This window comes from Ischnura elegans, chromosome 3 (assembly GCF_921293095.1).
Source record: "Ischnura elegans chromosome 3, ioIscEleg1.1, whole genome shotgun sequence".
In the NCBI taxonomy this organism is placed as follows: Eukaryota; Metazoa; Arthropoda; class Insecta; order Odonata; family Coenagrionidae; genus Ischnura; species Ischnura elegans.
The window spans coordinates 94,637,514-95,767,612 of NC_060248.1; the positions used below are offsets into that span (position 1 = coordinate 94,637,514).

Sequence of the window (1,130,099 nt, forward strand, 5' to 3'; positions counted from 1 at the left end):
TGCTAGATGCACTGCAAATAGTAATTTTTATGTATTTGATGCCTATTTTTATTATTTTATTTGGTACAAAAAGCCACGGAAATATAAAAAATTTTCCATAAAATTCATTTAATGATAAATAATTGTCTTAATGAAAATGGAAAGACTATCCAACGCTATGAAGAAAAACAAAATAACGAGAACAGCGGATCAGCACTTACCTTATATGTCAAGCAGTCTCCTAACCCTCTTGTAGCATTGTTGCTCGATGCTCAGCATGTTTTCATTTAGTAAATTTAAGACTAATTTTTAGTAGCAGTCGCCGCTTGGAGACAGTGGACAAAACTGGCAGTCGGTATTTGTAGGTACGAAGAAGTATATGGGATGTTAGGAATAATTCTCACGAATCCGTACCTTTCCTTGCTTCGAGGCCTGCGGGGTTCTTTTTCAAAATAAGTTTAGGTTTTTTAAATTCTCGGTGGTTCTTAGGCGCCTATTGTCTGTGATGTACAGATGAAATTGATGCTTTTTTACTAGAGATAGCAAGGGCAACACAAAATAAACGCGCTTTTGCCAAACACTATTTCGATAGAACTTCTAAATTTCCAAGCGCTAAAAACAATCTCAGACGAGATGATAGCATCAAACTCAACATTAGGAAGAAAACATAAAAACTTCGACGCCTTACACCGTCTCTGTCTTCTGGACGAATTGGTTGAGCTCTTAAAATTATTGTGGAGTAATCCATCGAAAATAGCTGATCTTAAACCTGAACTAGTCAATAATTCATGAAAGTAATTTTCTAGCCTAAATGTTTCACTGGGAGAAGAAAACTGAGATGATTCCCCTCGTCAAAATGAAATTTGATTTTAAATTAGGCAAACAATTTACCGCCTAAATTTAAACTGAAGGTCATTTATAAATAATGCGTCATATTTATCCCATTTAGAGGTCCTTGATATATGATAAACACATCGTCGATTAAAATTACAAAATCTGCCACCCTAGCCATCTAAAACTTCTTATGTAGCCGCTGATTATGCTTGTTTCATGCCCTCTTTGTGCATGTCTCATGCATACATGCCTTTGTACATGCATTATGCATGTCCCATGCTCTCCACAAGTTCCCTAATGTAAGCCTGCATTCATCTGATGGCAAGTAAGAATAAAAAGGCACCACAGGAAGGCGTTGAATAGAAAATGGAATACTCAGGACTGCCTTAATTTCAATCAGGAAATTTTTTGATAATATTACAGCCCTAGTATTTGTATCCTTCTGCCTTCCATTTCTCCCTATTCCATTTCCCTCTTTCCTTTTTCGTTAACTTTTGCTCTTCTTCCCGCTGTCTGTCTTCACTTGTTTCAACGAGAGAACTTAGACGCGGTAAAGAGGAGACGATTATCGAGGGAAAATAGGTATTGAGTATGGGCTTGAGTCTTGAGCCAGATATAGGGTATGGGGCGACCGATAGCTGAGTTCCTTTGCAGGGTAGACTGATGCTCAACGCCCTACCTGGCAAATGGAGTACTGCACTTAAAATATTCATCGGTATGGTATTCCAAAACACTATCTCAGCAACAACTCGGCTCACAGGGAGGATAGGTTATAACGTGTATGCAACCAATGAGGAAATAAAACAGTCAAATACATTGCTTATTTTTTATTTATAGGTAAATATTATTTATCAATATACCTCTACACAAAAATTTACAAAATGTGATAGCTTTTTTGCTCAGCCCATGCAATTTCTTCGCTGCCACTCCTTGTTTTCGTTACCACCGCCTCAAAAGATAACACAACATATGTGCGTCCCATTCTTTCAAAATGTACATCGCCCTCTGCTTACCCAGCACTCTCTTCCCCCTTTATCCCCCACTCCAACCCGATACAATCGGGTTAATTAAATTTGTTTTGAATGAGAATTTTTAAAAAATTGCCCGACGGTCGCGCGTCCCGTACGCTCAATACTATATTGATTCTTCAATTTTTAAATTCCCTCCCACAAAGCTAAATGCTATGGACACACACTTGTTTTTTTCTCATTTTTGTTGCAATTTTTTCCACCTTGCCCCGCCAAATTTTTTGCCAATTCGTGTACGGCAATGCATATTATTATTTTACCCCAACATACACACACACACACATATACACATGAACGAAACAAAAAAAAAAACAAGATAACACTGTATCTCTAAAGCTTTTGCCAACTCCTTTTCACAGATTTATTTTTCCCAAAGGAGTCACCTGACTCTCCAATAAATCAGTTATTTACGGCTACGCTGAAATGTTTTTTCTTCAGTGCATCACAGCGGTGATTTCTCCCTTCTGTAATTTTATTGATTCATTGGCTATGCTTTACTTTTTGGGCGTTTGCAAATACATGCATATGTTCCTTTTTTTTTAAATGGTTCGGTCCCTTTTCCAAGTAGAAGATTAGTCTACTCGTCAAAATGGGTTGAGTCTGCTCAGCTCAGTCCACCATTTCGTCGAGTGAATGAAAAAAAAACGGTTTAGTGAATCTCTTATGCATACAGATACTCACTGAATTTGAAGGGTGAATTAACTCCGGCTGATCAAAAAACTCGAATCATTATTATTGTGAATGCCCAATATTGGACGGACACAGAACGGAAGGTTAAGACATAATCCTTCCCACAAGCTCAAATAATGAATAAAGAAAAGATTATTTTTCTGTCCCAAAAATGGCTGTTTCTCACCAATATTCCCTCGGCAGACTCAGCCCAGTCACTTTTCCCTGAGAGTTAAATTTTAACAAAAATAAACCGGGTATAGTAGGCGAGACACAAATGCACCATGAAAACAAATCATTCGAACACTGCTCGTATTGGAAAGTGTTCCAGACAAAGGATCGGTGATATTTTTCCCATTCTATGCATTCATCACCAACAAAATTAATAATAGTTATCATTTTCAATATATACAAAATGTGGAATACATATATCACTTTTACAAAAAGAAAGAGCGGTAACTTTGAGTAAAGCTAGTCGCTTTAAACTTCATTACCACGCCTTTATAATGACAGTTGTGATACACCACTACCCTCCATGTATATATATGTATATATACATATTGATATATATACATTGACAGTTCAAGTCAGATATTTTCAAAACCAATGCAAAAGTTTTGTTATTTTTCGATCCACAGTACACTGAAAATACAACACTTTCGTGTGCATCATCTCAAGAACACCAAGTATTTTTTTCCAAAACTAATTAGTCCTATATCAGTCTCCATCGAATGATAGTATACAAACTGAGAGAAAGTAATTATATGTAATATTCTATAGATCCATTTCACGACTCCAAAATGATAATTTTTACGAAGATTTCATGGGAGGGGAGGATAAGGGAATAAATGGGTGATGTTTCTTATAATTCTCCCCAAATGCAAGGGACGCCGTTATTGGCATGAGATAATATATACTTTTAACACACGTTTAAGCCATTTACCTTTCAATTGCTTCTTATGCACTTAATTCAGCCTTTCAAAAAATGTATGACTCCACCGAAATGCATATATATAGGAATGTTTATATATATATATATATATATATATATATATATATATTGTTCCTGTGCGACGAAACGATGCAGAAAAAACATTTAAATGATTGCCTTTTCAATGTATTCAAAATAAAGGAATGGTCACGTCTCGAGAACGCTTGAATTTGGACCCCATATACCTTTCGTCTTTCCAGAATAAGAATTAAATATGTATATACTCCATGGAATGTGTGATAACTCTTTCTCTTATAATTTTCATTTTTTATGTCTCACAGCAATCAATGGGCGACGATAGCGAATATATATATAAACAGATTTTCATCGACCCAATCTTTTTGATTCCAAGCTCAGTAGAAATACGTGCTTCGCCAGGTTATTCTTCTTCGTCATAGTAACCGACGCAAACCGCAGTTCCACCAATCATGTTTCGACACGTATTCCCCCTCATTACACGTAAAAGAGTTGAGCACTCAGTCCAACCCAAATACACGCAATGTTCATAAGCCAACAAGACATTAACAAGGGTTTTTAATCTAGGATAAACTAGGGTGGGCATAGTTATATATATATATATTAATGCATGTGTGGGTGGCAGTTGTAAAAAAATACACATCAATGAGATGGAAAGATTGAAAATTTCCCTTTTTAAAGAGTGAAACAATAGTTTCCCAATTATATGTGTATATATATAAAGGAATAGATCGTTTCATTCGATAGACGCGAGACGTAACCTACTCCAAGCTCTCAAAAAAAAGTCTTGCACCGCCATTTTCAGAGTTCTTTTTTCTCAGACGATATAAAAATAAAAGGTGCATTGTCTCTGCACTGAAGTAAAATATAAATGCTACGAATACAAAATTTAGTGATGGAACACACGTACTTTTTTTTTGTCGTTAACACATTTATAGAGCTCTTTCATCAAAACAACCAGGGATCGATCTCACCCATTGTTGATACAAAAACGTCCGTAGGGTAATAATTTCTATCCGTAAGGTCCATTCCATGAGACCTATCCTCTCGTTCAATCAATTTATATTCTATCCGCTTGTTACTTCAATTCATCTCAATTCTTGCAACGCAAAACTAATAAAGATATCCGTGGGCTCTCTTTTTTCTTGTTGCCTCAAGACAACATTTAAACGCAATAATTCATGATGATGAAAGTTCTTAGGCACAATACCATAATTGAGAAAAGCGCCATTTTCGTTCTTGGTCCTGAGCTTATTTTTTTATTGTTTGTGAGCAACACCGGTCATATATTCGCATTATGCTCTTTCACGCCTGGCTTACTTCATTGGCACTCCAGTGCTCCTCTGTCCTTCTCGATATTTTCTCCTCTCGCAGCGCCACAGACTTTTCCGGCACTGGTGAAAAAAGTTGATTATAACATTGCTATTCTGTTCACTATAATCAGGTGAATAGGGTTAATTAATTCGATGGCGAACTAACCACGCGGGCAGGAATGACTTTTACTCCCATTCAACAAATCCGAGCGGGAATTCCTAAGTTATTCCTTTTCTGTCCTTAAAATCACGACCACGCTGATTTAGGCAAATATCCCGTGAGACGATGAGTCGGAAGTTGAATCAACCGAGGTACTAACTTCTAAAAAAATCTTACTTAGTGGTCATCATCGCCTAATTCTGAGGCCTTTTCCCGGTATAAATTGAATTGAGGCAAAGCCACACACGCATGAGTTGTTTATGCTTAATGTTATAAGTATTATTTTATTCCGTTGCCTTAATGTAATCGTGTGAGATGTGTACCACATTGTTGTTTTTTTGCTATACATGGTGTAGTTTCGAGTGTTTTATATTGTCTAGAACTATGCTGAGTTCAAGCGCCTTTGTCTTCCAAGTATTATCAATGTTAGTTCGAGTCACTATGTGTTAATTTTACTGCATTGAGTATGGTGTAGTGTTTATATGTGTGTATAGTGTGTGTGTTTATCGCGTGGCCGATGACTCCCATACTAACCTGAAAAAAAAAATTAATGCCTATACTTTTCGAGCTCATTCCGGTTTCAAATACTAGTTCAAACAATGATTGATTCCCACATGTAAAAAAATCGCACTTTTTGTAACGAGTTTTCTATGCTCGTTCGCCTGGATAAAACGTTCCTTGATGCCCTGAATGAAAAACTGTGAACGATACTCTCTTGAATACCTCATGGATGATTATAAAACATAATTGAAACACTCCTTTTCCGCTAAAATTACTACGATTCCAATATGACATTATATAACCTCTTTTACATCTCGTCTTCATTCCAAAGGGGGTGTCAGCAATGTAATGCATGGGCCAGCAACTTTGCCGAACATTTAAGGTAACATTTTTTTTTTAAACCAGAAAATTCTAGAAATATCGATTTTATTGATTTTTCCCCAGCGACTCCCTTATCGTCATTTGGATTTTTTTATCACGTAAGAGACGTTTTTCCATCGTTCAAAAAAAATAATCAAGAATTCTAAGCACGACGACAGATTTATGAATATTGTTCTCCTTTTTAAAAAACGTATATTTTATAACTTTACGAGTTCCCTTAGAAGTGAAAGAGTTCAGAAAAAAGATTACATCAAATTGGTGTTTCAAGTAGTAGTTATTATGCATTATTATTAATTATTAGTACCTGCTCAAGTCGTATCATCCGTCCTCACCTTAATCATTAATGTTTTTTTGATCAAATTCGTTTTCTATCTAGCTCCCTCGGTCGGTAACAGGATTCCCTTTGAATCCTATTTCTTTATTTTTTGTACCGTTTTTTCAGAAGCTTTTATTTATGACTCTAAGCTAACCTCAATTTTTTTCTGATCAACTGTCAAATGAAAGTAAACTAAGAATAGCCGGATATCATATTTTTTGTCGGTACGCGACGCATGTACACGGAGTTAAAAAAATCAAGAACGACACTAAACATCCATTCAGAGAAACCATCGTTAAAAAGTACTCAGTATTGTTTTTGCGTATAAAAAATTCCGCAGGTGTATTTGCAACAAATGCCACGAAATGAGGTATCAGATTGGGAAATTTGCTACAAACGTTTTGCCTCTCCATCTTCGCCTTTACTCACGGGCCTTATGTGGGTACCGCCACTTTTTTCTTGAGAAATAAAAGACCTCCGGCGATTTTATGTTTTGGTACGACAGTGACCCGTAAAACGATGGCTACGCAACAATTACTGCAGACGGGGATTCGAGAACAAAATTAATGTCTACTCCCACGTGAAACCACCATTCCTAGTTTCAGACGCATAACATTCATGACTATCTCTCCTCAACCTACCAATTTCGACCTCCCTTTAAAAATAGGGAAAAAGAGACTAGCGTTTCCTCATATTCGTCCGATGGCACTGTCGCTTACGCACGGACGCCACCCCAAAGGTAAATACTTGGTGGCAATTTCCTCCATTGCTCCCGAATTTCACTCAACTGTCAAGTGTCTCCCGAACTGAAGAGTTCACGGCTTTTTTTTCCAACGATGAGAGTTATTAATTCCTCTGATATATTTTAATTATATTTACACACACACCCGCTAAGTACGATTTATCTAATCGATCATTTCTTTTTTTTTATACATAATTCATTATATTTGCAAACCCCGGGTTCGGATTTCCTTGCCCGGTAGAGAGAGGTCTTCAGAAGCGACTCTGTCTCGTGGCGATGACCCGGTTTTTCAATAATTATAATTTTTTAATATTTTTTTTACTAACGCCCTCTCTCATTCTGGTCCAGGTTTTTCTTATGTTTTTAATAAACGTAAAACCACTCTTATCGGTGGAACCACCCTTAACTAGTTCTCTTGCACCTTAGATTTTTCAACCAACCACAATGTCCACCCGCAACAAATTCGAATACAGAGCCTATTTCAAGGGAATCTCTGGTCCAGTTACCTCTCTCCGTCGCTGAATATTTTGCATATCTGCGTACCCGTGATTATTATGAAGCATGGCTGTAATGCCTCCATTTTACCCCCAAGTAAACATGATCCCTTACAGCTGTGAGCAAAGAAATAAGTTTTTAGATCGCCATTTTTTCCTCAGATAGTCTATCTCCCCGCGTTAATGTTAACATTCAAGGTGACAAAATCAATGTTCCCATTGTAATGTGCCCAGCTGATTTAAGATCTCTGATTTGGCATCAAGATGCATTTAATATATGCCCAACCTCCAGTTTAACCCCTTACAACCCAGCGTCATATTTGGGAATATCAAACTTGAAGATTTGTCATTTAGAAACTATGAACATTTTTAGGTCGAACACAATTACAAATACCAGCTATACAATTGACCATTCCATTTTGCAACATAAAATGACCAGTAGTTCATATCTATCTCGAGTATTGTTGATAGTGCACTCATTTGTAAATGACGTTTCTTCTTGTTGCTATGAAGTAACACTGGGCTAGAAAGGGTTAAAAGTGTTATTTCCTTCTACACAAAAATATGTCGGCAAGACACGCCCAGAGCCTTCTCTTCATGACGTAGGGAAATGTATTCACGTCCTCGACCACTCGATTTCACCATCTGTGAACGGATGGATGCCTTTCCCTGTGATATAACAGCGCCCATCCGCGTCACAACCAACCCCTTAATGGAAGAGTGGACGAGGCTATCCCGGCTCCGCGAAAAGAGCCCCCTTTACCCCCCCACAGACCACCCCCCCTGATATCATCCCCCTGTTCTTCCCGTCACGCCCACACGAGCCAACCCCCGGCCGAACACTCTCTCACCCGTGCAACCCTTCTCGTCCGGGCAAAGCCGAGGCGACCTGATCGAAATGCGTCGCTTTCATCCCCCGAGGGGCAGCGTGAGGGTTGATCACGCCTGGATCAACGTGAATCCCCCCAGAGATATACTCCCGCCGCAACTTTCCCTCAATCGTCCGCGCCTCGCTGTTGCCATTTCAATCGTGTGTGCAACTTCCGAGGAAGGAGTCAGGGGTGTTGTTGTACTCACGAATCGGCAGCTTAGTGCCACACGCTCCATTCAGCACGAATCCAGGCAGAGACTTTACTGCACAGGGAGTTTGGGAAGCTACCACGCACATACACATATATATTCTCATAAGTTTATTTTTTTAATTACTTTGAGTCCCCTTTAAAATAACCTCATCTCTATAAAGGTTTTCTTTTTTTCCCTCACGGCAGTCAATGCAAAAGTTTTTTTTTTTGGTGTGGTGGCTCTTACCTGTGACCTGTTTACTTAAGGCACACGGTATATATCACTCATTCGTAATTTTTTCTTCTTTTTTTCTTCTTAATTATTACGCGTTGCGAAGGGTTGCCTCTGCGTTAAGTCCGCCACCTCCTCCCCATCCACTCCCCCACCCCTCTCCTCCATCTCTCCCCGTCTTCTTATCATCGTCTTCTCCCTCCTCTTCTTCGCCGTCGGCATCGCCTGCGCCCTTCATCTTGTCCATCCACGGAGCACTATTTCGTCGCCAAGTTCACTCATGCAGTCTTTTCTGGCCACACCGGGAGAAAAAGCAAATGATCAAACAAAAAAATCCGCTCTTGTGTACCCCCTTGAAATAAAAAATGTGTTCCGATGTTTTCTCTTTCACTTCACCAACCTCTTCGATTCCCTCTGTCATTACGATTCTTCTCCTCTGATGACCTGACCACCCACGGATCCGCAACTCTTTCTTATCTCGTTCAAAATATCTCCCTCCCACCCTAAGAAGACACCATGCGTCTCATTCGAAAAATAAACGTCGCCCTCTCAATTTTACTTATCAAACTTTTTTCCTCCGTTGGTATCCTTCTTCCTCCGTGTTTTCTCGCCTCCCCCTTATTTTTCACGTCTTCTTCACTCCAGCTTTTCTGTTTTCTTTACTCCTTCGCATCCGTTTTTCGTCCCTCAATCTTCGCAAGATTCCTCCTTCCGGCCTCTTCGTCGGCGTCCTTTTTAATGTTGCTCGTAGCGCGCTCTCCGTCTCCGTTTGCAAACTTCGACGATAATGAAGATGGCCGCCAGCACGGCAATGAGGAGTATGACGCCGAAGACGATGCCGGTTATCTGGCCCGCCGTCAGTACCCCTGAAAATTCATTAAGGGCATGAGAGGGTGCATTTATTTTTTCGATGCTTTTGCCGATGCTGGTGCTATTGTTGCTTTCATTACAAGTGTTTGAAAGATAATCATGGAGGAATGATCCATTATTTTGTTGAATTTATCAAGATTAATGGTTCAGTTCGCGGAATAACAATTTCGAGAGGTTTTAAATTCCCCTGAATGAAGTTATTGTGGTTAATAGTGACTGGAGGCGAAGGAATCGACTAGTATGTTACAAAAGGAAGCCACATTGAATAGGGGCAAAATTACTTTTGAACAAAAGTCAATGGTTAAAATTTTATATGGAAAATATGGGATTTATCTAGCTGGATTAATGAAGGAAAGTTGTTTCTTTCCTTTCACTGAATTATTCAGAAGAGAAAAACAACACAAAATGGTATTAAATTTGTAAAAATTAACACGTAACGCATTAATCCCATCTTCCGAAACTTTGGTTGAATATTTCCTAGCATCTTTTAATAAATAAGCAGAAGAGCAATCGCTTCACAACTTAAACCATAGGATTACATACTTGTCTACGAGTAGTCCAGAGGAATTCTTTACTGGATAAAGTGTACATTTTCTTAGAAATGAGTATAATGAATTAAATTAACCATCAGTGGCGAAAAATGAGTTGGGATCGTGATAAGAGCCTGAACCATCAAAATGTAGCTACTTATTTTGAGATTCAGGTCCTCAATTAAGTTTACTTAGCATGATATACATATTTTTAAAGTTAAAATGAAGAATTATTTATGAATAAGAAGCAGAATATAACCTAATTTAGTTCATAAATAATGCCACGAGTTAGTGAGCGAGTTTTCCTCCTATGAATCACCATATTTTTAGGAAGTACATTTTATTTTAGTTATGTGAGATTCGCATTGTCGGACGATAAATTTTCTCGTTCTCAATCAATTTCTCACTACTTGAGGGAAGTGTCATCTTAAAGTTTTAAAAAATATCTTAGTTGTATGTAAAAATTGAAAACTTTATATCTTTTTATGGTGTCTGTTCAACATTGCGGACTCATAAAAACCAAATATGTGACTTATTTATGCTAAGACATCTCTTTTGTAATGACTTATGTCCGCAACTGTCAAAAATTCATTTGTAAAATGAATTTGCGAATTTATTCCTTTGAGCGCTTATAATATTTAACTGTTCCTTTGATAATTTTGTGAACACCTAACCGTTTCTGTGACAAATGTCGTTCTTTCGCTTTATCATTGCAAATATTTTCCGCTGGGGTAACCTAACTTTAAATATTAATCTCAAAACATGTCTAAAAGAGCCAGTCTGATGAAAGGCCTGATTCACTCATTTCCTTTATGCGGGAATATGAGGATCAACTTGTTATAATCATCAGTACGATCGGAGCTAATGTTGTGTCCAATGCTTCTTGACACATATATTTGCGGATACAGTACATATCACCACGTACTTCCATAATTCATTGGAAATCAAGTTGATTGAAATGATATGCCCTGAAAAAAAGGGCCTTCGAGATCATAACATTCAGTTTTTTTTTCACGATAGTCCATATGTTTAAAATGAGTCCCATATGTTCTTTTCCACGTGTTGCAACGAGATGTTGATATTTTTGCATGAAGATCGGCTTTAATGCATTCATCATTAAGTCGTGGCATTTTTCATGAATATACCTATAGATCTTTTTAAAGATGCTTATTTAAATCAGAGAAATCTAATGAATTATTCTAAAGCAAGTCGAGTTAAAAATTTTATTTAACTATAGCTAAATTAAGAACTAATAAATAAAGTTAGTAATAATTGGTTTGTGCATTAGTCTATGAATAAAGTGAGAGATATTTTTATTTTTAGAAAAAAGGTACGACTATATTAAGATAAATATATTTTTGACTACAAGTTTTCAAAAGGTAAGTCCTACACTAGGTTTACCTCTATGGGAAGCAATGTATTAGGAACCAATTTATTATAACTTTACCTAGTAAATGTAAAAATTTAATGTAACTTTACTTAGTAAAAAGGGATCTCCTACATGATTGGTGCGATAGAAATTCACTTAAGCTAGGTAGATGAAAAAGGTTTAATAATAAATATAGAAGTCATGAAGTTCGAGAGGTCTGAAACTAGCTAAGCTATGCTATTTAAGCTACAAAGTTTGGAAAATGTTAACTCTACCGTCTAAAGCTTACTTTTAAGTTGAAGAATTCACTCGTTTATTCTTATTTAATATGGTATTTTACTTGCCTACTTCTAATGCACTATGTCTTTGAATGAAAATCGACTCACATTTTTTCGGTAAAGTAAATATAATACATATCTCTTACACAGCCAGCGATGCTGAAGATTCCTGACAAAACTCTTTAATTTATTGCTGGGGAAAGAACCGTCGCACCTTGGTGTCAGCTGTCACCTAATGCAATGTCAAGAGTCAATTAGGATATGAAGAGAATATCTTTCCAAGCCAGGCTTAAGTTAAACAAAACAAATAGTGTACCATGATATTGTGAAGGGCATAAACAATGATTATCCGAAATATTTATATGCAATTAATCTGATTTAAGTGGTTTCTTCAGTTTGTAAGGATATGTGAAAGGGATATGTTTGCATTGGTACATAAAATCGGTAAAAATCACGGTTATAATTTTACTCTTCCAATCCATAAATAGTTAAGTAGATCCAGTCAGGGATGTAATTGCGACTCTTTCAATTTATGTTTATTTTGGCACAGTTCAAGTTTCACAGCCTAATTTTTTGGGCAAATTCCTTTTATCGTAAAAGTAGTCAGTTATCGCGCCATTTTTTTCTCTGGGACTTTGATTCTCAATAGGTTGAAATACTTCGAATGAATTGTTTATGAAGGTTGATTTTTACTTTCCAGCTAAAAATTTACGTCTCTCCGCATTGGTGGATATCTTTCAATCACCAGGGAGACCAAGTCAACGGTTTTCCAAATGGCTTGCGATCGAATCCACCGTAACGGTTATCAAATCACATGCAACGATTCGAACCTCACGGAAAGCTTTTCGTTGGGACGAAGGTCGAATATTTTGCACGCAAGAAAATGAAATTTTCACGCGCCTACAGATATAACGTTCAAAGAAGCATAAATGAGAATAAAAATGGACTACAAAAAATACCAAGAGTAAATGATGTAAAGATATCTAGTGATTGAAATGAATATGTTTAAAAAATAAGATTTTTCTTATGATAAAAGTAACCCTGAGGAAAGAAAGAAACAAACAAAAATTTCGAGATTTGTAGAAAATGAGTGAGCTGTGAAGTATTTCATGTGTTTTTTTTACCAGCTACGGGGTCAGCTCATGTTAACCATCACATATGTGGTGCAATAAACATAGTTCAATTTACGTCGTTTTATGTCGCTCTTATCCCAACAGAAAGCATAAGATTTTCTTGGGTATAAAATATAAATATCTTAATGCGACTGACATATTTAGAAATTAAAACCTACAGTTATTTCATAAAATATCAATACTCAACTCTTTTTGTGTGTCACATTCGTATTTATGATTCATTACTTGATATTATTCGTTTAATCCGTGTATGTAAATATCCATACATTAATCGTGAACTGTTTAGCGGTATCAAGAGTTAGGGCTGGTCATGACGGAAAAAGTCCGCCGATATTATACAATGTACAGTATTCTTTTTATTCTATGGAACCGTTATTGTGACGTATGAAAGAATTCTCACGTATTTTTTATGCGCTACTATGATTTTTTCTATTCTAAAAGGAGATGCATTTGTATATTTTTGTGACCAAATCTGTGTACACATGAAAAATTCCAACTTCCCTCTCAACTATAGTACCCAAGTGTCGCTGCTACTTTCGCCAACTTTGGTATTTTTTAATCCGATCATAAATTTCATTTTTATGGTTTCTTGTGGATGTACAGAAGTGAAAATAAATGTGTGCGCATAATTACTAATGAACATAGTAGATGAAAGTGATCTATCTCGGTTTTTTTACGGAGTGATTGGCTTTTTGAGCATCTAATAACCAAAAGCCATTAGATTTACATCCTCAAGACAAGACTGAGTGCTTTATCAACTTTATGCTCAAAAGTGAATCATAAGTTAGATGTAAAAACCTTAAATTTATAAACTAGTCGCTAAGGTATCATGTGCAGAAAAACATTCTCCCTCAATATTAGCCAATTAATATCATCAGGAGATGCAATTAATATGTGGTGAAAGTAGAGTCATAGTAAATAGAAAAACACCCACACAGGGAAATCTCAAAGTTTAATTTCAAATACGGAGGGGATTCAAAAGGCTATTAATGTTAGTTATGGATAGCAGATTTCGCCAGTAAGCCAATGGAAAACCCAAGAAATATTCATTCATCAAAACTGCTAGGAAGAGACGAAACTACTAACACCCTTATTTGTGTAATCAAAAACCTAAAACGATTCAGGATTCATTTCAAAGTGGTCGTCCGGCGTGAGTGGAGAGAGTATGGGGAAAAATAAAAAATAACGCCACTGATCACCAAATGCCGCGCGAATCCCAAATTGCCATCATTTCGAGAGGTTGGCAGGTGAGCAAACAATTTGCACGTGTGCGGGATAAAAGATGGATGGGATGGGGGAAAGTCAGTCGAGGGTGGCGACATATGGGGTGGCCATTGAGTGGGTGGGGGTGGGAGGGGAAGGGTTGTTGTGGTGCGGAGAAAGAAGTGGAGAATGGGGAAGGGGACATATCCCTCACTCACACTCAAACACTCGCGCACACCGACTGTAGCCTGCGGGGGTAAACAACGACGATTGTTTGTTGGGGGATGGCCGGTTTCCCCCAAATGCTTACTGGAAGCCGGGGGTAGGAAAGATTTCGGAGATATGTGTGGAAATAGAATTGCAGAAAGATTGAACAATAAGTGAAAAACTTGGAAGTTTTGTACTGTCCTCAGCTATATTAAATGGAAACTACTCCTGCTTCAGTACCTTTGGCGTATAAACGAACCTATTTTTTGCGGGAAGAAACAGATATTGCGAATGTATGTTAGTACTAAATAACTTGTGGTTTCTATAGTTTCTTTAACAACAATTTTGGATTTTCATGAAATGGAACCCATAAAAATTTCAATGCTATTATGTTATTACCATTTCTGTTTCTGTAAAAAAGAAGCAAGAAGGATACTTGCGACGACATATAACTCCTGAAACACGTGGAACGTCGTAGTTTCCATTTTTTTATTATTAAGATTGTGAAACTACTACGCTTTACTTAATTGTTAAATATGCTCTTCCACCAAAGGTTCGAGAGGGAGAAAGCTACTTGCTCCGACAAACGATGCGGGCATGAGCAATTTAAGTTACAATACACCGCAAACATGGAAATAATGTCAATTGTCGAATGGAAGAGTCGAAGGTATAGAGACACAAACAGTGTAAACAGACTTTGTTATATTATACAGTTGAATTCGTTAGTAATCATGGTAATTTTCCTTGTATGGGTCAAGAGGTGTTTGTGACAGGTTATAAGAATGATATTAGGGTACCCGCGGTGGAAGAGGTTTCTGAGATAGCATGTGCAATCTATTACTAAGTGTTTGACTACCCCGCTTGGGAGTAATTCGAGAACAATGGACCATCCATCTTGCAGTTTATCTTAACGGATTTACCCTCAGGTACTCCAAATTGGAGAAGAGGCACTCAGTATTTTGATCGCTAAAAGGACAAGTTATCATACCTGAGAATCCCGATTCGCGAATCAGCTAAAAGTGGACGATATGTACGGTTAAATTCCCCTCCTTTAAGCTAGATATTTAAGGACATCGACTACAATCACAGTGGACTAAGCAAGGTAGCATGTTATCTCATAAATTATGACATAATATTCGGAATACTGATTCCATCACCAACAGATCAGTCATCATATACGAGAACAATTTTTATAAACTCCACAAAAGCTATTCGTTCTGGGCACCTGATGATTCTGAAACAACTATAAATAGTCTCTAAAAAATAAACCAGTAAAAGCTCTTTATTTTGACTCAAAATTTCATTCTTTCAGCGTCTCATGTAGTTCTAATATTTCAAATCATAATGAAGCAGGCATATAAAGAACAGTTACGAGAAATTTGATATAAAAGTGGTTCACCGAAGAATCAGACTAGATTCTGGGAGGAAATCAGAGAGCATTAGACATTGGGATGTAAGTAAAGGGAAACCACTTGTCACGCGGAAAGACTCAGGGTAATAAATCAAATGGACTATGGAGTGAAGGGAGGTATGGTGTAGGCAGAAAGGCCTCACGGGCTCAAAAAAGAGAGTGCTAACATTTGAGAAGCTGGCATAAAATGTCAAAAAAAACTGTTTCTCACACGAACAAGAGAGGTAGACATCAGAGGAAATGAACGAGGGAGTGTTGACAGGATTAGATATTCATCCTTTCTTCATTCGAGAAACGCATAAAAGACAGCTGGATATTTGAAAATGAAATTGCCTCTGAAAAGAAAAAACGAGACAAGTACAGCAGAATAGGCGTGGGAGTGTTAGCAAATATGGCGCTCATGAAACATGTATTTGAGATCGAGAGTTATATCAAAGGAAAACTTTTACTATTTTGTTCCGTGAATCTTTGAACCAATCGACGATGTTTGTGTATCTACAAGCCTCTTTATGCTGCAGCTCAAGGACAGAGCGAAGTAAAGGAACCATGGACATATTGAAGACAAATTACAGAAGAGAGCTTCTCACCTGAGCGAAAAAATTATGTAAAAGAAAAACAAGAAGGAAAGTGTCAATAAAGAAAAGCTATTATGAATACATATAAGTGCGTGCCTCTCCAAAACCGCGAAAAGAATGTTAAACCAATGGAAATGTGGCTTGTCTTCATACGTTTCCTATAAATAATCAGAAAAAATTTTAAATTTACGTACCTATATTTCGAGTGATGGGGATTTAGAATCAAGCAATGAAAACGAAACTTTTATCTCCGCAATTTAGATATCGTGCACTTAGAAGATGAGAATATTCAGTCGGAGGTTGCTTCAAACGAGGACACACAGACTGACAGACTTGTGGAGGAGGCAAAGAGCGTGGGAGTAAATCTTGCGTGGTAGGCTGTTCCGGGACGACCCAGGACGCACCGCACGCAGCTGCGTAGCTAAAGAGGAGGGGCGACGCATATCCAGAATCTTTACCAGACTGAATGCCGAGGAAAAAAGAAAATAAGGATGAACTCTGCGGAAATAGTCGCAAATTAATCAGCTCCCTTTCAATGAAGCATCATCTAAAAGTAAGACGATGTGGAGCAGATACGAAGGTTAATTGATGATCGTGATATCCTCAAAAAAAAAATATCACTCGAAGCAAATTAGATCGTAGAAGTATGATAAAACAAAAACACTATGAAAAACCTGAAAAGGCGTATCCATAGCATAGAATCTTCTCACTCTTAGGTTTCATATGATAAACCGTAGTATCGAGATGTCTGATTGTGAGCCATAAGGGAGGTTAGAAACAGAAGAAAGAGTACCGAGGGTAAGGAAGAGGTGGCGATTTCCCCAGAAAATCACTCACTATATGCATGCAGCCATCAGGATAACAACAGGGTGAATCTACATGAGTTTGCAGTCTCGCAATTAATTCGTTCAGGTACAAATTAAAGGCGTCCTTTTTGAAAAAGCGCAGTTTCATGATAATAGAAAAGAGGGGAGTGCCATGGATTTGAAGTTGCAGCCGCCAATGTAGAAGAAATGGCACAAAGGAAGCAACACCTTGCCCGGACGAACATCTGTGAAGGAGACCTGATGATGCGTTTCCACTTTGAACGATCCAAGCACATTGCGGCCTGCCTTTCACGGGACTTGAGAGGTAAAGAAAGTGATGAGGGATGTTGGAAAGCATACGGGAGGGGTAATCACTCAGGAACAACGTAATCTCGTCAGAGAAACAGCAACATCTCACCCCAAGGTCCTCATATCTGCCTTCCAGTCGGAGCTGGGTAGAGGATCCTGAAGTAATCAAGCAACTAGGAGGTCTGGCGAGGATAAACAGGGAAAAGAACGAGGTGATACGAAGAGAAGGCAATAATCAGGCTCAGAACCACTCCAAATCAGCTGTATCCACCGCGATTTCACCAAATTCCGATACACGTACAGGTGTCTGCTCCGTAAAGAAGCCCTCTTTGCTAATGCTAAACTAAGAGAATATACCAGGAGGCTTGATAAATATCTTCCGGGAAAAAGAACGTCGTGAATACGAGTAAAGGGTTATAATAAGACCCAAAATCACTCCAAATCACGTATATAGGTACATTGGGGATGCACTGAGTTCCTGGACGTGTACAGGTGTTTATAAATAAAGAGGGGTAACACCAAGCAAGAAAGATAGGACGTCATTTTCAAAATTTTCCAGGGAAGAAGATGCAAATGATTTTCTTCAACCTCCTCAACCCCTTCCTTTTCTTCCTTTCCATCACACCTTCCTTCTCTTTCTTTTAATAATCCCCCCACTCTCAGTCCACCTCGTCTATCCTCTCTCCCCCCCTTCCCCCGCCTCCTCCCCGGGCAAAGGCGATGCCAAAATACCTTTGCGCCCAGCGAGTGGATGAGGGAGGGATAACCCGCGACTTGCCACCACGACGGCCGGGCCCCGTCCCGGGCATCGCAGGGCTCGCACGCATATGCGCCGCCTACGTGTTACGTGCGGGAGCTTAGGAGGTTTGCGGGAATACTTTTTTTTAAGAAAGAAAAAACCACAGTGGCTACTTTGCTTTCGACGTAATCTTCGTGGAAGGATTAGTGAGCCTCGGTGTAAATTTGTGGAGGTGAGAACGATGAAAAAAGGGATTTGGCGTGAAAGAGAGGAGAGAGATGAAAGATTGGTGAATGACGTCGTGATGTAAATAAAGGGAAAGCGAACGTATCGGAGAATTACGTGCGAGAGATGCGAGGGAAGATTGGAATGTGTTTGTTTGTGTGCATGTGCGATTGTCAACGGAACTGAAAGACGAGAGAGAGTACGGATATGTGAATAAAGAGATGGGAAAAGAGATGAAATTTTTTCACGAAAGAGAGATTTTTTTGATCGTATCGTGAAGCAAACAAATCGAAAAGAAAGACGTACAGAGAGAGAGATAGAAAGAGAGAGTGAGAGCGAGTATAAGGGATTATGCATTGAAATGGATTGAAATAGAAATAAGAATCAGTTTACCTTGTTTCCCGTTCCCTCCCTTCACGGGATTCGTTAACGTATCCTTTGATACTCCTTTACTAGAATCGTTCCCCATTTCCTATCGATTCCTTTTTCTCGTCTCCTCCGTGCGACTTCTTCTCCTCCTCCTCCTGCCGCCTCTTTCCTTCGCTGCCTTTTTCAAATCGCCGTAGCGCGCCCGGAATACCCGACTGGCCTCCGCCTTCTCTCAAAGCACACTCACTCTTCTCGGCGTGTGCTCGCACACTCGTATCCCGAGCGATGCTGCCACACAAAACTCGATCCAAGAATAATGCACCGGATCGATGGTGGGTGTCACCTGCGTCAAAGGTGCGCATGCGCAATGGTGGCGACCCTGGCGGGAGGGGAAGGAGAGGGAGAAACCCCTTTTTTACCACACCCCCCCTTCTTTTTCCTCCTCCCTCCCTTAAATTTTCCCACCCCTCACGAAAAATTCCCACTCTCCCATTGCCCACCATTTTATATACCACGAATCTCTCCACCCCGCACTCTCTTTCTTCAAGTTTCCCCTTTTCGTGGGGGGTATTTTCCCCCTTTTTTTACAAGGGGAATGGGTTTTTCAAGGGCGGGGTGTATGATGGAAAAAAGAGAGAGAGGTAAGGGCTATGTCTTGAGGTAGTAAGGGGGAGGAAAAGGATTTATTTTTCAAGACAGAATGGCAGGAATAAGGAGAAGGAGGGATGAGAATAAGGGTACAGGGAGGTCCCCTCAGTGGAAAAGAAAGAAGGGAAAAAACCCTCCCCCTTCCAGTGTTTTTCACTTTTTTTCATTCTTATCCTGTAAAAGAGTAGTAGGGGTTGAAGAGGGTTTTTTTTTGGCGGCAGGTTTCCGGCAAAAAAAATTATAATTGCGATAATGTTTTTTCCTCCCAATTATCTTTTTATAAGAGATTTTTTTGTTTCTTTTCGTCGCGAGGGCCATTTCCGGTCTGGGCCCTTTACTGAAAAAAGCTACAAGTCCTTTCAATTCCTCGAAAAAAGAAAGAAACCATTGTCTGCTCGCGAGCTTCAAATGGCCGGGACCCTTAGGGTGAAGATGTTTGGAAAAGATTGGTAAGTGGGTTTGATTTAGCGAGTGTTGTTCCTTATTTATGGAAACTGAACGTGAAATAGTGAATGGGAATTATGTTGATGCTTTGTGTAGAAGAATTTGATGCGTAATTGATCTTAATTTACAAAGGAAGCGATATTAATATCTTAAATGTATTGTTGTGTTAAATAAGTATTTTAAAATATTGTAAAGAGGCGTTTAGAAAAGAAGAACGTAACCTAAACAGGGACTAGCAGACGAGGATTACTGAAGATGGATACGAAACTGAGAACTCTTCATTGAATAACTCGGTTGTGTATGTTATTAGATGCTAAAAGGGATAAATAGATTAGAGCTCAAAGTGTTATTAGTATTTTTTAGACAGCTTGTTCATACTTCAGATTCATATAATCAATATTAAATATTGTCCATCATTGGAAAATTTGATGGTGGTAGAATGAGAATTTTATAAGTCTGTTTTTTTTCTATTTTTCATTAATTTGTAACGATATATTCGTATCCTGAAATGAACGTTTTCCATTCTCTGTTGAGCTAACGGAAATATACTAGTGCGAAGCATAGTCGAGACAATTCTGAGGTTATTTCCAGCTATTGTAGGGATAAGTTGTATTTGAGCAACTCGTGTGTGCTACTGAAGGAAGTAATAATGCTATAAAAAAACTTAGTAATATTTCACAGCCAAGATCGTAGCGAGCGGGTAGGGTTGAGAAATTCGGCCCCTCCCCATTTTTTTTATATATCCTCTCTAGTACATTACATACAATGGAACCTCGTTGAAATGTGTCATTTCTCCATTTAACTTCCCCGTACTCTTCTATGTAGACGGACTTGTTCATAACAGGTTTGATTATTAAGTGACCGTTTTCGTCAAGATTGGTTCAAATAGAGTAAACGACATGTACCATTATGGGAAGTGATAGCTCTGATGTGGTGAATTGCAAAGCCAATTCGTTTCAAAAATGCTGAATTCTACAAATATTTGTAAATATTATTTCATAAACTAACATTTTCGAGAGCTTAGCAAAATGAATTGTGGGTATAAAATGAGTTTCAGTTTTATTTAAGCTTAACGACATTGATTTTATTTAAAAATACATTAGATATTTTACATTAGACCCTACCGAAATCATTTAAATAGTGTGGAGTTCTTGAAAGACTGGAAATAACACACTTAACATGGAAACGATTTCAGAAGGTCTCCCAAAGAAAAATTATATCCACCGTCAATCCATGCTTCCGCTATTTCAGAACTTGAAAATGGTTCTAGAATAGTATTAAAAAAAAAGAGAGCTCGGCGGGTCGGCGATCAATCGCTTTTTTTTGTGAGCTCCACAAAAGTCTTATACTCGGCCCCCGTCGTGTGCTATGCTCGAGGCCGATTTTTAGAGGACATTTAAATTGACTTGTCGCGTTTGGGAAGCGGATCCCTGGGATTTTTATTCCTTTGGGGAAGGGGAGATAGAGAGAGGGGGGGTGGAGTCACGTGGTGATTCCGGAATCCTTGGGGTGGGGAAGGGGGATGAGGGGGAGGGAACGACGCGAGATTCGAACACCGCTCATCGGCTGAGACGTGGTTGGGGAGGGGGTACGTCCGTTGGTTGGCTGGTTATTTGAGGAGGCGACCGGCGCGGCGGCTGAGGTCGCTTGCACCAATCGGGAAATGGTGCGATGGCCAAAGCAATGGCTTCCTGTGTCGATGGCCCAGGTACGAATCCCGAGATCGGCCAAGAGCTTTCAACTGTATCAATTAGCGCATTTGCATCCCCAAATTTGTCGTCCGCTAGTGTCGGTAAAAGTACTGAGAAATGTACCTGTACCCATACACAGTTGCTTCGAACAAAAAGTAATCAATTACGAGTTCAAATTGCTGACTATAAAAAGTAAGCAGTAAAATTATGGCACCATTACAATTACTTCTTGTAAGGCTGTCCACTCTTACTTGATTTTCGACACCACCCGGAAACTGTCGAATATCGCAGTAAAAATTTGGAATAATTTATTATTAATACTATTATAATTGGTGTAACAACACAAGGGGAGTCATGTTATGGACCCATCATAATTAGGTCACCGCATAAAGGTGGCTGAGCCTAAATAAGCAAGTTGTGGTACTCATGGATTCGAAGTTATCTGTAGGCCTGGACAATTCAGTGAAGTAATCGTTGATTACGAGCAAGTACTGATTACAACGAAAGTAACGGTTCCTCTTGCCAGTGGCGTAGCAAGGGGTGGATACGAGGGGAGCCCCCCGTAAATATAAAAGCACACTTGCTTTGCATCACAAAGGAAAACCAAATATTGAAAAATGATGAATTTACAAAAGATTTCTTTGAAAAATGTAGTCTTTTCGATTATGAAAAGTGTAAAAATTTGTATAAGACCCTCTACTTAATACCCTGGTTTTAAAAAATTTTCCCATCTGATTTGGACCCCCCCAAACAAAATTCCTGGCTACGCCACTGCCTCTTGCACCGCAAAGAGTAATTACCAATAAAAATCAAATTTCGTTTAAATTAATCGTTATGAGTAATCCGATTACTTTTACTCGATTACTTGCCAATATTTTCGTCCGCATAATTCCGCTGATATTTTCTGATTAAATTATTATTGTATTACACTTAAAGAGGACGTATCACTACCGCTTGAATGATCGCAATTTGTCTTGATTTTCCAAGTTATTATTCGCTCAAAACTCTATCATCTTAATTGTTTCAATCGTATTAATGGAGCAGACTGCTGTAGCGGAAAGTATGATCACTGAAAAAAATGGTACGTTATAGTTTAATGCAGAATCAGGCCTGATGGTAACCAAATGAGCGTTGGAACATAAAAACTCTATGTTAAATGGACAATACATGTATTACTTCTGAAAAATTCTCAATTTATCATGTAACAGCGACTCAGCAAAATCTTTTCTAAATCATTTTAATGGACTCTGTCATTCAGATAGGAAATGGCAATACCTCTGAAGAATTTGGTAGATAGGACGAAAATATTAACTACATCGGAGAAATGAACTATCATCCTAATTCGTCCTTTCTCCCATTAAGTTTAAAATTGGAAAACGTGAAAGTTGCCGCCTACTTTTCATGACATCATTAACTTCCATTTCATTAGGTTGTCAGATAGAATAATTCATTGAGGGAAGAAAGCGCCAAGAAGAGTGTCAACGAGAGTAAACCTTTCGCAATCTATCAAAATCGGCAATAATATAGAATTGACGAGCCCATCTATTTCACGAACCCAAGTTTATTAAGAGAAGTATTGAGACTCGCCGCTTTCTCTGTGCATATTGAAAGCTAGTAAAAGTGTAGTCAATGTAAACGCTAAAATAGTTTTAGCTTAGAAAAAATTCGATTCTTCAAATATTTCATAAAACGGTGTAATTCGTTCGATATTTTGAGTGTCAGTGAGACTTTTTTAGAATGACTACGGAGGCTTCCGCGGTGATTAATTTGCTATTTGTTTTTCGGGTTAATTCCGAGTTGACTCATTTTTTTAATGAGTCGACGCAAAATTAACCCGAAAAACAATCACAAACTTTTTTATAATTATTAAAACCAGGCACTTTACCCGCTAATCAACCAAAGCCACTACTTCACCATTGAATGAACACTAAGCATCCTCCTATAATTCGAGACTGTGGATTTAGTACCCCAAAATAAATGCAAGGAGACCTTATCTCAAATTCCTGCCAATGGACGATTCAGAACCCATGGATTCAATTCTCGGTGTTACGACGAGAACGGGAGAGAAGTGGCAGAAATTTCCTCCGTGACCTTGCTGTTAAATAAATGTATACGTATATGTACACGCTCTCTTGTATTTATTTCTTCGCTTTTCATTTGGTGGTGGAGAGCGGTCGCGAGGGGCGATCGCCGATCCCGCCGAGATCACGCAACCACGCCACGGTTTCCTCCCGGGACCCCCGAAACTGTCCCCCAACCCCCCGTCGGACGTATCTCCGCACGGGCGTATCTCTCCTGGTTCTCGGGTTTCACAATCACGACTAGGAGCGGACCCCTAGGGTCACCCCTCCCACACCTCAACTCATGCTGAAAAGTTCGCAGATTTTCAAACAGAGTCCACTTGGGTTTTATAAATCCTCGGAAAGATTGATTTTTTACACTTAGTTCACTGAAATGTTTAAATAAAAAAATCTAAATGTGTTTGAATTTTAAGAATGCTTCAATTTACACGATAAACATGTGTTTAAATTTAATTTAAATTTAAAAATTAAATTTAAAATTGCATGTTTCATGAAATATTATAGTAGTAACAACCGTGATATATATGATGAGTATCTAATATTTAACTGATAATTATAATATAATTATTACTCGAAAAATGGGTTTTATAAATCATCGGAAAGATTGAGTCTTTACCCTTAATTCACTGAAATGTTTAAATAAAAAAATCTAAATGTGTTTGAATTTTAAGAATGTTTCAATTTACACAATAAACATGTGTTTAAATTTAATTTAAATTTAAAAATTAAATTTAAAATTGCATGTTTCATGAAATATTATAGTAGTAACAACCGTGATATATATGATGAGTATATAATATATAACTGATAATTATAATATAATCATTACTCGAAAAATGGGTTCTATAAATCCTCGGAAAGATTGAGTTTTTACCCTTAATTCACTGAAATGTTTGAATAAAAAAATCTAAATGTGTTTGAATTTTAAGAATGTTTCAATTTACACAATTTGCATAGAAATGCACAAGAAATATTATAAAAGTTACAACCGTGATATATATGATGAGTGTGCATAATATTTAACTGATAATTAAAATATAATTATTACTCGAAAAATGTTGCCATACTCGCAAAAAAATATACCGTGGGACTTCCCGTGGGGAAGTTCCGTCAAGGCTGAAAAACTGAAATTTATAGCATGTAGTGAATTGAAGTTGGTCTTTCGGTATATAAGTAATGTATAATATAAATAATAAGGTACGCAGTGATTGATATCATTTTATCTTGTTCAGTATGATATAAAATGTCCAAAGCCACACCGTTAACAGCAAATTATATCTGACTTTATAAATATCTGTAAGTGGTACAAATCAGGAAACTGGTCTCCTAATTTTTACCAGTGGTTTCCAAAATTGGACCACGCATTTACTCCAACCAATTATTTGGCCGAAGCTAAATAAAGCCATCGCATTTTATATCTATGTTATTAATATGAACATTTTACAGTGTCTTACAAGATGTTACATCTATTTATAGACATTACAGAAAATATTTTTCCCACCTCCGCGCTTTTAGCATGAATCCATGTTGTATTACATCCACTTTATCATATCTTCCATTTTATCTTCCTCGCACAGTTTAAAATACCATTCTACCGTAGCTCCATCCCTTCCTTTGCTGATTTCATTGTATTGTCACCAAAACATTTCCTTTTTAATTTTGCAGGTTTGGCCTTCTCCTCCTTCGCTAATCTGAGTTTTTCCTTATACGGACGACTCATAAATACACAGGCTCCCAGTCCAGGTATAGGAGCTCTAGTAGAAGCCACTTTTGCTTTTATCTAGGGAATTAGAGATATCTCCATTTAAATATACTGCTACGGCTAAATATGGTTCATCACCCATACAATTTAGGAAACTGCTAGTGGTATATTTTAGACAACTCCGCCATTTTTTCTGCGTTATTTCCTTCCAAACAAACCATAAGAGTTACATAATCATATCTTAGTGAAAACTGAGGTATCTATATGCATATTCTGCTAATAAGTCATACAGTTTGTTTCCATTTACCTTATTATTGTTATTCCCTTAGCCACGTGGAGAGGAAATTGCTCTAAAGCTACCAAATATGTTATTCTTTCACACACAGTCTGTCTCGAACGCACTAAGCTGGCGATTGGTATTGGCGTCTAGTACGACCTAGTTGAAGCTGCGCACGATATAAGTAAGATTCCACGTCCATCGGTTTTACCGATATGGTACAAATTAGAAGCCGGTACAATATAGGCAACTCTCCCCTATAAATATGATGAATATATAGCATGTCACTTACAAATTTAAAATTGTTGTCATACTCGCAAAGAAAAATATGCCGGGGGACTTTTAAATTCCGTCACGGCTGAAAAACTGAGTTTAATGGCATATATTGAATTGAAGTTAATACTTCGGCACAAACTTCAATTCTTCATTTTGGGCACTATCTGAAAAGTCTGCTGATTTTCAACAGGTCTTGACTTGGGTTTTCTAAAGTCTATACAGGATTTCGTTTTTAACCTTACTTACCCAATTTTTATTTGGAAATGCATTTTTATTTGTACCAATGTTTTTATTTGTACCAGTATTTATTATTTATGGAAAAAGGCAATATAAGTTTTCAGTATTTATACTAGAACGAATCCATAAGTAAATGGTATTTATGCTTCACTGTTTTAGACTTAGACATCACTACTTGGGACAAATATACAAAAACATCGGTGCTCGGTGAACATAATTTTTTGACTCATTCGTTTGGAACACGATTTTTAAATTCACTAGATCCAGAAATACACCTAGGCTCCACTTAAGAGGTTGCTTCACTCATTTCCATCTAGTTGCTAAAGTTTTGAAACAATATTTTTTTTCATTTCTTTAATTTAATCGTTAGGTATCGTGCTTTATCAGAGATTTCTGGGGTTTCAACTTGGTGATAGGCAACTTTTGGAGCTATGAAAATAATATTTTTCCTGGTGATGTGAAATAAAACAGCAACAATCGATGACGCGAAGCAGATCTTGAACTATCGTTTTCTGTGATACCATACCCACAAAAATTTTAAAGAAAATGGTGAAGTGATTATGTTTCTAGTTTACGGAAAACTGCAGCAAAACGGAATGCCCCAATAATAGAAATTATTACGTGTAATTTAACGAGGCAAACTGTAAATTCTCTAAGGAAATAAATATCGGCTATTCAGTTTCAGTAGTGGGATAAGGGCAGGGCAACTTCACATACACATAAGTTCTGTAAACATAGGTCTTGATCTGGCTTTGATAGCCATATGGGAAACATAGCGCAAAGCATTTTTAAAGAAAATAGGTTTTCAATTGGTGACAAAACGTAGAGGGTGAACCAAGTTCTTGACCCAGATTCAACGTGGAGAGTTTGACATATTTATCTTTTCGAAAATTTTAACAATTTGGCAAACACGCATTTTTTAGACTCAACAATGTCTTCTTTACGTTATATTCTGTTTAAAAATTAAAATAAAGAACAAGGCCGTCTTGAGGATTATTAAAATATTTTAACTTCTTCTCAATGACAAGAAGCCACTAGAAACGATGTTTCAAATGTAGCTCAAGGCACTAAGGTACTCCTAGCGAATCTGTGCTGTGAATTTTAATGGTTGAAGTTGTTTAGTGAATGACGTTTGCCAACGCTAAACTCAGTAGAAACGCTTCATATTCATATTATTGAAAAGAAGCTGTAATTTAGTTAACCTCCACGCCCACAGTTCATTCTGTACCTGACCTATTTTTCTAGTTTTTGGCTCCTAATATTTTTTTCAAAGGCAACGGGGTTTCTATAGGATAATGGAATAGTAGGTACTATTATAAAAATAAGGCCAATTTTAGGATATAATGCAGAATTTTGCTAATTTACATCTCCTTTTACATGTAAGGAATCATTTTTTAACGACTGTGTTATCCTTATCCGATGAAAGAGAATGGGCTTTTAAAAATTTGGCTTGGTGCTATATAATTTGCGAGCTTTAATGGCATTCTGGTAAAAATATTAAAGGAGGTGAAGTGCAGAATAGTATGATTCATAAATGGTGACTCGAAAATAGGCTGGTGATTCGGCAATGAAGAGAATAATGGAAGGTCTAAGAAACGGAAACTATTGCAGAGAGGAATTCCGCGTCACAGAGGAAATGGAAATCATTGGGAGGCCAAGAATGGGATAAGGGATGACGGCCGATACGAAATGTGCAGAGATTGAGGAAGATGGCTGTATTTTTGGTGATCAGATACATATGGAGCACTAATACTGATTGAAACGAAGTCACTAACACAGTGCCTCGCTCCGAAAGTTAGGGTAGAGCTCACTATTTGCTGAGGCATGAGTATAACATTTTAAATATTTACGTAGAATGATATTTCTGACTTTTGGATGCTCAAAGGCTTCTCTGGGATTTAAACCATGAACTCTTCAATCAGAAGTTCAATTCTACTCACAACATTACCATGCAATTCATACTACGGCATATAACTGAGTTCAAAACATATTATTTCCGAAAACATGGTCAAATTCGTCTTATGAATTCCAAAAATCCAAGCGGAATTAAATAAGATAATTTTTCATTGAATAATAAATAAAATAGGATTTTAATTTAACGGCTAACTTGCGGTACATGGATTAATGTAGATAAATGCTTGTTTTTCTCAAATATCTTCAAAAGTTGATTCCAAGCCTGATTCAATTGCTCAAAAAGATTGTCCTTAGCCATTCCTATTTTTCTCTAACAGGAAGGTAGCAGCGTGGTTAATATATGAGTCACTCATCATCATTTTACTGATGTAACAGTCTTTTGGGAATACTCTTAGTGTTTTCGAGGATAAATTCCATTCATATTTCTGGTTAACTGTACATTAAGGATTTGAGGGATTATACGATTCGCTTGAATAAATGAGAAAGAGTTAGGAGCAGCGAATCTTTTTTGAGATAAAATTTAGCTAAAGTAACTCATTAACTAAAAGCTCCTCATCGTCCAGGTTCATCGGAAAGTTTTATAATGCCTTCTCGACATGCATTCTGCCTCCCATCATTATGGCCATAGCTCTCAAAGTTTCCTTTCTTTTGCTTCCTCGTTCTTCCTCAATACAGCTCTCTCTTTCACATTTCGGCACCTACTAGTACCTTTTCCATTAGATATACTTTCTATATCTCACTTGCTATTTCCTCGTATTTAGACTGCTCGTGATTAGTATAACACCATCCAAGCTCACCGAAGAAGACAATTTTTTTTGCTCCAGTTAAACTCTCATTATTAGTACACGACGAGTGATTTGTCGTACTAAGTATGGTACTTAAGTCTTGAACACCCTAAATTTTATACTGCTTTGTCTTGTCTGTGCTCCCAATCTTAAGGTAAACACAACTTTTGCTCCTGAGGCAGATCCATCGCCGCATCATTTTGGAACCAACTGAAGAGCTCTTCTCGGCTAGCTAACGTCGAGGGCCAGAGTGTTTGGTATCAGGATATATTTCCTACGCTGGTTGAAAGAAACGCCAAAAAAAGCTCCTAAGTTGCCATGATTAAGGAACTTGGGCTGAATTGTGTGCATTAGCAGGGAGAACTAAAAGCTATGCTTAAATATTTAGTCCTCGTTATATCTTCGATATAATTGCTTTGATTATTTGCAGTCTCTAGATAACATCAAAGTAATTATTCCAGCCTGAGAATACGATACGTGACAAAAAAATCTGTGAAATAAACTGAAAGAAGAACAGATACAGGACAAATAAAAACTATTATATGTTTAAGAAAAAGCTAAATTATTATTTTAAATAACCCCTATAAAAAATTGTATAAACCTGTTTCAAATTTGTATATATTCTTATATATGCCATAGGGGAAAGGTTACGCCACAATTAAATAAAAAAACTAATTTTCATAGAATTATGGTGGTAAACAGCGTTACGAGAGTCTTGAAATATATTTTTGTGTAAAATATTGTTGTTAGGCTCATTTTAAGTATTTGCCGACTTATATTAACCATATGATTAATGCGATGCATTAATGCTGAATTACTCTTATTATCCTACTTCCATTGTTAGTTAGCCGATTCAGCGATAAACAATAAATCAACCGTCACAATTGTCATCATTTTTGTCTGTTTACACTTCAAAAAATTGCACTACATACGCGGCATTGGTTGGACGTAGAGCTAAAACATTTTTTAGAGTCTAGCTTCAGTCGCGATCTAGATAAATGGCACAGTAATAAATGAAATACAGATTGTATTAAAAGAAAAAAAGAAATATGTCACCGATAGTGAGCAAAAACCTTGAAGGAGTTTACGAGCATTGACCCAGATTTCATTCAAAGATACTATGCCTCAATAAAGATTCAAAAATTGCCTATTTTTTCGTAAATAATAATATTATTTAGCCTTCTCTCTTGGAAATATCTCAACAAAATGAGTAAAACTCCTCAAAAATACTCTTTTTCAAACAAACACCGAGGTCAATTTAACACGTGTTGAAAGATTTCAAATAAAATTTTTCTTTTAATACTTTGTTGTATGTGGATGGCTAGCATAGCATTTTAGCCGAAATTACACACTTGAAAATCTTTGCGTGGTTGTATTTGAGCCCCTGAATTTTGGTTTGTAGGTAAAAGTAATTTTTTTCATATACTATCCAAAAAAAATATAGTAAAAGTTAGTGTATAATGCGACTCCTATTATTATAACTAACGTTAAGATTTTTAATGTGTTAACAAGGTATTTCTATTCGATAATTTACAATAATTGCCATCGGAGTACCATCCCTTTGACTGCGGCTCGACGCATGAACCTTTGGCCTTCCAGAAGACTGCGCAGTCCACTATATTATCCATGTTTATTCATTCCTATGGCAGTTTCCCGGAGCTTTTAACTGCCAAGATTCATAGTTTCACCTCCGCTCACATGACAGGCTAGAAATATATCATATAGTATATTGATTAATTATTTGATTTGATGCGGACTCAATGATATAAAGACCGTACCCAAGTAGTTATTAGATTACGAGTGAAATTTCAGGTGCAGAGGTGTGGAAGCGATGAATGACTGCACTTGAAAATTATACTACATCCAACTTCCATAAACATGTTTTTAAGACTGAAAGTGGCTCATATTTTTCCGAATGCAACGATACATATGGGCTGATATTTACTGCTGCGAGGTTTGCAACTCCTCCCGGAAATAACAAGATAATAAATTCATTCGATAATGCTCAAATAATGCGCAATCTTCAATTTTTTATTGTAAAAATCAGTTTACCTTAAAAGCAATTTAGAAAAAGATATTCATTTTCCCTTGTCTTCCTGCCTCCGGAAGGTAAAACTGCATCTGGGTGGAAAGAAATACATTTCTCATAATTCCTTACAGTATACCACAACGTCAGCCCCCAAACAATACCCTCATCGATCCTAAAATCTCCTTTGCCTATTCGAAAACAAAGAGTTCATTAAGAGACTTGTTCGAATCATCTCAAAATCTCCGCCAACGGAACACTTTTTTTCGTTACATTTCGATATTTTTTCCCCGAGGCTAGTGTTTCACTTTACACCGACGACGGTGCAATTGGCTAGTCTTCGACTCGATGGTGTTTCCGGCGTAATTACGCGACCAAGCGCTGCATTCTCTCTCTCTCTCTCTCGCTTAATGCCGCCGACGGCAATTGATATGAATTGGCACTGGAGCGGCCGGGTTGGAAGAAAGGAGGGGAGGGAAAGCCTCGCAGCGCAGCATCCGCTTCGGGGATGAAAGTAATTAATTTGAGATGCAATCCCCCTCCCCCTTCTTCCTCCTCCCTCCCCTCTCCTCTATTCCCCCTCCCTCATGCCCCTCCCACACACTCCCCTCCCTCCTTTCATCGCCTGTAAAACCTCACTCCTCGCCTTTCTTGGCAACCGCCGCTGAGCGGTAAATCATGACCCCCTCCCCTAGGCCAGCTCGCTAACTCAACAGTTTATATTACGCGGCCTCAAAAAGCAGAGCTCCTCTCATCGAATCCCGTATTTCTCGATGGCGAGAGAAACCATTGGCTCAATCTTTTCGCCTCGCTTACCTCTCTCTCCGCTCAACATTCCTCCAGAAGCGATATGAGAATATTTCGGTCATGGCGCGTCTCTTGTTTTTCCTTTTTTTCACTTCGTATATATTTTTTTCTTCGATGTGGCATACTTTTATTTTTATTCCACATAAGATTTATTTGACCTGCTGGATGGTGTATAATACGGCGCAATGACCGAAAAATGTGTATTCAAGTACGATATATATTGATGTACCGTGTATAGGTCACATGATGCGCTGTTATATTGATGAAATATTCTTTTCGTGTACAGAAGACTGTAAAATTTTGTCATTTCCGTCAATTGCCGAAAAATGTTTATTCTAGTTGGATATAAATTAGTATGCAGCGCATAGGTCACATGATGCACAATTATACTGATAAAATATTCTTTTCACGTGCATTAAAATGTAGAATTTTGTCATTTCCGTGATATCCTTAGATTATTACTTGGGGCATAATACCGTCTATCCGTCTACCATGCTATCCGTCTTTTGAAAAGTCTTATTTTGCCATATTTTAATAAAAATGGTACTAACCTCTAAATAAACAAATGATAAAAACATATGCCAAATTCATTCGTTAGATACCAAACACATATTGCTCGCATCAAAGGTTGGTTGATAATAAGCAACATAAAATTATTGAAAATGGCCAGAAGTAGGGTAGGCATCAATAATACTAAGGTCAGCACGGTAAGTGTTTAATGGAAGCACAGGAAGAATTTAATACAGTTAAATTTATTAATAAAGTAAAATATTTTCAGGATATTTGAGGTAACGCGCTTTTCATGTAACGAGATAGCACGTGGAGCGGAGAAAAGACCAACTGGTGGTATGCAGCTGAACAAGCACTAATAAATGACGCACCGGTCATGTATTTGATACCTTTGGCAAACTAAATATATTACAAATATAAGCTCTGCTTTTAAGATGTGTAAAAACAGTAAATTGCGAAGGTATAGAGAATTTGACAATTTTACGTTTTGCCGGTAGGCATTGTTTTTTACCATCTCAAACTTCATCCGCATTTTGACAACATGATATTGAATTAAATACACATTTCTGAACGCAAATTTTACGCTCAACGGCTTTGTACGGGTGTTTTCAAAAATTTTATCCTAACTTTCTTTGCAAACAATAAATACCACCATCATTTTTATCAGCTGTCAAATCAAAATGTTGGGAGTAAATAAATTATTATTAAAGAGCGTTATAATTATTATTTTTCTCTGCTCTTAGAAATTTCTACCGACCAATGCAATGACGAAGACATTCGCATATTCCGCGGTATCTCAGATAACCGGAACATTGACCAAGCTAGCAAGAGGGCTGGAGAAATATTGTTTCACTGTTTAATTAAAGCGGAATGATTCCCGGAAAAAGAAATAATCAAGAGTGTATCCGCGGAATCCAACTAGTTCAATCCCCGTATATTTACCTCATCTATCCGTAGTGATGGCTGAGATAAGGGAAATGGTGATGTTTCTGCTTCACAATATCTACCTAGGTATATTCCTTCTCAGGCTTTTATCATATTCCGACCTCATTTGTCGGCCTCGGTGGCGGTGGGGTAAAGTCCTCGCCTACCAGACCGTAGGTGGCGGGTTCGAATACCGCCAGGGTAGGTGGTCCCTATCCAGTACATGAATTTTTGTGTTGTGCTTTGTTAATTCCTCCGTTGTAAAAGGCATCTATGAGATGTTTACGGGGAAGTTGAAAGTAAATAAATAAATATTCACTATTTGCCGCTCTCCCTTTTAGGCACACTGACATACACCTCAGTCTGGTGCTCATTCCTCAGATGACTAGTAAAAGGACCAGTCGAGCCACAGTAAGTCAAGCTCTGGCGACACTACGAGGACTAAGGGTAGGTATTATTGTCAATAGTTTCCTTTGTTGAAATACTGCTTAGCAGCACTTATTTTATTTTTGTCCCAAACAACCGAATACAGCTCATATTGGCCATTTCATAACGGGGTATCCAACCAGTGGCGGATACATATGGGGGCGCAGGGGACGCGCCCCCCCCCCCCTTGCGGGGCCGTCCGCATTGCCTAAAATTGCAGAACCACAATTGTAACTTTTTTAAATCATAAGATGGGATTGTCTTCTGTATGCATATTGTAAGTTTAAGTAAAAAGAGCTTAAAATTTGCATGTGACTTAATTATTTGTCATTACGACAAAAATAAAGGTAGCTCAAGATATATTTTGCGCCCCCCCTTGAGTTATTTCTGTATCCGCTCTCCAACAAATGTAACAACTACATGTACACGAACACCCATGCCCTGGATTGGGGAAACCTACCCAGGTGGGGCTCAAACCCGCGACCTCTTGTTTGGCAGGCGAGGACATTACCCCGCCGCCACCGAGGTCGGCAAGCATAACACAGTGTAGTGCGTGAGAAACTCCGTGGCTCATGCGCAGAAGACGATATTTGGGGTGGGGCAATCTATTTTGAAAAAGATGAGTTCTCAGAAACGATTTAATTCAAAAAGTTCACAAAAGAAGCCATAATTTCAATGCATACTATCATTTCCAATCTTCGTCTCGCGGTCTACTATGTGTTACTTCTAAGCGCTTGTCCCCACCGTCAAGACAAGAACAATAACAAAAATCCGTAGCCCTACAGAAGGCAACTTCTGCATGCCAGTGTCCAAAGGTTTTTGACTCCTCTCTAAGGCTCTCCTGTTAGCGATGCAGAGTGATATAGCGCGCGCCAATATAGTAGCAAGCTATAGCTCGAAAATTCGATCGACAGTATTCGATTTTGATCCATTTTTTTAAAAAATCGAGTTCGATTAATTCGAAAATCGGAATAAGGTGATCGATCTCAGATTAAAATTGAAATCGATTTTCCAATACCTGGTTAGCATCTGTACGGGTGCCGCCGTAACCAGTGTCATAGTTTCAACTCATTATGAGTACACATTTGACTCATTAGTTATGAAAATATCAGCGTTGACGAGAGCGCAAAGAAATAATGGAAAATTAATTGGTCCAAAATCATTTTTATGCGCGCATAAACCAGCTATTTGCCCCTCTAATTTCTTTCTTCCAATCTAGTTTCTCATGTCTTAATGACAAGCATCTCCACACCTTTTATTGTAATTACTAGTCATGGCTCTTGTATTGAACACCTAGATAATTTCACCCTCATCTTAAATCCATATAATTCATTTACCGAATTTTTTAGTTGGATAAAATTCTTATTTGAGTACTGACGTAGATGCAGTATTATTTTTCTAAGAATATTGTCACTCAAATGTAAAACTCTGATGCAGATATGCATTATGTGTGAAAATTGCCATTTTTTTCTTTTCTACCGCTCTCATCACTCGAATCGTAAACAGATGTGAAATCTCAAATGCGTTGCGGATAAAATTTCACAAAAGCTATTATCTCTCGAGCAAAATCACGTTGTTTGCTTCTCTTCATGCTCTTTTCATCGGATTAAATGTGAATTATACATCCCATTCAACTCCATGCATGCGTTCTCATCACGCTTTTTAATTTGCGCCATTGATTATAATTATTTTTTATTCATACTGAAGTTTTAGGTTAGTATAATTAACTGGATGGCTCGCAGTTTCGTACTACATAAAAATGGCACTAAAAAATACGCCTCTGAAACTCGTGCAAGAGAAAGGCTCTCGTGATGGAAGCATAGGAAGGATGTTGAATTTTTAAATAATCCTGGCGTAAATAATTATGATGGGGAGGGGAGAATTGGTGGATGTTAATTTGATTCATGCTAACCTCGCGCATCTTACTGTTATATCTAACGTCCTGTTGTTTTTATGCGCTCGCAAGCAATTCATGTTTCATGGACAACATCTGGAAGAGCACCAATCTGATATACCGAACGCTACCCTCTGTAGTTGATTTATCATTGTTGATTTTTCTGTAGACTCTTCAATTGTAGGTATCTATTCCACAAACGTGATTAGAAGAGGTTGCATGTGTGAAAATTGTATTAAAATTTTTAGGAATAATTATATGACAATCAAACATTACATAAGTGCTCATACGAATAAGTTTAACGTGATACTAATAATAATTTGATATATATTACCTGGAAAACCGTATGGAGGATCGTATGAGCCTTTCCAAAATGGTTATGAGCCCTCTTTTTATCATTAAAAAATTCTGTAATTGTAGTACCTGAGGATCCATATCAAACGCACAGAATCGTTACCTTAAATGTTTAATTAAACCTGGAGAAAATAAGATGTAATTTTTCAACTCACGAAGAGCCAAACCATATTTCTAGCGCGATAATTTCATCGATGAAAAATTATTATTGGGTATGATTCGTATTTTTTTCTTATTAGTGCAAATGGTAACGGAAAGAAATTCGTCTTAAATTCCACCAAAATATTTACTTAAACTTCGAGCTTACTCAGGCGTCTACATATTGAAACAGTTTTAACTACTTGCATTGCTTCATTCTACTCATTCATTATTAGTGTAGCTTGTCATCGATTCCTATTTGCTTCTAACGGAAGATCAAAGTGTATCGGAAGGGAGATTTCTGCTTTCCTCTACTTTTTTGGAGTGTTTCTCCGATATTCCTTTGATGAAACCAATTTGCTTTCGTGTTTCCCAGAAACTATTTTTTTTTTCAATAAGACTGCCCTCCATTATACCTAAGCTGACACTTTTTTAATGAGGCGTTTGGAGAATTTAGCCTCTGGAAAAAACAGAGCGAGGGATTCAGAAGATACAAATACCCTTGGGGGATAATTAGTTTTGGAACAGATATGGGGAGTTAAAAATGTAATAACTATTCATTAAAAAATCCTGTTTCTCGCTAGCTTATCAGTATTCTCCATTTTTTCTTCTCTTTTCCCATGTACCTGTAATTCCAGCACAGTCATGATTTGCCGAAGTAATTCACATGATCAACGAGAATTACGCGTGTCAATTACGTCATTCCTTTTATCTCTCAAGTTTTATAAAGAAATGACGGTATAACAATGCATTAATTACGACTAAGTACCAAAAAATAGTATATTTATGACTGCGCACGTATAAGTTTACCTTTAATCAATTTTAAAATGACTTTTTTTGCTGTAAAACCCCTCTCAAACTACATTGAATGAATTTTCTTCTCATTAGTACACATCAACATTCACTTAAGTATTTAATACTGGGTCCTTATTTACCTTCTTTGTTCTTAACGTAATGGTGTTCGTTGTTGTTGTATAAATGAAGCCTAACTGTTCATTTTAGCATAATACAGTGTAAAAACATCGCTAATCTCATTTACCAATAATATTTTTGAGGCATATTATACTAACCTCTTCATAGCACTCCCTTTTAAAAGTATTTTTTGTAGTAATCGATTCATAATGGCAATTTTTGATTGGTACATCTCTAATCATCACCAAACCAACCTTGTTATGCCCAGCCGGTTACCGTAAATAACCATTATATCAATGCATCCACCATATCATTCAATACAAATATTTTATATTTTTTCTGGTTCAACTCTTTTGAAATTTCGTCGTCATGATTGGAGTAATAACGATGTAGAAGTTTTCCATAACGCGTTAGTTAACGACAGGGTTCAATTTTTTATCTACGGGTAAATGTTTATTCACATATTTCAATGTTGACTCATTGGTCAATATTTCAGTAAGTTTCATTTTTTCCTAGTTTTGCCAACGGTTCTTTGGCAGAGAAAAGATAAAACTAGCAAATAAAAATAAACCCAAATGAAATACTTTTCAGTCCATAAAAATATTTGGCAATTAAAGGTTATATTTACTTGCATACATCTATATTCTTAAGGCTATCTTCAATTAGTAAGGTATGCCTGGATAATAAAACTTGCTTCACATTAAAATTATAATTCCGGTAAATTATTAGGTGGTACTATAGTCAAAAATATTTCACAAAACTCCCCGTTTTAATTGACATATTTTTTAATACTAATTACAGGCAGAGATCCTTGTACCGTAGAACTGAAAAGCTTCCAGTGCCTTGCATTTTGTTATTAAATCCGAGATATCACGAGGAATTATAAGAATGAGTATGCACGCGATATGTATCCCGAGAATTGAGGCCAGGTGAGGTGGTTTAAAATTAAATTGAAAGATGGAAGAGAAGAAGAACAGCGTCGTGGTAATGAAGGCGCCAGAAGTTCGTAACGTGAACATAGTGGTAATGAGCAACTGTGCTCCCTCCACCATCTCGTCCTTCGTCGAAGTGTGACGTGGTTACTCCCCGGGGAGAAGGCGCCGCTATGACGAGAGTGGAAGGCGGAAGAAACCGCGGCGACGAACTCGACTACGACGCGTCGAGCCAATGGCATCGCGCGGAAAAATTTAGGGCAATTTCATGAAATTCGTCGCGTAATTAAAAGGTCTTTTCGGAGTGGTTGAATAGCTCAAACGCGGGGGGTGGGCATGTGGGGAGGGTGAGGTGGCAGAAAGAATGAGAGAGTTAGCTTTTCATTTCTTGAATAGAGCGTGTTAGGAAGAAACATTGAAAAAAATAAATAAAAATTCTGCTAATGAGTCGCGCGAAAATATGAAACAAAAAAAATATTTATTTAGGACAGAATTTAAAAAAAAACGTGCTTGCATTTTTTCCGCATGAATAATTCATGTTTCACTCCTCCCTTCCTTGTGGAAAGTAGCGTTGTATGAGTGAACGGCCGCGAGGGGTTGGTAGGAGGAGGGGAAGGGGTGAAAAAAATCCCTTGCCACTCCTTTCCCCTCAGCGTCTCACCGGTAATTCACGGAAGGAAATAAAGAAAGTAGAGAAGGGGGGAAGATTTACATATTCATGAACAAAACAAGCAACAAGTCACGGTCGCCATTTGTTAAAAAGCGGGCGTATTAATTAGGTCGAAGTTGTGGAGGATGAGAGTGTGAGGGTTGGTGTATTTGGTCGAACCGTGTATGGCACCTGGTCAAGCTCGTAATGGAAAAAAACAACCGAAAAGGAGAAAGAGGTGGCTGAAAGGAATTTTTAAAGAAGATGGTAAACCCTTAGAGCGTCAAAAAAATAAATCTCGCGTCTTCCGTTCAAAAATTTGAAAAGGCGTTTGCTGAAGAATCACAAGACACGTCGAATGAAAGGTAGGATGACATCAAAGGGAGAAAATAAGAACGCTGCAGTACGAGAGCCTTTCGGGGAGGTTGCTCAAAGGACACTGCACCCTCGGGGCAGCAACGAAAACACACCATCTCGTGAGCACTGGCGTATAGTTAAATCTTATAAAATTTCTACGTGAATTATAATTTTTAAATAACGAGGAAAACTCACGTTGCGTAAAATCCTGTGCAAGTAGAGTAATCTTTATTTCGATATCACTGGCGGCATGATCTTTTATGCATACCATGACCTTATAACTCTGTATTCTTTACAAAATAAATGCACATTTCTATTTCTAGCCCACTGGTTAGTGAGAATATTCCTTGATTTGTGTATATTTGTGTTACATTTAGTGTATATACATGACAACGTTCGTGACACAATTCGGTTGAATTTGTGGGAGTATGAATTTTATTGTTTCCTTCACAATTGATCGTCCGTAATCTTTAAAGTCAAGCTTAAGTACACACTAAGGGATTTGTCAAGATTCACTGTTCAGCGGAATCATCAGTGAATGCTAAGAAAAGAAACTCAGAACGTGCGATTCAAATTTTTCTCCGTATTTTAACCGTAGTATGTCGTGAATAAATCCATAAACGTGAAAATGGAAATTTTCGATATTTTTAGGGTGATGTGATCGCCTTTATAAATGCGAATAGTTTAAAAATCCAAGATTGCACGGAGAGTAAGTGTATAAAAACTAACGTCCTTTTGTCACTCTTTCCAAGGGTTCATCTCTATTTTTAACTCATTCGGAGAGACAACGCGAAGGCTGGCTACGATGACGAAGAGCAGAGATCACAGTGGACTAAGTCATAAGCAAGTGAAATGAAAATTTTGGGTAAGTGGGAAAACTGTATTTTATGAGCCACCTTACTCAGCAAAGATTTTCGTGGGGGTGTCCCAAATCTTCACCATAAATTTTAATTTGAGTCGATCAGCAGAACACCATACCTGATACAGTTTCACGTTTCTCTAATTAATGCGGTACTAACTCGATATTCTCGAATCAGAAAACAGTGCAATAGCTTCAATAAAGAGAGAACTCAAATGCAAAGGAACCAGATGTGTACCATAAAACGTTGCAATGACGCTAGTCCGCTATCTTCGGGAAAAGTCCTTTCATCCTATATTCTTAAAATATTTTTTCGTGATTCAATGCACTTAGATGGTATACCATGAAGCATGGATGCCCAATATCATAAAGGGCCAAGAATTTTAATTAGATTGTTCGGCGTTACTAATTGGAAATGTTTGAATTGCATCTTTCTCATGAGAAGAGGATAAAAATTTGGAAGAACCATCAGTCAGACGACCAGAAGGAACTAGAAAGACAGAGCCAATCCTTCATTTATTTCCTTCAATAAATAAGTTTAAGTAATTAACCTTGGGTTTAAAATTGAACTCGTAAAACTAAAAACTGTGCATAAAAAGTAAATGTTATGAAAGATATTGAGCACTACTTGTGGAAGCTCCTTGGCTTTCATTGTTGACCTTTAGTGGACTATTCTTAAATTAAGGGCTAAGTACATTTTTAGAACATTTTGCTATTAAAATGTTCATTGAACTTTGGCTTTCGTTAGAACATCCAAGAAGACATGAAAAGTCAAGCCGAGTTCAGAAAACCCAATTCGTGCACTGCGATGGAACGTATACATAACTTGACTTGAAGGAGAACGAGTCCTCCAGCCATTTCATATCGTTCTCCAAGTTTTTCAATCATACTGTGCCGCTCCTTATGACGAGCCATACAGCCTGTCTTCCTTTACTTTACTCTACGACCTCAATGGCGGAAGGGCAAAGTTCATCCCTACTCTACTCAGGCCGGATCAAATTCCATCGAGATAGGTCGCCTTAAAAAGGCACGGATTATTGCCAACATAAAATCGAGATCGTTTCAAGGAAAGACTCTGAGCTTAATATTCTCTGACTGATGAATACATCAAGGCCAAATTTTTTATTACTATGCAAAAGCAATACTAAAATATAGCTCTTATGCCGCTAAATATATGTAAAATATAATTTGCAGTTATTTCTGCCGCTAACTAAAATATAGCCGCAAATATAGCTCTGACCATAATATTCTCTAATAGGTGAATATCGTACATCAAGACCGCATTTTTTATTATTATGCAAAAACAATACTACAAATATAGCTCCTATTCCGCCTGTTTCACGATATCTCATTATATGTACCTACTATCATTCATTCGTTAAAAAATTAATTCATGAAAAATACTTTCCAAGAGCGAATAGATTGATGAAATGATTATAATACCCCAGAGTATTGTGGGCTAACCTTTGAGTCTTGCAACTGTCTTTTATTTGATTCTACGTAAGAGGAATAATAAGTTAGCTTGTAAGGGAAGAAATATAAATACATCTGTCATGTATTTTATTAAATTTTGACCCCAAAATACACAACAAAACTATCTGAGTTTTGGTGCTGAGCACTCATTTCCGTTTATAATTTTTTTAAATGTACCTAGTGACAATCGCATTCAATACACTTACTTTTTAGCTAAATGAATACCGGTGGAATTACTGAAATAAGTTATGCATTTTAAAATGAATATATTATATTTCACCGTGATTCTATCGTCGGTTTCTCACTTCCTAACTTATTATATAATTAAATATCTACTCCCAACCCTTGCTAGCTATTTGGAGAAATTAAAGAGGAAAATTAAATAAAGTACACGCTTAGACCAACGATATAAGCAAACTTATAAGCGCCGTTGCACTCACGGTTAATAAGTCAAAATCCAGAGTGAGACTTTGCCGTTGAAGTGCGCGTTTGAGTATTTTTGTCTTCGATTGTGAGTCTTATGAATTAAGTTTTTTTTATTGACGAAATAAATTTATTTCACCATTGGCAGTACACACATCTGCAAAGCTAAAGTCAAGTATAAAATAACAAACAATTACATACATACATGAATATTGAAATTACCAGGTAAAGATTCTTGGGAATTCCCAAGATAATCATTTAACTATGATATGTACAACATTAAAACAGTCCAGAGGGTTAATAAATACTAACAGAAGCATGGAAAAAATAGGCATTTCTAGTTATTATCTAGTAAATTACCTGACAATGCATCCTCCAGATTTTCATTAACACTGTAGTAGCATTTTTCAGCTAGGAGAAGTTTTAGTTTCTATTTAAATACGGAGAGTGAGTTTGACTACCTTTGTTGTCATAAGTGGAGCTGCCATTAGGGCGAGCCTTTTATTTGCCTAATTATGCAGTGGTATTCGATCCAATACTAACTTTCAAAAGGAAAGATGGCCAAGGATGGGTTTTTTTGGATTTCATCCAAGTCGAAAGTAAAATTATTTACGTCATCTAACAATCGTTTTAAGCATCATTACTTGCGTGGCAACGAAAGAAAATAATTGGGAGAAGAGTCCCAACATGACTCTAAATTCATCATTTGAGAATTAGGATACATTTATTTGAGAACTTTATAAAGCATTCTACGCATGATTTTATAATTATTTATTTTAATAAGTCATACTTTCTTTTTCGGGCATCCTCTGCGTCCTATGACCTCCGTCTACCGTAAAGTTAGAGACAAACAGCCCATGACCAATATTTCTCCGCGTATGAATACAGTATATTTTCACTAGAAATGCGAAGAAAATGGCGCGGTAAATGTGTACCACGATCTCGGAAAATATGATGCCACATCAAAAACAAAACCTCATCTTCATCAACGAAGTCGCCCTCGCATTTGGGGTAACCCCAGTTAGCGCCTGCCGGGATTTCCACACTTCATTGCAAACCTATATGCTATGCGGGTAGAAAACATTTACGGCGTTTAGTCGAGAACCCTGATTAACATCTTCGGCGCGGGGATTCTTGTTGTAAGTTTAAAGTGTTGTATGTTTGAATAAAGTAAATCGGAATGGCGGCTTAGAGACTAATATGGAAGAAAAAAGCTGTAATTGGGTCGCTCTCCTGCTCTCAAACATACTAATACTTTAATGAAGTGGTAATAGCCGTCTCTGCTGGGTTAAATTCAAGTCGAGCTACGCAAATTTCAATTAAATATTTTACTTGGTAGATATGAAATTTCAGGTACACTCAGTTAGCTAATTTTTGGAACTACTAAGTAATTTCTTTACATATCCCGCTCTCCGTGATTACAAAATCGCAATCTTGTGGAAGTAGAAAATCACATATCCCTTCGGAGAGTGATAAGTATAATCTTAAATAGACATGATTTCAGCCAACTCCACGGGGGTATATTTCTGAGGAAACGTGGGCAACAAATATGCTGTTAAAACTGTTCGGCAACGTTATTAGATATCTGTGACAAGTTTTGTAAACCCACGGTCGCTAATTAAACAAACATTTTCATTTTCTTAAGGAACCAGTAAATATGCACACTAAAAATATCATAAAGTATTAAATTAAACTTCTGGTATAGGATGAGATAGGATTATGCAGAGTCAATATTAATTATTTTCTTATTGTATCACCGCAACTTTGCTCTCATTTACTTAGACTTGAGCAGTATTTCGTAATGTCAAAAAAAGAATCAAGTCGGAGATGACTCAATAAATTTCGCCCACTGTTATACCCATGCGGTGCTTCGCTCTGCGTAAATCAAGGTATATACGGCACACTCATTTTCGTCCCTTCTTCAATATAAACCGTCCTAAAATAGGGTTAGATCCCCGGTGATGTAGGTGAAGCAATATACGCGTCTGCCCACCGCCCGACGACCCCTTTCCCTGTCTTCGCTGGGCGAGCCGGGAGAAGAAATGTTTTGGAGGGGCTCTTAAAGAGGAAGTGATCTTAAATGGGCACTATCTTGAAGAGTGCCCGGCCCGAAACGAGGCAACGAAGAAGCAGAAAGCGACCGAGGCAGCCTTGAGTGCGTAAAAGGGTTTTTAAGCCTCATTCGCAGCTTTCCAGAGAGCTGCGATTACAAAATGTAATGTTAATTGAGATAATGGAGCTTAAAATGCATCATTATTTTTATTTTTAACCTGTAAATGGAATTAAATAGGAGAATTTACTAATGGTTTAGTTATTTATGCATGCTTTACAATAATTTGCGTCACTTTAAAAATCTTATTTCTCTTTTTTAAAATGAAACAACACATAGGGCTTCTCTTAGGTATTTGTCTAATTGTGATAACTGCACTTAAATATTAGATTAGACGTATAAATGAATTAATTATTGTTATTCGCCTTTTAAAACAGACAGCATTAATAAATATATCACTTACTGCGCATCGCTAATGCTGAAGAAAAACATTTATGTGAAAAAATACTTAGAACATTTTTTACAGATCAGTTAGTAAGATGAAGGTTGTTCACCTAAAAGGTCAATCTCTCTAATTTAAGATATACATTCTAAACGAAGCCACTGAATTTTTATGGCCATAATATATAAGTGGGTGAGAGGCCAAGGGGTACAAGTGATGCTTTTCTCAACAGAGGTAGGTAAAGTTAATTGTTAGAAGAAATACACAACAACTTGGTGACCATGAGATATGAGCGACTTTGTGTTCTGTGCTGACATTGAAGGAAAAATCAAATGCACTAATAAGTATCTAATTGACCTGTTTTGTTTTCTACACCTAATTTCCTTGTCTAACACTGTTTAGAAAAAATAAATCAATTGTACCCCTTTGCTTCTCACCCACGCATATATAATATCTTAACCCTTTCTAACCCAGAGCTGATTATGGGAGAAATCGAATTTGAAGTATATTCATTTTGAAAACTCGAAAATTTAACACTCAATTATAAGAATCGTGGCAGCCAAATATTTCGTCATTAAAATTTACTCTACGAAATAATAGGTAGTTTAAATACTTCCTCAATAGAGCTGAAAGTTTAAACATTTTTGATGTTGCTTAGAAGCAACATTGGGTTTTAATGGGTTAATATGGCTTATGATTTTAGCATCTTAATTTCGTGCCTTTTTACACCCGTTCATTAGATGTAGAAAAATATTATTATTATCAAGTGCTGCAAAAATGCGTATCTATGATGTAAATGTGCTAGATTCGGTGTAAGGACGCTAGAAACTCGGGGATATTTGCACGCCATAGCCAACGATTGACTTATATTTTTTCCGTGTATTTAATTAAATCGTAAGAAACCGAACTTCCAACTTGTTCCCCTGTCTTGTCTTCCCGGACCCATTCTTGTTTAAGCCGAGCGCTTACATTAAATATATTTGAAATGCAGGTCCTTTTTTATTTACATTTTTAATTCATTAGTTTTTAATAAATTTTAAGCAATTTAATTTATTCAATTTTAATCAACTCAAGCTTACTTCTGCTCAAAGAACCAATTTCCCGAAAAATTACCACAAATCAATTGTGACAATCCATGCTGATAACGATGGACGAACGTCTGTTAAAATGTTGGTCATACACATCGAATTGTAACCGTACAAATCCCGGGAAGACTTCACGCAAATATTCCTCGGAGATAGAATTACTTCATATTTGATCACAAATAGATTTGATTGTTGAAGCCAATTTATTTTCATATACATTTTCAGAAAATTCTGTGCGGAGTAGGATCGCTTCAACAACATGCTTCCAGAAACATTAATAACGAAGCTAAAATCTTTCATGTTTAACCTTTTTAGAATAGAATATTTTTATTGTGCTCTAGGTAAAACCTATGAGAGCAAAAAATGGAAAATACAGGAAATGTTCTACATCTTAATAAAAGGCATTTTGACAAAAATAAGGTATTATTGAGATTATTACTAGGCTAACAAGTAGTAGATATTTATACAAAAATGTAAAATATTCAATACTAATAACACAAAAATATAAATTTTAACTTAGACAGTAATGAACACACACTTACATATACACATTTATGTAGAGAGTTTTGATAAAAACACATTTTTACATGATTAGTATGCCATAATAGTGATACCAATTGCTCTCGTATCTTTTAAGAACGAGGAAAATTCAGTATAGCGTATGATCGCGATGACAAAGAACGCTCGCATCTTTATCGTCAAACAGCTCTGGAATATGGAATTTGCTCATTATGTGATTGCAAAACATCCCTTATTCATGAGGCTGCAAAAAGAAAGCCTCACTGGTGAGATGAAACGAAGCTAACATGATTTCCGTATCGAAGGGGAATTTTTAATAAAGCAAGGCATCACAAAACTGATCCCGTGTATCCGCTTCCTCGCATTGCCCTAAAAAAAACCTTGTCCGGCTTTCAAGCGGCAGACCATTTTTTTTCTCTCCCTTTGAGAATGCCTAATATCCTGGTTCTAATTCACCGAGAGGAGAGAGGAAAAATATTTCTTTCGTTACTTGCTCCGAAAGCAAGCGAAAAATAAGCAAATTCGTTTTTCCTCTCGCCCATATTATCCAACACCCGTTCGTTCTCCACTATTTGAGCGCGAGATTGTTATTTTCCGGCAAGTTTTGCCTATGATTTTTTTATTGAATAACCTTTTATAAAGTGATTAAGAGCTAAATTTATCATAGATCAATTTTATTCCAGCTAACTATGTTGTAAATCTGGCAAACAGCCAGAATATTTTTTGTATTTGCTAACGCTATTTTGCGGTCAAATCCAAGTAAGCTAGGAGTAGTAATTTTACTGGTGAGGTCAATTGCAATTTTCTTCGTCTAGCCATAATTTGAAAGCAAATTTTGAGAATTTCAATGTTATTCGATCAATTACGTTTTGCACTGACAATGATAAATAGTTCCCAGAACGGAAATAGATTGGGCTCGAGAAAAGAGGTTATTTTTGGAAGATTGTAAGCAAATATTATTACTAAATTTATGAATCAATAATTATTCAAAGCAAAAATTTTTGTACTTCGAATACTCATCAGAAAATTAACGGTGTATAACAGTTTATCAGTTTTGGCTGCTGAAGTTAGGAGTAATGCTGTACTGCAAGCCGCAATGGCATTAACCAGCTCGGAAGGCATCTTCCTAGAGTTAAAAATATAATTATGCTGAATATTATTTGAAATTATATTATATAATGCCACTGAAACTATCGGCAATCATTGACCCAAATACTTCTAGCTAAAATTTCAACAAGGGCATTTATATCACCCTTTGAAAGCAACTTTAGAATAGGAAACATTTGTATCGTCTTAAAAATGATGTTCCGATCCCCAGACATCACGACGGTTGAGATGAGAGGAGTAAATATATTCATCTTCAAAGGATTGTTGGTTACTTTAACAATAAAATATTTCTGAGAAATGTCACAAATGCAATTATAAAGAAAACAATTTAAATCGACTATATTCCCGAGAGAATGTCTGCAAGTCATCACCATCTGATTACAACTTGATCGTAAAATTTGTTTTTTTTATTTGATATTTGAATCAATTTTATGGATGGGTAAAATTTAAAATCTTATCCTCAAATTATTTGCTCTGGCTTTTTCAGTGAAATTTTTGATGGCTGTAACCTAAATTTACTATCAGGTTCTAAGTAAAAAATACAAATCTCTTTTATGCTGATTCTAACTTTATAAAACAGGTCCTCAAACGTCTTGCTATGAGCAAATGCCATTTTAAATAATTGTTGTTAATCAGTTATATTTCGATTGACAAAAATGCCTCTAATATGAGTCTCTCCATAAGGCTAATGTGCCCTGACATTTTCATCAAAGGCTGAGAGGTCAAGGGTCAACCCTAGCCTGAAGTTGTATGGAATGACCCAGTTATCACAGTAAAGTATGCGTGAGGGCATATGACACCCAAGGATTTTTAGCTGTTAAATTAGGATGCAATTTAATTAATAGTAGTGGGAGTAACTTGGTGGATATCCATAATCGTAGGAATAGAAGGATCAACAGCATTGCTATTTCCACATGGTAATTTATTGAGACTGACCATGGTTTCGTTACAAAGTAGCATTATCAGGGTGAAGAATGCAGGTAAATTGACAGTATATAGCAAAAGTTTTGGTAGGGAAATTTCCAGGAGCCGTTGGTTCCAACCAGGGGCGCAGGTAGGAATTAAGGCTGGGGGGGTTTAGGTGCAACTAATACTAGGGTGTGTGGGGGTATGGTATACCCACCAGGATAAGCGTTAGGTGCTACATTATTAAATTGCGGAATTTTAAGATAACTGGTTGAAAATGGTGAGTTTTACGACTTTCTGAGGGATATTTTATTAATCCTTACACTATTCTATTAATAATATCAATCCAATTAAGTAAAATGGATTAAACTTAAAAATTTCTCTGAGCTCTGGGGGGGGGGGTTTATCACCTAAAACCCCCCTCTCTGCGCCACTGGTTCCAACCAACCATCCAACGGCTCCCAGAAATTGCCCCAACCAACCTTCCAACCAACCAACGGCTCCCGGAAAATTTCCCTACCCAACCTTCTGCTATATATACTGTCAATTTACCTGCATTCTTCACCTTGATAATGTTACTCTGTAACGAAACCATGGTCATTCTCAATAAATTACTATGTGGAAATAGTAAGGTTGTTGATCCTTCTATTCCTAGGATACAATTGATATAGAATAGGGCATGGCTAATGAATATATTGGATATCTACGTCTACATAATACCCCGCGAGCCGCCTAAAAGGCGTGTGGCAGGGGGTGTTAGGACACCAGCCGTTTACAACTAAAAAAAATGACGTGCTCTAACGAGGTTGGGACTAGCGTTTATTAAAGTCCTTTATGGTTCGGGGGAAAAACGAATTCCCATATCTATCCGTTCGAAAAAATATCTCTCGTAATTTATCGCGTCTATCGGACCTGGAAATATAGTGTGTCTCTAATATTATGTTCACTGTGTCGCTCTAAAAGATATCCATTCTCAATTGTTCAAGCAATCTAAGCCTAGCGCGCAGCCTCCGAGTCTCCAACGGCTCCCAACCTAATTCGCTTAACATCTGGGTAACACTGTCTGTACGCCCGTAGCAGTTTTTGACGAAATGCGCAGCCTTTCTTTGTATTTTATTCAGCTCGCGGATTAAGTCTTTCTGCACCGGATCCCATACGCTCGCTGCATATTCAAGGTGCGGTCGGACGAGAGCGAAATAGCACCTTTCTTTTACTTTCTCGTCCGAAAATCTTCCCACAATGCGCTTGACGAATCCTAATTTTTTAAGGACTATGCCGAAAATATTCTTTATATGTGTTCCCCACGTGAAATTCGAGGTTATCGTAACTCCCAGGTTCTTCACTTCGTCTGTTGCCTTTATGTTAATAATGCTAATCCACTGCATAAACATGGTTAGAGTTGGACGAATTCCGCAAGAAATGTACCGCCATGCATTTGCTCAAATTAAGTTCGAGTCCCCACTCTTGGCTCCACAAATGAACGTTGTTTAAGTCAGATGATAGAATTTCATAGTCAGAGTGATCACTAATTTCGCGATAGATGACAGCGTCGTCAGCAAATAAACGTATTTTACTGTTAATGCGGGAGCATAGATCATTAATGTATATAATGAACAACAGGGGGCCGATTGCGCTTCCTTGTGGATCACCTGATGTAACTTTCACAACATCAGAGCTAATTCCGTCAAGAACTACTTTTTGTTTACGATCTCTGAGAAAGTCGCGTATCCAGTTTACAACTGTTTCGTTTAATCCGCATATCCGATATATGCACTAACGATGAAATTCGCCATGAAAAAATCACTTAGCCCAGCCAGGATTCGAACCTGGAGATTCCAATTGCCGTCTGATATTCGCCATGGAAGAAGATGGCTTCGTGGTGTAACTAGTAGCAGGGGCAGATCCAGGATTTCTTTCTGGGGGGGGGGGGCACAGGCAAGGCCATTTCCAGGATTTTGATCTGGGGGGCACAAGGATACCTTGTAATACAAAACGAACACAATGATAATGGGACCGTATTAAATATCTTGCATATTTTTTAAGGATCTGGGGGGTCACGTGCCCCCCCTCCCCCAAGATCTGCCTATGACTGGTAGCATATCTGACTGGCAATTGGGAAATCCAAATTCAAATCCCGGCTAAGACAAATTATTTTTTCATAGCAAATTTCATCCTTGATTTATATAACTCTGCACTGTATACTGCGCATTTTCTATACAGTCACTTGGTCAATGCAGTGCTTCAATTGGGGAGCTAATAATTTTAATACATTAGAGTTGCATTAGACTCAAGTGTGCAAACAAGAGAGAAATTTTATTTGTTAATTGAGCAATAGAGAGAGAGAGATACTATTATATATGTAGTATATATTTAATTATTGTCCATTAATTAATATTATTTTGCATCTACAAAACCTCATGTGTCGATCAGATTCAAATAATGCCTAAATTAAAAATGTCTAAAACTATGTAAAATATGACTTTGGCAAGAAAAATATGCCTTAAATGATTCACCATTAAATTTTCTTTCTGATTCTGTTGAATGGAGCACTAAATAAATGTACTTCGTTGGCTGGACCTGTGTTTCATTGGCTACAATCTAAAGAAACTATGGAGTACTAGGTAAGAAAATAAAATTGGGGCATGCAATTGTTGATATATATAGGCATACCCATGAGGCCTAATATGGAAAATATAATGAGGAGGACAAAAAGGACCAATGCCAAAAGAAAGAAGGTACTCAGGAAAGGGATAGTTTCAGCCTCCAATTCCCTTAATCCTGCAGGAAATTTCAATGACTACCTAAGTGTTATTTCCAAAAAAACTCATTTGGCTATAATATTTTGACCTGGAGAGCTTCATGCATATTTTGAGGAAGCTTAGCATGAGAGGATACCATGGGTAGATACCATTGTAGAGTCAGGCCGGCCACCTGTTGGAAAGAGCCATGAGTAATGATTTCCTTACCCACCCATCCCACCCCAAATTTTAACCTCTTACTGATTCATATCAAGATGTAGCTATATTGACTATGTAGATGAGGATATTCCATGAAGAATAAATAGAAACCTTACATGAAATTCATAAGCATTGTATACTAAACTGGTGCTATAAGAGCTTTCATTGAAAAACTCTATGAATGATTGCCATCTGTCTATTTTCTGGGGAATAAAATTCAACTTCTCTTCAAGAATCCACTACTGGCTAAGCCTGGCATAAAACTATGTCATCATAGGAAACAAATATGTCTGAAATTCAGTGTTTTCATGTAAACAACAAAGAGAGCAGAGTCACAACACAAGCTCATCGGTGTAGTTACACAAGTTTCCAATTTAAATGGTAAAAATTGGCCAACTCCTGAAACTGTCTTGTTGTGAAGCACCTAAGGGAGAGAAGGAATGGACAGAAGAGGATGAGTTTCATTGATTGAGAGTGCTTAAGGCCAATTAGGACGATGAGATGTGAGCCGCAATACCATGGTAAGGTAGAAATGAATGAACTTGATCAGCACTTAACAGAGTGGTACGAAACAAACAGCAGAGGAAATTTGCCAAAAAGAGGTGCAATCTTCCCACACAATGCAACAATGAGCAGTAGACATTATTGAAGATGAAATCAGAATAATATGTAAAAGATGCTGGAAGATGTAGGTACTTGGAAACTTCTTGAAAAATTGCCCTGTAAACCATGCATGGTGTCACAGCATTACAGCAACGTGTCACTGCAACCTACTGGGAGTTGCTGCAACGTAATGACAATGTCTTAAAAGCCTCAAAACGTCCTCCCTAGCAGATTTTGGCAATGTCTTGACAGCGTTATTGCAATGTGACACACTACGTTATTGCAACACTCCTGCAACCTTTAATGAGTAATACTCATAATTACGTTGTTTCAATTATTTTTTTTATTTGAAATGGCAAGGTTCAAATAAAAACAGTTTCAAAACGATTTTAAGTAACTAGCTGAAGGTAGGTAATATTTCAGATAGTCAGCTCGTAAACATTAACTCAGGCTTCTCTGGAGTCTTCTCTGGAGTCTTCTCTGAAGGGCTATAGTTTTAAAGAGATAAAGGAGAAGGCCATAGATTGGTTCAGGCATGCTGGTATCAGATATCAGAGGAGTGAGAAGAGACAAAAGAAATTAGAAAATGCTGATTAGTATCAAATATTTTTTTTTGATGCGGCACAATTAGGAGTATTATTGATTAAAGGTTGCAGGAGTGTTGCAATAATGTAGTGTGTCATGTTGCAATAATGCTGTCAAGACATTGCCAAAACATGATAGGGAGGGTGTTTGGAGGCATTTAAGACGTTGTTATTACTTTGCAGCAACTCCCAGTAGGTTGCAGTGGGAAGTTGCTGCAGTGCTGTGGCATGGCCTATGGCCTGTGGCTGTGTGGTTACACAGCAAGAACATCCCTGTAATGGACTAGCCTGCTGGGAGTCCTGACTTGAATCCCGAAGAACACCTTAGGGATAGTTTGGAATGCCTACAAATGTGCCAGGCCTCATTGACCTACATCAATGCTTCTTGTCAGTGCAGCACTTTGTGAAGAATGGGATGCTATTGCTCAAGTAACCCTCCAGCTCCTGATAGAATGTATTAGCCTGTAATGCCTGCGAGAGCTTAAGCTGTCATCGAGGCTAAAGGTCGGCCAACACCATATTGCGTAACTGATGTAGTGTGCCAGGAACAAGTTAGTCATTTCCAGCCATGTGTCCAGATACTTTTGATCACATAGTGTATATTTACTCTTGCAGGTTGTTTTTTTTATCATTCATTGTGAAATTTCCAGTTTATTTTTGTCTCGAGGCCCGTTTCCCGCCCGCTCAATGATTTTGACTGCACTTACAAGTGACTCTAAAGGCCGTTTTACACGGTACACGGAATTGCGCAGTCTGACGTACGTGTGAAGGCGCAATCAAAATTGCGTCGTGTAAAGCGGTGAATTGCTAGAACACATGCGAGAATGCGTGGATGCGAGACGGCAAAATAGCCCCTGTTCTAATTTCGTTCATGCATTCACGCAATTCCACGCCATTTTAGAAATTAATGCAGCTCTAACCTGCACAATTCCGTGTACCGTGTAAAACGACCTTAATATTTCACTATATTTTTTGCTATTGCAATAAGTTTATCCAAAATATATGTGATGACTACCTCTATCTCAAGAAGGAAAATTCTTTTTGTATCACAGCGATCAATGAAGGGTAATTCTTTTGTAGTAATTACAATCTCAACCATGAATTGGCTAAAAACCTTCATGAGACATCATTTTAGGGGAAGAAAATCTTCAGAATAAACTATTGGAATCAATGGAATAATTTGTCAGGGAAATCTCTGTGGGTTATATGAAAACATGCATCGATAATTACAGGAACAACTGCGGAATTTTGCCTGACAGGCTCAAACATCTCATTGATATTTGGACTTCAAAAGACAAAGTCTAAAATCATTCTGATGTCCCGTTGAAAATTTTGATTCCAGTTGCAACAGAAGGTTCTTTTTTTGCACAAAATAAATTACAGTGGAACCTTGTTAAAGCGAGTACGGGCTATAGCGAGACCCCCGCTATTACGAGAGATAGCCGATGCACCGTCAATTGATCCTATAATTAGCATGTTTAAAATTTCGTTTTTACGAGGCCCTTTTGGTGTTGGCTCTCGCCATAGCGAGGGTTTCACCGCCGGAAAAACTTACACCAAGACTCCTTAATCTCTGTAATCGCTAGCGATCTCTTAGAAATGAAGTTAATGGAGTGCTTAGTCTCAAATTTATGTGGCAAACTGTCGTTCAATAAAGAAGTAGTTAATTTTGATGAAAATATTGTGGCATCAGCATTCGCGAATGCTTGATCTTCTTTTGTTCCTCGGGCGGCAGAAAGCAGTCGTCAGCATACCCGTACGTCCATGAGTTGCATGAATAGAAAGCATTTGATGGAACACACCGTGGCCAAAAAAAACACCAAACACGTCCAAGCGAGAAAATAAAAATAAAGTAATATGAGGTATATTGGCTATTATTTGCACCACCTCCGGTAAAGCGACAATTTGCTATAGCGAGTGTTTATTGGTGCCCCGTGGGGTGTCGTTTTATCGAGGTTCCACTGTACCATGAAATATCCATCAAACCTATTGATTTTTTAAATCTCTGTTATACATACATCATCCTCCATGGATCCTATGACACATATGAGCGTATTCCACAGAAGTCCACTAAGGGGTATGGCTTAACTTAGGGGTATGGTAACTACCTTAAGCAGAATACCAAATACATTTGTTCAGTAAGAGATCATGTGCACGTTTTATTTCAATTAATTTAAGATACCTTATCCTCTACAAATAAGTGCTCCCTTGAAGACGTTTCATAAAAAGAGTTTTTAATTAACAATAACTCTGGTCGACACATTTCTTGTAACCTGCACAAAATTACCATTTTCACAATGCATTTGACACGCAAAAAGTGAATTTAAAAAAATTGCAACCACAGCGTTTTTTACAATTATTTATTCAAATAAATATCATTGCATGTTGATGTGAAAACACAGAATCCCAGAGTGACTTTCAAACTGTCTATCTCTTTCCATTTCTCAGGGTTTGAGTATTTAATTTCTTTGAATTAGTGGGCCCGTTCATGCATCCCTTGTCACGGCATTTCTCACCTCCGTACGTCGGCGTACCACCCGGCCGCCAACGGAATGGTTGAACGGCTTCATAGGCATCTGAAGTCGGCCATCCGCTGCCATGAAGCGGAGCAGTGGGCTGATATGCTTCCTGCCATTCTTCTCGGGTTCTGTGCTGCATGGAAGGAGGACCTCCAAGCAACCTCCGCAGACCTCGTCTATGGTGCACCACTCCGTTTACACGGTGAGTTTCTCACTCCCTCTAGCCCCAGCGGCACGGCCTTTGTCTCACAGCTGCGAGAGCATTTCCGAAAGCTGACCCCTAAATCAGCAGCTCATCATGGCAGCTGAGATGTTTTCAACCTTAAAGACTTGCCATTGTCCTCTCACGTTTTTGTGCGCAATAACGCCTCACATGGGCCCCTTCAAGCTCCCTACGATGGACCGTTCCGAGTCCTGCAGAGAAATGGGAAGACCTTCAAAGTCCAACTACCTAGCAGAGATTCCAACATCTCCATCGACCGTCTCAAGCCAGCGCATGTCACAACAGATTTACCTTTGGCCCATAATCCCTCCACTCTGCTGGTACGACCACCGTCTCCATCATCTCCAGCTACCAAGCCCCCAGCTACTGAGCCCCCAGCTACCGAGCCCCCAGCTGTCTACATAGAGGTGCCACCCTCTACCTTGCCCGGTGAAACTGATGATTTTCCCACACCAGTCATGCCTAACGATGAGTAGCCACTTGCCTGGCCTAGGAGAAACGTTCGTTTCCCTGCATATCTGCACGATTATCAACTTGACAGCTAATATCTTTGTATTTTTCTTTTTTTTCTCATCTCAACGTTAGGGTAAACTACTGCCAGGGGAGTGATGTGGTGGAGCTATCAGGGACAGAGAACTACAGCTTGCCACATTGGGTGCCACCGGCTAAACACTATGGAGTTTGATGGAGTACCAAACTTGGCCACCAGAAGTGCGAATGGGAAACCGGACCGGAAGCGCACTGGAGTCTCTCGGGAACAGCCATATTGTGTTCTTGTGTATTTGCAACCAACGCTCGCGTATCTGTGGCACACATGGAAATAAACGTAGTCGTCATAATTTCTGTACAAGTTATCGAAGTGCATATCATTACCATAAATACCCTTCACCCAGTAAATACAATGTGTTGCAAAAACGTTGTAAAAGGGTTGCACGAGGTTGCAGGAGTTGCAGGAAGCAGCTAAGCTTTCGGCAACATTTCTGCAACATCTTAATTACATCGCTCATACACTCATTTGGTCTGAAAAATTTTATAGTGTAATACTTTAGCTAGAGGATATACATATTTAAATCCGATTCATCCTATTCATAAGACACCTATTGCATGTGAGAGTGGAATACATATTCACTAGGTTGTAGAAAGGTTGCGAAAAGTTTGCTGGTCGCTTAGCGGAGTGTTATTTGGTCATAGTTTTTCCCAATGATATATGTATTCAAATATGTGGTATTTAAAGCGTATTTACATCTTCTGAAGCAAATTGCCTCTCACAAGAAAAAAAAATTTTCAGCCTTAAGAAAATTTTTTCACTTAGAAAATTTTGAAGCGTACTAGCAGGGGCACAGAATACACCGAAACCCTGCATATGAGACTTGCATAAATGTTGCAGGTGCATTGCAGGAGTTGCATAAGTGTTGCAAATATGTCTCACCAGAGGTTGCGAATACGTTGTCATTACGTTGCAAAAACGTGGTAGAGAGGACTTTTGATTAGCTTTGCAACGTTGCGATTAGGTTGCAGCAACACCATGTTGGTTGCTGCACAATGTTTTTGCAACATTTTCACAACACTTTTGGTTTACAGGGTTGTCAATGTTAGATAGACTCAAAAAATTAAACACAATTGGCTGAGAAAGAACACATTTTATCCCTATAAGTTTATCCAGGATTAGATATTTGTTCACATGCAGCAATTTCTTCAATAATAATAATATTAATAATTTTATTGGTCAATAGTATTCAGAAATACTGAGACCTCGTCAGGAAAAAGTAGTACAAAAATATACAAGGGAAATCACATACAATCAAATATATAGGTTACATTAAAATACAAAGCCATCAGTACTGTGTGTAAAAAATTCATCGACGGAATGTAAAGGATGAGAAATAAGCCAATTATGAGTCACCCTCTTAAATGTAGACAAACTGGTCATTCTGGCTGTAATTGACAGGTGGTTAAATAACCTAATGCCTATATTAGGAAGAGAAGATTTGATTTTTACAAATTGACACTGGTTTAATGATAAGAGGTTCTTATCATCATTTCTTGTGCTATAGTTGTGAGTTTCACATCTTTTAGGGAAGATATCAAGATTTTCTTTTGCATGTATCAGAGCTTTATACACATACATGCTACATATAAACAGTTAAAATTTTCAATTTCATGAAAAGTGGACGACAATGTTCCCTAGACAGGGATTTGGTGAGTATTCTGATGGCCTTTTTTTGTAGCAGAAATACAGATTTTATGTCAGGGGCATTCCCCCATATTTCCAGACCATAGTCTAAATGGCTGTTAAAAAATGAAAAATATATACAACGCATGAAATCAGAAGGGATTATCAAGCTTAGTTTTCCTAGGATAAAGAGAGCTTTGGATAGCTTTTTGTTTACTTCAGTGATATGATAGCTCCAGCTAAGTTTAGTATCGAGGTAAAACCCAAGTAACTTAGTAGGCTTCAGATCACCTGAGGTAGGCTTCAGGCTACAGATAAGTTTTTGAGTTTTTTCCTTGTTTAGTAGAAAGCCATTTACTCTAAACCAATCATCAGCTATTGCTAGATGATTTTCTGCCCTTTCTACAGTAGAGGTAGTACTTTTACAACATCCATTAAGGTTGTATCATCTGCGTAGAGAATGCAATTAGAGGGATTACAATGCGGTAAGTCATTGATCATTACTATGAACAAGATGGGACCCAGGACAGACCCCTGAGGAACACCAAATTGAGTAGAGAGGAAAGAGGACTGCCTTCATTTCAACAAACTGTTGGCGCTGAGAAAGATATGACTGAAAGAATGTTAACTCCACTCCAGAGACCCCATAGTATTTCAATTTTTCTAGTAATATTGAATGAGAGACACAATCAAAAGCCTTAGAGAGATCGCAAAGGGTAAGGGCAACAGATAATTGGTCTTCATAAGAGTTTGTGAATGCTATTGGTGATATATTGGGGGGCTTGTGTGGTGGTTGGAAACCATATTGAAGTGAACTGAAAAAACCACTATTTTCTAAATGGTTGTACAACTGAGATTTAATAATCACCTCAAAGATTTTACCAAAGATCGGTATGACTGAAATAGGGCGAATAACTAAGACACTTGAAAATGTTGTCATGAATTTTGTTTTTACTTCAATACAATGATAAATTGTATTCCATTTTCAAATTAAAAGTCCGCAATGGATGAATGCATTTTTCTGCATGTTGTAAGAGAATTGCTAACTTCCTTGCATTTTAGAAAGCTGAGGGCACACTGTATTTATGATACAATGTTGTAGGTCACATTTCAGAACTTGGATAAATACAGTGGGGGGTTAAAAGCTAATTTCAGTCCAGGCCCAGTTGAGGTTCAAAGGGGTCATTAAATTGCACTTCACATTTTCAGGGAAGAGATGGGTTGTAGCGTTTCCAACATCCATTAAAAACAGTGTTTTATTCATGATGTCATCATATGGACTACCTCTTGTCTGGCTCCTACCCTTTGACCTATCTGGCATGGGTGCTCCAAACAGAGATATTTGAGAATTATTAAAAAATCCCTTTGCACGACTCTGTTATGGACATCACTATAACGGAGTCGTAAAAATTTCATATGACGGATATATCCATCCACATGATATATATCCATTGGGTGAAATTTTTATTTCATATTGAGCAGATTTTGGTTATTTTAGATGATGTGGTGGACCATTATTTTGAAGTTCTGTACTATAAAATGGATTACTCTGATGTTTTTTTCCAAAATCTGACAAAAGTTCTTTATATCTAGTGAGGATATTATGGCCCCTGTAAACCAAAAGTGTTGAGAAAATGTTGCAGAAACATTGTGCTGCAACCAAAATGGAGTTGCTGCAAGGTAATGGCAATGTTGCAAAACCAGCCAAAAGTCCTCTCTATCACACTTTTTCAACGTAATGGCAACGCAGCTGCAACCTCTGGTGAAAAATATTTGCAATACTTTTGCAACTCCTGCAACGTACTTGCAACATTTACACAACCCTTTAAAATAATACTCGCAGTATGCCATTTAGGAAAAAATATTTATTTATGATAAAACAGATCTTTCACCCTTCTTCTCATTTCTTTAGTGCCTTGAATTGGCATGCCAATCTATTACCTTCTCGTTAACATCTTTGTGGCTAAGATGCCAATGTTGGTTTTAAACAAAAAGCATCTGAAATGAAGGCTTTCGATTTCAGTCACAGGATGGTGATAATTATTATTCCCCAAGTAAGTTCCCATTCAATGACAATTAACTCAATAAAAATGCAGGCACAGGTAAGAGTAGTGCTAAACTGACTTTTTCTAATGCCGGTCTTTGAATTCCCTAAGTATGAGAGAAGCCTCCCAGTATTGTTAGCAAAGATGTAGTACATAATGCAAAATACTCCATTGGTGCGGCTATTTCCTCCTCTTCATACTAACTCTGTCTTAAGGCCGGAAAAAAATTTCTAGTGAGAACCAATTTGCTTCAGAAAATTAAACTACGCTTTAAGAATCTCATATTTGAATATATATACGGGGAAAACTATATCCAAATCACACTCTGCGAAGCGATTGCCAACATGTCACAACCTTTCTGCAACCTAGTGAATGTTCCACCCTCCCATACAATCAGTGTCTTATGAATAGGATGAATTGGATTTAAATATGTGCATATCCTCTTGCTGAAATACATACTACGTTATACAATTTTTCAGATCAAACAAGTGTATTAGCGACGTTGTCGAATTTTGTCGAACACCTACCTGCATCCTTTAACCTTGTGCAACCCTTTTGCAATGTTTCCACAACACATTGTGTTTACTGGGGCATGTTTATCTGATTTAAGCTTAATTATAAGAGCTGCAGGTACTTTTGTAAGTGCCTTTTTGAGCTGAAAATTTGTCTTTTGTGTTCCGTGATAGTATTTTAATTTGTAGAAATGTAATTTTGCTTTCACATTGTAAAACAAAATTATTCACAATCATGATCATAAGTCAACAGTCCTAAGATTGGTTTGATACAGCTCTCCATTTCACTCTCCTATATGTACACTAGGTTTTTCATTGTGAACATTCGCAATATGGGAAATAAACGCCTATAAAAATATTTACTCATTGTATTACTGGTAGAAAAATTGTCAAATTACAGGAGAAAAGTTTAACCCTTTTACTGCCAGACCATTTTGGGTGGGATGTGCAAATACTGCCAAGACTATTCTCCAGAATTTGCAACATTTCAGATTTTAAAATGTTTCAGCTACTTAATTTTATTTAATACATCTAGATTTTTTCCCAATTCTTAAGATATATTTATATCTTATGACCATAGATAGATTTTGGGAGTTTACTTAAATTAAAGCCGCTGAAAAGGCCATAATCACGAAAAAAGTGAAATAAGTTGGGCCGATAAATCGGCCCCTGGCAGTTTTCATTCAACCAACGAGGGCTGATATATTGGTCCTGTGGCAGTAAAAAGGTTAATTGATGATTGGAGCCAGTGGTAGTTGGTGGTTATATATCCAGGGTGTGTATTAGAGAAGATATACGATGATGAAAAAGGGTATGAAGTTCAAATGAATGCTGCTAAATGGTACTGAATACATTGACGGACTAGGATCCTGAGCACAGGTAGTTTAGGTTGCAGCTACACCGCTATACTACCTGCGAGTCACTAACCAAATATGCGAGTGTGCACTCGCGTGGTGTTGAGTCTGCTCCCAGCACCCACTTGAACATAGCATGCCCCCCCCAATTACCTCGTCCCACCCGAGCACCCACAAGCGATCACGTAGACTGAATATGCGGCCAGCATGATGCCACAGGATTGCACACTTGAAGAGCGGTGAATTCGCCAAGGAGATAGCTGTAGTATTTGGAGCTTCATATCCCATCTCTGTGTGGACAGGATTTTTATCTATCTCGTGGTAAAAGAATAGTTTTCTTTTATAATTCATTAATGTTTGGGTGTGCAGTTGCTAACAAGCGTATATGCATGTGCCACCACTGATTGGAGCACCACCGTTGCATGTAATGTGACTTGTTCCAAAGTTTAAGTAAATTCACCCCTAACTATTTAATTGTGATTTACAATTAATTAACGGTTTCAATAAAGGAGTTAAGGTTCCCACATCAGAAACTATCATGTTTATATTACTATCATATTCATGGATTTGGGCTTACAGTAAATAATCAAGGAGAAGAGTAAAAGTTAAAATCTTTCACTACACAAGATGATTCAGGGGCGGATTCAGCATCAAATTTTGGGGTGGTCATTACCTGGGTCTTGGGAGTATTGAATACCCTGCAGGAGAGAATGAGAAATATTCTCCTTTGTAAATTTTTTTGAAGAGAATGCTATGGTCTACAATGAATACAACTAAAACTTCTCTCACGCTTGAGACTTGTAGCTGTGGATTTGCATATACACTCCCTTCACTTCTTTATTCAGGGATACAAAAACTATTAAACAAACAAAACCTACAAATTTTTGATAAAATTTGGAGGGGGGGTCATGACCCCTGTCACCCCACCCTGAATCTACCCTTGTTATGATTGCAGGTTTAAGAGGAGCTATCCTGCGAAAAAGACAAGTAAAGAAACTTATAGTTGGTGCTTACCTCTTCATTAATAAGTTTGCCATTTTGCTCACATATACCATACCAATTGACTGCAGACATATTCTGTGCTTGAGGAACAGGCAATGCAAGATCTTTCAGAGGTATCAATATTCCAAGTTTTTAATTCACACTAGCTTGAATTCAAATCCTAGCTCCCTCAAGCTGATAATCCATATTTATTCCGAATTTAAGTATACCGGGACTAGCCACGGTGATAACTTTTACGGGAGTCACCCGCAATGCACAATTGTGCAAAAAATCCATACCACCTTGTCCAGTATAGTCCACAAATTTCCACAGGGATGAATGATGCCTCGGTAGCTTAACTGGCTAAAGCACTCGGCCGGAAATCGAGGGATCCGGGTTCGAATCCCGGTTAAGGCGAATGATTTTTTCTCTGTGGATTTTTCGCACCATATTTATTCCCAAACTAAAAACTTAAATTAAGGAGATAAAGCGACATCCTTCTTAAGGGCATGCAATAAGAGAGGAAGAGGGTTGGATTTGTGGTTGATAATGAAGATATGTTCACTTGCTCCTACTAACTCCTGATTAATATCTTCCTTATGCTTGTCTACATATTCCTCACTTCCCCTGTTAACTTTTTCTTGCTGTTGTCCTGACTCCATTTATCAATACATATGAGACCTGAGATGCGGTATTCCTGAGAGTATTGCATACCAACAAGGTACCATGGAAAGTAATTCCATTACTCACCCAAAACAATGACCTTAATCTGAACGTGACTAGAAAGTTGCCATGGGAATTTGACATTCTTTGAGCGGGTGCAGCCATTCACATATACTTTTCCCCATTACTCTTCAAGTAAGTACGTTTGTCAAACTACTCTCTCTTCCTACCCTCTCTCCCAGGCCTATCTGACTTTTATGGCTCCAAGGACTTTCTTCTTGTAAGATAGTTGAAAATCCTCCCATCTTATTCAAACAAGTCCCTCCCAAGATAGTGTTCACATTCCATTCCCATGGGCTGTCAGAACATATTTCTTATCATATATATTCTATGTGCTAAATTAGACTCACTGGAAGTGAGTGGGTAACATGTAGCAGATCAGGGGAGCAGCTAGGAATCAAGGCTGGGGGGGTTTTGGTGCAACTAATACCAGGGTGTGTGGGGTATGGAATACCCACCAGGATAAGCGGTAGGTGCAAGATTAATAAACTGCGGAATTTTAAGATAAATGATTCAAAATGGTGAGTTTTACAGCTTTCTGAGGGATATTTTGTTCGTCCTTACACTATTCTATTATTAACATCAATCCAATTAAGTAAAATGGATTAAACTTAAAAATTTCTCTGAGCCCTGGGGAGGGTTTTATCCCGAAAACCCCCCCCTCGCTGCGCCACTGTAGTAGATTACCTTGTTTGGAATTGGTTAGCAAAAATAACAGAAAACCTTGATGATAGATTAAATAAAAGATTTTTTATAGGTCAATACTGCACCTACCATGTATACCCTTTTTCCGAACTGAAGGCGGCTGACCTCGAGACCCACTCACTCTTCCAGCCAATCACAGAAGAGCGACAAGAGAAAATGTGGAGGAGGCCGCAGTCTCTCTCCGACTTCCATGCAGTGCAGATTGCTCTCCAGTTAGCAGTGTTGTCAAAAAATCTACCACCCTACCCGTTCTCATCCCCTAATCCACATGCCCATTCCTAGACTTTCACTTACTAAACGTTCAATTTTCTACTGCATTACTTCTGTGTTGAACTCACTCCCTCCACACATCGACCCCTTTGCACTTCCATTGAAATCCTTCGTAAGCCTTTCCCTATCCTATATGTCACCGAAGTAGGCTGTTCCTGTAGATTCTTGTTGTCCTTTTATTTTTGTAAATTTAATTATTATTTTCTACTTGTTATATTGCTTTTTCGTCCGCTAATTTATGCTTTGCTACCTGGCTACTATAAAATGGCAACTGTATGCTCTATGTGGTTCTCTTTCGTTAAAATAAAATAAAAAATATGGAGATCACACAGTGTTCCTTCCACTGCCCCCGAAAGTACGTAGTTATTTCCAAGGGCTGGCAACGCTGGTCGGCTGGATGGAGTGGAAAAGGGAAGGGGATGGAGGGGAACTGTGAGGTAGAAGGGGTTGTGCTTTTGATTAGCTAATAGGGTGGTTTCCTATTATATTTTTACTGCGTAAATCGAAAGATTATTACTCCTGGAGGATGCATTTAATGCTTTTAGATTTTTAAATGACGATATCTATTTTTTGCGATTGAATGAAAAGTGAAAATTTTCAAGCGCACGAAAATGCGACGGCTAAGTATGAATGATAGGAAAAGCCCGTGTGACATCATTCTGGTTCCTGCTGCTGCCGAGTGAGATGACCTTGGGGCGAGAATATGTGCGCCACTGCGATGCAGGCTGCTAGCAGGTAGCAGAGTACCCTGCTAGCAGGTAACGTTTGGCTTAAATAAGGATTATAATTCCCCTATCAAACGAAGGGAACTTTCCGACCTTTGGCAGTTTTAATAGATGATTGTTAAGACATGTTTACCTGAGCTCTGTGCCTCATGCATGTATTGGTAACCTCAGACGACGTAAAACTCCTATCTACTCGTATAGAAACTAGGTCCCTGTGACGTCACGTGGAGTGGAATCGCATGGACGCCAATCTGGCCTTTTTTTCAAATGCAGTTAGAATTGACCTTTGCCATTCGTCTAAACTGGGATTTCTAAAACCAAATAATTTTTATATTATGAATACATTATTGGTGGGTAACGAATCGCAATCAATGCCTTTCGTTGTCTTTGATGAAGGAAACTACCCTATTATTAGTTTACCTGCATCCCCGAAGCCTTCCTCTGGTAACATAACCACATACCCTTAGATTTTGCCATGATGATAAAAGAACCTCTTATACTTCTTGTGCAGATCTATCATGATAAAATTTGGGGCCATCATCAGATATTCAATGAATTTTGGATCTATTATGTTACGAATATGTTATCATGGGTTTTATTTCTGCCCACGATGGTAGCAAAAAGAAGGATCGGGTCGATCACCCTTTGATTTTTAAGTTTCAATCATGTTTTTACAATTACACAATAATTACAAGTGCATTCAATTACCACTGTAGTTGAAGGAATAAAAAATTTGCTTTTTCCACCATTTTTGCTTTTTTCTATCCCTTCAACTCCTATGCAAAAAAAGGATTTCCACATAGTTAAGCCCGCTACTATTACTTATACATGTAATGAATTATTAGTGTAAGTGTTTGGACTTGGACATTTCAGTTGCTCCCACTGGCAGTGGCGCCGACTCCATGGGGCCTGAGGGGGCCCGAGCCCCCTCAAAGATTCGTTTGGGGGGGCCGAGCCCCCTCAATAATTCAAGAAAATAATTAAGTTATATTATGCTTTGTGAAATCACAAAAATATATCAGTAATTTTTTTCCCCATGCTTGACGATAGTTACCTTTTAAAAAACATTCAGTAATGAGTTTAAACGAATAATTAATATGGTAGAAGGCAGGTTAGCTGAAAAAAAGTGGTGTGAATCATGATAGTTTTTTGGTGCTGCGACACACTTTGAATTTAACCTCTTCCCGGAGCAAGACCTCCGATATGGGCCCCCCCAATATTTTTTACAAGTCGGTGCCCCTGCCCACTGGTGGTTGTTTGAACTAGTTGTAGGCAGGCAGGTAGGTGGCCCCATATAGACTAGATATGGGGAAGGTATGACAGTGAGAATGTTGATGTAACAAACGCGTCATGCTAAAATAAATTCGGTGGAAATATCGCAATGTGTTACTAATCTAATGTGATAGAATGGGTGCCTTCAGGAGAGCAGGTTCTACCCAATCATCAATGGGTCTCTATTATAATTCTAGTCATTTCCTCATGATTTCCTCCCTCTCTTTAAGATTTCCTGTTATTCTTTAAAAATTGAATTGGATTATTGTAAAAAAACGCAAGGTGGTTTTCAACCACACTGCTTTTTGACATAAATTTGGTTTCTTTGTAGTATTAGTTCATAAAAAATTTCTCGAGGCAATATCGAAAAATTACTTCAAATTTCAAGCTCTTTTATGTGCAAATAAAAGTTAGTTAGTCAGAAAGCATTAATATATGTTTTTTTTTTTACAAGAATCTGTTGTTGTGGCCATTGAGCAAACCATTTTGAGTTTTAAAAGTAGCGCTTTCTTGAGCCATATACAAAAGTTTCCCATTTTATCCGTTCAGTGGGTAGTGACGCTAGCAGCTGCGTTACTCGTTACTATTGCAAAACGAAGCAAATGTTTAGAATTCTTGGTTGACTTGCGGACTGTATCACGTTAATAAGTGTTATAAAATCGTTGTTTTAGGTCTGAAGAGTTGAAGGACCACTGTGTTTTACTTATGGCTGCCATAGAAAGTGGCAAGTGATTATATTCGGCATGATATTCGGTCTCTCACATAGCGAGAGAATGAAGAACTAGGTAATCATTTGTTATTGTTTTGCACGTCATGGGAAGGTGACGTCATATTAGTAGAGATTCTTGAAATAAAGAAATCGGATTTAATTAGATAAAAAGGTGTATTAATATGATATAAATATTGATTTTTAATTAATTATTCGTATTAGATTTATTATGAAGCACTGTGGCATATTTTGGAAGTTGATAGTCTCACATTTAGCTTCAGTGTATCATGGCTGACAGGACCAAGCATGTGGGTGTAACACCTGTAAATAATCCTCTTCTTTCTGCAGCTGGTAGCTTATTTCCCTATGAAGACTTCACATCTGCAGCGAAGTTGGTTCCAGTTTCCCAAAGAGGCCCATCTCTTTCGCTGTCAGAAGGTATGTCTTCATTTCACTTATTATCACTTTAACGGTCACTGTTTTTTTAATACGTGGCTCACTTGAGATTGTCCCGGTAAGTTGTGGTAGTATAAAGTCGTGATAAAGAGCCGGCAGATGGAATTATACCCCATTAGCAACTTCTTCTCCGTGTAATAAGTCTTTCTAACCGCTTATTTTCATAATTTTATGGTTTGCCTACGACGTCTTCGACATACCACAATCACAATAACAATTACCACTATCAGTGCTATGAGCAGTAGAACTCCCAATACTATTGCAGCTATTTCACCAGTAGTTAGCGTACCTGAAAAGAAAAATTATCCGGAATTAGCCCTTGCTCTAACTTAGTGACTCTTATTCTGTTAATACCCAATATGACTACAGCAAATTTTGGTGATTTTTGTCGTACATTGATCGAGTGGCAAGGGTGTTGACGAAAGCATATTTACTCGAAAGAAATTTGTTTATAAAATTCATGAATGGCATTACTGTTGCTTTCGAATTTCGTTTGATCTTCAACTCACAACATTATGATTCTAAATGTAACTTTTTGTTATTAACGGGTCAGGATTGTCATTCTTCATCTTTTTAACTTGATTTGGGTCTCTCGTTTCTTCTTTGCATTCGTAACAAACGTAGGGAAATCCTAAAAGTATAAAGATTTGATGTGTCACGATCTGTGTATGTTAAGATTTGTTTTTAAGTCAGTGTTGAGTGTACTAACCCCATGAAGTCTTCTTCATCTGTGGTGCACTTGCATATCCTCTGATAATGAAACGTTATGGTGTCTTTATTGATAACTTTTCTTTTATTGTACTCAATATGTTTTGGTGCTGGAGTAGAGGCAATGACTTTTATTTACTGCTGTTGGTCGCTGTTCTCTTATATGGAAGTTGCCCCAGTGTTGCACGTTCTGTTGATTAATTGTCTAAGTGTAAATGTGGGTTTAGCCTGGACAAATAGGGCACTCGTACCTATAAATCATGTTGTTTGCTGCCAAAGTCTGAGAAAAGTCCCAGCCGATTACTTTAAATGTGTAGTGCTCCGCCTAAGGAAGCTATATGCCAATGCCTTAGGAACTGTTTTGTATTTAAGTGTAAATATATTATATATCTGTGTTTTTGATGTTTTAAGCTTATCTCAATAATTTCACTGTCCTCAAAACCAAATAAATTCTCACACATCTAATTAAACGTAGATCAGTGAAAATCTACTTGTGGTACACTTCCATGACTGAATTTGCTGTTGCAGGATTGTGTTGAAATAAAGGGGTGGCTTATTTTCCAATGCAATTGTGCCTCCTCTTGAACTCAGAAAATAAATAAATTTGTAAGTACTCAAATTACGGTTAGCACTGTAATTTTTGAGTAAGAAGCATGGTAATTTTTTTTTAAAACATGGATGGGCATAAAAATTCCTTTTAAATTGCATGTTCAGATGCATGAAAAGTGCCTACTGTCGTTTTCAGAATTGTTTATTTTTTGATTAATGGGCACCATGAGTCAGGGCTGGATTTTAGATCTCTTGACCCCCTAGACTTAAAAAATAACATCCAGGTGAAGAGGGGTCTATTGGCACCTTTTACATCCTGTCCATAAATGTGTTAGAACTTTAATCGATTTTATTTTATGGTGCTTGTCTCTGTTTTGCATTTAACTTGGTGTCATGTGTGTGCTGGCATGGTTAGACTTAGCAGTTTTTGCATTATAGGTCATTTTAGGAGACAGAAAGTTGCATTGTGGAAACTGTTCATTTGATGAAATTCCTGCGTAGGTTTCCGCGGCGATGATCATGGTGCGTATGGGTTTCAAGGATGGCTCTCGAAACCGTCGTCACCCAAAACCGATGAACGCGGCTGGAGCGCCCGGAAACCCATACGCACCCTGTTCATTTGATGTCCACTTAAAACCTTTTTTGGCTGGTACAAGTATTGTAGAGTAGGTATGTTAAGGATAGTGGATATTCCGGAAATCAAGTTACAAAGTGGCATGCTAGGATTGTCACTGGAATAAGTAAATGTAGAGATTTAGGCTATGTAAATCATGAGAAAAGGGTAGCAAGTATGTTAACCCTCTATATTGTACAGTCGACTGTTTAATTTACCTGGAAGCATGACAAAATTTTCCACTGATATTGTTGCACTTTTTTCTGGTGGCATTTTAGTCTAGTGAATTATAAGCACTTTTTTGTTTGAAAATTTATGTGGTTGGCCTTTTTCATAACTTGATGACAATTAATGTATTCCTGATGGTCATGAGTACCTCACGTACTTAACTGTTTGACACCATTCCTGGTCACTTTATCAAAATGAATGAGCCAGCTGTTGAGTTGGCTTTTTGTGCTGACGTTTCTTGTTGTGGATAGTGGCTCATGGAGGTGGAAGAGGTAGAAATAATGTTAATTTATATGCATTTTATATTGGATATTTTGTTTGAGTATTATTTTTAGTCCTCCTGTTCTGGCGAAAAAATTTGAGTCTCTACCTGATGTCCAAATCTGAATTAGAAACCTAGTATTCCCAGACACTCCTGAGTGCTTTTAGTGGGTAAAGTTATGAAAGTGGCATTCATCTATTCTTAGTCAGTCAGACTTAGCTAAAGATATTTGATTAGCAGACATAGCGATACCTCCACTGCATAAATGCTCAACAATCGCCCACCAATTGGAATCTGCTCATCTAGTTAGCCCTTATAGTACTAGATGAGCGGATTTGATTCGGTGGGGGATTGTTGAGTGATTATGCAGTGGAGGTTTGGAGGTATCGATAGCTAATGATGAAGAAAGTGTGGAAATTACCATTTGTGTTCTTCCTCATGGATATAGAGAACTTCCACAAAATCAAGCGTGAAACAATTTTATACATTAGACATAGCTAATGATTTTCTGGCTTAAACATTCTCTGTGATCCATATTTGGGTCCTGATCAAATGGAATTATGTTTCTATAATACATTTTTTGTAGCAATGGGCCCATGTCATTGATGCTACTAATGCTCAAGTAGTTACCTATAAAATTTAATGCTATGAATTGAATGTTTTAGGAATCCATTCATAGTTTGTCTCATTGTATTTCATGCTCTTGATTAATTTTCCAAGGAGGGTTATGCGCCCATTTTGTTCTATGGGTCGTCTATCACTGTACATATTTAGCTATTTCTTCTTTCATTCAATTCTTAGATTAAAATTTAATATTTTTTGGGTAGAGGCTGCATTGATTCATTTAGGTGGATGACAGTATTGAGCACATTTCAGCTCCCATATTTGAGTCCTATCTTTGGAAACTGTTGTCCAATCCCAAAACATCCAATTTTTCTGATCCTGGCGTGAAACCGTCGCCCATCAAAATGAATCAGCCCTTAAAAAGTTTATCCATTTAATCACCATAGAAGACTCTGTACTAATTAGGGAAAGTTATGTATGCATACATGCATGACACTGACCAGCAAAGTTGGCATCCAAAATGTAACCTGTTCATTCGTGGACATTTCTTTACTTATCCCTCTTTTTTGTTCCTGTGTTCAGGGCCAATCAAATAAGAAATTTCAATTGTATTTGATTCTCATTCACTATTTAAATTTGATTTGAAATTTAGGTCTCATTTTTATCTCTCAGTGGGTATATTTTTGGTTCAACACATCCATCTCTTTTCCAAGAACGGCCTACATTCAAATCTGCTAGATGCAAGATATACTTACTGGCATCAACATTGCACACTCTGTAATTTCCCTGCAAATCAACTGCTGTTATCTCGATGACCTTTTCACAGCATGAAGATTGCAAGTACACTTTCACTTCTTCTTTTGTCCCTGCATAAAAGGAGTTGTATCGTACCCCGATCGGTGGTTTAGCACTGATTTTCAGCAACCCTGTAATACATTTGAAGAAATTGTGTGTTACTTTTATCATCCTTGGTTTTCACTTAAATCTTCATGAATCTTAGAGTAGGATTTTTGGGTTTCATCCATATTTGCATCACAATGACACAAATGTAGATGAGACCTAACACTCTACCCACTAATTATTTGTGAGTCTACAAAGATATTCATAAAAAACATAGCTTACATTTGTACTTAACTACAGGGAGTGAGAGGGACCTGGTGAAGTAGGAATGGAAGAATTTAGAATTAAGGTGTCCGTAGAGGGATAGAATGAAATCATATTGATGTTGACATGTCTCACTCTTTTGCTGTTGCTGAGGTGAATTACCATAACATTTGACCTCGTATGCATTCCATTTGGAGGAAAAAAAACTTTCAAAGCAATTTGATAAATTTTGCTTACATGATTGAAAGGCAGTAATATAAGTGAAAGGCTAGATTATGCATGCATAGAATCCAGAATTTTTCTTTCAACTTCACATTATTGCTATGTTTCAAAGAGTCCTGTTTTGCATACTATGCGCTAAAATATTTAATGAAATATGAGAACTTACCTGATTCGTCATCTTGCACTGTTACTTCTGCTGCCCAAAAGGCAGACTGACATTTCCAAGTATCTTGTGCATCTTTGCAAGATTGCGTGATTGTGTATGAGCATGATGGTCTCCACGTATCAGATTCCTGTAAAATATTACATATATAGTATTCATTAATGTGTAAGGAAATGCCATCGGTGAATTTTCTACATGGAATTTTCACATCCTTCATCATGTGTGGAACAAACAGTATTATTTTCTTCAGGAATTCAAATTATGACCATAGTTCTTATGATTCAGCTGAGAGAATTATTCAATGTTCATAGTTCGTTTGAAATCTACACATCTGAAAACGAAGTATATAATTTACGAGACAGTTATGTATTTTCGTGTCTCAAGGCTTCAGCTTATTTTGATTTGAAATGTTTATGTGGCATCACATTTCTCACATCATAGCGAAAACCTAATGACATCCATTTTTAAGAATACATAATCATGGCTTTTATTTTCAATAGAAATGTTTCAGGTGGTCATTCCTCAAAGCTCATGACTCTGAGTGATTGATGTGCTGATTCATGTCAATCAAAGTATTCTTGTCATCATATTGTTAGTCTTCCCCCTCTTCGCTTGTTGATTGGTGGAAGAATTCTTATATTTTGTTGAGTTGTGAGAATTCCTCCTTCCTCTTCTTAGGTTAGTTTGCTTATTTCCTTGGAGTCATGGAAACTATAAAGCCTTATTGGCATTTTGAGATCAAGAAATGGATATATTATTCATCCATACCCACATAAATCCATCATTCTCATTGGCTTGTCCAATCCTTGTGAAAGCTTAGTCAAATTACAGCAGAAAAAAAAGTTGAAATGATAACATGTGATTATTTTCTTGCTTTTACTGTAGCTCGTTTGACATGTTTTAAGAAGTATACGTATTTCCTCTAATGAATAGAATTGGACAGGTTTGTTATGGCCATTATTTCCTTAGTATATTTGGTTCTGAGCTTATCAGGTGATGTTTTATTTATTGTTTCTGACATTGTACATTTTCAATGTCGAACACTGTGCATGTAAATTTTAAAAAGAGGGAGTTGGTGGGGATTATTATCATCCAAACCATGGAGTAGGATTTTTTAACTAAATTGTTAAATGAAAATGTTGCATGTAGTGCACTCAAGGTTATGGGACACCCACGACAGGATTAACCATTTGTGGCTCAACTCCGGGAGAAAATGTTCGGGGTCTACCAATGATATGGGTATGTTGGACGGGATTAGTGGACTAATTTCGAAATCAAATATTTCCCTCTCAACACAGTTGAGAATCTGCTCTTTGCATCAACAAAATTTTGAGTGATAAGTTAGATACAATTTATTGATGTGAAGAAATGATCCTCAACTGGGTTGAAACGGAAATCTTTGATTTCAAAACCGCTCCACTTATCCCATTCAGGTTAGGGGAGAGCAGGGTAGTACCGCACAGTGGGGCAGTACAGTGCACCATAATTTTAAATCCACTGGAGTATGTAGTGAGCACTGGGAAGTACTGCTGCATAGCAGAAGAAAAGCGAGACCGATTAAGACAATCTGGGAGCTTCTGCCTTTACACACGTGCATGTGGCGAGAGTTTTTCTGTTTTGTAAACTTTTCTTATAATTTGAAAGACTAACTCGAACTAAGGTAAGGGAAATATGTTATTAGTGGCTACATTCAAACTAGTGGTTTTATTAGCACATGTCATGGGCTATTTTTTAATGCCAAAAACAAGTCCTATATTGTTCTTATTTTAGGTTAGTGTTGAAAATGCTGCGTCATGTCGTTTTGGGGCAATTCCGTACACCTTGAATGGGGCAACAAGGCGTTGAGCCCAGGGATTGAATGTTGTATGCATATATATGAGAGAGTGAGTAGTTTCTCAACCGAGGCAACCGTAGCGAACCCTCGCAAAGTTTCCTTCGAGTTGAGTGAGTGCTCGTGAAGGGTTTCTGGTTGAGAGGCTGGCCACTGCTGCGAATCTTCCCGTTCCAGTAAACATACTCAGTAATTTGTCTCGTATCTTTGACGTGATTCCTAACTTTACAGCCATGGGAGACTACTTCTCTGTTTGAAGATGTATCAATTCGCATTTGGCCATTTAGAAACCGTATTTTTCGTAAATTTTCTATTTTTTTTTTAAATGTAGTCTTGAGGTTATCATCTCGAGCATGCAGAGGTATAAACATATCCTTGGAATAAACCAAGAACAAGTCGTAAATTGTGAGAGAAAGAGATTCTTTTCAAGACCTTGTATATTTGATCGTCGTTTAACTGACGTATTTGAAGAAGCATGGAAGTGTGGAAATGCGAGTGGTTAACAAATAAATATTTGTGTTGAAATGAACCTATCACTTCAAATTTAGCGTTATTGTAACTGTATTTTTCATAAACATTCTGTGCACTTCTTCATCTTTAGTCCGAGTTTAATGAATCAAGCCAAAGTCATGAAATAGTTCCTAGATTGAGCTTTGAAAAAATGTAAATTTTGAGAAAAACTTACATTTTGATCAAAATTTATAGTGTGTATACCGTAAGTTGGCGCACGGGCCCGCGAAGTACCTGAGCCGCGAGCAAAGGAGGGGAGGAAAGGACCGACACAAAAAAAAACTGTATGGGACCGACACTGGTAGCTGGCGGGTCCGTTCGCCCCTCCTTTTCCTCCCCCCGACGAAGGCAACTTGCGCCTCTAATAGAATTATTAACTTTTTTTTACTTTCTCATAATATCTCAGTCTAAATAGCATATTTGTAAAGTACTAAAAAAGCTAAGAAGAGTGATAAAAATCACGAAGTGCTGCGATCATAAATAACGAAATGGTCGAAAAATTTTTTATAGCCGTTATACTGTATTTTTTGTTTTAACTTTTTTGTTTTGTCGGCCCTTACGTCCCCGACTGTGCTCGCGACTCAGGTACTTCGCGGGCCCGTGCGCCAACTTACGGTGTACGCAATATAGGGTCTTTACCCTACTGTGCATTGGTACTCACCATTTGGCCGATAGTGATGGCGGCGCTCCTCATGGAAATGCCGTCAGGGCCCTGTGCTGACAGCGTAATGTTATCCGCCGCTCCAACTCCGACCGCATAAGGTACAACCACCAGCACCTCAACACGAATTGTCCTTCCAGGAGGCAGGATCGCACTTTGTACCATAATTAGCATTTAACATATGATAAGAAAAGGAGAAAATCATGTCAGAAAGGAGTTTTCGATGTATACCATTGTGGGGTTCCTGGGGATGAAATACTGAAATTATCGTCCCTGATTTTGATTTAAATGCTGGCTTAGTAGTTCTTATTTCTTTGGTAAATATTTGTTTTTTTGTGCATTTATGTGTAAAAATGGGATTGTTTCAGGGATAAATAGTTGAATCAGCTGCAAATAATTATGGGAATTTGCGTAGAAAAACTCCAGGTAAAGAGAACGTTAAATGCACCTGGCGATAGGTAATATGGTGTGCTTTTTGCCATTCTGTTAATTTAAAATTTCTCCTCGAATGACGCACGAGAGAAGATCATATCTTTAAGTTTAATAACTTCATCTCTGCTGCTGACTTTCCTTTTTAAGATATATTAAAAATTCATATTTGCAATGGAAACGAATCCTTGGAAAATTTATACGTTCCGAAAGATTCTTTTTTGAATCAAAGCAAGATAAAGTTTCAATTTTTTTAGTGAAGTGAATGTTTAGCAATAGAGTTTGCCATTGGTTATGAGAAAGTAAAATATTCGGTGTCACGATTGACTTGACACATGCGTCATAATTGAGCGTATGTCTAAGAAGTGTTTTGTTATGAAAACCAATCCTAAAAAATCGAATTCTCTTTTGCTGCAGAATCTATGCTAGTTTATGGCAAACTGGCTAATTAAATCGTGTAAATATAATTAAAATGTGTCATTTTTTTCGATTCAAAATTTTACTGAAGCAGAAACATCGCACATTTCGACGATAACGTGTTATCAGCACGTTTCCTTTCGTGATGACTCGTTAGTGTTAAAACACGTGCAGTTTTCGATAAAGAAGTTGGGTCCGAGATACGAAGTATGCAACATTTTCATGAAAAGTTCATAATATTCTCTTCTAATTGAACCTCATCGATTGACGGACATAAAAAAATCGGTTTTCGTGTTATATTTCCTATGTTGCATTGGAGAAAGCGTCAGTTTTATACAGATTCTTTTGGCGATACTTGCCCAAGGATTCGAAAAATGTTGATTTATGATAGAGTATGTTGTTTTGATAGAAAACTAGCGTAGTGGTCGTGATACCTTGATAATCGTATAAATAAAACTTTTTCCCGTATATGGGCCACATTTTGAGTTATTAGCTAATGATTGTAGTAATTGAAGTCATATCACGTTGTTTACAGGAAAATGTCATTACTGTCGGCTCAAGTATGTAACTAGATGAAGGGTTAAATGAAAAGTAAGGATTAATCAATGCTAAATGAATTTCTCTGTACCATTACTTTGCTTTTTAACTCGATGGGTGTCGTTCATGATGGTGACACATTTTTTCTAATGACTTATTGTATTGTGTTTTTTTTGAATCGCGTAGTCACGAACATTACTCCTTATTGACGTCGTGCGGAGTACAAAGCTGCTGAGGTATACTTAGTTTTGAATCGAATCATGCCTTACACGATTCGATATCGATACATTCGCTCACCTCATATGCTTCGTTCACATTGCGATCGTCCGAACGATATTTGGCCGAACTAGCCGTGTGAATGCATGTCCTGACAATAGTTGACTTAGTTCCGAACGTTGCCACTTTACGATGGTTAGGCTCTGGGAGACCGGAAACGGAAGCGACGAGAGAAATACGAAAAGCTCTTGTAGCTCTATTTTTTAATGGACATGTCCTAGGAAGGAAGAATATGGGCAGAAGAAAAATTATTCGGTAAATACACGTTGAACACAGTAATATCTTGTTCCTGCATATGTCAACAGCTTTGCTAACCGTCAATTTCACGTTCACTTTTGATGTCAGCACTAGAGGGCAGCACAGGTTTTAACCATCGTCGTGTGAATGCATGATAGTTCCGACAATCGCTGGAAAAATCGTAATGTGAATGAGGCAATAGATTGGCGTGTAGTCTCACCTCCTGGGCCGGTGGTCCTTCACGAACCCCATGCGATCGGCGGCCATGAAGAAGAGCCGTACGGGGTATCCCCTCCAGTTGGTCACGTCGAAGGAAACCCAGGAAGAGGTGCCGGGAAGCTGGTAGAGGGACTGTCCCGCATCCTCCGACACGTCCACCGTGACCCCCGGAGGCAGGAGACCCCCGGGGAAGAGGCCGGGCGGGAAGTTGGGGGGTACGTTGGGTGGGAAGGGGACGGCTCCTTGTGGTACTATAGGGGCTCCCCCCTGCGCCGTCGCCTCCACCCCCACGCCAACTGTTAGGGAAAGAAGTCATCGTATGAATCGTCCTCTTAATCGAGATTCATTTTTGATCTAACTATTTTGCTAATTTGATGAAATTTAGCTGTCAGTAAGGGAGAGGTTGCATGTTTCGTTGGGTGTGAACCAAAGTATACTATCTTTTATTAAAGTCTCCTGCTAATATTCCAAAAAAAATTATCTTAACCCCGTCGGTTTCAACTCGTGAGTTTTTTTTAAGGGGGCAAATTTTCAAGCTCAATCAAATTGTACTTTGGCGCGGAAAGTTTTGAGGGGGATACGATTTCTAACTCTCATTATTTTTTGTGGCGGTAAATGTTAGTACCCTTGAGAATGAAACGTTTTGAAACCATTGTGTTAAAATAAATATTTTTAAATTTTACCATATTTTTTTAAAATGACTAATAGAATTCCTTTAGCCAGTGCAGTACTGAGGAAACTTTAGAAAATGTATTAACCTCATAATATAGGCATTATCCGAAAATCAAGTTTTCCATCACTACATGTGATGTACCCTGTGCATTAGGCCACAGAAGAGGTTCTGTGTGTGTGTGTTTTGCATAATCACCAGGAGCGGATCCCTACTTTGAGAGATACATTGTTATTGCGTTGCTCTTGGGCAAGTCGCGTCTGAGGCTTACGTTGAAGTGGAAGATGAGAGAGATAAGTGGTCATAACCCCGTAGTACGTGTTCCTGATGCCTTGTCGTAAGGGTACAATATATTAGAATAACATAATGATTGGTTTTCAAACCGTTGTAAAATTGCAAGACGCTCTTCTGTAAATACCGTGTAATTTATTTTTCCCTTTAGGCCCTACGGACTTCTCTTCGACTTGCCATTAACCTGCTGGACGAGAATGAGTCAGTGTAAATTCAAACTTCGCTCTTGTGATCCCTTTTACTTTCTAGATTTAATACAACTAATAAAAATGTTTTCCCTGACATATTAAAACACAATAAGTGCGGATATTGCTATTTGGAAGCATTTGCATATCACATTACCGTTGGTTGTTCTCTCGATCCCAGCAGTTTTTCTCACTGTCTAATTAACCGCCGAAGTTGGTAACTTTCTTCATATTGTGTTTTTTTATTAGATGCATATATGTAGGGTCATTGATTCTTGCCGCTTGATTGGAATGTCGACTGGGAGGTCTAAAACTTATCCCGTTTTGTTAACCCTGATGATTGTGATAAAGATGTCAATGACTCGCAGTGTCTCCTATAACCCCACTTCAACCGTAAATATCCTTATCAGTGGGGCTTTGCTCTCGTGTAAAGGGTTTTCTTTTTTCAAGTCGGTTAGGGGTTTTAAGGGTGGTTCCACCCCACCCTCAACCACGGTCACCTTGGCTGCCACCCCCGTCTCCATATTCCCTCTCTCCTTGAGAATAGAATATATAATCGCGAGTTGATAATTCAAGGAGTGTGGAGATCGATGATGGCGACCCACCCCTCACCCCCATTTAACCCTCGTCCCCCTAACCTGTCCCCCGCCTCGTACTCCATCCCTCTCTGCACAGTTGCGTGACCGGGGAAACTCCCTTAAGGGTGTGGGGAGCATGAATTGGAACTGCGCTGTAGTAAATTTTCGTCTCGGCTATTTTTTTTACCCCCTCACATCTCACGTTCGCGAAAATTTCGCACGTGTTTGGCCTGGACAAAAGTATGCGTTTAACCTTTGTTGCGTCATAGTGAGAAAAGGGGTTTCCGGGTGATATGTGATACTACTTTATCTCATATTTTTTTGAACAGTAGGTATTTTGGTGCATCCTTTTTTATATGATAGATCTCCTTGCGCCAGAAACTAATCAAGTTATAGTTTAGTGCATTGTAATTGGAAATAATTGTATCCTCATTTTGAGAATTGATTTAGATATTAATATCGTGGTTTACGAGATTCCGTTCGACAAATTTGTGTTGACTTACTGTTAGGATAATTTATGCCTTGGGAAATAGAGTTTATATTTAGTAAAAGTATTTGGTTGCCACCTTTGCTTTTTAAAGCATAGAATTTTGTTGGTGTGCGTGATTTTCTGTTATTAAGTTGGTTGCATCATACGTGTGCCATTTTTGGCGTCAACGTTGCTGAAAAAAAATTTAATGTTAAATTGATAATTTTTATAGGAAAATATTAATTTTCAACGTTCCAACTTCGTTTTTCATCCCGTTTGGCGATGGAGAAATAAGCATCGAAATTAGACGCGATTATTATGAAGATTGTGGAAAATGAAACTTAGGGATTTAAATCAAAGGTTACTATTGCGTTTTCAAAGTGTGATTTTAGTGTGGTCTGAACTCAGTGAAGGGCCCAAAGTTGTTATACCGATGAAGTTTTGGAGTTAGAGTGAATCCCCATCTTTAAATTTATCTTTGTGTGTACTTAACTAGGGAATTCTCTCATAATGGATGGAGATCAATCGTATCTTAACTCTATTGCTTTTTCTAACTTCCTACATTAGTAATTTTTTCACCTATTCAATAGTATAACTTATCCTCGTTGATTCCTTCACCTTTTTCTGGCTTGATTATTTTAGAATAATGCTCAGAGTATATTGACTGTTGCAGTATGAAGACCTATCTATTTTGTGACTTGTATGATTTCTCATCAAAGTTAGTCGATATTCACCTAGTCTCAGGGGGCTTTCTAATGCGTCAACTGTGCCTCATTTTCCGTAAGTGCTCGAGAGTCATTAAAACACAGCGGGAAGTGTACTGAAAACTCGATCATTATTTTTGTTCCCATTTTTTAATTCCAACTTCAAGTTACGTATTCGTGGATGCTAATTGATGGAAGTTATCAGCCCCTAGCGTGACGTAGTGGAAACCATGCGCCTGCGAAAATAATTAGCATTTGATATCAGTATTGAGCTGTAATTCTTCGTTAAAACTTTCGCGGGTGCTCGTCATGTTGAATTAAAACTTTTGGGCTATGTCGCCGCGTCAGATTTTGGGTGGCCCCAACGTTTCCCGACCGATGCTGGTCGCTTTCTCAAGGGAATCTGAAGAGGTGGGATTTAAAATTGATTTTTGAAATTGACCAATTTTAAATCCCACCTCTTCAGATTCCCTTGAGAAAGCGACCAGCATCGGTCGGGAAACGTTGGGGCCACCCAAAATCTGACGCGGCGACATAGCCCAAAAGTTTTAATTCAACAGTATTGAGCTGGTTACCTGTATTTTTGTCTGCTGCGTATGGATGCAATGGTTGTCAGCGTCATAAGTTCTCTCGAAACCTAATGCGTCAGGATTTCATTTCTCGAAGAGAGCGACTATTTCGTGAACAAACTTTTCAGGTCGTTAGCAATCTGAGGGTGGCGAAGCTGTGATGATTCGGCATTTACAAGTTACGGCAAGTTATGATGACTGACTAGTGCTATGAAACGACCGCCTTCGATACGTGCCGTTCAGTCAGCGCCGTAAATTACGACTTCAGCTTCGGACTCAGCCCCATAGCAGCTCTCTAATTTGCCCGTCCACTTGCTTATAACTGACCCACTGGAATTTTCGTGCCTTTCACTCTCTTGTAGTACGATCGAGAAAATATCATTCGAAAGAGACTTTCGTGGTTAGAATTCTGATCGATGTTGCGCTGAAGTTTCTCTTTGTGCCTGTCCTCGCTCCATCACTACACATTTTTCGAGTTAGTGAACAGGTTGGTTGTGATATCTACAGGTTTCTTATACTGATACGCCTGAGTTTGAATCTCGTGGTGATGTTGTACTCATCTTAAGTTAATCCATTAAGGCATTATTACATTGTGGAAGAACTGGAGAAGACCGTGAGTTTGGCCTCTCTTTTAAGACACGGGGTGGACCAATAGCGATACTAATGGATAGATTATTTTTCCCTTTTAATTTTTATCGAACATTTTAATGTGCTGTCAATTATGGAAATAGTGATTGATTGAATTGAAGTTAATTAATTTAACTATTGACTATTTAGTATAACACATGTCTGTTTTTTGCGACTCTAGTCTTGGTAAAAAATGCTTATATTTACTTTCTAGCCGGCATATCTTCAACTTTGTTGCCTTATTCTGAACTAATATACAAACCAATAAAATTGTATAGACAATATTGATAGGACAATAAGGAAATTATGATAATTTTTATTCTTCATTGAAATACTCAGGTATGTGTTCCTTTTAAACATTTGGTCCATGTGAAATAAGACAATACTATGTTCTGATGCTGAGTGCTATTACAATTGTCATAGCTCCGTCGTGTAGGTAATCCGTCCCTTGCAATACGCCCTCTGTCTGTGCGAGGGCGGCGTATACGTGCTCTCATTCATCTTGCAACTGTGCTCCCCTGAGCCGTAGTGTGTTTGTGTGTGGGCGGCAGTAGGTTACGTGGCCGCGGATTCATTGAGGGGATGAGTTGCGAGCGATAAGGCTCCCTGGCGCCCGGGCCCCCGTACCTCCCCGGCAGGGTGGAACCCTTGAAGCCTCCTCCCCCTTTCGTTCATGCCACCGCCCTTCCCCTTTTTCCTTCTTCCAACTCCCCCCCCCCTTTGCCTTCTCAAAAGATCAATGCCCCTTCCGTGTACTCTCCACCCCTCATCCCGATTTAATTTCGCCCTCCCTCCTCACTGACCGGCCGTGGGAGATTACCTTTATCGTGCCCCGAACGATTGTAATCGCGTAAGTCATCGGATCATGGGTACATTTTCCATTCATCTCTCGAGTGGAATTACCGTTAAGCTTGGCCTATTCTCTCCACCTCTTTTTTCATGGGTAGTTGTGGCGGTTGTTTATTTGTGGTAGGCGATGGGAAAAAGAAAACGAATTGCGTAAGGAGTAGATTGAGGCTGTTATTGTGTAAAGATATTTTGTAATGGTATTTGAGAAAATTCCTTACCATTAATTTGCGAAAACAATTTCCTTAATGTGGACTAGGTACTTAATTATTCATATTTAGGTTCAAATAGCTTAATTATCTGGTGATTGCTGGTGCGTGTGTGAGAGAGTCAGCATTTATTAAGAAAAGCTCCTGCACCTACCTTACAATTGTATTAAACTGACTGTCCTAAGTTTAGGATTGCCATTATGATGGTAGGGCAGAGATATTTTTGAGAATCATGTATTCTGAAATTAAAGAAGAGGTAACCTGAGGGTGAGATGACAGAAGAAGAGTGTTATGGGATATACTTTCTCTGATTTGTTTTCGTTCTTATTTTCGTGTTCATAGTCCAGCGAAAAGCGTATTTTCTCATCATACCGGTTCAATTGTTCTCAGGTTGGGGACTCTCATACACAGATTAGCGTAAATAAAAAAAACTTGTGTGTGAAAAGCAACGACTTCAGTAGAAACTCAGAAGTCGAGAAACATTCGCTTTTTTATCACTCGAGGTATTGGATCGGCTATGGCAGTTTTAAATGGAGTGTGCTACGAACCACCCAGCTTGCCCAAAATCCTCTAATGGAACTTCCCTCTTAAATTCCCAGCAAGACCTATTCCCTTTGTTTCTATCTATAAATCCTATCCTCTTTTTTCCCAATTCCCGCTCGCCTAAAAGTTTTCTCTCTTTAACCCGGTTTTTTTAAATTTTCCCTCCCTACTGAGCACTCGCTCATCCAATCCCGCAGTCTTAAAAAAATTTCTTCTCCCACCATTTCTAGCATTTCGTCATTCTTTTTCCTCTCCATCCACATCATCTCATCCAATCTCCAGTGTTTTCTCGTCTTCTTTCGTCAGCGTCAAATAATAAACCTATTCAGGGACATCCATTTAGTGTTGAAGGAAGGTGAGGTGAATATTATTAGACATGTCCACCCATCTTTATCACTAGAGCCGGAGAATATAGAGATTCTCGCTATCAATATCTTCTGTATGGAAAGATTATTTATGTCTATATTCTTGTTGTGGAATCAATCACAGACTCAGGCAGGGGCGGGTATTCCTATGAGAAGTCAGTCCTTGTCGGGAATCGAACCAAAATTGGGATCGGATTATTTTAATGGCTGGAATGTTGAATTCCGACCGTGTGTTTGTTATAGGGTTCAATCCCGGTGTTGGCGGACAGTGGCGCAGCGAGGGGGGGCATTTGGGGTTAAATTCCCCCTCCCCCCAGAGGTCAGAGAAATTTTTAAGTTTAATCCATTTTACTTAATCGGATTGATATTACTAATAGAATAGTGTAAGGGTTAATTAAATATCCCTCAGGGAGCCGTAAAACTCACCATTTTGAACCGTTTATCTTAAAATTCCGCAATTTATTAATCTCGCACTTACCGCTTATCCTGGTGGGTATTCCATACCCCCACACACCCCGGTATTAATGCACCTAAACCCCCCCCCCCCCCCAGCCTTAATTCCTAGCTGCGCCCCTGGTGGCGGAGATTTTTCAGAGACTGTCCCACCACCGCTTGAGAGTTTTGTGGACTTATCAAGTACTGCCGTCCGTCGGATGGGACTTCAAACCATGGTCCCCTTGTCTCTTTTCATTTAAAGCAGGCCAATGCCGACGCCGGGTTTCTCTCAACCCTTTCTTCCTTACCCTTCCCTAATGTGCAAATGGCCTAAGGTGTCGGTCGTCACATCCCAATAACACAACATTGAACCCAAATCCTCTTAGTCGTGGTGAGTGCTCCTCTCAGACAATAAATATGCCATCCTTCTCCCATATGCTAATTTTGTTTCGTATGTGCCTTCTGCTTGCACACTGTACATTTTCGTCATACTTGCGGTTTCTGAGGCGAAACATTCTCATGCCGGCGGTCCCGTTTGCTAGTATTGGTATTGAGTATTTCGCATTAAAATTTTGAGGCGGAGTTACCTATATTCTTGTTATTTAATTGCTCCTTTAAATACACAGAGATGCATAGTAAGGGTTGATGCTGTACTGTTACATTCCATGTATTTTAATTCTGTAGGTAAAATGAGACATGCAATATTTCCACCGGATTTATTTTAACACGACGCGTTTCTTTGTTACAAGTAACATTATCAACTGACGTATGATTGATGCTTTCCCGGCGAATTATGTGTGTAAACTGTTCTCGGGATTCCCACCGGGTTAATTCTATCTTATCGGCCAACGTTTCAAGCTCCGTCTCAGCGCTCATCATCAGGGCTTGATTTTTAGCCCTGATGATGAGCGCCGAGACGGAGCTTAAAACGTTGGCCAATAAGAAGGATTTAACCCGGTGGGAATCCCAAGAACAGTTTACAAACATTGTCAATTGTTTGTAACAACGAAACTCGTCAAATAAATCCAGTGGAAATATTGCAATGTCTCATTGTGCTAATACAAAAAACTTCCACCACATTGTGCCGCATACCATACAAGATATTTAATTCTGCCTCTAATGGAATGCAGAATGTTGGTTACCCGCTATGACTATTTCTTTGTTATAATTTTTTATTGGTACAATTGACGTCGTCAGTAATCGTAGATCGAAAGTGTACAGGCTGGGAGGGGTAATAGCCGTTTTTTATTTGATGAAATTATTGATGTAATTATTAGCGACATCTCAGCATGCTATTCTCTTCCATATTTGCTTTTTCTTCATGGGATTTTTTTCGAAGTTCAGGTCAGATTTGTGTATGATACAGTCGAAAGTAATTCGGCACGCCATATGTTGGGTCAAAGGTGGTACTAAATTAGTGAGGCCCGTATCGACCACACTAATTAAATTTCCTTTTGCCTCCTCTCTTTTCCTATTTCATAGTCCCAATCAGCACTTGTAAAACTTCATTGCGTCATCCGATCGATGACTAGTTTGGCCCCGAGGACTAGAGTGATGCAAGGTGTCCAGAGTTCATTATGGCTTCAAACTTCAAAGGGAGATAAGATTCTAGGTGACTGTTTTCTCGGCCGCAGCTCCTAGTAATTTTTGTACGTCGAGTTATTCTCTTGATATTAGTCATTTTCTGACTATTGAATAGTCATCAAGGTTAAGGTCCTGTTTGGTGAAGTGATTTGTGACGCGAGGTCTGGAAACGGGTGATGGATCCATTTAAAGAACGTCATCGATTCTGGTAACCAGTGGTGTGTTTTTAGATAAGTTTTCTTTAATCGTTTCATGAATTTATCCTGACGCATGGTGGGAGTGAGATTAGGATCAAAGTTGTTTTCAGTATTAGCCCGATTCCCTGTTGACTAACGTTATGAAGTATCAGGTGTGCAGTACTTAGTACATACTTTATCAATTTTATTTTTTTATGGAGAGATGACCCCACAATTTTTTAGGTCTTTAGAGGTAACATATGTAAGCTGTTAAACTTCGGGATATTTTATCCCGCGCGATAACTCATAAGTGGCAAAAACGTTAGTGGCCAGGTGTCATGGATAGCCATTAATTTTTCTGCCACCATCGTATCTTTGGAATTCTCGTGCTCTAATTCCTATCTTCTGAAATCGGCTTTTAATTGTCGAGTACATGTGACTCAATATTAGAAGACTCATGCCGCCATGCTAATTTTCTCCATCACTAGCGCACCTTCTGTAATCCTGTTGCAGAAGGCCTAAGTGTCGGTAGCTCTGTGTAAGGAGCGCTTAATGAGGCGGCGCATCACCTAAAAAAGAGGTCTATATTGAAACTACAATGTTGGAAATTCAGTAAATAATGTGCGTAAAATTGATTAAATTCATATCTTAATAATTCTTCTTCTTCGTGAGTGGTTATTTTGATGAAAAGAGAATGTCAGTCTATGTAGACGACATGAACCGCTTCATAAAGTCAGATTATTGTACTGTTTAAAGTTTTCCATCAATTTTTGGGCTTTTATGGTTATGATTGAAGTATAATAAATACCCGAAGAAAGAACGCATTGCCATTCTATGTGAAGTAAAGTGATTTCACTACCTGGTCTCCACTAAAGTGCAGCGTCATGAGTTACCCGCTCGCCACGTGCAGATCACCACAGTGCACTCACTACCTTCTTTTTTCCTTATGGTAATGACAAATGAATTCCACGAAGTTACGCCGGAAGCCAGGGTATAAATGCTTATTACTCCGTGCTGAATGGAGATGGCAACTCTAGAACTTTTAAAGCATGGCCTTCCATAATGCTTTTACTGCGATGGATATTCTTAACATTTAGTTTCGTCATTGCACCGTAGCTTTGAACACAAGTTCCAGTATTGCGCAACCTCATTCCGAGAGTGCCTCCTCTGGGATGCGTTAATGGGCGAATGATTGATCCACTCCGATTAGTTTGGAGCAATTTAGAACTGGTCGATTTTATGTTCGAACTCGCTTTCGCTCGCTGGGGGGCTCTGCCTCTGCAGAAGTTCCGGTCACTCTGCTGGTTCTTACAATTTTTGTCTACCGTTTGATCCATAAGAATCATTTTTTTTCGGTGATATCTAACCTACTTAAAATGAATCTAATGAATACCAAACAGTTTTTGCCTTCCAGACTTTCTGCCTGTTTCAAGGTGTGGACTAATGGCTATCACAATGACTTTGGTGCCTTTAACAAGTTTCTTCGCGATGTTCAAATTCCTCATCACCATCGCTTTTTTGACCCCATAAAAGCCCCCAAACATTAGAGGCATATAGGAAGTTGGCTATACTTTAATGGTTAGAAAAGTTAATATTTCAATAATTTTTCCTTTGGTTTCAGGCGATTTTATAGGGGGTTGATTCTGTGAATTTTATTCGTATCTCCTCTCGTTCACCCATCACATTAGTATGAGTGAGTGGTCGGAAGTGGGTCTTATAGCGATTCCAATATTTTTTTTTAATTTTGGTATTATACCATCGATAAAACTCGAGATTATTCAACCCAGTGGTACATTTAAGGATATTCCGAGGGTTAAAACCTTTACAGTGAAAGTAAATGTTATTAAAATATTATAGTTGATAAGATAATACGGAGTTGTGTTGGTCAAATAAGATAAAATATTTCTATTAATCGTGATGGAATTCCCCTGTTTTCGTTTTCTGGTTTCGCTACTGCTTAATGGAATCATCACAAAGAATTAGTAACTCATATTTTTTTGTTTTTAAAGTTGTAAATAATTTTCTCTAGAATCTAAATTGTTTTTATGATTTGCTATTATAATTACTTAAATATTTGATAATGATAATACATAAAATTGAATTTAAATACGTTGTATAATAATTGGTTTATAAATTGATTAGGCCATGGGAGTCCATTAAAATCTTTTAATTGAGGTAATACGCGTAGAATCGTCAAATATTATTTTTGTTTCTATGTCAAATATAATTTGTGACATTGCGGCTACCTAACAGTCCTGGCGCGATTTGCGAATTAAGTGATTGCTCGCATTCTCTCCCAGTAATGCGGAAACGCCTGTGGCGGACGCATCTTTACCGTAAAATAACGTAGTTTTCTCTTATGTAAATTTTTTAAAACAATAATCTGTAATGTTGAAAATTTAGCGTACATGGAGGAGATCCTCTTCAAATTCACCATGTTTCAAATGAGCTAAAATACTTCTGAAATTAGTTCTGGGGTAAAATTTTCATATTTGCGGCAAATTTTGTCGAGGTTTTAACCCGTATGCTCTCTTAATTTAAAGACTATCCTTTAATATTTAAAAAATTATAATTCAAGAGAAAAAACAGTAGAGCGGTGTTAAAGTCCCTTTTACAACAACATGCACTATAAAGTCGAAAACTCAATTGCCAAAATCGGCTTTTAAAAGTCATTAACTTAAAAAAAGCTCGAATTTCTATTGAAATTATCCATGCGCAAAGGAGTTAGCGTTCGTGTATCAATTAATATAAGAACTGGTGAAATCTTCTCCGGTATCCCACCGAGTGAGTTGCTTTTAGGTCGACGTTTCGATGGTTGCCTTTGCCATCGTCCTCAGGGCACAGGAAGAGGCAGCCATGTAAACGTCGGCCTTCAAGCAACTCACCCGCTGGAAAACCCGATAAGATTTCACCAGTATCATACGCCGGAGGGGACAAAATCATGTAATACAAGAAGTTTTCTAAACGTATTTAACAGTTGATTCGCGATTTATAGTGCTATTTACGGAACGGAATGTCATCATTTAATCTGTATCTCAGTAAGTGACGTCACATCTAGTGTAGCTGTTGTGAGCGGGGAATTATGCTTCCTCTTAATCCGCATCGCCGCATCCTACGCCCCCGCATACTTTCTTTGCTGCACCCTTCCCCTCTCTCCCCCCCCCCCTTTGGCATTCCCTTTCCCTACGTCCCCGTTGCGCAATCTTCGGGGGAGGGGGGCGCGTGTATGTTGACGGTGCCGTCCAAGCCTTCCGGGCGCGGCTCATCTCCTCTAGGATGTCTGCGCGTGCCGCCTTGGCAGAGTGGCTGGCAGCGTCGGAATGGGGAACGGACCTGCTATTAACGGACGCACTCACTCACTGACCTAATTCCGGGATCCATCCCTCGATATGTGTCACATCAAAATTCGACCTGCGTTATGGCGAGGCTTCCACGTTTACAAACATTGTCGTGAGGAGTGTGGACCGTAGCGTGAAAATGATTCGAGTATTGGGATTATATGTCTCTGGAGCAGTAACTGCACGTTCAGATTTCGTATTTCTTTCGAATAGTTCAGCGAAACATCTTAAATTTGTAGGCACTGAACGAATTGATGTTTTATAGTCTCACATACTGGCAGCGTAGTACTATCAACTGTAAATATATGCCCATGTTGCATTTATAATTTTTGGAGTAAGCTTTCCGAAGCAAGAAAATGTATTTATTGATCCTGGGATGAATATGAAGGGGGTCGAAACTCCATCCCTACTCTCCAAATGCAGTAAATATAAAGTCTTTTCCGATAACCTAATTGTTTGAAAGAATAGAGTAATTTATGAATGTATGATTTTTTAAAGTATTATATTTATTTTAGAAATAAATTATAATGGTGTGTCCTTGTTTGAATTTATCTAGCCCTAAGTATAAAATTGAGTGAAATCAAACTTTTTTGCCCTCTTCTCAATGGCGGTAATTAGTTTCAACGTGTTTCAGCACTTAGCATCATCATAAGGTCAAATTAATATTGCTGTGCTGTGCGTATTATCGAGTGGAAAGTAATTTTCTCCATTTAATAGAGTACCTATGCAAAAGATAGTTTTCAATTAATCATTAATTTGTTGCACCATATCTCACCTTATACGGTTGAGCTTATCAAATATAAATGACCTTTTATTAAACAAAACACAAATTAACAAAAATGACCGTTTCACGCGATCATTTCCCGCGATGGCTCCAGCGATGGGAATACCATCCCTTTTTCCATCACTCGGCACGTCCCTTTTTCCATCCCTGAAACCATATCTGGCAATAACTTTCAGTAATCAGAACACACGGCCACTAACAGCGGTTATAACGTCAATTTTGGCGTTTAATGGAATAGCAAATGTAAATTCGAAAAGCGGCGGCGAAATGACTGTGTGATTCAGAAAATCGTGTATTGAGCGATCACTTTTTTTGGTCGCTGAAAAGCTATCGCTGGATCTACCACTCACAGGAACGGAAAGAATGACTGTGTGATTCAGGTTTAAGATCGAGGTAAAAATGTAGTAGGATCACTTCTATGTGCCCCGAAAATTTCAAGATGAGTTTGCTACGAGTTAAATGTTATTAAATGGACGGTTCAAGGATAGTGAGGCGTCCTCGTAATTTGTGAATATGACACACCTCTAAGTCTAGGGTGGGGCCTTCCCGTTCCCATCAAAACCAACCATCCATTTGAATGATTGCGTTAATTATAAGTACAGTTACTGTTAAGTTCAATTACTTGTTCGCGTTGCATGAACATAAACAGGGATGCCGACTTACAAAAAAATATTGGGAGGGCCCTATCCGGGGATCTTGACCCGGGAAGTTTTATAAGTAGTAAGTTTTAAGTTTTTTGAGCATTTTAGAAGAGTCATATGATCAATATTAGAAGCCAGATAACTCGAATGTCGATATCTGGACACTTCGGGGAAAATCGACAAGCCTGGCATATTTTTTCCTCACCACCATAACAAATTTTTGAGGGGGCTTGGGCCCCCTCAGGCCCCATGGAGTCGGCGCCACTGTACATATATTTAATGTGCTTTCTCCGTATCATTAACATAATAATGCGTCCAATTTCCCGCCCGTCAATCCTTGATTCCTGGCGATGATCAAATTTCCCATGGCCATTGGCATGTTTTTACCTGTCTCGTGCTTAAGTCTTGCGTAAGTACGTAATATGGACGTCACTGGCCTGTGTAATTGAAATGAAGTCATGTTCTATCACCAGGCTAAATCCATTGCTTATACGCCTTACGGAGGACTTAATTACTTGTCTCAAAGTATTTGCTTCCTTCCGATGAGGGTCTATTGTAATGTTCTCATGATCTTTGGGATGCTGGTGCTTATCTATGATGTATCATGTTTGTTTTTTTTATATGCAAGTTATCGCCCTCCTTTGCAGTTTAGGTTTGGAAAGGATAAGGTCAAAGGAATAAACATGAAGGTGTGAGTGAATTTATTAAGCGAAAGGGTTGTTTTTATCATCAATTAAGAATCAGATTCACGCATATCACATCTATTACGCGTCTTCCAGTGATAGCTAAACTTCAGACTGCATTCAAACTGGTCACATTTATCACAAAGATTTTTTGCATCTCCTACCTCGTCAGTTGTGTGTAGCAGACAGTTCTGATTGTTGTTCACTATTTGTATTCTGGTGGCAAGTCATTTTCAGTTCCCTCTCCGCATTCTGCTTATTAACGGTTATTAATTTGTTATGATATTTATCTCATGAAGGCTGACGAAATCTTGTATTCTTCTCATTAGCGGTACAATAATAGTGACTGGTAATATACCTACTCATTCTTGTCTCGTTTTGGATTTAAAACAATTTCTTAGTTAATGGTTCGGTTAATGTACTAGCCGCTTGAATTCATTTACTCCATCTAGTTACTAATTTGTATTAGACGTCTCCGTATTTTGTCATTTCTCTTAGCCAATCAATTTGGTTATTCCTTTTCTTGATCATTTTATACGATTTTATGTTTATATTTCCCACAATAATTGTTTTCTTCCCCGTAGTTCGTCAAGACGAATACCTCACAGTTGATTTTGTGATCTAAGTTACCGGAAATAAAAAATAAACCTTTAAGACCTTATATTAACCGTGTCTCTATAAATGATCTCTTTTTCGCGTGAACCCAATTAGAGCACATTATTTCAATCCTGTGCATGTTTATCTCGTAGTGTCATTGATAGTTAAATGCAGGATACAGGGTTTGTCCCAAAAGTAATGAGCGTTTTTTCAGAAAAATAGATTAATTGCTTAAACATATAATACAACTTAATACTCTTCAAAATAGTCTCCTCCCGCGTCTATACCTACACCTTTGCCAACACGTTTTCCATGCATCGTTGGCCCTCTGGAACTCGCTTTGCGGAATGCTGTTTAGGCACCTCGTCGTGGTTTTTTAAATGTTGTCTAGGGTCTCCAGATGATTTCCTTTCAGCTCGCTTTTCACCATGGGAAACAAGAAAAAGTCTGCCGGGGCTACATCGGGCTTATAGGGGGGCTGTGGCACCGTTGAAACACCGATCCGGGTCAGATAGGAGTTTACTACGAAGGCGGTGTGACTCGGCTGCTGTTTGTGAGCGTCTGACAAGACTTTAGGCACAAGTTTCGCGCAAATCTTACGCATGGACAAGTCTTCGGAAACAATTCGATGAACATCTATTTTCGGTAAATTTAATTGTTCTGCCATCAAACGAACACTCATTCAGAAGTCTTTGTTCAGCAAATCTCGCACACGAGTAACATTATCGTTCGTTTGCGATGTGGACAGGACAGGCCTCATCGGCCACTTCTTCCCGGCCTTCCTTGAACAACTTGTGCCACTTTTTGACCTGCGAGTACGACAAGAAATCATCCTTGAAGGCTTCAGTGAGAAAATCAAATGTTTCCTTCGCCGTCTTTTGAAGTTTGACGCAAAACTTTATCGCATAGCATTGCTCCAAAGGTCTCTCCATCCTAACCACGACGAGGCACTGCGCGGAGGTTTACTAAAAATGAAGTCCTACCGCTCCGAAAGCTCGTATACAACTGAAAGAGGCGTCGCTGACAAGCTCAGAGTCCCCCCCAACACTTCCAACCGGTCGCGCAGGTGGCGTTGTACTGCCGCTTTGCAAAAAAATTAAGCTCATTACTTTTGGGACAAACCCTGTATATCTAATACCATGGTCCATTTAATTTCGTAGTACGACAAATTAAGAGATTTTACTGTTGTTGAAATGCGTTATTCAGGGTTGACGAGTGGTTAGATCGCCACCCCATATTTTGCCACAATTGACCTTACTTTGCGAGCCGAAAGTTTTGTGATCTAGTGTTGGATGTCCCGTGGTGAAAATACAATTTTAGCAACTACTCGACGGTAAAAAAATACAAAAAAATCCTGAATGCTTCAATATTTCCTTATTTTATATAGATTTTCGCATGGTATTGCTCTCTTCATTGGGGGTAGGGAGGATGGTATTCCTGACCATCGGTTGTCGTTGAAATTGCGAAACAATGTTTTAGCCACGGTCTTATAGTTTTAGCCCTAGAGGCTTGAATATTTTCTTCTTTCAACTGCAGCGTCATTGCAACCATATCCGACAGCTCTTGTGGCCTTTTACTGTTTTTTAACAATCTTGAGTGAAGTTGTAGTTAGTGGTAAGGCTTCTTTAAAGTGTTGGCTTTACTCCGACATGGGAAGGAAACCTTACGGTTGTAGGCTGGATTAAGTCCAGCGATGATTGGCAAAATCTTCGGCCACGAAAGGAAGAAGGATAGATTTCTTCGCTTTAGTTATCCAAACTTTATTTACACCCAAAGCATTAAGGATACTGCTTCGTAGGAATAAATATGGACAAATTCGATTCCAAATGTGCCGAGCGTATTGTGGTAATTTTACGTATTATTTGGTAATTTAAAGTGCCTGAAAGCTTATTGTGTAAAAAAATCGGATTTTTGTCACCATTGTTCTTTGAACAATACAGGGTTTGTCCGGAAAGTAATAGGACTGAGTCGATTTAAAAAAAATTATTGAGCCAATCGTTACAATTCTTTAAAAATTTTCAAAATAGGCCCCTTCTGCGTCGATGCAGCGCTGCTAGCGCAATTTCCAAGCATTGAAGGCGTCACAGAAGACATTCTCCGAAATAGCCTCGAGAGCCGAGGTGCATGCTGCTTGGATCCCCTATGTCGTCACAAAATGCTTGCCTTTCATCGGCCATTTTACACAAGGAAACAAAAAAAAAAGTCTGGGGGGCCACATCTGGGCTGTAGGGCGGCTGCGGAAGCGTTGGGATACCGGCATTGGTTAATTAGCTGTTCACATGAAAGGCGATGTGAGCCGTAATTTCTAGTCGTCAGTGAGCACTTTTGGGACCATCTTCGCGCACACATCTTGCGCATATTCAAATGCTCCGTCACAATGTCATGAACCACAGATTTTGATAAATTTAACATCTGGGCAATTAAACGAATGCTTAGTCGACGGTCTGAGTTCAAAACTTTGTGCACACGAGTCAAAATGTCGGTGTTTGCCGAAGTCACAGGTCTTCCAGCACCGTCTTCATCAGCGACCTCTTCCCGGCCCTCCAAAAAGGCCTAGTGCCACCGAAACGCACCACTTCTTGCTAAAGCAACATCTGGGTAAGCCTACTTGATCATAACAAACGTCTCTGTCGCATATTTACCGAGTTTCACTCAGAATTCAATCGCGTACCTCTGCTGTAACGAACGCTGCATTTTCGGTTTGCACCACTCACAGAAACACGTCGCGCAAAAAAGTCTGTCCTGACTCTCCAGGTGCTCGCAGACAACTGACCAGCCGCTCGTTCGTTAGCTAGAAACACCCTCTACCAAATTCAGTTGGTGCAAACACGCTCCGAAGTACAGTCGCGGTGGAAGAAAATCAGTCCTATTACTTTCCGGACAAACCCTGTACTCATGATTTGGTAAGGTGTGAAGCCCGCTCTTAACACGCTATAAATAAAATCCATCATCTCTAAGTCATTGTTCTTGGCCACTTTAATAATAATAGCATAAACTTTGATGCTTAATTTAGCGTTAGCCTTTTTTGATCGGTCAAATCTCAAAGCGTGACTCAATCAACTGTTTTTAAGATTTGCGTCGTTCTCTTCAACGACGGACCGCGGCGTCGCTTTTTCGTGTGTCAAACAATTTTTAGCTTTTCTTGAGGTCAAAGTACAAAGATCTCCTTAGAAATGCGTGAACCATGGTGCTGGTTATCCTTTCGATAGGGATGTAGAGGAGGGAGACCCTTCAAGTGTGGCAATGAGATGCAATCTTCTTCCCTCTTATGCGTCGAAGGAGAGTGGTTGCTTCTGCACCTGATGACGTGGACCTTTCGCGTTTTTCTCGCGCGAAAAATGCTTGGCACTTATTACTAGTGATCGCTCAATCAGTGATTCAGCCCGAAGGTTGCTTTCGATAGGTTTAGGTGCGCATTAAGGACGCTGTTATGCGGGTTTCATGACTTTTTTATGCGTCTTGATAGTATGCAACCTCTCTAAGCAATAACGCGTCTGAGATCTTTTCTGCGTAGAAAATTGGCTTTTTAGATACTCATCAATTATTTTTAAGCATTGTTTGTTTAGTTATTGATGAAAAACCTCCATCGGAGAGCCTCACAAAATATAACCATTTCTTCAGTTTTTCAAGAAATAACAGGGTTGGCGGCCCAGCTGAAGACCAGCCAGGGGCATCAACATGCGAAGAGTACTATTACCTCGCATTTCGAGAGATTTTTAGGGTATTTCCTTGGTTTCAAACGGGACTTGAACCCGGTACCCACACGTATGTGTTGTAGGGCTTAACCTTCTATGCTACAGCGGTTTTTCCATTTTATAGTGTAGTGGATATAGTATTCGTTTATTAAATTCTACTAAATTGGTGGGTCATCTATGCACTCCTGACAAGGTTTACCTATATATATATTTTTTTAATAATTGCTTATCTCGTATTAGGGCGATCGCTTACCTTTCAAATAATTTTCCAGATCGCTCTCTATGAGGCCGTGACTGAATCTCTCTCCTGAAGGATATCCCTATGATCAGGATGAGAGGAGTCTTCGTCGTTTGTATATTTTTTGCCTTTCTGGTCGTTTTGCTTCATAAGTTCCTACGTGGAATTGCCTTAGGCCACTTTTTAATCTGAATCCGGCCCCGCTGAGCAGTTTTTTTATAGCGCATTCCATTTGGAAACCAATGAATCATTTTCAATTAATCATATCGTCTTGAATAATTCAGGGTGTGAAGAACAGACGCTTGGCAACATTATCCTATGCCTCCAGTTTTAAAATCTTACCTCATTATTTTCTAAGATGTCAATATTTTTTAAATAATTTAATTGCAGTATATGTTTACTAGTTTATTCTACTACCCGAAAATCTTAAAATGTTTGCGTGAGTTTCATTCCAGTAATACGCCATTAAAAATACAGAATACGACCGGTCAAAATTCGTTCTGCGCGTTTTAATATTAATAATTATAAGAAAAATATTTATTTCACTGACAAAAAATGGCAAAAAAATTCATAGAAACCAATGAGAATAGTTACCACAGAAGATGCATTTTTGTGTAGAGATTGTCGTTCAATGAAAATAAGGCAATGCTCGGCAATATACTTTACAAATAGGAGTTAAACTAAGTAGCTCCTCTATGTCACATCAAAGTAACATGCGTCCATATATTATCTATTAAAGTATGTGAGCTAACTTGGAAAACGTTATAAAATACAAAAAGAATACAATAATAGGAAATTGTTACTAAACAAAATTATAATCCAATAAAATTTTGTTTTAAATGAAAAAATGGAAGGGTATAAGCAATTAGTCGTGAGGAAAATCAAGTAATAGGGTAGTTTCCTTCATCAAAGAAAACGAGAGGCATTGATTGCGATTCGTTACCCACCATTAGTGTATTCATAATATACAAATTATTTTGTTTTAGAAATACCGGTTTAGACGAATGGCAATGGTCACTTTTAACCGCATTTGAAAAAGGCCAGATTGGCGCCCATGCGATGCCACTCCACATGACGTCGGAGAGACCTAGTTTCTATACGAGTAGATAGGAGTTTTACATCGTCTGAGATCACCACTGCATGCATGAGGCACAGAGCTCAGGGGAACATGTCTTAATAATCACCTATTAAAACTGGCTAAGGTCGGAAAGTTTTATTCGTTTGATAAGGCATTAATAATCTTTATTGCCAAGCGCTACCAGCTAGCAGGGTACTCGGCTACTTGCTAGCATCCTGCGTCGTATCAGTGCTATAAGCCTCGCCCCAAGGTCACCTCACTTGCGGCAGCGGGAACCAGAACGACGTCACACGGAGATTTCCCGGCATTCATACTTAACCGTCGCGTTTTCGCGCGCTTAAAAATTTTCACTTTTCATTTAATCGTGAAAAATGGATATCGTAATTTAAAAATCTAAAAGCGTGAAATACGTACTCCAGGAGTAATAATCTTTCGATTTAGGCAATAAAAAAATAATAGGAAACCACCCTATTGTTTCAAGTAGAAATTCAACATTCTTGTGAAGAAACAACCAGCCTCTCAATTCATTAAGTTTGCTTGCAATCGTTGCCGCCGTGATGCGTCGCAGGGGGGGGCGGTTTGCGTCCGCACCCTTGATTACGTGGACCTATCGCGTGGCATTTCTCTCGCCCTCAGAGGTTGACACAGCCGCGCCGCTCCGAGACAGCGCCCTCCCTTCCGCACTCATACGCGTCTGACTCAACCGAGATCGCCGCCGCACTCCCTCCACTGTGCACTCAGAGAGAAACCCCCTCTTTCTCCGCGACCTTTTCTCGAGCCGCTTGTTCGTCCGACGCAAGTCCCGCGCTCTCCGCGGATAAGGAAGCTTCGTCCTGCGCTCAGTCGCCCGCCTGCCGCCCCACTCCGCGGCCGCTTCGCTCCCGTCCGGCTCTCGCGTCTGCCGACTTGAGTCCTCATCGGTCGCCCGTCGAGGTACTCCCGACGGAAAAACACGTTATCGAACGCCGTTTCCCCAAGGCGTAGCCGCAGAAGTGAGGAGTGAAAACACCTTTGGGCACGCCCCCACAAAGGAAACAGTCGCTCGCTTCCGGTCAACGCCGCTTCGCAATGCACCAGTGAGTGGATTTTGGGACCCGCGCTCTTTGTGTGTGTTGTTTTATGTGCGTGTTTGTGTGTGTGTGTGCTTCCTAATTTTTTATCTTTTCTTTATCGTACTGTCCACTCTTCCTCCTCTCCATTGTTTTTAAAGTTTACGAAACAGTCGTAAAGTTCGACCATTTTCTCTAGGGTTGGTCAATGTCGTCATTATCGTTATCCTTAGTGGTCGCCCATCCCCTTTTCGTGAAAGTGATCGTTTTCCTATGTTTTTTTTGTGTCGGTGTCGTCATGCGCTATCTGTGCCTCAATGTGTTTGTGGGGGTGGAGGCGAGTGTGTTATCCAGAGCGACCGGTTGCGCGGCAATGTGGTTCGCCTTGTTACAACCATCAGATTGTGGTGGATAGATTAGTAGAGAATGGTGTGCTTGAAGTATCTGTGTACTTGACGGAAAACCTAATTGGCGTGTGTAGGGGATGTGAAGGCTCCTAGCTGAGTAATAGGAGGATATTTACATATAAGGAAAAGATGAAAAGGAAAGGGCTGAGTTTTGTGTGCCCTAACGATTACTACGTATTCCCCTCTTGTTTTTTATTCACTTATAATCGGAGAAAGGAAAACTATCTTTTTGACGATTTGGCTGTGTTTATGTTTTGTTTTGGAGCTTATCTTGAGGAAGCGCGGAGAGGTTAAATGAATAACCTCCGTGTCATCCTCAATCTCCTCTCACATATAATCGTTCTGTTTGGCTACCCCAACTTTCCCAGCAGCTCTTAATCAAGCCATCCATATGGTTTCGTCTGGGCTTGTTGACGGTATGCATGTCCCTTTGCCTGTTGCTACTTTAACCCACCATAACCCAATTTTGCTTCTCAGCAACATCAAAAATGTATAAATTTTCTCCATTTAGGATATATCTAAACCACGCATTATTTTGTGGTGTAAATTGTAATGACGAAATATTTAGCTGCCAATATAATTATGATCGAGAGCAAAATTTTTAAAACGAAAAATTTTGATTTTTTTATTTCTCCCAGAAGCAGCTCTGGGTTAGAAAGGGTTAACACGAAGGATCAACTCCCAAATTGAATTGTAAATCCGCCAGGATTATTGTTCTCTATGTTGGCGAATCATCACTGAGCAAGCGTCCATGTAATTTTGTGGATTGAACTGTTTTACATGATGCAATGAAGAAGGTAAATGCATGCACGTGTCGTTTACGCGGGAACATTTAGTTTAAACCATTCTTTCGCCTATCAAAGCGTAGTGCTTCTTTTTGTATTTTTAAATCCTTTCGAATGTTAAATATATCCTGAAGTTGTGCGCAGTACTTGCGGCGTCACTTTTGGATAGCTCTCTCTCATTGTTTTGTCCTGTGGCTTTCTTAATATTCTTTTTATTAACCCTCGCCCTCTTAAATGCGGCGGTGCATGAATTCTAATCGAGGATATCCAGGAAATTATTAAATTTCAACCTTAACCGTCGGAGATTTTGTGTTGAGATCGTAACAGAGATCCTTTGAATCGATCCTTGATGATGTGTGTGCAAAACTAGAGAGCATTCCAATAAATCAAGTTATGGAATTCACGCTGTATCGTAACCATTTGAAAATGTTTCAGGCTTTTGCTCTCGCTAGCCCGAGATCCTAATGTTGCCGATAGCAAAGATATTTTCGCTCTTGAACATGTGGCGTGAAAATTTTAAATGCAGTACATGGTAGTAAAATTTATATACACCGATCGTGGCGCAATTCAGTTGGGAGAGACTTTTTTTCGGTTTTAGTGTTTACTCCTTCGGGTTATCTATCTCGCATGAGCTTCTCCTTGGGCACCTAATGGCGCTAATGACCCCCAGCTGATGGAGGCCTACCCTAACCACTAATCTGTCACTCTTTCCCGGCAGACCGTGTTAATTCCTTACCCAAACACGTTATGGTGGGAATTTGTGTGTAGTAGGTACAGCGCTATGAATAGCCACTCAGCTTTGTTGATGGACGCCGGCTCGTAGTGCTCAGCGACGTAAGTCTTGCGTCATGGGCTTGTGGGGAAGTCGGCCAGCTGTCTTAGACTGAGGTTAAGGAGCGAGTCATCACTTCCATTCCTTGTTTTCATCATATAGAGTCGTCCAGTTTAGGGTTTTGATGTTCTTCAGCACTCGTATATTGGTTCGCCCTCGGCCATTTCTTTTCTTCCATATAGATGTACCATTATCATGTTTATAGAATTTGTATTCTTTTTTTCATCCTGCCGATTTTTCCTCAGGGCTATCTTTCTATATTATTTAAGTTCCTACCGATTGATGTTGGTTTCCAAGGACTGTTCAAGAAGTATTCTTGTATTCTACCCTCTTTCATGGAGACTACTCTCTTAAATTCGCAATAAATTCTACTCCCCTTCATTTTACCTAAAATCCTATTCTCTTCCTTACTATCCCTCGTTTACCATTATACCCTCTAAAACCTTTTTCAACCTCTCCGCTCAGCACTCATCATTTACTTCTCGCTGTACTTGCGGTAACATTTACCTTTTTCTAATCGTGCTTGCGCGTTAATTTTGTTTAAGAACATATTTATAGTTTGCTTCGTAAGGCTGAATCTTCGTATTATCCTATTCTTCTACATCCGGCTCTTGAGCCATCAGCCTTAGACTACGGAAGCGTACTTTTTTAATAGTGGAAATTTCCCGTCTGTGAATTGCTAATATCTCGTGATATACCTCTCACCCAATGCCCTTTTATTCTTGGAACGACTGAGAAGAATACTTCAAATACTGCAGGCTTTGCTTTTTATCATTAACGGGTGCTGATTTCAAGTAAAGATACATAGTTACGTCCTATGCTTCGCTAGCTAATGGATACGTCCCTCTGTTTATTTTTTCACGACCATGGTTTTGGCGTCAAGTGTCAAGGTCAAGGATGAAGCCATTTTGGGCTGATGTCGTGTTTGGAAAAAATGACGTATTTTTCTGTGGTTATTTTCCCGAAATGAAATCGAAATTTGTTAAACTCAGTGATGGATAGCTGATGTTCGGTGGTTATTTTAGTGACCCTGTTGTAGCTTCGCTCATCGTTTGGTTGGATATTGGGTTGACGAGTGGTACATTTGCTATCGTTACTTTTTTGTGTGTGGTTTATCGGTTGTCATTGGTGATACGATACGCTCCTTTCACGATGGAGATTCTAGGTCATTCATTAAATCTATTTTTACGTCTCAACGCCCGCTGTATTTTTTTTTAAGGATCGCGTAACCGTCATGTGATTTTTAGGAGTTAAATATCATCCTGAATCCTTAGATAATCACATCCCACATTTATCGTGGCGGCTAATATCGTTAGTATATTTAATATTGAAATTAATTTCTGTGCAGGGTGACTAATTCAAGTAAAAAGGTAGATATGGAATTCGTACCTTTTAATGAAGAACTCTTTGAGCTCGTGTAGTAATCACGAAGAGGAAAGGTTTCCTTTTCCCATTATCACATGGTAAACGTCGCGTCGGGCTCTTCATCTGCATGTTAATTGTGCGAAGCCATTTATTTCCTAGTGACGTCCCTGAATGAGTTTTTCGCCTAAGTGGATGCAATTTTATTATTTCCCTTAATGACAGTGACTTCAGTTCGAGTTGAAGAAAAGGGGGATAGGGTATATTTCTGTTGGAGGGAGAAGGAAGGATCTGCAGTAATGATAAGGATATTAAGAGGTGTGCAGGAGTAGGTGAGGGCGGCCAGAAGTTTCTTCATAAAGCAGGATAGGGCGTCTTGAGAAGGAATGTAAACTAGAGATGTTTGAGGAAGAGTGTATCATTGCAATAGGTTAAAATGTGGAGAGTAGAATGTATTTATTTTGTGTAAGTTTAAAGAATTTTTAGCAAAGTTAATGGATGGGTTACAGCATAGTGAAATTGTGGCTTCCGTGTAGGAAAAAAAATCTGTTCCTCCTAAATATGTTGCTTTTTCATCAGCAAATATATCCCTGGGGAACATTTACAGAAGTTACTAGACTTTTACTGAGTTTACTGTGTTTTCGATTACAATAGATGTTACCTAAAGCGGAAACAACGGTTCAATATATTTTATTTTTAGGAAAAGTGATGTTTCATAAAAAATTTTGTCGAGGGAATTTACCTGGATAAAATAGATAAAAGTAAAATAATAATAATAAAATAGATAAATATAAAATTTTATATTTCGCCTGCCTTTATTCCAATAAATGCTTCAAGGTAAATTCCTATTGGATTGGAATTTCTAAATTTTTTTAAAGTGATTCGTAGACTTTTCTCTGTTAGTTAGTTTTTCCTTTACGTTTATCCCTGGAGGATAACTGAATGGATAAATGGGATGACTGGCAGTAAGATTCACTTGACTCTCGTGCTCATGTTTTTTCCTCTCACAATATTTTTTTCTGCCTGGATCAAGGCTTTCGCGTCGTGAGTTGTTATAGTTGGTACATATTTACCTCTGAGGAGTTCACGGCCATATTTCCTTATCCGGAAAAGGGTATTTTTTTCGGCAACCTTGTTGCCTTGTCGAGAGACTTGTGCCAGAATTTTGTATTGGTTTTGGTTAGTCACTCTGAAGGGAAAAACGCTCGCGGGAATGCTTTTAGCTTCGCACTTGAGCGTGAATAGTAGACTCAATCTTCCTGGTTAGAATAAACACTCTGAAAGATTTTACGTATTCGTGTGCTAGAGGCATATGGGGAGGATGGGTGAAAGGTCATCCGTGTTGATTTTTATACCTGCAGCCTCCCTACCACCATTGAACTAGGCGTTCTGACCCATTTCCTTTGTACTCGCTTCACTTGAACCGGAACAAGGAATGGAGAAGGAAAGAATTTCGCGGTCGAAAGCTCACCCAGTCTGAGATGAGTCAGCAAGGAAAGATACAGTGGGCTACTTTCTGAGCTCGTTCTTCTTCTTATGAAAAAAATACCGCAAGTGCCTCCATTCGTGTCCGCTTGTCTGGTGAGGACTCCCTGGTTGACACTCTTGCCCAGCTGCATGCCAATTAAAGTCTACAGTTCCTCGAAGAAAATAAACGTAATTTCGTAAGAATGGTAACTGTTACTCAGTTTTTTCTCGGCGTAAAAGATTCGCGACTCGTTTCGAAACATTTTTATTTGTCTTAATTTTAAAGGCTGATTTTGAAGAATTTTTCCCTTCCAAAAAACTGCACCAGCTTGGATCATTATCTCTTTTATGGTATGTCTTGACTTTGAGAATGTTATTGGATTGGTAACGATTGTCAATCTTAAAACTTGACAGCTTTTTAATCACAGTGAAAAAATGCATGTAACAGTTATTTTAATAATGCACATTATATATAAGAACGCCTAATTAATTATTATTCCGCGATTACCTTTCTCTTCTAGTCGTTATAAACCACAATGTCATGGTTTGTCTATTAGCGTGCTGTGAACCTCTGAGCTGACGTTCGCAGCGCAGGGGGCGTGGTGCCTCTTTTGTAGGAGTGGTCGAGCTGTGCCCTTGACCCTAATGGTGTGGACTACCCCCTCTCTCCGTAGACTGCGTGTCTGTTATATAGTGACCGTTGGGCGTTCAACGGTTATCTTCTATCCGTCACATTCCCCATCCATATAGCAGTTGACGTTCCGGAGGAAATGAAGTCTTTGCTGAGCGGCGTTTTTCCATCATCGGCAATTGTTGTGTGGCAGCGTGTTTGATCCGAAATGCTAGCACACGTTATTGTCCGTTTGCTTTTATTTATTCTCTCTGTTATGCCAACCTTTTTCCCGGGCCGTAGAAGGTATCATACACATGATACGTTTGACTACAAATCATCAAGTCATCAAAATCAGTCGATGAATATAATTGTCGAGTTGTTAATCTTCGTATGATCAATGCCTATAGAATGCCTCCGTTTTCTTACATTTTTAATGTTTTTTTAAGATGTTAGGACGTTTTAGTGTCCTGCTGTGTGGTTAATGGTGTTAAATGTACATAGTGCACTGAAATTATCCTGGAATAAAACTACCTCATGGCCTCAAAAGCCATGTTCTGTGGGATAGGGATGCATTGTCGCGTTCGATTCCCTTGCTCCTTGCTTTTTTATCATGAGCATTTTCTTACGTATTTGTTCGTGAGGAAATTTCCTCCTGGGGGAGGTTGTCGGCTCTCCCTGGCTTCTGAGTAAAGGAATCGATACTGGTGGCGCCGCCGTTTGATAGGGTATTAGATTGCTACCTTCGGCAATGTACGCCCTCCATGTCATAAACCCAGGTTAATGACAATGGTAAGACCAAATCATGAATGCCGTTTCATTTTCGTCTTCAATGCATTGTGTCCACAAAGCCTTCTCGTGGTTGATTTGGTTGATTGATTGGGATTTCGTTCTCTCTCACCTTGATGATTCACCTCTTGATTGTCTCTCCCTTCATTGACTCCACTACAATAGGATATGCGTCATTTGCGTCCGGATTTAAGATGTGGGTGGCCCGGGGCCCGTTTTGGTGGAAGGCCGGGAGGCTCACTGTTTCAAGGTGTTGCAATTTGTAAGGTAATAACAGGAAATGCAAGAAAACAATTTTTAGCAATCGGCATCTATCAACGTCAATGTTGATGACTACATGTTAACCAAAAAAACAACTCAGCTTCACTTCAGAACCCCTCATGCATGATGGTTTTTATTCTGATTTTTTTAGATATACCTCTACGTTAGCGGAAGGGTAGGCAGGTGGCCCAGGCCCCTTGGCCCCCCCTTTTATCTGGCCCTGCCTATAAGTACTCTTTATTTCATGAATTATGGAAAAATTAATTTTTCAAGGAAAATACATGCTATACCTCGGTGCTAAAGACTCTAATTTAGCACCAATTATTATCTACTTGTGACCGGTAGGAAAATAATACCGAAGATTGAATGAGCGATGGAAGGAAGGCGGAAGTCAGAAAATTCCTGTTTCTAAGGGGTTCATTTATTGGAGTTACTCATGCAATCATATCTCCAATATATTTCGGCGGAATAAGTCACAAGACCACCCCATCGCTCGCTACAGCCTTGAGACGAATAAAATACAGGAAATAAAGGATAAATAAAGGCTTCTTATTGAACCATTCGCCATTGACCGATGGGTGTAATTATTAACGCGTCGGAAACACGAAAGAAAGGAAATATCGAAATAGAAGTCTTCCGAGTAAGACTTATAGACAAATACCCAAAGGCAATAGGTGTGTGTGGGAAAAGAGCCTTCTGTAGTTAAAGGAAGAGTGGGCTTGGGACTACGAAATAAGCCCTAATTATTGAAATAAATACTCGAAATTTTCCACGATTATAATAATAATAACAAAGCACCTCTCCCAAGGAGTTACTATAATAATCGTGGAAAATTGTAAGTATTTATTTCAATATGGAAACATTCCACTCTATCACGCTCGAATCCTCGGATGTTATTCGTGAAGCCATAATTTTTCCACGCACGACCTTCATTCGTAAACTTATATAAATCCTGCATTTTCATCTTTTGGGAGTACGCCAGAAGGTATCGGTATTCTCAATGCATTCCAATGTTTCATGTAAATTGTAGGTGCCCATGTTTTATCTTGATTAATTATTTTTACAGTTATGAATTTTTGGTGATACTTCATCGTATCTCCCGAATGATCTACCATTCTATGTTAGATTAGATATCAACTCTAACGTGATGGTAACTCATAATGTTTTGTTTCACATCCTAAACGTGGTAATGTATACAACGGATTAACCGGTATTAATTTATCCAGCCTGCTTCACTACCCCTCAATTTTCGAGTGTGATGTAAACAGTCCTCGACAGCTGTCAAATTTCGCCTCTCATCTTCTTGGGAGCAGACGACATGTGTGCGGTCACGAGATAAAAAATACCGCCAAGCAAGCATAGCGAGTCTTCGCGATAAATAACAAACCGGTCCCACTTTGAGCCCGGCTCAATGTGGTGGAAACTTCCTTGTTTGTGCAAAATATCGGTCGGAAAAAGCAGTGATAATTGATGAAATTATGTTTGTATTTCATTGGGAGGATAAGCCGTCTGCTTCTCTTTGGATAGCAGCTGCGTCACCCAATATTTCATGGTCATTAGAGAACACAAGCCATTAGGGTGATCTCGGCGTTTTAAAGTATCCGTTTTAGCAATCGTTTTATCAACCTTGGTGTCAGAGGATTAAAGAAAAGTGGTAGGAATTGTTATTTTATTTTTGTCGCTTATATGATGCCTGTTTCACATAATTCTTATGATTCAATACTAGGTAGTTTTAGCGTGATTATGAAAAATTACTCTTTCAAAGTTTTTTTTTACTGGAAGGCTATATTTGGTCATGGCCATCGCCATGACTGGTGAAATTTTATAAACAAATATGATTCTTTCGTGTTTTCGTACTTAACGTAGTTAATGAATAAAATATTGAATATATGATGCTCCTTGGTAGGATTTGATGGCTGTTATTTGTGATGTCATCATGCATAGTGTACCCTGACAACAAGTACATTGTATTGGCATTGAGGACTAGCGATGGGAATTTAATTAAACAATCAAGATTAATCAGGCATAGGTGATGATGTTGACCCTGGGAGCCGTGAAGTGAACAAAATTGTGATCAGATGTTTATTGGTAAAACTTATTTACTATGAACTGTGGAATGTGAAAAAAGAGCTGTTCAAGGATATATCACGGTAGGATGCTATCTGAGATTTTTTTTCTATGTGCGATACATCACGCATTTTGTGATTCCAAATTTATATGAATTGTTTATGACGAAATCCAAATTTTTATTATAGCTGTCCATAGAAAGCTAAAACTGGTGATGAGTACCGTTAGAGAATTTCATATAAAAGTGCACGTGTAGTGAGGTGGTAAACTTGTCGAGTGTCGTTAAAGATATCAGATAGATGTAAAATGTTATCTGAAGCATTTTTGTGTGGTGAACGCTCTTTCTCTTTTTTATCTATTTCTGCATTTGCTCTAATGATACATCCTGACTTTCTCCTTCAATGATTTTTTCCGTATCCAAGATTTTGTCCTGGGGGGGGAGGCACAAGGATACCTCGTAATACAACATGAACGCAATGATAATGGTACCATATTAAAAATCTTGCATCTTTTTTAAGGGTCTGGGGGGGCACGTGCCCCCGTGCCTCCCCCCTAGATCCGCCTATGTGCTGCTTTAACTGTCTCAATCTATCAACCAAAGTGTAAATGGTGATGGGAGTCTATCCGCCATTCCTCGCTGGGTTGGTAAGCCTAATTGTTTAAGGTAAAATATTGGTCGCTCTAGGTTGTGAATGTCAATTAGTTGAAGGAAATTGTGTAATCATTTAGGAATAAAGTTGGCTCTGGCCCTGTAGTCTCATTGCTTGCGCGTCATCTGGAGTTCGATTGTCATTTCCAGACGGATGCTGGGAGGCGCATGTCATCTCGGTGCGTATTTATGGCCTCGCTTCACAGAAAGGTTTCCTAATCTTGTGATCGCTGCTACCGTTAATGGTAATGGGGACACTACGGCTCCAATCGTATGATTCGAAAGAATCTTATTCGTTTTCCACGACGTATGTTATTGTCACGCAGATTCTCGCTGCTGATGTTGTTAGCACTTCACGCAACTGTGTTTCATACGTAATCACAGGTGATATTTCCGAAAAGAAGAATCTAAGAAGTTCCATTCTTGGGCTTGAGTAGTAGTAGAGATGCGTTTTTTGGGGTGCGTCGACAGCAAGGTCATTTGCACCGCTCATAGTTCCCTTACCTTAAGGAAGCTTATTGAGTTCTATTCAGCGCTTTCAACAAAAAAGGGTATCCCATTGTATGAAGTCACAAGAGTTTAATCATTCTTGTGTTGATGATATATTGCATTACATTATTAATATTATCCAGATTATTACCCAGAACGGTTCGTATATCTTCTTTTCCAACTAGTTCCCTACGTTCATGAGAGTATTTTGTACATTCCTCCAGAACGTGTCTCACAGTAAGGAGGCAATTACATTGGGCTTGAGTTTAATATGAAGTTATAATATGTTTATTAAACGATGTTTTATTACTTCAAGCCGTTCATGGATTTCGTTTGTAAGTTACACCGTATTGTATTTAATTTTTGTTCGTTATCTCCGTACCGTTGTCAGCGGGGGGAGGGGGGGGTGCGAAAATTCAACCGAGCTGTGAAATTTATATCGTTCCCGTGGGAAAGTTCTAAGCCGTATTTATTTATTACGATCTGTACTTAAAAAAAAAAAATTCCGAACATTGAAATAGAGATAAATCGAGAAAGCAGCCATTTATGAATTGCCAGCCTTTTGCACTCTTTTTTGCGCCGTGGAGTCAGTGAGTGTAGCAACTGAGCCACGTCCTAAGGACGCTTGCTTTGGACTTAACCAGACTAAAAATATCCTTGACTTGGAGAAATAGGGAGAGGAATGAAGTTGGTGCCAAAACAACTCTGTATTGTATACCCTATGGTGCGTTTCAATCATTGCGAATTGTAAAAAGAAATGTAAAGAGCGATTAGATTTTTGTGCATACTGTTTCGATTTTCAGGGTGTTCATATTTCACCCATTTTTCGTCAAAAATATTTATAATTTCGCTCGTGTAATGTCAGTGTATCCCACCTCCACTTTTTTTAGCGGAAAGAAATGGGCTTATTGTTTCTTAAGCTCGTACATTTTCTGATAATATTCTCTGTAGGCCTTTTTCAATCAATGAGGGAATAATCTTGGTGAAGCTGAACCCATTGTCGCCATATTTTGCCCTACTTGGCTTACCGCAAGCTTGCTCCACGGGGCAGGATCGCAGTCGTTAATCCCGCCTTTGTTGATGCTCATCCAACCATGGCATGAGTTTTTAATTAAAGTTCAGATAGATATGCTTCAGTAGAACTTGAACCACATGCATAAGACCAGTAATAGTGTCATGATTGTAATCTCGGGTGATATAGGATGATTTAATCATCGAGAGGCTCAAAAAGTCCGCTATGCGTTTGTGGATAGATGAAACTATTTATCGTATACAAGGGAAAATGGGCGATACCTCGAAGAAAAGGGGAAATAATATTGATTCAGAAAACAAATATTTGGATTCACTTTATAAGTCGTCCTGCAAGTTGACAATTACCATAATTGATTCTTATGAAAATTTTGGACTAATTAGAGCATGATGAACAAATCATTTTGCAGCGACTACGGCTATCAGTGTGCAGTTCTTATTTATAGCACGGATGAAATTTTTCCGCCGCTTGAATCGGTATTTTTATCAGTTTAGGGACGTATTCATTATGGTCACATCAATTCCTATCAATTTGTTACTTCCTATGGTAAGAAAAGTTGAATTAGCTTGTTAATTCACTACTGTTACCACCCTATGTTCTTCAGGACATTAAACGCATATCCTAATTTTGTTATTTGTTGATCTTAATGAGTTGAATTGATTTTAAAATAATTTGATGATAGTTTGCATTTGAGTTGTTTTTTGTATTTCTCATTTTCTATCGTTTTATCGTCACATGCTTATGACGCTCGTAACCTTTACCCCTGAATGCCTTTTTTAACCTTGGGAGAGGTGCTATTGCCATGGTAAATGTGAAGCCCTTAATATACTTTTCTCTTATTCTGCCGTAAGATGCGCGGTACATATTCGAGATTTTCATTCCTCTCCGCTTTTTCTCTCCATTAATGTAATTTGTGTAATTTTGGAACCTTGAGGCCAAGTTTATCTGTTTACACTCATTGCGTGAGGACATCATTGACTTGCTGAATCTCGTTCTTCCTGCAAGGTACATGTTTTGATTCGGTCACGCGGCCATAGAATTACCTTCACGTGGGGCATGGGTTGAGGTGTTGAATGGTTGATCAAAGGTGTGTGCTGCAATGAGTGAAGCTATTGTGAGCATAGAATGTCCCGTGCCCTTGGTTGAATGTTCGAGGCTAAATATAAGTTGAGGAAACACGGAGGTCTTCGGTTAAACTCAAGGGATGCCCTTGTTGCGTAACCTCAGTGAACTGAGATCTCACTTGGCTGGTTGGATCTCGTGGTGAATGAGGGCTGTCTCTTTGAATGCCATTGATTTTTTTCCTTTCTTTCGAGCGTAATGTGTGCCTCCCTTCTCCATTCCCTAGCCATTGTTTTTCGTAAGATAAATTACCACTTGGAAGATGGCTTGCCTTAGAAGCTGACCTTCTGCATTTTTGAAAAATGTGGAAAATTTTGTAGAAATCACAAAATGTGTTTCCTTTATTTCAGAGAACAAGATAAACAGAATATTTTCAGCTACTATTACCGACAACTTCCAATTTCAGCTAAACGTATGACGATAACGAGGATACTCTAATAACATGCATGCGTGTATGGAAATGAAATCTAGCTGCATGATTAAATACTTGCTAAAGTAATCTAATGAAATACAAACTCAAAGAAGAAAACTAAGATAGGCAATAATAGTAACTGTCTTACTAACCAGCGAAATAGTCTGGAGCAAGAAATTTATTGTCCGCGTATGTCCAAAACTGAAGCGGTATAACGTTGTGATAAAATTTTCTCCAGATATGTTCTTGTACGGAATATACCAAAATAATACAATTAAGTGGGAAATAATTAGTAAATACGACAGTTTTATATCAGGATAAGCATGAAAAATTAGGAAGTTGTGATGCAATTCATCTGTTCAAAAGAAATCTTCCCAGAAACACCGAACGAATACAATTTTGAAGGGATCATAAGCGACTCCGTTAAAAAAACGTCGCTTTAAAATTATAGTGTTCATGGATCGAAACGAAACATTTCAAATTACGTGGGTATAAGGTGGTAAAAAATCGCTGTGAATAAATGAGCGATACCTTGAAGATAACGGGAAATAATATTGATTTAGAGAACAAATTATTAAAAAGATAAGAAAAGCGCGTTACTGTCAGAGTGAAGAAGAGAATGTCAGAGACGAAGGCATTTAGAATAAAATAGGATAAGATAGAAAGAAAAGAATGGAATTGCTATTTTGAGGTGGTCCATCGATGACGTAAATTGAATGAAAAGCCGTTGTGAATTTTTAACCTTCGATCTATATGTTTTTGCCGGTGAAGCAGACGGATGGGGAATATGATCTCGGATTGATTGGTAAGGACGTCAATCGATGAATGAAGCACTACTGTGGCACCAGAGCCATGGAAAGCGGTGAATGCAACCCGGCAACAGGTTATCATTGGAATTTAAATTCAAGATGGAAACTGACCTTCTGGATGACCTTTTATAAATGCTTATATTAGATACATAGTTCCTTCTTTCTCAAAAATATATGGACTTGAAAGATATCTTTAGTTTCATCATGACCTCCTCGTTGTCGATAGTGCTTTCCTCAACGAAATGGCTTATTATGAATTCTTAAATATTCTTTTATTCATGGCATGATGTAGTGTCTATGCAATGGCAATTTTCGTGAATCATGATCACCTTTCAAAAAAATCTCGGCCTGCAGTTTCCCAGTCATGATGCGATCTGTTATTGTTTTCAAGTACTTATAATTTCCCTGCGGCTTACAATTAGTTATCATCTTAATTTTTTTATTATTATTCACACCACTTATGAGTTTCACTTCTTAATCTCAAGTTTTCATTCATCCTAAGGAGTACACCCAAAGATTTAGATTCTGGAATAGATGTTGCCCCGTGTACAAAGTTCCTGTGTGTGAACATGAATGCTTTAGATGATGGTATATATTGATGGAATATGACTTCGTCATTTGTTTTTATATCAGTTTTAAGTTATTGTTAGTGATCGAAATAAGTTTCTGATCCTCGTTGAGGATCTTTAAGTGCTGCTGTGATAGCTTCAAACTTGTAAAATCTAATAGGAAATATGATGCAATTCTCGTCAATGTATGAAAATCGCGGAAAAAACCGGGCTACCCTTTTTGTCAATTAAATGTGTCTTTGGCGTTCTTCGTACATTTTTCCGAGATATTATATCCTCAGTGCCAATCAAATTTTTTAACCGGTAGAATACTATAATAATAATTACCGTATGGGCCTTTTTGTACGCTTTTTAGCAAAAGATTGTCTGTTTTTGTTTGTATCTGAATTTCTCCCTCATGGTTAAGTAACTATTTAAAAACTCACCTAGCTCCTTAGGTGGTAGCCGTCTGTCTGTTTATCATTAAAAAAGTGGGGCGAAGGTCCAGCTATATATGCATAGCACACCTTCCATCTGCCTCATCTTTCTTATCCTTTAGACCGAGTGCTCCTTGGCTTTGTCCGTTCCCTCGTACCAAAATAGGGATCAGTCTTTCCATTTGCATTATCACTTCACCGTGCCGTCACTATGCGTAATTTCCATCCTCTTCTCAACCTGTGCCATGAATCTTTTCTTTCTCAGCCCCCTCAGTTGCATTTATGGTTCGAAGCTCGCCAATCAGGAGACGCCAAACCTTCCTTTATAATCTTGCGTTTGTGTTCTAGATTTGTTTCGTTCAACCGGGGAATGACTATTGCAGAAAATTAAGCCATCCCTGTGTGGATGATGCGGGATATGCTTTTTCATTGTGCTTTGTTTTCAATGGGCTGTAGAGGATAGGTAGCGTCAAAAGTAATCAGGAATCAGCGAGGTCTTGCTAGCCTTTTGGTTGTCACACGAGAGATCAGGATTTATTTTTAGAAGCTTTCAATTTTTACAGCAAGTATATTTTGAATTTTTTTCCAAAGAAGCACTATAAATTTAAGGCTTCATTTTTTATTTAATTCATTACTGAATGTTCTACTTCACGTTGTAGAAACATGTAAATCAAATGGTTAAATGCTTAGCCAGCCTGGCCTTCGCGAACAATGATGCACAAGCACGAAAAAAATCATCGGAATTTTAATAATTATCGTGGTTTGCTTTTTTAGAATACATCAGCTCAATGAAAACCGAGAGTAGGCAAGGCTAAAAATTACAGGTAGGCCTCCCCAGAGGGTTCTACAGCATTTATAATTGACCCTCATCATCATCAACCGAAGACAGGTTTGATGCTACTCTCCACTCAAAGTCTCCAATCAGCTAATGTCTTCATGTTGACGTTTTTCATTTCCCTCCCGCCGTCAATAACTTTTTGAATTACAATTTAAAAAAAACGGTAAATTCCTCAGAACTTTTACTGGTTACGTGGGTCTATCAATAATTCTCAAGGAAAAAGTATAAAAACAGACTATTTAGGGTATTTTTTTCATTTTGAAACATAATCTCCATTCGGCTCTATACATTTTTGTAAGTGTCTTTCGAAACTTTTTTAAGCCTTCCGAAAAGTAGATTTTCGGAAGCTCATAAAAATAGGCATTTGTTTGGGCATGACCTCTTTATGCATAAACCTTTGTCCGGCAAGCCATTTTTTTAGTTAGGATATAAGGAATAGTCTCTTGAAGGCTCTTACGTAACCGCTAACAGAAGTTGAGTTGAGAGTTGACACTTATGGTATCATTTATCCGTGACGTCGAGTTCTTGACGAAAAATAATTTATATGCATAAAATATATATTCTTGTCTGGCAACGATGAATGATTTGTGTCTTCGCCTTAGGAAAACTCGGGCACTGACGGGTTATGAAGGGCTGTGTGTCCTCTTGAAAAATTATTGACGAGCAGTCACGTGATGGAAGTGCAACGAGCAGTAAACATCTGGAAGGTAGATGCTGTTGATTGGAATTGGCTACATCTCTTTTCCGGCCTTCTCTCTGTACTCGAGGAAAGATATCACCTCAAGGTGTGATCTTGGCTCATGGGAAGGGATTGACTGCCTTTGGCCGAGGAGTTAGCGTTGAGCGATGTGAGCAAAGGACGCGGGAAGAGGAACTCAGGAAGCCAGGGGCATTTGTTGCCTCATCCAGGGCTCGTATTATGTGGAGCAGGGTGTTGTGATCCCTCCCCCGTTTATATCCTCCCTTCTTAGCACTTAATATGCTAATTGCATGTCATTCTGCGGGCTGAGTGGGTGATGAATGAGAAACGCGCTCTAATTCTATCGGCAAACTCTGTTCAGAGCTCATGTTGATTAGTCTTGGACTCGATCCTTCATAAGAGTGACTTTCGTGGTATTTTTATCTGTATTGCCTCGTTTATATTGCATTATAATCCTATTGTATTGTATTGTAATCCTACGGAATGTATCTCTAATAGAGGAGCCGGAACGCAGCGCGGTACAAAAAATTTATGTGTAAATATTTTCTAAAAATCCATTTGAGTTGCCGCTAAATTTTAATTTTGAAATAGTAAGGTAGATATATCTTGATTGTAAAATAGGATATCGTGCTAATTCTAATATGGAGTGTTTGAGAAAAATTCGCAACTTTTTTAAAACATTTTATTGTTAAAATATGAGTATGGGGCATTTAATGAATATTTTGCGATTTCAGTGTCTTCCGCAAAGTCTTAGCTTTAAAATAGGCCGTAAGTCATGACTCTAAGACAATTTGATGATAATATAGAAGGAATGATATGATTCGAGGCGCGTTTCTTTAGCGGAAAAATTAAAACCGCATGGTACGCACAGTTTTTTTTTCGCTCAGGATGTTTAGTTTGAGGTGAATGTTCACCCATACCAAATTTTCATCAAAATCTGAGACCCCAAGGGACAAACGTTTGTTGAATTGAGGTAGAATGACCCCCGTATATTTCATTTCAGGACGACTAAAATCTAGCGATTTTAATTTGATTGTTGGCTAAGTAAACGGTTCGCATATAGTACATACTTTTTTAGGGATTGTTGTGCACCTCTTTTTTAATAGGCTGTGCAGTAGGTACGCAGCCTGTGATCATGAAGGTGCAGTACATGGTTCGGACTTTATGGTTCTCATGGTAGTTACCTAAATCTAACCTCGGTGCGTGGACTACACTACTTAAGATGACGTGCGTTCTTTCCTCACAGCTGACGGCCGACTGCTTCCTTTCTTCTCCTCTTCCATTACTTGCCGCTCTCTCGAAGAAAAAGATAGCGGTCTCCTGACCAACTAACCCGCTGCGCCGTAGGATTGCGCGAACAATCTGTGTAGCTCTTTTCCTGACTAGTCATTTTTAGTGGCCGCGGGAAACGTAGGTCTTTTAGGTTTGATCGGTCGTAGGAGTGCACTTTTGCTTGGAAGTAACACGTAATGGGGAATAACAGAGACTATGAACTTGGAAGTAATGGTTAGAAATGAAATTTATTTACTACATCAATGAGTACAGCATTGAATCTCATAGTTTCAATTCTTAGTAGACGGACGGTGTATTAATCTTAATGTGTTGGTTACCCAACATTCAAAAGGAGACCAGGATACCTTGTCCAAATTATGCATCTATCCTGTTGTTAAAATTACCATTTGTGGTTGTTCCAGGTGCCTCCTTGGTTACCTGGTCAAGATAATATAGAGCTATCAGTAAATGCTGGACGTAGAAGTGTAAAACACACCCTCTGGGCCTCTGGCGCTCCACTTCTAGAGGTGTTATTGGTTTTAGAAGTTATTTGTCGAAAAGTGCACTTGGCGTATACGACAATTTACGGATTTACTCTCGCACAGTTCTTTCTACTACGCATAGTCTACTAGTCACACTAGTACTTTCTGGCTAGAAATGATATCGGAGATTGATGCTGACGGTCAAAGTAAATAGGGGACGTGGGAAATGGAAACGCGGATCAAGTGAATACTCCAGCCATGTACACTTTTTCCTGGTTTTCTTCCGCGTCTGCGCAACTTTTTGATACTATTTTTGGTTCGGCTTTCGTAATCCTATTCTTTCACTTGGAGTGTAATTGATTCATTCTTATGTATTGAGGACATTGAGGATCCGTTTCCACTGAAGTGAGCTTGTCTTTTGTTTCGGGTAATTGATGTAGCATAGCTTCTAAGATGTTAGGGAAATATTTATTTTTGTGTTATGTGTATACCATTGTTGTTATACTCATTCCTCAATACGTGTGAACTTATCCTTTTATTCAAGAATATTTTCGAAAGAATCCGCATAAAAATATAATTCTCTCAACGGAAACTATGATTGGCGACCGTTGATATATCTAAGAGTTGGTTTTTACGGCTCTCTAATGCTCCTCAAGTTGGTACTGACGCCACAAGCAGTTTCCCATGCCGGTATTACCTCTTTCCCGGATGTGTTCCAGTCTGGCGACATCTTTACGCTATCTGCCTTCACGCTATCGCGCTCATCATGGTGCCGTTCCTTATGAAGAGCCGATAAAATGTTCCTGTGATTCGAGTTTTAGCATCTTATATGGAATGGTAAAAAGTAAAAGGTCTTTGGGCTGTGAGAAACAATAACAGGTTCCATGACAGTGACTGACCATATCTAAGGGTGAAATACTTCATGTAATTAGTGCCCTTCAATCTGCCTTAAGGGTGTTCGGAATGGGTAAACTCAATGAGCTTTGACTTAAAATAAAATCAACTAAATTTCTGAGTACTCTAATTAATAAAAAGGCTGCCGATGACCTGACTTCAGCTAGATATCGAGAGAAATCGATTCTCGTTTTTGCTGTTTGTATGAGTGCCATTTCGCTCTAGAAACATTCCTGGCGTTGCTACAACTTCCGTTTGTAGTGGTAGCTCTCACCGCACCAATGGAAACAAGATTTTTCCTTCGCGAAACTGGTGAACCTTGGAGATGAGTCACTTCAACATCCCTGCTCCCTAATTCTTCCCAAAATTCTATCCCACTTAAAAAATGTGGGGTAAAAAAGTCCGCTGACTCGTAAACCCAGCTTATAGAATATGATCATGCGAGGTCGAAAGACTATTATAGTATTCCTCTGTCTTAGCAGGACACATTATTTTCGCTCGACAGGGCTTTATTTACTTAGCGTGTACGTGATTAAAGCTTAAGTTATTATCTGAAAATGTTCAGTGTCTACAGGATTGACTGTTTTTCAAGATTTTCTTGTGTGAAATGAAAATTATTCCTCTGTATTTTCTTGTATCCAAGTAATTTTTTGTATATTTAACATAGAGGTAAATGTTGGTTAAGGATATGCCCTTAAAATTTCAAGATGACAACGTGATTTTGAAATGAGTTATACAGCACCCAAAAAAGGCAAAACATGACCGAATGAGCTGGAGTGACTCGTCGCCTTAAGCTAGATTTACACTGGTATGTTTTTATCCAGCTTACATCTGCGGCAACTTTCGACGTAAATATTGGCATTTTCGTCATCACTGCCAAATGCTTACGGAAGGGAATTGTGGCTAATAAACTGCAATTTTTTACTACCTTCTTCTGAAACATTATCAGTTGCCGGAAAATTTTCCTAAAGTATCGTGGATCAATAAATGCCAATGCATACCCAAGTTCGAAGGATTTTTTTCGCCTCTCAGTCTGGTGCTGTGGTGAGCTTTTTGAAATACCTCTCCAGCTTGGCTTATCTATAACCTCTCCAGCTTGGCTTCACTCAGCCCCTCCTCATCTCAAAAAAATTTCAAACAACCAAGAACGTCATTTTAGGAATAATAATAAGAGCTCCATGGTTCATGAGTAGCAGGCAAATCAAGACACATTCAACCAACTTCACTCGTGCTTAACCTTAATGCCGGTCTGCATAAATCCGTGAAATTATTCGATAAAACTGAAAACGAAGTGCTCACAAATCTCTTGAGAATGCGAACCCATGCCCAACCTTAAGCACAGAACTCCCAAAATTGTCCTTAACCGTATCCATATCCCTTTCCCCTTAATTTCTTTGAATAATGAAACTGCGCCTTGACTCAACCGTAATTATTCGACGGAATCCACCAGTTGCAGGAACACCCAGGAGACGGCTGGGAGTTGGTACCAACTAAGGTAAAAGAAATCCGTTGCGTGCGTGCGTGAGGCAGATATCGAAAGTACGTGTCGTTTTCCCTCCCTCTCCCCTCCGCGACGCTCAAACATCCGGACCCCTAACAAGATTTCTCAATCAGCGATGAGAATGGGCACCGCGCCCCCGTCGGTCGGCTCGCGAACTTACCACGCTTACTAAGAGCGTAAACAGTAATTTTTCGGGAAGACTCTCCTTTGTTTATGTGATACAGTGCCGGAGTAGCTTGGTTTTATGTTCATTCTTACGGCGCAGGAAGTGGCCGCCCTAAGTTGTGTGATAACCTGTCGGAGATAGCTGTAGATTTTTTCGGAAAAATTGATGATATTGGCTGATAAGTCATTGGCGGATGTCCTGTGAGGATCGCGTTCACGAATTCTCGAATGACTCGCCGTTTCGCGAGGTTTTTGGAAGTATTTTTTTGTTCAAAGAAAACGAAAGCTTCGGAAGAACAGGGTGACGAAAACGGAAAAGGATTATTCTGCTGTCTCCTCATTAAAATTAATTTTGTTTGTCATTTTTTGACCACTCGCGTATCAATTATCTAATGATTTAAGGAGTTTTGTGATAAAATTATTGAGTATTATAGAATTATTTATTTTACGGTGAAATGTGAATTACTTTATTTCGTGGAAATAAATACGTGTTCGACGGGTATCGAAGTTACAGCTAGGCTAAGAAATTAGCTTACTCAATCATTCGGTAAAATTACCTTGTGTTGAAGGTCTTGCATGCTAATTGAAGGTGTAACCAGGCAAAGCAACGGACAACTTGTTATATTTTGCGTGAAGTATGGTTTTGGTATATTATCGGGTGTTAACCATCATTCCAATGGATTCCAGACACTTTGAAGGATATGAATAACTGCTTATGTTATGTAGTAGTGCAAGCTTTATGATTCTGATTTTAAAAATATATTTACAGAAATATTTTCGCCAATTACCGTGTTTACATTTTGAATTCCCTTGTCGCAGAGGTGGAATGAATTTCTCGGAATCAGAATACCCATTAGTGCTTCATTAGAACTCATCAAATCCATTTTATTGATGACGCTTACCAGCAAGTGGAGTGATTGGTTGCATTTGCTTTCAGGTTTGAGTGTGGAAAAAGTGGGTACTATAATTTTAAGTTTATTTACTCAGTGAATGCATATCCCTACAACAAGCATCAATTTTCTGTAAGGGAAGAACTTAGATGGAACTATGGACCTGATCCTTATATTGCTATTATTGTCATTTCAACTTTTACTGTACTTTAGAATAAAAATTTTATTTATGAGAAAATCCTGGAATCAGAAAATACAAATTCAAGAAACATGCAAATGCTGCCTTGGGTCAATAATCTGAAATTTTCATGATGATAGATTCAGCTTAAAATGAGAAATGCTTAACGAAAAAGATCGGTAGTGCATGAGTGATGCGCCTTCTTCAAAAATGAACATCACGCCTTTAGTGTGATCGACTCAGAATTATAAATCCTTAAAATCGATCTTGTTCGTTGGTTATTGAGTGCGCCTCTGCCTTCGTATCTGCGATAAACGAAGGAAATGTCGTAGTCTAATTATTTCATAATGCCTAAGTAGCTAAAACCGAGTCTTCGCAATAATAATCACCGTGGAGTTCATTCCTTTTTTTCTCATTTTCTCTCACGGCAGTGGGATCGTTCACTCAGACCCGATATCGTTATTGATTAATAGGATTCGGTTGATGGAAACTTAATATGAGATACGCCAGAAAAAGGTATTCCTCATTCAACCATTATCTCGTAAGTTTAAAATAAGATAACGCGAACGTTGCCGCCCACATTTAATTATCCAGTTACGTCATTGGATTTAATTATTTTAGTATTGCAAAAAAACTTCGTTACAATTTTTGATGCCTTCATGTATCAATTTATTGTGACCATTATCATTCATTACCCTGAGGAAGAAATAAGAAATACATAGAAACGTTGGGTAACAATTTTGCCTATCATTCTCAAACCTATTCTCCGAGACGCAAATCATCACTACCTCCGTCGATATTATTAAAAAGTGACAGGCCCATTAGATTTCGCTTGTATTTTTCCGCTCTAATAAACCACTCTGAAAGAGTCATTATACTCTAGAGGTATGGGAATAAGAATTACGAAGGAAATCAGAATTTTTTCTACGACTCACCCCTTTCGTTGTTGCTGCTGGACTGGGCGGTGAGGATGGCCGCTGCGCAGGCCACCAGTGTGCTCCCCCACAGCGCGTGGATCCAGTTCACCTTGCAGGGAGACATCGCGACTTTCAACTGATCGGTATAACACCCGAACGGAACCTTCTTATTGTGCCCGCAGAGAGAACGGGGCAAACATTAGGGTTGCGTCTTCGTTTTCCCCGCGGAGATTAGGAAGAGGGCTGGTCTCGTCCCGCCCCTCACCAGGTGATTAGTCCCGAATGGCCTTCCTCGCGAGCGGTGACGAAAGCAAGGATAGTTGACTCCGTCTATTTCCTTTCGGGTGTCGTAGTGTTTTTTTTATTTGTCTGCTTGTTTGACCGGATGCCGTTCGAATGTGCTTCGTCTGCCGGCGTATCTGGGGCGATGTCCCTATCGTGTGTGGCATGCGGGCGCACTTGATGAGCCCTCCCCTTCGATATGTTGTTCGCTGGAAAACGTTCTCCGATTCCACTGGAACACCTTTCGCGTTGTTATGAGGGTTTTCCCTTGCTCTTTTATCTCACGGTGAGTGTCGGGCCGTTCTCGCTAAAAAGTTAATGACTCGATTAACTTCGTCCGATCTGCGGAAGTTCGATGGGTCATCGTTGAGGATTTTTTTTTATCTAGGTTCCGCCAGTACTCTCTTTACGGAAACGACCGAAGCCAATCTATCCGTGATTCTAGAAGACGTCATTATTTTTCTTGAAGAAATTCGATGACACACTGTACTGGAAATTTCGTCAGTGGTGAGCATTTAATCCTTTTCCCTCTTTGTAAGGTGAAGAAAAGGGTCCTGGAAAACTCTGCTCCCTCCCTCCGTAAGATTGCAGTGTTGATTCTACCAGAAGTTTTGACAGACATGACCCCGGACTGTCTAGTTTTTATGTTGCTAAATTTCAATTTGTTTGATTTAACTGGTTCTTCCGTTAAATAAAAGCCAACAAATGCATTTTTCGTTGCCAGTATTTCATTTCATTGTCCGTTGGCAATTTTCAATTTTGATACATTCTTTTGTATCCATTTAATTTGGTTTTAGCCATATTGCGGTGTAGATTATTTCAGAAAATTAAATAAACTTACTTGTGTCTTTCCCCATGGTTTATCTGAAAACCCTGACGTTTTGTGACTCAGTGGATTACTTGTTCATAAAGAAAGAGTGTTCAAGAAAGTTAATTTTTTGTGCTTCATATCTATTTGTTGGTATTAGCTACTTAAGCCATGGAATCACAGAAAATTAACAAATTATTGAGCCAAGTGAATTCCTTTTTTATGCTTAACTACCTATCATATCTAGAAATGTGGTCAATTCTCTTTCGTAAGGATATATGATTCTGGGAATGTGATTTGTTTTGGTTACAAGGGGTGCTTTAGAATTTCATTAATGGATTAAAGAATTCTTTCAAGTTTTTTCAGGATTAAAGGATTCTTTCAAGGCTGCCAGGTTCCTAGTGAATTTATTGATTATCTGTAGCCTTGAATTCAATATTAAAATTAATTATTGAAATAACGACTTTTATAGTAAAATTTAATTATTTTAGTGCTTGTGGAGAATGTGGTGATGCGTAGTGTCTTGAAGTACCTGGAAAGCCTTAGTAAATGAACAAATCATGTAAAATTTCAAAGGAACTAGCAAAGTTTCATTGATTTTGTCATAAATCAAGACAAGCTAATGGAACAGTGCTCTTAGATGTTAATTGTCCAATGTATGCCATTGCATTACATTATATGCTTATGAAGGATTTTGAAGAAATAGCCATGGACAGTATTGTAATGTTTGATTATTTTGGGCTATCCTCGTAGAAGATTCTAAACCCTCTTTGCCTTGATTTTTGCAGATGTTGGTGAAGTGGACAGTTTCCTTGGCCAGGATGCATTGCCATCAATCCCATTGCCAGGTGTCTTGCCTCCTGAACTGAAGAAACCATCTGCAGAACAACTTCAGCCTATCACCTTCTACAACGCTCAGGGACAACCGACTGGTGGAGCTGGTTTAGACTTCCTCAGTCCTGTAGGAGTCACTCCGAAGAGCAGTGAATCAACTTTTCTCTCGAGGCATAAGCAGTTTGCAGCTCGTAGACGCCCAGTGGTACTGCAATCAACCACATCGTCATCATCATCGGTATCATCTTTGCCTCCTGTGCCTTCACCTTCATTGTCAAATTTGAAGAGCCAACCTGCACAGCTGGTTGCAGCATCCAGTGAACCACCTAGTATTGAAACTGTTCCTTTAAACCCTCTTCTGTCCTCTTCTAAGCTATCCCCTCTCCTTCAGGAGCCCTCTCTTGTAAGTAAGACTGTAATACTTCCACCCAAATCGCAATCAACCCCACCATCCCCGTCTGTCCAGTTGCCTTTGACAACATCCTCAAACCAGCAGCTCCTTGCAGTTTCCAAATCACAACCTACAACTGCAAGTCCATCGCCTTCTCATAAACCTCAAGCAACATCTCTTGTGAGTCAAGATCTTTCGCCGCCCTCTGAGGAACCTTCTAGTGGTGAAACTTGGACCTCACTGCTAACTTCGGATAAGGAGCCCCCTGCTCCACCATCTAGGTACAGCATTGTTCAATCTATTGTTGCTGAACTATTTTCTGCTACTGATAAAACAGAGAAATCATCCCTGCAGACACAGGTAGTCCCGAAACCAGTTTCTGATTCAGTGCCTTTTGATTCTAATACTTCAGCTCAATTTCCTGAGGTATCTAGTGCTCAAGTTTCTGCTCCTATTCCCCCCAATCTTTTTGGTCAGGGTCAAAATTATCCTAGCAAGGACCTAAGTTCTTCTGCTAAAGTAGCTGACATCTCTTCATCTTCAACTGGGTTCAAGGGCTCAACTGATCTTTCAGGGTCACAGACATCAAACTATTTTGATTCCTATAATTCTAAATTTGAGGAGTCTCGTTTAACATCCCAAACTCATTCATCAGCTACTGTATCCCTCATATCTCCATCAACTGCGGAGGCATTAGCAAACCTAAGTGTTGGAAAAAGGCTATCTTGCTCTGAGGAAAAACCTGAAGAACCTATTTCTGACAGTGCTGAAGACACATCTCTCTCTAATCAACAACAGAACAGCCTAGTTACCGCAAGTAAGTCTGAAAGTCTCTCTTACCAAGACTCCTCTTACAACGAAGCACCTATTTCTAGTGTAAAGGGAGTAACTTTTGAAGCAGATAAAACAGATTCCACCGATTCAATTTCCATCGCTGAACAAGATACATTAACCAGTACTCATATTTTGTCTCCTGAAAATAAGACTCTCATTACAGAAGTTTCAGAAGCTTCTGTAGTTTCAAAGGAAACTAATTCTCAAGTCTACTCGAAGGTAGAGCATATTGAAACACACAAGTCAACAGCTGGTTCCTTATCTCATATATCTGACTTGCAACTTGTTGACTCTCATCCTGAAAAGGGTGAGAATTCTGAAGCCAGCCTTCAAGATCAAAAATCTTTAATATCTACCAACGATCTTGTATCTGAATCAAAGGAGTTTTCAGCTAAGCTTGAATCAGTTCATTTTTCTGTTCAGCAAAGTAAAACCGATACACACGAACCTGTGAGTGATTTTCAATTGGCAACTGAAGAAGCCACCCCTCCAAACACAGACTCAACCCAGTCGTCACAAAAACCAGAAGCACGGCTTCCTACTACTTCAGAGCTAAATTCATCAAACCCTCAGACTCCCCTACATTCTCACACAACTCAGCCAAATCCCTCTTCCTCCTATCAAGGAACCCACTACTATCAGCCCACCCCAAATCAATACCCTCACAAAGAACAGCACGGTCAGCTTCCCATAGTACATCAAGAGAAGTCTCCCGGGCCAGCAGAGCAGAGTCAGTTTCCTCTCAATCAGCCGTTTCAGTCTCTTCCAAATCAGCCATTCACTCCAGCCAACCAAAACCCCTCTCCTATTTGCTTCAACCCAACATATCAGATAACATCAGCAGAGGACAGGCAATATCCCCCAAGGCTCGTATATCAGTCACCGTACGAGTCAAATCAGTTGGGTTCAATCCAGGGAGGTCATCAAATCGTCCCAGACTTGCAAGTGAATCCCTCTGTCCAGACTCCAGCTCCTCTCTTCTTCACACCTCCTCCAGTCAATCAACCTCCAGTTTCACAGCCCATTCATCTTCCTCCTCAAAGGCAAATCTACGATCCAGTAGCAACCACCCCTCTAAGTCATTACACCACTTCCACATCGATTCACCGTCAGGGTATAACAGGCCCTTATCTCATTCCTACATCTCAAGCAACCCAACCTGCTGCTCAGATTTTCGTGCCCACAACACCACCCGGGCAATCCTCGTTAGATCAACCCTCAACTCCATTATTCAAGACATCGCAGACTCCCATACCCTCCCACACCCCCCCGAACGGGTTTTTCCAAAGCGGCGCCCAGCCAGCATTCCTCCCCCCTCGTCCACCTTCAAACCCCTCCCTTCCTCCACCTCCTCATCAACTTCCTCTGCTGCCAGGGCAGCCCTTGCCGCCACCTCCTCTGCTTCCTCACGCCTCTCCTACCTTAGGGCAATCGATTACAAATCCACCTCATCTCCCACGGCCAGCCTCCCAAAACCAATATCCCCCAGGTACTCCAACTTTAAGGCCAACAGCAGCAAGCCTACCACCTCCTCCTCCAAAGTCCAACTCCGCTTCTAGTCCCCACGTGAACCAGTACTCCATCCACGCCAAGACTCAGCATTCAAGGAGACCTTACATAGCGCCCGTGCTACATCCTCAGCAGGACTATTTCCACCCATCTTTCCAGCCTCCATTACCTTTGGTTCAACAGGCAGCTCCTCCTGTTATCCAGCAGGCGTCTCCCGTAACCTTTTTGGTACCTGATCAGTCATCTGCACCTGTTTCAGCACCACCTATATCAGCAGCTGCTGCTCCTCCTCCTGCTTCTGGCTGGCAATCGAAACAACAGGGGACTTACTTGGTGCCTGACAAGTCTCAGTCATCTTCACCGCTATCTTTAGTACCTCTAACTCCAGCCACCACTCCACCAGTTTCTCATAGTGGAGTTGTAAGTGCTTCGGACACTGCTAGGTTCCAGTTGCCATCGCCTGCTGTTCCTCAACCATTGCGCACGCCCACTATCCCCCCTCCGCCAGCAAAGCAAGGTGGATACAATCCATTTTCAGCTCGTGCCACTCCTCCACCACCGAGTTCTCAGCAGCAGAAGCAACCAGTTGAGTCTGTGTCTTGGCAGCCTCCTCCATCTACCTTCTGTCAACCGCAGATAGTTCCGCTTCCATCATCGGAGAATTGTGCTTCAGTGCCATTGACCAGCCCTGCTGAATCATCTGTTAGTGTCAATCAGCTTGGTTCTTCTGCACCACCACCTTCTGTGGTAGCCAATTCGGCTCAGTCAGAAGACCGTAGATATTCTGGTGATTTGACTCATTCTGTAGATTCTTTGAATTTTGTGCCATATAATACATCTGCTCCTCCTCCATCTAGTGTCCCTGAAGGTGAGTTTCAAGGGTACTCTTTGCTTTAAGACTTTGATTTTTCAAGAATTCATTTTACTCTTGTGGGGATGTGCTTGGCATTTGGCTGAGAGAATCCCAATGAAATAATTGAAATTATTAACTGAAGGTCACTTAATAATTTCAAGTATTGTAGTAGTGTATTGAAGTAGAGTGGGAATTAACTTCAGAAAGATGTGGTTTGACTCCTGATCTTTAGGAATATTTTCTCATGGCTATTTGTGTCAAATTAAATTACACTATTAATTTGTTTCATGGTTCTGTTTTGATAACATTCCAAAGTAATCGATGACTGGACTACCACACTTGGGTATTTATTCTTGTTCATCGTTTGAGGTTAACTAAAAGTAACATTAGCTTCGGCCTAGAAGGTAATACAAATATTTTAGTGAGAGTCGCTAATTTCTTGGCTAACTTCAGTTAGTGACCACTATTAATAACCAGAATAAACTCCCTGGGGGAACTGACATATTTTTTACTGGTAGTATTACTCTGGTGTATGAGGTCTTTTCTTCCTATTTACTGTAAATTATGAAATGATACAATAATTTAGGTGATTTTTGTTTTGAAGTTGTGAAGAAGAAGAAAAAAAAATTCAACTGTTTTGGTAAAATTGCTCTTGTAGCCATTTTCTTTGTATTTATTGAAAATTATGAAATATCAGAATAATTTAGGTGATTTTTGTTTTTAAGTTTAAAAAAATTCAATTTTTTCCTGTTGTTTAGTTGTGCTCTGTCTTTGCTTCTTCCTTAATTTTTGCATAAGCCTAAACCCCATCCATTCACCATGCTACCTTCCTTCCTATTTTATGCATGTCCAGCATCAGGGTAATCTGTGAACTAGACTGCTTCCTGTTCATTCTGTTCTTAAAAAAAAACTTCTTTTACAATATCATTCTCTTTATTTTTTGTCATCATAGAAAAAAATGGAGAATTTGATGGAAGTTTAATTCTTCCTTTTCATTTTTCTGCATTTTGATTTTAGCTTTTTTATCTGTGGTCAATATCATCTGAAATCTGCTGAATAATGTCTCTTTATTTTAACAAATGTGGTGGTTTTCATGTTTTGGTTAACATCATATTTTGGGTTTTTCATCCTTTTAATGAACTTTCAGAACGTCAGTTCATAAAATAGGAACTAGATGAGATGTTACCAAAAATTAAAATGTCTTTTAAGTCTTTCTACTTATCGTAAAGAATCTGTTTTGTATCTTGGAAACAGGGCTATCTGAACTAATAAATGGAAGATATGTAGTCAAAGTTGACATCCTTAGTGCCAAAGAAGCAAGTCATAATCATACAGCAGCTTCATCTTTCTTATAATTCTTGGGTTTTTAATCTAAATTACAAAGCATGCTACATATAGGCCCTTAGTATGTATGATGTACGAGTATATATTTCATGCATTTTGTTGTACATATCTTGTACTGGGGTTGATGCTGAATCTTATTTTGGGTAATTTTTGCTTGAATGCTGGCTTTGGTTGTTATCACTGAGCTAATGAAGAGTTAATTGCTTCATTAAATGCCTTTCATGACATAATTGGCTTTCAACAATATGTTTCTTCATGTTTAATATTGCAGGAATTGCCCACACTTTAATTTCAAAAGCTTCATGCTTCAGTTTTTGCTGTTATGATGGTATGTTTTGTACAGGAATTGAACGTCGGGCATCGTAATTGCTCTGGTTGTTGCTGCCTTTCAAACAAGAAGTAGGTTAATTGCTTTTATGAATGCTGTCTCAGTGGAACATGTCATGTTGCTAATTTTCAGCCAATAATAATTGTGTCTGAAATTTTAACAGTAATTGTGGGTGTGAGAAATTAACCTGAAGTCTATGAATTTTTCTACCCTTTTAAACTTCGGTTGCACTACTGACCTTAGAAGTCATTTCTAGTGTGATATTTCATCCTGCTTAAAATGATTTAAGGCAAAATTCCTACCTAAATTAGAATACGTTACTTAGTTTTGGGCTATCAGAGTCAATGTGTGTTAACTTTATTAAACATTTTTCTGTTTATGTGTTTAGTCAGTCTGAGATTGTAATAATTTTCAATTAGTTTGTAACTGATTGTGGTAGGGAATTCCAAGAATAGAAATGATGATTTAATAACAGTCTATGAAAATGTATATGGACTTTATCAGAACAGTTACATATGTAAGTAGTTGAATACATATATTGATTCAGTACATCTAGGCATATGTAGAAACCAATCATGAATGATAAAAGGAACAGCACTTATCTTAGAATGGGTTTCTCATAGCAATTTCTAAGATATCTTCACTCCATCAATTTTGGTTTTGCATTAATTGGTCAGAACGTGTAGCATAAACTGAAGTGGACCATCTTAGTCAATTAAAAAGTTATGAAATTTCTCTCATTTTCATTCGGATTTCTATGAATTAGTTTTATGAATTTTGTTTTAGAAATTTCAGGATGGCTGCTGGCATGCATTTAATTGACAAAAAATGGGTGATAAATGTCCTAGCTAACTTATGAGTCTTTAAAATGTGTTGATGCCTTAATATTAATATTATAAATAAACTATCAAAATAAAATGAGTTTAAGATGGTCTAATCCACAGTTTTTCCTTTTTGATGACAATTATTTTTTGCTTAAATTTTTTAGTGTTATTTCTGTTCTTGGACAATTTTTTCTCCCAAATTAGGGATTATACGGAAAAACATAAGCTTTACATTTACTCTCATTGGGCTGAGAAGAAATGCGGTAGTTACTGACATATTTCTCAATGTTTATCCACTTCTCCAGGTGGACAAAAAAATTACAGACTTGGAAAGCAGAGACCAAGATACGCTCAAGTGCCTGACTTGGCTGTTTCTCCATTGGCTGTGTCCCCTGTGTATCCCCCAAGCTCATCAGAGACTGTTTATAGTGCTACGCCTACACCTGCTGCTGCCGAACCGTACTCCATATATCCTCCTGGTGCCCAGCAGCTGATTGCTTCAGAAGAATTCTTAGTGCCCACTGACAATTCATTGTCAGACCAATCGGAAGGTTATCCAGCTTCACTGTTCAATCTGGTATGTTTGCTCATGTTACGCTTTAAATTTGTCATAAATGTGTCCCGTATGCAAAACTTTGATGGTACTTTTTATTTTTTCCATTTGCCTGCTTTATTTCAAGAAACCTACTTACCTCTTGTGTTTTATGTTTGTGTTTACGTATTCAATTCATATTACCGTATTTCTCCGATTATGGTCCCCCTCTAAATATAGTCAACTCCCCACCCCCTAATTTTGAGGCTTCAGTATCAGGAAAAAATTAAAAAAATGCATTTGAATATAGTCCATCCTTAACTTTTACCACCGGCAGTTTTGGAAAAAAAGAGGGGACTATATTCAGATAAATGTGGAATGCCCAAGACGTACTTAATTTTGAAAAAATGTCACCTCATCCAGCTTCATACGTTGTAAGGCAAGGAAAAGGGCTTGAGTGTATTTTTAATATGGGACCGTAACAACTCAAGTAACGCTGGATCATGGGTTTTGCTGGCCTGTACGTGATGCATTTATTTGCTCTTTTATCCAGTCTTTTTATGAAGTCTCAATTTTTTTCATCGAAGCAATTAATTATGCCTCATTATGGATTTAATTATCTTGCTGTACATTCAATGTTGCGACCTTGGAGTTCATACCATCAATGGAGATTGCCTCAAATTGTGTGAATTAGCTATGCTTAGCTTTCTTATTATGCTGCTTTTATCCCAGTATTTGATTTTTAACCTCATTCTCCTATTTATTAAATGTAATTTTCTTGTAAAAAGTTATTTAACTTAGAAATCAGCACCCCAGGTTTTCCTTTTACCTATTTATTAAATGTGGTTTGGCATCATCACTAATATTACCAACTCCAAAATGTGATTACGTACTTCTCTTTATTTCTTAACAACCTAGAATGGAATAGAGGGTGCAATCATGAGCAAGCTGTGCCCAAGGCATTAGAGCTGTTGCTGGTCTAGAGCTGTATTGGAGCCTTTTACAGTTCATACTCTATTCAGTATGGCTATAATCACTTGCTGGGGATCGCACTTTAAAATCATGTTGAAATTCCACTTTCAAACAAGGGTCTTGGCACCCATTAGGCACAAAGGAATTGGGAAAACCTACATGATGACCTTGACTTTACCATGGCAGGTAGGGAGCATTTCAGGGTTAAAGTGTTTTTTTTAACTATGTAATTGATTAATTGTTTGATATTAGTGATATTGTCTGGATCTCATTATTTACCTCATTTAATTGATTCTTTGGAAGGCTATTTTTTCAATGGTGTTCAGATTTTTAGTGCTTCAGTCTCTAAATAGTTTCATTCCTTTTGATAATTAGTCTCAGGTATTCGAAGACAAGTTGTCTCTTTATTTACTTAAAAGGCAATTTTGCTCATTTTTGGCAAAAACAAGTATGTACTTTATTCAATTCATGAGTTGGTATTAAGGTAAAGTTCCTCTTGAAATGATGATTTTTTTTTCTAAATAGATGTTGTATATATAATTTTTAACACTTATATTTGGGTCTATTTAGGATCAGTTAAAAGCCTGTAAAAGTTGCGTTTATCAATTGAAGTCGGACTCTGTGTCCAGTTCCTTGTATTTTTTTTAAAAAGGCTGTAATAAGACCAACTTTTCTTTCCACCCCGGTTCCCTGTGATTGATCCCATTGTTCTTGAAGGCATTATTTGAATTGTTATGAATTTGCTGTTAATTTTGTTGCAAGTTTTGTTGTGAAGATCTGCAGCAATATCCTCTGATGTTTGACTTCGACAGACTTTCAACCATTTTCTTAATGATGCCTAATGCAAGCATGCCTGTTTTACTTCTGCCTCACCTAAGCATGCTCTCAACACTATGCATTTAATGCTCAATTAATTAATTACTTGTATCTTGTATTAATTACTTGTATCTTGTATTAATTACTTGTATCTTGTATTAATTACTTGTATCTTGTATTAATTACTTGTATCGCTTGAAGTAACACACTAGTATTCTATGTACATATATAGCAAGCGGATAGAAGTCAGCAAAAGTTCGCGGGTCACATCATATCTGTTTAAGATAGATGTAATCAGGTTCATGTCAGTTAGTATCAGAAAGCAATCTGTCTGATATACATTATGTCACATGTGATAAATAGCTGACATCAGTCTGACAAATGCTAGTGTTCAAAATTTCCGTTCTGGAAGTTGTAGAAAAAATATGCAAGCATATGCATGTAAATACATATTGTCTTTCATTTAAGATAAGCTTTCCGTATTTTGCAATGGGAATATTAAATCTATTTTCAGATTTCAGTGGCATATTTACTTCTTCACATCAATTCTAAATAAATTATTACCTAATTGCTTCAACTTCATTTTGTGAAGTGGCTCAATGTCTTTCATTACTCTTTAACCTTGATATTTTCATATCCTGTCTTTGTTTTGTTTATCATTTAATTTAAAGGTCTCAGATGGATATTATTGCATTTAAAAAATATATCCTTGTTCTTTCATGGTAATATATAAAAAAATATTAGATTTGTGTTTATTTTTTTCTTAAGATCTGTCAGTATATTAACCTTTATCAGATTCAAATAAGTTAATCAAAGTATGAAGTAAATATTACTTTTTCGCATCAGTATGAATAGTTTCTTTTCATAGTATGTTTTAGTTAGAAATAGCAAAAAAAATCTTAATTTCCTTTGCTTTGGGAAGGCTTCTGCTTTCTTAACCATCTTTTTATCACTGTCTTTATCTCTGCCAGAATTCACCAAAACCATGGATTTTTCTTATTTTTTTCTAACAATTGATACATTATTAAAATTCCCCTCTTAAAGATTTCCTTATGCTCCTTGAATCATATTCAAGGCCATTTGTTACTCATCTAGTATATTTTTCCATATAGTGTGTTACTATATTGTTTTTTTTTAGGTGTAAATGATGCCAAAACTTTATGGTTTCATTGTTGGAATACATGTTTACAAAGATGTTTTCAAAACAAGAGGTATTTCCAAAATTTGTGTGTGCTAGTTTATGAATGTTTCATGATAGAAAATGTATTAGTTATTGCCACTTGTTATTAAATTTATATGAAATAAGTTAAGCATTGTACACTGCTATTAGGGGACATGAATTCTTGGAAAAACTTTGCTCCACTCAGTTAAATGGATGCAGTTATTTTTCATTTAATTCTTGTGATACTTTCCCTGAGAAAATCTGAGCATCTCAGGAATCATGTAATTTGGTGAGCATTATACTTTCACACTAATTGCTGTAATCAACGTAGAATTCTGTGATGGTGGAGTGTAAAGATAAATGGCACATAGGAGGACTGAAGTGAAGAGAAGAAAGGTAGTGAATCTCTTATTTCAACTCCTTTAGTATTGCAATATGATTGTTGCCTTGAAAATTACTCATTTATGTTTATGATATTTATTATAATTTATGGTGTTGCATAATTAAATCTTATTAAAGCCTTTCTCACCCCAATGATAAGTAAATTCAGAAGGCACTGATTCTATCGTTGGAAAGGAAACCTACCGAGGATAATATTTCATTTTAGCCATGATTCTATAGCTTATGTTCATAAATACATATTTTCTTTTTTTAATCTTCACTGCTAATTCTGTAAATAGTTCTCATGTAATTACCTCTATGCCTCAAAACGTCTTCTAGAGAAATTACATGCTGACAAAATGCTTAAAAACATGTTGTCTTGTGCTTCCTTTTACCAAGTTAACTTCATATTTCAAGGATAGCTTCCTCTTACTCGTGCTGGGTGAGGTGTTTCGTTGAAGTGAAGTTTTTTAAATTGTGCTTATCAAACTTTCTTTTGGGATGCCTTTTTTATGGAGTGAACTGTTGATATTATGGCCACAATACTACATTCTCAAGTGATGGTTATGTTTCATCCTTGCCTTTAGGCTTCTCAGCCCGGCAGTGCTGCGGCTGCGGCCTCAGGTGGCAGCAACACGTACCGCCCTGTTTATTGCCATTGGTTTTTCAAGAAGGAAGAGGAACCCAAGCCATTATGGAAACCTTTTAGTCATGTGGATTCCCAGGCAATAGAGACTGCTTTCAATGACGGTAAGTTATTCATTGCATGATTGAGTCAAGTTAAACCTCCAAACATCAGCACAATGCTGCTTTGATTTTAAATATATTATTCTCTTGGCTCAGAGTACTAAAATTCCATTTTTATATAAATTTGAGAGAAAAACAATTCTGAAACAACCTCACTTCGAACTCCACTAGAAAAAAAATTTAATTTTGAACAATATATACTCTCCTCTATTTTTCGTAAAATATCAGGAAGATAAGTAATAGGGTGGCCTATATCATGGCCCCCTTTAATAATTTAGTTTTTATTGGTGGCAATGCCTATATTAGAGTACAAGTACTTGAGTGACTGCATAATTAGGCAACCTGAACATGACCATCAAGGTGTAAATTACAATTCAGTGGATATAGTTATCAGCTATTCTGTTATTTTCAAGCATTAATTAAGATTTTTTTAATTCTTTATTGGAAATCAGATTTTGAAGTAAGGTGTGCAAGAATTCAAAGCGGCATTGTGATCGTGGTGATTCTTTTGTTTCAATGAAATAAGAACTTCTGCTTGCTAAGTGCTGATGAAACGTTTGGATCCACTGCGTCATACCGGAATCTTAATACCAGAATTGTTAAATTATTGCCAAAAGTCATGTTTAAATCATCATTTCCTTTTTATTGCCAACTTTAATCCCTAATTTTGTCATATTTCCCAACATGTGCCGCTGAAATAGACAACATTATAAATTTATGTCTAATTTTTTTTGTTTTCTTTTTCTATTACTATTCTATTTTCTATTTCTGATACTTGAGGTGCCAATCCTTCTAAGGCAAGATTATTTATGAGGAGGAAAGGCTCAAATTTTATGCATACCTTTGATCACTTAGTGGATCAGCTGCTGTTAAACTCAATTCATTCCATAATGTCAGCTTATTCAGGTGCCCAATTGTGTTTAACATCAGATTAATTAAGGTTAAGGATTAACTCACAATACGACTGCTGGTAATTTTAAATAATGATTAAAAAATCTTCTTTTTATGCAAGTTTCTAGCCTCAAGAACACGGCTAGAAAGAGACGACTTGAACTTTCTGTAATCTTTTGCCGCCACGGAAATTTACAATAGGCCAATTCTAACTCATGGTCAATTGAATTTTTGGAATTAAGTTTTCAAAATTATTTTTATGAAATTATTATCTAGCCAAAAGAGAAACTGGGGTTACAATTACTAAATTAGCAAGCCTAGGGTAGCCAAGCCAAGCCCAGCCCAGGGTAATGCAGGCGAAATCACTGACTTAACTGAAGTGCACCCGATATGTGATAGATGCCTCCCGAATTTTTGCCTACTGCCAAAAAATGTTTTTTTTTACATAAAATAAATTATGTTGCTGCTATTTTTGACATAGGTTTTTGTTGCATAGCTATCAGGCAGCAAACTTGGATATCCATAATTAATATTATGCAACCAAATTAGTATCTCTGTCACATTGTGTTTGAGATTTCATATCTTAACATTGAAAGACTTAAATGTAACTTGACTAGTATTTAATATTATAGGAGGGCCACTGAAAAAATATCCATTATTATTTTGTCATGGCTGAAAACTCATGTATCTTTTTTATTAGCATACTCACAATTTGGACTTGACACAATTCATTCTTTCAGGGGAAACAAATGAGAGCACCCTGGTTCCCACTGATGGAGGGAGGTACGATGTCTGCATATCTAAAAGGCAACGAACTGCTTTGTTTTGGGAGGAGAAGAAGCCTACTGAAGTGCGAAGGTGTTCTTGGTTCTACAAGGGCCCTCTTGATAGCAGATACACTCCATATGATGAAGATTTTGCCACCAAGTTAGAGGTAGTGCCATGATTATTCTCTTTAAATATTCAATGCCTTCTACTTTTTTAAGAAAATGTGCAGGTACTTGGTATTTGATGATTGATGCTTTGTTAATGTTATCAAAAAGCATACTACAATTCTTTGTGACTCTGGTAAAATTTTTGCATCTGAATTTTTATTGGAGGACTTCACAAGGAAAATAGTGTGGAACATTGTATACACATTTGCTCTGTGAAATGTGAAGAATCATCATAATAATTTACCATTTTCACATAAATTTTATGCATACAGGTCATTTAATATGAGATGAACAATTATTGTTAATATTATGGCAATGCCATAAATGATAGCTAATTTTATTTCCTGTTACCTCTAACTTGCCATTAAAATTTTTTTTGCCCTTATTGTAACTAAAGCCAGTATGTATATCCAAGGGGAACCTTCCAATCTTAAGCATGTTTTGAAGAATTAAAATTGCATTTTAAGTTTAATCAAGTGTTTGTATTGGATTATAGTCATTCATCCAAGCATATAACTTTTTAACACATGTAATAAATTTATTTCCCTGTGCGCAGAATGAGTACAAAGTTTGCATGGAAGCAAATAAGTGGAATAGAAAAATTGAGCACAATGGGGAGACAGTGGTTCTGCATGGGCCTGTTGTCATGGTGCATTACTCACCCACAGCGTCGCCGGATCAACTGGGTGTCACTGCCGTGAGTGAAACTAATTTTAAACTATTTTCTGAGCCTCATACTTTTATAATTTATTCTTCAACCCTTTAAGTGCCAGGGGGCCGATCCATCGGCCCGGGTAGTATATGCGAAGAGTGCCAAGGGCCGATCCATCGGCCAGGCTTATTTTGCACTGATGCCTTTAATTTTTTGAGCATCGTGTAGATTTTGTCTCTATTTTTTAGTATCTGTCATGCTTTAACATACCTGTAAGTATTGAGAGTCAATGAAAAAAAAATTAGTTTCAGAAAATGCATATTAGGCTTTATATAATTTTTTTAGTGCAAACTTACAAATTCAGCCACAAAAGGCATTCTTCAGCAAACCAGGAAAAATGGGCTGGCACTAAAAGGGTTAATTCCTGAAGTAGTCAAATAGGTTTTATTGTTATTAAGATTTTATTCACTAAGAGATTCACTCTTACTACATCCTGGGTCAGGTTATGACACATTATCCACAATGATGGTTGCTTGGCTGACAAAAAACTGGTTTCAGATGATTTCATTCCTATTTTAATTGGCTTTCGGACAAACACATCTAAAATTCAAGATTTCATTTGGCGGTCATTCATCTGGGTCCCTATATCGTTAAAATCTCAGAACACCTCTTTCATTTTGCCTTAATTGTAAATTTGTAAATTCTTCACATTATAATCTGTATCTCAGAAATAATCACATGTTTTTAGTTTCTAGACTAGTTTTTGGTTTCTCAGAAATTCGTTTTGATGCAGAGATCCTTTTTTTGTGTCCAGACTTCTTGCAATTATTGATTCAAGCTTCTGTTTAGTAAAATTCTAAATTTGGTATTTGGACTAATCGAGTTTACTAAGAATGTCATCTGTGAGAAGTTTACTAAGAATGTCATCTGTGAGAAGTTTACTAAGAATGTTATCTGTGAGAATGTTACACGCACTTATAATAGATATTTTACTCTTTCCCTTTGATTAGGATACATCTCCTGTAAAGCCACGAGTTGTGAAAAGAGGAGTTGAAGAATTTGAAATTGAAGAAGGAGAACCAGCTAAAGTAGACCATTTATTGTTCCTTGTCCACGGCATTGGGTCAGTTTGTGACCTGAGGTTCAGGGATGTGGTGGAAACTGGTAATGCATTGATTGTAACCTCTCTTAAGCTTTTTGTTTGTCACATGGATGTTTTGTTTAGTCAAATATTCCATTTGTATTGATATATCTCTCCAAGTTAGTTTCCAACTACTCATCATAATCTTCAGGAAACCTTCCAAGTCATATCCACAGTCCTGGAACCTTCCAATGGACAGTGCATCTATAAAAACTCTCTTAATAAATCCCTCTAATTAAAGAAACTCTGTACAACGAAGTCTACACTTAGGCCCAAAACAGGAAAACCAATCTTTGTTGAAGAATGTTATTTTACGCTTACAGCTCATTTTTCTATTGATATTGATGTAATAAGTAGTGAGTAGAACTGGAGGAGAGGGTGACGCTTTGTAACCACCCTGCTCCCAGCTTCACTTTCTTTCCCTGGGGCCTAGGTGATATAAAATGCATCTTGGTGATAATGCATCTGAGGTCTGGTATGCATAGCGAAGTGATTTTTGACTATTCAGCTATAATTTTTAAGTATTGTCTGTTAAGCTGGTGAAATAAAAACTTAAATGGGGGAACACCCTTATTCATTAACATCATTTCAATTTTTCCTAAAATTACCCCATCTCTTAATCTGCCAATAGCTAATAATGCTGATTATACTCTGAACAGGATGAATGGAAGGTTGGGGGAAGTTACATTGCTCATGCAGCTTCCTGATAACAATTGATTCACATTTTATCTGAATAGATTTAGGGTTAAATTAAACAAGGGTAGAAGTGAATAACTATCAGGGAAATTTTACAAAGAGAAACACTTATTTGTTGCTGTTAGGTTAGGTGTCAAAGTATTTTTGCTATTTTGAGTAATCACAAATTGTTTATTTAGATTTCCTCCCATACTAATTTTTTTCATTCTCTTGTAGTGGATGACTTCCGAAGTTTAGCCCTGCAGCTGACTCGGACACATTTTTCGTTGGGTGTGGACAAGAATCAGGTGAACAGAGTGGAAGTCCTTCCTGTCTCATGGCATTGGAAGCTTCATGGAGAGGACACAGGAATTGACCGGAAACTAAATTCGATCACCCTTAAGTCCATACCCCGCTTGAGGAATTTCACCAATGACACACTTTTGGATATCCTTTTCTATACTTCTCCTGTCTATTGTCAGGTACAAATTCCTTAGAATTTAACGCAATTATTTGCTCTCTTTGCAATGGTTTTGCTTTTGTTTACCTTCTCTTTACGAGCTTTTGCTAATTATTTTTCAGACAATAATGGATACCGTAGGGAATGAAATGAATCGCATGTATGAGCTGTTCCTGAAAAGGAATCCTGGTTTTCAAGGTAGTGTATCTGTTGGTGGTCACAGTCTTGGATCCCTCATCCTCTTTGATCTGCTGTACCACCAGAAGGTACCAAAAAATCCACGGTCATCTCCCTCAATCATCATGACTGGGCCTGGTACGCGACCACCAGACACTTCTCCAAACAGTGAAAAACCAGCTGAAATGGTGAGAATCACTTCAATGTTTAAAATTTGCAACTACTTTGACATATTTTTTGATCCTCATCTTAATTTTCGGTGAAGAAGTGGAACTCTCGATATTACGAAGCAGGATGATACGTAGTGAAATGGTGGTCTCAGCGAAAAGCAATGGTAAATACATGGCACTATTAGAAATGCGAAGTTTTGAAAATACTAAATGTTCTGATATTACCAACATTGGGCTCGTAGTTATCCCAGCATAGGTAGCTAAAAAATGAGCGCATCTGACTATGGTCCATCAAAATTGTGAAATCATAAATGATAGTGCAGCTTTGGAGGGAAAGGGTTCGCCTAAAAACCTACAGTGGGAATCAAGGGGAAGTAAGAGGGTAAAGTTGCGTTTGTTGGGGCCCTGGGGCAGGTAGTCCCAAGATGGGCGTGATACACCCTCCGAAGAGTCCCTAATCAGAAACTGGATCCCTTTCCTCGACACGCTGACCCTCGCTGGCCCATGTCGTCAACGTGCGAGGGGCCTCTCCCTAAAAGTTACCACTTTGACTGCAATTTGAAAATCAATCAGTCAATCTAATAATCAATAAATGATTGTTTGCATCGTACTCCTACCAATTGGGCGATGAAGTGCATCTTTGAACCGTGTTTCTGCTATGAAAAATAACGATTTTGGTAACTTTGCTAAAAATGTGGCTGCCGATCACCGGAAAATGGCAACAGCGCTTTGGAATCGCCAAGGTAGCGGGCTGTTTGAGTGAGTTTCGAGCATGATTTGGCCATCTCGTAAGTATACACACATACCAGGGGTAACAACAACCTTGACCTCTTGGCAGCGAATATTTCAGAGTGCATAATCAGAACTGAGGCTATTATTATTGACCACTAGGCACATAATTCATACTTAATGGTTCCACGTAGTCTCCGATAGATAACCTGCGTCGAGAAGAAGGGTCTATTTATTCCATAAGGTAATTCCATAAAAACTCTAAAGCGTTAAAGCGAGTGGTCACTTTTATGGAGAGAGGCCCCCTGCTCGAAGGGTTGACGACATGGGCCATTGAGCGTGAGTGTGTCGAGGAAAGGGTTCCGGATTAGGGACTCTTCGGAGGGTGTACGACGCTCATCATGGGACTACCTGCTCCATGGCCCCACCAAATGCATCTTAACCAGTAGGATTTCTGTAAAAATATCGTGGCTGAAACAATGCTCCTATTCACCTGCCTACTCATAAAGATCGTGCTGACAATACTTCGTAGTTTAACTTGTGAAGAAGGTTGCGCAGGGTATTTCTTACACTCTTTACTTAAATCCTACGTAATTGCATCATACCAAGATAATGTTAATTATCCATAAAATTGCTCAAATTTCATCGTTTTTGCAAGTTAATAAGTGGCTGCGTGACACCGGTTTTCAAATTGACAGTTGAAAATATGAGGCAGGGAGAAATTTTGACACTCATTGATAGAGGAAATCGAAATCTGGTAAAATCACATTTACTATGGTGACACATTGTATATGTAGGCATCACAATTTGAATTTAATGGATGTTTTATATTAACAGTGTGCTATCATCTCCCTGCAATACTTTCGATGCTGTGCAGTAGCTGTCTTTTGATGGCAGTCAGTGGCTCACAGCCGTTAGAGCTTTTAGTTGAAGTACAGTATTTGTCACAAACAAATATATATTAGTGAGTAGGTAATTTCAGTTGTTTAATTTCATTTGGTATCTTGTTGTAATTATCAGGAGGCATTAATTGCTTTTCTTAATCAAATTCTCAATAAGTTGAAGAGTAACCATCCCATGAAAATTTTATCCAATCATGTATTTATTTTCTGTTTCCCTTGCAGAAAGATGATGGAGAAGCAATGGAAGAAGATGATTTCGTCAGTGATGAAGATATGGCTATGGCATTTTCAAGATCATCATCAAGCCTAAACCGTAGAGCTTCACGTGTCAATTACATGATGGGAACAGCGGGTACTGGACAACCTCACATTAGTTATCCCCAGCTCAACTTCAAACCAGAAAACTTCTTTGCTCTAGGTTCACCAATTGGTAAGCATTCAAGCATTCATTGAGTGTGGATTTTATATGGAAGCTCTGTTATTCATAAATTGGTGCAGCTAGCCTCATTCTATGAGTATTATTTTATTTCAAAATCAATTTGCTGTTACAAGTTGGATGGAGCTAATCTCATAGGCACTGTGATGTGTCGTAAACCTATCTGCCAAACAAATGAAAAAAATTGGTGGATGGACCATACTACCTTGATATAGAAGGTCATCCTTGAGTTAATTTTAATGACTTGTAAGTGAAGTCAATTTCATTTGATGTTACATGGAAAACATAATTCCACACTCTCGTCGAGGGATGTGGTGATTTGGAATGCTTTCACTTCCAATAGATAAATGACTGACTCTAGTGCATCATGAACATGCACACTATTACATTCATTATTAAGTGTAATCCTTATTTTGCTTAAGCATGAACACATCAGTTGTTTCTGGCATCACTCATTTGAATCACATCTTAAGCAAATTAGAGTCATTTTGTGTTGTTAAAGCTGAGTTTAATCGAAGCCTAAATGTTCAGTTCAGTAATGGAAGCTTGAATTTTACTGCTAACCTTGGTGATAACTTTCTTATTTGATGCAGAAAATCAAGATAAGTTACGTATAATGAATGCACACCTTTTTTCTATAACCCAATAATTGTTGTCACTTGTTTGATTATGCCTGAAACTGCAACATTATCAATTTTATGTCTTTTTAAAGGAATGTTTGTCACTGTGAGGGGTATAGAAACTCTTGGTGATAATTTCCGGCTTCCCACTTGTCCTGGTTTCTTCAACATCTTTCATCCCTTTGATCCTGTGGCCTACAGGATAGAAAGCTTGATTGATCCGGAACTTGCTCCTACGCTTAAACCTGTTACAATTCCTCATCATAAGGGTAGAAAACGCATGCATTTGGGTAAGTTTTATTTTATTTTGACTGATATCCATCCCACATTTGTTTTTTTCAAATACAAGTCTTAAGAAAATTTTCATTCATTTATGAAAAATTAAAGATTCTTCTATTATTTTTTTGCATTATTTGCCTCTTTCATTGAGCTGCCATTTTTCATGACACGGTGTCTGCATATGCTCTTCCCTGTTTAATGGAACTTATAAATATAATTCGATGGTAGCTTCTTCATAATTCTCCCTTATTATTCATTCCTTGTATCTAATAAAAATGTGTTCCTAGTTATAGAATGAATGCATTTTCTTTTTTTTTGTATTTGCATTCAGAAAGTAGATCCTCTCCGATGTATCTTGCATTTACTTTAATCCATCTTCATTGTGTTTGAAGTTATGCATTCATATGGTGGTTCCAGTGTAGTGGTTTAGTACATATATAGATGATGTGAAAATCAGATAACCATATTCCATTTGCCCTTGCTGTTACTGACTGGTTAGCATGTTAAGGTAGGCCTTATAGGAAGCTGGCTTGAATGGCTTCGTTGCTTCTTATGAATTACAGTTATTCCACAATTCTGTGCTTTTCTTCTGTCATTGTAATTTACAGCCCTTCTGTCATTGTCCTCTTTGTGTATCCTGTTCTTTTTCTTTCTATTTTGAACTTACCCTACCTTCAACTTTCTCTTGCCCTAATGTGCCTTGGTTCGAAGTCTATTTGCAACTGCCTCCTATTTATCTCATCCAGAACCTTCCTCTGCGCAACCACCGTCATAATTACCTTCTCATTTATCTTTCTCCTCATCATTTTTCTTTGTTCTCTAAAATACTTCTCCTTGATTGCCTTATGGCTCCACTCATCATTTTTATCTCAGTCAAGGTGAATGATTGTTTCTCTCTGGAATTTTCGCTCATCATATTTCCTCAATACCATCTCGTGACAATAGCTTCTCTCCCTGAACAGTGCTTATGAGAATTGAAAGCCTCTAGCATTAAATTTGGGTTACCTGATGTTAAAAAAGATTGGTTTGTATAAATTTCAAGTGTATGGGTGTTTAAATGAATATATATACATAAATATGAAAATAATACTATAAAGTTTTCTCTCTTCCAGAACTGAAAGAAAATCTTGCAAGAATGGGTTCTGATTTGAAGAATAAATTGGTTGATTCCGTAAAAAATACTTGGAGCACAATGACACAGTATAGCATCTTCAGTCGGCCAGAACCAACTAGCCAACCAACTGTAGAATCTGAGGTTACAAAGGTAACAGTAGGCTAATTTTATTTTAAAACTCCTGTGCTCTTGAGGCGGGAATTCGTATAGCAAAAACGCAAACTTGAGTGATGAACCTTGAAACTACTTTGAATAATGCAGGCTTGAATTTATAAAGGAAGGTGATTATTTTTATTGTTTTAATAAGTTGCTGATGCTAGTAAGAATTTACATTTACATTGTATCTACTGTCATTTACAGTAGAGGTAGAAGGAATGCTTCCTATTTTGTGTTAGAAGAAGTATGTAATAGCTGAATTTTATTTCTTCCAAAAATTTGAATCAGAGCATTTGTAGTATTCCTTTTTTTCAAAGATTGTAACTGATGAAGGCAAATACATAAATCCATTAGTCAAGCTTTCTCTCAATGTGAAACTAGCTGCAAGCGAATAAGTGAATTGGTAAATCACATTACCTCCCAATTTAATCACAAATTTAACTTGAGCATTCCTAACTTTTACCTGGAATTTTTTTCAGGCTCTGGAAGCTCACCTAGGACCAGCCACAGTCTCTGCACCTGTGGACATTGGAGCCGACACAGAGTCAGAAAGTGGAGACACTGATGCAGATGTGACCCTAGGCTGCTTGAATAGAGGCCGTCGTGTGGACTATGTCTTGCAAGAAGCTCCTCTTGAGAGTTTCAATGAGTACCTGTTCGCTCTGCAAAGCCATGTTTGTTACTGGTATGCATTTAAAGCCATATTAACCAGGCAAAAATTATATTTATGATGCTCCTTAAAAAATTTTACTCTTCCTACCTAAAACATTGTTTTAAATAATAATGAGATGCATACTTTTTCAGTTTATTTCTGTGATCATGGACTGCTTTTGATTTTTATAGTGATTTGTTTTTTTATAATGCTTCATTTTTGGCTTTCAGGGAATCGGAAGATACTTTGCTAATGATTCTCACTGAGATATACAGTTCAAATAATGTTAAACCAGATAGTGTTATAACTGGAGTAGATAGAGAGAAATCTCCAATGAGGCTTCTCTCAGACCAGTTCCTTGCATCAGCTTCACCACCAAAATTTTCTGCTCTCAGGTATGTTGTGGTTATTTTGCTCTCAAGAGATATCTTTCATAACTTTTCTCTCCCTTACAGCTGGTAAAATGTATTGACTTAAGTAATTTGACATGAAATATTGGTGTGCAGTAAAACACATTCAGCCCACCCTTAATTTTTTTCAATCACTTATCTTTTGTTCATTTAAAAAATTTAATTAATTAACAATAGAGCTTATTCAAGGAAATAATTGTGGGCTTTCTAAAGGTGGATCTTTATGAAGTCACCCACAAGTTTACACTTTGTCTGCAAATTCCAACAAAGAAAAATCATATAAGAACACCAATCCCCCTAAGTTGGTCTGGGTTCATACAGGGTGTCGAAACATAATTTCATTTTTTCAAAACTTATTAAATCCTATTGCTTCAATCATAAACTTTTTACATATTTTTTTTATAATGTAGGCACATATCTAAAGTTCTATTTCACACAATTTTGAAAACCAAGCCAAGTAGGTGACGACCCCCATTCTCCAGACAATGAGTGAACAATTTTCTGGGATTTGTCATGGCTGTTTCTGCATATCAGGAGGTATGCTGGAAAATTCATCCTGAATGTTGGTATTCAAAGCTTGCAGAGTCCTAGGACTGTGCACATAAACATGAGATATCAAAAAATCCCATTGAAAAAATCACAAGTGGCCAAATCGGGAGCGAGGGCCAGCCACTTCAAATCAATCCTTCATAACTTCATAGTCATGCCTCTCGAACAAGACCACTGGCGCTCGACTACGACATCAACAGACTGAATGGCGCCCGTTTTAAAAAAGGAAGACGTTGCCGTACCCTGTATCTTGGACAAGGCGAACAATTTTGCCTCCCTGAAAATTTTATGCATCATTTATGTTCATTAATCCATTCTTTTAAATTACCTTATAGGTTTCCCAGTTCAACGTCATTATCATCCGAAGGCAGTACTTCCAGTCAGGGAGTGTCAAGGAGTCAATCTGTCCCAAAAACATTGAATGACCCAAATTTAGCCATGCTGAGCACATCATCGCCCGGTTATCTTGAATCGCTGGGACAGTCTCCACAAATGGGAATGGACCCTACAGCTCCTATGTCAGAAGTGAGGAACTTAGCACCTCCCCCAACGATAGGATTTGTTAAACAATCTCTGCAAAGGAAGTGATGTTTTGATAGTGTTTTGGATTAGTGTCTCCTACAGCATTGTTTATCTCCATCGCCAATATGACTGTGCCTTTGTTGCAACTTGGAGGTCATCTTGCCTGCCAGTCCGATGCAAGGGATTGAGGTGGCTTTCCCTTTTTTTCGACATGCTGTCTATTCTGCCTTCGTTTCTCATCAAATGGCTGTGGATGAATGATCTTTGATCATAGAAGTCTATTTTACGTTGATTGTACAGTGGTTTGGGTTTTTTTTCCATTTGTTTAGCTGGATTTTTATTGTTTTCCATGGGAAATTTTAATAAAGCCTTAACAAGGTTAATCAGTTTAAATTTGTATTATTTTCAAATTCATTGTTGTCCTATACAAATATGTACAAAATATTGACATTGAAGTTTTAGCCTTTAGGAAACAATAACATATCACTCAAATTTCATAAAAAATATATATCATGTAAGCAACATTATTAAAATTTAGTTATTGACTACAGCTATACAATAAAATTGAAAACGATTAAATAGTTGTACCTTCATATGACTTTGTAGGAATATGTATATGCATATGAAATATTTATATAAATGGAATTTTATATCGAGGCACATGTCTTTCAGGTAATTCAATCACAGTTAAGCTTATGGGCATATAATGCACAAAAATACAGCACTAGGTATAAAATGCTAATCAGTTGGTTTTCATCCATCATTAATGGAATGATCAGCATAGGCACAGAATAACTGATCAAATGAAGTCAAGTGTTCACCAAAATTGTCCAATTAATTCACAGCTTCACCTGCAGAAGTAATCCCTGAGAAACACTACATACCACCACACTTGGAATCAGCAGCATTTTTTCTTTGGCACATTCTCGTGTAGGCGTAGATTCTCAGGCCCAACTGGAACCACAGGAGGCTTGCTCAAAAAATCATCAGTAATGACTTGGAATAGCCTGTCTGTGAGGAAAAATACCTTGTTAATACCACTAACAAGGGGCGACCACGTACCTTGCTCCGCCTTTTTCAATGCCGTATTGGGCAGCAAGATTATGCAATAGTTTTGTATAATGCTCGGGAGATATATTCTAAAACACATTTTCAGGGACCATAAAAATGGTAATTTAAACTATCATTTTCTTGATCACAATCATTTCTACCATCTCTCCCCAAAATTTCAGCAGTGTGCAGTGCAACGACCACTCATGTTTATCTCCATCACATCACTTTAATTTGCAAACTCATAATCAATGCAATGATACTCCTGTGTACATATACGATTGATGCACTGAATTACACAGGTATATACAAGATATATGAGAAAAATTTCCATTGTCATTAGATGTAGCCCCTAATTTCCAGTGCCGGAATGTCAATGATTTCATTTTCTTTGCAAGTGAAAAAATCTACAATTTCCAACTTGTTTCGATCGCTCATTTTCATTTCCAAGCATGAATGGCCTTCTTCATGACATTATATTATGCCCATGCATTATCAGCTCAAAACATTTGTCCATTAAGTAGAATATATACAGGCTATCATTGAGCTATGGAATGGAAATTGATATCAGTTCAATTAAATCAATAAGCACAGTATTTTACTCGCACATGACAGAAGAGACAAATTTATCTGCATGGAAATGTATAGTATTGAATCATTAAAATTGAACAATGGAATGCCAAAAAATGAGAGAAGAAAACTAAGTCGTTACATTTTGATTATTGATGAAGTCATCCAAGAAAACTAACCATGGCAATATAAAATTCACACGCCATTGTTATTTGAGTTACCATTGGGGCAAACCCTTGCAAGGGAGAAAAAAAAACCATTGTGATTCAGGCTGAAGGTAGCCTATACATCTGCCAAAGAGGATAACTTACCAACATTTTTTCCTGTCTTACTAGATGTCTCAAAGGATTTGGCTTGGATCCCTGCAATTAAAAATGAGTATTAAAAGCTATGGAAAAAATGATACTATAATGTACCACCCACAATTCCATAAAACCCTCAAGGTAACGCTATACACAGCTCACCTTCTGCATATGGTTCCACATCATCAATATTAACCTGCCTTTCTGTACGCCTCTCCTCTACGAGATCAAGCTTCGTGCCACACAAATATATCCTACAGTCCTAAATAATAAACAATAAAAAAATCAGCCGTCACACGGGGTATGAAGGGATCTTGTTCAACACAGGGTAAAATTTACCTCTTCATGCTTTCTCAGCTCACACACCCAAAACTTAGCCTTCTTCCAAGAGGCCTGACTGCCTATGTCATAGCATACTATCGCAGCGCTGGCACCACGATAAAATATTCTACTCATGGCCAAATACCTACAATAACAAATTTAAATTGAAAATTTTTTCGTTCCAAGGGAAAATTGCAAATTTGCGACAAAAAGTATTATCTCACCTTTCGCTGCCTGCAGTGTCCCACAATCCCAACACGATCTTTTTCCCTCTCGAGGACACAACGGGTTTAGCGACGAAAACAGCCCCAATCGTCTGAAAAGCGAATCATTCCCAAATGACACCCTTACATCATGAAGTCCAATTAATCGCATGACAATTTCTTAAAATATCGAAGAAACAGCAAGCACAAGCAACTGTAATGGGACGTGAAGTGACTCAGTATTCAAGGTTACCCCCACAGGGCGATCGAAATATGTGTCCAATACAATCAAATACTTTCTGCACTATTCATTAAGTATAATATTTCACATTTAAAATACAATTAATGACCAATTAAAAGCTCATGCATAGGTAAGACTTCAAGGACGACTCGTGATAATTGGATAAACAAAGTTACTTTACAAGGGCACCTTCTTGTCTAAAGTTATAATCAAAAGATTAAAGGAAATCACCAGCGAGAGAAAATAAAATTTAATCACACACTTTGATAAGTTTTACAACTTGTGAATCAGCCCATGACAACAAAGGATAAAATCACCAAGAAGCTAATTATCTTTCAGTGGAATTCTGTCACTTACCGTCTGGTAACCACCATTTTCCTTGAAGTGTTGGTTTATAAATCTTTCACATATAGAAGTTTTACCTACGAATTCTTGACCTAGCATAACCACTTTCAAGTCCACTTTACTCATTTTGCTAGATGTCACGAACTCATTACAGATGATTCATGTTCGTACGGTTTCCATTTACGCCTCCCTTCTCGAGCAGAATGTTTGATTGCAGACTTGTGCCGCTACCTAGCGAGGTAAAATTGAACGACTGAAACAGTGACGCACCGATATCAATAGTAGTGCTCAGATCCGCAGCGCGACACCAGGGTCAGTTGGTCGGTCTATCCCCGAAAGGGGGAGTTCAGTGGTTTGTGTGATAGTGAACTGACGTATCGCCCGTGTTGTTAGTCAAACGGTCTATGTTGATATTATGTGCTTGTGATGTTCCTGTGACCTTGCTGATTATACTCTTCGCTGCTTACTGGAACGGTGAGTACGGGTGAATGTTTGTTTTTGACAGATGGCCTTGGAACCATGGAAAATCGAGAGAAATCTCAGTACCTGGAACTAGAAAATAATACATTGCTCAGGTTGCAGAATAGTTGATGTATGTTAACAAAATTCGAGCATGTAAACAGGGTCATAACGTCTTTAATATGAGTAGTTGTTGGCTACCTAGTTGCTTGTTGATCATCTGTTTCATAACAACGGATTATACGATAATAGTGCTCATCCCGAAGCTATATCACTCGCAGTGAATGAATTCTTTGTAGTATTATATTATCGTTTCCTTGTATTTTCAATGCAATTTTCATCCTTCATAATCCTTTTGAGTTGGAGAAGGTCTCTTGTTTTCGACTGACACGATTAAGCTCCACGTGGGGGAGTATCATAAATCGATTTAATTCAGCCCCTGCATCGTTTCATCTTGATAATTGGAAGTGATTACATGCATGAAATATTCGTGAATAGTTGATTCCCTTATTTTATTAGTGTTGGCTTCGATTGTGCTGTTGAACTATTTTTGTCAATCAGTTTTGTCGGTCGACAGTAGGTAGGTCACTGTTACCTACTTTCAATTTTATTGTCTTGACAGCCTCTGGACTTACTAGAAAATGTATGGCTCTCATATTCGTTATATTGTCTAATTCTAATTTTAATTCGCAAATATAATGTTGTTACATAATTTTCTTCAGGGCTGTTGCTCATTCACATAGTATATTATTTATATTTGCCATCACTCTCCCAGTTTTGTAGTGTATCGTAGTCCAAGTGATTTGAAAGCATGTCAACAGACTATCATGGTTCAATAGACCAAGGTTGACACGTTAAAACGCATTGCAAACAATGAACAATTTCCTGCTCGCCTTTAGTGATCGACTCCTCTGCAGCATTTCATTACTTACCTGTCCTTCCCCGTGCGTTCTCGTCGTTGAAGGAAGTTTAAGATGCGACAACGTTCCTGTTTGTGTTTCATTGCAAGTGATGTTAGCTTGTATTTTTGCATGCCGTTTATTGAGGTTGTAAATTACTCCCAGTATAAAGTCCCAGCTCTTTCTTCGGCTTCGTTGTAATTTCAGTAGCTATCATTCAGTAAGCAGTCCATATAGACGTGCTTCAATTTGCATTTCCTTTGGGAGACGTGACGTTGATGCAACACATATTCCCGGTGGCTTTGCGAATCTAATGCATGCACTTTTTTTCCTTATTGATGACTTTATAGCAAGTTATAACCATTTCGAATCCACTATTTATTTTCATGTCGTGCCGGCGGGCCTTTCCACATCAGTGCTTGTATGTCGTTAGGAATAGGAGCATGTCGCATTGGTCTCCTATGTTTCGTCTCCAGTAGATATTTCCTGTCGCTCCTCCTGACTGTTGAATAAGTTTCCCTCTGTTGACCATTAGCTGTCGTGGAAAAAAACTTGAGTCCACACCCTGGTGGCATACGTATAGCCGCCAGTGAAACCCCGCTGACAATGAGTCCCATCAGGTCCTGTGTAACGCATTTCGGTTTGATCTCACGGAACGTTTCGAGGACGCGTGCCGCCCATTCCGCGAGTGGCGGCTCCAACCTGTTCAAGTTGGATTAAAGATGATTTCCTCATCGGAGCGTCTGGCATTTATTGCCGAAGGAATATTCACTGCGCCGCGCGGCCCGGTTTCTCGGCGGCAGGTGCACTGCTAAACTCCGGTGTTGGTCCAGAACGTGCGGACGCAAGATTCCCGACCATCGATTGGGATGGCCTTACTTTTCTGCGTTTCCACACCGTAGACTATGTACCCCTCGTTCTAGTTCGCCCTCAAACGCACCGTACTGCGTATGGGGCTGTTACATCGGAGAATATTATACCTTGATTTATTACTAATCGTTCGACCCCATCAGCTCGTAAACGAGGCATGAATGTAGTATAAATAATATTGATTTTAAGAGTAGTGCTGCCTCAAATGTTTAAGTATTTCAAATGTTTCATTCGTAGTGATATTTATATTTTACGGACAAGAGCATAGCCTATTTAGTGCAACATAAACGTATGCCCACTGTCGCGTCGGTGACAGTTACGGCCTGTTGTGGTTATATCGTATCAGGGATGCCGGCTAACAAAAAATATTGGGGGGCCAAACCGGGGATCTTGCCCCGGGAAATTTTATAAGTAGTGAGTTTTAAGTTTTTTAATCATTTTAGAAGACTCATATGATCAACATTAGAACCCTGATAACTCGAATCTCGATATCTGGACACTCCGGGGAAAATCGACAAGCCTGACACATTTTTTCCTCACACCCATAACGAATTTATGAGAGGGCTCGGGCCCCATGGAGTCGACGCCACTGTATCGTACTCCTAGGGCGTTTTTGTAGGTTAGGACTGTTCTTCCATTTTCATTACTGCTAAATTTAATCAAATTTTCGGATTTATGTACTGCGAAGCACCCTCAGGGTAGAAATCTGCACCATTCTATAACCATTGTCTTTAGCTCTCAGTCTATACCTTTTGAAAAGGGTTAGCTTTTAAAATTCACCATAAATTCGGCACGTAAAAATGTTTCGTAGGGTATTTTTAAAAGAGGGTCCTCCTCACATGGAAAATCGTTGATTAATATTTTGTCAGACCTTGTGAACGGAAGCAAAGCAATAAAACTTCTTATTATTACGCTTGTAGGTCGAGATAGCCTGCACAATTTTTTCTGCGTCCAAAAAACAAGCAAGTGTTTAAAAAAGAGAAAATATTCGATACAAAAGGCCTGCTTATGAGTTCTATAATTCTAGAGATAAGTACATATTACTTTAGAAAGAATCAAACTTGTGCCTTGATAGTTTCCAGTCCTGAAAGTTTTTTTTACCTGCGTGGAAGTACCCAGATGAGCATTGCGACTAATAACAGTGCTCCATTATCATTTATTCATTACATGCTACCGAAGAGAAATGCTTCTCTTCGGTCGTGATGCTGGATGGGGAGGAATTCTTGAATATATCATACAAGCTGCGAAGTAACGTCGCATATGTTGCCATATAACCATGGGCTAGCCAGGGGGATTTTAAGGATTCACCGGCAAGTGTACCCTGGTAAGTGCGAAAATTTCACTGGAAAATTCTTTTTCCTTGACCGGTACTCGAACCCGGATCCCCTCAAATCCTAAAAAAATGCCGTTTGAAGTCAGAAGGGGATCGTTGGAAGAGTATTCGATGACATTATCGCGTTCGGATTTCCTGTTTCATAATAATAGTTGTAGAGAATGTGAGTTTCTTAGACTCTTACGCCATTTTTTTGCCTTGTATTTTTCTCTGTGAAGCAACTTGCTGTTTATAGTATTATTCTTCATTTCCTTCTCTGGTTCTTCGCGGAGGGAAAGCTTGTTATTTTAAGACGGCTTTTATTGCGATAGAATTTGTCGGCTGCATTATTCCGCTTGCTCAGACAGACAATGTTCGGATGCTAATTGTGTGTTCTCGCTGTAGAATCGTGTGATACTACTCAAGGGACTCTGAAGGAAGAGAAAGTTTCGGTATTCGCGAGGAAGATATTTCTAACGACGGCTTTTCCCAATACGTCAACTTTTCTTTTAGTTTCTAGGAATACTACTGGAGTGATCACGCGCGTTTAGCCGTTAATGCTTTCGAAGCCTCTATTTGGTCGGAAGAGATATTCAATTTATCATAATCCGGCAGTTTTTAAGTTTTTCTTTTATGAAATGATAACATTTTCTTTAGAGAATATTTTTTCGGGGAAAATGCGATTTATCGATCGAAGATTTGTAGTTGTATTTCCTGATGCCTATTTCCGTTTTTTCTTGAAATTATCGTCCAAAATTAGGATTCCGTTACATATCGGGAAATTATACCCACATACCGTCCAATGCCACCCCCGAGAATCCTTTGGAGAGTAAGCATTGCTGGGGAAGTAATTTTACTTTGTAGTGGCCTCCTAGGTGTTATATTATGTAACCTATTTTACAGTAATAACATTCAACTAGCATGTAAGTACGTCTACATGAATTGCAAAATGTTGACGGCGATTCATTTTTTTGTATATTTGCCAGCAAAATAAGTGAAAGATTAGTCTTTATGAGGGTGCTTATTAGGCCTAATATAGATATTAATTACAATAGAATTAGCTACAATATAGCTAGAAAGCGTGCCGATAATGTTTAGTTGTTGCAGCGGTCGACCCAGCGAAATATCAAGTTTAGAAGTGAGAGTTTAAAATCTGAAAATAGGCTGTCTCCGCAATAGTTGCGAGTTAATAATGTTCCTTACCGTTGGAATAGATGATGGCACTTCAAGTATCGCCGTGGTTACCGCCACAATTTTCTTATATTATTTGACAGCCATGTTGTGGCGCCAACCGCTGTCTGGATTGTAACTCCGGTTGGCTGACCAGTGTACAGGCCTGTTTCTGGAAAATAAATGCAATTAATATTAATTAGGATCATTGGTGGATATAGGGCGGGGCTAGGGGAGGCTATAGCCCCCTATGGGTATCTAATTTAATCTAAATAAATTGGTAGTTTTGTTCGGACCCCCACTACTGCTGGGAGGTTACTTCCCGCCCTCATGTCCCTATCCTGGATCCGCCATTGATTAGTATTACCGAAAAATTAGCTACATCTGCCGCACATAGGGTATTGAAATAGATTTGAGTTGTTTCTCAGCCCCATCGATTACTTTTTCAGAGTTTACTTCTCAATTCCATATTATTTCCTCATCAGTTTCCGTTTCGAGGAGTCATCTTCCACTTCAAGTTTATTACTAATAGTTAAAGACGGTTGCGAAGCGCCTGAAAATAATTGAATACGGCTCTGTGCGTTCCAAAGTTTAACGCTGATTTACCCGTTAATTCGACATCGACCGTACCCCACGCTAATTTTCGCGCTTATTTCTCATCTACATGAACAAATTGCCCTGCGAGCCACCTCTAGGGTGTTTGGTAGGGGGTGATCAATCACCAGCATGCAATAGGATTTCTACATGCACATCACACGGTCCAAAAAACGTTACGCTTACTAACAAATAATTCTACCACATTCATGCAAAGGCAAAAATTGCCAACTACAAACTTAAGGTCATCCGCCAGTAAAGCTAGCTCACACAAAAAATGCTGTTAGAAATGGTAAGAAATTTCAGAAAAATTCATTAAGGTATACATAAGTTAGTAGGCTACACTTCTAGTCATCTAATCTATTTGTGAGATCTAACGCTACCGTTACAGTCTCTTATTGATCTTGGAACGAAGACATTCTGTATCTCTCTGTTCTTCAAGGTTCCGCGGAAATATATTGAATTCCGCTTTTGACATACATGTACTGTAATCTCACGCTAGTTTTTCTGTGGGGATGATTCATCGCTAATTTTTTGCTATAAATTGGCCTTGAGGCTGAGACGTGGGTTAAAATCGTTGTGGAAACGCTAATTGTGCAGCTTCTCATTGAGCTCTAATATTTCCTCCTTCTCACGTAAGAACTTTATTTTCTATATTGCTGTTCCTTCCCGCCGTATTAAAAAGAATACTATATGATGCATTTCATTTCAAGGTAGTAACCAGAAATTTTATCCGGAGGGATTACGTGAAGGTGGAATGCATTTTGTGGGAGAGGGTTTCATTTGGATTGGATAAACCTGGGGCTGTCTCCCGAACGTTTCAGGGCATTGAACCCGTGCACCACTCCCAGTCATGCAGCAATGTGTGGGCTTTGGAGGCTTCAGGATCCTCGATAACTTTTTCTCTGGTGGCGATCACCCACGATACATCTGATGAGGAGACCACCAACTCGGAACACCTATCTTTCGGCACTACATCTTTCGATGTATCTAACCAACGATGAACTTGACTTTTAGCATAATACAACGGAATGTATTGCTAATTTATTGAAATTTTTGCATTTCCGATGTGTGCGGATTGAAAACAATATGTCAATATAGATAACCCGCGTGCCTCACAAGCTTCACGCGAACAATATTTCTGGATATGTGCCTGGCCCCCCAATGGGAACTCTAGTCACGTTTCCCACAATCATCTAAATTCTATAGACTGTAGAGCCTGCGTACCAGAGTCAAATAACTCACCCCAAACAGCCAGTTGACAAAAGTAATGGAAAATGGTGCATTTGTGTCGTTGTCAGTATTAAATGCTGTTTGTGTGGAATAAGAAACTCAAATATAATGAATTTAAAACAAGAAATACAACTGTGTTGACTTTTAAAGCTCAATATGTCATTGGATTTTGTTGTATTTTTTACTTTTGTTAATATGTTATTTTTTTAAGGCCCTTTTTATTTTTTTATTATTACTATTTTTTAAATTGCTTTTTTGTTAGTAAATGAACGGTGCATAGTGCGGTTCGGAAGCAATGAGGAAACAATGCTAAAGCATTTATAAAAAATAATTTACAAGTGATTACTTAAGAATAGAAAGAGGAGAAGACATACGAAAGACTCATAGAAGAGAAATAAATTAGGCAGTATTATATGTTTAGTGTCAGAGATAGATGTGTTTAAAAGAGCCATCAGCCTGTACGATTAAACTATTGAGGAGTTTAGAGGAGAAGAAGTCGATTCAAAAGGAATGATTTTTTCAATAATGCTTCGCAGGGAAGAGAGACGTGAGAAAATGCTTGAGAACCAGGTGAGTAGCTCGCGGAGAGTGCTCCGGCTTCTTAAAAGTGTCTCAGGGCCGCCCGATGAGATGAGCCTCTTTTGCCGTGGACTCCTGTGGAAGTTTCTGGGCGCACTGGGGTCCTGTCTGTATGGGTGGGCGTGGAGTTACGGCTTTCGTGAAGGGACAACGGTCTCCAGCGTCCACACAACAACTCGTGAGCACCTGTCGTGGGCCGGCGGGTTGTCTGGTCGACCGCGTGGTTCTCTTCGGAGCCCTTTGTTTACGTAGCACGAGCGCGGTGAAAGGGAAACGACCTTCTTCGGATTTGTTGTTAGGGGGCGGGGGAGGGCTTGAGGAGGGGTTAAAGCTCCGTTCCGTCTGGTCGGCGGAGAGTGTGTCGGGGCACCTTGCGGCATCCTGGGCTGCAATGGCAGGAATCTAGTCCCGCCGACCTTTCGTCGGCAGGCTTTGTTGGCCTCACTCTCCCTCTCGCTGGAAGGAGAGATATGCATCAATGCTCACACTCCTCACTTTCATTCTATTCCCGTTCCGTCTGAAATGTGTCGGCGTCGCTCTCACGAAACATGTTTTGACTCTAAACCGCGCATTCCATTGTTCCGTCCGCCTCATCGGTTTCGATTGTGTAAATGCCGGGTTATAAGTAAAATTAGCGACAGTTCTAAACAGTATGCATTACGGATAATTAACTCCACAGCTCTGTGGAGTATACTATAGAAAAATAATGCGGAGTACTAAAATCTGACCATGGTAAGCGCAGCGTTAAAATTAAGTAGAGTTTTGCTTTTTCTTTCTTGTTGGCCTTTGTGGCGGTTATTGTTTCTAATACCCATCCTGTCATTCATCTCAAGATGTGTTCACCCTCCTTACTCTCATATCTCGCGGTTTTCGCCCATTCTCATACTTATTTCAGGCTATCAGTCCACCTCCATCGCGAAACTTCACATTTTCCCCATGGCATCCCTCCGAATGTTACTTAACATTTAACTTCCTCCCTCTGATTCAAGGCCGTTAGCGACATTTCCATGAATTTCTAAAACTGTTGCAACTGACAATAATGTGAAATTGGTGATAGAGCCAATTCTCTACCTGTCCCCTTGGCTCTTTCCAGCCAGCTTCCTTTTTTGCCCTTCCTCCTGCTCTTCCTCGACCGTCTTATGGTTGAGGCTTGATAGTTAACTGTGAATCCTTCGGTCGATCGTGAAGCCCGCTCCGGTGTTCCTGTCAACCATTTTCCTCCCCCCACACTTGTCCTCCTTCGTGGTGCTAATGGCCTAAGCCATCGAGCGCCTTCCCTGGAAAAGAAAACGATCCATCCAATTCCTCTCTCCAACACTTCCTCTCACCACGTCGTTAACTGCGTTCATTTACTCGCCTCATTCACCATAGGGGTTCCGTAGCCGAGTTGGTATATTTACATTGGTCTCGCTTTCAGTTGAAAGTATGGATCGTATTATTTGAGCTACATTGCGATTATGTGATCAATAATGCTTGATGTTTAGTCAAAAAAGTTATGGTCATGGAAATTAACCGTGAAGCATCAGTTCATGATTAAGGTATTTTTTTATTTTGCGTAATGTCTTTTGCATCGGTCAGTGTCTCATGGGCGTAGGGCATTGATGGTGTAAGGTGAAAATAGTAGCTAATATTTTGACATTCGCATACGTCGGTATTGATGGGCCGCGGATAGTATTTAGAGTTATGGTCTTGTTTTCCATTAAAGAAATTCAATCTATTTTCTTAAATGGGGAATAGAATAAGGATTGGATTGTAATTAAAATATTATACAGCATGCGTGTAATATCGTGGTAAGTATGCCTTTTGAGATAAATCTTGAAAGTGTTATTTCTCCCTATTAAAGTCATCTTTATCAGACGCAGACTTTGCAGGTTGATTCTGGTGACGATGTGTTTTCATAAAGTTTAAAGTCTATTTATCTTGAAGTTTTTCTCGGTTATACTTCCCTTTCCTCCCAGATATCTAATACATACTTCGTGTTTAACCTTCAAGGCTTTTAAACAAAGAAAATCGATCTTATTTTTTCATTTATAATGTGCAGAAGGTACCTAAGTACCTATTTCATTCATAGAGGCAGTGGCGTATCTATGAGGGGGGATGAGGGGATAGATCCCCCCCAGAACCGCAGAGAAATATAAAAAAAATATTTGAAACAATTGTCATAGTCTCATCCTTGTAACACTGAATGATTAAGGGTTTACAGGAACACTCGGTGATTGTTTACTCGTAAATATTAATAATCATTTTCAACTATCTATGATATTACTTTCCTCCCCGACGTGATTTCATCCCACGTGCTTTCCCGTCACAGGCTCGTGAGTGGGGCTATTCAGTGGAGAAGGGAAGGGGTTGACCGCGTCTGCGGTAACCGCGGCCCGATGGCTGCCGTCGGCCGCACTACTCGTTTCACAATCGGGCGATGAGAGGACGATTGGCGAGCGCTTCGTTATTCCTTTCCGTCATCCCGTTTCCCCACCCACCGTAAGTTCCATCGCTTGAGGAATAGAGGCTCCGAGATCACTACCTATTTGCCCCTCGATTGTTCCGAGAGTCTGATTCACACGATGCTTTTTATTTATTTATTGCCGGACCACCTAAAACAGCACTATTTAGCCTTAAAATTGGAGTTAACACATCATTTTACAGTTAAACGTACAAAAGCATCCATGCCCTGCATAGGGACATAGATGTTTTTGTCCTCTCGGGAGGGGCTCGAATCCATGACCTTCGCCGACTTTACCCCGTCGCCATCCCTTAAGAGGGACATATCCAGCCAACTCTGTTTTCATCATTGGGAACGCCCCTTATTCCGTCGAAACCATAGCTTGCACCGTTCTGTGCCTAATCAGAAAGCACGGCCGCTAACAACGATTGTAACTCCATGCTTGGCTTTTAGTTGAGTGTGTTGTTAATACCGAATAAGCGATGGAAAAAGGGACGTTGAGAATGAACGTATAATTCATAAAATGATGGGTCGAGCGATCATTTATTTGGTCCTTGAAAAGCTATCGCTGGTGCTATATCTGAAAGGGACGGAAAAAATAATCGCGTGATTCAAGCTTTAGAATAAACATTAGGCGGTTTACTTACGTAATTATAAGTTGACCTATAGCTTCATAAGATATTTCTATTGCCGCAGACGATGCTACGGGAACAGTTTAGTAAGTTATTGATTTCATTCTCCTAACTAAGAAAGCTATTTCTCAGCACGATCAGGCGTAGGTCGATTTATTAACTTAGGATAATGGAGAAATCAATCTCAGTATATATACATATCGTATAATTTTTAGTGGTATTTTATGGAGTTTTTTCATGGCAGTGAGGCGTAGAAGATTTCTGTGGGGGGGGGGGTAAACAATGAGAAGAAACGTACAAATTAAAGTATTTTCGCAGTATGCTAATAATGCATTGGGTGGTGCTAAAAATGCGGGGTTTAATCGTGATGATTATTGTTCGCAGCCTCAATTGTTTTAAATCGTGAGAAATTTAACGAGAATTACCATCATTTCTTAACGACTGCTCAGATGCGTCGACCAATACTACCATTTGACCTATTGCTCTGTTTATTCCGCTAACTAATTGTTTACTGCTGAAATTTTGTTTGAAAGATCTACATATAATCAAATCAGTTATCTCATTATTTCAGTATTTTGAGAGTGTTCAGCGCGGGACGAAAACCATCGGCTCTCCATACTCCGGTACCGTTGGAAAAGTTAAATAGTTTAATTTTAGTCCTTTTTTTACTGTTTTCAAAAACTTTGTATGCGCCGAATTTTTTTCCCACGTGTATGCCCCTTACTGCTGTATCATATTTTTATGCCTTTATGAAGTGAGAGAATTTTCAAATATTGATACTTTGTATAGGTAGACTCGGCCTTATTATTTTGTTTGCCTTGGAGACATATATTTCCTTTCATTTGCGATGTAGCGTTTTTAAATATACTTCCACGCCGAGTTGGACCTGAAGTATGAATGTTTTGTGGGATTTTCATGAGCCTAATATTTCATCCGTTTCTCAAAGCCGTTTTAAACGGGGCACGTCATTGCGCAATCTGACGTATGTACGAAGGCGCAGTCAAAACTGCGTCGTGATAAGCGTTGAATTGCTAGAGCGCGTGTGAGAATTCATGGATGCGAAATGGCAAAATAGCCCCTGCTCTAATTCCCATTTTCGCAATTTCAAAAATGCGCTTACCTACGCTATGACGTGCCCCGTGTGAAACGGTCTTTATGGAAGACCGGAAGTCAAAATGACTCTACTCATTTGTGATCTTATTCTATTTTCCTCACAAGTTGTTATTGTTTTCGCCAATCCTCACATCTGTGCGGCCGAAAACACTCACGAGACACTACTTCAGCACTTTGGATACCGTAATCAATAATTTGAGTTCTCTTACGCCGAGTTGCTGTTCACATATAAACCTTTTGGAAAATTGACCTTTTTTAGTGTTTACCACATAAGTTTCGTCATGGGTCATGTGACCCCTTCGTGCACTGCTCCTGGTGATGCTCTTCCGAGCTTGCAAACGAATACACTTTCTTATTTATGCGCATGTTTAATCCTTACAATGGGGTTGTGCACATCTATACAACTGCAGTATACATTCGTATAAAGGACGTTATATGGAAAAGGGTTAAATTCTAAGCGATATTTTGCTTAAAGTATCTTATATTTACATTACGACGTACATTTAGTCCCTAAATTCACAGGTGACGACGCATCATCGTGCAATACATCGCATTCACGCATGTTTACGTTATATGCCCGTGCATGTTCAACGGTGTTACGGCGTTTGGAGTGTATGGTAATGGGATACTGTTGACCCTAACGAGTAAAATATTAATCGTAACATAATAGCTTAAAAATAATAACTCAAAAATTTCGGATACCGCGGGGATTTAGATATTGCCTGAGTGGCCTTTGGTAGGGGTAATACTATATTTTTACTGAAATAGCTACTCCAATTGAAATATCTGTTAGTTCTTACTGTAGGATAATATTTTCATTATTGTCTCAGACCACTAATAAGAGATTTTAAAGTTAGAGTGAGGCCTTCAACTGTTTTATAGCACCCGGAAAAATACCTTTTAATTTCGGTTATTGTATTTGTGATATTTTATCGCAAATGGAATGAAAGAATTTTTGTCAATTTCTCAAGTTTTTGATACCCATACTTCATATTTTACTTAGGATCATCGGTCCTAGCATGATCATTAAGAATGTTCTAAAGTTTAGCTTCAGAGTTTTCTGTATGGATATTTTTTGTTTGTACCACGGTTTTTATTCATTCCACTAAATTTTTCTACTTTTTCTCCGTCAGGTTAGTGTTGACAGTTCTGCAAAGAGGATCTTATTGTATAAACTACCTACCGCCCTGTGTTCGGGTCCCGTTAGGTATTTTTGAATTATTTGGAAAATAAAACTGTGCCGTGGAATTCACTTAAAAGAGTAAATATTGAGTGTTTTTGTGTGTATTGGTCTGTCCGTTGGATGGTTCTTCGCCCTATGGAGCCATATTTGTTTGTCTTCATAGCCTGACCAAACATAAAATCGAGGAACCAAGTGGTTCAGAATGGCCCTACATGGTGATGAGAACGAACCCGTTTTTCCGAGCCCATGGAAAACGGAACCACCGAGGCGAAAGAACTCTGGATTGGTCAGTGACACCTGAGCTTGGCGTGGCCTCCAAAAATGCATTTGTGGAGAGAGTAGGTATTTCAGAGTCGGTGTCGGTGGACTTTGCTTGGAATAAATAATTATCTAATGTTTGAGTATAAATGTGCATTTGAGGAATGAAAAAAACATTACTATGCTCTTGGGGTGTATGCTTTATTTTTTCCTTATACTGACACGACAAAATATTGACCGTTTAATAGCATTGCAGTATGAACCAGGAGGAAACGTAGAATGCAGAAGTTGCTCATAGATAGGTAAATCTGTCGGATCCCAATCTCTGGAAGCATCCCTGTAAGTATAGGCGTAAAACGTGCTTTTTAAACGATTACTTCAGACGTAATTCGAGACTTTTAATTCATAATTGCCATTCTATTTTTTTAAGTTAACATCTTCATCTTTTTGTAATGCCGGGCTTCACACTGGAGTTAGCCCCTATACTAGTGGGGACTCCAGGAAGTAGGAGGTTGTAAATTTCCTCGTAATCCCTTTTGTACCGTTGATGGGCTTGGTTCTTATTCAACATACTTACTTAAAAATGGCATTTCCTCCCTTTTGAATAGCATGCATTTTATTGCGCAATCCCTCGTAAGGGAACAAAAGAAATGAATGTGTTTCAACATATAATAATATCGCCTTGGCCGTTCTTCTAAATTTTGTCATTATGAAGGATTGCGGGTGTAAACTTCAAAGAAAAAGTACCTACATAGTTTTCGGTTTTAGAGTTTTCATTTCGTTTTGCTGTCAAGGGATGAAAATTACACGTAATTGGGGGTTAATTGAGTTACGTGCTCTCAGCACTGGAAACGCTCGCTTGAACGTTGGAGTGACTGCTTTTCCCGCACAGATACGTAAGACGCACGCTGCGATGTCCCGGAAGATACAAAGAAAGGTTGACACTCGTGAAACATGAATGGAGTAGAGGTAATGTAGAGCCTCTGAATATTTTAACCGGCTTCGGTGGAGTATGCGTCAACCAGCATGAATGCAAGCATGTGGGTCGGATGAGGGGGGACGGTTCTTTGAAATTCGGCTCCAAAATCGAGTTGATGGAATCCCAGATAAATGTGTTCCCGTCGCGGGCCGCTGGTATGTGGGATACGCTATAAGGGAGACGTTATACTTGCGTGCATACCGGGGTATCGTATCCTTCCTCCTTCGCTCCGCCATTAAGACGATCCGCACTGTTACCTCTCCTCCCCCTCTTCGCATACCTCAAGGGATTTTCGCGCCCCACGAAGCGTGATGCGCGATGAGTAGATATACGTCTCATTCGTCGCCCTAGGGATGGAATCCCCCACCCCTCAATGGGGACATCTCCGCATGGGTTCTTGGGATAGTGTGCGCTGCCTCCAATATCAGAGTTTTATGAATATTAAGAAAAAATTGCATGCCCTCAGTCGAAGCGGAAACGAAGCAGCTTGAAGGTGATATACTTTAAGTTTAAGGTTTCAAAATCGAAAAAGATACCTAGAAATAGTCTTCACACTCTCTTGAAATTATTTTGTGTCGGATTTGTTTGATGCGACATTGCCCATTTTTCTTCTGTTTTACACGTTTCCTTGTAAGCATTATCCTTGGCAATGAGGGGAAATTTGAACAGCATTCTCATCTCCCGCAATATTTTTACTACAACATCATTAAAGGGAAATGTATACGGGATATGTGCAATGTTTAATACCACATGAATTGTGTAGCTCATGCTAGATAATAAATCCACCTCCAGAACTTCAATTTATTTTCTTTCGTAAAATGGCCGATCCTTTTGGTGAGAGGTAACGAACGTAGAATGATTTCTACATCTGCAATAATATAACTGCAAATGATGCCGCTACGTGCTAAAATTCAATTTTTATTTAGTGTGACTATGTAGAAGGCACTGGTCTGTTCCCGTGCATGGCTTAAGAAAACTCGTAATGAGTCACTAATGGAATCAGTGAGTGAGTTGGATCAGTAGTAAAGCAGTGGATATTCGTCTGCTTTTAAGCGAATAAGTCGGTTCAACCTTGTCCGAGAGAATATTTTTTTTCAGCGACAATAAATGGCAATAAGATATTTTACTTATCCACTGTAGTGCATATGCTGCCGTCACTATTAAAATTGTATGGCGAAAATTCGTTTTGTTCTCCATGGAAATCGTTATTTATTTGACTCGAAATCTCATTTCAGTAACAATATGGAAAAAATTGGCAGGTATTCTTCTGAATCGAGTCCTCTTTCGTATTACCTGAATTAACGTCGTCTACAACGATTGCGACTGTCTTTCGCGCTGACTCGATGTAAACTCATAATCGCTCTTGTTTCTAAAGCTTATTTACCTTATTATTGTAGAGCTAAGCATCTGTTCATGTATTTACTGTTGGTAAATAGATTTTTCCTTTCTATTATCCTAATTGCAGAAAGTGCGCAAAAAACTCATCGGTCGAGTTTTAAGAAGACGTCACGTTTTTTTTGTCCCCAGGAGTCATCACACTTTCCTATTATACGTATTTACTTCTTCCCGTTGAGTTTTGAATTTTGGGCGATTTCATTGTACATGCAGATTAATGAAAAGTTTTTCTTGTGTGCTCGTTTTCACGAGATGAATTTATACCGAGGAATAATGATGCTCTTACCATGTTTTCTAATTTAAAACATTTTCAATATATTTTAATGGAATAAGTAAAGCCCATTCAATGTCCAAGTATTGCCATCACTTCAATGGTCAGTTTTTTTTCTCCTAACGCCTAAATAACAAATCGGCGATTTGCGCTACGTTGTAGTGCTGTTTAAAAGTAAGAGTATCGCCCGAACCCATGTTCGATATTTGAGCTTTCTTCAATAAATTCGCTTCCCCCGATCCATTCATTCCAAGCGATCGCTTCCTCTCGGCTCCTACTCCGCAATCCGTCCCTTGGGTCGCAAGAAGGAGGAAGTGGGTTTCGATCGGTAGCTCCTTCTTGTCTCATCTGGGAGATAGAGGTTGCGCCACGTGGAATACGTACAAGGAAGGAGGAAGGACCCGATATCCAGAACGGGGTCCGTGGAGTCGTCGCTATTTCCTCGTCCCGTCGTTTGCCCTGATTGATTTTGAAAGTCAGTCCTTAAATTTATGGTGACATTATTCTCGTTTTATTCGTGAAGTTAGCATGCATCACTGGTATCCAAAACCATTTTTTCAGCGACGACGGTGAATGACAAAAGAAGATCTTCGCTTTCTTTAATCTATTTGGGTGAAAGTGTTACGAATATAGTCACTAGGCGTTTGAGGCCGTCCATGAGTGATGCCCATGCATTTCCGATGCAAATAACGCCATATTATGGGTTGTCGATCGCCAATCCGCCGATGTGACGCTAAAAATTCTGATCCTGTATTCCATTTTTCTTTAGAATACAACAAGTAAGTTCAGGACCACAGTAATTACTTACTCTTCTAAATATGCTATTACTTGTTGCGTGTGCGGATATGAGAACTTTAAAGGCGTCTGAATTTGTTTAGCAGGTCAGGGAATGAGCAGCGGCTCACATGAAGATCTTACGATGAAACTCAAGTTTTTATGTTCTTGGGAAGTGTATCCCGACTTTTGGGCGTAAATATTGCAATCGTTATCACCCAGCTACAAATGCGGAGTTAGAGGCATTGATTGATGAAAAAACAACCTTCGGATAACATTGTTTTAAGGTATAGCGGCGATGTTAGGGATCACTTGATCCATTAATTTTTACTGTTTTCCACCTCTGAACTTGAGCGTGGAATGCAAGTTGCCATTAAGTACTCGAAATCTAATTTAAACTTTTAGTGAAATTAGTAATCACTTTGTATTGCACATCTGGAAATGATAACATCCGTGACGATATGAACTTGCGACTTTATTAAGAATGACCTTATATTATATTTTTCCTAGTATCCAAAGCTTTTCTCGAATTGTATCAGGTATTTCAGGTGAGAAATAACCGTGAGATAAAAAGCCTTAGCAAAAATTGATGGTATAGAATACGACCTCTTCGTTGTTTACCGCTACTCATGACTGGTATGAAACTATTCTATGCTCCAAAGTAATCGAGTTGGAGCAAAGAGGATATGTTGAGCACTTCTCGATTTTGAAATCACGTTCCAGTAGATATTTCCTTCCACGGATGAATTCATGAGCTTCGACTGCCATAGCGAAAGTATTCGAGCGATCAAGGTCTGTCACCGTCTTCTTATTTCCTCCTTTTGTCTCGCGACGTACGCCTTGCTAGAATAAAGCGTGTGCGGGTGGAAGGGGAGGAGGCATCCGGGTAGGTTTTTGATTGGCCCAATCGGCAAGCGAAGCCAATTGACTTTCAAAAGGGGCGAAGTGAGTTCCGTCGACCTCATCACTGCACAACAAGCCCACTCCTTCGAATCTGGCCGAATCTATTGCGTGGCCCATCTCAGCCTGTTCATTCTCTTTCCTCCTCTTACCCTTTAAAGAAGTGGCGTCGTGGTAACGCGATTCGAAGCTGATTGTATTCTTCAAATTGGTGTCTTCAAATCACGGCTACCTCGTTGTGACATTATTCGATGCATAAAGCAAATTTTGGCAACGTGAGATGGGAGTTTATTGAATTAATATATTTTACAATCTACATCTTTTCCAACGCTTTGAAGCCACCGTTCCTTTAGTTAATGGTGTATCTGCTACTTCAATATATTCTCGTTTTTTCCTTGATATTAGAATTGCATTAGTAAAGGTGGGCACTTAGGAAGGAGGACGAGAGAAGACTGGAGGCATTCGAGGTGTGGGTGTGGCGAAGAATGGAGAAGGTGAAGTGGACGGAGAAGAGGAGGCAGGAAGAAGTGCTGGACATGGTGGGTGAGCAGAGGCAGCTTTTAGATGAGATACAGTGAAGACAGAAGGTATGGATGGAGCGAGAACTTAGCGGGGGGGGGGATTTTGAAGACAGTGTTAGAGGTTATAATGTTACGTTAGCGAGGGAGGGAAAGGAAAAGAGTAGGATTTTTAGATAGAATGAAAGGGAGTAGGTCTTATAGGCATTGAAGAGGGAAGTGCATGATGGAAGGGGAGGCTCCCGGAATTCTTCTTAAGCACTCCATGGAAACCTACTTTAATAAAATAAATTGCCATTTTTATCTATGACCTGAGACTTGCTGGGTATGAGGTTTTTGTGTACTATTGGTGCCTGCTAACTTCGGGAACATGCCTACGGCTCGAGTCTTTTTTGGTCATAATGTCTTAATATGTTAGCAATCCCACACCATCATAGATTAGCTAAATGCAGGAGAAAAAAATGCCTTTTTTCATTGACGTGGACTGCCGGTAATCCACCCTTCTACCAATAATTTTGTCAAAAATTTGTTTCGAAATTTCCCTAATACTCAGGTTAATTTAAATTATACCTACCAGTTGAAAAAGTAGCCTTACTTCATTTCCAGTTTGTGTAATATTCAGTCGTTCCGTGAGGGTTGTAAATCGCTGGAAATGCGGTCGGGTTATATATTAAGTTGAATATAAAATTTCGCGCTCAAAAATCAGATTCATGTTTAGTCAAAAGCTATTCGCCATTGAGAGGGCGCTTAATCGTGCTTTATTTAGCGATTTCAGTGTGCGGAAGTTAGGTTTGTGCGTGACAACGGGTCTATCACGGGACGTTTCTGTTACGAGAAAAATAGTTTACACCTGGGGGGATTCGAGTTCCGATTCCCTGGCGTAGGATGTCGATGTGTTATCCCTAAGGAAGCAGTGACCGAAGTAGGTAAGGGTTTTGTGTTGGCTCAATCTTTTCCAGTTAAAAATCGTTCTACATTAGCTGGTAGAGTGTCACCGTGATTCAAGGTGGCGTGTTTTCGAAGAGGTGCTTGTGCTGGTGGCCCCATAAATCTGAAAAATTGGGAGGTCGGCTACTTATACTCCATAATATGGCCACAGGCTCCTATGCAACGCTTGTTAACCTGATTACTTACAATCTCTACTGTGAATATCTATTTCTGCAGATGTTGGTCAATATAGATTGCGCATTCCTTCTTTTCCCACTTTCTCTAATATCCACCTCTCGTTATTCTTTCTGCCATAATTCATATATGCCAAGATACCGGTATGGTATAGTGTCCGTCATTTAAAATAGGCATTATTTGCACACCACATTTAAACGGAGTAGGAATAAATCCTGTCGTTATAGCACGAAGCCATTAAGAAGAAATGTGGAAGTTCTTATTTGGGCTACTTAATACATGTCTGATGATATAGCGTGGGAGAAACACGGTGTGTGACTCACTGGTCCGGCAATGAGTTTGCTCGTTACTAACTGCCGAGCTAATATCAGAGCGAAATGTGTTCGCCGCGATGCGCATTTCGCTTTTCATTCTTCTCGTTCGTGATTTCCTTCTCCACTCCACCCTCGTTAAGCTGTCAAGTGACCTTATATCCGCTGTATTATACCGTCCTGGGGTGACTTATTTTGTAGTGTGCGATTGTGGTATAGCGTATAGCGGGGGCTGTTGGGTCACCAACCCTGGTGTGTTTGCGTTAGGAGTCATTATTCGATTGGGATTGTTTGGGTAGCAATTGGTTCTCCCCATTTTCAGATATTTGCACACCACACTTGCAATCACTGAATGCATTGTGGCAACATGTTTGCTTAGTCTCTGTAAACATTACACTATTATTCTGCTGATGTATGTATTTGTAGATGGAAGAATACCATGGAAGAATAAATTATAGCTTATTATATTATTATATTTTATGTACCGGTAGATGTAGATTTATTTCTGACTCTAATTGCTTTTTATTTCTATCATGTTCCATTTTTGACATTCGTAATAAGGATTTTAGTGTTTCCATTCATGGTAACTGTTTGTGCTTCTACTCGTAATTATTAGAATATTGTTTTGCTACATCGCTGACTCATTGTTTTGGTCATTTAGTATGCCTGAATTGAACTTATGCACCTTCCCGTTAAGCCTCATAGGTTGTTAATTACCTATGTTTTCTTTCTCCCTTCTTTATTGTGCCACCTTTATTGCGTTAAAAAGCTATTCCTTTTTGTAAAATTGTTGTTACTTGTGTTTAATATACAATGATATAATTAAGTTTTCCTTCCAGTGGAATAGTAGTTTTTCAAAATAACAATTTAATGCTATTTCTTATGATTTTAGTTCGGTGTTTATTTCTTCGTAAATCAGAAATACATGTACGAACAAAATTATAGTGTAATGTTTACAGTGACTAAATAAACAGGTCGCCACAATGCATTCAGTGGTTAAATATCTGTATATGGGAAGAAGCAATTACTACCCAAACAATCTCTAATGAATAATGACAGGGATGACTGCGCTAGCCGAATCTAGTTGTATAATTTTTTGACTATCGTCTCGCATTTTCACCTTTTTCCACAGTGGGTCTCTATTGCATGAAACTTTTTCCTGTCTATATCAGTTAGCACCGTAATTCGGAAAATTATTTTCTCATTTCGTTATCTTTTGGGTCCTCGAGAAGGAAGACCGTTATCCTTCTTGGCCCGAGACCGTATCATTTTCGCTTGATAGTTTATTGTAATCTTAAATCTCCCTCCATCCTGTCGTCATATTGTCTTTTTTTTTAAGCTACGGATTGGTCTTTTGGCCGATCGTATCGCATGTTGTTTTTTTGGCCTCTCAATCTCATCCCGACGATGCTTTTTTTCTTTTCTTTCGGCCATCGATCCGTTTTTATTAGCGTCCCTCTGCGAAGGGGGAGCGGGGTATAGGAGGTCAAACAATTTAGGGCAGCTCCCTGGTTCGTCTCGACTGGTCCCCCATGTCTCCAGCCCCTCCCTATTTCACTTGGCCGCCCGCAGAGGGCAGTTTCCAAAGTGAGTCCGCTTTTGTTTTGGCCACTATGGAGGGGGATGGGAAGGACCTGGGAGATGCGTCACATCGTTTTATGCATCGTCTTTCAGCTCCCATGGTGCGCGGCTGAAATGGAAAGATTTGGATTCAGACCCAAACTGAGGATAATATCGATGGCTAAGTTCTAGCAACACGTGTTTCAAAGTAGCACCTTTTCATAAGAGCAAAAAAAAAGATTTATTTTTGAAATTTTATATTATTAATTTTAATTGAAATTAAAAAACCATTAATACATAAAAATGAAAAAGACGCATAATTTCCTAATTAAGAGTTGTTTTTTGCTTTAATTTTATGTTTTTTATTAACAGTATTATCAGTATTAACTCAGACCCGCCAAATTTTGAGATACCTAGAACCTAGCCATCGATATATCAGACTATGAACTGAAATATATTAACAGTACTCTTTCGGTAATCCGGCAGATATCGGACCAGAGCACTGCCTGATTACCGAAAACGCTTGATTACTGGAAGTTAGTAATAATGGCGGAATTAAACGTCAAAATCTGTTTTATTGTATGCGTGCATGTAAATAATATTTTGCACCTTACACTACATCATTGCATTCGCGCATCTGAAGTGGTGACGTAAAGTGAAACTGCAATTAAAAAGGCATTTCCATTATGTTCTGAGTTAGACTATGCTCAACTGAAAAAAAGATTAAATATAAACGTAGAAATAGCCGATATAAAAACATCGGATTATTGGGCCGGCCGGAGATGTGAAGTGCCGTATTATAAAGGAAGGGATTTTTATCGATGGCTTAGTTCTAACTACACGTATCTCAAAATTTGGCCGGTTTGACACCGGTATCTTAAACAGAGTGTAATAACATTAAAAAATAAAATTCAAGCAAATAACTACTCTTTGTTGGTAAATGTATGCTTCTTTTTTATGAATTTTTGGTTCTTAATTTTTGCGTACAATTAGAAAAATTAATCGTTTTTTTTGCTCTCCTGAAAAGTTGCTATTTCTGGGATACGTGTCGTTAGAATTTAGCCATCGATATGCTGTACATGTATGTATGTAATAGTGGTTGTCTGTCATGAAACAGTAGAATTTAAACGATTGATTTTTATTACATATTACCAACCTATGTGATAGTAAAATAAAAATGACCCCGAATATTACAGGATTTGGCGTAGGATAAACAATATAAGATATAGAAAAGTTTCTCGGGTTTTCCGCAACTGATACGCCGGGAAAACCTAAGATCATACAATATAAGATATACCTTTATGGCACTTGTTTGTCACTGGGTAAGCGAAAATATTGTCTAAAATTGGTCATTTACGTGCGCAATATAGTAAATTAGTTCGTTTAACTACACAGGATCAAGCTGAGGCTTGGAACAAGTCTGTGTCTGTTTGTAGGTATTTAAAGCTGTCATATTAGAAGAGTTTGAGGCCTAAGTACAGTTTTCCGTGCACATATCGGTTACTGTGGAAGCTATATATTTACCCTGATGACATGGATGCGACTCGCGGCGTGCGTCTTCATTTTTTTCCCCGCGTAAACAACTGCCGCTCGCGCTTCTCCCCCATCCAGCCACTCTCCCGCAGCATGCACCGTGATGTATGTCCCCTCATGATCAGACGGAATCATCGCGTTTAGCCCCCAATGGAGTGCTGATCCCTGAGGGTGGGATAAATCATTCGCGACCTGCATGGGACGGGGAAATCTCTCGAGTCATTATACTTTGTAGCGGTAACTTTGGGAGGAGTACAGTCGTCCAAAAGCTCCGATCAAGGGGTAGGTGCGAAGGCTATGTTGATGCAATGTGCGGCCTATAATTACCTGTATCACACTCGCTCCCCATAACTCTAATTTTGGGTTTTATTGGTGTGGGTAGAGCTCACCTCAAACTGAACCGCAAGCGTATGAATTTCACACAATCCGGGTAGGGGGCCAGTCTTTTCCCTAAGAATCCTCGAACATTTTGGAATTTTTTACCGAGAGTGTTTGAGATCTTCACCCATAGTTGGAGCCAGAGATCCTTAAAGTATATCAGTTGGCTTCTTGAGGTCGAAGTGGTAAGTGGTGCGCCGGAAATTATTTGGGAGGTGGGCTGCGGTGCACCATTCACCTTTTCCAAACTTCATTAGACTGTTCTTACATGTCTATTAAGATCGTATAGTAGAAGCTACGTGTCAACTGGGTCACAAAATGTTTTTTCGGTTAATATTATGCATTTATTAAAGTGTTTATCTTTAATATTAGATTAGCTCAGAATTTTGACGACTTTGGCATACCTTCGCATTTGTTTGTGAGGTATTGGCACTGATGGTCCCCTTTTCCGTTTCAGACAAGTTTAACAAAAAAATCCGGACTTTTTATGGAAAAAATCGCTGTATGATTGTCCACAGAAATTTATTTCATCAAGTGTTATTCCTGTAGTTAAACGCAGTATTCCCGGACATTTCTTATTTTTCACATAAACTTTCACTTAAAACTATAACCACACAAACATAAACTTTCCTTGCGAACCTCCGCTCCGTGAAACTAAGTGTTCGCAATTCCCAAAACCCTTCCTCATATTTCCCATTTCTTACTCTTGATGATGCATATGGGGATATATTGTTACCTCGAGAATTACTGTTGAAACCTATGTTAAAAATCTTGAAATATATTTTTTTGCGGAAAATTACACGGTGATTTTATTCCTATATGTTGTTATGTGGTTCCAGGAAGTGAAGCCTAAAATGTGTTTTAAGTTCAGACTTGCTAGAAACCTCTGAGTAATGGGACGTAAAGGGCTCAGATCCTCGTTCGTGAGAATTTTATGCTTACCATTTCCTGTGTGCTGCGAGAGAGAGGCTACCGTGTAAATGTTCTGATGAGCCCACGGCAGTGAGAATTCAACGCATGGGAGGAGGGAGGATGTCTTGTCACGTCGGCTGCGAGAAAGCCTATTAATAGCTGAGTGGCTCTCTCAGTTCCTCCCTTCCGTTCGTGGATGATGCCTTTGTCTGAATGCGTCCTCACTTCCGCTATCTAGTCTAGATGCCTTTTATTATTAGACTTTTCTCACCGGTGGATTTTCATTGAAGCAACAAAGGCCATCCTATCTTAGGTTAAGGGGGCCGAATTGGACCGGAACAAAATAATAGGAAGGGACGTTTTTCGTTGATTACGCTTTAAAACTCGTATCTTCAGGAATTATTTCAGGTTTTTTTTTACTTTCGGTTCTTACTAGGAAATGGATAAGTTAAGGTGAGCTTCTTACTGGCTGCTAATGTTACGGAAGAATTCTAGGCTATGAAAAGGAAGCTAAGAATGTTCAATCTTAGCCGGGCTTTGGCTATTTAGGATGCATTCTCCTACCCGATAATGTTTTCCTTAATAATGCGAATAATCGGCTCTTACAATTAGGCTGTCCAATTTTAATTGTCACGCGAATTCTCTTTTCTCCAGTTTTTTTGTAAAATTAGGTTTAACCGAAAATTCTAAGTTGATACTCAGCTATGCTGAGGGTTTCTGTGTGAGGTAAGAAAAAATGTCATTTTTTCAAACAGTTGCATGTTTTTATTACCCTATAAAAATGAAATTATGGCTGGAGTTGAAAAGTTATGAATTTGCATGTTTATTTCATTTTCAATATAGATGTCGGTCAACAGCCCTCATTATAACTTAATCCCATGTAAAGTTCGAATCGCTATTCCGTCAGCGACATGAGGGGCGATGTTTGTGAAACCATTGAAATGAGTGGTGGGATGCAACACATCTTGTGGCCGTCTGGTGAATCTTCTATTACAATATTCGTGGCGGAGCCTGTGAAAAACCTCCGTCCTCGTCCCCGTCTGTTGTTTACCTTACCTCTGTGTTTTCATACCGCCTCGCATGTCGAGCCGTAGCGGAAAATAAATTCTCGTCGAGGCGAAAGTGAATCTTGGCCGGGTCGAAAAATATGTTTCTTCTTTTTATCTTCTCCTTGTATTTCTCTGCGTCTTCTTCTGTTAGAAGATGTTTCGTGGTGCTCGGTAACTGAGGAAGGGGGGATGCTAGCGTATGCGATGGCTTCTCGGGAATTTAGTTGTCCGAGACGGCGCCTCTTGGGTACTCCTATGAAGACAAGTTGCCCATCCATCTTTTTCTCTCAAGCCTTCTCACTTCTTTGTCTACTGTTGTTGTTGTCTAGTTACCCGCCCTTCCCTCTTAAACTTGTGGGAACGCTGGGAAGGGCATAATTCGAATGTTAGCTCCGTTAAGAATGCCTGTGACTCAGTTCCGTTGTTTGTTATTAAAAATTGCGGTGGAAACTCATTTACCTTGAAACCGGTCTATTAGTTAAAAAGCTGTTTGAAGCGCATTAAACCTTAGATTATTCTATTTGCATCTGTTTGAATCGCCTTTTTCTCTAATTTAGCTTCAAATGATGTAAATAAATTTGGGAACTACTTTCGTTTTTATTTTACCTACACAGCTGACTGCTAAAGTAATGAGTGCCACAGCAGGAGATGATGGGATATTCGTGTCGTAGCCGAAATATTTATTGTTTAAATATGCCCATTATTATTCCAAATTTCTCCTCCTACGTAACTAGCTAAAAATGCAATCTGAATACAATAAGTTGCACGAAATTCTGCAATTCATTTGCGCGAATGATCCTATTAATGAATGACTTCTACGATATGCATCTATCATATGTTTGGGTATTCTTTCATGTGTGTTTTCTCTTTATATATTTAACATCCTGGGCGAATTCCTTAATTTGATTTCTAAAATACCCACCAATGTAGTGTCGATATAGTCTGAACATCTAACGTACTTTATCTGCAGTTGCTCCATAGTTTATGGCGGTGGTTGGTTGTCATCGATATTAATTCCATGTAAATGATCATATGCTTGGGAAATGGCCATATATCATCGCAAATGGCTGACGAAGTTTCATTATTTTATAGAAAAATGGCTCAGTTAGACCCTTGAAACTGACAATGAGTGTTGAAAAAAGCTTCTTCTGACGACTGAATGGTCTCCGCATTGATTAGTTCCACCCTTTCGAATGGATCAAATCTTTTCAATGACCCAAAATTCCAGCAGTTGTGTTCACAAATTAAGCGAATTTTAAACTTTAATTTCATCTGCAATTTTACGTGGTGCTTTAATTTTGTTTGCCACTGAAAGGTTTCCGCAAGGGTCCTCAACTCTCTTCGTTTCACATCTTTCTCGCTCACGAACTCTTTTTGCCCTTGAATAATTCTCTCATTATTTCATTCATAATTATTTAAATCTGTTATCGGGAGCGATGTTTGTGTATCATTGTTTTCCTTATTTAATTATGCAGCAAATTGAATTAACCAATTTATCAGACTGTTGAGGCGAATGCGTGCCTGCCTGTTCATTGGCTTCTCTGACTAATTCGATTTAATTTCACGGTTTGTGAGTTCTAGAATTAGTCGTTGATTATATTTCTTTGTATTTCATTTCCTCGCTGGGAATAATAGAATACCTGACTGGGGAAATGGAATGACATTCCCAATTTATCCTATACCAATCCTTTCTCTTTATTCCTGGTAAGCATTATTTCATCTCGTTCATTTTGGAAAGCTGTACATAATTGGAATTGGTATGTAATGGGAGAAATTTCTTATTGTGGGAACATCTCGTTTTTTCCGTTTGTAGCTTTCGCGCTTTCGAAAGGATTCCGACTCAATACAGAGGTCGATCATTTTATTTATTTATTTATTTTTTTGTTTGGGAGGGCACCCAAGGCAGCGAAGAATGAAGGTATTTATGCCGTTTAAATTGATGCCCTATGTTCCAAAATGTTGAGTTCAATGTTATTACTGGGTAGCTTATTGGTTGGAATGCTTGGCTTCTTATCGATGGGTCGCTGCTTCAAATCGCGGGAAGAGCCTTCAGCACCCCTAGAAGTATGGTCAATGTGAGGGGTTGTCCATAGAAAGGAACCAGGCTCCCTGCTAATAGCTTGTTGGGTAAAAAATGAGTTTATCCCTGTCGTCATCGATTGAGAACATGTGTGTTTAATGAGATAAGTGTGCGGCTACACTATACGAAACGAATACTTTTAGCGTTTGTTGTAAAAAAACATTTCCCGTCATAGGCGACATTTATCGATGCAAAAAAATCACAAATAAAGTGTAGAGAATGCAGATAATTCAATCCTTATATATTTGAGTAACTGTTTGGATATTTACGATGCGACCCTCGCGATATGTTCGTGTCGCTGACGTGATTTGACTTTACGGTATTAACTTGGTAATACCTCAATAAGACGGTGACGTGCCTATATTTTATGATTATTATGATATAACGAACATTATTTCAGTTTCTCCTTTGAATGAAAAGTATATTTAAGCAGTAATTAACATTTTTCCTGTCAGTAGGCAAGTACTACCCTAAGAGGCTGTGTAAAAATGCATATTTTTAATGCAATTTCCAAAATATATAGTATTTCACGGAAAACCTTTTTTTTTGTGAATTCCAATAGGTGAATTGCAGTTTTAAAGTTATGTTTTTTTTAAATTTCATGAAAAGAACGTATAAATCGCGTCTCGCACCAACTTCCGTAATTATAGAGGCATGGGAAGAGCTGAAGGTGGGATTGAAATTGGGTGATGGAATTATCGCATATATTATGTTCGGAGGCACCCGAGATTTTGTTTTCATAATCAACGAAAGACTCCCACTATGTGTGGTGGCAAAAATTCGGTGAAAAATCCGTTTTGTCGAGACACAGCGGAGAAATTCGTCTGCCATGAATTTTTGCCTCCCAGCAAATTTGAAATAATTTGTTATAGTTTTTGCTACCTCACTGCAATCGAAGATCCTGGTAACTCTTCTTTGATTAAGGCTGACTTTCAGATGGATTATCATGCGTAATATTTTCTTAGATACACATTTGTTGCTACCTCAGATGTTGTCCATAGGTTTAGCTCTTTATGATACATTCTTTACCGGTTGGCAAAGTTGACCTTCAGTTATTACGTAATTCTCTCCGATTACTCAACGTTTCACTGCGGCAGAATGCTGAGAAAGAAATAAGTGAGAACTGGTGTTAAGAGATTCAATTTGAGTGATCGGTATGCAACCATGAGTCACCAATGAATGCGTTGCTTAGGTTTTGGTAGTAAGATACCAATGGTGAAATGTGGGTGACTTAGGAAGGAAAAATTAACGCTCGTCGTTAGCGTTCTCTAGCTAATCTTCTCTTACGGAGTGTTATCGAATATTGAATCACGCTGGTTGAGGAACTACCTGAGAGGTGGTATTTAACGCTGTTAATAAAGTTACTATGACATAATTAGTTTTCCTTAAACTCCATCTTCTCCGTTTTCGTGATGGAATATGTAGAAAGCTAATTGACCCACGAAACCTCGTTCCGCCTCACAATCAATGAACGGTTAAGTTACACCATTTGTAAATTAAGAGCGGCTGTACTGATTTTAATAATTTTTTGTGTGGTATAATGAAATAAGGGAAAATTAATAAATCTACAAAAATTAGTATTGCAATGGCTGGTCAAAAAGACGTTTTCCTGCATAGAGTAAATCGGGGCACTTTTACGCGGATTTTTTCAATGAATATTCGAACAATTATGTGTTCATTGTTGATAGGCTGGGAGTGAAATTAAACAGTGTATGTCTTTACGTGGTACTCTTTTTAGCTACATCAACAAGTTTCATTTGGGGTTGATCTTTCACAAGAGGCATTTTGAATAAATTATCACAGTTAAGCCGGATAATTTTGCTGATATTTTTTAGGAAACTTCGCGTGGACTGTTTCTCTTGGATTCGCACGTAACTTTCTGATTGACGATGAGATGGTACTAATGCTGGATTCATGACTAAATGATCCTGGATTTGTTATCCCCTAAGTTTCAACATTAATACGGCTCAGACTCAGAGTAAATGTGTACATGCGCTATGTGGATGTGCAGTACAAAAATCAGAGGCCAACGTTGCAACCTCAACTTCAGTATAATTTTGTGAAATAGAAAATATTAGGAAATAAAGTACTTAACAATGGATTTTTTAAAGCCCTGATACTTCTCCTTCTTTGTGATTATGAATTTTATTGGAAATAGAATTTCCAGTCGAAATAAACCGCGTGTTGTAAATATTTATTGCCATGTCAGCCAATCGGATCACGAAACGTGGGTGAGTAAAAGTGAAAAAAATTTCACGTCATCTCGAATTATACCATTTCAATCTTGACCCCATGTGCAGTTGGCGGCAATCGCTCTAATGTATGTACACTCCGAAAGCTCAGGTACTTCTGACACACCATTTTGTATGGTAGTTGGGGCCATTTACTTTTCATTTAAATCTAGATAGTGATATTTACAAAGATATACCTTATTTTCCGTGGGGACTTGAATATGACCGGTTGGTTCATCTCTCGAGGAATGCTAGCGGAGACGACACCACTTACCCACGCCGCATACCTTTCCCGAATTACATCCATCTATTTGGGAGCCGGTGACATCCTCGCCCACGCCTTCCTGCGGCAGACGAAATGGATCGTCGGGGTTTAGAGGGAGGGAGAAGTCAGGACACGGCCCAAAGGGTAGTATTGACGGCGAGTCGGAAGGAGGGAGGTGGATTGAGTCACTCTCGGCTCAGCGAGGGTGAAGCTTTGAGGTGGCGATGTGGTGGGGGGCTTTGGAAAGGGAGGCGCTTAGCAGAAATGTTTGGCGTGGGGAGGAATGGAACCGCCCAAGGCACGTGCGTGAGGTCCGAAGGGAGGTGGGTCAGTCTCACAATCAGATTCCAGGAGGGTTTATGGACATACCGCATTTCGCTTCAAGAAGTGTTTCGAATTTGGTAATAAATGAAGGTCATCTTTGCCAACCTGTGAAGAATGTATCGTAAAGAGTTAAACCTATGGATAGCATCTGAGGTCGCCGCAAAGGTGTGCATAGTTGACTGGCTGCGAGTGAAGTTACCATGCGATACCTCCACAGCAAAAACGCTCAGCAATCGCCCAACGAATCAAATCCGCTCATCTAGTACTACTAGGGCTACTAGATGAGCTGATTTCATTCGTTGGGCGATTGTTGAGCGTTTGCGCCGTGGAGGTATTAAGTAGTGAACGTGTTTTTGCGTTATTTCCGGGGTGAAGCCTTATGAAACCCTCAACTGAAAAGCCGTGCAGGGAGAGGTGGCCCCTGTCCCGCCTGAGGAAAAGCCTCCTACCCTGATTGTGTGCTATGCGTCCGCATGTTGCTGAATTTGGTGTGGGCTCTACCCTCACCTACCTCAACCAACCCTGGGGTTGAATCACATCGGGAAAGCAAGAAATCTTTTGCCTTGCAGTTGTGGATAGAGCGGCTCTTGAGGAGTGTCCGGGCCGCGGCAGTCCAAAGACAGATGCACGGAAATGGTGTAGACGTGACGTCCTCTCTGGCTGAGATACTAGTGCATCCGTACCGTTGGTCAGTAAACAAACGAACACTCGGAGACGCCTCCTGGTGTGAGGCTCCGGAAACACGCTGCCCGGAGACTAGTGAGCAAACAAACGAGTTGAGCTATTGACAAGATGGCCGGCGCCAAATTCTAAGCGTGTCACTCATTTTCCTTCCGCAAACCCGTCATGAAGTGAAACCAATGGCCAGGGAATCTTATATGCATTTGGGTAGAACGAAAACTGTTTGCTCTGGCTTATATAATGTGGCTTTTAGATTGATGAAAACGCCCGAAGACAGGAAAATGCGAATTGGAATTGAAGTTGAATTCTTCATTCATCTAAGGATGACAGACGAAGTGGTAATCCGTAGACGGCGTGGCTGTATGTTCTCTTATCTCATCAGCCTATCCCTCGGACTCTTAACTCCTCTTTTCCTCCCCATAGACGATTGCCTATTCATTCGTAGAACCCGCTGGCATAGATATTTTTTCAACTTCAATTGGAATTCGAATTTTCCTTTCTTCGTGCATTTTCACATATGCCATTAGTAGCTCAACTTAGTTTCTTTTAAATTAACGGTTTAAATTTTTATCACGCAATTGGTGTTATATTTTTTGCAATGCATTTTCTGCGTTTTTTGCTAATTCTTTAAGGGAGGCTTGAATTACAGCTATTGATTTGTAATTTGTATTTGTCGACCGGAGAATAAAAATATAGTAGGTACTCCCATGTACTAATTCATGAAAGGTTATGTGTAAATTATTTACGTTTTTCTATAAGATCCTCGTTATATTCCACATTCCTTTTTTATACTTGCTAAATCGTTAAAGAGTTATTTTAAGACCTTCTTCTAGATTTACTTTTGGAAATATTATTCATTCGCTATATTTCGCAAATAAATCATTCGATTAATTCCTGTGAAGGTAGATCAGTCGTCGCGTATCTTTTGTACCATAATTCACTTGATCGTTTGAATATAAGTTTTAAATGGATTTTTATTTATTTACGTTGAGCCCTAAGATACAATGCAGTTTACAATCACTCTAATTGATTACACACTGAGGAGAAAATTAAATGACTTAATCATAGGTAAAAGATTCATAGCTAGTTACGACCGAATTTAGTGGTAATAATAATAATCATCATCGTCTAATGAATAATTTGCGTCTAACCAATGTGCTCTTGGAAGTTACTGAGGTTTTTCCTCTTTATTCCTTGATTATTCTTCACTTTTTAAAAATTTTGCATTTTTTTAGCTCTTTTAATCAGAAGTGAGTGTCTCCGTTAAATAAAATGAGGGGCATGGAATGCCCAGCAATTGTTGTTTTGTCTACCATATCTCGGTATTCCCTTCTTCATTTAAGATGAGATTGAAACCCATTCTAAATCTATCCTTTGAATAGAATAGATATTTATTCATTCTCTGGGTATACCCTTGAAGCAAAACACAATTTACAATAATTGGCTCATCAAAAGTACAAAGGTCATGAAAATATCAAGTAATAACAATAGAGTTGTTTGATACAAAAATAATAAAGAAATGACACGTAAACAAGAATTGAAATTGAATGGAAGTGAGGACTGTCGGACTTCTGTGGAGCCATTTGAGCTCAGGGAAGTTATTGTTGGTGCATAACATTGTACGAACGATATTAACCTCGCGTGCGCGGATTGTATGCGGAGATACTATAGCGTTGCCACTATCAATTTAGGTGTCACAGTTTCCTATACGGAGTTACTAAGCTCCCTCTCCATTTACCTAACCTACAAGCTTGTTTTATCAACCGCTTTGTTGAGATTCTTTTGCTCTGTACCGTAGGCCACTTCGATCCTGCAGTCGGTAAGTTTATTGGGAATTCTTGGAATGCCACAAGTTGGTTTAAGCCTCCGTGTTAACAATTTAAATTGGCTCGTGTAAACTACGCTCGGGACTATACGGAACTCCGGTTGGTTCGGGTCGAGTCAAGGGAGGAGCGAAGCCGCATTCGCTACAATTTTAAATAACGGGGAGTAGTGTGGGAGAGAAGCGAGGAGGTGTGGGTTAGTGGTGGTTCATTCAAGGCTGCATTAATGTTAACGTCTTGAGTTTCGGGCCGGAGGGTTGGAAGGTACGCGAAAAGCAGGAAAGCGGGTGCTGAAGAGGAGGGAACAAGTTGGTACTGCGGCGTAGTTTGTTCGGGCGGCGAAAAATTGATTCCGCTGATACCTAAAGCTCTCTTACGGAACGGGTTCTCCGTTCATGTGCACTGCGCATTTCGCATGCATGAACGGCCTGGGAAGGATTACTTCCCTTCCTCTCTATTTCTCTCTGGGCCTGGAGAATTAATGGGAAGTGGCCCTAAGTAGGTGAATAATTCGCAGGTGCTAGAACTTCACCTTGGAATGTCAAGGGGAGTTGAAATTTTGGGTTGAAAGTAATATTGATTTCATTAATGGCTGTGCGATTTACCAGTAAAAAATTCATTCGAAACTTCAAACGAAAAAATAAATGAGGTATATTCTCTTGTGATGCTGTTTGCAAAAATGTATTTTAGATTGAATTTTACTGGGTGAAGTTTTGGGTACAATTGATCATGTAGATTATAGCCATGATAGCAAGGTTAGATAGGGATAGGATTCCTCATACTTATCATTTGGTCAATTTCTAGATTACTCCTAAATTCGGTTACAGTTAAAGAGTGCTCACGGTATAAATGTTCTGATTTCCTTTCTGCATGCACTTTCTTTTCAACTAGCGTTAGTAATAAATATTTTTTGCCATGATTTTACTGTCATGCTATCTGTTGTACTGTGCTACTGTTTATAATATTGTACCGTCGCGCTTGAAGTTGTTCTTGCTGACTAAACGAAAAATGGCGTACAGTTCGATTATATAACGTATTCAACCATGGATAAATTTGTTCACAAAAAAAAGAGAAACCTAGCTGGAAGTTAATCTTTAGTTATTGCTTTCATTCCTTTTCGGATAACTTGATATTATTCCAAAATTAGCTGTCGGTTATTAGTTAGCAAAAAATCGAATAACTCAACTTGGGATTTCATTCCTAAAAATCATAATGAACGTTAGGCGTCCCTTTGGTGTGGTCAAATGTTTTAAAGCATTATGTGCAAAGATCACGCACTTGCAACTAAAATTTCCTTTCTCGGCGTAAGTTCCTCATTTATTGTAGGTACATTACTAAACTATCTAAATTCCTTTTCAGACGCGTGACATTGTGTAATTATGATTCTTCCATTGCTGATCCTTTGAGTGCGGTCTTTGTGGAAAGTAAGGTTTTGCTAAAAGGTCAAGGCCGAGTGAAGTAAGCTGATGAAATGGCGAGATAAATAGCTCTCGTAACTTGAAGGAATGCTGAGGTCAACGGAAAAATGAGAATATTTTGGATGCCTGCCACATGAGAACGATGTTATCGAATCGAACAACTGACCCTTCATATCCAAATAATTTAGAAATACGTGTGGGAGTTTATGTGGGTGAATTTTCGATTCTTTCTTCGGAATCACGCATGGAACTTTTACGCCTTATTATGCTACTACATGCACGGAAGCCTCTTTAAGGGATCATTTCTAATACCGCACGCCCCGCAGGGATCGTATGATTCATGACAGATAACTTCTCCACGGGGAGAACCGTAGTGCAGGTGAAATGGTGGAGCTATGTGTGTGCCTTCGCGTTATTTAAATGAGATGCATGCTCATGCATATTTGCCTGCTGCAATTTTTTCTAGTGCGATCGATATTGCTTCCCAGTGACACACTTGACATATTTATAAGGGCTAGTATTTCCTCGATAATCGATTCGGGTTCGATAAGTGGTCGATAATTGTACCCGCAGGTTCCGAGGAAATAATTTGTTAATAATTTGTAAATCTTCAAAAAATGTTTATTTTGCCAGTAGTACTGGTATATGTATCCTATAAAACTTATGCCAAAACATAGTTAGTTTAGCCTAATAACATTTTGTAGTATCTACGCACAAAAGATGTCCGAGCAAAAACATTTCGTATTCTTATTTTTCTTTATCTAATGTAACATCATACCTCTGAACAATCACGCATCAAAAATAATGTAACTAAATCAATACAGATATCTTATCGATTCACTTATAAAGGTATTTGTAGTTGCTTGTTTGAGGCTACGACTTCCAAGTGAGTTCGCGCATACCGATCAAGATTAATTAATTGAGGTAAAAATTACTCCTGATAGATAAAAAAATAATAGTGTGGATAAACTTGGCTTTGCCTCTTACTAACTCTAGCTACCCCCAATATTTGGCTTCAAACTTGACTCAAACAAGATGCTACAAATAGCTTTACGGGTGTTTGCCGAAGTTGTTTGTCTCTTTATTATTCCATATACTGAATTAGTTAAGTGTAAGCATCGTGCATCAGTGATCTTAGAAGGCAAGTATTATTAATTAATTCATTCGATTGTAAATTATTTGAGACTCCCGGTGAATTGAATGCAAAATCGTTTCTCGAGCTTCGGATATTGGTTTATAATGACTCCGTCGTTTCTGCCGACAACTTCTCTATCATATTCTGGGCATGTTCTCACTTCTGTGTGTGAATTCTGACCAAGCAGTGGGAACACACCCGGAAGATGATAAAGCAGTAGTCGGTCGATATGACGGCTTCATTCAGGAAATATTCGTGCGAAGACTGAGACACGTTTTTTTCATATTATTGCGCTTGAATGATTAAAAGGTCCCTTAATTCAGTATTGTACGTTGTTGAAGGAAGGAGAGTGATATATACGAACAGAGAATGAAGAATTTTTGTATATCCATCCTGATTCGTCTCGAGACCAGTGTTCTGCATGCTGTGCCCCCACCCCCTCTGCGCGAATCTAATATGACGCTAACCCCGTCTAATCCATATTCCTACCCAGATCTCTCTCTCTCTCGTTCGAAGCATGCACGATATTTCTGCTAGCTTTCAGTTTTGTGGCGACAGTGAAAAATTTGTATGCCCCTCCTCTCTTCCTCCCTCCCTGGAATGTGTTTTTTTTATTTTGGAAAACCCTTTGGTAGAGGAGTGGGTAGGTTGTGGTCGTGTTGAGAGCGGGTTGAGATGTTTGAGAGGGTGGGTGGCCGAGTGTGGGAATCGATTGAGTGTCGTCCAAAAATACTCCAATCAGAGGCGGCCAGTGGGAAATTTCCAAAGGAGGAGGGCTTCCTCGCCGGAGACGGACGTGACACCATGGCGGTTTTCATTTTTTGCTCAATTTTCATTACGGAAATCTCGTAAAGGAGGGATGAGCCCTGCCAGAATATTTTTTGCTGTAATGAAATGTAAAAACTTTGTGATTCCACGTAAATTTAATACCGTGCGACCCAAGTGTCAACTTGGCAGGTTATCATGACACCAGATGATAACGTACCACGTCGAATCCTGAGTCGCACAATATTAAATTTATTTGGAATTATAACGTTTTTACGTTTCATTATGCCAAGTCGATTCCATGAAGTTACAACCGAGAAAACGAATTCGTTAATGTCATTAATTTCATTATTTCCTTCAGAACTATGGTCTAGTAATTTTATAAAATTTTGACAAACTCAATAGGAATGGAAAATGTGAACTGGACTGACAGGAAAAGAAACGGCGAGGTGCTAGACATTGTAGGCGAGGTGGAGAAACTTCCGGATGAGATATAGAGGAGACTGAGGGTCTGAATGGATCAATTACTTAGCGGGGAGGGGGTGCTGCAATTCGTATCAGAGGGATGACTGTTAGGTTAGCGGGGAAGGGGGAGAAAGAGAATTGGCTTTTTAAGTACTATGAAAGAGATTTGGCCTTTTTTTGAATTGATAATTTGGTAGGGGACACATGTTGTGATAATTCCCAAAAATTCTTACCTATTGTCTTTGAATACTGTCTCTTAGAATTGATGACCATTGATTATAATGATGATGTGTATATCTAATTTTTACTATTTTTGTGTGCCTGTATCTCATCGCTAGGCCGCAGCGACCATGGATGGGATCAGTGTTTCGAGCCCCAACCTAAATGTACTTAGATAAGGCCTCTTAATAGATAGCTTACAATTAGTAGATACGGCCCCTTCCAAATATACCCCGAAAATTTACCCTTTCATAAATACCGGCCCCGGCGACGGAGAAGTAGGAAAATCCTTGCCTGCCAAACCGTAGATCGCAGGTTCTAGTCCCCCCTGGGTAGGTTACCCCGACCCAAGATTTTGGTATTAGTGTTCGGACACAGTTGATCGTTCAATCCTCTTTCATGCGAATGATGCTATGTGTTGTTTTCGTGAATTAAAAAAAAACGAAATTTTCTCAGGCCAAGTTCCTAACTTCTCGCCAATCAGAATCCTTTATCCACTACTTCAGTCTCCTAAATTCATCCCATGTAGTTTAGTACTCTTTATTCGTCCACATTCTTGTCCATCTCAACTTTATTTTTAATCCTCATTGAGGGTTTGAATGATATAATTTCATTCGTTTGTCCTGTCGACTCCTTGTTGAAACAGAGAAAGAAGCATCTTTTACCCACGTACTAATGAAAAAAAAATCATGTTTGAGCATCCCAGATGTTAATTCCCAAGACTGAGATTGGCAAACGGATCGATGTGTTCTCCTCCTATTAGGATGACGGGGTCTGTGAAGATTTTTTTTTCAATGTTTGTCGAGTACTTTTTTTTCTTTAATCCTGCGCCAGCGGTCCTCAAGAAGGTGCAGGGGCGACCCGTCGCATCCAGAAGATTACATAACGCGCTCGAGTCCCAAGGTCTCATCTCGTCCCTCGCTTCGTGTCAGAAATGAAAAGCGGCGAAAAGATCCCTCTCTTTCCCGCGACGACACCGTCATCATGGCACCCTGGGCGCGGCGGGACGCTTTAGTGGAAAATGGCACGTAAACGAAGGGGAGAGATCTCTTCGCTCCGTGGAGATAGCTCGGAAATAATCAGCGACCTTAATTGGGAGCTGAGCGAGAACTCACTGTGCCGGTTTACCCCCGATATTAAACGCTTCAAGTGAAGAGGACAGAAAAAAAATGTTGGTGCTAGGTGTCTATTGCATTTCCGTGTCTATGTGCCACCGGCTATGAAACTACTCTTTAAATGTTCGGTTCTAGGCGGAGATGGCATTCCCAACTCTCCAAAGTTGATGCCTCGCTGAAGAGATTGGACGAACTGAATACGTATGTACTAGTTGGATTTAGGCAGTTATTCTTCCGGGTTTCCTTCCGCGCGGATCTATTTTCCTTAAAAATAATTCGCCAGCGTTCCAGTTTGATTCCTCAGGTCCACTGAAGACCCAGTCTATTTAGTGGACCTAAGGAAGCCAACTGGAACTAATGCGGCAAAAGAGGGAAAGCAATGTGTAAAATTACGGCCGCTGAAGGTGGAATGCTAAGCGAGCGAGAAGGGGTTCAGAGTACAAACTCCGGGTGAGAAAAATCTGGTAGTGATGGGGGACAGGAACGCTTCAGTCGAGTAAAGGAGGGATGGGAACGAAGTACGAGAATTTTTATTAGGAGTTCGGAACGACAGGGGAGAGAAGCAGCGGACTTTTGCTAGAGAAACAAGTTATTCATTACAAACACTTGGTTTAATCGTCACAAAGGGCAAAGGTGTGCATGGAAAAGTCCAGGGGACGTGGGAAGATATCAGATAGACTACATCATGGTAAGACAGAGGTTTAGGAAGAGTGTGACAAACTCGCGCAGCTTCCCTGCAGTGGATGCGGATTCAGATCGCAACCTAGTACTTATAAATTTCAACGTAAGATTCAAAAGGCTTATGAAAGTTAGGAAGGCGAAGAAATGGAATTTAGAAGCTTTCAAGGGGAATATGAGGAGAGAATATCAGGAACTTGTTGAAAGTAGCACCTGGGAGATATAAAGAGCGGAAAGACTGGTGAGGAAATGTGGGATATCATTAATAATTTATTATGTGGGAATTAATGAATTATTATATGGGAATAATCAAAGCGGCTCCGAAGTAAATTGGCTACGTTGACAGTAGAAGGATAAAGAAGGGGTGGATAACGGAGACAATGATAAGGGAAATGGAGGAGAGGAGGAAGTGGAAGAACGTGGGCACAGACAGAGCAAAAGAATGTGTAGACAAATTAAAAATCGATTACGGCGTGAAACTAAGAGATCAAGGGAGGCTTGGTGGAAAAGACAGTGCGAGGAAATGTAAAAGTTTCAGAAGGAAGGAGAGCTAGGCGCGTTGTGCGCCAAGGTCGCTATCGGGCGGCAAAAGAGGGCAAGCCATGCCTAAAATTAAGGCTAAAGATGGGAGTATGCTAACCGAGCGAGAAGAGGTACAGAGTAGATGGAAGGAATACATGCAGGATCTGCATGAAGGTAGGAACAGGCCAGAGATATTGACTTAAGAGGGTGAAAGTGAAGTGGAGGAGGATAATCTAGGGTCGGGGATCTTAGATTCGGAAATCGAGAGAGCCCGTCGTGATATGGAGGATAGGAAAGCAGTGGGCGTGGACAATATCCCATGTAAGCTTCTGAAGAATCGAGGGAGGGATAGTAAGAATATGTTTTTCGAGCTAGTTCGCAGGACCCTTGAGGAGGGACGTTGGCCGGAGGATTTCGTGAAGACGGTTCTAATTCCGGTACCGAAAAAGAGGAAATCTGTTGAATGCGGAGATTGTAGAACTATTAGCGTAATATCGCACGAGGCGAAAGTGGTACTGAGGATATTTAGCAGATGAATGGAGACGAGGGAAAACGAGTATTTGGGTGAAGATGGTTTTAGAATAGGGGAGTCAACTCGTGATGCAATAGCAGTAAAGAGGTCCCTTTTGAGAGGAACCTAGAATATGACTAGGACGTGTATGTCTGCTTTGTGGATTTCGAAAAAGCATTTGAAAGGGTGAAATGGGTAAATTTAAATGATATTTTCAAGGAAATAGGTGTAGATTGGAGGAGTAGGCGACTGATTCGTAATCGGTTTATGGCCCAGACTGGGCAAGTGAAGGTAGTGGACGAAGAATTTGGGGGGGAAGCATGGGCCGGGGAATGAGACAAGGTTGTCCTTTATCGCCGCTGTTTTTTTACGTTTACACTGAGGAGATGGTAAGAGAAGCGAGTGAAGGGTTGGAAGCTGGTGTAAAAGTCGGAGGAATGATGTTTATATCGGTAAGGTTCGCGAATGATCAGGCGCTCATTAGTCAGTCAGCGAGGCTCAACAGCAAGACTGCAGGATCAATTGGATGCGTTATACGAGTGTTCCGAGGCGTATGGGATGAGGATTAATCACAAGAAGACCAAGGTTATGCGGTTTTGTAAAGCATCACGAGTGAGGATTATGAGACTTAAGATAAAGGTGGGTGGTGAAAACTTGAGCATGTAGAGCATTTCAACTATTTAGACAGCACGTTAGAGGAGAACGGATACAGTAATAAGGACATCAGGAAGAGAATTAAACTAGCAAAGGAGGCGTTCATGAATAGGAAGGAGCGAGGCATTCGAGATGTGGGTGTGGCGAAGAATGGAGGAGGTGAAGTGGTCGGAGAGGAGGAGGAACGACGAAGTGCTGAACATGATGGTTGAGGAGAGGCAGCTTTTAGATGAGATACGAAGGTGACAGAAGGTATGGATGAAGCGAGTACTTAGCTGGGGAGGAATGTTTAAAACGGGTTTATAGAATGTTGGGTAAACAAGTTAGAGGAAGGAAAAGAATGGGATTTTTAGACAGAATGAAAGGGAGTAGGCTTTATTGTGAATTGAAGAGGGAAGTGCTTGATGGAAATGGAGGCTCCCAGAATTCTGATGTGCTCCATGGGAACCTGCAATGATCGGTGGAATACTTTTATAGTTATCTATTAATCGTTGTGTCAAGGAACGTAGAATTGACGTGTAAGTCCTCTGTCTGTCATTGAACTCGGAAAAATATGTGTTGGTATTAGAATAACTGGGTATTTGAACGGAATCTCATAAAGCATTTAGCTAGGTATTTCGATATGGCGTTTCCTTAGGGTCGTGATATGTAAATAGAGACATCTTTGAAATATTGCGCGAGGGAACTAACCGTTTTACAAGAATTCTACGTGACAGTAAGTTACCATCTTCCTTTCAGATGTACAAAATGGCTAGTACCAGAATAATACATGAAGTCGATGGATTAGGTACATCTGGAAATGGTGTCATGGGTGCTTACCAATGTGATTCCAAGTACAAAATTCGTGCTTTTCCTCAAAGCCACACGTGCGGTCGGATGAAAGGTATCTCTCGAATTTGGTGTCCCCGAATGGTCGTATGTATCCCAGAGACGCGATACTGTCATCGCATCGCCCAAAATTCCAAAGTAGACGCTTGAAAACAATTTATCGATGTTCGCGGAGGTAATTTCGCTTCTCAATATGGGGGTCTTAAGTTTTACTGATTCCCAGTCAGTGAACTTGCATCCTAGGGTGGTGAACTTCATATCTTAGTTGAAGAACTTTAAAAGCTTTTGCGATGCCTTCACCTTACTGAATGTCGGAATTCGAAATAGAGGGAACTGCAGTTTTCAAGCGAGGTTTCTTTCTCTCCTTCCAACTTTAATGGACTACGAATGGAACATGTCTCGTGGAGCCCTTCAAACCTTCAGTATAGATAGTGCCTTATAGAAACGACCGTTCTGCGACTCTTTTCGAGCGAGCCCGCTCAAATCCCTGTGTGAATAAATTGTGGAGGGGTTCATAGATTTTCGATCGTGTCTTTGGCTTCAGCAACCCAGTCGATTGAGCGTTTTATTAGGTTTTTAATTTTTTTGCGGGTGAAAGGAGAAAGGATATCGGTTTTATGAGGTGGGTTTAGTTCAGCCTTTATAATCCGGAAATCTTAGGCTCGAGTATCGTCGGTGACGGATAAGTGAGAATGCATCCTGTTTCATTGTAATTTAATGTATATACCAATTACTGATGGTAACGGCTGGCCTCCTGGCAACCTCAGAAGTTTAGGTACTATTCCCAACACCAGTGATCCTGCTCACTTAAGTACTCAGTTATCTATATGATTCTGAATATCAGAACAGGAAATGATTTTGGTTTCAAAAATATATATATCGACAATTTCAAATCTCTAGCCACCCGGTATTTATTGCATAATTTTTTAATTGCAGGTTTTTTTTATTTTTATTTTCCACGTTGCATAGCTGTTATATCGGACAGAAACGTCCATTATCTTCTCGTGGCCCGGAATGTTGAAAATTGGAATTGAAATGTGAATAAACAGAGATCGTAATTAATTTTCGCAAAAAGTTGTTGTTCAGTCACTCGAGAAGTTTATGACAGCTATTCTTTCCGTTTCATTGATAGAGGTTGAGTCAAGTATTAGGGCCGTATTATGAGCCTTATTACTATTAGGTATTTGTTTATGGCGAAGGCTTTTCTCTCCGCACTGAATTTATTCGTCACCTGATTTTTTCGACAAAATTATTTTTGAAGAGGTAAGTCACCATTCACGATTGTCTCTAATGTTTGCTTACCCTCCCCGAGCAAGTAATCTAACCAAATATCGATCCTCTAATCATTTGTGATAGATACCTCTTGCGTGGCTCGTCCTTTGGAATGAATACTGTTAGTATTTTCTTTGGTAAATGAATATCATTGTATTAATATTTTATCTTCATAGAAATTTACACCCTTAGATTTTGTGAATAATCTTCCCTTACTTTGTTACGTCATAGCCAATTTAAGGTGAAATTATGTCATTCGGAATATCCGGAAGTAAGGGAAACCACTTGGAGAAATATTTTTGTTTCCATTATCGTTGCCATTTTTATAGTAACGGTTTAAATTGAGGGAAATTCCCATTAATTGAATAAGAATCGAACTTTAATACATAATGCGCTTGTTTTTCAACTTATTGAAATTATAGATTATATTCTTAGTCTACGTGTACCTGCTATTTGAATGAAATTACCGCTGCAAATGGCTCATAGGGCTGGAAAATGTGCTGATTTCAATATGTATGCGTAAATGTTCATCAACGAAACCGTATGATATGGAAGGATTTTAGCTATGGACGCAGTGTTTTTATATATTGCGTAGGAAAAATTGGATTTAAGGTACTTGCTTCAAATCAATTATCCGCATTACAACCACCTTAACCAAAGAGAATTTTTGATTACTTACGTAAGTAGTTTTTAATTGTCTATAGTCGAAAGTGTCGATTTTTCTGGCGTAAATGTTCCGGATATCCTTATGTCTTTTAATGTTCCGAGAATTCATGGGCTGATTGATTGTGAGGAAGTTTTCATTCGTGGCACGAATGAAGGGAGTCGTGAAATCTGGAGAACGTGACATCCTGGCTGATGAGCTGTCGACACCTCTATCGCCGTAAATCCTCTTCAGTTCTCACTTTGACAACCAGGCGTCGACCTATACGTACTCGTGGTTTACACTTTAGTGTAGCGTCATCGATGTCAATTATTACGTTTCCTACGTACCAGCTGAATACTTACATAGTAGATGGTAATGTTTACAGATATCTCTGTTTCATTGCCATTTATATTGGCTAGCAGAAAGGAAAGATAAATATCGATAAGAAGTATTTTTCTTCGTACCTGCGAGCAAAATCCCTGGCGCTTAATTTAACGATTGGCATCCGAAAAATCTAGTAATTATACCTTTGCGTGCATATGCCTATCTGGACACCTACTAAAGTTAGCCTAAATTAAACCTAAAAAACTGAAAAAAATCAGCTATGGAGCTGCTCTAATCCTGGATTTATTGCAGGTATAGGATGCATCCGTAAAATGTTAAGTGCAAATCAAGTTTTCGATACATTACGAAATAGGTTTTTTTTTAGCAGGGATGGCAAGTGAAACGGACAATGTTTTGTTTCGACCCGCAAGGAAACGAAAATACGAGGTATATGTTTAGTTTCGTTCCCACACGAAATTAAAATCACCAAGGAATTTAATTTCGACCCGGGACGAAACTTTACTCCCGGAAACGAAACTTAATTAATCGAAGCACTACTGCTCTTAGTTAAGTTTCAATCCCAGAAGTTGAGTGGAGGAGGATAAGAGGGAATAATTTCGACCCTTTTCATGGCAGAATATAGAGAGGTTAAAACATTTCGGCTTAAAAATTAAATGGCCAGTTTGCATTCGCCGCTCTCCTTTTAGTAGTAAACATATGAGTGCCCCATGCACCAAATGGCGGTAGACCGAGCATCTACTTTATTCAGCCATACTTTGTACTCGGAAAAATTATGTGTTTCGTTTCGTCCCAGATGTTTAGTTTAGTTTCGACCCGAAGTAGTTTTGACTCCGATTTCGTTTCGACCCTGAGTTTAGCTCCTCGGGTTCTATTCATCTTCGTTTCGTTTCCACATTTCCCTCCCGGGAACGAAACTATTGAAATTTTACTTGTTTTGACTTTCGTTTAGTTTCGATCGCCATCCCTGGTTTATGTGGAGTTCTTTGTTTTCATTTATTTCCCCCTTGTGTACCCACGCCTGCTGTGTGGTTTGTAAGTAATGCGATGAATGTTCACTTCCAGTTAGTTGCAGGGAGTCTCAGAAAATTTGTCGTACTCGGAAGCATGAAGATTAGCGGCGTAATCGAATTAGCGCGTGGTCGTCGTTTCCATTTCTCATCCATGGGTTGAAAGTTTTGTGAGGTCGCAGGTGACGAGCGAACAGGCGAATTAACCGACGTTGATTGTGGAAACAAACTTAATTTCTTCAGAGCAGTGCGACTCCGGCAACTTGCGGAGCGCGCAGAGTGCTAACTTCTGCTGCACCCCCGAGGCTGATTATAATTGGGACACTTAAGGACGGGAGAAGTAAGGAAGCCCTTGTTCAAGGGCGCTGTAAACTCGGATCCCTCCGACCATAACGCGAGATTTGCGTCTTGAGGAAGATGGTGCTGGAAGCGTGCAAGTTTCTGTGGGTGCTCGTAAGGTCTTACGCACAGACAAAGACGGTGAGCGTTTGGAGCAGTGCTTATTTGCAGGCGTGTCGCTCCAGTCAGCGCAATGCGTTGGGGTATTTGCTGTGCGCTAATCTTTCGGAGGAGGGTATCGTGAAATTTGTCGTAGAGGGTGAACGGGTGAATGTCACAGCAGCGGAAGGCCCGATTTCCATCGTAGAAAAATTTAAACGGTAATCTATCTAATTGTAGGTAAACTATCGTGTAAGGAGATCGTGTAAGGACTGACTAACATTGCGGATAATTGAGTATTTGTTGAATTTTTTCTTCTTCTGATATACTAAGTTCCAGCGTCAACAGTTTTCCATCAAAGATGACAAATAGTGCCAGTTACCTCGCTATTTCAAATCGATTCTTTTAAATTATTTAATTTTACTTACCTATTATTTCTTGATTTTTTGTCTGAGGAGGACTAGTGCTTCTTGATAATAAGTGTAGTTGGTTTAAATTTTACTAAAACTTGCTAAAGATGGAGATGTTGGCGGCATTAGGTGTAAAGAGATACGGCGTTAATTAGCTAGCTTGTCAGATCTTGAAAGCTAAGCGTTTGACCCGCGATTTGAGCGATTAATGTTAAACAAGGAACTCTTTTATAGTCACACTAATTAAGCACAATTCCATTACAATGTGTACACCATTTCCCGCTGCCTACTCTTGCGTGAGGTGGAATCTGATTCCTTATTTTGTACGAGTGATAACGAAGCATGAAATGCGAAATACAGCCGAAGGAAATCAAAGCCTTCGCTATTAATGCTCAACGTGTCGAGGATTCTTATCTTGGCGGTGTAGACATCATAATTAAAATATAATGAGCTGGAAACGTGTGCTATCCCACGCGATGTTGGAGTAGTTTTTTCACGGTCGCTCGGGCATAAGTTTCGTTTGTGTAAGGTGGTTATTATGTCGTGATATACAGTTCCTCGTCCTGATTAATGGCCCGCATGGTTTTAGCGCTGCGGAACGGTGTGCAGCGGACTGGAACTGGTCGGATTCATTCCACGCTAAGGGCTCAAGGCTTTTTTTTTCCTCGTCGTGGAGTGATTCGCACCGCTGCCGTAGGCAAATGAGCGAGAATTTGTTGCGCTCTTGATTAGGCCACAATTAAATCATGTCACATTGGTGGTCCTGCATGTTAGCGTCACTGCCTATTGATTAGATTGCCCGATGTTCTTCTCGGGATTTTCAGGAGACCGCCCTTTACTCCTACATACCGTATACTTCCTCATCCCTTTGTCGATCCTTTTGATTTTCATCATTATTTGGTCGCACCAGTGCTGTAGTTGGGAAAAAAGTTAAGGCGGTACTCACCAAAAATTGCCAACAATTTAACATGTATTATGCATCCGGCCGCGATTGAAATGTCAAACTCCCAACTCTTACATTAGTTCCAAGTTGTGCCACGATATAAGATGAACGAGTGAATAATAATTTCCAATTTTTATTTCTGAAGTCCATTGGACAATTTACAGTAGGGCTATTTTTACAGATCTAAAAAGATAGTTTAACCGGCTCGATTATAACGAGTTTGGATTTTAGAGGGCACGCCGTATCGGCCCGTACCGGCTCTACTACAGCACTGGGTAGCACCACCATTGGAATGCATCAACCTTGGCTTCTTTCATACTGTCATCGTCCAAGCCTCCTCGGCGTGAGGAACGTACTCCGAATTACCGTCTTGAATTACTTTGTAGTTCGTGTAATTTTCGTTTTGATATTTTCTTCCTTATCAGCGATACTGATAACCTCGTTTGAGAAAATAATTCATTCGTGGTAGGCTTATTAATTTCAGTATAAATTTACCATCTGGGAAGGCCTTAATGGAAGCGAGGATATCTACTAGGTTTTCCCTTTTTTATTGTCAGTCTCTCCGCAAGAAACTCCTTTATCTTGCCAAACTTTTCTGTCTTTACCTCATTTTTTTCCTCTCCGTGTATTACTTTTTCTTTCCGCAGTAAGCTGATATCTAAATCACCAGGAGCCAATTTTTTTCTATTTTACCTTGTAGAGTCCCTCACTTCTAATTTCATTTAATCTCATCTTTTACGTAGTTAATAATGTCTTTTAAGTAAACCGATACCTCTACTTGAAGCAAAAATGAAATTTAAGGAAATTTTATCATTTTTTAAACTATCAGGTACAAGCAAACATCTATTTATGACCTAAATATTTTCCTGTGAATGTGTCCCAAAAGTATTGTTGACCGAATAATTTCTGAATAGCAAATTAATCAACTGAGATTACTTTACTAGTGTAATCTAACAATTAATCAAAATAATTATATCCGGGTTATTTGGTTCGGTTGATTTGATTTGAAAATGTTTTGATGAATTTTTTTCGTGATAGACACGTTCAGCAATTTGAGATAAATTATGGTCCGCTCTGTCTTCCTTCTTCTGAGGATATTAAATTCCTTTAAACCAGGGGCCTTCAGCCTTTTTTAATGCCAGGGCCCAAAATTGTTTTCACATTGTCAGGAGGACCACAAAGCTCCACCACATTAACAAAATAAAAAAGGCATAATTTCAAGATGTGGCCTGTGGGCGGTGGGTTAAAGACCCTTGGTTTAAACGGTATGGCAATGCATGCATGTTAAGAAATCTTTTCTGGTTACATATTGCTGTTAATCCGTGTTACGTTGAAGCCTCGTTCCGGGGATGAGCTCAGAGCGGGCCGAATGCGAACATAGGGGTTCTGGGAAATTAATTCGCGGTGGGAATAGTGTCGTGGTTTATTTGATCCTGTCCGAGTAAACATGCATTAATTAAGTAGATAGATCAATCATTATTGGATTTGATGGCGGCCTGTCCGAGGCATGCTAGCCTACGGATGGTTATTCTGGGTTGTCAAGCAAACAAGCAATTAGCAAATGTTACTCCATATTTGCTTGCTAACCGACGGCAAAAAAATAATGCAAATGATATTTCAACCAGATTTCCTGGATGAACGATTATAATTTGAACCCTTTGACTTCACAGTGATGCCTAGTTCATATCAAACTTATGCATTGAAAATTTATTATTTATAATGCTGCGTTACATTCATCATTCCTGATCATTACGAATTCAAGAGTTATCAAAAATTTCTTTTTGCTTAATGTCTTTGACTTGACAATGATTTTGAGGAGCAACTAAGTTAAATATTCATGATATATCATTGCATGGTGCTAATGAAATCTCTTTTAGTTTTTCTCCCGAAGCTCTTTCTCTATTTTCACTCCCGTTATGTTACTACTGTTGTACATAGCATAGTATGGTGCATGGCTCTTGATCTGGTGTTCTTTATGGTTTATCTAGCGAGTTATTGGATTTATCTTGTAATATCATCCGTTGGAATCATCACCATTAAAATATCTGCGCCAACCTCTTTTTTTATCTCGTTGACTTTAGAGACGTTAAGTGATAATCTCCCTATAATCAAAATATGCGGCTCATCCCTTTTCCCCCGATAAAATTCCATGATCAGCGATATGGTAATTTATTTATTTATTTCATTACCTCGGAAAAAATACTTATTAGCCTTTATATCGGTGTTTATAAAGTGATAACGATAAAATGTACCCAAAGAGCCGTGCGTTGGGTAGGGGTTTCGCACACAGATGGGACTCGAACCCGCGACCCTCGCTTTGGCTGGCGAGTACATCGCCGCCACTGAGGCCGGCCGACCGGTGTAAATAATAATTGTTGCGAGTTCCACGCTGTGAATCACCTATTACAAAAAAAAATTCCGCAATTTTAATTCCATGTCGGCGAAAAGCTTCTCTCTCTTCCTGGCCTGCAAAACGTTTTATCTCGATGAACTCCTATCGGGTTTATTACATTTTACGGATTACGAATCTCATTTCTCTGACACCATGTGATCTTCACGCATAGTTTGATTTAACTGTGATTCAAGTGACCCTTCTGTTTCAGTAAAGTAAGACTTTGCGCCGAGTCCGTTACAAGTAAATTATCTTTTCCTCATCTGCAAAGCCAAGGGTTCTTCCTAGTTTTAATGAATCGGATAGTGATTTAATAAGGTTAATTGTTTGGAGGGTTTCTCATCTTTTTGGCCGTATGCATTCAAATATTGAATTCATTAGTTGATTTCAGTGGACGCAGTGTGAACTGGAGATATAAAGAGATAGTAACGAAAAATCGGAAGACCCGGAAAATCAGCTTAAGTCACTGAATGTGATTTATAGTCTGGAATCTTTATCTGTTAAAATCTGTAAAGTGTTGGCCTTGGTCGTCACTGTGGAGAGTCGTCGCTGAAAAATTGTTTGATGGTTGGGAGATGTAATTATTCATTGTCAATGACACTTTTTTCGGGAATTTTCTTTCGGGGTAGACGTGGTAGTGGAGTGTTGAAATTCGATTTTGGAACCCTATGAGAGTATCTTGAAATAATTTATAATCATTTGGAGTGATTTTTATTGATATGTTGCTGTGGTTCGTTGATTCGGGCAGATGATATCAAATTTATTGTTTTGGGATTTGAAGACAACTTCAGTAGGTTCGCACTAGTGGCTGATAGTTCGTAAGTAAATGCAAGGTATGCATTTCATCATGAGGGGGATAAGAATAGGGAAGTTTTGAGGGAAGAAACATGATTGGATATAACTGCTGATGGGTGTATTAGTATTTATATTTTACGTGCATGAGGATATGATTTTGGTGTTAGCCTCCATGCAAAAAAGGACTTAGGTGTCGGTAATTGTGAAATTTTGAATTCGAACCGTCTTGACTTGTTCTTAGTGAGATGCAGCCTAGCTTTGGAGAAATTAAGAAAGCTCAACCTTAGCTTTTTTTTATTCCACGGTTGGTGAATTAATGTTTTATTAATACTCCATTGTTTATATTTCGTATTTAACACTACCTTGAGAATGACACAAATGTTTTGTGGGAAAAATTAAAATGACACCGGAGAATTTTTGTGTTTTTAATCTAGGTAACTTGTTATTCAATAAAACGGTATCTGTGGTTCTTTTTTGATAGTATTTTTAATGAAACTTTTCTTTTCGTAGGCCTGATGTATAAATTACTCGTCCTCGGTTTTAAAAAACTTTAGCGACCCCTCCTTCTCCGTTCCACTGCATACCAAACCGTAAGACCTTTTTCGATTCATCAGTCAATCAGAACCGCTCCCTTTTCCCTGCCAGAATCCATTTGCGCGCTTGAAAAGCTCAATCTAAATGGGCTCTTATTAAACCGAGCACTAGCGCGTCGATAGCGGACGTACCAGTGTCGGCAATGAAAAAAAAAATCCGCGCCGCAGATTCGCCGCTGCCGCCTCAAAACCCTATCATCCATCCATATATGTATTTCGCCCGTAGGCATGCAGCGTGGCTTTCGTCAGCGTGTGTGTGTGTGTGTTGCTCTCTCGTGCCTCGTGTCATTTCGGGGAGGGTAAGATTACCTCTCTCACTGTATAGCGCGCGGGGCAACCAATTGGCGCGACGACGGGAGATCGGAAACAGCAACCGCGGGCGCCGCACGGCTCACTCACTCAATCCGCTTTGCGCTGATGGGGGCGAATCGGTGCCGGTGCCGATCTCAGTGGTAAAAGGAGAGAACTTGAGTAGGAGGGGGGGACTAAGTAGCTACGAAGGTAGGAGAGCTTAATCAACGTCAAAATACTTTGTTTTCAAAAAACTTCTAACGCCTTAAAATGGTCGATTGCTGATTATACGAGGTACAAAAAAGTTCGTTTAAGTACATTAAAGTTACTGTCTGTAAAAAAAAGCAAGATACTCGAGTTTGAGGAGCTCTAGCGTCTAAACGAAGCTATCGATTTCAATGCAATAAAAAGCATACGAAAGAGAATTTAGTTCTACGTTATATCTTGTACTTTAAAAATTCTTCGGCTAAATAGTATTTCCTCTACTTAATTTTTTCTCAAAAAAGTACCCGTTTTTTGCGCGTAAAATCAAGGTGCCCAACTTCGAGCGCTTGGCATTCCCGTAGTTTTCGTTCCTATAACTTGCAATTTTGATATAAAGAAGAATATATAGTAGTTTGTTCATTTAAAAAGAGTCTGTTTAAATTGGCGGTCCGAATTTCGGAGTGCGGGACCTTATACATTGTTATTTGGCGATTCGTTTATATCTAATAAATATCTAATTTAAGTATTTTTATGAATATCTAATTTGTATAAGATTTTAAAACTAATATCTCACTATTGCTCAGAAGTATCGTTATTATTAATAACCTTCAGGCACTATTTGCAATTAATGTAGTGCTTATTACTTACGACTATTTTTGTGTGGACCTCACGAGACTTGTTTCCTTGGATAGGGGTCACCGAATCTGGTGTAGCGGATTAAAAAGACCCATCCCTCCCTCTCGACCGTTTGGTTACCCCACGTGTAACTTTTTTAAATTATACGCTATCATTTTGAAATTTTTAGAATAGGTGATGGAGCAGAACCTTGTCATCAATTATCTTTATCTCAATCATGGAAATTTTACCCCAGGTATTTCCTATATGGTAAAATTTCCATGGTTGAGATTCAGGTGAGTTTTAGCTGGCCAATACTCTATATAACCCGAAAATGTTAATATGGTGGTTTCCTATTATTTTTTATTGCCTAAATCGAAAGATTATTACTCCTGGAGTACGTGTTTCATGCTTATAGATTTTTAAATGACGATATCTATTTTCCGCGATTAAATGAAAAGCGAAAAATTTCAAGCGCGCGAAAACGCGACGGCTAACTATGAATGCCGGGAAAACTCCGTGTGACGTCGTTCTGGTTCCCGCTGCCGCAAGTGAGGTGACTTTGGGGCGAGGCTTTGAGCGCTGATACGACGCAGGATGCTAGCAGGTAGCAGAGTAACCTGCTAGCTGGTAGCGCTTGGCTTAAATAAGGATTATTAATACCTTATCAAACGAAGAAAACTTTCCGACCTTAGCCAGTTTTAATGAGCGATTATTAAGAGATGTTTCCCTGAGCTGTGTGCCTCATGCATGCATTGGTAATCTCAGATGAAGTAAAACTCCTATCTACTCGTATAGAAACTAGGTCCCTGTGACGTCACGTGGAGTGGCATAGCATGGGCGTCAATCTGAACTTTTTCAAATGTCGTTAAAATTGACCATTGCCATTCGTCTAAACCGGCATTTCTAAAACCAAATAATTTGTACATTATGAATACACTAATGGTGGGTAACGAATCGCAATCAATGCCTTTCGTTTTCTTTGATGAAGGAAACTACCCTATTATAAGTACTATTTTTTACAATTAATACGCCATGACAGTGCAACAGTCGAGCGAGATTGATGAGCCCTCTTTTATCTTAAGTAAGTTTTCCCGTAAGTACGGGAAACAATCTCTAAAAGCATTTTGACGTCTAGGTATGAATTTAATTGATCTAAGGGCCTCGCTAAGCTGTTCCTCTGACCGCGGGTTGATGAACGCTGAACTAAATGATTAATCCGTCAGAAAGGATTAATACGTCGAGTGGAGAGAATAGAGAGGTATTCGTTTCACTCCCTCCCTAGATACTCCTTACTCCCTCTCATCCACGTAGCTCTTCGGCAAATCTCTGCGTGCCATCGCTCCCGGGGATGTATCAAAGTCATTCACAGGTCTCCCCGACGACGAGTGTGCTTCACTTTTTTTTCGGTTTTTGCTCGCGTGTATCTCTATCTCTCTTCGGAATCCCCGGAGTGATAGAGGCAGGGTTCAGGGTGGGGATCGGAACTGGTTTATCGGTGAAAATTACCGATTGCGGACTGGGTGAGAGTCGAAGGAGAGAAGCGGATTTGCAGCGACGGCTGCGGCGCCGAAGCTGATTACGGTTTCTCGTAGGTTCTCTCTATGTGTTGCTGGCTGATATCGCATTATCTTCTCATATCGCAATGGATGCGGGAGAAAAAGGTCTCTCTCTAAATATCATTTAATGCTATCGGATGAGTCTTAAGCTGCGTTGAGAGAGGAAGGTTTTTTATGCCCAGTACTTAAATCGCTAAAAAAATGTGGAAAATATTTTTCTTTTGTGTTTATGATGGATTTTTTCTTTTCGGTTTTTCTAGCCGTTATCAAAAACTACGTTTTCGTAAATTATGAACTCTCGTGAATTTGAAAAATCACCCATTCCTTACAAAACTAATGAACGATAAAGCTTATTATTTTTGCAAAATTTTCCACTTTCATGCCAGCTGAGAATTCAAGATGAGTTATTGATATATGAATAGGGCTCTATAATATTTGTTGTCCATAGTAGATCTTAATTGTAGGTACTTAAAGGGCAATACATGCTCAAATTATCATTCCCAAATTCAAGATCCTACTCCGAGATGTTAGCCTAGTGGGTAAAGAGAGTTTCAGCTTCTGATTGAAGGAACCCGAGTTCAAATGCTGGGTAAACCATCACATTAATCCACGATGTTCCAAGTGGTCAAAGAAATGGAACTGACCCCTCCTACCCGGAATTTTTCAATGTAGCACACCTGTGAGTTAGTCCGATGTTAGCTCTACCCTCACCTATTCAAAACTACCTCGGAGTTGAATCAATGAGTGAGTGAGTGACACCAGTTATATTTTAGCGATTCAACTTTCGGCCAATCATCGTATTTTTTTAAATGCAGTATACCGATATGTATATTTTTATGTTCCGCACATCCGTAATCCTATCTACCTCACCGCCTTGCTTGCGAATTTAACACCGTTCACAATAGTTTGACTGAACGTGTTTTAGGAGTTGAGGCGAGAGAATAATTGTCTCCAGACGAAAGAACCACTGATCGGTATCTTCTTTGCTGCACGATTGCCAGGATCTGAGCGTCTAAGGTTTTTGGAGAGTGAGCGTCACCCTGCTCTTAATGTTTTAGGTCTCGTCAACGTGTTATAGTTCAATTGTATAGCCATAACATTATAGTCACTGACGTCAGAATTTTAATTTCACTGCCGTTGAGGAGTGTAATGGAATTGTTAGACTCATATTCATAATTGCCGCAAGTAATGGTTGTTTTGTTGGTTGCGTAGGTTTATACTGCCTCCGCAGTCGCTCATCTCAATGGGTCGATTACCGGTACAAATGTGTCTTTAAGAGTATCGGGAAAGAATGTTGTGTATCCTTATGATCACTTAACTTCAATGGTAGAATGGTATTTACCAGGTATATACTGTTTATTGTGATTTTGTTTATTTTTATTTACCTTTCACGAGGCATGTCGAACGATAGTTTCAGTCATTTCCTATGCACTTGCCTAATGTTTGGAATCTGTTTTAGTTGCCGTTATTGTTCATTCAATTTTTGATTATCCTTATTCCGACGTAGAGATATAAATATTTGGTATCATAGGTACAGTTTTTTTTTAATTCGTGCACTTTTTTTCGTTTTGGTCTTACGATTTTTCTTCTTTAAATATTATCTGCTTAGTAGCCGCTTGGAGACTGGCTATCATTATTTTGTTATATGGCACCAAATTCCGTCACGAATCATTTGCTATCCAATTTTTTCTGGTTTTATTTAATGTTTTTTAATGCCAAGTTCCGTACTCGGATGGAGGAGTTACGATCGTATTGCATGATGTTCCATGAACTTCGTCTATCTGACTAATGTATTGCCGTGGATGTTTGTTTTATCTTCCGTTACCTTTGTCCTTGGTAAAAATGTGGGAATCCATTGACTGATAGGGAAGTTATCTGTGATCGACGCTTGTAGATGGAATCAATTATTTACTCAAATCACTGTGGATGTTATGAATAGTGTTTACTCAAGAGTATACGTCCTCTGATCTGTAACCTATGAATCCCGTCTGGGTATATTCATCACCCAATGCCTAAATTTACGTAATTATCCGGCAACTTCAAAGTTAAAGGATTAAATTGACCTAAATATTTTGGTTGACATCTTAATAGGCCTAAGATCGGTAGTCCAAGTGGTCTATTCTTATGTCTTCAGGGAATGTTTTTATACGGGATAAGTTTAAAAAATATCTTACTATGTTGACCCATATCGATAAAACAATTGATACGAGGAAATTTCAACCAACATTGCCGTATTACTATTTTGTAAGCTAGGATGTGTGCTACCGGCAAACGTTTAGTATTAAGTGGTACATTTTTTGGTACAATAGGGTAGTTTCCTTCATCAAAGAAAACGAAAGTCGTTGATTGCGATTTCGTTACCCACCATTAGTGTATTCATAATATACAAATTATTTCGTTTTAGAAATACCGGTTTAGACGAATGGCAATGGTCCATTTTTATCCTCATTTGAAAAGGGCCAGATTGGAGCCCATGCAATGCCACTCCACGTGACGTCACAGGGACCTAGTTTCTATACGAGAAGATAGGAGTTATACGTCGTCTGAGGTTACCAATGCATGCATGAGGCGCAGAGCTCAGGGAAACATGTCTTAATAATCACTTATTAAAACTGGCTAAGGTCGGAAAGTTTTCTTCGTTTGATAAGGTATTAATAATCCTTATTTAAGCCTAGCGCTACCAGCCAGCAGGGTACTCAGCTACACGCTAGCAGCCTGCGTCGTATCAGCGCTCAACTCGCCTCAAGGTCACCTCACAAGGCGGCAGCGGGAACCAGAAATACGTCACACGTAGAGATTTCCCGACATTCATACTTACGCGTCGCGTTTTCGCGCGCTAGAAAATTTTCAATTTTCATTTAATCGCGAAAAATAGATATCGTCATTTGAAAATCTAAAAGCGTGAAATACGTACTCCAGGAGTAATGATCTTTCGATTTAGGCAATAAAAAATAATAGGAAACCACCCTATTCCCTGCATTATTATCAGTCAACGATCGTAAGATAAGTTTGACGCAGCTCTACATATCGCTTTCCTATCTGCATTCCATTTCTTACTTTGGTGTTTATTCTCTTTTGCGTTCTTAATAACCGGTCCTTCTTATTTTTAGAGTTTTTATATTTTCTTTTCTTACTTTTATTTGTTTCTTACTTACTCGGTCGATCCATTTTATTTTCATCATTCTTCGGTAGCGCCATATTTTGGATCTCCCATACAGAAACGTACTCCGTGAATCATCTATGTTTGTATTCTTAGCTGTAAGAATATTCTTCTTTTGGTAGAATGATCTCTTCTCCAATGCTATTCTTCTGACTATTTCTTTCTTGTTTCTCCCATCGATGGTTATTGGGCTTTCTACGTAGCAAGAGTGTTTCACCTATTATGTTTTCCTTGTTAAATATTTGTCATGGTGTCCTCTCCTTTGCGTACTAATTTCTTAGTTACCTTTTTTATCATGCCATGCGTGGAAATTAATATCCCTCAATTATCGGCCTACCCACATATTAAAGAAATACTGTAAATATATTAAGCAATTATTATAATTTGTTGCGTAGTGACGTTCACCTGTGTGGAAACCATATCAAGGTAGCATGGTTTTAACAATTTTTTTTATCTGAGTTTTCCGCGGCGTTTCTTCATAAGAGTCTCGGCTCCCGGGCGTTCCTCCGCGTTGGGTTGTCCATAGGTGACGACAGTTTCTCCAGCCATCCTGCTGGCGTCTTCAGGTCAGAAGTATCGATGCATAAATTTGGCCGTCTTATGTAGTTACTTTGGGGATCAGAGGTCGGTTCTGATTCGTTGGATCTCAGTTGGGCTCTGGTCATTGATTTGAAGGCTATATAAAACTGCCAAATTTATGCATCGCTGCTTCTGACCTGAAGACGCCAGCAGGATGGCTGGAGAAACCGTCGTCACCTATGGACAACTCAACGCGGAGGAACGCCCGGAAGCCGAGACTCATATAATATTTTTTATGATCGTTGTGGCTTTCATTTTCTGTAATTTTATTTAATATTCTCATATTGTATTACGTTATATCGTTTTTCTTAATAATGCAGGTGAATTGATGATTGCTCGTAAAATGTAATTAAGATAAGTTCTCATCGTGTCGCGATTTACCGAACCAACCACCTTTGCAATTCTGCTGGGTGAATTACCTGACTTTTCTATTGTCTGCTCGTGGATGGTGCTGCCTCCATTAGCGTTATGGGAGTGAAGAGGGAATACATCCTATTGTTACTCGAGTGCCCCCCTTACGGTGAGAGTCGTATTTTTTCTCATCTCTGGAAAGAAAAGAGCGATTAAAATTTGAAGCGCTGTGCATTTTTCGCGGCCGTTTTCGCGTAGGTGTAATCTCTCTAAAACGTCATTCCCAAGGCTTTAATGAAGAGAGGTGTCTGTCGTGAAAATGGAACGCCCAGGCTCGGGTGGCTTAAAAAAATGATGATTTCGAGGGAGCCATCTGTAGCGAGCAGAGTCGAAGATATCCTCTTTTTTTTGGGTAAAATGGCTCTCCATGGATGTGAAACGCAAGAGATTATTTTTTAAAAGCTTCTTTCAAGGTCCTAAATCCTGAGTATATGTCTGTGGGTGACATTGAGGCAAACATTGGGTGCACTAGTTCCCTCAGTTTCAAGTTTATCAGCATTTATCATAGTAATCTTTAGAAAGCTGCTGTCCTGGCCAGACTCCGGGATTGACATTGGAGCAAAACGTATCGGGTTCGTTAGATGTTTTGATTTGCCTTTGTGAGGGTGAAACAACTTTCTTTGGGTTTCCTTGTAGGCTTTCAAGAGTTAAGGTGTGGTATTAAAAAGGGAGTCGGGGGAGATTTTTGCTGGCCTAGTGGTCGTTCGTTCTTGATATTTACCCTTTGTCTGATACATATCGTTGCATTTTTTTTGTAGCAGTTGGTTGAAAATTAATTGAAAAGAGTTCAAGGTAGCAGTGGGTTATTTTTAATCATAGGTTTGCGACTTATGATTCTCATTATATAAGTTGTCATTAATCACTCCTCTCTGCGTTATTTTTTATATTTTCGTTATTTATTTTCGAGCAACCAATCGTTTTTTTAATTACTTGATCATTGTTTCCATCTATGGAGGTAAATTGGTTCCATATACGCCTTTGTAAAAATACCGCGTAATTTAGACTCGGTATAACTGAGCCGATTTTTTTTATTTGCTGCGAATATTGGAAAACGAATTTTAGTGATTTATGTATCCACGAGTTTCTTAAGCTGCGCATAAGCTCCATTATTTTTGTTTGTATCTCAACGTGTACGTGGTTTTTTAAAAAAAATTGTTTAAAATCTATACGTACGTATCCTTCCTGGGAATGAAAGAACAATAATAAATATTGCAGTAAATTCACGATTGCAGTAAATTCACGATTGCAGTAACTTACTCTGATCACCTCTAAAAAAAATACGGTGTCATTCGCGGCGTACCTATGTTGCATTGAAAAAATGCCTTTAATTTGTATCCTTTCACGTTTTCGCTACGTAGAGCCTAGTGCTAACAATAATCTTTTTAAAATGTTTTTTGGCATTTATTGTTGCATTACAATCGAAAATTTCGGTGACGTTCGCTTTGTATCAATTTTTGAAGGAATAGCATTCGTTTTTTAGATGGAATTTCTAATTTATTTAGAGTCTACAATTACTTGTTTATGGCAATATTTCGAACTTCTTTAAGATTAAAAAATATACGTATACCTTGAAAACGTATAATAAATTAAATGAATACTATAAAAGTGTGCTTTTTACCATTTATCTGGCCCATGCGTTTACTTCAGCTCTACTGTCAGGTGGGTTACCCATTGAATGCCGGGAGGTTTCCACCTATGTCCGTGGAATACGTGCTAAATGGACTTCATTCTGGTATAATGCCGGAAATTCGGAGACCCATTCCCATTTGGAATCCTCTCCTTCTCCTTCCATTGTGACCCCATCCCTCCTTCCCTCACCTATTACATTCCCCCATTCTCCTTGGCCATTAACGTTTCGCCCTTTAGCTGGGCTAAAAAGCCCTCACCTTGCCGCAATAGCCCTTTCCTCCCTTTCGTCTGGAAAGCCTTAAGAGCGTGATCGGGACGGCAGCCCACGGATTGCCTTCCTGGTGCGATGTGGGGGAACGAAGCATCGTTCTGCGCCGAATTTCCAGCCAAAATAAGTGACTGCGAGCTAAGATAGTCTGCGTTCTCCTTTGGTTTCTATGCCACATCGCATCTGCGTTTGCCACCTCCGGTAGGTAAACAGTAAACCTACCTCTAGTTGATATTCTGAATGGCTATGCATGACAAGGAGCTAAGATAGCTTGGTAGGTACTGATATATAATTATGCGCATGTTAATTCATGAATACCGAGTTGGTATTCGCTGGGTCAGCTTCAAGCAAAATCCTAGTTTGTTGTAGGTTTAATAATTAATTAGTCTGAAATAAGACCGCGAGACTTTCCTTCCTAACGGCTTTCCTTATTGGGACGAAAAACGTAATCCGTTGGATTTCCGCATTGCGTTGCAATGCGGAAATGTTTATCTATTGTGTTTCTCTTCCCGATAGAAATCCATGTATTTTAATCAATTCTATCTTCAGAAAACTGATCGTATGACAAGACAAAAATGCCGCAAAACTAGATGGTCCAAGTTAAAAAAAGTCATCATTTAAGGAAAGATAACTTCAAAACTTTTGATCAGGCAAGGTAAAAATTTAGTTACCCTAAACTATTTCATATTTTTTTATAGCAGTGGAGTGGAATAAAAATGCTCTAAAATCAACTTTATGTTTATCATTGGTCATTTCTTAAAACTCTCTAGACCGGAGCACGGACCTTTTTTATGGGATCCCCTTCACAATGAAGATACATTTAATTGAGCGTAATTAATAGATTTGTGCCAGATAAACATTGAAATCAGTTTAAATTTTAACGTATAAAATGTATGGCTGAGTGAATTTAAGGGTACCGCGGATGGTATTTGAGCCCGGTACTTCGTGGTGCGACTGAGTTAACCCAATCCCCAAAAATAGGAACCTGGAGGGAGACACACCTTCTCGTGTGTGAGGGTGGGGGGTGAAACGATGGTGAGGGAAGGATGAGGAGCTGTTGGGTTTCTCTATGAGTTATTTAAAAAGAGCCACGCATCGTCTTTTGTTCTCCCCCCCACCCGTCTTCCTTGTGTGCTCTCTGTCTCGATATTTTAAGGTGCGGAAAAGGGGTGGTGCTGGTTTGGGGTTGAGGAAGGGAAGTCATAAGCGTGGCAAACACAAAAGCCCGAGACAAGGTTGGGAGGAGGTAAAGGGAGAAGATGGAGCTGATGCCAGTGATGGTCGTCGTCTCGGGTCCAGTTTCGAATGTAATAAACGATGGGCGGCGCTTTGTACCTTCTCTCCTTTGAGTTCTTGCCTCGTCACCGAAACTGTACATTTTCACGCTCCTCTTTTAGGGGACCGTATCGTCCTCTTTGAGCCCGAAAAAAAATGTCTTCCTCATAGTTGGGAGATGTTTTTCGATGCATCAACCAAAATATATGATTTAGTTTACGATTTAAGTTTTTCCAGGTGAATAATACAATTTAGGAATTCCACTCTTGGTCTGCACCAGGTTATTATCTTCATTTACAAAAATTAACTGGCGTAAATTAAGGCAATAGCGCCGTGCAGAGCTCCTGAAGAATTCCTAAATACGTTTTAATATTTCGGTTATATTTTTAAGTCACAGATGCGCCCGTTAAGTACTCTTCAATTAAGTGACCTTTTGTCCTTGCTTTTGGCGTTTGTAGTTTACCGGGTAATATCATGGTAATCAGTGTTTTTTTTTACTTCATTCGATCATGTGAGCAGAAATTTTTCTTTCATTAAAAATAGATTGAGAATATTTTCTAAGAACCTGATACTCCAACTCATAGGATGCATATGCATAAATTATCGCATTACCTTATACGGTCTACTTAACTACAAAAGTTATACGACATAAAATAACATTTTGGCTTAACTTCTTTGCAATTGATTGCGAAACCCATGAAACACTCTGGATGCGCGATTGATAGCCATGATTGATATCGTCTGGTAATATAGGAGGTAATTTCCATGCGTAGGAAGGTGGAACCCACCTCCGTGTGATCCTGTAGATCTGGTTTTGGCATCCGTGGGCTCAACTCAGCTTCCACCAGCGATGCGATGTTTGCTGTTTTCCAACGCAGGTACGATCTATACATGTATCACATGAACGGGGACAAAGCTACCGGGGTTAGAACCTGTGTCCGTTGATGCGGGAAGTGTGGTCGGAAGCCATTCCACCTCCTCGGTCTAGTTGGCTCTCGTTTCTCGTGAGCCCTAATGGATGAACGGGCCTTGTTGATGTATTTACGGCGCAGCGTTTTGGGACTGTTAGGTTCGTCATTTCGACCGATTCAAGTCCCCGTAGCTTTAGGGAACGTCGATTGCGCGCGTGGAGTTGTCCCGAGAGTTAATTATGTCCCTGTTTTGTTTGGTATAGCTCCATGTTACATTCTCTGGCACAGTAAGGGACTTAAATCATAGAATTCGCTACTTTATAGCGCATATATACCATGGTAATTGGCTTCAAAAATAGATTTTGCCATGGGTTTGCACCAATTACGCCAATTTAGTCCATAAATTTAATTATAAGATCTTTTTGTACTCTTTCATTTCTAACTTAATGCTCGAAATGATGTTACAAAAATCGCCCTTCTTACCTGGGGGGTTCGGAAGTTTTTGTATTCAGATATAATATTTTAGAAACTTGAATACGAAGGAGTAAATTTTTTTTATCGCAAAAACCACTCAGGAGTGTTTTGTAGGACAGTTTTCCCTGCGCTGCTTTCTTTCTATGCCTAAAGCCCTTCAGTAATACTCTAAAGCGAAAAATTAATTTTTTTCTTTGAACTAATGGTGTTGAAATTCCACAACATCAAGGGTAAATCTTCAGGAATCGTGTGGAAATGGAAACGGAGATTTGTCACAATTATTTGTGTTGATTTAGAGTAATCTTTCTTTTCATTTATTTTTAACCAGTAAGCATAAAAATATTGAGAATTTTTATTGAATTTATCTCTTACTAGCTACTGAGTACAGTCTTTTAGTGCTATAAAAACTTAAGAAAAAAAAAGGCCTGAGCTGTAAATATGAAATAGTTCTGTTAAGGTAGCAACACTTCCGTTAATCCCTATTGATTCTGCAAAAAAGTCTACGTATACCAAATGATCGTGAATGAGCAACTTTTCTCTACAACATCTTTTTAAATGCGTGTTGGAAAGCTATAACACATACCCTGCCTGTCAATTTAGAAATTGTATAAATTGATTTTTTCAGCTCTGTGGCTTACTTAGTGTTTATGGGGTTCTTAGCTTGTCCCTCAAACATGTGCGAATGACATTGATTTCGTTAGCTCAGAAAATTAAAGCGGAAAATATGGAAATGAAAATAATTTTCTGAAAAGGAAGGTTAGTGGAAGAGAGCAAGGAGAGAAATTAAGATTGACGAGCTGAGATGTTGGGGGGAAACGTCAATAGCGCGAACGAGCACAGCGCCGAGGGTTAATAGGGCCTTTAGGAGCTGGGTGGGCAAAAAGGAGTGTGAGGGACCTTTGGCTGACCAATAGACGCTGTCGATGCAAAACTCAGTCTCTCTCTCTCTTTATTAAACCGTCAAGTCACGTTCGCAAATACACCAATCACCCGTCAAAAAGCTTTTGCCTCCTTGTCCACTCTTGCCTGTTTTCTTTCCTCTAGCGAGCGATTCCGTGGTTTTTTTTTATTTCCGATAGGTTTTTAGGTGGAAAATGGTTTTGAAACGCTTGGGTAGCCGAGAGGAAATCTGCGTCCTTTTTTTTTTAGGCTTGGCAGCCATTGATAAGTAAAGAGGAAAGACTCGGGATGCTTAGGCACCCGAAAAAAATGAAATAAAATTGGATTATCGGCCAGTCGAACGGACTTTCTTTTTTATCAAATCCCATTAGTGTCAAAGGAGATGTTATAAAAGCTTGTAACAGAAGACACGAATATCATTTGGTCAGAGATATCACTCGCGTTAGCTTCTCTTGTTTTTGAGTCCTCTACACCTCGGATTTGTCATCCATTAATGAATTGAATTTTATGTGGAAGTTGAACCCTTTTCTTTTTCCATATTTTTCTTTTAATTATCACTACTTAATCATCGGAAGTCTGAGTTTGCGATCATGGGAAATATTCAATGAATTATCCATTGACAGTATTTATTATCAGAGGCTCGCTTAAGTAAGGAAATACTGTTGATTGCCCTACGGAGAAAAGACACCCTTTAGAATTTAGTCCAAGTAGGCGTCAAGGATAAAAATATACAGACTTACAAAAAGTTATTTCATTGGATGAAAAGATAATTTGCTGGATCAACTAATTGGAAAGCTCGGTATTGGATTCTGGGATTGTAATTAATTTATAAAAAAATTACAGAGCTGCATGTGTTGAAGTTTAACTTGGTAATTCTTTTGGTAATGAATTCCATTAGAAAATGCTGTTTATGTTTCCTGCGAAGAAGAAAATTGAAATATGCAGTATTTTTCATCGTTGATTACTCTAGGTTACGGGAAGTTGACTTACTGTGATTCTTGATAGAAAACAAATTAGCTTGTTATACCGGAAAAAATCTCACCAGACCCTCTTATTCCCAACAAAGAAGACTTCTGCGAATTGGCCAAGTAACGCGAGAGAGGCTGAGAAATACCTGATCAAAGGTCGTTAAAATTGGTTTCCCTTGAGCCTTAAGCAATTTTTAACTTCTCCGCCGTGCCCATGTGTGTCCTCGGGGATTTATTTGGCTCACTTTGCCCCATTGACGTGCTTGAGGCGGGCAGCTCGTTACGTTTTTAAGGAGATGTTAATATAAAAGCTTAAAATTATTTTGAAATACATGAGTGAGATCATACCGTGGGAAGCACCCTGTTTAAGAAAATCAACCTAATAATTCCTAATATTAATTTGTGATTCGTTACAAGCCCCACTATAAGTCTTTCATTAGAGGGAAGGAGGGTTGATTAGGAAGGCATTTCCCTCTCAAAGACAATTTTTTTAAGTTAAGTAATGAGGTGCGTAGTCGTAGGTGTTAATGAGGCTTGAGACGTCAAGATTAGAGAATGTGGTTTTAGTGTACCGAATGTGATCTATTTCAGGTTTTCGGGTCGGGTAGGTGCTCAAATATTCGTTAAACTCAGCTATCCAGAGGAATCTTATATGTAATTAGGAATTATGCATACTTAGGAATTATTAGTAAGCGGCGGTATTCATCCGTACATCCCTGTTGTATTCGTCCATTTAATTGAGTTTTGGAGAGGATTTCAAATTTTCGCCTCAGGACCCGGAGCATTTTAGTTCTGATCTGGGTATTCATACATTCGTCCGACTACTCGAGAACTCAGGTGAGTACATGGGCGTTAGTGTGTCCATCCGGGTTTATGAAAACCTACGTGGGTACTTATTACCGCCTGGGTACCCGAATAAGCGTACTTGAGCGCACTCGTAGGATGCATGCACTTCCACAGAACCCATCACTAATACATTATGGGACTTAATAGTTGATTTTATTATTTGATCGATACGATTATGGGATAAATCAATTGCTTTATTGATTTAATCCAACCTTAAGTGATTATCACTTTCTATTATTTGCATGACAGGTTTTTACCTGTTATGCAAGATAGGGAAGATATTAGCGACCTGCGCTACGATTGCCATCCCATTCACTTGGCGCCTGCTACTTTTACCTGTGTAGGTGACCCTTGGCGACGAAAGAACCTGAATAAACGCCCAGTATCATCTTCAGTCCTCGTGCACCAAGGAATGGTTCATTTTGCTCGTTGGCCATAGACTGTAGTAGGCTGTTTTGTTGAGGAACTGGCGATGGGGCGTATGTATTTGGAGCGATCCAGGTCGAGGTGGCGGGGTCGGTGAAGAGGGACGTTTGGAGGAAATTAAGGTGGCGGGAAGGGGGAGGGGGTGGCGCACAGAGGCGCTGGATCGCATCGAAACAACAATGGGGCGGCGTCTAGCCATCAATCCCACACTTCAACCCCTCTCCCGTCTTCATCCCAACCCACCTTCTCCCCCCTCCCTCTCTTAAACCTTGCTTCCCTTTTTACCCCTTTGCCGTTCCAACCCCGTCCTCCTCCTCTCTCTTCCCCTCCCCAGTTAACTGCCATCCCTCTCCCCTGCTGGTGGCTTCTCCCCTTCCTTCTCGTTGGACCAGAGCCACATTCTGGTCGAGCGCATGGCCGTGTCCCGTAGGAGCGAGTATCTATGTGGCGCTCAGGCGACGGGAGATTCGCCTTGGGAACGTGAAGGAATAAGTCATTGTAGTGGTTATTTTTTTTTATTTTCGTCTTCTCCATATTTAACCTCCTTTCGAATGGAAAAAAAACGGTGGACGGGTGCACCTAGTTACCTACCAATATTGGCGTAAAAAGAACGGGGTGTTCACTTTTTTCCGCTCCTCCTGCATATTACGATGAATAAGGACGATTCTGCATTCCGCAACAATCCGAGCCTCTTTTTTTTGCTGTGAATGCAATTTGTGGTCTGTTTCTTTAGCCGAATTTCGCTGTTCACCTAGTTTGTTCAAGCGGCCCGCTGATCGGAGTACGTGCGTATCGGAAACTAAGGTCGCTCAATCATATTATATTTTTTAATAAGCTCAAAAGGGTTTCATAGCACTTGAAATAATAATTTTAACTCACTAGAATTTAATCTAAAACTGCCAATACCTGTTCATATTTCAACCGCGGTTTTCTGTGTTGTTTTTTCCGCTTCGTGTTCCTTCGCGCACGACGAGGTCGCATGATTTCATTGTTTCACCCCCCGTCTTTCTGTCTATAAACGCTCCTTTCTATTCAGACTTCCTTCTTTCATTAACTTCTATTCCAAATGTGTTCCAAATTTTGATACTTTTTTTATCCCTCATCCATCTTGCACCATCACCACAGTAAGTTTCCCCCTATGCCTCTCACCCGATAAAATTTACAATTCTTTGTTATTTAGTTGTAAATACTGTTGAATATGTTTTGTTCATTATCTGTTACATTGCTTGATATCATTAAATTGTTTCTTTCTCCTGTTATTGTGAGTGCTCTGTAATTGGCCTCGTGCTGTTTGAATTCTGAATGGCAGTCGAGAGATCCAGTTACGAATCCTGGTTCTGTCATTTTCCAGTCAGTGATTTTTTGTAGTGAATGATATCCTGTGGTAAGTTTTCTTTCAAACTGTTTGTGACTGCGTGCGATAATATTTTTTTGGAGTATAATGCCTTTGGAAAACGGTTTCTTTGGTCCCTAGTGTGGAGGAATATTGTGCTCATATGCATTCCACGAGGGGTGCACTTTTTTCCTGTCAGTTCTGGCGTCAGCCTTTTGCCCGCATGCCATACTGATTATCATTTCGCGTTATTCGCAATTATCAGGGTTAACGGTTTAGAATCTCTCCGTATCAAAAATAAAGATTTAACTTCGTTAAGGTCGCTGAGCAGATTCAATTCGTACCTCTCGGGCTCCAGTTGAAATAAATTTGTCAATGATACAATAGTACATAAATGTATTATACATGCTACTCAAAGACATTACCCCAATCCTTAACATGTATCCGTTTCGTTGGCCTTATTATTTCTATACTATAGCTTACTTTTTTAATGTTTTATACTTTACATTGAGTTAAATCTTTCTGCAACCTTTGGATCTGATTGGGACGCAATTATGCACTATGAATGAAATCATATGGAGCGGCATTGAGAATTACAGTTACTCAGGAAAGCTTGAAAACTGTAAAAGCTATGGTGCATTCATTTGATAAAAGTTGCTATCCTTGAATACTATTACTGTATTTCTACGAGACTACGATTTCCGCTCAGTTTCCTTTAGCTGTATATTGTACCATATCGTTTGCGTTTTGATCGTTTTTTAAACCCATATTTATACACTATGAATGCCCGTCTATATTCTATTGTGGATATTTCCGGCCATAAAGTCGGGAGCGCCATAACGCGTTTTAGATCGATTCAAAATGAAAAAAAAATGGTGACCCTCCATTTCGTGGTGAGCATCCAATGGCAATACTGGCGTGTAAAAAAGCCATCACTGTCTTATCTATCTCTGTCCAACCGCTATCTCTATTATCTCTCTTTCTTTATCCATAGTACTGAAGTCGCTAATTTATGCTCCTTAGTTATCGGAGAAAGGTGACCATGTGGGATGTATAAATATCAATGGTTCGCTAGTTCACGTCGTGGAATGGTGACATGATAAAATCAAAAATTAACTTTGCTATATTCCGCACCGTATTTATTAAAAACTGTACTAATTTATTGCTTTTAAGGTCATTATCAAGAGGTAGCAGAATGATGGAATGAGAAAAGATGGTTCGGTTACCTCTTGATAGCGACCTGAAAAGGTCGAAACCAATTGAGTTTTTAATAAATACTGTGTAAAATTCAAAAAAGTTTATTTTTGATTGTATCGTGTGGGATGGCCTTGAATGGTTAAAAAACAAGGCGTACCTAAAGCCATTACCGTGTGAGCCCCAGGAGGTGGATGATAATGACGGTATTTTATCTCTATTTTGTCTCCCCCACACCCTCCTCCGCGCGTGAATGGATTTAAAGCTTCTGCCTAAGCACGAGGAGTGCTGGGATTTTCGGAGCGGTCCAGTGAGGACCGTATTCTCGTCGAACGCGTGATATACTGGGTCGGCGTGCAAAGAGATGTCCCCGTTTGTTTTTTTTTTCTTTCTGCTTTCCTTCCGCCTCCTCCGCTCCTAACCGGCACGACTGTTCGTTATTTGGCCGACGGCCTGGGTCATTTTCACCCTCAAGGGGAGCTCGGGCGTGCTTTGCTGATGTTGGAACTTTAACGTCGACATTAGCGTTTAACAGCGCCGTCCTTAGTTGGTGCCGCTCTACTCAAGCTTTTACGGGCCATATTACAGACGGTGCCCCGTGCCTTAATGTCATTCATTTGGTTCATATCCTTTCCGCTGTCTGGGAAAACTTGAATAATTTTTTATTCCCCTTTACTGCGGTTTTTTTTCAGATTTTTCGCGCTAGTTGAATTAAAGTGAGTCTATGATGATCAGTGTATTGTGAAATCGTTTTCTGCGCCATCATAGCTGTCGAAAACGTTCTAAATCTATGTAGCTATCACATTGATATGCTTAAGCGAATCGAGTCCTCTTACTATCTTTATTCCCGAAAAAACAGGTTTTTTTGTGTTCGCCATCACTTTTCCCCCACCTCTTTGAGATTGGCGCAATTGAATCCGTCACTCTCTTCATCTATTTCAACGAGGTGGCTCTTCACTTTTTCTTCTTACATTTTATATCGCCCGTCTGCGGTGAATAAATCGTTGAAGTTCAAGTGGAAAATTGCCAAGCTCATGGATGAAAAATATCGCTTTTCACTTCGACGTGTCGGCCCCTCACTTCCGCGATTCAGTTCGGGGAATCACTATGCTCCGTAGTAAATTCAGGTAAAAATACGGACGGCAGTATTATAGTTCGAACATTTAGCTCGTCTTTCTTTATTTCAGTACTTATAGTAACACCGATTGAAATGGCTGACCATCGGATGTTTTGGCTGGTCGCGGTGTTATTGAAAAAAGATGTCGAATTCGTTATCTCCGTTGGAATGTTATTTTTTTTCAAATAGCGAGATAGTGGCGGGGGAGGAAGAGGGTTATGGGTTCAGACACCTTCGCGCTCAAAAGCATCGCTGCTACGTACGTCAATGACGTTAATTAGTTTGATGCTCCGTGGCCGCGGGCTGTTTCTCTTCTATTTTTTTAGTAATGCGGAGGTAGGCAATAAGGTTTCCGCCCATCATCCCATCAAGTCCTAATTGCCCATGAGTCCTAAATGGCGCAAATGACCCCGGTCATTGCGCCCGTGTGGAGGTGACTACCATGCGGATCCCAACATTTCCACGGTCTGACAACCCCTTTCGGATAAATGAAGAGAATCCCTACCTACGATTCCAGGCGCATATATTTTAGATATCCATTAATTACCGAAACCAGCTTTGTTTACCCTTGCTAGTGTGACCAATTCCAGTATGCACCTCAATGTGATGAACTAATTCTGAACCTGCATGACTCACCAATATATGTTTACCATGCCTTGATTGAAAACAAGGTCGTTACAGTTCTCAATTCTTAGCCTTGCTTCTAAACTATTAAGCATTGATATATCTCTCAGATGAATGAATTATCTATTTACCTGATAATTTGTAGCTCAATAAATTTCGCCATGTAAGCGAAACCCACTCAAATTCATGCCTCGATGGTTATGTTTACCGTACTTAAAATTTTTATTAAATTTCGAGCGCCGATTGAGTGTGAATAATCACAGTTAGGCCGCGATGTACTAAAATTTACGAATTGAACTCAAGTAATTACAGATGAAATATTTAGTATAATTTTTTCCTTCAAAATCTCTTCATTAAATTTCTATTTTCATCTCAAACAATTTTCTCTTAACTTTTTATCGGGTCGTTTCCTGGGGAATAAACCCAGCCATGCTTTTTATGTTAAGTTCAAAATACTAAATGAAAATGTAAAATTCATCGTTACCTTTTTTCTGTTATCTTTTAATTTGTATGATTTTATTCGACTAAAGCTCCAGAAAGACCTTTATACTTTCAGTTGTCAGAAGCGTTTTGTTGTCAACTTTAACGCATGGTGGAGGTGATGGTTGTATCGTTTGGAATGATAGGTGAACAAACGAAAGCATGAGTTTTTGGTTTGATGAACAGAAAGGACGAGCATTTAATTTAATTCTAATGGTAAATAATTAGCCAAAGATTGGAGGGAAAGAAGTGAAATATGTTTAGGAATAAATTTGGTCGTTCGGTTTGTTCTTTTGATCTTTATATTTTAGCGCGAGTAAAACGATGATGACATCATTCGTGCCAAAGAGCATTAAAAATTCTCCGAATAAATCTTATAATTTATTCTATACTATGGTTTTATATTTTATAGTACTCAACAGTTTCTTTTTTTAGCCAACGATATTTTTTAAGTTCCATTGCGATTAGTTGATGATTGCTTTTCATTTAAAAAATGCCTTTCACCCGATAGTTTATTTTGATCTATTTTTGATGAATAGATTTAGTTTACGGTGTGTTTGCTATTTTGAGTTTTTTTGTGTTTTTTCTCTGCAGCAGCGATTGGCAATTTAAATTGATTTGGTTTACTTATCGGTGCGGCGGGAGTAGGCAATCAATGCTTCGATTTTTTTTGGCTGTAAAAGTGGGGTACATTTTGAATCGTGTGCCAGCGTCAGCCGCGATTCAATTAACCCACTTAATCCCAGTTTACGGAGCAGGACCTGCATGTTTTATGTGCAGCTGAAAAGTAAACTCTATGAACTCTTATTCAAAAATAAAAATAACTTCCATATTAGGAAACCAAGTTTCTGACATGAATGTTCACTGTGTTTCCGTTACGTAACGCCATGTTAACGATTAAGTTCGCCCGAAGCTATAATGTATCCCACAAAACATTGTGAAGTCAGGCGTGACCTGTAGTGCGTCGACATCGTCTTTTTTATGTTTGTTACTGAGATGTCGTTGGTACCCGTCGTTACCTCCTAATATTGGGATATTTTCAACAAAGGTTTTTAATATTTTTTAAAGTCAGGATGACAGTGATATTCCAATATTTTGTCCGTTACGAGGAGTTTTTTTTTAGATGCAATGGGCTAAATTTAGATGAATCACCTCTGTATTCATTTCTTACGTCCTAGAGACTTTTAAATTCGTCTAAATACACTGAATACTTTGTGAACTTAAAGACCTGCACATAGCTTTTATGAGAATATATATATTGCTTTATAATAAACGTTAATGTTTTCAGTCCAAAAATCAGCATGTAAGATATCGATATAGAATCATGATACCTGTTCACATTGATGACTAACAATAAGTTACTATGTTTTCCCACTTGATGTCACCTCATTAGCTGTTTGTTTGGCGCTATGTGAAGTACCATGATTATCGTGTAGCATCAAGCCTGAGTAATAGTCGTAGTCGTCTCTTAGTCGTAGCTGAATCTCATTCCTTTTCACTTGAATATGCTGTATTGCTAAAAAATCATAATGCGTGTATTTAAATTTCAAAATCAGTATCTTCTTTCTTCAGGGATTTAGCGTGACTCTATTCGTCGTCTTTATTGCTACCTTCCTCCTTAATGGGTACATTTGTAACGCATCGTAGCAGCAATCACGGCCAGTTAAATCTCCTATCGCTTCTTGAATATGTTGAGGTCGTGGAGAAAAGTGTTGCTCTCATGTGGTTGGCCACCTATGCTGGTCAGCTAGAAGGAAAGAAGTTCTCGGGTTAACTTCTCTCTCTCCCTCATGGAGTAGGCGACTGGTAAACGACTTTCACTTCAAAGGAGCGCGCAAGCACTCCCGAGTATCTTAGCCACTCACTCATGTGGTCGAACTTGTCACGTGACCGCGACGTTAGCCGGCCATCGTTCTGATTTCTCCTGGACTTCTTTGTCCTCTTATCCTCCATTTTACCCAATATATCTTGTGTCGCTGTACCGATTATGAGTCGTTTTTCTGCTACCAAGTCGAAAACGTTTCGTAATAGTGCGATTGTGTGTAAGCGTTGAATGATGTATGACAATGTTTTCGTTTCAAAAACTGAAAGCATGTTTTTTATAAAATCTTTACTTTTAAAATATTCTCAAAAGTGGATGTTTTCATATATGAGCCAGTTGGCGGTGAAAATTCATTGAATTGACTGCCACACTATGCGTAAAAGTTACTCATTTCTATACTAGTACTGTATTTGCTAGGCTTCAGAGCTGTTATTATCCTGAAAAATGTCTGTTTGTACTCTGTTCGTTCAATGTTTTTCATTTCCTATTTTCCAGGTGGCCTTGGGAGAATGGTTCCGTGATTACATGTGATTCTCCCGCGTGACCGTTGGATTCGCCACCACGGTCGATAGTTAAGGTAAGCACTACTATTTTATCTATGTCATTCTGCCGTTTGAGAATATTGAAAAAATTTTATGTTTATCTATGTGCCTTCGTCATTTAAAAAAATCGTGATGTAATCATTTCTTTCCTATTTCAGTTGTACTTATTAGTTTCTTTGTAAACTACCTCCCCTGTTACCCGTGCGCATTTGAAAGTTTATGAAAGGGCATTTTATTGTGTATAATATGTGTGGTAAACTTCTTGAGTTCATCACAGTTATTACTCAACTTTTGCTTTGTGCAAACGTTTGATTTAACGTCTTGAACATTTCGTTGAAAGTTGTTTTGACGCCGTTAGTGCTATAACCGCCTATTCTTATATTATTCCTAGTTTAATAAGTCTAGGCCATATTCAATCATGTGAAGAATTTCGCTAATAAATATTTTTGTCTGCATCATTCGTATCATAATGCCCCCGTGATACTTTTGTGTGTTTATTTTTGCCTGCGTTGATTCAGTAACGGTGACGAAAATGTGGAAAAATTGTCATAAATACTCATTTGATTTTCACGACTTACAGTAGCGAAAGTGCGACAAATTTCATGTATGTCGTGAATTAAATTTTGATGCATTAAAACTTACGTGGCACATAAAATGTCTTGGAATTTTCCCGCTGAAAATAAATTGATCATTCCTCTTTTCAAAATCTGTTATCGTCATTTCTTATTTTTCCTTAATGAAAACCTTGTGAAGTTCTCTTAAGCCTCTCTAAAGCATGCCGTAATACACCCCTCATAACCACTCGCCACACTGCCAGGGAGCGGCTCGCGAACATGACATGAACTTCACATTTTTGTATCTTCTCACTATATTTGCGAAATTATGCTGGATTCAGCATTAAATATTCACACGCCTACTGAAGGAGATTTCGTGTCTTAATGCTTTTAGTTTTTTTTTACGGTAACTGGTAAAGCGTCATTATGGTCGACTACGTTTTTTCGTAGTAATCACTGTTTTTATTCTTATATTATTTTATTTTTTGGGGAAAGCTATATTTAGCCAAAACTTTAAAAGAGTCAACATTTTCCCGGGTAGTAAAAATTTTTAAAGTTAAAGTAATATTTTGTTTACTACGTTGCTACTTTTTACACCTCTTTCTATGTAATGACTAACTTGTCTAATTCATAATAAATAAATCAGTGATAAGCGGCCCGCTATGCAGTTTTGAGTAAATGCAGCCAAGGCAACTTAAATTACCAATTGGCCTCTTGGTTGACGATACTCTAACGTCAATATTACATTATAAAATGTAAATTATTTCCTCTACTATAGCGTGCCGTGTCTTCCAATAAGTCCTATATTCATGAGTATTTTCAATGGTCGAAGGTAAACTTTTTCACTGGCTAAAGTGCTAAATGCTTAAAGAATCTGTCATTATATAGCCTGAAGTTTTATTTGCTAAATTATTTTTAAAATTTCCGTTTCTCTCTTTGCCTGGGAAATTAAAATATTCCAATTCGAGCGGGAGATATTGCGTTCCGTGGAGGCGTTCCGTTTGCACGCTCGCGATTTATCTCCATCCGACTCGAGGGGCGCACGTGGCTTCTTTTGCCTAAATTGAAAAATCTCGCCAATTCCGTTGCTAATTTGATTCTCACGCCGCCGGGTGCGCTATCTTAGAAGCGCCTTCCTATATCGCCTGACTACCCACTGCTGTCAGTAGTTGACCTTGCCTCCCTTTTAATGTTAGTCTTTCCCCAATAGAAGGGATTTAATCGGTAGCGTTGACTCAAATTCGGCTGAAATTATAGTGTCATTAGCATCCCGAGACCTATTTTTAACGCTTCAAGATGAATACATTTTCGTTTTCGGTGTTTTTTCAAATGACGATCCCTGATTTTATTTTGGAATCTTACAGCATCTCAGTCTTTTTTTTGTTTGACTGCGGTTATTTTGTTGCATTGAGAACATAGCCGTTTTTGTAGTTTTTGTCGACATGTTGTTTTCGTTCTGGATTTTTAGTTATGGAACCATCCCATTCTGACTTTTATGGAGATTTTTCGTCCACTTTCAATAATTTTGTCATCCAAGAAAATATGCGATACCATGCGACGATCTTATCACTATAATTAGGAATAACTCTGTTTCAATAATTAAAATGAAATACCTTCTGATGATGTAGTAAGTGAGGTGTAGTATAGTTCGTTCAAGTGGAAATTGTCCATTTAAAAAGTGTAGTGATACATCGCTTATATCGCTTCTCTAAGGAGATGTTTTACGTACACCTCCAATATTGAAGATGAATTGGCTACAGGATGCAAATGCGTATTAACTCCATTGAAATCGGCATCCGTTGTGTTCCTGTTCAAAAGCATTTCTAGACTCCCTTTTACGAGTTTGACTGCAATTTATTTTCCGCTATATTTCCAAATTCAGAAATCCAAACCAACTTGAAAAACGATTTCCATCATTATTTATCATAATTACTGTTTTCTATGCTTTTAAAAATCAAAGTAACGGCGCTTTCCTCGGGATGTGTATATTCATGACTCTTTTTCTATCGACCGCAGGGAAGAACGATGGCTTGGGTGGTTGTTTTATTTGCAGCAGTAGTTTGCATTTCATCTGTTTACTCAGTCTGATTATTCCCATGGCAAAATGTATTTTAAATGCGTTTTAATCGCAGATATTTGTTGAATATCGTTCGTAAATTACAATTTCATGAATTCCCCAATTTATTCGTGACAATTTAATTATTTTTCTAGGAAAAAATGCTCATTAAACGTAGATGTAGAACGTTTGTTTCAAATTCCATTGAATAATAATTAATAGTAACGATGTTTATGTAATTGGAGAATATTCATGTACAATTTTCATTGGGCATGGTTATTTTGGAAATTGATTTTTCAGATTGATGAAAAATGCGGAGTATGAAATTTGAATTACATAAAGCTCTGACCTCCTTCCTTTCCGGTTGGTGTTATTATTATGTTTGTACTTTTTACGGTCACGTTACAATCGTATTGGTGGTTTTGTGAATAAATATTGATCATATGACTGGAATCCAATTGCATTAAACTATCATATCATTAGGATCGTGTGTCTACGGAAAAAAAGAGTATTAACTCGCAGGAAAGGGTATTGCTCGATTTCATTGCACCGTTTACGTTATTTTTTTGTTTATCTATATGTCTGATAGTGATGGCATTTTCGAAGGACCTTTCATTAAGCTCAATCATTCTGGTTTTCGTCGTTCGCAGGCCTTTTATGGTTGCATTATAATGTTGTATTATCTAAATAGACTACGGACTTACGTATTGCTTAGGCGAATCTCTAGGCTCTAAAAGTTTGGCAGTTTTATTGATGCCCTAATATTCCGGAACCTAATTAAATTTGGCTGGTGGTTATATTTTATTACGCTGTTATAGCGTATGCTCCAGTATGGGTGAATCCTCAACAAAGGTCCTGAATCCTATGATTGGTTTGCTACAGATTATGTCTGCCAGTTCTCTTTTATGATTCATACAGCCGTATTTTATTTAACAAACGGTATTATATGCGTATTTCGCTGTCATTGAGTATTTTACGGGAGTATGAACTAGCATATGTTTTCTTCTTCAAACAACTGCCCGCTATGATATCTTTATCATGAGGCGATTTTTCTATCCTTAAATGGGCCGATTTAGTTTTTCATTCCAAAAATCCAGTTATTTGCTACGGGTATCGCTGTAAAGGTATCGCTGTGTTTTTATCAGTAGCGACGAAACTCGTCTATCTTCTAGCTTTACCAGCTTAAGCAGCACTTACTTCTAGCATTTAGGGACACGAGCAACTTTTATTTAATAAAGACCATCAATAAATCAAAGGGTATCTATCTCTCATATTCAAGTCTACTTAGGGAAATATACTGTCTGAAAATGGATATGCTCAAAATTATTTTCATCTGTGATAATATTTTCCGAAAATATCTCATAAATGGAGTTCAATATCTTACTTGTATTGCATGAAGTTATGGTATGCTCTCTCTTTCTTCATTTTTTCGTCATAGTTGTTATCGCATAGAGATTTTTTTGGTCATTCGATATGCACAGAATCGCTTTTTTCTTGTGAATCTTCGGAATTACTCTGTGCACCTTCATGACCTTCTTTAATAAAGGCCCATAGTACATCAGCCCACACTCTTGCATTAGCTGCTACGTCGAGGTAAATTTTATGGGGACACGGGAAACTTCAAATGAATTTTAGTTTTAATACGTTTCTCTCAAAAATGTCATCTTGTGTAAAATTATAGTATAACACTTCGTGTTGCAGAACTTCTGAAGAACCTCAATATAAAAGGCAAAAGATTAAGATCTAAGGACCGTAAGGTTTTATCTGTTGATATGAAATTCCGAGTCCTTTTATTTTTGTCACTGTCCTGTCTCAGATGAAAGAATTCTTTGTGACGGAATCCGTGTTTGTTAATTTATATTTCTTAAAATATTCCTAATGCTAGATTTAATAGTGTAAAAAACACTTATGCACCTTCATGTACCCGATTAAATGTTCTTTAAATGAAGGCCCGAAATAAATCAACCACCGCGGGGGACCGTTCGTTACCTTCCGTATTCGATGAATTAAGATAAATTGATTAGAATCATACTCGAAAGAATTTTCGTTTTGTGCTAGTAAATTTCTTTTAGCTTTCTGGTCAAACACTGGAGACTAATAATCATTCACAAACTTCTCTCATATTTATTGATTCGATGTGAAGGACTAGTTTCCTCTCCGTAAATACGTAGTCACTTTTTCTTTTACATGTCCCTCGTGAAACCGCTAATAGAACACGCTCTGCCAGTCGTGCATCTTCAAGGTCTCCGAGTCTCAGTTTATCTGTAAAGGCACGAAATAAATTAACCGCCAATCATTATCTCCCGAGTTGGGTTAATCAAGATGAAATGATTAGAATTATTCTTGGAAGAATTTTCAGTTTGTGTCAATGAGTTTCTTTTATACCAGCATATGATCTCCAAAGACTTTTTGTCGATCTCAAAGTTCTCTCATATTTATTAATTTTATGTAAGGAAATTGTTTGCTCTTCTGTAGCTATTTATAGATGCTCGACTCTTTGACTTGTTTCGCTCGAAAACCTCCGTTACCTCACGCTCAGTTAGTTGTGCTCACTTTGATAGACCCCGAGTCCCTTTTCTTTAATAAAGACCTGCAATAAATCAACCACCACGCCCTCGCACCCCTCTCACTCCCCCCTGAGCTTCTGCTCACTTCCTTAGCGCCGTGCGTTGCGTCGCACCCTCTTCCTTCCCCGACTCCCCTCCCTTCCTCATCTTCACTACTCCATAGTGGCGGGGAGTTCTCTTTTTTGCACCCCCCCCCCCCCCCCGCCAACGTGAGGCAGATGGAGCAGAGGGAAGGCACCCCCCGACAAAGCCTCTTACCTCCCAGGGACTAGACTCCTCCTTGACTGCCGTCTCTTCTTCCCTTATGCGTGGCGGGAGGCGGCGGATGGCGCTCGGGAGCTCGTAAATTTGAGGCAGGCAGTAGTTATGCTGTTCCCTCGCTCACTTGCCATCCGGGAGGATACAGCCATAAGGAGCATTTGGGGACACTTCTCCCTCGCCGCCGCCGCCGCGTGTATTTCTTTCAATTTTGACGCCCCTAATGCCTTTTTTATTTATCGCTCGGTTGTTTGGCTAGGGGTGCCTACCTTGAACGGAGACAGTTTGCGTCGCCCGTGTGAATGGTAAGGTGTCATGGTGAAGGAAAGGGTGCTTCATCATCACGGGTCATTAACCCAAAAGTTGTTTTAGCATATAGAGCTGTCATGGTTCAGACGATTTTCGGCATACAGGCATGTATGGCAATAATTACTTTAAATATATTAGGAAAATTATGTAAGTTAATGATATTATAACCATAAATTTTACTATAACATGGAGACATATTGCGAAAGTTTTCGTGGTGATTTTAATTATGTAATTTTAAATAATGGCTTGTTTTATTTTGATGTGAACTATTATAACTTTAGGTAAGATTTTACACTTTCCCGGCGAACAACATGTACAAACTCTTCTCGGGATACCGCGCGGGTAATATTAGATGTAAGAGCGCCAAATTAAAAATAGTAATTATTTAAATTAATTAAATTTGTTAATTAATTAATTATTAATTGTAGTTGGCGGTCTTACATAATCTTACCCGCGCTGTCTCCCGAGAAGAGTTAATAGATACATGTTATAACATTACCTTGAAGTTTGAAATATTGCCTATATGACCTGCTTGGAGAAATAATTAAAGTAAGGCATCAATGTGGTCAAATCTAATTTTTTGCTCACAGAACCATTCTCTTTCATTCCAATACTTTCTGTAAAGATATTTCTTCTTATTTTTACAAGTTATGGATAGTTACAATGTTAATGAACAAAATCAACTGAAAATAAAATGAAATATCCAAAAAATTAAAAATGCCACCTGAAACCTTAGGATGGCCTATGGAGCAATCTACCACTACCCGCAGAGGCAGACGTTTATGCGTTTCATTCTTGAATGTGTGTCTTAGCTCTAATATTATAAAGGTGTTTTACACGGTACATGGAATTGCGCATTCTGACGTACGGGCGAAGGCGCAATCAAAATTGCGTCGTGTAAAGCGGTGAATTGCTAGAACACATGCGAGAATGCGTGGAGGCGAGACGGCAAAATAGCCCCTGCTATAATTTCGTTCATGCATTCGTGCAATTCCACCCCATTTTAGAAATTAATGCAGCTCTAACCTGCGCAATTCCGTGCCCCGTGTAAAACGGCCTTAATAAATATTTGAGCTTTTTTCATACGCTGGTAAACTGATGAAATGTTCCAAGTTTCATCAAATCCGAGTGGATTGGAGCCATGATGTGGTTGAATTGGTTTGGAAAGACCCTATCATCAATTTTAGAATATAATATCCGCTTTTAGGGGTTTTTATTGTGTCCATTAGCATATCTCTTGGCCATACTTCCTATTTTATGTGTCAATTTTTTTAAATTTTGTGTTGATGTTATCAAATGACCGTGTGAGTCATTGATTGATTAAAGCTTTCGCAGGCCATTGTTTATAAACTTTGTGTTTGGGTGTTTTCCGCGTGGTTTTGTATCACTTCCATCTCCGTGTAAGTCATTTTTTCCAATTTTGCCTGATTTTCCTTACTATCATGTAGTTTTCCTTTCTCTAGGGAAGTGAGTCGGCCATGAAGTTATTCCATTGTGCCGTATAGGATGGGGTTAGCATTCTCATGAAATTCCTGTGCTTTTAGGGCAGCCTTTGGATCGTGAATCGTTTAGGTTCCGGAACTCGCATCTCGCTCTATGGGCCGGAAAGCGTTTTATATATCAGTACATTTTGCCCTCATTCTCGCCCTAAGCGTCGGAGGAGCCAGGTTGATAACTTGTCGCCAAGGGAACAGATGATGCGCATTCGCAGTCATTGGGATGCGAATATGCCATTTGTCTTACATTACTGAACTGGCAGAAGTTAGACGTAATTGTTGATTTGGAGTCATCGTAGAAAACAGAACGAAGTACAGATCGTTAGTAAATCAATGCCCTAAACGAAGCTTTATCAAGTAGAAAAAATTAAGGGTGACAAAAGGTATTTCCAGATTGAATATTGAGTAAATACAACAATTTTTCATAATAGTATATCACTCTAAAATCTTATGTAGTAAATATCTTCCGAAAGGCTTTAATAAGAAATTAAATCTTGCACTTTCTGTGAATGAAATCTTAGCACTGTTCTTCAATACTCCTTAGTGCTTTTACGGGAGATCGAATATTTAGATAGGATAGCAGAAAACGCTTATAATTTAGAAATAGAAAACATTTATAATTACATAATGTTGTGGAAAGCACAATTGGGAATAAAGTTTAGTGTAGAGATTAAATTTTCATTTCGTAAGAGTGAGTTAATGATTACTCGTGAAACTGTTTCTATCGTGATCACTGATAAAGTTCACAGGGCCGATGATATATGTATAAAGTAAATAAGGTCGAGTAACTTTATTTTTTACTGATTGAAAAAATAGTTAAAAATGTTCTTTGAAATGCGTTGTTTGCCTATTTTGCCTCATGATGGGCGTTGGGGTTTTGCATCTTACCTCCCTTTTTACTACGCCGCTGACGGTGTATAATTGCACGAAGTAACGCGTGTTTGTTTTAAGTTTATGCATAGTGGGTGTTTGAAGGGAATTTTTGAACAACGTGGATTTATATAGTCTCTTGGAGATTAGTGGAATTGGCGGTCGCAATCTGCGGCCTAATTTTCCGCCATTCTCCGTGAGCGGGAACTCATCAGTCCTGCGCCCACTTCTTGAATAGGCAATTTGCGTGGTGCATTCTCTCCCCCATACCTTTTTAGATTTGCTAATCGTCTGCACGGGAACGTAATAATACCCTTACTTTCCTCCCTTGCATTAAGGTGCAACGAGGGTCTTCAGTCTTATTTTTTATGGTCTGCGCGTACCTCTCTCGGGTAGAGATTGCTAGATTAGGTAAACAGGTGGCCAGCATCGTTTCTTCGTTTTAATTACTCGTACTGTCCCGAGGGCTGAGTCGCAGAAGGTTCTCGAGAAGTAATTTAAGGAGAATCTACGGTGATTACGAGATTCCAAGCAGATACGTAATTCCATTCTTTCACATTTATTTTTTTTAATACCCTTACTGGTGCAATACTTCATTCTTACATTCCAAAAAGAAAAATCAGGCTACATAGTATACGGATTATTCAATGAACATCAAAATGACATTTATATTTTATTTGCGTTCCGCATTTTTAATGGCATCGTGCTAATAATTGATACCAATTTTTTGGGGGTTATAACATCCAACTTCTGTTAATAGAGATTGGAAGGCCCAAAACTTTCAATCGCAGTCAGTGGAACGTAATTTGAGTGGCATATTGTAGAATGTTCACGGTGATTACGTCTTTCGTTTCGTTGGTATTGAATTTGATTGTGTTCTCTTAATTTGTGAGGCTTATCTGTCTCAAGTAGAGATTAGCTGATTGCGCAAGAGTTACCTCCTCCATTTAATTACTCGTTGTTGTGTTGGCGGACTGGCTCGCAGGACCTTCGAAATAATTTATGAAGTTTCCCCCTCCTCTACGTTAAACTTGACAAATGCTCAATTCCAAATGTTCGCAGATAATGTTTTAAAACACTGCCTTTACGTTTGGCATCAGTATATGCTAAAATAAGAACTAGGCTACATAGGATGCACACAATTTATCGATTATTTTGTTGTTCTTTATTTTTAGTCTATATATTTTTCCGCGCTCAGGCTAGCGTGGTCGGTACCGCCTTTAAGCTGTGAATTTTTAAATGTATACCTATAACGAGATAAGTAGATAAGAAGAAAATTGTTTTAACAGACGGTCGGTTAAGTGTAGGTAGAAGGACAGGTATCGAAAGTGACGTATAATATCATCAGAGGCGGGCTTGATGTTGTGGAAGTTATTTCATAATTGTAAAGCACGAAGCACGTTTTCTCATTTTGTTTCACTCGCCCTTATTTCATCTGAAAGAGTCATCGTTATGATTAACCATGTGATTTGTTGTTGAACCATGTCGCTGTGAGTAGATTGTGAGTTTAGACATTGGATTTGTTGAATTAAATTGTTGAAAAGCGGTTAATGTTTTTCGATTTTTTTTTGTTTCGTGTTCCTTTAGTCTCCTTTCTTTTTTTCTTTCTTAATTTGTGATGCATTGGAGGCATTCGAGATGTGGGTATAGAGAAGAATGGAGAGGGTGAAATGAACGGAGAGGAAAAGGAACGACGAAGTGCTGGATATGGTTGGCGAGGAGAGGCAGCTTTTAGATGAGATACGGAGGAGACAGAAGGTATGGATGGAGTTAGCGCTTAGCGGTGAGGGGATGTTGAAAATGGTGTTAGAGGGTAGAATGTTAGGGAAACGAGGGAGGGGAAGGAAAAGAATAGGATTTTTAGATAGATTGAAAGTGCGTAGGCCTTAGTGTGAATTAAAGAAGGCAGTGCTGGAAGGAAAGGGAGGCTCCCAGATCACTTCTTGAGTACTCCATGGAAACCTACCTTAATCGGTAGAATACTATAATAATAATAATTTGTGATGCATTCTATGATTTCGTAGAAGATGGAAAGGAAAGGAAACAGGAAATCAATAGATTTTGAATCCGATTAGATAGCAATGATTGGCTGACCTTGATTGTTATGCCATCGACTGACTTCAGGAGTCTGAATAAAGGAACGTATGAGTTGTACTCAAGTTTTGACGAAAATGTTTTCCCTTTTGGGTAGTCACTGCGTAACTGTCTAGAGTAGAGATTACCAGATCAAGTACGTGGCCGTCATTTTTATATCGTTTTAAGAACTCGTAATGTCCCTAGGGCTAGGTCAAAGGAGGTACTCGGCAAAGAATATTAGTGTCTGGGTTGGCAGTTGTGCTGGGCAAGAAGACAAAAGAGAGAGCGGCTATATCACCCACCGTCTTCCCTTCCTTTACCTCCCACGGAGAACAACTTCCCATTTTCTCGCCCTCTGTGGCGGTTCTATGACTCCCCCGCTGCCCTGAGAGATAGGCACGTAGAAAGGCTGTATACAAGGCCATCTCGTGGGTGTCCCGCTCTTACGGATGTGACTAGATGTGACACCAGGGGCTCAGAATCTTCCCGAAGAAGAGGGTGAAGAGAAAATTGGAGTAAGGAATGATGGATTTAGACCCCCAGTGACCTTAGTCCTGTGATACCGAACTCAGTAGCTGGAGTAAAACTCCCATTAGAAGGGAGTACGTAGGTAATGGACAGCGACGCGATTCCGAATGTACCATTGGAGTACTACTTTTATCTATGTAATTTGATAGTACATAGTTATTAATTTTTAATTTTTCGGTATTTTAACTCAATTATTAAATTTTTTATAAGCAATTAATAGCTTTGGAATGACTGGATAATATAATAATAATATAATAACAATAATATATAATGATAATAATATATGATAATAATAACTTGGGCAGAAGTAATTAATGTCCGAGAGTGCACTTCTGAGTCTTCTAAGTCTTTAATTAACTAACCCTGAGAAATGCGGTGTGCATCATTGAGGATTTTATATTTTTTCAAATTTTCAGATGTTATTAATGAATATTTTTCATGAATAAAAAGTAAGGAAAAATCTTAAGTCAATCCATGATATAAGTATAGGCCGTTCCTCGCCACATCGACGTAAAAAGAAGTCAAATTTTCAAATCGGCCCGATTCCTTTCAAATTTGCCATTTATTGTGACCCTTGCGACTCAAGAAATGTTATAATTTTTGCAACAGTTACCGGGTACCAAATTTGGAGAATTTTGCGATTTTTGAGCGTGTCTACCGTCGAGAGTGGAATACCATTTATAAATAATGTATGAGACCGTTTTATCCGGTTTCTCTATATTGTGCGTTGGTCTTGACGGTCCATTTCTCGTACATTATATTCTTACAAACTACATTTTTGTTCATCAGTGCGGTAGCCACCTCGGAAGGAGCTTTGTTTTCCAAGCTGTCGTGTCCGTTGCAGACCTCATTATCATGGATTAAAATGCGATTAAAAACATAAATTGATAATCCCTAGTCATAACCCAATAATACACACGTGAACCTGAATATCGAAACGCCTTACTTGCGAAAGCAGCAAATGGAAATCAAAGCTGCGAAACTTGTGATGCTTAGTAGAGTAACAATACTCTTCCAGGTATTGCTCCATATACTTTTTTCTGTCGTGGTTTCTATACGCGTCCTCCTTTTTTATCATTTCCGTGTAGTTTGTCTTCAACCGAGGCTACCCGCTCCACGTTTCAGACGAGCAACTGAATTTTATTCTGGCCTTCCTTCCTGAGACCTCCCAGCCAATTTTGTCTCACTTTATCCCTATTGCTACATTTTATTGAGTAAATAATTTGCTTGTCCAAGTCTTCTGGATGAATGGGAATCAATAAAGTTGAACTCAATTGGAGCACGTAAATATCAGATTTTAGCTTCCAGTGTGGGCGAAATAAATTTGAAAATTATTGCATTTTTTCATGTTGAAGTTTTTGGAGTTAAATTCCTTACTCCGAGAATGTATATAGGCCAACGAAAATACAAAATCTTTTATAGCATTATTTTTTGTGTGTCATTTCGCCCCAGTCGGCTTATGGAATTTTTTAAAATTATTTTATTTTTAATATGACGCCATTTCTTCGAGCTATCTGACGTCAAATGCTGTGAAAGCGTCCGTCACTGGCTTATGTAGTGAAGAGTAGTTTGAAGTATATTAAGAAGAGGTAGCAATCCTTAAATTGGTCAGTCTCATAATGATTTATTATATACATATACCGTCACAGTACTCTCAGATAGTATATTGCATTAGGGAAATGAAGATGATGAAGATGAGTGTTGTTGGATCTTGTGGATTTCTCTAATGTAAATGGAAACTGCGCTTTATCATAAGGTTTGTGCGCATATTCCTCTGTGTGCCGCTAGAGAGATCCAAAGGTTGCTAGCCGTCTCCTATGCCGGCTTTCCCTATTGTGCTTGACCTTTGATCCCTTCCTATGGGTCCGCCTTTGGAGAAAGCATTCATATGGCGGCTATTAGCTGCCTGCCCAGGTAGCCTCTGTAGCACCTACTAATTGGAAGGAGAGTGTGTAGTAGCAAGGGCGCAGCCAGGAGTTAAGGCGGGGGGGGGGGGGGGGGGGGGTTTGGTGCTACTAATACCGATGTGTGTGGGTGTATGGAATACCCACCAGGATAAGAAGTAGGTGCGAGATTAATAAATTGCGGAATTTTATGATAAACGGTTCAAAATGGTGAGTTTTACGGCTTTCTGAGGGATATTTTATGAATCCTTACACTATTATATTAGTAATATCAATCCAATTAAGTAAAATGGATTAAACTTAATTATTTCTCTGAGCTCTGAGGGGGGGTTTTAACCCCCAAAACCCCCCCTCGCTGCGCCACTGATTGCGCCGCCCTTTCGTATGGATACCATTCGTGCAAATGAATGGTGTATATAAAAGTTAAATAAGCTTTATGATTGAAATGTTTGTTGCTGTTTATTTTTAATATTGATCGATTCGGGCGTGATAGAGTGGAAGGTATCAATAAAGAAATACTTCAGTAGAATTTATGTTTTTCCCTGCGTTTAGTTTGAAGGAATATTTCTCGGGGTCCCACCGGGTATGGTTTTGGGTAATTGGTCCTATCGTGTAACGCCTGAGTCTTCCATCGTCTTCAGGGGTAGAATCTGGAGCCAAATTCTTTACGGCTAGCCAGATTCAACCCCTGAAGGCGATAGGAGACTCAGCCATTGAACGTTGGGACCAATTACCCAAAACCATACCCGTTGAGAAACCAAATAAATTTTCCTTCAAACGCCTCAGTACTATTCCTCTTTTTTATTTTTTAAGCGCACTTCTAGTTTCAGCTCACAGAACCATCTCGATGTGCTAGAAAGTGCTCCATTTATCTTTCTTCTGAATTTGGCTCTGTGAGCTCTCTCTAGATGAAGTAGTGGTAAAATCATTAAGTGCTTCTATTATAATTTATTATTGTGTGGATGAAGAGCAAATGTTGTGCCTATCTCTTCGACCAAAAATTGAGATTTTTTATTAGCGTTGTGAACATTTGGCTATATCAGTTGAGGTGCTTTTATCGATATAATGAGAAGTTTCTATCATCTGTTGGTGAATTAAATAGTTGTTTTCCTCTTTTTCTTTAAATATATTCATCGACACACTGCATCGTTTCGAGTATCAAGGCCTGGTTACACACTACATTAACACGTACGAGTTCATGTGTGAATGCATTAACGTTTTTGGTGAAACAGAACATGTACGAATGCATTAACCAAATTAGAACAAGTTCTATTTTCAGTGCATGCATTCGCGCACGTTGGATGGTTTCACTGTGCATTTTCCTTTTCATTCACATGCGCATTCATTTAAGCATGAGTTTCCAAGTGTTTCTAGATCGTGTAACCAGGCCTTTAAATCTTTCGATTTTCGTGGCCTGCACCTAAAGGATTTTTTTGGAGCAATGTTCGAAAGCTTTACCTTGGGTCCTTATTTGGTCACAAATTTGCAAGGTACTAAGATTTATTTCCCTATGGAATGGCACTTGCTTGCTAAAACCGTTTTGGTTGAAGTTAAATTGTTGAAAGAGTGAATATTTTTTTATTTGTGACCAATCTAATTTGACTAAGTTACGGTCAAGACAGTGCTTCACGAAAACTTCTTAACCGTCAAGAAAGTGCTCTATCTATCTTGCACCTGAATATGGCTCTGTAATTTGAACTAGTAGTATTGTTGCATGCACCCCCACATGGCCCTGCTTCTGGTCATGCCTGCCTTTGGGGGGCGGTGGGCTGTTATCAACATCATGATGAAGAGCAGAGCCCTTTGGCCTTTTATCTACGCAAGAGGAGGATGTGTCGGCAGTCCTCTCCAGAGAGAGGAAGCGGCCGGGCTGAATCTCTCCGGCGTCTCGACGAGCTGGAGTAATTAGAGGGGACCTGTATTTTACTCTCAATAAATACCCTCACTAGTATCCAGCGGGAATTTTATTCATATTTTCCCCGATTCTCGACCACACCCGCGAGTCAGGAGGCAGCCACTCGACTCTTGCGACTCGCGATTGTCGTTACGTCCCGGCGAAGGCGTCGGGATGCGACATTAAAACTGGTGTTAGGTGTGTGGGGTATTTCGAGAATCGTCGTCGTGGCCGCAGTGTGGAGACCTGAGAAGGCCACCGAAGAGCCTCACTGAGAAGCAGAGGACATCAGGCGCTGAGGGAGACCTGAGAAGGCCACCGAAGAGCCTCACTGAGAAGCAGAGGACATCAGGCGCTGAGAGGGGAGGCTCTACCGACTAGTCGCCGCCACCCCTGAGATTTCGGCATCACCTCATCGCAGCGGTTCGTCTAGAGAGGAAGCTGCGCTGAGAGAGGGTACAAAGGAGAAGTCGGCTTTACTGTAAGTAAGCCACCCTGATTCCTTTCCTCTGCCCTTTGTATCGCCCTTACTAAGTTTGTCTGCTAATTGTCATAATGTCCGTCACAACGATGACTAGCTCAGAAGGCCTTGATAGCCGCGGAACGTTCTGCAGTATTTCGGAAGCCATAAAGATTGTTAATAAGCCATTCGACGGGAACAAGAAAGAACTCCGGGAGTTTTTAGAAAACGTGGACGTTGTGTTCGAGTTAGTAAATCCGATCGATCATGACAAATTATTAAAGTTCGTGAAGGCTCGGATAACGGGGGATGCTCGTTCAAAAATTCTCGTCAGAGATCACGCTCACACGTGGCCCCAGGTGAGAGCTATTTTAGAAGAAAACTATGCTACAAGACGTACCCTAGACTATTACGCATGCGCAATGTTTAACTCCAAGCAAGGTCCGACGGAGAGCATTGCAAGTTGGGGTAATCGCATAGATTCTATGCAAACGGAATTGAGGGAAGCGGCCAGACGAGTATCTCAAGAGGAAGAGATCGCCGGCGCTTTAGCCTTAGTTAACCATCTCGCGAAAGCTTGCTTTGTTCAAGGGCTGGCTAATGAGCGCATACAAACAATTGTGAGGAGTAAGGGAGAAGCTATACTATTGCCTGCTGCGGTAGAAGTCGCCCTAGAAGAGGAGAGTGCCATATTGTCACTGAAAGAAAGAGGGAATATGAAAGGATATTTTAAATGTGAAAATTGCGGCAAGCCTGGGCATTCAGCGCAAAAATGCTACCTTAAAGGGAAGGTAAACATGAAAGAGAAGGAGATAAAAAAGGTAGAAAGTGTGAAATGTTTTAACTGCGGGCGATTAGGCCATTTTTCAAGAGACTGTCGCAGACCAAGAGCCAAATCCTCCGAAAATGGATCGCCACAGCCGCGTCAAATTATGGATGATAACTCGCGGTCGCTGAATGGGAAAGGAGATAAGAGCTTTCGTCTGTCGGAAGTAAGAAAATTGTCGAAAGGGCCGAGTCGCTGTGACGTAGCCGATACGATAACCTTCCAGAGTCGAGAGAGCAAACGAGGCATCTTGCGTCTTCTAATTGATACCGGTGCAGATGTGAGTATTATTAACATGGAGTCCTTGAAGGGGGAAACCAGGTGTTGGCCGGAGGAGTACTTGCTGTTAAGAGGCATTACTGATAAGCCCATCAAGACAAAAGGGAAAGCGGCTATATTATTGGAGGCGAAAGGGAAGGAGATGCAACATGGTTTTCATTTGATAGAGGGAGCCGATGTTCGTCTTGAAGTAGATGGAATTCTCGGTAGGGACTTCCTGAATGATCTTGGCGCAGTGATTTATTGTACACAAAAAAGGGTCTACATGAGAGGCCTACTCATGGACTTTGACTCAAAAGAATCCATGGAAGACGTAACTAAGGAGATTAGAAAAATATCTATACCCTCCCGAAGTGAAGTGCGAGTAAAAATTCCTACTGCATCCACGGGGGTGGGAGTGATAAACAAGAAAGAGATAAAAGAGGGTGTCTTCTTAGCATCAGCTTTGACGGAGGGGAAGATGGGAGAGTGCATTGGAAGCATTTTGAATATCAGCGATGAGGAACAAGAGGTAGAGATTTCCCCTGTTGAGTTGGAATCTGTGGATACTGATATGAAAGAAATTCAATGCAATGTTGAAAATAATTTGTCAAGGAAAGAAGTTTTACGGAGTTGCTTAAGGCAAGAGCATCTGTGTGATCTAGAAAAGAGAGTGATCACTGAATTGTGCGAAGAATTCGCAGATTTGTTTTATTTGCCTGGAGACAAGTTATCGCACACTAAGACGTTGAGTCACGAGATTCCCACTCCCAATTTAAGAGGAGCCATTAATACTCGACCCTACCGACTCCCTGAATCTCAAAAGGAAGAGGTAAAAAGGCAGATGGAGAAAATGCTAGAAGAGGGGATAATTGCCCCCAGTAAAAGTGCATGGAACTCCCCAATACTCGTTATACCGAAGAAAGCTGACGTTACGGGAGATAAAAAGTGGAGAATAGTGGTGGATTTCAGAAAATTAAATGAAGAATCGGTGGGCGATGCCTATCCATTGCCAAATATTACAGACATTTTGGATCAATTGGGAAAGGCACGATATTTTAGCACATTAGATTTGGCAAGCGGGTTCTACCAAATCCCGTTGGATCGGAAGGACCAATTTAAAACGGCGTTTAGTGCCTTAGGAGCTCACTATGAGTTTCAAAGAGTGCCGATGGGTCTTAAAGGAGCTCCTTCTACTTTTCAGCGCCTTATGAATACGGTATTGAGTGGTTTACAAGGGTTACACTGTTATGTTTACCTTGATGATATAGTTGTGCATGGAGATAGCCTAGTTACGCACAATCAGCGCTTGAGAGAAGTGTTCCAAAGGCTAAGGGAACACAACTTGAAATTGCAGCCGGAAAAATGTGAGTTTCTTCGCAAGGAAGTGAACTACTTGGGGCATGTGATTTCAGAGACGGGGGTCAAACCAAATCCCTCGACTGTGGAGAAGGTGAAAAATTTCCCCAGGCCGGATAAAGTAAAAAGGCTGAAGGAATTTCTTGGATTGGCGGGGTATTATCGCCGCTTCATACCGGGGTTTGGACTGATAGCTAAACCTCTACATGATTTATTGAAAAAGGATGCAGAGTATGAATGGAAGGACGAGCAAGAAGATGCTTTTAAAAAACTGAAAAATCTTTTGATTACGGAGCCAGTTCTTCAATACCCAGATTTTTCACGCCCATTCATTCTCACGACCGACGCGAGCAACTACGCGTTGGGGGCTATATTATCTCAAGGCATCATTGGGCAGGATCCGCCCGTGGCTTATGCAAGCCGTACGCTCGGTAAAGCTGAGGTAAATTACTCCGCGACGGAGAAGGAAATGCTAGCCATCGTATGGGGAGTTAAGTACTTCCGTCCTTATCTTTACGGCAAAAGATTCACCGTAGTCACAGATCATAAGCCGCTGACTTGGGTATTCAATGTAAAGGACCCGAGCTCTCGGTTGATGAAATGGAGAATCAACTTGGCGGAATACGATTTCGATGTGGTATACAAGAAGGGATCGGAGAATGCTAATGCTGACGCGTTAAGTAGAATTTACTCTTTGGATGCTGATGAGAAGACGGATGGTGTTGCCAATCCATGCGAGGAAAGAAAAAGAGAAATATTGAAGCAATATCATGACTCACCTCTCGGGGGACACACAGGAATATTGCAAAAGGACCCCTCAGTTCCCTCGTACACGTATGACGACTACGTGAAGGAATTGCGGGATAGGATGCAAAGTAGTCACATGAGGGCCCGAGAAGTCTTACTAAAAGCAAAACAAAGAAGTAAGGAAATTTACGACAGGACTACTCACTTGGAGATATTTAAAGTGGGCGATAGGGTCCTGTTGCATGACGAAGCCGTTAGAAGGGGGCGTTCAAAGAAATTATCTTCTCAGTGGATCGGTCCGTATGATGTCACAAGGGTGGACGGAGTGAATGTTACGATAAGGAGGAGAAGGGGGTCGGAGGTGAAAGTCCATGCCAACCGGCTAAAGATATTCTTCTAATCTTCCGCAGGATCCTAAAAATGGAGAGGGGAGCCTGCATCTTCCTCTGTTTGAGTCTCGCGACCATCGGAAAGGGGGAAGACCACAGAATAGAAGAGTACAAACAATCACCTGGGCTGTATTACGATTCACAAGGAGAGGCGGAAATGTATAGTAGTGAATGGAAATTAGTCACCTACGTAAATGTCACTCAACTGGAAGGAAACTTGGCCGTAGTAAATACTTATGCTTCGTTAACTGAAGACTTCTGCAGGAAATATCAGAATGCTTCGTGGATTCATCTGACTGGGTGCCGAACTACGTTTCATGGACTGAGAAATGATTTGAATAGAATTTATAAACTAAAGGACATAATGGAGCAGTTAACTTCCCGTTCGAGATCTCCTGATAGGCGAAGAAGAGGCCTTTTTAATTTTATAGGGGAAGTAAGTAAAGTTCTTTTTGGGACCCTGGATGACGCAGATGCATTGTACTATACAGGGCAAATAGGTAACCTGGAAGCTGAAAATAAGGAGAAAATTATATTGATAAAACAACGGGAGAACTGATTGATCATACAAAGTATATTATTTTGGTCTTATCAGGGAACGAACATGTCCAACAGTTAAGTCAAGCCATCGGAGAACTCTCCTATCAGTATACTGTTGTGATAGACTCACTAATAAACGCGCAAAAGGGAGTGCTGCAGCCACAAATTATTAGCCCAGAAGAAATAATGACTATGTTTGACAAGCACAAGGCAGACATTCCTAAAGACCTAACCCTACCTTTCCCTCAAAGTGTGGCTTACCGAAGTAAACTTCTCAAAATGCCAGAGCTGGATGTATTTCTATCTAATCACGTATTGGGATATGTTATTTCAATTCCCTTGAGTAACTTAGTAAGATTTAATGTGTACCATGTAATACCATTACCTATTAAGATTAACGGCACGTCAATGAAGTTTATTTTTATCCAGCCGGAGAGAGAGTATATGCTGCTAGATAAAAGTGGGAGATATGTAACAAAACTTTCCAGAGAAGATTTTGCCGATTGTAAATTGGTGAGTGCAAATGCACGATTGTGTAAGCAAACATGCCCACTAAGACTTGTGCACGTGCTTGATGATTGTGAAACTCAGTTGCTTCTATCAGCTTCCTCAATACCATTAAATTGTGATCGAAGAATTGTGTCGTTAGAAAAAACATTCTGGACTCGTTTAGGATCGAGGGAGTGGTTATTTGTTTCTCCAGGACCTGAAAAGGTCACCGTGCTATGTAAGGGTGATGACCCTTACGACGTTACCATAAGTGGCACAGGAAAATTAATGTTTAATGACCATTGCAAAGGTTATAGCACTGGTGCTATTCTCCAGGGTGATATAAACCTTAAATATAATAATTCCAAGGATGATGTAATACCTCCTCTTTCATTGACCTTTGATTGCTGTTTATCAGAGGAGGATTTAGTATCTTTTGCGAGATTAAAATTAAACTTGCCGTTTTCGCCTTTGATTCGGCATTTGGATGACTTAAAATATGCTAGTGTAAAGGTCTCGGAGGTGGAGCAATTAATTGAAAAGGAGAGTTGGGACCAAGCTCACATCTATGAGCACAAGAAAATTTCTACATTTACTTATGTATCTTTGATTCTCATATTACTTGTAATGATTTATTGTTGTTGTTGTAAATGTTGTTTAAAAGGGTTGATCCCGTATTCAGATGACAGGGGACGCCGTGAATGTAAAGATTTATGTATAATCTTTAAGCCAAAAATTGTTAGTAAGGTGCATACATCTACGGAACAAATGCATCAAAGTCCACCATCTGATACGGTAAATCTACCGCTGGTACCCCTTCCGGGTTCAAGCCAGCAATTAGTATCGAGAACGGGTGGTAGCAATACGCCACAATCGGGAAAACGTTAGTGCTTTAACTGTGTGTATTTTTTTTTCACTTTTGTATCAGTGACTCCAGCATTCATGTTTTTTTTTGTGTGTAACATGTATGTATATCTGCTTGGCATGTGTGCAGTTTGTCGAGAGAATCGTGTGGAAGATTCTCTCTGGTAAAAGGGGGAGGTGTTGCATGCACCCCCACATGGCCCTGCTTCTGGTCATGCCTGCCTTTGGGGGGCGGTGGGCTGTTATCAACATCATGATGAAGAGCAGAGCCCTTTGGCCTTTTATCTACGCAAGAGGAGGATGTGTCGGCAGTCCTCTCCAGAGAGAGGAAGCGGCTGGGCTGGATCTCTCCGGCGTCTCGACGAGCTGGACTAGGACTTGTATTTTACTCTCAATAAATACCCTCACTAGTATCCAGCGGGAATTTTATTCATTTTCCCCGATTCTCGACCACACCCGCGAGTCAGGAGGCAGCCACTCGACTCCTGCGACTCGCGATTGTCGTTACGTCCCGGCGAAGGCGTCGGGATGCGACAGTATGTTTTAAAACTAAAAAATCATAAATTTGATAAAGTTTTTATATTATGGTTTATTTTTACGCGTATGATTTTTTTAAATTAATTTTTTTAATTTTTGTCCGCACAATTTAATTTTGTGCCTATCTCCTCGACCAAAAATTGAGAATATTCGTTGTAGGGAACATTTAGCTGTACCAGTTAAGGTGATTTATCGTTATGTTGCCCAGACAGTTCACGAAAAATTACATCTATACTAGAAATATAAATCTGTGCCTCGCGGGCGGATCGGTATATATATGTGGTGAAAAACGTTTGGTTGCGTGGAAAGGGAAGGAAAGTTGGTTTTGCCCTTTGGTCGAGTGTAGCATCATAGAAGTCGTGTTGGTGGGCGAGGATGTCTGCAGGGGTTTTGGGGGTGCGGTTTGTTAAGGGGATAGACTAGGTAGGCGGAGGGACGTGCAAGCGAGAGTAGCACTGCTGTATCTGTCTCTATCTATCTCTTAGGTGGGGAGGATGGCTTTGGGCTGGGCGACGGAAGTTTGAGCGCCTCAGGGAAGGTGGGATTGAAGGGACCAATCGATTTCATTTGTGGCGGAGGCGGTGGAGCCACTGCGAAGGCATACATATGTATCGCCTTGGTTGCCGGATTCATGGTCCGCGGTCATCGACTTCGACACGGCAATGTCAGCCCGTTGGGGCGATCCTTTCTGAGCATCAAGTTAATTGATAAGACGAAAATCCACCATATGTATTTATTCACCTTGCAGTATAATCGGACCTGTATCTAGTGGCGGATTCAGAGAGTGGCTAGGTGGTGCTATAGACGCAGGTCCGATTATAGCCTCCCAGCTTTGGATACCCAATTTAAACTAAATAAAATGGTATTAGTTGTCGATTATAAAAACGTTATGCATTATAGGAACTTATTTAGAAATTTTCATAACTGAACTTCTGGGAAGCTACCGGAAACAAATTGAAACATTTCTTTTTGGCATTTTAGCCCAATTTTTTCTTCTCTTATAGTGTAATTATTGTACTACCTCTTTCACAGAAGCCTTAAGCCATAATTAGTTAAAGCTTCTAATTTATTTTGGAAGTCGTCTCTTTGGATAATTCCTCTCTGTGTTTATCTTCCATATCTGCCTCTTCGACACTTGAGAAAATCCTTCCTTGATGATAAAATTTGAGATATCAAAAAAATGTGACCAATATTGAATTCGGGATTGCATGGGCAAGGATAGGCGGCTTAAAATGGTTCTGAGAGGTGTTGACGAATATATCTTGACCGAGAAAGAGGAAGAGGCCGAAAAAGGAGGTTGTGCGCGGAAATTTCGTGTTTAAACTAACATGGGGATTGGGCTCCTGATGAATCTCTTTAGACCTGAGTCCAGAGTTTTCATTTGCCTTTTTAGCGGGTGATCCGTTACATCCTCAGGGGGTAGCGGATTTCCTGTCATTTCCCCAAACGTGTTTGCTTGCCCGGTACTTAGGTACTGAATTTCAAGAATTTTTGGTCATCGGTCATCTTTGTAACATTCCGCCATTTTCTTCATTGCCTGAATATCTCTTTGGGCTGGATCGCGTATTTTTTATGCGTTTGTTATTATCTTCAATTTTACTATAAATGTTTTCCCATTTAAGTCGACGGTATTCCGCAGTAAACACTTGAAGTTTTGCAAATATATTCCATGTCACTACAAGTAAACTTCTCACGGATAAAAATAATTATAGGTCATCGTTTCAAATTTACCACAATAGAGAAAATATTTGAGAATGCTGTGCAAGCATTGCAAAAGATGTACCAGATGTTGGTCATTCAATCAAACCGACGAATATGATGTGTTCTTTTTTTTTTTAACTAATAGTCATCTTGAGTTGATTTTCTTTGCGGTAAAAGTATATGCAACTCTCATTATTCCACTCAATCTGCTCGCTCTGCGTTGTGTTTTTTCTTTGTCTCGTGTAAATCCCATTATAAGTTTTTTTATTGCTATGATTATTTTCTAACCATGAACTATTCACTTGTCAACCCTTTCCGGTCCAATTTTTTTTAATGTAATATATTTTTCATAATAATTTTTAGGAAACAAAATTGACATGATTGATTGTTGCCGTCTAAATGTTCTTATTTCATTGTTTCAAGTAAAACTCCACTGGTTTTAGCAGTATGCATGTCTATCAAAGAGTTTTTTCTTGGAAAATGTTCGGTGTGTGATATCTCATGAAATAATGTAAAAATCCTTTGAGCCCTTGAATAATCACAGTGCCTTGTGATGTTGATCTAAACTTGTCGTTGGATGTGATGTTTGCATTAGGACTGTCTAGTCAGCCTCGACGTTGGACCGCAAAGGGTTAATGCTATTGACACTGGTTTGTGGCGCATTGGCTTTATATCGCCATTGGCTCATAAGGTATGTAAATTACTCGCAATTATATGACGTGAAGGCATTATTATTTACGTACAACACGCAAATCTTCCATTTCGCCATCTGGCCGTGTCATATCATTTTCTTCTGTCTAATAGCACAGCGCCCAAGAGAGTCGTATCATGCGCTTAACGCCTCATTTTGCAATTTATTTTATTTTTCCCGTGAGATAAATTTCGTTCCATAGGTAGATAAACGCTTAAAATTGAGCAGACGTGCTGGTTGAGTCCGGCTTGAATGTTTAGACTTGAATTATCCTCGTCACTTTGCTCACCCGAGTGTAAGAACGTGCGCGAAGCTCTCCGGAACAGCGGGAATGTCAGCGAATTTCTGCGGTCTTAGCACGAGTAAAATGGAGAGACGTAGCGTTGAGGAATGGGCGACTGCATTCCTTTGTTTTCGGGGCGAGCCGGAAAGGAAATTCGGACATTCGACATTATGAGTAAAGTTGCCAGGGATGGGGGATTTGATGTTTGTATTGTATGAGGAGAGTGACTTCCCTGAATCTTTTTTGGCGAGTTATGTTTCACTGTAATTGGAGGCAAAAAAATGGAGGAGAGAGACACAGAATGTGTAGACTCAAGAAGGAAGGAAAATAAAAAGAAGCGAATTCGGAATCTCAACCGCTTGGTATAGAGAATGGAGAGATGTGTTCAATATGGAAATACTTGGAGGTGTTTCAATGAGTAATTGATTTAGTATTTTATCTCGCATAAAGTAACTAACTCCTGGGAATGAATCTGACTAGCGATGCTATGGCTGCAATGTTGCTGCAATGTTTTTATTTCATTTATTTTATTCCCAAAACATCGAATTCAGCTCTCATAGGCCATTTTATATCGGGGCATTCAAAAAATTTAACAATTAAACGTATGCGAGCAACCATGCCCCGGATAGGGGAAAATTACCCAGGCGGGACTCAAACCCGCGACCTCTTGTTTGGCAGGCGAGGACTTTACCCCGCTGCCACCGAGGCCGGCTACAGATTTTTGTAGTTTTATGCAGACCATATGGTTACTTGTTCAGTTTCAGGATAATTGGAAATTATAGATACTGCGGCAAACATCCAATATTTTTGTCTTGTTTGAAGCAGACATTAGTTTATCCAAGTATAGATTTCAACCGAAGATACTTAGCAACCTTGATTATGAATTAATGCTTGGTAATTTCCGAAATAATACGCATAGGATATGAACATAGGTTGCCAATATATATGCAATATTTTCTGATGAATTTGGAAGTTCCCCTGCTGATTTCTTGTCATGAAAATGAATTAAATAAATTCGGGAATGAAAACATACTCGGAAAAATCCGAGTTTTCATTCCTCAGTTTTAATTACCAATGCTTATTTTGCTTTCCTATATTTCTTTACATTTTCAATTTCATTCACCCATCGAACTATGCAGGGTTTTGTGAGCATCTGCGCCTAACGTACGTTGAGTTCTTAAGAAGAGTAGTACGTTGTAAAAATTTGAAAAGTCTGTAGATATCACATAATCTTCTTGATGAACGTCATCTCTTCGTTACGTGGAAAAGAATGAGGTCAAACGGAATATTAACGAAACCCTTTCGTATTAGGCTTCGCTGAGCAGTCGGTCGATTTTCATTAACCGCGACTTTGGTGCGACGTCAGGGAATGCTCGCTTTTCCGTACGCCATCGAAACGGATGAATGAATTTCATTATTCTCCCGAGAGGGGGGGTTGGTTTTGAGTACGAAGTAGGAGAGATTGAAGAGGGTGTCTTCCTCCGCCGGGAAGGTTCCTTGAGGAGGCTGAGAGAGGGCGAGTTTGAGGCTCCTTGGCTCCGTGTCCTTGCCTTACCCCTTAAAAAAAATAAAAAGTAAAAAAATAAAATACAATCTCCATTGTTTTCCTTTCCCCTCCCCTCATTTAAGGATCCTCTCCGACTTCCCCTCCTTCCCCTTTCCATCTTCGCTCCACCCCTCTCTCCATTCAAGATCACATCCATCCACAAACAGCAGTGGCGTAGAGAGCCGGGGGTTCCGGAACCTCCCCCGCCGAAATTATTATTAAAATTATTTTTCTACCTATTAAGGTAGGTTTGCATGGAGCTTAACGAAGCATTCCCACAGTCCCCCTCCCATCATGGACTTCCCTCTTCAATTCAAAATAAGGCCTACCCCATTTTTCATTCTATCTAAAAAAAATCCTATTCTCTCCGTTGTTTGCTCAACATCCTACCCTCTGGCATTGTTTTCAACCCCCCAACTCACGAAATTTTAAAACACAATTACTTTGCTTCGTCATGAAATAAAACAAAATATTGTAAAATCGTGAATTTGCAAAATATTTCTTTTAAATTCAAATTTTTTTTTTCGATTATGACAAGTTTTCAATTTAATTTTAAACCGTATACTCAGTAACCTATTTTTCGAAAATTTTACACCCGGGATCCCCGGGGGAGGATTTTACCCCTGGTTTTGGACCCGTCTCCCGAAGCGAAATATTTGGCGACGCCACTGGCACACACCTTTTCTTTTCCTAGTCCTCCCTCCGTGAATATTCAATGAATACATTTTTGATCCCAAATTTTCTCCATTCACTATTTCAGGGTATTTAGCGAGGGTTGATTTGAATATTTGAGGGCTGTGTCCCGGTTGTTTGACACTCGCGCATAAGGAGCCGGATTTTTTTTCTGTGCATCCTCGCACTTGGAGCAATTTTGTTGGGGGGTGTCCGTAGATTTCACCCTGCATTAGAGTCCGGGACACCGCGATCAGCAGCCAAGCACCATACCCACCACTCCATTTTTTCACGCACACAAGTTTCCATGTTTTAAGCATTTATTTGGGAAATTCATCTTTCTTATTTGGGTTCCTTCGATGTTCAAAATTCGTATTGAGGCTGCGTAACTAAAGTGAATAGTATAGTGAGAACATTTTTCAGTTAGCTCTTTTTTCAGTAGATTTTCAATAAATACTTTTCCAGCATCCTTGACTCGACTGTTTGCGCCATTTTATTTCAAGTGGTGCACTTGAACATATGGAGTGGTTACAGCATTATTTGTCAGAAAGCTGGGTAGTGAGCTGCCTGCATTTAATTTTTGTCGCAATTAGTATGAAAAATTGAGTCAATTTCAACTCAAAACGCTATTTACGATATGTCTGCATGTTTGGAGTGTGTCTATACTCCTCAAAACATTTCGCCTATTGTTTCCTTACCGTGCTGCTGCCTTCATTTACAAAAAAATCTAAGGGCTCTCTTCGTCATGACCTAACTTTCCCCCGCTCACCTTCCATTCCCTTCCTTTCTTTACCTCTTTCCACGTGCCATTCATAACGTTTCAAACATCCCTACCCTTTCAAATTTTAAGGTCAAGTGCTACGTGATCTTATTGTTAGATATAAAAAATTGTATGCTTTAAAATTTGCGTTAGTATTTTTTTTTAAAGATGCTTTCTAGAATATGTTTCTAACGTATAAATAAACATTAGTCATTGAATATTATTGTCAATTTTCACTTGTCGAGCAATATTTTTATGAAAACGTTTTCCAGCAGAGGTTCCTTTGCAGTTTTCAATCAACTATTGACGGAAAGAATAATTTGAATGCATAGTGATGTACATAAATCAATGAATATATTTTAAAGACATGCATTATTCAGCAATTTGGTATTTTTTAAGTTGCAGCGAGTCTACAATAGTGCTATTATCATTCAAACAGTGTGTTGTAAATTGCGTTACAGGATGAATTCGATTAAGATTAAGATGATCGCATTGTGAGGTGTCTAGATTGTATTTTATATCTGTTATTAGATGATGCTCTGTGGTAGTATCAGTTTATGACGTGTTCTACATTTTACATGTGTCCTTTGACCTCAAAAGTATATCCCATATTCTGTAATATTACGACCTTGCCGCGTGAGCGGCGCGGGCAGTGAAACTCACATTGATTTTCACGAGAATTAACTTCCCGGGAATTGAACCACGTACCTTTGGCTTCCCGGGTATCTGCGCTATCCAGATTCCTGATTTTCCATGGCAATTATACCGAGGCTCTTGGTACTAGATGTTAAAACGGAAAGCAATGGCAATTTGCGTGCATATTGTTTCCATTTTCCTTCTTCCTCCCACCTTTATTCTCTCTCCACTCCTTCCCTTCTTCCTCTCGTCCAACATCCCACCGTCAAGATCTCTACCATTTGCTAACCTTTCTTTTTTCCAGAACTCTTCGTTTTTATAGTCTCCGCGCTAGTCCCACTTCCTCTCTCTGGCTTCTCCGGGAGCATCTCCCAACGTCGAATTCGTCCCTTACTTCCGGGGAAGATTTCTTATTTTGTACTTTTGTTTTATTTTTTTTCACTTTCTCACCTTTGTGACCTTGACTCTCACCTTCTTACTCTCCCGCTTTTTTTTTAGCTGTTTTTGAACGAAATTCGGTTCAATGACCAATTGGTCCTCAAATTAGAGAGACTTCCATTGTTACATACTGTGAAATAAATGTAGTTTCTGATTCGATGATAGGACTGATTTTATGAGCTATCGGAGGGTTTAAATGAAAATAAAGAAAAAATATTTACTCTTATTGGTCTTAGTTTTTCTTTAAAAAATACTTTTAGCTAAAATAGTACGTTTCTTTAGTGCTCGTCTGCATGTATGAATTCAGAGACTATCGGTCAACGGTTGGGAACGGTAATAATGGATTAGAAAACTAAAATTAGTTGAAATAATAATAGGGTAGTTTCCTATTATTTTTTATTGCCTAAATCGAAAGATTATTACTCCTGGAGTACGTATTTCACGCTTTTAGATTTTTAAATGACGATATCTATTTTTCACAATTAAATGAAAAGTGAAAAATTTCAAGCGCGCGAAAACGCGACTGCTAACTATGAATGCCGGGAAAACTCCGTGTGACGTCGTTCTGGTTCCCGCTGCCGCAAGTGATGTGACCTTGGGGCGAGGCTTTGAGCGCTAATGCGTCGAAGGATTCTAGCAGGTAGCAGAGTACCATGCTAGCTGGTAGCGCTTGGCTTAAATAAGGATTATTAATACCTTATCAAACGAAGAAAACTTTCCGACCTTAGCCAGTTTTAATAATTGGTAACCTCAGACGATGTATAACTCCTATCTACTCGTATAGAAACTAGGTCCCTGTGACGTCACGTGGAGTGGCATCGCATGGGCGCCAATCTGGCCTTTTTCAAATGAGGATAAAAATTCACCCTTGCCATTCGTCTAAACCGGTATTTCTAAAACCAAATAATTTTTATATTATGAATACACTTATGGTGGGTAACGAATCGCAATCAATGCCTTTCGTTTTCTTTGATGAAGGAAACTACCCTATTGTCTAGCAATAGTACTCCATGAATTTATCTCTCCCTAAGTCCTTCTATTGTTGATATCTCAAGAGTACTCAATGGCGTTGTAATGGAGGAAATATGACTCGGTGGGCCGTTCATCGTTTCATCTAAAAGATTTGCGTTTTTATTATATTTTTGCTTGGAATATTTATCAAATTGCCGATCTATACCAAGGTAACATTTTTCGGCTTCAGATTTTATCTTTTTCCGTATCCTGTATAGGCGTGGTGATTTTTTATTGTAGCCTTGCACCCATATTTTTATTAGCACGCGAAAGTTACGCATTCCTTAAAAGTCATTACTTTTAAGATGTGATTTCAAGCGCTCATCCAACACCTTATAATGATAGAGTTTCGTCCTAAGCGTTGTTAAAGGTTAAGTCTTCTGGAAATAAAATTCAGGCATGCATTAATATTTAACCAGTTTAATTTCTACGAAAATTGGCCGTGTTTATGAATGTACCTACGTGTTGTACGGTTAGCTTTAAAGTTTAGAGTTGAAATTTTATGTTATTTATCATAAAATTGTTTTGTAAAAACGTGTATTATATCTGTTATTGAACTGCATTTTCCTCTCCTACTGTCCCTTTATCGCTCCTTTCCCATTCTATGGTCCTGTCAACACCACTTCTCTCTTACCCCTACTCTATCTCATCTTTTGCTTTATTCCTTTTTTCTTCTCCCTCTTCCTCATTCCAGAGAGGATTATTGAGGCATCTACTCCCACACTCTTCTTGAACGACTTTTGTATTTCATCTCCAATATTTACCATCCATTGTTATTCTTTTCACCTTGTTAGCATTTAACGGTATCCTTATTAGCTTTTTTATTTCCTCCAGACTGAATGTCTCGGAAAAATATGTTTGCTTTGGTTATGTAAATTTTATACTCGTAAAAATATTAGAACTAAATTTTGAGGTTTCTAAGAAATTTTTGAATAATACAGGATTTATTTAAATACATTATTGCACCGTTCAAGGCACGGAAATTTGCGGGAAAAAACTATTTATAAATATGTTGTTTTAATTGTGTGATGAGGGTTTCATACGCTTAATTCTCGAATTTGGGTGAACATAATGCTGTCCTAACTTTTTATTTTGCTATTCATGCTTTTGATATTCATATTTGGCGATCTACTGTGGAACCATAGGTAAATAAAGAAATGTTCCCAACTTTTAATATCTTTTGCGATTTGAAGGCTTATGTCTATGGGCCATAAATTGTTCACAATGTTACGCCAGGGAACAGCTATTGACTTCTTTGATAGGAAAATGTGGCTTAGCTATTACCCGCACGACACCAACCGGTGGAGATGCTGCAAATCATTTTCACACAAATAATTTAATAATGCCCTCATGTCATGCCATGAAATCTAATTATGCCGGGCAATCACTCACAGTGATATTCGTTTGTCTGATTTGGTTCCACACTGTCATCCCGTCACGTTTGTGTGGTTCAGTTTGACCTTAATCATGGGAAATGTTTTTCCACCATCGTTGAAGGTGTTCATTTTTATTGTTTCGTTATTTCCCCTATCCCTCATCTTGCTTCTCTTTCCCTCACGTTCTTTTCCCTTGATCTCTTACACTGCCCCTCGCGCCCTTCGAAGGGAGTAAAACAACCCTCCCAACTTCAGTTATCTCTTCTCCTCCAATCCCCTGCCGTGTCCTTCACTCGCCCTGTGAGAGGCAATAAGAGAATCTTTTTTTTTATCTCTTTTCATCCGTCTCTTTTCTGGTGGGGGAAAAGATGGTAGCAATTTTGTCTCCACCCCTTCTTCTTTCCTTCCTGTTCGAGGAAGTTTTCCCTATATGCGAAGTAGATTTCATTTTCGTGAAAATTTTGGCCTTCTTTATGTACTTGTCGTTTCTCGATGCCCATTGTCGTTTCATGTAATCGGGGTTATCTCGCTATATATTTGTGCACACCCGCGTATTTTACCTTCGAAGTATCCGATCAAACTACAAATCAATTTAATCTGGATGATGGGAATATACAGAAATTTGGAAGGACCTTTTCCCCAAAAAGTTATGCTTCATGATTTTTCAACTGCCCCTTTCCCTTATGTCTTCAGTTTAGCGCATATCCTCAAGGTATTTGTCGAACATTTTACTTAATTAATTAAAAATTATTCTAAATTATTTACCAATTTATTGTCTGCAGTATGGAGGTGACAAGGAAATTTATCGATTAATTCTGTTGAATGAATTTATGTAAGCTATGGAAAAATAGTGAACATGGTTTCTTGTCTTCTCGCTGCAGTATTTCTGCTCATGTCGAGTTGAAAATAAATAATTTATGTTGTAGAAGTGCCCCCAGTTTTTCTTAGATTTTGAAATAATAGTGATTATTGTGTTTGACGGCATAGCTGCAGTAAAGTTTTATTTGTAGGAACCTGATTAATTATGTATAAATCTCAGCTATGTATAAGCGAGAAGTGATGAATCTAACGCAATTCCGGCCTGACATAAGCGTGCAGCTGAATCTGAAATTACTATATTACGATTCATTTTTTCTATCTCTATTTATAATAAGATGTTTAACTGTCATTACAAATTAATTTCTTGTGCGATGGGAACGGTGCTTTTTCCTTTGGCCTTTCTGGATAGCGTTTGATTCCGTGTGCTAGAAATATAGTAGGTACTATTTGATTATCTTGCCTAAATTAATGTGATCCATGCCCTATTTTTATTCTCTGCGTTTCCAGAAATGCCTAGACGCTTCCTGTTGTATATAATTAGCGATGCAGTATTCTCAATATTCGGGAGCTTAGCTCATCGATAACTCTCGCCAGTAATGTGGGGTTGGATTTATATTTCTGTGGCGTCCGACTTTCTTCTCGCTTGTCGGGTAGAAAAAATACAAATAATTCGCGGTCTAAAATATGCCCACCACCCCGCCGCATTCCATTCCTTTCCTTATTGTTTTTTTTTCCCTTTCCTTTCCTCTCAGTGATACGTATTTTGGGCTTCGCAAACTTGGTTTCAGTGGTATGGTTAGATATCTACGGTTTGCAGATCATTTGCTGAGCATCAATTTAATTCGATTGCCCATTCAAAAATTTACTAATGGCTTCCGTCTATTCCGTATTCATATCAAGTTAACAGTATTTTCAAGTTAATGACTAATTGAAAGTGAAAAAGTTAATTGAATTTATTGACGAAATATCGATAGGTGCTATTGTTAACTGTTTTTATTTATTTTTATCTGGTTACAAAATGACTTTTCCTTTAGAGCCTCAAATGCCACTAACTATTATGATTCATTCATTTGCTATTCGTCATTCATGTACTCAGCCTACCCACTTCTAAACCTATTTATAAACCTTCATTTTTGCTTTTTTTCACCATTTGTAATTTATACCCATTGCGAAATGTAAATACTATGTTATGGTCTGAAGATAGTGCTTAAACACCATAAACAGGATTTTTTTCCATTTTCATCATTTTAATCAATTATTTTTATTCTTAGGCTTTATGCTAGATTAACTCCACTTTTTAAGTGAATTGCCGCAAATTTTAAAAGATGGTTTGTTATTTAACAGTGATCTTTCTTTTTTCTTTCCAAGGAAACTATTTTCATTACCCCTTGGCATTTCGTTTAGCTATTGTACTGTTCATCATAATTCATGATTTTTATCTCTAATGAGTCACGTCACGAATGAATGGCTTGCTTTAATTTTCAACCTTCCAAGCTGTGGCAGTGACAGGGGCATAGGGATTGCTGTTTTCGTGCTGCGTTCAGGAAAGAAAAAAACGCTCACGTTTGTCACTTAAAATGTCAGTGGCAGACTCGCTTCTCCTTCTTCCTCTCCCCAAAAAATTAATCGGAACTCTTTTTCATGCTCATACCGCGTTGTAATTTCCATTTATTTACGCATAAGTGAACCACTGACGCCTGTCGTAAACGGCGTGTCCGATTAGCAAAATACCGCTTACAAAGGCTTTCCAATCCAAATCTTAATGTAAAAATGAGCCATGCGGTAATCGGCGAATTAATCTGAATCTGCAACTATGCCAATTTGCTTGGCTTGCAAAAACAAGTTGTAGCAAAATTATTCTTTTACAATGATTTAATAAAAATATCGTGCCACTCATGAATAGAATTATGTAGGTTTATTAATTTTAAGTGGATTGTAGTGTAGGTTAATGGTATAAAAATGTACGTGAATTTTGGATCATAGTGTGAATGTCTCCTGAAATCAAGAGTCGTGCACATTCATCATAGTGCAGAAACCTTACTTCAGATTAGTCCTACACTTTTTTCCTGTGTCGCGCATCTACCCTGAGGTCTTCCTTACACCTACATTCCGTCCGCTTCTTCTCCCTTCATTAGACCATCGTGTTCAGAATGTGACCTAATAAGATGTTTTGAAGAGTTTGAGAGGCTAATGAGTGATTAGCCCTGCAACGCTTTGTGCATGAGTAATTTTTCTGCGCTGAGCCACGCGCAAAAATGATTTTGACGTTTTACGGAAATTTGAATTTTCAACGCAATGTTTTCGTAATTTCGGCGTAAGGTGACCCGTTTTCCTTTTGCATTACCGCGTGAACACAATGTGAAATACGATGGAATTTCAAAACAGGTCATTACGTTGCCGTTGGTATGAGTTTTTCTCGCTTGTTCATTCTTGCTAATTACGCTGATCATGATTCAATATTAACAGTCTCATACTGCTTGCATTTTAAGGAAGGTTATGAATTTTTGATTTAGATTTCTCATTCATGGATTGGAGCGTAGGGATCTCCATCGAATTTTGTCGGACATCGTAGTCGTAATTTAGTTGTAACATGTCCATTTCGCCGGGAAAAGCTTAGAGCTGATATCTGTGCATGCAACTTAAGTGTGACTGAATATTTGACTTCTTTATCTCTCTTGAGTGAGCGTGAGATAAAAAAATGGATCTTCGGCCCCTGGTGTAAAATGTTGCGTTTCAGCGAAAATGGCCTCACCTTATCCGCCTTGCTTGAGCGAAGTTGTTCATACATATCTTTCTCATCTTCTTCATTTATTCCTTACAGGTTGTCTAATTACCAATAGGACCAATCGCTTTAGGCGGTCGCCATCTTTGAGAAATCAGTGCAATGCTTAAAAAACATGTTTCTATAGACTTTTCTCCTCCCAATCCAGTCCAGCGCTCCCAAATCATTTTTCTGGAAACCCATTGAGTTCATGGTAGTTGAATAGAGAGATCCGTTTTCTTATTTATGAAGAATATTCCGCAAATGAACAGGCGTTTGTTGTGAACGCATAGGATTTATTATTTTATGCTTATATGATATAATATTACCCTACATTTATATCATGTCGTACATATAAGGAGTTCGGTGTGAAAGATCAGCTCTCGTTTCAATGAGCCATAACTTATTCGTTTGACAATTTGTGAAAATATGCTCAAACGTATCAATAGAAGCCGGGCGAAAGCCATCGTTATAAGTTTAATGCATCAAGCCTGCGCATGATTCTTTGCATAAGAGTGCACTCGTAATTGCCTCGTGTGAAACTTACACAAAATTGGGTCACCGTGACCGTTCGGGGTCAAGGCAGCTAAGACACCACCACCACTTGGAATCCGCTGATATAATCTGTGCTTTCAAAAATCCTTTACCGTCTTTTAGTTTGACGATCGAATATGTAGTTGGGCTGCCTTCTGAACGTTGACTTAAGAGTAAAATAAAATGGCGTTCGAAGTTTTTTTTTCGTATGAGATTCGCGATTATTCAAGCCGAGAGCGCCCTCCACGGGGTTTCATCGCAGCCCTTCTGATCTTGAGAGCAAACACTTCACTGTGTACCCTTGAGACCTTAGCACCGCCCCTCAGATTGGTGCAAAATAAGAGGTGTCTTTATTTTCGTATTATGGTTAGAGCTGTTCCATTATATTTGTAGACTATGGAAATAGGGTGGTTTCCTATTATTTTTTTATTGCCTAAATCGAAAGATTATTACTCCTGGAGTACGTATTTCGCGCTTTTAGATTTTTAAATGACGATATCTATTTTTCGCGATTAAATGAAAAGTGAAATATTTCAAGCGCGCGAAAACGCGACGCGTAAGTAGGAAAGTCCGTGCGACGCATTTCTGGTTCCCCTTCTCTCCTTGTGAAGTGACCTTGATCGAGACTCTGAGCGCTGATAGGACGCAGGGTGCTAGCGGATAGCTGAGTACCTTGCTGAATGGTAGCGCTTGGCTTAAAAAAGGTTTATTAATACCTTATCAAACGAAGAAAACTTTCCGACCTTAGCCAGTTTTAATAGGTGATTATTAAGACATGTTTCCCTGAGCTCTGTGCCTCATGCATGCATTGGTAACCTCAGACGACGTATAACTCCTATCCTCTCGTGTAGAAACTAGGTCCCTGTGACGTCACGCGGAGTGGAATCGCATGGGCGCCAATCTGGCCTTTTTCAAATGAGGATAAAATTTGACCCTTGCCATTCGTCTAAACCTGTATTTCAAAAACCAAATAATTTGTGTATTATGAATACACTAATGGTGGGTAACGAATCGCAATCAATGCCTATCGTTTTGTTTGATGAAGGAAACTACCCTATTGTATATTACTTGTTTGGAAGGGAACTGTGAATAGTTAAAAGTAATTCTCCTTTGTTTTAGGGGTCTTTGCAAACTAATTGGTTTGTTTTCATATCCTTTTTTAACGCTTGCATATATTATTGCGTCAGGTTCTATGTATGTATTATGTGTATGTATTAAAGTTTTGATTTTAACCCACTATATTATCATTTTACAAGTTATATAATATATTTTACCTGCGATCTTCAGGTCAAGCAGTAATACATTTTCGGCATTAATAGTTCTGGAAGCGTTGAATTGATGTGATCTGGTTGTCTGAAAAATCAGTGGATCCCAAAGAATGACAGTAGGAATCGAGTAGGAATTTAGCATGCTAGATACATTTCGGAAAATTTTGTAAAAAAATACAGTGATAAGGATACAAGTCATGTTGTAGTTATAAAGAAATATCTATTGGCTATGAAGAGTAAAGAAAACTTTGTAATTTATTTAAGTATACCGGGACTAGCCACGGTGATAACTTTTACGGAGTCACCCGCAATGCACAAATTGTGCGAAAAATCCGCATAAATACTTAATGCACGACAGAGAAATGTCTTATGTGCATTTGTACCAGTCGATGACGTGCCACGTCGAAACCTAGGTCGTACATAAAATATTTATGAGGAATTACAAAGTTTTCTAAACTTCTGATTATGTTGCAGAAAAGTTTCTCGGGTTTTCCACCGGTTGATGTCGTCCATGTCTCCCGACGTTTCGATCCGCGACTTGCTGATCATCCTCAGGGGATCTTCCGAATGCCGTTCTTCAAAATTTTTTCCGTATATATACACTCCCTCCGAGTTCAGGTGTAACCTGATTGGTTCACGCTTGTGGAGGTTTTCCCGCCATTTTTGTCGTATATAATGGACTTCATTATTGGTCTCCAAGCATTGCTGATTTGGAAACCAGTGTCCCTGTTGAAGTTGTGTTCTTCACTTCTGATTTCACTTTGATTTGTTCTTCACTTCTGATTTTTCTTCACTTCTGATTTCTGATCTGACAAAACACTTCTGATTATGTTGCGTAGATTCCAGAAAGTCAAGCCTGAGACAACTAATTATCTATTGGTTTTGATACTGGTAAAAATTAATCGTCATTGGTAGTTCAGTTACCTTCACTCACACTCAGTTACTCTCTGCTCGTCTCTTACCATGTCTCCTTCACCTTTCTCCATTCTACACCCCCTCTACATCTCCCAAGACACCCTACCGCCTTTTTTCCCCTTTCGTTCCCTAGGGTCCCACCCTTTCCGCTCCCATCGACGCCCTCCTTTCGGACCCTAACCCACTTCCTGCACCCCTTTATGCAGTGAATCTTCTTCTTCTCCTCTCGTACAGAGCAAACGGCCACGCCCCCTTTTCTCCACAACCCCCTATAGCCTCACTCGCGTCGAAGGAGGCCACCTCTGGATAGATTGCTCTCCTCGCTGGTGAGAGAGGCTCTATAAAAGATTCTTTTGTTTCCCAATACCTACTCTCCTCACCCTTATCGTAACAGTTTCTCGCTGATGGTCTTTTTCGTGCCCTTCTTTTCTCTGACCTCGGTTTTTGCCGTTGAACTCGTGCGCCGTGGTTGGAGAATAAAATTGGAATCGCTCAGAAAACACAGTTGCCGTCGTAACACAGAGTGTCATATTTATGGAAGGATAAATGGTGATATATTTTGTTAAAGAATATTTTGTACTTACAAGACATGTTCCACAGTATGTTGGTATCGGATGGTACTTGTTGTCATGCAAACTGTCATTGGTAAATATGATGAAACGTTTCGTTTAAAATATTTTTTAAATACGTGAAAAACTATTTATTTTTCTGTTAATGGTACCACTATAAAATGAGACTTGATTTTTAATTAAAATCATGTTATATGAATAATTTACATATTTCCCTAAGGGAACTACAAGTTTTAAAATGGATTGTTAAAAAAAAAGGGATAAACATATGCAGATGACGTATGTACCTAACATTCCCGTTATTTTGTTGCATAAGTGGAATCATAATCATGTGTTTTATTTGCTAAATTGATTAGTTCCATTTACCGCAAATGGTGAGACTCATCATCCATCTCCGTTAGATTAATTGTAACAATGTATCATGGAGGTCTCGTGATAGTTTGGGTTTAAAATTCAAATATTTATCTATATTATTATCAGCCATTTAGTTTTAGAGCCTTTTTAAAGTAGTGTCAGAAGGCCTAATTTCATCTTTTGAGGGTGTCGAAAACACTACATTTAAAACAAGGGTCGTAAAAGCTATAAATTTCATGTCCTTGTTAAAGTTTAATGCTTTAATTTATGCTGAGGCTGTCGATGTATATCAGGTATCACTAGTGGTATTAAAACTAGATCGCAGTGGAATTGTTGCGTCTTTTTTTCCTTGCAATAGGCCTCCCTTTAGTGAAGTAAGTAGCTGTTTGTTGATATTTAAGTTTCTATGTGTGGAATTTTTTCAAGGAATATTTTTCGCGATTCGCTTATCATGAGAAAAGCCATCCTCAGCTTGCTTTGAAAATATGTTTGATTCTCAGGTCTCTCTGCTAATGGACGCTATCTGTAGTAACCTGCTTATCGGCATTTAGATTAAGAGAAAGCTTGAGAGTATAATAACGAGGACTTCTACTGGCGGAGCAATTGAAATTGAGCTATCTTTAATATAAAGAAATTGAGAACGTAATTTTAAATAGTATAAAAAATGGCATTTGGTGCTCGTGAAAGATGGGAAAAGTTTCATAGAAAAATAATGCAGGCGGGAGCAGGCAGAGCTGTTAGGAATTTACTTGTGAGTTTCGGAGAAGGGTTGCAGTGCAGAAACCGATTTTGAGCCAAAATTCGTTATTTATATCCAGTTTTCGTGAATAGGACAAGACGTAAATTCAGTGGATGCCATCAAAAAGACGTCTCCGTGAGAAAAAATTGAGACTGTCTTCAAGCCTGTTTTCTTTGTATTTTATCGCAAAACCCTATAAAAGGCATTTATTTGTTCTTTGCATCCTCCGTTGACGAAAATCAGATCGTATATGAGAAAGGCGATGAAAGATGCTTCAGACGTAGGGTGAGGGGAAATATTCTGAGAGAAAAGTAGGATGTGCCTTGAGAAAGCCTCTGGAGGATATAGTGTTGGGAAATGAAGCTGAAGGATGAGATGAACTAGTGTTGGGATTAGATGGAGATAATGAAGGGTAATCATAGAATTGAGGAAAGGTTGTGGTAATCGTTGACGAAACACAGTAATAATATGAAAATAATTGCTGTATTGAGAAATTGTTGGTAGGTATGTATTTCTCCTGCGTCTATCATTCGGAGATCGCGGAGCAGTCTCTAGGAAAATTCCCGGGACTGTTAGGACTTCTATCTGGAAGGTTTTATGAATCGCTGCTCTGCTCGTAATGTTGTATGAGTAATTATAATTATAAAATATCTAAGGCTATGAGCCTACCTGAACCGACATACGTAACAATCGTAATTTTTTAGTATGAATGAATGCACAATGCTGTATCGTGTAAGGCTAATGATCTAATTTATCCCACTAATTAAACCAGTTTTATGTGAATTTTTAATTATTTGATGATTCGGGTTTTCTCCGATGTTATTTTTGATGCCATCTTTCCGTGGTCTTTGTGTTCCAGACACCCGCTGCAATCCACGCTCAAACCAGTTTTCTCAGTCATTCCACCCTCATGGTGAGACCCGGTTAGTTGGTAAGATACGGGCCTTTTCCGGCCGCTCTTGATTTCTTCTGTACATTCGGAGCTCCGTTTCACTCCTCTCATTTTTCGTCCAGGTGGAAGTTTGTTAGTATGTATATTCCCAACTTAGTCTGACCTACCTCTTTGAGGCATAGCCCTTTGCTCAAACACTATTCTGTCGTTTCTTTTTCGATTTCTTTTCAGAACTCATTGGCTATTTTTAACGCTTCAGGTGATTCGAGTTTTATATTCCCTCTTGTTTTTTGGACGACCTTTAGAAGACCAAGAGTTTTGATGTTTTTTTTTTTGCCTCCCTTTGGTCGAAAAGTCAGGGTTTGGTCCTTTTTTATCGTGGGGTAACACTTAGAACTCGTCTTTAAGAGAGCTTTTCACCCATGCTGTGCTTATTTTTTATGGTCGTGCGCGGTAATTACCTTGTGCTATTCTTTTGAAAAACGTGGTTTGGTAGATTTTTTGCCTTATCTTTCCATCGCGTCGAAGTTTTTTGTAATGACTGCCTTAAGGTTGACCTAACTTAATTGTGTGGAGGTAGTTTTTTCCTGTATATAGCAACCTGTTCCTGAAACTTTCCCCTTGCCCTTTAGGGCGTTCGTTTCGTGAGTTTTTCGCGTTTATATTCCTAGTGGTTTTATAGGGCACTGACGAAGTCTAGAAGTCTGATGGTCAATGAAAAATTTCTAAATGAAAATATCGAAGACGCGCACTCAAGAAAAGACTTTGCTGCGTCAAGAGAAAACGATTTTGAAATACTCACCTGTAATCCCTATCAGTAAGCTAATAGGAAGTGCATTTTTTTGTTATGCTGTGTTGTTGTTGTGCTGCTATTTTCATTTTTAATCGCAATGGTTCTTGGCTGTTGTTGTTTTTAGTTCTGGATCTGGATGAAGTCAACTTACATGTAGGAAAATTAATTTTTTTCTTGAAGGCTGACGTAAAAATTGAATTGTGCATTGCATTTTTTAATAAAATGAAATACACTATGAGGTGCTAGCGAAATGTTAGCAGAAATAAATAAATTAGTAAATATATTTTTGATGAATCGATCATTAAAGAGGCTATATTAGTTAATGCTTTGAATTTTTTAAATAAATCGATATCTTTCGAAAATGTTACAGGTATGAATGCCTTAAGTCTTCTGCCATCAATGGGATTTTAACGCATATCAACGCTAGGAATTCCAAAGCATACCATAGTCATTCAGCGAGTTTTGAGGCCTGAAATTTACACATACTCTATTTTACATAATAATAATAATATTCTCATTTTTTCTATAACCATCTTTGCCTTTCTGCAACCACCGAAATTTTAAGTGTGAATTGTCTGTGTGCGTGCTTACTTTTATGGTGGTCACTGTGGGATTTGAACATCAACGCCCAATGAATAATCTTCACTGTGGCATATAGTTCGGGTCGTGGGTAAGTTCGTACACAGTAGGTATCCCTGTTCCCTTCCGCAGCGGTGTGTATTCTCTCCGTCTCTAACTGGCAAGCCGGAAATGAATAGGATCTCCGCATAGCTCGGGAGTGTCGGGCACTGGACGCCCTCCCTCACTCGTCCCCGCCAACTCTCTCACGGATACAAAGAGAGAGATATCCAGGGGAGCCCAAGTTCCGTCTCGCCGCCCGCTCCAGTGGTTGTTCATATCTCACACTCCGTTTCCCTCCGTCGCAATCAGTCGGCGAGCGTCGTCGTCGTCACTTGGTGCCCAGGATGCATTGTGTCTGTGTCGCCTTTTGTCGGAGGCAGGCGCCGGCGTCTCCGTCTACGTAGTCCGTACGATATCTCGAGCGGCCAAAGCCTTGTCTTGTTTCTCCAACTCCCTATCGCTCCCTTTTCAGCTCTCTCGCAGGGAGGCAGTAGCTTCTCTCTCTTGGTGGGACCGTGTTGTCCTTTTGTTTGATGGTCTTAGCTAGCTTGTGTTTTTTTCCTGTTATTTTCCTTTCACGTGTGTCCTCCCTGCACGCGCTATCTTGCTTGCAAAAATGTCCTTGCAGGGCGCGGTAAAATGTTTTAACCCTTTTAAATGAATCCTTAAAATGCTTTTTAATCCTGAGAATAAATATATGAAATATTAGTGAAGTTTGGCTGCTGCGTGTGCAGCCAAGATTAAAAAAGAGATATAATAACCCACATTGATCCACTACCTACATCCATCAATGACAAGAAAGGCTGTTGTTTGGCTGAATCATTCAATGAAATCCTTTGATTGTTGTGAGATTTTTATCTCGCATGAAAATATTATTTCGTTTAAATTTGTGACTCAAGACCACGGAGCCGTGTCAGAGTTAAAATTGAATCTAGTTTCAGGGCTTTGATTCACTCGCTTCCTATATTTCCCTGTTTAATAACAGCATATCTCTGATGGATCTTTTCTAGTTGGATGGTTTCTATATTGCCCTCAGCTTTCGGAAGCTGCTCAACCACGATGACTCTGTTTATGTTTTCTCCCGAGTTTGAAACTGCTTTAGCCTATTCTTTATCCTAGACTGCCTCTTAAATGAAATGTGTTGCTAAAGGAAGAAGAAGTAATCTGAGAAGAAGTTACATTTTACCCTTGAGCCTGGCCTTTTTTACAGTGCCTTAAATCAGATTTTCATTTCTCGAAATTATTTAACATTTTTTATGCTTCTCTGGTGGGATATATTTATATATGCCTGTCTGTATTTTCCATTTCTTGATCCATCTCCTATCGCACGAACTAGTCAAAGCGTCAAATTGCAGGCTTCCACCCTTTCGCAAATAAGTTGATGAAGTCACAAACGCCTGTCGAACTTGTCTTCGCTTATCTACTACTCTGCATCGTTCTCACTTGGTTCGTTGTTGTTTACAATCTTTTAAGCGACTACAACCCCAATGATCGGTTTTCCATCAGAGCCATATTCCAGAACTCACCATGACGTCACAAACTCGGGAAGAATTGAGGTAAGATTCGCCATTTTTTTCACTTACTAGAGAATGCTGGTTGAGGATGATTTTTTGTCGTAAATAACTTCCTAGAGAACGATCTCACTGTTATGGGTAGGCAACTGACCTAACAGAAATATCTTACGAGACACGATTTCGTTAAGACGTACATTGGTTACCAAATACCAGTATGAAAATAATTATAGGTGTAAGCTACAAAAAGAAATGGTTTGTTCGTTTTAGCTGCATTGCCCATTTCTCACCTCCCTTTCGGAAAAATGGCACGTATCCATTTCAAGCAAATTCTAATCGTACATTTCCTGCGTATAGAGGGCATCGAAAGTTCTTGCACCATTTTTAAGAGCCCATTTTAGTTCTTCGCCCCGGAAGTGCGGAGGAATTACCCTCCACTACATTAGTTAATAATTGACTTGGTGTTAATTGGATTGAGTTGTTGGATATGAATACCTGTTCGTGTCCAGACACTTATTACATTTTGTGCTTCCCCTTCATTTAAATAATTGACTCGGTTATGGCGCATTACCGTAGGGGATTGAATCTAAATCTTAAGAATTTTTCTACGGTGTTAGGTTATTAGAGGGTGAGCATTTTAACACGTGTTCTACATGATATATTCTTCTTTCTTTCAGGTAAGCTAACTCAGGATGGAGTCATTTGATTTCTGTCTAGTAACACCCAGCATAGCTAAGACGGTTTGCTGTTGTAGCCTACCTCACGGATGCATCTTCCTCGGTAAGTAGGTAGACTTAGTTTTGTTTTGCCATGCTCTCATGAATTTTGATAGCGGCTTGCTTATACATTTTAACAAATAAACAAAACAAGTTAAAATGTTATGAGACTGTGTGCTTAAGGATATTTAGTATTTTTAATGACATCGTTGCTAGAATAAGCTCACATTTTTAATTAATATTCAAAAAATGAATATCTAAGCGTCATTTGATCAAATATTAATTATGCATTGGAATACTTTACTCTATGTTTTTCTGTCCTACCACTCTTATTTCTGGTCAATAAAAGTCCAAAATCAATATCATGCACGCACGTGAAAATGAGTTTTATTAATTTCGAATTTAAATCAGTGCTTTAAATCCTTAGTAGCACATCGAAAAATCCTCATCAGCTATGGAGAAAAATTATTCAGTGATGACCTTAAATATTAATGCTGTAATATTACACTCAAAACGTAGCGTATAATTCAGTATAATTAAATTATTCTCACAATTTTGTTAGAAAAAAATAATGATTGAATAAAAATAATAAGATGAAAGTATATATTACGGATATTCAAATTTATGGATGATATGGCATGAATCATAATAGGTACACGTTTGACGCAGAAATTTTGATCAATCATGTCGCGGTTTTACCATTGCAAAAATAATGTTTACGTCGAATATTAATTAGGCATGGTCACCAGATTGGAAGTTGGGATTTTTGGTTGGCGCAAGTTTAATATCAATCATCAAGGAATATTGGAACTAATTAAGTTATTAGCATAAAAGGGAAGGCGTGAGTTAAATCTTCCATCCAATCTACTTCATTGACGGTACGTGAAATATGACATTGATGTTACAGTAATTTCTGCCTGTCCAGTGGATGTGGACAGTCACGTGGAATGCTTTACTTTTTCGGGCGATCATAATAAGAAATTATACCGTTCACCAACTCTGAAATCGGATCACATTTGACCGCCTAATTTTCCGTTTGACCTTTTGTATCAACGGCAATGTTTCGTCAATCGTCACGTGCGGTAGATTCGCAATCAAACGTTATTCATCTTTCTGGAACGGAAGCGTCAGGCATTCATTTACTTCACTGTTGGGATTCATATTGACGAGGCATTCCATTCGTGGAAAACAAGATTTTAATCGTAATTGCCTTCAGGATATTGCATTTTCATGGCTTTGCATTGCGTTCGGAAAGTATATGATTTAATTACGAGACTGGGAAGCCATTTATGTCCAAAATTTGATAACAAGAGATAAATTAGTGCTGGATCTCTGATAGTGATTAAGTCGCACCCAAAAGTCGAAGCTAAGGATTAGAGCAAATAAGGTAGGCTTTCTATCCGATAAAAATGTTTTAGAGTAAATGGAGTAGCAATTTTTCCTTGGTTTTTCGGTGCTGTGTGAGCGTTTGAGTTCATGGCTATAATTTTTATTTCCCCCCATGAAAATAAACCTTACCAAGTTCAATCATTTGCTAATATCGTACGTTTATTGAGAAAAATTGAAATATTCAATATTTCGTGTAAGAATGTTCTTTTTTGGACTACATCGACACAATATCCTTAAAATGCGTCTGTCGGTAAGAAATTGCCTCATTAGTCAACATTCTATAAACTTGTTTACCAACCTAATTGTTGGAATTTACAATTAGTTTTCAAAATTTCTCGTGTGAAATTTAGGTGATATCTAGCCCGTACCTTATTTAAGGTCATTTGAGGCGTTAAGGAACTTCGATGTAGATTTTGATTTGTAGTGGTCTTTCTTTTGTCTTAGTTTTGACTTTTGATTAAACATTCAATATATGGATGCATCATTTGAACATCAGTTTTATAAGTAAAATAAGAATTTTCAATGTGCACGAAATGAATTTGTAATTTATTTCAATTGTATTTCCAGTGTTTTTTTATAATTTGAGCACATCTAGCTCAATTCCATGCTTTGGTTATTTACGTGATAATCACATCCTTATAATCATATCACTGCCTCATCATATGCCTATCAAGTTTTCGTTTCTTTGTCACGGGATTCTTTTTTTAACTCTTTTAGATTCTATATACCTCCGCTACGGGCCGAAGGCAATAATTTCATCACATTTTAAGTCTTCCTCTGTTGATCCAACGTCATAACCCTTCGTGAAGTCGTTTACTTTCCATGCACGCTTGCCATCAAAGGCTTAGATAGGAAAATTATCAGTGGCCCGCCTCCTATTTTTTTTCTTTTCTGGCATGCAGCAGACCGCCTCTTTTATGCTATTTATTCGACGCATCGTAAATATATTCAACTTTGTTAGCTCTGGGATCCCCTTACGCCTTTGAAGTCCACTTCACAGAACATGGATGTTCTCCAAACATCCAGCATAGTGAGTTTGTTGACGAATAACCTAAGGGTGTACTGCTTTCTAAACTGATCTATTTTATCATGTTCTTTGAAGAGAAAGAAAGCTCTCAGCTCCTCTAAGCCATATTTTTGTCATAGGCCTAGATTATAGACCCTTAATGACGCATCTGCCCTTATTTTGAACGCGTCAACTCACCTATGAGTGCATTTACGAAGCGTATAATTGGCAAGTTAAGCATAGGGTAATTTGGAAAGCCGAATTTGTCTAACACAAACGAAGTTCGATATTACGGTGACGGCATTATTTACGTTCAATTTTTGCCGTTTTCTTGTTTTACTATTAATCTTGCATTCCTTTTGATTTTGGCCCCGGGTATCATGGACTTTCGCCAATTCAGATTCGAATTATTTATATTTAATGGTTGTCAGAATTAATTTGTGAGGAATGAGTTTGAAAAGAAAAAGTCTATTGGTGTTGGTGTCCCACTAGGCCGTATGGGAGATATTTTTGTTGAAAACAGGTTTTTTCTTTCAATGAAAATGTGGTGTTATGGCGCAAAAATATGACAATGCACTCACATTCATTTTATGTCTAAAAGGCTGCCTTTTCAGTCGTTCCGCCCCGGTGGTCCTTGTTCTTAACATTTGCTTCGGTGTAGCGGTTTCATTTTTGTCCTTATAGGAGTTCCTTCTGTCAAAATAACGGGCCGGGACTTTTTTATCTAATAGCAGAATAAGTGAGATTTCTTATTACTTGAAGCGGTGTTCTTTTACGCATTTGATTTTGCCAAAAATCATGATTTAAACTGATAAACTCTACATTATCCTCTGAAAAAATGTGGCACAGTTCCTTGACTACTATGGATGATCATAATAATAACTGGTTATAACAACTTTTTGTCTTCTGACTGATTTGTAAATGGTACAGAATTTAATTCCATTTCCAATGGTACTGCGTTGATCGATCGACGTTTGTTTGAATATCTAATACTTGTTACATATATGCTGACAGATCGAATGAGACACCAGGGCAGGCTCGTAGGGTTACACTCCTGGGCCGTGTAATGGGGAGGACTCGGGAGGAAAAAAGGATGAAGGAGCCGCCGCGATTGGAGCCCGACGACGCCTCCAAGGAGTGGATAGGGAAGGAAGGGAAGGGATGAGGAATCCCGCACCGTCACGGAGGCGGGCGGGCCTTGCTGTTTCTACAGAAATTAAAAAGTTACCTATGAGAAGGAAATTTCTACGGCTTTCGGTAGATACATGTATGCTGACACCAATGAGAACCCAAGGGGGGGGGGGGTTCTTTCAGGGTTACAACGCACCGGGGCCGGGAACCAAGTCAGAGACTCAGACCGCTCCCGGGGAGGGGTTTGGATGGGAAGGAAAAAGGAAAGAGGCGCCGCCGCGATAGGAGCCTGACGATGCTTCTGGGATATGGATGGAAGGGAGGGACGGGGAATACCCTCGCCGCTATGGAAGCGGTCAGGGCCCACTACCAGCGAAACCTGGCGCAAGCCATTAATGTGCCAACGATTTTGGAGGATTTTCCTGTAAAAAAAGAAAATCCAATCGATCGAATCGTTGGATACATGTGTGCTGACAAGAAGCAATGAGGGCTCAGGGGAGCCCTGCGAGGGTACAACACACCGGGGCCGGACCCAGCAATCGTGCTGATACGCCCGATCACCCGGGGAGGGGGAGGACAGGAAGGAAAAAAGAAAGAGGCGCCGCCGCGATAGCCCGACGACACCTCTGGGGTAGGGAAAGGGTTGGAACGTGGAAGGGATGGGACGGGGAAAAACACCTTAACGCTATAGAAGCGAAAAGGGCTCACTAAATAGCAAAACCAGGCGAAGCCATTATACTGTGCCAGCGATTTTTATGTATGCTGACAAAGAGTATGAGGGTTCAGGGCGAACCTTCCTTCGAGGATACAACGCACCGGCGCCGGGAACCAAGGCAGTGGCTTATACGACCGATCACCCGGAGAGGGGGAGGAGAGGAAAGGAAAAGGAAAGAGGCGCCGCCGCGATAGGAGCCCGACGACGCCTCTGGGAAAGGAAAGGTGCGGAAGGAACGGGACGGGGAAAAACACCTCAGCGCGAAGTGGGCCCTACTATAAGCGAAACCAGGCAAGCCTTTAATGTTCTAACGATCTTGGAGGATTATTCTAAGAGGAAGAATAATCCAACGATCAGATCGTTAGATTGTGTATGTATGCTGACACTAAGAAATAATAACACGTTGGACAACGCTGCTGGGATTTGCGAGTGTGAGTATAAAATTGTAGATCAAGTATTGTTCTTTTTCGGCCATATTAGTACCATTCCGCATTCATTAAATCAGTTCCGTACCCCATTAAGCGACGCCACTGGTCATATACCTCTGTGGAAAGATCCGTAACCGCGCCACGGAGGTATGTTTCGTCGCTTTATCAGAAAGAAATATCCCGTGTTGCCGATGTCCGAACCCAGATCACTGAGTGCTGCGTGGGAAACCAGTGCACCCAGGTGCCCCGCCCGAGCTCCGAGAGGTTTCTTGAGGTTAAAGAACCCGCGAGCATGCGGTGTAGGCTGTAATTGGCGACCGGTCTCGGCCCTCATTTCTTTTAGCCTTTGCCGTCATTTTGCGTCGGTGAGGTTTTATAAATCATGTTGCGTTTTTCTTTAACTAATTGAGATACAGAGGAGGCAGAAGAATAGATGGAGCGAGTACTTAGCGGGAAGGGGATGTTGAAAACAGTTTTAGAGGGGAGAATGTTGGGTAAACGAGGGAGAGGAAGAAAGGGAACAGGATTCTTGAATAGAATGAAAGGGGTAGGCCTTATTATGAATTGAAGAGGGAAGTCAACCAAGGGAGAGGAGACTGCCAAAATACCGTATAAACTCTATGCAAACCTACCTTAATCGGTAGAATACTTCACTAATAATGCTAATTTAATTCACGGAAGAATGCTTGGGAGATGTCTGCATTCCTCGCGTAGTTCACGTGAATAGATATATTGAGAATTTGACCAAGTTTTCTATTTTTTTAGGTGCGCAATATGCGACGTGATTCCATTAAACAGCTTATTTTAATTTCTTGTGTAGGCTTAAGCGGTGTGGCGAAGCGGAGAGGTTTACGGCATTTACACCGCGTGTGTCCATCTGTGTAGATGACAGTTGCAATGTCGGAGAAACTGTCGTCTACGTAGGTGGGCAGATGTGGTGTAGATCCCGTAAACGTTTCCGATGAAGCTTTATTTTCATGTTGATTCGCTACTTAAAATTACTTTCAGCTGTGCGAAAACTTTTCAACTCTTCGTGTCGTCCTTTCTATCGGAATTTTAACCGATATTATTTTATTTTACTCATGTTTAATATGGTCAGTACCAAAATCACGAATATCACAGGAGAGGGTCTTCAAGTTGGCCTCCAAATGTGTTGTCACCCACTGCGCATTTAAACTGGGTTACAAAAGTCATCACTCGTGTCGCTGACGGAGTAATTGATACGAGTTTCACGTGGAAATAAGGTATAATTAGGGGTATCGTTAGAAATTAATACACATGATTTGATCTATTAAATTCATTACTTTTGAATGCTATTCCTCGCAATGGCAAACATTGTAGTGCAAAATATTGGATGGAATTGGATCGCGTTGCACTCATCACCGCTCCGCGGGCATATTGGGAACCTATTAAAATGCGACCAAAATGGAAACAGAAATCATCCATCTATGGAATGAAATGGGCCTCCCATATGCGGTCCCCTTGAAAAAAATGCAAAGTGCTTGAAAATGCTACGTAGGAAATCGGGTGAAAAATATTGATCAAAGTTATCTTCGTAAAAATATGAAAAAATTTCGCAGTCGGTAGGATTCGAACCTACGCTCCCAGAGGGAATCTGATTTCTAGTCAGACGCCTTAACCACTCGGCCACGACTGCCTTGAGTTGCATCAAAATTCAATGCCATACTGCTTCTGGTGATCAGTAATTTTAAGGAAGTGATTCTTACGCAGAGTATTGCTGTGCTAACTGCAATTTTTAAATTTCCATAGTAGCTGAACTTAGCGGGGAGGAAATGTTGTAAACAGTGTTAGGGAGTAGAATGTTGGGTAAACGAGGGAGAGGAAGGAAGAGAATAGGATTTTTACATAGAACGAAAGGGAGTAGGTCTTATTATGAATTGAAGGACTCCGAGAATGCTTCGTGACTGTTCCTTGTAAACCTACCTTAATCGGTGGAATACTTAAATAATAATTGTGTTTATTATCAAAATTGCAGTAAAAAAAACTTTCGAAATTGAAATCCTCCGGTTTGAAAATTAGAATTGTTTTTGGTCGACTCGTTTGCGGATGAATCTACCATGATTTAGCTATAGACATTGGCTGGATTTGTCGTTAGAATTTAGGAGAAGCGAACAGTAATTCGCTTGGCATGCTTTCTCTCGGAATGAGTTTTGTCCAAGTATGGGATAGTCAAATGAGATCGATATTATGGACTTCGCTTGGGGAAATTGAATGTGACTTAGTCGTTAATCGAAATTCGGGTAAATAATAACTGCCAAAGGTGATATACATTTCAATCTAGTTTTGTATAAATGCTATAATCATTCTTATTTTACGTGTTTACCGTGTGATTAACTGTTTTTGCGTTTATTATCACAGCTATATTCACTCTTTCACCTTTCTTAATCATTAACTCAAATCTTTCTCAATCTTTAAGCCACTATTTTCTGTAGACACTCAAGCGCGTGCCATGTTCTATCTTCTCTAGTTTTCCCCTAAAATCCCTTGACAAACTTTCTTCTTTTGATAGACAGACTTAATCCTAACAATTACAATCTTCACGCACCTGCAGTTTCCAAACTTTTCACCGATTACGTGGACCGCTTTCTTCGATCACACTCCCCAAGCAAGGAAGTAAAACGTTCCACCTGCTCTTAATTTGTCCCTTCTGTCCATCCATAAACTTCCCTCTCGTCATGACCGAAGTTTGGACGAACCCATCAAGTTGCCGGAACATATGCCGGGCTTCATCTCGCTGATGTCTTCGGGAAAACCCTTTTACCGAAAGTCCGAGCTCCGTCTCGTCCCTCCCTGAATGAATGCCGGCAATGAAGCGAGAGACTAGTTCCCTCCCTCTTTTCTCTCCTAGAGATTTATTCGCTGCGGTCGGCTGTGAGCAATAAGATTTATATCCCCCGAGCCGAATTTCCTCGCGATCCCGTAGATTTCATATTACGACGCCGCTGAGTGAAACTGTGCCGTTGGTTATGGTGTTATTCCTCCGTATCAATCTTCAAACGTCTCTCGTTTCGCTTCTGTCTTGTTTGTAGAGTGTCCTTTTTCTTTTTCCACTCTCTTCCGTGCAAACACACTCATCTTTCGCTTATCTTGAGCTCTCTTGAATCGGAAGTGTAGATGTAAGGCCACTTAAGGTGATGGCGCCAAGTTAAAACAGATTAAATAGTGTTAGGTCTGAGGTTTTTGCGGCGTTTTTGAGGTGATATTTCCGTCTTGTCTTTCGATCTGAAGACACCGACAGTAAAGTTAGCGAGTACGTTGTCGTGAATGTGGTTGGTGCAACACCCAAAGTATACATTACCTTAATAAATTCATGAATATGCTCATCTAATTCTACTCATTTATTTACTCTATAGAATGACGGCCATAAAAATTGGCTTTCCGTGCTATATTTCATCGAAATCGCATTTGAAAATCAGCATTTATATGCCTACTGATTCTGTTGGCCATACATTTCTTATCGTAGTGTAAATTTGAATTAATTCTGTAATGTATTTGCCGATTTGACAAAGAGATCCCAGCATAATCTTCGTCGTACCCTTAGAGTTATTTTATAGCGATAAAGACAAGGCTTTGTTTTAAGGTACTAGTGAATAAACGCTGTAATTGAAGTGAAACCAAGTTAGTTGGTCGAACTTCCCCTTACAATTTGCTCAATTTGGAGAAAAAGGTGTTAGAGCTCTTGAGACTTAATTGCCCATAATCCTTGTACCCTTATCATTGAAATCCCCGCCAGAGTTGTCCGCTGCCTAGTCCGTGGTTATTCCCTTTAAAAGAATAATTCTGAAGTATCAAAATATTTAGTTATCGAGAATATTCTGTTTCTTCATCATGTCTCAGCGAAGCACCAGTTAAATCTCCTTAACCCAAGTTGAAGTTCAAAGGAAAATAGCGAATATATTGATCCCATTATTACGATTCAGTTTTCTTTGGAAATTCTTTCGCGTGGAATGAATTTTTCATCATCTCTGTTCGAGGCATAAAATTATTAATAGACCATAACCAAACCCTGCTACATTGCCCTCTAGAATACTTCGCTCCCTGCTTGTCTCTACCTGTCGAGTGATACGAAGATCTCCGTAAGATTCATCCGAGCCAAGTTCTAATAGTAGTGTTGGAGTTTTATTCGCGTCGCTAAAAAATTTAACGACGTCCCTACATCATAAAAGCAGCCTGCGGCATCGTCAGACATGTGATGGCCTTTTCCGTTAGATGGCGGGAACAGCGGATCAAAAAAACGATCTTGAGCCTTCCCATGTAACGATGAAACCCCCTAGAGGGCTTCTTGTATGCCCGATAAGATGGCTCGTTCGTTCAGAAAGGTTATCTCGCTGACATGGCTCGAAGTTTTGATGGAGTAGCTATAATCCATAGAATTATATATTTATAGATATTTTATTACATGCCAGAGGACTTCATTTAGGGATATTCAGGTGTGATACTCATCAGTTCCGATCGTTTGCCGTAGGACTTAATGTCCCCAGTGTTTTGCGCATCTCTTTTGTTAGAGTGTCCGCAGATAAAATCATATAGCTTGTAGGAACGTTTTGAAATGAATGATCAACAAGAGCTGGAATGGTGTAACATATCTACCAGGACGCTGAAATTCACTTTTATGGACTATACGTTTTTTTTAATTTCCCTCTCTTTTCTCTTCCGTATTTCTTCACTATTACCTTCCTAATGTTTGTGATGGGATGAGTTATTAAAAAATATACAGTAAGCTTTTTCAAAACAGATAAAATCATATTGCGTGCATCAACTTTTTCAAATGAATGATCGACAAGAGTTGGCTGGAATGGTGTAGCATATCTACATCGGCGCCGAAATTCACGTTAGTGGATCGTAAGTTTTTTGTAATATTCGTCCCTTTTTTCTCCTTTCTTTCTTCATTTATACCTTCCTTATGCTTGTGATGGGCTGAGTTATTTAAAAAGTTTATGAAAGATTTTTTACAAAACAGTCCCACAAACTTCGCCTTACGATAAAATCACTAACAATAAGATACCGCCTTTGAACTCCATTCGGAAGTTAGAAGACCAGCTTGTAATCTTTTTGCCGCCTTCAAGTAAAATTTTTAGGAATATTTTAGATGCACAAAGAGGTCGTAGAGGTTTTAGCAGTTACAATGGATTTCTGGTAGCCAGGAAATATGGGTAGCTGCAATTGATAAAGCTTTTACTATGAACGGAATGAGGGTACGTGGGAGCTTAGGAGTTTGGAAGGGTGACGAATTTAGTCAAACGAATTGGGAAAACACTGCGGTAGTAAACTTCATAAGGTCTATTTACATTTTTTTCTAGATTATTTATATTCGTCTTCAAAATAATAACTTGATCACTCCCTCCCTCTAACGTAGAGTTTTTGTCTCTAGAGATTTTTACTTTGCTGTATTTATTTGACCGTAGAGATTTTTCATATCTAATGTCAATCAATGAGGCCTGTTTTATTAAATGTAATATTCAATTCTCGCAAATTCGTATGTGCCGCTAACTTAATTATTAAACGGCAGTTTTCCGTGTGTAAATTGATCTTAGTTGCGCATGTGAATTTTATGTATTGACTTGATAACTCCCAATTTCTTGCGACGTTTCTTTCAATGGCTACTTTTTTTCCTATGTATTTCTTTTCAAATTTGATACGAGATTTTGAAATTCCGCTGACTTATTTTCACCCTCCGCAGTGAGATCTGTAACTTTGCGAGTCCCGTTTGACCGCGCACATATTTTCTTCTTTTTGTATGCTTCTCTTCGAGAAAGATCTTCCGGGACCTCGTTGCATTTTGCGCCCGCGGCCGATCTGGATCTGAGCTCTCGTTAAAAGGAGAAGGCAGTTGGGCGGGTGCTCTGACGTTCGCGGGAATCGCAGGGCGTCGTCCCGGTATGCTATTAAGCGACGCTGCCCGGAGTGGGGGCAATTAGGTATCGGGCTTCGACCTCGTCGCTGATCCCCAGTCTCATCCCTGGACAGTGCGGGAGTGGTCCGTTGTCTGATCCGATGCCGACGTAATTAAATGCACAACATAGCGATGTGCTGTGGCGTGGTCCGTATGGGCGAATTTCCTGGTGGGAAGTGCTCCTTGGAGTCTTAGTACCTGCTAATTGTATGAGTGGGTTGCTTACGTGGAAATTTCTTTATATGTCCATTTTATTTTACTCTAACGACAATAGTGAAATTTCATTTGGATTTCAACGCTAGACTTCTCGAAAATCCTTATTAAAGGCCATAAAAGTTCTAAGGGTTCTTTGGTTGACGCTTATATCGGCTTTGGAAGTGCATAATTATCAAATAAATTGTGCATCACATTTTTGCAAAAAATTTACATTAAAGCGTTCTCGTCATTTTAGAAAAGGAATATTTTATTGCTATTTTCTGTGTGTTATCACCAAATTACATCTGTAGGTAAGGACAGTGACGAAGTGAATGCGTTGAATGAAAATGGCGTTCTAGTCGTCTTAAATGTTATAAACAAGTATTTATAGAAAAATCAATTCATATTTTGATCGCTGTACGGCCTCGCTATGTTTGTATAGCATTATACCTCTTAATTTTTAGAACTTTATACTGAATATTGGAAGATCTATCTCATATCGTAAGTGGAAGCCATTGTTTCTCCAGGGAATAATAGTTCTCGTGCAGGTAAGTGTGACATCGGTGTCTTCTCTGAAGTAAGGTTGGTGCTTTGTCTTGAGGATTCGGTTTCTTGCCTCCTGCAACCTGTCCCACCGCCTTTGGTTCTAGCTTGTATGTACTCAGTGGACAGCCTCAGTCATCATACTCTAGTGGGGTTTTACTCTTAGTGGAGAGGAACTAGGGGGTTCTAAGAGTCGTTGCCTCTCCTAAAGTAGGCGATGGCGACTTCCTATCCACTCCTTCGGGCTGTGAGTCTCGCTAACGTCACCGCCTGCTAAGTTTATTGCCTCCAACGATCCGTCATGACACCGTGCTCTGTTTTGGAATGGAATGCATCGGCCTTTAGTCTGGGGATACATGGGGATATTTGGTCTTTCAGACTGGATGATCCGGTTACTTCGGCTTCCGAATTTCCGGAACCAAGAAATATCAAATCCATAAGACTGAGGCATAATGCATAACCTTACCTGCATGGCATTGAGCTGACATATGTACTCAGTTGATGCTTTTTGGCGTATTCAGGGCGAGTATTCTGTATACTCAGCCTGTTTTGTGCTTACTGTGGAAACATAATCTTTTGTAATTAGAAGTCCAACAAAACATGTTTTTCGCATATGAGAACTAACCATCCCTTTTTTCAGGTACTCTGCTTAATCGCTTTCTTTAAATTATATTCCGTTTATATTTAATTTCTTGAAGGTAATTTTTTTCTTTGAATAAAACTTTTTCCAGAAACTTTTGTAAATTGAAATGTGATACGATTTTTGAAGGACAATATGGTCTTTGCAAGCTCACTTGGTTAAGTTTCCACGCCAACTTGCTTCCGAAACATGATTACCGGGATTGCTATGCCAAGTTCAAATTGCGAGTAATAAATATTTTCTTTTAAACCGATCACGAGTTTAAACAATGTAAATTAATATTTATAAGCAGTATTTGGAAGTGACTATTGACCTTGTCATCCGTATCCTTACACCAATGTATTCTGTTCGTTTATGTTGATGACTATGTATTCCTATTGGTAATTTTTTTATAATTTTCCTAAATTTAGTTCAAAAGTATATCAGAATTTTGTATCTGAGATTTTTTACATTTGTTTTATTATTTTACCATGCCTAATTATAAATGCGTTTAACTCAGTTAGGTATTACTCCTTTGAAAGAAAATCTGAGGTTCACTAGTCTTATTTCACGAAATTTTCTCTCTTTTCTTCAAGCGTAATTTTTTTTCGTTATTCTCAATGGACGTCTCCTTTTAAACAGTACGCATTCTGCCGAATGCTCTTTTCCTTCTAAATCGAAGTATGATGAAATTGAGGCCAGTAGTGTTGTGAAGGGAGAGGATCGTAGTGGGATTCTCCCGTCTGATAACAAGCAATACCATGCTATACCTCTCCCCTGACATTACTTTGCCACGGTACCTATTATTACCTCAATGGCCCTCCAGTAACAATTAATCATATCGGGCAGCTATACATCAGGGGTATAATTACCGCAGCTGCAACAGTGGACGTGCATTGGCATACCACGTGTATGCAGTATAGCGTTCTGTCCTCCCTTCCATCCTAAATTCCAATCCCGTCCCTAAACCTAACCTTTGAATCGGAAGTGCCGATACGTGAAGCTAATTAATGAATTCCTCATCTGTTAATAATTTTTCTCTTGACTACAAAGTCGTCACATAAATCGAAAATTAGTTTTGGTACGCAGAGTGATGACATGTGAGCAAAACGGTTTTATATGCACTTTTTCTGCTGATTTATTGTGTTTCGATTAGGATAACTACCGATGCTGTTGGGAAATATGTTGACCAAATCGTAAGCCGTTACTTTTTCATGGTGGAGACAGTGGCGGAGCCAAGGGGGGAATCCGGGTGGCCCGGTCCACTCCCCCCGCCCCCGAAATATAAAAAAACACAATTATTTTCCTTCATAAATGAAACAAAAATATCGAAAATCATGAATTTACAAAATATTTCTATAACTGATGAAGTCTTTTCGATTATGAAAAGTTTTAAAATTAGTTTAAAACTCTCCACTTCGTACCCTGTTTTTCAAACATTTCCCCCCTCTATTTGGATCTCCCGCCGGACGAAATTCCTGGCTACGCGACTGGGTGGAGATACTCCTAATTGCATTTTTCAATCTATTTACGAATGTTTTCCGCACATAGGAATATATTGAATTGATGATGACGTATATCCGAAAGGAGTGAGTTTAAAATAAACATTTATTTATAACTTTAATGATTCACAAGGAGACCCCTGTCTAATAATTTCGTGTAAGTTGGCTTGCATATCAATTCATTTTTTTCATGTCAGTCATTCCGCATTTCGAACTATATTTTATATTCCGTCTGATATAATCAAAGAAGACGCAGTTTAATGAGAGAAATATTTTTCCCGAACGGATAGGTATAGGAAATCGTTTTTCCTCCAAAATAAAAAGGTTTAAATGTCGAACTCAGGCGGTTAAATATCTCACAACACGTATTAAAATAATTTAGTATTCATTCATATGCTAAACAATGATTTTCTGGCAGCACACGCCCTTCGAGCCCTCTTGCGGGTTCGTAGATGCGTGAGAATAAACTAAAATGGTAACCTTCCGCACAATTTTATTTACTGAAGTACCGACCCGGTTTCGACACGTAGTGTCATTATCAAGGTACCAGTTTGGCTTTCTTTATATACCGTCCATCAAGAGAAAGGTGGGGTGGAAAGGATAGCAAGGGAGGGGGAAACAGTTTGACTAAAAATGTGCGTATTAGGGAAGGTCTTTGAAGGAGGGGGGGACTAGGGATTACGTAAAGGCAGTGAATCGGGGAGGTAGGAAGAGAAGTCATAGCAACCAGGAGAAGAGTGTAAATAAAATTGAGTGGAAGGTTACCATTTTAGTTTATTCTCATGGATATAAAACATTTCCACCAGATATCGCCGGACACTGTGAATCATGTTCGTAGATGCGTCCTAGAGATAGATGTAGATCTGGATATTTTACAGATTCTATAGACAGTGGGAGGTATGACATTTCAAATCGTTGCGATGAATTTTCTAGGATGCTCGCAGCCTACTATTTACAACCCCAAAAATCAGATCCTTCGGATGTTATGTTGACTGGACTGAAGCGAGAGTGGTGAGTTGCGATAAGGGAAGGAGAGGTTCCCCCACACACAGTCAGCGGCTTCACGGCCCATCCCATCCAAACTCGCGCCGCCGGAAGCTGAGCGCTATCTCGTTCGCGCCGGAAACCCAAGACGTCGCCGATTCGAAAGGCTTGCCCTCCCTCTCGTGAGATTTTCTAAGTTATGGGCGTAAGATTTTGGCATGTCAAGAACTTGAGGGGGATGGAACCTTGCACAGCGGAATTGGGGACGGTTGCTTCTTTGAGTAAACTTTTTCTTTCTTGGAAAGCGAAGTGGTGCGGATGGTCGGAGAAGCTAGTGGCGGAGAAGTTGGTTGTTTTTCATAGCCGGTGCCGTAGCTACAATTTCCGAGCTATAAATGACATTTTGGATGACCTGTGGGATTCAAATGTCATACATGGATTGATCGATGTATATTCAGGTAAGTTCAAACCCAAAATACTTCGGTATGTACGAAATAACGTTCAGTGCAATAATACTGAAATATATATGCAATGCGTGAACATTATGGATGGAGAGAGTTTTAAAAATTAGGTCGTCGTTATTATCATCATTTTTCGATAATCACAGAATCGGTTTGTCCCAGCTCTCCACTAAATGCTTTCATCAGCTAACGTTTTCATCCTAACTTTTTTCTTTATTATGCTTAATCACTGGATCGATGCAACTCATTCGAAATTCTCCTTAAAATTCTTTGTTTGAACTAGCACGTCTATTAATTGCTTCCGTATTGGAAATGTTCAAGTTATCGGGTGTAGTCGATATTCTGGGATCGTAGTTTTTGTTTTCATGTATTAAATGTAACTGCGCTAAAATTTAAAAATCCTAATTAGGTTGGGTATCTTTTTCGTATACAAATTAATTTCTTCTAATCTTTCATCGAATTGTTTCCTGGAACACTGGGCCCAAATTTTCCTACACTCAAGCAAACGCTTTTAAAGTAGTTTTTGTCATGATACCTCGTTCGTTTTTCCCGAAAAGATATTCCTTATATAGTCGCGGAATATGACTCATTAAAGAAACCGATTGATCTTCTAGACGGAAACCGTGATTTTTCTTCCTAGTCGGATGAAAAAATATCTTTTCTCGCGAATCGTGTTCCTTTGTAGTCGTAAAATTATAAAAAAGCACCCCCACGTTCGACGTCTGGTACATTCCTATTTCAAAAGAAGTACCTTTAACCTGGAAGTGCTCTGAACCTAACTACGCGGATTTTTGTGGAGCTTGGCTGTGGAAAGTAGCTCTTACCAAGGGCTTTTGATGGAAAATGTGGTTTTGGAGTCGCGAAGGGAGAATGCTATTCCTATATTCTCGCCAGGAAATGTGGCACATTCGGCCGTTTCAACTCCGAAAATAACGTGGGCTGTGCATTGATCGAGGGCGATAAGTCAAATTCCTATTTAATTAGGAATATGAGTCGTATGCTCTTCGGTGTAAAGGTGCAGTATGAGTTTTCAATTATTCACTCAATAGGGTAGTTTCCTTCATCAAAGAAAACGAAAGGCATTGATTGCGATTCGTTACCCACCATTAGTGTATTCATAATATACAAATTATTTGGTTTTAGAAATACCGGTTCATACGAATGGCAATGGTCAATTTTAACCTCATTTGAAAAAGGCCAGATTGGCGCCCATGCGATTCCACTCCACGTGACGTCACAGGGACCTAGTTTCTATACGAGTAGATAGGAGTTTTACATCGTCTGAGATTACCAATGCATGTATGAGGCACAGAGCTCAGAAAACATGTCTTAATAATCACCTATTAAAACTGGCCAAGGTCGGAAAGTTATCCTCGTTTGATAAGGCATTAATAATCCTTATTTAAGCCAAGCGCTGCCAGCTAGCATGGTACTCTGCTACCTGCTAGCATCCTGCGTCGTATCAGCGCTCAGAGCCTCGCCCCAAAGTCACCTCACTTGCGGCAGCGGGAACCAGAACGACGTCACACAGAGTTTTCCCGGCATTCATACTTACCCGTCGCGTGTTCGCAGGCTTGAAATTTTTCACTTTTCATTTAATCGCGAAAAATAGATATCGTGATTAAAAAATCTAAAAGTGTGAAATACTTACTCCAGGAGTAATAATCTTTCGATTTAGGCAATAAAAAAATAATAGGAAACCACCCTATTTATGACACTGTTCATGCTCAACGCCACCACTAACATAGCGCTTATGAAAGTGTTTTTTTGTTACTTGAGCAGATTAACTGTTGAAGTATTTCTTGTTATTAAAGGTCAAACATATCTACCATCCATTATAGGTTTTAAATTAATATTTTAATTTATTCGGTTCTTTAGGTAACGGAAGCATCTTTTGTCTACCAATTTCTAAGACGCGTTTTATTGCATAAATACGAGTGTCTAAAGGAATATTTAATTAAATTAAATTATTGAATACACGTTTCAATTTTCTATAATTGGGTTACCACCAGTCGTACCATTTTGTAAGTAATTAATGTTTATTTAGGTAATCTACCGTTTGAAGTAGTTCTCTTTGAAATTCGTATGGCTGATCTTTACCTTTATATCGGATGGCTTCAACTATTCGATGGTATATCTTTCCTCGTAGCGACATTCGGCCGTAACTCCGTTATCCTCTCCGTTTACTGCGGTCTAATCCGATCTTTTCCCCGCCAAGTATTTAAATTTTCGTCACAGTTTTTAGCTTACCTGCATAAAATGCGTAGTAATTAAAAGTTTTTAATACCAGAGGGTAGGTAGCAGTGTTATTGAATATATTCCTGGGTTCTGTAATGTTATCAAGAATTTTATTTTACTTGTGATAAGTCTTAGAAATCGGAAGGGCTTCGTCTGTATTACTATCTCATCTAACTTCATTATTGTTACATTTCTCTAGCACTTTATGATGACATCTTTTCCCTCCCCCCAAAATAACAATTTGGCCCTATTAGTGGTATTCACCTGCTCCTCTGTTCGTGAGTACCAGGTACCTTTTTTCTGATTTTTACATTGCTTCACTCCCGCCGTATTGTTCTTTAGACTTTCCTTTGTCTAATTTGATCAGTGCCAGTAGACCCCACGACTTTCTATTAATACTTATAAGTTATAATACGCTTCATCCTCGCTCTCTGCTCCTTGGTATATGCTCTAGTGATTACCTGTCCGCTCCAATCTGTCTTGCACTTGGTTACTCCTTTCCCTGTGAGCAAGGATGGCAAGGGAAACTAAATTAAAGGTAAAACCAGTAAAATTTCAATAGCTTCGTTCCCGGGAGCGAAATGTGGAAACGAAACGAAATGGATTTAAACCTGGGGAACTAAACCCAGGGTCGAAATGAAACCGGAGTCAAAACTACTTCGGGTCGAAACTCAACTAAACCTCTGGAACCAAACGAAACACAGATAATGTTTCGCGCCAGAGAGACCACGTGCTTCACCTTCGAACGGTATAGTTTCCACGAGCACACCGATTACGAAGTATGGTTGAATTAAGTAGAAGTTCGGCCTACCGCAACTAGGTGCATGGGACATTCATATTTTGACCACATACGGGAGAACGGTGAACGCAAAATCGCATGCAAGTATCTATCATGAAATAGGTCAAAACTATTCCCACTTTTCCCCCTCTACTCAACTTCTTGGATCGAAACTTAACTATGAGCACCAGAGTTTCCAGTTTCTTTCCGGGTCGAAACTAATCACCTTGGTGATTTTAATTTCGTGCGGGAACGAAACTAAAGCTAGACCTCATATTTTCGTTCCGTTTTACTTGCCATCCTGCCGGTAAGTTCAACCGATTCAGTCGTGATATGGTGGAAGTTCGGCATATTGAAATGAAAGGTATTTGCACTTTTCCACAATAATTTAATGCGCGCGACGCGCTTCGGCTCTTGGAGCCATCGTCTGGTACACGACCTGTTCTTGTACCTATATTAAATTACTGTGGAATAGTACAACTTACTTTCATTTCCATACTTCTTACCCTCTCCTTCCATGTCACATTCTCGGCTAGTTCCTATTCTTTAGATTTAATGCGCTTGCTTTATTTTTAGCGCTAGTTTATCTTAATTATTATTGGAGCATCCTTTTTCCAAATTATGATTTGTACGTTATCTATAGAAAATGAGGGCACATTTTACCGCTTCTACCGAAAACAATGTGAAGCATTCTCGAGTTAATCACGGTGGACTCCCGCGTTTCATTTTGAGCATTTTATCAACCCTTGCGTAATTTCCCCGTCTTCTCTCTCATTCCGTGGAAAATTTCTGCTCAGCAGCTATCCGTGCCAGGATATAATTTTGTTCTCTCCTTTAACCCCTGTTTATTACATCTTCCTGACCCCGTCCCCCTTGTGCTCCGAAAATTATAACCGGCTACAGGAAGAGATCATTATTTTCCCTTGCCTTGTTTTCTTGGCATTCTTCTCCGCCGAGATCCCGGAAACAAAAATCTCTCCATTTCTTTCTACTCTCATTCTTTTTTGAGCTGGGAATCTCTGGGTGAAAAGGAATCTGCTGTATTCTTTTCGATTGTTATGTTTTGGTTATATTTTTTCTCTCCAGGTTTCTCTCGATCGATCCTTTTCCTCCACTTTCTCGTGTGACCGGTTTTTTAAGAGTTTTTTTATTTTGTTTTTTAGGTTAAGATTACTGGGACAAGTAACTCTCTTTCTCTCTCAATTATGGTTTTTAAGTGCTGTATGAGTGAGTCAGAATGAATTTTAATGACTGCGCTGCTAGACGTTTTTTATTTCAGTAGAAATACTTACGACTTCTTGCAGCACGCATCGTCATTTACTTATTTATTTTTCAACTTCCCCGTAAACAGCACATAGAGGCCTTTACAACGGAGGAATGAACAAAGCACGACTCAAACATCCATGCCCTGGATAGGGACCACCTATCCAGGCGGGATTAGAACCCGCGACCTACGATTTGGCAGGCGATGATTTCTCCCCAGCGCCACCGAGGCCGGCAACTTATGATTTGATTCTTTGGCTGAAGCCCTTTCTATGTATTTCTGTTTCATCTGATTCCTGCAACCTATTTTCCTACCTTCTTTTCTATAGAATAATTTGTTAACCTGTCAGTAGATAAGGAAAATCTTCAGAGAGGCAACCTAGAGCTAAGATCATTAGCACCATAAGGGAGGGAAGGGTGGAGAGAAACGATATTAGCCTGCTCATAACGAAAGGTGCCAAGGGACCATGGCTTAACGTCCCATCTGACGGACGGAGTGCTGAACTTGCAGTACCCCCAACAAGGCACCCAAGCAGGGTTCGGGCAGTCTCTGTAAAATCTCTGCCATCGCCGGGATTGGAACTCGAGCCCCCCTGGGTGGGAGGCTATCACCCTAGCCACCACACCAACCCGAACTCCTACCCGTAGGTGCTGGCGCTGTCTTTGTATCCAATACCGTAGGGAGAATGCCTCGCGGGATATTTCTGTTTGTCCGAATATTTAATTCTGACAGTGAGTGGAAGAAAAGCTTTGAAAAATTGGCTAGGAAATTCACGTGGTTGAAAATGGAAATGTGCTCCCTCTCGTTCGCTGCGCAGTTTTTCTTCATTTTCTGATTTTATTTCGCATCTATTCCCTCTTTCTCATTCTGTTTTTCCATGTTTTTGTACATTCTCCGTCTCCTTCATATTATTGTCACTATCGCCTCTCAGAACATTTGAAAAATCAATGATCTGGAATCATTTCCTTCAATTTTGGCATGTTTTATGTAATTGATCGCTGGCAGAAAATTGGAAACAATTGCTGTTGAAATGAGATATAGATTAGAATTGTGATCGCGAAAGAGACATTATTTAGAAGAAATGAATTAATAACGAAATTCTATTGTGAGAATTAATGTAAAAAATGGTGAGCCACTTAATCCGAGGGTTTGTTTCTCGTTGTACGTTGTAGATTATTGTACCTAGCAGAAACTTCCCTGCACCCATTTCCAGTAATTGCCTCTCTGAAATCCGAACCGACCCGCTTGAAGTTCTTAAATATTTACGCAAAATTCCCCTTCAACGTTCATCAGGCCCTGATGGCCTGAGTCCGATATTTGTTCACCATTGTGCTGAATCACTCTCCATTCCTTTAACTTTGCTTTTAAACCGATGCTTTTCCCTTGGCATTTTTCCACCACAATGGAAAACTGCTAATGTTATCCCCATTCATAAATCCGGGCCAAAAAATGTTGCATCAAACTATAGACCCATCTCCTTACTTCCAGTTCTCTCTTCTGTTTGTGAAAGAATAATCTTAAATCGACTATACTACTTCACCTCCCCTCATCTCTCTGATAATCAACATGGTTTTCTTCCGGGTCGCTCATGCACGACCAACTTATCCGTCTTTCAGCATAATGCCATTAACTCCATTAATAATAAATCACAGTTAGACACCATTTTCCTGGATTTTTCCAAAGCTTTTGACTCTATCAATCATAGCCTCCTCCTCCACAAATTAGGTGAACGATTTAATATTTCTGGTAATTTCAAAAGTCTCCTAACTAGCTTCCTCAACAATCGAACTCAAAGGGTTATTCTTTCTGGCTCATCTTCTCCTTGGTCTCCTCTGACATCTGGGGTTCCTCAGGGGAGTGTCCTTGGTCCTTATCTGTTTAACTTGTATATTGATGATCTTGCCTCTTTGCTACCTTCTTCCCAAGCTCAAACTCTCCTTTATGCTGACGATTGTAAATTTTTCAAGGAAATTCAAAAACCATCTGATTGCCAAGACCTACAAGATGCCTTACGTCAGACATCGAATTGGTGTAATGTCTGGAATCTTGCATTAAACCCAGATAAATGTAGTGTGATGTCCATTTCCCTAAAGAAGATAACTCATCAATTTGACTACAGTATTTTTAATCACTCGCTGAAACGTGTATCAACATCTAAGGACCTAGGCATTATCACTGATGATAAATTAAATTTTTCTCCACACATACAATCCATCAAGTCTAAAGCAATGTCCCTCTTAGGACTCCTGTTCCGTTTCACTGAAATTAAAGACCCCCAGGCACTTCGAACTTTTTTTTCATCTATCATTCTTCCAATTCTTACCTACTCTTGTCCCATTTGGTCTATCTCTTCACAAACCAACCTCTCATCCCTGGACTGTGTCAGCAATTTCTTTGCCAATATAGTAAAAAATAGAATACCGCATTTACGCAACATGTCCACTAATGCTATTCTCTCCTCCCTCTTCATCCCTAATCTCACTACCCATAGGCTCACAGCTGATTTAAAACTTATTTATAAGATTCTCAATTCCACCATCGACTGCCCAGCATTGCTCTCTTTTATCAATTTTAAAGTTCCACCCCGCCCTACCCGTTCTCATCCCCTAATCCACATGCCCATTCCTAGACTTTCACTCACTAAACGTTCGTTTTTCTACCGCATTACTTCTGTGTTGAACTCACTCCCTCCACACATCGACCCCTTTGCACTTCCATTGAAATCCTTCATAAGCCTTTCCCTATCCTATCTGTCACCGAAGTAGTCTGTCACTGCAGTTTCTTGTTGTCCTTTTGTTTTTGTAAATGTAATTATTGTTTTCTACATGTTATATTGCGTCTTCGTCCTCTAATTTATGTATTGTTACCTGGCCACTATAAAATGGCATATGCTGTATGTGGTTATATTTCTTTAAAATAAAAAAAAAAATAAAAAAAAAAACGAATTGAATGCATTGCAGGAGTATTTGAGGTCCGTATATACCGGAAAATGAATTAGTCCTCGTGAGGTGTTATAATACCAAAAGAGGAAATACGAGGTATTTATTATTGGTAACATGGTCAATGAGGATAGGTTGGGGAGCGATTGTATGGTTTAGGCTATGGTTGAAGAAGAAATGTTTGAATATTTATGTGAAGGAGTTAGAAAACTATATTTTTCGGTATGAAGACAGATATTATTGATGGTTGCAGTAGGTGTTCATTTTGCTAATCCCGGCTCTTTCCGCCACCCAAATTGAACGACCCTCAGCAAATGGCTCTTCCCTGTTTGCTTTCATTTCTCTAATAATCCTATTCTCTTCCTCCCCCTACCCGCCTACCTAATATTCTTCTCTCTAACACTGTGTTTAGCATTTTTAGAAGTTGGAGCTAAGGTAACATGAGCAAAAAAATGGTCTTTGTAAATCCAGCCTTATACTGGGTGCCCTTCCTGTCTGCGGGTCGCATGTTTATGATTCCTTGTTTTCACGGGTGGCCAAGAGATGTATTGTTTTGACCCTACTTTCTCTTTCATATGCTACGGCCATGTTTCGACATTCTTTTTGGCCTTTATTTTCACTTGATATTATTATCGATTTATAATGGCCAATGAATTATACCGCTTATGGGTCGCAATTAACGGCCCCTATTCTTATGTAATGTCAACCAGGGTGCGCCAATGAAGAGTAAAATACCTCGCTTGTGATGAAACGCGCTGAAAACGGCACTTGCTTTAGCCCGGATATTATGAAGTTACCATTCCGTTTTTATTAGACTCATCCTCTCCGGTCCCTCCTTTCTACATTCCTTCCTAATTTTTCGTACCATCCATTTCCATTTTTCATTTTTCCCCATGTTTATCTAAAAAGAACGTTCACGGGGCTGATAGAGAACTGGTGAGTTTTCTATCAACCACCGTGTTTTCACTACCGTGTTGGCCCCTGTGTACTTATACTGAATGATCCCCTTACATTTTTTATTAGCAGTTCCACTTCCTTTTCCCCCACGTTCGCCTTTGTATATGGCTACTCATCCGTTCACATAGCCCTCTTCTTTATGTGCTCATTCCGCTAGGAGATTTTTTTGTTTTGACCCTCCTTTCGCTTCCATGTGCTACGCCATGATACCATGTTGTTTTTGGGCTGTTGGTTTTTTTTCCGCCTGAAAAAGTTTCGCATCGTGGCCCAGTTTTCAGAGTTCCGCGCGGTTCGGTTGTCAGGCATCGCGGAAAGGGAACGCCATTGTTTGCTTTTTTGCGGCCGGAGAAATCGTCGGGGTGATAAACATAGCGCCCGCAGCATTTTAGTGGCTATTTTTTTCCTCTCTCTCCCTCCTTCGGAAGCGAATTGTCGGCGACTTATTGGCTTTCGCGCTCGACTGGTCATCGAGTGTCCCCGGAGGCGGAAATGCAGTCCAGCTGGAGTTCCATTCGATGCATTGGCTTGAATCGTGCCGAGAGTCCTATTTGATATCTGAAGGAGAATGGAGAATTCTGGAAATGCTGGGAAAGGACACGGAAGGAAAACCGCGGGCGTTCATATTGTAGAACGCGGGGATTAGAATTGGTAAGCGGCAATTCGAGCATAGCCTCAATAAATTGGATCCAGTGTTGTCATATTTCTTGTTATCGGTTCCCATTGTTCGGTGCCATTTGGCAACAGAGTTTGTTTCGTTCGACTAGAAGCAGGGATCGTAAGTTAAACGAAACGAAAATGTTTCGTTTCGCCCCGGAGGGCAACGAAAATACGAGGCATAGGTTTATTTTCTTTCCCGCAAGAAATTAAAATCACTAAGGAGTTAAGTTTCGACCCGGGACGAAACTTTACTCCCGGGAACGAAACTAAATTAATCGAAACTCTGCTGCTCATAGTTAAGTTTCGATCCCAAAAATTGAGTGGAGGGGGATAAGAGAGAATAGTTTCGACCCTTTTCATGTAAGAATATGGAGCTTAAAAATCGAATGGCCAGTTTGTGTTCACCGTTCACCTGTTAGTGGCAAAGATATGAGTGTCCCATACATTTAATGGTGGCAGGCTGAACCTCTACTTCATTCAACCACACTTCGTACTCGGTGTGTGGGTCGAAACTAAAGTCTGAAGGTGAAGCACTTGGTCCCTCCGGTGCGAAACATTATCTACGTTTCGTTTCGTCCCATAGTTTTAGTTCAGTTACGACCCGAAGTAGTTTTGACTCCGATTTCATTTCGACCCTGAGTTTAGCTCCCTGGGTTTAAATCCATTTCGTTTCTACATTTCGCTCCCGGGAACGAAACTATTGAAATTTTACTGGTTTCGACTTTCGTTTAGTTTCTATCGCCATCCCTGATTTTCCTTCGCCGATACTGAATGGGTCGAACAGCCAGGGGAGATAATTTTCTCTCTGCTGCTCCCTCTCGTACTCTACTCCCCTCATGTGCCATTATATGGTGAAATTTGCGGATGAATCGAATCTCAGTTCCAGATAGGGATCCGTTTGGTTTCCAGCGAAGTGACTTTGGTAAAATTACTCAAATATTCATATCATCATCATCACTGGTCAACCATCCTAGGATTGGTTTGACGCAGCTCTCCACTCAGTTCTCCTATCAGCTAATCTTTTCACACCTACGTATTTCTTCTCTTTCACATCTCTCTTTACTTGTTCCATATATTTTGTTCGGGGTCTTCCTTTTCCATTCTTGCCTTCCACTTGTCCTTCGACGATTGTCTTCATCAGGCCATCATGTCTCAAGATGTGGCCTACAAGGTTGTTCCGTCTTCTTATTAAGGTTTTCATGAGGAATATTCATATACCTACAACTATCTGATAATCATTAATTTCTCATGGAATAAATCAGCAATGTAAAATAAATTGTTCTCTTGCGCCCTTGCAGTTGTTGGCTGTGTTCAAAATATCTTCATAGATAAGTAAATAAAATAATTTGGAAATCGAAGGAAATTGATGCATTCTTGAGAATATTTTTTGTCAGTAAAATTACATCTTTTGACCACGTGATACAGTAATAATTTTATTTGGAATCCAGTTTTTTTAAGTATGACTGTCGGCTTGGATATATTGTCCGCTTGTTGGTCCCCGTTGTTTCCTGTTAATGGTGCACAGACTTATTGTTCTCACAAACTCTCTCAATATTGATTTTTTTAGTAATTCGAATTACAAGAGGAAAAAGCGCGACCTGCCAAGTACCGAGTACCCATCCGTTTTTTGTATTTCGGTAAATTTTATTTCTATTGTTATATTGATATTGAAATTTTTCGGTAAAAGTCTATTGTGTATCAAACCTTTTATCGTACTGTGGAAAAGAAGTCATCAGAGGATACAACATGGTTATTATAGTAGTATATTCGAAGGTTAAATCAAGTATTCAGTTTTTCAGTTTAGCTCAATGCTTGAATCCCATGGTAGGTTTTAAGTTTTCAGCAGAATCCTTGTGATTTTTTAGCTTTAAAAAACTGTAATTAGAGTGCGAAAATATCTAGTACCTAAATATCTTTTCCTTGTTCGTGAATATGAAACAACTGTTTTCCTCAAATGATGCCATGAGGGATGATAAAAATTCTGTGTTACGCTTTTTATTAGAGATTCAAGGAAAAAATATTTTAAGTTTTTTTTGTTTCTCATATAAATCGTGCAAAATATCCGGGTAAGAATCTTTTAATTTTTACTATGTGTATAAGGATCTAACAATTTTTATCGTCATGTGATACAAATAGGGATGATATGTATTCTGCGTAACTTTTTGTTCTAAAGTTTCGAGGAAAAAATGTTCAAGTATTTTTTCGCTTCGCGTATAAATCGTGCGGAATATCCGGTTAAGGATCGCCAATGTCCATTCACTTGCGTTGTTATTTTGCTAAAAGAATTTGCTCTCTCGTTTGTCCCTTATTCATCATCGTTCTCACGCATATTCCCCGTGTCCATCCGGGATCATCGTTTCCCCTTCTTTTCCCCCGTTTATGCCCGCGACGGAATGGATTCGCATCCCTCCGCGAAATGACCTCTGCACCGCAGATTGCTGGTGTATTGCCCTCGCTTTTCCGTCTAGGGTGAAATCTCATTCAAACTCGAAGCTTGATACGATGAGGTAGGCGATGTATCGCGACGAATGTGTCTCCAATATCGGGGTCACGCATTCACGTGTCCTGTATGTTTCTACCCTCCTTCTCTCGGGGCACCGATGAGCCGTAACAAAATTGCTGACATGGATATATTATGATTTTAAACGCGACTGTTTTTAAAAAGATAGTGTTTTTGGTTTTTGTCGTCTCACTGTGTGGTTGTGAGTTCATTCCCCCAGAACAGGTCAACGGCTGCAGGAATTTTAAGTCTCAGCTTCTTTTCACGTCTGCGTAAGTGATAATGGTTGTCTTATTATGAAGTAATCTCCTTATGATAAGGTGAATGCTTCTTTTTAGTACTTGCGATTGTGTATCATATTTGAAATATTTTATTGCTTGACGGATATTATTATCGTTAGGATATTCAACCGGTTAATGTAGGGTAACATGAATTAATTTTCGAATCACCCGCTCTTTACCCAATCTACAATGAACGAACTTTACCAAACTCCCTTTAACGAACGATAACGCCTATTGAGTTTCTTTCTATCCATAAACCGTAAAGGGGAATATTATGCAATTGCAGAGACTATAATTTATTCAATCGCGGAGACTATCCAGTGTTATCGCCAATGAGCAGTCATTAGTTGTTTATGGTCTTGCATCGAGGTTTTATCTTTTTTCACCGATAGCGAGAATAATCATTAACGTTTCTTGTTCGTCGCCTCCCCCCTGCGCTGCAAACTCATCAATGGAGCATTTTAATGTCAGATATTTGTTTAACTTTCTACATTTTTCATTTGATTTGATTTTAATAATTCACTCTTACATTTTTCAATTTTCGTCGCCGGCGTGGAAAAAGAAATAATGTTGAGCCCGCAGTTGGGATGCGCTGTAAAAATCATATAAAATGATACGAGGAAGTGTTGTTCCAAGTGTTGTTTTTTTCGCATTTCGGCGGTATACCGTGTAAAACATCATTTTTTGGAATTCCTATATAAATTTGTGTTGAAAATTTTATCTCTACACATTTTGCAGCCAAATTAATTCTTTCTGTTAAGTGTGTGCTGTCGGCGGGGTTGTTGTATTTTCTTCTAACATTTGGTCCTGTTGCTTTACTCGATTGCTTTATTGCAGTCTCCATTTCTGTAGCCTTTTTTAAACACACTATGGATTGTGGTATTGTTTTATTACATTGCAGTCACCGATTGACTTGTCGTAAAGCCTTACTTTGAAATATCTATTTGAAGTACTTATTTGTTACTCTAGTACCTGCTACTGCTTTATGTTTACCTTCATTGAATTCCATTTTCCCGTAAAAGCAAAAGTTTATGCACATTTTCCTGTTTCGCATTTCATCGAAACATGCAAAAAAGGTATGTCTCCCCGTGATGTTGATATTACAGAACGGATTCTTTGGCAGAAGTATTAAATTTTATTCATGTACTTCTGATTCATGGCATGAGTCCCCTCAAAATTCATTAGGCAATCACTCTCTGGAGGGGAAAGAATATTGTGCAGGAAAAAGATGATAGAGGAAGCATTTGCTGAAATTAACTTATTAGTATGTGGGAACATTTTATTCAGTAATGAATATTAGTAAATTTATTAAATTTGATACTTGTCAAAAAGAAATCATACGAATGTAACATATTTTTGCGGTCACTGCCACCTTAATGAGAGCCGGGGTAAATATTTATTCTTTAAACGGTCTTTAAACCCATCATCTGTTTTTCTTTAAACTCTTGGAAAGGAGAGAATGATGCAAAAAATTTAAATTTGCTATTTCTTCTTCCTTCTTTCATATTTTATTACTTAACGCGTCTTGTTGAATATGATTGATAAAAAGTAATTTTTATATGAATTTTCTGAGTCAGCATGTTTGATGGAAGTCAATAACTTGTAAGCATTTAATTTTGACCGTATTCTTCTCAAAGGGATTATAGTTTTCTCGTAACTCCGTTTAAACACGTTATTTATTGAGTGGAATATTTTATTTTTACTTTAAGGCCTCCGTAGCTTCATGTTGAACGTCTTTTTCCATCTACCACTGCACCCTTTTTCATAGGGTAGGAAAGAAAGGAATGTGAACACATGGTTGAAAAGGGACGTGGACGACGGTGCCTTGGTAGATGGAAAAAGCCAGAAATCAGAGGGTAAAAATGCGATCTGACTTACCATGACACTAATAATAATTCTGGTCTCAAAGTCCTGTCTCTAAAATGAAACTGTTTACGTTAGATCTATAGCTTGAAATCAATGGAATGATTTGATTGGCTAGAGTTTTCCTCGTATTCTTCCCCAAACGCCTTGTTTGAACGAATGTAATCAATCTCGTTATACCTGCGTACGTGGAAGCAGCGTTCATTAGATAGAAATTGCCCTGCTAATTGGACCCAAAATTTCCTAGAAGCTCAGGAAATACTTTCCTTAGTTCAGGAAATGGCAATAAGGAAGTTACTCTCGAGAGGGAAAGACATACCTTATGTGTTAACTGTAGCCAATGCCATCATGCTTTTGATCTCAAGCTTTATATGCAACGTATAAAATTTCATGTTAAGGACAGGATCTCTGTGACCAGAATTATAATTAATGATTTTAAAAAATCATGGTAAGGGGTAATGAATTGGCACGTGATAAATAGTTAAAATGTGCAGAAGTTCTTATCTTAAGATTTACCCTAAATTGCAATTTCGGCAGACTTTTGGTAAGGTTCGGTTTGCTTGAATCGAGATAAAAATATATTTCCGTGAAAAATTATCCTTTAGACAGCTGCTCGTAATTCACGATCAAAAGCTAGAAAAAGTTGCCATCTACTCGATAATATTTTGTAGTTGTGAGGGATCAGGGGGGTGTTTCAGAGTCTCGTAGGATTGGCGGCGTCGGAAACGGATTCATTCCGAGTCGATCGGGAACCTATCCTACGCTCGTCTTCCGTGCGTTTCACACATACTATCGGAAAGCGTTCCGCTATTGGTATGACGTCAACAGTCATCCTCCTCCGGGAAACGAGAAAACGTCACAATTTTCAAGTGACAAGTGAGCAGCGAAAATAACCTCCCGCAAGATTTGATACTTCACAAGGGAGGCGAAAGGTATATACGGGCATAAATAAGTGCTAATTGATACATTGTCACATAATTGACGCTGTTGCCGGGTAAAATAATTTTAGAATTGTTCGTATATAGTTTTTTTTAACGTGATACCCTGTCGTTTTGAGCAAATTACGGGAATGAAGGAAAATTTGGAACGAGTTTGTTCTGTCATTCTCGTGAGAGCATAGTTGATTGTTTTTAAGAACTTAACTACAGGCAGTCGCGATATCCATCATTTTTTCCAACAGCATATGGTTTACTTACTCTATTGTGTAACCAAATTGTCATATTTTCATTCAGTATCTCAATTAAATATGAATATTGATCATCATAAATGATGTTATGGCCTTCATGATATGCCGTAAACGTCTTACAAAGTTTCCGTGAAAGTGGAGCTACGCTGGAAGAAAGTACAGTGTTTACATTAGGTTGAATAGTGTCCATTAATAGTAATGGCTCGAGTTATGTACGCTAAAATGACGCAAAATAATTTTGTTAGTTTGTTATCTGTTTTGCACGTTCTCGGTTATTTCTATAACACCATTTTATTTGGTACGAAAATGACAAATTGTTGCTATTGATGCACCTTTAAATACATCTTCTAAATTATGTTTCAGTGAGCGATAATTCCACAAAGAAAAAAATATTCGCTGCAAAAGGGAATCGAACCCATAATCTATCCTTCGCTGCACACTGCCTTAACCTAGGTGGTCATGCCTTAACCCGCTGCGCCACCGTCAATTGTTGATAGATGGCTGAAATTTGTAACCTATAAATAAAAGGATGGCATGAGGGAGCTTCGGTATAGTTGTTATCGTGGCTATTCCCGTTATGCTTGAACTAATATTTCGTATTAAAATGAATATTTAGAATGTACATGGAATGTACTGAAACCATGTACCATGGAATCAACTGGATTAGGTACATAACCACGTCTAATTTCGATGTGACTACGATGCCAAGTCATACACACAATCATTTCAAACTATACAAATTGTTATACTTCCTAACCCACGGACACGTATTCAATGCGCTATGTTACCTGCATATTTTTAAGTCATTACGCCATGCATTCCAACTTGTTTCACGTTCTTTTTGCCAAATTACTCGTCCAAATAACAACGCAAACGAACTTGTACCGTCAGTGATACAGTCTGCCTATTTATCGCCTAATTTACACGAGAATTAAAGTCACTTGCACTTATATTACTCTATCATAATATCCACATATGTCAGCACTCATGAAATAAAGTGGTATGATTTTATTATAGCCAAATACTTAATAAAAAACAGCAATATAACATATCTCCACTCGTCACCGGAATGAGTTTCCGGCACCTCTAGCCCACTCGACTTCTATCCGATAGGAAAGCCGGCCTTGAGTCGATAGGAAGCCAGTCTGAAACGCACGGATTGCCTGGCCGATAGTAAGTGACGTAGAATCCGCGTCAAGTCTCCCGATCCGCTCGGAAAGGGAGACTCTGAAACACCCCCCAGGTTGGTTCAGTTCTCTAATCGCTTACTGATACAGGAAGTCTTGGAAATGCACTTGAAGATTGGGGGGATTGACAGAAAGCAATGATAACTCTCCTAGCTTAATAAATACTTTTGCATATATTTTATGCTGATAACTGTGAAAGAACTCTTTAGTATAGGTAGTTTCGTTTTCTTGATTCGCTCGGAATAATTAATTTGAAGCGAAACAATTAGCGAACGAGGAAATTATAATAAAACAAATTCAGTTATTTTTTTCTAACGATTTCTTCGGGAAGATTACATTTTCTATGAAAGGCGTTCATTTTCCTGTTGAGAAAAATTCAATTCCATTGTTGTTTATTTTTCCACTCAAACTGGGTTTTTGTTTCGACTCAAATGGACCACGTAAACGTATGAGCACAAGTGGCGATTCTTCTGTAATGAATGCTCTCCAGTTTTTCGCGATATTGGGGAGGAGAGGTGGTAGTGGATATTAGGGCCATAAATCCCTGGAAAGGGGGAAACTTCGAATTGTAACAGTGTGCGAGAGTGTTATGAGAATGCTTCGTTCCCCCTTGAGTGTGTCTCCGAGAACGCATCCGGTCGCGGAAGCTGTGCCCCGCAAAAAGCTTTCCAATCAACTTCGTCCCCCTTCTCTCAGCCAATCTCCATTCACCCGATACATATATATGCTAGCTGAAGGGGCTCCGCTGTGAGGAGACAATTAGCCGGCTCCAGTGGATCCTAGCGTGGGTGGTACCTCTAGGCAATAGCGGTAATAGCCATTCCACAATTTCGCGAGCTCGAAGCTGGAACTAGCGAGGGATAGTGTGAAGGAGTGGACGATAAATGCATTTAGTTGGAGTATGGCGTCCGTATGGTGAAAACTTTTGGAAGGCTTATTCTATTTGAGTTATTTTTATGTTCATATTATTGTGATTTACAACTCACATTATTATTATATATTGTCATTGTGGTATATTCTTGTAGTTCACGCATCTCAAGCGCAAGGGGAAATTCTCATCTCGTCTTCAGGTGGCTTTACAATAGTTTCTTTTCTAGAAATTTCGTGTACAAAACAACGCTTTGCTGTGCAAAATCCATTTTAATTTTTTTAAACAATGCATATTTTGGGAGCTTAGTAATAAAAAAGCTTTTTGAAGATAATACTATTTAACTTTGTTTGTGTCGTTGCTTAAAACAGATGTAAAGATGCAGTAGTGGCGTAACAAGTAGTTAGGCCAAGTAAATTTTTTATGGACAGGGCTTAGTTGGTTTTTTCTAGTTACGATTTACCGCGGACGAAAATCATTACTTGGGTTTTTGGTATTTTCGTCAATACTTCCCATTTGTTTCGTTTCGCGAGGCTGTTGCTCCTTATTTCCCAGAAAATAAGCCCCTTCACTTTATCCTATATGTATTCGCGGCTTTGGCAATACTTAACTGACGGCTTCAGAATTATGTAGCCGTCGGTTGACGCCCTCCCTAGAGGCACCGAATTCTGCGAATATCGATTATTTGTACTGGTCACTTCATCCGCATGTATGAGTTACAGGAGAAAAACTATTTCTACGGGCTTTGAGTAACATTTCCATGTAGCCTGCATTAAAATTATGGGAAGAAAAAAATTAGGTGAACTTTGTGCTATCGCTGTACGCCAAAATTCGTTGCCTCTACTCGAGGCCGTAATTAGCGGCTTCCTTGTGTACTGCATTGGATATTATATGCTAAATATTTTGAATGCTCTAGAGAGGTAGAAAAAGGATAAGAGAACTTTGAAAATGTGATGATCGCCAGTGGAGAGAGAAAATGATTTCATAAGCTTGGTCTCTCATTTGAGAGGATTAAATTTCGAGTGAAAATTTTAATTAGGGCTCCGCAAATAAATGGAAAAAAAGTCGATGTAATGGAGAGGTGAATTGAAGGGTTTATATTTCTCATTAGTTTTGTTTAAAAGATTAAAGGGGATTGTAATAGTGGTAAAGGATTAGGGCGGGTGTTTTACGCGCAGGATTAACGCTGTGAAATAATTTTTCAGTCTCTCGGCTCTGTGGCGTTCAGCCACAGCGGCAAACCGTGGAAGCGTCGAGCTCGTTAACGATGTGGTTGGTTAGTTAAGGGCTGACAATGACACTTGCGTCTACTGGGTTAAAATTACTGTCGCCCCGTCGAATAATAAAAAGGTCGTAAAACAAAGAAGGCTGTCAAGCGAGGCGTCACTTTTTGCTCAAACAAGAGGAAAAAACTTATAGGGCGAAAATGAAATATCTTTCTTCGACGACGGGATGTATTTTGCGACCTTAATTTTATTTTATTCTGTCTCACCGTTGTGATGATAATGGACGTGTACGAGTGAAAAATTAAGATACAACATTCTTGTGCATAATGAAAATGCTCCCTGGAAAATGTTTCCTTTTCATCCGTTTTACAGCTATGAAATATTTTATTTATAATATTGTTTTAGGTCGTGTTCATTCAGCTACCTGTGGTTGAAAACGCATCAGTGGCTTGATCAAATGCATCTCTCTCTCTCGGAGACGAGTCGAAAATTTCTGCTGCCCATTTTAGGTGTACTTAGACCAGTGTTTCCCAAACATTTCCAAGCCACCGCTCCCTTAGATCCATAAACCTATACTCAACGTCCCCTAATCGGTAACTTTAAAATAATAATTAGAATCATAGACTAAATAACCAAATGAGTAACATCGTAATAATCAAATTAAAATCAATGACTAATCGGGAATTTATTTAGAATCCAATAGATGTGTAGTTTTCGTACTACATTTATTTAAAATTCTTATTTATTTATCTTCATCTCCCCCAAAAACAGCTCATTGAAGGCGTTTTACATAAGGGGAAACAACGTTTAACAGCGACTATCAGCCAAAACCATACCCTTGGTAGAGAAAAGACGGAACTGGAACCCGCGACCATCGGTTTGGCAGGCGAGGACTTTACCCCGCCGCCATCGAGGCCGGCTTAATACATAATAAAAAGAAAAATTAGGTGAGAATATACTTTCAACATAAAAATAAATTGCCCCCCTGCAGCCCACTTGGCTCTTTTCGCCACTAATTGACTAGAGCACTGATAGCGCGTAGTGGTTCCCAAAGTGGGCGGTAGCGCCCACTTTGGGAACCACTGACTGAGACCTTTGGCTATTGACTGTAGGATACAAGCAGTGTTGTATCCTTTTCTCTGTCAAATTTTGTGTTTGTTATCAAGAAATATAAATATTAAACAAAAAGTCACAATTGCTTCCAAAGGATGTCACATTTCACAGTATTTAAAAGGTCGTTTATTTCCACTAATTCGCTCCCAGTCACAATTTCAATTATTGCCTACCTTGCATTAACTAGTGATGCGTGGTAAAGAATTTAATCATCCTGATTATGTTGCATATTTAAGGAATTTTCAATATGTGAATTATATCCTTGTAAAAGTTTTTTCGTCACGCCGTAGTGGCATTCGCTTGATATAACATATTCAGACTCTCGGTGGTCATTTCTGCGAAGTTCGCTTGAAGGATTGTTGTACCAGAGCTTCAGGAGAGCTTGAAAACATTTAAAACAATAAATAATTGTACGAAGTCTTCGTACAATTCGTAGTTGGTTAAAGATATGAAGGTAATATTGTTATCAATACTTAACTATTTTATGAAATATACAAAAACTGTTCATTAAAAGCTGCTTGAGGGACTATTAGGGTAGAATTTCTCTCAGTGCACTCTTTATTAATACTCGAATTCAGGTGGTCACATTAGCCCGAGGTTCTACCGACTGATTTACATGTTCTCGTAGCGTAGCGGCTTCGTTGAACAGTTGTTTAAATAACATCTTGTAATTGTAGGTCAATTACGCGAGCAGGCTTATTACGGCTACACTGTGCGGTTGCAGCTGATAGCTAATGTTACTGCTGTGTCGTCGTCGATTCTGTTTCAGCTGCACTTCGTGTAGCTGCATTTTGGAAATGAGATCGATGGTGTTGGATTTCAGGTTTTTTTGCCAACTAGTGTCGTGTTAATTGATTTGGCCAGTATACTCTTCAATTCAGCCAACCGTGCCTATTAATTAGGAGTATTTATGAGTTTTTCTTGGGCTCTGATAAATTTGTGGCATTTTGTTGATACTGGCTGATTATTGCTTAGGATGTAGAACGGCGAGTAACATCTTAATTGCACCAGTAAAACGCCCATCGATTGACTTATCTCTACAAATTGAAGTATATTTTTGTTCATGAATCTAATATTTCTTACGAATTCATTTGAATAAAATTCTCATCGAGCACCTTGTTTATTCATGCTTTATGTAGCTTTTATAATAATTCGAATAAGCGTTAAATTATAACTTCTTTCCGTGCTATCTAAATGATATTATCATTAAATATAGCTTATACATTGAACACATCAAATTTGAAAGCCAGTGCCGTCATTCAGTCAGGTTTTTTCCGCGTTCAGCTCAAATGACCATTCCTATTGCTAGTCTGGCTCAAATATATGATAACATGTATTAGAATATCAAGGTAATGGATCTAGCGATAGTATATGAAGGACTATCTTTATGTTACAGGGTTTCTGATGGTATACTCGACTTACTCGACGAAAAACTAATTTATCCAAGCTTTTTCATTTAATGCGCCTCATATTAATTTTTATAGCCGCAATTCATTCATGGAATTTGGTGCGAAGTTACATTTTTAGCTTATTCGATGAGTATTCACTGGATTTTTTCAAGCAACATGTCGTAAAAATTTATTGGCAGATCCAGAAATCACGCGTCGAAGTCGTAAATTGAAGGATAGAGAAGATTCACGATTTTTTTCCTGTGCGTAAGCCGCTGGTTGGGTGGTCGTCCGTTACATAGCCCTCACCATGGTTGCGCCTTGGGGTTCCGCTTCCTCACTCACGTTTTTCATTGGATTATCATAGTGTCACGATTATTTTTGGTATTGCATCTTGCTCATGGAGTTCAATGGAATGATACACCTATATCTATGTTCATTGTATAGAAATTTTAAAAATGTGTTCGATATTTGTGAGCTCGGACATCGTTTCACCGAACTAATGTTACCAAGCATGAAATGATCCCGTGAATTTTGTTCTTCGATATTTCCATGGTTCATTTGAATTATTTATTATCAATGGCAAGCAATAGTCTGAACTTAGGTATTATCAGCGATTGAAATTGGCTAATGTGGCATTTAGTTGATAAATTGGGCGATATTGAGCGTGGCCAGTAATTATGGTAATGGATTTGGAGATACGCATGGAGTGAAATTTTTCGCTGAAATTTTCTTAATACATTATAATATTTGGATATTCTAAATATGACGGTTATAGAACGTTGTTTGATGCTTTATTTTCAGCGATGGATGCGTGCGATTTTAAGTGTCGTTGATTAGGCACTATTCATTTCTTATTGTTCGTATTTATTCCATTACTCTATGCTTTTTTGCGATGTATTCCAGAAAAATGCATTTATGTATTAAGCTGTCCACGGTGTAGCTTCATGCAGCTACAGTTATATCAGTGGAAGGAATGTCCAATGGACATTGTCCATGAATGTTAAACAAGGAGAAAATATAGTACTCATTGTTCAGGAAGTTCCTTTGATTCCCGCGCTTCCGGTGCCGATTTATTTGCATTCCTCTGATTTTTATCATTTTATTACATGTAAATATTTTAGCTCGATAGGGATCGGAAAGTTGGGTGCTTCTGAACTGTAAGCTACTCGCTGTCGTTATGTTCCCAATGTTTTTAGTATGTTGCTTTTCACTTTTCCGTGAGACTTATGAGGCAATTTTATGAATCTCCTCCTATTTTAATGGAGGTAGGTGAGGTATCGCGTATTAATAGCCCAATCTTTAACCCGAGTGTAAATATGGAAATAAAAATCTCCTTATCAACGTATATTTTGGAATTTATGACAAAAAATTACCGTATATTACCTATATTAATATCCCAATAGATCACAGGTGCGTACTGGCTTTTGATAACTCAATTTTGTTTTCTAATTTTATAGTGTTTTTGTTAAAATAGTGAGTAGATACTATGGAATAGATGGGACTATTCTCCTTCAATAACTTTTCGGTATATCAGGTATTGTCCTATAGGTCTCATGGGAATATAATTCATTTAACTCTGTAAAAGTAATAGCATCTGAAAGATGATTTTTTAAGGAGAATGAAGATTTTTATATTATCAATTCATGTTTCAATGTACGGAGGAAAGGGGAATTTCAGATAGATTTTACCGTAGAAGATTTATTCCGTGGCCGTAGAAACTATGGCATCCATGGTGTGGAAAATTTGCGGAAAGCAGCTGCTTCCGATAGTTTTATTGTAAATGATTGCTTCTACTACGAAAGCCTGAAACCTTATCTCTTTGTACTTCACTTTGTTTCCATGAATTTTTTTTTGAGTGCACTGAAGCCATCTCCTTTTGTATTTTCAATCCAGTGAAAACGATTATATTTGTACGCATGCGTTTTTATTCCATCTTGCGGGACTAACAATTAGTACTGACCAATTTTTTTGTTTCATTCCAGGTGAGCATAGTTCCAATACTCGCCGCCCATTTTGTGGGGCACGCAGACAAGGTAATTGTTTCCAATATTTTATGCATTTCTTTTTACTTTGTGATGTTCTGGCATCTCCACATATTGTATGTATAAACCGATCAGTTTATGGTTTTTCTCGAATCAACTAAGGACATGCACTCGAAATAAAAGTTACGAGAAGTATTGGATACGATAGCGGCGGTAAAATTATTTTCAGCATTTTGTTGCATGCATGCGGTATTTTTATAATCTCAAATGTGATAGCAACCATATAATTTAATTATAATAGTTGTTTAATTATTCTCGTTGTGATCTAATTTCTAGCTTTTTCGTAAAGATGATTCTTCTATGTAATTTTTGTCAGTCATGTTTCAAAGGTTCCGCAGATGGAATTTCTGTGAATTGTAGTTGAGAAATTTTAATTCCTGAATTTTTATGGTATTCATTTTTGTCTTAGCTATTTATCTCTCTCGACTCTCGTCGTTGCCATGTTTAAATAATTAGTACAGTAGTTATTTTCCTCCCTTAATATTGTTTACGTTTTAATCTTCATGCATATCATAGGTTAATTATGTATTGTCTCGTTATCGTGTCTACCTGCGGTAGTCTTTACTATGACAATATGGGTTTATTATTATCACGAAGGTGATTCCCATTGCCTTGGAAATAATAATACCAAAGGTTGTTTTTACCAAGGTTATCGATGCTTATTATGTTTCGATAAATATCAGAACACCCAGTGCGTTATGCGTTTGCTACTTGCACTTTTCTCAATAATATCTATCACGTCAACACATGTGCACTCGTCAGAAACTATTTTCTCTATCTTATTTTACTCTTTCCTAGATGCGTGGAAAATTCGATTGCCTTTGACGTTCCCAAAGTATGATGCATTTGTACCCTTTATCCCACATCCTATCACCCCTTATTTGTTGATTGCAGTCACATGAGTTTTTAGTTTCCTCTAGCTCTTTGAGTCTTTCATTCCCATTTTTTCGAGATAACTTCTATTTTCTCGAAAGTTAAATTTAAAAAAAATTATCTCTTTTATACATTATAAACCTCTTTCATCTGGTGCAGCTCTCCACCGGCTAGCCTTTCAGAATTTTTTCGTTGATTAATAATAGTCGGGAGTGTCTTTCTGATTGCGTTTTAAATAGTAATTCTTGAAGGATTAAGCTGTAGAATGGGTCTGGGGATTATACTCACAAGCGCGAAAAGAACGCGTATTACAAATGAATGGAGGGACTCGCTATTATTATTATAAGCGGTGGAATTCTCCCTTGCTTATCCCACCGACTTTCATTTTTATTGCTGTACTTGTTATCGCTAGGTATTGGGTTTCGTGATAATCCTGCTGGGGGTAATATGTATATATATTCGCAAAAATCCCAGCTTCTACGATGACTACCCTGTTGTGATTTATCGAGGCTATGTTTTTTTAGAGAGTCAGTCCTATGGATCTCTTTGTTTCGTGGGATAATCATTTGTTCTTTCGACTATATTGCTGGATGTAGACTACTGTTTTTTTTCAATCTCTGAATCACGTATTCATTTCCCAGGCTGCAACATCATGCCCTTTCGAGCCAGCATACTAATAGGTCTGTACGTGATTATAGGAATCGAACATTTTTTCTTTCGTAAATCTTCTTCGTTTTGCTACAAAACCGATATTTATGTATAGCAGGAGAATTTTCAAGGGTGCGGTATTATTGTTATCCCGGTCAGCGAATTTTTCACGAAAAAATAATATCAAGAGCAGTTCGCCGAGATTAATCCGAAACTAGACAGAGAGAAGGGGGTGGGTGCACTTTCAGAGGGAATTACAATCCTGCGAACGGAAATAAAAGAAGAATGAGGGGATGATGAAAAAAATGAGCGCGTCGAAAATGAAAATCCATTGTTTGGCCCCACGAAAAAACCGGCAATGGAATTAATATTTTTTCCGAGTTCTTTTTTTTTCGTCTTTCACTTCAACCCTGGATATTTCCACCTTTTTTCGTTGTAATCTTTCTTTTAATTTCCAATCCTATGAAGCAGATTTTTCTCCAAGAAAATTAATATAATGCGGCCATTTGTCCCGCGAGTGCACGGCTATATCTCTGGAGCATTATCGAGTGTGCTATTACGCCGTTGAAAGTGGTGATGGGGAATGTTAGGGGGTAGGACCTTCGTGTAACCATGGAGAGATCCTGCGTTTTTTAGAATTGGAGTACATGCCGCGAAAAACGTGCACATTCACACGTTCCGATAACATAAGGCAAAAAATAAAAATGCTCTCCTGTTTCATCTTCTACCCCCGTTTCGAAAAATCTGCTGTTCATGCTCATCGCACTTTTAATATCCTCGTTTCCCCTGATTCTACCGAAAGCGGGAGCAAGATAGATATATGCACTCTAGCTCCATCCTGAAGGGAGGCAAAAAATACCGTTTAAGATTGGTTTTTATTTTCCGGATGCAGCTGAAATGAAAGAAGGAGAGAGAGAGAGTGTGGGTAAGGGGTGATTCATCTCGTATGACTCGCGACTCTTACGTATTTATATTCATGCGTTTCCTTCGTTCTCCGCTTTCGAAATCAGAGGCGCCACGGTCACGTTATATCGTGGTAAAGGCTTCATTTTTCTTTGCCGTATATTTTTTTCACATCCTCTTTTATTCTATTATTTTTCATGTGCCTGTTTTTACCTCCCGCAAGGAAATTTGAGATGATTTTAGTCTTAATACCGATTCTGAAACTTAATGCGGGTTATTGAGTTATGGAAAAAATAGCTGTAAACTGAAGATTACTTGAGATTCATCGTCTGCCGTACAGGCTACGGTCTGACGACCATCAAGTGCAATTGGCTCTTTAGTTAATCGCAGTTAAACGATATGCGATAAAATAAGCCTCCTTTTTCTGTAATTACAGATAAATGGACTATGTAATTGAACAAGAACATTTTTCTTTTGCTACTGGCCTTAAAAAATACCCGCAGATTGTGACTGCTATTTAATCAAACTTTTTATTATTCTAATTTCAAGTTCGTGTTTAATTTTTTGGCCTTTGTTCATCGCCATGTATTAAGGCAATTTTTACTCATGATTTCTTGTGTCTGGTCTTACATTCCGTCTTCACAGCAGTTTCGTAGGCCGAGTTATAGACGGATTTTTTAGACTTTAGGATTTGCTGAATTTTTCCCCATTTTAACATAGGCTGATAATCCGAAGCTTGGTTTGACGCAGATCCACACTCCGCTCTCTCGTCAGTTAAGCTTTTCATATTTTCATATTTCTTTTCTTTTATATCCTTAAAAGTCTTCACTTTGTAACTCAAGTGATACCTATCGCCCACAAGTAATTAATACAGCGCATTTTTAGCTCTTAAAATTTCCCCTACCATGTGTCTGCCATTTCGAGCATTGCAATGCTGCTTACTTCTCCAGATTACATCCAACCTACTACACTTCTTATTTCTTCGAGAAAGTACTATACGCAAGATAAATGGATGGCGTGGATTGGGTTTGGATGCATGAGGTTTACCGACAGCCGTTAATCGCATTAGATATTATTTGGTTTTCATTAAAACTCACCTTGGATTATATATTGCTTTGATTGCATGCTTATAGCATGAAAAAGGAATAAGGGACACTCCCTTATTGTTATGTGCGATAAAAAGCAGAAGATACAATTGCAACAAACGTGCTGATAAAACCGGAATGTATACACTACCTGCTGTCGTTTATCTTTTCAACATGAGAAAATGTGCATTTGATGGTGATAGAACGTTTACAGATAAATTGAATTGGATCTAGTATAAATAATAGTACAATGGCAGCACTTGCAGATAATATTGGTGGTGACTTGTCTTTTCCTGGATTTTGTGTTCTTCCTCAGGCAATAATATTTTGTTTTGGTGAATAGCACGCTGTGGTGCTTTGAGTTGGTTTTATTACTAAATTGGGTACCTTCACCGTTGGCATCGTATCTTCATTCCCGTATTCCCTGAGCCGTGACGGAGGTCATACTTCCCAGCTTTGTGTTCTTTCATTTTTTTAATTGCATTGCTGGTGGAACTCGAACGACCAAATGTCTCTCCCAATTGGGACATTATCTATTCCCCTTTCGGCCGTTGCTTCGAAAATACGCACCTCAGGGCTTGAGCGGTGCTCGAGTTATTTTTTCGCGAATACTCGCGTTTACATCGAGGAGAAAAATTTATTATCAATTCATTTTAACAAACTCTCTTGGAAACATATTTTCTTCCTGGAAAGGTTCTGTCCTCACTTTATTCATTGAATATTTTTTTCATTATAATTGCCTATGTAATTTGAAATGGATTCTTTAGCATCCGAATCATTACAGATCATTTGACCATAACGTGTGTAGGTATATGAAAACTCGTTAGCAAAAATTAAAAGCGAAAACCTCACGCGAAAGCACTCGTTGGGAAATCGTAAGTGAAATTACGCGGTATAGAAAACAGTAATATAGATTTCTATCCAGAAATGTGTACATCCGTCTATCATTAACTATCGTCATCTTTAGAAATTGGGATTATTGAGTGAATGTTTTTCTGTTGATGTTTCTAATAAAATTTCTGCCCCGCGTATCGACATTATAAAAACTATTATCTCCTTGCGGCTACTCTCTTCTATGCATATGTGTAATCATTTATTGAATGGTATCACCCTCGCTGGACCAGTCTTCTTTCGTGTCGTTTTCCTTGTTCACAATTAAGTTATCGAGATTTTTTATGGTGTACGGATTAGAGGCTGCTCAAACTTACTTGCATCTTTAGTATGAGAAGGATGTAAAAATGCTAGTAAGGCATATCCTAAAAAATTCACAGTACGAACGGGAGTGATGCGTTTTCTTAGGCTCAGTTCTATATTCGTTGCCTGGGTGTCATCCGTTTGCTGGGTGACCCTTACGCTAATAAACTTTAAGTTAAACAGATTCAGGCTTCAATTGGTGGAAGTTACATATTTAAATAAATAAAAGATCGTAGCTTTTTTCCACAATTTTTTTTACTGCATACAACGCGTTTCGGCTCACTGAGCCATCATCTGGTACAAGAAGTCTCGCAGTAAAAAAACTGAGGAAAAGTGCTACGATCGTTTATTTATTTTATAAATTTACTAATAAACTATGCTCATAGTCGCATTGTAGTTGGCGGTTGTCCCCCAACTCTTCCTCAGATTGCCGGATTCGCGGGCGAGGCTTCAAGCTTACTCATGGGTCCTCTTACAGAATTTCAAATTTCCGCCATAACATTACCTATTATCGATATATGTCTCCTTATACAACATGTAGACATGGAGTTCCATTTCAGCGGTGCTATATTTTTAATGAGAGGACAGTAACAATTGAAAGTACTGACTTAAATATTATACGTAACAAAAATCACAACGCCTCCGTAATTCCCCGAAGAGTACTGTGTATCGGAGTGAATTTTGATGAAATTCGCCCATGTATTGACTTAAACGTGCAGTTATGATTACGTTTAAATTTATAGTATAAGAGCACAAATATTTATAGGTATCCTTCAAGTTTAAATAACATATCTATCGAAAAACTTACCTGTATGTTTACTTATACCGATGTAATGCACGTTTTTCTCCACCCGATAGTTAAAAAAAAGGATAAATTGATAAAAATGGATTCGTTTCCGTTAATCAGGCTCTTGTAATACTTCAATTTAGTATTTTAAGATTTACTAGTATGAAGAATATATATGATCCTCATCATGGTAGTAATAACATATCATCTAGTCGTAATTGTTTTCCCGCGTTTAAGTTCAAATGAAACAATCATCACTTAGCAAAGATTTTAGGCCGCAAAATTTTGACAGGTGTTGCTGCCAACGAACGAGACGAAACGATGCTGGGAGTTTCAAGCAGTTAATTGTACAATTTGTTCCTTAAAAGCTGTGTGGCTTTCACTAAAATGAATGGTGACATTTTACTCGACAATTCTACAGCTTATGAGATGATTTCCCAAAGTAGATCTTTACCCGTCGCTATTGTGAAATTAACTATTATATTCTGGATGTCCCTTTTATTAAGTGCAGTTGGTGTTATTATGGATGAACTAGACCTTAATTACTACCTGGTTGTCATGGTGACCAATAAGTACTGCTTTTAGGTCCTTGTGATTTTTTTGTTAAATATAATTCACATTTCATCTTAATCGATGTTTTCTTTTCTGTTTTAATTTATCTTGAAAGCCTCACTTTAGATGTTGATCAGAGCTTTGTGGGAGTTCTTTTATTGATGCTCCTTAATTATCTTATGCTTGCTACATTAATGCAATATGATTAGACACGTTGTACTATTTGAACCTTATAATGCATGCCTAATAGCTAGATATTTGTGTGCTGTCATCATTAGCGTCTCTCAGTCAAATGGTTAATCGATCAATCTCTGTCTCGTTCGATTGATCGATTTTCAGCAGTAAAAACAAGAAACAAAAATGCGACCAGCGCTGTAATTATATATTTCGCGGGTCTGGGAGGCACGTTGGGTTATTAATTAGTTCAGTGTGGCGTTCATTGATTCATTACCCCTTTGTATCTCGAATTTGTTATCTGTAATTGGGATTCCGCCCCGTGACATCGCAAAAAGTGCCGGAATTATTTCATGTCATTGCGTGCTGTGGTGACGCTTACGTGACCATAAAAACCGCTGCAATGCCCATGCATGCGAGTGTAGCGCGATCTCGTGGGTTGTGGCCTAAACTGTTTGCCTTTTTTTCAAATTATGTGCAATCTCCCCTCCCCAACATCTGTATCACACACTTCGTCTCTTCCCTCTTAACTTGAGTGTCTGTTGTTGAGCGCTGCATGGCGACCGCACGCACGCTGGTGGTCAAGTTTTTGTTTTCCAAGGGTTAGGCCCTTATTCTGTTTTAGGTTGAAATAGCGAGTATTAGTTTTTGCTTTCATATGTTAAATTCTATCACCATCTATCCACCATTTGAGAGGGTTAAATCCAAAAGAGCCGATTTAAACGAAATAAAAGATTTTAACCTTTTAAAATGATTTTAAGTTGGCATGTAATATTTCTTCAGTCGAAAAATCTCACTTCTTTAAATCCTATTCGAGGTAATTGCATTGTGTTTCGCAAAAGAGCACTTACTCTTGCTCATATTGCAAATTTATGTTTTCGCTCTATGAAATGTTTTTATTGCAATTATATATAACTTTCATCTTAATCCCATTTATCGTAAGACATTGCTTTTCCAAAATTTCTCGTCAGAGCCCACCTTAGCTTTCCAAATTTTGTTTGTGAGATTTTTAATATTTCTTCAGTATTTTCATGTATTTCGTTACTTCAAACCTTTCGAGTGCATTTAGCCACATCTCAGTGCCTTATATTACCATCAATTGTCAACCATTTAAAACTATGGTTTTATTGCTCATTTTTATTACACCACCACCTTTTCGCAATATTTCATTCGTTATTGATTTGTTTTGATGTAAAATTCAGCAATTGTACATAAAAATCCCATGTGTTTTAGCTACATCATATCTTACAAGAATTTCGCAATTGACTCATCCTTGGTCCTCTAAGAAAGTGCACTAGCCTCGTATACTGTCATAGAAACCCATTTTAATACAGTCTATGACGAAGCAAGATGTAATCTTTTGCAAATCCACCGTGGAATTAAGCGGAAAGAAAATATTGAAGCGCACAGATTTTTTTTATCGAGTCAGCTGCTGCGTGCCCGTGATTCAGCAGGAGGCTGGCTGTGTAAATCGGAGTGTTTGTTTTCTGCGTGACGCGCGTCAAATATTTACGCAATTTAAACGAGTGTTGCCTTAAGGGTCTAGTGACATCTCCCTCTCTTGGCGGCCGTTGAAAACTGACAATCTGTGCTCTCTCGCCGCCTTTGTGGAGTGGTGGTCCGCATCACGCCATGTTTTCCCCCACCAAAGCGAGGCTAAAAAAAAAAGAAAAGCGAATTTAATAAAGATGAACGACGAGGGATGGATGTTCGGAGGAACTTCGCGCGCATTCATCAAATCACGTGTTGCTGGCCCCCCACGTGCTACGAGAAGATGGCGGTGTCATTTGTATTATTAATTTTTTTATAGCCTTCTCCTGCTCCCTTCGTCCATATGTCGGACAGGGTAGCCAGCTGTTGTTTCTACTCCCACGCGCTATACCCTCTATCCTGGGGCGTTTGACGGATGGTGAATTTATATAAACAGCCGGGGATCCTTAGATAAGTTAATAAATTATTTTGAGAAACGCCCAAATTTCTGGTTGGGGTCGAAGCTCGCAGGAACAGCTCGTTGCGGCCAAAAATGTTTAATATGACGTATGATTGTTATCTTATTGTAGATTTTCGGCCATGATTCTGAAGCATGCCTGGAGCCTTACAACGAAAGTAAACGTATTTGTAGACCACTCCGCGTGACCTTTAAGCTGAGCACCATCTCGAGAAGAGCCTAGACAGGCTTTTTCAATTGTATTCACTCTATTACGTTGTTCACCTTCATTGAAATCCAGGTTTAGAATTGTGTGCTGGGTTGAAGGGATGAATTCGAAGATGTAATCTTTATCCGTTTCTCGAAAACCCTTCCATAATAGGACACCTTCATTGAAATCCAGGTTTAGAATTGTGTAAAGTAGCACACGTGGATCACGTGGATGGATGTACATTGGTGCTGAGTTGAAGGGATGAATTGGAAGATGCAATCTTTCTCCATTTCTGGAGAACCCTTCCATTAAGGGATACCTACTTTATCTTCTTAAATATCTGAGGGATTTATACATTTACATACTACCCCGCCAGCCGCTTCTCTAGGCGTTTTGCGGGGGTGTTAGACCAGCCGTTTACTTATAAAATGGAAATGCTCCCGCGAAATTACGCCTAACTTTTAAGTCGTTTTTGTTCGGGGAAAAATCGAATTCCCATTCCTATCCGTTCGGAAAAATATCTCTCTTATTCATATAATTTCTATTGGATCTGGAAATATAGTGGGGTTCTGATATGATGTTCTCCGTGTCGCTCTTAAAAATATCTATCCTCTATATCGGGTAGGTGTGGTGGCTTAAGTATATGCTGCACTCACTGTGGGCTCGGTTTCGCATTCCGGTAGTTACGCACAGTTTTGAGATACTGCCTGATCCCTGCTTGTGTCCTAAGTGGATGGCTCTTCAAGAATATATCTCCGCCCATAGGTTGGGACTTTATTTCATGTTCACCTTGACGACTCCAATTAATGTCAGGTTAATGGGTACGCTGAGTACCTCTCCACTCTTCCTTCCATTTCTATCGCTAATGGAAAAAATAGAAATTTGCTGTCACATCTCTAATATGACCGTTATTTTTGATGGATAAAAAATAGTAAAAAAATTTGTATTAAATTATGAAGTCGTTCATGTTAATATATTAACATTTCATCAACAAGTCTTGCTAAAATCATTTATTTTAACTAATACATCGCAAGATTTCGTTACTGTCTTACTTTATTTGTATCGTTACACATTGGCTCTCTGGTACCTTTTTAATACATTTGTTTGGTATCTCTGTTTGGGAGAATTAGGTCATATTTCGATGTTTCGCACTTGGAATTAAATTTATAATCTTAGAGCCTATTATTATTTGCTATGCATCGATTTTCTCCGTATACAACGGATTTAATCTCATTAGGGCAAATAGAATACAGGCCTCTAAATTTCCTTAGACATAAATTAATCACGGTAGAAGATAAAGAAGTTTTTTTGTTTTCTCTATTTCACTAATTTCCTTGATATATATGATTGGTTTTGTGGCGCTGAAGCACACATTTTTCTCATAGCTTTTGGAACCAGAGCGTATTATAGACTATAGCCTCGGAATTTGAATTTATTGTTGGAATTTTGGCCATTATTATCGATGTAAGTGCAGTTTTTAGGTTTCACATGTATAGGAACTGCGAGGGTCTGTGGTTTCAATCTTTTTTATTGCAAAAAAATACGCAAAAATAATAATTTTTTGGGCAAGGGAAGTAGCTTTGTCGTATTAGAGGACGATTTTCGAATTTTACGACCATGAAGAGAGCAATGCATAAGCAAAGTTTGACTTAATTCCGTCGCAACATAAACTGGAATAAAAGATATTTCTTTCCAGTATTTTTATAGAGGCATATATGTATCCTATATGAGACGGAGTACATTTTCATCCTTTTACTTAAATATCTTTAGGCTTACTGAGTTGAGTAATCAATGGACGCGGGCCTCAAAACGGCTATAAAAACATGGGTAATTTATAAAAGGCTGGTGATCAAAAAAAGCTAATGATAAAAAAATTCCTGGAGTATCGGTCATGTAATGCAAAAAGGTTTATTTGAAAACCTTCCGCAGGGCTATGAATGAAAAAATTAGAGTAAAATTAGATTATTATTGTTACAATTAGAGTACAATTAGCTAATAGTACTATCATTTTTTCATGCATACACCTGAGGAAGGTTTTAAAATAAACCGAAACGTTGGCAAAAAAGTTTTTGCATTTTATGACCTATAGTCCAGGAATTTTTTATTATTAATTAAAAGAGGTCAAGACAAAAGGTAAAAGAAAATCTAATAAAGCTAATGTTTTGAAAGTCACGGGGTCGGTCGATTCGCGCGGATCCTTCTCAGCTGGAGGAGACCGCGCATTCGACACATCTCATCGCTCAGTTTGGTGGCGGGCGAAGAGGCGGATGCTGTCCATTAGTCGCCGAGTGAACATAGGGAGTGGGAGCTAAGGAGAGATGCTTGCAAGCTCCACTCCCATCTCCCTCATTCATCCATTTATCCGCCTCCATCTCCTTAAGCTATCGCAACCTCCTTACTCCTTCGCCCAACGTGATGTCGCCCTCTAAATCTGTACTGCTACCCGCGGTTGAACGAATCGAGGTCCCATGTGGTCTAGTGGCTAGGATATCTGGCTTTCACCCAGAAGGCCCGGGTTCGATTCCCGGCATGGGAATATTTTTTTCACTTCGCTGTGAATTATTATATTGGTCATTTGGAAGACAACGTAGCTCTTTAAATTATTCGCTACCAAATGACCACCTAAAAATCTGTTCAGTATTACGCCGTTTGCGAACTAACTTTTAGCATGCCCCCAATTCAGAGATGCTGTGACACCGACTTCTTTACTTAAATTTATAAATATGAATTGGGCTTCAACTTCACGAAATTCCACGAATTCGTCGTCATAATAAAAACAGATACAATGCGCTGAAAACTTTTCGGAAAAATATAAACTGTCTAGTATTATATCACAATGCCTATTTTTCATAGGTAATCTATTTTTCTGTTTTCTGTGTATGGTTAATGATACATAATTGTAATTTTCATCGCATCATTTCGATAGTTGCGAATTAACGAAGTATCTTTTCCAAATATTGAAAGATAGCACATATATTATAATGATGATTATGAAGTTTAATACAAGTTCTGCTGCTAAGTGTTGATCTTCTAATCCTTGAATATCATTCCCTTGTGTACATTCTGAGGTGGTGGATGGCTGGGAATATTCCAGTTACCAACGTAATTTCACAGATCATTGAATGAGAGTCTTAACGTTGCCGTGAGTATAACTGATAATTATTTACTCGTTGTGTTTATTTTTTTCATTATAGGCTAAGGGCTTTGAGAATTTTTTCAGTGTCTTGCAGATAAGGTAAAGACATGAGACTAGATTCTGCATTATAATACAAACGGAAACGTGATTACAATGTCAATTTTTAATGGCATGCAATTTTTAATTAAACAATAATTTCTGAAGGGGTGAAAGAAATGGAAAGAGAGCGGCTAGGAAAAAGTTAAATTTGGCGTAGTTCACCGGTATGTAAAATATCACCCTCAAAGAGTTTTGATGTGTCATAGAATCAGTTTCCGTGTTTTTATGCTTTAGACTGCCTGTTCTGATGGAATTAAATATATACTTTGAAGGTCAAAGAAGTAAATGTCGGTATTCTTGCGAACAACAATGTGTATGGAATTTAAATTTTGTTTTTCCCGGGAGTAGGATGTTTTTATCATTATTATTATAAATGGGTTTAGGATAATAAACTATAATATTCTTTGATAAAAATATTTTACCCGTTTGATTTCACGGGGCATTAGTCCTCAATTCATCAGGACTTCAATGTTGGAATGTGAACGATTGGAAAAGAATAAAATGTTTCTTTGATGAGATATTGTTTATGGTTCCGAGATTGAGTTTTTGACTACTCAATTTTGTTAAAATCTGAATTTGACTACTTTAACTCTATTTTAGCGTGTAGTTGGACTATGCATTGATGATTTGTTCTCCTTTATTCCAATTTTAATTTGCTTCATATACTACTTCCTTCTCTTTTGGCTCGCGAAGTTTGCTTCATTATGTAATTGATTACACAGGCCAACAAAAAAAAACTTTTTTTTTGGTGCCGGGAGTTTTTGAGCTGATATTAACAATATTAGTGGTGCTGAATCCAAATATGATATTCGTTTTTATGTAACAGCTCTACTTTTTTAGATACGGTGTATTTTATGATTATATTCTTTCAAATTTTTGATATATTTCAGAAAATATTTTTCAATTTTAAATCAATCTATAAATAAACTAATTCATAATCACTCTGCAGTATTTACTTTGAAAATCACCTTCATACCTTTGAGAAAGGGGTTGGGGAGGATTTGGCGTGTTTGAAGAAGGGGGAGACAGGCGCACAGAGCTGAGGCAGTGGGAAAAGATACAACTAAGGGATGTGGGAAACCCACGGAGGAAAAGGACCTTAGTCATAACTGTAGAACAATGACACGTGGGAAGAATCACAGATAAGTGGAGAAGAGTAAAAAAGGGGGGATAGGGTAAAGAGAGAGTGTCTTTGAAAATGGAGAGGCGGGAGGAAGTAAGCAGTAAGGGGATTTCCGAAAACAAATGGTCAAATTCTCAAAGTTTTTGTAAAGTAGCCTCTAAAAATGAGCTCAATTCGAAGAAGCTGTGTAAATCATTGTGATGTGTTTTGTTACATTTGTTGGGAATATACTTTAAAAGAAAATAGGAAAAACATTACAGGCTTTGTGAAACGTGCATGCCTAGGATATTTTGGTGACCAAGGTAAAAAGTAGGCACCGCATGTTGTGTGTAAAACATGTACAGAACATCAGCGGTATTGAACTACAGGAAAAAGGAAAAGTTTAAAGTTTGGTGTGACAATGGTTTGGAGAGAACCTACAAACCATATTAACGACTGTTATTTTTGCATGGTAAATGTTTCGGGAATTAATCGAAACAATCGCCACAAATGGAAATATCCAGATTTGCCTTCAGCTAGACACCCGGTACCCCATTTAGAAGAAATCCCGATCCTAATATTTCAGACATTACGAGATGTATGTGAGGATAAATATGAGCCTGATTCTATTGACGATAGTGGCAGTGACTACGAGGCAGTATCAACAAATCCTCAACATCAATCAAGATGAACTAAGCACACTTGTTAGAGAATTGAACTTACCGAAGGAAGCATCTGAACTACTAGCTTCAAGGATGCATGAAAAGAATTTAATGGAACAAGGTACAAAAAATTAATTTTTATCCCACAATTGAAAAGGATCTGCTACCCCTCTTTACTCAAGAAGACAATCTTACATTTTGTTTAGACGTAAGAGATCTTCTGAAAGGAATGGGACTACCGCAATATGAAGCTAGTGATTGGCGTTTGTTCATTGATAGCTCCAAGCGTAGTTTAAAATGTGTTCTTCACAATGTTAACAACTTTGGCTCAATACCAATCGCTCATTCAACTGAAACGATGAAGAATATGATACAATAGTATTGGCCTTACAGAAGATAAAATACTAGGGACATCGCTAGGTGATTTGTGTAGATTTAAAATTGGTGAACTTTCTTCTTGGGCATAATTTAGCAACACAAAATATCCTTGTTTCTGGTGCCTCTGTGCTAGCAGGGACAGACAAACCACTGGATTAAGGAGTGGTCAAAAGGAGAAAACTTAATTATTGGGTAAAAACATTATTGCTAAGTCTTTGGTGAACGGGAGAAAATCACCTTACCGCCCCTTCATGTTAAACTAGGCTTAATGAAGCAATTTGTAAAGATTCTTGACAAGGATGAACCATGCTTCGGCTACATAAGAATAAAAATGCCGCAGATAAGTATAGAAAAACTTAAAGCTGGAAGTTTTGATGGGCCACAAATCAGACACAGATGGGCCACAAAACTGCTTTTGTCAAGCCATTGAATGAGATTTAAAAAAACAGTTGGCTTTCATTTGTTGAGGTAATTAATTTTTTTCTGGGAAATCACAAGCGAGAGAAATTATCTTGAGCTGGTAAACAATATGCTCACTAACTTTAAACCACTTGGATGTAATATTAGCATAAAAGTTCACTATACACAGTCACTTAGACTGTTTTCCTGAAAATTTAGGCGACACAAGTGAAAAACAAGGCGAATGATTTCACCAGGAAATCAAAACAATGTAAGATCGCTACCAAGGAAGATAAATATATGATGGCAGATTACTGCTGGTGCTTTAAACGAGACTGTTTTAACAAAGTGCACGCAAGAAAATCGCGCAAAAGGAGCTTCCGTAGTGTTGAGTGACGTTTTTACGTCTTTTTTTTCTTTAAATTGTTTTATTTCAGTGAAAAATGTTACTATTTGTATTCAATTGTATTGTAAAACTATTGTAATTGTAGGTGATTTAACATTCCTATAAATAAATCAAGTCTTTATATTTTGTGGGTTTTATCATTTATGTAATATCATCATATTGAACATTTTTTTACGTAAGTAACAACATATCTGTATCTTGAAAACTAGAGCTGATAGGAAAAAACTAATATCATATTTGGATTCAGCACCGCAATTATACTTGGAATCAGCTTTAAAAGCTCCGGCACCAAAACCACTGTTGACCTGTGTTATTAGTGTATTCGTTTCCACGCGTTATTGTGACGTAAATCAACACAGGGATCGGCACTTAGGCGATGTGATTTAGCTTGCTCTTAACAATGTGTGGTAAGGATATTCATAAATGAATGTCGAAGTCAGTTTCCTGGTTTTATCCCGAAGTCTGCATAAACTGATCAGGTGGAGCAGTTCGTTAAAGGCATCACGTAGGAGGCAATCGGCTTCAGTAGTTAGGATTCCAGGAAGAGAACAGCAGAATAGCACAGGCCGTAATGAATTGGAAGGAGCCTAGAGAGAATCGTTATTTGAAAGTGTAAAGAACAGGCATGTGATAAGTCATATCTGGAGTGTAACACTTGACGCTGTGCAAACATGGGCGCTGACGAAAGAAAATCAAAAAAGACTGAAATAGTTTGAGTTGTGGGTGCGAAGGAGATTAGAGGAGGTGAAGTGGACAGAGAGAAAGAGCGACGAACATTTTGACTCGTTGGGGAAGTGAATGAATTTTTATTAACGCTCTGGGGTAACTTGTCAGAGCAAAGAATAGAAATTACGTTTCGCATTTTGCTGAGAAATAATGAAATATTATTTTAACAAAATACTAAATACATTGATAGAACAAATATATATTTTTAGAGCAAGTGTCGCACTTCCAGTACTTAGGATGCGACATAACATATGACGAGGAAAAAGATATTATAAATAAGGTTAACACTTTCCAGAGAATATGTGGCACTATCAGAAGAACTCTAAAGAACAAAACAAGAAAAGAAACACAAATAAAATTTTACAAAGTGATGGCAGTCCCTACTGTACTCTACGGATCAGAATGTTGGGTAACAAAAAAGAAGGAATTAAGGCAGATAGAATCGTCTGAAATGAAATTTTTAAGATCAGTTAAAGGTTGCACAATATTGGATAAAATAAGAAACACTCAAATAAGAGATGAACTGGGTGTCCAAGCAGTCACTGACAAATTAAAAGAATACAAACATAGATGGAAAGAACATTTACTTCGAATGCCAAATGAAAGAATTCCAAAGCAAGCAATGGAATATCAACCATTTGGCAAGAGAAGTATAGGAAGACCAAGGAAAAGATGGTGATGTGGAGCCGGAACAGGCTTAGTAGCCTAATCCTGGAAGGAAGAAGAAGAAGAAGATTTTGAAAAAATAACATAACGAGCACATAAGAATTGAATGTTTGGACAACAATACAAATGATAATCAATATCTGTAGAAAAAATAAGTTTTACGGTTTAAAGAATTCGTAACGGGGAATAATGTTTTGAAAACACCGAAAAATAAAGATGGTAACTAAGCTTAAATGCGGGTCTTCAAATAACGGGTATAATCTTTTTTTTTAAGATTGAAGGAGCTGTGATGATTTGATGCTTATCGGTAGGGAATTATAGAATCCAGAAGCGGCAAGTAAATGAAAAGAAATGTAATTTATATTGGGGAAGAGAACTACGGATGGGACATAGTCTAAATGGAGTGACTGCTAAGCCGATACTGAATGCAAGAAAAAAAATTGGGTTATCGGGGAAGAGAAGCTTAAAGAGAATAGTATTTATACGTTCATATAAAGGGAGCAGGCCATATTGTGAATTGAAACTGGATATCCATATTGAGAGACAAGCTGGCGGGGATATATAGCTCCATATCAACCTAACTTAACCGTTAGAATAGAATAATAATAATAATCATCCCGATTTTCGAATTTTTTGTCCCATTCACTCTGTTTTCTTTGTCTATACCTTATGTTACCTGCTCGATTCGTCAAAAACTGCTACGGGCGTACAGACAGCGACAGATGTTAAGCGAATGAGGCCGCTAGAGAGTCGGAGGCTGGACGCCAGGCTTATATTGTTTGAACAATTGAGAATAGATATCTTTAAGAGCGATACGGAGAACATCATCTTAGACCCCCGCTATATATCCAGGTCCGATAGAAGTGATAAATTAAGAGAGATATTTTGCCGAACGGATAGATGTGGGAATTCGTTTTTCCCCCAACCATAAAGGACTTTAATAAATGCTAGTCGTAATTTTTTGAGCGTGTGCTTTTTATATGTAGACGGCTGGTTTTCTAACATCCCCTCCCTCACGCCTTTTTAGGTGGCTTGCGGGGCAGTATGTAGATGTATGTACGCAAGCCGCTCTACCTCTTTCATAATTCTGTCTACTAGGAGTTAATCTACTTCTGCTACTACTACTAATAGTAGTTTCGTCTCTCCCATCCAATCTGCAAATGGATTAACCAGAGAAGCATGTATGCCCACTTACAGTGATTCCTCTTTCCTCCATTCCTCTGTCACTCCTAACTCTCATACCACCTCTTTACATCATGAAGAGTTTCTGGGATATAACCCATACCTACTGTACTAAGCTTGCTCTTTCAATTAGCTGAGAATACCGTTGCTTCGTCACCGCCTAGTAAGGTGAAAATTGCAATGAAGCATTTGTCAAACGTAATTCCTCCTTCACAATGGCGAACAGACCTGCACACGTTGTATATTTTTCCTTTTATCGTGCAAAAAGAATTATCTCTGAAACGTAGGTACCTAGTATTCATGAGAAATCCTTTGGGAACCACTTCTGTCTCGTTTCGAGTTAATGGAAATGCGGTAATTGCGTCTGGAACCGAGGAGAGATTAGGCGAAGACGCGTAATGCTTTCTGTGAAAATGTTGACTTTGCAACCTGCGCAGTGCCTGTGAACTTCCAATTTCTCACCGGAACGGTTCTCGTGAGTCATATCGTTTCTTCTGCGTGTGATATTCGACGTTGCAGTAGCTAGTGGATTGAATTTTGGGTGCTGATTTAACATTGTAATTGGCGTTTACCTATAATGGAAACACCTTCATATATTACAAAACTGCTGTATTTGAGTTATTTTAAGTGGGGGGACACTGCCCGATGGTTAAGGTAGACTTACTTTTGGTCGCCCAGAGACAATTTGGAACCTGAGGCAAGATTATTTTGGGGCTCTTTCCCCATCCCTCCATTAAAAAAACTAAACATGTTTTTTTAATTAGTGCAATCGAAATGCCCCCATATACCCCTAATGGGCGCATCTGTGTTTACTTGGTAAACATCTCTGTAATAGTAGTGTTAGTACCCCTAGAGCTCCAATTCGTGATTCCAGCCGAAGGAGACACAAACTGGCGGTGATCGCTCGAAACCAAGGCCTCTCGTTTGTTTTCCTTCCTTTTCCCGCCATAACAGTCTCTATATCCCCTCCATAAACCAATTTACTAAAAAAGTCCATCTTCGATAGTGACGGATCCAGGATAGGGACAAGAGGGAGGCTAAGTGGGGTTAAAAATTCCAGCAGCAGTGGGGGTCGGAAATTACCATTCTGTGTAGTGTAAATTGGATACCCAAGGCTGTAGCCGCCATAGCCCCCCAACGTAGATCCGCTACTGATTGTATGTATGGGTGAAATATATTATATCAGAAAACCAACCGATTAGATTGCTGAATTAACCTAACCTCCCGCCACTTGCTTTGAATTTTACTGAATCAAGTTCGATTTTCGCCATGTACTCAGGTGTCACTCCAAACTGCGTTTGCGATCTATATTGGAGAAATTTTCTCGAATTCACCATTCCGATTTTCTGAATACTTCACCGTTTTAAAGTAGGAGTTAATTGAACCGCGAGTTTCACCCTAATCTTGCACTACCTACTACTAGCAACCTCGCGAAAGAGCGTAAAATTTTCCCCACGAAATTCTTTTCGCGTTGGTGGATTCACTTACTCCGTCCGCTCGCGTGGATTGCAAACTTGGCTCTTTCGAGCTGCGCCCATACCCGTGGCTGAATGGCGTGATAATTCAGCCCCTTTGACTCGACCGCGAGTCGTTAAACCGGCGCTTAATTAACTACTCCCCAATCTTCCGCGAGCCAAGAAATGCTTTGGGGAACTCGGCAGTGTTGCCGGGGTAGAATGGTTACGTTCTCATTGCCTCCTCTCCCAAACGGCTCCTCGAGTTTGCACGCTCCTCGACTAACTTGGAGATTCAGCGAAGGAACTTTCTTAAACCCTTCACGATCCGCATTTTGAGGGTAAAATAGGGTCGTTTACTTCGATCCGAAGTCGGATTTTAATCCGCAAATTCCGTAGATTGATAGTGAAATCATTTTTCTGGTAATCATAGTACCTAATCATTATACCGACATCCACTCAACGCTTTTGTAAGAGATTGTGCTTTGTCGAATTTCAAATCGATACCACACAAATAAATAAACTCTTAATTTTCCTCATGCAGATTTGAATATAGCATTTATCATTTGAGAGGCTGGTGGATTTTAAGGTAGAGTACTTGGCTGCTGATCGAAGAGTCATTGCTTAAAATCCTGGGTAAACTCTTGGGGTGCACCCAAAAAAAAATCTGCATGGTATGTGGTAGTCGAAGGAAAGTGTGAAATTAATATATCTGTGGCCTAATCCGGTGTTAACTCTGCCATTGCCTATCCAAAGCAGCTTTCTGGTCGAAGCAGTGATTGTGAGTGCGCAATGAATATTTGTCTACTATTAACATAGTCAAGAGTCAGCTACTCAATAGGATTTACTTTAACCTTTGTTATTATATTTGTTATTAATGTAACATTGTCGTTTCTTTTACTTCAACTTCCCTATTCCCTATCACCATTCCTTTCGCTATCAAGTGTGATAGATTTGAAATGTAATTTATTTATTTATATTCATCTCCCCGAAAACAGCTTTATTTGACCTTTACACCGAGTGGATTACAACAAGTAACAATGGACGAGCAGAAACGACCTTGTCGTGATTAGGCGTAATCTGCTCAGGCGAGACTCGAACCAGCGACCTTCAGTTTGGTAGGCGGAGACTTTACCCCGCTGCCATCGAGGCCGGTAAAGTCTTGTATTTCACGGTTTCCGATCTGTCGCCTTCATCTTGATCTGTTCGCTACGGAAACTTAATTGCATAAGCCCTTTCGTAGATAAGTTTATGCATGCATTCTTCCCGGGCAGTCGGTGTCAGTCTATTTCTGAGTTTCTCGCATCGGTCTCGCATTGGAATTCATACTCTCGAGAATGGTTCCTTCTTTCAATGAACGCTTCTTCCTGAAAAAAATTTATTATCCTAGACCTTATGACACCACCGATTCATGAATGGTGTAAGTATCGCGTGTTTTATTTTTAACTAATGAGAGAGTTGTGCAGTGGTTGAGGATGTCTCTGGCAAAGGCGGATTTAGGGGGGGCGCGTGGAAAGTGCCCCCCCCCAGACGCTTAAAAAATGGACGAGATTTTTTTATGCATATATTAATAAATTTTAATATAAAAGTTATGAATATTTACAGATTAATAACTTTTATATTACAATTAGGAGTATATTTCGTGGAGTAATTGTTTCATGTAGTTTTTAATCCCAAATATGAGAAAACCATTTACCTTCCAGACCCTTGTTTCCCCCAAATAAAAAAAATTCTGAATCCTCCCTTAGCCTCTGGTAAAAGTATACTGATCTCTTTCTTCCCTGTGGCTAGATGATATTTTGAATTATTAGGGGAACTAGAAAAAACAACCAGATAAGTATATCCCTATAAGTTTGAGAAAAAACCTATACACCGAGAAATAATAAACTTCTAATGTCTGCTCTTCCATTCCAAAAATAAATTCTCTTGGTCAGTACAAATTTTCTGAGATGAAGTGGCACAGTGTTCATGGACAACTTTGAATAACCTATTTTACCCCAATAAGTTGATGGAATGTGGGAGTATAACTAATTTAAACTAACTAAATTGAACTCTTCTCTAATGTATTAGAAATTTGAATATTCATAAAAATTGAGCAAAAATTACACGTCAGCATTCATCCTTTTAGATGTCCATTGTTTTAAACCTACTTTTCCTTTCGTTTTGTAGTATTTCTGTTTAATTTTAGAGGTAGATAGATAACCTAAAAAAGGACTCGAGAGAGAAAAAACACCTAAAAAAAAGGAAAAGAATAATATAATACCTAAAAAGAAGGTATAGGGAACGGTTAATGGTGATCCTGGTGTTACGCCAATGCGATAAAATTACAAGTTATAGTGTTCATTTTTGCACACACAACTCGTTTGTTACTTTAAAGGGTTTATGCTGTTTCCGTTAATGTGCAATCCTATGTCCGTTTTCCGTGTCCGTTGTGCAGCGATTTTTTTTTGTTTCAAATCGGATTTCACTCGATGAAACTCGATTTTCCCTTTCAGCTCACTTGATCGCCATTTTTACACCGCCTGCAATCGAATTCGACATCAAATTTTATTCATTTTCGATTTAATCCGGCTGCGAAATTCGTCTGTCAAGTGTCAATTACACATGGTGAACTCATTTCAACTTGTACGTTGCCTTGAATATTCATTTCATTTTGTTTATAACTGCAACCGCTTCCTTTTTTTAGTCTTTAGCCATTTTATCGCCAGGGACCCTTCTTTAATTAACGGAAGGTGTCAAAATTTAGTATATGAATTTATTATTTTTTATGTTTTAATTTGTAAAGGGACTTTTTCTCATTTATTCGTCATAATTTTGAATATTATTTAATGAATGAATTTTTTGTTCCATCCATATTACCCTTGGATAGAATTAGAGCAGTAAATGTATAAACCCAGTGATTGTGTTCATTTTACTATGAATTCGCGCCATGTCATGTGGGAGAAGAGTAGACTTTTTTTCTCTCTTGATTTTACAAAATACCCCTTCAAAATTCAACGTGATTCCAGTGATATTTTCTAACCCCCACCTATTTAGCAGAAAGTCAAGAGCCTAAGTTTGGAAGCACTCATATTAAGTATGAGAATTGGAAGCCTTGAGAGTTTTTTTTCCGCAGTGGTAAATTAGGGATCCAAAGGATAATTAAAGGGATATATTTGATTCACTCCATATACATATTAAGTCGCAGTCTGTGACATCGATGTTTAATGTAAATCTACATTTTTTTAATAGTTATGACTCTATTTTATTTATAATCATGTATGTTCCTAAGGGACAAACTTGTCCCGGAATATTAAATTTCATTTTCTATTCCATTTTATATCTATGCATGCTCACACATAAAAATTGAAAAGCCTATCCGTTGTTCGCCTGGAGATGGCTATTGAAATGTATTTAAGTAATTAAGGTATTATGCGTTGAAATAAGTGCTCTATCATTATACATTTTATTTATAGCAAGTTAGTATATGGGTGCATCTCATGCTCCCAAAGACCGTAATGCTACTTCTGGATGTATCTTACGCGTCCTTTGCGTCGTTTTCTCATTACCGTTTGTTAAGGCCATTTTACGCCTGGCACGGGATTGCGCAGGTTAGAAGAACTGCATTAATTTCTAAAATGGCGAAGAATTGCGTGAATGCATGAACGAAAATGGAACGGGCTATTTTTCCGTCTCACGTCCACGCATATCGCATGTGTCCTAGCAATTCACCGCTTTGAACGACACAACGGCTTTGTTCCTTTACCTAAAAATCCTGCCATGTGACCATGAATTCTAAGTTTCCCACTTCTTTGGGTATTATCCTTTCCGAGCAATGCCGGGTGGCCTGCTAATTACAATGAGAGTGATTGAAGGAGCAATTTTGTCACAGAAGGCCATACTGTTCATATGCTCCTCTATTTCCAAAAGTCCATGGAAACTTAAGCCACCGTTGGTTACTAATTTTAATTGATGTCCATTAATGGATCACTGCTCAAAGTAGTTTCTGACTCCTAGCTTGCTATCTACACTTCATTGATTTTTTGTTGTACCAACGCATTTTTTGTATATTTTGCCTATACTCCCCAAGATTTCCTTAAGAAAAGGGCTATTATTTTCAAATTCCACCCGTAAAAACAGGTCACAGAAAGTTTGTAGAGCGTAAAAAGACAAGAGCAGAATAGCTTGTGGGTGGGATAACATGGGATCGTGCCGGTATAGATTTTTTTATGCGGGCGTTGAAAATGTTTGCTGGAGCCTTGAATCATTACTGGAGAGAGGCACAAAAATATTCCTTTTGTATTTATCTTATTTTGTTGAACCACTCGTGTCGAAAAAAACAATTCGCGGGGAGTGAGTCATTTGTTTTAATCGTTATCCTTCTCCCCTCGTTGCTCGTTTGTTATTTTGCGGGGGAGGGACCTCAATATTCCTGGTTATTTTATGCAGAAAACGAGAAGGAAGAGAGAACCATAAAAGCTTACAAAAACTGAAAAAGGACGAGAGAGAGTTGATACAAATGATGGAAACATAAAAATCATACGAAACATGTAGTATAGATCTTACAATAGGGTAATATAAATATGTTTGAGTATCTTCAAGGTGGTTACTCTGTAACTATCGGCCAAGGCCAGCATTGGAACTCCAGATTGGGTTTGTGTGCGAAATAGAAAAGGTTAGAAAACGAAGTACTACTAAATAAATTTTATGGAAATGCTTATACATCCTCCTCTTGGGCATTAAATTTTGTAGTGATGAATATCCAATCGAAGTAAAAAAAATGAAAAAAAACTATGTACACAGAATCTACCAATCAAAGACCCAAAAGGGGAAATTTGATCTCGAAGTTTTTCGTTTCAATCTTGTTGGCATGCGTAGAAACCAATAATCGCTCTGGTTTAAATTTCTCTCGAGGGTCAGGCAGATCTTAGGCACATTCCCCTGTCTTTTTTATTGTTTCATAACCCTCGCTGATTTACTCTGGTATCGCCAGCGCACGAGCAGAATATTTCGTTCGTATTCCTCTCGGCTGGTCACGTGGGGTCAACGCACTTATGATTTAACGCCGTTTCGTATTTTTTTCCCGTCCGTTTTGCGTTCGTCATTTTTTTTATTCGTATGTGATTGGTTTGTGCCGCCCAGCAATCCAACCTCGAGTGCGTGACTTGAATTTCGTTCCCTCAATTCTTTGATTTTTTTCTCAGCGGTTGAATTTTGACCCGCGGTTCACCTCCATGCTCGCACCAGATCATGCGAACTCCGCCGAACAGGCTGCGAGGCATATCCAGGTTACGATGTCTCCGTTTTTCATGGGTTTGAGTGGCTTACGTTTGTTTACGATAACAGCATCGCCAGAAATTTGATTTGCGTCAGAAGAAGAGTTTTTATGGAAATTCCGCATTTGTTTATCAAGCCTTTTGCAGACGTCATTTGATTTTTGGCGTCGCTTTACGTTGTTAGCATCCTTTTTAGGGGAGTTCGTTTTTAAAGTGTGAGTATAGTGCCGTCATCGATTATAAATTGCTATAAATCTGAACACTCACCGCGCTGACTTTAGACCCGTAGATCTCTACCCCAGTGCTGGCCATTGTCAATATTTTTGTGTTATTTCGTATCAATCAACTTATGATGCGAGGAATTGCTGTTTGGTATCACGTTAAAAAACAAATTTGGCTTTTGTTTTTTTTAACTTGTTTCTTTTGAGGTTAGTACCAATTTGTTAAAATATGTCAAACGACGATTTTTCGAAAGAAGGATGGCGTAATATTACGCCCGTACCAAAAATCTAAGGATTTCATTTTGCGTAATATAACATCCCCAGCACGCAAAGTGTTTACTGATTTTTTTCTTTCCCTATGACTTTAAATAGGAACAAGTTTTGCTCAAACCGATTTGACTAGGCATCTATGATTTACTGAAGGCTGTGTAAAGGTTTTGATGCCCTGATTTCGTCTTTATGTAATTAAGAGTTTTTGCTCGTCAAATTCCCCATTTTATTTTTTATAATTAGCAACGCTTTTATTACTTTTTGCTAAAGGTTCATGAATTTTCATGATCTTTGGAAAATATTCCATCTCATGGAGGTTCCTTAAAAATGCGAAATTTCTCACTGAATTGAATTCCAAAATGTTCTTAGCTATTGGAGCCCAAAGTTCTGTTCACGCGAACCTCGTGAAAATGCCGTAAGCTGGTAGTTGATTGTTGTGACGCATTTCTCTCATCGCCCTGCGGCGGCAGGCTAGGGACAAACCATGTATATAATGTTTTTAGGCTATTTAGAGGAAGTATAACAAAATAATGAAATATCAAGTTTGTTCATTTTATGTATTATTAATAGGGGCAGACTGTGACTCTAGCAAATATGTTAGGTTTGGTGTCACTCGTAGGGAGGACGTTGCTAATTCTGTTTGAAATTTAAATTATGATATAAATAGAATCTATTGCTGCGGATAAAATGAATTATTGTATCTTGGAACATTAATGCCATATTTATGGAATAAAATGCGGTATTTTTTCGTGACAAACCCCAGCCATTTTACCTAGTTGCCTTTATTTTTGTTGTGATTAACTTTGTGTGAGTTTTTATTAATATAGATTACATTAAGTGAATCTACCGGACTTAGGCCTGGAGTTTGTCACTGGGTGAAGCTCTCAATGTGATCCAGTCACCGATAGCTTAGTGTGATCTTGGGTATGATTCATCGCAAATATTCCATTCTCATGCTGAAAATACGGCAGTTATGGCAGAAGTATTCCACAGCCGTCAACTAATGATTAAAAAAAAAAAAAAAAACAAACATGAGCCCAGTTGCTTAAGTGCATACTTAAATTTTATGTTGACCGGGAATGATAATTTTTTCTTATCCTGAATCGAATCACCGGGTTATCGCTTGAAACGCGCTATAAGTCACTGGCTATTTTAAATTGCATATAATTAAAACTGCGATACCGAACGCAATAGAAAATATCGTGGTGGCGGCTCTTTACTGGATCTGACCCAATTTTTAGGAAAAAAATTAAATCAATTTTTATTTGCTTCCTTTGACCGATGTGCATTGAATTAATGCGGGTAATTCTGATCAAGGTTACGTTTTGTGAAATCCGCTGGGATCTCCAAGTCCCCATCTCTCAGCGTATTTTATGTTTTATTAACGAAGTCGTGAAGTTATGAAAGGTGGATTAATGAGAAAAAATATGTTGGGAGATTGGTAAATGAGGCAACATAAAGCTTTACGTCCATACTGAAGTGGAAACGCCGACTACGAATCTCTCTTGCGTTCTTGGTTAGTGGAGATTTTGATTTTTGCGCGGTATCCAAACTCGGGAATACAAAAAATCTTTTTTTTTATTTCACTTGAATCTTTGATACCCATTTTATTTCTCCTTTTACCGCCGGACGCCAACCCTTTTTCCTTGATATTTTATGTTATCCAATTATTTTCTGCCACACACCCGATCGTAGCACGCACTTTACGCCGTCATTTATTAAAAAGGGTTACGCGTGTGATTAATCATGCAATGCCGTCGTGCAAAAACTAAAAAGAAAAAAAATGTGATTATAAAAGATTCTCTTCCGCCCACTCACTTCAACTGTTAACTTTCCTCTCACCAGCACCACCCCTTTCGGGTTTCCGATTTGTTCCGCGTCCGGTCCTCTTCTCTTCGAGATCCCCTTACGTCGATGGATCGATCGATATGTTTTGAGTTCAATCCATCAAGTCTTAGCGGGAGGCCACCCAGCCACCTCCATTCCTACCGCTATCGCTTGGCGCCTGTCAGTTCCGAGCGTTTTAGTTCCGAAGAGGACCGTCGAGAGGGCGGGCCCATCGTGTCCTCGACTTTTCCCTTTCGTTCTCGCATTACGACTTACGCAGTATGAAGAACATTTATATATTTGTACGTTATTAAGGCAAGATATTGGTCACAGTTTGTGACCATGAGGGGCTCACTCTACGAATAGTTGGTCTTCAAACTTATTTTCTCGCATTTAGCTCGTCACATGTATGATGTTTTGCTTAAACCCTAAATATGGACGTTAATGTAATCAACTGAAGTGTTCTTTCTGTTATAATCGTACAACAGTTGTTTTCACAGCTTAGCGTTGAGGGTCTAATTATAATAAACGACTTTAACTGTTATTGAATGCCTAGGGCAACAATATGCCGAAACAAAAAGCATTTTGTTTTACCTATAGATAGGTGAAACTGACGGCTTTAGCATGATAAAACGTTTGCGAAACAGTGGAAATATCAAAAGAATGCCAATAACTGTCACGAAGTAACCCCCGATATGTTTGCATATACTATGCAGTGATTCAATAGGAATAAATGAAAAATATAAGCAATTTTAAAACATTTTTCCGCATTTAAAGAAGAGGTGGTAATTCAGCATGATGTAGTTTTTCGTATACCAATAGCAACCGTGTGTAAATATTTACTGTATGACGTCAGTGGTTGGCGTTCGGACCAAATGTGGCAGAAGTAAAGTGTATGAAGGGGCGTATCTATTTGCATTCATGATCTCAGGATTTAAAGCATAAAGAAAACAAGTGTGAAGGCGTCTGAAACTTTCAATGCTATTATTTCCTTCTCTTTTGGTTGGGGTGAATGCGTTGGAGGAAGGGGCAGGAGAAGAGCGGTAAGCGAAAACGCGTCCTGTTTGTGCGCGCGCGAAATATTTGAGGGAGCGCTGTTTCAGTTGCACGCGCTTGTTGATTTGACTAATGGAGACCTTTTGTAGGGAAGTGATATTGCGGACGGGGGAGTGTGATTATTTTCCTTCGGTGGTAACCACACAGTGCTACCACCCGTTCTTATTATCGTAGATGACAGATTGAGATCGCGAGAGACGTGGTAGCTCAAGCACTGGTCTTCCTTGGGAGGGTATCACGACCATTAGCGGGATACTGTTATACATGTGGTTGGAATTCGACCCTCATTGAAATTCCTACTTTTGCTTTAAATAAAACGTCATATTTCTTTTTGATTTTCGGTTAAAGTTGGTATTCTATTTAATTATGATGCTAATTGTAAGAGGGTATTTTTTTATTAGACACACTAGTATGAAAAACACTCTGTAATTGTTATTTTTTAATTTAATACTCAGCTCATGTATTCTTTGTGTTTACTGAACTTTTTTTTATATTCCTGGGTTATAGAAACTAATACTAATGAATGATGTATTTCTCTTAGCCGCTTAAAGTGGAATAATACTGCTCATCAGCCATGGGACGCACTTGCACCATGTACGGGGAAAGTGCGTTCCTTTGACAAGATTTTAAGAAATAATTTATAAAAATTACCACTTTACAGAGAGAGGAATATAAATCTAATTATCTTTTTTTGGTGATTAACATATACATCATACATTGTATCTCAGGATTTTAGGAGGTCTAGAAAATTTTCCTAAGGTAGTTAAAGTTGATATATGCTATTTAGGGGTCGCACTTACCCCACCTTACCTTACCGCGAGGATAAACATACTTGCTTCAACTCGTGCATTTCCAAAAAGTACCTATAGAAGTTAAAACTGCTTACGTACCTCTAACTACAGTTTGGGAACCGCTCCTGTCTATATCCAGGTAACGATCAGATTCCATTTCGTTTCGTCCACTATGCATCCTTCGTCATCGCCATTGTTATCGCAGCAGTAAAAAGGAATGAGTGTCTTTGGTGGTCGGTGGGGTGATGGAAACACGTGGGTCGTTCAATCAGTCTTTTTATCTCCAAGGAGACGGGAGAAAATCTAGTTTCACGCGACGGGGTGGAGAAAGCAGTAGATTTGATCCTCTCCAACATTGTCCGGGGGGATATAAACCCCTCCACGGACACAATTGCTCCCAAGATCTCTTCTTACGATTACGGACGACATCTTTTTCTCTCCAGGTTTTCTTATTTTCGTGTCCTTTCTCTTGTCGAGAGAGTTGGAGAGTAAAACAGAGTGAAGCGCAGGCTGATGAGAGGCAACAATTTGGCCAGAAAAAAGAAAGAGGAAAGGCGTTCGGAAGTCATGATGTCCATCTTCTCGGTCCCAATCACATCATCGCATCAAAACTTATCGTCTGATTGGTGCAGACGCCTGGGCGCATCAGTTCCTTTCCTCCACAGTCGTCGTCCGAAGTTAACCTCCGTGTCCCTCCTACGTCAAGAAATTACTTCTTGCTACGGAAAGGTTTTTCCAGCTCCTCTAGCTTTTCCCGGTCTTTCCTCCATCGAGGAAGTTTTACGATGCGCTCAGCTGTGAACAATGTGCCTAAAAGTTCAGAAGTACATCTTTCTCCTCTTATAAAAAAAATTCCACTTTTCAAGGCCCTAGTTCCACTATTTTTCCCATTCGTCCCTGGACCTTTGGTGTGCAGAAGTTACGTTTTTAGATAATGTCTGTGTGCTTGCTGGAGTCCATGTTACACTCAACACTTTTTCTCATCCTTAGTTGAGTAATTTTTCCGAAAAATTAGGCTCACTGAAATGGTTTACTGGGAAATTAGTGATATTTTTGACCGTGGAAGTACATCGCTCAGAGAATTTCAGTGAAAATGTTACCAATGATTTTAGTTCATCCCATGAAGGATTCCCTTTTCTTGAGTATCAGGGACATCATCAAGAGAACCCATCAAAATTATACATGGCCCAAATCCTTTCACCAGAAAATACATAAATTCTCCATAATTTGTGGTACAAGGCCGTACCAAATTGGGAGGGTATTATTGGGGAAATTATTTTGTTAAGCCTGAATTGAGTCAAAGTTTTTATTTGGACGTAATAGAAGAAGTGAAATTATGATTTTTATGGAAGCCAAGACGAAATTCTCTTCCTTCTCCAATTAGATATTCGTCTCATAGTTTTTTTACGAGTACATCGTTTGTAATTCCTTGTGAACCTTCTTCCTCAGAGCATGCCCATATTGAGTGCCAAGGGGTACTTCTTGGGAGGATACTCCTGGAATGGCCCTCAAGTCCTGCGATTCAATATTCGAATCGTCATCGTTGACTGTTTTCCACTCTTCCTAATTCAGGCGCCCGCATGGACGCGTTAAAGAAAATAATTCAATTGGTTGAGTCAATTGCCTAATAATATTGATTGGTGTAATAATAACATTTTTCTGTCGTTATGAGAGTTTGGTGCCTTCTCTTTCAAGGAAGGATTGCTGCGAGAATGAGAAACACCAAGTTTTAAAAGTTTTCATGGATATTACACAATTACTTATACCGCTTATTTTTACATAGCGCGACCCGGGTTTCGATGGATTATCTTCATCTTCAGAGCGCAAATTATGATTTATCTAATTTATAATTTGCGCCTGAAGATGTTGGTAATTCATCGAAACCCGGGTCGCGCTCTGTAAAAATAAGTGGTAAAAGTAATTGTGTAATATCCAAGAAAACTTATAATGGAATACCACAAAGTTAATCATGAGTTAGTGAAAGCTTTCAATGCACAATGTCTCATTGCAGGATTATGTTTGTAGCCAGTCATTGGTTACATAGACGTCACACATTTGAACAAGAGTGCCCTGCACCCTAGAGTGCCCTAAACCGTCAAAATTACTTTTTCTTTGCTTCTAGTTTTTCAAAGCTGACTTGCGAATATTAATTTTGTTTTCTCGCCCATGGAAATGAAGTACTGGACTCAAGATATCCATTATTTTATGCTTTCATTTCAGCCATATAACCAATTTTTGGATACCCCAATCCAAATCGAATGCTGTGAGAGGTTTTTCAAATTATGGTAGATGTTTGCCGCATGCATTAGGCTTGAAAATTTGGTCATAGTTTAGTTTATAACTTTATAACTTTAACGGTTTAAAACTTATAACATCTAGATAGCATCTTATGTCTGGTGGCAAAACAATCAAAGGGTTGTTGTTAAAAACTATAATTATTGTATTAGACTTGTGGTGGATTCAGTCATTTAATTGAAATCAGTTATTATTCATAACCTTAATATTTCTCCATGTCGCTATCACAAAATAATATGTGTATCCATATATCAATCCCTTTTTTCTCCTTTCCCGTTGTCTACCGTTTTTCAATGAAAAGTCAGCTGTGATATTTTATATTTAGTTGCCTTTACTTAAAATTAACGTCCTTGGATTGCATTGGAATTTTCCCCTTTACTCGAATTACGTACACAACTTTAACCGTCACATGTTCCTCGTTTACGCTGCCCTCATATTTGAGCCGCTATGAGATAGTTTAGGCCTTGATAAGGGTGCGTGTGGGTGCTTAGCTTTAGGTGTCTATCCTTCCAGACAAAACAAAAGGAGAGTAGAGAGCTGTTTAGGGGGTTCCTTGTCTTCTCCGTTGCCAGAGAGCTCTTTCCTTGGACGTCATAACGGAAGTGGTCTTTGGGCTTCCACCGTTAAGTGAATCCCTTTGACTGCGCCTAGCCCTCATCTGCGTTCCAGAGCGCTGGTGAATTAGGCATGCGTAACTATGGCTTTTGAGGGTGATGTGGTTCCTTTTTATTTGCCTCTTTCTGTACATTATATGCCTACGTATGTATGCATCCAGAGACGGAGGCTCTCATATCTGTAATTGTAATCACCATGGTCACTGCTAACTATCATAATCGAAGAGGCAATTCTTGTAGTCATTATCAAGGAAATATGAATGGGAATGATGGTGATGGGGGTGCGCGTAGAGCAAATGTAACCAAGACGAATTTTCCGCGTCTACGATTGAAACGATTAAATCCCAGGTTACGTGAAACCTGAACTACATCCACGTACTGGTCAGCTGGCTGCCTCAATAGGTGTGTGGAGGGAGGTGTTAGGACATCGGCCTTTAGCCCCAACGAGATTTAATGAATCATTTAGGTGTTCATTGAGAGAGATTTCACTGTCTGTGATCAATATTTTTTATTCATAGTTACGAAATCATGAATATACGTGTTCTTTCGGCAAAATATCTTTCTTATTCTATAATTTCTGCCGGACCTTGAAATATAGTGGGATCTTAGATGATGAGTAATAGGATTGATTGGTTGATTCCGGCGAAAGTGTTTATTTACACGTAGTTTATTTCTGTAAGAGACTTCATATCCATTGTATATCATAGTCATAAAAAATTGCAGTATGGGGAGATAATTAAAATTTATAAATGGGTATTTCATTTGAAATTTTATCTGTATCCTACAGTGGTATTTAACGTTTTCCTTAGCTTATAGTTAATGTGCAGCCATCTTAAACGCTCTTGTTTGTATTTATTCTAAGGAGTGAAGATAATTGACGTCATTTTATGCCAACATTGTCAAGGCTACCACAATTTTTCGCCTGCTTCATCCTCCATATTTCCTGGAACTAGCAGAATTTATTGCGAGAAAACTTGAATCGACAGGCTAACCAAATACGCGTAAACGCAATCGGTTTAGGCATTTTTTATATTTTTCCATGTTGATTGGTTACAGGAATGTAAGATCCGTGTGAGAGTGAAAGATTCCATGATCAATGCATGAAAGGGGAAGAAATAGAGCATGCGTTCTGGATTAGTTGGATTCGCTTTCGCAGTTTGCAGAGCGTAGAATTTTATTTCTGTTAGATAACTAACTCTTGTGATCATTTTACTTCATCCGCCCAAAACGTCTATTGGCCAGTAGATTACTTCGAGAAAAAGCAGCACCGCTCTCATTTTCAGTGGTACATATATGTACGGGGAGAACGATAAGGAAATCCTACTAAGGGAGAAGTCAATTTTCGAAAATCTAGTGGTTGATTTTAGAGCTAAGAGTGTTAGTATTATTTTCCTAATTGATACTTCGTGAAATCATAAAAACCATCAACATTTGTAACTTCCGCAGAATTTTATATCACTTCCCAACCATTATCAACGCGTCTGAGTTACAAGGTGACTAGCAATACCGCATTTTCTCCAAGGTAATTTAGGTTGTACGTATCAATGTCTCCTGTTAACCGTGACACCTCATTAAAGCCATCGTAATTTGAGATTGTCTTTTATTTTCAATCGGCAAGGTCTTCCATACCTCGATCTTACCTTTAACCCCTGTAGTGATGTGAAGTGGATTTCTCTGCTCGTGACAGGGTAAAGCTTAACTTGTGTTTCAGTCGTATCTAACAGGGAAAACTTATGCCTCAGTCGAAAAACCTTGCTTAAGGATCACCCCGAGGCTCACCATCGCTTGATTCCAATTAGCGAGTTTCGGCGCTGGGTTCTCCTGAGTTTCTCATATTGTTGTTTTCATCTCTTCATCTCTCTGTCAAGTCATCCTCATCTTCCATTTGACCGGCACGTTTGACACCAAAAACACTAATTAGTCTCCACGTATTAGATTATTGTATCAATACATTTTTTAATTTGCTGTATAATAGCTTGTTCCTTCTTAATTGATTGGGTGGTCGAGTGTGAGTTTGCTACATATTTTATGGTTGGAACTCATTGTTTTATATTTTTCCTGAAAACATGTTGAGTTAATTCGCCTAATATATTCATTGTTCTGAAATGCACTCAGCTGTTTTATTTTTTACTAGTTCATTTTCTCCATTAATTTTGAAGGAGTCCTTGCATTTTAACAGAATGTTTTTTTTATTGCGGATAGAAAAATGTTCCTATCTTGAATTAAAAACATATCATTATTAAAGTTTTAACATGCTCGTTAATCGATCAGCATTCTTGGTCTCTAAGATTTTTTTCTTTTAGTTTAGCAATGCATTGGTGAAAACATTTTTTTAATATCGAAGTTAAATGTTGTTCTTCGAAGCACCATGCCGTGTTAGAAGATACTTCGCGTGTATTTTAGAAAAGGTCTTTATTACGTGCTTACGTGCTTTAATTATCATTAAATTACGTGCTTTCGATATGAAACAAATGCTTAACCCCGTATATTTTCAAATGCTACTTAAAAATTACTTCTTTCGCCTTTGAAATTCATCGATTTTAAAAGTATTTTCAGGATGTGTGGTAGCTGATGAGGCCGAAAGTATATTTTTTAGGAAGGAATCGGGGAAACATGGAGCAGAGGTAGTGTATGTAGTAACGAGAAGCAAGGTGCGTCGAGCTAAAAATTCAGTATATAATACATGTAAAGTAATTACAGGTTGCAATTGATGTGTGTTTAAGATTTCATTTTTGTTTTGAAATATTCTAACAGCGATCATTCGTCGAGCGGAATCCCACTTCAAATTTTGATAAAGCCGCATGAATTTTTTTTCAGGATTTTACAAATTTCTTTCTCTGCGAACTATTTTTCAAATCTATTTCATTGTTTATTTCAAGGAAATTCATATTTTTCGGTCTCTATGGACTAAATATATATTCTCGAGGTGGGTAAAAACAGAATATTATTAACATTTTCCTCCTAACTTTTCCGTCAAGATACCAGGAAAAGCCCGAGAATAATATAGAGTTTTTTTTAATACTCAATCCATGGATACAGTTCTTGTTGATTTTATCGTATCGCCCGAAGGAACGGAACTTTTCCGGTTCTTCTCTCTTTATATATCTCTCTATAACACGGCGTATTTTAGTTTGAACTAATTGTGGACACGCCTAACGCTGCTCTTGTTTTATTTATTTTTTGTCTCGATATATTTCCGACGCACGGGGAAAGATCGCTTTGGTTTCCTCATCTTTACCGTTTGCTCCTGCATATTTTCCTTCTCTTAAGAAACTATTGAGGCTTCGGGCGATGGAGAAAGAGAAAGTTTTGCAAATTAAAATTGTTTTAATGCCCCGGGAAATCTAATAGTGAGGAGCCATCCAGTTGTGGATTAATCACCTGTTCACAAAGAATGGCTTTAAGTGATGGCCGTTAAATAACCACAAATATTTGGCTCCTGATTTTCTTGGGATGATATAACATAGAGGAAATCAACTTTGAATGCGTCTGCTACCTTTACATGACTGCTGTTACATTCCAATTAACATCTACTGGTGACAGCAGCTTTTGGAATGGGAAATATATTCGCTTTTACCATTAAAGAACGTAATTTTTTCGCTTTATCCACTGTGATTGATCTTTTATTAAATTTCACATTTACAGCTTAAGCGTGACTATCCCTTGCACCCAGATGTTATTTTTTATATTATTTATTAATTTACTCTCTTCCGATGCCGTGGTTATCATCATAAGTAATTTTACGGGTTAGCATTACATCTGCAATTGTTTATGTTGACATCATTTTGTTATTTTAGGCATAATCTGGTGAAGCATCATAATTAAAACGAAGTACACCTGATGATGTGGTACTGATACTGTGGTCTGATACACATTTCAATGTATAACTTTCTAATGGCATCCTTGACTGGCTTTTGTATCCGGTTAGGGATCCAGGACGGACTTCCAATAACTCATTGAAGATCATTGTGGAATGAAAATTCGCTATAGGTTTTTCGCTGGAGAATAATGGAGGATTTTTTACCGGGGTTCTTTGTAAAAATGATTTTGTCAGATTCAGTTTTAAGTTATATAGTTTGTCGAGGCATATAATAAAGGCGACGCGATAATCTAGTTCAGCCATTATATCGCCAACAAATATTATCTGACACTTATTCAATGGATCTAACCGTATTTTTACATAGGTGAGGTTAAGCTTATTCCATATTATGCCACAGGCGTATGATTTTTAGGCATTCAGAGTAGAGGGACGGTTTATTTTCTTGAGGACCCTTCCAGAATTTTTGTATGGGGGTGAGCGACGGCTTATACCGAAATTCGAAATGAGGACCCTGTGGTCATTAGATAAGTGCTCTACACACTGGGCTACAACTCTCTCGTTGCGTGGTTTACATTCGTGAAAAATGTTCAGTATTTTTCAATTATGAAGGCTTTCTTCCCTATGGACTCCTGTCAGGCATGAAGGGAGGTAAAGCGATATATCCATGATAAAATATAAACAACAAATGGTAATTTCCTCAATTTAATATATAACTCAACTACCGGGCATGTTTCCGACAGTCTATGGCATGCTATGACCTTGACAATAACATAGCGAAGCCATGATCGGTCGTGGAGTTATATTTATATTAAAGAGTGGTGGGTTAAATTACCATTTGTTGTATTTATTTTTTATGGCCTTCTTCCCTATTATTTACAACTAATTGTTCTGCTTCTTTCCTTGGGGAATCTTTCTTTGACTAATACAACATTTTGTCTTTCGTTTCCACAGGTGGAGGAGGGACACCTCCGCCTCACCTTGCCCCGGAACTTGGAGCCTCTTCAATAATATCGGCGTGAAGGACTTCGAGGAGCAGTCCCATCCAATATCATTCCATTCTCTTATAAATCTTCCATCATCTTCGAATCCGTCCCTGGCCGCAGCGGAAAAACATACTAGGAAGCATCACCGTTATATGCCCACCCCTGCCTGAATTTTCCCCGCCGTACCGTGCCCTCTAGCGCCGCTACGGCATAGTATACTCTTCCTCAACCAGTCCCAAGAGTAACTCACATCCCGCCGGAACAGAGCCTGCCTAGATTCCCTCTGTAGCCAGCTCTATTCTTCTTTTCCCAGTATTTTCTGTTGAAATGCACCCTTAAGCCTCCCACATCCGCAGGACTCTCCAGCTTCCTCGAATCCGTCCCTCTTACGTTCATAGGAAGTCCTCTATCCCCGTCCGTAGATATTATTTTGCTTCGAATACGTCACCTACGCGATAAGGAAGAGTTATAGAAAAAGAAATAAAGAGGTGGGAGTGAGGGAAAATATTGAAGAAAGGACTCACAGAACAAGCACCCGAATTAAGAAAAATTATCCCTTCCATTCCCCTAACGTATTGCGTGTGCGATTTTGTGTGTGCGACAGTGTTTTGTTGAAAGTTTCCTACCGCCCATTGTTTGCTCCGAGTATTTACATTTTTGGTGCCATCTTCACATAGTCGAAGTCCTTATTATCTTCTGCTGTCATCAAAGCATCATTGGCTCCGGAGAGAAGAACCGGGCTTCTTGATGGTGAGGAGATTTCACGGTCTTTCTACGCTGGACCAGGCTCTGGATCTCCTTTGAATACAGGTAGGTGGAGGGTCTCTGGAGACTTCGTTCATTTATCCCTGAAATGATAAGCTATATTATTATTACCAATATACTCCTTTGCAACAAGAAATGAATGTCATTTTAAGCGTATGAGTTACGAGTATGTAAAATTTATTACTTGAATGATTCTTGAAAGAAAATTATTTAATAGAGCAAGCAGAATATTGTTTACCCTTTTTACTTCATTATTTGGCATTTCATCGAGTTACAATAGATTTTAGTGGCCAAGTAATTATGCAGTAACTACTGGAATATCGTAATAATCGGAATCGAAAGTTTTCCGTGATAACTTAAGTGATTACTTGGCCGTGGTTCCCTTTGTTCATGGAAATTTTTTCGATCGAGAAATATTCGATTAGTTTTATAAATGAAATATAAATGGAATTTTTATTTCTCTTAACCCTTAGGAATTGAGATGATAACGGTTTCAGCATATTGTTGTATAGCTAAGCATATATTTCAATGGCACGCATGGTATAAGTTCCTTGTAAAATAATATTTTTGATACTTTGTTTAAATTCTCCAGATAGACATTATTTCTCATAATTATGACCATTCATTTCGTTGACTTGGATATTACCTGTTCAATTATGTTGTAATTATGAAGCATGCCGCTGTTGAGGCACCTACTTGTTATTTTTTTCTTTTGCGGTTTTGTTATGACGAAGTTCTCGGGAAAGGTTTAATGTAGGTTATCAGCGGATCCAAGGTAGGGACAAGGGGATGGAGGGGTTAGGGGTATCTCCTCTATATATTTTTGAAAACTGAACAAAATAACCATTTTATCTCGTGGAAATTGATACCCTAAGGAGGGTCCCTCTCTGCATCCGCCACTGATGTAGGTGTGCATCGAATCGGTTTATATCTCAATGGAAACGTTTTCGTCCATTCTATATTACCTCATCTTATGGGCCATCGCAATGCCTACGTCTTGTGTTCTGTTTTACTTGCTTATGAGCGGAATTCGTGTTTTTAATTTTATCATTTAATTCTTTTCTTTCTTCCGTTGATTTTGATTTCCGAGCCTTTTTTTAAGGCCTTACTTCGAATTTGAATGTTTTTGTTACTCCTAAAAATTCGTTTTCGAAATTCTCATATTGTGATCAAGTTCTCAAAAAAGCTTAGGAACTCCATTTAACTGGAATTCCTTTGATGATTATGCTTAATCTCAGTGTTTATAGTGCGTACGGGTGTTACGAAGACTTATTTTGAAATAAGGGGTAACTTTGAAGGAAAGATATAAATTATGGAGTCGTTGAGACTCAAAGGAAATATTTAGATAATTATGCAATTTATAACGTAATATGCTGAAAGTTTTAATCAATGTAGATTTTAGTTTTATTCTTTCTTGCCGTGCTCGTTTTTGTTGCTTAACTATCGTGTACGCCGGTATTTGGTTGGTCATTATTTATTTTAAGCTGTAAAACGTTTTATAAGTAGTTATGTAAATTGTTTACGTTTCCTTCTTGCAATACTGTTGTCTTTTATGTTGTAATTTCCATTCTTCCAAAGCCGCTCTTGCAGTTCGAGATACATTTGCGAGAGTAAAAAGAAGGTCCTGTAAAGCTTCTTCAATGTCAGCATATTCAAAACAAAATTGCGGTTAAATTGTTGGCAGTGATAATTTAATATTTTGGTCTCGATATCGCTTTGTTTATCATAACAAAAACGTTTTAGTTCCGCCCTGAGAATACCCTCTGAGCTCGCGTGGGAAATGTGAATAGCCTTGCATTGAATGTCTAGTTCATGATTTTTTTAAATCTCTATCGACTGTCAAAATGGTTGTTCTGTTTTATGGTACTTCCTGAGGCTTGCTTTTTTACTCATTTGTGTCAAGTAAAAATACCACTGAGTATTTTATGCTAAACGTCTTTGTGGAAAATATTTTTTTTCAATTTTACATTGATTTTTATAGGTTTAATTCGCTTTCAGTCGAGTTTTACTTCTTTCGACTGATAAGAGATCAATCTTCCGCCAGTTCCGTCTATATATGTGGCCAGGATGACATTATAATTATAATCCGTTTTGGAGAAGCCTTCAATGATGGCCTCTGTTTAGTTTGCCTTGGAGCTTGAGCTCCTTACGAGGAAGCCTCCGAAGAAGTGCGGCCTTAGACGTTGGTTTGCCCATTGAAGCATTACCCTATTCATGGCTGTTCTAAGTGACGCAGAGCCCTTACGCTGCAGATCTACGTCTACTGAACAATGCTCTGAATAACACTTGTCTGGGTTTGATGATAATTGGTGATCAACCATCTCCCAGGGATAACCACGGCCTTTGTATTGCGACTTTTTATTATCTGAGTTCCAAATGTATTTTAATAACTATATATTATACATGTGTTGAAGTTCGTATGAAATGTGAGGTCATTTATACCTTCAATTACTTTAACTTCAGGAAGTAAAGACCGTTTCGTCTTTTCGTTAGCTATGCTGTGCATATGGTAACATGGGAAACAAAATAATGAATGGCGATTATTCAACTCCGAGAATAGTTTATCATCGGTATTATTAGTCTTAGTAAGAATTAAATTGACTTTAATTTTTATGCGACCAGGTGTAAAGACGGGTGATTAAGTCACAAGTGTTTTTTATAATCTTCAACATTTTCATGAAATCAGTGTCATGTAATTGAAATAATGTAAAATTAATGATTTTGTGTATTTTAATTGCCCACCGTAATGCATGAGCAATGTTTTAGGTAAGAGTTTAGAATTTTCCATCGTAGAAAAAGCCCATAAAATCCTGCCATGGATGGCGTGACAGGTATGTCCAGAAGCAGCCATATTTAGAGCATCGTCTTCTCGTCTATAATTTCTAATCCTAGCCGATAAGTCCTTAGTATGCGTATAGTTTTGATTATTTACTTCTAAAAGTGCTGTTGGATGTGGTATTGTTTTTTTCGTCCAATGTTTTGAAAATGTAGTTTTCTTTGTTTTGCTTGAAAGACGTCTTTTTTACTATTATTAGGAGAGTATTGCTTGAAGATGTTATCCAGTTTCATGTCATTGAATTAAAATTCCGAAACTGCCATACCTTATATTTTGTGTATCTTAGAGAAAAACGTTTCAATCCGATATCCTTCACGCTGTCCTTAAGATTGCGGAAATCAGCTATGGTTTACAATTCATGTTTTATTTTTAAAATAAGTTGATATGCCGTGATCGGCCGTGTGTTGCGAAAACTGACCTTTTAATGTCTTCGCTCAGTAATAAATCGTAAAAATACTTTAGCAATTTGAAAATATCATCGTGTAGTGTGTATCGGTCGCTTGGGGATGGATAGCCTGCGAGAAATGGGTAAACGGCGATTGCTATATCGAGTTCCCGTAATATTGATGGATGTGTGTTTATTTTTATTTAAAATATAATATTCCTCGCATGCCAAGCCGCGAGCGTTTTATTTCTGCCTGTGTTAATTCAGCTCGTCAAGTCTCCGTGTGTCATTGGCGTGAATGATATTCTTCGATTAATTAACGGCGCGCGTTCCCGTATGAACTGAATTCGGGTCATTTCTCGTTCATTTGTCATTGCCTGTGGGTATTATTTGAAACGATGCCTCGGATAGTCTGCGCGATGAAAGAATATTAATGTTTGCAGCATCGTGTTTCCATTGTGGGGACGGGCTTTTGTCGTTGATATAAAAAGACAAAAGTGGTACAGCGTAGCCAATTCATATTTATTTCGCCTTGATTTTTCTCTTGGGAATATTTGCTTCTATTTTAAATACCCATGCCTCATGCAAAGCTGTAGTTGAAACTGTCCTATGGTTATTCTGGGAAGCTCGAGACAACTGAGGTATACGTATCGTTATATAACGGACCGTGTGAAGCCATTTGATGAAATTTGACTCAGTATTTCGTGCACTAGGCTTTATTTCGTGATATTGGAATATATTTCTTTACTGTTGTCCTTGAGGCCACCGAAATATTATTTTTCTCTAGTTTTTGGTCTCTTCATTAAAAATATCACCTGGTTATGTTAGCTCTTGAATTCCTCAGAACTTATCATATTTTTCTGTTTTTATCTCATGAGTAACTCGCTGCTTATCTTGCGCTACATGGCTTTACTTCATCAAATGCGTCAGTTCTTCTCAGTACGAAAGAGTAGGTATAATTTGAAGGAGAAATTGGAAGTAACCTCCTTTTATTGTAGTGGAGAGTCTTATGATTTGTAAATCTATCCTATTAATATTCACTGCTACTTATTGGAATGCGTAAGAAGCCTTTCGGGGCTTTGGGGTATGATAAAATTTTCTGTTTATGCTCTGTCGCCTTAATGTTTAGAATGATGATTTAAAATTACTTACTTTTCTACACGCCAGAGTGTAAATTACGTAGTTTTATGCTCGTAGGTAACGCACTCAAATCAGTGATTCCAGTATTCTTAGTTCTGTCTTGGATGTTTTCTATCTCGGTAGGAGTTGTCTGGATGCTTAAGGACTTATTAAGAAATCACATCACTTCCGATTCTCCGAACTTTTTACGTACCTTATTGATCCTTAAAAATTGTGGCCATTAACTAGCAATTTTCGTGCTGCATGTAGTGGACAATTTTCAACATCTTCCCGTATGTCTTTGAAATTTAATGTAAGTATTTCCTGAGATGTGTTTTTTTATATTTGGGGGACTGTCAAATGTTGACAGAGGTCTATACATTCTGGAAATTTCACGATGAACCAGTTATAAAAAGTTTTGCGTCTCGAAAAAGATTCGGTGAACGGAAGTGAGACCTCCTCGCTGTTAAGTTTTTACCAATTACTGAGGAAAGGGAAAGCAATTTCCTTGGGACGGAACGATTGATAAATTTTACGTTTCAGTATACATCTTCATGTGTGTTCTTATGATTCCTTTTTCGTGATACTTACAGTTATCTGAATCAAATCTTAAAATAACCACCTATTCCATTCGATGTGGTTTGAACTTCGAAAGCCCTTAAAGGTCGAGACATGATATCTCTACCTTTACGTACATGTGGATGCAAAATAGGAAATAACAAGAAGAAGACTATGCATGCCAGAAGGTCCGCAAATTGCGAGATCGAAGTCATGAATTGCTTCTGGTCATGAAATATCGCACTACTCAATATTTTCTCCGAAACTCCATTCTCTCCCAGAGGAAAGGCCTAAGACATCCATTTAGGTGAAACAGGATTTAAAAAAGATGTCGTTTCAATATTTCCAGTTTGTAAACTGCTGTATCATGTGATGGGTTAATTTTTAATTTCCCTCATTTATCGAAAAAATATTAGTGGAGCCGCTGCTAGGGAGCTACAAAGCGTAGCTCTTAGTTAATCTGTTTGGTATCGGTAAAGATTAAATTTTGGCGTAATCGTTCCTAAAATATCGAGTGGATAAAATTCATATCAGGGATGAAAAGTTTTGGTGGTTATGGTGTTAATTGGGTGTAAAGGCTTGTTAACAGGGTACATTAATTCGTACGAGTTAATGTTATAATGTATGAACGCATGAATGAACTCAAAAATGCACCGTATACCCACCCAACTTTTGCGAAAGCGTGTGCTGATAGTAGAACCTGTTCCAATTTATTTCGTGCAGTCGTTCATTTTTCGTTCCGTCCCACCAAAATCGTTCATGCATTTAGGCACTAGTTCGTATGGGTTAATATACCGTGTAATTAAGCCTTAAGTGAATATGAAGGGCGGTGATTGCGAGAATCTAATCCCTGGGGAGAGCGGGTTTCGGTTTACTTGCATTTGTACTCGTAATGACTGAACTTCAAAAATATGGACCCGGTATCTCAGCTGCTTGGAGAAATTGGCAAAGTTTCGCTTTGTTTTATTTCTATAAAAATCTATTTATGAAAGTAAGTAACTTTCCCTAAAAAGTATCCTGCAAACGTGTTACTTTTTGGGAGACAAATGCTGACGAGCAAATTATGTACAATTATGTACTTTTAATGAGTCACGTGTTAGCGTTCGGAGTACATAATACTGATTCAAAGGTATTATTAATGTTTCGAAGGGACTAGTGTTCTTATTCGCCGGAGAGGAGTTAGAAAAAAAAACGCAGATTATCAGGAACATCTAGAAAAGGAGTGGCGCTAGAGAGCACACTTTCATTAGTTTGAATGTATTTTCTCTCGTCAATTTGCGGTAAATATCTCCCATGATTTATGCGACATGATATCATGACACATTTTGATTTTGTACCTTGGCTTGGTAGAAAGCACTTGTTAAAACTGCGACTGGTTGGTAATTTGCTGCATTTCTTCTTCCCCTGGGTGTTTCCAGTCTCATGCCGGGGGTGGAGAAAGTGCATTGCCACCCCTAAGGAGCGAAGGCGTTCCTCTTGTAAATATTTATGTTTCGTTGGGTGGTGAAAGTCGTTCTCGACCCCTCCAGCAACCCAGCGTTACACTGCTATTGAGGCTGGAAGTCGGGTGGTAGTATCAGCAGATCCACGGTCGTGGTTTGTGTTTAGTTTAATTTTTCCATTGTTACAGCGTGTGCTCATTTTTACTTGTGCCATGCCCTGATCATATTTGCATTTATCTACCCCGTAGAATCTTCGGTCGTTATGTTTCGATACAAATATTGAATCAACAAGCCAGCTAAACTCTTTCATTCAAAAAATCTTCTTCATTAGCTTTATTTTATGGGAAACAATGCCTTATGCTATCAAAGCCAGTCGGTGCACAACTGCAGCGCGTGTTGAAAAACATTTTACAAAGATTGGAATTTCCTTTGGTTTCGATTAATCTAAATATACGTTTATCTCATTGTAAGCAATATCTTTCAAGTTTTTTTGGAAGGTAATGTTCTCTTTTTTTTCATAAATCTAGTTATGTAAGATTTGAAACGAAAATGAAATGAGTTACTGGATAGAACACCAGTGTATATACAGTAACGATTATTTAAATCCACCAAGTGCTGTTGCGCGTGTTTTTGTGTGAGGATTCTATAGCAGCTGGATGCTTGCGCCTTTAATTTACTCTTTATTTCACCCTTTAACTACAGTCCGGGCTTATATTGCGGGACTTTTCTTATTAATCTCTGTAATAATAAATAATAATAAAGAAGTCATTCTCTTGCTCCTCTACGTCGATGTTTTATTCAAAGAACAGTTATTGTTGTCCTCGTGGCACTTAGCGGCAACCAGGGTGTCGTAAAAAACGAATAGTTTAATATGCATACAAAATATTGTTGGCGCAACGCTACATTATGACCGGAATGATGAACCACTGGTGGAAAATATATATATGTATCATGTTCAGAATGGGTGTATTCTAGGTTTTTATTTAAGCTGCTTGATGCATTGATTTTAAATGTTCAAGACTCAGCTTAGTACTGTTCATTATATTAAGTTTCGCCTTATACTCTTCTCGCATGTAATGACACTATGATGCTTATAAATGATTATGGTTTATTTTTTATCGCGTAAGTATGGACAATTTAAAAAACTCTTATTCCCAATTATAACTACTTTAAATAAATGAATTATTATTGCATAATTGTTAATTTATAATATAAAATATTATTGAATGCAATATAATTATACTACATACAGTTATAATTACTTTTTATTTTGATTGTTTCACTGGTGTGTGGTCTCCAGGTGGTCATCATAGGAGTAGTTTTATCCTTCGAATTCGCTGGTGAACAGGTTCATCATCATCAATTCAAATCAGATCAACTGAATTTGCCTACATAAAAATGAACTATCTCAATTTCTCTACTCGAGAGAGGTTAGAAGAGAAAACAGACGCGTCACTGCAGGCGGCGGCATCTCATCGTTCGCGGTGAGGAACGAAGTAGGAGTGGCCATTGTTGTCATTCTACGTGGTCTTAGGGGCAGTAGGGTGTTCTCCACACACACTCAGATTGGTGGGGGAAGAGTGATAACTTTCACTTTTCCAGGAAAAAAAAACGAGGAAAGGCGCGTGTCTTGCATTCAAAGAGTGCTGAATGCAAGCTGGGAAATGAGATTGTTGGCAAGGGTGGGGTAGCATCATCATCATCATAAATTGCCGAGTTACTCCACTCTCTTTCCCCATCATCTCTCTTCTTGTTCCCACGTACCTGCATTGTTTTAAGTTTCATTCCTCTGAGTCATTTTTCTCACTTGGGTAATTACTGCATCGCGTACTCATCTGAGAGTAGCTGACAGATTAAGCTGGTGATCAGCTATTGAGTATAGAATGTAGATATAGATATACGTATAGTTCTTGGGTGGTTGCCATGTGCTTCTTCGCTCTCGAATTGTTTGAATTCTTAGGCAATAGTAGTGAAGGAGAAATTTGGGGTAGTGACGAGGAATTTTGTTTTATCAATTCGTTGCTAATCCAGCATCGGATTTTTTACAATACACTTGCCGAGCATCGGTGAGTTCATTGGGAAGGTTTTGCTTTGAATAATAAATGGGATGGCATTCTTTTTATTGATGAAATCAGGACGAGCAGTAAAATTAGGTGATTGGAAATATTTTATCTTCCCCTCCCGGCCCCTGATAGTTTTAATTTGCTTGCCCGCGATACAGTTATATTATCTTCTTAAGAAATTATTTCTCCGCCTACTCTACAGAGAGAGGCCGAATGTGAATTTTGGTGCTATTACAATAGTAGTAAGTCTTAGTCGTGTTAGCGCAAAGTTGGTTGCTGTCGCAACTGCGCTATCTTGGGTCCTGCGTGATAGCTGCGATAGGCATCGATGGTTGAATCAGAACAAATGAATATGGTAGGAATGGTAAGATTCGATCCTATGCTGCCAGAGTGCATGTGATTGTCTGACGCCTTAACCGCTTGGCCACGGCTGCCTTGAGTGGTTAGATAGTTAGTGGAGAATATCTCGGTATTATGACTGGCGAAAGTAATGGAGGAATAATTTCATGTATGAGTTCAGGTGTACGTTGCTCTCACTATCTGCGGTACGCCCGCCGTATTAGGAGTATCTTAAATAAACAACATACGTGTTCATCTACTTTTAACTATAGTAAATAGCTTGCTTTGTGGCCTAAAATATGCTAAAATTACAATAATTTACGACGAAAATAAATTCTATCGTATGGATTTTCGAGCTATTATCAGTCTTCCAGATTCGCTCATGTCCAGTATTTAGTCATTCAATTGAGGATTTTGAACTTTTCCTTTTACATTAGCTGCGTCGTCATAGTTTAACTATTCAGTCGTTTTCCATATTTCTTATGCTACTTTAGTCCTTGGAAAGTCAAAGTCCTAGTCCATTTTAAACATCTACAAAAACTTTTTGTTTTTGATTGTAGGCTACTTTTGGGGTTCAATTTGTGATTAACTACTCATGGCAAAATTTTATATCGATTTAGCCTTTATTTTATTTCAAATATTACTCTCTCTTCTGATGAGTCGCTTCCTTAAATATTTCTTTTTTGTTAAAATCCCTTGGAAGAGAGTTAGGTATAGAGGAGATTATTGTTATGCATGCGAAGAGAAACAAAAGTAATGGAAAATCAAATTTGAATGAGTGTACAGTTTCCACTGTTATTTTTTTTGTAGTCGTGCCGTGTTTCCGTTGAAACTGTGTCATCGTATTAGGAAAAAAAGCTTCAAAAATACTAGAAACCATCATTTCCATAAAGTGAGTGAGATAAAGGCAGCGAATATTTGGTTTTGAAGATTGCTACATCTTGAAATAATCCGTTTTGATGTTTCAATCGAATATAGAGCGATAGCTTAAAATAGTGCTCTATAAGTGATTGGAATCTCCTTCTTTTTCAGATGGGTATTTTGCTATCGTGTTTCAAACATGCAGATAATAACGATAATACCTAACATTACTTTTATTTGTACTCTGTAGGTGAAGAGGTAGGTTTATTTTATTTTTTTTTTAATATGAAACGATTAATATAGTTTATTAATAACAATATATACATATTCCATCATGTCTTTTAACATATAACAATCTAGGCCCCGCTAAGTCTCAAAGACTTGTCAGCGGGTTCCAATACATCACAAAAATATATGACAGCATTTGTATAATACAGATACATTTTCCCAATTAATGCAAGCATACATACACATGCGAACTAGCCTTCAATTGATATTCATATACATTAGTATACCAGTATCTAATACATTTATATACATTTTTTATATTTATATATTGCTTTCAAGGATAATAACATACATTATTTCAAAGGAGCACAAAATTTTCTTATTGAACGCAATTTTTCACTATTTTGAAAGGAACGCATTTTTTTATATTTATTACAGAAATAATTGTCCTGTATAATTATATATCTATATAATTTTTCTAACCTTAAAATGCCTAAATATTTATAAACATGTTCAATATTTGTATATGATTTGTCTATTCTATCATATTAAACTTTCATGAATTTATTTTGTTTCTTGATTAGCAGTTTATGGTACATACTATTTACATTTCCCCATATAGTGAGCCCGTATCTCATTAAGTTCTCAACTAATCCATAATATATTAATTTCAGAGCAGAAAATGGAACTATATCCTTAATGTAATACATTTGATATAATATTCTTCTTGATCTTGTATTTAATGCAATGACATGTGTCTTAAATTTAAAAGCATCATCAATTATTATACCTAAATATTTATATTTTGTTACTTGTTCTAGATATAGGTGTTTCCGTTTCTTAAGTATTTTACTCGCGGGCTACTAGTGCTCGATGATAACTTTTAATTATTTTCGAAAGTTATCTTGCCAAAAGGGACAGGATATTCAGCAAGTTGAAGTGTGGAATCTCACACTCCTTTTTTACTGTGTGGTTTCTGTCTCCCTATCGTGAATACTTTTCTCGGTATACTTCCTCAACTTTTAATAGACGTTGGTTACAGAAAATAACCACCTGACCAAGCTATAAATAATATAAAATACAACCGCGTGTAGTCCATAAAAGCACTGAACAATGTTGTTGCCTGTATTCACCTTTTGAATGGGAATCAATCCTTGGTCAGGTGGTCCTTCCTTAAGTAAATATTTATGTAAATACATACATATAATACCAACCTCACCTCAGAATCTCTGTAATAACCTTTATTTACTCGGGCTAGCGAAAATTTTGTTTCCTCCAATGAACTCAACTTGGCGCCACATGTGCAATTTTGATCATGTTTTCTGGAGTATATTTAACGAAGCTGTAGTGGCGTAAAGTTTCTCGCGCCTAATATTCATGATATAAAATCAATGAATAAATAACTAAAAGCCTATGACGGGGATCAAGGGAGGACTTCGATCGATATTCTTTGTCCATCTTTCTCATTTACGGCCTTTTTTCTGTTTTATCGGAAAAGACTCGTTAGGTACTCTACGTGAGCTCTTTGTGGTATTATAAATTTGTGGAGGATACCGAGTCCTTTTATGTCTTTCATAAACTCTATTTTATGGGAAGAGAATAATTTTATTCGTCCGATAGTCCATTAGGATGATGTAGGAAGGACTGGTATTTTTAATTTTCTTCCCTTTTCCGTTATTTTATTACTTTTAAGCTATTGTGCCCAGTTTTTTCAAGTGTGTGGCCGTTACTCCTATATTTATTTATATTTTCATCATGGTTGAAGGAGCCATTCATTTTCCTTTGTAACGAGACAAGGGCATTGTAACATTGAAAGCGATGCGTTGTCTGTAGTTCTCCGTTACCAGAATAATTTTGCTTCATTCTATTGCTCCAGAGTGTACTCGTTATTTTATCGTGAACCCGCGCATGGATTGCAGTTCGGAATGGCAATGTTTGCCAAGTAAACAGAAGTATATTTCAAATAAATTTCAAACTTGTATATTTTCTACTGATATACGGTGTTTGGAATGGAATAGTTCAATTTTTATGCATTTCTTATTGATATTTTGGCACGGTTTAGTTTTTCCGTACATATTTCATTAACAATCATCATCGCTGAGGCGGCTGTGTATCGTTGAGATAAAAGAATTTCTTGGTTAAAATTTCCATTTGGAGGATACCCAGGAAGGAAATTGCGAAAAAAGTTACTCCACATTTACAGTTATTTGTAAAGTTTTATGGCTTAGGTTAAAGTAAGCTCTATAAGTCTTCGATATACGTCTGATTCGATGTCCTCACAAATTAGATATATTAGGTATATTTAGTAAGGAGCCATCACTAAATTATGAATCCCATATATTAACAAAATCAACTTGCCGTTTTCTTCGTCAAATTCTCATTCATATTTGTTTTCCTTAAAATGAAAATAAAATGAACGAGCTTATTATTTTGCGAATGCATTAAAGTAACACGTATATCTAAAACACAATATTTTCAATAATGAAATATGCTGAACGGAAGGAAGTATCGTCTGAGCAAAGTATTCGTGCAGTAGGCAATATTCCATCGTGAATGTGAATAAGATGGGAATCATGCTATGCATTCAAAGCCCTCCAATCCTTAGATTTGCATGCTTCAGCCCTCCATGTTTCTCTTTCCCTTAGCTAGTTGCTTCAGTTTCTTGATATCTTTCTTCTTTGTGCTCTTGTTCATTTTCCCTAAGTTGTTCTCGTTCTTCTTCTCGGGACTTTTTATTCGATACTTCCATTCATTACGTTTTTCACGTGACTTAAGGTATTGCCTAGCAACCGGGTCCTTCTTTAGCGTATTTAGCACCATAGTTCCCCGTACCTCTTGTTTTCTTTGTTTTATATCCCTTCGCGTCTCACACCATGCGTTCATTCAATTTTCAGCATCCGCCGCCTGCACCAGGTCTCGAAGGCTTTTAGTATTTTCTCGTTATCTTTTCCAGTGGTGCATGTTTCTGATCCATAGTGTACCGCCGCCCAAGCAATTTTTTTTGCTTACTGTTTCTCGAATTCAGTTTAATATTCTTGTGGCAGAGTAGCGGCTTTTTTGTCGTGAATTCCGTCGTTGGCCGTCTTCGATGGCGGCGGGGTGAAATCCTTAAAAATCCTGGTAAACTGAAGGTCGTGGGTTCGAGTCCCGCGTTGGTTGGTAGCAACTACCCAGGAGATGGCCGTTTGTGATGTTTTTTTTATTGGTTGTATTCTTCCATTGTAAAGGCTTTCAATACGCTGTTTTTGGGGTGATGAAGATAACTAAAAGAAATAAATTTTAGCTCGGGCGATTCTTCTTGATGCCTGAATCTTTTTCTTACAACCCAGGTAGTGGTGGTCCTAAGGTTGGTGAATGCTTCCATTTGCTTCAATCACTTCCCCAGACGCTGGCCTCTGATTTCTCCTACCAGCAGACCAGTATCTCAGCGAGAGTGATCCACATTGCTAACTTCCAGACCTCAATACAGAATAAAATCGCTTGAAACCTACGTAACTATAACTTTTCAAATGGTAAATCATACATACTTGCGTGGATGCTGGGATTTCTTCTCCTTTCCCCATCCTATTTTCGCTGAGGCATGGTGGTAGGTCAATAGATGTGGAGCGGCTCGAGCGCTCATGAGCTCTTGTATGCACGCGTCTCCGGGTAAACAGCCTGCATGTAGGTCGCGCTCTTCCAAACAATCTCCGGAGGGCGCGTGAAGGGAACACAAAAACATAAAAAAGAGACCTCGGAAAAAGCCCACTCACTTTCTGAATGAATGCGGCGGTCTGATTTCCTTTCCATTTTATCCATCTTTCATCTCTCCGTTTCAAGGCGATATTGCCTTTGTATTATACACCACAGATGACGAAAATATTGATTTGCGATGGAATGAAATAGGAGTTAATAATTTTTGGGGTGCAAATAAGTTGTTGGTACTATTCAAATAAGGTTGCTATATTTACTATTTTTTTATATTAGTTACACCTCTGCTCCGTTTCCATCGCCAGCAAGGCAACCTTCGTTACTTACGCTTTCCTACTCACCTGCGTTCCAAGTTCATACGGTTTTCTCAATTTACAAAGAAGTTAACATGTGATGGATTATTTATGTGACTAAATCAAACATAATAATATGGGACAAAACATATTATACGCCACAAGGATAACAAAAAAATCTACTTGCGATGGAATGAAACAGGAGAGAAAGGTTTTTGTGATGCAAATAACTTGTTGGTGCAATTTAAAATAATGTTGTTATATTTTCTCTTTTTTCAGTCTATTACGCCTTCTGCTCCGTTTCCATTACCAGCATAACAACCTTCCTTATTTACAGTTTCCTACTCACCTGCGTTCCGAATTCATACGGTTTGCTCAAGTTGCAAAGAAGTTGCCATCTGATGGATTACTTATGTGGTTAACTCAAACATAGTCACATAAGTTACAGTAATATCCAATTTCGTGGTTTTTAATAGTTGCTTTGTATGGCCGACTGCCGCGATAATCTTAATTTCAAGTAAAACAGAATAAACGTACCTATATAGCGTGAGGGTAAAAACAGCATTTTTAGAGAGACCTCAAATGCGATCCAACAGTCTCAGTCCACGTGTCTTTATGCCTAAGAAACTGGTTTGCGTTGGATTAGCTTTGTTATGTTCAGGGATGGAATTATGTTATCAACCTGATTAACTCCATTTCCGGAAATTCTTCCGTGAATGCTGCCCATTAATTTTAACTTATCATGCACCTGCACTACAAGAACGCTTACCGTGTCGTTAAAGTCATTTTCTGAGAGTTAATGATAGCATTTACATTCTTTTCCTTATCATTTTTTTGGAATTGATACGGTGTCTTTAAGTATCCCTACGTCATTTAAGCGAACTGTAAGAATGACATTGTATCGTGGGCAAGGGCGAATCCAGATTTTTTTCTGGGCGGGCAATTAGGGTCTGACAGGAAAACGAACTTCTCATAATTGAGATTAAAAACATGATGCAACAATTATTGCACGAAATATTCTCTATAATTTATTATGAAAATTATTATTATGAAATGAAATGATTGAGGCTCCTTAAAACACAAAATAAAACGAATGCAGTTATTGCCATATTAAGAATTTTGTCTTTTTATGAAGCGTCTAGGGGGGGCACATGCCCCCGTGACCTCCTAAATCCGCCTGTGATCGTGGGTAATTTTGTCGCTTTGGAATATATTTGTCTGACGTGTGGAACATAGAATCAAGCCAATTGGTGAATTAATTCATTTTTAAATATATCTTCCCAAAGTGCCTCTTTTTCTGTTATTGCAAGATCGAAAATAAACTTAACTTTTAATTAGATGTAAAAATACGTGAAAGAACTTGCAACTTGAAAGAAAAAAGTAAGACACATATACACATGTTTTCAAACATTAATTTTACTGAAGATTAATTGTTGTTGCTGAGATAGTTGCTGCATTTTGATAAGCATACCAATGAAGCCCCAAACATTCTCCTCTCTTTGTTAAGTCCATATTCCTCTCATTCACAGTTATCCATGAAAACTGCATTCAGAACATGTTCGAGTAGTAGTTTTTATTCTTTTCTCCGTTCGTATTTAAAATTTTATTTCTTCAGTATAACTTTGTGTCATAAATCAGCGAACAAAGTTGAATTTATGGAAAAGCTCATCTTGTGGACAGATGCTTTCTACTAGGTTACCCCATTGTCGTATGACCCAATCGTTGTTATCACAGGATTTAGTTTTACACGGTTGGTTCCATAGTCAGTTTATTTTCTTTTATCGTGCGATATATTTGGGAAATTTATGGTCGTGCTTAGAAATTGCATCGTTATCAGTTTTTTCCATTGCCTAACCTACAGAGTGTGAAATATTTTTGTCTTTAATGTCCTGTTCTTAATATTTGACCACTTGTGGCAGACTTAACCTGTAATTAAGATTTGGGTGAGGATGTATTCAAATGTGGCCATCATTTCCTCTTTATGTTTTTTTTCAAAGTGTAGAACTGTGAGATAAAGTTAACGAAAAGCCAGAGAACATGGCTGCGGAAACTAGTGAGTTAGTGAAGTGTGCTAGGTGGTAAATCACCTTTGTCGATAGACTAGGGATTTTCAAATTTGCGAGACGTAATGTGGTCAGAGAAATTGGAGCCAGGCCAAGAACCTATTTGCACAATCGTCGTCGTGTGAAATATTTGTTCCCCGTAATTCGTTAGGCCTTCGAGTTAAACTGACTGAACAGGCGGAGGAGTCATAGATCAAATTTGATTGATTTATCGCTTATTGCTGTGCGACACGATTCCAGCCTTTTGTACTCTCTGGATATCTCCCTTAATTTTGTAACGGGCCACTTGGGGATTCGAATTATTGCTGTAAATCCTGTCTTTGCCGCAGTCCTCTCTTAACACTTGAACAACACTTTATTACACTGTATACCTCTTATTCTATACGTTAATGATGCATTCACTATTGGTACTAAAATTGAACTGAAGAGTTCAGTCTTCACTTTCTCAGCCCCCGCACCAAGTTAACATTTAGTACTATTAATTTTGTATGCCTGCCGAAATACGTTATCTAATGTGGCTGTTAGAAATTTGTTCCGTGAGAAACATAAAAAGCACTTTCGTGATAAGTTTTCACAATGTATCTAATGTTATTTACTACTATTTATTTGTAAAAGTAAATGATTATTGATTGATCTATGAGGCTGGGTTTTAATCCTATGTAAGAATGTCCTGAAATCGATACGTTTATTTACCTTTCCATCAAAGTTCTTGAGGAAAGCTGCTGGAATACCATCGTTTAGGTTATGAGGTACCTATTTTTACGGAAAAGTCAGATTGATGATGAATAAGTTCCTAAGCCTGGGTCAAAGCTAGAAATTCTCACAATTTTCCAACTGTGGTGCCTCGTAACCTTCTTGTTGAAGGCTATTAATGTCTACACATTCGTATTTTTATTACTTGAAAAGACCACTAACGATACCAAGCTTGGAAGCAATCGAAGAGGGCAGGGTTGAAAATATTACCTTTTTGTGTTGATTTGACGTGGAATTATCCTCTACTTGTAATCAATACCTATATGCGTTTGAATTCTCGAGTTCGTGATAGCGAAAAGAAGGTTTGGTGAGTTAGGGAGTAGTAGTTTGAGGAAAGGCTTCATGAATATAATAGTAGATATTCAGGATCCATGTGTTCATGGAAGCCTATTTCTTATTTAAGGGAATGCAAAAGGAATACGGACTTTTTAAGTATTTGTTCCCTCCCACTTAAGGACTTGTTTATCCTTTGGACCTTTTCGTGTCTCAGGGTGACCTATATCTGCTCGTATGCGCTTCAGTTAATAATCCAGGTCGTCTGCCTCGTGCATTCTGTCTGTGTCCATCCTCACCCTTTAGCGACCTTCTGCGCTTATTTTTTTGCCTCTCTTTTCCCTGGCGCCCCTCCCACTCCCTCAATCGACCATAGAAAAAAGGCGAGCGATTTATGACGCTGGGACAGTTGATAGCAATGGCATTAAATCCTTGCCCTTCCATTCCCCCTCACAAATGTTTTGGCTGGGTGCGACCCACTCAGCACGCGTGACCGTGAACTGTTCCAAACAAAAAAAAATTGCGGCCAAACGGCAGTAAGCGCTCGATTTTTTTCTTTCATCTAGAAGCCTACGAAGTAAACGACTGTGACATCGGTTTGCTCTTCCGCGAGTGCAAACTGTGCAATGTTTATTCGTTCCACCCCTGACTCATCGCGTGTCCTATGATGCTGCCCAGTCTTTTTTAAATTCTAGTTTCTGCGCTCTGTTTATCGTTCTATACATCGCTTTCCTTTGCATTGATTTTATTCCTCGGGTGTATGGCGAGGACTTGTGGTGCTTTTTCGCTCTCGTTTCTATTCTGTTTTTTTTTATTCATTTCCTGTTAAATGCTGGGCCCTGTAAATGTCTGTAAGGAACACAATAATTTTAATCTTTAAAAAAGCTGTCTGGAATTTAAATATATTGAAAAGGAATTAAATTGTACGAATTTATCTTCTTGCATTTTCCAGGATACTTTTTTCTTGCGTTAACGCTTTTTTAAATATCATTTTCCCCATGAATACTAGAATCATTTAGCTCGCGGGCCGAAATCATCGGTTCTCCAATCACTATTTCTAATGCCTACCATAAGATATTTTATAAAATTGCCAATACTTCTATAATTGTTCTAAATAACTTCTGCTATCAATATTATCCAATCTGAAATCGAATTTGTTATTTTATTTTGATTATTATCCATCTAATGCATTAAGCGTTCACTCATTTAATAATGATAGAACCATTTTATTTGAGATTAGCCTTTTTAAAACCATATCTTGTTATTTATTTACAAGCTATAAATTTAAATTTACACTGCGTAATAGCTTTTTATCAAGAATCCGGATACACAATTTTATTATTTTTTTGCAAAACAGCCTAAAATTCTGTAGTTGGTTGTAAAAAAAGTACACCAAGAGATGTAGGATACGAAACGTCAAATACTGCCGATGAAAAATCCACAGGGAAAAAAATATGATTTCAGGTCGTTGAGGTGTCTGTGTTTGATTTTGTTTTTACTCACCTGAGCTCAATATGAATTCACCATTTCACTAAACGTTGGCAAACACCTCGGAAAATTATCGTCTTTTTTTAGCCACGCGTCGTTTGCGTTTCTGGCGGGTTGTCATACCAGCTGTCTTGAATGCTCTGTCACGATTCATGCTAAACGTAGGATGACCTAACGAACTCGTGAAATGTTTGAGTTTTCTGTATGCACTATTATGTTCAGAAAATGCTTCGAGCTTTACGGATGTAAAACAGTTTAAGCTGGGTTGCTATTTCTTGGGCTCACTTATATAATCTGCTGTATAGTAACGATCTATCATGATTGGTATTTACTCCGAATTACAATGCGATACCACAAATGTAAACTGTATCAAGTGAATTTCGCTTATAGGTCTTGGTATTCGTTGTAATTTTTAACTTGTTTATTATTATGTCTCTTATATTGTCTTTTTTCAATAATAAAATTGATGTTTTAAAACGTACTTTATCATCTTCAAATTCTAGAATTATGTGACATAGACTCGTGAATACCTGTATATCAAGCAGAAATTTTTCATCAGAAAATATTCAGAGGCAAAATCGTCTAATTTGAGATGAAGGAAAATATTAACACTGAACTTGTTTAAATGGCCTGCTTCATGCACTCTATAAATTTGAAGATGATCCCCGTTAAGGGTTTAACTGGTAATGCGAGGTGGGAAATGAAAAGTCGAGTGGGAGCGATGCGTCCTTTTTAAGTATTTAGAAATGTGCCCTAATCCACGAATTTTTACGTCCACTTTAGGTAATGGTGTTCATCCTGGGCTTTTCTTTGGTATGGATGAAACTACATGCGGTAGGGTACTGTTGTTACTAATTAATCGAAATGCGGACTTTTCAATTGACTTATTAATTGACAATTCGAAACTATTGCGGTACAAGTTCGTTGATGATTTGCGTATCTTTAGAATTTCTTTGAGCTTATCTTATTGGGTTCGTAGCAAAGTAAGATTTCAGTCGAAGGATACTTTTTATATCTTTTTCCTGCGATGAATTATCATTTATTGTGGGGGACCAGCTGGGAAAATATCCGGAGAATTATTTTTTTGCAATCGAAAGTGCTTTTGAACCTCTTATGCTTTCGGAATCGTCATTGATTTATAATCCGTGGGGATATCTGCTATTCATTTGGCGCCACAGAAGCAAATTTTCTGTAATTTCCCCACCAATATTTTTTCATTCTGTTTCTCCCTCCAATTCCAATACTTCTCCATTTAATTACACCTGAGCCCGATTTCCCTTGTCTTCGATCGATAAAAGCCGTTCGGATTCATTTTGTTGGCATGATTTGAGGTGAGTAGCATTAGTGATGGCGGGGCATTATCGTATCGTTGAAGCGAATTCCAATAGTAGGAGTGGTTTTATGTTCGTCGAATTTTCCGGATTTTCTTGGAAATCCGAAATAATTGAATTCTCAAAAGATTCCTGAACTTTCGAAATGAGTTTGGGTATTGGTGGAAATGTTCGAGGCGAAAAGATCTTGTGAATCCTTATGGGCCTCGGGAGTGGTTGGTTATCTGTACTCTTCGATTACAGTAACGATACTGTGCGATATGGTCGCGAAATCTTTTACACCGTGAGGAGAAAAGAGAAACTTTCTGAATCGGGTTCGCTTATTATGAAATCACGGTCGTGAATGGTTGAGTTAGTTACTGTGAGACAAAATCTACCACCACCTCGCCAGTTATTCTGGGGAACAAAATTTAACTCTTTGGTACCAAATATAATATAAGTGATTCGGATAGTTTTTTATGTTAACTTCAAATTCGTTGTAAGATTTCCTCCGGCGATATATTTTTTCTTTTTGCGTTGTTAAACTTTTTTTTTACTTGAATGTACTGTTTTGCACCAACCTGTGCAATGATTGTGGGGATCATTGAGATGCAATGATTGTGGGGATCATTGAGACAATCTGTACTGTATAGTAGTTTTTTTTTAAACTTTATGATTGACACTTCAATACTCTTTGTCGTAAGCACTCAAAAATCAGCCAATTGAAATCTGTGGAAGGAACAAAGTTCCTCTTTGCGTTACTTGTCACGCGGTTAATAAAATATCACCAGTTCCATTTCAAAAGGTTAAATTACAGCCTTATTATTACGGTTGAATTCCAGAGGAAACCTAAAGTAATTTCGCTACTCAACTTTCCTTCTTGGTTGCACGCCTCTCTTATATCCCGTCCTGGCAACGAGGATTACAAGCTCTCAAAAGATCTTGATGTTCTTGGTATCACATCCCACTGTGCGTAACTCCCTCTACGAAATGGAATTCTGGGAAAATCGTGTTGCGCGCTTCGAGGATTGTTGTTCTCAAAGTTCGCGGTTTTTACCAGACGATACAGGAGTGTAAGGTTACCGAGATAAGTGCTCTGGAATGCGGATAAGAATAGTAGGAAATGACGTGTTTATAATTTGTCAATCGTTTCCGTATCCTATTGCACGAAGAATTTTTATCTACTATTTTTAGTTCGAACGTTGCATGCTGGCTGGACGTCAGTTATATGCATCTTAGAAAGCTGATTCCAATTTGATCATTCACTGTCCTGTACTCTCAATGGTCTCTATATTTTTATTCGCGATCAGTTCTCAATATAAACAAATATCATGAGATTGTTTATATCACTTTAAATTTGAACGAATATTTACTCCTTTCCATGCGTAATGGCTATGTTTACAATCATTTTTTTAAATCACGTTTAATTTACCATTTGTTTCGTGAACCAGTTAATATAGTATGAGCCGATGTGTGCGCGTAATCTTTACTCATTTTGTGAGCAAGATTATTACTAAATTGATTCACTGAGGGAATAGTAATGTAATGATAATATTCTGTTTTCATAATAGCCTTTACCTACTGCCTTATAGAAAATCCCAGAAATGAAATACGTAGATAAAATTAGCATCTGCGTTTCCTACGCATATTAGTCGTTTAAATATTTGGTGGAGGATCGAAAAATTTTCCGTTGTTGGTAGATATCAGCTTTCTCTTTTTATTAGAGTGTGATAAATAAAGAGATATTAGTTTTCTTAAAGCTCTATCATTATGATTTCTTATGTCAATGGGTTTCCTCTGCCATTCGCCGACATTCTTTCTCACTAAGTAGTCAGGGTACCCGGTCAGAACTCTTGGCCGATATTCTATAGAGGTATTTTATCGGAATTCCCTAATAGTAGGTACAGCGACATGCTTTAACTCCGCGTAAGAAGAGATGGCATCGACGGATAGGTAACATGATCGTTTTGAGCTCTCGCCGTTAAATCGATCATCCTGATTCGATCCAAATGATTTCTCCGTTAACTTCCAATATTCAGGTACTGGGAGACAATGCCAGATTGTAAGTCGAGGCAAGTTAATTTCCATTTTAAGTACTTGCAAGTTGCAACGAGTATTAAATTTCGACGCTGTATTTTTATCAATATATTCAAATGTCAGGGTTCCCACTCAACCTTGAAAACCTTAAAACCGTGAATAAGCCGTCAATTTCGTATACCGTGAATAAAAAACCTGGAAAAAGCCGTGAATTTCGTCATAAAGCCTAAAAAATCTCTCAATCTTGATTTTACGATCGTAGAACTACGATTGACAGATTAAAAGAAAAATGGATATTTCGATCATATTTCAAGGTCAGTCACGCGCAGACATGGGCGCGGATTTATCTGCACACGTATATTCGAAGCGGAATTATTGGTCCGTGTGCCATGATGGCACATTGTCCATAAGCCTGTACCAAAGCCGGAAGACTGGTAACCAAGGTGTTCATTAACACTCGCGAAAATTCAGACACTTCTTAACTTCCACGGCACCCTGTTCCCTCTATTTTCCCACTCTCAACCTTTAGCCGGAGCTGAATTTTGCAAACGATATGTGACGTCCGGAGAGATAATTTTGACGTCATATTTGATACTTTCTTTGCTGCGTTTGCATTCACGGCGTCTGTTAAATTGTTTGTTGACGCGCGGCCGATGATTGTTGCGCGATCAATATTTCTGCCTAAAATGATTTATCTACAAACCGTGAATTTGACGACATTTAGACCGTGAAAACCTGGCAAAACCGTGAATTTTATAGTTTAGACTGAGTGGGAACCCTGACTGTGAATGTGTTTTTTTTTGTTATGACCTCTTTGTGTCACAAAAAAATTGAACCGGGAGTAATTTCCTTTTGCTAAATGGAAGCATTTTCCTTTAGGGATAGCCTACAGATTTTCCTTCTTTTAACCGACATTACTCGTGCATGCCCTATTTCCTCATCCATCCTGCTCGTATTTCCTCATGCGGTCCCTCTGATCCTTACCGAACACCCCGAAGTGCCAAGTTTATGCGGGCCAATATTCTTTCAGTTCCCGGTATTTTTAACGTACAACTGCCCCAACATCTCCTCTAGACGGACCGCCGCTTTTATTTGTGCGGAGTGAACGCTTTCTCGCGATTCTCCGTTTGTCCGCCGCGCCCTTTCATCTCCATCGTGTGCATTACGCGTTCTTTTGTCATAATTTACGCGCCGGAATCCAAGCGTTTCGCACGAAATCGATTTTTATCTCTTCATGCGCGCGTTTCTTTGGTAAACAGAGTCAAACGCGTGTTACGGCCTTCGTAAGGGATTGGGATCTTGTTACGCATTCGATGGAATACCTCCCCCGCGGTTCGCGAAAGTTACGATCCAATGGTAGGTCGCGATATCGGAATCCGTTATTGCGAGAACTTCGGTCCTTATATTGGAAAAGCAATTTATGTAGTGGTATTCAACTCCATGCAGATATGTGTGTATGTATTTATGTAATCTGGCAAATAGTCAAAAATTATCCTATAAATCGTACGCAGCGTTGCCGAGTGATTTCGGTGTTAAAAACCAACGTGTTTCTATCACTGCTTACGTTATTCAAAGGAAACTTGAGCATGGAAATAGGGGTTATATTTTTCTGAGAACAAAGGTCTCTGTGAATTAATCTGATTCATTTCATCTAGACTATCCGCAGTGTACTTCCGGTACGATAACCTTGCTTTGCATTTAATATAGCCTTCCCTGAGATGTAGCACTTAAATTATCATTATCATACTTGTTCAACTGTGAAGCTCATATTTAATCATGAACGATTCTCCCCGATCGGTACAATAGGGGTGCAGTGTAGTTTAATATAAAAAATAATCACAGTTTGCTTTTTCCGAGGAGCAGATCGTTTGCTTACAATTCCTAACAGTACAAATGTACCGACCACTAATGGCAATCATGGACCTTTAAGAAGACCGCTGGTAGAACAGAATCACTTACATTCCTCGGCGGAAAACTTTGTGGCCTTTATTTCTACTTTTAATAGAGATTAAAGTGCGCTCATCTGAGAAGCCGTATCTTCTGGTAGAAATCACACGCCTCGGGCTTTAACATTTCTCAGGCATACGACGTCATTTTCCGGAATTTCATTTGGTAGAGGACGCGTCGATAGATAGGATGTGACGCCAATACCATGTCTCTACGTGGAGCTTGTAAAAGGTATTTATGACGATGAGAAGGTTAGGTACTCGTCAAAAGCATATCACGGTGATGTGTTACATTGGAGTTATCTCAACAGTCGAATGCAGTTAAAAAGTGATTTAAAATTTGACAGTCCGCCATAATGCCCATTAATTCTCTTGATTTATCTTATCTTAATGATCATCGATTTATATATCGTTTTTGGCCTATGAAGCGCTTGAAGACTCTTTGAGTCTTAACCTGAGTGATTCTTGTGGTCGTTGTGTTGCCCCTGTACCCAAAAAACTTATAATGCCGAAAGTTAAAACAACTCTAACTCATTACGCTTAGAAAATTGATTGTTTTTATTCATGAAATGTATTGTGTATAGCAGGTTTTCGAATTCTATTCGCGCTTAAATAATGTTGTTTTGCCGGTTTTAAATGTAGCTATCGGCATCGATTTTTGATTATTTGAAAGGCCTTAAGTGATTAGTTCGTGATGGGATGCTGTGATGCTATTAAGGGGATGGTAATGTTGTTCAAGAATTTTCGGTGAAAGAATTTCTCTTTAACTTTTGGAATTGATTAGGCAATGCACCACAACTACAATTTTTCTTAAATAGTCTAATTAAGTACAATATTGAATGGAGTACTATTAATCCGACCGAAAAACAGTGACTCGAGACTATCCTTATTAGCTTTGATAAAGTTTCGGGAAATAGTTACTCTTGAAATTTACTCATTACCAGCAAAATGAAGCGAGTTGTAATAGGCTATGTTATTCTAAATGTATCCGCTTTACGTGATTTCCCGATATATTATATAAGTTTATTGAATGAACCAGCATATTGATTAATTAGGAACAGTCAAAGTGTGTACCTTAGATTTCAAATAGTCAGTGCCTTCGTTTTCTGCGGTATTTTGATTGATTATTTATACTTAATGTCTTAATTACTTGTTTTAGTGCCGACCATGCATCGTTTAAGGGATTGCCATTTTTGGGATACATTTAACATCAGGATACAGAGATCAGGTATAGGGATCAGCGTATCAGTGAGATGTGATAAATTAATTTTTATAATGTGGGTTCACAATGTTCAAATTTATGATATTCTGGATTGTAACCTATAATCGTTGAAAAATGCAAATGCTTATTTCAATTTAGAAAAATTTCACCCCATCACGTTTGGTTCTTCTCATTTTATATGGATTGTAATAGTTGCGGATTGCTGGCTTCGATGTTCATGCTTCAGTCACCTTCATCGTATCCTAATGCATGATATTGAAACCTCTTGCTGCTCACGTTATCCTCTGTTTTGCTTTGCCTTAAAACTATTGATGTGCGCCTCGCATGCTTCTAAATATCTGTTGAATGCACACTCCTATGGACTGATGACTCCTATGACAGTCTTTCGGCGTCGCTCGTAAAAGCCAAGAGCGGCCTTCCGCCCGAGCCAAATTTACTCAGAGCAGCATCCTCTGACCTGAAAGCCCAAAGAGTTTGTTGGAAGAGTGATGCGGATTGGGATAGTCGCTGCTCGAACAGACAAGCGTGCATATTGGTGGTACACATCCCGACGAATGCCCAAACGACGATACTCATGCCTATGCTGACATTCATACTACGACTCTGGGGCGTAGTTATTCGCATGATGTTGGGATATCCATGCATCCTTTCCGCTGAAGCAGCCACACTTTTTGGCGCTATGCGTCGATTTTGGGATTGGTCACTACATGTCGGTGGCGCAGCGAGGGGAGGGTTTTGGGGGATAACCCCCCCCCCCCGCCAGAGGTCAGAGAAATTTTTAAGTTAAATCCATTTTACTTAATTGGATTGATATTACTAATAGAATACTGTAAGGATTAATAAGATATCCCTAAAAAAGCCGTAAAAATCACCATTTTGAACCATTTATCATAAAATTCTCGCACCTGCCGCTTATCCTGGTGGGTATTCCATACCCCACTCACCCCGGTAATAGTTGCACCTAAACCCCACCCACCCTTAATTCCTAGCTGCGCCCCTGTTGCATGTATTCTCGAATGCCATGTTATGTCATCTCGATACGAAACCCTTTTGATTGAGCAGTTCATGCGTCAGAAACAATTTAGTTTGTATTTCGTTGTGGGCAGGTGATCTGGAAGTTTCTCCTTTGAAAACAGTAACACACCCGCGTGCTTGTGTCTCGACTTCCATGATTGCTACGTATATGCGCTGTGTTCATAATATCTCACTCGCTCAGTCATTCAACTCGTAATTTCGTTTGGTTTTTTGGGGACAGAGTGGACTCGTTGGTTGAGTCTGGACCAGATGAAAGGCGTGTGGATATCACAGGTCAGGGTAAGGGAGGGGAGAATGAGACGAGAGGTAATAGGCTCTGTGCTACAAAAATATATTCACGGTATCGGTACGCGTACTTTCTCGATAGAAGTTCATTTAAAGCTACCGTAGATGAAATTTTCTGTGTACCCTCTTTTGACGAGCGAAATGATTGCTGGATACAGTGGAAGGCTCGTGTGTACCATGGTTTTCAAATAGTACCATCGAGTTCTACGGTACCATGATTTCTTATTTCGTATATCCATTTGTCAAGTACCTATTTTGGTTCCGTCCATGCCTCGTTGAGGGCATTGACATATTTGGGAGATGGTTAAGATAGGTTCGGCGTATTTTAAAGATGTGTTAAGTCATTGTTATCGATTGTCATATGTAACATTATTGCTACATAATGCAGATCCTCTTTCTGGGCCTCATTCCCAATGTCGTAAGCAATTTCAGTGGCACATTATCGATCCTCCGCTGACCAATCCCGATCTGGCGCCGCTTGACTTCCATTTTTTCGCTGGAATGAAGATGCGGATAATAGAGAAGCGTTTGCAAACGGGAAAAGAGATTAAGGGCAACGTTAAAATTCAGTGAAAGTCATTGGCGAAATCATTCTATGAAGAAGGCATAGTAACGTTTGTCGACAGACATGATCAGTGCTTCAATCGCCGAGGCGACTTTGTTAAATATTTGTCAAAAGTGTACTTAATATTAACCCTTAACCAGTGGCGTAAAATATTTTTTACACTACCAGTGACGTGCGGCCTGGGAGACCGCAATAAAACAAAAATTCGTAAAACGTTGCAAAGTGATTTTTATTGTTTATTTTAATGCTTCTTTGACTTCTCAGCCATTATAAAACTTATATTTAATATTATCCCTTCCAAATACGAACCAAGACGAAAAAAGACGACCCTCGTAGAGCCAAATATGCATTATATTTAATGAACTCATTGCATGCTCATGAATGCGTACCCAGTTTTAGTTATCAACGTTAATGATGAGCCCATAATCAAAAGAATTAATCAGTTTATCATGAATGGATAATTTTGATTATCAAATCGATAACTCGATGTTTCGACAAAGTCTCCGGTTGATATTAGGTTTCTGTGCAATTTGGCGTCTTGCACGGGAATTTAATGTCGTGCGTTCGTCGAATTCATGATTAAACTCCGACGAGTTTCATAATTGAATTCTCTTAACGCTTGGAAAATTCGAAATAATTAATGAATTTTCTGCTCATACATTCAGAGTAGCTTCATTAATCCCTTACAGAATACTCTCAGTAATCTCATCATGGTCTTGATGAGAATGTTGGAGTGACATTTGTTCGTTGCAATTTTGGAATCATCAGCGTTGGCTTTTCAGTTAATGAATGCTATTTCATAGCGTGTAATTCCATCTACTGTCGAGAGTCTTCAATAATTTCCTCTTAATGGCAGCATATTTTTCTCCATGTCGAAAACTTTTCAACTCCTCTTATTCGTGGTATGAGTCTTCCAAAGCTCATTTTCTCATTCCTCTTGTTTTACGCTTTGCTTGTTTTCATTTGTTTTTTCATTACGTTCACATCTAAAAACTGGTATCCTTCCATTTCTCATAAACTGCATTCAGTTTTGTCAATGTTTACTTTATGGCTCGATTATTCTGCGCATTTTCTTGTCCATCGTCCTTAGAGCAGATAAACGCCTGCATGAGATTTTATAAAGGTTTGGTTGAACTCCTCTAATTATTTTCCTCAGGATCTCTCTAATTTTGATCATCACTATCACTTCGTACTATATTGTTAGATTTAATTAAAATTATATTCCTTTCAAGTTTGTTTATGTGCCTACCTAGTGTGCAGAGAAGTACTATTTTATGCATTTCTTTGGCCGCCATTAGGTCAGGATATCGAGTGCTTACGGTGGAGAAGTCATAAAAACAAAGCTGACATGTGAAATTAGACATGAGATGTGAAATAGGCATCGGGAAAGGTAACGTAGAGGATTGAAGTTACCATTTATATGTATTAGGTGTATCTCCGATATTTAATGACTGGGATAGATCACCGAATTGATGTTATGTTTAAGGAAAATTGATCAAGGTATGAAAAGGCTGTGGGGTTAAATCTTTATTTGTATAGAAGACGGATTTCTTCGAGTACTACTGATTTGCAAGTACCATCTGGCGCTCTACTCACTCCACAGATAAGAAATCGTTGATTATCTCAACAAAGGAATTTCTCGATTGTTTCTGGCTTTACCTTGTGAAAATCCATTCTGAACAATAAAAAGTTATGGTACCGTTTCACACGATGTATTCAATACGACCGGTTTCGTCGCAGAGGCAACATCATCAGGATGAACATCTGATGGTGTCGCCTCTGCGACGAAACCGGTCGTATTGAATAAATCGTGTGAAAAGGTAGGCCTACCATAACTTTTTATTGTTCAAAGGAATTTCTAATTCCCAAATACCAGATACTTTTCCTTATTTCCGTGGCTCTATCTATATAGATTAGATATTTGAATTTTCCCGTCCTTCTCCTCCCGCTTTAATTATATATCGTGACTTCCTCAATTTTCAGGCGGTAATTTTTATCGACGACTTAGGAACACTAAACTGGATTTATCTCACTTATTCTGGATCAATCGACGAAAATATCATTATCTTGAATACTTACTTGCATAGATTTATGAACACCCAGCCAATCTAAAAGTTCTTCCGCCCCTTAAATTTTTGATATCCATTAAGTAATGCTTGAAAGAGATTGCGGAAAGCCTTAATTCGAACTCGTAGAAAATCCAACTATAATAAATTCACTAAAATTAGGAAGTCATCGTTAATCAAAGCCAAACATCAACGTTTCACCTCTTTCTTCTATCTCGCTAAACTAGATCAATCATGGCTTAAGCTCAGGCTGCTGAGTTTGATTTCCAGCAAGGATTATTTTTTTTGTTGTATCGGAACCTTTGACATTTTTAAAATGTTGCATATCTGTTTTGTACTTAAGGGACAATTTTCCAGTACCATAACTTTATCTATCTTCATAATATCTTACTCCCTTTCGCAACTTAAGCAGGTTTATTTTCGGATGAATAGTCATAAGGCTGAGTGAAGTTAGACTGAACCCCGCATTTCCTTTTGCTTCGAGTTAGGACACCCATGCGAGGCATCTTCTGGATCAACCCCTTCATAGAGTTTGCAGCCTCCAAATGATATTTGCGACAAAAACTTTCAAATATCAATCAAGTGCTACGTGAATTTTTCCCCTATGTCTCACCCCTTCATAAATTAAATTATTGTGATCAGATTTCATTTACCGTTTGAGAAAACTTTTAATGAAATCAGAATAATTTATCCGGAAATCTGCTGGCTCCTCTCATGATACGATTCTTTAGGTCGCTAAAAGTCCAATAGCTCTTCATTGCAACCGCTAAGGTGAATATCTTCCCCATTTATCTTTCCTGTTTTCGTACCTTACCTGTATTGTGTAATTTATTATCCCTTCGGCTTTCATTACTTGCGCAAGCCATCTTTTCTCATTTGGAAAGAATTTTAGTAATGGTTTCTCATGAATTCTAATAACTCGGATTTACCTTAATGGAGAGAACGAGCAAAGGTAATTCTTGCGGCTCGGAATTTTTCGAGAAATTGCTGATTGCAGAATGGAAACGAGTGAGAACTTATCCAGCCGAGAGCGTGCGTATTTCAATAATCCGTGGCCAAATGAAAGATGAAGGTACATTATCAGTACCCGTCAAATTAGCGTAAGAATATAACACTGAGAGTTTGAACCACGAATATTACAAAAGAGGATCCTCAAGATGTGTTGCCAGCAGCCGCGCATTTAAATGGGTTTACAAAAGTCGCCACTCGCGTCGCTGACGGACAAATTGATCCTAGTTTCATGGGGAAATAAGATATAATTAGAGGTGTTAACCGAAATTTTTACTCATGATCGTGTGATCCTTCAAAGTCATAACTTTTCAATGCTCTCCCTTGCAATAAAAAACATTGTAATGCAAATTATTGGGAAATTAAGTGGATCGCATTGCACTCATCACCGCGCCGGGGACATTTTTGAAAACCGATTTAAACGCGACCGAAGTGGCAACAGGAATCAGCCTTCTGTGTGATGGAATCCTTCTTGGTTTGAACAGAGCCATGTACCGCCCTTAAAAGGCTGCGAGTAAGGGAAGGTGCAATGTAACTTTTAGTTGTTGCTCGGGTGTACCCCGCGTACGAAGTTGGTATACTGCCCGACGTATAGTGGCCATCTCTGATCATTTTCAAAAGGTTATAAGATAGTTTTCTAGAGCAGGGTATTATTATTTGTACATGGAGGGAACGAATTTGGAATGGGAGAGGTGAAACCGATTGTCATTTTATTTAACTTTAGATCAAAATCCCATTTGTGGCTAATTTTGATTCCACAGTCCCTATTGAAGTTTCCCCATACCGCAGCTTCAATATTTAGCCGTTTCATTTAGTTTTATTGTGATCGCTGTGATCAGTGATTGAACTGAAATATTCCACGAGTAAATCGTATTCATTCACCGCGAAAACGAACGATACTACGAGCTTTGTTGAGCATATCGTCTGTTGTACATGCTTATCTCTCCGGTTGTGGTTATTTGAAAACTAGCCTGCAATCGCTAAAGGTCTTGGTAATCGCAACCCAGCTATGTGGAGGTTAGAAACAGGGCTATCGTTTCCGATTATGGCATTTTCGCGATATAAATCGGTTACTTCCACCCGCATAGCCTTTCAATTATTGCTCTGTCTTCTGGCGACACCAATTTTCCTGTTTCGAGTGTCCATGTTTTCTACTCTGGCGCTACCGATAAAATTGTTTAAATTTCTTTTCGTATCCTCCTTGTTACTCTTCCATTGTTCTCCGAACTTATGATTGAAAGCGCCTTATGTTGGCCTGATAAAACCGAACCCTTATTTTCTCTGGAATACTTGTCGACAACTCCCAGAACTTGAAACAATATCATGCAACGCTCACAGTAATTGATTATAGTTACTTCAAAATTGTAATATGAAACCCTTTATGATATTGCTTGAATTGAATAGATTAATTTCTTGTTAAAATTTAATTGCGAAAAAGGATTAGAAGCTAATGTTCATGTTTGATTTAAGTAAAAATTTTTCGTATTTGTTTGAAACAAAAATTGTGAAACGTACTGAATTTGAAATTATTATTTAGCCACTTGTAAGTCCTGTCCAGCAATGAGTATGAAGCTTCACTGCAGTTGAGTTTCATTCCTGGTCACTTTTAAGTCCATCCATTTTTTTCTTTTGCGTGTGTTTATTATTTACTATAAATAATATGGTATTTACTGGAGTATAGGTCATTTATACAAAAGTTAGCAGCCAACGTTTCGATTTATTTTCTTAAATCATCTTCAGGGCTATGTTAGAAAAAGTGTGAAACAATATAAAATACAGAGAATAAGACGATACACAATATTTATACATAAAAAAAGAACAATTGGTTTTTTTAATACAATATAATTTAAAGAAATATGTATATATAAACATATATATAAGAACAGAAGGGAATATACAAAAAATTTTGACATACCTCTGAACTTTGAACATATTTATTGATGTTCAAAGTATTCATTATTTACTTTGAATATTTATTATTTACCTAATTTCTGTCTTCCTTCTTACCTCTTTTTTCTTCTTTTTTCGCAGGTGAGTTGAGGTCTATTCTTCGTTCGTATGTGCTGAGTCCCACGTATCCGTAAGTCTTCTTGGGTTTGAAATTTTGCATGGCCAATTCAGAGAATCTTTAATTTATTGTCGTCTGCCCACACTTTTTTTTTAGAAGATCTCGTTGGATGTGGTGTCTGTTTGAACGGTGTTTGTGTCTGTGACTTATGTTCTTGTTGTGGTAGTACACCAGTCCTCTAACCATAATACAATGGTTTTCATATTTTAATTTTACCATCACATTATTGCCAATTTAATTATATCTGTGAACTCATATCTCTTTTATTGATCCAAACCGAAGTTAGGCGTATATAAGTGGTGCCAGAGCTTGAACTGAACTAAACCGGAAGAATTTAGCCAATTGAGGTTGGGAGGCCAAGTTCTTTCCTTGAGCCGGTTGCAAATAGAGGCTTTATTATGTAGGCGGCCGAATATTCATTTCAACTTTTAATGTCTACCTTCCTTACAAATGTGAGATACGTGTTTTTTGCTTACTCCTTTTCCAAGTTACCCATTATCTTTTCTTTGTATCAATGGAGATAATGTTTTTACACGGAAAAGTGTTCAAGCACCTAACCAGTTCTCCGTATCTACTACGGCACTACCTTTTCTGGAATATCAAGTCGTTTTTTTTTCGTTTACGTCATCGGTATTGTTATGTGACGGCCAAGTTCGTGTTAATCGGTCTTGTCACCAAATTTTTGTAAAATACTCGGTGGTGTTCAGAATATATCGTTCCTTCGAATGATTAATGGCACCATAATGTATTTTATTTCCTCTCATTTGGAATGCATCAAGTTTTTAAGGTAGTAAGGTTGTGAGATATGATGGGTGCACCAGGCTTGTCAGTTCTGTGTTATTCATCGCATGAGGGCCAGTGAACCCAGATAGATATTCAAATTAATTCACGGGCAATGATTTTTTTACGTTCCGCGTCGGCAGATAGGGGAGTGCGACTGCGTGGTAAAGTTCTGAAAGCGGAAAACTCACCTGCATAGTGAGCCTAGGTTGTTTTCGGATACATCCGTTGCAACAGTGTGTGGAGCTTCGCATTGCTGTCAACGCTCGTCCTTTGCAAGTTCATCCGTAGCATTTTGAATATTCTGGAGGTGTCGTTAGATGATGAATGCCTTCATTTTAAGGTTTTGACTGCATCAACTGGAACACCTTTCCTCGTTGCAGTTCTCGTCTTTTTTTGTAATGAGTTCATGCGCGCAGCAGTGAAAAAGGTAACTGACGCATCCAAATGCCTTGGTATTTTCCCGTGTGTGTGTGTGAGTGAGAGAGTGATTTTCGAGTTGATGAAGTTTTCTCATCGTACGCTATTTCTTTTCATTCGGAAGACCCGTGCATCGATTGCGTCCCTCAATGTTCCTCTCTACGTTTTGCCGTCTCGTTCCTAGTGTTTTTTTTTTGCTTCTCCGCGCCCTAACGAACCAACTGTTTTTTTTAACAAGACTATTAGAGTACGAATGATGCGCGTACGCGACCCGGCACCTTTTGTTTCCATTCCACGGGTAGTGTGATGAAAATATATATAAGTGCAGTTTCCCGTCGCGTGAGAATTGGATTTTTTCTTCACTTTGACGAGAAGTCAACCAGGACGAAAAGCCTTGAGCCGAGTGAGTACACTGAAGTGTTTATTTAGATCAGAGTGATTCGGTGCATCGTCCCGACAGTATGGTGAATCGACCATTTTTTACATTTTTTTGTGTCTAGGGATTCCCACCAAAATTAATTCGCTATCCCTGTAGTGACCTGAATTCTTGCTGGCGAGTGTTATTCTCTTCGGTGTCTGGCCATGGTGTGCGCCTTTGCGGTTTTGGTTACATCATTGAGATGTGGACGTTTAGCATCTGAAATGGGCTAAAATGTTACGTATTTTTATTTAAACATCACCATGAATAGCTCTCTCGGAAATAGCATGAAATATTGTTCTGCGCGATGAACTGCAGCAAGGAATAATGCATATTTTAATAGTTCTCATCTCTCCTCATCAATGTTGTCCGCGATCCAAACAAACTCTGGCGAATATTATTACCTTTCATTGTCTGCCCGTGACCATATTTTCAGCATTCATGTCAACATCAGCGTTTCTCCCCTCATCAATTATCCCTTTTTTATAGAACCTACACATACTTCAACGCTCTTCATGTTTCTTTTTTACTGGAAAATGCGTGAGATGTCCTCCTTCCATGTTTCCTAGCCTCCTTTAAATCTTGAAATGGAAACTCCTCAGAAAAATATAATCTAGCTACCATGTATTTACAATATTAATGATTTGTCTGAAATGTTTTTCAACGTCATGTTATTTCTCGAAATACAGTCACTTTGCGCTTAATTTTATTGAAATGCATTCCAATATCTACAAAAAATTAATACATAGTGGACAAAATGATTTTTATAGTAACGTGACGCGTAGCTTTATTCTGTAAGGCATCCTCCTTCGAACAGCCATTATGAATGATAAGGGTGTTCAACTATAAATCCAAATCCCTGTTTTTAAAATCTGTTTTCTGCTTTATGGAATGTTTGTTTCTCCTTAGTGCTCGAGTGGTTATATGCCTCAATAAGTGGATTGAGGTTTTGAAGCCTTGGTTAGAGCCATCGTGAAAATTGTAGGAAAGTCTTTTATAGAAATTCTTGTGACAATTTCTTTTGTTTTCTTTCTTGGCGAGGTTCTTCTAACTTTTGCCACTCAACTATTCTCGGCTAATGAACGCGAATGTCGGTGTCCGTATTCATCAGCCCGACAAATCTACCTTCAGCAAATCTTCTCATTCCGTGCCGCAAATTTTCGTTTGAAATTCCAATTTTGGTTTAATGTTTCAACCTCTAGTCATACCGGTTTTACTCGGGATTTTGTGGGTCCATGAGCATAACGAAGCAGACGGGAAATAATGCGTCGTCGGATACCATCCAATTTAAGAGATGCCGCGCCAACTTTTGCTGCGGCTTTTGGGGACAGAATTCTACGATTACCATCTCTAGGCTACGGAATTGTCTGGGACTGCTTCCACGTGTAATTGAGATGCTTGAATATTACCTGCTGGAATATTTACCCAGAGTTAGGTTGTATGTGTGTGTACGACCTTCCAAAAATCTTTCTATCCTCTTTACGTTTCGTTTGCTTTGCCTTAAGAGCGTCGCTAGTTATTTTCTCCATTTTTATTTCGCGTTTATCCCAGAATAATTTTCCATACTGATTAAATTCATTATTTTTGTGGTTCTAATATTTTTTCAGATTATTCTTACACTCCTGAATGTGAGTGGATAGAAGTTTGGACTTTTCAGTTTTGTTTTTGTTTTATTTTTTTGCGGAGTGAAAACGGGGTGGATGCCCTGAAATGGGGTCCAAAATGTTCTAATTTTTTGATTGAAATCACAGTCTATCTCTCAACAGAATGCATCAAGTGGTACATAGTGTAATTTAAATTCTATTACTATTCAAGAAATTACCTTCCAAACGAATCAACAATACGTAGGTAAGCAATTGGGGGGGGGGGGGGTAAGTGTGTACTTACCCCTAAATAGCGTATATCAATTTTAACTAAATTAAGAAAATTGAATCTCTGAAAAAAAAGTAATTAGATTTACATTCCTCTCTCTGGAAAGTGGTAATTTTTATGACTTTTTTAGATGCTGACGTGATGACGACATTTTGAATTTCATTTGCAGAGAAAAATGTCTTTCATCCGCATGAGTGTTATTGAATCTAGTACAATTGAGTCTCGGTCTTATTGAATGTTCAATTCAATAAATTCCAAGGGACATTTTTGTTACTGTTGTAGCTATTATTTTTCGGTATTATAGTCTTCCTTTTTTATCTTCGAACGTAGTGAATTTTTTATGTCCGTCGTAATGTGAGCTGTAAGCTTGCCATCACTTGACTATCCCTTGTTCTAGTTCCGTTATAATGCTCCCAGATTTCTTATCGGTGATTTTTTTCCAACGTTTCTCGTGGAATTCCAGTTTAATCTTTAAGAATATGAAAACAATGGCCAAGAAGTATTTTGATAATTATAGGTCAAAGCTTTTTTTTAACTCTTGTCTGTAATAAATCGTTCACTTTATAAAAGATAGTTTAGACTTAATATATTACCTTTCTTTTCTTCATTCCACCATGATTATGTTATTTTAGATTGCATTTGAGTTTTTCTCAAGAATCTATATGAAAATTTTGGAAAAGTTGTTCATGTTCTTCTTCAGAAATGAGAGAGTGGCTTATCATACAACGCCAGGCGAGTGAGTCCCTACATATCTTAAAACCAAGCTAGTCACTTTCCATTAAGGTAAAATTCGGAATGTAACCGTAAGCTTTGATCACAGACACTTTGAGGACTCTTGACGTATGTAGCCAAGTGTTCTCGCTTACATTTCCAAACCAGCGTGAAAGTTGTGATTTTGCTCGAAAAAATATCAATATTGATGATAAATTTAGATTCTTATTGGAGGAACTGGAATTTTTTTAGAATCAAACAGTCCGTAGGCAGGTAGAGTTTATGCCTCAATGTTGGCAGCTGGTCTCAGCTGGAAAAATCCGTACTGCCGGCGGTAAATTTCACATTTTAGATCGGATCATAGGAACCAACCATCGATATAACCAACCACACGCCTTTTAGGCGGCTTGCGGGGTATTATATAGATGTAGATGTATAACTGTTTTTTCCCTATCGTATCGTAATTTCGTACATAAACAAGGTATGACACAATACTTTTTATACATGTATTGTTGTTCGTTTTTTGCCAATTGCATAACGTTGGGTTGTATTGCTTCCCAGCAATAAGTTTGTGTCGTTCGAATGTTTACCATATCTCTCAGCTGCTTTTTCCATTTTTAGCTTATTGGATTAGCCTCCAGAATGCCATTTGTATGAAATGCATTATTTCCATGACCGGAAGGAGATGGCCCATTACGTATGTTACCGCCACGATCTATCCCAGTAAAAATTACCCGTATCATTGGAGCTAAGCCGTAAAGGAGCCTGAGATGTTCATAGCAGATATCTCCGAGGATGGACAGGGAATGGTAATTTGTGTGTTCCTCGCGTGCGGCGAGGGCGGAAAAAAATTCCGTGTTCACGTGACCTTGTCCGATACCGAAATTGCTCTAAATCGCGTTACAGCCGATTCGCTGGTACTATCCATATCATCGCTTGTTATCACAGCAATGTTTATGAAGAGTCATGTTTCCTTAGATTGGAACGGGATTTAGGACTTCGGTTCATTGACTTATCCGGTTTCCGTATCAAAATAACGTCACCGCATGTTACCCAGAAGCCTTGCCAGTGCTCTCCGTATAATGCCTAAAAAGCTTATATGAGTGCATTAAAAATAAAGTAGAGATGAAAGGCCCAACGTATTAAATTATACGAACGTGCTTCGGTTTCCATGGCTACCCTTCATTCTCTCCACTCGTTTTTTCTTGTTCGCACCCGTTAAATAGCCTCCAGCCCCAATGATGTCGCGTCATGGCTTTGAGGTATGAAAGGTTGAGGGTCGAAGCGCCTCTGCCGTCATTTAATTAAACTAATAGGCTTATTTTCCGAGTCTCTTGGATTTTAATGGACCATGGGTCGTCCCCCTCACCTGGTCCATTCATCGGAATTCTGTTTTATTTCATCCAACCAGATGTGATGGGAAAAATTGTAAGCCATGCGCCCCTCGAGTTCCACGCCGCGGGAGCTTTTAGGTTATCAGGATAAACATTGTATACTCGGAATGGTACGGAAAATATTTCGTGCTGCCCCCTCCATCTACCGAGAAGCGTTCTAAAACCATATTTCATACCAATCGTTTTATTGAATCGACTGGAAACAATTTACTTGTTGTTAAAAATGCATCAGTTTACTTTATAGGAGCGTTAGCAGACCCCAATGGCATTTTCCTGGAAGTGTGACCTCATTATTTACTGCGAAACTAAGCACACACTACCTGGAGTTTATTTGCGATGCCGAGAATAAACCCAAAAAGTATATTAGGCATCACGTTTAAAGCAAGGCAACTTAAAAACTCAAGATTTACTTAGATTGGAATGGGGTTTAGGACTTCGGTTCATTGACTTATCCGGTTTCCGTATCAAAATAACGTCACCGCATGTTACCCCGAAGTCGTAGTAGGCTTATCGACGTGAGTTGCTGTTGGAAGTAGTGTGTGCATATGAGAAACTTACGACAAAAATATTTTTTTTAATTTTTGCATAACCAGATTCTTGTAAGCTTGTACATATTTGCTCTTATTTGATGTAGACTTAGACTTCGGTAACATATTGGTCATATGCGTGTTACATAGACATAGTTTGGAATGAGTAAATTAGTATGTAGTAATTACAATAGCATAAAAAATATGAAGTATTAATAATAGTTTTTTTATTTCCTTCCGTTGCATTTAAATAACATAGCTGAATAATCGTTTGAACTCACAGTAAAAAATTATATTCAGTAGTTTAAAGTATACCGGGACTAGCCGCGGTGATAACTTTTACGGGAGTCACCCGCAATGCACAAACGTGCGAAAGATCCACAGAGAAAAAATCATCCCGGTCAAGGCGAATGATTTTTTATATTCAGTAGTTAAATTCCGTATCAAAATCGTGGAATATTTAATGTTTTATTTCGAATTTCATTTGTGTACTTATATTATTCAAATTTTAATTTAATTTTTCCCTAAAGCTTATTCTTGTTTAAAATATTTTCACTTCGTTGTTTCTCTGCCGTCTCTTTTTTACAGCTTTCTTTTGTCGTGTTTGGCTGGAAACACAAGAGTTCTATTGAGGGTAATACAATCCGAATAACTGTTTTTTTTTTCATGAAACGAAGCGGCGCTTAATATTGTCTCCATGGTTCAAGATTAGTTGAAGGATTGAAATTTGTTGGAACATGAAAAATATGCCACTGTAGAAATCTATTAAAATAAAGATGCAAAGATAAGGTTAACCTCTTGTAAAATTTCTATCAATTCGTATTTCTTATGTTCCTAAGGTATTGATATATTTTATTCATATAATTACTCTGATAAAATAAACTGAAGCTAAAATTAATTTATCCTAATTGTTCTGTTTTTTTTGCGCTATTCCTCGAGAAGGCTATTAATTTTCTTTTTTTTAATTGCCCTGCATTTCAGTTCGTGACTAAATAAATAATAAAAGTAGAGAGTGAAGGGAAATTCGAGGAATGTGAATTGAAAACTTTCCTGAAAAATCATTATTTGTTTCCGGTACTGACCGTCCGCTTTTTCTCTGCTTCCCATCCTCCCCACTCGTGTCGAGAGGGCACTCGCTTCGGCTTCGGTCGACCTTCGACCCTTCTCTCCACTCTGACCCTATCCGGAGTGGCTTTTTTTCCATTTCCCTGCCCCACTCTCCCAAAACGTTTTATTCCTATCTCAAGTGTGCTCAGTAATTTTTTTCATGATGGCACCCTTTAAACACAATTTCAAACGATAGTCATCCTTTTTTATGTATTATCTCGTTTATTGTACTTCGCAAATGCTACGTTGTGGGATGGAGTCATCTCAGAAGTGATATAATTCCATTAGTTTCGCAATCAAATCAAAGTGATACCGAAAGAGTTTAACTGAAAATTTGCTATTCTTTCTTCGAATCACAATAGCTGAAGTTTCCTCTCAATGAATTCATCTTTATTAATGATTGATTCAAATACATTAGCCTTACCATATTAAATAATTCCTGAAATCTATTTTATAAAATATTTGAACAATCTGTTTGAAAATTTTATTTTTTATTTTGTTTGAGTATGATTTGGATCGATTATTGATTTTTAGTTTTGTTCCACGTCGGAAAATTTACGGCACTTATTTTTTTAGTCGAGTATTTTTTTGTTAAGTACCAATTAAGTTTTATATGGAATTAAACTCATTTATTCTTTCTTCGATGTCAAGTCATTTTCTTTTGTTCTATGCCCTAAAATTGCTTTCTGAAGCTCAGGAGGGAAAAATCCTGCTATTATTCATATTAGTCATAACCTACGATGTTGTGCATTATTGATATTCTGATTTTAAATTAAATTTTCATGTACACATATGCGTTCCTCTGGCGTATGCGTGATGATTTCTCTTTTAACGGAGTTGAGGACTAACTCAATTACGAATACATCTTTTGACCCGTGCACTCGCTTTGAAGAACTATTGTTCAATGCTTAAGGTTTCTCGGCTTGCCCGAGTAAATGAGGTGTCATTTTATTTATTATGTACCTAAATCCCTTTAGAATTCTCTACGGATATTGTGCGATTGTTGTGTATTTTCATGATTTGAACTACGTAATTTGAATGAATTATGAAATTGATACATTTTATTTACGCAAGAATTATGACGAGCAAGGTCTTCCTTAGTTGGCCGAAGAAAATTCCCGGTATTTTGCTCCAAAATTCCCTATACACTAGAGGACCATGCCATCTCCCTCTCGAGGACGCCAGCAGGACAGCTTTGCGAAACCTTAGTGGATCATTCAACAAAATGCCCGGACGCAGCCCGAAAATATTAACGTCATCCATTCATCGCCGCGGAAACCTGAGAACAAACGTCTTACATTTTGGTCAAAGTCTATACAATTATACTGCCCCCTACTTTTAAAAAATTGAAATTTCGTAGATTTTCGTAGTTTCTTGACGTATGGCCAAGTTATACTCGTTTCCGCATGATCCGGAAGACTGTGCTTGGATATTGAGCGCGCACCCTTGTTGGATGCTAGAGAAAAATGGAAAGAACCGATGAGAGGTTAATGTTTCTGGCACGTAATTAATTTTTCCTCGCCCGCTAAACTTTTCTCGCTTTGAAGGCTCGAAAGGGGCGGACTTTCGTTAGTGTTCCTTTCCGGAGTGAAGAGGTATAAGAGGTGGAGGGGCCGGCCCTGCCGAGGGGCCGGCCAGCCCCAGCGTTTGAAAGCGTTTCGAAGCGATGGGCTGGTTTGGGTAAGTGTGCCGTGATTTCTGGTTGTTGGTCTTTAATTAAAGGAGACGTTCTTTTACCTCGTTCCCTCCGGCTATTTCGTCCCGGTTCGTCGTTGAATTCGCCTTTGACTCTCTAGAAAGGGTCATGATTAAGTTTAAAATGCAGGAAAAATGCTTGAGGGGTACCGACGATAATTTGGCGGCGGCACATTGTCAACATTTTTCCATGGCCTTTGTTGGCAATTCTTTCGCAGTATAATGGTTAACGAATCGCAGTTTTGTTGCTCTATCAAATATTCGTTTGATCGGAGGAATACAAAGCTTTTTAAAATGAGTATAAAAGTAATCACAATTTGAATAAAAATTATTGCCTCCTCTCTTAAATGCCTCATCACGTCCAGTTTTTAAAAATAAACTTCTAACTATGGGAATGTACTGTGTTATTTCCTCCAATAGGTTGTTTCATATTCTTAATAACTTTCACACGAGTATTCTTTTTTCTTCTGCTCTTCTTTGTTGATCCACCATATCCTCTTCTTTCCTCTATAGTCCCACATTTTGAAAGTCTCCATCCTTCATTTCTCCCCGGCTTTCATTGACAATGCCTCAATGCCGTATAAGAAGCATTTTAAAGTGTTTCCTTACTTCTACGCTTACATTTCCCCCTGTGAGTAGATGTTTGTTTTGGTGGAATACTCTTTTCGCCTGGGCTATTCTGCAGATGGATCAGGTGAAGAAAACTTTCCTCCAAAAGAAAGTAAACGGGTGATGTAAATTAAATATGCTATAAATAAATAAAATTTGGGGAGAGACTTTATAATGCGATGTATAAAAAAAAGTATCTACACAATTTCGTATCTACACAATTTCTGAGGAAAAAATATGTTTCCGCCCGGGATCGAACCGGGGACCTTGCGCGTGTGAGGCGCACGTGATAACCACTACACTACGGAAACTGATGAAGATTGGAGAGTATTTTCTTAATTTTTTCTCTAGACAACTCCGGGATTTCATTGGATTTAGGTTTAAAATGGTAGTAGGAGATTATCCCATTTTGTTCTTTTTATGCCTGTTAGTTGAAATTCACCCTGCATTGAAATGCTTAAATACGTCAGTTTTTTCTATCCTTTTTTTTTTCTATGGGGTTGCGGTTATATTTTCTTCATATTACTCGAGCCAAATTATATTAGACTTCTTTGCGCTATCATTGTAACTTAACGTGCGTAAATGAGCTTGAACATCAAAATTTTTGTGCGTAGCAATTTTCGCTTGCTTGTTAATTTGCCCTAATCTATACATCTGCTCTTAGAGATGTGAAACCAGAGACCAAAGAGTGAAACAAAAAAGTAGTAAATAACCTGTTACTGTAAATTAGTGTGCTCTTCCTTCTTACTTTCTGCAATAGTTGCAATTAGTAGTTTTTTTTGGAATAAGGATGTAATGAGACCATTTAAATTCTAAAGGTGAATATTTAATCGTACATACTGGAACTTAACTATGCATAAAATTCTCTCGTTTTTCATTTGACTAGCAATTGACTTAATAATAAAATTATGAAAATATAACCAAGTGAGTAAATAAGTAAGATGCATATATGGAAGTGAATATGGTGTTGAATCAAGAAATTACCAAAAGTTTGATCATTCGAAGAGTTACGCCTAACGGGCTTAAATTTTAAATGAGGTAATTTTTTTATATTTATTTCCAACTTCCCCGGAAACAGCACGTTACGGCTTTACTACGGGGATTCGAGCATTAAAACTGCACAGCAGTAGCACCCATGCCCTAGAAATGGATCATCCACCCAAGCGGGACTTGAACACGCGACCTTCGCATTGGCAGGCGAGGACTTTAAACCACTGCCACCTTGGTCTATTTTAGTACTGTGTGTAGACAATGTTCTTACCCGTTTATACATACTGTTGGCTAATGAAAGGATTATGATCCATTAGGATAAAAGGAAAATTTAAAGGTGCATCTCTACTCCCCTTGGAGTATCCGCGGTCACTACGCCCCTTAGGATGAGTGGTCCACCTTGATCTGTGCGTTGGAAAAGATAGGGTCAATGCCACACCGCACGCGTGGGGTATTCAAAAGTATAGTAGGGTAGTTTCCTTCATCAAAGAAAACGAAATGCATTTATTGCGATTCGTTACCCACCATTAGGGTATTCATAATATACAAATTATTTGGTTTTAGAAACCTCAGTTTAGACGAATGGCAATGGTCAATTTTAACCTCATTTGAAAAAGGCCAGATTGGCGCCCATGCGATGCCACTCCACGTGACGTCACAGGGACCTAGTTTCTACACGAGAGGATAGGAGTTTTACATCGTCTGAGATTACCAATGCATGCATGAGGCACAGAGCTCAGGGAAACATGTCTTAATAATCACCCATTAAAAATTAAAATTGCCTAGGTTCGGAAAGTTCCACAAGGGCCCGATGACAGTGCTGTGTCATGGCGAGGAAGTGCCGCCATTAAATAAGCACTGCCCGTACAGCCTTGTACGATAGGGTTTGGGTACTCAAAGGCTAGGAGAAGGAAACTCTGATATAAAACCGAGGTCAGGTTAGTATCTCAGAGCTGTGGTGAAAGCCGCTAACCTAGGAGGAGGTGACTCCGAAAGCAAACCCCTGGTCCTCCAGGTTGGGGGTTGGGCGCTGGGCCAACAACCCGCCCTGTAAATCACAAATGTTACGTATCACCAACAAAAAGCCTCGGAAACTGGACGGAATAAAAGGATAACGACTCGGAAATGCCCAAAAATATTACGATTTGGTACATGGAACATAAGAAGCTTGGCAACTCCAGGAGCTAGTGACATTCTAGGACAGGAGTTAGAAAGATACAACATGGATGTTGTAGCCCTACAAGAAACAAGGTGGCCTTTAGCAGGAACGATTAGCACAAAAAATATATTATCTATTATAGTGGCCGGAAAGATAATAGATACTATGGGGGGGTAGGTTTTGCTGTAAATAAGAGAATTGCTGAATCTGTGATACATTTTGAAGCCAAAGACGATAGAATGTGCAGTATTAGGCTAAGGGGAAAGTTTAAAAACGTATCTCTAGTCAGCTTTTATGCTCCCACAGAAGACGCAGAAGATGAAGAAAAAGATAGTTTTTATGAACTTCTAGAAGAACAAGTGGATAAGTTACCAAGTTATGATATGAAAATTGTTGTAGGAGATGCTAATGCTAAAGTGGGTAGAGAAGACATTTTTCAACCAGCCATAGGGAAGGAGAGTCTTCACCAGGACTCAAATGACAACGGGACTCGTCTCGCAAGCTTCGCCCTAGCAAACAGCTTCAAAATATCCAGCACAATGTTCCCAAGAAAAGATATACATAAATACACATGGACATCTCCAAACGGGGCTACAAGAAACCAGATTGATCATGTCCTAGTTGATCAACGCCACAAAAGTAGCATAACAGATATAAGAAGTGTTAGGGGAGCAGAATGCGGGACGGACCACGTACTAGTTCTAGTCAAAATAGCCCAAAGAATAGCGATTCAGAAAAGGAAAGAAGAAAAGTGTAATGCAAATATAGATACAGGAAAACTAAAAGATATACGGGTAGCAAAGGAATTCGAGATGAAAGTGGAAAATAGGTTTCAAGCTCTACAAGAACTGCCAATGGAAGAAGAAGAAGATGTGGATAAAAAATGGAACGACTTTAAGGAAAATATTCTGGAAACAGCAAGAGAAGTGTGTGGGAAAAATAAAAAAAACAACAAAAAACCCTGGTTTGATGAAGAATGTGAGCTGAAGGTAACAGAACGGAGGGAGAAGAAGAGAACCTGGATGAACAGCAATTCCTTAGAGGATAAAATACGATACAATGAGATAAATCGAGAAACAAACAAGATATTAAGAAAGAAAAAACGAATATACATAAACAGTTTAATTGAATAAGCAGAACAAGAGCGGACAGCAAATAATGCAAGAGAGTTTTATAAAAAAGTAAGATTCTTTAAAAAAGGATTCACCCCGAAGTCATACGGTGTGAAGAACAAAGAGGGAATTATGGTAACGGAGACGCAGAAAGTTGTAGAAAGATGGAGAGAATATTTCTATGAACTATTAAATGAAGAAGGAGTGGACATCACACCTGAATACGATAACGAAGATATCTACTATCATGTACAACCCAAAGTAGAAATACCAACTAGAGAAGAAGTCAAAGCAGCAGTTAAAGCCCTAAAAAACCATAGAGCTCCTGGTAAGGATGAAATATCTGCAGAGCTATTGAAGACGGGAGGAGATATAGTCATAGATAAGCTATGTGAATTAATGAAAATAATATGGGAAAGTGAAGAAATTCCAAAAGACTGGAGGGAAGCAATAGTTGTCCCCATACACAAGAAAGGAGAGAAAGTAGAGTGCAGTAATTTTAGAGGAATCTCACTCCTTAGCATTCCTTATAAAGTCCTATCTAAGATAATATTAAATCGTATTGAAGAATATACATGCGAAATAATTCTAGATCACCAGGCAGGGTTTGTAAAAGGCAGGTCCACAACAAATCAAATATTTATCCTCAAAGAAATTATATCGAAGTACTGGGAGTTTAATAAAGATTTTTTTGCAATATTTATCGATTTCCAAAAAGCATATGACAGTATTAATAGAGAGAGACTGTGGGAAAAGTTGGACAAGTTCGGAATTCCAAAAAAGCTAATAAACCTCGCTAAAACAAGTATGACAGACTCCACATGCTCAGTACGAATAAATGCACGGGTGTCGGAACCTTTCAGGATAAAGGCAGGCGTAAGACAGGGTGATGGACTATCCCCAATCCTATTCAACTTAGCAATAGAAGAAGCTCTTCAAAAAGTAGCAAAAATGGACGAAGGCGTAACAATTGGCTCCAGAATAAATATACTTGCTTTTGCAGACGATGTGGTAATTTTAGCAGAAAATTTAGACGACATACGCCGGCTTACAAAACTTTTCATGGAAGAAACAGCTAATCTAGGACTAAAAGTAAATGATGGAAAAACTAAATATATACACTTTACAAGAAATGAAATGAACAGAAATCAAAATCCTCTCTACATAGACAACCACAAATTTGAAAAAGTGGACTCCTTTAAGTATTTAGGCGTTTTTATTTCAAGAGAAAACAAAGAAGCAATAGAAATACAAAACAGGCTAAATCTGGCTAACAGATGCTTCTACGCCTGCAACAAACTCATGTCCTCAAAATTACTATCACACACTACTAAAATCAGAATATATAAAACAATCATAAGACCCGTACTGTTATATGGAAGTGAAACTTGGAAACTGGATAAAAAGGAAGAAAGAAAATTAATTGTTTTTGAAAATAAGATCCTTAGGAAAATATATGGACCAATCTCTGAAGGAGGAGAGTGGAGGAGAAAACACAATAGAGAATTAAGAGAGCTATACAAGGATCCAGATGTAGTGTACGAGTTTAAATGTAGAAGAATTAGATGGGCTGGGCACATTTTGAGAAGAGAGGACACTAATCATTTAAAACAAGTTATAATGAGGAATCCTGAAGGAAGAAGGCCAAGAGGAAGACCAAGGCGAAGGTGGTGGGACCAAGTGAAGGTAGACCTGGAGCGATTAGGAGCGACCGAGGAGGACGCAGGAAATAGAGATAGATGGAAGAGGATTGTTGGTGCGGCCAAATATCTACTTAGATATGTATGGCCTTGGGAGTAAGAGTAAGTAAGGTTCGGAAAGTTTCCTTCGTTTGATAGGGTATTTATAATCCTTATTTAAGTCAAGCGCTACCTGCTAGCAGGGTACTCTGCTACCTGCTAGCAGCCTGCGTCGTATCAGCGCTCGAGCCTCGCCTCAAGGTCACCTCTCAGGGCGACAGCGGGAACCAGAAATACGTCACACGGACTTTTTCCCATCATTCCTACTTAGCCGTCGTGTTTTCGCGCGCTTGAAATTTTTCACTTTTCGTTTAATCGCGATAAATAGATATCGTCATTCGAAAATCTAAGAGTGTGAAATGCGTACTCCAGGAGTAATAATCTTTCGATTTAGGCAATAAAAAAATAATAGGAAACCACCCTATTATGCTCTTCACCTCGGGGACATAGAGGACGGCACAGGTTTGCGACCGCACCGCGTGGGATCATTTCAGGATCCTTTGGGAAGACCCTTCTTTCCGCCAAATCACACTCGAGAACGTGGCCGCCTCTCTTTCTTCCTCTTCGCCTCTATGATGAACTAATTTCCAAATCTCCGGGGACATAAAAGTTAATTCTTCCCCATTTGTGTCCACCCTCTTCTGCGGCTCCCCCGTCCCCAGTTCCTCCGCCGGAAAGGACCGTCATCCCTCCTTATCTTTCTCGCTTTCCCTCTCTTTCGCTCAATTAGGGCACATGGCTGATATCCCCGATGATGAGGAAGGAAGCTCGACTCGCCTGGGACACCATACTGAAGAGGTGCACTCGATGATGGAGTGTGATCGTTTCCTGGTCATTTTCACTGTACATGTTATTCATATCACATTGGGTTACACTTGTCTTCGACGAATGAAATGGAGTTGGGAGTAATAATCGAGTTTTAATCCAAAGATTCAAACGTGTTGGAGTAGAATTTTTCCGTATTGAAATATATACGTACAATTTTCCACGATTATTTTACAACCATTTGTTACGGCTTAGGTTTCTATGTTACTTCAAGGTCATGTAGTAAAATTGTAGTTACCATGAAGTTGATGTAGTTATATTGAAAACTAGGTCGTAATAAATTTTAAAATCGTGGAAAATTGCAAGTATTTATTTCAAGATTGTAATCTAAAATGGTTCGAAGTAGGACACTTAAGAAAATAAAATGTTCTAAAGTCTAACTTTGAGTGGCATCGTTTGCATTGTTTCGCAAAATAGTTACTTCACCTGGCTCATCTGTTGATGTTACCATTTAATGTCTACCTCGTAACCGATATTTTTATGATAAATTTAGACTTTAAAAATGACTCCAACAAGGGTGGCTTGTTTGGAATTATCAAGAGCACTTAGTTTGATATCTACTTGGGGTAACAAAAGCATTGTAATTCAGTAAAATTGGCTACCTTAATAAAGAATACAGTTTGGGCTATTTCGTTTTAGGTAATGCTTGGCAGATCCCAAGGGTGACGTTATCATGCTAAGGATGTAAACAAGAAGAGCTAGTTGCATGGTTTCTTGAATATATTCGTTGCCCATGTATTTATTTATTTTGCGTTTGGCTACATTTCCTATCGACCATGCGGTGGAGGGAATAGAGTTGGAATAGTAATCTATATTGCCCAGACTGAAGGACACTTCCGAGAAATTTATTGCTCTGATGTCCAACGATGAGGGGAATCTTTTGAATTTCAGAAAATAGAGTAAAGTCCGTGAGGAAATTTATTATTCCGCCAGCTTTTGAATGTTCCTCTTCATCTTCCGCTATTTTTACCCTGCGTCAACTGTTGAATGAAACCTACACGTATGATAAATTTGATCTGCGGATTTTTTCGTCTGTGTTGCGTTCAGTTTGCCCTTAAAAGATGACTTTAAGATGAGCGTCTTCAAGATAGTTAGCAAGAACTCTTCGTTTAATATCCTCATGGCGTTGCAAATATATGCTAATTACCGTTTAATTAATATATGCTGAATATACCGTCAGAATAACGAAGAACGAGTTTTAGCTGGTGTGTGCTCGTTCGTACATGGAAGTTTGTTTGTTGGTGTAGTACTGCGAGGAAAATTGTTTTTAACATCCGAACGAGTTTCTTTGTGCGAATAATAAGGGCTTGTTTTTGCTTCTGGGTTTTCATTATTTCATCATTAAAACATTTCCTTTACTCATCTTTTCTCTTGAGAATTTTGTGCGTAACACTTCAGGACCAACTCATTTAATTGCTATCTTTTGCCTCTCTGTATTTGTTGGTCTTAGTCTACCCTGTAGGGTAAATTTATCTGTTTGGTTTTAATGAGTACGTACCTGAAAGAGGTATTTATCTGAAAAACTGCTTGCTTACCGCTCGGCTGGAGTTAATTCGGATATTGCGTGAAATTTGTAATATTGCTCAAGAACCTACAATTTTTTCTTATGTTGAATATGAATTGAATTTCATTAGACTTCATTTAGTTTAAATGATTGATGTCATAGAAATAACTATGCGTTAACCCACAATTTAAGAATTGTTTTGTAAAGTAATATAAATGCCAATTTGGAATAGGCTTATATCTAGTTTTTTTATCCCATCAATATAAAGTTGGTGTTGTTTTTGGTGGAAATAAATCGGGAGTTACATATTTCGTAAAGTACCCTGAGAATGAGCAGCACGAATCTCTTCCACTGCCACTGCCCTTCAGTACCGCAGGGACATCGTTTCTATGGCGATAGAACCGAACGAACCGCCGAAAAAGGTATATATCATCCCACGGTTTCCATTCCATCATTCTCTCCGCCTCCTCGCCACCCTCCCTCTCCCCTTCTTCCTGTTCCGATACCGGAACGCGAATGATGGAATTTATGGCGAGGCCGAAGAGGTCTGATGCGCTCCTTGCCATGCCCATCCCACCCTCTCTCTCTTATCTTTTTTTTTATTCCTTTCCCTCTTTCACTCCTGCTAAGTCTTCCAGAATTCCCATTTGGTCCGATTCCCATTTTTCTGCCGCCTACCATAAGAACGCACACCTTCCCGTTTCCTATCCAAGGCGGGCAATGTTCCGTTCTTGTCCCTTCCTCCAATATCCTTCGCTCCTGTGCCACCCATATGTCAGCTTCTGTTTTGATTGGTTTTTCCTCCAGTCCGCCTTCTCATTCTTTAACCATCTCCTCGATGGTGCTTCCATTGTATGATTCCTCCCAATTCCTTTAAAAAAAGGCAACAGAAGCTCCAGTCGATGCGAAAATACGGGGGTGGAATTTCATAATATTTAACCATCCTGTTGAATGCATATTCATAAAGTCCTGACAGGCTACAAATTTCATTGACGTATGCACAATTTTTTTTATATTAACAAATAACGGAGCTCCCATTTTCTTTGTAGGACCACTTTATCTTTTAATTACTACATCAGGGTGATTTTGTAAGGTATACGCTAAATATCTTCGACGAAAACAGTCCTCCGACATAATATTGACGTTGATGAATGGTTGCAGTGAAGGCAGTATCTCCATCTTTTCCTCACTCGTGATGGCGAAGGGCATATTTTAAAAAAATCCGCACCTCACTTTAGTGGGCATTTTCTATGGTCTATGTTTCGAGTAATAATGAAAGGACTTTTCCTAACGTCATCTTTTCAAAAAGTTCTGTGTAGTAAGTTCACTGTTGGTGAGTTTTCTATTCCCACGCTTCTTCCTATTGGATACGCTTTCCTGTGTAACCTTCTATTGCGTGCCACGTCCCATTCCTGCATCTTCCCACCGACTCTGCTCCTGCTGTACTTCATGGAACAAATGACTTTCTACGATGTGACAGGCATGGGTGCAAGGCTGTTTACATCAAGGGTTAGAGTTTCCATGAGAAAAATCATGTGGCTTTTCCGGGATTCTAACCAGTATTTCCCTATTGCTAGTTAAGTAATCTATCAGTTTCTACTGGGATCAAAGGCAGGAGAAGATGTTGGACACTCTGATTTACCGAGTGAACCTACTATCGGAGTCAAAATGATGTGCCGCTGTACTTTGAGAATTTATATCTGAGCTTGTGCGCATGCTAAAGCAACAAATAATACGTCATTTTAAAGATAATTTTATTCCGTATTTTAATTTATTTTTTGTTTAATGGAAATTTCAAAAATGTAGACCCGCGAGTGCAATAAATGACTCCGCGCACCCTAAAATTTGCAGTTTTGTCAACTTCAGCAACTTTGTAACTCAACCTAGGAAAAACTACTTGGTCTACAGCATTCATCTTCCAATATAAGTTGTACACGTCAATATAGACAAATAATATGGCTTTGGCGTATTTTTAAAACGCATAGTTTGTTGTCAATAAATGAAAATGTTTAAACATTATCTAGTCCTACAATTTACTCCGAAAGAAAAAATTAAATTAATAGAAACACTTTTTAATTTATTTGTAATTTTTCTATGATCTGAAATCTATAAAAATATTGATATTTGTGAATGTTAATAAAATATATTGATGCCATGTTGCCAAACGGCCCGTTGAATCGGGGCCGCGCGGGACTATTGCTGGTTCGCGGGAAGCGAGGATGATTGTTGCACAGAGGTAGGCGTGCAAGTCCGTTGACCCTGCTCCGAACGTGGATCAAAGAAATATAATGCACTCTACCCATTTCTTGTACATTTAAAGTATTTTCTTCTAAATTATATTGTAAATAAAACCGTTCTTCAAGCAGTAACAATAATCCATATCTACTGTCGTCGTCAAAATGATATGCCGCTGTACTTTGCAAATTTATATCTGGGTTTGTGCGAATGCTGCAACAACGAGTAATGCGTCGTTTCAAAGATAATTTTATTCTTAATTTTGAGTTTATTTTTTAAATGTGAAGTCAAAATTGTGGACACGCATGTGCAATAAATGACTCCGCGCACCCTAAAATTGGCCGTTTTGTCAACATCTGCAACTTTGTAACTCAGCCTAGGAAAATCTACTAGGTCTACAGTATTCATATTTCACAATAAGTAGCGAAAATTACTGGAGATGCATATAAAGGCCTTTTCATACTTTTGAAACGCATTGTTTGTTATTAATTAATGAAAATATTTAAACATTATCTAGTCCTACAATTTCTTAGGAAAGAAACATTAAACTGATAGAAACACTTTTTGATTTATTTGTAATTTTTCTATGATACGATAATACTGGATTTATGCGTAGCAACAATTTTATACGGACATTACAAAAAATACCAACTCCTCAAGTACGATACCACCAGGTCTGCTCAAAGAAATATAATGTACCGTACCCATTTCCTGTACATATAAATATTTTCCTTTCATATTTCATTTCCCGAATCAATCCTCATCGCTGCTACTCGAAGAACTGCTGCTTTCGTCCTCCAAGTTGATAATAATGGGTTCGGTGAATTCCTCCACCAAACGGTCCTTTATCCAGTAGTAGTCTTCTATTTTTTTAACATGCTCCACAGCGTTCTTCCACGTCGACACTGTTACGTCTCCAAGAGCCTGAACACAAAGCTGAAGAATATCTTTGATCTTATGTGTTTTATTGTTCTTTGCCACCCAGTTTTTGACCCACGCCCAAATCAATTCATTAGCATTAAATTCACAATTTGCGACTGGAGTCCACAGAAGTTTTACCCTTTTCCCACTTTCCTGAATGACAGTATCAAGGAGATACCTAAAGGTTTTAAATTTCGATTTTCCTAACTCGATAAGTTCACTTTTTGTTAAAGATTCATAATTATCTTGGGTACCATCTTCGTTGACAGCTGGCTCGATGCGATTCTTAACAAGCCAGTCAATAATTTCTACCTTTGTCCACTTCAAATTAGGATTCTTTGTCTGAGGATCCTGCATGGTGTGATAGGGAGATTGATCAATTACCAAAACTGATTTTTCTGGCAGATGCCTTAATATTCTTCTGAAATACTCCTCGAAATGGAGAGCATTCATCTCGGAGTGATAATCTGCACTGTCCTTCTTCCCTTCGAAGACGAGCATTGTTTCTTCCTCGGGTTGGAGAAAACCACTTTCACTTCCAACGTGCAGAGTAATCACTCGCCTTCCTGCTCCCGAAGGTGTCAAAATTCCACCTTTCCAGCCATTTACCTGTAATAGTGATAATTATTGATTTCATTATTACGCATGATGATTAAATTAAATGTAAAATTGGAAAATTCTCGATAAATATGCGAAGTTTATTATGGAAATTTGTGATTATTTACCTCTTAAATTATTCCTCGATCAAAATCAATTCCACCTCTGATTTCATTAACTTTCTCCTGCCATGCGTATTTCATAGTATGGTTAGCACCGCACCACGTTTCATCACAATAATACACTAACCAGCCTGACGCACGCAGTCTTTTAATGGTTCGGAGGAAAAACATTCGTTGATCTACCACTCGCGGATTTTCCAACAGCACGGGCTTATTTTTTAATTTCCGGAATGAGAACCCTAGCCTTTTCAGCCACCTCAGCATGGTACTTGAGCTTATGTCCGGAAAATCCTCCAGATCCGACTTCAATCCATCCAGAATTTTCATGTCTGTCGGAAATTCTTTCTTGTGATAAAAATCATGCACTTTTCGGCGAATAAACTCCTTGGGTGAATTCATCGAGCACAATGCGCGATCGTCCGCAACTTATTTTCGGCGAAGACACTTCACCATCGGCACTTTCTCTTTTTTCTTTCATGACCTTCCGTACAGTCTTCATACTCACACCTGCACAAATTGCCGTATTGTACACCACTTTTTTGGTATCAATAACCAAATCACCTGATTTTACCTTGTCAAAAAACTTATTAATGTTGGCGATGGTAACTTTATCGCGTCTTCTCAAGTTTTTCGGTCTCTCTCTTTCACTATTTTCCTCGTTAGAATTAATCGTTCTTAGATTTTGCAGTCTGAGGACACTTCTCTTTATGGGAGGCATATTTTACACACAGAATATTCAGTCAAACTGAAGGAGTAAATGCCTTGCAAAAACTTACTTTCCACTGCGACAATGGAAGGAGGGTATGGTAACCATGGAGGTTGTAAATATTTACAACCTCCGTGATGGTAACAGATGACAATGTAAATTGAGGAGAATTCCAAAATTAATGTCCTTCTGATAAAACGGCAAAGAAAGGTGAAAATACGTAGGCACCGTAGATGGGAGTATAAGAAAGAATAGCCACACGCTGGGCGCCAGTGGCACCGACTCCATGGAGCTTGAGGGGGCTCGAGGCCCCTCAAAAATTCGTTTGCAAAAATTCGAAAAAATGTGTCAGGCTTGTCGATTTTCCCCTGAGTGTCCAGGTATCGAGATTGTAGTTATAAGGGTTCTAATGTTGATCATATGACTCCTCTAAAATGCTTAAAAAAACTTAAAACTCACTACTTATAAAATTTCCCGGGGAAAGATCCCCGGTTTGGGCCCCCTCAATATTTTATGTAAGTCGGCGTCCCTGCTGGGAGCATAAGGAAGCGATGTGAGTGGATCAAAGATGGATGAATAATATTGAGATGGTTAATGAGCCCGAATTATCAAAGCCGTGCGTAGGGGTTTTAAGGCAGGCCAAGGCTTTTCGACCTTTACTACCTTTTTTAAGTATTTGTAGGGAAGTTGTGCCCTCGTATTGTCTCCTATGTGCCTTGTCTCCTCGAGGCCACGCTTACTTCGTCTTTCTAAGCGCACCCACCTTCGGAGGGTTTGGACGCGTGGCGGGAGGTGCGGTACGGGCATGGATGGGTTTCACGAATTTAAACCATTAAAACCGCACAAATGGATTCCAAAGTAGGTTAGAAATAGCATTTTCAGGTTGTTTAATGGATTTCAAAGTATGATTTTCCGTCGCTATTTACATTCTCCTGGCTTTTATCTCCTGGTGTGAGCAGAATTAGCAACGAAAATTCTTAAAATAATTAAAAGAGGGCCACTTTACTGAATGGAAACAATCAGTAGTAAGCATGTTAATCATACACGGTTGATTTACTTAAAAGTTTGATTGATTAAACGTCACAAAGCTTCCTGAAGCTCGAAGAAAAATGTTTCAGTCGCAGTTCACTCGAATGCTATTCTTGAGTTTCGCGCGCAAGACGTGGCAACGCAGTATTCGTTCACTCCGGCGTATTTTTTTAATGTCCATATATGATTTATGCTAAGCATAAATCAAGTATTATCGGATCATAGAAAAATTACAAATAAATTAAAAAGTGTTTCTATTAATTTAATTTTTTCTTTCGGAGTAAATTGTAGGACTAGATAATGTTTAAACATTTTCATTAATGGACAACAAACTATGCGTTTTAAAAATACGCCAAAGCCATATTATTTATCTATATTGACGTGTACAACTTATATTGGAAGATGAATGCTGTAAACCAATTAGTTTTTCCTAGGTTGAGTTACAAAGTTGCTGAAGTTGACAAAACTGCAAATTTTAGGGTGCGCGGAGTCATTTATTGCACTCGCGTGTCTACATTTTTGAAATTTTCATTAGTTAAAAAATAAATTAAAATAAGGAATAAAATTATCTTTAAAATGACGTATTATTTGTTGCTTTAGCATGCGCACAAGTTCAGATATAAATTCGCAAAGTACAGCGGCACATCATTTTGACTCCGATAGTAGTTCTAGTGTCTGTGGGAATATTTGGATGTGAGTATGAAGACACATTTCTTACTAAATCAGCCTGTCAGAATTAATAGATAAAATGACCCTACGAAGAATAGGAGGGCTATGTTCCTTGATAATATAAAACAAAATATGTGCATACATCAATGCAATCCTTAGCCTGCCAAGACTTCACAGAGATGCATTTAATGGGATGCATAGCAAGTCGGTCGAACTTCTCTAATGCGCGAATATGCTTGTTTGATAATTTTTTTAATGCGTCGTCATACTTGCCAGAAAACATTGCAGATTGGGTCGGTTACTGTAAATAAGCTATTGAACTTGACTAATGAAGTGATATAGTCCGTTAATCATTCGGCCTTTTCTTTTTATGCAACAGGCGTCTGACGCAATATAGAGATGTAAATTTATGGGTAAGTCAGTTCATTATCTTCTCCTCACTCGTGGATAAACCAGTGACGAGGAGTTTTTAGAAGCCTTGTTTTGTTCGTAAATGGTTACATAAACATAGTTAATGAACTATGTTTCTCCTTCAAAATGACATGACCTCACGTAAATTTTTCTCAAAGGGATGTTTTCGGTCTCAATGTTGGTCAATTTCCTCTTGGCTCTGTGTCTCAGAGTAACTCGCTGTCCGCACCCTCTTTTTTATCCTCCCACGCTTTCCCTTTTCTGCTCCTGTATCTTCCCAACCTCATTCTGCACCCACGAAACCTATATATCTATCCTATGTTTTGTTTGTTTTTTTTCTGCCAGTCCATCTTCTTCCCCCTTCTTCAAAGCCACTTCCTTGGTTGGGCTCTTCTTCCAATGCGTTTCAAAAAGAAGGCTTACGACGGCTTTTCGTTTCCAGTCAATAACTGCGGAAATATTGGAGTGTGACTTCAAATGACACGGAATTTACGATGAGGAATGTTTGTAGGGTATTGAAGGAGACTTGTCCTCTTCTCCTCATCCATTATCTTTACAATATTATATTCTCAGTACATTCCGAACCATTTCCAATGTCTTTGGCGGGGTTTGCTTCTCACTAGCATGCAATACTTTAAATGTGGACCAGCTATATTTATCGACTTATTAATGCTTGAAATATGTATTTAGGTTGTGTAATATGACGCCAAGAATGCCTTGCTTCAATCAGCGCGAATGATTTTAGTATAAATGCTCTTCATGAGAAAGGTAAAATAAACCATGTATATGTAGAGATGAGGTTATTGTTCTTTTATGTACAAATCTGAACGAAGTATTAAAAACCGCGCATTTTTTCATATGTTCGGTGAAGAAAAAAATTGTTTTAGCTATGAAAATTAACTTAAGATTTTGTTCTTGAAATATTTTGTGTTTTACTAATATCGCATATCAGTCAGCCCCCCACTTTTCTCCTAAATAATACTATTATTCCGAATTTGAAATCGCCTTTAGGCCTCACATCCTTGAAGCTTAATTTGCGTATTGGTGGAGCGTCAGTATCATCTTATGTTCTCCTTAATTAATTGTTATGCCAACACCTTCCAATACGGCCCGCGTATCGTTCCTGTCTCGTTCTAACTACCCTCTACGCCCGCTCCCTCCTCATCTCATGTTTTGATTGGTTTCTTCCGTCTGTCCGCCTTCTTCCTTCTTCATCGTCAATACCTCCTCCTTCATCAGGCTCTTCCCCATCCTTTAAAAAATATAAGGCTTACGTCGGCTTTTCGTTTCCTTTCAGTCACTGCGGAAAAGCTGGTGTGTGACTTCAAAAGCGCCTGACACCGAATAGACGGAGAGGAATGGCTCCGTATTGCCCGGGAGAGGGATAGCCGTCTCTTTCTTCCTTCATGTTTGAGCCCTTGGCGAATGAGATTAAAAAATAAAAGTGCTACTTGTTTGATAGCGTATGTTAGATATGAGCAGTCTTTCGACTTGACAACCGGGTCTTAAATATTTTTTTCCCTTTTTTGTGATTCATTTAAAGGACTTAAAAGTTATTATAATTATTTATAATGAGAATAGTACTTTGTGACGGTTGTTGACCCTCTGTCTTTGTTAAAGTTAGACTCATCGCTTCATATACTACTACGTACTAAAGGACGTTTAAAACCTCCCGTAATTTCTGTCCTTTCCATTCACTTATGGGAGTCAATATTGTCAATATTCAATATTGTTAAAATTCGTTCCCTCCCCCATGGGTTCCCGTTTCATCCCTAAACCTTAAAATGTTTAAGAGTCCATGATATTCGGGATATATAACCATAATGATGGCGTAATAGTTCCGCCGAGTAAGGCATAAGACTATTTCGCACGAATATGAGGAGTGCATTTACTTTCCTACAAATTCTTCATCTTACGAGGGAAAACGTTAACTTTATTCAGCCATAAAACTCGGAAACGATAGTAGAGCGACAATAGGTCAGCCGATGCACTTCCTTGGTGTCTAAATAGGCAAAATTATATCTATCGGTTATGCGAAATTCAATTGGGCAAATCTTGATATGAGTGCGCTTTACATGTAATGTAATAGAAAATGTATTTGAGAACGGAACGGCAATGTTAGGGGTCAGGTGGAGTCCCGCATCATTTCTTTTGCGTCATCAGTCTTCGGAACTGTTGTAAATGATATTTCTATTTCAGTTGCTTTAAGCTCAGTAATGGAAGTTTAATGTCTAAAATGAAGCTTTAACTTGGTTACCTTTTACTTTTTTACGTGGTTCCCTTTGTGTTTTTTCTTTGGTGCCTGAGTGCGCGAGTAAGTAAATCTGCGAAAGAAAACCCAAGTACCGTCTTATTTGTGAAAATTCTAGTCATTTAGTCGTGCATTTACCACCATTAGGTACGCAAGAATACACAATATCCCATTAAGACGATGAGTGCGAAAGGAAATTCCAGGAGAAGTGTACCCCGTACCATTTCCTAGATTGAAGAGCGTTTACTTAGCTAGGAGGTAATGAAGGCGGAGAAGGGGTTATATGGGGTCTTGGCGGAGGCAAGACACTCCGGAGACAAGAGCGCAGAGACAAGAGGATGGATTGGGGGTTGTGGGTGTTGGCGGGACCGCCTCTCTCCCTTTGCACTTAATGCCGATTCGCTCCTCAAGAAATCCTCGGTGCATACGACGGCGAACAAATAAGACTCATGAAAGCCTTCGCCTGGAAGTAAATTATCGCCCGGGGAGTTGGGGATGGGACGTTTTTGAGCTTCCAATTAAGTCCTCCCTTTCCCCCAAAACAGTCTTAAGATTAAGCCCTTCTCCTCTCGTCCTGCCCTCGACTTCAGCCTACACGAATCTGGAGAGGAAACGATGGGGAAGTATTTGTTTAGTTCCATACGCTGAGCTCCTTGAAGACCTCCCGCATTCTCGTCGCTCTCAAAACATTGTACTACGAAAATTTCAGTTAGCTATGACTTCATTTTAGAGAATCATTCCATAATTCACCTAAGGGAAAGGATTTACTCGCTTGCAAAAACATCGAGCGAGTCGGAGAATAGCAGCATATCCCTTAAAGTTTTCGTAGTACAATTTTTTAGGGCATAAGCAATCACTCGCTCAGTGATTCAACTTGAAGGTTTTTATGGATAAGTAAGAGTCACAACAGAATAGGCCACAGGCTATTATACAGAGTGTTTCAGGAGGACTCTGTAATACTTCAGGAGGTGGTTGGGGAGAAAATTTTAAGCATTATTTGTCCATGAACATTGGCTCGCATTCCTTAGTTACGGAGCGATGGCAAAGCACTTTGCAGTTATCGTTGAAACGGTTTTTCTTGGGTATCCAGCGTTTTCGACATTTATCGAAAACTCTGAAATGTGCGATTATAAATGAGTGGGTGAGAAGCCAAGGAGTATAAGTGGTTTCTTTTATTTATGCCGTGTTAGGTACAGAAATTAGGTATAGCAAACAAACCAGATCAATTAGACATTTACTTGTGCATTCAATTCTCCACTCGATGTCAGCACAAAAAGAGACTCTCTGGTATCCCTTGGCAACCAATCTTTTGTGTATTTCTTCTAGCAATTAACTTTACCTAACTCTTTTGAGAAAAATATTACTCGTACCCCTTGGCTTCTTACCCTCTCAATTGTCTGAAACAATAGATCTCAATAAGGGCGATATTGTGCAATCGCATGTTGATACTCGCTGAAATCTCTCGTTAAAATGAGCTCAACTATTTATTGTTTCAGACAATAGGGTGGTTTCCTGTTATGTTTAATTGCCTAAATCGAAAGATTATTACTCCTGAGTACGAATTTATCGCTTTTAGATTTTTAAATGACGATATCTATTAAGTGAAAAGTGAACATTTTCAAGCGCGCTAAAACGCGACGGCTAAGTATGAATTCTGGGAAAAGCCCGTGTGACGTCATTCTGGTTCCGACTGCCGCAGTGTGAGGCCACCTTGGTACCCAGCTAGCAGGTAGCGCTTGGCTTAAATAAGGATTATTAATACCCTATCAAACGAAGGAAACTTTCCGACCTTAGGCAATTTTAATAGGTGATTGATTATTAAGAGATGTCTCCCTAAGCTCTGTGCCTCATGCATGCATTGGCAATCTCAGACGATGTAAAACTCGTGACTAATCGTATAGCATCTAGGTCCCTGTGACGTCACGTGGAGTGGCATCGCATGGGCGCCAATGTGGCCGTTTTCAAATGCGGTTAAAATTGACCATTGCCATTCGTCTAAACTGAGGTTTCTAAAACCAAATAATTTGTATATTATGAATACCCTAATGGTGGGTAACGAATCGCAATAAATGCCTTTCGTTTTCTATGATGAAGGAAACTACCCTATTATTTCCGCAATGGCTCGAGGGATGGAAATCCCATTCCTTTTCCCATCACTCGGCTCGTCCCTTTTTCCGTCGCGGAAATCATCGGTGGCATCGTCATTCAGGCATTCAGCACGCAAGACCGCTAAAAGCGATTGTAACGCCACGATTGGCATTTCATTTGATGATAATTTTGACAACGGAAAGTGATGGAAGAAAGGTGGGAATGACCGTGTGATTCAGAAAATTATTGGTCTAGCAATCACTGTTTTGGTCCCTTAAAACCTATCGCTAGAGCTATCATTCCGCGGGACGGAAAAAATGATCGTGTGATTCAGGATTAAGCGAATGTGGTACCATCGCTTTTTCCTCCCCATAATCTCCCCCATCCCCCTGCACCGCGGGATGAATGCCCGAGAGGAATATATGCATGCAGCAATCGATGCGTCGCAGTACTCGAGTACTTTTATTCTGATTTGGCCGTGTCCATAAAAACTCCAACTTGTTTTTCATGCAGATTTAACGATGTACCGCTTTTCATTCCCTGTCCTTCTTTTAGATGGGCTCGTTCGGTACGTGTTCAATCTATGCCTGGCAGACTTGAAGGGGTCGTGTGTCCATAGCCTACTATAGCACTGGGGAACATATTCAATATGAATTTGACGTGGCGTAGCCTCTGAAGTTCCTTTTGTACGACGAGTCAGCTTCTATGAATCTCAAATTTTATAATAGCTTTTTTACGATTTTTTATTCCGTGATGTCAGAATACTGCCATAATGGTCCCTAAAATTGCAATTCTTTATAGGTTCCGTGAAATCCTTATCTTTGTTTCCTCTGAAACGAAACGCGGCCTGGAGACTGCAAGGCCTTTTTCGTTATTCCTGAAATTTTAGCTGAAATACCCTGAAAGTGTGGATTGAAACGTAGTAAAAATATTGGAATGAGTTTCATGAATTAAAATATGCTTTAAAATGATCGAGAGAACTTAACAAGAAAATACAATGAGATAATTTTTTCTCTCCATCTTATCATTTGATACTACTCATTCCTTTTTAAACTCAATGCTCATTAATTCTTCGCCGGCAGTATCCCATGATAGGGGTGATGACTTATTGGGCAAAATCAAAATTCGGCCGCAAGACGGATGGCAGAGGATGCATGCTTGATCATTGGTGAGGGTAGCGGTCACACCCGATCCACATTAGTGCATGTTATTATTGATGGTATTTCTTGCCACTATTGTATACCAACTCCTTGTGTAGGCTTTCGCGGTGTGGAGAGGATTCAGCGTGGAGGTTTTCGGGGTTACTACCGCGTAGATTCATCTCTGTAGACGACAGTTTCGCCGGCATTGCAGCAGACTTCTTCAGGTCAATGAAGAGGAGATCCGTGGTATCGCCCGTATCTTTTACACCCCGTCGGAGGCCGGTGTCTTCTCATTGACTGGTTCAGGAGGCCCGGGTGGCGTCTCATTGGTCCGCACCTCCTGGGTCTGTCCCGTCAAACCCGGAGTAAACCCGGAGAGACAGAGCAAAGAGGTGCGGGCCAATGAGAAGCCACCCGGGCCTCCTGAACCAGTCAATAAGAAGACACCGGCCTCCGACGCGGTGTGTAAGAGGCGATACCACGGATCTCCACTTCATTGACTTGAAGAAGCCTACTGCAATGCCGGCGAAACTGTCGTCTGCAGAGATGAATCTACGCGGTAGTAACCCGGAAAACCTCCACGCTGAATTGCATACCAACTATTGACCTTTACAGTCTCTTCCTCATATGGGTGGTTATTTGGTAGACGCCTTCGCCGTTTGAGAACCCAATAGAATTCCTCCATTTCACCCCTCTGGAATACTCGCGTTCATTCTGGATTCCGCCCACCTTCCCTCGCGTACATGTTGTATGTAGGTACCTATGTATATATCTATATGTTTCTCCTTCCTTATTATACTCTCATGTACTCTCAATTCTACGTCTTTTCGTGCGTCCTTCACTCAAGATTCTATCCTTTTTTCGTCGAGGAAGTAGGGAAAAATTCGATGTTCTTTTTTTTTTCGTTTCTCTCGGAGCGTGTCCCGTCTCCTTATATCTTCCTCCTTTGCTCTTGAATCCGATACCTCTACGAAACTTCTTCTTTTTCTTCCTCTCCCTTCCTGCTTCATTTTTTTTACTATTCCCAAACCCTTCAGCCTCCTCAGACAACCAACCGCCTGCTTCCCTCAAAGAAGATTCTTTTCCGCGCACACAAATACGCACTCATGCCGTCAACCTATCATTTCCTTTCGCTTCTTTTCCGCACCGGTTCGTTTTCCTCTTCTCTCTTTTTTTCTGATGTTTCTCCGTTCATTTTTTCTCTTCTTGTGCCTTCACATCATCTTGCCTATGTGTGTATTTCATTTATGATGCTGTCCATTGTTCGCAAGAATCAGGAATGATGCGTGAATTTGAAGTCCCAGGAATTATGCTTGATTATTCGTGAATTTTTGCTCGGACCTGGAATTTCAAAATCTTTAATTTCAAATTCATTTCAAGTAAAAATTTTCCAGTTCAACGCCCATTTTCTGGCCTAAAATGTGTTTACTGTAATTTGGAGTGCAGTGGCGTAGTAGAATTTTCACAGCCGCATCGAAACGTGGAATGTCAGACAAGTCAACAGAGTCGAAATTTCTACCACTCTTGACTGATACGATTCAAAAATACGAAGAACCAAGGAGGTTGTAAATATACTGGAGGGGGCACCATTGGTTTCGAGCGTTTAGCGCAGTGTGGCAGGAATAGGGGTGCTTGGGTGGGATAGCCACGCCTACTTCGACCAAAGCATTGCGATAATCCCATAAGAGTCAATGCTAACTATTTGGTGAAATATTCGGTCATGATCGTTGTTACGTGAAAAATAACTATTGCCAACGAACACAGTAAACTTTTTTCTATCATTATGGGATGGCTTCGTGAAAATATGCCTCGAATATCTTTTCCCGAGGAAACATTATTTTTTTATTTCACGAGATGTGGGTCAAATGTAAATATTATTTATTTTTTCAAACTTTGCCTACGTTTCGGACATTATATTTGTCGATCCTCAGGGCTATAAAAATGATAATGTATGATAAAAAATTAGTTAAATACAGGCAATTTTACAGTTGTTATACATTAAAATACATGGAAATACATATTCAAAATTTACCTTTAAGTCTGATGTTGTTTTTATTTATTTACAATTTGGTTGCTTGGATTTCTTTCTTTGTTGGTTATGTCATACATATCATACATTATCATACATTATCATTTTTATAGCCCTGAGGATGGACAAATATAATGTCCGAAACGTAGGCAGAGTTTGAAAAAATAAATAATATTTACATTTGACCCACATCTCGTGATATAAAAAAATATATATATATAATTAGGGGTCGTGAAGTATAAAGTTTGGAAAAATTATTGTCATTCACCACGGTTCCGCTGTGCAACTAGCTTAGCCGAAAATAACATTTTACGAGTAAAATATCCATTCCCCTACACTTCTACTGGTAATTAATAAGATTACAGCCAATGGAAATCTTACGATAGCGGACCGGTGGCAATAATAGTACGAAAGTATGTTCACGACGACATATTATCACCACGATATGACTATATGGACATTTTAATATACATATACAGTTGTATGACGAAAGATCGGAAAACTCGGACGACAATCAAGAAGTAATTGTTGCATTTTCATTTTATAAATCAGAGGCGAATATAAGGAATAGAAAACTTGATTATATACGTACACTGTTTGAGACTAAGTAAGTCCGAAAATTGTCAAACCAAGGTGGCGGAATTCAGCCCACGCTTAATACTCGAATAAAGAGTTCGAGATATTTACAACCTACTTACGAAGAACAGAGCTCCAGGTGGCGTCTAAAATTTCTGTTACTAAGTGTGCCTTTAAATTAGGAACGTAAAATAAAACATAAATGTAAGATCGTTCAAAAGTATGGAAGTAATATAGGGTGTTTTAAAAGTATTATCTAGCGCAGTAATCACGTAAGATAAACCTGGAATTTAGTAAAAATTTCCCCAGAAAACTGGAAAAATGCATGAATTTTTCTGCTTCGATTGGTTGGGCACCCTGTTTATTCCGCTTGTGACTCATTTATCCATGTCCCTTTAACAGTGATGCGGCCCTGTCATGTAGTTGGCCGGTCCTTTCCTTTGATATGACTGCATTTGTAGACTCCGAGAGTGTTATCTCAGTTTCTTTTTGTGCTCTCCAAAGTGTTTGACGCCTTCGTCGACGTTTCTTTTGTTTTCCTCCCTTTGCGATGTAAATATAAAACTTTGGCGTCAAAAATTTGTTTTGAGGAGACTTGAAACGTCAATGCGAACACACAAGTCAAAATGATGGTGATATCACGTGGCTTTATGGGTGTCTCCTTTTCAGAATGTTTGCAGATGTTTAAATGACGTTTGCTGGTGGGATAGAGGTGTTCCATATAACGACACTTCATATGATATCACTTCATATTTTATTGTATGTTTTCTCTTCTCTGGGAAAAGGAAACTTTTGCCCAGCGCTTAACTTAGTTTTAACAAACCACACAATGTTATGTTTTGAGCGATTGATCATTTACTATCGAAACGAAAGATATCCCTTCTAACGTGTGTACAAAACAACATGTTATTAAATCATAGCTAGGTTTAACTTAATATTTTAACTCTGACTATATGACTATCTTTACGTCTCTATTTATATTATTATCTTATTATTAAATTAATTTATTATTATTTGTTGTATATTTAATTATAAATTAGCTTATTTGCGAAAAATGTATGTTGCTAAAAAAATTGACGAGATATTATCCTTTCTGTTCAAATTCATAATATGCAACCTGTATTATATCCATCCTCATTACCCAATTCTGTCATTCATGAGTACTACTTATTTTACTATACGACTCCTTTTTTGTGTCACAAAAACTAAGATTTCGATTGTTTACGATCTAAATGCTTGAAGAAATACCGCAGTCAAGTTATAGTAGGTATCGATCAATGCCTTTGTAATAATTTGTTATCCATACCAAGTTTTGATTTTTACATAGTGAAATAACTTATGAGCATTTAAGTACCCAGACAGTTGGCCGAGTGACCCGCTGAATAAGAATCCCCATTTCCTCGGATGTTGCGTAGAATCTCTTTTTTTATCTTCTTCTTAAACTAAGTTAAACTGAGAATCAATAATCATTCCCGCTCGGGAAGACTCGAGGAGGAATCATTCGTCGATGCGTCGGTAAATAAACCCAAACGATGGGAGACCCTTGGCATGCCTACGTGAAGTATTTGCTTGGCAAACATTGGATCCCTCGTCTTCCTTATAGGCAATTCAGTAACCATATATTCTACCCAAGCATGCTCTTGCAGCTTGAAGAAGACCATATAATGATACCTTTACAGGACTGATAAATTTCTTCCTCAAAGAAGGTTGTTTTGAATAGAGCGACGTTTTTCGTTCCGGAAAAGAGGATTCTCAAGGAAAATTGATCAAAAATGCTCTCCTTTCAGGAACTATATGAATTTGGTTGAATTTCCATTATAAAATTGTAGCCTCGCTATATATCACGGCAGAACAAACTTAGAGGCTTTATCATAAATTGTCTAATTCAGTAACAAATTTTCGTATCTTACAAAATTAGCTTCTTTGCGAAACAGGGACGAATGTTATCATAACTGTAATAATTGATAGATGCAGTACAAAGCGAGTATATGATCGAATACAATTAAAACAAATATTCACTGTACCGTAAATTTGCTAGCCACTGTAGAGGCACGTATACTTGCCTGGTAACTGCGGGTTGGAGATTCAAGTCCCCCACACGTAAAACTTCTTCGAGAACAACAGCAAGACATGTAACATCACGGGAACAGTACGAAAGATTCATCAATTATCTCATCCGGCTTCATCTAATTTTCCTTTTCTTTACAGGTACTGGGTGAAATTTTCCATGTAATTCATTGTATTTGTATACTCAGGTTTACATTAGCTTTCTCAGTAGGTTTTCGCAGGTTTTTCACGCCCCCCTTCTTGTGTGGGCGTTTTCCTGCAGTGGGTTTTTTCCAATAAGGACGACAGTCAATATCCTTAGGTTTTTCCCACGTTCACTAACATCTTTTTACACTTGTTCAATAGTAACTTTGTTAAATTATAATGCTAATTGTTGATTGAAAATGGAACTTCTACTTATTTTTATGTAATTTCTCTGCATTTAATTTCATGAGCAACTAGACAATGTATTTAACTGCATATATTTACTGTTTGACGAGGGGTTAGATGGAAGATGGGACTTTCTAGTCCCAATCTCGCCCAATAAAGACGTATTATTATTATTATTATTATTATTTCTGAAAGTGGTCGTTGAAGACTATTGAGTTAATGCAATAAAAATTCTCTGTATAAAAGGAGAAATATACGTGAATGTATCCTGAAGTCTAGATGTAATACGAGAATGTGATTGGATTTAGTTGACGCCAATTTTATTTTTATGATGGCATATTATGCTGCTTTTTTGGAAATGCTTCAGCTATGCCGAAGCAAAACAGCGTTAACTTTACACAGATATAATTTTAACAGTCTGGTAGCCAACCATTTTTCCAATCCTTAGTGCCTATATCAAGGTGTACTAATGACATGTCCACATGGGATCCTCGATCCCGTGAGCCATCGCTAGTGTGTTTGACAGGAGTTGAGTCTTCTTCCCAACATGCATTTAGCTACATGTTCGTGCTACCGCAGTGACACTTGCGCACATGTGGCGGGGGTTAGCTCTCGTAGCTTGCACTATTCATTCCGCCTGCTGCTAAGGTATTTTGGTCCAAATTTACCACCATTAAAAACTATTAATGCGCCAGAAAAGTTACGTATATGTCGACCCGTTCAGTGGCGAGTAGCCGGGTATAGATGGGGGCGCTCGTGCCCCCCCTTGCGGCCCCGCCCGTATTGCCAAACATTGCAGAACCAAAATTATAACTTTTTTATCATGAGATGGCATTTTCTTGTATACGTGTGAAATAAATTTAACTAGAATTTTCTTAAACTCTGCATGTGACTTGATTATCTTTTATTGCTATAAAAGTAAAGGCAACTCAAGATATCTTTTGCGCCCCCCCTCGAGTTTTTTCTGTATCCGCTACTGGTCCCGTTATTACAATTGGTCATATTATTCAGCAATATGGAGTGAAAAGTAACTGTGCTCCTAAACTGTCTAATATTACCATTTTTTATCGTATGGAATTCTTTAGTGGAATTTTATCATTCTCTTGAAGAAAGAATTTTCGAAAATCTTCGTTGTTGATTTTCCTTTCCTGATTTTGTGTTTCTCGTCCAACCTACTGTAAGTTGTTTAAAAGATAAATCCTCAGATTGAAACGACGTTCAGGGATTGTGTACAATCCTAATTCTTAATTTGGATGCGGAACGCTAATCAAATGATAATATTGACCTTAGCCGATATCAGGCACCGAATATGTTGTCGATCCGCTATTCGCTGCAACTCAATGATTAAGCCCATCTACTGAGAATCCCATGTAATGGCTGTGGAATCCACATGAGGACTCACGAGGGGAAGGTTTTTGTGAGATTAGGTGTTCAAAGTATATTCATAGTGACCCTTAGTTCGGAAACCACGTTATGAATGTACGAATGCTAATTTATTAAAAATATATACGTTAATAGCTACCAGTTTTCTAATTTTGGAACGGATTCTTAGATTATCTTTCCCTTGTTATCTCTCCTTTGATTTTCTGGTGATACACTTGCATTTAATATGGTTATTTTTATAAATTTCGCAGATTACGATAAAATCTTGAAGTTTGTGACTTGTTCAATTTAAGTGCACGCTCTCAAACCAAAACTAATATAAGGAGTCGTCACACGTGCCGACCCAGCGGATGTCGGCATCCATTTGGCCTTGCCTTTTTCATTCCTCTTCTCGCTTGGTCTGCATTTGCCGAATGAACCCCCCTGTTTGAGGGCTTACTCCATCCCTCGTCATCTTCCCTCCGCCATCTGATTGGAGCATAGGAGAGAAACGCAGCGCGCTGGCCGGGTCTTTATCCTTGCCGCGTTCCTTTACTTCGTCAATATTTTCCTTTTTACTGTCCTGAAGGCCGCTAAACACGGCGAATGATTTCATTCACATGATCATTAAGCATGATCATGCGCATGATCATTCACTGTGCATGACGGAACAATTCGCGAATGAACCTTCATGCGCATGATCATTCAGTGAAAATTAGAACATGTCCTATATTGCTCGCATGATCCTGTGAATGATCACGTGATCATTCAGCATGATCATTCGCATGATCATTCACCGTGTATAGCGGCCTTAAGAAACTTCCATCTTCAATCTTCTGGAAAGCAATCTCTCCCTGGGAAAGCCTGAAAAGCAACGCCGTTAACATTCTCATCAGTATTTTTTAGGGGGACCCATTTTTCCAATTCATCGGAGTCGTACAATTGTTAATAATGGGGATTAAATGGAAAAGATTTCTGCATGTTTTACGCAAAGAGCACAAACAAGAAAATAACTGTTTGTTTACTTGTGGCGGTGTGGGAGATCGATATTATAGAGAGTAGTTGGAGATATTTAGCATAAGTCACTGCAAGAGAGGTTCAAAATAATCTAAGGTTAAAAAAGTTGGGGGAGGTCTTCATGTCGTGCTACATTCCAAAACATGCTTTTTCACACTTCGCATGACCCTTTTCGACCAACGGAAGGCTTCCGTCGGGCAGGGTTTTGAAATTATTTTTACAAAAAATACTCTCCGATCTTTATTGTCTGGATATAGCGTTTTAAATTCCTCATTATATACAGGATTTTATGGCGATGCATCTTCAAGCCTGCGAATTTTGTTTATAGCAGTTGGTATATAGTTGGAATTATTAGCAAGTTATTGCAGTAATAGAAGTAAAGGCAAGTTAAACCCACTTACTTTGAACAACGGTCGTCTTAAACACTACGAAAAGTGTGAAATCATAAATAATGAGATTATGAAGATGTAAGTCTTTCGGGCTTGACGTCGCGAGGGCGACGGTTTCGTTTGAGAAGCACTCGGCTACTGAAGAGGAAACGGCTCTGCCTGTTCACTCGGCTTGAAGAAGCCGAATACAACCCCGGCGAAACCATCGTCCGAAGAAATGGACCAACGCGTGGTCCGGAAGATCTGGGCCATTACACACAACTACCCACGGAGGCAACTATTCGCATTTCTAGCCGGGTTATCTTCTCCATTCGGCCGGCGTTTCGGAATCCGAGTCGCGTTCCATCATCAGCTGGCCCATCAGCCCTGATGATGAAGCGCGATTTGGGTTCCGAAGCGTCTGCCGAATGAGGAGAGGTTACGCGGCTAGAAGCCCGAATAGCCTTTTTTTTACTATTTTCCCTGGAAAAGCATGAGATCAAACTTCTATTTAAGAATATTAAGATTGAATTATTTACACACTGTACCTTTATTTTGCCATTTAACATCGATTGGTGATGCGTGTATAGATCGTATATGATGGAAAACATTTTATTTTTAAGCGTAGGCGAAAAATGTGTTTGTTTGTTGCGAATCACGCAGTCGCGAACTTACCCTCTTTAATACTTCTGGTCCGAAACAAGCGAAGGAAAGTAGATGGAAGGACTGCGGTTTCGGCCGTGGAAGAGGGAGGAATCGAGAAGCAAGTTGAGTGCCCTGTGCCATGAGAAAGGAATTGGGAAATGGCGGGTGGAGATAGGATAGTCCCTGGAGGGACTCAGGTGCTGGGAATAAGAGAAGGAAGAGGTTGAGCGGGGCGGGGCTCCCGAAGACGAGCGAGGAAGGTTACGGCGGTTTTCGAGGCTTCTGCGGTGATTCTGGGAAGTTGATTCTAGTAAAGGGATAGATGGGAGAGGAAACACTGGCCTTAAAATGAACCCGGTGAAAAGGGAACTGAAAGTGAAGTATCGTTTCCTATCGCTAAACTATTTATTAGCTTCAATCATGTCACTGTTGGAATACGCTTATAGAATATAATTCGCTGTTAGAATATACTTCTGCATTGTTCTTTGTATGCCTCCATAGGGTAATTTTATCCTCGAATGGTTTTAAACCAGCCTTAAGTGATATCGAATCCTATCCGCTAAACATTTTCAGTGACTATATTTTTGCGTAGAATTATAACCCACCGGTCTTTTTTATTTCTCATTGGTTTTATGACCATGGAAGCATTGAGAATTTGATCAATTTAAAACCCACGTATTCTAACAAATTTCTAGTTAGATTAGCATTCTGTTAGCAGAAGTGAGTGGATCGCTGAATCAGAATTATCATCCGATTATTTATCATTGATGATGATGGAATTTCGGTGATAACTGTTGTATTCTTTTATCTTCCTCGGTGGGGATAAATTATTGTATCTACTTCTCCGTTATGAAATCAATTACCTCTAAATTTAGTCTCATGACCCAAACTTACTTATCTTGTCATTAAATGATATTTCGTGAAATGAATGATTAATCCCGTGCCCTGTCGGTGGGTTGCGTTGAAACTCAAAGATTAAATCCGTATATAATGATGGGCCTTCTGTCTGTGGTTACCAGCTTAATTCATGCAATAAATTTGTAATTGCCATTATGGCTTAATATGACCCATGCCTGTCTTCGCTCCACTCCCTTCGACGCAGCAATTAAGGCTGCTTCGTATTGCTACTATAATTATTATTTGATATTTCCCTGGCTCTTCCTTATGAAGTCGAGGGATGTCGGGTACAATTCAAAACTGTTTTTGAATGATATTTTTGAGAGAGGTGAAATTGTTTTAAATAGCATGCTAGAGACTTGTCTGGGGTTCGGTAGTCATTGAGCTATTTGGTTTTCAGTTTTAAGTGAAGGAAGGAGCAGTATTATTTCAGTGAAAATGTAAGCTTTTGGGAAGAGGAAGAAAGGACATGCGTTGACCACTGGGTTCATGATAAAACCCGTATAACGATGAGTTTTTCCAAATAATCTGCATAAATTCGATGTATGAGTTGTAAATGGTGGCGTTTTATCGTTCTATTGCTGAGTTTGATGAACTCCCTCTAATGCGTTACTATCCGTACGATGTGGATGGCTATCTCTTACATGGCCATATGGAAGTCAAGAACGTATTTGAGTTTTTATTACGGAATGTATGATCTTATGTTGAACCTGTCTTCCGTAGAAAAAAATTCTGTTCCTATCAGATAGCCATCATTTTATCTCGGTTCCTGATGAAATTGCTGAAGTAGGTGAAGGGTTGCTGCTGGGTAGATGTTAACTTTAGAATATTAGTACCATAGAGTTTATATTTAGTGTAGTGTATGTATGATCTGTACAATCAAGTGATTACACTTAATGACGTCATGCCAAGTACAATCTACAAATAAGTGCACTGTGTATAACAGTCAGCGTGGCCGAGCGGTATAAGGCCCTGTTTTTAGGCACCAGTCCGAAAGGGCGTGGGTTCAAATCCCACCGCTGGGAATTATTTTGTTCAGAATATTCCGTGGAAGTTGATTTCTCCCATTAAGGAGGGTAGATGTCCTTCTTCTCCCGCATACTACTCCAAAGGTCTTTGTCCTTCAGGTACCATGAGGCTTTACCTGGTACCATTCTCAGTTCTGCATCTAGTCACGTCACGCTTTTATAAATTAATTTAAGGTATATGAGGAAATATTTAGCGCTTTACCGAATAATAGACTGCGTGAAGAGTTCTCGAGGTCGCCACCGGATCAAGAACTCCATTACTGCCGACGTTTCGATGTCCGCCTCGGCCATCGTCTTCAGGGCTATGAATGAGTTTCATTCATGAATAGGTTATGAATGAGCTTTGACATAGCCTTGAGGGCGATGGCAGAGTCAGACATCGAAACGTCGGCAGTAATGCAGTTCCTGATCCGGTGGCGACCCCGAGAACTCTTCACGCAGTCTATCATTCAGAAAAGCACTAAATCTTTCTTCATATACCTTTCATTAATTTCCGGAACGTCGGAAGCAATGCAGATTCTGATCCGGTGGCGATCCGAGTCATTTTCAACGTCATTTTCAAGTTGCTGAATACCTGCAAGGTACCAGTGTGTGTGCGTATACAGATAGAAAATTCTATGGTCGAGACAGCGTGTGGTGAAGGACTGGTACATAGGGGACCCATAATAGCTAGCCAGGTACCAATGAGGTAACTTAACGAAACACGGAAGCATGGTAAACCTTTTGTGCATCTTGGAAAAGGCTTTGAACGGTGGACACTTGGGTCAGTATGGTTTTATTTGAGTGCGGATCAGTACTAATGCTCCTGTTTTACTGTCAGTATGTCTTTTCTATTCTTGAAGTTGCTAAAATGATCCTTTCGGTCCCGTTTTTGTTAAAATTGGTCGCTATCTCCGTTTACATGCCAGAAGATTTTCCTACATGACTTTTTAAATGGTCGTCTTTAAGCCCCACCTTCAAATATCTCCACCCAGACCGTGAAGCCCACCGTCGACCCTTAGCCCGAGGGTTGGATGCCTTCGCAGAAGTAGTGGGGTCTCGGAAGCGACCTTGTGGAATGCCTTCCTCTTCTTTGGCCGAGGAAGACAAAGAGGAGTGTTTTTCTTCATGGCCGATGAAAGCCCGCCTTGTCCTCATTTTTTTCATCGGTCGTGCCCAGGTACCCATTGTCTCTCGAACCACCAAGTACGTTTTATGCTTTGAGGTGTGAGGAAATCGACCAGGAAAAGGTCAAAGAACTTTATGAAATAGATTGATAGTGGACAGAGAAACGGCGAAATTATTTAAAAAAATGATCCTCTTCTTAATAGCATTGTTGCTTTGAGAGACACCCTGGTCGTTAGAAATAATAAGAAAGACGACATTCCAATTCAATGATCACTCCTGCCTGCTCCCATCCCCATGTAGCATTTTTATCCAGTTAACCTTACCCCTTATTCTATCCACGAACCCTATTCTCACCTTCGCCAATCCAGCACCCCATTCTTCCCTTTCCCACGGTTACCAGTATCCCTTCACTCCTCACTACTTGGTCTCATTTCAATCCTTTGTCCACTCGTTATCTTCTCAAGCCATTGAAGACAAATATTTATTGCGCACATACAAGCTGGTGCGGAAAATGTGAAAACTCCTACAAAATAAGGGTTGAACCGCCTCCAGAACTCTTATTTTTTATGACTTATTTCTCAATAAGCGACAGAAAACGCAAGTAAGAAAGTATTAAATAACAAAAATATTTGTGTCCTAAATTATCACCTAGAAAATTATTGGTGGACTAAACGTTCTATTTATTTAAGGAAGAAACGTCTTTCATGATAAAACACGGAAATCTGACTATCGAACATTGTGGCCGGAAAGTCAAAGTTTTCCTGGTACTCTGGAAAACCGGGAAAGTCAAGGAAAGCTGTGGAATTTCAATTCTTGAATAGTCATACCAAATGGTCGGAGAAAATCGTATTTTCTCTTAAATTAAGTGGTGATTTTTCCTTATTCTCTGATTCATAATTGCCGTAGTTTTCAGGACGCCTTTTTCCGAAGATTTCATTCTGGTGGTTTTCTGTAACTATTAATGCTTATTTCTATCCATGAGTTTACAGAATTTGTTCGGTTATTATTATTCTTCAATTAATCGCACTTTTATCTCGCGTAGGTATGAGTATATATTGAGATATTTGATAGCAAAAATAGGTTGGAAAAATCAGGGAATTACTGCTTGTTTTTTAAGTACGTACCTATCATAAAATCAAAAATGGAAAGTGTATTTACTTATTCCTGTACTACTAAAAACATTATCATTGGCCTTTTACATCGATTTTTGTAACTTCAAAATCAAATGTACACGGCCATCCATTCCCTGGATTCGAACCCTCGGCCTCTTTATGTGGCAGGCAAGGACTTTACCCCGCCCCTACCTAAGCTAGAAATCTAAATATAATTGAAGCTAATTTAGTGGAAAGTGAATACGGGTGGACCTATGACGCTTCCCTGCATGACTTCCCCGCGTATGGACGTCTCTAACGGTTTTTAAAGGGAGTGTCTTGGGAGGGTAGGGAGGTAAAGGTGCTTGTGGGAATGTCGAGGAAGAGGGTTAGATGTTTTGGGCGCGAGGAATGCCTTTGTTGTTTTTTCGGAGGGGCGCATCGCTCCCGCAAAACACAGCCTCTGTCGCATACCACGGCCCGTCCTTTTAAGCCCTCCCCGCTCCGGTCCACTTTCGCTGCTTTCCGCGCGCTAAATGTCTACCTCCCCTCCTCCTCGCTATGCATCATCGTTTCAGGGGCCTTCCTGTCGTGCGACGGCGGCGCCAATTCCCGCTTCGACGTTGACGGCTCTCCTTCGCTTGTTGTTTCCGCTAAATTTAGCGACCATCGCTTGCTCCTCCGCGAGCGTGAGGGGTACCAGGAAAGACCTGTTTTCAGAGCTACTTTCGGCTCAAAAACCTTGATGTCTCGAGGTTGAACCTTAATATGTACCCGGTTCCAAAACGGCTCATTGAACCTCCTAAGTCACGTGAATCATATTTAAGATAATTTTGAGTTCATTTGATTACGTATTATGATTTTTCAAAGTCCAAATTGTTGGCAAAATGTCGACCGTAGAAAAAAAACACTCCATAATGATTATCTCCAATAACTTCTTCTTTTACAGGACTTTAATTCATGGGGGGAGTTTTGGGGGAACAGGGGAGCATGGTATTTTTCCTTAGATGGTAATTTCCCCGAAAAAAGTCGGAAACCTGTACATTTAAGTACAATTAAAACAAAAATATCGAAAGTTTAAATAAATGTTAGTCTTAGTATAGAGAATGCCGTTTTCAGAGGCTTATTTAAACGAATATTCCAGGGGAGTCGCTCGGACCCACGGTTTCACTGTGGTGTATTCCACACCCCCCCAAACCACCGGCAGGATTGCTGACCCCCCAACCAACTAACTCCTGGCGTCTTTTGTTAAGCCTGAAAAACCGGTTTCGCCAAATTATAGTGTTTATGCTGAAAGACAGGTACACAGGAAGAAGGGCAAGGGATGGCCCCGAATCAGTTACATAGGGCAGGTTATAAAGAATGTAAAAGAGAAGAAATACGTCGCTATGAAAAGGCTAGCTATGAAAGGGAGAGAGAAATAGAGCTGGGTGAAACGAGTCTTAGGGTTGTTGACTTAGGGTTGTTGAGATGATGAGTTGATGCCGTAACTTTGCGAAAATTGAATATTTAAATCCCCATGTAAGACGCAAAGTTGTTATTAATTGCTGCAATCTTGCAAATCTTCTTATTAGTAACGCCTAAAACCATTAATTTCAAATCCCATATCGTTTCATCGCGCTGTTTCCGGGTTCCTCTGGCTTTGACGACTTGAAGACGAACGTTTGAAATATGCGAAAATTAGGTAGAATTATTATCATTACTTTTTTCGGTATTTTACTAAGTTTTTTTTATTTTTATTTATAGTAAGGCTTGAGTTTTTACGTATGTGGAACTACTTTTATTGGTCATTGTCACGTTTTGCCCCATGGTGTTAAAAAAAATGGAATAATTTTTACTCTGATGCCATACCATTTTTTTAAAACTAGTAATTAAAATAATTCCACTGTGTATAATCTACAAAAACATACTCGTAGGGAATTGCAAGTTTCTTGGAACTTCAATGAATCTGATGGAGTTATTAAGACTCAAAGTCGAGTCTACAAGATTTCTCAGGGAACCGTAGACCTCACTTTCGTGGCGGGTCCTCTCTTTAGTTGCGGGTTATCTTTTTTTTCTTTTCCATCTCTTGTCGAAAGAATAATGGATTCGTGTACTCACGATGATTTAGGTTTTGTCATCTCACCCTGAATGCCCGTACTCGAAGCCCACCATATTGCCTGAGATTCTATTAACTCAGACTGGGTTTCTTTTCTTTTCTGTACCTGTGATGTTTTAAAGAATGCTCTCACATTATGCCCTAGATAGCATCACCGTAGAATTGTTTCAAAGATTATTTCACTTTTGCTGCCCGACGTAAAATTGAATGGCCCAGTACGCTTACTGTTTCAATATTTTTTTTCTTCTAGTTTTTACTTAAAATTTCTGAAAAGAATATTGACTGCAAATTCATTTTCGATTTTTTTTTATTTTTGCTGTGGGTGGCTCGGCCGGGGGAAGCTGGAGTTCGACACATTTTAATCAAACGGAAATTTGCAATGCACTACGCCCCAACTCTAGGTCTGAATCCTGCGGTACGACAGGATGTTTGTGGATTGTAAATTGAATATGAGATTAGGTGTGTATGCTCGTGTTATCAAGAATTTAAATTTCGTGCTCCCATATCCCAAATGGATTCTAAGCTTGACCTAGCATAGGCTATATAGGGCGAACCTATCATCGAATAACGACCGATCTTCATTCGCTTATTACATTTGGGAGTGCAATTTTTCCCCTCTTAATTTTCGTTTGTGAATGAATAATGAAACCATGTCCATCCACCTTATTCGTATTCGTATCGCGAGGTGTAATCGATCTTCACGTTTAATTTGCTGCTTGGTAATCCAGGGAACTCGGCAAAAACCATCCAGATAGCGGCCCCCATTAATAACAGGCTCCCGCCTTACGGGTGCAATGTTGTAAATTTATGACTTGGTTGTCAGATGAGGAGCAAAATCTTTGATTTAATACCTTTCTCTTGCCCACAAACGTTATCCCGCATCTACTCGCCCTTATACGTAGCTACACTCTCGCTGCATGAGCTTGCAAGTCCCGGCAATTGTCGGAGAATCACGTAGGCGTATTGAAATGCAAATTACCTCCCAACCACACGCATGACAATGAAGCTGGAGTGGAGAACAATTATGTTTTCTGAGAAACTATTCATTTGTTCGATTGTCACGATGCAAGCGTAGCATAGGAATCTGATACTTCGAACCTTTGACCAGGAATGCTTCAACATGAATTCGACGTCCGTCAATGTATTCATTATTACGTTACTCCTAACCTAAATTCATTAGGAATGAAAAACGTGCCCTGCCCGTGTAAACCGATTTTGGTAAATGTCACGTTGCCAGGGAAACATTCGTTTAAATTATTTCACCTTTACTTAAACTGAAAATATATGTTTTTTCGAGCCAAGAATATTGTTACTTATGGCTGCATGAATTTAAATACACGCTTTCTAAAAGACTTATTTTCCTTAGGAATGAGAGATTTTAAAAACACATGAACATTTCTGGCGAGGCTTGATTGACGACCTCGTATAGGAAAACTCATGTCTAACATTTTTAACAAAAACAAAGTGCAACTAATGTACTGATAAGTATTAATGAAAATAATTGTTTAATTTGATTTTCATAAGTAGAAATTCAGATTTTATAAGTAAAAAAAAAAGATTTTTCTGGTCAAACGTCATACATGCTTAATCCAAAAATGATCGCGTCAGTCAGATAAGGTTTATCAATCTCAAATGGCGTCAGAAATAGTAGTTTTTGCGGACGTTAATATTTTTTATTGTTTGTTATTGCTGGTTATTTTATTTTAATAGTGTTAAAATTTTAAATATTTTATGCCATCTTCGCTACTATACTGATTGTGAGCTAAATATTAGTCTTATCTACCTCATATGTTGCTGGGATGCCCTATAAGACTTCTAAGACTATTCACCTTGTGAAATTCTTCTAAGGAAATTCTAAGACTGTGCTCTGTGTACCTTGTGAAATAAAATATAAATAAATGGGAAGTAAAAGTCTATACGATTGTATTGTTCCACAATTGTGAGAGAAGTTGGAAGAAGTATGAAAATAGTGTCTATTCTTTCGGCGGTTTAACGGAGTCACATCGGTCCCTGGGTACTTTTCTGGCTACTTTGCTACATTCCTTTAATTTGTCGTAGTGAAGAGCTCAGTTTTATGTTACCCAGCATTTTTGGCTGTGGCCTAAAAGACTGTGTCGTGATGCGTGCAATTCGATCGTCTAGTAGTGGCATACCTCTTCTAAGATATAAGGTCATGTTACGTTTTGGCACGAACAAGATACCCTTGTGATTTTAATTGGTTTTACTGGCTCTGGGATGTAATCAAGAAGATATCGGTGCGGTCAAAGAGAGTGAATTATATGAAGGTTATTTTTCAGGGAAGATAAGTGAAGTGGGAGGGAACTTGCTAGTGTCAGGTACTACACTGTGCACACACAATTATTTCCTATTGTAAGGCTCTATCTCTTTTTTCTCGCATAGTTATTTCTTTTCTCCTCCATGTCGATGGTCTCTTGTTTAGCATTCCTTTTATGTTTCACAGTTTTTACACAACTAGAATGAAAAGCTCAAGTAACTTGCGCGTGAATCCAGATATTCACTCGCTAAGCCCAGAAAAAAGGCGTATTTTTAGCAAAAAATATCCATATTTTTAAATACATTTTTTTGGCTCGGAAATACATTTTTGCCTCAGCCATAATATTTTTGTTTCAAATTCGCACGCTCACGTTATCTACGCTTCTTATTTTTCCCATGCGAGGTCCAATTAATCTTCGGAATTAATTTCAGCCAAGCAAAGTCTATTCTTGGTGAGATGCCTGGTGCGCCCATACCTTGCGTCGTTAAGCCACCTCGAGAACCCGCGCGCGTCTCGCGACAATAAATGATAATCAATCAGCACCCCTTCGGAAGTCAATCCCCACACCTCTACAGCTACCTCGCTACACGCCATCCGCCCTCACCCTCAAGAATTCTCCTCATCGGTGAACGCCACCACTGTCACTTACCCGCACTTCCCTTTGTTCTTCACCCTTATCTCATCCCTCCGTATTCTTTTATTTTCAGGCGTCTTTTCCCCTCCCTCGCCTCCTGCATCACCCAGCCCCAATAAAGGCATTCTTTCCCTCCCAGATCCTCCTTGCCCTCGTCCTACTTCCCTTTGACGACGACTATTCATTTTCCCTTTCAGAAATCCATCGTTCCAAATTGTTTCCTCTTTTATGTAGATAGCTTTTACAGGTTCCGATTTGTTCTGTAGATGAAATACTAGCCTACAACGAGTACGGTACGGGCTTGGGTCCTGGTCCAGTAGTCGGGTCTAGTTATCTATTAGTACGTGCGTAATTAGTGGGATGCACTGTATAAAAAACTAGCTAAATGAGTTAAATGTCATTGCATAGCGTTTGCGGCAAGGGGACCCTTTTAAACCCACGCAAGCGTGAATTGATTCATTCGCAATCTAGTCAAAAATTAAAGGAAAAAAGAAAATAGCCCTCGCGCGATTGTTTTATAATTCTGAAATAAACATTTCTATAATTAATATTATATATTATTTACTAATACGTTCTGTTATTGGTTAAATATTAAGTAGTTAGTGATTCGTTCGGATAGCCATGGCACTTAGACCACGAGGCCAGTAGGTAAGTTGCCCCTCTTGTCTTTTAAATATGTAAATGATTTTGTTGCTTCAAGTGTGTGCCAGTTTGCGGTTGTGTATATTTTTTGTTATGTGACTGGTCTGTTAAGTAAACCATTATTTTTTGATCGAACGTGAGTAAACGACGGTTGATTATGTAATGCAGCTTACAAGTTATGTGTGTACCATACACCTTGCTAACCAATTTTTCTGTATAATATTTTTTTGTATTTTTATATTTTTTGTTTAATATTGTATAACTATGTACTTGTTCCATTTTTTACATAAACTACTCAGCGTTTATGTAATTTCTCCTTTTTCTCTCTTGAGTCATGGTGTCTTCAAATCAATTGTAAATATTCTTTTTCTAACCAAGGATTATTCTATTATTTACAGGTGAGAAACCTGATTTTTGCCCCGCTAATCGTTCTGCGAGCCCTTTCTAGAGCCCATTTATGTGGTGAGTGCCAACATTTTTTAATTCCTTAGAATATTTTTGGTACCTCAACTGTTCAATTTGTGTTCTTATTAAAATTATTATTAAAGTATTCTACCGATTAAGGTAGGTTTCCATGGAGTACTGAAGAAGGATTGTGGAAACTCCCCTTCCATCAGCTATTAAAATAATTGCTCATTATTTCGCGACCTCACAATCGGTGCATAATCGTAGGATGGTTGTGTATTTTATTTGGGAATTAAATTCTTTCTCCGCGAGGTTTTCAATATTTATCTCACACTGTTAGTGATTTCATTGCTTCATGTTGAAATAACGACATTTTGTCCCGGGGCTTATAGACACTCCACTTGTTTGGAATTTCGTTTTTAACATATTACTCTAGGGAGACTTGTTAGTTGCCTGGAGCGCGGACTTAGACGGAATGAAAGAGGATTATATATCAGGTGTTCGAGGTGTGGGCTTGGGAATGTGGGTGTATATATGGCAGAATAATAGGGAAACTTCGAGTGTAAGAGCGCGAACGTGGAAGTTTTCTACAGAGCAGGATAGGAATGAAACTTTATAGAGGAGGTAAGTATGATCTGGATGTATGTATTTATGGATGTATAAGTATGATAAGGGTGAGATTAGGTAAGATCTTAGATAAAGAGAAAAATGAGGCAAAGTTTAGGCGCGAACTGAGGAACCAGCGGATGCTGGTTATGGTGGCAAGAATGTTGGCTCACCATCCCGGGGGCCGAGTTCAAATATCAGGGGTTGCGGAGGTTTTGCAGACTCTGCCCGATCCTTTTGTACTGCCCGACGCCTCGAGTACATTGTGTAAAGCACTTCAAATACATCAATGCGTCCGTGGGATGGGACTTCAAGTGGTAGCCCCCTCGGCGACTTTCGTTAAGATCAGACTAATGCCGACGCAGGGTTTTTCCTCACGTTCTACTACCGCTTTGCTATATTTTCATATGATGCTAATCACATAAGCTGGTGGTCGCCTCCTCCAAGTGCATTATTACCTACCTACACAATTAATTGAATACTGAACAAAATATAATATATTAAGTTAGGTAGGTTCGGAGTTGAACATTTTCTGGCGAAAATATAGTTTTAGACTTCAAGTTTAACATGTTTTGGTGGAATTGTATATTTTGATGAGCAATTATATTCAAATGGAAATAAAATGAGGGAAAATCTGTGGCCTGTACACACTATCCAATTTGTGCAATGGTCATCGAGGTAAGATGACGTGTACTATCTCCACGAGCGATGTGGAAAAAAAGTATTCAAGCCATGAATAGCTGTGGAATAATATGGCCATATGTGCATTAAGGTTATGCTTGAAAGAAATTGCTCTCTAAATGTTCCCATAAACAACTGAATGTGCCGTGTAGCCTACTTATCTAAATGAAAAGACACATTTTGCACAATTTGTGCGATAATCTTAATTAATTGATAATTGCCCGACGGTTCATTTCGTTGCTTGATTGCCCAGAAATATTACTCACTTAACGACTAGAGTTATGGAGAGTCGGAACAACTTCGAAAATGATATTTTGAAACGTATTTCACACATAACCTGTCTCAGGGCGCTGAAATACCGCGCTGTTATCATTGCCTATCGGATGAAGCTTCACGTTCGCCGCAAATTAATGTGGTGGTAACACTGTGTACTTAAACCTATTCCTATCTCGGCAAAGATACGTTTCTCCTTTTTGGTGAAAGTGAAATGCGATCTCTAAGCGTGAGCGTCGTTATTTACTACTTATTTCCATGGTAAACATTCCCTGGTTACTGTTCTCGCCTCGTGGTTATGAATCTACTTACACTTTCCGTCCCCATTTAGCCAATGAGGAGTCGTGTTCTACCTCTCGGGGGTAAATGGGGAATCTTCTAATTAGGTATAATGCCATGGGCTCTGCTCGGTGCTCATGCGCGGTAAGTGATCCCCTGCTCGGCTCAATTTACAGTTTTGCTCGGTGCTTTGCGTTCCGTTTTCCGCGTAGATGACTCATTCAGGCGCTCACAGCTCCAACAGTACCGCTGCCGAGATATGAATTTATTGCCCTACTAGTAAGTGCTAGTAAGAGCTAAGTTTCAAGGTGGCTAGACCGTTTTCTTTTGATCCCTTTTAGGTTTACGAGAAACATCTCAAACGTATATTATTTGATAAGTATCTAAGGATAAAAAGGATAAATGAATGCTATCTTCCGATTAGTTTCATAGATATTTAGGGCAATTTTTTTATCCATTATTTTCTATTAGGCTGGATACTTTTTATTATTAACGAGTTATTTGGTTTGTTATTGTTCCTCAATGGGCAATATGAGTTGAAAGGCTACCAAGATATATCAATGATTTTTCCTGTCTGCAATCATCGAAAAACCGTTGAATCATTGTTTTTTTTTAATTTCCCATAATGTTGATTGATTTAATGATGGGTTGGGTATGCCCTAATTCTTCACCCGGTATTGGAACAGGGCATCCTTTTTTCCGTTTTTGGTCACCCTTAGTATAGACAGCCTCGCACTTGTTTTTCATTATAACGGAATAGTTTTGGTTTCGAAAGATCTAGTCTTCCTCCAGTAAACACATTCTCTAATACTTAATTTACAGCGACATAGATTCTATTGGGCGAAATCACGGAAATAATTACGATATAGGCATAAATAAAAGGTATTAAGGCGAAAAATTATTAAATTTGATAAATATGAGAGCATCTACATCGTCGCGACTTAATATCAAAAGTAAAAATTTTCGACCGTGACAGGATTCGAACCTGCAATCTTCGGATCCGAAGTCCGACGCCTTATCCGTTAGGCCACACGGTCATGAGAAGGAGAAGCGGAGTTTCGCCGCGTGACTCGGTGTCGCTCTTCGGGCTAGCAATATTTCCCCTCCATCGACCATGTCCCTCGTTCTTCCCCGCGTTCTTCCTTCGCAAGATATTTCCAGAATTCTCATTTCTTATTTGTGACACTGAGCAGTTCCCACGATTAGCATAAATAAGAGAGCACTTTTAAAGCTGGCCACGAGTATGAGTACGGTAACAGTAAGGTATTTCGTAAATAGACGATGCAATAAGTCATCGGCAATTCCCAGTCTAGCCATCAATGATAATTTGTGACAATAAATAAACAATTTTTAGGAATATTAGTACTCTCGATGCCTAATTTATGTATTAACTTATTATTACATTTCACTGCATTATGATGTATAATGCGACATCAGTTTAACCATAAAAGAAAAAACTTCACAGTAAAGCCTAAATTGCACTCACTACAGTTGGTCAAGTTTGAGTAGACCAGTGAGTATCTTTGAACATATTCAAGGTCAATTATCGTCTCCTTTTAAGATTGGATCCGCAAATCTTCACCCGCTAACATCTTTGGGCTTCCGACATTTCGAGTATCGAATTGCTTATTTTCAACGGGTTACGTTTCCTTTTCCTCTGTTAATTAGCAAATGAAGGGGTCGGATGAAATGCCCGCGGGCCGCATGCTGCCCCCGAGATCATGCTGTCAGCAAAGCAATGGGGAACATGCACAATTTTTTATAACCAGATGAATCGGAAGACCACTATCTAAAATGGATTTGGTAAAAATTTCACAGGTGACCTGTGGTTTTTTACTGAGATATCACTCTTTAAAAATAATTCTTTCTCGGCAGCCTGAAAACACTGCGTCATGGGGCAATGGACGCGTGACGTCACAGAACGATATCGCTAGAGACCATTGTTTATATTTTGACAAGAAAGTAAGTGGATGAATGATGGAACGGCATTTCGAGTAAATTATTGCTTTTGCTTCTTAATTAGTGATTTTCACTAATCTTAATTGATTATTTCATTCAAGCATAACAAGCATAATGGATGCAAACGAGAAAAAAGAGAGAAAGTTTTACAAATCTTATGTCGTGCCCTGTTGCTCAAATACCTCAAATTCCACGCCGAAGAAGGTTTTCATTTATGTCCCGAAAGATTCGAAGAAGAGATTAAAATGGTTGAGAGCCTGCAGAAGAGACGTAAATTCTATCTCAAAATTTTCAACAGCTTTCTGTTGTGAGGATCATTTCAGCGTACGTGCCAGTAAGGTTGCAAATCTTATTTTTGTGAGTTACAAAAGATTTAATTGAGCCAAAGGATGTTATTGCAACGTAATATAAATTGAAAAGTTGCAAACAATCACATCAAAGGAAAAACTTAATAATGAACGGAAAAAGTGTTATTATATTTCAAGAAAAGTATTATTATAAGATTTGTCTACCGTGTTGATGGAGACTTTCGCGGGGTGGTGCAGCATGCGCAGCAAGGTTTTCGGGTTGACCTTGCTGCGCATTTTTCTACCGGTTTAAGTACGTGTGCATGGAGCTTTGATACTTGCATTTTTCAATTCATATGTATAAATAATTGAGCACAGGTTCCAGTGGCAATGAAGCTGACAAACTATGTGAACTTGAAGCTGATTCAGAGGATGACCGGGAGAGTAGTTCAGGTATTTCCTCTCAAGTGCCATCAAGTGTTGGGGTTCAAGTACGCACTAAATTCAGGAGCAAACAAACGCAAATAAAAACATGTGTTTCTGATAGGGCGACATCACCAAAAAAATAAAATATGTAAATACCCAGACACAAGTTTGAAGAGAAGGAAAGTCAGTGAAACTTGTGAGGAGTCGAGCTCTGAGGAGGATGTGAGTGAAGAAGATGAGTACAGTTTTTCTGATAATTCATCTAATGACTCAGAAGCTTAATTTCTTAACCCATTAATCCCCAGCGTTGCGTAAACGCAACATTATAGAATCGTAATTATTAGAAAAAATCTTTGCGTCAGGATATTTTTTTCTCTGGTTTTCTGAATTCCTGAAATACCTTTTGTTCTTATTCAGTTATTTTTGGAAAAATTTTCATTAAAATAATAATTTTTATGTTACTTCGAAATTTGCCTATTTCGAAGAGTTGAAGTACTACATATTGTAAATCATTTTTTTACAAAGATTTATTGAGTAATCTTACTATAGGTAATGTTTTCTCTTAGTTCGAAGTTTCTTTATTCATCATGGTTAATTTTGCCACAAACTTCCGTCTTTACTGGCATAAATATGGTTGTTGTAAATAATGTTGCGTTTACGCAACGATGGGAATTCTCTGGTAGACCAGAGGGCTTTTCTCAAAGCATAATGAAACTCGTCAGTATGGCTTTTTATCGACAACTAAGTCTTTTAGAGGCAGTTTAGCTGCATTTTTGGCACTCAAAGGTTGTGAGTTTACAAAGAAAAGGTGAATGGCATCTTGAATTCCAAAATGGCCATCGGTACGAATTTTACATTGAACGCTGGTACTTCGTGGAGTCAAACTTGCGCGCACATGTGGAACCGATAGAGGGCAATGTCACTCCCATGTCGTTGAGTGGAAGGATTACTTAATAGACGTTAAATTCAGCTTCTGATGCATTCAGTTTCAGAGATGGTAGAATGAGAGGGTGAGAAACGTATTAGTTGAAGCAGGATTGTGATGGAAGTTGGAGTGTTCCTCTATTCACTCATTGTAATTTTCTCCGTGCAATCCTGAGTTACCTATTTTTTCTTTTATCGCTTAGGTGATGTAAGGCTAATAATCTAGCTTCAGCTGGATTCTTACCAGTTAGAAAGTCCTCTGAAATGCATCTTTATCTCTCGTCCAGTAATCCTATCAATAATACCGCAGTAGTTTTTGCTCGGTGTTTTGCAAAATGATTTATCCAGGGGTTTCATTCAGATTTAAATGTGAAGAAAATTTTACCCATTATTTCTACGCCTCAGACGTATACTTTAGAAGAACCGTCAAGAAGGTACCTGAAGAATATAAATTAACAGGAGAGGTGATGTATAATATTTTCTAAGCTTTGGAACTACAATGGGGATTACATCTTCTCAGTATTTCAAATATGGATGATTGCAGAAGGCAATTCAAGGCAAATCACAGTTTACTCAAGTAGTATCTAAAGAAAAATCGTCCAGTTAACGTGCACGCCCAGGCAAAAAATGCAGAGAACAAACAGGTTCATCTAAATGTGAAAAAATAGAATCTACATCCGTAGTAGTCCCAAATTCCTGCGTGAAAAAAGTGATAGAAACACTTGTTACTCAGTATGGAGGCCACTCACCAATCTGTCACTTATTTCTCAGTCGAAAATTACTTGAAATAATTTTGAGCTACTCAAATAACTACGATGAGATAAATAACCATGCATTTACTCAGAGTAAGGCAGATTAAAAAAATGTAATTGGAATCCTAATGTTGTCGGGATATCATATATTACCGCGCACTAAGTTGTACTTGACAAGCTAAGAGGAGATGTCTGTCGCAATTGTGAGGCAATGTATGACGCGGATTCGGTTTGATGAATTACCTAAATAAATACCGACAGCTCTCCGATAATTCTCAACTACACAAAGTGATAAATTTTTGAAAGTCGGATCTGTTCTCAACAGACTAAACGAAAATTCCATTCAGTTAGGAATTTTCCTAACAAATGATTCCATATTTCAGGTGGCACACAGCTAAAATGTTATTGGTTGGGAACAATTCAGAGTAGGTTATACATTGTGGTGTCTGGTCTCTTCTACAGGCTATTTTTATCAATATTTGCCATATGGAGAGGCGGAACTTGAAAGTAATATTTCGTGAAAGGTGTTCACGAAGATTCCCGAGGAAAATCGAAATATCATCAACGATTACAATCAGGGAATGGGAGGGGTAGATTTACTCGATAATTATGTTGCATGTTACCATATCCAGATTTAGGGCAAAAAACCTCTATTCCGAAAAGGGGTTGATAGTCCAAAGGTGATTCCGTAGTGGTTTTACGCCAGTCACGGGCAAAGCAATTCATTTGTTAGAATTTTGGTCTGAGATCGTAAAATTTTACTGAGGCAAGTAATCGTTTCCAATACAATGCTGATGAATATGCTGATTTGGCATAAAAATCGGTGCCCGCTGGCGGGACACCTTAGGAAAAATGACATACCAAGAGATGCCCGTGAAGGGAGAATTGGGCATTTCATCCGCAAGCATACTTATAACTCCCGGCAAAGATGTCGAGTGTGCAAATCAAAGATAAGTTATGTTGTGTAAAGTCTACGTTTAATTCCACGCTGAATATTATTGAACATTACATCAGAAAAGACGACAAAAATAAAATACGCAACCTAAGTTTTAAAAAGTTATTTTTTGATTTTATTTACCGGGGTTTTCCCAGCGTTGCGTAAACGCAACATTATGTAAATCATATATCATGATGAATATAATATTTTTTTCTGAAAATTAATCTTAATTAGGCCAAAATAAACCGTAAAATACGAAATAACCAAAGGTAAAAGCCCTATATACAGTCTGGGGAATAATGGGTGAAAATGACTCAGTTGAAAGAAAGCAAGAAGCAATTGCACGAATAAATTTATTTAATAGAAACCCTAAGCTATACATGGGTGAAAAAACACCTGAAAACTGTTGCTTCATTCTGGGCACTCTTCAGAGAAACACAAATTTACATAATATGTCCATGATCATGCAAAATCTAAAAAAGATTAGACTTAATGAATGCTTTACTATTCTCTCTGATGACTTTAGCATATCATTCCGCACAGCTAGTAGGGTGTTTCATGATGCAGTTCCAAAAATATCCCAATGTATGAAACAGCTCATTATATGGCCAGCCAAGAAAAAGATATTAGAGTTACTGCCCATACCATTTCGATCAAGGTATAGCCATGTACAATCAATTATTGATTGCTTAGAAGTAGAGATAGAAAAACCATCGGACCCTGTAAAACAAGCTCTAACATGGTCGGAATACAAGTCTGCAAATACTCTGAAGTACTTGGTGTCTAGCTCACCTGATGGATTAATAAATTACATATCTAAGGGCTTTGGAGGTCGGATATCTGATTCACTGCTTGTAGAGCAATGTGATTACTTTAAATACTTGCCTTCTCATTGTGCTGTGATGGCTGATCGGGGTTTCAAACACATTGATAGCTTTCTTGGTACAAAAGGCTGCTCATTAATTCCACCCCCCAGTGTTAAGTCTGAAGTTAAGAGCACCAAAAAGGAAGTAATGGAGACGAAAATATTGCCAGCTTGAGTATTCATGTTGAGCGTGTTATCAGACGCATTAGGGAATTTAAAATGTTAGTTCCTCATGCCTGTACAGATCACAATCTTATTACCTTGATGGATGATGTGATAATTATATCTTGTGGCTTAATTAAACTTCAGGCTCCATTAATAAAGTAGCATACTTGAAAAAATGCCGACAATGGATAGGGAGTGCAAAATAATTTTATTACAAAAATATAACAAGAAGCATATGGGGCCAGTTCTGGGGTAACTAAAAAAAACTAATCATGTTTACAGCTGTTGAATAGAATAGGAAAAATATTTTTCTCCCAAAACCTTGTGGCGGCAGCCACAACATTCATTACAAAATCATGGTCATACTCAATCCATTGACAAGAAATATTCTTTGTCTTCTCAAAATCAGGAGCAGCAACACAAAGTGCAGCTCCTTTTTTCTTTTTTTCAGAGATAGTGTTATATTATGAGACACATTTAGTTTGCTAAATGCCGAATCGTATTTTTGGTGAGTGAAGATGTTGTAATAATTCAAAATTATTAGGCATTAATCATACCTGAAACATATTTGTACATTAGTCTATTATTTCAATGCTTATATTCTAACGACTATGGAGCTGATATAAGAGAACCGCATGATAAGTTTGGTATTAAAATTATGGGCAACTAATAGCTAACCGCTGATGAAGGATAGTTTATTTGATTTCAAAAATAAGTATTTATAAACAGAAAACAATGTTAAAACTTAAAATTTTTCCTATGCATTAAATAGCTTGCTTACCTGCTTGCTTTCACTCCACGCATCTCGGCGGCGACGAAAGAATCACTGTTTTTAAGGAAGGCGGCCACAATAAAGGAGTCAACCATAGGTAAATTGTCTGACTGCGCCTTCTTAAATCCCATTTCAGTCATTTTGTCAATCAGTTTTCTTTTCACCTCATTCCTCCAACAATCCCCCTCTTTTTCCATCAACAACTCCCTAACGACATTAAAGATCTGTATTCATTGAAAAACAGCAGTATTTAGACATCGAATTTTACGGAGAACTGAGGCCACTGAGACTGAATATTGTTCGGTGACGTCAAGCCAATGAGAAAGCGTTCCGGGTCACGTGACTTTCGTCGATTTTTTTTAGAATTTCATTAGCATTTTACTGCATTTGTGATTGACGTAGACAACTTTGGCTTATATATTCGGATTGGTGAGAAAATTCTCTATAAGATAGGCTATAATAACGGGAGAAATAAAGTTCATGCATGTTCCCCATTATCAATTTTTTGTTATCCACTTAGGACGAAAATTTTTTCTAAGAGATATTTTTTGCTAATGATGTTGTTTATATTGTGTTTTTTTACCATGAAAAACTCGACGGCGAACAGGTGTCTCAATAGTGGTAAACCGCTCATTGCACGACCCGTTTTCGTCGATAATCAAAATCATTATATTTTGAATATTATGGATTTATGGATATAGTTATATTTTGAAACTTCAATGGTATCAATTCTCATTTAATGCCTATTTTGGCTATTGCTTTCAAGGAATATACATGTTGCCATGTCCACTATCATTTTTATCGTCATAGACAAGATTTCGATGATTATTTCGATGCAGCTCTTAACTCCTCTCTCTCTCATCTGCTTAAATTTTCACATCTTGGTATTTATCCTCATTTAATTGTAAAATAACTTATACTACATATCAAATTCAAGGCATTATTTGGTCTTTCATCCCGTCCATTCGTCAATCCCCCTAAATGTGGAATGCCCTATTGACGTGCATGAATGAAGAAATAATACACGTACCGTTCTGCTTGATATGTAAACCTCGACCCTCGCTATCTAACAGTTTTCTCGTAGGGTACCATGCAGATGTTGATACTTTCCCTCTTATCTAATCCATCCTTATTCGGCCACCTCAGCCCCTTCTCGGCTTTACCCTTGATCTTATTCCCTTTATGGCTCGAGCTTTCGTGCGAGCGATCACTCTTCCCCCTCGAGGCGAATTCCGAAAGCTCCTTTCTTCTTCCCCAAAAACCGCCCTCTAGCCTCACCCTGTGTTCGCTCAATCTTGGCGGTTTTCCCCGCAGAGTAATAGCTTATAAAGAGAAAAATCGCATTCTCTCGAGCACCACCTGACAGCCAATACGAAATTCGGACGGGCTCGCTGATCCCACGCTATTGGTAATTCCACCCATGAATTAATCCTATGGGGTATGCCCCTGGACGAAGGAATGCGACGTCACTTGAATGGGGAAATAATGCTTCGTTAAAATTATCGTGGGTACTCGTCATGTTAGATAAAGAAAACTTTTAGGCTATGTGGCAGCGTCAATTTTCGAGTGGCCCCAACTTTTCCCGACCCATGCTGACTGCTTTTTCAGGGGGATCTGATAGTGAGATTCACTCCCTGAATTTTCAGATTCCCTTGAAATAGTGGCCTGAATCGGTAAGGAAACGTTGGGGCCACCCGAAAATTGACGCGGCGACAAAGCCCATAGGTTTTTTTTCTAACAGGGAAATATTTGTCATTTTTTACGATTAGACCGCTTCACTACCATTAAATGGAAGTAACAGACCGTTGACAGCAACGTAGTTTTTCCAGCAAGTGCCAAGTATGGATTGTACTTTTGGTGCATTGTTCGATGAAAGGTATCCAGAGTTATTACTACTCATTGAAATGTCTGTATTTGTTCAGTCTGTCTTGCCTGTACTTGCTAGCCAGACATGACGATAACTTGCGGGGAACTGATAAAAGCGCAACGGGGTCGTCTTTTCCCTGGGTATTTAAAGTTATAAAAGATACAGTGTCCGGCGTGATGCGGTGGAAATCTTTGATATTCAGCTTATTAAAACAACTTGTCTGTTTCCACACTATTTTATTTTTATTTTCACCGACCATGGTTTCGGTAACTTGTGCCATTGTCAACCTTCAGCTTATTAAAACAACTTGTCTGTTTCCACACTATTTTATTTTTATTTTCACCGACCATGGTTTCGGCAACCTGTGCCATTGTCAGCCTTGACAATGGCACAAGTTGCCGAAACCATGGTCGGTGAAAATAAAAATAAAATAGTGTGGAAACAGACAAGTTGTTTTAATAAGCTGAATTTAAATTTATTTTTATTCTCTCCCATGTTTTCCCCTAAATTTTGAAAGTAAAGTTCCCCTAAGTTTTGAAATGCCTTATAATTTTTCGTTTCACTGAGCGGTCCATCTGTATGAACAGAAAATTGTCCGCGTATAATAATTAGCACATTTCACTGGTTCGATTGAACTTACTTGACTTTCTTGGGGGTATCGTTTGATAAGGGTAGGTATTCGAAATGGCTGTGGCGGCAACCCTCATCTCTTTCACCGTTGTGAAACTCCCGAGAAACGGCATAAATAACGGCTTCGGAACCATTGAATCGATGGTTGTCAATTTGGAGAATTAAATGCGGTCCCGTTTCTTTTTTTTCTAGGGATTCTCTGGTCCCAAGAGATTTATTATTCTTTGGAGGGCGAATGCCATGGATGTCCCATGTAATTCTTGGGGGATTTATCTGCCACACGCGACATCTTCAGAACTGCTGTAGACAGTTATTGTTGATTTATTACGGGCACGGATCACTCCGGCTCGACCAGGCTTATTTTGTTTTTTTTTCTGACGTATTAGTCAATGAAACCGTATCTGCTGAACCATGCAAGTTAACTATTTACCGGTAACAATTACTAGTTCAGCGCTTAACTCATTATTCCCCAGACTGTATGTAGGGATTTTAACTTCGGTTGTTTCGCACTTTCCGATTTATTTTGGCATAATTAAGACGAATTTTTGGAAAAAAAATTATTTTCATCACATCATATGATTTTCATAATGCTGTGTACACGCATCGCTGGGAAAACTCCGGAAAATAAATATAAAAAAGGTAATTTTAAAAAACTTAGTTTACATCTTTGATTTTTTATCTTGATTTGCACACTCGACATCTTCGCCGGGAGTTTTCAGCATTCCTTTGGAGGAAATGCCCCATTCTGCCTTGACGCACATGCTGGGGTGTGTCATTTTTCCTAGGGTGTCTCGTATCTGCGCACCGATTTTTATGCCAAACGCCATCAGTCATAAAAATACAATTATATAAATGAAAATGACTAAATTGGAACTTGAGATACTTGAAAAGAGTCACTAAATCGAAGAAATGATTATTCTGAAGTACAAACTTGTTCTGACAATGAGAATTAGGATTCAATAATGTTGCGTTAACGCAACGCTGGGGATTTATGGGTTAATACTCTTGACCGTTGCTTTCCAAAAATGTAAGTTGTAATATTTCCGGTAACCTACTAGTTCTTTTCTAACATTTGTCGTTACTCTCGGCTGATTTGTTCTTTTTTCAACCGTGAAAGATTTAAATCGACTTTCTGGTAGGAAGAAATTAGCATACCACGATTTTCCCTCAAGTTGTGGAACTTTTAGTCTTCAAATAAGAGCCAGAATCTGTAAAAACGTACGGCTCAGGAGGTGAGGGACAAAATCCAAAGGATTTGGAGTTGGTATTTAGCGGAATTAGCCGTTTTCCGTAACTTGCATATCTGTGATAGAGATGGCAACAATCAAACGATAGTAATAATCGATTTAGTCTTTCTAGTAATCGATAATTAATATCGTAATAGACAAACAAAATCATTTGACGTATGCTGGTATAATTAAGTTGCTTCGATAATTTGCATAAACAGATTCGAGAATTTATACTCTTCACCTTAAGGTAGTAGGACCAAATGTCAACCAGGGCAACACTAACGTCACATTGTTGACATTTTCTCCGGAAGAATCCATTCAAGACGCGATTATCAGCTAGTTATTTCGTTAGGGCAACAACTTGAAAAAATGTTTCAAGAACGGAAAATAATTTCTTGAAAAAAAATCGATTTTTCTCCATCGATTAATGAAACGGCTGGATAGATTCGCCATTATTAGATTATTATTCAAATGTCATATCAATATAGTCACTGTATATATATATATCATAGTTAACCCCTAAGATGTCTTTAAAAGTTATTACTGAGGTGGGCGCTAGAGCTGTGTCGTTCATGAATGAATCGTTCATTTTGAACGGTTCATTGACATGAACCGAATGAATCGAAATACGCTCCTCGTTCAAAGGGTTCATAAAGAATCGTGTGGTTCATGAAGAATCGAAGAATCATTTAGAATCGAAGAATCATTTAGAATCGAAGAATCATTTAAGAATCGCAGATTCGTTTAAGAACCGAAGAATCATAAGAATTGAAGAATCGTGTAAGAATCGAAGAATCATTTGAACAATCGTCGGAGTAGTAGAAATATAAAGGTCTTGAATTACTTCGCGGGCCGCGGATGACAGTAGGTCTTTCTAGTCATTTAAGAGCAGTGGGGGATCCAGAGAGCCTCAAAATATTACCATTATATCTTGAGTTTTTTAATGCACCATTATATTTAGAGTTAAAGAAAATAATAATTTTGTTCAGTTGTCGGGGAAGGTTTACTCCCAAACCCCCCCCCCCCACGTTGCCTACGTTACCCCAGGTACCTAGTCCCCTTCTTGTCACAATCTTGAATCCACCTGCACTGGTTGAGAGTGAATATTCCATGAATTTCTCGCTTATTATATGGAACCTATGAAACATTTATTTTATTTTCTATGTCACTACGGTTTCATTTACTAATTTTTTGTAGCATAATTGATTTCATTGCGGTAGCATCATGATCATTCTCTTTTGATGCTAAAAGGTTAAAAGCCCTCTGAGAGACTGACGCATAATGCCAGGTGGCTCGGGCTTTAATTCTTTCTTTGAGTAGCTTAAGGTTCGTCGCTGAATTTTTCATAAAATCACACTTTTCCTAGAGGTAATATCGTTAATATTACAAATGTTATGCCGTTTTACCCGTATATTGTAGGGGTCGCGTGCGCCATGATGCCTAACAATATTGCTAACTCCGCTGTCAGAGGTGTTGCGTGAGTTACCCGGAATAATTTCATGACCACTTTGCTCCCGATAACTCTGTCTGTTTTAAGGGAAAATTTCTTTATGGTGTAACGCCAATTAATAGAATCTAATTTAATAATGAATCACCGAATACGAAGGAAACATGTTTAGTCGTATATCTCGATTATTACCTTAAAATTTTATATGCATACAGGGACGGATCCAGGATTTTTTTTCTGGGAGGGGCACCAGCAAGGCCGTATCCAGGATTTTGTTCTGGGTGGGGCACAAGGATACCCCGTAATACAAAACGAATGCAATGATAATGGGAACGTATTAAAAATCTTGCTTATCTTTGATTTTTACGTGCCCCCGTGCCCCCCTGGATCCGCCTATGTATGCATATATTCATGAAGATATTCTTACTAATAATTACATACATAATTATGTAAGTTCATGCGTACAGCCTTAAATTGTTTTCGGTGAACTCTGGATTATTTCGCTTCATTGCAATCATTTGATTCACATTGTTCGTTTAGTTCGCAGAGTTCATTGAGTTCACGTTGTTCATTTAGTTCGCAGAGTTCATTTAGTTCACGTTGTTCATTTAGTTCGCAGAGTTCATTAGGTTCACGTTGTTCATTCGGTTCGCAGAGTTCATTAGGTTCACGTTGTTCATTCGGTTCATGTGATTCTTTATGAACGACATGAAAGAACAGTTCATTCACATGAATAGAACCCAATGAATCGAATCACGGAAATGAACCGAAAATCCCACCTCTAGTGGGCGCAACTTTGCTGTTCGGCGTTTCCCGCGGAATCATTGCTTCCTTGCAGCGCCGGCATCCAAGCCCATTTACAATGCTGCAGGGGTTAGCGATGCAATAGTGCCGAACATGCCTACTGCATCATTGATACGAATACCTTTGGATAGATCAGTGTTGTGGGCCGTGTCGGGCTCACGTAAAAGAGAAAGTTAGAATGATTATTCTCCAATGCTAATGACAGATAGGATAAATTCGAGATCATTTCGGAACTCCCAACAAACTACATTCTGCGAGCTAATTCAGTATTGCTGTATTTATTTGGTTATTTCTAAAGTTCTTTTCATATTAATCGCTTATTAGGTTGTATTTCTATTTTGACCACTTTTTGGTTTTAAATATTTTGTTTTGTTTATCGTTGGGACAGTAGTAGATGCAAATATTGTTTATTTTGCTGTCTGAACGAAAATTTCCAAAGAAAAATTTAGGCGCCGTTGATGCGCTCTCAAATTTGGTTGAAAGATGTAAATTAGTACTCGGAAAAGTGTTTTTTTTATAAATGTTTTACCTATCCAGTGTTTGTTTTAATAAATTTAAATTTTTTTGCATTAAAAAATATTTTTAACCGTTACTATTGGGTGAACGCTGCTGATGTTGCTTAATGTTCGAGTCTCACCCCCAGATTGCATCACCTATTATATATATAGTGAAAATACTAGCCTAGTGATAGGAAAGGTTATTAAACAGTTCAGTAGACATCTGACAAAATGTAATTTTTAGAAAAAAAATACTAGAGTTTTTTACTTCAGTACACGCGAAGTAGTACCAGTTGACAGGTGTTAGATGTCATTTCCAGCTTCGATCGTTTCTTACTTGGGGATAGGTACTTCGGAAGTTTATAACAATTTTGGGTCAACTTATTGATTAGATTTAAATTTTAGTACCTTATCTATTAAAAAAAATATTTTTGCCATTATTACGCTTTAAAAATGACTGGTTTTGAACTCTAAATATGCATATTCTGAGCGATCACGACATGTAATATGTCCTTTTAGACTTTTGGCTCTGCGATTGATTAATTTAAACTCTTCTGCGGTTTTGTCATGGTCTTCTACTGCGTTAGTCGGCTTTTTCATGAATATCTGAAAAGCAGTGCTGGGCAAAGTGCTTGATTTTGTTGGCGTCCCAGGGCATCTTCGAATAAAAAAATTATTGACTTTGAAGAAACGAGCGAGTTAACCGAACAAATTTTAACTTTTTTAGATGGGCGTGTGACTTGCGAGTTTCATTAAGCTGACAAGTATCTGCAGCAAAAAAAAAGTGGTTGTGATTAGCTGATATGTAAAAACTAGGAAATCAATAAGTTTATCAACGAATTTATTGTGTCCACAAGTGTTCATTGACAAAAAGGTGAACAATTACTGCTTTATAATAATATAAAATAAAAAACAATAGCATTGAAATGCTGTTGACAACGAATTTATTGTGTCCATAAGTGTCCATTGACCAAATGGTGAAAAATTACTGCTTTATAATAATAAATGCTTTATAATAATATGTCTTTATTCCGGCGAGGTTGAGACTAAGAAGTCCTCTCTTCCACCTAACCCCTCGATAGCGTCAAAGAAACGGTAAATAAACGTTTAGAATACAGAAGATGTACAATATACTCTATTTGTGTAATGTCAAAAAAGATAAGCAAGTGTGTTTGGAAATTTGTAATGAGTAGCGATGCAGAGTGAGGAACGGCGGTGGGGCAGCTTCAAATTCATGACGATGAAGGGAGAAAGGGGGATGGCATTGGATGGGGTTGAGGAGTGTGGTATGAACCCACCACGGAGAGGATTAATGAGCGGGAGGGTAAGGAGTATTGTGGGAGGGTAAATGGTCTGCTGATTGGAGTAGAGCCCTGGTCAGTAGTCGGCGCGGGCGGGGGCGTCTTTTGAAATTGAGTGGGTAATTATTCACTTGGTCCGCGGGCGAGGAGGAGTGTGGGGTGAAGCCGGGATCTTTTAATTCGTTAAACAGTTGTTGGCTGGCGTAAGGGTTCAACTGGGGAGGCATGAATGGCCGTAGGGTGATGAGCGCTTGCGTGGAGGGCTGATCCACGGTCAAAATGGTGATGGGATTGAAGGAGAGGCGCTTTTGTGGAAGGGTGATATCTCCCTGCAATACTCTTTTGATCACGGTTTGGTGACACTTGAGACGTTCTGTTCTACACTTAGGTTGAATATCAGCAAGAACGTATAAGGTGTCTACTAGAGGTTACTCAGGATCAAAACTAGGGGGGAGCAAGCCATGGTCGTTCAAGCTGTAAAATTGTACCTTTTAGCATGGAAAAGGTGAATGAAATAAAAATTTTAAAGATAAATGTAATAGCGCTTTATTAGCTCTTAAAACCATTTGCTTAGAAAAGCATTTTAGTTACATGCCTTAACTAATACTGAAGAAAAATTGTTGGAAACTTTCGATTTAATCCAGTATGATTTTCCCTAAGGACTTAAGCGGTTTTTGCTTCTAGGGGGGGCAGCTGCCCCCTCCTGCCCCTCGCTGGGTACGCCCATGGGTGGCTATGTAGGAACTCAAAGCCTTGACCAACATAGATACTTCAGAATTACAATGGGAATAGAAGAACTTGCGTGTAAAATACTTAATTTCATTTGAGTAAATCTTTGATTCTTCTCCTTCTTCGTGAGTATTTTATTTAATGGAAATAAAATTTCTAATCGAAATGATCTCGATGGAAATAAGCGCAGTCGTCGTAGACAATCTATCATGCCCATCATCCCATCACGTGAGCTCGGATTTAGACATTTCAACCTTGGTCCTATGCGCAGAAGCCGAAAATTGCTTTTGTGTATCTTAACTCTGGAATTCTAATTAGAGAAGCAGTGATGCTCGTTTTCTTATTTACAGGCCATGTGGTCTTTTCTACTCAAAACATTAACTATAAGGTTTCTCTGGTGGTCACTCTCACCGCCTTAGTGATGGCACGAGATTCTTCCTGCGTGAACCTATCCAAGCCCCGCAGATTTGTCACACATATCACGACGATGCCCTTATTCGATTAATCCTTCCCTAAATACAGTTCTTTCTGAAGATGCAAAGTAAATAAGTCCCCTTGTTGACTCAGGACTCGTGTATTTTAACATCCATCTTGTGAATTTTAACACTAGGTCAAAATGCTAGGTCACTGCCTGTTTTTCCTCAGGCTTATACCGTAATACGTCTAACCACGTTTGAAGCAGCGTAAATTGACGTAATTTAGGGTGAGATTTATGGTCAAAATAAGAGATTCTGCTTATTCACTTAAAGCGGCGTTACTGGGCCAGACGAAGACCACGTCCTCATTGTCGTCAATTAGCAATCCGAAGATTTGTTTGACGCAGCTCGCCGCTCATTTCTCCTGTCAGCGTATCTTTTCACTCATTTACGATTCTTGTGATTTACATCTTTCATCACCTGCTCTATGTATTTCGTCTGAGGCCCTTCTCTGCCAAACTTTCCTACCACCAGTCCTTCAACGATTGTTTTCCTCAGGCCATCGTGTCACATGGTGTGGCCAAGATTGTCCCGTCTCTTTCCTTCAAAAATCTTCTCTCTTACTCTTCCTCGAATTTCCTCCTTACTCACATGAGACTACATCCTACGTGACTTCTGAAAATAATTGAAAGGGATGAAATGGCAGGATGGTTTTTGACCGCACCGGGAGATGGTCCAAGATTGCCTCTCTCCTCCCGTGATTATTGCGGATGGTGAAGCGAATGGACCGGAGTCGGGATTTGATGGGTGGTCCATCATTTTTACGCTACCGATTTTTCCTTGTCCCCCCTTTTATTTTCTCCGGTCCATCACCGACCTGCTGACCCAGCGAGGGTTTTTTATTGGGCCATCAAAAGGGACTCGTTCGCTCCTCTGCCCTCTGACCCAGGTCCATCGTGCGCTCGTGTTTAAAAGGGCGCTCGCCGCGCCATCTGGCGATCCCACCTGATTGGACGGTGCCAAGAATGGTTAGCCTGAGATGCTATTTTTTTTATTCGCGATTTTTGTTACGACTCCTCCAGCAGTACTCGATGAAGTTTGATGTTTTTTAGTGTGCTCGCGGGAGGAAAATTTCGTCCCCCCGTAGTCGTTTGAGGTTCGTACCGTGTTTGACTACGCATTACCAACGCCCTATTAACTAATATTTAGAATAGTGGTAAATCACAGTGTTATCCTAATATTTTGATTTCTTTAAAAAAATTGTTTTTTTGACACTGCTGTCATAACGAATTATCACCTTAAATTCTTGTAATTAGCCTGTTATATCTAAATGCGATTATTTTTTTATTTTTTTTTTTTCGTTGAAAATATTGTTTTGCTGAATTTTTTTCATGCCCTTGGCGATCTGCACTGGTTGCATTTGTGTGTAATTCTATTTATTTACTTCTTTTCTTCTATTTATCTACCAATGCTGAAAATGTAGTAAGCTGTACATTTATTTTCTCATGGGCCACAGTGCCCACGAAAATAAACGAAATTATTATTATTATTATAGCCATGATTTTCACGAGGTAAATAGGGAAAAATAAGCGGGAATATGAAAACCAGGCGATAGTGAAAATTCAATTCTTCAGAAAACCTCGACTTTCTGGTAATTACTACATTTATATTGAGTTACGAAGGTGTACAAGTCCAAGAAACTCATTATTTAACGATTTTAATTCTAATTGGGCCGGTTTTATTCGCGAAGTCATCTTCGATGAATCGCGCCAGCAGTACTGTTGAAAATTGGCACAAAGAATAAAGATTAGAATAAAAAGCTTAGACAAGCGGAGTTTAATATTGATTTCTTTTATTCACTGTGCAACATCTTCAGTTCCATAATCCTTGATTATCATCGATATTTTCTCTCGAACTTATTGATTTGCATTTTTGCACCACACGAAAACAAAACGTTGCACGATCACGTCGAAACCTCTTCAATTGTATTGCATCGAAACTTTAATTAATGCTTTTTTTTTTAAAGCGAATACGGTTGTATTGCATGCTAGTGATTTGTCACCCCCTGCCAGAGACCTTAGAGGTGGCTCGCAGGGTATATTGTAGATGCAGATGTCTCCGTAGCGGTGGCGTACTCAAACCAGAGGCATGGAAGAATTTCTCTCGGAATGTAGTGTGTATGGAACGAAGTGCCTCCTAATCACAGTGATGGAGACAAGTAGAACGAGTTTGTCGTGGAAACGCTAACACGGGAATGTGGCGGGCATCCATTTCTGTGAAAGGGGTTGGAGAATTAATGGATGGCAAATTTAGAAAAAAATATTTTGGGTGGCTAAGGAACGTCAATAGGTCTTTGATTATTGATTTCACTTGGGAAATATGAACGATCGAGCATTGATTAAATTTTGACGGAAAATGTGGTGGAGGCAACGGTTTAAAGTCTCCTTAGTGGTCTCATTCGTGATGTTAAATATTACTTAATTACGAGATGTTAATAATACTTGATATATCCCGCCGGAATTTACGCAGGTAAGCCGACGACCGTCAATGCATATGGTGTGTCTTTTTTAAAGTTCTGGCTTAGTTTGGAGTTCAAGCAAAGAATTTTACATTTGACTCTCGGGAATAAAATTCAATAATAACAGTTTTTTTCAAAGTAACAGACATGGTTTTAAAGGTCAGTTGCAGTTTAAATCCAATATCTATTTGATGAACCCAAAATTTAAAAAAGGAAAATAAAATCATCACTCAACGTTCCAACAATTAAAACATTAGTACCGACCGCTGAAATGTAAACCATGCATGCCATCGATAGCGTCGAAAAATTTCCTGTCGATTAGGCGATATGGTTATAACGTATTTTCGGAATTTTTCTTCCATTTTGAACACGCAGAAAACATGCCTCCTTCTCCCTTACTCAGAGGATAAGCGAAGAACGGCTAGAAGATGTGATGTTGGTTTTGTTTCTTCCTCGAGAAGTGTACTTTGACTTTCTAAATTATTTTTGCTTGATGCATACCACATTAGTACCTAGTGGGAATATCTGCGGTATATATTTTTACCGACGGTCGGTGTTGTGTTTTTTAGTATGCAGGAGAATTTTTGGTGCACTTATTTATATTTTTCTGGCTACCGTCGTCCAAACTCCGGAGATATAGGCTCAACTCGCCGCGATGCTTTTTTCGCGTCTGGATTTATTTGTTTGTATGTTTGCCCCCTTCTTTTGCCCGAAAATTTCATTTTTCTCACCCAGGCCGCGCGAGAGAGAAATATTGGCCTTTCTGGGAATTTAATTTTGCCATTTCGCTTACTTTTCCGAGGGCGAGTTGCGGACTTCAAGAGAACGGAAGCGAGGATTTGGATGCTGGGTGGTATCCCTAGCGACCCGAATCTCCAGTTCAAACACGTTCGTCCTGACCGATATGTGCTCCCGGATTTGGAGCTCAGAGGATAGTGTATTTTTACATTCGTAGGTTTCAAGTATACCTACGAATAAAATGATATATCCATCTAGGATCTCCCATGAGGGAAAAATTGTTTAATCTTGGACTCACGAAATCATAAAGGTGGGTTTCCTAAAATTAATTATCGGGATAGGCGAAAAAAGGTTTCATGTATCCTTCACAACGCGTCATGTAGAATCTGCTGCAAATACGCCTTATAATAAGTGATATGAATAAATCTGTTTATCATGGCCACCATAATATGCTCTATGACGATAAATATCTGAATAAATTTATTTACTACTCAGAAGTTCCTCCCGATCCATTCCCAGCATCCTTCAAGTCCCTCAAGTCCGCATCGGTATTTATTTCAACTCCTTTCAAATTGCCGCTAATAAATTTTATCAGGGTTTCTGGTTTTTATCGAAAGTGAAAAAAAATGTATCTGGCCGACGTTTCGAAAATTGTATTTTCGATCATCAGGGCTAAAAATGGGATGAAAACAACAATTATCATAAAAAAGGGTTTACGGGTTAATTATCAATCTAAGAATGGCAAAAAAGTTGTATACTATTAAGCAAAAAAAAATGGAACTGACAGTTTGTTTGGTATTTTCTTTTTTCCATATTAAACATCTATATTATTTCTAAATAAGAATTAATTGCTATTCCTGTAAAAATTATTTAATTTATATTTTCTTTTACGTATCTACCATTATCGCTAAGTCCTTTTGTTTTCAAGTTATTAATATGGGAAGAATTTTGTAACATAGCATTTACTTTGCCATTTTTTTTACTTTTGTTTTAATTCTTCGTTAAAACTTTCGCGGGTGCTCGTCATGTTGAATTAAAACTTTTGGGCTATGTCGTCGCGTCAGATTTTGAGTGGCCCCAACGTTTCCCGACCGATCGCTGGTCGCTTTGGTCGCAGATTCCCTTGAGAAAGCGACCAGCATCGGTCAGGAAACGTTGGGGCCACCCAAAATCTGACGCGGCGACATAGCCCAAAAGTTTTAATTCAACATACTTTTTTTTTGTTTATTTTTGATCATGAAATAATTTTCATTAAAAATTAATAAATTACATCGTCCACTTTCAGTCGTCTTTTTAAATGTACGAGATTGGTGGTGGTGGGGTAAAGTCTTCGCCTGCCAAACCGTAGGTCGTGGGTTCGAATCCCGCCTGGATAGGTGATCCCTATCCAGGGCATGGATGTTTGTGTTGTACTTTGTTAATATTGGAAACCCTCGTTGTAAAATGCCGTCATGTGCTGTTTACGGGGAATTTGATAATAAATAATAAATGAATAAATAAATAAATAAATTGGAACCAATACTTCTACGCTGTAGTATTCAAAGAGACGTATGTGTTCACATGCATGTTATAAGAGCGGGTTTTCTCCATAAAGGTAAAGTCAGGGAACCAACGTATCTCCAACGGATACTTGGCTTGATTTTTAAGAGCAAGAAAATAAATAACGAGATCGCTTGGAATCAAAGTGAAAAAAATGGTGGGTGGCGTTTCATGTGGGTGAAAGGGAGGGAATTCGTGGGAGGGAGCGATAAAGTCTTTTATGTTTTCCTTGCCGAAAAATCCTCCCAGAGAGGGTGCTAATAACTTTGCCTTTTTTTCTCTCCCGTTTTGAGAGCTCACAATTTACATCGCTTCCTATGGGTGCTCAAAAGTCTCCAAAAACGACAATTCTTTTTATTTTAAGCGGTAACTTAGTAAATACGCCTCTCCGAAGTGGTGTGGATTAAGGCCCAAGGGCTATCTCTCTGCCGATTCTTTGGGTTACAACTGGGGGTTATTTTTATTCCTAACCCCGATTCATTATTATTAATTCGTTCAAGTTCTTGTTGCTTTTTGGACTGAATGAAATTAGAGAGACTGGTAAATTTACTCTCAGTCATCATTATTCTCCATGGAAACGCTGAAATCTTAGATGAATTGATAAGTTTTCATGCTGAAAATTATTTGCATATCTGTTGTAAAGTTGCAGTTAGCATCTGTCTTATTGGAATTACTTTTTGAATGTACATTAAATATTTTTTTATGTCAGTTATTATGTATTAAGTACCTGTACTTTTAGCACAATTTTCACGTGCTTTTATTTGCTTTAAGATATGTAATCTGCGGTGGTGTCATTGCAAAATTAGTTGTGCCGGAACGCATTTTCCTCAATTTTTTTACAAGTGACATCTCTTCGTTTTTTTATTAAAAGTTATTATTTACTGGGTATTTCAGAATTTTTCGTTTTGGTTACGAATGTACGTATTAAAAATTTTGAGGCACCAACATTAATAAGAGTGTGATTTGACTATTATGCCTTTTGTTAAGCAATGCTGGAATGACGTTCCGGCACCGTGACACAACTTGTAATGTATGGTTTCTGCATTGCGTCATTTATTTTTCCGTAAATCGCTCTTGCCATTGTATGGAATAATCGAACATTGCTATCACAAGGAAATCAATGTTGATGGTGATATTACGTTTCACAAAAATCGTGAGAGTATTCAGAATTTGACATTTCATTAACCGGAGGAGAAAATCTTACTGTTGAAGTAGTTAGTTAAAGTCATATTTTTAATTACCCCTATTCTTACCGTTGTCATGATGACAGAAATCTTCTAAAGCGTATTCAAGATAATTTTTGTATATATCAGGAATCCGAGTGCTATTTCGGCCCTTAGGACAACAATATCACTATCCAAACATTAAGAACGCTTATCAACGTTTTATGAAGGAGTCTGACAGAGCAAGAGAAAAATGCCCTCCTGACCCCTTACTCTGGGCGGCGCTGACTTAGCTTATTAACTGAGCTGTCCCATTTCACTGAAACGCTTAAAATATCCGCTCTTATCGTCTTCTAAATTATTGCGGAAAATAGTTTGTGAATTAGATTCTATATTCTCAACGCTCGTTTAACTGACAAGGGTAGGAGTCGTGGTGTTTTAAAAAATGAAGGGAATCTCCCTGCCGAGGGCTAATTTTGATATTATTCATTAAAAACATGTTATAGTGTTGACTCACTCCGTTTATTCTTCGACTGAATCACCTAACTCGGTTTCGAAGGTGTACGATCTTAATTATGTTTTTTACCTTGTTTTTTTCACTTCTGCCGACACTGACCGCTAAAAATTTCCTGTGGAACGCTGACGAGTTTCTCTCTGGGCCGTCATGATATTATGGAGGGCCATAGTCACCCTATTAGTTGGTGTAGAAGCGATCATTCAACGAATGTGTTCACTGAATTTGGTGCTACTACCAGTCATATGGTGCTTCAGAAGGATGATGTGGAACTAATGGATCGACAGAGTAAGTAATGAGAAAGTCCTTAGAAGAGTGGGAGAGAAGAGAAGCCTCATGAAAACCTTAACAAGAATAAGGAGAACCTTACTTGAGGCATGATGAAGACAATCCTCGAGTAATAAGTGGATGGCAAGAACGGAAAAAGAAAACCTCGAAGTAAATATATGGAACACATAAAGAAGGATGTGAAATGGAAGAAATACGTAGGTATGAAAAGATTAACTGATAGGGGATTGAGTGGAGAGTTGCTTCAAATCAATTTAAGGATTTTTGACCAGTGATTATGATGGCCACCAATCAATATTCTCGGTTATAATCACCAGAGAATAAAACGATATACTTCACCTCAACAAGTTTGCCATGTATATTTTTCGTGTGTTGTGACTTTTGAAAAGCGACTAAAAATTTTGAGTTCTTTCTGAAATTATGGTGATGCACCATCGACATACTTTACAGCAATATAAAACGAAGTCTTTTATGAAATCATTGTTAACCATAGTTATTTAATTCGTAGGGTTACATTCGAGTACTGTTGTATTCTGGTTCCTTTCGTGCGATCATCACTTTAACGGTTATTTCCCGATGCAAGAATCTTAGGGAAGTCTTCCTCGTGTGCGTAGGTGTGTGAATGAGTCTTACTTGCATTGTTGCTAACTCTGATGTGAGTACTTTATTAGTGAGGGTGATTTCAATCACTCTCGTAAAAGAGAAAATTGGTCAGTTCTGTCAAAACTGAACTATGTCAAGTTGTATGGAGGGGGTAGCAACGGTTCCTTTAGTTCTTGCCACAAAAACTTCTTGTGCGAGGTAATATTTTAATATCATCATTTACATATTTTTATCCATTTTTTTCTGATTGTAAATATTATTCCACATTTATTGCCATTAAATCCTTCAAACCATTGAATGAATTTCAAATAATAATACTTAATAGACAATCCTATTCGCATAAGCGCCTACCCGAAGGCCCGAAGTGCATTGCGGGTCACATACCTTCCTCCAAGACGTCGCAAAGTTTGGCGACCATCAATAGAATGTATTCTTCAACGTGCCGTTTTGAAGTTCCTGCAAGGATCGGGTTCGATTTAAAAGAACCTTTCAGGTGCTATGCCTTTTAAGTTGAGCTCGCGTTTAGGCGTGTGAGATATTTCCTCTCCTTTCCACATGTCGTCGAAAGCAGGCTTCATAAGACTGCGCATTGCTTCTTATCCTTCTTACTCTATGCTTTCATCTCGTTACGATCTTCTCAATGTGCTTGTACTCGTGGATATTTTAACTGTTCCCTTCGGAATAGCATGACGGACTAACTTTTATTCTTACTTTTTACTAATGGGTTCTTGCCCATCGCTCGCAAAACGCGAACCGTTCTAATGAGTACAGCTCTGACAATGGAAAAGTTACTGGCGTGAAGTTTCTGTTTAATTTCAACAGTAGCCATCGCTAATAATTATTATTTCAGTCAATGAATATGAATTAAGGGTGATAACGTCGTGCAGTATAGTGATAATAGATAGGTATCGGAACTTCGATGATTTCTGCAGCTAAGAATATCAAGATGTATGAATCATGGTAAGAAAAAGAATTCTGGATATCCATTGGAAAAAATTAGCATGCGACGATTTGTCGATGATATAGTATTTTTAGGAAACTGGTAAATATGAGCAGAGTGTAGGTGGATATTAACTGAAAATGAGCACAATGAAAAGTAAGATATAAGAAAGCAACAGAAGAGAAGTAGTTGATACCAACGTTAAAATAGGAAACAAATACTGTTAGAGGTGAATGAATTCTCTTTTTCGGGAAGCAGAATGATTAACGATGGAAGAAACAAGAAATAAATTATCAGAATAGCCCAGAATATTCCCCAAAAAGACGCCTCACTCGCAGTGGGAAATTTAAATCAGTCAAGGAATCAGTTAATCAGAACGTGTTTTTGAAGAATGCTTCACTTTGGACGTGAGACATGGAAATGATAGATAGATGGTGATGGCTCATGGTGCTTACCAGTGGCATAACCATGGGGGGGATGAGGGGGATAACCCCCCCCCCCTCAAAGCCTCAGAGAAATAAAAATAATATTCAAAACTATTGTCTAGTTTTGACGTCTGGTAAATTTTAACGTAACCTTTTAATGAAACCCAAATTTTAAGTGCTAAAATAATGTAAAATGTATTTAAAATGTAGAAAAATAAAACACGCCGTTAAAATAACGTCATTTCCTATCGCCCAGACTCGTAAAGTAGTAAGTTGTTTCACTGAAAAAAATGGGTGGTGTTCGAGAGTGTTCCAAAATTTCAGCTAAAAATTGCTCCTGCACTTTTCGATATTGAATGCCTTTCTTTACCTTCAATCATCTGGCCTGCGAAGTTATATTTTTCCACAAATCTCTCTTGTTTATCATCTTGTAGAGAATCTACAAAACCTGTGCCGTAGCGAAAAAAAGATTCCTTAAAATATGGGAATTCTCGCATTAATCGTTTCACCTATTTTTTTAGCTCACCGTGCCGAGGCGCGCCATTAGCGGCATCGATTTTTTAAAAGAAAATTTTTACTTTCTCACTTTGCTCGGATAGTTCTTCACTTATCCGTCTCGCTTCACACCTGGCCGGATTTTCTCGGGGATAGTTCTAATGGAGTCTTTAGCCAAGGGGCACCCGTCCATGCCTTATCCGTTAATGAGGCACTCGGAAGAAAAAATACATTTAAATCGAGAGGACTAAGGCTGCATATTTCCTTCCGGGTTGACCTGGAAACTGATTGTTTGCGGCGCTTGACCCAGTTTGTTCGGTTCAGTCATTTTTTTCCATTGAAATTCACTCCAAATTCGAGTTGGATGAATCATCTTCACTTTCTTCTTTCGTCCAGTCGCGGGAAACTGGCCCTACGTGGCCTGCTGTATTCTCCCTTCAAACCCTTAAGGTTGGTGATAAAAATATGGGACTATTGAGGTCACGAAGAGCATAGTAACTTAGTTTCTGGCGCAGTTTTAAAGTGCATCATCTAGTCAATGGATAACTTGACGAATACCTCGATTATTTTACTGTCAACCAGCTAACGTAGAATTTATCAGACGGAAAGGTCTGTAGGAATTTTCGGTGTTCATTGCAACTGGCAGAGTGCCACTAAAATCTATTGCGTCTATGTAATGAATAGATATGATGAAAAATGTTTTTTCTAGAAACTAGACAAATGTTTTTCTTCTTTTCACAGGTGAGGAACTTGGGTTAGCTATTTGGACTATGGTGGGGCAATAAAAATCACGCGAATTAAAACGTAAGTAAGTCATAATAACTGCCACAGAATCCCATTTATTCCCGTACTTAAATCCGATACACGAGTAAATTGAGGTTTATATATTTCCTTACAACGAATATCAGTGGTTTATAGTTGTAAATGAAGTCAAAATATGTTATGTTTACGGAAATAATGTCATATTTTACTCAAACTGCTGTTAATTATTCTTTTGAAATATTTTGATTCCATAAACATCACACTCTATTGCTAATCTTATATATTTTTTAATCGAAAGATATTGCTTGTGAACGCTATGTAAAAGAAACTAAGTAAGTGCCTATTTTTTCGGAGGTCGGATAAAAATTTGTAAACGTTATTTTTTCGTTACTCGGAAAATTTTTCAATTAAATTAGTGAAATTATCCATGTTTAATGGCAAAATCGCGACGGAACTCATAAGTGTAGTCGGAAAGTGAGAATGCATTTCGAAGCACTAATATTTTTTCGCCTTCTTTGTTTCTACTCTTCCCTTTCAAATCGATTACTTCCTAAGGCTTATGGCGTTCATTAATAAAGCGATTTATTTCACTATCGCTCCTAAGCGTTCCATCTCATTCCGTGGCAATCACATGATCTTCGATGGCAGTTTTACTCCCAAAGGACTACTTTCATAGCGAATGAAGAAGGCACGTGAATTCTTGGGACTTAATCTTATTGCTTTTCTTCAGGTGACGTCCCAAAGAAGTATCCGAGATTCATATTTCTGTAATCCCCTAGTACAACTTCTGTGCTTCTTACGTTTGAAATTCAAGTGTTGGTTGGCAGCATTTCTTTATCTTATCCCACATCTCATTAAATTGGAGTCGAAACCCTTTATTTACTGAACTGTTTACGTATTTTACCGCAGTTACTTAGGTATTTCGGCGTTCCTTAATATTTTCTAATGAATATTTTGCAGTCACGATGGAAACATCTGAAATAAGTAAAAAATTAGCTAGGAAAATTAATTTGAATTCTGTTTGCTGAAAATATATTTTATTTTCCAGCTAGTAAAGTCCAGTCACCTTCGTAAGTAAGAGAGAATTTTTAGTGAGCCATTATAACATTGTCACTACGGATGACGTCTTCTCCAAATTATAAGGAATGAAAATTGTAATAGCAGTATTCAGACGATAGTTATATCATATTTTCTACAAAAATGATTTAAATTCACTATAAAATTTACCTTAGAATGAATAAAGGTATGTGAAAAAAGGAATTTTTTCTGTTGCTATCTTGGAATTGTTAACGTGGGAGGAAAGATTTAGGAAGAGAAAGATTGATATTTTGTGTTCACGAAATATAAACAATGTTACTGCTGCAACCATTTAGTTGCCTTGAATGCCTACTGTATTTCATATTGAAAACCTACTGAAATAGAATAAAGGAAGACTTTAATATTAGACCACATGTTTTAACTCAGCCCTGGCGAGTAGCAGTAATCGTTGATCCGCGGCCCCTTCATTAATATCACGCGGACCGCTGTAGTAATTTTTTGCAATGAAAAGGGGAAGAACGTGATGAGGGTGGGCTTAACTGCAGTCAAGTTCACTAACTGTCAAATAGTTTCAGACTTGATTTTGTCGAAGTTCGATATATCCATGATAAAAACATAAATGGTAAATCCCACACTTTAATTCAAAATACTACTACCGACCATGGTTTCAACGTATTTTGTCCTTGAAAATGACATAATATGTTGAAACCATGATCGGTAGTTGTGTTTTGAATGAAAGTGTGGAAATTACCTTTTGTGTTTCTATCATGGATTCACTAACTATTATTTTATTAAATTTTCTCGTGAAAATCATGATGTTTGAATTCCACACAGTCTTGTCAATTTGAAAATGGGGCTCGCAGTTACATGCCAATTTAAAAATCTGCCCCTCTGGCATGGAAAGGTTGTTGACCCTTCTTAAGGTCTCCAGCAATTGTCCTACCAGCTTCGAATCAATAATCTTTTGAAGCGATCGTCGGGTGATCATCAACGTCCAATGTGTGTCCCATAGGATGTCCCAATTCGTGTGCAAATGTGCTTTCGGCCGACTACATGAACCCCAAAGGGGGTTCGCGGGAGAATATTGCATCGGCCACCGGGGGATGGGACGATAAATGACAATTGCGACCCGCGGTGCGCGGTGATTTAATGCGTTGCGAGAGGTAAACAAAGGACTCATGATCAGCGCTACCCCGGGCTTTATTTCGGGAACACGACGAGACAGCGACCTAAGTGATGAACGTTGTCGGAGCGGCGCGTTAAGCTTTATAAAGGCCAATTATTATTTAAGCCGCATCGAAAATTCTTTCCCCTTCACCTCACCACCTCTCTCCCTTAAATCCTATCGTCATCAGTGGCCTCTAGGGAGAGGGCGAGATTCGTTTCAATTATACTCGACTCCTGCCGAACGAGACCGTTATTAAATGGAGCCATTCGAAAGGAATTGTTTCGCCCCCGGTCACCAGGCGGTGCGGCGTTTCTGCTGGCGGTCCATATTCACAATTCTCGTGCTCCCTCCCTGTAGAAAGTTTTTGGAGTTGTGTCAGCGATATTAATGGGTATCGCGGAAAATATTGATGAATTTACCGTAGCGGACGAACACAGCTATTGTTCATCCTGTCATTTAGTTTTAATTGAAATTGAAATTTTTATGAGGTGCGCAAAAAGTATTTTTTTGACTAGTGCATACGATCTGTTCTCTAACAATTTGGTCACTGGCTACCTTTTTTTGGGAGAGAATATATTCCGACGTATGTTGTACCTCTATGTAGTAGTTTATCGTTTAAATTCTTGTGAATATCTTCGTAATTTTTCCTATGAATTCATTCACTTAGTTTGTAATTATAAACGGAGACAAAACGCTCTTCGTTTTCTTCCGTATCACATAGTACAGTTGACTTTTGCTAGAAACTCAGAAATGTTTCCAGGATATTTTAGAGAATAAATACCCTCTCGAAATAACGGTATGGCGATTTATTTTCTGTATACCGAAAATTTTTAATGAAGATAGTGTTTTATTTTCTTTTGAATTTCACTGGAAGTCATTTTTCAATGTCTGGAAAAAATCAGGAATTTTACATTTGAGGAAAAATAACTAAAAAACTCCATGCGTACATTGTGCCGCTCAATGACAGATTATTCTTCAAGTTCATTTTTCTTTCGTCTCGCTGGATTTTCGTTTGATTCTGCGGGAGTAAGGGGGAAAATTCAATTTCCGGACGAATCGATCTTGATTTCACGGGAATCGGTTCAGTTTTATCTTTTTTAGAAGAATGTTTTCCCATTGAATGTTTCTCCTTTTTCCTCCTCTCTTTTTATTTCCTTTTGCTTCTTATCTTTATCTCCTTCTTCCTTTGTTGTCGCTTCATCCCTTATTTCCTTCATTCTTCTTAAATCCCCACATTAGTTATTAATCTAGGATTGATCATTGATGAAAGTCTGTCTTGGTCATCTCATATAACTAAGTTATGTAAAGCAGTGAATAAGTCATTATTTCCATTAATACGTTTCAGAAACATTATTCCTCTCTCCTTAAAGAAGCAATTAATTTCAACATTAATACTTCCCCATTTTGATTATGCCGATGTTGCCTTTCAAGACATATCTCAGATGCTGTCGAATAAACTTCACCGCTCCTTCAACGCCTGCATTAGGTTCATATTTAATTTACAAATATCAGATCATACCACCAATCATATTAACGATCTCAAATGGTTAAAGCCTAGTTCTCGACGCCGGATGCATATCCTATGTCTTCTTTATCAAATCTTACAGACAAATACACCAGCGTACCTCAGAGACGAATTTCAAAAACTTAGTGGAATACATGACTCAAATACGAGGGGAAATGAAAAACTCGTTATACCCCACCACCGGACAGTCAGATTCAATAAATCATTCATTGTTACTGCATGCCGCGAATGGAACAACATTTACCTACCACTACGTAAATCATCATCACTCGCCTCCTTCAAAAAGGCACTACACGTAAAACTTCTTCGAGAACAACAGCAAGACATGTAACATCACGGGAACAGTACGAAAGATTCATCAATTATCTCATCCGGCTTCATCTAATTTTCCTTTTCTTTACAGGTACTGGGTGAAATTTTCCATGTAATTCATTGTATTTGTATACTCAGGTTTACATTAGCTTTCTCAGTAGGTTTTCGCAGGTTTTTCACGCCCCCCTTCTTGTGTGGGCGTTTTCCTGCAGTGGGTTTTTTCCAATAAGGACGACAGTCAATATCCTTAGGTTTTTCCCACGTTCACTAACATCTTTTTACACTTGGTCAATAGTAACTTTGTTAAATTATAATGCTAATTGTTGATTGAAAATGGAACTTCTACTTATTTTTATGTAATTTCTCTGCATTTAATTTCATGAGCAACTAGACAATGTATTTAACTGCATATATTTACTGTTTGACGAGGGGTTAGATGGAAGATGGGACTTTCTAGTCCCAATCTCGCCCAATAAAGACGTATTATTATTATTATTATTATTATTATTTAGGCCTGGTCAATATTGACGATTCTATATCGCAATAATATAATTTTTTATATCAAGATATAGATCAAGTATCGTAATATCTTCAAATAACTCTTTATCGGGTTGGTATTGTATTATTTTTGCGGGCGGCAATTTTTTATTGCAATATGATCGTGTCGCGGCTTTTTTACGTGATATTTATCGTAGTATTTTTTTAACTGACGCGGTATTTCGATTTTTCTTGTGAGACGATGTCACGATTTATATTGTTCAACCATATATCGCCAATTGTCAAAATTATCTGATTCCCCAATTACTTAAATGCCTAAAAGTATGGCTTACGCGGTTAAATGCAATCACTGCATTATCGGATCCGAGGCCTCGAGGCGATGCAGCATTTCATCTTCTGGGCACACCATGCGATCTAGAAAACAGTTGATCATTTGGTGTGCCCAGAAGATGGAGTGCTGCATCGCCTCCGAAACGTCGACCAGCTATGTGAACAGTGACAACGACGCAGCTTCACCCCGAAGGCCGAGAAGGCGCAGTGCCTACTTAAATATGGTGATACCTTTCTATATTTCATTATATCCTCCAACATTACGTGTGGCCACCGCCAATCCTCCACACACGGCTCTACTTTCTTCTCTGCTCATATCCCCCCTTACCTCTTTTTCATTCTCTTCGCGCCCGTCTCAATCTTCTGGTTCTAACTCTTAAGCCTTGCGGTACTCCGGTGACCCGAACACTGATTGATGTCAACTCTTGGCTTTAATCTCTCTCTCCTTTTGTGTCTTCCCCTCTGTCCTCTTTTCCATCTACGCTCCTTCTTCCTTTGAATTAGACTGTGTTCCCTCGCTGATTTAGGCTCACTCACTCGACAAGCAGGTTGATTTCGTTTTTCCTCTTGAATCCGCTCGTTTGTTCTGGGATTTGGTTGGTGTGATAGTGGTACGGCTGATTTCACACTTCCCATAGAAGTTTCAATCTACCTTCCGATCTTACAGTGTCAACATTCAACATTTTCCTGGTAACAGAGGATTAATTTATGCTAATGGGCATTTTGACCCATCTTCCCAGTTCAAATCTCAAGAGTTCAAATCTTCAAATCTTTTGATGCTTCTGTACTACCCATCCCCTTTTGTCTTCTCAGGTATTCTTCCTAGCTATGTTTCCTAAATGCTGTTTTATGCCAAATTAACATTTAGGAAAAAAATTAGCATTTATGCCAAATTAGCATTTAGGAAACATATTATCTTGCCGGTATCCTTTATAACTGTCGCTAACGTCCGCAAACCTGCCTCAAGCCCGTGTTTTAATTCCACTTGTCGCTACGTCCCATGAATCAAACCCCTCCCTCTCGTCATCAGCTGTACCTTTCTTATCTGGTTGATGTGTTAGGTAGACTGTTAGCTCCATATGTTGTAAAACCTGTATCCTTATCGTCGATGGTAATGAAGAATTTTGTATCCCTTTTTTTTATTTTGTATCTCCCTGGTGCTCTTGTTTAGAGCTCGTTAACATCTGCATCTCCACTCTTACCTTTTTTTATTCTTTTCTTTCTACCCGAATCTCTTTTTTTCTTCTCCCTCCCCACACAAACTTCAGCAAAGTTGCAAGTATCGAATTAGCTTTGCTTGTACTCATATGCCAAAGGCGTTTCTTTTGTGTCAGTTAACTTCATGACAACATGAGTAATCACGAAAGAACCCATCTCCTTTTGGTACTTCCACCGCTTCGTCTGTCATGTTGAAAGCCCGAAGATGAAGAACGCATAGTTCATAATGTCGTGGTGTGCGTACCATTAGGTTTATTGTGGGGAACTTGTTGACTTAAGGAAATAGGTTATCAGCTACGCGAACAACAAATTTTGAAATTTATGAGGGAATAAATTGAAAGTTAAATTTCTAGCCTAAATCGAATACGGTAAAGTGACAATTTTAAAACTCTTTACAATGAAATTTCCTTAATCGTATCATCATGATTCAATGTGTCGCATAAGGCTGGGTTGCACGAAATGTTTTGTTGTCTGGTAGAAAGTAGGCTCCTTCGTGCTTACTTTTAAATACTTATGCTGTTGCCAATAGTGCCGACCACGTGATTCTCATTGCGTTATCCACCCCCTATGAAAAAATTGTATAAAACTAAAAAATTGTATAACCGACGACTTCAAATACATTTTTGGAGACCCTACGGTCATACCACTCCAGATTTATACAATTTTTTCATAGGGGCCTGTTTATAACGTCAAAATCATGTTATCATTAGCAGCTTGAGTCATATAAAGATTAGTCGCTTTCGACTTACATATCCGTTTACGTTTTGATGATCACATCCTTGTCATTTTCAGAAACTGCCCATGTTTTCGGCAGGTGCAGTGCCTACTTACCGTGGGAAATGCAGACAAGCAATTTATATTAAGGTTAAACTGAAGGCACTGGTGTTTAGCGTTGCGTCAGATGCCAAGAGAATGTGAGATTAGTAAAGGGGAGAATTGGTATTCACGGGATAACTTTTAGTCAAGTTTAGCTCTTAAGAAAGAGAAGGAATTTATGTTTTCCAAAGAATGAGATGAAAGCGAAATTTTCGGTGGGAAGAGAGGCTAGATATTGAAATGCTGAGGGTAATCGGGCAAAAATCTACCTTAAGCAGTTTATAACCTTATGGAGCATATAAGTTGGTGTCGATTGAGGAATTTTTTCACGTCGCATTCCATTATGATTTTAATCATACATTGAACATTCGCATTTAGTTGTTTTAGTCATCCTTTTATCATATTATTGCTAGACGCTATCGGAAAAAAAATTTCCGACGACTTCAAATACATTTTTGGAGACCCTACGGTCATACCACTCCAGATTTCATTGTGGCATAAAAATGGGAATAAATTATCGAGCCGAATGGGTCAAAAATCATCTTCTACGTCTTGTTTGGTGGTTTACGATTGAATGGCACGTGCTTGGTGAGAGCCAACTGCAGCAAAAAAATTCTTTTATCCTTGTGGTAGCACCTATTATTATATAACACGCAAAGTGGTGTTGTATATTAGCTTAAAATATCCCCTTCCTAACACATTATGGAAGGTGGCCCGCTGGATATCATGTAAGTGAAGGTGAATTGTGATAAATGAATGGAGTGGGTGGCTTGCCACTGTATCGCAGCTGATACGCGGATCAGACATGTCCGATATGGTGCCAGACGAAAGTTTTATCCGCGCTGTCCCGTATGACATTGATTTTCCCCGCCTTCATTCTTTTTCATTTTCGCCTCAACTCGGATATCCGAGCATTTTCGCGCACACCGCAGAAAGAAAAATCTCGCAAGTCTCAGCACTTTAAGGTTCGCTCTCTTCGGTTTCAACCACGCCAGCTTTCGTGTGAGAATGGAAATACATATATCGCCGATTCTGATATTTTTTTTCTTTGGAGGGTGGCGATGTCCTTGCTCCCTTGCGACTCTTTCGGCGCAAATTCTCGCTGAGGCTGAATCGTCCGATTTCTTCTGGCGTCTCGGAATTCCTCCGCTATTGGAAAGTATCGGACTATAGGTCTGAATCCATTCCCTACCTCGTCGAACCTCCGGGTTTCGTCTCAATATTTTTTTCATCGATAATCGACTTTTTGAAGGATATTCTGGTACTGGAATAGTCCTTTCACCAGTGAAAGTTGACGTTACGTCTCGAGTCTTACCCAACAGTTTTTTTTTTATTTTTTATTTTTTAAACGGTCTATACGAGTGATTTGTTCCTACTACGGCTTGGGTGACTCAACGGACTTTTGAGGTTGATTTTCAATTCAAAGAAGGCGTTAACGTTTTTTTGTATTTGCGTCACAATCGCAGTGGTTGTAAAGTAGGTAATTTTACAATCATATGTGTCCTTATCTCTCTTAATTTTTTTGGCGACCTTTGAGAATAATATGGAGTACCTAATGTTGCTACTTGTAAGATCACATGAAAGCATGTTCGTGCGCGTTGCGATAATAATCCCCTTTTTTTAATTGAGGTGTTTCTTGTGTCATAATTTCTTCGCTTAAGGTGGTTTCTACGTCCTTATTTGTTGTATAGGCTGCATGAAGGCTTGTAGACAAGGAGATGCTAAATACAAGAGTAGGCTGGCAGAATAAATTGGTGGAAGAGTTCAGTTATATAGTCGCTGTTTTTGACGACAAGGCGTGCATTTATGGATAATGTTTTTAGGGAATCGGAATAGCAGTAGAAACGTCCATCGAGCCATTATTTCGTGAAATTTTCCGGTTGAGTTGTGTATTTTTTTCTACTGTTTTTTATGTAGATGCATATATTTCTTTGTCATCGTTTCAGTATATTCGCACGTGTAAAAAGGGTATTTTATTTCCGACTATTCTATATCGATTAAGATAAAAGATACCATATTTTTCGTTTTAAAATAATTTTTCGATTTTTTAAAATGAAGAGTGACACGTCGACGCCAACGAAAAGAGCTTGGAGAGTCTTTGACGTCATTCATTGCTCCCATCCTGTCATTGAGAGCGCAGTATTCCCTCCCCATCCAAATTGTCTTTATCTCAGATCTTTGATGACGTGCGAACTATTGGAGTTTGATTTCGAATTATTTTTTTGCGTCAATTGGTGTCTTGGACTGTAGTTCTTGAAGAATTTAATGCAAAATTTTTAGCCAAAGTTTTCGTTTATTTTTATACCTTCCTCAGGGTTTTTTTTCAATAAATATGCTTTGATTCCAAGACATTAATCAACGATAAAAATTGAGATCAAGTGAAAAGAAAAAAAAAACTCAAATTATTTTTTTAATGAGTTAGTAGTTTAGCCATGGTCCATGAATTTAGCATAGAAATTTTCTTTCTCCCAGCCTCTTTCTTTACATTGATCGAGTTAATTACTTGCATTTTGATCATGGATCGACCTTATCATCAGCACATTACCTTATTTTAGCAAGAACTCTATGGTATTTTAACTCAAAAATGATTTTACTGTCGCAATTGAATGAGATTTGATTAATGTGAACATTGAACACCCCGTGCTTTTGACATGATATCCTACTTAAATGTCACCAGCCTTGACACGCGACATTTGTATGCTTGAAATATAGTGTCAATCTTGCAAAATATCAAGTGTTGCCTACTCAGCGGAGGGAGAGTTGGGGACGAAATCAAGGACCATGCAATTTTGACACAGTGGTGTTAATGTCTGCGCGAGAAATTAACCGTCATGTTCAGGCCTGTCATGATGAACACGTAGCTGTGCTTGAGATCTGAACTCTCCCTCATTCTCATCCTCATTTTGTTTCAAGCGATAGCAGATGCCTCGGGTATCTGGTTTCTTCGGCGTCCAGGTTAATTGCGGAAATTTGGATTTTGCTTCATTGGCGGGGTTCACAGATAGTTGATGATGACACTGATCAGATAATTTGAGTAAGACGGAAGGACAAAGAGACAAGGGGGATGATTAATAGAAAATATTGGGGCGGCTCATGTAGGGCCTTATGGGAGTCTTGCCCCGGGAAATTTTATAAATAGTGAGTTTGAAAGTTTTTAGCATTTTAGAAGAGTCATAAGATCAACATTAGAACTTTGAAAACTCGACTCTTGATAACTCAACATTTGGGGGAAAATCGACAAGCCTGACACATTTATTCCTCACACCCATAGCGAATTTTTGAGGGGACTCGGGCCTTCTCAGGCCCCATGGAGTCGGCGCCACTGCAAAGAGATATTAGACCTGCTTGTTGTCCTTGTTAAGTCTTTGGATGAATAGAAGTATACTAATGGCTTTAATGCGGTGGTGTTCCATTCTTTTATTTTAATTCGGATACGTAGTAAGGGTTTCTCGGTCACCAATCTTTTCCATTTTCTCCATTTACGTAACCGATCGAAAATCGATGGCTGTGAATGTTCAAACAGCTGTTAAAGGGCTATAACAGGAATACCAGTGACAATGAGCTAGAAAACCAGAAAAAAATGTGAAGGGACGAGAGAAAGTTTGAAGTACTCTGGAAAGGCCTTGAGTTTTTCTGGGTAAACTCTTCGCGGGATTCCCATGGGGTTAAATTATCCTTATCAGCCAGTAATATGGATAATTTAGGCAAACCCGGTAGGAATCCCCAGAAGAATTTATCCACATTATTTACCGGGAAAGCATCAAATTATATCTCACCTTTAATTTTTGCCTTGGTGTCCTTCTACCCGACGATATTCTTGAAAATCCGGTTATTTATTCTTTGTTGTGCTAAAAATGTCTTCAAATAACCTTTATATGATCATTGCCCTAAGCTGCTGTTCCCTCTCTTCCGCGAAAATGGTTCAACTTTTTCGACTCTTAATGTATTAATTTTAACTGCTTTTTATTTATTTTTTTTTTGAATTTCAGATGTCTTTATTAATGTCATGGCAGTAATAACCTGCTGTCATTACAACCTAATAATAAAATTGCCTTAAGTGAATTTGGCGTTGATCGGGAAATGTCGGGTTAGGTAATGTTGGATGGACGAAATTGGCGTCACTGTTTCATCTGCAGTTAAACTTGATCCAAACGACTGCTAATCCGCTGTAATCCGATTAAAGGTACCTATTTTTAGGGTGATACGGTGCTAGTGAATAAATATGATAGATGCATACGCACTAGCATTTCTTGCTTAAAAATGTATTTTAGACGAAGCAATTTTAGTAAATCACTTGTAAATGCATTTCAAATTTTCTTGATTTTTAAATAATGACATTAAAAGCGTATAAGAATGTAGGAACACCCCTAAACTAGAATGTATTGGCGAGTTTTCGCTCTTTTAACTATATTATTTGTTTTTTTTTGTACAATTGGTAGAATAAATGCCTCCAAAATATCAGTAAAGTATTTGAGAAGCAGTAAGAGATTCTAATTGCAAATACTCAGCAAAGTAAATCCGTTACAAGGGAACGATAAGATCGTAACATGCGGAGCTGAGGATCATTGGGAGCAGCTAATTCAAGAAAATAAAACATTAGTGCGAAATTGCGTAAAAAATAAATCAAAAATCTTATGTAGTGTTAAATTTACCCAATATATCGTATTTGCAAAAGTAAGCGTATGAGATAATTCATTTGAAAGCCATGAAAACGCAGTGTAAACAGAAGAAACTTTTCCATGTAGTAGCGGCCATAATTAACACACGAGAGTATTTTATTTGAAAGTTAGAATTCTTTATGTACGTCCAATTTGGAAAGACGGCAGGTGAGATGATACAGAAGAGCGGAGCTATGAGGAACCGCATCATTGGGTATATCTACTTCAGGAGAATATAACATTTTCGAGACTTGAAGAGTGAAATAAAGAAGCCTGCACATTCTAGCACAGTGTTAAATTGACCCTTTTTTCAAGTTCCTCATCTCTACTTAGCATCCTTCCCTGCCATGTGGAACTTTTCTCAAACCTCGTTCTTCTTCTCCCGTATCAGACTCCTCCCTTCCAGATTCTCGAGGAAAGGGTTCAGTTGGTGTGTTTGTTAGAAGTTGTACGTATATCCTGGAAGGAATACGGAACCTATCCTCTGAATCCTCACTTCCTCACCTCTCCTCATCGAGCCTGGAGCATCCCCTTAGCTTAATCTCCTACCAGGTTCATGAATTAATTATCGCCTTGCTGAAGACGGCTTAAAGCCTCTTTTGGGAGGATTTTCGGCGAGAGGCTTTAGGCGTCACTGCGGATGAGATTTTTTTGGCCGTGTTAGCTGGTTTTGTTTAGGGTATTTGGGGACTGTACGAATTAATATGAAATCCGAAAAAGAAGAATAAAATATTCTTAGCCCTCTTTTATTTTATGCATACATCTGGGGCTTGTTCACCTAGAATATTTATTTATCCATATTTTGAGGTGAATATCGCTTACTATGATACAATTTGAGAGAGACCCATTAGCTGCAGTCACGTTAATGAAAAGAAAATTGCGATGTACTTGTCCTACTACTCCGGAAAAATAGTAATTTAATTATACATGCATGAATAATCTGCAAGCTACATACCAATCTAATTTTAATTTTTACGTGTAGGAATACGGAAATAACAAATCTGCATCACTTTATTGTTATTAAAGATGTGTTTTTTTAAAGGAGCCGTTTAATCCATAAATTATCGTAATTTAATTTATGTCAGCTCGATGATATCATGAAATGCTCGTTTGTACCTTTTTCCTTTTACGTTATTTCTCTGGATCCCAAAGGCTAACAAAATAATAAGCGAAACGCTTGCAAATTGGTTTTAATTTGAATAAGTGATGATCAAAATCGAAACACAATTCCAATTTATTTTTAGCATTGGAAAATAGTTTTGAAAGCAGTCATTTTTAATGAATATTCACAAAACTTTGCAGCCATCACTTATTTGTTTTGAATCGCAAAATAGGTAATTGCATGAAGATGGTGTTTCATCATATTCCTACGCTTTATTTTCAGTTTCAAATTACGTGTGATTACGTCGACGAGACGGGCACGCACGAATTTTATTTTTTTTACCATCTAGTACTTTCTTCCCCTGTGCCATGGGTACCAGTAATCAGCCCTCCCTTTTCATCTTCATGATTTTCTCCCCCTATATTTTCTCCGTTATGTCCAATCGCCTCCGGCTTCTTTTGTTTTGGTGCGCTGTGACGAGATATTGCAGTGTGGAGATTAGGAGGGATGGAACGGTAGATATAGAGGGGATGAAAAAGATTGCCGCCCTTTTAATCTCCATCCTCATCAAGGCGCTCTTATTTATTCTCTCCATATATTCTCTCCATTTATTCTCACATTGTCTATTGCTAAGTATGTGCTGGAGTTGTGGACGGATTGGCAAATTAGTGAGCCAACAAAATAGTCCAACAGCGCTGAAAATAGCTTGAATATGTTATGCAGAAAATTAGGCGTAAATATTGATCAGCCAAATCTTTCTAAAACGGGATAAAAATTTCGCAGTCGGTAGGATTCGAACCTACGCTCCCAGAGGGAATCTGATTTCTAGTCAGACGCCTTAACCACTCGGCCACGACTGCCTTGAGTAGGGAACGAGTTACATCACAAGCCAACGTCACGACGTAGTCGTAGACGACGCGACATAGCGCCAAATAAGAAGTCAACTGGTGCGCCGAGCGGATCTACATGCTGCAATACCGTCAAGCCTTGGACAGGAAGTTTTAAATGGGTTCGAATTGACCAAAATTGAAATCTTCCGTGGGCGATGGAATAGCAAGCAGAATGTTAAAATAAAGTGATCCTTCTGCCCCAAGATTGTCAGATTAATCAACGTGTTGGTACTGTGTAGATTTCTTTTGTCCTCACGGGACTAGAATCAGGAAATGTCTGTCCTCCGAATTGATCAAAATTGAAATCTTCCGTGGGCGATGGAATAGCAAGCAGAATGTTATAATAAAGTTATCCTTCTGCCCCAAGATTGCCAGATTAATCAACGTGTAGGTACTGTGTAGATTTCTTTTGTCCTCACGGGACTAGAATCAGGAAATGTCTGTCCTCTCCACTAGATGACTGCATTTTGCATTATAAATCATTATCATCTTGTGAAGAAGCATTAGAGGAATTTGGTTGTGTCCCATTTTATATTTAAAAATATCTAGCCTTGCCGATGGGCTCTGGGGCCTCGGGCTGCGACTTGCGGTCAACCCCTCGTATTTTCTACTACTTAGGGCGGGACTCAGCTTCCACGGCAATGAATCATACACTGTTTTTGTCATTGCGAAAAGACTCTTATTTTAATCAAACAAAAATTTCATGAATATTTTCACAGTTTCAGAATCCGCTCTGGCAATTAAAAAATTGTATCAAACATGGCTTACCTTGTTTGTAAAAATGACCGTTTCTCATTACTTTTCACTAGGTACCGATTTAAAGTGTAATTCGAAAGTTGTGTAACGTCTGTATGTTTCCTCTTTTTATGAATCGTTGAGTAGAGTGAGGATCTTTCAAATTACGCATAAAATTTTAGTCTGAAAGTTTAGTGACACATGGCCAGTGAAAATTTACTATGAGAAAAAAGATTTGTTGCATTCCCGGCGAATAATGTGGGTAACAGTGGTGTCATGGTGCCGGAACGCGCCGGTGTGTTGTTCCGGCGCTGACCAAGAAAAGACTTATTAGTGAAATAACACTTTTATCAATTTTGGGTCCTCAAAATTTCTTATGTATACATTTAATCAAAACAAAAAATATTTAAAAATGAGCAGACTTAACTTGCAATAAAACACACTGAGTATTATTTCACTGGCAATAAAAGTTAAGGAAAGTGCGTTCCGGAACTGCTAATTTTGCCATGTAACCAGTGGTGGATATACCTCTCTCTGGATTTCCGCCGGGTTACGAATTACATTTATGCCAAGTTCAGGCAGAAATGAAGCTTCTTACACAGTGGGAAACCCGAGAGATGTTTACCCACATTTACAACGAGGTTGGCCGCGGCATAAACCTAGCCAAGAATTCATATTCCTTCCACGCTTGAATCCCGCTCGAGAGAAACACGTTCGACCGCCTCCAGTGTATTTTCAATATCCTCGGGTGAGTTCGATAACGGTCATACTGCCGGGCACGGGCGTCGCGTCAGTGCCGTGCTTAGGAGTTACGGAACTGTTCGGTCCGGGAGAGGCAAGTTTCAACAAGCAGTCGTGGCCGAGTGGTTAAGGCGTCTGACTCGAAATCAGATTCCCTCTGGGAGCGTAGGTTCGAATCCTACCGGCTGCGAATTTTTTTTCGAGCGTGCGGAAGCAAGGACGGTATCGCTTTCGCTCATCAATTTTAAATCGCATTGTTATACTTCATTAATATTTGTATTGACTTGTGGCAATAGCGAACGATTACCTTATACAGACATCTTTATCTCAAAATGACGAAAATTTGATCACTTTAAATACTTTGAAGGTATATTTGCTGAACTTTGGAGCTATAGTGTTTGGTGAAGACAAACCTTAGGAAGCAAGCATGTTTTTTGTTTTCTATTTCCCGGCGAATAATGCGAGTAAAAGTTCTCGATTGCCTGGGTGATATTTGGAACAAATTACTCCGGAACTGCGAAAATTGTAAATATTCCACTGAGGAAAAATAATTTTTCTCGTCTTGGATTCGAACTAGATTCCCCTAAATTTACCCGACATCTGCTACCCATTTTCAGTTTCATATCCATTCAGATATCTCACTGTAGATTCTGTTGGTTTTTAACTTCATTAATCATCTAGCATTGATTCAAGCGTGGAAGGAATATGAATTCTTGGCTTGGTTTATGCCGCGGCTAACCTCGTTGTAAATGTGGGTAAACATCTCTCGGGTTTCCCATTGTGTAAGAAACTTCATTTCTGCCCGAACTTGGCATAAATGTAATTCATAGCCCGGCGGAAATCCAGAGAGAAGTATATCCACCACTGGTTACATGGCAAAATTAGCAGTGCCGGAACGCACTTTCCTTAACTTTTATTGCCAGTGAAATAATACTCAGTGTGTTTTATTGCAAGTTAAGTCTGCACATTTTTAAATATTTTTTGAAGCCATTATAATGCGCTCTGTTAAGCTGTACATTTTCTGTCCTATACCTTACCTAGACTGTTCCTCATATAGAAAATGTGACAAGGTCTATTTGTGTTACGAATTTTGTGTGTTATTAATTTTATTCTCGTATTATTTTTCGAGAGTTCTCGGTTTTCGAGTTATTCAAGAAATATTTGAAAATATTACCTCCCCTAATCCCTCAACTCCGGGCCGGGATTTTAGCGGGTTTCACGTGACTCAGGCCGTACCACAATTAAATGTCTATGGAAGAAAATTTCCACTTAATGAAGCTGATGGTTTTAGGCGTTACTTCATGGAATTTATTCATATTGGGTGAAAATTAAGCTATTTGTTTCCACATGAAATATTTATTAGATCACTACCTCAGGGCCTGAGGATGACGCAGTACGTGGAAACCAAGGTAGTGATCTAATAAATATTTTATGTGGAAAAACATAGATTTACTTTTATTCAAGAGGAAAATTTTGTGAAGCAGGGTGGTTTTTATAACCCTCCAATCCGGAAAAATATTGTTGAATAATTTCATGACAACTCTCCGGTTTATTGTGGGAATTCAGGCATAATTTTTTGCTATCGTTTTTACTGTGAATACTTATTCAGAAAATCGTTTTGATAGAATTGGGGAAAGGCATGCCACTAGTGTAGCCAGAACGAGTCTACAGAGAGAGGGGTGTCATCCAGATTTCATTATTAATTTGGTACGATAAATTTGTTACTTGTTAATCTCTATTGTCTCGGACTCAACTTTATTGAAGTTCATTTTGAGCGAATGAAAAAAAAACTTTGTACTTCGATACCTCCACTGCACAAACGCTCAAAAATCGCCCACCGAATCAAATCCGCTAATCCTGCAGCTCTCGTAGTACTTAAATGAGCGGATTTGATTCGGCGGGCTAATGTTGAGCGTTTGTGCAGTGAATGTATCGACTTTTCCACCAATTTGTTTTCACGGTACTGCTAGTTACGACGCAGCGGCGTCATCTTCAGGTACAAAGGTTTCAAGCATAGAATAATTCCTTATATATCAGAAATGCAAAGTGATTTCAGTGGGGGAGGAAGATGGTAGGCTGGGGAAATTTTAAGGAGGTGATGTGGCGTTGTGAGCGGGTGGTGAGAGACTTGTATTATAATTATATTTAACTTGTAGTAATGGAATTTGAGGAAGAGGTTGACGAGGAAGAAGTCGACGCTCTAACACGCCCTAACGAAGCAAAATGGATTTTAAACACCTTATTTATTACTTAATATTATTAATTGAAGACCCGATTGCAGAAGTAGCTAATATGTAACTGAATACGTATATGTGACTTCTGACGGCAGGAAATGCCGTATTCAACTCTAATATTTTTTTAAGATGAATCTGTTATTTCTAATACATATTGTTGAAAAGTATTTGGTCTACATGTAAATGGGAGGAGTTGCTTCTTATGCTTAAGCGGAGATTTGTGTCTCGCAAAACTTTTCTTGACCTAATTATTGTAGTCTGACTTCATATTATAATGTTCACAAAGGTCTTCTATGTTTTGAATTCAATTTGGCTCTAGTACGATGAATTTTAGCACCTTCCCTCACTTTACTCCTCAACCACGGTCCTGAAAGGGGAGGCAAATGTTGAGTTTCCACCCTCTTCCTCTTGTAGTCTGTGCTTTCCTTTTGTGCGGGCCGCATGCGAGCGATGTGAGCTCTCGTCTCTCCTGAGGGCGCTGTAAACAAAAAAAAAAGTGCTCCCGGCGCGTGTCAGACCCATGCAGGTAAAGACGGAGACCCCTTTCCTCGCATGCTTTCAGTGTTGTTTGAGATTCTCTTAAGGTCGTGACGTGCCACTCTTTTTGGTGCCAAATGGATATATGCCGTAAAACGCTTACGCAGTTACGTAACACGTAGTTCCATCTGCATCTAGTTATTACCCATCGCAAGGGTTAGGCAGAGGATGATTTTCCTCTTTCATTAACGAAAAAAAATATGGTACATTGCTAAATGTATTATGTATTTCCTGTTGAACTATTAAATTGATTATCATAAATATTTTGTCTTTTAGTTGTGCTCTATAATCAGTACCAAATGATCATATGGTTATAGTATAGTAACTACTTTCGAAAAATGTTGTCCAATACCATGTTTATAAGCTGCCGAAGTGTCAGTCCGTTCATGGAATACTGCGGTGTTATTCAAAATCATACCTGATGAAGTATTTTATTTATCTGTGCTAAATGTAAGTAGAAAAGTAGAGATTTATCCAGTTATATATTCAAAACTATTGTTTTTACACCTTTTTGATTGAAAATAAAGGGAATTATCCTTCAACAACGTATGAGTATGTTTCCAATGAGCGCTCAGTATTCTTCAAGTTCCTAATGATTCAAAAAACATCAAGAAAGTCATTTTGGCAATGCAATAAATCGCACGATTTGTCGTTTTGAGCCTCATAAGTAACGAACGACTTCGATTAAACATTTTCATAGTTATTTTATCATTCTTGTTCGTGGGAGAAAAAATATTTTTAGTAACACCATTTTTATTATTATCTCTTAATTCAAATTAATTTGGATATTGGGTGCTCGTATGGTGGTTTTACCATCGCGGGGAAATGGAAAATGTTTTTATTTTGTATAAAGAAGCATATATTTCATATGACAATACGGTTGCCATGAACGTCTTCCCTTTGGATTCTTGTTTCATTTGACAAAGATATTTTATCTGTTTACGGCTCTATCTCTACATCTTTCCTTCAAAGGTAGCTATGGCAGTGTTCGTGGTAATAATTAATATACAAGGCGCACTTTTCCTTTGCTAATTTTATATCTCACTTAGAAACTTTTTTTTTATAGAATTAGATCCGTGAATGTATGGATATCGTTTTCGAAGTTGTTTTTTTGCTGTTCTGTAAATTCCATCTCTTTCATTACTAGTTACTCAACTCTTCTTTATCGCTACGATTAAGATTTTGCTCAGTCTATTTGTGAATTCTCAATACACTTATACTTCAGGCAAAAGTTTATTTACCAAATAAAATGCCCATCTCACGGAGAAGTTACCAGGACTTAAAAAAAACTGTTTCTAGTCTCTTAATGTTTGAAGCTCTTTCCCTCTCAATTTAATTACTAAACCAGCGTCAGACTGGTGGTAGACTTCTTAATTCCGTTACTACTTTTCACAGAGATTATGCTCTTAGAAGAAAGAAGCTGTCCTTGAGTGGGGAGGAGGAAATTTTTTTCTTCATGGACAACTTACTCGCTATTCGAACGATAGATGTTCCTCGTATGGAATTGACTCGGGTCACTAAAGTGTCATGAAAAAAATCTAACGTCGCTCCCCGTAGGCTGATGAAAGCAGGTAGCTGAAGAATGTTCATTATCGAGCCCAGGCAATTCTGTTTCCCCTCGTAGCAAGCATTCCTTGTCTTAGTCCAACTCTTCTACTCGCCTTACAAAACCCCTTCGTTAGGGTGCTAATGACTTTTTAACTATCGCAGAACTCATCAAGAGCTGAAAAAACGGAAGACTCTAACTGGAGGATGCACAAAGAATTCGGCAATTTCCATCCTATTTTATTTTATGTCCCTCTTCAAGCTTCAGGAAGATTCTTGCCCGGCAAAGTCTAGCTTCTACACATTAATGGTTTCTTTGAATGGAACCATTTGCTCGGTGACTATCATCTATGCTAATTCCATTTATAGTGCCTCTCTTACCTTTTAATTGACGATGTGTGCCTTTGGTCTTTTCTGCTCAATGTAATAAAATATTTTCTTTGTTTTATTGTGAAGTGAACTACATCCTCTTTTTTACTTGCGCTCGTTTTAATACGTTGATTTATATGCGTCATGGTTTTCTAAATATCGTCTTTACGCATGAGTTAGATTATTCCTGGAGTTAAGTTAGTGGGATTTGTTCTGAAAATTTTCCTTATAATTATTTTTTTGCCTTATTTGTCATTTAGTTGGCACACTTGCCCACGCATTGCTCTTATAAAATAACTTCCGTTTCACACGTAAGTGCATAGATAGGGAAACCAACAGAATGAATGACGAGAAAAGAATTGCAGCCTACAACGAACACCCATCGTGAAAAATACCTCACCGTCGGAAACAAATTGTTCATCATGGGTGTTCGTTGTGGCCCACCATTGCACCCTGTACCCTGTGCACCCTGCACCATTGTACCCTGTAATGTTGGACTGAAAAGAAAATGCCATTTCGACAAAATGCAGGATCTTTTGAATCCACCATCTTTTCATACGGCTTCTAATATGAAGGCTTTTTGATAAAATATTCTTTTAAATCCTTAAGTCGCACGCAGTCGACCACCGTTAAATTGAATCATGACTTGGCTGGTGGGAGACTCGACGGCAAATCTGAAGCTCCAGTTCCGTGTGTTGGCCTGGTTTTCCGCTGAACCGCACCTGTATCTTCATTTCCTTCCCGAATGAAACGGTCCTACGGTTTCATAATGTAATTCCCTTTCACTTTATTCATGTTAAGGCCCGTATTTCCTCTCGCTTTCATCCGTTTACGAAAATAGCTTCTCAGACTCCCTGTAACCCTATCACCGCAGAAGCCTCGTAAAACGCCTTACCCTATTTTGAACGATCCAACCCCATCCCCACACCTTTGTCCCTCTTGAAACTTATATTCCCGGCATCCTTTGTTCCCTAGCTCGAAAGACTCACAATCAGCCTACCCCAGTGGTGTAAGTTTCTCCCGTCTGAAGCGGCTATCAAAGAATATCACCTTTCCTCGTGTACAGTAAGACATCATTATGCATATGACCATTAATATTCACAGAGCCAGGTCGATCAGACTGTAAATACAACTAAATATCTAATCAAACAAAATTTAGGGGAAAATAGGTTTCGAATACAAATAGTAACATTTTATATAGGAATACTAGCCCTTAATCGGATGAGTACTAGTATACGCAAATATTTTATTCATAATAGACTGGTCCTAGTGGATAGTTATATTTATTCCGCTGAAAGTTATCTTTTATCGCATGGAATTTCAAAATGCATGGAGTATAAATTCTTATGCACTCAGTTCTCCAAGCCGTAAGTTGGTTAGGTGAGGGTAGAGCTCATTTCAGACTTGGACACGCTCGTGCAAAATCCCACATTCATTCATTCCGTGCGCCATTTTCAAACTTCCGAGAAATTCTGTATTTTCGCGCTGTGAACTCCAACTAACTATCCTTGACCCTGTTTGCTCACTTTTTCCATCCATTTCCTTGATTTTTCACCATTTTTCAGAGCGGTCTCTTATTTTATAAAAAATGTACAATTTTTTTCCCTGCTAATTTACATTGTTTGTCTTTTTGAGGCGGGCGAAATTGAGTTTTGGTTTGATTGAAGGGCTTTTGATTTTTTTTTGTTTGATTTGAGCTTTTTTCCTCATTTTTCTGCTCTATTTTTTCTTGAATGCTCTTTAAGTTTCTTGTTTTGGGTCGATTTTTTTATTTTTGACTCCGTTGGCGTTATAACAACATTAGTTGGCCTCGCAACATGAAATGGGAGTAATTATATCAGTGTCTCCTTTCTGGGATGATAAATATCGTCGTTTATATTCCGGTTCCTCTTTATGCCATTGCTCGCCAGGCTATGAAAGGATAACTTCTTGTCCATCTCTCATCTACCTACCGGTATGAACTCGTTTCAGGATTGGCGTGGTGGAAATGTGACATGTCCATGATGAAATGTAAACATTAATAATAATTTCCACACTTATATAAAGTACTCCTGAGAATGACATAAGAGTCGAAACCATGATTAGCGGTGGAGTTATATTTTAAAGTGTGGATATTGCTATTGGTCTTTATTTTATAATACCTATCGGTGATGCATATTCTGTGCCCATAACCATTGAATAGGTTACCTCGCTTCCGCTCTACGGGTCTTCATTGATAACGTATTTTTGTTCTACACTTCATCTATCATCTTTAAATTATTAGAATAGACCCTATTCAGCTCATGCCTGTACATTCAATTTGAAAAATACAGCCCTATATTTTCTCAAATGAGCAATGTCGACATTTGTGGTCGAGAGATATATCGTCAATTTTATTACCGTGAAAAATTGAAGAAGATAAATTTTAATTTTGAACAAGTAATGCGTCATTAAAAATACAAAATAGGTACGGCCGAGGATGAATGATGAGTTTCAAGATGCTTGGCGCGGTGATGTTCGAAGTTACTTAAATGCTTTGAAATAGAAGTAATGCTTTTGCGCCTTTCCAATGCTCGTTAAGAATTATTTTTTAACCTTGAAGGCAACGTTTCCCATCTGTTATCTATGATTCAGTTTTTCAGCTAATATTAAAGTTAAAATAAATCTAAATCAAAGTTTCATGCATAAAAGAATCCGTAATTTTCTTTTTATAATTTTGGGCGAGGGAATTTACTAATCACAAGTTTTTATTAACGCAAAAATGCCTTATTATGTCCTGTAGACATTTTATATGCATTAGTAAGGCGCGCCTAAGCCAAGGCTAGTGATTTCCAAGTTCACTAGCCAATACTTATGGTATATTCTGCTCAGGAAAAAAGTTTTGCACTAATATTTCTATTGTTGGAGGGGTTCAGTCATGTAGTCCATGATGAAAATACACTGAGGTAAAATGTATTCTTCATAGCTGTTCATAGATGAAATCATAAGTGCTTGATGAAATTTGGTTTTTCATGTATTGCTTAGTGGATTATTTTTCAGTGGATTTATTTCCTGCCCTGAGTTAAGTTATTGTACCTCGCCGTTCCTGCCTTCAGGGCACATAACTGTGATAAACATTAGCTTCCACGAGTCATTTTCTTTAATATTCTGAAAGAAATCGGTTGGTAGTATACGCATCCCATATATTTTCATATTATCTTCTTCCACTTTCGTGCTCAATCATCTTATTTCCATCTCTTTTCGAGTCCCATATACGAACAAGGAGAGCTCAGGTTCTCATCCTTAATGAAATTACGAACGCCATTATATTAATTCTGACCTTTCTTTCCGCTTTTTCTCATTTTTGTGTGTTGTCGGTTTTTCTTTTGTGAACAAAATTTTTGTTTTAATTTATTTTTTTGTGCTTATCTACTCGGTACGGTTTGTCTCTGAAGCTGAGATCCTGAGGAATTTTCATCCATTTTGAAAAAGATGACGAAGTTTTACGTCTAAATTTATTGCATAATGTATTTTTTAAAATTTCATTCATAATTTTGAGCAGTGCCTTTTTATGGCAAAATGAGGTAAAATAATACAATTACTATGGAAATAATCGCTATGGCTGGTCTTTTATCAAGTTTCAGATTCTTGTTTTGGTAGTTTTTCAAATGGCTCTTAAATAATTAGTTTATATTTGATTTATTATTGAAAACAAAGACGATAATTTGTAAGGTAATTACTGAAATTTTAATTTAACCCGCTTTTTGACGTTATTTTTTATTCTATCTTTACAGGTGGGTGAAGCAACGCTACCGAGAATATCATACAGCGTTTTAAGTATTTGCCTCTGTGACCTATAAATCGGATGGAACCATTCTTCATTTTTTCTATCACTCTATATGTGAGTATGTACACTTTTTCGATTTCAGACTGTTTACGCGCGTTCTGTTATCTTTCGGCAATCATGTTTCGTTTTTGACCGTGTTCCACCCACATAGAAATTAAAATACCATTCATCCTTGATATTGAGTACAAAAAAATATGTCCCTGCTTTCGCGTTGAGTTTTCTGTAACTTCAATCTAAATGGAAAAAATGTGCATTTGGTTGAGTACTCTCGTTTCGCGGGGAAATAAAAGAACATTTAGTGATGACAGAACAAGTTTCTAAAATGGTATTTGCATTCTGAGAACTAAAACATAAAATCTAGCAGGTATGTATATATGGACATTCGAAAGATTTTTTTTACTTACCATGATCTCCCTGTATCAAATCTGGCTCGGTTTTTGTGTTCTGATGTTTTGGTCGGGGAAGGAAAAACATTATTTTTGCACGACATGCGATGAACCTCCATTTCGATTGGATACCGTGCACTCATTCGTGTTTTTATACGCGTATCAATTTTTTGTATCTCATAGCTATCAATGGTAACAGTAAATTGTATTATTTTTCATCTCTTTTATGTGGCATGATACATAATAAAAACGGGCGCGTTTTATTTTTCATTTACATTATCCTCTGAAAATGTGTCAGTCGGAAATTTTAAGGCTCAGTTACGTTATCGTGGATATTTTGATGGGTAAAATGGGGTCTGATCGTTGCCCAATCCAAGAATCTTTAATTTCGAGCCGTGTACTGCATTAAACGTTGGTTTAGTGATTTTATTTTATCAAAATTGTATTTAATATTTGATATTAGACAGGTTGCGGATGGGAGTAGTAAAATCTGCTCATCCGAGCATACCTCTTCCCAAAGGTATTTTCTTCTTTAATGAACTTTTAGGCAATACTAGCTGGCGGTCATTCGTGATATATTTTTCATCTGATCCGTGGATCTTATTTTGTATATGTGATATTAAATTTCAGTCTCATGCAATGAAATCAGCAATCACTCTCACATAGAATTTTTTTCACGCAAGACGGTAGTGAAGCTTATATCCGCTAGTTTTTGAACGTGTGTATATAAATTCAATCATCCGAGGTAGTGCTTAGCTTTTAAGGCGGCTTGTGCTTAATTCCTGTGAGAGATCTACTGTAATTTGAAGCAGTGATACTATTTTGTAACATTGCCTACATTTGTTTCGCATTCATTAATTAGAAATTTAGTTTCAATGATGAGGTTGTATCTGCCTTTTTTTGCTTTCGTTTAAATAATTCGTGCAATTATTTGCTGTAAGTTTTTCGTAAGTAAACATATTCATAAATAACCTAGTAACATATAATAATGTTGGTGAGCTTGCTAGCCCAGAAAATGTTGGCAGTTAATATAGTCATACTCGCAGTACAATGAACAGGGGGTCGAGGTTCTTCGTGTTATCCGGAAATAAAGTTGTCGCTGAATGAATTTAAGTATACCGGGACTAGCCACGGTGATAACTTTTACGGGAGTCACCCGCAATGCACAATTGTGCGAAAAATCCACAGAGAAAAAAATCATTCGCCTTGACCGGGATTCGAACCCGGAACCCTCGATTTCCGGAAATCGAGGGATCCGGGTTCGAATCCCGGTCAAGGCGAATGATTTTTTCTCTGTGGATTTTTCGCACAATTGTCGCTGAATATTTAACACACATTTTTTAAAAGTTATTTTATTTTTCAGGGAATCCGGAGGTTTTGATAGAAATAATTGAAGATATCTCTAGGATAAGCAGCCCTTTTGGTTTGCCAAGCGTTTGTTTCGCTGAAAGTGCATGCATTTTATGCATGCTTCAGAACCGCTCTCCACGCATTTTTGAGATAGTGTAACGTCATTTACAGCGCTGTAGGTTCAATTCTAGACTTCCGTAAATACCAGAGTCACGTTTACAATGAATCAATGACTGAGGAATGAGCACTTTGGGCGATTTTCGTGCGGTGAATGAGCGCTGCCGGCGCAGAAGCGTGATTTGGATCGCAATTTCGTTTTCCTCTCGTGCGCTATGGTCCACCGGAACGGTCGACTCTCGTCGTCTGAATCACTCCGAAATCCCCCTTTGGGAGCGAAAATCTCATCAAAATAGTTCTCCAATCAGGAAAAGTCGATTATCGCGCTGACCCCGCCCAGTCTTAGTCTTTAACGCCTGGTTGCACGACACATTAACACGTACGAGCTAATGTACGTTTGCGTGAATGATTTTGGTGGACCGGAACGGAACATGTACGAATGCATGAACCAAATTAGAACAGATACTATTTTTCTTTGCTTGCATTTGCACAAGTTGGGTGGTTACACAGTGCATTTTGGCGTTCATTCTCGCGTTCATACATTTAGACATTAACCCGTACGTGTTAATACATCGTGTAACCAGGCCTTTAGAACGTGCTTTCATGAGCCCGAAAGCTTAACTGTGCACTGTGAGCATTTGTTTGATTAATTGCGCTGTAATAAAATAGAATTTTGCTAAATAATAAATAGGAGTGCTATGCTAGAGACACGCGACATAACCCTATTTACCTTTCCGTGAGCTGTGGCTAAGGCCAAAATATGGGTAATAATGCATGATATTATTTACACTTCCGGTACCATTGGTGTAAAATGTACGGATTTATTTGATTTTTATCTTTAGTTTAAACTGGGGATAAGCGCCAAGTAATTGCTGTTTTACAGTCTCACGAAATGTTGACGAGGTAGTGTACGTAACTGCCTTCCACTCGGAGGGAGTACTCTTGCTGAAACATCTTCAAAAGAGGAGAAAACAACCGGTTACGTATGCTTCTACGCACGTAAACAAAGCTGGGTGTAAAAAAAAATCAGTCAAGCGATGACTGAAATCGCGCTCAAAAAGGGAAGGAAAAAAACATTCCCCCGGCCTAATTTATCTCTCGGCCACTTAGCGCGGAGAGGATGAGATCTCGGATGATAATCTTTTAATAACCTCGAGTTAAGGGAGGAGTGGGCGGAAGAGGATAGGCGGACAAAAGAACAGCAGCGTGCGTCGAGGGGTGGGCTCGCTTCAAATTGAAAAGAAGGGTGCTCAATACCGCGTTCCCACACTTCAGGGAATGTGACGAAAAAAATGCCGTAAGCAAAGTCAGTCAGATGTGACAAAGGGAAGCGAGGAAAGTGGATTGACAAAGGATAGATTCGCAAAGCAAGGGGATATAAATGAAGGCATGGCAGGCCATTGAACCATCACTTTGACTGCACGACATTATCCCGGAAATTATTCATTCCTCGCGAAAACTCGACTAAAAAGGATTATTCAACTAGACCTGAGAAATAGCCTTCTAGTTACCTTACTGGAGTGCGGAACAGGATAGTGGGACTCCAGCCAGGGGCGGATGCAGGATATTTTCTGGGGGAGCACAGGTCTTCTCATATTTGAGATTAAAAACAAAATACAAGAATTACTAGAAAAATTAGTGGAAATATTTTTTTAATTTTGATATGAAAATTATTATCATTAAATTAAGTGCTTGAGGCTTCGCAATACACAAAATGAAACGAACGTAATGATAACCGTATTAACAATCTTGTCTATTTTTTAAGTGTCTAGGGGGTGGGGCACTGCCCCCCTCCTAAATCAGCCTATTTTACCAGCTTTTTGCTGGAAGTGGAAGAAGAGGTAAAAGGGGGATGGGTTGCATGATGAGGTATTGTTTTTAAAGTAGGTGAGAGTAGCTCATCATGGTCCGTGACTTTGTGTAGGAAAGCGAATTTATTTAACATCTGATCAGAAATTTTATTCGATTTTACCGGTTCTGTCAGAATTAATTATTTAAATGTAACATGCGAGCCACTTCCTATACACCGTCTATATCCTGTAGCCATGTACGAAGGGGGCCAACGAAGACTTCCCTTATCTTGCGCGAAATTAAATAATTTATAAGATATTGATGATACAATTGATATTAATTTATTATATAATTATTTGTAATTTTAGCGTACGTGTGATTTTCACTTTCATGTGAAATTATACATTTTTATTTACCTTGATTTGTATTCAATTATATAACCTCAGAATACCAATCGAAAATCTGCTCTGGCAGAATGATGTATATCAGAGAATCAGAAGAATGTATATTTTATACCTTAACTTCCTATTAATTACGCCACTGCCCATTTGAGTCTCTGTACCTGCCGTACATTTCGTCGAACGGGAACTGCGTCTGAAGCTCGTGTCGAGTGGCTTCTTTCGTTTTTGATATTCGCTCGTTTCCTTTGCTGTCGATCGACTGCCCTAATCAATTTACCAAGTTTAACTACACAGAGTAGGGTTCCGAGGAGGTTGAAAATGGCTGTGAGGTTTCGTTGAACATGAACAAAAGAAAAGTTAATTAAACTTTTTATTCGGTTAAAGTTCGTGTATAACTCGGAAACTATTGTTCTTCCGGGTGGAGGAAGTGATCAAGACTTCGTAGATCGGGTTGTGGACGATCGGAAGAGGGTGGGGCTTTGTGTTAAAGAAAGTCCTGAAAATCCGTTAGGAAAGGAATTAAGAAAACTTTTTTTTTTAATTGCTCAAGTACTTACAGCTCAAATAAGCGATGAGATAAAACGAATATATCTACGGTTCAGGTTCTGATATTCTTTTTTGATAGGTAACATTCTTTAATGATACCGTAGTTGAATTCATGATGACTGCCATCATTAAGTTTTATTGATAATGATTTAATGATTGAGTCGATATCGAATTTGGGGCTTAGTTCTTGGAATTCGTGAGTAGGAGTATATTGAATATTTCTAGCCCTCATGATATATCTAGTTACCATCTTTCTGTGTCGGTTGACTGTGATGTTTAATGACGAATGGCTTTCAGCAGGAAATCTGAGGGATATTGTTAATACGATGAGCGATGCGATGAGGAAAATTAGTGAGGAAGTGGATGTCTTAGTGAAGAGATGAAACAAGATAGATGACCCGAACCGACGTGCAATATGACCCTATTTCTCCATTCAATCAGGAAACAATGCGGGAGAAAGAAGTTAGGTAATAGGATCAGATTTATGCGATGGAATGGTTGGTCGCGATAGAGCGAAAGATTTCTGGAAATTGAGCATTGGTATGGAAGTGGAGAGTTTCCCAATTAAATTATATAACAGACATAATTTCAGCCATCTTAGCGTAATTTTAATCGGCGTGGCGATTAAAAGAGAGTGACTCGTCGCGGTGCAACGTATCAATACTGCATGTTATTTACTTATTACTTACTGAATACATTAGGTGAAGTGTGGGATCTTTCTATTTTCTTGTTATGTATGTATTTTTCGTGTGTTTTTTGTATATACTATAGAGTTTTTGTTGTATTCATTCGAAGTTGCTCTCATCCCTCGCACAAATTACCTATTTTTTTGTCTATGATGAGTGCTGGAGTCAAGTCATTTACTATTTTTTTGACTTTTAATGCTCATCCAGTCGACGTAGGCCTGAACCTCTCACTAGCTACAATCAGATTGAGCGTGCTGCAAATTCTCCCCGAGACCTTCTGTTGACAAACACTGATGAAGGTGAGGAGACCCTCTGAGGTCGAGGTACTCTTATTAAATTCTGCTAGTGTTGACGCACCGCAAAGAGGACGTCGGTTACGTCTCTAGGGCCCTAACTTAGCACATGAATAATGATGAAGAGTTTATTTGTTTGAACTTGTGAAGGGAAGCCGTTGTCTTTCTGTTCTAAAGAATTATGGAATGCTACTGGTGTATGGTGTTACGGAAATAAGTTAGGTAATTCAATGTCCTTGTCAAAAACGATTTCGGAACGTACTTGTTTTAAATGATAGTCAATTGATCCCATTGTGTTTGTCCTGCATCTTAATTGTTCGTGTACGCAGTCTAATATGCGTCTAGACTTTACGTAGTATTCGGTATAGGATTTTTTGGAGGGTATTATCTCACAAGACAATCCAAAGTCCTATGAAGAAGTAGCAAGTCCTTCGCGTTATTTTAAGATTAATTATTTAATTTCCAATTGCTCCATTGGTTGCGTCAGCGATGATTAAATGTTTGCGAATATATTTGAAGTTATATAATATATTTCTGAATTTCGGCCTTAATATTCTAGTATCTAATATTCTAATTCTGCAATGTGAATAATCAGGCTTATATTCAATGAAGGATTAAGAGGTGTTGACAGATATTGGCGCCAGCGGGAGTAGGTGTATCGGGACTATCAAATTTTGTTAATGTTTTTATGCAGAACAAAGAGTATGATGTAAAGCTTTGAATATAATAGATGTAGCTTTAGTCAAATTGACGAAATAAAAAGTTTAAATTCACGTGGAGTTTTTTTTTATACTTCGACTTGAAAGATATCTTCTACTTTGTTATTTTATTCTTTTGAAAAATAAATTACCATCTGGAACGTCTTTACTTAGACAATTGCATACGAAATGAACAGTTTCAGATATTAGGTGGATATCAGAAGTCCGACGTAATATATGAACTTCTTTTTCAAGCTAATCATCACCGTCCTCTAAAATCTGATGACTGCAAAGCAAAAGCGTTTTTTCCGATAGCAACAATTTCCTCAAGCCGGTCAAAATAAGCGCAATGACGAAAAGACTCGGGTGCAACACGGAAATTCAGTTTGGACGTCTACTGTCTGTAAAATATATGCAAGTATCATGAAAGTAAATAGGAAATGGCCTCGTATGGATTGTTTTTACTTTTCTTCATCCAAAAATATGCTTGCCCTGAAGATTCATCCCTTCTATCAAAGTCACTCGTAGAGATTATACAACATTATATTTTGACTTCGTTACCATCCAGTGTAGTTCATCTACATCTACATAATACAACCTCGCAAGCCTCCTAAAAGGCGTGTGGAATGGGGTATTACCAGCCATTTTCTCATACAAATGAAATGCTCCTTCGAAATTACGACTGGAATTTACTCCTATACGGTGCGAGGGAAAAAGGAATTCGCGTATCTATCCATTCGGCAAAATATCTCTCTTAATTTATCGCTTCTGTCGGACCTGGAAATATATGGGGGCTCTAATATTATTTTCTCCGTGTCGCTCTTAAATATATCCATTGTCAATTGTTCAAGCAATCTCAGCCTAGCGCGCAACCTCCGAGTCTCCAGCGGCTCCCATCCTAATTCGCTTAACATCTGGGTAACGCTGTCTGTAAGCCTGTTGCAGCAGTAGTTACATGGCCAGGGGTCAAGAAGAAGAAATAAGTTGCTGTTTTACCAAAAATTTTCACTGGGTTACTGAAGACCACCATAGGAGCAATGTACCTAAATTTCTTCACAATCGCAAGCAGGAAGTTTACTGGGCGGAAGTGGGTTAACGAAAGACGCTATACTGGCTTAGTAGTTTTTGAGCAAATATACTTTAACCCGTGGTATCACTCAGTTTTATTTTCTCAAGGAAACCTTCCGGATTTTCGTGTCTCGTCTGACCGAATTAATTAATGTGCGGTTTCTTAGCAAGAGGTTTTGTTCCTGGGAAAATCCGAACGTCTCCTGGCCCCAGCCCAAGCCGTTGACAATCACACGACATCGCTTTGATGCGCCAAGCTGTGCTCTCAAATTATGCTCAAAATTTAATTAATATCCCGCGTCGACACGTCTGAAGACGCCTTTTGAACTTCCTTTGAGAGTTGTGCGGGCTTTAAGGCCTCAGAGTGAGAACCATGTGTATTCTTTTACTCTTTATTATTGCTTAAAGGGAAGGTTGCCCCTTTTTTACATGAAATTAGTATATTCACTCCTCTCATACTGTAAAGGTTTATGTACAAACATTTTTTGGCAATTGAGTATTTGCACATATTTTATGTTGTCATTATATGCATACTCGAAAAATTACGCCATGTTACCAACAACTTCATGTACCGTTTTCGTGACAAAAGGAACTACAACCAAAGAAAATTGTCACGTAACCTTAATATTTTACTAGCCATTTTTTAACGTCATAAAGCTACATTTTTAAAGCCGTTTTTTTGATTTCAAACTAGACCTCTTTACAGCTAAAAAAATAGTTTTATAATTTAAAATATTAGTTAGCTAATTTTTTAGCTTTATTTTATTATTAAAGTGGTTCGTTTTCTTATTTCTGTGTGAAAATAACCTCTTAAATACTATAAAGTATTGCCCTTATGAGCATGAACAATTAAATGTTTAAGAGTGTTTTCTATTGTTTTTGTTTGACCATATTTGGTGAATGCGGGATATGCTATGTAGGCTATCGTGTTTTCAAACATTCCTTTTAATAAATAAATCTAGTTCTTAGTATACAAGGATAAAAAGTTATGTACATAATGAAAATAAGGTTGTTATAGTTAAATGCAATATTTTAAGGGTATGCAGTAGATACCTATAATCTCTTGCCCACGGTTCATTGGTGAAATCACAATTTTTGCCGGCCTCGCCGGCGGCGGGGTAACGTTCTCGCCTGCCAAACAAGAGGTCGCGGGTTCGAGTCCCGCCTGGGTCGGTTTCCCCGGTCCAGGGCATGGTCGTTTGTGTACGTGTTACATTTATTGAATACCCCGGTGTAAAATGGCCAACAAGAGCTGTATCCGGTGGTTTGAGAATAAAATAAAAAATAAAATAATTTATTATTTATTTATGAGCGGGTGTCAAAGTAATGTGTTCTTTTTCTCGAACATTTCCTCTTAAGCTTTCTTGGCAGGGTCTTCCTACTTTCTGTGTTTTCCTCGTTGCACGAAGAAGCATAACGTGTTTTCAGAGTGAAGTGTTTTACCGTGCGAGAAAGCTTTCTTATAAGCCAGACGCCTCCTCTAAGTGGCTTTCTAGTTTATCTTCCCACGACAGACACGGCGTTACACCTCTCGTATTCAGGAATATGGAGTAATTAGCACGGTGGATAATGCTTCTAGTTCTTGTCAACCCCGTCAAATGTTTTTCTTTTTCACACTGAGGTGGATGAAAGTGTCATAAAAATACTCCTCTTCGTATTCAACAGACAGTAAGTCCCTAGAAAATACAGGTTAAAAATTGTATCTTGCAATTTTCATGGTCTTATGTGCACTGTGCAGCTCTAGCCCTGAATTATTTTATTTCTCCAATTACTGTTCTCAGGCAGTAAATTCTCGATCGTAAACGAGCATGTACGTATGCAAGCATATGCGTTGAGGACCTGGCTCAAAGATGTAAGTATGTAACTCATTTCCTTGGTGTTGAATTTTTTATTAATCTCTAGGATATGAGTCATCCATTGCAAATGGTCTATTGAAATGATTTATTACTTTTATGAAATTAATCTATTTTATAACGGTAGCCAGTCCAAGGACGCCAATATTTGATTTTTTTCATGATTTCACTTGATAAACTTCATTAGTATAGCGAAGGAAATATTGGCTCTCTATGAGTTTTGGGGGATATCGTGAACTCGACAGTAAGCTACGAAAACCAATGTCCGACATGTCCTTGAATTTGAAATTAGTTATTAATGTGAAAGGAATACGAATTTTCTCCAATTACTATGCTTTAACCGTTAATTTTCGATGGCTTACGAACATTTATACATCATGAGCTTCCCTAATTGAATGTCTCGTTTTTTAATTCCTTTGGCTGGAGTAAATTTATATCCCAGTAAAAATATGACTACTGTTAGTTAACGCAAATAAGACTACTTTGAAAATTTAGGAACCTTTAAAAACAATTATTGATATTGGTGATTATTCGTCTCTGCTCCTATAAAGTTCTGCAAAGTAGATGTTTCAGTGATGGTGGTTAATTAAATTTCCAATGTTTGAGATATACTTTGAGGACAAAATACTGAATTTATTACTGATAAATGAAGAAAAAGTAATAATTTCTCCCAATAATTGGGAGTGAAAGGAACTGCCAGCGGAGATGAAGAGGAGAGTATGTTATGGGTTAGTAAATTATCCTCAGCGAGGTTCCTGAAGGGAAGAAGGAGGTAAATAGTTACAAACAATGAAAGTCAACCTGTTGAACCCTCTCGTAGAAACGCTATGAAAACTATTACTGTTCACATTAGATCAAAGTCGTAATCAGAAAATAATATTTGGGAATTAATTTAGAAAGTTTCCTCATTACGTGTGGTGTAAATTGAATGGTTTGGAGATAAGACCGCATCTTTCAAACGTTTCGGTGGGCTTAACCCTCAGATTTATCCTAGCCGATGCATTAGAGATTACTCAAGTTTTTAACAGCTTTTTGTCACAGTTAGATTTCATAATTAACTCTGGAAAGTTATCTTTTACGTGACACATTCATATCTTTGTATCCTTAGGACTGTTAGTTAGGAGGTACCGCTGGAATCCTTTTAACGCGTAAATGAAAGCCTCTAAGTGGTCGTAGTAAGGCAAATTGCCAAGATTATAGGCCAATCTCATGAATAGAAGCTGCGTTCGATCATTATAATGCTATACATTTCCCCCACAATGGCGCTCATTTCGTCAAACGCGTTACCATGAGATTCGTCAATTGAGGTATTCACCGCCCGATTGTTGTGGCGATACAGAATCGGGAACATGCCTTTATCCTCCAATCCACGTGATCCAATTCAGAACTTAAGCCATTCTCCTCGCGTGCAAAATTCGGTCGTAAGGCCCTGATTGTATGCACTAATTGCCTGGTCCCATGCTGATTGCAGTAATTCTGATTAGATAGAATGGTCCAGCTTTAAATGTAGGCTTAAGAAGATAGCGTCTCGGGCTAAACGTGGGTTATTTTCGAATTTGATAATGGTGATGATTAGAACGAAAGTCACTATTCGATAGCGAGTCATCTACGTGTACGTTTTGACGGAAGCTACTTCCCATTGCCGTTTTAGAGTTACGGCCTTGTTGTGAAGCCTCCATTGTTTGAAGTTCCCTCTGAAGGCTCATTTTTTACCTCCTGCGCCTTTTGTTTTTCCCCCGAAAGAGATTGATGACCAAAAGACTTTGTTCTCTCGCTTCCGGAGAGCAGCATTCGTGGGGTTAATGGACCGCATTGAATTCGTTAGTGATATGCCCCCCTTTAGTGGACAGTTCCGCGCATGCGTGGTTGCTTATGGGTCGTAATAGATTTGATGATCGCGATAGCGGCCCAAACCCTTTCGACTGGTCCAACGGCATTCCGGCTTGGTCCCTTGGGAAGTGCTTTCAATTCAATTTTTGGATTATGCGATTGAACCAGCAGAAGGATCTGATTAATTCTTTTAGCCGACTTGAGCCAGTAGAATAGAGCCCGCGGATCAAGTAGGTACGAGATACATGGCATTTTTCTCCGTTAAGTATATCAGACAAAAAAGTGTATTTAAGGGAAGTTTATATGCTGATGAGTCCTTGCAAATCCTGAGGATAGCGGGAAGTGCGATCACGAAATATAATTGATAAATACACACTGATTTTACTAATAATGGAATATCTGCAGTTTTTCACGGTAAGGTTGATGATATAGGCAGTGTGAAATTTTTGGTAGGTTTAGCTATGTATTTCTCATTGTAGGCTTTGTATGGGGTAACTAATCGTGGAAAATCGCAAGTATTTATTTCAATATGGATAAAATTCCACTCCATCACGCTTCAATATTCGGATTTCATTCGTATGGGGAAGATTTAAACTCTTTAAAGCAAAACTACTTGGATGTAAGTCATATAAATTATTTATATTAAGTAATTCTTTTATCATACCGCGCTGAAAATGAAAATTAAAACGATGATGGTATTAAGCGCAGGAATTTAATTTCATCGACGATTTTCCGTCGATGGAGACTTGCGGACAGTACATGCCATGCGGACCCACCAGATTGGGGAAGGAGTCAAAAGAGAAGATGAGGAAAAATATCGGGATAACTCCAAAGCATCCGGCCCCTTAGCCTATTTGGAAATCTTTCATTTCATGAGGACTATGCGCCTATTAACATGCAAATCTACCCTGTTATTTTATGATCGTGGATTTAGGGATGGAAAAAGTTTAGAAAAATCTTCTCGGGATTGCGCGCGGGTTAGATTATTTAAGAGCGCCGACGTTTCGGGTACCGACTCGCTACCCATTCTCACGGCTTATTCGAGTAGCCGTGTGAATGGGTAGCGAGTCGGTACCCGAAACGTCGGCGCTCTTAAATAATCTAACCCGCGCGCAATCCCGAGAAGATTTTTCTAAAGTTATTCGCCGGGAAAGTGTAAAACATACATGATGGAAAAAGTGTCACGCAAAAAAGCAATCGAATCCCTGTCCCTTTTGACTTATTGAAAAAAAATTATTTTTTTATTCCATGGAGGCTGTATTTATATCTAAATGGAAAATGTTATGGTCGATTACGTTGGCAAAACAATTTTTCGAAGACGCGGGGTGGAATCCAGTTAGTCTCATTGTCATTTATTTCTAGATGAGTGCCCACTGAGTCGAAAATTATGTAATCATGGTCATCACGGTCAATGATGGTGACGTCCTTTGTGGCAAAAAAATCGAAGACCACTCTCTTCAATCTCGGTGGCACTATATTTAGCTGAATACAGTTCTACATCTTCATACTACCCCTACTCTTCTTCTTTTAAATGGTTACGAATGTTGCCCATGTGTCGGCCTACCTTAATACATTCCACTTTCTGTCCATTGACATGAAGATATACATTTTTAGTCTCTTTTATTTGAGTTGACCCATGGAATGAGGTACCATTTAAACATCGATTTGATGGAAATTGACTGTTTTCATCTCAATTAAAAAAGTCCCTATTATATCCATGAGAATGCAGTCAGTGAGAATGCAATGGATTGATAGTTTCAAACTGCTATTTCCAGAATTCGCTTACAGCATTTCATGGAATCGTCGTTGTGGAGTCTGTCTCGTGAGCAGCAATTAGTGTACTACAGAGAGCCGCAATGGGGCCACACGAGTTATGAATAGCAATAGGGGCAACGCGCCGTGCACCATCACGACCCTTAACAATGGCGGAGAGGGGGGGATATGGACATTGAAATCGTCGCAATTATGTGCGCGGCGCGTGGGAGGTTTGCCATTGTTGTAGGCGGCGGAGCTTTGTGGTAGGCCACGCGGAAACCCGTCCAACGTCCGGTCGGGAATCGAATAGAATGGCTATGGTTCCGGGAGTGGGCGCGTGTGTTGGCCATTTGCGCTCGTCCATTCGAACTTCCCTCCTTCCTCGGATGCTCTCATCTCGCCACAGCGGCGCGTGCGTTAATGGGATTCGCACGTTTCGGGACCTCTTCCGAATGCGGAGGAGATATTAAGGGTAATGGAATTTTGAAGGACGCGGTGATGGACTGGGCAGTGGTAGTGAATGAACTTGGAGAGATAAGCGGTTTAAATGAGGATGGATGTAATGGGGATTTCTGCACGGCTGCCCCGAGTTCGGGAAAGTGTGTGAATCGTGAAGTAGGGTTGTTCATTCTGTGATGGACCTCGAAAATGGCGCATTAGCCAGCGTTAGGAATCCCTAGCATGTGGCCTGGTTGAAAGTTTCCTGCGCATTGTAAGGGTAGAAATTACCGTGAGATTTAGAATATTTTGCAATAGGACAGGTAATTTTTATAGATTAAGTGAAAGTTTCCATGAAGAAATAATCGCTTTCTTCTTAGAATTTGAGAGATAAACTAGCTTGAGCCGAAAGGTGTCTTCCCTCTATACTGGGAAAAAGTCTGTAAATAAAGGTTTAATTCTTATGCTGCTAATATGAATGGGTATTTTCATCGTAATTCTAATATTTAATACATATTTGCAGCGAGTGCCCCGCCATAGTAAATTTTTCCTCATATATTAACATTTTTATGGAGCATGTAGCTGAGATAGATAGAAAAACTAAGCATCGTGAACCGTTCTGCTTTATATGAGCTATTTTTGCTTTGTAGACGGCCACCAGTGACAAATAATTTTAATATGCAATTGGGTCAGCCTTATCTTTACTGCCTATACATCTTTCCAGTACAGTAGCGCTTGATTCAACCCATTAGTTTTACACGCCTTAGATTATCTTTCGAGATGCCTATATTAATATTACGTGTGAGCGGTAAAGTATTGGTACTGATTATTATCTTAAGATGGTGGCATACTCCATTGTAGAGTACAAAAGTATGGTGTTTAAGTATTTCAAGAGTAAAATCTATTTGCAAAGCATTTGAAGGGGAAAAGCAAGATTTGGGACAAAAGCAGAACGATGATACAGCCTGCGGGGAATTGCTTAAAAGGAGATCGGAATGTGAGGAAGGATTTATCATTACTGGCGATAGTCCTCCAGCACAGGTATAGTCAAATGAATGCCGTCACTCACATGTATTAGTTGATATTCTCTGCAACGAGCCCCTAGTGTGCGATTATTTTCGCTTAAATCACAGACTTGAGCATTCTCTCGTGATTTATTTTACTGGGAAAAAATAATTTGTAGAAATATTTTTTTCGTTGTTTCTACGTAAAATTATACTGATAGGAGTGAATGGTCCAGCTTTAATGATAAAGGAAATAGCGTCAAGACCTAAACGTCGGTTATTTTCGAATTAAGGACGGTGATGATTAGAACCAACGTCACTTTTCGATAGCGTTTAAATTTAACCTAAAAGAGGATGTAAATTCCATTCCAAAGGCTGGTGTGTGCAGTAGATGTTAATTGGAATTTTTAATGTCATACGTAATCTTCTCGCTTTCTTAATGAATCTATGAAGACCTATCGATGTCGACCCAATCACCTGATGTCTACAAAAGCCACTGTATTTGTTTCGTAACGGGTCCCTCCGATACCTGAGCCCACTTTGACAAATAGGCATTAAAGGCATTCTCCGATTAGCTGACTTTTTTGTGGGAAAATGATATTATTCCTTGGTGTGATTTTAGTTCAATTTATTCCAAGTTATTTTCTTTTTTCCATCTCTTTCTGGACGCGTATCCTAGAATCTTTTGGGGCTTTTGTTTGCCCATTACGGCTGGTATTGCATTCTCTTAAATGATCTCTCCGAATTCCCTTTAGTTTCTTTACTGACTTAATAACGTGATGTGGCATTTTTTAGTGTTTCCCCCCCCCCCAAATTTCTGGTACCCCTCCCCCCCCCAGAAATTCCTCGAACTTCCTCCGAACTTATCCGCAGAACTTTTAAGAACAGAAGGTTTTTTCGCGCAAAGGATTTTTCGCGCAAAAGACCTGTAGCAAAATCCTGTCTCGCAAAATCCTGTCTCCGGAAAATGCTGCCTCCGGAAAGCAGCATCCGAAAGCCAGCACCGGAAGCCAGCACCGAAGCCAGCACCGAAGCCAGCACCGAAGCCAGCACCGAAGCCAGCACCGAAGCCAGCACCGAAGCCAGCACCGAAGCCAGCACCGAAGCCAGCACCGAAGCCAGCACCGAACCCAGCACCGAACCCAGCACCGAACCCAGCACCGAACCCAGCCTACCTGCAATCCAAGACTTATATAGGACTACTGCGGAGGAATACTTACTCCTTGGCAAGCAAGGGGAAATCGGTGCTAAGGCCTTAGTATTGCACTTGGAGTGAGAAGTTTTACCATTGTCCTATCACAACTCTCTCTCCCTCCAACACCTCACCCCAGTATCTCCCTCCCCTCCATGTGTTCCAATGAACTATCCCTCTGATTCCTCTGATGTCTCCAACCCAGAAGTTGAGGGGAAAATTCTGGGTGCTGTGCTGTTGTCTCAAAACCAGGGAATGCTGATTTTGTGGAGCGGCCGTTCTATGCAGAGTGGCGCCGTAGTTGAATTCGCCTGCCTACCCCTCCACTCCCTGGAAGAATCCCTCCCCTCAAATCCTGGCTTTTCCTGAATAGGAGAGCCCTTTTTTCTGGTCGTGGCCTGCTGGGAGTCACATGTCTTGTGAGGCATGGCATATTTAGAGCAATTTTCTGCTGGTATTTAGCTGGTAATGTTTCCTTTGGGATCATGAATTACTATCATTGTTTTCTGTAATACTTGTGATTTTGAATACTCTACTTTTGAATAGATATCGAACGATAATAACTCGTAAATTGTTTTTTGCTACCTTTTTCTTGTGAGCTGTTTTTCTTGTTTGTGGAGTCTTTCCCTGATCCAGCCTGTGACCGACGGTTGGAGTATTTCCCTTGTCTGGGCCTACGTTGAAAAATCAACTATATTTACGACGTAACGTCACAGTGATATAAAATAACAGATCTCTTGAATCCACCTCATGCCATATTATCTCTATGGAATATATTTTTTTTTCGAGCTTCTTATAGAATATTTTTCTTATTTTTAACGTGAAGTGTGGAAATGAGGCCGCGGTGTTATGCATTTCGACGAATTTCTCTATAAATTAATGAGATAATTTAAATCTAATACTGAGCAATTAAAAATGAAGTAAAATGCAGTTTATCATCTACAAAAGGCCATTATTCAATGCACATGTTGAACTGTCGGACTCTTTCAAACTCAAATGTGATATAATATAGTGTGAGTAATGAGTTTTCGTGGATTTCAGACAATTACTTATACCACTTATTTTTTTATTAGAGCGCCACCCGGGTTTCAATTAATTATCATCATCTCCAGACGCATTATTATTATTATTATTATTATTATTATTATTATGTTTTTTCTTAAATTTTCTTCAGTTTTCACTGAGTAGCTTTAGTGTTAAGAGCACGGGTTTTCACCAAGGTAACTCTTCACTATTGAATTGCGTTGAGAAATTTTCTCGTGATATGACAGGTTGAAATTATTACAGCCTTTTGCAGTTTGATGTAAGTATTTGGATGGAGGTTGAGTATTTTGAAACTATTTTGTATGTGTTTTGGGATGATACCGGTAGCTGAGATGACAATTGGAGCTATATAAACCTGTTCCATATTCCATATTCTTTTTATTTCTATTGCCAGATCTTGGTACTTGTTAATTTTTCCTGTAATTGTCTTTTCGATGTTATGCGACAGTGGCACGGCAATATCAACTATGTAGCAAGTTCTATATTTCTTGTCAATCAACACTATATCTGGTCTATTATTAACTATAGTTTTATCTGTTTGAATAGGCAGATCGTAATAGATTTTAAATTCGCCGTTTTCAAGCACTGTTTCAGGGTGGTACACATAATATGGGGTCTTAGTATCTATTAACTTGTGTTGGTAGGCCAGTTTTTGGTGGATAATTTTTGCAACTTGATTATGTCTACTTAAATATTCTGTATTAGCTAGCATCTTACAGCCAGATATAATGTGCTGGATTGTTTCAGGTACTTGAAAACACCTTCTACATTTGTCATCTGTTATGCTTTTATCACCAAGGATGTACTTTGCATAATTTTTAGTGCGGATGACCTGGTCTTGTATTGCAAGCATGAACCCTTCGGTTTCTCCATAAAGTTCACCCAATGACAACCATTTGTTTGATGAGATTTTATCAACATATGGTTGATTGAGGTCATTGATGTGTCGTCCATGTAATTCCTTCTGGGCCCATACTTCTACCTTTCTATTTAATAGAACAGCTCCTGTGTTGGTTGCTTCATCGGTCGTGCCATTTTTTAGATTTAATGGTGTTAATTTGTTGTCGGCATATACTATTGATTTGTGAAGCTTCGAACTGTTTGATTTATCGTAGAAGAAATGTTTTAGTCCATGAATTTGGTTTTTGAGGAGCTGTTGTAAATCTATTAACCCTCTACCTCCCATATAGCGGGGTAGCGTTAGCCTTTCTATTGCAGCCTTTGGGTGATGTAAATTAAATTTTGTGAATGTTGTACGTATTGATCTTTCTATGCCTGCTATTTCGGTTTTGGTCCAGTCAATCACTCCGAATGTATATGTCAACACAGGTACCGCAAACGTATTGATGGCTTTGATTACATTTCGTGCATTTAATTCTGTTTTAAGGATGGATGTTAGTCTTTTATGGAATTCAGTTGTTAATTCCTTCTTGATCTGTTTATGTTGTATTGATTTTGCTTGCAGGAATCCAAGGTATTTGTAGTTCTCATTTGCTTCCATAGATATTATTGACTCGTCATCTGTAACATTGTAGTTACCATGCTTGATTTTCCCTTTTTCTATGTGAAGCAATCTGCATTTATCCAATCCGAATTGCATTTTTATATCCGCGGAGAACCTACTTGTGACATCCAAAAGGTACTTGAGCTGTATTTCATTTGAGGCATAGATTTTAATATCGTCCATATATAGAAGGTGAGACAAAGTAAAACTGGTGTTTGTACTATTTTTTATTTTGTATCCATATTTAGTGCTATTGAGGGCATTTGATAATGGGTTATTATTATTATTATTATTATTTTGTATTCATTATTATTATTAATTATTATCATTATTTTTCTTCATCATTATTATTTTCTGATGATAATTCATTGAAACCCGGGTCGCGCTCTGATAAAAAATAAGTGGTATAAGTAATTGTCTGATATCCAGGAAAACTTATAATGGAATACCACAAAGTAAATCAAGAATTAGTGAATTTTATTGTGTTGGTAATGCCCGAAACTGGTATCACACCAAGATGCGCTGTGACGGAGGCAACAGCAGTGATAAAATAGTAATTATCTCGGCTCGAAGCGAGAGTACTTTAATGAGGGAGAAAGAATGAGTTTGGGCCAAGTGTGAATTATTCGTGCAAGTGACGAAATTCGTGTACCCGTGTAAAAAAAAAGTACTTAATTTATTTAATGTTGCGGTCATGGGTTTGGGGTGTGCTAACACGAATCTCATCCGCCGTAACGAGACGTAGATACTTGGCGAAATAGATTGTGCACGAGCTGATGGGAGCGTGGTAAGATGTGAAAATGCCGTGAAAATAGAGAGAGAAAAATAATGCGTTTGTACGTTTCCGTGGGAGCGCGTTTATAAAGGTTGGAAAAGATCGTTCATGCGGAAGAGAAACGGCGGTGTTAAAACGAAAGAAAAAGATAGGAAAAACGTCACGTTCCTGCACGGTGCTTACTTGAGTGCACATAGGGCGTTCCGAAAGTAAAGTACGTCTCGTAAAAAATAATAGAGGCTGGTATATTTTGCGTGGGAGGGTGAGAGAAAAAAATATATGACTAAAGGAACGCGTTTTAATTAAAAAAAAGGGAAGGCAGAAAAAATTAAGGCGAAGAATGAGAAGCAGACTCACACGCATTCATTCATAAGGGAAGGAAGCAATTTTTCCATTCTCTCCCCTTACTATATAGTTTTTTCGCCCTTTATTTCTTTTCGTGCCACTCCTCGCCTGCGATTTCAAAGTTCGCATTTTATCTCATCCCGTCTAATATCCTGACCCAAACCAGAGAAGAGACCTCGCTCGAACCCCTCTTCTCAATCAGCCCTAAGATATTAGTGCTTCTTTTCCCCCACCGCTCATTTTCCTTTCATCAAAAAAGATTACAAAAAAATATTCTCCTTCGTGCCGGATATTTGCTCGGAAAATAAAGTGGTCGCTGTCTTTTTTTATGCTTCGAAAAAAGTTAATTCCCATAAAAAATTGGCGAGGATAATAAAATGAAAGGGCTAACGTTTCTATATAAATGGTATCGAATTGAAATCTTCTTAAATATATTTAATTCCGTGTTTAATTCTTTTCGATTTTTTTCTTCCGCATTCCCTCTGGGCATTATCTTCGGATTACCTTTTAGTGGCAGAAACAATTCAGAGTCGAAAACCTTACGTAGTGAGATTTCTCCCTCTCAGTAGTCTATAACGCTGACATAAATTTACTTTTTTTCACAAAAGTCCTATTATTTTTCTGGTGTTGGAAATTCTCTTAAAGTTAACAATCCTGAGCAGCGAAACAAAAATAATTGAATGCCTCAATTGCATTCACCCCATCCGTATATGTTTTACACTTCCCCAACCTATGTACGTTAGATTGCATTTATTTTCTCAATATTCCTCGTCTCAGATTTACATAACTTTTTATTCTGTCAGTAAATATCATTGTGCCCACACCTCTTGCCGTAGTAATTGTATATGCGTACTCTTTCGGCATTTAAATTGCTTAAAACAAAAAAGTTTTGAATGAACCACCTATTATCTCTACCGCCTTTTAAGCCCTATTGATATCCTGTAAAAAAAAATTGGTTTCACCTCTCGATTTTCAAGAATATTTTACCTCAGTGTATGCAAAAGTTTTGCATTTTGAAGGCGCGTTGGAAAATCCAAAAGCACGTGGTACAAATGCAAATAATAATGGGAAAATTACAATTGATACTGAATTTTAGTGAAAGGCTTTGTGTGAAATACTCTATTTTAAACAAGGAGTAATTTAATTTGATCTTGAGTGGGAACGTTAAATGAATGGTCATTTCAACTGTCTCTAGCGATTTTTCGTATTTAAACTACAGATAATGGCGATGATGCATCGCAATGTGCACCGTAAGGGATTTCGCTACGTGCCTGTTTCCGACCTAAAAACAGAGATAATTTTGGAATAGGAGAAATGAATTCTGAGGATCTTAAGGGGCGTCATCGAGTCCTTATAGTCTCTATAGCCTTAGGTAAGTAGACTTCATAGAGGCCCCCATTCTATCCTTAGAATCATGATATATGTTGCTTCTCAAGGTACTACTTTCTCATTGTTGGGGCGCTCGTAAATCGGTTGTCAGAAATGTCCGCAATAGGACTTTGAGTGCAGAGCTAGCCGTTTAATTATATTCACCAAGGATGTAATTCGCCATTTAAAATCATTTGGCTTAGCTGGAATTCGAACCCGAATCTTCCGATTTCTTGTCCGGTATGCTACCCGTTACTCCACCAAGGCTGTTAGCTTACATGACCGATTATCAGGAGATCCGGACTCGAATCCCGGATAATCAAATGATTTTTTTCATGGCGAATTTCATCCTTGGTGTATATAACCTTCCATTCCTGCGCGTGACCACGAACATTGTTTCATGCTGTGCTTTGGCATCCATTAATTATCGATACTTGCAATTGATTGTTGATACTCTCGAGTATTGATAAGATTAAAATTTCATAGATGTGATCATTATGAAGATAAATATCAGTTTGAAGCCATAATTATAGCTTATTCCTACGTGAAACTCTGATCGATAATTTTCAGCGGCGATAGTGTCGACTTTTGTGAATTCATTTAAATGCGCGGTTGGTCACAGCACATTTAGTGGCCTCCTGGAAAATTCTCTAATGTAGTATAGGCGGACTTAAGTATTTACCTCCTTATGAAAGCTCACTCTCAAGTCGTTGGCCTTAGCTCTGTGAGCAATTTTAAAGAGGATCTTTCGTTCCTCGTCGCGGCGCCGATCCGTTTCCTTTCCATTTCCTTCCGCTTCGTTATGGACTTTTCCCGGGAGTGCCATCCAAGGTCGCCTCCTTGGGCCGATGAGAATTTTCAGCTTTCGCTGGAATTGAGTCAAATTGATTCCGCATCCCCTTCCGTCCGCCACCTGCACCCTCCCTCTCCCCCCCAATCCTTCCTCTGAGTCATTCCCACAACCCCTTTTTCCCTGATATCTCTGTATCAGGCTCTCTTTTCTCATCTGTCAGGCGGGGTTTTCGAAAGATATATATTCCTCCGCCTGTACTCTATTGCCCATTTATACGACCCTATATCAAGCACAATACTGTCGATCACAGAGCTAACTGCGCTCGAGTTGAAAATTCGAGAACATAATCACAAATCCTTGCACGTGACAACAAATTTCAACAAAAATTTCTTTGGTTTGACTTACATTTATCGACAGTGTACTGAAAATGTAAAGTTTAAGACCAAGCCAAAGAAATGTATGTAAGAATTGGTTTATTTTTAGAAGAGTTGGTGATTTTGATACTTAGCTCGAAACTTTGTGACGCATGCGTGGTTTTGTGTCGGACTGCATCCTCTGTTTAGGTCCACTTTGATTCCTACTTTGTTTCATTATTCAGCTTATTTTTTGCCTGAAGATCTTGAAACGATGCGAGAAGAAATCCTATATACCTGCAATCTGGCAACCTTTAGATTATAAAAAAATATTCGTAATTTTCAGGAATGAATTTCGATCAAATATCGGCGAAATATGACCGCAAACTGAAAAAGAGCGCAATCTCTGTCTGTATTCCACTAGGTAACCCGCTACCTCGAAAAACCTTTGTACTGATTCTAATTTAGTACGGGTTATGTAAAATATTTTTCAAGGCCTCTATATAAGTGTAAGATTTCCTGGAAAATTTATCAGAAAGCTATGTTCATTTGAATGAATTTAGCATAGTTTTTGTTTCCTGCTACGTCACTCAGGACTGTAGCCCAAACCTTTGAGTTAATGGCGGATTCGCAGGGTACATCTTTCCTTTAAAAAAAGGTCGCGCAAAATTTTGTTCAAGCAAATGTAACGCGAAAAGGAAATATAAGAAAATTATATGTTTCGCTAACGATGTATCCCGCCATGTTTCTGAAAATATTAGCTGGGACGTTTTAAATATTGTCAGTCCCTAGTTACCTGATACTGCCACTGTAAGCAAACTCTATTTACTGCGCGCAACCTAAATGGGCATATCATTTATGCATGTATTCTCGTATCTTGGAAAAGCTTCCTGTCCTCTTCAGTTGTGTTTCTGTGATGCCCGCGTCCCCGAATAATATACCGCGGCCCCCTCCACATGAAATATGTATCACCGTCCCCGTCAAAATTTGAATATCAGAATGAGCATCTGCATTCTTTTATTCGCGAAATTCGGCGATACATGGCTGTTGTGATATGAATGCTGCATGCTGGTGATTGATCACCCCCTGCCAAACACCCTAGAGGTGGCTCGCAGGGTATTATGTAGATGTAGATGTAGATGAATGGTACAAAAACCTTGGGAGGGAACACGTTTCAAGATGACATCACGTGTCAGGAGTCTGGGCGCGCTTCACATTATTACGTCACTCGTCTCTTTCGGCGCGAATATCGCAGTAATCGGCTTTCGTGACGATTATCGTATTTGCATCGCATTTGGCCCAATATAGTTCGCGTAATCGTGTATCGCATGCATGATTCATGTCTCTTATGCTAGGTCTGTATGTCGCCCAGAATTAACTTTGCATATACCTTCACGTCTGCTGCATATATCCATCATGTTTATTTCTGTCACAAGTCTTGGGGATGTATCGTGTAGCATGTTATGGATGACGAAGGAGAGATATTGAGACATGTTGCATGTTCTCCATGAGGAAGGATTGACAAATGGATAGCGCTGAGTGAAATTAGTTACAAAAATACGGCTTATAGCCCAAGGCTGCAATAGACCAAATTTTATCCCCGTGTTCCGGTAAAGTTTTCATCTTAAGTATCGACGACTTTAATGTTTCGGCTGGTCAGATTTTTTTGCCTCAAAATGTGCGATTTCTTAAATATCTTTGATTAGGTTGTTACTACTTGTAGAAATGTTGTTTTAATTCTTAAAATAATACTTGTTACCATACCAGGAAAATTAATTTTAACAATGGAAATCAACACGTGAATGTGTTCTTTTTGAAGAAAACGTATCTTGAGGTAAAGACAGAGGGACAGAGGAAAGATAAACTTCCAGTGTTGTTCTAAGACGTAGTAGGACGGCCATCGACCTTATCTTATTTAGCGCAACCTTTAGACTGATTGAATGGTGCTATATTTTCAGAGGGCCTCCGTAAGAGTTAATTCTTGAAAATCGAGCAAAGAATATCGTTATATTCCGTTTGTGTGTGGTTTATTTTGAAAAATTATAGAATATAGTGTATAATTGTACTCTTAATAGCCTACTCGCAGTTGACCAAGTTCTCTAGCCGTATGCTGCCTCATCATCATATGTAAGCTAGATCACCGGAATTCCGTGCAATACCTCCCAAAACCCTTGAAATCCAAGCTGCTGGTCCTGTGATGGAGAGGAGCTTGTGCATTCCAGTCTTTCGAAACCTACCCCGTCAATCCTTTTTAAAGTTTTCTTCATCCTTTTGCTTGCTTTCCACTTTTCAGTTCCTAATCCGCAAACCGATGTCCTTTCAATACACTTCCAATATCCCCCTGCCGTACACCCTGGACCATTGCGCCCTCCCCGTCTCCTCATCTTCAGGTGGTCCTCTCTAGTGATTGACGCGCGTAGGGCTGTCCGGAAATTGATATTTTTCTCTCTTTCAGCCGGCGGAGGTGCCTAATAGGATTTTCTCCACTCCCGGCACTCTCAACTTACCCCTTTCCCCCCTCTCCTCTCATCCATATATCCTCCATCGCTTCCCCCTCTCCCTTCCTCCGCTCTCGCTGGCAATCAAATCGCTTCTGCTCTTCTCTCGAAGGCCTCTCTCTCCCCCTGTTCCAATCAGTCCTCGTCCTCATCTCTTTCCACTTTCCGTATCCCCCCCTCTCTTAATCTCAATCATGCCAACTTACTCTCCGTCCCTCTTCCCACTCTCCCTCCCTCTCCTATATATGCCTTCAAATGGAGTTTCGACTTAGTGCTTTTGACAGTGAGATGGAATTGGCGTGTTAGCTCAAACTGGTTCTTCAGCGACTGCGCGTTTTTATACAAGTACTATGGTTAAAAACTTTTTTCTTCATTAGTTCACCTTGGTATATGCTGAAAGGAAAATTAAATGCACACGTATAATGTGAATAATGCGTTGTAGTTTTATAAAAGTTGATGAAACGAATTAACTTGCGGTGTGACTTATTGAAAATTTTCCATGATTAATTAAATGTTTTCAATTTGGCATAAAATGTGGACTTAAGTCTTTTTGGAGATAATGAAATATTGGTATACATCCTATATTTTCACCAGTAGATGACGAACGGATGTGATACTGGGTTTGCCATACGTTTTAATTGAAATGTGCAAAAATGGCGCATTTCAGTTGTAATTTTATGTGAAATTGCAAAAATGGATTTTTTTAATCACTCAAAACGTATGGTAATTATGGTGCTACCCTTATTTTACATCATGTCGGCCCTAACATTTGGTTTTTGTCAAAACGAAATTTGCATTCTGTCGTAGTAAGCAGTAATTTTATATGATAAGGCAAGTACAGTTGTAACAGCAGTAAATAAGGAATTTTCGTTGAGATCGGGGTGGCATGTTGGCTCAACGTGGTTCTTCGGCGACCACGCGATTGCAATCAAATACTTTGTCACGACCACGGACTTAGAAATATCAGGACTGGGCACTTAAAGCTTCATTTGTCGTCGCTATTGTCGCTGACGAGAAATTATTCTCATAGATGGCAGCACTGTAGCTCACCCGAAACATCTAAGGAGTTTTATGGTGATTGTACGGGAGTGATCTTTTTTCAGCAAACTTTCGAAAGTAGAAGCTACTGAAGAACGATCATTTTTCTTGATATACCAAGTGCGATGTATAAAGAAATTTTTCTCGATGAATTTTTTGACTCTTTCGAGGGAAAGGACGAATTCCGTGCAGTAGAATTGACTTCGTTGACATTTCCATATCTATCCCTTAAGATTTTCAGCCTCAAACTTTTCGACCACAACACAGTGGAAATGTTTATTGGAAGCGGCTATTCCTGTTGAAATAGGGCACTTTAAGCTAGTATATTAGATAGGGTCTTATCATTTTATCCTGTTCCTTTCGCCTCGATTAGTAAAACAACTATGACGTGCAATTATTTCCAGTCTAGCATTCACTTTCATAGCATCACATATGCTATGAAACGGAGTTACCTGTTCACCACTTAGAAGCTGAATTTCACTGATAAACTGTTGACATAAGTATTAACTATTTTTCCATGCAGTTTGTACTTAATTTTACATTGTTGATTGACCTAATGAAATCCTGGCAGATAATATTTAATGATGCACTAAATGCGAAGTTCGGGGGCCTTCACTTAGGTTTTTCCACATTTCTATCGCAGGAAAGAAATAGTGTGTTAAAAATGCTATTCAGGGCTTGATTCGATATTTAAAGGATTTAAATTTGTTGTTTTGAACCTCTTTTATAACATACGTTGATAAAATACTGTTTGAATACTGACTGAATTGTCATGAATGAGAGTGTTCGTTTATCTACGGGTACATATTTGGATGCTGCTTAACCTTTTTTGTATCTACCTTTAAGTGGTAGCCCATTTGATATAGGCTTTTTTTCAAAGCGACAGTTATGTTTTCCTTGCTATTCACATTTCGATTTCTTTGGGAGAGTTTAACCCTCACCTTATGCACAAATGAACAACATTTTATTTGAAATTTTCTAGGAACATAGCGTGGAAAGCTTTTCGTTCGGCAGTGGATATGATGTGATAGCTATCAAAAAATTTCGAAAAAATGTCGATATTTATTTTCAAAATATTCCATTAAAGATGACTAGCATCAGAAAATATTAGTATGGAGATGAAGTTCATCGATGAAAATGCGGTTTCGAATGAAGATTTTTACTCTGTTCTAACATAAACTATGAGTATCCAGTAGTCGTATTAGGTTATTGCTGACTTCAAACTAAAATTTCCCTTGCCACAGACCGTGGTGGTGGCTTGCACGGTACCTGGTGGGTTGATTCTGAAGAAGGTATTAGTAGAAATTTAATTATAGCCATTCAAGTGACCAATAAGAAATGATGGGAACATTTACTTTGAGAACAAGTTGTCATCAAAACAAGTGAGAGAGTAAGTTATTATTATTATAGTATTCTACTGATTAAGGTAGGTTTCCATGGAGTACTAAAGAAGTAATCTGGGAGCCTCCCCTTGCTTCCAGCACTGCCATCTTCAATTCACTGTAAGGCCTACTCTATCTAAAAATCCTATTCTCTTCCTTCCCCTCCCTCGTTTACCTAACATTCTACCTTCTAACACCCATTTCAACATCCCCTCCCCGCTAAGTACTCTCTTTATACCTTCATACCTTCTGTCTCCTCCGTATTTCATCTAAAAGTTGCCTCTCCTCAACCACCATGTCCAGCACTTCGTCGTTTCTCCTCCTCTCTTTCCATTTCACCTTCTCCATACCCACATGAAAGAAATAAAACACGGGATTAGGCTGAAAATATAGTTGATGATGGATGAGATGGAGGGAGTGCATGAGAGTTGATGAGCTAGGAGGAAGATTTGAGATATAGTGCCCTTAAGGGCCCTTTTGAAGCGGATAACACACGGTTATAATGATGCTCCACTGTATAGTCACGCCAGAACATGCGAAGGCTGTCGTCGCTGGCTTTCCGAAACGAGGATAACCAATCAACTGTAACATGGCGAGCGAAAATTGCGGTCAGATTCAGTAGGGGAAGGGTTCATCCTCTGTTATATTCTTACGCAAAGAAGAGTGAGGCGGTCTTCCGAGTACGCGAATCATCTGTCTTCTTCAATGCATTTAGTATGCTACGCTCTTAAGTGATTTCTAAGGTATCTGTCTATTTTTAGGTTAGGTTTCTGCTATAGATATCGTGTATCTTAAGAATACTTTATATATCAGGGATTTTCATTTCGAATGATGTAATTCCATGAAAGTTTCGAATTTTGGAGAAGCCAATCATTTTCTAAGCGATACCGCTTTTAAAAATGTATTGCTAAAAACATCTCATTCATTTTTGTTGGAAAGAATATTTTTTACCCTAAGGCCTTCATGATTTAGATGAATTCAGCTAAAAATCACAAATATTAGTTTTTAGTCCGAGGGGATTCGTGAAGTTGTCGGTATTGAAGTACCGTAAATATCAGTTAAGGCTTATTATCAATTTGTTTATATATCGGTAAGTAATCGCAAGAAATATCTTACGAATAAGACTAATTTACTGCTTTTTCATATGTCTTACATACTTTAAAATGTGCTTAAGCTTTGGAAAAAGTGTGCTTTAATGCCCATAACACTATCAGAGTCAGAAGAAATCGACTGTTTTTTTTTTTCAGGAATATTGTTGCGTTCGGAAATTTTTTTCAAAAACTGAATCTCAGGTTGACAATAGACTTAATTCGAATTTTATGAAATGATTTTTTACACACTTCGAGGAGAGGATGTATTCTGTGATGGAGGGAAGAATATTAGGTAAGCGGGAAAAGAGAAGTAAGTGAATTGGCCTAATTGGATAGTTAATATGTTGTAGGTGGGTGCATTTTAGTGATTCGTAATATGCTACATGGTAATGTGCATAAAACGTTGGATACTGTAATAAATAAACTTCAAAATTCGGAAGATCCCCTCAGGATGATCAGCAAGTCGCGGATCAAAACTTCGGGAGACATGGACGACATCAACCGGTGGAAAACCCCAGAAACTTTTCTGCAACTGATACGCCGGGAAAACATAAGATCATACATAATACAAATATCAAGTGATCCCTGATTTTTCTCTGCATTGTGGCCTAGGGAATTCAGTTTATTGAGTCACATCTCATAGCTTAAAAAGCGATCTTCTTACTATACCAAATCGTGGTCCACTCGACACTTCTTTCCACATGGCTTACTGCTGTCCTATCCCACACCAACCCTCGACTGCCCTTCGTTCAAGTTTTACCGTGTCCATTGCCTTCGTAAAGAGTCCTTCCGCGATGAGATCATCGGTAAACGCGGCTCTCAAACACCTGGTCGCACCTGCCTCCCCTACCCCAGTTCATCCCACCCGTGAAGTACCCTTCCTTCCAATCCTCGTTTGTCCGAACATCCTTCCCTCTATCGCGACGCCCGGAATACCTTCCCTTCCTATAGTACCTGCTCCCTCCCCTTACACTTGGTAAAGAGTTCTCGGGATCGCCACCGGGTCAGGAACTCCATATCTGCCAACGTTTCGATGTCCGACTCGGTCATCGTCCTCAGGGCTGTGAATGTCGAGTGAGAATTTGACTTGCTTATATACAGTCACTCTGGTGGTCAGGTGACTGCTGATTGGCTGTCGTCAGCGGCATGCTCTGATTGGTGGTTTTGCCTAGCCTTTTCTATAGTCTTGAGCACAGGTTTCCAGGTGCTACTCAGAGCATATCTGGAGTCTCTATTGATGGTATTCTTAGACAGTCTAATTTCAATAGACTCTTTAATGAGTCGATCCCAAAAGCCATTGGATCGGCAGAGCATCTTGGTGTCGTCAAACTTAACAGTATTTTTGCATTCCATCCAATGCTCTGCGATGGCTGACTTTTCGGGCTGTCCTAGGCGGAGGTGGCGCTTATGTTCTTTGAGCCGCGTGTCTATAGTGCGGCCCGTCTCACCGATGTATATTTTCCCGCACTCACATGGCACTTGGTAAACGCCAGGTGTCTTCAATCCTACCGGATCTTTTGCTTTGACGAGCATGTCCCGGATCTTTTTTGGTGGTTTGTGGATGGCCTGGATGTTGAATCTCTTCAGAATTCTCGCTACTTTCCCCGACACTGAAGAAATGTATGGTAAACACGCCTTCGCAGTTCGATCGTCTCTTTCTCCATCTTCTCTCCTTGAGTTGGTCTTGGATATGGACCTTTTTAGGGCCTTGGAAATTTGTCTCTCATCATATCTGGTCTCAGTTACGGTTGTTCTGGGTTGAAAAATAAAGGGGTAAGTTCAAAACTTTTCACAGACAAAGATTCTTCCAGAAATGAGAATAGAGAAGTAGAGAGAAAAATCAGCGTTTCAGGTATTACATTTAAGCACGAGAAGCGTCAGTCGAGCAACACGTTCAAAGGCAGTCAAGGCTCAAGTCATTTTGATAGTGTGACAATAAGACATGCATTTCCATTTATCAGCGGTATAGAGCCTGTGAATAGTCTATTCGACAAAAGCAAATCAGAATTATTCCCGAATCGCAATATTACTACTTCCGAAGTTTTAATCGTGGCTGTGGTTAATTGCCGTAGTTTAAGAAATAAGATTCCCGAATTCCACCATTTAATTCATAGTACGAAGTGTAACGTCATTTTTGGAACAGAAAGTTGGCTAACAGATGATGATTCAGACAATGAGATCTTCCCAAAATCGTTCACTGTTTATCGAAAAGATAGAATTAATCGAGTTGGGGGCGGAGTTTTTATAGCTGTAAAGAATTCAATCGTCAGCCAAGCGATAACCGTAACTGAGACCAGCGTTGAATCTGTGTGGTGTTTAATTAAATGTCCTAAATTCAAAACTATTTTATTATGTTCGTATTACAGACCACCTAACTCAGATATAACGTCAATGTTGGATTTTCAAAATCAAATAAATAGCGTAGCATCCAAATATCCGGAAAGAAACTTGATTGTGGGTGGAGATTTCAACGTACCTTCTATAGATTGGGAGACTTATAGCTTCATTCCTGGTGGGAGGGATAAAGTGATCTACGAGGCTTTATTACACACTTTCACATCTAATTCATTGTTTCAAATAGCATCCGCGCCAAACAGAGGAGAAAATATTCTTGATTTATTAGCGACAAATATACCACATCAGGTAATAAACGTTGGCACTGTCGAAGGAATAAGTGACCATAGGGTAGTAACTGCAAAGTTTTCTCTAAATACCGCTGTAAACTTTAAAAAAGAGCGTAAAGTTTTCATTTTTAAAAGAGCTAATTTTGATGGGTTTAAGAGTCATATGAAAAATGCTTTCCCCGAGTTTCAAGAATCAGTATTAAAGTTAAATGTAGAGAATACTTGGAAAGCTTTTCTTTCGCTCGTAACTTCGGGAATAAATAGCTACATCCCTAGTAAAATAGTAAAAGAAGGCAGCGAACCGAGATGGTACGACGCGGAAGTGAGAAAATCATTGAGGCGACAGAGAGCGTGTCATGCTAAAATGAAAAAAGTCAGCACGGATTTATCCGCTAATGAACGCGAGCTAATAATTAAAAAATATAGGATGACTAAAGCCGCCACGAAGGAAGCGTTCAGGAATGCGTTCACGAATTTTAAAAGAAAAACACTAGTAGAGCAGTTACAGGATAACCCAAAAGCATTTTGGTCATATGTTAGGGAAGTTCAAGGTAAACGATCTACCGTATGTTCCCTGAAAAACGACAATGGAGATGTGTTGACAAGCAGTTACGATAAAGCCAATTTATTAAATTCCTACTTTAAGAGCGTGTTCACGGAGCCTTCCGAAAACTCACCCGAGACCGATGACAATCCCTGTCTACATAAGATGCCAGCTATTGACATTAGTACGCTCGGAATAGAAAATATGTTGAAATCGCTTAGTCCAAATAAATCACCTGGTCCAGACGAAATCCCTTCTCGCGTATATAAAGAACTAGCCTCAGAACTTGCCCCCTACTTGCAGTTAATATTCAGTAAATCCATCAAGCAACACGAAGTACCTAATGACTGGAAAATCGCTAACGTAACGCCTATATTTAAAAGTGGAGACAAGGAACAGCCATCTAATTACAGGCCGATATCTTTAACGTCCATCTCTTGCAAAGTCCTTGAACACATCGTAGTCAGCTCGGTAATGAAACACCTAGACGCGCAAAACTTATTAATGGGAAATCAACATGGATTCAGGAAAAGCAGATCGTGCGAAACTCAGTTAGCGCTTTTCGCCCACGATATTTTAGTCTCCGGGGAAGACAACATTCCAGTAGACGCGATTTTTCTTGATTTCAAAAAGGCATTTGATAAAGTACCCCACGGAAAGTTAATAATAAAACTGAAATCTTATGGTCTAGACGAAGATGTCACTTCCTGGATTAGAGAATTTTTGAGCGACCGCGTCCAAAGAGTAGTATTAGACGGTGCAGTCTCCAATGAGGTTTAGAGTGACTTCTGGCGTTCCTCAGGGTAGTGTCATTGGCCCACTCCTATTCCTTCTTTATATAAACGACATTGGCGAAGTAGTGCAGAGTAAGTTACGATTATTTGCAGACGACGCTGTAGTTTACAGAGAAATCCGTTCCAGCAAAGATATAGATGAACTAACGAATGACCTTGCTGCTATCCAAGCTTGGTGCGATGCTTGGCAGTTAGAATTAAATTTGGAAAAATGCGTCGTAATGAATTTCTGGAAGAAGAATGACTCCCTACAGCGTAACTATGTCATTCGGGGCACGCAGTTAAAGGCAGTTGAATCTGTGAAATATCTAGGGGTTAGACTCAATAATGATCTATCGTGGAATAAACATATTCGAGAAATAACCGGTCAAGCTAATCGTAAAATGGGTTTTGTTAAAAGAATATTAGGAAAGTGCGACGACAAAGTGAGAGAAATTAGCTACTTTTCCCTCGTTAGGCCACATCTGGAATACGGTGCCAGTGTTTGGGACCCTCATGAAAAAGGCTTAATAACAGAGTTAGAACGCGTGCAAAGAAGAGCTGCCAGGTATGTGAAAGGTCGTTACGATAGTCTTGTTAGTGTAACTGACCTCTTAGATAAACTCGGATGGGAATCTCTGTCCGACCGTAGATTGAAAAATAGACTAAACCTTTTAGATAAATTCAAGAGCAGTGTCTTTTCTGACGAAGTTAACCATATCTTGCGGACGCCAACGTACTACGGAAGATCAGATCATATAAATAAAATAAGAGAGATAGATTGCAGAACAGACAGATTCCGAATGTCATTTTTTCCACGATCAATAAGAGATTATAACGGCAGCAATAGAACGCGTAAATAGATTGCATGACTTGTAGTGTAGCCTACTAACCTATGTAAAACTTACTGCATGTTTCTGAATTTCTATTCTATATTCTATTTCTAACAGCATATAGTAGTATAGTTTGTTATTATACGGGACGTTTCTTGGACGGTGTGGTGTGCATGTGGGAGTCCAAATGCATGCTGCATGCTGGTGATTGATCACCCCCTGCCAAACACCCTAGAGGTGGCTCGCAGGGTAATTTGTAGATGTAGATGTAGATATCCATTCTGCTGGAAGGTTTTCCGAAGGCGCTTTAGTTCAGGTGCTAGGCTATCTTTGTCTTGCACTACTAAATATCTTGTCGATCTGGTTTGTTTTCTATTCCTAATTTCTGTACCTAACTCTGTACAGAAAATAGAAATCACTTGTACCTACCCCTTGGTTTCCAACCCACTCAATTAATCTATGCATAAAAGAGGACGTCTATTTGTCTGTCGGCTATGCATTTCCATACGACTGCAGGGATTGCAACCAAAGTAGTACCTACGTCTACATCTAAAAAATACCCTGCGAGCCACCTCTAGGGTGTTTGGCCGCGGGTGATCAATCACCAGCATGCAGCATACAATTGGACTCCCACATGCACACCTCACGGTGCAAAAATGTCTCTTATACTAGCAAATTATACAACCATATGGTGTTAGAAATAATAATAAAATTCAGGAACATGCATTAAGTTTTGACTACCTTTCCCTGAAACCCACTCCACCTTCTTTCTCTGTTTTTTGAGGGTGTACTGTAGATAGCGGCCCTCCTCGTAGTTATCTGTGTTCTGTCTCGCGGTTCAATAGTAATCAGCAGTGTATGGACCGGGCTTGGACTATGGACTTGGACTCCTAGGTGCATATATCGTAAAATGGGTTTTGTTAAAAGAATATTAGGAAAGTGCGACGACAAAGTGAGAGAAATTAGCTACTTTTCCCTCGTTAGACCACATTTGGAATACGCTGCCAGTGTTTGGGACCCTCATGAAAAAGGCTTAATAACAGAGTTAGAACGCGTGCAAAGAAGAGCTGCCAGGTATGTGAAAGGTCGTTACGATAGTCTTGTTAGTGTAACTGACCTCTTAGATAAACTCGGATGGGAATCTCTGTCCGACCGTAGATTGAAAAATAGACTAAACCTTTTAGATAAATTCAAGAGCAGTGTCTTTTCTGACGAAGTTTACCATATCTTGCGGACGCCAACGTACTACGGAAGATCAGATCATATAAATAAAATAAGAGAGATAGATTGCAGAACAGACAGATTCCGAATGTCATTTTTTTCACGATCAATAAGAGATTATAACGGCAGCAATAGAACTCGTAAATAGATTGCATGACTTGTAGTGTAGCCTACTAACCTATGTAAAAATTAATGCATGTTTCTTTTTTTTCTAACAGCATATAGTAGTATAGTTTGTTATTATACGGGACGTTTTTTTGGACGGTGTGGTGTGCATGTGGGAGTCCAATTGCATGCTGGTGATTGATCACCCCCTGCCAAACACCCTAGAGGTGGCTCGCAGGGTATTATGTAGATGTAGATATCATGCTCCCAAATACCGCAGTACTATTTCTGATTGAGTCACCTTTTTGCTGGGGTATGCGTTCACACGACGTTATGGTCTACGCACGTAAGGACTCATAACGATTAATGTTGTGGTGGGGGGTATAAGCTGATCCCGTGCACGGTATACGGAAATCGTTTTTTCCATTGTTTATTATCATACCTGATGTTTCCTTTATCTAAAAATCCTGCCATGTGACTATGAATTCCAAGTTCCAAATGAAGCATTTCTTTGAGACTATCCTTCCCGAGTAATGCCGGGTGGCCTCCTAGTATTTGATAATTCTGTGGAGGAGGTTGAGTTTGAAGTGCCGAAATTCTATGCAATAAATTTAGTGGAAAATCTAATGGAAAATTATATGGAGATTATTTTCATTATCTACAAGGTTTCGTTCCCTATCAGTACCGTAACACTAGTAGATATTTAAAACAATTCTGGTGTAACATCTATCATTTTAAATCGCTTTTTTTAACTCGCTTCGTATTTTTCACCGATATTTCTTGCAAATGATTGTTAACCCAGTGTCTTCCCAGTATTAACCCAGTAACTTCCGAGTGTTCAATGTTGAAAGTGCACACTTGCTTAATTCCGATGACAATACAATGTTAAATAATCAGACATGTGAAATTTTTTTCATTTTGCTTTAATAATCCAGTCCATTCCAAAATTTTGTTTTTCAAATTTTAATTTAAAAGAAATAAACCTAGCGTTTAATCCAGAGCTGATATCTGCGTAAAATCCGCCAAAAGTTTTAATTCTCATGATTTGAATACAAAAGAAAATTTTAAGTGTATTATCTTTTAAATCAAGTGTTGTAGGAAAGTTGTTCTGTTGTTTGATAGATTACTGACTTTAACGGAATCAGCGATCTGATCAAGTTTATCCTCGTCTTGAATTGCAAGCTGCACTTCTTCCTCTTTGTGGTTCGGAGGCGGATCTCAGTCTTTGGTTCAATGACATGCAGTATTCCCGGTACTCAGCATGTCTCAAGATATGGCCTATAAGATTGTTCGGTCCCCTTGTCAAGATTTTCATGAGGCGTCTATTCTCGCCTACTCATCTTAGCGCTTCCTCATTACTTACTCGATCGATGTATCATATATCCTCATCATTCTTCTGTAGCACCACATTTCGAAACCTCCACCCTTTATTTCTCCCTGGCTGTAATTGTCCATGCCTCACTTCCGTAAAGAAGCATACCTCAAATGTAACTTCGGATAAATTGTTTCATTACTATCATGCTTAAATTTCCCGGTGAAAGTAGATCTTTCTTTATTCTGCCAATTGCTCAGAGGAAGAGACTCTTTCGAGACTAAAGAAAGGGAACGGCACGGGAATTATTAATACGCAATAATTTACTAAAATTTGGCGAAGAGGTGTTTGACGCGTTCCATGAAAAACAGAAACTGTAGCATATCCGACGGATGCAATTTCGGGGGGAAAAAAGTTGTTTCCGCCCGGGATCGAACCGGGGACCTTGCGCGTGTGAGGCGCACGTGATAACCACTACACTACGGAAACTTGTGGTGAGAGTAGAGTATATTCCTGATATTTTCTCATTTAGACAACTCTCGGTAATATTGGATCGGGGTTTGAAATAGTTGTGTGAATTTATCCCAGGATGTTCTTTTTATACCTCTGCTAGTTAAAATTCAGCCTGCGTGGAAATGATTACTTAAATACGTCACGTTTTCATACTTCAGTCATGATTAATTTGCTTTATGATCGCCATTCTTTCTCCGCATTATTGCTCAACTTTGATGTTATATCACCTAATAATATCAGTTTTTGCTTTACTTAATAATTTGCGGAATCTTTAATAAAGAAAACTACGTAAAGAATTTTTGAACATCAAAATTTTAGTAGATTGCAATTTTTGGTTGCTTCTTCAGTCTCCCATTTCTGTTTATCTCTTCTGATAAAGTACGAACCAGAGAGTAAGAAGAAAAAGTCCTAAATAACCTTTTATCGTTAATAAGGATGGTCTTCTTTATTAGTTCCGGAAATAGTTTCATTGTTACTTGGAACAAGGATGTAGTAAAACCATTTAAATCCTAAAAGTAATCATGTAACCATACTGACTGCCACTTTCTTCTGCATGAAACTTTCTCGATTTTCATATTTCGAATTCATGGACTTGAAAAAAAAAACTCAAGATATTTTTATGAGTATGTAAGGTGGGTATGTGAAACATAATATGGTGTAGAATCAACACCTAACGAAAAGTTAAGATAATATCCTAGAATTATGCACATTGAGATAAACGTTTTAGGAAATTGTTAGACTTATATGCAAAAAGTGTAGTTAATGCATGTCGGAGGGAAATGCTTGCAAATATTTCCGAGTCATTTGTTAATGCAGGGCGACCTGGAGTGAAACATATTTCTTTAATCAAAAGGATAATTGGAATGCCACTCTAGAAATTCGTTTGCAAAACCAGAGTATATATTGACATCGAACTGCTTTTTTCCATGGGGAAAAAATGTTTCCGTATGCGATCGAATCGTGGACCTTTCGCGTGTGAGGCGCACTTGATGACCACTATGAAAGAGATGACTGCATCGGTCATTATATATATTTGAAACTAGGCTAACGATGAATTCTCAGTAATTTGGCGAATTGAGTCTCTGGCGGGGGGCAATCTGTAGCCATCTGGGGTTTACGTCCCTGTAAAATGTGATCTTAACCTAAGTTTAAGTGCTTTATGTATCTTTTTAAAATATATTTCTTTAATTCATCGTTTTGTATTTCAGTGTGACGAGCAAATTACCCACTGAGGTACTATGATCGTCTTTTAATCCAGTGTGAAAACCCGCATCGATTTGCATTCAAGCATGTTTGATATCTAAACCTTAATATATAACCTCTAATAAATAAATAAATAACCTCGCTCTGTACGCGTCTTCAGTTTCGCCTCAGAAAATTCACCCCTTAAAATCATGAATTCACGATAAATGCGCGTAAAAAGGATGTATCTTACGGACGCCAACATACTACGGAAGATCAGATCATATAAATAAAATAAGAGAGATGTAGAACAGACAGATTCAGAATGTCTTTTTTTCACGATCAATGAGAGATTATAACGGCAGCGATATAACTCATCAACAGATTAGATTACTTGTAGTGTAGCCTACTAACCTGTGTATAACATAATGCATGTTTCTTAATTTTATTATTATTTCTAACAGCACATGGTAGTGTAATTTGTTAGTATGCGTGACGTTTTTTGGACTGTGTGGTGTGAATGCGGGAGTCCAATTGCATGCTTCATGCTGGAGATTGATCACCCACTGCCAAACACCCTAGAGGTGGCTCGCAGGGTATTATGTAGATTAGATGTACACAATTACTATCAATTACTGATTGTGAGTGTTCATGCTAAAACTCATTACAAGGAACTATTTCAAATTCCCGTGGTTTGCGTTTGATCTGTCTCCCACTCAACTAGACTACTGAGGAAACACTGCTATACAGAACCCGTGAAGCTTCCCTTTGGTATTTCTATCCAGCATTCAGCAGGTATCCTTATCATCTCATCCCGTCACTCCGACTCCTGCGTCATTCTCGCAATTGTAAGGGCGCACATGGCCTGGCATTGCAGCTTGTCGTTTATGGAATGGTATAGCTTGATTGACATTGATTTTGTTGGTGCATATGGGTACTATTAGATGCTCTCTACAGACTACGGTTTCGACTGGGAATTCAACTTGATACATGTGACTCTTGTATGTTTTCTTCTGGGCGCATTTTTTATATTTACAAGTTCTTGTTTGAATTAATTTTTCCCAAAATAATGAAATGAAGGCCTATCAGACCTAATTGCATAGCGTATTCGAAGAGAAATAAATTTTCATTTTCCAAGAATTTTGAATTAACTTTGGAAGTGGTTGTCAACTATTACAAAGAATCATCAGCAATGGAAATCTCTACAGCATATGAAATAATGAAGTATAAAAGTATTGTTCCAGCTATTAGAAAAAACAATGCGTCAGATATACAAAGTATACAATCTAGATTATTGAGGTAACTAATGCTGCTGAAAGAACTAAAAGTGTAAAAAAGTAAAGAACTGCTAAAAGAAATGTCGTTTCAGAGGCCCTAATCAATGTATAACCTATGTAACTGTAATTTACCCTTTTATTATTCGAAAAAATATGAATTTTTTTCATATTTATCATTTCGTCTTTCAATGTATGTTTCCGCTTTCTTCTCCTTCTTCGTTTATTTATGAGATCTGGCTTCTTAGAATGAACTACTGCCGCTCATTTTAGTAATTGCCAGTTGCAACGCAAACTTTTAAAACTAAAATGTTTAAGAATTAAACATGTAAAAATCGTCAGTTCTTTGATTAGAGGAAACCTCAGTCACTCTGCCATTTTGGACGCACTTGTCCAGGTATCGTACATCTACATCTACATAATACGCTACAAGCCACCGTTAGGGTGTTTGGCAGGGGGTGAACAATCTCGAGCATGCAAGATGACACCAACATGTACTCTAAACGGGCATAAAATATTACTAATGCTAACTAATTATACTTTCTCATTGATGCTCAGGCATAATTACCAACTATCTACGAAGGCAATCTTCATATGAACCTAAAACATGTTGTTAGAAAAAGTATGAAAATTAAGAAAAATGCATTGAGGAATGTGTAAGTTAGTAAGCTACACTACGAGTTAAACTAACCCATATCTAAGTTCTAACGGTGCCTTTATAGTATTTTATAGTACGTGAAAATGATTGCATTGTTCCGACCAACTATGACATGTATTTGCGTCCTGGATTACGTAACTGTCGTCTGCGAAAGGTGTAAAGAAGTGTGTGAAATGTTCCATTGCGTATGAAAAAACAGACGGTAACGGTGGAAATTCTTCGTGCATAATTGAAATATATATAGTCATTACTACTTACTTACTTACTTCCTTGGCACTACAGCCCGGTATGGGCTTTGGCCTCCCTCAAGACGCCTGTCCATTCTCTCCTGCTCTGCCCTTTCTCCCACCATCTGACAATCCTCATAGCCTTTATGTCTTCTTCCACATCCTGCATCCATCTTTTCCTCGGTCTTCCTCTTTTTCTCTTTCCATCCATATTTCCATGTAAAATCTTATTAGGCATCCTTTCTTCACTCATTCTTTTTACATGACCTAGCCAAGCTAGCCGTTGGGTCTTCACAAACCTCACTATGTCTTCACCTCGGATAATGTTTTCTATTTCCTTGTTTGTTCTTATCCTCCAAGTTACCCCATCTGTCACGGGGCCATATATCTTTCGCAAAACCTTCCGTTCAAATATCCGCAGAGCTTGCTTGTTTCCAGCGGAGATGCTCCATATGTCACGACCGGTCTGATAAGTGTCTTATAGATCTTGAATTTCATCTCCTTAGATAGAAGAGTTGACTTCAGGAGCTTAATATTAGCAAAGTAAGCCCTATTTCCAGCCATTATCCTCTTGTTGATCTCTTCTGTCATTGAGTTCTTACAGTTTAAATTAGTACCGAGGTAGCTGAAATATTTTACATTTTCAAAGTTGTATATGTAGTCATTCCAAGATCTTATTTAAGTGCCGCGACATCCACGCACTACGCATCAATTGAATCGGCCACCTTTCGACGACATTTCTCGTGAGTTTTCCCTCCGCGTGAAAAGAGAAAAAGGAGGATGAACACTGACATAAAAACCTCCTCGTGAGGAACCTTTTACGAGCCTTCCGAACCTATTCGGGTGATGGAAAAAAAATGAAATGTTCACAGTTTCCGTGGGAAATTGCGGTCTTCGGATCACCGAAATGAATAAAAATAAACAATATGGAAGCCGATGTGTAGTATCCGAGGCAATTGAATTGAGGCGATATGGGCGGAGAACTTTATTTGCATTTTTTCTGGATATTCGGAATTCCTGGCCGATGTTCTCCGGAATACGTTTCATTCCATTTTCGTGTATTCATGGCCGTGCGTGTTGTCCGTAAAAAGAATGCTGAAACCTATCGGAGTGAATGTGTTTATTGATAATGGCCTCTGCGTTTTTTTTCTTATTCTTGCTATCATAACCCTTCCGTGACTGTGCGGGGTAACTCAGTTACCCCAAATTATGTTAATATTGCATAATTTGTTTTATTTTGTCCCTTATATATTTTTTTATTTGAGCTCAATCTTTTTGTCGCTATTTAAGGGACGAATTATTTTTTTCTTAAACTAATATTGTTTTTGGAAACTTCAATTTTTATTGGCAGTGTGACTGAGTTACTCCGCACAGATGTTGGCGGATAGAAAAAAAACTTGTTTGTTATATGTTGAGTGCAATAAATTTTATTGTATTATAACTTCAACAACGCCAATATTCTACGTGATGGCACCTTTGGTACTTGTTTTTTCATAGCATGTTAGTTAATGTGCAGTCACAGTAGCAGAATATGAAAGATTCCTGCCATTTCGCACAAAATCGATGTAAAAGCCTAAATGTAGCCAACAATGTATTTATAACCCATAAAAAAAACAAGATATTACATCATTAAAAAAGATCCACGGTCTTGAATTACAGAAAATACTAAAATACAACTATAATTTATGAATATTAAATAGGTTACCTGAGATACCCCGCACAGGCGTTCACGTAAGTTTTCTAGGCACATTCACGGAAAGGTTAAGAGCATCATATCCTCCTTCAATTTTTCGAGTGCTCATTCTTCTGCTTATAGTGTCGAGAATACATATGGCGGAGTAAACCATGAAATACCCTTTCCAAATCAAATCCTTATCCATTCACACTATGTCAAGTGCATTAGATTGTAACATTTGAGCGACATCAAGGGTAATTGGCAGGTTTTTTCTGTTCCCATCAATCTTTACTTAACCCAGAAGTTTTTCACTGATTAGATAATGATAATAGTGTCAACAAAACCTGTATAAAATTATTGAATTTGATAAATTGACGCTGTTCTAATGATTTAGTCATGGTTAAAAGAAATGCTGCCCTAATTTTTTACTATGTGGTCAACGGTTAAAAATGTCTATTTTTATATTATGTACGTGTTCATTGTAATTTTCTATTAGTTGATTAATGATAACTGATTATTATATGGATGACGGTTTTGAATCACTTTTTTGCGATCATTCACATAAAATAGAGCTGGTGGTATATGTAATATTACTTTCTCTAAAGTATCTTTCCCTTTGCAGGTAAATGTCTAACTACATCTCTGCAGTAAAAGCAGGCAGTTTTTAATCATGAATGCGCGACTTCGTGGGGAAAATTATGCAACTGTACCTGAGTGAGTAATAACTTTGGTGAACTAAAGTCACCATAATTATAGAATACATTTTAGATTTGGGGCATTTAGAATATTTTTATAGAATATATGCTTCAAGATATCACTTAGAAAAGAAAATTTTCTTTTCCTCTTGTGTGTGGTTTTAGCACTTTTTCCCCTTGTACCTAAAATACTATGCCATTTAATGTACGCCATAGTATTACCCTGCGAATAGCTTGTGTTCTTCTCTTATTAATGATCGGTGTGCGTTTATAAATTTAATGTAACTGTATCTTGTTCGTAAATCAGTAAAAATGATGTGTCGCCTTGTTGTGTTCATAATATGAGAGCAGGATACGTCACGCGATTTAACGGCCCGCCATCCGTGAAACATGGCCCTTTGATTCACATTTGAAGCCGAGATATACTGCTTATGTTAATAAATCGCCAGAAACCATAGGTGTACATCAGCAATGCATCGGATGAAATAAAAGCGCATTAAATGAGACAAGTCGGGAAATATATTTGAGACTTAACCTCGCGAAGCCTATCAATAATATCCTTCGTGGACCTTAGGCCGGCAATCCGATCGTGTAGGATCCCTCTGAACCGTTCGGGAGTCCATTACACGGCCGAGTCGGCTAGTCGTGTAGCGAGTAGCATATTTGAGCACTGTAGGTCTTTTTTAGAGTAGAGAGTAGGGCAGAGTGTAGATATATTAGTGGGTTGAAAAATAAAGGGGTAAGTTCAAAACTTTTCACAGACAAAGATTCTTCCAGAAATGAGAATAGAGAAGTAGAGAGAAAAATCAGCGTTTCAGGTATTACATTTAAGCACGAGAAGCGTCAGTCGAGCAACACGTTCAAAGGCAGTCAAGGCTCAAGTCATTTTGATAGTGTGTCAATAAGACATGCATTTCCATTTATCAGCGGTATAGAGCCTGTGAATAGTCTATTCGACAAAAGCAAATCAGAATTCATAATTTTCATTCATAAATTCATTAAAATTCATAATAATAAAATTCATAATTCATAAGAAGTTCTCTAAATACCGCTGTAAACTTTAAAAAAGAGCGTAAAGTTTTCATTTTTAAAAGAGCTAATTTTGATGGGTTTAAGAGTCATATGAAAAATGCTTTCCCCGAGTTTCAAGAATCAGTATTAAAGTTAAATGTAGAGAATACTTGGAAAGCTTTTCTTTCGCTCGAATCGCAATAATACTAGTTCCGAAGTTTTAATCGTGGCTGTGGTTAATTGCCGTAGTTTAAGAAATAAGATTCCCGAATTCCACCATTTAATTCATAGTACGAAGTGTAACGTCATTTTTGGAACAGAAAGTTGGCTAACAGATGATGATTCAGACAATGAGATCTTCCCAAAATCGTTCACTGTTTATCGGAAAGATAGAATTAATCGAGTTGGGGGCGGAGTTTTTATAGCTGTAAAGAATTCAATCGTCAGCCAAGCGATAACCGTAACTGAGACCAGCGTTGAATCTGTGTGGTGTTTAATTAAATGTCCAAAATTCAAAACTATTTTATTATGTTCGTATTACAGACCACCTAACTCAGATATAACGTCAATGTTGGATTTTCAAAATCAAATAAACAGCGTAGCATCCAAGTATCCTGAAAGAAACTTGATTGTGGGTGGAGATTTCAACGTACCTTCTATAGATTGGGAGACTTATAGCTTCATTCCTGGTGGGAGGGATAAAGTGATCTGCGAGGCTTTATTACACACTTTCACATCTAATTCATTGTTTCAAATAGCATCCGCACCGAACAGAGGAGAAAATATTCTTGATTTATTAGCGACAAATATACCACATCAGGTAATAAACGTTGGCACTGTCGAAGGAATAAGTGACCATAGGGTAGTAACTGCAAAGTTTTCTCTAAATACCGCTGTAAACTTTAAAAAAGAGCGTAAAGTTTTCATTTTTAAAAGAGCTAATTTTGATGGGTTTAAGAGTCATATGAAAAATGCTTTCCCCGAGTTTCAAGAATCAGTATTAAAGTTAAATGTAGAGAATACTTGGAAAGCTTTTCTTTCGCTCGTAACTTCGGGAATAAATAGCTACATCCCTAGTAAAATAGTAAAAGAAGGCAGCGAACCGAGATGGTACGACGCGGAAGTGAGAAAATCATTGAGGCGACAGAGAGCGTGTCATGCTAAAATGAAAAAAGTCAGCACGGATTTATCCGCTAATGAACGCGAGCTAATAATTAAAAAATATAGGATGACTAAAGCCGCCACGAAGGAAGCGTTCAGGAATGCGTTCACGAATTTTAAAAGAAAAACACTAGTAGAGCAGTTACAGGATAACCCAAAAGCATTTTGGTCATATGTTAGGGAAGTTCAAGGTAAACGATCTACCGTATGTTCGCTGAGAAACGACAATGGAGATGTGTTGACAAGCAGTTACGATAAAGCCAATTTATTAAATTCCTACTTTAAGAGCGTGTTCACGGAGCCTTCCGAAAACTCACCCGAGACCGATGACAATCCCTGTATTCATAAGATGCCAGCTATTGACATTAGTACGCTCGGAATAGAAAATATATTGAAATCGCTTAGTCCAAATAAATCACCTGGTCCAGACGAAATCCCTTCTCGCGTATATAAAGAACTAGCCTCAGAACTTGCCCCCTACTTGCAGTTAATATTCAGTAAATCCATCAAGCAACACGAAGTACCTAATGACTGGAAAATCGCTAATGTAACGCCTATATTTAAAAGTGGAGACAAGGAACAGCCATCTAATTACAGACCGATATCTTTAACGTCCATCTCTTGCAAAGTCCTTGAACACATCGTAGTCAGCTCGGTAATGAAACACCTAGACGCGCAAAACTTATTAATGGGAAATCAACATGGATTCAGGAAAAGCAGATCGTGCGAAACTCAGTTAGCGCTTTTCGCCCACGATATTTTAGTCTCCGGGGAAGACAACATTCCAGTAGACGCGATTTTTCTTGATTTCAAAAAGGCATTTGATAAAGTACCCCACGGAAAGTTAAAATTAAAACTGAAATCTTATGGTCTAGACGAAGATGTCATTTCCTGGATTAGAGAATTTTTGAGCGACCGCGTCCAAAGAGTAGTATTAGACGGTGCAGTCTCCAATGAGGTTAGAGTGACTTCTGGCGTTCCTCAGGGTAGTGTCATTGGCCCACTCCTATTCCTTCTTTATATAAACGACATTGGCGAAGTAGTGCAGAGTAAGTTACGATTATTTGCAGACGACGCTGTAGTTTACAGAGAAATTCGTTCCAGCAAAGATATAGATGAACTAACGAATGACCTTGCTGCTATCCAAGCTTGGTGCGATGCTTGGCAGTTAGAATTAAATTTGGAAAAATGCGTCGTAATGAATTTCTGGAAGAAGAATAACTCCCTACAGCGTAACTATGTCATTCGGGGCGCGCAGTTAAAGGCAGTTGAATCTGTGAAATATCTAGGGGTTAGACTCAATAATGATCTATCGTGGAATAAACATATTCGAGAAATAACCGGTCAAGCTAATCGTAAAATGGGTTTTGTTAAAAGAATATTAGGAAAGTGCGACGACAAAGTGAGAGAAATTAGCTACTTTTCCCTCGTTAGACCACATTTGGAATACGCTGCCAGTGTTTGGGACCCTCATGAAAAAGGCTTAATAACAGAGTTAGAACGCGTGCAAAGAAGAGCTGCCAGGTATGTGAAAGGTCGTTACGATAGTCTTGTTAGTGTAACTGACCTCTTACATAAACTCGGATGGGAATCTCTGTCGGACCGTAGATTGAAAAATAGACTAAACCTTTTAGATAAATTCAAGAGCAGTGTCTTTTCTGACGAAGTTAACCATATCTTGCGGACGCCAACGTACTACGGAAGATCAGATCATATAAATAAAATAAGAGAGATAGATTGCAGAACAGACAGATTCCGAATTTCATTTTTTCCACGATCAATAAGAGATTATAACGGCAGCAATGGAGCGCGTAAATAGATTGCATGACTTGTAGTGTAGCCTACTAACCTATGTAAAACTTACTGCATGTTTCTGAATTTCTATTCTATATTCTATTTCTAACAGCATATAGTAGTATAATTTGTTATTATACGGGACGTTTCTTGGACGGTGTGGTGTGCATGTGGGAGTCCAAATGCATGCTGCATGCTGGTGATTGATCACCCCCTGCCAAACACCCTAGAGGTGGCTCGCAGGGTAATTTGTAGATGTAGATGTAGATGAATAAAGTAATGGGGTAATTTCCTTCATCAAAGGAAACGAAAGGCATTGATTGCGATTCGTTATCCACCATTAGTATATTCATAATATATTATTTGGTTTCACAAATCCCAGTTTAGACGAATGGTCAGTTTTAACCTCATTTGAAAAAGGCCAGATTGGCGGCCATGTGATGCCACTACACGTGACGTCACGGGGACCTAGACGCTATACGAGCAGTCAGGAGTTTTACATCGTCTGAGATTACCAACGCGTGCATGAGGCACAGAGATGAAAGAAACATCGCTTAGTAAACGCGTATTAAAATTGCCGAAGGACGGAAAGTATCCTTCGTTTGATAGGATATTAAGTAATAATCCTTATCGACCTTAATACCGCGACATCGGCATCATCAGCCCTGAGGATGTTGGGAAAGTCTCCCAACGAAACGTCGGCCTACACTATGCAGACCCTGACCCGGTTGGAAACCCGAGAAGCTTTCATCCACGCTATTCACCGGGAAAAGCTCAAATTCTTCATCCTTATTTAAGCCAGGCGCTACCTGCTAGCTGGGTACTCTGCTACATGCTAGCAGCCTGCATCGAAGCGGCGCTCATAGCCTCGCACTAAAGTGGCCTCACACGGCGGCAGCCGGAACCAGAATGACGTCACACGGGGCTTTTCCCAACATTCATACGTAGCCGTCGCTTTTTCGCGCGCTTGAAATTTTTCACTTTTCATGTAATAGCGAAAATAGATATCGTCATTCAAAAAACTAAAAGCGTGAAATGCGTTCTTCAGGCGTAATAATATTTCTATTTAGGCAACAAAGATTAATAGGAAACCACCCTATTAAAGGACGTTTACTGTGTGCGTTCCGTACAGTATTTTAATGCATTAACGAGTTATGGCCGCAAATTTCACTAATCCTTGCCACGCATTAACCCTCATGAGACTGCCAATGTTTTGGTCTAAGTAGGAGTGCCTTAATGAAAGATGATTTGCAATTTTCCACAAAAATTTGATTTTGTCGAATTTTTTGAATTTCCACATTTTTGTGGAAAATTGCAAATCATCTTTCATTATGAATCAATTCCACTCCATCTCGTTTGATTCCTCGAATTGTATAGGAGTGCCTTACCCTACCCAAGCACCCCCATTCCTGCCACACACTGCTCCATGCCACGCTCGGAACCACAGGTGTCACCTACTCCAGTATATTCCAACCAACTAGGTTTCAAAATTTTCAATTCATTGTCAAGAGGGGAACCTGAAAAACTTATAATTGATGTGTAAGCTGAAATGATACATTGATATGATTTCATTTCGCCAATGCCTTGGCAAGATTTGGTACCCTTTGCGTAATTCTAAGGGTATAGAGTAGGATTATGTTTCTTATCCAGAAGTGAACATGAAAAGGTTGAAACTGGTCGAGTCTTTTATTAAATACTGTGTGGAATACATCAAAGTTTACTTTTAAATTTGTCATGTCACAATTCCACAAAATGAACTCGTAAGCCATTGATAAAATTCAGTGAAAATCTTAGATGCTGTTTAGGCGAAATCGGGTGAGTACGGGAAAGACCTTGCAAGACAAATATGAGGACTTAACGCCCACTATAGGAGTCTTTAAGGCCATTATAGGAGACTTTACGGCCATTGGAGCTTACGTTGCGCCCATTGGAGACGATTTTCTGTTTCATCGAGGCTTTTGTTTACATCTGTTGAGATTGTTTTATTTCCATTGATTTATTGAGAGCATTAGAAGATTACGTGAATATTTCGTTGTCGTGGATGCTAAATGGTTAAGGAAAGCAACTTTGCGTTCTTGGCGTATATCTCGTAGCGGCTGAAATTATAAACATCAAAAGGTGTTTCCGTTTCACTGAAAAACAGAGTTAGATGAAAAATATGAGAAAAATAGATTCTCTGAATAATAAAAATCATGTAACACCCACCCCACTCTGGAGTAGATTCTGCGTACACCGAATAGGTGTATCAAACAGCGTAGGGTTAAACAATCAGATGACCTAGTATGATGGTTGCAATATGATCGGAATTTTCGCTTGAAGGTGTTTCCTTATTCCTATCCAGTCTCATTGGAAGGTTGGGCTTGGGTGATTCTTGGATTACTAAGGGAATCGCCTTTCGGTTAGGAAGCTCTGAAAAGGGGATTTCTTTTTCTTATCGCTCTTGCCTCTTGCGATCGGCCACCACCGTTGGTCAGAATAACGTGTTGGGGCTTTAAGGAAAGGGCATTAGGTGTAGAACGTGCTCGCGGTGAAGGCGCTGAAGTGTGGGGTGAAGGATAGCACCTGGATTGGCCGTATCCAATAGCCCCTTACTCCGTGACACCCACTCCGTCGATCGGGACCCCGTCTTCCAACTTTGTAAATTGCCGATACGTGTCTGTGAGATAGGCACATCTGCTGAGTTTGGTGAGGGTGTGGAAGGGTCTGAGGGTTTAGGGTTTGATACAGTGTTGCCAACCGTTTTTCATAGAAAAATCAGGACCTACATGGATGTTTGGAAATAATTAAGATTCTGAGTTTACAAGCATACTTTTACCGTAAGGAAAATTTTCGATTTTTTTATTTTTATTAGAAAATAGTAGGGATGTTCGAGTACTAGAAAATTCGAGTCGAGTCGGGTAGTTGGTACTCAACTCGAGTGCTTCGAGTGCGAGAACTGGAAGTACTCGTACTATAACCAATGTCGAGTCGAGTGGCTTCGGTTACAGTACTGTCGAGGCCAGTAAGTTCATAAATCTGCCGACAGGAGGCGCTAACATGAAACGCATGTAATAATATTGTTTTTAAAGTCGATAAGTCGTTCTAATGGCTTTTCCAAGGAGTTTCAGCTTTTGTATTCCTAGCAGACTACCAATATGCGTGGGCGCCGAATACCTTTTCGTCAGGCTCGACGGCCGACCGTCTTCCGACCCGGCATGAAACATTATTTACATGGACTACATATTACTAGAGGTAAATTAATTTTAATTATGCTTATGGAACAGTTTAAGACCCTTTCATTTGCATTCTATCCGAATCTGAAGTTGATTATATTGAAGCATGCTTATTATGTTTATCAGTTTCTTTTTTCTTGTCTTGCCTCATCAAGAATGATGAATCACGCCAATTTGAGTTCGGTTGGTAATCCTGTCTATATGAATGAGTCATTCCTGTTTGAGCGGGTTCAGTTCAGATATGGGGACTTCTGGGTGACTTGTGGGCGGATCGTTTCCCTCTTACAAGTTTTTGTAAATATTCCCACCCCCTCCCCGAAGCACGTCCGTGGCACGTGGTGGTGGGGCATTTCTATTGGTCTGAGGGTCTTTTGAAGACAATTGACACGCTCGCCGTGGGAGTTTGCGTGCGACTGTGTTTGTTTTCAGGCGTGATATCAGGTAGGTCGCTAACGGCGCATTTCAACCGTATTCCGGAAACGTGGTATTCAGTTGGTTCCTATCGATTCTGGGGTCCTTGTTTCAATATCGCTGTCGGTTTCTCCCCCAGATACAAGGCAAAGGTTGCCATTGGGTTACTAAGGTCTACTCCTAAGGTGGGTTGCCACGAATCTCGAAATCACAGCAATGTATATTTTATACCAATAAGGTTTAATCGCCTATTGGATAGAAAGTCCTATCCCAGCTGATGCAGTAGATTTATAACACTGATTGGAAAGATTATTTTAACGACCAGTAGCTTCATCCACTAACGAACTAGGAAAGGTAACGAAGAAAAAGAAGCTCTGGTGGGATTCCCAAGATATATATTTATAAATGAATATTGGTACTGTTTATTTTCAGGCTTTTTTTGACGTGATTGGTGTACAGGTGTTTGACGTAGCAGGTGTAAAGAACTTTCTGCAGTGCGTTGTTATGGTCTTGTCGTTGTATCCATGCCAGACGCAATCATTGCATCCATTGCCCCTGTTTTGGAAGTTCTAATTTATAAGCCCATGATAACAAGTTAGAGAGAACTGCGTGGAGGCGATGTCGTAAGCGTGTTTTCAGAGGTTTGTAACATAGGCATAAATTGAGGGTCTCCAATAGCTGCAGTTGCCGCCCCAAAATTATTACCTCTCGTAAGTAATCTGATTATACCAGAAAATTTTGTGAGCAGTGAATTGTCTCAGGTAAATGGAGAATAAAATAAGTAGATGATGCTTATTCATCGAACCTATTAATGAAAATGATCTAGTTTTCTTCTTTTACAGCTCTTTTCAATTCCTTAGAAGTTGAAGCGAGGTTGGAAAACAGTTTCGTGGGTTTAAAAATTTTATTGAACTCCCTACTTAAGTTGTATTCATTTAATCTAAATGGAGGTCTAAAAATATACACGTAGATCTATTATGTTTCTTCGTAAGTAGAGAATTTTAGCATATTTTTGTGACGACGAGGGAAAAAAAAGCCTTAAAAAGGAACACTACCAATATTTATTTATAAATATATATCTTGGGAATCCCACCAGAGCTCCTGTTCCTTCGTTACCTTTCGTAGTTCATTACTGGATGACGCTACTGGTCGTTAAAATAATCTTTCCAATTGGTGTAATAAAACTACTGCATCAGCTGGGATATAGGACTTTCTATCAAATAGCCGGTTGAACCTTATTAGTATAAAATATACATTGTTGTGATTTCGTGATTCGTGGCAACCCGGCTTAGGAGTAGACCTTAGTAACCCAATGGCAACCTTTGTCTTGTATCCTTCAAGGGATAAATGGAATTAAGTCCGTCGTCTTTTCCCTCTAATCCAATCGCCTTCCAGCCGCCCACTTCACTTTCTTTCCCTTTCTCCTCTAGCCACCCGCTGTATTTTACCTCCCGGGCCTATCCGTCGCTTTTAACGCCAATTGCAGATCCTCGCCTCAAGGAAAACAGTTAATTTTTTATTTCTCTTCTTATTTTCCCCATTTAAAAGAAGAATTTCTATTTGGGTACATTTTCTGTGCCCAGCTCTAAGGAAGAGAAGTTCTGAAAGCCAGTCGTAAGCTGCCCGAACGAAATTTGGTTCTCTAGTATTGCAACGTTATTGTTTTAATGGTGTGTTCAGCGTGTATCTAATTGTGATAGATTTTACGAAATTGAAGTCATATACAGACTGTCCCACAGGTCGTGTGTCATTTTGACCTCTAATTTTAGTAACTTGACCTCAGATAGAGCAATATTAATGAAAATTGGCATACATATGGGAAAGATCCTAAGTTTTGTTGAGTATAAGCAAAATTTTACAATTTTGACCTTTTGACCTCACAATGTGGGTACAAACCAAAATTTTGAATTTGCCGTATGGGGTTTCAATGTTTAAAAAATCGAGGTAGAAAAAAGTCTGAATTTCATTGACCAAGTTGTCAATACTTATGTTTACGGACACGTTGGTTGTCACGATGGCCCGGCGTTTACTTCTATGACCTTTTACCTCCGTATTCACCTTGGAGGTGAGCTAGTGGATAGCACGGGTATTAGGACAATACCATTGACTTGGGCACCTTTTAAAACACATGGATCGACACCTTTGTTGGTATGCTAATCTTTTTGCCACCCTTATGACCTTGACTGTGAATGGGTCAACGGTTGAATTTTCGTAAATAAAAGTGCTATTTTCGGTTTTCTCGAGTCCGCAAACCTAAGAATTGACATCTTGGTCAATGAAATTCAGACTTTTTTCTATCTCGATTTTTTTAACATTGAAACCCCATACGGCAAATTCAAAATTTTGGTTTGGACCCACATTCTGAGGTCAAAAAGACAAAATTGTAAAAATTTGCTTACACTCAACAAAACTTGGAACCTTTCCCCATAAATATGCCAATTTTCATGAATGCTCGAGGCTAAGTTACTAAAATTAGAGGTCAAAAATGATACACGACCTGTGGGACAGTCTGTATATTTTTCGGATAAGTAAATCCGTCCCCACTGGGGACGCTTTGAGGAGAGTACTTACGTGCGGATAGGAGTAATGTCCTTTTGGTGTTTCTCTAAGAGCAGACTGCTGCCTGCGGCGGGCTTCTCACCTCACTTCCTTCTGAACTTCTGCTCCAGTCCTAATACTCTCTGCTCTAAGGCATCGCATTGCCCATGGCAGGCATAGAGTACACCGATGATCCCCCGGTTTAGTATTATACCGCTAGTGAAGAGTACTGAGTGACTATTAAAATGAAAAACTTCGTTGTACCACTTTTTTTGTACGAATCAGCGTCTTCCAAGCATTTTCAATAATGCGATTAAAATTTAGCTTGAAAATCAGAATTTATTCGGGAACCGCAGCGATGTCGATAAAGAAGTGTAAATGACTCATCTTTTGTGATGGCACCCCAATACTTGAGGTTCTTAGATGGAGTCTGCTGTTCTTGGTAATTTTTAATTGTTCTCTTGAAAATAACATTGAGGGGTTGAAAGCGATTTTGTTTTGTGTAATATCGCTGTGAAATAACTGTGTTTCGTTTTACAGCGTTCTATTCTTGCGATCACACAAATGCCAGTTGGCCGACCATCAGACGCCGACAACCATTATGTTCAAGTTTCCTCAAGTCTGCTCTTACCTCCTCTGCAGAGTTTACATCTTCTTAATGGCCTTGTACCTACCAGTCTCCCCATCCTCACTTTTTATTTTCTGATCCGCCCATCTCTGTCATGGCCGCATTAACTATTTGCAATCTTAAACATTTTACAATTACTATTACGTCTGGGTGCTTGCAGAAATCCGCACAATTTCTACTTGCCTTTCTCTCCATTTTCTTTTCTCCTGGGTTAATCCAAAAATTCTATTCTAATTAAAAAAAAATATTCATTAGTTAATTTTGTTTGATTTTGCAAGTTTACATGCTTCATAGACATGTAATATTACTGGGTCTAGATTTTTTTATTATATTCGTATCTCGGTTATTCTGTTTTCATTTTATTATTGTAAAAATTCACCAAGTAAACTCGGAGACTACTGACTTGGCTGGCCAATAAGCCCTCTCTGCCATTTCTAGTCATTTAAAATCGCCCAACTTTTCGAAATCGGATATGATTGATTGAAATGATGGCAAACTCATCATACCGTAATGCGCAATAAGGGTTTAGCAATGGAATGCTTCTAAGAAAAATACATTTAGGTTACTTCAGAGTTAAAGATATATTACCTAAGGGAAGATGAACGTCTGTCAGAGAATCGAGCAATGAGGAAAAATTTGTGTTTCCACCCGTGATCGAACCGAGAACCTAGAGCGTCTGGGATGCGAGTAATAGCCACTACAGTATGGTAACCGTTGTCTTGTGTGGCTTTCTCTCTCGAAGACCGAGGGGTTTCGTTGACCCTGTTGAGAATGCGCGAATGAGAACTTGAATGAGCGTCAGTATTTTTAGGGAACATGTTCCATAATCATTCAAAATGAAAATATTCCTATAAATGTGTCTGTAATGTATTTACTTACTATTGTACTCAATGTTTAAATTTTTTAAATTTATTTTTAATAATTAGCGATTTAAAGATTAGCGATGAAAGATTAGTTGATTTTAGATAGAAATATGGTATTGCCACCGGCTTGAGGTGATAATTTTCAGCGGCGCGCAAAGAAACATGCCCTCTATGGCGAATCAACTCTTATCTTTTCTTTAATTTATAACTGTCAGACAACAAATCTGATTCTTGAACAGTTTTTTTTTCATTTATAAGAGCAATTCCAACAATTTCTGATTGTCATATCGGCAAATTTGTAGTAACATTCATTATAACGAGCGTAGAAGTACACCAATTGGTAATACGTTTCTGTCCATTGCTTATACTGTTAACTAGGGATCACTAAATGCCAATTGGTCACTTTTAAATTTCGGTTAAGGCTTGTTGAGATTGTAGTGCTGTGAGAGGAGAAAAACGACTTATATTGGTATGATTTCAGCAGTGTATTTTTCGTAATTTATCGGATCTAACAGAAGGAAAAATATCGTGCGGTGCCTCATAATATTACTTTTCATAACTCTTACCTTCTTAAAAATCTTTTTTTCTTTGTCTCGTATTTCTAAGTTTTCACTTTACACTGTCATTTATCGGCCTTGATGTTAATGAGCCGAAGACAGCCTTTGTGACTGTCACGAATAATGTTTTTTTCCTTCCTAAAAGCTGAAACCATTGACCATGACTACCCTCGTTAACCCTTAACGGTCTAATGTGTGCATTATGATTGCATGGAGGTCGTCCTTTATGTCCAACCTTTGTGGATTTAATTGCTTTCCAGTCTGGTGAGGCATTCGTCGCGCTGCTCAAGGGTGAATCACGTCAGCGTAATCCCTTCTGGTAGAGTTATGAACAGGAGAGAAGAGTCAGTGTAGTAGAGACAGTTTGGGATGGGCATTTTGAAATTACCTTGAAAAAGCGCCTTCAATTCAAACAAGGGGGTGAAGTATTTTGATTAAGAGGTAGCCTTCAATGCTTGGGCAAAAGTTTTTTTACTTCAGGATTATTTTGTCCAATACGTTTTAGCAACTACCAATTTCAAACAACCTTTTTTTACATTGTTGGAAATGGCAAACGGCTGACAAAAACGTTCACTTATAAAGAGTTCCTAACTAATGCAAGGTCTGATGTTTCATCCCTCTCCTCAAGAGTACCTATCTGTTTTTTATCTCGCGGAAAGCCACTCATTCTATCGGTAAATATGTCATTTATGCCAAAAATCATAGCAATAGAGTGGTTTCCTATTATTTTTTATTGCCTATATCGGAAGATTACTACTCCTGGTGTACGTATTTCACGCTTTTAGATTTTTAAATGACGATATCTATTTTTCGCGATTAAATGAAAAGTGAAAATTTTCAAGCGCGCGAAAACGCGACGGGTAAGGAAATCTCTCCGTGTGACGTATTTCTGGTTCCCCCTCCCGCCTTGTGAGGTGACCTTGATCGAGGCTCTGAGCGCTGATAGGACGCAGGATGCTAGCGGGTAGCTGAGTACCTTGCTGGCTGGTAGCGCTTGACTTAAAAAAGGTTTATTAATACCTTATCAAACGAAGAAAACTTTCCGACCTTAGCCAGTTTTAATAGGTGATTATTAAGACATGTTTCCCTGAGCTCTGCGCCTCATGCATGCATTGGTAATCTCAGACGATGTATAACTCCTATCTTCTCCTATAGAAACTAGGTCCCTGTGACGTCAATTGGAGTGGCATCGCATGGGCGCCAATCTGGCCCTTTTCAAATGAGGATAGAAATGGACCATTGCCATTCGTCTAAACCGGTATTTCTAAAACGAAATAATTTGTATATTATGAATACAGTAATGGTGGGTAACAAATCCCAATCAATGCCTTTCGGTTTCTTTGATGAAGGAAACTACCCTATTGGTTTGGATTTGAAACTGAATAAAATATTCCTGATATTCTATCAATTCTGCTGAGGTCTTTGGACATTTTTTTCATAGGTTTTATCTCGTCAATTTCAACTTATATTATTTTTCATTAGGAAACTGCATGCCTCAATACTGGGCGTTATCTCAAGTGTCTGGGTTCTAGAAATTTTTTTTTCGTATGAAGTAACAAGGAGAAAGTGTCTACACTTCTCATGTATTTAATGCTCTGCCGTCTGTCGCTTTAGTTGCTAACATTACAATGAAATTCCTCGGTCTTCATGCGAGCGTTGGTGCTGGGATTGATTTGCTACATTCTCAATTAATTACAATCTTCCTCGACGGTGATATTTATCTCTTTATATTTTAATAGTTAGAATGCTGCCTCAGTGCGTACATTTTCCTCGGTATGCATTTACTGGCGTTTACTCCCCATATCTCTTATGCCAGGTCTTTTCTTTCATCGCTTCACCATGGCTTCCGTTGGCCGCCTTAATAGTAAGGAGAAAAATGAACTATTACTGGCATCTATTTATCCAGCCAGGATTGAGTACCATAGCTTAATGTCACAGTCTACAACCCTCGACCCTCACGGTACAAAAATGATCGGCGTTTAGTTTTAACTAGCGTTTAGCTAAAATTTATTCGTGGTATTCATGAAACTTGAAGTGATGAGCTTGTTTATTTTCGGTTAAAAATAATACCATCGTATTTATAAGGCATGATGAAAAAGGGGTTTAGGTCTATTATTCAAATGGTGACTTATATTTTTTAGCTCTAATTCGCCATATTATTCAGTCCATTATTATTATCACGAGTCAACAATCCGGATATTGGTTTCAAGCAGCTCTCAACTCCACTGTCAGCTAAACTTTTCCTATTGACGTATTTCTTAACATTAAAACCATTATAACGTTCCATTATACTAACAACAGTATTCCATGGCCACGTTGTTTCATTGGGTGCTTTCCATTCATTGACACGAGTCGATCTTTGTCGCAGTTTTCGTGTTTCGTTCTGTGTGTCGCCGACTGTTATGACACAAGTTAACAAACGATTACGCTCAGGAATTTGAGATTTATAACCAGTTTCCGTGAGTCGGCACTATTCGACGCGTGAGTCGCATGAATGGAAAGCAGCCATTGTTGGCCTCAGCTTTCAGTTTTGAGACAAGCGCTATTCTTTTTATTTACTCTTGAGGTCTGGCCCAACATTCCATGGCTCTTAATATGAGCCTCCACAAACTAGTTTCCTAGCCTAATAGTACTTATGAGGCAGCTATTACCTTCTATTTCATCTCTAAGTCCAGAAAATTCAAAAACTATTCCCTCATGCTGCGAACTTAGCTGCTTCACGAGCCCGTTAGGATCAAGGAAGGAATTTACTTCGAGTATCATTTGCGGGGGAAGGCTAGTCCTTCAATAAGAGGAGTTGGGTGGAATTTTACCAGCCCTTTAGCAGTAAACTAATTATGAGGAAGAATGTGGCATGCGGGATCGGCAGAAGCCAGGATGGGGGTGAGATTTAGGCCCCTGCTTAGGCACTAGAATATCCAGCTACTACGTATGATGAGTAACCTCTGAATATGTGCCTTGTTCTGGATGGATTTAATAGTAAACTTTGATGTATTCCGCCTTTTTAGATCATTGTCAATTATTGTTCATTATCAAATATTGTTTCATCGAGGTCAAATCACGTGAGATACATGAAAACTGCTACACTGTCGGCTTAAGTAGGTGCTAAAAAGGTTAAATTTAAAATGTAAGAATTGAAATTCCTTCGCTCTTTAAATTCTAATTTGGCCCTTTATGGATTTCAATCATGATGGCGAAACTTTTTTTTTAATCAAGTAGCAATGCACGAAAAGTATTTGTTTTGAATCGCGCAGTCACAAGCCCACCTCTTTAAACACGTCAACACGAGATCGAAGGGTTAAGCGGCCGCGTCGCCCGTAAACTCCTTTCCAGTCCGGGACGGCTGATGAGTTGGGTGGGGAAGGAACGAGAATGAAATGACTGATTAATGTCGTGGGGAGAGCGGTTGGCCCATTCTTGCCCCTTGGCTTGCGTGCTGTGGCAGGGAAAAGAGATTTTCGTCGCGCGCGCGTCAAGGGGCGGTGCGTGATTGTCTCGTTCCTTTTTGATGGCTGCGGAAGGGGCGTGCGTCGTAAAAGTATACCCAACCTCATAAGATTACCCCTTTGCCTCCCGAAAAAATATAACCGTCTCGGAAATTGGAGGTGGTCCATTGTTCCTGTCTCGCACCACGTCAAATTCATACTTGGTGGCTTCATGAAGTTTTCTGCTTTAGCAAGAGAATGCTCTTATCGCGTCTTCATCAGCAAGGAGGTAATATAGGTTTGACGCACATGCTATACCTCTTTTATGTGCCATCTACCTCTGCCTAATCTCCTTAAGAGGGACGTGTTTGCTATGTAATACTTACCTCAAAGCTGCAGTTCATGGAGATGCCTTAGATTCTTTTGAAGTTTCTACTAAAACTGTTTGTTTACTCTCACTAATACTTAATATTTATATTGGGAGCATAAATTTAAAATATTCATACTTGTATGAGAGGCAAAATAGCCAATATAAATGATACTGATGTATTTTCGTAAATATTAAATTATCAGTGCAGGTATTGCGGAAATAGGAAGTTGTGTTTCATTAGAAAAAAGTGTAAATAATTTTTAAAAAATATTTCTGTGCTTTTATGTATCCTTTCGATCTTATTCTCCTAAATATTTTCAGATGCTGATGAATTATGAAATGAACTTTGAACGTCCTGGGCCGTATATTGAATTTATTTATTGCCATCAACCTCCTAAACCATAAATAGAAGCTCAATAGCAAGCCAATATTTAAATCAGTTCCTGAGTTATTGTAATTTTTAAAAATTTTAATGGTAATTAAAGAGAAAATATTTACAAAATGCTCATTTTAATTCAAATTCTCTTCGTTTCGAAATTCTTTTTTTTGCTATAGCCGTGGCCAAGAGAGCAGATAGTGGGGCCACATGTCCGAGCCTAGAAAGAAATGGAATTTGGATGCGAAATTAGAAAGAAGAAAGAACACGAAGTTTGAACAATGCTGGGAAAACTAGCAAGGGTATGAATGTGTAAAATTTGCTGGTGTTTGGTCCCTGCGGTGAATTTCTCCCCCTTCCCCCACACCAATACAGTGACAATTTTGACTTGCAAGGTGGACGAGCCGTGGGAGAATTATACGGCCATCTGAGCATTTTCCTTTTTACAGTTTTGAGGTCGTAGAAGCTCAACCTCCAGTTTTGAATTTGGTGTGAATGTGAATGACGCGTCGCAACCGGGTATAATGGATTTTCCCTCTTCGACTCACCGTTCACCGAAGCCGATAACTAAATACCAATCATGTTTTTTTAAATATAAAAATCGGATTCGGAATGAACAATCAGGGTCGAGCATAAGCATAGTAGCTGCTAAAGAAACTGTTGTATGTGCTTTTTGTCTATCATAAGGCTTATCAGATCGTGGTTGGTTTAAATTGAATGAGGCGATGCGTTTGAGTTATATAATAGATAGAAAATAATACTTATTGATTTGAGAAAAAATCATATGTCAATATCTGGGTATGGTCTGCCAGTGTAAAATATGATATTTTCAAGAATAGATCCCTATCAGCATATTATGCGTACTATTTTATTTAGTAAAATTCAATTATTTTATTACTTGTGGAACGTGTGGTGGTGTTTTCTGTCGTAAATAACTTCAATAGCCATAGTTGTTCAACAAATCAGGACAAATTTTGAAGGTACTTCTAAAGCTTCTTTTTTGTTGCAAATCATCACAAGCTAATGGAAAAGTACTGTTGATGATTAATTCCTCCTATATCTGCAATGCACATTCATGGAAGTATTTATACCACTAAGATTTTATATAAACTATGTAGAAATGCATTGCTCAATGTTCACGTGAGTGGATGACTTAACTATTAATTGTAAACCATGATATATAAGCATAGTCTCGAACTCTGTTAAGCATCTGTGGCCTAAGACACACGCATGGCGCTCTCGGGAGATATTTCTAACCTCTCTGGTATTGAAAATGTCCACTCTCTTATCCGTAATAAAAGTTTCGGATAGTATAATAGCCCTACAGTATAATGATTGTTGCAGGATGCTCTATTTGATTCATGAAAAAGGTCATTCAGGTCTCAGAATCATTCTCAGCACCCCGTCGCAATATTTTTTGCAATATTATACCCAAGAATTTTATATTCCGAAATTTTCCCTCATCATCCTTCGTATACAACGGAAGACTGGTATTATATATTTTTATTTTATCTTTCCCCCCACCATCTAAATTTTCTCCCGAATCATGCCGAGGGTATAAGGTTTTTAGTGCCTTCATTTCCCTGGAAAGCAAGATAGATACGAGGGGTGTGGGCGTTTGCTTTAAGAAGCTTATAATGTCGAAGGTTTCTAATATCCTCGTTCCCGGTTTGCACGAGAAAAAAGATCAAGGGAGGCTTTTATTTTCTCGTTGTCATTTTTCCCATTGAATCGAAGAATCCCATTTTGTAGTATGCTATTCTTGGTATCTTCACCTACTTTTTTTTGCCCCTTGTGAGCGCTCCTTATGAATACCATTCCTTGTCAGCTCTAACCTTACCTCTCAGCCTCCATAGGCATCACCTTCAGAGTCACCGTCGTCCCTGAATTTAACATCCTATAAAACATGTGGATCGTGTTCTCAAATTTATTCTGCCAGGGAAAGTATTTTTATTTTACAGGCTTCGCCTACTCTCGCGATTGGCTCATCTGATAACATTCTATTGTGCGAATGTCTTTTCGGTAAGGACATAAGAAATTTTTGAGTTATTATTTTCCATTCGTTAACATGATATCGTGTTTTCCCTTTCTCTTCTTTATTTAAGATTAAAAAGATATTCCTAAGGGCTTTAAGTATTTTTTACTCGTCCTCATAATAATCCTACTCCAGGTCACATCCAATATTTATCAATATTTGTTGATGTTGTTGTGCTCAAATTTATCATATAATTTTGTTCCTTCATTTGCTGTGGAACGGAGCTGGGTGTTTTGTTAATCAAGGAAAGATTATGGCTGATAATAATTTGATGATACAATGGTAAAATTTTTTAATCAAAGAATGAAAAATAGCTTATTGACACTTCCAAGTCCTGTAGTTTATTATTTTGGCATGGAATGGAAAGTATGTTAATAAAATTATATAAAATGTATACTAGTTGTACCCAGTTCATATCGATCTTTAGTGTGAACAGTTTTGATGCCGTGAAATGCGATTGCGCATTTCACGTTTCATTATTACCGATTGGACTTCGGTGTACACTTTATTATCATTTTCAATTGATGGTATCCAGTTCAAGGGCAATATTAAATACCTTCTGTTGCTTACACGTCTTCCGTTCTTTTTTGTTTTGTCATTGATATTATTGATAGAATATATGTAATTAAAAGATATGTTTGTTACTGATCCGTATTTTTTCCGTTGAGTAATTTATTAGCTATCGTCATCGGAGCATTCAAGTTCTTATCCCTCCCACGCGAAAGGCTGTAGTCACATATTGACGTCATTATCTCCCTCCAATCACCAATAAGGCGAGGTACAATCATTACATCTCACCTAACAGCGAGCATGTCAGCCATTTAAAGGATTCTCTGTTGGGGTAAAACATTTTATGAGTTTGCGACAACTTTAGCGTATTTTCATTTAGTATGCATGGGGCTGGGTGTAGAATATTTTTTCTGCTATCGAATGTGTATCTATTCCCCGACGCATTTTCGGAATTCATGAATTCAGTTGCTATTTTAGACTTGTTAGGGGCGATTCCGAAACATGTTCTTGCAAATTTGGCATAGTAAATTTTTAAGTACGTGAAAACATAAAAAGCATCCTGTCGGCACCGCATCGTGTATTATGCAAGCTATGTGCACATGCATTGCCTCATATGGTGTGCGAGACTTCAATATCAGACATAATCTCTCACTTCTGTATGGCCACTCAAATTCAAGACGATTTTTAGCCTCGCAAACAAGTTGGGTCCAGACTCCTCTATCCTCTGCCATGTCAACCTCTCGCCCATGATATTCTCATGCCTTCAACCACTTGGCCATTTCAACTTAGTCTTGGTCTTTCTCGTGGACACTTTGCTTCTGGTTGATCTCTTCACACTTCTTATCATTGCAGCCTCCACCTTTCTTCTTATATGACTAAGCCACCTTATTCTCCTACGTCTCATTACAGCCACAATATCTGGTCCTCTGCACCGGTTCCTGAGCTCTCTGTTTTTCAATGTTCTCCAGTTAGTGATTTATTATTCTAGTTAGTTGTTTATTCCGGGACTCCTTTCCCCCGCCTCTTTCCTGCTTCGCTACTTACTCCCGCTTCTCCGTTTCTAACGACACGCGGCCTCTCTTTTTACCCCCCCCCCCCTGTTTTACTCTCCTCCACCCCCTCCCCCGGGGACCTTCCCGGTTTTCGGTGATTCTTCCCACTTTTTATTCCATAGTTATACCTGGCTCCTCCTTCCACCTTGGGTTTTCCCGTATCTCTTTAGTTGTATCTTTTCTCACTGTCTCCACTCTGTACGCCTGTTCCCCACCCCTTCTTCAAACATATGACATCCTGCCCCACCCCTTTCTCAAAAGTATAAAGGTGATGTTTAAATGTAAGACGGTGTCTTGAACGGGATGATGGCTCTGTGTGCCGAAACGCGTCGTACGCAGTAAAATTTTGTGGAAAAGTGCTACCATCTTTTATTTAAACATGTCGAACTTCCACCGTATAACGCCTGCATCTGTTGAAATTATTTATTTGTGTCCATACCTCCAACCCATTTAGTATTCTCCAGTTAGTTTGTAGTGAACATATCTCCACCTGGCTCCACCTCGAACTGACTTTCGTTATGGATGTATTATGCCTTTATTTAATAACAAGAGTTTCAAGACAACAAGACTCCAGTAATTTTATCACAATTTCAATTTGCGATTAAAATCCGAAGATCCAAGCGTGATGGAGAGGAATTTTTACTCATTGAAATAAATACTTTTATTTTTCCACGATCTCTATTCCGTTTACTTTCTTCTTCAGGTTTCCCCACACCTTCCCCCTTTTCACTTCCCTTACTTCCCCCACTCTACTTAAAAGTTGTATAACTTGAATCCACTACACACCATTTGTTTCTTGAAGATGATGTAGTTACATTGAAACCTGGGTCGTTATAAATTTTACAATTGTGGAAAAGTGTAAGTAATTTGAAGTGTAGCGCTTTACGGTGCTGGAACATGGACATTTAGGAAGAAGGACGAGAGAAAACTAGAGACTTTCGAGATGCGGGTGTGGAGAGAAATGGAGAAGGTGAAGTGGACGTAAAGAAAGAGGCACAAAGATGTGATGGACATGGTTGGTGAGGAGAGGCAGCCTCTATATGAGATACGGAGGGCTCAGAGGGCATGGATGGAGCGATTACTTAGTGGGGAGGGCATGTTGAAAACAATTTTAGAGGGTAGAATGTTAGGTAAACGAGGGAGAGGGGGGAAAAGAATAGGATAATTCGATAGAATGAAAAGAGAGTAGCTCTTATCGTGAATTGAAGAAGGTCGTGCATGAAGGAAGGGAATCTCCCAGAATTCTTCTGAAGTACTCCACGGAAACCTACCGTAATCGTTTGAATACTTTAACAATAATAATAATTTGAAGTTATATATGTAGTTCAGACTTGCCGCCATTATATGTGGTGGGTGAGGAGAGGCAGCCCCTACATGGGATACGGATGAGATAGACGGTATGGATGTAGCGAGTACTTAGCGGGGAGGGGATGTTGAAAACAGTGTTAGAGGGTAGAATATTGGGTAAATGAGAGAGAGGTAGGAAAAAATATGATTTTTAGATAGAGTGAAAGAGTGTATGCCTTGTTTTGAATTGGAGAGAAAAGTCCCTGAGGAAAGACTGCCGTAATGCTTCCTGAAACTACATGCTAACCTAGTTAATCGGTGAAATACTTTAATATTAATTTCAATTCTTTTATCATCACCTGATCATAGCGTTGCATGTATTTTCTCAATCCCTGCGCATAAACTTGGATGGAATTGAAGAGTTGGGAATATGACGGCCTTAATTTCGTTCAAAATGAAGATGCACGTCTATTCCCCCTTTCTCTCCTTATAAACCCTTCCTGTCTCCCCATCCCATTTTTCCCTCGCCCCTCCATTTTGCTAAACTCACACTCATACACCCTATACCCTTTTGCGCTATTAAAACGGGAGAGGAACTTTGATTACGTAATAAAGTTCTCGCGTTTTCCCCTCTGACCCCTCCCACCTTATTCTCTCATCTCCCCCCATCCAGCCCGGGCCTGTTCTCGCCGGTGAAATAGTTTAGAACAGCCGTTCCTACCAGAGGCCCCTCGTGCCCGCCTGAACCTCCGCCCACAATTCAGCGCTGAGTCCTTCCTCTACTACCCTTCGCGGCGTCTGCCTTCATATTTTTTCATCCGCTTAATAAGAATTCCTGCGCGTCATCACTTACGAAACGCGATGCATCGGGAGAGGATTTAGGTAGGTTGGGAAAACTGTGGAGCGCATTTAATTTGCTTAAATATACGCCTCAATTACGCTTGCTTTTTTGTAATATTCTGTTCAAATTTGTTTTATATTACGTTTTACCCCTTGTAAAATTAAGGGCATTCGCGTCTTCGCGAAATCGGCTCAACTAAGTGCTGCTCGAAATTCGTTCTCTTTTTCGCTTCAGTTCTTATTTGTAAATTCAAAAAGCTAAGAGTTTTCTTCGATATCTGAAGATAGTGTTGAATGCTCATTTTTCAACATATACATATCATTATTCAATTCAATACATACCATTTTTGAATGTAAGTAGGCTGAAATACCATTCGATCCACCTTTATGGTGCATGGCAGGTGGTGAGTGTTTCTTTGCACCTTGCGCTCAACTGCGTGTAATTGCCACTAAAATTTCACGTGTAATTGCTACCAAAATGCACGTGCAATTATGCCACAGGGATTGGTTTTCACCAAGCATGCACCATTAATTATGCCACCTTCCGCAGTACCTCGGCACGGATTGATATGCATCTCAAAAGGGAATGCAAGAAAAGCTAAGAATTTGTCAACCATTTAGTACCGTTGGAGATATTTTTCGGTAGCAGTGAGTAACAAAAATAACGTGGTAACGAAATGTTCAAGGGAAGGCCATTTTATGTGCCGGTATTCTATTGTGGACTTTAATCGTTCCCGGGAATAATAAAAGTGTGGACTTCTATGTTCTCCAATTAATTTCCCTGATTTGGAGTTCTCAACCACATGTAATGCAACAGTTGGGATATCTCAAATATTCTTGACTTCGTCTGCAAGTATTTAGAGAGACGAAGAGGATGTATTTATTTACATTTATACGAACTTGATCCTAAACCATAAGGCCAGTCAGAAGGCTCCATTATTATATTACATATTGCAAGCATAGCATTTAGTATTTTGAAAATTATAACCCTTTTGGTATAATTTTTTCATTACACTTATATTACATTTGTAATTTTAATTTCATAAATAGATTTGGAAACAATAACATGACACTAAACATTTAAAGGAATATTTAAACCAAAATGGGAGACTTTATTGTTATTTATAAATATCAGTTTACTTTAAGTTATTACATGTTTACAATTTCGCTAATTAACCATTGTTTCACTTTTCTTTTAATTTCGGCCTAGATCATATAGAGTTTTTGGCGTACTATTAAAGGTATGAGGTACGACATATTTTAGCACCATTTACCATTTATATTCTTATAATAATACGTTTTTACTAATCCAAAAATTACCAGGATAATTCTAATTGTAAGATTAGAACGACACCCAGCATGTGGTGCCCATTGTAATTGTTGCTCTGGACTCATAACGCTAATTGAAGTATGTCCACCGATAGCGTTTATGGGTAAATCATAAAGTCTCTGAGCATACTTAGGACTTCGTCCTGAAAAAGGTGTCGCGAGTGTGGCTTCGCGTGCTCACTACGCTTCGCTGAAAAGATTGGCGTCGTTTCCTCTCCTCACCCTTGTTCTTCGACCTCGTGCGTTCGTGAGCCTCGTACACAAACTCCGCCTTCTCCTCGTCTACGCCCTGTTAACTCGCTCCTACACTCTGCTTCCTTCGATCCACCCCATTAGGCACATTTTCTTTCGGAGATCTCTTCCTCCCATGTGTTACTCTTTGGAGTCCCTAACGCGTGGAGCCGTATAGCCCTCAGCCATCCGGGCTGCCCCATTAATTTTTATATTCTTTCCCACTCTTTTCTTTTTTAAGGGTCAATTCTTATCTTATTTTCTACCCTCTCGACCGGTTTTTATTTTTATAAGGGGTCACTGAAGGGTCTCGGTTATATCCCTGGAAGCGTAGCGCGTGCCCTCGAGCGACCCTTATTGTGGGTGAGCGCAGCACTCTCAGAATTCTCGTCGAACACCACGGCATAACTTCAGTGCTCACGTTAATACCCCAGAGGAATGATGGGAAAGGGCGGTTTTCAGCCTCTGCGCATGCGTCCAAGTTTAAAAGGAGGGAAAATTCCAGATCACGTGATCTCCCGCCTCTCTCTTCCGGCCTTTCCGTAAGTGGGATGGTCGCTGATTGGCCTATTCCGATGATGGCTGTGCTCGACTTGTAGCGGTGAGTTTGTTTACATGTTGTTCACTTCGATTCATTTCTAATAAATTGAACGCTCACGATGAGGAAGTATCAAGATTCTCACTCAATCTATGATTACACCCGAAGGTTGGTTTAAATTGGTGTGAGTAGAGCTCACCCTGTAAGAACCTACAAGCTTGTATATAACACTAATTTAGTCTCAAGTTCCTTTTCCTGAGCCTTCTCAACGCACGGGGATATTTTTGAAGGCATCGGAAGGCTCAAGCAGGATTTTCATAAAATATATTAATAAGTACATATTTAATTTAGGAATGTAGTTCCCGTGATAATTTTGAAGTTGGGGATTCCAGTTTTGGCATCGGATTTACTGTGAAGCCAACGTGATCACTACGTAGATATTTAATGTGAGGTAAATGCGGTCGACCCGGAGTTTGTGTTATACATCTATTAAAAAGGAATACAAGAAACTTGTTGTGATAATATTTTTCTTGCAATATAGCAACAACTTTTGTCTCGATGATATTGTCTCCCGTCAAACGAAAGTAATTGAAATATTACTCGTATAATATCTCTACGGAAGGTTTTTAAAACGACTCAAAACTTTCTCCGAAATTGGAGTTCCGTACTGGTTGAAGGAAAAAGGATTATGAAATTTTACCGTGTGCTAAAGTAAATTCTCAGGTAAGTATCCGATTGACAGATATAATCAGTATGATAAGCTGTCACTCACCTATTTGGATCATTTATTCATTTGGACGTTTTACAAGAAATTTGATGTTGGAGTAAAAAATTGCCTAAGTCCTGAATTCTCATCACCTTTTGGGAATATTTAGATTGCATAGCATAGTGATGAAGTATTTTCAAAATGAATGGAATGTTTTCTTGCTGGCTCTCTTGTCACCTTCAATATTTGAGGACGTCGGGCATAAGTTGAACTAAAAATATGCGCCACTAAAGTTAGATATTTCGCGATGTTTATATCCAGTTTGATGTAAATGTGATAACCACCGCTTTATGTATTTTTCTGTTAGCCTAGAATTGAGGATTTATCTATCCAGTTAAAAAGAATTATGTGTTCGTTTTGTCTGCTATAGTGAAAATGATTGTTTTTATAGGAATTGTATTGAAAAAGGATAGCTATTCGCTCCCCTAATTCGTAACAAACTTGCATGTTGTCAGTGCTTCTTTTTTCGTATCATATGCATCATCATTATGCTTTATTTCCGTCTGAGGCGAACTTCGCCATTCGAAATCGGAAAGTTTGAAATTGGAGTTCATTTTCCACAAAAAAAAAGTTTCGTTGACGTTTTCAGATTTCATATTGAAACTATTTTCTGGTCTCTGTCTTACTATTCATCCAATACCGCGAGAATATATAGGGAGTTGGTTTTAATACGTTTTGATGCATTGAAGGTAAGTTTAGAGACAGCTTGGGGAGATACACTGTGTTTGGACCCACTACCCCTCGCTGGAGAGCTTTTGCACGGTACAAAGCATTCCAGACCAGTTATTTCGAGTCGCACTCTGAGTGATCCACCCCCTTTTACCATGTTTTGCTGCGTCGTACGTTTTCTGATGAGTATATGAATGTGTGTGTGCATGGATGCAATATTCAAGTGTTTGGCTTCTCGTGGCATTAATATCAGCTTTGCTGGTCGAGATTCGAAAGTTCTCAAAGTGAACGGTCGGTTCAAAATAGGAATTTTGGGATGCAGTCAGTCCCTTGCGAATGAAATTCCTCTCATTGATGTGCCTGCTTTCGTCCCTTATCTCGAAACTTTTCGTTCGTGTTTTTTTTATTCGAATGAGCAGTGCGGTAGGTTTGAGGTGAACGAACTTTTCTTTCAGAAACGCTCGACTAATGAGCTACAAAACCAATGAGGTTGTTACTCTCTCTCTCTCTCTCTCTGTGGGGGTGGAGTCCTCTGGTGTGACTACCGTAGAGGAACTAAATGTATGACCGCAATTTACACTCACCGGGAAGAGAAGTCTATCTCATACTCATGAAATTTTCAAAACACGCTCTTATAATTGTAACTCCTCGAATAACGGCCAAATATTGGATTTTTCGAGATTATTTTTGTAGAAATTACTTTTAATAGTAGCATTTTTATATGGGTTGATGTGCCGATATCATTCGACGCATGATAGGTATTCGACGCATGATATATCATTTTAATTATGTTACAAATCAAAATTACGCTATTCTCTGAACAAATCTGAATTCTGTAATTTAAGTCAAATAACATGCAAATTGCGGTCAGCTAGCGTTAGTGCAAAAGTCTGGAAGAAGTATTTGCCAAAAAGTACAAGGTTTGAATCTTACCAAATTCTGTGTACAGTACTTTTGATTTATTCTATTTTTTCTTAATAATAATATGTTGTCTTAGGTGAGGACAAGGCAGTGTTTTAATAACACTCATGAAAAGTAAGTCTTAAATCACGTATTTGCTGCCGGACTTGCTTAGCAATTCCCTGCAACAAAACTTGGCATGCCAACTTGGCTCGTTATGACCGTAACCAACAGGTGAGAGACTTAAATAATCACAGCTCAATTAATATCAATCACATCAATATTTAATTCTAATTTAAATGTTTTAAGTTACATTTTTATGGCTATGTATAGACATTTACATCTTCCTTGTTATTGGTTAGAATCATAAGAATGTAGCGCTTGCATAACTAAGCTGTTTTGAAAGAGGCTCGAATCTCCCTCACGAATGTGAATTTTATAATAATAAGTGTCTTGCATGAATGGGATGTAACGTATCAACGACGACTCTATGAATTACTTCAATACTTATAACTTTCTTGTGAAAATTTTGTACGTTTGTGTCTTGGGGGCTCAGTAAAGTTTTTGGGCCCTGGGGCACAACCATGTTCACTTATGGATTTGGTAGCTACGATTCTGAATATGACGTTGAAGTTTCCTTATGTGCCGTCAATTACTTAATAGGATGCTTATGTGTTACCTTCGGAACTATCCATTTTTATATTATCCCATATTCCGCATACTTTAGCGAATAATGTTTCGGGAATATAGACGGACATGGTAGGTGTACGGAGGCCAAGAAAATATGTGATCTGTAGTATAATCCTTTCAATTTTTATTTTATTTCAACCTTTAAAATCTTTATGTTGATATAGACTTACGTTTCTGTAGTATATTTAATAACCAAAAGGTACAGACTTTCATTTAGCTATTAATAGCTTCGATTTTTTTCAATAGCCTAATTTGGCTTATTACCCCCAAGTCGTTGAATTCGTTCTTACTTGGATGATCTATCCTCACTTGGTCGATTCGTTCCATTGTATATGATCCCTTTGGGCGCTAAGAAATCCCCCATTTGTTATTCCTCCACGCTTGCTTCTTTTCCCTCCTTAAAAGTCTGAGAATCCGGGATCTTCGTTTTTCGCTGCTCTTTTATCTCGCTCCTACGTTCATGATGTCAGCCAATAAAGCTTCATGGGGCATTCAGGTCTCAGTCGTATAAATTTTGATCGCATGGGTTTTAGGACTTAAAAACGATTCGCTTCAGCATGTGTCAGTGAGCGCTTACTTTTGTGACCCATTCCGCTCAAAGGTCATAGACCTCATGGAGCCTGGCCGCGCCTTTCATCTAATAAATCAGAACGTGAAATCCTCGAACCATTCACCACTAATTATGCCGAATATGTGAAAACTTTTACATTTGGTATACCCTTAAATATAAAATTATTAAAAACAATATATCAATAAAACAATTGAGTTTCATATTCTATATACTTCAAAGAATCTCTGGTAATTCTTCTTTTTATCACTCTGGTAATTCGTCTTTCCTCATATGGTAAATTAATTTCCGTATGGAACTACATTTCATCGGACGTTTTCTGTGAGTTTTTGCAGAGCGCTCGATGTTTAGAAATTAATTCTAATAGCAAGGAAATTCAGTTAAAATCCACTTAATTCAATTCCGTCTAATTGAAACGTTAGTGTACCTTTCCTTTGAATAACCATTATTAATTTCCGATTTGTTAATAAAATTAAGCACGAATGTGATGTACCAATTTTGCCTTCGATGAGGCTATGGTTGATGCATATCTTTGAGAGCGGAAATAATATTTATTATATTTATCTTATTGCATATGGGCAATTATTCTATTTATAGTATCCAATTGTGAATTTTATGGATGTTATCTCATTCAATAATGGCATTCTCGGGATATTTTATGAATGTCTTCAATATTTCAAATGCCTCCAGCAACTAGGAGAAATCAGCCAACTGTGCATACAATACTTTCAGGCTGAGTCAAGTCTTCGTGCGGAGGTTTATAATACAACGAAATTTAATGCATTGCTTTGTTGTGGTCGGCACATAGCGAAACTATCCAGCCGTGATCGTTCACGGTCTGAGTGCGCTATTAAATGCTGGGGCGTGTGAAATGCACCCCCGTCAAGAATTTTATGAAAATAATTTCCCTCTTTTGTGGTGTTCAGTTCCTTGTGCTGCCGCAAAAAAGGGGTTGATGTTTTTTTTTTAAATACTTTTCGGTAAAATATTCGCTTATAACTGTAGTTATGAGATTCAAATAATTTGGAACCCTTGATTTGGTCGGAATCATTTCTTAGAATTCGCTTAGAATTCTACAGTTACCATACCTTTGTCATTCTGTTCATTGTTACCTTAAGATTTAATTCATGCATCAAAGTCACCATTAGGGATAATATACCAGATACTAATGTGTTTTCAGACCGATGCCACTAATGTTACCATTTTGAAGTTCTCTATCAGATAAAAAAAGAATCTTTTTTCTCTCTGATGTGGAATGAGGGAAGCATGGAGAGAACGTGAGTGAAGTAGAACCTCAAGTTTGTAATGAAGGTATTAGAAAAGGAGGTAGAAAATTAGAAGCATTTTTATTTATTTATTTGACCAGCTTCGGAGCGTCAATCTCAGATACCTGAGTTTGACGCCGCTGCGTCGAAACTGGTCGTACCTCAAAATAAACTGGTGGAATTAAAAAAAGTTTTTCGTTTCATTAACGTTAAAACTTTGTCCTTCTCTTCATTCGATATGACCTCAGTTTTTCTCTCGCGCGGAGTTCAAACTCGTACCCCTGGACTTTAGGATCCCTCTGATTTTAGAGCTGATCCTAACGCCGCAAATCTCATCAAAGAGCGGCGTGCTTCACGAATCTCTCGGACATGAAATTCGCTTCTCGAAGCTTCATTGCTTTCCGTCTTGCCTTGAAATTTTCATCGGTCTTCCCTCGGTATTTCGATGGGCGAGCTCGTCTGGACACCGCGGCATGGATACCTAAGCCTCAGCCGGAGATCGTAACCACGAAGACGTCTGTTACACAGGGGTAGGTGCAACACACCCTTTTGCCGTAAGCCAATGTGGACTGCACCGATCTCCGTGTAGACTGCGGTTTAAGAGAAGTAGAGGGGGTGGGTAAAGGATTTCGGGGGCGCTGGCCGCGTTACGCATTTAGACGCTGCGGTTTCAATTGTTTTTCTTTTGTTTTCCTTCTCTTCCTCACCGCCGCCAAACTGGTCCTCTGAGGTTGCCCTGGGATACGGAAACAGCTTGCTCGGGCCCAGTGAGTTGGAGATGAATTTTCGTTACGTTTTCGTGTTCATTATTGAATTTCAGCCTTTTTCTTGCTTGATTGAGGTATCACTCTGAATTTTTTATCTTTTGTTATAATTTGTCTCGGGCTTATATCTATGGATGAGGTGTAGTTCGAATTTTGGGAGTGTTTGCATCAGTTACAAAAATCTTGGAGACCTCTATTTTTCGAAATCTTTGTGGATACTTTTTTGAGTTATCGTTGCTATTTACTCGCGATATCATCGGGTTGATAAACAATCGTCATGCTGGTTCTTTATTTCAGGAGACTCTCTAACTCCCACTCCTTAAAATGAAAGGTGGCTTTTCATTTCAATGTGTCAAACTTCCACAATTTACCGCCTGAATCAGTTGAACTTAATCCCACTCTTTCCTTGGACTTTCTCATTTCCCAGGCCTCATTCTAATCTAACGGTTGTTCGAACTGACTTTTGAGTATTTAATATTTTTAATTGGTCATTAGATATCATCTTTTCGGATTTTTACGTTTGCTCTTTCATTGTCGGCCTCGTTGGCGGTCCTCGCCTGATAATCCGTAGGTCGCGGGTTCGAATCCCGCCTTGGTAGGTAGTCCCTATCCAGGGCATGGGTGTTGGTGTCGTGCTCTGTTGCTTCCTCCGTTGTTAAGGACTCTATGTGCTGTTTACGCGGAAGTCGGAAATAAATAAATAAATATCTTATTTATTTATTCTTAATTTTTGCTTTCGGTCACGAATTTGCGAACGAATTCATATTTGATATGTTTAATTGATCGATGGGTAGCCAAGAAAATACTGTGTGGGTTGGGTTGGAATTTCGGCTTCTGGGTAGCGCCATTCTTTTGGTAAGGGTACGGTCAGTGAGTGTAAACAGAGCCATGCGTCACTTCCGCCTCCCCTCCTCCCTCTGTTCCCTTTCATTATCGCCCAAAAACCCTTGAGCAGGGTCTCTCATTGTTGGTCCTCTCCACCCACTACCAACAATCTGTACACACTCTCCCCCATCGCAGCTTGTATCCATCTCCCTTTTGAACCTTTTGACCACCATCTGCTCCCGACCTCTTCTTCAACCGCCTTCGCAAACAGCGCTTCTCTTGCATTCCTCTTTTGTCTCATCAGTGCTTGCCAACCCTTTCAGCCCATAATACATGGCCGCTGCAGCCCTTGAAGAAGAACCAGCAAAACCCCCCTTCCGTGAACCGCGTTCGACTCATCCCGGCTTATCGCACTCGAATGTTGAATGTTTGATAGTTCTTTTGTACGTGCTACGCACGTGATTTCTTTGATCTTCATGTGGTCGGGACAACTCTTGCGTCTATTTGATCTAGTACTAGGATAGAGGTGATCGAAAAAGGAGTAGTTTTTTTGTTCTCTTCTTCCCGTGATGTCCTTGTCTTTCGAGTGGTACACGTCTCGGGCTTCAAATCAAACATTTTGTATTGTGGAGTTGGGATTAATAGATTTTCCCTTCGTAAGTCGTCTGCGGGTCCCAATTAGCAATAGTCTATCATGTCAGTGAAGTCAAGTTTAAGTCAGAAGTGTGCTTTCAAATTTTCTAGTGGTGGTGTTGAATATAAAATGGATGCGGCGTGACTCCGTGGAATAGCTTCATATTGATTTTTTTTTATTTAGCATGAATTTATCTTGAAAATTTATTTCTCTGAACACTTAATATTGCGAAAATTCTAGTTTTAAAATTAATATGGAATTAAACTAAGTTATTTTTTTAACGTAGTGAAGAAATGGGGTTATAAGTAATAAGCTTTATGCTTACCGCTGTATCCAAAATTTTCTGTTGTGCATTATCACTCTATTCCACCGTTTGCTTATATTTAGAGCCAAATAGAAATGATGTACTCGAACTGGGTCCTGATCAAGACCATGGCGTTCTTTTCCATCAAGGCTGAGTCGTAGGTGGACGTTGGTTGTAGACTATCTATCAATAGACTAAGTGGGCTTGCAAGTGAATTCTTCGTTCGAGTACAATGATAGAAAGAATAACGGCAACAATGGAACAGTGCCTAAATGGCCAGTGTAATAGATTATATATATCATTTTTACCAATTCCCTCAAGATCTAAAGTAATTGAGGTCAGAGAGGGTAGTTCAGTATTGTTTGTCTGTGTTCCGTATAGGATTTCGTTTGCATTACTTGGACTCCGAATTGGTGTCACAACAGCCTAGCTTTATAGCATAAAAGGAGTAATAGTAACTGTTTTTCCTTAGATTGTGATTGTAATTGTGTGCGTGCAACATACCTTTTAATTACATTCCCCCACAATTGGGTTGTAATTCTCATTGTTGAAGGGAGATATTTACTACTCTCTTCTTTTAAGTTTGTAACTTGCGAAACCCCTAATATTAGTTTCTTATGTTGAAAAAAATATCTCATAATGGTTTAAATTCAAGTCCAATGGCTTTTGTTTACAACTAGCTCTGATTTGAAATTAAATTAATGTGAGAAAAATAGATACATGCCATAAGTCTTTCATAATAATCAAATGTGGTTATATTCTGCACAATTTAATACACATCGTCTAAACCTTCGTTGACATGCATTTAATTGTACATAATACAGTTTTTTTTGTAACGAGTAGGTAATAAAAATAAATTTTCACCGAGTGAAGTGGGAAACTATGTCATTCGTGTGCATTGTATTTTCTGTACAACTTTAACATATTGGGCTCATTATCCGTTTCCTACTATAGGTTTTCTAGCTACATTGCCCTTTTATCTTTTGGGTCAACTTGCGTATCGATGTTTTTTATCGGTATCGCCCATACATCTGAGGAAGCCTTTTCCTCTCCTTATATTATCCTAACCCTGAGCTAGCCATTACCCTTCCACCCGACTAATCTCCTCATCCACTTCCGTTCGCCCAGACCCTAGCCCCGCAAGGAGATGGAAGGATTACCTAAATAGGATACGCAATCTACTTAAAGCGACCGCGGAAATTTACGAGGGCGGACCGCAGCCGCAGACGGAGTGGAAAATTCATTTTAATCCCTCAGAGTGCGTTGCATTACGCTTTAATCCTTACTTATTTGTTACGAGCGCTCTATTACGCCTTAAAAAACTACCATCGTGGTTAGCGTTGTGCTTTTTATTTAATTCGATTCCATTCTCACTGGCGGCAATCATTCCAAATTGAGATGTACGGCACGAGCAATTAGTGGTAAGCATGCGGGTTTGCGGTTTTTTTCCTTCTTTTGTTTTCTTCTTGTTGAATCGGATGGGGTGGGGGGTTTCTATCATCCCTCACTTTGTCGCCAGCCTGAGTTTTTTTTTCGTTGATTTCGAGTTGCCTTTGTTTTTGGCGCTATTTAAAATTTCTTTTTTTAACATTATGTCTCATCTTGGTTGGCTTATTTTTATGTTTAAATATCTTATGTCTCTTATCACGTCTTTAATTCTATTCACGTAGTTGTTTCTACAATTTTTTCTTGGTAATGTAGTATTTCCAATTAATTCATTTCCACACATTATCTCTAAAACGTTTTCTTGGTAATGAAGTATTGCTGACGAAATTATTTTTACTCTTGTAAATAACACCTACTTTATAAGATTTTTTGTTGATGGAATAGACGCGAATCTTGAGGATCTCATCCTGTTATTCGCTGAAATCATTGATAAAATAAATTTCGCAGAATTTGTCGAACGATGATTATTTTTTTCGTCACAAATAATAGTGCTCATACATTTAAGTATTTCAAGTGATCTGGTGAAAAATTTCGAGTGGGTTGGAAGGACTAGGCTAATTTATTTCCACCAATTCCAGATAGTGTCACTTTTTGTTAGTTCATATCTTAGCTCGGCGTGCCTTACTCAGGGTCGTATAAACTATTTCCTATCTTCCCCTCTCACCGACTGCACGCCATGCTGCCATCTATCATGGGTTTCGACAATACCTCGTCCCTTATCAACCGCTTTTGCCAGTTCTTGCCGCTTTCTAATCCATCCCAGCAGTTTCCTCTACCTCTATGTGGAGTAATTCCCCCTTCATCATCCTCTTCGCCCGTCGTTCTTCACACGTTTAACGCTCTAGGCGCTTTATCTCGACCCTTTGCTTGCAGTCCTTTCGCTAGACTAAATTCTATTTCTATTTTACTGAAATAAATTCCTTATAGGATTTTTAAGGTGACGCTATGTGAAATATTAGTTGAGGACAGAGGAGCGAGTTTCTAAAAGCCGTTTTACGCGGGGGACGGAATTGCGCAAGTTAGAACTGCATTAATTTCTAAAATGGCGTGGAATGGCGCGAATGCATGAACGAAATTAGAACAGGGGCTATTTTGCTATCTCACGTCCACGCATTCTCGCATGTGTTCTAGCAGTTCACCGCTTCACTCGACGCAATTTTTAATGCGCCTTCGTTCACACGACAGATTGTACCAGTAAGTGCCCTGCGTAAATCGGCCATAAAAAGCACACCTATAGTATCCCAGTGTATTAGTTGCTTGGATCGTCTATAGCTTTGCATACCTTCATTTTGTAGCTTTTTTAACCACTCTACGTGCTATCGGAGTTTTCTAGTCATCGTAAGAACTGAATATGACGAAACAGCACCACCTATCATGCCACCTATTCAGTTTTCAGTATTACATTTCTTTCTTCAACTGTCAAGTTTCGAGTCGGCGTCATCATAAGCAGTGACATAATATATGCTTCAATTGTAGCGTGCCAATTTTCCTCACTTTTTTCGACTCGCGCGACTGTAGAGTATTCTTTCGAGAAACAGGCGGGAAATGAAAGGCATATAACTTTTTGTAATTCCTGAATATCATAAGCCATGAAATCAAAAGTGAAGTACTTCTGATCGTTTTGATGACGCCACTTACAGGAAGATATGTTAATGATTTCCGTAGTTCTCCGACATTTCATTTGTTGCTCCTGATTACTTCTTGCTTGTTTCTTAACTCTTTCATACATAACATTTGGAGGAATTTTTTCCATTCTTGCTCTTCGTAGTTTTTTCTTCCCTCTGAATGCACTGTACAATGTTATTCTTGGAAAACATTGGCTTCGCATAGTTTGCGTGATGAGTTTTTCAAGTTTTCGCTGAATATGTTTCTCCTATTAGTATTAATTATTTGCTTACGATTCTACTCGGCAATTCTTTCATCATTATGCTTCCATCACCGTGCTTAGTCATTAACCCACTGAGCCTTTTATCATTCGCGCTCAGCGTGGGTGTTATCGTTTCGGACCAACTGCTGCGCTATTAGAGCCTACGGTTGCAAGTGTTTCAATGGAGCGCTTTCTTAGTGGTGGACTCATACTTTTTCGTGCTTTCACGCCCGCAGAGTGAAAGAATTCTTCATTCGGGAGAAGAGAAAGGGGAACATTTTCATTGGTATATAATTTTTCGGTGGCTTCATCCCCATTTGATCCATTTGAAAATCGTTTTTATTTCATTTGATTTCCGTCGATCTCCAAGTATTGTTGTCGATTTTCCCCCACCGTTCAGTCGTATTTTTAACAATCTGGTAATTCGATAAATAACCTTCTGGTTGGAAAATACTACTAAACGGTGTTGAAACTACTGGAAGTTGTTCAATCATCAGTTAAGCAAATCATGCGCTTTCTGTTTTTCCTTTTTTTATACCTTTGTTCTGTTTTCCATCGAAGTTGTTAATAAAATACATAATTTTGGAGTGGAATTGTCTCTTCTTCCGTATTGTGATGATTTGTTAATTACAGTGAAGTTATCCATGTGTCTCACAATCGCGAAACCTATGTAGGGTTTCTGTTGTAGGTTTTGTATCCAGGACGTCTTAGTAGTGTGCCATTGACTACAAGAGCTTATAAATCTAATCATGTGTTATTGAATAAGGCTTAATTTTTTTAGATCCATCCGCTAATGGATGTGCGTCTTATCGAAGGATTAAATATGAGCATGAATTTTCTTTGAGTAATTTTACCGGTAAGATTTGTTTTTGAATGATTTTTACCTATGCGTCAACTGCAATGAGTGCCGTTGTCAAACTAAAACGTATGTATTTCCTTTCCTTGGTAAGCCATTCTCTGATCATTTGAGTTGAATTTTCATGCAATTAACTCTGTATCTGCATATAATACTGTTTGGATTCGTCAAATAATATTTTAAAGTTGACCTGATTTGCCTAAAAAATTTACCATTTAGTTTCGTGTTGATTAAATTTTTTTCATTGATGAATGTTAATTCCATTCGGATCGCTTCGTGATTATGATTTCTAACTCCGTTACCCTACTCAGTGAATAGTGTTATTAAGAAGTATTTTGTGAATAAATAGACTGGAAATCTTTGTACTTGAACTAAAATATTGAGCGTCCTTAATATTTTAGTACCTCGTAAGAGGGTATTGGATTTGTTTTTACTTGCTGACGCAAATGAGGCGCTACGTTAGTACGCTGGCTATAATTAGGGTCAGACCCAGTTTCGCGTCGAAGTGGCAGTGGGAAACACTTCATGACATTTTTATCGTTGGAGGAAAAAGTACAGAGTGTGCGTCGGTGGATATGCATCGCGTACCTTCGGGAAAGCTAAGAATTATTCATTAGATTCCGGCTTCGTTCCCTCGAGATGTCGCGGAGAGGAGGCGGCGCTGCTAATTTTGGGCGAAGCGTGCATAAGCGTAGCAACAGCGCGAAATTTGGAAAATTTCCCTGCTGTTTTTATTTTCGATTGGTATGATTCTCTTTATTCATGCCATAAACGCTACGATTTGACCTTTCGTGCATTCAAATGTACCATCATCTCATTCAATTTTTTTTCTTTTCAGGTTTTTCTTGACGTGTTTATGATTTCTTTTAAAGCTGTACGAAAATTCCAGTAAAAAAAAATCATTCGCCTTGATCGCGATTTGAACCCGGATTTCCCGATTTCGGGTCGAGTGGTTTAGACGGTTAAGTTACCGAGACGTCATTTTCCTCTGGTTACCTTAATTGACTAATGCATTCGACCGGAATTCGGTGGTTCCGGGTTTGAATTCCGGTCAAGGCAAATTATTTTTTTCTCTGCGGAATTTAAGTCCATTTTGTGCATTTCTGGTAACTCCGTAAAGTTATCACTGTGGATAATCCCTGTATTTGTACTTAAATTTTTACTTTTTTTCGGATGACAATATAGGAACTTAAGGAGGAATTAGAGGAGTGAATTGCAAGTTAATTAAAGAACTCCCTTTTTATTTACTGTCACCATTCCCTTTTTCGTTTCTGCCCACTTCGATCTCTTACTAATACCCACATATGGGACGTTTTCGACAACTCTCATCTTATTTCCTTGTTATCTTCGTCATCGTACAACTCTACATCAGACACGCTGCAGACTTTGTCATAGAAATCGTCATAATTCTTGTAACATGAGTTGTGAACTCTTCAATATTGTCGTTTCCATTTGCTGATTTTAAGAAAATTCACCTGGGAAAGGGTTTATAAAATGCTTGAACTTTTTTTATTTCCTATTGCATGAAAATCATTTTTTATTTCAACTGCGAATTATTTTCGGCGCCATGTCATTTTTACGTGGTGCTTCGAGTAACATATAGCAAAGCATTAAATATTAATTCTACCTTTCCCCCGAGGAAGATGTTCCCCAAGAGGAAATAAAGACGGAAGACTTTAGTGGTGCGCATGAGCTCGTGGGATTCGCTCGTTGTCTGCGTAAGCGAGGCTAAGGCCATCACTCCAATTTCACCCGCGCCCGTGAAATTTTGATGATCCGAAAGAATTTTGTGACTCCCTCTCTCGCGGCGAAGTGGAAACCCATTTCACGGGATGTCTCGGCGCAGGCGTAAGGAAGGTAACTCTGGTTAGCGTCTCGAATACTGATTTATCCGGGCGTTTCTCTCTCACAAATAGAAGTTATAGAAGGCTTGCCTTCTATAAATTCTATTTATGAGTGAGCCTTAGTGCATATCAGTTGAGCATTACAGGTGAAAGTAGGCTTGTATGCTAGATGCACACCTATGTGAATTATTCCATTTAAATGTCACTTTACTGTTTTTAGTCCGACGATAGTCCTATTGCTCTACGCTCTATCCGTCAACGGGACTTTTTAGTCTCAACCTCGCCCGAATAAAGGCATCTTCTATTATTATCAACCTTCTTATTACTCTCCGTCTTAAAAGCACACACTTCTATCATCAGCCATAGGCTAAATAAGCCAGCACACGCGATTTCAATCTGACTTCGCCCTTTCGCACCTCTCTCACAAATGAATAGGCAATCAGGTTGATGTTGATGAAGAAGAGAGGAAGGGATATTTAACTTTTAGTGAACAAGGGGTCACATTCCTACCTACTGGCTGTGTTCCATCTTTCTCCTTAGCCTTATCTTTATCTATTGTATGCTTTCTATTCTATTTTTTCTTTTATTACTACTTTGACGTACTATCCGATCGTAGTGTACCTCTAACAAAGAGTCATATCTGGCTTCCGAGGGAGTGTATGCATAAAATCCCTCAATGGTGCGAAGTTCTTAATAGTTATGTGTATGCCGATTTTGTTTTATTTTGCTAATGGCCTTCTCTCGCGCCACCAGTTGCAGAATCCAAATAGTTATCGGCAATTTTGAAGCGATACATTGGAACCGCAGTCATTTTCAATTGCAATATATTTCCATTTGTCAGTATGAATACCATTATCTCGTTTTTTTCAGGTAAGGCCGTTATGCCCTGACCGAGGAATATACAAATGATAGCAGTTGTGGGAACCGATACACTTGTTATTAATTAAGGTAAGCTCTGTTATCATCTGGTTTTCGTCATGCAGGTGTATTTTTCATGCATTTTCTTCCTCGTGTAATTATGCTTGTATGTTTCGCCAACACATCCACATCTAAATAAATACGCGAGCCGCCTCAATAAGGTTTGTGACGAGAGTTGTTACGGGCACCAGCCATGTACTTTATCTATATGTTCTAAAAAATCAAGTTGTGGATTGGTAGGAGTATTTGATTTTGGGCTGCATTTATTTAAGTCTTTTATTTTTCGTGGGAAGAACGGACTTCTGTACCTATCATCTCGGAAAAATCAGTCGATTGATTTTGTTGAATAGCCGACTTCTATTTCATATCAGTTGCAAGGGATGAGTGTGGCAACTGTTATGATAAAAAATACCTACAGGCCTTTGACTTGTCCACGACTGCTAGTTAGATAATTGTATTTAATTTTCTGGAATGTACCGAGTTTATACTTATTCAGGTCTCCCTCCTCTTCTGGATATGTTTTCGCGTCGAAGACCTCTTTTTCGTCGACAATGACCTTACTTAATGCCGAAGCAGGTCGCCTGTAATAGTCTGTTTTCCCATGATACCAGGTAAATACTGTCTAAATCCAGACGTTGGACATGCTTCTCCTTATGGAATTGGAACATTTGGAGAATATAGAGGTTCTAAACATCCGTTTGCTCTGATTGGTGGAAGAAATTATGAAATAATTTTATATCTTCCTCTGTATGCATGTACCTCAGGCATACGAGTATCGGCGTCGAAGAGGTTTTAAAAATGACTTCCAAAAAGAAAATTACAATTAAGTGAAGGCAATGGCTCAGAAAAACCTTATTATACCTACACTTGTGATTGTTTAAAGCGTTTCTTAAATATTAAAGATCATATCCGGTGAAAAAGGTTCACTGAGATATGTAACTCCTTTGTGGCTGTATGCGATGGAGTTGAATTCCATGATTATGGTTGGTTTTATTGAAAATTTTATTATATAATGTTTATATTTACTTCTGGATAGAACGAAGATTTTTTTAGTTCAATGAAATGAGTTTATGTTAAGGAAATGTGTGAAGGCTGTAATATTTAATTTTCGGTGACCTCTCTTAATATTATATTGTTTTTATTGACTATAAACTATTATCTTGCCATTAAAGTAGACATTTTTTGTTGAGGGGCAAAATTATCTGCTAATGGTTGCTATGCGTAGGCGTATCTCAAGTTTTCACCCATTATCTGGATCGTTTTGAGTGAGGCGCCCTAATCCTCGCCCTCAGACCCCTATTAGTGGCCCGAATTATCCCCATCTTGAAGAGCGATGGGTACAATGTTCCGAAGAACATTGAAATCAAGCCGTATATATAATGCGAGATGCTGATGGCCATAATAACGATGAATTGATGACCTAGGCCATCCATCACTTGAGGAAGCCCCGCCTCGACCAGACAGCGAAACATTGGGGTCCATTGGGGCAAGAACCCCGTCCGGCCGGGTCAAAGGACGGTAACTACCTTCATAAGAGAGGCAGGGGTGTGTGGAGGAAGGGCGGGGGTTATACTTAAGGTCTGAAGCCACCAGAACACCTGCGGTCGGGCAGTTCCGGAGTAGCTTGCTGACTCCTCGTAAAAATCTCTTCCAACCCCCGAGGCCAGCAGAAAACGACGAGTCGAAAAAAAGACTTTATAGAGAAAAGAAATCCTTGCACCCGCAAGAGTTACGACTGGCGTGCCCTTCCAGCACCAAAACATTTCCTCAAACTATCCCCTAGCTTTTGCTCTGGTCTGGGCGCTTTGGGACTGTGAGAGTGTGACACTAATAAAACAAATCGAAAAGGAAAGATAGATGGAAAAACGTGACGTGTGTTTTCCTTGCATGTATATGTCCTTGCGCGTGTCACTCGAGTAGCGAGCTTGAAGTTCGCTCGCTAAAGTACGGAACGTCTCCTATAAAATGTCAAAAATAGGAAAAACTGAAAAGATTCGAAAAAAAATACCGTCGGAAAAAGAACCGATGTCACGAGGGTTCACAGACGGGGAACAGTCTCCAAACACAGCGCCCTGGTGAGCAATATCTTTGTCGCGAAAGAATTGTTTCGCGCAAACCTCGGAATACGCTGCAGCGTACGAAGGGAAAACAGTTCGGGAAGAAAACAAGAGAAAAGCGCTCTCTGCCAACCGTCGAAGAGCTAGCTGTAAGCCTCCTTATCCTTGAAGTGATCCGACAGTTTTTTCTCCGAAGCACATATTTCCTTTCCAGGCGATCGTATAAGGGACGACAACGGCAACTGAGTGACTCGAAACACCTACTGCAAACGAAATAGACAATATTAAGGAATATTTTTGTTCTCATTTGACGTCTCACTTGCACTGACGATCAAAGGCACTGCACTACTCAGTCTTCTCTGGAAATTAAATCGAAGATAGCCTGCGTCGTCAATATGCTCTCTACATTCTTCCGCCCACTTTGCCATTTCTCTTCCATTTCTTCTACCCACAGCCGTCACAGTCGTGATAGTCAAGATGCAGTCGAAACCACAGTAAAATCAGGAAAATATCCACTGGTGGGTGGAATATATCTCGAACTCACATAATGACTTTGAATTTCGGTCGAAAGTGACCTATTTTAGATGATGATGATATTTTAGATAATATCATATAGCAATTCGTAGCACAACTTCGGACTCAAAATTAAGGAATGTAGAAAAAAATAAGGAACATATTTCTTGGAAATATGATACAATTGATATGAAACATATTCCAGGGAAGTCACTGCAAAGTTTCTGATGAATAAAACTTAAGATATGTGCGTTCTTTCTTTATATAAGTAGAATGAGTTTTTTTTTAAGTGGCACCTATGTAACTTATGATGAAAGGAAGTAATATGACGGATGATTAGATACAAGTTCTAACGTAGCATTTACGGGTGCTGAACTTTTACTTACGTTAAATCATAAAAAAATACTGATTGTTTTATGCACTCATCACTACCTTCAAGACCTTGGTGACGAGTTTTACGCTTGCTGGCCGTAATAGGCGGTAGGCCGTAATACCAGCTGGATGTCAGGACGAAGAAACAAACGATGAGTTTCGCGACCGTAGAGAATACGAAAGCCGCGTCGTTGCGGTGGCGATGTTTTTGTGTCGCGAAAGTCGCAATATCGCGGAATTCCGACCGCAGCCAAGCGGCACGCTAGTGCCCACGTTGCGTAAACGAGTACGTCGTTCAGACGAATTGCGGGTTTCTTTTGTCATCCGTTTTCTAGGCTATGCATCCCGTGCAATAAACGTGCACCACGACTTGCGGCAGCCGCGCCCTGAAAAAATAGAAGGAGGCTATGCGGGATGGATCCCTCTTGGATTACTATATACCTTTTCGTATATATTTATTTATTTATTTCATACACCATCGAAAACAGCACTGTTCGGCCTTTACATCGGGGTTGATAACATTTAACAATAACAAACATCCATTCCCATGGATAACTTACCCAGGCGGAACTCGAACCCACGACCTTCGGTTTGGCAGGCGAGGACTTTACCCCCATATGCCGGGGGTAAAGTCCTCGCCTGCCAAACCGAAGGTCGCGGGTTCGAGTCCCGCGGTAAAGTTTCCACCACAATATGCCGGCCACCGAGGCCGAGGCCGACATATTGTGAGGCCGACATATTCACCGAGGCCGGCATATTGTGGTGGAATATGGTTTCTATCAACTATAATACATATAATGCATAATACTCTGCGAGCCAACTCTAGGATGTTAGGCAAGGGGTGATACCAGCATGCAACCGATTCCCACATGCTTTCCATATGGTCATATAAATATTAGACATGATAAAAATACGTGTACATCCATCAAATGGCGAAACTTGCCAATGTTTATTAATAATATATTAAAAAAGTGTTAGTTTTGGGCAATAGAAAAATATAAAACATGCATTGAGTCTTCCTAGCGAGTAACGCGATCGATTTTCTCATCAAGACCCATTCCAGTCCCTGATAGCACGAAAAAAGAATGACAATTTAAATTCCTCTGATTTGCAGTGTATTTCATTTATTTTCTTCTTGTGGTTCCGTCTGCCTTATAGTACGACGGTTAACGAAGGATATTTTTCATTTCGTTTGGGAAAAACGTCTCAGACCATAATGAGTAGATTTAGCGTATAATTGGCTGTACGTTCCTTTAAAGATCCCATCCTAATTCGCTTATAGTATTGGACATGCGTATACTAACTCGCCCAGCATATTGTAAACGCTCCTCTGCTTATTGTAGCAACTCATCGCGAAAAGGCCGCCCTGCGATGTCCTCCATCGAGTACAGCTATCAGTCCTTTTACCAGCTTTTCTTGCGGCTTTGACCTGGGTATTAAAATGTTTTACGCCAAATATTACGAACGCGTTAATCCATTTTTTTGGTGAACCCATCGGAATATGTGACAAAACTGTTGACTCTGAAAATAATCAGTACTTCGGCAAAAATACTTTGTGATAAGTTAGCCATTTTCTTTTAAAGATATTTCAACGAGTGATGAAAAATATTGAGTTGTGTTGATGCTTCATTGTGAATTTATTGATAAGCGAAAATACTAATGCCATATAAACAATTTATTTGGATGTTATAATGATTACATAAAAAATTGTACGGCTGACTGCTTCGACTTTCTGACGGCTGGCTGAAAATGCTGCTTTTTTAGCTCGACTATGGTAAGGTATTCCTTTCGTTATTGACTTTGAAGCGACCATTGAGCCAGCAATACAACGCATAATTATAAGTATGCATAATTTTTCTGGCGGACCATTAAGGAAAGAAATATGAGAGGTAACAGACGACATAAATTGAAAAATTTAACTAAGCAATGGAAATTTTTAATTCCCATTAAATACACACTGAAATGATGATCCGTGTATTCAATTTGGGAATTTTATTTGGAAAATCAAACACTCTCTCTTTCGGAAAAAAGAAACTGGCCAGTTTTTTTTTTTTTTTTTTTGCATCCACTCCCTAGTAGAGTGAAGCCACCGAAATCAGTCGACAAAAAAAAAGAAGACGCGCGCCCGTCGCTCTTGACAACATTAAATTTCTCACTAGCCATGGCAACTCTTTCCGTCTGTTTCCCATTTTCTACCCGTTTTATTCGTATCTGGGAATTTGACGGAACCAGCGGTGGTATAGGAATCCGAAGTGACGATATTCCATACCCATATTCTCAATATTTTTTACGTACAGATGCAATCCAGCGTGTAATTTTCTAGAAATTAGATATTTCATCGGGAGCACGCGAAAATATTGTACTAGGGAAATTTTTTCCTTGTTTTGATTTGAAAATATACTTTGCACACTTTTTACACAAAGTTTGTCTGTGTTAGACGACCGATTTCATCCAACAGTGGATTTCGAACACCTTTTTCAAGTCCGTCTTAGGCACTCAAAATTATAGGTCGAATATTTATTTTCTGTATGTATCCATTTTTGATACTAATTGCTTTATAAATGCATGAGAATCCTGCCTGTATCCCAATAGAAGCTGAGTGATATTTACGTTCCCTTTTATTTTCGCATTTCCTCTCCATTAGCTGGTGACTTCGTATCGATTTACATCTTAACTAATTTGCGGTTGTTTCTTTAAATGTATTAATAAACGGACTCGTACAGTGAATGTGCAACGGCGTTTCTATCGGTCAGTGATAAAAGAAATGTCGACTAAGGAAAACCTGACCCGGTAGAGGACCCGCGAAGAATATCTGAAATATGTAGTGTGATTCTATTCATAACTCTAAGAGTTGTGCATAGAGAAGTGGAGAGGCTTTCATTAAAACATTCTTTAATCGGTTGATTAGTTTGATTGATTTCCGTTGCACTGAGGAATTTGGTTGACTGCTCAAGAGGGTGTCAATTGTCGGGCCCATCACTTTTACCTCGAGCCTACGTAATAGACTTTATAAGCCGGACAGCGCTTGAGCATCGGGGCGGAAGGTCGGCCGATAAGTGCGCTCTATCGTGAGGATCATGCTTATCGAGTCCTCGGAGCATAAACTGGAAATTTCGTTCGTCAGTCGCTTCCCATCAAATTACGACGGTGGATGCCAATATTGGGCGGGACACGGTGGCTGAGAGTCTCCCGGGGACGCCTCGATGTTAAGTCCTTTTAAATGGAAATTGGATATTTTCCAGTCGAACGAAGCGGGGACGTATCCCCTTGGGGAAATTGCTCGGAAGAGTTTGATCCGCGTCAATCAATCGTTTTCCGCGCGAAATTCCTTGTCCAATCGCTGCGCGGAGTATTTCGTTCGACGCGACGGAAAACTTAATCGGAGCGCCGGTGAAGGCTTCCACCCAGGGTAATGATATTTTTTTACGGATTTAGCGTCGACTCTCATCAATCCACAGATAAGCTGAGGTCGTCTGCTTTATCCATTATCTACTTAATACGCCTTTTTGGCAGATAAAGTTTAAAGACTACCTTAGTCGCTACCAGGTGCCAAGTATTTACTTCAAAGGCGAGGTGTAAACGATAGTAAATCACCTTTTTTGTATGAAATAAGTGGCGTCATTTTTTACCCATGAATTTGAAATACAAAAGTCTTAAAATCTCGGTTGGTTTGTCACAGAGGTAAATGAGATTAAATGGAGCGAATTTGCGTCTAAAATCGATTTCTTCCTTATAAATTGAACTATTTTCTATTAATTCGTTTAGTATTGATAGTATAATTGATCAATAATTTAAATTCCTTCTGAACAGAGTGTGAATGCATCCAATATCTCAGATAAATCGAAAATTTAGACTTGTAAGAAAAAAAAATACGAAAATAATTTTCAATGCATTATTGAACTGCCTTGTTGTTACCAGGTGGCTTAAGGAAAGATATAGTCCTGACATTTTTAGTAACTTGTCATGAGTCGGTATTTAGTTTCTCTCTGGAAAGCTGCGATTTTATTTTCTAGATCCTTCTATAGAGCAGCAACTGTCCTTCACTGAATCCTCGCTGATTATGCTCATGTGCGCGTTAAAGTGTCATGGCCGGTTGCAAATTTGAGAATGAGGGGGTAAGTTTTCATAAAGTGGAGGTTTAAGGGGTGCAAACTTGTTTCACCTTGGTGTGGGCAAGTTTTCTTCAACTTTTTCCTGAGATATTTATTTTAAGCTAAAAAAGAATGTAGTGAAAAAGTATTTCCAAGTGCCTGATAAAGTTGTCTTGATAAAATAAATTAGTGGGCTCAGATTAAATGTAATCTTTATTGTTTATCAGGAATCTTATGCGAAAAACTCATTCATTTTTAAGCGTAAAAGCATCGTAAACAAATAATGGTATTCAAATTCTTATTTTGGTATTTTCAAGTCGTTGAATTCTAAGGCCATATGTTTCAATTCCTTAATAATATTCGCCAGAAATTAAGGAAGCCGTTGTCAACAATCATCTCGTGTGCCCATGATCCTGCCTACCCCAGAAGTAGCTGGTAAATCTGCATTTTATGGTTTTACTATTTCAGTAAATCGTAATGTTGTAGTTTTACGAATGTAGTGCGTTTCTTTCAGTCGTTTTCGGTCATTCTAGCGTGCCCGCGTCACGAGTCACCCTTCGCTGCTGCGACCCTGCTAACCCACTTCATCCTTCACCCGCTTCAACTCCGTAACTCCGGTTTCCAGAGCGCGAACGCATATACCCAACGTCGCAACGTCTCTCCTCTTATCTCTATAAGCACATCATTTTCAAATGCTCATCATACCCCTCGCTCATTCCGGCCGGAAATCACTTGATGACTGGAGTCCGTGCATTTATCGCCATCTTGAGGTGGAACGGTGGGAAGAACGGAGGAATCAGCTAATCGTCACCGTGGTTCGGTCGATGGCATCCGTGGAAAGCCGGCGCGGAGCGAATCTGCTCCGCTCGAATTACACACGTACGTTTATCTATGGGTGCACAGTTATGTTCGAGGGTGTACGAGTTTCTACGGTGGAATGATTCGCCATGTACGCAGTCGTGAAACAGACTTAGAGGGAGTCGATTGGACGGTGTATACAATAAGATAACAGTCATTGCTGGCTCAAAAGTGTTCTAAAATATTTTAAATCAGTTGTGGTTTGATATTGCATCCGGAAAGGCCGCGACAGTGTACCTACACCACTTGAAAGTACCGATCAAATTTTATTTCCCACTCGTTTGATCGAGAAAAACTCCGTCTCCTCATAAAGCCATAACGACACTTAACTTTGAGATTCATAGCGAACCTTAATTAATTTTTGCTTCTAAAGAGGCCGTTTTTGACTTGGAAGTGCAGTTGGAAATCACGGACGTAGTGGACTTAAGTGTTCAAAGGGGGAAACTAAATGTTGCATAGGCAGTGAAATTGCCGAAGCTGGACCGTATTTTGACGCATTAGTGCAATCGAAAGGGCTTATGATTTTTCGCACACGTCGCGGACGCACATACGGTAAGTTGAGCTGTAGTGGAACTTTTGTTATTTGTAAAAATAGATATTTATACATGCTAGATCAACAGAAATGCTGGTTTCACAGATCCTCAATAAAGTTGGCAAATTCATCTACAAATAGAAGTTTTTTTTTCTACTAATTTTGTTTTATTTGGGCCTCAGGGCCCCCTGGTGGTCTAATGTTAAGCATTGGGTTCGATGCGATTGTTTCATTTTTTGCTTTTTAAGGTTACTTTCACTCAGGTAGTAGTACTCAAGTCGAGGTTGAGGATATATCTAATCAGACGGCCGAATCAATGAAGTAATTAATAATTTTTATTATTCTCGAAAAATCAAGTTTTTAGCTTCGATTTCTCAAATTTTTTCTCCGTCATAAAAAATAAAATATTTTCTGGATTACCAGCTATAATTATGGTGGATATTGGTGTGACTATGATAGTAATTATGATTATTAATTGATTGGCGATTTAGAAAGACAATACCGTATTAATTGGTATTGCTAGTGCCGAACCGTTATTTGAATAGTGTAGTTATTTCCATTAATTTTTTTATTTATAAATATACCGAGGGAATAAATATACATAGTCTGGAAAACGTCTAAAACGGGTTGTTGTAATAGTATATATTGATTGTTTGACCTACGGAAAATAGGGGTTTTGCAGCCTTAAATAGTGTTCGACTCTTGGACGGGGTGGGATGTACAAGTAGTTTCGACTAGGCTTACTGGCGGATGGGGAAAGATGTAAAATGAAGCCAGTTATCGAAATAAGTGTTCATATTTTCTCTTTCTACTATAAATGTCACTTGAAGTGACACTTACACTCTCCAGTACAACCAACGTATTATATTTCGGAGGGGGATTTGATTTGGAAGTTCTCTCTGAGCGGCCTCCGAAATCGGAATCCAGATTTGATCACTTTGACGCCAGGCATTGATCTAAGATTCATATCCCTTAAGAGCCTTTTACAGCAGCAAATTGGTGGGAGAAGGTAGTATTACCATCGGTATAACCCATCGTCAGCACTGAAAATTTAGAAATTTCTCCATTCGAAATCTTCTTACCCTACTTCTTATTAATTCTCTTAGCGAAATCGCAAATAATTTGGAATTTTCACTGTTTTTTTCCTTTGAGATATGTTTTTCTGACTCAAATTTCCCATAAATGGGTCAAATTACTACCTCGAGTTAGTGGGCATTTGCGAGAACTGCCTCCTTATCATTAAAATTCATTCACATTTTCCCCCTCCCGACTGCAATACGTAGGGCTACAATAAATAGCATATTTATAGTTCCTAAACTATCTTAGAAGTTTTTGGAAAGGGCTTTACTTATGTTAAGGTTTATACCAAGCTTTATAGGAATTATGTTTGTTTTTTTTAGTGAAATGAGGGACCAGTAATGAATGTATGCTTTTAAATTTCTCGTATAATATGAAAATTCGTTTTCACGTGGTAATCAAGGCTCTCGTGTTTTCGTGAACGTTGCAGCTGTGATAACGAATGTTTTTTAGTTGTGTAACTTGTATATTATAATTTTAAAGGTACCTTGCTTTTATCACCTTTATGTTACGCCATGTCACGATACGAGAAATGTTGCCGTGTAAAAGACCATTTTAATTTATTTGATTTGCATTGGAAATAAGAAGCCGCTAAAGTGAGTAACTTAATATTTAAATGACTACAGTTATCCAATCAATTAGAATACCCAATTTTATTTGTCCTTTAATTGGAAGTTGAAAATTGCTTTTATAATTAAAACAAATTCAAAAATTTAAACGTTGAAACTCTTGACTCCATCCCTTTACTTTTCGATAACTTTAGAGGAATCGATTATTTGCTGCACAATTCGACAAATCCCTTTACCCTGCGAATGAATTAGGCACCCGGAACGTGACTTCATTCACATTCGGTTTTTTTGCGCCATCCAGTCTGTCCATGAGGAAGCTCCACAGAAGTTCCCGTCTGCCGAAGAATAGGGAAGTAGGAGGATGAGAAAAAAGGAGAATCACTTCCCCGGCGGCGTTTTTTTTCATCGGCAGCCTCATTATAGTTGGGGTAAATTTTAATTATCCGCGACGCAAATGAAGGTATTTCCGATAATATTAGGCGGGAAAAGGGCGTGTAATTGAAATTCGTTCGGTCGTCGTAGGCGACCCAGATTGGGGAGGTAGTTAACGCTCATGCGGGATTTAGCGTTCGGGGACGTCTCTATCGTCGGGACGGCCTCCTCGCCGGAATATCCCATTTGGGAATCCCGGGTGGTGTTGGGAACTCGGTGGGAGGAGCATAGGTGGTACGTATGACAATGCTGATTCAATTCAGGGTTCCATTTCGATGAGCACCAAAACTCGGCTCGCTCGTGTGTCAGGCTTCAATAAAGCCTACGTGGGTACTATATCCCCCGAAGGGAATGCTACAGCTGTTTTTATGCGATTTTGAGTGCTTTTAAATGCGAGGACTGTCATATTTGGGTTCGAGTGTTTTTTTGAGAGTGGTATTTTGAATTTTCCCTTTTTGGATCAATGAATCCTTTCCAAACTTTATACTATTATGCTATATATTATTATATTATATGTACTATATACTGTCAATATGTATACATTTAAAAAAAGGGGCAATTGCAGACAAAAAGACGTTGACAAAAAATTGAGGCAACTTTAATCAAGTTAATAATGTTTAGATTAATTTAATAAATTTATTTAAAAAAACTGATTGTAACATTTCAAATTTTATATATTCGGTGAGGCCGATACCTAGGATGCCATAGGAAGCGTTTCTGATCAGAACCTCTTTGGTCATTTGCGCCATTAAGTAATGCTCAGTCGTTAAAAAAAAGTAAGTACTATCTAATGATATCGAAGGTAAAATTCGGTATTTGTTCTCCCCTTGTCTGTTAGTCTGTTTGCTGTCCGCTTGTGCTCTGTCTATGGGTCTCAGTAGGTGATGGGAGTTGAAGTTTCTACGGTAAATTCTTCTTTAGAGTTTGTCTTCTGTTTAATTTGAAAACTTGAGATGCATGATCAATGTTCACCGGAAAATCCGTTCATCGCCCGCGCTTGGTTGCTTAAAAAATCTTCAACTCAGAAGTGGCACAAAGTGCTTTTTCGCAGTGTCTTACTTACTAGAATATTCTCATTAACACCCTTCGGAAGTTGGCTTTATATCGCTGACGTTTACTAGCGAAAAACGCTTCTGCAAATGTGTTGCAGAAATCATGTACATTTCCACAATTTACGGCCGAAGTCGCCCGCAAAAGGTAGGTATCTTACCAAAGAAAAAGGCCATTTTCAAATCCAGCTTTATGCTAGTCGAACAGAGGGAGACCCTTTTACCCCCTCGTGAAAATACATTTCTTGCAAATGGAATTCTCCAGTGGGGGAGGTCGGCGGTGGGTGCATTTGCAGCGAAATATTCGCTACATTTGCTGCAGTAAGGAGGTGGGATCAATACGTAATGTGGGCGTAGGTTGGCATGTGCCCTATGCTCCAAACGATTCACTCTCAATCACACATCTTCTCTGCTCTAACGGTCTTGAAGACCCATCAAAACGTACCGAGGCAGGATAATAGGCAGCCGCTAGCAGGTTAGCGGCGCAAAACTCGTGTATTGCAGCCAGCCAGCCATGATGCAGGCTGCAGTCATCTCAGCTTTCTTGATGCATCACGACGCCGGGAGCGATTTCTAACGCCAGGTGAAGTTTAAGTGGTTCGCTGATCGTCTCTTCGCGAAGAAGCCAGTTCAAAAAGCGACTTTTGCGCGGGCGATTACTTTTCACGTACAGTGAGGTGATGGGATTTACTCCGAGATACGTAGAGGGTATCATTTTTGTAATTTTCAAAATATTCTCTTCGAGGTATGTCTTCCAAGATACTCGGGCATTTCTCGCTTTGTTAGTGTGTGTAAATTATTTTTTTTTAACCTGTAAATTTCTTTTGGCTCCGACTGAGATAAAGAAAAATGTAGGTTACGATTAGAACATATAAGTTGTTGGTGTAGATAATTGATTTGAGGTGTATCATGCTACGTCAAGAGGTACTGATTAATATTATATGTAGGCACCTTGCAATACCACTATCTGTTTTACAATCTTTAATGAGTATCTCGGGGACTGAAAGGCTGTTTATTTTTTTGTAGAGGATGGAATGAAATAGTCATCGATGTGGTTTTTTATCATAGCTAACCATTTAATCCATTGTGCGTGGTCTTTTTTGAACTAATAAAATGAAAACCAACCTTCGTGTTAAATTACTGAGAGAGTTGTGAACTGTTCCGGGTTTCACGAGATTTCTCTATCCCCGCAAGCTTTACTCTCATCTCACCTTCTGTCATAGGTACCTGAAAATCATCATAGCAAAGTATTGGTGTTACTTGAGTCATATTTAAATTTAAGTTTAATTAAAATCAAACCATAAACTTATTTTTGAACAGAAAAGGGTATCACATGTAAAAGAAATGGTTTTTCATAGCAAAATATGTACTTATTTTTTTTAAATCAGCAACGTGCCGTACTAAAGTGGTTAGCCTGCAGTCTCGTCGCGACGGCAAGAGGCTTTAATTGCCAATTTTCAGCTAAATTCGAAGGTGGATGTTGTTCAGAATTTCGTTCAGCTTTGACCTCACCTATATTGTTAACGTGCGGGCTCTGGAAAAATAGTTCGAGAAAGGTATGCGGGATTTATTTGAGGATGTTTGAGCTAAAAAAAAATATTAGCCAGCTTATTTCGATTTAAGCCCGCTGTGCGTCGCAAAGCATCGTAGGTATAAAGCGAATTCATAGCGGGCGTTAGCTATATTTGAGCGGCGAGGATACGTCTCGAAAGGTTTATTATCGCCCGCCAGTGCGACATCTTGCGAAAAAGGTATCCTCCGTCCGTCTGCCTAATGCTCCCTTAATGGCATCAACGTTTCGACTTGTTTAATGTTCCGCACGATGACGAGGATCGATAGCGCATGGGATTGCGCGGACTCGCGCTCTTTTATTTACCACGTCGACAGTCGATGGTGCACTCTCGCGCCATTTTTTCTACCCCGTCTCCAGTTTTACAACTAGAAACAAGGTTAATAGATCGATACCGTCTGGTACCAGGGGGTCGAAGAGGATGAACTGTTGAACGAATTGATGTATATTTACTTTGCCATGACTCTCTTGACGCAATATGATTAACGTATTTTCTTGTAAATTTTCAGTTAAGGTCGTGCAAGTGTCATCAGGAAAGACATTTGTATTTTCCATTTTATTTACGAAGGCGTGAAGTAGATGGTTCTCACTTTTTTTTTAACATGTTGAGGTTATCAGTGGAGGAGGAAGTAGTTTGTTTGTAATGATCAATGTGCTGAATTTTTCTTTCTCTTTGTGTTTAAGTTACCTTCTTCTGAGAGTATCATCTAAAATTTTGTAGAGTGCGACGTTCTTGTAATGGAAGCCTTAGTGCACCTCAAATTTTTGGTTTAAGAAGACTGAATGATATTAAGGGTGGTAGTTGACATAAGTTAATGAATCGTAATTTTTTTACCTTCATTGATGTCTTTGATTAGTAAACATTCTGAATTTCTTTTCTTTTATCTTTTTTCCCGAACATGTTGAGCAAATTTGTTTTCATTGTAGACAATAATAATTTTTACTGATATTTATGTCGACTAGAAAATAGTATCCATCTACAGTTGATTTGCGTCTTGAATGTTCTCTTCTCTGCAGTTGTAAGTGCTTTCATTTCATTTTATTTATCTCCTGTTTTGATTTGCGAGAAATTTATAAGAAGCAAACTTGTAGCCGAAAATAATCTATCCAACCCAGTTTGAGGACACGCAACAAGACGAAAACGTCGAATCATTATTTATTGTTGCTCAGGCCCGCAGAATGGCATTCAGGGATCAGGCTTAAGAGTAAATGAACAGTGAAGATTAGCCGCTGTTTTATGTAACTGCCTTTGATTTCTCTCCTCCTCGGCTAAACGCAAATTGAAACCCTGGCGAGAGCTGTAAATCTGCGGTGACCACGTGTGTTAGGTCACGTCCGCGCACGTATTTTTTCCTCGATTTAATTGGTGGCTGTTGTCGCAATGAGAATTTATTTCTCCACTCGATTATCGACGATGGTGTAACGTTCGAGGGGAATTCATGATATGCTAACTCGATTCGGACGCGCGGATTCGATCCACGACTGCCGCGATTAAAATAAATCAAAGAGTCCGACAGCGTGGAAAGTTCCCGACTCTGGGCACGGAAAGTGACGGCCGGAACAGACGTCACAGGGCTCGGGACATGGTACACGGAAAAAAAAGATTTGATTAAAACTATCGAACTGGTGTGATAGGGAGTATTTTTGTTAAATATACTTAAACTTTGATGCAAATTACTAAGCACTTGGTTTATTTTACCAAACGCTAGCGTGAGCTCTTGATATATTTCATCAAACATTTTGGTATTGCATAATTTGGTCAATTGTACGGAAGAGTTTCGTAAAAATAACCGAATTAATTCAATACGATTCTGAGTTTGATAACTTTTATCGAAGTTATGATTAATTTTACGAAGGTGATTGCTTGTTTGGTAAAAATTATCAAACTCTACATTGCTATGCAAATTTGGTTTGATAGAATTTACCAAGTGTTTCGTAATCTATCGAACGGTCTATCGTTCCTCTTATGTTTATACCAATACACATTTGCAGTTGAAAGATTCTTAAACAGCCCTTACATAAAAGATAAGTTGGTAGAAATGATTTTGTTTTCATTATTTGTGATGGCGATAACGTTTTAATTTTGTTTACGTTCATTTTTCTGTTTTTTTTCCTGCTTTAAATTGCAATACTACCCGTTAGCTGGTGCATCAAAGACATTGATTGAATCACATATTATCATAGATATTAAAGCTGCAAGGAGATGTTTGTGTATTTCGACACATTAAAACTTTAATTAGAGGTATTCCTGAGGTATAATCATTCGCGATCTTGTTTAATAATATGTGATAAAAGCCGTGATACTAGACCCAATCCATGCTAAGGACGTTAGGACCCAGCACGTTAAAGCCATCTCTACATCGATGTAATAAGCCTGAAAATAAAGTTTTCTTGCGCATCTGCATTAGATATTCATATGGAGTAACTACGTAATGCAATTGTGTGCATCAAGTATTCCTCTTAAGCATACAAAGGGAGACTGTAGTCACACCTTATTCACATTTCAAAACAAAGGTTAAATACTTACAATAATAATATATTAGAGCGTTTAAGTTAGCAATTATTATGACAACCGATTTAGACTAGTTGTTAGAGTCCGTTACTACCACGCGGAGGAACCACGTTCAATGCTTCATGCAGGATTGTTATTTTTCCACTTTTTTTTGTATTTCTTTTGCAGAAACTTACGTCAAACTCCTAATTTTATGATTTTAAATCAGAATAGTGTTTTCTGGGTTGAAAATCTTTCACATGTGCACGCTACGTCGGTTTTATTACTCTTTCGATTTTGATAGTTTTTATCAAACTGCTGAAGCCATTTCGGTAACAATTACCAAATCTGTTTGATAGAATTTATCAAACTGGTTTGGTAATAATTACTGAATTTTTCAATGTGCCATATGAACCCAAAAGTTTGATAAATTTCATCAGAATTCGATAGTTTTAACTAAACTTTTTTTTCCGTGTAGAATGGATTACGAGGTAGATCAACGTTTAATGGAGCATGACGGCCAGCGGATTCATTGTATCATCTCCATCGAATGCTATGACATCACCTTTATCATTTATGCTAAGGTTATGTTGATCGTTGATAGTTAGTTACTATTTGCTATTTTCGTCATCACCAAGGTATTTAAACCATATTTAAGTGACTCACGTATCGGCAGTGTTGGGTAGGAAATTAGGCAATTAGTTGTGTAAGATAATGGATTGATCGTTAAAATGAGGCTATACCCGGTGGCATTTAAAGTATACATGATGATAGGAAAAACAGATAATATCTCGCTTTTCAGATTGGAATTTTATCAATCTATTCTATTTTTTCGATGATTCCAACATTTTAGAACCATATCACATATTTACTTTAGCCTTTGAAATAGGAAAGATTATTATTTAGATATTCTTTTCCAAAATAAAATGTTAGTAGGGGAACATGTATCCAACTACCCACACTTAGACGGTATGTTGTGCATAAATGCTCTGCTTCGAGTTGGAATCCATAGAATCTTCTCTCCCTGGGTCTCCGCAACTACCCTCTCTCGACCCACCCCGCCCTTCCTTCATATGGTTGATAGCCAATGTACCTAAATAAAAAAACTCGTATATTTGATACATAATGATCTCATGAGCTTATGTGGTAGTTACACTGTATCACAGAAATCGAAGTAAGTTACATGTGAAGGAGAGATGAACCGTTTCCTGTTTATAACGAGATAAAGATGATAAAGGCAAAATGAGTTGGTTATACTTTGGTTTCCCATGACTGTGTGTTTTGATTGGCAAGTTCTTACTTGATTGCAATCAGAGAATAGTAGCAACGAAACTATAAAAATATAAAAAAAAGTCTCATCAAGCCATAAATGCTTTTATGCTAAGGAAACTTATGAGAAATTCAGATGTTCCTGAACCTCGCCTATTCACAAAAGGTGTGATACAGCATCTCTTCAAACTGCATCCTTTTCTTGATGGAACGTGCAACAGTTTTGGAAAAAGAGTCATTTGAGTCATTTAGTCACCTTGTGTACATGTATTTGTGCATGCGTTCATGCTATTTAAAGCTTTGCACGATGCATTTTGAAATAGGTACATGTTTGTGCTTAGCATATTATGAGCCACTACGTGCGTCGTATGAAACGGGGTAAATATTTCCTGCCGCTCGTTGACAGCTATAGCTGAATCTTCATTTAATCAGAATCATTAAATGGGTGAAAATTTTCCCAAATCCAAACCCTATTTATTGTAAAAAAAAACTCCACTAGGCGTACTTCAAACGCACGACCTTTGGGTTAGAGAGCGAGGAATTTTCCCGGTCGGAGGCAAATGTTAATTTTTTACGAATTTATTTCTTCCAAACACCCCGAAAACAGCACCGTAGCCATTTACACTGGAGGTTTTTACAACCATAGCAATGGACGAACACAAGCACCCGTGCCTTGGACGGTGATAATATTTGGGCGGCAATATTTGCATTGTAGGGGTATTGCCTCATGTGTGCGGGCAAGCTGGTATATCTATCCTTTGGCATCGGCTTGAAACGTCGATTCTTCCAGTTCGCGGCTGAACACAATCCCTACTAATTTTCTCTCGTCGCCCTAATTGCATTTGGCCTCTGCACGACATCATTCGATTAGGTCGATGAGAGGGTTTTCAATTTCAATCTCTTCCGCGGCGCCCTCGTCGCCAGCTGATTGAATTATCTTCTTCGTGGATCGGAGGATAAACTCACGCTTCACATTCGTTCCGTGGCATGATTAATAATCTGCCCGAAATTATTAATAAATCAAGCAAAAGAGATTTTTTTATGGAAACTAGGTTAATAATTGCCTTTTTTAATTGGTGTCAATCAGGGTCATAATTGATTAGCCTAAGAGTTCCATGAGAACCATCCCTCAATTGAAGCAAGGCATTTCTAATCCATAAAGCAGTGATATGTATGGTAATGGAAGAGGAATTTTGACGTGCATGTTTAGTTAACTGTGTTCATTCGAGGATGAACTGTGAACATGGATATCTGGGAGTAGTGAAGTAAAGAAGTACCTGATTAAAAACATCACTAGGTGTACCTCAAACGTACGACCTTTAGGTTAAGGAGTGAGGACTTTTACCCGGTCGCTGACAAGCATGGATCTAGGCAGATAAGAACCTGATTTATATGCAATTGGGGGAATAACATTTTTTATGACTTTACAAAGTGCTATTTTTCCTTAAGTATCCTTAAGCTTTATTAAATATAAGTTGTTACTGTGTCTCTATTATTTCTAGGCTACATCGTGAACTTTTTTCTGTCGTCTCATTTTCTACCTAACAGCATAGTGGATAATAATGCAATGGTCTAATCGGAGGCCTAAAAATTTCGTTTGCAGGAAGAAAATTACCTACACATCACGTACCCTCTACAACCTCATTGTGAATCGGTCAAATTTCTTGTTCCGAATGGATACGCTCGATCGTGTTATTTCTCTGCGGAAGACGTCGACCCTAACTACCTCACGTTGGTATAAAAGTCGTCTATTGTGCCAATTATTCCCTATTAGAAAATAAATCCGCTACGACTCGTTAAGGTATTTTAATATCATCGATATCTCTATCGAGAGAGGAGGTAGTACTCACACGGTTGAGGATAGGGCACTGCCCTTTTACACATGCCTACCTCTTTACCGAAGAGAAAGAATCTCCTCAATGTGATAATTGTAGGTGCCCGTTGAGTATTCGACACATCCTAATTGAGTGTGATAAGTACCGCTACGTGCGGAGACGGATTAATCTAGGGGGAGACCTAGAATCCCTTCTAGGAGACCACCCTACCAACTTAAATAATACATTTCGGTTGCTCAAAGAAATTAGTTTTTTTTATAATAAAATGTAATTATGCTCTGTCATTTTACGAAATCAACATGTACAGTGGCTTTCCTTTTATTTAAGTTTTGGAATTAAATGACATAGTAGTGGTGCTAAATGACCTAGCCGTCGACGCACCCTAAATTTAAATACTACTACGATATCTCTATAAATTGTAGGAGATGTGGTTTGAGCCATTTTGCCTCCCTTCGCCGTCATATTTAAGGTACAAATGGTGTTTAGTGCATTAAATGTTTACTTTGAAGGTGATGTAGTAGCTTTGAAACTTAGGTCGTAATAAATTTTTAAATCGTGGAAAATTGCAAGTATTTATTTCAATATGCAAAATTCCACTCAATCACGCTTCATCGGATCTTAAATCACGCAATCTTCGGATTTTAAACCTTGATAATGGAAAAATTAAGTTCCGAAACGTTGGTCTTACGAATGTTTTTATGAAAAAAAAATATTAGTCCTATACTCGAAGAAATCGTTCATGTTTTTACCTACGCCCACGCTCATTTGTCTTGAAGGCCACGAAAATGTGTTCACGACACCGCTGTGGCTGCGTGGTGTCCGAAGCTTGGAATTTTCGCCTTCGCGTCGAGGAAAAACGGCGGTGTGACCTGGATGGCGAGGCGGCTCAGATCGTATGCATGTGCAGATATGTGTTTCGCAGGAGGAGGTGATGGTGGGAGACGACGACCCGTATGCATGTGACCGACGCCTCGCGAATAAAGTCCTCTTAACCTTTTCCCATTCTCCCGAGGTTTCATTGCATGTACATGCATGCCCTTGTTTATCTCCAGCCTTGCGCAAACGGGAAAAAATATAAAAGAAAGAAACAGTCAATCGATCGAGGAGATTGGAGACGGGTGAGGTTAAGGTGTCTGTGGCTATTTTTGCTTTGGCACAGGTTTGCGTAGTTGACGCAATATTCGCATTAATGTTTTGAACTTGTTCCAATCGTAGTGATAATATTTAATAATCGGAAAAACTTTCTAATGTCCACGCTCATCCTACATTCATTAACCCCTTATAACCCAATGCTGCTTCTAATTAATATGAAAAATGTAAATTTTTTTAGCTCTACTCAGAAAATATGTGAAGTCTGTTTACTTTTGTGTTGCAACGTTTAATGGCGAAATATGTAGCTTCCACGATAATCATGATTGAGTAAAAATATTTTGCATTTTTAAAATGAGAAACCTTGAAATTTGATTCCTCCAAGTTGCAGCTCTGGGTTAGAATGGGTCAAGCTATTCGTGAGCATTGGTTATAGTGGTGTTTATCCTAGAAACTGTTATAGGTAGTAAATATGTTATTTAGTAGACCTCCAAAAATTCTTTATTTATATTTATAATCACGTGTTTTCTCGAAGGATGGGATTTATGTATAGAATCGTTTTAAAATTTTAATTTGTGGTTAGAGTATTCCACTTGCTGTTAGTTAATTTTATTACTTTTTATCCACCGGATTTTTAACGCTATATTAGCTAGCGTTAAACCAAATTTATTCATGGTTTTTTAGTAAACCTGCGTCGTGAATTTATTTATCGTTACATAGTCAAATTTCGTTGTCTCTATCCTTAGTGAAGATTTCAGGAACGCAGTCAAAATTATTTTACTTATAGATACTATTTGTAATGTATGAAAGTATTTCATTAAATTGCGGTCACGCGTATTTTAATTTTGCAATGCAATAATATTCATAAAATCAATAGTGCAACTGAAAAGCGTCAAGTTTACGTAATGTATTTACTTGTATGTTTTTTTTAAGTTTGTTATATAATTGAAAATTGTCTCTTTATTCCCTTCGTGATATAATGCCTTTAACTTTCTCTCATGCTCTGTAACCTCAGCATGATATTAAATCCTCAATATCTCTGGAAGTAACTATTATTGGCACGTATGACCCACGATCGCAGACACCTAAAAATGTTTTCAGGGTGTATCGTTCGCTTGGAGACGTGACGGGTTTCCTTATAGAAACGGGAATAGGAGATCTTTGACTGCACCTGGGGTCGCGGTCAGCAATCTACATAATGGGATAGGAGGCCGGTTCGCGTTGAAGATGGGAAGGTATAGTCGTATAGAGCGTCTGGGACATAACGTAAGGAGTGGTGTGTCTTTACTCAAGAGAGTTTGTTCTGGATACGAGCATGTGAAAATAGTACGTAAAAAGTGATTCTTTCTTTCTGGTGTTCGGATCACGAACTCAAACTGAGTTTTTGCGGTGCTTGTTCGTGAGTGGGAAATAACTTGGCAACTAAACTGAAATCCAAAGTTATAAATATTTTTATTCATACTTTTTGGCAAAAGGTGATTCATCGAAAAAAATGAAATCTTTCGCCCTTTGTTTTTATGTTTCGAAAAATTTAGAGTTAAATATAGTTTCTTTCCACGGACATCACTCTAACATTCCTTCAGTTTTTGATTCGAGGAATAACTAATTTCGCATATATTATTTATGTATTGAGGTCGTAACTTTTGGTGAGGTAAGACGAATAGCTAATTTGGATGCTACTCTCTGGTATATGAATCATATTTTACTGCAAAGAAATGGAAAACTGCTGTGCCAAGAAATGGTAGTGGCTGAAAAATAGAAATATGTGGGAATTTCAGAACATTCTCGACAGAAAAGTTCATGAAATGGTGTAGCCCTAAGAGCCTCTTTATTCTATTTTGACTAGATCAGAGCTGAAGTCACTGCAGTTAATCGACTTAAGATTGGTGATTTTCCTTATGGCAAAGGAAAACATTATTCTACACATTCGAAGGCTTTACTATTCGAGCGATGTATTGAGTGGTGAGGAAATAAAAATTTTGCATTTTTACAATGAGTAACCTTGAAATTTGATTCCTCCAAGTTGCAGCTCTGGGTTAGAATGCGTCAAGCTATTCGTGAGCATTGGTTATAGTGGTATTTATATTTGAAACTGTTGTAGATAGTAAATATGTATTTTTGTAGACCTCCAAAAATTCTTTATTTATATTTATAATCACGTGGTTTCTCGAAGGATGGGATTTATGTATATATTCATTTTAAAATTGTGAGTAGAGTTATCCACTTGCAGTTAGTTACTGCAGTTCGTCGACTTAAGATCAGTGATTTTCCGTATGGTAAAGGATCACACTATTCTACGAATCCGAAGGCTTTACTATTCGAGCGATGTATTGAGTGGCGAGGAAATAAATGTATTTGGTTTATCATCGAGGGAATTATTGTTGGTAACTAGTGGAGAAGAAGGAAGGGAGAAGGTAGTACGTGTGAGATGAATGGAGGTATGACGCACGCCGAAGCGGAGAATGCAATCGTGCGATAAGTCTTGCATCTGCTAAGGGTTGGTCTGCTCCAGCCACTGAACAGCTGACAGGGATTAGTGGGCTTCAGAGGGTACGAAGGGGTGAGGAGAGGTTGAAGTCCAGGATCGAGGCTAGGTTGTTAGTCTATCGGAGACGGGAAGGAAGCGAATGGTCATGGATAGAGGAAGCAGTGTCTGGAAACACGCACACCGAGATGAGGCGTGGAATCTTGTGAGGAAACAAGGGCTTTCGAGGACTATTGGAGTGAAATGACCGTATCCGACTTCTCCAGCATCCAACCAAACCCATGTCAACCTGTAGATTCCTGTTGTAATTAAACTTGGATGATAAAGAAGAGTTTTATTTCGTCGTGTACAATAAATAGTATTAATAATACTAATAAAAATGAATTATATTTGTTCCTCATCAGCAAAGTAATCGAAGCACATATATTTACTATAATTGGAGAAATTACAGTGGAATATAAGCTACCCTTAGGTTAACCGGCATTGGGGCTACCGTCATATGTTTGCTTACAGCAGCTGCTGGTGCAAATTTATATATTTTTTTTATTTAAAAGTAGAAAAACTAATTTAGATATCCGCGTATATTGTGTGCTGCGCAAGATTGGAATGAGGGAAAAGGAAAAAAATTAAGAATTATAAATTACAACAATTCGAGAACAAAATAAATTATGTATGCAATGAAGAATAAAAAATTAGAAATACCTTAATTCTGTAGCGTCTTCTATCCTAGTGGTTTTTATCTTGAGGATTTTTATTTGTTATTTTTTATATAAGCATAAGCTAAAAAGTTCAGTTATACTTACTGCAGGGTGTTTAAAAAATGTTTTATTGTTATATCATATAGGGTACAGCCTCCGGGCACTGAAAAATAAAATCCTCGAATTAATTGGTGGCCCAAGGATAAGAACTGGCCCCCCTACCCTGAATGTTAAAAATAGCACGCCTGTGGCTTAATCTGGGGTAAACTCTACCCTCACCAATTCAAACTAACCTTCGGGTTGAAGCACTGGGTCAGTGTTATATCATAAGGCATCCATGAATATTTTTAAAAATCGAAATCAATGTATGAAATCCGAATTTTTGTATGTTTTATCTTTTTCTGGTTTCTTCACATTCGATTCTCCTAAATTTCACTCTTATTGCCACTTTCAGCGCTCTCGTACATTGCATTTTTTGCGTTGCATTTTTTATTGTAATGCATGACTTAACAACCTCTAGCTATACTTTTCACCTTAAAACTCACCGAAATGTTTGTGTAATTTATGCTGTTGTTGTGCTGCAGCATGCCCTATGCTTTAACCTGCATTGTTATAAAACACGTTGCGCAAGCATACGTGGATAAAGTTCGAGCTCCAAATCATCTACTCCTCGTTCCCAAAAATAAAATTTATAATCTACCTCCTGGAGAAAATATTAAAACGTACATTACTACATATGATACAAGCCTTGCCATGTAATGCTAGTTGGCGTTATAATTGAATCTGGGAACCGAATTAGGTTAAAAGTATGACATTCTGTTTTTTTAGTTTGAAAATGAATTCAAAAATGTATTTTGAATCTGTTTTTGTGATTTATAGTGTTTATCCACGCTGTTTATTTTTAGTCTTTTCATGGAGCAAGTATTGCTCATTTTTATTAAAGTCAGCATTCATTCATATGTGGCAAGGTTTGTGTAGCCGTACGCGGAGAGCGTGCACGTAATCATGACGTAATTTAGTCTCTTATTTCAGTGGTCTCGATGTCTTTGGTACGTAGTTATTGCGTTGCATTCAGCATTCCCGTTTCAGTTTCCTTTAATCATCTTCATTTGCCACCACGTCCGTAATTCTATGTGCCATGCTTTAGTCTGCGCATTCATCGCGCTATCGACGTCATTCCAGTCACAGTGTCAGTTAAGTTTGATGTGGGCAAGTAAAGAAGCAATAAAAGGTAGGTAAAGAGAAAAATCCAGAAAGATACGTTCTTTGGGTATCCCTGAATGAATTCTAATAATGGTGTTATTCGTGTTGTGTGGTGTTATTCGGGTTATGATGCATCTTAAATCCAGAATAATTTTAATTTCTTTGGATTTGATATTTCTCTCTTTCGGTTTAGTATAACCGCTAAAATTTGACCATTTCTTAAACTTAATTTGTGGTATACCTTCTTATTGCTCAATGCCTGGCTGTTGTAGTCAGTAAAATTTTTAAACTGATCTGTTCCAATCAAGTGTCACCTCATTTAAGCCTTGTGTTAACTTTCTACTGTACCTATATTCCCATATACGTGGCCAATTCAAACTTTATATTATGGTACGGGTGAAAAACTGGGGAATAAGTCTTCCAACGGTCGTAGACCATCTTGTCTTGTTAATAACATTATTCGATCGTATCTTTTTGGTCTGGCCTTTCTGAATTTCCGGGAGGTGAAGAAAAACTGAAAAAAAGTCTCCATCTGGCACTCACGATGATAAGGGAGGGTCGAACGATGGTGCGGTCGAATTGTAGGGGAGGAAGAAAGAACAAAACATCTGAAGAAAGGGAGGTGATTGAGTTATCGGTGGGGAGGAGAAGGGGGCGTGGCTTTTGTGCGTGACCGTTCTTGAAAGGAAACAGCAACGGGTTGGTGAAAACGAGGGGAGATGGGCATGGAAGGATAAGGCAGACGATGGTTTACCATTTTATCAGGGAATGCTACGGGAATTTCCTCTTGCTGAAGACTTTGACGCGCGGGAACTGGGAGCGGATGCCTGACAGCCGTGGAAAGGGGCAGAGAAAGTATTATCCTTAACCACTTTTTCAGTTTTAGCTTAACGGCTGATTATATTAATATCACGATGCGGATTTGATTTTAATCTCTTGGCCTCTCTGTAGTACTATGGTCTATCTCTCGGATTATTTCTAGCAGGATTAGTGTTTACAATTTTGTTTTTTTTTAAACTACATCCCATTATTTTTCCTCACACACACACACACACACATTGTGATTCAATTCTAAGGCTGGTTTGGATAGGTGAGGGTAGATATCACCCTAGGTTTACCACATTAATGAGAATAACACTCCTTCAGGGTTGGGGGCAAGGTCCTTTACCTGGGCCACCATACACTTAGAGGGGTGACCGAAGACTTCATCCGGGATATGAGCGTTATCATTCATCTATTAATTCAGTAGCTTTCTTGCTGCATGTTGTAAATGTTTTTTTCTTAAAAATATTATATGCGTTTAGGGCAGAATATTGGAGAAACGATGGAGAGGAAGAAGAGAATATGGTTTTTAGGTAGAAATTTGTAGGCCTCATAATAACTTTTATGAGAGAAGTCCATGAAAGGATTGGAGACTACCAGAATACTTCTTAAATATTCCAAGAAAATCTACCTTCATTGGTAGAATAATTTAGTAATAATTATATGCCTTAAGATAACGGAAGTGAAATAAATTAATCAGAGCTCATTCGATCATTCGAAACGTCATAATGCAATTAATTAATTGCACCGAGTATTAATGCATGACCAGAATAATTGTTTTAGTTGAACTTGGTAACTTATAAGCGTTATAACACTCCATGGTTAGGTACTGCTATTTGTTACGCAAAAAACTTGTCCTCAAAGCAAGCATCAAATTCACTTATATTTACGACGACTGCGTTCCTTTTTTAATGTTACGACACATTTTTACAAATTCAATTTTTTACATCATCAGTTATCTATTTTTTTTATTTTCGTCTCCTCGAAGTATAAAGGTGCAAGTGTAATGAAAAACTAGGCTTTGGAAATGTGCAAATAAATCCTTAATAACAGAATGAAGCAAGTAAATTTTAAGTCGATTTTAAAACATCATTGCGTATCTCCCCGAGAGAAACGTATTGGAGCTCTATTAATTTTAATTTTTAGCGGGATTTATTTAAGGCTAAAAATGACATTTTAGCCGAAATTGTTGACGTATGAGCGTTATGAAGTCGCCATACTTAGGTGATGCCATTTGCAGAAAACTAGTGGGAGAATTAAATGATCGATGAGATTCGTTTGGAAAACGTGAGACGGCCCAATAAGTAAAAGTTAACTGAGACTGTATGAGGCCTTTTATTCTTCTTATTTTTCTCCGTCTCACGTGGATGTGGGTTAAGACCCTAGACCAGGGGTTCCCAAACTGGGGGGCGTGGAGAAAGTCCAGGGGGGGCGTGACACCCAACAGTACCGCAGCAAACTTGATGTCGAAAGTGACCTACGCTGTGCTTTGTCTGAAACTCAACCCAGGATCTGTCAACGTATCCAGAACATGCAAGCGCACCCATCTCACTAAATTACATTTTATGTTTTGTTTTTGTAAGTAGGTAGGCCTATTGTTTCACCTTCCTTAAATTGAAAATGTATCTGTGTTGCAATGTTAAATTTTGTATCAGTAATTATATTCGTTTTTCATGTAATACTTGTTTTAATTATCATCATATGTACAATTATTGAATATTTCCATTCTGCGTTACCGCATTCAACAGTGAACAAAAACATCTACCTACTCACCGTATCAAGTAGGCACATACTTGTACGAGTACAAGTACTTGTACAAGTAGGAGTTGGTATGTATGGCTCCATGGAAATAGGGTATTACAAAATGGAAATCTGATATGTGTAACGGGGAGGGGGGGGGGCGTGGTACAAAAAAGTTTGGGAACCCCTGCCCTAGACTCATATCTATGCATGTTGGTAAATCAAGAGACCCATTCAGAATTTGCTTTTGCGTGGAAGATGCTCTGTTAGGAGGGTGAGGAAGTTGAAAGGGGTTGGGGAAGGCTTTGGATGTGTGGTGGTGGCGGTCTAGGGAAGAGGTGGTGATCGGTCGATTGAATCCTTAATTGGTGGCCGTTACGCTTCCGTACCTTACCTTCCCGCAATCCCTCGCTCATTTGTTTTCCGCTGTGCTTTTACGGATGGAATCCGACACCTCGGGATTGAGGGCTCCACATCAATTTGAATTCTGGATTTAGGATTCAGTCGATACTTTCGTAACGTTCGGGAAAAAAATGCTTCTATTGGTAATGTGATGAGTCGTAGTAGGCTCTATAAAACTATTAGGATGTATTGAGAAATGTAACGCTTGAATATAGCTGTTACCAAGCATTTTAAATATATTGATAATTACCGATAATTAATTACTTGATTAACACAAAGTCATTACTGGTGGAAGATAATTCAATTGTTAGAGGTTTTGATTCGATTACGTGACAACTGAATTGCTCTGTAGTTCGTGTAAATCAATCAACACTTATGAATTTACTGCATAATATTTTTTTACAAGACTCGTGCAACTCACCGGGCAACTACTTAAAATACAAAGAGTACCTGATTGTTGAAAATTTATTCTATGCTTGAACGTTCTTGTTGATATGATAGCATCTAAAACTTACCTCGTAGCGTATTGGAGTTTGAGTTTTGAAAACTCACTCCCTACCTAACACCTTTGAGTTGGTCTGCAGGGATACATGTATTGGTATTTACTGGGGTTCCTTAAATGTAACGGAATTAAAATCGAAAATTTGTTGCATTTTCTTTTTATTAGGACTTATCCTGCTTGATAAATTAATAAATATACATGTCTAAGGAGCTGACACATTTCAAACACAATTTTTCATGTTGGCCACACATAATGTAATATATATGGTTGTTAGGTCCTCTTATTCTATCATTATCATTGTCCATGCGAAGATATGCTTCGCGAAGGCAATTTTTCTGCAAAGCACCTTTATGGTAAATGATAAGAATATTGGCGTTTTTATATAGTTTTAAATAACGTATTTTGCATCGAGTAACTTCAAGTCCATATTGTGCTTGTGTGAGGTGGAATTATTGAATCTTGAATCGTTTTATGAAGGGGAAAAATTTGTGCCAAAGTTTTTTATACAAGATATGAAGAAAATAGCTTTTCCTTTGATAATTTTGTAGTACAGCATACTTAAAAGATGTCTGCCACCATTGGAAAAAATTTGAGTTACAGATAAAGTTTTTTTGAGATGAGTAGAATTTAATTTACTACCTTAGTAGTCTACTGAAACTTTTTTTAGCTACTTACCAAGCATTCATTAATGTTGTGTACAATTTTACTTTAATTGCACTACTGTGAAATCCGGGAATATATAGTACAACCTTGTAACTGTACCAAGCTTATGAAGTGTGACCTTTCTTGTTGATAGAAGCAAATTGTCCTCATTGCCTTAGCTTTGATGCACTTCCTTTGAAAAATTTCCTCTCAGTGCTAAAGAACATTTTGCATTTTTTTCCAGGTGATTCCCCCGCCTTGTGCCCTATGCTTTTCTTAAGATCTCCTTGGGTCGTGTTAAGGAAGCTCTGAGCATTTCTGTGCCTCGAAAATTTCTTGGACCTGGCGTCAAAGGTATGAAGGTATGAAATGTTTACTTTTAAATGCTATCACCTTTAATTATTGCAGGCTTGTGTCCTAAAAATATATTCTCTACATAAGCTCATGAATCCTGAAATTAGTTTTAATGTGGATTATCAACGGCTTTAATTAAACTTTCCACCAAACCTCAAGTGTTAATAAAGGTAGCCAACCAGAGAAGAGAAGAAAAGTGACGATTGTTTGCAAAAAATAAAAATTGTCCGTTTTGTATTCCTAAAATAAACTTTACTGGTAGTTTTTTCTTTTGTTGTCCGATTCCACCGATTGATACTTTCTGTGAATTGCGAATCATGACGTAGCTCCAAGAATGTTTTTTGATTAGGTTTGTACTGATATTTCTGATTAAAATTTTCAGTACACGCGCTCACGTCGTTCAATATAAGTAAAAAAGGGCAATAATTCTTTACTCTACCCTTTAAATACATACATTTGTTTTAATTATTTGTATCAGTATGTATTTCTTACATGTTTTCAACTAGGTTAATTTGATATGGAAGCACATACTAATGTTTCTACTTTTGTAAATTTAATCGCTAGAATTAATTGTATCGTCCATATAATATGCTACCCATTTTAAATTACGTTAATTCCCCTACCGGTCCCAATTAACTCCTGTATTTCCCGTTCTCTTTTGAAGTTTTGCTCGAATTTCCTACCGAGCTGCTTTTTTTAACGCAATTAAGCCGTCATTAGCTCGAGCTAAATAGTTTAAACGCGTGAAATATGCATCTGATAATTTCAAAAATTCTCCTGTACCCCCTTTTATGTGTGCATTCTAATTGCATTTTTCCTGCCCTTCATCTTGTCGAGAGTATACGTTTGCAACGAGTGGAGTTTCAATTTGCTCATCATCTCTGGGGCGCCGTCTTTTTTAATCGGTTGAATTGCCGAAAGGGGGAACTTGAGTGTGCTCGTTTCACACGAACCTCCATTTTTTATGGAACTGTTATTCTCCTGACATATTAGTTTGAATGAGCCCTCTCATAGAATAGCGTGCAAGGAAAAAATAATCAAATGTAAAGCGACCGTGCCTTTGCTTGTGATGATAATTTGAATCGACCTTCACCACTGTAATTTAAATTTATGAAGATGAAAACAATATTTTATTACGTTAATGTGAAATGTATAAAGGAGTCTATTTCATTGAACGTGGAGTGGAATCGTCATTCGAAAAAGGTAGCATGTCTTTCTCTGTGATAATTATTTGCATAATGAGATTATTTTCTCCGGTTCATATACCCCTTAGAGCACCATTCATATAGCCCAAAGTATGAAGTACTATTTGTAAAGTTCTCGCTCTCGTTTACTCTTGTAATTTCAGCAGAATTTTTTGCTCCTATATACTTAATTATCCTCGTCGTGACTTCAATCGTTCTTGTGGTGTGAAAATATTGGAGCATTAAGCTTCATTTGCATATTTTAAGCGTTCATTTTGAGCTAATGAGCTCATTACTTTTCCAAACTAAAATCAAAAGAACTAAGTGTGATGGACTGGAATTTTTCCGTATTGAATGTAACACGTGCAATTTTCCACGGTAATAAACTTTTAATCCCGGCTTACTACATCATCTTCAAACTCGATTTAAAAAGAATTTAATTCTTTGGCACATTCGCCATATTGCCTGCAATATACGACCCATGTAATTGTGACCTTTGTGTTTTTTTGTATGAATCCGAAGGTTATCCCAGATAAGTAAGTGCGGAGCTGACCCCAGACTCTGCCACATGGGTGTGAATTTCACGCATCTGAGGTTAGGGTTCGGTTTCGGTTAGGTTTCGATTGGCCACCTCTGGCCTCTAGGGTTTTGATTTATGTGCGGTCGAACCCATTCTTCAACCACTGATTTGTACTCTCGTTCCGTTCGGTCAGTCATCCAACGCCATATCCACTGTATTCCAGGCTGTTATTTTAAGCTGTGGTTCATCATCATCATCACTGGTCAACAATCCTATGATTGGTTTGACGTAGCTCTCCACTCGATGCTCCTGTCAACTAATCTTTTCACATCTACGTTTTTCTTCTCTTTCGCATTCTTCTTTACGGGTTCCATATATTTTGTTCGAGGTCTTTCTTTTTTCGATTTTGCCATTTACTTGTCCCTCGACGATTGTCTTCATCAGGCCATCATGTCTCAGAATGTGATTTATAAGGTTGTTCTGTCTTCTTGTTAAGGTTTTCATGAGGCTTCTTTTCTCTCCTACTCTTCATTGGAATTCGTCATTACTAACTCGGTCGATCCATTTGATCCTCAATATTCTTTTGTAGCACCACATTTCGAAGTCCTATATCCTTGCTTTCTGCGTCGCTGTCGTTGCCCATGCCTCACTTCCGTTTAGGACCATACTCCAAATGTAAGTTCTTATATGTACTGTTTCTTTACTTCCAAATTTAAGTTTCCCGCCTTAAGCAGGACTCTCTTTTGGTGGAATTCTCTCTTCACTTGGACTATTCTGCTGATAATTTATTTATTCCTGCTCCTGTCACTAGTTAATCTGTTTCCCAAATAACCTTGAAGTATTTTACCTGGGGATCGGGTTGGTGTGGTGGCTAGAGCGTTGGCTTCCCACCCGGCGGGATCGGTTTCAAATCCCGGCAGTGGCAGAGAATTTTCAGAGACTGCCCGATCCCTGCTCGAGTGTTGTGTGGAGGACATTTCAAGCGCAACACTCCGTCCGTCGGATGGGACGTTAAGCCGTGGTCCCCTTGGCGCCTTTCGTTAAGAGCAGGCTAATGCCGACGCCGGGTTTCTCTCCACCCTTCCTTCCATACTCTTCCCTCATGGCGCAAATTACCTCAGCTGTCGGTCGCCTCCTCCAAATACCATACCAGTATTTCACCGGGTTAGGTAGATGTGCATGGAGCTTGCTTCCCTTTTCAATGGACATAAAAGCTAATAAAAACGAATAATCTTATTCTCTCTATGAATCCTATTCTCTTCATCCACCTTCTCCGCTTGCCTCAAATTCTACTCTCTATCACAGAGTTTAGCATCCCCTATCCCTTAGCACTTGCTCCATTCTGTCCCTCTGTCTCCTACAGAAGTTTCTTCTCCTCGCCTATTTTTTCCATCACTTTTTAATGTGGAAAAGTTTATAGATAGGGTAAATTCATTAAGCCTCGCTGAAAATATATCTCAAAATTCTTTATTTTTAGCACTTATTGAGTCATAATTTTGTGTCAGCAATGCGTTCCGAGTTTTCACTATTGTGGTCGTGACACGGAGTATTATTGCCACTGAAGTATCCTCGCGTGTTATTAGAGAGTATAGTTGATCATTGTTTATCTTTTGCCATTTTATTTTCTCTTGTGTCGTTCACATACAATAATAAGCTCTTATAAAAAAAATTTTTTTAAAAACCAGCCTTTATATTTAGATTACAGGGGATGAGCAACGTTTATATATGACACAAAGCAAAAAAACTCAGTGACCCCGAAAAACCAAAAGTGACGTATTAAAAAAGTCACTATATTTATTAATACGAATCTGCAGGCGCTCGAAGGGAAGAAAAATTTTTTTGACGATTTTCGAAAAAAATCTAAGTGCCGAAAAATTTCAGTCCGAAGCCGGACCCGAGACGACGGAGGGACTTTGAAAAATTTTCGAAAGCGGGGGTCTCGCCGAGTAAAGCAAGACGAATCCCCCAAGCTAGGGCTGAGTCGATGGGAAATTTTATGGTGGATAACTTTTACTGTGGTCGCAAAACACGAAAATCGACCATTTGGAACTTCTTTGATCAAAAACATGTTTTGGGGGGCTATAGGTTGACTGGGGGGTGGTTAAAGGGGGGTTGGAGAGAAAAAGTTATATTTTCATGTATTGTCATCGGAAATGAAGAAGTGTGCAAAATTTCAGCGTTTTTGCTTCACAGGAAGTGAGTCAAATTTCAGTTACAAGATTTGTACCAGACAAACAGACAGGTTGGTGAGTTGATATAAAGACTGTAAAAAGTGAGTCCATTTTTGTGAGCGGCATCACTTCAATTTACCGAAAAACATTGAGTCCAACCGTAGTTGCCGCTTTTAGGGTTGTTACAACGGTGTGTAGCCATCGTAGCAACTCCCATACCCTCCAGATAAACGCGAGAATCAGAGGCCCTTTCCTGGAAAATTTCCAAAATTTAACTTGCGAAAAGTGAAATCATAATAGTTAAGAAAAATTGTAAAAAAATGTATTGGTTTTCCTTAATTTTCAGAGTATTTTACTGATAACGCTAATTTTTTTGTGGCATAAGCTAAACTGTAGACGCAATTCGCGTAATTAAATACGGTCCTTGCGTTTGATAAGGGTTATCTCATTTCATAGACAGATTATCAATTTCATTGACGGAAGGAAAAATATACTTTGAGGCTCCAGATCTCACCAGAGGTCAACGATAATCAGTAGGCTTACGCGAAGTTCGTTTTTTACCCTGTATTTAAATATGCAATTTCGAAAAAGAGGGTACCCAATTCCATAAAAAAAGGTTACTTAAAAAACAAGTAATGGAAATCAGTAGAATCCACAGGTGGGTAATTATCACCGGGGAACAGACTGAAAAAATATTGGAAATCAATTACCTTCTAATGCTAACAATTAGTATTATTTCTATTGCTAATTACGCACGAACCCTTTTATCTTTCCTCTAATTTAGCTAGATATGAGTCACTCGCTGATTTTTTTGGGTCGTTTAAAGGCATTAGATACCTCGGACTTCATTATTCAATGAGCCCAATCTATCCCCGCTTTTGTATATTTTATGGAAAGAAAATGTTTAAGCGTAAGCATTATAATGAGAAACCCTCTCAATACTCTTTTGTCCTCCAAACAGCATTTCCCGTATGTAGTTGGAAGACTTCAGATGAAAATGTTAATCGCTACGTAGCGTTTGTAATGTCTCTTTGCCCGGGCCCATATCACCATGTTGTCCTTTTTCACGCCTTCCTATTCTTCAATTCACGTTTTATTGCTCCTGCGAGTAAGTTTGCCTCATCAATGCCCCTCAGTTATAGGAGAGCCATTTATTTTAATAGAGATTTCTGGCGTTTTCAATCCAATTTTTAGGCTAACTACTGGTAGATATGAAGTGAGCTTCTTTTAAATGATTCTAATAGTTGTAATTGCAGTCTCTCTGGCCTTAGCAACTACTTTTATGTGTTAAAGCTACTTGAAAATGCTTAAAAAGCAATACAGTACACCTTTATTGTAGCCAAGATAAAATTATGGTCAATCCTGGAATTAGTTATTTTTAAACTGTTACCTGCATGTTGGTAAGAAGGGCAAGCTGAATAGATGTCGTGATTTTCGTGGAATTTGGGCTTTAAACATAATCTTTGTTTCCAAAAATTTCTATCCCTCTATTTTTCGAACCATTTCATTGTGTTTTTTACTTCGTTCTCAAAATATTCATTTTTTCAAATAAATGTATACTATTATCTACCACGTCAACTATTATTCTTCTTTGTGGCGCTTTACAGTGCGGAAATTTGAGCGTTGAGGAAATAGGACGAGGAAAGACCTTGGAGGCGTTGGAGATGGGCTTATGAATGAGAAGTTGAAGGAGAGAAAGAGGCAATGCTGAGGCGTGATGGGTGAAGAGAGCAAATTTATAGAAGAGATACGGAAGAATCAGAGTGTTGGGATGGAGCGAGTATTAAACGGGTAGGGGACGTTAAAGGCAATTCTATAGGAAAGAATTTTAAGTGAGCGGGGTAAGGGAGAAGGAAAAGAATAGTTTTTGGATGACTTTAACCCTTTCAGTGGCACATTTTTTCTCCATTTTTGTAGATTTTTTTTCAAATTAAACCTCATTTAGCCTTTAAAACACTTCTGCCAAAGGCTTTGGTAATCATTCACGAAGTCAATTTTCTAGTTCGTTTCCATTGTTGTGAACAGATTTTAGCTGAGGAAGTAAGAATCCTCTAATGATCATGTCTATTTTAATGGACGTTATGACTGAACTGGTTAAAAAGAATATGGGCCTTACTGAGAACGAAAAGGGAAGTTCAATATACGAAGGCGGACAGGGGGGCTGATTGCCATAAATTCTCCGTATTAATTTCCCTACATCGATGGAGCACCTTTAAGAAATTTGTTTGCGTGCAAATGTTATCTTCGCTCGTCGTTTTAGAATGTGGAAAAGTACATTTGGAAACTGGACTCAGTCGAGCTTCATATCGATTTTTGGAAGGTTGAGTTGCTTCCCGACCTCGAAAAGACCCTTTTATCCTCTTATTTTAATTTTTTTTGGCACCGAAGTCCTCATTCTGAGGGCTAAAAGAGGTTCATCCTGAATTTCCGGGATTCTTTTTGCTTCGGGAACGGTAACTAAAGAGAAGCCGGTAAACGAGTTGGCATGAAGATCAGAGGTTAAAGGCCAAAGAAGGAAAAAGGCTACGTTAGGTGCGCTTAATAGCTTAGCAATGAATGGGTGTTTTTTCACATTCAGATTAGATATTTTCAGAGCCTATTGTATTGGGTTTCCTCAAAAGCGTGGATTCCATTCTCGCAGGCACTTTTTCCGTTACTTATGGATGATAGTTTGGCGTTATAGACGAATATTGTAGTCGGAATAATTATCTAGAAGCTTAAAGTTGACATATTGCAGCGATTGGTATTGGTATTAGCGTATATTAAACACATGAGGACAATTTTGTTAATTTTTTTTAGAAACACAGGTATCGAATGGCTTTGAATATTGAATGCATTAAGTATTTTCTCTGCAATGGAAGTAAAATTCTGTGTGATTACACTTTTAATTACTTGATATGTGTGGAACAAGCGAAGGTTTATATTATTATCAGTTATACAGAGGTTTAATGAAGGTATCGCCGGAGACAGTTTATAATTTTTTTGCATTTGATGACAGTTATGTATAGTTTTCCTTAAATGAATGATACCGATTGACTACAATCTTCAATAACGATATTCTATCAGATCACTCCCGGAACGACTTTTTATTGGTAATTGCTGTAGTAATTTTCGGTTCTATGCTCTATCAAGTAGCATGAATATATGTGCATTTTTCCGGGTACTCCAGCCGCATTCGTCTGATTCGAGTGACTACAGTTTCGGAACCATCCTGTTTTCGTCTTCAGGTTGGAGGTGAAGGAAGACGAAAACAGGATGGCTTCCGAAATAGTTGTCTCTCGTAATAGAAGAAAGCGGCTGGAGCACCCGGGAAAATGCTCACTAATTGTGAGCATTGCCGCGGAAACCTTCGCAGGAACAAATTATGTATGTTTCACTTCTAAAACTCTGGGCAATGTTATCTTTCATAGTATTTGCGTCGAAGCTGGACCGGAGAAACGCGCTCCCATGGAGACGCAGGACGTCAACCCCTTCAGCCATCACACGCACGTATAAGGGAACGCCGGAAATGCTCGGCATTGCTAGATCTCTCGTCACCGGTATAAGCCCGCTATTTTTATCAGAAATTACGAGTTAACGCGAATATGCGCCCAGGACGGTCCGGTTTCATGCTCGCGGGTCTATTTCGAGAGATGCGGTTTATCTGGAGTGCCTTATTCACGAGTTGGAATAGAGGAGTGGTCAAGAGATGGGGCCAAAATAGTAGAAAACTGGAATTTCGGTGAAATTGTGACAATGTGCTCATGAAGAACAGTAATTGAGTATATCCTATGAATGTAATTTACTTTTGGAAGCATTTTGGTCCAGACATTCAGGAATTCCTCGCCATCGTGAAATCATAAGCTTTTACGTTAAGGAGCGTGGACCGTAGTGACAAATTATTATTATAGTATTCTACCGATTAAGGTAGGTTTTCATGGAGTATTCAAGAAGTGAGCTGGGAGCCTCCCTTTCCTTCCAGCACTACCTTCTTTAACACTGTAAGGCCTACTCTCTTTCAATCTATCTAAAAATCCTATTCTTTTCCTTCCCCTCCCTCGTTTCCCTAACATTCTACCCTCGAACACCATTTTCAACATTCCCTCACTGCTAAGCACTAACTCCATCCATACCTTAGGGGGTAATAAATTTGATGATATTTTCTGGATTTATTTATGATAGGAATACATTTTGTGCTGCCCTACGTAAGTAGACACACACCTTTGGTTTCTTAATTAAGTTGGTACTTAATTACGACTCAGTAGGCAATAAAAATATGTACTCCAGCTATCAGATGATTCTTGCCTACCTACTTCAGACAGGACGTCAGTACTAATCCGCATCTAGATGGTGCTCTGCCGTTCCTCTCTTGGGTATAATGCGTGAATGGCTGTTCCTAACAATGTTCCATCCTTATTGTTTCGAAGTTTAAAACTACTTGTTATTAACGCTATGACTTGTATTTATTTTTGGATTATTCTGCCATACGAAGTAATTTTTTGCTTTTTTTAGACATAATTCCTAATAATCCAAATCATACACCAAAGTCCCGTCGTGTTATCGGAAATACTGATTTATCATATGTATTAATTTTGCATGATGTAGTATATGATATACATACTGCAAAAATATGAATTTTTTACCGACGTTCAATAATTCTGCAGGTGTCTGCTGCAGGGAATATCAATTAATTGATCCTTGGGCTTAATTGAAACTCCCTTTAAAGTATTAGATTTTTTAATCTTGGAGTAGTTTTCATAGGCAAATGTGCAAACTCGGTAAGGATATTTATTGTTCGAAAGGATATATATTAGCATGGAACACTGTTGAATCAATTTATCTGGTTCTTTTATTACTTGGATAGTCGTTAGTCCTTCATGTAATTTATTTCTATATTCTAGCGTGTTTTATTTTGTCAGAACTGTTGCTGGAAAAATTAGGCAACCAACATTTCTTAGAATAGCAAATCGAAGTATCGTATTGAATTAAGAGAGAGATTTTTTGGGACAAATTGCTATTTTTTCCAATCCGTGAGCGTACCGCCAAGTCTTTACTTAGGGATATGAAGTCTTTCCCTTTTTTCCACGCGTATTTATTGCAAAATATTATGTGCTTCCCATCTTGATAGGAGCAGGTCTTTGAGCAGCCTCATTACTCCATCGCTAGTGAAGTTCTCATGAAGAGCTGCGACTGGAAGAAAGAGTTGATAATGTTACCTGCTTGATTAGAAGAGATTCATTTCAAGAATATGAATTACCTTGATAAATTTATTTGACTTATTCCGGGATTCAAATTCATGTATCCCAATTTTAGGTCAGGTATGCTTCTAGTTAAAGCACTAAGTAAGCCATTAGCTTGTTGGTATAAGCCATATTGATTGGGAGATTTCGGGTTCAAGTCCCGGCTAATCCACTTAATTTTTCTCGGTGAATTCCATCCTTGGTGTGAATAACTCAGGACCGTGCACGTTAAAGCGTTCAAAGTTTGTTGCAATATGCAGTACTTAAGAAAAGATGTTTTTTGAATTTTCAGTGGCATGCCCTTAAGGGATATCAGAGGAAATACTTTTTTCCTTAAAGAATAAAAAGAAGCAAACCAATCGGTTCCTAGGCTACTATGTGATAGACGCGCACCCTATCTAGTTTCTCATTTAAATCGTGATATCATTCCCTAGTGAGCTTCCCCATCCTGCAATCGGGTCGTTCCTCTGGGTCACTCCTCTTCAAAAGGATTGCTAACCCTTGCTGTCGTCCCATTTCATCTCCCACACTCTCGCGGAAATAAAAGCATTCGCGTGGGCAGTCGCCTAACGCAATCCAGTCTTGATTAGTTCATCGGACCACGGGATCCTGAAAGAGAAGGAAAGGTACTCCCTCAGGGAGGCAATAAAAAGCATTCTCCACCGTCACTCTGTCTCCCGCTTGCAGGCTATCTGGTTAGTTCACTTCGAGATTGAGAGCAGGATGGACAAAGGAATGGGAGAAGAAGAAAATGCAGGTGGAAGTGACGCGCTTCGGGGTTGAAAGAATAATTGGCCGCTTGATTACTTTCGAAGGCTCCCGACGCGACAGCTCAGGTCACTTCCACTCAAGTTTTCCAGCCGCATCTTTACACTGCGGAGATACTTGGGGGGCATTGGCTTCAGTTTTTTATCTCGTCTTCATCACTGGCCAACATTTCTGAGGGTGGTTTGACGCAGCTATCCACTCAGTTCTCTTGTCTGTTTGCTTGTCCTTATTAACCTATCTTCTCTTTTAATTCCTTGGTAACATTTTTTACTCTATTCATTCGATGTCTTTCTTTGCATTTATTCTCGTCCTTTAGTACTTTTAAGATTTTTATCATCAGGTTTTCATTCATCATGATGCGGCCAATAAAGTCTTCTGTTTTATTTTTTTTTTGCTTAGGCTATATCTTGAGGGTCATGTTAAAAATATTTTATATGGGATGAGCTTTTGCCTACGTGTGTGCTGTGCACATCCTTGTAATGAAAGGCATTGCACAAGCACACGGTGATTTTTAATCGTTGGATTTTGCCCACATATATTAATAATTATTTATCATATTCAAATGATTATATATATTATATTCAAATTAATATTAACCTTAACTTGACTTTCAACGTGTAACTAATAATATAAATGACCAAAATATCCTAACCATCTCCATGGGGTGTGGAAGAGTTTTTTTCCGATATCAACTGACTATTCATAGTAATATTATTTAGTATTATGGCTCCCGTGGAATACATCGGAAGTCATTTGAAAATTCTCTGTTCTGAAATTGCTCAGTTACTTAGCCTGTCTATCATCCATCACTCGTGTAAGCAAGGCTCTCTAGAAATAAATCTACTGTTTATATAGTAATGTAACTCTATCCAAGCTGTAAAATTCATCAGGGTGACTGGCTCCTTTCCCTTTTGAAGTGAATGCAATTCTATTATCCTTTGAAGGATACACTGGAGGAAACGCTTTGGATCTCACTGCAACCAAAAATGCCTCATTAAAATTAATTTTATTCTCGAGTGCAAAGTTGAGGTCAGAGCTCAAGAGCAAAGTCGTTTTTGGAGGTGGAGATTGACTTCGTAAATTTTGAATTAGCATCTCAGACTATAAAATTTAATTTTATGAGTAATGATTACTATCACACCCATAACATGTAGACACTATCATTAATTCTAGGTTTTTGCTGGTGAGTATCGTAAACATATAACATTTATAGTTAAATGTTTATGTAGGTGTCACAATCAGAAAACAGTTGGCTGTAAGAAATTCAGAATATTTGGGTCATAAAAAAAATGGAGTACACATTCTCTGTAAGTACAAAGAGCGTCCTTTGCAGCATATATTCGTCGATCCATCCTTAACTTCGATGCAAGACTATTACTTTTCAATGCGAGAGACAGGTTTAATGGCTGAAATGGTTCTTTTATGCGGAGCTTCAAAAACACGACGAAGCTTCTGTTTTCTCTCTAGCGCTGTACCTGTAGCGCCTGTTTCGGAGATGCGATACACGATGTATCAAAAGCGAGGCAGAAACGTTTTTACAGCTCGTCTCTACACAAAATCCCCCAGCGCATCGGGGAGCGGAGATAACGGCATTAAAGTCCGGGATGATTGTTCCCATGAGAACGCCGGGGGCTACGTACTGTCTCGTCTCCTATGAAGACAAGAGAGATCGGATGCATTGTTGCGGGGTGTAGGTGGGTTGGATCGGAGACTTGTGATGATAATGGAGGCTGGGTGGAATAACGTAGAGAGGCTATCTTGTGGATTCCCATGCGGGTCATCTTTTAGGCACGCGGTGGATGTTACTGGGACACCAACTTGCAAGAAGAACGATTTGGAAGAATGTAGGAAGATCGATCATTTTTAAATTTGCAATCGTAAAATCTAATAGTAAGAATAGCAGCTGTCGATTTAAGAGTTTATACTTCTTTTTCAGGTTTATCTAAAATAATTTCTTTCTAATGAGATAGAATATTTGTATTGACGTTTTGGTTTCATTGGATACTATTTATAAATCACCAATTGGGTTCCATATTTATGGAAGTTTATTCGGTTTAGGTAGCTGCTTATAACGTGAGTATTACGATTTATGAGGTTACCTAACCGTAACATATGTTGATTAATCGATCACAAAATTATTATAAAAGGGCTCTAAATGGTCTTCTACTAGTCATTCTGTTACAAGTGATGCCTATAGTCGACAGAAATTCTTAGTTTTTAACCACGCTTTAAATTACCAAGGGTTTCGTCCATTCTTTCAAGAATATCTGTTTAATTGCTTTTTCTTCCATTTTCCATGATTTCATGGCTTGAAAGAATCAATGAATCCTCAGGAAATAATGGCTGAAGTCCCCATGATATCTAATGAGAATTTCATAGATAATCAGTGTCTAAAACATTTAGCAACCAACTCTAAGTTGAGTATCTATGCAGTAAAAGTGTAGTTAGTTTCCGATACACTATTTATCCAGCTAGACGATAAAGTATGTCTAACTCTGAGTGTTGAAAAACTCACTCAGGCGAGGTTCGAACCCGTAACCTCCACGACAGCGATCGAGCACTTAATCCCACAGCCAGCGAATCATGCACGCTGCTATCCAGGGAATTCCATAGGCATTAAATAACATGGGCATTAACCTGGTATTATAAATAACCGGGAATTCGGCATCACTTGCGTGAGGAAGTGGGGAGGATTGATTGATAGGACTCAAACGGGAGTGTGATTGCTCCTGTGGGAAAACATACCCGCTGCCTCTCCTGACTGGTCTCCTTTCGAGGAAATTGGATGTGGCGGGCAGTTAAAAGGGCTGGCGTGAACCAGACTACCGGAGTGGAATTAAAGAGAAGGAAAAAAGGTCTGGGGCCAGACGAGGAACCGTCACAGAAAGGTGTCTGGTAAAAAGAAGATAGAGTGGACGTTGAATTTAGCGTCACGCAAACCCTGCAGAAGGTCCGCGCTCGCAAATTATACGATCGCGAAGTGTCACTTCTTGCGGGTCCTCTTTAAGGAAGGAAGAGTGATGGAAGATGAGACTGCGGGATGTGAAAAAAACAGAAGAAGAACGCCTTCCTCCGCGTCGAATTTCTCGCTAATAATTTACCACGGATTTCTATGAAGGATTATACAAAAAAACTCCTGTCGCGTGTGTATTATTATGTGTCCATTTCGTTTCTTTACGACCGCTCTGGGAGAGGGGTTGAGATGGCAGCTGTTTCGGAGACGAAGGGAATTAGTCAGGAGAGAAAATTGGTTCCGCAAGGGAATACCAGCGTGGTAAAAAAATTGACGTACTTGTTTTTTTTTCTTTCGTGGACCCTGTCCTGTATTTTTGTTTTTCCGTCTTTTTTTGGGGTATTACTTTTGAGTTCAGGCTGAGAAAAATATATCAACCGCGTTCGGGCAATTTAAAATTGTCAACCTTTTTTTTCCTTGAGAGGACCACGATCTTACGTCGGGGAAAAAAATCCTCTTCATATACATATATATAATCCCCTGCCACCGCTGGGGTGTTTGGCAGGGGATAAACAGTCACCAGCACGCAGCATAAAAGAAGATGCCCACATGCACACCATACTGTTATAAAAATACTGCTCGTAGTAACAAATAATAAGGCAAAACTCGCCAGCGGTTAGTAATTATACAGTAAATCCATTTATGATTATAACAATGGAAAAAGATGAACATGCAATGAGCTGGTATGGCGAGTTACGCCTTGTAAGTCATAAATCAAGACATCGCTGCTGTCCATGATGGTACGAGTGAATAATTACATTTTAATTCCCTCTATTTTGCAGTCTATTTTCTTTATTTTCTGTTAGTGATTCCGGATATCGTAGTACTATGGTAAACGAAGGATATTTTTCTCGTCGTCTTGAGTAATCGAACGGTAGACATTTGTTAGGTGGCGTAAGTATACACTTGTTCCTCTGGCTTTTTATAGGGTAATCCAGTTTTGTACACGGTCTTAACCTATAAACTCTCATAGTATTTTGTAACTTAGTTATTCAGGCGTAAAGTCACAAAATAAAGAACTAATTCGTTCAGAAAATTCTGCAAAAATATAAAAGTATAAGGAAATGATGCCAAGAACATATTGCGGAATAATTAATCTAATTTATGTGAACGTCGTGCATAAGGATATGACTGGCAAGTATGCTGCAAGGGAAATTTCATAAAAGACTATGCATTCCAGAGGGATAGCAGGAAGTATGCAGTGTTAAGAATATTATTTTTCTTGAAATTTAACTAATAATCTCTATAATCATGGAATTTTTTCCGTAGCTTTTCTCATTAAATAGAGTTAAAAATTTTTATTACAATTACTGAAGCAAAAAGGCGATTTTCTTTGCTATCAAATATTCTATGTCAAAGTAGACTATTCTAGTGGAAGCGGACGAGAGGCTTTACTTTGTGGAATGGGGATTGGAGGTTGACTGAGGTGTGTTCGCGCTTTCGGATATATTCTCCGCTTCTTTCTCGGTCCCTCGATAAGTGGGCGAAAAAAGAAACGAAAACAGTCGCAAAAAAACTGTCTTAATTTTTTTCACTCGGTATATGCTCCCAGCTGTGCCGTCGATTTAATCTCTCTCCGAATCCCCCTGCGCGACGTGGCACATAACTTATTTATACAGGACTTTGCGTTTAGCATTCGCAGCCATTTTCCTCTTCCCTAATCCCTTTTACGTGTTTGGGGAGGAGGGAATGCAGGAAGCAGGGTGGAAGGCAAAAGGGAAACGTCTGCATTAAAGTGGGAGGAAGAGTTTTTAGGCGGAATAAGTGTGGCGAAAGTGAATAAGAATCAGTTGACGTAATCCCGTATAGCGGTTTTTTCCTTAATGATTGATATTTATTTATACATAGATCTATATATTCCTTATGATTTTGTTAATATCATCATAATTTTCGTATTAATTATGTATTTTACTGGATAAAAATGAGAACAGTAAGTGTGTATTAAGTAAAGATGCTGTGTTTCGCCTTTTTAGTTTCAGCAGGAATTCCAGCTCAGTAATTTATACGAGTCGTCACAATACTCTGCGCGTGGAAGTGTGGCGAAATGATGTAAAATAAAAATTACGTTCCTCAAAAGTGCCAGCCCACATACATGAGGGAACTACGTTAACTTCAAACCTATCGTGGGAAAAGTATATGAAACTATCGTGCAGGCCCCTAAAGAAGGTAGGATTTGCCGGGTGCATCGTCGAAAGGTTGCTACGTTAGGAGGAAGTACAATAACTTCAAACCTATCGTGAATAATACACGTTAGAAATATTTATGACATAACTCTGAAGAAGCTGGGACTCTTCGGGTACCTTTTGCTTTTGTAAAGGACTGCGGACGAGCGGCAAATGAAAGAGAGGGGCTATTTCGCATTCGGTCAAAAGAAGATTCCTAAGCGATATCCAAGAATGCCTGTCAATAACATAAAATTAAACAATAGCATTATTTTATGGGAATATGGTATTAAATTAATGAAAATTTTTGTATGTAGTGTGCCGCCCTCGGTGCGGATATGAGATATGGATACTAAGGAATAGTGGGATCAAATATAAGATAAAAATTGAAGATCAAGGAATGAGGTTTTGGAATAGAGTTACCAGAACTAAGTGGACAGACTGAAGAATCACAGGATAAGTACGTGCTACCTGAAAAAAAGTCCCTTCAGAAAGAGTCCATGGAAACAGTTAAAATAAGAAAAGTAAAGGTATCGTACACTTACTCAGCTACGACAGCTTTATACACAACATTGTCGAATGTAAAATTCTAGGAAAAAGGCAGAGAGGTTGACGACTTCCTCCTAAAAATTATTGGTCATGAAAATTAGATGCATCCCTTACAATGAGATGAAGAGAAAGCCTGGTTCTTAAAGGTGCATGTTGGAAATCTTGGTTTTAGCGACAAGTACAACCTTTAGAAGAACAGAAGACGTCGCACTCGTCAGGCTGCTCCTCGGATTGGCGGCAAACATATGAGATCTGATGGGGAAATATTTCACCCGTGAATTAAATTAATTTCCAAGGGGAGCAGCATGATTCGTCAATAATTCCTGCGAGCGAACCGAGGGCCTAACTTAACTTTTCAATTAGTTTGGATGCCGCTAGAGACTCGGAGGCTATGTGCTAGGCAAATTCTTGATTACTCTTGATTATTCTTGATTGTTCTTGATTACTGAAGCAATCAAGAACAGATAGGTACCTTTCAGAATGACTCAGGGAAACGTAATCTTAGAGCCGCACTAAATTTACAGGTCCGACATTCACGATAAAAATTAGAAAGATATATAGCTGATGGGAAAGGTTTTGGGATTCGATTTTCCCGCAGATAATAGAGGCAGGCCGAACCTTGGCAGTAAATGGTAGGTCGAACTTGGGCAGTCAAATCTCTATTAGTGCACATCTGTATTTCTTGCATTTTTATACAGGCTGGATGATATACAGGCTAGAGTGAATTAATTAGACCGATGCAGGTGTTCACGTAGTCAGCATGACGGATAAAGGTTAAAATGACATTGATGGACATCGAGTTAAATACATACGAATTCCAAAACTTGATTTAAAAAATTAGTACGGATTTTCAACTTATGTAGCAATCAACGCAAAAAATAATGCAATGTGTAAGTAAGAGTATAGATAATTAATGTACATTTCTCTTAAATACCCTATTTTTTTAGAGCTCTCAGAAAATGTGGATACGGGAGTACGTTAGGTGTTTCTATAGCTTTCCAATTTTTATCGCATGTGCCGAGGCCGAAATGCCCTCACCATATTCAAGTTATACTCTTGAGGTGATGAGAAGGGCGTAGGCGGTATGTCCTGATTTTCTATGGCGATGAGTCTTGTCCTCACGTTTGGGAGATGGAGATAAGTCGGAGAACTAGTTAAGGGGCAGTCATCGCTTCTCCTCTTGCCCTATCTCCTCGTTATCTTTCGCTTCAAGTGTCTCGCTCAAGGTGTCGATCTAATCTCCACTTATGTCATCCTGCTCCCCAGTGTATGTAAGTACCTCAGGGAGATAATTTTTCGCGTCAGTTCCCGGAAGTTTTTCTTGCAGTTTCCCGCTCCACTTTACTAAGAATCGTCTCTGCAATTTCGTGACTCCATGGTAATGATGTGATTTTTCCGTCGCAAGCTGAAAATTATTTCAAGACGTAATTCTTATGCTTAATGTGCCAATGGCGTACTGTAGTTGGTGATATCGATGTTGGGCTTTATGAAAAAAGATCCCTAGAGAATTTCTTGTAAACTTTCTTGAAAGTAACTGTAACTTGCTGATCAGTATCAACTGATTTTGTGCACACCCAATTAACGAGGTTAGGAATATATAAACATATTATAGGGAAATGGTTGCAAAATATTGAAAATACTATTTAAGAAACTGCACTCCATAAATTTATCACTTAATTTACATCTTTTCATTATCTTGTTTAAAATCACAACCATAATCCGTTGGATCGTAGTGGATTTTTGGCAGTTTGTTTGAGAGTGGCGTTTGTATTGATCAGCTACATTTATAAGATCTTCTCACATATTATACTCATTCTCGACCCATTATCTTCTCTACGTAACAATAAACTCAACTATCTCTTAAATAAGCATGATATTTAAAAACATGGTAACCTGAAGACCAATCATTTTCAACTTTATGCCAATTAAAATTTTTCTTACATACCTCATATTGTAGTGGAAACCTTGTTAATTTTAATATTGATAGTTATTCAACTTGTTTTGCGCTAACAAATTATATTATTGATTTGTGCAGCAAAAGAAATCCCAGCGGTAAAAAATATGTTTAAGTTTTCCCCTTTTAAGTTTACGTGAATAACGTTGACGTTAACAATGATTTGAAACTTGACGAGGTCATTATGTGCGGCTGTAATATTTTTGCGTCGTTACTCCTGCTTCCACTTGAGTCCATGGTAACCAGAGCTGCGCGGTGCTTCAAAGCATTTTAAAATACGTATTTGAAATACATTTGTATTTGGTATTTCAAATTCCGATTTTTGGTATTTTTGTCATCCTAAAATAAAAAATACAGTATTAAAATACTTTTTAAGTAGCCCTTGTAACATTATGCTTCCGAGATTACTTCGTTTTCGTTAGAATCGTTTTCTTCATGTTTGCAAATATACATAACGTGCCAGGGCAGGTTATATTTTTTTAAAGATCTCTTAGTTTCCGTGCAATTGTATTTTGTATTTTAAAAGGCATGTAAAATAATATTTTGTATTTTGCTTTTCAAATATATTTGGAGTGGTATTTTGTATTTCGAATGCATTTGGAGCGGACTATTGTTTTAGAAATACTCCTCGGCCTGTATTTTGCCCAGCCCTTTGTCAACCGTTATGCGTTAGCCTGTCATTACGATATCTGAAGTAATGTGTCAATATATCCGCAAAAGCGTAACCGCTGTTATAGAGACTTACATCTAGCTAATCGAGAGCATTCCTCAAAGCCATTAGACAGAATTGCCTTGTCGTATCTCATCATCGTTAGCAATTCCATTCACTTTGGATAATGACTCAGCTTGTCGTAACTGCACTCGAGCTCCTTCCGTTTGCGCTCTATGACGGTGGCGCCAGAAGGAAAAAATAAAAGAAAGCCGAAAATCGCTGAGGGTACCCGCTTACAGTCATTCTCCGAATCAGTTGACATTGCATTAGCGTGATAACGCATCCGGCTCTCTCGAAATGAATTTCTGACCGCTTTTTTTATCTGAATGATTGAAATGTGTGGTTGAAATACTGACACTGATTCCATGTTCCACGATAGTGAGGGCATTCAAGCAGATCCTAATTTGTTCTTTTAGACGTTTCTTTCATCCTTTCTGCTTCGTCATTTGCTCTCCGGAGCGAGAACAGTGGTCGAAAGTGTAATCACGTGAAGTTGACAACAGTAATTCTAGCGTGTCTTTTAAAAAAATTCAAGTAATATATTTATTCATTTTTTTGAAAAACCTGGCTTTTTTCTCCATTTTGGCTCAGGTAATTCCTTATTCCGTCTCTTTGTGGTCTTACGACAGTAATGATGAAATTTCCTCCTCGTACGGTACAATCAGTATCACGCATTTGTCTTTCGTGCTATCTCTGCTGTTCGCTGGAATTACGTGATGGGTGCCGTTAATTTTTTTTACCTCTACGGTAACCTCTTTGCATTCCATCACTTTCGCAATGTTGGAACTTTGATGGAAGCGACACCTAACAGATGTGGTTGATTGAAAAAAGATCGTGTCGCTAACAGAATCGCGAAGATTTAAAACCAATTATTTCATTTTAGATACATTTAGTTACATAAGCTCCCTATTCATCTATTAGAATTGTTTCTCACGCATTGCATTTCTGTTTTGTGAGTATGTATGTGTTTGCTGCTAAATGAAATACAATTTTAACACGCTAGTGTGCGATAGATTTTATCCCTTTAATTTCGCCATATTAAGTCTATAAAAGCCTTTTTTAAGCCTAATTATTGCTAAATAATTCTAGTTACGGAGTGAGATTTCGGTGGCCATTTTCGGGTGTTGTATTTCTAATTCGTTTTTAAATTGAAAAGTATGTCATTAATGCTAGTGAAATGAATCTTATCAGTGAAAATATAGACATATTAGTTGAAAAATATTGAAATTATTATAATTCGTGAATTTTACTGTGTACTTTATCCTGCCTGTACTGTGTGCTGTTTGATATTTGAGGACTACAGAAGCCAAGGGGTACAAGTGTCATTTTCACAATTTCGAGATTAGTGCAGATAATGGCTCGTGGGTTTCACAATATTGTTTTGGCAAAGAGATACAAGTTAATTATTGATAGTTTGCCATAAATCTTTGGGATTTAATGTTATCGGTGTTGACAAGTTCACCTTGGTCATCACCAGTAGTCTGCGAAATGCTTTTTTTCCTCTCTCGCCTATCTGACGGGTAATCTGGCTGCTAATTCGATTTCCCTTTTTCGGGTATTGTATTTTTAATTCGTTTTAAAATTGAAAAGTGTATCATTAATGCTAGTGAAATGAATCTAATCAGTGAAAATGTAGACGTATTAATAGAAAAATATTGAAATTACTATCATTCACAATATTGTTTTGGCAAAGAGATACAAGTTAATAATTGATAATCATGTTTATGTATGTAGATAAAGGGATTCACTTGTTTTCCATTTTCCGCAGCAATATTTTTTACTCCACCAACAATTGTCTTCACTTATATCCGGAATTATAAAAATTGCACTTCTACCCCTTGGTTTCTAGGCTCCTTATTTCTATTAACAATATCATTTCAAGTCCTACATATTCCATTTAAAAACTTTTTTTTAAATATTGGATTTGCATAGATCGTTTAATTCTTTAACAGGGTTCCCACTCAACCGTGAAAACCTTAAAACCGTGAATAAGCCGTGAATTTCGTCTACCGTGAAAAAACCTGGAAATAGCCGTGAATTTCGTCATGAAACCGTAAAAACGTCTCAAACTTGATTTTAGATCTACGATTGACGGATCAAAAGAAAAATAGGTCAGTTACTGGCAGATACTGTCCACGCATTTATTTGCACACGTATATTCGAAGCGCAAATATTGGTGCGTGTGTCATGACGACACACAGACCTTAAGGCTGTGATTGGACGACCTTTAACCAAAGTGATCATTAACCCTGGCGAGAAATCAGACACCTCTTCACTTCCCTGTCACCTTCCATTTTCTCACTCGCAACCTTTAGCCGGCTTAAAATTTTACTAACGATAGGCGACGTCATAAGAGCACTTTCATTGCTGCGTTTTGCATTCCCGGCGTTTATCGCGTTTGCTATATTTTTAGTTAACGTGCGGCCGGTGATTTTTATGAGATCAATATTTCTTCCTAAAATGGTTTATCAAACAAACCGTGAATTTGACCGAATTTAGACCGTGAAAACCTGGGAAAAACCGTGAATTTTATAATTTAGTTAGACTGGGAACCCTGTTTAATAAACCCCTTGTAGATGTCTTTTTGACTTCGGATTTAGCTCGGTGCATTCTGAGTACTTGTCAATTTTTACTAATGAACTTCATCTCATTCATCATGTTCAAGTCGCCAGGTGAACTCTAATGCTGTCCACTTTACCATAAATCTTTGGGATTTAATTTTATCGGTGTTGACAACTTCACCTTGGTCATCACCAGTAGCGGGCGGAATGCTTTTTTTTCTCTCTCGCCTATCTGACTGGTAATCTGGCTGCTAATTCGATTTCCCTTTCATCACACCTGGTAGCCTTAATGGCGGGGCAAAAGTGCCCCCTTCCCACCCACATGGCTATTTCGGACGCTCTCCTTTGATCCTCTGGCATTAAGCGTCGATGGTACGTCGACCCCATGTTTACGCACCCACCGCCCGCCTCCGCTATGCTGCCAGGGGAAGATGAAAAGGTTTCCGGAAGGTTGAGCGATAAAATTTGCGATAAACGGACGGGTGCAAGCGAACCCTATGTGCCCTTGATGGACGTTGACACTACCAGTGGTTAGCTCCACTCCGCATATCTTTCCCATTTTTTACATCATTTCCATGCTATCACGTTGACATACAATGCCTTTCTTCTTCTTCTTTCTCCTTGCCAGGGTTAAAGGGGCCGTCGGAGGATTTATTTTCGAGAAATTCTTAGAGCTCTATGTAGTGCCCAAATATCTTTACTTCGGGTTACCCACGTCAGAGATAAATTTACAGCGTTTCGTGTCCGCTGCACGATACCAGGGTTAGTCAGGGTTAGTTTTTTTTCCTATTTTAAAAAAGGAAATTCGTCGAAAAATACTTTAAATTTCAGGGAAAGCGAACGCTCCACTCCTTGCTGCCGCTCAAACTTCGCATATTGCTGCTATGCCAACGGCAAAACGTTGTCTCTCGGATCTTAAGTTGGGTCTACGGTTATGGTACCTATTAGTGGCGTGGATCGGGGGGGGGGGGGCTGAGGGGATAGATTCTCCCCCCCCCTCCAAGCCTCAGAGAAATGAAAAAAATATTTAAATATAGTCTAGTTTTGACGTATAATAAATGCTTCTGCTTAAAGTAAAATTTTCAGTGCCAAAATGATATAAACTTTATTTCTAGGCATGCCATTTTTCAAAAATTTTCCCGGAACTCCCGTTGACTGGGGTAATGGGTCCCCACTCCAGGCCCCTTCATCCCCCCCAAAACATATTCCTAGTTACGCCACTGGTACCTATAGACAGAAAAAATTTTGAGTTGCTGTCGACAAAAAGTTGTAGCTGTTCAAAATATATAATATAAAATACAAAACCATAAACCAAAATTAAATTTCACTTTCAAGTTTCAGTGAAGTTTTAATCAGTAGAACAGCAATGCTATAAAATCAGAAATTCGCACTTTGCCGTACACCCAGCATGCATTGCACCTATATACGAGGAATATCCCACAGGCAGCCCCCACACCCGCTCGCAACAACTAGCTATTGATCACTTGCGGAATACAGAGGCACAGATTAGTGGACCTTTTCTCAATCCTTTTTAAGGGTCATAAAATTTGCGGAATACGGATGCGACCGAATCATCGTTAAAACACAAGTTATCGAACGATCGTTCAGTCTTTGCGTCCACTGAACTCAAAGCAATGGTATACTGGTCGGGCCAAGCAGAAGACCGTCCATAAACAGCCTGCCATAACAAAAATAATGTGTTTTATTTCAGCGTAGAAGATGAAGCGTTTCATAATTCAAATATACTGGCACATATCGTATTTTTTTATTCATGCGTAGTTATTTTGGTAATATTTTTATTGGAGTCGAAGTTGCCCAAATTCCATAAAAATCATCGGTATTAATAGCGAACAAAGCGAAGCAGTGAAATACAAACCATCAACGCTAGATTCAGTCGTCATTTCTAAAATTGGTTAAATTTAACTCTATTGGATTTCCCTAGTATAATATTTTTGTCGGAATATGAAAAAAGTGACACATCTTATTTTGACGCTATGGTTATTATAAAAAAAAGAGGATTGGACGTCGACTGGGACGGATTTTTCATCTGCTCCGGCTGAAAAGGACTAGCCCAGGCTTCTCTGTGTCCAGGACAGAAACGCCGATTAGAATCCATAAGGCTCCGTTGTCGCAGACAGACACAGCCAGGCAATTAGTAGCGTTATAATGAGGCCGCGAATGGCCTGCAGGCCTTCAAACTGTGGGTGTTGAACAAATCGGCTAGGTGCCATACAACGATGGGAGGATTGACGGTAATATGGTCGCTACGGTGGGTGAGCAGAGGAAACTGTTGCAGGAGGCAGAATGGTTTATTAGAGCGTGTAATGAGTAACGATGGAATATTTATAAGGGGTTGGGAGATAGACTCACTCACCACCGAGTATCAATGGAGGGTTCATGCGGGATGTTTTGTGAAAAAATGTTCATATTGGATATCCTAAATAACCTACCCTTATTTGATAAATTTTATAGTTTTTAGCTGTTTAAAAACCAAATTTGATTTTGATAAAACGATATTTTTGTATGAAATATTTTCTATGTCATCATGGTCATTAAATTAAGATAATTTTTACGGTTTTAAAAATACCTAATTCATTGACACAGGGTGCTGCTGCATAATCCCTTGTGAAGCGACTGTGATTATGGTCTTGATCTATCGAGATATTGTAAAAGTTGCCTACTACTCCCGTTTTCCTTATCATTAAGTGGCGAAAACGTTGCTCGTCTGATTCCAGATCAGAAGGTTGTGTCTCCAAATCACGTCTGAATCATTGCTTAGTCGCGCTTCAGCCACCGTATGAAATTCATAATAGTAATTCTGAGTACTTCTTATTTTTTTTCTATCTTTAGTTATATTTCGTTGCTGTGGAAATGGCGAGTGAAAAAAAATTACTCATTATCAACGAAACATTTTTTCTGATTTTGATATTGAGCTAAGCATCCGAGAGAGAATGCCGTGTTCTTTGCTTTAAAAATTTGATTTATGGTATGAAGCTTGTAGTCCCTGCTAGAGACGTTTCTCTTTTCCAACCGTTGCATTGATTGCTGTCTTCAAATCCCTTTGCATGAGATCTCATTTAATTTAGGTAATTGTTTTGATAAAGCCTGACTACGTCATTAAACTATACTCTGCCAACATCTTAGATAATTTTATGTTGTATCCAGTTAATGTCCATCACCTTTTATGCTAGGTTGTACTTTCTCCTCCCTATATGACCTTCTGACTTCAGAACTCTAGACTTAAATTCAACTCTAGATCAGTATTCTAGTTTTTATAGTATAAAGATGAAATAAGTTAGCGCTTAGCATCTGCGATCAAATATTACTTGTCAAAGGTTATACTTCTCTTGCGTGGAAGAAAGCCTGAGACGAGCTATGGGATGACTAAAAAATTACCATAGCCAGGTTTGTATACTAAGTCTGTACCGTGAAAACTGAACACAAGTTTTACATGCTGGCATTATTTCCTATTTCATTGTTATAGTACCTACTTTTTAAACTAGTGTTCATTGCTCCCTCGGGAGAAATTTTCTGTTTATTATTTTACCGAGAAAGTTTTCGTTACGGTTGAGGAGCCTATTGCTCTTTACCAGTTACCTTCCAAATTTCCTTTTCTTCTCCTAATTCTCCTCATGTAAATCTATCTGATACCCTGAATGGCTAATCTAAATTAGGGGAGGGCGTCTCTTTTTCTTTCGCTTAAACGAATTTGTTTCCTTTAACCAACTATCTTCCAAAATTCATGTTAAGTTAGAGACTCTGTATTCGTCTATTTGTCGAAAATCTTTGCTACCTAGGTACCGTCATCACCCGTTCCATTTTTCGCATTCCCTCATTTAATGCGTTTTCATTCTTGGGAACAACTTCTCCGCTAACTAAAAAACGTTGTTGTGCACTATGTATGGATGTTACTCTCCCTCTTGCTATATGCATACAGCCATCCATCGTCCGCATTCCGCGAATCCAAATGCCGTCCTTTGACCCGGAAGTGTCGAATGGCGCTCACCACCCTCACTTCCTAAACCTGCTCCATCGAAGCACAGAAAAAAAACAAAACGAAAGCGAATTAACGAGGCGCGGGTTCACGAAAGGCCATTATGAAAAACGAAACCTGCGGACCCTGGTGGACAAGGTGAGTCATTATTTTTCACGCGCCGACGAGGCCTCTGCACGCTCGACGGCGGTCAAAGCAGCGTGGATTAAAAAAAAAACGAAACAAGTGAATTAATATAATGGAAGGGCGCGATATCGCGGAAACGTTCGAAGCGCGGGCGTTCGCAGCACCTTCCATTGTTGTTTTCTCTCTCTCTCTCTCTCTCTATTCCTTTCTCTCCCTTCCCCTCTCCTTCCCCTCTCGTGGAGTTGTTTCGGCTGTGTATTTTGCGGAGTCCTTTTTCCCCCGGATGTATGTTTGTTTTACGAGGGCGGGGTTCGGGGTCCGTTTTCCTGCTGTCCCGAGATCAGTTCCTGGTCGACCGTTTCGCGCTGTCAATTCCACCGCTGAACCCTATCCTTTTCTTCTTTTTTCATCCACCTCTGCTGCTCGCTACATGCTCATGACACATTTCCGGAGTACCGGTTCCATGAATCTGTATCCCGCGAATTGGACTCCGTAACCACATCCCTCGCCCCTTTCCCATGGGGACGCAGTAAAGTATGTACGCACTCAACGAACCATTTTCACATTATCCGGAGAAAAGCCGAGGAGCGATTTTGCGCACAGCTTCTGTAAACCCGGCACCAATCACCTTGAATTATTTTTTGTTTTATGGGAACTACGGCATGACGTCCCATACGACGGACGAGATTCTATCAACTGTAGACTATGCCAGGTTAGAGTATTACGTATACATTCGAGCATAGCTATTCTTATTTCCAGGTAGTAATCGCTATTAAAAACAGTGTTAGAGGGTAGAATGCTAGACAACGAAGACTAGAGAGCGAGGGAGAGGAAGGAGGGGAATGGTATTTTTAGATAAAATGAAAGGGAGTAGGCCTTATTGTGAATTGAAGAGGAAAGTGGTTGATGGAAAGGGAGGCTCCCAGAAGTCTTCTTAAGTACTCTATGGAAACCCACCGTAATCGGTCGAATACTTAAAAAATAATGATCAAGCTCCGAAATAGGTAATCAATTATCTTTGGGTTAAAAACTACAAGTTTTTCTCTTTTGTGAAACTATTTTATGGGAATACTGGTTACGATACACTGTAAATGTAACCCAGTACCCACATCTAAGGCCCAAACTAATACCCGAAAACCGAACTGATTAGACTGTATTTTATTTTCGATTCCGGTGAACACAGTAACCCAATATCCATATGTATAACACCAAAACGAATGCACGGAACCTGAGACGAACTTCATACTTGAATGCCTTCGGGAGAACTCAGTTCCCGTGAAGAGCAAAACACGAGGTGCCTGTGTCTGGGTGCGCTTGTACCAAGACCCAGGCACTTACTTACTTGTAATGCTTATCTATCTATGTACGCGAATACCTGTGATGAAGTGCTTTCGGTGTAATCCTATCGTCAGATTTTCTCTTCAAAATACCGATGTAGAGTTTATATTCCAGTGGAAATATTTTCAACTCATCTGTCCCTTTCCATTCCATCCAATACAAAAACTGGGGGCAGCAAAAAGGATTTAGCTGATTTCGCATGTAAGTCTTAGAGTAGCATACATTTTAGTATCTAAACATTAGAGTTTTAGTTCCATTGCGAATAAAACATTAGAGAGCATCCTTGTCTCCAAGTAAGGGGATGAAACAACCACTTGAAAGAAGAAAATTAATGGCGTAAATGATTTTTAACCAGATATCCCCATTGTGTAATTCACTCCTTGAGCCTCCGATCCAATCCAACTGCATGGCTTTTCTTTTATGTAAATACCGGAATCGTTACGGCACCTTTGACAAACATTTTGATTTCTTGTCTTTCCACCTTTAATCAACATTTCTTTGAGTCTGCAAATATTGGTGATCTCCCGTGAAGCTTGTCCTCCTCTGCTATTTAATTCCAATATATATAAATACTCTCTTCTCTCCGTGTGTCTGCCATCACATTTTTATTTATATTCGACCAATTTTTCACCTCTTCTATTTTTGGATATTTTTGAATGTACTTGTGTTCTTCTCCTGTATACGGTTTTTAAATACACAATTTAATCAGATCCATTAGTGCCTCTGTGGTCACGACACGGCGTTTGTCTTCTTTACTGCCCAGTATGCCAAATATGTACCGCTTTTATTAAACGGCAATGTTTTAGTCCTAGGTTCGTTACAGGTTTAAATCGCTTTTCCTCTATCAACCTAAATCTATTATCTATAAACCTCCAGGCGTGGTTCACCCCTGCTTTGAAAACACTTACGTAACCATTCATGTATTGATTCAACGTTTTTAATAATTAAGTGCGTCACAGTGTTCTATAAGGGCTGTTGGCAAAAATGGTTGTTATACATAATGATGAAGTTTCGTTTGTTATGATCTCTCTCTGTAAAAAAAAGAATTCAAATATAACAGAATGATATTATTCATTACTAATATCTTCGATTACCGTTGTAATTTTAATCACCTTTTCACATCTGTTCAATCATTATCTGTTAATGACTTGGTAAACAGTTGAGGAAAATATTTGTACTTTCATTTCCTACGATTTTTACATCCAGTATTTTTGTGAATTACCTTCTTACTATCATTTTATTCGGTGCTTAATTTTATTTCCCCTAAACTGTATCACACTGTTCGAAAGGCTGAATGAATACTGGGAAAGATAGAACTTTTTGCCATCGATTCCAGCGCTATACATCAAAACATACAGAATTGGATCTATCAATGTGCTAATATCCGAAGGGTCATCGGTTCAAATGCCGGGTGCCTACGTAAACCGGCTTTTCATTTTTTTCATAATTCAATGAATCATTTTTTAAAGTAATGTGTTCAAATGGCTAAAGTAGCCGGTACAAATGCACCAATTAGTTTAAATGAAAGTGATAGAATTATCCCAAATTTGGAAGGCTGTCTCATGAATCAGTTTTTTCGTTCCCTTATTATTTACCTCATGGTTTGTCTCGTAATTTTAGTTTTCTCCCTTGATTTGAATATTTCCACCTTTCTATTTTAGCTTCTTTAGCTCTAGTTTCGCTGTCTCCGTGCTCTATTCAATTCTCTCAGGACTCTCACAAGACTTTGCGTGATAGTAGAATGCCTTTCGAGGAGAGAGAGTCCGGGGAGGAGTGGTGGCGAAAAGTGTTCTAGGCTGAGGCCTTGGGACGTAGAACGAAGCATTCTCGGGAATTAAAAAAAAAAAGTCAAAAGAAATAAAGAGCTAAAAACAAAGCCGTATCGGCACGCGATGCGGCCTGTTCCCTCCCCTCGCACCTTTCGTATACCATCTACTGTTTCGTGTTCTGAGGAGGCGGGTCAATCCACTCTCATCAGATGGGGTTGCAAACGCCTCGCGTCTCACGAGGAGCGCGTATTGGTCAACATAACATGCCGGCGAGTGGATAGGATGCTTCTCCCGGATTTAACTGGGGTCGCGCGCGGTCTACTGTCAATTGTCGCCGTTTTGTTTGTATACATCTATTTTTTTCAATACATTTGCTGGGGAGGAATTTTTTGAGGAGGAAACGACTTCGTTCGAGTTCACTGGTCACCATTGTCATTAATTATTTATGCCTTCAGAATTGATTCCATTATCACCCATCGACAGGTTTAGCTCCCAAACTTACTTTTTGTAAGAAGGCACACAATTTTTAACCATTTCTTTTTATGTGTATGTATTACATTTTATTATATATTTACATTTATGTAACCCGCAGCGCGGCAAAAGACCCACACTCAGTTGGGAGAGCGAAGAGCACTGACGATGTATTGTCGTGCTGTGGGGAAATACAGGAATTTCCCTGTTACTTTCCCCAGTTAATGCATCGAAAAGTAGTGAGTGGTTGCGGCTGAAACAAAAGCTACACCTTATGGGTATCCATTTTTATCACCTAGCAAAATTTTAGCGAGATCTGGGGGAGACACCTGAGGGACTTAACTCGTACCTTGTGAGTCAGATTTTTGAGACATTGAGTCTTAAATCACAGGATCGTTTATAAACGAGGTTGAACAGTAACCATGGGTATGCATCCGTACTCTCTCGTGGGCATTTTTATTACAAGGCATGATAAAGCTTTTCATATTTAATGGACGCATAAGCTGATTAGGCCGATCTTGTTTTATCAACAGTTATCTCAAACGCGCTCTCTGATAATTGGACGCCGAGAATAAATGTAGTGGCCTACCGACTTCCTTCAGATCTCGTACTATCCATCCTTAAGTGGACGATTTTAAGTATTGTTAAAATTGGAAGATAATTCGTGATAGACAACGTCAATGTAGTTTCATAATTGGTTCTCATTTTGAAGCATTTCTTGTTATCCTCTTATCACGTGGAAGGTTGAGGTCAGACGTTCAGTGAACCTCCTTATTCCCCTTTTCCTTTTCGACAAAACCTCGGCTCCCCTTATTTTTGCAATGAATCAGGCAAACACTTCGTTTAGTCTAATACTATGTGCCTCCTTTTGAAAATTTCTATGGATGTTAATCGCGGTAGGGGATAATAAACCGCGCAATATTACGAAGTCATTAAATTATTAAATATGTATTTCTCTCCCAAAATGAATATCATTATATTTTAATACGAAAGGATTTAAGAAGGACTTCACGGCATTTTATATCATATAATCGGCTAGTTTTCTCTTCACCTTTGCTGCCCTGTCCGTTTAATCGAAAATGGGTTATTGGGGGCTGCGTTCGTATTGAATCAATCTATTTCAATCGTTTTCTATTTACTTTTTCCACTTCATCCTATCATTTTGTCTGATAGGTTTTATCCAGCCTACGAAGGCCGAATCGGAGGGAATGGAAGTGTAAGGTAATCCACGAAGCTTTCCCGAGTGGTATTGTAAAAAGTCTTCGTTTAATGAGTAATTTCGCATGCAGATCGCGCTTTTTCTTCTTTGCCAGTTGGCAACGTTTTAAATTGGGACTAGTCTTGCGGGTAGTAGGCTTTACGTGATGAAGTCGTGAGTTGAAACTTTAATGCGTCGCAGTGCCTCCTCACAACTCTCGCCTACTTCTCTATCACATGATATTCGACCTTGGTCTAGTCCAGTCTCGTGATCCATCTCGTTGCTTCGAATGAAGATATTACGCGATATTTGAAATGGTATGGTATTTTAAAGGAGGCGACCGACAGCTGAGGTCATTTGCGCCATGAGGGAAGGGGTAGGTAAGGAAGGGTGGAGAGAAACCCGGCGTCGGCATTTGTGTGATCTTAACTATAGGCGCCAAGAGGACCACGGCTTAACGTCCCATCCTACGGACGGAGTGTTGCACTTGTAATGTCCTCCACACAACATTCAAGCAGGGTTCGGGAAGTCTCTGAAAATTCTCTGCCACTGCCGGGAACTGAACCCGAGCCCACGGGGTGGGAAGCCAACACTCTAGCCACCACACCAACCCGACCCCCGCGATATTTGGAATGTTGTGTAAATTTTGTTATGATTTCATCATGTGACGCATTATGATAACGAAATGGTATCATGTAGTATACTTGTAAAGTAGCATGTAAACCGTAAAATGTCTTATCTAAGCAAAATGTTAGCCATATCGTGAAGAGATTTTTAACCAGGAGGAGGGCCCTGACTGCCGGCCGCCTCCCGTGTTAGCATCCATTGAGTTTTTTTATGCCTCTAATTTTCTGGTATTCCCTTCCTCTTTCTCCTCCAGTACATAAGGCTTCGCTCAAGGAGTGTACCTAGATATTCTCCATTTGGGAATTTCTCGCCCATTTAATAACATTGAACGTTATGTGATGAGTGGAATTTAATCCAGATCACTCTACGCTACTCGTACTATAGTAGAACTTCTTGTCTCTCAGATTTTGATGAAAATTGGTGTACATTTTTGCCTCCTCGGATGAAAAACACAATTCGAAGCATTTTACGGAAATCGGAAAAAATAGCCGAATGACGCCGAGGATGAAATTCGCCTTGAACTATATCATTTGTGGTAGCGGGGATTCAAAACCGGGTATCCCGATCGTTGGTTAGGTGGTCTAGCAGTTACACCACCGAGCAAAATTCTAAGGTAATTGGTGGTTTTTCGCTGGCACGAAATTTTCGACGTCACATTTTCCGAGTTGGAATCAACGCACACAGGTGTTTAAGGACGAATTTCGATATTTTATACCTGGGAATATCCGGATCAGGGAGGTTAACGATAAACTTAAGTGCGGGTTGACGTGAAATGATCCATAAATTATGTAAAGTATTTTCAGCACCCATGCGAGTGGAAGTTATATAGTAATATGATATATTTTATGCATAAATATCAACCCATTTTATGTATTTACCGTATGCAATCAGTGGTCCGTATTGATGTGGGTACAAAATAATGAAGTTCAAAAAGATGCGATTCCGTTTACTCCTATGCATTCTGGGCAGCAAACAATGAGGAGACAGGACGTGATAATCCGGCGACGACTCGGTCCTACTGGGAGCAAGTTATCAAGCAAGTACCGTATCGAATGTCTACAAGCAAACGAGCCATGATGCAAGAAGAGACTTCTGACCCTCTCTTTATAATAATATTTATATAGCTGTTTTTATAATCAATATTTATCAGTTAAAAGATGCTTTCCATTTATGCTACACAAGTATGTTTGTCTCTGATTACCTATCAAGTTAATGGAAATAATAAGACGTAATTGTGTTTTTATTTGCGGCTAGCTTCGATAATATTTTTACTTTCCTTAATATGAATGGCCATAATAGTTGTCATTGGTTTGGCACTGGAAAGTGCCATGATAACTAATTGAAAATCCTTTTCTTTCGTCAGGTGAGTTCCTTCGTCGGGTTGTGGTGGAAATTTTGTCGAAAGAGTGGAATCCTTATCGAGTAATTACTGGGATGAGTGTGAGTATTAGCATTTATTATCAGCACATAATATCTGATGGTGAACCGTAACATTTAAGTATCATTATTTGTCCCCCATTCTCGGCAACTTTCAGCCTATCTGCCTCAATAGGGTAGTTTCCTTCATCAAAGAAAACGAAAAGCATTGAATGCGATTCGTTACCCACCATTAGTGTATTCAAAATATACATATTATTTCGTTTTAGAAATAGCGGTTTAGAAGAATGACAATGGTCCATTTTTATCCTCATTTGAAAAGTGCCAGATTGGCGCCCATGCGATGCCACTCCACGTGACGTCACAGGGACCTAGTTTCTATACGAGAAGATAGGATTTATACATCGTCTGAGGTTACCAATGCATGCATGAGGCGTAGAGCTCAGGGAAACATGTCTTAATAATCACTTATTAAAACTGGCTAAGGTCGGAAAGTTTTCTTCATTTGATAAGGTATTAATAATCCTTATTTAAGACAAGCGCTACCAGCCAGTAGGGTACTCAGCTACCCGCTAGCAGCCTGCGTCGTATCAGCGCTAAGCCTCGCCTCAAGGTCACCTCATAGGGGGGCAGCGGGAACCAGAAATAAGTCTCACGGAGAGATTTCCCGGCATTCATACTTACGCGTCGCGTTTTCGCGCGCTTGAAAATTTTCACTTTTCATTTAATCGCGAAAAATAGATATCGTCATTTAAAAATCTAAAAGCGTGAAATACGTACTCCAGGTGTGATAATCTTTCGATTTAGGCAATAAAAAAATAATAGGAAACCACCCTATTCCCTCCGTCTCTGGTGGCCAACTGCTGCATAATTCACTATTTGGGTTCTAAGATGTCTCACTATGACTTTCGTCACTGAGTTGCAGTTTCCGTATACTTTTTATTTGATTTACATAGAGATAAACCGGTCAGTGGCCTGCGTGTGTTAGCAAAGGTTTAACGCTGATAGTTTTATCCACCTCGCTTCAAGTAATAAAACCAAATACGGGTAAATCACCTTTCACTTTAAGCATTAAGGCTCACTCGTATTTTTCGTCCAAGTGGCATTTTTAATTTAATTATTACCTGCATTTTTCCTAGCTAGTAAAAAAAAAAAAAACAGATTTAGTGGCCAATCAGAGTTTACGGATTATTATTTAGAATAATTGTTTAATATATAATAATAATTTCATTAATATTTTTTCATAATTTCATTAATCCGGTAATATTTTCACTCATGGTAAGTTAAACATTTCTACGAACATGATAATTAACCGCCTCGTATTCCAAAAATAATAGAGAGCTGCTGGCACTCGAGTGAGTTTCACCTGTTTTAGTTGCTGTTCTTCGCAGTTATTTCTGCGGAGGGGGTCATTTAAGGATTGGAGAGTGGACTCAGCAGGGAAAACCCACGTGTATTTGGAGCTTTGGTACTTAAGTGGAGAGCTTAATGGAGGAAGTGCTGGCGACGAAGTCTGTGCCAAGTGATGCGTCGGTGTCTCTCTGAGATCATCGAGTTGATTTCTAGAGAGTTTTCGCGTCCATGCACGAGCGTGCCCTCTCTTACAGCTAACATTTATAACAAAGGGGGGTAACGGCGAATAATAAATTAAATATCAACAAATAAAATTCTCAAAAAGCTTGTCATGGTACAACAGAAATTTTAACAATTTGTCGTGAAATATGAAAGATTAGTGGATGTTAAAATTTAACTACTTAAAACGAATAGTACAACGAAAAATTAAATACCGAGGATGGTTTGGTTTGAAAAGTGGGAATCATTGTAATTTTTAGGTACTGAAGAAGTCAGGAAATTTTGGCCACAGTTGAGAAGAAAAGGAATAGGAAAATGCCCATTGCTCATTTACAAGTATTGCGTTTTCCGGCCAATCATTATCTCCATCTACTTTCTGAATATATTTCACGATTTAAAATTTTTATCTGAAGGCTAAGTTCAATAAAGTCGTTAAATATCGGTCCTTAATCCGATTCTCATTGGTATTGTGTTTCCATTTATCGCGTCTGATTATACATGCCTAACCAGGATCTTAGCAGTAATATTTACCCACCAACAGTACTTGAAAATAGGTTAGTAAATATAATGAAATTTGTAAAACGATATTATCCACTACTTGGTTGAGTTATTGACATGATAATTTTACGTGAAGTGGGTTTATAACTCTGAAAAATCAGAGACATGAAACAAAAATGAAAGGGAATACTACGCTCATGCCTTATTTGTAACGACAAAATGAAGCAAATGAGAGAAACTGAATAGTAGTGACTATCGAAGAAATTCTTTGATTATAGAAGAAAAAACACAAATGACTAAAAAACAGCTCACGGAAGATGCAGATGATTTCAGTTTTCATGCTTCGAATGTAAAATTAGTCATGCGTAACTATGATACTTTAATGAATTCGTGGAAAATACCGCGGAAATATATTAAATAAAAATTAAATAGTATAAAATAAGATGAAGGCGCGACAGATGAGTATTTCAGGAAACGGTGGCGCGCAAGAGCTTGAAAATAACTCGAGCACGTTCGACCCATGTCTGGTGCATTTAATTCTCATCTTCAGCATTAAATCCAAGTGCCATGAGTAATGAAAAATGCCATGCAGGGAATAAAACTTTTCGGGAATTAAGAAGGAAGAGCTCTGATCTTTTCAAGGGGAAGAAACAACGGAATGAGTCCTCGAGAATTAAAAATAAATCTGTGAAAAATAAAATAGAAGACAAATGACTCCTCGCTCGCTCCTATACTCGATATATGTAGGGCGCATCTAATTTTCATGCGACGTCTCACTGACGCGACGACGTCACGCAGAAGGCGAGTGCATTTTTCTTAGAGGACGAGATAAGGGCAACTTCCTTTTCATTTTGTGCGATTGCGTTCTTTTTTTTCTTTTGGGGTGTTCATTTCTTCTTTCCGCTGCGATATAATTGTTTGTTGTTGTTTTTACCTTTCCTTCTATCGCGCGAACGTGTGTGCAACTCCGTGGGCTTGATGGGAAGGAGAGAAGAGGACATAGAGGTGCTCTGGAGAGGAAGTCTCACGGAGGAGACGGTTATTTTTTTACGTCGGTGGGCGAGGTCCCGCTCAAGAGCCGATGAATAATTGCGAGGGCTAAGCTGACGCGCCTTTCGGCCGGAGACAATGCCGGCTGGATTAACACGTTGAAGTGTGGGTGGGTGGGTGGGTGTGGGCTGTAGGAAAGGAAACGGATTGAGAGAAGCACGGTCGGAAGGAGGAGAGAGATACGCGAAATGTAAGAGAAAGGACAAGGAGAATATAATAAGTAGCTATTTTAATTTTTCCTGGTGAATAATAATCTGGAATTTTTCTCGGGCTCTACACCGGGTGGGTGGGTTCTGTAGGAAAGGAAACAGGCTGATAAAAGGAAGGATGGAAACAATATAGATACGCGGAATTCAAAGGCCGCTAGATAGTCACATTAATGACTATCAGGGAAAAATAAAACTTAATGGTTTCACTATAATTTATTCAATCGCGGCCTGTATCGATTAAGTGATCCATAGGGTTTCGATCTTCTGGCCAATCGAAACCGGTTGCGATTGAGTAAATCATTGTGGAACTAGCAAAGCTGTATTCTTTCCTGATAGTCGTGAAGGAATTCAATCACGTAACGCCTCGAACTACTGCATTTATTACACATTCATTTGCTACATTAGAATAAATTTTGAAATAATGGATATGCCTATGGTTTGTGCGAAAACTATTTTCCTAAGGTAAACGAAATGAACTTTTACAGTCGACTATCTGCTATTCTAAGCATGGGTTTAATATGGTTTACTTAAAAATTCCTCAAAAATTCGCATGGAGAGAGTTACAGAAACCAAAAATATTACCATTTTGCTAGTATTTTCATGATTGTATACATAAACTCACGGAAAGGCATTACGGTGATGGTCTTGTTCCATATGTTTTTTTTACAAAAACTCAACTATCTACGCCATATGCGCTTGTTTGCAACCACACAAATCACAATCGTTGAATTCTATGATAAGTAGATGGACGTAGCAAGTAAAAGGAAGATGAATCACGTCGGCTTCAATGATTTTTCTTCGCGACGTCTGTCTTTTGAAACGTATGCCACTACCTTAAAATTTTCAGGGTATATGAAACAGGTTCTTTATTGGTTACAAGCATCTCGAATTTGAAAATATCAGCTCTGCATTTTTTTATCCAAAATTAATTTGAATTTCGGTTAAATGTTGACAAAGGTCTATTCTATGTACTTAACGTGAGCTTTACCATTAAATTAGTGGTAGGTTACGAAAAAGGACAGCATATTACCTTTGTAGCGGAAATGATGCGTCCTCAAGTCGGTTTGTACATTAATGACTCAACAATTCTAATAATCTTACTCGCGAGCCCAATTCTCTTTAGAATTTTCTTCTGAGATCGTTTCTCTTTTATTGTGTTCGAGAACCCTGTTCGCTGTGACTCATAAATTCCTTACCTTCCCTCGATTGTTTTTCAGCATCATTTCTATCCGAAGCGCACCCACCGGCTCCTATTTTATCTCATCCAGTAGGTTCCTCTGCGTGTGTATCATTCTCACCTCAAAATTCTCACACCATTAATTATGGCGTGAGAATTTTTAGGTGAGTATTCTTGTAGAAAGAGAATAATCGGATGAACTTATTTTATATGAAAATTGATAAATCCTGGATAAATATTCACTCTAAATGATCTACTATAATTTTATGAGCACGGATTTTAGACTAGGTACACTAAATAATACCTTTCCATAAACAGTTAGCGTGAATCATAACCAGAACTTCTTCAAGTGTATGAACTGCATTTACATTCACGTTGCAGTCCTAAAATTGAGTAATTTTTTAATTAAAAGAAAAAACAGGTACGGATAAATTAGGAAAAATATTTTAATCACAAAGTAGATATTATTTTGCGACTTCAGGAATTGCCTGTACCTAATTTCAATTGGACGGATGTTGTGTGAGATGGCCACGTTTTTGGCCTTACGTCCCACCCTGCGTCGTCACCTAGAGCACCACTCAAACAAATTTCCTCTCTCCAAACAGTCGAGTAGTCCCTTCTGGCTCGGCCGCATTGTTGCGTCTTCGGCCCGTCCCATTGTCGTGCCACCCTCCCCCTCCCAGGCGTTCCAGGAGCGCGTGTCCAAGCCTCCGCGCCCCCATTGTTGCGGATCGGCGAGAATGCTCGAGCTGGCGTTTTCTCAACACTCCTCTCCTCCTCGCTTTCGTCTCCGCTTTTCCTTCACCGGACGCAATTCCACATTCGTTTGTTATCCGGGTCCATTGTGTTCTCACGTCCCTCCTCATGGCTGTTTCTCCTGTTTCACTCTCTCTCTCTCTACCTTCTGTTTCGCGTCCGTCCTCATCAGCTCCGTTGAGTCCTCTCGCAGTTTTTTTTTACGTTTCTTGAATTTCGTTGCGAATCGCGCTTTCTGGAACTGCTGGAAATGAATGGGTTGGTTTTGCTCGCGAGGAGTGTGTGGAGAAGGAAGCGGTGGAAAGCGTCCCTTTTGTGCGAAGGTTGATGGAGATGGAAAAAGGGAAGGATGATGCCATTCTGCGTCGCGGACATCGCATGTTTTGCGAGCACAATGCTTTACGGTAGAGGGAGAAAGAAAGGGAGAAGGCAGTGTTGAATCGAATGAAACTGTTGTGCGAGGGAGGGAAACAAATGAAAGTCGTTGTCCGCTCGTTCCGGGCATGATTAGCCGCGCTAGGAGAGGTTGTAAAACCCATGTTAATCCTTAGCGACAGCTGCTGTAGTCATTTCTGTTTGAGAACACTGTTGTATGCTTATGTTATCCTGCATGATTTACAGTGGCCAGTAAGAATTGTTTCATGTTTAATGGAAAATCTCGTGTGCCGGACTAATTTTCTGATACAGAGGCGAACTGAATATATGACCTGTTTGCTTAATACCCTGAGTGATTAGGTTAATAAGTTTCCCCTCATTAATGGATATTTGTTTGAATAATTGCGTGATTCTAGGCAGCAATGTTGTAATTACAGCTCTAAACATAATGCATTGTCCACTGATGGAGGAGAAACAGTGAATCTTAGGTTAAAAGTGCTAGAAGAAGAATTCATAGGCAGATTTTGAGTGAAAATTTGCTAGGTTGTAAAAGCGCAGGCGCACATAATATAGAAAACACTTGAACTTTTAATGAAATATAAATCAAGTTGAAACGCTGGGCGAGTGACGCATCCTCTTTTCTCTTGCACGTTATCTTTGTGCAAAATTATAAATCTTGTCCAACATATTCTCTTCATCGGTTTGTTTGCATAGCAGCGAACTTTGATTTCATCGAGTGAACCTTTTCCATAATTTGTTGGATCAAGCACATGTTCTATCCACTGCAATATCATCTTTCTTGATTACTTTATCCTGATTAATGTGTTATCATTGGTATAGTGATGGTATTTTTATAATTGAATGCATTTCACATATATTTGTCGTAGCGTGGGGTTGTGATCTGTCTTTATCTAAGCAGCCAACCCTCAGGTCGAAACACCGAGCGAATGACACCAATTTTGGTTAAATATAATGCGTCTTCATTCTTTCCTCTCTCTATCTTTCTTCATCATTCTTATAATTTTCTGGCTTTGCCTCTTCACCCTGTTTGCATTCTAGTGGCCTTTAATCACATCAAATCGATCCCTTTTAAATTGTGCACTTTTTAATTCGATTCATTTAGTGGAGACACTTCATCCTTTCCCGTCTATTAGTTCTTCAAAATCTCCATCACTCCTCCCCTCCCTTCCAACTCACTACTCCGGAGTTGGATTGCGTGAGAATTTTTTTCTCTCCTTTCTTCGGGCTAATTATTTCCAAGTGGGCTTAAATAGGGCGCAAATGAATTGAGGGTGGGAATGCGGAAGCCCTTCTTTTAAATCTCGTTCCCTCTTTCTTGCATCTCTGAACTGATTCCGCGCCGTCTTTTAGGAGGATGGAAAACATTACCCATGGCAGAAGCCATTTCGCCAGAAAATAGGTTACCTACCTACAGACTGTATACTTCGAGATTAACAATTTTTTTATTTTACAAAATCATTTAATGAGGTTACTTTTTTTCATTTCACCAGCAACTATAAGTAAAATCAATCGTTTCTGGATTAACTATGTAAAAACCTTTGCGTACTTGGGGTAATAACTTATCTGAATTTCAATGGCGTTGTGTTTATTAAAGGACCTGGGTATCGAAAATACTCGTTATAGTCATTTACAAACGAAAGGTTGATGAAAGGCCTTATTGTAGTCTACTGTTTTTTTCACTTTTTTCCCAATGAAATGTTTCAGGGATAGCTATGTGGAAATAGTGCAATCACAGCCATTTAGGATAAACTACTATAAAAATTAACTTAGTCCACGATTAAGACGTAAATTAGCCAAACCTGTCTAAATTAACAAAAACAACCAGTTATTACCATGTAATAAAAACAACCAACAACCAGTGTAAGCTATTATTTCTTGAAATACTTACCGATGGTTTTGGAACAGCAACCGGAAGCATCACAGGGATATAGCATCTGTCAAGAGGTGGATAAAATGGTCGAAGTTAGTTTTTCCTATCTAAATGGATGGATATAAGCTTCCCTCTTCGTACATTAAGTTTTTTCATTCTCATACACTGTGTTCACGTGAACGTCTTCCCCGTGTGTATACCGAGATCTCTTGATTTTCTGACACCATTTGAGCCATTCATTCATCAGCGCACGGTCCAACTACTGGTTATGCACCGCAATAATATGTATACCATTCACCATAACATACTGGCATGGCAGTTTAGAGATGAAAATCCCCACTGTGATGTATACGTACACAAAGGAAAACTTCTGATTAATAATTTTATTTTACTTGAAAAAAAATATTTATTCATTGCTTATATTATATGTCAATAGATGAGGCAATTTTCAGGCAAAGGTTCATTTTCGTTAATACGTATTGTTTCGCTTCTGCTGTAATCTTCATCATGAATATGAGAGGATAATAGTTTCTGCTCCATATTTCGTTGCACCGTTGTCTGGCCGATTGTTGTATCATGAACGAGTGACGTTGGCGTTTAAGTTTTTGCCGGTTAATCACGCTACTTATGTCATCATTCTTTCGAATGAAGTTTCTTGGAGACTTAGCTTTTTGTGTCAGCGATAAAATAGCCGATAAACTATTAAGACATTAATAGCGAAATTAATCGTTGGACGGTAATTTACGACATTTTAAATAATGGCGGCAATTCATGGAAAGGCGTTGGTTTAGATTACTGCGTACAAATAAAAGAGCTCTTCCCATTTAATGGAGTTAGAAGGAACGATATCCTTATTATTGCTCTATTTCCATGGAATATATGCTTAAGAGTACAGCATTGAGTAGACTGTTTTGTGGTTCTAGAATTAACACTTGAAAGTTGAAATCCGAATAAATTTCTCACTATTGTGGTCTTGGTATAGGAAAAGACTGCATGATGAAAAGCGATTGGGACGATACTTTTTTCCAGACTTGCTGGTTCCCACTGAGTCCTGTCATTTCTCTACTTCAGTGAAATCTCAATAATTTTTATTCAATGTTTTCTATTCAAGTAGATGCTACATAATTGGTATATCTTAAAAACGAATCGTAGTGGTGCTAGAAAAGTGCGTTTACGTATCCACTGGTAATCTAGGCGGGCCACACTGTTGGGCTGAATAGCAATGGACTCTTCTTTTAAACCATTCGCCGTAGAATTTGTTAATTTCTAACGAAAAACATCTTCGATTGATAATGGTTGTCATTAATTAAAATGTAGTTTTTCATGCGACAGATATGCCTGAGTTATATTCGAGTTTCCTTTTAAATATCTTTGCGCAATTGTATGTTTTTAATTATTTATATCTTGTATTAAGCGATTAATGACCTTTTGTAGTGACTGGAGAGGGAAGGCAAGCTTTTCATTTCTTGAAATGATATTGAAAAAATTGAAAGAAAAAAATGCATTCGATTGCTATTTGAATACGTTTCATTTGTTCGATGGCGGAGCTATAAAATCGGAAAGTGCAACGGAGCGAAATTAAGCGTCGTTGAAATTGAAAAAAAAAAGCTATAGAAGCACCGACATCGCAATTTTTTAAACTGACTGAGATTTCTCTCGCAACTGTCCTTTTAATTGCCGGATACCTGGCCCACAACGTTTCATCATTCAATACGGGAGAGGATAAAATAATGGAAGCTATCCACGCGAAGGTGGGTATTGCTGCCGGAGCTATTTGGAGCAGAACAATTGCATGCTGGAGTGGAGGAAAGGGGCGTTTAGGGATTTAAAAATTGAAGGTAAAAACGTCAAAGAGTTGAATGCTTGAAAGTGCTTCGGTTTCCATTTTAAAGGGGATGGGCTCTTTACTAAATATTTTTGTTCCCTATTCGTCGTCGTTAGGCCACGGAAATCGATCTCTGAATTGCTTTGTTTTGCTCCGTCAGCATTTTTTTCTATTTTTTCAATCATGAAAATGCATTCCCCTTCCTAGAATCAGAGATTTTACCGGATAGGTCCCATTAGGAATGGCGCTAGCGCCCAAAGTTTAAAACTTTTAGCACTCTTTTCACTTCCGCTATCCTGGTTGGATCCCTGAATTCCATTCCGGCCTTCGAAAAATTCGATCAATCAAAAATGAGCTCGAAACGCCGACTTTTGGGAAAAGGATAACTTTAAGACGATAATTTTCGCCAAATGTTTGGAATTAATTTTTCGGCTTCCAGCTAAAATTATCTACCATACTTGCTTGAGGATATAAATAAACCAGTGTGGGTGTTAGCGTTAAGTTTAAACCTGCATGTGAGTGAATTGTATTATAATTGTAAGATACTTGTATTAGGCAGTTTAAGGCTCGCTGATTTTTAAGGTACTTGTTTGAATGAAATATTGGAATCGCCTAATTTTCATTGAATGGCAACCGCTACACAAGATTGTATCTTCAGAGGTGCCTTTTTACACTGATTTTCCTCATTACACTTTTACATGTATATTGGTGTAATTTTCGGGCAGTGAAATAAATATCTTTATTTTCATTATTATTTTTCCTTTCCCTGCTTGCCTTTCTGGGTTTCGTTTACTCTTGTAATTTTTCAGTTTAATTTTTAGTTTCAAAGTGAATCAAGGTTTCAAGGTTAGAGCGGTAGCATGGTAGTGTGGTTGGGTACAACGCCTGGCTGCTGATCGTGGGGTTCTTGGTTCTAATATCTAAGCACTAATATCCTGAATTTTTAAAATTCATTGGCGTATGACTTACGTAGTTGCGAGCTCTACCCTCGCCTATACAAACTCAAGTTCGGGTTGAACCACTGAGTGAGAGAGGTGATTAGAGAGGCAGTTCGTAATTTTTTTTTTTTAGCCCTGAAGAGCGCTTTTTTGACATCTCGCCTGAAAGTTTCCTTCATGTACATCAATTTGTCCTCTACCTGTGCTCTACTAATGAGAAATATTGCATTCATATCGCTTTTATCGGTCTTTGAATTGCTCATAATTTTAATGCATCTAGCAGAGAGATTTTCATATTTTTCCAGCGGAATTTCCTCTGCTCAGTAATTTTTTTCACTTACGTGCTCGCGATATCTTTTCATAGACGTCGTCTTTTGTTTATCATCCTGCAAAATTTATCGAAGTATTTTATTTGACTTTTTAAAAGGCTAAGGATTGTAGTTTGAAATACTGGATGTTAACTAACCCAGAGTCATATACTAAGCACACTCTTACAAGCCAATTCGGTTGACAATAATTTTTAGGCTTGCTTAAGATTTTGAATAAAAATTTATGGCAGTTAAGTTTCGAGAGTTCTCTATACTTTCGTATCACGGATTATCCTCGTTATGTCTCGCAGTGGTTCGCTAGAACAACTTTTGTGGATATTTTCACGTCCCTGGATATACGTTCTTTTTCTTTTGATATCAAAAGCGGCCGGTAAAAATTCCTTCAAACCTTTTCACTTGAATGAGGCTTGTAAAGGTTTCCCACCATGATCCAGTGCACAACCATGCCGATGAAAATTAATTCCGTCCCAATTACTGTATGCCTGTGAATGTGAATTAATGTGCTCAACAGTTGCTGGCATGCGCGAGAGTGTTTTCATTTCGAAGAAGAATTTGGTTCTTCGCATATTTCATTCCGAATGTAGTAAAGCGGAAATATTTTAATGTTCTCGATAGAAAGAGAGAGGGAGGTGGATATTGACAGGAAAAATAAATTAAACCGAATCGGAAATGATTCCGCGGTTCAGCGGCGGTGGTCGCGAGCGCGAAATTGAGCCCTTCCGTTGTTTCAGTTTTTTTCGGCGATTATTGAGTTGATACCCGACGTTTACAGTTCCTCTCTCATGCATGCGGAATTCGCATTTCTTTCCTTATCTTGTTAAGTAATAGCGCTCCATTTCGTTGGTTTGTAACTCATCATTCATTATGTTTTTCCCCTGAACTCTGTGTGCTTATAATTATAGTCTTTCGTATTGTTTTAAATTCAAATTTCAAGGATTAATGTGACCCAGCAATTCCTCTTAACCGGTCATGTTTTGTATTTTTTTTACGACGAATGACTCGCTTTGAACTTGCGCTATAAACTTGGAGTTTTCAGGGAATATTGAGTGGACTAAAATTGATGGAAAAAGTGTTGACTTAATGATCAAAGGATTGAATTATTCTCGTTCTCTGTACCCTAAGTTTGCTTTTTAACCTCGATGGATGTCTTCTGTGATGGCAAAACATTATTTTGCTTACATTTGCGAAACGTATTTGCCTTGGATCTCGTATTTCCAACCCTACCTCCTTAAAAAATATAACGCGTTATGTCATTGATGTTTTTGGGATAAGGTTAGTTCATATTAGCTAATTAAATCTTGGAAATATGGGTTTGTAGTTTGGCTTAGGTTTTTAGGAAATTGTTCATGATGGCACTGATTTCCATGCGACACTGTGCAGATTTTCCTCAACAGTTTGGAATGTTATTCTTCAATCTTTCCTCCGCCAATAGTGTTTTTCACGCATCTGACCTCTGCAAAAAATATGCGTAACTAGCCCCCTAACCCTTGGGAAATCTTCTCCACATGTAGATTGCCGGAAAATGTGAACGGGAACAAATGACAGAAGCCATGAAGAATGCATATCATGCGTTTAAGCGTCGACGTGATGATAGGAATCGCGGCAATTAAACCCTTTGTATAAAAAATGCATATTCATGAAGTCAGTCGTGCATTGCGGTAAACGTTTCGACGTGCGTCCTTCGAGTCTTTCTCCTCTTCCCCACTCCACGCCAGACAATGCTCCTCTGCTTATTAAACGAAATAAGGGGAAAAAACGCTCAAGCCCTCCTCTCATCATGCCTATATCCAAAATGCTGCTTCGCATCCCTTCGTGGCTCATTGGAATGGAGCACGCTAATCCTCGCTAATTGCGGCTTTTGCCATGGCATGCAGGAATAAAAAACAAACGCAAATATGCGTGCTACCCACCCCCATACTCAAACATCCCAATGCCCTTTCTCTCTCTCCTCAGTAAAAAAAAATAACGTTAACCCATTCCACCCCTCGCCGAAGCCAAACATCTGTTGCGGCCACTCTTTCTCCGAGTTAGTGCTCGAAATTTCAAATTTCATCCATCCCATTTCACGAAAACCGATGCTCCGTGATCGAAATTTTGATCAAATATTCACGGCCGTGGTACGGATTCCCTGCCCACCAGCCTCCAATGGGTTTGGTGATACAGTGGGGTCTAAATTAAAAATATACTTCAATCTGCGTCGCGAGCTGGGATGGCCGTCTTCGTAGGTGAAGCACTGTATCTACAGGTCTCAGTTTTATACATTTATAAAAATTCCTATTATCAATAACAGACACTTTGTTAATTCCAAAAAATATTTACAAAAATTCCTATGCCCGGATCCGGCTATTACACCATTATCAGGCTCTAAAGTACAGGAAAAATTTTTTTTTTCATATTTTAAGTATTTGATAATGGTGTAATAGCCGAATCTGGTCACAGAAAGTTTTATGAATATTTTATGGAAGTAACAAAGTGTCTGCTATTGATAATATGGAGCCCTTCCACCACGTCCAATCTTCAAGTTTCGATTTAAAAAATCTCAGCGTCCATAGAATTTATCTCGTAGTCTTACGTGTAGTCCTTGAATAGAAGATCTCTCCATCTTTCGGGTTCTCGTATCTTCTATCCATAGAATTCTCTGAGGTTGATGCTTAGTCGTAGTATTATTGTAGCCGTTACCTATTATTTAGTAGTCAGATATATTTTCCCGTAGTAGTAGACTCTTCAGTTGTGGAGGTAACTTTGTTCTAGCAATTGTTTCATGTTTAATAAAACTGTTAAAAATTTATATTAAAACTAATTTTTTATTAGGAACTGTACAAATCTTATTGATTGAAAAGGATGTTCCATTAGAGGACACGGCAATAAAAGCCACACATCCCGTCGCGGTGTCAAAGAGTGGAAACCTTTTTTTTCAATTGTGGTTTATGATGGATTCTTTGTCTTCGTAAATTATTCTTTACTGAGGCTAATAAATATTTTAGATCGTGTCATTTTTTTATTCGTACCGAGTATGATCGATTGCCAAGTGTAGACAAAACCCCCTTACCAACGGTCTATGTTTTCCTAAATGATAATTAACGGTCATTACAGTAGGGAGAAAAAAAGAGAATCAGCGCAATCCAAGGTCACTTCCGCGTAGCAACTGCGAGGAGAGGCGTCTCGCTACACAAGCCCCTCCCCTCCCCTCCCCGCCACCAACATTCGAGCGACATTACGTCATTTCAAAAACGTGAATTGCAATAACCAGTCGGCATTGCATCACCCTGTTGGTGTCCCGCGCACGTGTCTCCCCCACCCTTCGCATTTCCTGGAGACGCAATATCCCCCCGACATTGCATCACCCAACACGTGCGGTTGCAACGTGACTCCTCCCACTCCCGCATATAAATGACTCCCGAATGATTATTAGCTCATTCAACGTTACCATGGTCTCCAGAACTGTCGCTGAGCTGCAAAGAGATCCCGAAGCCTCCCTGGAGCACACCAATCTCCGGGTGGAGAAGCAGCCAGATCCGGATACTTACATCGTATACATCCCTCATCGAGGCAAAGATTTTGTGCTCTCGGTACCTTTTAAGGCAGTTTACTACTGTGTATTCCGGCACCAGAAGAAGACATTTGAAGTGGTCGGACGGAATGCGGTTTTCTCTGGCTTCGAGAATGAGAATGGGGTAGTGGAGAGATTTAATGTAACTACTCAGGATGACATTACCGATCCGGAAAAGCGGTGCCTCGCGGAAAAGCAGCACCCAATCATCTGGTGTGATGTGTACGAATGCATCCGGCCTCGAGTCTACGCAAAAGGAGGAGGTGGAATGATTCAAAGTGATTGCATTGACGGTCCAAAACCTGTGTGTTATACAGACCATAGACAATCAAAAGTGGATTATGGTACCACAGAGGCTACGAAAGGTACCCGTCTGAGAGTGATAAAGTTTGTACTCAAAATTGAATATGATATGTATATTTATTGAGAATAAAAAATGTCTCAAAAGATTTATGTTTTTTTATTAAATAATAACACAGGGTATAGGTTTACATTTTTTTATTTCAACATATTTTATTTCGTATACACCAATCAGCCAGCTTAAAACAATTTTTTCTGGCACACTGTAGATTACCATCCATATGAATTTCAATTAAACATCCCTCATTTGTAGTTAATTTTTTTAACGAGGGACATCCATAAATTTCCAGATTAGCCACACAAATTCCCTCAGGAAGAAGACTGGTTAAGAAAGACGCTTTTTGTGCACCCTTGGTGAATAGCAATTTGTAATGCTTTGTGTAGTTGTGCATTATGTTCTCCAAATCATGATAATCTACGTCTCCAGAATATTCTTTCAAGCCATGATAGTTATTTCTCAACCAGAATGACTCTTTTGTAGAAAGCAGTCTCTGTGGCAATTTAAATAGCCACGTATTACAGCATTTGTTCTGTACAGCGATGATTGCCAACTCCTTAACAATGAAATTCCCATCGCTGTCTGTAAATCCTTGAAATTCGATAATGGCACTCATCGCGATGTATGTCCAACTTACAAGGTTTTTACGCCCAATGCCAGGGGTTGAACTTACATCAAGACCTTTTAACTTACAGAACTCTCATTCGTGCCAGAGGTTAAAAAGCCTTTCATTCACACACAGGCTATTCATCAGCCGAACCATACGTTATGAGTGCCATCTCTAATTCAAGACGTTCAAAATCACAATCCGTGATATTCTTTGCTAGTTTGGTGGCGAGAAAATGTCTCACTTTGTCACGACCATTCAACAGTCTCTGGAGGAAAAGATCTATCAGCTTGAAGAGTTTCACCAATGCAAACCACTCTTCTTGCTTTAAATTAAAGGTCTTTTTAATAACCAAATGCGTCTTCCCAAAGTAATTTGCATAAGACAAACAGGAAGTTAAAAAATGCTTTTCTCCTTTGTAAAAGAACAAATCCACGTCCTTTTCACAGTTCAAGATATTTTTCCACTCGCTTTGTGAAACAATAACACTTTTTTTTCCAACTTGATTAAATTGCACGACTGATTCAAAGTCACTGCTAGGATCGTATCCAATACACACACTCTTTGTTTTTGCACTGTTCAAGTAGTACACAGTTTGAAGTACTATATTCTTAAAGTTGTGGAATGAAGTAGGAATGGGATGTTCAGCAGGTCTCTTTCTCTTCACCGGTGGACGATGTAGATCCGAGGTCTCCGATGTCTGCATGACGACTGATGTATGGTGACGTTATTGTCCTTATTTAGAGGTTGATGACGGAAGAGGGGTGGGGGAACATTCATCAGAACATGGATCGACTTCCGCCTTTAGACGGTTGTACTGAAACCATTGCGCTAATGAATGTGCATCTCTCAATGCACAGGTACTATTACGCAATTTGTGACAAGGATTGAGGCAGGTAAAGGCAAGAAAGGAAAATTTTTCGGGAGGGGGACAGTTAAACTCTTTTTCGAGAGAGATGAAAGTGCGCCCTGTGAGATCGGTCAGGAACTCACACTCTGCTTCGCTGAATGCGTAGAGAGCGGTTGCACCATCAGTCATAGCTTCCAGGGTAGATGAAAGTTCGGCGTGAGAAATGAATCCCTCGTTGAAGGAAGTCTCATCTCGTTGTAGGGGGTCTGGGAAACGCAGCTTCTTTCCTCCAGCGGTGAGCTTCCCATGTTTCTTGAAACTTCCCCAAAATAGACGATTTGAATCAACGTCGACGGCTGCAAGCTCCGTCACCCCGCCTTGGCTATAAGTCACAGATACCACGATCTGCATTCTGCGACAGACTCTTCTCAAATAATCAACTCCTCCTCCTGCTCATCATATTTATTCGGGAACAGCACCGCTGAGCTCTGGGATGACATTTGGCCCGCCTCACTCGCTTGAAGGTCTGATGAAACAGCTTCAGAGCTCGGCAGTCGTTGAGATGAGGGATGGTGTGATAAAAGTGTGTGAGGAAATTGTGTAGTGTTTCACCTAATGATTTACTAGCGGTATAGAGGCAGCAGTATTCACCGCAAATATCCGATCGAAAGCTTTGAATTTGAACGCGGTTGCGAGTGACTGAGAATGGCTTTAAAAATTTTTTTATATTTGAGACAAAAGGAGGTAAACCGTACGAATCGAAATACTCGGCCAAATGATTGTGTAAATAGACTGCAACCCAGTGCGAACCTGGTAATTTAGATGGATCTAAATTTATTATATAAACCCCATTTTGTGGCGATTTTGGTAACCTATCAGATGCGTAAACTCCGCGAAATATACTGAGTGGTCTTAGTAACCTGTTAATTTGAATCCCATCCATGACTAAAAGTTTGTGATAATGTTTCTGTTTTTATCAATTTCTAATGTTGCATCATACTCTGAGAAAAGTAAACAAGTAACCGTTCTCGATAATTCGTTTTCAAATCTCGCCTCTATTCTCACGACCCCTCTATCACCTAGACTTATATAATCCTCATTACCCGAATCATCGGGTGTTAGATCGAAGACTAACATAAAATAACCGTGTCCAAACATGTCGTAAGTGATTTGATTACCTCTATTGTAATGCTTAATCCCACTACCGGAGAATATCGTGTCATATGCTCGTGCCCAATACTTTTTACTTGAAAAATTACATTGTAATCCTTCGGATGGAATTTGCACACCGTTCACAAAGAGTGAAAAATTCTCGAGCGAATAGTGAGAGAGAGCAAATGGATTCTTATTCAAACTTCCCGCATATGCTTCATTATCAACCATTGCAAAAATAATTGTATTCGGTATTCGTCCCACGATCGCATTGTCGAGGCTCAAAGTTCGTCCACCAGAAGGAACAGTAAAAGTTTTCAGTTCCGTGCGTTTGTAGTGATATTTAGCGTTGTTGTTTTCCAGGATTTTATTATGTGCAACTAAAATGGATGGGTTAATATCGAAATGTTGAACGTATAAAGTTGCGTCTAAAATTTTCAATAGTCCATCGTCACTCCCTCCCATAAGATAGAAAGCATGATTAGATAGCAATAGTCTTATACCGATATCTACTCGATCCATCATTAACTGCATCTGGTTGAAAACATCTACGTGCAGTTTACCATACAACTCGACCTCTGCACTGTTCTTAAACCAGCCCTTGCGCTTTGTATAACCGGAATTTGATGCATCTGTCATGTTAATATCGTCTCCCGAGTCCAACTCCCACCCCACATTTCGTAAATGTGTTTTGCTTGCGTCTGTACCATAGTTTAACACATTTTCCAAGTAGCTTCTGTAATGGTAATTATCCTCTGATGGTGTGACCAACGTCCCATTGAAATAAACGTTACACTGCTCGAAGAGAGAGTGCAGAATATTGTTTACTACCCCCGGTTGATTGGTAGTGGATTCATTGTAATCAGTCCCGTCTTTTTTACAAAGTTTCACTCGAAGTCTAAGATATATGCTATTCAAATCCTTGTACGCATCCCCAGAGTCTTTGATCAGGAATTCTATTACCGATCGATTATCTAGCGAAGATATGGGTTTGTAGGACACGAGTCTTTTTGCTAAGATGTTAGTTTGCACCGGTGGATTGGGCTGGAACAAATCCAACGAAGATAGCATATGCTCTGCCATTATCGCGAAAAAATATCTCCTCCAACGACCTTCTTTCCTCTTCGACTTCTGATTGACTGTCGGTTTTTGTTTACGCAACTTGGTTTTATTTTATTTAACCTAGGACGTTTCACGATCCTCAACCCTCCTCCAGACATGCCTTTTATCTTTTCCTCAGCCTTGCGTTTCAAGTTTTGACCCACATCGTTTATTCTACTGCGCAGTATCTCCTTAACCGGTTTTGTACCAAGGTCTCCAAGAGCTGCTGCTCCAGCGCTCGCGGCCTCCTTACCAACAGTCTTAAGCCCACTAAATAGCAAAGGTTTTGCAAATCGCCACAGACCAGCGAGAAAACTCCCGATACCCCGCCCTTTTTGTACCCTATAAGAAGCCCTATACAAGGGTCCTATCTCTCCTCCCACCTGTTTGGAATAATAACCATAATATCGATCCGACACCGGCGCCATCTCTCCGTAAAATGATGTTAAAGTCAATCAGTTCTTTTTTATAAAGTGTAGCACCACAATTGAGCTTTGCTCTCCACTATGAAAAAATATTGGTTCACCGAGTTTATCCACCAAAAGAATTTCAACACTCTCGATATTGTTTTTCTCGACGGGGTAATAGTAAATAGGGTTGAACGTTTGATATTCCCCAATTTTTGAATTCAAGATGCGGATGCAACGACTCAAGGTGTCTCCGACTAATTGAGGTTTTATTATATCTGTGTAAACGTAAACATTTGTTGAGGAGGCTGCAATGCTTCTTTTTTCTCTTTTTCCTATGTCGCCTTCAGTGTTAATCTCTGCCTTGGCACCATCGATGACTTCAGCTAACTCATCCTCTGTCAACGTTGAATCTTTCAATGATAATCTAATGAGAACAGCCGATAATAATAATAGGTCATTTTTTATCTTTTCCTTGCTTTTTCCACTAAAGCCTGACATAGTTTCATTGAATAAGTTAGCAAACGAATCATACGTTCCTGGAGATAACGAGTATTTTACTCCGTTCGCTGAAATTTGTACAGACCGTGGTAATATGCGTTCATCAACTCCAACCTGATTAATCCTTACCCTCAGTCTATCAATATAGCGCATTACTTCATTTGAAATGTAAGTTTGTTTTCGTGCGCTGGAGGTAATATATGGTCTTGCAAATGCCGCCGCAATACTGTCGTAAGAGTCAATGGGAATTGTAAAGTATGAACCATCTTGAAGTTTCACATTTATAACATCTTTATCCCCTCGAACTAATCCCTCTTCAGTCCGGGTCCTATTATCCTTAGGAGGTAACTCATCTGCTCCACGAGACGCTGGGGTAAAGTTATCGATAACAGCAGGTATGTCTTCGGGAGCTTTTTTTACCTCAATGGAAGGAATCGAAATTTCAGCAAGACCGACATACCACTCGTTATTTTCTAAATCGATTCGATGACTCAACTTTGTACGATAATGAGCGATTGTATTTCTTGGGAAAAAATCCCTCGAGCTATCGCTGGGTAGTGTGAGATAAAGTCATTCATATTTTACGGACAGAAGAAGCGGAAATCCACGAGTTAAACGATGACGGGTATCCGTCCCACTTGATGAAATACTCCAAATTAGGACCACTACCCCTATGCCTCAATATTTTCTCGATCTTGTACTCCGTGTCGGGAGACACACTAACTTTGACTAACTCTTCCGCATAGAAACTACCCTTTATATCCTCCCCGTTCAAATCCTTCAGTTTATAGGTTGGTATTTGTTTCAATTGATCAATGTTTGTAACTTGAAATATTTCCTTAGTATAATTTGGTGTGTATCCTTTGGCGAATGGAATCCTCTTTACTAATCCTCACATAATCATCTTTATTAAATTTTGCATCCGTCTTTTTTAATCCTTTTCTCCGACTAGCAATGCTAAATGCATTTTTAACATTTACTTGAGAGGGAGCAATTCCAATGCTAGAATGCGTACTATGGTTATAAGAACTAACGAGTTTTGGAAGCACATCGATATATTTGTAAGTTGCGTATTTTGTAAAATATTTATACATTTTTGTCTTAAGAGTTCGATTAAAGCGTTCCACGAGGCTAGCCTTGATTTCTGGATTATTGGTTGTGTAAAACTTTACACCTTGATTCGAGAGAAAACTTTTAAACTTGCTATTAACAAATTCCCCTCCCTTATCGCTCTGAATTTTCAATGGTTTGCGCTCTCGAAATATGACCTTAAGTGCTTCTATAATTTCCTCTGGTCTTTTTGACTTGAGAGGACTAGCCCAAGCATAACGAGAAAATATGTCTATTATGGTTAAAATGTAACAGAACCCATTGTTGTATTTTTTCAAACTTCTCAAATCATTTAAATCACATTGCCAACACTCATCTATATAGTTTACTTCGTAACGGTTTCTAACAAACTTTTTTCTCGCCGGCTTGTGACGCGTGTACGCTTCTTGAGATTCCAGCCACTCTCGTATTGTTTTTATAGGGATCCCAGTCGCTTTATTTAATTTTTTATCTGTGGAAAAACCAGCAGGATGTGCGGGATTGTTGTACACGCTAGCTATTACGTCGTGTCCCACTCTGCCCCGAATATTTTTGGTACCCTTTTTCGCTTGCTTCGCCTTGGAATTGGTCTCGGAGATGTCCATCGCTCCTTTGGAGATGTTCTTTGCTCCCTTGGAGGTGTGCTTGGCTCTCTTGGAGTTACTATTATCCGCTTCATTTTTCTCGGTGGAGAATCGCTTTCGATTTGTTCCTTTATTCGTGCCCATGTCGAATCTAACTCTGAATTTGTCCTCTTAATTTCGGCTAACCGCCTTCTCATTGCATCGCTACCCTCCTCTAGTCGTGTTGGTGGTGAGTGTTTCACTATCGGAACGTGTACGGGAGATTTAAAGTCTGACACTGAGTCGAGATATTTATCGAGTATTCTTTTATACAAATGCCACTTGTCAATATCCTTGAGCCCTTTACTCGCTAACACAAGTTTCATTTCCTTATCCAACTTACTCAACCTAGCCTTTGCATGACTGCGATCAAAGACTTCGGGACTCACTACGAGCATTTTCTGCAAACTCATTTTCCCAGCAGGCTACCAATCACACCGCTTAATATCGAACCCAGTAGTAATGGTAAGAAGCCACCTTTTTGTACGAGAAGAGCTCGTTTTCTTTTTACACTCGTTCCTCGTTCAGCCAACGTTCTCAGTGTTTTACGATGCTTGGACAATTTTCGTTTCAATCGCTCATCAATCTTATGATTTCCGTTTAGAGTATTCAGACAACAATCGCAAATTGTTTTAATCAACTCCTCGTCCGAGCTATTCAATATAGCAGTACGTAGTTTAGGCTTTGCAGATTTTAGGACGTGGAGCAAGTGTTTATTGTTCTTCAATCTATTCATCGCGTTGGGGCATGTAAATGACAGTAGCCCCGTCTTGGGGAAAAATTTTGGTTCTGAAGCGGAATCTTTCGTCCGTGTCCTGTACGAGATCCAAAACTAAATAACCAAATGGTTCTTGTGTAACCTGTTTATATACCCTCTCCAATTCCCCCGATTTTTCCGGATAGACCTGCCTGGCCAAATGACCAAATTGTAACTTATCTCTGGGGTTTTTGAACGCAACAATATACTTTGAATTCAATGATATATTTCTCGATTGCGGGCTCTGATAGAAAATATTCTGCGTGATTAAAAACACCGAAATGTTAAAATGATGGCTACCTCTGGTGAATAATCTGCTCACATCTTTGCTGTAGGCTCCCTCGCTCATTAAATCATCTATTACATACAAAGTGGGAACACCACTAAATCCTTCGAAAGGTGGTATTTCGGAGTAAAACTGAACTGGTATTCTTATGTCAGGCTCACTTCCTGGGGCACAGCACCAAACCACTTGCTCTATAGGAGTATCTACCATATACTCCACTTTTTCCAAAAACTGCGTGACAAATGTGGTTTTTCCACAACCTGACGGGCCCGCGCAGATGCATGTAAAAGGATGTTTCCAGGCTAACGTCATGATTAACACTGGAATTATGATTACGAGGAAACTAGTTTTTATCTATTTCAATCGTTACCGAATGCCTCATTATGTGTTCGTTTTCGAGGTATTTTATAATGCCCCCAAGCAAGGGTATTGATACCATCTTCGCAGATGTATCGCTTGTCATCGAACGCATTCAGTGTTACTTTATTCATTCTCATTGTGTATAGGTCATGATTTCTGCTTCGAATTACCGTCATTTTTCGGAACTCTGTTGAGTTATCGTGGAGACAATGCAGGTAGTTTTCAAATTTTAGGCATTTTTCTTTCACGGATTTAGTTATTCCCTTTGCTTTTTTTGTCTCTTTCCCTGTTTCCATCTTGAACGAATACAATTTACTACGTAAACCTACGAAATGTGTCATAATTTTACCATCACATTCGTCCTTAAATTTACCGATTACTTTCTTGTTTTTTTCGGAAAAGCAGGGGTGATTTTTTGGATAATTGGAAGTATCAAACACGTCCATGTTTTTTAGCATATCTTCGTAAATATCATCTGTTTTTATACAATACATAAGGCTATCCGTGTCTGTGTATGCAAGTGATAATCTTTCACCGTATTTTGGAAGCATTGTTCGGTAATGAAAATCATACATTATTGTTTTACTTAGATCCAACACACAGAAACCTATATAAATTGGCTTCGTCATTTTAATTATGGCCTTCCGCATGTGAACGGCAACTAGAGACTCGGTATATATCGTTCTATCGAGAAAAGTGGATTTATTAATCAATTTCTGCATCCTTTTTTCAGAGGTCACAAGTTCAAGGTTAATTCGCTTCCTAACATTCTCCATTGTCTTTCCAAATACGGCGTTATTCATAAGTTTATAGAAATCCTTCTCAAACTCGTTTTTGGCAACTTTCCGACGGTTAGTGTTCAAGTCGATGTATGGCTTTAACCACTGAGACTGACTGAACTCGATGACTCGATGTACCTTTTGGAGTGTTAGACCTAGAGAAAGAGCCTGCTTCAAATTTACGTAATGTATTACATATTTTGTTTTATTTTCGAGTGTTGTTAGCAACTTGGCATGTTTACCGTTAGGTGGAACTTTATTTTCTGAGCAAAGAGGAAAATCTGAATGCTTATCGTGAAGGCTTCGCGGATAGTCGAGGTCAACCTCAAGAATATATCCCGTTTCACTGAAATCGGAAATATTGTTTACGTCTAGGTTTTGAATTTTATCAGGTGAAAGCCATTTGAAATTTGAACATGGGAGTGGTCTTGAGAGGGCCCAGCCATACAAATTATTTGCGTCCAAATATGTCAAGTAGTTAGTTTCTTTTTTAGTATCATGAACCTCCATGTATTTATTGTTAGCTTCACAATATCGCTTGCAGCATTGAGATATTCCTCCTCGAATACCTTTCTCTATCATCAGTAACATATCGTAGTCTGTTAAAAGCTCAAGCTCAATACGAGTATGTTTTAGCATTGCGTCAAAAGTCAATCCAGGAGCGGTATAGTACCACGCAGGATCGAGTTTGTACGCGCTAAAACACACGTCACGAAAGTTCTCAAAAACATCAACGAGAAGAGTGACGTCACTTTTTAGATAAACATCGCTGTAATCGCCCAAAGTGTTGCAGTTGAAAGCTTCCCAAACATTACATGCATGCGCATAGTCAGTGTCAGAAATTCCGTCATCTGTTAGACGATTGTAAAAATTTTCCTTTCCCGGGAGCAAGGTTTCATCGAGTTTATTCAACGAATCTGTGTAATCATAGGGATAAACCCCCTTTCGTGTAACTAGTCGTGTCTTATCACCAAATATTTCTGTAGTATATTTAAATTCAGTTAGGTTCGAGACTAGTGACGCTAATGAGGTGGACATGAATCGACAAGTATCAATGAATCGTACAACAAAATTGTTGTCAACTGATTTTGCAAAAGAAATGTACTTTTCTTCCGTGTTTGCTATTACAAATATTTGTCTTTCATCGTAATCCAATTCACGAACAATGAAGTGACCATCATACGCGGACAGGTTATGAATGAAAACGGGGAGAAATTTAGGCATCTTGTACTGAACATTGCAAAAGGAATGAGCTGGGCCTCGATACTGCCCCGTCAGGTGATCGTGATCTCTAACCCTATCGGTACCCAACTCATTTTCGCAAATATGGCACGTCGATGCGTTTTGGAAAGCGCTCTCTTTTTCCTCGGTGAGTGGAGTCATCGTTATAGGGTTCTTGTAAATTTTGAAAACCTTCTGGGCCTCCTGTTTCATGCACTCAATAAAAGCCCGTGCTGCATTAGGTCCCCGATACAATACCGGTTCCTCACATCCGTCTGGTGTTTTTAGCATGTAACAAAAACTAAATGGTACGTGTTTCTGAGTAGCATTTGTAAATGATGTCCGAGAAGAAGGTTCACATGTACTGATGTTTTTTAGAAGACATTCAAAATCAGCATATATCACGTAAGGTACACGGAAAGTGCGATTAATGTTGGTAAATTTCAATAATTTATTGTCATCGTCGGGCATTACGATTTTACTGGGTTCACCTGTGCCCCTACATAGTTCTTTGTGAGCCTTGAGTTTTGATTCGTCATGATAGTGAGTAAAGCAACGTTTACAAATGAATATAGGATTATTATTTCTTGTTAATTGAGTTTTAATCAGCCTATTTAAGTTCTTAATCCAACAATAGTGAGCAGTATTCTCGTTAGTTATGTAAAGTAAGTCTCTATGATCCTCGAGCTCATCATCTACAATTTTTAAAGGATAAACGTTATTTTTGTCATCCAATCCAAACACATTGATTGAAATGTTATTGACGCGTTCGAATTTAGGGATTTCATTCAGTCGGGCGGGATAAGTGATGCAATCCCAGTCGTAGGCGTCATAAAATTCGTTCGTGTTGTACAAACTAACACGTTGAGGGTCTTTAGCGATATTTTTTGCCCAAATTGAATACTTGAAGCAAAAATGGTCGTTGTTTCTAACGTTAATCACAGAAAGGGTATTTTTAATTTTTGCTGGGAGTGGGATGAAACTAGAACCTCTTAACGGCTTATATTTGTTAATACGTAATTCCATCCCAATCACACGATTTAATGTCCAACCTGATCCTTTAGCCTGAAATTCGGATTTTTCCTTCAGTAATTTTGAAAAGGTTTCGTCGACAACTTCTCCAATTTTATCTACTAAGAATAGGCGCCGATTGTTAGTTTTAAAAGAAGCATCCATTTCCTCTCTCTCACCCTTTTGAAATTTACAAATAAGAACAAGATTAAATTTGATGGAATTGTTCTGAATCACAGAATCCAGTAATTTTGCAATTGTACGCGTCTTGATCTCATCTAAAAAGGACACTACATCATGAGCACCGTCCTCCTCCTCTGGAGTTATCCAAAACGTCTTTAGCCGCGAACCAATTGCCGACTGAATTTCATTAAACCCTCTACCAACTTGCTCATTAATTTTCATCCGGTGCGCGTTAGTGTTCTCATGAGGCATAGCCTCATCAATATTGTAAAAGATTTCACAATAAGTGCAAAATTTTCTACCCTTTGCCTTATCTAACGATTCTGTCATTCTATTATAAGTTTCCATGTCATCTACCGTTTCGTTATAAAATATAATGCGTTCATTGATCCCCGTGAGCGCTGATTCTAGCTCCTGTGGGGTCTCATAACGTCCCGCATTAAAATTGTTTAGGATGGTGGATATGAAGGATGACATAATTGATGATTCAGTATCCTGCATGAAGAGGAGAGATAAACTTAATTAATTGGGGATATAAGTGTTCTCGCTATAAGTTCGATATCAAATGAAATACCTGCATTAATTGGTTAAGTTATATATGAAACATGGTTAACTATAATTAAAATGTATATGATAAAGAGTTTGGAAGGTATACCGGTAACAACTAGCTCGTTTAGATGGTGGAATCAAAATTAATTGAATCATGCAAATGTAAGTCAATGCATTTTTTTCGGCACGAGGGTTAAAACATTTTTTTCAGTTATTGGATTGTATTTAGCTATCAATATAGCATGTTTCCTGTAATAAATATCAATAGTCTCACACTCTAATTAGAGGTACCTAAGTATACTGACCCTGAATCATTCAGGGTTTCATAAAGTTTTGATAATTTATAACGGTAATTAAAATTAATCTAAATTCCTGTTTGTATCGTATATATTTATGATTTTAACTAGGGAAGATATAAAAGATTAAATATGCTTCACCAGACAAGAGAAAATTCTAAGTCCAAATCTAATTTTTTTAGGTTAATTTTTGAAGGGATACCGGAGCGAATTTGAAAAAACAAATTATTAATTCATATATAACGTTTAAGGAGCAACAATATTTGTAAGAAACTTTGAAAGGTTAACTCCTATAATAAGGGTGCAAGATACCCCTGACCCTGACCTCATGAGGGTCTGAAAAATTTTGATTGTTATATTTGAAGCGTAGTTAAATCTTATCACCTATACCGTTTACAGTTTGCATTTATCACTTCAAATAAAAAAGATATTAAAAGATTTATGTTCCCAAAGACGAGAGAAATTTTTTAAGTCCTCTTTTAACTTAAAACCGATTTTTGGACTCTTTGGGGCGTAATTATGAAAAAATCAATTGATGCTTCGTATATAGAGTTGAAAGTTGAACAAGTTTTCCAATAACTTTTAAAACCCCAACACGGGAAATAAGGGTACTTGGGTACCCTGAATCGGAACCCTTAAGGGTCGTAGAAATTTTGATTGTTATATTTTAAGGGAATTTAAATTTTATCACCTACACCGTTTACACTTTGCATTTATCACTTCAAATAAGAAAGATATTAACAGATTTATATTATCCACAAGACGAGAGAAATTTTCTAAGTTCCCTCTTAACTTGAAACCGATTTTTGGACACCTTGGGGGGTAATTATGAAAAATCAATCGGTTCTTCGTGTATAGAGTTGAAAGATGAACAAGTTTTCTAATAACTCTTAAAACCCTAACATGGAAAATAAGGGTACTTGAGTACCCTGAATCGGAACCCTTAAGGGTCGTAGAGAATTTGATTGTTAAATTTGAAGGGTAGTTAATTCTTATCACCTACACCGTTTACTGTTTGCATTTATCACTTCAAATAAGAAAGATATTAACAGATTTATATTATCCACAAGACGAGAGAAATTTTCTAAGTTCCCTCTTAACTTGAAACCGATTTTTGGACACTTTGGGGGGTAATTATGAAAAATCAATCGGTTCTTCGTGTATAGAGTTGAAAGATGAACAAGTTTTCTAATAACTCTTAAAACCCTAATACGGAAAATAAGGGTACTTGATTACCCTGAATGAGAACCCTTAAGGGTCATAGAGAATTTGATTGCTGCATCTTATGTGTATTGGAAAAACAAAGAAACTTTGCATTTGAACTATCCCCAAATTCCTTCAAACAACTGAGTTATTAAAGACTTTCTTACAAAGCTACCTGCTGCTAACCTATTTTCTCCTAATACCATCACTCGTAAATTGGCCCACCAAATCTAAACTACTTGCTTTGTCAAAATTTTTTCAACGGTATTGTTTCTATACTAACCCCCCCGAATTTTTTAGGTGAAAATGACAGTACTAGGACCAGAATTTTCCCGTACCCTAAATACCCTTAATACCCTGAAAAGGGTTTTTACGAGAAAAATATTACGGATGAATGCTAGTTGTGTGAAAGTCACTCGTAAGGAATTTTGAGGCTCTCTGATCAGTATTATCGGATTTAATGACCTTTCATTTCTATGAACTTATTATAAATATAGCCAAAATAATATGGAATCAGGCTGGCACTCACCAATTCACTGTCTGAGGTGGTCCTCCCGATTTCTGACGACTTCTTATATCGACGATAGCTATTAGGAAGGTCCTCGAAATTTTTGGCTGACTTCTTTATGTGAAGATCACTGTGCTGGCTGCTTGAAGCAAGAGAATGAGTCCGCTCCGATTTGGTGAGGCTTATATATCCATGAAAATGAGGGGTGGGGGGTTGCGAAAGCCATGTCACGTTGCAGCCGCACGTGTTGGATGATGCAATTTCGGGGGGATATTGCGTCTCCAGAACACGAAAAAGAGGGGCGGGGTTGCGTCATATTCTTTGCGAAAGCCAGGTCACGTTGCAACCGCACGTGTTGGGTGATGCAATGTCGGGGGGATATTGCGTCTCCAGGAAATGCGAAGGGTGGGGGAGACACGTGCGCGGGACACCAACAGGGTGATGCAATGCCGACTGGTTATTGCAATTCACGTTTTTGAAATGACGTAATGTCGCTCGAATGTTGGTGGCGGGGAGGGGAGGGGCTTGTGTAGCGAGACGCCTCTCCTCGCAGTTGCTACGCGGAAGTGACCTTGGATTGCGCTGATTCTCTTTTTTTCTCCCTACTCATTACTCTCAACAAACTTTTAAGGTAAATAAGATAAATTCTCAATCTATACGTCAATCTTTAACACATTAGATCTAGAATTTAAGTATCTGGAGAAATGTTTTAGAAATGTGTAACCAGCATTGTCAGAGTTTTATATATTATAAATTTCTACAACAATTTTGTTTTTGGGCTGTCCAAGGTATCAGCCAATCATTGCCATTAGTTGAGGTTGATGCTTATAATGTCAACCGGTTTTGTTCCTCGGCAGGGTTTTTATCTTTTCTTAATCTTTATGTATTCCGCGAAGGATATGAGCGACAGGATTTACCTTCATGACTTTACATTTCTATTTTATTCATCCAAATCTCTTCAGGCGATCGGAATTTCCGATGCTTGAGGATCAAAATCTTCTTCTCCCAGTTCTGTGTGCCATAATTCTCCGATTACATGCGCATATACCGTCTATTTGCATAGCTTTATTCTGCCCAAATGCTTTTGTGTCCTCAGTCCCACCTGGCGCGCCGGATTGAATATTGGTTTTGCATTCTGCTCCTTATGAACGTCTTTTCCTTCCGGAAGGGGAGAAAAATGCTATTGGATCCTTATCCATTACTTCTGCATTGTTGAATTCACATGTCTTTTTTCCCTCGGTGACAACTTTTTACAGTCACTTCCTTCCCATCTTCTTTAAGACTTACTTTTTCCAAATAAATATTAATGCTTATATTATCTGGGAGGCGTGTGCTAATGGAATCAGTTTTTTAGAGAAACCTGAGATGGCTAGATTCAGGAGTTGAAGAAGGTGAACAGATTATTATTGAATACAGGATTGAAGAACCGCTTTGGTCCCTCTGACAATCCAGTATTATATAATTATATATTAATATTAGGCCGTGGCTAGTTAATTTTGCAATTAATAATCCTTTTGAGGCGTTAGCGCTCTGTTATTTTGATCCCGCGTCGATTTTAAAGTTTTACTTAAATGTGTCGAGGGAGCCAAGTGAATGATATAAATGGAGATACTCTGAGTGAGGAAGGTTCTTCCGATGCTTTCCCAACGACTCATCTGCATACTGATTTCTCGGGTACTAACCGGGTGAGAGGTTCCATGGTATGCGACGTCTCGAGGTTCATTACTTTCTACGTCATCAAGAAATAATGATGACGAAGAATGTGACGGACTTCGAAACGCTTTATGACAGGGAACCTCTCATCTGGCTGGAAATACAAAAAAAAACATCAAGTTTACATGGGCATTTGAAAGCCTGGAGGATATAGTTGCGGTGAAGCCATCTTATCAGATTCACGCGCAAGCGAAATAAGAGTGATGATTTTGGGAAGACAAAATCTTCCATCGAGAACTCTACTTGCAATAGCTAATCATCTTGTTACCGAAATGTCGTGATGAACCACGTGCAAACGTTGAACACTGACGCATTCTGAATTTTGAGCATAGTGCTAGAAAGCATGCTTTGTAAGCAAGCAAGAAAAGGAATTATAGAATTATTAATCAAATACAATTATCAAGCTGTTGTGATATTTTAGTGCAAATATGGTCCTTACATTTCAAATATCGCAGCGGTCTCACAAGAATTGGGTCTTATTTCTCCATATCGTCCGATATTTTGGCTTCCATGTCTATCAACGAGTTTGTTTTTTTTTTCATTATAAAATATTATGTTCGTATCAGCGAATAAAAAATGTTTCTTAACATTTTTATGCTGCGTTTCAAGGTTTATATTGCAGCAAATATAATGGTAGACCTATAACGGTTTTATTTCAAGGAGTTTGAGGGGTCTATTTGAGATTGTATCTCATTTTCTAGATCATCACTTGATGGCAAAGAGAATCAGAGAGTACCCCAAATTGTGTGAAAAAATAAAACTGTAGCGGTTTCTTCTTTCGAAATTGTGATGTTGTGTTCCGCTTATAGCGGGATGTGAGACGTAATTTATTCGTCGTGCTCGGGACTAAAATATAAAAGATTTATTCTGTTATTTCTTTCCCATAACGCTGTACGTGGTAAGAAAAATTTTTCTCTCCTGTTTTCCGCAATGATTTGATATGTTTTCCCCTAGTTTTGTTTTCATCCCTCTGATGTGACGTCATTCTTAGTTTTTTCGCGTTTTCATCTCACTTCTTTTTTTTTAGTGTCATTTTCGGCTGCCGGCTACTGGGACGGGTAATTTACAATTCACCAAACGTATTCGTCACAGTCTTCGCGTCTCAGGCGCTGCAGCACTGAAATATCACGCGCCTTCCCCCTTGTGTTCAATTTGTCATAATGCCCTCCCTGGAGCGGCCACAGCATAACTGATACCATCGCTTGTTTCGGGTCGTTCTCCGCTGTGGAAGTCTTGGTCCGAATATTTCTAGAGACCCACTTAAGAGGATGCATCACTTCCGCTCGAATTAGTGTATTTTCTCCTTTTTAAAGACGAATTTCTCATGCATGAATTTTCTATCTTATTGAAATATGTGTGGTACATAGATGAAACCACATTAACTTTATCCTGTACATCATATATATTTTATGTCTTCGGAATCGTCATAATTTTAAAATATGGAGCAAAAATCTTTAAATTCAAGACCCAGAAAAGGTTGACAAGGATTCATTTTATATACCTACCGTAAAAGTTTCAAGATGATAGCGTAAGTTAAAGGTCACGAAACAGTGCAGGCCGAGAGGATATTAAGGTCTCCTTACGGAGACTCTCATTCAACTATAAGTGTATGAAATTTCATTTTCATTAAAAATCATTTAACAATCTTAAAAATCTGTAGTGGGCATGCTTGTCTAAGGAAGGAAAAATGTTGAGTGCAACGTTGTGCAATACGTGGTTTTGATTAATTTTTATTGAAAAATCTAGTTTCAACGAGGTCAAATCACTTTGGCTCCGTGATTAAATTGCTGCGTTCGGCTCATACGGCTTTATTATTTTATAAGTAATATTGTTGAACTTATTAAATTCTTGTTCCCTAGTTTTGATTTTTGGCTTCAATGCATTTCATTTATAACAACACCTTATCAACAGCTTCCTAACTGAGCATCCATAATCAATGTGAATCAGGAAATGTCTGCTTCAAACATTTTTCTCGGATTATGCGAAGAAAGGTACAGTCCTAACAGAATCGACTTTTATCCCTTATTTATGTTGACTGATACACGATATGTGAAACAGTAGTGCGTTAAATGGAATTGTTGCGTCACACCAGTTTCTGTGCAAGTTTTTGAAGTAAAGAGGAAGTCCTTGTTGGCCTTGATGAGTTTTTCCATTGCCTCTCGAACATGAGCGGGTCGAGGAAAGGTGGGATAGGTCACCTCTAACCGTCGTGGTTGCTTTAGCGAACGGAGTCACATGACTTGAAGTCAAGAGGAAGTTAGAGCGCTACATTCGATATGCAAATATCCTAGGAAATAAAATAATGCGCTGGAATACGGTTTGCGAATACGATCAGGCATTAGAATACAATTTTTTTAAAGTATAAGTACATGTATTGGCGTGTCTCTATTATATACAGCCCTTGAGGTAACTGACTCACTCATGGATACAAATTCCCGACCACTTCCAGAAGTGCTGGAGAGCTGAAATTTGGCACGCGTGCGGGGAATCCGAAATGATGCGGAGGAAAAATCCGAAAACCGGAAGTTTCCGCCACGTGTCGTCGCCAGGACGACAAAATGGCCGAAATCGGGCTTTTTCCGGGGACCGTCTTTCGGTTTTTATTTTACTGCGCGCGAACCGTTCGTGCCCCATGGATGTTTAATGCATTTTTTAAAAGCTGATAAACGTATGCACGTAAATATGTAATTTTGTTAGTTTCAATTCAAGAAAATTGCAGCCAAAATGGCGCCCAAAAATTGGTTTTTCGAAAATAATTTCATCCCTTCTGCTCCCCTGGACCTAATTTCAAGTGTATGATAACAAAAATGATTATTATATATGCTCACTTGATTCTCCATTTAACTTAGGCAGCAATTTGTTTTGTCACCATTGGCTGCCGATGAAAAAATTAAAATATGCCGAAAATCGCCAAAAAGTACAATTTCCAAAAGATTAACACGACATTTCGTCCAGTTTTACACGACCGATATCGTTTAGATTTAGTATATGCATTAAATATTCATTTTGTATTAGAAAATTTAAACATTTTTACAATTTTGCCATCGATAAACCAGCAAAAAATTAAAAATGGCGGACGCTTCCCATTTTTTCCCGGGAGTCCGTTTACTATTTATCGTTATACAGGCGATACATTTCTGTCACACGAACCGTTGGTGCATATTATGAAAGCCAATAAATGTTGCCTCCTACTTATGTAATTTTTTAAGTTAATTTCCATGTTAAACGCTTTCAAAATGGCGTCCAAAAATTGATTTCTCGGAAAATATTTCATACTTTCCACTGCGGTCGGCCTTATTTTGTGAGTTGGGCAACAAAAATTATTATTATATATGTTCATTACATCCTCTACGAAATATAGGTAACAATTTTCTTTCGTCGTTCTTGGTTACTCGGAAAAAAATTAAAATATTCCGAAAATCACCAAAAATTACGATTTCCAAAAGATGAACACAGGATTTGTCAACTTTACCTCTCAGATTTCTTTGAAACTTAATAGTTACATACACCTATGCATTATCTTTTAGAAAACATAAATATTTAATAAATTATTTAATTAATATAACCGCGAAAAGATAGAAATGGCGGGCACTACTAATTTTTTTCGGGGAGAGATTTACTTTTTATTGTATTACTCTCGAAATATGGATGTCATAGGGGCAACTTCTCTTACATATGATAGTAAATGAATGTGACCATATAATGTTGTCATCTTTAAACGCCCTGAAAACCCCTAAAAAATTAAAATTTGCATATATGTAGCCTTTTCGGGTACTTTTCGTCAGAATGCCGCCGCATTTCCGAGCCTTACCACTCATCGCTACGGAATTGATGTAGACGATTGATGACCCCTGGCTGTACAAACCTATAAACCCCCGGTAAACCCACATACACCCCCCAAAAAATAAAATTTTTCATATAAGTCTACTTTTTGTGTACTTTCCGTGACTATTCCACCGCTGGTTCTTACCCCAACGACTAATACCTACGGAATTTATGTGAACGGATGGTGACCGCCAGGAGTACACTCATATAAACCCCCGGTATCCCCCTAAAATCCCCCCAAATGTAAAATGTGCCATTAAATCTCCTTTTTGGGAACTTCTCGCAAAGATTACGTCGCACTACCCGTCCCCTCTGAGCTCTAGATCCAGAATGTTTGGTGAAGGCGGGTCTCCGTAAACCATACGGGAAAAAAATACCAGAAAACCCCCGATCACCTCCTGGAACCTCGCCGAAAAAAATAAAATTTTTAAAGTCGCCATTCCAAATAGTTTTCGTCCCATTTTAGCCGGTGCCACTACTAATTATTAAAACCCCCGATAACCCCGTGAAACCTCCCAAAATGTTTTTTTTTAAATCCCCTCTCCAAGTAAAAGAATCGTCAGAATTCCGCCTCTATTTTAGCCCCCTAGGACTTATCGGCACAGAATTTATGAGAACGATTTGTGACCATTGGTTTAACACCAGTATAAAACCCCCGGTATTCCGCTGGAACCCCCCGCAAAAAAATGAAAAAGTTGCCATTAAGTCTTCATTTATGGGTACTTGTCACCACTATTACGCCGCATTGCCCTACCCTTTACAATCATCTTTACCTTCATAATCACTGTGGAGGATTGGTGACCGCATGCATAACACATTAAAACCCCGAATCCCCCGGGACACCCCTCTCGGTGGAGAAGACCATTTATGAGGACTAAGTGGAGCAGCCGCGGGGGGCTCTTCATCCCCAAGGCGGCGAAACCATTCCGAGGAGTAACTGGCGTAGGCGAGGGGGATCTTCAGTAACCCCCGGGCGGCGAAGCCGCCCCGATGTTTAAAGCATCGCAGCCGCTGTGGGCTCCCTCCGCCCCTTAATCGAATAACGGTGAAACAGTTCCGAAATGCCCTTGCCCTCTGGGCGGCTATGCAGACGCCAGACGATGAACGGCGAAGTACTTTTTGGGTAATTTTCGTGACTATTCCACTGCTGGTTCTTACCCCAACGACTCATCCCCACGGAGTTTATGTGAACGAATGGTGAGCGCCAGGAGTACACACATATAAACCCCCGGTATCCCCCTGAAATCCCATCCTTGAAATGCCATTAAGTCTACAATTTAGAACTTCAAACGAGCATTACGCCGCACTACCCGTCCCCTCTGATTCTTGATCCGGAATATTTGGTGAGGGCGAGCCAACGTAAACCATACGGGAAAAATACCAGAAAACTTATTAATCCTACTTGAACGTCGCCGAAAATAAAATTATAGTCGCCTTTCCGAGTAGTTTTCGTCACAATTTAACCGATGCCCCTACCACTTATTGAAACCTCGGTAACCCCGTGAAACCTCCCAAAAAATTTCTAATAAATCGCCTCTCCAGGTAATAGAATCGTCAGACCACTGTGCCGGACCCCTAGGACTTGTCGTCACAGAATTTATGAGAACGATTTGTGACCACTGGTTTGACACAAGTAAAAAACCCCGGTATTCCGGTGGGAACCTCCCGCAAAAAAATGAAAAACATGCCATTAAGTCTTCATTTATGGGTACTTGTCACCACTATTACGCCGCATTGCCCTACCCTTTACAATCATCTTTACCTTCATAATCACTGTGGAGGATTGGTGATCGCATGCATAACACATTAAAACCCCCGAATCCCCCTGGGCACCCCTCTCGGTGGTTAAGACCATTTATGAGGAATAAGCGGAGCAGCCGCGGGGGGGCTCCTCAACCCCAAGGCGGCGAAGCCGCCCCACAACGAGGAACGGCGAAGCCGTTCCGAGGAGTAACTGGCGTAGGCGAGGGGGAGCTTCAATAACCCCCGGGCGGCGATGCCGCCCCGACGTTCAAGCGGCGCAGCCGCTGTGGGCTCCCCCCACCTCTTGGCAGCGAAGCCGCCCCTTGAACGAATAACGGTGAAACAGTTCCGAAATGCCCTCGCCATCTGGACGGCTATGCCGACCCCAGACGAGGAACGGCGAAGCCGTTCTGAGGAAGGAGTGCGACGCTTTCCTACCCCCTGGCCGGCGAAGCCGGCCCCTAGCTTAGGTGAGATTATTTGAAATAAAATTTTTCGAACGACCAAAAATGTAGACGGCGATGCCGGAACCGGGGTTTTAAGGGGCGGAGCCCCTTAACGAGCGCGCGCAGCGCAGCGAGTCTCTATTATATACAGCCCTTGAGGTAACTGACTCACTCATGGATACAAATTCCCGACCACTTCCAGAAGTGCTGGAGAGCTGAAATTTGGCACGCGTGCGGGGAATCCAAAATGATGCGGAGGAAAAATCCGAAAACCGGAAGTTTCCGCCACGTGTCGTCGCCAGTCTCTATTATATACAGCCCTTGAGGTAACTGACTCACTCATGGATACAAATTCCCGACCACTTCCAGAAGTGCTGGAGAGCTGAAATTTGGCACGCGTGCGGGGAATCCAAAATGATGCGGAGGAAAAATCCGAAAACCGGAAGTTTCCGCCACGTGTCGTCGCCAGGACGACAAAATGGCCGAAATCGGGCTTTTTCCGGGGACCGTCTTTCGGTTTTTATTTTACTGCGCGCGAACCGTTCGTGCCACATGGATGTTTAATGCATTTTTTGAAAGCTGATAAACGTGGGCACGTAAATATGTAATTCTGTTAGTTTCAATTCAAGAAAATTGCAGCCAAAATGGCGCCCAAAAATTGGTTTTTCGAAAATAATTTCATCCCTTCTGCTCCCCTGGACTTAATTTCAAGTGTATGATAACAAAAATGATTATTATATATGCTCACTTGATTCTCCATTTAACTTAGGCAGCAATTTTTTTGTCACCATTGGCTGCCGAGGAAAAAATTAAAATATGCCGAAAATCGCCAAAAAGTACAATTTCCAAAAGATTAACACGACATTTCGTCCAGTTTTACACGACCGATATCGTTTAGACTTAGTATATGCATAAAAATATTCATTTTGTATTAGAAAATTTAAACATTTTTACAATTTTGCCATCGATAAACCAGCAAAAAATTAAAAATGGCGGACGCTTCCCATTTTTTCCCGGGAGTCCGTTTACTATTTATCGTTATACAGGCGATACATTTCTGTCACACGAACCGTTGATGCATATTATGAAAGCCAATAAATGTTGCCTCCTACTTATGTAATTTTTTAAGTTAATTTCCAAGTTAAACGCTTTCAAAATGGCGTCAAAAATTGATTTCTCGGAAAATATTTCATACTTTCCACTGCCGTCGGCCTTATTTTGTGAGTTGGGCAACTAAAATGATTATTATATATGTTCATTACATCCTCTACGAAATATAGGTAACAATTTTCTTTCGTCGTTCTTGGTTACTCGGAAAAAAAATAAAATATTCCGAAAATCACCAAAAAATACGATTTCCAAAAGATGAACACAGGATTTGTCAACTTTTACCCCTCCGATTTCTTTGAAATTTAATAGTTACATACACCTATGCATTATCTTTTAGAAAGCATAAATATTTAATAAATGATTTAATTAATATAACCGCGAAAAAATAGAAATGGCGGGCACTACTAATTTTTTCCGGGGAGAGATTTACTTTTTATTGTATTGCTCTCGAAATATGGATGTCATAGGGGCAACTTCTCTTAGATATGATAGTAAATGAATGTGACCATATAATGTTGTCATCTTTAAACCCCCTGAAAACCCCTAAAAAAATTAAAATTTGCATATATGTAGCCTTTTCGGGTACTTTTCGTCAGAATTCCGCCGCATTTCCAAGCCTTACCACTCATCGCTACGGAATTGATGTAGACGATTGATGACCCCTGGCTGTACAAACCTATAAACCCCCGGTAAACCCACATACACCCCCCAAATAATAAAATTTTTCATATGTCTACTTTTTGTGTACTTTCCGTGACTATTCCACCGCTGGTTCTTACCCCAACGACTAATACCTACGGAATTTATGTGAACGGATGACCGCCAGGAGTACACTCATATAAACCCCCGGTATCCCCCTAAAATCCCCCCAAATGTAAAATGTGCCATTAAATCTCCTATTTGGGAACTTCTCGCAAAGATTACGTCGCACTACCCGTCCCCTCTGAGGTCTAGATCCAGAATGTTTGGTGAAGGCGGGTCACCGTAAACCATACGGGAAAAAATACCAGAAAACCCCCGATCACCTCCTGGAACCTCGCCGAAAAAAATAACATTTTAAAAGTCGCCATTCCGAATAGTTTCCCTCCCATTTTAGCCGGTGCCACTACTACTTATTAAAAACCCCGATAACCCCGTGAAACCTCCCAAAATGTTTTTTTTTAAATCCCCTCTCCAAGTAAAAGAATCGTCAGAATTCCGCCTCTATTTTAGACCCCTAGGACTTATCGGCACAGAATTTATGAGAACGATTTGTGACCATTGGTTTAACACCAGTATAAAACCCCCGGTATTCCGTTGGAACCCCCCGCAAAAAAATGAAAAAGTTGCCATTAAGTCTTCATTTATGGGTGCTTGTCACCACTATTACGCCGCATTGCCCTACCCTTTACAATCATCTTTACCTTCATAATCACTGTGGAGGATTGGTGACCGCATGTATAACACATTAAAACCCCGAATCCCCCGGGGCACCCCTCTCGGTGGAGAAGACCATTTATGAGGACTAAGCGGAGCAGCCGCGGGGGGCTCTTCATCCCCAAGGCGGCGAAACCATTCCGAGGAGTAACTGGCGTAGGCGAGGGGGAGCTTCAGTAACCCCCGGGCGGCGAAGCCGCCCCGATGTTTAAAGCGGCGCAGCCGCTGTGGGCTCCCTCCGCCCTTTGGCGGCGAAGCCGCCCCTTAATCGAATACCGGTGAAACAGTTCCGAAATGCCCTTGCCCTCTGGGCGGCTATGCAGACGCCAGACGATGAACGGCGAAGTACTTTTTGGGTAATTTTGGTGACTATTCCACTGCTGGTTCTTACCCCAACGACTCATCCCCACGGAGTTTATGTGAACGAATGGTGAGCGCCAGGAGTACACACATATAAACCTCCGGTATCCCCCTGAAATCCCATCCCTGAAATGCCATTAAGTCTACTATTTGAGAACTTAAAACGAGCATTACGCCGCACTACCCGTCCCCTCTGAGATCTTGATCCCTAATATTTGGTGAGGGCGAGCCACCGTAAACCATACGGGAAAAATACCAGAAAACTTATGAAACCTACTTGAACATCGCCGAAAATAAAATTATAGTCGCCTTTCCGAGTAGTTTTCGTCACAATTTAACCGATGCCCCTAATACTTATTAAATCCTCGGTAACCCCGTGAAACCTCCCAAAAACATTTCTTATAAATCGCCTCTCCAGGTAAAAGAATCGTCAGACCACTGTTCCGGACCCCTAGGACTTGTCGTCACAGAATTTATGAAAACGATTTGTGACCACTGGTTTGACACAAGTAAAAAACCCCGGTATTCCGGTGGGAACCTCCCGCAAAAAAATGAAAAACATGCCATTAAGTCCTCTTTTATGGGTTCTTGTAGCTACTATTATTCCGCATTGCACTACCCTTTACAATCATCGCTACGTAATCACTGTGGACGATTGGTGATCGCATGCATAACACATTAAAACCCCCGATTCCCCCTGGGCACCCCTCTCGGTGGCTAAGACCATTTATGAGGAATAAGCGGAGCAGCCGCGGGGGGGCTCCTCAACCCCAAGGCGGCGAAGCCGCCCCACAACGAGGAACGGCGAAGCCGTTCCGAGGAGTAACTGGCGTAGGCGAGGTGGAGCTTCAATAACCCCCGGGCGGCGATGCCGCCCCGACGTTCAAGCGGCGCAGCCGCTGTGGGCTCCCCCCACCTCTTGGCAGCGAAGCCGCCCCTTAAACGAATAACGGTGAAACAGTTCCGAAATGCCCTCGCCCTCTGGACGGCTATGCCGACCCCAGACGAGGAACGGCGAAGCCGTTCCGAGGAAGGAGTGCGGCGCTTTCCTACCCCCTGGCCGGCGAAGCCGGCCCCTAGCATAGGTGAGATTATTTGAAATAAAATTCTTCGAACGACCACAAATGTAGACGGCGAAGCCGGAACCGGGGTTTTAAGGGGCGGAGCCCCTTAACGAGCGCGCGCAGCGCAGCGAGTATTTTATTATGTACGGCTCGTGTGAACCTACATGTTCGCGTTTCAATTAAAGATAACTAGAGTAAAAATGTTCAGAAATAATAGTCGCCATCTGTGTTCATATTTTAGAACATGGCAAAAATCACTGCACAATGATGTGTATACTGAAGGTTTAATCTATCAGTTTGTCTTCGCGGGACGAAAATGCTAGGATTTGAACGAGATATTTTATAAATTAAAACAGTTGATGCGCTGGATGTACGTACTAAACTTTCCAAATGTAAAAGAAGAACTATCAATGGAAATATGATGATAACGGTTAAAAAAATTATAGGAAATATATATTTTCATGTCTAATTACAACGTAAGCAGTTATTGCTTGCGGCGGAATGAAATCGATAAATATCGATATTATGAACTACCGCGCACTTCGGTGTGCATTGACTACGGCGTAACCCATGGCGAAGCTACTCACCTCCCTCTAGTTTATCGAGGCGAACATGCCTCAACAGATGGTAATTAGGAAGCGGCACTAATTCATCGTGGATTTTCGGATTAATCCACGCTCTTTGATTAAGTGTTGCCCACGATAGCAAATCGTATCTAAAGTATCTAATGCTATGATGTTCAGTGATGGGAACGGGTCCTGCGACGAGATTTCTGTATCTTTCTTGTAGTTTTGTTTTTTCAGAGTATGTAAACAGAGTTTTGATAATTTTCTAATAAAGTATATCAATGCAAGTGATTCATATGCTGAGCTAATTTGATTTTCTGTAACGTCCAAAAAATTCTCATTTTAAGGTGATGCATATGTCATACCATGATTAACGTTCAACTGACATTAGAAAACTGGACGTGAGATATTTATGTTAATATTTAAATAATACTCGCAATTTCCACGATTATAAAATTTATTACGACCTAGTATTCAATGTTACTACATCATCTTCAGTGTAAAAGTGTCGAAACGTAAACGTACATACATCGACACCTATGTCGTAATACATTTTATAATCGTGGAAAACTGCAAGTATAATTTTGATGTGAAAAAATTCCTCTACATCACGCTTGAATCTTCGAATTTAATATTTATTTGAGTTGACATTGATTTCGGCAAGGGGCTTGAGTACCTTCCTCCCAGGTCCTTCCTCCGTAACCTCGAACTTGCGTGTTCTCGGCCGGCGACCAGGCCATTTCGAAGGTTCGATCAGGTTGATTGGTGGGCGGGGTAGGCGGTCGGGAGAGAGAATTGGGCGTGGAAGTGGTCGTGCGCTCCGTAGTAACTGGAAATCACGCGTCTCCCTCTCCGTGTTTCCGAGGGATGTAGAGAGATATAGAGGCCTTGTCTGCTTTGGCATGCGTCACGCACAGGACCCGCGTAAACGCCCTATCCTCTTGTTCCACCGAAACCCTTAACTACTTCTTTCACCTCCTTAAACCTTTTTCGCACACCATCGCCTTTCCTCGCTCCTCCCGAACGGTCTTTTCCTGGATCCCAATTCCGCCTTTACGTTTCCAACCTTTCCCGAGTTTTTATTTTTATCAACGAGCAGAGTTAAGTGACTAGTGTTTATTTTTTTCCGACGTGCGTCTCCTATTCTTAATTGTTCCGACCCGTGGATATTTCTTGTAATAAGAGCCTTATCGAAGGTAATTTTTTCTCTATAATTTGGATAGTTTAAATTTATTGATGGATGTAAAAGGGCGGTTGTAGTAGTGTCAGTTTTTTGACCCTCGATATTATTCCACCGTCGCAGGTCGTTCATCGTTGTTCTTCGATTTTTAGGGTTCACCTATTTTTTTGCTATTTTCAAGCGTAGTCGGTTATATATCATTGTCTTAGGTGGTCAGTTCTTAGGAGTATATTTAACGCTGCTCCAATCGAATAGACATCTCCCTACGTTATGGGTAGTGATAGTCGAAGAAAAGTGACGATCAGCCATCGAAAACAAAGAAAGAAGATGGATCTTTTACCCATTCATTTTGTTTTATTTAGACAAAATTCGAGTTCCAGTCATCCATCATTCCAGTCAGTTAATCATCACTACGTCCATCGAATGTACATTCCCCATTCCTCTTCTCTCCAAATTCTCTAATGAATGTCCTTTTTCTTGCCCCTTTCGAATTGGCCACCATCTACGTCATGCTACACGATAATGCCAAAATGACTTCAGCAGATTTTTGTTGATATTTTGCAATTAATATGATGTGATGTACCAGTATGCCTAAACTTTTGCTATTTTATCATTGCTTTTGTTTTAATGGACAAATTTATTTCATCGGCAGTTAGAAGCCCCTTGAGGTGGTTCATATTTTAATTGGTATTGTGAATTAAAACTCTTTGGTGCTTGCCGTCTCCTACCTATCTTTTATTTTAACTTTTCATTTTTCTTTTCGCAATTCTCATCATCTAAATGTATCTGATACCCTGAATAGCTTTAATATTTTGCTCTCTTCTGAATGTTTCACTGTGCCTTCTTCTTTCTTGTGACTCTCTTGGCCTTAGTTTAATGGAATTTGATACTCTCACCATGTACGGTATGGCCTTACCGTTGAAATCAAATACTTCTGGACACTTTTGTTGAGAAGTGCTATGTAATCTACATTGCGTACATCCGTGTATAACTTTTTGTGATAGGATTGAATAAAAGATAATAGGATTCTACATCAAATCAAGTGGCTTGGGTGGTAAAAGGATCAGAGAATTAATTTTATTATTTTCGCTGTCGTAAATCTGCTCTGGGGTCAAGGCCTCGCGGTACTTGTAAAGAAAACCTCTGTCAGCAACCCTGTTTCATTCTCACGAACCCCTCCCTTCCTGCAAACCTGCTGATACCCCCGCCTTGAGGCGAATTTCGGTGGACGGAAGCAGTACATGGGCGTCCCTTCTTTTAAGCGTCCAAGTCACGCTCCTGCTTCGTGGGGTCCTTTCTTTCCAGTCGTCACCAATTCTCCCCTTACCCTTCAACCTGCCTACCCCTCTTGCTTCTGGTGGTTTCGCAGTCGTTGCCATCGTGGTCTCTCCATCCTTCTTACTCGGGCACTTTCGTTGCTGTGGTGTCTCTCTTCCTTATCTCTTTTTCACGCTTCGCTTTCTCACCTTACGCCTCTTTGTTAACCCTCCCCAAATTCTAGTTGACGCCACCGCTGTCCACATTCATGCGTTTTTTCGCTTGGAATCTTATCTGCTTTAGTGTTGTTCACCTGCTATTAGTAACATATAAATCAAGTAGAGAAAGTTTCAAAGTGGTGCGACGAAAATGTGACTGTAGTTGTTTCTGACAAATATATATTTAATATGAAAAAAGTTTAAATTAAAAGTTGAAAGCATTTGAAGATAGTTGAAAAGGATTACCTATTTCTCTATCCGGTATTGGACGCCGGCTCCATTTATTTAACTTGAATATCACTCAAGCTCCAACTGGGTATAATTTCAGCTCATGTGTAAACAGAGAGCGACATCATTGCATTACTTACTGAACAATAGTCTTTTCAAGCATCTACGTCTTTAAATTAATTTTAAGGGTGGATTGTAATTTTCATTTTATTAAATACCTACATGGCTATTAATTTTTGCTTACGTGATTAAAGTAAACTCTGCATTTTTCTCGGGTTTTCTTCCTCGTCAGGTGGCTTAGACTGTTGTCCATAAGCCAACAGACGAGGAAGAAAATACGAAAAACATACAGAGATTCGGCCATCACCGCAGAAATATTCTTTCTAAAGAAGTAAATAGTGTTTTTTAAAGTGAAGATTGACCCTTCCTTCAACAAGGAACGAGTTAGTCCTATTGGCAGCATCTAGCAATTTCAGGTTATAAGCAATTACAATTTCACGTGGTCTCTTGGAAGCCTAGATATATTAGGTCAGTTTTCTTAATTTATTGGGTTGATTCTCCATTCTTTGTTTTCTAGCTGCATTGTGCGAAGAGGTAAATATGACGAGACATTTTCCACTCCTAGAGGATTATTGGAAACATATTTTTGCAGTAAAGGGCAGATATATATTATTTTGACAATTGTACAGAGTCGTATTTCATTAAAACTTTACCTTGAAGTTTTTATTTTCCAATGGTGTGTAATTATGTAAAATATATGCTATTTTTCCTTCAAGTAACTCCCAACATGGGCCCCTGACCCTTTTCCTTGACTCGGTAACCATGACAAAAACGGAAACAGTATTTTGTTTTTCCAATAAATCTTCCCGGTCGATCCCATCTGTCAAACGCGAGGGCAACGAATGATATCTCCTTATCTTTATTTAATACGTGTTCCTCTCCCTACCTCGATTTCATAGCCTTTTGCTTATCCATCTCCTTCCTTTTCTCTTTAGGGACCGCTTTGACTCAATCTCAATGCCATCTTCATCCCCCTTCGCAGTTGCTTCTATTTCCCGAACAGCCCCCGCTTTCTATTACGCTATCGTAGTGTTACTATTTTATCTTCCTCGGAGGTATAGTTTCCACCGCTTCGGTAATTTATAGCTCTAGTTTTTTCTTTGTTCCCCATCGGCCTTTTTCTTTAGGGTGCTGACCTAGAAGAAAACGAAATCTTTTTTCCAGCTCACTTGTTCCATCGTTAGTGAAAAAATTGTCGGAGGAAAGAGATATACTAACAGGGGTTTGGGTGGTAATAAATTTCTGATATTGATTATTCCATTACCATTCTAAATCCATGGGTATAGTGATCATCCTGATGGGAAGATAACATGAAGGACTTTTCAAACAGTAAAAAAATGAAGATTTTATTTTTATCGGTTTGATAAATATGTAACTTTCGTCTTCAACGGTCATACATTCCCTGGTGATGAGTATTCTCGATTTGAAGTCATTTTATTCATTGTGGTGTGTAGTACATTATTCACATGCTCATTTTATGGGGCAGTCTATGGTGGATTCTTAGAATTGTGAAATATTTCCTGCCTTATGGGCTTTGAGCTTTGATTTTTATCACATACGGTTTATTTCCTTTTTTATCTTAGAAATCATATTTTACATAATTCATTGTTTTACAAAACGTTTTACCAGCAGTTACAGCTGTATAATTTATCAGATATTTATATATGCCATTTATGTTACCTTCAGCCTTATGCGTTTGGTGATGTCCCAATAGTACAAATGGAAAGTATCTCTTAAGTAGTTGTTTACATTCCTATTATTATTGTGAACAGCTCGGGTTACGTTGAAGCATTATTTGCGCAAACAGATTTTTTCATTGCTGATAGTGATAATTTACGCACTGGAATACCCAAATAACTATACATTTTTACTTGCGTCATACCTACAATATCTTATTACTTTTGCATGAAGGAGTTTTGGAGATTTTAATGAAATGCTTAATTCCATAATATTTTCTCGGTGCCTTAAGACGAAATGATCGTAGCTGTTGGTCGTCCTTTCCGTGAACTATACCGCATAATGTTCCGGTGACTCATTTGTTAAGAAATGATTCACTTTGTGATTGAAACCGAAAGATCCATCCACCATTTTTAGCTCATGAGTGAAAATAATTTAAAATGAATGAAATAATAACTTAAAATGTTCAAAAAACATTTCTTTGTTTTCTGTGCTTTGTTATACATTTATTTTCGTATTCGATGTTACTTGTGCTCTTTTCCCAATTTTAAATTTTTTTATCTAAGTCGAAAAATGCACCCGTTGGTAACCCTACCGCACTTTATTTCTCCTTTATTCTCTCTCTCTCTCTCTCTCTCTCTCCCTCTCTTTCTCTCTCAATTCTTTTTATCGCCTGCCTTTCGTCCGCATTGGAACCTCTACCACGCACTTCCCTTCATCTTCATTGTTCCTCTTTTTTCATTCTTCTCCAATTCTTCTTCTTTTATCTTTTTTTACTCCCTTTTCCGATCCTTACGTCATTTTATGGCTCTCGGGAGACGTTATTTTCTCTTGCTCTCTCTCTTCCAACCATTCCCTCTTTTCCCTTCGAGAAAATTACCGTCGAAATAAAAAAGAGAAGAGAGGAATAAATGTATCGTCCCGAGTCCCTGTGAAGACGTGACTCCGTGAGTTTTTTTTAGTATTCGCGCATGGAAAGGCGTTGAAAAGAAAGGGAGAAGGATTTCGACCATCATCTCTTTGCCCCCAGGCCCGTAATTTGTAGTTTAGGGCGAACGTTTTTACTTTTAGTGTCAAGAGTGCGAAGTGGACTCGGAATTTACCTGCAGCGCCTAATGGTGTCCATGACCAGTCAGTGCCGCTCGCTGTGGACTTGTGCATAAAAACTAATCGCTACATATAGTCTATAGGATGACACAAAAACTGATACTTCACTTTGAAATTCCTGAAAGGAAGAAATGTGGCCTCTCAAATGTTTAGTCGGGAGTTCGTTTCAACGTCATATCTACTGCTGGGCACTATATTATTATAAAAACCAAATCAAAAACACTTGTTTGCTGCTGGTCTGAGCTCTCACCAGGATCTCATCGCTGGGATTTACAATATTTCATCAGATTATCTCGCCTTGTAAGTGTTACTAGCAACTAGTGTTTTTGTAGTTTTCGGTGGTAGGAATCTGTTGTAGAAATGAAAAGCTTCATCGATTAAAAAATGTTCTCTAATCTAATGAATATGGCTGATTCAATCTCACCACATTGTATAAAATATACTCTAATGATTTACACTTATTAATTAGTATGAAGTAAAGAGGAGATTTTTTCAGAGATACATGAAACGAGTGATGTAAAAAATACTCCACTCCGCGCAGGAGCGACCTGCGTTGAGCGGGAGTTCACGTCCCAGTTATTAACTTCGTGGGACAAGGCGAACACGAGTTGAAAGTTGTTCTACCCTCCGCACGCGTGAGCGCTTTTTTCGGTTGTGTGGAAGTGGACCTTTCAGCAACTTGCATTATGTTGCTGCCCCCCTCTCTCTCCGTTCCTTCCTCGCTGCCTTTCTTCCTTCTCTTGTGAACCCTTCTCCCGAGTCAATATTTTCTCTGGTCAACCCTCCCACCCCTTACACCCTTGTCCTCCTCCTTCATTTTCTCTTACCAAACAGTCTTGTCCGCTCGCCGCGCTACACTTTGCCCTATTTTGTACACACGGCCTCCATTCTTGTTAAACGCGTCTTCTCCCCATACTCGTAACCTGCGACCCCACTCCTCCTCTTTCCACATATCCCCTTGCACGCGATTACCTACTTTCAACGTAGCTGCATGTAGACAGAAGGCATTTATTATAAACTTTTATCTTCTGAATTATTATTATTAAAGTGTTCTAGTGATTAAGGTTGGTGTCCGTGGAGTACTTGAGAATAATTCTGGGATCCTCCCTCCCCATCAACCACTTCCCTCTTTAATTCACAATAAGGCCAACTCCCTGTCGTTCTATCTAAAAAATCTTATTATTTTCCTTTCTCTCCTTCGTTTACCTAACATTCTACCGTCTACCATTGTTTTCGACATCCCCTCCCCGCTAAGTACTCGCTCCATCCATACCTTCTATGCTTGTAAAATTTTCTAAAATTTTGCATCAAGTGGTAAATTATTTTTGATGTTTTCGGTCAAAGTTGTCGTAGACTTTTTAGAAGTTCATTTTTGTCCGTAAGATGCTGTCCCTGTTTGCCCGTGGATGTGCAAAACGAAATATTTTCCCTCTCATTTTAGTTGCTACATGCACAACTATTGAGCGTGTTGTTCTACTGGGTGGAGTGTCGGGATTTCGATCAAAGAGTTCCGGGTTCAGTTCCAGGGTGAAGCCTTGGTACACCCACGTACAGAAATCCTCGAAGTGCGTGTTGGCCTGGGGAGAGAAAGTGGACCCTCAACGCTGAATGATTGAAATTCAAATACTTCGGGCTTAGTCTGCGGTGAAATATACCCTTACCTACCCGAACCGTGCTTCAGGCTAGAGTTAGTCAGGTGAATCGTTAGTGGCTCAGAAACATGTTTTTGAAGAGCCTTGTTAAATAGGAAGATCATAGATTTTAAGTTTTTTTACGAAGTTGAATATATAGCTTATGAAATTTTCGTTGAGATAGTAAAATTTTCTAAAAATTGACATCAAGTGCTAATTATTTTTGAGGCTTTGGCCATATTTGTCATAAAATGCTGTTTTAGAAGATTATTGTTTTTCGTAAGGTGCTATCTTCAACCTCTTATCCCATACCCTTTGATAAAACCCTTACCGATAGTCTAGTTGAGGAGTACGGGGTCCATTTACCCAGAATATGGCCTAACCAATCGCGCGATGAGCCCTTAATACCCCCTTTTCGCAAACTCCCTTTCTCTATTTCTTCATCCCCACACCTTCATAATCCCTCCGAGCGATTTTCTTCCTTAGTTATCATCTTCCATTTTCCATAATCTTCTTTTCTCCTCATCCCACCACCCTATCTTCTCCCTCCTCCACTTCATTCGTGCTGCTTTCTATTCCCTTTAGTTCCCCTTTTCTCCCCCGTAATCCTCCTTTTGATTCGGTCTTGCCCATCTTGCTCTATTTATGACACGCCGGGCTGATCAGTCATTTATCATTTTCAGGGAATCTTGTATTATCATATGATTGATATGCTTTTGAAGGGTTCGTCCCTTAATTCCTTCATCGCGGGGTCGGTCTTTCTGGAAATCTTTTTTGTCGTCTATTCAATCTTTTTTCTGCTCGTTTGCTTCCTCCTTAAGCTCATATAACACGTTTCCTCTTTTAAAATTGTTGAGGAGTTTTTTCCTCCTCGATAAGCATGTTTTTTTCTTGCTTTATAAAGTCTTGCTCATTACTGTTTACTTTTTGTAAGTGCAAGTGCTGACGTTTCTTCTGCACAGACATCTCCGCTCCAAGTCGTTGAAAAACTGCACTAAACATCGTAGAAAAAATAGAACTCTAAGTGATATTTACTTAGAATCAAGACGCACTTCCTGTATTGGTGTATAGATCGTTATTTTTTTCTCCTCGTGAGATTTTAATTCATATCCTGTTCTTGGAAATCTAGTGCTACTCCCCGGCACCTTCATTTGGTGGGATTATCTGAATCGTGTATCATCACTTGATCAATTATTCAGCTCGTCGATCTGTATTAATAAGTGAGAGTAAGGTTCACTTTAGACTAAGCTATAGACGTGCGAATTCCACAAACTCAGTTCAGGGAGAACTAACTCCTTTCCCCGTTGCACCTAGGATTTCACGAGAAGGATTTTTTTGTTGTGGGATTGGCACGAGAATCCATCCGGTATTTGAAGCAGGGACCTACTATCACGCTTCATCGTGAATTCATGCCGATGTTCAATTTGTATTGTTTTGAGTTGTCCGGACATTAATCTGAGGACTTCACTTCTTTGGGCGAGCAATATTTCCTTCCCTGTCCCGTTTTAATCCTCCAGACAAAACGTGCTCTCATTTCCATTTAGAGTGTCGCCTTTTTTATTTCTGGAATTTTCCCTTGAGTGCTTGGCAGTGCGACGTCCTAAAAAATTATTTCGGTGCCGGGCACAAGTACCTACTCTTTCCCCTCTGGTTGTGAAATTAAAAAAAAATAAAACTTCGAAAAGTTTTCGGTGCCGTCTTTCTGACACATCTGACAAACGTCCTTTATTCCTCGGGGATAGGTAGATCTTTCCTTGAAGCTGTAAATTCACTCACATTCTGTGTGGAATAGCTTCGTGATGCGAATTCTCGATCAATTCTACCCAATTTCAAGGGCAAAGGGAAGTCCTTTGATCCTCTCTGAAGGCTATGCTTGTGCTTCAGTTTTCTCTTGGTACCCTTTCGGTGTTACAAATTGAGATTTTTATTTGTACAAACGATAACGCATACTTGCATCAAAATAATAATAAAAATTAATATTATAACTATTATACTGTTTTTCTGCGTAAAAATAATGATATTTACTTATTTAGTATCGCAGTTTAATGATATCTCCATATCTATTGTTATCCTAAATTTGTGAAAAGCCTTGTTATAGCTCATCAGTCTGTTGTTCAACGAAGTATATATTTATTACGATCTAACATCAGCTAAATTGTGCATACGTATGCCCCCATCTTTTTTTTAATTTAACAATGAAGTGAGTAGGGTGGTGGCATGGTTTATCTATTTCCTCTGCGCGAGCCTTGACTTTCAGGTAAACGTTTGGTGGGCGGGTCAGGGATACGCAGCTCTTATGGTCCATGTGGCCGTTGAATATGAATGGTGGTATATCTGTTTATATGCATGAAATATGAGGACGTCGCTTGGATGAAATATATGCGGCACACTTGCTTCCTTCTCTCACCATCGCCAGGATGCATTGCAACGATCGTTCTCCCGCGTGTATCCTCAAGGGTGGCCTCCCTAGCCTGGTTCAATACACCCCTAATATCAGATGGCAAGGAATGAAAACCTCTTTGAGATGTGAATTTTTCATTATATTTTTAAAGAATAGTGTTTTCTAAGAATGATTTATGGAATTCTTCCTACGTTTATGTTTTTTTTGTAAATGACCCCGAGCAATTTGGATTTTTTGCATCAAGTTTTTATTTTTTGCTATTTTTTTCTTTAAATCGGCCTTAATACCGATGTAAGATATCTCTTCAGCCTACCCCATGCCAACCCTTCTTATACTCTACAGATGGCCTCGGATGAAGGTTGACGACTTCAAATCATAATTCACCAGTGAAACTAATTTTTTATTACTTATTATTATTATTATTGTTACAAATAATAACCTCCAATGGCATTTTTCCGTCTTAAAATCGATCCCGGTTTATGCAAATCATGATTTAGTTTATTCAGGTATTAGAATGAGTCAGCCGTTAAGTTTAATATAAAAGACGTTGTTGTATTGTTGTTATATTGTTTGTATTATTAATTTATTTTTCCACGAAATTGTAATTTGGGGAAAACCTCTTACATAATTTTATCATTTACATTTAATATTTTTCATCGTGAAGTGAGCAACCTCTGAAATATATATTCTAGCTTTTTCTCATATTAAAAAGTTGTCTGGCAGTTAAATCATTTTGTAGAGTAGGTGATTCCTAGAAACTATACCCAATACTAAATGATGTTCTGTTGCGTCATAAATCTAGAAATACTTTAGGTAAATACTTAAAATTCAGGTTACTTTAGAATGGTACGATTTCTTGCCTCAACGTTCGGTCAGGGCCGTATGGAAAAAAAATTGCTCAGTCGTATATCGTCGTCAAGTGTATTGGGTATATTTAATTTTAAGCCCAAAATTCGATATTTTAAAGCATCCTTTGGATAGTAGTAGTGGCGAAAGTTTCCTTTCGATAAGGAGAAAGTCGGATATTTTATTTATAATTTCCAAGTAATAAAATAATTGCCCAAAATGAATTTCCGATTTAAGTATAAATTTTGAGTTCTTAAAAGTAATTTAACAAGCATTTTAAGCTTAGACTTATATTCAGAGTTCTCATATGATGCGCGATGCCACCATATTGAATCCTCCAGTATTTGTGCCGGCATGTTTTATGTAGCAGCCCCAAATCCATCCGTCGGAATCACGTATTTTTCAATATTCCGACGCTTCGCGTTCAATGTTACCCTACCCCGAATCCTGGAAGGAAAAAAAAACGCTGGGTATTGCTTATAAATCCGATTCGACGCCCTGTCGGGGCAACGGTTCCGAGGAGTTGAACGCACTGCTTTCCGCGACGAAAAGGACGCCCTATATACTAGGGTGTTTGCCACCCTTCCCCTCCATCCTAAAGGATTTCCCCATTCCGCGCAAGAAGCAGCCTAGTAGGGAGGGTCGGCAAACTCTCCTAGACAGCGCGTGCTGCAACTGGCAAGCGGAGGCATCCCGGCGTGACTAATGCTCACATTCGCAATTTTTTTTTCCTCGCGCCGGGTGGAGATGGATTTAATTTCGGATGCAAATCCGAAATCTTTCCAGCGTCTCAAAAAAATTTGGAAGAGGCACGAACGTCTCCAGAATTTAATGCAGTCATTCATTGTGAAGAAGGTAGGTACTCAAGGCATCTTGAGATTAGATCAGAATGTTGATTGCTTGAAAATCTCCTCTGCGTACTGTCCTTCTGGAGATAATGCTCGTATTAAGACAAATTAATTTTTTATAACTGATAATTTCAGGCTTTACTTTGTGAAACCTCGTCATATTGGAAATAAAGAAATAAAACTATCGGTAGACTCTATTCATGTATTGTAATGCCTAGTAACGATTTTACCTGATAAAACATTTGAAAAATAGCCACGCGAAGAAAAAATATCTCACGAACTTTCATATTAAAATAGATTATAAAGATTTCATACCAAATGACACGATGATTTTTGTTCATTTTAAGATGGAAAAATGCCATTGGAGGTTATTATTTATATAATAATAAGTAATAAGAAATTAGTTTCACTGGTGCATTATGATTTGAAGTCGTCAACCGTACAAAGTTTTATTTCTTTATTGCCAAGTTTATTTTGTACGAAGTTTGTAAAAATATCTTTGCACACTAATCTGGCTAATACGAGCAGCCGCTCTGATAATAAAACTCGATAGCAAGAAGTAATTGCTTTCTATTTGCGAAGCCTTATCCCTTATCTCTGTTGGTGATAGTAGCGGAAGAATCTCAGTTATTGATTACTTGATTTTGCTGAGAGTATACCTCTAAACCGTTGCCAAAACAGTGCCAATAAAAAGACTTAAAAAGCTAAAAGAGAAAGTGTCATTTGGTATGAAAACTTTATATCCTATTTTAATATTATAGTTCGTGAGATATCTTTTCATCGCGTGGCTATTTTTTAAATGTTTTATCAGGTAAAAACGATACTAGGCATTACAAGACATCAATAGAGTCTACCGATAGACTAAAAATTTGAGGTTGAACGTACTTTTCTTCTCCTACCCCACTAAAGAAACTGTTTATGGTTTTCTAAAAAATATTTCTTGTGAGGATTGATTCATTTTGTAATCGTGTGAAAAGAGGATGTAAAAATGTAAAGGAACGCTTTTGTGTGTTCATTCCTATCATTAAGTGTGTCACAGTGACGACTTGACTTTTGTTATTGTCGAAGAGCGTTCACAACATTATACTTTCTGTTCAACGATGAGTATAAGAGATCCAAGTTCTTTTAGGTAGGTTAATAGTCAATTTATTTTTTTCAAAAACTCCCTTATATTTGATTCCATTGCCCGCTTTTAGATTCGCGTCAGTAAAAAGCTTCACTTAGCCGTTTACTGATCATCGAATTGAGTTTTAGCAAAGAGTAAGTGTGTACTTACTCTATGGTTTTAGTGATTATATTCAAGGAAAATCGCGACTGAATATTCCAAGACTTTAACAATCTACCTGCAGTATGACTGCTGATGGTGGGAGATCGCTTGATGAGAAACTAACTTTAAGAAAAGTATGTATTTAATAAAGCATATTATTCAAGCACAAGGTTCAAAATTGGATTTTTATCCTGTTTTTTTTTTCTTAGCAATTACGAAAAATGTAGCGATGAAATGTTTAATTTCAGTTTTTCATTCGCTAATTCTTAGTTTCACTTTTTAATAGTTTTTACCAAAAAAATATTTTTTTATGAAATAATTTTGTAAATACTCTCATATAGTTTTTTACGATCACTTGGGTAAATCTGACGTTTCCCGTGGTTTTTCTTGCAGTGAAATATCAGTTTAATTGCCGATGCGTGAAAAACGAATGACTTCCTCGGCATATCCACGGAGTGTGAAGGAAACTAGCTCCCGCCTTGCTTTCCGCTTGCCTATTCAGATAGAGATGTACGTGTTTTTCCTTCTACTCTGGTGCGATGGGAAAGTTTTGGTACGCGAGCTAAGGAAAGGATGGTTCCCCAACCCCTCGAATTGCGGTGGAAAACTACGATACGTCGGTATTTTACTCGCGGTGGAATCTACTTCATATTTGAGTGGCGAGACTCGCGTCGCCATCCAAAATGGAAGAGTAGGCGTATGGGTGCCGATCGTCATCTTTTTTTCGCCGAGGGGAAGGATTTTTTCAAACAATTTTACCGTGGGAGACCCGTTCGAAAGTGAAATGAATTCGCATAGCTTCCCTCGCGTTCGAGGTAGTTTGTTTGTGCGGTCTCGGTTTCCATGGCTACTGCTCTCATCTCGCCGCCTTGGGAACCGGCACTCCCCCCATACTGGGGTTTTTCATTCATCTCCTCTGCTTCCCTCCGTTGCCAGCATTTTCCCTCCGTGGATTGAGGGAAAGTGCGTGGAGTTCTCGCGGCTCCGGCTCATCTTCATCGTTGGTAGAGTGCAAACCCATCTCACCTACTTCCCTTGGGCGAAACCTCTTCACACCGCGGGTGAGGCTCTTCTCATTTTGAATAGCGTAACGGCCTGGGGAATACGCAATATAGCAAAGATTCATGTACACCCTTTCCTATTCCCTTCCATCCTGAGTTGCTCCAGTTAGTTGGGGGGAATGTATTTAGATATTTTTAGAACTCTTGAATATTTTATATGGAAGGAGTGAAGAAGTTGTAAGGTGTATAGCATCATACCTTTACTTAACACCATTATTTACTCTCAAATAAATTCTTTGCTTTATTAATAACGGTAGCTGTTTTTATCTTAAATATTTTATACAGTAAATATTACTATAGACAATACGAAAGACAAAAAGTAAGCATTGGAAGAGAAAACTTGTTGTTCTTAGCGTACCTTACATATAGTTTCAATAGGATCGATAGAACCGACAAACATGATAAAATCATAGAGATTCTTTGCCGAATAGATAGGTATATGTGTTCGTTTCCATTCGAAAATAGGACTGTATTGATGTCAGGCCGTACTCAGATCACCCTACCAACGGTTACCTTAATTATTTTTAATCATTTACCGGTAAAAGGTGAAGTAACTCCGCCCGGCCACACGCCTTTTTCAGCGGCTTGCTGGGTAGTATGTAAATGTAGGTATCGAGTGAAAGAGGAAACGCTCGTGTTCAGACAATTACAATCCTCGTAACTTCATACTCACTATGTCGCACCGATCTTAAATCTCTTATTTCCTTGAGCAATAACTTCATCACCTCCTGTCCATTTACTTCCATTGAAATTTAACGAAATGGATATAATGTTTCGCTGACGGAGACAGATCGCAAATATCTTTTCTTGTCACTGATCTAGATCGTTTTTCCGAAAAGATATGCAAGATTGGTTCGGAGTCATCCGGCCGTTGAAGTATTTCCCTCTCGTTTCTTGCTTGCATGTGGTGCGTTCACCTCATTCTTCCTTCGATTTCCTTTGCGGGTCCTTGCCGTCAACCACTTGCGATTTCCGTAAAGAAGAGACTGACCCGTGGGAACCGACGAGAAGGTATCTTATGAAAGTACGCCCATTGTACGCGTGGGATGTTTCCTAAGGACATACTTATGCAATTATGCATCCATATCACTCAAATTTGTGATGAAATTTTTCAAAGTCGTGTGGCTCTTTCCTTCATCGTAACGGGAATAGCTCCAAACGACTTTTATTTCCGAAAAAGTCTTTCCCACAAGCGCAGACGCTTTTTGAGCTTCCGGCAATTTTAGGAGGTGTTCTCAGCTGATAAAATATATCTTTTCTAATTTTCTACCCTCGTATTATTCGGGTTAATCCTCGAGGTTTCTTTTTATTGGCGCCATTTGCGTCCACATTTTTTGTCTAAATAATGTCGAATGCCGTTGGAATGTGCTCCCAAGATGAAGCAGTGCTGGTGAGCTCCAGAGAATTTTTTTCCTCGCCCTGAAAAATAATTTTTGATTATCAGGTCGTATTGTTACCCTCTGGAGGTTATATTTCCTCGCTGCGTTTTAGAAGTTCCCTTTGTTGCTGCATTTTATGCTTAATGCCTGGTGTAACTATTGTTTCGTTATCCATGGTACGAATTTACTTAGAAATATATAAGAAATGGGATATAAGTATGATTTATTGCCTGTTCATCTCTTGAGGCAGTTCGTCCCTTAAACTAAAAGAGATGCATTCAGTTACGCGTACTCATGTAGCAGCTGTGTGCTATAACCAAACCTTAAGTACCTCATTCTTTAAATTTATTTGTATAACACAAATTATTTTACATATTTTTATAATATAATAATTGTACATATTTTAAATCGTATCCGCCTGTTTTAATTAAGGCTTTCAGAAGGTATTAGTGGTCATCTACTTGAATTATAAGGATGAAATGTCAACTGAATTATTCATCTACCTGCAAGCAACTTGAACGTAAAGTAAAGGTGGTGGGAAGTTACTAATCAAAATCTTCCTCCAACCTCTTTTTCCAGCCTTTATGCCGGTTATCCAAGTCGTGCACCCTCAGAAGGATATGAACTTAGTTTCTCGGATGGCGTATTGTTCTTGGCCGGCCATTGGCATCACTAACTTAAATAAGGCGTGTCGCATTGTTTGGCCCAGAGACGTGGGTTCTTGAGGATGTGTAGCGACAATAAGCTGCAGGCGTTCCAGAAGTGGCCACGTGGAGTAGAATGGATAAGTCGAGATGGATGGAAAGGAAGACTAAGGAGGTGGTGCTCCGAATGGTCGATGAAAAGAGGGACTTAGATTTGGAGCGGGTACTAAGAAGCGAGAAGATTCTGGAATCCGTGATACCCGTGTCCATCGCGGACTGGGTCAGTATACTCTTCCCTCTGTAGAATGGAGAACGAAGCGTGAGAGGGAAGGGAGCAGAATGGAGCTGGTTTCATGAATGGGTGGAGAAAATAGTTTGCGCACAAAACGAATCGGAGGAGGAGAATGACTTTGTGGCCAGAGGCTTTCGACCATCACTCGTGTAATGTGCAGCTCGTTGCTGAATGTGGAAACATAGTTGTCTCCGAGTGGAGGATAATAGATTGTTGCTATTTTCATGTTGCTGTATGTATTAGAATGTGAGGACTGACATTCTAGGTTGTTATTAGATTGCGTTAATAGCTAATCTTTTAAAACAATTGAAAATGAGATGTTTGATATTTTGAAATTTTCGCTATTAGGGAACCATGTGGCTCTTGAATGCTTATTCTGGTTATCATTAGTAGTCCGCAAGAAATGCGCGCGTTTCCCTACGATCGTTTCATTGTCCTGTAATGGCTAGGGGATGGTAGTTGTAGTCCCAATCGATGAAAGAATCGAAACATGCAGACAGATATTCTTGGAAACATTTATCGATTGGAAATCCTGGGAAAAGGAACGGAAACTTGGTTAACAGTATCCTCATTATAGATAAGTAGCGTTGTATATTCGTGGGAAAATAAAAATATAAAAATTAGTAAATTAATTTATGGATTGAAATGATGAAAAACCAATAGTTTTTATAGCAGGCATACAAAAATAAGTCCTCTTCAGCGTACAAAGGCGAGTCTTATATGTTGCAATGGACGTAAACGTAATTATTGTTCGTTACGAAGTGGAAATGAGTGGAATTGTTAAATTTTGTAAAACCCGAACGTTGCTCTCTATCTTGTGAATCCATCGTGTAAAATTAGCCTAGTAGCTCTTTAATGGCATTAATTTGCGTTTTATTAAGGTAATGTAGCCGACCTATTTGTAGATTATAACACTGTTGGCTCTCAAAATATCTTTAACATCATATTGCTGACTCAAAGAAATCGTTTTAATTGGATCGGTGCTATGATGCCAGTGCGTAAGTAATGAATTTGAGCCATTTATGAGAGAATATATTATTTACGTGATTTATATCGTGATTCCAAAGATCCAAGTTCCCAAGATTCTTTTTTTTTTTTAACGGTAAACGTTTTTTGGTTTGTTTTTATAAGAATCTTCTGCTTACTCTGATTTGGGAATTAATCCCCTACTGATTCTGTTTCCGCTTAATATAGTCGTGGTCTGTCTTTGTGCTCGAAAAGATCCCCTTTCATTTCCGACTGTATTTTAAATCCTGGGGTCTCTCAGAATCATTAAGTTTGGTTTATGAATGGAATTTCAAGAGGGAAGCAATTTTCACGCGTGTGCTTGACACCTATATGTATGATATTTTCACTCCTGGTAGCTTTGTTCTTCAGATCTGGCTTTTGCATCCGTACGCTGGTGAATTTGTTTTAATGCTCTTATACTGATCAATAGGCTTCGAGAATTCATTTTGTCCGAATATTTTAAATTTATTTTGCCATGCGCCGAAGTAAGGAAGCATTCTTAGAAGATATTTCCATTTGAAGTACAAAATTTACTGCAGGTACTCCCCCTATTGCACAGAGTAGGAAGAAGTTGGGCATTGTTTCTTATTTTCACTGTGATACTGTGCTGGGAGTTTATGTTTTAGAATTCCGACGTTTTTAGAATGTATATAAGTATAATAATATCAGTATGCGTGGTTCGTTTAATATTAATGCCCTTAATGGTGTATAATTGTTTTATTTTTTAAGCAACCTTGCCATGTTATTCTCCGTTGCACAACCGTGATTTTCTCTCGGATATACCTTTTCCCTCACGTCAAAATAGGCGTTTCCGCCAAGCTGAGAAAATATTTGCTCGCATAAATAAATTTACCGTATTTTTCGCTCCTCGTAGAGGTGGGTAGTCCGTTTCTTTTCACGCCAAGTTTCTCTGGTCTCACGGGGATCGTTTTCGAAGGGATGAAAACGCCCTCTCCACTGTATATATCGATCCTTTAAGTGAAGCAATAAGGGTTCCGTAAAGACTTGGTTTTCACACTTTTTTTTCCTCGTTCGGGCGTCTTCCTAAAGCGTTCTCGCCCTGGCTTTCCCGGGAGTCTGGCCTGTCTCTCTCTCCTCCTCTTTCCTTATCTCTCTCTTCACTCTTTGGATCTTGGGAATACCTCTCTTCCTCTATCCCGAGGTTTTCCCTCTGGCTGAAGCTACTCCTGTCCTCTCCTTTTTCCCGATTGGTGGATTCTTCCCTTGCACCTCAGCGCACATACCCCGTATTCTTCGAAACCTTTATATCCCTCCCTTTTTCAACGATTCCAGAAACCTCGAGAATTCTATGGGGTGGCTTATTTCCAATCTACCGCGCGAAAGAAATCGGTCTGACGCACAATACGCTTGAGTACTTTGTCTCATAATGTTCAAAGGGATTTTTCTTTAATTAAGACCAATTGTTTTCAATATTTTAATTTTTTGATAGTAGATACGCAGATACTTCTGAGTCATTCCTCCGGTTTTTAATTATTTTAGCATTATAGTTTTCCATTCAGCTTTCTTTTCAATTTAGCCGTAAGTTTACGGTTTTATTGCCTGTAGCGATGTGGGTTAAACTATCGGTGTGATGCCTTCACGAACACAAACAGGTCATATACCTATTTTTTCTGTGATAACCAAATAAAAATTACGTGGATCGGAAATATTAAACATCGTCAAATTCTCTTAATTTCTTTTTTTTTTGGTGAAAAACAGTGTTATGTAGCTAGGTTTCTAGCCAGTCTCATCCTGTTTGAATGCAACGTTAATATCACAGGTCTTCATTTTTCCGATTTTACTATGCTTTTCATGTTCTGTTGATGGACTGACATGTATTTTTGGGCGCCGATTAAAAAAAATGCCTTATTTTTTCTTAAATACGTCAGAATTTTTTGCAAATCGCTATCTGTCAAGTGTAGAAGGAAATAAAAAATGGTGGTCTAAGGTGTCTGGGGCGTGTTAGCTTATCTCGGGGAGGAGGAAATCGTCAGAGGGCTGATGGGAGGGATATAGCGGATTTTGGGAAATGTGCAACGTAGTTACATTCCTCCGGCGCTCAGCTTCTATCGACGGTAGTTCCTTGTCTTGCGAAAGATTCCAACTATGTGCCTTTCGTATTTAGCCTAAATAATTAGTAGAAAAAGTTTGTGGCCCGTGGAAGTGCTGCCGAAAAAGGATTTCCTCCGTTATAATTTTTCATAGCCAATTAATTTACCCTAATTTTAGCATTAATAACACATGATCATAGAGATAGACAAAGGAAAGCCAAAGATTTTTTCGCTTCCTCTTTTCCTTTAAAACTGTCCCATCTGTGGAGCCCATGTACACTATTACTTTATTTTTATCATTGCACTAATTAATATACCCTAATTTTATCATTAATAACACATGATAATAGAAGTAGGTATAGGAAAGCCAAAGATTCTGTCGCTTTCTTTTTTCCTCTAAAACTGTCCCTATCTGTGGAACCCTCACGTCACACCCTCACGTATACACTATACAGTACCTCCCTCCACCGCAATACTCCATATTTCCCCTCCCACCTCTCTGACCCCTTTTCCAACCCTTTCGTCCACCGCGGCGCACTACAGACAAACCGCACATACCGAGCCACTCCAAAGCTCGGAGACCAATCCCCTCATCCTCCTCTTGCCAGTTTGGCTCCCTCTTGCCCCACACCTTGCCGATCTCCTCTCGAATGCCGCTAGCGACATCTGTTACCGCCGCCCGAAAACTTCTACGCATCTCCGGCGTCGAATCCGCTCCTAACTCCTTCCCGTCTCTACCCGTTTCATTTCCGTTCTACCGCGCACATTTTCGTCTTGGTCCTATGTGTTTTGTGTACCTACATCATGGCGGTATCCACCACGTCACTCTTACGGTTTAATTATAAAAAAGTGTCCGTCTAGGAGTTGGCCGAGGCTAGAGAAAATTTTATGATAGAAAATTGTATTTATAAGTTTTATAACCTATTGGTGTCCATGATTTTACGTTTAGTTAAGCATAAATCTTTAAGTGCTATATAGCTGTTAATATTAGTATCACTAGTTCTTGATGTGGAGTAAAAACAGCGTCTTTTAAATGTTTTGAACGGAAATATTTCTATAAGACCTTGAAATAACTTTTCAATGGAGACTTAGTCCTGTTTCTTGGAAATATAGATGCACACCAACTCTTGGAAAATAGACAAAATTGGGTAAATTGATAGTATTAATCTCAAAATGTAATTCGTGGCAAATACGGCCAATTATAAAAACTGAAATGAAAGAATAATTTGCTGCTTACCTTTGGCTTGTCTATGTTCAAGATTGCTGCCTTCGTAAGTTGAGTACTGCGGTTTTGCAGCTTATCGCAGCTTATTCGTTTAGTTTAGTTTACGTATACCGTGAGATGCTTGCGGTAATTTCTGTAGACCTGTTTACTTTAAAAAATGCACGAGGAACTATTTTTTCCGCTCGGATTATGTATTAGTACATTCACTTTCTCATTTCTTCATTTACATGTTGCATTTTTCACTGCTTCATAGTTAGTGCAAAAGGATTCAACCTACAAAACTTGGTGTAAAAAGTTCTAGTATAGAGAAATCTTCAAACAAAATCCTTTGGTGTCCTCTCCTACGTCTTTGTTCCTTTTTACTGTGTGAATGAGATGATAAATATAATAATAAATAATGAATGAGTGTAGCATAATTGCTTAATTATTTTATTTTTTCAGGTAAATATCCGACGTTGATCGTTATCTTCCCTTGGGTGAAATCTGGTGGAGTGAGAAATTATTGGTGAGCGATGCCTGGTTAAATCGTTTTTAAATGTCTTTAAAAGAAAGTATTTATAATTTGGGAGAATCGTTAGCCCATTATAAAAATAGATTTTTATTCAAAATTCTACTTAAATCTGTTTAGAATTCCTACGTCTTTTTTTATTACTCTTCTCATTTTCATTATTAGTTCTTATTGAAAAAATATAATTTGTTGTATGAATAAGTCTCTTGTCTCTGTAGAATTTTCGGTGATGATATTTAAGCAGTGTTACGTTTTGTTATAACTGCCATTTACCAGAAAATATTTCACATCTACGTTTGTCCATTTCGTGTGGCCGTTTATCGGGAATATGCAAAGTGGGAAAAGAAGTTGCTTCACAGAGAATTTCGAGCAGAAAGAAGTCCAGGAAAAGTTCGAACGGGAATTACTAAGCCGCATGCGTGTAAGACGCACGGGTATTACTTCAACACAAGATAACACTTATCAAATAAGTGGGTACTCTTCGAAGTATCGACTTCTTTCGCTTCCATAGTTCTCTACCTCTATTCTTCATTGCGACAATTTGCAAGGCTTCAATGTTAGGCTTTCGTAGTATAGAACGTGTGACTTTAGCTCTTTCCTGGCTTTATATTTACCTCGTATTTTAAATATTGTGAGCATGATAAGAGAGATATTTTTGCGCTCTAATTGATCTTCTGAAGCGGTCCGCATTAAGCATTGCAATACGTTAGATGAACCTTCAAAACACCTTGTGGAATTAATGATTCTGTAAATGGACCCAAAAGCTTTGTAAGCAAACTTTAACAGCTGACTTCATGCTCGCTCATTGGCCGTTGATTAATTAGTCTCATTAATCTAATGTTTGGCGAATGCTATTTATTAAGAAGAGACCACTAACACGATGTTATTCCAGTTGGGCGGATTTTTTCTGGAAATCTCTGGTTCTTAAGCTTTGGAGCGTCTTTCGTGTGGCTTTTTTTTATCCCCGTTTGAACCGTTACTGTTCTTTTTGTTTGAAACTCTCAATCCATTACTCTCTGTGTAGCAGTCTCTTTTATCCCCTCACATTTTCCCCACCTACGTTATTTTTATCCGTCAGTGATTCAGCGCAATATGTTGTTCTTTTCTTTAGAAACAAGGTTTTTATCCGCTTTGTTCGGTAATACGCGCAACTTTCGGGTGGCTTTTCTTCACAAAATACCATTTATCATATACTTACTCCTTCTAAGAATCCACCTCTTTCACTTCCACAATTATGTACCTATATTCTTAACTGTGAAAATATCATCTAACATCACCTAGTCCCATAAAACATCATCCAGTCTTCTGCCTCGCCAGTACTAAACTGAATAATAGTCGTTATTGAGACTTTTTATTAGGGGAACATGTGATTCTCGGCAAAAGATCCGGAATTAGATAAGACAAGGTGTTCTCTAAAAACACTCTCTTCCGAATTTATTACCTCATCTTTATGGTATCACTAATTAATTACAGTTTCGTGAGTTACATTCCTAGTATCTGAATTTTCTTCAGTGAGGTATGCTAAGTAGGAAAGCGTTACAATTTCTCTTTGATTATATGGTTCCGTAAAATTATGACGTGAAAGAGCTTTCCTACGAGTGTAGTCTGCTTCAAAGGTGAGTTCATCCTAATTAAAATATGTAATTGAAATTTCGTAGAATTTCACGTAGAATCTGATGGCGAAGGAATCTGGTCATGACTACTAGATCAATTAAAATAAGTATCAGGATTTATTTCTTTAAGTTAATGAGTTTCTGCAAAAGTCATCCGTGCTCAACATCACGATATTCTTTTCTTAACAATTATACTCTTCGCATCGAACATTCGATCTTGCAAACCTATTTTTCGCTGGAGAATTTTTCTCCAGCTTAGCTACTGCGATCATTTTTTTCGATCAGGCAAATGTTACAACAAGACCATTGTCGTAAAAACTTCAAAAAATTGGTAAAACACCAGTATCAGTAACTTTCACATCTAGGTTACTCGTTAATTACAATTCGAAAAGTTGGATGAATAATCCCTCAGTGGTAATGGCCTGACCCATCTAGTGATGGAAAGTTTTCAGCCGAAATACATTTTGCAACCGAAATGAAAAGCTCGGATTTTAAGCAAAAAACGAAACTGTAACCAAAAGATCGATTCATCGAAAGAAATCGAATGTTCTTTTTTTAAATAATACGGTTCGTACAATAATATGTTTATAATTCGTTCGATAAACGCTCAAAAGACACATTTGAGTAGGAAAAAAATCCCAAAAATGTAATCAGAATATACAATTGAATTATCTGTTGTAAAAATTTAGAAATGCACGCACATTACAGTTTTTTAATAACCGCTTGGAACCATTTTACTCCACTTAAAGTTTTTAGAAAGATCAACAAATTGAGACGCTATTTTGCTACTGATAAAATAATTCCTGGAGCAAGTCATATACATAACGCAAAAAACGTTGTTAGCCAGCGTTTCAGTTTTTTTAAAACCTACATCAGGGCTACGAATGAAAAAATGAGAACACAATAAAATACAATGATGTACAATATTGTTAAATAAATGTTACAAAAGAGTTTTTACAATAATATAATTTTTTTTAATAAGAAGGGAATACACAAAAAGTTTGGGTATTCTCTTCTTCTTCTTTAAAATTATTTTAACCAAAGTTTTTTTACAATAATATGTTTATAATTCGTTCGATAAACGCTCAAAATACAGATTTGAGTGGTAGAAAAAATCCCAAAAATGTAATCAGAATATACAATTGAATTATCTGTAGTAAAAATTAAGAAATGTACGCACATTACAGTTTTGTAATAACCGCTTGGAACAATTTTACTCCACTAAAAGTGTTGAGTAAGATCAACAAATTGAAAACAAAAAAATTTTTTGTGCATTCTCTTCTTCTTTTAAAAAATTATATTATTGTAAAAAAAAACTTTTGTAACTTTTATTTATGTAACAATATTGTATATCATTGTATATTATTGTGTTCTCATGTTTTCATTCGTAGCCCTGATGAATGTTTTAAATAAACTGTAACGTTGGCTAACAACTTTTTTATACGTTACATAGATGACCTATACTCCAGGAATCATTTTATCAGTAATTAAATGAGGTCAAGATAAGAGAAAAAAGGAAATTGACGCTATTTTGTTTATCGAGGGCGTGCCTTTCCAATTTTACCGGCGTTGAAGAAAATCCTTTCTTTCGGGACGGATGGCGTTATCATAGGCCGGTAGTGACGCTGTTGAGATTAAACGAAACGCTCAAGATCGAAGTTGAAAAATCGAGTTTGGATCGAAACTCGAAGATAATGGCTCGACCGCGATTTCCTCGGCCGTTGACTGTTAAAAGTCGATTTCAGATTTTAATTAGGGATGGACGGATCCAGGATTTTTTTGGGATCCGGATTCGGATCGGATCCTTGATTTTCGGAGCCGAATCTTTCGGATCGGATGTTTTCGGATCCAAATGAATTTTCAAATTCCTGACGCTGAGATTCCCCCGATGATTGTTCAATCTCCTAGTAAGAGTCACATTATGTGCCAGTCGTATTTTGCTTTTTTTTATTTTCCACGGCTGAAATTCTCTTACGTAACCTCTGCGAGAGCTTTGAAATAAAACTGTTCATGAGTAGGACAAGAATCGCATGCGACGGCGCATTCGAAGATAGAATCGGAACTCTTTCCACCCTAATGGGGCGTTGCATTCACTGAAGCTATTATTTTAAATTTCGGATCCAGATCCGAAGTCTTCCGCGACTTTGGATCCGATGTATCCTATGAAGGGCAATATCCGCGGATATTTGGATCCGAGGTATCCGATCGGACCATCCCTAATTTTAATCCAAATCGATTTTTGCATCACTGGACCCATCCTCGAAAAATTATTTATTATGATTAATGCCATCATTATATCTGTCGTATTGATTAGTTTCCTTCGTTAAATCCACAATTTTATTCGGCCTTGAGGTTCAAATGGTGCCATTTATACGGGATCGCACTCGAATATCGATTCCCTTTGAGGAGATATGGAGAGGCGGCGACCCGTTCTGCCCCCTTGCCCTGCCACCCATACCCATATATGCGATATTTCTCTCTTGCGCGCACCGACTTTCATGCTCCGAAGGAGTCCTGGCGCCTCTCTTCCGCCTCGCGCGCTAATTTCCTCCTTGATTAGCGGCGCGGCAGAGAATTGAATGAGAAAAAAATGAGCAGCGGGAAGCGGGGAATGTGTGTAGGTCCGATTGTTTCAATTTCGTCCGAACGAAAGGCTTTTTAGCGCGTACTCCCTTCGTATCTTGCCTTGCCCTCAATATCCATCCCACCCACACGATCCAACCAGCCGTGCCAATCCACGGACTATATTGGGTGAAGGAACCCTTAATTTTGCTTCTGAACTCCGCATCCCCCCCTGCCATACACCCTTGCCTTTACACTCTCCTTATCTACTTGCCTTTAATTTCCTCCGTCCAATCTCCCCACGGCTTTCCGAGATCTTTTTCTCTCTCTCTCTCTCTATCCCCGTCTTATCCTTCTCTTTATCTTCTCTTACTTCTGTCTCGTGGTCTCTCTCGTCGCTTGAAAACTGTAATTTGGCATCTTCTCGTACGGGTAACGAACGCCAAGCTTTGTTCATTCCACGTTGTGTTTTAGTCTTCTCCTCTCCTTTATATTATCTATCTGTCTCTTTCCATCTTCGTTTTCGAATGATCCTCAATGCCACTCATGGCATCTGGAATTTTTAGTCGCGTTCATGCAGCAGCAGATTCAGGATAGAGAAAAGGGCAGTTCTCCTCTCCTGTATATTATTCTCCGACAACTAAAAAAATAACCATTTTGTCTAGTGTAAATTTGGATACCGAAGGAGGGGGGAAACCCCCTTCCCTAGCCCCTCTCTCCATCCGCCACTACGTGTATATATGTATAAAATTTGTGCCCTATTCTGGGAATTGGCCTATCTTTCCCCTTTTCATCAATGTGGGAAGATTCCTGCGTAAAGTTATAGCGCATTTTTTCTTGTGCAGTCAATCTCACGTCTGTTTCCGTTGAATACTCTAAACATACAGTAGGTAAACATACTGGGGGATAATGAATCTCATCGTGCAAAATGCTTAGAGATCGTATGCGGGTTATTATTTCCTAAAGTTCAATCCCTTGCATTAGTTATTGGTTCTTAAATTCCATCTTAGCCATCGGCGTTTTGGAAGGGATTTCGCATTGATATCACAGACATATGGGATAAAAAACATGTCGTCCCTTTTAAATTATACTCTCTTTGAGTGGGCTTTTATACCTTATTCTTTGCGCCTTGAATTTTTCGTCGGCTCGGTTTATGAAATTTTCTCGAACATCGGGGGATTATCCTTTATATGTACTTATTTGTTCTTGTGCGGATGAGTGGAAATGTTGTGTATTTTCCTTACGTGAAAAATTGTAGTACCGGTGGGTCTTCTATACTTGTTTAATTGAAATAACAATTTAAATGAATTTAAATCGAGCGACAACAGGTAGTGAAAGTTTATTTCTTTTGCTTACTGATGGTTTAAAATGCCGCATGTGCAATTATTTTGCTAAAAATTGAATAATTGGTGTTCTGTACTGCCGTAAATTTCAGTTTAATTTAGGATTCTGCATAATCTGCTTCATTTTAAAATTTATACTCCATGTTATTATTGAGTGAGAACAGTTCTCGATGACCAAATTTTAATGTTTTAGTTTCCCTGAATGCCACACGCGTCTAGAGTCTCTTGTCATTCCGTTTTATAAATAGGGTAGTTTCCCTCATTAAAGAAAACGAAAGGCATTGATTGCGATTCGTTACCCACCATTAGTGTATTCATAATATACAATTTATTTGGTTTTAGAAATCCTAGTTTAGACGAATGTTAATGGTCAATTTTAACCTCATTTGAAAAAGGCCAGATTGGCGCCCGTGCGATGCCACTGAGCGTGACGTCTCAGGGACCTGGATGCTGTACGAGTAGATAGGAGTTTTACATCGTCTGAGATTATCAATGCATGCATGAGGCACAGAGCTCAGGGAAACATCTCTTATCCTAATCACCAATTAAAATTGCCGAAGGTCGGATAGTTTCCTTCGTTTGATAGGGTATTAATAATCCTTATTAAAGCCAAGCGCTACCTGCTAGTAGGGTACTCTACGCTATCGCCATGCTCGGCAGCAAGCAGCCTGCATCGTAGCGGCGATCATAGCCTCGCACCCATGCGGCCTCACACAGCAACAGCTAACGTCACACGGGCTTTTCCCAGCATTCATACTGAGCCGTCGCGTTTTCGCGCGCTTGAAATTTTTCACTTATCATTTAATCGCGAAAAAAGATGTCATAATTTAAAAATCTAAAAGCGTGAAAGAATGTACTCCAGGAGTAATAATCTTTCGACTTAGGCAATATAAAAATAATAGGAAACCACCCTATTGTCTACGAGTTCTTTGTGTAGTCTTTTTGGCGTTGACGGTTTTTTAATCATTAAGTAATTCGGTAGAAATGGAGTGAATACGTGTTTTAGGGATAGATATGTTTTTGTATAGATGACGAATAAAGGTGGTTACTCCAGAAATATAAAAGGGAGGGCTTTGTTGTAATTCCTAGGAAAAGTTCCTTTTATTGATGTGGCTGATAAGCAATAGTTACTTAATCAGAGATCGTAGTAGGTGAATAACAATTGATTGGACACATCCTTGGTTACGATGCGGAGGATACGTAAATGGACGTAAACTAAAGGGAGGCGTTACTAGGCGTGGCGAAAATGAGGGAAAAATTATTTTCCCGAGAGAATGAATCGGGAAACAAAAGCAGGTGGTTGATTAAAGGGAAGAGGGATAATTGAGGTAGTTTCCGAAGGCTAAATTGGGAGGAACTATGGTGGGGAAAGGTTGGACATTTTGAAGGCGTAATGAAGGGAGGTGGTAACGATCCTGGTTAGCGAAGACATACTGACTAAAAATGCGTTCAAATTGGTTACTGGGAGACCATATGTATGTGATCCGTCTTTAACGCAATGATGACAAATGGCAATGATTACCGCGACTTCATGTGTCGTAGTTTTCCTAATAATTCTTGGAGATAGTTTAAAATATCGATGAAAAAGGATGCAAAATATCCTTTTATTGCAGGGATTGCTACCAGTAAGCAGCTGTATCAATCATTCATTTCCGTCATGCAAGCATTTTCTTGAAGTTTTCCCTTTCATCCATAAAAGAAGCTTATGAGTTTTTTTGAAGACATTAAGCGTAACTTTTGCTATCAAGGTTTCAGTTTCATAATTAAGGTGGCAGAAATGAGATGAGTAATTATCAGCGTATTAATTTATTTTCAGCTATTATCTTTTGTGTTTTAGAGTATGATTTTCTATAGAAACGATTCTGTGTTACATTTAAGAGGTGCTCATTTTCCTTAGCATTATATTGCATTGCAATAAAAAATAGATTTTGATTGAAATTTTTTTTATTCAAATTACTTTGAATTGATAACATTTTCATTTTTTAAATCTGTTTTGAACGTTTCTGCGGTAATGTCAAAAATGATCGTTTCCTCTGGGCACCCTCAGTTGGAAATAGTGGTTAAGCCTCTAATTACTAGTTTCCAATTTATTTTCTTCCATTGTGCAGCTGATATACCAGTGGATCGATAGGAAATGGAATTTTCCTGTCCATCAATTTGTATCCATAATACTTTAATTTTTTCAATTTTTCGTGTTTGCCGAATGTCTTAATACTATCATGTGAATGCATGCTACACTTCATTGAGCCATACATTATACATTTACCACCATTTACCATTTACCATTAGTATGGTTTGCCACCAGAGACAGCAAAGAACCTGCTACCTCAAGCACTAGTGCCTCCTAGGTTTTACGGGTTGCCCAAGATTCATAAGGAAGGAACACCGTTGAGGCCGATTGTCAGCGCAATTAACTCTCCCACATATTACGTTGCCAAATATCTTACGGGTATCCTAACACCATTCTTGGGTCTCAGTGAACACCATGTGAAAAACTCACTAGAATTTGTGAACACTCTTAAGGATATTCGTTTAGATCCTACCGATTTGATGGTTAGTTTGGATGTGGTGTCTCTCTTCACGCGGGTCCCTCTTGTTGACACCTTGAGTCTGCTAGAGAGTAAATTTGATACGAAGACGGTCAAACTTTTTCATCATGTGCTCACGTCTTCCTATTTTTCTTTTGGGGATATTTTTTATGAGCAAGTGGATGGAGTCGCAATGGGTTCACCAATATCACCGGCTATTGCTAATTTCTTCATGGAAGATTTTGAGAGAAAAGCCCTCGATACCGCTCCCTGCCGTCCAAAATGTTTTTTCAGATATGTGGACGATTCCTTTTTAGTTTGGCCACATGGTACAGCTGCATTGCAGGCATTTTTGACACATATGAACAACCAACACCCGAGCATCACATTTACCATGGAGGTAGAAGAGAATGGGCGACTTCCTTTCCTGGACATCCTAATACATAGGAAAGAAGATGGGAGCCTAGGTCATTCCGTTTATAGGAAGCCAACGCATACTGACCTGTATCTCAACGGACAGAGCCACCACCATCCATCGCAGAAGGCCGCTGTATTATCTACCTTGGTCCATAGAGCAAAGTTAATATCAGATAATACAAGCATCTCAGCCGAGTTAGACCACCTTAAGACAACATTTTTACGGAATGGCTATGGAAAACAAGAGATTTTTAAGGCCCTAAGCAGATTCAACATAAAACAAAAGAGTTGTCCGGATGAGCCGCCTGAAAAACCGCTATCAACAGCCTTAATCCCATATGTGTCAACCATATCTGGTAAGATCCACCGCATTCTACGACGGTATAATATCAAAACTGTCCATCTGCCACCACCTAAATTAAGGCACCGCTTGGTGAGGGTGAAAGATCCGATTGGGTTGAAGACACCAGGGGTTTATGGAATACCTTGTGAATGTGGTAAAATGTATGTGGGGGAGACAGGCCGAACGATTGAGACGAGGCTGAAAGAACACCGGAGATTTTTCAGATTAGCGCAACCAGAAAAGTCGGCCGTGGCGGAACACAGCATTAATGAAGACCATGCTATTAAGTGGGACGACACCAAAATCCTTTGCCATGCTCAACGTTACTGGGACCGCGTAGTTAAGGAAGCAATAGAGATCCGCCTCAATCCCAAAAATTTCAATCGGGACACCGGCTATCATCTAAGCACTACATGGAGACCTGTAATTAGCTGTATTAAAAACATAAGGGTTAAACGTGAAGAATTTCAAAAGACCTACAGCCAATCGGATGACACCTGAGCCGTATTGTTGTCCTCGGTAAACGGTCGATCCAGTTCAGTGTGAAATTGAACTTCGATAGAGTAACACAGCCTTGAGGATGGAAGACAAGTCGTCTTCCGAAACGTCGGCTTACATAAAAGCTTTAACCTGGATGCAAACCCGAGAAATATTTGTCAGAAGTATTCACCAGGAAAAACTTAAATCGTTTATTATACATTTAATTTTTTTATTGTTTTAATGTGTCATAAAACGTCATAATATCTTCAATTTTTTTGGGAGTCAGTTCTCCTCAGCTTTATATTTAATTCTAAAACCATCTCTCGTCCAAAATTACCTTTGTGCTTCGACTAATGGTAATTGCATCATTGGTGGATAATGCTTCACTCGTCATATTACTTGAGTCGAAATTTAGAATCAATGTTTTCTCAGTGTTGACTTCTTTTATTTGCATGTAAATAACTCTGTGCATGAAAATAATTTCCATTTGGAAAGGCCGTCCTCTCAAGCTTAATGAAAATATATTGGGCAATATGGAATGGGTACCTAATAATCACTGAATCCCACGAAGGGATGGATACGGAAGTTTTGTGAAAGAGAAGATTTGATAGATCAACTTAAAAAACGCTAAAAAAAACTTCCAGGTGGAAGGTGAACTTAAGGTTACAATCGTTATGCTCAAGTATTGAGAGTATTTCAGCTGAATGCGCAGAAGCGGATAATCTCAGACGACATTTGGCATCGTGGGTATAACGCCCCTTGGAACTGGAGGCGAAATTATTTGGGACAATAAACTCTGCTTAGGTAGCTAGCGGTTACGTTGTTTAGAATAACGTAATGGTGGTAAAGCATTAGAGACTTTCGCTATACTTTTATATAATTTATTACGTATTTTGACTGATGAGCAAAATTTTAACCCTTATGAAGATGAAACTAGGTCTTGCAAGTACCTATCTTTCTCCCGCGATTTAAAACCACACAACCTACTAAATGTAAGTCTCAAGTAAACCAATCATATTATTGCAAGAAGTGGTAGCTATATGTTCGAGTTTTCTGAATGGCCAAGTTCATTCAAAATTCATGCCGCGGAATCGCCTGCCTTAAATGCGAACACCTAGACTGACAAAGAGTGAAGAGCTTCATCATGGAAGAAAAATTCGCTGTTTAAGAAAACAATGCGGGGCCCAAGTCATTCACCGGCATGTAACACCGTCCCCCAGCCTCTCTCGCATGACGAATCTTCTCACCCTCTCCCCCTGCTCTCTTAATCAAACTTTCCTTTCTTCGTCACTTCGTTTCACTCGGCCTTAAGCATCCCTTTTCTTTATTTTCCTCCCGCTCCCCAACTTCCTCCCTGCATTCTGCGTATCAGCTCCCTTCCTCGCGGCCAACTTTTCTTTCCCAACTCTTCGAGCGAATGTCTCGTCCCGTGGGAGAAACAGTTCTCTCGACTCTTTATCTCCCTCGCAGAGCTCAAACACGGTTGCCGGAATTAAGAATTAAAGTCGGCAATTAAGGATTTAAATTTTCTTCCTTCTCTTCTTGAGCCTTCTTCCCCGCAAAAAAAATTGAATTAAAAATTTACCGGGCCTCAAAGCACTCACCCCGGCGTTATGCCGGCGAGGAAGAATTTCCTTCAAGGGTTCCATCGTCTTCGAATCGGATGAATGCGTATCGCAAAAAAATTGTAGTAATTTTTTATCTGAGTTTCGTATTTTCTTGGTATTTAATGGTTTCAGGAAAAAATTTGCTATCCCATAGTATATTGGTGATGTTCTTTTGGGTTTTGGATTCATTTAAAAGCGAAAATGTGTTTGAGATGTTATTTAAAGAATTACTCAGTGACTGAATGCCCTTACTTTTTATGGAAGCTTTCTTCTTCAGTATTTCCGGATGGAAAGACCGTCCTGCAAAAGTATAAAGACAAAGCGACGAAGAAAATGAAATGAGAAAGCATGTATGGTTTCACCATGTCGTGGTGGTATTGAGACTCGTGAAATTGAAAACTCTAGTTAATGTCTCCCATTTTCGTTGAAAGGCCCAGTTTTGAGTTCCAAGGTCGTCCTCAGTAGTCTGGAAATTGCCCACCTCGTTGAAGGTGCTGCTAGACGATGGAAAATGCAGTTCCTTGCGTCGAAACCTTGCTCATGACAAGATGATTGTGGAGGGGCAAGATTTTGATTAAAATTCTGGCGAAACCATTCTAAAAAGTTCCGTTTCATTTAATTGCCGCTCCGAAATTTTTCTGCGAAAAAGAAATGTGTAGGAGTTCTCCTTACTGGAGAAAGGTAGTCGTGTAGCCTCAAGTAATTAGAACTTCTATATTAATCTCTTTCCATATTTTTTGTGTTACTTTTGGATGTTGGCTGCGGCTAGTATTGAGATTCTTGTGCTTTCTTTACATGATGCCTCCTTTTCTTTTAATTCTAGCATTTCGTAAAGCGCAATTTCACGTTAATTGGTAATATGAAATATATTATATCATATGCTATCAAATCCAGCTACATATTTAAACAAAGGCTGTCGTGAACGTCTGAACTGAATATGTAATCCCTTCTTCTCAGAATGGGCTTCAAATCGTCGGCTCCACCTATATTCATAACGTCTACTTAGAATGGTCGACTTTCTCATTTGCATTGTACTCTTTTCTTCCATTATTTAGATTAGCTTCCTCTCTTTTCCGTATCTTCAGTCTCACAATCAGAAGTATGACGCATTAATATTTTCACGCATTGGCTCTTACACAAATATACTAACACCACTGAGGGGGTTGCGCGATGTAATATTTTCTGATATTATTCATTTGAAAGCTATTAATTCAGAACTAAGTTTTCTCGTGATAGAATTTAGTGATTAAATTCTTTTCGCCCAGCTTCAATCATAGCCCATCCAAACCTTTTCTCCTCTAATCCGTTCTCGTGTGGGATGTAATCATCGAGATAATTAAACGTTTCCGCGAAGAGAGCAGTTAAATTTAGGCGGGGATTATTTAGAAGGATGGATTATTCAGGGTTCACGCGATTGCCTTCCTCCTTTAATCCTCACTTATCAAAATATCCATTATCGTCTTTGCTCGTTCTCATAATTCCGATAATTATTATTCCACTCAAAGTTGATGCATTTTCGGATTCCCATTTTCTGCTTTCAGTCATTGTGTCCAACATTGTGATATTAAAATTCACTAACTCTTGATTAACTTTGTGGTATTCCATTATAAGTTTTCCTGGATATCACACAATTCCTCATACCTTTTATTTTTTACAAAGCGCGACCCGGGTTTCAATGAATTATCATCATCTTCAGGCGCAAATTAACTAAAAAATTAATATGCGCCTTAAGATGATGATAATTCATTGAAACCCAGGTCGCGCTCTGTAAAAAATAAGTGGTCGAAGTAATTGCGTGATATCCAGGAAAACTTATTGTAATATTAGCTTGAATGTATGCATAGATATCAGCGACTAGAATTTTGAGATTTCCGTGAAAAGTCACGAATTGAATTCACTTGGGAACACATTTTTATCATAGATTTTAATTTTCTCAACGCAGCTCTTCCTGCGAAATTTTCCTTGTTCCAGCCACTTATTTCGTTTAAACTCTGTGCTGTAGTACATCGGACGTAGTTTCAATGGAAAAAAATCGCTGATATTTATTACATCATTTGAACCACTCAAAATGTCGATGTTTTCGCTAATAGCAATTGTTTATTCTCTTAAGTTTGTTTTAATTGTATGTTTGCTTAATAAATTGACATTAGCTCTTAATGCCATTCGAAATCGTGAATTTGCGTAAACTCTTGATCGCAGACCTTCACATGGGCATATAAATAGGTATAAAGTATGTTGTTAGGCGTACAACTGAAGCCATGATTTCCATAATAACATGAATCCACTTGACTGGAAGTCGTTATGAACAGTTAAAATGGTTTTCATTTAACTACTTAAGCTTCTTCATTGATTTTTTTTTTCTTTAATTGGATGTTGCATGGAACAACATCTTTGCATGATGGAAAGTTTTAGTTATGGTTTCGGTATCCCTGAATATGTATAAATATAGTGGCTTGTCTCAAGATTTTACTGAATGGACTTTCGCTGTTTTGAAATTCTCTGCTTTAATTCCCCCATTTGTGGTTGTAATATTTTAGTACTAAATTACTTGAATTTTACGCTCTTTTCTGCTGGAAATATACGCTTATTATACAATTGTTCAGCCTGGGAAAATTTATACCCATGGAGGTGGTCTTGGAATCACCCTAACGACTGGACTTGAAGCTTTAAGCGGTAAATACCGCGACGATGAAAGAGAGATTTCTCTCTTCCCATGTCCGTTTCTTGATCGGACGTCGATCCGATATAAGCATCCCTCAAATCCGAGTATCGTATCTCTTTTGCCCTCCTTCCGCATTCTTTTTTTTAAGCTGTATTTTTCTCCCCTTAGTCGATTCGAGATCATAATGGCAGTGCGGTGTTTTCCCCCATATCTCACACATCACCAGCAGACCTTTTGCCCACCCCTTCTTCTTCCTATCGTCCCTCTCCCTCCCAGTTTCTTCTTTCTCTCCTTTCTTTCCCTTTATCTTCGTCTCCAATCATCTCCTTCCCTTCCTCTTATTTGAAGTCCTCTTCCCCCGTATTCCTTTCCAACCCTCTTCTTCCAGTTGCCCAACTGCATTCACGCCAGCAAGATTTCTTAAGAATCCTCCTACGTGCTTTTGTGTGTGCACCATATCGCGAAAATCTTATCTTCTTCTTTTTCTTCGTATACCTTCTCATGAAATCGTTATTCCGTTCGTAGATACATTTAAAGCAGCCATGCCATGGTGACGGAGTTCTCATTTAAAACTTATGATAATTTTGACATATTCAGGATAAATAAAGTAGACAGCTAAGTTACGTATACCTTGGCTTGCCACGTTTATAACTTGACGGAGTCACCCGCAATGCACAAATTGTGCGAATAATCCACAGGGAAAAAATCCTAGTCAAGGCGAATGATTTTTCCTCTGTGGATTTTTCGCCCGAAAATGACAGCTGTCTTAAGTTTGCCTGTATCTCATATTTTATTATTTTCCTTTTAACCTTGTACCTCTTTTTTAAGATGTGTATATTTGTGATAAAGGTAAACGTTTAACAGGGTCTTATCAGCTTGCTCTGAATATTTCAAGATGATAGCTTAAGTTCAACGCGAGTAATTCGTCTACAAAATAGACCTGTCGAGAGGGCCCCCTCGAAATGCTTTCGTCCTTTAATCCTCAGGGATCATAATAATATCCATTATCGTCTTCGCTCGTTCTCATCATTCCGATAGTTATCTTTATATGTTAGGTTTGGGTGGAATAATAATTATTATTATTCCACCGAAATTTGATACATTCTCGGCTTCTGATTTTCCTGATTTCAGTTATTGATGTCCAAAATTGTCTTATTAGCTTAAATATATAGTTATCAGCATCTATAATTATGAAATTTCCATAATTATTCACGTATTAAATTGGCCTAAGAATACATTTTGTTATCGTAGATCTAAATTTTTTAAAGTCAGCGGGCATGAGGGTGAAGTATTCTCACCCTCTCTATGGCCGTCATTTTCCTTTACTCATGCAAAATTCTCTAAGTTCGCTGTATTTTCATTCTCTCTTTGTGAGCAGTAATGCCCGGAAGATTTCCATAAATGTACAGAAAGGCACAAATTTAGTTTTCCATACTCATTAGAAATAAATTTTTACTGAGAATTTTTATTAAACGGATAATCTCCCTACCCACGAGTGCTAATATTCGGGCACAGTTTAATAGCAAAATCCTTTAAAATATTCTGCTCGTCTTTGAAATTTATCATGTAATACATCGGAGATGGAGAACTCATTATCTCATTACCAAACGAAGAGTGTGGGCATCGAATTACGAAAGTTAGTAATATATAAAAATTTGTTGGAAAATGGAGTCACGATTTTCTCACCCTTTTGTGGCAATAATAGCCTATCGCTCCAAATGTAAAACATGTCCTAACCTCAATTATTATTTCTTGAACGACTCTTCTGAGATGCCTTTATAGTCTTAGCTATTCTTTAAATGTCTTGCTATGCCTGTTCCTAGAGATCACCAGTACATGAAAGTTCTCGTCGCTAGAAGCATCTCATTTTCACTCGTTCCATTCTTTAACTGCCCGTCTTTCTCATTTCTTATGCGCCGCGCCGTGCGAAATTCGTTCTTTGGAGGCCAAAGTCTCTCCTCGCAAGAGCTCGGTCAGGTTATCCTGTTTCACATTTTTCCTTCTTTTCTCTCTTGTCTCTCCCGTACGCCTTTTCTCTCCTTTTATGTTTTTTTTGTAAGTTAAGGGAAACTTTCCGCGTGTATTCCTCCTACTTCTCACGCTGCACGCCATTCTCTTCCTCAAGAGTTCTTATTATTATTTTTCTCTTAACCTTTCCCTCTTGCTTTAAAATTATAATTATTATTTTTCTTCGTTTTAATTTTCTCGCGCCTCGTGTCTTTCTCCTCTTTATCTCCTCGCCCTTTTGCTCCTTGGAAGTCCTCGGACCGTTTCCCTTGCCAACCGCTCTCCCTTCATCCCCTCCATTTCCGTACTCCTCGTATCTTCATTCTATATCCTCTTTATTCAGCCCTGCCCCACGAAAAGGAAGGCGTTCAATTCTTTTCTCCCGAGGTCCCGGTGAAAACTTCAGTTCCGAAATTACGGGATTTCGGGCAAATATAGGCTTTGGTGTTTCGGAATTTTTAATTTCAATGGGTTCGATCAATAATTTCTCGCAATTCATGAAAATAAATCTAGGCGTACACTCCAAGACATTAATATATGTTAGACATGGTGGTCTAGAGAATTAAGAAAAACTAATTTGAAAATAATTCGGTTGATGAAAGGGTTATAACGAAGTCATGAGTCACGATGAAGTAGCCATCTACCCCGTTTTAGCCATTCGCTCGTAACTGTAATATAAAACGCGAAAGCTGAGGGCCACTTTTCATGAGTTGGTGACGTCATCAGACCGTGAGACGGCGCGGCTATATTAATTTTGATGCATTCATGCTGAATTTAAAAGTATGGATGGATTTCTTTCTGGTGCATAGGCCGATAAATGGACTTGCATCCTATTAGATGGATTTTTTTTGCCTAATGATGCTAAAGCATCTCCATTGCAAATTTTAAAAGAAAAGTTTTCCATTTAATAATAATAATGTATATTTACTCCATCACTGTGTAAATTGTTTAAGGACAAATAACAATAATTATGTGCCAATGCTGCTGTTATTGTGCAATGATTAAAGTTTACCCAACGCATAAATATGTGCAGAAATAAGGATCATTTCATTTATGCCATTTTTAACAGAAAATAATACATACGTCTTTTTTACAATACATCAAGCCATATTACATAAGCATTTATTATGCTCAGTTACAATTTGTAATATAATTTGAATTACAGTTTAACATAAAAACATCAATATATTTATCAACAGTATCCATTCTCGAAAAGTTTTAGATTTTTTCTTTTATTTTATTAAAATTTTATATTCCCTGGTATATCATGAAGTACTTTAGGTCCTAAGTAACCAAGGACCTCTTAAAAAATAATAATATTTTTATAAAATTAGTGAAAATTATGTTTATATAAAGAAAATTTACAATAAATAATACTTATATAACAAATTTATATGATAGGATAAATAGAAATAAAATTTAATGATAAATGTTTGGTAAATTCATACTGGTTGAAATGAAAAGAGCTTTTGATTGTTGTATCTTTTGGATTATTCTATTATTTGCGATTTCATATTCATCTGTATGATATTTTCATTTAATTTATCTAAATGCTATTATGTACACATTCTCATTCACTCTATGTAATATTATATACACATTCATTCAGGATTTTTTAATTTTCTTTTTTTTTTCTTTTATTTATTTGTTGATAATGTTAATGTATTTTTGTTGTTCATTTATCAATATATGAAAGACCAATGGATACACGACAATAAATGTAGATTATTATTGTCATCTTATTTTTCTCTCTTGCTATCTTGCAAGGTTTCTTCACAAAGAACGGGCCAGGTCAAGTTCAAATGTGCTTTGTACAGTTATTTAAGTTATTATACAGATAGGAGCTATTATTAGTGTTATAATTATTACTGAAAATGTTATTATTATGACTTTGCGACTTTTGCACTTTCTCGGCTGGTTTATACCAGCTGGAAATATTCACCCATCCTAAGGGTAAATTAGGATTAGGCTCGGGTATAAAGGAAGAGAATGACTATTTTAGACTATTTTTTTTTTATTTTACTGTTAGAATTTCTATCTAACACTGTCCGATCATGCCCGGCCCAGGAGTCTTCTCACAATCTGACAAGTCTGTAGAGGAACAGCTTTTTACCCGAAGTTAATCAGGTGTTTTCGAATTCCCAGCTTTTCAATTCCTTTTTTTAACCGTTTTGATACGACCTCCTCGGCAGAGATTAATAGTGGGTAAATTCATGCTTCTTTCTATATCCAAATATTTTTTATTTCACGGGCCAAATATTGATATTTTGTATATTCTCTATTTCCGCTGTGGTACAGGGGCACTGGAAGACTAAGATTTTAGTTTGCAGCAAATGAGAGGAGGCTTAGATAAAGATTGACCTTGGAAAGCATAAGCTTGAAGGGGTGAAAGAGTTTTACTTGCCTGGTAAGCAGAATTACCAACGATTGGCGAAGCAAGAAAGAAACAGTGAGTAGAATAGGGAAGGTGAAGAGGGATTTCTACAAAAAGAAGACTCTTCTTACAGCTGAGAATACAAGAGTAGAAGCAAGGAATAATTCATCAGGTGCTATATATGGAGTATGCTTCTCTATAAAATCGAGGATTGGACGTTAACAGCAGCGGAGAAGTCAAGAGTGGAAAGCAATCGAAATGTGGTGCTACCGAGGAATGATGAAGATAAAATGGATGGGCCGTGTAAGTAACGAGAAAGTGCTAAGAAGAGTGGGAGAAAAGAGAACCCTCCTAAAAACCTTAAGCAGAAGAAGGAACAACTTAGTTGGCCACATTTTGAGGCACGATGGTCTGATGAAGACAATCGTTGAAGGACAAGTGGAAGGGAAAAAGGGCAAGGGACGGCCCCGAATGAGTTATATAGGATAGGTTATAAAGGATGTAAAAGAGAATAAATATGTAGCTATGAAAATATTAGTGGATAGGAGAGAGAAATGGAGAGCTGCATCAAACCATTCTTAGGATTGTTGACTAATGATGATAACAGTGGCACTGCTATAACAACTATATTTGTTCTTTGCTTTGATTGGTGCGTCAATAAAATATCTGGTTTATCGTAATCTATGGTTTTGTCTGTAATTATCGGTCAGTCTCATTATAGAATGTGTGTATTTGTCTCTAATACGGTATTTGCAATACGGTGGGGTTTTTTTTTAAACTCCATAAGTAGTTGCCATGTTTTGGTGACAAATTTTTGCCAACTGGTTGTGTCTATTGAGAAAGTCGTTGCCAGCAGGAGTTGACGATTATTATTAGTATGTATTAGTAATAATTATTATTATTAATACCAGTCCCTAGTATTCGGGATTGAGGGAATCGTGGTCCCATTATCTCGGAGATGAAATCCCTTACCACTTTCCACCCGTTACCCTGGCAACCGCGATCCCTTCTCCGCTCGCCGTGGTGACCACTGGCGCCCTCTTCCTCGGCCCCCTCTTTTGTCGCGGACCATCATCGTCCTGAAAAGGGGCGCGAGGGAAGCTGTTGACTCTCGCTTTAAATTTTTTAAGAGAGGGACATTTCATACCTTCCGACCGCTTTCTTTCCTCCTCCATGCATATCGCCTCTTTCCGCACCGAACCATTCCTCTCTCCCTTGCCTTGCAGCGGAAGGGCTTTCAAGGGGTGTGGTAGCTGTCTTGCTTTTCCGGGATGGAATAAGTTTTTTTTTCGATTATTTTTTTCTCTAGCGATGAAGCGAATGAGATAGAGGTGTATGTGTATTCGCTGGTTATTTCATTTTTTTACGTGTACGCGATGGGGCGTGGAGTGGCTCGGGTCAATGTCTTGGCCGTAGTAGTATTGTTGTACCTGAGGATAACGCTGTATATTCAAATTAAATTTTAGAAATATAAATGTTGAGCGTTTTATATTAAGGTTTTACGATTTAAAATTCTTCCTTTTCTGCATACACAGGAGGCCGATAATGTTGAGCTTGTTGCGCGAAGGCAATGGACGAGGACCAGAGTTCTTCATTCTCTAGTCTTAATCACCTCTGTAAATAAGACTTCCTTATGTACTCTCTATCTGAGTTACCTAAATGAGTTTCTTTATGGATTTATTTGTATTTTTTGTTCTGTTTGTAGTGAATCTGTGGTATTTTGGTAAAGTTACATTTCACTTAATTAAAAATCTCTTGATCGAACCTCACAGTGTGTGTTCTGTGATTATTCCCAGGCCCGAGCCTGTGAGGGAGATTAACGGTAGTGTAGATGACTAGAAGTAACGCTATGAAGTTCGCTACTGCCGGCATTCATTAAATATTAATTTCTTTTCCACCTGATCCTATGAGGAGTATGCGATGTTTCTTCAACTATTCTATTATTCTCCAAGTTCGTCCTTCTGCCCTTCCGTTTGAAAATATCCACTCCTGTTTGAAACTAGAATCCCAACAACTTCAATGTTTTCATTTCTACCTTACGTCTAACCTACCTACTCTTTCCATTTGAAACTCTCCTCATCTCTTCCTTAGGATCTAAACTGGAACCGTCTTGTGTTCTCAGTTTGGCCAGATTTGTCGAATGACATGAATAAATTTTCTATGAGACTTTGTTAATGATAAAAGTAATCTGTACTCTATGTAAGCTTTGTTATATTTGAAAAGAAATTTAGTTCGTTTCATTGGTTTACCAACGATATTGAATATACGATAATTTGATTTAATATCTTATTTTCTCAGTTTGGTATGCATTAAGTAGTGTTTTATTAAACAGGTAAAATCTTGAACAAAAACTTATATATCCAGTCACATATTGTTCATTTAAAATGTTTTGACCTAAAACCTGAGTTCATGGGTTTCTTATTTGTTGTCGGCTCGTAAATAGATCTTGCTGGACTTAGTAATTGGAATCGTGTGCCATCTTTGTATACCGCCGCTGCAACCTACCACCTAAAAGCTGCATAATGATCCCTTAACGACCTAATGATGACGTCTTAAAGCGTGTCTATAATGACCTTCTTCTTTACGTAGGAATATTATTATCTCTTCTTTTATAATGGACCTTTAATACTTAACAAATCATTGTCAAAAAGTAGCTGATAATTAAGAATTGGCGTGTCGACCTTAAAAATAAAGATCTGATAAAAAGATATAAAGAGAATGAAGAACTCTGGTCCTCGTCCATTGCCTTCGCGCAGCAACAAGATTCCTAAATTGGCATATGGGAGAGTTGTTCATTGCCTTAGGCTGTTAATTGAACCGTCGAGGAGAATTTCTTAAACTATTGTAGGATCAGAATGTATAAACCTTTTTGGTCGTCGGTTAAAACCGAAAATGATTTAATCCGTAAGAAGCTCTGGGCCGTACCTCCGGAAGCTATGTTTTATCCTTGCATTAATATCTTATTTTAGTTAGACGAGAGCTGCGCCTGCTTGGTTGGTCGAAAGAGGAGAGGAAAGTTGAGTGAGGTTTAATTTTCGACCAAGAATGGAATAAGGAATCGAGATTATTACAATTCCCATTATTATTTGATTCCCAAAGGGTTGAGGGTTCGATAGAAGAGCTACGCGGAAATTTTTTGGGTGGGTGTACGAAGGCTAATCCGGCTAACGCTGCTAGTGGAATGCTATCTCTCCATCCTGAGGTCAGGGAATCAAATTACCATTCTAATTACCTGTTTCGAACCATTCTAAATTTCAACCATTTCCCGTGTATTTTGTTCTTCCAAGGCACTAATTAATGGTAAAGCCGATGCGTATATTTTTTTCTTTATATTCCTATGGTAAGAGCCTGGCGAAACTCTGCGAAAGAGGTGTGTAAGCTTACCTGTTACGTCAGAGTATTCTCTCGTGCTTCGTTTAGGTACGTAGGTATTTAAAGAAGTTACAGTGTCCAAGTCATTCCGCATGTCATTTGAAAACGGTTTGTCGCGGGCGATTTTTATTTTCAATTTAATTGGAATGCATAAATGGCATTAGAATTTGAGAAAACTCAAACCCAGGGAATGTGAATCGCATAAAAGTGTACATTTTTAGTGCCAATTTATATTATCGGAAAGGAAAATCCTGAGTTGCTTCCCTTCACGTTGACCACGCTATCAATGGCAGGTCGTTTTTTTACGGGACATTTTTTTAGGTTAGGTCGGTGGAGGGCATTTTTTTTAGCGTTTTTCATTAGGTGGTTTGACTCTCGTATTAGACGAGAGGAGCCTCCTTTATTTGCATGCGTGTGCGCCCCGCGTCGCGTTTCTTTTTTTAATATGAGAGAGAACAGTTTTCTTCCTCGCTTAATTCATCGCATTTGCATTCTTCCTCTCCCGTTCGTTCTTGTCCGCCACCCTTCCGAAGCTGCCCTCCGGGCGTATATCGCGCGAAGCTTGTTCCCGTTGAATAATTGAAATAATTACGCTCGCCTTTTGTTAAGAATTTTAATTTTTTCGAAACAATATCATTTTGGCGCCGGAGATTTATTCGGCCCTGGTAACGTAACCGCCAACCACTTCTCCTCTAACCCATCTTTTCTTGTTGGCTTGTTAATTAACGAAGTTTCCTCTCTTAAACGATGTCCTCAAATCTTTTTGAGTGCGAAATATTTTTTTATTAACCGCTTTGCATGTGATTTTCATTCCGGTCTTGTTTTCAATTGGCCACTCAATGAATGTTAAGCCGGTTTCAAATTTCACGTGTTCATTTATACTTTTAAACAAGAAATAACTGTTTACGAGCGGTTATATGGAAGGCGTAAGACTTCTCGTTCTTTTGCTGAGAGACGAGATTATGTTTTTCCCTGTCGCGTTAGAATATGTTTTTCATATTAACTGAAAATTATTCATTGAATCTTTAGGAACCGAGAAAAAAACTTACATCTTGGGAAATAAATAATTTTCTGATTGTCCATGGTGCCCCTGATTCATATCACCTAATATTTACGTTCCTGACGAGAAAAATTTCTCTGTATTTTTAGTTTTTACGTGGAAGAAGAATTGTTGGAGCTTTTTATCGTTTTACATAGTCATTAAGTACGGAATATGTTAGTATTATTTCACTTAGCTCAGAAGGCTCGTGACATACCCGGGTGTTACTCCGATTTCGGTTTTAAATCCAAGTACACATGCTTGTAATAGCCCTGTTTACTCTTTTATATACCTGGTTTTAAATCCTACTCGGAGTGAAGAATTCTAAGATAAAGCCTGTTGTTTATGTTTGTACACTCTTTCACACGGTGAGAAAGAAAGCAAATATGTGTATGCAAATGAGTATAAACCATGTTAAAAAGTTTCACGGAGTGATTTAGTGTGTGAAATTTTAAAATAATAAGTAGAATTATTTTTCCTTTCTTGGAAATTCACTCATCTACGTCTATCACCATCCAGTATGAGACCGGAAATTTTACTCAAAAAATGTTTACTTCACAACCGGTTCACCTGAAGATATAAAAAAAAACTCCATCGAACCCGGTAAATATGATTTTTTTGTGGGGAATCACCTATCTTTTAAATTTATGAGTTACACTTACACCAAAATGCACCTGGAAACACACTGTGCACCGTCCAGCCTTTTCCAGCATCCCTGTTAGGTTAGACGTTGAAATGTTCAATTACTTCCGCCAGATAAGGCCGTAATTTTTCTCATCAGATCACCTCTTGTGGATTCAACTGCTCGAAATTGTGTCTGACCATGTGCATTTGCTGTGGACGCTACAATGTAATGCAACTGGAATGGTTTGGTTTCCTTTACTCCTTCATCCTCATTGTGGTGTATTTGCGCCCATGAAACCTTACGCTACTACCGGCGTGAGGCTAACTATCGACGTCAATCGGACCAAGGATCTCTAACCCCATTGGTCTCGCTAGCCCGGGTGGAAACTGATACCGGACTTGGCAGGAAGCCAAAACCCTAATTGTTCCATTTAGGGGGAGGGAGAATACGATGTCCGTGAATGGTACTAACTAGCATGCATCGTCAGACTTGGGGTGCAATGGCTGCAGCTCCTTTTCCAGAATCAGTTCCTAATCAGCGTCCAACATTGTAGTACTTACGTTACCACACTATGGATCATTTCCTCAGTAGACGTGCATGAATTGAAAAAATACCCTGTTGAGGCTATTTGTTTGCATTTTCAATTCCCCTCCTAAGCTTTCGCTAGTGAAAAAATATATCGAACTCCTCCTCTCGGTAAGGTTGTATACTTCTCTGTTACTCTTCAAAGAAAAAAAATTAATTTTTCCTAACAAAGCATGTGTAAACTCAATGGCGTGAGCGCTTACTTTATGGAATAGTGAATCAAAGCAAAAAGATAGCTAATTTTGATATTTTGAATGTGCTGTTATTTTACTTTGGTTATGTATGTACTTAGATATTTTTTTCCATGTAATATGGATTTTTGGAATAGAAGAATCTAAGCGTTTCCTATAAAATATCAGTTTATTCTCATAATCATGATTGTAATAATATGCATGATCATATTTATTCTCATAATCATGATTTTTTCACGCCATAGTGCGTGTTCAGAAATATATGAATGTATTGAAAATGATGTACCACTTTAGACATGATGGCCTGATGAAGACAATCGTCGAAGGACAAGTGGAAGGTAAGAATGGAAAAGGAAGACCCCGAACAAAATATATGGAACAAGTAAAGAGAGATGTGAAAGGAAAGAAATACGTAGGTGTGAAAAGATTAGCTGATAGGAGAACTGAGTGGAGAGCTGCGTCAAACCAATCCTAGGATTGTTGACCAGTGATGATGATGATGATGATGATATGTATAAATATAATTATGTATGGAAAGCGTGAAACTAACGAAGAAAGTAAGAATTTAATTAAATAGGCTTGCATGGGTAAGTATTACATGTTCACGGATTCGAAATTTCTCCATTTAAGATTGGTAGAAAATTTTCCAAAATATAAAATGCTGAATTCATTTCCATAATTAGTGAATTTTTACATTCTCAAATTATTCTTGTACAAGAATACGTCTTTCGGCCACTCAAATAACGTTGCCACATATTTCTATTGAAATATTTACGTAAACACGGAAATACGTAATGGAATAGTGAAATATTTACGATACCACTTTGCACATATATTACAGCTCGAGCCGTTGGATATGGGTCCTGGAAAAATGTTAATATGGATACTACTACTCAAGCATGGCGTATTCTGATAAGGAGTGCTGTATAAGTAGTCTAATTTTACTATGTTTTTATCTTTGGAGAAGAATGGGAATGTTTAAAAATCTCGGCTGAATTGAATCTTCACTGTAAATTGTATATTAACCAATTATTAAATAAATTTTGATGGGCTTTTGGTATCTCGAACCGTGGAATTTTATATGAAAATATGTGACAATTTTATAATTTTTCTTTATGTAGTATCTATTGTATAACTGTTGTATAACTATTGTCTTAATTTTTTTATGTATTGTAATTTTGTACAGGGTTTCTATGCCCGTTAATAAAGCATATTATTATTATTATTTGAAAAAGGACAACAGTTTGAGGTGGTGAATAGGCGCATTAGAATGTTTCATGGATACTTCCATAGTTTAGGATTGCTTTCAATGTGAGGAAAAAATCATTATTTTTACCTTGAAATTTATCTGGTTTAAAAGTTAGCATTTTTAAGCTTTACAATTTGTATTTAATATGAGAACCCGTGGCAGTAAACAGTTTAATCCCGTGTAATTGTAAAAGTTGAATAAACTGAATTAGCGAGCCATTTTAGCTTCAAAGAACGCGCTCATGTAGGTCCGCCTTTTAACTACGGAAGTCCCCCGAAATATCTTTTTCAATAGATAATCAAAATATTACTGATGAAGTATTGATTTTTTTAACCAATCCTAAAGGGACATCCATTATAATTATATATCAATCCATTTTATCCGCGTGAGGCTTTTAGGGCGGGCAGAGGGTTCCGCCCTAAACCGATTGGCATGTATCACGCAATTTTTTCCGTAAGAAACAGTGTAAAATTGCGAGAATACTGTCTTGAATTTAGGAAAACGTGTTCGTCAAAAATCTAAATTACTAGACTTAACTAATCTTAAGAATAAACAACTGAAAAATTGTTTTTTTTTTTAATAAATCCAACACCATGAAGCATAAATTGACGTATTTACACTGAAAATACGCATTTTGAACAATCTCACGTGAGATTAGAGGGGGGGAGGAGGAGGTTGAGCTAAGTCTCACGATATCTCTCTCAAGGGGTTCAAAATCATCAGCCTTAGGCATCTCTAAAAGGAATAAATACTATAGTGCGTTAGGGTAAAAGACAAAGCCGAAACCCATGGCGCCAAAAGTCTCCGAGTGGAACTCTGAAAACACGAACAGCGTTTGGGGAGGGGGTTTCTCCCACGGGCAGAAACATAACAAACGCGTTCTGCGCACAGTTTCCTTGTTATCCCTCTTTCCCTTCACGCAAGCACGTCGAAACAGCAGGACCTTTTCGGAAGCACTTAAGCGGAATGAAGACTCAATAAATACAAAACTCGATTGTTTATATTTAAAGCTGCTCCTACTTAAAGCATGAACGCCTGATCGTTACTGTTAGTTATGATTTAGATTTTGAAAATGTTTTTTTTTACGTGCAGAAAAGGAAGTTTTGCTATTATAAACTTAGAAGTAATCCCCTTTTGGTGTGTCTATATATAGATATTATTTTTAGGGTTATTGAGGAATATTACTGATGAATAAGTATTAATAAGAAGAAGGAGAAGTGGTATGTTTGAAATGTAAAATAGCATTTAATACCTTAAAATATTTACCACATAAGTGATAGTGAGTTGCGTTTCGCGTTGTGGCGCTAATTTTAAGCAGCGTTGGAAGTAATCCTTTACCATGAATCTCTGTTTAGTGCTTGTATTAGGTCCAAAAAGGTCTCAGAATCTTTACTGATGCGAAGAGGCAATTCTTAAAATGCATAAATATGACCAATAGGCATAAACTCCGTCACCGCCGATAAGATAAACTCTTGACTTTGGTTCTCGTGGCAAGATGTGACCATCCTGTATGTATCTCTTCAAACTCACTTCTATATCATGTACCTGTAATAACGTTTCCAACGGGCAATATGCTTTGTTTTACCTCTTCTCATGCAGCAATTAGTTAGTTTTGGCGATATTTTGTAGAACATATAAGAGGTATGATAATAAGAGATGAGAGATATGATTAGTAACATTATTAATGAGAAAACGCATATTTGTAACACATTGTATTTTAGGTATTTTTACTATTTCTCATCTAGGTGTCTAAACAATCGATTTCATTTTGATAGCAGCATTGATAATTGCTAAGATTGTGTCACAACTAAGATTGAAGAAATCAAGTTTGTGGAAATTATGGTAATGTGTCTTCCTTTGAATTAATCGTATTTTATACACCCTGTCCTTATGTTAATGTTTAAATCGTCTGAAGCATTTTATTTCTTATCATTTAATTACAATATGTATCCTTTACACTTTGGTACCGTGGTTTTACGTATATTAGTTTACCTTTTTGTCGATTTTTCCCTGCAGTTCCCAATGCGAATTATATTATTGAGACCTCAAGGCGCGTATACTTAGTGTTCCTTGAAACTGCACCAACATGCACCAGAGCGACGTACACTGCGCTCAGTTTAATGGATTTGAGATGCTCACGATCACTCCCTTCCAGGATGTCGCAAGGAAGCTGCGGTATTTGTCATCTTTGGCGAGCGTTTTGACAGCCGCGGCTATTAGCGTCACCGAGCGTGGAGGTATAGAGTCGCAATGGTGGATGGTGGAGAGTAATTCACGCGGTGAATACGCGAAGGAGTGAGGAAGTGGATACTCTGGTGTGCGTAGGGAAGAGCAGATTTCCGACCCGCCGCCACCACAGAGAGACTTGGGCATACACACCGCCCTCGAGGTATTTCCCCACACCACCGCACCCGGTGTTGGCGCTGAATCATCCCAGCGATGCGTCCGCGCCGACATCGTACAGGGATGTGTCTCCGGCCTTTGCCTCCCTGGGATATCTCAATGCGCCGACATCCGGTGGATATCTCAGTGTCTACATCCCTGGCATGTTTCAGTGCCATCGCGCCCTGCCTGTGTGCCTTGTGTGGAGGAAGAGGGGTGCAATTTCCCTCTCCACTGCGTGAAACGCTCTGTAGGGGTTGAGAATTGGATATCTACGGGCTGAAAAGGATCGGGAATGGTAAATGCTCCCGTTCCGAAAATCATGTGAAATAGTTTTGGTTCGGTAAATAGTTGAGAAAGAAAATAGAGGTACATATAAATGTAGCTTATGGATTGTCATTTTCCGGAATTTTGGATTAAAGCCGTCAAAGGAGACTGGCATGATAAAATGTACTATATCATGGGCATTATTATTTAGTATTCTACCGTTTAAGGAGGGTGCACTTGGATAATTTCGCGAATAAACCCCACCTGTCCCTCGTATCCAAAGTAAATATCCCTCTTAATTCCCAATTCCCGGGAAGACCTATTCACTTTCATTCCAATTCTAAATCGCATTCTCTTTCTTCCTCTTTCCCCGCTTACGTAACTTTATTCCTTCTAACACGGTTTTTGATATCACCTATAACCCTACTCTCCCCATCCAAACGTCTGTCTCCTCCGTACATCCGCGATGTTTGAGTGTTGACGTTGGCGTTGCGCCGTTTCAAATTCGACCAAATATTTTCCTTGTTTATCCATTGGCCCACAGGTGCCTTAAATCCTTTTCTCCCCATCTTGACTATTTCAATCTCTGTCTCCTGGGAGTGCGCAAAGGGTAAAGAAGGGTCAGTACCCTTCTCTGGGACCCAGTCGTTTGTGGGAGGAGTAGTTCAAACATGCAGACCAAACATTCCCACGAAGGGTTACGAGGTCTACTGAGGTAAATAGTCTTTCGTCCCATGACGAGAATGGCATGCGTTATTCCGTTTGACCATGTTACCGGATTTGAAAGACGTAAGAAATTCTGGCCAGCAATTTTACTTCTATCTTTTCTCTGGTGTAGTGTAATCATGGAAATGAGGAAGAAATTGGATGTGTGTATAAATGTGTGCAAACATTTGAGCTGTACAGAATTTTTTCAGCGATTGTATTTCCTTTTGTGAAATTTTACTCGAGTCGAAATTTCAGCAACTTAAATACTACTCGAGTAAAATTATGATAGAAATCTGATAACTTCATATACGTGGCAATTCTATTCAACACTTGATATCTCTTGAAGATTTTCTTCTCAGTTTCGGTGATAATGCCGAACCGAAGGAATTCACTGTAGGAGTGGCGATGGACAGGGGTTGTAATATCGGTGTCTTTCATGTGAACATGTGATAACCAATAGGTTATCTTTAATAATAATGCTTTGTTTATTTCTCTGCCGACTAAACGAGTTTATCTGCTAATTGGGAAAAATTGTCTTTACGTTTTGGACTCGCTTTGAGAATATTTCCGGTTTTCTTAATAATGATGGCCGTGATGTCTCAATTATTCACTTCTAAAAATGTCAATTGGATGCTAACAGATCTTTCTCTTTTTTCAGGTGAGTTTCTTCGACATATTTCTTGAAATAATGAATTTTGGACTCGTGAGCGGAGAACTGGAGAAAGTGTAAGTGCTAGCCGTTAAATATCTTATATTTGGCTAGGCTGTAGTTGTACCACGTGTAGGCTAATCCTTTTCATCCACTGTCGATCGCTTTCACCATATATCTTTGGACACGCGTAAGAATGGACCCGCATCCTACCTTTCCTTCTTTTCTTGAAAAATCTCTGCACGATTCTCCGAAAAAGCGCTTAAAGAATGGCTTAGATTTTAGCAGGAGCACTGGAGATAACGATATAATTTTTAATACTAGAGAAAGGCCTCTTAAAATATAAATACCGTCAAATATTGTCTGCATATCTTATGAATATGATTCATTCAGAACTGACAGTGGCTAAAAAGTGATAATAACCTGAAAAACATCATTTTTTGCGTCAGTTATCTCTTTTCTTTAAAATTTTCGAATACATTAATCAACCCTATCCTTTATCGAGTACTTTTTCGTCGAAAAAATTCCTAGGCTTAAACAAATTTATAATATTAAACAATATATGGAAAGATGAAACACAATCTCTTCAGAGACATTAGTATGAAAAATAATCAGACTATAATGACCTAATAAATTCATTGTTCTCTCTCTATGCATCACATCTCGAGTTCAGTTGTTGATAAACCACCTTTCCATCTTATCTTTCCCATCCACCCTTATTTTGTCCTCAACCCCTTTCTTACGACACGCGCACACAAGGTTTGACCCGCTTCTTTCCCACTCCATGGCGACAACAATTAAAATGAAAATTTTTCCTCCATCGATCCATCTCCAAGGCGCTGGATAGTGAGGGTGATGCTTTTTTTTCCTCCAGCGTTGTGTAACGAAAACCTCAGCGGTCTGATTAAATCCCATTTTCTGGCGAGGTATCTTCCCCCACTCCGATACGTGATAGCGTGCCTCCCCGTGCCTTTATAGTCTTGTCTGGTGGAGAGTGTAGAACGGCTTATCTCTGTCCATCTCCTCTCCTCGCGGACACCTGCCAATCTCGCTCTCGATGTTATCTCTCTCCACTCCGTTCCTTCCCTCTGCATCTTTTCTCGAAAAAATCTTCCTTCTGATTCTTTTCTCCTCGCATTTCGCTTCCTTTCGAGGTTTTCCTTACACAGCCCTATGTGGAACGATGGGAATTATTGGATCAGTTTGGCGGAAGGAGGGTGTTACGCTCCATACGATTTTCACCGTACGTTTTACTTATATTTTTAATAGCGAACAGAATCTGTTTTTTTTTTCAAAAATATCATATGCATTATCACTGCCTTATTATCTCCAATCCATGGATGTTTACACGAAAAACATCCTAAAACATATTCGAAATCTCTGTGTAACATTGTAATGTTAGACTTAAAAGTCTTCAGTACATATAGCGTTTAGTAAAGAGACGGAAATTCATCTTTAAAATCCGAGGAAGTAACCTAAGAAAAACGGTAAATTGAAATCCTGAGAACCCAAGGTGAATAATAGATAAATCTGCGCCTCAAAAAACGCAAATATTAAAAAGAGGTGAACTATTAAAAATTTTATTTTATATTTCGACATTTTATTCATAATCATTCAAATAACAGTCTAAATTATGGGAAGAATCTCATGAGAAGAGCTCAAATGGACTTATTGAACCCGCGAAAAAAAATCCTAAGTACGCCTTTGTATGCAATCACGTCGCCCATTCTGTCTGAAAGGGAGACACAAAGGCACATTCACATCTTTTATGTCTTTCTTTGTGACGCAAGGATTAAAGGCAGGAGTTGGCCTGCATACTGACGAAACGATCCGCGATTATAAGCGTGTCTATAGTGAATACCGTGCTATCTTCGAGTGGCGGAAAGTAATCTTGAAACCTCAAACAATCTTGTATAAAATATAAACTTTGCTTCTACAAGCCTAAGATGATTAAAATAGGCAAAAGTTATGAAAACTGGAAAAAATATTTATATTTTTTTATATGCTTTAGGACACTTGCTTCATAATCATTCATTAAAGAGAGTATGTTGCGGTCTGAGAGAGCCGCTCAGAAGCATTCATAGTACCCCCGCGAAAAAATCGTAATCATGCCTATGTCGGCTGTCATACTTTTGATGCCACCCATTCTGTCTGCAAGGGAGACCCAGTTCCACACTCGCGTCTGCAACTTCATTCTTCGTGACAAAAGGATTATGGGAGGGGTTGGACGAAATACTCACGAAAATATCCGCGAACATGGGCATATCTACTGTGGGAACGGTACGATCTCATAGGGATGGAAAGTAATCTTGAAAATCCAGGTCGTGTTGTATAAAATGTGAACTTCAATTTAAAAAAATCGAAAATGAGGAGTAGGAAAAAAATAACTCTTTTATCGAAGTAAAAATAACGAAAAAAATTCATTTTATAATCATTGGGAAACTTACTCCATAATCATTCATGCAAAGACTAGATTCATAAAATCTACGGTAGATATAATAACGGAAAAATAAATCTGATATTCATTTCATAAACATTGGGACACTTATTTCATAATCATTCATGCAAAGACTAAATTCATGGGGGAGAGGGTGATGGAACCCATCCGAAAAATGCCAAGTACACCCATATCCGTAATCATGCTTTTGATGCCACCCATTCTGTCTGCAAGGGAGACTCAAGTCCATATATGCGTCTGCAATCTCCTTTTTCGTGACGCAGGGATTTAAAGAAGGAGTTTAGCGACATAAACACGAAATGATCCGCGATCATGGGCGTGTTTTCTGTTGGCACCGTACCATCTCAGAGGGGTGGAAAGTACGTAATCTTGAAAACCTAAACAATGTAGTATAAAATTGAAACTATGATTGCAAAACCCTAAGATGAGGAGTAGGAATAAGCTATATGCCCAGCATTGAAGATATCAAAAAAATGAAAAAGTTTTTTTTTAATTCTAAAATCACTTACTCCATAATAATTCGTACAAAGACAAAATTCATGGAGAAAGGTTGATGGAACCTACGTCAAACACATCCCCAGTACATCTATATCCGCAACCATGCTTTTGATGTCTGCAAGGGAGACACAAGTCCACGTACGCGTCTGCAACCTCTTCCTTGGTGACGCGAGGATTAAAAGTGGGAAGGGTTCGGAGGGACCCTCGCGACTGTGGTTCGTCGCCCTCTCTCTCTCTGTACCCTGTCTGACTGAGAGAACCCCTTCTTCTCATCTCGTCTGCCGCTCCCTTCTGAAAGTCTGCGCCTCACGCGGTCCTCGTCCCGACCACACCCCACCCAACCCACCCACCACCCGCAGCAGCCAACCACTTCCGCCATTCCTCTAACAGTCTTCCCTCCACCACCACCGCTGCTACCACTCGGAACCCACCCCCGCCTATGCTGCCTCTTTCGGCAGTGCGAATTATTGACCCAGTATGGGGGGAGGCACCCCCCCTCCTCTTATTTTCACCCCACTACTGTGCTGTTGCCGGGGTGAGGGGGTTTGTCGGGCAGGCGGAAGGACGTGTTTTGCGGGAGGAGGTGCTATAGAAGGATGGTGGAGAGAGAAATGGGCGATACAGAAGGAGAAATGGTGGTAAGACGACTTGAAATGCTGTACTGGAGGAAGGGATATAAAAGTTTGCCACGTTTCAATGTTTCAACCTTTCAGTAATAATTATTTACATTTTTTAGTTCTTATATTATGATTTAATTACTGAAATTTTAATTTATCAATGGGTTTAGCATATAGGCTTATTCTTAAAATATTAAGTTCAGATTAAATCTTAAGATAAAAAGTTCAGATCGATTAAATGCTAAAACCTGAGTTCTCGCGTTTTAAATCTCATTTCTAGCAGTTATACAGCATTCTCATTTATAGCAGATATTTAAATAATAGCCTTATTTTTTAATTCACCAATGCTTGACCAAGAAATAAGAAGGTTATTTAGAATAGGTGGGGGATGTGAAGCCTTACGGTCAGTAGGGAGCTTGGGGTGGAACGCAGGCGGAATGATTTGAAAAATGATCCTTGTAAACCAATATAATATTTTTAATTACTGCCTTAAGTTAATGATTGCCTGTCCATCAATTATGTGAGGTGATTTTGGTGATTTTTGAATCCCCCCTTGGTTAGATATCGTGAGATTTGACTTGACACCTCCCCCATCCCTCTAATCTCACGTGAGATTGGTCAAAATGCTTATTTTTAGTGTAAATACGTTAATCTATGCTCGATTGTGTTGGTTAAAAAAATTTATTTTCGTTATTTTAATAGAGAAACACGTTTTTCTCAACATAACATTTTTCTGTTGTAAAAAAAATTACGTGGTACTTGCCAGGATCCCGTGAGTGTGAGATTGGGTGAGAAACGGCTTGACCCCTTCTCCTCCTAATCGCTTCTAGTAATTAGTGGATGTCCCCTTATTGGTAGAATACCTTTTGTAAGTCGGGTGAGTGGCTTGTCCATCAGGCCCTTAGCTTTGTTCTGCTCCAATGCGCCGTCGCTTATTCTTCACGGACGTGAAAGTTTTCTCGGTCGGAAATGTGGATGAATGAGTGAATTCAACTCTTTTTTTGCCCATTTCTCTCTCTCCACCTGTTTCCCTCGACGGATGTCGCGATGTCCGTCGTGCGTACTTAAGGGATAACGCAGTGGTCGGCCTCAGTGGCCCTTCAGTGGCGCGCTCTGCCGGGGGCTTTGGAAACAATATTCAGAACTTTTTTCGGCCATTCATTTTATGCGGGGTCCTTCTCTTCTTCGTGCACTTTTTTGGTATTTTGCACTTCTTTCTCGGTTTTTGTTTCAAGACTCCTTGTAAATTGCTTTTTAAAAAAGTTTTTTGTCCTTGTATATTTTGCGATTTTATCCGTGTTTGCCTGCTGATTTTTACGTATTCCCTAAAACGAAGGTGTCACCGAAATTGTATAGTTCTATCCATAATGGCTGGCACTGTCCTTATCTAAAGTTCCTCTCCTTATATACATTGATAAAACATCCATGCGCATGTAAAGGAAGGATTTTATGAAGATGCATTGTGAATTTAAGATGCTTTGCGATAGGCTGGTATTTTATTGTATGTTACAGAAAATGAATATGTAATATAAATGGCTTGAAATAGAAATCTGGAATATTTACCTCTATATGATAATTTCCTTCTACTTAATAAATTGTTTTTATGACCTTCACATAAATTATTTTATTTATTAAGTGTATTGCCATATGAGAGAAGGTGGCTTTGAAAATTATCGTTAAATAAGACATAAGTTTTGAATGCCTGTGGAAATTTTGCAATGATTTTATATGTATTTTTCATTTGTATACATCGTAAAAATAGGCCTATAATCTATTTTCATGTAAATGTACAAGTGAGTGTGATGTTGCAGTTTCAACATCTCCTCTGTTAATTTATGATTGAGAATCCATTGGAAAGAGCCCATCACGATAGATTTATCTATATTTTTTCATTTCTCTTTACTTTTTTCTTCATAGCATGGGATGAGTTAGAAGCTGGAGTAAAGTGGGAGGAATGATGTTCAAATCAGTGAGATTCGCAGATGATCAGACCAGCCAGTCAGCATTGGGGCTTCAGGCTCTAGTGGATGCGCTATATGAGCGTTGCGAGGAGTATGTGATGAGTATTAATCACAAGAAGACCCAGGTTATCTGATTGTATAAAGCATCACGAGCGAGGAATGTGAGACTTAAGATAAAGGTGGGTGGAGAAAAACTTGAGCAGGTTGAGCAGTTCAACTACTTTGGCAGTACGTTAGAGGGAAACGGATACAGTAGTGGGGACATCAGGAAGAGAATTGCATTAGCAAAGCTGTCGTTCATGAACAGAAAGAGGCTTCTGTGAGGATCGTTATGCAAGAGTTTAAAGAAAAGGTTAGTGAAGAGAGTGATCTGGAGTGTAGCTCTCTACGGTGCAGAAACGTGGACGCTGAGGAAGGAGGACGAGAGAAGATTGGAGGCATTCGAGATATGGGTATGGAGAAGATTAGAGAAGGTGAAGTGGACGGAGAGGAAAAGGAACGACGAAGTGCTGGATATGGTTGGCGAGGAGAGACAGCTTTTCGATGAGATACGGAGGGGACAGAAGGTATGGATGGAGCGAGTACTTAGCGGGGAAGGGATGTTGAAAACAGTGTTAGAGGGTAAAATGTTAGGTAAACGAGGGAGAGGAAAGAGAAGGATAGAATAGGATTTTAGAATAGGATAGGAATAGGATAGAAGAAAGAGAATAGGATTTTAGATAGAATGAAAGGGAGTAGGCCTTACAGTGAATTAAAGATGGAAGCGCTTGAAGGAAAGGGAGGCTCCCAGAATGCTTCTTAAGTATTCCATGGAAACCTACCTAAATCGGTAGAACACTTTAATAATCCACTTTCATTAGTTTCCCGCGTGGTTATTCGCATAACAATCTTTTCACTTCTTCCCTGGTCGTCCTTCTGTTTTCCGTTCTCTACATCATTTTTCTTGCAACCTCGCGAGCCTCGTTATGGACGCGTGGGAGGGATTGTTAGTTTACTGGCTATTTTGATCCCATATAGTTGAGAATTTTCCCCACCATCTTTCTTCTACATCATACGTCCAAGTTATTTCATAAAGTCACTCTTGGGCCTTCACCTGAGCTCTCACCTTTCCATGAAACTCATTAATTCCATCGTAGCCCATCATTAAATAAAACAGCATTACATATGACCTCGATGTGATGTGATTTTTATGTTCTTCCAAGAAAAGATGTATGTATGTTATTACAGGAAAATTAAATCAGATCATATCCTTTTAGTGTACGCGTGTTTATTTAGCCTTCCGTGTTTTTCCTTTGAAGATAATCGTGGATAATTTTCGCTCATTTACTGTATTCACTATATGTTCAGTAAAACAGAGCGCCAAAGAAATATGTCTCCAAATTTAGGCAAACTGGATCGAAGAAATTTCTGTACGTGACATACATAGTTACTCAAGTGAGGGTCATGGAATTTTTGGAATCGAGTGACTTAAAACCAGGTTAAGTATAGTCGATTAAACTACCAAGGCGTCGTAAATTTATCTCAAATCAATTTCGGTAATTACAGCTAGCCTCTATCCATTCATTCACATTAGCGGTGCCCTGTAATAATTTCAAAAATTTAATCATCCTTCCGCGATCCCGGAAATTATAATTCGGTGGAGGTATGTTGTTTGTCGTCGCTTCCATGCCATAAATTACTTGGTTTAAATTTACTGGACGAGCTTTCCCCATTAACTCCTCGGGTAGGTAATAATGGCTCACATTTGGCCAGTCGTTCTTTTCACCAACGCGAGATTTAAGCCAAGGTAATGTCCGGCGCTGTCCTCGCTGGTTTTTAGGGATGTGGAGACTCGTTCCTTTGTCACAGTAGTTCATTATGGTTCATTAAAAAGAACGAGTAGAAGAATTCGTTCATTTTTCAGATGCTACGTTCCGTATGCCAATTTCGCTGTGTAGGCGTACGAAAAGTTGGCTCCTGTTAACTCTATTTTCGGAGGAATGGAGAGCTGGCCATGACTACTTCTTCACAATTATTCAGTAAATACTTGAATATAATTTTAGAAAATAATACTTTCCAGCGTAATTTATATTTTTTAAAGGTTTTTATGACAAGTTAGTTTTCCGATTCCCTTTATAATAGTATAATATTTCCTCTAAATAATGAGATTTACTTTGTGAAAGAAACCGTCAATAGACTATGTGAAGATGTATCCGACATGGTAGGTCGATTTTCTCGTACAATCGTACATAACTTACACCGTTTACAGAAAATTAAATACAATAATGTGGTTTCTATATAACTTTAAACCAAATTTATGAATCACCCATACATGTATGTTTAATTATGTGCAGTGAAATAGGTATTCTTACTATTTTGCCACAGTATATTACTAATTTTAATCACGTATTCATATCTGAATATGTTTTTTTTTTATAATGGGAAAAATAAGGGGCAGGAGTATAAAGTTGAGTTTCACAGCTCATCTCACCTCTTCCTCCTAGTCCTCGCTGCCGGATTTGTTACAGAGAAACAGGAGTTTCCCCGCAGCCTGTTTCCTTTCCTCTTCGTACTCTCGCGGATTCGTTCTTTTTGAAGCTTATCCTCCCGAAATGACCCTGCTTTGCCGTTGAGCCACGTCCGCGTTTTGAGGGAACGGAATGCGAGAGAATTTGAGGGTCCGCCTCGTTCGGATGGGAGGCGAAAATTAAATTCATGTTTCCTGCCGTCCGAGCCAATGGTTTCATCCTCGAAGCGGGTGAATAACTCGCGGATATACGGGAGGAACACGGCATTCGGAAAGTGGAGTTATTCGGGCTGCTGCCTCGGTCTGAGAGGCTATACCCTCTCTCCGCAACCGTCCATGAGCTGCTTAATTTAATGCGACGAGGTCGTCACGCGGTGTATTTTTTTTAGTCCTCTGGGAAAAAAATTGGGAAAAAAATTGGCAAAAAAATTACTCAAAATACCCGTGTTCATCAGGGTTGATGTCTGTTGTTGTTTTTTTTTACACCTGGTGGAACATGTTTTATGTTTGCAAGAAAATGGGAATGCTCGATTATTTTTACGTAATGGATGCCTGTGTTAGCATCAGATGTCTAAACAAAATTTTAAACTCTAGGAGATACCATGTGTGTTCGGAAGGGGGGAATGTTTTTGCATACAGGTACTTAGGCACGTGTGATATAGAGGAGCCTTATTATATACAGACTCCCATTAATGGTTTATCAGTTTTTATTATCCAATTATAGGAGCTAAAATTTGTGCGATTTTGATGGAATTTGGCGCATGCATCCGGAAAGACAGTAGTTATGTGTTTTTTGGCGTAATCGAAATTTGAAATTGTAGAGGAAAAATATTTCCTATATCATTTAAAAAATGCTGATATTCACGATTAAATAATTTGTTTTCAACGGTTGTGATTGATCTTGCGCGTAACAAGGATAAATAAAATATTAAAAATCCAACGAAAAAATACTTAGGGTTCACAATATGTGTGTGGTATGCCGTTTGTATGCGTCAGATTTAGATTCAACGTATCAAATTTCCTCAGAAACGAACATGGGTGTTGAGTATATTTTTCTTAAGACCCCTCTATTTAAGTTAAGATAAGTTATCTTTCACAAGTATATATAACAGAAAAGTTGGGTAAAAAGCATTAGCGGTTTTTGAGTGCATTAAAATTTATATGTTTAAAATAAATTTAGTTTCACTCCAAGGTAGTTTATAGGTTCATACAAGTTAACTGTTGTCCTAGGTTCTGTCTCCTCTCCTCTGGTCCCTGAATATTAAGATGCATGCGGTGGATGCGGTGTTGGCTTACACTCTCCTACAACTCATAATAATCAACGAAATAGTACTATGAACATAAAAGGAAGGGAAATGTATGGGACTTGCCAGATTATCCTCCTTGTGGGCGAGCAAGAAGTGTCACTGGTTCAGTCATAGCTGAAGAGCTCAGGTAGGCGCAAGGGGTGGCATCGAGAGTTGGTGGAGATGGGAGGCGGCAGAATACCCTTTACCTTGCGTACGCATTATTTATTTCCGGCTCATCATTACTTTTGCACGATTCCTTTCTTTTATTTCACGTGCCCTCTATGTCTCACAGCTTTAAAAAAAATCACTCCTTGCTGCGCACACGGAGGTACGAAATCCATTTCGCAAGTAATTAATATTTCAGCGTGGAATAAAATGGAATTAGAAATGAGCGGAAAAATATTATTATTTCTTGTTCTATGTCTTTCATTTTAGGTCGGTGCTGTTTTTTTTCATGTTTTCCTCGGTGTTTGCTCACGCACGAAAAAAATAATAACGCATTAGGACTCCGCCTTCCCATAACTCGCCTTTCCTTCCCACGTGGGAAAAAAATAGCCTCGTCCCCTCACCTCCCTGGACGCTGGTCATGCATACATAAATATGCCACTATTTTATTTACTCATTTTTTTCATCCGCCCGTTTTCCCGTGTGTCCGTACACCGCCTGTGTCTCTAGGAATTCAGATGCGACGCGTTCCATACTGGAATATTTGGCTCTCGCACCCCAAAAAGGATTCCTCGGTCTCCATTTTGATGCAAACCCATGTGTGTTTTCACGGAAAAATTAATGTGCCAAGCGCGTTTGTGAGCTTGTTGGCCACGACATTGGTTTATTAGTAAGGGTGTGCGAGTGTTAGAATGTGGTTGGCTTACCATGGCTGCATGTACTTCCTAGGAAGATCACGTGCGTGCTGTATTCGAATTCGAATTGTAAATTTGGTCACTATATTAATTTGTGTCTATTTAATCCGTTAATAGGCTTTTAATGATTCAGTTTGGAACTTAACATGAAACAAATTATATGTATTATAATTTTGCGTACAAACCTTTAACTGTGGTATCTGGTAGGTTTGTATCTGTTGAAGTAGCAATGATGACGTATAATATACATATTTGATAATCTAGTGTGGTGTGGTTATCGTTGGACTAATCAATAACTGTGTGATTATCTATGATCTAAACCAGTTACCACGGGTGAAATATCTTTGTTGCAATCCGATCCTGGGGTGTGGGGTTGTGGTCAAGGCACATGATTATTTCCTGTGGAATTTTTGCACCTTGCGTGCACTTGCGGGTGGCTTCATAAAGGAACGCCGCCTGCTAGTCCGCGGTTTACGTCTTTAATAAATAATTGTCAGAGGTTAGATGGAGAATAAGGTGATATTTATTACAATTTGGAGTTCACTTTATAATTAAATGAATAATATTTTGACTTGTATTGGTACTCTTCCTTTGTCACAGACGGTGAGTTACTAGTACCGACATCGTTTAATTGTTTCAAAGATTTGTGGATTGTTAGTCGTGTTTGTTTCAACGTGAAAATTCGTATGTTTTTGTAATTTATTACATTGGAATTAAATTAGCTTCATAGAAGGGGGGTGATCTTGTTGAATAACTCTTTCAAATTCACCTCTGCGTCAATGTTTTAGGCCATTAGTTTTGGAGTTGGACGGTGCCCATGCAGGATGCCAAAAATGTTTGGGAATGAAATTTTAAGAGCTGTTGCTCAAAGTTGGTGAAGTTCTACGTGAATGCGGACGAACATGGTAGTGCAATATGATGTTCCGCTCGAAAGCCTGTTCGGTCCGTGGTCATTAATATGCCTTTCACTGGCTGCGGGGCCTGAAGTTCCAACCATTGTTTTGAAGAGATGATATTCGTCACCGTGTCCCGTTCCGTCCATCCCGATAATTATTGAAATTCCTCATAAAATCGTCAATTTTGGGGAGGAAATTTCTTCAACACTTCACGTTTATAATTTGCGGAGTTCTAAGGTAGTCACTGTTACGTTTTCTTGTTCAATTTTATTTATAGTAGTGGACTGTAGAACGAATATCCCTGTTTTATTACCGTTTTCGATGTTATTGACTGGTGTAAACTTTATTGCAGAAAAAATTTTACTCGTACTTTTTTCCGTGGAATTTTTTTCTGTATTTTCCAAAATAATTTCAATGTCCGTGGTTTAGTTTTTTTATTACTGTTCCTTGACTCGCCAAAATTTGATCATTCTAAATGTATACAAATACACAATTTCATCGAAAAATGATGCGCAAAGCACGTAATAATAAAACGAAGCACGGCACTAGCACTAAATACGAAACACGTAAAAAGAAACGCGCGAGAAAAATATTTCCCGGAGATTTCGAAGCCTAAGAGAAGCATATTTCTCTACGTTTCGAAAGCTCTGGAAACTATTCTTCCCGTTTGTTTCTTTTTACATGGTTTTTATTTAGTGCTAGTTCCTTACAATTGTTTTATTATTGAATATGTATATTTAATATGTAATGTATGTAATATTCATTATATATGTTTTTATATACGATATATATAAATTTGATAAACTCTTTACTGGTACCTCGCTGGTTGTACATGTAAACGCTTTGAAATGTTAGTTTTCCCGCGTGGGAACATTCTTCCCTGGATGGAAATTTGATTTCCTTTTCTCTATTCCGAAATTGCGGATGCTGAGTAAAGAATTCGGAGAAAATTCGAATCACAAGTGGAAGTTGTGTGTTTGCCTTGTGAAGGACCCACTCCCACTTCCTGCCGCAGTTCAAATTTTCGTGAATTTCCATTCGTTTGATGGGCAATCAACATCTATAAATATTTGCATTTCTCTCGCCATATCATACATTTCATTTACTGTATTGGCTACATTGCCTTGCTCTGCTCCCTTGCTGTCGTGATTGCGAATACCGTATCCATATTTGAGAAAAATTTATGTATGTATAGAAAAAATACCAATTTTTTGATAAGCCCTGAGGTCTTCTCAAGAGTAGATTCTTTCAACATGTACCTGTTTTATAACGCTAGCGGTACCATCATGAATTCGATAAAATTATCCTTCTTGTCGAACCTTGCAATATATTGGGATTCTAAGGTGACGAATCTCTGGATAACACGAATTTTTGTAAGTTCAGCGGATTCAGGCTTCAATTGGTGGAAGTTATGCATATTCAAATAAATAGAAGATCGTAGCACTTTTCCACAAAAATTTTTACTGCGTGCAATGCGTTCTGGACCAGATGATGGCTCAGTGAGCCGAAACGCGTTGAACGCAGTAAAAATTGTTGTGGAAAAGTGCTACGATCTTTTATTTACTTAAATACGAATTGTTGTATGTATTCCCAGTAGGTCCTGGTTTTCTGTTGAAATGAAATGAGGAGAAAAATTAAAAAATTAACCAACTGGTAATAGGTACCTTGAGATTGATGTGAGTCGATAATTTCTGTCGAGTTTTATTTTATTTTTCTTCCGGTGATGGCGTTGGCTAAAGTGGATCAGTTGAGGAGTGGATGAAGTGGACGAGATGTCCCGTGGTGGTCATCGGGGCGGAAAGAGGGAATCGTGGGCGCCGGAGAGGTCAGGTAGGGCATTAAGGTCAATTAGATGGAAGCGACTGGGTTCTGGAGGGCTCTCGAAGGGGTTTCCACCGACTGCAGCTGACCTGCAGACCTGCCCTAAGTAGAGGTCGAGTTGAACCGTTATCCTCCCTCAAGGTACTTGCTAATGCGAAATTTCGTGGTTTTTGGGCTTCGTGCCATCCTTTAGGGAACCGATAAAAGTGCTCTTTTACAACATAATCTGTCTAAATTTTGGAATCGAGTAGAGATTTTAAAACTTAATAGCTGGTTGATATGGGAATCTGGCAAAAATGGCATGTTTAGGCTGATAAGTGTTGTGACATTTGATGTATTGCTCTAATCAGAACGGATCATCTTTGGACATATAGCGTAAAATAAATAACTTAATGAGTGATGAAGACGTTTTTCACCAGCTGATAGATTTATATTTCTTTAAATTTTTGTCCACTGACTTCGTTGTATTTTGCCAAAAAAATCCCTGTCCAACGCTAACGTGGTACATATTGCCATTACACAATTACAGCATAATTGTGTGCGTTTTACTATTGTGAGCGTAATTGGACATAATGCAGGAAATTAATCTGTCGATAGACCTTTTGTGACCATAATTTAAGTATTAAATTCTCTAAGAAGGAGGCATTGAAATGGAGTAAATATTTCTCACGATAAATCCCTGTCCTTGTGTGGCTGTTCATTTAACTTCTTATGGAAGTAATTCATGGAAGTAGCTATCTCGGAGAGACTTTAAACGTATCATCAAGTCGTACCATCGTAGTATATAAAAGCTGATAACATCATTGAAACCCCGAAATTCAATATTGCTATGCAAACTGGAAAGCGTGTAATAAATACATACTTATTTATACATGATATTAAAATATAAATAATTCTCATTCTACGTTACAGCTTAATGTAATAAAAATTGAATTTCCAACCGGAATATATGCTCATGAACTAATTATATGGTCAGAATCGGCCAATCAGCGATCTATCCAGTCACAGAAAGATCGGAATGTCAGGAGTCAAGGATCACTTGATGTGTGATCTACGAATTTATTTCAATATTTATGTACCGAAACTGAGGAAAGAAGACGAGAGAAGATTGGAGGCCTTCGAGATGTGGGTATGGAGAAGAATGGAGAGGGTGAAATGGACGGAGAGGAAAAGGAACGACGAAGTGCTGTATATGGTTGGCGAGGAGAGGCAGCTTTTAGATGAGATACGCAGGAGACAGAAGGTATGGATGGAGTTAGTGCTTAGTGGTGAGGGGATGCTGAAAATGGTGTTGGAGGGTAGAATGTTAGGTAAACGAGGGAGGGGAAGGAAAAGAATAGGATTTTTAGATAGATTGAAAGAGAGTAGGCCTTACAGTGAATTAAAGAAGGCAGTGCTGGAAGGAAAGGGAGGCTCCCAGATCGCTTCTCGAATACTCCATGGAAACCTACCTTAATCGGTAGAATACTAATAATAATAATGTACCGAAACAAAAATCGCTCTTGTTTTTATGTATCTGTGGCAGTTATCGTGTAATTCGAGTCTAACGGGGACATTTCATCTTATTTTTGAGGAAGTAATCTCTTGGTTGTGTTCAGTGGCTGCCCATAATGATTGCTTTTCTTCTGTAGCAATATCTTTTCTCAGGGTAACACCTTCTCGTTAAAATGTTTTGTTTTGGTGATTACTCTCCATGGCTGTCTGCATAAATCTTTTTCTAAGTGTCATTGGGACACCATTGCAACACCACCAACGGGGCTGAAAGCCTCCTCCTAATTTAATTAGGCCTAAAATTTTATTCTGAAGTCATCTCCTGTCGAGAGAGTAAACGAGGCTAAGAAAAATTATTGTGCGAAGTTCTTAATGTTAGTGTTTTCATCCGCTAGCATTCATGAAACTTTCAGGCGTTAATCGGTATGCCCATGTCGAAAATGAATAACGTAATCTCGGTGGCCTTTTCTCGTAATATATGTGAGTGTATGCCCCATAAACAATACATGTGCGTATCTCACACCCCTATTCTCCAAACCATACCAATATCTACTTTCCATCGTAAACATATCTTTAGACATATATTAAATATCTCTTTCCTCATTTCTGCGGTAACTTACATATAAACGAGGCTGAAATTATTTTTTTATTTTGCTTAAATGTACCGAAATTATAAGCTTTATTGTGTTAAAAAACTGAGGCATCTTCTGGGAGTTTTAAATTCAAGACTATTGTTTCATTTTTTAAATGTAGCCTTATTAGCCTTATTATTCATTTTGGATTTCGTGTAGATAGTCTTCCGATTTTTACTCTCCTATTCATCTTCCCAGTGGTTGTAAGTATGATATATTTTCAGGCTTGGAAATTAAGCTTTGGCTGGTGACATAGTAGAAATATTACATTATTAAATTGTGAATAATTTAATTTTCTTGAAATTACATTATCTCCGTTAATTGTACTTCCATTTCAAATGATTACACACTATATTCATTATATTTTCATTACTCATTATATTTTTCATTATTTCATTTTCGTAATATTGAATAATGCTAGCGTATTCCTATGTTTTCATTGCTTTTACGAATGCGAATATATGTTGCGAGTGATCATTAAAAATATGGCCTCAGATTTTATACTCCTGTTTCAGTGAGTATTTTCAAATCAACCGCGATGGGTCGCCACTGTTTTTTGAATTCCTCGTTTGTGTTTTGATGTCGCCTTAGCTCATGAACAGGTTTTGAGTCCGGCGCTCCGTATGGGGATTATTTATGCATGCATGCGTATTTGTGACATTGTATATAAAATTTTAGTAATTCAAGGGTATGATAGCCTGGCTCATAATTTGTTTGCATGTACATACTAGTAGTCTTACTCATTCCTTATACAAATTACGATTCTCCCAAAGTCTTGAGGAGATATTATTTGGTTATAACTATATACATTACACTTTAAAGGACTAATAATAGGTACTCTTTTTCTGGTTAGCGTTTGCGCTTTAGTGACCGTTAGGTATACGTTTCAGAGAATCGTGGTAGCGAAAGAGACGCTGTGAGCCAGGGCACAGTGTTAAATGAGTAATGTGAAATGTAGTATGTAATACGTGAAAATCATTCATTTTTACTTCATCGCACTTTCAATAACAGTTTATCGCATTTTTTTGCGTCTATTTTTTTTATTTTCATAATAAGGTAGATGACGATGAAATGTAGTTAGACCCAGTTATATGACAAAATGTAGAACATTTTAAATAATTATGATGTAGAACAATAATAAAGTGAGGAATAATACATATAGTGGCGGAGGTGTAGCTTGCCCGCGCCCACTTGTAGTTCGCGGCCACGTAGAGTCCGAGCCAACTAGCAGCTGGTCAGTCGCTCACATGCTTTAAGCGGTGAGTGTCGGCGGAGCATGTAAACTGCTCTCGGCACAAAATGTACGAATTTTGCCGTCGAAAAGGCAAATTTGCGTAAAAATATCATAAAAATCCAGTAATCGCATCTATGTCGCATTTATTTGCGCACATCGCATTTATCGGATTTGCGATTTTCACACATATGTAGTAATGTGTGTGAAAAAGTTGGGAAGAAAACGTTCAATTGTACCGTCGTGATTTTTTTTTGCGGGGAACCTCTAATTTTGGCCATTAGATTCAAAAAAGGCTATCTAGTTCGGTACTACAACCCGTATCATATATATGGTTAAATGTTAATAACAGTTGATGTGCCGTCACATTCTGCTTCGCGGGAAATTTTAGTGCTGCACTCAGATAAATGTAGTGTCCTCCTACTATCTCCAACGAAAGAAATGAGAAAAAATTCACATAAAAAGCCTACGAAGTCTATTCAATGGAAAGTGTTCTTCAGAAGCCTCATTGTGCTAGCAATAATGACTAAATTTCCGAATCGAGTCATTGGATTGGTGGCAAAGACCTATTCTGAGGTTGTCAAGACTAGTTTGTTCCATTGACTATAGGTGTTTATGGAATATTATTTTCAATAAATGTAGGGCCAATGCTTCTACGGGGAGTGTATTTTGATCCTGAATTTTTTCATGTTGCTTTTCGCAAAATTCGCTCGCCGCATTGTTCATTAAAGCGAATTGGTATCAATATCAATTTTTACCAAATTCGTCTTATGGTACAATGCTGTGAGTACTGCTTCAAAAGAGCCTATACTTCCCTCCCCCCCCCCCCTAATTTAGAACGCGCCATAGAAGTATTTTTTTTGTACCGACAATAATTCGCAATCTGGTGAATGAAACGAATCTTCGAGAGATCGCAGGTATATGCTGTGGATCATCTGAATGAGGCACAAATAAAATGACATTGGATTGTTAATTCTTGGGGCCACCTTTGGGTAGGATACGATCGAAATTATTTCAGAGGTCTACTTCCCACGATAGTAAAGCAATATTCGTCAAATTAAAAAAATGAAAGATCGTAGCTCTTATCCACAAAATTAATCAAAATTCCACAAAAGTGCTACGATCTTTTATTTATTTAAATATGTCTAACTTCCACCAATTTAAGTCTGAATCTGTTGAACTTTTTATTCGTCAACATAAATTCAGTGCACACAAGCTACATTGTTCTGCTAACATGTTGTATAACTTATACATTTACAATAACGATAGCGTATCACATAAGATGTGTGGTGAGGCCACTTGGATCGATCATAGCTCTTGATCGATTGCGAATTAATTTGATCGAAGATTTAGATTGAATTACAGAATTTATTTTTTTTAGACAGACTGCGGGAATAGGGTGAGGGAATGAGTCGGGTTGGTGGAATCTTTTGAATTCAGCCGACTATTTACAAATCGTTGTCGGCTCAGCAAAGCAAAAAAAATATCGTGAAGGAAGGCACGCAGAGATTGCGGGCGACACTCTAGTGCCGCGGCACGAATCTTGAATCCCCTTGATGCGAAAGGGTGCTTTGAATTTGTGGGACATTCCGATGACGTGAAATTCCGCTACCTTTTCCTCCTTCCGGCGAGTGTTGCTGAGCGCTATGTCGCTTATGCTAGAAATCCAAGTGTAGGAATCTGCGTGACTCCTGCCGAAGGTGCGGAACTCGAGTCAGAGCGTTTCTATGTCGCGGCGACATCTGGGCGTGTTTCCTAGTTTCGTCGCAAAAAACAACCAGTTTTTTTCTACTACCATGGCCGGCAAAAATTGATATATTTCTGTGGAGATTACATTATTCGTGCTTTTAAAATTCGATTTCGTCTTTGATATGAACGTTATTATTACGCTATGAACGCTATTAAGCGGCTCACTTTTATCCTTTAGTATTTTTTTTTTATTTGCAATCTTTTTCTTGTATGACATAATTAGGTCGATCTTTATTCGATATAATCGAATATCTCCAATCAATTCACTTGGCAGGATTGTTGATTGATTGAATCCATTCAGTTGACGTAGACAGGATTATGGATTAATCGCAAGCCGCAATGTTGCTTTAATCATGCAAGAATAGAATTAGTTTACTGCATGCTATTTTACAATTATGAAGGAGTTCAATGTTGGTGGTGGTTCTCGGGTATTGCTGTGTAGGTAACATTTTCACTGTACCTACACAGCAATACCCGAGAACCACCACCAACATTGATAAAAGAAGCTGTGAAAATCTTCATACGAAAATATGAAGGAGTTTTCATAAGGAGGAAATAAGAATATGTCTTTGTCTGTCAAGAATATATGTATGTAAGAATATTGTCTTTCACCTACGCAAATTCTTTTATTTTTCCATGTATTTCATTTTTATTTTATTTATTAATTTTTTTTGTTTCCATACCACCAAAATCAGCTCTATACGGCCTTTTACCTCGGGGCTATGAACAGGATAACAATGTGCACAAACAAGCATGTTCTGGATAGGGGTAACTTACCCAGGCCGGATTCGAACGCGCGACTTCTGTTTGGCAGGCGGGGATTTTACCCCGCCGCCATCGAGGCCGACAATTTATGCCATCATGGAGCGTTTGGCACTCTTGGACACTTCTGTTTTTCTATCACTTGCGAAATATTCTTTTGAATTACTATCGTACAATGAAACTTCGACGTTTGCTATGAAGCGGTGTGTTGCGACTTAAGATAGATGTCGATGTAAGGGTATGAGCGATTGGGAAGTGTAATCGAATTGGAGGTAGGCTTAGGATTGTGTCGAAGACTGAGTGCTACGTATTGAGGATGTTGGCAGGTGCGCTGCGACATCTGTTATCACTATCGGATGTCCCGAAGAGGATTCTCCGGCTGCAGACATAAAATCCTCGGGTATGAAGGTTCAGCCCTCAGCGAAATAGTAATTCGTCACCCCTGTGCTGATATGGATGCCTGAATATGATTTGTGCTAGGGATTGTAATAAAAATAATTCACTTTGTCAAAAATAACTCTTCAATAAAACGTAATGATATAGTCACGAAACTATTGCGATTCGTAATAGAGCGTTATTATATGCTCCGCTCATCTTCTTTTATATATGTGGGAATGGTTTTGTATGAAGCACAGAGCATAAAAATACGTATTGAGGCTAAATTGATGATGTATCTTGTTTAATGCTGGAAAAACGCTGGTCTTCTAGTAGACCACCATCCAATGCAGGTTATAGACGTAAATTATTTTAATTCCAATCCATAAAGTCATATGAGGTGGTAACCAGTACTTTAGTGAAGTAATCATACCGTGGAACATGAAATAATGACCGATGGCTCATTTAACTATGGAAATGATATTTGTGAGATAGTAAATCAGGGAGAGATGCCGCATATTTTGTAAAATTAATATATTTTCTCCTATTTTGCTTTTTAGATAAAACTAAGTAGTAAATGTATTCACTATAGTCTGTATAACGTAGGGAGGCGCACGAGCCCGCTAGCTACCTGGCGGTCCCGTGCGCCACCCTACGGTATACAGACTATAGTCTTGTTTCTGGCGTACATACAAAACGTATACTTATATCATTCTTCACTCAGCTGTAAGAATAATTTTTGTAAAACATTACCTCGCGGCGTCTATCCCGTATGTTGCGGGTGACACGCCGCACCTATAAGGGTGATACACCGCATGTTATTAAAACCGACTAGAACTGATTTCTATATATTCTGCAGCTCTATTAAAAAAGAAAATTGTCGCATTATTGAAAATTTGAGGAAAATAAAATATGCAAATACTTTTGATATGTTTTTACTATTTTTCTAATTAATAGTACATGTCTACGATTTTAGTGCGACGGAAATACAGGTTGTAAAACTAGAGCTATGTTTATATCATTGTATTATAAACATACACGTGTAAAAACCAAGAATATTAGTAAAATTAAACATTGCAATATTTCCATTGTGTTTTATTATCACACAAATATTGCAATATCTAATTTTACTAATATTAAGAACTTCCACCATATCGTGCCTCACACCATACAAGAAATTTAACTTATATGGGCTTTATTTATCCTTTTTTTATTGAAAAATACAAGTTTAACCGAAGAAGTTCAGTTAATAGGGATTTGATTTGAGATGTTTTTTTAGAATTCCAAAATACAAGTTAAAAAATATATTAAGCAATTAATTTTATTTATACCTTGCTTAAGTCAAAATTTGCTGTTGCCTATTGACTTAGCATGCTAATGTTAAAATACGCCTAAAAATAATGGAACACAAAAGAATTTTTAGTTTTAGTATACGCTCTAAAATAACTATAACGTTGCTAAAAACCGTTATAATTCATTTGAAATCATTTTGCATTCCGTACGGTGTTTATCGCTTATGAGTGAAATGCGGCTTGTGTACCGAAGTTCTGTGCGGCGTCTCTCCCTTTCTCTACACGTGACACGCCGCACCTCGTGGCTCTGTGGCCCATAAGGCCAACATAGCGTAACTTGACTGAAAGCATTCCGAGCAGAACTTACACTGTTGCTGCAAACCTCAAAAAATCATAATATAGCAGTAGTTCAACGCCCGATACGAATTTAGTGCAAGGCGAGGAAAAATTTGAGTATATAATACCAGACTTAGCTCAGTATTTGCGCTTTCAAATCTGTAAAACCAATGAAAAACAAACGGGACATCCTCACTTATTCCCTGGCATCTACTGTGCCCTTGTATTGCTCATCTGCCCGCATTCTATCAGGAAACGCCGAAACTAAGGGGGGTGCGCAGTCTATCCCGTGTGCGGCGTCTCTACCCAATTTACCCTAACTATGAATCTATGGAATCCATAACCAGTATCTGGATGAAAATATAATCGCTAATTTACTCGCAGTGGCTTACATATCCAAGTAGTATGTGTGGTATAAATATAAGTCATACTTACCGTATTTTAAGTGGATTATCTAAATGTATAAAGCCTAGCTTTTTCATCGGCTAAATGTATTTAATTTCTGTATCTAAGTGGATCAGACCCATCCGGTGACATTATTTGTGGTTCTAATCAAGTGAATCATGGGATAGATTTGTATGAAGCTCAGTGCATAAAATTATACGTAATGATACGTAAAATTACGTAATGATGTATTTTTTGCAACGGTGAAAAAAGTGAAATGAGAGCTACTAATGGGACACTATTTTCTAATCTTGATACCGATATTTACGTTAGTTCCTAGCTCGTCAAACTGAAGCAGGGGAAACGTTTTAATTACTGGGGAAGCGAGGAGGAGAAAAACTGATGTAGTCGAGATTACCTCTAAAGAAGAAATGCTGTAGTGGAGGAAGCCTTCGCTACCGCAAAAGTAAGCATGGGAAATCTTTTGTTAGGACTTAAAAAGAAAAGAGTGGCGGAGGCTTTAATATGAAGTGCAGCGTTGCATGATGCACCATATTGGATCTTGAGGAGAGAAGATAGAATTGCTTGCCGGTATTCCAGGAGATGGTGTGCCGAAGAATTCTTTGACAGAAGGTAGATGAATTAGGAAGCTCTCATCATTGAAGGAGGGGGATCTGATGAAGCACAGTATAGAGAGGAGTTAAAGTGGATACTTGGGATGAAGGTATTCTTTGAGTCCTTTAGTTACAACTTAAGTTGTACTTATCTGTACTGATGAGATAGAATACGCTTTGTATATTTGATAGGATATCTAGCATTGAAAGGGCCTCTTACGATGAAAAATTTAATTCTAATAGTAAGGTGAGTTAAAGTGAGATTTAATATGGTGTATTTATTTTGGGTCTGAGTACATTTTGGGAAATCCGCGAGCTAAGTTCAAGTAAAATCGGCATCCACTCTGCGGCGTGGGGTTCGATGTCGATGGAGCCGCGTGAATTCAGTGGTATGGTATTTGGAGAAGGCGATCGTCATCACAGGTCACCGAAGCCACGAGGAAAGGGGAAGAAATTATGGTGCAGAGAAACAAGGCGTCATCATTAGCGTGCTCTTAACGAGAGGTGCTAGGGGGAATAAGATTTAACGTCCCATCCGACGGACGGAGTTCTGTACTTGAAGCACCCAACACAGAGCACTCAGGCAGGAACTGGGCAGTCTCTGAAACATCGCTGCCACCCATGGGCGTAGTTAAGAGTTTTATGTTGGGGGGTCCAGCAATATTGCCCGGAGTTTAGGAGCTATGGAATACCTCCCAGTGAAACGGGGGGTCTCCGTGGCCCTCCCCTGGAAAATGATGTTTTTAACTTGCTTAAATTTTTTATGTTTTTTTTTTCATTGCACTTGAATGTACAAGTTTCGTGCTTCTTTAGGAAAATTTTCCATTTTAATTTTTGGGGCAGGCTCCCCCTGGCCCTCCCATAACTCCGGCCTCGTTTCCACCACCGACCTTTTATCCCGAACCCACAGGATGGGAATCCAACACTATAGCCACCATAGTAACCCGGTCCTCGCGAAGATTCCAAAGGTGAAAGCCCCGTGAGATCTTCAACTTGAATTATTCTTGAAGGGAAGTATATACTTCAACTATACCGCTTACTTCATCGTAGCTTCGTCATTCTTCTGGAGAAGGCTTCGCGATCGAAAAGAAGACGAAAAATTGAAGAAGTGAGAAGCTAGATAAGGCGTTACGGAGGACAGAGACTCTGGGAGAGATGACGTGTGAAGGATAAGAGTCTGAATGGCGTCAGAGATGAAGGACAGCATTGACTGATGGTCCTCCTCCCCGGCGACAATTTCTTTTATCTCTACCCTTTGAAATATTTTTTCCATTTCCCCATTCCCTTTTCCGTGATAGACCTCCCCCATCGTGCTCATCCGTGGTGTGCGCCCGGTTTTCTTCTTTTTTTTCATCATTTTTCCTTTATTCGTGCCCCTACCACGTCCGAGGACAGATTTTCCTCACATTAGCTCCCTCTTAAGGTGGGGATCGGGTTTGCTTCGGCAGTGGGAGGGAAGGGGTCGGACGGCCGATGGGAGAGGAAGGTCTCGGGAAAGGATAAGGGCTGAAGAGGTGTCTCCCCGGAGCCGGATTTATGCGGTGGGTCAACGTCTGTGCCGCGTCCGGCGTGCTTCTTTGAGGTACTCCAGCAGATTTTCTGTGAAAAGAAGAGAGCTGAGTCTGTAATGGTAAATGTACCTGTAATCCTCTTACTAAATGAACGGGTGTTATAACTTTTTTTCAAAAACCGTTCCGACATTTTTTCTCAGTGAACGGACAGCATTTGTTACTGAAATCTTAGCAGCTTTTGCTACATCTACGATGCGTCAGGTAGCCCTTTTCTGTGTGTGTCGTGTCCCACATGCATATTTTAGGTTTTCAAGCCGCTTTGCTGCTAAAGAAAAAAATCTGCGTCAGTGTTAGTTTATGCTTCTGTAATCCTTCTAAAAAATAAATGCTGTAAATTTATTATCAAAGTAGTTCAACCATTGCTGGATCTGCAATATTTTTGCCGTAGAGTCTATGTCGAGTTCGGCCTACTTCTTTGAGATTCTAACCTCACCGGAATTCAACTAGCCTTTGATCCTTAAGGTGACGATATTAGTTAACCATAATTAAAGTTGTAAAAGGAAAAGCATGTACAGACTGTGTGAGACATAGAATGATGATATGGGACAAAAGACACTGCAATAAAAATAAGGCAATATCTACTGATATTGCTCCTTGGACTTTTCATGCACGAAAAAAAAGATTTGATTAAAACTATCAAACTGGTGTAATAAGGAATTTGTGAAATATACTTAAACTTTGATGTAAATTATTAAGCACTTCATTTATTTTATCTAATGCTCTTGATAAATTTCATCGAGCATTTCGATATTTCATAATTTGGTCAATTGTGCGAAAGAGTTTGGTAACAATAACTGCGTAAATTCGATATGCTTCAGCGTTTGGCAACTTTCATCGAAATTATGATTGATTTTATAAGAGTTCTTGCTTGCGTGGTAACAATTATCAAAATCTATATTGTTTACCAAATTTGGTTTGATAGAATTTGCTAATCGTGTTTCGTAATCTATAGAACGGACTGTCGTACCAGTTGTGTTTATACCAATACACAATTGCAGTTGAAAGATTCGTAAACAAATCTTGTTTAAAATATATGTCGGTAGAAATGATTTTATTTTCAGTATTTGTGATGGCGATAACGTTTTAATTTTATTAACGTTTATTTTTCTGTTTATTTCAGCTTTAATGTGCAATGTTATCCGTAAGCTTGTTCTTAAAAGAAAATTAACTCTAAAATACGTAGAATAAGTGCAACTATGGGCATTTCATTATCTTTTGTTTGCATTAAGATTATCTCGTTATATTGAGTGACTAAATTATTTAGATTTTAACATCTTAAGAATCATTTGGAAGGATAGTCTTTTAATCGTCCTTGGTGTAACCCTTGCCGTCGCCACAACCTTAAAAAATGTACTGTACTACTACTGCTGCCTTTTAATTGCTCCAACAAAAGCTGAGGAATTAGTTTTAATTAATCCCTACCTTTTTTGGCGACCCTTTTAATCCGGTCCATTTAGTAGGTACCTATGAGAACCCTGTTTGGAAAATCCGTGCGGTTGTATCTTCAGAGGCGTGTACCCCCGCTCCCTATCACTATAGCCCCTATATCCCCTGCAGAGGGTTCGGTCTTCCATCAAGATTCGAGAGGAGCCATTACACGCTTTCTGGAGCGCGCGAAAGGTGAGAATTTCTTGGTGGATGGATGCCTGGTGTGTGATCTTGTGTGGGAGGCATCTTTTGTGCGGGATGGCGACGGGTTGCAATTTTTCAAAGGAGGCGGAGAGGCTTTCGTTCTCTCGCGGGAAAGATTACTCAGGGCGAGATGAAAGTGCTCTCTGCCGGGAAGAGATTACATCTCCGGTGCGATCGATGAGGCGTATCCAACCCCTCCCGCTCAACCCAATGAATGGACATAGGAGATGAGGGAGGAGAAAATTTGACTATTCCTTGAATGATGCGTCGGATTCGTCCATTTCTCTTTGGAGGAGACGTAGATTGTAATTTTGATCGGAGTTGCTGATCAGGAAAGAATAGGAACGTGGTTATATTGACGGGTGGCGAAGATGGGATGGATTGATAGTATGAGATACGAGGCGTACGTAAAGGAGAAGAAAGGTCACTGTGGAGCACCATACGCCGGGGAAGTATCCGGTGGATAGGCCATTATATGAGACCTAGGTATTATGTGAGGAGTGTAACGGAGGGGATATTGAAGGAAAAGTCCCAGAGAGAAGACCTAAAGATAATGATTTCAGGCAGAGAAAGAAGGGCACAAGGAAGAAGGAAAATGGGGGGCTGCAGTTTCACAATCCGAAGGTTGCCGCACTATCTGTGGTAAATAATGAGTGAAGAATTCATTTTGCCGTATATTTTGCTTTACTGAATGATGCGAGTGGTGTATGTAAATTGTAATACTATCCTTTATTCATTTTATCTCGATGGAATACCTCCACAATACCGGGAAAAAAAATTAAACACTTAGATTAATTAATTCAACACTTACATGATGCTAGAATACTGACGTGAGGTTGGGACTCAAGGAAAGGCAAGGCCTAACAGAAATTTTTCTTCCTTGTTTTATTACTTCCTTTATTGCATGCATTTATTCAAAATGAATTATGGTAGCATCCTTAATTATTAAGGTAGAATTATTATTAATTAATTAAGAATAATTAAAGGTAGAATAAGTGGATAGCTGCGCCATTGGTTTGGCTCAGCTATCCACTCAATTCTATCACCAGCTTATTTTTTTCGCTGCTATAGTTATTCTATTTTTCATCCTTCATCACTTATTCCAAATGGTTCGTCTGCTGCCTTCCTATATAGTTCTCCCATATCATCTGCCTTTCTTTGTCTTCTTAAGATCATCGTGCCTCATGGCATACCCAATTACGTATTTGGTCTTCTTTTTATAGTTTTCAGAAGACTTCTCTATCCTTTAACTTTTCTCAGTACCTATCTACATTCTTTCTTCATTGCTTTTCGATGTCACCAAATTTCGAGTACTCCCACGACTAACTTGCCTTCTCTATGCTGAATAAATTTCGAGTTTTTCATCCGTCAGCGTGATAATACCTAGATACGTCTAATTGTAGAGATAAGAATTTCCTTACTGTACTCACCCCGATAGGTTTTCTGTTAGACTTTAGACTGGGTAAGAGATGAATCATGCATTGAGTTGACGTTAATATACCATTAGCGTCAGCTTTGTTCGTTGATGCTTTACAGTCCTTCATTCTTCGCAAGCACATGCTACGCCGCGTCGCAAGCGGTAATGGAGATGATATGACGTTGAGAAATTATCCCAGACCCAGCTTCAGCCATTATTTTCGCGCCTATAGCGAGTGTCGACCATAATTTCCATCATCAATTGTATGTATACACCCTAATCTGCAACTTGAGACGCCATAGGACATATTGCTCTTAATAATTTGAGGTGAAGTTAATCCAAGCATCAGGAGCTTGTTGTGTAATCATTGGGTTAAGAATGATTGAAGAATGAATTTTGAATGGTGTATCGTTAGTTATTCATATCTCATCCATCAACAATCGTTCAATTCGTAAAAGGCGTGGAGATAGAATACATAGTGCTACTTAAGCCATAACATTGCATGGCTCCGGTCTCGTTTATCCTGGCTTCACGTCTTCGAATCTTCGATTTTTAATGTTTTCAATAAATATTCAGGATGTAACATGAGATGTATCTTCTCACTTTGGCGTCCCTGTCTTGGCGTGCGTCATTAATACAAATGGGAGCATGGCGATTAATGTAAAATGTCACTTGGCCTAAAAACCATAAAAACAAACAGCCCAATCTGTATTCATATTTATTATTCCATGTACTTAACCATTTCGCTGCTACTGACATTATCCGTAGAGTTTTCATACATATTTTTCCGTCTTCCTATTTCAGAGCATTTTAATATGGCATCAATATGTTGGGAATCAGCGTAATAAATTGGCTACCAGACGTAAAACCAATTCAACTTTGTGGCAATATCTGTTTTTAAGTGCCGGAAATTTTATTTTTTTAACTTTTCCGGCGTATAAATCTGTTTGTCTTTTTTATGTTATGTATCGTCTAAGGCAACATCTCTAAAAAAAAATTTGACCCCCATATGCCGACGAAAAATAATGCCACCATAGAATTTGTTCGCAATTGTAATTTATAATGTATGTAATATAGCGTAATATTTATTAGGAGCCTAAAGGGTGGCTAAATAAAATATTTAGAGTAATGATTTTGCAACGCAAATGAAAAAATTCCTTTGCCTGTTGATCGGTTTGATAATTTATATATTGCTCCCTCAAATAACTCTCGGCATTGACCTCGTAATGAGGTAGATAGCGTAACTTCCTGTCTAGGCAACGAACTGCTACGGAAACTAAATGGTTACTATATTTCTCCTATTTTCCTAGGTTTTGGTTATTAATTTTTTGATACCAGATTTGGTTTAAATTATTCCTAATTTCCGTTTTCTCTTTTTACCATAGGATCTTTTGGCCCGCAACGCGCAACCCGGGGAAATAAACTGGCTTCCAAGAGAGTATGACACGTTCCTTCAAGGTGAGAAGTACGTTCGTTTTCTGTGTTCTTTCTATCAAACATTTCACAATAGTAGTAGTCATGGTTTAAACAGAGGAAACAATTGCTGAATTTTATAAATGAAGGTGCACTTAATCAATCTTATGGCTTTTGCTGTCAAGGCATTTGCCCTTACTAAGGTGTCACTGTAGTTTATAGAGTTAATACTATTTGAGTTCCACGTCTGTTTAGCCCTTTTACAATGGTTGCATCGCAAATCAATAATTTTATATCTAGTTGAAAACCTCATAAAATTATGAAATGACCGGTTTTTTATGATTAGAGGATTAACGAATAGTTCCCCGTAGAATTATCAGGGAAAATTAGTTTCTTACTTACGAACTTACGTAATAGATGATTACAAACATAATTTTACAATCCAAATTTTTTTTATTATCGTTTCGGTCCAGGATAAAAGAAACGCATACGAATGAATTGGGAATATGTATTATGAGCACTAATGTTTTGGTTGGATCTTTTACCGTTGGCTTACCGTTGGTTTGATAATAAATTTGGCGGTAAAACCACCAGGGAAAAGTGAGAATTCAATAAGAAGGAGGTTCTTTGACCGAAGCGCTTTACTAAAGAAATTAATGTGAACATTTTTCGGAAGTTTTAAGTGGAAACGAAACTTAGGGCTCAAAGCCCAAGGGAACGGAGAATTTTTGCAAAAAGCAGAAATGTAGGTAGTACCGTTGTTTAATAAGAAAACAAATTATTGGCGTAGTTGGTAAGTTTCGAAGTGAATTCCCCATAGATTTTCCGGAAGTAATGTATTAAAAGCATACAAAATTTAATAAATTCATAGTATAAATTATGAGAGTCGATTATTTTCAGCGTATAGTAACTGGTGTTTCAATTTTTTAATGGGGTAACTAACTTTTTTGTGTTCTTCTTTTCGCACCGGTAACGAGAAAATTTATCTAACAAAGAAGGAAAATTAGCTGCTTATAGAAAATATTCTCGTCAATTTTATTTTGCACTATTCTTTTTCCTCGTTAACTTCTATTCGCTGCTCAGTTGAACTTTCTTATTCAATCTGTTCCGGATGTGGAAAGGAATTGGGGAGTCGGAATCGGAATGGCCGGAGTATGATGCAAGGGAACAGTTTTTAATGTTTTTATCGGAGTGCGAGGGAAATGTTGAGTTTTAGGGCTAATAAATCCGGTGCACCTCCCCTTAAAAGCTGTAAAATATATGTCCTCTGCATCTGACAATTTTAATGTCTATTCACATGCGAAATGCTTTCGCTGTGGTGGATTTTTGCGACGATTCTTCTGTCTGTTCTCCATGGCAACTCAAAGACAGGCTAGTTATGCTCCTGTGCTAAAATCGAGCGAATTTGTAAGAATATGCGCATTGCTACCGGAGCTTAGTCGTGAAAATAACATGAAAAACAATGCTCCAAGAGTCTATAATGTGCATTGAATTTGGAGTCGATGCTCTTGCTGCTGGAGGGCTGTGTCCTTTTAAAGCGGATTTGTGGACGGCCGTAATCCACCAGAAGCCGTGAGGTTGTGGACCATGGGAGGAGTTGGAGCGGGCGTGTTTTCTCCTGAATGATTGATATCGGAGTGCCCGACTTATTCGTAAAATATGTGGGGGCCCGGGCAGAGAGCGGGAGTTGAAAATAAAAGAAGTTTTTCCAAGTCCGGCGGAAGTAAGCCAGATTTGTGGAAAGTCGAGACGCTCGGAGTGAAAAAATAGCGTTAACTCTTGAGGGTGAAAAAATGGTAACTTGGCTTGGGACCGTATATACGTATCTGTGGAGCAAAAAGTGAGTCTAATGTGAAGTAGGTGCTTTCCGGGATAAAGCATGCTCTTGGAATGGATTGAATTTTGTGTTATTTTTTTTGTATCCGTTTTTTCTCATCACTGTTCATTTTCTCATCGGTTGAGGTGCTTATAACTAGAAGCTAAAAGTAGTCAGTGCGTGACTGAGTAATACGACGAGGAGACGGATACCCAAGGTTTTTCCTTGTTAGTTATAACGATTTTCTTTTTGGCGATAATTCTGTAATGGATCATCATAACCTCTGTGTACTCAGATAGTGGAAGTTCAGCTTACTTGTTATTGAATGTGATAAATTGGTAGCAATGAGTAAAATATATTTTTTGTCTTTCGGGCGTGAATATTTTTTGTTTGCTTTTTATGGGTAGAAATATTGGCTCCCAGATATCCAACACCTGGCCTTATTAGCGAATTTATGGAGCTGGAGTAAGTTATTTAAAGGAAAATAGTTCCACAAACGGCTAATTAAGTCAGAAAAGTTTTAATGTGGCCCTGTTTATTTTATGACTTACAAATGGCCATCTATGAAAGTGATACTTACGGGAAACTTAAAATAAATTATTTTGAATTACCTTGCCGCGGATAGACTTCCTTATGCCTCGTGAAATATGTGAGTGGTCACTGTTGCGTCATTCAAGCGATGCTCTTTTCAATTGGTCGTAGAGAATAGTCAAGTGGAGGTGGATAACTTGATTTAGTAGCTATTGTTGGATTGACTTGCGAAAGGTTACTCATCAATCAATGGGATTACTAGGTGGCGATGATGGAGCCAGCAAATGCCTTGGCTTGCTGATTTCTCCGCCATACCACCTCATCTTCTGCCCCACACCAGCGCGTAATGACATTCATCTTCCCATGCTGACCGTGCTATCGTTAGGTGATGTGTCATCCTAGCTACGCAAATTATATTGGTTCATTCAAGCGCCAATCTCATTAAATGATTAAATGCATACTTAAATGATTAAATAGACATTAAATGATAAATGATCTGGATGTAAAATTAAGATTTTCCATCCAGACTTTCATTTGAATCTATGCTTGAATTCTTTCTCCATTTAACTTGCCGCTTGTCTTTAGCATACTTTACGGTTTATTAACATCATAAAAATTATTATTTAGGGTGATTGAGTGTTTTTCCCTTAAGCAAAATTGGAAAAGGAAGATCTCGAATGAAATTCAAGGAACAGGTAAAGAAGGACGTGAAGGAGATAAAATAAGTACCTGTGAAAAGACTTGCTGATGGAAGAATTTAGAAGAGAGCTGTGTCAAACCTCCTCAGGTAAAATAATGTCGGGAAGCGGAATTGAATTCCATCTTTATTTACTGGCTCATTTTAACGTCAAAGTTAAAGGCTCTACTTTATATTGCACAATAGTGAACCAATAAAAGCGTCGGTACTAGTGGTATTAGGTAATAAGTCCGTTATCACTTATTACTCGTGGATAAATTCCTATAGGTGCGGATCCTTTGTCATGTATTCATGCAAATTTTTCAGTGGGATGACTATTATATGTTTACGTCTCTTCTTGCAGCATTTTTTGGTGTCACCACTTAAATGAACATCTTTGAATACCTTTTGTTGTGCTTATTCGTTGGAAAACTCTTCTTTTGAACTCCTTGTAGTAGATTGTAAGCATAGTGTGCTTTGCATAGGTATGAATGAGGAATTAGGTTCTTATGTTCTTCTCCAATTTGAAGTGAATTTTCCCCATCTTCTGCAGTATGGTTTGTGGAAAAGAAGTGTTTGTGATCAAAGGTGTTTGATTCCCCATTGCGCCCCCAGGTTGTCGGTGTAGATCTTACTGAATTGAGGCTTGATCTCGTTCTTATTACAAAATCATGGTCAATCTCATTACCATCTATTTATCATCATCCTTACAATGTATCGTAATATTCATAAATAGTATCCCTATACACTGTAGTGATCACCGTTGAGAGTGATTTTAGGGTGTTTCCATGCTACGCGGGGCTCGGGCTGGTATGGTGGCCATAGTGTTTGCCTCCCACATCATGGGCCCGGATTATAATACCGGCGCGGTAGCGGCAGAGAGTTTTTAGGGAAGTGGCTTGCTTTAGTGCACAGTGCGAAGGCATGGAGGTGCACTTCCCTACCTCCCCTGTGGCTCAAATAACCTTAGCTGTCGTTCGCCTCCTCCAAATCCCTACCTACCTTACTACGCCACCTTGTATGGAGTCGCAAATGCTGTCAGAAAACTGCTGAAACTCTTTGATAAGCACCCTTCAGACTGCTTACAGGGTAGTATGTAAATTTAGAAATCTTTCGTCGAAGCGTAAATCTTGACTCCACCGTGCCCCAGGCTTCGTTCCGTTCTTTGCATTAATTATGGCCTTCGTAAATGTTATCTTTTCACCCTTGGCTCCATGTCTCCCTGGACCTAGCCTACTCTTCTTTCGAAAAAATATTCGTCCTTGGTTAGGATATATCTACTCTTTATATCCCCTGCTCTCGAAGCCATTTTCCTCCGGGATACTTCGGGTATGCATCAACTTCTCCACCTGCTCCCTTTTATATCAAAGCCAGCTTTATATTCGCTCTCCATGCTGGCGATGTGAAGTGGAATCTAGGATTTTATGGCGACGTAAAAGCACTTCCTCCAATCAGGAAGCGGGACTCAGAGATGCATTTGGCTGAGTGACGACGCTAAATGTCCCTCATGCGCCTGGGATTTATGAAAGCCGTTCGGGGTTTGAAGAGCGTAGAAAAGAGTTACTTTTTGGGAATTAAGTGGCTGTTATAAGTCCGACGCGCGTATGATATCAATGCTTCGCAACATGCCTTTTACGATGACAAGCATGTGATTTGAATAGGGTGCTTTTTTGCTCTCCAGCACTTAAGCAGATTCCTCACAAATAAATTTTCCGGACGTCAGTCATTAAGTTGTTGTCGAAGCTATTCATTGACAGATATCAGTCGGCCATTTCAATTTAAAAAAATATATTTCCAAAGTATTTTTTTTTTTTCGTTTAACCGGTTGCGGAGGTTACGTCTTATAAATGCATATATTTCCCTTTTTATGGAAAAAAATTTAAATTACGGTAGAATATTTTGCTGAATCAGTAATTTCTCCGTTTGCTATTACTATTTAAGTGTTTTATTGGTGTCATTTGTCTAGAAAGCATGATTTTGAGATTCGACGGATGGAACAGGCAATTTCGTGAAATCCAAACACCTTTGTCATAGTTATCAGATTCCACAAAATTGGATGGAAAAACAGTGAAATATTTTGAAATCCAAGCAAGTGATTGGAGGAGGGCCCTAGATGGCGCCCTTCTCTTTATAAAGATATTCATGAGTGAGGAGTTTTTTTCTAATATTCATGGAATACCTATAAATCTAGCTGGTGACTCAGGCTATTTCATGGAATCGTCGAAAAATATGGTCCATAAATAATGTTTTGCTCTATTCTACTTATGTAGAATCAAATCGGGTTAGAATAGAAATAGAATTGGGCGTCTCAGTTCACATTTGCTGTGATATCGCATCCTTTTGGTTACCTAGATCGTATTTGGTCTCTGGTAACCTAGATCAATTCCTTACTGCTGTGAAAGACAATGTTTGCCAAGGACTCAACTTTTGGATCTTTTTTTATTGACCGTCCACGGTACTGGGTTTGAATACTTGCTAAATTAATGGAAAAATCAATCATTATTTTTTCGTGATAATTTCAAATGAATTAGATGTGGTATTCTTGCGTGAATGGAATTTGAGAAAGTTGATCAAGAATTGATAACAAAGATGGGCCTACGAAGGCTTGAAGGCTCTCTCCGCAGCTCTTTTAGTGTTCGTTCGTTGGTATCTGTTGATTAATGATTGATTTCTTGTAAATATTTTTAATGATAATTGGAACAATACGAAACTTCAGTTACGTTTCTTGGGAGGTAACCGAGATCTCGTTGTAATCGAGACTAGCCTCCGTGGTTTTAAATTACATCCAGTTATGTTGACAAATAAAGTATTTTCTTGATGCCATAAGTGGAAGCTATGGTATAGTTCATGCCAGCTTCAACTTGGAAAGTAGTACTGTATATGCACAATTATTTTGAATTGAGCATAATCACAAGAGAAACGGAGCTAACACATGTGTATGCTTTTTTGCCTTCAGTCAATGGTACCGTTAATGCCATCAGGAAAGGGAAAATTGACTATCACTATTTTGTTTTCCTTTACTTGGGACTGGAGCCTAATTCCTTTTGAACTTGAAAGTCCCGAAAAAAGTGATCCCTTGGTTGAGTATTGATTTCACTTTAATTTGGTGTCTGCAATCCCTTTTAGCTTTGATCTTTGATTCATCAGATCAATAATGAAGGTGGTTGCTCGTCGTTCTGATCGGCTGTGTTTGGATGAAACATTAAGAGGATTATTTCAGACTTTATGAGAGAAGATTAGGGTCGCAAGACTTTGCAAATAAATTTTTACCAATTCCTCTCTCGAAAAGATGGGAGGAGGAGAAGAAATTGAATTATTTTTGTTTTTATTTCATCATTTCTTAGGAGAATGAAGTTATGTTATGTGGCTGAGCTTAATGAACGAACTTTTTGCTTTAAAAAGAGATTACAATGCCTTTTAATAAACTTGGTATAGAAAAGAGGGCGACCTCTTAGTAGTTATCAGTGAATCCTGGCGCTACGATAAAAAATCTGTATGGGAATGTATGAAGCAGGAAATCGTTAAGCTGCTTGATTTCATCACATTGAGTCTCTTTCTCTCTTAATACACTCGGAGATTAAGGTTTAGCAAAAAACTGGATTTGGTAGTCTCCCCCGAGGGGAACGAGATTAAAAGGGGCCGGGGTACCATACCCTGATGCCCTCAGGGTCGGCGAACCCATTGCTCTAATGAACTTTTCGTTGCCTCTTTGTTCATGAGGATGCCTCGCACATTCTTCCCACGTGATTTTGACGATGGTCGAAGCCGGGATTATGCAAATCCCTCTCGGAAAGAATTTTTTTACCGATTTTTTTATAAAGACAGTGCTAGGACGCAAGAAATATCTTTTGCAGTCTCAATTCCAAATTTTTTTCCGGGCATCTGTTTCGTGGACGGGTTGGTTCTGGCCGTGTCCCCTCAAATGCTGTTACCATGGATTTTTTTAAAACGCGGAATGGATAATTAAATAGGGTATTTTCCACTGAGTGCCATTTTCCAATTATGATCCAAAAAAATTATGTTTCCTCCAACTCACATGCATAATACTGCTGAGGGGTTGTATGGCAAAGTGAATGGCATTGCTTCGTTTTCATCCTAGTGAAATGGAACCATATGTACTCAATGATAAATTTTATATATGATTGCATACGTTCAAGGAATGAATCCAGCAAAACGCGTTAGGGTTTGTAGGAGTGAACTATTTTTAAATGTAAGTTTTGATGGAAGTATATATCTACCTCTCCGATATTGTGTTGGCTTAAGTCGTGCCTTTATCCCTTCCAGAAAGCTTATTCTTTCCCCATCTGTTCAGCTTCCCTTAATAACGAACTCGAGAAATCCCTCGGCCCTCATCTTCTCATCCCACTACGTATTCTTCACTCATTATCTCCTCCTAACGTCTCTTCTTTTCGATCGAAGAATACGAGGCGTTCATTTAATTGGGAGAAAGGTGGAAGAACAGCGAATCCGAGAATCGCATTTTGGAATTACGACGTCATTAGATGGTGATAGTCCACATGTGTGCATTTGTGTGCATTTCGGGGACAAATATGTTATATCGAATTTACCGCCATGAACCGTATATTATGAATTTATTACAGATGATAAATTCAAAATATTCTGTTCGATTTCGGTCCAAGTAAAATCCGTGATTTGTCACCGACTTGTCACCAATTAAATTTTAATGAAGTGCCTGATGTATGCCTGAAGTTTGAATTTTAGGTCGACTTAAATATTCTTTTGTTGTTAGGACTTAGTTTCTCCCCGGTTCAGTGGTATCCTGAGGGCTTGGAAACAAAATCTTGTGTCTGGTTAATGCTATTTTTGATGTTTTTATGATTATATTTTCAGCGTTATCATTGGTTATTCATTTATTGGTCTACAATTTGAACCTATCTTTTAATCTATAATTTAATTTATAATTTGTGGCGAACTATTGGCATAAGAACAAAATTACATCTAGGGTAGCCAAAATTTTATGAAAAAGAAAAATTAATTGAACTGATGAACGGTAAAGAAAAGTAATAGTTGTGCGTCGAGTAAATTCTTTCCCTTAAATTTACTTCTTTTGTCTGATGACTTTATTTTGTCGTTAATCTCTAATTGCCTCAACTTGAATAAATTAAGAGTTACTGGAATCCATACATGCTGGTTAAATATTTTCAAACGATGAACGCTTTTGCTATTTACGGGAACGATAACTCATCCCATCGCTACGTGAATAGCCAATCACAATTAAGGGAGGCTAATTTCCAAAATTTCGCCGTCCCAAGTTTCGACCGTTGGACCTGATGGGTCGTTAATGGAGTGCTCACCCACTAATACTCGTTTCCTAGCGAGGGAGGATCCCTTTCCCTAATTTTCGCAATACTCGAAAATCGCGTCTTTGCCCAACTAGAAGGCTATCGCGCTCGCGAATATCCCTTCACTCCGGATCGCTGTCGGAAAGTTAACGGGCGGAGGTTGGAAGAAAAGAGAGGGAGCAAATTGGATCGGTATCCCGGGAGACTTCTAACCATCGCACGCTCCCAGCGCAAGAGAGATCCTTGGGGTAATTTCCCCATCCCCGGCAGTTCCACCTCAATTTAAGCCTGCGGAAATGAGTGTGTGTGGGTTTTTTTTCTTGCGAGGTGACGTAATAGGATATCCATTTGGAAGGTTGGCTTTGGGCTGAAACTGAGAGCGAATCCAAAAAGAAAATTCTAAAATATTTTACTTTTTACTAGTAAGCTGATGAGAGTACTTCTGGATAAAGTGCTGCCTGGTTTCCAGTCAGGCGACAGAGTTCATTTGGTCCAATATTTCGCGGTACATCACGTTCCTAGTTTTCAGGCATTGCTGATATTTACATGCAGACGAGGAACGTGATGTACTCCGTAACGTCGGACATAATGAGCTCTCTTACCCGGTTGATTACCCGAGAGCACTTATCTAGTAAATTCGCCGGAATAGCAACAGGTCATTAGGTCATTCTTCTAAAGGCCGCTATACACGGTAATGCTTATGAAATCATTCGCCGTGTATAATGGAAAAATACGCGAATGAACCATCATACGCTTGATCGTTCAGTGAAAATTAGAACATGTTCTATTATGCTCGCATGATCCTGTGAATGATCACGTGATCATTCAGCATGATCATTCACCGTGTATAGCGGCGTTGATGAAAGTACCTCTGGCATTACGAATGTAAGAAATTGTGTCTGGAAATATAAACTTCATACTTAACATTTTGATGACTGACCCGGGTTCCGACATCTCAATAACATTTTCAAGACAATCAATATTAAATTAACTATGGAGTTTTCATTTGTGTTTAATTTTGTAATTTATTGAGAGTAATTCCTCAATATTATATGTCACGAATTAATCTGAGAGTACGTGATGATGACAAACTTAGCGAAATCGGTTGAACGCTCATTATTGAAAGCCGTGGTAAAATCCATTATTGATTGTAATAATCATGCATACCTTACGTCATGTAGGGCCTGAAACCAATAATTTCATGATTCTATCTCTCATTTAAATACTTTATAAACTCCAAATTAGTATCGACGCTGTAAAATTTATTGTTCACCTTCCTGACACTCTTTTTAATTTCAATCCATTTTATCGAAATTTTCGCTATAAGTCGCATCTTTTTTCTATTTATTTCTCCTTTATAGAATTTATACTCTCCTTTCTCTGCAAGCATTACCGAACGATTTATCTTAATTGTTTTTTCCAGGATGGCTAAAGTATGTATAAGAACAGCCTAAAGAGATAGATGAAAGAATATAAATGCATATAGTTAGGACTAGCCCAAATAATAAGAATTAATGCTCTAAATCGGTTTCTAGTGTATGAAAAATTTCATATCTTGACGCTTGTGTCTGGTAAACATCTCCTATTTACACTTTTTACGGCTTTCTGTCTCCATTTACGGAAGAAAACGAGGTAATTCTTCGTTAAAGAATGTTTGTATATTTTACTTCAGAGTTGAATACATGTTTTTGTGGAATTTATAGGAGGTTCAGGCAGACTCTTAGGTGTCACCTGTGAGACAACTGCTCTCCATAACATAAATAGCAGTGGTGACACTTCACAAAATCACTTTTCCGATGCACAAAAATATAATTTTGGCTCTATCCTTTGAGATTTGCCCTTAATAAGTGGCTTCATATAATATCCGATGACTCTAAGTTCCCCACTGGCATTAATACATGATACATTAATGTCAGTGGGGAACTTAGGGTTGAATTATTGTGAAGTTGAACGGCGGACGAAGAAAGTGAATGGACGCACTTTACGCTCGAGTGCTTCCTTTCGGCGAAAACGGCAAGGAGACGTCCTTAGACCGTTCATAACGTCCCATCTTTTGCATCTCCTCATCATGTCCATCCATTTGAGTCCATCGTGAAAGACGTGATAACGTTCGTCTCCACGCCCTTGGCGGGAGCAAATTCTCCGTGCTAAAACCTTCGATGGAAATGGAGGAGGAAATGGTTTGATTAATGATGGCTCGCTTATACGGAGAGTGACGTAGGTGGGTGTAGTCACGTATCAAAAAGAGGTCTCGGATGTGCACGGAGAAAATGGAGAAATTTCTCTTTTAAGTGCGATATTTTTTACTGAATGCAAGGGAAGCGGTGTCGAGGAGAATAAAAAGGGAAGTGTTTTTTTTTCTATTCAATTCAAAGGGACTTGAAGGTGGGAAGGGGTACATAGGGGGGGAGGGGATATTTTCAGCTCCGGAATCACGTTCACTGGTGGGCTCTATTATGCGTGGGAGGAGGAGAGCAGCTACTGTGAGTGATTGATGTCCTGCGCGTTTGCATAATGAGCAGGCGCCGAGACTGGGAATTGGATGGTGGGGCAATAGGTCAGAGGGGAAAGCTCCACGTTGCTATTTTGAGTTATTTAGAACGTAGATCCTCCATCGATGCGAATTCAGTGATATAACAGCGTATAAAATATTTTCATTGCTGATGTGCGTATATAAATGGCTACGATATGGATTAGGTTTTTTAATTATAGCCATAGTCATAAAACAAAAGCCTCATCGCCTTTTGGTAAACGATTGATAATCGCGTTAAAAAAAAATTCTTGTACTACCAATCATGGCCTGGTTCATTAGTCATGAAATTGCTTGGTTTTTCCCTTTTGGAAAACATCACAAACCTACGGTTGACCCAATGATTTTACGTAACCTAGCTGTAGACTTATGTGGGCTTATTGATGCATTTCAGGGCTGTGATATGCTTATCATCGAAGCGTCGTTGGTAAACAATAGTATGGGTAAGATTCATTTATCCTTTTTTAAAATACTTTACTTAATACACCTAATTTAAAAATTATATGATAAAATTTGTATTTTATAACTTAAAATTTGATCGTTGGTTTTTCCAGATGACGTGAGGTAATTTTTTTTCCCTACCATCTTGAAAAGTTATTAGTATAATTGTACTGAAGCTTTGCGATCGTAATGAGACGCCATATTCTGTGTTTCACTCTGATTTCAATGGGTAACTGTGCTTTTGAAGCGAAGCGACTGTGCTGCCTACAGTGTAACTTGCTTTTAACCCTAGATCATTTTATTACTAGTCCTGATAATGCCTTCATGTTTTATAGTACGAACAAGTTTTTATTTTTTATATTTTTGCGAAATAATTCTGAAAATATTGAGTCGGGAAAGTGTCATTAAAAATTTCTTTGACTATTTTATAAAAGAATTTGGAAATCAAATTTGCATCTAGACTGCGTAACGCCGTCAAAATATTCGTCAAATTGGTAATTAGGATTAATATACGCGAAACGCAGCCCAAGAGCCCAATTGTTCAGAAATTTCCTTGATATTGCAATTTCTTAGCACCATAATGGCCCCAAACTTTGCTATTGATATGAAAGGGCGAGCTATTACTCCAGTAATAATCATATAGCTACGAGAATTACGTAATTATCGCGGTATGACCCCGTCAATTCTTGGAATGCCTTCCAAAAACCGAAATGCCGCGCTCGCGAAAATACCGAGGCTCCACCACGTCAAGTACTTACTGAGTACGGCTCCTGGAATTCAATTATGCCATAACAGGCCAAAGGCTTGGAAAGGCGGATATGAGTAGGGAAATTTTTCTAGTGTTTTCTTACAAAATGTATCATAATCATGGTTATGCCTCAAAAATGCTGACCTGCGAAAGTTGAATGATTTTTTCCGAAGGATCTCGATAATAATAGTTCGAAGTTTCCATGCAAAATTAAAAGTAGTGTTCACGAAAATTTCTATGGCCCACCATGTCAATTCCTCAGTGACAGCGCAGCAGGAGCTTTATTGAAGGCGGTTAAATAATTAGAAATGTTGTCAGTGTTTTCTTCTTTCTGAACATAAATGAAGTTGATATTGATGTCAGACTCATGGTGTTTGCCGCTTGGGATAACGTTGTCGAGTTCGGTGGTACGGAGGTAATTCAGACATCTGGGAATGGCTGGGCCTCAGGATGTTAGTAAGGAGTAATACAAATTCTGATGTGTTGCGGGTGAAATAATGCCCTCTAAGATCAAATAACGCTAAACACCACGTGAAAATCGAATCCGTCTCAACCTTCCTCTTTAATAACAATTATTTATCTCAATAAAAACTCCCAATTATCTCCAGTTCGTTATGTAAGCTCGGGCCACTTTTTGGGTAACTAAAGCATATTGAGTAAGGCCTAAAATTGTTATGCTACAAGTATAAATGTATTTTTAGGCGAGTTTTCCAAATAGTAGAGTTGTATGTCTAGCCAAAATTTCAAGGCTTTACTGAATATGGCTCCTGCACTTAGTTTATGGCATGTTGGTCGAAGGCTTTTGCCAAGGTGGATCTAGTTGTGAAAATGGTTTCAGAGTTTTATTCTAAAAATATGCCTTGATTATTATATCGGATTCGAGAGTTTTTCCGCTTGAGATTAGTCCGTCGAGTGCGGTGGAACGGAGGGAATGGAGAAAAATGAACTCGAGATCTCGGAAGGGGCGGACCTTGGAAAGGGAGAGAGTCACACGGGAGAAAGAAAAGTGAGGTGGCTCTTATTGAATGGAACCAAGGGGATCGCAGGTAAAGGCGCATTTCCTCCAACTTAAAGTTTTCGCGGATGCCCTCTAAAAATCCGAACCGTAAGACTCCATCTCGCTTTTCCCGTAGGAACGCCTTTCTCTACCTTCGTAGCACACCTCAACAATTTTCTCTCTCCTACCGCAAAACCCTCTCGTGTTTTTTTATCCCTTGTTAATGAACGGGAAGGAGCTCACGAGAGGATCGTTATGTACGAGTTTAAAGAAAGGGTTAGTGAATAGTCTGATTTGGAGTGTAGCTCTTTACGGTGGACACATAGGAAGGGGGCGAGAGAAGAATGTGGGTGTGGAGAAGCATGGAGAAAGTGAAGTGGAAGGAGAGGAGGAAAAGGAACGACGAAGTGCTGGACATGGTGGGCGAGGAAAGGCAGCTTCTATATGAGATACGCAGAAGACAAAAGGTATGAATGGAGCGAGTACTCAGCGGGGAGGGCTTTTTGAAATTAGTTTAAAGGGTAGAATTCTGGGTAAACGGGGGAGATACAGAGAGAGATTAGGAGTTTTGGATGGAAAGTGGCGGCTACATATGGGGGGCGCAGAGGGCGCGCGCCCCTCCTTCCCGTCCGCATTGGCGACCATTGTAGAACCCTAATTGTAACTTTTTCATATCGCGATATATTGTCTTATATGCGTGCATAATGAGTTGAAATAAAACTTTCTTCAACTTCGCACGTGGCTTGGTCTATTTTTTTTATTACGATAAAAGTAAAGGTAGCTCAAGATATCTTTTGCGGCCCCCCCCCTGAGTTTTTTCTGTATCCGCTACTCAGTAGGCCTTATTTTGAATTGAAGGAGGAAGTTCATAAGGGAGGGGGAGAATGCCGGAATGCTTCTTGAAGCTCCATTCAAGCCTACCTTATTCGTTGGAATACTTTAGTAATAATCATTTCTCGAAATGTGGCCCACTAAGCTGTCACTATGTTGTTGCCAACATGGTTGTCTTCTCCTTAAGGTTTCTTCCTACCTCACCTCAACCATTTCCTCTCTCCGACCGCTAAACCCTCTTTGCGTGTTTTTTTTAAGATCCCATCTTTCTCTCAAAACGCCCCCTTAAAGTTCCGTATCTTTCTCTTTCATTTGCGTCAGTTTTCTCTCCTCCCATCCCAGCCACCTTTCCAAGCAAAGATGCCAGCGCGCGAATAATTCCGTCCTTTTGGTTTCCTTTTCCTCGCGGCTTTGGATGATTTATGTCTATCTGGGCCCTGTCTTTCTCTTCACCTCTGCTCCTCCTCATCCTCATTCTTTCTTTTCCCCTTTTCTAACAGGTTGGAATGAAATATTACCCTTTTTGATCGTCCGCGGAATTATGTCTCTGTTATTTTTCCGCTTTAATTTCGAATAAATGCTTTCGCAGTCCAAGCGTGCCATTTATCTCAGGTGTTTTGTTGCGAAAACAAGAGCGGTTTTCTTGGAGAGAGAATGTGTCGTGAGGACATCGATTACTGCCCGTTCTTTTAGGCCATGGAGCGACATTAGTCTATTCTAGAGGATGAATGAGTTAGTTCTTGCAGGTGTTAAGTCAGCAACCCCGACTCTTACGTGATGCGGTGAAATGTAGTCTCTCGTGGAACGTTAAGAGTTCACCTAGGCTATGTAATTCAGAACAAGTATATTTTTCCTAATTTTCTTCAATTTTTAAACAGTTGCTTCAGCATCTAATGCCATCGCTGTTAAAAGACAAAATTAATATCTTGAGCATGAAGATTATTCAACTTGTTTATTTTTTAAGAGACTACTTTTCTGTATTTCATTTCGCGTGACCGTTTTTACTCATTATTGTAATAGAGTTCATTTTTAAAATATAATTTACTGAAAAATCAAGGGTTAGGTGTGTGTGAAGCTATTTTTAATTTTTTGTGACTGTAATGCTATGACGCAGCTATTGTAAGAAAAGCATTTATACCCTAGTTTTTATCTGCAGCCTTCTTCATTTATTGAAACTGGTCGTATATGCTTCTGGAATCATGATCATCGCTAGTCAACAATCCTAAGATTAGTTTGACGCAGCTCTGTTGCCTTACCCATATTAACCAGAATATTTTTCAAATCCTTCTCTGTTTTTGCTATGACGGCTATGTCATCGGCATCTTGGCATAGGAATTTTTTCTCGATGGATATTTACTCCCGAGGTCTTTTCTTTGATTTCATTAATGGCTTTCTCGATTTAACCGTTGAAAATTATGGGTGACAAAGCACAGCCTTATCTTACTCCTTTCCTAATTCTTGCCTCTTCATAGCTGGGCTCTGATTTTATATCTGCTCCTTGATTTTGTGTTAACTGTAGATGATTCATATGTAATTTTAAAGAACTCCATTTTCTTTTAGGATTCCAAGCATTGTGTTCCAATCCACGTTTTCTAATACCTTCTCTAAGTCCACGAACGCAACGAACGTTGGCTTGTTCTTCTGCGTTCTCTTTTCCATGAGCAGCCTAAGGGCCATTATGGCTTCCCTTGTGCCTTGCTTTTGAAATATTTCCGATTTTTTAAACGTAATAAGTAATATATCGTAGAAATCTCCATTTTTAAGTGATATATTGCAGTACCAATGGGATAAGATGTAAAAATTTCAGTAACTTGTAATTAGACTCGTTTCGTTTTGTAGCCATCTTGCGCATAGAACTGTATACATTTATGATCATTTGACCAGAGAATACTCAAACTCTACTTATGGATTGTGATAAAATAAAGTATAATCATGCCATGTTTGTGTCCACTTTGACGTGAAATCGGAAATTTAAAAAGGTAAAACATAATTGACACAATGTGCCATTGACCATTGACTTGCACTCGACTTATTGTGACCATTGACTTGCAATTTATTTATTTCAAACTAATTGATGTAAGCATTGCTCACGTGCAGCAGTGACGCCTATTGAAAAACATTGAAATTTATTTAACATTGAAGGGGACAAATTCACGTGAGCATTCAAGTAGAAATAATAATAATCAGCAAAGACTCCTGACAAGATTCATTGAGGAAAGAGCGATGGCGGAATTTTATTTATCCGGCGACTCAAATGGACAAGAAAAGTGTTAATTGTCAAGTACAACCACTCACGAATCTAAATTGCATGTGTGTACACGAGTTTTGCTTTTAAATCTTATTCATTTAAGCGAAAAATGAATCAACTTCTACCTTGTTAATACAGAGCAGTTATTTTTTGTCGGGGGATGGTAGTGAGTATTTGAATACTGAGAAATAAGGATTGGTTGGCATTATCAGGCAAGAGGTTCAGTCGAGTGGAAGCGAGGCCGCTCGGACGAAGGTGTTTCTATACAGTCTGTTTCTGCGCATTACCTTCCAAATCGCCTCAGCGGTGATTGGCAGGGAGTGCTGAGAAAGCTTCAGTAATACCGGAGTGGAATTCATTATTTTCCTTTTGCCTGTGGGCCACCATTTCTTTTGCGGATTACCTAATGCCCAGTCCACCAATCAGCGCCCGCGGGGCATCGCTTCCGTTCGTGCCGAGGAATCGGTCGGCGAGATTTCCACCCGTGGGATAATCCGAGGACGAAAATATTTTGCATCCCTTTTTCGCCTCTCGCGCTTCTTTTTTGTCCCTCTCTTTGAGGGGGAAGGAAGTAAGGCTGAGCCGAAGATGAAGGGGGATTTTCAGCGGGAGGGTGATCGAGGAACGAAGGGGGAGCGGTGAATCTCACAATCAGTCGGTGCGTCCCAACCACATCCGCTCCGTCTCTCATGCCTGCGTTGCCCGGAGGGGGCCCATTCGAGTTTTCAGATACGCAACTCTCCACCCTCCTCCATGTAGCCCCTGCGAGGAAAATTATCGTGGGTACGAAGGTCTGACTTTGACTGGGATAGGTTTGTAGTAAAATTTTTATACTTACGCGAGGAATGAAGTTTTTTCGTGGTAGTATTTCTTCTTTATGTTGAGGGAATTAAGGCCGTTTTACACGGGGCACGGAATTGTGCTGGTTAGAACTGCAATAATTTCTAAAATGGCGTGGAAATGCGCGAATGCATGAAAGAAATTAGAACAGGGGCTATTTTGCCATCTCACATCCACGCATTCTCGCATGTGTTCTAGCAATTCACCGATTTACACGACGCATTTTATACTTAGCCTTCATACACACGCCAGATTGTGCAAGTACGTGCCCCGTGTAAAACGGCCTTTAGGAAGAATGCATTAGGCATGAGGAAGTACCCATTTGATGATTTAAAAAAGTGTCTGCAGTTAAAAGCAACGGCATTAATAAATATCACTCGGTGATTTAGCGTGTGTATTTGTTTGGATAGGTGAAGATATATCTCATCCCGACCTACTAGGTGTTAATTCACTCATTCAGAGTATGGGGAGACTAGTTCGTTTCCCACGGCCACTGTATACTTCGAGTATTTTTGAGTGGAATATCCAAAGGCATCTCCTTACCTTGATATAGAGCCAAGGCTGCGGCTTAAACTCTCAATTGGGACCCTAAATTTCACTAACGCGCTTATCTGAATACTTCTAAGCAGCTCTCCCACTGCGTGTTAGATTTTGTTTGAGATTTCTTTGATGCGCATGGTTCATATCGACCCCCCAATTACAAAAAATAGTACGTCTTCAAGTCCTGCCGTAGTACTTCGTAGGTGTTTCCGTTTGGGCTGAGAGGACAAATGACAAGAATGGTTATTGCTCGCACTCCGCCGCCGCCGACTCAATGTGCCAACGTGAATAGTACGGAGTAGCTCTCCTATTTCTTGTCAGATTTCTTTTGGGATTTCTCTGATGTGCATGGTCCATATACACCCCTCAATTCTAGAAAATAGTGCGCCTTCAAGACCTACCGTGGTACTTCGAAGGTGTTTCGTTTTGGCTGAGAGAGTAAATGACGAGAACGGTTATTGCTCGCCCTCCATTGCCGCCACCGATCCTCTTTCTCCAGATGCCAAATCGCATTACGTGCACCACGGCGAAGCGTCGCCTCATCGTAATCTACTCTCGCCGGCCGTTATCCGAGCGGGAATATGAAAATTCATGAGGCCTTTCCTCCCTCCCCTTCCCCCCGTCTACACCTTTACATAAACTCCCAACCCCCCTCTCGGCTTGCGTAATCTGGGCCGGGGTGCGGTCGAAGGTGGCGCCATTCCCTGCGTGTGCGTTCCTTTCTAAATCTTTGCTCGAAATCTCTGAAAATCCTGCGTGGATTATTATTTTTTACGGCGGTGGATGTGCTGTGGTATCCCGTAGACTTGACGTGCGATAAACTCTTCACTTTGAAGACCATCATAATCAGGTATTCCATCAGATAATAGATGGCTATAGGCCTGCGGAAAGTCCCATTAATAAAATTTCCGGTCCTAGGACGGCATTAACTACATCCATCAACAACAAGACTGATGGAAAAAAATACGCTTAGAAGTTCATTTCCTTCCCTGCGTCATACTTAAATTCCGTTATTCCATTGTTATGTATGACGCCTTATAATTTATATGCGGCTATACAGCTCATAATTTCTGCTTATAGCGCCGGTATTATGGAGCTTGAGTTTGAATGCAAATAGCCTAACGAGGAAATATATTCTCAGATTTCCCTAGATTCGTAACGAAGAAAGATGGACTGTAATGATTGATCTATTAGACCTGAAAGTTTGATTCAAGAAAAAGTTATCTCCCCGATGATTGATCAAATCCTCATTCTGCCATTGTGAAAGGTGGGGATACTGAATGCTATACCTCGGAATATGTGGCGAAACTCTTATAACATAGTGATTGGCGATATTGATGAATTTAACTGAACCTTTTTTTATTATTGGGAAGGAAAACTTCCTTCTACAGCGCTTATGGGTTCTATAGAGAAGGTAAAGACGAGATAGCCGAAAGTATTGAAATACGTAATGATCAAGTAAATCGTCATATTGTTGACAAATAATGAAGTATTAAATAATGGAGATATCTATTGTGTCATAGGTGTTTGTATGGTCCGGGAATTCATTATTTTGTTATTAGAATTATTAAACTATTTTGGCAGTGCTTCTGAGAATAACGACTTTGTTTTAAAGATACCAGAAACAGTTAAGCGAATGCAGGAGAGGCATTTACGAACAGGAGAAAGTTGATGAGATGGATCTTTGACTCTAAGTATAAGACTAGACGAGTGATTAGGCTAATGTAGAGTATAGCGCTGTGCAAAGCGGAATTCGTGGATTAATTATGCTTCATTGGCTATTAGCTGAATAAAATGCTTTCCATGCAATATTTTCTGGAAATTTGATTCGAATCGTATTTCTTATAAAGTTCTTACAGTAATGCACTAAGCATGATAAAAAATGCTTATTTATGTTGGAAAATAACAGTCGTTTTGACAAAAAACTAAATTTATGTTCTTTGTTCCGAAATAATTGTGATAGAGATGAAACTTAGGCTCATCACGCGTTAAATATTAAGTAACTAGTATGAATCCTGTAGTTGATGTCAAATCACGTTAGTTACACGAAATTTGCGCCTTAATGGCCTCAAAAAGCTGGAAAATTTTAATTCATTAATAAACAGATGGAATATCCGTATTCTCTGTACCCCAATTTTGATTTTTAACCACGATAGATGTCATATATGAATGCAAAACATTTTAATGGTATTATAAAAGTTTCTGTTTTGAATTGCGCATGCGCGTACCAACCTCCTTAACTGGTGAGTTGTACTTTGGAAAGGCGAACCTTTTTTGGGAGCTAGAAAATGAGCTGGAGAAGCAAAACGGCGGCCGTGGGAATATTTGTTAGTGGCAGAGGAGGGCGGGGAAGTGGAACAGATGGGAGTCCAACGCGAATTGACTGGTTGGGAAGAATTAATTGGAAAAAAAAGAGGAATGGCTTCCCCTTCATGATCCCTTGGGCCCATGAAGATTAGTGGGCGGGATGGGGAATGGGAACCATGGCGAATTGAGATAAGAGAGTGAGAAACTTTGCCGAACTAACCTTGGGGGAGACCTGGGGAAATATTCTGTGAGGGATTGGGGAAGGGTCATAGGTTCGTAAGTGTTAATTTAGATGCACATATTTCTTTGAATCATTATTTTTCTTTGCTACTAGCCGCGACCATTGGTACGATTTGTTGCATTGAATTTTGACAATTAGGGGGATCGGGTTGGTGTGGTGTCTAGAGTGTTGGCTTCCCACCCGGCGAGCTCGGGTTCAAATCCCGGCAGTGGCAGAGAATTTTCAGAGACTGCCCGATCCCTGCTTGAATGTTGTGTGGAGGACACTTCAAGCGCAACACTCCGTCCGTCGGATGGGACGTTAAGCCGTGGTCTCCTTGGCGCCTTTCGTTGAGAGCAGGCTAACGCCGACGCCAGGTTTCTCTCCACCCATCCTTACCTATCCTTCCCTCATGGCGCAAATGACCTCAGCTGTCGGTCGCCTCCTCCAAATACCATACCATATTGACAATTATAATTCGTTGTCTCAGGCCTGACTTCATAGAATTGACTTAATGTCGAAACCTAGGTCTTCCATTTATAAATTTAAGTGGAATTACATTGTTTGATAAGTATGATGATAGTTGTGGGGAATCGGGTGTATCCATTGACAGTAGAAATTCGATGGCGGCGTCCTCCGAGTGTATTTTAGCGGCACGCGCTGGCGTCCACACTGATGGTCTCTGCGTAAAACAGATCACTTTTTTATAGAGGTTTACAATTTTAAGATTGCTTTGACGCAGCTCTCCTCTCAGTCTCCATAATCTGCTAATATTCTTCAAAATAAAAATAATGATATAATTTTTTTTCCCGGCGAGCAATAGGGTAGTTTCCTTCATCAAAGAAAACGAAAGGCATTGATTGCGATTAGTTACCCACCATTTATGTATTCATAATATACAAATTATTTGGTTTTAGAAATACCGGTTTAGACGAATGGCAATGGTCAATTTTAACTGCATTTGAAAAACGCCAGATTGGCGCCCATGCGATGCCACTCCACGTGACGTCACAGGGACCTATTTTCTATACGAGTAGATAGGAGTTTTACATCGTCTGAGATTACCAATGGATGCATGAGGCACAGAGCTCAGGGAAACATGTCTTAATAATCACCAATTAAAACTGGCTAAGGTCGGAAAGTTTTCCTCGTTTGATAAGGTATTAATAATCCTTATTTAAGCCAAGCGCTACCTGCTAGCAGGGTACTGTGCTACCTGATAGCATCCTGCGTCGTATAAGCGCTCAAAGCCTCGCACCAAGGTGGCCTCACACGGCGGAAGGCGGAACCAGAACGACGTCACACGGAGTTTTCCCATCATTCATACTTAGCCGTCGCGTTTTCGCGCGCTTGAAATTTTTCACTTTTCATTCATTCGCGAAAAATAGATATCGTAATTTAAAAATTTGGAAGCGTGAAATACGTACTCCAGGAGTAATAATCTTTCGATTTAGGCAGTAAAAATATAATAGGAAACCACCCTATTCATTTAAGTTTACTCGGGTTTCGCACCGGGTCAGGTCCTCCATTTCTCCTTCCAACGTTTCGACGGACAACTCGACCATCGTCATCAGGGATTCAGGAATCCAATACCCAATCCTCAAAGCCTCGGGGTATATATATATATATATACAGGATTCTGTGGGTGAGGGCGGTTCAGCGTCTCCTGATTGGTTACCTGTCCCCTCGTATTTTTAAGAGGTGGTCCCATGTATGGCTTAAATTATAGCCACAGTCTCTGTGGATATTATTGATGTTTTTTCGAATCTGAATGGATTCTTTTACTAAGCGGTCCCAGTAACCATGAGATCTACACAGAAGCTTCGCCTCTTCCCAGTGATCCCTCGAGAATCATATGATTCTCGAGGATGCTGTGCTCAGCCACTGCCGATTTTTCCATTCGTCCTAATCGTAGTTATCTACGATGTTCTTTCAACCTGGTCTCAATAGTACGGCCCGTCTCTCCAATGTAGGTTTTTCCGCTTTCACATGGTATTGCGTACACTCCAGCAGTTTTTAGCCCGGTTGGATCCTTTGCCTTCACAAGTTGATCTCGTAATTTTGGTGGAGGCAAGTGAATGGAGTGGATATCAAACCTCTTCAGGATTCTAGAGATTTTCCCTGATAAGGTGGATATGTATGGGAGATAGGCCTTGGTCGTCGAAGTAGACTCATCATTTGGAGAAGTCTTGTTGGGGGTGAAGGCCCTTTTTAGGGCAATGTCTTCATGACGTCTGCTGGAGCCGTTCTGAGTAAACGTTTTTTTCAGGTGTCCTATTTCTTTGCGGAGGCTATCCTTGTCAGCGATAGAGATGGCCCTGTGTATGAGAGTTGAGAGCACTGACATCTTCTGGGAAGGATGATGGTGGCTTTTCTCATTAAGTTAGTAATCGGTGTGGGTTCTTTTTCTATACACACTATGGCCCAGGGTTCCGTCCCGTTTCCGGTGAATTAATATGTCCAGAAATGGAAGTTTAGCATCATTTTCCTTCTCCATCGTAAATTGTATGTTTCGGTGCTGTCCATTCATATGCAGTAGAAATTCATTGAGAGTGTCAGGTCCATGGATCCTGTCTGACAAAACTGTGCTACAAGATTGGTTTTACGCCGCTCTCCACTCAAGCCTCCTGCCCGCTAATTTTTCACGCCTACATATTTCTTCTCTATTCTATCCTCCTTCACCTTTTCCATGTTTTTTTTATTCGCGGTATTCCTTTTCCATTCCTACTGTCTACTTGTCTTCCCAGTATTGCCGTCATCTGATCAATAAGCCTCAAGATATGGCTAATTAGGTTGATTTTCTTCTTACCAAAGTTTTCATGAGGCTTCCCTTCTCTCCTACACCTCTTAGGACTGTCTCGTTTCTTAGTCGGTCAACCCATCTGATCCTCATCATTCTTCTGTATCATCGCATTTCGAAAGCCTTCACCAAAGATTAAAAATTGAGTTCCAAGAATATTGAAGTCTAAGATGAGGATTAAATATCGTGTATGCATCCTAGTACTGAGTATATTCTTGAATATTTTGAATCGTATATTCAGTTGACTCGGCGTCGGCGCGAACTAGCTTTCGGTGCCGCTGGCGTGGTGGCGTTCAATCTCTATTTGGACCATATTTATGAATTGTATTGATTCGATGCGACTTTTTTCGCGTGCACGTCTAAGGCGGAAGATGGTCGAAAAAGATGGAAGTAATCGCCTCATGCTGAATCAAAACTCCTTGTAGATTTCACATAAATAATTTTAATATTGACCAGTTTCAACGCTGTGCGATGTTTTCAGGTCCAAATATACAGGGAAAGTATGACCTTATAATTTTTTAATCCAACGTGAAGCAATTTCACGAAGTAACGCCTCAAACTAACCATTTTATGATGGAAATAATATTGAGATCCCTACATGAGAAATGGAGATAAGTTTAAAGAAAATTTTTTCAATTGCCTTCTTCTGGACTCGAACTGGAGACCTTCCGATTTTAGGCGGAAACACTGCACCAAGAGAATTGGCGTGAGATGTGATATGATCGAGGACTTTGGATGTAGGTTTTATATGCTAATTATTACTTTGTAATGGCTGTATGAATCTTTTGCTTGCATGAAATTTTATGAGTCTTCATCACAATATTAAAATATAAATAGATTCAGCAATGTTTACTAGGAAATTCTAATACTAAGCCGTCTGGCCACAGTGAAAGCGCCTTTCTAAAGAACTACTGGGCGATTAAATATGCAATTACGTAATTATGCAATTTTTCAACACAATCGTCCGCTTCTGCTTCTAAATGCGTTGTCAACGGTAATAAGTTTTGGATAACTTCCTGAAGACTACATTTTGAGAGAATAATTTACCACGTATACTTTTTAACGACTTTTTAAATGGTGAGAATCATCGCATTACCCTCTTCTAAACTGTAATAATTAGTCTGCATAAGTAAATAGTGGGCAATATAAACTATTTCATTTGAATAATGTTGCTCTGAATATTCATTCATTTGAAAAAATGCACAGGAATTAGGTATAACTGAATTTTTTATCATTATGCCCCTAATGTTTATGGCCTTCCTTGGATAATTGGGTCTACGCTCTTGGATTTAAAAAATTCTTTCGCAGTTCGTATAATCTTGCGGTCCCATTTGTTTTAACAAAAGTTTTTCGCAGACGCTTAGGCCTTGTACTAGAGCGACCTCAGGCTATAATGTAATTCTGTTCAGCCCTCACAACCTCCCGGCGTAGAACGTGCTGTAAGAACATTATTTAGGCTTTCCAACGGCCGCGAGTTGAGCTGGGATGGTGTTTTGTGTTTAGTGTTTTACATAAATATGTAGGTACACGTAAATATACTACATTAGGAAGCGGAAGGTTGGCCAACCTCCCCGCGTTCGTGTCTTGCCACTCAGCCTCTGATGTTCACTTTGTGTGCAAATGAATGCGGAGACGGACATCGCCCGGTAACCCGGAGTCCTTGGCGACGAAGCGACAGATGCGCTCCGGAAGACCCCTTCAAACAGCATCCATCATGAACCCTTGATGGGGCGCTTGTAGTACATTGTCCGGGTGGCCCTGTGGAGTTGGTAGTAGAAGAGAGGTACACGCACAAATGCCTTCTCTTGAGGATTTATTTTCTGCTAAAAACATCGGCTACATATAAATAGCTGGGCATTCTCATTTTAAGTTTAAAACGTATCATCATTAGTCAAAAATCCTTAGATTGGTTTGACGCAGCTCTCCATTCTTCTCTCCCTTTCATAGCTAGCCTTTTTATAGCGACGTATTTTTTCTCTATCACATCCTTTATAACTTGTGCTATGTAATTCAGGGGCCATCCCTTGCCCTCCTTCCCTTCCACCTGTCCTTATACGATTTTTTTTCATCAGGCCATCCTGTCTCATAATTTCAACTAATTTTTAGAAGTGTTCTGATTTATGCTTTTAAAAGACTTCTCATTTATCCCACTCTCCTTAGCACTTTCTCATTACTGACACGATGGATCCATTTTATCTTCATCATCCTTCGGTAGCACTACATTTCGAATTCTTCCAATCTTGACTTCAGAAAACATATGCTTGACATAATTGGGATAATTGTTCGAATAATTCGCTTCATTGTTTTCTTTGGCTTTGATAAAGGCCGTGTGAAAGTTTACAGCGATGTGCAGTCGACGGATTTTGGATTGGATGATTGGTATTCATTAGTATCTCAGAGAGGCGATGATCACGGGTTGAACGGGAAGCATCGGTGGAAATGTGCGTATGATTCTCGTGTCCATCTTTGTAATTTTCCACGTGCATTCAATTAACTAAAATGCCTCAAGCTATTCGCCGCAGTAGTTATTTTATTACGCGTTGAATTTGAAACCGTTCCCTACGGGTGTGAACTGAATACTTGTGCTATCACGACAGTTAATCTATGCTGTATTTTCTTACTCGTTTCAATTCATTAATTGGTCATAATTCTTGTAAGTGATGGGAATAATTTGCCTTAACCCTTAACCGGTGACGTTCGGTCTGAGAAACCGCTGCGTTTCTAAAATTATGAATATTTTCAAAATTCCTATCACAAAATATCTATTATCCCCGTGAGCGTCATAATTTTGTAAAACGAGGACATAGCACTCTTAAAATTTAACGTTCCTATTATTTATTTCTTAAAATTTGCAACTGAATTTTCGCAGCGGTCTCTGAGACCTCACGTCACTAAATTGGAAAAACCAATAAACGTAATGCTGGTGGAAATAATTCAAAAAGTTGTTAAAAACAATTCCTAGTGATTTTTCAAGAAAAGTAGCAATTAATAATTTGGAAGGAAGCATTTTTAGTTGCATAACGTGGATAATTAAGTACTTAATAAAAAATAGTACGATAATAATAGCAACTCAAGTGTTTTTGATATCAGTTTTTTGATCCTGTTTTGAATAACAATTTTTACTGAAAAAGTTGGTTCGTATTGGGAATGCATAAAATTAAGTAAGTAAGTAAGTTTTTTAATAATTGAGAAGTCAAACAAACATCAAATAAACTAAGCAATAAAAATGGCTTTGTAACGTTTTATGAATTTCTGTATTATTGCGGTCTTCCAGACCGCACGTCACTGGTAGTGTTACAAGAATTGCACGTCACTGGTTACGGGGTTAATTCCTGACGTAGGGATTTAACATTGAAAATATAACTTAGGTAAAGTACCACGGTGGAAGTGATTGAAATGTAATTTCATTTACTACAGAATGATTATCAATTTTCCGCTACTATTTAACAACTTAATGGCATCTAATTTCGATGCGCTTTGTCATTTCCGAATCTGCGTGTATTTACTAGCGTGCACCAAAGAATGAGTTTCAATTTTCCACGTTTATAAAACAAATTAATGACTACTAATTTACATATACCGTGTTAATTTCGAGGGCGCAGACTAGTTTCGATGCTCTTCCTGATGCACATGTCTATACACTCGGAAACGGTCCAATTTATTGAAATTATTCGTCATTTAATTATTTTACAAAAATAAAAAATTGCAAATCATTCTGTGGTGCATGGTGATTGATAAACAATGGGAAACGTTGAATCTCGGAATTGCGTTAAGCCGAGAGAGCTAATTATAATGTTTATCTCTTTCACAGGTTTAAATTATATTTCAGGGAAAATGTAGATCGAATTCAAGTATGATTATAATTAATTAATGGTTATTAATTTACATAAAATCTATAATTTTCTAGTCAGTGGACTAGTTTCGATGCTCTTCCCGATGCACTAGTCTGCACTCACGGAAACGGTGTAATTTATTGAAAATTGTTGCCATTAAATAATTTTACAAAAGTTAAAGAATTTGTACACCAACTTATTTATGCTTGCTATACTTACTTGTGCTTAATTACTCTAAGTATACAAGAAGTGCCATGAGAAAAAATTCCCCTGGGCCCGAATCGAACCACGGACCTTTGGCTTAAAGAACCTGGATAGCGTAGTGGTCTGCGCCCGGAAAGCCAAAGGTCCGTGGTTCGATTCCCGTCCCAGGGGTATTTTTTCTCATGGCAATTCTTGTATATTTCACCGACGATCACGCGTTAAGATTAGAAATATTACACATACTCATCCTTAGTATATCCAGTATCACTCTTAGCTGTGTCTAGATTTCTAACATGATACTATAAGGTAGAAAGCCGGCAGTATTCTATTTCTCCTCAAGGCATCTGTTTGAGGAAGGTGTTGAACCAGAAGATGTGGAGTAGACTTATGTCGCCCCAGTCTCGAATCGCTCCCTCTGGATTATGATTTCATCCTTCCGAGAACGTGGATCGATCGTGGACGGGAGGTGGAGCGGGCGTGTTATTAATTAGCGCCTCTCCCACTTTATTGCATGATTTGGATTTGGAGTGGATTATGGTCCTTTCATTTCCATCGCTCATCCAAACTTGCCTGACATTTCTGCGATTCCTTTTAATTAAAAAAGTTATTTTCGACCGCTTCCCATGGGATTTCGGATACGGGGGTGAATGAAGAGAGGCCGAGTGGCCCCTAGCGGGCGTCGGGATATTCGCAGAAACTTATGCGCAGCGCAAGGGGGGCGAATAATTTGGTTGGTCCTTTTGGTGGAAGAGCTTTCGTCAGATGTTCGTATCGTGCGTGGGATTGGGGTATGGTTCTCTAGGGGGATATGCTGTGGTTGGATTGGTGCCGTGGGGGATGGGTCTCTTGTGTCTGCTCGTACAACTATACGCGTCCCGTCTCCATGGTAACAGCCCCAGATCCCGCGTTGATTTTTCCGCGCAACTTCCGGTGCGATATAAGGCTTCAAACAGGAATGACTTTTGATATTGACAGCGACATAATCATGGCGTTGTACATTGCCATTCAGTTTTTAATAATGAGCTCGTTTGAAGGCGATTGTGATTTGTGGAGTTTATGACGTTATCGTACTTTATAAATATGTTGCCTCGTAATTTTGCTCTCTTCGTCATCATTACTGGTCAATCTTAAGATAGGTTTGACGCAGTTTTCCACTCAATTCACCTATCAGATAATCTATTCACAATTAGGATTTCTTTTCTTTCATGTATTTCTTTACGAGCTCCATATATTTTACTCGCTCTCTTCTTTCTTCATTCATTTTCTAGTTGTCCCTCAACGATTGTCTTCATCAGGCAATCATGCCTCAAATTTTGCCGCCTAAGTTGTTCCGCCGTCTTATTCAAGTTTTCATCCGGCTTCTTCTCTCTCAACTCTTCTCAGATATTCTTCCTTGTTCACATGGCCGATCCATTTCATTTTCATCAGTCTTCTGTGGCACCATATTTAGAATTCCTCCACCCTTGACATCTCTGCTGCCTTCATTTTCCATCACTCACTTCCGTAGAGAAGCCTACTCTAAATGTAAGTTGGGATAAATTGTTTCCTCACTTCTAAACCCTTTTCCTCGCTGCTTAAATCTCCCGCTCTAATTAGACCTTTCCTTTCGTGGAATGCTCTCTCCACCTGGGCTATTCTACTGATTGTTTTTTCTTTCTTCCCCCATCGCTAGGAAATGTGCTTTCTTAATAAAAGATGGTAATCACCCCCTCCAGTTTTTGCATACATATCTTCATTATAGCCTTGGATTCTTTTGTTCTACTTTTATTAGACTATTTTAGTTGACCCACTTCGTGCTTCAACTCGAAGGATTGTGTGGGTAGGTAAGGGTAGAGCTCACTCGTGGCAGCCACAGGCGGGTTATATTTTCTCTCACTGTTAGGGCCCTATTTGCCTATTTAAATTTCCTGGACACCTCGCGGCATTTATGAACGAGACATTTATTTATCGTCCTCTCTGGAATTGTACCATCGCACATCACTTTCAATAACCTCAGTCTATAGTTTTTTCTTATTGTTCATAAAAAAGTTATGTATTTAATTGGGGGTAAAGTTCCTGTAATTTATATTCTTTGAAATTGATAGCAACGTAAAAGTTCCAGTTTCGGGCAGGCTTGTGTGTGAACTTTGCTAGTCAACTCCGTGTAATCTACCACCATGCATTACACATGTGAGTTGCAGGAAGCATACCATCGAAGTTAGCTGCTGTAAGCATTTCGAGTCTGCTAGGCGATCGACGGTGATTCATCAATTGCCATGAGAAAAGCATATTTTACGGGAAAAGATCCGTAATTCGATTCCCGGTCGAGGTGAATTTTGTTTTCGTAACAAAGCATAGATAGCAAATGTGCAGACGTATCACTAATGATCGAGGCCGAAGCGGTCAGGGAGGGTGTATAGTAGATTAACCACACGTAAAGTTTGTGGGATACCGTATTAAGTGTACCCCCTTCAAGTGAACCTCCCCCTCCCCGAAATTCACCCCCATTTAGAATAAACACTACCCGGAAAAATTTTTTTGCTATTGTCTTGCTTACGTTCAGAACCGAACGTAACTTCCTGTGAAATGTCTCGTATGGCAGTAACTGCCGGTTATAAGCGAGAACGCGATCGTTTGTTCAATGGAATTAATGTTGGTGTAGAATTGATACAGTGAAAGGAAATTAAATGGGTACCTATGTGCGTTGTGGTGAACGTATAAAATCGTTTCGGGCATTACTTGGTGGAAGTTCGATATATCGTATAGTATTAGGAGGAGGCGATCGATAGCTGAGGTCATTTGTACCATGAGGGAAGGGGTAGGTAAGGAAGGGTGGAGATAAATCCGGCGTCGGCATTAGCCTGCTCTTAACGAAAGGCGCCAAGGGGACCACGGCTTAACGTCCCATCCGACGGACGGAGTGTTGCGCTTGAAATGTCCTCCACACAACACTCAAGCAGAGATCGGGCAGTCTCTGAAAATTCTCTGCCACTGCCGGGATTTGAACCCGAGCCCGCCAGGTGGGCAGCCAGCACTCTAGCGACCACACCAACCCGATTCCCAGTTCGATATATCCATGATAAGAGCTACGGATGATAAGTTTCACAAACTCAACTACCGACCATGGTTTCAACATATTATGTCATTTTCGAGGTGATACAACTAGGTATTTATACCCAGAGCCAAGGACTACGGTCAGTGGTTGAGTTTTGAATCAAAGCATGGAAATTACCATTTGTAGTTTTTATCATTGATGGCGAATGGTTTATGTATAATTATAGGGAAAATCATCGCATATAATTATACTTCGTAAAATAATCTATTTATTACGACCATATTTATCACCACACACTGCCTGCAATGCACTGAAATGTTGACCGGGCCCTAATCACCCGTACCAACCTGTCCGTCTCTCCTTTATGGCGGGATTGACCTCCGCGAAAACAACTAAACCAGCCAACCCATACCGAAGATCGTTGTTTTGTGTGGTGAACGAACGGCCGGAGACCTTTCCGTTGATTTGTTTCCTAATATGTCGAGGGTGCACCGGAATACGCGTGCCAGCCTCATTCCGGTCACGTACGTCTTGCTCCGAGGAAATGAACCCCTTAAATCTTTCCTATACCCCCTTCCCCGACCAGAGTTCAATCTATTTCTTCTCTCTCGGACCGGTCCCCACATTCTACTAACCTTCTCGGAGTAAATTGGTCTCTCGCCGAAATCAAGCCTCGGCCCCACAGCAGATAGGTGGAAGTCGTGTTTATCGGAAAGCCGCCTAAAAGAATGTTTGTGTGGTTGTCTTGATGACGACGTAAATCGTCGACTCGGCCGCGTATTGATGGAGAAATGGTGCGCTTTGTTTTGCCTTCTGATCACGTAAACTTCCGCAAAAATCATTTCATTCCGCAATTAACCTCGGCTTCGGGGATATTAAGGAGGGATTATCGATTATTTTTATTTTTAGATTATCATTACTGTAGTTAATTTCACCTAAAATATATAAATGCGGTGGTAGAATTTATTTTTCATTATTTAGTTGAACTTGATAAACGGCTGTATTTATGAAAGGTAGTTGGCAGTGTGGCGTAGCCAGGAATTTCGTTCGTGGGGGTCCGAAACCAGGGGGAAAATTTTTGAAAAACAGGGTACTAAGTTATGGCTTTTAAACTAATTTTTAACACTTGTCATAATAAAAAAACCTAATTTGTTAAATAAATCTTTTGTTAAATCATGATTTGTCAATATTTTGTTTTCTTTTACGAAGGAAAATAATTGTTTTTGAATTTACGGACCACCCATATCCCTCCCTGGCAACGCCATTGCCAATTGCACTTTTCCACAATAATTTAATTCCTACGACGCGAGCGATCTGGTACAAGACTTACTTGGTTCAAGGTATTGCACCAGATGATGGCTCTGTGAGCCGTAACGCGTCGTACCAATTAAATAATTGTGAAAAAGTTCAGCTACCTTTCATTTCAATATGTGGAAATTCCACAATATAACGCCTGAATCAGGTGGACTATATTTATTTTAAATAATTCTTACTTCTTTCTTTTTCGTCCGCTTATCGTGCAAAAATTTGGATTTATTTTTATTTTTTATAAAAAAATAAATAACAGTTAATGCTTGATAAAGTTAATAAGAGGTTTCACACCCGCTCGAACGGTCTTTCGTGACGAATTAATCGTTTGAAACTTACTCTACTATCTTCAAATTTTCAGAGAGCAGGTAGTAGTGTCAGTTTGTCATTTTCAATTTTCGCCTGCATATCAAATTTGAAAATTTTACCTCAGCATTGTCTTAGATGTGACCTTGTTATCTTCGGGTTACAAGAAATTTCTGGCAAAGTTCTACTTTTTTGCCTCGAAGACAGAGGTGACAATGTAAATAAATCGTCACGAAAAAAACGAGAAAATACAACTGATTGAAAGGGAGTGATGCGTACTCTTAAATTTTACTATTTTTATGGATATATTGATGTGATGAAATAAATATTTACGTGTTATTTCACATGGAACGAAATAGGTCTTTGTAGCAATTATTAAATACGTCTTAAACTCAGTCTTTATGATTATTCGAATGTATTATCTGCTCTCATCAGATTCGTTTACTCTAACTCCGTATTATTTGTGTACATGTTTCACTTCACGGTATTCCGAAATACCATCTGCGTTTTCTTTTTAATAGGACTTCCTTTCAGTTCAATCCTCGCGAATAAGCAGCATCGCATGGAATTTAAGGACTACAACGGCCTGAATAGGCTTATAAGTTCTCCTTTGGATGCTCATGCTGAAGAATTTTACTGTTTTCCTCAAGAGTGACACGGTTGGAAGTAAGGAAAAGGCCCGTGTAAACCTTTGCAAGGAGAAGGACTCTGTCTGATAATGGTGCTGAATCGTTGGAAAGGCAGATCAAAGGAGAATAGGAGCCATAGAGGCTGGGCGCTTTAGTCTTACTATGGATATCTAAGGGAGCGATAAAATGAAAACTGAGGACCTATCCAGAAGAGCTGAACAGGAACTGTGTGGAGCACGGTTGCATGGATAGAGTGTAAGACTTGGAAGCTAAGTAATAGACCTAGGTTGCTTGAGCAATGTTGAACATATCCAAGTCTTACACCGAAATGGAGAATTATTATCTCAGAACCGCCCAAAATGTCAGCGTCCAACATACACGACATTGTAAGGAGATATGTTTCCCAGCGGATAAATATAGCAATTCCTTTTCCCTTGAATGGTAAAGGACTTTAAAAATTCTACTCACTGTCAAATCTTCATCAACGCACCTTAACTTTACTTGTCTCTTACAGGTTAACTGTGGTGTCCTAACAAATCCCGCCTCACGTCTATTAAGGTGGCTTGTTGAGTAATAATGTATAGAATTTGTGAGAATCTGCTTCTAAGAGGTGCGAAATGTAAATTAAACGTTGATAGAAGAATGAAGATAAAAGAACTTCTCACGAACAAGCCTAGTAGTGGATTGTGGTTGGCAAAATATGGAAAAGTGTGACATGAGAAGGACTAGGATGTAATGAATTCAGCTGTATCTGGAGTTGAAAAGTCTGTTATCTCAAATCTAATACCGTTACCTACTATCATGATTATAAGCAATTGCAAGGATGGTGGGGGACGATTTTATCTTTATGGTGGTTTTTTAATGATTATGAGTACGGTATGGTATTTGGAGGAGGTGACCGACAGGTTTGGTCATATGTGACCTTAGGGAAGGTTAGGTGAGGGAAGTTGGAGGGAAATTTGCCGTCGGCTTTAACTTGCTCTTGACACTTGATTCTAAAGGAACTATGACTCTATGTCACATCCGACAGAATCATCGTTGCTCCTGAGGTGCTCTCCACGCAATATTCAAGCAGAGATCGCTCTTCTTGTGAGAAATCGTGCCATTTGGACCATTATAATCGTCTTTAATTTCAGGTAATAACCTTTCATTCGTTAGCACTTAATTAGGAGAAAATTCGCCATAAGGTGTAGGAGGAAGTTTGTTAGTATGTTCTGGCTAACGATTGATATTCTGCGCTATCGTCGTTAGGCGTAGTACCTTCCAATCGCGCAAAGAAAGCTGTAAAATTGAAGCTTTTCCTTTCGGAAAATCATTTCCGTGGCGTCCGGATTGAGGAAAATGTGTTTTGTGGTTTTCAAAGGAAGTACGTGCGATTTTTTCTCGTGACTGCTGCTCACGTGCTGCTCTTATCACTTAAATTATTTGATTTAAGTACTTGATGCATTCAAAGTAGTTTTTACTGCCTCGAAGCGCGTTTTTCTCAGCAGCTGAAAATAACAGCGCTACCGAAAGTGAGAGAGGCTGCCTATTATCCGTAGGGAATTGGCCACGACATTACATTTGAAATACACCGTTTTCGGTTTACCTTGATGAATAGACTTTGCTTATACGCTCGAGTATCAGATTAATTATCGTACAATTCAATGAAGTTCGGAGGGAAAACTCTAGAAACTAGACCAAGAAATTGCATATCGAAAAATTCTGGTTTAAAATAGTATTAAAATCGCGACAGTTAAGGGAAAGATAACCACAGTATTATAAAAACTGGTCCAGTTGTACCAACATAATTGATTTTTTCTCATCGCTTTATTGAAAATGAAACATCTAAATCTATAGAAATCGTACTCTCGAACGTAATTTCGGGTACTGTCTGCTGCAACAGACGTAGTTCAAAGTGCGAGTAAAGGACGATTTGGAATTTTAAAAGTTCGAATCACCTTCGAATTGAAAAACAGTTTGATTGTTGTAATTAGTATTTTTCGTTGAGGTGTGAGGGCTTTTGAGCACTAATTCTTATGGTGCAATATTTCGGTCAGAGTTAAGTATTATTTTCTTCTGATGAGTACGTTGAATCTATGTTATGATGTAAAAACACCCTGATGTTACTGACTCTATTTAGGCCCAGATAAACATGCAACTTTAACTAAGGAAATGCGAGAGAATTTGGTTTCGTATTTGCCTGTTAGTATAGCTAGACTTATGATTCGGTTTTATCGTTTAAGAAGTCAACTGAGTCACCTAACCTGTGTAACGATGGTCCAGGTTTCAAATCGCAGTGAAATATGATGTGATATACGATTTTAATTTTTCCTGGTGATTACTTCTGACGAATATTTCTCGGGTTTCCAGCCAGGTTAATGCTTTTCTATAAGCCGACGTTTCGGGAGACGACTTGTCTCCCATCCTCAAGGCTGTGTTACTTTATGGAAGTCCAATTTCACCCTAAATTACAAGTTGTCTCCCGAAACGTCGGCTTATAGAAAAGCATTAGCCTGGCTGGAAACCCGAGAAATATTCGTCAGAAATATGATGTGGAAATTATTCGTTATGGGTAAGAATGAATGCTTGAACCTCTCTTGGTAATGACAGTTCCACCAAGTGTAACCTGGATATTTTTTTATTTAATAATAAAGGCGTGAAAAGGCCCCTTCTCTTTTTTATGTTTTATGATGTCAAAAAATGTGTCGAAAAAATTCAGATGTGTACGAGGCAATATTACGTTAATTGGACGTTGTACCTTGAAGGGGATTGTTCGTTTACATTTTCTGCGGCGAGGCCGTTGTGTAGTGCTCTCTCTCGAACTGCCAAGTCTGCTTGGTTGCCACTCGACGCAGGCGAGTTCATTTGCGTTGAGTGAGGGGAGGCAATTAGCGGAGGTCTTTTGATCGTCATCTGTAGTTGCCGCCCTCTTTCCTTGAAGCTCTCACATCGAGTTTAGCGAGCGCGTCCTCTCGATGTTCATATCCTCGATTTGGTATTTTTCAAATTTATTTTTCTCTTTTTTTTATTATCGCGTTCTCCGAAAAAGAGAACCTTCCCCCCCTCTTCTCTCGCACTCTTCCTGTTTGGATCTCGAAAGTGTTCGTTCCATCAAGTGGTTCGAGCGAAACCAAACGCAGGGGAAATAATTTTCGCGCTCGGCACACCCTTCTTCACTCTATTTCCCGCAATTCCTTTTCCACTCTCCAAATCCGAATTTTTCTTTCAATGCCGAATGTGAGTAACGTGTATTTAAGTAGTCTACCAATAAAGCTAGATAGATTTAAAAGTAAACTTTTTACGCTGTAGTAAATCGTGACTTTTTAATCTATCATGTCACGATTCCACAAAATAATCTCGCAAAACCATTGATTTCAGCAATTAATTTGCCGGCCTCGGTGGTAGCGGGGTAAATTCCTTACCTGCCAAATTAGAGGTCGCGGGTTCGAGTGCCACCTGGGTAGGGTTCTCCTCTCCAGGGCATGGTTATTCTTGCACGTGTAATTGTTAAATTTGTTAAACACCGCGATTTAAAATGGCCAATACGAATTGCATTCGGTGGTTTGAGAATAAAATAAAAATAAATAAATATTAAGATAGGTGTGCTGGGAGTTTTTTAGAAGTTTTCTGGGAGCCTCCCCTTCCATCAAGCACTTCCCTCTTCAATTCACAATAAGGCCTACTCCCTTTCATTCTATCTAAAAATCGTATCCTCTTTCTTCCTTTCCCTCGTTTACCCAACATGCTACTCGCTAACACTGTTTTCAACACCTCTTCCCCTCTTAGAACTCGCTCCATCCATACCTTTTGTCTCCTCCTTACCTCATCTAGGAGCTGCCTTTCTTTACCATGTTTTTTTAATGTCTAACTACGACAGTTTCGCCGCCAATACCGCTACCATTTAGATTCGAGCGGAATTTCCAACAAAATTGTCGTTATCAGGCAAACAACGCAATGGAAACTCAGAAAAAATTTTTTGCTTCTGGTTTATGAATTATATACAAATACATGCTGCAAATGGAATCATCTGTCATTAGTCACATGGAAATAGCGCTACGATCGACTCATATAGCTTGACAAGCCACTGGCTAAAAAATATTATCATTGATGTTTTTCACATTTTTGACTCTCCTAATTTGCTTTTCACATCTATGATTGTAATCTATGAAGGAAAAAGTCGCTTCAACCAAAATAGACGTACTTTTATTTTGGTTTGAGTTACTGAGTCGGGGTTAAATCTTCTTAACACGCGCTCAAGTGAAGCAGTAGTGTCTTCGAGAAACTTTGAGATAGGGAAGGATCCGATGCCGGAGATGGCGAAAAACTTTTCGAAAGGCCGATTGAGCGAGGAATATAGTGAAACTTTGAACGGTCGGAGTGGGCGTTCTACGTTCGACCCAAGGCTTACCTATTTGCTTATCTCGTTACACCTGCATTTTACCCTCATCGTATCTCCCCCACCCTCGCCCTGTAAGTGCCTCCTTAAAGCCGTCTACCACCTCTTCGACTTGAGTTGCCGCCGTACTTAATACCCCAGACTCTTTTGAGTCTTCGAAGCTGGGAATGAAAGCGCCCTCGCAGCGTCTCTGCCGTTCATTTTTAGTGCGGTGGAAGTTTCTATTTCGTGATTTGAGTAGATAATGTGTGCGTGATGCGATTGGATTATAGTAGAAAAGAAACGCTCTTTTTTTAATAAAATCCTTTATAGTTCTATAGTCTAATCCTATATTTCCGACATCATCGTACAGCTTTGCTGCATTTCATCTGAATATGTTATGCTTAGCATTTTTTTTGTTGAAATATTTGTCTATATTTGGTGTGAAATATTATTATTATTAAATTAAAGTATATTTATATCTAAAACATTTTAAAGACTGCATTGATATATTTTCAATTTATGTGTAAGGTAGCGTTGCATTGCTGATAATTTCGGTGTTAATTAGTGATAATTATTTTAAATCTCTATTTTAATATCGATTTGGTTTAATTTTACTACTTTTATTTATTGCAGTATGTCAGAAAAATTCTCGCAGTGTTAATTTTTTTGTGTCTAAGTTTTGCACAGCTGTCCAATGGGTATCATTTATTTTCAACGCTCAGTGTACCTTTCTCAAGGGTCTATATTCGTATTTTTATGTATCACTCTTATTCAGTGTTGTATTTAATATTACATTGTGTGGAAACTTGCGGAATTTTAAATAAATACCCCAGCATTTATTTTAAATAAAATAAATACCACAGCAGAAAACGACTTGAAGGAAGCTTGAAAATTTTTATAATTTCGGTTGAATTATCGGAAGATACTGGATGGCTCGTTAAAACAAACTAGTGGATATGCTTTCGAATAGTTTGGATGAGACTCTCTTTGGAATTGGTAATGAAATCTCTATAGAGGTAAGCGCTCTCGACTCTGGAGGAAACTTCTAGGTACTCAATCCCTCCTCCACCACTTCTAAGTAGGTGAATTTCCAATGACCCTTTATTTGCCTCCGTCTCTATGGGCGAATGAATTTGATAATAGGATTTCCTCTTAGCTGCTAAAGCGGATATAGGATAGTCTGTCGTTCTGGTGCTCAACTTGTTTCGTCCCAGGTCGATAAGAGAACAAGGATAACTCTGAAGAGGGGAAGTGTGAGGAGGGGTGTGTAGACACGCTTATGGTGAAGAGCTTTTGAAACTGTTCCTTATTAACGATATTTGGTTATTATCTAGCAATAATTAAACTCTTAAGTACACCTAACGATTACTTTTGGGAAATATTAGCCTTTAATCTTTTGTTAAAGTAATTTTACGTGAAACTGACTCCTTGTGTCCATAATTAATCGTACTTTGTCAGTAATCTTTCTTTACCAGAATGGATTTGGATATGTTGAGGATTTTTGGACGATCAAATATATACTTCTTTATTTATCCGCATCACTGCTTGCAATATTTGCCGAGTTATTAAGTGTGACGAATGTGGGATTTTGGTATCATCTTTATCAAAACCCAATTCCCAATAAGGCAATACAGAATACATTTGAGGCCCCTCAGGATGCCTGCCTGCTCTTCTAAATTGGTAATGATTGGTGGCAAAATATTTTTCGTCATTTATGCGGAAAACAAGCACTATCAGCGCTGCATCGATACATACAATTTTATTAATCATCATTATATTGGTGCATTGTTGATGATAACTTTAGAAGCACCGTGGACTGCACTTCTTAGAGGTCTCATAAAAGTGTTAATCTGGCTCTTTCTCCGCCCTCTTTATCTTCAATCCAATGTCCTCGGCGTTAGCTCATGTCTTTACATCTTAGCAGCGTAGTAACGGACACCGTTTCATGTATATATTCATACTGACAACCTCTCGAGCAGTTTATTTTTTTTAGTTGGGGAATATTCTCATCGTTGAATCTCATCATTACTTGCATTGTACGAACGTGAATCGTTATTACCATCTGCCGAACATCCTAAGCAATTTAAACACGTAAATTAGCTGGATGGTCACTCTTGAATTGATTTTAAGTAAACATCGGGTAACGTTGGTGACGTATTTTTTCTGGCATTGTATCCCATCGTCTGATAATTTTTACTTCAATGAATCTATGAATCTTCCGATAATATTTGTTTTATAAATTTCTCTTTGCAAGCTATTTATACATTTACACAAGCTATTTACACAGACATTTACAAGCAGTTTCCCCAATCCTCTCTTAACATTGTTCCTAATCCTCTATCAGCCTCAAATCACTCCGTCCGCCTTATTGAAATGAATTTACATCCAAAAATCATCACGGATAATACATAGATATCCACTGAGTTATTTTACCTATTCTTTATACGTAACCAGACCTTGGCTCTGGAGCAGGCACCTGACCTCTTTTAGGAATCTGAAGATACGGCGCTGAGGATAGCATCAAAACGAGTGTTGTTACAAGTTCATCAAAAGTGTGGAAAAAAGCTTTAGATTTTTGTAAGCGGTGATGTCACAAATTTCTCTTCGGTGGAGGCGGATGATATAGTAAAATCCACTCAAATATTCCCTTCATGTTGATTTCCTACCCAATTTTTCATACCAATTACTTCACTATTTTCCTTCCCTTCAGTTCATCGAAGCCACTTTATCCTCATCCCAGGATAATCTCTAAACCCATCGTATGTATTCTTCCCTTTTCTCTTGTATTCCCTCCGAAAAACTGAGCGACGGACGAGCACGGAATGGCATTTGCAGCCGACACTTCGTGTGGAAAATAAATATTAATGAGGTAAACAGTGCGCCCGTCGCTACTTTTGAGTTTGTATGTATGTGATTGTGGACGTGAGTAGCTTCCAGTCGCATGAAATTAAAAAAAAGAATATCACCAGCGATAAATTATCCGTATATCCGTGGTTGTTAAATGGATTGATTTATGCGCGCTCATTTTTTTACGTTCATTATTCGGCGATTGTGATTTATTCGGGATCCCATAAAATAAAGGAGTCGTCTCAATTAGCTGTTTTCGTGATTTTCCCGTGCTTATTTTTGTTTTCATTGTTTTCGCATTCAATTTATTCCTCATCGCGTGGACGCCCTTAAATTGTGGAATTAATTACACGTCGTGGTCATGTGGCAAAATTTAAAAGGAAAAATTTCTGTCGGGCGTTTGCTTTTCTCTTTGTATCGAATATAATGCGTGTTTTCATGCAGGGAAACAAGCGTGTGAAAACATTTGCCCCGTCCACGGTTGCGGCCGTTTTAATTGTAGGTTAGGAGAGATTAGTTGATGATGATTGCGACACGGTCATTAGGTAGCTCTTTATTTAATTATGGGGGCTGATGGAGTGGCGGTAAAATTTCCGCTAATAGTCTGAATTTTTCATTTAGCGCGTGCTGGGGAAGCCTTTATGCATTGCGAATTTCTAATTCTTTTGGACTTGGAAATTTTGTAATTTTTTATCCACTGGAATATCGGCATATTAACTGCATACTTATAGCTTATGCATGATTCCGGGTCCCAGTTGTATTTATTGAATTTTTGCGTCAGTTATTTTGCGTCTATTATAATGTTTTTCCCCAATTTCAGAGCTTAATTAATCTTGACCTGTACGCTGAGCTCTTTCCACATTACGTTTAAATACGGTTTACCTTTGATAACCTGTCATAATTTTACGGTTTTATTGTTACCTTTGGTGGTTTTTTTCAGATTTTTGTGAACATATACCTGAGAGGAAGTAGCTGTAATTAAAAATTAGACCAGTTGTAGATATTTTTGCTGGCCAAGTTCCTCATAGCCATCAATTATTACTCATTTTCGGGCGTAGGCGTTAGCGTCTTCTAATCGTCCCACCCACTAAAACATTAGGGCATCAGTATTGGTTGCGGTTTCTTGAAGGTTTTTGGAAAGTATCTGAAGGGGCATAATCCCTCTTTTTTTTTAAAAAAAAAAAGATGGCGAGTGTAGTTTTTGCTTGGAGGTGGGAGTCGGTGCAATTAAGGGCGGAAAATCCGGGTCTTGAGTGGGCGGGTTTTTAAAAGAGCGCAAGTCTGTGTCGGAATCCTCGCAAACTAACTGGAAGATCCTTCTTTCACCTCTCTCACGCGGGACTTGAAAAATTCCTCCTCCCATATCTTCATCGCTCACTTTCCCTCTCTTAGAAATTGCCTCCAACTCCGTCTCCTCTCTTTACCTCTCTTCCTTTCCCTGTTAATAATAAAGGACAAATAATGACAATAAATGTGGAAAGTAAAAAGTGCTTCTATTAATAAATTGCATAGCTTCCCCAAAGTTACTTCACCCACCATAAATTTCTTCCTTTCCCTTCTCACCTATTTTTTTTTACTTTAATGGATTCATGAATCTTCCGAAAGTGCTTTTTCAATAAATTTATTTGTGCGTTATATTTACACTAATCGTTTGTAATCCTTTCTTATCATTCTTTCTAATACTACATCAGTCTCTAATGACTCTTTCCGCCTTATTGAAATGAATCTACGCCCATACCTCATCCCACGTAATAGATATCAACTGTGTTATTTTTCCCTCTTTTTTATTCGTAACTCTGCTTTAGACGCTCACCATGCATGGTACCATACAAAGGCCGATCCAGGATAATATTCTGGGGGGGGGGGGGCACAAAGGTCTGATAGACAAGCGGTCTCCTTATATTTGAGATTAAAAACAACACACAACAATTACTTTACGAAATGTTGTCTTTAATTGAACATGAAAGTTATTAATATGATATTCAATGATTGAGGCTCCGTAACGCACAGAAAAAAATGAACGTAATGATAACCGTATTTTAAATCTTATCTATTTTTGAAGCGCCTGGCGGAGGGGTACTTGCCCTCCCCTAAACCCGCCTATGGTACTACCATATATCAGTGGCGGATCTAGGGTGGGGACAAGAGGGGGGGGCTAAGTGGGGGTTGGAAAAAATTACCATTCTATCTAGTGTAAATTGGATACCCAAAGGGAAAGCTTTAGCCTCCTTAGCCCTCCCCCATAGATCCGCCAATGCCATATATCTCACTCACCCCCTTTAAAAATCTCTCCACCCATATCTTCATCGCTCATTTTCCTACTCCACGATTACGCCCCCATCTCTCCTTCCTCTCTTGACTACTCTTCCTTTCTCCCTTCTCCACGTCTTTTCTTGCAACCCTTCCCTTGCGCCGCCCACACTCACCAAGTCGTTAAAGAGCTAATGTAAGTTTCACTCCTGCCTCTCAATTATTTCAGATTTTCCAGTGCATTAAATTAGCCCCGGGGATTGGCAAACTTTTCCGTATTCCGGGACACCCTCTTGAAAAGTCTCGTGGCCTTTTGCCTCCCTCGACGAGCCCTCTTCGAGACTCTCGGAAGCCATCTCGAAATAAATGACCTCTCACGGCGCACCAAGTGGGTCGCTTTCCGTCGGGCGAAACCCGTCGAATATAAACCGCCTTCATGCCTGTGTATGCATCCAGCTCGGTACTTGCGGTGTCGACTCGCATTCGCCTGCGGGGTAAATAAAAATGACTTTAAATCCGTCTTGATCGTCCCTTAAGGCCGTTTTACACGGGGCACGGAATTGCGCAGGTTAGAGCTGCATTTATTTCTAAAATGGCGTGGAATTGCGCGAATGCATGAACGAAATTAGAACAGGGGCTATTTTGCCGTCTCGCATCCACGCATTCTCGCACGTGTTCTAGCAATTCACCGCTTTAAACACGACGCAATTTTGATTGCGCCTTCGCACGTATGTCAAATTGCGCAATTCTGTGTGCCGTGTAATACGGCCTTCAAACAGGAGGTGTGAAATTTATTTTTTTTTCAGCAGCCCGTGGTAAAAATCGGGAAAAAAATTTAATCCCTTAAATAACTGTCAAATAAATGTTAATATTTGTTTAAAGTGTGCGCAAGAGCTTTAAACATTAAGGGAAATAATTGTCAACCATCGTCCTATAGGGTTGCGGGGGGGGTCGGTGCGGCCCGCGACTACTCGATAAATATTTGATGCCTTTTTTCATTGTGATATCGGGATATCAGGCGGCATGGGGCGTTATGTGGGTTTTGAGGGTTTAATATTTAAATTTTAGTCTGAGGAAATAAATGCGTACGTTATGTTCGTGAAAATTCCAAAATATTCTGTTTTAGTCAAACCTTATCAACTGGTGGCCCCAAAAAATGAGATTCCCGTCCAATATATTTTATTTGCAAATTGCATTAGAAAACGCACCTTTATATTCAAGTTCCAATGGCGAAACATAAAAAAAATAGGAAAAATATTAACAAATGTTAGAATTTTATGTCTCTTTGATAAAAATTGTTATAATGTTCGTGATACAGTAAGAATTGCGTAAAATAATAATTTGACTCGTAACCGGACTAATTTTGAGTGTTTTAAAATTTAATGTTATAGTTCAAGTATAACACGTCAATTGCTTAAAACTTGGCGATAGAGTTGTCTCAAATACTAGGGAGAAGAATTGAATTAAAAGCCTATGGATCGAATTATCTTGATTCACCGTTCCCTTATTTTTATTTTACCCTAGATAAATCTTGTTTGTCATGAAAATACAAGCACTAATTGCATATTCCACATGAATTTGCTTTGAATCACGCATTCGCTAACCTGCTCCTTCATATTGATAATAGTGCGAAACAACTACTCATTAACGTCGAGAATGAATGCATATCGTCAATAAACCATAGTCTCGGTAAAAGTGTAGTTTTTCATGAAATCAACTCTAGTTTTCGCAGTAAAGTCAAATTTTTGCCGAGAAATGTCGTGGATCAACATATCGAATGGTAACAAAGTTATCGTATTGCCCACAAATTTTATTATATTTGCTTACTGCAAGTGTATCGATGCGAATCGAAATCGAATCAAACGAAGCACGGGTAGTTAGCTATTATAATAAAATTTGTGGGCAATACGATATCTTTGTTATCGTTCTAGTTTTCGCTGGTATTACTTAGGCTGCTTCGTGAAGCAGATGACATACCTAAGCCCCCGTGGTTCTTTAAAATAAAATTGAATCGATGCACGGCGGAACAAAGGGATCAGAGAGAGAGAAAGATTCAAATTTCGAATGTCGTGCCTTTGTTCCGAAATGTATTGACGTCCGAAAGAGGATCGCATTCATTCATTGACGGAAGGAAAATCTGAGCCCCTCTTTAATTAGACCTCCTTTGATGCCTTGTCGGAAATCCGGGTTAAAGAAGAAATCTTTTTTTTTTTGTTCCGGATGAATGGATCGTTCTCTTTCTGAAGAGGATGACGAATATATCGCCAATTCATATCGGGGAAAAGAATCCTTTTTTCCAGAAATAATGGGGCCTTGTTGGTCAATGCTGATCCTCTTTAAGTATAAAGTACTTGGTTTTGCAAACCATCCGTACTGAAAGCCCTCATAAACTAGGAATCTCTTTTTTTCCCATCCAATGGGATTTCAGGCATCCCTTTGATTGGAACATCTCTGTGCCTCTTCATTGATACTGCCCTTGGTGCCGCTTTGTTGGAAAGCTGCTAGAAGGATTACCGTTGTCTATTGATAATAGTTGTAAGTTCTTCGTCAAAAGATACCCTTGTCCAAGGCATCCTCGGGGGCGATCCGTATTAAGGGTATGTTCTTCCGGTCAGACTAGCGCCACGACGTTGCTGGTGTTGGTATGATGTCTGTCGAGGGCCATTGTTTCGTCATCACATTCTTCTTCACTTTACCAAGGATTCGGCAACCATTTTTATGTTATCTTTGCTTTGTGTTATGATAGCCACGTTATATTTTTCATAAAATTGTTAAGGTTAGATGGATGTATTGCGTTGAGATTAGTTCTGTCGAGTTCATCGAAAATAATGTTAGTCATACTTTAGATCTTTCTTTGGCGAGTCGATCCTGCCTACATTCTTTTGAAGAATGAAGGAATTAGTTTTTCAATTTTTTACTGTGTTATTACGTATTTGAATAGTTGGTAGTGGTCAAAACTTTGGAAGCTAAGCCTCACGTGGTTTCAGCTAAAAACTTGTTTCAAAATTGAGCATTTTATGCTATTCAAATAGATCTCAAAATTCATTTACGAAGTTACCCAATTGATACTTATGTATTCCAATGAATCACATAATGCAAATGACGCCTTATATACGCAGTAGCGCATGCAAAAATGTTTTCTCCATGGAATGAAATTAGCTGTGATTACACAATTTGCTTCGGTATGGATTCGGAGGTGCATTCGAAATTCATGATTCGTAACATCTAAGCATTTCTGACTTACCTACTAGTGAAAGATTCAGTTTTGAACCATGACTACTGGAATATAACGTAAATATTATTCCCTGAGAAGGTAAATAGACGGATTTACCCTTGAATAATTCGCATGAAATTACTTTTGAGGTACAGGAGTTTCGTATGAAAGTATGCGCCCTCGATCTTTAGTACCTAAATAATTCAGTAGTACCTCAATAATGCCACATCGAAGTTAATTGATAGAATTTTCGATACATTAATAATTAAATGTAGGCATTATATATTGTATTTATCATTAGAAATCAGGAATGTGTATATATTTGGAACTATTAAGGGGAAATTTGAGAGTGAACACATCCGCCTGTCGCCATACGAATACTATGGTGGCCCTCACAACGTGACCTCCCAACCCTTTGTTGACTATGGCCCACACTTTTTTTCCAACGCAGGCTTAGCTGGATAGTTCTTATGAAGTGCGAAGTCTGACGAAAAGAATGTTAAATCGTTTGGAATGCTCTTGGCGCTCGCTTGAGGATGCAGATTCCGTTGCTAGCTCCTTCTCGTGCAGTTCTCTCTGGTTCTTGGCTACTTGTTAAAATGTCGACGGAAGCGTCTACGTGCTCTAGTAGCCTTGCTTGCCCTATAACACAACGCATTCAAACTGAAGTTGCACAGTCGTCTTCGTCGCGTGCACGGAATCTCTTCCTGGTGTTGGTGACTACACAGATAATGGACGTGTGCCTATTTGAACAACAAGCAACGCGAGTGGAAACGTAAACCTGTAGTCATCCAATAGAGGAGGGCTTGCGACTTGTAACACGAGCGCGGAATCATGCAATTCATTTTCTGTTTTAAGTGGGGATCATTTGAAAATGTTTGTGCTAGGGATTCCATATTGCGCTTTTTACTAAAAATATTATGCTTTTCTCTCGATTGCCCGACCAGATTCAGGCCGAAGCTTCGGCACTTAGTTTCCTTGTCAGAAAAATGTAGGTATATATTGTGATAGCAATTGTGATCGTGTACAATAATTTATGAGGCTAGTTAGTGAATTACCCATTATACGCTCACCAATTTCTTTAAGTGCATAGTACATTTACTATTAATAGCATCCTAGCCTGTCCCTTATGCTCATGAACATCAACTGAAGGGTGGACGTATTGTGGAGACAAGCGTGGCACGGTTAGCTCAAAGTAATATGTAGATACATATTACATTATGAACAGGCTAAAAGTCATAAAGTAATAATTATACGTCTTTACTGGGTGATATCGGGACTAGAAAGTAATCTAGTCCATATAGTAGTTTCATCTAACCCATCTAAGTACAATAGAGGCATAGAAGTATGTTTTTTAAAAGAATGTAAAAGTGAACGAAGTTACGTTAACCAAGTGTAAAACTTTGTGAATCGATAAAAGTAGTGCTAAATCGTGGAGTGCTCCAATTAAAGGAACTGAATCCTATATCCCGTGTATTTGAGCTACGCCCTTATCTTTCATAACCAGTCTTAAGGTTGAACCACTGATTGATAAAATAAGCACTACTCTAATTATTGCTTAACATTTATGGGGAGTGGTTCAGTTATTGGATTCTGATTTTGAATGTGGACCTAGCTCATTTTCGCAGGTGTGCCGTGCTAGTAATCCTCGCCTCGACTTGTATGATTGACTCTGCCTTCAACCGTTTGTCGCTCATTCTCCATTGCTTCCCTCAGTATCTGACTCCATCGTCCCGATTCTCATCGTCAGCATATCCTTCTGCTGTCTCTCGGGCCTTAATATTTTTTCGCTACACTTCTTTCTCCATTGTCCACGTCGTCCTTGTTCATTTTTCTTCCGTAATCATCGCTTTTGATTGTCGTTTGATAAAGTTAGTTGGATGTTTAATTCTTCCTTCGTCAGTACTATTCACTTCTTTTTATCATTACTTTTATCTTCGTGTTTTTTAACTTCCTTTTTTACTAAAAAAATGCGAAGTATGTCTAAATCCCTGTCTGTTACGTGTAAAGAAGTATTTAAGTTAGGTTAACTGAGGTATTTTGTATTTTCTTGATATTTGTTTTTACTCCAAGAAGATATCCCTTTTGTTTCGGTTCTGTATTTTCACATTCACTCAGTTTATCTTTTTGCTTTACCGTTTTAAGGTCCTCCATTTATTAGAAACGTTTCGCCTTCGGACAGCTATTAAATGCGCAATTATTTTACGCTATGGGTATTTCCATCCAACGTAATACTTCGTTCATGCGATGCATTGTTGCGTACGCTGAAGTTATTTACTGATTTTCCTCCGATTCTCTGGCAAGTTTTCCTCCTGATGTTCTTCTGCTGCAGTCGCATGAGAGCTCTGCAGCCTAATTAAATTGGTATTGAATTTATGGAACACAGGGTTGTCGGAAACCTTTTCCTCAACGAATACAGAAGTTTTGATAGGTATTTCCATGAGCAGTTTTTAATGGCACGGTTATTTGCTCGCCGAGTCGCGCAAAGTGCGTACACGACAAGTTAATCCGACCGCAGATGCCTGTCAATTGCTGGAAAGGTTCCGACGAGAGCAAGTTTTCATTCATCTTCCGAAGGTATTCATCGAGCTGTATCACGGTAATGACGCAGCACTGGTTCGGCAACTCCGACGTATCCTTTAGTTGAATTAACTCAGTCATTCCTCTTTCATGGCGACGCGACGTGGAAGTTCTTCGTTACCTATCGATTGCTACAAATGGGAATTCTGGAGCCCTAAATCCAGGAATATCCTGCATTATTTAGTTTACCGTTACTTTACCCTTTTGTTACGTAAACTACTCAACCAAGTCACGGGTGCCTGATGTTCTCATCCTCATAACTTTTATTTATAATTTTTAGGTGTTTGCTTAATATGTATCTTTATAGCTTGTATATTTTTTATGGATTTATGTGTTTAGTATATTAATTGCCGTCTTGTAAAATCAATCGTATGATTTTATGTTAGTTTCAGCTCAAAAATAGCAAAATGCATTTTGTTCGTTCTTGGCCAACCAAAGAAAAAATATAGAAGAAGGAAATTATAAATTAGTGTAGTAGCCTAACCAACTTGTGAGATAAAAATATAAATGGTCAGGTTATTTACTCTGATTAGTGAATTAGAGTAAAATAATAATGTTTTGAGTAAAAGGATGGTACAAAGGGGCATGTGTACTTTTCGACGCTTGAGGTTTTCGCCTTCCAGAATGTGAAACTATGTGAAACTATGTGAAACTCCGTTATCATTTTAAATTCATCGATCATGCATCGCTGACGTTTTCTTCCCAATTACTTGGCTGATTTACATCTATGTTCCTTGTTTACTGAGCTGATCCCGTTGGCACTTGATGAAGAGCCGAATTTTGCGAACCGTTTCTTCACATTTATAATTCCAAAAGTTGCCTGACGTATTAATTTTATGAGCTTATAGTATTGAGGTCACAGACAAATAAAAACATGTTCACCGTTTTCATAAAAGTAAGGCGCCATGTAAAAAAAGAGCCAAAAGAGAAAAGTGAAAACGATTTAACCTTTTGACAATGCCTCTGGGACGATTTAAATAGGGTTTCGACCAAATGTTCTCTTTAAACTCTTCTCGGAAAACACAGACGTTACGGGATTTGCCATCCGAGAGCCAGAGATGGCCTCTCCAATAGAGAGAATTGCGTCTAGCCTGGGAGAAAAAATTAAATAGTAATAAAACGTTTCGCTCTCATGTCAGTCGCAACATCGAGGGCATTCTTGAATGCCATTCCGTGTGTGTGTGCGAAAGAGAGAAAGAGGCAATTCCCTTGTGATTGGTCGCAATTAATTCTCGAGTCGGAGACTCATTCTCCGCCGTTGTAGTTTTCATGTTTTAACGTTTTTGTGTACGGCAGGCAGAATGTTATTTCCGCCTCTGAAGCACATCGAAAGGTTATTTATTTTTGGCAAATTACTTTTCCATATCGGTTTTTTAAATGAGTTTTTGTAGAGAATTTTTGTGATGTAAAAAAATTTAGGGCTTAATCGGGAATGAATCGAAATTTTTCTTTATCGATCCTGATATACGATTTTACTGTTAGATAATTATATTTTTCTCAATTTATCGGAATAATTCTATTGGAGGTAGTTCAGTCTTCAGTCAGTTATCTGGAAACCGTTGTCCATACGTATAAAGCCGTTTGGTGGCTTTAGAGTGGGATTCCCACCCCGTGGGTCCGCGTTTAACTCCCGGCAGTGGCGGCTACGTTTCAGAGACCGCCCGATCCCTTCATGTTTGCTTTGTGGAGGACTCATCAAGTTCAAAACTTCGTCCGTCGCATGGGCATTACATCTTTGAGCCAATTCTTCGCTAAGAGCAAATTCATTCCGTCGCCTAGTTTCTCTCCACCCTTCCACATCCTTCGTATATGACGTTAGCTAGTACACGCCTCCTACCCCTATGAAAAAATTGTATAAACCTGTTTCAAAATTTTATACATTCTTATACATTGCCATAAAATTTTGAAACAGGTTTATACAATTTTTTCATAGGGGTTTCCATACCTACCTATGTATGAATGAATACTTAGTGTGGAATATTGTACGAAGTGAAGTTTCTTTCTAGCAAAATTTTCATTTTTTCTCTCGCGTCACCTCCTTATGTGAGTAAAATTATTTGGTTCTCTTCTCTAACGTTACATGTAAAAGTAATATTTAAGATTTGTGGAGCAATCCGTCTTTGCGCCCATCTTTATCTTCAATATATATCGTGATAAAAGAAACGTGTTAAATCATCCTCTTGCCCCTTCCTTCTTTTCTGACGAATTGATTAAAAGTAGTTTGGTTCTCTTCTCTTATGGTTCATATGACAATAATGTTTTAGATTTGTGGAACAATCTGCCTTTCGGCCCATCTTCATCTTTAATACATCAGGAAAAGAGGAACAGGTTAAATAGTCCTGTTGCTCCTTCCTTCTTTTCTGACAAAGAAGAAATTCAGAAGTGATGAAAAAAATGGCTCTCCTCCCCTCTGGTACATCTGACAAATATTTTCGGAGTTGTGGAGCTGTCCGTCTTTGCGCCAGTTCTTACCTTTTACTCCTTCGACTTCCATTTATTTTCTTATTATCGTCCCCGTGTACTCTCTTTATTTTTCTGTCGTTCTTTTTAAATGGAATGGTAGGTAATTAAATGAAATTTTGTAGCTTGTATTCAATGTAGAACAGTGAAATAATAAAGTGGTTATTATTTCATATTGTAAAGTATCTAGCTAAATGCATCGAGAACACTGCTATCGCTACTCGTATAAAATCATTTCTTTACTTGCAATACATCATCTTTCATGGAATATGAGTTGTTTATGTACATCATGGATGTTTTAAAATGTTTAACTTTCAAAATATTGATTATGTTCCTCCAAATAGGCTAAAATAATGAAAATCTGATGAAAATCTGAGCTTCAGTCGTCATTTCAGCGTTAGGGGTTAATATCTCGTAAAAAAAGGAACGAAGTGGATCACATTGAAATGAAAGGCGGTTATACTTTTCCACTATGATGAAAGTCGTACGACGCGTTTCGGCTCACAGAGCCATCATCTGGTACAAGACACTGCAGTACATAAGAGCATCACATTTATACCTTCGAGGAATGGTAGGGGGAGGATTTGCAGGTGTGAGGAAGGAGTGGGAAGCAGGCTTGCAATGACGAAGCAAGTGATGCTCATATGCACTGCAGTGTGTTGTACCGGAGGATGGTTCTCTGAGCCGAAACGCGTCGTAGGAATTTAATCATCGTGTATAAGTGCAACCGCCTTTCATATCAATATGTCGACTTCCCCCATATAACGCCTCAATCAGTTGAACTTATTCGGATTGTATCGTCCTCTTCCTTGTCCCATCCTTTCTTCTTTTTTCGCTCCCTTCCACATGAGTGTCCTTCCCCGCTTACCCCGCAATCTTGTCTTCTGACCCTTTTTCCACCCCCGTCCCATAATGCCCTTCTTTTCTCATTCCGTAAAGGCATCCGTGCGCGCGACGGAAGGGAGAAAGCCAACTTCCGAACTCGGTTATGAAAATGGTGTCCCGGTCCGAGTACGTGACGCGAAAAACTTTATCTAACTTCCACTCTTCCCTACACCTCCCTTTTCTTTCAGTTTCATTCTTTCCTTTCAGCTATCCCCAACAGAATCTAGTTCGATCATTATTCTACTTGGTTTAAGGAGTCTGATCACGAATCTTCACCCGTTGCCGTCAGCGGATTGAAAGTAACGGAGCGAAATTGAGGATTCTTTATGAAGGAAGTCCTTCCTATTTCTTTGGAGGCAACCTCAGAGTTAATATGGGTAGAGCAGTCGTTTGATTCTTCGCTCGCCGCTGTGTTTTGTTACTTTCGTTTTGCTATATTTTTTACTTAATTTTATCCAGAAAAGGTATCGCTTGGTTTCTCTATTTCGTTCGTTGTTTAAAAGTATTTCTTTGATATTTTCAGGGAACTGTGACATTCCTTTTTTCAGCGTGGGCGAATATTTTCAAAAACAAAATTTCGGTGTTTCAGGACTTCAATTTCACTTTTTCACCGGAGTAGAGTTTTTTTCAATCCCAAAAAATCAAATTTCGGGTCCGTAGTATTTAGGGCAGTTGGGGCTCAGGTTCCCGTTATTTTTAAGTAACCAAGTTGCAGCGCGTGAATATAAACTTCATTTTGGTCATTTTCAGAGAAACGTGAACAGTCCAAATTTTGAAAAACAAGGGACGGCCAACTATACGTTGTAGGAGGATTTTACACCGTCGCTTTCAGTGCAGGACCTTCTATCACCAGTCCCTATCAGTTTAATCGTGGCTTTCAAGTCTGACTTCAGCAGTGAGACGGGAGTGTCTCTCGTGCGTTTATATTGGCAATCAACGCGGTCGTTTGCTTGCACTGAAGCTATAGGCAAGCATAGTGTTTTGTCCAGTCAAGTGTGCCTGTTCGGGAGTTCGTCGTGCAGGACTGGTGAGTGAGATATTTCGTTTTGGGGTTGGGCGAATTAAACGGACCGTAAATCTTTTCCGGGAGTCTTGCTGTTTTCGTTTTATTGCTCTCTTCCGAGAGGCCGGCGCCATTACCGGCGCTATAAGAGGCAACCCAAAGGGCCTTCGTGCTCCATTCCAGCGAGAGACACATTCTAAAACCTTAATTTTCCTGTAAGCCTCTGTGAGGCGTACGTTTAGGCAATTCGGTCAATTTTATTGCGAACATTCTTGGTATGGAGTGCCCTCGCGTTGCATTCACGAAGATTTAAGGTGATAGCTTTCAATTTGATGATATTTTATTTGTTGTGTGATTAGTTTTTTCCTTTTCCCTCACAAAATGTCCGTGGCAGAATGTTGGAGCTTTTATTAATAAGAAGGTACTCATCTCTCTCATTTCTCAGAACTTCTCATCGAAAAAAAATCTTTTGAATGCTATGGCATGTGGGATTTTCTAGAAATATAGGAATTCAGGTAGTTTAAAAATTTAAATAAGTAAAATAATTATGATTACCCATCAGACATTGTACTGTCGAGTACCAGCGTATGAGACATCGTACACGAACTTGAGATTGTACTACACGTTTGAACTCCGGATTCTGCTAATTTTTTTGGGAAACAAAGTCGATGTCAACGATTTGGTTTCAGTCTATCTTTGTGTAGAGGTGGTGTAACTTGGCATGCCGGCCTTAAAGGAGGTTGGTTGCTCATTGTTTCCGCCTCCAGAATCCAGATGTCTCCACTCGTGCTCCTCAAAGGAAGTGTGTGCGCGCGCTCTGGGAGATAAGATAACCCTCTCCTCCACTCTTCCCAACCTCTTTTCTCCGTTTACTTCCTTCCCTTCGCCATTTCGAACCTCCCCCCAACATAGCCTAGCCCCCCTCATTTCGTTCTTCCTCCGCTAGCCTCTTTTCGCTTTTAACTGCCAGGGTACGCTGCTCGCGTTAAAAGGACACGTGCCGTCTTCCATGAAGACGGTAAAGGATCAGTCGGGAAGCGGCGGCGAAAATGGAGTTTCTTGTCTGCGCGGTCTCTTCGATGTGGTTTTCTCATCCTTCGCCAAGACGTTCTTAGGTGGTGGAGTATTTTTCTTTATTTTTTGCTCGGTGTTCCTTTGAGGGTGGATGCGAAGGAACTGGTTTTTCTTTAGAGGTTTCTCCTCCCCATAAGGAACTCTGGGAGTTGGAAAAGATTCGTGGTTTACCATTTCAAGGATGTTGGAACGTTTCACGCAAAAAATTAAACACCGTTCAGTGGAAACTGTGGCTTCGGCTCTTCCTCGGGAGTGTGTATTTCTCCTGTTTATTTACGTCCCAAGTGCTCCTTGTGACGTCTCTCGTTATGTCCGCACGAATGTATTGTGAGACCAAATGCATGCGTCCTCTATCGCGTCTCACTATTTGCACGGATCAAAGAACTTGTAGACACTCGCCTGTAAAGATAGTGGCAGTGTAGATTTTGCAGTCAAAAGACCCTTATGGTTGATGCATCAGGTGAATACTGAAGCGTCAAAAAAGTACAAATGTGAATGAAATCATTCGAATAGGGGCTTATAACGTACTCATGATGAGGCATTGATCTTGGTTTACGCAACAAAATCATGTCGTGGAAGAAAAACCGAAAACGTATTAGGAAAAGTCTCTTACGTTTGATATGGCAGCAGTGGGGGTTGGGATGTCTGTGTGGGATCGGGAAGCTGAGTCATTAAGGGTATGGTAGTTTTTTTCGTGGGTGGTTACTGTCACAATTATGTTTGGAATATCGGCAATTTAAAAATCCGTCATTTTTGTCCGGTAGGAAATATGTGTAGGACAGGTAAATAAGAGGAATTACAACATCCCTAGCAGTTTTACAGATACGATGTAAGCATTGCACTAAACCTTGGAGGTTGCGTGCGCGTTTTATTGGGGGTTTGTGGCGCTTGAGTGATGTAGAAGACCGGAGATGGGGATGATTTTAAAATCAGTTTTTTTTTATGTAGCCTTTTATCGTAATATTATCCTGAGAATAGAAAAAACTATCTATTAAAATTAAAAAATAAATACCATACGGATAAAAACTCATGAATACAAGAAAAGATAGGTATGTCTATTCTCAATTTTTTTAAACAGTAGCAAATTAATGCTGCAATTGAAGTTATGTTGAAAGTGAAAATGTTGCTTCATTGTTGAAGTTGTTTCGGGTTTCCCACCGGATGAGGTTCTCCATCTCTGCCGACGTTTCGATGGCCGTGTGTTCATTTCGATGACTTCAAGCCTTGATGACGATGGACGACTCGGCCATCGAAACGTCGGCAAAGATGGAGAACCTCATCCAGTGGGAAACCCGAAACAACTTCAACATCATCATACGCCGGGAAAAACTCGGATCTTTCTTCATGGTGCTTCATTCTTTTCTCCTGTAAACCAATGTTTTGAATCATAAATGATTCATCGATATTCCATCCATCTCATACTTCGTCATTTTTCCCGTCCTTTCATCCGACGAATGTCTTCACCATTTCTGTCAAACCACCGATATTTTAAAAAATTGAGGATTTTTATAGAGTTACTGGCGCTCGGGGCGGGCTTCCCCGTGCTGCACGCTACACTACTCCACTGTCTTAACCCTTTCCCTTCATCACATCCTGTCCTTCCCTATTTTAGGAGACGGGAGAGAGAACCCAGTTATCCTTTCTTTCCTCTCACGGATTTCCCAGGGAACAAAACGGAAGTGTCGGAGGTCTCCCGCGGGAATCTCCACCTCCGTTGGAAGACGTTAAAATAATTTTTTCTCCCATTTTTATTACATTTTATAATTCTGCTTGAAGAATGAGTTCTGGCAACGGTCCAGGGCACCCTAACAGATGTCGTGGCGCGGCGGCATTACCATTTTCCTATCTTTGGGAGATAAATAAGAAAAATCATTCTATTTAACCCTGGGAGTAGTGATTTTTTGTTACGCTATCGAGAGGGAAAGAAGCAGAGGTAAACGAACCGTAATCTTCTGCCTAGTGATTTCTTGGAAGTAAATAAGGGTGAGGTAAACTTTGATTCTGTCTACAAAGTTTGAATTTTTATCTTCCGCAAAAGTTTCTCTGTTCGTGAGTGATCTGATCTTGATTTGAAGCACCAAATGCATTCACTTTCTTTCTATCACTTTAAAGTTTTGGATAGTTCTAAATCGTTCGCAAGCAATAAACGTCAGTAAACATAAAATTCCTTCAATATTCTATTACTCCGGAAGTAAGCTCATTCTTTAAGTGGTGGAATGATTAATCTTATGTAAATTTTCCAGGGTAAAAAATTGGGAAAATGTTTAGGTTTCAAATGAAACTGGATGAAGGAAGCATGAATTAAATTGCCTGTTGTATACAAAAACAGCCGATATCATAGACGTGATTCATTAGAGGTGCCTAATCCTGCTCTATGGTACCAAAAATACTTTGAATATATTTTCCGATCATACGTGAATATGAAATTGTATTTTTATGCCCGGAAAATCTAGTGATACATCTTAATATGCAGCAGTAGCTATAGTTCCATATGGTTTTTCATCCCGCTGCTTGTTTACCCATTTTTTGTTCCTGTATTTCCATTGCACTCCGATTTATTTTCCTTAAAAAATTTCAAGGCATATATTTGAGACTGTAATTTTAATTTTTGTTTTATTTCTTAAAGCCAATTGCAGGATATTTAAAGGAAACTCCTCCGATATTTTCCCCATGTTGTTTCAATGAGGTACATTTCATTTATTTGTAAAATATTTTTGGGCCTTTTTTTGCCAATGATAAATGAGATTCGGTATTTTATACGACTTGTTTATTTTGAATTCTTGACTGCTCGACACAGACATACGACAGAGAGAGACGCATGACAGAGCTTGATCCGTACCCTTGTGCCTTTAACTATTTTCCCTGTAGAGCATACACGTCATATGAAACAAGTCCTCCTCGGTTGATCGGTGGGGCATTTGGATGGGTGAGCCTATTTGATATTCCAGGTCTCACCGAGCCCGCGTTCTCGCAGGTTGAAACATGCAGGGTGTTTGAATCTCGGTAACCGAATTACCCATGAGGCAGTGCGAAGCTGTGGTGGCGGCACCGGTGAAAGTGTGTGGTCGGAGCACCTTTACCTCTCTCTTTGACGGGTTATTACGTCCATAAGACCTCGTCGCGTGTTTGCGTTATCCGGTTAAATCGAGTCCCCCTGGGCGATGCGCGCGACGGGAATGTTCATTCGATAGCTGGATCTCATGCTCTTCTGCTAGCTCGGCGTCTTCCGCAGGGACTATTTTTGGCGGGAGTGAATATTCAGCGGGAGCAGGATCCTCATTCCGTACGGTTATTACGTGGTGTAATCTGGAAATTTTCGTGACCAAGACCTCAGAGTGAAGCCCCGTTCGCAGCAACGTAACTAGTCTTAAATATCATCCAGAGCCATGAGTGAAATATTCCACCGATCGCAGATCGAACCGTTCATCAAGAAATCGATTTTAGAGAATTCTCCGGTGCTCTCATGACTGTTCAGTGACAATTATACCTTCCTCGCTAGCGGATAATATTGGATCTAAGAGAAATTTGCGCTCTTTACAGCTTGTGAGTGTTCAAAGTTGAGACAGGCCAATCTAATTTGTTCTGAACGAGGATATGCATTTCTCAAGTGTTCAAATCCATATTTATGCCATCTTAACCATCTCTGTTGTGAACCAGGCCTTTTATTACTTGCTTTTTAACATTTTTCTCTGTGAAACGGTACGGAAATTCCAGAGACCCAACGGGATGTGGTCGGGCAATAAATTTATCTTTATTTTTATTCCCTGAAAAGTAGGTGGAGATTAACGCATACTTCATTGTGTTTGCCATATCCGTGAGAGCCGCTGCCACCAAGAGTAGGGTTATTTTCTCAGCGCTGGCGATCGCGCCTTTGATTGGTGGAGTAGCCATAGCGCCGGCGCCAAGTCTGGCGCTGGCAAAACGTCTCCTTTCCCTGTCCGATCGAAACCACCGCCGTCTATTTTTTTTCTCTCGACTCGGGAACGCTCTGAGGTGACATTAAATCCCAAACGACCCCACTTCTTCCCCTCCGTTTTTTTTAATGCTCCGCGGAGTTTCATTTGCATGTTAAGTCGGTGAGTTGTAGCTACGAAAGATTGCTCATCGACCGTGGAGGCTAGAGGAGGCGAAGAGGGAAGGTTGTGTTGAAAAAAAATCAGGAGAATCGATGAAGAAGGAAGGGGAGGGCCTGTAGTAGGTGGAATTTCCATCTGAAAGGGGAATCCCATAAAACTCCTTGAGAGAGGAGAGTTGTTTCCGCAAAGAAGAGGGTGCAAGGGGACTCGATGGGTGGAGCGGGTAGAACATTGGCTTATTGCCCGGGGAACCGGGATCCAAAACCTGGATGGGGGAATCTTTAAAAATTAATGGTCAATTGTTTTTTGCGATTGCTGATGGAACATAGGTATCTTAAAGGAAAACATATGTTTTGGGCTTATCATTCGTTAAAATTAGCAAGCAGGTTACAACAGAAGCTTCAATAGAAATTAACTGAATCAATGCTTAACAGTAATTCTCCTAACAGTGAAAAGCTACCTTTGGTGCTCATAGACATCAACTTCATTTTTAGCTATACACGTTTTTCAATGCTAGCTTTCCAAGCTAAAATAAAAAAACATCAGCTCAATGCAATGGTTAACATGATTCACACTATACCTATTAATAGTTCTTTAATTAATTTTTTTAGTAACCAGTACCAACAATTCACGAATATAATTTGTCATTAAAGAGTTAAATCGTACCTCAATGTAGCCTTCACGAACTCGGTAAGGGCGGGAAGCGTCAACGCCACGACCTTTATTCGATAAGGACTAAATATTTTCCATCATAAATGATGTGCTGTTCCTTATTACATGACGCATCATCAATATACTTGTAGTGTCGAACTTATTGCCGTATTAAACCAGTAGTATGCATGATAATGTGAGTGGAAGGTAGAGGAGAAGGTAAGGTTAATTCGTGGCGCCTTGGGTGTCTTTAATATAGGGTCAGGTTTATATCAACGTTGAGCTTGAACTCTCATCCTTTGCACCATCGCATCTAATGGCTTCACTCGTAACTGTGACACTTATTCAGTAATGACTGTAGTACAAACACACTCAACATGAGAAAGTACAGGGTTAAAATCACGTGAAAGGATTTAAGCAATTGTGTCATTGGTTTGAAGTCAATGATTTTATGATTTTTTTCTTTGCTTTATAATATCTCCTGTATTGATTTTCGTTTTTTAACAGAGCCAAACGTCCCCCTCTAGTCTATGAAAGATCTTTCCCTAGCTATTAATAATTTTTGTAGGCATTAATCATTCTCGCCTAAATTATACCTAATCTGAATTAGCAATTTGGGTTTCATACCTACAAGTGGAGGATAAAGTTTTGAAAACAACTTTGCAGCACTAATTAGTTTGCACTTCTGTAGCATTTTTATCGGAATAGAGTTCCAGGTACTTAATGGATATTTCAGTCTTTGGAAAGTAACAACTGTATGTCTCTAAATGAGGGATTTCTGCGGGCCTAATTTCAATTTATGCGAGTATCCTATTTTTTACTTCTCCATATTCCACAAAATATTTTCAAAAGTTGGGTACATCTTACAGTTTTTCCCTCCAAGTTTCCTCCGTAAATGCAGTCTAGTTTTAACTGTATCTGTCTGTGTGTCCTACCGTGTATCCACCGCACCGTACGTTTCTAGGCGTACAGCAATCCATGGTGTCCTTTGTTCTCCTATATCGATACTGGAGCTAGTGAAAGATGTCGAAAATCAAATGGTCCGATGAATAGAGAGATGGAGGGTTACGGAATTGTACCTTCTTATCTACGTTGTGTTCCTTCCGTAAGTTAGTTTTTGAAGGCCGAAGTCCAGGGTCGTAAACAGTGATAAAATGAAAGAAAGATTCCTTCTTAAGGCTTACCTTATAATCCAAATAAATGTTGAGCGTGAGAGAAAATGCTTGGGAAGAGGTGTCTGTGTACAGTGTAATAACTCCTCGTCTCCCATTTCATCCTTCCATTTGATCTTGCGGCCTTCCTCTCCAGCTCCATCGATATCGCATTGTAGATTCGATGTTTTTCATCGATCCACCCCCGAAAATATCGCCACATCATGCTGCTCCTAATCGGCTTTCCTCCTTTTCTTGCCCCTCGGCCGCCGCTGTCGGTGGGGGCGGTTTTGCCCGAGACCGAAGACCGCATCTTCCAGAACACCCCCTGCCAACCGCCGTCTTTCCCTCCATCCCCACGGTCGGTCCGTGGAGTGGTTGATGGTGTATGGCAGTGGGTGGCTGCGCGGTTTATGGGTTAATGGGTTTTGGTCGATGAACCGCGCTGCACAGCATCGCGGAACGTTTTTGTGATGGGAACGTCATGGTCCTCTTCTTCGCCCCGGCCTCTATACTGATTCATGTTCAGAGTTCTCTTCTCGCTCACCTCCGTACATCCTTTCCTCGTTTTCTTTTTTTCCCTCGTCTTCCTCCCTTTTCCCGTCGCTTAGCGCTACAAAAAATCTGCACCTTGCTCAATAGCCCTCCTTTCATATAGCCACCGAGGAAAGGAATGAGTCGTGGCTGAAATGTATCGAGAAGGATTCCTAGTGAATGATAGAAAGATTGCACTCTTCCTCTAAATCTCTTTTTAAAATATCAACTTGTTTCTCAAGTATTCCAAGCCAATAACATATCGCATGTGAGAAACTAACGGAAACACTAGAGTATATGCCTTAAGTTGTACATGCGAGCAAACATGTACTTCAAGCATGATGGATGACCTCCTCACATTGCGGTCGGGTCTTCAGTGGCATATTCGGTTACAGATGGATAGTTAGACTTGGACCAATGCCTAGCCTCCACGCTCATTTGACTTAAACCCACTTGGCTTTTATTTGTGGGGGCATTTGAAAGCCCTTGCGTACCCATGCCGGTATTATGGAAGTCTGTGAAACAGCACGCGATACTCGAGGAATACATCAGCGCATCCGAGATTCACTAAGATGGTGAGTTGATGCTCGTATTAATGCTCATGTAGGGCATATTATGCATATCCTGTCAGAAAGAGTTGCGTGTGGAATGCTGGTGTGTTCTTTTCTTTCGATCTCTCCATGATCACAAGAGACAGTCAGTTGTAACATGAAAACAAAAGGTATCTGGACCCTTGATCGAAACAATGTCTTCGTCTACGTGTGAGGAAGGTAGCCTACAATTTGTGCCGTACGTTTTTTGTTACGTGTAGTATAGTAGGTGTGTGTAGTATATAGCGAAAGTTTGGAGTTCTATAAATTCAAATTTGATACTTCCGTGTTATCTCTACTTCTCGCTCCATCCTTTTCTTACTCTTTTTTCCTAATCTTATGCTCGTTTAACTGCCTATTCTGTTGTACGCTCTTTGTATCATCCGTTAATCACTTTAATCCTCCTTCTCTTGCGCATTCATATTTGCCTGAAATATTTCAATTGGGCATTGTAATGTGTAAGATTGAAATTATATTACCGGCCTTAGCTGCACATTTTAATCGCCATAAGTGTATGCTCTCATCGGTTATCCTAGCATAGATCGCCTCGCACGAATATCTCATGGAAAAGAACTCGCCTCCAATCTTCTGAGTCGATACCTCTTCTGCACAAACGCTCAACAATCGCCCACCGAGTCAATTCCGCTCATCTAGTAGCCCTAGTAGTACCAGATGAGCGGGTTTGATTCGGTGGGCTGTTGTTGAGCGTTTGTGCAGTGGAGGTATCGGAGTGGTAACATCGGAAAACGACCGTATCATGCTAAAGCCATCGCAACTCAGGAGGAGCTCGGATTCGTTAGTTTACGAGGTGTTCGGCGCGCCTTATTTACGGCTTTCCATGCTTCTTGCCTCGCGATGAAACCTTATAAACCTTTAAAAACTCAGTGGGCCAGAGGGGCCTGCAAACATTGATAGAGTGATGATGATAGAGTAGAACGCAAAGTAAATAGGAAGAGAATCCAAGGGAATTCAAGTATAATACGGCGATAGGTAAGCCGTATGAACTAAAATGAATGTCAAAGGGGAAGGGGATGTGAATACTGATGTACAAGCTATTTTCTTAGCTTGGCCTTGGCTCAAGCAAGGCCTTATCTAGGATTTCGTTCTGGTGGGGCTCAAGGATACCTCGTGATACAAAACGAGCGCAATGATAATGGGACCGTATTAAAAATCTTACATATTTTTTAAGAGTCTGAGGGGAAGCACGTGCCCCTCTCCCCCTAGATCCGCCTATGGATAGAATGCACGCAAATCAGCCTTATTGCAAATTGAAGAGGGAAACTCAGTGTGGACGGAAGGCAGGCTGTGGTGATTCGTAAAAAAATGCTCCGTGTAAACGATCTTAATCGGTAGAATACCTTAAAGTGTAATAAATCACTGAAAAGTGACTCAATTAAGCTGCTTGAAAACTAATATCTCATGAACTTTTCCTTCCGAACCTATACCTTAACCGCCAGATTGTCCGTATTACAGTTCATTTCTACGGCAGTGATTTTAAAGTTATATCGCCCAAGTGACCGCCAGAGCTAAGGCAATATACGAAGCAACGACGTACCCAGGATCGAAACTAGGGGGGTGGGGGGCAAGCCTTGTTTGTGTAGGTTTTAGGTAAGATTTAAGCATGAAAAAGGTGAATGAAATCAACATTTTAAGGAAAATGTAACAGCTCTTTATTAATTTTTAAAATTATTTGCTTGAAAAGATATTATTTTCCCTTTAAGACATTTGCGATTTTTGCCTCTGGGGGGGACAGCTGCCCCCTCCTGCCCCTCGCTGGGTACGAAGCAATATAATTCAAAAATCGAAGAGGTCAAAAATCTCGTCGAATTTAGGTAAACTGTCACAGTGGCTGGCTACAACCGTCTAAAGCCCCGTCGTTTCGCGTACTGACTCAGAAATAATGAAATAACACCCAACTAGTGGGAGAAGCCCAAAATACAGGAGCGACGCGCGCAGCGATATCCGTCCGGTTATTATTGGGTCCCCCCTCGTACAACAGGGTAGTTTCCTTCATCAAAGAAAACGAGAGGCATTTATTGCGATTCGTTACCCACCATTAGTGCATTTATAATATAAAAATTATTTGGTTTTAGAAATCCCAGTTTAGACAAATGTTTATAGTCAATTGTAACCTCATTTGAAAAAGGCCAGATCGGCGCCCGTGCGATGCCACTCCACGTAACGTCACAGGGACCTAGACGCTATACGAGTAGATAGGAGTTTTACATCGTCTGAGATTACCAATGTATGCATGAGGCACTAAGCTCAGAGAAACATCTCTTAATAATCACCTATTAAAATTGAGTAAGGCTGGAAAGTTTCCATCGTTTGATAGGGTATTAATAATCCTTATTAATATAGCCAAGCGCTACCCGCTAGCAGGGTACTCTGCTACCTGCTAGCTGCCTGCATCGTAGCGGCGCTCATTGCCTCGCACCAAGGTGGCCTCACACGGCGGCAGGCGGAACCAGAATTATGTCACTCGGGCTTTTCCTAGAATTCATACTTAGCCGCCGCGTTTTCGCACCCTTGAAAATGTTCGCTTTTCATTTAATCGCGAGAAATAGATATTGTCATTTAAAAATGTAAAAGCGTGAAACACGTACTCCAGGAGTAACAATTTTTCCATTTAGGCAATTTAATAATAATAATAATAATATGAAAACACCCTATTTGTTGTTGGGGTTAAACTTGCGGAGGATGTGGCCATTGAGGAGGGGAAACTATTCCTAAATGATAGGATGAGTGGGTGGCTCGAACGGATACTTGAGGCAAGGGAGGCTGCAGGAAGGCCCAGAGTGACGGGAGGATAATGGATGTGTGGGAAAAGGCAAGCAATCATCGTGGATGGGATGAAGAGAGTGAAAATGCCGAGCTGAAGAACGAAATCGGATTTTGAAAAGATCGTAAGTGGGTATAAAACCCTCCTCATTCACTCGGTGATTAAAACGTAGATTTTTTTTGATAGGTGGTGGTGGAGGTTACCTCGAACTAAGTCATAGGCGAGTAAATTTCACAAATTCAAGTTATGATAGCCTTTTTCTTCCAAAATGTCTCTGCACACGTCAAGGTTTTTTTTGGGAATCTTGTCTTTATTTATCAAACGAAATTGGTATTTTAAAATCATTTCTTACTTTTAATCTCTTTTAACCCTCATATGGATTTGCTGCGCCTTAGCGGCGCTCGTGGTTTTAAAAGTGGTGTAAAAATGTTTCATTCCAATGGATCATTTTGAAATTTTCAGTAGTCTATTTTTTCTGCTTTCTTCGTCTACGCACAAAATTTTGTTTGCATAGTGTTGATAGTTTACATTTTATTGGCCTCTAATGAAAAAAGTTACGTCGTTGGATTTTCGGCGCCGCTGCGGCGCTCAGTATTTCCTCGTCGCTACGTCGGGGACAGCACTCTCAATGTTAATGTAAGAGCAATTATGTTTCGTATGAAATGCTATAATCTATTTATAATCATATTATTTAATTTTCTCAACTTTATAAACAAAATTTAATTGTTAAACAAAAGGAAAATATAACTATACTAATTTTGCTTTCTATTTTCGCTAAGAATTATAATGTTTGACTTGATATAATGTTCATTCACAAAACTTCATATTTTTACAAGAATTATTCTTACAAACTCATGGCTAAAGTTGTTTTTTCCTGGGCCTCCGACTTAGTTTTCCTAGGGCCGATTATTTCCTCGTCGCTACGTCAGGGACTGCACTCTGAACGCTAATGTCAAAGCAATAATGTTTCGTATGAAATGCTATAATCTATTTATAATCCTATTATTAATTATTTATAACTTATCAAACAAGTGAAATTGTTTAACAAAAGGAAAAGGTTACAATACCAATTGTGCTTTTTCTTTTAGCTAAGAATCATTATGCTTGCCTCGTCATAATAAACATTGACAAAACTTCATTGTTTTGCAAGAATTATTCATAGAAACCCATGGCTAAGTTAGGTTGTTTTTTCCATGGCTTCCGTCTTAGTTTTGCTTGGGCACCTTCTCCGCTCCGTGTCCACATACCTGCAGTGGTGATAGTCACCTTTGAGTAAATCCCAGTGTTACTCTGTTTAGAATTACACCAATCATCAATTCTAAAATTTTTTTAACACAATGCATTATCCGAAATCGTAGAATAATGCTTTCTCACCGTTGTGTGAATATTTCTCGTTGAATGAGCAACTGTACTTGCCAGGATAATCAGAGGTTTCACCGACTACCGTGAAGAACACATCGCACGGCTACTGTTATATGTCTTGTACCTCTCATTCGAAAATATTCCTTTGCGGCTACGATGGTCTATACAAAATTGCTGGCGTTTATATAATTACCGATGATGTGACAGTTTACCATTGGGGTGAAATCAAGATAACTACCCAACTAACTGTGATAGAAAATAATTTATTTTTCCTGACCATTAGTTCAGTATTTACATGGTAAAAATCGTTTCATGATGAATAGGAGAATAGACAATTTCCGTGAAGTGAAATTTTTTTAATATAATTCTCATTTCTTTTTGTACTCAAATGCACAGATATTTTATTCATAGGGGGTTTTACTAAAGTGAAGGGGTGAGTGAGTAGGAGTAAGGAGAAGGAATGCCAGGTAAGTTGTTTAGAGGAGAAGGGGTGGTAGTGTGTCGACTGCCAAGGATCAGGGAATACCCAGATCGTTAGGCCAAGTAAAGGTAGAAAACCCTTATCGCGAAAAAGGTTGGGAGTGCAAGGAGACAATTAGATACAATAGCCTTCTTTTTCTTTATCCTTCCATCACTGCATGAGGGACAGGGAACAATAGCCTTGTCAAAACGCCACGCAGTGGCCCTCCCTTCATTCCAAGAAGGTCCAGATCGGGTGGGTCATTACGGTGAAGAGAAGTTCAATCAAGTTTTGTGGGATGGGGGAAGAAGGCGGTGAATGACGAATAAGGAAGCCTAGTGGGAAGGTATGGATAGTCTCAATGTTTGGGTCAGTGAAACTCTACGGAAATAAAAGATGAGGGAAGTCCTCCCAACTTAAGGGTATTTTTGTCACCTCGGAACATTCTTCCATCCGTCCCTCACACAGAGCTTGACGAAAGAAAATAGGCGCCTGTTCCTTCTACCCTACCACCTATAACCCATACTTCTAAGAAGTTATTTTCTTGAATTTCCCACCTATCCAGGAGTAAAACCTCAGCTGGTGCAATCCCACGCATCACATTTACTCGTTCATGTCTAAGGAAACGTCCTCAGTGAGGGAATGGGACTCCGCGGTCGGAAAAAAATAACGGCTCTTCTAGCTCCACCTCCGAAGCGGCGTTGGGTTGTTGGACACATCGCTAATTATACCATATTCGTTATATTTCAAAACACATAGGACTTTATTTTTTTAACTGCAGGTTATAAGCTCCCAGAGTATTCGCGAGATTTGCCTTTATCGCCAGAATCCTGTAAAAATCACGAAAGTAACACTCGTTTCTTCTCACTTCACCTACAGCTGTTTCATTATTAACGTTTAATAACTTATCCTTCTGTATACACTGCAAAGACAAAACATATGGGTGGACACAGGGAAGGAAAATTATGTCATATGGGCATAAACGAATTTTATTCGGTCCTCATTTTTAGTATTTAGATACATAGAAATATAAACAATATAAACATTAAAAAGCGGAGTTTGTCCAGCACAGCATATCAGAAAAAATATTTCAAACAACCATTACACACGAAATTAAAACTTTAATTCGAAAATAACAGACAAAGGGAACAGAAATAGATAGCAATACGGCAACAAATGGAAAAGAATGCAGCGTTCAAGATTTTTTGTTATAACTTCCACAATAATGGGTCAAATCTAGCAGAACACGGTGAGAAATAAAGCTAATAGATGTATTTACCATTATCAATCAGAAAACTTGTAAATTCACGCTGACTTTGAAAGATAATAACAAAAAATGACGCGGCGCCGCTGCGGCGCCGAAAATCCAACGACGTTACTAAATTTGTAAATCCATATGAGGGTTAAATGCATATGTTTAAGCCCTGGTAGTAAAAAAACTACCAAGGTGGGATTCGAACCTGCGGCCTGTGGGATAACCCCCACCGCCTCCGTGGCCAGGTGTTCCAAGGCTTCACTCGTAACCCTTCATATGTATTTGTTTGAATGTTTTATTTAAATTTTGTGGTTTCATGTGGTGCATTTTTTTTATTATGTATACATAATTTTCTGATGCACGAGCCATGATTCTTAGAGTTTCATGGGTCCACAGTTATACATATTTGTAATCTAGTCCTCGAAGCACTTATGTATTGTAATATCATGTTTATTATATCATGTAAGATTGACAGGAAGAATGTAGATATGAAGGAGATGAATCAAACAGGGATTAGAGGGATATGGGAATTTCGGCACCATCTTGGTTTGGGATACGGTTGCGGTCGGTATTCCTCTGAAAATCGAGGATGCTATAGATATATACATCTAGAGTGTCTGGATTGAAAAATATCTTGTCGAAGGTAGAAGAAAAGGTAATGTCTTTTTCCTCCATACATATTCTCTATTACGCCCATCCAATCTCTTCTAGTACCCAATGCCGTCCTCCTACACACACCTCCAATTACCTTTCACGCGAGAACTATGCGTAAAGACGAGTAGGGCTTCCCTCTTGAAAATATTCTTTTGGGTGTCGTGTGATAGGGACCACATGTCGTTAATATTGGCTGAAATCGTAGTTTGTTGTAAGAAACAAGGGTAATGCTATCTTCTCTGCTCTTTATCGAAAGTTTTATCTCCTTTTTCCACATATTGTCCCTCTTTATCTTTGAGATTAGTTGTCAAAAGGGATATAGATATCACTAGAAGTACGTAATATTAAATATCTCACCAAAACTCAGGTTGGTGTAGTGAAATCGGTTCTATTATGGTATATGTGCCCTGCATTACTATTTGCCAATGACCAGACATTTTTTCGCTCATGGCCATGTTGAGCGTATTCGCTTAATTTCCCGTGCGGTATCTCGTGTAATTTCTTCGGAATGTGCGAGTTAAACGTTTCATTGTTCAAGTGGTGTCAATTTTTCGCTGTGCATAATATTTTCACGTTCTTCTTTATAATTTTTACTTCTGTCGTAGAAGCGGTAAAAATTCTGCAGCTGTGATATCTCAGTTACTCGAGAGGACGGAAGGATTTTGAGATGGCGGGGAAGGAGGGGAAACGGATCAGGCATGCAGTATTTAATGATGGGAGGTCGGCGCCTGTAAAATTGAAGAACAAAATTGAGTTTTAGGATCCGTTGGATAGTTGGACCTTGCATGACCGCCAGGGTACATAGGACCTACATCTCTCGGTCTTCATCTGTAGGTATAAACTGGATCGAAGCTTTGTTTTAGAATGCTGTTTCAGAACACATCCAGTTTAGCTTTTTTTAGTGTATTTACATCGATATGTTCCCTTTGGAGGCTGTGTGGATCCTTCAGTATTTTTAGTAATGCGCAACGGTGTATACATATACTGGTGAATGATAACGCCTCCAGATTATGTGATTTGAATATTTCATAACAATACTATCAAACTTATTGTAAAATGCATGGTCTACCACAAAATTTTTAGAAACCGTTTGAATTTTTGGCCACATGTGACTGTCTCAAGATTTTTTATCATAGTATATTTTTTATTGAAGGATATTTAAGGTATTTTCTGCGTTATTTGATGTAAACTGCAATGGAGTCTAAAAACTAATTATTTCGCTTGCTTGGCTTATCTTAACTCTTCTCTTGTTAGGTACCTTTATATTGCTGATGATCATTTATTTTTGACGGTGCCAAATGCTGTCACTACTGCGGGCGTTTTTCTGGGCAAGAACCCTCCATTGCCGCAGTTCACCGTTGGGAGGGCTTTACGTGGATTGATCCCTTCTCCCATTGCCTTCTTTCGTTGTCAGTTGCACCATTTGCTGCGCTTAAATTCTCTCATGACCTTTTCCATGGTAATTTCAGCTTCGATCTCGGTTTTATGGAGCACTAATTGAAAGTCTTCCCATGGAATGCCTGATAATTTCCCGAATTCAATTGGTAGCAGGTTAAATACCCTATGGGATCGCTCATTGTTCTCTGGGTACCCATTTTCAAAATTTCAAATATTGAGGGAAAAAAAGTGCGACTTGCTTGCGATGCAACGCACAAATATATGTTCTTCTGCAAATGCATCATAGCAATGACATAGGTACTACATCGTATTGACATCAATTTTCATTTCCAAAAATATATTTTTTTTCCTGTAAGGCACTTTCACAAATTTTATGTCACTGTCGGTGGCTTTGAAAAATAAAGGTAGGTACTCTTATCTTTCGTATCCGTATTTATTTCGGCCGCGTAATTCACGTAAAGATATTCGCAGTGAGAAGTCAACATGCTTAGCCTTTTCGTAGATGAGTGGATAACATCACACGCTTCCCGCATGAGTTCCACCTGCGCAAGTACCTTTTGGCAGGGCAGGGGCTCTTGTGATTGGTCATCGTTAATTGCTGTTAACTGCGATGTAAAAGCAGTTTAGTGCTCTTTTCGGGTTCTTAGATGCAAAAAAATTTATATCCAGTCTTCCTGCGGGGGCGTTTATCATTTTTGTTCTGTGGGAAGCCTCTCAAATTATTCATGATGTCATTTTTAGAACGATATACGTATTTTGACGATTCATCATCAATCGGTATGCAAAAAAGTTATCTCCTGATTCCCTTTTTTCATCATGAATATTGAAATTTTCGTTGAAATTTTATCTCCGTGCTCATCCTAGTTTCCCGATGCATTTGAAATTGCTCACTTTGTTCCTCGATGACTTTTTTGTAGTCGTGATCGGGAATGGGATGGGAATTCGTGGTGCTTAATTATGCGTCCGGCCGTTGACGACACGGAGTCCGGATTTCAATCTAGGGACCGTCAGATCAAGTCCCATTCTCCTAAATGATCATTTGCACTCTTGCATCAGAGATTCCATCATTAAATGCTTGGCATTTGCAGCGCTAGCTAATTAATTCGCACCGCGTGGTAGAATCAAATCTCGTCCAGTTTGTGTGATGGAATTCGAAATGTTGTGACACCTCTGCGCTGTCGACTGATGAAAAAAACCTCCGTTAACGGCTATTCGATTCTGTCGATAGCGAATCTGTTTATGAATTGGCTAACGCCGGTCATTTTCCATGGTGATAGTTTCCAGATCAAGTTAACCTCGGCAGCGTAACGAAGGATCACATGGAACGACAATCGTAAACGCATTGAGGATTTGATGTTCCTCAAAAAGTTAAAATTTACCACGAATAATTTTTTTCTTGGCTCTTAATCGTCGTACATTGATTAAGTGTACACTTTGACTTAGATGACGGCTGTTTAGAAGGGACAGTCGAAAAGCCCTACTTTGAATGTAGCGTTATATGTTATGGAACTTGAAGGAGGCGTGTATAACGGAGTCGAGATATTTGAGATGAGGGCATGAATGAGGCTTTAGAATAAATATCGGCAAAGAGGAAATGGGTCTTGATACTCAGCATGGTGGAGGAATGGAGAATTTTTCAACTCGACGAAATTGATCATTTACATTTTTGTTCATTTATTTAAATAAATCGGTGTTACGTATTCGCATAGTACAGATATAAAAATACCCCAGCAACAGCATGAAAAGATGGAAAAGAGCGTACCTGCTCCTTTAATATTTCGATGGTTGTATACCACCAATTTTGTCCCCAAGAAGGTTGCCTCTCTAACCTCCTTCTATTTTAACAATTACTTTGCTGTTTATTAACTTTCTTCGTCTGATTTTCTCTTTCATCGATGTAATCTTGTATTTGAATTTTAATCCACTTTCAATTTTCGGATGGGCTTGACGCTTGCTTCTGATGACAATATTTATTATTATTATAGTATTCTACCGGTGAAGGTAGGTTTCTATGGAGTACTAAAGAAGTAATCCGGGAGCATCCCTTTCCAATACACTGTAAGACGTACTCCCTTTCAATCTATCAAAAAGGCCTATTCTCATCCTTCCCCTCTTTCGTTTACCTAACATTCTACACTCTAACACCGTTTTCAACACCCCCTCCCTTGACCTTCTTTATGTGCCCCGGTGTATGTTCAGCAGTCGTGGTGTGCGGACGTGTTTTCCGTCGCTCTCACACAGCATAATGCCTACTGTGTGCGCTAAGTGTCGCTCTAGCTTCAAAAAGGCCCAACCTCCTGTGCTCTGTGAGCAATGTAAGTGCTCATACCACCTGCAGTGCGCCTCACTATCCGAAGACGACGTTCTTGCATTGAAAGAACTCCAGTCATCGTGGACTTGCCCAACGTGTGTTAACTCTGCCCGGGCCCTTCGAGATGACAGTACCCCAGTTCGCCCTAAGTCCGCAGTTGCCACCAAGGAGGATCTCAACAATGTTGAAGGTCATATCCTGGGCGAGCTACTTGACCGCATGAAGCAGTTGCAGGCGGATCATTGTGACCTGAAGACCACCATCGCAGCCTGGAAAGTCTCTCTTGACGATCACGCGAAGCTCATCGAAAAGGTAAATGTGTCAATCTCAAACCTGGGTGATAGACTCGATGCAGTGTGCAGTGATAACAGGCGAGTGAACGAACGTCTATCAAAGCTAGAGCAATACGTAAACGAAACTGAACAAAAGTCCTTAAAAAATGTTATTGAAATACACGGCATTCCTAAATGTGGCGGAGAAGTGGAAGAAGTTGTGTGTAAAGTCACTCGTGCACTAGGAATCGACATCTGTGCGATGGACATAGACTATTGTTTTCAGCCGAAACCTCGTGCAAATAATGGTGTTATTAAACCAGCACCTGTAATTGTTCGTCTCACACGATCCAGTGTCGCTGATCGCATAGTAAGTGCTCGCAGGGTTAAACGGTACTTCACTACCAAAGACATAGGCATGAATGAAGTCCCAAATCAACCCATCTTTGTCAACGAGTCTTTAACACAAACAAATCGTAAACTTTATGCTAAAGCTAAAAATCTCAAAAGATCAGGCAAACTAAAATATCTATGGGTTAGAGGCGGCAAAATATTTGTGAGAATCACTGACGGAAGTGAACGAATTGATATTCGAAGTGATGATGACATTGATAACATCGCATGACAAGAAACGGGTTCAACGCCACCGAATCTTAATAGTACCAATGTCTTTGTCTCGACTAATGTCTACGATGAGGAAATGAGAATATCTCATTTTAACACTCAGTCATTGCTTGCTCACAAGAAGATCTCAAAAGATTTAACTCTGTGCCACGTTAATTGTCAATCTCTATTTGGCCATTTTGATGAATTCTGCCTCTTCTTTCAGGAATCAACCTACGACATAATTTGCATGTCCGAAACTTGGCTAAAAGAACGCATACCAGATGAGATGGTTACAATGAATGGTTATAATATATTTAGACATGATAGAATTGGTAAAGGTGGTGGGGGTGTTGGCGTATATGTACGAAAGAATTTGAATGTAAATGTTCTTGCCACTTCCCCCGGCACCTACTCCCATACTTCTGAATTTATTATATCAGAAATACATAGTGAAATTTCCTCGAAATTACTGCTATGTGTCGTGTATCGTCCTCCTAAAACGGCACTCCCCATAGACTTTGAAAATGCATTTTTGCACTATGCCCCTACCTTTAAAAATATTGTTATATTTAGTGATTTCAATGCTGACCTCATACGAAATAATTATGATGGTAAATACATGCATAACTTTGTGCATTGCAACAATCTCCATCTTGTACCATATGCTGCAACGCATCACACAGGAAAAAGTCTTACCCTGTTAGATCTCTGTATCGTCGACGATCTGGAAAAAGTTTCAAAATACTCTCAGACTTCTGTCCCCTTCCTGTCGTCTCATGACTTGATTGAAATTACCTACAACTTCAGTTTATCTATGTCTGTCACACCCACCTCTTTCAGATTCCGTGACTTTCAAAACATTGATTCCCGGTGCCTTCATGATGCGCTTCTAGCGATGGATTGGAATGGTGTTTTTAACTCTAGTTCTATCGATGCAAAACTTGGTTGTTTCACGTCAAACATAGCTAGTTGCTCTGACACTTTTTTTCCCTTACGGGTATGTCGGCCTAAACGCCGAATACCTCCTTGGCTGAATGAGACGATAAAACTCATGATTAAAGAACGCAACCAAGCGCGATGTGCCTTTCGACGCATTGGTTGTTCCACTCTGCGACAAAAATACAAGGAACTTAGAAATCGCGTTAAATCAGCCATCAATGACAGTAAACGCCAGTTTTATTCCTCGAAGCTTTCCTCGCAGAGAGACCCGAAATTGATTTGGCGTGAGCTTCGAAATCTTGGGCTGGTTCGAAGACGGGACTCTTCTCTACCCCCAAATATAACTCTCGATCAGCTAAACTCCTACTTTTTGTCAACTACGATTAGTCATAATGATGCCCCAGCTAACTCCAGACTTGAGCGAGTTATACCATTCAGTGATAACAACTTTTACTTTAAGCACGTAACTCCTGAGACTCTGATCGAAGTATTGGAGTTCTCCAAGTCAAATGCCACTGGAGTTGACGACATTCCAGTAAAGATTATTCAACTTGCCAAATATGCCCTATTACCTTACATCCTTGAAATTTTCAACCATTCTCTCGATAATTCAGTATTTCCATCGGAGTGGAAAAAAGCACTTATTCGTCCGATAAAGAAGACAAAAAATGCAAAATTGCCTTCTGACTTCCGGCCAATCTCTATTCTGTGCGCCCTGTCGAAAATGTTGGAGAGAATTGTTTTCAAGCAAGTTACAGAGTACCTAAATAACAATAACAAATTTGACGCTATGCAATCAGGTTTTCGGCATGGATACAGTACGCAGACGGCACTACTAAAGATTACCGATGACATTCGACTTCATATTGATAAGCGTATGGTTACAATACTAGTTCTTTTTGATTTCAGTAAAGCATTCGATCGAGTTGATCATAATCTACTAATCCATAAGATGGTGAAGCTTGGTTTCTCTTGTTCAGCTTTAAACTGGTTCTGCTCCTACCTAGGCAATAGATTTCAAGCAGTCTTAGGACCTGAAAATAACTTATCCGCATGGGCTCCAGTATCTTTCGGAGTTCCTCAAGGATCTGTCCTGGGACCTCTGCTATTTTCTATATTTGTCAATGACATTTCAATTGCGATTAAAAATTGTAAATATATGATATATGCAGATGACCTTCAAATATACATCCATACTTCGATTAAAAACATAGCTGATAGTATTAATCTAGTGAATCATGACGTGAGAGAAATCACAAAATGGGTGGGTAAAAACCACCTCATACTGAACTGTTTGAAGACGAAAGCAATAATCATCGGTAGCTCAAGGATCCTAAACAAAATAGATTATAATCACCTTCCTCCAGTTGTAGTTGGTGACCATCAAATACCGTTCAGCGACTCTGTTCGCACTCTTGGACTAACCCTCACAAAAAATTTGTCTTGGAACCAACATGTGAACGAAATCTGTAATAAAGTCAATATCACACTGTATCAACTAAAACTGCACAAGCACTTACTTCCTATATCCACCCGAAAAATGTTAATTTCTACCCTGGTATTCCCTTCCTTTGACTATTGTAGTCTTGTTTATAATGACATGCCTAAAGAGCTGGAAAAAAAGTTACAAAGGCTACTTAATTCATGTGTAAGATATGTATTCAATTTAAGAAAGGATGTTCATGTATCACAGTACAGAATCAGCCTTGGTTGGCTAAATCTTTGTAATCGAAGGAAATATCTACTCGGTGCTCTTCTTTTTAAGATTTTCAGAGAGAGAATCCCTGATTATCTCCGGGAAATCTTTATGAACAGATCAGTAACCACCCATATGTCATCTCGAAAAAATGACTATTTATGTTATCCTACTCCACGTACTAATATCTACCAGAAATCATTTCTGATAACGGGATCAAAATTCTGGAATTCTCTCCCTGAGGATCTTAGACAGAGGGGCTCCATCCATGCTTTTAAAATTAAATTGTACATGGATTTACTCAGTGGAGAGCTAAAATAAACTCCCACGAAAATACAGCCTATTATGTATCATTATTATGTATTATGTACTATATTCCGTCTGCCTATGATGTCAAATTTCAATCCTTGTTACGTGTTATTTCTTTTTTATAGGTGCGTATCAAACAACTTTACTTGACATTTTTCATGAACTTTTTGCTTTGATGAGCCATTTTTTTTTGTAAATTGTGTTTTTTGCTCCAAGGGTTTTTTCCCAGAGCATAATAAATATCTATTCTATTCTATTCTATTCTCCCCGCTAAGTACTCCTCCCATCCATACCTTCTGTCTCCTCCTTAGCTCATCTAAAAGTTGCCTCTCCTCACCCACCATGTCCAGCACTTCGTTCCTCTTCCTCCTCGTCCACTTCACCCTTTCCATTCTTCGCCACACCCACATCTTGAATGTCTCCAGTCTTCTCTCGTCCTCCTTCCTTGGTGTCCACGTTTCCTCACCGTAAAGAGCTACACTCCAGATCAAACTCTTTGATGGCAATACAATATTCAATAATCACATATTTGAAATTTGGGTCCACTGTGTTCTAATTTGTTAGCTTAATTTCCATAAGAAAAAATAGTTTAACATTCCCTCAATGTATATGGCGTTAGTAATTAATGTTTCGGCGGAAATTTCTTTAACAGCTCTGGTTTAATCGATTTCAGGGTTCACCACTAAAAAGTAGAATATAAAATATAGAATGAATAAATTCTCGCTGTTTCCATAACCAGTATATAATGCGATAAAAGTTAAAAATACGCTTCTCATCACTCGGAGCATTAAGCGTGGGTGCTGATTAGGTTTAGGTATTAACCTTCGAGTGCCAACCGATTTTCTAGATACTATGCTGAAAGTGCCTAGGTATATTTGCTGATTTGAAGTTGTTTAGGAAAAAAATAGGTCTCGAAAACAGCTAAAGGTAATCAAAAATCCTTAGGAAATCTTTATTATATGAGGGGATGAGAAGCCAAGGGGTACAAGAGATATTTTTCTCAACGCAGTTAGTTAAACTTAATTGTTAGAATTAATACACAAAAATTTGGTTGCCAAGGGATACGAGGGAGTCTCTGTTCTGTGCTGACATCGAGTGGGAAATCAAATGCACTACTAACAATAAGTATCTAATTGATCTCGTTTCTTATCTATACCTAATTTCTGTACCTAACTCTGTTTAGAAAAAAAAATCACTTGTACCCCTTGGCTTCTCATATGTGGTTTCAACATTTCAAAATATTACTTAACGAATTTTTGCTAATATGAGTTAATTTTTATAATTCAAAGAAAATAGTTAATGTTAAATAAAATTAATATTGACTACTGAATGATTAGTGAAATATCAGCATCTAATAGTGAGATTGCGAGAGATAGGAGGAACGCGATAGCGCTCCCCGGCACTCTAAAGGTTAATATTGCGTTCCAATCCTTTGTCACCTATCAGGCACTTCTGCACTCATTTCTGTGAAAGGTAATCAGCACACACGCTTTATTCGCCGACTCATATTAATCTAATTTTTCTGAACTTGCCTCGTTTGCTTGTCTGTTTCGACGATGGAATCCTGTAATTGAATTTTAGCCCACTTCTGATTGTCGGATGGCTTTGAACTCGTGCACACTTGCATGGGTCTGATGACAATACGCTACTCAACGATTAGATATTTTAAATTTAGCTCCATTGTGCAATAATTTACTTTTTAGTGCATGTTTTGTACTGTCTTTGGAAAAATCATTGTTTATATTTTTTATTATATTTTTACTCATCAATGTAATCAATTTTTTCTATTTCGCGGGTGTTGTAAACTTCGATCTATGTCACGTATTTCAATTTTATGGATTCTTTACATCGATACTTAAGGTTCGATATCGTTGTGGCTCCGTGTGGAGAGATAGCGTGGCGTCTCTCATTATCTCCTCGTCCGGAGCTGTGTACTCTGGGTAGAGTGCCTCTTGCTATCCACGCATATGGTGCCGTGGAAGTGTCACTCAAAGCGGCTTCTTCTTTCCTCTCCGCAGAGCACCTGAGTCGGCGCCGGAGCATGGCCGCGCCTCCCCTCGAGGTCCTCTTCGCCGCCGCGGAATCCGACTGGACGACGGCCGCGACCTCTGCATGACCTCCAGTTGAGGTGAGTCCAAGGACAACGGAAAGAGAATGATCCCAACCTTCGGCTTCTCCTCCCCCACAGGCCCCTTATCTCGGTGGCTTTAGGAGACGCCTCGATTCAGCTCAAACGTTCTCTTTTTAGTGGCGTATAAATGTTATTAGGGTGTGCATGCTTTGTACAGTGAGTGTTCCGTAGACTAAAGGTCTGGCTAGATGGTACTTTTACCCGCCCGAGTTAATTTCTATATATGTATGAACGCGTGAATGAACGCAAAAATGGGCCGTGCAGCCATTTAGCTTGTGCCAATGTATAGATAGGAAATAGGACCTGTTTTAATTTGGTTCATACATTTGTGCATGTTCCCTTCTGGATCACCAAAACCTCTCATGCATTTAGACATCTCGTACAAGATAATGCATCGTGTAGTCAGGCCTAAAGAGGTGTGTGCTGCCCACCCTGAGAACTAGCAGCACCGATAGGCAAATGGAAACGAAACCCTAGGGCGGGCTCGCGAGGATACATTCCCGGGGCAGGGGCTGTAAGCGCGAGCTTTTCACCTCTGCACCCTGAAGGGGAAGGACAGGAAGGAGGAAGGAAGGAGGCGCCGCACAGTGGGCTGAAATCGAAAAAAGCTGGACAAAACCTCGAAAATGGTTTTTTTGAGTTTGGAGAAACTTGTCACAGTTGTTGCCAACACATTAGTGCATTTTTTGACGCAAAACGTTTTTCATAGGTTAATTTTTTATACAAAATACATAGCCTCAAAGTTGAACAAATTTGGCGCAAATTGCCCGCTTTGAATTTTTTTCGAAATTCAGCATTTTTAAACTAATGTCACACCTTTATTAGTAATTCAATTGCAACAAAAATTTATAAAATTGTTAAACGGTTTGTTAGCATTGATTACCACCAACTTTCACGACTTACTTGTTGTATTTGTGACCAATACGATACAAAATGGCGGACCGTGTTTTTCGTCGAATTTTTGTGTTTATGTAGGATTTTAAAAAAGGATCACCGAGTTACCTCGAGATATTTACATCACATATACAACAAACTATATAGATTATGATAATCGGAAGGACAGCTGCGACCACCTGCGACGCCGAAATTAAGATCGATTTTTCGAACGTGCGGCACCGCCCGGAGCTGGCTGCTGGCCACAGGAATTGCCGTACTCGACGGATGTTGGATAGTGAATCATTTTAAGCAAATTTTTTTTATAAAAGCTATGATGTATTATTATTACATTTATTTTCCTTTTGTTGTAACCTGATTTCTTTACTGTCTTGTAATATTTATCGTCGATGCAGTACAAAATGGCGGACGCTAATTTCAGTGACATTTTTGCCAGTGTGTGGCTATATAAAAAGAAGGACACCGAGTTGCTCTCAGATATTTGCCTTTCGTATTTCATGCATCGTAATTGCATCAAGCCTTTTAAAGTCTCCACCTACAGAAATAATCTGCGACCGTTCGCAACAAACAAAATAAAATCGATGTTTTTACCGTGCCGCGCAGTCCGCGGCTGCTCCCTCTGCGCATGGAATGTCGTGACGCAGCGTACATCATAAATCGCTATGAATGCATAGTCTTTGCTGAGGATGTATTTAATGTTATTATTACCTGTATAGGCTTTTATGCTGTTTTCTCAGTCCTTCCATTTTGATAAAAGATTATCAATGAATATCTAAATAACTGTTGAACTATCCCTATGTACATGTAAAAGCATCACTCCGAGTCGGTTTAAGAACTGTCGTTTTCACTTCCAGGCTGCAGGATTTCTGGGTCATCGCCATTTAGTAACAGTTACCTCCGCCGTACCTCTTCCGACTCCGTTAAGGGGTGGACAGCGCACTATCCCCCTTCTACTCCCATAACCTACTGCAGCGAATAGTAAGGGCATTCACTATCATTAAAGGCAATTGATGATGTTGAGAGCTTCATGCATTTACATTTTCCGAAAATTGTCAAATTCGGTTGACTCAAGGCTATTTTGGAGTTCAATTTCATATACTTCAACCTCTCTTTTACGCACTCTAACGGTCCTCGAAAAAGTTTCCGTAAGTCAGAGGTGTCCGTAAGTCGGAGGTGACCTAAATAAAACCTCATTTTTACGCTTAATATTACCCCACAAGTACTAAAGTGTGGCCAGCTAAATGAAATCCTCCTTATTAAAAAAAACAATTTTTGTGAGATCGGTGAGAAAACCCATGGTGTCAATAAAAGAGTAAATTTTTTCCTTTAAAAGAGTTCGTGTCCGTAAGTGGGAGAGTAAGTATTCTAGACGTTCTATCCTTATGCAAATGCATATCCTTCTGCCGGGGAGTGGAATACTGTTCTTAAGCCAGAGGTGTCCGTGAACAGAGGTTTCAATGTAATTTTAATCAGCTTGTAGGGTATGAAGTTTTATTGCCAATTTCCTTTGTCACTCTACGAAGTCACCTTGGGCCGACCTTGGTCGTTACTGCAGTCAGTATTGTCCTCCTTCAAGGTAAATTTATGATTTTGAGTTCGAGCAAATCAGGTATCGCAGGTGTATCTTATGCGGCATATGGTTTTAGGGTTGATGTGACCTTTACAGTGCATCCCCTTCCTTAGTTATCTGGCCACTCGAGCATCTGACGCCGGGCCGTTGGCCTTCTCGATAGCTGGGTTTATGGCGCCGATAAAACCCAGTTGGCCGTAGGAACATGAAGTGGCTATCAATGAGATAAAAGAAGCGGTTTATTAAAGGGACCGTTAGCCCAATTTATCGCCTCACTAATTGGCCACCGAGCTATGAAAAAGCGAAGGAACATTGGAATACTATTTATCACTCTTAGCGGCTCTCGTTAAATATTTTCCCTGGTAAAATGTGCGTTATTATGGAAGCAAGACGTTTCTCCGTTAATATTTTACGGTCACAATCCCCTGTACTATTTGACGATTTCATTCAGTAGCTCTGCGTTAAGTCTTCTTCCCTTTCTTAATATAGCATCTATAAAGCCTCATCTCTTCCTCCTTTGGTTGCCCCAAATCCTAGCCTGTATCACGAACCTCATCATCCCCTTTCCCTTTTGTCAATTTAAAAATTGAATATTAATTTTCACCAGTTAAAAAATGAATTTTCATTAGGCTCTAAAATGTTAATTGATATCCCTTCCAACTAATAGATTCGCTGAATTTAATCTCTCTCGGTGATTTTATATAAACGAGTCCACGCAATGAACTGAATTGCTATTTCTTTATTATCGTCGTTTTCTATAACTCTTCTCATTTAATTCGACCTTACCGAGGTGACCTTGGTCCTAGTTTATCGAAATTCATCGAATTCCTGAGCGTTTTCAATTAACCCTCATATGGATTTACAAATTTAGTTACGTCGTTGGATTTTCGGCGCCGCAGCGGCGCCGCGTCATTTTTTGTTATTATCTTTCAAAGTCAGCATGAATTTACAAGGTTTCTGATTGATAATGGAAAATACATCTATTTGCTTTATTTCTTACCGTGTTTTGCTAGATTTGACCCATTATTGTGGAAGTTATAGCAAAAAATCTTGAACGCTGCATTCTTTTCCATTTGTTGCCGTATTGCTCTTTATTTCTGCTCCCTTTGTCTGTTATTTTCGAATGAAAGTTTTAATTTCGTGTGTAATGGTTGTTTGGAATATTTTTTCTGACACGCTGTGCTGGAAAAACTCCGCTTTTTAATGTTTATATTGTTTATATTTTTATGTATCTAAATACTAAAAATGAGGACCGAATAAAATTCGTTTATGCCCATATGACATAATTTTCCTTCCCTGTGTCCACCCATATGTTTTGTCTTTGCAGTGTATACAGAAGGATAAGTTATTAAACGTTAATAATGAAACAGCTGTAGGTGAAGTGAGAAGAAACGAGTGTTACTTTCGTGATTTTTACAGGATTCTGGCGATAAAGGCAAATCTCGCGAATACTCTGGGAGCTTATAACCTGCAGTTAAAAAAATAAAGTCCTATGTGTTTTGAAATATAACGAATATGGTATAATTAGCGATGTGTCCAACAACCCAACGCCGCTTCGGAGGTGGAGCAAGAAGAGCCGTTATTTTTTTCCGACCGCGGAGTCCCATTCCCTCACTGAGGACGTTTCCTTAGACATGAACGAGTAAATGTGATGCGTGGGAGTGCACCAGCTGAGGTTTTACTCCTGGATAGGTGGGAAATCCAAGAAAATAACTTCTTAGAAGTATTCTTATAGGTGGTAGGGAAGAAGGAACAGGCGCCTATTTTCTTTCGTCCAGCTCTGCGTGAGGGACGGATGGAAGAATGTTCCGAGGTGACAAAAATACCCTCAAGTTGGGAGGACTTCCCTCATCTTCTCTTTCCGTAGAGTTTCACTGACCCAAACATTGAGACTATCCATACCTTCCCACTAAGCTTCCTTATTCGTCATTCACCGCCTTCTTCCCCCATCCCACAAAACTTGATTGAACTCCTCTCCACCGTAATGACCCACCCGAGCTGGACCTTCTCGGAATGAAGGGAGGGCCACTGCGAGGCGTTTTGACAAGGCTATTGTTCCCTGTCCCTCATGCAGCGATGGAAGGTTGAAGAAAAAGCAGGCTATTGTATCTAATTGTCTCCTTGCACTCCCAACCTTTTTCGCGATAAGGGTTTTCTACTCTTACCTGGCCTAACGATCTGGGTATTCCCTGATCCTTGGCAGTCGACACACTACCACCCCTTCTCCTCTAAACAACTTACCTGGCATTCCTTCTCCTTACTCCTACTAACTCACCCCTTCACTTTAGTAAAACCCCCTATGAATAAAATATCTGTGCATTTGAGTACAAAAAGAAACGAGAATTATATTCACAAATTTTCACTTCACGGAAATTGTCTATTCTCCTATTCATCATGAAACGATTTTTACCATGTAAATACTAAACTAATGGTCAGGAAAAATAAATTATTTTCTATCACACAATTAGTTGGGTAGTTCTCTTGATTTCACCCCAATGGTAAACTGTCACATCATCGGTAATTATATAAACGCCAGCAATTTTGTATAGACCATCGCAGCCGCAAAGGAATATTTTCGAATGAGAGGTACAAGACATATAACAGTAGCCGTGCGATGTGTTCTTCACGGTAGTCGGTGAAACCTCTGAATATCCTGGCAAGTACAGTTGCTCATTCAACGAGAAATATTCACACAACGGTGAGAAAGCATTATTCTATGATTTCGGATAATGCATTGTGTTAAAAAATTTTTAGAATTGCTGATTGGTGTAATTCTAAACAGAGTAACACTGGGATTTACTCAAAGGTGACTATCACCACTGCAGGTATGTGGACACGGAGCGGAGAAGGTGCCCAAGCAAAACTAAGACGGAAGCCATGGAAAAAAAACAACCTAACTTAGCCATGGGTTTCTATGAATAATTCTTGCAAAACGATGAAGTTTTGTCAATGAATATTATTACGAGGCAAGCATAATGATTCTTAGCTAAAAGAAAAAGCACAATTGGTATTGTAATATTTTCCTTTTGTTAAACAATTTCACTTGTTTGATAAGTTATAAATAATTAATAATAGGATTATAAATAGATTATAGCATTTCATACGAAACATAATTGCTTTGACATTAGCGTTCAGAGTGCAGTCCCTGACGTAGCGACGACGAAATAATCGGCCCTAGGAAAACTAAGTCGGAGGCCCAGGAAAAAACAACTTTAGCCATGAGTTTGTACGAATAATTCTTGTAAAAATATGAAGTTTTGTGAATGAACATTATATCGAGGCAAACATTATAATTCTTAGCGAAAATATGAAGCAAAATTAGTATAGTTATGTTTTCCTTTTGTTTAACAATTAAATTTTGTTTACAAAGTTGAGAAAATTAAATAATATGATTATAAATAGATTATAGCATTTCATGCGAAACATAATTGCTCTTACATTAACATTGAGAGTGCTGTCCCCGACGTAGCGACGAGGAAATACTGAGCGCCGCAGCGGCGCCGAAAATCCAACGACGTAACTTTTTTCATTAGAGGCCAATAAAATGTAAACTATCAACATTATGCAAACAAAATTTTGTACATAGACGAAGAAAGCAGAAAAAATAAACTACTGAAAATTTCAAAATGATCCATTTGAATGGAAAATTTTTACACCACTTTTAAAACCACGAGCGCCGCTAAGGCGCAGCGAATCCATATGAGGGTTAAAAAACCTGATTTAATAATCGTGGTATTGCGATATTTTACGATTTTCAAAGCTGAATTCAGTAGTTTTATCAGCCGATTGAATTACTTACTGCGCCCTATAGCGATAATTAGTACAATGTCTGAAAATACGCCAAATCCAAGTTTTTGGCCGAAATGAATGGCCGTATCGTGATTGAATATTACCTTCCCCGCTTAATTTTTAATCCGCCCCAGCCGAGCCATTAAAGAGTCATAAATCCCTTGAGGAGCTCTCAAAATTAACAGAGTATTGGAGAAAAAATATCAATTGTTAACCTACCTTTAGAGCTATTCACAATATATATTAGTAATTAATGCATTTTTCCTCAAATGGTTTTATTGCCTTTTGGGATTTTTCCCTCACAGGAATAAATCATTTGAACTCTTGACTTTCCTCTGGCGTAGTTATTTATTCGATTCCAGCTTGGGCTAAAAGAGAGGATTTAACTAACTTGTACCCCGCAATCCTCAATTTTTAGATTTCAAGTTATTTTTATTCGGATATAGTGAGTGGTAATTTTCGGTAGGAATCCATGATGCTAAGAATTAAACATCTTGTTGCTAAATGTTTTCACTCCACAAGATGTGTTGGATGACAAAATTCGACGAAATTATCTGTCTTATCCATAGACTGATAGAAATAACTTTTTATAGGGCGTAGATAACATTGTCCAGTATATGATCTATGAACATAAGTTTTTTGTGATTTTATATCTTCACTAGCATTAGCATTATCCATTAAAATCGAAGGGGATGGCTGGAAGCAATATATAAGTAAAAATATAATAGGTATCACGATTTGATGGAAAACTTTTCAATATATTTCAATCTGAAAATAGCCATAGCAGTGCTAATATTAAGAAGCCGTAGCCGTAATAATAGCTTAGTTGTTAAGTTCAAAGCTGGAATTACGAGTAAATTGTTGCAGGAATGGAAAGGTAAGTGAATCACGTAATTAGCGACTTAATAGACCTACTACAGCGCGGAGATTGTAATTCAATGTATGTAGTGTAGAATACATTTCTAAAAAATGAAATGAGAATGTAAATTCTGGTTTAAACGAAAAGAGATGAAAATGCTTTCTACTGTTCGTGATTCACTGAACGTGAATTTTAGGTTGCATTACAAATTCGTGCCTGTTACTATACATCAAGGCCCTAAAGTAAAATAGGTGGAATGCTGCACGTGCATTATCTAGCTTAACCAATATGACCTGCCATTTGCATGAGATTAAATTGAATGGTTTAAAAATATCTTTCTACTATCCTTTTTTCCATATCCTTCACTTCATAATCTTGCATGATATATGCTCATCACGAAAATTGTTTGTATTGTTCCTTTTCCTTCGACTTCATATCTCATCCTACAGATATATCCTAAAGAATACGTGCATCGTGTCTGAAGAGCTAAACCTTACCCTCTGGCAGTATTTCTGTCGGAAACCAACTCGAGAAAAGGAGTTGAACATCAAGTCTTTTTTTCTTCTAGTCCCTTAGCTTGGCGAACATTCGAACGAACTTCTTGAATCCATCACCTCGTGGTTTTTGTGAATATGCCGTGGAATCCCCCTTGGAAATTTTCAACTCCTCCCCAAGAAGAAAAGAAAAATGTGCCGGCCCTCGACAGAGGTTGGACGAATTTCTCGTGAGGGTCGGGTCCTACTCTCTACCCTCTCTTTCCTATTTTCCACTTTATCTCCCCATCTCATCCCCTGCGTAGCCTCTCAGCTTCAGAAATATAATTTCCGACTTATTTTTTCAGGTTATTTTTTCTACTATTGTAATAATTTACGCTGATTTTTCGAAAATTCATAATTATTGCATTCATCTTATTCTACCTATGCAACATGTCATCTAGGTACTTAAGATCGTCTTCAATTATTTGCTAGCTAACTTCGTGAAACATCCCATTAATTGTTAACTTCCGTGTTTGGACAATAATACGGGAGTGAACAGTTGTTTTGTAGGAATTGACATAATTTTTCATACTAGTAGCAAATTAAAAGTAACTTTCTTATTATGTTTCATGTGTTATACACTTATGTTTCATTCAGCTTAAATCGAGTGGTTACAAATTACGATAGACTTCGAAATACCCAGAAATCAGATTGCTACTACTGTTAAACCAACTTGAAAACATTTCCCCGAATAGTCCACGTATTTTCATAATTATTTTCCGGCAACTTATAATTCCCGGGTTTTCCCGTTATTGTTCGGATATCCTGAGTGGTTGGCCAACCTGCTAGCCTCCTACCCTCTCTGCCAGACCACTCACTCCCCTTTTTCTCCCACAAAGGTAAAAAAAAACTCATTCTTCCGTTGGGTTATTCGCGGACCTGATGGAAGATGAAGTCTCCGAGAAAGAATGAAAGAAAAAACAGAAAAAAATGAATGAAGAGGCAACTTTCGCCTCGAGAGACAGCGTTGACAGGAATGGAATGGCAAATATCCTCCCCTCAACCCTCCCAAAACCCTCACGTTGGCGCAAGATGTCAGCACCGCGCGATGGAACCGAAAAACATAAGACGTCCGAAGGGCGCATCTTCCCCGTACCTTACCGCTCAGGTGATGCCTCGCCGGAGAAGATGACACGGGAAGAAGTAGAAGATGAGGTTTTGATACACAAGAGCCACTCGCTAAAAAGAAGGCAGTAGGGGCGTGCATTCGTAAATAAAAGCTCCTCTACCTCTTCTTGGCGTATGCTACGTCATTGCTCGACGGGAAACTCACTAGCAGAGGTAAACAATATAAAAAAGGGGAAGGAGCGTTGTATTTACCGTAGGTAAACTCGCTCAAATGCCGGCTCATGTCTGCCTATATGTGTATGTGAGTAGGCGAGTGTTGTGAGTGTTTACCGTAGGTCGTTCGCTAAACTCGTGCGCCTCGTGTACTACCATAGAGCGACGCACTACCATTCCAGCTCCCCGCAATAGGTTGAATATATATTTTTTTTAGCTTGCCACCCTATTTAGTCAATTACCTTCCCTTTTAAGAGGACACATCACTTCCCCTCCTATTGTTGTTTTTCGGACGCCTTACTTGTTTATTTACTATCTTCATGATTTATGTCACCAAATAGCTCTGCCTCAAATTTGAAAATTTACCGCAGAATGTGCGCATGTGTAACATTTTTATCCTGGAATCAAAGAGAAGCATCGGCAAAGGCACCATACTATATGTAATTGCATTTCAAGATGATAACTAAAGATTTTAAGGCGGTAACAAATTATCAAAAAGTGACAATATACGACCAGTTAAGCTATAATGATACGTCCTCTGGAGCAACTGGTCCTCCTATATTATTTGAATGAATATAAATTAACCAAAGCTGAAATTTTGCGCCTGATGGAAACTTGTCCTAACCGGATAATCAAGCAATTGATCTAATAATTGAATGATCTTACGTGAAATGTGGAAAGGTCCTTGGTATCAAAAGTTCTGTTAGGGATAAAATTTTATTTGATTTGCTTTGAAGATAATACTGCTTCCATTTTTTTTCTTTCGTGCGAAATTTACCTTACACAGCTTTGCCAGTTTGAACAAGATCACTTTTTAAATGACGATCGAGGATATTTCCCTCCGAAAGCCACCCGAAAAATTGGCTATCCAGATAGTTGGGGTGTAGATAGTTCTAGTGATATAGGACTAGCTACTACTATGATGCTTTCGGAGAAGAGTAGGTACACAGAACCGTTCGTCGAATGCGACGCTAAGTTATTGCTCTGCTGTTGTCATGCGTGAAGCGTGAATAACAGTCTGATTCTGGCTGTGTTTTATTCCTTCCGCTCGATATTAAGTACATTAATATCATCTGGTCATTGGTCCCATTTCGTATCAAGTACACGTTAAATAAGTTGATTATGTTGTAGAATTTGTTTAACCAATATTTATGTGGTTTATGTTGTTAAGTTTCATATTTCTCAATGTATCATTATTCGTATAAATAAGCTGCTGGAAGCAGTACTAAAATAAATCATTCGAGTGAATTTCTGAGTGCGATCCTTTAAATGAAGGAGTTTTATAACAATAAAACTGAGTGCTTCTTTTGGGTATGGAGGAAGAAAATCATAATGATATTTGTTGGTGAATCAACCGCCAAGCCATAAATTATAATTAAAATATTTTCTTAGCAGAATTACTAGGTCTTCTTTGACCGGTTTTCTCCCTTGCCGGTGTAAGCGTGTATAATTTACTTCTCGTGAGATATTCGTAAAAGACTTAGGGAATATTCAAGTGAGCTAAACCTTTCAATAAATCTCTCGGTAGTAAGCTATCGCCTTTCGCCAGCCGTTCGTCCACTTCAAAATTTACCGTTAGGCCTTCTTAGATATACTGTAATTTCATCAAAGATTTTACTAATCATCCAAGAATTTCTGGTCTCTTTATCGACTGGAGTTTCGATGAAGCCTTTGGTAATCCTTTGATCTTCGTGCAGCTTTCGTGATTAAGGTCTTTACGCAGGAAACTAGTTCTTCCGTGATAGTTTCCGTGAAGTAGCTGTCGTGAAGAATTTTCCTGCTTCAGACAAGTTACTGTTGGGTGCTCGAAATTAAGCTTACGATCAGTGACCTAGCCGTTTTGAGTCTAAACAAATTCGGGGAAAATTGATTAATTCAGGTAATTAACCTTTTTTGAGCCTTTACCTTCACCACACGATAAACGCTGATAATTTTTTATTTCTAAAAAAGCTTTAAATGTCCAGCATGAAAATTGTTTGTTTTTTGTCTGGTAGCTGAAACAAGATTTTATTCTTCTTAAATCGAATATGATAATTTACCGCTGTGCAAATATTTGATATAAAACATTACATGAAAATTCCTTAGGTTTTTGCTCTAAGTTCGGGAAAATGTTTCTTCATATTTAAATTTGAAAAGCATCTGTGCTAAATTTTTGAAGCTCAAATTTTTTCTCTGAAGTTTTTGAAGGTGACGCCGGAAAGGCCGTTGGGATTCCATCCTGAAATGAAATTTTCCTGGCATAATGGCTACATATATTTTTTTATGGCGATAGTAGAAATCGTTTCCTTGCTGATTTTATGAAGGCGCTGTTATTGGTTAAATGGTTAGTTAGGATAAGTAACAAAGTTTCTTTCTACAACTTAACCTTTAATCGTTGTTTAAGTTGTGGAGAGCAAAATTTTAATTTTTCTTAACAAAAAATGGAATGCTCTAAGGTTAAGGCCTCGACAATTCAGTGCATCTGTTAAATGGTGCGACTGCCGCAATCGTATGGAAACGTTGGATGGAATGGATTTTGTTTCTTTGAATTTTCGGGTACTATCAAGAAGAAAAATAATTTCTTATTTTTATCAGAAAAATATTCTACTGTTCAAGATTGATAATCACGGAACAGTTATCGAATCAGACTTTTTTGTCCTCCCTCCAAAATTGAACTCAGCTTTTCAATCCATATTAAAGGCCGCTCCCTTTCCTTCTATCTGTGAGTCCTATTCCCCCGTCACCTCACAGTCTTCCATCTGAAGCTGTTGTTAGCATCCCCTATACGCTCCTTATCGAAAAATATGTGTTATTTTGGATTTATGTTCCTCTTTCAAGTCATTAATAGAGGTGAGTGTTCATGACTATTTGAAAAAAAATATTTGGCCCCGTAATTTATTTTCTAAATTATATGGCCAAAGTTTTTACCTCCTTAAATATCGTTCGAAATAATGACGAGTGACATTGTCTGAGAACATGTTAAACCGCTTGGGTTTGAGGCAGTCATTGGGAGTTCCTTGTGAACGCAGGAATCTCGCCCTTGCATCATTTAAGCCCGTTTTACGTGGTGCATTTATGAGCATTATCTCTTGCGTGAACATAATGGGAAAATTGCGTCGTGTGAATCTCCATTTGTGAGAATACAATTTATCGAATGACTTAATAAGTAATAGAAACTGGTCTTATTCCATTCCAACAGGTGTAAATTTTGGATTCTTTCGTTCGCACAACGCCTTGTACCGCATGAAGCGGCTTTTAATCGCTGCAATACATGCAGGTAGTAGGTATTTAGAAAGAAAATCCTTCCCACAATCGAGGTGGAGTCATTGCTGTTGGCATAAGCTCTGAAGCGAATGCACCGACATGACTGTCCTTTATTTTTCCATTGCCGCTTACCCTCAATCGTGAACTGCTGCGCTCAATATCAGGCGCCCATTCTCTCCGCGATTTCCCGCATACTCGCATGCCTCGGGCACCGTATCGCCGTGGTTTAGGATCGATGTGAACCTCGCGACCCGCGTGGTCGAGATTTTCCTTTTCCATTCGCCAATATTGCCTACATAATCGCTCCGGAACACCCCCATTGGGCCACGAAATACGCCCCGGGCCACAGAACGTTGAACGATACGTTTATCTCCGCCATATTGGCGGGATTGTTGGCTTCGTCCGCGCAATAATCGACAGATATGAATTCCTGACATTCATTCCATCCGCGCGCGGATTGTTCCCCGTCAACAAATGAAATGTGTTTCGCGTCTCTGGTTCTCTACGCGATTTCCCCAACTCTGCCACCCAAGATGAAAACCAGAGTATGAATGATTTTTTGCTTTTGAAAAGATTGATGTGTGACAGAACTAATAGTTATTGGATTAATTCGTGAATAGTTATTTGTCTCTATAACCTACCCTAAAACATTTGTTGAACTTTGTAAAAATATCATTTTTCCCGTCTACCGGCTATAAGAAACTATCTGCTCACAGTACTAATGCGGAGAAAAAATAAGCTAAATTTTCAAAAATTGCTTATTGCCTTTTCATTTCGAAAAAGTGTGGAGTTTAAGAGAAGACATGGGATAGTCTGATGGCGTGAAAACTAAACTCCAATTCGTGTAGTCGTTAAAATTTTCCTGGAGAGAAATTAAGGTAGGTAGTTTATCATCGCTGTCTTCCTTGTGTACCCGGTAAAAATCGACACCTTCGTCAGAATGAGGGTTGAATCCTTTCTCTGAAGCTTATCTTGTTCGTGCGTAGTTGCTGAGCGACTGATACTGATGTAGTGATAATGTCTCTCGGTTTCATAACCCATTGATATCAAGTGCTTCACTTACTGGTGAGAAAATGATTAATTTTACATTCTTAGGTATACCTTATGATTAAAAAAATTGCCCTCGTGGTAATGTCGTTTGTATTTGTAAATTGTAGCGCCTAGATGTGAGAAGTGCCTCCGATGCAAGTTAAATTCTTTATCAAAAGTTTATAGATAAATGTAATTAACCTAGAGAAAGTTGAAATAAAACTTCAGCCGTTACCTATATTGCCGTTAATCAAAGCACAAAGCTTAGTGGCACAAGGGAACTCATGACTAGGAATTCGTCTGAAGCATACGCTTGTTGCAACATTTCCTTATATTGAGAGTGGCCCGAACTTCCATCAAAACCATACTTAGAGACTGATATGCATTTCACCACTTTTAATTCTTGAGTGGTGAAAGTGGTGGCTAAGCAGACAATTATTCCCGATATAGTGCGGTTCAGTAGTGCTTGAAGGTTTACTTCGCACATGGTCTCAGTTATTTTAATTCCTTCGTTATAAGCTGCCTGTTTTGCTAGCGCTATTCTGTCATAGCTGGGATACAATTCGTGTCCATGGCTCAGAGCTGTCCTATGGAAAGACCGATATTGACTCTTGGTCAACTCAGAGGCAATCATCAATGACAATGCCTCTTCCACTGTCACCTCAGTGTGGACCTTTTCACTCGTCCTCAACTTTGAAAGAACTCTCTTAGCACGAGTAGGGGTCGTAGTTATTCTTTCTGCAATTAGCTGAGCTGCTGCAGTATTTCCCTTCTCTCTCAAACTCACAGATGCCGCGAGAGCAAGTTCAGCAGTAGTAGTAGTTCTAAAGTTTGAATTTTTCTTCTAAGTGATCTAACATATGAGGCGCGAAATGTATTTTTGGCCTCCAGGTAGTGTTTGGCAAATATTATATGAATTTTGTAGCATAAAGCTGAGGGGGGAATTTTATTTAATCAATCAATTTGAGAGGAATAGATCTTTACAAAAATACACTAACAACCGGCTGTCGTTGAAGTGTCGGCAAAGTGATGCTTAACAAATTCTGGAAATTTTATGGATTCAACGAGTCAATTTTTGTATCGAAACAAAAATCGTTCATTGTTTCGAGAACTCTCTGACCATTTCTTAAGGTATGGCCATAAGATGAGTATTGTAAGGAAGGAAGTATAGTGAGGAAGTCATTCAGAAATTTTAGAGCATCAGGGTCTTGTCTTAAATTCAGCCCCCGCGATAAATAATGCAGAATATTTTATGTCTGAGTGAATGATTTTTTCACCAATTTTAATATTATTTTATAGACATCAAGTCGTGTAATAAAATGAGGAGGCATTTTCGTATGCATGGCGGAAGGAGCCTAAGTACAATTGAAAAATAAACAAATAATTTGTAGAACCCATGGTTATCCAATGTCCTAATGAGTACACGGGGAAGAACGTGTGGTAAATGTGCAACAGACACGAGTAATCTATAAGTCAAAGTAGAACTGATGGTATGATACACATTTTGAAAACCTATAAGTTCCCGTGGAAATACCCCGTTAAGACGGTCAAAGGCTCCGCTCCGCGGTGTCATAAAAAGACCGTTTTCGCAGTAGAATCCTGGGGGTCAGGGATAGGAGAGTAAAGAAGGTATAAGAGTCTCAGTTGGTGTCTTTCTGGTAGGTCTTTTTATGAGTCCCAGGAAAACAACTCACTTTTTCGAGATTTGAACACTTTTAATAGAAGCATGGTCTTCGATCGTATCCAAAGAAAACGAAATGAACTTCAATGAAACGTGCACTTACCTCGGCTGAAAAACCTCCAACGTCTTCACCATAGACCATTTGAGAATCGGTGGCTTGAAGCAAAACATAAAAATGGTGAATGCTGAGCGTTAAAATCCATAAAGCTTCAGCAACCTTACCGCGTCGCGGCAAATCCAACTCCCGACGCGCGGAGAAGAACCCTGCCGCGCGATCGAAAAATCGATGTAATTTCCGGCGACGCAAACTTATTTCAAAGATAACTGCATAAGAACCTCAAGAAATCTTTAAAGAATGCTCTCATATAAGTTACTCCGCGTGACTTTGCCGAAAACCTAATTGAAACTCTACCTAAATGTAAAACTTTGTCGAAAAATAGTGTCCTCCATTTTGTAACTGCAAGGTAACAATTTATCGATGATATTCTTTAAGATTACGGAAAATTAAAGAAAAAATCCCTATGCCAACAGATTATGTGGTTTTTTATTCCGCAAGAATCCACCCATAAGTTCACCATCTACTTACTTTGGAAGATTTTCAGAGAAAATTGAAGACGGGCGTTTTTATGGAAATTTGTTCACGTTTGAGCCTCTGTATCTCAGTAACGGGTGGGATCTATGTCAAATGAAGTACATATCCATAAATTTCAATCATTTTTGAGTATAATTGCAAAGTTTCAAGTTTATAACTCAAAAAAAGCCATTTTGTAATTTTGTCCGGCTTTTTCCGATTTCCGCCCACTGTGCGTCGCCGCAATTCTCACATCATCCCTGGCGGTGCTACGAAAGAACTTCAGCGAAACGTCCTCCAATATGGACATTTTGACTCGGTGTAAAACCTGAGAAGAATTAATCCCAGCCTTCCTCTCGGAAAGCCTGAAAATTTTCAAGTTACGTTGTTGTGAACAAGGCTTTAAGGATAAGCCATACTAATCTAATCATTTCGAGGGGGAAAAATCGGACATCTTTTGTCTTCTCCCTGATCCACGCCTACTGTACTCTCTCTCTCTTCGGCCATTCATCATCATCTTCTTCTCGTTTCTTCTTTTTTCATTCCTGCTTGACAAAACCGTTCGACCTCTTTGCATCTGGTTTTCACTTGCTCCTTCCTCGAAACTCGTCTCTCGTCCATGCCGTCCATTGGAGAATGAATGATTGAGGGCGGGAACGTGGTCTGAATGCGCGAACGCGACGTCGAAAAGGCGCCGTTTGGAAAAAGTCGCAGATGATGGAAAACCGTTACATTTTTTTACATTCATGTAGGTTCGACCCCAAAAATGGAGATATTTGTAAATATTGGTTCCTAAACGTCGAATTGTAAACAGAAGTTAACGATTTTTAATTTTGTGACTTAGCCATTTACATTGTAGACTTATTTTTTTTTAGCTTATCCCTGGGTATGAATCAATGTGTACCGTCATTTCCAAACATACTTCATTGTAGCTTTGTAATTTGTTTTAAATACGCTTAAAACTTACCTTTTCCCCAGGTTTTGCAACATACATTCTTCTAAGTTCAAATCCAAACATGGAGATATGTATAAATATTGGTCCATAAACGTCGAATGTAAACAATATTGCACTTATTCATTTTTAATAAAGAGCAGCTTTATTTGAATTTATTAAGGAAATTTCGAGATTTTTCTTTCATTTTTTTGCATGACGTAATCGACAAAACTAAAGTTATGCATAAATATTGTTTATTTACGTTATATAAATAAAGGTTTCCCTTGGGTTTTCATGCAAAACTAGGGTGCTAATCGCTACCATTACTTTTTGAGCGCAAAGGCCGGCATATAGTCAAAAGTAGCGATATGTTACGCGTGCATTTAGCGTGAGATTCCATATGTCAAGGGCGGCGTTCACAGAGAAAATTACCGCGGAACCTGGTTAAATTAGCGCAGAAATTAGAGAGAGATTTGGTTGATTCGGAGTAAGAGGAGAATTAGCGTGAATTTATTGCAAAGCGCCATGTCGTAATTATTTATTTGAACTTTTAATACGCTTTTTACCCGTTTGTTCTTGATTTCAGCCGTGAATCATGGAGGAAAACAGAGTAAGATAAAATATAACGTGGATATGATAATGGAATGCAGTGGTTAACTCCCGAAAAGTCATACAGTCAGCTGAGAGACCACACTCAACAGTCAGTTGGAGACAGTGTGAATGGTATTTTGCGGTTATTTCTAAGAATAATATAGAGGTCTTCCAGTTCACGCTTTTTTTCCTGCAAATCCCCAAAAATACGTTGCTGATTTTCGTGAAGCCTTAATTTATATTTATATCTATTTTTTCTATGCCTCGGCCTTTAGGGTTTCCGCTGAGGTCATGTGCCCCCATGGGTCGTCGAACTTTAGTCCTTTGCCGAGTAGAGTGCAGGGGAAGGATGTCATATCCCGACAATCTGTCTGAGAGCGAAGGCACATGCGGTCTGCCAAGCGTCTCCCCATATTGGAAGGGTAGAGGCGAGCGGGGATGGTCCCATTGTGTGTGGGTGGAGGAGGTAAAAGCTATCCTCCTTCATGACAGAGCACGATTGTTCTGCGATCGTCGTATCAACGGCGAGTTTAATCCGTCATGTTGATCCTTATTTTCAAAGAGAAAATATCCTGACTCAGTCGCTCCTGTGCAAAATGAAACCCCTACGTTCTTTGTCCCTGTCTTTTTTGTCTTTCGTAATTAAAAGTATTGGACCTATGCTGGAGAGCATAGTGGTGGGGTTACTGATTTGCTGGCTGCTGATTGGAGGGTCACGGGTACAAATCTTAGGTGAAGCTGTCGGGCACGCCTCTTTGTATCCTTGAAGTGGGATGTGGCAAAGTGCAAAGAGGCGAGATACTCCTCACCGATCTATAGCAACCTTCGGGTAGAATTACTGAAAAATGATCGTGTGATATGGAAACTAACGCTTACCGTTTGTTTTCTTTGATTGCTTTTCATTTAAATACATTTACATGCTATACATTATTACATTCTATATTAACTATGGACAAAAAAACAGGCGATTGACAGCATTTCGCATTATAATATTTTCCTCGAATTGACGAATTGGCGACACACCAAGCTGTGAGTGGCGTTCATTTCCTCAATCATTGTGCATGCAATTCTCTGAGGCGAAAAACCCTTAGCATTTATTTTCCTTGGGCACATCCCTATTCCTTACCCTTTCTTCAGCCCTTTTCCCCTTCTACACTCGGTAAGGGTTACGATAGGAGCGGATTGTGTATGGGTTAGGAGTGGTCGTGGATATGAGAGTGTAGGAAGGAACCTTCTGGTAGACGGTGGGAAAAGAATTCCACCATCGCCATATCGTGGAATTGGAGGAATTCTCCGCACCACACCTACATCCTCGCACAAAAGGGAAAAAAGCCGGTGCCAGGGTCTGGAGGGATCGCGGAGGGGGTAGGCGGTTGGGGAGAACTCGATTGGTGTACTGGAAAAAAATGCATGTGAAAATATAGGTATGTATGTAAATCTTGCTCCTTCGAGACGGAAAGGTGGCTGCGGAAAAAATATAAACCAGGGTAGGGAACGACTTCACATGGACTCTGAACAAGAGTTCCCCTCTCTATCATTTTACCGGGTACTTTGCATGCTTACAGAAGGAGAAAAATAAAAGAATGTAGGATTCTATGAATTCCTCATAGGGCTGCATAAGTTTTACATCACATAACAATGCCATTGCAGGTTTATTTTCAGTATGCGCCTACTTTTTGAATACGCTCCGCCGGACATTTTAGATCTTTACTTAACTCAATAGTGTTCCTTCTTCGCACTCCTATTTTCTGATCCTATGTCTCTCTTCTGCCCATAATTATTAGCCCTTATTTTGTCTTCCCGTCTATTATCCATATCGTCTTTCATCCTCTTTCGCGTCTACATAGCAATCATTCCCTTAATCAGGGATGTGATATATTTCTAACATGGCGCGCGAGCGGCGACAAAATTCATAATAATGGCTTTGTGAAAAATTCCCCTGAACCGAGGGTGGAACCATTAGCCTTTGCCTTTCCCGGACACTGCGCAAACAAATAACCTATCGTTGTACCTTCATTTTTTTTAATTAAATAAACTCCTTAAATTGGCAATAGCAATCAAGGAACCTGGATGGCGTTGTGGTATGCGCACTGGCCCGGAAAGCCAATGGTCCGTGGTTCGATTCTCGGTTAAAGGAAATTAATATCGAATTTCAAACCCGTGGCCAATATTGTAAACTCAATCAGGGATATCAAAGCCTTCTTGCCATTGAGTAGAAAATCCTCTGTCTCATCTGTTTCATATCCCGAGCTTCATAGCCCACCTAGTGCAACATATCCTCATTTCCATTCATGTCACCTTACCCGTTTAGCCAAGCTTCTAGAACTCTTTCTTATCTGCCTTCCTCAATTTCCTCGTTTCCTTACTTAATAATTTTCCGCGAAATTCAAAGCTAACTACGTATCAAAATTTATCCTGTCTTTCCCTTCAGACTGCTAAAGTGATCGATTTCAATAAAACCAACTTTGAGTGAGCTATAGTTTTCATTTTATTCGAATTCGTTATTTTTTATGGGAGATTTTTATCACAAGACAAAACTTTGAACCGTCAATTAATAGTTGGAAAAATAGATTATAATGGTGTCAGTTTTTAAAAACCAGGAAGTGCGAATGAAAAGAGGAAATCTTAAAATAAAAGTTATATCTCACCCTTCCTATTTTTCTGTAAAGACTTTCCAAGTTCGGTATTTCTGGTCTTCCTTTCGATTTGATCGGAAATTTTGAAGCGTTGCGAACACCGGATGAAAATTTACCCAACACTAATGCATAAATATAAATGGTTTTCATTTGTTTATCTATGCAATTCCGTTTCTCGTTCACAGCTGTCCTCTCCCAAAGCGAATCCTCCATTGGACGGCACATATTGTCTGGGCTTTGGGTCGATTCCTTGTATGACAGAAAAAATTCCAGCCCTTCATACCACGCGGCCATCCAGGCACACTCTTCCCTGGGGGTGCCAGGGAGGGAATCGGAAATTCTTCATCGGACTCGAACACATCCGGACCTCTCTCTCTCTCTTTCCCTCTCCAGTCTCCCTTCCAACCGCCTCCATTTCTCTCTTTTTTCCCTCTCCTTTTGGCGTCATTTTATTTCGTATGCGCCTCGCCGCTTTGTCCTGAACCCCGAGATTGCGTCTAGGGCTCCCCCGGACTATCGCTGCATCTCTCCCTTTTTCTCCCCCAGGCGAGTCCTTTGTGTAATACGTGTGTGTCCCATCCTCATCCTTCTCTTTGGCGCTCCATGCTGAAAAGTCTGTAGATCGTATAGTGAATGCGTAGATCGCAGAGGCTGAAAGCCTTTTGAGACTCTAAGCCCTTGGGGTGGGCATAGAGTAATCAAGAACAGATTTTCTTAGCCACTCAGAGATCATTATCACAGAACCGCGCTGTATTTCCAGGTGCTAGAGGGACACGAAGAGAGATATTTGGCCAAACGGTTTGGTAGAGGAATTCGTTTTTCCCCGAAAAATAAAGGCCTTTGGTGAGTTGTATTTCGAACTAATATTAGCGTGAGCGTGGTGGCCTAGTGGGTAGAGCGCTTGGCTGCTCACCGAAGAGTTCCGAGTTCAAAGCCCGCGTGAAGCCTTCAGACACCTCCAAACAAAATCCTGAAAGTGCTTGGTGACTCAGGGAAAGGAACACTCCCCCTACCATGATTATATGATATTCACAGGCCTGCGGCCGAGTCCGGGTTAAGCTCTACCCTCACCTAACCATTCCAACCTCCCTGTTGAATCTCTGAGTGAGGGATAATTTCGATATTAGAAAATATCAACGCTTTTACCTCAACTCTACTAAGAATAAATGTACCGTCTGTCTGTATTTGAAGCAGTGGTTTAGATCAACAACTTAGATACATTAATCCAAAGAAATTTCCAGGCGCTGAGCTCATTCCAACTCGGGTACATAAGGAATTAGTATCAGAGATAGCTATTTACTTAAAGATAGTGTTTGAAAAACCCCTAACGGGACACATTGTCCCTAATTATAATCCTATAATTATGGGTGGGGATAGTGAAAAGGCTGGTAAATACCCAACTATCTCACTTCCATTTCTTTCCAAATCTTGTAACATATAATTTTTAGTTCGATATTTTGCCATTTTGATAGCCAAAATCTGTTGGCAAAAGAGCAGCACGGATATAGAATGGGAGGTCTTGTGAAACCCAGTTAACTCTCTTTGTGCATTAAGACTTAGCCACGGGTGATAGACGTGTTCGAGTTGACGCTATATTTTTAGGTTTCAGAATGGCATTCGATAAGGTTTCTCATTCAGAACTGATTCATAATTAATATGCTTACGGTATAGATAAGCACTTATTAGGTTGCATTAAGGATTTCTTAAACGATTCCGAGAAGAGGATTGTTTTGGATGGAGTTGGCACGAATACTAGCCAAGTTACCTCAGGTGTACCCCAAGGAAGCGTTATATGTCCTATTTTATTACATCTTTTCATTTATGGCATTACCACTGCAGTCATGAGCAAAATCCGTCTCTTCGCAGATGATGTAGTTGTGTGCAGAGAAATGGATCGCCAATGTGATAGTCTGGTATTAAAAAGGACTAGCTATTAGAAAAGGACCTCGCTGCCATAAATTAATGGTGCATTACTTGGGAGTTAGAATTGCATCTTGAGAAGGACATGGTGATGTAATTTTGGGTATCTCTTCAAAAAGAAGTTACACCGATGACGGGATCTAACTATCGAATGCCGAGTTCGTAAAATACGAATAATTTACTATTACTCGGGATCTCTCCTGGAGTAAAATCATACGCGAAGAATAAGGGAAAGCCAACCTTATGCTAATTGTAAGAATTGTAAAAAGGATTCTCGGTAAATGCCATAGAAAGGTGAAAGATAGAAGGTTAACGACTCAACTAAGGCCTCACTTTCAGTACGGTATGAGCGTGTGAGGCTCTTAAAAGGAAGACTAATAACTGAAATCAATAGCATGCAGCTGAACAGCTCATGGCGCCCAGATTAATGATGAGTTGCCACGAAAAAAAGTGCAGCGTTTCCAATATGTAAGGTGAGTTAGGATGAAAATCTTTACAGGAGCGTGGAGCAAATTATAGGCTAAGTGTACTAAGTAATTTCATAGCTGAGTTTTTCTTTGAGGACATGAAAAATATCCTTCGTTTACCGTCGTATTATGGTCGGCGTGTTCGCTAGAAGAAAGTAAAGGAAATAGACTCCAAAACAGATAGATTTAAAATATCATTCTTTCGTCTTACTAGCAGGGATAGCTAGGGTGTTTCGATTAATAACATCAATGGCATCATTCCCTGGAGCGACTCATGTTTACCTTTTTTCTATTGTACTGATTTGTCATAGTATTACTACAGAAATTACTAACCGTTGACAAGTTTTTCTTTTGTGTGCTCTTATATTTTTTTATTATACGTAATATTTTTATGGCCTTGTGGTGGGTAAGTGGGGATTGTCTTGCATGCCTCTGCGAAACACCCTATAGATGGCTCGCAGGGTATTATGTAGTTAAAGGGTTTACCGCAATTGTTTCTAAAGTCTGTTTCCGCTGTATTGTGTGCCCGAAAATGATTTTAACCGATCGGGTCAGGTTTGAGTCTTGAAGAATGTGGAATGGACTTTTTTTTCATTTTCACTTCTTTTTATGTTTACTTGGATTTCCGAAGCCGCTCCCTGGTTATTTCCTGGTCCCATTTCGCGGGGGACATATGCTATCTGTTTTTCTAACTGAACAGCAAGCCAAAGACTCATTTATCTTGAGTACGCGATGACGTAGAAAAATAGCGATCATGTATGGTTTCGTGCTGCAGGGTTAAATAGTTCTGCAGTGCGCGTCGTTCTGCGTGACCTTTAGTTTACCTCAAAACTCCTTCTTTGCGAAAATGTTCCCTCGCCTTTCGTCCGCAATTCGACCTGGGGCGTTGTAAACAGGTTATGTTCACCCTGCCCCCATTTCAGAGGCTTCCCATCTTCGGTTATCCTCTTTCGTCAACGACCAGAAGGGCTACCGTTTTTGAAACTGATTCTGAATCGGAATTATTTGCGTGGGTCTTTTTTCTGGATAGGATCGGGTCGAGTAGCCTAATGGGAATTACTTTGCCGTACTGCGTGCGTGGTGAAAATCTCTCGGGAAACCATACAGTGTTTTTCCCCGCTTTGAGCTAGTGGTCGAATTCCCCTAGCCTTTGTAGTGTGTATGTCATCGATTGTCTCTTCATGTCATTCCATTGTGTGATGTCGTGCCCACTTTTGCGTGCGAAGTACTCTTTGAATTTTTTTAGATCCCTTACATTTTCAAATTTCTCAACCCTATGTCTTTTTATCTCTGCTCTATCTTGATAACCTTAATCAACAATTGAGCATCGTTTTATAGGTGTATATATTTTTACACGTTTCTTAGAGAACCTTAAAGTGGATTATGAGTCAAAGATTAAACTTTAATAACTTTTAATAAAATATACTGAAGAGTCATTAGTCTTTTAGTGTTGAATGGAAAACATCGCATCGTCTGGGAGCTCGAGTATATTTCAAGGCCCTATGGAAAAGGTAAAATATGTAAACATTTTTCTATTCGAATTGGTACCTATGTACTGGAATTCGTTTTTTCCCTTTAACAATAAAGGACTGATCTAAATGTTAGGTCGTAATCAAATCACCCTGCCAACTCACCAACCTTTATTAAACAAATTTTACTGGTAAATGGATGTTACTCTAGCACATCCTGCCTCTAACCTATTGAGGCAGCTTGCTGGCTAATATCGAGGACTCTTCTCTGATAATATGTTATGCAGATGAAAAACTGTCCTAGACTTCTATTGAGACGGGCCGTCGAGAACATTTTCTAAGAATATTCAATGTTGGAGATGATTGAGGAAGTGTCTGTGGGCTGTGCGTTGTTATAGAGAAAAATGATGGAATTGAAGGAAGGAATGTCAGGATATTGGGAAGACGACATGAGAAGAATTTAAATCCTATCCGACACGCACGACAAAAGAACGTGTGAAGGTGACCTAAAAAAAATTCTGTTATCATCGAGCGAATTAAGTTTTGTACCCTCTCAAAGGTTGAGTGTAACATTTCTGACAATCATTTGAGGGGTTATTAAAGGTCGGAAATTTACTAATTGCCGTTATATATCGATGGATACGCTTTTCTATGGAAGTATCCTTTTGTCTCAAAGTATGTTTCCAATATATCAGTCGTTTGAAGTTCCTCAATGAGGTGTAGATGCTTGAGCAAAGGGGCAATAAACCGTTCCTTTTGATCTTCGTGCGGAAAGAAAGACATTTGAAGTGGGCGATCAAATGGTATCATGTCAAGGGTCCCAACGCTGAATTGCCTCTCCTTTTTGGTCTCCTTTGTGGAGGTGTAAACGCTGGGATGAGTCTGGATGGCGGGCAAGTCGATGAAAGTTTGTTTGACGTAATTCACGATGAGAAACGGAAAGATGGCTTTGTTGCCTTTTCTTCGGTGTTAACCTTTTGTCCTTAAAATTACGCATGGTGCCCGGATTTTTAGCTTTTATCATATCATACCTTTATTGTATACCAATAAATTTTTAGGTCACCTTCCCACGTTCTTTTGCCGTGCGTGTCGGATAGGATTAAAATTCTTCTCATGTCGTCTTCCCAATATCCTGACATTCCTTGCTTCACTTCCATCATGTGTGCCTAAAAATAGAGAGAATTGATTTTAGTTTAGCTGTTGTTTCGTGAGCAGTTCCTTTAGAATAGCTTTGGATGCCACTATAGAGTCAGAGAAGATATGCTAGCTTTTATTTCTCAAGAGATACCCTTTAGTGTGGTGCGGGAAACATCCCGTCGTCTCGCAGCTAAAGTACCGTATTTTCCGGCGTATAAGACGACTGGGCGTATAAGACGACTGGGCGTATAAGACGACCCCCAACTTTTTTGTTAAAATATATAATTCGTGCTATACTCTCCGTATAAGACTACCCCTTTTCCAACGCACACTACCGGTAAATAAAAAACATCAGATTTGATTTCAATATAGAAATTTTTAATTAATATGCTTATGACATCATGGCATGACATGATAGCATGAAAACGGTCACTAATAAACATAAGTCAGTTCCTCATAAAACATATAAAACTAAAACAGTGCAAGTGGATTAAACTTTTCCTAAAGCAGTCTGATGCAAGGAAGTTAACAAACGATAGAGAGAGCTCGCAAGTCACTGCGAGTCAGCAACACAGTTTCCATTTAAAAACCTTTAAAATCCTCCTGTTCGTCATTTGATATCATCAGTACATCAATAACGTCTTGTTCTACATTTGTAAGGCAATCATCATATGGATCAAATTCCGTATCAGATGGTGTGGTCTCAGCTTCGACTTCCTCTTCATTTTGCCACAAGTAGTCGTCCTCCATACCATCTAACGAATTTGATATGCCACACTTTTTGAAAGACTTGATTACTGTTTTTGCATCAATGTCATTCCAGGCTTTTATAACAAATTTGCACAAAACATCCAACTGTGGAGCACGCATGTTTCCTCCTTTTGTGAATGACTTCTCACCGCTAACCATCCACTCATTCCACTGTTCTCGAATGCGATCTTTAAACGGCTTGTTTAGGCACACATCCAGTGGCTGTACCAATGATGTCAATCCTGCAGGAATAACTGCTGAATCTGTATTTAGTCTCGCAAGCCTTTCCTTGGTGCTGGGAGTTAAATGAGCCCTGAACATATCCCACACCAGTAGGCTACGTTTTTTAATAAGTCCACCTGGTCGCCTGCTCCATACGTTATCAAGCCATAGCTTTACCCCTTCTTCATCCATCCAGCCTTTTTCATTCACATGTACAAAACAACCAACAGGGAACTTGAGTTTCGGCATTGTTTTTCTTTTAAAAATAACCATTAGAATATAGGTATATTAGAAAAGGACTTTAGAGAAGCATGACTCGCTCTTGATCGGTCGTATTTTTTTCGTGGCTTATTTTTCATTTAAATCTTTGCCTATCCTGTCGAAATTTGCTAGATTTATGGAGTAAAATCTTGTGATTTATTATTTTACGTGTAATAGAAGTATTTGCCGCACTTTTTTCTCAGCCTTTCGAAATAGGTTTTTGATAAATGCCTCTTCGGTGCATTTGGAAAAAACCAAGAAAAATTTCCTGGGCTCATTGAACTAATTCGTTTCGTCTCGGTAACGGTCCTAAGTCGCAACCCCTGTGAAAGTGTTTCTAGGAATTACAGTTGGAGCCAGACCAGCCAGACAGACGAAGGCCCTTGGGGAAAACTATTTCGACATTCCCTCCTTAATTAACAGGGACCCCTTTTCTTTTGCGTTTCTATTTCGTTCATTTTTATTTTTATTGACCGTAAATTCTTTTCTATATAAAATAAGCTTATTTTCAACCTCGTAACTGTAAGTAATAACGTAAAGACGACGCATCACTCCTGCTTGACCGATTGTATTTTGTTGTTTTCCTGACGAATTGCTTTTTTAAATAGATCGTTATCCTTTTGAATTCTTCAGTTAATCAATTTAAAAAAATGTAGACCGTCATCTACATTTTCCTAAATCTTAAAAATACAAAAAAATATATCTGAGAAAATATTTTGTTAAAAGTTTCAAACTTGTGTTGCTGTCAAATTTGGGTATGGACCTATTTCGTACTCCCTGGGAATGAAAAAAGGTAGTTTTAAGTTATTGAACGAGTAATACGTAACGAAAGAAGACAATATACGACTAGTAGAGAGAGTGTGATGCATTCTCTAATTGTAATTGTTTCTGACGTCATAAAATTTGAATCCATATCATTCCCATGCTTGGTACATTTATATGTTTTTGTTTTATTCGGGTATCTGGTCTTAATCCGCGCTGTTCCTGCTAACCGTTGGTTAACGCTGACATTTTTATATTTATCATCCGTCACCCAACCGTTCCGGCCCGCATTCTTCAAGTTCTTTCTCGAGTCTTCTCATGGCATGTCGGTGAGTGCGTGCGAAAAGACCCCACCCACCCGTTTCCCCTAGTCTTCTCCCCATGTCTGATGCGCCTGCGTTTGACGATATGGGCGAAGCGGTTGTTGGGACGAGACTCCAGCCGACGATGGCCGTCAACAACACTCACCATACACTCGACCGGCGCCTTTCACCCTTCCTTTGTCCTTGCGAAAAATATCCTCGTGTCCTCGAGTTTCGGAATAGGCGTCTTCAACAGTAGTCCTCTTGTTGAAAGGCAAGTTTCCATGAAAACGTGTCTTTGTTTTCATTTTTTTGACGCATGTGAAGTAAATTTACTCTTTTTTTCTCTAACTCATAATGGTTCAATCGTTTCACCGTATATGAGAAGCTTCATTTGTCATTTTTTCGGCTCCAGTGAAGTTTCCCTCAGCCCTGTGAATTAGGTGACATGATTTTTTCAATTGCTCCAGCTGTATCGGTATAAGGAGATATTTTTGTAAATTTGATGTATTCCAATATATTGTAATGTATTGATTTTAAATCTGTTTGTGGTAATATTCATAAAAGATTTTTTTTCTGTCCTAAGTGTTATTTTAAGCACATACCATGGGAATTACTTTTGAATGTGTCTGTAGATAATTGTAACAAATGTCTCGAAAAACTTGATCAAAGTAAGACTGTGTTAGCTGAGTGGTTTCAGCTCTGAGTCCTAAGGTTACGGGTAATTTCTTTCTTGGACTTATCGACGGGAGGCTTCGACATTTTCGGAAATTTCCGCAATATTTTTGAAAATTTGAAATTCTGACGCATCAGCTTCCAGGTACATAAATTTAAAGGCCTCACTCAGTAACGGCGAGTGCTCCCAAATAAAATCATTGCCGTGGAGTTGCTTTATAAATAATTCTGGGTGTATCGCTGTCCAGGGAAGTTTACTTGTATCCATTACCTAATTTTCTAGCATTTCACAACCAACCTTGTGGTTCCTTGCGTGTGAGTCTACACGCTAAAAACAAAAATATCAATTATAAAGTATTTTTGTCTTTATTCTACCCACCATGTGATGTCAGGCATAAAAATTTTTTCTCGCCTAAGTTTCGTTTTTAATGATTTAATTTAATTGGAAAATTTTTGGTTGTTCTGTAACTGTGTCATAACGCCGCGTTTCCCTCAGCTCTTTATCCATTTCCACCAATCTTAATTTGACCTGTTTATGGATTAGAAAGAGCTGATGATAGGATCATTATATACTGCTTTTCGATGTGGCAACTTGAACGCTGCTGAAAAAGAATGAGAGAATATCGGAAGCCTTGGAGATGTCGGTGTGGAGGAGAAGTGTCGTGGGTAAAGAAGATGAATAATGTTGAAGCTATAGATATGGAGAGATAGATGAGGAGAGGAAGGCTCAAGATGAGACACAGAGGAGACAGAGGGTTTGGATGGACTGAGTGCCCAGCTGAGAGGGGATGTTAAAAGCAATGGTAGAGGTGAGAATGTTTGGTAAGCCGTCAAGGAAGAGGGAAAGAATAGTATTTGCAGATTGAATTGAAGGGAGTTGGCGGTTTTGGGAATTGGAGAGGGAAGTTACAATCTACAATTGCAGTCTGTAATTCTGGGGATAGGAGGGAATGATTCGCAAAATACTCCATTTAAACCAACCTCAGCCTTTAGTAATAATGAAACTAATCACCGAAGTTGTGGCGCTCTTCACTATTTTTTAATCTGGAAAAAGTCGCAGCGTTAGTAAACTTCGTCACAACATCTGGTTTTATTCCATTCTTCCACTTTCCCAACAACCCTTCCCTTGGCCTAACGGACCCACATATTTCCCATTTGAGCCAGTTAGCTTACCAGTAGTTTGTCGTCGTCAATCCTCAATTTTCGACCGGAATATATACCCCGGTAAGGGACCAGCAGCCGGTGAGTTTTTATACCACCTCTTCAGCGTGATTTAGCGTGCGTAAAATAGCACTAAGTGGACAAATGGCACGACAAGTGTAAAGGAATCGGTGTAACCTTGCCAGCGTTAGTGAAGGAGAACTTACCAGTCGCTGGTTGAATCCCCTCTAAACAATGCCGTTATTCCCCCTATCCCCTGGTCAGTGTCTCCCGGGGCTTTACCTTCCAATTGCTCTGTGGTTACTCCTCCTCCGACTTAAATGCTGTCATACTCTCCTCATACCCTCCGCGTAGTTCGGAACTTCAACTTGTTTGTTCTTTCTCCCTATCCATGTGTTTACCGCGCAAGATTTTCTTTTTCTGGGCCTCCACGACCCGACGCTTTCCGCTCATTTTTCTTTATGTTGCTTCTTCTTCCTCACTGCGTCAAAAAGTTTACTCTCGAGTTGTTTTTTCTGTCGTCGCCGTGCTAATATTTCCGCCAGTATCCATTTTTTTATCGTGTGCATGCTCTAGGAACAAAAGAGAGAAGATTGATGGGTTTTTGGCTCACGCTTTGCAATAACAGGAATGGTTGTTCTTTTTTCATTCATTCCCCGTTCAATGCCCTTTTACTTATAGTGTCTACCTCAGTCAATATTTATTGCTTTTTCATGCCAGGTTGAAGAATTTATGCGGTAAAAAGTATTATTTGGTAGTCAAAAGTCTACTGATTTTAGAAGTGCTTAAATATGAACATCGTGGAACGCTCTGCTGGAGGTATTTCCGAAAAATGTAAGCAAGTGTTTTTTTTTCTATTTCGAGCGAACTAATATTTCGTAGAAATTGTTATTCAACTTGAAAACAACAGTTTATCACCGATTTTCAGCAATCGTGTAAAAACGGTAAACAAATTTATAATATGTCCATTTTACTGCGCCGTTAGAAGCTTTATGATGTTTTTGACTTAAATATTTCTTATAAATAAGTTGGATCATCAGCAGAGGTAATAGTGCGTGAATGGATAGTTTTTTTTAACAATATCAAGTGATCTTACGCATTATTTTATGGGCATTGGGAAAGTACTGAGGACAAACTTGACCTAAATCTTTCTGACATCCTGTTTGCTCAATTGTTATTTTTCATACCTCATGAATTTTATGCATATTTTTTATTTAATGATTTCTTAATATGACCTCACTAAAATTATCGCACGTATATTTCAAAGTATTAACTGTATTTTACTTTGGGTTAATACCTACTTGATATCCGCAAGAACATGAGAAAGGAGTGACTATATTCTGTATTTGCTGCATAAGTAGCTTTCAATTGTGCAGAGCACAATAGCGGGATAAATATTTAGCCACGTTAGTTGGTTGAGCGAGCAAGGAATATGAAGGTCTGAAAATGCAGGAATTGTTAAATTGATGAAAGATATTCAGTAAGGACGGATTTTTGCTGCATCATTATGAAAACGTTGACAGAATCACTGTTGCGTTCTAAATCCCAGTATGTGATGCTCACTTTGAGGCGAAAATACTTCCGGTAGTTACAGGTGCATGTCCTGAGGCTTTGTGAGTGCCGAATTCACTCTTTTTAGCTCACGGGCTTTTGGGTACGAATTTCGCAATGGATTACTTGCATTAGAAAAATACAATAATTCTTTAATTGGATTTTTTTAAACATCGAAGTATCGTGTTTCCTGGAACGTATTTCCCTTAATATTTACCTCGGCTGTCCTGCTGTTTTGATAAAAATTCTCAATGAAATTTAATCATAACTTTTATTATTGTATTACCGTGTGATCTCGAGATGCTGTTATAGAATAACGTCAAATCGTTATTGAATCGCATAGTTCTCTTTCGATGTCTATCTCTCGGGAATACATCACGTTGGTGCTTGGATTCCAGGGCCATAAAGGTGAAGCGTAAAAACGAAAGCGCTTCGTCTCCCACTGAATGCTATTTCGCGGAACAATACCGATACCCTGCCCGTTGAAAATAGTGGGAGAAATAGCCCTTTTTATCGCCAATCATCCTTATAGTACTAAAACTGTTGACCGTCGTAAGTTCTCTTTCCTTATGTGTCTAAAAAGTTTCCCGTTTTGAAGGCCAAATCTCACTATACAAAAGGCCATCCTCTGTCGCGCAGAAATATCATTCGGGGTGACGAAACAATGGATCAGAAAGGGTTTTTCATCTCACAATTCTAAGTGTCCCGGCAAAATGAAGTTATTTTTTCGTGGATTCACTTCCCTTCCTCCAATCGGCCCTTTATCCTTTAATGCCATTCCCTTTTCTGATGCCCATGAATTTTTCTGATCTTCTGCGCCAATGAGAGAAGCTATACTTAACACGCACACTCAAGTTTTTCATGGCCATGTATATTGTAACGGAATTAATGCAAATCCTTAGATGTAAATAAACATCCATTTTAAAAAACTTCAAAGATGGCCAAAGCTGAAAACTAAAGCTAAACAAATTATAATGACTCAAAAAAGGCTAAGAAATAGAAAAATAATCATGTTCGTTTGTAAAACGACATACTTATATGCAAGAGGGTCCTTAAGATCTCAATGAAGGCACACCGTCTTACTGAGAAGTTTACGAATTATATCTCTTTTTCATAAAAATACTTCAAGAAATTCAGTAAATATTCGATTAAAGATCGATGAAATGATTCTATATACTTATAAATTGTATGTAATTTTGCTTCCGGTTATATTTTGTGCTTTATGAAAGCTTTTTCTCGCCTGTTTAGTTTGGACTTAATTGTTTCTTCACTTAAATTTTGGATTAAGTATTGAAGGCTGTCTTCTATTGTATTTATTGGCTTATAATTTTTGCAAATTTCTAGGATTGGAAGATAAAATGTATAAACGTGCCGCTTTCTCAAGGATATCGACTTTGATTAGAGTTCGATGATGACCATTTATGACTCATTGTGGTACTATTCAGTCCTCTCATTTGTAAAGTACAACGCGTTCATTTACCAGAAAATGCACTTGCGCGCTTACAGTGAAGATTTCATTTTCCTGTTCTTAGCATGGAAACACCGGATTTCCTTCGTTATCGTGCGGTTAGTGCAGAATGTGATCTGAAGTGCGGAAGCATGGACATTTAGGAAGGGGGACGAGAGAAGACTCGTGGCGCTCGAGATGTGGGTGCGGAAAAGAATGCAGAAGGTGAAGTGGACGGAAAGGAGGAGCAACAACGAAGTGTTGTACATGGTGGGTGAGGAGAGGCAGCTTTTAGATGATATACGCAGAAGATAGAAGGTAAGGATGGTGGGAGTACTACGCGCGGAGGGCATGTTGAAAACAGTGTTAGAGGGTGGAATGTTGGGTGAGGGAGGCAAAAGGAAGAGAAAAGGATTTTTAATTAGAATGAAAAGCAGTAGGCTGTATTGTGATGTGAAGAGGGAAGTCCAGGAAGGCTGCCATAATACGTCTTTAATACTCCATGCAAACCTACCTTAATCGGTATAATACTTTAATAATAATTGGCCCTCTTAGTACCGTGGGTCGATATATCGGCTTATGCTTCTCAGTGTAAAAGTGCCACGAACCGATATATCGGCTTTGAGGTTTGTAATTATGCAAACTATTAATCATGCAACGATAAATTTTTGAATGCTAAGTTTGGATGAATTATGTAGTTCACTATTTTATATAGTTTACTATAGCCGAACACTCCCCGATCCAGGGGCGCAGCTAGGAATTAAGGATAGGGGGGTTTTCGGCACAACTAATACCGGGAGGTCTGGAGGATATGCAATACTCGCCACGGCAAGCGGGAGGTGCGAAGGCCCTCCCCCAGAAAAAAATAAGATAAATGGTGAGAATAGTTCAAAATGGTGAGTTTCACGGATTTCGGAGGGATATTTAATTAATCTTTGCACTATTGTGTTAGTAATATTAATCGAAGTGAGTTAAATTTATTAAACTGAAAAATTTCTCTGAGCTCTGGGGGGGAGGGGGGATTTATCCCACAAAACCCCCCTCGCTGCGCCACCGTCCCGATCTACAACTTTTTTGACGGGATCGGGACGGGCGGTGAAGACATTTTTGAAGGAAAAATAAAGAGGACCATTTACTACTTATTCAGGGTTCGATAGAGAAAACCCTCTAGCAGGTCAATATCGGACTTTTCAGTAGACCGACCCGATGATCCCTCCTGACTGTGTACAAAAAAGGGAGCTCTACGCACGCATGCTACGGGGCCGGTTTTCTGAATGGCCCATTTTTAGTTCCAGTGGGACCTTTTCCCCTTTTCATTCGGCTGCGAAAAGCGAGCGCTTCGATTCCGATTTCGACAATTTATTTTTTTCGCTTTCGAACGTTTTCACTTCGCTGATACGAAAATTGCAAAATTGCGCGTCCTCGGGTCAAACCTCAGTCGTTGGAACGTATTTGAGGGAAAAAAAGAGAAAGAAAAAACAATAAAATAAGGAAAAAGTTTTTTTTTATACTTCGGAAATGGGGATTGATTCGCTTCGCTTTGGATATTTTTGCCTCTCGTCGAGAATAAAAAAATAAATGAAAAGTTGCGTTTTTTTTTTTACTTTTATTGCGTTGTCGCTCGCAATGGCGGGAAAAGAGTCATTTTTCCTCTCGCTCCAAAAGTGTGGATTATTTCAAATGGTGGGCAGGCTTTGTGGAGTTTAGGTTGTTTTTTTTCAACCTTTATTCTCAGGCCATATAGAGACACTCCGATAGTAATCGGGGCGAAAATAAAAAAGCCCGAGGGTTGAAAAATAAAGCATCCAACGTTTCGAGCCATTCCTTCGTAGGAAATAAGCCACAGTCATCGCCCATACCTATCAATATGCATGCATCACAATCTCGCTGTTTATCTGCGGCGACTAGCGTTGCATTACTTACGTCACGTGTATGAAAAGTGGGAATTGGTGATGAATATGAATTTTGGTATGCTATTTTCGTATCATAACTCAAAAAATGTTGTGAAATTGTTATGATAACTAATTCATGCACACGAAAATAGCGTACTCGTCCAATTGTAATTCAAAGAAGTAACTCGTGTTTACTTAACAAGGCTATGAGATCTATGAAAAGCGTGATCATATATATAAAAATATTTATTTTCAATGTGGTTTAAGATTCGAGTTTCAACTATCCGCATTTATTTTTTCGGAACTGACGGTTGAATTTCAAAGCTCCTTCAAGCTCCGGAAATAACCCTACTCAGTTGTTTTGTTTTACTAGTTATTATGGCCTGGGTCTTCTGTTTTACTTATGCTGTGATTAAAAAAATTGAAGGTATACAGGCATTTTATGGTACATATTTGTGTTAAATTTTTCAAATTTGTTGTTGCGTTAAATTGGCGCGATGGATTGAAACTAAAATCACATTATGATCTACACGGTATTCTGTTCTCTTCTCGTTAATATTGTGTGAAGTTTTATTCTCTGATTTCGTCAGAGGGGAATGAATCACTTGTCTCTGACCGTATACAAATTCTTGATGGAATCGTCCAAAAATGCCTGAATTAGTACAATATGGTGGTGAGGTTTGATTACATCGTGAAAATTTCACTGGGGAAGAACTTTGCCGACCTCAATAGTGGCCTCCTCTCCAGCCGAACTGAAGGTCTCAAGTTCTAATCATGTCTGTGAAGATTGCCTATGCCCAGTACATGCCTGTTTGTGATCGTATGTTTATTGTTAATAGATAAATCCCCATAATAGAAAGGTTATAATGTGCTATTGTTAGGGAGTTGCTCACATTTGCCTTCTCATATCGAAAAATGTCTTTGGACGCCTTCGATAATCGATGAAATAAAATTATTCCAGACATCCCTGAAATAATAACACAAGAAGTGTGCCCATAATCTTACTACGAATTTTGGACGATAGTGAAGATTCGAAAGCTGTTTAGGCTACAAAAGAATTCCCCCTGGGATGCTGTGTCGTGAACAGCGTAAAAAAATACTTCATATTGAAGAAGAAGGCGATAACTAATAGGCGTATGTTAAGCGAATTGACATGAATAGAAGGAGGCGTTGTAGATTTATATTTTCTAAGAGGTGGTTTAGAGATAGCGAGGAGTTCGAGTGAATGTGAGAGCGGTAGAGGAAATGAAAAAAGGAGACTGTGTTGGGAGAAAATTATGGTGGAGATACGTAGAGAGAATTAGGTGAAGCATGCGAGGAAGAAGAAAGGTAGGCATGCTCCAAGTAGACTGAGGAAGCAGACGGCATTTATCACTGCCATCACTGCAGGTCCTATTTAGTGGAGGTCTCTTGTGGCGTCGGCTGGTAAATACTTGTGCTACGCCCGGAGGGGGCTTTATTTGTCGAGCTTTGTTTACCTCCCTCTGGGAGGCCTCCCCTTTCACGTCATCACTTCTGTTCACGTCATCCCATTCACGATGAGCAAATTCTGGAACAGGGCGAAAGAAAGAAAGACCTCAACTACGAGCAGAGTTTAAAGCAGTCAAGCGAAAAAAAAATTAGAAATGAGTGGCTAGCTTTATCACTTACGATTCTAGTTTTAATTCTAGTGCAGTATTAATATGTCGGCCCAGGCCACCGATCAGTCACTAATTGTCATTGTTAATTTTTCAAACTTTATTTTGGTCTCTATCATTACAAACCTTGATAATATCTCTTAGTCGGTGAAACCTAGGTCGATACAATTTTCGTTTAAATTTAGTGAGACTTTCCTGTAATAATACTAATTAACTACGAGGTTATGGTATTTGGAGGAGGCGACCGACAGATGGGGTCATTTGCGCTATGAGGGAAGGGTATATCAGGAAGGGTGGAGAGAAACCCGGCGTCGGCATTAACCAAAGGCGCCAGGGGACCACGGCATAACGTCCCTTCCGACGGACCGAGTGTTGCGCTTGAAATGTCCTCCACACAACATTCAAGCAGGGATCGGGCAGTCTCTGAAAATTATCTGCCACCGTCGGGATTTGAACCCGCCCGGCCAGGTGGGAAACCAACACTCTAGCCACCACACCAACCCGATCCCCCATCAACTACGATGTTTCCTCTGAGTCTATAAATGAAAATAATTGTGATATGAGTCCAATCCATTCCAAAAAGGATATTCTATATTCTACCATATCATTTTACGAAATATGTTATTCTATTTTTCCAATGAATATGTGAATAATGGTAATGAATTGTGTAACATGGAATGGCAGAAAATTTGAAACCATGCTGATGATATTTCCATGAGAGATAAAACATTATTCTGCTTTTCAGGGAATGTTGCCGTGAATGATAGAATAGAACGGGTTTCTCAGTATAAACATTACGGGAGCGATCTGAAATGCTTTAATAGGAATGACGGTGTTGACGTTAATATCCTGGAAGTTCAGAGTTGTTGTTATTGTGGAGTAAAACGAAGGAGACTATATATTCTCCACGCCCGGCAATGTTGTCCTCGATTTAGCTTAAATTCCTCTCACGATGACCGCATAAATTTGCATGAACCCGGAAGTTGGGTTTCTATTTTCCGCCGACGTGCAAAAAAAAAACAAATTGCTCCAACAAGAGCCGTGAAAATCTTTGCTTGCATATAAATTCGTCATTTAGACAGTTTTTGAGGCCCTAGTTGCCTCCTGAACGGCCGGAATCGTGTCTCCTCATCTAGAAATGTCTCTTTTAAAATAGTCATGGAATTTTGGAGCAAACTCCGTTCTTTTGGACAATCGAGAAGTCCGTCTGGGTGTTGGCCCGGCTTTGTCCGTGGAAATAATTGTTTTCATTCCGGTGGCAATTACGTCCTCTACTTGCCTCAAACGGCCAGCTTTTCTTACGCATTCGCTCACGGTTTAGAAGTTAATTATCTCGTTTTTCTCCTTTGTTCACCGTCTGTTGATGGAATTTTTATGATCGTTCTACCGTAGTCCAGGATGGAGAATTGCGAAGGCAGAAAACAAAATGGTAAATGAGAAGCAGTAAAAAAAATTGGGGAAGCATTTTTTTTTCGTTCCCTGCAGAGTGAAACGGATATGAAATCTTGATGAGGGTAAAAGCAAAAGATTCTTCACGTAATGGAAAGGACCGGGAAAAGTCGAGGGTAATTGGGACCTCTAGGAAGCCCTTCAAATTTTTTAAAGCTTTTGAAGGAAAAAGAGCCGCTTTCCAAAGCACCAAGAGCGTAAATTTAGCATCGATTCTGGAATCGAAATGTTGCAATATGTGAATCCCTCTTACTGGAGCTACTTGCTGCTCACGATTTTCAATACTTTCCATCTGGCATTTAAATAATCTTACAAATTATTACTCGTAAAATGTCAAATTTAGAACATTAGTTTCATTTATTGGTATTTTTAGTTGATTGGTGGGTTGCTATTTGACAAAACTAGTCAAATTCCGGACTCGAAAGAATGTTTAAATGAGATAACATATAAGGCATATTGCTATTGAAAACGGATGTTTGATGATTCAATCATCGTCTCTTTGGCATTCCCTTTTAGAAGCACAGATTTCTTCGTCAAGAGTTGGGCAACTCTAATAGTCGAACATTCTCATATTTGATATTCGAGTATGAAAAGAGCTTTTGCCTCAAAAGATTTATAAATTATGCCTGATATTATTTCTTTTTCTGCTTTAATGGCTAGTGGATTCTACTGAATATTAGCTTAATTAATTTTTTAAATGTTTTGTTTTCTCTTAGGTAAACGTTGATTTTTTATTGCATTATAATTTTTCTTGTTCTATAAATTTTTGCATTAAAATCCTTTTAATGCAAAAATTAAGTATTCAATGCTTCCAGTGTTTGATTAAGGAGCGTAGGGAGACTGGTAGAAATTCGAAATTTCTGAGAATTAATTCGCTAACAGTCGGTTAGTCACGTTATATCAATATATGTATTCAGTAGCTAATTGATTGCCATTCTGTTCTTTCCATGTTTGAATACTATATTTAATGTACGAGTTTGAATTAAGGTATTCGAATAGTATTCGAAGACTTATGAAGCCAGAAATAACACTGGCTTATTATGCCAGTGCCACCATTTCCGTTTAACGCTTTCTCTTTTAAATATTTATACATTCACTGTCTCTGAAATTGCCTAATAATTCATTTACTCAGTATTATCGATCAATTTTTGCAAATAAAAATGATTTCGATCGTGTTACACATAAATCTTAAAAAAGATATGATCCAAAATCTCGGCTGAGAAGGCTTTCTGCCAGCAAAACGGATAAAGGTACGTTTTGCTGTGTCAATAAACTGCTCGTGTTATTTAATGCGTGAAAAGTTTTGATTTTGCGGTGATTTATTTCCCGAAAACTGTGCTTCTTTTATTTCCTCGTCCTTGAGAAAAAGTCTCAAAGTAAAAAAGTTAGCAATTATTTGATTTTCTTTCTGGCATTAGGATTTAGTTTCGACGGCAAGTTACTCTTTTGGAGATTCTTCGTAGTACATCTAGCTATTATTTACCATTCGTTTATTCTAGGGATGAGTCGATTCCAAATGTCGATTCTCGATTCCACCGATTCTCGGGCACGGAATCGGAATCGAGAATCGATCGCCTAAAGTCGATTCCGATTCCATCGATTCCAGGAAGATAAATGTTTTGAGCGTAGACTATAAGTTTGGGGCACAAAGGCTGCCACACACCTAAGCGGCCGCGGTGTCAGCCTTGCCCGCGCGGAGAATACGCCTGGCACGCGGGTGCTGCGACTAGCATACCTAAGAGGCCTCGGAAACATGAAAATGTCGGCAAGAGCGACAAACCCTGAAATGGCGCGTGATCATAAGCAACTCTAGGAGAAAAAAAAATTGGAAACCTCGGGATCGGGAAGCAATGCATGCGTTTTCCGTTCTTTTATTAATCGCTGGTCACGGCAAATCAAATTGTTACGATTATGAATCACATTCGGAGAATTCATCTCGACCACCAATTTTAAAGTATAATAGATCGAAATATATTTTTTTTATTTTCGAATGATATTTGAAGTCTGATGATAATGAAAACGTGCAGAGAGCGAGTTTTCCTGTGAAAAAAGTTTCTTATAAATACGCGCTGAGAGCGGGTTTTTTTATGTACGTAACTTTTTTAGACTAACACGCGTATGCGTCAATAATAAAAAAATTAGACACATTCGCGTTTGTATAGCCCAGTTTCATCAATGCAACCCTTGAGGAAGTTGATACTTGCTTGGCATAAGCCGCCGCGGCCTCCGGGCGGACTCGACAGGTTGCGTTCGGCCGCCACCGCGCACCCGCCAGGCTGCTCTAGTGTGTACGGACGCAATGAACGCTAGATTCTCGTTTAGCCACCGCGGCCAAACGAGAATGTAGCCACCGCGGCTATTGTTATTTTTAGGGATGGTCGGATGGGATACCTCGGATCCAAACATACGCGGATATTGCCCTTCATCGGATACATCGGATCCAAAGTCGCGGAAGACATCGGATCTGGATCCGAAATTTTAAATAATAGATTCAGTGAATGCAACGCCCCATCAGGGTGGAAAGAGTTCCGATTCTCTCTTCGAATGCGTCGTCGCATGCGATTCTTGTCCTACTCATCAACCGTTTTGTTTGAAAGCTCTCGCAGAGGTTTCGAGTAGAATTTCAGCCGTGGCCAGGATTTTCAGCCAGAAAATAAAAAAGGCAAAATACGACTGGCACATAGTGTGACCCTTCCCAAGAGATTGAACAATCATCGGAGGAATTTCAGCGCCGTAGGATAATAACCACGTCAAAAGTAACTACGTCGCAGTTTTCAGAAAACCACCCTCGGCCGTCCACCAGCCCGTGCCTCTGTTGTTTTTTTTGTATCCGAAATCACACGGACCAAAACTCATTGACCTCTAAGGAAAATATCAAATCACATGAAAACAATTGAAGCGTGTTTCATCCCTAACTCGCCTCACCAACTGACCTTTTTTGGCCTACCTGCTTCAATTCTCTGTTTCTAGACGACAAATGCTAGGAGAGTGACTTTTTGGGGCCGAAGATATCTTTATAGCTTCGACAATTAGATGATATGCACGGGATTTAAAAAAGAATTAGACCAAACGAGATGCATTCCTGACGATATTTCTGTTTATTTTTCAGCTCTAATTGATTTCCACTCAGTTTTCTATCTACAATTCTACAATTACACTTTACTGATTGTCCAAACAGCATAATTTTCAAAGAAACAAGCGTAGCATTAACCCCTCAAACAATTAGAGACGGATTGGAAACGCCAACTACATATATCACGTAGCGCGCCCGGCTTCGCTTTGAAGGCAACGACGTCACTGAAGCAAGATCTGATTTCTTCGTCCGACTCCCTCATTTGTAGCCTTGTTGTTTGAAATACGGAGGGAGCGCGCTCCTTCCTCTCCACCTCTCCTTCACGTGCTCCTTCCCAGTGGCGTAGCCATGGGGATGGTCCGGACCTCACCCCCCGAAATATAAAAACACAGTTATTGTCCTTCACAAAAGAAAACAAAATATTGAAAAATCAGGAATTTACAAAATTTTTCTTTAACAAATTAAGTTTTTCGATTATAAAAATTGTTAAAATTAGTTTAAAACCCATTATTTAGTGCCCGTTTTTTTTTAATTTCCCCCCTGGTTTTGAATCCCCCCGAACGAAATTCCTGGCTACGCCACCTCTCCACCTCTCCTTTACGTGCTTCTGCTGCCCACTTCTTCCTCATGCTAAGCGGTTGAGCACCTCGTCACACATGACGTTAATGCCGTTTTAAATACTGTTAATTGTGTTGCTAATTGCACAGTTGCAATTCAATTTAATGATACGCCGATAAAAATGTCTTGCGTGTAAACATTTCCACTGAGATAAGGAGAACCAATGAATGCCATGTGCGTGCACTGTGGCGTAAGTTATCCCGAGGATGTGCTAAACCCACCTCACCATACTGAAGCATTTTCGGGTAAAACACAAGTTCGTATGCAATGAGAAAATAAAATTCGGGGTAAACGTGCATGAGGAATAATTGGAATTAAGTCGATGGCAGGGGGGTACCCAGGAATTTTGTCAAGAGGGGATCCAAAACCTGGGGGAAAATTTTTAAACAACAGGGTACAGAGGAGAGGGTTTCAAACTAATTTTAACGCCCTTCATAATGGAAAAACTTCATTTTTCAAAGATTCATTTTTTTTCATTTCTGTAAATTCATGATTTTTAAATATTTTGTTTCCTTTTATGAAGGAAAGTAATTGTGTTTTTTATATTTATATTCCTCTCGCTACGCCACTGGTCAATGGTTCATCCGAAGATTTTTCCTATTTTCATTTCCAAACCCAAGCGTAACAGTTTAGGCCCTGAGTATGTGAAGATGTTTTTAAAAAACAACCTGAAAGCCCATAAAATAATTTTTAATTTATAAAAATATTAGAATGTGAATGAAAATCTAAGAAGCATTCCAATGATTGTATGTACCCACAATAAACTTGAATAATGACTTTGTTTAATGACAGGAATTTGAAAATGCATTTGGATTCGAAAATATCCGATTCGAAAGATCTGGCTCCAAAAATCCTGGATCCGTCCATCCCTAGTTATTTTATTCCATTCAATTCTTAAATTTTAATGACGGCGATGCTACAGATAAATCAAAATCCCACCAGTTAGAATAAACAAGAATCGATGGAATCGGAATCGAGAATCGGGAATCGATTTGAAGGAATCGAAATTGGAATCGGAATCGAAAAAAAGTGGAATCGACTCATCCCTAGTTTATTCAGCAAGACCTTACATTGGCAATCAATTAAATTAAGCCTGGTGTTGGTTAAGGAGCGATAAGAAAACGGAATTTATTTCTATTTTCTCGGGGATATTGTTTGAACTTTTCAGAATAAAGCATTAAGAGGCAATAATCACATTTGACAGAGCATTACTATTTTATGCATCCTCGATGCTCACAAAAGAACTTACATTAGTCATTTACTCAATTGTGAAACATTTTATTCCGCGTGAAAAATTATTGCTTCACTCCTGCATTAGGGGTGAGAAATTAAATGAAATTATATTGAAAATGTTTGTTGGTGAAATCTACTTGAAGGAACTGTTTGAAAAGTTTGGAGATGCGGAGGCGAATTTTGCGCTAACGAAAATTACTTTCCGACTGATAAGATTTTGTGGACGGGTGCCTTATTTAAATGAGTAAGGAAATATTTTCGACATGATCAACACGGGCTTTTTTTCGTGGTGTGTCATGATAGTTAGTATCGTTAGCAGTTTTTTTTGCAAACTTTAATGTTCAGGAATTAAATTAAAGTTATGGAACATGTAAGATTCTTTATACAACTATTTCAATTTGCTTCTTTTATAAAGCTTACAGGAGAAAATACAAGTAAACGTGCAATTTCACGTTGAAAGGTAAAAAAATATCAGGATAAGGGTGCTTGAAATGGTTAATTATTTTGTCAAATATCAAGAATGGACAGACGCGTATCGTAGTAGAAATCATTTGATGGACAGAACGCAAAGATCTTTCGAATTTTTCCGCCATTTTGTGTACCCCGATGGCAACTTTTCTGGCGTGCCAGTGTTACTTGCCTCGTGGCGAGGAACGGGAAAGCCGATTGTTCTCGGCGAAAAATTGGGATGGTTGCGGAGGGGAGTGTCACCGAACGTCGGCAGTTGAGTGATGGATTCCCGAGGTACCATTTGGGCTTCTGGGGAAGCTGGAATGGAAGAAGCAAGCAGTTCCTGCCTTAATGACCACCTGCTCCAATTTTTGAACTGAGGACACATGAGCCGAATGAAGGGAAGAGGTTTGGCACACGCCTGACGTCCAGCCGATTTTAATAAGAACATTTTTGTGCGAGATTTAAGTGCCTCCCTGAATGTTATCATATTCTCTGATGTTATTTATGGAAGGTTAATTACTTGCCTTGTATAAGACGTTAACTTCAAACTACAATAATTTTTACGTTTATTCTTTAACCTTCTTGAAACTCGTCTCAAACGAATCAATGCTAGTAATGCAACCGTTTGTTTTTCTGCCATGACTTTGCCATTTTGTATTTATGCTTTCTCAGTTTGGTCACAAATTGTGAGATGGCATAATACATTCCAAAGTAGTGGTTCCCAATTCATAGAAGTCTGTGGATCACTCAGCCCAGCCTTAGGTACAGATCCCTCCCTCCTTTCTCTGCATCCCTTGTCAGTCGCTACCTCGCCGAAGCACCCAGCGCATAGCCAAATTCATAAATGTCTAAGTGTATGATTTTAGAACGCATAAGTAATTAATTCGGATTCATATCTCCCCACCTTATTCAATATCATCCTTTAATGAAATCCTAATTATTTTCCCTGCGGAAAACTTGGACCGCTAATATGGAGGCAGTACTTCAAAACTACAATTTCATGGCGAATTCTTTGTTCGACTCTGATGTTACTATGACTCTTTTCGGGTCTAAAATATCTCGTTTTTTTTGAGATCATATTATTATCCTCTTCCTTCCTATTCACATTTCCATTCTATCCTTCCGTTTATATTTATCGCTCCGCCCTTTTTTCGCTCTCTTCCTCTCCGTCTCTCCTCATACTGGTTTCGTTTCGTGAAATTGTTTTCCCGAGTCTTGCCCGTCTGTCTGTCTCTCCTCCCCACGCCATGCATCGCGGCCTTGTCTGCATCCCATCCCACCAATAATTTTCCTTCCGGTTCCTAATGTGAAGTTGGAGTTAGACGAGAAGATGCTGGGGAATTGGAATGAGCGAGGGACGGTTTCTTTTGGAGGCCCCGCGGTTCGGGTTAGAACTCTGGGAAGGTTGCAACGGAATGCGGGAATTGTATCTCATAAACGCTTACAGATACGTTGTTATTGTAATTTTCAGATGTTCGTTGGTTAGCGACCAAATGTATTGATGTTTACTCTGTGTAACAGTTATACTCTTCTTACCTGATGTCGATAAAATTAAGTGTCTTGAGTTGAGGTTACATTTTTCACTTACTCCAAACCAGTGTCTTCTACAACTCCGCGTTAAAGAAACTAACAAAGACAAACGAAATTTATTTCCGCGTTTTACTTCGTGATATTAGATATATTGGCCTGATGAAAACAGATGTAGAAGGACAGGTGGAAGGGAACTAGGGCAAAGGACGGTCCCAAATGAGTTACGTAGGACTTGTTATAAAGGATGTTTGAGGCAAGAAATACGTGACTATGAAAATGCTAGCTAATACGGGAGCGGAATGGGGAGCTGCGTCCAATAAATCCTTAGATTTTTGTATTATGATGATGATGATGAGAGTATAGAAGACCCAAATAACTCAATTTTGGGCACTTAGTAACTTAAAGCCCTTGGAGCGCGGGTTCCGTTGGTTTTAGACGACTAAATTTTAGCGCCGGAATTAATTTTCATTTCGGCCATTTTGAGGTAAGGAAAACATAAATTTTCTAAATTCTGAAAGAAAGCAGGCCTAATGTAAATTGAATACCTTAATAGGTGCAGAGCCTGAAAAAATACCTTTTTTAATAGGAGATAATAGCGTTCAAAATCTTGTCGTCTCCCGTGTGTAAACGTACAGAGTTATTTGTTACGTCTATGCTTTTTTCGCTCTGACGTTAAGCTAGGCGGATGATTGGTGACACAAACGCCCAATTAAGGATCATGGCTGTGCGTTAATGGATCCCTTTCTTTGTTACGCGAAAGTAAATCTAGAAATATAGGTTATTTATATCGGCAATCAGGTAGATCTTTCCCTCTTTTTATTTTTTTGTAAGAAAAAAGTCTTATTTCACGGATTTATTTGTAGAAGAAAAAAATGTGCGTTTGTTATTTCCATTTTCAGGTATAGTTGTTTTTCTTCTGTTGCTATCTGCATTTTTTCTCTTCGCCGATGGGTGTAAGAACTGAAAAAAAGAAGACGTGACGTGCGAAGTGCAGATGTGTCATGAATGAACAGTCTAAGCCGTCTAAGCGAAAAGTGAGAGGGAGGGTGAAAGACTTGTATTTGTGATTGTGTGAGCGCAATGGGTTTTCGGGGGAAGGCGACCTTAGCGTGTCGTGTTTGTGCTCGATTGTCAGCGTTTGCTGCCGTGGTTGGGACGTACGCCACCCGCAGCGCTGCCGTCTGCAGGGTGGCGGAGCGGGATGGAGGAGATTGATTGCTACGGGCGAACGATTGGCGAGTGTTGTTTACGTAGTGGTGGTGGTGCCTACGTGTGTGCCGGATTGTATGCCGCGTGTGCACTTTCCTCGAGCGAAGGGAGTCTGGTTTGATTAATTTCCCGCGCCTCCCATCACCTGCCATCGTCCGTTTTGCATATCGAAGCATCCGCGACTCTCTCGCCCGTCAGCGGGCCGCGATTCGCATATTCGGCCGCCGCACGAAAAGGTCACGGTTGAGCTCGCGATGATTCGTCCTCTCTTCATTTGCATGCATGCATACCTCAAATAACGCCCCGTACACTTTTGGAGTGGGAAATTCTTGAAAGGGCTCAATGCCTCGACGGAAAGTATATCTCTCGAAAGTAGTAGGAGCGATCGGTCCTCTATTTCAGAATAAAAGCTTGATGCTTCACTTCATTTATAACAGAAATATGCAATATTAAATATGCAGCAGCATACTTTGATTTTTGTCGATAACACCGTGACAACATCGGAGGAAAATCTCTTAATATACGTCGGCATTTTCAATAGGTTTTACTTCCTCGTATATCTTCCCCTTTTTATTTGCCTCATGTATTTGTCGCTGGGCCTTCCTATTGGGGCTTTTCCCTTTATTTTTCCTTCAATTATATTGCCTCAGGGCGTGACCAATCCATCTGGTATTCCTTTTGTTAATAGTATTTCATAAGGCAAACCTTATTTCATAATTTCTTAATGGTACTCCATAATAAGTCTTCTACTCTTCTGTGTACTTCTTCGTTACGCAGGAATTTTATGATGAAATTCGCCTGACTTTCAATGGTCAGGTAAGGATACATTCATCGAATTGTTTGAATTATTTTTTTAAATTTTAAGCTTTAGGGCCCTAGTAATTATCCTTAATGCTATCTGATTTTGAAAAAATTGAATACCATTATTAATGAATATTATTAGTTCACCGTGCCTAGAAAATTCTAAGAGATTCCTCAAAAGTTTGTTCTTTTATAATTCAAACTAAATTGCATTCAAAAGTTACGTACTTTATTCATTATGGCTAAAACAAGGCTGTAGGTTCTTGGTGCTCCCGGCTACTTGTCTGGAGCGAGGTAGCGTCATACTTTTTGGGGAAATTTTGCACTCCCCTTGATTGATTGAGTTTCTCTTGAAGCAGTCGCCGTAGGGTGCGTTATATTGCACGCCAGGGAGTCACCCACCACCACCCCTGTGGAAGAAGAGAACGATATGACGCGACGGCGATGGAACTCCGATGGTGCTGAAATTTTTCGGTCGTGACCGCTGGGAGCGATTGCGACCAAAGTGCAGCGAGAGCGGGTTGGGTCGAGCAACATCACGTGCACTTTTGGTTCACAACCCCCTCCCGTCCGCGGTTTTGATGGCCGACATCTTGCTCCCTTGCACCGCCCTCTGACGCCCTCGCTCGAGATTGACGGCTACCGTTCGCGCGGCCGTGCGTAATGATTTGAGTCCTTGCATGTTGTGGCCACCCATGCGCTGACAATGAGTGATTTAAGCGTGAAGGGCGGACTGATAGAGACACCCGCGGGATTGTCGATAAAAGTAATTGATGCCGACGAGATGTACCTGCTTGAGAATGACCTAACGGTTGAAACGGGTCGCACGTACATGAATGAAATTTGATGAATACAGTACTAAAGTAAATGCACGAATACATCTGTGGAATAGTGTCATCTCTTTATTATTAAGTGGAATTGTTAATATTTTATGGCCCGAAAATGAAAAGGAGACTTCGTTACTTTCCACAGATTTATTTCGTCCGTACGACATGTTTCGACCATAAGAGGTCATTATCAAGTACCTATTATCAAGTAGGTACTTGATAATGACCTCTATTCTCGTTACATGTCGTACGGACGAAATAAATCTGTGGAAAGCAACGAACTCTCCTTTTCATTTTCGTGTATTAATTTCCACAAAGTTGAGCCGGAAACCATTGAATGTATTTTTATGGCCCGTACTACATCTGCCATCTAAATATTTTCATCTGTTGCATCAAATTAGGATAAATCTTTAGTTTTACCAGTGCTGTCGAGTTTATAAGCTTCATTCGCCGGTAACGATTTTAATTTTCAGTCTCAAATTTCGCATTGCATTTAATTATTCTTGTTTTGCTTTTGATTGAATGGATTTTTTTTCTTGTTATTGCTTCCGACAAAATATTGACTTTATCCGGACATGCGTGGTATTCCGCTTTGTTCTTCTTGGAAAAATCCCTAAAAGTCGCCGATCGACTTGGAAATTTGATTGACCTGGTGAATACGATATTTAGTGTAGCAAAAACTTCCAGTTTTCCTGTAATAATTTATCCATTATGTCACTTGTACAATAAGATATACTTATAAGATACTTAGAGATACCGCCAATTTAAGAAAACTTGTATGTCCCCTAACGTTTGTGAATTAGGTTTTATTCCTACAATTACTATGCTAAAACTTATTTGCTTTGTGTTATTTCAAATATTTCCTTTCAATTTTTGGTCCATAACTGAATTTCTAAGCTGTAGATTAATTTCACTTAATGACGCGCCATGGCCATGTTGGGATTTAATCATCGAAGTTTTCATACCATTTTTTTAGGATATCAGTGTAGTGATCAGCATTTCGCGACCCTTGCTGCTCACGACTTCTTGGATGGTGGCACTTTCATGAGGTGTATTTTGAATATCTTTTATAGCCCTCGGAATGGAGTACCATTTTCTCTGGAGAGTGAAAAGGAGGGGTCGCGAAACCTCAATACGTACTAGTATTTCAAAGGGCGTAATATCACGGTGGAAGACAGTGTCTTGAGGAATATTTAAAGTAATCAAAAGAGAACATCAAAAGAGAATGAAAGGCAAATATGCTAACGAAATTTTGCTTTTAAGTGTCGTGATGTGTCGGTAAGGGATTGGATTGATGTGAAAATCCATTGGATTGTAAAATCTTTATTCTATTATTTAAATTGAATTGGGTTCATTCAAAATAATTATTGTGAACCTTCGTTTCGTAAAATGGGAGATTACTTAAGATATTTATGGAAACTCGATTTTAAATATTTCCGTGAAAAAAATACCGAATAGTGGGCTCTGAGTCGCTCTAAGTTGAATGGTTATATGTATTCAGAAAAGATTACGAATAAATTAACGCCTGAGATTCCATTCTCATGTTAGTCCTTCCCTTACATTAAACCGATTTTTTTTTACGTGAAACGAGAGTGAAAGCTTGCCCGAGATGAATGAATTCCCAGGAAAGAAAGCTACTCTTAAAAATCTTCATTTTGGTCATACATAACAATCATTAATTTTCGAGGATTTTTTTCCTCTGTTCAACTTTTTATTCAGCCTTCTTCATTTCCCCCTCCTTCCGTAACTTCCCTTAAGCCTCAAGACAGCGAGTTGGATCGCCAGGGGTAATCCTTAAGGGTATTTTAAGGAGGGATGGATTGGGTGCTCGGTGAAAGAGGAGGCGCTCCCTATATTAGGCTATATTAAAAAAATTACTCATTACATTTTTTTCCACCTTCAAGGTACATCTGGATAAATGTGTCATTCTCACTTTTTTGTGGTAACGCCAGAACATTAATGTATCGCATTACTCTTATATTTATAAGTTCATTTTATGATACTTAGAATAGACTGAAGAGAGTGCTTTTGAATTGGTAAGCAGACCGTGAAACGCGGTATACTAAGAAGTTTTCATGGAAGTGTCAAATGTGCTCTGTTGATTTTGCTTCATAAAGTAGACTTTTCATCCTAAATTTTCCGGACATAACGTTTGAAATCATTTCTTTACACGCCTGGTGGCGGTACCTGTCGATGCATAGGAAAAATGTTGGTAGTGTATTGCCGCGGAGCGATTTTCGTTCTTGTGGTTTATTTTTAAGGGGGACAATATCAGCATTTCCGTACATGAAAAGTTTGGAAATATTTTTTCCCTACAGCATACGTAACTTCGATATTCATTCAGTTTTCTACGCCTCGGAAATGAAATCTACCTTTCGGCCATTTAAAAATCGAAGAATAAGTAAAATTTAATTTTAAAAAGCTATTTGTAATGCGAAGATGCCGTTCTCTTAAAAAAAAAACAATGAAGAGCACCGATCAAATATTTATTTTCCGTGACGAGATGAAGAAGACGACTGTTTCGCCGTTCTCGTAGTTTTTCGCGTGTTTTCTTTTTCCCTATTTCGACCGTAGAAGCTTAACGTTTACGTTTAAACAATTTGCAATGATTTATTGTTGTGGTCTAATAAACAATGTGTGCAACGATATATTGCTCAACCCCATGGAGCTCCGGCAGATTTTCATACAAACGCTGAAAGTTCTGCGTTCTATCTTTTTTTCGCCAATAGTAGAAACAAATTCCGTCATGGTAAAAAATGTTCTTCATGTAGCGTGAAAGGTACCCTTACTCTTACTTTGAATACTTCCTGACCTGATATTCGACCTATTACAATATGTTTTACGCGCAAATATGAAAACAGTGCTATTCATTAGGTACACGCATCAAAGGAGTACCAGGACGCATATATTATTTTGTTTGTATAAGAGTGCGATTCATAGACGACACTGAAATTGCTCACTTTACAAAATCTCTCTTTACGGTAAAGTGAGACTTTAGCTAAAGTTCGTTTCAGAGTCGTCCCAAGGATCTCACTTTATAAAGTGGCACTTTAGCTCCTAAAGTCTCCATCGTGCATTGAAATTTTGAGTGTTGGCAATGAACGCTGCGAAAAAGTGAAGAAAAAGATGACACACGATATTAAATGCGTACTTGTTTACATGTTTCTGGCGACTGGGTTTTCGTGTTATATTTTGCTAAGATTTTATTAAGTTGCATTTTCTCGTTTTCTCATACTATGTGCAAATGTAAATGAATACTGCGTCATTGAAAGCTTATCCCCACTAGCTTTTTTGTACGTTAATGACTGAGTTGGCTGAATAAAAGCTCACTTTTAATTAGCTTCGTGCATTGGTAATGCCCTTCGATGTTTCCAGCGAAGTAAATATTCTAATGCTGATATTTTCACGTCATTTTATGATCATTTTCTATGATTAACTGCATGCGGTTGTTTGGACTTCATGTTAGTCGAAGTTTGATGGTGTACGTTCATTGAAGGTGGGTGAAATAGTGAAATTCTCTCGCGTTAACTTGAAACTGTACCAATTAATTTGAAGATTTACCGATCAGAGGTTGCCTCAGTTGGACGTATATTTTGAATGAGGTATGGGTGTTTGTTGAATTCTTTTGTGCTTACCAATATTTTAATTCTTGGAATGTTGACCTAAGGGGTTATATATTCTAGAGAAATGGACGTGAATGTACATTCAAGAATATCTATATCATCAAAACCAATGAATGAATAGCCACGCAATGAAACATGTTGAATGTGACAATGGACTTATATCAATAAATATCTCTTTGTCTAATTCAAAAGATGCCTCGACATATGTGAATACATAACCCGAGTATCCATTCACGAATTTTGTAGTAAAAAATGTCAATGAAGTCTGTGATGCTGTGTAAATAAAATTTCATAACATTCCTACATCCTCGAGAAAACATTGCTTTGCTGCAGATAATATGACTATGAAGGAAAGTATGTTTCACTTTTTATTGCTGCCTTTCATGACGAGATCTTATATCATCATGGTGAACATTCAAATGCATAGTCGAAAAACGAAACAGAAACTCGACTCTAGTTTCAAAATCACATAAACATGTTAAACGTGATATGGAGGCATACGGAAAGAGTACATTAAGCAAATATTGAATGAAAACGCTTAAAATGCAATGCAAGGTATAGAAACTAGCATTTGGCCGGCCAAACGACATGAAAATCAAGTCTTTCCTTACAGGAAAATTCTAGAACATAAACCCATAAATAACCTAAGAACTTAACAATTAGCTTGTATACAAAATCAACATAAATTATGCCAACCTGTTCAACCACTTACTGTGTTGTAATTATCACACGACCGATAGAGTTAAACTTCAAAATATAAGTAATGGGTCATCTCCATCAATACTGATTCGATATATTTTCAGGGAAAAGACATATATTACGTGTCTGGTTATTTCTTGAAACGCGCCAGTTTGCTGCTGTGTTCTCACCAAAAAATTAGTTCATATTCATTTCCGTAACCCAAATATCTTCATATTTCAACTTCAATAACAGCCGGTGCAGCCATATTTATTCGTCCGTAAAGGACACTTTAGCCCTAAAGTGAGCTCCGGTTGGGCACTTTACGGTAAAGTGACGATTCGGCCATTTTGCTTCTAAAGTGGCGTTTATGAAACGGAAAAAGCAGACTTTAGCCTAAAGTTCCGTCTATGAATCGCACCCTAAGCTATGTTTTTATGAGTTTTTTTCCGATTTTGGTCAGTGAAAATGTCTATCTTTTGTACGAGGGTAGTTTGCTTCTACATTGCGGTGTTGGGTTAGTTATGCTTCTCATCTTTCATCATTATGTTTATTAATATTTTCGACCGAAATCCCGCTAAAGCCATGGTCCTGGTCGTGAGTTTAAGCATTTCCCTGCTCGCAAACACCTTGTCAAAGTGCCTCACCGTTGAGAATTGTCCCATCATCGTTTGTGAAGAAAAATTCTGAATGCCCCTTAATTTTGTAAAACACTGTGGGGGACCATAGATTTTACGACCTTTTGATGGAGTAAGGAAATGAAAGACAGGAGGGGACAAGGATTTGAAGGAGGAAAGTTGGGGGAGAACAAGCGAAACGATTACAAGGGGAGAAGAGGTGGAAAAGTTAAAGGTGAAAAGGTAAAGGAATGGCAGGAGAATGGGGGGAGGGAACGAGAAAGTTGAGAAAGGGTTTTTGAAAGATGGACAACGAAGGAAAAAAACTTTTTTTTTAATCTCATTCGGAGTTCCAAAAAGAGAAGAGATGGGATAGAGAGAAAGATTTGGGAGAGGAAAATCACCCGAGAGAATTATTTTTATTTCTATTTAAGGAAATGTGAAACACTAGAGTGTTCTGTCGGCCTTTTAATGCGGTCTTAAGGAAAAAAAAAGATTGAATTCGCGAGGGAGAGAGAAAAGCGTTTCTGAGCCGTCACGCCTCTAGAGGGAAATCTTCGTTCCCTACCCATTCTCAGCGTTGTCAGATCCACTGCCCGCGCACATCAGTCTCTTGCGGATCGTTGGCAATCAGCGTTTCAAGTAACTGGTGCCATTTTATTATTTTTTCAGCCCAGCGCGGATGCGTATTAGTACATGTAGCAGTGGGGCCATCGCAGCCTTTTTCTCTAGGTTGGCGGATAAAAGTGTTGTTTTAAATTAAAGGCGGTGCTAATTCATGCTTTTTAAGTTTAGGTAATAGAGGATCGAAGAAATGCTGAACGTGGTGGGTGAGGAGAGCTAGCTTCTTGATGAGATACGGAGGTGACAGAAGGTATGGATGGAACGAGTACTTAGCAGGGAGGAGATGCTGAAAACAGTTTTTGAGGGTAGAATGTTGGGTTTAACGATGGAGAGGAAGGAAGAGAATAGAATTTTTAGATAGAACGAAAGGCCTTATTATGAATTGTAGGGGGAAATCCATGAGGGAAGGGTAGACTGCCGTAATACTTCGTGAAGCTCCATGCAAACCTACTTTAATCGGTAGAATACTCAAATAAATAATGTTATAGAAAATAATTTAAACGATTTTTATAAAAAAAATTAGTATGATAACGGAAGAAAAATAAAAGGAAGTAGTTGATATTTATTGTGACAAATTAAAGTTAGTTGTTCATATTTCACAGTATTTTTTGTTGTTGTTAAGAACTCAACGCTATAATTGGCTGCCGTCAACAAATGTTAGCTGCATGACAATATTGATAAAGTCGCCTCTTTAAGATATAGAGAAAGTTTCAACTTTAAAATAAAGTTGGTTAAAAGCAAGTTATTCTATTGCATTTAAGCATGGGTAAACACTTTGTTGTATAGGTGAAAAAAAAACAATTTACTATTTAAACTCATGTTATTCATTATTATGCTTTATTTACGCCGTTAACTTTGTGTTGATTTTTCGCTTATGATGCGTTTTTTATGAATAAATCTTTTTGTCTTCTTTTATGCTTACTTAATGGATGGACTTTTTCTATGATCACTTGATAATCCATCGATACAATACTTGCGGTTTGAACCGTTAATTTAAACTATATCACATATTTTATCATTTACTAAAGCAGATATTTGGTAATGATTCACCCAAATAAAAAAGAATTAAATTTTGCTTTGCATGGGGCTAATGCAACAGGACCCCCGAACATTAAAAGGTAAGAATGAGAGTGCGCCTGGGTTATGGAAGGGAAACAGATGCCCCACGAGTGAGGGAGTCAGGCCGTGTCAAGCGACCACGCGCTCAATCGCTCCCCTCCGCCATCTTGAATAATCATTCAATTTGTCCCCAGCATGGCGTGAGGCGCGACACGCGGAATCAGACGGCTGGGGACGCAGTTTGATTCGGACCCCTAAAACCATCCTCCCCATCTCCTCGCTCGTTGCTCGCCCTGTGTCAGGAATTGGGGGAAGTTGGACAGATAGCGACCCGCGCATCCATTTCCCGTATTTGGGCAACTCTGTGACGTCATCCGAGCAACGATACACTTGAATCGCTCACTTCCTGAGAAACGGTTCATATTCATCGAGTCGTCTTTGTTGCATCGAGCAATGAATGACTCATTGAACGATTTAATTGAAGATCCAACAGCTCTCCGATTGTGGTAATTTCCATTGGGAAATATAGATTATCCTCCTTAATGAGAATACTGTTATTTTTCGAGATACTTGAAAAAAATCAAAATAAATAAACTAACTTATTGAAAACCATGTCATGAAGGGGATCCTCAGCTGATAACATAACTAAAGTGATTGACGTCAGGGTCTGGGTTGATTAAGTGCATAAAGCGGCATATTTAAAAAAAAGTATACTATCGAAGGTTGGGCCACAGGTTAAAATTTCCTGTTGTATTTTGTAAATCCGCGGTTGAACTTTTTGGAGTTAGCGAATTAAAGGTTATTTTCCTATCCGTCCGAATATTTAATGCCAGTGATACTTTGAATCGATCGAATGCCGAAGCAAGTTTTGTTGTGTTGACCTGTGTTTTGAAAGCTCGTGCAGAGTAGTGGTGTCAACTTTCAAAACTATATTTTATCAATTAAATCCTTATTTTTTATGAGAATATATCTTCTATTCTTCGATTTTTTAGCTAATTTTACCCGGACATCTCGTCGATAACGCTAATTAAAATAGCCTTCAAGGCCTCAGTGATTGCTTCATCGGACTTCTTTTCATGCTGTGAAGTAAAAGCTTTCTTGACTCACTGTACTGTAAGGTTTTCTTTCCGGTCTATACGCTTAAGTTCTTAGCTATCACTTATCTTTCTTCCGCTTTGGACGCGACAGGAAATTAGATCGTTGAAACGTCGTCGTGGACGGAGTTAGCTTTGTGTCGCAGTTCGCGGTCAGTTTCGTGTGATTATGGACATAAAAATTCCAAGATAAATCGAGTAATTTGAGTGGAATTGGCTAGGAGAGGAACGATATTTATAGGTGGAAGAACGGGATTAATAATTCAGGTAAGCCCAGGAGCTCTTCGTCTAAATATAATCATCGTCATAAGTGACCAATCCTTCGCATCTCTCCGCTGTCCTATAGGCCTTTCACATTGACGTAATTCTTCTCTTTTACGATCTTAATAACTTGTCTTGCATACCTCATTCGAGGCTGTCCTTTACTTTACTTCCCGTCCATAGCTTGTCCTTCAACGATTTTCTTAATACAGCCATCATACCTCATTATCTGGCCAATTAATTTGTGTCTGCTTGTCTAAGAGTTAATAGAAAATATTTAATTTCTCCCACTCTTCTTTGCACTTCCTCTTTGCCTCCTTGGTCGAACCATTTTACTTTCATCATATTTCGATAGCTAGTTATTTTGAATGTATGTACTCTTTTAACTCCTCCCGTGCTTTCAACGTCAATGCCTCCCTCTCGTAAAGAAGCGTACTCCACATTTTGCCTGAACATATGGGTCTAATATTTTAATATTTTTACATCAGACTGAGTAAATCATTTGATATCCATTTTTTCGAATTTATATTTTTTGCGTGTTTGTTCTGGCAGTTGCAGGTAAATGCTATTATTACACAAGACCCAACTTATTTACAGAAGATTCTATGCTAAGGAACTTGGCCAAATACAAAATACTGAAGAAAGTTTGGGTCATTCCGACTGCCAAGAAGTATGTTGGGGTTATTCTGAGGGATTTCGGGAGGCGCTTGGTGCTACTTCACATTTTTCAGATGAACTGTGTAGAAATTTTCTAATTGACAGATTTCATTTTTGTGTCTCAAATGTTATCGGTGAACAGGAAAAAGCGACAGAAAACATTGCAGGGAGCCTTGTTTTTGTATAACTAAAAAGTTGTCGGCTAAAAAAACCGTTTAAAAGGATGGAGTATTATATGTTGTTCTCAGGTGAAAGTTGTTTTTGATTACTCGCAAAGGAATCAATTCCCATAGAAATACGGTCCCGTGTGTAACAATAGACCAAATTTTTCCCAGTTCACCGTTATTTTAGTTTAATCGAATTTTTTTTGCCGATTTGTTCGTATGTAGTTAGCAACTGTGGAATTATAGTGGCTACTGATCTTCGAGCCGGTTTTCTAATTTTAATTTGGTGAATAGTGTTTTTTTAATTTCAGGAAAAGGCTTATTTTAGCCTGCCTTGCCATTCCTGGCTTGCAAAAATTCTTTGCAGAGATTGTAACTCGTAATTCAGGTGTGCGGAATGCTTCCTAGTATCTAAGGGTCTCGTGCGTTATCATGAGATACTTAACCCAATTATAGTTAGCTCGGAGAACTACACATTAGGGCGGATCGCAAAAATCGATTTTTTTCAAATCCATCTGGCCCAATGAAAAAAAGTTGTGGGACCGATCAAAAATAAGGCCTGAAAATTTTCAGACCTGTACGTGAACCCCTGACCCTCGCTCAAATGCAATTTAGGGGGGGAAGGTCAAAATTCGAAAAATATAATATTTTATGGTCATTCCCTATAGATTTTGCCGAGTTACTGCCCTTTTAGGGCGAAAATTTCGTGCATTTTGACGTATCTGCCACCATTTAGCCACAAAATGCCTAATTTGAGTCCGCGTCCGCGAAGAAAATATTCCAACGCCCACGCAGCGTCGCGGATACCAGAGCCGAAGGCCGATCCCTTCCCCTCCACGCTCGCTTCTCCCCCTCCCACGCCTCTAATACAGCAAAATTCATTCCGCGCATGCTGCTAGGAGGTCGTTTATCTTTGATAATATAAATCATAAGATGGTAGAAGGTAAAAAGCGATGCGTAGTGAGACGACTTGTCCCTTATTTGGCGCCTCGTCGGCGTTAAACAAATCGATGTTACCAACTTTTAGAGAAGTGATGAAATATTTTTAGATCTGCGCACGCAGGAAAGGAGACTACTATCTATGAAGACGCCTCTCGTGTGGCTATGAAAGTTTGGGAACTTAGGCTATGCACTTCTATTCCGGTATTGTCCGACAGCTATGACTAAACGGATGAATAAGGGTGAAGGCCGCCGGCTTAACCTCCCCGCTCCCCTCTCGAACGCCCCAGATGCACCAAAATTAACACACCAAGTGCGTCTTTCTTCGTAAGTCTTACTAATATTTGATGTATCAGCATCGTCCAGTGAGGAACAATCATGAAGGAATTACTCAATTACCTGCTTTCCAGTCTGCATTTCTTATGTTGGTGTCATTCCTCGTCTTTTGCTGCCTTCAACAAAGTTTTGGTAAATTCTTTCGCGAATCTCTCGTCCGTATGTATAATAAAAGGAATATTGAAATTCAAATTTAAACTTTCATCAATAGATTTTTAAATTCCACAGCTCTAAGCTCAAATATATCCGAAGGAACCGGAGTCTCTCTCCAATATATCATCAGCGGGTAGTCCTTTACGTCGATATTAAAATCCAGCAATTAAAAAAATCTCGGATTGGTCGCCAAACGCATCCTTGCAGAAACGCAAATTGGGTCCCTAGATTACCCTCCCAACGTTTATGTCGCAAATCCAAGTCAACTTAGTGCAATTAGTAAATAGACCACTGTAAGGGATGAAATACGATTTGATGCTTTCCCGGCGAATGATGTGTGTAAACTCTTTTCGGGGTTCAACAAAATTTATCCTTAGGATGAGCCCCCAGTCGGAGCTTGAAATGTTGGCCATTATGGAAAAATTAACCCGGTGGGAATCCCGAGAAGAGTCTACCCACACTGCAAGGGATGTTGTAATTATGCTTATACTTAGCAAAGGGATGATGTGTCCTTTTTGGGCGCTATTCGCTTAGTACCATCATAATCAAATCCTTTTTAATTCTGTGTATCTAATTTTCACTCGGAAAGGAATCGATAATCGCAGATTTTATAACTTTTGCTAATCCTCCGGTCGGGGGAGGCAAACCTCCAAAAGAGGAACCCTGTTTCTTCAACTAGCACCACACATTCCCCTCTAAACTTGTATTGATAAGTCCTCTTCCCTTTTTTCATCAGACAAGAGTATAGTCTTTCATTCCAATAAAATAAGGCCCTTTGATGACCCCTCTCTTTTCTTATTCACAGTAATTAGCATCTTTTTCTGTCTACGTAAGTAATTCTGGTACACTAGCTTTGATGTATCTTACGAAGTTATGACTTTTGCGTCAGCTAAAGTTACGGGAACGATAATTGCTGTTGCTTGGTTCTTGCATATACCTCTTTCACAGTTGGCAGACGCATTTTCCGCGAAGAAGTTCCAATTTGAGGTTATAGTCCTTAATGTTTATTTCATGAGGAAAGTAGAGATACAAATCGGCTAATTTCTCGCCAGTTTAATTTTCTTCGGATGAATAGATGAAGAAAATTTTTGATACTCTTTTCCCGTACAAGAATTGACGATGATGACTCAACGCTCTCCTACGATTCCCTTTTTTCCTCAGTTGTCGAGTTTCTTTAGGGTTCAATCCAGCAGCCATCATTTATCTTTTCGTCAGATTGTCTCTCAAAATACTTCTTCATTGGGGGAACCTTACGCTCCTCAATGCACTTACACGCAAAAATATCGCACAATTAAATATTTCCTTTAAAATTGTTTGAGTCTTTACTTCAATAAAACCCTACTTTTGGCAAATGACGATTTTCGAAAGTTTTAGTACTTCCTGTGGTACCGCTAAATCCATTTAGTCACATTCATAATGGAAGAGAAGCGCGTCACCATAGTTCGCACACCTTCATAGCCACTCGATAGGCGTCTTCATAGATCGTAGTCTCCTTTCCTGCGTGCGCAGATCTAAAAATATTTCATCACTTCTCTAAAAGTTGGTAACATCGATTTGTTTACCGCCGACGAGGCGCCAAATAAGGGACAAGTCGACTCACTACGCATCGTTTTTTACCTTCTACCATCTTATGATTTATATTATCAAAGATAAACGACCTCCTAGCAGCATGCGCGGAATGAATTTTGCTGTATTAGAGGCGTGGGAGGGGGAGAAGCGAGCGTGGAGGGGAAGGGATCGGCCTTCGGCTCTGGTATCCGCGACGCTGCGTGGGCGTTGGAATATTTTCTTCGCGGACGCGGACTCAAATTAGGCATTTTGTGGCTAAATGGTGGCAGATACGTCAAAATGCACGAAATTTTCGCCCTAAAAGGGCAGTAACTCGGCAAAATCTATAGGGAATGACCATAAAATATTATATTTTTCGAATTTTGACCTTCCCCCCCTAAATTGCATTTGAGCGAGGGTCAGGGGTTCACGTACAGGTCTGAAAATTTTCAGGCCTTATTTTTGATCGGTCCCACAACTTTTTTTCATTGGGCCAGATGGATTTGAAAAAAATCGATTTTTGCGATCCGCCCTACTACACATGTGTATGGTTTTGAGCGCTATGCAATGAAACCCGCATCTGTTTAATGTCCCATGTGGTTTGTTGTCTTTGCACACGTAATCATGCTCCCCAGTATCTTCAGAAAAATATTTTCAGGCGTCCCACTTTCAAAATGTTCTCGCTTAACCCATGTGATATCCACTTGGGTCCCACTTGTCGCATGTGGCCTTAAATTACCCAGAAATTCCAGATGCCTTCTATATCTGACGCGGGCATGCGGAGTTTCTCCGGTTGGGCGTGACGCTGGAACCACACGAGATAAGGAGACAGAATCTGCCTATCATCACGGAGCAGCTCTACGGGTCTGCCGTGCGTTTTCTCGCAAATTTTCTGTAGCGATGCTTTTACGTGTCGAGTTGTTTCACTTCATGCCCCGGCCCTGTTCGCTGCAAAATCAATTTTGCTTAACCAGTATCCTCATTTTTATACAACCCGCGAACCATACCTGTCTTGTGTTCCACGAAGACAGCGACAAAAACGTCACCAGAAAATACTCTTGATTGTCGATTGTCCAAATTTTGGATGTTCTTTTTCTCGCCTGGTGCTGCATCGTTGGCTCCTCTTCAATTTCACTCGTGGCACACACTTTTTATTTTGTTAATCCACCGCAATATTTCTGCGAAATTTTTCATCTACTGTTGTATACGTGCGCGCCTAAAAGCGTGACTTGAAATCGAAGTTGATGTCCGACTTTATTGGTGTGCACTGTGCAATTCATGCGATAGTGTAAGTTTTTCAAACCAGGAAATAACAAAGTGTTTCATTGCTACAGATATTCTTAGCTGGATGGTTTCGAGATACGTACTTATTGTTCTTATGCTCATGAAGTCTTTGAGTGGCATGTGATGGGGTTATTTCCGGTTGAATTCCTCACACATGCTGTAAATTCTTGCAAATGCAAAATATGCTGATTTGAGGACAAAATTTTCAATGCGTTATTCATATGTTCTACAATTGTTTTTGGGTGTTTTAATTTTATCTATTTATTTCTTTAATGGATAAATTTGATGCGAGAGATGATCACCTATATTCTATAGCACCTAAGTGTAGAGAATGAAAAAAACTTAGGTAGACAAAGCCCTCGTCGCCCCAAAGCCTCTTCGCAAAAATATACTCAGAGTAAATAACATTTTTGTATATTTTTATTACAAATTATGCTGAAAGTAGAGTCTTGTGAGCTTGCTTCTGTGGATTGTAAAGATAAAAAAATGCATACATAAATTCCCTTGATAATCCCGCCTTTGGTGGCGTAAACCCCGCCCAGCGGAAAGTCTAGTACTTAATTGTAAGGTTGGTAGGCGACGGTGTTGCCCCTCTGTGTCTTAAATCGGCGAATTCAGTTCATCCATAGTAATGCAATCCTAACATAGGTTTACTGCAGCCCTCCGTTTCTCCCTTTCCCCGAGCGAGTTCCTGGTGTCCCTGTTGAAATATTTCTTTTTTTCCTTCTTTATCAGCACATATTATGGCTTAAAATAATGAAAAGTAAAACTTTGTAAATCCACATATCGATGGCTAATTTCTAACAAACGTATCTAAAATGTTGGCCGGTCTGAGATAATATTGCAAATCCTGTTAATACGAAATAAAATTCAAGCAAAAAACAACTCTTTGTTTGCAAATGCATGCTTCTTTTCCAGTTTTATTTATTTTCGGTTTTTTATTTCAATCAAAATTATATACAATTAAAAAAATGAATCTTTTTTTGCTCTCCTGAAAAGTTGCTATTTTTGAGATACGTGTCGCTAGAACTTAGATGTATCTATTAAAGGACGTCCTAATTTTCGACGTGACACGTCATCATCTAGAAGTTTACCGGTCTGCTGTCAGTTCTTTGAACAGTGAGAGATTGCGTACAGTCCGCGTTACCTGTTTGATAAACGCTCTAAAGCTGTGAAGCTAAATATTTTGTTTAATTTTAATTTAACTTTTCATTTGAGCTAATTTTAAGTGTGTGTTTAATTTGATTTGTCGTAATTTTTTTCCATGAGCCGATCTTTTATTCTCTTTGAGCAGAATAGCCGCTTTTTTGTTCCGAAATACTTGCTTGCCTTACTTGAAAGTCTTAGCTTGCGCTGTGCGACTCTTGGTGTCAAATTCAGTTATGTAGAAGGCTGTGAAGCTAAATATTTTGTTCAATTTTAACTAAACTTTTTATTGGAGCTAATTTTAATTTTGTGTATAATCTAATTTGTAGTATTTTTTCCCATGAGCCGATATTTCATTCTCTTTGAGGGGAATAGCCGCTTTTTTTGTCCCGAAAGCCTTGTTTGCCTTGCTTGAAAGTCTTAGCTTGCGCTGTATGATTGGTGTCAAATTCAGTTGTGATAGGGAAAAAAGTTTCTGGGTAACGTATTTTTACTGTCCAGTCTGCGTACTCTTTCAACTCTCTCGGCTGGCAGCTTGGCGTTTCAGCCACCTTCCTATCTCTTGTCTCGCTATTTCTTTTTGCGTTCACTTGTCATCGTTTGAAACCATCCCCTCCCCCTACCCTTTTCAAATTACCTGCCCCTCCCACTAACAGGTCCAACCTGTCCCGCGCACCTCCGGCCGACTAATTGCATAACGCAGCGGTCTGTGCGCGCCAGCCGCCCCCTCACACCGAGTCGACGAAATTATGCTGCCGAGTAATTGGGGGAAGTGCTCGGGGGAGCAGAAATAGGGCAGAGGAAGGGAAACAAGGGTTGAGTGCAGTTCCAAGAGGGACATGCGCCTTCTTGAAATTTACCCCGTTCCCGAACTCATTTTGCTGCATCGGTTTTAGTGTTCCTCACGTGGCCTTGTACACTTCATTACTAGCCCGAGTAGCATGCTACACGCTATTCTTCTCACTTGTCCAAAATATCGTTTTTTTTCCTGATTCCTCCTAAAAGTTTGAGGAAATGGAATTAGTTCAAGGCTTTTCTTTGTTATTTCTAACACCCTACGGCTGGGTTAATGAAAACGTTATCATAATCACCATATATTTGGATATTAAACGTTATCATAAAACACCTCTCCAATTTTATTTGTATTATTCTCCGTAAGATATGAAATGTCATTAAAAATCATTCCTATTCATTATCTATTTCTTATGATGTCTCCATGTTCCTGGGTTTCACCGCGTGGATTTTCTTTGTGACGACAGTTTCGCCGGTATTCCAACCGGCGTCTTCAGGTCGATCCTGTCGATCGAAACTGTCGTTACAAAGAAAATCCACGCGGTGAAACCCAGGAACATGGAGACATCATCTAGACAATGCCGCGGAAAACTACGCATCAAATCTATTTCTTATTATTCACTACTATAAAATTTTATGAATCCTCAATTGCCTTAGCAGCCATTACCTTAGCATTCTTATTATTATGGCAGGGAATACTTCTACGGTATAAACAATTAATTATCCAATGAATGGAACGATAGGAAATTAAAATAAAGAGTAGGATCGTAGAAGGATGGATGCAAAGATGATTCAACTCTGAGCTTTACTAGAGGTATTGGGTTTAAGTCCCGGGTTAAGCCAACGTAAGTACATCTATCAGCAAAATTCCTCGAGTTGCTAAGTGGCACAGGGAATGTAGTTACTGGCCACACTACCTTGCTAGTGTGACGCGCGCCTGTGGCTTAGTCAAGGGAGAGTTTTACGATTATCTATACATATATATCAACTTTCGGTTTGAATACATAAGCGAGTGAGACATACTTTTATGCATTAGAGCAATCGGTGTTACAGTTTAGAAGCAGGAATACCTTTGTTTTGTGTGAAGGCTAAAGTATATTCATGCACTATCCTGAAATACGGTCGCCCTGTCCACTAATGTAACGTTGTATGTAATCATCAAGATTTGAGGACACATTTTAAATGGCTCTTTAAAGTATCGGAACATTAGCAGCCGATGTTGAAGAAATTTATAGAATTTATGCCATTTTCTTAAACAAAAACTTCCTTTGGAGTGTAAGGGTTAATAAATTGATGTGAACATAATCTAATCTATCGTTATTTTCATACTTCTATGCGTTAATTTCTTTATGAATGATTATTATTCACTCAGGGATTCAACCCAAATGGTTTGTATGGGTAAGGATAGAGCTCACCCCAGACTAAACCACAGGCTTGTGAGACTACACATTTAGGGCAAAGAGCCAGATCCTTTGCTCGGCCTCGCTCTTCGAGGATTTTGTTTGGATGCCCCAAGGTTTCACCCGGTAATTGAACCCGGGTCACTCGGAAGCCTAACGCTATGCCCGTTGAGAAGGAGGTATAAAGTGGCGCGAACAAGATCATATCAATCGGTAATTACATACTTCTGGACTAGCAGTGTAATACGAATAATTCATCATTATAGTGAAATATTATATTCATAACAAAAGAGAAAAATACATGTTATATATTAGTGGTATGAATATTCAAATGTTAAAATGTTAAGAATGATAATATTCATGCATTAATATGAATATTCAAACGCAATTCATGGAAGTTGTGGGTGACCCATATTGATTAAAAAAATAACTGCGAGATTAATTTGGTTTGCAAATATCCGGAACGCCGCGAAGTCTTAGAACTTTTTTGCAGAGAATTTTCCGGGAGCATTCTCGGAAGTTTCGTGAATTTTTTAAGAGCTAGGTATTTATAAAATTCGTTGCTGAATACAACGTTTTGTACTTATTTTAAAATAGAGACTATAGAACGCTTTGCCCTTTCAACCTGGTAATCAATTAAGATTACCGAAAAGTATTTATCATTACTATTAAAAAAATACTCTCATTGGTTGTTGGGAAGAGGTCTGAGAATATGTCGATTTGAATTAAAAACGTGGGAAGGATTTTGTCATTAATTCTTTACGCTAAAAAGTCATTCCGTAAAGGGGACCTTTCGGGTGTGTTAGAACCGACGAAGCTCTTTGGGCCAGACTATTTCTCGCATGGAGCACATTAAATGATCTGATCGCTATTTTTCAGATTCATTATGTATTTCTGTGGTAATCAAAGCACGTTTGACACGACGTACTTACACAACAAATTCTTTCTGAAAATTGAGCTGAGCTCAAAATAATCGGAGCTGAATCATCTTTGTACCTATCCCGTTACGATCCTACTCCATATTTTAATTTCCTATCGTTTCGTGCATCGGGTAACTACTCGCATATTTTTTGTCGTAAGAATTGGTATGCCAAGCCAATGGATATTAAGGCAAATGACGCTTCATACATTTTTATAGTACTGAATAATAAGAAATAGGTAATTAATAAGAATGATTTTTAAAATTTTGTCATAACCTAGGGGGAACATGATAAAAATAAGAGTTATTTTCATGATAAAGTTTAATAAGCTCATATATGGTGATTATGGTTACGTTATTATCATTTTTATTTTCTCGCATTCGGAAATATTATTTAGTATTCATCCTCTATCTGATCTGTTTTGGGTAGGTTTTTATGACCAATATCGCAGAAAAGAACTTAAAATAAGCCTAAAATATTTACTACATCGTGACGGATACTATCGTGTCTTCGTGCGTGGAAAAATGATTGCCTAAGTACTTCGCCGTGACTTGAATTTATTTAAACTCTTAGACATTATCAACTATTGCTTGCTCGCTGACTCCGATAAAAAAATAAGTATTGTGTTATTATCTGTTAAGGCCATGAGAGTCGGCGATTTAGATGTAATCCTCGTTCTTATCATAGGCTCATAATTATCGTTAAAAAGTTCTGTATTCTACATTCCTTTGATTTCTTAGCTCTCGAAATTTTTCACGTTATAGAAAACCGCTTCCAGTGGTTAGCCAGTCTGGTTTAAATTATGGTTATTCGTATAAAATTGGATCAGCGGTGACTTGGTGTAATTGCTTCCGATGAGGTAACTTGGAATTTCTTGCCGGAGAAAAGCTATGAAATCTCTGAAGTTGGGGTTAAAAAATAGACACATGTGATTTTCATGAAAGTTTCAAAATATAATTCTCTCACTGTATTTCACTGTCAAACGGTCACGAAAAATAGGTCCTATGAAAATTTGAGCTTTTACAAAATATGGAATACCTACTTATCTTAGCATTGGAAAAATTTCGAGTGGCGAGAGTATAAATGCCATTTTGGAAAAAGAACGTTATAATGTACGCACATTTTATACCATAATAATCATTATGAAAATAGTATAAGGGCTCCTCAATGGTTCTTTTTTTGTTCTAAGGAAGTTAATGTCATAATTGAAGTCAAATCATTGATTTCGCAAAAAAATTAGTTTTAACTGGCTGAAAAAAGTATTAACTCATAAGTATAAGGGTAAGTATAAGTTGAATAATCCGCTATCTTAGGATTCTAATCTTGATCTTTAACCTCGATGGATTTGATCTGTGAGAACAAGGCATTTTAATTAATAAATTACGGGAATTAGTTTTGGATCGTGCAGTCGCTAACCTCCAAAATTTTCTAGACTCTTCTCCACCCTTATCGTGTCTTGTCTCCCTCGCCTTCTCCCTAAGTTATTATTTAAAAGGAATAATCCCTCGAGGGAATGCATCAAGAACAGGGTTTTGGAGTCTGGATTAAGTTCCAGCGGTAAAATTGCTCGGAGGGGATTGGCTTTCCCTCATTCAATAAAAGGGAACGCGGTTGAAATTGGCTAAGTAACTGCACTGGATTCATGGGAGTGGTGGTGTGTGGTTCAAAATGGGTCCCGCTCCAACCCAACCTTTTCCTTTGCACCCCCTTTTTTGAGAGCCTTTCGTTTTGGTGCGACGAGGCTTCGCGTGGTTGCGAATGAAACGGAATAGTATGTCCTATCGCTGTTTTACTGCAAAAGACTCGAATTCGGGAAATTCGCGTCGCATTAGTTTTTATTCCCGGATTATTCTCATCTTTTTCTGTTTCTACATCGTTGCCAGCGGCGGAATTAAAGTGAATTTCAATTTATGGTACCGTCACGGAATGAAGAGGATATTTGCATAACATAAATGGCTCAACCGTTAGCTTGTGACTCAGAAAATGAAGTTCGAATGCTTTGTCGTTTGCTTGTCTCTTTATTTCTGATGAAAATTTTCCCACATTGTGAAAAATTTCTTTCTATTGCCTCACGCTGCCATATTATTTTTTCCTTACCGAATAGCTTGTGGTTCGGGGCGTCATAAATGGAATAATAACGCTTTGAATTGCATTCTGCTGGGGAATTAAGATAAATCTTTTTTCCTCCAGGCCCAGTCAACTGAATGGGAAAGCAAGTTTAAAGCTCACGCACATAAATAAAGATAAAATTCCCTATTGAAAGAATATTTAATGGATAAATATCGCGTGAGAAGTAGCACAAAGAGTGTCAAATTTTCCGCCTTTTTCCTTATTCAGAGATATTATAATTTACTGGCTATTTAAGTTTTTGACGAAAAAAATTGTCAGTTTCAGAGTCTAATTCAAATAATCAAAGACCTAAAATTATTTGTAAAAATAATCACCAAGGTCACACCTGTGGATTAATGCTATTCATTTCATATTTCTTTACTAAATAAAATTCCATAAAGTTTCCCTCTTCAATAAAAAAATAGAATTCAATCAAAAAACTGGAATTCAAAAGGTTTCGGTGAGATTTCATTTTGATTTTTCACTCCCAATGTTTCCCTCTCTGTAGAGTTAGTCACTTATTATTTTGCTTTGCTAGCTCTTGAACCATCGAAATGAAATGAAAATGAAATCGGGTTAACGGGTAAAGCATTCAAATAATTCATGATTATGACGTTTTTCTTTACCTTCCCTCTATATATTCACCCCATCATGAGTTTCACGAGCAGTAGCTTTATTCTTTGTGTTTTAAATCAAGTAAAAATGTTTATTTTCCAAAGGTTGTCAAAATTGTTCTAACTCATAGCTGTTAGAGCTCGTATGTAATCCTTTAATTTCATTTGTAGATTTTGATAAAATTTCCGTCTGCATACAATTCGGAACGCTGTCAATGTTATCAATGGACATAATTTTTATAATAATGAATGAATTTTCGAACTTCCATGCATAAAACGCATCTGTTTCTGAGACGACAGAATATGCCGATAAATTTGTCGTCGGGCTTTAGTGGATGCGTTATACGAGCTGTGTGAGGAGTCTGGGATGAGGATTAATCGCAAGAAGACCAAGGTTATGCGGTTTTGTAAAGCATCGCGAGCGAGGAATGTCAAACTAAAGGTAAAGGTGGGTAGTGAAAAACTTGAGCAGGTAGAGCAGTTCAACTATTTGGGCAGCACATTAGAAGAAAACGGATACAATACTAAGGACGTCAGGAAGACAATTGCATTAGTAGGGAAGGCGTTCATTAATAGGAAGGAGCTTGTGAGAGCATCATTATAGAAAAGGTTGGTGAAGAGTCTGATCTGGAGTGTTGCGCTTTACGGTGCGGAAACGTGGACACTTAGGACGGAGGACGAGAGAAGACTGGAGGCATTCGAGATGTAGGTGTGGCGAAGAATGGAGAAGGTGAAGTGGACGGAGAGGAGGAGGAACGACGAAGTGCTGAACATGATGTGTAGTGAGAGGCAGCTTTTATATGGGATACGGAGGAGACAGAAGGTATGGATGGAGCGAGTAATTAGCGGGGATGGGATGTTGAAAACAGTGTTAGAGGGTAAAATGTTTGGTAAACGAGGGAGAGGAAGGAAAAGAATAGGATGTTTAGATAAAATGAAAGGGAGTAGGCTTTATTGTGAAGTGAAGAGGGAAGTGCTTGATGGAAAGGAAGGAATTCGAAAATGAAAAGGAGACTTCGTTGACTTCCTCTGATTTATTTCGCCCGTACGACATGTTTCGAACCATAGAGGTCATTATCAAGTACAACAAATTTGAATGGTAGGTAAACATATACACTCCTTGAAGGAGATGGGGGAGAGGGTAGAAGGAGTGGGTGTCAAGAGGGGGAGGGGAAGGTGTTGGGTTGGAAACCCCAAGAGGTTGTATTGAGAATTGAGAAATACAACCGATGGAGGACGGCGCTAGTGAGATGGAGGGAGGGGGGGACTCGAATGGTCGGAACTCGACTACAGACGAAATAAATCAGTGGAAGTCAACGAAGTCTCCTTCTCACTTTCGAATATTAACTTCCACATATTTGAGCCGAATACCATTGAACTCCCAGAATTCTTCCTAGTACTCCATGGAAACCTACCGTGATCGGTAGAATACTTTACTAATATTTGGGATGTGAATAGTCCCTATTCCGAAGTTAAGGTTTATATAAAGTGAACGGAGGGGAGGTGGGATTGGAGTAGGCACAGCAGTGCGGGGACAGTGACATTTCTCACCGCGACGTTTCGCGAGACTGATGAGGGCGAGGATTTTCACCGTGGAGTGGGGCGGTGCGCTCGCACTCCGTCGGCCGTTTTGGAAGGGGTCCAAACGCCACGGGCAACGAAATCATTCCCTATTCCCCCTCCTCCGGTCCCCGGGACACCCTGAGGGCCACACCCCTTCCCACCCAACCGCTGTCCCACTCGCGTTGAGAGGGCGGCTGCGGCGTGCCGCGCCAAATCGGAGATTGATGGCGTATCACCTGGGGGAAGGGGAGGGGAGGAGGAGTCGGTATGGGCGGAATGTGGAGGGTGGAGTTTGCGGACATCTGAATGTGTTTCAATGCGACTCGAGTTGGGGTGAGGAATGCGGAAGAAGTGATGTGTTGCTACTTTCTCTGCACCGATTTTTACTCTCGCTGATAAATAATTATGTTTTCATATTATTTCCCGGAGCAATTGGTCGTTGCTGATAAATAATTATATATTTATAATTATAACCCGAAGTAATTATGAGTTAATTTAGGTTTAATTTTATGTAAATCTGCATTCTAATTCGCGAGTTTTTCTCGGGAATTACCACAACACCAGCCGTGCAAAATCACTAAAATCCTTAAAACGAAAAGGCCTTGTAAAATAATCCAAAAAAATTACGTTCTCGTTGTGAGTTAAATTTATCATAATTGTTCTTTTTTAATTGTGGTTTTAATATTAAACATTAGTATCGGAAAAAATCGTCGGAGTGCTTACTTGTGGAAATTTTTTATGGTAGGGAAAGAATAAAACTGTATTTTTCCCTCTTTGCACAACACTCCTTTTTGACATCTACCGGTTTTGAGGACTCATCACCATTCTTATGGAATTAAAACAAAATTCGGACATAACACTAGTCTTTCTCACTTGTATCGTACACCATAGGAGGAGGGGGTGCTCTTAGATTTAGGGAAAGTTAGTTGAGTAAAGTATTTAAACTAATATTTCGCAAACAGAGATCATCTTCTAATCTTTAGCCATTCACAGGAGCGAAAGGATTATAGAATGAATTTCCTCGAGTTCCCTCGCGACGGATTCCGTCCTGGGACGAGAATTTGCGTTTCGCTCCTCGCCACTCACTTGTTTATTTTTTCTTAATTTTAATTCCTTCCCCTCGCGTGCTTCGTCGCTCTCCCGCCGAGTGTTTGAAAAAGGTCGGCTGTGGCGCCACCTCAGGGTTTGCCATCAATCCCCCCCACCCTCCCTTGCCATCTTGCATCTCGCCTGTCGTCCCTTTTTTGTTTCTCTCGCTCGTTTATTTATTCACGTTCATTTTTTTTCTTACCAGTCTCTCGCCCCGCATTCCTCCTTTCCTCTCCATCACTCAAGTGCGCCCTCCTGTCGGCTTATTACTTTATTTATGTCGCTGCCGCTCTCCATTTAAATTTGCATCAGTCATTTCCGGAAAGATGTGCGTCATCGCGGGATGGTGTGGGTGGATCCTCGGAGCAAATATATGCAAGAGCGCGATTGGTGGCTGCGCAATAACCAAATTTAGAGGCCAAAACTGAAACTTTAATTATGCTTACTGTTATGGAAAATGGAAACAGAAAAGTCATTATTATGGAATAGTATAAATAAATCGTTAAATTTATTTCATTTGCTTTGTTTTTTCTATACTGCATCATGACAGTATAGCAATTATGCATCAAAAGATCATCAGAAAGATATTTTTTTGTTAATAAGATAATATACGCATCTGAAGGTAATTCCACCAACAAGCAAGTGTCTCTAGGGCCAGCTGAGGCTACAAAATTTGTTTTGCATCCATGATATTTTTAAATGGTTAATTGCGTTATAGTTTAAAGTGTTTAATACGCTAACAAAATGAAATGGAAAGGTAAGCGACACCGCTACTCGTCAAAAACTGCTTCTAGCGAACAGAGAGCGTTTACAGCTTATATACGGATAAAGTTGGTACGTGCTAGAGACTCGGGAAGCTGCTTGCTAGGCAATTAAGAATATAATCCTTACAGAGTAATTCTGAGGACACTATTTTAGAATGGCAAAATTCATCCAGCTCACACATAAACTTTAAAATAAGAGAAGTAGTACTTTATCAAATGGATGGGTTTTAGGAATTAGTGTTTCCCTTGAACTATAAAGGATTTAAGTAAATTTTAGACCGTATTCAAGTCATCTTACCATAACACACAATTTATTTTTAGATTATTCTAGTATATTATTCATGGAATTATCGCGGACTAACCAGCGGAGAGCCGCGACGTACCTTTACCGAATAAACCGCAAGTGCATTTAAAGCAAAAAATCATTTGGCTCCACTATACATTTGGCGTATATATTTGCAGGTAAATGACTGATGCCCTAACACCTCCCATCACACGCCTATTGAGCCGTCGTACGGGATAGTGGGTAGATGTAGATGAATCTACCGGCATCTTCCCCATTGTCGCTATTTTTGGCTCCGGCATACTCGGCCTCCATCCCTTTCAGCTGCCATTTATATATTATCCTTTCCATTCACCCTTCCCTCCTCTCTGCATGCCTTCTGTCTCCCGTTCTCATTGGTAACCATCTATCCACGTTGCTGACCTTATCGTTCAGTCAGAAGGTGATTCTTGGCCCAAACCCATGCTGAAATGGGGCATTATCGTTGCGAGAAACTAGGACAATGGCTTCCTAAGCGATTGCTGCTGCTTGAATCAAGGGTCCTGAGTGATTGTCGCTTCTTCCAGTGAATTCGCGTAGACTCAGGATTAAATTCGTGGGGTTTTGTTTTATTTTTATTTTATTTTAATAAGTTGGTACACATACAGCAGGACTGCCAACTTAATGTGCACTTATAGCAACAAATATTAAATAATTAAATAATAATTATTTATTACAAATTTAAATAGAATAAAAAAGAAAGCAACAAACATTTATCCGGCTATCTAGTCATTTATGCGATAAATATGTGGATGCCAGGTGAGTAAAAATTTTAAGTGTCAGAGCAAACGGATCAATATCACCGGGAAGAGAATTTATTAGAAAAGAAAGTCTATGGAAAAGTGAGCGCTTAATTACAGATAGCCTGGGTGTAGGAATGTGGATTAATAAAGAGGTAGATCGGGTGTGGCGGGAAGGTACTCTAATGTTGAGGAAGGAAACAATGTCAGGTCTGTCGAAGTGGGAGTTAAGGGTATTATAAATGAATTTGATGTCTGATTGAAGTCGGAGAAGGGAGAGACTAGGGACGGATAAAGAGGATAAAACTGCACTAGTAGGTGACTCGCGGAGATTTGGGTTTCTAAATTTTACTATTTTTGCAAAAAAAGTTGTAACACTGTTAAGGGTGGCAAGATTAGTGGGAGCAGGCATTGACCAAATATGTTGATCACCGGAAGAACTATGGTTGAGAAGTAGGATTGGAGTGCCTTAGCACTGGAGATATCCGTGAACCGGTAGAGTAGTCCTAAGAGTGGCATAGCTTTTGATTTGATTTTGTGGTGACTTTCCTTGACTAACGCACATCTGTCATGGTTGAAGATATCAATAGTACCTGATTTCACTCTATTTTGTGTCTTGAGATTATTTTCGGCTATCGTGATTGTTCACCCGAAGTTAATATAAAACACTTTTTTCGAGAGATAACGACGTTTTTTCATCCGAAAGTTTCAGAAGGTTGTGACAATATTTCATCGTTTGATATGTTTGCTGTCTGATAATTTTTTTCCATCTTTAGTCTCCCGTTTTAATCTCAATTAGCAATATCAGCTGTGACGCTGTAGGTTGCAGAAGAATTTTCGTAATAATCGTTATCATCTACAAATTCAAAGAGAAAAAAAACCTTTGACTTTGACAACATCGCCTCTATTTAGTTGGGGATACCGGGGAATGTATACCGTAGGTGTTTGTTTACACTGTGCCCTTATCTCAAAATCCGCGTGATGGTGTACATCCAAGTCAGGCTATTTCAGTGCTGTTTCTTGCTTATTTTTTTGTTGCATCGGCCTCCTCGTGGTCAAAAAAGGAAATGTGAGGTCTTATGTTGAAATAAAGGAAAACAAACAGTAATAGGGTGAAATAGTTTGATTGTAGTTTTTAATTGGTCAGAGCCAGCTTCCTCATAGACCTATCATAATGGGTAAACTGCCCATAATAGTTATCAGAGTTATAAATTTCCGCTCGAGAAGCAAACTGCGAATATCTCTGTAATCTTATTTTCCCAGTATTTTCTGCCTTTGTTGGATCCCGGATTATGTAACTTACCTATAATCTTTACTCCTAAGATGATGGATTTAGCGGATGTAATCTTGAAGAGAGAAGTAGTTTGAAATATTGGCAGTCACTGCAGCGCGTCACCGACTTGAGAACGTTACGGTAGTATCTCTCGAGACAGTTGATTTGTTTCGCTTTTTCTGCGAAATTGCTTCTTTATAATTTGGGGAACTCTTTGTAGAATAATGACAAATAAGTAATCAAATAAGGAAACGAAATTCGACAACAGAGACTGGATCGTTTGATGGATTTTAATTTTAAGGCCACCTTGAGGTGGGCAATTTCCATAGAATTGGCGAAAATCGACGTCTATCGAATAGCTTTTGCCATTTATATCATAGCACCTATAGAGAAATTCCGTAGGTGCATGGACAAAAAACGAATGTATCGTTCATGGATTATTCATTTATTCGTATTTCACTGGAATCTATTAAAGGTTTACTTTATATAAATTATAAAAATAAATACCGCAGTATATTTAAAGAATTAATTGGATGTTGTCCTCAATTGACCTTTAATATAAAAATAACGCGATCGAAAACCACTCTACCGCTACATGACGTAGATTTTTGTTGTCCATTTCTTAAGTTAAAGCGTCATTAGCCGCGAGTCGTGTGTAAAGTTGTGGACATTCGTAGCCAATGATGTATATTACGTCTGCAAAAAGATGCGAGAAAAGAGTCTTTTTTGTCGGCTGTTGCTTTTCTTTTATCGGAATATGCTATTTCAGTCGGTTGTATTACTCACGACGAATTGGCGAATAGAGATGATTTTATATCATCTGGCGATAAGATTTAAAAAAATACAAGTCGAAGTTGATAACTCGATAGATAAGTGATCGACTACTAACTTTTTAGTATCGAAGGAACGGTGATGAGCTAAGCATCATTTAGATGTGGTATCCTGTGAGTATCCTTTTATTACCCATACTTTTCTTCGTCTGATAATTGTCAGGTATTGCCGTATCCGTTGAGCAAATAATGCAGCGAATTTAATGAGTTTGACAAGTTGATCAGTGAGACGATGAAGAGAGATATTGAATCTTGCTTACGTATTGAGAAAAAAGAAAAACTTGAATATTTTTCGTGTCTGATTTTTTTCCTCCTACGCAGAAGACAGAAGGTTTGGATGGAGTTAGTGCTTAGCGGTGAGGGGATGTTGAAAATGGTGTTGGAGGGTAGAATGTTGGGGAAACGAGGGAGGGGAAGGAAAAGAATAGGATTTTTAGATAGATTGAAAGAGAGTAGGCCTTACAGTGAATTAAAGAAGGCAGTGCTGGAAGGAAAGGGAGGCTCCCAGATCACCTCTTTAGTACTCCATGGAAACCTACCTTAATCGGTAGAATACTATAATAATAATACCGGAGTGTTTAACACCTGCACTCTCTGCCTATTCAAAATCAAGGATCGGTATATTTATTCAAATAAAAAATATGCGGTAAATTCAGCTGAAATTTTCAGGTGGCAACTTCGTGAGAGAAGAAAATTCTCTCAATATCCCTTTCCATTGACGTATGTGTTGCATTAATGGTTAAATCTGAATATTGGCTTCGTAGGAGGTAGAGCTCACCCATATCTAAGCCATGAGCGTAGGAATGACGCTCATTGAAGGAAGTGGGGGCAGTTCTTTTTCTTTGGCCAACGGCAGTGAATTGTCCATGGTGAACTGAGGTGATATTCATTCATATTCATATTCTTTTTTGGTGACGGATTAATCGTTCAATACTAGTGTTTTTATCGAGAAATATTCAGGGCTAGGGCGTACCCAGGATCAAAACCTAGGGGGAAAGGGGGACAAGTCATGGTTGTTCAAGTTGTCACATTCCAAGCATGGAAAAGGTGAATGAAACCAACATTTTAAGAAAACTATAACAGCACTTTATTAGTTTTTAAAATTATTTTCTTGAAAAAAATATTTTAGTTAAATGTCTTATACTAATATAATTTTTGTCGGTTTAAAGTAAATTTGTTGAAAACTTTCGTTTCAATCCAGTCCAGATTTTCCTGAAAGACTTTTGCGATTTTTGCTTCTGGGGGTTGCCCCCTCCTGCCCCTCGCTGGGTACGCCCATGCTTAAGGGTATACAGAATAAACCGAAGAAGATTTTCATATAAAAGATACAGTTTCCGGCGTGATACGGTGGAAATCTTTGATATTCAGCTTAGTAAAACCATAATGGCACGAGTTCCCGAAACCATGGTCGTTTTAAATAAAAGTGTGTGGAAACAGACAAGTGGTTTTACTAAGCTGAAGATTTTAATACTTGAGATACCGACAAATGTTTGCTAAAGTTCCCTTTGTGTGCTCTGAGAATTTTTATATTGCGTGAGTGTTAAACGAGGAAAACTTCACGAAAATGACAAAATGAGGCCGGTCGAAAGGGAGTGATATTATGTTGTCTCAAGGAAAGTGAATAGAGTATTGGTCAGCGTGGTGATATTCCTCAGGTATGGTTCTCTTCCGGGTTCTGGGAAAATTTTTAACTGTACAAGTGAGATAAATACCTCTAATAAATTACCAAGTCATGTTTGGCTTATTTCACTTGGGCTCAGCGTGCCCCGCAACGTATTTTCCTGTCTCTTTCCTGCTATCGTGTGAGTGTGTATCTTTCCTTTCATCCTTGTGTTCTCGTCCATTCCTTCTATTGGTGAGTTGTGAGAAGCCTTAGTGCTAAATATTGGTTACTCTTGTGGGCCAAAGCAAAAGGAGTTTTCTGTGCAAAAAATCCTGCCGTAATCATAGTAGCGCTACTGGTAGAGCTCCTGGCCGACAAGCAGAAGGTTCTGGGTTCGAGTCTCAGTCAGGTCGCATTTTTACCCTCTGATTTCTGGCTTTTTCCATCTACCATAGCACCGTCGTCATCGTTCTTTTTCTATGGTATGTTCCTATCCCTTTCTTTCCTTACCTCTGAGTTTATTTTTATGTTTGCGCTTAAGGCATTTAAGGTGAATGAATCAAGTAAATTCACGTAAAATATATTTTGGTGGATTAATGGTTTATTCTCTCGTTTGGCTGTCAGGAGGCGAGGTGGCGGTCTGCCGCTGAGCGGTGGTGTTCGCTGCCGCGGAGGATGCTGCCCCGAAGGAAGGCCGCCTCCTGCCGCCGCACCGCCGTCTTCCTCGTGCTCGTCACCTTCATCTGGCTGCAGCTGCACGTGCCTAGTCCCGGGGGCAATGGCGGCGCCGCCTCGGGCACTTCGGGCGGCGCCTCCGGCAACGGCGCCGCTGGGAGCGCGGGTTCGTCGGGGTCTCGGGCCTCGGGTGCGGCCGTGTCCACGGGGCCATTCGCGGGAGGTAGTGCGGCGGCCGCTGGCGGTGCCCTCGATGCCAACAACGCTGAGGCCGCCGCCGTGCTCAAGATGGTCCCCAAAGCGCTTCACAAGGTAACACATTTATAATAATGATAATGAAGATATTTATATCACCGCTCAAAAATTACACCAAAATTCATAGACAGTCAGTGAAATTAGGCACTCCAGAAGATACATTCTTATTTAGGGGTTGCTATTCAATGAAAATAAGGCTATGCTCGGCAGTGCGTTTTACAAATAAGGTTTATTAAACCAAATAAGTTCATATATGACTCATCATAGAAACATGTGTCCATGTATAATGAATTAAAGTATGTGAACAAACTTGGAAACCATCACACAATACAATAGGAGTACAATAATAGGAAATTATTATTAAACAAACTTATTATCAATTAAATTTTTTTTGAAAAATAAAAGAGTATAAGCCATTTGCATAGCATCTTGAGGATAATCAAGTAATAGTCGCAAATAGAAATTCAACATCCTCGTGAAGAAACAACCAGCCTCTCAATGTATTAATAAATGCGGCTTGACTATTACAAGGATATAAATCTCGCCATAGTTTATCTTATAGTTTTGGTGCTAAATAATTATATAAGTTTTTATATGCTTCAGTTTTATTTTTAGGAATATAAGTAATTTGGTGGTATCTTAGGGATTTCGTGCAGGTACATAGTTATTGTTTGTTATGCTTCTCAAATATCGGGGCTGGGAATATACCTGGTTCTGGGCGGATTTCCAGGCATTGCACTAGTTCGGCAATTCCGGTTTTTAAAGAAGATATACAACCTTTGAAACTTTTCACAGATTTTTTTATTCGGTACGAATCGTTTCGACCCTAAGGCGTCAATTTTTAGTAAAGCTTTCACCGGAAAATCTACAATGTTCTAGGGGCCAGGGTGAAGGGCTGTGGAGGGGGGTGAAGGGGGGTTGTTGGGGTGGAGTAAGAGTGGTTGGGTTGTGCAGGGTGTCCAGTGACCGGAAAAATCGGAAGAATCTGGAATTATACGTTAATTTTTACTCCTTAGAATTATACATGAATTATTCCTGATTTTTTTTCTCCAACCTGGAATTTCAAAATCTTTAAAATTTATTTACTTGTATGCTTTGAAATTGATTGATTACATTTGAAATTGCACGTTATAAAAACATAAATTTATCTACGTAACACTTTAAATTATGACTAATTTGTTGAGGTGCTGCGTGAGACATTCATAAATTAAGTGTAGAATTTCTCTTACTAAGCGTAAGTATTTAAATTAGAAACGTAAAATAGTGCATAAATATAATGTTATTTAAAAGATACTTCGAAATGTTCCTCGACGGGGTAAATAACATAAATATATCACAGGTCGGGCAATAACACAGTACACAAAAAGATTTTAAAAACTGTCTCCTACCTAACTCTGAGGAAGGTGGATGGTATACCACCGAAAATTTAGCTCAGTGAGTGTTTTTTAAATCTTTTTGTGTCTTGTGTTTCTGCCCAACGTGGGATATTTTTATGATATTATTTAAAAGTATTTATGTATTTTGTGTATTTTAAATTCATTATCCATTGCAATGATCACGTAGGATTTACCTGGAATTTTGTAAACTTTTCGTGGAAAACCTGGAATTATGCATTCATTTTTCTGCTTTGATTGTTTGGACACCTTGTTGTGTGACTAAGTTCGGGGAAGGAAAGGCTGGGTTAGTGATTTAGAGATAATTTAGATGTAATAATGCGATAATTTTCGAATACTGTAGAATGTCACGTACATCATTATCCAGTGAATGCGTACAAAATTATCCATTATTTTATCGAATGGAAGGACTCCTAAAAAAGTAGGATTTATATCCTTCATAGTTAAAGCTTGTACATATTGTAATGACTTATGAGTTAGTTTTTCATTCACAGAAAGTACTCATATGATTACTTTTCATTATATGTATTATTAATTCATTTAGAGGAAAATTTTGTCCTTCCTTCAAAGCATTATTACCGTCGCACTTCGTGTTTATTGTGCAATGGTCTTTTGCTGTAATACCGTTGTATATTTCCATTATTGTTTTATGGATTACATTTTTAGGCTAAATTTTGAAATACCGGGTTGGGGCATGGAGGCATCAAAGCACGAAGGTTGCGAAGAGTTTCACGTTAAGGTTCTGGTGCTGTCCTTGATATGAGTGACGTGTGCTGTCATAAACGATAATTTATTTTTCAGTGAAGAAGATTTATTGCATGTCCGAGGGCCGAAATGCCGCACTGTTTACCGTTATACAGCCTCCCCTATCCCCACGTGTAATTGTTATAAATCTTTTGTATTTTATGGCTACTTGCTCATGCGTCTTTCATTTTTTTCTACAGTTTGATGTGACCAGTCTTTTCGCGTCCTTTGTTTATAGTAAAAAAAATGATCTTATTTTTATTTTTTTAGGTTCCCCTAGGAAAAACGAGCAAAAGTTATTTTGTAGTGACTATGCATTTGTTGCTGTCTCCGTAAACGAATACCACTCTCTTCGTGGCCTGCGGTCCATACTGAACTCCGCTAGTGGGAGTGACTAATTGTCAGTTGTTGGACAGCTCTCTCTCGATTTGTCCTCCTCGCTGTAATATAACTCCCTGCGTGATTTTCCCTGCACTTAATCTGCGATTAAAACTGATCGATATTTGGGCATGTATTGGTATAAAAAATATTGCTACGCTAGGAATTCTACGGTTGATTTTTGCTTCAAAATATATTTTTTGCGTTCATTCTCTAAGGGTCAAAGTAAATGTGTATCACTACACTTCAAACGTAGGAATTTTTTTCGTTGATATTAATCGTGATCTTTGTTTGACACATATCTACTATCATATTGTCTTTGGTGCCTATTTGTTTCCTTTCTAGCTAATTAATTGCCGTCTTTTTTTCCGTAAGCTTCACTATCGGTATTTTGTAATTAAGTTGTTGTATAACGTATTTACAGAGGTGAATTAAGGTCGTTGTTTGAAGGCTTTGAGGCGGTTCACTTCTATCCTCAGTACCTTCGTGGTATGCAATACCTATCATAGACCCAAGGAGGGAAGTCGGTGGACTTGAGCCATTTTTGAGCAAAAAATTCTAACCGTCCGCACACGAAGGGATCATTCAATCAGATCTGAAATCGATATTCAAATAAATAATTCGGTGTGTGAAAATGAAGGATAAGTTACGACGAAAAAAATCATCCACATTCAACCATTTTTCTTATAAATTAAAACTTATTTAAAAAACGCGTAAGTTTCCGCCCACTTTTCATGACCAAGTGACGTCATTAGGATCCCGGTTCATTAATTCATTCAAGGAGAATCATTCATTGAGTTAAGGCCTCGCTTGCAAGAGTGTGAACGACAGCGAACCACTAGCAGCTGAGGATTGTCGGAGAAGTGGTGACCCACTCGGCAGAAGTTCTCGACGTCATCAACTTATATGCGAAAAGGTTAACGCCATCGATTTTTCGCGACAAATAATTTGAAAAGTAAGGGGGACGAATCAGGAATGGAAAAATTCGGGTCTCAGTATTTTTTTTAACTTTTATAGAGTCTAGATGTACTAGATATCAGTGCAGTAAACCCTCGCTTTACGATGTGTTCGACATACGATCTGAGCTGTTTAGCGCGTGCTTTGTAGCTTAAAATTCTCACCGATCTAGTTTTCATTCACATGACATGTAATCAACGATGTAATGCTATGCCTTATTTTTTGCGAAACACATCGTAACAGTTGATTGTAATTTAAACTGATTCCTATCCCGGGAGTAATACCGATTCAACACACGATGAAATTTTTGGATCCCTCCATCTTCCGGGTTTTCGCCGCGTTGGTTATCAGTGGTTGACGTTGGTTTCACCGTGATTCTACCAGACATCTTCAGGTCGAAGCGTCTTCACTTCAACCTGAAGACGTCCGGCGAAACTGTCGTCAGCCTCTGACTATCAAATCGGCGAAAAACTGGAAATTAAGAGAGTCAAGAATCCAGAACACCACGGAGGAGCTAAAGATGGAATTAGCTTTACGATAAGTCCTCCGGAACGAAATGGTATCGTAAAGCAAGTGTATACTGTGTCAGGGGGGGGGGGTGGGATGGCCCTCGGAGGCGATCCCCCCAGGCAACGAGGGGGCCGGGAAAATTTTTTTAAAAATGACCTGCCTAGATATACATTTTTACATAATTTTGGCATTAAAGATTTGACTTTAAGCGGATGCTTTTGCTTCAAAACATATTTTTTGCGTTCATTCTCTGAGGGTCAAAGTAAATGTGTATCACTACACTTCAAACGCAAACAAATTTTTGAAAAATGACCTGCCCAAATATACATTTTTACATGATTTTGGCATAAAAATGACCTGCCTAGATATATATATTTTTACATAATTTTGGCATTAAAGATTTGACTTTAAGCAGATGCAGTTAATATATGTAAAAACTAGACAATGGTAATTAATATTTTATTTCTCCGAGGCTTTGGGGGGGGATATATTTCCTCATCCTCCCCAATAGTTATCCCCACTGTACTGTACATTGATGTGCTCTAAACTGACAATTTTTAAAAATGGCAATTATATTGGCGACATTTTGACCGATTTCTCTCGTGTGTTTGCCGCAGTTCCTGCTGCTGCGCACGGGTGAGGTGAGCGGGGCGACGGGGGCGGCTGCCGAGCCGAGTCCCCAGGGCAATGCGACGGCAGGCAACGGCACGGGCGAGGCAGGGGAGAGGGCCGACTTCCCGGCGGCCTCGACCTCCTCCGCCGCTGGCGGCGGCGGTCTCAACGTGTCCGAGATCCTGAGGCGCGTCGAGAAGCACAACGAGCTGCAGCTGGTGCTCAACGAGGAGGCGTTCGGCCCCGTGCTCAACGACACGCTCATAATCGTGGTGCAGGTACGTGGACGCCCAACACGCCTCCCCTCCCCTTTTCCATTCAGCAAAGCAGAAGTATTCCGACAATGGAAACGAAACCCTTGGGCGGGCTCGCGGGGATACACTCCTGGGGCAGGGACTGTAAGCGCTAGCTTTTCTCCTCTGCACCCAGAAGGGGATGGACGGGAAGGAGTAAGGAAGGAGGCGCCGCCGCGATGAGAGACCGACGACGCCTCCGGGGAGGGGATAGGGAAGGAAGGGAAGGGACGAGGAATCCCGCACCGTCACAAAGGCGGGCGGGCCCTACTAACAGCGAAACCAAGCGAAACGCAATTAATATTCTACCAATCCTAGTGGATTTTCCTATGAGGAAGAAAAATCCATCGATCGAATCGGTAGATAAGTATTCCGACAGAAATTCACATTGCAAAAATCTAATGTGTTATGCATGGGTGAAGTTTAGAGCTTTATGTTGGGGGAGGTAGGGGCGGCAATCCTGCCGGAGGTTTAAGAGCTATGGAATAATCCCCAGTGAAATAGGGGAGTCCTCGGGGCCCTCTCGTGGAAAATTTGTTTGAATTGGCCTCTGAGAACACCATTTTAAGTAATATCTTTAATAAGTAATATCTTAATAGACTATTTTTTTAACTTATGATTTATTCATTGTACTTAAATGTACAGTTTTTGTTTTTTTTTGGACAAATTACCATTTAAGTTGGGGGGCCAGGCTCCCTCTGGCCTCCACAAAACTCTGCCATGGTGTTATGTTGTGACCATAATTAGTTGGCACATGGGTATTTAGACCCATGACCAATGAGATGCTGGCTCAATAAGATGCCAGCTTGCATAAGGTCATGAATATAGATCAGGGTCATTGTTTTCAGTTGTGGCAGATGTCTCGTACCCTCTATCTGTGTGGGGTGGTTAGCCCTCAAAGTGATTTTAATTTATCATAATCATTATTGTTTTTCCATAATTTCCATTGAAATTTTCATTTAAGTTAAACAAAATTAAGCTTGAATCTCTGCTGTACAACCTAAAATTTTTCTGTTCCGATTTGTTTGAAGCATAAACAGATAATGATTCAATTCATCATTGATGATAATTATCACTGAAAAATCATTTATGAGATAATTTAAATAACACCTGACCATAAGTACATACCTATTAATTATGGGTGTAAAATTATAGCCAAATTTGTGTGACAAGAGTGATTGCACAATGAGTTCTTCGTTATTCCCAATTCAAGGATCCCAGATTCAAATCCTAGGTGAAGCCTTTGGATACACCCAAACAAAATACTAGTAGTGCCAAGGTGGCCCCAGGGAAAGGAACTGGCTCCATTTCCATGAATGGGTGACTTTCACACACCTGTGGTTCAGAATTTGCTTTGACTGCTGGAGATTGTGATGTATCCAAGGGAGCTCGCTAGCTCAGTGGTAGCACATATGAGGTCATGAGTTGTCCAGAGCCTCTGGCTACAGGGCAAACTTGTGGCCAATCGGAGAGTATGGCACAAAGTTTCTGTGGTTTAACAGTGATGTGTTGTTGACCTAAATATGTATTATTAGTAATTTTGTTTCCCACTGGCATCAGCTATCCAACAATTTGATCTTTGATTTTTCTCTTTCATAGAAAAATCTTCCCAAGTCGTTGGTAAAACAAATAATTGTTTTGCTAATAGTGGGCCCTACCGTCTTTCATGGCAGCGTGGGTATTTCCCTATCCTACCCTTCCATCCCTATCCCTACCCTAAAGGTGTCGACGGGCTCCTATTGCAACAGTGCCGCCATCCTTATTCCTTCCCATTCCACTCCCCTCCCCAGGTGTGCGGGCGTATCAGTTGTAGCTCTGAGTCCCAGCCCTGGTGCGTTGTAACCTCTAAGGACTTCCGTAGGGTTCTCATTCTCTGGCGTAAGCTATCCTGGGTCAAAATTCACTGCTCAATTTTTCTTCACCTTGTCTATGCAGTTGGTGTTAGTTTTCCATTTCTTATGAAGATATTAATTACAGTCCCGCCACTGAGAGTTTTCCAATGACATTTTGACGGGTCTAGTTCAAGGTAGGGGGCAAGTTTGCCAGGTAAGAAAGGGAAATGCCCACGTCACATGTAAGTGAAAGGGTTCCGTGAAGAAAGGAGCTAGAAGGGACGATGAGTGTGAAGGACCCAAAGAAAGAATCACTTGTTTTGGTGATTTGAAGAAAGTGCTTGTTTTGATGCGCTGAATAGTAGAGGCCTTCACGTTGTAGAAATCCATCTTACTGATTTGTGAATGAAAAACTTTGCTGTTTCTACAATTTGGAACTTTATTTTCCTGACTAGTTTCGATACACCCCGGTTTCGGTTCGATTTCACCCCGGAGTTGCTGCACCGTGTGAAGAAAGGGTTACAAATGGACATCAGGGAGCAACTGGAAATTTAAGAATAGTCAAGAAGAAAGAGCCCATCACCAATGACCACCTTTTCCCATTCCACTCCCCCCTCCTGGACATCCCAATTTTGCACCCGAAAAATAATCCCCATGACGCTAACCCACGCCGCCTTCCCTAAGTACGCTTCCTTTCCCTTTCCTCTCCCCCCCCCACCCCCCATCCTAGGGCTTTCCATATTCCCTCACTTCCACTACTCCACCCTTTCCCCTCCCCACCCCTTCCACTCTTCCCCCCTTTTTGGTATATAACCCACAACGACGCTACTTGTACTGCTAGTCCTATGAATATTATACAGTGTATCGAAACTAGTCAGGAAAATAAAGTTCCAAATTTGTGGAAACAGAAGAGTTTTTCATTCACAAATCAGCGCTTGTTTTGGTGGATCATATGCATGTGACAACATTTTATGACTAGGCGAGGGTGTGAGGTGGGTTTGGAGGAAAGTGATTGGTTGAAAATCGTGCTTGCGCAGGGTTCTCCACCTCTCCTTTTGAAAAGTCATCGAAAAACTCTCGCCAGCTGAACTTTAGTTCCATAGAGTTTTACCTAAAAAAAAACTCTCATAATGCACTATGCTAATCTCCATTTTGGATTGTTCATTCAAGTTTTATTTTTTATTGCAGCACATTATGTCTTCTATCTTTATGTTATTTATATCCATATAAGGCCATTAAAACATTTTTGTAGGGGTTTGTTTGCTGAGGGAGTACATTTGAAGGGCTGTTGCTGCAGGCCTCATCTCCCAAGCATTCCAGGAGGGTGTGAACCCATTTACCTCCCTACTACGGCCTTGTGTCAGTATTTAATTTTAAAATGAGAGACTATGTTGCATTTAACACTTTGTGGTATCTTTCTTCTCAGGTCCACACCCGTATTGCCTACTTGCGTCACTTAATAGTGTCTTTAGCACAAGCTCGTGGAATTGAGAAAGCATTGCTTGTGTTCAGTCATGATTACTATGATGAGGGCATCAATGCACTTGTGCGTTCTGTGGACTTTTGCAAGGTGATGCAGGTGTTTTACCCAGCTTCCATCCAAACTCATCCTGACACTTTCCCAGGAGATGATCCAAATGACTGCCCTAGGAATATTAAAAAAGAACAGTGAGTATGACATCTTGTTTTTTTTTCATTTCTAAACCCTAAAGGGAGGCTCTCGGAATTCTTCTTAAGCACTCAAAGGAAACCTACCTTAATCGGTAGAATACCTTCATAATAATAATAACATTTCTTCTTCTTCTTCGAGTGTACCTTATCCTTGAGTGAATCACTTTTAACCCTTAGAGTGCGGGAACATTTTTATACGTTTTGCACGCTGACCAGTGGTGCCGACTCCATAGGGTCGGAAGGGGCCCAAGCACCCTTAAAAATTTATTTTGGGTGTGAGGAAAAAATGTGTCTGGCTTGTCGATTTTCCCCGGAGTGTCCAGATATCGAGATTCGAGTTATCAGTTCTAATATGGATCATATGACTCTTCTAAAATGCTTAAAAAACCAAAAACTCACTACTTATAAAATTTCCCGGGGCAAGATCCCCTGTTTGGGCCCCCCATAAGTCGACATCCCTGATGCTGACTGTGGCATTTACCCAAAATGTTTATTGCTCTCTGGATATCTTGCACTTTAACACTTTCCCTGACCATAAGGATTGCTAATGGGCTTAACTCTAACAGAGCAGCCCTCCTGGCAGGGGATGCCTCCTGAACAGGGGGTCTCATTGTGCACTGGCTGGCACTTAAAAAACTGGAATCCCGCAGCCTAAGGGTTAATGAATAAATGAATATTTTCAAATATTTGTGTGTTTTTTTATTTTTTATCAGTTGATTTTGTGATTTTTTTGTAAAAAGTCATCAGTAACTTAAGACATTTAAAATTAAAAATCAAAATTTTTCTTTGCTATAATAGTACATATTCTCTTACCTAATGATTCCTGCAATTGTCTTGATGAACGTTAATTTTTTTGAAAAACTGTCGTTTCACAGTTTTTGCTGTTACTTGTTTAAATTTATTTTTTCTCATTCATAGTATTGTGTTAAAAGTTGTCCTATGATAACAATGCTGGCTATCAATATCTAAGTTCGGGTCCTAGGGCTGTATTCAAGGCATTCACTACACCCAAGCATTCTAAAATATCATGATTTGAGCACATCAATGGGATATTTTCCCTCTTATCCCATTCTCAGTAGTGCTAGTTCATATGTAGTTCTTAGATAAATAATGTATTTGAGGTTTTTATAATCACCTATGATATTAATTGATAAATTATTTTGGTCATTTAATTTTCTTGGAATTCTTTGAAGTCAAGAGGCTTTGGTTGAAATAAATGATTTCGCTACAAATTCTAACCCTAGAATCATGTATCATTATTTTATTGTTTCCACGACCTTATTTTTGAAAAAAGAAATAAATGATACCTATTGCTTGAAAATACCTTGTGCTGTCTCCTATAAAAGGTGCAGGACAGAAGGATTAAGAAGGGCTAGTTGTGAAGGATTTTCTCGATTTGGGAAGGATTTGCAATGTCCAGTTAAGCTATACTTTTTCCCTCACCTTACAATACCATAAATAAATTGGGCTGAATATATATTAGTATTTCATAACAAGAATTGTGGTCTAGGGCTTATTTGTTATTTTTCACCTATGCTAAAATCAATATCTTGTTTCATAAATTGGATTACGGCAGGATAAGCATGGCAGAAATTTTTATAGGTATTAAGTGTTGGAAGGTCTGATTAGAAGATCCAGTGTATTTTGGGAAATATTGGAAAATTAGTCTTTTAAATCTAATCGATATAAACATATTTTGACAATATTTTCTGCATAAAAACAGTCTATGGCTGATTCAGGCATCTTGCTGGCTTTGTTGGTGTGTGTGAAAACTCTGTATCTTCCTCTCGTAAACTCCTCCCTATCACCACCTAAAATATAAGTGAATATTCTACTTCCTTGCACATGTTATGTGTGTTGATTCTTGACCCCAAGTTGTGCTCCTTGGCGATACATATAACATTTTGGGTCGTGCTGGGCCAATGGGACACGGGGACGTATCACGGTGCATCCTTCAGCCTGGAAATCTTTGGCACCCTCCCATTCCAAAACTGATGCATTTTACTGTCAGAATACCAAAATTGAGAAGTCAACTAGATTTCAATGATATCTCATTTAACAGCATAATTAACACAGTCTTGATTAAACGAAGCAATGATTTAAATTAATATAATTCATTTCGGATCATTCCAGTAGTCCTCCTTGCAAAGTGCTATCGCCCTCTGGGCATGACCGTTTACTGCCGTAAGAAGGGTCCAGCATAGGCCTGATAACATTTATACATTTTTTAATGGATTTGTTTCTTTATAGAATGAAACAGTCTTGAGTCTTCCTAAGGGTCAGTTGCTCTATTGCTGCCGAAGTTTCTATCAGTGACTCATTCATTGTCATTCAGAATACTGTGTTGCCATGTATTGGACTTGATATGACAAAGTCCAGTTCAAGGCATCACAGTATTCCTGATGATGACCAACGATTTACTGGTTGAAACGTTGAAAGCATTAGAGCAACTGTCTTGATGGAAGGCCCAAGAATATTTCATTCAATTTACTCTTGGAGAAAGCACAATATCATTATTCATTGTTTCTTCATGGCTCGTGTGATGTTTATTTGAACCTCAGTTATCATTTTAGGTGAGGATTATTGATTCCATATGGTCTTACTGAATTGTGTTTTGTTTCAGGGCTCTGTTAAAAGGGTGCAACAATGCTCCATATCCTGATCTCTATGGACATTATAGAGAAGCTAAGTTTACGCAGACCAAGCACCACTGGTGGTGGAAGGCTAATCGAGTATTTGACCAGCTCGAAGTGACGAGAAACCATTCAGGTAAGCTGTAATTTGTTGCCATTTGCCAAATGCATACTAACTGTTGTGAAACATCATTTAAGAAATTGTCTGTAATTCTTAGCACAGCCTCCTTCCAGGATAGCACCATTTGTTGGCTTGCAGAAAATATAATTATCCTTGAAATGATAACTTTTAATGAGTATTCTTACATATAACTCAGTGCTTATTTCTCAAATTTTGTTAATTCATGGTAATAGATAAGAGAATTTTGGTACAAATTTTTTCAAAGTTTTGTTTACTCAAACTCCAGTGGAAATGACTTTGAGATATTAAGCCCATTGCTGTTTCAAGTATATTGGTGGTCATCTAGAGGTTCCAGTGAAGACAATCAATCCATAGAATTTCTAGAAAGTCCAGAAATCCTCTTCCCTTAAAGGGAGAGAGACTGGGTTCTCATCCCAATGAAGTTGATCTCTAACTCAACTGGGTCCCTGGCAAAATCCAGGAATCCAGGTTGCAAATGATTCGATCTATCACTATTTCAGACCTATTGATCACTGTGGTGACTGCTTTGTTTTATTTCTGTTCATGGATCATATAGTTAATGGTATGATGTGTTTGCATTTTAGGGCTTGTTCTTTTTCTTGAAGAAGATCACTACGTCACAGAAGACTTCATTCACGTCCTTAGGTTAATGGAAAGAACTCGAAAAGCTAGCTGTGAACAGTGTAATGTGCTGTCATTGGGCACATACCTCAAGACCTACAATTATTATGGTGATGCTAAAAGAGTAAGTAAATATTCTTCATTCAAACTACTTCATTTAAGGTGGTTAAGTGTGATGTGAAATTTTGTATACCCTTACCTTTGAAGTACAAACGTAATTGTTTTACTAAAACATGCACATAATTATGCATGTACCTAACTGCTTAAGACATGAAGATTAGATTTATCTGATGCTATAGTCAGTAAAATTCATCTCACATTACAAAAATAATGCTAGGAATTCTTCTATAGATTTTACTTTCAATGCCTGAAGATTTAAACTGTGATGATTTTAATGTTGTGCTGGGTTTCAGAATTTTAAGGAGGAAATAAGGTGCATTTTCTTGCTCTTGCCAAACATCAAATTGTGTATTTTTTTACTATTGAATTATTATTTTACACCATCTGCTTTTTTATTACAATTAAATTGAATTTGGGCATTGAAGTAAAATAATTCTTCTCGCTAGAACATGGGGCAAATTTTCATGTGCTATTAAAATATTGGACTCCTAAAATAACCATACCTATGCGCTCTTAAATATTGCCATTTGATTATTTGAGATGATGGTATGGAATACAATATTGTCAGTCTTACTCAATTATCAGTTATATTAATGAGCTAAATAACCAAATATTAAGCCGTAGACATGATAATTTAGCAACCTTGGCTTCATACTTTCTCACTCACCAAGCATCTGTACAAGGCACCTCGTTAGCCTGTTTTGATGTTGACCAATGATATGTCACATCAAGGGCAAAGTGCTTGTAGCACATATTGGAAATTGTGTTGGTAAAGACGAGCAGAAATCTGCCATGTAGAGAGGGAAGGAGGAGGGGGTTGATGCTTGGCATATTCTGAAAGGATGGCCTTCATTATAATGCATCTGTTATTCGATTCATTGTTCGCCTGATTGTCCCCCTAACCCTAGCCAGCCTGCCCAAACACTCCAATGGTCTTCTAATCCTGCCATCCTCTATTTTATCTTTCCTAACCTTATCTGCCTCAAAATGATTTGTTTTTCAATGGAATGGGTGCAAATGATGCAGAGAAAGCATGACTCAGAAACCAAGGTAAAAATTGCCAGGAAAATGTTCATGAGATCATCCATCTTCTTTGACCAGTCTTTTGGCCTGTCCTCTCCATCAGGATGGATAGTCAAAGCGCTACTGTATTTAACACGTTGCGTACCGGGGTATTTAAATTCCTAGGAATTCTGGGCGGAGGTGTTGAGATTGGAAACATGTGCCTATTAGGGCGTATAATGCCTTTGGTTTAAACATGGTTAAAAAGTTAATGTTTAGAATATAACTTTACCCAATCAAACCTTATGATGCATCAATTCATTATGAATGACGAACAACAACTGAAAACGTACTAACGAATACGTATAAATTGTTTAGGTTGACGCGCCTAAATGACGAGAATCTTCGTCATCCGTCCGGAATGTTCAGGAAAAAAATGACGAGAATTCTCGCCATCCGTATGCAACCTGCTAAGAGCCTACAGTTCCAAATTATGCTTGAACATATTATCTACTTCCAAGGTCGCTAATCCTTTCACAAGTTAAGCTCTTTCAGAATTGATACAATAATGGGTGAGAACAATGAACTGACAACTTGGAATTTTTGGCCAAAATAGACATGGAAGGTCAAGGTATTTCAGACCCAAATGTGATTCATAAAAAAGGAGACAGTACTCTGGTAATGACACAGCCATGGCCTAATTTTGGGTCTAGGATACCCTAGGGTCTCTACGTTGTGTGGGCCTTCCTGAAGATGGTTATTGATGAAATATGTACATACCATCTTGTTGATGGAGACTTTCGCGGGGTGATGCAGCATGCATAGCAAGGTTTCCGGGTTGACCTCCGCGTCGATTCATCTTCAAGACAACAGTTTCGCCGGCGTTGCAGCTAGCGTCTTCAGGTACGAAGTACCTTCGCCCTACCTAAGGCACTTCGTACCTGAAGACGCTAGCTGCAACGCCTGCGAAACTGTCGTCTTGAAGATGAATCGACGCGGAGGTCAACCCGGAAACCTTGCTACGCATACATACCATCTTGTTCAACTGCAGTTGACCAAGGGGACCCATCGTCATAAAATTGGATGCTGTACTAAACCAGTATGAGTTGAAAATGAAATGATGCAAGTCTTAAGTTGTATACTCTGCCAATTTCATGTTTTACAAACTTGAAAAGTCATTTTTTGCTTGTTTTCTGGGTTGGGCCCCCATCCACTCAATTATTTGGCCCAAGCTTGAATATGTCCCTGAATATTGTGTTTCTCTTGATGAAGATTTTCTTGGCTTTCCAAATAGTTGAGGTTGTTAATATGTACTGAAATCTTGAAGCTGCTGTATCTGGGTGAATCCTAACCCTAAGTGATCATACTTTCAAAATTTCAGTGGCTAACAACACTTTCACTCCACTGGAAGCCTTTGGAAACTTCATAAACAGCATATAATGGGGAATTCCATGGTATTTTATACTCCTTTTCCCTTAAATAATGAAATAAGGGATTAAAGAGGAAATTAAACTGCTAGATACTGGGAGATAGCTCCTGTGAGTCATATGATAATCAAGTGAAATTTGGTAAATATATGTACTTTTTTCAATGCAGAGGAGTTAATAACTTATATGTATTCAGTACCTAATATCATCATATTTCTATGTCGTGATTCCCTGGCTCTTAATTCCTAATTTTCTGGTTTTAAATTTTTCCTGAAATATTGTTTAATCATGAAGTAGAATGCATCTGTACATACTTACCTAGTTTCGATTCTACGGTCGGGGAAAAAGTGGCTCATCCGATGTGATTTCTATGAACTTGTGTTATGTGAATTATTTTCTCTTTAATGTGTTTGTTGGGCTGCAAGTCTGCGTTTGCACCACTCTTCCCTCTTCTCGTGGTCTGTGTATTTTCCTTTGTGAGCTACTTCTAATCAGATATAACTATGTCTTCCTAGGTGTTCTCTTTCCATGCTGAAGCTAAATTCAGTTCACTTAAAAATTCTGTCTCTGTTTTTCTTGGGTAATACATGTATGTATTTGTTTCCTAACACTTTTCATATTGTAGATTGTACATAGGTTCTTCTGTGATCAGATGTATTTGTGTAAGTTGGTGGATATTATAAACGTAAAAGCATTCCATGTGGCACTTACCTGAGCCACTACAGGGGATTGATGTGTGTCTTGTGAATTGAACAAATTTTGTCAGGAGTGGAATCGCATGCTTATGTCATTGTGAGAATATTTTTGTGTTTGCTTTTTATATTGCTGAGTGTTTCCATTGCTCTTCAGATGTACATGTAATTCAGTTTAGTAATTTTGCCATGTTGAGTTAAGAGTAAGAAATTGGTTTGACTATTGTCATTGCCATTTACATGACCCTAGTCAAATTTTATTATACATAGTTACATTCGAAACATATTTATATGGATAGGAGGATGGTATGATACGTATTATTGGTTAATATATTTATAATTCAATCTCAGCATTTTCATTGCAGTAAATGGGTGTATTTTGTCTGTGGTTTGAAATGTGTGTGTGATGCAGAGAACACTTCGTATATGTATATACCTACATATCAGTTTGTGAGGCCAATTTTTTCCACAAAACCCTTCAGTTCTGATTTTCTAAAAATCTATTGGGGCAGTGCTTGATGTCTTCTACAGCCTTTTTTCTTATTAGACTGAATGTAGAAGAAATATGATGGATTAACTCTTATATTTAAGGAGGATGATAAAAGCTTTTATGCACTTAAATACATGAATTTCACAAATATGGTGACTGCAATGGACTCCTGTGGGAATGTTTTATGAAGGGACAAAAAATTTTATTGTAACATGTTAAGCCCTGTAGATGACGAACTGACTTATTGATAGATAGGAATTATCAGCCCTCTCCAGAAGAGTTGGAGGGCTGAACTTTTATAAGGAAGTGGGGGACCAAAGATTATTCCAAAAACCCCAACTTTTCATAATTTATTCCACAAAATATACAAAGTAATGAAAATTCCAGTCTTCCTGCCTTTGATGAATGACCTCCAGCACCCAGAATACTGGGGAAATACTAACCTTTGTTAATTATTCATAATGTCCATAATCTAGGTGTTCTCTGGCTTCTCTTGCATTCCTGATGTGCACTTTTCTTGAGATTGACCCGAATCAATATTCTTCCATAATTGGGTGTAAATAGCCCAATTGTCCTAAATTGGTAGTTTCCTTATCGCTTACTATTTACCTATCTATGTAATAGTCATAAAATTCTCTCTACTTGATAAGATCAGCAGCTGCAAGCTGCTTAACTTGTAGTGTTTATGGATAAATTAAAATCTATGCTAGTCACATGTATTGATAGGGAGTTGGTCATGAACATTTTTGCTTATTTTGCATTTTTTATTCACTCTCACGCTATCATATTTTTGCTAATTTTTAAAACCATCTATGTAAATCAGTGTCGAGGTTATAATTTAGATGGATAAATTATTATCGTTTATGAAAGATAGGAGAATAGCAATTATTAATTGGCTGTTGGTGAATCTCTGGATTCTTTAGACCGGGCCTTTTCTCAAATTTCTCAATTTTGACCATTAATTAGTGACGGAGAAAAAAAATCCAGAAAATGATGTTTTTCATCAAATAGATTAGCTTTTACAAATTGTTTTTCAATAGCTAGGATGACTTTGATTATTAATGCATGTCATTTACCACAGAAAATCACTTATGATAGTAAACATATGTACCTATCAGTAAGGCAGGTATTTCAATTGTATTGTGCTAAATGTAAAGCATTGAAACTAGTGGCAGCAATGTATCATTACCTTAAAAATGGTTGAATACCTTTACAACTTATACTAGAATCTGGTATTTCAGTGGACCAACTAGTAACTAGTGATAATTCTTCCATTTATAAGGAATAATCCTTTTCCTCACTTCATTGTTATGGAATCTTATTTATTCTAGTGTTGAAGATAGAGAGGGTTAGGAAAGGTAATGCCAGCCATTTTTTATCAATTGAGTATGGAAAATGGTTTCTGAAAGATGAAGAGAAAAAAATATATTTTTTTGTGATTTGCCATGAAACTGAGGTTGATATTTGTTTAGTAATTTTCATAAGAGTAAGTCCATTCAAAAATTGTATCAAATGGCTTTTATCGATTTATTCTAACTCAATTGTCTGGAGATCTTTGAAACTAACAATTTTTCTTGGCATTATTTTCCCTAATACTCAAATGGCCTGTTGCAGGAGCAGATGTTCTGTCATCTGAAGAGTCTTAAAAAAATTATGAATCATAGCACCCAGTTACAAATCATGCAGGAATTTTCATTAGCTTAGTTGGGTTAATGTGTGGTGTCATGACTTATGTGACATGACGTGTGAGATGAGAGTAATATAGGTGATGAATGAACTGCTTGAAGACTACTTTACATGAAAAAATAGATATGAACTTTTTAAGTAAGAAGAATATATTCATTCATGTTAACATCCAATTTTTAATGCATGATTCATGGATATATATTGCTGAAAGTGTTAGATCACTTTCTCTGCGATGATAACCAATTACGATTTACCCAAATGTATGCAAAGATAAGTCATGAAATTGATGTTTTCCAATACTTGTGACCTAGAATGATGGGTTCTATTTTATATGGTCTCATTATTCTAGATTTGAAGTAAAATATCCATGCAGCTGGCCATGAACATTTTAAATAAGCCTTTACACTATTCCTTGATGGTAGTATGTATATTCCTTGCACTGTAAACGGGGCAGTGATTTGAAAATCTGTTTCTTTCCCATCCATGTGTGTTCTTGTGCAGTAACAATATTCTCTTAACTGTCTTCTGTCTCTGCCTCTGTCTTTGGCTCATCCACCAACCCTGCGTGTGTTACCTCTGCGTCTCTTTGTCCTTGTCCCTCCACAACAGAAGGAGGCACTTAAAGCAAAACAGCGCCACCAACAGGCATCTGCGGGATCCATCTCCCCATCCTGGAGTTTCCAGATCCTACCCTCCCTCTACCAGCACTACCAAAAGGTAGTGTATTGGTTGTCTTCACATACTTATGCTTTCTCTGATACCATCTGATAGCACAGTGGAACTCAAAATATCCTGCTTGTGTCATGCATGGTTTTATGCATATCTTTTTCTTCTTCAATGTACATTTGTAGTTCTCTATAGCTTCTCCTTCTGTGTTTTATGCTTACTTCCTGTTGTCTTTGAGTTGTTTCTATGTTTCTGGGGATTTGGTGGACCCATGAGAATTGTTTCTTGTACAGTTGCTGTAAAAATATAATGCTTTGGTCTCTGCAGAATTTTTCCCTTGCAGTTTATTGGAGCATTGTTTTGAAATAATTTTGCAATATCAGTGCACTAACAAATTTTCATAAATACCTAATGATATTAGCAGAGAGAGATAATTTTCTCCTTATAGCATAGTCATATATCCACTCATTTATCGGTTGTTTACTAAATATGCCAGTGAATTTCAAATTTCACTGGATGTGGCAGTAGGCAGTATTGGCAGTATTTGGTTGTTTATACAGGGCCTCCTTTTCAGTGAAGTTCCTGCATAACAAAGTAATTGTTCACTCAGTGATGAAACAAAAAAATGAAAGGGTGACTTCCTTTAACCTTTAATGTGAAATGAACAAATAGTTTTCTCATTTTTTCACCCTGAAAAGAAGTCCTTTTTTTTTGGAATAAGTCCCTAGTTTTATGCGTTCTCTTGTGTCCATAATCATTGTGCTGAATAACTCCTTTCCTTTTATTCTGTAATGGGTGCACCAAGAACCAATGCATTGTACACCAATTCAATCACACAACGTCAATCAAGTCTGGCTCTAGAAGATTAAATGCAATGTCGGTGATGGAAGATAAGGCTGGGTTGATTTCCCTCTCTTAAGATAGAATCTATGGTGTACAAGATGGTTATTTCCTGTTGATTAACGTGTAAGGGTGATAATCACGGGGTGATTTTCATCTTCATTCAATACGCAAGAGTTCTTGCCACCTAAATATGACACTTACAGGTGTAGGACAGTGGTGTAGCGAAGCGGGAAGTCCAGGGGGTCTGAACCCCCCCAAAATATAAAAATGCAATTTTTTTTTTCATAAAAGAAAACACAATATTGAAATATCATGAATTTCAACAGATTTCTTTGGCAAATGAAGTTTTTTCATTTATGAAAAGGGATATAATTAGTTTAAAACCCTCTCTTTAGAGCTCTACTTTGTACCCTGTTTTTCAAAGATTTTCCATCCTGGTTTTGGACTCTCTCCCCCCTCCCCCTTGATGTTGAGGTAAACCTGACATTCAGTGTGCTTGCAGCCATTCAAAGCTAAGAATCAATGCCTGAGTGGACATAAAGTTTCTCATGCCTTGTGATGCATAGAATATTTCGGGAAGGTTGCATATTTTATGGGCTAATGCTTTCTCTAACTCTAAACCAACTCTTAGCCACTGGTTTTGGACTTAGATTGCTCTTTCACGATGAATTGTTGCACTAATGTCTTAAAACGTGGTGCCTTCAACTTTGAATGCGTTTGTACTCATTTATTGAATTTTTCAAAGAGAAGATGGTAGGGACATGGAACATGGATTAGGTATAACTGTGTGGAGAGAACTCTACTTCAACACAAGTGGGCATCGCCAGAATTTACATGAAACCCTCCAGGGTGACAAGAGTACCTGTATTTGGCCCTTGTCCAGCAGCTTTAGAATGAAATGTGATCCACAACAGTGGTGCAGCGAGATGGGGGTGGGTTTGGGGGATAAAACCCCCCCCCCCCGGAGCTCAGAGTTTTTTAGAGTTTTAGAGAAATTTTAAAGTTTAATCAATTTTACTTAATTGGATTGATATTACTAATAGAATTGTTGAAGGATGCAGGGGCGCAGCTAGGAATTAAGGCTGGGGGGGTTTAGGCGCAACTAATACCAGGGTGTGCGGGGGTATGGTATACACACCAGGATAAGCTGTAGGTGCGAGATTAATAAATTGCGGAATTTTAAGATAAATGGTTCAAAATGGTGGGTTTTACGGCTTTCTGAGGGATATTTTATTAATACTTACACTATTCTATTAGTAGTATCAATCCAATTAAGTAAAATGGATTAAAATTAAAAATTTCTCTGAGCTCTGGGGGGGGTTTTATCCCACAAAACCCCCCCTCGCTGCGCCACTGGAAGGATGAATCAAGTATCCCTCAGAAAGCCGTAAAACTCACCATTTTGAACCATTTGTCTTTAAAATTCCACAATTTATTTATCTCGCACCTACCGCTTATCCTGGTGGGTATTCCACACCCCCACACACCCCAGTATTAGTTGCACCTTAACCCCCCTAGCCTTAATTTCTAGCTGCGCCCCTTATCCACAACATAACTTTTTGGGAAAACAGCTGTCACCTTTTGCTCTTATTCAGCAATGCATATGTCAAGAACAAGTTGAATGAAAGCAAGGGGGATTATATTCAGGATGTAAAAAAGTGGAAAGTGATTGAAAGTAGGGGAAATGATATCATGGAAGATCCATGCACTGAACATAATTGGTTTGTTTGCTTAAGAATGTTAGGAAATGAAGACGAGTTATTGTCGAATAGGTGAGATAGCATAAAGTTCCACATCAATAAATGTTTTTGCAAAACAAGAGATTATGAATGTAATTAGGAAGGGTCATTACTATGGCAAATCTGAGACCAAAACTTTAGGGAGAAGGGGTATCTTCTATTATGCCACAAGTCTGGGTGAATGAGGAGTGTCCTCATAATCCTTGGTATTTAATTTGTTTTGTATTTGAGGTAAGGGAATTATTTCCCCTTTGCCAATCTCCTGGATCTGCCACTTGCTTAATTTATTTGAATATCAAACTGAATGATTTGATTTAGGATAAATATTTTAGATCTTTTCAAAATAGTCCACATATATATGTACCAATTATTTATTCTAACCTGCTGTTATTGTGCTACTCAGTTTCGAAGAGGTAGGGTATTGCCTGATAAATTTCAGTGCATTCGGGGTAAAGTTTTATTACTTGTTGCTTATATCATTCTTAATTGAAGTATCTGTATGAAAGATAGAGAAATTGCCCTTTGCTGGTAGGCTTGTGCCCAAACATTACAGCTTCAGTTTTTGGTGTCATTAAGACTAATCTAAAGGTCCATAGTTTTGACAGCCAGAATTTTCTCTACTATTTTACTCCATTTAATCCTTTTGCATTAATTTCTGCTGAACACAGGTTTGTTGGAGCTTTTGTTTTAATTTTATGAAACTTAATGTATGGCCTTGGAGTTATTTTTCACACTAGTCTCCAGTATGTGCAAAAATATAATTATGAGTAATTTTGTAGAATATGTATTAGTAATGTTATTTAGTATTCTGCAACAATAAAAATAGTATATGTATAAATGTAGGATACTTGCAATTGCAGTCTATTTTTCTTCCATATTTCAGTAGGTATCTGGAATTATTTTAAATGTCTCTTCATGTATGTACTATAATGGGTGTCGGTGATGTAGTAACAGCTTTTAATGTCAGTAGTTTATTATTTTTAGTTTTTTTCCACGTCTTCCAAGTAGTTGTGCATGCCATTAGAAATAGCCAGTCTTACGAAGCCACTTAGATATTCTTTCCTTTTACTTCATCATCATCGCTTTATATTCATTGACAATTTTTAAAAGTATATATCTCTTTCTCTCATAAGTAGACTTTGGTATTTAGGCTTTTTAACCCATTCAACTTGGAATATTTTTAGTGTTTAATACTGAAAAGTGGATATTTTTTCCACTGTACTAATTTGTTCTTTCAGTGACGTGAATGCAGGTCCTTTTATATGTTGGCTACGCAGCCCAGACATGCATCCATGTCTGTCTGGTTGAATGTGTTAAAAAGCTGCAATTTTTCACTTGGGCTGTAGTGACTAATTGGGAATGGTTTTCTCCTCTTTAAATATTTCATCCAATCTGGTGATACCTAACAGGCCGAGGTTACTCCATGGGTAAGCAGCAAGCATAACATGGGTATGGCTTTTGATCGGCACACCTGGGCCGAGATCCGACGTTGTGCTGAATTCTTTTGCACTTACGACGATTACAACTGGGACTGGAGTCTCCAGCATATATCGCAGCCTACCCCGGCACCTCCCCAGTCGCAGCCAAGCACCCCAAAGCAAGGGAGTGCTGGTGGCGGATGTTTGGGCTCATCTCATAGGCTGATCGCCATGGTTATGAAGGGACCAAGGGTCTTCCACATCGGAGAATGGTAAGTCGATTTAAACGCACTACACATGTCCCAACCAAACTCTCAACAGTCAGGACCAGCACTGTTGGTAGGTAGGTGATAGGAGGAAGTGACCAATAGCTCACGTCATTCGTGACATGAGGGAAGGGCTAAGAGAAATCCAGGATGGCACCAGCCTGCTGTAAACGTGCCAAGGGTATACAAGAATTGCCATGAGAAAAATTTTGCCATGAAAAAAATTTCTCTGGACCGGGAATCAAAGCCCGGACCTTTGGCTTTCCAGGCCACTGCACAGATGCTAAACAGGTTCTTTGATTCCCGTGGCAATTATACCGAGGCTCATGGTACTAGGTGTTAGGCCCTCGTGGTCCATCAAGGATGGCAATGCGAGGGAGAAGCCAAGTGCCAAGCTCAGTGCCAACCGTATCACAGCTTAATGTCTTATTTAATGGACATAGATTGATCTTGTGCTGTACCAGAGGTGCCTTCCACTAAGTCACTAAATCAGGGATTGGAAGAACTTGAAGAATCTTTGTCACCTCAGGTATTGAAGTTGAATCTGGGCATGGTATGGGTAGCCAAAACACCAACCCAATCCACACCAGCACTGTTTGAGTTGTCTTCTGGTATATGCAGGCTTGCCACCTGACAAAAACAGATCTGACAGTATGATTGTTGGTCCTTCCAAAATGTTGAACCGCCTGCATTTCTAACCTAATCCTTTTGTAACTACTATCATGTTTTAACATCTGTTTTATTATAAGTGGTGAATATTTATTCACCTTTTAATGAATATGTAACTTGTTATTTTTTTAGATGAGTAATTATTTTTTTATCTACAAACCTTCTTACTGTCATTTTGCAACATATAGTCTTTCATGTTCAGAGCTATTGGCAAGTTTTAAAAGGAACACATGGCATACAAAATCTAAGGTACTGGCTAAGATTCAACTTATACCAAAATACTTCCAATGTTTTTTTTATGGCAAATGGATGGAAATTGTAAGGCACTAATCATCTAAGCAGTTCATAAAGTTTGCTATAACTTTATCTGCAAACTCTAAAAAGTCTGTTGCTATTTTGACTGAAATATGAAGTGCATTTTCAATGAAAGTGTAAGAATTCACTCTAGATATATACAAGAAATTATCTTAGATCCATCCAATAATTCTAGGATGAAAATGAGTGAATTGCTAGCATATGAAGCCTTATTTGAAAAATGACAATAAGCAATGCATTACCTTCTGTTTTCTGTTGTGGCATTGTAAAGAAGTGCGTAAAATCAAATGTTAAAAACTCACTGCAAATTCAAAAAATGACCTTGAAATTTGTGTTGTATGTTTGGCTAATTGACATGTGATATAAGTATAATTCAGATTGGAGATTTATCTCAAGGTAATTGAGGCAGTGGTGTTAATAATTTCCTTTACTTATGTTCCATCCCAGTGACTCATGAAAAAATCTCACTGAATAATAAAAAATTATTTTTTTCTTTTTCTTGACTGAAAGAACAGACGTGACACAAAAAAATTGCTGGTAGATTTCATGGTCTTTGGCCAAAAAAATTCACTCTAGTACCTGCTTCTCAAAATAGTGCACTCATGATTATCACTGTAATGGAATTTAAATTGATGAAAGTGCTTATTCTTGTGCGCATTTTTTTGGGGGGAACCAGGTATAAAACTAGCCTCATCTGTATTCCTCCAGGTTTAGCCTACTTACTTTTTTAGATCAGTCGGAATAGATCTTTGGTGCCATTGATCTTGTCATTATCATGCCATGAGAGATTTCTCACATAGCAGCTGATCGAGAGATTTTTTATCGAAACACACCAGGAAAGGAGAGAATGGGAACTAGAGTAGCAATCAAAAGGTTGAAAGGGGAGATGTGATTATGGTGTCATGAGTAGGTGCTGCATTCACTTCAGCAGAACAGAATCTGCTGTTCAAGAGAAATTTGGGGAATTTTTCTATTAGAGAATGGACCCACTCATGTAGCCGTCGTTCTATCTCATGTTCCCACCCTTCCCATTTCCTCCATCACCTTATCCCATTTATGCCGAGAACTTTTTTTTTGCAAAACTGTATAAATTTTTGCAGTTTTTGTATCATTTCCTTTCCCTGATCATCGAAAAAATTCTATGCCCTATACTTTAGGTAAAAAGGGATGGGCCGTTAAAGACCCTTGTGGCACATATCAACATTCAACGGTGTAAAAATGCCCTCAAGAAAAAACTGAATTAATTAATAATAAAAAACTTTTATAACAACTAAGAAATATACAATAATTGAAAAAATTACAAAATTAATGTAAAATCATTTTTCTGTACAAAACATTATTACATTTCTTGGATTTACTTAATTATTATAATACATTAAAATGGAATTTATTAAAATTAATTATAAATTGAAAAACGCCTATCCTGAAAAGTAAGACATTATGCATCCTTTTACTGTCTTATTCTTGCACTCTGCACACCGTCTTCTAGCCTGGCCAGTCACAATTAGATGCCCACCATGACCCTTTCCTTGCTGGGTTTTGAATTCGAGAGGAGAAATTCTGAGGACCGGGCATTTTAGGTGCCACGCCATATTTCTGTAAGAGAGCTCGGTAGAATGCAAGAGAGTCCAATGTAAACCCTTTCTCCCGGCTTAAAATCCAAGCTTTACTCTTTGAAACATCTAATAGCCTTATTATTATAGGCATATACCACTTTTTCCCCATCCCAATTCTGTTATTGGATAAGTTGTTATCCATTAAATCAACACCCCCATGTTCTTATTATAATTCGAAATAACCAACAGCTGGTCAATTTTTATTTTGCTTTTCATCAAAACAGAATAACGCTGGGCTTGCTGAAGAGGGAAAACCCCCATTTTGTTCGACAGCATGTAGATGGCATTGTTATTCCTCCATGCGACTGTGGTCAAGTTATCGTTTTTGTCTATTCATGCGGATTCAAAGGTACCCCTTGATCTTTTCATCATGGTAATAGAAATTTAATCATGTTAATCCTAACTATTCCTATTGCCTTCATATCTCTCCATCGAATTACTGACATGAGCTTAGTACTAGTAAAGAAATTATCGAAATAAAAAGAAAAGGATATTCCAGGAAAAGTATTTGTAATACGTCTGCTAACTGGTATACCACTGATTCACCTCAACCTAAACCAAAAGGCCTTTCAGAAGCCCCCTTGCATCGGCGACCATGATACAAATCTGCGTGAAGACAGTATCCTTGACACTGCGCAAGCACCAAAGCTCCAACTTGAGCCAAAATATTAAAATCAAATTTCATACATGTATGTATACCCTCATACATTAGTAACTGTTAGTTGTGTAAACATTGAATATTTCATAATTATTACATACCATATTTATCTGAATATAGTCCCCCCTTTTTTTGAAAATGCCTATGGTAAAAGTAAAGGGGGGGACTACATTCAAACCCATTTTTTTCTTCGAAACTCACGTGTCAACTATATTAGGAGAAATACGGTATTATGCTACTTACGATTTAGTGCGACGAGAACACCCCTCATTTTCCATCCTGAATGTGAGCGTCGACACCAGAGACTGTAGTTGAAATGGTGGCCATTCAATGCTACGAATCCCACAAAATATCTTTCTACTACATTTTCCATGAACCCAAATTTTCTATTGTAATACTTCATCGCAGAGTGATAATTTTCTGAATGGGTTGAAAATGACCCGTACGACATAAATGGGTTAAGTAAACATCCTCCCCTTCCCTGGTGTGTTATCATGAAAAATTCATAACCTCGAGACTGGCTGCCAAAGGAGAAAACCCTTGTGAAGTGAAGTAAATCATACATATTTCCTTTGCTTTCGTCTCCTTTTTGCTTTGACCTGTAATTACACGTTTGTGTGTGTACTTTCAGTGGTGTCCACCACAAGAAGAACAATTGTGAGCCCACGGCTGTGATCCAGAAGGTTCAGCAGGTGGTGAAACAGGCAAGCAAACACTTTTTCCCGTCGCATCTGACGTTGATCTTCACAGGGGGAGCAAATGGAGGGGCGGGCGGAGGTGGCAGCGGCAAGAATGGGAAGCAGCAAAAGCCGAGGAAGGGGAATGGTGGTTGGGGGGATCGAAGGGACCACCAGCTGTGCATCAACATGACTCGTGTAGGCAGGTAGTAAAAGTGACTCCCAAAATAAACTGACAAAGGCAGGGGGGGCAACACAGACTTTACGAGACCTCAAGTCAGGTCGGTTGTGTTGCGTAAAGAAATATATTTTATTTTTTCAAGTCTGGCAAGAAACATTTCTGAGCATTCATTGTTAGTGTGTTTATTGTAGCAGAGATATGGGTCAAGAGGCAAATGAGGTTCACCAGTGCTTGGTGCGAGGACTGTGTCCGAAAAAATTGCCATGAATCGAGACATTATTGCTTGCATACCAGAAGGTAATTTTTTTGGCACATATTCATTTCACTACGTGTTGACTTTGGTGGAATAACTTTCTCTGCATTTATAGGGAAATTTCTGTTGGTAGATGGCTACCAGTTGTTTCTGAATTTAGGTTTTCCAAATGAACCTATTTCATTGGTTTTCTGTTACATTTTTTTCTGAACAAAAGTGGAGTTTTGAATTTTTACTCCTTTGTAAAAATTTCAGCATTTTATCGTGAGTTTATAGTGTTTTGAGTTGTATATAATTTATTGGATTGTGATCAGTGAAGTCATTCACATTAATCTTATCCAAAGCTCGTATCTGTGAGGATTGATTTCTGAATTTTTAATTGTTTGAACACAACTGTGAGAAAAAATAATGGAACCTCAAAGGGGAGGAAATAATGGAAAATGAGCTCTTAAGAAAGGTATCCTAAACTTAAAAACCTTGTAGATTTGTATTTACTGTTTATCTTCTTGATGAAATGAGTGAACAACACTTCATGGCCAGCTTTACTTTCATATTTGGTCTCTTAATCAAAGAATTTTATCACATGTGAGTCATATGGCATTACGAGTACAGGATCGTTTTTTCTGCTAAATTTTTGATAAACTTTAAAGTGTTGCAGGTTTTCATGAAGTAATCTTGTGTTACAATTACCCATTATCCAGGAGAAGGTTGACCTTTTGATGAATACTTTCCCATAAATTTGTTGCCAATGGTTTTTATGGGCTCCTCCATTATTTTTTAACGTGCTGCATTCCGTAACAACTTCCGGAATATGCAAATCATGATTCAGCTTTTGATTTAATAGCACTGGAATCATCACACCATCCCATCCTACCTTTTTTTTTACATGTACATTCTTGACTAAAGAACGAAGATGATCAAAGATACTCCAATCTGACCCTACATTGCATGATTGTCCATCCTGACTTCCTTCAGTGTACTTATTTTGTGCAGTTTGAGCCATATAGAAGTAGCCAATGACATTCATTCCCATTTTCTTATTTATATTAATTCATTAAGTTTTTGAATGTCATTTTATCAAAAAGTTTCTTAAAATCGACTAAACACCAACCATATAGGCTGTAATGTAAGTTCATTCCTATTCACTTTACAATAATTTCTAAAGCACCTAAAATTAACTCCATAAGTTTGAACTGGTCACATTAAAGAAATCGTGGCATGAAGTTCTTTAATAGGAGCAATCAAGTAAGTTTATATGTTATTAACATTTGGAAAGTCTTACTGAAGGCAATTTTTAAACAATGAAGGTAACTTTCATTAGAAATTACCTGCTGTTAATTTTTGAATTTTCGTATCCATTTCAAGTAACTTTATTGGGGTGTTCTTATACTTGACTTAGACGTACATACCTTTGAGTGGGACATTTCCAGGTAATCGAGAACAGAAAAAATATATAGGGACAACAGTGGGATAACTATGCTTCAAGACATCATACTTACCATAATGAGGTCATTTCAATTGAATAAAAAACGATATTAGCCCAAACAAACTTCAACCTCAGCACTAAAACAGAGCCAATAGTGAATTTTCTATACCCATTTCAGTATCCAGATTTGTAGTTCCATACAAAAGGTATTTATGCCATTAGCTCTTATTTCACAGGCTATGTATACTAAAATTTTAAAAATCAACTTACCTTTCTACCAATTTGGTCTTTTGTGCACATGAATGCATCACTCATTTAAAATTTCGATCTCAGGTCTACTTTCTTTAGTTACTGTGTAATAACAGCAGTTTTGTAGACTTCACATCTTAATGATCTGCATTGATTGTCTCCAGTGTTGTTTTATCGGATATCTTTGGTTTTTCTCCTGCATAACGGAGTGAAATTGCTGTCATACCTCCCTAAACACTTTTCTGACTGAATGCATCCCATGAATTTATATCTTGGCTCTTGTCTCAACCATTTAAATATAATCTCGACTGCATCTATTGGTTTGCCAAAGATTTTTGTCGTTTGGACCTTAAAGACTTACTTGTATATCCAGAAAAATCTTGGAGGAGCATTAATCCATGCTCATGTCATGCTCACTTTCATCATGCACACATGTGATTAAAAGGTTTGATTGTCTCAAATAAGACACAATAATCAACAGAATATTACTCCCTCTTCAAATTAATTTGATGAATCGTAAAAAGGTCACATTAAAAATTTATACCATGCAATATTCAGTTGATGGAAAAATTTTTTTCCATGCAGGAATTACTATATTAATTGGCGTACTCATTAATTTTGAATTCTTAAATGGTATGGTACTCTGTTAACTTAAACTGTGCTTCCAACTCAACTCGAACTGAACCTCACCAGCACTTGAGTACATGTGTTAAGGTTCTTGGTCAAAACTCAAGAATAGGTTTTACTGTTGGCATGCCAAAAGTGTAGGTAAATTAATTCCAGTGATGACTCTTATTGAGAAAAAATACCCAACTTTATATTAGGGGTGTCCATAAATGTGTCTGGAAACAAAATTAAGTGATGAAATTTTTGTGATGTCACGTAAAATATTGTGGTTTAGAGTGCAAGAGAATGTGTATCTTGATGTATGGCCATTTACAGCAAATGTAATTGTTGTTTCAGGTTGAGAGAATAAAACATTCTAATATTGTCAGTGTGATAAATGCACTGCAATGTCTATGAAAAGGCTTTCGTAAAGGCTCTAAGTGCAAGCAAACATATTTGGTGAAATTAATGTAGATTTAGGGTACATAATTACATGAAAAATTACAACTTCAAAATTATCAATTAGTTCACTCGTTTCATATCTTCATTCTTCGTGATTGTGAAGGGACTTACTCCTCTTAGAGTAATACATTTTTTATTTGTCCGTTGAATTTCAATCCCTATTTCATTAATTTATTGTGACCTGTGCTTCTGATGCGAGTGCTTCGTTTAGGTTCCTAATGCTCAATCCACACAAGTGAATTATTACCAAGGCTTCTAAAATAAAACTTTACTGGCATGTTGTATGTCCTAACACACATTTATTTGTGATTGTTAATTGAGTGAAACAGCTGTTATTAGTTTAATGTGTTTTATATATACTCATCTTCCACTGGGCATACAGCAGGTTTGTATGGCCACCATATTTGAATGTGATTTCATCATGAATAGGGTCGCCTCAAGCTGAATAAACCATATACTACACATGGTGTTGTGAAGATGGATACAGTTCATCTTTAGTGAATAAGATTGCCATGAAAAGTTGTGGTTTTGGTGTTTTTTGGGAACAGAATTTATTTTTCAATATCTGAATATGAAGAAATGCTTTTAAGACTTTTCAGCATTGAAATTACATGATAAATGTTGAAAGACTTCGATTTTGTAACATTACAGTGGTGCTACAGTCAAGAGGTTTATAGATTAGCATTGTTCATCACTTATCCATCTCTCAATTTTATGTAAAATTGCTTTTGGTCACTGAGCCAAAATATTTTTTTTTGAGGTGATTGGTATTACGGATGGTTGATACATGTTTTCCTGTGTCACAATAATACTGACAATACAAAAGAAAATGAACATCATAGCCTTTATGATGTGGACAGTTTTTCTGCTTTTACTTTTTCATAAATCACTCAAGTGAAAGATTGTGCACAAATTTGAACTTATGGTCCTATGTGTAACATTATAAAATATTTTATGAAATCTAGTCATAAATGAAATGTAAATAATGTGTCTGATTTTTATTGAACAAGTTCTTATCCAGTTTTTTTTTTGTCATCCAATACTGAATTGCAACTGTTTCATCAGAGCAAAAACGGCAAGGTGATATTTATGCTTTAGCATGAAGGTTCATTTCAGTTTTATATACGCATTGGAAGGAGATAAATATCAATAGAAGAAGGAGAAGATTGGGAGTCCTTTTAAAAATGAGAAAGTATCTAGTCAAAAATGTAGATAGCATGATGTTGTAAGTATGCCAAATAGAAATAAAATATACGAGCGTGATGCGCCCGCTCCCAGCGGGCTTCCCCCGCTCTTTTCAATGCAGGTCCACAGAGTGATAGGTGCGTTTCTAATTTTAAAATGTAGAAAAAAAGGCAGGGCCTTATGTGCAAATTTAATTGGAATGTTTATGCACAAATTGAAGTCAGAGGACCTCTTTAAACACAACATTGGAAGTAATTACACTTTCCTCCGTTAAACGCAATTGATGACTCATACTTACGTATTAGCAGGAGACTTGAATGTGGAATCAGCCGCATTTTGATAAAAGTTATTTAAAGAATGCGAGATATTGTTGCAAATGAACAAATGCATCATTTTATGCGCCGTTAATTTCAGGAATATTTACAGTTTTTTTTGTTTTTTTTTTATTATTTAAAAACCAATTTTAGGAAACAATAGCAATATTTAGGAAGTTAGATATGCCGTCGCATGTTCTCTGATAAATTCTCTGCATTTTGGTACATCATTTGTAGAGTTTGGTTGAGCATAAGTTGAGAAAAAGGTACAAGATACAAAGATACAGTAGAAATAATAAAGAAGATTCTCTCCCTAGATAAAGGCCGCTACACACGGTGAATGATCATGCCATCATTCACGGGATCATGCGAGCAAAAGGGAACATGTTCTAATTTTCACTGAAAGACCATATGCATGAAGCTTCATATGCAAATTTTTTCTGTTATACATGGCAAATTATTTCATTCGCATGATCATTCACTGTGTAAAGCCGCCTTTATAATCTGTCATCATGATAGGATGCTGACTGAATTATGTATATAAACTAATGGGCCAGTAGAGCATAGGGTACCAAGGCTGTCATAGAATCACATACTTAGGAGAGATTCAGCCATTAGAAAATATGTATAAGGTATGCATTGCATTTTGCCTAGGAAAGACCTATGTCCAAAAAAGTTTTAAAAATATGAGGTCCCAGAGCATAGGCGGATTTAGGGAAGTTAGTTTCTAATTCCAAATATGATGAGACCGTTTGCCTATCAGACCCAGCTCCCAAAAAATTCCTAGATCCGCCCTTGACCCAAAGGGAATAAAAAGAAATTATATTGATTTCTACAAATAATTTCCCTTACAGCCCCATCCTAAATCAGCATGACCTCACCCCTACATCTCCACTTCTCTTCTTCTGAGCAAATTTTTGCCATTTTACATGGCACAATCTTAACTGGTTGGTTTCTCCACAGCTAACCATAGAACAGGTCATTGCTGTGGAAGCTTTCCAATAGCTAAGCAAACATTTTCATAAGCAATCACTATATTATTAAGTTATTGAAAGCTTACCACATTTATTAGATGTAAGTTGCGTACTCCGAGAATAACTTACCTGGTCTGTCTCGAAAATCTTGGGAATGCAAATTTTAAATTTTATGGACCTCATTCAGGCATAATGGGTATGCAATAAGTAACTTTAGAATACCCCTTAATACTTAAAAAGGAATTTTTTACTGATTAAAGATTATTCTGAGGACCTCAGTGGCATCAACATTGTAAATTGTCAGAAAAAAAAGTTTGTGACAATCCACGGAAAGAGATAAATCTAAAGGTCGTTTTACACCAGGCACGGAATTGCGCAGGTTAGAGCTGCATTAATTTCTAAAATGGTGGGGAATTGCGCGAATGAATGAACGAAATTAGAACGGGCCATTTTGCTGTATTGCATCCACGCATGTGTTCTAGCAATTCACCGCTTTACACGACGCAATTTTGATTGCGCCTTCGCACATTCGTCAGATTGCGCAATTCCGTGTACAATGTAAAACAGCCTTAACAAAAAGGTGAGTGAATTTTGTTGGTTGTTCGTGGGGGAATAAATAAACCTGAAATGTGTGTGGGAAAATAGTAAACGTTAATGCGAAATGCAACTAACCATATAAAAAATTGACTTAGTGTGCAGTCCCTTTCATTTTACACACCCAAGGTCTCCAAGAACCATGCATCTATGGCTGTTAATGTCAGGCACGTGATCATTAATGTGGCAAAGTTGTTTGTACAGATGCATGAAATCATTGCTTGTGGTCAAACAGCATCGTCAGGTATTATGAAACGCTGCCATACCATGCACACACCACACACACCTCTATGCCTGGGAGGAAACTGCTCCATTACAAGGTTCCACGATCACTCAGGGTGATCACACCCTTGTACAGTCCTAAATCCTTGGAATCCAGCATCATCAAGTTCCCACAGAGATGGCTAGAGCTAAATCATACCATCCAGCATCTACAGATGTGTGGTTCTAACCATGAGGAAGAAATGTGCTCACAAAAATCACTAAGCTTTACCACAAATCAAATCATAACCTTACAATTTGCAATCGGGTATTTTAGCTGCACTGCAACCACCAGGCCATAATTTTCTACAGTGAATTTCCAAAGGGAAATCAGATGCCTTTTTAACTATTTAGGGGTATTCAAGAAATCAGAAGATGCTGGTTCTACTTCTTATTGGGTAAATAATATATTTTGCCGTAAATTTACCAAGCTGTTTATAAAATGCTAATTCTTTAAGCCATATCTTACAGTGATGGGTTCCTCATCTCCACTAGGCTTTACATAACTTTCTTCTTTGAATCTGGATTTCATCCTCTCTTACATGCCTCAACTCCATCATGTAATATGATTTTGAGTGAAGTTTAGCCCTTGATCCATGCTTAGCAGTGAAATAGATTTACATGGGTTGCTGGAACTCATTAGAGAACTCCAAATTAAGTTTTTTTTCAATGACTGTGAAGCAATGCTTTCATTGTTTTGCAAAATTTTTCATTTTCTTTTTTGGCTCCTTTTTACTTTTCCACTGGATTTCTGTCTAAAATGTAATGGTTAGTGGCATGAAAATTTGCATACTTTTGAAGCTTGCAAAAATATCTTAAATGATTATGATTTGTCAATGTGTATTTACATTTACAATTATTAGCAGATTAATATTTTTCCAGGGCAATATACGAGAAATGAAGAATAAAAATTTATGGCATTAAAGAAAGAAAATTATAGGTGGAATTCGTGGCCTACAGCATCAAGGAATTTTAAGTTCTCCCTCAGCTCACATTCTGGATTTCTGTTGATGTCATAATGTCTCCTGAATCATACCTCAATGATGAAAGAATTTGGGAAGGACATATCAAAACCCAACTTTGTTGGTAAAAACGATCACCAGTTCAAGATAAAGTGCCGATCACAAAGGACAAATGCGAAGCAGTTCTCCTTCTTAAATAGGACCATAAGGGACTGGAACGACCTACCAGCAGAACTATTTGAGTCCTTCCCGAAAAATTTACATAGTTTTAAAAAGCGGCTGAAGAAGTAGGGACCAAAAGGGATTTGTATAATGTTTTCTATTGTTCTTTCAAATGTTTTCTATTGTTTTTTCAATTTTTCTGTTGTTTTTTCAGTGTTTTCTATTGTTTTTTTTTTTCATCATAAGTACATGTTACCACCAGGCTAAATGCCTACTTGTAACAATTTTAATAATAATAATAATAATAATAAAACTCATTTATCTCAATGAAATATCATCAGTTAAGCACAATGCGGCCTTACATGAAAAACTCTTAGAAATGCCATTTTTTCAGTACAGTATTGCATCATTAAATTATTGAATGAACCCAACTATCAAACGATTTAGAACTGAGTGACAGTTCATTAAGCAAGAGTGGCAGATCCACAATAGCGACAAGGGGGGGGAGGGCTAAATGGGGGAAGCCTCTCAGTAGCAGTGGGGGTTTGAACAAAATTACCATTCTATCTAGTGTAAATTGGTTACCAAAAAGAGGGGCTCTATAGCCCCTCTTAGTCCCCTTCTGGATCTGCCACTGTATTGTAACACACCAAAAGCATGTAAAATAGGCCCTAAGTTTAGAGCTATTTTGTATTTCAATTCGTTAAGGCAGTTAAATATATTATAAAATATAACTAAATACTTCTCTTCTAAATGGCAACCTCTAAAATTTTCAATTTTATCTAGTGAGTGTTTCAATCGAATGGAGGGGGGAGCATACCCCCTTCTTATATCTGCCACTGAACTTCACATTACCAAATATTGAAACTAAGAACTTTAAGTCCAAACACCAGAAGATTCAATAACAGCTCAAACAAAGCTTAATTCAGTTGATTCTTTGATTACCAATGGGCAAACCAAGATAGGTTATTTTCACTTCTAGTGAACGAATGTGACAACCCAAAATGGTCATAACATCAGGAGAAAATCTTCGGTTATCAGTATATTACAAAGCATGGGAAACTGTAAGTTACAACTTAGCAAGTGATAAAAACTGGCAAAACACAATTACAGAATTTCAACCACTGGTAGAAATTCTGTAATGAACTACAGATGTGAAATTTTATTAGAATAGGGCATCAAAGGCCACCACCAATTGTAGACAATGACTGAATTTATAAGACCACAAAGAAGCAAGTTATACGCCTACTTCAATGCTTAAGTAAAGTTTTTATTCCGACTATGACAATATATCAGAGTACAGAAATCACGACCCAAGCTTATATTAATGACAACATATTCATAAGAATAACAAATCTCAGAAATTGCACTCACTTCCCAGAAAGCTGCTCGTAGAGTTTGGGAACATAATCGTCCCATTGAGCTTGGTAGAAGTTGCCGGCAATTGGATTACCCAAGTTGTATTTCTTAGCGAAGTTACGAATGGAGAACTTTCCTCGGTGATCTCCAGATCTGAAAATGAGAGAATAATAATTATTTTGTGCTGAAATTACTTCCTTGTCATCAGAAATACATAAACAATAACATGATTACCTATTTGTAAGGCGAGGCTCATCAAAAGTAAGTTTTTTAGGTTGCTTGTAGAGCAAGAAAACATAGCGATGAAGACCTGAGAAAAGGTTGTATATTATCTTCAAAATCTCGAATAAAAAATCATCTTCATTTCTATTTGGAAGCATATCAACTCTCAACTAACCAGTGCCCTTAGGAGGACCTGAGCCTACATATTCGGACAAGTTTTCTCCGGCAGCAATGTCTGATCCAGGAATGTTACCAACAAGCCAATGATGCCATTCTCTAAATTTTGGATCCTGGCGGCTGGGAGCATCTGGATCTGTAGGAAGATCACACCGTGGCAGAGAGCGAATCCTCGCCCATTAAGTCGCCAAGTGCTCAGAGAAATCACAAAAATATATTACCGGTCATGCACAACGTGTAAAATGCATCGCCTTCAGCATCCCACGTAACCGTTGGGATGTCCTTTACTTGGGTAGGTGTAAGCTCATTACCAAGATTGACGTTATTACTCCCATAGGATACCTGCACGAAAATGCCATGACATAAATAACTGCTACTTGATTCCCAGGGATTCTATTCTACGTATGATTAAATAATAAATATACAATCTAAAGAATATACTATTCATATTCCTTTTACCTGCAACACTCCTTGTGGTACAGTATCAATAACGTCTGGTACTACACCATGTTGTTCCATTTTTGATAAACTATTAATTGCTGCGTTAGGGCTTCTCTCCGATAAGACGCTTGCCGGCTCATGTGACAACACCGACGCTAGCGACATATACAGTGGCACTGTTGCCAACATCAAAATCGAAGTAGTTCTCATTTTTATGGATTTGCTGATTAATCCTCAGCTGGTGAAACGTCTTTTCATGCCACGTATGCGCTTGATTCTCCACCAACTAATCCGCGATGGCGATAAACTCTCAATGAGTGCGAACCGGATGCAAGAGTTGTTCCGCTCGGGAGAGTGAAAGTTAAAACCAGACACCTAGATTAAAACGATGAAAACCTTGACAATCCCTTCTATCCAATTGGTAATATTAACACCAGCTACGCATTTAGTTTACGCATTGAAACCTGTTTCCTATGCTTTTGCCTGTATTGTGACAGCTGATGCGATTGCTATCATTCGGTATGCATAACAGGAAGAGACACCAATGTTTACTTCGTGAGCGTGAAAATGCTTTCCTTGAAAGATAATAACAGGAATAACTTTTCCTATGTTAAAACTGGGAATCCGTATTCTGAATGCCGTATTGATTTTCTGAAACACGTAAGGTAAGATGTATTCCCTGTGCATTAACTAAAATAAACCATTTTCGAATATAACTGCAAATATCCAGTGTCACGAAGTAAACAACTTTCAATTATAAGTAACTATCTTTAGATGAGTATTTAACAAATTTATTGAACGACGCAATGCTCAAATTAGTTCCGCCGGGAAATTCAATTTTTGTTATTATACTTTGGGGTGATATCACCTTATCTGAAATTCGGATTGCGGCAGTCATTTGTTCTGGAATGCGTCAGCTGCAGTATTGTCTGCTAGTGTGCGGTTGATTTTATATAAGGCTATTTTATGTAAACTTTTTGAAGGAAAGACTGAAATATTAGCGTAAGTATGATAATTGGATTTGCTGTGTCACATTCCCACCCCTTTGCTGCAGGATTCCCGTGCTAGTTCCTAGCGTTTGTCATTGAGTATCTGTTGATTGTAGAAGCAGGATTTTCCTGGGCACCTAGTTCGTTCACTGTGTACTTCAGAAAATGCCTATCGTTTTCTACCTACTGGGTTTTACCTATTAAACTAAAGTGTTTGTGTAAGCATGCTTTATCCATTGCGTTTATTCATTCAAATGAGTCCAGTCATATATCTACAGTGTTACAGGACATACAATATATTAACTAGAAAGATGGATCGTGAATCGCCTGAGATGGAGAACGACTATACCCCTGGTACACCTTGCCGATGTCAAACTCCATCTCCTAGCCTCACATCAACATCTGGAGACCAATTTGGTGCTTGCAAAAAGTGGTACAGGAAAGCTGAGCACAGGTAAGAACTGCTAAGAATCTTTATCAGTAGACCTTACACAAGGAGAAAGGTTTGTCATGTGTCTTGGTACTCAATTATCACCTTGAGATTCGACATTTTTAGTGCGATTTTTATTTATAGTATCAAGAAATTTGTTTTTTATTATGTTTCCTCTCCTTTTTGCCGAGTGATCACAAGTTGCTTAACTATATATGGTTTCTGTCATCGATGTATAATTTCGTTAATTTGTATTATCTAAATTCATTGAACGTTCATGGATATTGTTCAAAATTCGTGAAAGCATGTGGGTATCGATGACGGTAGAAGTTTATTGTATACACTTTCAAAAATATGTTCTAGTATGTTTGCCTACACTTTCAATTTGGTCCTATTCCGGGAGCATATGGAGTAAGTACGACAAAGTTTATCATGTTGAACGTAAATATTAGCTAATTATCAATGTCTGTGATTCTAATAATAATACATGATGATAGTAATCGTGAGGTTGAATAATGGCGGGTGCTAAAATTTCTTGTGGTGCCGTAATTGCACTCGATGAATTTATGGAAAATATCATTAGAGTACATAATATTTCAGTCTGCACAAAAGGAGGACTGAGGACTTCATAAGTGTTGCTCTCCACTCTTGACATTAATTCTAATGGTACAATACCAATTCTGTTCACCTTCCCTTGCGAAGGTCTCGCTGTTCGACTCGAGCATGAAGACAGCGGGTTTATTGAGTTGATTAGTGTTCAATAAGTGCTTTGCCTGCATTCTCTACCTCCTCTTATTTTCTGTATTTTCATCCTACCTTTTGTCAACTGAAGAGCCTTGACTGTGGTGTATCGGGCTTAAAGATTTTAACACCCAAAATGTTTCGGTTGCCATATCGAGATACCTGTTTGGCGAAGTTGCCAATGAACCTTATTTTGTAGGGGCCTCTCCTCCCCCCTACCACTCCAGAGGGTCGGCGATTCAACCCCACAGGCCCAAAGTCTTTTTTATAGCTCTTGTTTTTTTTCCTTTTGTAATAATCATTTGCATTGGTTATTATTGTGTTTATAATTTTATTTTAGTTATTTACTAAATTTACGGACTATAGAAAACTTATCAGTGGTTGTTGATCTGCTTCGTTGAGAAAGTATGGCATGTTTTTAAGGGTGATTTGGGGGTTTGGTCATTAAACCTTTTCCCCCGAAAACAAAGGTGGGGTTTTAAAAAAGTGCCCAGCTTTGATCATCTATCGCTCATAACGAGGGGGAGAGCCATTAAGACCTAGTAACAGAGGGGAACATGCCCCTAGCAATTATTGCTAGGAGATCCCGCATACCAGTACAATCAGTGCTTTACCACCAGCCTCGGTCCAGTCCTCGGAGACCCTGATCTTGGATTATAGATTTTGTGAATAAGCTCTGCATGAACTGCAGTGATAGATGTAGGAAAATGTTTTTAGTTATTTATAGAATAAAAAGAGAGTAATAATTTATACCTGGTTCACAATATTGGCCTTAATAAAATTATCCTAAGAATTCCCATTTGTCAAACGGAAAAGAATTTTTTTAACAACCATATTTAGTGTACTTAATGTCTCACATCACGCCTTTCGTTAATTTCATAAGCATAGGGGTTGGTAGAGGGTCTGCCTCCTCTAAGTGTTTTCTTTTAAATTTCTCTCTGTCCAAATCTACTGGATGTGGGAGGCGCATGATAATCCCTATGCACTGAGGGGTTTAAATACCAAACCTGGGGACGTCCTTGTTCGCATAGCTTGGTAGGGCTGACATAGAGCAACTGGTAGAGTGGTTAGGCTGGGGGGCAAGTTGCGCCTCAAGTAAAATTTGAGGGAGGATACAAATATCGAGGAATTTTAAAATGCATACAGGAAGAGGTTTTTGCTTTGGGGGGGGAGGGGGAGGAAGGATAAAGGATATAAGCATTGTAGTCGGGGTAGGCTCGCACCCCTGCTCGATGGAGTACCCATCCATAATATCAGGAGCTTGGACTACAGGTCGAAGAGACCGCTAAGTTATTGCATTATAAATCTGTTAAATGATTTATTCTGCATGATGACGTATCAAAATGGTTGGGGCCCTGAGGCGCCGCTCAATTTAAATCCAACCGAATTTTATTATTTATAGCCCTGGGCCGGAACTTATACACCCTTCTCTCAGTTTTCCACTGATTCGATGTTGTAAACACTAGCAGCATTTTAAGTTAAGTACGGTCCCATAGCCTACCCCTCACATGAGACTTTTCTTGAAATGAAAACTTAGACTAATAATTTTTTTTCGTTCCGTCAGCACGAGTGCAAATGCAGTTCTTGTGATCTGCTTCCTATAGGCGAATTAGATCGCCGAGGTCATTGCCAGAAACCTTTTTCGTCGGAGGTTTAATCGGAGAGGGAATTTCGGGGGATCGGGTTTTAGCGGAGGGGGAATTTTTACCTGCAGTGGGATTGCATTTCGATGAGTGCTCTTTTGGATAGGTTGCTCCTAACTAGCCCCCCCAATAGTTTATGTGTTCTAAAATCCTCGTTGTTTTGGATGGAAATCATTACTTCTCATCGCGCCAAGGAGGTATGCAGCACCTCTCAACGATAATTGCGTCTGAGATGCATAGGTATGGTATGGTATTTGGAGGAGGCGGCACACAGCTGAGGTCATTTGCGCCATGAGGGAAAGGTATGGAAGGAAGGGTGGAGAGAAACCCGGCGTCGGCTTTAGCCTGCTCTTAACGAAAGGCGCCAAGGGGACCATGGCTTAACGTCCCATCCGACGGACGGAGTGTTGCGCTTGAAACGTTCTCCACACAATACTCAAGCAGGGATCCGGCTATCTCTGAAAATTCTCTGCCACTGCCGAGATTTGAACCCGAGCCCGCCGGGTGGGACGCCAACATTCTAGCCACCACACCAACCCGATCGCCTGAGTTGCATAGACAAGTGGCTGTTAGATAATTATAGTTATTTTAGACATTTATTCTTAAATTGATAAAGTGTTAGGATTCAATGAAGATCATCTAGAAAAACTATCTTTTCAATTTCCCAGGAATGACGGCGTCAGCCCCGCCCCCTGAATCCGCTAGTGGTTAAATATTTGCCTCCTCCCCCGCTCGATACGGCCTTGGCAATCGTCAGAATAATGTGTTATGGTTTTGCGGTACGTACGATGCTTTTGCTCTGCCGCCGAAGCAGAATTTTCAAGCAATAATACTTTTTTCAAAATTTCTGAAGAAAACGTTAATTTGACATATTTTTGGTTCCTTATCCTTGGAACTCTCTGCGGGTTGAAAAAAAAATACGTGAGGACTTCCATAAGTACTTATCTGAGAAGGTTTGTGATCAGCCGAGAGCATAAAGAAATTTTCACCTCAACTTCTTATTTTAATGTAAACCAAATAAACGAATAAGTCTTTGGACGACTGGGATGACGGGATTGTAGCCGTGAATCACAAATTCATCCTCGTTCCCCTTTTAGAATTCAAAGTTCTATTTTAAAACCTAGTCGTGGCGTTAAGAAGAGAGCTACAGTGATAATTTGAAGGATACTTTGAAAGGTATGTCAGTACGCGCGCCAGTTTTATTGGGAATATTTATGACTTTATCTCAAACGTCTTTTGGCCATAGAGGGTTTGGGGTACTCGATTCGTTGGAGATAATCTTACGTAGAATTTCGGTGGCTTGCTAATTATATCGCATTCTCCAAAAATTTTAAAATTATCCTCGGGCCAATGCAAATTTTTCTTAAACCAATGTTAACAGCCCCTTCCAAAGTAGTTCGGTACGGTCCGTGTAAAACTCTACATTTATACTTGAGGTGCGCACAAAATAAGCTATGCGATATAGAGGGTAAATTTCACCTTGATGAACAGAAGTAAAACATGAGGAATTTGAGTGATAATAGTGGTGTGGAACCGAAACACCTGAGAAAAAAATTGCTTATGGTGGGTTGAGCAAGAATTCTCTTTAAAAAATTGTGTTTAATTCCTTGGTATGAATAAGTCGGTAGCGAGTGATACTTTATAGCTGTGTTAAGATTTTTATTCTAGTTTCATGATTCCGTAATTTCGATATAGTTGTGGTGGTTTCAGCCAATGTAGTCAATTCGATCTTTTCCGTCACTTTATGCCTCATGCTATTGGTCTTCAAATCCGTTTGTATCTCCACATTTCTGTCTATCACGGTTGGGAATCCATGTTTTCCCCATCCACTTCCGTCTCCTCCTTCCTGCGGACTTCGTTGGAAGGGATCCCGGCAGAATTCTATAGACTCCAGATTCCGCGATGTGGGGAAAAAAATTTAGACCGACGAGGCGCTTGGGTCCTCATACACCATTTTCACGGACTCCTTATCTCTAGGAAAATTTCCGGCGACGAAACTGCGTGCAATAAACTTGTTTGCCGAGTCTCGTCGGCTGTATTACCAGCTTGAAAAGATCCACGCTTCTTTTCCTGAACTGGAATAAGGGTTGGCCTCACTGGGATGTCCTTTTGAATTAAAATGCTGATCTTGGCGAGTCAAAGAAGTTTAGAACCGGATTGCATAGTGGGGAGCGCGTGACCGGAAACGTGTGTATCAGTTACTCCTGCATCGTCTGGTGGCACATCTGTGTGTTTAAATGCATGCACCATTCTTTCCATCACCAAGTCCTTGTAGTGATATTTCGCCATATTTCTTTCGTCATTTAGCTGGAAAATTATGATGTTCTGACATTTATATTTACGGCAATAATCTTGATAATTGTCTTCGGTTCTGTCATCCGAGGAAACTTTATGTTTTCAAGGGACCAGGGGTTGCCAAATTTTTCATCTCGAGGGCTGAAGTAACTATCTAACTGCGGTCCTGAGGGCTAAATTCACACTCGAGGTCCAATAAAAAATAATCAAAACATGATGTTTCGTCCGTTCAGTATCCGTCCCCGTGAGAGACGGCTGTTATTGGCTAACAAAAATCCTTATTTTTTCCGTACATAAAAAAGGTCTTCATTGGGCAGATGAGAAGGCCTGGCGGGCCGTATGTGGCTCGCGGGCTATAGCTTATATACCCCTGCTTTAGAATGCGGCAGTCAATCGGGTAGATGGGTATTCTACTTTTTCCGCAAAATGTTTTCATTCCGGAAAACCACTCTCTTTCTCTCTCTTTGTAAGTGATAGTTAATAGACCTGAGCGGCGACCGTTGGATTGGTTGTGGCGGCGGCGCGCCGCAGCGTTTGAATATAATTTTTGCGTCGTGCGGCGGCCATTAACGGCTCAAAATTAACAAAGACCTAATTAATTAAGACCTGGTCGTAGTGAAGAGAAAATTACATATTTAGTTACAATATGCATTATCGACTGATTGTGAGTTTTGAAAGATTCACGATAATATTTTGAGCAGACTAGGCGTGGACCAATTGTCTTTGTAGGCGGCGCACAGCTCGGCATGGTAAAAATTAGTAACAGGCGTTATTCTTATGGGCATTCCAAAGTATGCATTATCGAATGAGTTTTGAAAGATTCACGATAATATTTTGAGCATACTAGGCGTGGGCCAGTTGTCTTTGTCGGCGGCGCAGAGTTCGGCACGGTAAAAAGTAGTGTCAGGCGTCATTCTTATAGGCCGTAATGTACTGCTTCCGAAATTTTACGAATGCATTACAATAATTTCTCCTAGCAGTTGAGAATATGGGCGTTGGAGTAAGGATGCAATTAATTAGGATTTGCATTTGGAGCATTCTTCTTTGTGGTACTGAGGATACTGTCGATGACTGCAGAGGGGAAATCAAGATTGGTCGCTTTCGAAATGTGGTCTTGCAGAATAATGGTGTATACCAAATGGGCAGATCGTGTGAGTGATTCGAAAGTTCTGAGAGGAGTAGGAGAAGTCTGTTGATAACATGCATATAGCAGGCGATGAAGGATGTAAACAGAAAAAAAATTAGGTTTTAAAAGATTTTCTTCTGGATGGATAGCTGCATCAAACCAATATTCGAATTAATGACTGCTAACTATGATGATTACGAGACTTGAGATTTATCAGTTTGCTTTTATAGAAAATCTGTTAAAATAGGGATTAATCCCATTCAAGATCAGCTCGGTGGTTGCGTGAAAACCTATTCCCTAGGCAAGTGGTGCCTCCCCAGTATTTTCATCGTATCCTAAAATGTGACCAGTTTGGAGCTTTAATTTCAACCCCAAGGATCACTTTGAACTGAAGGTTTCTAACCTTGCCGCTGAGTGGAGGTGATGAAATTGGTAGTGGGTGTTTTTTAGTCGTAGTCCATAAAATAGGTTGTAAAATAAATAACAAGTCCTGATAGTTTGGAAAGTGGAGTGATAGGAAAAACTCGGAGGTTTTGGGCGTGTTTGGGCGACTTTTATTTTCTTCCAGATGATGCGGAGGAATCTATCGGAGACAACATCATCTAAGAAACGGCGAAAAATATTTGGAATAATTTATCAAAATAAATGAAATGCGCTAAGCGTAAGATTACCATCAAACGATTAGGACGCACGGAGAAAGAAAAGTGTGGAGCCAGTTTCCGTGGCATGGCCCCAATAATTAAAGGCTTGTTTTCATGCTTCGGAAATAAATGATACAATCGGAATTTACGCGTGCATCATTTGTTGAAAGTGAGAAATTACCTTGGAGAGTCCCCATCAAAACCCAGGACCGCCTTATCGTCGGGGATCTCTCGGCCATAATATTCACGGTCTCTACTCGCCTTCGATGCGCATCTTTCCTTCATAACTTTTATAGTAACCTTTTCTTTCATTGCCAAGACGTCTTTGAGCAGCCAGATTGGTCTTTCAATGGTATGTTGTTATATGTTGTTGCTATTTTTATAATTAGCTATTGCCTAGGATTATGGTTGCTTTCATGAATCGCGAATGGTGAATGTAGAAAGTGCAGTAATTCTGAAAATGTCATCTTAAATTTAACCAATATTTTCTCAAGTAAAACATATTTTTTATCTACATCTATTTAGGTAGAACCATGCTTGCCACCTGTCGAGATTGTGGCCTAAAGTCGTAGTATTATTGTGAAGGAATTGCATCTTAACTTATGTCATGGTCATTTATAAGCAGTTGGTAATAGAGTAGTGCCATATAGTCATTTTATGTAACTGCCTTTCCTGCAATGTATTTCTTTATTTTATTGTACCTGTGTGAAATATCAATGCACTGATTGGTAAAAATAGCATGTTATTGGAGCGAAGTTGCGGCTTTTAAGGCTCATATTCGACCTCACTCATTGCCAATGTCAGAATTAAAAGGTAATGCCTATGTAGTAAAAAATTAAGATAAAACAATGCCACTGCAACATTTAGAAAAAAACAGACCGTGCATAAAGTAAATTAAACCTTAAATATAATAAAATATGGACTTGATGGTACAAATATTTGCTAGTGCGGAGAAAACATGATGCGTTAATGTTTCTCTCTATTTGTACGAAATTACAATTTATATGTCGTGCGAAATGTAAATGTTTTTTGATGATTCTCTCTGCAATAGTTTTATTCGCACTTTTTATGCACCGTTCCCAATTGAAAGCCGAAATGGTCCTGAAAATGACTTCATATGTTGACATCTCGATCTTAAAAGTAAATTCAGTTTACCTCGTGCCCCCGCGAGAATGTTCCATGAGACCTGCCGTGTTAGGTTATCCCCGCGAAGCCTGCAAAGTTTGTCACCTTATTGATTCGAGTCAATCACCTAGGTCTCCATCTCTCCAAGGTGAAACGATTCGGGGGAAAGTTGAATTCGTCGAGTCGGTTATTCCCCGCTGGGAGCACGTGTTATGCACAGGGTGGCCTCTCTATCTACCCCTCGGTATTACGGCGGCCGCAGGGGCTTTCAAGGGCTGCGGTGGAGAGTGCTATAAGTGTAGGCAGAGGGATTTGGGAGCGCCCATTGATCGCACGTATCTCGGAGGAGTTGGCAGGATCCTTGGGCGCCATAAAGGGAAACATGCGAAAGGAAAGCGTCTTGAGGACGTGTGAGTTGTCTAGGATTTTTCTGCAGAAGTTCCTGTTATTATTATAGTATTCTACCGATTAAGGTAGGTTTCCTTGGAGTATTCAAGGAGTGATCTGGGAGCCTCCCTTACCTTCCAGCACTGCCTTCTTTAATTCACTGTAAGGCCTACTCTATTTCAATCTATCTAAAAATCCTATTCTTTTCCTTCCCCTCCCTCGTTTCCCTAACATCCTACCCTCCAATACCATTTTCAACATCCCCTCACCGCTAAACACTAACTCCATCCATACCTTCTGTCTCCTGCGTATCTCATCTAAAAGCTGCCTCTCCTCGCCAACCACATCCAGCACTTCGTCGTTCCTCTCCGTCCATTTCACCCTCTCCATTCTTCTCCATAGAAGTTCCTGTTCTCACTGAAATTTCCAAGGGGAATGCATAGAGGAGGCCCAATTCCGTCCCGAAGAACGCTGATTTCTGTTGCCACTTCGGTCGCATTTTAATTGGTTTTCAAAAATGCCCGCAGCGAGTTGATAATTGCAATGACACCCACTTTATCCAATATTTTGCAGTATAATGTTTGCCATTGCGAGGAATTGCATTTTAAAGAAATGAATTTGATAGATCACATCGTCATGTACATAAATTTCGGTTTATATCTTTAATTTAACCTTATTTACCCGTGAAACTCGGATCAATTTGTCCATCTACGACACGAGTGGCGATTTCTGTATACCGATTTAACCCTTTCACTGCTGTTCAATCTCCGGAAACCTTCTCCTCACATGCGGCGAAAATGTTAAAATGCGTTTCCTGGGCCCATGGAGCAGGTACTTCCAGGATGGGTGTGGTACACCCTCCGAAGGGTCGCTAATCCCTGACCCTATCCTCGACGAACTCACCCACGCAGGACCGTATCATCGGCCCTACCAGCGGGGGCCCTACCTCCGGAAAAGTGACCGCTCTGACTGCAATTTGAAAATCAATCAATCAATCCGATCATCACAATATGATTGTTTTCATCGCACTCCTGCCAATCAAGCAATCAAGTACGTCTTTGAACCGTGTCTCTGCGATAAAAAATAACGATTTTGTTAACTTTGCAACAAAACGTGGCTGCGGACCACCGGAAAACGGCCATTATATCAAAGTTAACAAAATCATTATTTTTCATCGCAGAAACACGTTTCAAAGACGTACTTGATTGCTTGATTGGCAGGAGTGCGATGAAAACGATCATATTGTGATGATCGGATTGATTGATTGATTTTCAAATTGCAGTCAGAGCGGTCACTTTTCCGGAGGTAGGGCCCCCGCTGGTAGGGCCGATGAGACGGTCCTGCGTGGGTGAGTTCGTCGAGGAAAGGGTCCTTGATTAGTGGGTCCCTTCGAAGTGCTTCGGCGAAAGTGCTGACCGCATGGCGAGGAGGAAGAAAAAGTACGTCCACCGCAGTCTGCCCTGCGGACGTACTAGGTACGTCCACAGCAGTGAAAGGGTTAAATGCACGGTGGGTGACAACACTTTTAGAGGGCGACGTGAGGATCTTCTTTTGTAATATTCGTGGACATTTCCATTCCCGAAAATTCCAATTGAACCGCCGAGCCGAAGAGGTCGAAAGTTATTTTGTTTAACTCGATTGACAAAAGATATCCTTTATGTATAGAGAAATTCCGAAGAGGAGTATGAGAGAAGATTAGAGAGAAGATCTTGAAAACCTTAATATGGAGACGGAACAACCTTATAGGCCACATCTTGAGATATGATGGCCTGATGTAGACAATCGTTGACGGACAAGTGGATGACCAGGACGGAAAAGGAAGACCTCGAACAAAAATATGGAACAGGCAAAGAAAGATGTGAAAGAGAAGAAATACGTAGGCGTGAAAAGACTAGCTGATAGGAGAAATGGTTGGAGAGCTGCGTCAAACCAATCTTATTGTTAGCCAGTGATGATGATATAGAGAAAACAGCAAGTCGCTATCTTTAATAGCATTCCCAAGATTGATCGTAAAATGTACGAATACGCGACTTCCACAGTTGGCGAAAGAAAATAACATAGTTAGAGTCCGTGGGATCATAACATATAAATAACACAAATTACTACTCGTACAATTTTTTAAATAGACACGACAGACACTGGGAGATTCATTTGATAATTTCATTGTGAATGACTAACTATTTTCTAAAAATGTGCTGCGGAATCTAAGCCTGTTCGCTTTGCCGAAAAGGATTTATTTTACTCTTGAGAAGTTGTCAGTAATGAATCACCATGACGTTATATCTTCGATGTATTGTTTACTATAGGTTTACGTAGCTCTGTTCTGGTATATTTTTTCTCTGAATGTCCTGGAAGAGATATTTACTTACGTAATCGCGACCTTATTACGTCAGATAAGGAGCATTATTTGAATCTATGGAATAATTTTTTGCCCTCGAATATAATGCGGTCATTCCCTTGTGTTTCATAAACCTTATATAATCTGACAGAAATGTATTATACCTAATCACTGCTCTGACTCCAGTCCATGCGAAGGGAGTTCTCTCGTTTGCTGACCTGCCTCTGTGGGTGTTAGCATAGAGTAAGTATATACTTACTCTATGGTGTTAGTCTACCTAATCCCAAGCATAGAAATGCGCGCTGCGAATGTAATCTATATATATAAAAGAAAGTCGAAAATCGTGTTAGTTAGAACACTTATAACTCGAGAACGGCTGCACCGATTTCAATGAGATTTGGTTCTTTGGATTCGTCACAGGCGGGGTTAACATATAGGCCATTAAAAAAAGGATAATGTCACAAAAAAAATTCATCTCTTTCCTATGGACATGCATTTAGGAGTTATAGTAACACAACAATTGATAAGTCGGTCAAAACTACAAATAAAATAATTAGTTTTGTTTTTACCACTTAAATAACTGAATTTAGTAACAATATAACATTTTAATTACTAAATATATTCAAAATATTAATTAAATTGAAATTACATTTTTAATATTTAATTCGAGCTGATTGTAAGCCCAGCCGTGGCCCAGCTCGAGTTGACACTTCACTACCGTGTTTGTAAACAAATCTCCAAGCAATTGTTGACAAACGGTAATGTCCGTGTTCCTGTCGAGGAATCGAGTAGTTTGCTCATCAACAAAGAGTTCCAGAATATGATTGATCACCAAAAGAATCAAAGATGGTTGATTTAGCGAGCAAGAACGAAGATGTGGATGACTAAAACGAGGTAAATTCAAATAGTTCGTACTCTGCATGGATTCGAATCTTTTAAATGTGTAACAAACGAAGACGAAATCACCAACTATCTATCTGAATATTTTAAGTCCTTGGACGTACCTGGCTTACCAAGGCACGATTTACAGAAAAATGTAGTTTCTGTGCTCATGATCTTTCGAAGCCTAAACCAACCATAACTATCCAACGGAACGTGTTTGATCATTAAAAAAATTGGTGATGAATGTGATTCATGCAACTTTACTCAAAGGAAAATTCAAAGGTTAGGAAGTCCTCATTCCGTAGATTCCATGATCTCAACTCATATGCCCTTTTGAGCTAAAACGTATTCAATTTACAATTCGTGTTGCATTCGTGATAACGATTAAAAAATCGCATGGTCATTCTTTCAGTTTTTGTGTTGTTTGTGCTCATGTGCTAATGAAAACCCATGATTTTCTCATGGTCAATTTATCGTGCTATGTTCACGAGTCGATAAACCATCCTCTGTATTTCATCCTTCGCTTCAAGTGCGTAGCTAGGATAGGGGGTTTTGGGCGCAGCTAATACCACGGGTCGGTAGGGTATAGAAAACTCGCTAAGGTAAGCGGGAAATGTGGGGGCACTTCCCTCAGACATTTTGTTAGATAAATGGTTCAAAATAGTGGGTTTTGCGGCTGTGTGAATAGTTAAATATGTTTTGTTTGTTAGTCATCCGTCCCCCTAATATTAATAACAAAATCTTTCATAAAAAAATTCTCTAAGCTCTTGGGGGGGGGGGTTTATCCCCCAAAACCTCCCCTCGCTGCGTCACTGCTTTGCTTCGCTATATTTATTTAGCTTCATCCGCTTCATCTTGCGCCTGATAACAAAACAAAAACTGTTGTTTCTCAGAAGGTGCTTGACGCAAGACATTAAACCCGAATGTGTAGGGCTCACCGTGGTGCGTTTACGCATACAATACGTTTACGCAGTGCATTTTTTCCAAACAGAGGTACTAAAACTGGCGCGCCTTAAGTCATTTAATGCGAATGCTGCTTCATAGGGGCTTTTCTTGCACGATTTTGAGCATCAGTCAAGCGTCGGTCTGGGGTCGTGTCAACCTGCCCCCTGAATGGGCCAAGTGTATGCAACAGACTTGGACCTAAAAACATTTTTTTACAGCTAATAACGCAAATAGCCAACAACTGAATGCGTATAATTTTTATTTCATGAACTGCTTTATTAAACCACAATGCCCAAAATTTCTTAAGCTAAAACGTAAGAAAATTTGTTGAAAAAATCCGCGTAAACGTGCTCCGATTCACCCTATGTAGATTCAATAAAGAAAATGTCTTTCTGACAAGCAATTTTGGTACTCATTTACGTAGTTTTATTGAATTTGTACCCTTATTTTATTATAATAAATTAAACATGATTAAAAACGATACAGCCGCTCCTGATTTATAAATGGTGTAAGTAAACTGTAAGTTCATTGATTTTTAGGCGGTACGAAGTTCGCCGGGTCAGCTAGTTGTTATTATATTTTGAGATGACGACGGCTGTATGAAGGGTGCGGGCAGGGAATTCTTCATGCAAGAGTGAGTCCTCAGGCCTGAAGATAAATAAATAGCTTGAAACTCAATGATTCACGCAATACAAAACAGTGTCATTCGCAATAAGTGTGCTTGCAACCATTGATTTGTCCCGTCAGAGAAAAATTCCGAACCCTGGGATAAACTTCAAATTTTCCTATGCGTTTAAAATCTATGAAGATAATTCCTCTTTCTAATTATTTGAATTGGTGAAAGTTTCATCGGGCATCGGCTTTGTATTCTCATTACTATTCATTTACTTTATACAATGACTTGAGTTGATTTTAGAAAAGTTGTCAGTAATGAATCATCGTGACGTAATATCTTTTAGGTACCTGATAGGCATAAGATAGCTCAGCTTCTGATAAGTCAGTGGAATTTGCGGGAACGTCGACGTTATGAAGATTTGGGCAACGATTTCTCATACCATAACGCATCATATCCAACTCAATGTGAGGATTGGAAAATCGCAACCTATTGTTTTTACTGACTGTGATGCAAACGATTATTTTATTTTTTTAAGCCGATGACAGCAAATAATTTCCCACGATCGTCAAGTTCAATTACAGACGTATCCGTTTTAGATTCTACTCTAATATGACGGCAATGCTAAGCATATCATTTTTAAGTATAAAAATTCTGCACAATGAACTCACTCAGAAAATAAAATTGCCAAATACCTCCAAATTGCATTCCTAAACTCGGCGGATGGAGAGTTTAAAAAAAAACAACTATTTTTGAGGACCTCAAGAAGGTATTTCAGATAAGAAGGTATGCATAAATATTTACCATTGCATTTTTGCAAGAAATAGTTCGCTTAAAACACATATTGTTACAGACCAATTCATTGCCAATCGCCCATACTTATTAGTCATAAGAAGGCTCCCATGCTAATTAGATGCAAAAAAAACTTCACCTAACATTGAATCCTGTTTTTTTTTCTGCGCAAGGGATTCTTTTAATGGTTTAAAATGCTATCAATCAAGTGGTTATCAATTTCATTGTTTTTGTCCTGAGGATGAATTCATTTAGTTTCTGATAACCCCGTTATTCCAAATACTCCTGCTCTTCCGAGCTAAAGTCAATGAGAAAAAACATTTACGCAAGTACTACTGGGAATATTTCCCAGATTCACGACCTCGTAAAAAAAAGTAATTCAGTTCACGCGCTCTCGAGGATGCGATGGGATCTTCTTTACTCGCCTTTTCCACCCAAATCACTATGAAGCGTTCTACCAGAGTCCAATGAGGGTGAGAGGATAATATGGCCGAGAGGAGATAGCGGGTACGAAGTGGGAAGGGCGTGTTTGAGAACTATTTTGGGCCCAGTAACAGCGGGAGACTGAAGGGAAGTCGAGTCCCGCGACGAATACAGAGGCGACCGATGCGAACAGAAATCCCGAATCTCACGATAATTTTGTTTTCATCTCTTTCGAGCGATAATTCCAGTGATCTCTCCAATTATTCCGGAAAAATTATCGTTTAATTCCCGCTATAATTTTCCCCAATTGCTCCAGGGATAGAATGTCGAATCCCTTTCTTCCATCAGTCGGCAAGTGCAGGGGCGCAGCTAAGAATTAAGGCTAGGGGGGGTTTTAGGCGAAGCTAATACTTAGGGGCCCAGGGGTATTGCATACCCGCCAGGGTAAGTGGGAGTTGCTGGGGCCCTCCGCAGGAAAAAGTTTTAAGATTAATGGTTCAAAATGGCGAATTTACGGATTTCTGAGGGATATTTGATTAGTCCTAACACTATTCTATAACTAATACAAATCCATTAAGTAAAGTGGATTAGACTTAAAATTTTCTCTGAGCTCTGGGGGGGGTTTATCCCCCGAAATCCCCCCTCGCTGCGCCACTGGGCAAGTCCACGTTTCACTCGTCGAAAATCATCGCTGGCACCGCCTGTCAGCCAATAAGAAGGCACGGCTGCTGACAGAGATTGTAATGCCTTGTTTGGCTTAAGAGTGGAATGACAGTTGTGAGCACGGGAAGTGACGTAAAAAGTGAAGGGAGAGACGATTCAGAAAATGATGGTTCGATTGATCACCTTATTGATCCCTGAAAATCTATCGCTCTGAGGGACGGGAAAAATAATCCTGTGATTCAGGCGTAAATTTTGTGAACTCAAAGGAACCTGGAGGGCTCTTAAGGGAGCATCGGGTTGTTGAAGGCACCTCTTCCAGCCCGAGCCATCAGCATCTTAGTTTTGCCAGTTTTAACAATGCGCATAGTAGAAAGATTGCGGAGGCCTAACTCCATTTCAAGTTTGGCGTCTCACACCACTGTAAAAACCTGTTGGATCGAACCACCGTCAAAACGTATTGTACAAAAGCGTCTTCGAATCGGATGTTCCCTGATATGCAACTTCCCATTTCTAAAGAACAAGCTTTTGGTGAGAGTAATACGCATACGTATACTGTATATTGATCCATTGTAATTATTTTGAAGTATATTGCATTTAATGTCTACTTTTCCCGTTATTGCAGATTTTTTATTAAATAAATCATTTTGTTGTTTTTATTTCGGTTTCGGAGACAGAAGGTTTAAATGGAGCGAGTACTTAGCGGAGAGGGGATGTTGAAAACGGTGTTAGAGGGCAGAATGCTAGGTAAACGATGGAGGGGAAGGAAGAGAATAGGATTTTTAGTTAGATTGAAAGGGAGTAGGCCTACCAGTGTATGGAAGAAGGCAGTGCTGGAAGGAAAGGTAGGTTCCCAGAATACTTCTTAAGTACGCCATGGAAACCTACCTTAATTGGTAGAATACTATAATAATAATTTCGGTTCCTGGCCCCAAAATAAGTTGAAGTGTCCACTAATACTTCAACGTCATGAGCTGCATCATGAAAACCCCTGTGGGTACCTCTATAATTTTTATATAACACTGGTAAAATCACATCGAGTAGCGTCACATTTCCTCAAATAATGTAACCAATAGCCATGAAACCAGGTCCCCATATGAAGAGCTTCGCCTTCATCGGCGTTTCCCTATTTTATAAGAATTTATTTTCACAAAAATTATACCGACTTTACAAAAGAGCCGATTAATTTGTTTGTGACTTTTCGCAGTGATGGAAAAACTTCTATAGCGACCATAGTGGATTCAATCAATGAACACCGTATCCCGTATTCCCAAAACCTAAGCCTATGATTACGTCTTCGAGAGAAGGAGACCGTGTCGTTCGAGCTTCTTTCTCTATCCGTGATGAGTGTCTGATTTAGATGTGCCCTATTACCTGTAGTCGCTACAAAAGAATCGGTTCTCGCTTTTTCGGAAGTACCGAGATATTTCAAAGCTAAATTATCGAGTACAAAGTACTTGCGAGTACCCGTAGTCGAAAGTGAGAGTAGGTACAACTGAAAATTGCGAGTGTAAGGAATCGTCAGTAGAAGTGAATGACGCTAGGAATCTCGAGTACTAAGTGATCGCTACTCAGTAATTGGGTCTGAAATACACCAGCATCAGTTGTATCCGACGCATAAAAGTAATCTTTCTAGCCTACCTCTAGTGACTGATTCGCGAGTCGAGTGTGAAGAGGTTACAGAAGGGAGTCCCTCAGTTCCTCCCTCGTCTTCCTCCATCTGTTTTCAACCTCTATTTTGAGCCGCAATGACCTTCTTCCCTCCTTCATTTTCAACGCATACTCTCCTTCCCGCAGGCGTGTGTTTGTTTCTTAGGTGACCATCGGATTCTTCTTCTGATGAGTATGGAGTGCTCGAGGACCTCTCAAGTCTCTATCATTAGCGTGTGCAAGGTGTTTGCAGAATTATTGCAAAGAAAACATTTTTTTCTAGCGGATCTAAACCTTTTTTATTTATTTGGCGGAGTGTTTTCAATATATATAAGAACAGGTGGTTAATGTGCTCAAGTATTAGAATGACAATAATGATTTATGTACAAAGGAGTTAATAAGTGGCACAAAGGTTTCATATACCAAATTTTTCTTGGTTAATGGGTGTGATGGATTTGCGACAAGTAACACATGAAGCTACATTGGCGCACGGGTGCACGTGTCCCCCCAGACCCTTAAAAAATATGTAAGATTTTTAATATGGTCCCATTATCATTGCGTTCGTTTTGTATTACGAGGTATCCTTGTTTCCCCTCCCCCCGAGAATAAATCCTGGATCCGCCCCTGTGAAGCTATGTCAAATTTTTTAATCCGTCAACTTTTAACTTAGCTAACCGTGTGTAGTGGATGTTTTTTTCTGTCTCAATGAATTACAAAATGATGTTTGGGTTAGTACGTTATTGATAATCGATGGATTTCCACGTTCTTTAATTTTGTAGTTGCATATTTTGTAATGCTAGGAAAATCAAGCGAAGATCCCGGCGTACACATTGTAAACGCGTCGCTAGTGTAGTTACAGATCCAGAAACTTGTTCGTCTCTTATTTTCTGCGCCCAATTGATGGTCTACATTCTCAAAATATCGCCTATCCTTATTTTCTGCTTTTACTGGATCAAAGCTCTAAAATTCTTTTAGTATAAGTAGTATAATGTCAATTTCCAAGTAATAATTAACATTATTATTATTATTATAGTATTCTACCCATTAAGGTAGGTTTCCATGGAGTGTTCAAGAAGTGATCTAGAAGTCTCCCTTTCCTTCCAGCACTGCCTTCTTTAATTAACATAACAAGTGGTAATTCAATTTCCACTCTCTTAGAAATATTTCTAATCCTTCCTTTGTTTCGATCTTAAAGACTTTGGTGTTATGTTTTCCCTTTCCTCATTTGCTCATCTAGAAAAAAAATTTCTGCAAATGTTTCAGTTTTCCAAGGCTAAGTTTTGTAATTTTACCATAAAAATGTATTTAAAATTTAAATTATTTATTATAAGTTTTCATAATTTTTAATTGGGTTTTACATCTTATTTTGTTTTGCAGGATTTCCCAATTTTAATTACATGTTTAATTTTATGAACAATATAATTTGGAACTTATACTTTGCAATGGCGCTACTTCAAGGCCAGATATCTGCATGGAATATGGCTGTTGATGTCTTCAGTGAATTCTACTGTCGAGAAGTTTTCCGTCGCTTGGTATATTTCGCCATTTATATTCTATCATTAGATAAAAATGAATCATTAACTTCTTGATTTAAAAAAATGATGAAAACCTAAGTAAATAAACATAATGTTTAGCGATTCCTTTTTGTTAAGATGGAAATTTCCAGTGCTGATATGTCATATTTTGGTCGTTAAGCTACAGTGTGTCATGCTCCTGCCAGTTGCGTAAGCTCATCGTCTCTTATCCACGCACTATTGAGCTACGATGAAAGCGTAGCTTTGAATGGGAAGGTGATAAAATAGAAGTGAAGCAACTTCCAATGCTCTTTTACCCTGAGAATACTGAGCTGGGATTTTAGGGAGGTAATTGATGTGATTAAAAAACGAATCTTTGATTCAAGAAGTCTTAATTAGGAGATGATTTTTTTACTTTCCCTCTAAAGCCATTTCACACGAGGGATATTTGATTATTTACCCCCTAAATCATGCAGATATTCGCACCATAGAGCGCGGCGTGACTGAACAAAATAGATTAATCGAAAATATTTTTCCGGCTTGTATGCGTGCATCCATTACGTATATAGTGTGCCTGTGCATTCATTTCAGTATTTTTTTGTCTTACATGGTACAATCATCAATGCGCCTTAGCGCGTTTACACACGTTGTGGAGATGCTCGAAAATCTTGGAGTACAACGGCCTTTACCCTACTCAAGCGGTTGATGTGTCCGAATCTTGAAAATGTTGAAGACGTGATGTCACATCAGCAACAATCGTCACCTTTTATCTTGCTGGGAATGCAGGGTTATAATCTCTAAAATCATGGATTTAATACGTACCATCGGTTTTATGAGAGCTCGAACTATTACTTTTTAAAATCGTGCTCTCATTGCTGTCATAGGCCTACCTTTTCTGATACTCACACGTTTTACTCCAGAATTGTGTTCCTGATTGTGAAGAAATCATAGTCTGTCGCTTTAGCATTCTAGTTTTTACGGGGTTAAAAAGAAGTTTTAGACTCTGCCAAATAAATATTTATTAATTATTTAACATATCAATTTAATGAAAAATATTTAGTCATTTATAATCTTGCCTCGTATTTTTGTTGTTCCGGCGATTTTCTTCCCTTCGTCACTGGTTAAATACGTATGAAAGTACTATGTCTCACAAAAGGCTGAAAGTTGTGTTATTTTCAAGGGTTTTATTGTTTAGCATTGAAATATATTTTAGCAATGCATATAATATTTTTAAAAATTATTCGTTTCATTTTAACCAGGCATGAGTGCAATGAGCTACATAGGACAAGTAATAAAAGAAGTAAAAGAGGAGATCTGCGTGAAACCAATCTGAGGATTGTTGACTAATGATGATGATGAGTGCACAGCGCTTTATTTCTTGAAATCTAATCCTTTGAAGAAATGACGATGCGGCAATAGCATTAGTTCGTTGGATGATAAAATATGTGAATCTATGTCGGCTGTATTTATCTACGACATTAGCCACTACTCCGTCTTTCTCATTAGATGTTTAATTACGTTCAATTTGAACAAATTCAAGAGATTGCCCCAGGAATCAGCTCGAGAAAATTTTATTTAGTGCATTCTGTAATGTTCCATTCTGTCTAGTGTTGGTTAATGTGAATTTTACCTCTTTCAACTTGGATTGAAATTGCTATGTTAACGCAAAATCTTAGCTAAACATTGATTCTGTCGCCCGTATTGTTGCATCTTTTTTCTATAATTTCCATTGCCTTGCCATTATTGATGGGGTTTGCAGCATAAAATCCCCTTAAAATGTATTTAATAGCTTAATTTTGCGTTGGTATTACAAAAAGTAGATATTGGCAAATGTTCTTACGGTCAAACTTTTTAAATTCATTTTTTTATATCATATATTTGTGTATTACACTTTTCTATGATTACCTAACGCCCACTTAATATTGCATACTCAATCCATTACTGAGCATTTTAGAGTTCTACGCATTTACGGACTAATTTCTTTGATGGAATTAATTTAGATAAAGGGACGAGTTACTTTTGTATATTTGTGCTGCATTTGCGATATTTATTCTTTACTAGCAATAAGTTAGCTATGCATATTTCTTGTCATCGCGTGGCTTGACTAGTATCGGCTAACAATCTTGCTAATCACTAATTAATTGCGTTGACTCAGTGGTGAGAACTTCCGTAGTGGCTCATTAAGGAGGTTCTAATCTTTCTAATTACGGTACTTGGGATAACAGATTGATGGAGTCTTGGCGTTAATTGGGCAACCATCCTCCACTCAGCTGCCAAAGAAATGTCTACCTCACGCTAAATTTCTGTGAGTTACGTATTTTTGCGTCATAAAATAGTGAATACTGTGTGTCGACGCCTCAAAATAGGATTGCGGCAATATAACGGACGTAAGTTTTCCAGGAAAGATTTTATTTTTAAAAAGCATTTCCGCAATTTTCCGGTTGCTAATTCCTTTTGTATAAAGTCACTCATTTAATTTAGACGTCTTTGTTTTCCTTTGCGGCATGGTATTATTATATTTTCGTTGTCTATGGTAATTGCATGGATAGCATCAGCTATCTGAGGAAATCCTAGATTTTTTGGTCACCAGTCGATGAAGTAAAACAAGAAGAGCACATTTTAATATTTTCATGAAAAGGACTAATATTTTGTTTCTTGAACCGATAGCCATTAAGATAACACATACCTCGTGATCGATTGGGCGTACTTTTTCTTTTGTGATGACGTATTAACCATATAAAATTAATGCTATCTCTTTTAATTTAGGGTAGGTATATATAGTAGATATTTGTAGACCTTTCCCCAAATATATAAAATTTACATATGAGAAAATACGTAGGCATAATTTTCAAATTTGAGCTTCTGGAAAATGTTTATTTAGCCCTATTTTGTGTACCCTGAAAATGTACGTTTTGAGCGAGTAATTCGTCACAATAAAAAGACCGGTGGAGCTTTGAAAGACAGGAGGTATGCCTCCCCTTAAGGCTTAATTTCTTTCTGAAACCTTTAAAATCTTGATTTCCTAATCTGAAATCGATCGAGAGTGATCGAGATAAAATGTTTATTTTTGCCTTAGGTACACAGATTTTTTCATGGCATTTCACGACTTTGGCTATTGCAGGGACTCTAAAATATTTTAACGATGTCTGTGAATTATTTAGAAAGAATTTCTTGATAACTGAAAACGGAATCGACTCTCTTCCTGCAAAAGTTAGGGATGAAAACCAAATTAAATCTGTCGAAAGGATAAGTCGATTTAACCATACTCATTTAAGTATTAATGCATGTAATTAAAGCATTAATGTTAGGTTTACAAAAATGTCTTTACTTCATTTATCGCGTGGAGAAATTTCTCTGTCACTCGGCCATACCGCGTTTCAGGGAGGGAAATTTTATTATATTGTCTCGCATGCATGCTGTCTTTGCGTATTTTTTCGTACTAATGTCCCTTTCTGCGGTAAAAATTTCAATGCGTCTCAGAACTTACATCAGGATATTCTATCAGGTACCGTTCGCACTGTGGCCCTGAGGAATTTGTGATGAAAATGCAATATACACCATCGTAGAGGATTTCTGACCAGCCTTTTCCCCAAAATATGGTATCTATCAATTGCTAAATTATACTTTTTAATAACATGAAATTTATTATTTGCACCAAGGTAATATATATTATAAAAAATCATTTGGCTTAGTCAGAATCCGTATTTTTACCAATCTTCGGTAATCAAGCATACTTGTGGGATATCTGATCGCCAATTGGAAGATCCGGGTTCCAATCCAGGCCAAGTCAAGTAATTGCTTTTCACTGTGAATTTCATCCTAAGTGTACATAAATTTTCACCCCTGTGTATGGCCGTGTACAAAGTTACTAGTTACACGATAAAATGAAATTGATTATTTGATTCATTATTTGGTTTGAAATTTATTGTAGTTAACCATGCTATCGAGCATACGTAAGATATTGAGAGTCATGAATAAATTAAATGCGCCGAATATTTCATCACCCCTTTAAAAGAGTTCTTAATTTTTCGGCAGTATTTTTATTCATTCGTAATATATGTGCGGCATATTTGATGGATAACTGCTGAATTATTATCGCTCGCAGTAGCGGATACCGAAAACACTCAAGGGGGGCGCAAAAGATATTTTGAGCCATATATACTTTTATAGTAATGAAAAATAATCAAGTTACATACAGAGTTTAAGAAAGTTTTATTTAAACTGATTATACACATGTACAGGACAATGCCATCTTATGACATAAAAAGTTACAATTATGGTTCTGCAATTTTCGGCAATGAAGGCGCCCCCGCAAGCGGGGTGGCGCGTGTCCCCTGCGCCCCCCCCCCCCCCCCATATGTATATCCGCCACTGAACGCTTGTGAGCCTTTCTAGTCGCCAATGCGTACGTTTTCACTCGCCTTGTGATTGCAGCCGCTGGCTGACGGTATTGATCACTAGATTTCATAATCAGAGAGAAAACATTGCTAGAATGGAGTGAGATAACGGGCCTATCGCGCTGCCGTTCGCGAAAGTGCACCTCGCCTTCATCCTCTTTTCTGCTGATAAAAGCCGAAAACCAGCTTTATTTTCAGAGTTGCCTTTGGACAGAGTCGCCCTCATACTCATCGCGGCTATTGTGGGTAACATCTGGGACCTCCTCCAATCGTATCCAATATTTATGTATGCTATTTTCATGTAATGTTATTTTCCATCGTCAACGATGACACTCTGTTGGTCGATTCCGAATGCTTTTCTATCTAATAGCTTTAAAGTACACGTATTGAATAAAGTACACGTTTTGTGAATATGCGACAAGTTTTCCCCTTTTAAGTAATGATTTCGTAAATTCACAAAAGCTGGTCTCCCAAAGAAAAGAAAGAAAATGGATTCTGCGGTATCCTTTTCGAGTACGTATGAGCATGTTACCATAAATTTGCTCCGGGGGTGCTTGGGATGCCTGCGAGTTGTCTATACTGTTTTTTTTTGTTGTCGATTCGTACGCATTGGAAAAATATTCATTTCTTTAAGACATCTGTATATTTCGTTTGCATAGAGCTGAAAGTTAAATTAATCATCATTTATTGGAAGAAATCATGAAATGTAACCTCATCGAAAACTTGAGTCGCAGAGCATAGTTGCCCCTGGGATAGTGGTCTCCTCAGCATATACCTACAACGCGATAGACGCCACAAGGGAAAAATTCCGGGTGGTGGTAACAGAAGCCCCAAAAACCCCTCCCCGAACTATGTGCCTGCGCATACGCAGAAACGTGTAACTAATTTTTCGCTTAATTAAGGTTGGCGAGAATCAAATCATACTTTTGGCTTAGTGACATGAGTTAAATTGGTTTTGTTTGTCTTTAGGAGTCTGGGAAATCTTGAACCTTGAAGGATTTAAATATGGCAATTAAAAATGTGTCGTTGCGGAAAATATACAAAATAATCTACCGGTCTCGGCCTGTGAAGGCCGGCGTAAAATTGAAATAGGCCTTAAGAGGACGCATACCTCTTGTTCGGCAGATGCTTTTTGGTGATAGATTGATTACTCGCCGAAAACTTATGCTATTATCTTGAAATTTTCAGGGTAGATAACTTAGACCGATATCAATACTTACCTGTATCTTTAATTTGAAATTTTGCTTTTTATCTCTGGATGATTTTCTCTTATCTAATCGCGTATTTTTTAAATATTTGATTTATTGTGTTTAATGATGAGCAGGGCCAACTCTGTTTGCCCGCGAAATTTTCAAGATGATAACAGAAGTTTGGGGAGAGCGTGGTACTCTAGTGGGTAGTGCTTGGCTGCTTATCGAGGCGTCCTGGGTTCAAATCTGTCGTGATACTTTCGGAAACCTTCAAACAAAATCCTCGGTGTGCGAAGTGGCGTAAGGAAAAGAACGCCCCCGACCCTGAATGAGTGAAATTAACAAGCTTGTGGCTAAGTCCTGGGTGAGCTCTACGCTCACGTATCCAAACCAACCTTCCGGTTGAATTACTGAGTAAGTGAGCATAACTTTGACGTAAGTAATCCGTCACTAAAAAGGCCGAGCGAGCAGGAGATTAGCGTTCTCTTAAGAGGCTGAAATCAGTTTTCTGTTACATATACTTGTGGAATAGAGCAGCGTGTCTTCACTGTCTAAATTTTGTCACGATTCCACGTATTGAATTCTACAACAATTGATTTTTTTAATGATTTTATTCTCTTGAGCCTGATTGCTGTAAAAAGTATTTATATTGTTGCTGGATGGCTTAGTTCCACTAACGAGATCTCTTTCGTTAGGAAGATTTAAGAAGCCTTTTATGCGACTCCTTGAAATTTCTGAAAATGAATTAAAACTTGATCGATTTGCAATCAGAAAAAGATCGATTTTACTCGGATACGGTGTTCAGTTATCTTTTGTTTAGTTCTGCTTCTCTTCCACCTTTTTAATAGGTCGGTAAAAGCTTTCAATAATAATTTTAGTTTGATCACGTGCTGTAAAAAGGGGGAAAGTATTCAATTAAAAAATGTGGTTAGCTCCCAAATTGAAATCAGAATTTAAATAATTACAAAATTTTACGTTTATATAATAAAATTGATGAGTAAGTCATAATATGATATCAATAATTTAAATAAATGAGTTTGTATAACCATTTGAAATCCTTAACAATGCCACTAGAAATGTTTATGCTTCATGTAAGTTCACTGGCTGTAATCAAATACAATTATCAACGATGGAAAATTTTTATGATAATAATTAACCAATGGGGATCAGAATAATATTTAAGCCGGAAAAAAATAATTTCTAGGAAAACTTGCTGATCCTGTATTCCAAAACTTTTTGGGCTATTCTTGAAGGACTATTATGTTGAAGGAATCTTCATTAACGGACACGTTCTGAATGCTCATGTCCTAACAGGAATTTGTCATTAAGAAGTGGATCCTTCAGCTACTTTCTCAGATTTTAAATTTATAGCCGTGAAAGTTTCACAAACCAGAAGAAAAGGTAGTCATTCACAACGCCCAGGTTTACATGCTTCTCCCGATCATCATGTTTAATACAATGGTGTATTTGAGCTTTAAATCCTCTTATATACATTAAGAAGTAACAACTGAAATTGCCGTAAAAATCATATCTACCAACACTCATCCGGATGCGCGACAGATCACTTGTTATTGTGCGTGAAGGGCAGATTTTTCCGCTGCGACCAAATCCCAGTCTCTCGACTGTACCTAATTGCCAACTTTAAATACACTCACACAAAAATATGTACCGAAAATTATCCTCAGTACGGGCTGATGGGAACTCACTGAGGATCCCTGGTTTATATCCTGGGAATCTTCACTGGGTTGAAAGGACCATATTAAAGATGCCTGTTTATGTTGGCAGATGTACAGACAAGCACTCGGATAAACAATCTCACAAACTCATATTTGGGTACAAATTTCCAGGATATACGACGAGTGTTGGGAGTTATGTATGATGTTGCCGCTGTTAAATATTTACTTCATATTAATATTATTAGGATATTCAACCGATTAAGGTAGGTTTGCATGGAGTATTTAAGAAGTATTCTGGTAGTCTCTCCTCCCTTAATGGACTTGCCTCTTCAAATCGCAATAAGGCCTACTCCCTTTCATTCTTTCTCAAAATCCTATATTAAGTTTAAGTCAACCTGAGTAGTGTGAATATTTACGTTTCTTGTGGTATATAAAATTGTCATCGTGATGAATCTGCTATTATAATTGATCATACTTCTAGCATATAACCCTTCCAGTTAACATCAGACCCAGATTAATAGATTAGACGTGTGGTCGTTGTGTCGCCTCGTCTTCGCAGTGGCGTTTGCTCTATTCGCGCACTGTCACGTGTTCCGAGGGTCGTGACTTTAGCGGGGATAATCTTCGTCCCCTATGGGTCGTGTCGAAATCGACGCTCGACTATTCCCATCTTACACCCTTATCTTCGCTACTTGGTGCCTCAGTGGTTGCACTCAATGTTTTTCATCGGAACTGTTATGTCGCAAGTTAGCGCTTCATCATCGACTCCTCTGCTAAAGTGCGACCATAGGCATTCCACAGAAGTATTCTCGATTCTGGCCAAGGGGACTGCATAGATGAGAACACACAGTGGCGGATCCAGGATAGGGACAATGGGGGGGGGGGCAAAGTGGGGGTTTAAATGCCAGCAGTAGTGGAGGTCGAAAAAAATTACTATTGTACCTAGTGTAAGAGGTGTAAATGGTGTTAGAGGGTAGAATGTTAGGGAAACGAGGGAGGGGAAGAAAAATAATAGGATTTTTAGATAGATTGAAAGGGAGGAGGCCTTACAATGAATTGAAGAAGGTAGCGCTGGAAGGAAAGAGAGGCTCCCAATGGAAACTTACCTTAATCGGTAGAAGACTGTAATAATAATCTAGTGTAAATTGGATATCCAAGGGGGGTATAGCCCCATTAGCCCCCCCTCATCGATCCGCCACTATCGGTCCTTCCTAATCTTATGTATCAAGTATTCAGACTTCACTTAATGGAACTATATATCTATAGTACGAAATAATTCACATTGTAATGTTCCACAAACCTTTGTTATTCCAACCCTGGGTTTCTATTGTAAGAGGGTAAGAAGTATTCTGGAAGTCTCCCCTCTCTTCATGGCCTTGCCTCTTCAAATAACAGTAAGACTTACATTTATTTCATTCTGTCTATAAAAAAATCACGTCGTCTCTCTGGTAAAATAGCAATCGCCATCAGTACAGGGTTAATCACCTTGATGATGGCTCTCTAGTAGTTGAAACCCAGGGTCGGAATAATAAAGTTTTTGTGGAACATTACTGAGTTATTTCGCCCTTCGTTATCTTGCCTAATCGGTTTTCGAAAATGTACGCACCGCGGCTGTGAGTGCAGTTCCATCCATTTATTCTTAATATTTGCAATAAAGCATTTGAATTCGACTTAAACCGGACTTGAACCGAATAAATTAAATGTAGCCCCAGCATTGTGGCTAAAGGTGTAGAAATAAAGGAAAAAAATAAGTGCTGAATCGTCTGCATGATTCTTTATGGCATAGAGACATTGGTATTGTCAGCAGCAGGGAAGTTAAGAGTGAACTTCGATATTTCGTACTACACGAGAATATTGAAGATTAAATGAATCGACTTAATGAGTGATGAGGTATTCCTTACGACAGTGGAGGAAAATCTTTTAAAGCCCATAAAAAGAAGACTAATTTGACTTTATCATAAGAAACAGACGTTGTGCAGACAATCGTAGGGAAAGTGTACAGAAGAATCACCAACATACGGAGGAATTCGATCGAATATAAATTCCTGTTAAAAGCCCTAATTGTGGCTTATTTCCCTGTGAAATTCGCATGTCTCTGCCGTGCGAGTGACGCCTTTATTTACTTTATTTACATTTTAAAATGTGCGGTGGGTGAGAGCACATTCAGTGACCGACTGAGAAATCCTACATTGGAATGAGTATTATATAAAATCAACGTATGATACACTCGGCATAGCTTTCAAAATGATTTAAAATGGAAATAGCTTTCAGTGATAATTTTAAATTATAATTGACAGCTGTGTTGTTTATTCTTCAACCGAATAAATTAAATGTAGCGACAGTACTGCATTTAAAAGTGTAGAATTAAAGAAACAAATGAGTGCTAAATCTTGAAAAGTTTATTAATGGCAGCGAGATATTGACATTGACAGCAGCAGGAAAGTTAAGAGTAGTTCGAAATTTCGTGCTATAAAGGAACGGCTTAAGCCACACTTGTTTATTCCCTGATAAGTATTTTCCTTTCATCTTTTCGTCGCGTTATTCTTCTACACTCCTAGCTTTACTGATTGCGCCTTCACATTTCCCGAATGCTGTCCGCCATTTCGGATGGAATTTCCCTCGAGGACTTCTCTTTTCGACGCGAACGGTACCTCTTATGAACAGTTGACTTTATGAGCGGTAACTTTGGAACTTTCTGAAGATCTGTCGGCGCCAGATAGTTATTGACTTGGCCTTTTCGCGGATTTTCCTCGTGCTGGCTTCCAAAATTCTGAGTGGCAATTAGCAGACGCCCTTTTCGATGTAGCAAATGACGATCCATTTGCCTCAGGATGTTTTCTTACCCTCCTAAAGCCTCACTAAAGTCGGGCGGAGACTTCATTTTATTCCAATATATTGTTTTGTTTTGTGGATATTCCCCTTCAAGTTGGAAATGTTTTCTTGACCGTTAGAAGGCTATGTCTAAGAAGATATGTTCATATCTTTTTCACGGCAACCTTTGTAAAATGATGTCCTCATTCTGACTAATGAAACTAAAATTTTCTTTTTTTGTCTCGAAAACATTAGATTTCCTTATTCGGTGCGACATAAGTGGTTTAGGCGTGGTGAAATGACAATTCAAATCACTAAATTCCTAGCCTTTTTCGTGAAATAGAGTGAATGAGAATCGATTGCCTTGATGTATTCTTTATTGGTAAATGTGGGATCATCTCCGCTGTATTTTTTAGGTAACTACCGAATTTTGCTGCAAAGTTTGTAATCCTAAATTCATTTATGCGCCTGATTATATGTCTCTTTTTGGCTGATTGGAGATTTCATCAGATATGCTACTTATCATCTCATTTTCGTGTTTTTAGTGTTAATGTTTTACTTAAATCGTTACGCTATATGAATGGCAATGTATCTCCTAAAAAATCGTCGCGAAATTACGACTCCAGGGTAAAGTTATTATTGACAGTGGCATTTTTAATTAACTGAAAAATAGAATCAATTTAGAATAGAATTTCGCGTGACTGTTATGCTCTTTTATCTATGGTTCACTTTTAATTTTAATATTGAGACATCATGTCATGAATTGCTCACCTGAAAGATTCCCGTGATATCTACAAAATTAAATGAACGGTGTACATCACTACCACCGAGTAATTCGTCTTGTGGTGGAGATAAATTTGACATTAATCCTAACATTTCTCAACAAATTTGTATATTTTTCGCTCGAGTAGCGGATGAAACTTTTACGGAGTGCATTTCACTGTGACACTATTGTCATAGTAATAAAATTAGTTTAGTCTTTGATTATTAAATAGCATTGAACATTTTTTCCTCGGTCTTCTTACATTATATGTTCCCAGTTCGGGCCAGGATGGTATGACGTTTTGTATTTGACATAACCTCCACTATTGTGATTCTTGTAAAATGTGTCCGGCGCACAGTGGGGCCAAATTCGGAGAAAGTCGGCAAAATATCAAGGACTTGTCTGATTTGCATGAAAATTCATATGATTGCATATTATGGGCTGGTTATTAGGAATATGCAATAAAATTTTAAGAAAAGGAAAAGCGGAAAAATTATAAACAAATTAAAAAATTTGCATTGAACTTTTAATTGTTTTTTTACTGAGAACGGAAATAATATCATATAATAACCTTGAGAAAAACACGTGGACATATATAATCACATTTATATGTTTATAAATTTTATAAATATTGTTTTACAAGACAATTAATAGTTTAAGATATAAAAATTCAACTTCCAATATAGCTTTCACTACATAAATTTCAAGTAAAATATCAAATCAATCACTTCTTAATATAGATAATACCCTTTTTCAAAATAAATTCTAATATTAACAAGTTAAACGCTAAACAAATTCTTAAACATGTATCAGAAAAAAATGTGATTCACTTTGAATTTTTATTAATCGCTGTCTTCGCTTTCACTGTCCGTTGTAGATCTACTAACACTCTGAAAAAGAGCGCAGACATCCGGTTTTAGACTTCCATTCTTTCTCGGAGGTAATGGCCGCAAGGATGAGATAAGTGGATCTGACGATACCATTAAAATTTTGAAAAGATCTCTATTAGTATCTTCTCTGGAGGTTTTTCTGCATCTTTTTTCCCGGAATCTCCTGAAATCTTTATTGCGCGCCTCCATAGCCTCTTCACTTAAAATTCCTATGGGAAGAAGTGCAACTGCTATTACATCCGAACCATGAATTAATATTCGGTGAACTGATGCGGGCATTGGATACCATGGGTAGAGACGGACATAGTGCCTAGCTGTATGAATTGCATACTCTTGGAATGCTTGCAAATAAACAGCGTAACCACAGGAGAGAGTTCGTAGGATTGTGTCACACCGGCTAATTAGTTCCTCATCTAATTCAGTTACTGCGCCTGACTTTGAAGCGTTCAGGAAGAAACGACGCGCAGTATTTCCGTCGTTACTATTGCCGCTACCTTGCTTGACGATGTCTACTAGAAGACCCATCTCAGACTTGAACTTTTTTTTTATTTCAATTTTCCTTCTCTGTATTAGATCTTTAGTATCTGTAGTTTTTTTCCATTCTAGAGTCTCTAACCGGTAGCTTACGTGTAAAAGCCATTCAAAGAATCGAATATAGGCATGGAGAGTTGAAAGTCCATATCGAAACGATTCTGTATTAACTCCCCTTTCCAGAACTTTGTCGATGTTGTTCATTTCCCGGGAGAGTGCGCCACAAAGGCAGCACCGTTGAGACGAAGTGTGTGTAATGGCGTTGCATACCTTACCGTCAATCATTAACATTATCATTGTATGACGTACTTGAATAGGACCACAACTCGGTATGACAACATTCGAAGGTTCTAGTCTATCAATTTGTGTCTGAACGTTTTGCTGTTCATAAAGTACGGTTTCCTTATTTTCTTTTTTAAACTCTAGCTTATAAATCCTGCAATACCTTGTAGATGAAGGGCGAACATTCTGCCACACCACTACCTTTGCACTATTGTCTTCTTTGTAGTACAACTGAAGAGGGACGACACACGTCATTATAAGATGACTGTCGATAAAGTTGTCTTTAGAGACCTGTTTTTACATAGATTGGGAGCTGCTACCATCAAGCCCCCACTCGCAGATCAAATGTAAATTTTGGAGAACGATGGGAGAAAGGGGCTCCATAACGTCCGCTTGCAGCATGGCGATTCTGGAAACAGTCATGTCAAGTAAGGCCTGTACGTTAACTTCAGCCTTACGTTCAGTGATTATGACCGCAGTGTTGCACGGATAACACTTCTGTTTGGCTAAAAGGACCTTCTTATAAGAGGGATATAAATCTGATCCCCTTTCTATCGCCTGCGATCGTAAGGTTTGATATGATTTGTGAGACAAATCGGCTTCAATCATGAGAGAAAGGGCTTCTTCAGGGGAGTATGGATGGATGAACTTACTCTCTTTCGACTGAGACTTTTTCCAAGCATCTGCTATTTTTGATGCTCGAGTGGGAGTAGAGTGGAGAGCCTCTTTCACCAGTCCAGCCTCTGCATCCCTGCCTTGAGCACGGAGAGCCTTTTCGGTCGCAAACGTTAGGGCCGGTGTACTCGTAGTTGCCGTCATTTCCTCCACCATTCTCATCTTACTGCGGTAGCTACTCTCCTCAAAGCCTCTTCTTGGCCGACCGCTGCCTGCAAAAATGTAATCAGCAATTTGATTGAATATACAAATACATTATAGTGTGCAACAGTACAAGTAATATGTCGATCAAAATATTTTAATTAGAATGTAAATACAAAATTATTACGTTGAAAATATTATAAATACCTGAAGTTTTTGTGGTCGTTTTTGTAGTTCCAGGAATATTGATCACAATTTTCGCATTCAGCCAATCTCCATGGTAGCGAAGAAAGTCCTTTTCAATGCGGTGAGATTCCATCCATTTCTTTCGCACTTCCCCACAAAGCCGCTGCACCGTCCTTTTCATTTTCTCTTCTATCACATTGTTTTTGGGAAAACCAAATACTTCATCCAAATGAAGATATACACGCTGGTAACGTTCTTTCCATGGAAGACGTTTTTCCGTCATCAACAGCTTATATAACTCATGCCTCGATATCGTTAACATAACCACGAGCACGTTTTAGAACACCGGAGAACCCTACTACCACTGGCCCTATCTCAATCACCATCGAAAAAGTAATGGACAAAATCTTCTCGGTGGCGATATGTGAGAGGTTTTGTTGCTTCCTATACCGCGGCGCGCGCCGCGGAGCGCTTACCAAAGTAATACATAGTTGCACTCTAAAGCAATTATCTCAAAAACCTGCGCGAACCAGCACCCAATTTTTTTCTGGCACTTCGAGCACATAACAAACATTTGATTCAAAGTAATATATCGATCCGACATCGTTAGACATTTTTTGTAGCTCAAGTGACATTTTGTGTTACTCTGAAACTTGTAGCACATGTTATGAAGGCCCAAAAAATGACTTCTTCTAGAAGTACTAGGGCCTGATATTTAAAGGTAGTGATCATCAAGTATTGGTTATCTCGTGGAGAGAAACACTTTTTGCTGGTACTTAGCAGTGGCCGTGAAGAACTTGACGAATGAAACCAAAATCTGCGCGTGCTGGCGATGCATTTCTGCATCACTCATGTTTGTAGGGTCGCTGTCTCTACATTAATGATTGAAACGGAAATATTTCTTCAGATTCCATTGCTCCTGACATTATAATACCTAAGAAAAAATATTTAAATAAAATCCGGACATTATGAATTTTAGGGTTTTGGCAGACCAAAACGGTTTTCGCCCCACTGTGCGGCGTGTTTTAAAGTGAAGACAAATTATAAAAAATACATACCCGCTGTTGAATATTCGTATTTTTCCTTCAGGAACGTTATAAATCAAATTTGCTTCATGAAAAGAGAAAAAATCTAATACTTATGCTCAAAAATGTAAATAAACTGAATGATTAACTAATTATTGAGACAGCCGATCTAGATATTTGCTATATGGAAGATATGGCGAATGCTCGCGATTTTCTTCCCCATTCCGTTTAGTATCTTAAAATTTATGTCCTGGGGCGACTCATCACGCCATTGTGGTATGGTAGTGACGTAACTTCATTGAGGCCTACGCTATCTGTTCCAGAGGCTGTTCCCATTATGTGATAAATGGGTCGCGTTGCTAGACCTCGCACAAATCGTAATGTTACTTTTCTCAGCAGTTGGATGGACTCTGTCTACTGTATCAATCACATTTAGCCAGTAGGTATAAACTGCTAATTCAGTATTAATAAAATTTCTCCAACGCGGATTAATTAGTGTTTACCTTTTCCTGAAATAATTTTTTCTTTGCACAAATGAAGATTGAACATTTTCTTTGCTGTTCAGAAATAATAGTCTGATTTCATTTTTATTTTGAGGAACGTTTTTTTTTACATTTTTACGCGAGTCGACGTGTAACCTCATCCTATTTTGAATTGGCTCGATGACACGAAATCGACACCAGGGTGGATTTTCAGCTGCGGTTTGCTTACATGTAGCTGGCTACTTTGGACTCGAAATATTCCAAGGCCGTATATACATATAAGGCTGGAAGGGGTAATAGGGTACGATATAACTTCAAAGGTAGTATGTATGTAACTTAGTATGACAATGCTGGAAACCGCGAATCAAAAATGAGTAGCAGGTTACCAAGATTGGAAAGGATACCGATTGATTTTCAAATATTTTTTCTCGCTTCACATAGCGATAGATAATTAGTAGAGATTAGTGTCCTCTTGCCTGAATGCAGAACCATTATCAGCATTGGTGTATTTATCCAGCAGATAGTTGTTTCCCATTTCCTCTTCATAATTTTCTCCTCCATTTCTTTTGCAGAAGTATTTGCATTTTTTTTCTAGTGAGTAGATGTTGTCATCGTGGATCTCGTATTTCCTCAAATTCGAGCTTTGAAACATTATGTAAAAGGGTGTATGTGGTAATCAGTGCTGTGAAATCGTCTCATCGATGGATCATTTCTTGCGGTTTGCGGGCCAGAGACCGACAACTTTGGCATGCAGGCACTAGAAGGTCGTTTCACCATGAAAAATGGACAGGCGCTCAAGTTTCAGTTATTTTTTCGCCTCATTGTACGACCAGACAAGATTATTTTTGGGCTACTCTGAATACAGTGGGTAGAAATTTTCTTGCGAAGAAAAAATCTTATCACGTGATGCTGATTGTGATAGGGAAGCTATGAATGATTAACACTTTGCGTGCCATGGACGTAATATTACGTCCTGCTAATCCAAGGTTCTTGTAAGAACCTTGCTGCTAATCCTTCTGAGGATTACCATGGACGTAATATTACGTATTTCATTTAATTGGCTTTGTATGCGTGAAGCCGTAATATTTCGCCCGTGGTACTTTTCCAGTTTACTGCTTAGTGGTTCTGTTTTTTCAAAAATCAACTCCTCGATGGAAAAAGAGTTCACATTATGTCTTGAGGACGAAAAGTCCTCCGTAGCTACCGGCATCCTCATCTTAGGCCACTTAGTGTGAAAATTCTTTGGGCCAATGGACCATTCGTTGAGCGTGCATTGACCCTTTTTGTCATCCAGGATTTTTAATGCTTTGCTTGGAACAAAGCTTTTTTATGATTTCCATGCTTTAAATAGTTCAAATTGAGCGTATTAAAAAAATCATTACGCATGTTATGGCGGTTCATCATATGTTGCAACTTTTTTATTTTTCAAAAACAGTAGGTTTTCATTGTTAAATTTACTGCTAATTTTTAATATATGATAATATATTAAAAATTAGCAGTAAATGTTATTCAACTCATTCATAAGGAAGAGCAAAGTCCATCTTTATTGAAATGCACATCGATATAAATATATTTTTGATGCTAATGTTTTAAAAAAATTTACGAATATAGTAAAAATGGCTGGATTTTTCAGTAGGGCTTTAAATTTAGCAGCCGGCACTCAAAGTGTTAACAATGACATTTATACCTTGTAATTTTATGGAGTCCATCTGAGAACACTGAGGAGTATCCAGAAATCAGGAAATATTTTCGGTCGGGAAAATTCCTCAGAAAGGCGCTTCTAATCGGCCCCTAAAATTTACTGGTCAAGAGTTAATGCTAAATGCTAATGCTACATGCTCGCACACATACAAATGCACATATTTTCCAATGAATTGAATGATCACCAGATTTAATTGCTGATCTGTATTTTGATTCTTGTTAAGATACTCTTTTATTTGTTTTTCAATTTTTTTGATGTATAATTACATCTTTGTGGTGGTGTAAATTATTTACTATCTATAGTGGAAACTGACGTTTTGTGGTCAAAAAAAATTTTTTTTGTGTTTCAGATAAAAGAGAACGATATACTTACAAAGTTTTCGTTTTATTTGTGGTATCTGAGTCTCCAAGTCTTGGTTTTGTAGGAGTTACGGGGTACGATATAACCTCAAAGGCTTGGTTTAGTATGAAAACCAAACCTGTGTGGTTATGTGTTTCTCCGACTATATTATATTTCCATTCACGCTAAGTGGCACACAAATCGTATATGCCATTAAAATGTGAACATAACGAAGTAATGAGTCATCGAGATACTTTTCGCAGTCATCTCTTGAACGGAAAAATTCTATTTCGAAGAGGTTACTGCCACGAAAGCTTACTTACGATAAAAACGTGCACTCACAATACGTTTTACCTGCTATTCATCTTTGACTATTTTCTTCGATCGTAAACATGAGCTGTTGCGGTGTGCCACACATTGAAATGGAAACTTGTGGCTAGTTTTTCCCCGGTCGTAAGATGTGATTTCCTCGCTCCCTATTGGACTTGTCAACGTCGATCCATAAGTAGTTTACTTTTTGTCCTAGAATTTGCTGTCGCTGGGTGTTATCTTCTTCCGAGAGTATCATCTATCGTCCGCCCTCTAGTCGATTCCGACGACCATCGCCTTGAGATTATTTCACAACGTCTTTTTAATACTTGCTGTATTTTTTAAACGTGTGTTCGCTAAGGAAACCTTAGAAATTTGTGCAAATTCAAATTCGGATATCATTTTTGGCTAGTTACATCCACTCAATTTCATTAATTTTTCTCGATTTAAAAATCAATTTAAAACCATATCACAGTGTTTTGGTCTGAATCTTGGGCTAGATATTTTTTGTCCCATAGCAAAGATAAAAACTTTGAATTTTTAGGTATAGATCCTTTTTAGCGTGCTTTGAAAATTAATTTGTTTGACTTTGAGAGTTTCTAGTATTCCAGCATTTGCAATGCAAACTAATATTCTTCCACTTGAATTTTTTCATGAACATCATTGCTTACTCTGGAAACTAATACGTCTAACATTGAGTGGCTGTAGTTTTCCTGCGTTTGCAATGCATGTGATTGTTTCCTTGATTGGAAACGCTTGTTGAAAGTAAACAACTCAATCTGCAAAGTGAACATCACCAACCAAGTGAAGTTTTGCAGGATACTTTATAATTCAGTCCAGGTGACAACTGTTTCTGAATATTTGCCGTGAAAACCAACCTCAGTGCATGAGTGTGGGGGCTCTTATTCCGATTTTTCTTTGTAATAAATGCGACAGTGGCAAGCAAGCTCGAAACGGTATCCACAATAGAAAACTGCGTTGGCGGCCACAAAACCGAGCTTTGATGCGCTGGAAGTCACGAAATCAGGATCATTTTTCTCGTGACAGTGATATTTTCGTGTAGTTGAATGAACTTGGCCACCTATATCCTTCATAAAATCTTGCAGAATGGAGACATCTCGGAGAACTTTTTGTACATTCAATGGGAAAATTATTAACGACACACATCCGAAAAATCTAATGCGATTCATTATTTTGACGGCATATTTTTTATTATCTGCGGTATATTTAAATCGATCATGGGCTACTTCGAGAATTTTCGTTTATAATTTTATATCCCACTTATCTGCAATATATATATCCTTTTTAGTGGATAATTATCATAATATCTGCTTTAGTGTTATTTAAGATTATCACCATTTATGATTGATGACTAATTATCGTTCGGGCATTGCATGGATGTTCATTATGAAGACTTTTTGCATAATTGGCGCTGAGAGAGAAGTTATGGAAGAGAGAGTAGGAAAATCCATCATGTAGTTGAAGGAGGTATTGAACGGCGAAGGGATGCTGAAGTAAGAATTAAAACGAGGAAATTGCGACATTGGGCAAGAGGAGAGAAGGATGGATGGGATTAAGAGACGGATGAAGTATGACGGTCTGAAGGGTGTAATCATTGATTTTGTGAATGGTTGGCAGCCATTATAGTCGCATATGAACTTTTGGCTTTCATGAAAACCTACCTACGATGGTAGAGTTCTTTCATCGACTGGCTGCCTTTAGTTAAGTTTTTGGCAGCGTATTTTTACCATGCATCTTTGTTCATCTAACAATAAATGATATCTTATGAACCACCTCTAGGATGTTTGGCAGGGAGTTTTTTCGATGTCCTTAAAACTCCAGTGTTAAATATAATGTCGAAAAGGCTGGATACCCAAGAAAAACCGTTCTCAGGGTTACTGCAAAGTGCATCCAAAAATGTTTGCGTTGCCATAGCTCAGTAATTAAGGAGATGCGACCTCATGATTATGGACAAAAAAATGCTTAAAATTGTCTCCCCTACCACCTCCCGACGTATTGCAGATTCATCTTAAACACTCTCTATTAATTCCGAAACCCTGATGATGCAAAAATACAGTTGCGAAACGTTGGTAAAAGAACTTATCAGTCTAAAAAAATATCTGTTTGGACCTATCTCCGACAAATATATCGATGGCTAAGTTCTAACTACACGTATCTCAAATTTTTTTCCGGTCTGAGTTAATACTGCTAATCATCATCATTAGTCAACAATCCTAAGATTGGTTTGACGCAGCTCTTCATTCCTCTCTCTTATCCGCCAACCTTTTTATAGCGACGCATTTCTTCTCTTTTACATCCTTTATAACCTGCCCTATGTAACTCATTCGGGGCCGTCCCTTGCCCTTTTTCCCTTCCACTTGTTCTTCAACGGTTGTCTTCATCAGGCCATCGTGCCTCAAAGTGTGGCCAACTAGGTTGTCCCGTCTTCTGCTTAAGGTTTTTAGGAGGCTTCTCTTTTCTCCCACTCTCCTTAGCACTTCCTCGTTACTCACACGGTCAATCCATTATATCTTCATCATTCTTCGGTTGCACCACGTTTTGAATGCTTCCACTCTTGACTTTTCTGCTGGCGTCAACATCCACGCCTCGCTTCCATAGAGAAACATACTCCATAAGTAGCATCTGATGAATTTTTTCCTCTATAAGTAAGGAAAATACTGCTAATACTGTTCATAAAAAATAAAATTCAAGCAAAAAACAACTCTGTGTTTGCAAATGTATGCTTCTTTTTCAGTTTTATGTATTTTTGATTTTTCATTTCAATAAAAAGTATGTACAATTAAAAAAGAAATAAATCTTTTTTTGCTCTCCTGAAAAGTTGCTATTTTTGAGATACGTGTTGTTAGAACTTGTCCATCGATATACTAGTATTTTTAATCATTAATCCCAAGTATGGCAGCCACCAATGCGCTCCATCATTCGTATGTTTTGAAGACATCGGGTATGTGGTGTCGTTTTCGTGGAATGATGGTGTCCACCCCTTCTCCCCACGCTCCCCCGCAAGGGGTCGCGCCCTATGCCCTTTTATCCCCCCCCCCCCGAGTTTCCTCTCCTGACGTCATCCAGATCTGACCCCTTTGACGTCTTCGTCGCGTGCATGCTCATTGCCCTCTCCATCGTACATTGATACATGTTATTCTCTCCTCTATCGCCCCTACCCTCTTCGCCTTCCCTTACCCACCTTTTCGAAGCGTTTCCTGAATAGTTCATTTTTGAGTAAACGCTGATCAATGCAATGGTAATTTTTACGCCGTTGAGTAGAGATCGGTATATCTGTTTCAGGTCAGTAGAGGCTAGAGGGCATTAACTCTTAGACGCTCAAGGTGCCGATACATCGGCCTTATGTAAAAATGTTTTCTTTTCAATATTTTGAGTTATTTTCACTTTCATACTGGAGATTATATAAATGTTATCGCTCCTGATAAAATGGTATTTTTCTACAAATTGGTGTTACATAAAATTAAATTAATTTCTTTGCATAAATTTTCGTTTATATAACGCCTGGCGCGTTCTTGAATCGGGCACGAGCATTCGGGGGTGAAAACATAAATTTCCGTGAGAACTTAAGGGTTAATGCTATGCTATTTAACCTATGAAGTCAGGGTAAATCATAGAATTTAATTTTATCTGGAAATTCAGTGTCATCAGGAAAATAAGGAGAAAATCTGGATTAATACTTTCTTTTGTGGGTGTAAAAAGGTTATTTTCCTCATCCTCTTAAGCTTAGTATTCATTTTCGATGTTTGAGCCCACCCGTTCCATGATGTCCTGCAGGAGATGATTGAAAATTATAAAAAATCATTTTTACTCTACGATATTGCTTTGTTTGATGTAAAATTATAATTTAGATGCCTTTTATTACATTTTTATTCCCAGTATCCCACATGAATATTTTTTTTTCAAAGGAAAAGGTATAAAATTATCTGGAAAACTGGGGAAAGTCGAAATAAGTCAGAGAATTTCATCATGATCAATGAGTGCCCACACTGTAATGGTAGAATCGATTCAATTTAACGATGATCCACTTGTGATTCTGATTAATTTGTGATCTCGTAGAAATCATTTCGGTTAACTGCCTAGAATGCGACGCTCAGCGTCGTTTGGTCAGGATCGCGGACTTAGAATAATCACCTGATCGTTTGGTCAGGATCTACTGAATTCTAAAATCTTATCAATCCGTTCCCACTACATAATGACGTTTTGGACCAACACTCAGTCTTCTTTCTCAAAAATTTTAATCGATTCGTTTAACTAGTTGCAGTAGCTGACTCATTGTAAGCTGATGGATTGTTAAGTGACTTGTATCGCTTTGCAATCCACCGGCTCATCTCTCAGCAATCCATCTAATCCTAAACGAGTCTGTGGTCCGCCGTGGAGTTCTCTATTTTTTTTCTCGCGAGATTCCGTTTCCACGCTATTTACAGGACACTGATATTCCTCCACTTGCTGATGTTATTTCCTTAAAAATTTCTTACTCGTATAGTTTTTCTCTTCAATCTCTGCCATTGGTTTCACTTCTTCATGGCAGGAACTGAAAAGATAGTATATTTTTAGCCTCAAACCATCAATTTAAAAAAATAGTAAATGACAAAAAAAATAGAATTTATGAATCACTTATGTACGATTTTCGTTATCCGTCATGAATGCCGAGTATGGTGAGGTTATTATGTATGTTTGTTATCTCTTTTCTTGGCCCGAACGAGTTTTTTTTTCTCTCATTGTTTATTCTGTATTGATGGAGGTTTTGTTTTTTTTATTTGCGACCATTTATCTTTCTTTTGGAAAAACTGGAGCGATTTTGCATGGTTTCTTACGCCCTCATACATAGTTGTAACACGCTTGTTTCCGTTAGAAGTCTTTGCTTAAGGATCTGTGAATTTAATTAGGCGTAGAGATTCGTTTTTATTGTTTTCGTATTTGCTCTTTTTCTTGAACGCTGCTGCAAAATTTGATCATTTTGGGCCGCTGTGAGTCCCTTGTGAAGTTAGGTACTACGCGCATCCGTTTCAATAATAGGAGTCACTCTTCTAATTAAGGAATTATTCCATTGCTGACTTGCGTATATGTGCTACTGACTTGTTACGGCTAGGGATTGCATAAGAAATTACTGGAAGAATGCTGTCCTAGTTATCGACTAGTGTCTGCTCGATTGACTTGAGAGCACGAAGTTTCTCTAACGGTTTCTGTCCTTGAGTTATCCCTATTTTCAATTTGGGTGCAGTAATTTTTTACTTACGTAATACTTACATAACGTAGAAATAATGTTTACACGGATAATTATCCTTCCATCTAGCTCTCTGATAAACAGTTTTTAAAACACTCTTATAAAATTCTTTCGGCAAATTGGGAATAATATTGGCTTACGCTTCTATAGACACGTGAGTTTAGTAAATTTTGTTTCCGACTTAAGGATGATTTCCCATTGTCTTAATAGTAATGATAATGTTTATTAATGGGAAAAAATTATTCAAGATTATAGTGCATTAAATGAAAAAGTTCTGTATTCAGAAGAAAGATAATATGCATTAAATATTACCAAAAATAGCAATTATCATTAACAAATAATGATCAGTATCATAAATTAAAAACCAAATTTAAATGATGGTTAATTTAGACCCACCAAAATGGAAAAAAACATACACAGCAGTGAATAAAGGTAAATAAAAGGAGAATAAAGGATCCTACCTATAGTTTCCACGCGGTTGTTATAAGTGTTCAAATAATATTTCAGGCTGTTGAAGATTTCGCCGTATCATTAAGCTACATGTGTCTGGCAGCGTGGCTAACCTTGCCTGCATGATAAGCACTATTGGTTGGGAGCCCGGAACCCTGGGATTCATATTGATTGCAATATTTTGTTTGAGATAAGGTCTGTTATTTTGTCTCGCTGATTTGTGAGCTGCGAGTTATCACAGGAATATAACTCTCCAGAAGTGCTGCTATATAGAGGCTTTTGGGATGTCAACGACTTTTGCTATCTGATAACCGTACTATTAGGAAAGTCGGGGGCCGAATTCTTGCATTTCTATTTAAATTTATGTGATTTTTTCTTGCTCCTCTCAGAAAATGTTATATAGTCTGTAATTAGAATTTTTAGAGCTTTGACATATATTTCTTGCATGTATATTTATCCAAGTCTTGCCTTTCTAATGTATGTCCGTATATGTATATAAGTCTTTAATTTTTCTCGTTTTTTAATGCCTTCATTAGAGCAGACGAAAGTCTCTTAAGTCCATTTGGACAAAAAAAATTGCTACATTAATTATTAGATTTCTATAATATTAATTTCTACGGAAGTGGGCATTGGGGATATTATTTCATCACCCCTGACGTCTTTGTATATGTAGAGCCCAGAAAGGACCTAATCATTTTGCAATTAATTCAAAGGAGATATGAATCATCAGCGCAAAGTTCAGTCTCTGTCTACTAATGTTTTTGTAATCATGCGGTTATAAAGATGGCGCTCTGCTGCTTTATGCATGCCACACATCTCTGCGGAAGTTTCGTTTTTGGATCCTCCTCTCAATGTTTTTCAATCACTCACTCAATGTCTCAATCCTAGGGTTGGTATGGATAGATGAGGGCTAGAGCTTAACCCAGCCTAAGCTACACATTCTGGGACACTCATTTGAAGATCACACGTTCGGGATAAGGGGTCCAGTTCCTTTTCGTTGGCTACCACGAACATTGAGGATTTTTTGTGTGCCCTAAGGTTTCGATCCGTCCGGGATATGAACTCAAAATAGGCCAGGCGCTCTACCCACTAAGCTACCTCACGACTACGGTTTTTGTGCGTATAAAAATCATGCGGGATTTACACTCATCTTAGACCTGTACTTGGAAAATCTCGAATGTTGTATCGTTGTATGCAGTTGCGTTTTTAAGACTGTAGCAAATCGCGGGGCTAGTGAACGAAGTGGCCTTCCCCATGTTATTTTTCATTTTTAGTATCTTCTTCCCGGAATTCATGCAAACACGCTTCGACTTTAACTTTCAGCCTATGAATTTTCATTCTTTAGATATGCATTTATTTCTGTTTTACCTCGTGCCCACCCTTGACCTTAGTGACCCTACAGCACTGTCCGAGCCGCACGATATATATATATACGTAGTTATACCGCTGGCAGTGTTGGTATCTCTGTCACTTTTATAACCTATTAATTTTATTTGCAATTATGGTGACACCAGGGAGTGATAAAGTCTGGCAAATCCAATGACAACAGTACTTACTACACCATGCGGCCGCCTTGTAGTGTTGAATGTTGGTAAGCCTATTAGTTATGATTTTGTTCTCCGAATAAATTCATTATGAAGATTTTCAATCCACCAAGGATTGTAGAACATTTATAAAATCGCCTTTAGCTACCGTTTCGTATGTATCTCAACTGCTTTCAACTGTTGTGGGTGTACCGTAAGTATATACGTCATAGTTCCTCAGTTGAGGAGGCTCTGTTATTTTGAGATCACCTGCAATAAAGGAGAGAGGGTCGTTCTCATAAGAGAGAGGTCTTTTGGAAGCTTTTGGTCTTCTGGTTTCAGTTTGTCCGCGAGTTTATCGAAACGCTTCGTTATGAATTGGTTCAAGCCCCCTGAATGGTATTAGTGATTACGTTAGGCTGCTTTCATATGTCCACACATGTGAACATCACGCAATCTACTTCCCTCCCCGCCTCTCTCTGTGTCTTCCCCCTCCCTCCCGAAACCTCGATGACCCCGTACTCCCCTTCCGTTTCTTCATCTCTCTCTCTCTCTCTTCCCCCTCCTCCTCTCTCCGCTCCCGCCCACTCCAATCTCTCCCTCCTGCCCCCTCGTCACTCTCTCCTCTTCCAGTCATTCCTCGTCAACCCCAGGCGCCTTCCGCGTGTACTGTGCTCCTCGTCCTCCGGAGAGCTGCTTCGAGTTTGTCGGTGATCTGTGTCAGTGCGTCGAACGAGGGGAGAAGGTCGTTTCTCTTGTGAGGGGAAAAATAAACACTCTACGTACGTTTATAAGAAAGAGGTCGTTTGGAAGATTTCGGTTTCAGTTTTCTCAGCCTCACCTCCCCTTCCCGAATCGCTGAATCGCATTACGACTTCGTTTTTTTTATACGCCTCTTGTGTGTGAAAAGGGGTGCTTCTGAGTGTTTTTTTCCCTCCACAACCCTGTGGCTGTAGAGGCGAGTGATACCCGTTGAAAATATCGTCGTGGTTTTCCCTCTTGCGTCGCTATGCCAGTTCACGGGGGAGGCAAGTCTTCGGCCCCGGGCAATGCCCAAGGCAATGGCCGCGAAGAAAAGACCGTCGCCCTCGGTGCCGCCTCGGCCGCTCTGCCCGCAATTTCTCCAGGTCGGGCTCCCACTGGAATCCTGAGGAGACCTCAGATGGCGGTTAGGCCTCCACTACCGGAGCTCCGAATCTACCACCCGGTGCCCTCTCCGCCGGTGGCTCCCGTCTCCCCTTACAGCTTGACCCGGAACGACAGGTCGGAGAATGACCTCGACATCTTCTCCGAGGGTCTCAGTTCGTTGGAAGGATGGATAGACGACCGAGAATTGAGTCACAGGTACTGACTTTTTTTCGGGAAAAGAGGAAGGCACTGGGAGGTGCGATACGGGATTTTGGTTTTATCTGGCCTTCATTTGTTACGGAGCGCGTCAGCTGGAGTGGTGACGTAATTCAGTAAAGACGAGAACGATGGAGTGAGATTGAGGAAAGGGAATGTTTTCTTGGGAAGCTCGGGAGGTAAAAAGGGAGCTCATCAGTGGCGTTGCCAGGGGGTGGGGTTCTGACCCCACCCTCGAAATATAAAAACGCAATTATTTTCCTTCAAAAAAGAAAACAAAATATTGAAAAATCATGAATTTACAAAATATTTCTTTACAAATGAAGTTTTTTCGATTATGAAAAGTTAAATTAGTTAAAAACCCTCTACTTAGCACCGTATTTTTCAAAAATTCCCCCCCCCCCCCCGCTTTTAGACCCCCCCTGAAAGAAGTTCCTGGCTACGCCACTGGAGTTCGTGCATTATTATGATCTATCACGCATCCATCAGCAACGACGTTGGTATTTCTTTAGAAAACTAAAAACACAGGCCCAATAGGAAATGGAATAATACGTCCATAGCGTGGGAATTCATCGCGTTTAAGATGATGTGGAGACTAAACAAGGTGGTACTCTTCTCAGGGTGAAATTTCGGTAGAGTGAAATGATATTCTCCTACTTTTATTTTCTGATTTCGTTTTCGTTCATTAGTTACTTCAAGTGGGGCCTCATAAATCTAAATTAATTTCCATGTGATTGCCTCGTTTCTATTTTATTGGCCGTGTTTATAGTTCTTTTTACTGATTTTCTACCATTATTTTTTCGTCACTGTCTACGGTCAACTTTCCTGAAATTTGTTTGACGCAACCCTCCTCTCAATTCTTACATCAGCTGACCTTTTCATGTTATCTTATTTCTCATCTTTCGTCGGCTGTTCTATTCATCTAATAATGCGCATTCCTTGGCCGTTCTTCGCATTCACTCATCATTTGAAGACTGCATTTATTAATCCATCACGTTCCATGATATGTCCGATTAAGTTGAACAGCCTTCGGGCACCCGCGCACTGGCAACTTTTGCAAAGCAACTATTTAGTGTCTTTGAGGAAGTCCCAATGAAACACACGGAAAGTTGCCGCGACTAAAAAGTCGCCCGTGCGCCAGGCCACAGTCAATTCCCTGTGTTTCATTTGAACTTCCACAAAGCAACGAAATAGTTGCGTTGTAAAAGTTGCTAGTGCGCGGGGGTCCTTCATCTAAGGGTTTTCAGACATCTGATTCTTTTCTACATGTCTTCTCAGAACTATTTTACAACCTTCGATCATACCTTTTGATTTTATCGTATATCATTTGTTTGAATTCACTGCCAGCACCACATTCAATTAGACTTGAAGTTTAGCGTTTTCATTTCATGTGTTATTGTCGGTTTCTTTTGAAGCGTCTGAGCTCATGTTAATAGTGTAAAGGAAACAACGGCTGTTATTTTGTGGTGACTATGCTTTATTGTTACAGTAAATACTTGTGCTTACGCAAGTAGAGGAGAGAATCAATCATGATTACTATTTATTGAAGACAACAGATTGATGAATTCGGGGATACTGAAAACCAAAAAAAGAGACCAAAACATGGTTACGTAACGTAAAATTTCGAGGGAGTGTCTATTCTTCTTCGGAAGACTCGAACTGGTGATGTGCGGCCGTTGGTATCATTAACGGAATTATGAGATTGTGAATTTCAGGGAGTGTGGGAAGGGATGGTGGTCACCACACAGGTTACATAAGGATTCAAGGATAGAACGATTAGATGCGCGGATGCTATGTGGTTGAAGAAAGGAATGGGGTAAGAGGTGAATGGACGAAAAGCTAGTCATTCCCATTTACGGTAACCTGGCTAGTTTTCTTTAACCTGACTTTGAGCATATTCTAGGATTCTGAGGTTAATTTCAAAAACGCTATGAGCTTTTTCGGAAGAAATTGGTAAAAATGTAATCATAGAGATTCATTGAACTTATTGTACTTCGTGAAGTTTTGAACACCAGAGAATGTTCTATCTTGTATGTAGGATTGTGATTTTCATCTCTTAGGGATAAGTGAACGTGAGGATATAAGGAGCATACACTCGTCCACTTTTATATGGCCGTTAGTTACCTAGATAGAAATTTTCAAACTGCTTCTTGCCAATACTCTCATTATTTTCTTCTTTAAAATCCAAATTTTGCGTTTGAGTGAGCACGCTCTTTTTAAAAGGTTCCCTCAATGATTTTTAACTTTGTTTAGTATTTAGAGTTCAGTCAGATCTTTCAAAATGGCCGGAGAAAGGAAATCCTAATGCTAATTTCAGTTGAGAAAAATAAATATCTCCGAAAGAGGTTTTCCGATTGGCATGGCAATCATTTTCGTGGAGGAGAAAAGATGCCAACTAAAGGTGAAACGAGAAGAGTGAAGTGAATCACTCCAAGCTTCGCCCTTGGCGGGTTTACGTACGTTCTCCTACTCGCGTATGACTGTAAAATAAATCGAAAACCTCTTCTGGAGATATTTATTTTTCCAGCTTTAATTTTTTTAGCTTGGTATTCGGATTTTTCTGTCTTTGCATAGTTTCGCTTAAGCCTCTTTTGCTCGCCTTAATTATTAAAAAAACACACGTAGAGGATGTCTTTTGATGATAAAAAGTTGATTAGTGCCTTGGAGTATAGGCCAAGAAAAATTAAAATGCAAATTTTTGCCAACGTTTCGGTATATGCATATACTTTCATCAGGGCTATGGTTGAAATATGAGTACATAAATTTAATACACGAGGGCATGAAAGGTTTTTGAAGTGTTTTTTTACAATTATAAAATAGAAGGAATTCAGCTGTAAATTAATAAAAAAGAGATTAGAGTTTTGACGTACCTTTTTTGCTATGCATTTGATTTATTTATGGTAACTAAGCTAATAAATTTCATAATTACATATCAATTATGATTTATTAAATAGTAATAGCATATTTTATATTAATTTAATAATAATTTTTGAATTCAGCCAACGCGATCCTCGCATAAAATTCTGGAGCCCTTTCTCCCCCTCCATCTCACATGAAACACGAAGTGCGCGTGGTTTCATATGCATCTATGGTCAATCCTCATTCCCCAAGCTAGTAGCTATCGTATTCGTGGGAGGATGAGAATGATGACATATGTGTATTGCTGCACCCGCCGATATGCCTCGGCGTCATAGTTGACTTGAATCTCCAGGCTGACGGGCACGAATCGGCCGGGCGATAAGGCAGTGGGGAGGGGGAAAATGCTATAGAAAATATTTTAGGTACGATGATTGAGAATAACGTCATCTGGAAGAAAAACAAATTTCCTTTCCGAGGAGAGAACGATGGGACTCGTTTCAACGAACTAGTCGTATGGAATTATTTTCTATCCCAGAACGCTCGCTTTTTATGCGATTTGATAACTTATTCTGCGCCTGTTTCACCCAGGTATTTTGTTCATGTTGTCATGATAGCTTTTGCGTTGCATTTAAGCGTTTAAATAAACCATCTCAATCGTATAATGATGCGTTTAATGATGTTTTTCACGACAGTTAGGGTCTTGATTGATGAACTCTAGACAAATTCCATCAATGAGAGATTGATGTTAAAGTTCAAATGAAGGTCACACATTTCTTTGAGTTGCAAAGCACTTCCGCAATTCCCAACCAACCGGAACTGTATCCATTCTGTCGCAAATAATGTCCTTTCTTCTCCTTCATCGAGAAACCTTCAGAACTAGCCACATAATATTTATATACAATAAAAATTTGCCAATTTCCTCATGATTCTCCTTTCCTGTTCAATATACTTTTGTCATCATTGTGGTTGACGGACATCGGACTCCAGTTCCTGAAAATTGCTGCTGGCCTTAATGAAATCTAGCGTGCAAAAACTTCAGTCTTTACTTGTCGTTAAAGCAATTGCACGTTCATTTTTCAAGGACACGTAAATAAATAAAATAAATAGTAAATAAAATAAATTGTACATTCATTTTGATAGGACACGTAAATGCTAAGGAGAAAGTAAAAACAATTTTATTTAAAGTTTTTTATTTCCTCCGTAGTTTACATCCTCTTGTTATCACTAATTCCCAGGCGATTACAAGTATCGTCATTCCATAATTTCTTTATCCAGCACCGCCCATAACTTCAAATACTTAGTCACCATTATCATATGTTTCATCTCACATCTTGGATAATTATTCGTATGTCTCTCTATGCTTTTAAATTCTTTTTTATATTCTCACTATAAGATTCTAACCTAAGCGTTTTATCGTTTTTTTAGTTAATAATCGGTAAATTTACCTATAATTGAGTTGAAATGTTTTACTGTGTGTCTGTCGTATTTTTCCACCCTTGTAATCTTAATGGGGAATCTTTGAATCAATACTAAATCAACTCTATCTCGATTGATAATGAGTATGCTCTGTTTTTAAAATGCAGGATAATTGCATTCACATGGCTTTCAAATGCCTTTGCCCTTAGCTGCAAATCATCACCTAATGGAAGAAAATACATAGGTTGGACTTAATGAGTAAATTATAAGCAGACTTCGCGTCATGTGACCTCCTGTATATTAACGAGTACAATCATATTACGGTGGAAACTCGAGAAGACTTCAAAAGAATTGTGTTACGGAGTAGAATGTTTTTTCCGCTAGATATTAGGGATAATAACATTCACGGAATTCATCCTTTGAAGTTTGCTTTTCTCGCCAGGACGATTGAAATTTTTTTATAATTATATTATAATCATTTTTTTCTTCCCTCTAATTTTGTGCTTGTGGCTGTTTGGGCTGTTCATTTTTTTGTGGATTACTAAATAGTGAAAGCACAGACCTTTCCGAACACCCCAGAGACGATTCCAAGGTTATTATGTTGATTTAGACGGGAGAGATTAGATCCAGATTTTACCTTCTAGTAAATTTTTATTGCTGTAAAGATTATACAGTCAGCTTTCTTTTTCATTTTTCTTCATAGATTACTCGATGATTCTTTACCTCCGGCTACAGGACTCCACGTTATAAAGAAAATCGCGCTAGGCAACAGAAATGAGCCGCAAACTTTTCTAATGCTCTATTTGACTTATAATTGATAATTGGTGTTGCTCATGCTTTCACTATACATACTTTTAAGTACAAGGTATTTAATCTATGTTATGACTTCAACCAGTTGATGTTACGTTACAATGTTTTCGTTTTCTCTCATTTATAAAGAAAATTAGTCGACCATGAAGATCTATAGAGTTCTATTATCATGCCTCAGTGCCTGTAAGTGATGGCTAAATTTTGCTTTCTATTATGTTAATGAAGGTCATAAATTGTTTTGAAAATAAATTGAAAAAATGAAATTTTATTTTTATATTTGAGCTTATTAGCAAGCCTAAACTACCTTATATTCCATCTTGAAGTGTAACCTTCCATATAATTCACTATGACCACTATTGTATTGATTGCATCGGAAAAATAATGGCCTCAGTTTAAAGAGATAAACAATCTCATGGTAATGTGGTCAATTGATGAAGGCATATGTGATTTCCTTTGACATTCCCACGCGAATGGGAAGTGAACGAAAAAATTGTAGTATGCATACGCAGTAAATTCGAGGTCATTCGTGAGTCGTTTATGAAACCTTTACTTGCAAAAAATCCGCGCAAATATTTAAGTAAGTCTCTCATATTTGCTGCAAGAATAGCCAAGTAAGCTTTCAGATTAGTATCAATGGAACGGGTGAGAAGGATGTGAAACTGCGTAAATGTGAGAAGATTAGCTGAAGGGTGAATTAATAAGAGTACTGCGTCAAACCAATCTTAAGATTGTTAACCGGTTATGATGAGTTCTGATTACGCTGAAATAGAAAGTGCAGGCAATGGATACCCTATAGCTTTCCCAATCATCTAGCAATAAAGGAATATGGCCTCTTCTAAATTGGGTTCACAATTTCCATCTTTCTTTTTTTGTAAATGGGATTGTGAAAATATTTATTCCTAAAAACTTCCTTTTTCGATAATTGGGGTAAGATTGGTGCTTGATTTGGCTTCTATTCGTTTGAATTGGGATAATTCGAGGTTGGCAGTCATTTGTTTACATTTCAAAAATACATTAAAGTTTTTTGACGCCTGCGAAATTGAAGTTACATAACCGGATTTCTCCCTCGGAATCGTAACATCTTGCCAATAGCGTTCGTCATCAAGGAATATAACAAACATTTACGATGTGGGTTATCTTATCTGTATTTCGCCCGGTGCATGTTTCTAGCATTCCACGCATTCCCTGCTGGTAAAGACCAGGTATTCCATTACAGCGGAATAAGATCGATTTCAAGGATGGCGATAGACCCGAGAAATGTGTGAAAACCTTATAATATGCAGTTCATTGCTCGTGGAATTTTGCGGGATTACGATAAATGGCGAGGAGCTTCTTTGTACAATTTACAAGATTCACTTGATTGGTCAAAACTGGTCTAAAATTCGCTCCTGACGAATTCCTTCCAAAGAGCCTGATTGCGTTTGTGAATTATTATTATGTGTATGTGAATTGCTTCTTGAGAATATATATTTCATGGATTATCTTTAGTCAAATTACTACTCGAGACCTTTATCGTGTTATGCCTTTACATCAGCTGAATGCTTTTCCTAAATGTGGTATTTCTCAAGGAGATGATATGTCCTAATTCTTGATCCTTCTTGTTAGTTTTTTTGGTAACTGGTATAATATTATTACGGTAGAAAACTCCAGGTTAATAAAATATGAATGATCTTGTTAAATTTACGTTATAGACACAGTTTCATATTTTTGTTTGCAAACTTCAATCAAAAATTCCCTCACTCTCCCAAGAGTTCAGCGTGGACTCATCACACGATACATATTCCCGATGTACTCTCTAGGACTTGTTATCATCTCAAATCATCATCGCATCATCATCTAGTGCATTTCCAATAGAAGTGGAATATGCCCTTCGAATGCTAAGTAATTGATTGTTCTCGTATAGCGAAGTTATTCCGTTAACTTCTTTGCTAGTAACTTTTTTAAATGTGGTATGTAGTATGCGCCAGATTTTTTAACACTGTCCTCCGCTACCTGCGCCGCGCCGCAACATCAAATATTAAGTGGCTCTGCAATTTTTTTCTTCACTTTTGAAATACTCATTAACGTATGCCATTTAATTTGATCCATTTTTACTCACTGCCAGAAAGTGAAAGAAAACGCTTGCTCAGCATCCTTGTACATGGCCTAACTTACTGGCTTGGCCGTCATGATTGGGATAGACCTTGAAGTTCTGCTCTTGACTTCCGCTTCGCTCCTGAAACGGTTTCTCGATGCTAAAATTGTCTACACCTCAAATTTCTTCAAACTGTTTCCGTATTTAACACTTATTCCTGGATCTGGCTTGGGTGTTTTTCCTCGGGTTAAGGTCAAGGTCTGTTTTTTCTCAGCAGGTTGTCGATGTGGCTATATTTAACTTAAATTTCCTTCCTTCTGCTGCGGCTAAAGTAACGTTATGCATATAAATCCATACATCTTATCGATAACAGCACCAAAATTTGATTTTTCATTATAAATGGCTGGGTACTTCTCTATCAAGGTTCCTTATGGTATGGTAACTGTAGCCCTGATAGTACACAATGTGGTCGAAAGATAACAGGTGTGGATTGGCACAATTTTCAGTGCTATTTTTCCGTAGCGAAACGAAATAGCTTTGTAAAACATAGATATTATCGAAAAAAATCTCGTGTATAATGTTCTATTGTTTACTATCATTGTTCCTTAAACCTCTATGCGATGCCTTGCACTGAGAAAATGCTACAAACATGAATTTCGACCATACAATGTATGCGCTGTTTAGTTATCACGCTTTCATCTTCGCAGATGAATTTACGATGACACATATGTATGTATTCGACGTATACGTATTCGGTTCATGTAATTATACCTTTCGGAAAAATAGGCACTGTCTGAGTGGGATTCTCTTTCGATGTGCAGAGTAGATTTTTTTCTCTCCACCTTTCACACATCCACAGCACAGCTCTAAAATCTACATCAACATTCTTCCTTGCCTTTCGTGAGCTGCAAAATGATTGGTTAAATTTTAGGTTTGATTATGAGTTCTTAGATTATTACCCGTTGAATTTTTATTTCGTTTTTATTATCAATGAAAAAACCAATTACCTTACCCAACCTACCTATCTTTTACTTTACCTAGTCTACCTATGTGACAATGTATTTCTCTTCTTTTATTTTGTTTTCGAGTCCTGGGCAATTATTACGATTCATAAAAAGTACATGAACAGTCATGTCTTCGCTTTTTAATGACGTTCTCCCTGAAATACTTCTATTCTTAGCTCTTCTACGGATTTAAGCCTTGCCCTTAACTTCCAGTTATCTAGTGGCTCCTTGCCTAATACGTGTAAAAGCAGTGTAATACTCACTTTTTACCCTTATCATCGCCTCCCTTCTAATGAGTATACTTGACGTGGTCGTTGAATCTTTTTACGCCGTCTTCCAAATGATTACCGCGTGTTATGTCGCTCTTACGTGACCATTTTATGTTGCTTGGTATACTTCGATCCGTCCATGATGAGAAATCAAGGGTGTAGGGAGACTGATGCATGTAGAGGGACTTAAAATTCGAAGCATTATTAATTGCCCATTTTTTCAACCTAGTTTTACGCCTTCCGATCTTTGCTCAGTGAATCTGAGTTTCATCCCTTTTAAGGTCAACAAATACAGGCGTTACATGGTGGAATTTCTACATATTTACATGAAAGATTGTAGCACTTTTTCACAATATTTTTATGCGTACGACGCGTTTCGGCTCACGGAGCCATCAACTGGAGCAAGACACTGTCTTACATTTAAACATCACCTTTATACCTTTGAGAAAGGGGTGGGGGAGGATATCACATGTTTGAATAAGGGGTGGGAAACAGGCGTACAGAGTGGAGACAGTGAGAAAAGATGCAACTAAAGAGATACGGGAAATCCAAGGTGAAAGGTGGACTCTAGGTATAATTGTAGAAATACAATTTCAGAAAGATTCATCCTTTTTCGTACTTCGTACCGAGGTGTTCTCTTTCGAGCAGGTGGTGCACGGCACGATGATGCACGTCTTCCGTCGACTTCTCGGAGCAGTTGAAGTGCGCAGACCCGCCCTTCCGGTGCGCCAGACTCCCACTCTGCCTACGCATTACCAAATGGGGGTGGGTGGTACCGACTGGACCGTGAGGAGGTCCACGGGATTAGCGTCTTCAAATATATTACACAACTGCTCGAGATACTGCTTCGTAGCTTTGATAAAACCAGCTGTGACTGTTCAAACTATCCTTTTGATTACTTTCAGTGCAAATTTTTTTGCAGTTTCAGGCGATTATTGATGTGCGTTGAACTTTTTTATGCAAAAGTTAATACCTAGCAAAATAGTCATTTCTTCGCTTTATTAACGATTCAACTCTTATATTGTTTCGGATGAGTGAGGGTAGAATCGGCTTGAAATGGTTTAGATATTGTTGGTGAGATGACATTCGTTGCCAGTGTATACCTCAAACCTCAGAAGTTAAGGTAACCGACGAAGAATCAGCGTGAGCAGTCACAGACCATACTGTTGACTGACGCTGTTTAGCAGGCATGCCGAGGAGATGGGAACGTATGGCTTGAATTACTAATTGTAGGAATGAATGTCGGTGGATTGATATTATGTCCGGTAGGTTCACAAATTAACACATTAAGTACGAGTAATCAATTGGCGAAAACTTACGGGTGGTACATTATTCGTTTGGTAAGCATATTGGCCGTAAACATGTTAATTCTTTTCCGTGAATATGGATTTCTTGTTATTTTCTTCACACCTTGATCACAAAAGTGGAAAATGAAAAATATGCAGCTAAAATGGATATATGTTATTGTAAATTACCAAGAATGTGCTGCAAGCATTTGCGATCCGGCGTAGAAAGATTTAATCCCTGTAATGAATATTTGTGATATAATAGCATACAACCGTGAAATAAATAAAAACAGGGCGTGCTTATTGCCAAAACCTGCTTCAAGCGAACGGAGTTCTTTACGCAATTGTTACACGGATTAGGTTGGGCGCTGATGAAGACTTGGAGTCTTAGATTGCTTGAATGATTTAGAACAGAAATCTCTTAGAGTTACGCGGAGGACAACACCTTAGAGCCGCTCTACATATATTCCAAAGTCCAACGAAAACGAGGAAATCAAAGTGATATTTTACCGAACGCAAATCTCCATGAACTTGTTTTACCATCTAATAATGGAGGAGGATAATAAATGTTGCACCATAGTACAAAGAAAGCACGCAGATTAATTTTTTAGTATATCGTATGTATTATTTACTAAAAAAATATCCGTGTGCCTTTTTTGTGCTATGGTGAAGCATTTATTATATTCCTTTATTACTGGATGAAAAAAACTTGGTAAGGAGATGAGAGAGAAATGAATGCTGCGTTCGAGATGTGGGTCTGGAGAAGAATGGAGAAGGTAAAGTGGATAGGTAGGAGGAGGAACGATGAAATACTGGAAATGCCCTGAATGAAGGGGACACCGTAGGAATACTTCTAAAATACTCCTTGAAAACTTTTTAATCGTATAACTTTAATAATAATAATGTACTTATTATTTTTTGAATGAGCTCAACGGATTCAGGCTTCAATTGGTGGAAGTTAGACATATTCAAATAAATAAAAGATCGTAGCACTTTTCCACAATTTTTTTTACTGTGTAAAACGTGTTTCGGCTCACTGAGCCATCATTTGGTAAAAGACCTGGTCTTGTTCCGGATGATGGCTCAGTGAGCCGAAATGCGTTTTACTAAGTAAAAAAATTTTGTGAATAAGTGCTACTATCTTTTATTTGTTAAAACATTATTTTTTGCGTAATCGGCTGGTGCTCTAACACCTCCCACCACATGCATGTTGAGGAAGCGTAGTACCTTTTTAGGTGCCGGTAGAAAACCAATTCGAGGCTACCAGTTTCATTAATGCTGCACCTGATTCCTCGCACAGTGTGGGTATGCGAGCATTTTGCCTGATCCGATCTTGCCGGAAGCAGTTGACCGTTTGACGCGTGGGTGCGGCGACTACCGCGCCCCATTCTCGACCACGCCAGCATTCTTTCGTCTCTGGTGGACGCCTCGTTTTAATTAAAATGTTAAATCTAGCGGAACCGAGTTCTTCCATGGACAAAGAGGTTTCACTCATGGGGTTGCTAGCGGATTCCAGAGTTACTTTCAGCCTCAGCCATATTAGGCGCGAATGCTAACGGAAGTTTCGCTTCAGGTTCGGCTACGACTTAGACAAATACGCTGAATTTCACCATCTCGCGGGATCATTATTTCCGGTTGCCCATTTTTCTGACATAATTTCTGTGGCTCAAGACCTATTCAATGTCGTCTAAAATTTATGTTCGGCGTTAATGTCGCTCAGATTCGCGGTCGAATATTTTTACTATCAACACATGTTCCGCTTTTAGAACACGATTATAGCGTGGTAGTCTTTGGACGTAGCTTAAGTAAGATTTGCAATACGCTACCATTTATACCTATTTGATTAATAAAAATAAAGTAAATTTCTTTATGTATTTGTTATATTTTCTCCCAGATCTGCGTTCAGTCTCTTAGTAGCCAAAATTTCGTCGAAATTTGGATAAGTTTTTCTTGTGCAGCATATTTGTATTTTGATACTTTTCATTAAAAAACAGATGATTTGGATGAAAAAGTATACAATATCTCTGAAATCTCTTTCTGGGAAGTAAGGGTTTTGTATTGAATATGTAGGTTAAACCCTAGATAGACCTGAAACATAATAAAAGATGCATTGTTGTATGTTCCACAGAAGTTTTAAAAACCGACCCAGGTTTCGAAATTACACAGTGTAATTTTCAAAGGTGCAATGTCGAAACCTGGGTCGGTTATTAAAACCTCTGTGAAACATACAACAGTGTATCTCTAACTATGTTTCCTGTCACCAAGTTCCACCAAGTGTCGCCATCTAGCCTTAAGTTGACCAGATGGACCTGTCTGGCTTTTCCTTTTCACGAAAAATTATGATTCTTCTGTAGATGATGCAATTTCATCGTTTCAGTGACTAATAAATACACGTTTACAGTCTAACGAATTGCTTCTTACTTGCTTAGAAGCTCTTGATTTCTGCTACAAGTTTCTTGTTTTTTTTTGTGTAGTATTGCATGTTTTGATCTAGATTGATTTTAATCGCGGGGATAATTAATCGATAACACTTTGCGATATAAAGTGATTTTCTGAAGGAAATATTTCCTTTTCACTTCAAAAGTGGATGTCTATTTGCGGGAGTGATTTTACTTTAATTTTGCTAGGCTACTGGTGTTTTAAATCCTGAAATTAGGTAAGTCAGAATATCCAATACCCAGCAGAGTTCCAAGTTAACTAAATTTGATGATGATTTTATATTTAGACCTCTGGATTTGTAATTTCCTCTGGTTTTCTCTTCAACTATCCTCCAAGAATGACATAAATTTAAAAAAAATATGGAATTTTCAAGTCAATTTTTGAATAATTTATATATTGATCGCGCGCAATGAAATTTATGCTTGATGTGATTATATATGTTAACCATTATTAGCGGTTATTAATTATGTCTTATGCCCGTGTGTGAAGTACCGTTCTGATAAGTGCTGATTTTAATTTCGGTCAGCTGTGGTTTTGTGGTGGTCCAGTGACAGCTTTTATGACTGTCTTGCATTCACATCGGAGTCTTGCTTATTTGCTCCATGCCTTGTGTAAGCGTATCTTCTTTTTTTCGACTCCAGTCATCGCATAGGTGGCGGAGAGCATCGCGTGTTTATTGCACCACTGAGACCACGGCCTTCGGCCTTCCTTATGACAAAACAAAGACTGGAAGAGAATCACATCGCTTTCACTGCGTCACTTTTCTCTATCCCCGGATATCCCTGAATCATCAGTATTCTTTGCATTTTTGAGGTTACTCCTCGGCTTTGTGCTGCGTGGATCGAATAAGTTAAAAATGCTAATGTTATGATTGCTTATTGCAAGATTATTTTTATCCCTAACGCTACGGATTGTAACAACTGTTTTTTCAATTACTTGTGGAAATTCTAAATGAAGGTTCTCGACTGGAATCGTCTTGTAGCACTGTAATTACGCTGGTGTCATATACGAATATTCCGTGAACGGAAACGTATTGTAGCTCCTCAGTCATAGATCCATTTCCCATAAACGTTAGAATAAAATTCAGAGAAGTCCTAAATCAAATCTACCACTTCGGAAATCAGGAAAAAAGATGCTGAATTTTTATTAAACTCGACTAAATATCAATAATAATGATAAGTTTAGTTAACTTCACATTCGAATGCAAAAGGCAAACCTAAAATTATATCAATCTTGGAACCACGAAGTGGCCATCTTGTCAGTGATTCCATAAATATTTAGAGGTTGTTGGCAAACACAGTCTGGCACAATTTCATTCCTCTTTCCTTCATGAAAAAATTATAGTATTCTGATAATACAGCTGAAAAAAATAATAAAATATACTTACAAACACGTTATGGATTCAATGTAACATCAAAACACATATTCTAAATTAAATATATGTGATTCAATTATAATCATCCGCCAATGAGTGGTTTAAACTCCTTGGTATTACATTCCAATATTATCCGTCGTTGACGTTCTACATTGTTCTTAAAGGCCGTATAGCATTCTATTCACTAGCACAGAAGATTTTGTGGCATCGGAAATTTTCTTGAAGTATCAGGATAAATTCGAGACCATTTGTAGATTATGCTTTGCATTATTTGTCGTGAGAGTTTTTAATCAGTAAATCCAACTGGTCTTTGTACTCTTATGCTACTTGATAACGAAATTTCTTGTAAAAGGACTTTAAAACCAACCACATTATGTCTTAAATGGCGCATACGTCCCGATCTCGTTGGTTCAAATGCCTTAAACCTTCGCCTCGTCGGTATTTTGATCAGATTTAAAAAAGGAGTAATCAATATCTCAAATATCAATATATATAATTCATATAAATAAATCAATATACCTTGACCCTTGTCTGTCTCTGAGTTGTCAAGTTTATAACTTGAAAAAGAAGTGGATGACCTTGCTGTTTCGCTTATGAACTGCTCTCTCGCATTTAAGGAAATAGGAATGTGCAACTAAATAAGTAATGTCCTAGAAATTATCACTGTGTTTTATGTGGGAAGAGAATTTTTCCATTGAGTGTTGCGAATGGGACTTTGTTTGTAGTTGTCACCATCATTACCGTGATTAAATCGATTTAGACTTCATGATGTGGCATGTCATAATCCTGGCGCAGATGTTTTAGACGCGCGAATTTTCCAGACAGTGAGTGCATTCAATGCTTCGCATTACGTGGTTGAACTAGTCTGTGACGGGAAAATGAAACTGGCTACTGACAAATGACAAACGAGGCTCGTAGAATGCACGCCACTATTCATCACGCAATTTTCAACCGCACAATGAAACCTTTCTCTTCAGTGCAAGCATCGCATTTCACGTCATCATGTGAGTTAACCTGATAGGTTCGCGGTTTCTCTATCCATAACATACACTATTCATGTAATTTATTTTTTTTAATTCGTCACCTTATACATTATCCATCGAGGCTAAGCAAAGTTATGATATCTATCGAAAGAAGCGATAAATTAAGAGAGATATTTTGCCGAACGGATGGATATGGGAATTCGTTTTTCCCCTGAACTATATATAGCTTTAATAAATGCTGGTCGAAATTTTGTTTGATCTTTTAAATTTTATGCGTAGAGGCTGTTGTCATTTCACAACCTGGCACAAGTCTTTTTAGGCGGCTTGCGGGGTAGTCTTTAAATGTAATTGAAGGCTTCTGAGGATTTCTACTGGTTTAATTCGTTGTATATCACCAATATTTCAACGGACGACTCGTCCATCGTCGTCTTTCACCCTGAAAAACTGAAAATATGCCAATCTTTCAGGTGGTTCTCCAGTGAAAGATTTTATTTCACCATCATAACAAACGATGTCTAAAAGTAATTGATGGATACTCGCGCATTTCTGTCTTTAGACGCCTAATCGCTGAGATGCATTGAATACCACCAAGGAGTTGCAAAAAATAATGATATCTTCTCTTCCCTCTCCCCTAGCAACCTCCTTAATTCACCCCTGGTTGTGCGGAAATTCCACAGGGAACAAAATCTTTCGCTTTTACCCGGATTCGAACCTGGATCCCTTGATTTCCGGTCGAATGTTTTAGCCAGTTGAGCTACCGAGGCGTCTTTCCACTCTGGAAATGTGTGGTCAACGGGAATGATTTTTTTCTCTATGGAATTATCGCGCAATTTCTGCATCGCGGGTCACTCCGTAAAGAGTTCAGCTTGGCTAGTCCCAGTATACTTAATTTATTCGCCCCTGATGTTGTGTATTGTAGAAAACTACTATGTTGCATTCATTCTCCTCCACAAGTGCTAATGGCTGAATTCAAATGGATCGAGTGGAAAATCAAATTAATTCAAATATCTGATTGATCTCGATAATAGTTTTTCTGGTTAATGCCGCGTCGACTCATTTTTCGTGGACGTCAGTTTCGGTCGCATTCCAGTTCCCGTTTTCGGGTCCAAATGATCTGCAGATGTTCTAATCTAATTCCAAAATGATCGCATTTGTTTTCTTTATCTAATTTCTGAACCTAACTCTATTTAGAAAAAAAACCACTTGTACCCCTTGACTTCTTGCCCCCTCAATTATTCTACGTGAAAACTTGCACATTGCTTCCTCAATCACAGCCTGCAGGTGCAACTGTCCCCAGTCCGCCACCATACCCGCCCGCCCCCACCGTTTCCTCCCCCGCCAACGCCCACCGCATCCCGGACCGCACCCCACTTACATCCGCTCCCCGTGCCTTAACGTGAGGCTAACGTGCAATGGAAGGGGCGTGCCCTCTCTACGCACACGAACACGTGTCCCAAGAATTCCTTCCCTACAATCTCTCTATCCTCTCGGACCCACAGGTGCATGCCCCTGAAACGAAAATATAAAACAAACGCGCCCACCTGTTACTAGGGTCGCACGCGGCTGCGTGGGGTGCAGGACGAAGAAAGGAAATCGTATCGCGGCAGGAGCGAGGAATGAAGCTCATCTCATTTCCAGGGAAATCGCAGCTTCTGCAACACTTCTGACAGCACTAAATTGATTATTGAAATGAAAGGCAGTTAAACTTTCACGCAGTTTTTTAATGCGTGAGACGCGTTTCGGCTCACAGAGCCATCATGTGTAAAAAGAGGCTGTGGAGTCTGGGTCTGTACCAGATCTCTCTAGGCTGAGTCTGGGTTTTGTACCAGGTGATAGCCCTGTGAGCTGTAACGCCTCGTACGCATTAAATAATTGCGGAAAATTGCAAATACCTTTCGTTTCGAGAAATTCCACTGTATGACGCCTGATTCGCTTGAAATTCCACTTCATTGACTTTACAGTCATAAAAACAAAGCTTTCAAGCCTATAATTTATGGTTTTTAATTTAAAAATCGGAATCTTTACACGGGATTTAATGGAAAAGGAAAAAAATTAGGATATGTAAGTCATTTTGAAAGATAAAACTGTAGCAATGTTCACTATATCACGAGAATCACGATGCATTTGAGTTAGTGGCAAATTGATCCCGTCATCAATTTGAGGAAAAAAACAAAATGGCGAATCTCCAAACTGTGAGCGCCCTTATTTTAATTTTGTGGCCTCCATTTATGTCGCCTTCTTGGTAGCAAAATCGTTTTTGATAACAACGCAAAAAGTAATTGCTTTGGATTGCACTGTCGCGAACGGGTCATTTACGGGATGAATTTACCACCTCCTCAAAGCAAATTCCCACGAAAAAAACACAGTTCATTTACTGGCCCAGAGGCAGTGGAGGATACTTATGGATACTTATGCCCCCCCTCCTTGCGGGGCCGTCCGCACTGCCTAACATTGCAGAACCACAATTTTAACTTTTCTTATATCATAAGATGGCATTTCTTGTATATGCGTATTATCAGTTTAAATAAAGCTTTCTTAAACTTTGCATGTAACTTGAAGATTTGTCATTACGACAAAAGCAAAGGTGGCTCAAAATATCTTTTGCGCCCCCCCTTGAGTTTTTTCTGTATCCGCTACTGCCCAGAGGATGAGTCGGCTGTCACGGAGCGAGCAATTAATATTGTAATGTTATTGGCTACGGACTGCGATTTTCCATCATCAAGTTTGGGATTTTTTAAGTAAATTATATTTGCCCTAAACCAGACCGATTCCTTAGCCATTAAAAGGAATTTGAAAAATTGAAATGTCCCCGGACATGCCTTTAATATGCAAGGAGAAATATTTTAATATTAAACATCATAATTATAAGCCTCGTTTCGAAATGATTTATTTCTACCAGGCCATTAAGCGCTCATCAATAACCATTCGAAAATCGGTGGGATGCAAATGATTCTGAGATTCTGACAAAATGAGATGCAAATGATTCTGCTAAGCCGTCTGGAAATTTTGGGCGGTGACCCACGTCTTGAAGTGTGGCTCATCATTCACACGTCAAGAAATAATTTACGAGCCAGACAGGAGATTTCATCCATATTCCGTCTCATTGCTACTCGTTATGACCTCGTATTCTTGTCCACGAGAAGAAAGCTAGAAAGTAGCACTTGCTCTCTCTTTACGACATAATTTAATTAATTCTTTGTAAATACTTGTATGAATAAAGAGCTCTACTTTTTATCGTCCATTTATATATGGTATTAGCTATATCCTAAACCTCGTTTCCTCCCTACTCTGACCTTAGTGTATCACAATGTTTTGTCAAAAAATATTTTCTTCTGGACTTGAAAGTTGTTGATATTGGCACGCGTAGAGGGAAAAGATCTTAATTATAGCAAAGTGAATACTGCGATCATGAAACGTGATGAATTGTATGTCTGATCATTCTGTGCCAAATTATGTACGATCTCGTGACTACTGGAAAGGCAGTTTGAAAATGAGCAGTGGACAAAAACATGGTTCATTTAAAGGGTACCTATGACTTACCTGAGCTTTAACGCAAAAACATCTTTTTCCAGATACTATATATGAGGGGAGAATGCGTAGAAAAAAACTGATAGGTTAATTCTAGAAAAACGATGAAAAATTATCAAGTGAAATAGCTCTTTGCTACATGGGATTTTGAAAGCAGAAAGAACGATTTTATAACTTGTACCCCTTGTCGTATCACCCCATCAATTCTGATTTAAATGTTCTTAGTACTTTATTAAAGCAATAGATAAGAAATGGCGTTCATTACCTTAGCAATAATAGCTACTATGGGGAAAAATTCATAGGAAAAGTAATTTTCCTAGGAAAAAGATGCTTAGCATAAAAGAAGTTTCACAACTATGTCCTCTAATCCTCATTTATTGAGCAATATGGCTTCTGCAAGAAATAATAATTCCGTTCCAGTGAGAGATTAGGGATACGTGGCATGCCTAAATAAATATACCCACTGCGAATCATGCGATAGTATGTTCAACGGAAGTTTAACTACGGCAAGTTTGTATCAATGAGTAATATTACCATCCATTTACGTCGCAATGTTAATAGGAATGAAAATAAATTAAGTCTTCTCCACGCTAACTACCCCTGTGAAATTACGCCTAACCGTAGACGAGTGAGTTGACATAATAAAATTGCTTGGGTAATCTACCTATGCAAGACAATCTATCTGTCTTGAGTTACGGTAATCAGTTAATCAGTATGAAAATTATTTATGTGTCAAAAATACTTACGATCGCGTTAAAAGAAGAGTATCATATGTGATTTAAAGAAAATTGAATTTGAAACTGAAATGTACAATGTTGAATTTTCCCTCATATTTTTTGAAATTTCACGAAAATTCTTCCCGAAATCAATGTTTATTTTATATTTATTATATGATACCGTTGTGCATACGGGGTACGTTTGATGGAAGAGAATGAGGAGTTGTTCCAAGCTGAGTTTGACCGGTTCTTTCTCTGTCCCCCTAATTCCCTAACGAGTGAGATTACTCCCGGGCTGAATGGTCGTGGGACGAAGTTGATGAGCGGCGTCGTTGCATTCGATTTAACTAATTCATTCAAACTAGTTAGGGGCGCATTTATTGGCAGCGAGGGAACTGGGCCTATTAAGGAAGGGGCTTCATAGTGACGGATAGGGATGCTGGCCAGGGAGTGACTGTTAGATAGATGATTGAGTCAACTTTCACTGATTGCGGTCGGATACTCGAAGAAAAAAATGCATCTAATTCTTTAGTATTATATGCAAACGTATTTTGCACGGCATTAGAAGATTGCTAAGCCTTCTTTGGAGCCATCCTTTTCAGATATTGCTTTATTAGTAAGCTCTATTGATAATTTTTCCTTTAGGCGTGCCATTTTTTCTTAAAGCATGTGTAGTTTTCTGCTTTACGGTGATTTTTACTTTTATTCTGCGCAGTCAAATCCATCATTGAAGTCGAATGCTTGTAATCAATTTAGGTATTGGTAACTTTTATTAAAAGTTCGGAAATTTCACGGGAAAATTTTTTGTTTCTGTGTCATTGACCATCCATTTTTCTACTTCTTACTAGTACCTCTTTACAGCCAGTCATCGTTGAACTCCGTTTCTGCAGCAACTGCTCCGTATTATTTAAAGGCATCGTGACCTTTTAAATTACGGATATTTAGTTTTGATAATATAATATAATTAATATTATAATAATATATTATAAAATAATAATAAAGAAATATATGGAACAAGTAAAGAAGGATGTGAAAGAGAAGAAATGCGTAGGTTGGAAAAGATTAGCTGATGGGAGAACTGAGTGGAGAGCTGCGTCAAACCAATCCTAGGATTGTTGACCAGTGATGATGACGATGAATACAATTTGACGGTTTTCTTCCACGAATCTTAAAAACTGATTCCTTTGTCCGATAATCTGACAGTTTATTTAAGTTAGACTTTCCTCGATCCATCGATTCCGCACTGTTTATGAAACTTCAGTTCCATTAATATTGCCTTGTATTTCTCTATAAGATTATCGTAACAGTAAAATATTAAAGAGATAAACAATTTGATGAATGAGATGAATGGATCGTAATTATCCTTAAAAGACTGTAATGATCCAGGTATCTCCACAATTTTTCAAGTTTTCGCGAATGAATTTTACGTATGAATGAACCAAGGAGATGATTTCCGTTAAAGGAGCTGATAAGGAAACTTGTGTTCAGAGATAAAATGTTGTGACGACATCCGCCCACTAAAAGCCAATGTCCCCATACTGTCTCTATCGACTTATGTCTTATCCACTCTTCAGAATTGCTGAATAACCTTTTCGGGTTTCATTGGACGAATATATGCTTTAAATGATTTTCCTATGTTGTCTTAGCGATTGAAATTTGATATTGATTTAAAAACTATAAAGTAGCGAAAATTACTGTCGTCTTTTCTGAATTTTGCTCGGTTACAATGTGGTAAATTTCCTCTTATTTATCTTTCACGGTGAAATACGTGCGTAGGCCTAAGCTCGGTCGCTGCGTGAATGCAGCGACCGAGCTTTGATGGTGAATGCAGCAATGTGCCAGTTCGATTTTGATATTTATTTCTGTAGGGGGGGTATATTTTTCGTCCTTTGCAATAGTCAAAAATTCATGTGAGCTAACATTTATTTTTCTCTCAAATTAAATTGTTCTTTTAGAGCTTATATGATTCTTTTAAAATTATTAAGGTACGTATTCCAATTTCCTCATGCAGTAAACGATGAAGTTCTTTTGGATTTCAAGTTTAGTTTTTAACAACGGCTTTATACAATAAATAGTTATTTAACTCTCTCTTTGTTTTATTCTAACCTAGTCCTTATACTTTTTATCTTCACCTATTTATTTTGTCTTTTAATTATAGCAAAAATTATTTGAATTTTTTGTGCTAACTCTTTGAACTTCCTCAAATTTTCGGGCTAATATAATTTCATAATAAGTTAAAATGCAGCCGTCATTAGTTTCATTAGTGTCATGTTATCGGTATCACAGATGACCAATAGCCATGAATTTTATCGCTATCACATATGACATATAGCCAATTTAATCCAATTTAAGATTGGGTGGGTTGTTTTCATTTCGAGTGTTTAATGACTTCATCATAAAATATAAAAAATAATATAAAACATATTTAATCCATTAGTCACATCGCTACATCACTTTCACATGAATTTTTCATTGTTTGTATCTTCATTATCAATTTCCGCGAAAAGGCTATTATGGATAATTCTTTCAAGAAACTTCTCACGAAAATTCAATAGAATCGGTTATACACACTTTTATAAAATTTCAAGTATGAGACGATTTCAAATATTTTAAATAATGGTTATTAGCCCGGTCAAAATAGACATTGACCCTTGCATTAATTGCCAACAAGCTGAAAATTTCCAGGAACGTCAGGGATACCACTCTAATGAAATCCTGAAAAGTCCCCATTGATCCCGTGTGTGCAAAACTTTTTATTCAAGGTCAAAGGTCACAAAAGTGGGTTTTTTCGGCCAAACGGTTAGTTTTACGATAAAAATTGCTCAGTTCAAAATTGTAGAGCAGTTAATTTTCTACAAAATTGTCATTGTACTTTTTTCTCTAAGATTTATCATTTCTGAGATAGAGCCACTCGAAATTACCCGTAACTATTCTCAGTAATATGCATAACTATATTATTGCGCTCTCTGAAAGTTATTGGACACGTAACACGCGTATTGTACGAAATGTACATATTTGCTTCTCTCTGTTATGGCTTTAGCACTGACTTATGAGAAAAATCCTCGATGCCAGTAGTGTTCTTTTCAATGGTGGAAGATTATCTAAAACGGTACATTAATAACCTCCACATTTAATTAGGTACGATATTGTTAGAGACTCAGCTCCCTATTGCATTATAATATTTTATTTTTTTGCATTTAAAGTTTATTTTAGCCCCCAAGAAAGTCGATATCCAATCTTTGAAGGAATCTTCCGACTCCTAATAATCCCGAACGCTCAGTAATTTTTTTTAAATTTCTAACCCTAAGTTATCTCTAGCAAAAATAAAACTTAAAGGTATGCCACTTAAAAATACGTTCATTCTCAATTCAACCATAATTATTACGGCAGCATCATCTAGACCATTCAATTTTGCAACATAAAATGACAAGAAGGTCATATCTGTCTTCAGTAGAGCGGAAAATGAACAAATATCTTAATTCGTGGAAATTTGATGTTGCTCAGAGGCAATACTGAGCTCTAGACGGTTAACAGGTAACATTCATACATTTCTATGGGCTAAAATTTATGCATTCCTTGAGGGAGATAACGGATATTTTGGAGCTTAAATGATTCCAAAACATTTGTGAAGACACACATTTCAAACTTTGATAAATTTCCACACAATTGAACACATATTTCAATTTTATTACGCAATATACGATAGAGTGCATTAGGCCCCTTGCACACACACCGATTTTGGACGGCCGGTAAAATATCGGCCGATATTATACGGGCGAAGCGATGCTTGCACACACGCCGGATATTTACCGGTCAAACGATAAGTTGCTATGTTTTTGAGCCGGCTCCGGCGATCCACAGTGACAATGGCCGGCAGCTAACTGGCATTTTGCCGGTTCCGGTGCATGTTCGGTGTGTGTGCAAGCTCCAATTGCTCTCCCATTGTTCACTATTGGAATGTGGATAACCATTATCTCCCTCAAGGAATGTATAAATTTTAGCCCATAGAAATGTATGAATATTACCTGTTAACCCTCTAGAGCTCAGTATTGCCTTCTGAGCAACATCAAATTTCCAATTATTGCCGTTCCAGGCGGTTTGTTCCTATGGTTACGTGACGAGATGAAAATCGCATGATTCAAGCACACTCCCCCCTGGCGTCGTATTCAGTTCGTCTTATCGACGGAAGAGGCTTTCAGCCCTTCCGTTTTGGGTATAGCTTTTAGTGATTCATTCTCGTGGTAGTTTATTCATTCATCAGTTGGGAAGGAAGGCGAGGAAGATTTCTAATTATTCTCGTCTCGGTGGCGACCGATCCTTAGGTACTTAATAATTCATCCGCATCACGGCCTGCCAGCCAGCTCTCCCATCAATGGCGTCTTCTCCAAGCGTGCCCGCCACGGAATCAACAAATTGACGCCCATCTCCCGTCCAAGCGCCTCCCTTCTGACACGTCGAAGGAGAAGCCTTGATGTGAATCACGCGAATTAATAATGAAAGACCATCTACAGAGGCTACTAATATTTGCCGCACGCCCCGAATTTTCACGTCAGACTTGTGGCTCGGTGAGCCGCAGTTAACCGTTCAATTTCTTAGAGATTGTTTTCAATTTTATTTTAATTAAGGTTTTATGTTGTTCATTTTTAACGCCTACGGATCCGAAATCTTACTTTTTTAAATGTGTGCTGATGGAAGCTTTCGATAATGACACCTGGTTTTTGACTGGTCATTATGGGAGGAAGTGGGTTGTAAAACGGAAGATGATTAACTATATTTGTGTAATAAAGATATTCTCTCCGATATTTACCGAGAAATTCTTGTGGTACTTAGAATTTTCATCAATCCCCAATATTATAGGCAATAGATCCGCTCGAAATGATTTCTGAATTATGTAACTTTTATCCCGGCTGAATTTCTGAATATTGAGTTGTAGCATGCTTGAAATGCTAAAAATTTCATAATGGTCTGTTTATCAAATTATAGCTTGCGTGGCGAAATTTTATTTTATTTTTTCATTTTTTTTCGGAAATAATTTACTGGATATCAAATGAGTGGCGTTGATTCTTTGTGCTTTTTCTCGTTATCACTTGATATAAATCTCAAAAATAGTTTCATTTATGTGTTCCATTATTTTTTTATAGTTTATAACAATTCTATGCTTATGCTCATTATTACTATTTCCATTTTTGTATTAATTGGTAGTGTTACAACCACAACCTGTTCCTCTCACTGATCTCATAAAATTCTTTTTTCTTTGCAGGTAAGAGCTCCTGAGATAATGCTACGTTTCTCACCCAGTATCCCTCGATGAGTAAGTGTTTGCGCGAAGCGTAAGTGACCTCCTATACCCCCTTGTACTCGCTTTTTCAGTTATGAAGTAGCTTAATTGCCTCGCTACTTTCCCTTTATCCCATCGAAGTAATTTCCTATCTCCCATAATTTATTATTCATTGCAATTTATTTATTTTAAAAATTTTTGCATGAATTTTTTTTACATAAGCTACAAATCTATTCCATCAGTCGTCTTAAGAGCTTGTGATAAAATTTGGCGAGTATATTTGTAATAATTTCCTGCAATTAAAGGGGCATGATCGAAGCTAGCCATATAAGTCACAACATTGACGTTCAGCATTGTTCATTTGTTTGTGCGTTTAGACGTTACTAGTGAGAATGGTGCACTTGATGATTTTGAATCATTCATTTTGCAATGTAATGTGCAACAATCTGGAGTTCTTATAGGATACTTATTAATAGCAATTGATGGCGTTAAATATCATTGATAATAATTAAAATTGGTTGATCGGATCGCGAAATATTTCCATACCCCTGACATTTAACAAGGAATGTGGTTGCCTAGTTTAACTTCTACCCGAAGGGTAGGTTTGGGATAGGGTAGGTAAGGGAAGGGTTTGAATCTCGGGTGAAGCCCTCGGACACCCCTGTAGTAAATAGTCGCCATAGTGTGAGGTGGCCATGAGAAATGAGCTGATCCCCCTACTCCGTCGCTTAGTCTGTGGTGAGCTCTACATTCACTCATACCAACAAACCTATGGGTTGAATTACTGATAAGTGTTTCATTTTAACCCTTGAAAATCTCTGTTTTTGGCATAATTTGCGAAGAGTTTTGCTAACGTATTAAGAGTGCTCGTTCATGTATTTATTTCTACCTCTATTTTTACTTTTCTTGATGTATAAAATCGTCTTACCTTTACGTAGCTTCGTCTATCTTTTTTCTCCCGATGGATCAGCCTTTGAAGATACACTTAGGCTCTCTTCTTTTGATTGACTTAACCGGTAGCCTTTGAACTGTGAAGAGCCGTCTATCGGAAGTTTCTGGTAGCTCTAGACACCAGTGGCTTCCGGTTTATCATAGGACGTCGACCTTTTCGTTTCCCATTGGTTTGATCTCAGGAACGTAGGGGCAGTGACTCGGATTTGACCATAGGTGAATGATTTAAGCCACATTTGCTTTGATACCTCTGCCCGCCGACTGGAGTAATTTCTTCGCGAAGCATCAGCTGGCAAGGACATGTGCTCGGCTTCCGCTTTGCTCGAAGGAAGTGATTGGCTAGCGTAGATCTTACTCGAGCGTATGGGAGTTAAGTCGTGCCTAACTGCATCGCGATTTGGATCAACTATCGCCTTGCGTGGTCATGGGCTTATGATAAGAGCTGGAATTCTCAACATGACGTCCATTGTATCCTTGATCTCCTCTCCCACTGTCTGCTACTTCTAATTCTGAAGTTGCCTAAGTCACGTTGTTCTCCCGGTAGGCCAATTAATAAAGGCTTTTCGTGTCCTCTACGAGAGTAGATTACTATAGGTTATTTAAAATGGGGTAGATTCGCGATTAAAAACATACATTTTTCGCATATATTATTAGAAACTTTTTTTCCTTAGTGAACGACATCGTACGAGATTAATAAGGACTAGATTTTATGATACACAGATTGAATATTTGAGACCTTATATTTTAAGATGAACACTTTTTTCAGCTATTCCATTTCGATCATATCGCCATTTTAAGGTAACTGAGGTGATTTGACTTCAACTACACCATTGATTAGCTAATAACTCAAAAAGTGGTTCGGTGAAAAGATTTTATTTTTATCGTGATTTTAGATATATATAACGAGCATTACATTAGTTTTTGTTTCAACGATTGACGTATTATTGCATTTAACAGCAGTGTTCGTAAACAGAAATGCGAACTTTTTGTGTAATTTCTAGAAAACTTAGCTTGGGAAGCCTATTTTTGTGACCTTTAGATAATTAAATGTAGGCATTGGCGGACCTGCTGCCTGCTTTGCTGGAAACTTCCCTGGAGTGCTAAGAGTGTGTCTCATTCTTATATCCTTTTTTCACTTTTTTACGCCAAATTTTCATCAACATGATGCCTCTCAGGTTCTCATTTATACATCACAATGCTTGGGAAAGAATGGATGAATGATACACTGCGAAATTGATAAGAATAGATAGGATTTTATCATGAAATTTTCATGAGTATGACATACTTAGTTTCACGCACCATTCTTTTTATGTAAATCAAGAAGCCGTAGAACATTCTCACTTCTAAAAATATTTGGCATTATCCGAAAAAAACATTCTTGGATTAGTTGGCATTAAAAGAATTTACTTGCACACCTGCAATATCATAATAATCAAATGTGGCGGTGCATATTCTTTTGGTTCAGCTAAAATTTTTGTGTGTTTTTTTTATGGCCGTGAAGGAAAGGGGATATGGTAGAATGGAATATTGGCTTGATCTGCTCTTTGTGTTTGTTTCCGTTTCAATTTTTCCGCCAAAAAAAAACTCTTTGGGTACATGCAGGCTTCGATAAAATCTCCTCTCCAGCGAACCCGCTATGCCTGAGTTACCCACGCATTTTCTTTGTTCGATCGTCTTCTTTCTCGGAAACTGATAATGTCACTTTTTTCTCGCTTTTACTAAGACGTCGATTTCAGGAACTCGTCAAGTGCTCACTCTTTCTTTTGTATCCAAAGTATGACTATGACTTCTTACCCTCCTGATATTGAAATAATCTGTGAGGTTGAGTGCGACAGAATTTCCTTTTTGCGTATTTTATAATACATCATTTTACTTCTTTTACTTATGCCATTTTTAGCTGGTCGAGTTTAAAAGTCTTTCATGCTCCATGAAATTTTAATTTAGTGAGTACGTATCTATTTTTAATGTTAACAATATCTCGTGTTCGGAAGTATAAGAAGCCCGTTTCCTTTTGTTAGAAATGATGTCTCTCCACAGAATGATACCTGAAATATTTTCTCTCATACAGGAATGAGAAGCAAAGGATTGGAACTGCATTTTTTCTCTGTAATAGACGTAACTCATCGTGCAGCTATGCCATTATAATTTTCATCAGATTCATTTTATATATACCTGTATTTTATATATACATCTACGCATTGCGATACTTTTATAAAGATAAAATATTTTCTAGATTGTTTTCCAACTAACAATATATATACCGGTAAAATTCTCTCTCAGTTTATTCGTAAGACCTGTGATTGAAATTCATTTTGCTACCCTTCATTCTGGCTGACCATTCAGTATATTAGAGACACATTGATATTGAATACCTAAAAATTAAAGTCATTTTTTGTTTCAACCTCTTTAAGCCGGTGAAAAATATTTCGTTGTTTTCATGGTTTCATTTTAAATCTCGATTTCCTCAATCTACCGAATTCCTTTGCATACGTGACTCTTTCCTCGTGTGCATCACTCGCTTGAGTTAACATTCTCATTCGATTTATATCATTTATCATTCAGCCTTTAATCTTCAAATGGTAAACGTCCTCGATATTGAAAATGTAGATTAATTCCAGTTACCTTAGAACCCAATTCTAATTGTATTTGCCGCCGGCAATTCATTTAAAATTTTCGGAAATATGTTTTTCCTCCCTTTTTCTGCACCTATTCAATCCAATGATAAAGTTAGCTCTTTAATGGCATTTTTTCTCCGTAACATCGCTTAATTAAAAAGTCACGATTTTCAAAATTAAACCAAATCGAGCATGTATCACGCTCTGCAGTTTTGATATTTAGAAAGATAGGTAATAGATAATTGTTTATTTCTTCACTGATTTTACATGATAAGTAAGAATTTTCTTGCTGTGGCTACCATCAAAAATAGGTTGTGTTCAATTGAAAATTAAACATAATGGGTAAGGTAATTATATATATATAGAATTTTCATTGCTATACACTTAAAGGAAAACGTCGTAGGTACATACTATGTCTTGAGAATTACCCGGGTTGAAAATTGTTCATAGTAAAATTTCAGTTTTTTAGTTTCATATACGAATCTGGTAGTAAATAGTACATTTTTAGTCTTTGCCAAAATGAAAGTCTTCAAATAAACGTGAAATTTACAACAAATGTAAATTTAATGTTTATTTCAATTTAGTTGTTGTAAATTTCATGTGTAGCATACTTGATATGGTATTTTGATGTTCTAGGCTCGTTCTCTAATCATCACCAAAGTCGGTTGCGACTCAAAGATTGATATTATACGGCTTTCAATTCTCCCTGTTAATAACCCATCAAATGTTTTAATATTTATTTTCCTTGCATCCTTCTTCGCCTGGAACATATGTAATCCGAGGCCTTTCTTCACAGCTCTTCTCTTTTACTTGTTCTCAACGATTTTCTTCGTCAGACTATCATATACCTCATATACCTTCATCAGAATACCATATTCTTCTTAGGATTTTACGGATAATTCTCTTTTGTCCTCTCTTGCTCGCTCTCCATTTCTTTATGAAATATCATTCAATATCCCTCATTAGATTACCTAAAAGTGTGAGCTGTTCTAAATTTTCTAGAGCGAATAATTTGGGCCTCTTCCTCCCCTTCGAGTCGTACTAATGCTTTGCCATTATCATTAAGTGTCACTTTCCGGCGGTTGGCGAGCAGGAAAGCTATTCGTCGGTTGCCCTCAAGGCCTCCCTGAATTGCTTCGCAAATGAATGTAAATTATACCCTTTCAGCAACTGGGAAATATTTGCTCGTGTCGCCGCATTGGTTGCGTTTTTCCGCGTCGCTACTGTATCTCAAAACTCTCTGCACAGGGCGTCAAAACTCATCTCTGGCGCGAAACATCATCGCCTTTCCAAGTATCCTCGCTCCATCATCACCCAAGCCCTTCCGAGAAGGTTTTCGTTTCATCGTACCCTTCTTTCTGGTTCTCAGAATTTCTACCATAGAGTAAGTATACTCACTCTATATACTTACTCTATGTTTCTACCGACAATGTTGTTGCTACGATCGACCGGGAGATGGTACCGCATCCATCAACCTTGTGTCGTAACTTTCGCACGGAAGCTACCGTGATTAAAAGGAGGAATTTCCGGTAAACATATTAAATTCTGTTCCTCGAACTGAGAGATAATATACCAGGATCACCCTTCCGGGAAAATTCAGCCTCCCGAGGTTTGCAGTACCATTTAGGCGTCCCATGTTGAAACGTGTTGTTTACGTTTTATGTCCCACCTTTACGACGCTAAGGGCATGATGCCATTTGATTAATGTAAATGTTGCGTATATCTTGGGCTCAATGATAATAACTAATTCAAGAAGTGCTTAATTTCGGCCAGAACGACGTTAATAATATTCGGCGCTCCGCTGTCACCGACTACGGTTGGTTATTAGCATAGAGTAAGAATATACTTACTATATGTTATCAGGTAACGGCCGCTGGACAAGGTATTGACTCTCTCCCTCTCTTTTAGATTGGGGGAGCGACGACTTAGATATGAAAATATTTTTTGCATTAAATGTGTGGGTATGCGTTCCGGTACCTAGCATTTTAGAGATGAATAACTGATTTCCCGAAAAATAACGTCTGGTCGGTACAATAATTACTGGTGAATATTCTAAGAACCGTGAGTACTAAGCAGTAGTATTCAATTTTTGATTGGGAAATTATTGTTTATGCCGGCCAAATTTCTATTTAAAAGAGGAATAAGTGTAGTACGCTACGCTTTGCATTCGCGCCTTGTATAGGTCTCGCTTCCCACCTCTGTTTTCCACGAATCTGAATCTCGGGGAGTTGGCAATGAAAAAGGAGTCCAGCGGCTGCGGAGGCATCGAGTTCAGCCAATTTGCTCCCCCATCCCGACCCGTTTTCCCCCGTCACTTGTCGGAGAAGAGGAGGCCCCTCTAGGGAGAATTGAGCAGCAAGAGGCAGGATGATTTCCTCTCCGCCTCCCCGTAATTACGTAGAAAAAATGAAAAGGACTCCGGCTTCCATCTCACTTTTCCACTTATTCGTGAATATTTCGGAGATGCCTTCTGCGATTTCATTGGGTCACATTCCAACTGGTCCATTTTGTCCTCATCATTTCATCGTACTCAGAAATTATTTGTGGCATGATGAGAATGAGCGATTCACTCAATATTTTCACGTGTTTTTTTTTGGTCATTTCTTTACGCCGCGTCCTTATTGGTTTATTGATATTTCGGTCAAAATTTAAGAAAATTTTGTTTAATTTTTAAAAATTCATCAGGTTCACTATTATCAAAATTTAATATGATTCAATTGTCAATAGTTCAACTTTGTAGAAAATCGTCATATTATTAGTATTTGCACCCATGAAAATGAGACAGAAAGTTTCGAAACCGTTCGAGTTTAATAAACTTTGTGTGTAAAATTTCTAAGTCGTTATTACTCCCACTAATAAAATTCAAAATATTTAATTTGAACTTTTCAAATAGTTCTCATATGCCATGATGATGAAATTAAAAAATGAAACGTAACGTTGGCAAGGCAGCTTTGTTTAATTGTTACCAAAACCTCGAACAATAAAAACGAAATTGAATATTTTCTCTGGTTCTATAGTTATTTAATTGCTTCCGTATTATGCTTCGGTTTTCTTATTTATAACTAGTGGTAGTCCATGACATTAGTGCTTTCAGGATGATTCCGCATCATTCTCGGCCCATAGTCGGTGATGGGTTTTTAAGGATGATAGTTGAGATTAAAGATTAGGGTTTTATCAAAATATTCGTTCTATACTTAAAGTCTATCTATATATAACACGTATATCGATGGCTAAGTTCTAACAACGCGTATCTCAAAAATAGCAACTTTTCTGGAGAGCAAAAAAACGATTGATTTTTTTATAATCATACGCTAAACTTAAAAACCAAATATTCATAAAACTGAAAAAGAAGCATACATTTGCATTTAAAGAGTTTATTTTATTTTTTAATGTTATTACACTTTGTTTAAGATGCCTGTGTCAAACCGACCAAATTTTGAGGTACGTGTTGTTACAACTTAGCCATCGATATCTTGCTTGAAAACTTCAATCGTCGGCTCGAGTCCGCTATCAACCTAATCGATTTTCTGATAGCGGTAGTAAAAACTGTTTAACGGCTTCCCTCGCATGAAAGGGCACCTCACCAAATTGGAATCGAAGACTCCGATGGGGGTCGATTGGACGAAGTTGAGACCAAACCGCGTTCGACATTGTGGGAAAATTCTCACTGCGGGCAGGGCGATGTTTTCTACGTCCCTGTTTTTTCATGGTGGCACTCAAAGGTCATTTTACATTTTCCCGCAGGAGACACTATGCCTTGTAGACCTTGTATAAATGCACAATGGGATTCATAGGAATCGCGGATAGAAAATCCATCAGCTACCTTTAAAACTTAATTTTATAAATAATGAAATCAATTGAAACAATGTACCTATGTAGTACGGATTAAGTAGTGGAGTATTATCATAATTTAGGAGAACGCAGCTGACTTATGTTTTATTATTCCAACCATATTTTAAGACCAGGCTTGTTCCCCTTTTCCAGTTCCAGTAATTAAGTGGTGCAAAATGGCCTTAGCCGCCGACGCACCCTATAAAATTACTACTACTACTGCTGATATGCGGCCTGTTTTAAGCCTTAATATTGCCTTTATGCCTTAATCTCCATTTATTAATTGGTGCGAAGAAACCTCTTTGAAGAAATTACCACCTCGAACTTGAATTCTTCCCCTTCGAATAAGCCTAAAGTGAACACCTACGTGCTGAAGTGGATCCCTAGCTTTGTAGACTGAGGAGTATTGGGTACTTAATTGTTCTAACTCAACATTTTTTTTTGGCTTGAAAGTCTTATTAGAAAATTGGGTATGGTACTGAGTCGCGTAATCTCGTCGTCTCGTAAGTCGTGATTTCTCGAAATGGCCGAGAAAAATAATTTCTCCTTCTTTCAAAATTGGATTACATTTCCTTATAACAGGGTAGTTTTCTTCATCAAAGAAAGCGTAATGCATTGATTGCGATTCCTTACCCTCCATTAGCGTATTCATAATATACAAATTATTTGGTTTTAGAAATCCCTGTTTAGGCGAATGGCAATGGTCAATTTTAACCACATTTGATAAAGGCCATATTGGCGCCCATGCGATTCCACTCCACGTGACGTCACAGGGACCTAGTTTCTATACGAGTAGATAGGAGTTTTACATTGTCTGAGATTACCAATGCATGCATGAGGCACAGAGCTCAGGGAAGCATCTCCTAATAACCACCCATTAAAATTACCTAATTTCGGAAAGTTTCCTTCGTTTGATAGGGTAATAATAACCCTTATTTAAGCCAAGCGCTACCTGCTAGCAGGGTACTCTGCTACCTGCTAGTCGTCTACTACGCCGTCGCTACTTAGCCGTCGCGTTTTCGCGCGCTTGATAATTTTCACTTTTCGTTTAATCGCGAAAAATAGGTATCGTCATTCAAAAATCTAAGAGCGTGAAATGCGTACTCCAGGAGTAATAATCTTTCAATTTATGCAATAAAAAAATAATAGGAAACCAATTGATTTAAGAATAGCTTTTTCTATATAATTTTACAGGGGGTCTTAATTGGAAGTTGTGTGATCCATTTTTCGGTAATACACCTCCACGTGTCTCCGTAAATATTTTTACATATTCGCTGAAGCTTGTCAACTATTGAGTATGGGCATTAATTCATGATTATTTAGCTTGTGTAATTATTTGGTACAAATTGATGCTCCCTTCTCCTTTCATGTACTTATTATCGTTGACCTTCTGAAATTTCCTCTCGTGTTGCTAACTCCGTGTGGTATTTCCATTTAATATTATCCAAACAATGCCAAATTATTTAATAAATTATTAATAATATTAAATTCTAATTACTTATCCTTTAAAATAATAGTCTGAATGGAAATCTGAAAATACGTACGGTCGTAAGATATCGGGGTGAGTTTTCTCGAGGAACTTTGAATGAAGTCGTATGCTAAATATAATCATAGTTGAGTTGGACAATGTATGTGAATACGGTGGGGGGCTCAGCCACCACCTTTTTACATGAAATACAGAACCGCATATTTAAAACTGTGTATTGATTTACAAATGTGGAGGGCTGGACCCAGAAAATTAGTCCGATGCTGCCAGCGGAGTACTCGGCCTCACCGCAGACGAGGTGGCCTTGGCTGATTTCATGCTGCTCGCAGAAACCGCGCACGACTTGCGGGAGAATAGGATAGGCGTCTCTTACCCGCTCGTCCCTTGCCAGCGCGCGATCGATAATTACGAAATACATCGCGCTCTAGGTGTTGTTGTCTCTCCTCCGCCATGTATTTTGTAGGCTGGGGATTTTCTTCTTTCGCATTTCCCCGATTATTTCACTATCTTAAAGCCCTATTCGTGATTTACAAAAAAAAAGTCAATTGCTAATGAATTATATTTATGATTTTCTCTTCTATAAATGTAAACCGTTGTATACTATAAAGCACAATCACAAATATTTGGGGTGACCGCAGGAGCCGATCCAGGATTTTTTTCTGGGGGGGGAGGGGGGAAAGATGGGTCTAACCAGTCTTCTTATATTTAAGATTAAAAACAAAATACAACAATTATTGTAGAAAATATTCTTTATTTCGATACTAAAGTTATTAATACTAAATTTAATGATCGAGGCTCCGTAATACACAATAAAACGTACGTAATTATAACCGTATTAAAAATCTTGTCTATTTTTTAAGCGTCTGGGGACGGGGGGGACACGAGCTAACGTGCCCCCCTCTAAATCCACCAATGGGATGACGGTGACGAGATGCTACAAAAAGTAGCCATAGAATCGCCCCGTCGAAATCGTCTGAAAACCTTTGGAAATATTGTCGAAACATTTAATTTTCTATCTTTTACGGTGTTACCAAATTCTCTCTTCGTGTACTTTTTGGGGGCATGTGGACTTAACAAAGGCGACGGTAATGAGGATTTTGAGCATCGCGGAGAAGCTTGTTTACGGCACTAAATTCATTGTGGTAGCCATTAGTCCACACCTTGTGACTGTGAGAAAGTCTGAAGGCTAAGAACCGTTTGGTATTCCTAGGATTTAATTGAAGTAGGTTAGATATCGCCGATAAAAAGATCCTAAAAGAACTAACTACTGACAAAAATTGTAAGAACCGGCAGAGTGACCAGAAAAGGCCGTAGGCGAGTGAAAGAGAGTCCCTTTAATATCATCATTATTAGTAAACAATCCTAAGATTGGTTTGACGCAGATCTCCCTTCCTCTCTCCTATCCACTAGCCTTTTCATAGCTACGTATTTATTCTCTTTGACATCCTTTATAACCTGTCCTATGTAACTCATTCGGGGCCGTCCCTTGCCCTTCTTCCCTTCCACCTATACATCTTCGATTTTTTCATCTGGCCATCATGTCTCATAATGTGGCCTACTAAATTATCTCGTCTTCTGCTTAAGATATTTAGGAGGCTTCTCTTTTCTCCCACTCTCTTAGCACTTCCTCGTTACTTAAACGGTTGATCCATTTTATCTTCATCATTCTTCGGTAGCACCACATTTCGAATGCTTCCACTCTTGACATCTCTGCTGCTGTCAACGTCCAAGCCTCGCTTACGTATAGAAACATACTCCATATGTAAGTAGCATCTAATATAGCTCACCAGAAAAAAGGGGAGGCATTTATAGATATCAAGTTTTTTATTGTGGTTTGTAGTGTTTACGTTATGAGGCCCTTACACTAAATAACTGAAATGAATTTCGCTCATCCAAAGCCTAGTATAGTATTGGAATTATGATCTTCGACCTCTCAATTCCACATAAAGTAAAGGCAAGATTTATCTGCGAAAGATTTTATTACTACACCGGACGGTCCAGGTGTGTGTACCGCGCATTATGTGAGTGCAATTTCTACGTGATTATAATAAAAATTAGAGTAAGTATTTCTCAAAGAGGTGGTTTTAAGACAACTTGGCAGCCGCCATAGTGTGTATGCCTAAGTAAAGACTTCTAACATTTAATAAATAAACGTTGAATCTTGCTGTTTCTGGGTTACTAATAGTAATTTGAAAATTTTCCATCATGATAAGGACGAAATGTATGAATGTGCTATATATTTATTATCCCGCTGGAAAATAGGAAAATTTATGAAAAAATCTATTGCAATGAAGGATTTGGGGAAAATTAGATTTGAAGGTGACGGAATTTGTTGGAACATGGCTCATTAATAAATTGAATTGAGTTATATTAGCTTTAATTCTCCTTTAAAATCTTAAAAATTATAATGAGGCATTAATATATTAATCAATCAATTATAATAAGAAATAAAAAAGAGAATAGCCCTGATATAGTTTGGATATAAAAAAGGTAATCGTAGGTCAACTTGAAAATATATTTAATTATCACTTGTATGATAGGCATTAAGTATGTCAACTGGATTTCCCGAGCACTGTTTTTTCATTGTTTCCTATTGTATGAAACATTTACCTGATTATTTGCAAATCAGCTCAAAATCTCAATTCCTCGATAAGAAAATGTATGTTTTCGGAAAAAGAAAGTTTGAACAATGAGATTGACTCCATCATCATGTAAAGAAGTCCAATTTCTAAGAATAATAACTTATGGAATTCGCGAGAAAGCCTTCAGTTTTCGCTCCAACAGATGAGTCAGAATGTTAAGTGACGTTCACTGTGATTATCAAAAACTGTCAAGTTCGTAAAAAAATTTCTATCAAATATATTTTCTTCAAATATATTGAAATCCTTACGTTGCGGTTCAAAATGTTACCGATACATTTACCAAATTCCGAAAGCACAACTCAGCACCTTGTCTATGTGTGCTTCATTCCCACCTTATGTGTAGTTCGAAAATATTGGTCTTTTCGGGACATGTTTTCCAATGGCTATTCCTTCGCGAAGGTGAAGATCTACCGTAAATTTCGGATCATGATTCCTCACTAGCATGCTCCCTTTTTCATACTGTGCTGGTGAAATTTTCGCGGTATTGTACATTGTATAAAGACCGTTTTACACGGGGCACGTACTTGCACAATCTGACGTGTGTAAGGAGGCGCATTCAAAATTGCGTCGTGTAAAGCGGTGAATTGCTAGAACACATGCGAGAAAGCGTGGACGTGAGATATGGCCAAATAGCCCCGTTCTAATTTCGTTCATGCATTCGCGCAATTTCACGCCATTTTAGAAATTAATGCAGTTCTAACCTGCGCAATTCCGTGCCCCTTCTAAAACGGCCTTAAAAATTGTAGAGAACGCTACTATACGTTGGTGTGAATAGATTAGCTGGGAGGAGAATTGATTGAGAGCTGCGTTAAACCAATCTCAAGAATGTGGACCATTGGTGATGAACTCTAAGAACGCACTTGGGCAACCAAATGACGAAAGAGTCACGGCAATTTGCCATGTGATAGCGGCAAGGCTGTTTTGCTGCCGAGGTTTTGTTGATGCTGTCATCTAGAGTAATATCTTTTGCGAGGTAATCGTAATAGATTAGAGATCATTGATCGGAGGGGTCATTCCTAAACCATTTTCATCCCGGGACTTCTTCGAAAATTAGGGTATCAAAAATTCTAAATGCGTCCCCACTGGTTTAATTTGAGGTAATAATGGAATGGAGCGACCCTCAAAATGTGTCAATCGATAAAATTAGCGTCCTGTAATATTATTTCGATAGTTATTGGTCAAAATTGCAAAAGATATCGGCACTGGTACAATCTGAGGTCAAATTCGAATTCGGCGGTGTAAAAATTCCCGATGTTATTGAATTTTAGTTTTTTAATCGTAAAAATGCGGCCCCAGGAGTTTTTTTTCGACATTACGGTATGTTGGACCATTGTGCGATGTCCCGCTTGCGCGCGGCAGGGTATATTATGGTGCGGGCGCCAGCAGACGGGGAAGTCATTCACACTCGACCCGTGCCACTTCGAAGGGGCGCGCGTCCCTTCGATTGCAGTGCTGAGCGCAATGCAGACGTATTGAATGAAAGTTTCTGACCGCTCTGTCGCCCGTCCCACGCCCTGCGTCGCGTGCAGGCGTGCGTCCAGCCTTGCTGCAAACTGTGTCAAGGTCTCGAGGAATGGCGAAGCTCGCGGACAAAGAGTACGCGAGATTTGGTGGAGAATAATTTTACACAAATAGCTAAACTAGCATTTTGGCTCTGTTCATTGTGACGAAATATTTGTGTTCTTTTCCGATGTATATTGTGGGTATATTCTTCTCGGGCTGACAACCGGGCGAATGACTTCATTTCCAACGTTTCGGCTGCTCACTCTGATCTTCAGGGATGAAGATGGACTTATACAACATTCAGGTGTGGACATTTACCACTCCTCACCCTTGAAGACGGTAGCAGAGTCAGTTGCCCGAGCGTTGGAAATGAATCCATTCACCCCGTTAACAATCCGAATAGAAGTTCTGCACTGCCCACAATTTTTATAACACGGAAACAAACTACCAATATACACACGAGGTCGACGGTGTGAGGTGAAAAGTTGTGGAATATAATATTGCATGATATCAAAAATGTTGCCGAATATGTCCACTTTAATAATTTCAACTGACGTATTTATGCTTCATCTTCAGGTGTTACTATGTAGATCTACTGAAAAATGTAGATGACTTATTAATTCGCCGAAACTGGTTACACGATGAAGTTACTAAAGTGGATGTACACGATAACTGTTTTGGTATTATTTTTCGTACGTTTTATTCGATACATTTGTTTCGATATTATCCTACCAAAATCCTGTCAACTTCAGAGCAAAACATGATAATGTCGAAATACGTGTCATTTACTTCCATACAAACAAAGTGTGAAGTGAATCAACGGATTCGGGCGTGATAGGGTGGATGGTAGCCATAATACTTTATCCATAATACTATATCCACTTTTCCTTTTTCATACTTTCAAAAACACTACTAGTTTCAGCTCTGAGAGTCGCCTTGCACTTCAAGGTGACTCTGTGAGCTGAAACTTGTTGTGTGTTATAAAAATAGAAAAATTCTCAACTGTGCTTGTCGTGACGCTTAAATTGCAGTATTGCCATTCCATGATTATTGCACATAAATTTCTGTCGTAGCCCCAGAATTGTCATGGTGCCGTTCCGGCACTGGCTAAAATAAGACATGCCTAATAGCCAAGTAACACTTTTATTAATGTTGTTGCCTCAAAATGTCTAATATTTACATTCGTAGCTAAACAAAAATTTTTCTAATAAAATTTTAATAAAAACGTGTAGTAAGATAACAAACAGAGCACTATTTCACTTCTAAAATAAGTTAAGGGGAATGCGTTCCGGCACTGCTAATTTTGCCATGACGTCACTGCGCAGCCCTCTTTATGGAGTGTAAAGTGAATACCCCTTGAATTGCTCTGTAATTCATCTCAATGGGCAAGAGGTCTTCACCACCTTGCATGCACATAGAACACACGTAACTGGCAAGAGTAGATAAAATATATCTATCCATATCTGAAGATTTGCGACAACTATCAATTAAATTATTATTGATTAAGACAGCATAATGAGGTTTAACATATTGGTAGCTCATATTTCTCGTTGAAACATGCTTAATTCTTGAGAAGAGGTGCTTCTTTCAAAGTGTTGAACTCATATGAAGTCTTGACTTATTTAGTGTGAAGAAATAGAGGGAGTCATTTTTAAACTTTACTGATAAATTTTTGCTCCCTTGTATGAAAAGGGTAAAATTGATTTCAGCATTGAAAAGAAAAAAGAAAAACGGACAAATAAAACGCATTGTTTTTTATTCTTAGGTCTCAGGTTAAATAAAATGGAAACATTTCATCTTGATTATGGTAAACTCGAAATGTTCACGGTTATTTTTTGTGGGATTCTGAAATGCAGCTTTAATGGAGAACTGTTGGTAAGATTGAAGTACGATCATATTTCTCTCTGGTTCTCGTTTTTTTGCACCAATGTGCTATGCATTGTCTTCTTTAATCTCTCTCGTTCGCATTGCTCTTTTTTCATCTATTTTTTTCGTCGAAGGCTTCTCGTAAGTAGCCGTTGGATCTGCATTTTCTGTTCCACCATTGTGCCTGGGTCGTCCACTGTAACCGTACCAGTAGTGTTCCATATTCCCGCTCGATTAAAACAGCACCTACAGCCTTTGAAAGGGAATCCATTTCAGCGGGAAGAAGAATATAGGTCCTCTATATGATGAACAAATATATTTTATGAAATTATAATGTGCTATGACGATCGAATTGCTGCTTTATTTAGTGCTTGAATAAAAACTATTTCGATTTTCTCCGTCGGATTATTTATTGCCTGCTGCATCTCAGATTTAATTATCCTTCATAGCATACACAAAGCTTTAGACGAAAACTTAATTATACTTTCTAACATTTTCGTGGATGTTCGCTAGATTTGTTCGTTGATGAGTTCTTGAATCGGAGATTTTCTCTATGATAGAAAGGATTAACGATGAAATACATTTTCTGAATATATTAGCAGTCAAAGGAGACATTTAAAAGCTTTTGCAAAAATGTTTAGTCCAAACACACTTAAATAATTTTGTGGTATTATTCAGTTGCATAAGATGTGCTTCTTTTATGTCCCTAGAGTCCTACTAAGTTACGGTCTCCAGCTCGAAATTCCTTACAAATCAAGAAGAGATTGGGGCTAAAATAGAATTAACGTTATTTTCCTTCGAAAAAAGTTCCTTGAACATGATGCACGTCACAGTAACATTTTAAACTATTCATGAGCAGAGTTGTTACACTCTCTAAATCTTTATTCCGAGCACCAAAATTTTGTTGATGCATGCAATCCGTGCTCTTGTAAACTAATTGAATAATTCGTATTTATATAAAGTACTTGAAATCGACTATAATTAACGGCATCTTTGTCGACCCTCTATAATTTATTTTATTGTTGAAATAGTTTATCGTTTAATTACAATCAATATTTCCGTGTTGCGTGGCTCTCATTGATCCCAAGAAACGATTTAAACTTTTATATATGGGAACAGCCAAACGAGCTGGATTTCATAGAAAGTAATTTTTTCTATGTTTTTAACTCCTACCTACCTCTAATTTTGTAGAATACGTCCGCTTACGGGTTTCTAATCACTTAAACTAATGCATTCAACACATATTTCTGCTTTCATCTACACACCGGAATAATTTAGCCCATACCAATTGAGGCTATCTGAATCTAACAGCTCAGAAGTCCTGCAAAAGTTTTTCTCGACTCTCCTGTTGCAATTGAATTGACCTTAATTCTCTTATAAAATGGCTGCTGCAAGATTTTATGCCAATATCTTCCATAACTCCTCGGGTGCATACTACTGCCACTAATGCCCTGTTGAAAATTAATTACAGCTATACTACGCATTGGGTAAGGAAGGTGAGTTGTAAGACTTCTATTATGAAACGAATAGATAAACTTCTATTTCCGTAACGTTTTTGGGACTTCATCAAAGATATAACTCAGTTTACTGTATTGGCTTGCGGGAAAGTGATTCATACATGATTAGTATCTGTGACGAGGTCAGTAGCGTTGCGAGGGGGGAGGTCCGGCCCCCCTCCTTACTCCCCGAAAAAAAACACAATTCTTTCCTTCATAAAAGAAAAAATATTGAAAAATCATGAATTTACAAAAGATTTCTGTGACAAATGATGTTTTTCGGCTATGAAAAGTGTTAAAATTAGTTTAAAACCTTCCATTTAGCACCCTGTTTTTCGAAAATTTTCCACTCTTTTTTCTGAACAGAGTAGAATACTCTCTAAATATATATTCCGAGCACCAATTTTTTATTGATTAATGCAAGCCGTGCTATTGTAAGCTGATTGAATGATTTCTTATAAGCATTTATATTCAAACGGACCTCCCGCCTTGCTATTCCACTGTCCTCGTAACAGATATTAATCATGTATAAATAACTTTCCCGCAAACCAATACAGTAAACTGAGTTATATATTTGATGAGGTCCTAAAAATGTTATCGAAATTGGAGTTTATCTACTCGTTTCATAATAGAAGCCATCTTTTGGCTTTTTATTCACCCGAACGAAATTCGTGGCTACCCCACTGGACGAGGTCTTAAAAACTTTACGGCCGTTGGAGTTTATATTTTCAATTTATAAAGCGCATCTCTGAAAGCTTCGAATATTTTTATTGACTACTTCCGAAACACTTAGTTCCTATATGTGGGTTCTTATGTTCCACGAATTTTATATTCCCACTTTGTAAATTCATCAGCTCGGAAGCGCTATTGTTACAATGATTTTGAGGATTTTTTCATTCTGATATTCTCCCTTTTTCTCTGAAATAGTTTCCTAAGCTTTAGGATTAAGTAAAAGCTTTCACGTTTGTAATTTTTGCCACATACCACATTTGTCATTGTTTCCCCAAATTACGAAATTCCCTCTCCGAGTAATCTTCTTTTAAGATTATTAGAGTTCTCTGAACACGCAGCTTGAGTTAAAGTTATTAGATATTGTTTCGTTAACCTGACTGTGAAGGTCGTCAACTCTGTACCAATCCAATATGTCTTCAAAGAACATAGGTATCGACTGAAAAATTAAATTATTGTCTGAGCGTCAACGCGGAAAGATAAATATCCTTTATGATCTTCATTAAGATCCTCATAAGATCCTTTAAGGCTTCACGTCTCGGAGGATTTATTTTTGCTAACTTTTCATCTTGCTTTATGCACGAGTAAACTTTCTAATTGCATTATGGAGGTAAAAAAGAAGTAAGGAGAAAAACTCCTGTTTACCCTACTGGTTAAACGTGAGCGTAGATCACTTTTGAGATCTCCCGATACAGAGGTGAATTTTGTGATGGAAAATCATTCTTAAGCGTAAGGAATGAACTTAGATACTGTTATTATACGAGTGCTTTTGCTACTTCAGTTATTTTTGGGTCATTTTACGTCGCAAATTTTACAAAATAGTTAATTTAGTATGATGCCCTAACGAGTAACTGTGAATGCTATCCATCCTTGTCACCTCTGCATCGAGATTATAAGTCGTAATTAAGCTCATAATGCTAAACAGTTTTACTTATGAGACGAAAGTATCTTTTGATTTGAAAAAAATCCCACGAAGGCTTTTCTCTCCTTCATATCATCAAACAGGTCACATATTAAACAGGTGGCGTTGGGTTGAACGCTACACTCGGCAGGCTGAAGGTAGACTGGTTCTTATCCCGCCTTGGGAGATCATTCTTTCAGACGCTAGTGTGTTCTGTTGAATCTATGGTTTCAGTAGACTTTTTAGTACTTTGCACGCTCTTAAGTGTGAAAGGCGAAACAGTTATTATTTTCTCTTCAACCAAGGTGAGAAGGAGCCGCTTCTAATCTTTGAGTTCTTTTTCTTCTTCCTTCCAGGATTAGGCTACTAAGCCTCTTCCGGCTCCACACTACCATCTTTTTCTTGGTCTTACTATACTTCTCTTGCCAAATGGTTGATATTCCATTGCTTGTTTTGGAATTCTTTCATTTGGGGTTCGAAGTATATGCCCCTTCCATCTGTGTTTGTAGTCTCGTAGTTTATCAGTGATCCTCGAGTTCATCGCTACTTATTTCGAAAGCCCAGCTAAATTTGACCCGTATAAATTAGGCACAGAAAGACTGAATCCGTGAACTTAATAAAATAAAAAGGAAAGAAAGTTGTCGTCAAAAATTACTACGAACGAACAGAAGGCGTTTCACGGCTTTAGCTGGGATGAGGCCGGGAGCAGCTTGAGGCTCGGAGGCTCCGTGCTACGCTTAAATTGCTTGAGCAATTAAGAATAAACATCTTTCAGAGCGACACGAAGAACATCTTATTAGAGACCCGCTATATTTCTAGGTCCGATAGAAACGATAAATTTAGAGAGATATTTTGCCGTATGGATAGGTCTAGGAATCTCCTCTTCCCCCGAACAATAAATGATTCCAATTAATACTAAATAGGACTCACAATCAGTACCCACACCTTCAATTATTTTTTGCTATATTAACGGTTTACGGTTGGTTTTCTAACATCTCCCTCCACTCAATTATGGAAGCGGCTTGCAGTGTAGTAAGTAGATGTAGATAAATCCTCTACTTTAGCTTAGTGTTCCCAAAAAAATGATCGACGTGGTAGTAACATTATGAGTTATTTGCCTAATAACAGTCAAGCGTGAATCATGTAATCAGTGTTGAGTCGGTTTTATTCCACACGGTTGGCTATTCTAATGAATTTCCGATGGATTTTCTGCTACCATTGACTTTTATTCCTAAATGCACTCATGAATGGGGACAAAATTACTGTTATTTTCTCTCGTTAACGGGGCGAAAAGAAGTCGATATTTCATTCAAGTTTGTCGCTATTCATTTGGAAAGGCATTCTAAGTAGTGTGCTTCCAGAAGTGAGTTATTAGGCCAATTCAACCTTTGATCACTGTCACTCCTATACGACAGCTTGCTCTTCCAAAAATGGTAAGGTCAACTTTGTGGTGCAAAAATGAGTTATTCACCAAATAACCGTCAAGCATGAATTCGTGGGACGGTCGACTTCTTTCTAGGCCCAGCAGGATTTATGAACTTATCCCTCCCCTAACATATGTTAATTCTGTAGTGTGTGTCGATCGCGACCCAATTAATCTTGAATATAGGCGCGGAGAACGGCAATGTAAATGAGGCGAAGATATGATTTATTGGCAAATGTCGAGAGTATTATAAATGAGAGTGATATTTGAAACGGGGGAAAAGTCGTCTAGACGTTGGCTCGGAGTCGGTTCAACCGCACAAAGACCGAGTCTTGGCTTGCCAACGTGTTAACACAGGTTTTTCCTCCAACCATTGGATAACGACAGCATTTTTCAGAACATTATTCAAAATCCTGAACTTAGCGTCGCTTGCAGTTGTTTCTTTAAGTCTATAAGAAAGATATGATGCTTTGTTGGTGAATTAACTGGATAACACTTACAGTGAGACAAAGGAATCCATCGTGTCCTACGTTTCGGGGTCCGTCAATTTCTCGTCCTCAGGAAATAAATCAACCCGTAAATACTTCATAATTTTCTATATTAGTCTGTGATTTTTGTGCCCTTCAATTTTACCAGGTTCATCTGGTATTAATGTAAAAATGATTCCATTTCTAATGGTAGTCCAATTACTGAAAACCTCATTACTTATCACTCATTCTTATTGGTCTGCGGAAGCGAACTCTTTGAGCAGAAACTTGTCCTGACCAAAAATATTTTCCCAAACATTGAGTAGGAGCTATTCTGTGATAAAGTGTTTTTTTTCTCGTCCTTGTTAAGTACTAGGTTTAGTGAAATAAACTATAAGAACGTTAGTAGTGTAATTCAAAACAACGTCTACATCAAAACAGTGCCTGAGTTATCAGTTAACCTCTACCACGAAATTGGCCTCCTATAACCTTAAAAATAACGGAATTCGTTTCACTAGAACTGTTTTTAAATCAAGATGACGAACTCAAGTTGTGGGGAAACGTCATTGTCTTCCCGTAGGGCACTGCAACTATAGAAAAATTGACATTTTTTATCGGACACAATCCCCAAGAGATGTAGCACGATTTAGTTTTCCTCGTAGAAGCAAGAAAACCCGTAATGTGTTGATACCGTTTTTTCTGTTACCATAACACTAGTATCAGCCCTGCTTTTATTCATTCTACTATTAAATGATTATAGTCCATTAATAAACCAGGCACCCTTTCCATTTTACTACAGAGAAAAAAATGTCCTGACCAATAATATTTCCCCATGCATATGGAGTGAGAACTGTTCTGTATTCCATTTTAACTCATAAAATTGACCAAAAAAATGTACACCGCTTCTACATCAGTTTAATTTGCGGAGGTCAGAGGTCATACGAAAGTAATAACATTGTGTACACCATTTGGTAAAAATAATTTTGGATATGAATTCTCTGAAGAAAGTTGCGACGCGACGTGACAAAGATGCAGGGCTTTGACGCAGATGCTCGTAAGGAAGAAAGGTGGTCGATTTTAATCAATATTCGCTCCGCTTGGAGAAGAAGAATTGAATTCTTCTCACTTTGCCGCAGTCGCCCATTCTTCAGAAGATGAGCGTGTCTCCATTTTATGTCTCCCATTAAGCTTGAAAGCTCCGTAATGGGAAGGGATAAGTTTAACCTTCATCGGTGTCCCACTTCCGTCGTTATTTACGACGCCAAACGTTCCGCCCGTTCTATAGAGCGCGTGCCTAGCAAAATACCGTTTTCCTAGCACCCAAGAGTGAGGGTAAGTGTTTATTATCTCTAAAGTATATGTACCGTTGTGAGGCATGGTGGTGACGTGTGGCTTCACGCAAGTGCCACTTGAAAAAAATCCAAACGTGCGAAAATAAGATAATTCGTAAAATTATTGGCGCTCCATGGTTCATAAGTAATAGGCAAATTCGCAATGATCTTCACTTAACGCCAATTTTAATGTTCTTAAAATCTGCTCTTACGAAATTTCAACATTCTTTTGCAAAAACAAATAATAAATTATTATGCAATTTATGGGACTATGCTATTCCTAATACCTTTACTCACAGAACCCCTAAGTGTGCCCTTATCCCTTCCCATATTCCTTTTCCCACTTAACCCCCGCAATGCCCGGCTTGAATCTTCAATGAAAACAGCAAGTATAGTATAGAAACCACCGCAACTGCAGAAAGCCGAAGAAGACAGCTGATTGGCTGGGAGCTTCGACCACCAGTATATAAAGAAATCTCCGCTTGGCTTGGCTTGGCATGGTGGTGACTTAACTCCCGTTGCATCTGTATCATAATTCAAGCACGTGTCGAAATGATAGTGCTTTTGCCAGTCATATTGCTTTGCCAAACTCATTCACTACTTTTATTATTTTTAGGAACTCATGTTTGACAGATGCAATGAGTCAACAGTTAACAGATGAGATAAGTCACTCTCTTGAGTTTCCCAAGAAATGAAAAAATCACGTTTTCTTCTCATAGACTTGGTCTTGAAATTTGGTCTTAGGAATCGTGATTTTTCCATCGCAATATCCTTTAAGGCTTCTTTTCTGTCGCACGATTGCATTTTATGTACTTCAAGTTAGAAAAAAATGTAGCTTAAAACTTCTCAGTTCCTTCAATGTGCCCTGGAAAGGCTAAATTAAGAGTTTCTAAACCATTTCTCATCTCATAGAAAATTAATCACACTATACATGCAAATTAGTTTTGGAAAGCGTAATCTTTCATGCTGGATATGGCTGTAATGAAATCTTGTCTCTGTCATTTGTATCACTGTCTGAATATCACCCGAGTTCAGACAGTTGCCCGTATTGAATACGGTGGCATAAATATGTAAAACTTTCCTTTCATTCCCCATACTAAGTCCTGTCTACAACAACTCGGTATAAGTAACTTCGTTTTATATGGCCATCACCAAATCGTGAATTATCCTACGTTAAACAATTTCAGAGATTTTTCGACAGCATTCTGTGCTACCAGTAAACATTAATTTTTTTCTTCCTACAAGTTGGATCAAAGAGGAAATTTACATTTTCTCCGCTGATGAACATACTGAGTCAAGTTACCCCGCTATGAGTTATTATAAAACAAAAAACCTTCTTATATAGTTCTCAAATCTTAATTCGTGCCAAATTAAGTTGTCGTGAACGGGAATTTAATCAGTCTTGTCCATTTTTTCCATTGATGATGCTTGCGAGGAAACTTTGAATATAATCTGTAGGAATCTTAAGGTTTTTCATTCCACTTCCATTGTTGGGGTGAATTTTACCATAGAAAATCATTCTTGTGCGTTAGGAAGCGAACCTGAATACCGTGATTACACGAGTTTATTGAATGATTTAGTTATTTCTGGGTCATATTACGTTGCAAATTTTACAGAGTTGTTACATTAGCGTGTCTCCTGTATCCCGTTGAGAATCTCGCAACGGTCTCCCGATCCGGGTCGCCGTGGTTCGAATTGGGGAGCCAGCCGTAGCCGTGCAATTGTCACCCAGCGTTAATTAACGGCTTCCTCATTCGCCCGAGAGACGGCTTTCAAATTGCTTTAAGAGGGTCACCATTGCCCGCGTACCGAGCTCCCCGGTGCGGTAGTTTCGTGAGGTCAGCTGTGGCATTTGTTGCCAGTGGCGGATACAGATGGGGGGCGCAGGGGACGTGCGCCCCCCCTCCCTTGCGGGGCCGCCCCCATTGCCGAACATTGTAGAACCACAATTGCAACTTTTTTATATCGTAAGCTATTGTCTTATATATGTGTATAAAGATTTTAAATAAAACTTTCCTCAACTTCGCAACGTGACTTGATTGATTTTTTATTGCGATATAAGTAAAGGTAGCTCAAGATATCCTTTGCGCCCCGCCCCCTTGAGTTTTTTTTTTTGTATCCGCCATTGAGTGTGGCCATATTGTTCGCGAGCCATAGAGACCATGGGCACGTCCCCGAGGAATTATTTTTACTAACTTTTCATCTTACATCATACGGGAGTAAACTTTTTAAATGTGGGGGATCGGGTTGGTGTGATTGCTAGAGTGTTGGCTTCCCACCCGGTGGGCCCGGGCTCAAATCCCGGCAGCGGCAGAGAATTTTCAGAGACTGTCCGATCCCTGCTTGAGTGTTGTGTGGAGGACATTTCAAGCGCAACACTACGTCCGTCGGATGGGACGTTAAGCCGTGGTCCCCTTGGCGCCTTTCGTTAAGAGCAGGCTAATGCCGACGCCAGGTTTCTCTCCACCCTTCCTTACCTACCCCTTCCCTCATGGCGCAAATGACCTCAGCTGTCGGTCGCCTCCTCCAAATACCATACCTTTTTAAATGTATTATAGAGAGGAAAAAGAAATGAAGGGAGAACTCTCGTTTAACCTACTGGCTAAACGTGAGCTGAGATCATTCGTGAGATACTCCTATGTGGGGGTGAATTTAACCATAGAAAATCATTCGCATGCGTTAGGAAACAAACTGAGTTAAAACCTACGGGAGTTTTGGATTGACTGGTGTAGTTACTTTTAGCTAGGCATCGGCTGAAAATTTATATTGTGATTATCGTCTGTGGTTCAACGCGTAGAGATAAATATCCTTTTAAGACCGAGGGCTTCATGCCTCGGAGGATTTATTTTGCTAACTTTTCATCCACTTCATGCAGGAGTAAATTTTCTAATTGCACTATCGGGATAAAAAAGACGAAGAAAAAATTCCTGTGTACCTTAATGATTAAACGTGAGCGGAGATCAATTGTGAGATATTTCGGTGTGGGGGTGAATTTTCTATTAGAAAATCATTCTTAAGAGTTATAATGTGAACTTCCGTGGGTACTTTTACTATACAGGTGCTTTTACTTTTATGGTTATCTATAGATCAATTAGCTTTGCTAATTTTACAAATTTGTGAAATTAGTATGATGCCGTAGCGAGTAACTAGAAAAATTGAAAAATCATTTAATTGAACACCAAGTATACTGTTTTTCGCATTACCCAGGCTTCGATGGCTAATCATTATACTTGTTATTTTTCATCTAACTTTAGATTGAAAATTAACTATTTTAAAACTGTCCCATATTCCCGGCCTTCAATATAAAGGTAGTTAGACAGGGGACAGAAGGTCATTGAAGTGAGACACAAGTGAATATTTAGCGAACTAGGAAGCACATAAAAACACTAATTTGTCCTTAGGTTCCTAACAGTGGCATTTTGGGAACTAAGTTACTTATTTATGGCGCTATTCCTAGTTATTTCCCTTGAATTAATTTTTTATAGTTGACTCTACCAATCGAGGTAAAAAAAAGCGGTAAAAAATATTCTATACCACCCTTTCATGCAAAATTTCCCTTTAGAGTCAACAATGCTTTCTTTGTGCGTTATCGTATTTTTTTAACGAAACCGAGGAAGAACTAGATTGCATCCATGAGACATCTACATCTTATACGATAAAAAGATATGGTGCTACTTGCGAAAAGCTACAGGCTACATAACTTTTTTTTCGGTTGTTTGAATGTTTGATTAATGTAATGTAAACCCTGTCCTTTCCTTTTTCTTCCTTGATTATCACATATTTGGTATGGTATCCGTGAGGTATTTTTCTTATACTGAATCTTTTCTTTTTCGCAGGTAAGCACCTAGCGGGAGTGATATCATTTTTTGGATAAATCGTGTTGTGTTGGACGTCCTGTCTTCCAAAACCCTTGGAGGTCCGTGCCTCAGAATCGAAGCCTCTCCCTCATCTTCCCCCGTTCCCTTCCCAGTCCTCAGAGACCTTTTTCGATGTACTCACTCTTCGAACAGTCTGGTCGTAAGGTATGTATCCGAAAGAAATTTGCCGTAAAGTTTACCATCTACGTCATCATTTATTTTGGTCTTCTCCTAGGCATAATTTAATAAGTTGCTAATAGAAGAGCAGCGGTAGTTTTTTCGAAAATGGTATGACATAGTCTTTTCTAACGCGGTGTTTTGTCATAAAAAAACTCCCATCGACTGCATTATAACTATGTACATATTTGTGAATATTTGCTCCATTTCAGCTAAAATGCGTTTGATTTTAAATTGTATGATGTCGATTAGCGGAATTTATGTTGAAATAAACTACTACAATTTTGTTCCAGTCAATGTATCTATTGTACCAGGAACTTTTGTAATTTTTATTACGGATGTTTGACCGGACAGTCTTTCCACTCATTATAACTTTGCTAGGTAGAATGCATGTAATTTTCCTGTGTTATACTCACCCTCGACAAGTTCCATAATCCTGGCGACGTATTTTTAGAGGTGCAAACACTAATTCAAATCCAAAAGCTCTAAAAATCTATCCCAAGTCGATATAGTAGATCTACTGCATTTACGTTATCTTCCCTGGAAATAAAAACAATACAGCGTGTAACAGGTAGTTTTCTTTCCAAAATATCCGTTTGCCTCCCTTCCTCTTAACGGATAATTTTCTGATTCAGCCTCCTATTGTCTTTCTACATGTTTTATAATGGCAGAAATTTTGTACACATTTTATATTGATCGATTTTTGTTTTTCTCGTCAGCAAATTAAAGGCATATGTATTCCTTTAGATCATAACAGGTGCGCATTCTGCTAGCGTAGTTCTTGTTCAAAAATTATTGTATTTACAAATTGATAAATGTTTTTCAAAATAATGCATCCATAAGAAAAGTTCCAAGAACATCCTTTTAGTACTGTCATTAAATACTCCTTACAGCATGTTATTTTTCATAGATTTTTATAGTCGATACATTAGCACTTTAATGCCATTTGCGTCACTTAATTTTAATTAAAATGTAGATATTGATTTGCCTCGTAAAGTATCTCAGTCTTTGCATTGGCCGTGCTCCAATCTGGGAGCGGTGTTGCCTGCGTCGGTCAGTCTCAGTCTTCACGCGAGCAACGGAATGGCGCATGGGCGACCTTAACCCCCACCTCCATTCATTTCCCTTACGTCAGCAGGAGGAGACACATGCACATAGCACTCCCGTGGCGAGGAATTTCCATTTGGGTGCATTGGGGGGAAGGGGAAGGTGGCAGGGAAGCGAAGCTGCAACGGTTAGATAGGTGCACGCCCCCTCAGCTGACACCCACCCAGCCCGTGACGTCGTTTATCCTGCAATTGGAAGGGAAAATGATGAGCGATATCATTTTGAAGGCTTACTTTTTCCCTCATCTGGTAGGTCTCAGAACGGAAAATTTTAAACTTCGTGCAGAAGATAAGAATTAATAACACATTTTTTAACGTTAAAAATTTTCGAACCAAGCTCCTGAAAATAAATGTTTGAATTTGTTGATTAAATTTTTGAACGTTTTACTCGCCGTAGCAGGTTCAGATTCATCAGTAGTGGACATTTATTTGGTTGGTGTTATTTAGTTTAGTAGTGTAGTGTAGTTAAATTTTTGAAGGATTTACTCACCGTAGCAGGTTCAGATTCATCAGCAATGGACATTTAGTTGGTTGGTGTTATTTAGTTTGCTTCCATTAGGGGAAAGTAATTCACATTTGTAAATTGCTCAGAATTTTAATGTTTAATCAGCTTCTAAACGTTCTATTCTTCTGTTCATTCAAATTGCTGTGTTGATTTCATTTTAAGAATAAATGGTTCCATGACCGTATTGACATGCACACCATGGAGGCTCATGAATTTGGATTCACACACTTACTGTGCCCGTACCTGTTACGTTGAGTAAATTTTTATCAAATTTAGTGACCAAATTTCGACATTAGTTTTAAGGTGCCTCGTACGAAAAAATCTATGACTTCGCAAAATGTCTTTTAAATTCTAATCTGCTGTAAAAAGTTAATATATAATCCAGTATGAATCCTCTGGAGTGGAGATATTTGGGTATATTTCCAACTTCTAAGTAGGTGCTTAACCGTAGGTTCTACCAAGAGGTTTCCAAATCTGAAATAGAGACCTGACCCGGATCGTATTGCTTTTTCATTGTCAGCATGACAGTAATTTTTTAATGAAATGACTCTAGGTTTTCTTTTTTTCTTTCTCTTTAAGCACTGGCTTATGGGCCCCTTGGCCTATAAGTCAATAGGGTCTTTCATGGGCCCCTGAGCAGTCTCCTCACGTAACTGTCACCTTACTTTGGATACAGCGATAAGGCTTTTACTATTTACATTGACCTCTTCGGATTGTTTAAATGTCCAAGGCCTTCACCTTAATCCAAATCACTGCTTCTCTTATCATGGCGAAGTATTTTACTATCAATTTATAATTTATTTTATATAGTTAAATAGTATGTAATAACTAGAATTTTGAACAGTAAACTCTGGGGCTACTGTTTTACCCGCATTCTTCTAAGCAATTTTAGTTCGAATATCCACTGATGCTATAGTTATGATTCAATTGATTGATTTTTACGCAATCATTTTTCTAAGTAGAGATCATCCGAAACTTATCTGGTATCATTCTTATTTCTTTTAAGAGCTAATTTTTTTCTATTCCCAGCTTGAGAAAAATTGTACGCTAGGTTTGCTTGTAAAATGGTTATCAGTGGAAGAATTTAAAAAAATAGCGGCTATATTAAGAAAATAATTGATAGATGATCCGTTTGAAGGGATTTTAATAATGGAAAGTTATTGGAATTTTTTTACTGATACCCGTTACTGGAAATCTGTCTTTTGTTTAACGATTTTTTTTGGCAATCCTTAGCTTTGTCTTCGGATCACTGACTAATGAAGCTTACGACGTAAATCATTCAAATATGCCTGTTTTTTTAAATTCGAATAAAGCATTATCAGATGTAGGTCTGCTGATGTAATTGCGGTCGTATGTTGTGTTAGATCACTTTAATACTGTTTTTCGTTCTCAACTCCTATTTCACCTCGGCTTCATTGCGGTAATGAAACCTTGGTGCCGGTACCTCAAGGCAATATGCATCACTCAAGTTGCGCCTTATATTGCCTTAATTAACCATAGGTTCATTGCGGAGCTATGTTAGAGGTTGCTTGAACATGGAAGTCCACTCTTTGCCGAAGAGATTAGTAAAAATTCGCGATTATTTGGGAAGATATTTTTTTGTGTTCGTCAGGATATATTTTATTGATTTTTAACTGTCTTATCTGACAGTTTGATGCATTTTGTCTATTCAGAAGACTTCCAACTTATCCAAGAGATGTAGCATGAAGTACCTATGTCTTCGTGTCACAGACATTGCCAAATCCGGTATCGTTTTGCTGTCGTTTATCAAATCTCGATCTGGCTATTTAGTTTCCTAGAGTTTTGATGGATCCGCAGTACTAGAATATCTATCCATGTCTTTGATTTAATGTTTTTCTCCTGTTTATCTCATATCCTTCGTCATTTTCTCGCGTGAAGTTGGGACGATTACGATCCAATTATTTAACCCCTGCATCAAATACCCCTGCACCAGCATTTTATATTCTCAACATCGCGAACTTCATTGGATTATACATATGAACAACATTTGTCCCCTTCCCCCAAGATCCATTTTATCTGTTTCAATTCTGTTTTGATTAACTCTAAAAATAGTGTGGCTTTTGTCTTCTTCGTTTCTTTTTTTTCTTTTTATTTTGCTTTCATTTACCTCTCTGCATTAATGATTACGCGTGGAAAATGTTCTTTCGTTACGATATATCAGTCGTAATACTTCAAGAAAAGATTTTTATTTCCCGCCACATTTATTTAAAGGTTCAATAAATGCTTTTTTTAGCCGTGTTTATCACCCTCTATCTGATGATAATGTATCATAATTTCTGATCATAGATCATAATTTATCATGTCTAGTTTTAAGATTGCTTAGAAATATTTTGAATTGATGACAGTTAATCCGAACCAGCTTTCTTGAAGGTTTAAATATTTTAGAGCATTTGACGTATTTATATCCTGATTGCAGTCACACAAGTGTAAAATAGGCATCGAATAGCTCTTGTCATGTCATGAGGATGTTTCTTGATACGAGGTGGAGAAAATTGTCGGCTCAAATATGCGATGCCCCTAAAGCCTCCACAGTCTTTTATCCACAGCATCGCACCGTGTGTGAATATCGACATGAATTACGAAACATGAAAGAAAATTATGAAATGTATTATTTACCCCTTGAAGAAAGAAAAAAAGGCTCAATACTTCAGCTGCCTGTTATGCTAACTCCTAAGTTAGGTTAGATTTCGGGGCATTATCCTATTCTTTCGCTGACGCAAGTGGATACGTTTCTCAAAGATAGGCTTATTATCCATCTACAATGATCAGTTGTGCTGGCATTCATCCTAGTGTTCCCGTAGTGCCTCTTCTGTTACGAGAGCACGGCCCGAGAGGCTGGTCCCTCCAGCTGCATATTCCAAATGCACGTCAAGCATTGGCATTCGCACCTATCCAGCATCTCGGAATATGTTGATCGTTGCATATTTGATTCATATCTTCGCGCCTTTGCCAAGCGTTTATCTAAAGACCGTCGAAGGAGAGATTCTTGAAAGTCGCCTTTGATAGATGCCATCTGCAGAGCTTTAATAACGTCAGAAAGGATCTTTTTATTAAGTTAAAAGAAATTAGCGTTGATAGTTCTTGAAACCCGTGGGTACGTATAATTTCGAGCTCTGCGTTTCAATTTAATCTTTCTGAAGGTCTTTTCAAAGATTTTCTCTCATTCAGTGATTTATTTTCTAGAATTTATAAATGAGGTTTTAAGAATATTTAATCTTAATATAATCAAATGAGGTGATTAATTAAACCATGGAGTGTAAATTAGTTGATGTAGTCCAATAAATATTCTACTTGAATTTTAAGTATACCGGGACTAACCACGGCGGTAACTTTACGGAGTCACCCGCAATGCACAAATTGTGCGAAAAATCCACAGAGAAAAAGAATCCACCTTGTCCGGTAGAGTCCACAAATTTCCAAAAACTCGATATTAACTGGCTAAAGCACTCGGCCGGAAATCGAAGGATCCGGGTTCGAATCCCGATCAAGGCAAATGGTTTTTTTTTCTCTGTGGATTTTTCGCACAATTTGTCTGGGTAGTGGTTGAGGTATTAGCTTTTATCGTTCTCATAGCGATTCTATCGTCATTTTCTCCATGTGGCTGATTTTATCATCACGTGCGCATCTCCTTACTTCAGGGGCTTGAAACAATTGTCTTCTCCTTAGTAGTACTGCACCGAAGACAGGTTTCAATGATCCCTTAAACTTCCTTATCCTGTGCATGGCTTTGAAGTTGTGGTATTGTTCACAATTGTGTGAAATTGTACGGTAGACTTTTGTCAATATTTGCCTGTATCTCCAAAAATATTTTTACTAGTCACAAATTATTGAAATAAAATTTTAAATTTGAGATAAAAGCAAACATTGACTAGATTTTTTTCCATAGACCTTGACAATTACTAGATGAAAGTGCATATAAGTTAAAACGAGTAATGCCTTGCAACAACTTAACATCGTTGAACTTGGCGTAACTGGTAGTGGAATACTCAAAAACAGCTTCTTTTGATTCGCAAAAAAATTATCATTGCAAAAATCGATGTAAGATACTCATCGGACGAGAAAAGCTCAAATTTCTCCTAAAATTAACCTTTGGAAAGGAAGAATAGTTTTGTCTATCGAGAGAAATAAAAAGTACGCATCGTAAGTTCTCTAAAATCGATTTTTACGATTGATATTATTTAATGAATATGTAATCAATTGGTCTGGTTCATAATTATTCAGTCTACGCTAAGTTAAGTTTTTTTACGACTCTCGTTACGAAAAATAAATACCGGTCGAGTGTGAGTTATTCTTGTTTCCTCTTGAGAGTATTCGCAGGGAACTAAGTGGGAGAGATTAACGCGATATTTCATCGATTGCGACGAAATATTAATTAATTATGAGTGCACGTATTCCCTCGGCGAGCATGTTTCTTAAAATTTTGAGAAGGATATACCTTGAAATTCCACCTCAAGCCTTACTCTTCTGAGTTGCATGCGGATATATACGCTGGGAAGTAAACATTCAGTTGGCCAGAGCGCCAGAAGTTTTCATTGCGTCCTTGACCTATTTAGAGTGGCTCAAGTGCTCACTGGGTGTCGAGCGAGAAGTTGGCTCTTGGAGAGGAAAGTGAAACGTTTGGCTGGAATCTGAGGAGGAGAAGCAGTCTCAAGATAACCAAGGTGGTTTCATTTTTTTATAAGTCATAGCATGTATATTTTCAACGCAATCGCAATCCATCAGCCAAAGGATTAATCTGTCTTGGCTGTAGGTACATTCCTGTCTACTGTAAACTTTTCTTCCCCTCTACTTATTTCTTCTTATCGTATCCTGCATCATTTTCTATCTATTTTTCTATTTAAAGTCTTCCCCTCTAATTCTTGTCATGCCTCCCTTCGACGATTGCCTTCATTTAGACGTTGGGCCCTTGAATATCTAATTAAGCTGCCATCCCTTTAATTCACGATGTATGTGACAATTTTACGTTATTCCACGGTACTTTGATTAATTTGATTTATTTTAAACATCTTTTAATGCTGCAAATTCCTAAAGAGTCTTATTTTTCACATACTGTACCTATTAATTATGATGTTAGTTACATCTCTATTTTTCTTCCCTTTTCGGTTGAGATACTTCCTAGGTAGCGCAATTTATCTAGTTGTATCTCAATTTTCAATATTGTATCTCAGTGATTTATAAGTCGTATAATTTTTTTTTGAGATCTCATAAATGTCGAATTTTCACACTATAACCCCCAATTTCGAGGGAATGTCACAATTTTTAAACGAGTAATTCGTCGCGAAAATGTGCTAAATTCGACAGGTCGAGAGAAAGTGTGATATGTCCTCTCAAGTTTCATGACTATTTGTTTATTGCCCCCTGCCAAACACCCTAGAGGTGGCTCGCAGGATATTATGTAGATGTAGATGAAGTTTCATTTTCCGCGCTGGCGTGAGTAAAGGAGTTCTTGGAATATTTATATACTCCCTGAAAGGAATATAGGCTCAACGTTGAAACAATGGAGGGGAATCAGAGAGTAGATATGCCCTTAATCTTAAATTATCTTGTTTTCATTGTTCCGTTGCGCAACCGCCAAATACCAAAGGCAACACCAATTAGTTGCCGGGTGCAATTAGCGACGGCCCCTTCCTATCTCTCTCTCTCTCTCTCTCCTTCGTGCGCCACACCTCCCCTCTTCCCGTGCACAAATAGTTTCATTCCTTTCCTCGGAATCCGTGGGCGTCCCCAGATTGATAACGGATCGGAACCCTGATCTTCGGCCAGGACGGCTGTGGGATTCTCTTGTGGTAGTTTCCCAACGTCCCCGCCGCCCTCATCGGATTCCAGCTCGGCCAATGCTCAAGACGAGCGACGCGTCGGAAATAAATTCACACGTGCGTGATTTGTGCACTCGTCCCGAAAATCGGGTGATCGCCTGTACTATCAGCAGGAAAGGGTTGCGCGGGATGAAGACGCCTGTTGGGTCTATGGATGTTGTCTCCTTGCCTACCGATCTGTTGAATTGTCCCCGTTGACGACCTATAGTTTTTTTTTTTTTTTTTTTTCGAGAGGTGGGCTTAACACCTTTGCGAAAAGCGTTTCTGCAGTTTATCGCTATTTCCCATTTCATTGCTTTGTTGCTTTTGTTTGCAACAAAGGTAAGCACCTTTGTTACTTAACCAACAGAACACATCAATTTTTCACTACTTTCCGAGATAAAGCTAACTTTGTACAAGCATTACAAGTAGGATGGGTAAGTAATGAGCAACCAATTAAGATCTTCTGTGCTATTGGTTGACGAATGGTTTTATCTTTTTGCTATTTCGCGACCGAAATCGTTCGTCGGTTGGTGTAAACTTAATGCCACCATTTATTAATTACATTTTACACTGAAATACACGAAGAATTACTAGGTATGTGCTCATTTGGTGTTTTTCCAATTAATAGGCTTTCCAGGCAAAGCAAAAAATTCAAACCGCATTCAATCCATGAGATGGTTAAAGCATTTATTAATTGTTGTTTTAATTCTCTATGCATGCATTTTTATTCTCCGTAAATTAAATTTATATAATTTCTGCAGCGTACTTGCGCAGCATTTTTGCACGAAAATAGTGGACCAATCGCTGTTCTAGCTATTGGAGGTTAATTAATACTTTTTGCCGAGGTAGTGTATCCCATTAAGGCAATCTTATTTAATTTATTAGCTGTTTTGAAAGCCTGAGAAACTGCAAAGAAAACTTTTGCATGCATGAGGATCCAATACCCTGTTTATATCCAATACATATCCTTTTTAAATGTACTCCTCACAATTTAAAAAATTACTGTCCTTATTACGTAACCTGTATTTCGAGACCTCCGCCGTTAGCTTCGAACGGTAATGATGCCCCTTCGCATGAAATAAAACTAAATAGCATATTTAGAGGTAGAGGTGGCCATTGAATTTTCTGGAGCTAGGAATTTAGAAAAAATTTAGGTAAGGAAGAAGTAGAATTTTCACACTGCCGCTTGAAAGCAGAAAGGCACAATTTCCTCTCATCTTATAATATTTTTATGACAGTGTTGTCGTCAATATTCTCATGAGACCCTTCTATTTCTTGCCAAATGTGTTGCAAAATTTTCCTTGATAGTTGATTTAACGATCATCAGTAATAGACGATGAGAGCATTTCACTAGACCCAAGGAGTAAAAAAAGAGGCTATTCGATTCAGAGGGCGTTATATTGTTTTTGTTTTATGTATTATAACGTCGATACATGACAGCCATTATGAAAGTGTCGCCAAATATCGGGTATTATTTTAGATCTTTCATTGGTGATATTTTTTAGAGAAAGATTTTTTTTGCATACGGAGTCGTAAAAAAATTGAGAGACGTGATGTCGTGAATTTATAAATGATCAGTGCACATTGCAGTAAAGCTAATGGGTCATAAGTTCTCGGTATCATCGTGGAATAACTCTGCAGCTGTCATTCCAGGAATAGGCCGTCCATTTTGGCTAAAGACCCCGCTGCTCATCATCATTTCGCGATCTGTTTCCGAAAGGGTCGCCAAATTAAAACCTTTGGCTCTCGCCTTTATCCATGGAGCGTGGTAGATGCGTGTTTTCTGAATGGTGTCAGAATGCAGCTATATCTCATTCACTGAGTAGTTTATCCGTATCGTTAATCTTACATTACTCACATGTCAAATCAATAGGACCCATTTTTATTTTGTAACGTCTCATTATCAGTAGAATTATAATTTAAATTACGTTATTCGAATTTACTTTAATGTATGAAATTGAGCTTAGTCTACTGTTTTAGTTAAAGTGAGTTTTATGCAGTTTTAGTACGTTTTTCTTACGACGTACGACGAAAAAATGAATCACGACGTTCGACGTTATGAGTTCTTTCTCTTATGTACGGTGGTATATAAAAGATGGATGGATAAATCTTGAAAGAATGGGAAATTGGCTATCGTGATCGTTTTTCGCTCCAGAATTCTTTCTTTGACTGCTAATTTTTCGCAAATGATTGTCATGGCTATTAATGTCTGAAGGGTGCCTTACGAGTGTTTTAGCCTCTTTGATATTGGAGAGGTATTGCATACATTCCTGGAGCTATGAACCCATTAGTGATGAGTCAACCTACCCAACTAGCGTTACTTATTTTGTATAATTCCAATAAATAACAGCATAATCACAGAAAAAACCGCGCTTAGTTGTATACTTGATTTTAGAAGACTAACGGTGACTTTTTTGCCTCTTTTCGATAGGCTAAAATATTTTCATAGCTACAGTTTAATTTATAGGAAAAGCTGAATATTTTACTCCGAATGGCTCTTTAAAGTCGAGTGACGCTATTTAAAGTTATTTTTAACCAACGGACTCTCTTTTTGGGTTTTCAACTCCATAGTTACACCAAGTTAAGTTATTGCAAACGAAAGTTATCTCTTTGTGCTAATTCGTTATCTGTTCCTACTTCACGAATCATTTAGGCTGATAGCCATCCCATTTCACTATTTCTCTCATTTTTTTAAAATTGGAAATAGGAATCGCCTTCAAAGAGCCATTCCATTTCGCTTCATTACGTTTCTTTAATTGAAAGCATTTCATCCACCACATCTGCAGATATTCCAATTCCGGAAATTGTGCTGATGGGTAGCAGTGATTAGCGGCCGCCAGAGGGTAGAGGTCGGGCGGTTTTGGCTTCCTAGTAGGGAATAAATTGCCAAAATCACCTCGCGAGCTTCGTGCGGGCGATGGGGAGCCAAAACCTTGATCCTTGTGCGACTGGATCCCTTTGGCCAGCTGCTCTCATGAGCGGTGCCAATTCTTCCCTCTTTTGCCAACGTCTTTCCTTCATTTATCTAGATAATAGCGATCGATTCGAGTCGTCAACGGCAGATTTTTGATATTCTAACGCCGGTACTCTAGTGTTGGCTTTGGTTACATGAAAAAATCAGTGTCGGAATACGATGATTTTTAGAATCAATAATTGGTGGTTACGATAGCCAAGATCGGAAGAACAACTATTGAATTTTTATTATTTGGTTGTCCGATAAAATTTGATTTATCGCTCAATAACAAAAACGTAATTTTAAAATATCACTGTTAAATAACGTCACATATATCTAGTCAAAAATTCGCCCGTGGATTTTATATTCCATTCTAACTCCTGATTATAATTAAAATTAAGGCCTCCCACTCCTAAATTCCTGGGCTAATGACATGACGAACCCTTCGGCCTCTCTCTCACTTGAAACCCCCCCCCCCCTCCACCTGCCAATCCCTCCCTAAGGGAGCCTCCTCCCCCTAACTTTTTCTACCATACGACCAAGTTCTTTCCCCCTCCCTCTTCTCTGTTGACCACTCCGTTCAACCTAATTACCTTCCTCCCTACCCCTCCTAGCCTGGTATAAAAGGATGTGATGGACCTCTGTAGAGTTCACCTGATGATGACGTCTAACGTTGAAACCATGGTCGTAAATGTGTGAATAAATATTAATGTGAAACCACAAAGTTCTTCATTTTAATGTTAATACTGAACCGCTTTCACCAAGTTACGCCTCAAACAATCAATTTTATCAACCTGATTGTAATTTGAATGATACATCTCAATGCTGTTTTAAATATTACAAAATATATAAATAATTGCTTGTAAAATTTAATTTTTTTCATACTTAAGCAAACATCTTTCGAAAAGGTTGACAAAATACTTGTTTCATTCATACATTTCTCCATCATTCACAATTATCATATCTGTCGTTTTAATGTTGATGAACTTCCGTCTATCATTTTCTTGTTCTCGATTTTAATCAGCAGAGACCTCAACCCATTTCTTTTTATGTCGCATTCTTCATTCATGCGCTCTTACCATATCGTCATCAAATCTATATTGTAAGTATGAGTAATTATAAAACTCATCTTCCTCTGAATAAGTGCTTTGTGACTGGAATAATGTAAACAGACTGTCGCATTAAGGGAAAAAATGTAAAAATGGAAAGGCTGACTGCTGCGTACTAATATAAATAATTTATTTAAGTAATAGCCTCAGGATTTAGTTTGCATTGAATAAATTCGAGCATTAGCACATAATCGCAAAATTCCCATGTTTTTAGCACCCATCCTTATATTGTCAATTGTGCCACGATTGCGGCAGATGTGTTTCTGGGCGCTTGTTATGGTTAATATAATGACATAAAAACGTTTGTATGGTGCAAAGATTTTTAATCCCGACCCAGTTTTCGAAAAAATATGCCATTCATGATTTCTTGGCATCGTTTTTCGAAACCTGGGTCGTTACATGAAAATTTTGAGGACCATACAAACTTTTTTCTGCCATTATGTTACCTTTTACACATAATTCACAAAATATCGCCTTTAGATGTTTTAAGCTGCTGCATCATCATCATCATCATAATCAATGGTCAACAATCTTAAGATTGGTTTGATGCAAATCTCCACTCAATTCTCCTGTCAGCTAATCTTTTCAATTCCACGTATTTCTTCTCTTTCACATTAAGTTGATTATTCTGGTTATTGTTATTAGCAGTTGATTACTCTAGATAGCAAATAAAATGAGCAATACTCTACACTATTGTTACTCTATTTTTCTTATGGCTAGCTAATATAGTTTAACCGTACCATAAGCTATTAGAGAACCGGAATGAGGGCCCAGATTCTCGAGGATATACCCCACTGGGAAGGGTTCTCTGTCCTTGGTGTCGCATCAAGCAGAGAGAAAACTCTTCGCCGTTTGGGATTAGTGTGTATCGGAGACGTTTCCTATTGGCCAAATGAGGGCACAATGCGCCTCGGAGAGGCGATAAATCGCCTCCGTCAACACTCGGGGGAGCAGCTCTCAAGTTCACACGGGTGGAAATCCTTGGGAGGCGATGAACGTCACACGTAGCAACGGGAAGGTGACACTCAGAGGCTCTCTCTCTCTCAGCACTCACTTGTCGCAAATCTCAGACGATTTCTTTCGCTATCGCGAATGTTTGAAGTACGAAAAGTTATTAATAGCCTCTACCAGTATTTGAACCTTGATCCTATGAATCTGCGCTTGGCTCTCAACCACTTTTACCAAGGAATCTTCTTCCCCTGCCGAATTTTGTTGATGGTTTACACTGACAGACATTAAATTCCGCAAGGCAGAAAATTTTGACCTCAAAGTTTGGAAATTTCGGCTTCACAATAACAATTTAAGTGTATTATTTTTCTTCGGTCAAAATGATAATACAATCCGGTAAAGAAATGGACGAAAGTTGGCAATAAAAGTTGATTATACCTATGATATGCCCCTTTATCAGTGATTAAATAACCTCTTACGCGCTTTTTTAAACATATAATCGAAAATAGTGAGAGTATAATGGGGGAATTTGGTATTCAAAGGATGAATACTCGATGAATAGAAGGCTAAGAGGCATGCTTCAAAAATTATATAAGTAATTTACGTTATGAATCTATTCATAAAGTCTTTTTACGGCTTACCATGTAATCATAAGTATTTAAGTATTCTACCAGTTAAGGTAGGTTTGCATATAGCATTATAGAATCTCTCTAGCCGTTTCCCCATACCCCGCCTACCTAGTACCGTTAGCACTGTTTTAAACATACCCTCCCCACGCGGTACTCCCTCTATCCGAACCCTGTGTCTTTTCTGCATCTCATTAAAAATCTTTCTCTCCTCGCGGACCACGTTTAGCACTTCATCATTTCTCTCCCTATCCGTCCACTTCACCTTCTCCATTCTTCTCCACACCGGCATTTCGAACTCTTCCAGTCTCTTATCGTCCTCCTTTCCCAACGTCCACCTTCCCACGCTGAATCTCTATACTCCAAATCAGACTCTTTACTTTCCTTCTCTTCAAATATTGATAACATATTGATCCTTTCATCAGTTGCTCCATATTCATGAACGCCTCTATTGGTTTCACAATTCTCTTCATCATGTCTTTCCTGCTGTGTCCGTTTTCCTCTAATATGCTGCCAAAATAGTTAAATTGATTCTCCTGCTCAATTTTGTGACTACCTGATGTTATATTGAGCCTCTCATTTCTAGCTCGCGAAGCTTTATAAAACCGCATAACCTTGTTTTTTCTTATGATTAATCTCCATGCCATATCCATTGCACCGTTTTCCAGCGTATCCACCGGTGCCTTCAACTGTTTCGCCGACAGGCTAGTGAGTAACCTTACTGATTTCAACATCAATCCTCCTCCTTGATCCTGCTTCTATACTCATTCCAAGCCTCCCGCACCATTTCTTCTGTACACACGTTAAACAGCAAAGGCGATAGTGGACCGTCCTCTCTCATACGTCGACCAATATGTGCCCGCCCTGACCCTCCGTTCGCTATCTTCACTTGAGCAGTCTGAGATATATATGGGATACTAATAAATCTCTTATACTCTAACATCCGCCTGTTTTCTTAAGAGTATATCTTAAATTTTCCAGTCCACTCGATTAAATGCTTTTTCACAATCCGCGAAACAGGCATTCAGGCCTCGTAATATTCTAGGTTTCTCTCCTCTCTCGTCCTCATTACCGTTATCGCACTACGGGTTGATTTTCGTCTCCATAAACCAAACTGATCCTCGTCCAAACAATCCTTTGCCCTCTCCTTCATTCGTCTATTTTAAATCCTCTGTACTGCTTTCGCCGCATGCGATACAAGTCTAGTAGTCCTATGGTCTCTGCACTCTACAGCTTTCTTCTTTTTTTAGTGGCGAAATTTGAACTGTTTTCACAAAATCCTCAGGCCAAGACCCTTCCTCATAGATCCTATGGACTAGTTTGAAAAACTTCATAAGATGCACTAGAGTTTTCAGAAGATCTCACGGGATATTGTCAACCCCTCGCGCTTTTATAGCCTTCATATCGTCAATTTCTGTGTCTAAGATCCCCGGTCCGAGATCATCCTCCTCAACCTCATTTTCACCCTCCACGTTCAGTCTCTGGTCTCTGGTCTGGTCATCGTTGGCTAATTATTTGATACGCAGTGGATACATTCAATTCAAATCCAAAAATACGTATGGTTTAGTGTATTTTATAATTAGTTCGTCCATAGTAAATTTCGGCGTCTCACTCATTATCAATTATTTTGATGGTAAATTTTTCCATTTATTGTCTGGTAAATGAAGCATTACTTAACAAATGTCATTATCCATGAACGATTGGATATAAATTTGTGCTAAGGTAGTGATCATGATTTGAATTTCTTGCATTTTACATGATCAGTATCGTGCAGTCCTGTACCTTGACGGTTACATTTCAAATCCATGGTCGGTAAAAAAAAATAGGGTGGTCTGAATATAATGAGCCAATGTTATCAAAATGTCCCTTCAAACGTATTTGTTGCAATTTAATCTTTCTCGATTATTATCAAGTACTTTACGTATAGTATTTTACTGTGTTGCTGCTATCTTGTTCAGATACATTCTCACTATGGTGGGCCGTCATCATCGTCGCTTGTCGTATTGGTCAGGATTCTTGTTGTTTTACGCTCGAATAACGAGTTTTATTGTTTGGTAAATTTACATTTAATGTTCGTTCAGGCTTCGCTTGGTGGAACCAAATATCTATAGTTCGAAATAAATCACTTTATAATCTTCCACAAAACTTTATTATTCCGACCGTGGGTTCCGACTACAATGTAGTCATAATCAAGGTGACCAAATGGTTCACCGCGAGCCCCTTACATACGCAGAGCAGTAAGGTGTTAGCACGGTGTGAGAAGGCAGAGGAAGGGGAAGGAGTCAATATATGCAAAGAATGCATGACTGGTCCAAAATGAGAGGGGAGAGGACCATTTTTAAGGAATTACCTTTCAAAAAATTCATTTTGATTATTTTGGAACTCGAAGTTCCTCGTAGCAGCCTACGTACCCTTTTGCTCAAGGATATAACGCTATCATTTAAATATCATAATAATTAGTCGTTCGTTCTTTTATTATCAATGTGAACATCTTTTAAAGGCAGTCAACGTTAAGCAGTGTCTGACCGTCGCGCGGTTACCACCCGAGATATACATCATGTTAATTCGATTCTTTTTTTCCGCACGAGATGGCGAAGACGGAAGCGAGTACTTTTCATGGTCACGGGAATGGGAAGAAGAGAGAGGAAAAAAAAGATTTTATCCTTGGCGTACGCATGTGCAATTATCGGCTTGTCTCCCTCTCTCGTACGCGCATGGAACGAAATGATTCGCCTCGCAAGGACGACCGGCTGCATTGGCAGTAAGCGCACCCCATAAGCGAATCCCCGCCACGGTTGTGCACTTGCATTGCGTTGAAGGTGGCTATTCGTTGATTTTATTGCTTTGAATGCTTGTTTACTTTGAATGCCTGTTCAAATGGTTCTAAGAAACCTACCGATCTTTTTCATGTAGCTTTATTGTTTGAACGGCATCAAAATCTCAACGGCTTATATTTCGCCTTTAAAGTTTATTTGCATCTAGACCTTTGGAAAGAAGACGCACATTTTCACCGAACAACCTAGCTCTTTTGGAAATAACTTTAGGCATTGAAACTGCATGCTGAAAAATGTTAATTCTCTCTACATTCTGGAAAAAAAAAGTTTTATGGACCAAACCTCATAACTTCTTTTGATGTTTTAAGCGGTATTGTACCTATTTTGTAGGTCATTCTTCCATTACGGTCTGTTTCACCAAGGCACTTTTTTCAAGTGGATGGGTAAATAATTATAAGGAGTTCTTTCTTCCTTTTATCCATTAACTCAATTGAGGCGATATCGTTCTCATGAAATGTTTTGATCAAACGTGACTCAGCGACTTTCAGGTGTATTCAAATATCCATAATTTAGCTCCCTATGACCCACGGTTACGGCTGCAGCAGCCTTAAGAGGAAGCATCACTCTCGCTCAACTGGTTATATGTTACCTTTTTTGTGACGTTTTACTTGCTCAAAACTTAGAATATCATAGAAATGATTTCAGATTACAAAGAGTATTATTTTTCATCATTTTCCTGTTCCTAAATTGTGAAAATATTACATCTGGTTAAATACTACAGCAAAATCTTTATGTTGAAGATAATGGCAAATGTTGATAGAGATCTAGTCTTTAATTTGGATTTTGTCTTTTATTCAAAATGATTAGAATAGTAAAATTTTTAGCCTTTAAAAATCACTGAAATGTTCTAGATGATAGTTTGAGTCTTTAATAAAGAATGCGACACGTAAAAATGCTTTTCGAGCGGGTGTCTTAAATTTGGGTTGACGCAGCCCTTCTTTTTTATCTCCTATCCGCCCGCTTTTTCATGGTGACGTATTTCTTCTCTCTTACATCCTTTATAACCTGTCCTATGAGACTGATTCGGGGTCATCCCTTGCCCTCTTTCTCTTCCACCTATCATTCAACGAATGCTTGCATTAGGCCATCATGTCTCATAATGGGGCCAGCTAAGTTGTCCCGTCTCTTCCCTAACGTTTTTGAAAGACCTCTCTTTTCTCCCACACTTCTTAGCACTTCCTCGTTACTTACACGGTCGATCCATTTTATCTTCATCATTCTTCGGTAGCACCAAATTTCGAATGATTCCACTCTGGACTTATCTGCTGATGTCAACGTCCAATCCTCAGCAGCGATATCTATAGCTCATTTTTCCTTGAAATTTAGATCGCTCTGGCTGTCGGCAATGCGAGTAGAGACTTTTGTGAACTCTTTTATAAGCACGATGGGTGGTCAGACATCTAACAGTCCGACTGGGAATCCTTTCTTCAATTATTCGTGGATGTGTCCCACGACGTCGTGATTTCGACGACCAACGGCTACGCCCGTGTCCTGTTTTTTTTCCAATCCCCTCCCCTCGCACCATCCTCTTGTCCACTTCCCCCACCCCTTCCACTTCTCCCTCCACCTCCTCCTCCCCCACACTCCCACTCTTTCCCGACCTGCCCCACTGCGGATGAACAAGTGGAAGGTCTCGAACGAAGGGAGACGTGAGTGACCGGGAGGAGAATGAGCGGACGAGAATACGTGGCGGGAAATTCAAATGGAAAAATGGAGTCGAAATTTTCAATGATACTATATAACCCTGTTAGTACCGCGGGGCGATACACCGGCTTTTGCTTCTAGGTCGAAAACTGCCACGCGCCGGTGTATCGGCTTAGAGATGTGTAGTTGTAATAGTATTGAAAAACAATAAATAATGTAGTTAACTATTCATAACATAAGGGTAAAATAAGAAAAAAACTGTATGTTGGTTGTGAAAATATGGCATCACAGAAATTTTATTTCGAAGGTGTAACATTTTATTTTAAATACCCTTTGCATTTCTCGTTGGTACCAGACCAAGTAGGTAGCATTGCTAGAATGTTAATTATCGGTATTCCTTTGGTTGAGGTAGGGTTTCACCGAAGCAGTGATAACTGGCAGGATCACGAATATTCTCTCTCCGATTCAGTGTTTACCTTATCATATATCCTTAGTCATTTCATCTTTTTCCAAAAACCTTTTATCTTCCTTCGCGTGGTTAAGCATGTATGTATTTCAATTTTACCGCCTAGAGGTGGGCGCTACCGACGCCGAGTTTGCTTAAAACTAAATCGTGAATTGGAATTAAAGAAATAAAACTTTGCAAGGTTCACTATTATTTCACCCGTAACCACGCCACGAAACCCGGGTCGTGCCCATATTAAAATAATAATGAACCTTGCAAAGTTTTATTTCTTTAATTCCAATATGGAGAGGTTTCACAAAGTAAAGCCTGAAGTTATCAGTTATAAATCGTGAATCTCTCGGAGCATTCGCAATACTTGGATGCATAGTCAATATTTAATCTTACTGTAGCACATATTAATTCTTTTAGCGCATTTTAATCATTGTTGAACAATATGATCCACAGAGACATTGGCGTGGAGCCGCGCCGCCAAAAATGCCTCCAGGCACTGCTCTTCGCTGCCGCCATCAAATTTTTACTTTTGGCACACGTCTGTTCCGTTTCATAATGCCTCCTTTACGACTGAACCGTTTTCTCGTTTCAATTGTGAAAGTTTCATCACTTAGCCTACTATCTTTACATAACTTTAACACAAACCATAGTAATGGGAAACCTATTTTTAATCAATTTGCCATTAAACATATGTCTTGTATCCTCTCAAACATATGTCTTGAAAATTTTAGAGATGAAGGTAATTATGTAAAAAGGGTAGTATTTAAACGATAGTTTATGATCTGAGGATTGATATTTTAAAGCAAAATAATTTTATCCTGCAGAATGTAGTCGTACGCAGTAAAATATAGGAACATTTCTTTTTTTAACAGTCCTTCACGACGCTAAGTTGTTGATGCCTATTCGTACACAATGCTGCAGCTGTATCCGTGCCAATTTCTGCCATATTTCTTTTTTTATTACTGTAAAAAAGTGCCAGTTTTTATACTTCTTGCATCTGAATGGAGGCATAAATTTACTCAACCAAACCAAAGACCAGACATTAATTGACTCTTCTTGTTTTAGCGACATTTGCTTGATTAATCCATGGTAAACCTTGTCTCACGGCGATAACGTTTGTGGTTTTCTCAGGTATCAAATGTAATTTGAACCATATTATGTAATCCAAGGTGTATATTGTGTGATGCGGTTACATTGTTGCAGTCTTGGGGTGTTTTTTTTCTAATTGTACTCGCCTACGGTCACGTACTCGTACCTCAGTAAGAAAAAATGTGATCCTGAAAGTACAGATTTATTTTAGCTCACGAAAGTAAGCCATGAATGATATCGCCTTATGAATTGCGGAAAAGTAAAATTTGAAGCGCCTGCATACGGGTTGTTGACAAAGTTGTATGCTATTATTTTATCTTTGAATTCATTTTTCTTGTATTTTCACGTTTATCTTTGGCGTTGTTATGGTAAGATCTATTGTCATCTCCTTCTTCCATGTAGCCATCCGCTTAATTATGTATCTGTAAGATGACTCTTATGTGATTACATCGTCATTGAAGCGTTGTGAGTTATTTGCAATTATCGGCACTCGAGTCTTCTGTCTCTACAATTGGAAATTCACCAGATGGTTTGCGGAATTTTTTTCATGATTACTTCGTCTTGAAAATTTGGGCAGTCACGCATTCAAGACAGTGTCTGTAGCCTGATTAAAACTCGTAGGTCTCAATACTATGATTACTTCTATGGTGATTAGAAGATGAGACTGCCTTCCGAGAAAGCAAAAGAAAAAATCCTTTCTGCCTTTAAATTTTCCGACGATATAGCTTACGCTACAATAGATGTCTAATATTAATATTCTCTATCTGAATGATACCCTCCTTCGATTTTTCTGCATCATTGTTACAACCTCAAGTTGTTATTTTCGATGTTTTCCTTTAATGTATTCATTCGTCGGTGATATCGTTATGCCGTATCGTGCACGAGATCGATGCTAGTTTGCATTTGAAGCTGCAGTTCGATGTTTAAATAAGAAATTCGATGGAGTGGTGCATAACTCCATAAATTCCCTATAAGTTATTAATTTCTGATTGTGGTGAGGATAAGATACTGCCTTCCGAGAGTGCAAAACAATAAAATCCTGTACACCTTATATTCGCCGACAAATTACATTGCGTCGCAGTTGGTTTCTACCTGGGTATCAAAGCTTACCACTTGACTCTATTTGACCCTGGAAATCTCGTTTTCAAAGTGATATTACAGTTTTATAATTTTTATTTTGTTATGAATTTTACCATTAAAATAATATTTTACGAACTTTATGGCGTGGATTTGCTTCCATGTCTGTCTTTCCTGAAACTTTTTAGGTACCTGATTATTTCCGTTTAACTTTGATTCCTTGAAATTTTAATTGTCAAGATAGGTGTGGGAAGAAAAGGATACCCGTGCCAGCACTGAAAGGCCTACGATAAGAAAATTCGTTTTGAGTTATTTATGACTTTAGCAAAAAAATTAATGAGTTTCGTCTTTCTGTCAAAGCATTAAAACTTTATCATTAAATTCTTGGTTCTTGCGTGACTGAATGTGCCGAGAGGCCAAATCGTTCCCTGCAAAGGCGATAAGTCACGTCAAATATGTGGAAATTCTGTGCTCAAATACTTTGATGCCATGCTCTATTATTTCTCACCTACGGCAATTTTACGAGCTGTGGACGAGTCGTTCGTGCTTTGCAGCTTGCTTGACAAATGGAATGAGAGCTTTTAGAGGTAGGTAATTATTGTATGAGATTCTCTTATTTTGTGATCTATCTATCTGTGCTGTAAATTTTTAACATTCTCAGTTCATATACCCACAAAAGATTTATCAAAGATTTAATATTACTCCTTGATTTCAACTTTTACGTATATTGAATAATCCGCAAGTTATTTTACAACCATGTGAAAATTATTTTGAGATAAGTGCCGTCGATAAACATATCGTTGCCATATTTGGCTTTCCTAATATATCATCCCTCGACATATAGGTATTTGAAATTTCTCTTCTCATAGTGTGTCTGCCCTGTGAGACCCGGAAAATTTTCATATTTTATGAGTATCCTTCGTGATGTTTACTGATGGTATTTGAAATGAAAATTAATTATTTTTTTGCATTCGCGAAAATAAAATTCTTCTTATTTTTTATACATTCTTATATATTTCCATGGGGTATTTTCTCAGAGAAACGTTTTTAAATACATTTTTAAGAATATTGTTTGTGATACTATGAAATTCCAATGCATCATGTCCCTTTCATCAAGAAAATCGAACATTTACCTAATTAATTCAGCAGGTAAGAGGAAATTAATGTTATTCAATTGCCTGCTTTTGAACATTAAGTCTAAAAAATGTGAGAATTAATCTGTCTCGCCTATTCTTCCATTATTATTTCCAGCACGATATTGTTACACGTAACCTGGATTATCTTTGTGGCTCCGCATTAATACCCAGTTTCATAGGGACCGTATTCACAAATCCAAAGCAGAGATTTCAAGTCATGAGTTTTTATCCATTCTATTGATATGATGTCATTTAGACTAGCGTGAAAAAAGTCTAAAGCTAAAATTATGATACCTGTATAAATTAAAAGAAACCGATAGAAATACTGAAAATATACTTTTACACATTCCACTATTGAAACCCACCGTCTTATTTGAACTTCTCGTATCTATATCAAATGAGTGTGGCATCTCTTTAACAAACAAATTTTTATAACGAGCTTAAAATTGTTAAGATGAACATAAAGAAGTGTATATTAACCATCATGTCAGATACCAATGCAGATTCGTACTTTTAAAGATATATATTGAGCGAAGTAAAATTTTCCGAAAATCAATAATATTTTACTTATACAAGATTTCGACCATTACACTCACAAAACCCGGGAAATCCGATCAAAATGAAATATTCGTCCGAGTACGATACTGCGCACCGTGTTTCGTGGGAAACTTTCCAATTAACTTCTACCTCACTTTCGTACGCAGACGAGCAAAACTAAGAACGGGAAGCGAAAGCAGTGGAGGACGACAGACAGCAAGCAGGCCAATCGCTCGGTGTCTAACGTAAACACTCCCTTCGAGGCATTCCTAAGCCGAGTTAAATCTGACGGAGGGCGGTCGCTACAGGTCTCTAGATGCACGGGCAGAGCAAGGACACCTTCTGCCTCTCAATCACCAGGTGGCGACCTCAGCGCAAATGTAAACAAGAGTGATTTTCTTCTGCTGATCATGCCAACGAGATTGAAATGGCAAAGTCCGATATCACGTGATGTCTCATTGGCTGTCATACGACGATAATGTTTGTTTCCATGTTATCCATTTCGATTGGAAATTTTACTTCCATTCAACTCCAAACTCACAAAGAAGAAGTATCAAGATTTTTTTACATGCATTGTTGGAAATTGTAGGCAAATTAAATACATATTCACACTTAATTTCATTTCATTTGCCTACAATTTCCATCAACATCGCTGTTCAAAACCCTTGCGAATGGTTTTAACACATTTATCCACTTAATCCCCCTAATCTTTTCTCAGTATTTCTTTCATATTCTTCATTATTTCTGTGCATGTATTTTATCCTAGGTCTTCCCTCTCCGTTCTAGCCAGCCCCTTCTCCCTCTACTATTGTCTTCAACAAGCCATCATGCTTCAAGATATGGCCGATTTTATTGTTCAGTCTTCTTGTAAAAGTTCTCAAAATTCCCCTGTATTCTTTTACCCTTCTTCTCCTCATTTCTCCATTTCTCATAGCTATATTTAAGTTGGAGTTTAAATGTTGTAAATAATAGTTTCAGGCCTAACTTTGTGGAAGCTTGCCACATTTGTTATGAAACATAACATGGTTTGAATGTAAATTTTAAGTGTATATTGAAATCAATATATTTTCCTCTGTTACTGTTTCAATTTCGGCCTCGACTTTTGGTTACTGAGCAACCACATTCTGCGCTCTTGTATATATATTTTCTATGTGATCTCGACGTAATTTGCCGACGTCTGTGGCGGCGAGGTAAAGTCCTCGCCTGCCAAACCGAAGGTCGCGGGTTCGAGTCCCGCCAGGGTAAGGCATGGAGGTTTGTGCGCGTTTGATTGTTGAATGTTATTAAAGACCCCGATGAAAAGGCCTAATTGTAATAGTGCTGTTCCCGGTCGTGAGGAAATAAATAAAAATAGTCATGTTGTGACTGGAAGTGAATCTAAGATGTGTGACTCTTTGCCGCGATATTGGTCTCTAACGATGACAGATGCAAGTGCGTAAGGGAGCGTGTCAGATTGCTCAAATGATTCACGAGCGATTATTGACAAAGCGCTGAGTAACCAGTTCATAAGAAGGTCTCACTTGCGTTACTGTGGCAGAATGGTATTCCCTATGCTCCCCTCACAAGGGATTTGGATGAAGGTGGCCCCAGACAGTGCGGTAAAAGCTCTATTTCTGCTACCATATCGTGTACTTTTCTACCGGTTTCCTAAAATGTACTTAGAAGAGTTGCGAATAGCGATCAGTTTAATCTCAATAGTATCCGGCTCAACTTAGTGGCAGTCCATTCTAATAAATGAAAGGAAACCTATGTATTAATCCATTCGAGAATAAATTGGTGGATAAATAGGTACATAGTTTCCTTTTCAAATAAACTGATCGCTAACAAATGAAAATAAAACTATGTATATATCCACCAATTTATTATGGAATGGATATATACATAGTTTTCTTTTCATTTGTTAGCGATCAGTTTTTTTGCCATAGAGTGTTTTCAATCGCTAATAACATTTAAAAAGTATAAATTCGAAGGGTAATATTATCACAAACCGTACGCATTGCGCCCGATTTTTGTAAATATTTGTAAACTCGTTGGCGATGGGCGATAGTATATATAGAGCCCGACTGAAGAATCCTCTATTGCATTACTCGTAGCTCTCCCCCTCTCTATATTTACGTACGTCAGAAAAAATGAATTAACAAATTTTGCTGCGCGAACGCACCAATATAGACTCTAGATTTACGACGCGTCACGATGTCCCCCCGTCCCCTCCCCCAGTGAGTTGGCCCGAAACATTCCTTACCCTATGACGCGCACTTATGCAATGGCAGAGTCATGCACACTGGATCTTATATAAAATGGGTGGGGGGGGGCATTAGACGACGAAAGTTTATGGAGAAGGAGGATACGGGGTCTCTGCGGTTGGTGTGGTGGCTAGAGTTTTTGCCTTTAGGTTCGATTCCCGGCTGTGGCATAGGTTTTTTTAGAGACTGCCGTATTCTTGATTGATGGCGTTTTGGATGGCACTTCAAATACAGCACTCCGTCCGTCGGATGGGACGTTAAGTCGCGGTCCCTTTGCCGCCTTTCGTTAATAGCAGGCTAATTCCGACGCCGGGTTTCTCTTCTCCCTTACTTTCCTATAATTCCCTATGGCGCAAGTGACATAAGCTGTCGGTTCCCATCTCCAAATATAATACCAGGAGAAAACAGGATATGTTGTTTATGGATCTCTGAGGAATACCACGACGAAATATGAGTATTGGAATCTTCTTCCACTCACTCCTGACGCAGCATCCCGTGGGGGTCCACGGTCGCAATCAGACGTACAGACCACGCGATTGCTGACTATGGTTTAGGATACATATATACATGTTATTGCAATAAGATTGTATACTGCAAGAATCGCTACAATATGAAGAAAATCACTTGCGTGTTACCTGTAATCCGCCCGCCGCTAATTGTCGTAGCACTTAGATTCGTACACTATCGTACTGTCTTAATATTTGTCGATTTCTTATTTATTTTAAATATTGTGTGTCCACTTTCGATACTTAAAATCGCCTAACCTAGCCTTACATCTATCTCACCTCCCCACTCCCTAATCCCCATTATATGAGCTAAATACGTTATTTCGTGATCCACATAACCCCAAAACAAGGTGACTTGACAAGTCTCGAATTTTAGCGTAACCCTGTTAGATCGGACAGTGAATCGGAATTTTCTAAATATGATGATTTAATGAGAGTGGATAAATTGTTTTATCGCTTTATTTTAAAACATTTTCCGTGTTTGGGCTGGTGAAAATAATATTTAAAAAATCTTCCGTCCTTTCTTATAATTTTTTCGGTTAGTTTTTGTACAAATATTAAATGAAATTATTTTGGTGTCAGCAATTAGTGGATTTAGCTGGTAACAGGTGTGAATAACATTAAACTTTATATTGTTCTTTATCGAATTAAGGTATGCCTTCCTTCATTAACCATTATTCTTTATCATCTTGATTTATTAACTCGTAACTATTAGTGTGTAATAAATATTCCATGGTGTTTCTTATAAGAGTATGAATGATTCCTTTCATTTCACACAGAAAAACGTGTCCACATTTTAAAATTATTTCGATTCATCAGTTTATTGAGGTACTATTAGATGTAGCGTATTATCTCTAAAGTATTTTTAAATTCCATCGCAATCTGTGCTTTTTATTTTAGATGGAAAAGTAAATATGCGTGACTTGCGACTATTTTAACGCATTCGCAACGCCAAACTCGTAAAATTCGCTTCGTCCTAGTCACTTTAGGCCGCCACGCGTGCCTGCGTCGTAAGCAAAGCTGTTGACTCATTCCAAAATCGTACTTCTCCCTCGTAAAATCAAATGCTTCTCGTCGCCTTCTCTGCCGGGGATGAGCATTATGGCGTGAACTGAGGTGGATCGCGTGCAACCGTCGACGCGGACAATGAAATGGAGTTTTGCGCTTGTTTTGACTTCATGGAGAACTCTTGAGGAGAATAATTTATGAAGTGCCAACCCCTTCTGAGTCCATATTTTCTTCAAATAAACGCCCACGTAGCCCGATGGCACACTTTCTCAGGTCTTCGTGGGGAATATAAGCCAAGGTCTCTCACTCTCGTGATCTACATTGAGCAAAAATATCATGCTCTTAAATGCTCTTCATTAACGATATCTTGACAAAATATAGAAAAAATCAAATTTTTTAGCACTTATTACTAGTCCACGTTAAGTTTGAACTGAGATTACAAATGTATCAATCGCGAATCTCAAAAATTTGCCTATGTTATTCATTTGGTAATATATCAGATTATTCTCGTTAATTTGAATCAGATTTGTCTTGCGTAGAATATCTAATGATCGCCGTGTATACGTTCTGTGTAGATATTACAAAGCGACGTTAGGTGAAATTAATTAAATGTATAGTGGCGTTAACTTCTAACCTACTGTGAGGAGCATATACAGGGTGGAGAAAAATTTTGTCACGAAATTTTACCCTTTATTGCGGATCTCAGTTGGAATCAAAATTACTGATGATGGTTAGGTCGGAAACGCACAATTTTTAAACTATAGAAACTTTGATCCAAGCGCTCCTATTGGTCGCGAGTTTGCCATTTTTCCGGATCCTCTGGACGAAGGCATAGGCAAATCTACATCTACATCTATATAATACCCCGCAAGCTGCCTAAAAGGCGTGTGACAGGGGGTGTTAAGACGCCGGCCGTTTATAGCGAAAAAAAATGAAGTGCTCTAACGAGGTTGGTACTAGCGTTTATTAAAGTCCTTTATGGTTGAGGGGAAAAACGAATTCCCATATCTATCCGTTCGGCAAAACATCTCTCTTAATTTATCGCTTCTATCGGACCTGGAAATATAGTGTGGCTCTAATATTATGTTCTTTGTGTCGCTCTTAAAGATATCCATTCTCAATTGTTCAAGCAATCTAAGCCTATGAGGGCAAAGCATTCGAAGTAATGAGTTGTCCACAGCATCCGGCAAAAGGGCAATCTTGCGGCCGTTCGGAGCGCTTTTTTAAAGTTTCTGTATAAGAGTATCTGAAGCAAAGAAGAACAAAGAATTCATCATGCGAGTTACGGTAAGGTAAAGAGAAGTGTTACTTCCCACACGTCAGGCCGCACCTCGAATACGTGGCAAGCGTATGGCTTCCGGCGCAGAAAGTTGTTATCCGTGAATTAAACGAAATACAAAAAAAGTGAGCGCGATTACTCTCTGATATGGTGGGCATCTCCCCTCCTCTTCTTCCTGTATCCGCCAGTACTCATATGTACTTTGGAGGCACTATTTGTGAAACTGAGAAACGGATTTGATGATTTTAGAAGATCTCATTATCTTGCACAGTTATGCTTCGGGAATAAACGAAACCAACCCTGTGAGCTGTGCAGGTTCTTATCTAAAACAATTTTAAAAATACAATATTATTTTCACTAAAAAGTAAAAACTAAGTGTTTCATCTCTCGGATAATTAAGCGTGGGTTCAGATTAGTTTTATTAGGAATCAGTGTTGAAGAGAACTGTATCATATTTAGTGTATTTACGATTGTTTTCTTTAATTTTTCGTATGATATTATTTGCGGCACTCACGAGTTGTTGTCCGGGTGATGGAAAGTTTATTTTTAAATAGTTCCTTCTCAGAAAGCGCAGGGTTAAGTGTTATCTTTAGTTATATACATTATATTGGTGAATAATGTTATACATTTTTGTTCCTCGCTGACATTTTGGCATTGAATCTGAACCTTAAAAACTTGAATCTTGAACATTTAATCTTATATGGTATAACTTTTTACTAATTGCAAAATATAAAAAAGTTAACATTTTAAAAACAGAAATGCGTATTGTACTAGGCTATGACTCGTTTCTTTCCGACAACTTTCTGTGTCAAAAGGTCTATAAGCAACTGACGCCATCTTATGAAAAAATTTAAAACTATTTTTCCAAATGGAATTTTAGTTAATAAATTACAGCACAAGGGAAAAAATGACAAATGTTTGATTATTGAATATTTTATTGTAGTCAGAATAAAGCAAGTGTGCGAAATTTCAAGCCGATATTCCAATGGGAAGTGGGTTAAAAATCAATCACAAAATTCCATCGATGTAACAGGTAAACAGATGAAGCAAGTTAAGAAAAAGCGTATAAAAATGAACGTGACGCGCGGGGATTTTTTCTCCAGTGTCTCCTTCATTTTGCCGCTCTCCTATTTCCCGTGTATTCTGTTTCAAAGCATGCGCGTTGGGGATGATATTTATTTGCAGTTTTATTTTTGTCCTCTCCCACGTGACGTTATCAATCATGTAAGAGGAATCTACCCTTGGCGGACCCACCTGTCACTTTTTCCACTGTGAAATGAGTAGACACCATGATGCAAAATCAGAGAGCTGCCGTAATGCTAACGTTTTTCTCCACTTTCTCCTGCGCCTTAGAATGAGCTGCCTTTACCCCTCATTTAAGAATTTTCAGAATCGCCTCTCGCATACGTACACATATACTACGTACCCTAGTACCTACCTCTACATGTAACTTCTCCCTCAATATGTTTAGATCCTCCCTTGGTGCTGCAACTTTAGCTTAGCGCCGTGTCCTCAATGACCGGAGACTCTTCTTAAATATTATAAACGGCAAATACAGATTATCTGACCTTTTTCTTTTCCTATTTCGTGTTTCTTCGGTCTCTACGAGGTCGAGTGATTTATTTCATTGTTTCACCCTCCGCCTTTCTGTCTCTAAATGTTCTTATCTTTTAAAACTCCCTTCTTCCACTAACTCCCATTCAAAACGTGTCCCCAATTTTGATCCTTTTTTTCATCCCTCATCTATCTTGCACCATCTCCATCAAAATTTCCCCCACTCCTCGCAACACCTTGTGAAGTCTACATTCTTTGTTATTTATTTTTAAATACTGTTGAATATTATTTTATTCATTGTTGGTTACGTTTTTCTAAATATTATTTAATTGTTTTCTTTTTTATTATGAGTCCTCTGAAATTGATCTCTTACTGTTTTTGAACTGCATTAAATAAATAAATATAGATATGGTCAAAATTTCCGGATCAAATTTAAGTATGTTTCCATAGGAGGTATAAATCTAGGAATAAAAAAATGCTTATTAAAAACGCAATGTAAATTGGATGTATGAAATAGAATATGAATTGAAAATATCAAATAGAATGTTTAATTCATCTTTTCGACGATGCGCTATTGTTTTCCATTATTTTATATCACTTTGTCTGTATTTGATTAACTAATATCTTTCAATTGAATCCACGCCAAATCTCTCGAAGGAATGTGAATATAAAAATTAACTTAATGCCTCACTCATTAGAATGTACAGAATATAGTGTAAGGAACTGAAGTATTTGCAAGTTCTAATGTGTATCTTAGTATAAACCAGTGATAATTGGTAAAAATAAATATGAAATATATCATTCTAAATCTGGAGAGAATTTTTTACTTTCACTGCATTTTTGTTACCGATTTTAGATGCTGCTTTGAAGTGTTTCCCATTCAATAACGAATTATTTTCTCCGAAACACTCCTCCATTCAAAATTATCTATATGATGAGTGGTACTCACTCTCTGTCTTAGGTGTTTGAGATTATTTTTAAGATAAAAAGTTTCTCTTATACTTCAAATTTACAGCCTTTGAACTTCCGTATCATATTAGATATCCGGATAAAACTTATCAGCCTTCTCAAATTCCATCATTATCTTACGAAAGAAAGGACTTTTTTCGAAAATAATGACGTATAGTGTTCGCCATTGATTTGAGGACAAACAGTTGTGCATATTTTCCGGATGAACTTCTGGCATGTAACCGAGCGGTATCGTAATCATGTGATTCATCATTGAAAAGTCTTAACATAGGTTCTCGAGATTATTCTTAAGACGAATGTTGATTAATTTGAATTCCTACGAAGATATGAAGCTTTTTTTTCTTTTTTAAACTTAAATAAATTTACCGAACAATATAATTACTTCAAGATTTCTAAGGCGAGTCACACCTTAGTTTGAAATGGTATTTTTAACAGGAAGATGTTATTTTGTACGAGGACGTTAGATCTTACTTGGCTTCTTCTCAGTTGAAGTTTTGAAACATGTTCTTTTGCAATTACTTTCATGACACATTTTAAAATCGTCATAACACAGTAAAATTTTCAATAATTTTCTGAAGACTGTAAACTCACGTCCTTCTAGCTTTTGTACTTCAATTTTTATGGTGTATTTCCTCCATGACATTACTACCCTCCATTATTCGTTACTCTTCCCTGTTATTTAACAATTATTACTGTTACGAAAGTAAGTAAAATAAGGTAAAATTATATTTTGTAGCCAGCTAAATCAGTTAAATCTATTTTCAGGTCTAACGGGGAAATTGTGAATGAAATTATGTTGGGTCCTACGTTTTTAGGTCTGATTTAATATTTGTGACTAGCTTTGGTAGCCGCTTTTGTCCGTAGGCATTGAAGACCACTCATGTTTATGGATTTCTCGTCTCCAATGTTATTGCGATGAAGTCCCCTGTTTCCTAGCCATTTGGCTCTTAAGATGATTTGTGAGGATGTTTTTTTCTGAACCTAACGACGCGCTGCAAAAAAATTATTCATACTCGGCAGTTCAGAACCGCGCAGGTTGTTAGGTCGCGTGCGGCGGCTGAAGGCATTGCGTCATTCGGTTGGTGCACGAAAGGGTTGGGGGAGCGTGTTTATATTTGGACTCTGTCCCCCGACCGATGTCGAGAATTTGCGGGACGCGGACGAAAATAAAGGGGTTTATTTACCCAAGAGTCCTCGGCGAGACGCAGTAAGGATCTTTTCGGAAGCCGATCCGCGGTCGCTCCTGTAAGGAACCATTTCCTCTGGAATTTTTCTAGGAGCTGTGGTGCATTACGAAGAAAAAGCTATTTTTGAGGATTGCATTTGGAAATCTCTAGACATCTTGGTGGGTTGAATTTGTATATCGTCAGTGGCGGATCTATGGGGAGGGGGCGGGGAGGGATAAGGGAGCTATAGCCCCTCCCTTGGGTATCCAATTTACACTAGTATTTTTTTCTGACCCCCACTTTGCTCATCCTTGTCCCTATCCTGGATCCGCGACTGTACATTGTCTAAATCATCTGCATTTACGTACTTCCTCGCGAACTGCCGTAGAAACTTAGGCGAACACGTTTGGACTGGTGGAATTGAACATTTTAGCAGTTCTCGGATCGGAGTTCTAGAATTTTTCGTATTATAGAAATAAAATTGGAGAAGGCATAAGGGGAAGAATTTTAATACATACATGTTTTTACGCATGAGCTATTATTAAGTCTCCTATGTATTGTGAAAGAATAAAATAAAAAATAAGCCAATGTCCCCAGTGGCGTAACTAGGAATATGCTTTGGGGGTGGGGGGTGGGATGGCCTGAGGTGTCGCACCCCCCCCCCCCCCTTTCAGGCAACTTTTTCGGGAAAATTTTAGAAAAAATGACATGCCTGGATATATATTTTACTTAATTTTGTCACTAAAAATTTAACTTTAAGTAGATACAGTCATTTAAGTTCAAAACGAGAAAATATTTTTAAATGACTTTTTTATTTCTCCGAGGCTTTGGATGGGATCTATTCCCCCCCCCATAGTTACGCCACTGAATGTCCCTATATTTTAAAACCAGATTCGACGTTAATCGACTTGGTGACTCGAATTGTTACTGTAATATTATTAGGCCTTAGTAACCGATCTTACAAGTTCGCAGAATACTTTATCAAAACTTTTGGTTTAAGACAAAGATATCTTTGTATTCAGATGTATTGTTCTCTATCTCTTAGAGATAATTACTCGTAATGCAGGAAATGACGTGAAGATAGGCTTAAGAAAAACGAGGTTTTATTTTATGTATCCTTTCCCGGAATAGTGAGTTCTTCTGAGAATATCTCTCATCAACAGAGATATTATACACCTCTTTGACTTTCTCAATTCATTGCAGGTATTGCTGATAGTTTCGCCATGATCTCTTTAAATTGAATTATATCATTCCATTATATTTTGTGACTTGCATTATTGTGAAAAATCTAATTTCCAACAATATATTCTTTAACATCATAATCATCGCTTCATTTTTTGGAATACGCTCCAATGATTTGCTTTGCTAGCTTTTTACTGATGAGAATTGTTTTTTATGCCAATGGGTGGATTTTAAAAGATGCAATAGGCACATTGAACTTTTCACATATATTTATGAATGAAATATTCTTCTAAATACAGGTCGTGCGGTGTCATATTTAAAACAATTAAGTTTTTTTTATAATTCACAGAACAAAACCACGAATTCAATAACACCTCGGAACAAATGGACATATTTTTTACTTCCTTGAGATAAAGTGGCGTGTCTCTCTGATTTCGATCTCCTGAGTTGAAATACTCAATCCAAAATGTTAGAACCCTCACGATTTTTTCGGTCTCGCCATTTTATTATTTCTTATTTTTTCTGTGAAAATAATATGCTTGCTTACATCACAATCCTATCGTATTTCAACATAACGCTGTTCAGTGCCCTTTGTAGTAATTTGAAAGATTAGCACCGAATTAGCGTACTATCCATATTGTAGTCATCCTTTTGAAACCACCAAGCCATATCTATAGCGAAAGAATTGAGTCTTTACAGTTTATTTCTTAAAAATTAGGGGTTAATGGGAACAAAGTTGATTTACATCAATGATTAATTTTTGAGCAATGCCATAAATAATTTCTTTGGAAGAAAATTTTTGTTCCTCAGTGCAATATGCAAATGAATTAGAAAGTTCGCTCCCGCCCGACCGGTCTTTTGTCGTTGCGTAATACTTGTTTATAATCTTCGCTACGGCCTTGAAAATTTAAGACTCTTGCAAGCAAAGAGCGATTGATTGACTTTGATGAATTGTATTAACTGCCTGTGTCTGAAATTAGAAATTTCCGTCTCGGTACTTTTCCCAGATTTTTAATGTTTGATATGCTGTTAAATTTTGACGAAGGTTAACTCAACTTGTTCTAAAAATTTCTGGATTATCTCATAAACGAATTATTCTTCACCAAAAAAAAAAGACAATATGTGACCATTTCAGAGTGTGGAGAGTCTTCTTAACTTTTCTTCGTTTGCTTGCTACACCTTCTTACTATAGAAACTTTGATGTTTAAATATGTGGAGGTGATTTCTTAATCCAGCGCTCCTCGTAATATACAAGAATTACCATGAGAAAAAATTCCCCTGGACCGGGAATTTTTTCTCATGGCAATTCTTGTATATTTCACCGCCGTTCACGCGGCAGGGTTTGAAATATTACGCACCTCGTAATTATTTTAATGTGTGCTTGTATTCATCGCCCCTGGCTAAAGCGTGGAAAAGTCTTTTAACTTTTGGGGTTTGACTAAAATCTTAGCCTATATCAATGATAGACCTTCTTTTTAAATGACTTTTAGTTGAGACTTTTTCAGATATCGCACGGCATTTGCCAGCGTTTCGTCGCTGAGATCATTTATACACAACTGTGTGTGAAAAATCTAATTACCACCACCACTAATTTTGAATATCATCCCCAAGCCCGCACCAATATATATTTCAAATCTTTTCATCCAACTGCGTCTAGATTCTGGAACTCTCTTCCGCCAAATATAAAGTCGTCACAATCACTTCAGTCGTTTTAAAGAAGGCTGTACTCGTATTTGAAGTCTGGGCTTAATTCAGTCTCCTAAACTCATTAGAGTTATTATCTTAAAGTTGTAATGTTAACAAAAATTTAAACATAAATATGTACATGTATGTGTGTGTTTATTACTGTCTAAGTTAAAACGTATACTTCTGTGTTATTAGTATTGGATATTTTACATCTTTTGTATAAATATCAACTACTTGTCAAAATGCCTTTATTAAGATTTAGAACATTTCCTGTATTTTCCATTTTTTGCTCTCATAGGTTTTACCTAGAGCATAATAAAAATATTCTATTCTATTCTATGTTGACATATCGAGTGATCCTCGCCTGGCCTCGCCTCCATGGTGCAGAATTTATGTTCGTATGAGTTTATTCTCATGTACACCCTAGTATCATTCACAGAAAACGTGATGCAAATAATTCCAGAAAAATCAACACACGCATCGTGTTCATATACGATTAATTGATGCATGTGGATACGTGGGGTTAATAATATAAATTATCGGTATCAATATGTACTCAACCGAAATTTTCGTCATTAACTGTAGTATTATTCAAATTACAAATAGTTTTTTTTTTCGTTTTATTACCGGGAATCTTCTGTGAAAGTCCACATTTCATCAGGTGCGTACAATCTTTGCCTCATCGTCAGCTAATTGGATGTTTTCCTTTCTTTACTGGTTTATTGTTTGTTAATTTTTATGCTGTTATTTTATTTTGTTTAATTCATATTTTATCAAAATTTTCACTGTAAATGGGCGTCACGGCTGTTTGTGAATAACGATTTAAATAAATACATGTTAAAACTCACGAAGATAAAAACTCAATCTAAGTTATGTAAACAACGTGAACTATGGTATTATTCACCAGATTACCTCGAAATTTTTAGAGAATTCTTTGTCCAAAATATGTGCGACTTTTTCTCCATAATTTAGGACTATTTTTCTGGACTTTAATTGACTACCTTCACTGCAGCAGCGAGTACCTCAGCACCACGGGTCATTCGGAATCTCCTGAGGGAGGCGACATGCGTGCGATGACGTTCCATTTCGAAACGACACCTCCACACTCAATCTTCGCTCTTCATTTGGAAGGTGAAAACTGTTTCGTTTGTTTACTGTCCGGCGGCAACGCAGGACGGGACATAGTCATCGTCGCTTTCCGAAACAGACGTGACCTGAATGCTTCGCCAAAGGTTTTTAACCTCTCTTACATCCCCTCCCATTTCTCTTTTCTTAAACCTTCGCATCCCCTCCAGAATCTACTGGTGCGCAGTTAATTTACAGATGGGAGAGGGTGAGAGTGTATGATGCGTCGTCTTAACTTTTCTTCCGCTTGCTGCACCTACCTATTGTACCAACTTTGATGAGAAAATATGTGCGGGTTACCTCATTGATTCAAACGGTGTATATTTAAATAAAAGATACAGTGCCCGGCGTGATATGGTGGAAATCTTTGATATTCAGCTTATTAAAACCACTTGTCTGTTTCCACACACCTTTATTTACACCGACCATGGTTTTGGCAACTTGTGCCATTGTCAAAGCCTTGATAATGGCACAAGTTGCCGAAACCATGGTTCGTGTAAATGAAGGTGTGTGGAAACAGACAGGCGGTTTTAATAACCGGTGTATATTTGTTTAATCACAAGTAATGTGCCACAAAATGCATGATTTTCTTATATTTTATCTCTGGTATTTTTACTGGTATAATTTACTTATGTAACTAGAATAACTTCAAATTAACTTTTTATAAAAAAATTAATATAATCATTTGTAGGTTATTTTTATTAAAAGGTGCCTTCTTAACTGAAGGAAAAAATGTACCATGAATGTTATGGAAAATGCAATTCTAAAGAATATACTTCGATTCCTCTCCTGAAAGAAAAGAAAAAAAGGTTGTGGATTAAGAACGACATGAATGGGACTCACGATCAAGGAGATTGGATGGCCTTATTTCGAGAAATTATGCTGCGTTTGAAGAAGAGTTAAATAAATTAGATATTTAGGGAAATACAACTCTTATTTTACAGTTTAGCAATGAAAAACTGGGAAATAAGAATCGTTCTTCTGCATTATATGCGTTTTCTCTCTGCTTGCTATCGATTTCCTCATTCATCAATTGATTGAGGATTTTTTTCTGACGTTCTCAAATATTTCATCTCTGTCATCGATAATTTAAGGCATAATGAATTGCATCTGCGAGCGATGCATATGTCTGTCATGTTGCTGCTTTTGTCTTCTCTTTTTCAGCAGAAAGAGATTATCTGGTTTCATTTGAAGTTATTAAAAATTATCCGCCGTCATCTTCTGATGTGATTAATTCGAAAAATGGTGTATGATCTTAGGTTTTCCCGGCGTATCAGTTTCAGAATGCCGAATCTTCCGAATGCCGTTCTTCAAAAATTTTCCGTATATATACACACTCCCTCCGAGTTCAGGTGTAACCTGATTGGTTCACGCTTTTTGAGGTTTTCCCGCCATTTTTGTCGTATATAATGGACTTCATTATTGGTCTCCAAGCATTACTGATTTGGAAGATCCCCTGAGGATGATCAGCAAGTCGCGGATCGAAACGTCGGGAGACATGGACGACATCAACCGGTGGAAAACCCGAGAAACTTTTCTGCAATCGAAAAATGATATTTTTACTTCTTTGTTGAAGGAAAAGATGTTTCGTGAATGTTATGGGAAATCGATTCGAAAGAATACACTTCGCTGCAGGAATCAAGAAAGGAAGGTTGAGGAATACGGAGGACATGAATGGGACGTATGATCAAGGATATAATGTCCTTCAGTGGAGAAATCAAGCTGCGAGTTAAGAAGTGCTCATAAAATGAGAAATTCAGGGACTCATTTTTTTCATCTCAGTTAAAATCGTAGTCGATGAATCAAGAAAACAAGTTAGTTTTTATAAGTTGAAATGATATTTGTCGACATCGGCCCACGATCTTGTGCATGTAGCTGGTAGTTTCGTACTTTTTCTCTCGTACTCGTAATATTTCTTTTATGTTACATCATTCCTCACCTGATCTCGCCAAATATATTTATAATAATTTTTTTCGAGTACCCGAATGAATATGTGGGTACTCAGATGAATGGAGTAGTGCCTACCCCATTGAATTCAATGAGCACTCAGCCGAGTACCTTGGCAACCACTCCGGTTCTTGCGCATTCATATCAGGTTTACTAATTCAATGCTATTCAGTGCTGCTCCCAAGTAGTTGTAATGGCATTCGTCTAGGCATTCATGGTATTCATTTGAGAAGGCACTCATGTATTACCGTGCTATAGTATTCATCCGATTTCTCGTGCAGCCGTTTACTTATTCAAATAGCAATGAATTCATGTATCTGGCTCACTTGTACTTTCAACGCAGTTTGCACTCAATACCCGAGTTTTAAAAGCAAAAATTCGAAACTCTGAGGGCTTATATTTTATTTCCGCTTTATTTACGTACTTCTTAGGCTCCAACGCCCAGCGTTGGATTTGGCCTTTCTCAGAACACCTATCATTTCACCTTTTCCCACCATCTTACAATCTTCGTAGTATTTGTGTCTTCTTCCAAATACTACATCCATCTTATCCTTGGTGTTCCTCTTTTACCTATTCCATCCAAATTTCGACGTAGCACCTTATTGATCCTTTCTTAACTTATTCTTTCACCCTGGCCGATTGGAACCCTAAAACCGTTGAGTATTCACCTCCTATTCTTTTATATTTCTATGTTCATTCCCTCAATATAACAACAAGGACTTATGTCCTTCGCCACGCCTTCGATTCGATCACCCAGAGAACTTGTTCGTTTTGAGCGGAGATATTCCACCGTTTGTAACAACTGGCCTCATAAGTGCCTTATAGATTTTGAATGTCTTCTCTTTGGCAAGATGTGTGGACTTGAGGATAAATTCAACTTTATTAGGCAAAAGGGGTGGGATAACATGATGAATGATTGAAAGAAAATTTTTCTTACTGTGCACTCTTTAATTTCGATATTTTTTCACTACGCGTTTCGAAACATAGCGTCATCAGTAGGAAATTTATGTATTTTATCCGTATTTAATTGACCTAGCGACAACGCAATGCGGCTGTAAAAAATTGTGAACAACAAAATTTCGCTATTAAAAAGTGGACATTACGAAACTTTTTATTTAATTAATGAACTATAGGAGTTTAATGCTATCAAAGTAAGCAGTATTTCCGGCCGGTATCATCATTTATATCCGTTTTGTCGTTGAATTCTCACTTATTTGAGAGTATTTACCGCTCGAATTAGTTTTCCGCGAAGCAAATTTCAGCGGCGTGTGGAGGAGGAATTGTCATACCTCGTCCCCGTGCGTCACCCAACGCGACTGTGGGTACTCGAGATTTTTTGCGGAGGCATCTCGCATTGGCGCCGCCCATCATTGGAGATGGCGTCCGGGAGAGATGCGACGGCAAGAGGAGCGAATGGCAACAGCTGATCCCGAGGGTAAACACGGGGGGAGGAGGAGAGGGATCGGAGGGAGTGGGGTGGGAAGACCACTTGTAGTGGGGTTGGTAAACACGGGAGGTCGAGAATGTGTGCGTGTGTGATGTGAGAGGTGCAATGTCAAGGGAAAGGTCACACTATCTCAAGGTGTGAACTGGGGGCAGAAGAATTAATAAATAAAATTTTTCGTGCTGCGCACTTTTTTAATTGGGAAAATCTATTATTCACCTCCAGCTTCGATGCATAGCGTCATCGTTGGGAAATTTAAATATTTTATGGGTATTTCGTTGACCTGGTGAGAACACGATGCGGCGAAACGCATTGTGAATTGCAGATTTTCACAATTAAAAAGTGTTCAGTATGAAAATTTTGTTGCCCCCCTAAAACTCCAGCCATGTCTAGAATATGGAGATATGTTTCAAGTTTGCTCTGGTGGTGTTTTACCTTTCAAGTAAAGTAACTTACTGACAATGTCCCAGATTGATGGGCGAAGGTTAGAGCTTTATGTTGGGGGGGGGAGGCAACAATCCTGCCGGGGGTTTAGGGGCTATGGAATAATTCCCATAGAAATAGAAAAAAAAAGTATAGTGATTAAGTGATTTTGTGGTATTTTTTTTTCTTCCCTGGTAAATTGTTTATATTAACCTCTTCGAACAGCATTTTAAGTACTATCTAGAACTAAAAAATATTTAAACTTTTGATATTTTTGTTTTCCTTGCACTTTAATTTGCAGGCTTCGAACTTTTTTCGGACGTATGACCATTGGAGTCGGGGGGGCCAGGCTTCCTCCAGCCCCCCAAAACTCCGCCTATGTCCAGAATATAGAGAGTTGTTTCAGGTTAAATGTGGTGGTATTTTACCGTTCAAGGAGATTAACTTAATGGCATTTTTCCACAAATATCTTAGTTTTCTTTCCTGAGACCGGCATCAACGCGTTTTTTATTATCGTCAGGTGATATTGAATGCGGTCGGGTCACTTGGCGATAATGTATTGTACAAAATGTATTGAAACCGTCCATGGAAAGAAAATTAATGTATTTATGAAACATTTTAGGTAAGAAAATTTACTAATACTTAGGCGTAGTATTTTTTCATCTGACGTATTGAAGGTTATTGGGCTTAATTTTGTGGGAATCTTGAGTGTGGCCCCTTTTCAGTGGAATTCAGGCGATAGATATATATGACGACCTATGTTTCCGTATTTCATTCCGTCACCTGGTGACCTATCGTTAACTTTATGACTTTGGTTTAATTAAAGCGCATAATGTCAATCAAGTAATTTGTATTCTTATATAATTTGGAATTATTTCACATCTATGTCAGAATTAAGACCAGTGGTAACGTTTCACTCTGCATTTAGTAACGCAAAAACTTCCGACCTAAATTTTACTTCGTCCTGGTGGCGCCTCAAGGCAAAGACAATTGGTAGCGAAATCTTCTAATTAATATGTATCCAGGTATAGCGGTATAGCTAGAATATCGTCGGTTTAAATTAATCCAAGTGAAGCCTCCTTTTTCTCACGGAAAGCAGGAACTATTAAGTAATATATTCTTGCTTGTTGAGAGGCTCTAATTTCAAATTTCGAACCACGAATTGCCTTCCTGTTTAGACGGGACGCATGATATTTTTCATTTTTTTTCTTGGGTGACCTTTGTATTAGACTTCGTCCTTTTTCCTTGTTTAGCGACTATTTTCGTACGAATTGCGATGTGATATCATATAAACACAAATGTAACGTTCTCTCAAATCGCAGGGTACCGTCGAGGAATTCAGTGGTTGGTAGCTGGATGAAGGTTTTCAACGGCAATTGACAATTGAAGGATTTGGCGCAAGAAAGAATTGTGTGTATTAAGGGAAGTGAGAGGAAATATATGGATGAATGTCAACGGGTGAACAGATGTGATATGCAAGGATGAGGGAATAATTGAGTGGTATAAGAAGAAATATTTCCTGAGAGTAAAATCACTACAGTAATATTCTATTCATTAATTCAGTGGAAGCAAAGAAATATTATCATCTTTTGTTACTGCGAGTTCAAAATTTAGTTCCCAAATCATTTAAAGTCATTATTTATTCGCCATTTCCTTTTTTTGGCCGTCGATTTTTTTATTTATGCATTATTTATTAAGTAGTTGCTCACATACGGCATTTCTGCCAATTTACAGTGACGCAGTAACAAACATGAAATTTAAACGTAAAAAATCAAAACAAGGAGTAAGTAGGTACAGGCAAAAGATAGTAAAGAACAAAAGGGAGGTAAAGAAGGAGGTTTATAAATTCGCTGAGGAACGGGACATGGCGAGATTTACAAATGAGTTTAAGGGCAGAAGAACGGATCAATATTATCTGGCAAGGAATTGAGCAAGGAGCAAAGGCTGTGTTGGAGTGAGCGGTAAACGAGGGATAGTCTGGGGATAGGCGTATGGAGTAAGGAATGTGTACGTGTGGATCGGCTAGGCACTCTGAAATTAATAGAGAATTAATATGGGTGTACTAGATACAATGTTATACACCACTATATCATTATACATATTTTTCTTATTAAAGGTCCTCCATTTACTGTCACTTCAAACATTTTCATTTATTCTATTTTTTAAATTTTCATCATAAACAAAACAGCATTCGTGTAAATGTAATCAGAATGAGTTTCCTAAAACTCTTTTCTGCAATATGATTATCAAGAGTAGCTGAACAGTATGAATTTTTTCGACCATATGCAGATTGAGAACGTTTAAATCGCGTCTAGGAATGCGTTTTAAAATACCACTTAAGTAGCTAGGGGATAAACCACTTCAAGGTCGTCCCGAATGACTTTTCAAACGGTGCGACGACCTGACGAAAAATACTAATGTTTTGCTTGAGTGCTTCTGTACTATCGCTATCGTTGTTTATTTTCGATTTCAAGGTTTTTCCTTGGCTCTCGTGTTACTCAACGAAGCGTTCGTGTGGGATATTTCCAATGGAGGTGGGCTGGAGCGTCGTTATATCCACCCCTGCCCCTGTCACCCCTTACTGCGCTGGCCACCTGCCCTGTGTGGGAGAGTCAGGGTGGGCAGGGAAATATCCCTTTTTATCCCTGGGCGTGTCGGAACAGGTGATGAAAGCTAGGAATGTGAGCAGAATTGGAGGCTGAATTTTCTCTGAGGGTCTTGATTTTTCAAATATTTTTAGTGACTTCTATGCCAAGCTTAATACTATACCAATGTATTAATGTTTTGATACGGCTACCCAGCTATTTAAAGGAAACCTATCTATGCTACAATTTTCGATCAACCTACATTGCCCAATGTTTGCCCCAGAATTTGGTTTTCAAACTGCCATTAGAGTATGGCATAGATTATGAACAAGCTGTGAGAGCAAGGTAAATTCCTCTTATACTCTTCTTAATTCATTATCTCCTCCGTCTTAGAAATTTCTAATCCACTCCTAAATCTACTCTTTCTCATTAGGTCTATGAAACCCCGAGAAGTGACTGAATTATTGTGTATGGGATCATTTCTTAACGTTAATATCGGTTTTATCTCTCCCAGGTTTATATTTTGGATAGCTGCAAAATGAGTTCATTTTTTAGGATTTCAATCGACCTTTAAAAAATGTTGTAGCTTCTTTTCACCTTTTCGATTGCTGAATTACAGCATTGGTGTACGCTTTAACAAGTATTGAAAGCAATGTAAATTCCTCTAATGCCATTCTTGATTCATTATATCTTCCATCTCATTAATTTCTAATCTTTGATTCTACTCTTTCTCACCGAAGCTACTACTACTCCTGCTCCTGATTCTTCTATTCCTGTCTGGGTGGTCTACAACACTGTTCTCATTCACGCATGCACTTTGGAAATAATATCGTCCTACAATGAGAAAGGTCACATTCGCATACACGCCATTTGTTGGCTCTTGTAATGAGTATCTATATCGATCCGTGTATTCTCAGTTGCTGGAAAATACGGTACATAACAGCATTTCGCTGGTTAAGGCAGTGTTAGTAGAAGAAGTAGCTAGTAAGAACGTATGAGGTGAGTAAACCAAATAGTACTACTCTGATACTGGGTGTTAAAACTCTCACATAGATAGCTTTTATGTACTAAGAGGCTACGTGAAGACATCTGATATCTGGTTGGGATTTTCAATCTGTAGATAAGTCGCTACTAATTTGTAGAGTGGCTGGGCTTGATAATATTACTCTTTTCATAGGAGATTATACCCATCTTATCGAAAGAGTTTTATTATGATGTTCAGTCACTCTAAAACCTAGTAGCTACTTATGCGTGAATTTAAAATCCCAGTAAGTCATCAACTATGTACGGTGTCTCCTCCCAACCTTCAATTTCATATCTACCTATGTGGTAGTGTTACCACCCAGCTAGGGGGCTGTACATTTGGTTTACTTTCCCACTTAGCATCTTCCCTATTTCTAATAATACCACCTCAATCAGCGTATTGCTGTATTCACCGTATTTCCCAACCACTGAGGATCCACGGATCGATTAAGTTACCTGCGCATTTCGAGTCGGGCGAAGAAATGTATCGTGCCATCTGGATGGAGGTGTTGAGAAATGAGGTTATGGAATTTCGTGTTATTTTGAACTGGGGTAAGGCCAAGGTCCCTTGGAGGCGCTCCGGATGAGCTAATGGGGGGTGTAAGGGGTTGTGGGTGGGCGGCCCTGCTTTACAGGGGTGGCACGCTTACTCCGCCTCACGCTTTCCTATTTCCACGTTCCCATTTCTGTGTTTCCCTCGTCGAAGCACCGCTGAAGTGATGCGCGTCGTAAAAGGGCCTGAGTGGTGTCAAAACTGTGTCATGGTTACCATTTTCAATTGTCCGCGCATACTCGATCATATTCGGGCAGTGGTTGGAATAGCGCAGCAGCTACATCTCCCGATTTCTCTGCTCTTGCACATTAGTAACGGCTTTCGGGTGCTCCTCCGCGTAGTGTTGCTTAAAGGCGACGACAGTTTTCATTCATCCTGCTGGCGTCTTCAGGTCTTAACATTAGCAGGATGCCTGGAGAAACTGTCGTCGCCTCTGAACAACACTACGCGGAGGAGCACCCGTAAGCCGTTACTAATGCGCAGAAACGCCGCGGAAACCTCAGATCCAATTTCTTTGCTCTCGGTTAGCGTTCGAATCCGTATGTTCCTTCAAAATTTAGAGATCTCTTCCTAGGTTGGTAGGAGGAGGCACCGAGCGTTAGTGATTCACTCCATTGGGCTGGGGTAGGAAAGGATAGGAAGGTTCGGCGCCTTGTACACCATAACTTTACATCCATTCGTCGGACTGAGTGGCTTACGTACTTGAAATGATAGTCTCTGAAAATTCTCTTCCTTATTCAAGATTTGAACCCGGGCCCCCACGGGGATTTTTTTGTTATGTGGTTTAATTGGAGCACAGAAATGCAGTTCTTTGTTCTTTGGGTGGGACTAGGGATCAATTTTGAAGGGGCGGGGGAGATAGGTGGTATTCATGAGAGAGGTTCTCCTTCATGAGTCTTTATTTCATCTTTTCAGTTTACCAAATATGTTATATTTATTTAATGTTACGGTTCATGTCTTTTGGTTTTCCGGGAAAGACCTTCGTGAACCCCTATTTCTCTGAGAAACATTGCATACTCCCGAGGCTCCTTTGAAACCAGTGAACCCTGTCATCTTCAACAGCAGTTATTGCCGATGGCGGGCTTTTCTCTTCTCTTGCAAGAGTCCGCTGCTTTCTCTCACGTTTGTCGACATTATTCAGGGCAGACTAAAAACATTCAAAAGGATCCATCGCTGTTTTCCGACCAATGTTTTTTTATCGACGATTTAATCGTTTAAAACTGAAGATAACGTATTGAAATTCTCCACATGTATTGAGTTAACCTTGTCATTCACCCCTTTTAAATTTGAAAAATTTTCCAAAAATTATAACCTTTAAATCTGTGTTAACGTAAAAGTGTTGACTAAGTTTGAAATGAGTTATTTGTCGATGAATTTAAACAAACACGACCGGTCGAAAGGAAGTGATGGATCCTCTTTACCTATAAGCTTCATTCTACGATGAAGTGAATACTCTCAAAAATTTGTTGTTTTTGATCTACAAAGGGTAGGATTCTCTTGATTATTTAACATTAGCAAAATGCTTTATAATTTCTATTGCCTCTAGACGACCACTTAATGGCATTCTTTCAGGGTATTCTGTAAGGGGATATGAAGTTATTAACGCGACTTGGTTGCTCACGACGGCTTCGCTAGTCTGGGAATGATACTCTACCACTTGGTGTTTTCTTGCGTTCCACCTCCTTCCCTACTAGCCTATTGACTGAATGATACAGATGTGGTGTATTTTAATGGAGTCGTTGCGGGAAGAGCTGTGCGTCACTAGGGAGTGAGACAGGTGTCGTGATCCAAAGAGCATATGCGACGTATGTGAAAAGGGTAATTAAGCGGAGGAATATGAACCCATCTCCATCCTTGCTGGTGAAACACAATTTCGGCCTTGCCATAAGCCTTCTTGATGTGTCCGCGATATTTAGCTCTCGGCTTTGTATAAACGACTCTCTTTAGCTTTTACCCTGTATTATTTGCGCCATTTCCAGCAGTCCGCGTACAATCGATCAAATAATGGCAAATGACATACGGGTGTATGCCGGGTGATGGTCTGAGATTGTCCCGATGTTTTTTGTCCCACAGATGGTTACTGATCCATCGGAAATGATTATCAAATCAATATAAGAGTCCGAATTATGACACGATTTATTCCTTCATTTTTTACTATATATATATTAATGGCTTAGCTTTCCATAGATGTCATATGACATTATTGGAGAAATGGAATCTTCAAAGAAAAATTTTATATGCCAAATCATAAGAGCTGATTGTTAGTGGCGAAGATAATCAGACGCAATGCAGCAACAATATTAGCGGCTATGTATTATTGGGAAAAAATCCATAATTTTTATCATGTAAATTCGAGCTTCAGTATGGCACTTATTCTCGTTGGGACGAGGCCGCCAACTAGTAGGCTCACTAATTATTCAATTAGTTCTGCGAAAATTAATTATTTGTTTCACATTAAAGGGACTTTAAAGTTCTCTTAGTTCGTAAAAATTTGTCTTTGGTCGTAAAAATTCAAAACGAGATGAGATACTTTTATCTTCGTAAAAATTTGATTTTAAATTTCTTGGTGCCTTTTTGAAATCGCATATCCGTACTTCACTGGGAATGAAAATGGAAAATAAATCTGGGAAGAAAAGTCTCCGTAATTTTCGTTTCATATTTTTCCTTGATATAAATAATCCTCGGTACTTTAGCCACGAAGTCTCAATCTTCCACCCTCCATCTTTATTTGAAATATGTCGGGAATTTACGCTCGAAAAGATGAAGTTGGGTACTTTTTTTAAATTTATAAATACCTAACCTCACAATAATATCGCAAATGATTGAAAGAATCATCTTCTGAGCTTGAACCTAGGTAAGTGGCCATGTGGATGACTTTTCCCTTTTCTTCGTTAACTGAGCGATGTTTGCAGTTTTGTTATGATAAGTAGTTGACGAGGGATACATTTAAAAAGAAAATGTATATTATATTTAATGTTCTACTGACCAATATCCCAATTACATGTAGGTTCGAAGATTTTCGCGGCGTTGGTTAGATGATCTTTCCATTCTATTCGGGTTTTTTCACCGCGTATGTTGTATTTTAAAGACAACAGTTTCGCCGGCGTTACAGTCGGCGTCTTCAGGTCGAAGGTAAAAATTTTTTGGAAAAATTTTCCGCCTTTTATAGGCATAAAATTGGCGGCCTTACATTGGCGAGACCGGCAGGTCAATGAAAGTCCGATTGCAGGAACATCGGAGGGCTACGAAAAACAAGCAGCACCAACTCTCAGCCATATCGGAGCATGCTTGGAGTGAACCTGGGCATAACATCCTCTTTGAAGACGCCAGGATAATAGCTAAAGAGAATAAATACTTCCCTCGCTTGATCAGAGAAGCTATTGAGATAGCGAAAACGCCCGCAAATTTCAACAGAGATCAAGGCTACAGCTTGCATACTGCATGGAAGAGGATTCTCCGACCACCAACAATGAGAGATGGACAACCGGCCAATGAGAGAGCAGCAGCGGATCAGCAGCCGCCGCCGCCTATATAAGGCGAAAAATTTTATGCCTATAAAAGGCGGAAAATTTTTCCAAAAAATTTTACCTTCGACCTGAAGACGCCGACTGTAACGCCGGCGAAACTGTTGTCTTTAAAATACAACATACGCGGTGAAAAAAACCGAATAGAATGGAAAGATCATCCCAATTACATGTTACCAATTTTATTTTTTGCTTTAGTATTCCTGTTAATATGGTGTCGTGCTATTGGTCCCCCTCTATCCCATATCCTCAACTCTATTCTCAATTAAACTTCTCCGTAGCATCTCCCTTCTTAAACTTCACTATATATATGAATCCAGCCCGAGTGCGTCCTTTTCAGCCAATTGTTTGCCTGAGTAGAACATGTTGTGCAGGGTTCAGTAAAGCATAGTCGTATTTGCGATACAACCTGACAAAAGACTAAGTTTATTTTCAAATAATAACTAATATTGTGTTGCAGAATTTTATTTCTCAGGAGTAAGTAACTTCTTAACATTTGGCTTCTAAATTTTGAACCTGAACAATTTTTGTCGTTCAATCCATTCACACAATCCTGTATATCTGTGTGTGCTGTATAAGATGTGGAAAGTATTGCTAAACGCGTTTTTTTAAGAAAACAATGCGAAACTCTTATTTTTAATCACCTTACTTTTGCAGTGTAAATTTTATCTCAAAGTTTGGATGCTAGTATTTCTAAAAGCATTGGGTCAATATCAATAAAACCTCACAGTTTGAGTACATGACTGTGCGTTTGTGGGTGGAATATCTTTGACATGAAACATGAAGTGCACTGTCCGTCGTAGTGGTAATCCTCGGTGATCCACAGCGAGTGTTGCGGTCGCAGATGTGGTGTCGTCGGCCGGGTTCTGATCCCTGAGCCCCGCCAATCATATTCCCCTCCAGTACTCATTGACCTCTTATGCCTCAAATCGCTTTTTCAAGTGAAAATCGCAGGAAACCGCCACTTGGATGGGAGTTAACGCCGCCGAAGGGGACTTAACAAAGCCCCCTCGTCTTTTGCCTTCAAACGTTGCGAAACGATTGCTTTCGGTGTGCCAGTAATTCCCTCAATGTTGGGGGCAATGGCCCCTTAATCGATTGGAGCACTAACCTATCCAAAAGGGTTTCGATGTGCTCTCTTCAAGGTCTTAGATTGAAAGACGATCAACCAATGGATCCGTTCGTCCAGACCCGGAGTGACAGTACTTGATTCGGTAGAGGTACTTATAAGTTACGAAGAAAAAATCTTCCTAATTTAACGGTTCTCTCGAAAGTAAAAAAAAAACGCTAAAATTCCCACCCACTTTTCATGAGTTGGTTACGTCATTAAGAGTTCTGGTTTATTAACTCGTTCGGGGTGAAATTTTCTTTGGAGAAAGGAATCGCTTACGAGGGTGTAAACAACAAACCACGTGCGGTTGTTGTGCCAGATCGAGGAGTATGAGAGATACGGTGACCCGCTCGTCAGTTCGTGACGTCATCAATTTTCTGAGATAGGGTTATTGATCTACCACGGTAAGTTGGCGACGGGTCGAAAAACAGAAATTATGTTTCTCCTTTTTTTCAACACTATGAAAATTGAAAATTCAAAAACGATAAAAGAACCCATTTCTATTGTTTTCGTTTTTTAGACGGTAAAGTATATTTTTTATCCGATCGAGGTTGTCTTCTTCATTGTCTATAACACTTTAGGTCTATCTTATCTTCTACTTTACGACTCTCGGTAAAATAATCTTTCTATCGCTGTCGTGAACCTTCTGTTTAAAGAGGAAGCATTAATCCTTCTCCACCGACAGAATTATGTTTTTTTCGGTGACTTATTATTCTCATAAAACGTACGTTATCATCTTGAACATGTGTGGATAAATGTAGTCGACATTTGTCAACATTTTTCAGCTTCTAAAGTATAGATATATAACTTCTGAAAAATTTTCAATTGAAAGATATATCCACTCTTACGCAAATGCTAACACGGTCAGAAAAAATATAGATACAGGCAAATATCTACTTCATATACCCTGAAATTTTCAAGATGATAGAAATATTTTAAAATGAGTGGTTCATGCGAAAAAAAATACATGTTGAGTGGGAGGATTGCGTCCTCTTCAATGGGGGGAAGAATTGGGGAAATAAAAAAAAAATGAGGATTTGTTTTTGGAGGGAAAAAGATACATTCCCAAAATTCATACGACTTCCAGAATATGAACTGATATTGCCAAAGTGAGTCACATTATAAGAGTGACTAATATAAGTAGTAATAACTAGCGAGTAATTAATATAAAATGTAGGTGCTTCGAAATCTAGTTTTCTGAATCTCAAACGGATTAATTCTCTTACGGAATGATGAAATACCTACACTGGTTTAATCAAAGGACGACTTCTTTGACTCATTGCACCTAAAAAGATTTTTAATGAAAACCTGTTGGATTAAATCTTAGTGAATCATGTAACCATCAATAGATGGGATTTGAACGAGTGATGCGTAACGGAAAAGCGCCGATCCAGCGGGAGAAATTCCTCCTCTTCGAAGTATAATTGCTATTGAAAGTATTCGGTTATCTCTGGAAAATTTCCTCTGCGTTGGCATTTGAACCCTGGCCCCCCGCGTGGCGAGAGTTTAAAACGACTATCGGAACAATTGGTCGCTGAGAAACTCGAATGAGTTGATCTTCGTTTTTCAGTACTGTTGGGTATTCATCGTGTGGTGAACCATCGGAATGGTATTCATCGTATGGCTCAAAGAAAGGCTTATCGGGTGAACGGAGTGAGAGTGAAATGGAAAGTTCCCATCCCTGCTTATCAGACTGAATCCCCTCCCGCTTGGCCCCACATGTTTGTGCGAGTTCAAATATTGTTGGATTGTTCGATCTCATCTCCCTTCATTATTTTGCCTGTAGGCAGACGCGTACCCAGAAATATGCTTCGGGGGGGTGCTTGGGAAGTAAGTGAGTTGCCTATACTGATAATTTGTTTTCTATTCGCACGCATATATTTCGCTTGCATTATGCTGAAAATTAAATTCATCGTTCGTTATTGGTAGACATTATTAAATGACCCTAGACGAGTCGTCTCTTCAGTGGATGTGAATATTGAAAATCCAAAAACTGATAAAAGAGCCCATTTCTATTGTTTTCGGTCTTTAGACGGTAAAGTATATTTTTAATCCGATCGAGGTTGTCTTCTTCATTGTCTGTAACACTTTAGGTCTATTTTATCTTTTACTTAACGACTTTCGTTAAAAAAAATCTTTCTATCGCTGTCGTGAACCTTCTGTTTAAAGAGGAAGCACTACTCCTTCTCCACCGACAGTATTATGTTTTTTTCGGTGTTGTGTTTCGGTAGTCAACGTAGGAGAAAAATTTAGGGGAGGCTGAACCTGGCTACGTGCCTGCCTGATGAGTCTTTTCTTCAACGAAAATAATCGAGTAACCGGCTTCAATTGGAAGGTAGTTGAACTTTATGACAATTATTCAATAGGTACGACGCGTTTAGGCTCACAAGGTTATCATTTGGTTGTGAGATATCTTGCACCAGATGATGGCTGTGTTGGTCGAAACGCTTCGGTCGCATTAAATAAATGTGGAAAATTGGAACTACCTTTTATTTCAATTTGTCGAAATTCCTCTATTTCGCGCTTGAATCGGTTGAACTTATTCGAATACCCAGCAATCACTATCTCCAATTCTGTATCTGGTACTGTAGCATTTGCCTTTGTCCCGAGGGCACCGCCAATGACCCGCATATGAGCCCTCGTGGCGGCCCCTCTCGCCGAAATTTGGCCTTGTCTGGCCGGTTGAAACTAGTCCACTGCTGTCTTCTCGATGCTCGTGCTCTTATCATGTAGGCGAACTGCTACCGCCACGAGTTACTATGGGCGTACAGCTTTGACCACCTCCCTTTGAAATGAAAGTATCGGAAAACCTAGTCTGAAATTCACCTCGGAGGAAGTTGGCTTGGTGATGCAATAGGGTAGTTTCCTTCATCAAAGAAAACGAAATGCCTTGATTGCGATTCCTTACCCACCATTAGTGTATTCATAATATACAAATTATTTGGTTTTAGATATTCCAGTTTAGACGAATGGCAACGGTCAATTTTAACCTCATTTGAAAAAGGCCAGATTGGCGCCAATGCGATTCCACTCCACGTGACGTCACAGGGACCTAGTTTCTATACGAGTAGATAGGAGTTATAGATAGTCTGAGATTACCAATGCATGAATGAGGCACAGAGCTCAGGGAAACATGTCTTAATAATCATCTATTAAAACTGGCCAAGGTCGGAAAGTTTTCTTCGAACGAAGCTCTATGGCTGTACTGCACGTCAAAGTCGCCTTCAACTGTTCGAAAATAAGAAAAACGCCACCGGATACTTCAGTTGACGTTGGTATCTAATACTTCAGTCATCGGCAAATTTGCTATCCGCCCTGCGGGGCGATTCGGAATTTGGAATGTGGTCCTCGTGGCCTAGTACATTGGAGACCCCTGCTCTGTATCATTCCCCCGTATCCCATTCGCAATTGGTAACCTTGCGGGGACCCATAAAAGGGCCGGAAAGGGGAGTTAAGGAGTGGGGTTAACCCCCTCCCGTCTCTTCCTCACCCCTCCGCCCTTCAGAATCCCCCTTCCCGTGACTATGGCAACGGATATGCGACCGATCGTGCAACAAGTAGCAGACACTAGGCAGTCATTAGCAAGGGTACAATTTCGACTGTTTTGTGGGGAACACAGATCTCATCGCCGTATCTACGTCTTCCTACATCTACGCCGTATGCAAGACTCGTCTCGTTGAAATGCTCCTTCTCCGCAATCATGAGGTAATAGCACTGGTAAATTCACGCTCAGTGTTCACTTCACACCCACCATGGTTTCTGCACGTGACATCGTTATCTGTAGTTTTATCTAGCATTGCAGATCTGTCAGTACCATCAATTTACACCGTGAGTCACTTACGAGAATAGATGATAGAGGAGATAGTAGGGGAAAGGGAATTTGTTCAAGGTGATACTATCAGAATAATATTTCAGGAGGAGGAGAAATGAAGCATAATAATAATAAAAATAATCTTAAAGGGCAAACTGAGTTTGGTGTCAGTGGACAACTTACTTATGACTTAGAGGATTTTTCAAGAAAAATAATCTCGTGTTCATTATTCGGGACAAAAAAATATTAAAATTATTCGATTCTTCCAATAGGAAATGGTCATGAGGGGAAGGCCATGACGCTGGGCTTACGAGAAAGGTGAAGTTTGTGAATTACTGTTTGTGAGCTCCTTCTCTGCTAAAATTTGATACATCTACATAATACCCTGCAAGCCATCTCTAAGGTGTTTGGCAGGGGGTGATTAATCACCAGCATGCAATTGGACTATCACATGCACACCACACAGTCCAAAAAACGTCACGCACACTGACAAATTCTACTACTATATGCGGTTAGAAATAATAATAAAATTAAGAAACATGAATTATGTTTTACATAGGTTAGTAGGCTATACTACAAGTCATCTAAAATTAAGAAATATGCACTATGTTTACATAGGTTAGTAGGCTACACTAAAAGCCATCTAATCTATTTATGAGTTATATCGCTGCCGTTATAATTTCATATTGATCGTGGAAAAAAAGACATTCTGAATTTGTCTGTTCTACAGTCTATCTCTCTCTTATTTTATTTCTGATCTGATCTTCCGTTGTATGTTGGCGTCCGTAAGATATAGCTTACTTCGTTAAAAAAGACACTGATATTGAATTTATCTAAAAGGTTTAGTCTATTTTTCAATCTACGATCTGACAGAGATTCCCATCCGAGTTTATCTTTGAGGATTCATCAACTTTCAAAGAATTACTCGCAAAAAATCGATTGAGGAAATATAATTGGCCTTAGTCTGGACTCGAATCGAGATCCACAAAATTTGAGGACGCCCTTCTCTACTGGAGTATTGTTGTCTTTGAGGGAAAAGATATCGTATGCTGCAAGCTGGACTGGTCCAAGAAACCTTTGGGGACCTGGGAAAATATTCTCCTTTCTCTATAACTTACCCCATTTTCATGAGCACTGGGAGGAGTTTTTGAGGACTCAAGTACAGAGGGGGACCGGACCCAAAAGCTGATGCTAGGTAGCATGGATAGTAAAAATAAACCTGGCAGCTTCTTTTGTGGAAGCACTCTGGTGCGAATTTGAGGAGGTTCAGGTCCATCTCATAGGAAAATATTTTTCGCATTTGGTTGGATTTTCAGAAAGCCATAACATATCAACCTTCTTGTGGTAGAGTTAGAAGGAAATCTAATCGATTTTTTTTAAATAATGAAATATTTGCCATTCATTCATGATTGACTGGCAACGCCTGAGATTCTGCCTTATGTGTCATAAAATCATTTTTCATTCAATTTTGCATTTAAAATCTATCAAATTTCCTCTTCGCTTTTGGGTTCGATTACCTCTAGCTCAAAAACGGCCTAATGGCTTTTCAATGACCTGAGACCGTACGCTTCAGGTAGCTCATTTGAGAAAAGGGTCGCATTCCGCTAGGGTACGCCATTCACAAACGTCAGCTTTCTCGTTAGCGCTGCGTCATGGCCTTCCCCTAATGGGCATTTCCTATTGGAGGAATTCAAATTTTCGCGGTTGTCATTGACGTCATCGTGACGTCATTTTCTATGTTCACGAATTCCGATCCTTTCTAATACGGAGGCCGAAGATAACAAAGAACTTACTTCATTTTGTTGTAAGAGCGTACAAACTTTCTAAATATAGTCCTAATTAGTTGGGTTTTCCGTCAGCTTTTACGTCCTTAGTCCAGAAAAGCGTCGCAATTATGACCTCAAGCCTCGATCCCTACCAATTTTCTCTTTTTTATCTGCGTTGTGATCTTTTTCAGTAACTCATCTCCCTAGCCTCTTTAAATGCAGCGTGGGATAAACACCCCATTTTTCGAGGAATAGGGTAGTTTCCTTCATCAAGGAAAACAAAAGGCATTGATGGCGATTCGTTACCCACCATTAGTGTATTCATAATACACAAATTATTTGGTTTTTGAAATACCGGTTTAGACGAATGGCAAGGGTCAAATTTTATCCTCATTTGAAAAAGGCCAGATTGGCGCCCATGCGATTCCACTCCACGTGACGTCACAGGGACCTAGTTTCTACACGAGAGGATAGGAGTTATGCATCGTCAGAGGCTACCAATGCATGCATGAGTCACAGAGCTCAGGGAAACATGTCTTAATATTCACCTATTAAAACTGGCTAAGGTCGGAAAGTTTTCTTCGCTTGATAAGGTATTAATAAACCTTTTTTAAGCCATGCGCTACCAGACAGGAAGGTACTCAGCTACCCGTTAGCATCCTGCGTCCTATCAGCGCTCAGAGCCTCGATCAAGGTCACCTACCAGGCGGGAGGGGGAACCAGAAATGCGTCGTACGGACTTTTTCCCTTCATTCCTACTTACGCGTCGCGTTTTCGCGCGCTTGAAATTTTTCACTTTTCATTTGATCGCGAAAAATAGATATCGTCATTTAAAAATCTAAAAGCGTGAAATACGTACTCCAGGAGTAATAATCTTTCGATTTAGGCAATAAAAAAATAATAGGAAACCACCCTATTGTGGCATTCGTTTTTAGGGTAACATTTTGATATCCATCTTTACGCTTGAAAAAAAATAAAGCTTAATGCTTGCATCTGACATTCGCGCTGTTTGAGTGTCATTAAAGTTGCTATTTATGGGTAGATTATCTTGAATGATAAACAAATTTGTCACTTACTCTATTACAATTGAAAACTGTATTAACCTTGGCGTAACAATGAATATTTTTCGTGCTTTCTCCCAGAAAGCTGCTATATACTGTGTTTTTAACCCATTCCGCTTCTCGCTCATTCTATTCAGCATTCCTATTTTGTTTAACCTTTTTTTCCGTCTTACGTTCTTCAAGGACTTAAATTCTCTTTCCGTTTTCTCGTCCTTAAAGATTTCACTTGTAAATGACAAAATTGTGTATTTTATTTTAGCTTGGGAGCAAGATAATGCCGAAGACGGGTTTCTCTCCCCCCTTCTTTCCCTCCTCGTTCCTCACGGCGCAAATTACCTAAAATATCTGTCGTCTCCTTCAAACACCATAACATACGTATAACTGTTGTGTATTGGTGAATGAAATGGAATTTTTCCCTTAATTTTTTCTTATTTGTATATTTCATCCATTGATAAATGATGGAGCAGATCGACCACATCGGCCTTAACCATAAGTACTCTAAGACAATGTTCAATATTTATATAGTCTGAGGTTTCAGGCGAGATGGAGTGGAAACGTGACATAATGAAAATGAAAAAGCAGGAGCAATTTCCACAATTTTACATTTATTGATACCATTCAATAAATGTAAAATTGTGGAAATTATCAATAAATGTAAAATTGTGGAAATTGCTCCTGCTTTTTCATTTTCATTCGTTCAATATTTACCTGGATTAAAGTTATTGCTTAAACGTATATCATGAATTTTGCCAATATCGTATGGTATAGCGTTTGTCGTATATTTTTCTTCTTATGCCGCATGAATTACTTGGTCCATCGTCGGCGGAGATTTTTGATACTGTGCAACCAGCCCATTTGCTCTACTTATTTTAGCAATAAGGTGGACTGTGAAGGACGACGAAAGCTTACGAAGGCATGAATGAATGAGTCAGTCGGGGGAAGGAAGATGGAGACGTTTGTGTTGGCGGAAGCTTTTTCACCTACGCAGATGCAAATGCTATAAGTTTATGCACAACTGTCCGTGGCATCGCCACTACTTTTCCCTCTCCTCTTGGCTTCTCTTTCCTAGGACCAGCTGGAAGGGGGAGTGGCAGGAAGGGGGGCGGGGCGCCCGTGAGTAACAACGTCGTAGGCGAAACGGAGGGAGGGGTGTGAGCGGTGACGCAGTACGAAAGGGGAAGGGGGCGTTTGAGAGACTCCCCCCTTCTATAAGCATCGGCCTTCTTAGACGGCTCGGCTTGGCCATCAGTGCGGGACACACCGCTGTGCAGTGAACAAGCTTTCAGGCAGAGTGCTGTGTAGGGTCCCCTTTGACGTGAACTGTGATTTTTTTTTAATCGTTGACCTCTCAAGTGCGACATTATACCCACGATTCGAAAAACGTTCCCCTTTAAAAAAATCCACCCGCTTCGATCCGAAGCGGCGGTACATTTTATTTTGTTCTGGTTACTTTTTTACCGTGTTGAATCGTTTATCACCCACCGTTTTTTACAATATATAAATCCGTGCCGGGGAGGATTTAATCAAAGGGTTTAAGTGAGCGTTTTAGTGTTCGGAGGGAAGATATTTTGTGGATGTTCCCTGACGAATCGGACCTAGGGATGCCACCGCCGGCGGGAGGTGTGGAGAGCGGGGTGTGCGGTCGGAGGCGCCGAGGCAGCAGCAGCGGGGACGACGGCTCCCCCGCGCCCGAGGAGTGCTGCCCCCGGGTCGTGGTCAACGGAGAGAGCGCCCTGCTGGCCGGACATCACATGATAGGGTGCGGAGGACAGGCGGAATTCGGTGGATGGGACGACCGCCCAGCATCGCACGAGTAAGAGGAATACTGACGTTGTTGCTTCATCCATCAATTGTCCTTTGAATCGGTTTATTCCTGTGGCCGCTCTTTCTCATGGTCCATAGCAAAGTGAGAGCCTTTTGAATATCCTCAGGGCAAATATATTTGACAATAGATGGGGATCATAAGAGCGATGTTCGTTGGTTGGAAAAGAGAAAGTATCAACCTTAATATGTATATCATTTAGTTTTTTTCTTCTTTAATTCATTTACTTTAAGGAACGACAAAGTGCTGAACATTTTAGGTGAGGAGAGGAAGCTTCCATATTTGATAAGTTAGGAAAATAAGGGTTGTATGAAGTGATTAGTGAGAGTGGAGGGAATATTAAAAGCAGTGCTAGAGGGAAGAATTAATTAGATAAGCGAGGGCGGGGAACGAAAGTAGTCGGGAGTAGGCCTTATTGGGAATAGAAGAGGATAATCCTGGGATATCTGTGTTCTCCATGTAAATCTACCTTAAATGGTCTAGTACGTGGCGAAGGCGCTGAGGAAGACATCAGGTTGCATGAGGGTGGTCCGTGTGTGATTGAATAGACCGCGGACTTCCGCGGGTTAAGCATTGGGAACTGGTGGTTTATTCAAATGATCTTTTTCGGTGCCATTTATGTTGCTATTGTGGGCGGCACAGTGTGAAAAATGTTCTCTAAGTGTTCGGTTTTTCATGATGCCCTTCGTATCGATCCTTTTTCTAATTAGAGTTCCAACAGCGTTTCAATATGCGTCTTCAGGTGTGAAGTCGACTTCAGACTTGAAGATGTCTTCTGAGATGCGGGTAGGTGACAGTGAAACTGAAACGTGAATCCTGGCAGGGGATATCTCGAAAGTGAATTCTGCATTCAGTTGCGGCGTGTGATAGTGCGATAGTGCTTAGTACATAGAACGATGGTCACTTTGGCTCCTTCCGATGCTAAAGAGGGTATTATGCGTTCGAATTACATCAGTGTAATAGTTTATAAGACCCAGGCGTCCTCTGATACTGCTGTGGGCTCATTATTTCTAGGTACTTCTGCACAACCTTATTTCGTTCTTAATTATGTAATGCTAAGATTAGTACACTACAAACATCCATTTCTTACTTTCTAAAGCTAGTTCCCTGATATTCTTCCTTCTTGTGTTTTCGTTAGCCCCTAAGTACTCGTCTCTTGCTCTTTCTAGAAGGACTTTTCCTTCACGTTTTCCCTCATTTCCCTCATGAAATTTCTCATGTGAATACTGCCTTGTGATTAAGTTTATCCACGGGGTTTTCCTCTGGCTTATATTGCTCCACAACTCCTTTTCTTCTCCTATTCCTCGGACAACCTCCTCGCTTACCACCCTATCCATGGATTTGATCTGCTGTACTCCCCATCAGCTTTAGATTTTGAAGTCTTTCTTTTCTGGTCTACTTTTCTAATAATCACTTTTTTATGATTCGTAGAGTGCTCTCTTTAAAGGCAGTTTTTTATGAGAAGTAATCTACAATCTTGCAGAATTTGCTAATCCATGTATGTAATCGGACAAATCGCCTCGCCTAATTTTTATCAGACACGACTTCACGAATGACTGGGTACACAAGAGGGTATTCAATGCTGTAATTTAATATTCAATGGTGTAAAGCTCCCTCAAGAATTAGTGACTCGTTAAAGTTTCTCTTCCTCACCCTCTCCAACCTCCCTGCAAATTTTTTATCATAATCCTGCCAGCCCACTCACCAGCAAGGTAATGTAGCTGGTCTGTACATTTTTTAAATAAAATCTTGCCCAAGTTAGGGATCAATATGCTGCAAACTAAAGGTCAACCGTTCCTTCATTTGCTAATTCAACCTTCCAATCGAAGGTTGTGGCTAGCGGCAGTAGATCCAGGGCATAATGCGAGAGAAGTTTATATTCAAGTGTCTCTTTCTAAAGCCCTTGATCGCTAGTTTGCATTTCATTGCGGTAGATGCTTGCCTTCAAACAGAACTGCTATCCGTTATTTGTTATTGGATTAGTGTCGGCATTGGCCTCTTGTCCCGTGTGGGGTTCACTGGACCCTTCGCCTCTTCTCTGATTGGACCAACGACAAGTCAAAGGATGAGCGGCTGCTGTTAAGTTTATATTGGAGTTCTATCATGAGTTTTTATTGGCGATGCGATTTCCCAGCTATTCATTTGCTTTATTTGCGTCCTGGTTTTGGCTAAAAAATAATGAAACATTCTAAGTATACACCACAGGTGAAACTAGGCAACTATTTTTATAAGACGGCTTCTCCCTTGACGTATATTTGCACCCGAGTGCGTGACTGCATATCAAATCACTTTTTTCGCGCGATGTTTTCATTCTCAGTAAAGTTCTCTTTTTTCTTCATTCATAGAAGACTTCCTTCTTACTAGTAGGCTCCTTCTTCTTTTTAGTAAGCTGAAATTTTAAGTGACTCTGATGAGAACATCGTTCGCTAGCTCTGGCGTTGTGTATGGGCCACCATTAGACGTAATTCAATCATTATTGTTATTCATGCTCTTACTGCGAAAATTAAACCTATTAGACTGGTTTCTGGTATATTAATTTATCTGTTTACCATATCGTGTAGAGCAGCTATTGCGCAACAGCTTCATATGTTCCTGGGGTTATGAAAACGGTGCAGAGCGAAAGCTGAGATAATCTCTGATGGGTGATTTAAAGAATGTAATTTAGAGGGCCTTATTTGAACCTCCCATGAACTTGAATTAAATGGCCCAGTAGAGTGGCAGTTTTAGAGACCACCGAATATTTCTTCTTGGGTTTTAAACCGGGTTAAAATCTTCATTGTTGCCGAAGTTTTGCTAGATTACTTATCTAAGGAAACATTAATAGACATTTTATTGATAGAAGCTAACCATGGGAATTTTAACTCTGTGCTAAACCCGTGAATCATTATCTAATCGCTACAATATGAAGCACTACACTAAGAGAACCCTTTTATCTCCGTAAATCTAGGGAAAACAAAAATTATACCCTTACTCATGGTTTTCTATCACAAGTTTTTATTTCATCCATTTGATGATAAATGCCGACGAGTTTCGTTTCTTTCGCGTTATTTCTGAAGTTGGTTCTCCTAAGCTTACCTATAGCTTACCTCCATGACGAATAGTTTGTTGCATATCCCACAGGCGCTCCTAAACTATTTTCATCCGCCTCCTTCATATCAACGATCTTAATCCTGACCCAACTGTGGATAACTTGTAACCCACCAGTGAATTGCGAAGATTTTTCATACTTACCATTTGAAAATACCGGTCTCTGAGCGTTGTCTTGTTAGGGGAATTTCGAAGAAAATTATTCTATGCATGAATTTCGACTCTCAAAGTAATGTCACGGAGAGCATTTCGTATAAGTGCTTTGCTGCAGTACTGCTGAAATCATTTAATCTTAATTTCATAGCCATCCATGAGAATGTTTTTAATCATGAAGTTCGGTAAAATTAATACGGAAATTACGCTTGAATAGCGTAGTGATATTAGTAGAGCCTCAGAAAGCAAGAAGTTCCCAAGGTTCCATCTGTAATTCAAACAAGTTCAAGATGAAAATTTTCTCATGGTAATCATTGTGAATTAATCAATTTTGTCAACGTACGCTTGTAATTTCAAAGGTCACCATTCAATTTCACTCACAATTTTTAACTCTCGAATACCAAGAGGAGGTTGGGGTTGATGAATACTTGGGTTATAACCTATAAGACTATGGGCGTACCTAGCGGGAGGCAGGAGGGGACAGCTCCCCTAGAAGCAAGAATCGCAAAAGTCTTTAAGAAAAATCCGGAATGGATTATAACGAAAGTCTTAAACTAATTTTCTTTAAACCCACGACAAATGATATTAGTGTAAGACATGTAACTAAAACAAAACTATTTTTCAAGCAAATAATTTTATAAACTAAGAAATCGTAGTAATAATTTTCTCAAAATGTTGGTTTCATTCGCCTTTTCAATGCTAAAATGTTACAGCTTTGTACTTGAACGACTCTTGGATCAGCCTGCATTTAAGCACGTAGTATCAAACTTCGCTGAAGGACCAAGAATCAAATTTTGCTGACTATTATATATCAGGGAAGTATTGGAGTTCATTCGTATTTTTCCACCCGATTCACCATCATTAGAAGTAACTGCTAACAACTTGACGTGTATCTCTGAGGTCTCACCCAGTAATTTTTTGGTTAAATTGCTTCAAGAACAAATGTAAGTCTGGGACGATCTAACATTTTTATTCGTCTTCCTCATTCATCGTAACTACAAGTAAATGCCCATAGTTTATGGTATATCTGACCGCGCAATCGTTTTGTTCCATTGTTTCAACAACTAAGTCATACTAATGATACGATCTAATTCCAACTAATTTTTCCCATTGACTGTATGCCTTTCGTATTTTTTTAATTTTATCGCAGATGTTATGACGTATTAGTCATTTCCTACTCTTTTGTGCTGTTTGAGTGTTTTTTCGCCGTTGTAATACTTTAAGGGCCGCTGGTACAGTTTAAGTACCATTGTTTAAAGATTGAATAAAGTTATGGAAAATGCATTCCTGTTTTACATTCCAAAATTTACCTTCGGAAATAGTGGGAAATTTTACTTGGATTATGATTTTTTTAGCTGACACTATTTGCTATTTTTTTTCATTAGTATTCCTTACTTATCTATGATGGCTTCAGAAAAAAATTAGCGAGAAGTTTGCTGTGGCCAGCATCTCGTGAACTCCGAAAGATTATGTTTTTATTATTTTCAAAAATGTATGAAATGTTTTTTGTGACTCTTCTCATGCTGGATTTTTCGATGTGCCATATTTTGGACTGCATATACCACAGCTTTATTTAATCCATTTTTCCCCAATGCCTAAAAATTATGACGCTAAACGTTAGTATTTCTCACGGCTCTCCTTAAGCCTCTCTCGATTGTCGACTTTGGTCATGGAAAATCCACATTTCTTCTTTGAAACATCTAATGTATTTGTGATTGTGTTCACCAGCTGATCCTATTAGTTTAGAATGGTCAGTTACGGCATTTTATGGAAAAAAATAATCAGTCTCTATTATCTCCTCCTTTTATCACTCTCTCTTGCACTTGAGTGCTCAGATATGGTCATTATTATCTTCAGCAATCAGGACTGTAAGATCGTAAGAGTATGCAGCACTTCCGCTAAATCGGGCGTATTTTGCCATTTTTGTGACGTATCTATTATTTTAAACGTAAGCTATTAAGGAGTGGGCTCTTGCCGACGTTTACCCGTATCTGAAACGTAGACATTATACAGCTTAGAAAAGACTGAGTGAAATTTTTTAAATTGAAATACATTGAAATTTCATTAAGGGTTTACTCCATATTCCCTGAAAATTTCACTGTGATAGTGTAAGTTAAAAAAAAAGTTTTACGCGTTCTCAAATGAAATCAAAAAACTTTTATTGTTGTTTTTTTTATCGTTCGAATTTAATTGTCAAAGCTGAACATGAAATGCATATTTTTTGCGGTGCAAGGAGGTGAGTTTGTAATATTTTTCTCCATAATAGTTTCAAAGTTCTCCCTCATAAATCTATGATACAGGATGTCAAATAAGTTATCAACGGAATTGATTCAGCGTTATTTCTATTGAATATAATTTTGACTTCATCCCGTTTGAAATATTCTGATTTTTTTAATAGTACTGTTCTCTTTTCGCCGATTTGTTTAATTATTTCCGGTATTTTACCTTTACTATTTCGATATTGAGTGACAGCGCCCAAATAAGCGTGCGGGTATGTACTGGAAAACATCTTTATAATTATTTCATAATATATTATTGATTTAATTAATCTTTGATTGTGGCTTTTTTTAATAGACGCAAGACTATCTTCCTTTTCATTGAGAAGACCAAGCTGAAGTTAAAAATGAAAGGAGGAGATAAGATTCAGGAACGATTGGAAAGTTGCAGGTTGAGCGTCCAGCATACTTTTTTTCGGAAACATTCCTGGAAACACTGACGCATATAGTCGGAATCCGATTCCTACTCAATGGGACGATGCGGAGGTGAACGAACGTAATGTGACGAAATATGACGAATTTGTGTCATCATGTTTCATGCTCCGTGAAATACTTAAGCTTACCGTTAGTATGATCATCGATGCTGAAAACAATGTCGTATGATGAAAGATATTGCATGTGTATGCATGGGTTATGCGTTCTAAACAATTCTACGGATATCCTAATAATTAATACATCAGGATGATTTTGTAGATGTTTGTTCTAAAAAGGTGTGGCATGAGCCTCCTGTGGCAGTCAGACGGTAAGGTACAAAACGTTTAGTTGGTTTTATAGGTGTTCCAACGCATTTCAGTGAAGTCATTCGTTATGATATCATTTATTGTCAGTCATTGGATTATTTTTGTTGAAATAATTCTCCTTGGAAAGTTATTTCGCTGGTATTCGTTCAAATTCCTCTCGTGTCCACGAATGGAAGTTCAAGAATGCTCTTTGTAAAATAGCAGAAAAAGTAGTTTCTATATTCAATTTCGCGCTATTTATGGGCTCCTCATGACGTGCTAGGGGAGAGAACAAAAAAGATTGTATTTTTGGAGAATCACGAGACATGTTTCTATGCCGGACATTTAATTTCATATCCTCCGCATCACGGTGTATGGTCGTTATTATGAGAAGTGAGGTTCTCTCTCTAGTTACCTTATATCCCAGATTTCGTAGCTCAGATATTTAAAGGCTCTGAAATTTTTTGGCGCGCATAGGTATGTTATCGTTCAGTTCCTGAGATCCTTATCAGTAGGTCACGTCTTCGAAGCATTAAGAGTCGGCAGCTTATAAATTAAATTCATTAATTGATATTTTAGTATGTGGTTATCTTATATTTTAGTATGTGATATACCATTTTAAGGGTTCTTGGATGATAACTATTGCATATACCACTTATTATTGTAAAATGAATCGACCCCGGTTTCGATAAATAATCATCTTCTTCAGGCGCAAATTATTAGCCCACTAATAATTTACTAATACTTATACAATTATAATAACTAAATAGGACAAATAATTTATGCCTGACGATGATAATAGGGTGGTTTCCTTTTATTTTTTTTATTGCCTAAATCGAAATATTTATTACTTCTGGAGTACATATTTCACGCTATTAAATTTTTTAATCACGATATCTATTTTTCGCGATTAAATGAAAAGTGATAATTTTCAAGCGCGCGAAAACGCGACGGCTAAGTATGAATGCCGGGAAATCTCCGTGTGACGTCGTTCTGGTTCCCGCCGCCGCAAGTGAGGTGACCTTGGGGCGAGGCTTTGAGCGCTGATACGACGCAGGATGCTAGCAGGTAGCAGAGTACCCTGTTAGCTGGTAGCGCTTAAATAAGGATTATTAATACCTTATCAAACGAAGAAAACTTTCCGACGTTTCCAGTTTCAATAGGTGATTATTAAGACATGTTTCCCTCAGCTCTCTGCCTCATGCATGCATTGGTAATCTCAGACGATGTAAAACACCTATCTACTCGTATAGAAACTAGGTCCCTTTGACGTCACGTGGAGTGGCATCGCATGGGCGCAAATCTGGCCGTTTTCAAATGCGGTTGAAATTGACCATTGCCATTCGTCTAAACTGGGATTTCTAAAAACAAATAATTTGTATATTATGAATACAATAATGGTGGGTAACGAATCGCAATCAATGGCTTTCGTTTTCTTTGATGAAGGAAACTACCCTATTACTAATCGAAACCCAGGTCGCTTTATTTAAAAAAATAAGTTGTGTAAGTGATGGGTATTGATCCAAGAAAGCTCATAAATTATTTATCTTTCGTCTTCTTCTATGTTATTAAACACTTTGTAGACGTAAGGAGAGGTTTATAATGGTGCGTAGTAGGTGAACCGCGTGTTATGTTGGCTGACCTGCAAGGCTGCTGCGGCATCATTAGCATCTCATTGGAAACTGCGCATGTGTGATTTTTCTTTGACCTTACTTGATCGATTTGATGGCGTAATATTGTCGTAATTGCAGTTTATTGCGCGTAATACTCTTCTGACTACGTTAACATTGCTCGCAAAGGGACTCGGAAAAAAATGTGTATTTTATTACTTGCTACTATACTTCACTAATATACATTGTCATTGCTCGGAGGAAGGGTAAAATCACACCACATTATAACTTATAAAGAGTTTGAAACTGGATTTAATGTGCGACAGACATTTAAAACTGTCTGGTAGAATGAAATGAATTAGCGTAATCATATAAATATTGAAAGAAAAACATCAGATCTTCCTTCATTGAATGATACAAAATTCAATCGTATCGACATTGGCAAGGTTAAATTATTTTTATGTACTAATATGGAATAAAATATCAACGGTTGCGTAAATATGTACGCCCATACATTGTCGAGGTGCAGTTATGGCGACGGAGGAAGGGTAAGTTCTCACACCTAATACCAAAAACCGGGCGTAAAGGTTTCAGCTGATTTTGTTAATGTAGCAGTTTGAATACAAGCGTACTGTGTAAACGACGTACCGAGTATACTGTTAGATTTAGGCTCTGTCTTCACAAAAAAAAATCCGAAATAAATAATAAAATACTAAATTCCTCAGCCTGCGGAAAACATAACTCTTGAGTGCTGCAGGTTGCCTAAATTAGTATTTTGAATTGCCTATACTTTCAGGAAACCCCCAGCTCTCCAATGTATGTGTGGACCCGCTCTGCTGCCAATGTGACCTCATTTCCGTTTTAACAGTGGGAAGAGTGAAATTGAACGATTTATTTATATATATAACCAGAATTTCTATTTTTTATCAAATTCCCCTCCATTAACTGCTGGGTGATTTGAGAGCGAGAATTTAATGTGCTAGTGCGCTATACGTTATTCTTTGTGGATTAATACAAAAATTGTCCTTGAGCCTTATCTCTGTGTCATGCCACATTTCAAGTGAAAAGAAGGCAGTTTTCATGGCCCGATTTATCCTCAAATTGTCTGAAAGGATAAATTTGGCGTTCGCTGTCAGAAATACGACAACGCCTTGGGATATCTCTCGCTATATTGTATAATTATTCATGGAGTACTAAGGTATGATGTTTACGCACAGTAACAATTAATCCTAGTCGCACTTGGTACTTCATTTTTTTCCGCTGCCTTTACTGGAGTTCATTCCGCAAGCTACAGCACGAGATGTGCTTCTTGCAATTCTGATGGTGTTCTCAATAGCTATATGAGGAATATGGTTGGGCGGTTGCATTTGAACTATGGGCGTATGGTTTTTGTTGTTTTATTCCGGGACCTATTTATCTGAAAAGTACTCAATGCTGAATCGGTTTAAGCGTGGTAAAAGACTTATTTTGTGGCAAAAGTGACTTTTCAATACGCGAAACTTCGGCACACATTATCCTGAGGTAAATCTTGTGCTTCAAATCTTTTTCCAGGGTATTAATTCCGGTTTTATTTCCGCCAAGGGTGACTAACACTTAACATTGGCTTGCTATAACAAGATTTAGGGATAAAAGCAGTATTATATATATATCCGAATGCTATAAGGATGGTCTAAGGGATCATGTCATCGTAATAACAATTGTAGCGAGAATCGCTATTTTTTATAACTTGAGTTAGTGATACCGCTCATAATAACCGGAAGAATCGACCAAGTTACGTGATACGTTTTTACTTCGCCACTGTCCTCAATATTTTAGTCCGATTGCGAGTTTGTTTTGGTGATTTTCTTAATTGGAACCGTTGCGTGTCGTCTCAACGGCAGGACGTAACCACGAAAGCAGTTTTCTGTTGAAATATTTTCAGCACACTTCTGACTGTGAGCCCTATTTTTGAATGACTCTTCGATTTTATCATTATGATGTTGCGTAGACACAGAGTTAAACCTTAGGTCCCTTATTTTTCTCTTTCGTTTGTAATTTTGTGGAAATTTCGTTTGCTCCGCTAGTTTCGTAAACCTACCTGAGCGAGGGTGTACGAGAGCTCTTTTTTCAAATTTAATTCATTGAGTTTGGGAAAGAAAAAAAGCTCCCACCTTGCGCGTGTTTGAACTATTTCATCCTTCCACCCATAGTCTGCACCTTGGCAAGGTATGCGCGTACATATTTTTCTCGACCGTTGATATTTTACTCAATGTTGGTACATAAAAATAATTTAATGCTTTCAATGTATGCGCAATTGGATATTTTTATTCAATGAAGAAAACCGATATTTTTAACGATATTATTTTAATACACTGATTCAATTCATTTCACTTGATACCTTTAAAAGTTTTCCGTGTGTTTAATCATGTTTCGAACCTTTTCTGGATGTATTTCGTGGTTTGAACTTTGAAACTGCGATGAAGAAGGCATGGAGGTGGAATTTCAATCGCTATTTTGTGTCTTGCGAACGGCACTTTAAACTTCTATTCGAAGGAAATGGTTGAATTATATAAAATGGTGACTAAGTGCTCGTATACTGCGATTTTAAGTATTTTATTTAAGAATTCAAAGTATCAATCGCAGTGTACGTAGAACTATTTACCCTCGCGTACTTCTTCTAATAGTTATCCCATTCCAACACTACTTTTTCTTCCGCCCATCATTTCCCCAAACAGCTGAACATTACCAAACTTATAAACCTATTCTTAGTAGAGCGATTTACGTCCATAGAGATAACCTCCTTTAGCAACGGGCTGCCAGCTACTCGAGGTCGACATTATCTACCTTGGGACCCATCTTAAGAAGTTCACTTCATGTATTTTTAGTCGCGGTCGATGAGTGGTTTCGCGAGGGCTGTCATTCACAGACTACTCTGGCAATGAATGGTCTCCCCTCTCCCCTTTCCTATCTCACGTGGATTCATCTTCGAATGTTGTCGTGTCCTTCGCCAATTCCTGCTAAGGATTAAAATGTAAACAGTCCTCCTGGAACGTTACCAACGCTTCGGACGCTGATGTGGTTTTTTTTATATTATTTTGATGGTGCATTTGATCTAGCTAAAATCTAGATTGTAGCAGTCCTCTAATCCCTTACTCGTTATTTGCGATTAGTCGCGTTTATCCTTTCAATGGAATATGGACATATCTTCGCACGATGCCACTTCATTTGTTTGACGTTTTGCTAAAGCTCTTGAACGTGTCCGAAAGCATGTTTTTACAATGCCAGCCCCGCTAAGGATTCAGCCCCATTAGTGAAACGAAAATGTTTCCCGTTTACGGAGATGACGATGCCTTTGCCCCTTTAAAGTCCTCTGCTCTACCGATTTTAATTAAAATTATATTTGATTGTCTAAAATCGTAAATTTGTACGAAACACTACATCGTTGGACATTCTAATTCGGAGAACTTTTGCGTAAAATTTGGGAACTGGAATCTCGATGGACCGAGATAAGTGGGCCAAGAGTATTTTTTGAAGTATTTATTTTTTTTTCTAAATTTACCCATTTCTGTTTAAAACTGTTCTGTTTTGCGATCCTTCCTGTGTTAAAACTGTATTATATGTAAGAGTGCACTTGCTTTATTCTACAATAGGAGATGATGAGATCCTGTCATTCGGGAATAGGAATGGGACAAATTGCTTTGTTCTTGCTCGCAAAACATTTAAGGTCCTTTAAGTTTACGGTTTTATCACCTTGCCGATGCATACGACGTTGTTTATTTCACTTTGATGATCTATTGATTCCATCATCGCCTACAATCGATAAGTGTTTTCGCAGTGAAGAGGTCAACCGCAGTGATCGCAAAGAAATGGGGATCGATTTCTTTCGTGTAGCTCTCACCTACTGATGGTGCTTTTGCGAGTCCCGCCCATTCTTCCATATCGGATCACTTTCATTGGAAACAGTAGCCTTTGCCTCTCTTGTGGTCATAGCTTCTTATCCTCTGACGTCACTTTGTCCTCGGTAACCTCGGGAGAGTTAACCAAACTTCTAGTCTTATAGTCACGCAATATTTGTAACCCGATATCGATGCATCTTATCTTTTTACTTGAGTCGTGGCACCTTTTTTATGTTATCTAGTGAGAGTATACTAATCGAGCACTTATACGGCTCAAAGTTTATTTTCACTTAAGTCTTTCTATGATAATAAGACGGAAAAAATGATATTTTGTGTGAAATGGATGCTGAGCTAGTTCCATGGTGCACTGCCGAGAACAAAATCGTGCACATTGATACGGATGTCTTGCGGTGAAATCTTGAAATACATACTCATTGAAGGTGCATCTTTGTCCGGTAATCTATCCTGTAACAGTAATTAATGTAAAAAATAACTGATGTTTTATCGAGTAATAATAATACAATAACCTTAATGTGAATGTGGGATCTCATTTCCCGTAGGTTCAAGGTGGCATTTCGGAAACAAAATAAAAAAACAAAATTAAAATTTATTTTTGCAACGTTTATAATTCCATGAATTTGGCCTTGATGAGACCCTTTATTAGGTTATGTGATACGTAGCCCATGATTTCGCTTTAAGTACATAACGTGCGACAAATTGTGCATTGAGCGACCGGTGAGATTGCTTTTATGCCCGATGTTTACCATATTCATGGTAAAAAAAATTTATTTATCATAACCATCCGCGAAAAATCTTGTCATCCTTAAATCTTGATCGCTGTAACGTAATTAATAGGTATTTGGGTTGAGTATTCATTGAACATTCTACTTACGAGGGAGGATTGGTCCACGAATAGATGTAGGAGTAATTTTCCTCCATTCTCCGAATGCCCGTGACTATACCGGTGGAATCTGGGGCATTTCCTTGTGTGCATACCGATTCTCACGTTGGTGATTGACCCTCAAACGGACCTTGACGTCCGTAGATTTGCGAGGAAGCTTGAGTGGAGGCTCGCCACTCTTGATCAATGTTTGCTTTCTAATCAGAAAAATCAAAACACTTAAAGGTTAGCTCGTACTTCTCGTTTCCTACCTATTGTTTAGTCGACTAATTTTTATATTTTTGAGGAAGGAGGTGTGAGGAAGGTGGCTTATCATACGTCACTATGAAGTATTTCCGTTCAGAGGTCTCATCACTCCCGTTCGTGCAGTCTTTTTCCGTAACTTATTTTTTTTATTCCCATGAGAGGAGAAGGAACGACGAAGTGCTGGACATGGTGAGCGAGGAGAGGCAGCTTTTAGATGAGATACGGAGGAGACAGAATGTATGGACGAAGGGAGTACTTAGCGGGGAGGAGACGTCGAAAACAGTTTTTCAGGGTAGAATATTGGGTAACGAGGGAGAGGTAGGAAGAGAATAGGATTTTTTAAAGGATTTTTAGATAGAATGAGAGGAAGTAGGCCTTATATTGAATTGAAGGAAGGGAAGCCTCCCAGAAGAATGCTTCTTGAGTACTCCATGGAAGCCTACCTTAATCGGTAGAATACCACCGAATAATGATAATACCGCCGAAATCAGCGCTCAATTGGCCTTTTTCAGCGTGGATTTTCCACAAGTGCACTAAACATACACGACATCCATGCCCAGGATAAGGGTAACCAGGGGTGCCGACTTAAAAAAAATATTGGGGGGCCCAAACCGGGGTCCTTGCCCCGGTAAATTTTATAAGTAGTGAATTTTAAGTTTTTTAAGCATTTTAGAAGAGTCATATGATCAACATTAGAACCCTGATCACTCGAATCTCGATATCTGGACGCTCCGGGGAAAATCGACAAGCCTGACACATTTTTCCTCACATCTGTAACGAATTTTTGGGGGGGCTGGGGCCCCCTCAGGCCCCATGGAGTCGGCGCCACTGAGGGTAACCTACCTAAGGGAGATTCGAACCCACGACATCTTGTTTGGCTGGCGAGGACTCGAACCCGCCACCACTGAGGCCGGCATTATATTATTTTGAAATTTTTTGGGTGTTAAAGGTGGAACCTTATCAGCATTATTTTTTAAGATGTGGCAACTTTTATTTAAGATACAGACATATATTGAAAAAGGTCTTCTTTTAATGCCCTGAAAACTTCTAGATCGTAGTTAAATTTATAAACGAATAATTCGTTGCGAAGACAAAATGCATAGGTCGAGAGGGATTGGGAAGTCTTATTACATCCCAATGCTCATTTATTTTAAATAATGCCAATTCCATCGTCCACTTAGAAAGTTAGTGATCGAATTGCTTTGAAAAAATGCCCATCAATTTCGGCACTCTTTTCGGTCACAAGTGAAACAAGTGTAGCTTCAGCGTTTGTGTTTTTACTCTATTTTATTGTACGAGTACAATAACTTGAGATCTATTTCCTCAAGTTTTTCCTTCATCACCTATCTCTTTCTTATAACTGTGTTAAACGCTGTAAACTCTTGCGAAAAGAAGCTACTCAGCGGAATCATTTAACAGCAGTCGATTCCTTTAAAATCTTTAAATAGTGTTTTACTTTTTCGCCTCCCGCACAAGTGTTTTCACCGGTATGTTTCCGAGTTTTTTTGTGTGACAACGTACTCTGAAATGAGGTCGCAGCTCATCTGTCACCCACGTCACCACCTCTTACAGAGGCAATCGGGTCAACCTATGTGGGAATAGGAATTGGGTACATTTTCCTAATATTTTATTCATGGGTGGCTTTTCCGATACTTTTGCTCAACCCATTGAAGAAAGACATTTCCGAAGTAATGTCAGGCAGTGTGCGGATGTGACAACTGGCTCTTCGTATTGGCGACCGAGGTGTGAATCCCAATTTTGGTTGTGATTTCACTGTCATGCTCCTCCGATGCCGCCTTCCGGAGTAGAAGCGGCTGAAAATAATATTGTTTTGGTCGAATATGGAAGAGAAAACTGACTCCTTAGAGAACGCTTTGGATAATTTTCGGCGCTGGGTTTCACCTAATCCTTCTTCCGTTTCTCATCTGATCGTTTTCCCTGAACGATCAGGGAAACATATCTCTGCTACCAAATTGTATTGAAATTGTCGTGTTCATATAGGATCTAATCAATTTGAAATTTCAACGAACTACTATGCTTACTGTTAGATGACAATTTTGTTATGCAGTTGTTTTCTATGACTGAAGTTAGAAATAATTTCTAAATATTCCAAAATTTTACTGTATAGACTTGGGTTTCGGACTTCGTCGAAATTGAAAAATTTAGAGGCTAAAATCCTATACGTGCATGTTTTTTTTATAAAGGGCACTTAAAGTACCGCACTCCTTCCCTCAGAGGGGACGTTGAGCCGTGTTCCCTGTGGCGCCGGGTTTCTCTCCTCCCTTCCTTCCCTACACTTCCCTATGATGCATATGGCAATAGCTATCGGTCACTTCCTCGTATTATCTACCTACCTTTCTATCGGTTCCATTGTCGTGTTGTCTCATTTTTTGTCTGCGTTGTGTACTCAAGATTATCACGTACGCTTTTGATGGCCAAGGTCACCTCACGGCGGTACGTGCTCTTCCTATTAGAAATAAATAAACATCCTGCGGTGCGGAGTGAAGTAGGTAGCGGTGTCCTGTTCTTGGAAGCTGCTCGCGTTCCAGGTGACCTTATTCCAGTTATTTGACATCACCGAGTGTGTCAGTAGAGTGCTAAATTTGAAGAGGACGCAATACTCCTCCTCAAACGGTCGTATTTTGTCATTATCCGTGACCTAATGCTCGTTTAAAAATTGCTTACGGTGCATGTCGAGTCAACCACCAGTTGGGTCACGGCATTATGGATCCAAAACTCAGCTCAATTTCAAAACATATCAATCCTCACTATTTTTTTTATTTAAAATACAATTTTTTTTAAATTAATATGATAGACCCCAAAAATTTTAGAATTTTTATCAGGAATTTGTAAACGCTTGTCACGTACAGGACAATTATTGTTATATACACGACTCGTGCGAATAATGCTAATCCATTCTGTGCCAAGTCCTACGACAAAAAAATAGAAAAATAGGAAACCACCCTATTGTTACTATAAAGTCAATGACTTTTTGAATAACACATCCCTTCTTTACAGACACCATTTTGAGTTTCAAAAACATAAATTGATATTTTGCATAATTGAAATTTCCGAAATAAGGCCCATTTACTGATTTATTTTCAATGGCATGCTACTGCGGTACATTTTCATACAAATCCTGTCACTGTAAAATCGCTTTATTTATATCACATGATCCCGCTGATGATATTTCTTGCTTTTCGAGCCACTTATTTTCCTATGAGTTAACAGGAGTTGTTCTTTTTCAGATTTTTTTGCTGGAGTAAATACGTCGTAATGTATATTTCTCCTTCCATATCTGTGTGATGACGTTTTGATGAGCATGTTGGTCATTTTTGTCGGGTCGCTATCGTATTATCATTGAGTAATCCAGCGAGTAAGTACCGCCTTTGGTTAATCCATTGCAAATAAGAAGTGATAGATATATCTTATCACTACTTGCCTTGAAAATGTCTTCGTGATTACCTATGCTCGAGGAAGCCACAAAACTAGGAATTGATGGCCGAGAAAAATACCACGCCTTTTTTTCGTATCTGTCAGTCTATTTGGGATGGAAGATTCTCCCAGGACCAGTCAGTACCCTTTTATTAATGTGCGCTGTGATTGCTGCTCTTCTTTCTTATGCTTCATCTAGGCTTTACTTCAGACTGGCGGAATGTTGTATGACAGCACCTAAAAATCGTGAAGCATTAACCGCGTCTTTCCATGTTAATTACCTCAGCCATTATACAGCGTAGCACTTTTATTGGTTTGGGCGTTATGAAAAATCCCTGAACCAATAATACCATGAACGAGATTCCTTGACTCTACCTTGATTTCCCTCCTGTGTTACATCACAGAATCCATGATCTGATTCTCAAGCTATTTTTTTCTAGATTTCGATATGAGTTAAGTTAGTATTAGGTCAGTTCAGTTCTTCGGTTATCGTTTCCGACGGTTCTTCAGCTAAGGACCGGAATCAGGGAAAAAAGAATCTTATCTGAAATAATTTACGCAAAACACAATTATAAAACTTTTATAGGGCACATTTGAATTGAAAACATAAAATACATTGGATGTTATGGATACATTTGCTTGTGGAATTACTTCATGCACCTACTATTTCAGTCTGGTTTTTTAAGATAGCATTTGAAAATTATTCAATGGGTATGAAACACTTGGTTAAAAACGGGAACCAACTCATCCTTAATTTTTATACATTCATTGCGAACGATTTCATCTGCATAAAATCAATAGGTCCGCATATTATTATTAGTTCAAGTGCAAATTCATACCGCTGCATTATCTTGTATTCGGCGGAAACATAAATCGAATGATTATTTTCTCCGTTACTCGTGCAAAACTTGAAAACTTAGCGGCATGTTTTTCTTGTTTTTATTAGATGCAAGAAATATGAATTGAATGTTTCTACCACTTTTATATTCAAATCCGCATTCCTCCGTTGAGATGTGCCTATGGAATGTAATTTCGTAAAATTCTGCGGGAGACCTATTGCTTAATGTATGCCTCGCGCTTCCTGTTTAAATGGTGACTGATGTGTTAGCTGTTGTTTGGAGGAGCTTTCTTGACTATGTACTACTAAGTATACATGCTTTTACAGAGAAAAGCGACCGGCACAATTATTAGCTTAGGCGCGTGCAGCCTAAGGCGCGTTTGACTGATCCATATGTTTGCGATGCTTTTCCTTTGAATCTGTTTCGGGTTACTCAAAGAGGACGAAACCTATTTATCACCCGCCACAGCTTACTTGCAAATAAAAGAACCCAATTGCGTTTGTCCGTCTTGAGTAAATTCCGCGTGTTCTATCCCGAATACATTGTCACGTGTATCCACGCGGGTACATTATTTTCTTGGTGAGTTCTTTGTGAATTACCTTTCACCTCACTGTGTCATTCGGGCGCAAAATCGGAGGTATGCAAGGATTTCAGTTCATCGTATTTAGTGTTTTCATAAGATAGTAGCTGCTTGAAGCACAAGGCGGAGCAGTTCAAGGAAATAGTTCAAAGCGGGCGTAGAGTAGACAAACGGTAGTGTAGGCGCTTGGTAAAGGACTTTTGACACAATAAGACAGTAGACCAATTAACAGAAACGTTGACCGCAGCTCTAGTTCAATTCTAGCCTCCCAGTGCCTGAGTAATTCCATACAATGGGACCGTGGTTAAATGAGACACAGTTACGCACACCAACTCATGTCTGAGTTTGAGTAAAGGCTTGAAATATTTATACGACGTACAAATATTTTTAATATTTGTTATAGGCTTTTGTAGGTTGCTTATGAAAATTCGTATCTATTTAAATCATTTTCTTCGTTATATTTGATCATGTCATTCTTATTGAATTTGATAATAATTACCAACTTCATAAAAGTTGACGTGCTAAACGAAACATGAAATAAATATTCTACGTTATTTTTGAACTACCGATCAATTGGTTTTGATTGGAAAATTACAAAACCCTCTCCCTATCTATAATCTCTTTCATGGATGATTTGAATGTCCGTTCGTGTGAGGAGCATGGGAGAGGGATTGGGGGTCCGATTAATATTCAAGGGGGCTTTTGGTGACCGAAACGCTTCAAGGCCGTAGGCTGCCCTCGATGGGCCAATCGCTTAAATGCAATTATCGATTGCCTCATCGAAACCTTATCAGTACATCATGTGCTTGCGACCCAATGGATGCAACTGAGCGATCGCCCTTTCGTTTCAGATGTCGAGGCCAGACCGATTTTTGAATCATACGGAGGCACCTCAATATTAATCAGGGGTCTGGAAGGGGTAAATTAGGGTGAAATTGGCTCAACGATTATGTAACCCCGAACTTCTGTATGGACATAATCTTCCGATTGCCTGGATATTATTTCCAGGGTGCGTGAAGTCTGCTGAGTGGTTGGAGGGGTAAAGTAGGACACAAGGAAGAGGAGCATCAGGGAACTGAAGGAAAAGGCTTCAGAAAAGGAGAAATAGAGGAAAGGAGTGTACCAATCTCAGAAATTTAAGGCTATAAACGCATGAACATTAGCCAACTAGGTCGTTTAAACATTATTTGTAAATGCCGGTAAATGAATTTCTTTACTCTTTCGCGTAACAATATTTAAATAGAAAAGTTAAAGAAGTTCGTTCTTCTTATTTTGGCGCAATAATTACGCGGTGGTAAATCGAAACACCCCGGTGTCTTTCATAGAGATCTTACCAACTAAGATGATCTGGGCATTTAAACTCTACCGTATAGAATATATATATAGATATACGACCTGTGGGAAGCGCTGGCTCATGGAATGAGTGTCTTCAAAGGCGCAATTTCAAGGTAATTTATAATTTTTCATATTAATTATGAAATCTGTGTTCTAATGAAACCGTGACGCGTTTTAATGTTTCTAATTTAAGCAATATAACGAATTAGGAATTCATTTCTGCACCGTATTGTAAACGAATGACACAAGATATATGATTGTTGACGATGTTCATGAGAATTTTGGCGATCAGCCGTTAGTGTATAATTCGATGAAACTTGTTATTTTATAGTTCATCATAGCTTTTTTGATAACTACATGTACTATTGCTGTACTATTTACTGCAGTAAAAATTATATTATCAGCGACGTATTGCACATCTTGCGAGGTGTTTCTCAAATATATCTACCCCCTGGTTTTATCGTTCTTCGCTGTTATTGCCACCCAGATTGGAAAGCTTAAATTGTCATCAGTCATCGTTTTACAGACTTTACGTGTAAGTATCACTAAGTAATCACTAAGCATCTTTCAATATATAATTTAAAGTATAATATTGATTACCTTCGTCGACAAAAACTCAACTTCTCTCATGAGCGGTCCCGAACACCCGTCTATGATGTTTTTTAGGGGCATAATACAGCTGAAAATTAAATTCCAACCTCTACAATAAATTTTGTGCATTGTAACACGGTTAACTTAGAAAAATGCACAATATTCATACGGATAGTATGCAGTGGTCATCTTCAAATTATGGTAATCATTAAGGGATTATCTTGCGATCGAAATATACGGATTCTGACGAGTGGATATATCCCATATGCCCCATACGGCATTGTTAGTATTTTCTCTTTATAAAAATAAATTTATATGTAATTAAAAATTCACTAAAATTTTCAAGAAAATGATGAAGCTATTAACTGTTTGGTTCATGTTTTAATATCAACTTACGTTTTATATTGCCTCTACGAAGCGTTATTGTCGTTTATTTTTCATAAATTTCGTGTATTTTCGCTCTGGTTGCACAATGACGCCAAGTTGATATAAAAAGTACGGGTTTTGTGCATTCTAAATTGTACGACGTTGACAAATACCATTGAATAAGTTGATTTCCTCCGCAATTTAATGGACGTATCGACTAAATATTGACGAAATCTTCCCGAATTCTCAATAAATCAATGAAAACATATCGATGTTGACTATATCACTTCATGTAGACAAAAGCCGCCATATTTATTTCGTAAGGCGTCATTCCAGTACCTCACCCAATTTATCAAAGCGGCATCTAAGATCTTCACCGATTGGCTGACTCTGTAATGGTCAAATGATCTAACTGCTTGACGCTACTATGCTAATTATTTCATCCGTTTTTCTTTAATTCTGCAATAAATTATTTTTATGGGACCAAGTATATTTTGGAAGTGTTTATAAACCCAAAAAATCCTTTGCGAGAATTTATTTTTTATGAAAAAAATAATTTATGTGTATACCTTACAATCCCTTTGCACATAACCCCTTTGTGTATAATAACCTTATCGATGGCAAAGTTCTAACAACACGTATCTCAAAAATAGCACCTTTTCAGGAGACCAAAAAATTTATTTTTTATTGTGAATAATTTTAATTGAAATGAAAAACCAAAAAATACATAAAACTGAAAAAGCAGCATGCATTTGCGAACGAAGAATTGTGTTTTGCTTGAATTTTATTTTTCATTAGCAGTATTAACTCAGACCGGCCAAATTTTGAAATACATGTTGTTAGAACTTGGCCATTTTTATGTTATCGCGTCTGTCTTATCTATAAATATATACCGATTCCTATATTATACTCAAAGTCGAACTGACATGCATCCGTTCTCAACGCTAGCTTCTAAGTCTCTACTCGACTAGCTTCGAAGTCTCTAACGTCTCACCATATGATCCTTCTAATGCCATTCTACACCACGCATAGCATTTTTCAAACGAATCGCGCCGTTATATTTTGCGATGGAGGGCTGTGGAAACTTCGAAAATTCTAAGGAGGCTCATCCCGGAAACGTTCGTCCTCCCTAATTCCTTAAGCTCCTTACCGCATCGTAATCCCCATGCAGGAAAGGTAGAGGAGACGAAGGAGAATGACTTCCGCCATTGACAAAATGCTCGCGCATCATATCCTCTTACGACCGCTTCCTCGCCGGGACGGCTTTCGTGATATACTCGTCTTCCAGTGTGCTCTGGCATTCGCGGAGGTGCGCGTCATAATCTCTCGAGTTATTCGATCAAACGTCGGCTGCCGCATAACGCGCTCGGCAGCTACGGGGAGCGGACCTTTCTTTCGATTCCGGCGTCATGGACGGTATAGCGACAGATGAACGGGAGGAGACGGCGGAGAGCAGAAGGTATCGAGTGGCGATGAGGAACGAGACTCACGAGTCCCCTCTAAGGTGGACGCAACGGATGAGCTATGGGGCGGACGACAGGGTGCCCGATGAGAGGTAGGCTGTAGTGTGTTGGTCAAAGCGTGGGTCGTCCTGCAGGTATTCGGAAACAGCATTATTAGCGTATCCATTTTAGAAGGTTTTCCATCTAATGTACTTAACTATCAACTCCTAGAATATATTGCTTATTTTATATAATATCAGTCAGTGGTTAACCGAACGGAGCATTATGTTTATTCCATATGAATTGTTCAAATTGTTGATATAAGCCGTGGCTATTTTATTGTTGAGTTTTTATATCTGTTTTTATCGTTTCCTAGGGTATTTTCATTGTGATGATCCATTTCCCTATGAATATTCATAACATGAAAAGGAGATAGATGAAAGAAAGGACTTTCGATTAAATTTGGGTTGATAATGGATATGTGCCTTTAAAAGGCCGAATGCGAAAGTCTTCAGCAGCTCTGATTTAATTTTCCGTGATATGGGGTATTTTGACGGATTTGCAGCGTCCTTGGTTTCTTTGCGTGACTATGTAGATATTATTCAGTCGCTTATCGTTATGGCTTCATGTTATAGAGCTTTCCATTCCTATTCCCTCGGAATAGAAAGGAGCATATCCTATTCCGTTTTTAAACCTGAAGTCCTCTCGACATTACTACCCGCTGACAGGATGAGCACTTCGCGAGGCAGTCTTGGCTAAATCCCATTAAACCTTAGCTATACCTAGCATTGGTTTAACATAGTTGATCTACCGGAAAGATAAGTATTTCCGTTCCATTTGTGGTGTACCATATGCTTTCTTTAGAATCGGAGGTGGTTTATTTTTAAACCAGAAACCGGCATGAAAACCTTAGAGCATTGATGGTATCACTTTTTACTAGGTTAACAGCAATTAAAGTAATTTTCTTCTTTAAGAGGACGCATCACTACCGCTAAATCAGTGTTTTCGGGGTTAATTACACGTTTAAAACGTGAGATGTTAAGCTGTAACTATGTTAATCTTGTTATTATAAAAACTGTACGTTGTGTTTATGGCACCTCCAGACAAGCCTCTTCCTTTGGGAAACCAGTTGGTGTAGTTATTTAAATAAAGATTATATTACGTAATGTTATTGAGCCAAAAAAGGTAATTCTCGGGGTGACTCTTGTTTGCATTTTCCTGCATCTCAAGTTTGGATTTTTATCCTTATAATGTTTTCATTTTTAAATTTTTTATAATTGAGATACTTGTCTAGGTCTACTTAAAACACTCAAAGTTTCTAGGTGATACGTCAAGTTTTAAACATGTGATGAGTCGCGCAAAAAAAGACACAATAGGAGAGGTCGGTGTAGTGCGTCCTCTTAACGATGGGCTTTTAAATTGAATCGAGATTTTTTAAACTAAGGGTAGAGAAGAGATTGAGCGCGCGATTTAATGAGGGAATTAACTCGCAAGGTTAGCAAAATCCACCAATACGAGCACGTTTCTAACTTCCAACCCGCCGGTGGATCTTTTATTTTCATTAGATTTCCATTCTGTGTGAAGTCATTCGTTGTCCTATACAAGTTCTCTCGCCGTGGGACGCTTTGTTCTCTATTCTTTTATTATGGGCGTAGCATGAACGGAATTGGCCGGGGGCCATGGGACTACCCACCCACATGGGATTTTGGGGGGAGGGGAGGGTACCTCCACTTCAAGGGGGAGTATTTCTCCCCCGTAAATCGTATTTAATTAACTTCTTTTTAATTAATTTATTTGTACCTAGGTTGAAATAAACCACAAAAAAATCATTTGGCTTAGTCGTATTCGAAATTGAATCTCCCGATTTCGTGTCAGGTCTGCCACCAATTACACAACCAAGCTATATTCTGGCAAGGCGAATTTCAAACTGAGTTTGCGGAAGAAGGTTGCGCCTATGTTAAGTCTAATATCTGAAGATATTTTGTTGTAATAATGATAATTTTTTTTAATTTTTCGATTTGTCAGCTTATTCTGCGGGGTGGCTTGCCTTCAGGAGGATACCAAAAATTTGATTGTAACGAGATAAAAAATTTGTAGAAAATCTGCGGAAGCGATCTAATGAAGGAATTAACTCGAAAGGTGAGCAAAATCAGCCTGGAGTGGGGTGTATAACTTGTTTTAAACAATACACCTCCCTCCCTCCCAATACCCTCAGCTATCTCCACGCCTGTTGCATCTCTTCGAATTGAGACCCGTCAAGGCATCTGTCGTGTCTTTTGGAGGAGATTCCATCTCTTGAGCTCATAAAATGGTTTTTCCCGTGGACGAGTCTCCACTGCATTCGTCCCATGCACCAACGTGATGGTCGTTAAAGCTATCGGAGATGGGCTGAACTGCTGGAGCCTCAGCCACCTACCCACTCCCCTCGGTCTCCTGGCAACCACTCCAGCCGTGGACCCTCTGTGCTAGTGATTCATTCCAAAATGTTGTGGGTCACGGCCTTCTCGCTTCGATTCACACATCTGCTGCAACTGCACCGAGTTATGTCGCAATTACTTGTGGTCCGGGGGCTTCGTAGATCTTCCTAATCGGTGAAAAATACGTTCTGTGGTATTTTTCAAATACACACGTTACCGCGACTTTATTTTTTAGTTTGAGGTACTACTGTAGTTCCGGTTAAGCGGCTGCCCCAATCATCCGATGTATCCTGTGGTAAGGGAGATTGGGGTAATGACGATCAGCGGTTAAAGGCGGTCACTATGATTTCTCGTAAAGTGGATAACGCAGAGTCAAACTGATTGGTCCTGCCAACTCACGACAGTTTATGGATATACTACTGCTGTACTCGATATCTTGCCAGTCGTAAATTGCCTCTTGTATAAGAAAGACTATTTTAACACTTCGCCTTACAAGAAAGACAGTAGTTTAATCCACTATCAGCTCTTACAGTTTACATTTCATGGGGCGAGACTGATCTCACGTACAAGGTAAGCATATCGTTCTATCACGTAGCGTTTTATTAAGTTTTTGAGTCCTGATATTTATATTTTTAGCCGTTGAATGAAAATATTCGGTAAATACGTTTTAAATAAAGTGAAGTTTTATACTCAATTTCCCTTAGGTGACCGCCACGCCATTACCCCAGTCTCTCCTATGTGTAAATATACTCTGAAATTGAAGGCAAGCGAATACTTTATAGTTAGAAAGCAATATTATTTCATTATTTACGAGGTCAAAAACGCTCCAGTATGTCTACTAGCGAAATATATACGACCATATACACACAGTAGAATGCACTGAACACGTATTTTTTATCCCTTAAGGGGACGATCCTCTCGATCGGTCTTTCTCGGTGACTTTATACGCCCCAAAAACTCATTCTATCATCTTGAAAGTTTCAGGTTGCAAAATATAAACGGTGAGAATATTTGCCTGTTTATCAAATTTAAAAACTTAACTCCAGTATTTTATCAGGTGTAATTTCTTTAATATTTGATAATTAGGGAAATGTTGAAAAAAGCTTTGCTCTACTTATCATGAAAATTTCTGGATGACGGCGTGAGTTTCAAGTAAGCATTGCGTCGCCAAAAAATACGACCGTTCGAGTGGGAGGTATGCGTCATCTTAAGAAAAGAGATTAGAGAGCGATGAAAGAAGACACATGCCCATATTGGGGATTCGAGCAGATGATAACGGGGAATGCACTTTATCGGTTTTCAAGAATTTTACAGATTGCTTGTCTTGTAGTTTCTCTTTGGCTACTGCAGATTGCGTCTTACCCGTTCAAACGGATTTCTCTCCCAATTTACTGAATATAACTCGGCTAATTCTTCATTTGGGCTCTTTTCTTCAATACTTTTTTTGGACTCATTGCGTTCTTGGTGATTTACCGAATAAGTTGGCGCTCTATATTCGGTGATTCTAATAACCGATAGCTACTGTATAAAATTATGTAGCGTCAACATGAGGCGGCAATATAAGAATTTTTTATTTTCGACCAAATTAAGCGTGAGGATGTGTGAGATTTTTTCATTCGATAATTGTATCTCATTACCGCGCTTCTTGCTTGGGAAATGATGATCCGCTTTCGCCCCACTATCAGTTTTTCATCTTACCGAGCGAAATAGTAAAAAGACCACGGAAGTGCCAATATAATATTTTCAGTCGCGAAGATTATCATTGAAAAGTTATGAATTTGATATATCCTATTATCGCGAATATAAATTTAGGTGTGCTGTCAAATTTATAGCTTATTGCTCCGTGAAATTCGTTCCGCTATGCCCGTCAGTGACGACTTTTGTTTAACCATTTAAATGCGCGGTGGGTGACAACACCAGTGGCGCAGCGAGGGGGGGGAAGGGTTTTTGTGGGATAAACCCCCCAGAGCTCAGAGAAATTTTGAAGTTCAGTTAATTTTACTGAATTAGATTAATATTACTTGCAGAATATTAATATTAATCATTATTGAAATTAAATTATATTAAAATTAAATATTAATAAAATATCGTTCAGAAGGCAGCAAAACCCACCACTTATCTTGAAAATGTTCTGGGGGAGGGCCCCCGCAGCTCCCGCTTACCCTGGCTTGTATTCCCCTAGACCCCCAGTTTTAGTTGCGCCTAAACCCCCCTACCCTTAACTTCTAGTTCCGCCCTGGGGCAATAAGTATGGAGAGAATACTATATTGTCTTTTTCGTGGTCCACCCCCTCGATTTTCCTTTTTATTCCGATTTTTGTGATGACGCGTACGCCACGCGCGATGCGGACTTGTTGGACCTATGCATTTTATTTCCATAGTAGCTGTTGTCGTCCGCGCTGCGATTGGTAAACATGGCGGTCTCTCTGTTCGCCCTCCCCCTCTTGTTTACAGCGGAGACCATTCGCTACGTTGCGACATTGTGCTCTCCCCTTCCCCTGGTCGAAACGTGGTGAAGACACATGTATCTGATGTTCTCGACTAGGCTAAGGAGGAGGAGGAGGAGGTCCTTGGCGCATAGACTCTTTGATCACATACGCAAGCAGATATGCCCCCTTTAAACGCTTTACCTTTGAGACAGGTGGTCTCAACATCAACCCTAACCATAGTCTTCAATGTGTTTATATTTTCACCCGAGAAGTCCATTCATGCCATCGCTTCCAGTTATTCGCACGCGCATCTCGATCCATGAGACGTGTTGCGCCAGTTGTTGAGCGCTAGCTCCTCATGACTTCATGATAATTTACAATAAATATTGTTATTGAATGCCATTGACGAAATAAATGTCTGGAGAAATATCTCTGTCTCATTCTCTTCATAAGATGATCAACCATTTCTCTAAAGGCCGTTTTACACGGGGCACGGAATTGCGCAGGTTAGACCTGAATTAATTTCTAAAATGGCGTGGAATTAATTGCGCGAATGCATGAACGAAATTAGAACAGGGGCTATTTTGCCGTCTCGCATCCTCGCATTATCGCATGTGTTCTAGCAATTCACCGCTTTACGCGTCGCAATTTTGACTGCGCTTTCGCACGTACCACAGATTGCGCAATTCCGTGTACCGTGTAAAACGGCCTTAAGAACATTAAATGCTGTTCCGCTCGTGGTCGCCCGTGTCGCCTTATTGACGGCGCAGGATTCCTCCATCCTTCTCATTCCGCGTCCATCCTTTCTCCATCACGTCGGAGGGTTCCTATTGCCGTGGCGACTCCTTCCTCATGTCCTCACTCCTCTTGAGGTCCAGGCAGACCGGGAATCTAGGGCGGGGCAAAGGGGACACGTGCCTCCGACGGCAGATTTCAGGGGTCGACAAAATTTGAAAAGTTTATTTTTATAAAGTTATTTAATATTTCTACTAAATTTATTTGGAATTATCATGCATACATAAATTATTAAACAATAATATTAATAGAGCGTGTTAATGGCAAACATACGGTGTGTAATTTCAACTACCGCTTCTCCAAAAAATAGCTTACGCATGTCTTATATTTTAGCGATGGAGGAGGGAGAGAGAGCGAGGGGGTGATCAGAGTAGGGGGGAAGCGGCAACCTGATCTCTTTGACAACATCCATACAAAACTCCCAAGTTTCGGCCCTGGGTCCAGGTGTATAAGCCATGTGAGTCAGGCCTCATAGATAGAGGTGGGTTAAACTGTTCATTTTTATGAACCGTTCACTTTGATCCTGTTCAGTAAAAAGAACAGTTCAAAATATCGGTTCATAGTGAACAGGTAGGGTCATTCGGTAGAAAATATTGTTTATCATGCGTTTAGAGTACATGAAAGCTTAGTGTGGTATCGTAAGGCTTGTGGAGAGTGTTATGGTAATTTCGAGCAAGAATCGCGTTTTAAACAATATTTTTGGAGATGCATCCACATTAAAAAATTTCATCGTAGGCGCCAAAAACTAAGTCCAAAGATCATCTTGGTAAAGGGACCAAAAAAATGTTCCACAATCATGAGTTCAATCGTTTCCTAAGTTCATGAATCGCGTTTTAAACAATATTTTTGGACCCACACAGCACACGGACACCTTTCGGACATCCGGTGATTGTCCGCCAAGTGGCCTATGGACATCCTACGGACAGCCGAATTCATACAAAATGATGTCCGCTGCAAGTCCGCATGTCAGTAAAAAAGGTGGCCTATGGACGACCTGAAATTGTCCGCTCTGGACACCTTGAGGACACGTTTAGGTTAGGATTGCATTTTGTTCGATACAAATAAATAATAGGTCCAGACAAGAATTTAAATAAATAAGGCATCAATTCCATGCACAATATTTATTTGGCTTCTTAAAATAATACAATGCAAGAAACTACATACATATTATTAAATTTTCTTCTTCCCCTGCAACCGCTCCTTGGCGTGCCTTAGCCAGTTTTGGATGGCAACCTCCACATCTTTTTCAGCGGTCATGCTCTCCTGCACTGCTCCTGTAATAATGAAGTATATAAACATTTCATTGTAGCAAGAAATTGTATCTTGTACGTAACAAGCAGATTACATAAGACAGGACGCTATAGTCTTATTAGTCACGTGTTTAACATTCTTAAGGTTTCAAAATTAGGAAACCTGTCCATTAGAGGCTGAATACATTTTACAAACTTTTCTTTAACTTTTTCTTGTTCTTAAATAAGAAAAGATGTTGAGTAAAAATATTAATATGTTAGTAATGTATACATTATGATTAAGAACATTTTTCATAGAACAATTGTTGAACTAGATTTTAATCCCAAATATGAGAAGACTGTTTGCCTGTTAGACCCTGGTGCACCATCTAAAAAAAAATTCTTTGATCCATCCTTGCCAGACAGCTAAGTAGAGGTCTCGAAAAAGATATTGGAAAAAGCATTCAAATGGAGGATAATATTTCTGAACAATTGGTCTCTGCTTGAAGATTATGACTACACTAGAGTGAATTGTGTTACATAAGCTGGAGCTAAGGAAGACTAATGCAGAGGAGCTGAATATGATATAGGAGTAAAGGAAACTAGAAAATTTAAAGGAGGAAGTTTAAGTGGACTAGATCTCTTGGGATTAGTGTGAAAACAGCCACACTGATTTGGCACACAAACCACTTAGCTGCATTGGCCGAGATGCAACTTAAAAAAATAGAAACTTTGAAAAACTAGCAAAAACTTGCTGTAGTTAAGGCCATTCCATGATTTAGATCTCCGAATTCTTCCAATCTTAATAATTAAAATAGATCTTCTAATGTAGTCTGGTATCGAGGCAAAAGTGAAAACCTAGCTCACTGGCAATATTCACATTTCGACAGAGACATAACAGGTGAATAGCAGCTAAAGCCTGCTGTGAGCTACTGAAATTTCTATAGCTCCTACAACAACACCTACTTCAAAACATCTTAGTTAGCTAGAGCTACTAGAAAATAGTAGCTTCTGTAGTACTGTGCAACTACCATCCCTGTTGAATAAGTTATCCCATTCTTAAGTTCTACAGGTGTTATACATCGAACTTTTATAGAGCATGAGATCCTTTTCAACCATGTTTTTGGTAATTATACCTCCCATATGCAGAACAAAAATTGTTTTCAAATGTTTGAATTACTTGGTAGTGGAATCTACATCTGAAAATAATACATAACAATACTATTTTCTCTACCTTTAGCATGGAAGGGTGAACCTTGTATTACAAGATGTTCAATAATTATTTAAATTTACTTTATATGAGCTCCCTTAACAGGAGCAACTTGCGAAAAAAGTATCCAGACCAAAATTATTCCTCCTTGCCCAAACCTATATAATAATCAAACGAATACTTACACCTCTCTCTCATGCCTTGCTTTAGCATGTTCCAGCCAACTCTTCACTGTAACTTCCACACTAGAATTGGTGGCTGTATCGTCCTGGTTCAGAGCAACATCTGTAAAGAATGAAGACAAATAAGTATACAGACAATTATAAGAAGAGAGACATACAAACTTATAAATAGAAATAGGAACTAAATAAAATACAGATAAGGTATTTTTATTCAACTCCACTACATGAAAGCTATAGTCAGTAAATGCCTCCAGGTAAATATATCAGGTTCACGATACTCTACACCAAAATGTGTACCGATGGCTGTACGAAAAGATGCACAAGTTCTATTTTCTGGGTATAAGATTTCATGCAGCAGTTTGAGCAAATAAATGAACCATGTAACATAGCCGTAAGGTTTGTTTACACAATATATCACTTATAATTAGACCTTGTTTAGATTCATCCCAAGTTTCTTACAGTCGTCCTATAGTTTCCACTAAATTAAATGCATGGATGACTAATAGCACAGTTACTTAGTTTGTAGTTAAATTAGTTTATAATTTAGTAGGTTAGCAAAGTTGGGCAGAAAAAATATATTAAACGCTATAAAAGTTACGTCGGCATTGTAATTTTTTAATCCCTAAGCCTTATCTTTACTGACATAATAGATCATTTATTTATTTAGGACCTAAAATCTTTAATTATTAACCTAGTTCCATCAAACAGATAAAGAGTATAAAAACTTTTTGTAAAAAGGCTAAACATTGGTGGTTATCCTATCATAACCTTAATCGCCATATCCTATCATAACCCTTCGACCTGAAGACGCTGGCAGGATAGCCAGCGAAACTGTTGTCAACCAACAATCTGACGCGGAAGAAAACCCTGGAGAAATGCAGAGATCAAACCATCGCCGCGGAAACCTACGCTCTAACATCCTATCATAACATTAATGTTCTTTTTCGATGCGTGCGTGAATATACATATCAAAAGAAATCACACGGTGTACTCCGATTTCAAAGAATTAATAATTTACGTGAAACCTATTAATCATATATGCGTGTTGCAAAATCCCCCGGTTACACGTAAGTACAATTCCTAGTTATATATATATATATATATATTTTAATATCACGAGATGTGGGTCAATTCCTAGTTATATTTATTGCCAAGAACCCTACTTGATTTGATTTAGGAACGGAACCAAACGGACCGTTCGGACAACAAATTCAGCCGTAGCCTACGTTATCAAAACAACAGGTTCTATTTTATACGCTAGCACTTACATTATTTCCTATACGTTCTCGCGTACAGAGACTATAGTACAAGAACTTCCACTTTAAATTATATCATGTAAACAAGGAACAAAAGCGAAAATTTCACCATGAACAACGGAAAAAGACGCTACCTTTAGTTGCCAAGTAACGGTTTTACCGAGACGGTCATGTTGTTCCAAGCAGAGCCATATTTTTCCTCGAGATGTTACAGGCTGAGTTATAAGAAATATAAGGAGCATGCGGAAACACTATACTGCCGACAGTGAACGCCAAGAAAAAATTATTTGGATGTCACATCAAACTTACTTGGAATACATGTAGCTGCATCTTTGTAACCGCCAAACCACCATGCTGTCTCCGGTGTTCCATTCCGGTTCCTCTGTTGGAAAGGAGGAACGGAGGAATGTGGAGAACCATGGGAAAATCTGTATCGCGGAGTAGCGGTAGATTCAAAATTCGTTCGCCACCAAAAAATCTAGAATTTCAATATAAAGTAAAGGTACGGCAGTACTTACCTTCTATTGCCTATCCTTAAATTGGACAATTACAATGTCTAATCTGGGAATGAGGCCATCGATGCCGTGATAATTTTAGGAGAATTCTTACCATTAAAAATTAAAATGAATTTAAAGCGTTATGTTTCATTAAAATACTTTCCAATCAATCGCCTCTGAGATTTTTTAATCCCTAGAGAGTAAATATTAATTAATCAATAAGTTGAAAGAGTTCATTTAACCTGCAGGAATGGAATGTCCCCGAGATGGCTACGCGACGTCGGCAGGATATTGGTACATAATATAAAATTTCAGTAAAAATCGATAAATTCCATTATTCCTGTTGTTAATTTTTGTAAAAGTTGCTAAATTTAAGTAATTTTTATAATCATGAAAGAGTACGGGTTTATTGTTCATCCAACGCTTCTCAACCGTACAACATGCGGAAATTTTTAATTTTTTGAAAATTGCTAAAATTGTTGCTAAATTTGTTAAAACTTTAAAAATTGTTATAAATAATGTAGAGAGTCATAAGTTCGTTCAATTGTTGTTGTTTAACCCGTAAGGCATGTAGAAATTTTTAACGCTCGTAAATGTTACTTAAATTGTTGCTAACTTTGTTTAAACTTAATTAATTGTTATAAACAATGTAAAACTTAAAAATAGCGTACATTTGTTGTTCTTAAACTATAGAAGCGGTAAAAATGTCAAATTTTTTTTTTCGTTAAATAGTTTATAATTTCCTCCCAGAGTCCACACTCCAACAAAAGGATTACACTTGGTTACCTAAAATAATCCTCAAAATAACTCTTCCTCCACGAAAAATTTCCTCTTCCTCGATCGGGAGGAAGTATTCTGGCTTCAGAAACGAGAGAGAGTTTTTTTTCTTTCTCCCTTCTCCTATACTCCCTACTCGGAGGAGGATCTCGAGACTTTCTCTCGGAGTTCCTCCTTGAGGAGGTGAGTGTTTTAAGAGGAAACCAAAACTCCTAAACCCTGCATAATGGGACACTAGCTGGACGTCCGCTGGACATCCAAGATAGGACAGTGTGCGGACGGATGGCCAGGACAGCCGGCGGATGTCCTCTGGCTGTCCTGAAAATCCGCGGACACTGAGAGGACGCGACGGACGCGCAGCGGACGTCCTCTGGCAACGATGTGCTGTGTGGGGAGATGCATCCACATTAAAAAATTTCATCGTAGGCGCCAAAAACGAAGTCCAAAGATCATCTTGGTAAAGGGGCCGAAAAAAATGTTCCACAATCATGAGTTCAATCGTTTCCTAAGTTCATGAATCGCGTTTTAAACAATATTTTTGGAGATGCATCCACAAATCCACAAATGTTCAAAAAACGCAATCAAAATGAACGCGATATCCTAACTGAACGCCCCGAGGAAACTAATATTTAATCTAATATTTCGAACGGTTTGAAAGAACTGATATTTTAAATATCAGTTCAAATATTAGTTATGTCGAACGGTTCGAATGAACTGATATTTTAAATATCAGTTCAAATATTAGTTAGAACGAACGGTTCGAATGAACTGATATTTTAAATATCAGTTCAAATATTAGTTAGAACGAACTGTTCAGTGGCGAACTGTTCGTTTTCGTCGACGGAGGGGAATAGTAGAGAAAGAAGGGGAGGGGCTCGGTCGTCTACGACGCACTTCGGCGGCCTTGGATGGCCTCCGTCGTAACCGCCATCTGTTGTACCCACAACGCACTTGCTCGAGTAAGCTGCAGTTCAAAATGCCTCTTGATGATCATACCTACTGTACCGAGTATGCCGCAATTGTGCAGTGCCGACATGAACAGTGAACAGGGTGTTTTAGAGAACGGTTCATTTTCGAACCGGTTCATTTCAGTGAACAGTTCGTTTTGGCAGTTCGGTTCTTTTTGACCCATCTCTACTCATAGAGTATATCCCCGCGAGCCCGCCCAGGGTTCCGTTTCCGTGCAGTAATAAATATCGGATATTTGTTCTTACGTTGTAAAGGCGGTGTATGGAGTAAGAGGAATGTGGCAAGAGGGCAAAATTTGGTATCCCTTCCCCAAATTAGACGGTGAATCCGCGCCTTCTCCCTCGCATGATGAATAGATAAATACCCTCAGAAATAATTTTCCTACAATTTCTCCGAGGCATTGCCTCATCCTCTCTCTCTTTGTCGGCTCTTACGACAACAAATGACGTCTTATCTGTCAAATATACCTATCGGTGGGCTCAAGGATATCTGTTTTCTTGGTCGAGTAAATATCTTTCTAAATAGTCGTGTTTTTATAACTTACATAAGAGGATTCCAAAGAGATTTGAGGAATGTGGATATAGAGCTGCACTGGCGAGATTAAATATATATTACTCCCGTTAGGGCCACCCATGCCAGATAATTTGAAGGGTGGGAGCCAGACGAAAGGTAATCGACGTGATGGTTTCACGTAAAAAAACACTGTTGAAACGGAATTGGGAAACCCTACCAACTATTTCTTCCCTGAAAATATGAAAATGAGCCTTAGAAACTCATCGTACGGGACCCGTCCGCAAAGAGCGGGTGTCGTTCACGGCAGCGACGTCGGCTAGGTCCTCGGGGTCGTCAACATGCAAAGTTCTTGTAGAGACCTATCATCATCAACAGCAATCAAGAAAGAAGAAAAGAAGACTATGAAAATGTAGAAGAAGAAGTCATCAATAAGCGTAGGGCCAAAAATGTGAGGACAATAATGAGGGCGGGGAAGTTAGAAAATATCAGTAGGGAAATGGGTAAAGGGAGGATAGATATCTTAGGATTATGCGAAGTGAGGTGGAAGGGTGGTGAGTGGTGAAGGGTGGTGAAAGGGACTATTGGAGTGATGGTTATAGGTATATATATAGTGGTGGGGAGGAAAGCCAGCGAGGGGTAGCTATAGTATTAAACGGGAAGATGGGTAAGCTTGTGGTAGGTATAGACCAGGAAAGCGATAGATTCTGCTGGTAGAAACTGAGGCGCGACGGGCGCGACCCACCAACCTTGTGGTGGTTAAAGTGTATATGCCCACTAGTAATCATAGGGCGGAAGAAGTAGATCAGGTGTATCAACAGTTAGAGGAAATATTTAGAGAAACTTCGGGTAAGAAAAATTTAGTAGTGATTGGGGGATTGGAACGCCTCAGTCGGGGAAGGGAGGAGGGGTGGACACGAAATAGGAGATTTTGGACTAGGAATACGGAAAGATAGGGGAGAGAAAGCAGCAGAAGGATAAAGAAGCCTTGGGTTACGGAGGAAATTATTAAAGAAATGGAGGAGAAAGTGGAATAACGTGGGCACAGAGCAGGGAAAAATAATGTATAGGAAACTAAATAATCGAATACGGCGTGAAACTAAGAGGGCAAGGGAGGCTTGGTGGAGAAGACAGTGTGAGGAAATGGAAAAGTTTCCGAGTTGGAAGCTGGAGTGAAAGTGGGAAGAATGATGTTTAAATCAGTTAGGTTCGCTGATGATCAGGCGTTGATTAGCCAGTCAGCGAGGGGACTGAAGGCTCTAGTGGATGCGTTATAGGAGCGTTGCGAGGAGTATGGGATGAGGATTAATATGAAGAGGAGGAGGATTAATATGAATATGCAAGAAGACCTAGGTCATGCGGTTTTGTAAAGCATCGCGAGCGAGGAAAATGCGACTCAAGATAAAATTAAAAGGGGAAAAACTCGAGCAGGTAGTGCAATTCAACTATTTAGGCAGCACATTAGAGGAAAACAGATACAGTTGTATGGACATTAGGAAGAGAATTGCATAAGCAAAGGAGGCGTTAACGAACAGGAAGGAGCTTCTGAGAGAATCGTTATGTAAGAGTTTAAAGTAAAGGTTTGTGAAGAGTCTGATCTGGAGTGTAGCTCTTTACGGTGCATAAATGTGGACACTGAGGAAGGAGGACGAGAGAAGATTGGAGGCATTCGAGATGTGGGTGTGGCGAAGAATGGAGAAGATGAAGTGGACGGAGAAGAGGAGAAAGGAAGAAGTGCTGGACATGGTGGGTGAGGAGAAGCTTTTAGATGAGAAACGGTGTAGACAGAAGTTATGGATGGAGCGAGAACTTAGCGGGGAGGGGATGTTGAAATAGTGTTTGAGGGAAGAATGTTAGGTAAGCGAGGGAGAGGAAGGAACAGAATAGTATTTTTAGATAGAATGAAAGGGAGTAGGTCTTATTGTGAATTGAAGAGGGAAGTGCATGATGGAAGGGAAGGCTCCCAGAATTCTTGAAGAACTCCATGGAAAGCTACCTTATAGGTATAGATGGATGGGGTACTTAGCGGGGGGGAGATTTTGAAGACAGTGTTAGAGGGTATAATGTTAGGTAAACGAGGGAGGGGAAGGAAGAGAATAGGATTTTTAGATGGAATGAAGGGATTAGGCCTTACAGCGAATTGAGGAGGGAAGTGCTTGAAGGGAAGGGAGCCTCTCAGAATGCTTCTTCAGTACTCCATGGAAACCTACCTTAATCGGTAGAATACTGCAATAATAATATGTAATAATATATGTAAAAGAGGATATCTGTTTGCCTACGGCTTACGTTTCCATACGGCTGGACGGATTGCAACCAAAGGGGCATCTTATGTTCCTAAACTCCGTCGTGCTACTTTCGGTCGCATTCAACTCGTCCTTTGCATTGTTTTATCATTACCGTTTTCTGCATCATGTCATGCGTCCGACGCGTTCGACATCCTGCCGGGTAGGCACACCTCTTGACTCGCTCAAAGAGGAAATTTAAAAATCCGGATATGCGACCATGAATTCCAAGCTTCCCATTTGTCTGTGTTCTATCATTCCCTAGCAACGCCGGATGGCCTTTCAGAAATTACTATTTCTGAACTTATTTATTATAGCCATCAAATAAATACATCTATGCTTACTCTCTAGCATTATGGGATGCAATGGATACTCATAGTATCATTTAAACTGCACTTTCCCCAATTTTATTATTTAACTGCAAAATATATAAGTAAAACTGTGTGGAAATTTATTAACACATTTTTACAAAAAAAGATGCTCTATCAGTAGGTCCTTATAGTCATTAAATATTATTTTAAACTTGACTAACATGTAAGAAGAGGTGTACATTGCAGACACCAAAAACTATTCCATGCCTTGTCTCTGATGCAGAGTCTGCTAAAAGAAATTGTTGTTAACATCCCTGAGTATACTAAGCATTGCATGCGATGCGATGGATTGCATTGCAATGCATGTTCAAAATTTAAACTTAGTTTTGCACTTTCCATTATGGTTAGAATCTGGAGTGTACCCTGAATTGAAACTGGGGGGTGAGGAAAAATTATTTGTAATTACAGCAATACTTTGTTTTTTATGCTTGAAAAATTATTTGTACTCTTGCTACATATATTGTAGTTATTTAGTTTTTCCTGTGTTTTAATAAAGCTTGTTTGAAAAATATGACCATTTTATATCTTTTGCTCCTCTTCTTTGCCCCTCTCTCGGTACGACCAAGAGCTCAATTTTTTAAAGTGATCTATTCATGTCTTACAGACCATCGCATCCGTATGGATGCCAGCCAGTTAATGCTACAAATAAAGTCCCAGATACCATTGGCTATGACTATGCCATTGAATGTTTGAACTATTTGTACAGTTTTTCCATTTTATTATTTGAAATAAGAGTTACTAAATTCTTAGGAATGCTTTATGAGAAGGTTTTTTAAGGTGCTTAGAATTCTCTATTGTGCAGGTACTATAAGTGTATGCATATTGTATACTTTTGTGATTAACTTTAAAAAAAAAAAAATTGCTAGGTAGTGTTTCTCTATAACATACTTTATCCCTCTCACAATTCATCATTATGTCTTCCACTAACAGGATCCACCATTCACCAAAACAGAATGAGTCTATGGCAACAACATGACAACCATGTCAATAGAAACACAACCCAGTACAGCAAATAATAACAAATAACAAGTCACGCATGAGACGTTAAAGGTTGTTGTACTTTCATGAGTATATATTTACCACCAGTTCACAAATTAGAAAGTATATGTTAGGAGGTATGATATATGTACCTCACACGTATAATATCTCCCTATTTTCACCGTTATATACCTTCTCAAATTATTTTTTCACTCATCTAACCCATTAGGAGGTCTCACTTGTCTTTTTCTGTATATGCATATGGCTACCGAGTGTTAGTGTGCATGAAATAACTTGGACTATGAAATATTTTGGACCGCAATCCTTGTAAGTGTAAATTAACATTTTTTCATTCTAGGAAACTTATTGTATAAATGTTGATGTTTGAGTATATAAATAGCTATGCCCTTCTCATCAATAAAATTCAGTCATTCAATCTGTTGTAGAACAATTTATTTATGATTCACTAAATGACTATTGTCATATTTATGTTACACTATCCCCTTGGATAGTCATCTCTAGTTTGAAGTGGACTTTGGAATGTGTTCTCAATAGAAGCAGTTTCTATAAAATTATTGTTTCCAATCTTAGCTTTTTTAATGCTGGCAACTTCCATGTCATTTATTGTGGTGAGGAAGTTACTCGAATCTAAAATTTGGGTCAACTGGTAACCATGTTTTCTTTATCTTTTCAGGATTTTTGTCAACAGGAGTTTGCATTTAGAGAATATCAAATTTTATGGATTTGATATGGACTACACACTGGCGGGTGAGTGTTCATTTTTTTTATTTAAGATATTTCTTTTAAATACTTTCCTTGGTTACGAATAACCATTCCCTATGTTTACCAATTGAACTGAAATCAGTCTGGCTGACTCAATCCTGATTGTTAAATGAAGCAATCTTAAAGGCCTGTTTACACGGTACATTAACACGTACGGGTTAATGTCTAAATGTATGAATGCGAGAATGAACACCAAAATGCACCGTGTGACCACCCAAATTGGGCGAATGCATGCACAGAAAATAGAACCTGTTCTAATTTGGTTCATGTATTCGTACATGTTCCGTTCCGGTCCACAAAAATCATTCACGCAAACGTACATTAACTCGTACGTGTTAATGTATCGTGTAAACAGGCCTTTATACACCAGTCTGTATGAGGGCTGAGCAAGCTCACATTCAAAATCAATCTGAAATCTCACGTTGGAATGATAGGTCAGGTCTGAGCGGTAAACACATTGAGCTGATTCAGCTCAGTTGCAAAATGCAATCCTTATTTTCCACCTGATTTAAATATTACAAATTAATAATATGCGATAAACGTAAGGAACTAGAAATAACTTGATGCATAGATGCACTGAGAAACAAGGAAATATTTTGGGAGGGAAAAGGAAGAATATTTAGATTTAAGTCAATATGTTAAATCCATGTTAGTGAATACAGTGCTACGAGTCAGCTTTTTGTATCATTTCAGATTCTGAGATCAATTAGCAAATGTAGTTATTGCACCTGAGACCAGGTATAGTTCAAGAAGCTTACATATCAAGGAGTTACATGGAATACCATCAAACATCATATTACCATTTCTGTATTTTATAACATCAAATCAGTGTCCTGTCAGACTGTTGAAATACATTAGAGGTCAAGAAAATTTTTTTCCATTGGACTCCATCTCCCATCCTAACTCCACCTCATTTATTTCTCCACATGCATGGGTAGTATTATATTCTTATCAAAGATATACTGAAAGACCTCCATTTCTTCCTGTTCTTAACTGGTTATTTTGCCTTCTCATGGTTCGTCTTCCCAGTAAGTTCAACTGATTCAGGCATGATATAGTAGAAGTTTGGCATATTGAAAGGAAAGGCAGTTGGACTTTTCCACAATTATCATGAAAATTTATTGTTTAACAGAAGATTTATTAGGAAGACTGAGAGATAAGCAGTCAGGGCAGTCTAAGAAGGATACAGTGAAGAAGAACTTTAAAAGACAGTTGCACTTTTCCGCGATAATTGTTGTGGATAAATGCAACTACCTTTTATAGTTCTTCTTCCCTGTACATATCTTTCATAGACTGCCCTGAATACCTACTTATCTCTTGGTCTTCCTCAAGGCACCTTTTCTGTAAGTTTTCCCACTGTTTCCCTTGAAGTTACTTGAACTAATGGTGTAACCAATTTAGTACATTCTTCCGTTGATTGCAGTGCTCCAGAGTACCTTTCTTTTCCTATTCTTCAGTGTATGCTCTTATTTATCTCAATATCCATCCAAATGATTTTCGGTATCCTCCTCCAGCACTAATTCTGATAATCCTCTCTTCTTTTTTGTTAATATCAGTATTGAGAGTGATTTTGTCAAGTCTTGTGTGGCCCGTTGAAGTGTTGCAGTGGCGGATCCAGGATAGGGACAAGAGGGGGCTAAGTGGGGGGTGACCTCCCAGCAGTAGTGGGGGTCCGAACATAATTACCATTTTATCTTGTGTAAATTGGATATCCAAGGACGGGGGCTATATAGCCCCCATATCCTCTTTCTGGATCTACCATTGGATTGTAACATACCAAAAGGGTGTTGAATAGGCCCTAAGTTTAGAGTTAATTTGCAATTCAATTTTTTAATTCGTTAAAGTAGGTAAACGTATTGGAAAATATAAATAAATAGTATTGTATAAAGAGCCAACCTAAAAAAATTTCAATTTGTCTAGTGTGCGTTTGGACCCAATGGAAGGGGCTATACCCCCCTTCACCCATCACCCATGAACAAACCACATTTGCCTCAAACTATAATGTTTCATTAGCAATGGGTTTTAATTCTCATTATTTGATTCTGTATCGGTATATCTTAGCCCTTTAATTTTGGTTGTAGGAATTAATTAAGTAAGTAATAATGTGGCTTAAAGATGTAGGTTATTCAATGAGGTACGTTATCATATTTTTGTGAACATAGTCTGGTCATAGCTTGAAAAAGATGCAAGCTTAGTGAGAAATTTTAAAATATTTCAAACACATGGCCAGCTTAAGACCTTATTCTGGCCATATTATTATTGAAGAAAAAGTGGTAATTAAAATTCAGTTAGCTTTTGGCCATGAAGCAAATTGTCAGCTGCCAAATAGTTTTTTTCCCTCAGATCCCCTTCCTTCATTATATTACTGGAAGCCATCTGGGCATTGGTGTAACCAGGGGGATGGAAAGGGACTTGTCTATTCTGAGTAAACTCGTAAGGGGTTGGCACGCTGGGGTCTGCTGTAAGCTGTAGTGGTACATAGGGATGCCAAACTCAAGGGCCACCATGAGTTACGCACACTCTAGCTAAGTCACGGCAGCCATTTCACCTGTACCTATTCAAACTCTTGTTTTTTAGAGATTTATTTTAAAGTTTCTTTAATTTTAATGCATTGGTTTGCTATTTTTCCTTGATAAATTAAATATCTTTTGAGTAGTAACCAACAAAATGCGTACTATTCTAATTGTAATTTCTGGAATGAATATAGTTGTACTCATTGAGTAGCATAAATATGTTTATCTTAAATTTAGTTTTTATTGATAACATACCTATGTATTAATTAAATGAAATGCGCCTCTATTTTATTCCAGAGTATAAATCTCCTCAGTATGAAACCCTTGGCTTCAATCTCCTGAAGCAGAGATTAGTTTCCTTAGGCTACCCCAGTGAAATATTAGAGTTTGAATATGACCCATCATTTCCTGTGAGGTGAGTTGAACTCAGTTTTTGTCAATTTAATTAATTAATGTGTAATTTTATCTACATTAAATTCTACTCTGTACCTAAATGATATTCTGTTTTGTATTGCAGAGGCCTATGGTTTGACTCCCTGTATGGAAATCTCCTTAAAGTTGATGCCTATGGCAACATATTAATCTGTGTTCATGGATTTGAATTCTTGAAGCAGTAAGTCTCTAAAAAGCGTGTGATATATAGCTTAATTTTGGACTCTGTTTAAAAATATTCCCAGTATTACAATACATACTACCTCAGAAATATTTATTGTGAACCTAAGTACCAAGTTAAAATTATGTTTAATCCGATAGTTGTACATTATACAGAATATGGATATGGATAAGTTTATATTCTTAATGACTAGGGATTTTTTATGATTATAGATTCTATAATCTTGGTATTCAAGTTTTAGCTCATATGGTATTGGTCATGCAACAAAATTATTTGCTGTTCATGTGCAGCTTTTCTGATTTTTTTCATCCTTAATATTTTGTTGATAGCGTGTTTTGTTGAAGTTTTATCAAAGCTGTTTGACTGATCTAATTTTTAAAATCCTTCTCTGTTTTATGTAAGCTAACTCTATTTATGATTGTAATTTCATGCAGCATTGCATTTGCCACTGACTTTGCATTCAGCCTCATACACAGTGGCATAACTAGGAATGTGCTTTGGAGGGAATGGGATGGCCTGGGGTGGGGGAGGAGTTGACGGCAAATTGTTGAAAAATGACATACCTAGAAATACATTTTGCATTATTTTGGCAAACTTTGAAAGGATGGAGTTATTACATACCAAAAAAAGGCAATAGCTTCAAATATTTTTTATTTCTCTGAGGCTTCAGAGGTATCTATCCCCTCTTCCCCCCTTAGTTATGCAACCGCATGGAATGAAAGTTATCTTTAAACAGCGAAAGATGAAATTTACTGCAAAATATAAGAAAGCCTTGGCTTGTAAGTTGAACTGGTAGCATAACTAACCATAAATTGGAAGATCCTGGTTCGTTTCCATCAAGTTAAATATGTAATTTGTCCTTTCGGTGTTTTGTGTCATGTATTTATGCTTTTAGATTCTTGTTAATTTTTATTCATAATGTTTCACTGTGTGCTGAGGGTCAAAGTAAAGTTTGTGCTATGTGCTGAGATGGATTTTCTCAATTTTTTGTTTTCTCAATGTTTCTCAATGTTTGTGTCAATTTTTCAGTTCACAAGTGTATGAGTTGTACCCCAACAAATTCCAGCTCCTGGATGAATCCAGAGTGTATGTTCTCAACACGTTGTTCAACCTTCCAGAAACCTACCTTTTGGCATGCCTCATAGACTTTTTTACAAATTGTCCTCAGTATACCAGGTAAGCTACAGTAATGAGAATAATTTTTTAAGTGTTATAGACTAAATTTTGCCCTTTATTAATATGATAATGGTTTTTAAAAATACTATCAAGTGGACTATTAGGCAACGTGAGATAAAACAAGGGTGGAATTGCCAGAAATTTGCTGGTTAACATTACGAAGTTGCTTGTTCTTTAACTGGTTATTTCAGGTGGAGTGTGATGAATGATTGACTGGAAACTGCAATATTTTCTATCTCTTTCATTTTTGTTGCACGTTTCACCTTATTTCCCCTGAAAGTAGGGCACAGCACACAAATTTAGTAACACATGTATGACTTATGTATGTACATAAGTTAATGTGAGTTGGATTCAAGATGAACCAATCTGAAATCATCCAAGGTTGCTTGTGTTAGCTTTATTATTTTTCTAGTGGTAGTGGATACTTCTGGAGGTGCTAATAAGTGGCGTAGCCAGGAATTTCGTTCGGAGGGGGGGTGGGGGGAGTCCGGGGGAAACTTTTGGAAAACATGGTACTAAGTAGAAGGTTTTAAACTAATTTTAACAATTATGATGATCGAAAAAACTTCATTTTTTGCAGAAATATTTTATGAATTCATAATTTTTCAATATTTTGTTTCCTTTTATGATGAAGCAAAATAATTGTGTTTTATATATCTTGGGGGGTCCAGACCCCCCGGACCTCCTCCCTTGCTATGCCATTGCTGCAAATGGTATTGATTGTGCATAAAATTATTAATGGTGTAAAAGCCGTATTACACAGGGTACGTCATTGTGCAATCTGACGGATGTACGAAGGCGCAGTCAAAATTGTATCATGTAAAGAGGTGAATTGCTAGAATGCATGTATGCGAGATGGCAAAATAACTCCTGCTCTAATTCTGAGCTTGCATTCTTGCAATTTCAACAAATGCTTTCAGTGCTAACCTGTGCAATGATATGCCCGTTGTAAAACGGCCTAAAGAAATATGAAAATTTTATTTATGATTCTAGCTTGCTCTAACATACTCCTAGGTCATCCATGTACATGTTCAAAGAAAGGAAACTGCTATCACTCATGTAGAATAAATGGCTATTGCTGCTATCACTGTCACTCATGAGTGGCATCTACTTTTTGCCTTAGTTATTATTGCAGTCATCCCTCGGCCATGCTAACCCAAGAACGTTATCATCACAGCTTTTCACTTTTCTTGGTTTTTACTGAGTTCTATACCAATTAACCTCACCATCATCAATTCTCAATGCGTCATATGTTTACTATTCCGCTGGCTTTCTCTGGTGCAAGTTTTGGAGTTCACTCATTCAGACTTGGAGCAAACTCTAAAACCACCATGCTCAGCCACAACCAATCCGTGGCACAGCAAGGGGAGGTTATGAGGGATAAAACCCCCACAGAACTCAGAGATTTTTTAAAGTTAAATCTATTTTACTTAATTGGATTAATATTACTTATAAAATAGTGTGAGGATTAATAAAATATCCCTCCAAAGGTTATAAAACTCACCATTTTGAACCATTTATCTCAAAACATTTCTGGGGGAAGATACCTGCACCTCCTATGTACCCTGGCGGGTGTTCCACACCCTCAGACCCCCCAGTGTTAGTTGTGCCTAAAACCTCCGTAGCCTTAATTCCTAGCTGCACCCCTGCAACCAATAGTCATATTAATTAATTGATTCATTTTTCTCTTGTAAATCGTTATAATCTTTGAATTTTGAATAGGTAATGTATGAGCTATGTTTGAAATCATGTAAGTGATTTTAATATTCAGCAGAAGCATTTTCCTCGCAAAATTCATTCTCTATCTGTTATTCTAGACTTGGATTCAGTGACTGTATTCGCATGTTACACTTCTTCATTGGCACATGTAATTTGGGTTAAATGTAGAAGCGTTTACTTTTTATGTTAATTAATTTTTTAAATTTATTTTTAGGGAGAAAACTGGTGTGAAAGGAGGTGATCTCTTCATGTCATTTAGATCGATATTCCAAGATGTGAGGAATGCTGTCGACTGGGTTCATATTCATGTAAGAATTTTTTGGATTATTTTATGCAAAGATTTTCAATTAATATTAGAAATTATTATTTATGCCATTATTTTTGCATATATTTCACATAACTTAAGCCTTTGCACTTTACAAAATCAATGAATTTTGTGTTCAGAAGCAGGAAGCTGCTGACTCAGAAATTCTTTGAGGAATTTGGACAACTTTTGAGTGCTAAGCTTTGTGTGTGGGGTGTGAGATTTTATAAAAAACCAGTAATGTCTCAAAATGGATAAAATATTGGTCAACTTGTATTTGTGGGCAACTCTCATTTTTAAGAAGCTCTTCTACAAAAAATTTACCCATGGAAAGTTTAAGTTTAAGCAAGCGCTTATTTTAAAAATGAATGCTATATGCACCAGTGAAAATCAATCAATGCATCGCAAAGAGATAAACCCATTTTGTCTTTGCGGAGCAGACTTTCTGCTCTGTTCGGCAAAGATTTTATGTCCAAAAAAAGGTCCACATTAGAAGTGCAGCCAATCCCATTGTCTTCTACTAAGATTTGATCTGTTGGCCCTCCGGTCCTCAGTTTTTACCCTCTCTGCCACAGGAATTACTGTACGTTAAAGGCCTGTCGATGATACTTACGTTGGTTCTGTTCACAGATACCCCAGAAATAGTCACCTCACTTCAGGTTAGAAGTTGGCAAACACATAATGTGAGAAAGAGGATCAAGATTTCGTGGTTGATTTTTTAGCATGCTGACATATGCATTGATTGATTTCCTTTAGTTCAAAGGATGTGAAGTTAAAATATTCCTGGTTGTATGAAAACCTGATGTTGGCTAATTTTTCAATAATGGACTTCAAGTAGATAGTTACCTACTGTGCTTGCCGAATTTATATACCAGTGACTTTGCATTAACATTTTCCCATTGTACATTATTGAGCAATTCCACGTAAATGTCATACTGACAGGTTAAATAAAAAAAGTGGTTGGAGGCTCTGATATCGATCAAAATTTGTGCTATAAAGTCTAGACTTTCGTTATTAAGTCTTGCATGAGTCGCGTGTGTCTGTGATAAGAGAAATTCTTTATGTGCTCACCATAGTTTTTAGCCACATACTAAATTTAATGAGTCATCTACGCGCAAAAAACATCTGTTTCGCTAATTGACTTTTATGTCCACGGTATTAATAAATGTTTTCTAATTTGAGGTTCGTTCATTATTTTGAATGATTTTATGGGTTTTTGCACAAATTTGTTTTGTTTATTTTGAATTAAAGACGTTATTTTGTAAAAATTTTTGGCAGTGAATAAATTTATACCAGAAGGAAATCACAAAAGTCAGTCTGTGACATTTCTGGTCAGTCCGTGACGATGCTTTTCAAGAGGAATTACTCCTCTGTAAAATCAGTTATTGTAATGGGCTTTGCAGCATTATGAAATTTGCATTTGGTGTTCTGAGATATATTTTACTGAAACTCTGATCACTCTTTGTTTCAGAGAAAACCTTAGAGGTTTTACTCTTAGCGGAAAGTTCGTTTCATTTTTGTTAGTCCGTGACAGTGAATTTTAAGTCACGTAAGTCCTGTATTTTTCAAGACAAAGTAGTTTATCAACCAAAGTTAAACTCCACACCATTGTGCAGCAATTTGGAAGTTGAAAAAGTTTTGTATGTCAGTTGGTTTGCGTTACGTGTGTTCTTAAAAGTTCAAAAACGCATTGTGACGGTCAGTCCGTGACGCATGGAATCGCCCTATTTGTTTTGAGGGCAGTTTTCCCCCTGTCCCTCCTTCCTGATCTTCCTCCAGGTTAAACTATTTACTCATGTTACTTACCTTAGGTATGCTTTGTGCTGAGATTAATCTGATTTAGCTAATAAGTATTCAGAAATATTTTTGCATGACAAAGTTCTTGCATTTGCATTTCGCTTGCTTTCGTCAAAGCAACAATGGTAGAGTATTTTTCCATCGCCAACTTATTTTATGTTTTTTTACTCTTGGTCTTTTCAATATTTCATGTATCCACTTCAATTCAAATTTGGAATCAATTTCAATTTCAAGAAATATTTCAGTTCAAACGTGTACATTATTCCCATAGCCATTCCAGTTTAATTTTAGTAATATGTAATTCCCCAAACTGATGGTCTTGTGTTGTGACAATTTATAATTATTTTGAAAGCAATTTTCTCCATTTTTTATTTGCAGGGTGATCTCAAAGCTAAAACAATCGAGGGCTTGGATGAGTATGTGAAGAAAGACCCTAGGCTTCCAATGTTCTTGAGCAGGATAAGAGAGAGTGGGGCCAAAGTATTTTTACTCACTAACAGTGAATATTTATTTACTGACAAGATAATGACCTACCTTTTTGATTTCCCTCATGGGGCAAGGGTGAGTCCTTTTTTAATTATCTTGTTGATTCATGAAGCCGCAATTAATAAGGCATTGAACTTTCTTGCACCAAATTTTGCATAGGTATTCATGTCAAAGAATTTATGGTATTTTCCCTTCATTTTAATTGCGCAGTCCAACTCTGCAGAGGGGGTAAGTTGCGATATGTAATTATGATGGCATCTTTTTTTTTGGCACATCATTAGATGGTGTCTCAAAATTTGAACTGCTTTGGAAGTCATGATGGTAGTTTTTTTTGTCAATCTTGCTTGCCAAAAACTTAAATAATAATGCCTGATAAAGTGTAGTTCAGTCGAGTGAAAAACCTGAAGGTTTAAGAGGGGCACAGGAAGACCCATGGAATGGATCAAACCAGGGAGGAATGAAATTTGAATGGAGTAGTCCGTTTGACTTAAGTTTATGGAGTTAAAGGATTACATACATGAAAATTTTAAAGCAATTTGATTATGATTCTTCAGTTTCATTTACTATAGGCTTTATTAGAAACGTATACCAATTAACAATTTTTTCCATTTATACTTTAGTTATAACCAAAAAACGTATTTATTATGGATGAATGTATTAGAAACCTGAAAAAAATCCTCAGAATGAGACCTTTACTGGGATTTAAAGCTGATCTCCTGTGTGAAAATTCCTTAGAGAAAAAAATTATTTCCCTTGACCAAGATTCGAACAGGGATCTCCCAATTATGGTTTGAATCCTGGTCAATTTAAATGATTTTCTTAACCGTTCTTATTCTATGGCAAGAAATCTAAGCCAAAAATTCATTTTAAATGTCTTCTCCAGTTCTTAGGTTACATTTTTTCTAGGTTATTCATTCATTCATTAGTCTTCTCATAGAGAGTATTTCGTTCAGATCATCACAATATCGTTCATTTACTCATGAAAAATGTGTGGGACCACATTGTATTTCTGTAATATTCTTATAAATGTCTTCAGTATACAAGGTTGATTAAATAAGACCTATTAAACTACTAACTTAGCCACATGTTCACTATTGCATGATGAATGACTGACGCCCAACAACCAGACTTGCCTCAGTGCATAATGGTTCTGACCATTACATCATAAATCACACAAGAATTTCATACTTGTCATATTTCTATGCCTATCTTATCTCTTTGTATGAACACGTAATCATTAATTTCTGAGTGAACTCTTACCCTGTATACATGCATATACCCTTCCTCTCCAAAGCTTCAGAGAAATATGATTAATATACCTACAGTCCGGCCGGTGAGAGTTGTCCGATGGCAGTGCAAAAGGAGGGGTGGAGACCCTGCACCAGCAAGGTTTGCAGCCAATCACTGTCCCCCAAACGCACCTCAGACCCTCGCCTAGTTGTCACATTGTCACGTACATATGTAGCACCAAAACAAGCCCTTTCTTCAAATCACCAAACAAGGGATTCTTCCTTTGGGTCCTTCACGCTGGTCCTCCCTTCCGGCTCCTTTCTTTGCGGAAGCCTTTTGTTTATATGTGACGTGGATGTTTCCCTGTCTTACCTGGCAACCTTGCCCCCTACCCCGAACCATAGCCTTCTGTCATCGGACAACTCTCAGCAGCCGGGTAATAGTACCTTTGTATCCAACCCATCGGTGTGCAAACATAGCCATCCGAAAGGGGGCATTTAGGTAGTAGCTATGTCCTCTGAATAAGCTACATTGTAATTACCTAATTCTGAATCTGCGAGATAGGGCCAACCCAGTGTGTCTTTTTATCCTCCTTGCGAATTCCACTTTGAATCATGCACATGAGTGATGCCGAGGTTGGTGATGAAATCAAGCTAGAGTTCATGTTTCCTCTCCACACAAAATATCCCATTATAGAATGAGGAATGAATGGGCACTTGCAGGGAGAATGACCTCTATCACATCAGTTTTAGAATTTCCCCCTGAATGCAACTGCTGCATAGCAGCTCAGCGTCAGTACTCAGTCATTTCTTGGAGTGTTTTTTTTTTTTTTTCGCTGCTACTCTCCTCAGCACTCATCGCTGATTGGTCCAAATTAAGGATGAGTTGATTTCAAAGGTCAATTCTCAATTCCACCAATTCTCAGGCATGGAATTGGTATCAAGAATCGATCACTTTAAGTCCTGAGCCATTCTGCACTGTACCTTATTAAGTTTGTAATCTATATCTGAAACAGTTAAAGTGTCTTTTATTTATTAAAGCTGAGGATATAAATATTACTACGATTCCAATTTGCGATTTTTAATAAATATACTTTTTGGGCCACTTAATTGTCTCTTTTATTTTATTCCATTCAATTTCTTAATTTTAACGACAGCAATGCTACTGACAAATCATTATTCCACCTTTTAGTATGAATAAGAATCGATGGAATCAAAATCGAGAATTGATTTGAAAGAATCGGAATTGGAATCAAAGAAAAGTGGAATTAACTCATTCCCTGTCCAAACATTGCTTAGTTATTAGTTCTAGGAGGAGGTGTGTTGCTAGGTGATTAAAATACCTAAAAATATAGGCCTACCATACACGTTCAGTTTGGCCTCAAGGCCTGGACTGTACAGTCCCCGATGGAAGGCAGAACTGACAGTGTGTGGCGATTCCTTGAGGCAGATTGTCGGCTGGATGGCAGCCGGATGGGAATCCAGTGAGGTCCGGCCTCAAGGCCAAGTGATAATGGACCGGACCTCATTGGATTCCCATCCGGCTGCCGTCCAGCCGACAATCTGCCTCAAGGAATTGCCACACACTGTCAGTTCTGCCTTCAGTCCGGGACTGTACAGTCCAGACCTTGAGGCCAAACTGAACGAGTATGGTAGGCCTGAGGCTCCGGCCAAACTACGCAGTTCCGGCCTCAAGGCCCGGCCTTGGGGCCAGGACGGAACGTGTATGGTAGGCCTTGGAGTCAAAATATTCCATTCAGGAAGGCTGAGAATATGCTAATTTGTGGTCTTCGAATTTCCGAGGCAAGCAAGAGCTCCAAGTACTCACTCCCCCTGAATGTGCCCATTGTTCCCATATTGCTGTGGCTGCTTTGCAATTCGACCGTATGCCATCTTCCCTGGCTTGCCTTGGTGGCTAGTTGTAGTGTTGTCTTCAGCTTTGCCCCAGCCGTCATGATTATTCCTGTGCCTCTTTAAGTTCATGCTCAATGTGCTTCATGTTCATCCTCTCTGGGATTGAGAATTTTAAAAATATGTTTCCCTCATTTTGCCGTGCATTCTCAAAGGTTTTTCACCCCTCTGTTTTCCTCTGAATCATTTTTGAACATAGAATGTTATGTGGTATATTTCTGCATCCATTTAAGGCAACCTTGATTATGTTGTGTTCATGTTAGAGAACTTTCCGAGTATTTTTCAATATCATTACCACCATAGAAAGTACGCAGTTGAACTTTGCAAGGATAGACGAGGAATATTTTGCATCCTAATTGCAATTGTTATGCAGAGATCATTCATTAGCTCTCTGACATTCAAATTATTTTCTAATGATATTTAAATTCCACATTTCATGTACAATAGTAATTTTTGCATAATTTCTTAGCATGTAGAGAGGTCTTTGAACACACAGCAGCATGTTTTTATGAAAAAATGTTTTGAATTTCCTTATAGGAGTATTAGAAACTTTCCAAGTAGTCTTCTTCCGCATGTTTCATCAATGCATTTTAGTTTTGCAGAAATGCTTTGATTATAATGTCCTAAATGAAAATTTTTCTATTTATACATGAATATATGCAGGACCTAGTCATTTCCTGTGTCCTAATATTGTCTCTCTTTGCCTGCTTTTTCAAAGCGGGAGTAATTTTGACGAAGTTTGTGTGGGCTTGAGATACTTGGTATTTTCAGCATGCTTTGCGGCTACTCAGCTTACTTTGATAGACGCAAGATGAATATCTGTGAGCCTCTTGAATCCATTTGGCCAACCTCCTTGTGTTGGACTTAAAGGCATAGAGGTAAAATTTGAATCTCTTTGCATCTGTGTTTTTATGTCCTAATGGCATTTCCGCCGTTTTGAAAGAAGCGCCTATTTGGTGGAAGGGACCACATTATTCATGAACACTTGTCCAATTGAAGATACATTTTGGCAATGCTATCCAAGGAAGTTGCTTTATGAACTCTGCCATGCATCATTACGATATATTTTGTGTTAGCTGTCAATATTTAATTAAGTACCAACACTCTTCATTTTGTGCACTTCAGACACCCATCTTATTCCTAATTATTCAAATGTAGATTCAGCAAGTTATCGAGCTTCTTATATTTTAGTCTCTAGAATGAAAATTTTAGGTGACATTCATTTTTTATTTACCTTGTTGACATGAAAAAGTATTTGTATTTGTAATGAATTATTAAATATGGAATTTTTACTTTCATTGAATCATTATTACTATTGAATTTTTATAATGAATTAAAATTTAGCTTGCCACATTAATTGTGTGAAATATATACATGCAGTTTCAAATTACCATCTCAAATGGCATGATTTTTGTAGAATTAATATATTTAACTGAAAAACGTGGAGCTGAAAATAAATCCTGTATCGATTTTCAAATCAAAACTGCTTTAAACTTCTAAACACTGGCAGATATAAGTTTTATGATTTCTATCAGTTGCCTTAGTGTAAAATTTTACTGGGCATGACTTTGCAGATTGTTGTGCAATTATCTTTCCTTTTATTCATCCATGTATTCTAGCAAATGATTAATCGCTTCTGTTTGCCTGTTTGTTTTAAATATTTAGCCTGAGGAGCCACATCGAAATTGGAAGACCTACTTTGATTACATTGTGGTCGATGCCAGGAAGCCTTTGTTTTTTGGAGAAGGAACTATTTTAAGGCAGGTGGATACAGTCACTGGTGCACTTAAAATTGGAAATCACATGGGGCCTCTCCATAAAGGACAGGTGTATTCTGGAGGCAAGTTATTTCACTGTTTTGTTTTATTTTACAATCCAGGTTTATAGGTATGCTCACGTGTATCAATCTAGAATGTTTTTAATGCGAATTATGTTCTACAATAATCACAATTTTTTGCCTCTTGCCATGGTTTTATTAAATTATTCCACAAAATAGTTTCAAGTACAAATAATTCAGTAAGTAAGTATATTTACGGTAGTTTAGAAAACTATACTATAGTTAGTAAAAATCCTTGTACTAAAATTCAATGGATCATAATGCCCAAAACTGATATGAAAGAATTATATCAAGATTCCATAAAATGCATGATTTCCCTCTTTCTGGCTCTAAGGGATAGTATCCGCCAACTTATTTCTTCCGAAATGCACTCATAGGATTTTTTTAACTTTCTTTAAGACGAAGTAGTTCACTGATCATTTTCGATACTTTTCATGGGGTATCGGAGTTTTACTTCTTTAAAATTCTACTGAATGGCTGAAGAAGCACTGATTAAGAGAAATGAAATACAGTGAGTCCTCGTTTAACGTCACTTACCGTTCCTGAAAAATGTGACGATAAATGAAATGACGTTAATCGAAGCATAATATCCCATTAAAAACAATGTAAAAAGTGAATATCGGCTCCTAGACCTCACAATTCCTACGCGAAAATAATGTTAGCGTATTATATCTGGGGCATTTTTTTCGGTGGAATGCCAAACTATCGCATAAATACGAGTTCCTGTCTTCATCGACGACAATAGCAGCAGTGACGTAAATCCTTCTCCATTTTTGTATCTTCCAGCATTTGCTTTTCGGCTTCGCTATGGTGGTCGCCCGGGCGAGCGTCGCCTTATTAAATTATTGTGAACTCGGCAAAAAAAGTGACGATAAAAACTCTGAGCTCTACACGGAAAAATGCCTTGAAATCACTTTTTAGGTTCCTGAAAACCATTATGTCAAGTAAAACCTTGCGACCTACGCAAGAATTCATTTTGCAGAAATTTTTGCTAAAACCGTAATCGCAATTAAGAAAAAATACACCGTTTTACACTTTGCTTAGACTGACTGTATTACCACCCACAAAACGAACAACCTGCAACGACCGCCGCTTCGCCTTTTTTTTCGCGTGAAATTTAAAAGACTTGACGTTATCACGAAGCGTAGGTGCGATAAACGAATGACGGTCTCAAAATTTTCGTGACGTTATCGCGAAATGATGTTAAACAGGGTGACGTAGAATGAGGACTCACTCTAATCTGCAATATAACGAGCTTATTTGTTTTTCTTCTATTACCTAAATATGTTTTGTTTCTTTTCCCTTTAGGCTCATGTGATGTTTTCACTGAGCTAATCAAAGCCAAGGGAAAGGATGTCCTCTACATAGGAGACCACATTTTTGGTGACATCCTGAAGTCCAAGAAGATAAGAGGCTGGAGAACATTCCTAATTGTCCCAGAATTAGTTCAGGAATTGCATGTGTGGACAGACAAGTGCCATTTGTTCGCTGAGCTGCAAGGCTTGGATGTGATGCTGGGAGATATGTACAAGTAAGTCTAGGTCTGAATTTCATCTGTTTTGTGGTTTGGAGAGGGGGTTGCGCAGTGGTGTCATGGTGCAGGAATGTGCCGGAATGCAGTTCCGGCACTGGTTGACAAAGGACGTAATACATACTCAAATAACACTTTATCAATTTTGGTGCCTAAAAATTTGTAATATATATGTATTCGTTACCAAAATAAAAATTGTAATAAAACTTATATAGTAACTAGCAATAAAAAAAACACACCCACTTCTAAAAAAAGTTAAGGAAAGTGCGTTCCGGCACTGCTAATTTTGCCTTGATGTCACTGGGGTTGCGGTAAAGTTAAGTCGAATTGAAACCTACAACTTTGCTCTTTGTCTAAAAAGCAGATTAAGGTACACCTGTGTAATGAAGTGCACCTGAGTTTCCAATTTATTTGTAAAGATAACAATTTTTTGTTAAACACCAAAAATGAGGCATTCCAGCTTCCTGATTTTCAGTGACCTTAGTAGAGCTGTATATATTTTATTTAGGTGGTTCAGTGCAAAATTTTGGGTTCCAAATTCATAATTTAGAAAATATGTGCCATGCACAAGCAATCACTGTGCTCCGTTGACCATATATTGTGGATTATACAGAGTATCAAAGGAGAATAATGTGAGCAACTTCCAAATATTTCATCCAGGTAATTGCCATCCACAAGTAGATGTGAATTGATAAATGAACCTTTTGAGAGAGATTTTTTGATCTTCATTCCCTATAACACCTATATTTGGAGTGCTTGGAAGTCCTAAACTTGTGGAAGCAACTCCTTTACCGGCAAATGTATCATCCGCTGGGGTAATGATGTTTTCAAGCTGAATGAACTTATATAGAAACATTGAGCACCAAAGTGATGTTGATTTGCCTTCAGCTGTCCTTTGGGTAATCATTTTCTTCAATCAATCTTTTAAGCCATTCTATCAATTTACTTTTAATTTTTTTGTATAAAATATTGTTATTTTTACTGTAGAATGCTATCAAAGCTTTCTTGGGTTTGTGTAATGAATACGATGCTCCCTAAGAATTGCTTCAGAAATGACATGAAGAGCAGTCAAATGCACCAATAAAGAGTTGTCAGATACAGCTCATTTTTCAGGATGTCCTCCATGTTGATCAGTGTTGAACTATGTGTAGTTTTGACAGCATTTCAGCGGTGTTTTCTGATGCTATGACCTTTTTCGATTTGACTTATTTGCTCGTTCAAAACAATTACTATGCACATTATTATACTACTGTCACAAATTCAACATCATGTCTTTGTCTTCTTTCATTTCAAAAATATACCAAGGAAAGGAGCTATATTAGGATGTATACATAATTGACTACACAACCTCAACCTAAGATAAAATGCCCTGAAAATTTTATGCTAGAGAATGCATTTTAAAATATCAATCACCTAATTAGGCACAATATTTGTTGGTATGGTAGTATAAATATTTAGTTTTCTACCATGAATACCTAACATGTTGAAAATCTAAAGCTTTAAGGCTTGCTTGGAACATTAGACATTTTTTTTCAAAAATCAAGCCGCAAAAATTAACTAGGGCACTATATTTGGAGAAATAGTACTGTAAATCTGTTCTATTAATGTGGCTTTATTTTCATATTGAGTCATAAGTTGGGTACTAATATGGCCTTTATTGATATCTCTGCTGTAAGAAGGGACTTAATACTTCTCTTATGACTAAGGATGTTCAACTTTAGTGGCTGATGAACTAAATAAAATATGAAAAAACGCATCATTCCTGATAATATTAAATTTTTAAATAATAGTACTTAATGATAATTTTTATTGTTCCCAGAGATCACATATGTACCGGTGACATTGTAAGTCGTCAAAAAAAATCATATTTGTGTTTTAAGTAGCTTGGTTTGACATGTTGTCTTCAATCATTATTACCATGGCTATCATTCTATTTCCAGGAACCTCGACAGCAGCACATTGGAAAAGCCGGACATATCAAAGTTGAGGAATTCCATCAGGGATGTTACCCATAAGATGGATATGGCTTATGGCATGATGGGAAGTCTGTTCCGATCTGGATCTCGACAAACATTCTTTTCTTCACAAGTTGTTCGCTACGCTGACATTTATGCTGCCACATTCCTCAACTTAATTTATTACCCTTTCAGTTACATGTTTAGAGCACCAGCTATGCTCGTAAGTATTGCTGCAAATGTTTGAGGCTAAAAAAATCCAATAAGTCAAGCATGATTCAATATGTGTTTAAACTGTTGGTTACTTGTACATATTGTATTTTGGATGAAGTTGAAATGAATTTCATTGTATTTTACCTGTAAATGAAAGTTCCATATCTGTATTAAAGCTTGTGTCACTGTTTTCAAATTGACTTCTAAGTCAATGTGACAACAAGCTATATTTTATTTCCATGACTCAGATCTCTTTGAATTTTTTTCTAGCACCAGATCACTAGATTTTCTGTATTTTTTGGTGAAACAGTAAATTTAGGCTATCATTATTGCTCCATTCGAAAATAATTTAGAATATTTTATGTTCCCTTGCACATTCAAAAGTATGTATCTGAGTAAGAGCAATGCTTTGTATGTTGAGGGTTTCATATTTATATAAAATGTCAGGGTAACTATTATATACTATAGGTCCAAGATTTTACAGTAACAGAAAGTCCATCATTAGAAATATAATTCTTTCGCTATTTTTAAAATTGATTTGTGTATAGCCAAGTGTTAAATCATATCTAGGAGAATAATAATACAATATTCTTGAACAGGGTTGTAGGTTTTTATGACAAACAGCCTGTGGCTCTCTCAATTAAAAGCTATTGTTGGGATACTATGCTGTGGAATACATATGTTGAAGTACATACAACATACATGCCCTTCAACTGCAAATTTCTCCAATTGCAGATGCCCCATGAATCTACGGTGGCTCATGAGCAGAGGTTTGTGATGGAGAGTCCCATGATATCACGTTCAAGACCTTACTTCTTGGACCAAGAGGAAGCAGACGCAAGTTCCAAGCCTAAGGTAAGTGTGATGAGGTGATGCAGTTGTTTACATTGGAGGTTCAATGATATTATCCATCCCTGTGGAGAAGAAAGTCCAAAAGGATAATCGGAATCAACAAATGATCCATTCATGATCAATTTCTCAGCAATTTGTGCTTTTGTTTCTGTTTATGCTTTTTCCGCATCTTTTAAATCCTTTTCATTGAAATGTTTGAAATCATTTTCAAGAAATAATTTCTATAATTTGAGAATTCATGCAAGATGGTGTGGAACCTCAGTACGCCAATTATATTGAAGTATTACAATGCTTAGATGGTCATCTGCACTACCCCCTATGTCATGTTTGTGCATAGTCAGCCCCTGTGGCGGTGGAGTAAAGTCCTCGCTTGTTGATCCTAGGTTTGTGGGTTTTAGTTCTACCACTCAGAACATGGAATTGTGTGTCTATTTCTGCTGATCCTTCCCTAAACCTAAACACAGGCTACATATTCCAAGATACTAGGGGCAAAATGGGCAGATTTGTCAGAAAATGGTAAAAATAATATGCAGAGGTAAAGATATATATTCTGTCTTTAGTCTGCCAATACAGTAAAAACCCTCATTACGTGCCCCACTAAACTGCTGTTTCTGATATACCAGCAAAAGTCATAACCTTATAATTTTGATTGCTACTCTTGGGTAACTTTTTTGATACATTCATCCTATCAACTGCTGCTCAATATCAGATTATTTTAGTAACTTCCATTGAAATAAAGCATGGATCATACTTTTTATGAAAAAATAATATTTCAAAATTGTATCAAGCAAACAAATTTGTGGCAAAATTTAGCTTTAGAAGTTTTTTCTTTATTTCCCAAAAAGTTTCCCATAATAACGTCAGTTGCCTATAACATGTGAGTAAACTCCATCCCCTTACACCTATTTTATAACCAGATTTAATGTATTGTATAGATATTGATTTTTTTTCTTTGAAAAGATTTAATTAGGCTAAGCCTCCAATAAGACTTCATAGCTAAACTGAACCTAGAGGCAAACTCATCCATCAACTCGAAAGATTCCCTCCATTGACATTGAGTCTGTTTCAACAGGTTTTGGAAAGGAGTCATAGCCTGGTTCCGCACGCAAGGCCCGAGACACCAAGGAGAGTGACACACAACCATGATGAGGACTATTCCGATGAGGAAGACACAAGCAGTGATGGCAAGAACTCCGATCCAGTTCATCAGCCAAGGATGACCAAATCAGTCGAATGATCTAGGCAGGGTGGCTCAGATGAGTGGCTCTGTATCAATTAACAAATCTGGCATTTTACGGCTGAGAAAGGTTTTTTCAAAGATGGACACATGTGGGGATAGCTAAGATTATAACCTACCTCTCGAATATAAGAAATTATTACAGGGCCAACGTTCTAATACTTCCTAAAAGTTTAGATTTTTTAGCAGTCCATTGCTCATCCTCAGAGACGTATTTGTCTCAATGGCTCTCCTGAGGAAAATAACTTTTTTTATGATAGATGTCCACAGGAGGTGTGTCTATATCTCTAGAATCTGTCCTAATCATATTGTTATTTTTATTAAAAAATGCTGATAGTCCTAACCAAGTTGAGAGAAGCAAATTTTTTTAATGTTACATTTTCATGAAAATAATTCACGTTGTTTGATATTTTTAAAGTTAACCACTTTCTGTTTGAGCAAAACTTGTCTCCTGCTTTCTCTGCATCTTAGGCTGTGATGCTATACAGCAAAGTAAGAAAGTTTTGTTGCAAGTTTGAGATTTTTTTGCTAAAAATGTATTTAATATTGAAGTGTAAACGTTTGAAGTTCATACTTGCAGTACTCAGGCAATAAAATTTTTACTATGTATGATATATCATAATTGGTGAAGTAACATGTACAATAACATGGCTTATAATGAGTAGAGATCAGGGAAGTTTTTTTTTGGAAAAGGAGATCTGAATAGGAAGTGAACCATGATTTCTTGTTATAAGTTGAGGATAAAGCACAAATAATCAGTGGAGGAAATGGAAATAGTTTGAGCTTGTGCCAAGTGATAGTATCGATAAGTATTTCTATTGCATGCATTGTGAGATACAGTTAAATTGGAACTTAATGCTTGCTCATATCACAAGGAACACAGGCACTTATTGGATCAGCGTAGCTAACTCATGTCAAAATCAAGGGAATTTCAGAAAGTTTTGGGATGAGTGAAAGCCAAAAAAGATTCTTTTTTTTTCAGACTTCGTAGGTCTGTTATCTAGTAACTAAAATAGATGTCCACCTTAGCATTCTATCTCATGACATCTTAGCATTAAAGTTTGATTCATTAAAAGTTGTAAAAAGTTAGCTCTCTGCCTACATTTCTCTGTACTTTTTAGAGAAATTGAAGTTTACTATTTGACCTGATGCCTTAAAACTTTTTTGAAATCTTTTTGTATTGAGTAACTAATTTGATTTTAAAATATTAATTTATTGTGTGTCTAAGGAATAATCTTCATCATTGCTCTGGCATAATTTTTTTGAAGTTAGGTTCATAAATTTCCCATTTTATTTACCTTTTTATCTGGAACAGCACTTTGTATGAAGATAGGGATGTAATTGCTGGCAATAAAAATGTGAATTCTTAAAATGGGTTTAGGCTGTGATTGCTGATTGAATTTAGTTGATCGGTGATATTTTGCAAGAATATGGAATAAGGAACTACATTCTATTTAGGGAACATTGTAATGGTAGGTTATATATTAATTGGCCTTCGTTTACGAGTACGTATCCCCGTTATGAACTCCATTTCAAGTATGTCGAATACTAGGCCACTTGTAGACAAGCATTTAAATGGATGCACTCATAAGATTTGGATCGTGTATATCAGACTTAAACTTCTAAAATTCATCCCCCCGTTTTACCTGCTATGAACTGTCTTCCTGTTATCTTGTCAAAGATTCCATTGGCTTTTATTCACCCATCCCATGGCTAAATGAATTTGACATAACAACCCAGCAAGGAAAAACGGATTTCCATCAGATTTGACACTGATTTCCAACAGGTTTGACGCACTGATTTTCTTCTCCTTTGAATCTGTTTTGAAAATTGAAACAGCTGGAAATCAGTAGGAAGACAGTGGGAAATCAGTTGTGAAGGTCCAACATGGCGGCTGTTTTCCCACTCATTTCCATGAATGTGGTTTGACTCTGGTTTCCACTGTTCAACAGATTTGAATCCGGTTTCCCCGTTTAAGCTATTTCGAATCTGTTTTCCACCTTCATACCTATCTGAATCTTGTTTGCGACTCGATTCTCACATCCGATGACCTGCTGATACATAAGTTAACTTCTGATACAAGAGTTAACTGCTGATACCCGAGGCGGAAATAATTATTTCCGCCAATTCCAAGTTTCGCAGAGCTGCACTCAACCAACGTTTCTAACTTCACATGCTACATCTCTATCATCAATCTGGATGTATACTCAGCTGAAAAAAGTTTACAAAATACAGCCTAACAAAATGAACTTCATGTAAGTCTCACACCACAACAAAATAACACAGGCTCTATTAACGTATTTATTAAGAATGCACAAACCCTGTTAGAAGTACATATTCAATTGAAAATACATAGTCATCTAATTTGGTAAAATTCTGCGGCAGAATACACTTAAAATCTCAATTTCATGCGTTAGAAATAATTTAGGGAAACACAGAATTTACAGATGAAATCTCATTTGAAGGAGAGTTAGACAAACTAGTTGTGCTTTTTGTAATTGTTTATCAGTTCTTGAAAAGTCATCGAAAGGCAAAAGTTTTGCCAAGAGTAACAGAACAGTCACTGCACCAGAACAACAACAACTTACATCAGATTCCGCAATCTTGAATTATCGAAGAGCACAAATTTTTCCGTGATTAACAGAAAAATCACAACACTAGAAAATATTTCAGATGCCTTTATGAAAGAAAGACTTCTTTACGTGACTTATGAAAATAATTCTGGTTCAGAATTAAGCCAACGATATCTGTATGTTACACTACAGAAACTTGCCATTAATGTTTAAATACATGAACACGGTCGTTTCACTTAGCACAAACAAACCAGCAAGATACACAATACTCTGAAAATCCTGGTAGGTTCTCTTCGGCGACGTAACGCAAGTACATATTATTCATATTGCATACAAAAATATCAGTAATCGCTCAAAATCTGTTGACACAAGATAAATTATTCAATGAAAACACAAAAGATCGAAATCACATCAGGCTTCCACTGTCGCTTGAAGACTTAAGAGATGCACGAATGGCTTAATTCAACGCTGCGGGATTTTAGCACTGGTTAAATAATACTGATATGATTATTTTTTCTCCACGCCCTATTACTTTAGCACAAAACAGACCACAAGTACGGAACATTCAGCACGGAATCGGCGTATCGGCGTTGCTACTTTGGTTTGCTATCTTTTGTAGTTAGGTGGCAGCACTATGCCCGCTATATTTTTTTAAAGGCGAAGTCACAAAGTGAGGTTAAAACGTGCTTAAGCCGTATTAGCCACTTAAATTGCATGCCCGGTGAGCTCCAGCAGGTGAAATGATGCACAATTCAAAATGTGGATGATGTACAGTAAATTTTTTTCATCACCCGTGAATTTTTTCAAGACGGAACGGTACATATTTCCTCTACGTCATTATTTTATTTCTGACCATGATTTTGAACTAATTATACTCATTGACACCTCAGAAGAAGTAATTTTCCAATCAACGCAGTCGTAAAGCCTGTATGAGATAGGGTTATATAAGACACTCATTTCAAGAGAATTTCAAATTCATGCTACAATTCAACTCTGTTGGAAAGCACTTGTGGAAAACACTTTCAAGCCAATAAATAAGGAAAAGAGTTTCAAATGACATTCAAGTCAGTGTCAATACAGTCCATGCGGAAGACGGCTGGAAACCAGTTACAGTGGAAATGAGATTCAAATCACTTCCTTCCTTTTCCTGTCCGCTGGAAACCAGTGGAAATCAGTGTCAAGACAGAGTCAAATCAGATTTTAAGGATTCAGATCAGATTCAAATGAGGTTCAAAACTGTTGGAAATCAGTTTTTCTTTCCTGGGAATTTTCTTTTAATTTCACTTGCTCTCTGTAATCCAACCCACCCTTGAATCATGCAAACATTTAATGCATGAGAATGTGAGATTTCAACAATCTTTTTATGCATGTAGCTGTGTAAATGTTAAAATACGTTTCTTGAGATAATGATGTACCAAAGTAAAAGGTTTTCTGAGGAAATAAATAGTAAATATTTTGTGAGAGGACAAACGTCAAATATGAGTTAAGTGCCTGTGCATCATTGTGACTTGTAAGTCTGATTAGCATGTTGTAGTTTAAAATTCTCCAATGTCTATTCCTGCAATTGCTGGCTTCAAATTGAAACCTCTGTGATCTGAGCAAACTCAAAGCTGAATTTTTAGTCAGCAAAGCACAAATATTTTTCAAAGTTATAAGGTTTGTAATGCCATTTGTAGGCAGCCCAAGGTTTTAGAAGTGGACTTAAACTGGTGTGTTGTAGAGAGCATTTACAATGAAAATCTACCAATATTGTAAATATAATTTTGTACCCGATGTGTTGGTGTATTTTCAAGGCCAAGTTGAATGTTAGCAGTTAATGTCTGTGGGTGCTGCATTAAGGTTTCATTATGGGAAAGTGTTTGCAGCTTTGCAGAATAATACTGCTGTAGCATGTTATATGTGGAGTTATTATGGCCAAATTCACTTTCATTGTCAGTTTGAAGGCAAAATTAAATCATTGAAAAGAAACAGTTTGTAAATATAGGTGTCATTGAAACTGTATTATGACAATATCAGTCATGAGAGATGGGTATTGTGTATATAAAGCCTGAATCTGTGGCAATGGAAAGTCAACGTAAGAATACTAGTTGAAGTCCTGGGAGCAATATATTTTATAAAGTATGTTAGAAGTCGAGTTTTTTCCAACATGGCATTTAACATCTTTAACAACATATTGTATATTTACAGTCTGTAGGCCATTAGATGGATGCAGTTCTTCTGTGGTTTGAATTTGTAAGCAAACTAGTCAAATAATGATTTTTTTGAGTGTATGGCCAAATGATTGTGCACAATTAATGCATAATAAAGTTATAAGTTATTAGAAAAGCTCTGTTTATCATTTGTTACATTAATATTATTACCTCTTTTCCTTCTGTATTACTTTTAATCTCCATCATCGTCAATGGTCAACAATGCTGAAATTATTTTAATTCTGCTCTCCACCAATTTCTCCGTGCAGTCAGCCTTTTTAATTCACATTCATCTTTTATTTTACATTATTTATCACTTATTCTGTGTTAAATACATAGAACACATTTCATGTCAAAGACCAGATATTTTTCTTTGTACTGCAACAACGCAAAAGTTATCTACTATAGTTTCATACATTCCATGACCAAGAATAGAAGTGACATGGCCCAACTTGAGAGAATACAATGAGCACCTCCCATTGAGGCATTCTACTCAATGAGACATCTCTGATCAAAATTGTTTGATATGATATCTTTCTTTCCAGCCTTTTACCAGAGACCTTGAGCCTTGTTTGCAACAGCTTAACTTGACGTAACTTGATGTGACTTTAGAGTGAAGAACTTACAGAAGAACATTTGCTAGTATGGTGTACAACATTAAGTGGTGTAAGATGGAAATAGTGGAAGGAGAGTGGAAGCATTCGAAATGTGGTGCTACCGAAGAATGATGAAGATAAAATGGATTGACCGTGTGAGTAACCAGGAAGTGCTAAGGAGAGTGGGAGAAAAGAGAAGCCTCCTAAAAACATTAAGCAGAAGAAGGGACAACTTAGTTGGCCACATTTTGAGGCACGATGGTCTGATGAAGACAATCGTTGAAGGACAAGTGGAAGGGAAAAGGGCAAGGGATGGCCCCGAATGAGTTATATAGGACAGGTTATAAAGGATGTAAAAGAGAATAAATATGTAGCTATGAAGAGATTAGCGGATAGGAGAGAGAAATGGAGAGCTGCGTCAAACCAATCTTAGGATTGTTGACTAATGATGATGATGAAGATGGAAATGCCAATCAGTAACCCTAAAGGCTAAAAAAAAAACCTTTTAAAGTCAGTTGCATGACTGATGACCAGCCTGAAGTGTGAATAGTAGAATATTAACTTTAGGTCATAATAAGTGAAGCTACGCCAAATTATGTAGTTGTGCAGAGGTTTTCAGGATGGGCCGCATAGGTGATTTTTGAATGCAACCCTTAAAACATTTAAGCATTGCACATGTAACCAACACTGGAGGATATTTATCTCCTCAAATACTTGTTAACAAATAAGTGTTAAGCTCCACAATGGCATTCAATTGAGGGATTGTATCACTCCATTTCCTTATTTTCTGACTGACAGAATATTTTTCAAAGGATGTCTGATCCATTATTCGAGAACTGGGTCAGACTACCACCGCAACTTAAAACAGAATCCTTGATTAACAATAAAAAATAACCTAATTTGGAAACTTGGTGTTAGGTTGTCATCCTCCCCCTGTTGACTCTCAGGGTTTCCCAGGTTTGGCCTTTTCGGCTGGTGCCAAGTAGGTATTTGATAGGTTTGAAATACAGTGTTCTTCTCGCCGCTAAATTATACCATGAGGAAGCTATTTTGGTTGAAGATGAAGGATCCTGTCTTTCTTGATGAAAATCCTCTTTCAGAAATTGATTTTTTTAATGGAAAATAAAGTAATAAATATTGGAAAGCTCACTAATGTATTTTAAAAAAGCACCTTATGCTTGGTGATTCTTAATTGAGGTAAGTACATATCAACGCAGAAAGCAGAGGAGAGCCGACAACAGGCATCTAAGCAACTTAAAATCAGCTAGAAGGTAAGTGAATTGCATCAAAATAGCAGTAATGCAGAAATATTTCACCCTTCACAAGCAATTAAAAAGGAGTTACTTCATTGATTTGCTGCTGTGAAAATTGCTTCAAATTTAACCTTCAGTTTTGTATTAAATGCAAGTAAATAGGTGGCAGTATAATTATTTTTGCCAAAATTAACAGCAATATACTCAACCAGCAGGTCACCCAGCATTGCTCGGGAAAGACAGTACCCAGAGAAGTGGGAAACTTCGAACTTGGAATTCATGGTCACATAGCAGAAATTTTAGGCATACTGAACAGCAAGCAATGGAAAAAGCGATTTCTGTATAACGCACACAGGATCAGCTTACACCCCACTCCACAACATTGATTGCTATGGGTGTCCGTACGTGTATACACCAAAAACGTCTTATGAACTTATACCCTATCAAAGGGTTTGCACAGAGAGTATTATCGATAATTTTAGTTTCTTTTGAGTTATGTTGTCATTTAGACAGAGTAAATAGGTGTGCCTACCCAGCAGGATGTCCAACTACAGAAGTCGTATGATGTGACATAACAAATGGTAATGAGAAAGCAACGCAAAGCTCATACGACGAAGCTCAAAGTAGCACTACAGGGTTTAAGAGAATGAGATGCACCCATATGCTAACTTTGGTCGCAATCCGTGCATCCGTATGGAAAAGTACAGTGGACAGACAAACAGACATCCTCTTTTATTTATATAGATTTTAAAATTTAAGAGGATCAAAGACTGCTATAATAAATCCATTAGGCATTGGCAATAATACCATTAATAAGAACACCTCTTGATGTACATCTTTAGCAGTGACGCAGCGAGGGGGGGGTTTTGGGGGTTAAACCCCCCCCCCCCCAGAGCTCAAAGAAGTACTTAAGTTTAATCCATTTTACTTAATTGGATTGATATTACTAATAGAATATTGTAAGGATTAATAAAATATCTCTCAGAGAGCCGTAAAACTCACCATTTTGAACCGTTTATGTTAAAATTCTGCAATTTATTTATCTCGTACGTACCGCTTATCCTGGCGGGTATTCCATACCGCCACACACCCCGGTATTAGTTGCACCTAAACCCCCCTCCCCCCAGCCTTAATTCCTGGCTGCACCGCTGGTCTTTAGAGCGTATTTGGGGTCCTAGAGACAAAAATCGATGAGATTTGAGGCTTGTACTATCGTTTTCCAAAGTATGTAGACACCCACGAAGGTACCAGAGGATCACTCAAAAACATGGCTAGAACAGAAAAAATTATTTTTTGGTTGATCAGTGTTATCGATTGAGTTGCAAACATCATGCTCTAGGGATATCATTCTGATTTCAACAACGAGTGTATCTGGCTATTTATTGAGTATTGTCCATAATATGAGTAGAGATTTTTATCAATGGAAATTTGACAGCAGCAAGGATAAAACACAACCTCTGCCACTTTTCTTGCTTATTTCCACTCATTTCCTATTATGATGATGTTATCAATTGACCTTTCACAAAATAAAAAAAATACAATTGGCTCAGATTCGAATCCCCCCCATAACTTCGGTGCATCAAATGCGCGTGAAGTAATCCTACTCAGCTACGGAGCCACATACCCCTTCGGCGTTCACGGTGAGTCCAAATATGAATCTGAAGAGAGGAAAGCTTCGCCACGGAGCTCGCGAGAAAGCACTCCCTCGGCCCTACCTGGGCGTGGACGTGAGTTTCCTCAGTGCATTCTATCCGCTAGGGCATTTGAGCCTAAAGTTTGACTCCTGTCTCGCCAGCCCGGTCGCCCCCGCGTCCGTCCTCGTCGGCTATTGTTGGCGTACTGGTGAGAGATGCAGGCTACCTCATGTACCAACCTTCCAAGTTTTTGAAGAAAGATTTGATGCTTTCCCGGCGAATGATGTGAGTAAACTTCTCTCGGGTTTCCCACCGGGTTAAAGGCTTCATAATGGCCGACGTTTCGAGCTCCGACTCGGCGCTCATCATCAGGGCTACTGGATGGGCTATACGCACCAGGATAAGCGGTAGGTGCGAGATTAGTAAATTACGGAATTATAAAAGAAATGGTTCAAAATGGTGAGTTTTACGGCTTCCTGAGGGATATTTTATTAATCCTTACGCTTTTCTATTAGTAATATCAATTTAATTAGGTAAAATGGATTAAACTTAAAAATTTCTCTGAGCTCTAGGGGGGGTTTTATGCCCCAAAATCCCCCCCCCCCCTCGCTGCGCCACTGTCTGATTAAGCTGGTCAAGTATCATGAATAGGGCTCCTGTCGCTAACACCGCTCAGGAAGTCAGGCTGCATGTCAAAAATGTCTGTGAAAATATATAGTGACCATGTATAATTAAAATCAGGTTAAAAATGCATGATAAATGCAATAAATAACTTGTACAAGACTCTGATAGGTAGATGATAAACCCATATTGGTTTTAATAAAATCTTTGATTTATGACCATAAACTCGTTTAAAATAATTGCATTAAAAACGTATGCATATTTAAAAAAATGTGAGTAAAAGTAAAATCTCAATAAATCAATATCAAATTCAATCATTCCTGTCATATTTGAAATAAAAAACAATATAAAACAATTACTGCACGGAATATTCTCTTATTTTAATATGAAAGTCATTAATATGAAAATATTAACACGTTGCATATATTATAACGACAGTTTTCGATCCCCTTTCCCACTTGGGCGTTACTTTTTTATTCGAGCGCTGACTAGCGAACGACCCACAAAGAGGTCCCTCTATGGAGGAACCTCTATGAAACGACCAATGACCAGTAAATATGTCTTCTTGAGTTGGGCTCAAGGCTTGAATGATGGAAGCTCCCGAATTTACAAAACAAAACGACTGTAATAATAATTAGGGAAGATTTGAGTAAACGGGTGCAATTTGGTCAATTAACCATTAAAGGCAACAATAATTACGATATCACTTCGTAAGATGCACTTTTGCAGACCACCCCACCCAACTTTCCCAAGCTCCCTTTCCCGCCTTTCCTTAAGGCCGTTTTACACGATACCTACACGGAATTGCGCAGGTTGGAGCTGCATTAATTTCTAAAATGGCGCGGAATTGCGCGAATGCATGAACGAAATTAGAACAGGGGCTATTTTGCCGTCTCGCATCCACGCATTCTCGCATGTGTTCTAGCAATTCGCCGCTTTACACGACGCAATTTTGATTGCGCTTCGCACGTACGTCAGATTGCGCAATTCCGTGTACCGTGTAAAACGACCTTTACAACCACCTCCCACCAACATCCCTCTTCCAAGGCACGTACGGATGTCACATCTCAAGAGGGAAGAATTTTATTAACGTCCAGCACTGAGCCTGTGACAATAGACTTCCGTCCCCTCATATTTATGGTCCCATAAAAAACCTAAGCGGGTTTTACGACCAAGTTGAGCGTACCCCTCCACTCCACCTCTCGCCATGTTTAGCGACAAAGGAACTCAGTCAGTTAGCTTCCAACCGCACGCAGCTTGTGCCAACGTACGATGGATGGTACATTGTACGAACAAATACGGTATTCATTGAACTGTTCCCTGCACCCTATATAAGAAAGACTCCTACATTGAGAGACAGACATTGTGCCATTAGAGTTTAAGAAGTTGCATTGGTGAAGCAAGAGAAGAGGACAAATAGTGCATACCGCTTGCAGAGTTTAATTAGCAGAAGTATCAGAGAAGCGAGAGAGAACACATCCAATCATCATGAATACACTCAACGGAGCCAAAGTAAGTATTTTTCCATTTTATTATTATTATTATTATTTTAAGGTATATTTTAGCAAAGTTAGAATTCATCGAATAAGCCATTTATGTTTAGTGATATCTTATGAAAAAGATAACTCTCAGTGGGAATAAAAACATAGTGTTTTGATAACTATTAATGCAAGTCATTTATTGTGTGTGATAATTCCTTCGAAGGAGAATGTAAATTATGGTATCTAACAGAGGGGACGCTGAGTTGAAACGATGCGACACCATTTTGTCATTTTAGCGTGGTGGTTTTACCAGGTTTTACGAAGTAAAAAATTCGAAACGGGAAGGTTGTACTATGATTTATTTAACAGTGTATTGCTGAACATTCGTGCGGTGGAGGAAAGTTAATTTGATCTTAATAATAAGTGAATGATGAAATAAATGCGAGTAATTCTAATGAGAAGTGAAAGAGATATGAACTGATGCTTCATGTATCATAAATTTATTTTCTCCATAAACAGTTTGCGGAGGTGAATACTACTTCATCAAGTAATACAGAGGAGGATACTATTCCCAGTGTGGTTTTCAATCACTGCATCCACTTTGTCTTTCGGTTTTGACAGCATGTTTAGATAAAAAAACAGATATCTACAATTTTGCATTACCCCGAAAATTTCAAACCAACGCCGTATATTTTATTTTGAATCGCGTTTATCAAAGTATGCATTTCGACTGTTACTTCAAACACCGATTGATTTTCTCTGCATGCTAGAAAGCTATATTGGAAAGCCGGTTCATCCCACACAGCACACTCAAAATTTATACCGTATAAAAGTTGCATAAATGGATAGGTATAATATGCAAATAATATTCCGTCGATTATGCACATATTATGCGAATAATATGCACATAATATTTAAATATTATGCCGCTGTAAACTATTACTATAATATTGACATAATATGTATATTATTACATTGTTAGTAACATTTCATCGTTAATTATGATTCATATAAGAATCATAAATCAGCAGCCACCCAGCAAACTCAAAAATCCTATTCAGTGTAAAAGTTGCATAAATGGATAGGCATAATATGCAAATAATATTCCGTCGATTATGCACATAATATGCGAATAATATGCACATTATATTTAAATATTATGCCGCCGTAAACTATTAATAATATTGACATTGTATGCATATTATTTCATTGTTAGTAACATTTTATCATTAATTATGATTCTCATAAGAATCATAATTAATGATAAAATGTTACTAACTAATCAGCAGCCACCCAGCAAACTCAAAAATCCTATTCAGTATAAAAGTTGCATAAATGGATAGGCATAATATGCAAATAATATTCCGTCGATTATGCACATAATATGCGAATAATATGCACATTATATTTAAATATTATGCCGCCGTAAACTTGATTGTATCCGTAAAAATCGATGATCATACATCCTCTGTATCAAAAAAATGTGAAAACTTATGTTTTAATATATCACTAACAATTTCGTATCGTTTGCAGAATACTCCACTATTATTATTATTTTTTTATTTTACACACCGGCATATTCCGGTCTAGCGAGGTAGGCAGCTTGGTAGCCATATTGCCGTTGTCCATGGCCGTTGTGTTGTTAGTTGTTCCATGGTTGTTCCCGTAGCCAGCCGTAGCCATATTGCCGTAGTTGGGAGAATTGAATGTCTATTGAAAACTCTAATATTAATGAGGAAAAGATGGGTTTACGGAACTATTTTATGTCACAGTACTATTCTGGTAACGCATATACGATAAGGAATAATAAGCTTCATGGTATGAAGAACAGGACTTTATTTAAAATCAAAGTAAGTACACGTACGTGAGTCGTTGTCGTTTGTCATAGGGTTTGAAAGCAAATCTGAAATTTATCAGCTCCTAATTTTGAGTGTTATTCCCAGTACTTTAATTAATTTTTTTAATTACCTAAATGTATATCTTATGACGGTACTTTTTCAGTCAGAGTCCCAGTTTGAAAAGTGAAGGAAGGTTATTCCAAGGAAAGACGAAGTTTTGGCACTTAGGTACTGATCCAGGTTGTGAGCTGCACTTTCGCCCTGAAGATATCACATACTTGATCATATATGCATATAATTATTTTAATTTGTGATTATTAATGACAATATTATCTTTATTGTTTCGGAGTGCATTTTCAAGAACGGCTTGCTTACATCGTTTGCGTGATTGCTCGCCACAACTCTATGACTAACACAGAGATAATTATGCGATTAGAAGACCTCTTTGTGGCTTGGAATCACATTTTGGACCATTTTTAATACATTCGCTAAGAAAAGATCGTAGATGTTCAACCATGCGGATGTCATGGAAGGAATCATCGCGTGTGTTGTGATTGTGAATTCGTGTGACATACTCAGGGAAAAATTTTTGCTTTGCAACTGCTTTGGAACCCTATTGAAACTGCTTTGGAACACCAAAATCTGCATTGGAACTGCTGTGAAACTCATTTTCACTCATTTGTACCAAAAATTAGAAATATGAAGACGTTTGTAACTCATTTGTGATCCCCTTTGGAACTCCTTTGTACAGAGTGTGTTCGTTTGGAACTACTTTTGAACGATTCGGCAGGATTTCCAGACGTCATCATTCGTATTGTAACTGCTGTGTACGGAGAAATGTCATTTGGAACTCCCTTTGAACGAGATGACAGGATTTCCCTGCGTCATCATTCGTATTGTAACTGTTGTGTACTGAGAAGATTCATGTATAACGGCTTTCCATACGTTTGTAATTCTTTGTGAACAAATCCATGCGATTTATATACGTCATCATTTGTTTTGGAACTGTCTTCTACGCGCCAACATACCATGGCCAGGTTCAGTCTGATACGTTTGGTCGAGAAAACGAAAATTCTTTAATGTATGCAATAAAAATGCATTAGTGGTTTAATAAGAAATAATCGCAAGTCAGTTAATAGAAACGGAACTCCCAAATAATCACTCGAATTAGTTTTAAAATTATTCTATTTTCCTTGTGGCTTAAATCGTATCTTTGGGTCCGATTTGAAATGCGACAAGATTATCTTCACTACGTACCGAGAATTTTGGTTGCGTATAATAAAGGTATTCAATAACAAATTCATAGCGCTCGCGTTTTTTTGCGTTTCCAAGTATATTATTATCGTAAAAATTCAATGTCTATAGTACTTTCAAAGTATAATTCGCAATTATAAATATTGCGATTTTTACGGCATATTTGCAACCTTTTCTTTCATTGCTTTCGTTCTTTGATATTACCGGAAAAGTAGTATTTTGCATAGATTAATATACATAAAACCATAGAGTAAGTATATAATATGCTTACTATATGATAAAACATACCGATGTATTGTCTTCGCGATCCCTTGGAAATGGTTTATGTCCATATTTGGATCCGTATTTAAGGGCTGAATTTTTTCGCCATGAATCCCTCCTTCGAAAATATATTTCAATGTCGAGGTTGACAAGTTCGATTACCCGGAAAGGCCTTTTTTCGCATTTCCCATTGCATTTTCAGATATTTAACATGACGGTTTTCAAGAAAAAATATCCAGAAACGAAGGCATTTCACTCAAAAATGGACACTGAATGATCCACACCAACCACGTAAGATCGGAATTAAGCTCTCGATAAGGACTTTCTTGACCACCAAAGTGACTTACCCCTCACTCCGCATTATGAAAACATAAAACTTGTGTTCAGCTTGTCGAGCTTGAAGGTCTTTCGTTTATGACTAAGGCTTTGCAAAGCATTGGAGCTATAGTGAAATGGCGGCACTGCCGCACTTCAATTCGTAATATTCATCTTGCCTAAATATCCGAAACAGACTTA

The 1,130,099-nt window shown here is 38.7% G+C and overlaps 8 protein-coding genes and 7 non-coding genes across 25 annotated transcripts; 6 read left to right on the top strand and 9 right to left on the bottom strand.

Moving 5' to 3' along the window:
* The first annotated feature begins 54,245 nt into the window (after positions 1-54,245).
* On the top strand, positions 54,246-54,911 carry LOC124155220. Its single transcript, XM_046528936.1, has 2 exons — positions 54,246-54,414; positions 54,601-54,911. Exons 1-2 carry the CDS (start codon positions 54,246-54,248, stop codon positions 54,909-54,911), a joined length of 480 nt encoding a protein of 159 aa, XP_046384892.1.
* Positions 54,912-65,676: 10,765 nt separating this feature from the next.
* Positions 65,677-142,127, top strand: LOC124156164 (nascent polypeptide-associated complex subunit alpha, muscle-specific form-like). 2 transcript variants are annotated; one of them, XM_046530521.1, is made up of 15 exons: positions 65,677-65,842; positions 119,536-123,183; positions 125,970-126,241; positions 130,115-130,277; positions 131,906-132,099; positions 132,657-132,797; positions 133,763-133,916; positions 134,806-135,050; positions 135,151-135,393; positions 137,229-137,436; positions 138,155-138,352; positions 139,454-139,605; positions 140,091-140,296; positions 140,494-140,658; positions 141,558-142,127. In XM_046530521.1, the coding sequence occupies exons 1-15, from the start codon at positions 65,692-65,694 to the stop codon at positions 141,808-141,810; spliced, it is 6,393 nt and encodes a 2,130-aa protein (XP_046386477.1). In that variant the 5' UTR covers positions 65,677-65,691; the 3' UTR covers positions 141,811-142,127. The 2 variants fall into 2 exon arrangements, with proteins under 2 accessions (XP_046386477.1, XP_046386478.1); XM_046530522.1 differs by lacking the exon at positions 65,677-65,842 and adding an exon at positions 118,401-118,446.
* Positions 65,849-117,811, bottom strand: LOC124156167. Its single transcript, XM_046530528.1, has 6 exons — positions 117,676-117,811; positions 75,392-75,686; positions 73,276-73,429; positions 70,277-70,403; positions 69,540-69,710; positions 65,849-66,149 (listed from the first exon to the last, which is right to left on the bottom strand). The coding sequence occupies exons 1-6, from the start codon at positions 117,779-117,781 to the stop codon at positions 66,022-66,024; spliced, it is 981 nt and encodes a 326-aa protein (XP_046386484.1). The 5' UTR covers positions 117,782-117,811; the 3' UTR covers positions 65,849-66,021.
* On the bottom strand, positions 141,959-145,002 carry LOC124156168 (ras-related protein Rab-24-like). Its single transcript, XM_046530529.1, has 6 exons — positions 144,789-145,002; positions 144,212-144,303; positions 144,006-144,132; positions 143,829-143,928; positions 143,676-143,726; positions 141,959-142,755 (listed from the first exon to the last, which is right to left on the bottom strand). The coding sequence occupies exons 1-6, from the start codon at positions 144,900-144,902 to the stop codon at positions 142,643-142,645; spliced, it is 597 nt and encodes a 198-aa protein (XP_046386485.1). The 5' UTR covers positions 144,903-145,002; the 3' UTR covers positions 141,959-142,642.
* Positions 145,003-145,090: 88 nt separating this feature from the next.
* LOC124156166 (alpha-1,6-mannosyl-glycoprotein 2-beta-N-acetylglucosaminyltransferase) lies at positions 145,091-902,613 on the top strand. Of its 4 annotated transcripts, none has more exons than XM_046530525.1 (13): positions 145,091-145,250; positions 215,360-215,441; positions 331,035-331,876; positions 720,766-720,845; positions 796,673-796,782; positions 872,072-872,434; positions 876,978-877,250; positions 880,524-880,765; positions 883,392-883,537; positions 884,128-884,288; positions 890,191-890,298; positions 894,239-894,519; positions 898,403-902,613. In XM_046530525.1, the coding sequence occupies exons 6-13, from the start codon at positions 872,123-872,125 to the stop codon at positions 898,656-898,658; spliced, it is 1,779 nt and encodes a 592-aa protein (XP_046386481.1). In that variant the 5' UTR covers positions 145,091-145,250; positions 215,360-215,441; positions 331,035-331,876; positions 720,766-720,845; positions 796,673-796,782; positions 872,072-872,122; the 3' UTR covers positions 898,659-902,613. The 4 variants fall into 4 exon arrangements, with proteins under 4 accessions (XP_046386481.1, XP_046386480.1, XP_046386479.1 ...); XM_046530524.1 differs by having other exon boundaries at positions 720,766-720,838; XM_046530523.1 differs by lacking the exons at positions 145,091-145,250; positions 215,360-215,441; positions 331,035-331,876; positions 720,766-720,845; positions 796,673-796,782 and adding an exon at positions 869,914-869,958.
* Trnas-aga lies at positions 264,238-264,319 on the bottom strand. The gene has a single exon. It is a non-coding gene; the product is annotated as a tRNA-Ser (tRNA).
* Trnae-uuc lies at positions 306,189-306,260 on the top strand. The gene has a single exon. It is a non-coding gene; the product is annotated as a tRNA-Glu (tRNA).
* Trnav-cac lies at positions 373,536-373,608 on the bottom strand. The gene has a single exon. It is a non-coding gene; the product is annotated as a tRNA-Val (tRNA).
* Trnar-ucg lies at positions 414,211-414,283 on the bottom strand. Its single transcript has one exon. It is a non-coding gene; the product is annotated as a tRNA-Arg (tRNA).
* Trnas-aga lies at positions 452,682-452,763 on the bottom strand. Its single transcript has one exon. It is a non-coding gene; the product is annotated as a tRNA-Ser (tRNA).
* On the top strand, positions 454,378-454,459 carry Trnas-cga. Its single transcript has one exon. It is a non-coding gene; the product is annotated as a tRNA-Ser (tRNA).
* Positions 498,187-498,259, bottom strand: Trnav-cac. The gene has a single exon. It is a non-coding gene; the product is annotated as a tRNA-Val (tRNA).
* Positions 902,614-907,326: 4,713 nt separating the features above from the next.
* On the bottom strand, positions 907,327-908,930 carry LOC124156171 (protein D3-like). The gene is made up of 5 exons (XM_046530539.1): positions 908,295-908,930; positions 908,057-908,177; positions 907,834-907,971; positions 907,671-907,746; positions 907,327-907,589 (listed from the first exon to the last, which is right to left on the bottom strand). The coding sequence occupies exons 1-5, from the start codon at positions 908,484-908,486 to the stop codon at positions 907,448-907,450; spliced, it is 669 nt and encodes a 222-aa protein (XP_046386495.1). The 5' UTR covers positions 908,487-908,930; the 3' UTR covers positions 907,327-907,447.
* Positions 908,931-909,185: 255 nt separating this feature from the next.
* On the top strand, positions 909,186-1,116,953 carry LOC124156169 (cytosolic purine 5'-nucleotidase). Of its 7 annotated transcripts, none has more exons than XM_046530534.1 (14): positions 909,186-909,278; positions 909,544-909,719; positions 1,096,422-1,096,495; positions 1,099,321-1,099,438; positions 1,099,541-1,099,636; positions 1,100,666-1,100,812; positions 1,102,746-1,102,839; positions 1,105,011-1,105,193; positions 1,105,329-1,105,346; positions 1,109,924-1,110,098; positions 1,111,404-1,111,626; positions 1,113,567-1,113,804; positions 1,114,530-1,114,649; positions 1,115,719-1,116,953. In XM_046530534.1, the coding sequence occupies exons 2-14, from the start codon at positions 909,577-909,579 to the stop codon at positions 1,115,881-1,115,883; spliced, it is 1,794 nt and encodes a 597-aa protein (XP_046386490.1). In that variant the 5' UTR covers positions 909,186-909,278; positions 909,544-909,576; the 3' UTR covers positions 1,115,884-1,116,953. The 7 variants fall into 7 exon arrangements, with proteins under 7 accessions (XP_046386490.1, XP_046386491.1, XP_046386486.1 ...); XM_046530535.1 differs by having other exon boundaries at positions 909,202-909,278; positions 909,552-909,719; XM_046530530.1 differs by lacking the exons at positions 909,186-909,278; positions 909,544-909,719 and adding an exon at positions 952,720-953,431.
* LOC124156170 lies at positions 940,156-941,160 on the bottom strand. Its single transcript, XM_046530538.1, has 2 exons — positions 941,034-941,160; positions 940,156-940,897 (listed from the first exon to the last, which is right to left on the bottom strand). Exons 1-2 carry the CDS (start codon positions 941,143-941,145, stop codon positions 940,308-940,310), a joined length of 702 nt encoding a protein of 233 aa, XP_046386494.1. The 5' UTR covers positions 941,146-941,160; the 3' UTR covers positions 940,156-940,307.
* Positions 1,116,954-1,130,099: the final 13,146 nt, after the last annotated feature.

What these genes read in the sequence shown, in the direction of transcription:
- LOC124156167 (XM_046530528.1), bottom strand. Translation starts at nt 117,781, where the DNA reads ATGTCTCCCTGCAAGGTGAACTGGATCCACGCGCTGTGGGGGAGCACA. An exon ending in AAGGACCACCGGCCCAGGAG is followed by an intron (nt 73,430 to 75,391) that starts GTGAGACTACAC and finishes TATGGTACAAAG; the next exon opens with TGCGATCCTGCCTCCTGGAA. An exon ending in CCATCACTATCGGCCAAATG is followed by an intron (nt 70,404 to 73,275) that starts GTGAGTACCAAT and finishes AATATTTTACAG; the next exon opens with GAATCTGATACGTGGAGACC.
- LOC124156164 (XM_046530521.1), top strand. Translation starts at nt 65,692, where the DNA reads ATGGCTGACAGGACCAAGCATGTGGGTGTAACACCTGTAAATAATCCT. An exon ending in TCCATCTAGTGTCCCTGAAG is followed by an intron (nt 123,184 to 125,969) that starts GTGAGTTTCAAG and finishes CCACTTCTCCAG; the next exon opens with GTGGACAAAAAAATTACAGA. An exon ending in CAGGGATGTGGTGGAAACTG is followed by an intron (nt 133,917 to 134,805) that starts GTAATGCATTGA and finishes ATTCTCTTGTAG; the next exon opens with TGGATGACTTCCGAAGTTTA.
- LOC124156169 (XM_046530530.1), top strand. Translation starts at nt 953,097, where the DNA reads ATGCCAGTTCACGGGGGAGGCAAGTCTTCGGCCCCGGGCAATGCCCAA. An exon ending in GGATTTGAATTCTTGAAGCA is followed by an intron (nt 1,099,637 to 1,100,665) that starts GTAAGTCTCTAA and finishes TCAATTTTTCAG; the next exon opens with TTCACAAGTGTATGAGTTGT. An exon ending in TCGACTGGGTTCATATTCAT is followed by an intron (nt 1,102,840 to 1,105,010) that starts GTAAGAATTTTT and finishes TTTTATTTGCAG; the next exon opens with GGTGATCTCAAAGCTAAAAC.
- LOC124156170 (XM_046530538.1), bottom strand. Translation starts at nt 941,145, where the DNA reads ATGGAATCTCACCGCATTGAAAAGGACTTTCTTCGCTACCATGGAGAT. An exon ending in AACGACCACAAAAACTTCAG is followed by an intron (nt 940,898 to 941,033) that starts GTATTTATAATA and finishes ACATTTTTGCAG; the next exon opens with GCAGCGGTCGGCCAAGAAGA.
- LOC124156171 (XM_046530539.1), bottom strand. Translation starts at nt 908,486, where the DNA reads ATGAGAACTACTTCGATTTTGATGTTGGCAACAGTGCCACTGTATATG. An exon ending in TTACACGTTGTGCATGACCG is followed by an intron (nt 907,972 to 908,056) that starts GTAATATATTTT and finishes ATCTTCCTACAG; the next exon opens with ATCCAGATGCTCCCAGCCGC. An exon ending in GAGCCTCGCCTTACAAATAG is followed by an intron (nt 907,590 to 907,670) that starts GTAATCATGTTA and finishes TCTCATTTTCAG; the next exon opens with ATCTGGAGATCACCGAGGAA.
- LOC124156166 (XM_046530523.1), top strand. An exon ending in AGGAATATTAAAAAAGAACA is followed by an intron (nt 880,766 to 883,391) that starts GTGAGTATGACA and finishes GTTTTGTTTCAG; the next exon opens with GGCTCTGTTAAAAGGGTGCA. An exon ending in ATTATGGTGATGCTAAAAGA is followed by an intron (nt 884,289 to 890,190) that starts GTAAGTAAATAT and finishes CCTCCACAACAG; the next exon opens with AAGGAGGCACTTAAAGCAAA.
- LOC124155220 (XM_046528936.1), top strand. Translation starts at nt 54,246, where the DNA reads ATGGTTGAACGGCTTCATAGGCATCTGAAGTCGGCCATCCGCTGCCAT. An exon ending in TGCACCACTCCGTTTACACG is followed by an intron (nt 54,415 to 54,600) that starts GTGAGTTTCTCA and finishes GGCCCCTTCAAG; the next exon opens with CTCCCTACGATGGACCGTTC.
- LOC124156168 (XM_046530529.1), bottom strand. Translation starts at nt 144,902, where the DNA reads ATGAGTAAAGTGGACTTGAAAGTGGTTATGCTAGGTCAAGAATTCGTA. An exon ending in TGTGGAACCATATGCAGAAG is followed by an intron (nt 143,727 to 143,828) that starts GTGAGCTGTGTA and finishes TTTTAATTGCAG; the next exon opens with GGATCCAAGCCAAATCCTTT. An exon ending in TAAGACAGGAAAAAATGTTG is followed by an intron (nt 142,756 to 143,675) that starts GTAAGTTATCCT and finishes TTTTCCTCACAG; the next exon opens with ACAGGCTATTCCAAGTCATT.